Source organism: Equus caballus, chromosome 6 (assembly GCF_041296265.1).
Source record: "Equus caballus isolate H_3958 breed thoroughbred chromosome 6, TB-T2T, whole genome shotgun sequence".
Lineage (NCBI taxonomy): Eukaryota > Metazoa > Chordata > Mammalia > Perissodactyla > Equidae > Equus > Equus caballus.
Window position 1 is genome coordinate 14,994,954 of NC_091689.1, and position 1,048,292 is coordinate 16,043,245.

At 40.1% G+C, this 1,048,292-nt stretch overlaps 12 protein-coding genes, 4 long non-coding RNA genes, 1 other non-coding gene and 1 pseudogene across 126 annotated transcripts; 8 read left to right on the forward strand and 10 right to left on the reverse strand.

Moving 5' to 3' along the window:
* Positions 1–96,393: 96,393 nt before the first annotated feature.
* On the reverse strand, positions 96,394–159,620 carry IRS1 (insulin receptor substrate 1). Its single transcript, XM_023642446.2, has 2 exons — positions 154,776–159,620; positions 96,394–100,943 (listed from the first exon to the last, which is right to left on the reverse strand). The coding sequence occupies exon 1, from the start codon at positions 158,514–158,516 to the stop codon at positions 154,797–154,799; it is 3,720 nt and encodes a 1,239-aa protein (XP_023498214.2). The 5' UTR covers positions 158,517–159,620; the 3' UTR covers positions 96,394–100,943; positions 154,776–154,796.
* A 277-nt stretch (positions 159,621–159,897) lies between these two features.
* On the forward strand, positions 159,898–310,892 carry RHBDD1 (rhomboid domain containing 1). 15 transcript variants are annotated; one of them, XR_011439527.1, is made up of 9 exons: positions 161,024–161,097; positions 163,192–163,268; positions 213,170–213,677; positions 214,917–215,049; positions 247,948–248,036; positions 251,486–251,542; positions 260,831–260,974; positions 292,558–292,662; positions 308,344–310,543. XR_011439527.1 is itself a non-coding variant. In XM_070269403.1 (9 exons), the coding sequence occupies exons 4-9, from the start codon at positions 213,245–213,247 to the stop codon at positions 308,436–308,438; spliced, it is 951 nt and encodes a 316-aa protein (XP_070125504.1). In that variant the 5' UTR covers positions 191,310–191,407; positions 199,008–199,214; positions 211,535–211,634; positions 213,170–213,244; the 3' UTR covers positions 308,439–310,543. The 15 variants fall into 15 exon arrangements, 12 of the variants coding, with proteins under 12 accessions (XP_070125510.1, XP_070125507.1, XP_070125505.1 ...); XM_070269403.1 differs by lacking the exons at positions 161,024–161,097; positions 163,192–163,268; positions 292,558–292,662 and adding exons at positions 191,310–191,407; positions 199,008–199,214; positions 211,535–211,634; XR_011439526.1 differs by lacking the exons at positions 161,024–161,097; positions 163,192–163,268 and adding exons at positions 191,356–191,407; positions 211,535–211,634.
* Positions 310,893–312,357: 1,465 nt separating this feature from the next.
* On the reverse strand, positions 312,358–434,042 carry COL4A4 (collagen type IV alpha 4 chain). Of its 13 annotated transcripts, none has more exons than XM_070269353.1 (48): positions 433,864–434,042; positions 417,124–417,295; positions 413,952–413,994; positions 409,939–410,016; positions 392,768–392,902; positions 391,940–391,984; positions 391,154–391,270; positions 387,506–387,574; positions 384,883–384,918; positions 383,576–383,638; positions 383,427–383,467; positions 383,211–383,246; positions 382,960–383,001; positions 379,577–379,657; positions 378,748–378,801; positions 378,421–378,480; positions 377,496–377,540; positions 377,126–377,179; positions 376,284–376,353; positions 375,621–375,725; positions 371,907–372,071; positions 368,941–369,030; positions 367,783–367,946; positions 363,627–363,699; positions 362,547–362,653; positions 360,223–360,406; positions 359,081–359,149; positions 357,280–357,387; positions 356,572–356,790; positions 354,772–354,933; positions 353,518–353,688; positions 352,782–352,925; positions 350,825–350,932; positions 349,743–349,924; positions 348,847–348,910; positions 346,173–346,247; positions 342,601–342,708; positions 341,870–341,977; positions 335,853–335,924; positions 334,588–334,716; positions 334,382–334,495; positions 333,033–333,188; positions 330,777–330,884; positions 326,835–326,960; positions 321,418–321,534; positions 319,545–319,733; positions 317,660–317,946; positions 312,358–317,241 (listed from the first exon to the last, which is right to left on the reverse strand). In XM_070269353.1, the coding sequence occupies exons 11-48, from the start codon at positions 383,454–383,456 to the stop codon at positions 316,978–316,980; spliced, it is 4,440 nt and encodes a 1,479-aa protein (XP_070125454.1). In that variant the 5' UTR covers positions 383,457–383,467; positions 383,576–383,638; positions 384,883–384,918; positions 387,506–387,574; positions 391,154–391,270; positions 391,940–391,984; positions 392,768–392,902; positions 409,939–410,016; positions 413,952–413,994; positions 417,124–417,295; positions 433,864–434,042; the 3' UTR covers positions 312,358–316,977. The 13 variants fall into 13 exon arrangements, 10 of the variants coding, with proteins under 10 accessions (XP_070125454.1, XP_070125457.1, XP_070125451.1 ...); XM_070269356.1 differs by having other exon boundaries at positions 383,367–383,467; positions 433,864–433,959; XM_070269350.1 differs by lacking the exons at positions 383,427–383,467; positions 433,864–434,042 and adding an exon at positions 433,385–433,757 and having other exon boundaries at positions 349,743–349,759; positions 349,841–349,924.
* Positions 433,635–563,618, forward strand: COL4A3 (collagen type IV alpha 3 chain). 3 transcript variants are annotated; one of them, XR_011439522.1, is made up of 53 exons: positions 434,138–434,275; positions 494,300–494,356; positions 496,044–496,133; positions 497,132–499,481; positions 500,077–500,121; positions 500,754–500,816; positions 501,498–501,551; positions 502,401–502,427; positions 502,975–503,052; positions 505,128–505,190; positions 505,315–505,350; positions 507,443–507,484; positions 507,713–507,790; positions 509,509–509,571; positions 509,977–510,036; positions 511,293–511,337; positions 511,610–511,663; positions 512,551–512,592; positions 514,977–515,061; positions 516,300–516,335; positions 518,044–518,208; positions 521,295–521,387; positions 521,881–521,976; positions 524,731–524,801; positions 525,585–525,767; positions 527,452–527,620; positions 529,553–529,645; positions 530,279–530,383; positions 531,958–532,055; positions 532,640–532,790; positions 533,148–533,261; positions 534,273–534,440; positions 535,974–536,063; positions 536,434–536,568; positions 540,415–540,513; positions 541,267–541,356; positions 541,698–541,837; positions 543,632–543,758; positions 544,904–544,984; positions 545,632–545,730; positions 545,980–546,027; positions 548,474–548,659; positions 549,186–549,316; positions 551,722–551,794; positions 553,746–553,817; positions 553,905–554,030; positions 554,722–554,818; positions 554,894–554,992; positions 557,383–557,595; positions 558,193–558,370; positions 558,498–558,612; positions 559,874–560,046; positions 560,640–563,618. XR_011439522.1 is itself a non-coding variant. In XM_070269357.1 (52 exons), the coding sequence occupies exons 1-52, from the start codon at positions 433,918–433,920 to the stop codon at positions 560,722–560,724; spliced, it is 4,956 nt and encodes a 1,651-aa protein (XP_070125458.1). In that variant the 5' UTR covers positions 433,635–433,917; the 3' UTR covers positions 560,725–563,618. The 3 variants fall into 3 exon arrangements, 2 of the variants coding, with proteins under 2 accessions (XP_070125458.1, XP_023498215.2); XM_070269357.1 differs by lacking the exons at positions 434,138–434,275; positions 554,722–554,818 and adding an exon at positions 433,635–433,944 and having other exon boundaries at positions 499,437–499,481; XM_023642447.2 differs by lacking the exon at positions 554,722–554,818 and having other exon boundaries at positions 434,014–434,275; positions 499,437–499,481.
* A 336-nt stretch (positions 563,619–563,954) lies between these two features.
* On the reverse strand, positions 563,955–571,103 carry LOC111773851 (uncharacterized). Its single transcript, XM_070269223.1, has 4 exons — positions 570,836–571,103; positions 568,345–568,556; positions 567,523–568,094; positions 563,955–567,409 (listed from the first exon to the last, which is right to left on the reverse strand). The coding sequence occupies exons 1-4, from the start codon at positions 571,101–571,103 to the stop codon at positions 567,379–567,381; spliced, it is 1,083 nt and encodes a 360-aa protein (XP_070125324.1). The 3' UTR covers positions 563,955–567,378.
* MFF (mitochondrial fission factor) lies at positions 567,696–601,508 on the forward strand. 50 transcript variants are annotated; one of them, XM_023642461.2, is made up of 12 exons: positions 567,696–567,836; positions 570,932–571,043; positions 571,789–571,966; positions 573,110–573,330; positions 574,289–574,458; positions 581,606–581,694; positions 584,353–584,427; positions 588,682–588,840; positions 592,670–592,702; positions 594,248–594,307; positions 597,705–597,789; positions 600,650–601,508. In XM_023642461.2, the coding sequence occupies exons 3-12, from the start codon at positions 571,929–571,931 to the stop codon at positions 600,779–600,781; spliced, it is 1,062 nt and encodes a 353-aa protein (XP_023498229.1). In that variant the 5' UTR covers positions 567,696–567,836; positions 570,932–571,043; positions 571,789–571,928; the 3' UTR covers positions 600,782–601,508. The 50 variants fall into 50 exon arrangements, with proteins under 50 accessions (XP_023498229.1, XP_023498234.1, XP_023498232.1 ...); XM_023642466.2 differs by having other exon boundaries at positions 571,789–571,879; XM_014740381.3 differs by lacking the exon at positions 567,696–567,836 and adding an exon at positions 567,996–568,135.
* Positions 601,509–604,889: 3,381 nt separating this feature from the next.
* TM4SF20 (transmembrane 4 L six family member 20) lies at positions 604,890–617,632 on the reverse strand. Its single transcript, XM_001496654.5, has 4 exons — positions 617,409–617,632; positions 611,890–611,955; positions 608,093–608,244; positions 604,890–606,397 (listed from the first exon to the last, which is right to left on the reverse strand). Exons 1-4 carry the CDS (start codon positions 617,589–617,591, stop codon positions 606,115–606,117), a joined length of 684 nt encoding a protein of 227 aa, XP_001496704.2. The 5' UTR covers positions 617,592–617,632; the 3' UTR covers positions 604,890–606,114.
* A 19,675-nt stretch (positions 617,633–637,307) lies between these two features.
* On the reverse strand, positions 637,308–638,987 carry LOC111773790 (uncharacterized). Its single transcript, XR_002808418.2, has 3 exons — positions 638,823–638,987; positions 637,996–638,086; positions 637,308–637,767 (listed from the first exon to the last, which is right to left on the reverse strand). It is a non-coding gene; the product is annotated as an uncharacterized lncRNA (long non-coding RNA).
* A 9,802-nt stretch (positions 638,988–648,789) lies between these two features.
* LOC102150599 (uncharacterized) lies at positions 648,790–667,465 on the reverse strand. 2 transcript variants are annotated; one of them, XR_290383.4, is made up of 4 exons: positions 667,341–667,465; positions 651,932–652,065; positions 651,327–651,578; positions 648,790–650,015 (listed from the first exon to the last, which is right to left on the reverse strand). It is a non-coding gene; the product is annotated as an uncharacterized lncRNA (long non-coding RNA). The 2 variants fall into 2 exon arrangements; XR_002808498.2 differs by lacking the exon at positions 667,341–667,465 and adding an exon at positions 660,860–661,121.
* A 10,624-nt stretch (positions 667,466–678,089) lies between these two features.
* Positions 678,090–760,888, forward strand: AGFG1 (ArfGAP with FG repeats 1). 19 transcript variants are annotated; one of them, XM_023642474.2, is made up of 15 exons: positions 678,179–678,606; positions 704,493–704,586; positions 729,388–729,503; positions 733,056–733,218; positions 734,244–734,397; positions 741,358–741,477; positions 742,147–742,218; positions 743,570–743,779; positions 744,836–745,016; positions 747,418–747,497; positions 747,710–747,802; positions 754,383–754,430; positions 756,523–756,681; positions 757,691–757,782; positions 758,627–760,888. In XM_023642474.2, exons 1-15 carry the CDS (start codon positions 678,440–678,442, stop codon positions 758,684–758,686), a joined length of 1,809 nt encoding a protein of 602 aa, XP_023498242.1. In that variant the 5' UTR covers positions 678,179–678,439; the 3' UTR covers positions 758,687–760,888. The 19 variants fall into 19 exon arrangements, with proteins under 19 accessions (XP_023498244.1, XP_023498242.1, XP_070125515.1 ...); XM_070269415.1 differs by lacking the exon at positions 678,179–678,606 and adding an exon at positions 678,915–679,464; XM_070269412.1 differs by lacking the exon at positions 678,179–678,606 and adding an exon at positions 678,920–679,464 and having other exon boundaries at positions 757,697–757,782.
* A 49,124-nt stretch (positions 760,889–810,012) lies between these two features.
* Positions 810,013–810,823, forward strand: LOC138924573 (small cysteine and glycine repeat-containing protein 7-like). Its single transcript, XM_070269426.1, has one exon. The coding sequence runs from the start codon at positions 810,070–810,072 to the stop codon at positions 810,430–810,432; it is 363 nt and encodes a 120-aa protein (XP_070125527.1). The 5' UTR covers positions 810,013–810,069; the 3' UTR covers positions 810,433–810,823.
* Positions 810,824–815,311: 4,488 nt separating this feature from the next.
* On the reverse strand, positions 815,312–831,560 carry LOC100146453 (thiamine transporter 2-like; annotated as a pseudogene).
* An 18,108-nt stretch (positions 831,561–849,668) lies between these two features.
* LOC100062650 (thiamine transporter 2) lies at positions 849,669–877,104 on the reverse strand. 6 transcript variants are annotated; one of them, XM_023642480.2, is made up of 8 exons: positions 877,002–877,098; positions 874,316–874,472; positions 869,168–869,329; positions 865,477–865,628; positions 863,015–863,843; positions 861,238–861,430; positions 859,637–859,778; positions 857,758–858,856 (listed from the first exon to the last, which is right to left on the reverse strand). In XM_023642480.2, the coding sequence occupies exons 3-8, from the start codon at positions 869,199–869,201 to the stop codon at positions 858,680–858,682; spliced, it is 1,527 nt and encodes a 508-aa protein (XP_023498248.2). In that variant the 5' UTR covers positions 869,202–869,329; positions 874,316–874,472; positions 877,002–877,098; the 3' UTR covers positions 857,758–858,679. The 6 variants fall into 6 exon arrangements, with proteins under 6 accessions (XP_070125530.1, XP_023498248.2, XP_070125528.1 ...); XM_070269427.1 differs by having other exon boundaries at positions 869,168–869,323; positions 877,002–877,095; XM_070269429.1 differs by lacking the exons at positions 857,758–858,856; positions 877,002–877,098 and adding an exon at positions 849,669–849,822 and having other exon boundaries at positions 869,168–869,323; positions 874,316–874,433.
* A 56,311-nt stretch (positions 877,105–933,415) lies between these two features.
* LOC138924574 (uncharacterized) lies at positions 933,416–942,076 on the reverse strand. The gene is made up of 3 exons (XR_011439528.1): positions 941,963–942,076; positions 937,118–937,254; positions 933,416–934,930 (listed from the first exon to the last, which is right to left on the reverse strand). It is a non-coding gene; the product is annotated as an uncharacterized lncRNA (long non-coding RNA).
* Positions 942,077–942,180: 104 nt separating this feature from the next.
* On the forward strand, positions 942,181–945,832 carry CCL20 (C-C motif chemokine ligand 20). 2 transcript variants are annotated; one of them, XM_003365131.5, is made up of 4 exons: positions 942,181–942,632; positions 943,733–943,847; positions 944,565–944,642; positions 945,336–945,832. In XM_003365131.5, the coding sequence occupies exons 1-4, from the start codon at positions 942,554–942,556 to the stop codon at positions 945,355–945,357; spliced, it is 294 nt and encodes a 97-aa protein (XP_003365179.2). In that variant the 5' UTR covers positions 942,181–942,553; the 3' UTR covers positions 945,358–945,832. The 2 variants fall into 2 exon arrangements, with proteins under 2 accessions (XP_003365179.2, XP_005610720.1); XM_005610663.4 differs by having other exon boundaries at positions 943,736–943,847.
* Positions 945,833–981,409: 35,577 nt separating this feature from the next.
* LOC138924883 (uncharacterized) lies at positions 981,410–986,745 on the reverse strand. Its single transcript, XR_011440236.1, has 2 exons — positions 986,636–986,745; positions 981,410–981,719 (listed from the first exon to the last, which is right to left on the reverse strand). It is a non-coding gene; the product is annotated as an uncharacterized lncRNA (long non-coding RNA).
* Positions 986,746–990,415: 3,670 nt separating this feature from the next.
* On the forward strand, positions 990,416–1,029,504 carry DAW1 (dynein assembly factor with WD repeats 1). 8 transcript variants are annotated; one of them, XM_070269435.1, is made up of 13 exons: positions 990,416–990,800; positions 1,000,980–1,001,052; positions 1,004,726–1,004,870; positions 1,006,269–1,006,327; positions 1,008,574–1,008,696; positions 1,012,402–1,012,501; positions 1,016,661–1,016,768; positions 1,018,490–1,018,596; positions 1,019,495–1,019,597; positions 1,020,255–1,020,372; positions 1,024,769–1,024,845; positions 1,026,644–1,026,806; positions 1,026,917–1,027,050. In XM_070269435.1, exons 1-13 carry the CDS (start codon positions 990,719–990,721, stop codon positions 1,026,994–1,026,996), a joined length of 1,338 nt encoding a protein of 445 aa, XP_070125536.1. In that variant the 5' UTR covers positions 990,416–990,718; the 3' UTR covers positions 1,026,997–1,027,050. The 8 variants fall into 8 exon arrangements, with proteins under 8 accessions (XP_070125536.1, XP_001494264.5, XP_070125531.1 ...); XM_001494214.7 differs by lacking the exon at positions 1,026,917–1,027,050 and adding an exon at positions 1,029,087–1,029,296 and having other exon boundaries at positions 990,428–990,800; positions 1,020,258–1,020,372; XM_070269430.1 differs by having other exon boundaries at positions 990,428–990,800; positions 1,020,258–1,020,372; positions 1,026,917–1,027,049.
* On the forward strand, positions 1,002,740–1,002,850 carry LOC111774082 (small nucleolar RNA SNORA25). The gene has a single exon (XR_002808925.1). It is a non-coding gene; the product is annotated as a small nucleolar RNA SNORA25 (small nucleolar RNA).
* Positions 1,029,505–1,048,292: the final 18,788 nt, after the last annotated feature.

A 1,048,292-nucleotide genomic window follows, 5' to 3' on the forward strand; every position in this document is an offset into this window, starting at 1 on the left:
TATGTAGAGAATAAATGAGCCTTATAATATGAAGGAAGTGAGACAAAAAAAGAATAAAAAGCGAAAGGGCAGAGATCGTAATAAAGGAGAAAATTGCCACAAACCCTTATTATTCTTCGAGGTGGAGAGAGTTTATTGGATTTCCGGCAAAATTCACTTTCTCTTCTCCATTCCATCAGATTGATAAACCCTCTGAAGATTTATACCACGCTGTCATTGTTTCTCTGACCCATCTGGTGACTGTGATCATATTCAAACATTAAATGGGAGGAAAATAAATGTGCATTCTTTCTGGGATGGCACACACATATGTTCTCAGCCTGAAAGTCAGATTCGGCTGAAGAAGACACACACCAAAAAATGGATCTGCTTAAATGGGAAGAGGCTCAAATCAGTTCCCAAGCAGCTGCTTTATTTTGAGCAAAGCTGCATGTAATACTAGATGGGATTAAATCTCTTTTTCTGATGAGGAGCTGGCCAAATGTTTCCTGGTTTCTAACTTAGGGATGTCAAAGAGGAACAAAGAGGACCTTCCAAGATATCTTCTGCTGAATATGTCATTCAAGATTCTTCCTAGCCAGACCTTTGCTAATTGGAGATAAACGTCTCTAGGTAAATTGTCTGAGAATAAATTACTTCAATCGACAGAGAACTTGATTCTTTATTTAAGCATGCTGGGGGCTTCAGGGCAATTTTATTCATTTATTCTTTTGAGTAAGGTGCTGATATTGGCCATTTTTTTTCTTTCTTTCCTTTTTGTTCTTAAAGATTGGCACCTGAGCTAACAACAGTTGCCAATCTTCTTTCTTCTTTTTCTTTTTCCTTGCTTTTTCTCCCCAAATCCCCCCAGTACATAGTTTATATTTTAGTTGTGGGTCCTGCTAGTTGTGATATGTGGGATGCCGCCTCAGCATGGCCTAATGAACGGTGCCATGTCCACGACCAGGATCCGAACCGGCGAAACCCTGGGCCACTGAAGCGGAGCATGTGAACTTAACCCCTCGCCCACGGGGCCAGCCCCTGCTATTTGCCATTTTTAATGGTATGCCAAAAAAGATTCTCCTTCTCTGTCTCTGACTGAAGGGACTAATTAGCTGGAAGTAAATTCTCTCATTTTTGCACAAGAGGATCACAAGAATATTCTGCTTTGAAAAGTATAGATTTGCCTAATAATTTCATGTGAAATTCCTGTGTGTTACTTAAGGAGCAAATAGCCTTCATGTCTCATTTCAAAGATAAGAAACCCAGCCAACAAGGTATAAAATAACTTTACCGGATGGTAAATTCTAGGTCTCTGAGACTAAGCCAGACTACGAGCCGGGGCAAGTTCTTAAAAACCACGTTTCCTTCCTTAGGTATGTTTTATGACTGTAGTTTTTTTTTTTTTTTTTGACTGCTGTTTTGTTTAAATCCCCTTTTTAGTGAATCCAACTGGAAATGACCTAGTATTTCATTTTATTTTTGTATTTGTCTTTGATTTCATGAAGTCAAATTCACTTTCTACTTGTGATCACGGATTTTGATTTGCGACGTTTTCTCGAATTTCCTGAGGGTAAAAAATGCTTGTGAGGGAGAAGATGGTCTCCGTAACTGCGCGTGGGGAGGTGCTGACACATGTGCTTCTTCAGGAGTCAGAATGCCAGGTGTTCCTTTCGGCCTCGCCTGTCACTCTCCTCTCTGCTGGTTCTTGTATTCACACAGCCTGTGCTGCCTTTGGAACTTGAAGGCCTTGCTCCAAGCCAGCCTGCCAGAGTTTGAGAACAGTCACATGCAAAGTTCTGGAAATTGACCATTAATCAAATGAGAGAAAAAATATGAAAAACAACTTCATCATTCTGTCAAATGTCAAGTCACTGACGTGCATCTGTGGAGCCCTTGAAATAAACTATCTCCTGACAATAATTTCAAAACGTGGCCTTTGTGAACCACCTGCATTAAAATCATTTCCAGTGTATGGGTGGAGGGGGCACACAGGGGACAAAACAGTGGTATTAAAAATGCAGATTCCTTTTCCCCACCCCAGAGGTAACGAGTACACCAGAGTCTTTGAGGCAGGGCCTGGGAATCTGCATTTTCCAGGGTGATTCTTGTGCATTGTGATGTCTTAAAAACAGCTGTTTTAAGAAGTAAGTCATCTTACTCAAGAAAGTTTTATCTTGGATTGAAAATCAAAAGGGTGGTGAGAAATGAAGGGCACATTCTAAGACATTCCTTGGCCACTGCAACAATACTTTTTTCCCAGCTTTATTGAAGTATGATCGACATATAACATTGTGTAAGGTTACGATGTACAATGTGATGATTTGTTACGTGTATATATTATGAAATGATTGCCACAATAGAGTTAGTTAACACCTCATCATCTCACGTAATTACCTGTTTGTATGGTGAGAATATTTAAGATCCACTCTCTGAGCAACTTTTAAGTATATAACACGGTATTTTTAACTATAGTCACCAAGATGAATATTAGATCCTTAGAACTTATGCATCTTATAACGAAGTTTGTACCCTTTAGCCAACATCTCCCCACTTCTCCCATCCCCCAGCCCCTGGCAACTGCCATTTTACTCCCTGTTTCTATCAGTTTGGCTTTTTTGTAGATTCCACATCTAAGGGAGATCATACAGCATTTGTCTTTCTCTGCCTGGCTTATTTCACTTAGCATAGTATCCTCAAAGTCCAGGCATGTTGTCACAAATGGCAGGATTTCCATCTTTTTATGGCTGAATAATGTTCCATGTATATATATATGTATATATATGTTCCATGTATATATATATATATATATATATATCTCACATTTTCTTTATCCATTCATCCATCAATGGATACTTAGGTTGTTTTCATGTCTTGGCTATTGTGAATAATGCTGCTGTGAACATGGTAGCACAGATATCTCTTTAAGGTAGTGATTTCATTTCCTTTGGGTGTACACCCACAAGTGGAATAGCTGGATCATATGGTAGTTCTATTTTTTATTTTTTTTGAATCTCCATACTGTTTTCCATAGTGGCTATACCAGTTTACAAGTGACCATATTCTTTTAAGCATTAAAATATTAGAAAATATCTTTGGGCAGAGATTGATTTGGTGGCTTGGAAATACATATCTTTATTTCAGATATCTTACCCTTTGTTTTATTACTGTGATAGATACCCACAAGCTTGCCTTTTTAAAATATGGCTTATTAACATGTCATCTATTCAAGTTATGTTTATATATATATATGGCTTTAACTAAGGCTTGATTCTTCAAAAACTTGGGTTGACGTAAATTTTGTTTGATTGGCTCATTGATTGGTTAACATCCATCTTTTCCACATTACAGTTGCTATAGATATTAGAAATGATTCATTATTAGAAAGTACCACGGTTTTGTTTCTCACCCTAGTATGGTTTTGTCTGCTTATCAACTGGAATTTATCAGCAGTTTATTTTAATTTATTTAGTTATTATTTGTAACACAAATAAGGACTTTTTAAAAATTGTTATCCAGAAGAGGAGAATAGAAATTAAACAAAGGAGAAAGGAAGATAAAGCTGATTTTCAGCAAGAAGAATTGGGCTGGTATATCATATAAAGGGAAACAGTCCGAATCAGAAGACACAACTTGCTTTTTTGTCTGGGTCCAGCCTCTGGGGTGGAGGGAGGAGGGTTAGCCTCACTGACAGGGTTCCCAAAGCCAGGCCTGGAGGAGAAAGTCTCTTCCCTAAGGTAGTAAGGGGTGTCAAAAGAGGTCAAAACAAAAATTGTATAAAGCATGGAGTGCAATAAGCCAAAGAGTTCTGTGATGGAGGATGCTAACCCAGGAAGTGAGCTTCCAAGAAGTAATAGTACAGGTTGTAGGAAGCAGGAAGGGCTTGACCTCTTCAATAGAAGTGACTTTACGTTCTGCAGCTGGTTTTGAGGTGCTAGCTGCTGCCTGGGGGATGCAAGGGCCAGCTGTAGGTCAAGGCTATGGATGGCATAAATTTCAAGTTCTAAGTGAATGTTTTCAAACCGAAGGTCTCTGTCCATTAGTGGGTCATAAAATAAATTATTGCATAGCTAAAGGTTTTTGCTATTTTCATGAAATAATGGAATGTGAAAGAATAGGTAAGGGAAATATTATTTTTGGAAACTGAGTGCGTGTGTGTGTCCCATTCTATAGTGTATTTTATATTTCTTAGTGTATGTTAAGGTCAAAAAAAGTTTGAGAAACAAAATAGTTTTCCAGTTTCCTGCCTGCTCTAACCCTGATCATGGCGGGCACTGAACAGGCCACTTTCAGATATAGTTAGGCCTGCATCCTGAGCGGGTCTTACCTCAGTATTTGCTCAGCACCAGTGTCCCCCATGCATCAGACTAGAATTGGCCTTGTTGCCTTAAGCCTAGTCAAGATAAGCTTCTTTGGAATCCACATGGCCTCCAGCTTCAACCTTTCCTGTGACCCCATCACGTGCACCAGGCTTTTCAACTAGATTTCTATCCTAATTCACATTCACATTCAAATTCCTAGCTAGTCTTGGAAGCCTGCTGTTAAAATCAGAGCACTTGGTGAGAACCCTAACAACCTGCTTAATTATTGCTTCGTACATCTTCCCAAGGAAGCAAACCCTGCCATTTTGCCCCACACATGAGCTAGTCTTGTGTCCACCCATTAGCTTCCCTCCTGGAACTGTGCCTATGTCATGATTCAGACCATCACCACTGCTAGAAACTCTGACTACTGATGCCCCCAAGGCAGCCTCAACCCACCTCCCAGCTGGAACTATGGATCGCGATGACTCATCTGGAGCTAAGTTTTGAGATTTGTATCAAGGAGTGGTTCTCCAAGTGTGGTCCCAGGTGAGCCGCATCAGCATCTCATGGTAACTTGCTAGAAATGCAAGTTATTGGACCCACCACAGACCTACTGAATCAGAAACTCTGGGGGCGAGGCCCAGCCATCTGCGTATTAACAAGCCTTCCAAGTGATTCTGGTGTGCATTACAGTTTGAGGACCACTGCTCTAGGGCAAAAGGAAATGTGCTAGAAAATCCATTAACATCTGATAACAGACAGAACATCTTTTTTCCTCTGTTCCCTCACACAGGTTGCGATGGTGCCATGCTCAAAACTCTTTAATACATTGTAACAAAAATATTGCCACTGCAATCTTTGCTCTTAATAGCTTTACTCAATTGAAGCATGAGGACATTTAAGTAGACCTGACTGAATAAAAACTGAGAAGATAATAACAGAAGTGTTTTGAGGTTTGCAAGTTTCAAGAATGCTAAAAAAGTTTTCACTTGTCAAATTTCACTTGCTAAATTTCCTTATTCCAGCTGGGGCTGTCAACAAAAGAGAGGTGAATCTCAGGAGGCATCTTTTTTCTCATGAAAACACAAACAGCGTTTGTTTTTTAGTTTTGTTTTGTTTTATTATTTTCTTCCTTTACACTCAAAAGTTTCAGCTAAAACTGCAAACATTAGGTTCCTTATCCCAAATGTGTATTTTTTAGTTTGCCCATGAACCATTGCCCCAAACCCAGACTACTGCTGAATTTTACAATAATTCACAGAAGACAGTACGCCTTAGTGATGAACAAAGTTTCTCAATATTTTTTGGTCTATGATCTGTTTATGAATTTCCTAATAAAGAGATAGCTCCTTCCAGTCATCAGCCTACTCCTTTGTTAACCTTTAGCCTTCCAAACCCAAGCACAGATGCGCACACTGATTTTTACACACTTACACACATATCCACCATTTTTAGACTATAAACACTGATTAGGCAGACAAGAGAAACTAACAATCAACCAATACAAATAAACATGCACCTCACGTTCCTCTTACACCTATCAATGAATAGCTATAGTGGGCATTATTTTTCTGGTCTGTTCAGCATCCCTTCCTTTGGAAAGTGACCCCTCCACCATTCTATAGAAGCCTCCTTAAGCCATGTAGTATAAGTGGAATTGGCCCCTCTCCCAAACTAAGACAATCATAATGTTCCCAGGACTCTTGTCATGAGAGGCAGCTACTCTTTCTCTATAACCATGAACATTGAAAGCCACATGCATCTGGAATTTCTGGGGGCCATTTTGCCACCATCTGGGGAGAGGATGAGATGAAAGTTTATCCAAGAGGGCTGGAGCCATCTACGCCCGTAGACAAGTGCACCTCTTTGACTCCCCAGTTGCCAGTATCAATCAATTATCCTTCTCACAAAATCTATGTTGAGTTGGGTTTTGGTCATTTGCAATCAAGAGCCTCATATAGTTTGCCAAATATTCCTGTAAATCGGTTTTCAAATTTACTCAATGAATGGGAAAATCATTCTCAATGGCCTTTTTCCAGATCGATGATTCTAAAACATATTCTATTCCCTAACTTAGGCAGATTATTCTCTAATATAGCCTGCCAATTTATCTATTCCTGGACCAGTTTTCTTTTATTTAAATGAAACCAAATTTATCCTGCTTAGGTTTGCTGTGAAGATTAATTAAGTCAAAATTTATGGATGCTGTGAAGGAAAAGTCTTCCCTTCTGGCCTGAGGCAAAACAATTCACTAGAGTTTAGGCGCTGAAGTCTGCAAGTACAGCTGTGTAAGGTTCGCTGTCTTCTTGCCATTGACCTTGTTTTGCAACTGGTACATCAGCCCCTTATTTGGTTCTGGTGAGAATCCAAACAAAGAGCAAGAGGAAAATGCCTTGATAATATTTGCTGACGTATTGTGAGCAGTTACATAGTAAGAACCGAAGCACTGAGGCCCTGATAAACCCTGATGAACACAAGGAAAGGTTTCATTGCCCTATAAACAGTTTTTATATATAAACGTCACATGAAAGGCAGTGGGATTAAAGATTTATGCCATGGGGTTGCCTGGAAAACATCACCCAGGCACTGCTGTTCCTTTGGCAGTCGCTGTAGTGGGGCTTACTGTTTGTTTAATGTGGGCCTCTCTTTCTTAGAACTCTACACTGTCAAAATAGCCCTTTGTTCTTAGTGTATATGTGTAGAATTTTATTAAAAAGAACTGGGGCCATTTTATTTCTCTTATGATAAACAAGACTGGAGGAAAATGTGAGAAAATGTTAACAAAGTATACTTCTAGGTGTGAGGAATGCAAGAGTTTTTCATGTAATAAAAAAGTATTTGGGGTCTACCAGTGACACCAAGTTATCACCCAAAAACAACAAGACTCCAGAAGGATTCGTGAATTTATTTTCCTTCTTAATAATAGCACTTAGTGACTAAACAAAATTTCTCATCAGGTATCATTACTTTGACCTCAAATATGAAGAAGGAACTACTTTTAGATGAGAAGACTTGCAAATAGCTCAAAACATCAAAGTTGCCAAACTTGGAATTTACCCCAACCTTCTTTGAGCAATAAAGCAAAAATTCAGTTCACCGTTTGGTAAAGCAGTTTCTTCACCTTTCACATGGGAATTGCAGAGGAGACTTAAACTACCACTGAGGAATGCTGTGGAGGGCCAGTAAAGAAAGTTTACAAGCAGAAGAACACGCCATATCCATATAAACTATACAGTGATTTCGTGGATAATTTGGATTTTTATTGCTTTACTATTATTTGTCATTTTCATTACTGCTTTGCCACTGAATAATGCCAAGAAATTGGGTTTTTTGTAGCATAAAAGCAAAATCCTTGTTCATGTATGCATATTTCTTTAATCAACTCTAATGTTATTAACACAGTGCCTACTCTAGGAATGTAATAATTATACATCAAAAGGAATTTTTCAGGCAAACTTTCTTTTCATGCCGTTTAATAGGTCAATTATTGGACAATATTATTCATTCATGGAATCTGGCATATAATGATCCAAAATATATTGTTCTAAGCACAGCCTGCTTCCAAGAGATATTGGGATTCAAATATTACCAATCTCTCACAGTGATTATTAGACATTCTCAAGAAAGTGTCCTGACCTTACATCAGAATATGGACAAATAAACATATTTAAACATTTACATATTTTAAGTTAAAATATAATATTGAGGATAAGTGCCATTTTTTATGATTCCCCAAAATAAACAGATTTTTTTAATCTAATGGACCAATTAACAATCACAATCCTTAGCTCAACAGGGACTTATTATAATATCATAATTTATTATTTATTGTTTTTACATTTTAATAGTCAACCTTCAGACAAAGATAAAACCTGAGAAGCTTAACTACATTTACAGAACAGAATGTAAATGCTAAAAGCCTGAATAATGAAAAAGGAAAGATAAAACTGACAGCGGTCAGAAGAGAAAAGGCTGACTGACATCCAGGGTGACTAATTTCTTCAACCTATGAGGTGAAGAATCAAAGAAATACCACCTAAAACTGAGGAATCAAAAAGCAGAGATATAAGTATGCTACAGTCTGAATGTTTGTGTCCCCCTAAAATTCATATGTTGAAAACCTAACAACCAAGGTGATGGTATTAGGAGGTGGGGCCTTTGGAGGTACTTAAGTCATGACGGTGGAGCCCTCAGGAATGGGATTAGTGCCCTTATAAACAAGACCTCAGAGAGCTCTCTCGCCCTCTCTCTGCCATGTGAGGATACGAGAAGTCAGCAGTCTGCAACCCAGAAGAGGGCCTGTACCAGAACTCAACCACAGTGGTACCCTGATCTTGGACTCTCCAGCCTCCAGAACTGGGAGAAATAAATTTTTGTTGTTTATAAGCCACCTAATCTGTGGTGTTTTGTTAAAGCAGCCCAAACAGACTAGGACAGAGTATAAGCATAGTGATAGAATTACATAGGTTATCATGGTCATCGTGAACTAAATATAACAGAACTCTTAATGGTGGGTAAAAAATTGTGTGTATATAAGACAAATCGTTCACCTCTAAGTGCAGAGATCAATACTGATATATTGGATGAAAAAAAGAAATATAAATATATTATTTCGTGTCATCAGGAAACCATCAGAAAAACAAAACAAGAAATGGTTAATCCCAAGTCCTCATCTTACTTGATCTATGGTCAATATTTGACCAGTTGATAACTCCCTTCTTGATATCTCAACTCACTTGGCTGCCAGGTCTCCTACTTCACTTGCTCTTTCTAGGTCCTCCTTGCTGCTTCCCTCTCTATAAACTTGTAATGTCAGGGTGTCCAGGACTGCCCTCATTCCCTTGGTTATAACAGTCCCTTGGCATAGGATCATTTGTACATTTTTCTAACTATTTTGAAAATTGCAATTAATTGTAATAATTTTAGCTGAAAAATATTTATTAAGTACCTATTAAGGCACTGGATTACATTTCTGGGCAGCATTAGTCTTTCTAGAACTTTCTGTGATGATGGAAACATTCTATATCTGCCCTGTCCGATATGGTAGCTCCTACCCACATGTGGCTATTGAGTACCTGAAATGTGACTGGAGTGTAACTGATGGACTAAATTTTTAATTTTATTTCATTTTGGATACCATATTGGACAGTGTATTTCTAGGACTCAGCTATGAAATGAACATTTATGGTGATCCTTGATTCTCGGATCTTACCTTTCAACAAAGAAAGGATCCCTCTAAAGAAACCCAAGAAAGTTTTAGAAAATAGAGGGTAAAAAGGTTTTTATCACTACTAAAAATGGGCCAACTTCATCAAACTATATCATTTAAAGATTTTGGAAAACTGGTCCTAATTTTTACTGGTAAAAGATAAAGAAGGGTGAATCAACTTCTTTCATTGTTAAAATTATTGGTTTTTTATAGTATTAGCACATTAGTCCCATTTTTAACTTCATAAATTTTAGTGGTTTGGGAATAAAAAGTTATGAAAGGAACTAAAGAATCCCAAGGCATAAAAGACCCATTTTAGCCAAAGTGGGGTGCACAAACTTAACCACTGTGCCACCGGGCCAGGCCCTAGAATTTCTATTTCTTTATTGTGCATTCTCTCGGGGCATATTTTCACATGCTAGACATCTAGGTTTTAATTGCTTAGACATTTTGAGTGTAAAAGGAAAAGTTCTTTGTTTGGAATTTTTAAACTATTTTTTAAATGAATAAACATCTGCTATACTTGTATTTCATATTCCAAAACCCACACCCATCATTATTTTCGAGGCATGTCTCTCTCTCTAGACTTAGTTACTGGTACTAGAATATCAGGCTGTTGTAGGACACGCCTTCAAGCTTTCTAAGATCCAGCCAAAAGGGTGTTCTAGTAGCCATTTGATTCCTTTCAAGGGTTTTTCAAAGGTGTTATAGCACAATGTAAGCTTTTGGTCTTTAAGCCTTGGAGCAAAGGCTGAAGTGGAAGGCAATGTCTTGCTGGAGCACCTGACTTTACCTACACACTCAGACTACATCTTCCTTTAAGAATCTCTTACTGAATGGAAAGATGCTATGAGAAACTTATTTTTCCCTAAACCAGCAAGTTCTGTGTTCTCTATAGTCCCTGGAAATTCTATTTCAAACTAGCTATTTATTTTCTGAGTTCATCATATGTAGCTAAAAGAAGCCAACTAATACTTCGACATTCTAATAGAAACCGTCTTGCCCAAGTCCACAAGTTCATCGGTTGCATTTCTATCCTCTAGTTTACCACAAAAGATCATTATACCAAATGCTTCATGGTTATGTAACATGAGTCACCATTTCTTCAGCCTTTTATGATAGTTTCTTCAACATTTTCCAACCTACACCCACCACCCAGTCCCACATATTTTAGGTTTTTCTTGCAGCCAGCACAGCACTTATTAACACAAATTCCTGTATAGGTTTGGTATTGCTACAAAAATGTTGCATAACAAACAGCTACAAAATCTCAGTGGTATGCAACAATAAACATTTATTTAGCTCACATGTCTGCGGATTGGCTGGGGATCTGCTGATCTAGTCTGGGGCAGTTTGGCTGGGTGGCTCTGCACCGTGTGTCTCTCATCCTCCACCTGGAACCTGTGGACAGATCTGGGAACGTTCTTTTCATGGCAACAGCAGAATGTAAGAGCCCAAGTCCACGCAAGAGCATTTCCAGCCTCTGTTGAGTCATGCCTGCTAACATCCCATCAGCCAAAGCAAATCACATTCTAAACCCCAAATCAAGGGATGGGGAAGTACTCTGCCCACTATGAAGCCAAAGACAGGCACATGGCCAAGTGCAACCTTAGCTGAGCAGGAAAGTATACTTCTTCCATGGACATGAGAAAAGGGAGGGAGTATATCTGACAATAGTTAAATCTGCCACAAGAAAAATCTTGTTTCTCCTTTTGATTTGTTTCATCATTCCTCCATAAGTTAGGGACCTTATGGTGTAAGCAACTAAAATCAATCTGGCTAACCTAATCACAAGAGGAACTCATTGCAAGGGAAGGGAGAAATGCACAAAAATTAAAAAAAAAAAAATCTCATCATACAGGGCTTAGAAAGGATTAGGGCCAGGAAGACGCCAAAGATCTAGGTGACAGAAATTCATAACTCTGGGGGATTCTGCCATGGAAAGGGGAAAATTTTCCCATCGTGGAGTCACTCGGCTGAAGATTCAAATTCCCAAGATAGAGTCTAGCTGAGTGATCCTGCTCAGCTATAGGCCAGCAAGGAGCCAGGGTCTGTCCCATCAACTCTACCTATAACAGGGAAGATTGAGTCCTCAAAGAAAAATCAAAGTTTTATTATCAATAGTAAGGGGGCTGCATGTGATAAGGCAGAAGCAACAAGTGTGCATACCAGTTACCATTTAAGCCAATCTATCAGAACTTTAAAGACGCTAAACCTGTCAAAAGCAGTATACTGTGCTAATCCACTTACACAAGTTTATCAAATAAAAACTTGAATGAAGAAATAAATCTGGGGCTGGCCCCATGGCCAAGTGGTTAAGTTCATCCACTCCACTTTGGTGGCCCAGGGTTTTGCTGGTTCAGATCCTGGGTGTGCACATGACACCGCTCATCAAGCCATGCTGAGGCGGCGTCCCACATAGCACAGCCAGAGGGACCTACAAATACAATATACAACTACGTACCATGGGGCTTTGGGGAAGAAGAGAAGAAGAAGAAAAAAAGATTGGCAACAGGTGTTAGCTCAGAAGCCAATCTTTAAAAAAAAAAAAAAAGAAAGAAAGAAATCTATGTCACTCTTGTAAACATTGTACATCGGAGGTCTAGGAATCAGAAAATTTGGACTAAACTTTAGGTCTACCATATACTACTTACATGGCCTTGGGCAAGTCACTTACCTTCAATCTCTCCATTTATAAAACAGGAAAAACCTGTGTTATCTATTTCTGCAGGTTGTTGTGAAGCTCAAATGGATTAACAGATACATAGACAAAAGTGCTTTCAAAAGTGTCAAGTGACTTGTATGTGACAGAGATTCTTGTGTGTCCAATGACACTGGTACCACTTTAAAACTTCTTACAGTGGCCAAGTCTCATCGCCACAACCTCCAGATCCTGTGCCTAAATGCTGTTTTACCTACAAATGCCAGTAGGCCAGAAAAACTTTCCATGTTTAAGTTATTTCTTATTATAAGAAGAAGACGCTCTGAATGTAGCGTACCTAAAGACTGAAGGAGAGAAGAGAGAAAGTTAGTTATTTGTGTCCCAGACAAGTTGTGACACAGTCTTAATGAGCCTCAGCAGGAGTCTTTTACTGTCTAGACTAATATTCTGTCACAATAGGAGGTACCAGATTTGGAAAATAATTCAATACTCCCACAAAGTAAAATGAAAGAAGCAGACACAGAGAGACAGACAGACAAGAAGACAGAGAAAGAAATCCTTCTTTACATTGAAAATTCAAGCTCAGAGTTGCCCAGTGAACAGCAATGACTGTGTCTCTACAAGACAGCACCTTATTTAATTCCACACTTGACACCTTTCACCCTTTTGGATGTTTTCCATTGGAGGAGGATTGTGAAGGGAACAGAAAATAGCAGAACATGCAAACAGCCTTCACATGGTCAGCTGAGAGAGCAGAAATGATCCAAAGTGGCTCAGTCACACAGCCATTGAAAGATTTGCTCTGGTTGGATCAACACAGCCTCACTTTCAATAGCAGCTTACTGTATATGACCGGGTGAAGACTGGACCCACGGAGCAAGTGTTAGCACCTTCCAGGCCCCACACAGAAGTAGGGGGCATCTTTGAATTCATCCTTGAAGATCACGGGTGCTGGGCCAGGCATGCCCATTAGGACAGAGAAGCACCCAGTCTTCATTGGTTGCAGATGGCAAATTGTGTGACTTTTCCTTACTGAATGATTTGCTCATTCATCTGCCACTACAGAGTCAGGCCTTGGTTTATGTATTATTTTGTAACTCATCTCTCTTTGTTCTTCCATTCCTGTAGTGAAATGATATGTCTGAGACATCATTTTATTTGAATTCACCTCATGGAAATTTTCCCCTCTTCTCTCATATGAGCAAAGTGTAGGCCCAGAACATCTTGCCCCAGGGAACTGTTGTGGCAGAATCTCCTGGCATTTGTGGTTCCAAGAACTTAAACCCGTTAAGAGATAATGCTAGTGCCTCTGAGGCAGACAGGATTGCCTCTGAGGAAAATATAACAAATCAAAAGAGGAAAGGATTTCCCAGAGGGTAGAAAAAGTTTTCCTGACCTGAGGGAAGACTGAGAGAGAGGATTAAGAGCAAAATCCTGAGCGGGTCTCAGAGGAATAGTGTGGGGAATCAGAATTTGCCACCCCAAAATGTGTCTCTCTGGCTTGATTATCTTTAAGAACAAAAAACTCAGAAAGAAACTTTGACCTTCCTCTAACTACCTTAAAGAATTTAAGATAAAGGGCTTGTCCCAGGAAGGAGCTATCACCATAACATCTAGGTATGTTAGACTGGAAAGAATCTTGCGAGGCCCATTTTTATCAAAGTTCTCTCTTGGGTCAAGCTGTTTATAGATGACCCAGCAAACATTTGTTTATCAAACAGTTGCCTTTTCATCTCCCTGTAAATCACTTTCTCCCTTTTGAAGTCCCAAACCACTACCCCCAACATCCTCCTTCGTCCTTAGCTGAAGATAGTATTTAAGGTAGTGGTTTCTGCCATTTTGGTGAGTTACTCAGTTTTCCTGGGTGTCTCCCAAGTATACATGTTATTAAACTTTGTTGGATTTTTCTCCTGCTGTTCAGACTCGTGTCAATTTAATTCTTAGACCAGCCAGAAGGACCTAGAGGGAGAAGAACGATTCCTCCTCCCCTGCAATAGACGCAGACACCCATGGACACACACACGGACACACCTATACAGATAGACACAGACACTCGTGGACACACACACATGGACACACACTAACACATACTCTTCACCTGTTCTGCTTCTTGGGCAGAGGCTCATGGGCTGTGTCGAAGCCCACTGGGCCCTCGGAGACCTCCCTGAAATTCCCATGTCCCAGCATGGCATCAAGCCTATAGACCTTAAGTCACTAGACTCAAAGGGATCCCTAAGAAAAAAAATAAAGGTTATCGCATCTGTAGGAAACCAAGGACCAGCGCAGCCCATGAAATCTCAGAGGACACCCTGTTGCACAGGTGACTAATGAACTGAGCATCCCTCATCCCCAGTGCTCTGCCGTTGCACCAGGAGAGAGTAAGGGAAGCTCCAGATTGTTCAAGATGAAGTTTCCACCATGCCAGCAGTATGGAGCTGGCAATAGGAATGACACTGAATGACAGGAAGAAATAAAGTCACATTTTGTGCACACCAAGCCTTGTGGCCGGAGATCACATATTAGCTGCCTATGCACATTTTTGTCTTCCCAATTAAATTGTGAGCTCCTAGAAGACCACCCATCAGATTGCCTTCCTTCTTACAGCAGGGTCTCTCAGATGTTAATATTCACTCATGTCACCTGGATCTTGTTAAAACACAGATTCTGATTCAGTAAAGCCAGGGTGGGGCCTAAGATTCTTCGATTCTGCAAGTTCTCAGATGCTGCTGGTCAGAAGTGGCAAGGCCACAGAGATTTATAATGACCTACACATGTAATAGATGCTGGGGCAAAGAGAAGAGCCAATAAACAAATAAAAAATAATTACCAAATAACTGGAAGAATGGTGCAAGTGTACTGACTTTTCCTCTTTCACATTTTTACTTCTGGGCTCAGGCTAGGAGAGATGGAAGGTACAACATATGTACAACACTGTGCTAAACAAATTCATTGGGACATGTTAAAATTGTCAATTATTCTACTAGTTAATACCATTCATTTATTTGACTAATATTTATTGAGTGTACAAATACACATGCTAGGGATGTAAACAAATGCCCACTCTCACATATTTACATCCTAATTAGGTTGATTAACTTTTTGACTACTGTCTAGATAAAATGTTGGAACTTGTTATCTCATTTGATCCATAAAAGAACTGAACAAACGAGAATATGAGGGCCAGAGTGATAAAGTGACTGGCCTAAGCCAGATGGCCAATAAAAGGCAGGGTGTGGATTTGAACCTGATTTTCTTCATGTTCTATCCTCTTTCTAATATCCTAGTGACCAAACTTACCATTAGGATATTGTTAAAAGTGATTCGGGGCCCTGCCCAGTGGTACAGCGGTTAAATTCACATGTTCCGCTTCAGCAGCCCGGGGTTCGCTGGTTCGGATCCCAGGTGCGGATGTGGCATTGCTTGGCAAGCCATGCTGTAGTAAGCATCCCACGTATAAAGTAGAGGAAGATGGGCATGGATGTTAGCTCAGGGCCAGTCTTCCTCAGCAAAAAGAGGAGGATTGGCAGCAGATGTTAGCTTAGGGCTAATCTTCCTCAAAAAAAAAAAAAAAAGTGATTCTTAGGCTCTTCAGCCAGGCCACAAGACCCTATTGCTAAGTAAGAAATAGCAAAAGAGGGTCTTACCTTCTTGATCAAAAAGACCATTTTTATTTACAAAAAGAGATGTCCACTGGGTAACTGCAAATCAGGAGGCTTGTGATTTCCATCTAGATAACAGATGGTAATCTCATATGTGAAACAGTTTAAATATCCATCTTTATTTTAAATTCTTTGTGGATTCATCTGCCTTTCATGAAAGGCAAAGTTATGGTCTCAAATGTTATTCCCATATCCCTGAAGATATTACAAGTCCTCAGAGAGCCAACTTCTAACAAAATGAGGACAAATGTAAAGAATTAATAACTCTAGTGGTTCATGCATCTTCTGTTAGCAAAGAATTTTCTCTCCCAACTCTACAAAGTAAATTGTAGTAAGTTCCCTTGGAGTAAAACTGATTATGTTGCCTTTCATAGAACATTCTTAGAACTGGCATTATGTTGTTCAGGAGCTGGAGAGATATCAGATAGCTTGGGGGGAAAACACAGGTGAGCTAGGTCAGCAGCACCCTACCTAAGGCCATCATTAAACTGTGAGTTGCATGACTAAAAGACATTTGTCATTTGTCTCCTGCTAAAGTTGAAATCTTCTCTTACTTAGGTAGTTCTCTTCAAAATAATATCCTTAATTTAGCCAATATTGTGCCCCAGTTAGATACTAATAGACAGTGGAAAGAAATGCACATGTTAAATGCATCGTGCAGAGTGCATACAAAATTCAATTCGCATTATAATTGCTTTAATATAGTATCAATGGGATTAGTTTGGGGGGCTGTTGCAATGCAGAGATAACCGTGGTACTCATCTGTTATAATCAGGGTGACCATGGTTTGCCCTGGACAGCCCTGGTTTACCACTGTTGAACCAACACAGTCATCAATAGCTCCACTTTTCACTTTCACACATGTTCCCACTTGGACTACAAATTACATGGTCACTTTATTTCTAACTGACTCTCACGTCCGCACAAACTTCACTGCTTGCCAATTTGCAGATTGTGCCACACAGAGAGGAGAATGATGAGTAAAGATCTGAGTGTCCTCTGATTAGGGAAATCGTGGGGTAAATCAATAGTAACAGTAACACTGCCTTAGATCTCCACCACGAATACCTGAGAAAATTTACGGATTTTTTAAAACGTTCGAATTAATTTCTTACACAGGGGTGAGTACTGTCATTACCACCACATGACAAATGAAGCAGGAGAAGTAAAGAAAAGCTAATTTATAGTATCTGACCGCTACTTGGTGATGAGCATAGCATAAGTGATGGGCAGAAAATCACCTAAGAAATAAAATATATCGTTCTATCATCAAGGCATTTAGAATCTATTGGGAGAGAGCACAGGCTAATGGAAAAAAGTACATAGGTACATAGTAGTAAATGACAGATAGAGATGGATACTATGTCTAAGTGTTGAAAGAACTCTCTCAAGGTTACATATAAATATGTGTCAGAGTTAAAAGTAGAGGGAGTAGAAGAAAAATAAACATTTATCAAGCACATAATATAGGACAGTATGAGCTAGCTTTAGGTCTTATTTCACTTTAATTCTCATTTCAAGCCTTACAAAGGCAATAGGATTTCTTTTACAGATAAAGCAACAGACTCTGAGAGGTCAAGTAACTTGCCTGAGGTCACACAGTGCCCATACTGGATCTACTGAAGCCAAGCCCACATTCTTTCCCCTGTTCTATATGAATTGCCCTTGTTTTCCATAGCCCGGGACAGAAATTGGCCAACATCAGGAATGCTATGAATATCTAAACTCAGAGGAAATAAATTCAAAATTATACAAAATATAGTATAGAAAAAACAAGCAAAATATTAAAATGAGATACATGTATTTTTAAACTCTAAAGAAATAAAAGAAAACTGCTCTACCTTTCCAAAAGCAAATATCCACGCAGTTTTGTATGATTAGGAAGAAAGAAAAAAAAAGCATTGTGTAAAAATACACACTGATCCATATGGTATTTGTCAAGCTGGTCATGCTGAATTCCCAGTGAAGACTCCCCTACAGAATGTATTAATCTCTTCTTGCTGTTCTAATGCCAATTACAAGAAAATCCCCTATTCGGTGCCGCCATCACTGCGTAGTATGGAAGGGAGTTGCTGTGCTGCAGATGAAAGCTTCAAAGCATTCAAACCATGAACGCTTTTATCCTGCTATCAATTTGATTCACCCCTAATTTAGCAAATACTTTGGAGTTACAAAGCAAGGTGCTGGATGGAGAAACAGAGCTGGGGTGGAGGAATTAAGACTCGATTCCTGACCTCGAGTACCTTACAATCCGGTAGCAAAGTGAACAGGCATATTTACAAGATTACAAATCATATGTGACAAGCCCAAATGAGGTAAAACAAAGAGTCAGGAAGACACTAGTGTCAAGTAACAATTAACTCTAATTGCCCTTTCTCCGTCACAGGTGAGTTTCAACTTCCACGTGGACTCACTTATATGTGGAATCATCAAACCCATAGAAAGAGAGAATAGAAAGGTGGTTGCCAGGGGCTGAGGGTGGAGGAAATACAGAGAGTTTGGTAAAAAGGTAGAAACTTTCAGTTATAAGGTGAATAAGTTCTGAGGATCTAATGTACAACATGATGAGTATAGTTGACAACATTGTATTGTATGATGAAAATTTGCTAAGGGAGTAGGACTTAAATGTTGCCAAAACAACAACAAAAAGGTAGATATATGAGGTAATGGATGTGTTAGTTAACTCAATGGGGGTAATTTTTCATGTATATGTGTATATGTGTATCAAATCAATACATTGCACACTTTAAATGTCTTACAATGTTATTTGTCAATTATACCTCTATAAAGCTGGAAGAAAACAGAGGGCTCCTAACACCTTCCACAACTTCCTCACTGGTTCCTTATAAGAAGGTAATTTTTAAAAGATAAAATTGTTGAGAAAGCACTTTGAAAACCCTATTTTAGTATACAAATGAAAAGTAACACTGGAAGAGAAAAATGGGACCCCATGTAACTGTAATGCAAAGCCGCCCAGTTCAGCTACTTCCTGGGTCAGACAGGTTTGTGTGCATCTGGCGACAGCTAACTCCAAGTGTAACTTTGCTTCTCCTGTTCCTCTCGTTTCTGCAGCCTCCCTGTCTGGTGTCCCTTCCAGTCTCCTCCTCGAGCCCAGCCCAGGCCCCTCTGCTGCTCACACTGCACTGTCTCAGATGATCTCATGCACACTCATGGCTTCAGCTCTCTGTTGACCCAAAGTTTTGCCTCCAGCCCAGACGTCTCTGAGCTCCAGACTCATATATCTGCCTGCCTAGTGGAGATTTCCACTTGGACGTCTCTAAAGCCTGCCCAAAAGGAATTCACTATCTTCCTTCTTTTCCAAAGAAAGCGTCTGCTTCCCTTGTTCCCATTCTCAGAGAATGCTAATTGTCATCCACTAGTTACACAAGCTATAACCTGGCTAGCTACTTGGCATGTCCCTCCCTATCCTCCCTCCACCCGACACTTTATCCTTCACTTTGCTTGCTTAGAATATAACACAAGAGGGAAGGAAGTGGGAAAATAATGCTTCTTACATACTTACTTGTCATGTTTCCACATGGCTGGATGCTGTTCATTTCTGATTTAAGTATTCCGCTGATCTCTTTAAAGAGAACAAAGAAAGTTGGATTCTATATAGACAAGCATTTTCCTAACTAGGCTCCATGAAATGCTATTTCTAAGAGGTTTTAATAGGAGCCGTTTCTTTAAAAAAATTAAAAAAAGGTGGAGGTGGTCTTATTAGGAAGATTAAGTATTAATTGTGTTTTTCAGACCTGTCCACTCACCCCTGGCCCCCGGCTTCGGTCTTCCAGGTAAATGCTGCTCTGTAATGACATTTTCATTCTGGCCCCAAGAAATCGACAAGATGATTCCATCTGGTTATAATACCCTGACAGTATGATGTGTGTACAAAGGTGATGTTTGAATTTAAGAGTATGATTTGGTTTCTGTTGTTGTTGGGATTTGCTTGCTTGTCTTTGGATGTACCTGAGAGAAATGTGGATATGAGAGCATATACACCTTAGCTTATACAATCTTGGCTGTTTTCATCGGGATCCCTGCCTCTACCAGTTAACTCTGTCAAAAGGATAAAGCGTCCGGCCCTTTCCCAGGGGCAGCCTGATGTCCCATGCTGCTCCCCAGCTGGAATCTGCCATCATAATGGCGTCCCCACCCCACTCCCAATGAAGTGCATTAAATCAGACTGTGGCTGCTTCCACCTGCCAGCAGCATGTGGCACAATGATGGGGAAGACTTTTTCGGGTGGGGTGTGGTTAAGTTCCTCTAGTTGCATCTGATGATAGGAGTAGTGTGTTTGGGCCTTACCACGCCTGTAATTCCACTCACAGGCTGGGGAGCGCCAGGGATCCGGATACTATCCCCACTGTGTATTAATTAACCTTCTGGTTTCCTCCTTTCTCTTTTTCCCCAGGCCACACTTTCCCACCAGCCCAGTCTCTCTGGAGCAATCAGATCCAAGAAGGAGGTAGCTGGCCAGCAGGGCCTTTCATATTTTATTCAGGCAACTCAGTGGGTGGTGGTGTCAAGGCCCCCCATGGGGATACTGGACATGAAACGGGCCCATAAAACAAACGGGCAGACTTGGGTCGGGGGTTGTTGCTAGTAAAGGGAGTTCCCGTTGTCTTAAATCACCCAGGATTGTTTACTGGAAAAGGCAGCCGTTTAATCTGAAACACAGACAGAAATAACTGCGGCCGTGCGTCCCCGCATGTCTTGGCTGAGTCTGACTTTTACATTCTAAGCACTATAAGTACCAAGTGGCCTGGATGGCTTGAAGCCAAACAGTAATGTTTCCTTTTGCTGTTGTTGAGAAAGGCATTCAGGAAAACAATTGAGCACAATAAGTGCCTTCCTGTTCCGGCAGGCGGGCCGGCGTGTGAACCACCCAGTAAACGTGGAGTATGAGTCATCCTAGCGAATTGGAAGCTTCCTTCTCCTTCGTCAAAGGCTCTCTCAGAGGCAGCTGCAGGCAGGCTCCAACACTGTGGACACTCCACTAGGTTCCCATTTTCAGAATCAGTTTCTCTCACCTCTCCAGGCACCATGGATTTCCCCACTAACCAAAGTCAATGTTTACTCAGGGAAATGTCACAGACGTGTTTTGGTTGGGAAAGGCTTTGGCTGTACATTTCCCTCCTGCCAGGAAGTCAGTTCTGCAAGGGAAGGCCCACTGGGACCTGACTAAGGTTCAAAATGCCTAAATTTCTAATAATGTAACCAACAATTGATAATGTAATAGTCTAATCCAATAGTCATCGGATGAATGTTTTTCATTGGAAGTTTAATAAACTGGGGTTGGCTGAGCTGAAAGCATAATGTCACCCCTTGGGACACCCCTTGGGAAGGTAGGGCCTCTAATCTCCGAAAGTAAAACTAGGCTTTGGAGGGGAAGAGATTTTTGACGAAGGATAGAGGTGATTTTTCAGTTGAAAAGTAGTATCTTTTTTCAATCATAATAGAAAATATTTCAAAAATGTGCTGGTTGCTGGGGGGTAAAGCCACTAGGTGTCTCTAACAAATTTGTTAATCAATCACTTTAATTGATACATCGTGCCTAGAAATTCACATATTTCGTCTACCAGACTCTTCAACTAAACAAATCAGATGAAGCAAAAGAAAATATTCCTTCGCGTTACCCTAAAATATCTGCCACATTCATACACTAACTGGATTAGGCTTACAGAGGACACTCTGGGTTATACTTTCTCTTCACTCAATCTGCAGCAGTCCAAAAAAAGTTGTTCAACCGAACACATTCAATGATCCATTTTCATAGGTCAAGTGGCAGTCACTTGCACATCTCAGTCAATAAGAAAACATATTAAGGAGCTGGCCCCGTGGCCGAGTGGTTAAGTTCTCGCGCTCCGCTGCAGGCGGGGACCAGTGTTTCGTCAGTTCGAATCCTGGGTGCGGACAGGGCACTGCTCATCAAACCACGCTGAGGCAGCGTCCCACATACCACAACTAGAAGGACCCACAACAAAGAATGTACAACTATGTGCCGAGGGGCTTTGGGGAGAAAAAGGAAAAAAATAAAATCTAAAAAAAAAAAGAAAACATATTAAACTGAGCTATTTAAAGAATCTCAGGAGTATATTAAGTTAGGACACATAATTAAGGAACCAGGTTCGTTTTGCCTGCCACATGATTATGCCAATCACCCAGACAATGAGTTTGCAGAGAGAAAGGGTTCGATCACTAGGCAGCCAAGTGAGGAGGTAGGAGAACCAATCTCAAATACACCTCTCCAAAAAATGGGGATTAGGGATATTTATGGGATAAAGGGGCACGGCGGTCTGAAGTGGGAATGGATGATTGGAGGTAAGAAGTGAGGTAATTGATAATCTGCGCAAGCGCAGTCAAGCTTCGTGTCTCTTCATAGGACATATGTTCACAAAATTGTGGTGTTACCACAATCTGAGGGTGGAGTTTTCAGCTCCTTGATGTCAAAGAGTCATCTATTGGTCATCCGCACAGGCTCGGTTGGTGAGTTGGTGGTCTTAACCAGCCTGAACTAGACAAGGAGAGAACTCTCAGTTCCTGAAAAACTCAAGCACCTGTTACCATGGTGATCCAAGCATTAGAGATTTTATCTGTAGGGTGGGTTTTAGTAATGCTTTATCTAACTGCTTTTGCAAATAGACAACTAAATGAGTAGAGTTAAAGCAAGTTCGCCCCCAGTTTCAACATCTCATTTCCAAATCACCATCTACATCCCTAAGAGAGACCAAACTATGATCTCAACAGTTTTGTGAAAGAAAATCATTTCCACAAACCCAAGAAAATCCAAACTTGAGCAAGATTTTGGTATATGACCAGAAAATTCAGAACAATTCTGGTTAATAGACCCAAGGATTTTACCAATGGTCTTCCTGGTGGGCATAGTTCATTTTCAGCTCAATCAGGTCTTTGGGAAACTGAACCACAGGAATAGCTCAGATGGTGAATAAATCAGATACATCCTGTGGTTTGTACTTCAAAGGTAGCCACAAATTCTTAAGGTATGATTCATAATCATCAAAATCTATGAATCTCCTCTGAAATTGTTCTTTCACTTCCAATAAATAGCTCTATAATTCTTCAGATCTGTGACCACATTGAGGTCAAGGAAATTCAGCAGTAGAGTATGAATGCAGTAGGAGATGAGAGTAGATATCACCTGCTCAGTCCATTTGGCCAGTCAGAATCCTTGTTTACTTGAACTAGAATAAGAGGAAAGTCAGAGCCCATGCCTTCTTAAACCCTTTAGGGGTCCACGGAAGAGCGACTTCAACAGATATTCAAAGCCTAGTGTCTTATGGCATCCAGACTTCTATGCTAAAATTTGAAGATCCTACCAAACCACCAAACTCTATTCTATGTACATTTGCCAGTTTTGAGAGTTTAAAAGCTATGCTATATCAGAAAAATGCTAGGGAGAAGAAACCTATTAATTTTGCCAGCAGAAATATCCTATTAATTCTTTACTCCAAAACAGGGAGTCACAAAAATGCTCAGGGAGCCCATATCAGGAATTCCACTTCAGGTATAAAATGATAACTGTATCAGTTAGTTTTTACTGCATAACAAACACCCCAGAACTTAGTGGCTTATGACAATCACTGTTTTGTTTTGCTTTGTTTTTGGTGGGGAAGATAGATTGTCCCCAAGCTAACATCTATGCCAATCTTCATCTATTTTGTCTGCAAGATGCTGCCACAGCATGGCTTGATAAGCAGTGGTAGGTGTGCACCCAGGATCCAAACTCAAGAACCCTGGGCTGCCAAAGTGGAGCACTTGAACTTAACCACTACGTCGCCAGGCCAGCCCTCAATCACTGTTTATTTAGTTCACAGTTCTGCAGGTTGCTAATTGGGTTTTTGATCAGTAATTGGCTGGGTAGCTCTTCTGATCTCAGTTGGGTTCATTAATGCATTTGTGGTTGGTTTCTATGCCATTTGAGGTAGGCTGGGCTAGAAAGATCTCAGAAGCAATGGCTTGTCTCTGTTCCAACTTCTCTCATCCTCCAACAGGCTAACCTGGGCTTATTTGTAAATTATCTGGACAGGGTTCCAAGAGAAAGAGTGTGGAAGTGTGCAAGGCCTCCTGGAGCCTAGGCTCAGAACTAGCACACTGTCACTTCCACTGCATGCCAAAGCCAACCTAGGCCAACATAGATTCAAGGAGTGGGGAAACAAACCCCATGTATTGATGACAGGTGCTTCAAAGTCAAGTTTCAGGCAAGAAAAATTGTGGCCATTTTTGCAGTCTACCAAAACCCTCTCATACGTGTGGTCCTTAATGCCACACTCACTAAACCCAACAGGACAGGGGTAAGTGTCAGCATAGACCAAATACAGCATTCCCATGTAGGACCAATGGGGATAATCCCTTCTGCGTGACTAGCAGACAGCTAGGCAACTCTCCCAGGTAACTATGTCTATAGTAAAACTCAACTTTGTGTTTTTGGGCAAAAAAAAAATTGGAAGTGGTGATTTGGAGGAAAGCACAGTTGGAACAAATTGAGCTGAGGAAGCCAGAGGAAAAATCCAGGGATCCTGAGAAAAGAAGATTAGAGCACCTATATGGAACTGGGATTTTCTTTCATGCTTGGTATAAACTAAAACTACTGTGATGATTAATTTTATGTGTCAACTTAACTGGGCCACAGGGTACTCAGATGTCTAGTCAAACATTATTCTGAGTCTTTCTGTGAGTTGAACATTTAAATCAGTAGACTGAGTAAAGCAGATGACCCTTTCATGTGGGTGGGCCTCACCCAATCAGTGAAGGTCTGAATAGAATAAAATGCTGACCTGCTCCCATATTTCTCCTGCCTGACTGCCTTTGAGCTGGGACATGGGTTTTTTCCTGCCATGAGATTCAAATTAAGACGTTAGCTCTTCTTCGATCTCAAGGCTGCTGACCTTTGGAACTACACCACTGCTCTCCTGGATCTCGAGCTTCCTGACTGCCGATCTTGGGACTTCTCAGCCTCCATAATCAGGTGAACCAATTCCCTATAATAAATCATATATATGTGTGTTTCTCTGGAGAACCCTGACTAATACAACTACTTAGCGGGATATGGTTCCAGGCACAAGGACAAAGGAGGACTCACTGCATGGTAAAGGCAAATGGCTGGTCTGTGCCTTGATTTTTTTCAGCATTACCAAATAATTGTAGTCATCAAGGGAAAAGTAGAAACCTGAAACTGATATAGCCTTAGTGTCATCAGTGTCATTACCATTGATCTTGCTTTGTTTTTGCTGTAGTTGTCACTTTTTATTTGGTTTGGCTGGTTTTGCTTTGTTTTGTTTTGGTCTGAGATGGATAAGCACCTCAACTTCAACCATGAGGTGTGTGCCCAGTGCATCCACCAGCCAACACTCCCCGTGTGGGCAACATCTCCGCAAATCTTCCAGAAATCCAGTCCACAAGAGCTACTGTGCATAGAAGTTCTGTCCCAGGAACGTGATAGCAAAATGCTAGGAGCAAATTCATGGTGATCAATCACTTTCACACTTTGCTCAAGCTTCCCTCACAGTTACCAGAAGGTTTGTATAGATGCCAGAGAAAGATGTTACTAGAGAAATATACTTCAGTGGTGGGCTTTGATAATTTATTGTGATGGTTTTGTGATTTTTCACTTTGGCTCAGCTGAACTACCATCCCCAGGATTTCCTTTCTGGTATGTTCTGGTTAGGGTGGACTACAAAGGATATCCTCTCCTGGGAGTTAGCAAAACGAAGGGAGGTAGAAGCCATGATGTAGCATACACACATACTTTCTCCCAGTGATTCACTCAAATGCTAATTTAGGTGCTGCAGTGAAGAAATTTTGCAGATGTAATTAAGGTCCCTAATCAGCTGAATTTGAATTAATCAATAGGGAGACTCCTGGTAGACCTGACTTAATCAGTTGCAAGTCCTTTAAAAGAGGGCTAGACCCTCCCTGCGTTCAGAGACTCCAAGTTTTAGCTCATGCTTCTAGGGTTCTGGCATGCTCACGATCTTCCCTTCTTGACTGCCTGCCCCAAAGACTCCAGGCCTGCTTAGCAAATCCCCACAATTGCATAAACCAATTCCTTGTGATAAATCTCATACCAGTTCTGCTTCTCTTGTTTGACCCTGACTGACACCGTTTTCATTAGAAAACAAGAAGAATACATTCAAGTTTGCTATCTGGATCTTCCACAAAGAGATGGGGATGACTAAGCAGAGTAGAAAAAGTACAGACTCAGGTGCCAAATGGCCTGGACCCTCTTCCTGTACCTTCTTTCACCAGCCATGTGACTGGGGGTGGCTAATTCTCATAACCTTTTTGAGCACTGTTTCTTTATTTGTAAAATAGTGTTAATATTAAGTCCAAGCCTACCTACTTCACTGGGTTGTTTTGAAAAATCAAAGATGATGTACTTTGTAGCCTGCCATACACAGGAGAGATATTCTGTTTTAAAACCACCTAGTCTAACATTTTTTAGTTAGAGGAGGCAGAGAAAGAGAGAATAAAGCTTTATCATGTGTATATTGTACACAGGAAATGTGAATATATTCTTCCGTGCTATCCTCTTGACCTTCTGATGAGGCAGGCAGTGTTTGCCCCACATCAAAGATGAAGAAACTGAGGCCCAGGGAGGTTGACCAACTTGCCTAGATCACAAGACAAGATTTGGAGTCCAGGGTAAAACTGATTCTGCGACACTGAAGTACAGGCTCTGTGTGGTAAAACCACGCCATCCTCCTTGGAGAAAAGAAAGACAACCATTTCATGGGACGTGGCAAAATCCATTCTACCTCAGGGGGAGAGACTTTTGAGAAAGAGTTTTAGTAAATCCACTATTCTTTGGGATCTCTAATTTTAACTCAGGAGAAAACAGAATCTATTTTCATTAGCTAAGTTGCTTCATCCCATATGCCCTGAGTCACGACACCTGAGAAATCAATGAAAGATGAAACCTTTTGTCTTCTTTGCCAACCAGGAAATTTTCTTTCTTCCATTTACAGTAAAACTATTCCTATAGAATAATGAAAGTGAAACTTCAGTGATTACTTATTCTGATTGCTCCAGTCTGTAAGTCCTCAGAAAAGACACTTAACTATGTTTGTGCACACGGGGAAATGACTGTGGTTAGAGGTTAAAGTTATTCAACAAACAAAAAGACAATTTTTTAATTGTACCTTTTGCTCAAAAATTTAAAGCAGCCAGGATAATTAGAGGGTTAGGCATTTCCTGAGAGTTAATGATCAACTATCTGAAAAGTCCTTAAGATGGTTAGTTTTCAAAATGACAAGGAAGGGCTTTCCAATGGGCACTGGAGATATAGAGACATTTGTTATGCCCAAATGGAACCTGAAATGAGCCAAATGTATATTCATAGTAGATCTGACTTTTTTCCGATCACTACATTACGTATAAAGTTAATTCCACTCAAATTAACTTTCAAAACAAAGTAAGGAGGAAAAAACCCACAACATTTATTAAATATCCACCAAACATTATGCTTGGCATTTTAAATCATTTTCCTCTTAATTCTCACAAGATTTCCTGTTAGCGTTTATTAACCTCAGTCTAAGGATGAGGAAACAAAGGCTGATGGGTCACATCTGTAGCCAGTGAGAGCAGAGCTGGGCTTCAAACCCAGTCTGAGTCAAGGGACTTATAATTTCTACTCTTTGCAATTCCGTAGTCTTTAGTTCAAATGAATATAGATTATTTTTATAACTTAAAAAGAGAGTTCTATTTTAATCAATAAATGAAAGGTGTCAACCTTACCACCTTGACTCAAAAACAAAACTGAACCTAATGCACAAAAAGTTGAATCAAGGCTATTTAAATCTTTGTGAAGCTAATTAATCACGGAGCTGAAATTCTCATTACGTCTTAGATAGGGGCGAGAGAATGTTAGTTCCTTTTCATTATGTGGGCTTCTCCTGGTGCAATCCCTGAGGGCAGGGGTCCTATCTTACCTATTTATCCTATATTGGATATTAAACTGAGAGTTTAGTACACCAAGGATGCCAGCAGATTAGTAAATGCTCGATAATTATTTGTGACTAAACACATCTTATATAAGCCCAGTGCTTTAAAACTTACAAACTACTTCTACTCATCTTATTGTTTGTGATTGCCACAACAACCGTGGGTGTGTGTGTTAGGGCCCATTATTCTTAGCCCCATTTTATAGATAAGGAAACTGAAACTCAGAATAAGTTGAGTAATCTGCTCAGTCACAGAGCTAGTAATGTCATCTCTTGGATTTGACCACAACCAGATTTCTTGAGTACAAAGAACTGATTTTTTTTCTACTACAAACACATTCTCATTAAGGAATATCAGTTTTTGTTAATGTTTGGCCAAACTATACCACTATTTAAATAAAATGCTGAATAAATAATAAACAGACCTGGGTGATAACAACCTACCTGTTAGAGTTTGAGGTCACAAGTTTACTTGAAGGCTTAAGGTGGTCTCATCACACTGACCATCTTATAAACTAGACCTGCAGTTGCCAACCAGCATGTTGGTTCACCATGGTGTTGAGGTGTCTGAGATCAGTACACGAGAAAGGAGAGCAGTTGGAGTCCATATGGCACCCAAGAGAGCTGCCATGACCAACAGGAAGATTTAGCCATGAGCTGTGTCAGTGGGGAAAAAATGGTGGGGAAGCAGTGACCTGGAATGAGTAACAAAGGCCAAAACAGACAAAGGCTAGCCCAGTAAAGATCAGATCTATTTGGTTATCCATGTTTTAACACAGACTTTTTTTTTTTTGAGATTTTTATATTTAGATTATAAATTGGATAATTTTAGGAAAAACGTTTATGTGCTTATATAACACTGAGTTTGGCGAACTACATCCATCGCAAAAGCAACGCAAGCCAAAAAATAAATGTTCAACTCCGTGTGTGTGTGTGTGTGTGTCTTATAATATGAAGTTCATTGAAATTAAAACGTTGAAGGGATTTATTTTCACTTAAGCTATCACAATGTGTGAAAAGCAACACATTTTATTCTCAATTACCCATGGTCTTATTTGCTCTCCACAAATGCTTGAAGGGCTTGACTAAGCCACGTCACGCATTACTCAATGCTTTTTAGCAATATCTCTTGAACTTTTTTACCTCAGTCTAATCCCTGGTCATAGCCTCCGGAAAATTCAACACAATGTAGAAACGGCCTTTTGCTTTATGGTCTTATATGAAAGAACCTATCACCCAAAAGTCATGGGATATGTTGCTGACTCAACCTGAAGAAGGATGGAGTCAGCATCCTAGCCCAGGAATGGAGGCCGCCAAAGCTTCCCCTTAAGGCCAGGTCACAGCAAGTTTACTGAGAAGACTGGATGGATACCTGTTACGATGAGTGCTGGAACTCACTCCAAAATCAACATCTATAAAAAGAAACTTCCCTTTAATCTCCCCTTCAAATCAGCAAACCTGTGTTTTTTCTTAGCAGGAAATAGAGAAGAAACCACTTTTCCTCTTCCCTCTGGTTTTTCTTGGAAAAGAACCCAACTTCCAAATATTCAGTGAGGTGATATATCTTGTTTTTGTCCACTAAAAGTCAGGTATATTCACCTGGCAACATAAGCACCTCTTTAATGTTCCAAGAGGCAGGAAATGGGGAAGGAATGGCTATCTGTGGGTAGAATTATCCGTTTCCAGGCACTGGTGCTGTTACCTCTGAAACAGGTTGCAAGCAGATAGTCTGTCCTTACCTGTGCGCCATTTTGAGACCACCTCAGTGAAGGTATTTCTCATATATCTACATCCCCAGTTCCCCCACATCAGCCTGGGAGTTAAAATATCATCACAAAACAGCAGTGGCTATATTTCCTTGACTATCACTTCTGTTGATGCTATCTCCAGCCTCCCTTAAAGTCCTGCCCACTCATTGGTAAGAGTACCCCTTGGACAAGCTTCTCTGCCCTGCCTCCATTAACCATGGGGCTTTCTGAGAATGCCTCGCTGTTTGCCCTGCTCTGGCCCTACTACCAAAAAATTGGCCTCCCTGACAAAGCGTGCGTTCTCTTCGGTGTTCTCTAGGCTATCAGTTGGGTTTTAGCCACTCGCTACTGTTGCCCCCATCCCTCAGCCCACTCCACCAGGCAGGGGCACTTGTCAGATGCTGGAGTCCCAGGAATATATATTGGCTCACGAGGTTTTAAGGAATGGCAAGTCCAAACCCCGCAGGATAGGTCCATAGGCTTGGAAACCCAGGGAAGAGTTGATGCTGCAGCTGGAGTCCAGAGGCGGTCTTTGCCTCTTTTGGAGAGAGATCAGTCTCTTTTCTCTTAAGGCCTTCAGCTGACTGGATGAAGCCTACCCCCATTATGGAGGGCAGCGTGCTTTTCTCAAGGTCTACTGATCTAAACGTTAACCTCATCTGAAAGATACTTTCACAGAAACATCGAGGATGATATTTGACCAAATATCTAGGAAACTTGGGTTCCATGACCCAGCCAGTAGATACATAAAATTAACCATGACGATGCCCTCCTCTTGTGCTTCACATTCTAGAAGCCATCCTTGGTGTTCCACTTTCCTTTTGGTTCTCAACCCCCCAGGACACACGTGGCAATGTCTACAGACACTGTTGGCTGTCACAATTGGGGATACTACTGGCATCCAGTGGGTAGACGTCAGGGATGCTGCAAAACATCCTGCAGTGCATGGGACAGTCTCCAACAACAGAACATTTTCTGGTCCCAGATGACAATAATAGCACTGTGGTTGAGAAACTCTGTTCTAAATGACCAGTTCACTTCCTGTCTCTCTGACCCTGTTCATTATGCTTCAGTCACTCTGGCCTCCTTTCAGGTTACAGAACATGCCAACTCCTTCCCTCCTCAGGGCCTTTGCAGCTGTTATTCCCACTGCCGGAAACACTCTGCTCCTTGCCTGGCTGGTTCTTTGTCATCTTTCAAGTTTCACCAAGCCATCCCCGCAAGTGCATACTCCTCTCAACTTCACTAATCTCATTATTTTCTCATCACCAGCTGACATTTGCTAGGTTTACCTCATTCTTCAAGGGTCTTACCTGCCTTGAATGTGAGCTAGGGCAGGTACCTGTCACTCTACCCCAGTGACAAGTGCCAGGACTGCCACATAGTAAGTGCTCAGCAAATACTTGTTGGATCAAGGAAGGAAGGAATGTCTTAGACATTTTTAGTGGATGCAATTCTCCCCACGTTTTTAGTTTCACACCCCCCACCAACTCAGATGTACATTTACAAGATCCATCACCATGACAGTTGCTTCTGTAGACCAACCCTGCCCTCAGAACACAGTCACTTTCTATTGAATCTAGAATGTGAGCCTAGATCTTTTCTCAAGGGCGTTCCTCATCCAGGACACAACTTGGTTCCTCGCCACAAGATGTCTGAGCTCTACCCCATCAGCCTTCCTAACACGCAAAGACATCAGCTTAGATTCAAAGCAGGACCCATGCTGTAGAAAAAATATCTGCTTAGGGTCTTTAAGAGGTTTGCCACAAAAAGGGATTAGCATGAGAAAGTTAACAGGCATCATTAAAACAATTTACTTTGAAAATACAACCAATTATACTATCTGGGACCACAGATTCCACCTTACAGAAACAGGGTAAAATTCGTCCAGCCAGGACAGGCATGGCTGCATCCTAGCCTGTCTACCCTGATTCTTTCCTCTCCTCTTCCTCTTTTGTTATGTTCTACCCTGTTCTTGTAGTGGCAGCTAAGAACATATAGATGCCTCCAAAGTGACTCAGCATGTGGTTATCACAGTTTATTTTTGTCCTTTGCCATTTTCCCTGTAAATCCTTATAAACGCCATTTCTCACCGCCTTGCACCTTTCAGAGCACTCTACTTCCTCCTGGAAGTGTTCTCTTTGCTTCTGAATTTTCTCACTCCATCCTCTGTTCTCAGTTCTGCCCACGTGGCTGCCACACACGGCTGCCACATGTGGCTGCCAGCCACTGATTTGACCCTACCTCTGCCGTTTCTAAATCTGTACTCAATCCCCTTCTGGACTAAATATCTATCAAGTGGGCAGGATAATTATTTCCCTCATCTTACCCTGTTTAGAACTGAAAGGTCCAGATCTTTGAGACAGGGCCCCCAGGAAGGCCATCCACAAGGGAAATGGCTCTGACCCTGGGACTTCCTTGCTTCCTCCTTTCAAACACCCCTGGCCAAGCCTGAGGCAGGACTGGTGGGCGGTCTGCCTCTGCAGGTGCAGAACCAGTGGAAGAGCTGCCTGTGTTTTCCCTCCTCACTGCATGTGGATGACGCTGACCCACTGGATCTACAGCTTCCGCGGCTGTAGCTTGCATTCATCGCACGGTGGAAGGTAGTGCCAAGGATGGGCAGCAGCAGCCCGCGTTTCCCATGACGATTGTAAAAATGAGGAGGGCAGAAGGACTCTCTGCAGTGCTGCTTAATCCACATCAGAAAGAGTAGAATCTGTTCAGCTTAATTTTTTATTATTTTATTACAAAAATAATCTCAAAGTTGGAAAAGGCATTAGAAACTATCCAACCCAATTCTCACATTGTACCAAGGAAGAAACCAAGGCCCAGAAGGGATGAGCAGCACACCCAGGGCCAGACTTGCAAATTGTGGTAAAGCCAAGTCTGGAATCTGTTGCTGGTGTAGATCTGGTACCAACAGCCATGGCATCTTTTTGTTTTTCCTGTCCCATCTCTCTTTGCTTTGTAAGCTATCCAGCTCCCATGCCATGTGCTTCTGGTGGGGATGAAGTGTCTCTTTCTCCTCCCAGTCCCCTGGAAACTCTGATTAGCCCAGCAGTGGCCAAATAACCCAAATTGAGATAAGGAGAATTCTTTTCAAGAATTGATATGAGCATATGGATCATGAGAGGTGTATTACGGTAGGCTAACTGCTATAGCAAACAACATCAAAATTGCAGTGGCTTAGCACTATAGATGTTTTTATTCTTGCTCACCTAACAGTCCAGTGTGGGCATTTGGCAGGTGACCTTCTACGTGGTGTATCAAGAACCCAGGCTCCCTCCATCCCTGGGCCACAGAGTCCTCGCTGGATCCCCTGCAGCCTATGGGCAGCTGAGGAAAGAGAGTAAGAGAGAGAGTGAAGGCCCATGAAGGAGGTTGGCCTGCATCACTTCTGCTCACCTTCCATGGGCCAGAACCCATCACATGGTCACACCTAATTTCAATCAAGGCTGGGAAAAATCATCTAATTGTGTACCCAGGAGTAAAGGGAAGAGTGTGACAAGTGAACTACTGGGAGTTACCAGGGTCCAACTTTCTTACCAGGTGGAAAAGGAGGCTGCTGGGAAATGAAACCAAAACCTAAAAAGCAGGGCAAAAGTCAATAAAAAGAGAGATTTGAGAAACATTATTTGAGTCCATGGATAAAGCCATGTCCGAAGTTGGACCAATTCCTGTATCTACCATGCAAAGAAAGAATTCCTATGTTTACCAAAATGTATTCAGCAGAATAATAGTTCCACAAGATGGCAGCTAACAAGAATTTTTAAAGCTTCCGTAGGTGTCTGGATTGGCCAGTGCTTGCTTTACTACTCCAAAACCTCTTGAACCCACCTCTTCCTCCAGCCACTGCTGGTGAAGCACAATTCTTCCATGGGAATGGCTCAGCAATCATTTATGTGCAACTCAGAGGTGCAAGGAGTCAATACACATGGAGGCCACCCTTGACCAAGGCGATTCAGGAGCCAGTGAATAAACACTCCCCCTCTTGTCTTCCAAGTGGACAGTTCTGAGACTCATTTGATAGGACTCTAGTCCTAGGCTGAAATGATGCCTCCCAAGATTCCACTCTCTCCTTCTCAACTTTTTCCCTGCTTTCTCATGTTTTGGTTTCCCTGCAAAAAGCCCCACGAGGTGAAGCACCAGGTGCCCTTCGTGGTGGTCGACTCAGAGTCAGTAACACATGTTTGTGCCGGCCTTCTCTCCTTCCTTCCCAACCTCACTCCCCTTTGCCCTTTGCCCTTTGCTCTCGCTGTCTGGGTTCACACTCCCAAATAAACTCCCTGCACACAGCTTTGACAGCCTCTGCCTTCGAGGGAGCCCAGGCTAAGACAGTTCCTTTACTGAAAGAAGGAAAGTTCAATACGCTAATGCGCATGATGATTCTCCTAGAAGAAGAGGCAGGTAGTAGAACTTCCCAGAGGTATTTGGCTGGGCCACTCTTTTTTTCCTTCTAGAAGCCTGTGGAACTGAAACAAACTGCCTTTCTATCAGTTTTGCTTCTTAATTACAGGGTATCTAGCTTTCTAATTGTTTTATACCCCCAAGCAGATCACAAGCCTGAGGGAGCAGACTCTGATCCATGGAGAAGTCCCACCTGTCGCCCCAGCAAAGTGAGACACACGGTAAATACTCAATAAACACTTGCCATTAGGTAAATAGGATGCCTATGGACTGAATAAACTCTCAGATTTTGAAATGCTATTTTCAATAATGCTTAAATAATCAAAATATTTTCAACTTTTATTTTACTTAATCGGAACAAAGTGAAACGCTGTGTTTTAACTCTGAGCCTCAGCCACAGCACACTGATTTGTTCTCTTTCCTTCCTCGCTCTCCTCTCCTCTCCTCTCCTTTTCTGCTTCTTTCTTGCTCATTTCTTCTTTCCCCTCATTGTTTTTCCTCCATTCCTTGCATTTCTTCTGCCATTTTTTAATCTCCTCCCCTTTTTTTTTTTTGGTTTAAAATTCAGAGGAAAAGACTCCAGGGACAGTGACTCAGTAAGTCCAAACTGTGTTGACTCCCATGGTAGAGAAAGTAAGAAACACTGAGAATTCCAAAATAGATGTCTTTCTTATGGGAAAATCATCACCATGCCTTCTGCTCCCATAGATCATGATGCTAATTTGCCTGCATCATTCTCTAGTGTTTAAAGTTGTCTTGGGCAAAGTGTTTTTTAAAGAATGTCTTTCTTGCCTCCCAACCCCCACCTCCCATGAACCCTGCTTTTTATTGATGGTGCTTGCACAACTCAAAAACTGAAACCTCAGTGAGAAAGTAATAAAGTGTTTAGAAGCAATAATTGATGGCTCGCCCATCTCAGATTTGGGGATGTAATTAAAGGTAGAGTCCTTGTAAGGTCCCCTAATCTTTGCATTTATTTATGGTTAACAAATTGTGATGATCAATCAAAACTGAAATAGGCGTGTATTATCTCCTTAAGCCTTGAGCGGTAGGAATTTTTCCTATTCATTCAACCCCTCTTTGATTATTGACCCTGATGAGGAGCTTTGCTGTGTGTAACACGTGATGTTTATTATCATTATTAACAGCCATCATCTATTAAGAGATGACCATTTGACTCCATACTTAGTCTTCGTATACATCATTGTGTTTCATTTCAGTTTCACAAAGATCCTATGAGATAAGAATTGCTATTCCCACTTTACAGAGAGGTTGAGTAACTGGCCCAACATCACACAGCCAGTTAAGTGGCAGAGGTGGGATTCAGACCCACATTCATCTGACTTAAAACCTGGACTCCCTAAACAAAGTTCCGTTTGACAGATATGAGACGAATCAGAGATTTAGAAGCTTAAGTGACATGTTATAACTGCCTGGCCTCTCCATAGCACACTGTAAAGTCTCAAAAATGATTGCTTCTAGCATTATTATGATTGTTATCACTATTACTATCATTTCTACTACTCCTACTGTTATCATTATTCAAATACCCTGACCCTTCAAACCTAATTTCCAGGACTTAGAAATACCTATGGTGTTAAAATTATAAGTAAAGGGGCCGGCTCCGTGGCCGAGTGGTTAAGTTCGCGTGCTCTGCTGCCGTGGCCCAGGGTTCGGATCCTGGGCGCGGACATAGCACTCCTAGTCAGGACACGTTGAGGCAGCGTCCCACATCCCACAGCTAGAAGGACCTGCAAGTAAGATATGCAACTGTGTACAGGGGGGCTTTGGGGAGATAGAAAGCAGGAAAAAAAAAAAAAAGGATTGGCAACAGTTGTTAGCCCGGGTGCCAATCTTTTAAAAAAAAAAAATTATAAGTAAAATTTTAAATGCCTTAAACTAGTAGCAGTAGGTAAGATGGCAACAAGTCAATAAACACATTTCCAAAATGCAGGATAAATGAATGAATTTAAATGACAACTATCTCTCAGGAGCTCACAGTTATTCACATAATTTCACCTCCTTAATCAATTTCTCCATGAGCTACCTAGCTGAGAAGTATATTTATTCTCACTAAACAGAAAATGTTGAAGATGGATAATTGAGTGACTAAATGATGGTAAAGGCACTCTGGTGACAAAGTTTTAGAACATAAGGGATAAGTGTTTCTTATTGTGCAAACTAAAGAACATATGCCAGCTTCACGACCAACATCCCACGTTGATGCTTACATCAAAATGGCAGGGAGATCGAGAAAGAAGGAAATCAGTCTCAGCAAGCTATTAAATACTGAGTCACTTTACCTAGAAAGACTGTGTAGATTTCCTTCCCTAGAAGTACGGACAATTTCCAGCTTACAAACAATCTGCCTTCCAAAAATGGGTCAGCTACTTGGTGTCTGTGGCTCAGAATGCTCTTTCCCACATTTGCATGGCGCAGTCAGGTCCTGGGGCCAACCCACAGAAGCCTGTTACACGCTCTACAGCTAAAGTGCACTGTAGTCACAGCGAGCCGCACACCGTGAGCAGCAGTGGGAGAGTGCTGCTGGGCAATCTCCCAGTGTGGCAAGAATACGTGCTGCACACCGCAGCCCCAGCCGCAGGTGGAAACCATCTCTCACCTCTGACCTGCCAACCAGGAAGTGCGAGCTGAGGCTCACTGGGCCTCTGAGGCCTGGGACAGTGGCTCTGGTGGAGAAAAGACTAGAGGGATGGTGAAGGGCTGAATCAGGGATTCCAGAGGCCAATAGTGATGGAAGCCTGGAAACTCTCAGAAATCCATGGGGATGCTTCCTATTCTGTGTGGGCTCCTTATCCCAGGTCCCCAGGGCTTACTTCTTCTAAGGGCTTCAAATGCGGTTTCCTCTTGGCCTCACACAAGGAGAAGAGACTCAAATTTCCCCGTCTTTCTTTGAGATTCTCAAAGGACTTGTCTAAGGTGTTTTACAGCATCTGATGTTTCTCAAAATATGAGCTGCAGACTCTCTGAGATGGAAGCTCTAGAACATGGTATGAGGATGGGCGCAGTTAACTCCAGCCTGGTGTAATGGACCGCTGTCTGTTACTCAGCTTTCTGTCATCCATTCCCCCTTGTTTAGGTTACAGCATGCCCAGTTCCCGTGTGTGACTCCCCCTCCCCGCTGGAGGGCCCAGGAACAAAGCTGTCCTGCTTTCCCTGGCCAAGAAGGAGGACTGAGATCCAAGCCAGGATCAATCCCTCCTAAGACATTGGTTCTGGGGTTAGGATAACACACAAGGAGGAAAAAAAAAAGTGGCTCCCTGACTTCCTTTCTGCCTGCATTTATTCAATAAACATTATTGAGCTCCATTCTAGGAACTAGGGCTTCAGGGAGTGAACAAATCAGACAAAAATGCCCTCCCTTTGTGAAGTTTACCTTCTAGTTGGGTTGCAGATGGGGAATAAGTAAATAAAATTTCTAGTAGTGTAATAAGTGCTGTAGAGAAAAATAGACCAAGGAAGGGAGACAGGGAGAGGAAATGAATGCAGTTGCAATTGCAAATGGCTCTCACTGGGAAGATGACATTTGCTTGAAAAACTGAAGGCAGTGTGGGAGCCAGCCAGGAGGCTCTCAGGGGCAGACGGATTCCAAGCAGAGGAATCAAAGGGAAACACCTGAGTGGATGTGGGCCTGGCAAGGTCAGAGAGAAGCAAAGAGCCCAATGTGGTTAGAGTTCAGCAAGTGAGCGGAGGACTAGTAGGGAGGAGGGTAGGGCTATCGGGGGACAGAAGGTACAGAGACTTGGAGGCCATTGGAAGCACTTTGGTTTCTTGTTGAACCTGTCTCAGCTATTGCTTGGAAAGAAACAAGCACAGACTTTCTGCTGTAAGCATTTATTTTGCTCACATACCTACATGCCAGATCTAGGCTGAGCTCAACTGGACAGCGTTAAGTGGCAGGTTGGGTCCATGTCCGTTCCTAGTGTCTCTCATCCTCCTTGAAGAGTTGGGCTAGCCAGGGCATGTTCTCACAGTGAGAGCAGGGTGCAGAGGGCAAGTGGAAATACGTCATAATTTTTAAGGCCTAAACTCAGAACTGAGACATTCTCACTTCTGCACACCTCTCCTCCCTTCGGTCTACAGGCTGACAGCAAGTTCATGGCCAAACCCAAGTCAAGCAATGGGGCAGAATACCTCACCTCTAGTGAGAAGGACTGCAAAGTCATATGGCAAAGGGAGAGATGGAGAATTGGGAGTAATAACTCAGTCTACCAGAGAGCCATTGAAGGGTCTAAGCAGATGAGTGACCTCATCTTTCATTTAATAGCATCACTCTGACTGGTATGTTGAAAATAGACTAAGAGAGCCAGGGTGAAATCTGGGAGGCCTATTAGAAGCTATTGCATTATTCCACGTGAAACACCTTGGTGACAAGGTTCAGAGTGATAGTAGAGGCATTAGTGAGAAGTGGTTAATTCTGGAAATATTTTCAAACTAGAGTCAAAATTTCAAATTGATGGATTGAACATGAAACATGATTCAAAGTTTTTGAGTTAAGTGACTGTAAGTGTAGAGATGTCATTTTTGACATCAAAGGACTGCAGGAAGAGTGAGTTGGGGGAAAGGCAAGATGGAGAGCTCAAGCTGGGACACGTCAAGTTCACGATGTCTATTAGACATCCAAGTAGAAATATCAAGTAGGCGGTTGTGTATCAGACTGAAGTTCAGGAGAGAGATCTGAACTGGAAATATAAATTTTAGAGTCATCAGCGTATAGATGGCATGTATTCATTTCCTATTGCTCTGTAACAAATTACCACAAACTGACCGGCTTAACACAATATCCATTTACTGTCTCAACAGTTCTGTAGATCAGAAGTCCAGAAAGAGGGTGGCTGGGTTCTCTGCTCGATCTCTCACAGACTGAAATCAAGGTGTTGGCTGGGGCTGCAATGAGGCTTTGGTCCTCTTCCAAGCTGGCTGCTTGATGGCAGAACTCAGCTCCTTGCAACTATTGGACTGAAGTCCCACTTTCTGGCTGGCTATACTCAGGTTCACTCTCAGCTCTTGGAGGTACCCACAGCTCCCTGCCATGTGGCCTCCTCTATGGCAGGTTTCAGCTTCAAGGTCAGCAAGGGAATTTTTTTCTCATAGAATCTCTGACCCCAGGAGGGGTCCATCCCTCTTTTAAGAGCTCAGCTAATTAGATCAGGCAAACCTAAGATAATCCTCCCTTCTGATGAACTTAAAGTCAGCTGATTAGTAACCTGATCACAGAAGTGATATCCCATCATATTCATAATCTCACCCACAGTCAAAGGGAGGGAATTGTATACGACGTGTCACACTAGGGTGTGACGGTTAACTTCATATGTCAACTTGACTTGGCTAAGCAATGCCCAGATAGCTGGTAAAATCTTATTTCTGGGTGTACCTGTGAGTGTGTTTCTGGAAAAGATTAGTACTTTAATGGTAGGCTGAGTAAAGAAGATCACCCTCATTAATGTGGGTGGACATCATGCAATCTGTCAAGGGCCTAAATAGAACAAAAAGGCAAAGGAAGGGTAAATTTGCTCTCTGTTGAGCTGGGACATTCATCTTCTTCTGCCCTTGGACATGGGAGCTCCTGGGTCTAGAGCCTTTGAATTTGGACGAGAACTGCACCATGGGCTTTACTGGGTCTCCAGCTTGCAAACAGCCAATTGTGGGACTTCTCGGTCTCCATATATATAGTATATATATATACTCTTGGTTCTGCTTCTCTGGAGAACACTGGCTAACACACAGTGGGTGGGAGTCTTGAAGCCCATCTGAGCATTCTGGCTACCAAAGATAGTTATTAAAATCTTGGGATTCAATGAGATCACAAAGTTAAGTGTAGGTGGAAACCAAAATTAGTTCCTCCTACCTATACACCTAGAGGTGCCTGGCCCTCTCCTTTTGCTGGCCTGTTCTCCAGGCTTCTCTTTATTTCTGAGAGCTGCCCAAAGCCTTGCTGCTTACAGTAACCCGAGAAGATTTCTGTTCTTACAAGCAAATAACACTAATTAATTCACACCTGGATGAGTCTCATTCATACCAAGATTTGGGAACCACTGGATCAGACCAACAGAGTAAGATTGAGATACAAATAAATGATAAGGGGTCTTTGTACTCAAAATTCTGAAATAAGATTTATTTACATTTCAGAGGAAATCCCATCTAAATGATTTTCTTGATAATTTGCTCAGTGGAAAGAGCTGAGCCTCTGAGTTTGGAATTTGGGAACATGGCAGCATAGCGTTCTAGAGTCTACTTTATAAGACAGTAGACAAGCTTCTTTGACTTCTAAATCAGTGGCAGTTAGTGTCTCTTTTTTGCTTCCATCCCATTGTTTTCTGCTTGGATGTGGTGGATGAAGGAGCAAAGAGAAAATGCAGTTGAGAGAGAATGTGACAAATGCAGAAAGACTGGTGGAACCAGTGGCCCCATCTTATTCTTACCTTCTCAAAATCTTACTTTTAAAAAGTCTCAGAGTGGAGTAACAAAGGCACAGGCTTTAGCAGGAGACAAATCTGGGTATAAACTCTAACACTTTCATTCACCAGCTGTGTAAGTTTGAGCTCATCACCTAACTTTTCTGCATCTCCCTTTCCTCATCTGTCAGATGCAATAATATTACCTTCCTCCCAGTTTATTAAAAGGATTAAATGAGATAATGGATATAAAACATTTCTGTTGTGTGCTAAATAACAGTGACCATTTGCTGTGGATGTTGTGCCTGCTACTCTCTCTGAAATAGGAACTGGAACGATGACCCCCCCCCCCCCCCCTTTGTCTCTCAGCATTGCCAAACACACACATCAGAAACCCTACTAGAGAAAAGCTGTAAATAGCATGAGGCTGCAGCACGGCTTGCTCATATCCCTTGACCTAATCATGACTCGCTAATATTATCCAGCCCTCATCCCTCATCTAAGCTTCACTTTGGATAGGATAGAATACTAACAAGTGGAAAAAAAATCCCTGCACAGCTGAGCTATGCTATGTAAATGCATACCAAGCCAATGAGGTAGGAATCATGAAGTCCAGAAAAAGTAAAAGCAAATTAGAACATTAAAAAATCTTTCCTTAAGTGAATGCAAATTCAGAATGATTGCACCATTTATGGCTTTGCTCCTGTTACCAAGTTCCCCTCCATCAATGTGGAGAAACACTACTTAGGATGGGCATGCCATGGTGTCTGTTCTCTTGAACATTTTTCACTACACAAATATACTCTATGTCAACTTAAAGAATGTTATACGTCCAAAAGCTGCATATTTTTTTCCCACACTCATCTACACTATAACTCTGTCATCTGGTGTATGTAAAATCTTTCCTTCTATTACCTTCTGCATATTAACAATTAAGATTTGTGCCAAATCTAACTTTTAACTATTCTCACTAAATCTCACAGTTCTTCTAATGAAGCTAATCAGATGGAGCCACCATTCCATGGTTTATTTTAATGTTCTTGATTCCAAAGATTATTGTCATCCTGAAAGTAAAGATGAGAATGAGTCAAATGCTCGCTTTCAGACTTCCTCTCACTCATCAGTGCTTTAAATAAATTGGCTACCACTCATTTATAAAAGACAAAGTTTAAGCAAATACAAAACTCAGCCTATCATTTTCTTGAGTGTAGACACCCCAGCACCTAAATCTCCCACATCTGTGAATTCAAAGATATCATAGCCACAGAGAAGGGCTGGAGAAAGTTCTCTCCACCTAATAGTCCCAGGTTGATATGTTCTGACCCTCATCTAAGTTTCACGTTAACAAATCATAATATTTATAAGACAGAATGAAACAATTGCATGCCTCACTAAAGCAGGGAGGGAGGCATTTGGGCCATGAAAAAATGCAATTGTACACCAGGAAAAATGATTAAAACAAGATTTGACCTATGAATTCTTAACCTCTACTTCCCATCTTAATTTGTAAGGGCTTATTGGAAGAAGGAAAAATAAACGATTATAGAGAAAGATCAACACTGTTTTGTAATTTATCTATAGTCTGCTCATGAGATTAACAAACAAACATAATAGGTGTTTTGGGGCCAAATCAAATGGTTTGTGAGTCAGTAGGTTATTGATTACATCTGCCATTTTGTCAGCTGCTAACTCCATCAACCCATCACACAAATTACAGATTTAATGCATTCAGTGGTACTCAGGTGGAATGGTAATTGTTCTTTCTAAGCAATACCTAACTTAACTCAAAAATGAGAGAAAAACTTTAGAGGTTAGAAAATTATTGTATATACATACTCTTTGACTCCCAATGTTGCACATATGTTTGTCTCGCTCCCTCTCTCCTTCTACTTTTTCACTCCTTTTCATTCTTTCTTCTTTTTTCTTTCTTCCATATTTATGGTGAGACATCAATAGTCTCACGAGTGTTATTAAAAACCAAACAGCTTATTCACTCTCAGCTCATATCATTTAGGATTAAGGAGACCTTTTCTATCGTTTCATTGCATTTCCTGGGAATTACTTAAGATGTAATGACCCACTAAGTTCACTATTGTGGAATCCATTCAATTGAGTTTCCTTTGAACCAAATGCAGAAATTGACTCCAGTTGTCAGCCTGGGTATTCATAGCTCAAAACCAACAGAAAACCCAGTGATGCAATGGAAAGAGGGAGTGGATAAGGAAGGGGATTAGATGCCAAGAAATAAAGCCCTTTTCATGGTAAGAGAAGTCTAGCAACCACAGACTGATAAGGAAGGCCCTGGGGCTGCCTTCCCAAAAAGAGGCCATCGAGGAAAACTGATTCTGAATTAGGAGGAAACAGCTGCCTGCCAGGGAATGGCGAGGCCGCATGGAACGTCAGGGAGGCAGTGTGGGACAGCGGAAGCAATGGAGCCCCTGAGTCAGAACTCTAGCGTTCTGGTGATTCAATACCACCAGCTGGGGGGCTCTGCGCCATTCAGTTCCTCTCCCTGAGTCTCGGTTGCTTCATCTGTACAACGTAAATAATAAAAATTCACTCCAGAGAGTTCTTCTCAGGCTCAAATGAAACCGGGTAGTGGAAGCCTTTTGTAAAATGCAAAGTGGCCCATAAATATTAATGTTAGCTCTTATTATTATTTGCTGGACTTGTGGCCCAACCTGACGATCTTTGCCTGAAAACACTGGACAAGTCTTTCTCTTGGTGTAGCATAATTTAGAGGGTTTCAAAGAAAATTTTTGAAGAGGCGACTTTATCCCTGATTAATGGGAAAATATAATCACATCTCTAGGCTACTTGGCTAGAGTGCCGACTCTCAGGCATGTCGCAAAGGATGAGAAGTTTATTTCTGGTGTTCTTCGTTCCCTTTCTCTACGTTCTATCTGATTGAGTCCTCCTCTGAAAAATATTCTCCTTTTACCTGTTTCTTGCTCTATTTATTCTCCTGGACCCAAAGCCTGATCCAAAAGAACACTAATAAACCCTTTGTATTAGTTACATTAGCTTTTTTAAATCTAAGGGTTTGAACCAGAATGTATGACTCACTTATCTAGAAGTCTTGATAAGGACTGGACTATCCAATGACTGGACAATGTCAGGAAACACTCAGGCTCTTTCTCTCACTTTGCTCTGCTAAACACCACATCAGCTTCATCCTGAGGTTGTTTCCCCTGTAGTCATAGGATGGCTGCATGTACCAATCATAGGTCCCTAGGCTTCCTCATTTGTATCCATGAGGGGAGGAAGGCAAGTGAATGGGGACAGGGGAGAAAGGAAGAGAAAGATGCTTTCCCCAGACATTGAACCAAAGCTTTCTTTCTGTCTGTTTCGATCAACATGTGTCATTTACCCCTGAGCTTTCGTACATGGTATGCTACACTCTGTCTGAGATCCTGAACCAACTGCTAAGGGGAAGAAGATAGCCATGATTAACTGAGACTAATCAGGGTCCCCCTTTCCTTGGAACTGGCTCAATCCTCTGATCCCCAGTGCTGCTACACACAAGGGTGCCAGCAGAATGGATATTGTAGGGTCAACCAAAATATCCAGCATGCCCCAAAGGAAAACATTAATGAAATTTCTTGTGTTACTTCTCCCAGAGAAGTCAGCATTTTATCAAGGGAGGAAATGAGACAAGAGAATGAATCTCTGAAAATTTAGATTTCAGAGACCTGATTGGGAAAGGCTCCCTTAATGACTCTAATGTCATATCCTAGAAATGACAGACCAGATTTGGGAGGCAAGGAGACTTCTCAAAAGTCAGAGTGAGGAATGGAAGAGTCCTGGAGTATAGGTCAGTCCAGGAGGAGTTTTACTTAAAGAATTGTCATTAAACACAAACAGCCCAGAAGAAGGGATGACAGTTTGGGGTTGAGGACAGAGGGACTTAGAAATAGAATCAAGGCTGAGAAATGGCAACATGAAGACAAGATGCAAGTGTGAATGTTTATCAAGCAGAGAGGTTAGGGGTCAGCCAGTGGGGTCAGAAAGTTTGAAAACTAAAAGAGTTGGACATGGGGTCCTTGGGACTAGCCCAGCAGTGATAACATATTCTTAGAGGAGCCACTGAGGCTAGACTCGGCCACTTCTGAGGGAGTATTTATAACAACCAAGTGAGAAAGGAAGATGTTCTCTTTTGTTTTTACTGTTTTCTCTATCACTTTGTGTGTATAACTCAATAAACTGAATGAATTATCTCACAAAGAGGATACCCTCTATAAATATACAGTAACTGAAAGCGAAGTCATGTGGAAATGTAGTATAATATGATTTTTGGAGGTCTCTAATAACACTTATCGGTACATTTTATTGAATTAGCGGGACTATCTTCTAAACTGTATCCTCCACCTTAGTAGAGGAGACCCCTGTTTTGGTGGGATTTCTAAGTTGTAATTAGACTTAGGCTTTATAATCAAGATAAGTCCACTTTGGATGTTGCCAAACAGGTAACCCTCTGTATTAATCTGAGTTTAGAATGACAGAAACTCAACTCAAACTAGCTCTTGTAAAAAAGGCAATCCCATATTTCTGAAAGGTCTAGAATTATCACTGGTTTCAGTTACAGCTGTTATCAAGACCTAATTAATGTCTTCAGGACTCCGTTTCTCCATTCCTCATCTCTTGTAACCTAGCTTGCTTCATTCTTCAACCTATGTCTTTCCAAGATGACTGCCGATGACTGCCAATCGCATCCTCTCAGCTTAGAAACTCCACTGGAAAACAGCTAACTCCAACTGAAAAATTTTAGAGGATACCATCAATGATTGGGTCAAACTGATCCATGTGTCAATTTCTGAACCAATCACTGTGGTCATGCCAACGGTGTGCTCTGAGTCATGTGCCTGGCTCCTGTGGTCAGGAGAGGGCAGGCCACTGTGACCACCAGCCCTATCAAGTTCACATGGGCTGGTCAGTGTTAGCACCAAAAGGAAAACAAAGGATTGTTATCAGAAGGACAGAGGAGAGATAGGCAGGGCAGTGAGACACCAGGGTTACTACAGTCCTATCTACACTCTGGGTCTTAATCTTTACTCCATGACTTCCTGAAAGGTAATTGAAATATGTTCAGTTCCCCATCTTGACTATAAAGTCATGGTAATTCCCATCCACACAAATCAGAGTAATATTTAAAAATCACCTAATAGATTATTGAAGAATTCAGTAAATTTAATATAACAAAATGTTTAATAATAAACATCTTAAAGTAGACCAAGAATATTACTGTGATGAAAGTGTTGACTAACATCAAGTGAAGTTTAGCCTGAATAGATGGTGATCACATTGGGCCAGTACGCAGTACACAGTACACAGTACTGGCCCAATACATAAGAAACAGACGCAGCAAATGTTTGATCTGAGTACCGATGGTCCTGGCTGGGTTCTCCTTTCAGACACATCTGTCTTCAAAGGAGTAAACTTTTTACTTAAATGTTTTTGTATGTGCTTTGCTCCTTTATGATTAGCTTTAAAGGATAAAAAATTCCACCAAATCATATCATATAAGCAGAGATGTGTTCCAGCATGCGTAAATGTATTTCAAATAATTCTCCATTAAAATTCTGCTTTCAGCACTCTAACAAGTGAGCAGAGCTGGTGAGGCATAACAATATTGGTTTTATTGACAGGTTTTACCACTATCTGTTATCGAGCTCTGGGTTTCGTTTGTAGTTTATCACAGGGCAAATAAGACATTGCTTCTTAGACACATAGTAGATTGTTTATTTGAAAGTCATTTTGCTAGTTAGATATTACTACATTGATATGTATAGCTCCTTGTAAACATCCTCATCCAAACACTTACTCCACATCAGCAACTCTGAGAAACTTCCCCCAGCAAAGATATCTTTGGACACAAAGATGTACCTAAGACTTCACACATAATATCTTTACCCGGTAATATACTGCAGTTACAATCCTCTCATTAAAAAAAGAACTGCTTACTTATATACAACAATGGATCACACATAAAAAAACATACTTCACAAAATGGTTGCAAAAATAAGCAAAAAGAAAATAATTTTTTAAATACCACTTACCTTTTCACTTTTTACCCTAAAAGTGAAAAAATGTGCCCCAGAACTGTAATATTCAAAACCGTTTACATTAAAAAAGATTGTTATACTCACAAAAAAATAAGCACAGACTTTTTTTTTCTTGCAAATGAATACTACAATATAATTCTCCCAGAGTGACACTGGCCTCAAGCCCAAAAGAAAGCAAGAAGCAAATGGCAACCTATTTGTGGGCTGCAGTGAGCTGCCGTTTCTGTAATTGCCTGTGCCCCCAGGGATGCTTGACCTTGCTTATCTGAGCGTGAGCTCGCTGCTGAGTTCGGTCTGGCCATCTCCATATCTACACACGCTGGCTGGTAAATTAAGCAGGCCTCTCCACGCAGGTGGCCTGGCTTGCATATGCACCACCTTCGTAGCCCAGGGACAAATGTTATTGCGGGTGTTACACACCAAAGTCCATAGAGACATGGAAGAAGTCAATTGGTCCTAAGTCACAAGGGAAACTAGGTACATATACCCTGGGCTCTTTTATTTTAGTTTGCTTCAATGACCTCCTATCTTATACTAGTGCCTGTAGGGGTTGAGATGGAAGAATAGTGATTACAATTCTTTATTTGGAGAAGGAGGGAATTTTACAGTGAAACAAATACACCTACTTCTCAACCATATGTATTTGCTCACGTGCTCTTGAAGAAAAAGAGAGAGTAGCAAATGACCTTACCAAAAGTCACGCTTCATAAATAGAAAGATCTAGATTTTAATGGTAGCTTAGGAACGGTGTGTCTTCGCGAGTAAGGATTGTGTTCTGCTTATCATTCTATCTCCAGTGCCTAGAACATGCCTGGTACATAAATATTTGCCCTATGAATGATCAAACAATAGTTCTCAGAAGTATTTGATTCATAACAGGAGCTCAACTACTGTTTATCTCCGTCAAGGCTCTTACTCCTATGGTTCCAGTCTTTTGAAGAAGGAAGTTCTGATCTGCGTATCCCATAGTGAAAGAAGCTTGTGTGCAGCCTTGATGAGATTCAGGGACCATCAGTTTGTAGAATCTGCCTTGTGAGCCTTTGAGAAGGAAGTGGCATGTGGGCTGTGTTGTACATCTCAGCAGTGAATGGTGGAAGGGAAAGATACTTCAGGTGGGGAAAGAGGTGAAAAATTGCATGGGCCCACCTATTGGAGAAGAGACTAGGAAATAGAGCCGAATCCTAAAGGTTCTGAAAACCCTAAATAATTATTCTTTTATAGTCTGCCCCCACCCCCCTAACCTCCCATTAGCTCAGATGTCAGATTGGTTGTGTGCTTGAGATGACTTACACAGTGCCAGGAAGTAATGCTATAACCCAATCCCCAAGTTCAGTCTGTTCATTCCTACCGGGAACAGGGACTTCACACCCTAGGAGGTTGTCCTCAGCTGGCGGACATTGGGAGCCATGTGCCTTCTGATAATTCTTTTAGGGGCCTCTGCTTAATCAGTCTTCATGCCGTGCTTGTCCTAAGAGAACTATAAGAGAACTAGATATTCAATCTTACGTGTCCGAGATCTGAGATAATTAGGCTTACAGGGACACAGCGTAGAGGTTCAAGAAATGTCACGGATGCCTTGACGAATCAAAATAAACGGATGCCTTGATGATTCGAAGTAAACAATTAGAGGCCTTAAACCCTTTTTTTGTTTTTTTTTTTTAAGTGATTGCTTAAGAAAACTGAAGTCCAAACCATAAGTTGAGGGCCTTACACGGTCTCACAATCCAACACAAGTTGCCAGATACCCAACAAATAATAGACTCTTAAAAACCTTTCCTTTAATAACTATAAGGGCACCAAACAGCCAGAATGGATGCCAGCCTCGACACCACAGCTAGATCCCAGGGACCCTTTGGTTGGAGAGCTCTGGGGAATCCAGGGGGGTCTTTTGGGAGCTGGGATGCAGTGGCTATTTAATACCAGTATACAAGTATCAGGTTAAATCACATGAAATTACTGATATTTAACCATTTTTGGCCTAAAAAAACTGTCAGTTTCATAGAGTTCAGCCTACTGCCACACTATTTTAAAAACCAGCACTGACATCTCAGTGCATATAGAGGGATTATGTCTCCCTCAAATAGGGAAAATGTGACTCTTCGGTTGTGTTTAGCCAGCATAAGTTGATATGATCCTGCAGGTATGGTTAACTTAATCCATGCAGGCAACCAAATATTTTAGATCCCAAGTAGAAGTTGCTGGGGTTTGGGGCCTCAATCAATAGCATACCTTTTCCCCACACCCCATTCAAAATCCTAACAGCTAGTGTTGATGGAACATGCACCTCATTCCCAATATTATTCTAAGACCTCTATGTGAATTAACTCCTTAAATTCTCGTACAACCCTATGGGGTGGGTTCTGTTATCATCCCCATTTTATAAATGAAGAAACTGAGACTGAGAAATAAATCACTTTTCCAAAGTCCCAGGTGGGTAGTAGCAGAGACTGGCTTGGGACCCAAGCTGTCTGCCTCCAGAATCTCTGCCCTTCAGCCACACACTCATGCTGCCTGGGGATCCAATGGGAGGTCGACAGAGAGGCTGACCACAGTAGACATTCGGAGACCTCAATGGCAGCTTTATTACTGATAAAAGCTGGATTACAGCATATGGCTTAGTGCCACTGCAGAGGATGGTGAACACGACTCCTAAAAGAGATAGGTTTGCCCCCTTAGTGTCTGGCATAGCTCAGCAATTGCATGTTTCCCTTCCAGGGTAGGTCTCTCTGCAGGACAGAGGGTGCCACGAAGGTATGCGTTGTGCAGACAGGCCACGTGGAAGAGGGAGGGGCCTGCCAGAGGCTGAGCTGAGGAGAGCAGGATTGAGCAGGCTGAGTTCTTTTTCCCAAAGTCACCAGGCAGAGAACTCACCCCTCCTCCCGTGGAAAGCTGTGAGGAAAGCATGCCCAGGGGTTCTTAACAAGAGATCCCTGGAGAGAATTCTGAGGGACTATGAAATTGGAGAGGGGAAAAAATGACTTCTTTATTGTCATTGACCTCTACCTTACCTACTAACCTCTAGCTGAAATTTAGCATTTCCTTCAGTTATGAAAGAAGGCAATAAGCCAGACTAATATGAGCCGTGCATGTGACTCTGTCAGCACTAGATGTCTCAGATGTTTTCAAATCACGTTACAACTGTGGAAAGATCTGGAATCTCATTCATGTGCCTCACTACTTTAAAATTATGGAAGTTCAAAATCCTACCTCTTATGACAGTTGACCACTTCAAGTAGATGGTCTCTTCCAGTAAACATCTGCTGTAGACTCACATGTTGAAACCCTAATGGCCAATATGACTGTATTTGGAGACAGGGATTTTAGGAGGCAATTAAAGGTAAATGAGGTCCTAAGGGTGGAGCCCTAATCCAGTAGGATTGGTGGCCCTATTAGAAGAAGAAAAGAGAGTTCTCTCTCTCCCCATCCCAATGCACCAAGGAAAGATCTTGTCACTTAGTGCACTAATAAACACATATATCATTATATCACAAATTTAGATTTTTTCAGTATTTTGATAATGGCATTTTGATATAATTAATTACCACTATAGTCCTATATATTGTACACATTTAAATACATTATTCTGAGAAGAGCTTCATAGGCTTTGCCAGACTTCAAAAAAACCCAAAAAATATAAGAATCTTTGCTCTAATCCCTCCTTGTAGAAACAAGGGGCAAGAGAAATGGAGTCCCTGCCCATGTCTGCCCACCTCTGCCCTAAGAGACTCTAACAAATAACAAATAACTAAATAATCTTGTTTCTCTAGGTCTGACGTCTCCTCCCTCTTTTCCATGAACCCAGTCACATCTCTCCATCAAAGCCCTCGAAAATCAAGGCTGTAAAATGGAAATCTCTTATTCTAGACTGATAGGTTGCAGATTTTTTTTTTCTTTCTATCCTGTTTTCCTCCGAGGGCAAATTGCTTAAACTGTGCAAAAGGGTTAAATGTATATTTTTAGTTTTCTTTTATGTCTTTATGCCCTGCCTTTTTCCAGAAATACTTTTAGGGATTATTAAAATGCATGCCTTTTAGGATCATCATAAGACAATATAGCAATTGTAGTGATTGATAAGTCCTCAGCTTAGAGCTGCCCAAATACGTTGCGCCAGGCTTCCCATTCAAATTCCACTTTCAAGTACAGGTACCAGTGCAAGTTCTTCCCAGAGAAACAGCTAAGAAACTGCAGGCACCACCACCAAGGGACGCTTCACCTCTAATTGATAAAACGTAAATTAGAAATTCTTGTTCCAGATACCACTTTTATATTTGAACTGCATGTTTACGTAAAGAAAGTTCTTTCCCATGAAGCTTGGAATTTGTGTCTCATCCTGCAGATGGCCCACCTCATTGCAGAAGTTTTGGTGGGATCAGACTCAATTTGAGAGTTTCAGCCAAGTAGAGGTCATACTTTCTCCCCATCACTATCATTCCTTATTGTCCAGCCAGGAAATTGAAATTAAGAGAAAAAAAGAAACCTAATGATTTAACACTAACCTGGTCTTAAAGTCTTTACTTACATTTTATTGGTCTTCTACTAGACTCTTGTTTTTAAATTTTTTAAAATTTAAGTAACAGCCCAAATATTTGCTCGTGAGATTCAAGTCTTAGTCTCTTTTCCAATCACATAATGACATCCAATTTGCTTCGACCATTTGTACAGCTTATTTTGGTAGCCTTTATAGTGCAATTATCTTTCTCCCAAAACTCTGCTTTGAGAAAAAAATGAATATATAAATGGGTTTCCTTTCCTGTCTCTGCCAAATATGAGCAACGAGCACGTGAGCAGAAGCAAGTATGCTGTTGTCCTAGTGTCATGTGAGTTATGCCCAGGCTGCAACAAGACTTGTCCAGGCACACTCTGGAAGGAGAACTCTACCTGGTCTGCTCCTTGGAAGATCTGAATCTCATATGAACTTATCAGTTGACTTCACTTGGTACAGATAGGTATAGAAACAAATCTGAACAGACTCTTCAACTTAAGACTTTATAAAGAGTCCATTGAAAGTGATGAAACCCATGCTATGAAAAAAAAAAAACTGGAGAGAGATGACCAGCTAATTAATATAAGCGTGTACACACACACACCCAGCAGGACCACACATACCACCACCATACCTAGAAAACAAACTACAAATACTGCTCTGTAAACTTTTGGTATTCACTTCTAAGTCTTTTTTGCTAAGGAATTGGTGGAAATTCTTAGCCCCATAGGGCTCAGGGTCCTATCCTTGTCCTAGCCTGTCTGTATCCTCTCTTGCTGCCATAGTCCCAATTCTGTCACCTGAAGACCCATTGCCAGGGGTTCTAGGGCTCTTTCTTTGCAGCAAGGCATTTTCCATCAGCTACAAGTGGTTCTCAGTCTGGAACTGCTTTAAGTAGCAATTTTAGGTGTACAGTCTTTATCAACCATAGCCCTACGCAATTGCTTTCATTCGATGCCCTCTGAAATACTGGCACCTGTTCAATGTGGGCATGGTGGTTGTGTTTGGGAGGCAATCTAACACCGCCTTTATTCTTCACCTTGAGTGATCTCGCCGCTGAGGCTCTGTCAGCCTCCTCCAAGGGACTGCAGCACTTGGGAGGGTTTTTAAAGCAACTGACTTTAACTTACAGATTGGATCCGAACTGAAAGAGGTTTCCCGCACATGTAGAATCCTTGATAGTCCCTGGACAGCTCCATTATATATGTTCCCTGGGGCCCCTGCTGAAAGCTTTAGAGTTAAACTCCTTCATCCACATGGTGTTGTAGGAACACCAGCAATGCTCAACCATAGGGTCAGGACATCATGTATGTTAGGCATATGGTGTATTGGGAATAATTCATTACTGAAGTTGGAAAATGATTGACTTCTTTAATAAGTCAGAGCCAATTCTAGGTGATTCCTATAACAGCGGCAACTCCACTTACTCTTTCTTTTGGGAGAGAGAGCTGTGGACATCTGCACTGGGAACAAAATAAAATAAAATAGCTCAAGGTCTATTTTATCTATGCCCCAGGCTCTTAATTCTTGTGATGATAAAAACTGTTATTGTTGGTAGTGCCTCCCTTCACTCCCTTCCCATTTTGGTGTTTCAATAAAATCTCTGTACATCCAGGCAGTGTGCAGCACATGGAAATGTCAACCAACCATAATAGTAGAGTAAGAAGTGGCAAGAGGAGAAAACTTAAATACCTGAGCTTCTCTTGGTCAGTTTTACAATCAACTTGTGCAATATAAACCTAGAAATATCCATGCTAAGTATGACCATAAGAAATTGCCAATATTTGACCATTTCTGACCCACAAAAGCAGCAATTTCTTATGGTTCAATTTAATACTATTCACATTGCATTGAAACAAACTGGTGAACAGACTGAAAAAAATCCTCCAATCCTACCCAATGGATCTCCAGGAGGGGGAAGGAGGCTACCCAACATGTTTTTATTTTGTTTTGTTTTGTTTTGTTTCATTCCATTTTTAACAAAGGGACTTCACCAATACACACTGCTACAAATGCTTCCTTGTTTTTACCCATGTTTGGGTATATACATCTGAGAACAGCAGTGGAATTTCTCCCTCAGCTCTGGACTGTTCATCGCTGAGAGAAAGTGCATCAGCAGAGTTTAAGAATGGTTCTTCTAAATCCTCTAGAAATGGAAAGCTATTATCTTTAAGTTTCTGAGGAAGCATCTAACAAAGAGAAATAATTTATCCTTTTACTTGAACTTCTCTGAGTTTCTCCATCAGTCCCAAGGTACTATTTACCTGCCGCTATAATTTGACCCCAAAATACACATAAAAATGAGATAATGTGTGTGAAGGATTTAGAAGAATAACTGTATTCTTTTTGTTATATTTTAATTTCTCAGGCTAATCTGTTGTTGTTGCAAAGAGGGCATTCACCAAATGTATTATAAATAAGCATTACCTTGCTCAAAATCTTTCAACATGGGAAGTTTTATTTCCTTAATGTATTTACATGTATACAGGGAACCAGGTCATCCATTGCCAAGATCGTAACATAACAATCTCAAAACAAAGGTGTGGCTATAAGGAGTTTAAACATTGACTTCCTCTTTTTACTACTAAACTGCCATAAACACAGAAATGCTCAGCTCTTCAGGCCTTGCCCTTTCATCACAAACTAAAAGTCTACACATGGGGGAAATGCCCTATCAAGCAAAGGCCAATTCAGATCAGAACAGGTGTTAGGGGTATCTTTACCTGTGGATATTTCCAGAAGATTTCATTCCTCAAAGAGGAAGGGAAAAAGAATATGGAGAAGAACAAAAATGCTTGATTGATCGTTCCTTGATTACTGAACAATAACCATACAATTTATTTTTTCGACATACAATGGCATGGCTAGTTGTATTCATCTGCTCAGACTGCTGTGACAGAATCCCAGAGACGAGGTGGCTTAAACAATAGACTTTATTTTTCACTGTTCTGGAGGCTGGGAAATCCAAGGTCAAGATGTCAGCAGATTTGGTTCTTGATGAGGGCTCTCTTTCTGGCTTACAGATGGCCCCTTCTTGCTGCATCTTCATGTGGCAGAGAGGGGGAGAGAGAGGGGAGGGGAGAGAAAGAGAGAGACAGAGAAAGAGAGAGAGAACACACATTCTGGTGTGTCTTCTTCTTCTTACGAGGGCACTAACCCCATTGTGAAGCCCCTACCCTCAGGACCTCATCTAGATCTAATTGTGTCCCAAAGGCTCTACTCCCTTTGCCATCACATCAGAGGTTGGGGCTTCAAAATACGAATTTGGAGGGGATACAATTCAGTCCACAGCACTAGTTAACAACAGCAAAATTACCTCTCAAAAGTTCTAATTCATTTTAAAAAGCACTTGGTAGACATCTGAATGTAACAAATATTAATAAAATACAGAATGGCCATTTTAAAACTAATGTCCTCAATGTTCTAGACCCATCTTGCATCTTTAGTAAACAATGGCTACACACCAGGAAGCATAGATTAGCTTTTCCTTGGAGTATTTATATTTCCTTTCTTTCTATTCTCCTGGCCTTTTTTTTTTTTTTTTTTAACAATTTGGCTTAGTGTGCTAAAAATAGTTTGTGCACACTGTTGTTCCTTTTAGCTTCATTGTTACCAACTGATTTCTAATTGTCTTTGAGACTTGGAAAATCTCCTGTGAACGGAGGGAGCTCACGAGCAGGTTAATGCAACCCTGGATGGGGGCCACAGCTCCTCCAGTCTCTTCAGCCCTCCCACTCCACCCCTCTTCATCATACATCCTTTTGGAATTTATTTCTGCCTGTGTTGAATCTGGGTATTCAATGCTCTCGGTTACTATAGTTAGATAGACTCTATTTTTAGTTACAAACTGTTTCCCTGAGCTACATACAGCTGCTCATTAACGCTGGAAGCCTCTTTCACAAAGCTTGTGTTCTCGTCCTTCCTTTTCAATGCCCAATAGGCTTATGAGAGAAAATACAAACACTGGTTATATTTGGTTTTCTACTCAGCCATGTCAAGTCCTAAACTGAGAGGAAGTTATAAATATACTACAGGAAAATGCTCTCTTTTCCCTTAAGTAGCAGTTTACTGCCACACGATATTGTGGTAGAAAGGGTAGCGAGGAGCCTATATTGAAATAAGAGGTTAAGTAAATTAAAATTTGACTTTTTGAAGGCATTGTCCAGTATGTGGGGTTGGTGTTTTCACTACATGGCGCTGAAGAGTGCCTGAGACACACTAGGCACTCATTCTATGTTTGCGGAACTCAGAACAGTAGTCAATGTGTAGCAGGTATTCAAAAAAGGTTGATTGCTTGAATGAATACATTATTTTCCATAGTTTACCCTTTGAGATCGGAGAGATCTTCTTTGAAGCAAATTCCTTGGAAAGGTGAGCATTGCAAACCCACAAACTGTCCATCACATTCCTAGCAGTGGGTCCAACGGTCAGAGCTTGCACATTATCTCAACTGTCTCCTCATAGTAATGAGCTTTCACTAACACAGATGCAACAAGAGACATTCCTGCATCTGGAACTCCTGGCTTGTTAAAATTCTGATCCCCATTACCAGCCAGTTGCTCCATGATGGATCCCATCTCACTCCTCACCAGCTCATAAGTTATTTCCTAAGTTATTTTGAGAGCCTAGTGACCAGCACGAGGAACCCATCCAACATCCTCCTTGGTACCTCTTTCATCCTTCTTAAAGGGCTCATACACATCATGAACACCCACATCTGCCATTTTTTTACCATGCTCAGTATAGTCTAGGGTATATTGTAATGGAAGGACAGGGGCTTTGGCACCCAACAGGCTTGCATTTAAATCCAGACTCATCTACTTTTACCTGGAGTGGATGAGGGAGTACCTTGAGTGAGTTGTTTCATCTCTATACTTTTGTCTCCCCATCTGAGGCTTAAGGGGAAAAGATCTACTTCATACTTCATAGGGTTGTCATGAGAATTACATGAAATAATTAATGTAAATAATCTAGCTCAGGTCCTGGTGCTGGAAGGAAATGTTCTATAAGTGGGGAGGATTATTGTTCACAAGTCTGGGAATTTCACCTCCAGCAATCATCCTAGACCTTGACTTCTTCCTTTTTTCTTTCTTTCCTCTTCTGTGCCTTATACATTCATCTCTTTTTCCCTCTCAATTTATCTTTCTCTCCTGCTTTGTTCCAGTCACAAGTCAAAACAAGGCTACTTAGTGACTCTAAGAGCAGTGCTACTGATATACCCACAGAAAAGAAAAGGGAAGCCATCAACTTTGAAATGAAATATTTGAAGTGAAATACAGGACTAGGGTTAACAAGTGCAAACATCCTTAAAAATAAGTCCAAGATACCCCAAATACCTTCTTCAGAATATCTCTAGAGGTATCCTGCTACTTCAAAGTTTAATGTGCTTTTCTTTGAGCAGTCAACACTTCAAAACAAAACACTAGTTATTACTCAATTTTTCAAACTTCATACATATTTTTGGATAGCAGTATCAAATAATTAATATTGCTGGGGTTTGATGTGGGTTTCCATTAACAGCTAGCATTCCACAGAAGTATTTTCTAACATTTTTATTGCAAATATACCATACGTCAACTCCCTGATGGATACATAGGCTACCAGAGATTAGCCTTGGAAACTAGCAAATTACAAAAGTATTTCCATACAGACTATGTTCCAAATTCCAAATAAGTGAGTTACAATCACGTATGGAATGACTTCATAACAAGCTGAAACCTGCATCGTATTTTAAGCATTTTCCCACACCTAACATATCTTCCTCTCTCTGTTTTACTGTTTTGCTTTGTTTTCCTAAGATGTGGCTCAGAAAGGAGCCAGACAGCTCTCCAACACAGATAAAAGTGCAGGAACCCAGCATCCAAAAATGAATGACAGTAGGAGAGTGGTCTGCTTGCTGAGACACTACCACTTTTTATGACAGCAAATGTTTGGCCAAGAAATAATCATCTGTCCTTCTCTAGGAACACCTGTAACGTCAGCTTTATTTTTTCTTTTCCTTTCTTTTCTGTCTGTTTTTTAATGAGAGCCTTATTATGTTGCAGTAACGTGTCTTGTTTTTATGATCAGCATTGCAGCTTCATGAGAAAAATAAATGGAAACTCCCAAACTTTCAAAACATGCACCAGACATTGTCTCCATCAATTTTAAATTGCATATAAAGCAGGTGCTCACATACATACCTGCTTCGGTCCCTCTAGAACTGTGCTGTCCAATACACAATTCATTAGACACATGTGACCACTTAAATCAAAATGAATTAAAAATAAGTAAAACTAAATTTCATTTCCTTGGCCTCAGTAGCCACATGTGGCTTGTAGTTACCATATTGGACAGTGCAAATATAGAACATTTCCTTCACTGAAGAAAGTTTTATTGAACAATACTGCTGCAGAATAGGGATTTTTTTCACAGTAAAACGAAGCTGAAAATCTGCAGTATACCCAGATGATGAATTTTTGGAGAGAACCTTTGCTATTCTGGACCAGTGTTCAAATAAAGACTTCTCTATTTCACCACACAACTTTTTTGTACTTAGTTTGGAGTCGCACAAGAAAGTCATCGCTCTGCTCTCCTGACTTAGTGTCTTGTTGCTTCAGAAATAGCTAAAGTCACAAATTCAGACTTCTGACTCTCTTACACAATTCAGCAGGCAATGAGCAGCTAAGGAGTCAGTTTGCTCTAAATTGCTTTATTAGCAAGCAAATTGGGCAAGGACAACAATGTAGTTACCATGTGCTCCCCAAATGCAACAGAGACTGTGAGCGCATAGCCAAGGCCACAATACAGTTCTGGAAATAAGGCTTCCTTAGTTTCCTGTGTGGCATTTATGACACTTATAAAAATGATTCTTGACATTTTCAAGAACCGCAACACATGGACCACCTGCTCAAGAAGGGAGGGCAGATAACAGAAGACTATTTCCACCTCAGGACTGAGCCAGTCTCTTATAGTAGTCGTCTCAGAAAATATTCTTCTGACCTACTCCCCTTTATTATTTGGACACTAATTTCCACCTTCTAAAATGCATCTATTAAATTTGGTAGCCCAATAAGTGTTTTGTTAAATGTGGGTTGAGCTGACTTTCACTTAACTCTGCCATGAGCTTACTAAATTTAAAAGAAAAAAATTAAGAAGATCAAACTTCCTTCTTTTAATTCCTTTAGATCCTTTGGGGAAACCAATGTTTATATCTGTAAAGTTCAAGTCTGCATAACTAAAAGTCAGCCAAATCTGACATCCAACCAGGCAATCTTGCGGAGGCCGTTTCCTCTTCCTTCCTCAGTCTTCGTATTCCCATTCCCTGCTTAGACTACAGTTTGGAAGTTGCTGAATGAATTCACAAGTACTACTGTTTGCACTTTCACACACTGTTTAAAGGCAGAAGTATCAGGTTTCACAGTGCTGTGAGGAAGTTGGCAACCGCTTCAAAGCAATTTGGAAGCCTCTATTACTTTATTAAGCAAGGGCAATAATGAGCTACAAAGTGCCAACTTGCTCATGTGTTCCAGCTTTTCCTGCATTTCATTGCAAACACCACAGTCTCTCTTTTCCTGCTTAAACCCCAGTTAGTACATTGCTTTTAAAATTACAGATTTGACAGCACTCACAAATAAAGAGCTAAAACCACGTAGCTCCGTGACTTATACAGCTATGAGAGCTACAGAGGGGTCGAAAAGTCTGCTGTAAACTAGTTGGTCTCTTAATGTAGTCACATATGTTTTGTTCCCCCACTCCCTTTATTTCTGCACTCTATATTTCTACAGATATCGTGAGACCCAAAATTAATTACAAATGGTTCGTTCCTACAATAACTCAACGGCTATTTAACTGTGTGTTTCCAATTAGTCCAACACGTGCTAACCCAAGTGGAGCTCATGTAAGTGCAAATATGCTGTACTATATTCAAGGAATATACCATCTAGTCTTGGAGATAAGTCTAACCCACATTAAACAACAATGACAAACTGTAGATGTATGAAACGCGAATTTGGGGAAATGAGCTATCCTCCCTAGTCCCTTTCTATTTTAATGCCATATGAATTCTAGGACAGTATGACTAGAGGGCTCCATTATGCCTTACAGGCTGTAAGTCCTGTAGATGTGAAGACCCGAGGTGACAATTGAACTACCACTCCTGAAACTTGACCTTGTCACTTTTAACAAGGCTGGTTCTTACCAAGCAATCCCTCACACTTAGGATCTATTTGTCAGCTAGGGAAACTCTAGCCTAGTTGATATCTACGCTTCCTTCTGTCCTCTCTGATGGTCCACACTGGGATGGATACATGGAGGTGAATGACTTTCAAAGCCATAGTGACCAGGTCTGTCTTTTTAAAGTTATCCATTAGCATTTGGTCCCGCAAGCTCCTATAAAGGAATAGACTCCATGGATGCCAAATGCTAAACCTGATTATTGATCTTTCCACTTATCTGTAAAACAGAAATGGTTTGATGATTATAACCCTTCTATTACCAAAACATCCACTGCTGAAGAACATGGAAAGGGTATCTACCCAGGAAACCTCAAGCAAAGTTTAGAGATTATCATGAATGTAGCTAGCCAGGCATCTGAGTATTTCAGGACTCAGGCATGAGACCAAAGTCTGTGTGAGAAGCATAGCTGGGTATGGCACAACATAAAGGAATAGGAGAAGTGGGATGGGTTGCCACGTGTCCCCAGTTCTCCTGTTCACATGGTGCAGTCACTGCTTGCCTTTTCCTTTTTATTAAGGTCAAAGTTAATTACCCCCTTTGACCATATTAACAATACTCATCTAATAATTAAATAATGACTAGCAAAACTCCAATTGCATTTTACCAAAAATTAGAGCTAAAGAGCTGAATTTTTCCTCTTTGCCCTACATTGTTCTCAAGTCAAGAGGTCATTTCCCACAAGCACAAATCAAAAAGGGCTCAACTCCAGTAAATATAGAAGCAGAAAAAATATTTCCATATGCAAAGGGTTAGAGAAGAAGGAATAGAGAGAAATGAGAAAATCATCCATATTCACAATTGTGAAGAGTGAGTTACTAAGAAGTAGTTGTGCTTTTTTAAACAATTACTCATCCAAATAAGTAATGGATTTCAAAAAATGGTTTAGGCCAAAGACACAGTTCTCCTCAAAACATTTTTACACCCCAATTCTGGAGGTGCCTTCAGCTCCGATGTATGAGACACATCTGAAAATCTAGCCCATTACTTTAAAATCACACTTCAGTTGAAGCCCAAACAGTATTGCCTGGCTTGATCAGTCACTTTACAAACCCAGAGTCTCAGTTCATTCAGTCTGTTTCAACACAATACCATAGACTGGGTGGCTTATAAACAAAAGACATTTCTGTCTCACAGTTCTGGAGGCTGGGAAGTCCAAGATCAAGGGGCCAGCAGATTCTAGTCTGGTAAGAGCCCACTTCCTGGTTCATAGATGGCCATGTCTTTTCGCTGTGTCCTCACATGGTGGAAGGAGAGAGGGAGCTCTCTGGGGTCTTTTTTATAAGGACACTAATCCCATTATGTATTAATCTCTTGAGAGCCTTCACGACCTAATCACTTCTCAAAGTGTCCTTCTCCGAAAACTGTCACCTTGGACGTTAGCATTTCACATGTGAATGGTTGGGGAAGGACACAAACATTCAGTCTATAGCACCCAGCTTGATCTTGAACTACTCTTGACTTTTCTCAAATACTAAATATGGTCTCCAATAATGAAGGATGCCACCAGAGAGAAAGCTCAAAAGAACAAGTCACAGTCTCTGAAGATCATTTCCAAAGGAGCATTTCACAATGGTTGGAGAAGAGGTAGTAGTAGTGAAATGAGTTCACTGCTTCCTGAAATAACTTGTCTAAAGGACTCTCATGTCATCTAAGGCCTGTGTCACACTATAGCGTACGTCCAGGTGCTATGGCTTTGCACAGTCTTCCCTGTAAGGGATGCACCCTTCAGTGTACATTTCTCTATCGCCATCACTCCTGCCCCATAGGTTTCATCTCTTTCTCCTTAAATCCTACACCCCAGGTCAAGTGCTACATTTTGCAGGAAACTTTTCCTGTCGAAGCAACCTACCCTCAGTCATCTCAGCCAAGATTGCTCGCGCATCCCTTTAGCTTTAGCTCTCTCTTTTTCTGCTTGCGATAGCTCATATTATTTTCCTGTGTTGCTATCTTTCTGTACATTGTTTCATATCTTCTTCTCCAATTAAATTGTAAGATATTTGAAGGCAAAGCCCGCTCTTGGGCTTCACCGTATTTACCATGCCTTCCAACACTGTGCCTAGTAAGTAATAGGCACTCAATAGATATATATTAATTCATTAATTGCAAAATGACTCTCTTTCCATCTAGCCTTTATCTCATATTTTCTCCTCAAAATTTGTTGGCTATATAAAGAATAAAAGTAAAATGCACAGGCCATTAGATACATTCTTAACTTTGTGCAAATAATAAAACTGCTCATCCTTGGTTTCGGTCAAAACAAATATTTACTTAGCACTTCCTATATGAAAGTCACTGTTCTAGGTGCTGAGAATACGACTGCATAAGAATGGAGCTTACATTTCCAAGGAGGCAAGAGGGGGATAGTTGATCAACAATAATAACAACTACAAAGTAAAATATATATTTTAACAGATGATGACAGTTGCTCAAGAGAAAGAAATAAAGCATGAAAGAAGAGTGGTGAATTCAGGGTAGGGGGCCCCGGCAGAAGGTACAATTTTAAATAGGATGATCAGGAAAGACCTCAGAAGGAAGATGGTATTTGAGGAAAGACCTGAAGAGAGTGGGATATCAAACCTCGTAACATGTAGACAGCATTTAGGATGCTCAAAGAAATAAGGAACCATACAGACTGTTGTAAAAGTCTTTGGAATTTCAATGGGTAATCTTCTGAGCCTGATATCCCCTGTCTGGAACCCCAAAAGTGGCTCCATGGCCTCCTGTGCTTACTTATACTTAAAAACTAATCACAATGTGCCATTAATGTTTTATTATATGTCTCCCTCCAAAGACTGTGAGTAATCTGAAGGCAGAGATTATCTCATTTATCAATACAAACCTTATAGTGTTTAATATAATTCCCAGCCAACAGTGAGAAATCACTAAATATTGGTTGAACAATAAATAAATCTTCATTCAGGTAAACAATTCATCTCATCTAAATTCAAAGCATAGCTTATCCTAATTTGAGTCAAATGATGTTTGTGCAGATATATTTATTTTTAATGTAAACACTTGGCAAACTTCTCTTAAAATAAAGAATTAAATTTCTTATAAAAAGTCGAGTAAATCTGGCCCCATCACCTCTTTGGGTACTTTTGTCTGGACCATGAAGAACTCACCAAGTATGGATTTAAAACTGGTAGCACAGTTACTCTTCAGTAAAGGGGGAAAAACTAGCACGAGAAGAGGGGGCACAGGTTCCCAAAGGAAAATTTTGAACTTGCACACATGGTACTAATTTAGCCTTAGAGTTATTAACATGGGGAAAGAGCAAAGTTCAAATCATCTGAACACTCAAAGAAAAATGAGATGACTGCACAGTCTCCTCGGCGTAATCACGGTTGTGTAGAGATGTAACTTTCTTGCTGGTTTTTAAGTTGGAGGAGGGAATGTGAAGAATGCCAGTTTCTTCTTAACAGCGATCTACACCTCACAGAACAGAAGTTTTCTTTCTCTTTTAACTCACCTTCAGTTCTCCCCATTATTGACTATTAGAGCCCCCAAGGTGAGAAATCTAGCACTCGGTCATTAGGTCATCTGTCCAGAATGGTTGTTCACCTGACAAAGGCTATCTGTAGAGCAGCTCTGAAGGCTGACATGAACTCTTCTGTTGAAGCATTCCCTGGCAACAAAGCATCATAAGGAAGTTTATACCGATCAAATAAATCTATTGTAATTATAGTTGATACAGCAGGCCAAAAAAAGTCATTCTGTATCACTCGATACCCAACAGTGAGCACTTCACAGTGTCTCTTGAAGTGCTTAGAGAGAACACAGAGGACTCAGGGGTCCTATCATATGCTCCTTGGCCCTGAGCTGGGGTGGCAGTTCCAGTGAAATTTGCTGCTGGCTTCCAGCCAGCCAGGATCCTGTTTACTAGTACTGTTGTAGTTATTTAATAGTTGGCCAGGTCCAGTTGTTGTTACTAATGATAATTCTCTGCCATCCCCAGAGGTGACAAGGTGCCTATAAAAAGCTGCTACAGTCACTCTCACAGCTCAGGCTCCATCTCCTTCCCACTTCTAATCCTCTTGACTCATCTGGTTTCCCTTCCATTGACAGGACTCTCTTTCTCTGCTTAGGTCCTTCAGATTGACAAACTAGCTAAATGGCTTTATCTGATTTTCTTTTCAGTTTTTGCCCCAGATGCTCCCTCTCAGAGCTGCTCTTTTAGTGACCGAGCATTAGCACCCAAGGACATGGGACAGCTATCCCTGGCCCCCTCAGCACCATCCAACAAGCATACCAGGCTACTGCTCATCTAAGAGGGGACATGGTGGAATATCATCCATGAGCCCACACCAAAAATAAATATAAAACAAATGAAACAAAAGGAATGTACTCAATGCCTGTGAAACAATACAAATCTGTCATCTTATCATTCTAAGGCACACTGTAAGCCAAGGATTAGTGTAAAGGGAATCAACACTGTGCTCCTTGATGCTCTGGGCTCTAGATATGGCCAACACCTCAGCGAGAAAAAGATGTGGTGTCCAGATGAGTGGGCACAAGGTGAATGGAAGCTCAATTTTGCCAATTTATATTATAAAGAAATTTTTTTTGAGAGAGCTAATCATGAACTACCTCAGGAAGCTTCACAAGTCTTCTGTTTGTCTGTGAACACAAAGTTCTGCCTTTGGGAAGCAGTGAATATTATGGGATAGCCTAGAGATCACTTCTAAACTGGTAGGCAGAGACCTCTGAAGCTTATATTTCAAAGAAGCCTGGACCTAGGTTTGAAATAATAAATCTTTATTTTACAGGTGAAAAAAACCAAGGTCTTGAGAAGTTAAGTGGTGAACCCAGGACCTTCCTGGAACTTTCTACTAAGTCTATTCAGACTTCTGTACCTAAATGTTTAATTGTGTTCATATATGGTTCAAGTCTCATCCTTCTCCAAACTCTACCTAATGGTGTTGAATAGCCCTTCCCTGGGAGAAGAAACACCAGGTGTTAATAAACAAGTAAATTGTATGTAGTTTCCCCCAATTTACTCAAATAAATGAACTTGGAGCTCTCCCTCTGACTCAGCACTCTCAGGTGGTTCCTTACCTTCATGGACCTCTGTCTCCCCTAGCCAACTATAAGCCCATAAAGTCAGACTGTCCTTGTCACGGTTTTCCCAGGATTTAGCACATGATTCATTATTAGCACTCAATATGCAGTTATTGAATAACTAATTAATCCTCCTAGTGTTAACTGTAGGGTGGTCAACATTTAGACATATTGACTTATCTATTCCCTACCGCCTCTGACTAGTAAGCTATCTTGTTTACTTCATGAAAGTCATGGTTTGATTATCCCATTAACTGGTTATCTATGTTCTGTCTATAGATATTATTTTCATCTATAAACTCTAATTGTCTACTATGGGCACCATAACTGAAAAATAATTTACATCAAGGACTATAAAAATGTTTGTGCTGTTTGACTACACAGTTACACTTTAAGGAAATCAAATTTTAGGAAATAACTCCAAAGGTAGGTGATTTATAAATATGTCCAAAAGCATTCATAGCAATATAACTTATAAAAAAATTATCCATGACTGAAGAGTGAACAGAGTACATTCATAATGTACAGAACCATTTAATAACTAGCTGACAAGTGCTTCCTATGTTTGGGCATGATCTTAGGCACCTGATGGACATTGGTTAGCAAAACAGACAAAGACTTCTGCCATAGTGGAGTTTGCATAATTTAAAAATTATGTTAAGCATTTTTAGTTACATAGAGAAATGCTTAACATATTATATTAAGTAAAAAAGCAAGATACAAAATTATAAATTCAACATGACCTTTATCCTATATAAATAGGATATATATTCCTCTATCCACAGAAAATTATTTAAAAAGTCAAAATATGAATAGGAGTTGTCTCTGAGTGTTGAAATGGTGTCATTGTTATTTTTCTTTACACTTTTCTATATTTCAATATTTTAAAAAATGATTTTCACTAAGCAAGTTTTACAATCAGATAAACAACGGAGTATGTAGGACAATAACACATCCACCTGAGCCACAGGAATCTGGAATCCTTGTTCTAAAAACTCCTGCTCTGTGTTCCTTGTAAGTAATAACACTTTTTTAAAGTATAAGTTTCCCAATCTACAAAGCCCTTTTTCGCATTCCTTCATCTGGCAGCTGAGAATAGCAAGAAACAACCTGCCGTGAACAATTGCTGCTCGGTGTTAAATGTGTTTGGGGCTGATAAGTTAATGAGTTGATGGGTCAATGTAAACTGTGTTTTGAGATATTACATAGTCTAATACCCATGGAATTATTTATATAATGCTACTTTTATGCAAAGTAGATTGAGCATTTGTGACCATAATACACACACACACACATCCAACAAAGGTAACAACAGAATAGTAACCAGGTGCTGAAGATTTTCTCAGTCAGTCCTAACATCATAGAATTTTATTGTCATCAATACAGGTAACTTTTAAACTAAACATTCTTTCATTTTTATCGCTTCGTAAGACTTTAACCAAATAGATATTTAAACACGAGGAAAAAAATTCTTTGTCAGACAATGCGTCCTAATTTTTGTTTCAGAATCTAAGTTCATCTAAACAAAAGAGCAGTATACAAACGATCGTGAGTAACCTAAACAGAGTCTGACATTTTTAATCCCAAACAGATTATCAAAGGCATACGAACACATCCAGTTGGTCTGCTGTCATTTTCCTGTCTATCTGCGTATCTTAAAAACATGCACACACACAAACGAAGGTGAGAAAGAAACTAAACAGAGCAGGAGAAGGGTGCCTTGAAGACACAGTAAGTTAGGTGAAAGTGAGTAATAGAGACAACAACAAAAGGATCAGAAATTACAGCATCTCCGCTCTGGTGACTGGGGTTGGGGGAGGTAGGATGTAGAGTAGAGGGAGAGTTGGGTGTTAGACTTTTCTGAAGTATATGGAACTGATCAATCAACGCCTCTGAAGAAAAAAAAGGCCTCAAACGTGTTATTAATACTCAAAGTAGAATAAGTTCAAGATTATCTGTCTAACCATAAGATTAGCTTTCAGAGTAAAGCTAATGACCACATGAAAGGAAAAAATGGCAGGCTCAAGTTCTTGCAGTAGGTACAAGTACTACAGTCATTGTACCATAAGTGGTGACAACTTATTGCTGTCCTTCCAAGTAGGTGACTTGCAGAAAAGGGTCACTATGGAAGGATAGGAAAACAATACAAAAGATTGTTTGAATTCTGTTCTAAATTGTAGCTAAAAGAAAAGCAATATCTTTCATTCCCAAGGTCCAAAGAGTTTCCCAACTATGACATATGCAGAAGCCAGGTTTAGAGAAACATCATGCGGGGCTGAGAGTTTGTGAAGCCATACCATCAAGGGCTTGATTCCAAGGACACAGGTGGTGGGAAGAGGGTGGCCATCCCAGGAGTATGTATAGATTCCATTCCATAAATAACTTGACCCTGTACCATGCAAGGAACTCTGGGAGAAAGGAAAGGGAAAGAGACTCAGATTATTTTTTCCTGTTATATTCATTTTTCCCATTTGTCTTCACTTTGTTCAGCTTATTTCTTAATATAACAGCAATACATATTATTACATAAAACATAGATGCAAAATAACACAAAAATAGGAATAAATTTCACCTGTGATCTCATCGCTCAGAGATACTCAACTTTAACATTATGACATATATCCATCCAGCTGTCATGTTTTTTTACAATGTATAAAGTTGTTTTTATTAATTGGAGATCATCATGAACATACTGCTTTGTAACCCGCCTTTTAAATTTTAAATAATATCCTTATCATTTGGCAATGTCACTAAATATTCTTTTACAATGTGATTTTTCATGGCTGATGTAATGCTTTCATACGGATGCCCTCTAGTTTCGCCAACAATTACCATACTACATTTCAACTGATTCTGACTTTCACATAGTTTGTGAGGCATATCCTCATATATAGGTCTGTGACAAATCTCTTTTTTGTCTTTCTTCTAGATAACTTCCTCGAGGTGAAACTGGGTGAGTGGCTATGCATATTTTTCAGGCATGTGATATTTGATGTCAAATTGTCCTCCAGAAAAGTCTGCTGATCTGTATTTCACCAGCAGTGTATGAGGCTGCATATTCTCCCACATCCTCGCTAACATTAAATACCACAATATCACTAAAGAAGAATTTGTTGGGTTGACATTAAAATACAAGTATTAATTGTAGTGGGGTTTTTGGAGGAAGATTAGCCCTGAGCTAACATCCACAGCCAATCCTCCTCAATTTTTGCAGAGGAAGAGTGGCCCTGAGCTAATATCTGTTCCAATCTTCCTCTACTTCATATGTGGGATGCCTGCAACAGCATGGCTTGACAAGAGGTGTGTAGGTCTGCACCCGGGATCTGAACCAGCGAACCCCAGGCTGCCGAAGCAGAATGTGCAAACTAACTGCTGTGCCACCGGGCTGGCCCCATTAATTGTAGTTTTAATTTTTTAAATTATTGGTGAGGTTTCTCTAACGCTTATTCACTTCTTATGTTTTAACATAAAAATCAAACCAAAATGCAATTTTCTATTGCACACAGCCTTTTCCACAAAAGCAGACAGAGCCTACGCACTTATCTCCAGTCCTTCCCAACTCCTGAGGTACTATTCCTCACTGTCACTTTTCCCACTAAAGTGATAGTAAAAGGGATAATGAAAAGAAGAGAGGAGAGAATAGCAGAAGAGGGTTCAAAGGTTTGGAAGACGGAAAGCAGTAGAGACGCGGGAAGTCACTTAGGTTTCAACTTAGATGTTCCTGAAGGAAAGGACTCAACATGGAGCAAGTGAATTTTTTTGTCAGAGAACGTTGGATAAATTCAGAATTTGGTTTTAAGAATAGTTCAATCCTCACATTTCCTCTTCTCACATGGCCTGATGACTGCTCCTCCCAGGGAAGATGTAGCTGGTTATCTAAAAGGGGGTCATACAGCCAGGCCACTGTGCCCAAGCAAGGACATTGGACTGGCATTCTGTACAATTTAGCATTTGTTAGCCCCAAAGTGTCTTGGTTTGGACAAAGAACTATATAGTCACCATATTGGGTTGAATTGCGTCCACCAAAAGATACTCACCCAGAACCTCAGAATGTGACCTTATTTGGAATAGTCTTTGCAGATGTAAAGAAGGTAAGGATCTTGAAATGAGACCCTCTGGAATTAGGGTGGGTCCTAAATCCAATAAGGAGAGCACTTATAAGAGACAGAAGGGAGAAGACAGAGACACAGGGCAGAAGGCCATGTGACGACTGAGGTGCAGAATGGAGATTATGCTGCCACAAGCCAAGAAACACCCAGGATTGCCAACAGCCACCAAAGCTAGGAAAGAGGCATGGAACGGTCTCCCTCAGAGCCTCCAGAAGGAACCAACCCTGCCAACATGCTGGGTCATACTGTAGGAATCCAGAGCAAGATAGAAGGATCTGGGGCTGTGGGAAGGAGAGATAGTTTCCTAGAGGATACGGTGTTCCAATGACTTGTGAATGTCTGCACACCATTCTCTTAATTCTCTGAATTTGTTTCCATTTATGATCATTTGATGTCCATTTATAGTTACAAGTGCCTCATGGAAATATGATTGGAAGCTGTGTCTGCATGGGCAGAGTTTGTGGACTTGTGGGCCTCCCAGAAGAGGGCTCAGTAGAGGCACTAGCCAGGGCAATTGGCTTCCCCAGAAAAATCTCTTCCAATCTCCTGCCTGTGCTGGGAAGGGCTAGGTGCATAAACCTGGAAAATGAGCTCTGAAGCTAAGTAGGAAAAGGAAAGGTGTAGTACATTTCCCCCCATACACACATATTCAGCATAGCCTTGATGAATCAACCAGCAAACCCATGTCCTAGGAGTCCCTATGGCTGGACACATTGTTCACAAGTGCTTCCATGGATCCAGGGCTTTGAGACACCAGGCACTTCAAGATGCCTCCAATTATATGGTGCTTCGAGCTTGACTCCGATTATATGGCTCAGTCTTCATAGCAACACTAGAAGCCAAGAACTGCAATTGTGACCATTTTATAGGTAAGGAAACTGAGGCTCCCAAAGGTTTCCCACCTTGCCCAGTGTCACACAGACCAGATTCAGACTCAGGCAATCTAACTCCCAAGCCCAGGCCCTTCAATCTCAAACCAGGTTCTTCCTTTGACATCATCTGGATCATTTGTGGTCCCCAGCAATAAGATTCACTCACCCCTCCTCCATTTATAGCATCACCATCTCCAGAGGTTACAGGTACACATAGGTTAAGTCTGAAGGCTTATCCCAAGAAGACTGAGAGGGAATTCACTGGCCAGTGTCATAGGTGGGGCTCCCAATTGTGGAGTGGAAAGCAGCCAAGCCCAGAGCCTCACACAGGATCCTTCCAGGCCTAGCTCAGGTCCAGAAGAATCCCAGCCAATAGGGCTTCCAGTCATTGCTCCCGCGTGGTAATTAGACTTGCATTTGGAAGAGTGAAGAGCACAAGAAGAGAAAGGAATAATTCTTCTTCTTCTTACCTTCATATCTGCACAAACTCAGGTAAACACTACTCCAGACAGTAGTGCAGATGGAATAGAGTCTTGGTAGTAGCTGTTAATAAAAATCTAATCTGGTTTCCAAGCCCCTCCTTGGGTATAAATTAGACCTTTTGGAAAGTAGATGAATTTCTTTGGTTCTCTAGGATCCCACAGCATCATTGGGCAGTGATTGTATCCAATGACCCTGTAGAATTAATTATGCTTAAAATTATGCTTAAAAAGGGGGGCTCATGTTTGTCTATGAGGAAGCTCACTGACCTTGCAGACGGTGCTGAGCTGAATAACGGCCCTCTAAAGATACTGAGGATGTAATCCTTGAACCTGTTGATATTACCTTATATGGCTGCGAAAAGAGACTCCGCAGATGTGATTAAATTAAGGATCTTGAGATGGGGAGATTATCCTGGATCATCCAGGTGGGCTGTAACTGTGATCACTCACCAGAAACTCTGAGGGAACACAGCCCTGCTGACATCTTGATTTTGGCCCAGTGAAACTGATTCTAGGTTTTTTCACCTCCAGAAGTATAAGAGAATAAATGTGTATCTTTTTAAGCCACCAAATTGTGGTCATTTGTTATAGCAGCCATAGGAAACTGATACCCAGACTCATGCCTATTGAATAACCAGTTTACTCTGCATTCACTTAGTATCCCCATTTTCCTTTTTATTAAATAAGTAGCAAACTTAGTCATCAGCTGCTTTGTAAACAAAGAATGGCAACAGCTGGTCAATCGAATGCCACTGACAGCTTTAAGACTTGCTATTCGTTTCTTCTGACCTTCAGTGTTTTGGCTTGGAAAAAGGTGTAAGTACAGGACAGGCTTCAACAGGATCCGTACACCCCAAGGTCTGTTAAGATCATCTGCTTTTCCTCAACAACAGTAGCAAGCAAAACATCGCAAATTCATACTGGTCATCATGATGTCACAGTCCCAGACCACTGCTTCTCTGCAACCCCATCCCACATAGGTGTACAAAGGCTGAAATCACAGTGTTGCAATGATGTCCACAGATCAAGGGCAAAGTAAAAAGTTCTTCCTTCTCATCCTCTGTAGGACAGCAATGAAGCCAGAGGACAAAATGAACTAAGCCACTGTAACTCAATTCCTGTTGTCCGGGTCAAGTTGACTTTAAATAAGAGCTCTGAGGAAATTGTTCAAGACATTTGATAAACGGTGTTTGGCCACATTCTGGGCACTTCTGATCTCCTGGCAGCATTGGGTGGTAGAAAGTAGGCTGGTGTTCGAATTTAGACAAACTCACCTTTGACACTTCACATCTGGACCTCAATGTCCTCATCTCTAAGATCCAAGGATTGGATTAGATCAGGGTTTACACACCAGAGTCTTGTATTTACTGATTTCGTTGGTCTGCGTTGTCAAAATAGTTTAAAAATCATTGTTCTGTGTAGAGCTTAGAAATAGTGCTGCTTTTTTAGAATACAAATGCAAGGAAAATTATTTTTCCTTTTATAGATAAAAATGGATAGATTAAGCAGCATCTCTTTTTAATTCTAAACAGAAATGACTATTTTTTGAAGGAAATATTTCGAGAGCAATCAAAATAACACCAGCAGGTACTGTAATGCTCATATTTATGATAGAGTTCTATGCTGTTTAGCCAAATACTATATTTCTAAGCCCCTCGTTTGATCCTAGGTGTAAACATATGTCTGCACTGTTAGATCTTATGCTGAACTTGAATCAGTGATATAGACTTGTGGAAGCTATCACAACACACACGTTGTCCTCAAGCACATCCTGAAATAAATTTATCAAGCCTCGAAAATCAAGACACTCTGTAGAAAGTGCTGATCATTACTTGTTAAATTAATTAATTTATGCAGTACCATAGGTGCCGGAAGTGAGAAAGTGCTTATCTGTGAATATTTCCTACAGTCATAAACCTGCTAAGAAAATGCATTTGCAGCTCATCAGGCTGTTAACTCTGTGTTATTTACTTTGCAAGGGATTCCTCTTTCTCTTTCACCTTTGTGGAGAAAAGTGTTTAAGTTGCTGGAAGGCAGAGCTGGAAGGTTGGAAAGACCCTCTGCACAAATGAGCGTTTCCTGAAGACTTGGAGATGAAAGTGATTCTGTAGGTTTGCACAAGGCTGTGCTTCCTTCCTGCTCCCTTCACACAATGGCTCTTCAGTCTGCATTACATCACTGCCCTGCCTTTTGGCTGCTCTAAATTAACTGCTGGGAATCAAGAATCCATTTCCACTGTAGAGATGTTCATCTCACTGTACAGAAGCATGGCTAAGAGCTTCAAGAGGGATCCCAGCTCCACCAGCGACCAGTTTTGTGACCTAGATCAAACTGCTTAACCTCACTAAGTCTTGGCTGGGACCACTTGAAATGGGGTTAGCAGGGTGACCCCCACTCTCTTTTCCCCCTCACTTCCTCCCTGAATCACCATTTGCTGTTTCTGGCCTCAAGAAGATCCAGGCAGGGAGGAAGGAGCAGGAACCTGGCAAAAAGTTCTGACTTGCTTAGTGCTGTGGTAAAATGATCCCGTGCCCCCTGGGACAACAAGATTGCTCAAGCTGACACTGTCTCTCGTGAGTGTTTTCATGGGTTCTCTGGAAACCTGCTCCTGGGATTCTCCAAATATAACTTTGTCAGGAGCACAGCCTTCTTCATCAGGCCCTACTCAATCCCCGTGGGCTTCTGTTCTCAGGACTCTCCACAGATAGGATCTCCAGGACAATATTCCAGCCAAGGGTACCTTAGCTGGGTCATGTCCCTTGACCTTCAGAGGGCAGGGTCGGAAGTTCTCAGAGGTAGGCCGTGCTCTGCTGGGACAGCCACTTTGGTTTGCTTAGGTTTGTGTCAGGCACCTATTCTGACCTATAGCTACAGAGATTAGAGCTAGCTCAAAGGAGAAGGTACTCCCAACTCCAGCCCTTGGAGAGTATTGGGGCTTCCAGCAAAACTCTTTCCACAAAAATCCTCCTCACAAATCATCTCCTAATTTGAGTGTTCTTGACCCTTTAATATCCTTCATCTAGGTGAGAGTCACTAGGGTAAGGAATCCAAGAGATAAAACTGGTCTAGAATATATCTTTTGAAATGTGTACATGGATGATCTTCTCATAGGTGAATTTGTATCTAACATTTATTGCATCTATTAAAAAATTGAGATATAATTCATAAACCACAAGATTCCCTTGTTTAAAGTGTACAATTCAGTGGATTTCAGTATGTTCCCGAGGTTGGGCAACCATCACCACTATCTACTTCCAGAACATTACCATCACCCTAAAAAAGAATCCTCACTCTCATTAGCAGTCACTCCTCATTCTCCTCTCCCCACATCCCTGAAAACTACTGATCTACTTTCTGTCTCTATGGATTTTCCTATTCTGGACATTTCGTAAACATGGAATCATATAAGACATGACTTCTTTCACTTAGCATAGTATTTTCAAGGTTCATCCATATTGTAGTACATATCAGTATTTCTTTTCTTATTATGGCTGAATAATACATTGTATAGATATGCCTCATTTTGTTTATTCATTCATCAGTTGGTGGGTATCTGGGTTATTTTGATTTTTTTTGGCTATTATGAACAATATGTACTAGTTTTTGTGTGGACATGTGTTTTCAGTTCACTTGGGTATATATCTAAGACTGATATTGCTAAGTGACATTGTAACTCTGTGTTGAATCTTTTGAGGAACTACCAGACTATGTTTCAAATGGCTATACCGTTTTATAATCCCAAATGTATGCGGGTTCTGATTTCTCTGCATCCTTGTCAACACTTGTTATTGTCTGTCTTGTTTATTATAGCCGTCCAAGTGGATGTGAAATGGTATCTTATTGTAATTTTGATTCGCATTTCTCTAATGACTAATGATGTTGACCATCTTTCATATGCTTATTGGCCATTTGCATATCTTCTTTGGAGAAATGTCTATTCAAATCCTTTGCCCATTTTTTAATTGGGTAATTTGTCTTTTATTGTTGACTCATAAGAGTTCCTTATGAAGTCTTAATACTAGACTCTTATCAGATACATGATTTGCAAATATTTTCTCCCATTCTGTGGGTTGTCTTTTCACTTTCTTAATAGCATTCTTTGAGGCATAAAGGTTTTTAATTTTGATGAAGTCCAATCTATCTATTTTTTCTTGTTGGCTTGTGTTTTAGGTGTCGTATCTAAGAAAGCATTGCTTAATCCAAGGTCACAAAGATTTACACCTATGTTTTCTTTTAAGGGTTTTATTATTTTACCTGTTACTTTGAAGTCTTTGGTCCATTTTGAGTTAAGTTTTTCTATGTGGTGTGAGAATGTATTGCATCTTGACACCACATTAAAATGTCCAACTCAGCATCCTGTTACAAAAGTACATCAATTATATTTTTGTAAATAAGAGGTGGCAAAAAAAAAAATCCATGCCACTAAAGAAAAATATTTTAAGCACTTTAAAATATTATTTGTTATAAACATTAAAATATTTATTGGAATATAATTGTAAATTATCCTTACATTTTAAAAGAGATCCCCTAAGGTCTTTATTAGGCAACAAATTATTGACTTTATTTGACTGACTATTTTTTCATGAAAGCAATGCAAGCAGCATTTCTTTAAAATGCCATAATGCATGACTTTTAATGCATTTGAGTTATTCTAATATTCAATGACTAATTTCTCTAAGGAAAAAAATGTTTACAAATTAACCTATTATTCTTATGACTATAACCTATATTAAGTACACGTTAACAAAATATTACTACTTAAAATTCTTCTTGCTAAAGTGTGGGTGCCTGACAAAGTAAAATAACCTTGTAGGATTCTGATGTCTCCTTAAACAAAGACTTAGATCAGATGAAGTGCCAAGGAATAGAACTGCTGGCAGACTACCATCAGAACTCATTGCATTCAGAAATTCATGAAAACACAAAGAGAAGACATTTCTAACTTAGCAGTGTGAGAGGAGAAGTGGGGAAGGAAACTGGAGGAAAAAAAAAATTCTGATGACAGAGATCTGAGAAACCATGAAGGATGTAATTTTAGAGTTAGACTTCCTATATCTGCAACTCAGTTCCACAACTGACCGGTTGTGTGAACTTGAGCAAGTTAACCTGTGTAAGCCTCAGTTTCCTTATCTGTAAAATGGGTTTCATGACAGTATCTGTCTTGTAGGATTGTCATGAAGATTAAATGAGTTAACGCATGTAGAGCATCTTGCTCAGATCCTTGCTTATAAAGAGAATCCAATAAATATTAGCTTTATTATTTATTATTATTATTAGTCCAAAAAAACAGAAAGCTTGCACAGGGTCTCCAAATTACTGAAAATTCTTGGCTTCCAGAACTCAATTCCTATTCCTTGGGGTTATTATGTGATATATAACTTCAGAGTAAGACCCCAAGCAAAACGTCTCTGTATATAGGTGAATTTAGCTGTTATTCCAGTTTTGGCCACGAATTTCAGAGATTGACTCCTCACTGGGGGGAAATGAGCTTGGAAGAACCATGGAGTAGCTAATACACAGTGAACACAGTAGTCCCTTCTTATCCACAGGAGATACATTCCAAGACCCCAGTGGATGCCTGAAAGCAAGGACAGTACTGAACCCTATATATACTATGTTTTTTCCTATACATACGTATTTCAGGTGTGACAGCAAAATTAGCATGGATTTCTTTCTCCTTTTACATTTCAACTTGTGAAATCATCACAATTTCATGATTAGAAGGTTCTCGTTCTTACCATAGATCTTAGCAACCTCAGCATGCAATTTATTTTTCTTTCCTTCTTAGGGGCAGAACTTTTACCTTTTCACTTAAAGGAAGCACTTTATGGCTTCGCTGGCATATCTGAACTGCCAACATCACTGCTGTTGCACTTAAGGGCCGTTCTGATTATTATCTTTTGTTTGAGGCAGATTGGCCCTGAGCTAACGTCTGTGCCCATCTTCCTCTATTTTATATGTGGGATGTGGGATGCCTGCTACAGCATGCCTTGGTAAGCAGTGTAAAGGTCCGCGCCTGGATCCAGGCAAGCTAACCGCGGGGGCGGGGGAAGTGGAGCACGCGAACTCAACCGCTACACCACTGGGCCAGCCCTGGGGCCATTACTAAGTAAAATCACGGTCACTTGAACACAAGCACTGCGATACCACGACAGTAGATCTGATAACTCAGCTGGCTACTAAGTGACTAACTTGCCGGTGGCGTATATACAGCATGGATCCGCTGGGCAAAAGGATGATTCGCATCAGGCGCGTGCTGCAGTCGGATGGCGCAAGATTTCATCATGCTACTCAGAAGGGCGAGCAATTTAAAACTCGTCCAAACGAAGCATTGTTGTTGGTGCCATCCAGTGGATTCCAACTCCTAGTGACCCTGTGCACAGCAGAGCAGAACCCTGCCTGGTCTTTTTGTGCCATCTTCTCGCCTTCCGGCGCTGTATCAGATAATGATGTTCTCTGTTCATAGGGTTTTCATGGCCAATCTGTTCGGAAGTGGGTGGCCGGGTCCTTCTTCCTAGTCTCAGTCTAGAGGCTCAGCTACAACCTGTCCACCATCAGTGACCCTGCTGGTATTTGAAATACTGATGGCAGAGCTTTCCGCATCACAGTGACACACAGCTGCCATAGTATGAGGACAGACGGATGGATGGTGTGGTTCCCTGATGTGGAAACAAACCCAGCATCACAAGTTGTTTATTTCTGGATTTTTACATTTAATATTTTTGGACTGCGGTTGACCGAGGGTAAACCACGGAAAGTGAAACCGCGGATAAGGGGGGACTACTATACCGAGGAAGACTCACCTAAGTAAGAACAGTGGAGACAAAACAGCCTGAAATGAACTATATAAATGATAACTAAAGTCGCCAATGAATCAACAGGAAAATGCAAGATGCATTAGTTCTAGCTTAACTCTGACGGTAGGTAAAACAGTCCCTTATCTTCTCTGGGGTTCACTTTTCTCACTTGGCAAATGAGATTCCGGATTTCATCAGATGATCATTAACGTTCACCCCAGGTTAAAAAGTCCTATGGCTACATTTCCAAAATAATGGTGACCTTTCATTTATTGTCAATTTCACCAAGATCATATCAGAAAGCAGCATTGAAAGGATTATCACTTACAGTGACAGCACATATAACCACAGTGATACAGATTTTTAACTTGTTTATCAAGTTACCTACTTAATATTTTGTATAGGTAATAGATTCATATAATTCAGGCAACAAAAATGTATCTTATAAAAGGTCTTCCTTCACCCATCTAGTTCCAGCTCCTCTTCCAACACACATATGTGCACGCACACCGGTAACCATGATTTCACCTTCTCATTTTCATTCCAAATATTGTTTATAAATTTATATGTGCAAGGCAACACAAACATCTTTTTCCCTCCTTTTCTATGTACTGATAACATATAATGCTCTCTCTTCCACTCCTTGCTTTTTCACATAGCAATATATGTTAGAGATCTTTCCCACTCAGTAATAAAGATCTTCCTCATTCTCTTTCTTATAGGGCAGAAAATTACACTGTGTTTATGCATCATAATTTATACAACTAGTCCCTAGTAATAACTGTACAGGTTTCCAGTCCTTTCTAATTTATTAAGTGGCCTTTTTTAATTTCAAAAAATGGACATCAAGTATTATCAGATAACTTTTCTGCATATATTGGGACAAATGAACTTCATCCTTTCAACCACTAATTTGCTAAATTATGAGTCATGTTGGAGTTAGCTGTTTTTTAAAGATTTGTTAGAACTTCTCTGTGAAACCATCTGGGCCTGGGGCTTTCTGAGGTTTTGCTTTAGCAAACTTCTCTATTTTGTTTATATTTCTTTGTCCAGTTTATATTTTAGGGGGTTTTTTTGTTTGTTTTATAAGCCTTGGGAACAGAAGGTTGAGTTTATTATACTCCTCAATTCATGGCATGTTATTATCATTTGTTTCACAAGGCCTCCTCTTATTTATTTTTAAAAAATATCTATTTTTTATCCCCACATTTCCTCCCATTCCCTTTCCCCCTCATATAGGCACCCATTCTAATATGTTTCTAAAAATCTTTCTAAAAAATACACCCTTGCTGCAGGGATGGTTCAAGATCCATGAATCAATCAATGTGATACACCACATTAACAAAATGAAAAGTAAAAATCACATGATCATCTCAATAGATGCAGAGAAAAGATTCAACAAGATACAGCAACTGCTTGTGATAAAAACTGAATAAAATGGGTATAGAAGGAAAGTCCCTCAACATAATAAAGGCTGTATATGACAGACCCACAGCTAATATCATACCCAATGGTGAAAAACTGAAAGCTATCCCTTTGAGAATGGGAATCAGACAAGAATGCCCACTGTCACCATTCTTATTTAACGGAGTATTAGAAGTCCTCGCCAGAGCAATCAGGCAAGAAAAAGAAATAAAAGAGATCCAAATTGGAAAGGAAGAAGTAAAACTGTCACTATTTGCTGATGACATGATTTTACACAAAGAAAATCCTAAATAATCCACAAAAAACTATTATAAATAATAAATGAATACAGTAAAGTTGCAGAATACAAAATCAACATACAAAAATCAGTTGCATTTCTATACACTAACAACAAAGTAGCAGCAAGAATACAATCCCAATTACAATTGCAACAAAAAGTATAAAATACGTTGGTATAAATTTAACCAAAGAGATGAAAGACCTGTACACTGAAAACTATAAAATTTTGTTGAAAGAAATAGAAGAAGATACAGATAAATGGAAAGATAATCCATGCTCTCAGATTGGAAGAATTAACGTAGTTAAAATGTCCATACTTCCAAAGCAATCTGCAGATTCAATGCAATCCCTATCAAAGTTCCAACAACACTTTCCACAGGAATAGAACAAAGAATCCTAAAACTTATGTGGAACAACATAAGACCCTGAATAGCCAAAGGAATCCTGAGAAAAAAGAGCAAAGTTAGAGGTATCGCACCGCCTGATTTCAAAATACACTACAAAGCTATAGTAATGAAAACAGCATGGTACTGTCACCAAAACAGACACACAGATCAATGGAACAGAATAGAGAGCCCAGAAATAAATCTACACATCTTTGGACAGCTAACTTTTGACAAGGAAGCCAAGGCAAACAATGGAGAAAGGAAAGTCTCTGCAATAAATGGTTTTGGAAAAACTGGACAGCCACATGCAAAAGAATGAAAGTAGACCATTATCTTACACCATGTGCATATATTTGATGTAATCAAATTTCTTAGAAGTTTACTTTATGGTCTTGCTTTTGAAGTTTTATTTTAAAGATCTTTCCCTGCTAACTTTCTGATCACCAATTTTGATTCATGTGTGTGCATGGTGGGGGTGGGGGGCGGGTCCCACACATCCAAGCAATTCCCTGACACTAGCTGTGTGTCCTACAATTCAAGTCGATTCTGACACTACCTACCTGGAGATAGCATCAGATCCAACAGGTTAAGGGTTCAGCCCTGCAAGACTGCCCCTCCTCCACTTCAGACACCAGTCACAAGCCCAGGTTATCGCCTTTGCTTCTCACCAACCAGCTATAGATTGGAAGTTCAAACGATCCCCTTCTCGGTTTGATTAATTTGCTAGAGGTGCTCACAGAACTCAAAGAAACATTTTATTTACTAGACTACTGAATAGTTGTAAGAAGATATAACTCAGAAACAGCCAGGTGGAAGAGATGCACAGGGCAAAGTATGGGGAAAGGGCACAGAGCTTCCACGCTCTCTCTAGGCAAGCCACTCTCCCCAAATCTCCATGTGTTCACCAACCTGGACGCTCTCTGAACTCCATCCTTTGGCTTTTTATGGAGACTTTGTTACACAGGCATGATTGATTAACCCATTGGCCAGTGGTGATTGATCTCAATCTCCAGCCCCTCTCCCCTCCCTGGAGGTCGGGGAGAGAAACTGAATGTTCCACCCTCTAATCCACCGGCAGCCAGCCCCCAACGTTAAGTGACCCAGCTGCTTTCCAAAAGTCACCTCATTGACAAAACAAAAAACACCTTCATGGCTTTCAACAATTAGGAAATTCCAATGGTTTTAGGAGCTCTGTGCCAGAAATGGAGATGAAGGCCAAATATATATTTGGTATAAATCACTATATCATACCTAATCCAGGTAACAAAGATATTCTTTAATATTTTCCTCTATTATCTTGAGGTTTTTCCTTCAGATTTAATTATGTAATTAAATCCATTTAGAGTTCACCTTTACTTGAGATACCCAAGAAGAACCTAGTTGTATTTTTCTCTAAGTTTTTCTAATACCACTTTAATTGGATGTGTAGTCATGATGGTTAATGTTGTGAGTCAACTTGGTTGGACACGGTGCCTAGATATGTGGTTAAACATTATTCTGGACATTTCTGTGGGAGGGTTTTTGGATGAAATTCAATGTAAATTGGTAGACTTGAGGAAAGCAGATTGTTCTCCATAGTGTGGGTGGGTCTTATCCAATCAGTTGAAGGCTTGAATAGAACAAAAGATGGACTTACTCTGAGCAAGAGGAAATTCTGTACCATATAGTCTTCAGACCTAAACTGCAGCATTGGGAGCTCTTCTGTGGGTCTCCAGCTTGCTGCAGATATTGGATTCATCACCCTTATAATCAGAGCCCTGGGTGCTGGATCATGAGCTGTGGTTCAATATAATACCATAAGAGAAACTGAAATAGAGAGCTTTATTATTCACATGTCTTTGAGGAAGTACACAGCACACCTCAAGGGACCACACAGGAGGTCAAGGCAGGGTGCAGGCAGAGAGAAAGACAGGACCTGGGGCACATGCCTTTATTAGGATATACGGGAGGAGTGCTTTGGGGTTCCTGAGCTAAGGCTGGATTCGTCAATTCAAACCAAAAAGAGCAGAGTTTTGGTATGCTCCATGGGGTCTTCTCTAAGGGGTGCACAAGAGGAAGGTCCTGGGAGGTGGGGAGACTATTGATCACAAGGGCCTTGGGGAAGTCATAACGGGAACTTACATTTACTTGTGACTTTGCAGGCTGTTATCTGGAGCGTGTGGTTGTATGAGGAGCTAGTGTCAGTTTAAGGCCCCCAGAGGCTGCTTGGCCAAATAAAACGGATGCCAAGGCAGCAACACCATGAAGTAGCTTAGGTAAACTCTCGATACCACGTGAGCCAATTCCTTAAAATAAATCTCTCTCTCTCTCTCTCTCTCTCTCTCTCTCTCTCTCTTTCTATATATATATAGATACACATACATCCTATTGGTTCTATTTCTCTAAGGTTGCACAGAAATTAAAGGTAAATTGTCCCAACCAAGAGCATGGATGTCTCTCCATTTCTCTGAACATCTTCTCTGTCTTTCATTAATATTTTCTACATAAATGTCTTGTGAATTCTCGGATAGGCTAACCCCTAAAAACTTTATCCTTTTGTTGTTCTTGTAAATGGGGTCTTATTCCTAATACATTTTCTACTTGGATATTATTGTGAAATGTTACTGATTTTTGTAAGATGATTTTGTATCCAGAGGCCTTATTGAACTCTCTTATTAGTTCTAAAAATTTACCTATTCTCTTATTTTTCTAGATTAGTGATCATACCATCAGCAAATAATGGCAATTTTATTTCTTTCCTTCCAATGTGTACTGCTTTGTTTTTGTTTTTGTTCCTTACAGAATTGGAAAGAATTTCTAGCTCTATGTTAAGCAGAAGCAGTCGACAGCTTTGTCTTATTCCTGATGTTACAGAAAATACACCTGAAGTTAGTTATAATGTTTACAGTAAATTTTCAATACATAACTTTTTCAGTTTAAAGAAAATCCTTTCTAATCCTGGAGGACTAGGGTTTTCATGATAAATGGGTGTTAACATCTATCAAAAGCTTTCTTTACATCTCTTGAGATAATCACTTGGTTTTTCTCCTTTAGTTTATTAAGGTAATGAATTACATTTATAAAGTTTGCAATTGTGAACCATCCTTACATTCTTGGGATAAAATCTCCTTGATCATATTGTATTTTGTTTTAAATATATTGTTGGATTCAGATACTCCTGTTTTATTTAGAAATTTTGCATTTACGCTATTTAATGAAATGGATCTATCACTTTCTTGAGTGTGAGTATGTGAATTATTTTTATTTGGTTTTGGAATCAAGATTACATTAGTCATATAACATGAGCTGGGCAGACTTTCTCATTTTTTTTCTTCGTTGTTTCTTTTTTCTTTGTCTTTTGTTTTAACTACTTCTGAAGACAAGAATTACCTCTTCTTTAAAATATTGATAAAACTCACATGTAGAATCATCTGGGGCAGGGGTGAAAGGGGAGAACTGAGATTGTTTTCACCATCATTTTAATTTCTTTAACACTTGCTGTTCTATTCAAGCTATCTATTTTGTCCTTCATCATTTTGATGTTTTATGTTTTACCAGAAATATATGCATTTCATCTGGACTTTCAAACTTATTAGCAAAGAAATGTGTATTATACTTAATTTTTTAAAATTTCCCCTTATGTTCATAGCTATTCTCCCTTTTTTCTCTGAATTCTGTATTTATTTGCACCTTCTATCTTTCTTTCTTTAGCAGTCTTACCAGGAGTCTTTTTTATCTTATTAATATTTTCTAAGAATTTTGCTTTTATTGATCATCACTACTATTTTGCTGTTAATGTTGTTTCCATCCTTCTTGTTTTTTGGATTTGCTCCATTGCTCTCTTTCCAAATCCTTGACTTGACCAGCATTTTTATTCTATTTTTTTACCTTTCTTGTTTTCCAATAATTGTATTTAAAGGTATAAAATTCATTCAAAGTACTACTTTGTTGTCACACAATTTAAAAAATCAACTTTATTGAGATATAACTTACATAAAATAAAATGTAGCCACTTTAAGTGGACAGGTTGATAAGTTTTAACATATAAATATATATATATATACACCCCTGAGTAACCAAACACAGTTATGATACAGCACATTTCCACTACCCCCCAAAATGTCCCCTCATTCCCCTTTTCAGTCAATCTTTTCTCATCCTTCACCAAAGTAACCACTGAGCTGCTTTCTAGTACTGTAGGTCAGCTTTTCCTTTCCCAGAACTTTACATAAATGGAATCATACAGAATGTATTCCCTATGTCTGGTATTCTTTAAGCAGCATAATGTTTTTGAGATGCATCCATGTTATTGCATGTGTCAGTAGTTGATTCCTTTTTATTCCTGAGTATTATTCGATTGTATGGATACACCACAATTTGTTTAGATTTTCACCCATTGATGGACATTTGATTTGTTTCCAGTTGGAGGTTAATACAAATAAATCTTTGTGAACATTTGAGTTCAAGTATTTTTGTTGTCCCACAAATTTTAAACTATAGTATTTTCATATCTTTCATTACTAAATATTTTTAAATTTTCTTTATAACATCCTTATTAATTTGAGTTACTTAGTAATATGTTATTTAGTTTCCACACATATAAGAGTTTTAAGCTTTCTTTTTGTTAATTTTCTAAAGTTTCCATCTCCTATCTATTATGGGGTCAATTTTCACAACTTGTTACCCTAGAAAAATTATACATTACAACCAAGTTCACAAATTTATTTTTATGAAGTTGTGCAGTGTATTCTCTCCAAGTCTTTTAATGCCCTCCGCTTCTGTGGTTATTTTCTTTTTTTTTTTCCCCCTTCCCAAAGCCCCAGCACATGGTTGTATATCCTAGTTGTAAGTCATTCTAGTTCTTCTATGTGGGATGCCACCACAGCGTGGCTTGACGAGAAGTGTGTATTTCTGTGCCCAGGGTGCAAACTGGTGAACCCCAGGCTGCCGAAGTGGAGCCTGCGAACTCAACCACTCAGCCACAGGGCCAGCCCCTGTGGCAATTTTCTTATTATTGGTTCTTATTTTGTGCATTCTTGTTCACTTGTGTAGGTTAGCTCATAGTCTTGTTTTGTATTTTGGGGGTTTTTTTTCCCCAAAAAACGGATCTTTGGATTTTTCTCTACTCTTTGTTCTTTCATTAATTAATGTATGTTTTCCTCTTTGATGCGTTCTCCCACTACTTTCCTTGGGTTTATTTTCTTCTCTTTGTTAGTTTATCTTCATTTTTTACTATATATAAATGGAATAGAGAAGAATTTATATTTTTATAACATAGGTTCTGATATGTAGTGTTTTCATTTTTCTTATTCCCTAAATATTCTGTAGTTTTTGTTTTGGATTCCTCTTTCACTAAAGAGTTACCTAAGAAACTTAAAAAAAAATTCCAAGTGAGTAATGCTTTTGTTGTTGTTATTTTCCTTCCAATTTTTTTCAAGCATGATCAAGGGATGATTTTTGTACAGATTCTATTTTTTTGGACTTCATTTCCTGTGTCTTAATATATGGCCAATTTTTTGTGAATGCTCCATGGACACTTAGGGGAAAAAGAGTATGTTCTGTGTTCGTGGAAGAGAGTATGATATGTATCAATTGGATTTCCCTTGTTAATCATGTTATTTAGGTCTTTTACTGTATTTATTACTTTTTTTTTCCTTTTGCTGAGGAAGATTGACCCTAAGCTAACATCTGTTGCCGATCTTCCTCTTTTTGCTTGAGGAAGATTTGCCCTGGGCTAACATCTGTGCCAGTCTTCCTCTATTTTGTATGTGGGTCACCACCATGGCATGGCTGCCGACAAGTGGTGTAGGTCTGTGCCTAGGATCTAAACCTGGGCCACTGAAGTGGAGCACGGCAAACTTAACCACTAGGCCATGGGGCCAGCCCCTGTTTTTATTACTTTTTATTCACTTGATCTTCCATGGACTAAGAGAAGGCTTGCAAGTCTCTTCCTGTAAAGTGTTTCTGCCTCTATCTTGTTATGCTGAAATTTTTTCTCTGTGCATGTTAACACTACATTCTTAGCCTTACGAATGCTCAAAACTGTGAGATCCCCGTTCTGAAGTGAATTCTTAAAGATCTTTTAACTTTTTTCCTTTTTCTCCCCAAAGCCCCCCAGTACATAGTTGTGTATTCTTCGTTGTGGGTCCTTCTAGTTGTGGCATGTGGGACGCCGCCTCAGCGTGGTCTGATGAGCAGTGCCATGTCCGCGCCCAGGATTCGAACCAACGAAACACTGGGCCGCCTGCAGCGGAGCGCGGAAACTTAACCACTCGGCCACGGGGCCAGCCCCCTGAAGTGAATTCTTTATCATGTTAAACTATGATATACATATGGTTATAAAGTCAACCAGTAGATGGGAATTATTATGGTTCTGTTTCCTGCCCAACGTTCTTTCCTCCACTATTCAATTTGAGTTTATAATATTTACCTTTATACTTTAAATATGCTTTTACTTCTACCATTTGCTTTATCAGCTATAAATTATATGTTGTGCCTGTTCACCTGACAGATCAGGAAGTCAGCGTACGTGCATGACCTCCATTACATGATACTATTACTATCACCTGGACATAATCAGGGTTTATAACACTTACACTCAGTTCCATAACAACATGTTGGTAGCAATCTAAATGGAATCTATTATGACCAGCAGTCCTTTTGCCGTGCTTTCCATTCTGATTCCCAGCCCTCCCCAACAGGTCTTAGTTCTCAGAAGAGAGGAGTCTATTGTCCCTGTTCTGTGAGGCTCCAGGGCCGGGAGGACTAAAAGAAATACAGCCGATTTGGAAACATGAGACTCTGGAAATTTGGAAACTTGCGGAACCCTAGGCAGGGGGCTTGGCCCAAAGCACAGAGTCTGGGAGCCTGTGGAGGGGACCAGCAACAGAGAGAAGGCAAAGCAGCACAAACAAGAAGGACCTGTCTGTGAACACAGCTGATGTGCCCCTGAAGACTCAAGGAAAATCTGCACAGAGACTGTGCATGGGACATAAATCCTCCTTGAGTAGATGGGGACACTGAATCACGAACACTTGGATTTAAGTAGTAAAGTGGTCACATGAGCCTCCAGGCTAGATCGGCCTGGGAACACTTAGACTACGTTTGAAATTAAAATGTGACTCAATAGGAAAATACATTTTTTTTTTGGTAGATAAATAATGAGGTCTGCTTAAACAGAAATGTGGGATTATAGATGTTTATACAAAGCTCTTACCCTAATAGAGATGTGTACCTTTGTCTTTAAATAAGAATTGAAGCTAGAACAGGATAAAAGAAAACATTCTCTACTACTGCTGTCTTTCTGTGAATGGAAATTTAAACTCGTCCTGTCTTTGTGGTCTTTCTACCCTCTACTGTAATGCGTGTACACACACACGTACACCCATGGTAGCCACCCAGTGTTTTCCTTCAACACGCCTGGGATTGCACATTTCACATCCAACTATCCAAATTCTCCTCCCTCCCTCCCTGGAGTCTTCAGGGGCACAGATCCAGAAAAACAAAGCACCTTGTCACAATCCTTTCCTGTTCCCCTCATCCAGAGGCCACTTCTTCCTCCTTTGAGTTCCCATGATATTTTATCTGTACCTCTCATGGAGCTTATCTCCTTCTGGCTTGTTTTAGAGTTGTTTACGTGTATTCGACATCATGGTCAAGAGGAAAGAACAACTGCTGGCTTTAGAGTCAGACCTGTCTGAGGATGGATCCCAGGTCCACCCCTCACTAGCTGGGTGGCCTTGGACAAATCCCAACTGTTGGGATCCTCCTTTTTTTTCCCCAAATACAAAAATAATATTCTCTCTCCTAATTGTTTTGAAGGTTGGAGATAGTATACATAAAACACACTGCTTGGTAAAATATAAAAAAAAGTCAATCATTATTATTATTATTATCATTATTTATGAGGTTATTTTTGTTATTTCTTAGTCCCCTACTAATTTATTTATCCGTTCATTCAACAGATTTGAAGACAAAACTATGGGCCAGGCACTGGGGGCCACGTGGAGAAAAAGACAGGAAATAAACAAGTAAGCAACTAAGTACAGAAATAATTTCAGAGGAAGATAGCACAGTGAAGAAACTAAGACAAAATATGCAACAGAGAGAGATAGAGGCAGGGGGAGATAAGAAAGCTCACTTTAGGGAGCAGTGGGACTGAGACCAGGATAAGGGGGAAGCACCTACGCGAAGTTCTGAAGCCAGAGCATTTCAGAAGGAGGGAGCAATTAGCGTGCAGAGTCTGAGCAAGGAATGAGCTGGCAGCAGAGTGAGTGAAGGAAAGCATGGCAGAGGGTAGACAGAAGGAAATATGCAGGGGCCACTCCCTCAGGATCATGTTGGCCCTGATAAACAGCACGGATTTTATTCTCAATGTGATTGGGAGCCTCCTTGAAGACAGGGTTCACTGGCTTGAACTCAGTGTCATATCTGCATTTGTGTTTGCCTCCCGGAGAACTGTAATCTAGCAGCCAGTCCACAGATTTTTGTGAAAGGTAGAGATGAAAGGAAGGAAGGAAGATAGGAGGGGAGAAAAAGAAGGAGGGAGAGCCAGAGGGAGGGAGAGAAGATCACAGTGGACATCTGTAGAGACGAATCTGATGGTTCTCCCCATTGTCAGAAGCTTGAGGACAGCCCCAAGCTGGCCTTGGTGGGTGGAGAAATTTTCCATCCTCTCATGAACATTTGGTGTCACACTGGTCTCTTTCCTCGGGTGGTCCCAGATGGTGGTGGGGGCTGGGGAGCTGGGAGGTGTGCAAGGAGAACAGCTCATCGCTGCCTCTGGCTCTCGTCGCTGGCAGTTCTGTCTCTCAGGTCGCAGATAACAACTGTCAGCTGGTCTTACTGTGAAGCAATAAGCTTCCCCAAAACAAAGAGGCAGGCCAAGCTCCAGAAAAGCTGCAGTGTGGACAAAACACACAAGCCTGGAAAAAATTAAAAGTTCATGAGCAGCTGAACAGAGCACCTCAGGGAAACACAAGGGGTTAAACCTCAGCACACAATGTTCCCAACGCCCTTGAACCAGCAGAAAAATAATCGCACATCCTTGGTAAAGGGAAAAAGAAATCACGAGAGAAACAAGTCACCGTTCCCACAAGAGAACTAAAAATAATGCCGTGAAAGGTTGGCCCAGCCCAAAAATGGAGGGAAAGAGAAATGAAAGGCCGGCAGAAAAGGAGAGAAACAAGATAGAAGGAGATTGGCCAGAGGCAGGGTCCACTGAGCCCAGCTCAGCTCCTTTGTCTTCCTGAGAGAGAGTGCTCCCTTCACAGCCTCAGGGTGGCTGAACCTGCCTTGGCAGGGTCCCCCCAACACCCTTCTCTCTGAGAGCACTGTTGTAAGGAGAACCCAGACTACAAATGAAGCAGAAACAACAGCCTCGTCTTAAATACTTTTCTTTATTAACTTAGGTCTTAAATATAAAAAGAATTGAACTCAAGCCTGGCCAACCCGAGTGGCCAAATGGTTCAGGGAGTATTTGCTAAGAGACACACACCTCCTAAAGAATGCTTATGGTTCAGGACAAAACAGCAGCATCTGGATGAGTGAGAAGGGTGAGAGTGTGAGACTCGTGGACCACAGGTGAATCCAACATGAAGGTTAGCAAGCCTGGATGGGAGAGTTTCCAGACTCAGCTCATAGCCTAAGTAAAGTAAGACGGTAGTTGCAATTAAAGGTAGAACTTGCTCATGTGATTATTATTCTTAATGTCTAGTTTCCTCGTTGGTGCCAGTTTTGTGCTCAGAAAGTTGCACGAGCTCATTTCTGAGAAGCAGTATCACGATCCCCAAATTCTGTGGCTTTGACATTCACTTTCTTGGAGCACAGGGCTTTTTCACCAGAAAGATAGTATTCCTTGTGTCCGAAGGCTTTTAAACTTCATATTTAGAAAAAGGTAGACCAAGCCATTTTGGCACGAAGGAAGAGATTTTGTTGAAAAGTTATAAAAATGTTTAGCATTAAAATTATTATGCAAGGTCTACAATGTTTGGAGTGCCAGCTGTGGGCAAAGCATTATTCCAAATGCTCTGCATATGGCAGGAGAGCCTTTAATGCTTACCAAACCTCTGCGAAGTAAATATTATTATCCCCACATTACAGATGGCAAAACTATGGCTCAGAGAAGTTAAGCGATTTCCCCATGGTCTCCTATCTAGTAAATGGGATTTCTGGGTTGACTTAGGACTGTCTAATTCCAACACTACAGCCCTTTTCTAGAATAAAAACTCACCTCTCCAAGACCAGAACAGAAAAACTTAAATGGCAGATTTCAACTGCATGATCATCTTTGGTGAAAATCTTTGATAATTGATTATGTTTTCATTGGAACCTCAACATTTTTATGGAACACGTACAGTAGGCATAGGCTTCTAACCTGAAATATTGTAGTAGTTTCCTAGAGAAGATATTTTGAGTTTATAATCTCCAAAGAGAAATGCTCTTTTTAAATTTTTGGCTCAGGGTTTCTTTGTGTCATGAAGATCAACTCCTGTGCTGGGGCACAGGAGTAAAAATAGATTTCCCATTAGTAGCAATGAGTAGGAGTTGTTTGTCAGCCAGAAGGAAATTCTTTCTTTTTTTTCCCCTGCTTTAGTTCTTTTTCTACCAACAATTAAGCAAGGTTCATTGGAGAGTAGGTCAGGGTCAACTTCATGTATGGGTGCAGGAGGTGGTTATCTACAAAAGATGACTTCAGGGATGTGAGGACAAGGGTGTTGAACCCAGGCAGGACTTGAGAGCACCAACGAAGCAGGGACCCCCGCCCCCCAAAAACAAGGAGAGAAAAAGCTTAGCTTTCATGAGCTTATCCAGAATTAAAATTATTCAGAAAACCTAGAAAGAAGTTATTTTAATTTAGCAAATATCCAAGTTTTATATCATTGTCAAAATAAAGTTTTATCTTAATTACATATAGGGGAAAGGGACCACCACAATAATCCTTTTCAAAGCTCAGTGCCTAGAAAGTGCTAAATCTGTCCCAACTAAACTAACCATCTCCCCACCAAACATCTCCCCATGCGGATGCCTAAAATCCCACCATTAGCAATTAGTTCCCATTTGCTAACATGTTCTCTTCCCTCTGAGTAAGTTTTCTTTTTTAAGGCAAATGCCCTAAGAGCCAATATATAAATTTCATGTACTTTGGGAAAAAATAACCAGTTTATCATAAGTTTTCCTCCATTCCAGAAAGACCCTGGGTCCCTTGAAAACATTTGGCAAAGGAGGAACACCCAACCTCAACCAATGTGTAGAGGTGAAGGGAGAAAGAAGTAGAGACTTTCCTGATCTCGGCCAGTCCCTACCTCTCTAAAATTTGCTAGGGAATCACAAAAATCATGAAATTCTATGATTCTAAGAAATCATCTCTCTGCTTTGAAACTTTGGTTCACAGCCATAACAATGAAAAACACCACATTTGACTTTAGAGTGTTGGCAAACTTCTGAAGCCCAGGTTCAGATCAGATAACTCTCATGTTTTAGAAACAATGAAGCCGAGGGCCAGTGAGGAGAGCTTTGCTCTAAGTCATCCAGTTAGTTAGTGGTAAGGCAAAGATGAGAACTGATGCATTCACTTGGTCATTGAAAGAAAGAACCCCGTCAGATTTCCATCTGTCAAACATTTCAGCAAACACAAATAGTAGGGTTACCCTGTTCAGGAAGAAGTTTGTTTAGCTCAGCCAAACTTATTTTATTTTTTAACAGATGAAGTAAACCAGATTCAGAACTCTACATTTTTTTTCACGTATGCGGCATGGGACCTTGCTAACTGGAATAGTTGGTGCATGGTGAGGATGAGAAGGGGATGTAAAATTAGATGAGCAATTTGAATTTAAACCAGAAACACGCTGCTGATGTAAAAAATAAGGTGGCTGTTTTAGACACATCATTCACATTTACTCCTTAAATTATGGGGGGGTAGGGGGAAGGATGGTTGTAGTGTGCACGTGTATGTGTATGAGTGGCATGGTGTGGTGTGCATGTGTGTGGATGTGTGTATAAGTGGTGTGGTGTGTGTATGTATGTGTGTTTGTGTGAATGGGGTAATTGTGCATGTGTGTGTATGCGTGTATGAATGGGTGGTATGGTATGCGTGTGTGTGTGTGTGTGTGAGTGATGTGGTATGCATTGTGCATGTGTGTGTATGGAAATTGGTGGTGTGGTGTGCATGTGCGTGTGTGTCTGTGTGTTTGGCTGCCATCTTCCGTGAAAAGCAAATGGGAAGCTGCATTTAACTCTGAGGAAAGGCCCTTAATTAAGAATTGAGCTTCAAGAGGTTAATGAGAGACAGGCAAGGGGCACTTTGTCCCATCTTAACTAGAAGCCCTCAAAAGCACTAGAGAAGAAAGCTGGACTTGAGAGGTGAGAGTCGGGGAGGGGGTACAGGTTGTGTTTGGAGTATGGAAACTGCAAATCAAAAACTTTCCACACGGCATCTTCTGACAACCCAGTTTCATAAATGTGTATTAGGATTTCAAAGAATATGGATTTGTTTTCAGTTTCCATGTCTTTCAGTTATTGAAACTTTAAAAGTAAGTTTCACTAGTTAGGTGGAGCTGGGTGGAACCAAGCTGGAATTCCAGCTCTACCTTTACCCACTGAGTGACCTTGGACAAGTTCCCTTCTTGACCTTAGTCTATTTCACTCTGTAACATGGTGTTATATATAATATCTACAAACCTTTGGGATGAAGGCCTATGTGGGCACGTAAGCTGATCCGTGGCCAGCGACAGGCTTGGCGCAGAATGCCTGATAAACGTGAGCTGTGACCAGTACTGGGTTTTTACTATATCTGACCCAGGAGTTCTGATCTCATGGGCAGGAGACTAGGCACCTTAGTTTCTTGCTTTACCTGAGAATAAGGAATAAAGGATTCCAGCCTTTGTGATTCTATGATGTTTTCTGATCTCTTTGAAAGTCACCTATGGGAGCCTTTTCCCACCCGCCTGCTCTGATTCTCCTCATTTTAGCTTTCTGGTGCTTATTGCTGTCCCGTGCCAGTACTGCACCTGTCCTCCACTCTCCACCCACATGGCTGTCCAGGTCGACTTCAGCATCCCTCCAAGACATGACTTCTCAAATCCGTGCGCTAGCGTCACACACTGCATACTGCGCCCATGAGAGTACCCCAAAACTTGCTAGGAGGGTAGTGTTAACGCTTTTTTGGAATGCATTTTAATCAACCTGGTATAAACATAATTTTAAAATAAAGTCACATTAAATGGGGGTGGAACTAAAATCCAATTTCCTTATACTTAAAACAAGTGGTCCAGACAAGCTGAGACCTGAGATCACTTCTAGAACTAATATGGGAGCTCCAAGGGGGCAAGAACTGTGTCATTGTACCATATCTGTCACACATAGCATATAATAGTTCTTCGATAGTATTTCAGGTGTGATTAATGAATAAATAGTGAGATTTTATAATTAAAAAATACCTGGGAATTGCCCTCCTATCTAATGACTCAATTTATAACAATGGTTCTTTCTGTTTCTAAATCCAATAATCCTCAAATGCTTTATGTTCCTGTCATAGGTTACCAGGTATCATCTTCCTGACCAAAATCCATGCACTTAGCACTGATTTCCATTCTCAGCGATGCAGTTGAGGGTAAGTTAGGAGACCATCAAAGGATGCCTGTTGATTGTCTCTCCTATGGGTTGAGGTCCTGCTGTTCTGAATATCAAAATCCACTTAGAATTTCCTTTGGAATTTCTTGAGGAAAGCCAACCTCTATTTGAAAAAAGACAACTTTTAAGTGATTTCTACCTTTTTTGGGGGGAGGGGGGCTGTTAATCTAGAAAAACTGAGGCACCAAGAAATAGGTATCCTCCTAGGTTTACTCTAATTCATGTCTATGTGCCTAACTGCAAAAGTATTTCAGTGTTTGTAGATGAAATTTAAAGAAGTCCTTTTAGCACTTCAATGATCATTGCATAGGAATTAAGAGGGATGACTAAACTCTGTCCGACAGCACTGTAATTGTGGAAGCAGAGCTCCATGACACTCCTTTAGCAGGTCCAGAATTTCGAAGCCCAGGGCAAGAGACTTTGCCTCATCCCAATTCTCTCTCTTGAAAAACATCTATTTCAGGGGCTGGCAAACAATTTCTATAAAGGGCTAGATAGTAAGTACAGTCGTGCATCACTTAACGATGGGGATATGTTCTGAGAAATGCATCGTTGTGTGAACATCATAGAGTGTACTTACACAAACCTGGATGGTATAGCCTGCTACACACCTAGGCTATATGGTACTACTCTTATAGGACCACCCTGTGGTCTGTGATTGATCAAAATGCTATGCAGCACATGACTGTATCTTACTTTGGGGGCCATTTGGTCTTTGTCACAACTACTCAACTCTCCTATTGCAGTGCCATAGGCAATAAATGAATGAATGAGCAAGGCTGTGTTTCAATAAAACTTTATTTACAAAAACTGGCAGCAGGGCTGGATTTGGTTCACAGGCCACAGTTGGCTGACCCCTGATTGATTGATCATTGAGTGCTGTGATGGATGGTAATTCCAACATATGGGGATTCTCATCCAACCTTTTTGTGTTTTTTATAATATTTTGTTTTCTTTCTCATTACGAAAATGAGACATGATCATTGTAAACACACAAAAAAATAGAAAAGATAAAATAAAAATCATCTACAATGCCATCAGACATACATCACTTCTTAATATTGTGGGACATTTTGTTTGGTTTGGTTTGGTATCTTCTTTTATAGAATGAAGATAATGCTGTATAATACTGGAAGTGCAAATTTATCAAATTCTCTTATTTTTATGCTATTTCCTACATAAGTTTAGACTGATTTCACTAATTTCTACTTCATAGATTGACCTGTTTTTTCAGGAGCCATGAGGAACTCCAACAATATCACTTGTTCTCTCACATTTACAGTTAGGGACTATGGTGCTTGAGAAGGGAGCAGAAAGGATACTGCCCTGTGAACGCTGATAACACGGTCTTCCGAGGTCAGGGCATAGAACAACTCTGGAGAGAAGGGGCGTGGGTGTGTGTGTGGGTGGGTGTGTTTTGGGGAAACAACTTGTTACTAATTTAGTTTTCTGAGGCCCTTGTTAAAATCTGTATGTTATAAGCCCTTCAGGAAATTCTGTATAGGTAGTGTGCAGTCCAGGCTTTGAGAAGTACTGTGGGTTGATGGGGTTCAGGACATACTACCCCAAAATACGGCACCTTGGCATAATGAATACTTTAAGCTGAAGAAGTTTGAGAAAATAGAAGCAGGAAGGTCACTCTGACCTTCTCCCCATCATTCTCCCCTGAAACAGGTCATAAAACCCTCATGTGAGAGGCGCCCTTCCTACTCCCAGAGGACAGGAGCATCCTTATCTCCGAAGACAAAGGGATGCTGCCGAGAAGAATCGGAACAGGTCTTGCTGTTTCCCCCTGTTTCCTACACTAACCTCCCACTCCTTAACCCACCATATTCCCCCACGACTGCCTACTCTTCATCAATCCTCTCACAAAAATACCTGTCTAGCTGCTTCTTCGAGTCTCTATTCCCTTATGAAGTCTCCCACGTCATGTACAATTATATTAAATAAATTTGATTGCTTTTCGCCTGTTAATCTGTTTTTGTCAGTTTAATTTTAGACCCAGCTAGCAATCTCAAGAAAGTCAAGGAAAGTTTTTTCCTCCCCTACAGGGTATATCAGAGAGGCGAGCTCCGTACTGGAGGAGCTTCAACCATTCCTTCACTTCAGGTGACGACTCATTCTCCAACTCAGATGACACTCAGGCATCTGCCTCCTCCCCATTTTCTCATTGCTAACCTTGGGTATTTACCTAATCATCAGTATCCCTAACAGAGAATGTAGGAAGTTCTGATTTGAAAGGGTTTACAGGAGGTAATACGTAACACTCAATGCCTAAAACCACAGGTGTTTGGATTTTATGTGGCTTTCACATTTCATCGACCGCCCTTGTGTGTTCCTAAAATAAAGCCAAATATTTCTATTCTGTTGCTGAAAACGGGTGTACATATTGAGAAAAACAATAGGGAATCACAAAAAAGATTTTTGACACGAACGACCTAAGCCAGACACAAAGATAAAGAATTGAAATAAATGTGGGAAGTACCCGTTACTTTGTAGGGTGAAAGTTGTAAGTTGGACAGAGCTTTACTTTTGGGCTCATGTGAGATATTTGCTCAGCAAATTAGTAACACTAGGCAGCTGGAATGACAGTGTTTTTAATGTACAGAATTGATTTTTTGTAAGTACTTGGAAATCAGAGACTTGGAGTGGCATACAAACTTCGCCATCAATCGCCCTCTTCTGAGAGGCTGTTGCACCTCAGAGTAGCTTGCGACCACAGACACGCCCCTTCTCTCCTCTGCTTACACATCTGGGAAACAGGGCTAACGACAATATCCACCTCTGGGTTACTGGAAGGATAAAATTAGATAATTGATGTAAATCCTGGTGGCTAATTTAGGATGAATGCAGAATAAATGTTATTGTTTATAATAGAATCCATGAGGTTAATCACAAATTCTCCTCGACTATTAATTCTCGAAGGCCTTTTATTGACAATGTTTTACTTGCTATAGTTTTTCTGTATGTGTGGAAAAGTATTAAGACAATTACGCTATAAATTGCACCATTAAGTCATTTCAACTAGACTTCCCTCAAATTAATCCTAATTAGTGATGTTTACATGAAATTTCAATAGAAGTTAGAATGATGTTTGCTTTGCAATACCACTGGGAGGGAAAAATTAGTTTTCTTGTTCTTTTAAGAATAAATGGAGGAAATAATATAAAGTGAAGATGAAGTAAAGACTTCAAGCATTTATTCAATCATGTTGTGTGCTGCTTCTCAACAATGAAAATATCATTTACAATGCCTGGCAGAAGGAAGATCCCTCTAGGCTGGTACACCAAATAAGGAGAGAAAAGACAGAAAACTCAGTCTTTTTACTCTTAGGGGGCATCATGTTCATTAAAAAAAATTTTTTTTTAAATTAATCTCAACCCTGTTTCCAGAATTTTCAATAATTTCAGTATACCCTAAGAACACAAGACTCATCAATCATCTATTTAAATTGTTTAAGCAAGAAGGCTCAATTTGGGAGGGGTAAGGGGGAGTAGGTTGTTTCTATATTTGCAACATGGTTTATTATTTTCAAAAATCATTGGTGTTCTATCGCTTCTACTGGTGACATAATCCAAAAGGCTCCACTTGTAGAGAAATCAGAATTTCTCAAACTTGCCAACCCTAAGAGTCATCTGTTTAAACACACGGTCCTAGACAGTCTCAGCAAATGAGCATTTCTAATAAGTGACTCTAGTAATCAGAGAAGTTTGGGCAACACTTCTGAGCAGTGGTTCTCAGCCCTGACCATGTACTAGAATCTCCTGGAAAGCATAAAAAGTAGCAGCTGTAGCAGCAGCAACAACTGATGCCCAGGCTCCATCCTGACAAAGTAAATCAGCATCCCTGGCATCTCAGGCCCCATCCCCAGACCCCTCAAAGGCAATGTGCATTTGAACCAGCTCTTCTGGAATCTAGGTGCTCAAGGAAGGTTGACAAGGCTACGCTAGTGCCTATAACAGAACACATATCTCTCCAGCCTGGGGAGGATGGGTTTTTGCTCCCCCCCTCTTCCTCTTCCCACTGCATCATCAAGGACAAAAGCAGCTTAAAAATCTTTTCAGATGTCTTTTTCTTTATACTCTTGGCCATTGAAAGTCAACTGAAGAGGGCCAGGGTGAGGCAAACCCATCTGTTCCAAAACTATTTATTAAAGTATGTTAAACAGTATAATCTGCTCTCAATCAAATGCCCCAGCAAACTTTAATTGGCAGTTTGTTTCATGTCCCATAATCAAAACATTAAGGATCACTAGCATTCACATCCGTGAATTCATTTAGACAGTTTTCTTTAATTAACGATGAAGACACTACAGTTCTAAGTACCAGACAGAATTGGGGGGAGAAAAAACTGAAAATAAGCATAACACTACAAAGAAAACTTGGAAAAGTGAAACACTTCTAAATAAAAATATATACCTGGCCTGGTACCCAGTACATATATACATAATACATATGTTATACACATATATACAATAAATGTTTTGGTAGCAATACAGACCATGCATTGGTCCTTTTGTACACAGATGAAGTAGCACCATGAGCAGCACCACCATCTCAAGATGATAAACCAAACTGCACATACATTAAAGGAAAAAATATATACGTATTTCATTTGGCCCACCCTGTAGCCAAGAGGTGTAAGGAAAGAACCTTGTAAGAAAAATTGTTCTGGGAACTACATTCCTAAGCCAATAGCAAAGCTCGAAAAAGGAAAAACAACAGCACTAAAGATGTCTATACAAATACAGACAAGTTGTCCTGTTCACTGAATTTGTCCTATCATGTGGTATTTTGGTTAACACTGGGGAAATTAACAACAGAAGCAAAGAGAGAGATTTAAAGGCCAGCTGAAGTCTAAAACACCAGTTCTCTTGGTGTATATATCACAAATACCAAGTCATCAAACTAGGAAAGGAAGACAACTCTCCAGCTACATCACACGTTTTCTAATCTTATTAGCTAATTATAAGCTCTTTATTACTGATAAATTACTTAAGAATAGGGTCAAACACTTTCAGTATCATTCTACCTCCTCCAAGCACCTCAGGTGATGCTCTCATTACAAGCAGTGGGGGCCACCCATCATGCCAACTGACCTGCACCTTCTCTATCCACTCACAGGAGACTGATTTACAGAGCTATGGAAGGACCTCCAAGATCTTTTCTGGCTTGGCTTTGGAAATGACCAAAAGGCACCAGTGTTTAACCTTTGATGTTCCACTGACTGCAAGAAAGCTATTTTTGCTCTCCATAACTAAGTTCACAGACTGGAGGTCTTTCTCTTAGTATTGGCAAGGTCACATTTCCTAACATCCCTAGAAGTGCATGCTTCTTCCCCTCAAATTTTTCAGCAGCCTATATGAATGCAGCATTGCCTCCAACGAACAGACACAACATCCCAGGAATACTAACTCCCCTGTCAAGTCATTGCAAAGAAGCAATTTCGTATTTGGCTTCCATCCATTCTCCTTGGCATGCCTTCCAAAGGGTCCTGTCGCTCTCCAATCAAGGTCTTGATTCCCAGTGTCTCTGGTTTCCGCACCAACTTGTGTGATGGGCTACCTACCGAGCTCTCCCAAAGCAGTCAGAGCCCTTCACGTCTCTCCCATTTTTCACGGCTCTTTTGTCAGTGGACAGTGAGCTCACCTCCCCCCATTTTTAAACCACCTGCAGTAAACAAAATTAAAGTTTTCAACTACCTGGCATATAGCACTCAGGATGCAAGATTGAACAAAATGGGGCTTCAGTTTTGTAAACTAGTGTTTCTTACAGTAGAGTAAAATTGTCTCAATACTTTAAGTTTTTCAAATTTAAAAGACAACTAGGAGATAATAGTCAAGGAAAGAAAAATTAAAAATCTCTACTTCTGGCTAGATGATTTTTAGTAAATCCATTTTTACAGTCAACCTAGATTAGTCAAGAGAGTCCTTGACCTTTGAAAGTTAGCAAGAAATAGCCACAAAGGTAACATCAGTACTGAATTGTCATTATTGACTCAGGTGGTTGATCATTAATGGATTCTCTTCACTTCTAGCTGGTTCTAGGACCTTTTCTTTTTTTTCCCCAGAATGAAGATATCATCAAAGTCATGAAATCTATTTGTTCTTTCCACAAAGGAGAGTTTTAAAACTCTGCCTAAGTCTCCAAGAAAGAACACTGTGAAAGGTTGGTCTCATGAAGAAAAAACCACTAACTTACAGGTTAACCAGAGGTCACTAGAAGCCCCAGTAATGTAAGCCCTTGGCGGGTACAAATACTTTGAAATGGATAAAAGCCAGCACTCCTCAATAGGAAATGAACACGAGGACTTAGCAGCTGATGTTGCTCAAGGTCAACTCCTCAGGCAGCCAGACCATGAGTTTTTGCCTTAAATATCAGCAACTTCCAGTTTTAAATCAGTAAAATTTGATACCACCACCAAACCCAGCTCAGGGACCACTAGAAGCAGCTTAAATAAGAATTTCTCCCTGTGTTATTGGACTGAACAAAACATTAGAGAACTAGAAACCAAGCGATGGCTTTTCCAGTCTGTCACCTCCGTTCTCACTCAAAATATGTTGATAATTCCACATGCAGAGGTATCTTGGTAATACATATTCAAAGATTACGTTCCTTGAGAAATAATAACCAGTTTTACAGGAAAATGGTTGGGGCTGACTTTTTTCATTCATTTCTCTTTACTTATGTCCTCAATGGAAGAGAGCAGGAAGTTTGCTTTCTTTCTACACTAGCAAAAGTATGAGTCAGAATACTTGAAAAATGAAAGTGAATTTGACCAAGAAAGCCTTTTTATAAAGGAGTAAAAAAAACAACTTTCATATCAGATTTTTTAAATTGGTAGTGTTCTCTCCTAGTAGGAAATGATGTAATTCAGCCAGTGCCTTGAAAACAATGGACTCTTATGACTACAGACCTATTTATCTTAGAAATTGATGAGCATGCAAATGGTTAGGATCTGCAACAATGAACATCGTACAACAGTCTGTGAGGTACTTGCCACCCAGTTGCATTAACAGTAGCACAGGCCCCAGCAGGTTGAGGGGTTCCATTGATTTCCACTCCCTTTTGAGTAGAGCAGGGGTCCCCGAACAGTTGATGAGGGGCAGCAGCCACTGCGATGTCCCCCAACCCTGGCCCCTTTCCTTGAAACTCCTCCCCCACCCAGGGAGCTCAACCCTTCAGGGAAATAAAATGTTGCTCCTCTCAACAGTAGGGCTGGAAATTCCTGATAGCAAATTTATGCAGACTCTGAGGGAGCCTGATATTGGCATTAATTCACTTAACCTTTAGGAAGTTTCCTGGTAAAAAGATGAAAAACTCTAGGCAATATCTGTTAGTATGTTCATTGCCATTTCTTTTTCACAAGGAAAAATTCCAACGTGTGTGTACTGTCCAAACAAGAAAAGGATTAACATTTTCACTGCTGGCTAGATGTTTCCATAACAGGTCATTATGCTTTGATGTGCTCTCTGTACACTGGGTTTTATTAATGAGTCACTAATAGGTCAGTACCCACCAGGACAAATGGACCAAATCACATTGGGTTAATATTCTAACACCGGAAGTTTTCCAAAAACATGAGATAAGAGTCTTAAGGAAAGTGACGTGTAGCCCTGGTCATGATGAAAAACACTGTCTGGAATTTTAATTTCTGGTTAGAAATTAAAGACAAGTACTCACTTGTCTTAGCATCTTTCTTGAGACAATGCAGGAAATGAAATAACCTAATGTGTGCACAGAAAAAAATGGTGGTAATGGATCAGGAAGCTTACAGAAGTCGGGGGAGGGGGAGAAGAAAAGATCAACAGTCTCTAGTTTATTATGAATAGAAAGAAATTTCCAGAATTTACAAACACCCACATTGTTCATTCCAAAGAGAGCTTTTGATTTGAAGGAATCACCATGTCTCCTCCTCTTTACAGTATATACAATGGAAGACTTTGATCTCCTTTTCTTACAATTTTGCTTCCATTCAATTGCCAATTTTAAGCTGACACTTGAAAACACCCAGTAGAATATATCCTTCTTCAGTTTAATTAATATGGCCTATTGCCTTACAGGAAAAATACAAAATTAAGATGAATTCTTGTAAGGATCTCAGCTCAACATCAGGGCTATATTACAAGAGATAGTATCAGCAAATAAATCTATACAATTGAGAACCATCTATGGCACTAGGATTCTTATTATATTATTTTTCTGAATTACAATCTTAAAACAAGGTTCGTACCCTATCTGTACCTGTTAGCCTTGTTTTAAGCATCTGCTCCACTCTTTACAGAACATTGTATACCTCAGTTCCACATCCAAAAAAAAGATGTGCTGTAAGAAATGTTCCATTTTAATTAAAAAAATTACACATATAAATCAAAACCTATGTTAAATATTTAATACTCTCTCCACCCAACGTGAACAGTTTTGAATGAAATAATTTACAATGATGCTTTGTCGTACACAGTTTCAGCAGCAGATGAAATAAACGTATCTTGTAAATGCAATGAGAGTGAACCCATTCTCTCGTGGCATGGTGGTGGGCCCAACAGCTCACATGGCCAGCTAAGTCCTTAAGGTTGAAGATGAAGTTTATGCAGACTCATTGTTCTGGTGTCACAGTGCTTTTTTGCTTGGCACAATATAGAACGTGCAGTTCAGTCAACGAACTCCTGAGGATTGTTATAAAGTAAACAAACTGAAATGGATGCATCGTACCATCTACTGAGGAGGAAGATGTGAGGTCCTGGTTGTGAATCATGACATATTTAGAGTCTGGGTACCCATGAGTTAAAGGAGGATTTGCTGAGGTCATTTAGGTCTTCATTCTGAAAAAGAAAAAGAAAAACTTTGTCACCATAGCATCTTAAAATGCATCACTTTTTTAGGATTCTTTTTTTAAACATATGAAGTATTTTGTTTTGTTTTGTTTTGTTTTGCAGGAAAGATTCACCCTGAGCTAGCATCTGCTGCCAAGCTTTCTCTCTTTTGTTTTTTCCTCCCCAAAGCCCCAGTGCATAGCTGTATATTCTAGTTGTAAGTCTTTCTAGTTCTTCTATGTGCCACTGCCACAGCATGGCAACTGACAGGCAGGTGGTATGGTTCCACAACTGGGAAACGAACCTGGGCTGCTGAAGCAGTGAGAGCGCCGAACTTTAACCACTAGGCCACCAGGGCCAGCTCATTAGGATTTTCCATTAAAAAGGGGGCAGTTATCAGATAAACTGAAGTTACAGCACAAACAGTACTGTGTGCTTAAATAAAATCAACAAACTGTATTTAATTTTTTTTCTTTCAAAACACAAGAGTCTAAAGCAATCACAAATTCGAAATAGTCAATATTACACCAGTAAACAAATCGATATGATCTGGAGGTTTCGGAGGTTCAGCGGCACGAAAATACAAAATGCTTTCGTGTTCTTAAGATCAAAGCAAAAATGGACATTACAGTTATTGTGTCAAACTACTACAAAATATAGTAAGCAGGTTACAGTCAGGTTAGGCTTAACCTTCTTTTGGTTAAAAGTCAACTGCAGATTTTAGAATGTGAAGTTGCAGGGCCTAACATTACAAAATCTGAAATCAGTTTTTGACGTGACATTGTTTGCCGTGAGAATTTTAGATGCAAAAGGAGATCCAAGTGAAACAGACCTAGTTAATCATTAAATAAAAAAAGAAAGGGATTCTGATTTAGATCTACTAGAAATAAGTTACTCTGGCAGAAACACAACATTTCTTCCATGTAATTCAAGAAGGCCGACCTCAGGGAGCATTATTCATTCCCCTCCAGAGAGGGAACACCTTTCAACCTCATAAAACCTCTTTTGCTCTCAAGTATTACACTAGACAGTCCTTCTGAGGTCTATATTTTTCATGTATTCAAAGTTATCTATAAATATCAATATTTATAGAACGCCCTGAACAGTATGTGGCACGGAGCCATCAATAAAAACGTGTTGAGTGAGTAAATGGTTGCGTTAAGTACCATGGAGGACACAAAGTTGAATTCTGCTACAGGCCCTGCTTTCTAGAAATTCTAGAAAGGAAACTAAGCTCTGTTCATAAATAGAATACAAAGTAAAAAGGGGGTGAATTCCATGATAGAAGCCCAGGAAAGAAGCTCTAGATGCACAGAGGAGGGCAAGAAACTTTCTAGCTAAGAGTATGAGGGAAGTACCTTGCTGACACACCTGGCTTGGTTTGGAAGAAAAGGAATAGTTTGGGGATGTGGGAACAGGGACTGTATCTATGTTGCTTCAGTGTTGTGTCTCCAGAGCTTAGCACAAAGGCTGGCACATAGCAAGGACTCAATAAATATGAATTGAATGATAGGGACAAAGCACACTCCTCATTGAGAGCACATGACAAAACAAGGCCCAGGGGCATGAGAGCACAGGCATGGACTGGCCGAGTGAAGAAGGTGGTTTGCTGGAGCACGTGGTATCTGAAAAGGCGTAGAAGGAGTTAAGTCTAGAAATGTAGGCTGGGGTAGCTGGTGAACAACCTTGAATGTCAGGTCAAGACATTTTTATCTAAGTGTAGGGACAACAAAGACATGCTTTGTGATGTGATTGAAGTGCAGCAGTAATAATCCACATCAGCTACAAGGATAGCGACGGATTCTGAAATGCACACAGTTAATGTTGACCAATATAGTTTTTTCTCTCTCTCTCCTCTTGAAAGCAGGGGATGGCCAGGATCAGTCAGTATCCACTATTTACATAATGGCTTTCAGGTAAGTTGAAACTTACCAAATGAGGAGTCTAGTTTTACGAGTAGGTTTCTGTTTATTTTAAAATATTGACTCCGCCCCTAAACAACAGTCTATTTTTTCACTTACAGATAAAGACTCGACACGTAGTCACCAATGTCAAGACAAAAAGGCACTCCAGGCATCTATTTCATTGCCAGAGAAACAGGGTTTACTTTGCAGGGTTTCTACAAGTGAGAGGAAAATGCATTCTTTGAAAAACCCCAGAGAACCATCTCCAGGTCTCTTTATTTTCAAGTTTCTCCTGAACCCATATTGTGATCTATCAGAATGTTCCTACCAGAATATCTAGATACAGCTTAACACAGCTTCACTGCTCTGAATTACTGGGCTTAAAATTAGGTAGAAAGGCCTTACTTTATTCTAAGGGCTGAGACAAACAAACTTATGAATACAAAATGGGGAAAAAGTGAAGGTCACACTCATGCTTTCATTTTATATCTGGCTCTCATTCAGAATGGCTGAATGACAGCTTAGCACAGGAACAAACTGTATCCAGTTTTGGCCTTGAGCTAACATCCATTGCCAATCTTCCTCAAGATTGTCCCTGAGCCAGCATCTATGCCCATCTTCCTCTATTTTGTATACGGGACGCCACCACAGCGTGGCTTGATGAGCAAGGCATAGGTCTATGCCAGGGATCCGAACCTGCAAACCCCAGGCCACTGAAGTGGAGCATGCGAACTTAACCATTATGCCACCAGGCGGGCCCCAAACTGTATCCAGTTTTGTCATCACATGTGCCAACCTGCACAGAAGCAGTAGGGCAGAGATTGAGGGCCCTATGAGGAGAAAGAAAAATATGATTTCACCAGATGCTGAAATGTATTCCTTTGGGACACTCTGAAAACATCCCTGTAATTTTCCACAAGCACGCATGTTCAAAGAGCAGGAAATAAAAGCTCTTTATCATAAATCCTGATCAACACCTGTCTCAGCCACTAATGCTACCTACTGGTGCCATCAACTTAGGAGTCTATGAACAAGTGAAAGCAAGTGGGAAGTGGGAGGTGACGCTGACATGGAGGAGATGGGAACAGAAGGCTAAATAAACAGGCAGTAGAGGCCAGGAAAAATGTAAAGGGAAAGTCTGAAGTTCACATCTGTTTATCTTTGTACAAGGGTGTGTGTGTGTGTGTGTGTGTGTGTTTACACAAAGTTCAGCTACTGAGTAAATGACATGGATTTTTAACAGGCATCCATCAATGAGAACTGCCCTTCATTGCAGCCACCTTGGGGTCCACATACTTATCCCGATCATGCAGCCATCGTTTGAAGCATTTTTGGAATGCCTTCTCAAGTTCCCACTCGTTTTTTGCAATGGCCTTCTCAGCCTTGGGCATCTTCTTTTGAAAGGTCTCTAGAGCAGCCAGCCTAGGCCCTTTGAGGGCACATTTGATCTTTAGAGACAGCCAAAAAGCTTTGAGAGCCAAATATGGTGAATAAAGGGGCTGATTAAGCTGGGAAAAGGTTCCCAGCCAGGTATTTTCTACAGCCAAAAGTACAGTTCCAAAAACATGGCTGTTCACAATTGCTCTGATGACTTTTGTTGGAAACGAACTCTCATACTGTGATAGCCCTTTGCACATGCTTCATGGGACTTAAGTTCGTCTGCCTATGCCCGCCTCTACATGATTGCAATCAAGAAGGGTGGGCTGGAATAAAGCAACTTAAAGAAAGGCAAACATGTATATCATACGTTTTTGTAATTTAGGAATACGTTTTAAAAAAAATAGCAATACCCATACTAGGCTACTGCAGTCATCCAAGTCAATAAATATCTGTGGAGTGACAAATACAAATGCAATGATAAAGACTATTATAAGCACTGAACAGGAAGTTTGGTTGAACGCACTTTATATATATAACCCCAATTGACTCCAACCAACCGTGTGAGGCAAATATTGCTACAACGTTTTACAAATACAAAAAACTCATTTGTAACTCAAAACAAAAAAGCAAAACATTTCCTTGGAGAAGAGCTGTGTAAATATCAAATGGGGATGTTCCTGTGATACCTTCTCTCTAGTTACATCATTGGGGAATAACTTCGGAACTCAGAAATATGATGCACCTGTCACGAGATTTAATAGCAGGAAATTATATTTTGACAAAATTTCATCACCACATCAGCATCCACTGTAGTCTTCGTGTGTCTTCTCGTAAGATAAAACCCACCTAATCCAGCGGCCAGTAATGAAAAATGTAATTTTTAAAGCATTATCAAATAAGTCAACACTTGAGCAACGCTACTTGAGACCTACGGATTATTGCATTATTGCATCCGGTAGGAATTTACATCTTCTGGACCAAACCCACATAAACTATGCCTACTAGAGCTGAAAACAAATACCGCGTCGCCCTCCATTCACACTGTCTCAGCCTACTGATTAGTCCTCACTGGGGAAGCAGCTGAAAATAGTATAATGTTATGCTATAAAAACAATAGAGGAATCCGCTCCCTTTCGGCAATGCCTTTTAGTCAAAACCATTGATTAAAAGTTTTTATCTTGTATTTAAATGCCTTGACACTTCCTGCCAATTTGCTGAGTCAAGTGCAACATAGTTACAAATATCTGGTTAGAGCATTACTAACAGTTTCTACTGTTACTAAGAAAATAGCAGTGAAATATTATAATTTGCTTGGCTATCATCATGTACAAAAACGTAGCCAGAAAATAGCTCTTCCTGGTCCACCTCTGCCTGAAAACAATGCCTACAGTAATGACTTTTCTTCTCTGGAGATCATTGTTTGTAATCCTATATTGTAGATTCAACTAGAAAAATTCATATAAATAAATTCCTCCACTTAAAGCAATGTCACAAAAGCATATTCCTCTTTCTCTTAACATAAACAGCTGTAACTTAAAAAAATTCTTGAGGGGCTGGCCCCGTGGCCGAGTGGTTGAGTTCGCACGCTCCGCTGCAGGCGGCCCAGTGTTTCGTTGGTTTGAATCCTGGGCGCGGACATGGCACTGCTCATCAGACCACGCTGAGGCGGCGTCCCACATGCCACAACTAAAAGGACCCACAACGAAGAATATACAACTATGTACAGGGGGCTTTGGGGAGAAAAAGGAAAAAAATAAAATCTTAAAAAAAAAAATTCTTGAGCATAATATATAAAATTTACAAAATACAGGAAAACGTAAAGAAGAAATAAACATTACTTGTAATTCTCATTCGCAGGCAAACCACTGTTCAGCTGTGGTTCTAATCTCACTATTGACTTAAAGGATTTGAACTTTTAAAATGCTGTCTTTCCTGCCAAAAATGTTTAAATAGGAGAGGAAAATAACGTGTTAATCGTATTTAGATCTTTCCCATTCTTCAAAATCTATGATGAGAAAATATTTGAAATATTAACGAACTTCTTAAATCTTCTAGGTTTTCGATCTCTTTCCCATCCTCCCACTTCACGGTGCATGGGGGGAAGTACAGCTATTTGAAAGCACAAGCTTCTGGCTTCCCGGATAAGCAGAAGTCCTTAAGTGAATGGCACAGGCAAAGTTATTCGCAAGAACCAGGAAGAAAGAAGGATTCTTCTCAGAGGAGAAAAAGATTCCCCATTTCCACTGGGAATAGCGGGAGAAAAAAATGGAAGGGATGTGAGAGCAGAGAGGTCGGTAGGTAGCTCGGTTCCTTGTAGGAGGCTGAGCATGGCACCCATGACGTCTCTTTGTCTTGTCTTCCCAGGTCTCCTGATTTCCTATTTCACACAATTACATTCAACTGCATACTACCACTATGACCACTATTCATTTCTTCAGCTACCTCATTGATGCTGATGCAATTAATTCAGGGCACCACTAATTTAGAGCCGATCAAGTCTTCTATAATGCTTACAAATTAATAAAACACTGCAAAAGTACTGTTCTTAAACATACCTGAAATCTGGCAAATGGGTCCCATAAATACCTTTTCTAATCATCAGTATCAAACACATTTATAGTTTTGGTAGTGTATAGGTGTTCCTCAATTTTAATATTCACACCATGCAATCTCAGAGGGAGAAACGAGACCATTGATCCATTTGATGGACTATGAAACCCCTTATTAAAGGAATTTCCTGGCTTAGACCTTGAGTCCTACCCTGTGGGTCAGATGGTGGCAGCTAGAGAGGAAGGAGCATTATCAGCCCAGCTGTGTGAGCTGTGGTGATCACTCAAGGAAAAAGGAAAGAACAAGAAAATCCAGAGAGCTTCAAGTTTGGGACATGGGGAGAATGTCTGTGCTTTTCACAAGGAACAGCTGGGAAGTGTGGGGACAAGCTGAGACTTTGGGAAAAGACAGACCTAAGGAGGGGAAAAGCATTCTGTTTTAAAGCCTTCAGACCATAATCACCAAAAAAAAAAAAAAACAAATCAAGTTAGGATAGAACTAAAGTTAGAGGTAAGACTAAGATATTTGCCACTTTATGTTGAAAGGAGAAAGCTGTTTTAGCTAAAGAAAGGAAACCAACATCTTTTGAAATAGGCCAGAATTGAGCTGGAAAGACTTGGGTTTCATGGTCTTAAATGGCAAAGGGTAACCGGCCAGCCTAGCCAAGTGCTTTAATGAGGCTGCTTAAATAGCACTTTTGCCTGGTGCAAGTCACATGGGAGAGGGCTGGTGAAAATAACAAGGTTGCTGGCCAGACCTTCTCATGTGCAGGTTGCCAAGGAAGAAAATCCAGGGAGAGCTGCCAACATGTGAGAGGGCATCTTGCTCCAGTTCCCCTTTTGTCCCAGTGAAAGACCTTCTGGCAGGGCTGGTGACTCCAGGAGACCACCAATGAAGAAAGGCACATGTATTATGAGAAGGAAGGATGAGAGGGAGTGGCCAAGGAGATAACCATCAAGGCTAGGGGCTCCTGCTGGAGTCCCCCAGCGTGAATTCTGTCAGCACTGGGGATTTCTCCTTCTCCAGCAACAAACGGCAGGAGGAGGGTCTGGAAGCTTTTCAAGAGGGTTAGGGATTTACGGAGAAGACATATGAAAACAACAACATATGGTTCTCAACAATTAAATGTATTCTGTCAATGATATAATAAGGAAATCTGAATAAACATTCAGAAATCTTTTAAGCCAAAGAACATTCACTTCAATTATTTCCCACTCTTTTTATTAACAGGAGCATGCTGAGAAAACAAAGGATAATTAAAAGATAATCAATGATAAAGCAAATGGAAGTCAACACCATAACAGCCCCCCTAAAAAGGTAAACAAAATGCCTCCAATCTCTCTTCTACCAAAATTATAATATGTCCCCAAATATATATGAGAGTCAAGGTGGAGAAACTCAAAGAAACAATCCTTCTACATTTCAAGTCAGACCACATGTGCCGTGGGACAGGAAGCTTTAATTTTAACAGACCTCAACCAAAATAAACCTGTTACTCGAAGACATGAAAGTAATATGATATCGTCTTCCCTACCTGAGAAAGTCATAAAAGTCAGTCTTTCTTCTGCTTTCATGTGAGTGATTTCTGCAGCATATTCTCCCTCCCAGGAATTACATTCCAGTTCTGAGGTTTATATTGTAATTTCACAACAGTGTTTTATTTTATTTTTTTTTAGTAATGTTCAGAAATACAGGATATAGGTTTTATTGGTCTGGCTTTGATACAAACCAGTAGACTTCAATGAAAATCACAACTTAGTTTACAACGTGGTGTAGAGATAGTGAAAAAAAAAAAGTGTTCGCAATGCTGTTTCTGTGATTAGGCAAAAGGGACTTAAGTCGACCTTCTCCCAGTGCCTTTATTTTTTTGGTTAAACACTAAATAGATTTCATTTTCTCTGCCCCCTCCCTGGAGTCCTATCATAAATTGCTTCAAGAAAGCAAGGGCCTGATTTTAGATTTGAGTAATTGTCCAGCTACCCAATTGTTTCTTATCAACCATCATCAGCTTTTCCATAAGAGCACAGGAACCAGAGCACAGAACAAGCGTTCACACAGACGGCCCCGGGTCTGCAAAGGGCTGAGGTAAGGATCATTAACACCACTGACATCACTTTTGGCAGCTGGAGAAAAGGGAAAACCTGTGTTTAATCTATTTCCTACCACCACAAGTTTTAGCCGGAGTCCCCGATAATATGGGTTGTGGTTGACTTTATGGAAGAACTTGGTAATGCAAGAAAAATGTACTGAACTGAACAAGCCTCTTGAAAAGGAACTGCAAGGTACCCCCGCTGTGTGGCCTTGATCTCCTTCCCGTAGGTTTTCTGGTCATTCAGCTGGCCTAACAGAGGACAGGGCCATTCCCAACAGTTCTTACGAAGGTCAAGCTCCATAGAAGATTTTCCCTATTACACACCTCTAATTACCATCTCCTGGAAACCATCATCATAAATCACAAACAAAAAGGTTTCAGCCTTTGTCTTCCTTCTTGCTTAGGGAATACCGAGAGGAAAATGTTGGGAGGAATTTAATGTGAGATTCTTTGAAGTTGAGAGAGTTGTTGTTTTGTTTCAAGCAGCCTAAATAATGAAAGAACATTCTCCGAAACCAACTGAAACTGGTTATATATACAAGTATATGGCAGCATATTTCAAATGTATTCAATCCACACTTCTCATTCGTTTTACCTTAAGAGTTCTTGTTAAAGAAATGCAAGTCATAAAGATTTCTGGGCTATGAGAGAGATTCTTAAATAAAAGTCAATGTTCACGAGGTTAGAAAACTGCATTGTCCATCTTAGACTACAGAAGGCCATGGGTGGGACCTCTATTTAATTGGTTTACGTTAAAGATAAGCTATAACGTTGCCTGTAATAAAGTAATGCAATAAATGTGTGTTTCCCTTAAGCTGCCACTACTTGAGTGATCTGTGAGTAACCTGTAGGCAATTCTGAATGCTACAATGTCATTTAGGAAACTCAATCCAAAAAAGGTTATTTTCAGAATGAAGATGGAGCTATTACATGGCTGTTAAGCTTTTTAAAGACAGACCAGTTTTAACTCAAAATTTATTTCCAAGTTAAAATTTAAAAGGAGACTAAGACAACTTTCATTATTTCTTCTCTCATCATTCTTTTCTCTGTCATTTTGGGTAAGTTACTAACCCTCCTAAATGGCAACATTTTATAACATGGAGATAACAGTACCCATTTCACAGGGTTATCACTGACGTTAAATGAGATACTACTTGAAAAGTTCTTATTGTGCATAAGACGTAATAAGCCCTTAAACATTAGCTCCTATTGTAACTACTCATTAAGAACTAGAAATCCTTGGATCTCCTATCTTCTCCTGATACCTGAATACACACCAGCAAAAATGCCCTGGTGGAAGGAGCAAGCAGGAATGAATCCAGAGACCAGACACCCCCGAGGACTGAAGCTGAAGCCAAGATTAGGATGTGTCTCGCGAAGAGAGACAAACTTATTTCAGAGGGAAGGTGGGTATGGGGGAAATGCCAGAACAAAAAGTAATAGTAGTAGTAGTGAAGCTAAAAATAGTACCTTGTGATATGATTTTAGACAAAAACCTGCCTACCTACGAAGGGAACAGCATGAGTTAAGTATTAGGACTAACGGCATTAGCATATGTTTGAACGGATCTTAAACTTATGCTACCTACAGAAATGCCATGGAAAGGCCCCAACTACTGCTTTCCTAGAAGAAGAGAGAAGCTTGAAGCCCCCCACCCTTTCTAAGTCGGCTAAGGAAAGACTTATAATGCCCCATGAAAGAATTTACAAAGAATTCTCATGAATAGCCTTAAATGGATGTTCAGTGGGATTCTTATGTACTATTTCCAGGTTCTAAAGCATGTCTCTGATTGTTGGGGGGGGGTGGGTGGGGACTGGGTAGTTTTTGTTTCCGAATTCTTTTCCCCAATCTCTCATCTGAAGGAAGTGAACAGGAGTGTGACACAGCCAGTCAATGCTGCCTGAGTAACTTGACGAAAAACTGAAATTGCTGCCAGATGCACGCGTCTAATCGTTGGCAGCTGGAAGAGAGAAAAAAATTGGAAAGATAATCTGAAATAATTGATAATGTATACATTGCTTGCATCTCAAAGGTCTTTGAGGCAGACAATGGTGTGGATTTCTAACCAACTGCAAACACTTCTTTATTGTCTCAGAGAAAAGGCAAAATTCTTCCAGCTGACAAAGAGGGGCCAAACTTTCATCATTCGCCGACCCCAAAATTCCAGGTCCTTTGCTTTCATCTTTCAAGTCTCATTTCTACTTTGCTCTTGTTCTTCCCGCTTTTCTCCATTATCTGACATCTCGGCCAACATCTGTGCCCATCTTCCTCTGCTTTACATGTGGGATACCTGCCACAGCACGGCTTGATAGCGGTGCGTAGGACTGTGCCTGGGATCCGAACTGGTGAACCTCAGGCCGCAGAAGCGGAGCATGAGAACTTAACCACTGCACCACCTGGCAGGCCCCTCAGCCTTTTTCTTTTCCATTTGGAAAATGGCATTTGCTGAGAAGTTCTCTAAGAGCATGCCAAATTAAGCTGCGCTGTATTATTGTGCTGCTGAGCTGAACTAGGAGCATCCTGAGGACAGTTGTGTCAAATTCTTAAATAACAGGTGGTGATAACTCTTAACTAAGGGATCTTTATTAAGAATATTTATCAGTGACCCTGAGGGGATCACAGTCCCAAAGGAGATAAATGGGGTCTGTGAAGGTGACCCTCAGGCCCACGGGAGTGCCAGGCAGGAGCCACCTGGACTTCAGCTAAAACATGCCTGTGGGGCTAAATCCACTTCTCTTTGCAGAGACCATCTAAGGTTCCAAGTATTCCACTAAATCTCTAGGCCAGCAGTTCTGAATTTGGCTGGGCAGGAAGAATTTCTCCTCCTAAGGGACATTTGGTAATGCCTAGAAACATTTTTGGTTGTCACAAATGGCGCTGGGGTGAGGTATGAGAGATGCTATTGGCATTTAGTGGGTAAAGGCCAGGAATACTACTAAACATCCTACAATGCACAGGATGGCCACCTGCAATAAAGAATTATCTGGCCCCAAATGTCAATAGCGCTGAGGTTGAGAAACCGTGCTTCAGAGCTATCACCTTTAGCTGAGGAAGTGGAGGAAGGCACCAAACATGCCTATCAACTGTTTCTGGTCCACATCAGCTCCAGGGATGAGCGTGAGGGAAGAGGTGTCCCTATTCCAAGGCTCTCCTTTATTTCTGACTGTCATGCCATGGCTTCAGAGTCCCAATGTGTGCCTCCCATGCAAATAGCCTTTCCCAATTTATCACTGATGGAAACTCACCTCTGCTGTGTCTCACTCCCTCACAACCTTATACTAGAGGAGAGCTAGTTAATCTGATGAACCAGTCCTGGCCCATGTTTTCATATGTCCCTCTTCCAAAGGAAAACAGGAACCTTGTGGATGCAATACAAAAGCGATGAGTAAAAAGGGATGAATATGAAGCATTATGGAGGCCAAAGCAACAGAGTCTGGGAAAGACGAGCAGGGGGTGATGCTGCTCCACCTATGCTGACCATGAAAAAGAAATGGACCTATGAGGAAATATACATCTTGTCACTCCCAGGTTTGCATCTTCACTCAACTTAGCCTCTACTTTCTCTACGGGCTTGGACAAGTCATTTGACTTCACTTTGCATCCACAATTTAATAAAATGGAGAAAATAGTCCTCACGATCGTTTGCAAAACCCAGTGAGATAGAAAGGGACATTGTGAACAAGAAGATGCTTTCCTTATATTACTTGTGACAATTAGTCCTGTTCATTGCCCTTCAAATATCTGGGAGTAAAAAAAAAAAAAAATTAAGGATTAGATACCCTCTGTTCCAGAATTAGTTGACTGTTTAAAATAAATCCACTAATTTTGCTAAGAGCCACTCCTAAGTCAGCAAACTGTCTCCTACTTGCTTTTTTTCACTTTATGAAATAAATACCCACCTTGGAAGATGATTTATTACCAAAAAAGTCAGTCCAAGTACAAGACTGAGATAGAAATTCCAGTTGCTATTTCTAAGTATGTTTTCCCAAGAAGACACTTTTAGGTCTGTTTTCCCTAAACTTAAACTTGAAGGAAATAGCAGAGTAGGGGGCAGGGCACAGATACCATCATGAATGAGAGTACCAAGGGTTCAAAATTCTAAAAATTAGACCATGAACAGAAAGAACAAGTTGATTTCTAGGTGGTTAAATACAAGGTTTTTGAGATTGAACCCTAAGGTAATGGTAATAAGAACAGATCCTCTTTAAATATAGTCACAGAAGCTGCCGTGGTCTACTGTCCACAAAGAAAACAATAGCTTCTATTCTTTCTAGACTGTAGCCTGAGACGCTGACAAAATGCCTTCAAAATAAAAACCGAACCACGCAATTTTCCTATTACTATCCAACAGCGACAGGCTATAATTAACACTTAATTAACAGCCCTATGATGAGCTTTGCTTAATTCTGCTCAAAAGTTGCCTTATATTTTTTCCATAAAGCCATGTCACACGTGGACAATGGCCTACCTGTTCGTTGGGTTTCTCCAGGCTTTCCTTCTCTAACAACATAAGAAAGAGTGTGCCTGGGTCAATGTCATGTCAAGCCTTATTCTTCAGAGATGCTCCTGTCTTCCTGTTCTTCCACTCTGAGCTCTCCTCACTCCCAACCGTCAGCAGTACCCAACAGGGCCCTAAACATAGCCAGTGACTTGTCACACATCACTTCTTCTTGGATCCTCCCTAGAGAACTTCCAGTAGAGGTAAAGGCCATCCCAGAGTCGTTTAAAGAGAAGTACGAGGATTGGGAGCAACCAGATCCTTGCTAATCCCCATTCTAGTGCATCGCTAGAAAAAGTCATTAGGAGGGTGACTTGAGAACCCTTCGAGGTAAGTAAATAATCAGGGACCCTTCACCCTCAAGGCCTTCTGCCCCTGCCTTTGGCCATTTAGTGGTTTAGCAGCCCTTCTTCCAGGGATACATCCAAGAAACAAAAGGAGAAAGCAACAAAAACTCAACTTAGCAAGTTTTTCCCACCTGAGAGTTATAAAAGTGGTAAGGAGGATTGTACAATGACTAACCAAAATACACATCTGGATGACAATTATTCCCAGTTTTGTTTTAGATGTCCCATTCCTATTTCTATAGGCAATGTCTACTGCATGACCAAGTCACTGTATAAAGGTTTCATGGACTAATGTGAACCAAACTGTCAAAGCAGCCCCAGGCCTGGTATTATGGGGACTTCCTTGATCATGTGGTTACCGTTAAGAATTAGAATCATCATTAAATGAGTTGCCGAGCTCATGAAACTGTAGTTAGTATCATGGAGGTGAGACCTGGGATCTCCTCATCTCCAAAGTAGTACTCTTTCTAACCATGAGTCATTAAAATCTTAATAGCCCAACTGTTTAGAAAAGCAAAATGATCCTAACAGAAGAAGAAAAACAGGGTGATAGTCAATATAAGTGCAAAGCAAGACTCCTACTCGCCCTAGCTCATTCAGTTACAAAATGAGGACTTCTATAGATGATGAGAGTAAATACATAGTAGAAAAAGATCCAAAAACAGGTCTCTAAAGACTATGCATTCATTGTAAATAAAGAACACATCAATTTAGTTCAAAATATTTTAACATTACGTGTATTACATTAACAAGAATATAGATAAATGCTTGCTAAAAATATTTCCACTGTTGTAGTACCAAGTCTGGCTTTGGTCTCCACCATCAAAGCATACTAGCGAAAGTAAAGAGAAAATAATAACCAAATTATGAAGAGAGAAAATAAAGCAGTGCTTGTCAACTTTAATGTGATAGGATCTTCTGGGAATTTTGTTAAAATGTAGATTCTGATTCTCTCAGTTTGGGGTGGAGCTCAAGATTCTGCATTTCTAACCAGCTCCAGGTGACCTCAATGCTACTGGGCTAAGGACCACACTTTGCACTGCAAAAGGAGTAAAGAACCTCAAATGAAGGGGGGAACATACTATTTAATTTAAAAATAAGAATAGTAAGAGGGCTTAACTTAGAAGGAGGGCTCCGCTATGAGCCATCTGTTCTCCACCCCCATATGGTAAATGGGCTTCAATTGCAGAAACAGCTTTGAATTGGAAGAGGAAGAAAAATTTCCAGGTGGAAAGGTTCTGGACTAGAAGAGTGAACTGGAGAAGACTGAGAAACCTCCACCTTGGGGGCTCTTGAACAACACAGAGGATCTGGATGATGGCAAAGAGGAGAGTGGGAAAGACAATAATAGTTAGAATTCCTTAAAAGACTCCACACTGGTGGGTTTGTACCCGGTTTGGTACTCAGGCTAAGGGAGACTGAGACTGTTGGATAGGGAAGAGGGAGGTGGAAACTGTGACCCAATACATGTCTGTCTCTTTCAAAAATGAATGCTGATTACTTTGATGTCTGGCGGTCTTGGTCAAGAGGAACTGAGTAGGGCCATGTGTGTAAGCTCACAGTTGATAGAACCAAAATAAACAGGCATTCTCCGCAACTCAATGGAATACTTACACTCTGCCCTCCAGGCGTCTTTTACCAAATAAACCATAAAGCACAAATTGGAGGTTAGTTCCCGACATCATGTCTTTATTATTTGAGGGGACCAGCAGGTGGTAAAAGTCACCACATTGCCAACTCAGATCTCATCTAAATCAAGTAGAATTGACATAATTAAATGATTATAACAATCTACAACACCTTCAACTTATCAAAAGTACTGATATAAAAATATGCTCCCATTTTTCCATTGACCATTAATTCATCCTCCAAGATCTTTCTTAAGAACAAGGATTAATCCACATGCAGATATCTCATCCCCAGAGCCATAGCTGTGTGCAAGAAAGATCCAGAAGTGGCACATTTTGTGGTATCAGGGGAAGCAGCAAAGCCATAATGATTCAAAGGTATCAAAATTTGGAAAAGACTAAAAAATAAGCACAAAAGGATCGTCTGTGTGTGCTAATAACGTCCATTCAGGTCAAAAGACATTAGCAAACTGGTCCCAATTTCTACAGGAAAGCAAACAGCTTCAAGTCAAGAGCATGCTCTTCAGTCCGATTGATTAGAAAGTCAGTTATAAGATTCCATTTTCCCAACAGTGAAGTTTTACAGCAGTGCACAGGCCTTCATTATTTGATGGCAATTCCATTTACTGGGCCTGACCCTGTGCTCTGACCAGGAGGTACAGCTTTACTGGTCTGGAAGAGAAGCCCTGGGAAGGCAAGCATAGGTTTCTAACGGCTTTAGGAGATTGTGGGGAAATGATGAGGTGACCAGAGTACACCCCAAGAGCTAATTCCAGCCCACTGCTGGGCAGTGCAATTCACATGCCGTTGCAATTCACACGAGTTGTTTTCCTAACCAGCTGGGACAGAGTGAGAACACATTTCACCAAGGCCTATGGGATACAAGACGGATGGAAAACACCTGCAAGGCACTTACTGTAGGACCCATGTGGCCACCCAACAGTGGTAAGACCCTAGCACCCCCAGTGCCACTTGCTGGCACTCAGGCACTCGATCAACCTCACTGACCTGCAATTCCTGGTAAAATGGTGATAAAAGTGCCTACCTCATTGGGTGGTTGTGAGGATTAAATGAGATGGTGACTATAAAACGCATGGCACAGACCCACAATCAAGCAATTATAGAACAATTCATTCATTCCACTCAGTAGCAAGAAGCCACCAGAATCCATGATAGGAAGGGGACAGCAGAAAGAGGAACGGAAAGGGGACAGAAGGTACCTGACACAGAGGCTCTCTGCTCCTTGCAATACTGCTGCTGTGTCTCCAGAGAGGAACATCTCAAAAAATGGCATCATTGAAACCCCACAATTCCCTTCATCGTACGACACCACAAGTCATAAATAAGGAATACTGTCTGAGTTACAACTGTTTTACCACTGGGTGTGAAGGTGTTTCCTATTTTGCTTTAAACTTGTATTTTTAGTAGTTGATCCATTATTTAAAATGGATTGTCCTTAGCGATTATAAAGCACCCCAAATTTTTGCACCTTAAATTCTTATACTTCATTAGCTGAAACATAAAATTATATCTCAGCATGGTAGAATCATATACCAGACTCCAAATATGCTGTGAAATTTAATTTTCTGAGACTGTAAACTAAACTTCCATTTGATTAACCTCCTTTACCAAATTGTTCTTGAGGTTTCTTATCTCCAGCTCTCTACCTGATGTATCACAGTGTTTTATACATAACTGGCACACAATAAATAACTGCTTTTACTGTCCAGAAAAGCATCTACATATAGGAAAATCACAGGTACTTACATACAAATTCTAATGTCCATATGACTTGATGAAGGGTAATTTCAGCCAAAGAAAAAACGGGCTCATAAGGTTTTGTGAACAGACCCTAACATTTGGCACTGATTAAAGTAGGAGGGTCTCTTAACCTTTCAAAAGCATTATCCCCTTTTGATAAATATATTTTTAAAATCTCAACCTATTTTTTAATGCTGTAAATTAAATATCATGACAAGAAAATAAAGCAATTTTAATATTAATTATGATTGTTTTTAAATTACAATTGTATCCTCTTCCTTCCCTCAATATTTTAGTAATACCCAACATTCGTTCCATGTCTGGCCCTATGTTAGAGGCTTTAATCTGCACTATTTCATTTAATCCTCACAACCAACCTGAGACTGTGTTACTAGTTGTTTTAAACACGAGGAAAGTGAGGTTCAGAAAAGATGAGTAAATTCCTCAAGATCTCGAAGCTAGTAAATGGGGCAACTGGGATTCAAAATCCATGCTCTTGACCACAAATTTATAGACAATGCTATAAAAAAGCATGGGGGAAGTGTTGTCAAACCTCTCATCTAAATAGAGTCCACTGGAATATACAAAGTTATTTTTATAAAAGGAAACAGGGGTAAGCTTTGTGTTTACAAAGGGTAACGAGAAATTACATAGTGAAATGCCATTCTGATAATCTAAACTAGATCAGCTAAAACAATATTTCACATAACAGGCACCCAGCTATCAGAAATACCTCTGCATCTGGAAAATAGTCTGCAAAACAGATCGCCATCATAAAAGCACACTTTTATCCCTTACTATGAGCCCTCTTGTAAAAACACTAAATATGAAATCTCTCATTTCTTGAAGAGTCTGGACAGTGGTAGACGCAAGCAACTGGGTGTGACTAATAGATTCTGACAAACAAACACAAACAGAGCCGAAAGGTAAAGCACGGGCCTGGACATTTATTGGCTCCATAAAACAGAAACCCTCTTCACTCTAGGACTGCAGCTCTTCTGGCCCACTGCTTCCAGACAAGATCTAGGAGACCCGGGGATATTTTTATCTGACAACTTTTCCTTCAGTCCTTCCGTCCTTTATTTAGAAAGCCAAAATAAAAACCTGAAAAAGTATACTTACAGAGTCATAAGCCATACACTATAATAGGGAAAGTCCTTTGACATTAGAAGTCGTTAAAGGACAGAAGATTAAAAAGTAAACCATAAGCAGCTGCATCTCCCCTCCCAAGTGTTTACATTCTTAGATATCCACTTTTTAAAAATATTCCCCATGTAGATCAAAACAGGCTGTACTTTGAGAAGGGGAAAACAATGACGTTAGCTTTAAGATATGACACAGTTTACATATAAACAGAGCTGAGTTTATGCCTATTATTCCAGTTGGCAAGCAACTGGTCTAAATGGCTCAAATGGAGAGCTATAATTAAGTGTGTTAACTATCTCCGTCTACAGAAAACTCTGAAAGATATATGTAACCTTTCAAATGGTATCTAGCTTTACTATATGTTCCCAATTGGATGGTATCGGATACAACTGGTTTAACAAATCAAAATAATCCAAAAAGCTTTTTCAAGTTGAACTTGAGTGGTGCTAGGGCTGGAGGTCACTGGATACAGTTACTGGGGGCAATGTCCCTTCATCCTCTAATTCCCTCCCTCCTCCTCCCAACTTTGTTTTTCCTTTCGCTTAATACTTTCTCCCTGTCAATTAGTGCTACCCATAAATACTTGTTAGCATCATTATTGATGCTCGGGCTTAGAAAACTGAGTGGCCCCACAGCAATAATCATTTTTTTAATTCTTGCCTTTGAGTATTAAAACATTAACGCAACAAAAAGCTAACCTCAAGAGCACAGATCCCTGCTCCCAACAGCATATATGTATATGGGAGAGGAGCAAAGAGGAGACAAATCTCTGAAATTCTAGTTTGTTACATTTTCGAGATCAGCAATTGGCAAAAAGTCTTTAAAACACAATGTCCCTTCACAGACCACATGCATTTACCTTCAGTTGTCTGTATAAAGGGAGGTACTTCATTCTAAGTATCTTTTAAGTTTTAACTTAACACAAGCCCACTTCTATCAGGAGCAGCCAATTGATATCAATAGTAAGAGAGCCAAGAAGTTCAGGCAGATAAAAGATCTGGCTGCCCTGAATGATCATAAAGAAGCATTTATCCTATACCCACGTGTCTGAGGTACAAGCCAAGGTGAATCACTGACTTCATCTTACTGAGAAAGTTCTGATGTTAAAATCTGGCATCACTGACCTCACTGAATCAAAACATATGCTCCATTGAAGGTGGTGAAACAGCCCTGGATATGCATCCCTTGTCAGTGAATCACTGTCGCCCAAAAGTTACCAAGCACTACAGTCATGTGCCACAGAATGACGTTTCGGTCAACAATGGACCACACAGATGATGGTGGTCCCACAAGATTAGTACCATCTAGCCTAGGTGTGTAGTAGGCTATACCATCTAGGTTTGTGTAAGTGCACTCTATGATGCCTGCACAACGACAAAATCACCTAACAACACATTTCTCAGAAGGTATCCCCGTCATTAAGTGACACGTGACAGTATTTGTCAACAAGAACCCTGCAATAGAAGCCAATGTCTTGACATCCAAAGAGGTGGATCTAAGAGTCAACACACACCCAAAGGTTTAATGAGGCTGAATAAATAGAAACAATACATTTTCCTTTAGAATATAAGTAGAGGTGAAAGTTTTTGAAATCACATGACTTATTGATCAATTATATCCTTATCAATGCATTACAATAGCCATGTGAATTCAGACTCCATGGTTCAAACCACAACGAAGACAGAATTACAGAGAAGCACTAAACTGTCTCCTTTAAAATATTGTCTCCTTGGGGCCGGCCCTGTGGGGTAGTGGTTAAGCTCGAGTGCTCTGCTTTGGCGGCCCAGGGTTCACTGGTTCAGATCCCAGGCGAGAACCTACACGTCTCTCATCAAGCCATGCTGTGGTGGCATCCCATGTACAAAATAGAGGAAGAGTGGCACAGATGTTAGCTCAGTGACAATCTTCCTCAACAACCACAACAAAAACTATTGTCTCCTTAAAAATGATTCCTTTCCTTAACGTGCTTCAGAGAAGGCAGCCATATGTAGCCAGAGAGGTCTAAATGCTTGTGTGCTTTCTTTCAATGATGAAGGGCATGTGTAAGAAGCACAAATATATTTGTCTATGTATAAAGCACTATAATTAATGGGTCATGACAATGACTCCAACATTTGGGGGAACCTACAAAATACAGAGTAAGAGCATGTTGGTGCCACTGAGATTGTGCACTCGTGCAGACTCAGTTCTGCGCATGTAGTTAGCCAGCAGTTCCAAAACTCATTCTATAGAACATGAGTTCCATGCGTGTTGTGTGTTGGTCTGATAAGATTTCAAATCCACTTGTTTATGACAAAGACAAAAAAAAGCTGTTGTTTTGATATAAGAATGAAGTAAGATGTGTGAGGATGTCATTATCTCATCTGTTGTGGTTGATAAGAACTCAATAGCCCTGTTGCTGAGGGGCCCAACTTGTGGCTTATTGATAAGAACATATGGAGAAACAACTATGGCAAGGGGACATGTAACCATAATACCCAGAGTTTGTGAGGAATGTTGAGAGTTTCTCTCCGGGCAAAGTGACTCTTTGCTGACCTAAATAAGATCTCCGAAGGCCCTTGGGACATTGGCTCCTACTGTGGTAAAGGTGACTCTTTTACAAGCAGTGGTCCCAAGAAGATCATCGAACATCATCCTGCCACCAACACCAGTGCCATCATTCCCTAGCAATGTGCTCCAGTAACAGGGCACTCTTCCCTTTGTTTTGTGCTGGCAGCTGGACACCAGCTCTCGATTGGCCAAGACATCTCTCCCATCCCACGTGCTGCCTACCTGTATAAAAAGGTACACCTTGATTTAATTTGGACTTTATTCCTTTTATCTCTCCTTGCCTGGAACAATAGTGTGATCACTGGTTTGGAGTATGTTATGTTGGTTTTTTATTGGCTTATTAAGAGACATTATCTTGTATGCTATTGGCTTGTGAAATTGTTATAAATCCCACAGTGAACCTGTGTTAAATAAAATATTGGCAAAGACAATCTCAGCCTCTGAGCATAATTTGCCCCCCAAAACAAAACAATGAGAAAGAAGGTTCTGTGGCCAATGTCTAAGGAAATATCTCCCTCTTGACATTAGAGCCTTCACCTTTTGTTTAACCTTGTGTTTATCTTAAACTTATGATTAGAAAATATGTAGATTTTACTTCATACCAACAACTCTAACACTCCGTGAAACACTCTTTGGGAAAGACTGCATTAAAATATCCCCCCAAAAATACGTTACCCTGAACTTTGCTATTCAAAGAGCATTCTGATAAAATATTAGACAAATATGTAGGTAAAAACAAAAGAAATGTATTTTAGGATGGAAAAGTTGATAAAAATTAATTGAACACAAAAAACAGACTTTGAGAATACCATATTTGTTTTTCATTCCTAATATAATTTATAGTCAAAAAGAAAGATATTAATGAATCAATAATTTACAATTTGGCATAGCATTTATATGTCCAAAGAATTGTTCGCTGCTCTAATTTTGAAGGAAAATGAATATAAAGAGAGAAAATGAATCAAAGAGTGAAAAGAGCAATTTTCTCCCCTAATTATTCATAGACTTAACGTGAGTTCAGAAAACTATTCTCCAGTTTTCAGGGCCCATGTATGAAAGCTCTTTTATTTTTACCTTCATGGCATTGGTGGATGAATGTTAAATAAATGAAATGCTTTATTGCTGCACAAATAATCTTAAATAATACTTAAAGAAATATAGACAAAAGTATTTTGCATTTCTAGAAAAACAAACCCTACCATTAGTCTACTATCCTGACCAAACATACATGATGAGTACTTAAAATTTAAAAAAACATCATAAATGAAAACACAATACTTTTTCAAAATATTAAACAGAATGTTACATAACTTTTTAGCCTAAATACTTCCTCAATACACAGTTGTGTATATTTGGGAAATGTAAAGTTTGAATGTCTAAATGTGAATTTTTAGACTTGGATAGAAATTTTATCTTAAAGGGTTAAATTTTGATGTCACATAGAAATAATTACAATGAATCAGTCTATTACTTTGATCTCTTTCTTGGTTTCCAAAAGGCTGTCATGATGTACATATTTTCTAAGACATCTTTATATGCATAAATTATATATTGCCACAAATATGGAAAGGAAACATAAAGAGCATGTTTATAGGGAGTTAAAAAAATGGTGGCAGGGAAGGGATGAAATTAAATTACCAGATACAAATGGTGACAACCCCACAATTAGCCAGAGAAGATCCAATCTAACAGTCCTAAAATGTCCAAGGAAGTGGAATTTTTGAAATTCTACAGATAAATACGGGGATTGTCTTAAAGAGGTTTTTGTAAATTCCTTCAGCAAAGATGCTTAGTGCACATTACAAATTATTTTATCCAGTAATTGTGGAATAAGACAGGCTGTGCAATTATACATTCACTTCTGTTTGTGCCCAGAATATGACTCAGAGAGGCCCAATGGGGATAATGAAAAAATATCCTTAATATCCAAAAATGCCTGTTTCAGAGGGGAAAAAAATATTACACATGGCTCAAAGCACAAATAAAAGTCACAACTAGCAAGTAATATTCATTAGGCATCCATGTGGTTTTGAATGCCAACTTCAAATGCTTATTTATAAATGAGAAAGTTGCTGTATTTTTACAACACCGTGTTGGTAAATGGAAAAGTTCTTTCTACAAAGCAAAACATTTTATCCAGAGAAAACTTTTAGGGAGGTCTGGAGCAAATGAACTTCTAAACACGGTACCTGTATTTAACAAAGGGGCAAACAGGACTGCGTTCTTGAGCCTGCAGTTACAAAGGTCTTGACACAGCCAGCAAAGCATGGCAGCTGGCAAATGTCCTGAACCATTAAACACCAAACAGCAGCTGAAGCAAGTCACATTCCAAAACTCCAGCACTTCCTATAATATAGCAAAATGCTGATATGCAGTGAAATGTATTTCTTCACTAAGGCTGAATGAGGATCATGTGAGCAGAAAAGAGCTGTTATGATCAAAGGAGATATCCATGTCCAAACGTATCTAAAAACTGACTGAAAAACAACATAGAAACTTCTTTCTATCAAAATTCATGCACAAAAACCATTTTTTTGAATATAAAAAGCATAGCAATTTCCTTACACAAGCAAAAACTCAAGAGAAGCCAAAGTCACAATAATACGCAAATATGCCAACAGTACTGTGAATACTGAAGCCACGACAATACATTGAAACGCTTTGTCTCCTAGAACTGTTAAAGCACGTATAGAGGCTTAGATGAGACAGAAAAGTCACGCATGGAATCAGCCCACTCTCCAAACAATAGTCTTTTAATTTATGTGCGTGGATTTGAGGTTTGTTTTTGTTTTTGCATTGTTTATTTTATTGTCTTTTGCCCTAAGACAGGATTAAAAATTAATTTTAAAACCAAGATCCAATAAGTGGCTTTACTAAAAGGTTGCCTGAATATTATTTCAGCAAAAGGTGACATTAAGAATCTCCTTTCTTTTCCTTGGAGAGAGTTGAAAACACCCAATTAATTTATGAAATGTCAATAGAAGAGGATCTCATGAATAGCGAATCTAGAAGTGTCCGGTCCACACTTCTGTCCACATACATGCAGTTATACTTTTTTTATTCCTTTTAATCTGCTGTGGCTCCATTAGTAAGCCCCTAAAAATGTAACCTGGCATTTACACTCTTGTCCATCTGGAATGTCTCTACGTCAGAGGAAAACCCTCACCCCCAGTGAAAGATGAACAAGTACACAGCTGGCAGAGATCTGGGCACGTATGAAGGAACCCACTTATGCGCGTGCAGACACATGGCTAAACCGTTAATCTCTCCAGCACCCTCTTCTTCTCATTTTTAGATGAGGCTAGCAAGGAAATGCGTTTTGTTTTTTTTTTCAATTGAATTCTGTACTATTATCAGACACCAAACAATTCCTTGTTGAAAAGATATTGGAAGAACAAAGCTTGAAAACTTGCCATCAAAGCTGTCTCAAGTCCAAGGTGCTGTCTTTCACCATCACTAGAAGCCTTGGAAGCAAGTATGCATAACGTTAAAACCAATTTTGTGAAAGTAGCATTGTGAAACTTAACCCTGCAACTCTGTCCTCCTCAGAGCAGCAGACTCCCGTATGTGCCTTTCAGCAGAGATTCAGGAATTGCTGAGGTTTTCCATGCTGCTTCCATGAAAACCAATACTTCTAGGTTTCACTGCTGGCTCATGATGTGAAGCTAAACTTAGACACCAAGCTGGGTTCTATATCCAGCTACACCACCTAACTAGCTGTGGGCAGGAATGTGAATATACAGACAACTCCAATTCTTCACTATTGGCTTTAATGAGCAAAGCAGGCCAATAAAATCCAACCCTCCAGATAACTACACTACTATAACAACAACATAATTGCTTTGGAATGCACTTTGGTTTTAAAGTTGGCTTTTGTTATAACTGAGGTTTTGACAGTACAACTACAGGGGGCGCAGTGAACACAGTCCCATTGAGTTGTGCCATACGCAGCCCGCGGCTTGTGGGTTTTATTAAGACATTCTAAACCAGCTACCTCAGAAAATGCTGGAAAATGATCCATTTTATACCTGGTGCATTCCAATGCAATTCTTCCCAGCCACCTTCTCCAAACTGGTCAACTGTGATTCAGTGACCAAGTTTTGCTTCTGATCAAACCTTAAAGTGAATGAAGGCTATTCGAGGTTTCAAAGAGCTTCCTTCATCCCACAAAGAATCTTAAGTTGTTGATGACACAGCTTCTAAAATTTGAACAGAACTAGGATTTTATAGGTCTCTCAATAAACCTTATAAATTCTCCGAATCCAAGTTCTGCCCAAGCATGAGTTGTGTGACCTAGTCAAGCTACAAATGCTGAATCTCGAAACTTCAATAACTGTTTCATGAATGTAATCTGGAAATTATCACAGAGCCATAAGCACGGTCACGAATAACAGAGGCTGGCCAGCGACATTACTTTCCATCATAAACTACAGGAAAATCAAAGTTGCGCATTATTTTTAGCCAAGACCCTTGGTTTCTGGATCGCACAGACACTTCATTCCGATCATCCGAAAAGCACATAAGACAGGATTAAAATGACTCATCAGTACAAAGGGCTGATCAGTAGCCCTGCGTCTACACGGTCCTTGCTCATTACAGAAGCACTCTAAATATAAATTAGAAGGCTCCCCTAGGCTCACTTTCTTCCAACAACTGGCAATCATTATTTTCCAGAAAAACATAGATTCTAAGTTTGTTTATGAATTTAGTTAAGTGTTCAAAAACCTTGCTCTTAATGAATAAATATGCACTATCACCGGTTGAACTGCCCAGAATTCTTTGGGAAGTCACTACATGTGTCATATATATTGTAGTGACAATCAGAGACACATAACTCATACCTCTCACAATATTACCATCCAAAATGCCATGAGACTACAGAAATGTAAAAAACAATAGCAAAAAATCACCATATAATAATAATAATAAATAAATAAATAATAAATAAATAATAAATAAATAAATAATAATAATAATAAAGCACTTTACCTACCATCTCTATTGCAAGGATTCAACTCTGCTGTTACAGCTGAAAAGCAGCCAGAGACAATACGCAAAGAAATAGGTGCGGCTGTGTTCCAGCAGGACCACAGAAACAGGTGACAACTAGATTTTGGTTCACGGGCTCCAGTTTGTTGACTCCCAAACTAGTATACAGTGAGCAGAACTACATATTTCATTTTAAATCCGGAGAAAGAATACAAAAAGGACTCTACATAAAAAGCAGATCAGTTCAGAGTCACAACCCCGCCAACAGAAAACACCTTTCCAACGCAAGGAATCAGGTAAAGAAAAGAGCTAACAAGTGATCTGCCAAAGTATAAATATGTATTTGTTATTCTCATAAAATATTATAATACTATTTTGATCATTCAGAAGAGAACAAGGCTAACTTCAGAACATTCTGTGTCATTATCTTCCTTTAAATGCTTTTATAAACAACGAACAGTAATTTTCTAAATGGAAAGATAAAAGGAGAAAAAAAAATCTGCTCCAATTCACCTCCAAAGTCAAAAAGGGAAGATTGTGAGTGTAAGGAATAAAGCAGCTGGAGAGAATGCACTGCTGAGGGCCTTATCCTGGAGGGTCCTGTAAGTTTTAGTTTACCGTTCCCTAAACCTTTCCCAAACCATCCTATTTTGGGTTCCTTTTTATTCAAATTACTGCATTTTGGGGGTTTTTCTTTTTATATCATGTTGTGGTTTCTTCAGTCCTAAAATTATGCAAGATTCTGAGAGTCCTGTATTAAGGCGACTATCCACATTTATGACAAAAATATTACAAGAAAAATCCACAAAAAGTGCCATAGATACCACATCTCAGATCCTGGTGGTTACCCCTTTTGAATGCCAACACAAAAATGAAATGAGCAATCCAGAGAGCATGAATTTTCAGGGTATTTTTAAAAAGATGCCATCTGCTTTCCAAAAGTAAAACAGTAACAGAAATAGTCTTCTCCTTCTCTAGCACCACAAATCCAAAATATTAGATCATAGTGCGTTTGATTTCCAATGGCCAAGGTAGCAACATTTTTGTGGTCTCTCTCTCTTGGTTTCTACCATATAAGTCAAGTTTTATTCCATCTGGAATTATTCATTATCCTCACAATAATTCCATATCAACTTTAAATATCATCAAAAAACACCCTACATAAATTCTCCATTCACAAAAACTGAACTTTTGAATCAAATTTCTCTTTAGCATATCCAAGCCACTCTCTTCTTCACTGTCAATATCAACAATGAATCTCAAGCTATTAATATATCCTACTTAATATGACAACCTTTGGGCCAATCACTTAGCAATCAGGGCTTCAAAACTCATTTGTATCAATGTTGTACAGTAAATGAACTTCAAATACTAATAAAATGAAAATCCCTATACATAACTCTGTAATTGAAGCCAAATGATGAAAGATGGAGCATGGATAAACTTTAGTGGCACATAATCCAATCCTATTTCTATTCCATCTGAAAATAAGTTTTATGATTTCTCCCCAGACAAGATTTTCTAAATAATATTTTGCTTTTACTGCACTAATAAAGGTGTGTGTTCCTTTGGCAATAACAAAGGATCACTAAAGGAATGCAATAAAGAATCAAATTTTAAAATAGAGATTTTTAAATTGCTATGGAAAGTACTCCATAAGACCGAAACATGAACAACATGAATGAGGATGACGTCACGCGTCCATAAAAAGGAGTTAAAGCAGATGCCAGTGGCGGCAATCTACAGCATCATCTCTGTACATGAATGATACTACAATTTATCTTTTATGTTGCAGTTGTCAAGGTCTTAATGCTCACCTATATGTGAGCAGATTAGAAACTGATCAGCTCCCTAACTGGTTTTTCTACAGGATTACAAACCACAAGACACTAATTAAGTGCTCCCTGAAGACCTAACAGTGTACAATCACATTAAGTGGTGGTTATAGGAATGCCATCAATATAGTACTTAGAAGTCTATTGCACAAACTGCATTTCTTGGTAATTCTCTTCAGAGCCAAGAAAATCTGCTCGTATATCCATTTCTCTCCATTTGGATTATATCCCTATCTATCCCAACCTCATACCATGGCTTCATCAAATTCATATTCCTTTCTTAGAAAGAAAGCTGCTCAAACTCACCTCCTTCAGGAAATACACAGCGGAGCTGAAATGGGAATGAGACATGAGATAATGCCTTTAAATTTTAAAATTGTATTGACTAGCAAGTAGCAAGCTCTTCATGAATGGCTATTTGCTGTCAGACAAACTTCTTTGGAGGGTCCTGTCTATGCAGTCTTCTTCAGGACTGGTCCATATCCGGCTGTAATAGTCAGGAAGAATTTTTATTGGGGCCCTGTGGGAAATTGACAATTTATTTGTGGTTTATACAAAGTTGGCTAGCATCACCGTGTTCCAGTGAGTTCCTAGGAGTGAAGTATACCTGGAACTTTGCCACCTGCCTACTCAACAAGTGGCCTCACAACTCTGGAACAATGAGAAATTCCAGCCTCTACTTTGCAAATTTGGGGAGGAAATGGTACGGGATTCCCATGACTCTCTTCTGCCACATCTATAAAAGAAACATGAAGGATGTCTTTATCAGCTGAATATAACTCGTACCAGAAAAAGGCCATTTTAAAAAGTAAACCCACTTAAAACAAGGACTTGATTTTTACGGTAAAAAAGGATTTACATAAAATTTTATATTGGAAAATGAAAATATTGGAAATACTGAAACTAACATATATGAAAAAAACTATTTTACCTTCTATTTAACCAAATATGTCTTAGTTGCTTCTACTGGCAAAGTCTTAGAATGAACAAAATGTGACCAAGTGTTCATTTTTTGGATTATTTTTCCTTCCTGTTTCATCTTTGCCTTCTTGTTTGGTTTTCATAGAACATCATAAACAGGATTACTTCTGTAGAAATATTCAAAGGCTTTATCAATTTCCCCAAAGGTCTCTCGTTAATTCTATATTTTTATTGCGTATTTCAGAAGTATTGCAGGAGTCATTATCTTTGATTTGTTTCTTCAACAGCGGACCCGTCTAATTCTGCTGGATATTTACCTGTCACTGACTACTTGTGAATCTCAGCAGCTCTTCAACATCACTTTCATTGACTTCATGAAATCCTGCATCTTTTGCAAAATGTATACTCTCAATGTTGAATAAAACTGATGGGAGAACATTCACTGGTATTAAGCATGGAGAGATAATAAGCAAGGAGTTTAGAACTGGTTAGTCCACTAGTGAATATTTTTATAGCTTCTACTTCCTACTAAATCCTTATAATTGCAGGAACTCAGATAATGAAGATCACTCTCCCACCACACCCTCCTTCCACCACCCGCCTATGTAGAGTTCATCAACCCACTAGAATGTCCCCAAGAAACCACTCGAACCAGCTGTCCAGAGCAGCTCAAAACAAGAATGATCACAGAATTAACACCGAAAAGCAAATGGCATATCAAAAACATCATTAAAAGTTAACTCGGCCAACATTTTCCAGGAAGTAGGTAAAATCCGGTTAAAAAAAAAAGCAATAAAAGTCAAAGCTAACACACTCTTCCTGAATGATGCCATATGTTTCCATTATAGGTTTTAAATGTCACTGAAAAACTGCTCTGAAATGTAGGTGTTAGAGCAGACTAGCATCCAGCATACAGGAAGATTAAAGGATTAAAATGAACTAATACTGTACTTCCTAAAACATACAGACTTCCACTCAGTGCCAGTCAACTGGCAGCCAAGTGTTATCAGCAAGTCTAAATTTGGATCTCATAACCTAAAAACCACTTCAGATAAAGAGGCTGAAATAAGTACAAGTACTAATAGGGCCAACATGTGTAGGGGTCATGGCAGGTGACATGGATTCCAAAACAAAGATGACCAAATCAAGGTTTATAAAAACTGAGTTACATTATATTCAGCTAGAATGCTTGCTGGAGGCTTAAATCAAGGATCCTACCCCAGAAGGAAGAGGCTTTGCCATTCATTGTAGAAGAATTGTGACCTGGCTTTAAAGAAACCAGAGTAGCTATTTCTTGCAAGGAAAGTGTCAATGATCATCACGTGGGTGGCCAAGTGTCCAGAGAGGGATGAAACTAGGACTAAACCGTCCAAAGGGCCCAGTTTGGCCAATGGGCATCTCAGGGGCTTGGGCAGTATGCTGCCGTGGCAAGACTCAAGAGGAAATCTCCTTGAGGCACCCCAAAAATATGTCCTTGCGATGCTGGGAATGAATCTATGAAAACCTACATCAGAAGTGGCTTTAATTCACATTTATGGGGTCCCAGCTGATTGCCTCAATCTAGTGAAGTCATGGAAAGTAAGAGATTATACAGATGGTCCCCAACTTAGGATTTTTCAACTTTATGATGGTGCAAAAGTGATATGTATTCCATAGAAACCATACTTCAAATTCTGAATTTTGACCTTTTCCCAGGCTAGTGATATGTGGTACGATCCTCTCTCATGACGCTGGGCAGCGGCAGTGAGTTGCAGCTCCCGGTCAGTCATGTGATCACAAGGGTAAACGACCAATATACTTACAACCACTGTGCACCCATACAGTCATTCTATTTTTCACTTTCAGGTCAGTATTCAACCAATTACATGCAATATTCAACACTTTATTATAAAACAGGCTTTGTGTTAGATGATTTTGCCCAAGTGTAGGCTAATTTAAGTGTTCTGAGCACGTTTAAGGTAGGCTAGGCTAAGCTATGACGTGTGTAGGTTAGGTGTATTAAACGCATTTTCAACTTACGATGGTTTTATTGGGATGTAAGCCCATCGTAGGTCAGGGAAGATCTATACAGAACTCCATGTCTCTCCAATACAAAACTTGGCAGGCATGTTGGGTGGTCCTGGCACATATGCTAACCTTCTCAATGGGCTTCCTATCACACTTAGAATGAAATTCAAACTACTTGTAATGGCCTATCAAGCCCTCTAAGATCTGGCCCTAACCTACCACTCCAATCGCATCTCCTCTCCCTCTCTCATGATGCACTGGAACATGCTGAAATGGTTCCCATTGTAGGACTGCATCTGCTGTTCCTACAGAGAATACTCTTCACCAGCATAGTCATATGACTCTCCCAGGTGTTTGCTCAAACACTGCCTATTTTCCGACTACCCTTACCAAAAATAGCCCCCCTACCCTTTCTTCTCTATCATTTTACACTGTTTAATTTTCTTTTTTTTTTTATAACTAAGTTGTTGTGTTTTTTTCTGCTTTATCTCCGCAAACCCCCCTGTACAGAGTTGTACATCTTAGTTCCAGGTCCTTCTAGTTGTGGGATGTTGTTTAATTTTCTTTACAGCTCTTACTCTCTGAAATTGTATTACTTTTGTTTACTTGATTATCATTTGTCTCTTTCACTAGAATTACATGTCTCCATGACAACAGAAACTTATTACTCTGCCTGATTCAATACAGAGTGCTCATTTTCCAGAAAAGTCTCTGAGCACATAGTAGGTACTCAAGAAGTAAGTATCTGTGGAATGAACGAACGGACATGTATCAGTTGCATTGATACAAATATATTTTATGAAATAATAATGAATATAAGCAAATAAGCACTGATAAAATGAAAATAAATCAAACCAATGCCAAAGGGCTAATCAAGACTTAGGTGTTTGAGTACTACATTATATGCCAAGAGTTGCTTGGTAAAGCTGCCATGAGCACTTCTCTATGTTTGCTGACCTTAAAATCCATTTGAAACTAGGCTCTGGCTGTTACTAAACCAATCTGGATACCCTTGGAAGTTTTCCAAGATCTTGATTTTACTTCAAAGTCATCAGAGCTGAATGAGGCAACCCATTCTCCAACAACAATGTTGTAACACTTATTTGCATAACAGGACTACTCACATTCTATATATTTTATGTAACTATATTATATTCAATATATTTCAATATTGTTTATGTAACTGAAGAGACAATCAGAAACTAGAAACTGGTACTAGAAATCTAATTCAATGCTACCACCATCTCCAAATCATTCTGTGACCACAAGTATGCTCTTAAAGCACAGAAGACATGCCAAAGATTGCAATCCACGGAGCAGAGTCAGAACAGAGTTATGAATAGACAACGAGACTGAAGACAACTAAGGACATCAGCCCTTTCCAGCCAAGGATGGACACTGGCAATGAAGGACATGGACACTAAAATCAGGACAGTCCAGGTTCAAATGGTCAGTGACCAACAAGGAAAAGGAAGCTCAAGGAACACTGCCCAGAGTATCGTCAGGAAGTTCAAACATTCGACCGAAACAACACAGGCCTCTAGCACCACAGAGCCATTTCTGGGCCTGTCCTTCCAGCCAACCAGTCCACAGACGGAAGACCTACAGATACAGGAAATGTCATTTGAGGCTTCCTAAGAGTTTCACAGGAGGCTAGAGAGTTAACTTCCATTTGAAAAGCAACAACTTATCAACCCACCATTATAGCATCAAAGTAGTTTAACAAAGCTATCCTTTCAGTGGGAACAGGGGAGATAAGAGGGAAGGGCTCCTCTGGTCCTTATCTCTAGAAAACTTTGTATCTATGACTGCAGGAAGACAGGTACATATAAAAATAAGGCAGAAGCCAATGGAATGAAGTCTTCCATCTTTTCTGAAGGAACTCAGGCCATTCATTGATAACAAGCATACTTTTTTTAAGTTAAGATATATCAGCCATTGATTGCCTTACTATTATATAATGTATGGCCTTTCAAGTTGTATAAAATATAGCGTCACAGTTTCACTGCTGTCCTATCTGATGAATGTTGCAGCACTGAGAAATCCACTCCTCTCCAAGAAAGGAAACAGGAGGTTGAAAACAGAGCACTAATAAAGTCCTAATAGTCATAAACGCATTTTTAAAACTTTATGGCTAGCATTGACTAAGTCACAGATATAAGCAGTTAATTACCAGTGTTCATAAATTATTTTCAAGTAGGGCTAATAATCATTCCACATATAAAAAAGGAAACTTCATTTAGCAAGCTAACTTTTAAATCCTTTAATTATTCTCATAAATTATAATTTTTTCCAAATATATCTTTAAAAATCTGAATGTTTCTTGCCCAATAGAATTTTTTCAAAAAAAAAACACTTCAAAAACAATAAATTAAAACTAAATTTGAGTGTGGTCCACTTACCTTCTTTGATAAATTTATGATCAGACATTTTGCCCATAAACTCCTCTACGACACTTGATTTGCCCTAAGAGTACTTACCACTATCTGAAATAACTTTATCTCTTTATCTTCTGTTTCTCCCACAAGAACATAAACTCTATGAAGGCAGAAACCAAATCTTATTCTCAGCTATATTTCCAGCAACCAAAATAGTGCCTGATGTTATAAATATTTGAAGAACAAATGAACAATTAAATCACTAATACACACACTTTCTGTATACATATATATGTGAATATGTGATACATACATATAACATTTGTTGGTGTTAGTGCCACCCAATGGATTCCGACTCCTGGTGACCCTGTGCGCAGCGGAACCCTGCCTGGTCTTTTGTGCCATCCTCTCATCTCCCAGAGCTGTATCAGACAATGCTCTGCTGCTATTCATAGGGTTTTCACGGCCAATTTTTTCCAAAGCGCATGGCCAGGTCCTTCTTCCTAGTCTGTCTTAGTCTGGAAGCTCTGCTGAGACCTGTCTACCATGGGTGACCCTGCTGGTATTTGAAATCCTGGTGACATAGCTTTCAGCATCACAGCAACATGCAGCTGCCACAGTGTGACAACCAGCATATGGGTGGTGTGGTTCCCTCACTGGGAAACGAACGCTGGCTGTGGCGGTGAGAGGGCCAGACATTAACCACTAGAGACCACCAGGGCTGGCAGTAACATTTTATACACATATATAAATATAAAATAGACAAAGCATTACACACATGCACATCTTATACAGTATAGCATGGGGGGGAAAGCACCAAGCTGGAGATACTACGTCAGGGATTTTTATGAGCCTACCATGAAACGGCTCTACCATCTCGAGCAAGTTACTTAACTTCTCCTGGCCTGGGTTTATCTATAGAATGAACATTTTAAGCTTTATCTTTAAGGACACTTTCAGTCCCAATATTTTTCTTAATAAATTCTAGAGACTCATACAATGGGTTTACATAATCCACCCTACATGGAAAGCAAAATAGCAAAATAACAAAAATTCTAACTCCTGACCCCTGGGTATAAATCATTAACTAACGATTGTCAGTGGCCATCTATAAAACCATCACATGAATTACACTTCTCCTCCAACCTACCTCTTTATTCTTCCCATTTTCTATTTTCTTTCTCTTTGACCAATAGAGCCAAATGCTCTGAAATAATCTTGGAACATAAAGGAACCTAGTGAGCCACCGAAGTTATTGTTCTGGATAGCTGGCTAATACCAGGCACTTGAGCACAGGAAAGGGGCCCCAGCTGTAAACTCCTCTACAGACATGTGTACCCTTTTGTCATTATCCCTCCCACAAACCTGTGACCTTGACAAACCCAAGTCAGGACCAGGAATGAGCTCACACCGAACTCTCCTCCATAAAAACATAGGTAACTTTTAAAATCACAACACAGCCAACACTACCAAAGTCATTCTATAACAGCAACAGTAAAAGAGCAGGAGAAGATTTAGCTAGTTTTCACTCTCCAAAGCTTCCTTTCTTTGGCACAGGTAAATTGCCTCATTTAGATTCTATGACCAACCTCACAGAATCAAAAGTAGAGATATTCATCAACAAGAATTTTGTAGAAGAAAACATTCAGGGCTACCCAGTAATACTTTTATTTTCCATATTTAGTATATAATTAAATCCACATCAACTATAAAATTCATGTATATACCTCCATTTAAAATTTAATAAATACACTTCAGTCTTGAATCCTGATTTATACTAACAGCTTATAAAATAATTTAGTCCACATGTAGAACTTTGTTTTTTCTATGCCAAGCTAATAAATGCAATTAGTTTCCTAGAATGTCAAACAGTGCAATACACTCATAGTCCATGAACCAAATATCAGAACTAGAGAGTCAACGTTGGCGCATCTTTTCAAGCACTCAATCATGATATACTCTTCCAGCCAAGAGATCTAGGAAGCCAACTGAATTGAAAAACATTTTTAATAAGGAAGGGGCATAAACCAAAAGCACCCCTGTGTTCTAAGGGCAAAAGGGGAGAGGTGAGATTTAACTCAAAGCACAACTAGCCTTAGGCTCGAAGGGCAATTCATGGTTTACAACTGTACTTTGCTGTGTTCTTTCACTTGATCCTCAGAACAACACTGTAAGACAGATTGGGGAAATATTACTACCTCCAGCTTTACGGACCAGAAAATCAGGTCAAAGAATGATGGATCCCAGGAAGTGGCAGGATCAGGAATAAAATTCCCACCTTCTCTTTCCTAACCATGCAGGTTCTATTCCATCATCTGAGCTTTCACGTACAATAGTCAGCCTAGACTTGTATGACGATATATATAGAATCAATAGTATACGCACACACACAATAGATACAGCCAATGGCATGAGTAGCATACAGTTTTTCTCTTAATCAAACAAAGACTATTGAGTGGTAGGAAACAAAGGAATCTTATCAAGACAGGAAAAATAATGCTGGTAAATGTTCTCCCCCATCAACATCAACTGTTTTTTTTTAATTTTTAATCCTCTTATAAAAGCTGATTACAAGAAAAAAATCTTGGGATCAGGAAAGCAGAACTGAAACCTAAAGCTTATCATACTGATAAGAATAGTTATACAGGAAGCAATAAATTACCACTGCTTCCTGTTTTAAGTATTCTTATCTGTAGGACACTAAATTTTTTTTCACCACAGAACCTCACATTTAGGACACTTCTCAAAATAGAATCTTCTGATCTTCAGCTGTCAGCTGAAGTTGTTTCATAAATAGCCCAGCATATGTACTCTGGAGGGTTGCTAACACTCTAAATGCAAATATAGTCCAGTCATACCAATTCCTTTTAGACTTTGGTGACAATCTGGAATGTGAAAAATAAGGCAGCCTCAGAATTCTATGGAGGATACCATGAATGTCCCTAGTCATGACCTAAGGAACTCTATTTGGATATTTCTGAAATTCTGAAATAAAGGCCATTAGCCCATATCTATTTCTATTTTTAACATATGGTTCACAAAAGAACATTAAGATTTGTTTCAGGTTAGTTAATTTTTAAAGAATTTTAAAAAGAACTTTTATCCAGAGGTTCATTTTTGTGAAAAAGATGCATATAAAGAAACCCCTGGGTCCTGGGGTTTTGGGTTTTTTTGTCTTTTGTGAGGAAGATTGGCCCTAAGCTAACATCTGTTGGCTTTTCTGCTCAAGGAATACTGTCGCTGAGCTAACATCTGGGTCAATCTTCCTCTGTTTTGTGTGGGATGCCACCACTGCACGGTCTGATGAGAGGTGCTAGGTCTGCACCCAGGATCCAAACCTGCAAACCCTGGGCCACCAAAGCGGAGCGTGCGAACCTAACCACTACACCACAGGGCCTGCCCCCTACCCCCCGGGTCCTGTATTTTAAACAACTTTTCCAGGGGCTTTCATAGTCAACAAGTACAGACAACAAAACTGATTATAAGGGAATGTGTCTCAACAATTACACATGTAACCCAAGGTTAAATATATGGAGAAAACACACATACACAGGTATAAAAGACGCCTAGCTGTAATCTTTATGATCTAGTATGTCAGGAATTCTAATGCCAGAATTATACAACAAGCTGGGACAACTTCAGAGAGAGAAAAATCAATGTCTGTGTTTTTAAAGAAAAAAAAAGGACCGTGTTAAAAAAAAAAAACAAAGACTGTGTGGAATAGGACTATGGAACATAGATGGCTGGGATTTTATGGTTTTTCTTCTGTGTCCTGGTATGTGAAAACATCTGTACCTTCATGGCCCCCATACCACTCCCTCCTCTGACAATCTGCCCCACAGCACATCCAGCCCAGGGGAGGTAGGAAGGGGTGTTGCCCTGGCCAATGGCAGCCACCCCAGAAGAGCAGCCTTAAGGCTGATTACACCTGGATGTAGTAAATGCTCAAAATTATTTGTCGAGTGTTGAAAGATTCTGTATAAATATGATCTTCAAGCCCCTGTTAGCCAATTGGTAATCGCTGCCTTTTTTCACACAAAGGTGATAAGCTCTTATTCACCGCAAAGTGGCCCCTTTATGAGTCCAGAACAATTCCCTGCCAGTCCAGCAAGGGAAGTCCTGTCTCCAGACTACAAATCCAGACAGGGATGAACTTTGTGGCCACCTAGTACGAACCACTCTGCACCCAGACCAGGCAGGAATGTCTGGCCATTTCCAGATTCCCACTGGACATCCAGAATTGATGACGACTGAGCTCAAATTAACTTGATTAACTTGAGTCTGAGACCCGGGAATCAATTACGGTAAGAAAAAAGTGATTTTGACCAATATCTATACTAAACTAAAATTACAAAGTAACTTTTTAAAATGACTACCAGTTGAAAGATTCAAATAACTCTGTTTATAAAAAACCCAAATAGCTACGTCCTTCAAGGAAGAGAGCTTAAGAAGGCTCTGATGATCACAGTGACGTCAAAGCGGTACAAAAATCTATAATATTCTGCTGTCATTGAACAAATAAACTCCACTGACATGGAGCAGATTAAAATGGAAGAACATGGGGAAATAAGGAAGCAAATCTCCAACTGTACCCTGGGTTGGTCTGAAACACTCCACTGTAGAATGTTGGCCAATTCAGGGCATGAAAAAGATGTGGGAAACGTTATAAGCTTTGGAAAGAACCACAAAACTGACTGAAGGTTTGAAAAATCAGAATGAGGAGTAACCGAAAAATGGTTACTATTAAGGGGACACTGAAAGCTGGCTGCACAGAGGTCTTCAAACACATGGAGGGGAACGTCCCACAAAGGTTCAGTGGGCTAGATAAACTGTGCTACATCCGAACTGTGGAATATCATTCAGCAATAAAAAGAAATGCATGAGGCCAGCGCCGTGCAGAGTGGTTAAGTTCACGTGCTCTGCTTCAGCCGCCCAGAGTTTCACCAGTTCAGATCCTGGGCACGGACCTAGCACCGCTCATCAAGCCATGCTGAGATGGCGTCCCACGTAGCACAACCAGAAGGACCACAACTACAATATACAACTATGTACTGGGGGAGGCTTTGGAGAGAAAAAGAAGGAAAAAAACAAAAAAGACTGGCAACAGATGTTAGCTCAGATGCCAATCTTTAAAAAAAAAAATGATTTTTTAAAAAAAGAAATGCGTTATCAAGCCACAGAAAGACACGGATGAATCTTAAGTGCATACTGATAAGTAAAAGAAGCCAGTCTGATAAATGATAAAATGAATGTACTGTATGATTCCAATTGTATGACATTTTGAAAGAGGCAAAACAACAGAGATGACAGAGATCAGTGGTTGCAGAGGTCGGGGAGAGGGAGGGAGGGTTGAACAGGGAAGCACAGGACGTTTTTAGGTTGGTGAAACTATTTGGCATGATACTGTAACGATAAATACAAGACATTAAGCATTTGTCAAAACCCATAGAACTTTGTAAAACAAAGAGTAAAGCTTAACATATGCAATTTTTTAAAAAAATCATTTAAGAGGTCAATGATCCCAGGATGGAATGCAGAATGTGACAGAAGAATCTAAATGTATTACAAATGCATGAAACGACCTCATTGAAGGGTGTGGGGGAATAAGATGCTAACCTAAGTAACTTTGGCAATGAGGTGAATGTATAAGGCTAAAGGCAAAAGAAACTGTACTCTAACTGATAAAGTTGTTTCCTACAGGGGCATGAGTTAATTCTGACACTGCTGTACATATGGACGTAGGAGAACTGAACAAGCAAATAAACAGATGAAGGATGGTGACAGCCAGGTTTCTCACTGTTGGAGTGGGAGGTGACAGATAAGCAAGGGGAGGAGGCTAGGCTGATCCATACGGAAACCGATTAGAGTTAAGAAACATCACGCTTAGTTTAGTATACAAATGGTAACATATAGAAATATTTCTAGATGTGTGTATAGATACAGGTTAGTATATACGCATATTATTTGCTTGTCCCGGCAGCTGAGAGGGCAAAAAAGAAATGAGGCCCTGTAGCAGCAAACACATCGAACGCCACGATCTTGGTTTCTAATACAATTCTCCAATAAAAGGAACCAGAGCTCCTTGGAGAAAGAGATGATTCTAGGACTGGGCAGGTAATAAACAAGATGATCCTGGAGCATCTTGTAGCGTCAGAAAGTAAAGAAACGCTTAAATGAAAAAAACTATTGAGTTAAAAACGAATGATAAACAAGTTTAGGTAATTAAATAAATATTCACATATTCTGCTCTTTAATGGTTTTCAAACAACTTTAAATTTCCTGGCCACTTTAAAAAACCCCAAATTGTAAGTTGTATTTGATGAATTACTGTTTTTAATAGAAAAGTTGGATGATGCAAAAGTTCTTTCAGAGGAAACTGACTCTATAATTAAATTTCAGCAAATGAATATAAATATTTGAAACCCAGAAAGTCATATTCAGTTTAATTAACATTGTCTAATCACTTATGAAACATTTTATGTTTATGGCTATTTTCTTCTAAGAATTTCTGTTAAATTCATTTCCAGTCTTATTTCTACCTTAGCAAATGGATTAGTAACAGTACCAAGATTGTTATGATTCCCTGTTTTATCTTCTGCATCTTTAAATGTACTCAGTTTTATTTTTAATTTGTTTTTAGAACTATTCTGTAGATTTTTTATTATATAAATTTAAATCTGCTGTTAAAAATAAAATTTTTATCCTCAATATAAAAAAAAAAAAGGAAGGGGTCATCACTTGTCACCACTACTCAAATCAGAATGAGGGAAATGCTCTTACTTGGGAATGAAGGATTTAAGTTAGCTTAAAGACATTTCCTCACCATAAAAGCCATTAACCACTAGCAAACGTCACCTCAAAATTGTGGGATTTCCTCTTGTGATATATGGATCTAACAGGAATATACTTGAAGATCCTTAATAGTAAAACACACAGTAATATCAAAGTAAAAGCTTTTACATAAGAGTAGGGTCAAGATATTGGCCTGTCTTCCCAAATATTTTGTGTAAGAAATATAGGTGGAGAAAAGCAAACCTATTAGACACTTTTCCAACAAAATTTCAGAAAAGAAGGATTGGTATTACACAATACCAGTTTTGCATGATAGTCTTCAAAAGAAAACTCTTAATAGTGTGGCTCGACACTGGTGGCCACACTTGTGGCCAGCCCCAGTCTTTTCCAGGACCTCCCAGAGGTACCACATACTCCTCGCCACCTTCACTGGTTGTCACCTTTCCAGATCTTGCCTTTCATATAAGACAATCTCTCCCAAGCAGACACACGTCAGCTTCAACTCTTACTTGCTTCTCCTGCATATCCTGCCCTGTTACATCAGAAAAACCCGACTTTGCTTCATTGGGGAGTCACAAGGTAACCTCAATCATGACTGATAAGCCACGAGGAGCGCCAAAGATGTGTTTACATACACGCAAAAGGACGTGATGAGTTTTAAGGTGAAACTGTCAGTACAAATCAATGTTGTCAACCCCTCAAGTCCATAAAAGGGGTCAGAGTCCTTGTTACTTCTCTTAGTGGGTCTCATTTGTCCCCTGGTGAAGCTGGTCCTTTATAGTCCTCTCACTCAACATGTCCTTAGGAATGCAACCGCTACGAGGGCCTGAATTTTTGTGTTTTCTTTACAGAACTCAAGAACTTAGGAATATGCCTGGCACTCAGTAGAAACTCACAAACACCTTGTTGCATTAATTAACCAGAATGTTCTCCCATGTCTGGTCTACAAACATTTGAATTCTTTGGCAATTCCCCACCACTCTCTTCATGACTACCTATGATTTCCTCAAACATCCAGGTTTAGTAATTACAATAGCTTAATTATGGAATGAATGGAAAAATTTAAGACAAATACCCACCAAGTGTTGGGCAGTGGTAATGTAGTTAAGAAAAACTCTCTGTCCTCCTGAATAGAATGTGATTCTGGTCTACAGATAAATGAGGTGCTGGCATATTTCCCATACTGTGGTTTAAAAACATATGGTCCCACATTCATTTACTCAGTATCTACAACAAACAGTATCTAGCAAATACCACACTCATTGCCCTGAGCATTCGAACCTAGTCAACCATGTTGGCAGAGAGAGAAACAGCCTAGCTCAATACCAGACACATAACTGTTGGAAAACACTTTCAAGTTTTAGAAAGTAGCATAAATGTAAAATCACTGTGAAGGGCCAAGAAAATTGAAGTCTTATTTAAAATAAAATAGAACACATTTATATTACAGGATCTTGGGGAGTTGCGGGCTTTGACGATAAAAAGTGACAAATATTTGGCTACATGTATAATTGCTTGGATCCTAAATTTTCTCTTAATATTTGAAATCTCAAGCAATGTTTAGAAAGAATTACTATAATGGCTGATAAACTAGTTTAGGATACACATTCTATTACTTTGGTCATCAAACTAGCCCAGCCTTGATAGTGTGGACATGGAATGCAGGGGAAAAATCTCCTATCTTGTTAATTAGGTTCAACTTCCCAGACCAAGGAAACATTTGAGCAGATAGCTAACAAGTGCCACACTGGCAAAATGGACTCATTTAAATTTAATTCCTTTCCCCAGATCTTACCCATATTTTAGTAGAGGGGCTAATTAGCAACAATATACCCAAGAGGAAGAAAAAGAATGGCATATGGATAAATCAGAAGAAGACTCTACGAATCACATACTTAATAACTGGCCTCTTTTTAAAAATAGAGGTAACTACGATACAATAATTATTTTTCAAATAATTTTCTCATTGCTTTTGATATCTTTAAACCTCAGCGAAAATGCTCTACTATGACCCAGATCAGTAAGCTACAATTAACATCAGAGGAACTCTTCTAGAATAAAAGTTGATGAACTACTGCTGGAAGCAGAGAAATAAATCTTGTCAAAACAACGCCAAGTTTCTGTCAATCTTTAAAAGAAAGGTTTAGAGGAACAGAGGAAGGAACCAAGGATTTCAGACACAGGAATGATGCAGTTGCAATTCATTTGACCCAAGTTTTCGTATCCAGTCATATCAGATTGCAAGGACTCCCGTGATTTTGTTTGATTATTTTTAGAATATTGTTAAATCTGCATTTGATTTTTAAAATATTTGGAGAATGAAATGGTTTGAAGTGATCAAAAGATATCCACAGGATTGTTTTTGTTTGGGATTTTTCTAAAGCCATCGTCTCCTTTGATTCAACCACTCTCTCCTGAACTGTTGATAAACAGGTTTTCAGTTTGGCAAGTGTTTTGTGAGCACTTCCTCAGATACTGGAGTCATGAAATAAAGAATGAGTTTACTCTCAAATAGCTCACAAGTTTTAGTAGAAAAGAGTGCCATGAAATCAGTAACTACAGCGAAAGACAGGGGTTTCCATTATCTCTCAGGAAGAGGTCAACTTTCTCAAAGAAAGAGAGGTTGGATGCGAGGCACACACTTGAACCCAGCAAATAAAATACTCAAGTGTTTTCTTTGATCGTTTAAATGTATTGATTTTACAATGCAGATGCAATTTTATCTACTTATGGTGGAAAACCATTCTCAACTCTTCATAGCGAAGAACTCTTTATTTATCTTCCTAAATACCTTCTGCCACTGTTTTTCAAAATAATATTCCCCAAGCCAAAAAACAAAGGCCTGAAGTTTCCTTATCTAGTAACAATAAATCATCTCAGTCAGGGTGGGGAGGGAGCGGCAGAATGGGGCTCTATTCTTGGAGAAGAGACACATTAATTTAAAATCCACCTAAAAGTAGCCAGTGAATTAGATCAAATTGGGTGGCATGGGTTTTGTTGTGTACTTCATAATGCAAAGAGCCCAACTAATACAGCGTGGTGGGAAGCACGCTTTGAAGACACAATAACATTCCTCCAGCGAGTTTCAGGCTGGAGGCTAAAAGTACCAGCCAATCATTTTTCCATCTTCAGACACATTCCTCACCCAGTTCAAAGGCCCGAGAAATAACAAGCCTGCACACTTTCTGAAGGTCGTCCCTTGTGGGGACTTGTGAGGGACCACAGGCTCAGGCTGCAAAATATTTTTAAAGACCTAGTTTTAGGACTATAACCCTTTTTATTGGACTGGAGTTCCCACCCCCTAACTCTCCGCCCCACCTCCAAACACACACATACACACACACACACACACACACACGGGCAAACAAGCATGCATGCAGTAAAGTTTGGGCAAAAGGGCAAGTTTTAATTAGAATCCCAACAACTTCCAGGATACCTTACTAGAGGAAGTAAAATATTTTCAGAAATTAAGCCAATATCCATTCTTTCAAAAAAATGTAATGTTCATATTTCTTAACCTAACCAGAGGGAACAGGATCAACTTTGAAAGAAAGTTATCGTTTAGCTGGGGTTCAAGGGGTGCAAGGGAATTGGGAAGGGGGTGCAGCATTGCCAAGATCAGGATATAAATACCCCACTCAACCAGCCCCTCAAAACACTTCAGGGATCTCCTTCCTCTGCCCCTACTAATATACTTTATACAGTGTTCCATTTTGCTTTGTTCTCTAACCTCAGGAACATTTAACACATTCATGGTTCTGGTAAAGGACAAATGTAAACACCGCCTGGTAGGAGATCTGGAGCAAAGAATTAACAGCAATATTGGCTTGGCTTTGAGTGGGATGTGGCCAGCCATGTGCCCTTGCTTTCCAACAATCAGCAGTTCTGTATTACCAAGATCTGGATTTGTGCTCAGGTGGGAAAAACTCTTTCAAACCGTTTAAAGGTCTTTGACTCCATTTCAGCCATTGCTCCCCACCTCTCCTCATGAAAGGTCTGGTTCTCTGAGCAAGTTCTCATCCAGTCCAACTTCTTGTGGACACAGGGAAGGGGCAGTCAGCGGGGAAAGGGCAGAAGGAGGATGGTACAAGATGCCTAATGTCCTCCGGCTCTGGGCTCCCTTCCAGTACCACATTTCATCTCTAGTCCTATGTGAGCCACCTAAGGATTGTTAGAAACCGTAATCCTCTAGTCTAGGACAAACAGCATAAATATCTTCACCAGCCGCCAATGGCGTTAAAAACAGACAACAGCCTCTAACTACTAGAAACCTCAGTATCATTTTTTTTATGTTTTTCCTTTTCACTGATCCAGTCTGTTTCCTTTTTATAACCTGAATGATAGAACTACACTATTTACTATTTTCTGAAATTATGTCCTGCCTCCACATTTAAAATGGTTCCCCGCTATTCTACTTCATAACACCTTGCCCCCTTCTTCATAATACCACATTTTGCAACAGCACAATTCTTTATTTCTCAGTTCCCTGCCTCCTATAAGAACCACAAGCATAGGGCTACGCCCATTTCAGCCACCAGTGCCTGGCTGGCAGTATGAACTCAGTAAAGATTTACTGAGGGAACATAAGCTTTCATGTTTTTCAAAGAAAAATTAAGATGAAAAAAGTGATACCACCTTAATATAAAGGAAATCATTGATATTTCACCCAAAACCAAGAATATTCATTATAAACATCTAAGAATAATTTTATTCTAAATGTTCAACATGCAAATGATAAATGATTGTTGATGATGACATAAGTAACTGCAGCTATAAATACACTTATATATTGGATAAATCAGAAAAAATGGCTTCTCCTATCAAGAGGTAGTGTCTATTCTTCCATCCCTTGAAACTGGGCGTGGCTTTGTGACTTGCTTTGGGCAATGGGATAGTAAGCGAATGTGGTGTAAGCAGAAGCTTGAAAAGTACTTATTTATGCTTGCCCTCTCTGGCTGCTGGGAACTCATCCAACACCATGAGAAGTTCAAATGAGCCTGCAGGGGACACGTAGTTCAGTCAATTGCAATCACCAACTGCCAGCGAGCATCATCCACCAGACAAGTGCAGGAAGCCACCCTAGACCAACCATACCCAGCCGACCCTCCAGGAGCCACTGCATCCACCTGAGCTTACCCAGGGGAAACAAGCAGAACTGCCCAGCTGAACCCAGCCCAAATCACCAACCCATAGAACTGTGATCTAACAAATGACTGATGTTCTAAGGCAACCGGTTTGGGGAGGGAGGAGGGTTGTTACACATCAAAGCTAAAGGACACATACACCTAAGAAACCGGATAGCTTCATATTAAACTGTTTAGCGGCTTTTTAAAAAGTTCTTTCATGTTGAATTTCATTTCTCCTTACTCTAGATGATCTGGAAGAAAACTGTTACTATTGCTTTTAGCAGACTCTTATTAACAAGACACCGAAAATGATAAAATGCTGATAATTCTAAGTTCAATGTTATCCATTATCACATTCTTGAAAGTTTCTACTTTGTAACAAGAGCTACCCCACTCTATTCCCACTCTACCTGGACTACAATCAGCAAGGACATCAGGGCACGGGTCATAAATGTTTTTAACCATTAGAGTTCCTCTTTGGCTCCAAAAATTATCTCAGTGATACACATATCTTCCTTAGGAGACACAACAGTCTCTAAATTCCACACATTTTCTCCAAAATATTAATAACTTTGGATGAAATAATAACTAAAATGAGAGAGAGGAAATCACTAGTGTAAAGGAATTTCTTGAATTATTTGCATGCAATACTATGTCTAAAATGGACTGCTCCTAGAGTCTGAAATAGTGAAAGACTCTTCTAATTAAAAGCATTCATCCTTTTGAACTCTCAAACCTATGAGACGGTGGTGTCCACAAAGTCTTCAAAAGGATCTTTAACCTTTATACTTAATCCTACTACACTATATTAAGAACCAGTTATTCACTCAGTCTGGGAGGGGGTGGGGATGCCTGACAGCGAACAAGGGAAGTAAATAAAGCAATAAAGATGAAAAACAGTAGTATTTGAAAACCCTTCTTAATCAATTTGCACAAATGCTTCAAAGTTAGAAAAGTAGATCATTTGTTAACTCTTGCTTTTCCTCCTTCACTGGGTTATAGATTTTTTTTTAACCTGAGGATTCAAAAGAGGGATGGAAAGTAAACAGTACTTTTCTTTTTCCCTTTAACAAAGAAAGTGCTGAGTCTACCGTAAGAGAAGATATTGTCTGCTATGTTCCTTTAGTGCAGAAATTCGGGATCTGAGTATGTTGTTCCATGGAAGACTTTGAGCAGGTGGGCAGTTAACCAACTTTCTATTACTAAGCTTCAACATTTACAAGCAATTCATCTCTGGAAAGATAAACAAAACCCAGCATTGCTGGTGGCCTATGAGAAGAGAAGCTGGGAAACAAGAGAGGGAGGGGGCCTTATTTTTCACTCTATACCTTTTTAAAATTCTCTTAAACCCATTGGAAACTTAAAGCATGTGCACACATTGCCTATATCAAAAAATTTTTAAAAATAGTGTGAATAGACCCAGCAACTGATCATAAAACTTGGTGGTCTAAAAAAATGGATTTTTATGTTTCTGCAAGAAACTACTATAAACTTAAAAAAACAATATGACTGCGTATCATCAAAATGAGAGAGAGAGAGGGTGCATGAACTTGAGAGCAGTGACAAAACCTCAAAGGAGATTATACGTCCATGCAGAAGCAAGCACAAGAACCAGAGGTCAGAGGGTTAGAACCTTTCACCACTAAAAATAAAAACTGCCCACCCCAAGGGAAAAAAGAAGTCCTTGAATAATAGAGCTTCTAAGACCAAAAGAAAAGACTATACAACTTCTCTTACAGCTCCCACACCTTCACCTGGTGTTTTCTAACACTGACCAACCCATAACAAGTACTCATTAAACTCCTGTGCATTTAACACCTGGACTCCTCTCCTGGCTGCTTCACTTGGATCAAAGATATCTTTCTTTGCCTCTTGCCAATATATGTTCGCTATCTAAATATCCGAAAATGGATCACTCTTCTGAATAGAGTCTCAACAGCCTTATAAATTAAAGTATGCTGGTGTAATTGTGAGACAGGAAGCCATGGGTAAAATGATAAGAAAAGCACAAAACTTTAAGGTAGATGGGCATTTTTGCCCTATAAGTATTTGGAAAAGGCTGACTTTCATGGACTGCATGTCGTGAATCTTGATTTCTCCCCAAATAAGTGTGCCATAAGAAATCTGGTAACGACTTGGATGAACTCTTCTCATTCCGATTCTTCCTCCAGTTCCATGTATTCAGCTCCATCCTCTTTCAACAAAATATGTGCTATTTGCAACACAGTAGGTGCTTAACGGTGTTTACTGAGGAAAAGGAAGGAGAGAAGATCAACAAGAAATCATGGTTTTGGGTCTGTTTGGCCAAGGCCAGATCATTTCTGTTGGGGTTGGGAGATGCGTGGCCTCCAATAGTGCCCTGGAGATGCTAAAGTTCTTCTGATTATTCCCACAATCCCTAAAATTCAAGGGTAAGTATGATTATTTTTCATATCATAAGGAATCCTTTAAATAACTTAAAAATGAACAGGGAAATGACCATTGAAAAATTTCAGATGAATAATGTTTGAAGACACGGTAATTATTTCAGAGACCTTCAACTGCTATATTTTTATATCTTTAATTTTGCCTGTCTCACTTAGACTATAACCTTTCTAAAAGTAAGAATCACAACTTACTGTGCAAAATATAATTTGTTTGCCATACTACATATATTGGAAGGAAAAAAAAGAGAATGCCTCTTTGATCATTTCAACCAACACAATACAACTATATCAACTTCTCAAGATTAAGTGATACTGTTCAACAACATGACCTAAATATGTCAGGGACAATCAGAGAACTCACATCAAAGTATTTTTTGGTCAACAGAAAAAAAAGGGAGTGAGGAGGAGTTTATCAAAGTCTTTTTTCCTACTACAATTTGGGTTTCACTGTCATCTTCTTCAACCAATTAGCATCCAATGTATATAAGTTTGGCTCTAATTGGGCCAGGGGTTGATGGCTGAGAGTGTGACACAGAGTGGAAAAAAACAACAAAAAAACATGAAATCACAAAAGGAAAACAATGAACGCACCTCAGCTGACTCAATAAAACATTCAAGGTAGGGGAATAAAAGCACAAAATCTCCTCTCTGTTTGAAGAGAGAGACAATTAAAATCACAGTCTGACCCATATATTCCATTCTACTGGCATCATCAAGGAAAATGCAGACAGGGGTTGAAAAAGAAAAGCAGCCTTTTCGATGTAAACACATCATTTTTAAAAGCTCTATTATTCAAAGATCATTCACTCATTGAAGAAGCACAAATAACATTTATCCCACCAAATCTATTTTAACAAATACATTATAGCAGAGCCTGCAGCAAAAATATTATTAAAATGGAGAATGTTCCTTTCCCCATAGATGACAGTAGCTTATATTTATCTAATCCATCTTCTCCCTTTTTCTGTGAATTAAGAATGGGAGAGAGACTACTGTTTCCATAACATCAGACAAGAATAGAAGACAGTAGATGACATTTACTAGCCTATCATTTTAAAAAGCTTTACAATAACTTTTTTTTACTATTTCATATTAGTTTGAAATGAGTGTACTATTATACCATACTAACATTAAAATATCATGCTGTTAAATTAAAATTCACTGTGATTACAACTTCTGAACATGTTTCAATAACATTTTAAAAAGAGCTTTTAAAGTATGCCACATAGCTAGGGACTCAAAGTAATAAAATGATAAATCAATTACATAATTATAAATGTGGTGGAGAGAGTATCTATTATTTTAAACACAGAAAAAATATTAGAATGAATAAAAGTAACAAACTTTAGCGTGAAACTGGTTTCAAACTGAATTCTCAAGAGCTGTTTTTCTTGCATCCAATTTCCACTAACTCTGAAACTTGAGGAAATGGTTTTCTTTAATACAAAGCAAAACAAAACCTTAGAATTGTGAAGTATTCCATTATCCTAAAATTACCAACCCACCAAAATAAATCATTTATATACTACACAACTGAGAAACATATCTGATTATGGCAAGAGATTGAAAAAGGTACAGCAATGGAATTCTGAACGAGTCAATAGACTATTCTAATGATTTATGAAATCCACATGGAGGTGCCCAAAGGGTCAGAACTTCTGAATACATTGGCAACTAGACAGCCAACATAACACTGAGTCAGCAAAGCTGGGTATAGCTCCACTAACTAATCAAAAATCCTAAAGCACAAAAAAGCTGGACAACACTCATTTTGCTGGCAAGAGAAATATTGAGCTTTTTCACACAACTAAGAGAGAAAACTAAAACTAAACAAAAAATTGTGGAAGATTTCCTCTAAGTCCCCAAGTGGCCTCTCAGATTTCCTTTCCATTCACTAAATGGATATCTCACTGAAGGATTCTGATGATACAAATGAGAAATATTATTCATAAACAGACCACCCTCGCAAGAAGGGGTGATTTCCAACAGAATAAACAGAATAATGTCATAGACATGAATTGGTTAAAACTTGACCTGTACTGTAGGGTGGAGTGAGGGGGGGATGCTTCCAACAGTTGACTTTAGGACGCAAGAACTAGCAGGTGACTTGCATTCCACCACACACTGCATTTTAAAAAAAGAGAACAGCCTAACCCAGACTAGAGAAGGTTTCAAAAACTTAGACTGCAGTCAGGAGGGTTTGTCTTAAGCTCTGTTAAAACCTGAAAATGCCTTCTCTAAGAAAGAAAAGTTAAAAGTCAGTCCTGAATCAAACCACAGAGTGATCCAAAAGCTAGAACAGGACAGAACAGAATATTCTAATGTTCTTCATTATGACTCCATCAACAGCTTCCTCAGGAAGAATTCTCATTATAACTGACCCATTAAAGAATATCAGTCATTTTCTCCAAAATACTCCTATGCAAAGGAGGTTAGAATAATTGAGAACAAAATTCTCAAGTTACTGATGAGGAAATAGGTTCAGAGAAATTAAGTGACTTGCCCAAGGTCATTCAGTGAAGGGCACAGGCTGAGTTACCAAGCAAAATCATTGGCTCCCAGGAGCTGCTTTTTCCATTGCATCATTCAAGATAGCATAAAGCTATTTTCCAGGAATTTTGATGAACCAAAATAAAAGAGAGTAAGGGAGCATGATCTCTTGGATTCCAAGTCTCCCACTATAAGACAATATTGGAGATAGTATTTATTGGGGGACAATCAGATAAATGACAATATATGGAATTTTTTATGGATTTATTTTTGAACATAAAAAGTTTCTTAAACAATGGCAGAATTTAACAAAATTGTTCGATGCTCAGAGTTTTCTGCAACAAGAGGGAAACTCTCTCCCACCAATCAGAAGCAGTATCGGGGCATAACATTTAAAAGGGGGCGTCCTTCTTCTTTGCATTTTCACCTGTGAGGTTTCTATAAACACCTCAGGCCTTCGGGCTTATGATCCAGTGGTGCAACAGGGATGCCGGCTGGTGAGAAATGCTTATTTGAGAGGGATAGGGGAGTAGGGGGAGAAGAAAATACTTCCACAGTATTTCTTTCTTATTTTCCTTCTTTATTTTAGAAAGGACAAATCTGAACAAATTTTCCATCCCATTTAGTAATACATCTCACATAATTTTGCTTATGCGAAGGAGCACAACACAAATTCAGCAAGCTTTCAAAATCAGTCCGCCCAGCCTGCCCTGATGAGCTGTCACTGGTCAAAAAACCAATCTGTTTATGACAGCTTAAACAGCATTTCCTCCAACCTCAGTAAGGAACCCTACCCAAGCCCTTGTAATGAAGCTCTAGATTCTCACGATTTGCAAGCTCTATCCGACGTTTTCATTTCACTCTGAGCTCCCTTGGGCCTAGAAGGGTCAGTTTCTGTTGATCTTTTCCAGCTCCCTGCTTTGCAAACTACAGGCGCTCATTATAATGTTGACCCTAACGCAATTTCAAGCCAAATGAGGTTTTTTCCGAACGATCCCCAAACAGTGCCAGCCACAGCATTTGTATTTCCTTCCCCCCTTTTTTTCCCCTCTCCTCGCTCCTATTAGTGAGGGATGTAAATGTAAGGATCCTGAGCCAACCCAATCAATCCTCCAACCACGTGCTGAAGCTACCTCCTGCTAGCGGATTTCAAGACAGCAAGATGAAGGAAGGTGGCGTCGTAGTAAAGAGAGGAGGGAAACAAAATGGGGCACGTCACATGGTCACGGCCTGGATTTTTCTCAATTAAAATGAGAGGAAGTGTGTATTTCCGGCCTCTGTCAGTGGGCTGGTTGGACTTTCTCATTCTTAGGATTCTGGTCTAGATGCACGAATAAGGCTGAGTGCATAACATCCTCTGGAGGGGGGTGGGAGGGGCGCACATTTGGGTCAGTTCTGCCGGCTGTAAACAGAAGGGGTGGAGGGAGTGGGGTGGGTGGAGGGAGAGGGGTGGGCAAAGGCCTTCCGGACGCCTGGCCCCCAGCCACAGCTCAAGCGACCACACCACTGCGGGAGGGCGCCCAGGCCCTCACCCCGCCCCCGGCCCCGCCCCGCCTCGCACCGCGCCCTCCGCAACTCGCAGACACTCGTGCTGATTGGCTCTGACAGTGGCCAATCAGCGCCCTCCGCCCCGCCCGCTCGAAGCCAGACTCTGTGCCGCACTGCCCGGGGGGCCAGGCTTGCCCCCCATCTCCTACCGAGTGGCCCGGGAAGGGGCCTGGCCTCCCCAGCGGGCGCCCCCAGGCGACCGGAGATGGGCAGGGTGGCAGACCTCTGAGGGCGACCTCTGCCTCGCTGCAGATTCCCCTACCCACGGCCAAAGGGGGCTTGGAGGAGGAAGGGGGAGCCAAGTGCCAAATAAATAGGGAGGAATGCAGGAAGCGGAGGTGACCCGGGAAACGGGAGAGTGCCAGAGCTGAGAGGGTTAGCGCCAGACAAAAAGGCCACACAGGGACGGGAGGGAGAGGGAAGGAGTGAGAGGGATGGGAGTCAGTCGTGGAGGTACAGAATCCTTGAAATCACAAGGAAACAGAATGAAGGGAGGAGAAATGCCCACCCCCCCCCCCCCCGGGTTTGTTTTTGTTTTTGTTTTTTAGGAAGACATAACAAAATTCCAAAAGAAACAATGGAACCTAAAAGGGATCGCTCAGGTCTGTGTCTTTGCCAAAGGCTGCTCTATCTGCCCAGTTGCAGTTTCAAAACTAAAAAAACAAAATGAGGTAAATGCTGGTTAAAGGTGGCTGGGCTGCTGTGTCCTTTCTGCCCTCCTTGGGATCTCAAGTTTACTCTCTGTAGAGAGTAAGGCCACAAGTACTGCGAAATTCTGAAACGGAGCAAAAAAAGACAATGCCAGGAACATGAAATAAGAGGTGGGAAACAAAGAGAATGGGAGAGGGAGAGTTCTGGAAAACAATCCAGCAGGTCAGAACTAAGTTAGGGAGACACCGATTGACAAGAGAGAAGAGAAACAAAAAAGGTGGTTGGACGGGAGGTGACGCAGAGCATCTGAGCTAAATACCTCCCAAATGTTCTCCTGTAAGAAACAGTGAAAAATATTAAACAAGCAGAGATGTTTGAAATAAGGGGTTAGGAGAAAGAGCACACCCCTCATAGCACCTCATTCCCTTTCCTATTTCAGGGTTTACCTGAGAAATGAGAAAGAGGCAAAGACAGCAATTTCTAAAGAAGTTAGGAAAACAATGTTCTCACAAACTAACATACTCATTCCTAGGAAAAGTTGTTTGTTGCAGACAGGTTTCCTTTCTTTTTGTTTCAGCTGATGATTGACTATCAAATCACATCTTTAAACTCAACAGGGCAAAGGCGGCGAGCAAGCAGAATTTATGATGTAAAAGTGCCAAGTACCACTGAGCCCCTCACTTAAAACATACACACACACCCCTCATCTCTCCATTTACATCTTACAGATACACATTGTAGAATTTTTCTGGCATGGTGCTGTTAAAGCATGGTCTACTGCTACTCCAAGATTATTAGGGGTATGATTATATGATTATTCCAGAATATTATGTTTTCCCTAAGAAAGCTAAGAATGGAAGATTGGTTTTTTTTGGTTGATTTGTTTTTAATGTATCATCCACATAAGGAAAACTTTATTTTAAAGCCCTTTTTAAAAACAAAAACTCTATTTGGTCATCCATTTTCTTCGGAGCAAATATTATTTATTCTACTCCATAAAAAGAAACCTGTTTAAATTAAGAAAACAGACAAAGAAAACTTATTGTTTCTTAACCTCTTCTTTCATCTCCCTTAAAACCAAAATTTTAGTTCTGCTGGGTTTTTTTCATTGAGATGCTCATTACTTTATAAATGAAACGCTTTGCAACACAAATGGTTAAAGTGTTAGAATGATTCACGTTCCCAAAGGCATTATTTGAAGTAATCAAAATTTTTACTCCTGACGTTGATAGACATGGTTAAATCTCTCTTCTCATGAATCATGAAAATAAACATTGACTACTGATCAAAGAAATGCTTTTTGTAATATATACCACCTAAACTCTTAGTTTGAATGTTTGTATACCTATATCTTGTTCCGCAAAATAATGATATGGGTCAAATATCACAAACTGTTAGAATCAAGGGGACTGTGACTATAAAATAAATAAATACCCATTAATAGAAACCCAAAGCACAAATTAGCTTCTTATGAATGGACACATATTAAGAAGAAGAATGCTTTTAAAAACTCATTTTGTGAAGCAGATATGAAAAAACTATCACATGATAATCAGTTTGTCAGAATAAAGTGTTCCCAAATGCTGGAAACTTCTGCATTGCCAAGTCATCACATTATTTGCAAACTATACTCCTCTCTTCTTCCCACAATTATGACCACCAGAAAATAGGCTCAAGAGAATGAAGGGCAGGCTAATTTCCTATTACAAATGTTTTTCATTTTCAATACAGCCTTGGCCACAGAAGACCAAAAGCCAACTTTCAACATTTACCAAGGCGTCCACTCTAGAACTTAAAGACAAACAATAAATATCCTAAAAGTCAAGAGTGCAAGGTTTAGCCCTTACGTTCAGTGCTAAGCAAAACAAACCCTCTGGATTCCCTTACTTAATACTCCTTTTCAACATAAGAAAGTTAAGTAATTTCACAGAAGATGTACAGTAGTCCCCAAATGACCTGTGTGGTGTCTCCGCGCAGGCCTCTGCAAGAACAGACAACCGTAAGGCAGACACGCTGAGATGAATTTCTATAACTCCTAACTAATAATGGGTCCCAGATGCATGCAGGTTTCCCTGCATAGCCTGTATAATAGCGGCCATGCCTATGAGGTGGTGGGTCGGTGTGTGAATAATATTTCACAAATCCTGGCTCAGGAATAGCAAGAAAATGTCACCCACAATTACTTTCTAAAGAGAGTCACAGATAGACAGGGATTTCTCTCTAAATATGTAAGCCTAAACAAGCTCTTACTCTTGAATCTTTTTTAGGGCAGCAGGAATAAAAACTGATTGTCACTGCTATTTATATTGCCTTGGTATTGTGAAATGACAGAACTAAGTACATAGAGCAACTTGATAAAATCACCTTTAACAGCTCCGACAAACTGATTTAAATAAAGAGTTTAGCCCCTGTACTAACAAGTATTTTTGGAGAATTGTCCCTCCCACGGACTGACCTAAATATATAGTCAAAAGAAAACTTCAAAAAAGAGACTGAGGTTCTTATACTGCACTTCACAAACTTCAGAACTGGTATTATAGAAAATATGTTTTGGAACTACTGCAGGAAGTACTACACTTGGGAGCCTCAAATGAAAGAGCCCTCCTGGGTGGCTGCTCCTACAGGTTTATTTGACTCCCGGCCAGGTGTCATGGTGGGGTGAGCATCTCATCGCCTGTGCCCTGACCTCCTCCCCTCCCATGAGTGCACTCTCTAAGGAAGCAGTGGGAAGGAGAGGGAAGGGGCTCAGGCAAAGAGGAAGAGAAATTGAGCACCAGGTTAAAAGCAGTTTTGTCTTCTGACTTTGTCACCAGGAAACGCACCTGCTGTGATGTCCAGTTGAGCTACTGGAGGTCCTCTGGCTGCTTCTGGAAACTGATGCTGGCATAGGCGCTTAAATCCTCACTGGAGCGGCTGGTGGAGCTGCTCTCACTGCTGCCAAGAGGCTGATGAGGGGCCGGGGGTGGGGGAGGCTGCTGCTGAGAGGGGCGCTCCTGAGGGCGCTGTTTGAAGTCCTTGACCAAATCCAGATCTATGTAGTTAAGACCATTCTCCAAACCCCCAGCAGCCCCGCACACTTGGGCTGGCTCCTTGGGGGCTCCCCCGAGCTCCCCAGGCCTCAGCCACACGTTCTCAAAGGAAGCAGAGCTGTGGCGCTTCACATCCTCAGTGCTGCTGCTGCCACCACCGCTGCTCCCCACCACAGCCCCCGCTCCGAAGGGCACCATATTGCCCGCCCGGGTGGCACTAGGTGTCGAGGAGAAGGTCTCGGAGCTATGCCGCCTCCGGCACCCTTGCGGGTCCGCACGGATCACTTTGGCACTCTGGTTGCGATTGGGGCTGAGGTTCACCCGGGTGAAGGCGCTCATGCCACCAGGTCCCTGCGGGCCCCCCAGCAGGGAAGAGCGGGCCCCCAGCTCCCCTGCCCCTTGAGGTGCAGCAGGAGAAGCAGAGGCTGCTGAGGTTGAGGAAGGAGCAGCCGCTGTGGCCCCGGGAAGGCTCACCTCCTCCACAACAATGCCCGTCCGCATGTCAGCATAGCTGATGGGGGCAACTGGCGAGGTGTCCACGTAGCTCTGACGGGGACAACCCATCTGCATGGTCATGTAGTCACCCCGGCTGCTGGGCACTGCCCGAGTAGGCCTGCACATGCTAGCAGACCCAGGAGGCGCAGGGCCTACTCTGCCAGGCTGGACCCCAGCGCTCTCCTGCCAGGCTGCCCTCCGGCCCGGCCCCAAGTCCATGTTCATGTATTCTTCAGGGCCAGTCTCTTCCTCTCTGGGAGCTGGCTGGAGCTGGGATGGACACCTGACAGAAGGCGAGCTGTGGGGAGCCATGGGGCCAGATAAGTAGCCTGGCTGATCACTCCCAAATTCAATATTCACATATTCCCCTGGGCTCTTGGGCTCCGGAGGGTGCAGCAGGGGTGGCTGCTGCTGCTGGTCTCGGGCCCGAGGTAAGGTGCTGGCCTTGGGATCACCCAGGGACAGCCTCGTGGGCCGAGCAAGGCGGCTGTTGGTCTGCGCAGCTGTGTCCACCTTTCGAGGCAGATGAGGCTGCAGGACCTGATGGTGGAGATGATGTGGGAGGCCGGGCTCGGATCTAGCCCCACAGTATCCCCCACCCAGGCTGTCACTGCTGGTGGAGGAAGAGGAATCTTCTGCTGCTGCAGCATAGAGAAGGCGACCAGAGCTGGAGGAAAGGCGGAGGTGCTGGTGCCGGGCAGTCTCCTCCAGCTCCCCAGGGCGCTGGGTGTGCTTAAAGGACCTTGGCAATGAGTAGTAGGAGAGTACTGGCTTGTGCTGGGGGTCCTCAGGGCCGTAGTAGCAGTCAGAGGGGCTGCTAGTGTTGGAGTCCCCCACTGGCGACATGTTCATGTAGTCACCTGTACAAGACAAGAGCTTGCTCCCACTGCTCTCCATGGGTAGTTTGGGGTGTGGGAGGGCGTGAGAGTGGTGGCCCCCTACACCATTTGTCCATAGCTTCCCATAGCTGCTCCCAGAAGGGGCAGCACTGCTGCTGCTGCTGGACCCACCTCCAATGTCAGGGGAGCAGCTGCCGCTTGGGGACATCATCATGTAGCCATTGGGGTCCACTCTCTGGGGATGGCGTCTGATGGGGTTGATGATTTGCTGCGGGGCAGACACGCTCTTGGGGCTCATAGGCATATAGTCCCCACTGCCCTTTCGGCTGCCAGGCACTGGGGCCACTCCTGGGGACATGGGCATGTAGCCATCATCAGTGTGGAGAGTTGAGGTGTCTGGGCGGTGGTGGCCCCCACCACGCTCCAAAGGGTGCATTTCCAGACCCTCCTCAGGGTAGGAATGGGTGGGCACAAAGGCCGAGTGCCGGTAGCCGGGCAGTCGGCCTCCACTGCCACCTCCTGGTGGGTAGGCAGGCATCATCTCTGTATATTCCTCAATGGAAGCCACAGAGGACTGGGATGGGGTCTTCTGGTGGGAAATGGTAGGAGATGTGCCAGCAGAGTGAGTCCGCTTTCGGAACCGATTATCCAGATCTGCAGCACTGGCTGCTTCATCTCCAGCCAGGGCTGGACTCGTGCCCAAGCCAGCTCCTGGGACGTAGCGGTGACCATTGCCACCCCGAGGCAAAATGTAGTGACCATTGGGGGCAGTGAGGGTGGAGGCCCCCTTGCCTCCCATGCAGATGTAGTTGCTCAACTCCTCCTCACCCCGGGCCGGTGGGGTGTGGCCCAGGGAATCTGGGGTGACACTGCGGAAGGAACTTCGGAAATCGCAGGGACTGGAGCCATACTCATCCGAGGAGATGAAACCGCCATCGCTGGGGGAGCCGGACACAGAAGCACTAGACCGCCGCGGGAAGAGACAGTCTGAGGTGGAGCCGTGGCCACTGGTGCTGCTGGACGACAGACTGACCGGGCTAGTGGCCGAAGGTGAGCATCGAGAAGAAGGCATGGGGATGGAGCGGCTGTGGTTGAGAGGGGGGTGCAGCCGAGAGCTGCCCCGATGCCGGTGGGCGTGGGTCCTGTTGGTGCTAGGACTCACAGGACTGCCATCCACCGAAGCTGGACGGGACATAGTGCCTTCGCCGTCGCTGGAAGCACGGACACGGAAGGAGCCCTGCTTCCCGCCCACCATGCTGGCCGGGGAGGTGGCGGTGATGCTCTCGGTGCGCGAGCGGCGAGTCAGCCCCACCTGGCTGGGCGGGGGGTTGTTGAGGTGGTGCCTGCGCAGGGGTACGCTGATGGGGTTGGAGCAGTTGGACGAGGACTGGCTCTTGCTGCGAGGGCGGAACTCATCGCTCATGGCCCGCATGGCCTCCAGGATTGTCTCGTGCATGTTCTGAGCCACCACAGAGTCATCCACCTGCATCCAGAACTCCCCGGGTCCCGTCACTGCGGAACGGCCCACTTCAATGAAGAAGAAGTTCTCTGAGTGGCCACAGCGCCTGATGTTCATCAGCTGCAGCACCACGGCCGCCGCCTCCGAGTTCAGCTTCACGAAGCTGATGGTCTTGCTGGTCAGGCAGAGGCGGTAGATGCCAATCAGGTTCTTTGTCTGACCCAGGCCCTTGGGTTTCAGGATCACCTGCCAGACCTCTTTGAACGCAGGTCCTGGGGGCACGTCCCCGTAGCTCAAGTCCTCCCCTGCCTCGCCGAGGCCAGAGCTGCCGCTGCAGCTGCCCCCTCCGCCTCCCGCCCCAGGGGCCGCGGCCCCGTCGTGGTGGCCCTTGGCACGGTTGTGCAGCTGCAGGAGGGCCTGGTACCAGCTGTCCTGCTCGGCCTCGCTGTCCGCCGCGATAGCAAAGTGCTCGTCCCGGGTGTAGAGGGCCACCAGGTGCTTGTTCTTGGAGTCCGCCCGCTTGTTGATGTTGAAGCAGCTCTCGAGGGGGATCGAGCGTTTGGGGGCGCTCGACTTGTGCCGCCACTTCTTCTCGTTCTCGTAGTACTCGAGGCGCGCCGGGCCCCCAGCCTCGCTGGCCGCCCGCAGCACAAAGAAGCGCTTGTGCATGCTCTTGGGTTTGCGCAGGTAGCCCACCTTGCGCACGTCCGAGAAGCCGTCGGTCTCCGGAGGGCTCGCCATGGTGCCGCCGCCACCGCCGCCGAGCAGAGGGAGGCGCGGAAAAACAACCGGGTAGGGGGCGGAGGCTCCTCGCCGCGGCCCCGCACATGCAAACAGGGCTGGAGGCAGCAGAAACCCCGACTCCGAAATCCACGCCGTCCCCCGCGCCGGGGAGGGGCAGCCGAAGGAGGACGCAGCGGCTGCGCCAAGGAGATAGCTCCGATCGGAGTTTACGGGCGTTTCATGCCCTGGGGGGAGGCAGTGCGTCCGGCGTGAGTGCAACCCGGATCCTCCGAGAGCCAAGTCTCCCCTCAGCCGCCGAGGCCGGGAAGGAGCGAAGATGCATCTCTCGCCGCCCGGGCTGGAGTCCGGCGCAGGCAGGCGGCGGCGGCCAGGGGTCTCTGCGTTACCCCTCCAGGCGCGCGCGCCTTCCCTCCTGAGTTCCCCTCTGGAAGTAGCGATTCCCGAGGCAAATTAAATATCCTTGGGCAGGGGGAGGCGAGCTGCCAAGTCCCAACGTTGCACGGGGTTCTCCCTCCTCCTCCTCCTCCTCCTTCGCCTCCTCCTCCGCCTCCTCCCACCCCCCAACCGTCCCCGCCGCCACCAGCCGCCCAAATACCAGCTCAATCGCAGAGACCGCGGCGCTGCGGCTGTTGCTGCTGCTGCTGCCGCCCGCGGACGCGTCCTCTGCAGCCCCCATTCGGGCCCATCTCGGCGGGCGGAGAAAGTGGCTTTTCCACGCGAAACGCTACTAGGCAGCTGGGGACGGGCTGGAGGGACAGGCTCATCCCTGCCCCTCGCTCCAGTCGGCAGGGGAGGAGGGGAGGGGACGAGGGCGGAGGTTTGGGAAGGAGTCGGGGAAGACGCCTCTTCCCCGGGAGGCGCTGCCTCTGCAGTTACTTCTCCCCTCCTCCCTCCTACTCCTCGGAGAGTTGCCGAGAGCCCCAACCAAAACAAGCGGCGGCGTCTGGCTCTGCGCGCCGGCCCCCTCCGACCGCGCCGCCGTCTCACTCGGAGGAGAAAAACACGTGACGGAGCCTCCGCGCTCCGCAGCCCGGCCGCCGCCGAGAGGCTCCCGCCCGGGTCTCTACATTCCCGGCCGAGCCCGCCCCGCGCCCGCCCCTCTCCGCCCCCCGGCAGTGCCGCAGCGGCGCCCGCGCCCGGCCTCGGCGCAGCGCTCGGGCAGCGCCCCTGCGCGGCCGCCCGCCCCGGCGCAGCGCCTTCCTCCCCGCGCGCCACCCAGGGCGCCCCCGGCCCGCAGGAATCCCCGCCGCTGGCGCGGGCGGGGGTGTTTGGGTGGCTACCCGAAAGCACGAGGGGAGTCTGGGAAAACGGCGCGGGGGCCGAGCCCGGGAAGACGCAGGAGTGAGGGTGGGGGGCGGCGGGGGGGGACTGCGGCTACAGAGCCCTGAGTGGGAGGGCCGGGGGAGGAGGGGGCGCGGGAGCTGGGCTGGATCTTACCGAACAGGTAAGATCGGACCCTGGGGAGGGAGGTTTCTAGTCGAGGCTTTTCCTCCCAGGAAATAGAAACGCTGGATTTCAGTTTCAGGGTGATAGGCCATGGTGAAGAGATCTGTATTTTTATAAGGTTTTCTACGGGACTACTGAGCCAGCCTTCCACCTTGGAATCCCCGCATTTGCTGCAGGGAGGTACCTCGAAGGAACAGAGGGACGCCCAAGGGCAATGATTGTGGAGTTCTAGGCACTCCACAACGAGAAGAGGGATCCCGGGGAAGCGCCCTACGTCCCGCCCTGTGGGGTTAACAACTGATCAATTAGGGAGAAAATGCAAATATCGCAGCTTGTCCCCGCACCCCCATCCTAGCCAGGGGGCGGGGATTCACACCTAGGGGTGAAGGCAAGGGGAGAAAAGGAGATGCCCCTTATCATATTCCGGAATCTTTCTGTGATTTTAAAAAGATGTTAGGGACCTAAAGAGGGTTCATAAAGCCAAAACCCTACTGTGTAAATGTTTGTTTCACACACAGCTGCCACACTCTTCGAACCACCCCATAAAATTTTTACCCTTGACCACAAGGATAATCAGGAGAAAACAAGGATAGTGCCAGCTCAACTGTACAAGAAAACGGGTACTTCTTGAGTAGAACAGGTCGCAGCCTGGGTCTACTTGGATAGACTCATACACAGTTACCTTGGGGTATTAGTCTCACCGCAGGCAAACGCTCCCCAAAGTTGTTTTTTTCTCCCAAGCCGACCTATAAACAAGTAGTTTGTCTCCTGCTTGCCCAGCTGGCATTAAGGAGCCTACAAAAACGACGTTTGTGTCTCTGTTTAATGCTATCTTATTTTTCCACCCCATCCTTGTTCCGTTGGGGTTTCCACCCCCTCTCCACGCGGGAGACCCCTCCTCTGTCGCCGGCTCCCGGGCACTGCGGGATGCTCGCAGGGGGACGCAGCGGCGGAGGCGCTGGGCATGCTCAATTCCCAGACTGGCTGGGCCGCGCTGGAGCTCGCCAGGGCCTAATACGAAGCTGCGGGGCGGGAGCAGATTCTTTGGGAAGCCTGCTGATTGGTGGGGCTGCCTGTCTTTCAAGCCTTGCATTGCAGGAGGGGACGAGGAAGCGAGGGTGAGGGTACCAAGGTAGGTTGCAAAGCGTAGTAAAAAATATATAAAATAAAAAGGAAAAAAAGAACCATAGGCGCCATTCAGCGGCGTGTGATACGTGAATTGTGGAACCAGGCATCTGCAGAGGGGCTCTCCCCCACCGAGGCCTGGGAGCTTCTCGTTTCTCCTCTTACCTTCTTCTTCCCTGCTGTCATGCTGCCTCATCTAAACCTGGTTAATCTATAATTTGTGTACACACTGTTGAATTGGAAGCCCGCCCTTCTCTCCCTCTGACAGCTTGGTGATGTGGGCACACGTGCCCACTACAGCACAGCTATAAATAGCAGGTATTTGGAACTGGTAACGAGGCGACAATAACAGTGACCGAGATTCTGGGGGTAGAGTGTGCTGTATGGGGAGCAGGCGAGGAGAATGCGGAGCAGGAAGCCTGCAGTCACTAGGAAAGTGTAACCCTGTGGGGTTTTACCTTTGGCAAGAAAAAAGAAAGGTAAAAGGGTTGTTTACTGGTAACAGCGTAATCTAAGGCCAAAGGGCTTTTTACAGGTTTGATGTTTAGCGAGAGGTGGAGAATATTTCACATTTTGTAGGAAAGCAATCCAGATCCATACATAGACTTTTAGGTTTCACATGATCCCTACCCCCTCCCCCCCCCCCCCCGCCAAAAAAGCTAAAAAAAGGGAAATTTACCTCTATGTAAAACAAAATATTCTTTCCTACAAGAAGGAGAGGGCAGGAAGATCAATTTAATTAGCAAATATTCTACAAATAACCTTCACAGAAAGGTTAGGATTTCGATCATATAAAATATTATAAAAGCTTTTAAAAAATGTCTCAGTGGGAAAAGATTTCTGGTTTAAAAACTCAACTTCAGTGGCTAAAATATTCGATAGACATCATGAAATAAGCCGGATTGCCGTAACCAGTTCTGTGCAGACCAATGGTTTCACGTGGAAGATAATCGCCGATCGTAAGATGCTATTGTCATTTCTTCCTACTTGCTGATGTGTTACTACCAACGTTAAAGGTGGTTAATATTTATTATAATTATAGTATAGTACATTCATTTGTTCTCTACATTTTTTTTATTCATGTGTCGAGATAACTCTGGAAATGCACTTTTGGTTCATATAATATACAGAATAGAAAAAGATGCTTTTGTGGAATCTAACTGAAGTAATTTTGAGAGGGAACAAGTATTATCCTGTCACTTTACGCTAAATTAATCTTGCGGTATAGTGTAATGAAATACACTGTCTGAAAAATTCACTCCTAACTGAAAATGCATAGAAACCAAAAAGCAAGCTTTTACCAAATATATTGCTCAATGCTGCCATCTATAGGATAATTAGAGATGATTTGTGTAATAGACTAAAATGCGTTTTTAAACTAAAAGAGAGCTGAAGTAACGTCGTCAAAAAACTGGGAAAGCTGTGTTGATATTCACAAAGGCAGTTATGATTCCAGGAGTTAAAACTTTACATGCCATGGGTGCACTATTGGGCAATATGTCTACAATTAGCTTTAAAATGGAAATATTGGTCTATGTGTGGAGCTATCAGAGACATTGTACAAACTTTACAAGTTATTTAACATATCCCTAGAGTGATCTCTAGCCATACATTTATTTTTGTTGTGAATTAATCTGTTATAAATTAAACATTTTCTATATGGTCAACATAGAAAAGTATAAGTTACTATCACAAATAACAGAAATTAGAATTGAGTTGGCCGAAGGTGCAACTAACAATTTGAAAATTAGAAAGTATTTCTTATGTCAAAAGAGATGTCTTACTTAAGATAAATAGGGCACAACTGCAGGAGCTGTTTAAATATTGACATCTCTGGAATTAATTTTTGCAATTTAGAATGATGCTGGAAGGAAAATCAAAACTTACAGATTTTCTCATTTTAATGTCTATTTTTATTTTAAGATAGCTCAATAGTAACGAATATTGGAATGTCTATTCTGCAGTGCGGTATGAAATATATACAAAGAGACACCTTCCTACAGCTTTGATGGGGTAATAAAAGAGATACAAAATAAAGATAATTGATAACTAAAGTCCTGTTTGTGTTAAGTGTCAAATAAGTGGTATTTACTTTGAGCAGGTGGAGATCATGGTGGGTGAAATACGAAAGAAATCTTTATGGAGGAGAGAAGCCATAAGCTTGAACTTGAAGGATGGGTAAGTTATTGGCAATAACTCGGGTAACTCAGATAAGTGGCAATTTTTCTTTTCCTTTCTTTTCTTTTCTTCTTTTTGCTATTCAGGTCTTTTGAAGCACTTCCTTGGGTTAGGCATTAGGCTAGGAACTAGGATTTAAATATCTAAGACACGATCGTGCCCACAGGAAGCTTACAGTGAAGATGGGAGACAAATGAATACAATTACAGAGCTGTGATCTATTCGTGAAGAAGTAGACGCAGGGCAAATGAGATCCCATAGCAACCAATTGGCTTTGGACTTAAAAGTCATCAATCACAGACCGTACAATTTGGGAACCTGGAGATGTCTCTCTCCTTAATAACCCTGTTTTCTCTTATAATTAAAATCTTTCATCCTTTCAGATTAAAAAATGTGAAATAGCAAAATTGAAAGTGAGCTGGAAGGTCACATTGGACTTGAGAATCTGCTAGATCAATGCTTCTCAGACCTGAGGATCTTGTTAAAATGCAGGTCGGATTCAGAAGGTCTAGGGCACGCTAAGGTTCTGCATTTTTAACACACTCCAGGTGATGCTGATTGCTGGCTGCTGAGTGGGTGTGGGCGCCACCTTTTCAGTAGCACAGTTCTAGACGACTGATGATTAGTTGAAAGGCTCAATAATATGGTGCTGTGAAATGCAAGCAGGGGACTTACATTTTAGTATTATATGCATACCAAGAGAACAACAGCAATAAAAACACTACTTAACTGAGGCATTATTGCATTAGCCTTCTCTCTTTTCCATCACAGGTATCAAATCTTTCTGACAAGTGTGAAGAGTTATTCTCTCTCTTAAATATTTGTGCTAGTGTTTTCCAAGTTGTGATTAAAAATGCAGAGTTCTGGCTACAAGAAACTCTTAGAGAACTCTGGACCCCCACCATCTGCTTTTTAAGCAGCATTCCAGGAGACTCTTATTTATGATAAATTTGAGAATCATTGGCTTAGGTACAAAGGAAAATGTTTAATTAAATACCTTGGGAGCAGATGAGTGCACAGCCTTAACCAGAAAACAAAAGTCTCCACCTGTAGGATATTTACTACAACTGGGTAAGGTAGGCAATGACCCAGGCCTGGTGAGTCTCAGGGCCTCTGGGAAACATCAGTTACTGGCAATCGGCTACTAAGAATCCAGTTCTGCCCTTGTCTTGATTTCAAACTCCATCTATCCTAGAGAACTCAGGGAAGATAAATGAGCTGACAACTAAAACAGTATTTGGGAAAGACACTAATAACCTTAACAGATGATTTCAAAACATTTTCTGTCTTTGGACTAAATAAAGCATGAAACAGACAGATGAATGAGGTTGGAGGAGAAGGAGTAGGTGAAAACTATATGACACTACTTATTTTTTCCATTTCAGAAATTTTACTGATTGGTGATTTTTTAGGTTAGTCCTGAATGACTGACAGTTGTCTAAAAAACTTGCTTTTTCTTTTTAAAAATTTTCTGGACTTCTTTGTTATATTCTCATTTTCTTTGACATCCTTTGATAAGGATTGAGGATTTGTCAGTCAACTTGTCATCTTAGATAATGCCACCAACTCTTGGGGTCATTTCATCTAAAGAAAGACCCCCCCGCCCCCCAGCTATTTCTTGTATTTAAGGAGACACATGTTTTATCTGGAAGAGCACATGCCTAGAAGGATTTGTAGACTTTACAACACCTCTTGTTGACTTTGACCTATTATTCATCTTAAAGTTGTCTTTTTGGTGCAATGCACTCAGTCTAAAATTTGATAACCAGAAAATGTCTTCAAAATAATTTTTCAACTTTCCTTGTTTGGTTTTTAATGAGAATTTCAGTAATAATGAATTTTCCACGCCCTCTGTTCACTAGTCAGGGTCTGGAGGTCAAACTAGTTTGTTTTACTAAGAATCGCTAGGTCATCCATGGCCCCTCACTTTTCTCACATCCCCTCCTTAACTGCAAAGTTAACAATCACATCTTTCTTCTTTTCTTCTTTGTTTAAATAGTTCCTCAAACTTGGGTTCATCACTCCAAGGTCCTTCATTTAAAACAAAAAACAACTGACTAGAAGCTTGGGAATATTGGATTTGCATGGATTGGGAAGATGCGAGTTAGGTAATTTGCACTCAATGCATTCGTAATTACATCAAGGGACGGTAAGGAGGGGAAGTGTGGATGAAGTGCAGTGGAAGAGGGGAGAATAGGAGGAGGAGAGATAGCCAGGGATGGAATCATACAAGATCATGTGGGCCACTTTAAGGACTCTGGGTTGTACTCTGAATTAGGAGGAAGCTACTGGAAGGTGTTTAACAGAGCGGTGACATAATCTGACTTACATTTTAAAGACTCCTTCTGGCAGTTCTGTTGGGAATAGACTAATCGGGAGAGGAAACAGGAATAAAGGCAGGAGCAGAGAGACCTGTTAAAGGCTGTTGCAGAAATCCAATCAAGAGATGCAGATCCAGTCAGCAGTAGAGATGGTGAGCTATGGTCAAATTCTGAATATATTTTGAAGATAGATGGAATCAGCAGGATTCGTAGGTGGTTTAGATGAGAGAAAAAGGTTTTTAATCTGTGCAACTGGAAAGATAAAGTTTCCATCAATTGAGATAGTGTCAGTTTTCTATTGCCGGGTTAACAAACCACTCCAAAGGAAGTGTCTTAAACCATTTTATTACACTCTAGGATTCTATGGGTCAGGAATTCAGACAGGGCACTGTGGGCATGGGTTGCTCTGCTCCACGATGTCTGGGACTTTGGCTGGGATGCATGAATAGTTGAGGGAAACTTGAATGGCTGGAGCCTGGAATCATTTGGAAGTTTCTTCACTTGTGTGTCTGGCATCTGGGCTGGGATGACTGAAAGGCTGGGTCAACCCAAGTACTCACAGCTGGTCTCTCCAGGTGGTTAGAACTTCTTACGACATGGAGGCCAAATTCCCAAGGAGAGCTCTGCAGACTGAGCATCCCAAGAGCTAACATGCCAAGAGGAGGTGATCCAAGAGAACCAAGCAGAAGTTCCGTAGCCTTTTATGACCTCATCTCAGAAGTCATAGAGTTTCACTTCTACTGTATGTATTCTGTTGGTCAAAGCATCACCAAGCCCAGCCAGATTAAAGGGGAGGGAACCTAGACCATACTTTTTCATGAGAGGAATATCAAAGAATTTGTAGTCGTTTTTTAAAAACTACCACAGATTGGAAGACTGTAGGTAAACAGGGGCAAGGATGATAGGGGAAGACCAGGAAGATTCAGTTCTAGACATGTTGAGTTTCAGATGCTTGTTGAACCTCTAAGTGGAGATATCAAGTAGGCATTTGTATATATAAGGTTGCAGTTGAAAGACAAGTCGGGGCTGAAGATGGATTTAAAGCCCATAATACTGGACAAGATCATCAAGAGAGAGAAAGTGGAGAACAAACTAAGACAAAGGAACCATCAAAAGAGACTGAGAAGAGGAACTAGCAAGGTCGTTCTCTTTAAGGTAAAGGGAAGACACTGTATCAGGGAGAAAAGAGTAAACAACTGAATCGGTTGCTGCTGATGGTCAAACCAAAGGAACCCTTGGAATTGGCATAGCCTTTAGCCTTATTGTGTTTGTGTTATGTGTAAGACCGATCCACATTGCTCTCAGGTGCACACAAAATGCCTAGAGTATAATCTGATTCTTCAGGGAAATCACTACAGTTCAACCCACTCCTCAGATGTGTACAGTACTGTAAATGCATACAGTAAGTCTGTGGTGCTTACATGGAGAATTATGGCAACACATTTCATATTTCCTAAATAACTTTAACTTGAAAAATTGCCATGAAGATAAAGGTACTGTAGTATGTTTGATGTTGTACTTAGATTATTCTCACCAGGGACATTAGCCTTCTTGTCTCTGAGATCTAGACTTCTAGATATATCTTAAAACTTTGAAAGGTGGGGAAGAGAGAGAGAGAAATTCACAGAAAAAATTTCAAAGATAATATGTCCTAATTTTTTACCAAACCTTTTTTTATATTTTTAGATGAAAGATTATTTATAGAAATATACTTCTAGATTTATTAAACTTTACTGATTTAAAAATTTCCCAGCTAACAAATAATAGCTTTCCTCTTTACCTTGAATTACTTTTAAAGGTTAATGGAAAGCGATGTAGTGCATTCAGAGGACAAACATCAACACCAGCACTTACTGTTAAGCTAGAAGAACAGGAAATAAAAACCTTATGTAAAATCAATCAATACCCAGAACATAATTATGTACAATAAAAATGACTATATTATTGGTGGGCACACACTTTACCAAATAGCTAAAACCATAACTCTTGGAATCGTTATAAAGCCACAAAATATACTTGAACACATCTCTGTGAATTGTGATAATTTATTATTGTTTTAGTTCTGTATTTTCCCATCATGATTTAAAAGTAAAAATAAACAAAATCCATGTACAATTTGTTATATGTCAACTGTGAATGGCAGTCGACCCATCCTGCCTCTGCCCAGTGGTGATCTGCCTGCTCTCCCAGGTGACCTTGCATGTGCATGTTGACATTTGCACAGATCAACAATGCTCTCCACAAAATTGCTTGCTTTCTTTCAGTTTGGCCAAGGTTGATTGTGGTTTCTTTGTTGGTAACTGAGAGTATTTAAAAATTGACAAAACAGAAATCCTCTTTTCTCCCTCAACAGCTTCTTCAATTTCTCTATTCCCTAATTCCCAGCCTATCGCATTTCAACTGACTCTAAAACAGAGCCCTACCGGTAGGTTCAGGACCACGGAGAGCGTGAGGAAGGGGCGCTTCCAAAATATTCTCGTCAGGTAGGTGGGGGAAGAGATGATCCTGGCATTGTGCCGGACGACTTTCACTTAAAGGACGTTATAATAAAGAAAGCAGTGGAATTCTGACTCCCTGATATTTGGGAGGAATGATTTTTCTGGACATTTCTACCAGTGGTTTCTAAACTTCTCCATTGATCCATTTAATGACAGATGAGAAGACATCAAAAGTAGGGATAGCCAGAAGTTGCCAGTGAAAAACATCTTTTGAAGTTTCATGTTTATAACTTCCTACCTTTTATATAAACTTTCACATTTTTGACAGTTATGAGACCCACCAGTCTACCATAGAAGAGAATTAAATCATACAGAGGTACAAGGAGTTGGAAACGGATAGAGGAGGGTGTGCAGGCTCTGGTCCTAGTCTCTAGGACTGCTGGAACCTGCAGCTCATCTTGCAATTCCGTGAACTACCTGGAATCCTTTCTATAACTATCCTCCCCTCCTTTTTCAATTTTCCTTACACTGGTTTCATTTGAGGCTTGTTACTTGCAACTGAGTATATCCTACTAATGCATGTGCATAGGATTCAGGTAGACAAATGAGAAGGGTATTTCTAGGCTAGGCTAGGGGAAAAACAAAACTACAGGCAAGGAGGCAAGAATGTAGCTTGCGGTGTTTTAAGACAGTGAGAAAAATGGCTTCAGAGAATTGAGTGGTTTATAAGGAAAGTATTTAAATAACTTGTCTATACTACACCTGAGTAGGAGTATAAATTCTTTCAGCCTCTTCAGAAGGCAGTTGAACAAGAGCTATAAAAATTTCAAATGCACATACCATTTGACCCAGCAATTCTACTTCGAGAAACAAATTCTATAGAAATAATCATTCAAAAATATTCATTGAAATGTTATTTTGTCACAGAAAATGACTGAAAACAACATACATGTCCATTAATAGAGAACTTGTTAAATAAGCTATGCCACATTTACGTATTGAAATACTACATAGCCGTTAAAGGTAATTCAGTAGATCTGTATGTGCCAATATGGAACAATCCTCCCAGGAAAAAAAGGCAAGGTGCAAAACTGTATCATAAATGCTATCATTTATTATTTTTAAAAAAGCACATGTATATTTTTATATACATAGAAAAATTCTGGAAAGACAAGCAAGAAGTCTTAGCAAGAGTTTTCTCTAGGAGAGGGACCCTTTTTTACCCCCCATATTCTGTTATATTGCTTATTTGTTTTTTTAACCTCAGTAGTGTATTACTACTTGAATTAAACCACTATAACTAAATATAACTAAATTATAGAACAGTGAAAACTTCAATGATGTATAATAGTTATTACTTGCTTAGGAATTTCTATGTAGGTGTTGTTTTCAGCCCTTTAATATATTATCTCATTCAATCCTTACAGTGACCCTATGAAGAAGATGTTACCCTCAAATTGCACATGAGTCTGCTACAGAAAAGGCTGCTGGAGCTCAAAGAGTCCTGGTGCCATGATTCCAAACTCTGGCTCCAAAGTCCTTGTGTTTGTTCCTTTTGCCTCTCTGAACTGACCCTGACTTTGATATAATAATCCCCCAAGGACAGATTTCTGTGGATAAAAACTAAACTTCCTTGGGACAGTCTATCAATGACATCCAATAAGCATTCTTTTCATAACGGCTAATTAAACAAGTCACTAGGTAAATTTTCCTTCTGTACTCAATGCTTAGATTTGGGGTAGAGGTTTTCTTAAACTGCCAGTTAAGGTACATACCACCTCATAAATTTCATTAGAGAGCAATGTAGAATAATGGTTTCTCCCTCCAGCAGTGGGAGGCATTGAATTGTTTAATCAGGATAATGACAAAGTTAGACTTTCATGTTGGATGGCTCACTCTTGTAGTTTTGGAGGATGGATTTAGAATAAAGGAGATTGGAGGCAGAGAGGTAATTGACATGGAAATTTGTTGGGCATCTACCCATCATTCACTTTCTCCATTGTTTGCCAAGAGCATCCTGATATCTTGCGGGTCAACTCATAGAATGGCTATCGGTTTAGGCCTTAGAACTGGACCACCTTGGTACAATTGGCTCTGCCACTTACCATCATTGTAAATGTTGACAGCTTTGACACTTGAGACATGCCCTCCCTCATGTCTCAAGTATCAGTAACATGGGGACAATAGTAACATGGGGATAATATCACTGAATCATTGTGAGGTTTTTAAAAATTAGTGCTTGTATTATGAGCACTCAATGAATATTAGCCATCATCATTATTATTGTTGTCCTCAACCACATGTTTTGAAGGGGATAAGTCACACAACTCCTTATCTCCTCCACCCTTCAATCCCCCACCCCACTGTAGAACAGGGCCTACCATACAGTGATGAGGATCACAGAAATTTCTTCCTTAAAGAACGGGCAAGACTTTGTCAGTTTGACTCTCTTAACCTACTTTATCTTTCTTCTGTATCACCAGATATGTTTTATATTTGTTCTTGGAAAGTAGAGAATTTGTGTGATTTGTCCACTGTTTGTCTTTGAGCAAGCAGTAAATATGTGTAAAATAAAAGTGGCTGAAGAAAGCATTCTAGGCATGGGACTATATGAACAGTGGTCGGAAAGTCATGGAGAAAAGCAGGCATTCCATGTGTACTGGAGCAAAAGGAACATACGGCCTGTCTGTAAATGAGACAGTGCATTTGAAGCATTTAGCACCTGGTAACCATCGTGATACCCATTATAAGAAGTGACAACTATAAATTCCTTTTTTTTTTTAAGACTTTATTTTTCCTTTTTCTCCCCAAAGCCCCCTGGTACATAGTTGTGTACTTTTAGTTGTGGGTCCTTCTAGTTGTGGCATGTGGGACGCCTCCTCAGCACAGCCTGATGAGCAGTGCCATGTCCAGACCCAGAATTCGAATCGGTGAAACCCTCGGCCGCCTAAGTGGAGCATGCAAACTTAACCACTCGGCCATGGGGCCGGCCCCTATAAACTCTTTAAGGGGAAGAAGAGGATACTCTTCATTTGAGATTCAGAGCATCTAGTACCATATACTTGGTTAATAGCAAGTACTTGATACTCAGTTGTAGAATTGAATGTCGTTAAATAACCTCGATGACTTTATATAAATAACACATAGATGACTTTGAATGCAGATCCAAGAGTTTGGACTTATTTCATTAATAATGAGGAGCATTTGGTATGATAAACAGGGGAAGTAACAGGAGCAGATCCAGGAAATAGACTACAAGGGAAACCTCAGGCAGGGTAGGTTAGTTAGGAGTCTGTTTCAATAGACCAAATGACATAATGAGGGTCTTGTTTAGGTCTGTGGTGGCAGAAATGAAGAAGAAGGAACAGGTGCAAAAAAATTCAGAGTTGGAGAGGAAGGGCTTTGAAAACAGATGGACTGTTTGGGACAATTGTGACAGAGGTCAAAGATGGCTGGGATTTTAATTCTGAGTGATTGGGAAACTGGTGGGACATCTGATCAATTTGTTTTCAGAGATTAAAAAAAAAAACTTTACTACTCACAGAAAAAGCAGTAGTCAGAAGTCAGCATGTATGTGCCAGTTGCCTATGCCTCCACGTCCACAAGTATGATGCAGTGGCCAGGATGGATGCTGCAGAAAAAGTCTTTGTTTCAGGAGAGGAACCCAAGGCCACAGGCCTAGGAAGAAGCAAACATTGCAGCAAGCAGCAAACAAGTCATCCTCCATCCTTGCCGTCTCTCAGGGAGCAGGCAGTTACCGGCAGTCACACTGTGTGCACCTTGATCTACTTGATTGCTTATGTGACTAGCTATAGAAACTGCTTAGCATCAGGACATGGATCAGCCTTCTGGCTGGCCACTCAACAAGAATTTTCGGACTGCTTCCAGCCGATGGCAGATGCCCCTGCCAACACCATTCATTTAAAGTGCATGCATCTGGGGCTGGCCCTGTGGCCGAGTGGTTAAGTTCGCGCGCTCCGCTGCAGGCGGCCCAGTGTTTCGTTAGTTCAAATCCTGGGCGCGGACATGGCACTGCTCATCAGACCACGCTGAGGCAGCGCCCCACATGCCACAACTAGAAGAACCCACAATGAAGAATACACAACTATGTACCGGGGGGCTTTGGGGAGAAAAAGGAAAAAATAAAATCTTTAAAAAAAATAAATGAAATAAAATAAAGTGCATGCATCTGATCACTTTTTAGGTATAACTGGCATGAATTTCTTTTCTTTTCTTTGCCCAAACCTGACCTAATTAATTTTCTCTTCTCTTAATCCTTATTCATGAACTCTAATTGTTAGTAACTTTGAGGGCATTGGTTTTCTTCATGTCATTTCCCATCAGTAATTATGTGACAAGTTAATTTCTGCAATGGGACCAGTTGAAATTATTTTTCTAACTTCTAAAATAATATTTCATCATGAACAATTTCCTAGAATCTGCTTTCTGGAATCCCACTTCTCATCTAGTTTGGGAATCAGCACATCAGATAATATAGTTACTATACATTTCATCCAAGCTTTAAAAATGCATTGAACACTTCTTGTTAGGTAATAGAGAAATCTTTTGAAAGTTTTCATTTTCTATTAACTGAAGCGTATCAAAGATGATTGATTCTAAAGACTATGAGCTCTACCTATATAACAGAAGGCAAAAGTAAAAATTAGAACTTGCAATTTCTATTCCACTTCATTAATTCTAGTTTAAGCTATTTCTGATAAGTGTGTTCTATGGAGGAAAAAGGTTATTTGAAGAGTTGTCGCTATATTTGTTTCTACCAAAACTAAAGATTTTTTATTCCCATTACTCAACAAAGGAAGACTGAGTTTTCCAGGAATTCTTCAAAGTATAATTTTCAGGACTCTGGCTACCAAAGGTTAGTTTTTATCTCTCTCTAAGTTCTAATATATTCATGGCTTCTTCAGACATTAAAATAAAGGTCAACACTTTGGGATGGGGGGAGTGGAAAATAAAAGAGGCCATTTATAGCTTTAAATTCTTTTGATAAATTGCCCCCTGCTCTGTGCCTCCAGTCTGTAAGGTGATGCTGATGTCTCATCTGTTAGTGTGAAGGTGGGGCTGCCTCCGTCAACGTGTCTGGCTTCAGCTAGGAGGTGAATTCGATAACATTATGCTGACTTGCAGGGTACAAAGCTTCTGACAAAGGGTCATCACATCTGGAGCCTGATTTTATGTCAGTATCTGACCTTTTCACCTTCTGCCCCGTGGACTTCTTAACTTAGTATTTCGAAGGCTATTATACAGTGCCGTCTTGCTGACTTAGATGAGGCAGTGACAAATATAATGTTACTTCACCTCTGCGAGGGTGAAGTCAAGACCCATCACTGTGTCCAGAGCCCCAACAGCATATTTGAATATTCTGAACGGCAAGGCTGGTAGCATTAACTAGAATAGTATGGAAATGATGAAAAAAGACAAGCTATGCAAGAAATTATCAGTTTATCTTTTGGAGAAGGTTACCTTGGAGGTCAAAAATTTCTTTTGTCTAACAATGCTTGGAATGGTTTAAGAAACAGCCTGCTTGTAGTCTAGGATAAGGGATGAATAATATCTTAAACTGTGCCCCATATCCAAGATTCTGTTGTTTACGGATATGAACGCTAGATAGAAAACACAAGTCTGATGCCTTTTCCTGATCTCAATGTTTTTAAAAGACAACTTACTTTTTGGTTCGTTTTTCACTGAAGCAAAATAACAATTTACCTTTCAATTGTGGATTTCCCTAGACACACTAAAATGTGTAGTTCATTGAACATGTCATTCTATCAGCATTTTTTACAGCGAGTGTTTCCAGTGTCTAAAATAGTGTGACTATACCACTTTCATGATACTATTTTTGTCCTGTGTAAGAGTGCATAATGAGTTATGGTAAAAAAACCAAAATTCAGTTGAGTAAATTTCAAGATCTAATTGGCTTTATAAACGATTCATGAGTTGGGCAGCATCCCATCCAGCAAGTAAAAGGGCACTCCGAGGGGTTGTACAAAATGGAAGTTTTTTATAGGAAGGGGGTTGAGGCAAGGGAGATATTAGCAAAAAACGAAAAGAGGGATGGGTATTTGGGGCAGGACATCTCTTTGGAGAGAAGGGAATGGTGAGAGCTTTATCGTGCAGATTGCCTGTTCACTCTGGGGGGTGGAAAGGGCCTGCGTGACAGATTTCTTTACTGGTGCTTGACCAGAAAATTCCAGGCTGGTCGATTAAGAGGACATTTCTGGGAGAGATTGAAACTGCAATGAGATCAGGCATTAAATCTCAGTTTGGCATCATGGGCTTTTGGCACCAGTGACTCTGTTTTGGGCCTGTGTTTTCTTTTGAACAGTTTTATACTCTTAGAAATATGTTTACTTCCTGAATTTAAGAGCAGGCAATGTCAGAAGTTATATGAATTATGTGGGGACGGGCTCATTTGGTCAAATGTCATCAAATAATTTTCTGAGAGCTAAAAATTAGTCAAATTATTGGCTTAACTAAAATGCCTAGTGGGTTAGAGTAAATGATTGTTCAGTTCAGTCACAGACAGTTGATCTGGTAGGCCTAGCTGGTGGTGTTCTAATTAATGCATTATAATAGTCGATCAAAAATTACTTACTGGGCACCGATCAGGTACATTACACTGATACTCAGTAGGGAGCCAAAAGGAAATCATCCACTAAGACATTAGCTAAATGAAGACGTATGCTGAGCAACTATACACTGCAAGCTAATGAGGTAGACATTTGTCATTATGAAGTATCAACCTGTAACTATGGAACTGAATGACCCAAAAGCACAGATGTGTTCTGGATCATCCAACCAAGCAGAGATTCAAGGGATCTAAAGCTTAACCCTCTTTAAATCGGAGCTGTCTCTGCCTGAGAGAAGAGGGAAGATACAGAAGTTAAGGCTGGCAGTGAAATGACCACATAGCCTGCGTATTCTCAAAGGGAGGAACTCCATCAATGGATATATTAGAATCATCTGGGGATAGGGTGCTTGTACAAAGTTAGATTCCTAGGAGCCACCTGAGACCTAATTAACGCAAATCCAGCGTGCACCTTTTAAATAAGCTCTTCAGTCAATTCCAAAGTAGGTTGCATATAGTTCAAATATTGAGGAACACACTTTATGGTTTCACATAGAACCTGAGGTGTACACTATCTTTCCTGTTTGTTTTGGTAAAGTATAAATTAAGTGAATTTTTAATATTATATAAAAGCTAGTATAGAGGTATAAGAACTCAGAGCTAAGAGATCATTTTCAGGTATTACTTCTATTACTGTTTGTTGTATTTCCTCTAATCAGAAGTTGCAAACTGGTAGCCTGCTGGCCAGATGTGGTCCATGGGTGTTTTTTTAAGTTGGCCCAAATAGTATTTTTAAAATTAATTGTCAACATTAAACATTGGAAGATGATACATCAACATTTGAAATTCTAATTTCTCTTTAAAAGTCAGATGATCTGAGAGCATTGGGCCCGGATTCCCAAATGGCCTCAGTCAGCCAAAATTGAAAAGCAGCTGCCCCTTTCAATGACCAGTTTGCCATAATCCCATGGCTCCAGATCATCTCGCTGACACCATGGCCAAGTGTCAGGTGCCATTTGTCACCACGATGCTTCAGATGTTTTCTTCCCCCCAGCCCACTTGACTCATTTATATCACCTGCCTACCTCCTCTAGGCACTGGAGTTTGTGACCCCTGTCTTAAGGGTACTTCAAAACCAATTGCTTTTGAACAGTATTTGATGATGAAGACAGATATTCTACGTTCAGACTTGTTCTGCTGCATTCCCCTGGGATGCCCGTTCTCTGCTCCTGGGCAGAATCTGGGCTAATTCGTTTAAAGAACGTCCATTAATCAAAAGAGGGTCCAATCTAACTCAAGTCTTTCTAAGAGGCTACACAATTTGCCACGTCTAATTGATGTGCATATTTTATTTTGTGAATATTTTTTACAGCCAAAAAAAAAAAAAGACACTGCCTATAGAGACTATTGTTTTATAGAAAGCACAGTTGGATACAATATTTTACCAAAAAGGAAATTAAAGAATAACTTTAAAAACCACTCTAAAAAACTCATCTTAAATCAATCACATGTGGTTAATAGCCCAAGAATATTCAATGGGTAACGTGTCCTATATTTCTTCCATTTCCTAAAAAATATAGTTAAAATATTTCATATTATTTTTCAGTAGGGCCTTGAAAATTAAACGTGTCACCTTTTCCCAAGACTAAATATAAGTTGGCCCTGGAAAAATAGGACTTTCCCTTCATTATTTTTGCTCACTTGATTATATGCACTGAAAATGTCTCAAGAAAATTCAAGGTAAAAATCTGCTAATAAAATTTTAAGTCGAAGTGTAACTTTGAAAACTATGTGTCATGGTATTATTTTCCCCCTGAAATTCAGGTCTCCCTTTTAGCTAGGGCAGCTGAAGATCTGTGGATGAATTCATGGTGATTGAGGTTTGGGTTCCAAGTCTCTCACTTTTTGTCTGTGTGAACTTGAAACAGTCACTTTGTTCCTGAGCTGCTTATCCATAAAGTGGGATAATAATCCTACTTCATAGACTTGTTAGGAGGATAAATGTAGTTTGATGGATAAAGTACATGGCACAGATTCAATAAATGAGAGGCTTTATTGTAATTAGCTTTATTTATTTTATTTATAATTTAATTCTTTTTCTGATATTGGCTAAACATAGGACTTAAAAAAACTCCCTCAAAAAGTAAGTAGTAAGCTCTTGTTTCAGTTTTTCTTTTAAGGAAGCTTATTCACTCAACAAAAGAAGAGACAAATGAATATATAATCTATAACAGAGCATTGTGTAGACTAATAGCTACTCATCACTTCTACCCTAAGACTGTTGCTGAATCTTACGTTTCTCAGGTGAATACTCTAAAGAAGTTCACAGAAAAGTAAATATTTTTTTTAAAAAATTAACTTTTACTTTTGAAAGTAAGATCAGAAAAGCTATTAACGTAGAACCAAAAAACCGTTGTCAGAAAGTTAGCTGGTGTTCCAAAGAACGGTATTAAAGAAATGGAACCTGTTAACTGGTCCAGGAAGGTGGCACACAGCACCCCAAGCATCAGTCACACTTTTCCTCCTCTTCCTTTAGGCTTCTGACACCCCCATCCTCTGTTTTTTTCTTTTTCTTTTTCTTGGTGAGGAAGATTGGCCCTGAGCTAACATCTCTTGCCAATCTTCCTTTTCTTCTGCCCAAAGCCCCATTATGGAGTTCTATATCCTAGTTGTAAGTCATTCTAATTCTTCTATGTGGGATGCTGCCACAGCATGGCTTGAGGAGCAGTATGGAAGTCCATGCGCAGGATCCGAACTGGTGAACCCCGGGCCGCTGAAGCAGAGCACACGAACTTAACCACTCGGCCACGGGGTTGCTCCCTCATCCTCTTTTATCTCTGCCACCCAAGCTCTTGATTTTGCTCCCCAAAGCAGAAAATTGAATATGAATAATGCAAAGGTTGGTATTATAGTTAAAATTCCTTTTTGAGCCCTTACCATGTGCCAGTCACTAAGACAGACATTTTACATACCTTGGCTCAGTTCATCCTGACAAGAAGCCACAGAGGAAGGAATATATTGCCCCATTGAAGAGGTTGGTCAGACCACACTATCCCTTGGCTGGGGCTAGGACTGAAGCTTGGTTTGTCTGAATTCAAGCTATTTATAAATGAAATCATGATAATGGCGTTTTCTGTGTTTTTTAAAAGTAGTGAATGAACTTTTTATATTTTCTCCTATTACGTTAAAAATAATCAACTTATTCTTTGCTTAAGTTGGTTCCACAGTTGTTGACTATCTTTAGTTACATATTTTTCTTTTTTTTTTTCTTATGGCTTACTGGCTCTCAATAGATAGAAATGTTTTAAACTTAAATTGTTTTATTTTTCGAGTTATGCATTATTCTATAATTTAAGCAATTTCTTTATCCGGAACTGTATTTGCCTCTCATAGAAATCATAGAACAAGACATATTTATTAAGTAATTGTGAGTCATATTTAGTGACTACTTCTTTGTTCTATTTTCTTCATTGCAAAATATAGCAAAACTATATATTTTATTCCTTTCATTTTTCTACACTAGCAAGCTTTTAATTAAACTTCAGTGAATTTTTAAATGTTAAAAATTATGGTGATTCTTTATCTATATCTCAAAATTTTATCTTCCCTTTAGCTCAGCAACTCTTTCTTCTAGTCCCATTTTAGTATCTTATTGTATTTGATTTTTTCCTAACATGCTATTTATTTTTTCTTCTAGATCTTAGAATCTTAAAATACGTAAGCTGAAGGAGACCTAAGAAATAATTTCATGTGATTCTCTCATATTAAAGTTGAGAAAATTAAGTTTCAGAGGGTTTGAATGTCTTACTCCAGGCCACAGAGCTAGTGGTTGAGCTGAAAGTCATGTTCTGTGCACTTTCCAATTTTCTATGCTTTCTTGCTCATTGTAAGTCCAAAACATTAAAAACAAAAACCTCTACTAGGCCCACAAATAGCTTTAAAGCTTTATGTCACAATAATTTCTACCATAGCTTGGTAGACCCATACTCCCTCCCCCACCCTCATTCTTGATATCTTGTTCCTTTATGGCTTAAACTGTATTCATTCAATCAATTAATTTTAATGTTCCGGGCTATTATTTAGTCAAATGAGTTTAATTTTGTTGGAATGCCTGTTCTTTTGTGCACATGAACAAAAATGTTTGAGTCATGTTGGCAACTCAGCCCAAAGGGTCAATTTGCATTTTATTTTTTTAACCCAATTTGTGCTCTACCTAATATTTAGATGTATGGTCCAGAATAGAATTGATGTCAACTTTTCCTCACAGCTGAGCTGCACAGCACTTGGATATTGGCAACTTAAAATGGATAGAATAGTGTGCTAGATTAACCTAGGAAATTTAAAATTAATAACTTTTTTCTTAGAAAACAAATTCTTGATTTTTAGGAAATGCATACTAAAGCAAAGGAGCATCTTGTCTGTAATTTCTGTTGAAATGATTTTTTTAAAAAGTATGTGAATGTATATATTTAATATAGCCCACTCTGGTGCTCTCGTGGTTAAGATTGGTGTTCTCACCACTAGGGCCCCAGATTTGTTTCCCAGTCAGGGAACCACACCATCCATCTGTCAGTTGTCATAGTGTGGCGGCTGCATGTTGCTGTGATGCTGAAAGCTATACCACTGGGATTTCAAATACCAGCAGAGTCATGCATGGTGGACAGGTTTCAGTGGAGCTTCCACACTAAGACAGACCAGGAAGAAGGACCTCGCCACCCACTTCCAAAAAAATCGGCCACGGAAACCCAATGAATAGCAGTGGAATATTGTCTGATACAGCGGCAGAAGGTGAGAGGATGGCACAAAACGACACAACAGCCTTCTCTCTGCTGTCCACAGAGTCACTAGGAGTCATATCCACTGGATGGCACTAACAAGAATACATATAATACATCTTAATTAATACATGAACACTACTATTAGTATAATATATATAGAGAGAGAAACAAATGTTAACACTTAGGACATTTTGTGAATATACAGGAATTTTCGGTACTATTTTTGTAACTTTTCTATGAAGTCTGCAATTATTTCAAAATAAATTTTAAAAAATAATTGAAAATTAGCATGAAAACTTGTATTATCTGATACCCAGTTAAAGTCTGGCATCCCCATAACTTAAAAAAAAATAAACCGTGAACTGTAAAAAATCTTTTTCGCATACATATTTCACATTCTCAGATAAATGACAATCTTTACTTATGTAGTTAGCGCTCAAAAAACAAATCCCCTGGGAAAGAAATGCTTTGGTTAGAAGTCAGATGTGTTCAATTAAAACAGAAAAAGAAAAATCCAAATTATGTCAAGTGGAGCTCTCTGTGATTATAGGCGATATAAAAATTCCCCTCACCCCATGCTGTGTCCCATGGCTTCTATTTTTCCTAGTTCAATTGTAGTAAATTGTGTAGAACCTTAGCCATCATTCTGCAAATTTTTCAACTGTGTCTTTTGTCCCAGGCTCCATTCACCCGAGATCTCTCTGCCTCCAGTTCCTTCCAGTCGCCACCCAGGACTGCCACATGCTGGTGGACAGGTTGACCCATTGACCTTTAACTGCAATTCGTTCTCTTCTAAGTGTTCCCTCGACAGCCCTTCATTTTAAACATGTATATCTAATTGTGGATGGAAAGGCCTTTTTGAAAGGATTTTAATTATTAGCAAGCAGTGGTGGAGATACAGCTGTGTGTCTGTGGGTGTGGATGCACTAAAAAGAAGGTGCTAAAATCACTTGTGGACTACGGGCAGACGGGAAAGTTGGCCAAAGTGCCAGCATCATCTATGACTGCTCTCATCTCGGCCTCTTTTCTCATATTTTGAGCCAACTTCTTTTTTGAAAATTTTTTCCTAGTAAGAACATTCATAGTTCTTCCTTTTCTGAGACTGCGTTATCTAAATTAGTTTTTCATAAAGCACAAATACAGTATTCATGATACATTCTGCCAGATTTAAGGAGATGTGGTTTGGGAAGGCTCCTATGAGGTCTCAAATGGCACACAGAAAATATGATTTGGCAGTTTGGAGTAAAATTATTCATTGTTGTCATGGAAGCATCAGAATTTTAGTTGATATAAAAACAGAAGTGGCATTTGCAGATGTAAAAGAAAAAAAGCTGTTAAAGGAATGATTATTAAAATAAACTGCTTATTTAGGATTTATTATTTGAAAGAAACAGGAAATCTCAAACGATAGGCTACTATTATTCTGTAAACCTAAGAACAATGGGACATCTGTAAACCCAATTTAATTTTTAGATAATAATCATAATGCATTAAACAAGATTAAGGAAGATTTATCCAAAATACTCAACAGAAAAAAAACACTTCTTAAAATAGAAAAATGTGTAAAATTGAAAGAGAGTCATTCAAAATAATTTTTTTTGGAGAGATGTAATTAAAATTGAGTGAGAGCACATTGAATAGTGTTGATCTTGGGAAAGCAAGGAGAGAGGATGTTTGAAAGGGGAGATGAAGACAGATGTGGTCCTCAAGGCTTCCCAGAGATGAAGAGATTTGGAAGCAGCTCTCGGGGAAGATGTGGACGTGGTACACTTTTCCTCATTTGAGTACCTTGTATTCACAGATGAGACTCCCTTTACATCCATTTGTTGTCGTTGTTGTTGTTGCTAGTGTTACTTTTCTGGTGGGCTCTGGGTGCATCTCAGTGAGAGGAGAGACCCTTCCGGAGACTGAGACATTGGTGGTGGCCATTATTGTGACCTAGTCCAGGCGTGCTGACACTCAAAATAATTCCGAAAGGATAGTGAATGCTTGTTATTTTCCTTTTTTATAGTTTCGATAAATAATGAAACAATGACAACTTTAAACATGTACATGAAGAAACCAAAAATTACCTCTTTTTTTTTATTGAGTTAATGATAGGTTACAATCTTGTGACATTTCAGTTGTACATTAATGTTTGTGATTTGTGTTGTAGGTGCACGACTTCACCTTTCTGCCCACCCCCCACCCCACCTTTCCCCTGGTATCCACTAAACTGTTCTTAGTCCATAATTTTAAATTCCTCATATGAGTGGAGTCATACACAGATTATCCTTCTCTCGCTGGCTTATTTCACTTAACATAATTCCCTCAAGGTCCATCCATGTTATTGCAAATGGAATGATTTTGTTCTGTTTTACAGCTGAGTAGTAGTCCATTGTATATATGTACCACATCTTCTTTATCCATTCGTCTGTTGATGGGCACTTAGGTTGCTTCCATGTCTTGGCTATTATAAATAATGCTGCAATGAACATTGGGGTGCAGAGGACTTTTGGGATTGCTGACTTCAAGCTCTTTGGATAAATACCCAGTAGTGGGATGGCTGGATCGTATGGTAGTTCTATTTTTAATTTTTTGAGGAACCTCCATACTGTTTTCCATAGTGGCTGCACCAGTTTGCATTCCCACCAGCAGTGTATGACGGTTCCTTTTTCTCCACAACCTCTCCAACATTTGTTACTATTAGTTTTAGATATTTTTGTCATTCTAATGGGTGTAAGGTGATGTCTTAGTGTAGTTTTGATTTGCATTTCCCTGATAATCAGCGATGATGAGCATCTTTTCATGTGCCTATTGGTCATCAGTATATCTTCTTTGGAGAAATGTCTGTTCATGTCTCCAGCCCATTTTTTGATTGGGTTGTTTGATGTTTTGTTGTTGAGTTGTGAGAGTTCTTTATATATTATGGATATTAAGCCTTTGTCAGATATATGACTTGCAAATATTTTTTCCCAGTTAGTGGGTTGTTTTTTTCTTTCAATCCTGTTTTCATTTGCCTTGAAGAAGCTCTTTAGTCTGATGAAGTCCCATTTGTTTATTCTTTCTATTGTTTCCCTTCTCTGAGAAGGCATGGTGTCCGAAAAGATCCTTTCAATACTGATGTCAAAGAATGTACTGCCTACGTTTTCTTGCAGAAGCCTTATGGATTCAGGTCTCACCTTTAGGTCTTTGATCCATTTTGAGTTTATTTTGGTGAATGGTGAAAAAGAATGGTCAATTTTCATTCTTTTACATGTGGCATTCCAGTTTTCCCAGCACCATTTGTTGAAAAGACTTTCTTTTCTCCATTGTATGCCCTCAGCTCCTTTGTCAAAGATAAGCTGTCCATAGATGTGTGGCAAAAATTACCTCTTATATAGATGATGTTGCATCCAATGACACACAGCACTAGATAGTTAATATTCAGAAGTAGAAATAATGGATTAGAAAGAAGGTTGGAAGCGTTAATCCCTCCTCCTGGTAGCTACATGAGCTTCGATAAGTTGCTTAGATTCTCTGACCCTCTGTTTCCTCATTTGCAAAATGGAGGTGGAGTGCCTAGCCCGTACCAGCAGACCGTCAACAAATGGTAGCTAATATTTATAATAACAGTTAACATGTGCTGAGTGTTTGTGCTGAGCCAGACACTTTGATAAGAGCTCTAAATGCATTATCTTCCTTAAGAAGTAGAGATCAGAGTGGTGGTAATAGTGAGATCTTATAGGATGTTAGAGGAGTGAGGAAACAATTTTACAATTTACTAAGATAATATTGAGTTGTAAGAGAATAAAATCTGTATCTGAAGGTCTTAGCAGAAGTAGAGGGCCAAGCGTTGTGTTGAAGTTCAAGGTATTCTGAGGTGGTCAAGCTAACACCCTTCCCTTCCCTAGATGCTTTGCGAGGTGCTCAGCCTCCAGTTCTCCCACTGATGCACTGTCATTTCCGGTTATGAGATAACTATGGTCTGCAACCATTGCCAGAGGCTCCTAAGAGTCTGAGCCCCAAGAGAGAGCCTTTGACTGACAGATTCCCACGTTATATTCCTGCTCTCTAGTGGTACTGGGGCAGGGAGAAGGAAACTATGCTTTATTCATCTTCTATGGAGGCAGAGAATTACTTCTTAGGAAAAAAGACAATGCATAAGGAGGGAATGAGGTTTCATAGTTTAATGTCCCAATTAAGAAAAAAAATAATCTGTTTATGGTATGATTGGAAATCAGGGAGTGGCTGATTTAGGGGCAGGAGTTTAAGCATTAAATTATAAGCGTTAAAATACCTGTAGAGTAACATGAATTATTTTAGTGTTACCACAGCTCTTCCCAGCTCCATTAGATTAACTCCATTAGAGTTGATAAGTGAAAATTGATTTGCAATTATAATAATGTCCATAATAATGTCAGGATAATTAACCATCACAGGTCCACTGAAGTGCATTGCTCCTATTTGTAGTTTTAGTAATATCTTATTTCTGCTGGGACTTTTCTCACTAGTTGTGGAATGAACTCAATCACGATGGATTCTTAATTCTACATCCTTCTTTTAAACCAATGAAAAACCATTTGAGTTCTAAAGCAAGACATTTCCATATAAAGACTCAAAGACAAAATCATTATAAGAATTTCTAAGACGTTAATTGATTGCACTTTTATTATTAACGGTGTTTTTTTCAAGTAGGATTTAATATTCTCTGTATTTTACATCCATTATCTACAGCTAACCTTTCCCATTATTCTCCTAAATAAATGCTCCATTCTCTTTAGTCCAGTGTCTATGCTATAATGCTCATACACCAAGAATATTGGACATCATGGCATACCCTTTTTACTCACTATTGATCAAAATAATATCCTGCTCAAATGCTACATAAAACATAAATCACCCTAATGATTCCTCAAAATATTGTTCTCACTTTACTGAGCTTTTGTTTTGTTTTGTTTTTGGCCTGGAATGCTCCATTCCATTCATCTCAGTAGGTTCAATCCCACTTATACATCAAGGATACTATTCAAATGTCAGCTCCACAATGTGTTTTCTCATCTCTCCAGTTCCTGTCAATAGTCTCTTTCTTTAAAGTCCCAAATTAATTTAACTAAACCTCACTTAGAGCACTTAGCTCTTTCCTTCTGGTTTCATTGAAATGTATGTAGATCCCTTGGCTCCTTTATAAGACTAGAAGTCTCTAGAGATTGGCATCCATGTCTGATTGGTATCCCCCATCTCAAGAATAATGCCTTGAACATAGCATGTGATGGGTAGGCCCCAGGTAGGCCTGCCATGCTCACTTTTTACTGGGCCTTGTAGATAACTGACCACACATGTCCACAGAGTGGTTATCTTTTCTCTTTAAACAGCTTTGTTGAGGTAGAATTTACATACCATAAAATTCACCCATTGTCTGTTTATGGTGCGTCCGTGTGATTTTTAACAAATTTATAGAGTTGGACAACCATCATCACAATCCATTTTTTGAACATTTCCATCATCCCAAAAAGTTCCCTCATGTCAATTTACAGTTAACCTGATTCCCATTTCCTTCATCCATGTTGTAGGAAGAATCAGTAGTTTGGGTCTTTTTTATTGCTTTATCCATTCGAAAGCTGATAAGCATTTGGATTGGTTGCAGTTTTTTGCTGTTATGAATAATACTGCTATGGAAGTTGCATATGAGTCTTTTGTGGTCATATGTTTCATTTCTCTTGGGTAGATTCTAAGAGTGGAGTTGCTGGGTTGTATCATAAGTGTACATTTGTTTGTTTGTGCTGAGGAAGATTCACCCTGAGTTAACATCTGTGCCAGTGTTCCTCTATTTTGTATGTGGGTCGTTGCCACATCATAGCTGACAAGTGGTGTAGGTCGACTCCCAGGATCCAAACCCATGAACACAGGCCACCAAAACAGAGCGCACCAAACGTAACCACCACGCCACAGGGCCAGCCCCGGGTACGTATATGTTTAACTTTTTAAAAAACTACTACTTTCCAAAGTGGCCACACCATTAATACATTCCCACTAGCAATGTTTGAGGATTCCAGCTTCTCCACATTGTTGCCATAACTGTCTTTTTTGTTATAGTCACTCCAGGGGCTTGTGGTAGTATCTCATTGTGGTTTCAATTGGCATCTTCCTAATGACTAAAGATGCTGAGAATTTTTTAATATGTTTATTAGTTATTCATATGTCTTCTTTGTTGAAGTATCTATTCAAATCTTTTGCTCATTTTCCAAATGAATGGTTTATCTTCTTCTTGAGTTGTATGAGTACTTTAAATATTCGAGACAAACTCTGTATCAGATATAAAATTTACAAATATCTTCTAATCTATTACTTGATTTTAATTTTCTTCATGATGTCTTTTAAACAGCAATTTTTTTTTTTTTATTTTGAAGAGGTCCATTTTATCAATTTTTTCTTTTGTGGGTCATGCTTTTGGTGTCATAGCTAAGAAGTCTTTGCCTAAACTAAGCTCACAAATATTTTCTGTTATGTTTTCTTTTGGAAGTTTTTATAGTTTTAACCATTACATTTATGCCTATGTTCCATTTGGAGTTAATTGTTGTACATTGTGTGAGGTAAGCATCCAACTTCACAGTCGTTTTTCATATAGACGTCTAATTTTCCCAGCATTATTTGCTGAAAAGACTGTCTTTTGCCTTGACAATTTTGTTGAAAATTAACTGACCATATAAGGGCTTATTTAAATTCCATTTCATTGATCTCTATGCCTATTCTTACACCACTAACACACTGTCTTGATTTCTGTAAATTTATAGTACATTTTGACATTGGGTGATGTAATTCTTCCAATTTTATTATTCTTTTTCAAAATTTTGTAGCTATTCTAGATCTTTTATTTCTTATATTTCTTTTATTTCTTATATTTCCACAAACAAAATTCTGCTAATATTTTAAGAGAGATTGTGTTGAATCCATAGATCAATTTCAGAACTGCCATCTTAACAGCATTGAGCCTTCCAGTCCATGAACATGGAATGTTGATTTCTCTCAGCCATTTTAAGTAGCTTTCAGTGTACAAGTCTCGTACTTACTTTGTTACATTTATTCCTAAGTGTTTTGTTCTTTGTGATGCTATTTGGAATAAAATTGTCATCTTAATTCTACTTTCAGACCTAATTTGTAGTATCTAGAAATACTTTTTTTATCTTGATGTTGTATCCTAAGACTGTGCTAAGCTCATTTATCAATTCTAGCAGGAACACCAAGGATTGTCAAACCATTGGGAGCTAGAGTGTGTGTGTGGTTTTTTCAAGATTCTCTACATACAGGATCAGGTTGTCTGTGAATAAAGACACTTTTACTTCTCCCTATTCAATCTGATACCTTTTACTTGTCCCCTGACTGCACTGGCTAAAACCTCCAGAATTTTAAGTAAAAGTGGTGAGAACAGACATCCTTGCCTTATTCTTGATCTGAGGGGGAAAACATTCATTAGTTTTACCCTTAAGTATGATGTTAGCCATAGGTTTTTTATAGATGCCCTTTATTAGGTTGAGGAAGTTCCCTTTTGTTCCTACTTTTTTGAGAGTTTTTATCATACATGTGTTGAATTTTGTTAAATGCTTATCTGTATCTGTATATTGAGATGATCATATGGTTTTTGTCCTTTACTCTATCAATATGGTGTTTTACATTAATTGATTATTTTGATGTTAAAACAAACTTGCATTCATGGTATATAATCCTTCATATGTATTGCTGAATTTGGTTTGCTATCACTTTGTGGAACTTTTGTAAATTCTTAGTGGATATTTTTCTGTAGCTTTCTTTACTTGTAACTTATTTATCTGAATTTGGTAATAACATCTTCTTCATAGAATGAGTTGAGAAGTGTTCTCTATTTCAGAGTCCATGCATGACTGTATCATTTCTTCCTTAAATATTTGACTGAATTCACCAGTGAATCCATCTGAGCATGGGCTTTTCTTTGTGGGAAGATTTTAGAGTATTAATTTAATTTCTTTACTTGTTATAGGTGTGTTATGGACTGAACTGTGTTTGGAAATAGGATCATTGCAGATGTAATTAGTCATGATGTGGTCATATTGGGGTAGGCTGGTCTCTTAATCCTCTATGATCAGTGTCCTAAGAAGAAGAGGAGACACGCACATGAGGGGAGAATGCCATGAGATGATGGAGGTAGAGACTGAGTGATGCAGCTGCAAGTGAAGGAACACCAAGAATTGTCAAACCATTGGGAGCTAGAGTCAAGGAAGGATTCTCCCCTAGAGGTTTAAGAGAGAGCATGGTCCTGCCAACACCTTGATCTCAGACTTCTGGCTTCCAGAAGCGTGAGACATGAATTTCTGTTGTTTGAGCCATCCTGTTTGTGGTACTTTGTTATGGTAGCCCTAGGAAATGAATACAAACTCTGCTCAGATTTTCTATTTTCTTGATTCAGTTTTGGCAATTTGTGTCTTTCTAGGCATTTGTCCAATTTATCTACATTGTCTAATTTGTTGGCGTAAAGTTATTCACAGCCTCTTTTAATTTTGGTTGAGTGGGTAGTGATGTACTGCTTTCACTCCTAATTTTGGTAATTTGTGTCTTCTCTCCTTTTTTGATGAGCCTAATAATGGTTTGTCAATTTTACTGATCTTTTTAAAGAACCAACTTTATTTTCATTGGTTCTCAGATTCTCTCTTATCTATTTCCTTGGCTTCCAATGTGATCATTATTTCCTCTTTTGCTTGCTGTAGCTTTAAGTTGCTCTTATTTTTCTAGCTTTTAAGGTGGAAGCCGAGGTTATTGCAAATCTTTTCCTTTTCTAATATAGGTGTTTAATGCAGTAACTAACCTTCAGATCACTATTTTAGCTGCATCCAATAAATTTCAATGTTTTCATTTTCATTCAGTTCAAAATATTTGCCAATTTCCTTTGTTACTTCTTCTTTAGCTCAGGAGTAATTTAATTTCCAAATATTTGAGGATTTTCCAAATTTCTTTCTATTGCCTATTCCTAATTTCGTTTCATTGTAAACAGAGAATATAATTTGCATGATCCCAATCCTTTTAAATGTATTGAGACTTGTTTTATGAGCTAGCATATGGACTATCCTGGAGAACATACTTCTTAAAAAGAATATAAATTCTGCTGTCATTAAGTACAGTGGTCTACACATATTGGTTAGGTTGACAGTGTTGTTCAAGGTTTATATATCCTTAGTGGTTGTCTGTCCAGTCATTCTACCAATTATTGAGAGTAGGATATTGAAACGTCAGACTATTATCACTTGTCTGTTTCTCCATTCAAGTCTATCAGTTTTTCTTCATTTATTTAGGGCTCTCTTGTTGGGTGCACGTACATTTTTAACTGTTATTTTTTTGATGTATTGACCCTGTTATCACTATGAAATGTCTGTCTCTAGAAATACTTGTCTTAAAGTCTATTTTGTCTGTCACTATTGCCATTCAAATCTCTTAAGGTTACTGTTAGCATGGTCTATCACTAAGTATTGTTGACCTTATTATCCTAATACATAATGCAATTCTGTACTACTTTCATCGTTCTTAAATTGTTCTTACATTGTTTAATTTGCAAGCTTTTTCATAACAGGAAAACTGTAAATTCTTTGATCAGCTTTATCTATCTTTTGCCATAGTGTTGGGTATGCATTAAAACCAACTAGATACCAAAACAAGCTCCTCTTTAAAAAAAATAATCCTGTTGTGTTATTTGCTCATGGTGTTGTTGCCTGATGTTCTCTCACTTTCAGGCCAGATTTTGAAAGCTGAGAATGATACTCATCTGCCTTCCTGCCAGTTCCAATCCTAGATTTATGAACTGTACAAAGGTTTTTACAACTCCTCTGTTTGTGAGAACCACATTTTAGGAACACTCATTCAAGGTAGACGGCTTAATCTCAGGTATTGTTGCTCTTCTGCAAACCTTTTATAAAATTAGAAAACTCTTTAGACCATTAGATAGGTCTCGAATATTATGCACAATGTGCATAATTTTGCATTTTCCCACGATTAAGATACATGAATACTTTTGAGCGTTTAGTGATCATTATCTTACAAGGTAATGTAACAATTGCATAACTTTTATGTTAAAGGACTTCTTCTGGCATTGATTCTTTGGTATTTCTAAGCCTTGCCTCAGTGAAAGGATGCTGCTGCCTCATATGTTAATGTTTAAGATACACACTTGTTATCCAAGTGTTCTGTTTGTCAATTTAAATGGGACTTGAGTATGATACAACATGCAGATTTCAATAGGAATTTTAAAAAGTTCCAGTCTGCTCAATTAATCATATAGGACAAAAAGGGTCATTTTTAAAAGGTAGAATTTTTCTTTCCTCAAATGTCTATGAAATTTTTCACTGATCTTTTAATTTGGATATAATTACCTAAGTATATTCTTAATCCCTATATATGACATTTTTATGAAATTACTATATTGAGACTTCTTGATTTGTGGCTCCCCTAAAATCACCCCTGTATTTGATGTATTAAGATAAGCACAAGAAAAATGATGCAATTATAGAAAAGTGTAAAGGGTGTTAGAGAATAGAAGATAGGATCAGTATTAATGGAATTGATACAAATGATCATGGATCAGAAGGATAAATGGGGATCTCTTCTTTTTGAGAAATTATATTTATTTTTTTCTAGGGAAATACATAAAATACCTCTATAGATAATTCACCTTCCCTACCCTCCCCCTATTCAGTTGACTTTGTTTCCAGGAATGCAGTTTCTCACTGTCAGCCAAGCTTTCTGATCAGCATATTGTTTTCAGAAGAAAGGGATAACTTGTAAGGCTCAAGGAACAGACACTTGCAATTTGTTGAGAATCTTCCTTGTGACTGGAAAGCCTGTTATATACCCTGCACCCGAGCCAAATTTTCATTTAAATTTCAAACTCCAAAATAAACATTTCCACGAAGTGTTCTTGTCATACACAATCACAAAAGATAATCAAAACTCTTCTCATTTAGGCAGTTTTGGATTTAAGTAGACTAGCTAAACACAGCTGCTACAACTTCCAAGAAATACAGAACAGCATAAAACCACCTGCATTTGGAATCCTGCTCGGAAAAGCCCTATCTTCCCCCAGGTTATTAGAAAATTTCATACCAAATAGGAAGAGAGCGTTCTCATATTGTAGGAAATAAATGCAGCATTACAGCATTTAACTTAATCTGACTCCTACAACTAAACATGAAACTTGTTCCAGAGTACAAGCAGAACCCATAATCAAAATGGCATCAAATGATACATTAATCAAAATACTGAACACCTAAAGCCCTTAAACGGACCAACTTAAGAAACGCAGTCATAAAGCTAAGCAAGCTCTGGGGAGTGAAAAGCCCACCCATCACCTTGTTCTGCCGGCCCACCACGTAACTGTGGGTCCCTCCCCTGAGACGGACAGCTTTCACACCGTGGATAACTCAGGAAGGCGGGCCTTGCTGTCCCTCCCACCATCACTTCGTAGGCTGGGTCCCACTCCTCCACGCGGCCGCACGAACTTGCAGCAGAGCTGAGCCCAGGACGGTTTCTCATCCGCGACAGGGGTCCACTCGCCGCTTCTCCCCACGTCCCAGTGCCTAGAAAGTAGGCCGTTCCTCGGCTTTACGCGTGGTAGGCGGCCAACAGTTATTTATGGCAGAAAGGAATATTATTATCCACGCTTCCCTCGGAACCCCGAGAAGCAGTCCAGGGTACCAGCCCTCCAACCTTCCGCTCTACTGCCATCCTTCCCCCACCCCCGGCGCCCTCGGAGCCTCCTGCAGGCCACCCCTGCCGCACGCGGCCTGCAACACCAGCCCGCGGGAAAAACAGCGCGGCCGCGCGCAACGGAGCATGCGCGGCGGCCGGCCCCCTCGCTTTACGGCCCTCCCCTTCTCCACCCGGACCGCGAGAGCTGCGTCGCGAGATCGCCCACGCGCCCCCCGCCCCCTCCCGGCCTTGCAAGCGGCGGAGACTAGGAGAGGCCAGGATTGGGCGCCCGTGCGTGATGACGCACGTGCGGGCGAAGGCGTGGGGAAGACGCAGGCGGGCCGTAGAGAGCGTGAGTTTCCGCGTCTGTTTGGCCCGCTCGGGTCGTCGGTTGTGCGCGGCTTGTCTCAACTTTCCCCAGCGCCGTGGCGCCGGCGGCGGAGTGGGGGCTGCGGGGCGGCTGTGTGCGCCTCCCCAGGGGCCCGGGCGGGGACGGGGCTGGAGGTGGAGCCTCGCATCTTGGGCACCCTGGCCTAGTCCGAGAGCCGGGAGAGCGCTTCCTGGGACGACTCTGCTAGGGGTCCCTTCATCTTCCCGGTCCCTGCTTGAGGCCGACGGCGCCGGGAAAGAGCTGCCGAGGCGCTCGGGGGGCGGGGTTGGCTCTGTGAAAGCTTTAAAGGAGTGCTTTTGTGAGCGGGAAGTTTAAAGCGACGTTAAATCAGCAACAGCCTGCAGTTTCAGGTGCTCTTGCAACAGTAACTTTCTGTTTCTCTGAACAAGTGTGTAGCAAACACAACCCTAACCTAAGTGGCTGTATTTCTCTTAATACAGGACAGGAAATCCACCTGAGTGAATTTATCCCCTCTCTGTCCAGACCTTAAGAACCTCTGCAAGAAACAGATCACACGCTTATTTATTTTTCCAAACCAAGCACAAACTGATTTGAAGACTCAGGGTTACTAGCAAAATGGGTCATGAATTGCATAGTCATGATTTACTCATCGGGACATGTAGCTTCCTTTGCAGGATGCTCAGTGACAGGTGGACGTAGCTTTTTTTTTTTTAGTTTCTGGAATTGCTTTTTAAAAGTCTGTCTAATGTCTCACATTTATATGTCGTCTTTTGCTGGTTCTAATAAACTTTAAAGGCTTCTGATTTGCTGCTGGGATAGTAGGGGCTAGGAAAGCAAGTAGTCTTAAGAATAGCATGGCATTAAGTTCCTAAATTGTCCCAGCCCTATTAGCATCCGCATCACCTGGAAACTTACGGGAAATGCACATTTTGGTGACTTACCCCAGACTTACTGAAGCAGAAATCTGTTTTAACAAGCCTTCCAGTTGATCCCGATGCACCTGGATCATAAGCTTGGGAATTGTCGGCGTAGTGATAGAGAACAGCCCTGTGGAGTCACAGAATAGAATTTGAGTCCAGGCGACGTCTTTCCGAGTTGTAGGACCTTGGATAAGTTACTTAAAGGTTACTTCGTAGTAACCTGTAAGTTGTCAGTAATTACTTAAGCTGTAAGTATTCACTGTGAAAATGCAGGAAGAGTGTATAACATCAGCACACACAGAAACACAAAGATGAAATGTTATTTAATAATTTGTTGGAACTACATAAAATATGAGTTGTGTGGGAAGGATTCCTCATTGGGTTTAATGGGAGTGGTTGTGCACGAATATTGTGACCACTACCTAGAGGGCATTTTACTTATTTCTGGATTCCCAGTTACATTCTATATCTTCACGCTTCTTGGATGCAGAATATCCAGTTAAAAGTGACAGCAGTGTGTAGTGACATACCAACGCTGTTGTGGCTGTAGTATTTTTAAGAATTGCCTTAGTAATTGTGTTAAAGAGTAGTTTTTAATTCTTTGGCCTTCTGGTCTTTTCAGCTTAATTATTCCTTCTTTTGACCTAGAATTTAGTAAAGAAGGTAGGGTAGATAACTGACCAGAGGTAAGCCTTAGTCTTAGAGCTGAGAAGTATTATGGAGCAGTGACTTGCAAGCAAAAGACAAGGCCGAAGATGTTTCTGTCCTTATCTTGCTTTCCCTTGTGTCATACAGCTCCACCATAGCAGAGAAGCCTCATCATATCCACTCTCCATACCTCTGTTTTCTGCAGGCATTACAGCAGTTAGGTTAGGTGTGCCCCCTGTCTGCTGCTTTTTCAGATTGTCACTTGTGTTTACTTACAACTTTTCCCTTCCCTTTTCTGCGAGCCAGTGTAGTGGGAGAAAGAACATAAATATTCAGGATTTGAAGCAGCTACCCTAAAACCTGGCCTCATTCCGGTGTTGAAAAGGGTCAGTGCTACACTGTGTTCTAAACAATGTGTCTCTTTGAGTAGAGTGTGCTGCTCCTGAGCCACACCGTGGCTCCTGGAAATTGAGGGTGAGCGTGTTTTCAGATGAACATGAGTCTTTTTGGATATCAGCTTCTATAAATAATTTTGTCATTGCTACCATTGGATTGACACTGTCCCATCATGAAGATTTCAGTTTTCAAAAGCCCCAAACATTTTTCGCGTTCTCTGTGTCTGAGAGGCAGCTCTGGTGGGGTGGTTTTGGGTCAGGCAGACCCTGCTTTGAGCCCTGTCTCTGCTACTTACTGATTGTGGCCATTAGACAAGTTAACACCCTCCCAGCCTTCATTTCCTCTTCTATAAAGTGGGAGTCATGTGTGTGCCTGCTTCAGGACACTGAATTAAAGTGCAGAAGATGGCCACCATGTGTTAGGCATAGAGGCTGAATAAATGCTGATGTTGGACAGGGGAGAAAAGGTAGTTATCACCTCAAACCCAACTTCATCTCATTTGTTTCCTCGTGTTTTTATAAATGACGTGATTTTGTTATTATCTAACTGCACTGCTTTTCTTTTTAAACGATGAAAGATTCTGAAGAGTCAGAGCTTTCACATTATTGTGAATGAGAGAAAGCAAACACTTGGGGAAAGTTAAAACTCTAAACTCAGTAGAAAAACACTATGTTCAATTTTATCACCAGAACAGAGTAATTTCCATAAAATTGTTTCGGGTGTTTATTGGAAGGGCAAGGTGAAGGGATAATTAGTATTTACGTATCTTCAGTGAGTTAATGGGGACAGTCAGCTATAGAAGGGGACGCTATGTTACAGGAGATGAGACCTCACTGAAAACATGCACCAGAGTATAAGAAAATACTATTGGCTCTGAAATAGTTATTAGTTTTCAATATGGATACTTAATGGTAGCAAAGTGATAAGTTTTCTGTTCCATTTGTTAAAAAGTGGGAACAAAACTCATGTGTTTTTGTATGTATATATTACGTAGGAATATATGAGAGTGGAAAATACTCGAAAGGAGTCATACTAGGTCATAATTTTGTATACTTGGCAATGTATTGTAATATGGGAATGGGGACAAATAATCGATCTATTTATGTAAAGTTAGATGTGCGCATGTGTATGTAAACATTCTTTTAAAAAAATGGAAACGCTGCTTTAAAAAGATAGATTTCTTTTTATGCTGGGGTTATATAGTATCTAAGCGGTGGTTCTCAGGTTTTATTAGCAGGGAATCCTCTTTAGTAGAATCTTAACCTATAAAGCTCAGGAGCTGAAAGTTCTTAAGAGAAGAGAGGTTCAAGGGCCCAGTGCAAAGTTCTTAAGAGAAGAGAGGTGCAAGGGCCCAGTGCTCGTCTTGAGCCTCTCGCAGCGACATTCCGAGGCGTATTCTTGGATCCTAGGAGTCCAGGGTCCTGAGTGTCAAACGTCATCCATGGGATAGAAATCCTCAGGAGATGAGCTGTCCCTAAAAAGTCACAGCCTCGAGGATTCTTCTGAGTGGGATTCACAAACTTGTTTTAAGACAACTCCCAGGGTTTTCAGCAATGTCAAACGTATGTGTAGCTTCTCATGCAGAAGAATGAGTGATTATTTAAAAAAAAAAAAAGAAAATTCAGCCGTCAATCTGACCCGTATTTTACAAAAATAGAGAGGAGTCTATGCACATTTTTTGAGAAATCATTTAAGTTTTTTTTTAATCCCTCTAGGTTGTGACAGCTATATCACTGTTAAAGCTATTTAATATTTTAACTGGCTGTTGTTTAGCATTACAAATGACTCAAGGAAAAAGAAACAAGGAGTCAATGAAACTATACTACTCCTGTTTTCCATCCCTCCATTTTTTGTTGTATCAAAGCAGCTGGTTTGCATTTATATGGCAAAGGATTTTTCCTAAAGAGTTAATTTTTAGTTAATAGTGAGCTTTCATAAGAAAAATAATTTCAAATGCTGTGTAGTAGTAATGTCACATTGTCTTTTTTCACACATTGAGGAGGGTTTCCTGGTGACAGCTGGAGTGTGGGGGAGGGGGAGTCACCCTCAATCAACCAGCTGCTCTGTGCAACATCATGATGGTGATATTTCAAAGCCCATGGATCATTTTGGCTGTATTCAGAAAAGAAAATGTATCAAATTTCTGGGAAGCAGTAGATAGTGTGCAAGAGCCCTTTGGGATCTAGATGATAACCAGCTAACAATGTGGGTATTCAGGTTTGCATGTCGGTGTTATTTACCATCGTTTCTTGGACATTGTTACATGCACATCACAATTATAAAGCAATAAAGTCTAGTTCCATAGGGGGAAAGGCTCATTACTTTATGGAGAGGAAGGGAGAACAGAAAACAAACTTTGGGAGTATGCTACGTGCTTTCACATAATATGCTATTTCATTTATTCTTTGCAATGACTTCGGGAAGTAAGTGGAATTTTCCTCAACCATGGATAAAGAACAGAAGCTCAGCAGGATTGATTGTATGGTTTGCCCAAGGCCACATACTAGTAAGCAATGGCGTCCATATTTGACCCCAAATCTGGCTTCAGCTCCAGGAATGTTGTTATTACACCAACAGCTGTTTCTCCATGGTGTTAACTTGCTTATGCATTTTTAATCCAAAGGCACAATATCAGGATGGTTATGAATGAAATTTATATACATATTACAGTGATTTCAATTTTATATAAATAATTTATGGGGGTGTATGTGTGTGTTGGCAGCTATTTCCAATTTTGGATTTTTTTCCCTTGAGGAAAGTCTCTGGGGCAATACTGTGAAAGAAATTTTGCTACATTTTTTATGTTACACATACCAGCAATTTGCAGTTATCTGTGTTGTAATGACTCAGTTATGATTCTGAGTTTGAACAAATGTAGGAATAAATACTGTGCTCACCGCCCATGTAGTCCCTTCCTTTGTACCTAAGTGTTCAAGATTTCCTCTTTTCTTTCAAGGTACATTAATTCTGTATTAATAAGGGATCTGTTAGGTTTCTAAATTTACAGCTTGTAGCTGTTATGTCCACCAAATGATGACTTAAAACAAATCCTTTTGGGGCTGGCCCAGTGGTGTAGTGGTTAAGTTCATGTGCTCCACTGCAGCAGCCCAGAGTTCGCAGGTTCAGATCCCAGGCGCAGACTGATGCACCTCTCATCAAGCCACACTGTGGCAGCATCCCACATAAAACAGAGGAAGATTGGCAGAGATGTTAGGTCGGTGACAGTCTTCCTCAAGCAAAAAAAGGGAGGGTTGGCAACAGTTGTTAGCTCAGGGCCAATGTTCCTCACAAAAACAAAACAAAACAAACAGCAAATCCTTTTATTTTTGTGGCATGGCTCCACTGCTTTCGACTATGAGTTTCATGGGTCATTTCATCTCTCTTGGCCGTTGCTCACAGGATAATGCCTGCCCCAGTATTTTCTTTCTTTCTCTTTCCCCTGCACACCCCATATAAAACTTTAAAACTTATTTTTGCTATTTTCTAAACACTCCTTGCACATTTATATACAATCCTATTATAGTTCTTTATCACACTGTATTGTCGCTGCTGTGTCTGCTTCTGTCTCTAGGCTATTGGCCTTAAACAAATAGGTAGCCACTTGTTGCCCCAGGAAAAATGGGTTTATTCAAGGGCTGGCTCTGTGGATGAGTGGTTGGGTTCACACACTCTGCTTTGGCGGTCCATGGTTTCACTGGTTTGGATCCTGGGCACAGACCTGGCACTGCTCATCAAGCCATGCTGAGGCGGCATCCCACATAGCACAACCAGAAAAACCTGCAACTAAAATATACAACTATGAACTGGGGGGCTTTGGGGAGAAAAAGGAGAAGAAGAAGAAGAAAGAATTTATTCAGGACTGGCAAAGAATTACGATTTGGGGTCTGCAACCATGGTGAGCCATGTGCAAGTCCCCCCAGCAAAAGGGTGGAGAAACTCTTTTATAGAGAAGAGGAGGAAGTTGGGAGGGCTATTGTAAACAAAGATTTCAGGTAGTGTGGCTTTTCATTGGCTGAATTGTGACAGTCTCTCATTGGCTGAGCTTCTTGCTGGTCAATAAGAGGAAGTCTTTCTTCTTCTTGTTGGACTCTGCAGAGCTGTCATAGGGCATGAGAGCTCCCCATTTTGGTGTCCCAACTCCAGTTTAATGAGATTTCTGTTTATTAATTTTCATGAGGCTACAGTTGCCTGAAAGGTGAATGCTTCCCCCTTAGGAGATGTTCATACGTTTTTTAAAGGAAGGAATACAGACAATGAGAAATAAAATTATATGCTTAATGATTTTATTGATAAAATTTTACATTCATTGGTTTTCGCCTCTGGGTTCACAATTATAGAAATGTGATATTTTATGTCTGTTAATGAATTGCATTGTGTTGAAAACTGAAGGAGTGAGCCAGCCCTGATGGCCTAGTGGTTAAAGTTCGGTGCACTCTGCTTCACAGTGGCCCAGGTTTGGTTCCTGCTCACGGAACCACATCATTTGTCTGTCAGTAGCCATGCAGTGGTGGCAGCTCACATACAAGAACTAAAAAAACTTACAACTAGAATATACGACTATGTACTGGGGCTTTGGGGAGGGGAAAACAAAGAAAGATTGAGCAACAGATGCTAGCTCAGGGAGCATCTTTCCCAGCAAAAAATAAAAAAATAAAGATGAAGAGGTAAATCTTTTCACAGAAGAGCATGCAGGCTACTTCCACGTTCCTTCTGGAAGGCTATCAGATGGAAGAAGGCTCTTCTTCACTTTTTTTAAAATATTTCTTCCTTTTTTTTTTTTGAGTGGATGAATCTAAATGATTCATTTCCTAAAGTTCTAGTCAGAAGTTTTCCTCCAGTGATAACATTTTATTAGGTGTGTAGACTAATCTTAATTAAGAACAAAGGCAGGGAGTACAATGTTTTGAAAATCACTTCAATAATTAGAAGTATTCTTTAAAAGCATGAACCTCGTGTAAATAGAAAACAAATTTTAGACCCTCAATTTTTCCTTTTGAAGTAACATCCTTCATCCAGTGTCTAAGTGTATATACTAAGTATGTGCCTTTGAGAGGACTTTGCCGTGTTTGTGCAGAAGGCACTCTTGTGTTCACATCCTTAGCTCCGTGCATTCTTCTTTCTTTAGGAATAGTGTGCCCGTAGCTGACCTTTGAGATAGTGTTTACACACCCTCCATGTCTTGGTTCTCCTATGGGCTAGAGGGTAGTACTAGCAGAAGATGAGAATTGATGATGCTTGAACTAAAATAGGATCTGCTTGCCAGCCCTTGGCAAATTCCCTGGTATTTTGGGTAGGGTGGGTTCTTTGACTACAACCAACAGAAACTAAGTTAAGTAAGTTATCCAGATAACTAATCAAGAACAAGAAATTTATTGGAAATCTATGGATAGGCTCAGAGAATCAACAGAAAAACCAACCAAACTACCATTCCTTGGTGAAAGACAGTAGCTAGGGAAGCTCTCGAGATTTTGGTAGGCTTGGTATATCTAGAAAATTCTTTAAGTTAATTCTCTGAGTATGAGCTCCAAAAGTTGTTGGTCTTAGTGTCACTGCACAAGTTTTTGTTTGTTTGTTTTGGTGAGGAGGATTGTCCCTGGGCCAACATCTGTGCCAGTGTTTCTCTATTTTGTATGTAGGATGGCGCCACAGCGTGGCTTGCTGAGCGTTGTGAAGGTCCACGCCCAGGATCCAAACCCGCAAACCCCGGGCTGTGGAAGTGGAGCACGTGAACTTAACGACTACACCACCGGGCTACACCACCGGGCTGGCTCCTTTGCACAAGTTTGAGATTCCAGGGAGAGAGTTATTATTCTAACTATGGTCACCGTCACCTTTGAATCAGGGTAGGAAATGGCACCCTTGAATGCTTGTCCCCCAGGACCACATCGAAAGGGTGTGGGAGGTGGATTCCTGTTAACTGAAAGAATGAGGTATTGATGCTGGGCAGGCAAAAAGCCCCAAGCTGTCCCCACCACCTAGTAATTAGTGGACGTCCCTTGTGCTTTGTGGGAACATAAACAACATGTCTGAAGTCTGGCATGCTTTTCCTCCTCTTGACTAGTTCTCGTGTTGGGAGGATTTCAGTGACATAAATCACTAACAATTCTTACACAAGTTAACTTACATGGGGAGATGGTTATCACTTTTTCATTGATTTTAGGTAGATAAACAAAGAAATCTTGTGTGGAGCAAACATGAGAATGGAATTACTTAAATCTTCTTGAAGGGAGTGGTGGTGGCCTGCTGGCATTGCTGCTCCCCGTGAGCCTCCTAGTCTAAGGACCTATGTCTGAAGGGCTGTCACTTGGAGAACTTTAATGAGCCCTCATTACACTGAAACTTGTAGTCTACGAGAGGAGAAACTGGCTTATGATTGATACTGGAAATCATAAGTGGTGATGGATCAGAATTGGAGTTGACACTAATTCACCTCACTCTGGAGCAAAAGTCAAGATTATATACAAAATCCAGTAGTTTCATTTTTCATGTGTAAGGATAATCTAATCATTTCTCTTAAGGCTGTAGCACTTTAAAAAGGAGGGAAAAATAAAATTTTTGCCATCTGACATGTTGAGATTGCTTTTATCCTAAAATGGAGGCTCATTAAATTCTCAAATTATCAGATAATGTTGACAGAAACTCTGGTTTGAGATTTTATTATAAAATTTATTTTAATTAAAAAGTCGTTCCTATGTTCATGTGCCTCCTGCATACCCCATCATATTGTTTTAAAAATGTATGTGTGCTTGAATCACATGATGCAGTTTAAAAATGTTTGCTTATAGATGGGGCTGGCTTGGTGGTGTAATAGTTGGGTTCATGCACTCCGCTTTGGCGGCCTAGGGTTCAAGGGTTCAGATCCTGGGTACAGACCTACACATCACTCGTCAAGCCATTCTGTGGTGGCATCTCACATACAAAATAGAGAGAGATTGGCACAGATGTTAGTTCATTGACAATCTTCCTTAAACAAAAAGAGAAAGATTGGCAATAGATGTTAGGTCAGGGTCAATCTTCCTCACCAAAAAAAAAAAAAAAAAAAAAGTAAGCTCATAGACAGCCCAGAAAAATGTTAATGGTTGCTAAGTTATAAAAATGCTTTAAAGCTATTTTAAGTTTTTAATCTTAGGCCTTATTTTAAATTATTTGTTTATATGGATAAAAACTATCTCCCAATTTATGATTTTGTGTAATCTCATTTAATTCTCACAAAACCAAATGAGCCTGCATTACCTTCTTTTACAGGTGAGAAAGTGGCGGTTAAATAACTTTCCTAAGGTCACATAGGTAGTGTATTGTAGAGTTCTTATCAAAGACATGCCCTTAACTACTGTCCTATACTACGTATGTTAATGTTGCTAGCCCTGTCTATCATTTTGACAGGAAGCATTGGGACATTTCTTTTCCCAGAACCTATCTGTTTACTCCCACTTCCCTGACAACTTCTTTGTGTTCAGAAACTGTTCAGATGTGTTGTATTCTTCATCATCTTGTGCTTCTGTTTGCTGTGAACGTGGCAACAGCTCCTATATTGCAGCAGTGTGCCTTGCGAAGCCTTTTGTCCTTTATGTCTTAGAGCAGCCCGACAGCCTTTCATGTTGAATTCAGCGAGATTGCTTTTCATTTAACAAAGCTGAGTGTTGCTTTCCAGGTGAAAAATAATTAAATGCTTTTAAAGATGTATTTGATTAACAGGAAGCTGATCTGTGTAAATTCATTATAATTGTAATGATGCCATAGCCTTGTCTTTTGTTATTAACCAGGTAATTGACCAGGAGTTTGGAAGCTTATTGTAACTGACAGTTAGTGGTTTGACCTTGGATGCTGTCTAGAAGGGAAACATGCACAATGCACGTAAATGCAGTTGGTTCATTGAGCTGCATGTGTTGTTGGAGCATCTGATTTGGGGTTCTTATTTTTTACTCTTCTGTTACTTCTTTGCTGAAATTGGTATACTCGAAGTGAGTGTTATACCAATTTCTCATACTAAAAGCATGCAGCCAAACACACATGTTGTCTGTGTCCATGAATAATTATATCAGACATGAAACCTCGGCACGTTGAAGACATATAGTCAAGTAAACAAGTGCCAAAATTAAATGAATCTTATTTTTAAATCCCATATGAAGGAGAGTTAAACAACTTTTGGTAGAGAAGTCATAAAGGGAAAAAATAGGGGCGTATTTGATAGGTTAAGAGAGAATTTGTCCCCTCCTATTCTGATTTGTTCAAGACAGTTCAGAGCACATGGTATTTTAAATATTTGGGGATAAGAGCCTCTAATGTTGGTGAGTTTGGTTACACGATGGGATTGTGGGAGTGAAACGTGGAGGGGAAGGGGGATAATAATGGTAACAAACAGCGGTTCCTGGGTGTAGGCTGTCTTCCCTCCCACACGCTTTGTGCTAGTGGTATAGTCAGCCCTGCTAGAATGTGACATAGGCATTCCTAAAATCACCATACTGTGCAAAATCATGTGATAAAAACCACAGAGCTTATGGGACAGATAGTGTGAGGAGCAAAACACTCAAAAACTTTGTCAGTGGCACATTTTAAAAAAAACGATCGGAACCTAATAAAAAGGTAGCAGCTTTACACATGTTAAATGGTTAAGAAATACATGAGTACTACAATGAATATGGCACTTTACCTTCAAAAAGTCCTGCACCTTGCTTGTGGAAGTGGTTGTCAGAAGGATTGTAGCTTGTGAATTATTGTTGAGTGGTGGAAGGAGGGTTATCCAGAATTGGGCAGCAAGTCGTACCTGCAGATGTGGACAGGTGTGTCTCATAATGTATTCTGTGAACTGTGGTCGCTGGTCGATGTTTTCAGGGTACAGATGGGTACATTTTATGAATTTCTATGCACTTGTTTCAGCTGGGTGCAGGTTTCTGCATTCACATAGTGCTTCTTGCTGATGAAATTGCACATAATCACATGTGAAATTTGCGTTATGCTTAAGTTGTTCCCTGGTAGATTAATTGCATTTAAACAAATTTGCTTTTTTCTGAACAAGCACTGTAGCAGGACTGACCAGACTAATTAACTTATACTTCCTTGATATATTTCATGTCTCTGTGCTAACAGCATATACATGCTGTTTCTTCTCTCTAAAACACCTTTCCTTCTTTTACCCACTATCTATCTTTCAAAGCCCGATGTGGATGAGGAACCTCCCCTAAGGTATTCTCCAAATTGGATTGACTTAACATTTTCGCTGTTGGCACATATTTGTACATTATTTGCCCATTTCCAAAAAGCGTCAGGTTTAGATGACATAAGACACAAGTTAGTAGTGAAGGGGGGGGACAACCAAATGGCTGAGTAACTCTCAACAGAACAAAGCATATCCATTTATTAGGTGAAATTAAGGTTTTCTTTTTGGCTCGGATGGGATTTTGCACAGGGAACGGTAAGTCCGAATGGGGTTTTACGACAAGGTGAAGATGATTCCTATGTAGCAGAGACCTAAAAGGCCTCTAATAGTATGAAGATGCATTTCTGCAAAAGTCTTTCTTCAAAGGCAAAGTGATAGGTTCTGACCTTGCAGCTTTTGGAGATTTGGGAAGACACAGGGCTAAGAGTTGGGACAGTGGTCCTTTATGCCAGTAATTCTTAAAAGGTGGAAAAGATGTTTTTGTGTCCCTGGGCTTCCCTCTCGGGTTAAACCTTACCCTGCAGGATAGGATCTGGGGGTGAAAGAATGCCAAGCAGGGCACCCTTTACATCCTGCCCTCCACCTCTTCCCCTTTTCAGTCCTTGCCAGCCAGTTGGAGAAAGCATGGGGGCTTTTGTTTCTCAACTTCTTGCTTTGTATCGAATATATTCCAAAATGAGGAAAATGACATTGGATTATTGTTACTTTTGGGGGTTTTTTTTTTGAGAAAGATTAGCCCTGAGCTAACATCCGCCGCCAACCTCCTCTTTTTGCTGAGGAAGATTGGCCCTGAGCTAACATCTGTGCCCATCTTCCTCTACTTTATATGTGGGACGCCTACCACAGCATGGCTTGATAAGCCCTGCCTAGATCCACACCTGGAATCCAAACTGGCAAGCCTTGTGCTGCCGAAGCACAGTGTGCTAACTTAACCGCTGTGCCACGGGGCTGGCTCCTACATTTTTGTTTTTAACTTGACTTTATAAACGGATTTGTTGTTGTTCTTTTTAGCTGTGACTGTGATAACAATTACCAGAAGAAGTTGGGTATTTGAAGGTGAGGTTGTGATACTGTCAGGGCCCTGCCCACATGCCAGGTCCTTAGTGCATTCTGACAGACTTGTAGCCTCCAGCGCCTGCACTTCTTTGCCTGAGTGCCTTCTCTGGCCCCTGATGCCCACTTTGCCTGCTATGCCAAGTCACAAGTGACAGGGAGTTGAGGCAGACCCCTAACACTTTGAGGGATAGAACTGGGGTATATTGGTACTTGCTCCCAGAGTTCCCAGTAAGCTTAAGCTCCCATAAGTCACCTATAGTGATAACTTGATTGCCATTTTTGGCTGCATTGCCTTTCCTCTCTTGTGTCCCCACTCCCCTACCAGTGTATTGGTCACCTCTCAAATAAATTACTTGCACAGAAACCTTTGTCTCAGAGTCTGCTTCTGGGAGAAGTCCAAACTAAAACAGTAATGCACGATAATACCAACAACAAATTCATCAATAATATGCTAATTGAATCCTCATACCAACGCATTTTACAGATGGGGAAACTGAGACATGGAGTGATGGAGTCATTTGCCCAAGGTAACTAACAAAACTAATAGACCAGCCAAGTGTTCTGATGCAAGTCAGCCATCTTAACCATCACTCGGCACTGGAATTTCTCTCTCTCTTTTGTGGTTTCACATCAAAACTACTGAAAGGATTTCCACTAAACCGGGCAGTTATATTTGGAATGGTCAGACGTAAAATATAAGCTATGGGTTGTGTGCGAAATTCACTTTGGTGACCTCTGGTGGTGAGAGTGCCCCATGTGACTTCCCATCTGTGGAGAAGGACATACTTATTAAGCACCTTGGACAGAGAAAGCTGGGGATGAAATTTGAACATCCCCAGAAAGTCTCAAGGGCTGAATCTCTGTTGAGCTACAATTTACATGCGCAACTCTGTCAAGCATGCTTCAGAAATGGATAGCAGGACAGTTAGGTGATTTTCTTGGCAAGCGCTGTGGAGACCAGTAGTAGATAACATGGAACTAATTTGTCTTCACAGGATTGTGAGAATTAAATGAAACAAATTATACATAACTATTTTGTGAACTATAAATAATTGCATAAATATTAGTTATTATTGGGGAAGGTATGTAAATGTTATAAGACCTTGACTCCTAGGCTGAAAAGCTTGAAGTTGATCAGATGATGGTGATGATAAAGATTTAATATCAGCTAATGCTTATATAGTGCTTATTATGTTTCAGGCATTGTTCTACATGTTTTGTGTATATTAATTCATCAACAACTCCATGCAGGAGGTCTTGTTATTATTTAGTGTATGTTTTATAAATGAGGAAACGTAGGCATAGATTGATTGAGAACTTGCCTAAGGTCATACAATTCTAAGCAATTGAGTCAGGATTTGAACCCAGGCCATTGTATTCCATTCTATTAACCATGACACTATTCAGTCCTAGGATGATGAAGTATAGAAAGCCGTTATAGGTAAGAAGACGCAATGGATTGGGGGCAGGGGATAACATGGTGAAATTGAATTTTAAGCAAACTGAGTCAGATATTATATAAGGGGCTTGGGGGAAGTGTTTCAGGTGATAAGGCCCTGACCTTTGGAAGGGTCTGTCACCACATAGCATTTGCCCTTATTAATGGTTGCTTATTTGTCTGGAACATTCTGTTACTTCTTATGTCGTTTTCGTGGTCTTAAATTCTAACTCCTCAGAAGTCAGGTTTTCTGCCTTCCGTATGATTGGCATTGATGCTTAAGGAAGTTTATTATAAAAGACAGTTGGACGTTGTTCCACTAAGGTATGGGAAATTGTGTATTTGTTTTTATTTGGAGAGATGGTATATGAAGGGAAAAAGGAAGGAGGAGCTCTTGTTTCTTAAAACCTTCTGTCTGGTAGCTTAAAATAAGAAAGATTTAGCCAGTTATCATTAGGGAGATCATCTAATGGTAGAATAGGGCCAGATGAGCCAATTTCTTATGCGGTTGTAGTGATGAAATGTTTGAGGTTGGAGAAACATCATGTAAATGAAAGTCTCAGCAGCCCTCAAAAGGGGAAAATGCTCTCAATTCCCAATTTCTTCCGGAACATAGTCCAAGTTGTAGATATTTCCATGAATAGATATTGGAATGTAATTACTGAGAGTGTCACAATATTCATAAAGAGTAGATTCCCATTACCTTCTTGGTATAATTTGATTACAGTTTTCATTTTTTATTCATGAAGTCAGTTTTCATTCATTTGATTGTCTTCATTTCTTTGTATCTCTCTGCCTTTAATGTCAAATAAGAAAACAGAGAGCCCTACTCTGATTCTCTTTGATTTTATCATTAATGTAGCTCAGGAAGCCATTTAACAGATTTATATGGTCAGAAGAATTTGTCGTTTATGTGCAGCTTGTCATCAAATGACGGTGGTACTCTCACAAAGATTCTACACTGTACCCCCAGGACTCCCCTTTTACTAATCAGCTCAGGTAGATATGCATTCTGGTAAATTGAGCACAGTGTAATGATGTGAAGCCATACCATCTTCTATTACATTTAATATTTAAATATTAAGTTTTAAAAGTGTAATTTTCATATTATTCATACAGCTGTGTATTGCATTTAACAGCTATGTGTTGTGTAAGCTATATATGCTTTTTGAAATGCATTCATGTATTTGAAAAGAGGAAACAAATTACTTGCAAGTATTCAGTTAATAAATTTTCCTTTTTCACTAATTGCAAATACATGTTATACTATACCATTTTCTTATTTTCAAAAATATCTTGAAAATCTGCATTTTGTAATTGTGTTCTCTTGGGGCATAAGGAAGCTAATACCTTTTAGGAAAAACAAAATTATGCTAAGAAGTTTAATTGGAAGAACAAGTAAGTTTATTGTTATTGTGCTGGGCTAAAAAGTTGGCCCTATAGTAACAAGTAGAGAAAACAGTTTCTTATGTTTGGATTAAAAAAGTCATGAATGATAAGATTCCTCAGAGACTTACAGGAGAGAAGAAATGGTCCAGTTCAGTTCGTTCCTAGAAAAAGTAGACTGTACTGAAACAGAATCAGAGAGAAAAAAATGCATCTAGTATCTTGTGTATGTTTTGACCAAGTTAGTATGGTATTTATGAAGCACTAATTTGTTGTCCAACTCTTATAATTTACAAAGCAGAGGAGGTTTTTATGTTTAGCTTAAACAATCAGATGTTCCCATAGCAGTTTTGCTTTGTTTGAAGCAATAAAGCGTACTAACCCTCTATTTCTTTCAAAATGATTTTACTGTATTTATAGTCAAATGTGTTGGCCTGAGCCGCTGCCCCTGCTGTTGAGCTACATTGGCATTCACTTTCAGCACATCACATTGCAGGGCACGGTGAGGCTAAAATCCTTTCAGTTTAACCAGGATGATCTCTTTGTGGCTTTGACTTTTTTCCTGAAGCTTTCTTTTGACCTGAGCTTGTTAAATGATTTCTTGTAAAGAGAGAGTGGGAGTGTATGTGTGTTTGTCTGTGTGGTTAGTGTACCTGTGAATATGTGTTAATATTACGTTTTAAGCAATGAAAATTTAAGCATTTGTTCAACATCGTTAGTCATTAGGGAAATGTAGATCGGTACACCTTCACATCCACTAGGATGGCTATAGTAAAAAAGATGGATAAAAACAAGTGTTGTTGAGGATGTGGAGAAATTGGAACCCTCATACACTGCTGGAGGGAATGTAAAATGGTGCAGAAATTTGGAAGACAGTCTGGCAGTTCCTCAAAAAGTTAAACATAGAGTTACCATGTGACCCAGCAGTTTTACTCCTAGGTATATGCCCTAGAGAACTGAAAACGTATGTTCCTACAAAAAAAAAAATTGCCCCTGAATGTTCATAGTAGCATTATTCATTATAGCCAAAAAGGGGTAATAGCCAGAATGTCCAGCAGCTGATGAATTGATTAGCACAATGTGATATATCTATACAATGAATTATTATTCAGCCATAAAAAGGAGCTAAGTGTTGATACTTGCTACAACATAGATGAACCTTGACATCATTATTCTAAGTGAAAGAAGCCAGACACGACAGGCTACATATTGTATGACTCCATTTGTATGAAGTGTTCAGAATAGGCAAATCTAAAGAGATAGAGAATACATTAGTGACTGCCAGGCACTGGAGGGAGGGGAGATCAGAGAGTGACTGCTAATTGGTACAGGGTTTCATTTTGGGGTAATGAAAATGTTCTGGAATTAGATAGTGGTGATGATTTAACAACCTTGTGAATATTCTAAAAACTACTAAATTGTACACTTTATGAGAGTGAATTTTATGTTTGTGAATTATATCTCCATTTCAAAAAACCAAAGCTTAAGCATCTGGAAAGTCAGGCATCAGCAAAGTACTGAACCTGACTGATAGTAGGCCTTTGATAAATACTTGCCAGATGACTTGAATAAACCTACATTCTCTCCTATGATATTTTTAGAGAATATACTTAATATATATAGAACTGCTAAAAGAAATTTAGCAAAGGCATGAAAACAGTAGCAATGACATGGCATTAATCTCCCTCAAATATGTAGCAATAAACTTTTTCTTGAGTCTTAAAGAAAAACCTCACAATTTAAAATGATCTCAGTGAATAATTTTAAGATTTCTTGCACTTTTAATGACATGGAAGACTGTTTTCAGAATAGCATGCGATTACTCCCATTAAGATTGTAGTTTCTTTCTTTCTTGTGAAATCAATTTGGTTACTATCAGATTCCAAATTGGGAATATAATTTATAACTGGTGTATATTCTTGCAATGTAATGGTCTGAATTCTTCTTGAACATTTAAACTGAAAATTGAGATATATACCTCTGTGGTAAATGATAATGATGAAATATTTTCTGCTTTGTAAGTAGAAATGAAAATCATTGTAGTTAGTTTCTTCTCCCTTATTATAAAACTCCATTCTCTCCCCCATGAGACACTTTGGTTTCCCAAGTTATGAGTTCAGTTTCTTTTGTTTTTCTAGCCACTTAGTTTTTCTTATTACATACCTGTTTAATTTTTAATTTCTCATTAAAAGTAAATATGGCTAATTTTCCTATCAATATTTCAAAAAGTCTTCCATTTTTCTCTGTCAGAACCTTGATATAGTGCTGTCTGGTGTGTATTACTACATAATTAAAATGCCATTTTCTTTTGCAAATAGTTCTGGCAACGCAACCTATTAATACAATCTAAATGGATCAGAGGTTTATTTCTGTAAAGTTGAGATAAATGGTATAAACAGTGTTCTAGAACTAAAAATGGTAAGTGGAATAATATGTATATTGCTATGGGGAAGGTTGTTACGGTTGCAGGACAGTTACTTAGAGATGAACATATTGTAGGTATTCAGAGCTTTTCAGTCAATCCCATTTATTGTATAATGTAGATACATTAAAAAACACTCATCTTGAGTCACTGGGAAAATACTTCTTAAGTACTTACTATAAGTCAGTTGCTGTGCTAGGCTCTGGGTGTTCAGTGGTGAGCAAAATGGACAAGGTAATTCTGCCCTCAGCCATTTATGCTGTTATCATGGAGCTTGTAATGTGGGAGCACCTGTGTGGCTGGACCATAGTGACCACGGCAGAGACCAATGTGAGGTGAGACCAGAGAGGTGGACAGGGCACTGGTAATTGCAAGCATTTAGTTATGGTAAAGGGTTTTTGGACTTTACTCCAGCTGTAACGATAAGCCATTGAAGGCTTACTGCAGGGGAATCCAACTTCACTTTTATAAAGATTAACCTAAGCAGTGGTGGACAGTGGTTGGTGGGTATAAGAGGAGAAGAGAGAATCCAGTTAGGGAGTTTGTTGTAATCAAGGTAAGTTATGATGGTGGCTGAGACCAGAGTAGTGGCCCTAGAGCTAGAAAGAAGAAGACTGATAACAAACTGGAAAAAGAATTAACAAAACCTGATGGGTGGGATTTTGGTATAGTGGGGTGACAAGGGTGAAGGACGTGTCAAGGACGTTTTCTGCATCTCTGACTTGAACAACTGGGTAGCTGGAGATTCCATGTCCTGAGAGGGGGAACACAAGAGGAGGAGCAGAACTAGAAGGGACAGTCCAGCGTTCAGTGTGGGGCATGCTGAGTGGGGGTAGGATGTGTTTATGAGGCGGAGGAGTGCAGGGACTAGCCTGTTCTTCTTTGAGCTGTGATAACTGCTTTCTAGTCTGGTTACAAGTTAGAGTAAATAAATCACTTCCAAAACCAAACACGTTATACTGATTTTCAGTTCATGGAGAAGTAGCCATAATTGATCATACTTCTGTGGTCTCTCTTACAGCTCAGCAGTCTAAAAGTTTCTGTGTATTTGGTGGGCAGGACAAAGCAATATTCATCTTATAGTCACTGCTTGCTTATTGTGTTCTCTTTGGTGTTCCTAGAGCTGTGCCTGCCTGGCCCACAAGGTCAGATTACAAAGCTGATGTTCACGTGGACCAGGTGGATTTTTTAAGTTACATTGCTACAGACTGCATCCCTCACCTTGAGTGGCTGACTTGATAACTTAGTAGGAAGGAAACTGGGCTAGAGTTGGTATGAAATAGTGCCCATTTGTCTTTGCTACTTAAGACTCAAAACTTATGTTCTGCCTACATCTGTGCACCAGTGGCCTTTGTTTGCAAAAGTGAAGAACAACAGAGATTCTGCACTTCTCACGTTGGCCATGGTTATATCTGCCTTCGCATTAAGTATACATTTGTTGAGAATTTGAGCCACGTCATTTTATTCATCTTTTGACTTTCTGTAGCCAATATTATTATTTCCATCAATAAATAGAAATGAGCCATTTAGGGGCTGGGATTGTAAGTGTTTTGTTCTTTGATTTATCTCTAAAGCCTGGCACAGGGACTGGCATGCATTTGGCACTTGATATTTGTTAGATAAACAAGTGAAAGAAGGAATGGCTGAATAGTCAGTCTGTGAGATGAGGGACAATTCAGTCTTCAGAAGCCAAGAGGTCAGGCAGACTCTGTTCTTCCTATAAGATTATGTCCCTGAAGGCTACTGAGAAATCAAGGCTGAACAACATAAATTTGGGAATCATCCTGATGAGAAGAATTATGGAGACCATGAGGGTGGAATTCCATGAGTAAGTGAAAAAGAGCGTAAGGATAGATGAAAAGTGAAAAGCAGAGGAAAGGAGATTGAAGGAGGGGGTGAAGCCACAGGACAGCACCGTGTCCCAGCGAAGCAGAGCAGTCAGCAGTGGGAGAGAGAGCTGAGAGGTGAGAGCAGGCAGGCAAATGGAAAGGGACCTTTGGGTTTGGACAGAAGTCAAGGAAGTGCAATATGAGCCAGGGTACACAGTGTGAACTTAGACTGGGGAAATTCCGCTATCCTTTTGTTTATACTCTTCATCACTAATGATTCCAATCGAGGGGGAACGTTTTCTTAAGCAAAGACGTAGTTAGTTTTGATTTTCTGCTGTGCATGGCCTGGCGTCCTAGGACACTGTACTGATACTGAAGGGTTTAGTTTGTGATTTCATGTAAACTGATTATTCTTTTGCTCCTATTATAGGCAATCATGTTTGCTATACATGATTATTTAAGAGAATTGCAAGAAAGTCATAGTAGTTGGAGAATTGAAAACTGACTTGAACGGCAATGTGAAAAAGAGAGACCATTTTTCCAAAATTACTTGGGAGCTTTTCAGTTGAAATTTCATTAAATTCTCTAGTTTCTGAGAATGCTACAGAGCTGCAATAATAAGCCCACGGCAATATAGAAACTTGTTTGTGCTAATAGTGAGGAAATATATACAGACACCCATATATGTATGTATAATTCTTTCTTGACCCTTTCTTCTGGGTGTGATGTTGATCAGAATCCATATGGGAGGATGAGGAGTACCTTTGAGCCCTATTAAGATGCTACCATTTGCGAAGGATTTTTCAGATAAGTGAGATTACCTAATAGTTATGAAAAAAGTAGCTACCAGTTATTCAGCATCTCCTTTATTTCAGACATGTTACAGTAATCCTGGGAAGGAGGTATTATTCCTAATTTAAAGTGAAGAAGTTGAATTTCAGACAGTTTAAGTAATTTGCCTAGATCACAGGACTGGTAAGTAGGAAAATTCTGCCCTTTTTTACTCCAAAGCCCACGTACTTTCAAATGTGCTGTCTGAATGAGAAGGTTTAGGGTATCAGAGTGAGTTACCTGTTTGGATGGGAGCCATGACAGCACCACAGAGGAGACAGAACCACTAGATGTACACTTTTTCAGCGTCCTGTCCCCCAATCTGCCTGCTTATCCATATCTGCACCTGACGTTTTTCTTCTTCCTTCACATTATGATGGAAAGGCTCTTCCCTCTAAGGACGTCATTCTTTTTGTTTATATCTTGCATCTTTACTCTCTGGCTTTTTCTCCCTCTCTTTCTTTACTAGCACCTTCCCATGAGCATAAACCAGTCCCTCACCAAAGCACATGCTTTCTGTATTGGTTAGCAATTGCTGCGTAACAAAACACTCCAAAACTTGGTGAAGTAAAGTATCATTTATTTAGCTCACTGTTCTATGGGTCAACAAATTAGGCTGGGCTCAGCTGGACTCACTCATGCATCTGTGAGCTGCTGGTGAGTTAGACAGCTTTGCTTCTGGGGCATTAGCCAGCCAGTGGCCAGGACCATCAGGATGACTGGAGCATGTGTCTTTCATCCGGTAGGCTGGCCAGGACTTGTGCACATGGTTGCTTGGGAAGGTTTTAAGAGAGAGCAAAAGACTGCAAATCATCTTGAGGCCTAGATTCAAAACTCCTATAGCGTGCCTTCCTCTGCATTTTTCAGCCAAAGCAAGCCACAGGGCCAGCCGAGCCTCAGGGCGTGGAGAAGCAGACTGCTGAACCTGGAACTCTTCTTTGTCTCTAACTCCAATTTCACCCTTTAAGATCATAGTCATATTACCCCCTGAGGCTGAATTGTGTGCCTCTGTCACTGCATTTAGAATATTGTGTGGCACTTGTTGGTTTACTTCTTACTAGAAAGTGAGCTCCTTAAACACAGACTGCGTTTCAATCCAGGATTTGGCACATAGTAGATATCTTATAAAAGCTGAAGTTTTTGTTAAAGTAAAGCATTCCAGCATTTGATATCTGGCAACGTGGAAGAGAAGATAATATATACTTGCATTTTAAAACTTGCTTGTTGATGTTTAAAAACTTTGAAGCAGACTATTTAATATATCAAAATCAAATATTTCTTTAAAAAAATGAAGGGGATAGAGAATCCTGACCAGTAGTCTGAGTAGAAATCATTATTACATATTTGCACACTATCTTTGTAAGTTTTTTATTAGGTTACAAGTTTGTTTATAAGGAAGACGAGTCATATTTTCATGGCATATTTGTCAGAGAAAGCATACCCATCCATTAACTGGTTCATTGGGATTTGGAATAAAATTTCTGTTTTAGAATGTAAAATTAAGGAAGGATGTCAGCCCGTGTCCTGGATCTTACTCTGGAAGACACTGAAAATAAGTGTTTCTGTTAGAGGAGGTGGGATATACATAATGTAAACTCATCTTTGTGAGTGTGTCTTATCACTGTGTTAATTTAATCTTAATTGCTGGAGTTTCATGTGCATTTTATTTTATGTTTTAGGTTCAGCCGTCTGTAAACCTCCCTAGATTCCTAAAACCTGACCACGTTTTCCTCTCACTGGGTTGATATCTAACCATGCAGCGGAGATCAAGAGGAATTAATACTGGGCTTATTCTGCTCCTTTCTCAAATCTTCCATGTTGGGATCAACAATATTCCACCTGTCACCCTAGCAACTTTGGCTCTCAACATCTGGCTCTTCTTGAATCCTCTGAAGTCGCTGTATAACTCCTGCCTTAGCGTGGAGAAGTGTTACCAGCAAAAAGACTGGCAGCGCTTACTGCTCTCCCCGTTCCACCATGCAGACGACTGGCATTTGTATTTCAATATGGCATCCATGCTATGGAAAGGAATAAATCTGGAAAGAAGACTAGGAAGTAAATGGTTTGCCTACATCATCATCACATTCTCCCTACTCACTGGGGTGGTGTACCTGTTCTTGGAATTTGCTCTTGCAGAATTTATGGATGAACCTGACTTCAGAAGGAACTGTGCTGTAGGTTTCTCAGGTAAGGCGGCATGCTGAAGACAGTAATGGAGGTGTAGCCACTGTCATCTTATGAAGAATGGGTCCCTAGTTGGTGAGGGAACCGAATTCTGAGTGGTTAAGGGCTGCTGGGGCTTGGATTTTGGAGAGGAGGCCGATTGGAGTACAGGGGGGACGTAAATTTTGCTGTTCCACATTATGGAACATCATTCACCCTTGGACAGTTTAGACTAGGGTCTGCTCAAAGGTAGTTTTGTAGGAGATGTAGTACTGGGAAAGATGCACAAGCTCCATCATGGTAGGGCTGCAGAGAGACCCACAGGTGTATTTGTGATGGGGAATTCTCTAACAAGATGAGTATGCCTGTCAATAACTTCATTAAAATAAATGCACCACACCCTCCCGTGGCATGCTCACCATGTTTTAGGAGCTGTGATCATCATTCTACATAGCTCATGCTATTTAATTCATATAACAGGTCCGTAGGGAGGGGACATTGTCTTGATTTTGTAGATGATGAGGAAGCTAAGACTCAAAGAGGTAAGGCAACTTACTGAAGGTTACACATCTAGTAAGTGGTCGAGCTGGGCCTTGTGCCCAGTCTATATAACTTTAACCACGTGTTGCATTGTCTCTCACTGTTCCCCATCACTAGTTCTTTTTTACATATGTCTCATAGGACTGAAATTGCCATCAGGACTTAAACTAGGTGTTTGAAAAATTAGAATGTGAAGAGGATGAGGGAAATAGTCCTGAAATAGAAGGAAATCTAACCCTTTCCTCAACTTTCCCTGTCATCCCTGTAAAATGCATCCTCATACATATGATCATGGGAGAAGAAAGGAAATATGCCCTGTCTTCAACATGTATTTCCATAGAGGGTAGAAAAATACACAGTACTGGTATTTATTTTATTGAGTTAAAAACCATATAGCATAAAATTAACAATTCTGAAGTGTCCAATTCAGTGGCATTTACTACCATTGCTGGTGTTTTATTCCCATGTTATATGTTATATATTTAATAGCATAAAAGTCAGTTTGAACTTCTGTGTTAAGAAACATCAAAGGAATGTTTGGCTTGAACATTGTTTTTGTACCGAATGCTGGGTTGACTTGTTGTAAGGAATAGAGTATGTTTCAAAGCAAAAACTTGGATGTGGTCAAAGAATCATTTTCACTTTCAATTAGTTTTCTTTGCAAATGTTGATTATCTCCACATTTGGGTTGTTGACATTTGTACGCTCTTTATTCTCTTCTAGGAGTTTTGTTTGCTTTGAAAGTTCTTAACAACCATTATTGCCCTGGAGGCTTTGTCAACGTTTTGGGCTTTCCTGTACCCAACAAATTTGCTTGTTGGGCAGAACTTGTGGCTATTCATTTCATCTCGCCAGGGTAAGTGTTTACTCTCAGGGAATACAAATGAAGAACCTGATGTTCCGTGGAGAAAGCTTGCAATAATAACGAGGTAGCCAATTGTTTTTTACAGTGAAGTTTATTCTTTAACTATAAGCACAGAACCGAGCTTAATGGTTTTAGTGTCAGATGTTCCTGAGTTTGAATCCTGTCAGCTACATATTTGTGTGATTTTGATGTACTCGTCTTATCTGAGTTTCAGTTCCTCACCTTTCAAGTAGAAATAAGAGAACCTGACATACAGATTTGAGGATCAATATTAACCAGCTTATCAATTAATTAATTCTGATAACAACAATCCAAAGAGGCACATGGAAACCGCTTAATTATTAAGATAAAAAATCACAAGGTATATTGGCCCAAGGCTTTAAATTTAGCCGTGAATTATCTTGGTAGTAGAACTCTTTAAACAAAAACTCTTTACTCACAACCTCGATATACAAAGTGGATTGAGTCTGAACTGTTTTGGTTTGAGAGGAAGCATGGGACCCCATTCCTTTCGCCTTAGCTCCATTTCACTGTGGTTGCCTTAGAGGCACCCCCACAGAACCCTAGGGCCCCAAGGGACACAGTGTGAGAACCACTTATCTAGATAACTCCTTTCCTTTACAGATGAGGACAACAATTCAGGAGGTTAGGGGACTGACCAAAATAGCTCTCGTGATAGATGCTAGACTAGTAAGGATTTGGGCCTCCTGACTCTTGGTCTGGTGCTCCTGCCTGGGCTGCTGTGCTTTCCTACTTTGGTTCCTTTCTCTGTTTTCTGTTTAGAAAAAGGAAGGTGAGTTGTGTTATCTTCCCACTTCTACCAGCTTCACTTCTCATAATCTTATAATGCAACTGGAAGCACATGATTTGTTATTTTTACTGTGGGGACCTGGACACCGTTTGGAGAAGAAGGATATTCAGGAAGATTCAGGAAGAAGTAAGGAGGATTTTTTTTGCTGCTGTTCTTTTCAGACAGGAGTTTTTATTTCACTTTTGGTTTGGGTGACTGTGTTGGGTGTCGTACTTCATTTGAGAATATTCTCCTTGGGCTGTATGTCAACCCAGCAACCTTGAGGCCTTCTTTGATGCTAATTTCCCATCATGGGCAGCCATTGCCAGCTGGTCTCTAAAAGGCACTCATGTGGCCACTGAACACCACTCATTTGCAAATGTATTGTTATCTTGTGACAGTTCCACGAAGAAAGCCTAACAAAATCTTCAAAGTTTTCTTTGAAAAAGGGTCCAGTAATGTCTGTCCCTTATCTGAACAGCCCTCTCTATACCTTGTCACTCACAGCTCCCTGACTTGGTCCTCTGTGTAGATGAGGGACGCTTGTGTGTGCTGGCAACACCCAACATTCATATGAAAATCACTCCCTCTGGTACTTGAACTTTTATCCTATAATGAGTCCATTGAATAGCAGTGCCTTTAATATTCTCATGCAACTACTTCTGAAGACTTTCATCAAGCATTTTATTTTTTGTAGGATGCCCCCCTTTACATGGCAAAGGCATGCTTGCATTTTTATGTAATATACTTATTCTGCCTGGAGGGACCTACAAATTAAATAAAGTTTCTTATCTTTGAAAGAATAAATCTCTTGGTTTTTAAGATTTGAGTGCTTTGAATGATAAACTTCTAATATCCAACCATCTACTTATGCATGTGTCCAAATAAAGACCCAGTGAAACACTGGTCCAGGAAACCTAAGAAGTGAGTGCCTCTTTGAGATGGATCTTGGAAGAATGGGAGAAACTGGAGCTCTCTTTGCTCTGCATTGTTATTCTCCTGGTGGTTGTCAATTAGAATTTTCATTGGGAAAACACTGTAAATCTTTAGAACAAAGCCTGCTTTATTGTCAGACTTAATGAGCTGCCCTTTGGGAGAAAAAAATGTCTGCCAAGCAAACATTTGGTGGACCTCTGTGTTTTGTGAAAGCCATGGAATTAGCAATTTCCCCTAGTTACGGAGTTTTATGGAGGGAAGCCACTCCAAACAGCCAGCCGTTAGGCATTGTGAGGGGTGTGGACTTGACCCGCAGAGTAAAGTAATCACACTTATTTGCTGCTCCTTTTACTTTGCACGGTACTCGTGTGCACTTTGTTTCAGCGATTGCTTTGCCTTGCATGGGTTTGTCATTTCCCTGCATGTCCTGGGACCCTGGAAGATGATTGGATTTGAAGAAGTGTCCCTGCACCTGAGGTGGCACAGGAAGGATGTGCGCAGGCTACTTCGGGAGGCCACCTCCTCATAGACTGGGCTCTTCTCTTCATGGAAGGAAGGGGGATCTGATGTCAAGTGTTTTTCTACCCTGAATTATGAACCTCTGCAGATTCTCATATGAGCCTGAGGCTATTTAGTCCCAAAACTGAAGCTCAGAGAAATGAACGTTACCCAGAGTAAGACAGCCACTCGATGACCACGCTAGAGGACAGTGGTCACGTGGGAAAGTGACCTGGGCTCATGCTACCTGTAGGCCCTCAGGCAAATCACACAGCCTCTCTGAGCCTCATTTTCCTTATCCGTAAAATGGGAATATTACTTACCTTCTCTGTTTCATGTCAATGTTAAGGACTCAAAATGTAATCCATGTGAAGATGCTTTATAAATGATCAAGTACTTAACTCATTATTTTTATTATGAGATAAATCATTGGAAGTGTATAATGTCCTGAACGTGTGATTTCTTTTTCTTCCTAAAATGAATAAAATAAACCAGCTTTTATTTAATTTTGTTTGCTTGAGTTCTCTCTATCTCCTGCCCCTTGTTCCTACTTGACTTTTTCATCCTGAATGACAGCAGTCTAAAAATTCCCGTGAGCTACTCTTGAACACAAATTAAGCAGACGACAACGGCACTTGGGTCCTAGGAGATTCTTGAGTGCAATACAGCGGTTCTGAGAACGTTAGCCCCTCAGCTTTGCATGCTGCTTTATTACTAATGTCTGAGGAGAGTAATTACTTTGACCTTACTAAAAACTTCTTGATGAGATTGACTAAATGAGAGAAAAATAGATTTAGTGTATTTTTCACTTTTACCAATTTTTTAATTGTAAAAATTTTCAAACGTAAAGAAACGTTGCTGAATCATTTGAAAGTAAGTTCAAACTTCATGATAACTTTACCCCTAAAAGCTTCAGTGTGCATCTCCTAGAAATACAGATATTCTTTTACATAACCACATTACTGCTGTCATACAGAGAAAATTAACAGTAAATCCCCAGTGTTGTCTAGTAATTGGTCCATATTAAGATTTCCTCAGTTTTCCAAATGTCTTTTGTAACTGGTATTTTGGGGAGGAGGGATGAGAGAGGACCAGGATACAGTCAAGGTTCACACAGTGCATTTGATCATTATATTTCTTTGTTTCCTTTTACTCTAAGGCAGTCCTTCTACCTTTTTATCTTTCCGCGACAGTGAAAAATAAATGTCATGGAAAAACTGTGAAGAGACTCTTGTTATGTAGACTGTCCCATGTTCTCGATTTCTCTGCTTGTTTCCTTATAGGGTTATTTAACTTGTCCCTCTTGACTCTGCATTTCTGTAAACTGGAAGTGAGGTCTAACGGCTTAATTACATTCAGATTAAACTGGTTTTTTTGGCAAGAATACTTCATAGATGCTGTACGCTCCACATTGCATCACATCAGGAAGGACATAATGCCAGACTGTCCCTCCCTTAGAAATTCTAAGTTTAATTACTTGACTAAGGTAGTCTCTACTGTAAGGGTACATCTGTTCCTTTGCATTTGGTGAGCAATCTATGGCGTAGTATTTGGACGTCATGCAGATAGCTTGTTTCCAATAACCATTCACCTTATAAGGGATTAGTAAATATCGATGGTGGTCCTTGTCTGCATTGGTGATTTCCAGGGGCATTGTGAAGGATGGTTTTCTGATTATGTGGTTCCTTCTACATGTATTAGATGGGGTTAATCCAGGGTGGAGGTTGGGAATTGAGGAAGATGAGTGTCTTGTCAAGGGCAGATCTTAGTTTTGTGGACTTGAAGCTTATTCAGTTTTGAGGGTCCTTTTTAAGGAAAAAAAAAGGGAAACAAAAGTAGAAATTTTAAATGAGAAAAGAAAGTACAACAATTTGCACATTTTTAAGAGCTGACAAATACTATAAACATTACAAAATCCATAAAAATAACATATTATATGAACTCTGTGGTACGCTTCTATATTTTTCCGCACAGGTTTTGCTGCATTCTTTGTGATCTCTTCTTCATTTACAATAATTCAGCAATAGCATTTTTGTAGAGAGAACAGCATGGTGCATCAAAATTAATTTTTTATTATTGAAAGTTTAAAAGAGCTTCTTTCGCAAGGTATTGGGTAAATTTTTAGAATTGTTGTCTGATTTGGGAAAACCTCTATCAAAGTGTCTTTGCATAAAAAGCTGTAAAATTTCAGGGCTTTTCAAGTTTTCTTGTGTGGTGACTGATATCAAATGTTCTTTGAGTTGATTTGATTGTCGTCAATGATCTTTAGTGGCATAGTGTGAGATTTATGTTTTCTTCACTGATATCAATCCTTTGTGCTGAATCAGCAGGAAATTTAACTACTTTTCTAATGTTCTTATATTTCACTCCCTTTCATTAATTGGATTACCAGAAATCCAAGAACCTATTCATTACTCTGTTTATAGCTTTTGCTATGATTTGAGAATATTTTTGTTTGAAAGCTATAAACATAAGAATTCTGATAAAAGTTTATTTTGCAGGATTCTCAAAAAAAAGGAAAGCAGATTGTGTATTTATAATTGCATACATTGCACTATTGAGTATATTCTTGGCGGGAGAACTTCTGTTTACTTTCTGTTTTCACTATGTATCAATGAGAACTGAATCCTCTACTTACAATTTTACATGCTTGGTCATTAGAAGAATTTTGCAGGCACTTGGTTCTGACTCCAGCGCGATGACTATACTCTCTAAGCCTTAGGACGCTTGAGAGTGCTACTCTTGTGCCTCCTGTTACAGTCCTGGTTCAGGTTGCATAGTGGGTATTAAGAGTATTTCTGGAAGCCATTTGTATACTGCAGTGTCTAGTAGTGACTTGACTGCCACTAGTAGTGACTTGACTATGCACTGAAATGACTGTGAGCCATATAAATACCCTACTGGGCCCAAACTAAATGTGTCTTCAACTCAGCTTCCCTTTAGTTGAATCCCAAAAATGTCTTTGGCCACTCCAGTGCCGCCTGCTACAGGAGGAAGTATGACAGAGAGGAAGTTGGAATGAAAAGAGATAGTTTTAACCAATGAAGTTAAGATATCTCACTTTCACAAATTTTACAAAAACATATAACTATGTGAACATGTTCCTGGGACCCCTCCCGTGACTCTAAAGTACCTCTGACAGGTGAGGGGCCTGATGTTTCATGAGTTTCTCGTCAAATTCACCTGTAGCTTCTGTTGAGAGGGTTGTCCCGATAATGACTATAGGGAAGGGAAAGAAATGAAACAAAGAGGCCTAGAGATGGTGGGCAAATGGAGGGATTAAGAGAGAGAAGATTCTGTCAAGTTTGAAAACTGAGAGAGCCATGAGAATAGGAATTGGTGGTCAGAGGACAGGATTTGTTTTACTGGTGACATGGTCCAGAGCATGTCTGTGGTGATATGAGACTGAGGAATGGCGGAAGCGAAGGTCACTGGAGTCAAGGAGTTAAGAGGTTGTGAGGTTTAGGAGTTGGATGGATTATCTGCATGGGCAGTGAAATTGCCCAGGATGATTGTAGGAGGTAGGGTAGAGATGAAGACTGAGCTTATTCCAGAGTCCTCCTTGAGTGTTAGGAAATGATACTAGAGGCAGGTAGCAGAGAGCATCTATTAGTTTCTCATTGCTGCTGTAACAAATTACCATAAACTTGGTGACTTAAAACAACACAAATCTTTTCTTTCACAATTTTAAGCTAAATGTCCAAAATCTGTATCACTGAGTTGAAATCAAGCTGTTGACAGGAGTGGGCTCCTTCTGGAGGCTCTGGGGGGAAATCCATTGCTTACCTCTTCCACCTTTTGGTGGCTGCCAATATTCCTTGGCTTGTGGCCGCATCACCCCAGGGTCTCCGAGGTCACATTGCCTTCTCCTGTCTGTGTCAGATCTTCCTCTGCCTCCTTCTTATCAGGACACTAGTGATTACAGTTAGGATTTACCTTGGTAATCCAGGATGATTGCCCCATCTCAAGATCCTGAACTTAACCACACTTGTAAAGTCCTCGCCATATAAGGTAAACCGGTTCCAGAGATTAGGATGTGGATACCTTTTTTTTTTTTTTAATATTTTATTTTTTTTCTTTTTCTCCACAAAGCCCCCCGGTACATAGTTGTATATTTTTTGTTGTAGGTCCTTCTAGTTGTGGCATGTGGGACGCTGCCTCAGCGTGGTTTGATGAGCAGTACCATGTCCGCGCACAGGATTCGAACCAACGAAACACTGGGCTGTCTGCAGCGGAGCGGGCGAACTTAACCACTCAGCCACGGGGCCAGCCCCATAGATGTGGATACCTTTTGAGGGGTCATTATTCCGCCTGCCGCACCATCAAAGATGGGTAGGAGATGGTGAAAACGCAAACTCAAAATACCAACCATGTGTGTCAGGGCCTTTGGGATGGCATCTCCCGTCCCTCTCCCTGGTAGCATGCCCTTTATTCTTTTCTCCTTGTGAAATCTTGGTTATCATCCAAAACCCTAACCAAATAATATCTGTTCTTTCTTCCCCTAATTCCTCCAGGCAGAGTTAATTACTTTATTGCCTTTGCTCCCATAGTTATTGTAGATTTCTCTACCAGAAGCACTTTCTCCATCATAGTTTATGTGTTTTTTTGACTCCCACTCTAGGCTAGGAGCTTCTTGAGACTAGGGACTGTTTCTTATTCATCTTTGTATCTTTCTTTTTTTTTTTTTTTAAGATTTTATTTTTCCTTTTTCTCCCCAAAGCCCCCTGGTACATAGTTGTATATTTTTAGTTGTGGGTCCTTCTAGTTGTGGCATGTGGGACACCGCCTCAGCATGGCCTGATGAACGGTGCCATGTCTGCGCCCAGGATCCTAACCAGCGAAACCCTGGACCGCCAAAGCTTAGCTCGTGAACTTAACCACTCGGCCACCGTGCTGGCCCCTCATCTTTGTATCTTAATCATCAGCCTGACACATAGTCGGTACTTAGTAAATATTTATGGTTGAACGAGCTTTCATAAGTTAAAGAATATCAGCATGGTGGTTAATTCTGTGTGTCAGCTTGATTGAGCCATGAGATGCCCAGATATCTGGTTAAACATTTTTTCTGGATATGTCTGTGAGGATATTTCCAGAAGAGATTATCCTTTGACTTGGTGACCTGAGTAAAGAAGATTGCCCTCCTTGTTGTGGATGGGCATCCTCCAATCCATTGAGGGACTAAATAGAACAAAAAGGCAGAAGGAGATTGAATTCTCTGCCTAACTATTTGGGCTGAGACACCAGCTTTTGCAAAACTCTTTGATAGCTGACAATAGAAAAAAACCAACTGACTCCCAGATTTACTTCTCTAGTTAATTTGTTGAGATAATATCATTTTGGTTGAAAGGCAGTTTGGGAGAGAATATCCTTTTGGTTGAAAGGCAATTTGGTCTCACACAGAAGTGTACTTGGAAATGGTAGAAGGGAGTTTTTTAATATCCTTTTCAGATAATTGTGGATGTTCTTTGTACTACACCAAAACTCAGCAAGTGGTAGTTTCTTAAAGGTTAGTTCCAATGTGGAATCTGAAACCATATCAATGGATCCTTCTGTACTCTGTTAAAATCCATTGATCTGTCTTAAACTTTGAATGGATTTTTTACCCATATGTGATTTTCTGATATCCTATATTGGTTATTTGGAAATATTGGTTCACTGATTATGCAGACCTTGTAAATACTGACAAATTTAATTATACAATATCAAAATATCACATTTATTAATATCACCACAAATATCAGAAAAGTCTTGAAGTATTGGGAAGCTGTCAAGCTCACTGTGGCTGATAGTAGTTTTCCAAAATTCTCATTTTCCCTTAAAAGCTCAGATCTTGTCATTGACAATAAATATCATGAGTTGTTTTTTTTGAAGGCTCATTTTGTTCATTTTTGAGAAAATGTGTTCCATTTTTTATTTATTTAACCGTAGTCTGTCAGTTTTTCTTTCAAGTAAACATGAGGGGATTATCCACGAAAACAGCATTCATCTCACCACTCAAAGAACCACACGAATGCTTTTCCTGGAGACAAGCATCTTACTTTGATATACAGCTGAAGTGCTTTATGCATATTTCCCATTTTGGCACATAGCATATTAAAAAGATGTGTACTAATATTGATATTTCAAGAATTAAGAATTTTACTGCTTTATCAAGGATATTCTTTTTATTTTGTCTGTGAAGAATACTGTGACTATTGGTATTGTTTCTGTCGCTGCCTTGATTTATTTGATTCATGCTAAGGCATCAGCAGTTGTCCCCACCATTGCGTTTACAATGTTAGTGCAGATGTCAACACAGAAAAAAGGGCAAATAATGACCTAATGTTGTTATGAAAATAATTTTGACTTCGTGAACCTCTGGACGGGCCTCTGGGACCTTCAGTGGTCCATGGAGCACACTTTGAGAATCGCTGTTCTAAACTCTCATGCTACCTCTTTAGCCACTTGAAGGTTTCTAAGCTTGTGTGAAAGGAGAGTTGGGGATGTGGAACCTGAACAAGTAGAACTTTTTCTAAGGGAGCTTCACGAGTCAGAGATGGGAGAGGGAGGGAAGCAGTAGAGTATGCGAAAATATGTCTAACCCCTGAAATTGCTAATTAAAACCATCAATATGAAGTGTCAACTCTTTGTCCAGAGGAGAATGGCTACATGTCTCTCTCCTTATAGAAATTGACTATAAAATCTGCCTCTGTTCCGTATGGGACAGAAATCCTTAGGCTGCATGAAACTCCCAAGCTACTGTGAGTTATCTCCTTGCATCTACTTACATTTTGTGATAAGTTGTGTCTGGCATGTTTGTGTTAAATGCAACACAAACTTTCTTCCCCAGTCATACTGAGATAGGAAACATAAAAGAAAAGGACTGTGGGATCAGCTTGGACACATTGTGTTTGAAGTGTCAGTTGTCACCTATATGGGTCTAGCTACAGAGTAGACTGTTGGATCTTTGCCTTGGGAATTAAGAGTGAGGTTGGGGAATAACAGTTTGGAAGATGAATGTCACACCATCTCCTGTCCCTCATGTTCTTTTAGAAGTTTGCCACTTCATCAGGAAGAGGGGTCCAATTCACCTACCCCTGAATTGCGTGGGTTTATGACTTGCTGTAATTAGTAGACAGCAGCAGAAGTGCCACATGACCTCTGAGGCAAGCAGTTTCTTGCCTTGTGAGCTGAAACACTTGCCCTTGGAGCCCATGTAAGAAGTCCAGCTTCCTTGATTCACCGTGCTCTGAGGACGTGGCGTGTGAGTGAATGGCCTTTAGATACAGCCATGTGTCAGCCCGGCCTCGACATTGTGGGGCAGAGACGGGCCACCCCCACCCTGTGCTCTTTCTGAATTCCTGACTCAACAGAATCTGTGAGTCTAAGAAAATGCTTGCTGTCTTATGCCAGTACATTTGGGGACATTCGTTCTGCAGAAGCTATAATGGCAGCAATGAGTTGAATGGAAAGAAAAGGGAAAAAGTAGAAGGAAAAGGAAAGAGGACAAAGAACAGTGTTTGGGGTGTGTGAGAGAGAGTGGAGTGAAAGCAGAAGAGAGCAAAGGCTAGAGGCCTGGGGATGGCTCTGTGCTGAGACGCTGTGGCACTGTGAGTCATAACAACATCACCCATCAGGTAACGGCTTCAAAGCCATAGTTTTCAACTGTGGGTTCTAACCATTAGAAAGGTCCTGAAATCAGTTTAGTGGGTTACCATTAGCATTCCAGAATATTTGTTCATAAGGCTTACTAATGACTGTGCCATCTCTCAAGACAGCTGTCTGTATAAGGAGACGTGTGCTAAAAGATTTAGATCTCACCTCAACCAGAAATGCTAATAAGAGGCGTTCAGTTATGGTTAATAAAATCCTTTGAAAATTCAAGAAGAAGGGGTTATCTAGAGCAAAGGAGAAAGTGAAGTGTTTCCCAAATGAAAGTATAACATTCCTTTCTAAACTTTTTAAACATAGAAGTATTTCCAACAGCTTAGTAGAAAATAAAACGAAACCCAAATGGATATAGGGTTAACATATATACATTGGGGGTTTGTAGAAACAGGCAAGTGACAAATATGTAAATCCAAAGGTACCCAAATTCCCCGTGATTGGGAGAGTAAGCTCCTTCAGCAAAAATGGCCTGATAGATGAGAACCAGGGAGGAACTGCAGCCTTTTCGGGGTTGGGGCGCTGTTGTGGGGGCTCATTGAGAGGAGAGAGGGCTGCTGTCTGGGATTCATGTTTTTCAAGGATGGGTTAAGTTGTTTTTCAAGAAGTTGCGCCAATTTATTATGTCGTTTTTGTCAGCTTTAGCATAAATTGGCCTGCATTAGGTTTCATTATTTAAAAAAAAACATTTTTAGTAGGTATAACGTGATATTACAAAGTTGTTTGATGTGCGTTTGTGTGTATGTATGTGTATGTGTGTGTGTATACAAGAATTGATTTATTTTCCAAGGTGAGCATTTTCTGAAGCATTGGTTTTCTGTTTATATTGCACAGCTTATCTTTTGTCTTTGTGTCTACTGGAACCATTGCGTTTTTCAAATAATTTAGATGACAAATGTATATAGAATTGATACTCACCCTCGGTTTTATTTCATGAAAACAGGTTTTTGCAGCCTGTTAAAGAGTTCAGTTTGAATCAACATTCCAGGACTGTCCTGAGCAGATTTTGTGAAGTAGGGAAAACTTTTATTTTGCGTTTCTCGGATGATCACTTACACATTTCCTCCCTCCCCTCTTTACAGGCTCCCATAAAGGAAAGTTACATGAGTCGTATAAAAGAGTTAGTTAATTTGTCTGTCTCCCAGGAGGGTTTACAGTTGAACAGAACTCAAGATGAGAGCAATACTTAACCAGAACAATGATTCTCCTTGAGTTAGATTTCATGAGATGAGAAGGAGAAATTTTGAGGCAGGAAACTTTCCCTTCCACTGGAATCGGGACTCTTTGGGGACAGGGTGTGTATAAATCATCTCTCTGGCTCTCGAGTTCAAGCTTGTGGAAAGAGAAAAGACCCAGCCCTGTCTTGGACAGCTGGACAAAGAGATTAGGCCCATCCCTGACCACTGTAGGAAGAACCGAGAGCTAAATAGGAGGCACATTGACGACAGAAAAGACCATTTTATCCGACTCCCGAGTTTTCCTCATTCTTTTCTAAGAGATTTAGTATAACAATTTCTTTTTAAAAATGGTTCAATTACATAAATAATTAAACTGAAAAGAAAGCAGTAGCTAAATGAAAGTGTAACCTAATTTCTCAGCTCCTAATTGAAAGAACATATCCATTGTTGAAAACTTGAAAATATATAAATGGATGATAAAGAAAACAAATTACCCATAGTCTCCTACCCAGAGAAAACTATTAGCATTCTGCTATCACATACCCCTACCCTCATATACAATAGTATTTTCTACTTTTTCATTTAACTTGTTATTAGCACAGTTCTTCAAAAGACTTAGTTTTAATGACCGCATGATTCCTGTTGTGGTTCCTTAATTTATTTTTTCATTCACTAATTTTACATACTAATTTTACTACCTAATCATTCAAGTGAGGATGTCTATAAGAGCATTATTTGCAAGTCTTGGCTCCCAGGTCAGAATATGTTGTTGGAGTAGATTCAAAGAAATAGAATCATGGGTTAAGGGTATAAACTATTTTCATGGCTCTTCATACATGTTACCAACTTGCCTTCAGTAAGTTTGTTCTGGTTTGTCTACCAACAGCATATGAAAGTGCGTGCTTCCCCACTTCCTGGCCAGCCTGAATATTCTCTTGTGTTTTGTAAATTTGATATGTAGCAAAAATTATTCCATTGCTGTTATTGACAATTCTGCTATTAGTAAAATGGGACTACTTTTCATTGCCTTTTTAGTAAGTTGTATTTCCTTGTCTATGATTTGTCAGTTTGTGTCCTCTGCATATTTTCAAGGAGCTGTAATTGTTCCATATTAAGGAGTGGTTGTGTTAAAGACCAAGTTGCTCTTCTTATTAGATTACATATACTAAGAGACTCCTGTATACAGTACAATTTGGGTTCTATAAATAGTAACCTTGACAGTGCTTATGGAGAATTTCTCTTTTGCTGATGTTAATGGACAAGGATTTATTCTAAACCATAGCTAAGAACAGGAAGTCTTTTTACACTAAAAATAAAGAAATGATATGATGGGTGGTTTTAAGGGGAGTTCAAAGATAGATTTTATTTATTTGTGTATTGTAAATAAATTTTAGTTTTTAGAATGGTTTTAGATTTGCAGAAAAATTATGGTGTATGGAAAGCTCCCATATAACTCATGCCCAGTTTCACCCAATTTTGACATCTTAACATTAGTATGGTGCATTTGTTACAATTAATGAGCCAATGTTGACACATTATTATTAACTGAAGTCCATACTTTATGCAGATTTCCCTAGTTTTTACCTAATGTCCTTTTTCTGTTCCAGAAATCTCATCCAGATACCATGTAACGTTTAGTCTTTATATCTGCTTAGACTCCTGTCTCAGTCAGCTTGGGCTGCCATAACAACTTATCATAAACTGTGTGGCTTAAACAACAGGAATTTATTTTCTCACAGTTCTAGAGGCTGGGAGTCCAAGATCAAGGTGCTGGCACGGTCATTTTCTGGTGAGAATGCACTTTCTGGCTGTGGACAGCTACCCTCTCATATCTCTTCACATAGTAGAGAGAGAGAAGACAGGGAGACAAGCTTATTCTCTGATGTCTCTTCTAAAGGCACTAATGCCACCAGGAGGGCCCCACCCTCATGACCTCATCTAAACCTAATTCTCTCCCAAAGACCCCATCTCCAAATACCATCGCATTGAGAGTTGGGGCTTCACATATGAATTTGGGTGGGGACAAAATTCAGTCTGTTGTAGCTCCTCTTGGCTGTGGCAGTTGTTTTTAGTTTTACTGAAGAGTTAAAAAATAATCTTTCCTAAATGTCTATGTATGTAAGCATTAACTTCATTTCCTTTGTCCTCATGTGATTCAGAAGCAGTATTTAGCCACTAGCATGATTTCTAAGCAAGTTTTAATTTAGGTACATGAACACATATTGCCTTATGTAACTGGACAGTCCTGTTGTGGTTCAATATTAAAATGTACACATCATTCACAGAGGTGGATTTGAGAAATTTCCGTCCCAACCAGAGCGCACCAGCATGGAGGATGCCTGCTGTCTGTAAATTAGTCAGACGTTTGTTTGGGTCCTATGTTACGCTATTGGCTGGCTCAGAATAACAGGGAAGAGCAGTAGGTAGAAATAAGGAAGCAGCTGTTTTTCCAGTTGAACACAGAGTTGTTTGGAATAAGGTTCACTACCCAGGTTGAAACTAATTGGCCATCCTGCTGTGATGTAATTTTGGGTGTGTGGATAATAGCACCTACCCAATCTGTACTTAACTAACTAGACTTGTTAATGATCAATTCTGGTGATTTGATGACAGGTGCAAGACTTGGGTTTACTGTATGCATGTCTCAGGTAAGGGTGACTGGAAGCTATTTTAAAAAGATAAAGTTGTTTAAAAGTTGAAGAAAAGTAGTATGTCCTAGGTTAAAAGGTGATACCAATAAATGCATCTTATTAAACTGAAGAGACCTGTGTAAAGTGTTTTATAGAAAAAGGGTGTTTTTTGTAATCTGAAAACTTAATTACCAAATGTAGCAATTATTTTGATGTGATTTTTTTTTTTTTACTAATATTTTTTCATTAAAACAATAATGAACCCTGTGCAGCACATTTATTTCCCTTTAGAGTATTTAGAATATAGACTTTGGCCTGCTTGGAATTTTTTTTTCAGGAGACACTATTGGATAAATGTTATATAATTAAATATTCACTCTCAACTAATAAGATGATAAATCACATCTCTGGAGATTTCTGATGTATTTGCTTAATTCTTCCCATTTCAATATAAGGAGGAATGTTTTTAAATAGAAAGTTTTTTATATTTGCTAATTTTCCTCTTCCTCTTCTGCAATATTAAGTGATTTTTAGTTAAAAGTCATGGGAGTTAAATAGGCAAGAGGACTGTTTGCCATTTACATTCAGGTTTGGTTCAAATTATGCAAAATGAAGACAGTCGGTGCTCTGAACTGAAATCATTAGTACATCAATTATTCTGTGATAACCAGCTGAGAACAGGCTGCAGCCTGTGTGAATGTTCCTTCCATTTAAAGTTGGCTTCTCATTAGCGTATATGAGAGAGAAAATAATTTGATTCTAATTTATCTCTCTTTAACTGGACATTGTTCCCCTCTGAATTCAAGAGAAGAGCGTTTTAATTTTGTAGTCATTTATAACACACAGGTCAAATAAATAACAAGTTTTATTTCTAGCAGTATATGTCTCTTCTATTATTTATATCACCATAGTTCCTTGATTCTCAGACACACTTTTTTTTTCTACATCTTAGGACAAAATAGGCCACAAACATAATAAAGGTAACATCAAAAATCAGTGGGGAAAATAAGGATTATTTAGCAAATAGTACTTGAAGAATTTTTTAACTACTTGGAAGAAACTAAAGGTAGAGCTTTACCTCACTATAATCCAAAAAAAATTTCGTATAGATTATGCTTAGAAGATTTAAGAAACATCTGAAAAATATCTAAGAATATGTGATGGAAGTTTTTTAGTGCTTGAGTTGGGAGGAAATTTCTAAGCGTAAAAACAATGAACACTATCTCAAATGAAGGCAAAAGCAACACTTCTTTTTTCCAGATCCAAATACATTATAAATCAAAACAAAAGGCAAAAAAGGAATAAATTAGGAAAAAGAGGGTCAGTTCTTTGTGATGAATAATACTAACTGCAAGAAAAATACAGGCAAATTGGAAAAGTCTTATGAATAGACAATTTACAAAAAGAAAATCAGTGGCTAATAAGTGTATAACATGAGAATTCATTGTTAACCAAACAAAGGAAAATTAAAATAATAAGCTGTTTTACTCATTACACTAACATGATTAAAAAATTATCACTGTTGAGATAGGAGTTTACATGAACTTCTAATGGAACTGTACATGGGTACAAACTTTCTTAAAAGTAACTTGATCGTATGGATCAAGAGCTGTAAAAATTTATACCCTTTAATTTAATAAGTACCTTTCCAAGAACCTGCCCAAATTATAAATAACCAGAAATACAGAAAACGATTGACATAAGTATATTTGCTGTCATGAAGTGTTGGAAAGTTGGAAACCACTTAAGTGGATGTAGTTGATAATTGCATGATTTAGTAAATCATGATGTAATAGAAAATTATACAGATATTAAAATAGTATTTTCAGAGATTATGTTAATGGAATTGGAAAATCCTTAAGCTAAGGGTAGAAAGTAGAATACAAAGTATTATAAATAATGTGATTTCAATTTTTTTAACAATAGTCACAAAAAGGTCTAGAGAGAAGCACATAAAAATAGTATTCTTGGTTAACGGTAAGGTTATGGAATTATTTCCTTGTTTTTTTCTTTTTGGTGACGAAGATAGGCCTTGAGCTAACTTCTGTTGCCAATCCGCCTCTTTTCGCCTGAGGAAGATTGTCACAGAGCTAACACCTGTGCCAACCTTCCTCTACCTTGCGTGTGGAATGCTGCCACAGTGTGGTCTGATGAACAATGTATAGGTACTCCCAGGATCCGAACCTGTGATACCCAGGCCAACGAAGGAGAGCATGCAAACCCAGCCACTATACCACCAGGCTGGCCCCGATCTTTTTTCTTCTTCATCTTTTTTTTTTTTTTTTTTTTTTTGCCAAATTCTCTATAGTGAGCATGTGTTATATACATTAGAGAAGTTATTAAAATATAAATGTATAGTTGCATATTTTCATATCACAAATTGTAACTTGTCTCTTCCAAGTTCTGGGAGGGCAGGGATATCAGCTGTCTGTCCTCAGTGTCTGAAACAATGGGTGGCATGTCATAGTTGCTCAGTAAATGTGTGTTTGTTGAATAAAGCTGGAGTTTGGGGTGGCTGACCCAACCAAATATAAAATGCAAGTGTAAATAGCTGAGTTATTGACCAGATGCCTAGTCAGACCCAAAATCTGAGTAGAGAACCAGAAGGCAAAGTCTGGGGTTCAAAGGAGAAAAGGGAAAACTGAGCACTCAGAAGACTTGAAAAGGTGTCTAAACGATTGGGCTAGAAAGGTGGCAATGCCCCTCAGTGCCGTGCAGTGTGTGGCCCCCGAGGGCCCTGCCTGATCCCGCACAGAGACCACACATCCCTCCACGAGATAGACAGGGGCTATGGACGAGGCTAAAAATACAGAGATTTTACAGGCCACGTTCTCTGATCACAAGGGAATAATAAAGACTTAAAAAACTAAATATCAGCCAAAGGAAAACACAATCCCAATAATCATAATCACTTGGAAATTTAAATCACTCCCTGATTAAGAGGAAATTTAAAAAAAAAGACTTTAGAAATGAACAGTGAGAACACCTCATATCAAAACCTGTGGGCTATGGCAAACTCTTAAATGCTTTTTGTAATATAGCAAGTTTAAAGAGTGAATAACTTAAGCCGTCAATTTGAAAAGCTAGAAAAGGAACGAATAAGTATAAGATTGGAGGAAGATGGAATTGATACTGATAAAAGCAAAATTTAATAAACTAAAAAGGAAAAAAGTGATAGAATTGATCACTGAAGAGCCACATCTTTGAAAAGATAAATCAAGTAGCCAAGCCTGTGGCAGGTATAATTAAGAAAATTAGAAGGAAAACTTGAAACAGTAGGTGTGGAAAAGGATGTGAACATAGATATGGAGGAACTTAGATCAACTTCTAGGAGGATGTGAATTTTGGGGGGGCGGGGGGTACCTTTTTCTGTTTTAAGAGATCACCATTTTTGTTTTTATTCAAGCTTTGGACTAATATTATTAAAACCAAATTTTCTTTTTTAAACATTATGGAGATTTCATGATCCAAACAATATTTAATATATAATTTTTAAAAAGTCTTTTCAGTTTCTCTGATGTATTCCAACTGCTGCATCACTATTGCATCAAAAGTTGTAGAGTTTATTTGATGAGTTCTTACCTAGAGAACACTCAATTATAGTGTCAGTTTATCGAGGATTTCTAATCCTGTAAGTTTTTTTTTTTTTTTTTTTTTTTGGTGAGGAAGATTGGCCCTGAGCTCACATCTGTTGCTAATCTTCCTCTTTTTGCCTAAGGAAGATTGTCTCTAGCCAACATCCATGCCAGTCTTCCTCTATTTTCTGTATGTGGGACACCACCACAGCATGGCTTGATGAGTGATGTGTGTAGGTCCACACCTGGAGCCAAACCCGTGAACTCCAGGCCACTGAAGGGGAGCTTGTGAATTTAACCACTATTCCACCAGGCTGGCCCCTGTAATCCTGTAACTTTTGAGGGAGGATCTCGCAGGGTACCTGACATTGTCCAGGTTTTGATGAACCAGTTAATTTTACTTTGAGGGTAGTGTAAATTCACCGTATGATATATACCAAGTAATTTGAACTCTGAACAAAGGGTCATATTTCCTCCTATTTTTCTCAAGTGATTTTGTGAAGTGTGATGCACCAGTGGGTAAAAATACTTTAGGACTTGCTAATGAAAGACAGTGTGTACAGAATCTGCTTTTCTAGCACGTATTTTTATAGATGTTGAAAATGCTGTTGTCAAACAGTATTTTAAAAACTGTCAGGTGTGTGTGTGTTTTTCAAATGAGTTTTAAATAATTCAGTACTATGCAGGCGGCAGAAAAATGACTTTATAAACTTGCAATGCTCTTTTGTACTGAATATATAAGTAGAGCCTATGAATTAAAAATGAACACTATCTGATCCATCTTTTTACTGATAACCAATGTAATGTTGATGGAAATTCACTGTTACTAACATATTGTTTGTTTGTTTGCTTGCATTTTCCTATTAGAGAATCACCTTAAAGTCATTTCAGATACTACATGTGTACTTATGGTGAAATAGGTTTCTAATAGGGAGCCTTGTCTGGTTTATCTAACTTGGTGGTGACTCATGGTAGCCGCTTTCTCTTTTCTTCCCTCCTCTGTGCTGCCGAATGAAAAATGAGGATAGAGTAGACATGGAAGATAGGCCACTTAGAATAAGTATAGAGTCCTCAGAGCTTACCCATCCAGCCAGTGAGTTGGTGAGCAGCATTGCAGAATATTAAAAGTCCCTTCCCTAACTCGAGTGTAACGGGGAATGAAAAAGTAAGAATCATGGATTATTACGAGCCTCAGCCACATTTCTCATTGACTCATTTTCGTGACTCTCATTTTTCCCCTGATCTTCCTGTCCCCAGTTTCTTTTTTTTTTAAGGAGTGACAAAGGAAACCTCGTTTATGTGAAAAAGCTGAATGGAACACACAGTACTGTGCACCGTTCTTCCTCTTGCCAATAAAGAATTGTGGCTTTTCTGAAGGCAGAAAAATTTTCTTCCTCATCCTCATTATTATGACCATTATTTAGTTTTGTTTTCCTCAATCAGATGTTTTACACTATAATAGTGGTATTAGTCATGTTCTAGAGTTGTCAGATCTCTAATCTGACAATTGCAGAGTTAGGAATTAAATGATCTTCATGGCAAAAGATTTAAGGTGTATTTATAGGGATTGGGAAATGGCTGAAGCCACAGCCACAGTGATTGGAGAGGGACGTAGTTAGACAGACACAGGAGGGTTGGAAACACCTGTCTTGGAACATTAGGTTTAAAGCTTTTTGCGTTGTTGCAGTAACTTTAAAGATTTGCTCTAAGAGATAGTAGACGTTCATTTAAAATTCATAAATTCCACTCCAGTGTCTTCCTGAGTACACTGCGTGTGATTGCCATCAAGTGTCTTGAGCGTACTGATTATACACTGTTTAACACGCATTGTTTGTAGTGGTATTTCAGATGCTGCGGGACTTGATCTGCTGCGTGTTTAATCTGAAAAGACTCATCAGAGCTGTGATTTCCCATCTGGGTGGAGGTGGACTGCCCAACTCAAAAGAAAGGAGTTCTTCATGTGCTCTATATTATTCTAAGATCCTCCCCAGAGGCCTTCATCTTTAGTTACGGCATGAGGTCCCATTTTGATCTAGATTTCATAGATTTTTGCATGTTAGTTTTAGTTGAGTTTTCTTAAGATTCAGTGCAGCATCAACAGTAAAAATAAGCTTGAATGGGAAACGGGCAGCAAAAGATGTGAGAAAATAGTAAATGAGATTAAAATCACTTGGGAAATCTTTTAGTAGATTTAAAGAAGGCACATGTGTTTTGAAGAAGTTTGTTGAGGAATGCAAATTAGAAATCAGAGTAGATTTTCATTTTTTGGAAGTGTTTTGTGGGTCCAAAGGTGATCCATTATGTTGCTAGCCTTGTATTAGATGAACAATTATATGGCTCCTAGTCATACTTTCGGAGTCTTGTTCTCGTGTTCCTCATTGCAGATTGTACATCCTACTTAGACTTTCCCAGATTCCCGGAGGCTGAGCAAAGGCAGGCAGAAGGTGTATCCATCAGTCAGGGAGTACCGGGGACAGGGTCATTACTAAATTCTCCTTTCAACACACAGTTATTGAGTGCCATCCCTGCTTTCTTCCAGCTCTCTTCTGCTTTATAACTCTGAACCTTGGTTTTACTTCTCTAAGTCTTAGTTTCCTAATTGTAAAATGGGACCCATAATAATGTCTGTCTTATGGGTTTGTTGGGAAAGTCCCAAAATCAGTGTCTGGGTTGTTAGAAGAGCTACCACCACTTCAGTGCCCCTGAGTTGTCTTCTGTGGGTACAAGAGGAATGACTGATGAAGATCATGCCAGTCAGGGCATATCAAAGTCTCTCAGAACTACAGAAGTCCTGCAATCCCCTTGGAAATATTTGCTAACAACGTACTGAATAAAGTATCTGTGGATTTCAAAGAGATTCTTAGGAGAGATACTAAATGAAAACTTAAAAATAGTGTGTCTCAGTTAAAAAGAAGTGAGATGTCTGAATTTTGACTTACATTTTGTTTAACACCTACAATGTGCCAAGCATTGTAAGGAACACTTTTATATATATTTTCTCTTTAAATTCTTGGAATATTATTTTTATCATCTCCCACACATGAAGATTGGAGCTGTATCTAATACAAGGATGTAGGTTCTTGGAATTTAGTGACTTGACCATCTGGGTTAATATTTCTTCAGTGTGGTGACGTTCTTTTTCATTCTTGTTAGCATCCTCAGGTCCTCCATTCCACCTGGAGTCTTCACCCACCCTGGAACTGAAATAGCGTATAGCAGAATTTTCTTTGAGACTTTAAGATCAGTTGGTTCTACATTGCCTCTGTCATCTTTGCATTCTTTGGTTGAGATTCTTTTGCTTACAATTTAAAGAAACCCAGCTCAAACTAACTTGATCAAAGAAAAGAACCTCTATTGGCTTACATAGTTAAAATTTCCAGTGGTGCATTTCAGAGTTTTGGAGACTTCAGATGTGGTAGGATTCAGGGGTTCAAGGAATGTCATCAGAATTCTGTCTCTGTCCCCTGGCTCTATTTTTTTTTTTTCTGTGTTAGCTTCTGTATTAGTTATCTATTGTGGTGTAACAAATTGTATCAAACATATTGGTTTAAAATAACACAAATCTATTATGGTATTTGTGGGTCAGAAGACTGGGCATGGCTTGTCTATGGCTTCATGCTTTCTTGCAAGACTGCAGCAAAGGTGTCAGTGAGCACTGAAGTCTCATCTGAAGGCTTGACTGGGAAAGGATCTGCTTCCAAGCTTACGTGGTTTTTGAAAGAACTCATTTCCTTGTGGGTTATTGGACTAAGAGCTTCATGGTCAGCCTTCAGCCAAAGGCCATTCTCAGTTCCTTGCCACTTGAATCTTTCCTTAGGGCAGCTCACAATATGGCAGCTTCCTTCATCAAAGCCAGCAAGGAAGTGTCTGCTATCAAGGTGGAAGTTAAAATCTTATGTAACATAATCGTGGAAGTGGCATGCTACATTCTGTTGGTTAGAAGCAAGCTATAGGTCCCACTCATGCTCAGGAAGAAGGATTATGGGCGTGAATACCAGGAATCAGGGATCATCATGGCTCATCATAGAATCTGTCTACCACAACTTTCTCAGGAAATGTTTCTCCACATGGTGACAGAGTTAACAAACAGCTTCTGTTTTGCATCATCCTAAGGGTTACAGTTCTAGAGAAAATAGAGCCACTAATCCTCTTGGCATTCATATATGTGCCTGTACCTTACCAGTCAGGATTCTTGGTTGAAAACAGTAGAAGTCAACTCTGGCACACTTAACCACAAAAGGACTTATTGGAAGGATATCAGGTAACTTCTTGAATTGTAGGGAATACTGAAGTACTGGGCTGGCAAAACCTGTGAGAACTAGATGGACACTTGTTGCCACTGGCCACTCTTCATTGGATTCTCATCAGAGAGTCCCAAGATTAGATACCAGGTGGATCTCATTGGCCAACTATAGGTGCCATGCCTGTGCTCTAGTTGTCAGGAAGGGAGATGAGTGAATATCTGCCCTCCTTTGGCCTCCATTGGAGGTGGGACTGTGTTTCTTTGACTCTGACATTATTCTGAGATGAGCCTATGTGGGTTACTTTTGCCTACAGGTGGGTGTTCAACCTATCAAGTTGCATTGCATAGACAGGTTCCTTTCCAGTGGGCAGTTTTCAGAACTGTGTAATGGTAGTTCTGTGCTCTTGTTGAACATTAACCATGTCCTACAGGCATACTGATAAAGCTTCTACAGAAGCACTATGCAGTATGTGATGTCAACGGCACACCCACATCTCTGAGTCATATAGTAGATGGGGCATTCATAGTCAGGATTTTGATTCAGACCAGATTTAACCACAAGTAGAATTTGCTTTCTCTGAAATTATAGGCCAACTTTATGATCCAGTTTTGTTTCCCTGTCTTTGTGTTGGATCTAGGGATTCAGGGATTTCCTTAACTTTTTCCTGTCATCTTTGGCCATGTGTATATGACTTTTTTGGATGTGTGGATCTGCTAGCTGAATTATCAGGTTTTTATAAGTCCAAAGAACTTGTCAATCTTTTGAAGTAAGTTCATATGTTTCCTTACATGAATTTTCAAAGCTATAGTTCTCTCTTGCAGCATTACAGTAGAATATATTAAGACCAACTTACCAAGAAGGGAAACACATGTCCCTTCCATAGGGTAATTTGTAGGGTGAAGAGTCTTACCTACACTCAGAATGTTTTTCTTATTGGCCTAATAAGACAGCTGAAATCTCACCATTAGAATTTGAACTTTGGCTTAAGATCAACAGTCCTCAACCTCAATACATTAAAATCACCTGGAGAATTAAAAACAAAGAAACCAAAAAATAACCCAACAAATGAGAACAATGTCAGGGTCCCACTCTTGAGCAATTTTTCTGAATTTCTGAGAGTAGAGTCCAAGGAGCTGTGACTTCTAAAACCTCTTTAAAAGATTCAGCCAGGGTTGAGAACCAACCAGTGGCTCAAGACTACCAGCTGGCAAGGGCAGCCTATTCATTCATGTTATGGTGTGTACAAGGAAGTGTAGAAGTCATTTCCACAGCTCACAGTTGAGACCATTTCCTGCCATCCTTTCTTCCTTGTGTATCCCTCTGATGAACTCCCATTAGTGGAGGTTCCTAAGCCAATCTCTTCCTGCAACCTTAGAGAGCCCAGCTACCATAGGGCCATGGGATTTCCAGTTATGACACTGCTTCTGAAAATACCTCCAAAAGGCTGAGTTCACAGGAACATCTATTTGCTTCATAACAGTAGCACATGTTAAAATCAGGCTATAAACAATCCAACTTCTCTTTCATTTTATATTTACTTTCTGGAGGTGATGTGCAAATAATTGTTCATGTGGTATCCAGAAATATTTTCGTCTATAGTGATAGCAGATGGCAGAGCATTTTTCACGTGCCAAGTTGCATTTATTCTTCCACAGTGCAATGTGTAAGTGATCATGGCCTCTTTCAAATGCTCTAACTTCCCATGTGCATTTCAGTTGTGGTGGGAAGTTTTCTTGCATATCAGTTCAATATGCTATAGATTTACTTGGAATCCGTGGAATTTGTGCATAGTGTGGTCACATGAGAAATACATTGGAAAGAAATATTTTTGAGGCCTAATGATTAAAGGTCATCAATTCAACAAACGTTGAATAGGCATTTGCTGTGCGCTAAGCCAGTGGTTTTCCATTGGGATTGGTGGCTTGGTCCCCAGGAAGGATTTTGGAAATTCACAGAGTTGTTTTTAGTTATAATGATTAGTGAGGATGCTACTGGCATTTGGTGTGCAGAGGGACCAGAGGCACTAGCTGCCATGCACCACACAGGACAGTCCCCTACGACAAGAATGGTCTTGTGCACACAACCCCACATCTGTTGAAAGGGCATTTATGCAGGTGCAAAAGTTGTTTATGATTATCTGAGCCTAAAACCTAACTGTACTTTTCATATAAAAACAAGATTTTTTTTTTTGGCGTGGATTTAATATACACTGACTTTTCCAGGAAAACTGTAAATTGAATTGTAAACGTAACTTAAGGGAAAATTGTATTTTCCTTCAAGTCAACTTTATTTATTCTCACATAAAACTGTGTCACCGATGGAGCCTGCCTGTGGTGTTTGAGTCACAAAAAGCCCATCTGTATCTGCCTGCGTTGTTGTTCCTGCATTCATGTGGATTCCGTACATAAGTGCACGTATGTCTTCTGGCAGTGTTGTGCCTGAGCATTTATTCATTCATATTATTTTATTATGTTACTCTCTTTATTTTTTCTTGTTTTTACAGCTAGGACGTTATGTTGAGTTGTGATTATGTGTACATGTGCCTGTGTTTTTAAAAGTATGTGTGTAGGTGTGTTATTTGTAAATTCCATTTCAAGTAAATAGAGGGAGCATTATAAAATATTTGGGTTAGAAGGGGGCTATTGGGTGTGAAAGAGTTGAGAGCCACTAGACTAAGCAGCACGCTGGTGGCAGACAAATCAGCGGACAAGGAAACTTCTGAATGCTAGAGGAACTTGGAGGATACTGAGGGGCCAAGGAGCAGCCTCTACCCTGTCCTAAGGGGAGGCACTGGCCGAGTGTGATCAGGAAGGCTGTTTTGCTAGGGCTCAGCTGGGTGAAGTGGAGGGCAAAGAGAATAGTGCATTCTAAGTCAGGAACAGTGGAAGCATGGCTTTTGTAAATGGCTCAAGGTTGGGATGGGGTAGGTCTGGGGGCTGGCAGTAGAGAGAGAAGGCTAAGAGGCAGGCAGATGAATGAAGGATTTAACAAGCCTTGCTTGTATTTCATTCTGGAAACACTGGGGAGCTACCAAGGGGCTTATGGCTTCGAATCAGGCTTGCAAGGTTGACTAAGCCAGGGAGAGGCCTGAGCTATGGCCATGGCACTGGGAAGGCCCAGTGAAGGTTCACATTGATTTGGAAGGTGTCAGACCCGAGATGCAGTCCTGGGGGCTCTAACTCTAGTCCCTGTGCTCTTAACCGCTTTCCTAGATTCATCCTAGGGGCTGGGGTGGACATAGGGTGGTGCCGAGCAGATGGAGAGACTTTTGGCCAGTGGAATCTACTCAACAGTGAATATGGAAGCTATAGGAAAGGGAACTTGAGGATGTGTCTAGTTACGTGAAGTGTCTGATGAGGAAAAGAACACAGGCCTCCCTTAGAGAATTGCACTGACTCTCTAGCATCTGTGCCCCAGTTAAGTGTGTGTGGGGAGACTGTTGTTCATTTATTGTGTGCGTAATTTCACTTACCTGTTGCTTTCATTTAATTTGGCACAACCTTTCATTTTGTTTTGAAAGAGATTTGAATAACAACACAGATTCTAAACAAACTTAGCAAGACTACAAAGCTAGTGATTATGATTTTCATCTGGAGTGCTATTAAAACCACTCTCATGTGCCAAATGGGAGAAGCATTCTTAACAATTTACCCCAACAATAACAAAAATATTTGGATTTATCCATCACATTGATGAGAGAAATACTGTTCTTTAAAGGAGAGACTTGCTCAGTTTCTGTTCCCTTTTTATTTTTTGAAAAGTAATGAAATTACTAAAACACTATATTATAAGAAGTTTGGAAAATAGAAAGGGGAATATTACCCCCCATATTATCTGCTACTGGCTTTTTTATGTATTTCCTTTAAATCTTATTTTTAGGTACGTGCATGTATATTTGTGTGTGTATAATATGTTATGTTATATATATAAAGATATTATAGTCTTATTGTGTAGGAATATTCTAGGAGTCAAATAAAATGAAATATGGGAGCAATATTTTGAATCCTTCTTCCTCTCAATTTCCACCGTGGTATCTAGCTACCTCCTGAGTACTTTACTAGATCTCTCTATTTAATTGTCTTTCAGGCATCTCAAAGTACGCACATCAAAACTGAGCTCTTGAGTTCTCCCTCACACTAACGTTTTACCCATCTTCCCCATCTCAGTAAATGGTTCCATTGTCCATCTCGTTGCACAAGCCAGAAGCCTAGATTTCTCCCTTTCCCTCACTTCCACACTGAATCCATCAGCAATACTTTTATCTCTACCACCAAAATAGACCTCAGACCATCTACATCTCTCCACCTGGACTGCCAGCATCCTCTTTCAAGCTGCCATCATTTTTCACCTGGACAACCTTAGCCTTCTTACTGGTCTTCTGCTTACACTGGGCATTCTTGCCTCTCTAGAGTCTGTTCTCCCAGCAGACAAGATAGATCACTCTTAAATATTCTCCTGTTTAAAATTTTCCAGTGGCTTCCCAATGTACTTAGAAAACAACCCGATTCCTTCCCATGGCACCTGAGACCTCTAGGATCTGACTTTTCCCTGTCTTTCTGAATTCGTCTCATGCCAAACCCCATGTCCTTACCCCTTGCTTGCTATGTTCCAGCCACCTAATAAACATCTTGATATTTTTGAAACACCGAGTTCTTCCCTGCCTCACAGCTCATACATGTGTGCTCTTCCCTCCCATCCTCACCTCTGGGCATGCTGGCTCCAAATCCAGTGCGTGTCACTTTAATGCCACTTAAGGAGCCATCCTAAACCACTCTAGGGAGAAAGTAGCTTTGCTTTCTTACACTTACCACCATTTGCAACTAGTGTATGTGTGTGCTTCCCCCACTGGATTGTAAGCTCCGTGAGGCAGTGACTGTGTTTGTCTTGTTTACATAGTAGTCAGTCAGTAAATATTTGATGAATAAATGAATGAATGTTACCTCCTTGAACCAGCTCGTGGAATTACCTTGCTGCCAGGCTGAAGGACATGGAATTGAAAGCCAAGGAATTACTAGTCATCATCTATGATCTTCGAAGCTCTTCTGTAGAAGAGGCTTCTCCTTTCTTTGCAGTACCCTGTTTTTGCCCAGATAATGTTTGGCTGGGACTCAAGTAAATGGTCAGCTCCCAGCCTTCCATCTGAGGTTGGTGCATTGTTTAATAAACTGACCTAAATAGTAAGGGTTGCATTGCCAATAGAGCTACTTTTGGGGGGATATAATGTTGGAAGGTGGCTAGTTTTCACTTCTGCTGCCAAAGGTGACAGGAGAGGGGCACCAGAGAGGAATGGTAAAGAGAGAGAACACAGTGACCAAATTTCCCTCCCAAATTGCCATTGCCAAGGACACGTGCGGGTATAGTGGTTGAAAAAAGCATCAAGGACAGAAACCAGACAACTTAAGAACAGTTTATTTTGGGAAGAAGCAGTCCTATCAAGATCTTTCCTAGTGGCATTAAGGTTCAAAAACATGAAAAATTCTCGCCATATCTTGTTGCTGTAATGCCAATTTGGGACCATTTATTAAGATCCCCAAACCCCAGAACTTCTGATCAGTTCAATGCCTACCTGGTGTTAACTGCTTTTACGGGAGGAAATTATGGAACATACAATACAATAGGCCACTTCTAGCTGACTGCCTCTTACCGTACCTTGTTCTCTTTCCTTGTCTGACACTGTCTCCATCAAGTTACATCCTTAATGAGGTCGTTTGCTCTGCATACACCGTGAGATTATATCTTAGAGTAATACATTTTCTACTTTCTGAGCTATGCCTGAGAGGGCAGCCTCTTCAACTGTGGAGAGAATTTGCCATTTAAGAGAGGAGGACCTTTATAGCTTGTCACAGCTTTCAATCATAGCTTCAGTTTTTGATTCTTTAACAGTGGCACTTGGGAGCAAGAACATTATGCAGAACCACTTAGCTCGGCCTTACAAATAGCCTCTTAAAGGAATGAGGATCAGTTTATGCTGGCATGATAGGAAAGGACACTGAGTGTTGGTGTTAATATCTGCGTATAGTTTGTATAACTGATATCTACAATAATATCTTTTGTTTTCCAGCTTTATTGAGATATAATTGAAGATAATCCACAATAATATCTTAATCTTAGTTTTGCTCCAAAATTACCTTTCCACCACCACTATCCCTTATATGTAATTTGTAGCAACACTGATTTGATTTTTAACTTTCTTTTTTTGCATTTTTAATTTTTTTTTTAGTTTTTTTTCTATAAACAAGTGATGAGCCCCCATTGTGTGTCAGGAAGTATGCAAGTGCTGCATATCTGGAGCTCCACAGGACAAAAAAATAGTGGCCGAAGATTTTTCAGAATTGTCGAAAGACATAAGACCACAGATTGAAAAAGCCCAGCAAATCTCAAGGAGAATGAAGAAAACAAATCTACAGGAGCCAGCCCAGTGATGAGGGGTTAAGTTCCCTTGTTCTGCTTTGGCAGCTGGGGGTTCCCGGTTGCAGACCTACGCACTGCTTGTCAAGGCATGCTGTGGCAGGCATCCCACATATAAAGTAGAGGAAGATGGGCATGGATGTTAGCTCAGGGCCAGTCTTCCTCAGCAAAAAAGAGGACGATTGGTGGCAGATGTTAGCTCAGGGCTAATCTTCCTCAAAAACAAAAAAAATAAATCCACAACTGGAATGATTGTGGTATAATGGCAGTATATTCCAAAAGAAAGAGAAAATCTTAAAAGCTGAGAGAAAAGGCAGATTACCTACAGAAAAATGACTGTCCAGTTGACAGCACATTTCTTAGCAGCAGTGGTAGATCCTACACCTATCATCGAAGTAGGATGCTGAAATAAAGACCTTTTTGGACATACAAAGACTAGCAGAATTTTTTACCTTCAGACTTTAACTGAAAGAATTACTAAAAGTTGGACTTTAGCAAGAAGGAAGTTGAACCCAGAAGTAGGTCACACCATTACAGAGCAAGGGCAAACCCAGAAATTGGACATGTTAATTAACTTCAGTAGTGTAAGTAAATGGCTGCCTCTGTGTTAGGATTTGAGTGCAAACAAAATGTTTTGCCAATTGAGTATTTAACTGCTTAGACTTGGTGTTGATGTCTGAAATTCTTCGGTTTATGATGGATTATTTTCACGTCAGGCACAGGTTTTTAAGGAGAAGTCCATGGATGGAATTCAAGCCACCCATGAACTTCTGAAAATCAGAGGTGACACATTTTGTGTATGTGTAGTTTTTCCGCAGACACGATTCATGGCTTTCGTCAGACATTTAAATGGATTTAGAGCCTGAACAAGTTTAAGAACTACCGGATTAGGGTATTGTCCCCTATTAAAATAAAATTACATCGATACTTCACTCGTTCTGAAGTTGAGATACGGTGACCTGAATTTGAATGTTAGATCTGTTGGTTACTTTAGGGAACTATTGAGACCCTGGACAAATTATTTTTCTTCTTGCCTGTGCAGTGCACAACCTGTGTGGCTACGCAAAGCAGCGATCTATCTGGCCCCTGAGACTGTATCTCACCATCACAGTTGGTATTTGATTATAGCTGTTAGAATTTTCTAAAGAGAGTCGCTATTGAGCTATCAGAAGAAATAAAGCTTCTAAGTGACCAATTTTAGGGTATAATAATAGGTTTAGTGCTGGTGTTTTGTTAATTGAGCATATGTTTTGCATAATACATTGTCCAAGTGTGCTTGTGTGTGGGGGGCTGTGTTCAATCGTTCTCTCTCCCAGTGAAATTTGGTACTAAAACAACTATTAACTGGTGACCCTGTGTAATTTGTGTTTTTATAATACAGTTGTAATGTATGTTAGATATGTGCATTTTATATGTAATTTTAATTCCACTTGTTCACTCTTTCAGTAGGTGTTTATTGAGTGCTAGTGTCAGGCCATTTACAGCACTAGATGTGTCATCGATTTAGAGTTGAATATGGCTGTCCTGTGTCCGAGGAATTACTCTGAATTAGGAAAATGGTGGAGGGTCGTAACCAAATCCTTAGTCCTAGCCTAAGACCTAGTCAGGTCAAGAGGAAGCTGTTCCTGGAAGCAGATATTTGGGATGTCAGCCTCCATGTGTAACTAAGAACAGAGTAGAGCGTGCATCTTTGAAGGAGGGCTGCTGTGAAGCCATGGGCTTCCTCACGTACCGCCAATGTCAAAATGTCTGCTTGCCTGTGTAATTATGATCATAATCACACAGTCTGTTTTGAAAGCTGCTACATTGGAAGGTGAGTCCCAGCCACCGGTTAGAGCACTCAGATGGGTCTTCTTCTCCCAAAGACCAGGCCTCCTTGTGGCTCCCGAGCACCCCCTAATCCCTAATTAGAATCCCTAATCTCAGTCCTGCTGGGGAGAAGACAGTCCCCAGTTCCATTTCCATTTGCTCTCTGTGGGTCCATTTCCTCTCTCAGGACAGGGTATCTCTTAGAGGGCGAAGGGAGGTGGTTTTTCAAATGGTTACAAACAGCATGGACACAGTTAATATACCTCTTAAAATGAGGGTATGTTTCCCTTTTCATTGGTAGAATCCTACCCTTTCTTGTGTAACGTTGAGAGATTCTCAGTTTTAACTGAATAAGATCATAATCTCTTCTTATTTTTATTCAAAAGAAGGAACACCTTTATAGATCTTAAATGAAATGAAAAGGACAGCTAGAATTTTGAGATGGAACTTTTGTGGAAAATGCTGAATGTCGGAGGATAATGCAATACGGTCTCTGGTCTGCCACCCTCCCTTCTCTAGTTATTTGCAATTACATTAGGACAATTAGATTATAACTCAGACTTCTGCAAACCCGTTTAGAAAGATAAGGAATTTATTTAACTGTATTGTACTCTAAATTGTGAGATTCAAGATTGATTAAAAGGTTGGGGTTTTAAATTGAAATTTTCTCCCATGTTATTTTATATCTATATGATTCACCATAAAGATTGGTTTTAAAAGTTTCAAAGCTATTGATGTTATTTTATCCTTTTCAGTTAAATTGAGGTTACTATTTTTAAAAAATTGATTCTGGCCTCTTTTTGTATCCCTCAAACTACCACTTTCTCAGCCATTCCTAGAACTAGTCGGAGAGTTTTCCTTGGCCTAAAAATAGAATAAAATAAGCAAAATTAAATATTTTTTTAAGGAAAAGCTAAAGAAAAGCATAGTACATGCTGTTTTTCCCTGTAAATGGGAAACCAAGTGTCTGATCCTGTATTTTATCGGTTTACACATACCGTGAGGTAGATATACTTGATGAAAATAATCACTGTCCTGAAGGAATGATTTTGTGTGTGTGTGTGTGTGTGTGTGTGTGTGTGTGAGATCTTCAGTGTGTGTGGACGTATGCAGGGGCTTGTTTGGGCAGGAGTGTGACTGAATTGGCTAATGGGAACAAGCGGCAGTACCACACTGTCTACAGTAGGCTTCTTCTCGTCTTTTTCTCTGAAGTGTTCCATTGCGTCTTCTTTTCCTGAGAGCCAACAAGTCTTTCACCAGCTCTGAGACAGTGAGCATTACTTGGAGCTGTCTTGCCTGAGGTATTCTAGGCCTTTCACTTGTCGGTGGCTGCTGTGGGAGGTGAGTGTATTGGTTTTGACTCTGGCTCTCGAGTGGGTGACTAAATGTCAGCTCCTCAGCTTCCTCCCCGCCAGGGCTCAGCACACCCTCCAAGTTGAATGTGTAGCGGTTTTAACTTGCCTCCTGGTGCTCTTGATGAAACTATCCTGGGCCGCTCGAATCATTCATTGAACACATATTTGAGTGTCCGTCCTAGGCTATGCACAGCTCTAGATCTGTGTAATATATATGTGAAAACCACAAAAGTCACTGGGCTCTTGGAGTTTACACCCAGCTCCTGGTTAACTTTCAGTTGACTCCCTTCTGGAGTGAGGGGTCGCATCCCTAAGCCATGAAGTGTATTCATATACTTGGCCTTTTTGGTTTTTTTGGATTTTTACAGAGGAAGATTCGCCCTGAGCTAACGTCTGCTGCCAATCATCCTCTTTTTTTTTTTTTTTTTGGCTTGAGGAAGATTTGCCCTGAGCTAACGTCTGTGCCAGTCTTTTTCTACTTTTTATATGTGGGACACCACCACAGCATGGCTGGTGAATGGAGTAGGTCCATGCCTGGGATCTGAACCTGCAAACCCAGGCTGCCAAAGCAGAGCACGCAAAACTTCAACCATTCGGCCATGGGGCCAGGCCCCTGTTTGGTTTTTTTTTTTTAGCTTCTAATTGTGCATAGCAGATGAATAAGACACCGTTGCTGCCCTCAGGGAGTTTGTGAGAGAGAGAGAGAGAGACAGGCAAACTTGTAAACCTTTGCTGCCCAGCAGGCTGGATACATGATATAATAAAGGCAGAAGCAACAGCCCTGAGGAAAGGCAGTGGAAGTAAAGAGTGACTCTTCAACTGGGGCATGGTTTTTATGATAGAGCTGCTGTTGAGCTTAGCCTTGTGGTCATCTGTGAGTCTTGAGGGGCCTGGAAGTGGGGTGTAGGGATGGGTTTAGCAGGCGATGAGGATTGAGGGAAGGGATGGGCAAGGCCAAGTGTTGGAAGACTTTGACTGCACACTAGAGGTTCTGGAAACAGAGGAGTCAGTGGCTTTCACAGGATGACAGTGACATGACTGACCCTCTGTTTTAGGAGCATAACTGATGGCAGTGTGTGGGATGCATTGAAAGCAAGAGCTGGGAGACCCGCTGGGTGGTTATCTTACATTTATTCTTTTACTCATTCAACATTTACTTATCTGGGGCTTGCCTTGTGTTTATATTTATAAGTGATTGCCAATCTTAGATGCCATTTTAAGCAGAGTGGAACCAATTTAATGTTCTAAGTCATCTTTCAAGCTTGAGGTTTACATTTTTGTTTCTTTTTTGCTGAGCAACTGAAAGATACATATGAAGATGACTTTAGCGGGACATCTCAGTCTTTATGCTGAGTTTCTCTTGCTCTCTGCTTCACTTGTCAGTGGTGTATAAAAATGCAGCAATCTGCTCTGCTGTGAGCACAGATCTGTCCCTCACAATGGCTGGTTAACTCAAGATTTAATTCAGAGAAAACTGATTTCCTTTATATTTTGTGATAAGAGCTACAGAGAAAAACTGGAAGAAATATAATGGGTTGTCTTGACAAAATGCTTCTGCTGCTCTCTAGGAGCCAGTCCACCTCTCTTGGTCCAGAAGAGATATTGCATTTTAAACATGTGGTGGTGGTTATTCATTGTACTTTTTTTTTTAAGGTAGGAAATGTTCTTTGGACTGAGTTAAATGCTGCTCGGCATAAAAGACGTGATGTGGAACAAAGCGTGCAGACTGTGACTAATTGACGTGCCCTGGGCTAACGAGAAGACAGAATGTATCTAATCAGCAGCAGAACAAACACTCACAGAGGGTCTCCTTCTCTCCTAGGACTTCCTTCGCCGGGCATCTGGCCGGGATTCTTGTTGGACTAATGTACACGCACGGGCCTCTGAAGAAAATCATGGAAACGTGTGCAGGTACAGAACAAAACGCCTTTGGCGTGACAATGAGTTGGAAGTTCATCTTAATTTTAATGGGAACAGAAGCAACCCCCAGTTTCCCTGTGGTGCAGCTTAGGAATTCCCTAACAGGCTCTTTTTAAACCAAGAGGTAAAACAGCTGGTCCAGTTCTTCATACTGCTCCAAAGAAGAGGCTGAAAACCCAAATTTTAAACCTGAGGCTTTTTTAGGGGACAAATAGTAGTATATATTTACACCACCCTTAGCATTAATGCTACTCACAGAAAAACACAATTTCCTTGAAAATGCAGAGAACTAAAGTGGGTTTAAGATGATGCATTCTTCTATAATATTTCATGAATTAATATATATGCAAGGCAGAGTTAAAAAAGAAAAACAAATCTGTACTGAAGTGCAAGGCCAGTATTTTAAAGAATTCAGAATGACCACTAGGTCCTTGGCGGGCAAGACGTATTCATGCATAGCCAAACCGAGTCTGTTATGGCGTGCAGCTTGGCTCCTGCTTTAATAATTTTTTCTTTCTTTTTTTGCTTTCTTCCCCTTCAAATTGATGCTCAATGAAAATACTTTATTTTATTTAGTAATCTATGAATTTTTTAGACCTCTTAATTTAAAATGCTATACTGGTGTTGACTTATAAGGGTCTCCTTATATTGCAAACACTTGTTTTATAGACCATATGAGTTCCCATATTTCATCTTTTATTCATGGAAAATCTTCTGAGACTATTTTGCCTTTTCTTGAACCATAAATAATTTGTTTTTGCAGTTTGTGCCACTGACTGCTATTCGTGAGCACCATATAATATTCATGATATCAGGAAGCTTTCCAGGCGCTGCACTGTCACCTTTATGAGCAGGTTGCGTTCACTTTCAGATGATTTTTACAGACCGTGTTGAATCTAAGCAGATTCCCGTTTTCTTACATTTGCTTAATACTGTGTTTCCAGCGTGTGTGTGTGGAGGAGGCAGCAGGAGCTTCATTTATTGAAAATGTCCAGTTTTATTATATTTTTGATATAACTTAATTATGGAAATCTAGTAATGAGTTGTGTTGCCCAAATGTGCTCAGTACTGATAAAGGAAAAGAAATGCTTCTCGGGAGTTTAATGTTTTGTTTCATTTTTCTATGTGTGTCTGAAGATTAAGTGGTGAGTAAAGCTTTCTGCAGCCATCTTGCAAAATTTAGGCAAGTATTTTGTTTTTGAGGAGGATTTTCCCTACAATTAGAACATTTAAACTCTTTAGTTTTCCTTCTTAAAATCTTGCCTATTTTTATGGAGACTTATTTTTACATCCTTCTATCTTCAGAGTAATACAGTAGAAAATTACATACTAAAAGTTGAAACAAACATTCAGTGCTATTTACAAATAGCCTGAAATCTCTCTGCCTTTTTTCCCATGAAGCCAGAGAGGGATCTAGAATAATCTGAGAATTGCAGTGACACAGGAACCCTGTGGAAAATAACCAGGCACGTGAAGGCTACTGTCTGGTAACTCCTGGAAGAGGAGGATCACACTGAAGGTGTGCCCTGTCACTGTTCCCTCTCTCCCTTCCTTCAGCAGTGCTGAATTGACTGCCCTACTGCCTTTTTAGGGACAAGAAAGGGGAAGGTCCCTTAGGAAGGGTAAGGAGTGTGGCTCTCCTAACACCCTTGTTGGAAGCAGCTTCTATAGCCAGAGCATCTCTACTTGTACAGAGACATCAAAGCCCGAGCTTGGTACCTTAGGAGGCAAAGTATCTTATATCAAGCAAGAGAGCTTTAAAGAGCTTCAGAGAAGGGCCAGCCCTTTCGTGCACCGGTTAAGTGTGCACATTCCGCTTTGGTGGCCCAGGGTTCACTGGTTCGGATCCTGGGTGCAGACATGGCACTGCTTGGCAAGCCATGCTGTGGTAGGCATCCCACATATAATAAAGTTGAGGAAGGTGGGCACGGATGTTAGCTCAGGGCCAGCCTTCCTCAGCAAAAAGAGGAGGATTGGCAGCAGTTAGCTCAGGGCTAATCTCCCCCCTTCCCCCCCCCCCCAAAAAAGCTTCAGAGAGTATAAATTAGGATTTAAGTGTCCCACACACATTCTGTTCCCTATAGAGCTAGACTCAAACAAGAGGAAAATCATTTATTTGGTTTTTTTTGCTGAGGAATATTTGCCCTAAGCTAACATCTGTTGTCAATCTTCCTCCTTTCTTTTTCTTTTTTATGTGAACCACCACAACAGCATGGCCACTGACAGACAAGTGGTGTGGTTCTGTGCCCAGGAACTGAATCCGGGCCACCAAAGCAGAGTATGCTGAACTTTAACCACTAGGCCATCAGGGCTGGCCCAATGGAATTTATTTTAACAATTGTTTAGAAATCATTTGAAATGACCTTGAGCTTTGTTATAAAGAATCTCCTAATTATTGGAAGGATTAGAAGTTAAAGCCTTATGGTTATTCTGTCCCATTGGTCCGTGTGTCTGTTTTTATGCCAGTACCATACTGTTTTGATTACTATAGCTTTGTAATATAGTTTGAAATCAGGAAGTGTTAGGAGGGCTGTTGTCAAAAAGATGAGAGATAACAAGTGTTGGTGAGGATGTGGATAAAAGGGAACCCTGGTACCCTGTTGTTGGGAATGTAAATTGGTATAGTCATGGAAAACAGCATGGAGGTTCCTCAAGAAATTAAAAGTAGAACTACCATGTAATCCAACAGTTCCACCTCTCAGTATATATCCAAAGGAGGTGAAGTCAGTTTCTCAAAGAGATTTCTGCACTCCCATGTTCATTACAGCGTTATTCACATTAGCCAAGATATGGAAACAACCCAAGTGTCTCTCAGCAGATGAATGGATAAAGAAAATGTGGTGTACACAAGTACAATGGACTATTATTCAGCCATAGAAAGAAGGAAGTCCTGCCATTTGTGACAAAAATGGATGAACCTGGAGGACATTATGCTAAATGAAATAAGCCAGACAGAGAAAGACAAATAATGTATGATCTCACTTATATGTGGAATCTAAAAATGTTTAACTCATGAAACCAGAGACTAGAATAGTGGTTGCCAGGGGCTGTGGGGAGAGGGAAATGGGGAGATATTGGTCAAAGGATACAAACTTCCAGTTATAAGATGAATAAATTCTGGTGATCTATTGTACAGCATCATGACTATAGTTAATAATACTGTATTGTATACTTGAAATTTACTGAGAGTAGATCTTGAGTTCTCACACACACGAAAGTAGTACCTATGCGAGATGATGGGTGTGTTAATGGACTTGATTGTGGTAATCATTTCATAATGCATACATATATGAAATCATCACATTGTACAGCTTTTAAAAAATGACACCGTGTAAGCTAAATATATACAATTTTTTTTTTTTTTGTCAAGCATACCTCAATAAAGCTGGCTGGGGGAGCCTGATGACAACAATTAAAATGTTTGTTTCCTTCCTCTTTAGGCATGTTTTCCTCCAATGTTGCTTATCCAGAACAGCGATACTACTTTAATAGTTCAGGTAAGCACTTTATTTCATTTAATAAATTTTAACTTATTTTTAAAAATTATAGCGTTTGCTGCTATAGAGCCACTTTAAAGTAGTACTGATCTATGCTCTTGTAGAGCAGTTCACATGTCATGTAATTGTGCCTCTAACATCCCTGCAACCTAGTTGGAGGGGTAGCCCTGGGAACATGTTTGGGTGCGTTGGTAGGGAAGGCCAGGGAAGGAGGTAACTCGGGCATGAAATTATTGTGTGATTGGTGTGAGGTCTCTCAGACAGGATGGATTCATACTAGACCCAGACTCCTCTATGCTCAGCCTAAGAGACTGTCCTCCTGGCTAAGTGTGAGAAGTTAGTTTCAGGTAAGCAAGTCCCCCTAGTCCACCCCATCTACATATTCAGGAAGAATCATGCTTACCCTAAGAGGCTAGATAGGCATTCCTCTAGGAAGTTAATAAGTTAATACCTTGGGACTTTCTAGATGTCTATGTAAGTAGGTAGAAAGGACTTCCTGCTAAAGCATGTGACCTGTTTTAGGCTAAGGCCCTTACATCCCATCCTGGGAAGCCTGTGCTGTATTATCCCAGACCTGTACCAGCACACAGGTGGTAAAGAAGCCGTAGGCTACGGCAGCAAGCACGGGGTCTCTTTATAGTCATGCCAGTTGAGAACCGGCAACCTTTTCTATAAAGGCCAGATAGCTGATGTTTTAGACTCTGAGGGCTTTGTTGGCCCTATGGTCTCTGTCACAACTAGTCAACCTGTCGTTGTAGCATGAAAATAGCCATAGGCAATTCATAACTTAATGGGGGTAGCTGTTTTCCAATAAAACCTTATTTACAAAAATTGGCAGCAGGTTGGATTTGAACCACAATTTGTAGCTTTTTGACCTCTGCTTCAAATAATATAGGCACAAAGAATTATTGATGTATGTATATATAGTGCTTTTGCTTTCTTTTCCTATAGAATGTTCTTAGCCCCAGTCTGGTTTACCCAGTAGAGCTTGGTGAGTGGCCATGTTGTGCAGAGTGCCAGACCTGCCACTGTGTGAGAAGGGGAAAGAGCTACAGTCCCTGTCTCAAAGAGTTTATAACCAGGAGTTATATGTATGGTTAGTTATACTAAAACGTCTCCTTTAGTCAATCTCCCTCTCTCTTCATGGGCAACCACTGTTCTGATTTCATTTCCCTCACCATAGGTTAATCTTGAAAGTCATATAAATGCCATCATTTACTAAGTACTCCTTTGTATCTGACTTCTTTCATTCAACCTAATTTTTTATGATCCATATATGTTGTTGTATGTATCAATATATTTTTTATTGCTGAATGGTATTTTATTATTTCAATATACTACTGGTTTTCTAGATATCCTTTTCTTAGTGATTTTTAATTTAATTCTCTTGTTGTTAGGGAACACACTCTGTGTAGTTTCAATCCTTTTAATTTAATGAGACTTTCTTTTGGCCCAGCATGTGTTCTGTCCTGGTGAATGTACCATGTGCTCTTGAAAAGAATATGTATTCTGCCATTGATGAGTATAGTGCTCTATACATATCAATTAGGTCAGGGTGGTTTATAGTCTTATTTATATCTTCTATGTCTTTACTGATTTTCTGTCAATGCTAAGGGGGAGTTTAAAATCTCTAACTATTATTGTGAAGTTATCTTTATCTCCCTTTAATTCTGTCAGTTTCTGCTTCATGTATTTTGCCTTTCAAATTTGGAAGGGTTTCAGATACTATTTCTGTAAATATTTATTCTCCACTAATCTCTTTCTCCTGTCCTTCAGAAATTTTAATGACGTGAATTTTAGACATTTTGATAGCGTCCCTCAAGCCCTTCAGGCATGTTTTTCAACTTTTTCCCTCTGTGTTCTTTATATAGGATAATTTCTCTTGATCTATCTTCAAGTTCAGTGACTCTTTGCTCTGTCATCTCCAGTCTGCTGTTGACTCTATTAAACCTATCCAGTGAATTTTTTTTAATATTTTATTTTTTAGTTCTAAAATTTCCATTTGGTTCTGTTTTTGTAGTTTCTTTGTCTCTGCTGAAAACTCTGCCTCTCCATTCATTTCAAGAGTGTTCATCTTTATCTCATGGAGCATGGTTATTATACCTTCTTTAAAATCTGCCTGATAATTCCAACATCTGGGTCCTCTCATTTGCCTGGCATCTGTTGATTATCTTTTTCTCCAGAGAATTGGTCACATTCTTCCATTTTGTTTTGGTTTCGCATATCCAGTAATTTTGTCTTGTATCTGAACATTTAAATTATTATATTGTGAGATTCCAGATCCTGTGAAAATCCTTTGCAACATGTTGGTTTTGGGGGAGTTTTTTGTTTGTTTTCACAGACAGTCACCCTGGTTAGGCTTAGACCACAAATTCTGTCTCTCCTTCTGTGGGTGGTGGATTCCAATGTCAGTTCAGTTTTCAGATCCTTTACTGTGCTATTTGGGCCTATCACATGCATGTACCACTCACAGGTTAATCTGATACTTGTGTGGTGGGTTATATGGTAGTTTAGTTTTCAAAGCCTTTGCTTTTTTTATTCCCCCTTGGGTCTGTTCATCACATGCATAGCTCAGGTTGGGCGCACAGCTTGTGTCAGTTGATCCACAGAAATAAGGATCCCTTTTTTATAGATCCAAATTTCCATGTGGTATCATTTTTCTTTTGCCTCAAGAATTTTCTTAAACATTTCCTCTAGTGCAGATTTCTTGGTAATCAATCCTTCCAGCTTTTGTTTTATTAAAGAACTAAAGAATATCCCCCCTTTTTATGATTTCCAGTTATGCCAATGTTAGACTGCTTCATGTTGGCCCGCAAGTCCCTGAGGCTCTGTTTATTTTACTTGATGTATATGGGCTTCAGTTTGGATAGCTTCTATTGCTGTGTGTTCAAGATCACTGATCTTTCTTCCACAATGTTGAATCTGCTGTGCGTCCCATCTAATGAATTTTTCATCTCAGATACTGTCTTTTTCAGCTCTAGAAGTTTCATTTAGTTCTCTTTTATATCTTCCATTTCTCTCCTCATTATATTCATGTTTTTATTTATAACTGTGCTCATGATTTAAATAAAAACATGAATATAATGAGATGAGCACAGTTCTAATAGCTGTCTTAAAGTCTCTGACTGCTAATTTTGTCTCCTCTATATATTTTTTGCATCTGCTTCACTAGATTGATTTCTCTCCTTGTTGTGGGTCACAATTTTTGCTTATTTAGTAAGTTTTGATTGGATGCTAGACATTGTGTATTTTGTGGCATTGAGTGCTAGAGTTTATCTTCTTTAAAAGAAAACTGGGCTTTGTTCTGGCACACAGTTAAGTTTCTTGATGATTAGTTTGATCTTTCTGGTTTTTTTTTTAAATTCTCTGGGTGGGTCTAAAGTAACTTTTATTCTAGAGTTAATTCTGCACTACTACTGAGGTGTTTCTTTCTTGGGATTTTTCCTGAATGTCGTTTGTTCCATAAGAACGCTCTACCCTGGCTGGTTGAAACAAAGTCTGCCAGCCCTGAGTGAGCTGTGGGAAATGTTCAGCTTATAGCTCTCAGTCATTCTTTGTCTCGTCTCGTGGCATTTCACGTACACACACATGACACATATTCAGCAATATCTTCAGGGAGATCTCTGGAGGTTTTTCTGTACACATAGTTTTCTCCTTTGCTGTGCTCTGCCCTGCAAATTCCAGCTCAACTCAGGGACCCTGCTGTGCCTGCTTGTGTTCCCCCTCCCTGCACCACAGTCTGGAAAGTACCTCTATGCTCATTTCCTTTATTTCCTTTCTCCCAAGGTCCAAAATCCTGCCCTGCCTATTATACAATGTCTGGAAACATTTGTTTCATATATTTTTCTCCTGGCTTCTACTTGGTTATGGCGGGAGGGCTAATCCAGTTGCAGTTACTCCTTCCTGGCAGAGGTAGAAGTCCAATCCAGCAATATTAATGTAGTGCATTCAGTGCTCAGCCTGGGAGGAAGGAGTAGGGTTGCAGTTACTGGAGGTTATCCAGAGGAAGTGGAGTGCTGAGTCTTGATCAGTCAGTAGAAGGAAAGCAATGGGAGGAAAGGACTTTTCAGGCCTTTACGAAAAGGGCTGTTTGGGATTATCCAGAATGTGCTGGAGTGCCTCTGAAGGCTTTAATCATTAGAGTGATACTATTGGAGTTAGATTCAAGCTATGTTTTTGACGTGGTTCTAAAGGCTTGGGTCATGATTGTCGATCCTGGCTGTATATATGAACCACCTGAGGGACTTTACAACCTATCCAAGCCTTGAATTCACCCCAGACCAATTAAATCAGAATGAGGACAGAGATAGGGACTTGGACTTCTTTTTAAGCTTCCTAGGTAATTCTAACGGGATCGGGAACAGAAATTATAGGTTTAGATTGAGGTTCTCTAGGTTTGGGGACCACAAAGGGGAATACTGTTGCTGCTCCGAGAAGAGGTTTCACTTCTGAGGCTTTTACTTCTCCTGATTTGGATGCTTAAAATCCTAGAAACGTGGTGTTAGTGCAGACGAGGAACAGTTGCTGGACAAGGAAGGCCAGCTCACCTGCTACTGTGTGTGGACTCATCTGAAGAGAGGCGGTATGATGGTTAGTTATTGACAAAGCTGATAAGCTGGAAGAGCATTGGGTCCTTTTGGTTGTTGGTTATGGAGACCAGTTCACAATGACTTAAGTATAAGAAGAACTTTATTGGTCTATGTGACGAGAAAGAGGTGGCTTGGACAGGAAGATCGTTTTAGTTCTAAGTCCCACTGTGATTTCTCTCTTCCTGTTGACTGTTCTCTCCACTAGGCAGGGGACCTCGCCCCTAACACCTTGAAGTTGCTAGAGGAAAAAGGGCTTCTCTCCTGGTTCATTTTTTAAATCCTCAAAAGAAACAGGAATGTTCCTCTTGACAAAGAGGATAGTACTAACATACTTGTGCAGAGACATGGCTTAAATTATCATAGATTTCCTAGGACTAAATATTGTGTGACAGCTGGCAAATTGAGATTTAGGTATGTTAAGTAACTTGGCCAAAATCATACAGGTAGTCAGTGATAAACTAGGACTAAAAGTGCAAGTCACTGATTCCTAGTCCCTGCTTCTTCTGTTATACAGAGCTCTAAAGTGAACATTCTGCTGATTTAACCTTACAAAATAGGGCAGTTCCCCTTACTTTCTTTTTGTTTGTTCGTTTTTGCATTTATTAAAAAAAAAGAAAAAAGGGAAACCTGCTCCTTTCTTCCTTCATATGGAAGAGACATAAGCACAGCAGACACACAGACCAGAGGATTGAAGGCAAAACTAAAAGCTTCTTTTACTTTTCTTTCTTATCCCCTGTAAGATTACCATATTTATATTCTTTCCTCTGAAGTGATTGGATTTCTTCAAAGGCAGAGCTACATAAGGCCAGGTGGCCATGTTAATGGTCATCTAGGGAACTTTTATGAGAGCATATGTATCTCTTACAAGTAATGATTTATTCTTAATATGGCCGTCCTTAGCTGGAAAAGTCTTTATAGGTCAAAGAACCTCATGAATGTTTCAAAAGCTGTTACCAATTTTTCTAATCTTGGTGGTGTTTCTTGATCTCTTTTGCCATGAAATCCTGGTATGTGTATAAGGAACAGATGGAGTAGTTAATAGAATAATGATAACCAGAATTTCTTTTACTATAGAGCCAAAGTATATAGCGACAAAAGAATATTAAACTAGTATTCATCGTGGGATATAATTTAAACTTATTTATCTTAAGTGTTTGATTGTTAGGTTTTTCCAGCCATGTTTATTATGAAGATTTAAAAATATCTGATTGGGCCAATGGAACAGCTGTAGAAAATTTTCGGTCCTAGGAGACCTGTTCTCATTATAATAGATATTGATGGGTTTTTTGTTCTTGTTGATGATTTATGACTGATGATATAGAACTTTTAACTACACTAGTCTTTTTGACTTAAAGCACTAAACTTTCCCTTTCTCCCTCCTCTTGTTTTGTCTGACAAGTACCAAATTAGATTTTATAATATTCAGATGTTTAGAGTTGTAGACTACATTTCATTAAGGCACTGCTGGGTTCTTTTTTAAATAAGAAATAACATGAAGAAAAATCTTTTTCTGTATCAAGAAAATGTTGCCTCACATCGTAGCAAATTTACCTGACAATTAAAACTCTTGAGATGTTATGTTCTATTTTTGGTATCCGTATAGATGGGTATTCAAAGCTTTTGGGTTATTCTGGATTTTGAATTAGCTGAACATTTTTGAGGGTAGATAGGTAGAAATGCTGCTTAGACCTTCTGTAACAGAATGACTTTCCACGGGGGGTTGAAAGTGGTAATGAGCCGTATGGGAAAGTGCCCAATATGCTTTTTCTGTTGCAATAAAATAACTGGCACTCTGAGGGACTTGGGTAGTCGCTCTATTCAGGGATTGCTGAAGTATCCTGTGCTATTCAGCAACTTAGCCATAAATATTCTATTATGTTTTGGACTTGTTGCCCCTTTCTTTGTTCTTCGTGAAGTATATTGGTTGTGTTTTGACCATTTGCCCTTATATGAAAGGTTTTTGTTTTTTGTGTTTTTTGGTGAGAAGTATAGAAAGCAAGATTTGTAGAAGTACCACAGTCTTCTTTACTCTCAGGATATGAAGCTTGCTGGTGGGTATTCCCCAACACAGCATTGGGAGTTGAATTTTTCTGATGGTTCTGTTGAGTAGAGACCAATTTGAGGAAGGGTGTCCATGTTTTAAATTGTATCCAGATTGCACTTCAATCCTAAACCATTGTGAGGATTTGGGAAATTTACTCATATCCTTCTCCTGTTTTAAATATCATAATGTTAATATTCTGACATGGGAAACATGAGAGAGAATATGGAAGGTGACTTATTGGAGGTATTTAGTAAATCTCCACTAATTTTTACTCCATTAGGAGTGAGGCTTGTCAAAATTAGCCTCCAAAATCTTGAACAATTTTATTTCGTGCTTATTTAAATCATTCATTTTTGTGATTTTCAAGAACATTCAGTAAAATAGTACCAAAATAGAAGAACATTATAATAATCAGTAAGAGTGGACAAAAGCTCTGAACAGACGTTTCTACAAAGGAAATATACAAATGGCCGGTAAGCACATGAAAAGATGTTTGACATCATTAGTCATCAAAACGATAGTGATATTCCACTGCACACCCACTAGGATGGCTATAATTAAAAAGACAGATAATAATGAGTATTGGTGAGGATGTGGAGAAATCTGAATCCATATGCACTGCTTGTGCCAATTTAAAATGGTGTAACCACTTTGGAAAATATTTTCAGAGTTACAAATGGTTAAACATAGAATTAAACATACCACATGGCCCTGAAATTCCACTCCGAGGTATGTACCCAAGAGAAGTGAAAACATGTGTCCACATAAAAACTCGTACGTGAATGTTTATAGCAGCATTATTCACAATAGTCAAAAGGTGGAAATAACCCAAATGTCTGTCAATGATAAATGAATAAACGGAATATGATATATCTGTACAATGGAATATTATTTGGCTTCAAAAAGGAATGAAGTACTGATTCATGCTACAACATGGGTGAACCTTGAAAACATTGTGATAAATAAAATAAGCCAGACACAAAACACCACATATTATATGATCCCTTTTATGTTGTTATCCAAAATAGTCATAGCTATAGAGATAGAAAGTAGATTAGTGGTTACTTAAGGCTGGGAGGGATGGGGGGTGATAGCTAAAGGGTTCAGGTTTCTTCTTCGGGGTGATGAAAATGTTCTAAAATTGATTGTGGTGATGATGGCACAACTCTATGAATATATGAAAAGCCATTGAGTTATACACTTTAAATTGGTGAATTATATAGGATGTCAACTATATCTCTTTAAAGCTGCTATAAAAACATAACCAATAGACACAAATACTTTACATGACAAATATTTATATAAACAAGTATAATTACATAAGTTTATCAACTGAAACTAGATTAGTGTGTTTTATTTCCATTTCATCTTTTATATGAAAATAAAGACTTTTAGAGTGCCTGAAAATTCTTATGGGAAATAGTTAAAGTTTCCCTTTTAATCCTGTATGTTAGGAAAGCATTTTCTTCATAACCAACACAAAAGTAAATTTTAAAATAGCCGCAGGATCAATTATCAAAAATTCTAAATATGAAATTTAAATTAACCAGGTTCTACCCTACAGTGTTCCTCTTTTTGGCTTGATTGTATTTTTTTCTATAGCCTTATTAAAGCAATAATAAGCTTAAACTGAGGCATGTGCTATGTCAGGTAATATGACAACATAGGACACAAGAGTCACAGTGAAGGGAAGGAATTTTCATCAGCAACAAAAAGCACATTAAGTAAACATTTGAAACATCATCTTCAAAGGGTATGATAATGGAAGGAAAGAAGAGAAAAAATTAAACAGACTGTTACTTCTCTCTCATTCTACCAGAATTAGATTGGTAATCTCCTATAAGAAAAAAAATCTCTTCCAAACAAATTCCTTGAAAGTGGGTGATTAAAGAAAATGTAAGGAGTAGACTCAAGCTGACTTGAAAAGATTGATGGAAATACCTTGCAAAAGTGAACTTTGCTCTGTAATTGACCTTTTTTAATGAGGTATCTGTTTAATACTTAAAGTATTTTTTAACGACAAGGTTGTCTTTCATTTTATCTAGCAACCATTTTCTTAAAAGTGCTGTTAATAGAAACTATGATCCCTGACACAGAATTATAATTATGGAGACACTGGCTTGTGTATCTCAACGTAGTTATTACCATCTGAAGTATCATACCCAGCAGAGAAACCCTATAGTATATGTATTAAATGTTAGTTTGCCTCTCATTGTCTGCAGCCACCAGACAGTAAGGCTTTACCCACTGTCGTTTCAGCCATTCCCTTGACTCCAGTCAGGACTTCACTGAAAATACTCCAAGTATTAACTAACTCTAAAACTCTAAGAGTCTGCTGCTCCGTATGTCAATAGCCTATTCCAGGCTTCTCTCTAGTACTGCTCATACCTTCTAAATTAATATCTTCTTCCTTTTCAGCACATAAGGACTTACGCATGTTCAGTCTTATGTTGGGCACTGTGGATACAACAGTGACAAGACAATCATTGCCCACCCCAAATGGCATTCTCCATTTGTCATCTTTTCTTATTTTGAGGAATATTACTATATGCAGAATAATGACATAAATCATGTTATTGTCTTTGCTTATAAAATAGGAAGTATGAAAAGAACGGTCCATGGCAATGTTCTGTAACCTTCTCCTTGTGCCTGTAGGCTACTCTGGATATCAGGATTCTTACCCATATGGCAGGCCAGGTCACTATGCAGAAGTACCCAGGAACTATGATGTGTACACAGCAGGACTTAGTGAAGAGGAACAGCTGGAGAGAGCATTAAGAGCCAGCCTTTGGGACCGAGGTAGGAATTTTGCACCCTTCACTTGTTTTAAAGCATACCTCACATGGTGAGATGGTCTGAGAAAGGACTGTTTGGAGCAAATTAAACTTTAGTTTATAAAAAGGATATGTAGATGAAAAAATGTGTGCAGATTGTGATTACAAGGAATGGGGTGTGATGCCATATGCCCAGCAACCTCAGCTAATAAGGTGCGAGACTATGTATGTATTGTTAAAGTGGTTCTTTTTATAGGCCTGCTGCATTAGATGCTTTGACATTAAAGTCAAAAAACTAAAAAAAATTCAGGGGCATGAAAAAAGGAGTTTGCTTTGGAATCCATATCTGTAAAGCAGGCTCTATGTCACTTTGTATCAAAGTGTTGCCCACACACCTTCCTCAAAATCACATGGACAGCTTGATAAGAATTCAAACTCAGAGTTCCATTCCAGACCTACTGAACCAATCTCTCTTGGGGCAGAACCTTGGAATGTGTATTTTTAACCAGCTTTCCAGAAGATTCTTTTACAAACTCACACATGAAAACCACTGTATTTCTCTTGCCATCTTTGTTCTGGGATTGGCTTATGGGTTTGGGTATTACTGTTTTATTGTTTTAGTAGTGACTAAAACTCATCTATTCATCCAATAAGCATTTGTTAAGGTTTTATTATGTTTCATGTACTGTGTTAGGTACAATAAGGAATTCAGAGAGGTAAAAGACGGAATCTGTCCTCAAAAAGTTCAGTCTCAGGGCCGGCCCCATGGTATAGTGGTTAAGTTTGGTGTACTACGCTTTAGCGGCCCAGGTTCACGAGTTTGGTTCCCGGGCACATTCCTACACCACTCGTTGGCAGCCACAGTGTGGCAGCAACCTGCATATAAAGTGGAGGATGATTGGCACAGATGTTAGCTCAGGGCTGATCTTTCTCAAGCCAAAAAAGAAAAAAATAGTTCACAGTCTCTGGGAGTGGAGACGCCGTAACACACCAGTAACCATAATATCAGGTACCTAAGAGAGTTTAGGCTAAGTTCTAGAGGCAATGAGAGGGGGCAAGCTTCTTCTTAACTAGAGCCCTCAGAATTTCATGGAGGAGGTGGCATTTGAGTTGGACCTTCAAGAATGTGTAGAGTTTGCATAGATGTGGAAGGGTCTTCCAGGCAGGAGTCAGTATCTGCACAGACACAGAAGTAAGGGTCGTGGTTAGCCAGCCTGCACTTTTGAACAGTGCACTGAGAGAGGAAGGGAAGAAAGAGTGGGAAGTTAAGCTGAGGCCTGATCCCAGAGGCCTTAAAATTAAATGGGCCAAGTGGAAAATGGATCTGGTATATGATGTACATGCCAGTAAGTTCTGCTGGGGGGAGTGATGTGATCAGAGCTGTGTTTTATGAATCTGTCAGCAGTCATTCCACAGACAAGGACTGAGCACCTGTAGGGGGTACCAGGCATTATGCTAGACGATGGGAATACATAAATTATGACAACTTCATTTCACACTTTAAGGAATACAGTCTTAGCAGCTACAGTGCACATGGAGGTGGGCAATTACAGCAAGAGGGGAGATAACTCAGAAGACTTGCAGTAGTCTGAACAAGAAATGAAAACCTAAATTATGAAGGCGGCAGGGGAAATTCAGAGGAAGAGATAGATCAGTATTTATTAGGTGGAGAGTATCAAAACTGTGGCGTACTGGTCGTCTATTGCTGTGTAACAAGTCACCCAAAACACATGGCTTAAAACAATAGACATTTCTTTTTGTTCTTGAGTTTATGCGTCAGCTGGGCCAGACTATGTGATCTTGGCTGATGTGCTAGAGTGTCTGCAGTGGTCAGCTGAGGCTGGCTGCTCTAAGATAACCTCATTTACATGCCAGCCTACTTTTGTCTGAGGTAATGGTGGAGATTGAGCCGCACATCGCTCCTCATCCAGCAGGCTAGCCCAGGCTCCTTCATAAGGCCTCAGTGCAAGGGTTCCAAGAGAGTGTGGAAATAAGCAAGGTTTGTGCTGGTACGTCATCAGTCCCGCTGTATTTTATTGCTGAAGCAAGTCACAACACTAGCCCAGAATCATAGAATAGGGAAACAGACTCTGCCTCTTCATGGGAGTAGCTGCAGAGTCATGGTGCAAAGATCATGAGTGGAAGGAGGGGTGGGGAATTGGGGCCATTCTTGTAATCACTGTATCACATGTAGTCAATGGACTACCAGATCGCAGTCACTAGAAGCCTGCCTTAGCCAAGGAATCCTAAATTCAGGGGGTAGGGCCCCAGAGCCCGTATTTTAACAAATTCTCATGGTTATTCCTATACACACAGGAGTTTAATCACTACTAGGCAAGATTTTAAATATTATGGGATAGGTAGGTCAGGGTAAAGCTGCTCAGCAGAAGGCTTTATTTAGGATCACAAAGGGACAGCACAACAGAATATTTTGGAGTGATAGAACTATTCTGTATCTTGATTGTTGTGATGGAAACACAACTCTTTGCGTTTCTCAAAACTCTCATGACTGTACATCACGAAGAGTAAATTTTCCTATAAAGAAATTTTAAAGAAGTAAATAAAAATAAGAAACCCAATGGAATGACTGATAGTCTTGCAAATATCAAAGACTACAAAAACCATTAGTTAGAAGGTTGTTGAGAAACAGGACATTCACACAGTGATAAACTATCAGTTCATAGAGGACATGCTAATAGAAAGTGAAAAATATACCTTTGCAATGGCGAGATTTCCATAGTCACCACCTGAAGCCAGTGGTCAAACTCAGCAGCATCATTAGGGATGACCTGACAGCATGTCCTGATATGATGCACTATGAAGAACACAGCATCATCTATGACATATTCTTGCTAAAAATGTTTAACCTGACTCTAAGTCTTCAAATGTAAGTGTCAAGATACAGGAAATACATGGAATAGAGGAACAAGTTGAATAACACCATGGAGAAATAATCAGACAAAACAGGGAATTGCTACAATTCAATGAGACTGGTCTCCTGAAAAAAAAAAACAAAAATAAAATCAATATCATAAAAAAAAGCAGGATGTGGTTTTTATATTAAAAGAGAATAACCAAGCGTAACATAAGAACCTTGAAAAACTGGTTGTAAAAGACATTTTTTGAGAAAACAGGAATTTTGTATTGGAACTAGCTATTAGATGTTATTAGGGAAATAATCCTTCTTTGATGTGACAGTGGTATTGTAGATAAGTAGGAGAATGACCCTTATTCTTGGGAGATACATACTAAAGTATTTGGAAGCAAAATAATATGTCTGCAACCTAGTTTCTGAGGTCAGCCAGAGCAACCCTCTCCTGTCTCTGCTTTCCCCTCTCTCTCTCCCTCCTTGCCTCCCTCTCTGCCCCTAAACCTCCACAAGTTCTACATTCAGATAAGTTTGGGAAACACTACAAACTATACCCTCTTGAAGATCCAGAATGACACTGGTATGCTGATGATTCTAATGAGCCCTGCAATTAAGAAACCAATTTATTAAATTAATGCTTTCCAAATTTGTTTGACCACAGAAGTTTACTTTCAATGAATGATTTGAAGAGCATATGGAACTAGTTCCAAGGACACTGATCTAAAGAGACTTCTTGAAGTGCGTTATACAGTAACGGGTGACAGCAAGGGAAGTGGCTTTACAAATTGTTTATATTCATTTCATTTTCCTTAAAACACTTTGTGATTGTCTTATTAAGAGCGAGAAACCAAGGAGACATCTTTTTTTAAAGCCGTGTATTATTTTTTAGCTTTGTTTCTATGGAAAAATATTTGGTTTAGTTTATTTTATAAAATTATGACCATACAGTGCATACTATTTTGCACCTTACTTTTTTCCATTCAATATTATGTTGTACTCATATTTTCACATCACTAAACTTTTTGAACATATAAATCCTCCATATATTTTCTTAGATTTATATCTAAGTATTTCTCTCTTTTTTTTTTTGGAGGGGGAGTATAATATTAATACTATATTAAAAAGTATAAATAGTACTTTTTAAGAAATTCTAGGGGCCGGCCCCGTGACCGAGTGGTTAAGTTTGCATGCCCCGCTTTGGCAGCCTGGGGTTTCGCTGGTTTGGATCCTGGGTGCCGACATGGCACGACTCATCAGGCCACAGTGAGGTGGCGTCCCACATGCCGCAACCAGAAGGACCCACAACTAAAATATACAACTATATACTGGGGGGATCTGGGGAGTAAAAAAAACAGAAAAAAAAATTCTATGTCTGTTGAGATTATTAATACTTTTTTTCCTTAGTCTATTGACATACTAAATTCTTTTCATTTTCAAAGTTGAAGCAGGCTTGCGTTCCCAGGATAAATTTCACTTGGTTGTGATATTTTATGGTCTATCCTGGTGAAAATGCCACGTGCACCTGAAAGTAATGTGTATTCTGCTCTAGTCAGGTAAGTGTTCTACAAATGTTAATTCGATTAACTCGGTTGATACTATTGCTCAGGCCTTCTGTGTCCCTCCTGATTGTCTGCTTGTTCCATTGAATACTGTATTTTTTTTTTTTTGGAAGATTGGCACCTGAGCTAACATCTGTTGCCAATCCTTTTTTTTTTTTCTTTCTGTTCTTCTTCTCCCCAAGTCCCCCAGTACATAGTTATATATTCTAGTTGTGGGTCCTTCTGGTTGTGCCATGTGGGATGCCGCCTCAGCATGGCCTGATGAGCAGTGTCATGTCTGCACCCAGGATCTGAACTGGCAAAACCCTGGGCTGCTGAAGTGGAGCGCACAAACTTAACCACTCGGCCACGGGGGCCAGCCCCTGAATACTGTATTTTTAATTACACAGTTACTGTGAGTAATATTGAATACATGTTGTTCTCTGGTTGCCCTTGGTACACCAAGGCTTCAGATTCCTCTAGCGTTACCTGGTTTTTAGGTTGGGGGCCAGGTTGCTTTTCTCGGTGTCTGCTTGAATTTCCATTCCAGGGCTTTCCTTCGTGCTGGAACTGCGAAGGTCCCCCCTTCCCTACCTTGTCCCTCTCGCAGGGGTGCACAGCTGTTCCTGGCTGCTCTGTGCTTTCAGTCTGGTGGTGGGAGGCCAGTTGGGGTGTGCTCTGATGTAACTGTAGTCTTAGGTGGTAGCTGTGTGGGTCTGTTTGGAGGTGTGGCCTTCACAGTGTTCCTGCCCCTCCCCCAGCTGCAGTGGTGGGTTTTTCCCTCTTCCCTTCTCTAAGCTACATAGGTTTTTGCCATTTCCCTAAGGGAACCAGTGGTTTTTGCCTTTCTCCCTAAATAGCATTTAGGGCTTTTGTTCCATAGAGATGATAGGGAGAAGGGTCTAGCAGCCTTTCACACAAACCTTTCCTGCAGTGGCTGCTGTTTCCCCCAGAGCTGTACCAGGAATGACCCTAAAGGACGCTTTCTCTGGACTCTCTCCTCTCTCTTTGGTGAGGACCACGTGAGGCCCTGAGAAGATCCTGAAAGTGGGTGTGAATTCCTTTATATTGCAGCCGCGCATATATTCTGTGCGTATGTTTTGTGGTCTCTTCCTGGCTCACACTCAGGCTTTAACAGGTTGTTAACAGTTCCAGCTGAACTCTTTTTATTCGCATCCAGCAGTCTGTCCTAGGTAACCAAGTGCTTCTGTACCATTTTAGACTTCTGTTTAGTTGGTTGCCCTACTGCCTCAGCTCTCTGATGGGTTCAGAAAAAGTTATTAATTTGCAGATTGTCCAGCATTTATGTTTATTGTAAGTGTGGGAGTGATGCTTTTTCCAGCTTTCTACCTCCCAAGTGGAAGCTGGGAGCATTCCTTATTCTTCGTTGGGGTTTGAATCTAGCATTCCTAGTACATTTACTTATTAGCCTTTTTTTTATTATTATTAAAGAAGATATTTTCCTCATGAAGTAGGTAGAATCTGTAATCCCTTCTAAAAAGGCTGTTACGGTAAATGCTTAATTCTTTCTCTTTGATTCCCAGTTTTCAGAGTAAGAAGTTACTCTAATAGTCACCAAAAATACTGAGTTTTGAAAGGGCCAATGAATGGAAATTCATTTGGTAGAATGCCAGTCCAGCAAGAAACATCCAGCACCAATTAGTTTCAAGCTGTTCTTTAGTTAAATATATTGGAGAAGTAGATTAAAGAATCAAGATAGCAACTTTTTAACCCCAGAATTTACTATTGTTATATTTCTTAGCAGTACCTGGCCGTAATTCCAAGTCCTAAAGCTCATGCTGGGAATAATAATACCACAATAGGCTTTGTAGAAGAAATATCGAAATCCCCATTATTTCAAGAAGCTTACACATTTACTACTATTAACAGAAATCTTGTCTTGTTCTGTTGGCAGTCTCAGCTTTTATAAATGAGTCCAAGAAGCAGCTGATACCACCATAATAGAAAAATTTTGGAAAAGAGCCATCTCTTTCTTTGAGTCAAAAGGCAGATGCCAACTAGGAGCATTAGCTCATTGCATTTTCCTCTCCCCCCTCCCCCACAGCCTTCCATGTATAATTTGTGCCTTTTTCTTTTTTTTAATAGCCTGCCGCCAAGTTCAGCTGGTGGCTGGGTACAAAGCTGTGTCCTTTTCAACTTCTGCCAGTCTGGAGCATGTGTCCAGGTTAAAGCTGGAAATCCTTACTGACATGTGGAGTAACTGATGCTTCTTTTCTTAGACTCCTCTGAATGGCAAATGGCCGCAATCACATTTTGGCTGTCTTGTGACAATCAGGCAGAGTTGTCAGCTCGCTCCCCACACTGTACAGATGGGGTTGCTGGTTAGCCATATGTGAAACCGGGGTGGCATGTACCACAGAGGTCTTGGCTTCGGAATGAACCTGGTTGCTGCTTTGTCTCTCGGTCTTCAGATGTAAAATTACCAGGGAAGCCATATTGGGAAAAAGTCTTTAGGTTCCAAACTAATATCTAGTGCTTTGTTAAAAGATCATTTGATATCTTTGAATCTTTTTTATAAGCATCATGTGTTCATAGGGACCAAATGAGATACATTTTAAGTAAAAAAACAAAACAAAGAAAATTTATTTTAAGTTGTCCGTTTTTCTGTTACTGAAGCTACATCAAGGTATATAAAAGCAGCATGTCTTGATCTTTATTATTGTATGGAAATTTTTGAGAAAACTGGAATAAAATATGTCTTTTTAATCTTTCATGATGTGGTACAAAGAGAAAAGGGATGGGAATGTCAGTAGCCTGAGTTTCAGACCTGGTATATCAGTGAACTAACTTTACTTGAAGTGTGAGTCACTGAATCGAATCTGATCAGACCTTTATTATTATTTTTTATAATAAAAAAGTTGAATTTGGGTACTCTTCGAAGTCTGTTCCTTTTCCATTATTCTGTCGTCATGGACTGTGTAGGAGAGATGTGGCATGACATAGATGGCAATGTTGGAAATGTCAGGAATATTTGGTGAGTGTTTGACACTTAGGTCTCAGGGCTTATGGATGAAAGATCCTTTCTGGAAGATAAATTCACACAACTGTTTAAGGCAGATTTAAATTGATAAATGCATGCATTCGATGGTAGTACCTTCTTCAGTTGCATGATTATATGATGTAGACTTCATTGTTCCAGTCCAGGCATAGTACAGTTGGCAATTTTTAACATATGCAAATGTTCACTGCTGGCCAGCTTAGCTTCGCAGAAGCATTGCAGGCCAGGACAGGGATGTACAGCTAATTCTGTGTGACCACTTAACTGTTTTGTTTTGTTTTGTTTTTTTTTAAGTAATTAGTGTGTTTTTCCTCCAGGGAAACTTTCCATGTAATAAAAAAGTACCATCTGCCAGATTGTGTAAAAGCAATTTTATTGCAGAACACTTCCTTTGGATTACTGGTTCTTACTTGCTCCTCTCTATGTTGGGGATATTCGTTTCAGAGAGTAAAGTTTGATATTCGAGACTGAATCTAGATGTGAAATTGTGCATATAAAGAAATATAAGTACATACTTTTTCAAATCTGTGAAACAGTGTGTGAATACCCCAAGCAAGGAGGTAAATAATAAAATGAGTGGACCAGAATTCTGTTTAGATCTCCATTGGGAAGGAGCAAGAATCTGTTTAGGTTCCATATTTAAAAATACTAACTGTATCCCAGCCCTTATAAATATATATAAATAAAAATATACATGAAATTTAAAGATACTTGGGAAATTGACATTAATAGTTTGTGTGAATTAATTTATAATATTTCCTCTGCCACATACCCTCACAATCACCATTTATTGAATGGCATAATTCAGATGCTAATGAGTAGATTTACCAATAAAAGTATTAACAAAACTCTAATGAATTAATCCAACCACCCATCCCCTGCCTCCTCCCGCCCACATGGAGATCCCTTTTGGACTACCAAATCGTAACAATTTCGGAAATTACCTTACATACTCATCCTGTTGCTCAGAATCATTATTTACCTGTTACTCATAAATCCCTATTTGAGCCCCTTGTATGTGTCAGATACTGTTAAACATTGCAGGCTACAGAAATGAATAAATCTTATTCTTTACTATCAAAGCAAAAATATTCTTTTTGCTGAATGACAGGAGATTTAAGTGACTTCCTTCAGCTCTAAGCAATATATTAGATTTAGGAAAGAGAGTAGCTTTTGGAATGAGTTGATCACTTTACTTACCCATCTCTGAAATTCTGTACCTCAGCAACCCTGATTCCCTAAGTTATATAAGAATTTTATAGAATATCAAGTTTACTAATATGATGATTTGGATACTCAAATTATCTATACAATTTTTAATCTCAGAAGTTATTGAAATGTATGTTTAATGTTTCATAAGATCAAATTTAACTGGAGAAAGCTATTTATGTATAGGTCTGATTAAGAAACTTGTCATTTCTATAAAATGTATTAATTTGGAAGATAGATAGCAAATAGTGCTTTAAAACTGCAATGAATCTTACATTCTTATTGATCAAACAATTGAGGATGTGGAGAAGTTTTGAATCATATGTGCTTATACTAAAATATGAAACAAAACAGTATCTTTTTTTTTTTTTTGGAACTGAAGGCCCAGACTTTGTTTCATAGACTCGGTAGTTATTTTCAATGGATAAAATTTTATTTTCTTTTTATTTGAGCCTTTCTAATTTCTTGCTAAACGTTGTTAAGTACACATCAAAAGTGTATATACCATTTTGCATGGCTGTGTCTTAACATTTTATCTTCAGCAACGAGTTTTGGTCTCTTTTGGTGTCCATAAAGAGCCACATTGTTGAGCATATGAAGCACATAAGTGCAGTTTAAATCTTGGGGAGGGACCTATTGCTGTGATCCTCTGCTTAATTTAAGTTATTTTTAGAGTAGATGATGGAGAACAAGACAAGGCAGCACCATTTTCAAATAGAACTGTGATGCTGACACTGAGAGTGAGGTCATGATGTCTAACACCTTGATTATACACAATAAGGAAACAGACTCGGAGAAGTCAAGACACTTAACAGTCCATCACAGTCTCTATGTCTCTTAATGACGGCATTACTGTTGACAGTATCCTGCCCTGCGGGTGCAGTTTTGAAGTAGATTGGGCCTCCCAGGTGTGAGGAGCCTGGGAGTCAGGACCTCCTTGGAAGATGCTAGATTGGACCCACATTTCCTAGAGCTCCTGTGAGTTCACCCAAGAGCAGAGCTGAACCCCTGAGTGAGCTTCTGCATCAGGCGTCTGGGCTTGACTGCACATGCCTCTCAGCTCTCTCCACCTCCAAGAGCAGAGTTCACCTGGCCTTGGGAGGTAAGGGTGACAGGTGATGAAGTGTGAGAGAACAGCTCTGATGTGTGTGTGCTAACACCTGTTAGATGCAAGCTGTGCTTGCTGTGCAGTTCTGCTTTTGTTTTGCCATAGGAATGGAGAGTACTCAGCTCCTTTTCTGGAAGCCCCACCTGAATTCCAGATATGCTGAGGTGGACCATGCTGAGTGCCTAACACAGGTGATGATGATTACCTGAGTTCACCTCTCATGGTCTTTTAGAATTTGGGCAGTATTTTTCCCTGTTTATAAATGCAATACATATTCACCGTGGAAAATACAAATCAGCAGAAGGAAGACAGAAAATAATCCATAAACCCACCACCCAGAGAAAAACCACCTAACATTTGAGGTGTATCCTTGCAGCTCCCCATATTATAGGCACCTGGAAGAAACCACTGTAAACGTTTTCGGTGGAATTCTCTCCAGGTCCGTGAGCATTAAGTGCCTCTTCCTTGGTGATTACTGTGTCAGGAAGGTTCACATACCCACACAGAGCCCTATGAAATAAGCATTTGTAATTATATTCATTATTTTAGATTGTGAAACACTGGCACAGCGGAATTCAATGAGTTGCCCAGGGTCACATTCTAAGTGATCAACACCAGACAAGAAGGCCAGACTTCTCTATGTCTAGTCAGGACACACTTTACATTGTACAACATGGCCTCTTGAGAAAAAGTATATCTAGGCTGCCACAGAATTGTCAGGTAGGGACTGGCATGATTCTAAGACCGTGAGTCCGCATAACTGAGCTGGAGTTAGTTTGTGTTCTTGGAGGTGGCTTAGCTCTGTGATCAGCCTGAATTCAGAAAACTGAAAACTCTGAGGTGGATGTGGTACTACGAAAAGACTGTGTGACTTATAGAATAGCAATGACATTTCTCTTCCTGTTGTCTTCATCTGTCCATATATGATTGGCTAAGTTCTTTTGTTTGGTTGCTTTTTGTTTTTTTTTTTAAACAAAAATTCCTGACAGGAATAAAACATTGTGAAATAAATAGTTTGTATAGGGAAAGAGTGCCCTTGTTACACAAAAAGGCTGCATCTCGGGTAGCTCATAGGACACACACCAAAAAAAAAGCTTACTGCAGACAGTTATAAGTAATCTGGGCTGTCATTGGTTTCTGCCAAAAATTATGGCATGCGTTCAGAAATACTTTTTTAATATGGATACGTTAGTGACATTTGAATTAAGGATATTTGCATTGTTAATTTAAACGACTCAATTTTTCTTGAATAATTTCCTTTTAGAAAAGAAATGATTCATAACAAAAAAGAATAAATGTATTCACATTGTGTGCCTTAAGACATCAGAATTTTATGTTGAGCTAAAATGTTACACATTACTCCAGCTACTTGTTAGTGGGACTTATTCACGGGGAGTTTTCAACGTCATGTGCGCTGCCTCTTGAACAGTCTCACCCATAGCTGCACACGTTCTTCCATCCATTTTGTTGTGTTGTGTTACTGCTGAGAAAAAGCAAGAGTCATGTTGGTTTCCATTTATTATAGAATCACAAATAGCTTTCACAGTGGTCTAGTTTCATCCCATGGCAGTTCTCCAAGGATTCAGAACTATTTATAATTCTGGTGTACTGAGTTATGGAGAGCCAGATGTGAGAGTCATGCAGAATATGTATTTATATATCTTCGTGAATCTCAATTAGGGACCAGAGATCCTTCTGTGTCACATCTGTGTTATTTACATCTACTTTTGTTGTAGGACAGGCCCAAAATTGCACAATGTTGTTAAGATTACTATAAATAGTAAGCTGATTAAAATTCGGTTGTAATCATTTGCTTTGGAAAAATCATAAATGGCCTAATCGTTCTATGGTAGGAATCAGGGTAAATAAATCATGATATAGAATAATACTCAGCCATTAAAAAGACAGAAAACTAAGTGCACAGTATATCAAAGAAGCAGCAGGATACAAGCAGTATTCTTAGTAGAAACTCATTTATTTTTGTAAGATGTAGTATGAATTTACTATAGAAAAGATTGGAATAATATTTAACAAAAGGCCAGTCATCCTTATTTGTCAGGAATAAGATTATGGTGACTTTTATTTTTTTGTTTTGGTTTAACTCCATTTTCCAAAACTTCTGCAAAAAGGGTTCTCCTTTATAAAGAAAAAAATATTATTAAAATAAATCTATGCTTTGTTAAAAGTTTTTAATAATAGCCTTGCTTTTCTCTGATCTTCTCCACAGTCCCATCCCACTGAAGGCATCAGGTTGTTTTTTTGTAGAGAAATGCAGAGAAAACCATAACTCATGCATTCACCTCCAGCCTCTGCAGCTACTTAGTGATGGTCAGAGTGATGAAGGCAGTTGAGCAGAGCCGAGCATCTGAACTACAATCTCTCCAGATCCTGTCTCCCCTTTTCCTTTATTGCTTATCCCCTTCTTTCCCTTCTCATCTTTACTCCAAACCTTCTGGGCTAAAGTTATCTACATGCTCTGGGAAAGAAGGCCAACTACTCCTGTTATTAGTAGCTAGCTCTCCCTGGCCACTACAGTGATTTTTTTCTTAAGGGTTCCAGGACAAACAGGATTCTGTCTTAGTTTGAGTCTGCTTTGGCACACCACTTAGGTTTGAATCTGCCTTAGCACCCCATTTAGGAACCATGGCACCAGGCAGTTCCATTTTACTTTACAGAATACAAAACTTAAAGCTTTGTACATTTTATCGACTACAGTCCTTTCATATCTGTTCCACTTCATCTCAACTTGAAATGTTGCAAGAGGTGGTTGGAACTCAGAGGTTTGGGTCATCAAGGAAAGGAGGAGTCTGGCACACTTTCTATGGAAAAGCATTTTTGTGTCGCAAAATACACTTTTGTGTTACTAGGAAACAGTATGGCTTGACTCTTGAATCATTGGGTTCAAGTTTCTTTACAAATCGACAGGAACAACCCAAAGCCCAGTAGTTTTTAATTTTCAGCTCAGTGAGACTAAAAGGAAACAGTTTGCTTTTGGCTGGAGTGATGCTGAAATAAAAGAAAATGTAGCTAGCTCATCGACATTAAGGGAGATAAAGTGTTTAATAAGCGTCTTGTCGAAGAAGTGACATCTGTATAGAACACCTGCTGTCTTCATTATAACTTTAAGTAAGCTGCATCTCTAGGGGTGAGCAGGACCCTTCTTTTGCCACACTGGGCTGTGAAGAAGATAAATTTTAAACTCCCAAATAAATTTACTCTTGTGTAGAGAGTGCTTTTCGGTGAGACATGTAGGGGGGACGGGGGGACTTAGATAACTCAGGCCCAGCGAGGCCCATTTTGAGCGTCACTTTGACTCTATGATACTTGTCAGGTTGTGACAACATTTCCTACCCCTTGGTAGCCCTAATTATTTGCTAATTATTATCATTTTAGTGTTTTATATATCACAGAAGCATGTAGACCTTGCTTCCTGGTATGTGAGCAGAGCTGTTTTCGTGGAATTCTGAACTTCTTTGTCTGCTTCAAGGAAGGGGTCTGAGTGGTCACTGAGCAGTGCCTGTATCGATGGCTTGTTTCTCTTAGCTTTTGGCTGATTACCATCCTGCATGTAGGGACAGGGTGGGTGGAAGTGAGAGAGCATCAAGGACTGCCTTTCTTGGGCTGCCTTTCAAATCAGTTGCCATTCGGGCAGATTACAGTCTACGAAGAACGATTTCCATAAGCGATGGCTGTGAAAAACCTTGTGTCCCACAAAAAATTTATTCAGCAATGTGGTTCATCTTCTTGGCCCGAGGAGAAAATAACTCACCACCAAATTCTACTGTATGATAGATAGGATTTTTTGAACCCCAAATCAGAACATCTGCTGTTTTTATCTTTGTGAACCTAATGCTTTCTCCCCCTGAAGCCCCAGCAGTTGTCCAGCTGCTGCGCACCCTGGTCTCTTAGACCTTGACACCAGACAAGAGGGACCTCTTCAGAGTTAATGAGCAATTAGGACATTCTTTCCTGTCAATTAACTGGCAGAATAATGAGATCAAATGCACACTGTCCTTAAAAACACCCAGACTTGTATTTTTTTTTAAAAAAGCATGTCTTTCTCTGCTGTTTGCAGTTACAGGGATAGACAAACAACTACTTCATGTGAAAATAAATTAAAAATCACACCTATAGCAAAGAGAAGAGGGAAGTATAAAGACAAGATACCATTTACTCTAAATTCACAATTTAGGGATTTTCCTCCTTAGTGGCTGCAGTGACATCATAACATCTACTATCACCTTAATTGTCTTAAAGATTGGCAAAATATTTAAGTCATGAGCATCTTTTCTCATATGAATGAATGTATGATATCTGAGTTTGAGGCAGTCTGAGTATTAATCCTAAATTTCAATTAGTGGGTTCCAGATCATGGCCCATCTATGGATTTTAGTTTTCCCCTGAATGTGATTAGAAGCTAGTGAGGGATTTGAAGAGAGGAGTGAGGAGGGGCAGAGAAGGTGGTTAAAGGCCCTGAGATGGGAGGATGGCCTGTTGGAGGAACTAGGTTGGCGGGGGCTGCAGTATATTTTTCAGTGTGGGGGGCCAGGGTGGCAAGTTATCAGGGTAGCAAGGTAGGTGGGAATCAGGTTGTAAAGGGTCATCTTTAAGGGTTTTGTACATGACCCTGGAGACGCTGGAAGCTATTGAGAGTCTTAAAAGTAGGGGAGCAATCACATAAAATCTGGATTTTAAGATCACTCTGCTGTATGTAGGGATTGAGTTTCAGGGGGAGAGATGGAATTTAAGTGAGTTATAGCATACCGGGACCATTGGAAGTGACCTCTGTATGCATATGTGTCTGTGTACATGTGTTCGCATATGTGTACGTACGTGACTGTATGTGCATGTGAGTTCACTTAATCCAACAACCACCAGTGGAATGAGCTTTACTCTTTACTCGTTTCAGAGAAGAGGAGACTAAACCAAAAGGCAGCTAAACGAAGTCCATAGCTAGTAAGTGGTAGAGCTGAGATTTGAGTCCAGGCTGTCTTGGTTCCAGAGTCTATGTACTTGACCATTACCTTATTTTGCCTTTAATATTGTGTTGGTAGGGTCATCATCATCATCATATTTTAATTAATAATTATATAATTAATAGTATAATTAATAATACTATTATAAGTATTCTACTAAGGCTACAAGTACTTTACTAGTTTAGTGAACTTTTTAAATTCATTCCTATTGGAATGAAATTAGAAATTTTAGCAAATCAGACTTTTTTGTGAAATACTTAGCAAAAAGTTTCAAATTCAGTTTCTCAAGTACAGATTATTGTCTTCTTGGTCAGCTTTAAGGTTCCTGTGGGGATTTCTACTGCAGATTTTATGGTAGAGTGTTTTCAGGGCCTTCAGGGCCTGTGAAAGTCCAGGGAGTATGAAATCCCAAAATGTTTTCCTACCCACAGGTAATACTCATCTAACTATAGATACAATCTTCCAATTCAGTGGAAAAATAGAAAAGACGATAGTAAGAATAAATAATGGCAACTAGAGTTTTAGTGGTGGACACGATGTAGTCTATACAGAAGTTGAAATATAATTATGTACACCTGAAGTTTATATAGTGTTATAAGTTGAGGTTACCTGAATAACTAAAAAGAGTAAATAAAGGAGAGGGGACTTTGATGAAATATACTGCTCACTGACATCAAGGAGATCTAAATATATTTGTAATTGCAATGACCTCACTTGATTTCTCAAAAAAAGAGAATGACCATTGTCATCCAGTGTGTTTCAGTAAATGAATGGTAACTATAGGTGTGTCCACGGACTATAATTCAAAAAAGACCAACCATATCGTTGACTAATATTTTTTAAATAACTAGAGAAGATGTTTCAGAGATTTTGGTATTCTTAGCCCTGCCTGCATGTTAGAATCACCTGAGGGAGCTTTCGAAAATTACCGATGCCCTGGCTACCAAATAAATTGGAATCCACGGCCGATGGGGTTGGGGTGAGGGAGTATGCAGAGATGCCAGCAGAGCGTGGACCCAGGCACTGGGGTTGCTTTATAAACTCCCCAGGTGAATCTAGCAGGTCTTTCCTTCAGGCAAGAGTTCCTTGAGGACCAAGGTGAGAGGCTCCCATTTGTCTATGCATTGCTCTTAAGAAGCTTGAGGAAAAGGCAGTGAGAACCTTTTTTTTTTTAAGTTGAAGTTACAGATAGTACCACCCATTTCAATACTTACCTGGATTTCCTAAATTATTTATATATAATTTAAAAGATATATGGAAAACCCATGTTGTGCCAGATATGAGCAAGGTAGCCACCCCCATCCCCCAATACGAAGATAAACAAAGACCAAATTTTCTGCATTCAGAGAACCTAGTCCAGTGGAAGAAAGAGCAAGGGAGGATAGAGGGAGGGAACTAGTAAGGCATCACCAAAAAAGCTATTATTTGGGTAAAAATAATGCTAATCAAAGAAAAGGGTGGCTGATGGTTGGGAATACGTAGGAATAGGATGGGTGGATTGATGGTCGGGTGGATGGGTGAGTGGGTGGATCGGTGGGTAGAAGGAAGGGAAGGTAGATGGTTTCTTAATCTGTCTCTGTGACGAAAAAAGAAACCATTAAGACCAACTTAGATCACATACAAATTCTTATTGGAAATCAGTTTTTTGTTTATTCTGTTCTCTAGGCTTATTACTGATAAGGGATGTTAGCATAAAGCATTGAATTTTAATGATTATTGCTTGTAGTAGTGCTTTTTAAAAATTTTTGCTTTTTAACACGTTTCTCATTAGAGAGGAATGAAATGCTTTTTCAGGCCTTTTAGTGGTTGAGAAAGTTGCAATTCACGAGGGCACCAATTAGAGACGATTATAACCTGACTGCACACGGCTGTGCCATTTAAGGAGCGCTCAGCTGACACTTTCAGAAAGTGTGCAAAAATGTTAGTCTAAGAGCCCTGTGGTGGCAGTTTGGCCTTGTAAGAATTACACAATTCTTGTTAACGTAGTTATTCCTAAGATTGTAACTCTGTAAGAGCCTTAGAAATGCCCTGGTCCTGACCACCTTGGCACACTGCACCCTAGAGAGAGAGGTTGTTGTTGGCTAGAGCCACATGGCCTATCCATCCTTGAGGTTGTCCTGGAATCCACATCATTACAATCCCATTTAGAGCTGTTTCTACTTTATCACCTGAGTTCATTTTTAAGCATAATATGCCATCAAGAAATTAACAGAGTTCTTTGAAGAGCAGTAATGTACATTCTGATCATTACTAAAAGTTCCCCCACTATCTCAGAAGACTGTCACTAGGATCCTTTGGCAGCTCCACTTGCTTTGAAAAGCATCCAATGAGCGTCAGGGTGGGGCAAATCCCCTTTCTTCCCTTCTTGTGGCTGGACTAGTAATAAAATTGACACAAGACCAGATCAACAGGAGAAAAATGCAGTTTAATATGCATGTATTGGAGATCGTAAAGAATAGACGCTCAGAGAGTGAACACAGCAGGCAGTACCTATATCTTTTACACAAAGAAACAATAAATTCCTGAGGAATGACAGGACAAAGAAACTTAGATTTGAGATACGTAACTAGTGAGGAATTTAAGCAGAGTCTATGCTTGAGACTGTAAATTAACAAGGTTTGTCTGTACAGGCTTCTGGGTCCTGAATCCCCGGGCTCTGGTGATAAGGACACCAGGAGAACCCCTTTCACAAGGGAGATTTATTTCCCGCTTTCAGGGGAAACAGAAACAGGAAGGTCAGAAGGCCCTTTTTGCTTCTCGAGTAACTGAATTCAAAATAATCAATATGCTATTGTGGGATATTTTGGAGTAGCCTGCCCTGGGCCCCAGCGTGAGCAACTAGAGTAGAGGTGGGGAGATACATCCTTTAAAACAACTTTTAACAGGCTCCTAGGATCAGCTGAACCAGCGTGCTTTCTAACATGTCATTAGGACTCCAGGGGATTTTCTCATATCTTGTATTTATCTGAGCATTCTCGTGAAAGGATCCAAAACATCCTCCAACTAGATTTTCTTTTCACTTGTTGATTATTTTGATGCTATAAAGTTTTGGCCAGATTGATTTTTGAGGTATTATATGATTTTTTAGACAAAATTAGGGGTTATCAAGTTATCATACTTTATTAGTTGTCTAGTTTTATATTTATACAGAAATGAATTTTCAGTGGAAATCAACTCTAATATTGACATCTTGCTATGTTTAGAAATATAAGATGTTTGAATTGGGAGGGACCTTAGCAGATGTTCTCGTCATTTGTTCCCCACATGCTCCCTGCAGCATCCATGAGATGGGCCATCTTCATACTGTCAGAAATACGAGTTCTGGAAGGACCTCGTAAAGCAAAACACAGAACGAGACTAATTCTGTCTTTTGTGGCCTGTTGCCAAGTTTGGACTTACGGGGATTAAAATTGAAATGACTTGATTAACTGACTTTAATTTAAAATTGTTTTATGGTATTATTTTATGGTTGCTATCAGATGAAGTGTAGCCAGCCAGCCAGAACAAGCTCTGCCTGTTAAGAATTTGATTGCTGTGCTTTTAAATATATGTAAAGGGAAGACAGGGGAAAAGTAAGAGCCTGGAATGTGTGTGCCCCTCAGTCTGTGCCGAAGGCCCGTGCAGCCTTACTTTCACACCTCGACGTGGTGCGGGCTGTGCAGTCAGTCAGGCCCCAGTTGGAATCCCAGCTGTCTCTCCTTCACCAGTGAACAAGGTAATCAGATGATTCAGCGGGATTCTGTGGCCAGGGAGTTAGACCTCCTCATGGGGCTGTGCGGATGGCCACCTGAGACGAGAGATGAAGGCCACCTGGCGCGGACAAGGCCCTTGATATGCTTCCTCCCCTTGCCTATCTCTCTTTCCCCTCTTGCCTGTTTTCTCTTTCCACTTATCTTAGGTCACTTACAGAATTTTTCTCTTGGCATCCATTTCAGTCAATTTTGGAGATTTCTCCAAATAAATAATAATGGTAATGAATACTTAAGCACTAATATTTTAGCAAGCCCTTTTTATGTGCCAGGCGTAGCAAGTGTATTACATGCAATCTTTTTCATTTATTTTTCACAAGAATTCATGAGGTAGGGTGTAGCTGAAGCTTAGAAGAGACTCAATGAGTGACAGAGTTGAGATGTGAATCCAGGCCTCTCTGACTCCAAAGCTCCTTCTCACGCTGCATGTTGCTCCGAAGATCTCATTCTAGGAATGCTCAGTTCTGTTTCTGTCCCCGTCCCAGACGATGATAATTATTAGGAAAACAACAGCTAGTACGTATCTTGTGCTGGGCACTGGTCTAAGCCCTTTACATGTATTAAGTCATTTGAGGCTCCCTCCAACCCTTTACAAATTCTGTCGCTCTCCCCATTTTTCAGATGAGGAAACCAAGGCCCAGAGAGGCTAAATAACTTGTCTACTTACCCAGCGTCACATAGAGTTAAAACTGGTGTTCAAACTCTGGTTCTTAATCCCACAGACATCTTTCCCCTATCATGTAAGCAGTTCTTAAAACTTATTTTAAAATGGATCTCAGACTAGTCACTGCTCACCTTAACCATCCTGGCTACTCTTTCCAGTTTTCCGCTAACTTGCGGAATTCTTTCCTTATTCTTGCTACAGTCCTTCTAAAGTAGTGATATATCGGATATTTCATCCAAAGGCTAAACCGAGACTAATGCCTACGCAAGGAAGAACAAATAGCAAATTCATTAACTAGGAATCTATTTACAGGCAATTCCCAAGGCTCATTGTGCAGTCAGTGCTTCTACATCATTTAGAGTTGCTAATAAATGGAAGTCTTTGCATCTTTCCAAGTGTCTCGATATTTACAAGTCTCATATTTTACCATAGGAAGCAGCTTCCACAAGTATATTCATGTGTTGACAGTTCTAATTAATACAAGTAATTAGTCCTGACAGTAGAACTGTGAAAGAAGACCCATTCATAAATTTGCTAATTATGTTACTCTGCTCAGAATTTAATCGCAGTCTAGTCTTTAATCATTTCTGTGTATGGGCAAAAGGCCGTCTTACTAAATTCTTCAGACTTTCACATTTTCTTCTGGTAAAGGAATTTTGTCAAAATTAATTTATCATTAGAAGTTAATTCTCTAGGTCAGGAATTGGGGAAGAACAGAGATCTTTCTGGAGAGAAATAGACAAGAGAATGGGAAAAGCGAGGCAAGGAAGGAGGAAGAAGTTACCAAGCATGTCCGTGCTTTCTTACATATCTAATCTTGTACCTTTTTGTGTACTTATCTTGATGCCTTTTCTGAAAACTAAGGCAGTTTGATTTAGGTTGTTGGTGTGTTTATGGTACAGAAAATTTAAAGACAGTTTGTTGCTTTGATCCAAAGTTGAGCCTTCTCCTCTTTGCTGGAAATAGCCTACTTTTTCAAGCGTGTTGGTTCTGGAGTGGGGTTTCTCAACCTTAGCACTGTTGACATTTGGAGCTGGATAATTCCTTGTTGGGGTGGGGAGGGGCTGTCCTGTGCATTGTAGGATGTTGAGTAGCAGCTGGCCTCTACCCACTGGATGCCAGTGCACCCTTCCCCCAGTTGTGACAGTCAAAAATATATCTAGACATTGCAGTTGTCCCCTGGGGGAGCAGAACCACCCCCAGTTGAGAACCACTATGCTAGAGAGTAACTTTATCATTATAATGCTAAGAAGGTAGTTCTGGATCAGAGATGGGTGTAGTATGCCCAGGGGGGCATTTGGAAATGTGTCTATGGGAGAGCTTTTTGGTTTCACAATGACAGGGGCGGGGGTGGAGAGGTTGGAATCATCATTCAGTACCTCAGACTTAGGAATGTTCCATGCCCTGCGTGTGCAGGACTGTCCTGTAGAAGGAGCAGAAACACAGTAACCTGTTGGTAGGTGATAGAAATATCTCCTTGGTGAGCTCCCCTCTTAAGCTATGACTCTCCTTTGCTAGTCATAGTTCCCCATGAGCATTTTGTGTTAGGTTTACTTATTTCACTGTAGGATGAAGCACCTCTGTCCTGCTCTTGCATAACGTAACTTAATTCTTCTAGTGAATATTTATTCGTATGTAAGACTAAGTGCTGTGTGGTCTACAGAGATATCTGAGACATGAGCCTGCCTACAGCAAAGTTGCGGTACCAGCAATAAGCTAGAAATGACTTAAGAATTATATAAACGATAGGAAAACACAGGGGAGCATCACCTGATGAACCAGAGAAACAGAACCAGTAGGAGATCCATATTAAGAGATTCATTGCAAGGAGTTGGCCCGTGCAGTTGTGGGGGCTGAACCGGCAAGTCTGAAATCTGTAGGTCAGGCCTTCAGGAATGGTGGGCTGGGCCTCTCAGGCATGTGCCAAAGCTGCTGTCCACAGGTGAAATTTCTTCTTTTTCAAGGAAGCCTCAGCTCCCTTAAGGCTAATCAGGCCCACCCAGGTTATCTAGGATAATCTCCCTTAAAGTCAGCTTGTTTTTGTTTTTGTTTTTGTTTTGAGGAAGATTAGCCCTGAGGTAACTGCTGCCAATCCTCTTTTTGCTGAGGAAGACTGGCCCTGAGCTAACATCTGTGCCCATCTTCCTCTGCTTTATATGTGGGACGCCTGCCACAGCATGGCTTGCCACAAGGTGCTGTGTCCGCACCCGGAATCTGAACCGGCGAACCCCAGGCCGCCGAAGCAGAATGTGTGCACTTAACCGCTGCACTACCGGGCCGGCCCTGGTTGTGGTTTTTAATCACATCTAGCAAATGCCTTCACAGCACTTCAATTAGTGTTTGATTGAATAATTGGACACTGTAGCCTAGACCAGCTGACAGATGAAAAAGACCAGTGTGCTTGGAGATTGAGTGTCTAAGGATCACATCATAAAGATGTGGTATTTGTTCTGGTCCTTGAAGAATGAGAGATTCTAGTAAGGACGGATAAAGGAAATAAGCATTCTCCACAGTGTGACTGTTAAAAATCGGTTGAACCAAACAATAACAGATGCCAAGACAGGTAAGTACAATTGGTGTTTACAGAGTGGCTGGTTGTTGCTATAGGACCTTTCTCTGAACCTCAGCAATCAGTTTCCTCATCTAAAAAATGGGTTGAATGCTTGTCATGACTGTACCCCCGGAATGGAATGAGATGATGTTTGAGGGTGTGTCTGGAATTAGTAAGCCCTCTGAATCCTAAGGTGTTTTACAGTGTTGGTGGTGGTGGTGGTTGTGTTCGGGTGTGAAGTTCGTGTGGTGAAGAAACAACAACAAAAAAACGTTGGGCAGGTAAAACAGAGCCTGATTATCTTGGGCTTTGTCTAAAACTTTCATCTTTACTTTGGAAACAGAAAAAACATGGTATTTTCTTGAAGTTAGTTCCATGTGGATTAAAAGGAAATGAAAATGCAGCCGTACCCGATTATCACAAAGATGTGGTAGCCATTTACTCTGGTCCTAAAGCAGCTCACCATGTTTTATAGAAGTAGACCTCCTTTTTTTTTTTTTTTGAGGAAAGTTGGCCCTGAGCTAACATCTGTGCCTATCTTCCTCTGCTTTATATGTGGGACACCTGCCACAGCATGGCTTGATAAGCGGCACACAGGTCCATGCCTGGGCTCTTAACTGGCAAACCCCAGGCCACTGAAGCAGAGCGTGTGAACTTAACCACAGTGCCACCAGGCCAACCCCATAAACCCTCTATTTTTGATGCTTGAGATATTGGGAGTGAAGGAAAGTCCTTTATTATAAATTTATTGAATACTTTGCCTAAATAGGGAAAGAGAGTTAAACCATTTCCAAGAAAATTGTTTCAAGTTTCTTAGGCAATGGCCGTTGTAGCCAATTGACTGTTACCAAAGAAAGTACAGAAAAGAGGCACTAAAGTGAGTACAGTTTGACAAACTTTTTTTCCCTCTGAGCTCTGCTCTACGAACCAAGTTAATTTTGCCGGCAAGTTTCCCCCTAATTTTTAAAGTCATATGCATTTTGAAGGAAATTTAATCCATATGTTCCTGAGTCACTTATGCCCAAACCATTAAGATGTTATTTTGTAAATGTGATTTCATGTTTGAAGTCATTGTATTTTTAGGAGATTTTCCTTCTTCATAATGCTAAATTTTTCTTGGTTTGTTTTCTTGTTTTATTTAAACACACTGTATGTCATCTTAACACACATCCTGCGGTGAGACACAAAGGAGATCATGAAGCCAGAAGGAGGGGCTTGTCTGACACCTTTGAAGGAGCCAGTTTCTATTGGCAGAAGTTTACAAATGTTATCCCCCTTCCATTTTTTATGTTGTGTCCTGGGCTGCTTTAACCCTGGTCATATCCCACCCGAGCCCTCTCCTACCCCACTCCCCAAAAGGGTGCCCATGAAGAACAATAAGGAAAAGAGAAAAAGGGCAGATAATAGAACCAAATTGCCTCCTAGGATCTATTTCAATACTGCGCTATGTGATCCTTTTTTCCAAAACTGAGTTCATTTTCCCCTTTTACCTACTGGCCTTGCCAGCTGGGAGGATTAAGGTGTTTCATAAAACGTCTACAAAAGCTGGAAGTAAAATTGAGTTTAGGAGCAGTCTACAGCTTCTCATTAGATGATGGTGTCTGCTCAGGGCTGAAGCTAATTGAAAAATGGTTTCATTTTTTGACTAAAATAAGCTTTTTAAAAAAAAAAACTTCTGCCTCTTTCAAATCTCCTGATATGGACCAAGTTGTATCCACACATGAAGCATCCTGGTTTGTGTGTGTCTGTCCAGAAACATCTTTTGGCTGCAGAAGGGCACCACAGCAGCCTTATTTTTAGGGGGTGGTTGAGATTTGCTTTGTTCTGAGCCCGGGTTCCTGCATAGACAGCACGTGTAGTATTGAACTGAACATGCTCAGAGACATTTACCACCTGGAGGAACAAAGATTTAAGCAGTTAAAACTTTTACTTCTCATCTCTTTGAGCTTATGAAATGCTTTCCCATTTTTTTTTTTTTTAAATTTGTCCTCAAAAGTACCCTGAAGGCCAGGGTTTCTGGTTTTTGGTTGGTTGTTTTTTCATGAGGAAATTGAGGCTCGGAGAGGTTACTTTCTTAGATATTTTACAAGGTGATTGAGGCTGTTGGTGTGGGCCTCCAACCCCTCTAGACTGTAAACTCCATGAGGGCGGATGTCCCATCCATCATGGGGGGACATTTGAGGACTTTTGTGGGCTTTTACTTTTGGAAGCTCCACCCCATGTCATTTCAAATATATTAAAACATATGCAATTTCATCATAGTATATAAATATATATTTAAGTAAATGAATGTGCATATGATATATATGAGTTGAGTTAAATGGTTGATATGGTACATTTCATAAGCATTTAAACGTTTATTATGTTTCAATTTTATAGTTTCTTATTCACTTAGGAGCCAATTAATTATTTTGAGGTCTCAAACATTTTCACAGGCCTTTGGAAAACTTATAATTCCTGAGCACTGTTCCTCCAGTGGATGAAGTTACCCCCGGCTCTTTATTCACTCGTGTATCCCTCACACCTATCACAGAGCCCAGGGAAGTGCTTAATAAATATTTGTTGGATGAGTGACTGAGCAAGAGAAGGAATAAAGGAATTACAAATGAGTGAACAACTAGTAAGTGGTAAAGCCTGATGTTAAAGCGCATGTAAATGCCTTAGTGGCTTAAGGTGGTCCTCCCTTACCTGTGGTTTCAGTCACCCTTGGCCAACCGTGTCCAAAAATGTTAAATAGAAAATTCCAGAAAAAATTCGGAAGTTTTAAATTGCGCACCATTCTGAGTAGCATGATGAAATCGCTTGCTGTCCCTCCCTGGACAAGAATCATCCCATTGTCCAGCATGTCCAAGCTGTATTCACTACCTGCCCATTAGTCACTTAGTGGCCGTCTCAGTTATCAGATCGACTGTCAGATTGACTGTCGCGGTGTTGCAGTGCTTGTGGTTCAAGTCACCCTTATTTTCCTTAGTCATGGCCCCAAAGCGCAAGAGTAGTGATGCTGGCAATTCGGATATGCTAAAGAGAAGCAGTGAAGTTCTTCCTTTAAGTGAAGAGGTGAAAGTACTCGACTTCATAAGAAAAAAAATCGTATGCTGAAGTTTCTAAGGTCTACACTAACTTTATTATAGTATATTGTTACAATTATTTTATTTTATTATTAGTTATTGTTAATCTCTTACTGTGCCTAATTTATAAATTAAGCTCTATCATAGGTATGTATGTATAGGAGAAATCATAGTATATACAGGGTTCGGTACTATCCTCAGTTTCAGGCATCCAGTGGGAGTCTTGGAACGTATCCTCTGTAAATCAGGAGGGTCTACCATATTTCTTTTACATTGCCATCATGGTAGACCTGAAAGGACATCCCCCAAATTATTTAAAATATGTCCTTTGTAATTTCTCTCATGTTCTTTTCCAAGTCAGTTTTCTCCTCTATTACAACTAAAGCACAAGAAAGAATAGACTACAGGTGACTTGACTTCTCGTAGCTCTTATGAAGCAGTAGCCGCTTTAGGGTCATAATTAATTTTTTTCTCTCTATTGAATCTCTATAGTTTATTTGCTTTGCCTTATGAGTATGAGAGAAGCATGGCTATTATTAATATTCAGATGTTTCTTGACAAAATCAAAGAGGTGTTTTTTGCCTGTCTGGTTTCTTTTGGTTTATTTATTTAGAATTCTAAGTGTTTGATCTTAGGTATTTGGCATGCAATATCTGTGTTTTCATGAGATGTGACTTTTTTTAATCGAAAGGTGAATCTTTGTGGTCTTTCTACAAAGCTCTAGGATTTGGTAGCAAGTGCCCTGTTGAACATGATGGAAAGATAGAGAGAGAACTGCCTCCTTATGAAAGAAAGAAATGCAGAGAGACTAAATCAGAGGAAAGGGGAGAGAGAGATGAGGATTATCTAAGGGAAAGAACCATCCTTTTCTTCCTCAGCCCTGATTGTACCCCTAGAAATGTGAATCTACACTTTCCTTATGTAAATGGACACTGGGAGTGTTTGCTCCTCTTGGTTCATCTGGCTCCCAGGGCCTATACATGAGGCCCATGATGGACCTCACTGGATGGCTCCAGGGTAGACTTAGGCTAAACTCAAAAATCTTCACTGTCCCTTGATGGGCTGAATTTCTGGGTCAAAGCAGGAGTTGGAAATGGTGGAACGTGCCCTCCATCCATGAAAATTCTTTGGGATTCCATCATTCAACAAATACTCATTGGCCACCTGCACTGGGAACTCCACAGTCACCAGGACATACTTGTCCCTGGAGTCCAGAGGTTGGTCTGTTCACATTCGAATCAAGCTCTCACTCCTTGGGGTGCCTTTCTTGAAGTATATTTGAAATGGCTTTGGTTTTTATTTCTCATGTTTTGGTGGGATTATATGTGTGTGCACAACTGACCTTTTGTATTCAAAACACAGATCCTTCTGTTTATAAACTGAAGACAGGGGAAGGAAACCTGTAGCATAAAAATTGGGCGTATAAAACTTCATTTTCTCTGCTATATTATTTTTCTGAATTTCGTTTTACATCTCTTGGTAGACCTGGACTTCAAAATAGAGAGATGCAGAACTGGAGTCTGTATTGTCATTTCTGGCACCATCCATCCTCCCTGGATGTCCAACCTAAGGACTCATGTTTACTTTCAGTATTTCCTTTTTGCAGTGTATATATTATTTTTTTGGTTGTCCTTAAATGATCTTTTTCTAAATTCATAGACCATTTAATTTGTGGCAGGAATCCCAAAGTATATTCCCCCTAGAGAAAGAACATGATTTGCCTGGCATCAATTTAAGGAAATAATTACTCAAGAAAATTGTGTGAGATGTTTTCTTGTGCTAGAGATGTTGGTGACCACAAAGTGGGTGCCAGAGGAGAGACCTCTGACCTCGTTGTCTAAAGAAGTTGGGAAGGTAGTATTTTCATTTTCCCTTTTCCACTCTGCTTCCTTATCCTTTGCCATTTACTGTTCGAAGATTGGTATTTATTTACTTAGAGCCAAGCTTCATTGCCCTAGGAGTGTTTCCAAGAGCGGCTCCTGGATGTAACCTCTCATATTTACTCTTTCTTCCCTGCCCAATCCCCTTGAGCAGGAATTTTTCTAAGATTTTGTATTTGAGTTGTTTTCTTTTTATAGAAGAAGATAAATTAGACCAACAGTAAACAAGTCTGAAAGTTCTACACATTGTCATCCTTGGAAACGCCAGGTCTTCATTATCATTGTTGTTATTATTTTAAGGAGTGATAACCAAATGAGAGGAACTTTGACCTGCTTCATTCACTGACAGAATTGCGCTTGCTGATATCTCCGTCGCAGCAGTTCTGTGAGCCCCAGAACAAGTCTAGGGCCAATAAATAAGAGTGTTCCATCCTAAAATTGTAGTTCTGACTGTTGGTCCTCCTAACTGCCCGCTTCTGAGAGTCCCCTTTTTGTTCCTGTGGACTAGTTGGTAGCAGAATGGCTACCTCTCCTCTGATGGACTCGAGGGTTTCGGGGAGGAGGCCCAGACTGCCTCCCACCCTTTCCACACTCTTGTGTTTCACAGGCCTTGACAGATGGCTTGTCTATTTCTCATCCAGGATTCCTTTTACACAGCACTGGGCGTAACAATTTAAGTAAATAGTTAGGATAGTGATCCTTCTTTGCCAAACACTCAAAGTTCTAAGAATACTTTGCTGTCAAATATAGGTCTGAAATTTGGTTTGGGCCACTTGCTCACTGTTGAACCAGGTGGGAGGAGAAGTCAGTTGAGGAACACAGAATTCTTTGATGTAAGGTTAACTGCCTACCAACTGCACGTTTGAGTATTTGTGGCCTGACTTCAAAGAGAAGCCACTGTTCTGACAGAGTCGGGTTATGTGTTACATGAGTAAGACTGACAATGCCTGGTGGCCAGCTGAGCCGCTGGAGTGACCCCTTTACTTGAAACCTTGTTGGAGCACGTATATCGTTCAATGCGCTGAATTGTAGGCACGTCACTGTAGTCAGTGAGAATGAGGAGAGCTGGGTTCTGAAGTTATCACAGCCAGCTGAGGGACCTTGGGTAAATTTCTTAACTTTTCTCAACTCTGTTTCAGCATCTGTAAGACAAGGGGATGTCTAGGTAATCTCCGAGGTCTAGCTAGCTTTAGAAATTCTGTATAGCATTAATAGTGGTTTTATTGCACAGGTTTCATGGATGTGAATATATGTACTCATTTAAACCCTACATTTATGTTCATCTTAGGCTTAAATAAGCTTCTCAAGAGAAGAAACTGTACCTTACTCATCCTTATATCCCCTCGGTCTAGACTAGAGCCTGACACACACAAAAAGTGTTTTCAATTATAATGTTGGTTATGTTAATTAAGGAAAGAGGGGAGAGATGCTAAAATTAAAGATAGTCTCAGGGGCCGGCCCGGTGGCTCAGCGATTAAGTGCACATGTTCCGCTTCGGCAGCCTGGGGTTCGCCGGTTCGGCTCCTAGCTGAGGACATGGGACCACTTGGCAAGCCATGCTGTGGTTGGCGTCCCACATATAAAGTAGTGGAAGATGGGCATGGATGTTAGCTGAGGGCCTGTCCTCCTCAGCAAAAAGAGGAGGATTGACAACAGTTAGCTCAGGGCTAATCTTCCTCAAAATAAAGAAAGAAAGAAAGAAAGAATAAAGATAGTCTCAGAAAACTTGGTGGAATTAGAAATTACAAGTACTAAACCAAACTAAAGGAGAGGTTGGAGAGATGAAAGTGAGAAAATCAGCTGTGCTCTCCCCAGGGCTGTTACTGATAAGGCAAACTCCCTTTTGTCCATATTTGTTAGAAAATTGCTTCAGATGCTGCACGTCCAGTGCCTAACGCCACATCTGACACTTAGTAAACGCACAGTATGGAGGAAGAAGGTGAGTTTTCCAGTTAACAGAGGATTGTCAAACCAGGTGGATCATCACTGAATAGAACTGAAATTTGAGAACGTACATACTTTCCATCAAATTTTCACAACTTAACATTTGACTCAGAGGATCATGCCCCACACAGGTGGTGGTCCACCCACGGACACCTGTTCTCTGGCCACAGTGGTATGGTTAGGCTGAGCAAGGACTTTGACTCCCCAGTTGTGTGAGTGTTGCTTTTTTGAGTCCTAAGTATCCAGGTGGTAACTTCTGTAAGGTTTCTTGTTCATTAAATGAAGATGTACGGAAGAGACATCTGATTATGTGATTCTTCCAGTTCGGATGAAAAATAAATAGGAGTTTACCCCTGAAAGTGATTTGCATAGGGGTTTCCAGTACACTCTGTAGGGTCTGGTCCCCATCACTAAGGACAAGTGGATACCTGTCTACCTGTCTACAGCATGAGAGGTGATGACCCATTGGGAGCTGAGGGCGTCCTTGCGTGATTGGAGATCACTGCGGTTAAGGTACTTAGCTGTGCTAGCCTTAGGCACATCCTGGGTGTCGCAGTGCTCCCTGTACCATTTTTAGGCCGTGCATCTCTTCTAGACTGTGCTCCGTGGCACAGATGAGGCCCAGCTCCACTGCACTAGTGGGCCTATATGGACCAGCAGCAGTGCCAGGTGCCCCACCTTACTCACTGCAGTGACAAAGTGGAGGACATGGGGAGGATCAGGACTCTTGGTGGTGGCAATTGTGTTTTTCAAGCCACCAGCTATTCCTTCCCTTTAGTCAGCAGTTCCATTTCTAACATCAAATCTTTCAGATCTGAGCTCTGATAGAGTCTCCCAAGGTTGAACGTGGTGGCAGGATAATAAAAGAGAATAAAGAGAAACCCTTTTTGACAGGACTATGTAGAAAACTGTGGAGTAGATGCCCTTAAACCCCCAACTCAAGGACATTTTGCTGGCGTTCCTTAGAGTAGTCATCCCAGTGAGGAAGGACCCCTCCTCCTAGAGGGAGCCACTGCTGGATTTTCCTGGTCCTTTCTCATTTCCCCGTGGGTGGCTCGGAAGCCACACCAGTCCTACCTACTTTACAGAAAATGTTGTCGGTTCTCTTCATGAAAGGGGGCAGTTTGGTGCGGAACAGGGAAGTCTGTTTGGATGCAAAGACCCTGGTCAAACTGTTGTCCAATGCAGAGGGCATGGAAACGCATTTACTTCGACGTAAAGAAGAAACCCTTGAAAATCTATTGGGCTTAGGATTTTCAACAGTCATCTTTACATGAATTCCTTAAGTATTGCCCTGTATAACTGGCATATTAAAAGTTATGGTGATGCTTATAGAAACTGCATGTTATTTAGAAAAGAGTTGAAAAGAGAGAGTACACATAAGCAAGCTTCCGTCATTGCTCATAGGAAGCAAGAACTGACAGTATCCCCCTTTGGGCTCAGTGAGTGCATCTGGCTGCGGGAGTATGCTGAATGGGGCCTGGGTGTTTTATTCTGTATCTAGGTATTTTCTAGAGAAAATACAAGGGAGCAGTCCCACTCGTGGTCCCAGTTTAAAATAGCCAGTCCTCCTGTCCCCATTGGCAGAACAGTACCCATCTGGTCATAAGTCCCTATGCTTTTGTTTGCAGACTAAATGCAGTGTGGATTGGAGCAGGGATGAAGTCCCCCAAGTCTTTGGCACCAGGGACACTGTGAACGTGTGACAGCACAGGCTGCTCTCCCTGCAAACATAGCTCCCAGGCAGGGCCTGCAGGGACAGCACGGGTGTGGAGCTACTGTCCATCGTCACTTGGGTCCTCTGGCTGCACCGGATCATAGCCCCCAACCCCCAGCAACTGAAACACCACTAGACAAAGAGGGAACAAAAAAGCCAGTGACTTCCTAAGTCCGAAGCAGACAGACTGACGCTGCTTTAACATGCAGCAGCATCAGGGGCAACGTTCCCAAACAGTGATGATTTGTTGTAAATTACCCCCTACAACCTCTCCCCTACTCTCTCCCTTTGAGCTTTGCATCATCGCTGTGTCAAAAACTTGCTTCCACACACTAATGCAGAATGTGCTCAGTTAGGCTGAGTACTGCTCCCACCTTTCCTCCTCTAGAACAGTCATTTCCCTGAGAGCAAGTGAAAAGAAACCAGTCTGAATTCACATATCCTGTTAACTGTCTCATTATGGGGGGGGCAGGGGGGCGGGGAGAGTGTGGGAGTACATCACCTGGTGCCTAGGTGTTGTTCACACACCTGCAGGCACAAAGGACTGTGGTGGGCCTACTGCGGCCTGTCTGCAGTAGGACCCCATCCTGGGGCACGGAGGTGACGATAAGCTGCATTGACCACAACGCTGTTCCCGTGACTTTTTTTCCACTTGGTGGTATCACACATATAAAGTAGCAACTTCATTTATTCTGCAACCTGCCCTTTAAAGAGGTGTTATCTTTTTCTAAGAGGCCCCAAACCGACAGAGTGATGGGGAGAGGCCTCATGTTTGGTCCAAGACACAGGCTCCAAGTGCGGTGATAAAGCTGGCCTGACAAATCGGGCTCAGAAAACAAGCCACTGCTCTCCTGAGGCTCCTGATTCATGGAAAAGGGACCTTTGTGGTCACTTAGTTCTGCGCCTTTCTTTTCAAAATGAGGAACTTGAGGCGCAGAGAGGTGAAGGACCGTCACTAGACCTTGCGTCTCTAGTTTCTCAGTTTGGATTCTTGTGTGCCCTTCAGCTTACCACCCCCTTTCTGTTTTGTTTTGCATTCAGTATGGTCTTGCCTTCATGACTGCCTCCTCTTTTTCTCTGTAAACATTAATATGAAATATATTTGCTTTGCTTTTCGGCCTTGCCTGCCCCCTGTGTGTCCAAAATAGCTGGCTGGAATTCATGAGAATGTTATGTCTTCAGATGTTTATAATCCAAAAGAATCCCTTATGGTTTTTTATAATAAAACGACTTGGATGTCGGTGTTTTATGTTGGGAAGGCGAGCCAAGTTCACAATGCGGCAATTACAATGCAATGCATTATGTATAATTTGTAGCGCACCCCAGGAGCGATGGTAAACCGTGAAATGCCGGCCGGCCCCACAGCATAATTAGCAGGATCAAACGCTGCCCAGAGAGAAGCACAGTAATTGTCGTCCGAGGTCAGTAAAAGTAAGAGAAAGTTCTGATAAAAGCAGTACACCCCAAATTATATAAAAAGCAGCCCCTATATCAGGCTGCAGAGTTGTCAAGAGCCTTCATTGCTAATTGAAGAAACCTTTTGAGGTTTAACAGCTCATAAATTCACACTGGGAATGCCCATTGTTCTGAGGTTATAAGTCTTGTCTTTGAAATTGAACAGTTGTACTTTTATATTGCATTCCTCCAAGAGTACCATTGTAAACATGAAGGGTTTGCACTTTAACTTAAATTTGAACATTGTGGTTTTGAAAGAGTTCACCACATCAAAGGCAGGCCATTTGGACATGTTTTGTAAATTCTTTTTTCTATAGTATTTAAAGCTACAAATGACTCAGAGAAGTATGTTCTATTTAGATCAGTCGTGTTGGTATAGTGTCCTCGCTGGGGCTTTTACTGCCCTTATTTTTTTTTTTACCTTAAGAGAAGTGTTTGGAAACAGGTCCAAGCCTCTTACGAAATTAGTTGCCCTTAATCTGCTATTGTCAGATCCATAGAAACAATGTTGGAAATGTTGTTACACTTGGTCCAAACAGCTGCAAATTTTGTGCCTTTTCATGGTCATCTTTTTTTTTTTCTTAACTCAAAATATCCACTGTATCAACTTGCAATTTCTTCTTTATCCATGTAACAATTATGGCCCCTCCCCTACCCTCATAGCCTCTCATTTGAAAAAAGCCACTGGTATTTTGCTGAGCTGCTGGTTAAAGTGAAGAAAGGTTGATGGTGAGGGGAGAGCTGTGGGTGCTGGTTTTCAAAGCAGTATGGTGGAGTATAAAGAACACCGCTTCAGTCCAGCCCCTGGGTGTCCAGGTGTATGAGACCTCAGGAAATCACACACCTTCCTTGAACCTTACTTTGTCTATCGGTAAAATGAGGGCAGTAGTCACTACTCTGCACTTCGCTCCCTCCCTCCCATTCCTGCTTCATTCATTTATTTATTCATCCCTGGGGAGAGAAGGTGAACACAAACCAGCACTGTTCTTGCCCCTACAGAGCTCACCACGTAATGAGGATGCACATTACTGAAATAGAGTCAGGATAATTACTAACTGTGGCGTCATACGCTTTGAAACAAGGGGACATGATCCTGTGAGAGCTTAGGGCAAAGGGGGGATGAAGTCACTTTCCTGAGGGTATGGTGTTTGAGCTGAGAGCTGGAGGAGGGATAACTGGTGAGTTGGAGTTGAGAGCGGACAGGCTTACTGGGCAGGGTATAAATTTTGGTCATTGTTCTTAAATAAAAGGAGACCCCTGGAAGGGTTTAGACAGAGGATAAAGTTGATGAGAGGTGTGATTTTGAAAAGCTCTTGCGCTACTGTGTGGAAAATGGCTGGTAGGAAGACCAGAGAAAATGCCAGGAGTTCATGGAGAGCACTGGTCCAGGCTCATGAAACAGGTGGCTCAGGCAGGTTGGTGACAGGGCAGATGGAAAGGAATGGATGAGTTTAGGAAATGTTCAGGTTAAAATGACAGAGTTTAGTGATAGGTTGGAGGGAGGGTGAGGAAGATGACTAGGATGACTCTAGGGTCTGGGCGTGTGTGACTGTCATCCGGGGAATAAGGCAGCCTGGAAGGGGGGTTGTTAGTGTATTCATGGGTGCCACTTACCCTTGATTACTTTGGGCCAGGCATTTGATAACTCTGGATGTATCCAATGAAAATTATATATGCTAGTGATTTGATGCCCCCATCATCCATTTAAAAACCCATGTACAAGTTCTGTATGTGTACAAGTTTAACAATTGGAAACTTTATAGTATTCCTTTATCTTTAGAGTTTCTTTCTTAAAGCTATAGATGGGCCCTTCAGTACTAGCTTTTAAACTGGGCACAGCACACACTTAGATCTTTCCAAAGATGCTCAGAAAGCAACATATTCCTCCCCCTTATCTAAATCATCAGTTGTCTGAGAAAGTCTAATTCTAGTTTCCTCACTTGGAATTTAATGTTCAAAAGTTTAATTCTGAGGTCTCCTTTCTGTTCAGAAAGTAAGTTTTATTTTACTAGAAATTAACAGAGACATAAGAATAAGTCATTTTTCTTGTTATTGAATATCTCTCCATAGCATGGACCATTTTCAAATCATTTCTGAGCAATTCTAGGTCAGTTTGAGGCAGGTGGGGACAGGCTGTTTCAAGGGGTTGAAACAGTCTGAGAAAGCCCACAGGTCTTCCTGAGGGTGGGAGGGCTTGTTTATTAGAGATGTTTCAGTCACAGGGCTGTGTGTGTGTAAGTTAACATGCGTACTTGTGCCCAGGCACGAGCATGCACACACACACATAAATACACATACTCTCTCTCTCTAATGGATTAGAACTGGATGTGGATGGGGGTGAGTTAATCAGACCTAAAAGAACATGCAAAAAGGAGCAGTTAGGCTCCGGGTTAGGTTGAATACCATCAAACACAGAAACAGACATATCTTTAAAATGACCATCATGCTTCTAGGATAGTTTATCGCGTCACAGAAATTCACCACCCTCACAATTCTGAGCTAACTCTGACCCACATAAGGAATTTCTCGGCTCTGAGGTGCAAAGAGCAAGGCTCCTGCTTGTTTGTGTATTTCTCCAGATGGCCTCTCACTGCCCCTTATCTCCCGAGCTTATCCACTCTGAGGGATAGAAGGTTGGGCCGCCCTCACCTTCCAAGTTATCTGGGCCTTTGTGGAGGGGCCCACCCCAGTTCCTTAAACCACCAGATGCTGCCATTCGAAATTCACGGCTTTCACACTTTTGACAAGTGTGTCATTCTTTTTCCACTTTTTTCCACCTCCTCCTTCTCTTGCCTGTTTTTTTTTTTTTTTTTTAACCCGGCAAGTGCACATCTGGCCGCAGTCCTTGCGTTGCTTTATTTTCTTGTGGTGGGATTGGGCTGGTGCTTCTCGAGATGCCCTCAGCCTGCCCCTGCTGATTCGAGCACCTCGAGACTAGCCGTGACGCACTCGCCTTGCAGGTTTTTCTCAGAACAGTTTATCTTCCTCTCATTGCATCTGCGCAAGAAGGACGCCAAGCTGCTTTCAGCTTTCACCAGACCTTTGAACCATGATGTTCTCCTTGGCCACTAAAATCTCAGGGACAGTTTCCTGGGTCAGGGATTGTTTTTGTAATTAAGTGTTGACATCCCTATCTCTAGACATGTAGTTACGCACTAAGCAGGCTTACAATATTTGAAATCTGTAAGACAGTATTCAGCTTACATATACGTAATACGTCTCATATCTCAGCCTGTTTCTAGCTATTGAAAATTCTCTAAAGTATCCGGAAGCCCAGAGCCCAGGCAAACTTCATGAATTTCATAAAGAAAACAAATAGGCTGAATTGTATCCTAAAGCCTGTGGATTTGTCACCTCCCCTTACCTGTTCCTCACTCATTTATGGCTCAGGATTTGGGAGCTGGTTAGTGGCCGTGGTCAGGAATCAAGATTCCTGGGCTTTGAAATTCCTTCCCTGCCACTATTTATCTACATTTCTCTCGTCTAGCCCCACCGTCGTGGCCTGGTCCTCCGGTCCCCCTCTCTGCCCAGCCCTGATGGCATGTTATTTGGATCTTTGTTTATTCATCAAAAATTTATGATGCAGCCACCATGTACAGGCACCTGGGATCCAGAGGTGAATCACTTTGTTGCTAGGACAAGGTGAGCCACACGGGGCCAGTTTCATCTCCTCTAATGTTGTGACTAATAGAATCTCCAGGGCGATACCATCGCTGTATTTGTTTTGCCCTTCAGAGAGCTGGGTTGCATTGGTATTTTGCTTTTAAAATCCACATCACCCAGGATTGAGCATAGCACAGCCTGGGAAACCACCAGAGTCTCTGGCTCATGGAAAATGTGACAAAAGACTTACTTGTCCAAAACCAAATGCTGTGCTGGTGCTGATGGTTGACACCAAGCAGAATCCCAGAATATAACATGGTCATCCTCGGATCCAGGGTTCTCAGGGTGGGGGCGGCAGTGTCAGACTCCCTCTAGGGGCTTGTGAAACGTGCAGATTCCTAGGTCCCACCACATTCCTCGATCTGGGATCTCCCAAGTTAGAACCTAGAATCTGCCTGTCACCAAGCTCCCTCATGTGAGAGTTTGGGAATCGCTGTTCTAGATCAAGTATCTGGTCTTTAGTGCTTTGACATATCATGTTTTTTGCAGAGCTGTGACATCGAAGCATTGGGTAGTGTGGGGCCTGATAATGTAACTCATGTTATTTGCTGCTAGTCAGTCCAGCCACTAGGGGCCAGCCGTCCTACTACAGACCCCACAGCCTCATTTGTCCTGACACATGGTGACCTGCAAGGTTGTCCGCTGTGACTGGGACTTGACCCCTGAGTGGTCGCTCTCCACAGAAGTTTCCAATCTAAGTTTCTTTATCACTTTCCAGAGTTCTGCTACTGACTTTCCATCTTTTTTTCCCTTATTCCTTGATTTCTTGGGATGTTTACTTATATATTTTTTCATACCCAAAGGTTAAAAGGTATTTTCAGAAGGTTGAGGTTTCTGAGGGAAATATTGGCTAATTCCAAATGGTCTGTAATTTCAAAGGTCAATGAAAACATTATCTTGGGCCTTTGTTTAAAAGAGCTGGAAATCAGGCTGTCTCTGATTTGAAACTCAAGTCAAAGGGAGTGAGCAAAAAATGAAACAGGTCTAAATGTCCTCAAAAATGCTTCTCCATGCCTCTGTCAGAACAGGGGATTTGAGAGCCTGGGAAAAAGGCAGTGGAGTTGAGGATTTTGATATTTCTGAGTGGAGGACCTACCTGCCTGCATGAAAGAGGGTGGACTATGCAACTGGCATTTTATCCCTTGGAGGGAGGGAGCTGCGGTCCCAGGCAGTTATGAGCCCACTGCTTTGGGCAGGGCCTCACCCACCAGGAAGCACATCCGTGCATCCCTCAGGTCTCTGGGGGTCTGCCCAGCAGCAGAGACAGCCAGAACCTGCTGAACCACCAGTTACCAAGCTGCCGACTTCAGACACTTTCATGGTCTCTCTGAGCCTGGACCGACCAGGACAGCAGCAACTAAGACTCTGGGGTCAGATGCTAAGAAATTAAAAACGTTCTCCAGGGAGGAACCACTGGTGCTGGAGACCTTTGCAGATTTCCAGGACTCGGAATACTCCATTTATAAGTCCTGGTCCTGCACATTAGCCCGTTGCGGGGCTAGAGAAGTCCCTGAGTCAAACTGTGATCTGACTGTCCTTAGACAGCTGTCCACTATGAGCCACTGTATCAGGCACAGACAAAATGAGCACGGGATGGCTCTCCTTTGTCTCACTTCTGCCCTCCTGACATTCTGCTGGGATGGTACAAGAAGGGGCAGAAGGAAGGAGGATTGAGGGGAAGTATAAGTGGGGGTTTGGGTGAAAATGTGATCCAGTAAGCAGAACACTTTGATTAGGTTTAAAAAAAACATTTTTAGTATTACTGCATCCACGATGGTCTTATTCCCACAGATTGTGTCTGTATCTCTTCTAATTTGGAGTTAGAGTGATACAGATCATTCCGGTAAAAGCACTCAGCTATGCAAAGCAGTATGCACAATAGCAAGAGTAAATTCTGAGTTAGAACTGGTTAAAATATCTGCATCCACATCCATATCCCTAACCACATCTCTATCTCTCTCCCAGTGCCTTGTCAGTCTCCTCTGTTCTGGAAGAAATCTGATATTACTTAGAAACTACTAGATGCCAGCAAATAATCCCCGGGTTTCAGACCATCTAGACAATAAACAACTCCATAATATTCAGTGCAGCAGCTTCTGTAGAGCCCATCTGTTTCAAAATAACCCTAATTCTGCTTACAATGCGGAATGCTTTGTTGACTGGAATTTGTCCTCGTTTTCTTCAGTAGATTCAGTGTCATAGGCCTCTGGTTCCACCTGCTGGCAAGTGTAAAAGCTAGACTGAAACCCAGGGTTGGTATTTTCAGTTGAAAGAAAAATCTGAGCTGTAGCTTAGTGGTTCTCAAAAGCTAGTGTACATTGGAATCACCTGGGAGCTCATTAAAAATACAGTGGCCTGGGCTCCACGCCAAGCCTGCTGAATCGGAGCCTCTCTCAGACAGCTCTCCTGATGATTCATACACTCACAGCAGTGTTAGAGAACCACTTCACCTGGAATTCAGGCACCTGGAGCCCAGAGGAAGGATGGGATGGCCCCTCTGTAGCCCACTCATTCTCAGACAGAGGAAGTGACAAAGGCTGCTTGAGGTCCCACTCCTACCTCTTCTAGTTTATCCTGGTAACTCTTGGTGGTGAGGGTCAAAGCTTTCTTCCCTTGGAACTCATCAAGAGAGTTTAAAAGTGAACGAGGAGCCTGGCAAACACTACGTGAGTGAGTGTTCAGGGTTACATCCCCAGTGATCGGTTTTGCTGACGGCATGAACCAAGCCCTGATGTGTTGTGATGTGATGTGATGATGTGATATGCTAGAAGGGCACTTCACCTCTGTGGTCTTCTTCCCCAAAACGCATGGCCTCAGTCTAATCAAGAAAAACATCAGATGAACCAAAGTGAGGGACATTCCGTAGGCTATGTGGCTTGTACCCCTCAAGACAGTCAAGGTCACGGGAAACAAGAAAAGACTGAGAAACTGCCACAGACCAGAGGAGACTAAATGTACTGCTGGATCCTGGCACAGAAAAAGGAAATGAGTGGAAGAACTGGTGAAATCCAAATGAAGTCTAGAATTTACTAATAGTAATAGTAATGTACCCATCACTGTAGATGGTTTCTTAGTTTGACAAATATACCTTGATAGTGTAAGATGTTAGCATGAGGGGAATTGAATTGTCTGTTTTAGCTGACAACTTTTCTGTAAATCTAACATTATTCCAAAAGAAAAAGCTGATTAAATGTGGGGATGGGGTGGGGTGGGCAGTGAATTAGACTGAATGAGTTGGAGGATACTGCCAAGGAGCACAGAGTGGCCACTTCTCTGCTCAGTGGCCAGAAGTCAGGGCCAGGCTGGCTGACAGGGCAGGCATTGTTCTCCGGAGTAGCCGCCAGGCCTCAGACATAGAGGCAGCAGGTTGCTGGTGCGGCCCATTTGCACTCTCCCATGTGTAGGCCAGCCAACCCTGATGTCTCACTGGGAACCAAACAGTTGTGGGATCTTGCGCCTCTGTGCAGAGGTCTGAAATGTCTACTCCAGCCCCCTTGTTGCACAGATGAGGTGCCTGAGGCCCAGGGATGAGAAGCGACTTGTCCAGGGTCCTGGTGGAGCCAGGATGTGAAGTGTGTTCACATCTGGTGAAGTGTGTTCTTTTTCCACAATGTTTCTCAGTGACTTGATGCTTCATTTGCAGCAGAGTCAGCTGAGTGCTCATTACAATGCAGTTTCCTGGGCTCTAGCACCATTTAATGCATAAGAATCTCTGGCAGTGAGATCTGGTAATCTGCATTTTTAACAAGTTCTCCATCATTATGCACACTACAGTTTGAGGACTGCTGCAGCAAATTGGGCAACTGTCCAGTTCGTGTATCTCCAAGACTATCTGGCTTTGCCCAGACCTCTTGCATTTGAGCTACTGAAGGGCTGGGACCTCAGCTCTGACTCCTGCCTTCACTGACCAGTTGCTTGCTGTTCTGTGGAAACCGTGCTCATGGGGCTGGGGCTGCTAAAAGCCAGGAAGGGGAGAATTTGGCCACAGCGACTCTTTCAGGATGAATGCCATAGCAAGTGGCAAGCAGCAGGGCCAGAACCGACATGTCTCAGAGGAGGCAATTTTCTGTCTTTTTGAGGTCAACTTATTATAGTTTAAATACCCTCTTACCCACCACTCTCAACTTTTTCTAAATAATGAAATTAAAACTTACTCAAAGACAACCCAAGATCACGAAACAAGAGGAAGTTGGCAATGGGACTTGTATCCAGGCTCTGAGGAGGCCACTAGAAATTCCTTCCTGCCGGTCCTTCCCCAGCATGGCCCCACCTTAACATCGCAGTGGTGAGCTGCCTCCGCCCAAGAGATGAAGGCCAGAGGATGGAGCTAACAAAGGGCCTGAGGAGTCCAGAGACTAGAGCAGGTAGCCATTTGGACATAGGCAATCCTTTAAGGCCTGAGGGTCTGCAGAGTGGAGTCCAGCAAAGATGCAGGCTGGGTGGGCAGCACAGAGCAGCTGCCCTCACAGTGCGGGTCCTGCCAAGGCCTGTCTGCAGGTGGGTTTGGAATCTCAATTAGAAACACTAGGAGGGGGAGGGCAAAAGGGTGATTAAGCTCACATGTGAGGGGATGGACTGTAATTAGTTTCCGGGTGGTGAACATGATGTAATCTACACAGAATTCAAAATATATTATGATGTACATCCGAAAATAAATAAATGGGAAAAAAATTAAAAATAAATAAATAAATTTTACAAAAGAAAAGAAACACCAGGAGAGACCAGGGACTGCAGCTGCCCCTTCTCAATGAGTCAGACATGTTGGCCCTGGAGCTTCTAAGAGGAATGTGGGATTTTAATATTCTGAAGGGCTTTCATCCTTTTTCTAGCATTGTCCATACTCCCGTATGTATGATTTTGATCAGAACTCCCTCCCTCCCCACAATAACTTCCTTCTTCTACCTTCACTTCTCTTTTTTCTAATAGGAAGTATGTTCTCAAATCTGTGCCTCAGGACAAGGCCCACGTCCGGTTTCTGCCTGTCGTCCCAGCCAAGCCCGTCAGGCCCCTCACACGTATGAAGCAATGAGAATACACAAGCGAATGGCATCCTCTGCCCTCAGGGAGCCCTGTGTCTAGTTTTCCAGGAGTTTTCATAAATTTGTTCAGTGGATAAACATAAATACAGTCCCAAGCATATGGAACAGGGAAGGATATTCTTGGAGATAGTCGACCTCTTTCAACTTCCAGAATCAGCTGATATGATGGGTAAACTGAGGCACCTCCAGATTGCTGACCCAAGGACACTCTGTTTTAGATCAAGGAAAATATTAAACACCCTAAGCCATCATTAAAGTATGTAAAAGATATTTGAAAATCATTCCTAGTGTCATTAAAATCCCTCTTGGTAAAATGCTAAGGTGGTGACAGAATTCTCAAAGGATTTAAGACGGGTTGACTTAACAAATAGAAAAAGTTCTTAAGTATTAAAATCCACGTCCATTTGTTTAAAAAAAAAAAGCTTCATGTTACAGTGATTTCTCTGTACGGACACTCTGCTCCTCAGCCTCTTTCCTTCCTTGCTGCCCCTCCAGCACAGTGAGGTAGAAGGCACATTGAGAACTATTTCTGTCAAAGTTACAGACTGTTCTGTTTAAAAAATACTTGATAGTTAACTACCAATGCTGACTTTTGCAGCTGAGCCTTTGGCTAAAACATATACCTTGTCAAGGGAGATCTTAATCCTAGATACTTTCAGTTATCAAAAAAAATCTTAGTATTTGCAGTGAGCTGTATCGAAGGCAGAGCGTGAATTGTTCTGGCTGCTTTTTAAAACAGATCCTGTCTCCAAATCACAATTAAGGCAATAATACTGTTCAGGTTTACTGATTCTGGCTCGGGATTAAGGCAGACGACTAATACACCTCATGTCTGAAGCAGAGTAGAAAGGGATCCAGGATTGAATCTTGATTCAGCCACTGACCAGTTGGGTAGCCATGGCAAGTTACTTGAAACCTTTAAGCCTCAATTCCTTGTCTGTAAAATAGACAAGGAAATTCTACTTGGAAGAATTGGTAGAATAAAAACCACATATAAGAGTATGGATGAATCTCACAAACGTAATGTAAAATGAAGCCACTCACAAAGGGTACATATTGTATGAATCGATTTATGGACAGAAATAGACAAAACGAATCTACACTGTTAGAAGTCAGGAAGTGGGTACTCTTGGGTGTAGGGGTAGTGACTGGAAGAGGGCACTTGGGAGCTTATGAGTGCTGGAAATATTCTGTATTTTGATCTGGATGTTGGCCCCACACGTTCAGTTCATGAAAATTAATCAAGTTGTACACTTTTTAAAAAGGAGAGGAGAGTGAGTAGGGTGAGCATATAACAACGGCCCAGCGAATGTTCACTGTCTCGCTCTCGACTTTCTCTTTCTGTTCTAGAGGTCAGTTCATACATTGTCTATATTGCAAGGAACGCTGGACCTGACATAGTGGACCCAATATTCTAGGTTACTCGAATTACTAACGGGATTATAGCCTGTTGATTTTAAATCAGTCATGGCCATTCAAGGTCCCCAAAATTAACCAACCAGAATAAGGAGAAAAGTACAATGGGTAAAGTAGCTGCTGGATTGATCTCCGTTTCAAAGCTTCCCATTTTCAGATGCCAGATATTGTTTCAGAACTAAGAAATCCCCACTGTCACTGACTTGATTGGTTGAGGAGTAGAAATGTGAATTTTTCTCTCTCAAGTTACATCTAAATGTTACCTTTCTTGTAAACCATAATGAAACTTACATAGCTATGAAACTTAGGACGTTGTAGGTGAATTTCAAACTGTTTTTAAAGAGATAGATAGGTAGATCATTATAATTAGTGATTCAAAAAGTAAAGTGGTCTTATTGTCCTTAAGCACCTTCCCTTTTCAAAGACGGTCTTGCTTAATTGTTAGACTTGGGGTTTCTTCCCGGCCTTTTGGTCTCTGTCAGTAAATGACTTAGCAGCCATCCTTTCCGAAGGCATTTTGGAAGCTTTATAATTCATGGAATTCTAGTAAAGTAACATTTTTGAAAGAGAGAATGTGGGTCCCATGCTGCTGCCCTCATTTGACAATAGAAATCCCAGAGAACACTGGTGATTTATTTAGAGGTTTCCTGGTTTAAAAAAAAAATTTTTAAGTGATTGCCTCTTTAGCCCCCTAATTTAAGGGAAAGATCTGCCCTCCTGCGACTTCACTTGAGTATAATTTCACTGACTGGTATAAAGTGCTCATCAGATCGTGGGCAGGATCCATGAATACCGGCAGATTCAACATCTCTATTTACGGGGATGGTGAGCAGTGGGGAAAATGGCCGTCAACTCATGGCATTCTTTTTAGCAGTTCTGATCTGGATGAAATTGCTTCTCTTCCCTTAGATGTAAAAAGCGCTGGTGCTGCATTATACATAAGGATAGAGAACTGAACATTTTTCCATCAAGAACCACGAATAAATAAATCTTATGATCTCACTACTGGTGCCATAATTGAGCTAAATCGTCTTAAACTGGGCACTGTTCCTGAGGTTCTTTGAAGCACGCTCACTGTTTCTTTGAGTAAAATTGAGGGCTGACCCCCATTTACAGAAACACAGAGGCAAGGCTCATAAATACTAATATTCTGTACCAGATTCATCAGAGCAGGGCCATTTCACTGAGACGTGTAGACGTCCAGTGCATGATTTAACTCAGCGGAAAAAAGAAGGTCTTGGCTGGGTTCTCCAGCTTTCCCAATGACTGGAAGGCTCCTCCATTTGACAAAAGCGTGCTGCCAACTGGAGGTTGTTAATTACCTTCTTTGTATCTAGTTCTTAGAAGACAAATAGTTAGTAAGCAGCAACGCCACATGTTGTACAAAACACTGCCAAATGGTCTTCAAACAGAATTGGACTCTATCTTTTAAGAAGTTACTGCTTTTGTCATTTTATTTTCTATCTATCTATACAGAGTTGGTTAGTGATACTAACAAGTAGACATTTAACACATGATTCATGATGATGTTAGAGATTAAAAATCATGACGTCCAGTTCTCGTCAGGCATTTACTGCGCACGTGGCACTCAGCTAAGCATGTCATATGCATCGTCTCTTCTTATCTTCTCAACAGTCCAGCAAAGGAGCTATTCTTACCATTCCCATTTTATAGATGAGGAAACTGAGACCAAGTGAAGGTACCCAGCTTGCTCAAGGATGTGTAGCTGAAAAGTGGCGAAGTCAGGATTTAATCCCAGGTCATCAAATTCAGGTGTTGTGGAAAGAACCCTGGCAGTCACTGTCGTCAGTAGCCTCCCCTCACAAGTGAACCAGCTCAGGCCTGCGGAAATGAAGGCTCGCCTGGGCCAGGTGCTCCCTCTGGTTCCAGGCAGAGCTGGGAAGCCATCTCCTGGGTCCCTACCAACACATTTCTGTTACCGCCCTGGGGACCTCGTCTCTTTTTACCACCCAGCTGAGGCCTGTCCAGATCTTTCCTTTTGAAAACACATTTCTAAGACCCTTTGAGAAATGTCTGTGGAGGATCCTGGAGGCTGTGGGGAGAAGTAATAGGTCATGTGACACAAATGGAAAATATAGAAGCAGTTTAAAAATAAATGAAAAGGTGGAGAACTGGAAGACAGAGCTGAGCTGAAACTGAGGAGAGCAGCCAGCAGGCCTTGTCCACAATGTGGCACTTACCCAAAGCTCACATGTGACAAACAGTCTGGATAGGTGGCTGACAGCAAATATGTAGTTGTCTTTGAAATATCAAAGATTAATTTACATTTGGAAACTTGCCCCCAAAATTAACTATGGGGATTAAAACCAGTACAGTGTTTAAGCCTGAAATGAAGCAATTAAGTCATTCTTCAGACAGGGTGGCTTTGATATTATCAGAAACACTGAATTTGAAGAATTCAAAATACCCATAAAATCAGGCCCGTTTACAAATCGAGCATTGTTGTTGTAGTTGTCATGTTGTTATATCCAGGGTCTTTCTGGTGGTCCTAGAAAGCTGAACCACTCTAGTGGGCAGTGGGATATAAGGGGACCCAATGTGGGAACTGTGTAGTCATGTCTGTGCCAACAGCAGAGTTCCATGGAGCTGAGGGCTTAGGCTAGATCTTCTGCTTTTTCTGTTTTCAAATAGCAGTGAGCTTCCTACATATCCACGAAGAAAAGGGACACTGCATTTGGCAGGAGGGTAGGGATGGTGAAAGAGTCTGATGCTTAACCCTCTTTAGAGAAGTGATGGCAGGGCAGGGTTGTGGAAAGAACCAGAACTGCAGTCAGAAGACCTAGGGTCAAGTTTTCCTTCCCCTCATGCTAGCTTTGTGACCTTTGGTGTGTCCCTAACACTCTCTGAGCCTCAGTTCCCTTATCTGTAAAATTGGGATCATAAAATTGGGAGTAAAAGCTAATAGACATAGGGGCACCTTAGCAAGGCTCTGTCAGCAAAAGAGTGATTATTGTACCTTTCTTGATATGACATTTCTACTTCAACATGTGGCATTTTTCAGTTGGCCAAGCCCTGGTTCTCTTCCAATGCCCTGTGAATGGGTCCAGAGAGCTTTTGTGCTGGCTGCTCATTTGGAGAGCTGGGCCCCAGGAACCTTCACAGTCTGCCTCTTCTAATTCCTCCCTGCCTTTTGTGGAAACGTTCATTCTCAGCCTTTTTCTTTTGGACACTGTGATTCCCTTTGGGAGTCTGAGCACTCTTTCAGCTTCCATGGGCTTGTGTCCTGTGGCCTGGCGTCAACATTCCACGTTGAGCTCGCTTCTGACTCTGCCCACAGCTTGTCCCAACAGTTCACTGCCCAGCTGGAACAGAGTGTCACATACTGGCCTGTGCTCCTAAGTGCAATTAAGAATAGTCTTGTTGTTAAAAACAACTGTGAAAGGAAAAGCAGGATTTGGATCTCATCATATAAAACAATTTTAAGCAACAAACTATTGGTAATTGGATTCATGAGTTTCTCTGTAATTTCAAAGCATTTACCACTTTGAACAAAGAGACATTCCTTTACAAGTATATATGACAAAAGCCATATCCAATAAAACTTTTAATCTTATAGTGTTCATAAAAGCTTTATGGTGAAAGTCGTATAAGGCTATAATATGTTTGAACATCATCTTTAATGAAAGTTGATAAATTGACATATATTTCACAGTATCATAAAAACCTTGAAGTGGAGTTTACCCAGCAGGAGTGAGTGTGGGGCTGGCCTTCCCAGTTCACTTTAGAGTGTACTAGTCAGGAAAGGTTACAGGACATTCATGAAGGGTCATTTTCCCATGGTCTCAAAAGGAAAGGAGAACCAGATATGAATAAGCATTGGGCCCTCCATCACACTGGGCAAACAAAAACATTAAAAGGTTTTACCTTTTGACTGCCTTTTTTTAATTTCCCATTGTCTAACAACTGAAATTCTGGTTGTGGGTTGAGTGGACTGACTTAGTTTCACACTGCTTTCTCTAACATCCGTTCATTACAGTCTTAACAACTGTCATGTCGCTATATCCCCTGTAAACATCTTTGACAAGGTACCACATTTGGAGAGCTAGCAGGAAGGATCTGTTTTCCCTCCTGGCTCAAACCCCGTTGCCCACCCGCCCTTCCCAGCTTGGCCCCTGCTTCCAGAGTATTTGACTCCCCAAATCAATTGTGTCAGAACCTCAATGGGCAATGTTGACTGTAGTTGTCTGGCTGTAATGTGTACCTTTGGAAGTGATATGCAGGTGCCACTGAGTCAAGCTCATATGTTTCTTGAATAGCTACTGTGTGTCCAGTACTGTACCAGATACTGGGGAGCAGAGAGAAGTGTCAGAGTGGTTCCCTGCCATTTTAGAGCTCATGATCTTGGTCGGGGAGAGAAGAGGTATGAACAAATGGTTGCCCTATCTTTCAGGATGTGGTGACTGTTGCATAAGAACTACCAAGAAGAAGGTGCTAGAAACTGAAGAGCTTGACTTGGGAGAGAGTTCTTCCATCAGGGGTGGCCAGAAGGCAGTGCAGTTTGATGGGGGCATTGGAACATGAGTAAGACTCAGTTAACGTAGGTGTTGGGAGAGGGCCTTTCAGGGCAAGTTAACAGGGTTAGCAGAGACACAGAAGTGGAAAGGTACCATCTTTTTTGGTCCACCTGCTTAAAAGTAAACCTGCTGCATGCCTGTACCTGTCAGTGATGCCCTGCATGGCTTCCTCCTGGAGGATATTCAACCACTTTCATTAGATTTAGGTTGCTGGTTCCTTGAGGTCGAGGACGGTCTCTTTTTATTTGTTTTTTATACCCCACAATGCCTGAAAGAGTGTTTTTTATGTAGTGATTAAAAGGCTATATCATTGTAAACTATATTTTTGGTATGTTTGCAGCCCCAAGAAATCCTTTTCAGTAAAGATTTCCATGGTCGTTCATATGACCTTCAAAACTTATGTCTGCATTTTTGACTGCCTGGCCGGATATTGTTCATTATGGTGATACAGCCCCTCCCCTGTGGTCCATGATGTCCAATGGGTGCTTGTACGTTTCAAGCAGGTGTGATTCCCACTGGCCAGGAGGTGTGGGAGGCAGCAGGTTAGAGGAAAGAAAAGGGAGCAGGACCCGAAGGCTGATCCAGAGAAACCAACCAACATGCTCTGTGGGGAGGTTAGAGATAGTGAGAAGTTATTTCTGGGCATGAAAAAATAAACGAAGCTCTTGAGACATTATAGAAGTTAAATGATGCAAATTATGGAGCATGGTGGAAAAAAAAAATTAAAATAGGAGGATTGTCAAGAAGCTTCAGAATGAGTCAAATTAGATTTGTGGACTGGACCATACTAAAAATATTTACTTGATGTTGAAATTTAGTATTGACAGCTAAAGTTGAAATATGTTTGTTATGTTTCTGTTTCGTGTTAAAATAAAGATGACACCCAAGTCATTGGGTGTTTTACCCCCCTTGGAATCCTAGGATACAATGCCCTGTAAATGTCAGAACGACAGATAGGCAGCGCTTGATTCTCCCTTGTGCTTTCTCACTGCAGGAAATGGAAGAAGTAGCCCCTCGCCCTATGGGTTCCGTCTCTCACCAGAAGAAGAAATGAGGAGACAACGGCTTCACAGATTTGACGGCCAGTGAGGTGGCACAGCATCTCAGGCAAATAAGACCCAGTCGTGTGATTATTGCCCGATTGGTTTATTCCCCAAGCCCCTACTTGGTCTTAAACAAAAGCAGAGTGCACTATTATCGTTCCAGATTGCTCACATCTGCCTTGGCTGCTGTGAATCTAGATTCACAAGCACATTGACTTATCTTGAAAGCAGACTTGTTGAATGTAGCTCACAGCTCTCTGGGAGCGGCCCTTCTCCTGGCCTCTTCTCTCTCACAAACAGGTCAGTTGCTCCACGTAGGGACCAGTTTCCATGCTCTAGTCTCTCCCTGCCAACTCAGCGGTGCCTCTGCCTTGTTTTGGTTTGAAAGACTGTGACCTTCAGCAGGAGGTTCGTTTTCACCAGCCCGGAAGATCAGGCCCTCATTCTGCCCGGCGTGCCCAATGTTTGACTTGGCAGGAAGTGCCATCCCTCATCCTCCTGGCACGTTGCCATGGTGACTTTCCAGGAATGGGTTGTGGCCACCATAGCAGTATGCTGTTTGAGTCTCCCGTTGGCCCCTGCGTCTGGGTGGTGTTGACAGCGTACCAGCTTTGCTCCTATATTGCTCTTCCTTTAAAAAAGCTCGAGCAAGACCTCAGGTGGGAAAGCCACCTACACGCGCCATTAGATGTCAGGTGGCACCAACAATTTGGGCTCACAGCAGCCCTTCCAGGGGCAATATACGTTCTCGGGGATGTGACTTGTGTTAATCAGGAAAGCAGCAGCAGGTGCCACATGCAGAGTGGAGCAGTGGCGTGCAGTGGGTTGGTCACTGAGAAATGCTTCTTGAGGAAGTATTTTTTTCCTCATAAAAGTGCCTTTTAAATGGCCACTGTGACAGCCACTTGTCCTGCCCAAGTGTCCAGGACACTCCCCTGACTCCTGCTGTGTTATAACCCACAGACCGTCCAGGTCACTTAAGGTGCCTCGTGGTGCTTGTGTTTCGTGAATAAAATGACCAAGTCAGATATCACTGATGTCTTATTGTCACTGAGATATTTATTTTTAAAGAGACTTGGAAGCAGAAAAGGATCTTCCTATTTTGATTTATCTAGCATTTATATTTAGTTTTCTGATTATGAAAGTACTATATGTGCCTTATACGTGCACACAGCTAACATCTGGAAGGAAATATACCCATATGTTAATGGCAGTTATTTTGGGAGTAGAGAACATAGGATTTTGCTTGCTGTCTTTTTACAATTTTATACTGCAGTCTTTTAAAAATATGTGTATGTGTATGTACTTGTATTACTTCCGCAATCAGGAAAACTGATTTATATAATAATAAATCAAGAAATCTATAATCAGGAAAATGGACTTAATAAGTACTGTCTCCATTGAGAAAATTCACAATATAAACAGAAATACAAATAAATACGTGTACAATTTTAAAATCACTTCTATTCCCACCACTTACAGGTGCCCAGGGTTAACATTTTGGGGCATTGCTTTCTCAGGTTTCTTTGTATACATTTGACAAATTTGGAGCATACGAACTATGCAGTTGTGTATCCAGTTCCTAACCTGAACTGACCTGGGAGAAGCGTTGCCACCTGCATATAAATGAGCTAAGAAACCACTTGCATCCTGGGAACGCTTTGACCTGCCGGCTGGCACCATGATACCTGAGCTCCTTGGGTTAATTTATAATTGATGTAAAGCTACAGCTTGTTTCTCATATGAATCGTATCTGTGAGTCTGGTAACTTTAAACGTGTTTAAATTAATATGTTCAAGCTAAATGTCATTCCTCTCTCCCCCAAACTCTACAAATTTGACCCCAATCCTCCCCATTAGAAGTAACCTCATTCTTACACGCCATCTTCTCCAAGTATTGAAAAGGTAATTCTGTGGTGACACTTATATCTTGCCCTTATTATTATTTGTGCACAGCTACACAAAGACGTGCCTTCTACACTGGAGTGTGGCTTATGCATGGCCCTGGGATGAGGCCTGTGTCTTATCTTTCTACACTTTCCTCCTCTCCCCCTTCACCAACCCAAAGGCTGGCCCTGGGTGCTGGGAGGGACTCATTAAATGTTTTTCCAACCATTGTTTCTTCAATTGCATTAAAAGTTCAACCACTATATATGGGAGTATTTTTTCTTTTTATTGCTACTGTGTCCAATAATAGAAGCTCCTTGCTCTATTTGACATGTCAGATACAAAGACATCAGAGTTGGATTTTGGATGGTATAACTAGAATATATACACCTTCTTTATGGAGTGGAACATGACTAAACTTTTAGAGATGTGGGAAAGACCACTTTAGTTATAAATATAAACCAGTTATCTTAGCACAACAGTAAAGATGTTCTGGAAATTATTATAATTACTTTGTTCAGTTAATAGGCTTGCCTGTAACCAGTGCTTATTATTTTCCATGTCTGTCTTGGTTTTTTCCTACAATAAAGAATCTCCAAAGTTATGCCAACAAACTGGAATTGGATTGAGAAAGACCAGCAAAAGCAAGGGTATTCGACTGATTATCTCTAAGAGTGAATAAGCATTTAGAGCTGGTTTTTAAATTTGGTTTCTTTGCTGAATAGTAATTTCCTGATTATTTGTTAAGCATCCAGTTCCCACAGTTTGGTTGTGGTCAGTCAACTTAAGAGACCTCTTCTTTCAGAATCTTTCCTTGGTTCTCAAGACAAGGGAGTGGTTAAAATTGCTTCCTCTTAATGACCTTGAACGTGATCCCAAAGTTGTACGTGATTGTTCAAGCCTCCTCCATCCTTTTAAGTTGTCTGCCACTAAGGCTCAAGCAGTAAATGTCTGGTTTCCGTAGGATCGGGGATAGTCTGCACATCTGGCCCATGTTCTGCCACTGGGGAGGGAGTAAGCTAAAGGGATGAGATGCACCACCCAAAACAGACTATAAGAGAGAGAGGCTGATGCAGACCCAGCCTCCTCGTTCATAGTTAGTTATCTTTAAAAAAAAACATATCATTTCTTCCTTTCCCTTCCCGTGGATTATTGCAGTCATTTCCTAATTTTTAGCCCCTGCCCTCTCATTTTAGAATCACAGTCTCTCTGCTTAGAAGGATCTTAAAATTTCTCAATTCATTGCTCTGCTCAGTACTTAAAATACCTCTTCAGTCAGTTCTACAGAGCTCTGCCAGTTAATCTTCCAAAATCTATTCTTGATACTACTCATCATCTCAGTACCTTTTATCGTCTATCTGTTGCCAAAGGATAAAGGTCAGACTCCTTAGCCTCAACCATGGGGCTCCAGCCAGCCTTTCGACCTCATCTTCAGGTATCCATAACAGAGTCTGCGCTTCTGCTAACTTGTCTCACTGCCCAAGCTGTGAGCCTTCCTGACCCTGTGACTTAATCATGATGTTTTCACATGAGACAGCCTTTTCCTCTTTCTCGCCCCATCCAGATCCTCCCTGTTCTGACCCCAGACACTGCAGCCTAGAAGGATCCACCCCATTAGATCTGCTGCTCTGCTTGGGTGTTCGTCTCAGTAACGCACCTTACATTTTATATCTCGTAGTTGTATCTCTTTTAATCCTCAGAACAACCCTGTGAAGCATGTGGTCTCATTCTCCTTCAACAAATGGGACAACTGAGGCCCCGAGGGTCTGAGCCCCAGCCCACTCCCCACACAGCTCACTGGTGGCTGATGCAGACCCTCTGGCCTGAGGCCTGGTTTCATGTCCGTCCCCCACCCCATCATTAGCAGGACAATGCTTCTCAGAGCCTCAGAATCCCATCCTTTCCCCAGTAAAGGGGATCACTCTCTGTACTCTGCCCTCACTCTTCCCATCTGCAGTTCACACTTCTACCATGTAACCTGTTTTCCCCACTAAGCCAGCTGCAAGGTGAGTCATCTTAGAGGCAGGTAGAAAAGTAAACTTGGCTTGAACGAAAAGAAATGCACCAGATAAAACCCAGTTGTTTTTGGAGGTCATAACAGAATTTTATGTATAATAAACGATATTATAAATTGTAATGCAACAAAGGTTTAAGTGTCAATAGCAGACCAGGCATCCTGCAAATGTTACATGTTGAAAGTCTTTAACTTTACAACCGTAGGTTAGAGAAAGGGATGCAATTTATTGGATATGTTTCACATTTTTTTCCTATGAATCATTAAATATTTAAGCACCATAAAATTCAAGCATTTCACATGGATGTGGCAGCCAGCCTTGGTGGTTTAAAATGCATTATGCAGAGTCTCTGGCAGATAATAACAGTGACAATTGCAGAGTACTGATTTTTAATGTCAATTGTTTTGTTCCCTGCAGAACTTCCTGACAATGTCCCTGCAGGAAATTGTGATTTTTCGCGTGAGGTACAGTAACTTTGAGAATTGAAATAAAATAGCATTCCCAAAGACATTAAGAATTGGCCAGGTATAAATAACTCTAATCAGTAATTTATATGCCCTGTGAGAATCATAATATAATTCCACCATGGAAAAAAACCCAGGAAATATTTTTCATATTAAATGGTTTGTTTTAAATAGAAGATGTGACCATAATAAATACACGATGACTGCTATGTGCTAGGCACAGAATCTAACTTAATTTTCAGTGCAAGTGTAGGTGTTATGTCCCATTGTGTAAATGAGGAAAATGGGGCCCTGGGAGTTGGTGTAACTCGCCCAGGGAAACACAGCTGGAAGATGAAAGAGGTGGATTCAAACCTGGGCTCAACAAACTCTGAAGTCCACATCTTTCTACTCTTCTTGCAGCCGTGACAAAAAACCCAGAAAAACACAATTATCAGATTAGTTTGCTGAGCTGATAGAAACACAAATCTAATGGAATTTCCTGGAACACATAGGATGATTTGCTTTATTATAATCTATAAGAGGCTCAAAATAAAATCTTTGATAAAATCCGGTTTTAGTGGACCATTGCATTGACTATTTTCCTAAGCACCGATAACACGTGTACAGACTTTGTAGACGCGATCTTGTACCAGGAATCCCTTCTCTCATGAGGGAATACAGGTTACAGCATGAGTTAAGTCATGTCACGCTTCAGTGAAGAGTCTTCTCTCAGCCAGACCTCTCCAATCTTATCCCTGAAATTTCAGTTTATGGAAAAGGAAGCTATTTTTCAGGAGGAGGTGATGGTTAAAGCTTATCAATTGGCTTTCTGTTGATAAGTGTAAGAGAAGATTGTGGGTGGGCCGATGATTGTCACATTCTAATATCTTGCAATAAGAAATGGTTCATACTTGTTACCATTTTGTCAATAAGAACCCTACAGGCAGAGGTGAACATTTAATGCCTAATGACGCTTATGGAGTTGTCATTGAAAAAAGAATCGTGTCAATAATGTGCTCAGTTCTGCATAGGCACTGGGCGTATAAGTGAGTAAAGCATGATCCCTGCCCTCGTGGGGCTTACAGTTTAGTAAGAGAGTGAAGGAAGTGGGATGAGACACTACAGGAGCAATGGGGGAACGAAGACAGCGGACGGGCCCATTATTTGTACTGGGAGCAGCAGAAGGCAGTCCAGGTCTTCCTTGGGAAATTCCCAGACACACACCCCAACTGATGTAGTCTTTAAAGATAAGTAGTTGCCTGCCAGGTAAAATTACCTGAGACGGGACATCACTGGTAGAAAGAGCAGGAGCGAAGTCATAGAGATAGGAACGTGGCTCTGCAGTGAGCATAGAGCTGAGTGATGACAGATCCTGCAGGCCCATTCACCCTGGGCCTGTCATTTGGACTTCATAGGCAGGGCAGTCATTGAAGGATTTTAAGGCAAAGAAGAACAAAATCAGACTGGGATTTGAAACTGGAGGCATCAGCTGGGAGATGCCTACGACAAGAGCATGGGTGAAAGACAAAGGCTGTGTCAGGATGGGTGCAGTGAGGCCGGCAGGAAGGCAGCAATCCACAGGAAGAGGTGACTGCAGTTTAGGTCTGGGGACCACGAGAGGAGAAGGACCAGGCCACCATTTGCAGCATGGAGGCCTGGATACCTAGATGGATGGGGCTCCACTCACTGAGAATGAGAACCCAGAAGAAAACGCCCTGTCCCCCAGCAGTGACCCAAAGCAATTCCCAGTGGGCGGTCTAGAGACATTGCAGCCAACAACATGAGGGGAGTTCTTAGGAAGGAGCTTTTGATAAGGATAATAGCCATCCGTGACGGCTTAGGAGAGCAACTTTAAAGCTTTGTTCATCCTTCACAGAGAAAGGATATTTCAAAGTGCATTGATATATAACCAAGTAAGGAAAAGCATCATTTAAAATAACATAGTCTTCTTTTCCAAGAAGTTATTTTTTCCATTGTTTTGCCCTTTAGATCATTCAAAATCAGAAGGCAGCATTTATGCTGCGTTTAGAGAGGCCTCTTGCAATATTAATATTTTGAACAGTCTCATACACCATCCCAGGCTCACCATGGAGTAAACTGTCCGCTTAATTCAGCCTGGTTTTTTGAAAAATTTGTTTGACACGCTATTAGGATAATATTCTAATACCAAAGTTAAAATGTTTAAAATAATTTAGCAAGCATGATATGTTTCATAAGTTCCATTGGTCACCCCCAGCTCTTCCCAGAAAATGTCCTCAAACCAAGTTCATGAATGAACAAGGTGAAATTTTAGAAGGCTTGGCTTTTGGTAGCATGCAATAAAGCTTTTGGAAACAGAAAAGTGTCATTACAAATAAGGTTGAAATTGGCTTAAATTTCAGGTGCACAAAAATTTCAGCATGCCATAGAACAGTTAAAAAAATCAGTAAACGGGTCGAATGAACTAGGAAATATTCTGCTACATCAAGAAAATATTTCACCTTAAAATGTACATTTTTCTGTTTACCAGAAACTATTATTCTTAAACTGCCATCCCGGGGGCAACCCATAGCAAATCTCACTTGAAATATTTTCTTGATATAAGCGTTCATTCCTAATCACTGTTTGGCAAAGAAAACATTTCTCATGAACAAAGTTTTAATTGAGTTTTTCTTCTCGCTGTTATTTTTGAGTGCATTGAAATTAAGCACTAAAATAAGTGTTACTCTCTCATAAGAAATTTCTTTAGTTTCCTCTAAAATGACATTTTTTTTTAAATGAGGAAGTCAAGTTTCCGGAAACTCTTTTCCAACAAACTTTCATTTTTAGGATTAGACCACTGAATTCCTAGCAAAATAGAAAACGTATCCTTTGCTATTCAGAAAACTACTCATTATAAATTAACACACCTAAACTTTTATAGAGAATACGAATGCCAAATGTCAAACTGCTACCTTGGTGTAAAACTGATGCAACAGATAAAAATGTTTTGAAAATTGGGAAAACAGGATGATTCTCCTATAAAAACCAATCATATAAAATTCAAATGGTAAGCTGTCTTTGTTTCATTTAAAATACTGCTGTGTCTTCCTGGTGGGGTGACCGTGAGTTAAATGAATCTTCTTACCTAAGTTTAATTAAGTCAGCCCTTCATTTTCTCCCAAGTGCATAATGATAGCTCTGTCACTTCTCTGTCTCAGATGCCATTATGTGTATAGAGGGAAAGTGTCCACTGCGGGCTGCGAGGCAGCTCTGCAGGCATTCCCAAGTTGGGGAGCGAGAGGCTTTGTGTGAGCCGTGTGCCGCCTGAGTAAGCCCCATGTGGCTTCAGTCCCATTAGCACGCATACACCAAAGACGAGCTGGACCCCGACTGGGGAAAAGCCTTCTGTTTGGAAGTTCACTGCAATGGGGAGTCAATTTTTGCGAATCACTGCTTTAATATTCATTGATAGCTTTTAGGCTCTTAATCCCTTATTGAATATATTTTTTCCATAATTGCTACTTTTCAAAAGGGCTGCCAAAGTAGGCATTTCTATTCTCTGAAAAATGCAGAAGAGAATATGATGTTTCATGCTCATCTGTGATGTGTTTATGCTAATGTCGCATCTCTGGAATACGGCGACTGTGGCCCTTCCTGGCATAATGATTCACTCTGCTTTGAAATGAACTGTTAACGCCGGCCGTGTGGATTTTTTTTTTTTTAATCTCCTTGGGTCATGGTTTTACAATTATTTAAAGTGCATGGAAAAATAGATTACAGAGGAAATCATTTTGAAATGTTGGAAATCTCTACTTTCTCGTTTCATTTGTTGTCCTATTTATTTTTTCCTGTAAAATCCATGCAGAAGCCCTCTCTATTATAGAGTAATTGACTTCACTTGTTTGAGGTGCTATTAACCAATGAATGAAGTTTTCAGTAATGTAATTTGTAATCTGGCCTTTATCATCTATTTGCCTTGCTGTGAATTAGCATATTTTTAAATAAAGCCAGCTCTTCCACCATGCTTAATAAAATACAAATATCTGGGTTTCATTTAGATTGGTAAGTCCAAGCAAATCCATACGTGTAGCATTTGCTTAATCCATCCTGAACAGAGGAAGGTATTACAGTACTGTGGAAATAACCACATTGAAACAGAAGGAACAGCTGAGGCTGGAGTCTGAAATGAGCACCATTAAATCTCTTAGCACAGCCTAGGAAGGCTTAGCCCCCTAGGAAGGTGTCTGTTGGCGACATGATGGCGAATTGTGGGTTCTCTAGCCATACTTCAGACAGACCTGGCACCTGCTGATTTTCTGGCGCTGGGCCTGGCTTTCTTTTAAGGTGTCTGGTGATGGTGCCGAGGAGAACTCCAAGTCGGGTTTCACTGTTGTCAGCCAGAAGCTATACTCATTTGCAAAAAAGTGGCAAGTGCCCTGCCGGCCTTGGCATTCAAGGAATGGTGCCGCTCTGAAGTCCTCCAGGCAGCTGCCAGGTGACATGAGGGCCTGCCCTCCTCCTTGGTCCCCAGCTCCTGTGTGCTACCCAGACGACAAGAGAGAATTAGGGCTCAGACACACGTGGACAACCCCAGACCCAATCGGTGACGTGCTGAGGTCTGGGCCTGACTTCACCTTTGCCCTGAAATTATTCCAGGAAGAACAAACTACAATCTGCTGAGGGAAGGAGAAGTAGTGGACGTGTTGGGTGTGCACACAAAATTAAACCACTCTTACTGAGGACTGAAGCAAATTCATCTTCTAAAGCCTACTGAAGTGATAAAACAATTCATTGACCATAAGAAAAAAGGAATGGCCCTGCATCTCAACAGGTGGCCTTCATGACCACACATCCTACTGCTGTCCGTCTGTCTGTACAGAGTTCTCAGAATTACTGTCCAATCCAGATGGAAGGGGCAGGAGAGGGGTGTTACAGCATGGTGGGTATGCAGGGGCTCACCATCAGGAATGAGTACCCGATCCAAAGGCTCTTCCAGGTCCGCGGACACGCGGGGATGGACTGGTCCTGGCTGTGCACCGCCACCGCCTGAGCCGGGGCCTCACACACAGCACAGCGGCTGATGTAGGGGCGGATCTCCTCTTCCGAGAGTGGCATCATGGGCAGGGGTGCAGCGCTGGCCAGCCAATAGGATCTGTCATTTCTCTGGGCATAGTGGCACACTTGGTGGATGTTGCAGTAGGCAAAGGGCAGTGTACTAAACACAGGAAGGCAAGATCCCGCCAGGCCTTGGGAGGGAAGAAGGGACAGTGTGGTATATGAGCAGCCTGCCCTGGTGGGCCCAGTGACCCTTCCTATGCGTGCCATTTGCAGACACACATTCTGGTGTATGGAGGCCATTGCCAAAGCCTATTCTGTGGTAGTGAAAGCAGGTTATGTGCCTGACCATTTCTGCCACGTCCCTGGTCCCATGAGCCAGCCCTCATTCACCATCCACTCATCACTCATGAGCCAAGTAAGGGACCAGCTGCTGGAAATAGAGCAGTAAGCCCACCTGTCTTCACAAAGCTCATAGCCTGGCCTGGCGGGGGAGATGGATGAGCCAACAGGCAATGAAAATACAGCATGATAAGCCCTATGAATGAGAAGTGTGGGGCACCGGGACTTATGGGATGGATAATGGGAAGAAGTGATTTTAAGCTAGGACCTAAAATATGAAAAGGATTTGGCCAGGTTTGGAGATGGTGTTGACCATCTAAAGAAGAGGAGACAACAGTACATAGGGCCAGAGGTAATAAAGGAGCATGGAGCTCAAAGAACTCAAAGAAGTTCAGTGCGGAGAAGGTGGGGAGAGGATGTCTGTGTGTCTGTCTGTCTCAAGGGTGTGCAGAGAGAAATCAGACCAAAGGATGTGGGCTTTGTCAATCTTGATAAGAAGTTTACATTTTATTCCAAGAGCTCTACAGAGCTTTTCGATGTACACTCTGGCTAGACCAGGGCAGGAGAAACCAGACTAGTGGGATAGAGACTAGGCAGGAAAGAGACTGATGGCAGAAGGGAGAGGAGGAAAGAAGTCAATAGAGTTAAGATATGAAATGTTACTTCTTCCCTTCCCCCAGGCCCCTCTGATGGCGAAGGCCTTGGCTGAACCCAAAGGAGAAATGGAGAGGGATGTGTAAGTAGCCGCCATCCCTAGGCCTGCATCTTTGACCACCCCAGCTAATAGTGAGGCTCGTGGCCAGCGAGAGCAGTGACAAGACTCCCCTCACCATCACCTGTCCCTGTTGGCATATCCTTCCTGCACCCGCCACCCCAACCACCATTATCTTGGAAAAATAGTGTTTGCCATCACTCAGGTACTTAACCCCTTGGCTTGAAATCAGTCCCTGCAGCTTACAACTCTACTCTTGAAAACTGACAAGTCCCAAGGGATGACGCTCAAATTAAAGTCCTGGAATTTAGAAACAAATTGGAGTAGGGCGGGGAGTTGGTGCTGGCCAGTGCCACCCCCTACAATGGTCAGGGTGCTGTCGCTGCACCATTTCACTCAGAAACTCAGGAACTGACCACATCCTGATTCAATAAGTTACATTTGGAAGTAAAAATTGCATTTTATGTCAGAGTTACATTTACCTTACTGAGGAGGAATCACTTTTTTAAAATTAGTAAGTAGCCAGATAATAATAATGGCCACCAGAATGAGCTTCTTCGGCACCTCATGGGATCAGAGCTTTAATAGAATTTGTTGAAAATTGGCACGTTAGTTTAAAAAGAAAAAATTCCATAGAAGATGAGTGATCATTGAAGATGCTGACGAATCTATAAAATTTACCTTGAAGTTTTACTCTTAAGTCTGGACATGGGTGACCAGGTGCTATATACATACCGAGGTCTTGATTGTGAGCTTTCTCCTGCCCTTCCAGGTATAACAGACTATAGCCCGTCCAGAGCTTGGGCATGCCCACGGGGCAGGTGGGCTCTCCATCTGTCTGACTGTGGAGAACCAGGAGGAAGCCACTGAGGTATCCAGGGCCAAGCCCTTTGGGCCCAGGATCCCCAGTGGGCCCAGGAGGGCCTGGAGGAATAAGAAAAAACAATGAAGGCAGTTTAGGGGGTTCAGGTTAACAAACATTTCTGAGCACCTCTATTCTGGTGCTGTGCATGCCTCGGCCACTCCCAGGCATGCCCCCTCATATAACTGTAATATCTACAGAGAACTCATTCAGCAAGGATTTGTTCTGAGCAACCTCGAGTGCTTGGGCTACATTAGCATAAAAACAGACAATAATCCCATCCTTCCCAGAGCTGACATTCTACTTGAAGAGAAATGACAATCAATAAGCATAATAAAAAGGTAAATTATGAAATACGTTGGAAAGTGACGAATACTGAGAAGAAAAGACCTAGAAGAGAATAATGGCACTCTCCATGTGTGATCTCCCAGCCTTCTCAGACTGGACCAGGCCCGCTCGTATGAAAAGTGATTCTCAAAGTCCGTCCTTCTTACCCCTCCTAGATGTTTCTTACGGTCCCGCCCATTAACAGTTCTATTCTAAGAAGGACAAGGACTTGAGGTCCACATGTACAACTTGGATCTCTTCTTTTATGAAGGAGGATGGTGGAAGGAAGGCCTGGTTCTAGAGTTCTTGTTGGAAGGCCTGGTTCTAGAATTCTTGTTGGTAGATGGGAAATGAGCAGTTTGACAGCAGCGAGCAGAGTCTGTCTCTTTGGCATCTCTAAGGGGCTGGCTTATTGAAGAAGGCCAATGGCTATTTCTAATTGCCAAGAGCGAATAGTGAAGTTTGACTTTGAAACCAAAAGTTGTTTTTTTTTTTAACTTGTTTCTGGAAGACTCGCAGTCTCTCCCCATCTACACTGTAAACCAGAGGTTAGGAAGTGGTAGCGTGTGGACTGAATCAGGCCTGCTCATCCATTTCGTGTGACCTGTCAAGATCTCACAGGTTGAGGTTTTGGATTTGAAAAGCAGAGTGTAGGGAACGTGGGCCCGCATTTCTACAGGGCAACAGTTGGCTTTAGCTGGGCTGCAGCTTTCAGACTGCACGGTCCATTTTGCCCTAGGCCCCACCCAGCCCTCTTGGCTCTTTCTCATGACTAACCTGGTATTGCCAGATACTCTCCAAAAATGAGACTGTCTCTTGGAGTCTTTGGGATTCTGTGGCCTAACAGGTTGCCTGGTGCATTAGATTTCAAATCTCTATTCTGAAGAGTCATCTCTCCCCTCACCTAGTGCCCATGCCCACATTATTTTCTTCAGAAATAGCCTTTATTCTATATAAATTTATCCATGGCTCTACAATAAGATGGAGTGAATTCAGAGTACCAGAGGCCAAGCAATTCAGCCAATTGCAGAGGGTGAGACCACCCCCCACCCCCCACTCCCCGTCCCCAGGATCTTCAGCATAGCCTGTCAACGGTGATCACACAACAAATGACGGGCTGACCTTGGAAAAGTGAACAGCTGAAATGGCTGAGCCTTTTATGATCATGTATGGTGGTTTGGGCAAATACTAAACTGGAGACAGGGTCTTGACTTGTTTTTATGATAGGCGAGAATCAACTGGAACGTGGTGGATACACTCTGTTCTGTTCTTGTTGCTTCTGTCTCCTTAATACCTGATGAGTTGGTATCTAAGACTATTAATAGGATCAGTTTGGAAAGCTGCTTGAGAGGCCACAGATCTTATATACAGTTCTCACATCTACTGTGTCAGGGAAAAGAAGAGAAACAAACTCCTTACCTGGTGCTCCAGGGCAGCCAGCTTCTCCCATGTCACCTTTGTGTCCTGGAGGCCCGGGAGACCCAGGGATGCCATCCTTGCCCCTCCTGCCATCCAGCCCAGGCTCTCCTTTGCACCCTGCACAAAATTGCATGATGGCAGTGGTGAAAACAATATGACACCCGCTAGCATTTACTGCAGGTACACCATGTGCCAGCCCTGGGCGTCCCATTTTCACTTGACTGTATTAGCTCATTTCATCCTCCCAGGTACGTGAACTTGGGACTAGACTATCTCCACTTGGCAATGGGGTCACTGAGGCTCTGAGAGGTCAAGTACCTTGCTTAATTAAGGTCAATGAGCCAGTAACAGGCAGAGCCAGGATTTGAAGCCAAACCAGGGAGGTGTTGAGAAAGAGGTTTTTACACGTCCTTCATATTCTTGTATATTTGAGGGTTTTTTACATTGAACATGTATAGCTTTTATAATTAAATATTTTCCTTAATAATAATTTTTTAGAAGCCTGAATAGAAGAATGAATGAAATTTAATAGGATTCAGCTCGGGGTCAAGTTAAATTTAGAGCAAGCTAAGGGCAGTGATTTTTAAAAACAACTTTTTAAGTCTTTACAAGGTGTGAGGTACCACACTAATCCCTCTATATGGATTACCCAATCCCGTCTTCCCAGGACCCATATGTGTAGGTGCTCTCCTATGCCAGGCTACACTAGGGAGACCGAGGCTCAGAAAGGTCACAGCGCCGATCACTTGTGGAGAGGAGCCAGGCCCAGGCAGGCTGTGTGCAGACTGCCATCACTCTCCAGCCCCTGCCTGGTGACAGCTGCAGGGCTCAGGTGCCCTCCTTGGAGGACATAAGCTGGGGGACTTGGCAGCAGACGCACTGATTCTTGAAGTGTTGGGTTCTTTAAGTGCTGGGTTGCTTTGGGCCAAGACATCAATTCATTAGCCACAATCTCCTTTGGTCAGAGTAACTGATATGGTCCTTGTCTATGAGGGGTTTTATTGCCATTAGCCCTAATTCCCGAATTACTAGCCCTCTCAAGTTTTCCAGTCTCCACCTATTATTCTTTCTCCCTCTCTCCCTTCCTGTCTCTCTCTGTCTCTGTTTTCTCTCTCTCTCTGCCACAAATTAGCCTAAAACTGACCGTTAAGTCCAAGAGGGCTCACTTGAGAAGCTTTCACTCTTTTTCATTCTTGGATTTGTTCTTCAAGGGAATGGGGAGCCACTTGAGGGTTCAGAGCAGGGGCTTGCTGTTCTCAGGTGACAGGTGGACATCTCTCTGGACTTCTCTCTCACACAGGCCCCCTCTTACAGCCAGCTGAAAGGCATGCCCCACGAAACCTCACTGCTTTTAAATTTTTGTTCTAATATCACCTGCCCAAGAGTGTCCCCACAACCAGCTAGTCCTCCCCTCCACATCCTTCATCGGTCCAACTACGTTCAGTGTAGTCCTTGCAGGCGTTCCTGGCTTTGGGGATGCTGTCGTCTCGCTTTCTCACCCCAATTAGAAACGAATTCTCTTGGAATGTCGTGCAGTGCCTGGACTGCCTTCTCTACATGGTTCTCATTCCGTAAGTGAGAAAGGAAACCTCTCCTTCTCCCCATCTGCATGAGAGACATCCTCTCCTTTCTAGTAACTGGGCAGAAACCTCCTCTTCCTGGATGGCGCTGCTGTATGCGAATTGGCGCATCTCTTTCCTCCAGCTTCAAAGAGAATACCCGTTATTTGGGAAGGAACATAAGGACCCAACTGTGAGCTCAGAGCATTCTTTTATCTCACCCACCCGACAAGATGATTCCAATATGTGGCCACTGTGCTGTTCTAGAAAGGGCTGCCCAAGTGCTGACAAGCCAGTGAATGGACTTATCATTCAAAAGGCAGTAGGCTTCCTCCTGAAGTGTCAACATGTGGCGAGTTCACTGTCAATCTGGGAAAAGAGATCCCTTGTCAGATGTTCTAATATAGGCTTTGCTCCCTTTAGGGGAAGACAGAGAAATTGCCAGGTGGATGATTTTTCTGAGAGACAGGAAGGAAGGCTTTTGTTAGCCTACGTTGGTATGCCCAGAGCTTTCCACTACGAGGACTTGTTCTCTACTTGGAACTTGTTTGATAGAACGGAACTGCATCTCAGAGCCCTCCAATGTTCCATGGATGACTTCCTGGGAGAGGGTCACGTGTTGACTTGAAGATAAACACATGCTCACAGGATATGGGTACTTCCATTAGGAAGTAACAGTTCAAACCAAAATGGAGACCACCTTTGTGTTCCTCACAGGAAGCCAGCCTCTGAGGCCCACCCGGGAAGGGGAAGTGGTCTCCCACATTGTGGGAGTAGAAAAGAGTTAGACCTTCCATGGTGGAGGACTCTTAACAGACGCAAGTTATACTTAGTAGTGGCCGTTACCCACCCAGACTGGGCAGGAAAGAGCCAGAAGTTTGTTTTTTTCTATGTAGATCTCAGCCGCAGCACTTGGTTACAAAATCAGCTTAGCAATGAAAGAGGTTTTGAAGGGAAAACAGGAAGAAACCAACAATGGCATTTTAAGTGGAGGTGGTACTTCCTAGTGGCAGCTGATCATTCACAACCGACCTCGGGGGTGGCATATACAGTCCCTCACATCCTGCCAGAAGAACTGCCTTCAGAAAAGGACACATGGCAAGCAACAGGCCCTGCAGATGACTCAAGTCAGCCAGGGCTGGGCCACTGCAGAGCCTTAAAATAGACTCCTCATTGTTTAGTAACGGGAAAGAATGGCCAGTGCATCCAGGGTGGCCAGCAGGAACAGACATGGAGAGGGAACCAAGGAATATATTGCTGACAAAGAGGAGTGCTTTATAACAATGGCTGGGAGCCCACATCAGAGAAGAGGGGGCCCAGAAGAAAGCAGCAACTTAGGATAGGTCTTCAGGGAAGCTGGGCCACGGAGCAGGACAGCCCACGCCGGGAGACCATGGGGAAGAATGGGTCAAGCTTTGCAGGAAGGGCTGTGCACTTTTTTTTTTAATGTAACAGTCACATTGCTTGGCACAAGGGTGGCCTCAGGGTGTCCCTAGTGCCAGCAGGCAGGGTCCGTGACATCAATAAGGAGAAGGCACAGGAAGCCACAGACGATCCTCCTCTGGCCACCTGCGGCTGGATGAGCCCATCCGACCCCAAGTCAGGAGGAATTAGAGATGGCAGGCAGTCACGCCTGGGCCCACATAGACTGTTGGCTTCTTTCAGAAGCTGAAAATCTATGGAGAAAGAATCTCGTATGTGCCCAAGATAACTATTAAGTTAAACTGTACAAAATTTGCCCATTTGATTTTTTTTCTCCTCCATTCCTTTCTTTAGTTATTTTCCAAAGCCACCACAATGGGAGAATCCAACCATCCTCTGGTCTCAGTTTTGATGTTGGGATGAAGCAGTGGGTCTCAACCTTGGCTGCATGCTACAGTTGTCTGGGCAGCTTTGCGAAAACACTGATGCTCAGGCTCGCCTCCCTCTGCCGTCTCCTGGTCTGGAATGAGGCCCGGGCATCAGGATTTCTTCAAGGTCCACCAGATGACTTTAACCTACAGCTGAAATTGAGTCACTGGGGAAGGTGTCACTCTTAGCCGACTCTTTTAGGGATGGCATTCATATAATATAGTTAGGGTTTCTCAAACTTGAACATATATACAAATATTCTGGGAATCTTGTTAAAACGCAGATTCTAATTCGGTAGGTCAGAGGCGTGGCCTGAGTTGCTACTGGTTGTCAGACCACACGTTGGGTAGCCAGGCTGTAGCTCACTCTTAGTTACCAGGTCATTGGCCAACCCGCCCCTTCTGTGCTCCTGCTCTCTGCCTGTTGGACAGTTCTGGACCCTCAAACGCAATCTTTCCTTGAAGCTTCTGCTCAAATGCCAGCTCTTGCTGGGGTCTCAGCAGTCCTGTAATCCTCCACACTGGAATTCACCTCTCCCCGTCCCATTCTCCAGATGCCTTTTGCCTGAATTCCTTTAAAACACAAATTATAATCTCCCATTATTTAGAGTGATTTATGTTCTGCCGGCTATTTCTACTATGAGGTTGTGAGACCCTGGAGCGGGGGAAAACACGTCTTACTCACATTTGTATTGACCACAACACCTAGTACTCTACTTTACAAAGAGTAGGGGGCACCTGGAAGTGTTTACTGAGTTGAATTTGCAGAACTCCATGTTAGGCCACATCTTTCACTGGAAAGTTATTTTTCCAAAGGTGGGGGGACCCGGCCCTCAATATTGCAAATATATACACAACAAGGGAGCTTAGTTTTAAAATAAGGCTGAGCGACAAGTTATACTGACTGACTGAGAGATTTATCCATGCAATGAGTGCCAAAGAAAAGAGAAGTTAAGTAACTACTCTCAATTTCCAGTGTTTGTGAACTGTTAAAGGAAGTTGCTCCAGTCAACACCCAATTAACTTAGTGCACAAACACAGATGCAGTGCAGCAAATGCAAACAACAAAAACCCATACTCATGTGAGGAAGCCTCCAGAGCTGTTCTGGACACTACCCAAGAACTACCCAGACTCCAACGCAGAGGGGCATCTCTTGGGCCCTTAGCTACTTGGGTTTGGGGAAACACAAGAAAAACAGGTGATGCAAAATTCAATTCTATTTCCTATTCCTTTGGCCCTGAACCAAAAAGAGCCAAATCCACAGCTTGGTAGTGGGAAAAATGGAAAAAGGAATGGGCTCATGCCTCTTAGGATAATTTACACACAGGTTACCTAGAATCATGGGCACTGCCAATGAGTCTGAAGAGATCGGTGACCTCTAGATGACCAGCCCCGGACTCCTCTCTGTAAATTACCCAATGTAGTGGAGATATGTGAAGAGAAAATAAACCATATGGAGGACACGTTTTAAAGGAATGGTTTGGTTTAAATGCTTAAATAAGGATCCTGCCACCTTGACAACAACTGAGCAGTGCTCACATCAATTAAATGAACATGGCCATCATTTAGAGCAACCTTCCGCCTTTTCCCTCTTCCCCCTCCACGTGATAAACCTCCTTCTCCCTTCTTCTTGGCTGTTTCTGCTCCACTGAGCCCCAACTCAATTGTTTCTAATTCAAAACCAAGTCAACAGCTATTAGTGACGATTAATAGAGCATCTACCCCATTGTGCTAAGAGGTTTCAAAACCTCATATCCAAAAGCTGCCTGGGTATAAAAGATTTAAGTAGGAATTCAACATAAAAATAGAAGGGATGTGTCAATTCAGTTAGTACATGATTAAGCCTTCGGAAAAATGTAGAGAAAATGTATAAGGGGAAGGAGATTCTCATTGCTTCATCCTCACAGTTTTTTAGGCTCCATACAAAAAGTTATGTAGCAAAACACCTAGATTTTCAATGAAGCGATATATGATGCAAATAAAGAACCATCAGCTTGAGGCTCATACCTGGTCCTGGGGGGCCCCTCATTCCAGGGGGCCCCATCTCTCCTTCTGGGCCTCTTGGGCCTGGTACCCCAGGAAGCCCCGGGATTCGGGGGCAGGAATCCACATCTGCAGGTGGCCCAGGTTCACCTGAAATTGGAATCACCGCTTGTGTGATGGATTCAAACGCTCCCGAACAAACTCTTGCATTCTCAAGTTAGACAGGCTTCCAACACTACACTGAAATGTCATCCAGAATGTTCAACAACCCAATATAAGCTCCATGAAGGCAGGACTTGTTCACTGCAGGGTGCGTGAAAAACTTCCAAGTATTTTGTTGAATAAATGAATGGATGAATGAATGAGTGAGTGAATGGGATCTCAGAGGAGGCAAAAGAAGTAAGCCATAGTGAAGGTTGGTTGAGGTAGAAATAATTTGATGACCTTCACAGGATTTCCCATCTTTGGGCCACTTTTTACTGGGGTGCCAGCCACAGGTGGCACTGGGAGAGGTGCCATTGGGTTGCTAACACTCAGCTTAAGGTCCCTCTAATTCATGACTCCACATTGCAGTTCCCATAGTGTCCATTGCTCAACTAGATAGAATTTCAGGATCGCTAGGGGTGCTAAAGCAATGACTTTTAACACTGAGCGCACCTTAGAATTATCCAGGGGAATTATAAAAATATACTGACGCCTGGGTCTAGCCCCAGAAATATTGGTTTAATTGGAATAGGACATGGCCTGTGCAGTGCCCTTAACCCAGCTGGGGAGCTTTTGAAAAGCACTGATGCCAGATGGGGCTCTAGACTTATTAAATAGGAATTTCTGAGGGTGGGACCCAGGCATCAGTAATTTTTTAAAACTCTCCAGATGATTCCAGTGTGAGCCAGGGCTGAGAAGCACCGCTGTAAAGCTGTAGCACATCAGAATCATCTGGCCAGCTTGTTAGAGCCCACGGTTTCTGGAGTCAGCATGTCTGGGCTGGGGCCCAACATTTGCACATTGAACATGTTCCCAGGTGAGGCTGATGGTGCTGATCTGGGGATCCCACGTGGAGAGCCACTGCTCTCAAAGTTCGGAATTTTTTCCTCTTGGTTACTTTCACAACTTTAAGACATTTTTTTCTGAAGCTTCATTCACTCACCCTGCAAACATTCCACAAGGGAAAAGAAAGAATCATAACGCTAACCAATAATGATAACAGCTAGCACTCACTGAATGCCTTATCATTTATCAGGTCCTAATTGCTTTATGATTAAACGCTCCCAACAAGCTTGTGTGTATGGGCTGCTGTCATTAGAATGTGATGGGTAAGAAAACTCAGGCTCGGGTAAATAAGTGACATATCTGAAGGCACACAGCTAACACATGGCAGAGTCTAGATTAAAAATCCAAGATGTCCTGGCTCCAAACCTGTGCTCCTAACCACCACACCCTACTGCCTTAAGAACCCTTAACCTCTGCATCGTGAATTCTAAGAAATGCAACATACTTTAAAATGTAAGATTTATTGGTTGTGGTTTTCTTAAAATTCATACAAATGTGCAACATAATTTTAAGAACAGCAATGATAAAGAAGCAAGAAAATCCTAGGAAATGTGGCCATAACAACGACATAGTCTCCATCGTAGTTCATGTCCCTGTGCAAAACGGACTTTAACCTCTTGTAAAATATTGTATGAAACCACAAGCAGCACTGATTTGGATGTATTTTCACAGTACATACGGTTTCATGTAAAACTTGGCTTTCCCACTCTGGGTGACTTGAGAGAGATGCATGTGAATATTTCCTGTTTTCCCTGAATAATCGGGTGAATTCTGGTGGTAATTCACCCATGGTGGTGGATGAAGGAAGCAGGTAAGGAAAAGAGGGGTGGGCATTTGGCTGATGTTTCATATTTAAGATTCTGATGTTATCTTCAAATGAGTTTATATATACAGTCACTGATTTTTGACTTGTAAAGCCTATGAATGGTGGAAATCAGTGTCTAATGGTTGGAAAATATCCGAGATATACGAGAAACACTAAAAGGATTGAAGTGAAAATTCATTAAATATACCACTTTAATTTTTAAATATAAACATTTGAAATAGCAGGATTTTTAAAAATTCTGTTTTTGCTTTTCTTGACTTTTTAATAAACCAGAAGCTGAAACAAAGGGGCCAAGGAGACTCTTCTAAGGGCATTAAAAATAATATATGGCGTCTGTATTTAGGGCAACTTTCATTAGGGTTAATAACAGATGCCTGGAAAGAATAAATGCATGCATTCACAATTTTTCTTTTCTTCTTTTGAGAAACTCTTGTTATGCTCTTTGAAAATGCCAGACACAAAATAATACGTTGCTTTTGCCTCGTGGAGGATTAAGTGAACACTTAGTTGGAAAGAATAACGGTATTTTCATTTTAACACACAAAGAAATTTGCTCCTTGAAAATGGACTTCGGGTGGGACAGGAAAAGCTTGTCACTGCCCCTTACTGGGTATTGAAGACCCATCTTTTCATGTTGTCGATACTGTTTATTTTACTGATGTTCCCTGTATTTATATTGTAGAATTTACAAAAGAAACTTACACTGGTATGTACTATCGCATTTGAGAGAGAAAGTACTCATATTCTGAGCCTGAGTTGAAATTACATAAACCGAGGATCTACACAGCCTTGACAACCTATAATGAGGCTTGGCATTGGGACACTAATATGGGGTTACTATATCTGTAACGAGGAAGCGAAAGCATGAAAACCCAATATAATCACAGCATCCCATCTATAAAAATGTAACAAAGTTTAACTCGCAAATACAGGGAGAAAGCCAAGAACAGAAATGACTGGGAACCAGATTTAGAGGAAATTATGAGTTTTATAGTAACGCTTACCTCTGGAACCTGGAGACACCCAAAGTCGAAAAACGAGGCCACACAACAATTTTCATAGGGTGGAAAGAGATTTGAAATTTGTGAATTAGGACAAAAGTGAAAGAGATTGCCGGAGAACATAAATAATAATTTGAGGACAGCATCTATGACAAGCAGAATGAAGGCATCTTATTGAATAAAAGTCCACATCAGTGTTACTGACAACAATGGCTATGATTTAGGAATGGAGTTTTCATATCTAGAAAGACCTGAAATGAAACTCTCTTGCACAATATAAAATTCAAGTTGATTCCGCACGGCGAATATGTCCTAATTTAACATATAGAGAAATTCTGCCCATTTGAAGGCTTCTGAAAATTCCATATTAATTTGCCAAGTGTTATAGGTTATGCACAGAAAGGAAAGATAAGATGAATCTTTGTCCTGTTGGACTAGGATCCATTCTAAAGTTTACTCTTTGAACTAGGGAGTGCTAATTTAGGAGACTGACAAATATTCTGAACTGACACCACATTACCATGATATTGATTTAGGATCCTGAAAGATATCACTTCTGCCAATCTCAAATGCACACGTCTGTTTGCCCTCCCAATTCTTCCCTGGCTTACTTTGACCCTCTGATGAAAATGTGTTGTCCATAGACCTTAAATTGAGCCTTTCATCTTGATAGGAACGAATGGACTTTACAGAAAAAGTTAAATAAAACATCTAGAAAAATCAATGGGAATTCAGGGACAGGAACTGAATACACAGTCCTCACACACAATAATCAAATCAGTCTTTGCCTCTTGTTTGAGGAAACACAGATTTATTTACCTTAGAAATATTATATGTAAAATCAACTCCTAGATTTTCAAACTTACTCATTCTTAGAATATTAGTTTACCAAACCTGAGACTTTGTGGTGCGGCCTGAAGTAAATATAATCTTTATCAGAAATGTAATCTGTCTCATCTTTACATCTTCATAAGAATTTGCTGGTAATTTCAGAGTCATTGCTTCCTGAAAGATCATCTCACTGTAAATGTTTAAACTCAGCACCGTGGGTAGGCTGCTGGGTGAGATGATTAAGCGTCAGAAGCTTACCCGGAGGGCCAGAGGGCCCCTGTCTCCCTGGAGGTCCCAGCAAACCCTTCTCTCCAGGTGGCCCAGGAAGTCCAGGTGGCCCCGGCGGCCCCGGGAATCCCATGGGTCCTACAAGGAAACAGATAAAAACGAGGGCACTGGAACGAAGCAATATAATGACAATGGCAGTTTGATAGACTGACTTCAGAGATTCACGCCAAGAAAATGCAGAGCAAAGTCAGCCTTAGAGTCCAGATGGGTCTCCCACTTTTTTCTGTGAGGCTGAGAAGAGTTGCCTCTGTCTGAAGGAAACACAATAATCTGTCAAAGGGACTAAGGAAAATGGTTCCATGATCAAGACAAAACTAAATTAGAACGAAAAGCCCTGGAATGCTGAACTTTCCGTGGAGATGCTCAAAAGACTGGAACTGAAGGGACAAAAAGGAAAGAGGCCTTGCTGTCTGAGGGCGACGTGCTCTGGCCCTGAGTTCCCCCCACTCTCTTCCTCACTCTGTTTCAGCCACACCAGCCACTCAGTGCCTCGCATATGCTGTTCCTTCTTTTCCTCCTGGTCCATGAAGTCCTCCTCATTCTGTAGAGTGCAGATGGAGCCTCACTTCCTCTGGGAAGCCCTCCCTTGAACCCCACCCCAAGTCCCATGGCTTTTTGATGAGCTCTCATAGAAGTGTGTCCCTTTGCTCAGGGTACTCATCTCAGTTGACAGCAGTGGATCCTTTGGTGAGAATGTCTGTCTTCCCCCAGGAAACTGTGTGCTTAATAAGAGGGGAATCTGTTTAAATATGTTCTCTGCTATATTCCTGTAGGTGCCTAATAAATGCTTATGGAATAGATAAAATTTTTCCCACTGTGTAAGTCTAAAAAGGTAAACTGAGGAAGCCCCTCATCTTTTTCAGTTGGGCAGTCTTTGGCCCGTATGCCCATTGCAATGGGAGTTAAGAAGGATGGTTGGTGGTTCCACCAATATTTCTCTTTATATATCATTTGTAGGTCACTGTTACTTATATGCCATGCTATTTTCCCAATCCTGAAGTTTATTTCCAGGTCGAAGTTCATTCTCTAGAGTAACAACTGAGGGGGAAGGTCTTATTTGAGAGAGGGACAAGATTGTATAGCCAGTCCCCTCCTCCTTCCTCTTGGTGTCCAGTTCTGAGGTTCAATAACTGGAAGTCCGTATACCTTCAGATACAAGCCACATTTTCTGAAAATTGATTTTATTGCTAATAAAGGTGAAGAGGGTTGCTGTGTACTATTGTAAAGGTTGTGCACTGCACAATTCCAGAGATGCCATTTGCATTGTAGTCATGGAAGCCTCACTGTGATTTTGATCTCCCCTCTTCCCTAATGTTTTGCCTTCTTTCATATTTGGTTCAGAAGTCAGGCAGAGTTCTAGTTATTGGACTCCTGCAAACGTCAACATTCACTTCTGTGGTATACAGCTTCCTTAGTTATAACATAAGGGAGTTAAAATGGAGAATCATTATTGGACCCTTTTCAACATAAAGGTCTATGGACCTAATAATTCTCTGAAATCCTGGTGACCAAAAACTAAAGTCCCTAAATATGTGCAGTTAGGTAAAAATGAATTAAAATAAATATTTTAGCCTTAAATAGTGGGGAAATTCAGTCATGGGGACTCTGTCATGAATATAAAAGAGCAAAGTCAACAGTCTAAAATTGAGCTGTCCAATAAAGAAGCCACTGACCACTTGTGGCTATTGAACACTTGAAATTGACAAGTCCAAAGTGCGTCGTGCTTTAAGTGTAAAATGCGCACGGATTTGAAAGGTGGAAAGGAGGACTATCTTATTTGAGGGAAGATCTAGGTTTGTACAACCAGCCATGATCATCCCATTGATGATCTGTATTAATTATATGTTAAAATAATAACATCTGAATATATTATGTTAAATGAAATAAAGTGTGAAAGTTAATTTCACTCATTTCTTTTTACTTTTTAAAATGTGGCTACTACATCTTTTAATTACATGTGTCGCTTGCATTGTATTTCTCTTGTTCAGTCCTGGTCTAGAAGATTAACAAGTATGTTATTTGGGGATAATAATGAATTTGTGTTTCTTCTTTGCACTTGTCCATCATTTACCCAAACTTTAGGACTCTGGGAAAGTCAGGACATTTTGGAAATGTAGTCACTGTTTCCATGGGAAATAGGAATTAACTCATGGTGGTGCAGTACCCCAGACCCTTACAGGCAAAATAAGGAAAATCTTCATGTTAAGGAACAACTTGCATCCATACCTTTCTGGCCGTCTTTTCCATCACACCCTGGGAAGCCTTTGTGTCCTGGAGGGCCTGGGGGGCCTGGGGGACCTGGTGGCCCTGGAAGACCACGGTCACCTGGTTCCCCTCTCAGAAGGTCGACACTCCCAGGGGGGCCGGGAGGCCCAGGTGTTCCTGACCATAAGGAGGAGGCAAAAAGATTCCTTCAGTCAAAGATAAATGTATGTGCTGGCTCCCCAAGAGCTTCTTAAGGAAGGTAATTGAATGATTTGTAAGCGAGAGATGGAGCAAATTAGAAGAATAAGAAAGTCAATAGGATCGGAAATGAAAGCGAGGATATCTCATGCAGCCCAAGTTGAGATATGGTGTAAATAGTCTGTTAATAACTATTAGATGAAATGAGCACAAGCAAAGGCTTCTTCCCCTCAGAATCATCCCTTTTGGAAGAATCAGTTTACGAGTTTTCTTTGCACTGCCATCCCACTGCTTCAATACAGTGGATGGATGGGTGGATGGATGGATGGACGGATGGACAGATAGATAATAGGCTTTGAGAAAATCTGGCTGATAGGAAAGGAATGTTCACTCAATGAAATTTATAGTCCTATTTGAAAACAAGTGTGTACACATAGGAATTGAGCCTAAATTCTGTTCCAAATTAGTTTCTATAACACATTTGTAGGCACTTTCATTGTTCTCAGTGTAAAATAGAATTATATAATATTTTATCCCACCCTTACTAAAATTCTAAAGATGTAAAGGCATTGGGCTCGTGTCTCTCTAGAGGAGTTCTATGAATTAGTAGGAATGTGGTTAATTTACAGAACACTGTACTGAGCCACGCTCTTTTTCCAACTCCCCAGCCAGCTCTAGTCCAACCCTACTTTGTGAAACACCGCCTTGCTAGAGTTTGTCCCTGCGAAGTGATGAGAGGAATGAAATGTACTGTTGGCAGCACATGAAGAGACTCTGTTTCCGTGCATATGCCAGACCTAGGTCCTGTCACTCTGGGCCAGGGGCAGTGGTTTATGTGGTAGGTGTAAGAGACCAACAAATAGGATGCGATTCCTCCAGCTAGCCACTTCTGAACCCTCATGGTCAGCCTCAAGCTGGCGATGGGAAAGGCTTGCTTGCAGTCACAGTTGGTACCCATAGAGAGTCGGTCTGATAGAGTTGAAATAGAAGAGTGAGGGGCCTAAGCTCTGGTCCTTACAGCCCATCACTGCCCACATTCCCACCTTTTCCATCTGCCAAATTGATGGGGCTGCTAAGCTGCTTCTACTCTGCCGTTCCCTGCTCCTACATCCCTAGGGAGCGGCAGCATCTAAGGAAAGGAGCATCAGCGTTCTGCCATGATTGTCTCATACCTCTCAGACCATCGGGGCCAGGAGGTCCCTGATCTCCAGGTGGACCCGAGTCAGGAATGTCACCCGTAGGAGCTCTTCCTGTGGCACCTGCAGGGCCAGGTGGTCCAGGTCTCCCTGAGGAGGGACATGTCCAGATGTTAGTCTCATTACATTTGGAAGGTTTTGATTTCGTTATTGAGAGAGGGGGAAAGCATGCTGCTTCTTACCTGGGGGCCCTGGAGGACCTTTTTCTCCAAAAAGCCCTGGAGGAGAAATTCCTGGGCTCCCGGGGTCTCCCGTCTCCCCTTTCAGCCCAGGTATTCCCACTGGGCCGCGTGGACCCACTTCATGCAAACCTTAATGAGGAAACCAGCGTTAGCACGCGTCTTCTCCCTGTTTGTCCCTGTTGTGGTGCCTGGAAAGGAACTGCTTCCAAATTTGGCTGTGACAGGGAGGTGGTTGGTTCTGTAGAGACCAACCACTGGGTGCAACGGAGATCTAAATGGCTGCAGTGGCCATTTACTCTCTTACGACCCATCACACTGGTCCACCATAGGCTTGATTTACTTTATGGTTAATTCCCAGATTTAAAAAAAAAAAAAACCACAGCTTAGTGACAACACCAACCCTCCAGCCCCAAATGAGATCCAACTATAAGTAATTATGAATAAACTGGTTTGAAATTGAAGGTGGAAACTGGCATGTAAATAGAACTATTGCGGAGTTTCTCATTGAAAGGGAGAATATCCTTGGCTTCTTAGAGGGGGCACACATTTTATCAACTATTTGGAAGAGCCACTAAATGAATCCTAAGTGACCGAAATTACGTCTTGAACTTCCAAACTGTATGAAGATTTTCTCTCTCCAACAACAGATTCAAACCTAGCAGTGCAACGACTTAACTTTTCCCACAACCCCTCAAATCTGCATGTCTGGTTGCAGTTACCTTGTCTGGTAATGAGCTATTTTTCTGAGAAAGTAATGCAACAAATGTGCGTTATACTAAAACAAGAGGACAAGCTAAAATGCAGTTGAAGAATAACCTCTTTGTGATATCAAAAATAACAGCAATTTGTTCAGGTAATTTGTTTCAGCCACAGCTATTGAGGGATGCTGACTAATTAGAGCCACGTGGTCGTATTTGGCATTACTACACTTAAAACAAAACAATATCCCAAAAAACCCCAGCTATTTATTTGTTATGCATAACATTTTGAAATCGAGCTCCACTTAAGCAACTATTCAGAGTATTTTTAGTAGATAGTCCCAAGCAATATCAACAAGGGCACTGTTAACCAACCATTCCTTCTGAAATAGAGTTTCCTCAAACGTCCTTTTTATATAAGTCCTCTGCAACACTGAAAATAGTTCCGATATTGTGTCTCTAAGTTAAGCCAGTTTCTTAGTTTTGTACCCCAAATCTTGCGATATGAGAAACACCAGAGGTATCTTACGGTTGCAGTTCAGTCTCTCACAAATGATTTTCTCTTACCTGAAGCGCCTTCGCTTCCTTTCTGACCCTTTAAACCATGCAAGCCATTCAGGCCGGGTGACCCTGGGGGACCTGAAACACATCACAAGCCTGTGACCCACAGAGCAAGACCAGCTGTTAATGTTCACTGGACACCACCCAGCGGAGGGTGTGCTCATGGAGACAGACATTCTCCAGACCGGAACCACGCGATCGCACCATTATCAGGGCTGAGTCCATGCCAGTGATTATTATTTAACACGTTCATTTGATGGAGGTTTTCTGCCAAGACAGCTTAGCACATGCATTTCTTTGGTTTTAAAGTACTGCTGTTGGTTTATGACATATCAAAAGCATCTCTCTCTCTCTGACCAGATACAGTCCAGAATTACTGAATCTTGGTGTAGAAAGTGACCTTCCATTTTATGACAATAAAGTCATCCCAGATGAGGAAAGAGATTGGACAGGAGCAAACCCAAGCTTCCTTCCTCCCTTGCTAGGATCTTCCCACTCAGCCACAGCCTGCAGATTCTAATTTCTTCAGGATCTAGTCAGGCAAATGTAGTAATACAATAAGGACAGGTGGGTCTGTGGCGTACACACTGGGGAATACATGCCCTACCTAATTATATTTTTTGAGCATGGTGCTACTCACAAAGAACAGGCTTGCCAGTCAAGTTTGGCTGCGGCTATTTCTTTGCATCTAGTTCTTTCAAAGGGAACCATTCTGATGCCTCTTTACAGAAACTAAATCTATTTCCTGATGATCACTGAAAATGCCATTCTCCATAGTTAGATATGATCTCCTTGATGTCTGATCTGCTCTCAGAACCTTCCATCAGACATCAGTATAGTTCTCTAAGGAGACATCTATCAACCTGAATTTACTTAAATTGTCACTAACACTGAACACCTATAAACCAATATAAGTATATAGATATATAGAGATATTTATAACATATCATATGTAGATTTATAGGGAGGGAGTAGAGAGAAGAAAAAGGAGGAAAGGAGGGGAAGAGGAAGGGAAGAAGGCAGTTAACTAACATGTACAGAACATCCCATGTGCTGAGTCCTCTGCCAGGTGCTTCACACACGTCTTGTCCTGCTGATTGATGCGAGGGAACGAATCTTCTCCTCAGCCCCTGGCCCACCCTGGTAACCTGCCTATTTCACTAATGGATCTTCCCTCCAGCAGCTGTTCTTTCTCATCCAAGGCTGAGAGCGCCTCGGTGCACAGCCATTCACTCAGTTTAGGGTCACAGCCTTCGAATTTGCCATAATAACACCCTCAGTTTCTATGACTAACACACACAAATTGCCCCTCACCTACCCCCAAGGTACCTACATAGAGCTCCCTCTACGTTCTTATGCTGCTGCCTGTCCCACATTGTACAACAATCGCGTCTTTGGGGGACTGGTTTATTTGGGGTAAATTGATTGAGTGCAAGACCAGGTTCTATGTCTTTCTATCCCCCCACTCAGCATATCTCCTGACACATAGTAGGTGTTCAATAGATGTTTGTTGAATGAGTGAGTGAGTGAGAGTGAGAATGAATGAGTGAGAAAATGTGGAACAAGGAGGGTGAGGAACTGAAGGGGTGGAGAGAAAGCTATAAAAACGAATGGACTACAATTTCTGTTTGCATGTCACATCTTCCTTTGACAGATTTACAGGATGCATAAGATTTAGGGAAGTTGGAGTTGTCCATTTGTAGATAAATAATTCAAGTGCTAATTATCATTTATTCATTAAAGCAAGTCCTCTCTGGGCTTATTCTTAGAAGATGGAACAGTCGGTTGGTTCTCTTCTATTTATTTTCAGTACTTGAACAGACAGTTATTCTATTTTTAAAATCTAGACTTTGGATTGGTGCAAATGAGCCATATTTCCTTGCAACAACAACAACAAAAAATGGGAATGCGCCCTTATTTTCCCTAAAGCTCTTATTTCCTAACCACTTTTAACAGTTCTGGCTGAGTTTATTTTCCAATCCTTTTTCCTATTTATGAGCGAACGTTTCAAGTTTGCACCAAAGGAACACACGGACCTTCATCTGCCAAATCTGGATATTTATTGCAATCTATCTCAAATGATAATAAATTTTTTGAGAACACTTTGCTATTTCAATGTGTTTTGATCTCCAGCTTAAGCCACCAAGATTGATGGTTTGGGGACTTGGCTGGGGGTGGAATGTCTCAACTTCTGCCAACTCTCCATTGTCACATCAACACGTCCAGATCCTGGGTTGTCACAGTCTCAGCCCCTGCCATTGTTGAACTGGCCGACCCTTATCTGACCCAATGTTATCTTTCTAAATTGAATGCAGCTACATCTGGGTAGGGTTTTAAGGGCAATTTTTCCTTTTTACTGAAAGCTTTTTATCAATCCCATCTCTAAATCAGAAAGCTGTTCATGCATAAAATATATACAGTGCAGACGAGAGGCAATTAGGCTAACAAAGCACATTCCTTGGTAATGAGGAATGTTTATTCACCTCTCTGGTCCTCCTGCTTAACAACCATCGTTTAAGGCTGCATCACACTGCACTCACAGGCCGGAGCACTCTCCCTCCAATCAGAGAATCTAATCTCCCACTCCAGCCATAATCTTAATCAAAGCTTCCATCTGTGTCAACCAGGCAGCCGACTCCGTGACTGGATTCCCACTCTGAGCTTTCCTTTTGTTCTACAGCCTGAAAACGCTGCTCCAGCCCCAGGGGTCATTGTACGGATTTATACTTTAGTAGGATGACCAACTGTCTATGTTTGTTGGGGCCTTTCACAGTTCTAGCACTGAAAGTTCTGTGTCCTGAGATAGCCCCTTCAGTGCAAACTGGGAGAGCTGGTCACCCTAATGTTAAAGCTGATGGGAAAGAGAGACCCATGTGACTTTGGGTCATGGCTGAACAAAGTTGAAAACTTATCAAAACAGATTATGAAATAAGATTAAAAAACTTTTTTTTTTTAATTCAGAAAATATATGTGTGCCTACTGAGGGAATGCACAGAGCATAGGATGTGGTCTCCTAAACCACGGAGCTTCAGTCCCCAAATGTACCTAGTGACAGGCACTGACGAGACAGCGGGGAGCAAGAGAGAAACAATCCCTGACTTGACAGAATAAACAGGCAATTACATCAAGAATGGTAAGCGCTATGGGGGTGGGGCAGGAGGGGAACATTCTAGTTGTGAGAAGGGAGGAAGAGCATTTCTATGATTTTCATAGCTCCAAGGGGCACGGCATTTCTTTTCTGATAAAGACATTTCAAGGTGCTTTTTTCTTATGAAACGTTTTACTTACCACCAGCCAATATAACCCAATCCACATTTTTTACAGTTGTCACACTACAGATAATTGTCTTTAAGTTTCCGTTATTCCAATCTTATATGAATGCCCAACTAAGAATTGAGTGACTTCCTTTTAGGGGGAACATGTACTTGAAAACGTAAATCTAGGAATCAAGCCATTTTTAGCATATGTTTAAGTTAAAGTTTAAATCTGATTGAACACAAGCAGGACTCAGAATCCATATGGCTTGTTCTAGCAAAGCAAACAACCTTGAGTTCAGCAGCTGGTTTGTTCAAACAAGATAATCAGTCCCCTTGACTTATTTAGAACATACTTCAAATATTTAGTTTCTCAGTTCAAAGTGTTTCTGCCGGAATGTGGTTCATTTTTATATCAGCATGATAAACTGCAACAATGGATTTATAACGTAGATGTTTTAATTTTTAGGAATGTATTTCACTGTTTTGTTTTGTTTTTAGAGACCAGGCAATCGTTCGTTGGGCTGTTTGCAGCGAAACAGTGTCACTGCATGGTCAGGACGCACCACTGCAACGTCCGTCTGTACACTGGTGTGAATATTTGGGTTGAGATACTCATTTCTTCACCTTCTTTTCTTAACAAACTCATTATTTCAAAGCAGAGAATTTGATGTGATTGGAGATTATTTTTCCCATAATTTTGTTATTCAGTCAAATTCATTAGCTGTTAGTTTTTTAATGACATATCATGCTGAAGTTATGTGATAAATGCAAACTAATTCAAGGGAAGAAAGAATAACAATAGTAAAATGAGCCTGGTCCTTTGATACAAACGGGGTGTATATTGTTATGGTACCAAGACGCTTGGAAATCTTACCATTTTACTAAACTAGGGGCGTAGGAGGAAGTGGAAATTCCCTAGGGGTGGTTAATAATGGGAAATGTTTTCTTTTGGTTCTTTACCAATGTCGTCTTCTAGACCCTCCAAAAAAGTGTCAAAGAGTACCCCACCAGGGCTGCAGGGACTGCCAGGCACAGGACACAGCCAGAATCACTAGGGAAACTGAAAATAAGGAAATTGTCATTTTGCTTGAATCTCTAAATTTGTCACAAATCACTGGACTTCACGTTACTAAAAAAGCCAATGAAGGGGCTGGCCCCGTGGCCGAGTGGTTAAGTTCATGCGCTCCGCTGCAGGCAGCCCAGTCTTTTGTTGGTTCGAATCCTGGGCATGGACATGGCACTGCTCATCAAGCCATGCTGAGGTGGCGCCCCACATGCCACAACTAGAAGGACCCACAACGAAGAATATACGACTATGTACCGGGGTGCTTTGGGGAGAAAAAGGAAAAAAATAAAATCTTTAAAAAAAAAAAGCCAATGAAGAGGGAGAAGAAGAGTGCAAAGATATCTTGTGTAGTGATGGGAATTATAAGCCAAATAATATTTAGCTGCACGGAAATCCATACGTGTACCAACTTTCCAAAATAAATGGCTTCCCTCTCTGTGGAATTGCACCAGGTAACACACACCACACTACTACTCGCTGGAAAACTGGAATGATTTGAAAGCTACCTGATGAGTGAAGAGATGAGAGTGTGGAAAAACATTATTTGGATTCTAAAACAATAAAATGATTAAGCCCAAAAGGAGGGGTTTGCAACTCTTCTGAGAGGAGGTACTTTCGATCTTACCAAAATTTAATACGCATATGAGTCAACAAGCAGCAGGTAAGTGGAGGACCAGGGAGGGAGGAAGAGACAGAGGGGGCTTGGTTACAGAAATCCACCCAGGAAGGCTCAAACCTTCAAGTGTTGGTTGAGGTGAAGACCCTCAACTGAGTTGTTCCTTCTTCCCTTTGCCGGTCCCTTCATTTATTAACTTATTTGTAAATTTAAAAATACTTACAATAACCAATCAGCAGGCTTATTGGGTATCTACTGGGTGCCAAGGATGTAAAAATGGTTCTTGCTTTCTAAAAAATCATATTCTACTTGGTGAGAGAGACCTCTAAACAAACAAATATGATACAACATAAGTGTTACGCTAGAGGTATACTCAAAGTATTCATGGAAAAAAGATTTTTTCTAAAATGAAAGAAATGGACTGAAAGGGAATAAGCCCCATGGATGAATGGAGGGTATTAAGATTTATTAAAAACAAATTTATATTATATTATGTTATATTATATCATTATAACCAGTCTACTATCATATGTAAAGGCCAAAAGATTCGACCAGGAAAAAATGTTTCTTTATCTAACAAAGATAATGAACACTAGTTACTCTTTCTTCAAAGCATCTTATTCTTTCCTCCTCCTTCCACGTATCATAATTGGTAATTATATATTTATTTACATATATTTTTTTAATATCTGTCTCTTCTACTAAACTATGAGCTCCATGAAGGCAGGAACCATGTTTATTTTCTTCAGAATTGTGTACTGAGTGTCTAACACAGAATCAAGATGTAATAGGACCTTAACTATTGGGAGGAGAATAAATGCATAGGCTTGAACATGATGGAAAACACTGGGGGAAATGCCCTCAAAAATGAGAGGGCAGCACCATCACTTTGGTAGAAGGCAGGTCAAGAGACTGGATGAGCATTGCCTGAAGCCTTGAGCGAGAAAGACTAGGAAAGTGCGAATGGACATCTGTGGGAAAAAGCCACGAGCAGGTGCAATGTCACTGGGTGCAGGAAAGATGCTATGAATTTGCCTTTATTGGGCTGCAGCTTTCTGATGGGTCAGGCTTCCTTTTGACTCACCTTTTATTCCCGGAAGACCTGGTGTCCCTGGATCCCCCATGAGGCCTCTTGGCCCAGGATCCCCCATCTCTCCTGGATGTCCTTCCAGCCCAGGCACCCCTTGATTACCTGAGGATGACAGAAGAGGTTCTGCAGGCACCCAGATGATATATGAGTCACATTAACTGGGAAGGTCATCTATCTTCTTCTATATGCGGGTAACCGGGAACATTGTCTTACTACTTTTTTCCCTAGATCTCCTAACTAGAGGGAGAAAAATACACTTAACCTCAGGAGGAGAAAATACACTTTTGAGTGATTAAAGTTGCCAATTACAATTTTAAGCTCTCACTTTATTCTGAATCGGCAGGAGGCGGAGGAGCTGTTAAAATGCTGTGTGTATGTGTGGTATTTACCTTAAGTCTAATGGAGAAAAGAAAACCAGCATCCTGAATGGCAGGTGAATTAGGGAGGGCTGCAAAGCAGCTTTTGTCTGTCAAACCATCACTTCATGCCTGGCAACCTGCTAAGTGCTTATCAGGTGTTGTCTTACCCCCAGACCAACCCAGTGAGCTAGGACTAGCTCCAACTACAGGGGACGGATAGGTAAGTTTAAGTGACTTTTCCAAAGTCACAGGTCTGGAAAATGGCAGAGCCAGATCTGAACCCAGGTCTAAGTGGAAGCTGGCTCTTTCCTATACACCAAGAGACAGATAAGCACCCAGGGAGTTTCCAGGCTCCTTTCAATGTACCTGGACACCCTGGTGGTCCAGAGGAGCCAGGCAGTCCTGGTCTTCCAGGTGGTCCCCTGGATCCTTGAACACCAGGCAAGCCCTGCTCTCCAGGAGCTCCAAAATGTCCTAAAGAAAGAAATATCAAACATCTGAGTGGGTGCAGTTACTCTTTGAGGCAGCGAATCTATAAAACCTCCAACTCCAGCCCTTGCCATTCTTTTCTATCCTTAGTTTTTTATATTTTAAAAATTTTCTATTGAAAAGATAATATGAAGGAAAAATTGAAAACAGAACACCTATAATTCCACCACCTTGACATAGTTTTTCATATGCAAACAATGTGTAAGTAATACTCACAATTTTACATTCTGATTTTTAAATTAGCATTGTATCATAAATAATTTTCCAAGTTTGTCATTGTTTTCCCAATTATCATTTTTAAGTGACTGGCTGATAGCTTACTGAGTTAATATTAATTAAATTAATTAATCTAATTTTCTCCTACTATTGGCCATTCCATTTATTTCTAACTCTTTGCTGTTATGCATAATAATCTCTGTCCATCCTTAATCTCTTTTTTGCCTATTAAATTCTTTCCTTAGGAAAAAATCCTAGGAGTAGAATTTCTAGGTAAAATAGTGTATTTTGGTTCTTTTTAAATGAATTTTAAAATGCTGAAGTATTTTAAAGTAAACCACAGATATCATGGAATTCCATCCCTAAATACTTCAGGAAGTATGTCTGAAAAATAAGAGCATACTCCTATGTGGCCGAAATAACATTACCACAGCCAAGAAAATTAATAACAATCCTTAATATCATCTAAGATTCATTCCGTACTTGAGTTCTCCCAACCCCAACCCCTTAATGTCCTCTACAGCTGGCTTGTCCACCTTGTGTTCCATTCCAGAACAACACATGGCATCCAGTTGATACAGCCCTTAAGTTTAAAAAAAATCTGCTACAGTTCCTTTCTCGGGACAGTCACTTGCTGAAGAGAGCAGTTCCGTTGTTCCCTAGTCTTCTAGAATCCACCATTCAGCATGTGGTTCTTGATAGAGGTTGCCAAATGGTTTGGATAAATGCTGCACCAACTCACACCACTACTACGTGTAACCCACTCGCAGCTCCATGATCATGCCACGTGCTCACCGAGGACTTTTTGGTTTGTTGGCTTGTTTTCTTGCTAATTTAATAAGGATGAAATGATATTTCACGCTTACTTTAATTACATTTCTTTGATTACTAAAGAAGATGACTATTTGCCATGTGTTTATTTACAATGTACGACTTTAATACAATTCATAGTTACAGGATAAGCCAATAGTCTGTGCTGAAAAGGACCAGTTATATCTACAAAAAAGTATATATAGCTCTGCATTTACAAACCCATGAGGGAGTTAGTCATTATTTATTATAGCACATATGAAACAAGCCTGTGTTAGTCTATACCTGTTCCCTGATTGAATTTAAGATCTATGCGCCTCACTGTGTGTTATTTTATTTATCCTGAAAACATTCCTGCAGTAAAGGGGAGACAGCTTTATTTCATCTCCAAATGAAAAATCTGAAGCATTAAAAAACTTGCTTCCCCAGTCGCGGTTGTATTAAGAACAGACCGTCTGCGTCAATCTGTACTGTATTTTCTCTCTGAATTGAAGAGGCAAGGAAGAACTGAACCCAGTTCACTCATATATAATCCCCTGAGACAGGCAGCAGATCTGTGCCTTCTCCTTAGGCAACTTCAAAGTCAATGCAGCTTTTTCCAGTCAATGGAAATTGTGTATTTAGGTAAACTCTGTGCTGGTGAAGAACATAGGATGTAATTTAAAATTTTTAAGCTAAAGCTATGGCATATGGGAAAAAGAACAATTTAAATGGTGATAACCACAGGACACCAGGGAAATTACACCAAGGTGAATTTTCTTGAAAAAGTTAGCTTAAGTATAAAATAACTCAGATTTATGATTTTTTAACGTAAAATGTTAGGTAATACCAAAGGCCTCCATTTTTGACTACTTTCAGCTTGTAAATTCTCACTGTCTTCAGGGTTTACATAAAAATACCAGTAAGTGTGGAAGAATCTCAGTGTTTTGCTGGCTGATGATAATGATGACAATGACAATGACACTTTACATTTGTGTAGAACTGAACCCAATGCACTCATGTAATCCCCTTTATAAAGTGTAAATTTTCACTTTATAAATTGCTTTGAGGGAATCTCATTGGATTCTCAGAACAGTACTGTAATATGCAGAGGGCCCATTTATAGATTAGGAAACTAAGCTCAGAGATGAAAAGCAACTTGCCCAAGACCATATACACAGTAATAATAATGGAGGTTGACTTTGAGCCACTGATTTTCTTTTCTGAGACTTCTCATTCTGGTATTATTATGAACCCCCATAATGCTAACCTCAAAACCATTTTCCCCTCCAAATGTACACCTATACATTTTAGTATTCTATTATCTAAATTTATTGACCATGTCAGAGGTAAAAGACCCATATGAAAGAGAGTGGGAAAGAAAGTTTTTACCACTGTAATAGCTTGTTTTTCTGTTAGACTTCCATTTTAGCAATGATAGGGTTTAAAAACAAAGAAATAAAACGCCCCTAGCAGTTCTGCTCAGATGTTCTTTCTGTTGCATGGAACGAAACATGGCTATTGCCAGAGAGAATGTTAAGATAATGCACAAAACTATTACTATGAGATGTTTTCATTTACAAGGGACTCGTTTAAACATGAACCTGGTTTCTAACCTTCCCCTATCAGTTGAATGACTCTGGACATAACTCCTGAAGCAATCATCTGTGGATGGACATTTGTTCTCTCCATGCAGTGGATATCCCTGTGCATGTATCTCTGCACACTTGTCTGATTACCGACTCAAGCTAAATTCCTATGAGTTGGATTACTAAGTTCAAGGGTATGTGGGTCATCTACCGTAGCCAGCTGCAGCCTTGACAGGAGAGCAAGAATTCACTGTAGGTCCCAATCCCTTCTGAGTGATTCCATGTCAATTGTTAAAGTACCGTTTTGAACAACTTAGATTTACTCATGGTGTTGAGGTTTTACATTTGTTTGGTTTGGGTTTTAGTAGACTAGATATTGAGTTAATGAGATATTCAACAATATTTCAATAACGGCACTCCTCCCTGGCATTCACATGTGCTTTTCTGAGTGGGAGAGAAAAGGGCTGGGATGACAACCTGCAGGTGCAGTCAGTGTGAGTGGTTACTGCTAACGTCGAATTTTTAATTATGGAGATTGCAAAATAGCCGGAAATTCATTTTCAACTGTGTCAAAATCTGGGCATGCCCAGGGCAGTGTATTGTTATGTCAACATCATTGGTCATGGGAGAGCCATGGTGGAAAAAAGATTGCGAGTCCCTGGTGTATAATCCTAGTGTCTTTCTAGGCCAGGGATGTGATGGCAATGTTTACACATAATCCTTCTGATTTGTATCTTAATGGGCTAAGGGGAAAGAAACTATTGATACAATCATCACCAGCTAGGAGGATAAAGTAAGTACTCTCAACCCAAACTTATTCTTTTTTGTTTTAATAAGAAAAATGTGTAGCTATACCTGGACATCCAGGGCTACCTGGCTCACCATTTGGACCAGGGGGGCCAAACTGACTTGCAAGGTCACCTTTGTTTCCTGTAAATGATAAAATGCACACAATATTATATAAGAGAATTTAATTTTGCCTCATACAAGTGACTTAATAACTTTCATGGTATTTGTCTTTATAGTCTATCTTCAAATATTCCAGCAGATTTTTGAAAAAATGCTTTTTTTCCTACATCAGAACAAATGGAAACATAGATGCAAGATGTGGTTTAAACACACATACACACACATGTACAATTTTATAGTTCATAACAATCATAAGAAATTATAGATCTTAATAAGTTTGAATTTTTAAATTCCACAAAATAGTTTCAAATTTAGCTATCTATTAAGAAATTACTTGGCATTGAGCGACTATATCATTATATTGTGTTTTAGAAACAAAAAGCAGAACTTGTCACTGTTTCAGCTGCTGCAATCACATTTGAAGTTCTCTGCAAGGAAGCTCAACTCAAAATCACAAAGGCACACTTCATTGATGACTTCATAAGAGACGGCACATTCACAGGTCATTATAGGCAAAGACTCCCACAGGCCCACAGAGCTGTTCCACACGACTGCTGCATCCTCTTTGGACACAAGGACTTACATTATAGCTGGGAGCCAGTTATAAATAGAGGACTCAAAATGATGTGGTGGGGAAGGGCAAGACAATAGATGGCATTGTGAGTGAACAAGAGAGCTAATCAGGCATGTTTTATAGTAGCTGCACACCAACATTCCTTCTTAAGGGGTCCCACCCGGACCTTGTGGAAGGTTCTCTTCCACCTGACCCTACTCATAATTGTGGCTGATTGTTTGAGGGGTAGGAATCTGGTCCATCCCAGGTCAGCCAGTCTTTCCTTGAGAAGTTGGAATAAAAAGTGAGAATTTGAGGTCCTTGGGTATTGAGGCAGAAACCAACAGGATTATCATGGTGTAGATCATTATGATGCCCTGATTCAGAGCATGTTGATAAGCCATCCAAACAGATCCATACAGATCCAGAAAGGACACTGAATAGAGGGTTATGAAGCCAGTTGGTAGGCAGGTAAGTAAAAAGCAGACCATGGAGAAAAGCAGAAATGTTTCAAGAGAGAAACCACGGGTTGCCTAGGGGCTGAGTGCCATGAGCTTTATGGTCTGGTGGAATTACAGCTTCTATCTGTGGACCCCAGAAGACAGTTTTTACTCCAGGTACCTTGAGTGCATTTCAGTTCCTTGCAAACATGGCCTCATCCAAGTGTAAAGGAAATGAGAAGAGGTAGGTTTGTTCGTTGAGAGAGGCAAAGGGACCATAATAAATTGATAGGTAAGTAGAAGAGGAGCAAGTTCTGAACCTTGAAGCTATAAAATATCAAAATCAAATATGAAAACTTCCCTATTTGTAACCATTTCTGAGGAAGAGACCTAGATTAGTCTTTTGGAATAAATAAGTATGTGTAGTTCATTTTTTCTTACAGCAATTATCATATTATCTATGGAGTGTCTCTCAAAGTGTAAAGCATGTTTCATTGGTGGGAAGGGAGAAGATTTTTAGGTGGTTCATTAATTACTGCTTTATATTTTAAAGTTATTTATTTTAATCTGTATTAGAATAAAATATAACTGCATTTCAAGTCTGTGGATTCACAGATAGTGAGGTTAAGGCTATGTTAAAAAGGTGAATCATTTTAAAGTAGATTTAAAGAAAAATATTAACCCAATGGTATACAAAGATAATGAAAATATGCAATGCAAACATTGCAATTTAAGATATCCTGATTTTGTTTGTTTGTCTGGATAAAGGATTAATGAGAGCTGCCTTTCTCTAAGGACATTTTTGACCTTGAGTTAACCTTCTACTTCTCTTTCCCTGGAAACCTGATGAGATAGAATGTCAATTGTGTTACAAGGCAACACTATTTTTGGCACAAGGTAACTAAAACTAAGACATGCAGCCTGTTTTGTAAATAAAGTTTTATTGGCACATAGCCATGCACCTGTGTTTGTGTATTGTCTATGGCAGCTTTCATGCTATAAGTGCTTTCATGCACAATCAAGAATTTGTGACAGAGACCACATAGCTGAAAATATTTCTGATCTGGCCCTTTGCAAAAAAAACATGTGCTGAGTCTTGTCTTATGGTAAAAAGAACCCAATTGTAAGTTACATGTGGCCCAGAAATTCTTAAGTGGACTATCAACATCTGGTGAGAAGTCATGGCTTTAGCCTTCTCTGTATACTGTGACTCTTGTAACTGGGACACTAAAAGCTATACCTATGGAGTCCTTAGAAGAGATCCTGGCTCCTGTGGGGCATGGGGCTTCTAAGACAAGGTGGACACTGACTACTGATGTGGATCAGGTCTCCTTGCTCCTGAGCTGTCACTTATGAAGCTTCAGTCACTACAAGGACTGCTGCAAGGACTCCCCCTGAGGAGGAGGACCTGCTGTGCCCTGCAGGCATGCTGTTTTCTCTCTGGTACTCTTGGATCTGAATGGCAAATGTGGATGATTTGGGTCTTGAGGGTTTGATGATCTGGTAGAGTCTAAAAAGTTGTTCTTTTGATATACTTTACTGTTCATGCCAAAGGTGCTTGCTTACAACATTACAAACGCCCAGGACTATGAGCTTGATGGATGGCTGCTGTATTTCGAAACCATACCTTTAGGTCCTCTCCTTCCATCAACTCCTGAAAGTCCAGGGGGCCCTGGAGAACCCGGCTGACCCTGAGAGTTTAATGAAACAGAAGTAAGACCTTAATTGGGTTTCAAATACAAATGACACATGCATGGTATGATCCAGTTATAATTTTCCATAACCCATTCTTTTTATAATTTGCAGTGGTAAAGAAAATTGGAAATGTATTGCAAGCATACTACTATGTGTCTACTTTTTAAAAGTTGATAAAACTCTTGCGGAATTAGAGATACCAATAGGTAGGATCCAATTCTCTATATCTGATTGCAAAAGAGTAATGGCATCACATAACTTTAAGTTGTGAATGAAAAAGTTGATACTAAATAAAATAGTATTAGAAGTCATTTCATACCCAAAACTTTAAAAATCTATTTTATTCCAAAACATGGGTAGCAAATTATATTATGCATTTTCCAGAAGTTGTGATATATATCACTATATTTATTGTGTCTCTTGGCTTCTCAAGGGGTATTTTATTCATGATTGTGAAGACCAAATGTATTTACAGCAAAATCTGTGATATCTGCAGTCAGACAGGAAGGCTGAGAAATCAGAATTTGGGTCATTTTTCAGATGACGCCATATTCTGGAAAACCAGCAGTCTTGAGGCAAGTGTCTATGGAGCTGTTTAGACCGGGCTGGGTCATTCTATATCACGGGAACCAGGCATGAGCGCTGGTCAGAACTTAAAGTTACATCATGGCCTTCTAGAAGGCTCCATTCTTCCCTCAGCATACCGCTTACATTCTAAAAGCCAGAAAAAAGACAATGATATACACTGGCAAATAATGACTCCTTATGGGCACCCCTAGAGCAGAAAAGTTTTATTATTTCTTTCCTCTCCAAACAACAGCCACTTACCTGGTCACCTGGAAATCCTGGAAAACCAATGATCCCTCTCAGCCCCGGGGAGCCTGGAGGGCCTGGGGGTCCAGGAAGCCCCGGCTGCCCATTTCTACCAGGCTCTCCTCTGTGAAATCCAGGTGGTCCGTGTCTTCCCGGCTCTCCTCTGCTCCCTTGCATCCCAGGATTGCCTTTATCACCTGATAGGGTTGGAAGTGTTACAAACCTCTTTGTGGAAATCTTGGGCTGGGCACTAGTTAGGATGAGAGACTTGGTCCTACTTTTAGGAGATGAAGCCAAAGGTACTGGGAATCCTAATTCCTGCCCAAGCCACATCATTATGATTTTTGGCTTCATTGACCTCACTGTAAAAGAGGCTGCCCGAGAACAGACCCAGGGCTATCCGAGGTAGGAGCGAGCATGCAGGATCATATGCCTTAATATGCTCATCTCACAAATGAGGAAGAACTTACTCACAGAAGTTAAAACATTTGTCCCCTAACAACGAGTTAAGGAGAGAGCCAGGACAAGAACGCAGGTCTCATGCAGATTAAGTCTGAACTTGGGAAACAGAACACAAACGTGAGGGTCAAAATCCTTGCTGTGCAGTGTTTCTGAGGACCAATAGCACAGGCATGAGGGTGCTTGTTGGTAAGGCAGAGTCTCGCCTACCCCAGACCTGATTCAGAATCTGCATTTTAACAAGAGCCTCAGGGGACCCATAGGCACATGGAACTTTGAGGAGAACGGGTCAAAATGACTTGAATAGTCATTATGCTATTCATTTTAACACCAGTCACCAAAAACAGGGGTACTTTAAATCTGGAACCAGTATTGTATGTGTATCTCGGGATTGCTCCTACTTTGGAATATCCAAATCTATAAATACATATGAACTTCAGCTAAGTTCTCACATGGAAAAGCACAGAAAAAATATACAATGAGATTCATTAGTGTATATTTATATTCAAAAACTGACCTTTCCTAGACCTTTCCTAGTCTCAGTGTTGCTGGGAAAGTTGCCTAATACACATGCTTGTTTGAATGATCTGTATAGAAATCAACTTATTCGATATAGTTAAAAAAACATAAGTGTTTACCTCCTTCTCCTGGGAATCCACCATCTCCAGGAGGTCCAGGATCCCCGGTTTCCCCCTTTCTGGGAATTATAACCACTTCTCCTTCATCTCCTGGGGGTCCTCTCGATCCTTTAGATGTTAATTATGCAAGAGGAAAATTAACAGAGGCATCATATATGTGATTCTTCTGTTACGACACTTCACATCCAGTTTGCGAAGCCCCATTTAATCTACTAAACTATTGATCACACAGTATCGATCCTGTTGATCGATTTCCTAAAGGAAGGGCTTTTAGATTCCTCTCTGGGCTTGTCCAGGAATGGAGTCTGGTGTGCAGTGAGTGCTCAGCGACCGTTTGCTACATTCAACCAAACTGGTCTCAGAGTCTTCAGTGAAAAAACACAGGCTGAGAAAGTTCCAGGTCTAAAATACGTCTCTTTATCCTGTAAAATTTGAATTTCCCATCTCATATTTTCCAGCTCCCCATCTTTTCCTTCCTAGCCACCCTTAATTATTTTCCTTAGATTGAAAGAAGAGACACTTATCTCAACTTGGTTCTCCACATAGAGAATTCCAAAAAGGAGAAAAGGTATACAATATGTATCTGCCTGATTTTTGTGAACACTGTCCAGTTGCAGAACTGTGCTGGAGGAGGCTCGCAACAACTCGGTAAGAACTGATGATTAACAATTCAAATATTCAGCAAGCCAGTTATTAAACCATTGTCAGCTTTAAATCAGTCACGGTGAGGGTATTTATGCCATGGCGGGAGTATTTACACCACGGCAATCAGCAATCACTACGAGTCAAGACGTTTTTTAAAAATTGTATTTTGGAGAGCCAGCACATCACTGGAATTAACCTAATTTTTAATTTTTTTAGTGGGATAATTGTATAGTAGCATAATAGCACAGCAAACATCACTTATCTAAGCTAGCCAAGAATGACTCTTTGATTCCTTGATTCTACATAAATAATTCACAGGCTAGGACAACAAAAAACAATAGCAGAATCAATCAACTGAGAAGTAAAAGTAATTTGAATTAAATATGAGGCAATTTGCCCAAAGGGCTTTAAGGACGAAAACCTTGTTTCTAAAAATTGACAAGCATTCATTCTCAACAGTGCAAATGAAATGTTACCTTCATTCACTCCAGCATCATGGCTAATATTTAACAGGCATAGGCCCTGAACATTTAAACCAGGGGTCTCGAAACTTCTATTTTTTGTTGTAATGACAACTTTCTTTAAATGAATCTCGGGGGAGACTCAACTCAAGGCCCAGATGAGAGAGGACTCATTCTAGTTCAGAGGTCGGCAAACTGCAGCCCGCAGGCCGGTTTTTGTACACAATCCATGAGCTATGAATGGTTTTTACTCTTTTAAATCATTGGAGGGAAAACTCAAAACAAGAATAATATTTTACGGCATGGGAAAATTAAATGAAGTTCAAATTTTAGTGTCCATAAATAAAATTTTCTTGGAACTCAGCTCTGTTCATTTGCGTGTTATCTCTGGCTGCCTTCATGCTACAAAAGCCAAGTTGAGTAGTTAGAACAGAGACCATATGGCCTGCAAACCCTAAAATATTTACTCTCTGGCCCTTTACAGAAAAAAGTTTGGCTTTTTTGTAAAAAAAGAAAAACTGAAACAGAATCTGGGGGCTGGAATTTCTGCCTGCACCACCTTCCCAATAGCTGAGAAGATTCTCTGAAACCCAATAGCTATAAACAAAAGTACTGGTTGGTTTTTTTCTATTAAAAGAGCAATTCATTTGCCATAGTTATATGTCATGAGATGAGAGGTAAGAAAAATGAATTTTGTTTAAAATTCTAAATCAAACACCACAGAACCAAAAGACAGAGGAATCCACGGTGCAGGATAGCCCCATGTTATTTTCCATAGATCATATCCATAGGTTCTGATCAAACACCGAAACAAACCTAGGTTGCATCACTGTGCTGATGACTCCATTTACCTTTGGCTCCTCTCAGTCCCGGGTCTCCCAGGAAGCCAGGCCAACCCTTCTCTCCAATTTCTCCCTTTCGGCCAGGTTGTCCCTCTGGACCAGGCTTTCCTCTCTCTCCTGGAAACCCTGGGAAGCCAGGCAGCCCCTGGAGTCCTGAGGAAATGAGAATGTGAATTTTTAGGGAAACATTTCAAAGGCTAGTGTGGTCCCTAGATCTGTGTTCCGTGTTGTCCACATAGAGATGCACATTCCCACCTAACTCTGAGTTTGTTTTGAAGGAGAACAACTGCTCTCAACCTCATCGAATGTAAGAGCTGGGCTCTCCCATCCAGTCCTCCGTTTTCCACCCCACGGCTCTGAAGTGTAGGCCCTCATGTTTCTGAGTCCTGATCCCATAATGCGCTAAGAGAAATTGGTGTCGGAGAGGTGGGGTGGAGGGTGGGGGCCCATCCAAAGTAGAAGTACCTTAGCCCTGAACCTACCCTTTATCGGATCCACCCAGTTCATCAAGTAGAAGTGTTTATGGGTTCTGTGGACCTAACACCCCCACTCCTTTTCCCCACCAAACATTCTGCCACTAGAAATAGCAATACAGAGGACAGAAAAAGGGACATGTCACTCAGGGAACAGCAAAATCAGGCTAATACAACAGTGCATTCTATAGTATGGTCTAACAGCAGTTTTCACTGGGCAGTGGATTTCATGTCTATAAAATGGAAGGAAATAATGGAAAAGCACTACCTACCCTTTGGGCCTGGAAGGCCAGGTAGTCCATCATCCCCAAAGGGGCCTGGGACTCCTGGTGGTCCCAGGGGTCCGTCTGCCCCAGGCCGTCCCGGGACTCCAGGGAGGCCCTTCATTCCAGCTGGTCCAGGAGGCCCCACATCCCCTCGCTGTCCTTTCCAACCTGGGGCACCTGAGATAAACCACAGTGACAACAACATATGAAGACCGAAAACTGGCTTCACACACAGGCAGGGAAAAAAATACTCATAGAAGCTTAAATTGTTTATCTATGGCCAATTAAACAATATTTATCAGCTCAAATAACAGTCATAACTCTTCATCAGTCTAAGGATATATTTTTCTGGCTGCTCTTTAAAAGAAGGCAGATTACTTGAGTAAATATTTCCCAGTAGAGATGCATGAATATTATAAAGAGGGTTTTTTTTTTTAAATGGAAAATAGATAAGAGTGAAGAACAAAAATATTATTTGTATTTACTCTTGGGGGGGGGGAAATACTAATAGAAGAAAACTTTCCAGGTGTTTCCTAAAGCTCCGGCCAAGTGAATTTTGCTTAGGCTGCTCACTGTGATGAGAGAGTCACAGAGATCAGAGCAACGTCATTTAGTACTATTGGTGCTAAAAATAAAGCTGTAGTGGCAGAGTTTGCCCCATTCTCATGCCGATCCTGCGAAGAGGGCACATTCCTGAATTTGGACGAATGGAACAGGATTTAAATAACAGTGACAATCTGAACGGTGAAATGAAGATCTTATTGGAAAGAAACCCCTAGCACCATATGTTGAGGGACATCCCTTCACGGGTCTCTTAAGCCCCTACACGTCTTGCTGGGTGTGCCAAGAATACAAGATCCTGACTGCTCCTTACCTGGGCTATTTTTCAAGGTTGTGCATGCAGCAAGCAACCTTGGCCGATGAGACAGCGCCTCCCCCAGTACAAAAAGCAGGCTGCCTGGCACCATAAAATGGAGGTTCCCAGCATCAGAGCTCCTCCCAGATACCACTACCCATTGTGTGCGTGGCATCCATCTAGCCCCTCATGTCACCCCCGTGACTTGGGTGCCATGGGGAAATGGCAGAAACCAATATGAAGCTCATGCTACTTTCTGTGCCATGAATAGTAAAGTCTTTTGTCTGTGCCCCAGGAGTCTTGCTTCTGCCAGCATCAGTAGAAGAGCAACAGGTGAGCTTATTCCTTTGTAAGTGGGGTAAGCCCCAGACCCTTCACAGTTCTTGACACCTACTGACACTTACCTGGACTGCCTGGAGCCCCAGGGAGGCCCGGTTGCCCTGGGATCCCTGGAGCGCCTCTTTCACAGGAATGGCCAGGTGGACCTGGGATACCTGGAAACCCAGCACTTCCCTCTCTGCCTTTGGGACCTTTGAGACCCGGGAATCCGGGCATGCCAGCTGGCCCTGAAATGATACACTGCATCTGTGACACTCATGGCAGAAAACTATATGGATGCCCACAAGAAAGGGTTCATGCTTATCAATTCAGGAAGTAAACATTTTGATCCTGCCTCAGTGCTCAAATGAGTTAAGTCTCTGAATGGATTTTCTTATCACAGATGATAGTAAGCTCCAAATGAATGGGAAAACCAGGCATTGCTGACAGTTGCTTGATAAGGTTATGTAGACAACAAAGAAGTTGCTTATGCAAATTAAAAACCATGTGGATCTTCCTGATTTTAATTAACCTCTAACATTGCATTGCAGCAGGTTTTACACCAAATCTCCACCATACTTACAAACCCGTTCGCACTGTATGAATTTGCATTTTGTAAGATATTTCATCACTTGAGCTCTCAAATTTCTATTTATTGGAAAAACAGTGTCATAATCTTCAGAAAGAAAAATAAATCCCCCATAATTCCATACCCTAACCTAAAAATCTATTTTATTTTTCCATGTGTTCACTGTACATTGGTTCATAGTTTTACATTTTTAAAGTAGTAACCATAGAACACATTCAATTGTTGGATTATTTCACATAGCACATTAATCTGCAAATGTTTTCCATTTTGTTGTAATCTTTACAAATATAATTTTCAATGCTAATAGCTGAACAGTATTCCTTTGAGTGTGTGTGTTGTGTATTACTTAACTCTCCATATTGTTTCCAATTGTTCCTCCATTGTGGATAATACTACAAGAGTATTTTCATATTATAACCTTCATCTTCTACTGAACAGTTCTCTTAAATACATTTTCACAAGTGAGACAGCAGGATTACTGGGTTAAAACGATTTTCATTGACTCACATAATGTATTATCTTGATACTTTCCAGTTAGTTGGGGTTTTGTATATGAATATTTTGACTTGCAAACTACCCAGTTTACAAGGGTGAGGCTTACTTCCTCACCCTCCGTGTGCCCTGTACGTGGATACAATACCTGTGTACTGTCATGGATACCTAATAAATGCTGGCCCTTCCACTGACAGAAAGAACCAGAACAGTGTTTCTAAAAGTCTGGTCTTGGGGTCCACTTCTAGTCACATTCACCCAAGAGGCTAAAGTTCAGACTGGGCTGCTGGGTCCCACCCAATCCTAATGTAAGGAATCACACTTCCTGAGACTGGGGCCCAGAAGACCACGATGTTAATGATGCCCCACCCGGGTGATTTTTAAGTACATTAAAATCTGAAAACCTCCGCTGGGGATCCTGAAGAATCCTTAGTGGTTTCAGAAAGGATGTGAGTCAGTGCCAGGGCCATCTTTCCATCTTGAGTTTCACTGCCCTTCCTGCTACCCCTGCTGGAATGAAAGTCCCTCCACCTTGTCACCTGTCCAAATAATACAGCTTGTCTGCCAGGGCTCAGCTCATGCCCAGCGCTCCCACTGAGCTTTCCCTGAACGCCAGCCCACACTGTTCCCTGGCTCTGAGCTGCTCTTCTCTTACAATCTGTCTTGTCCTCCTTCAACCTGGCAGCGACAGTGGGCAGGTTACACGGTCCCTGCTCCTTGGTGTTAACATACTGTCCTGACTTCAGTGACCTGTTCCAGAGCTGAGCCAGCTTTGGGGACCACAGGGACAGCACAGCCCTCATACCTGCAGCTCCTGGACGTCCTGGATCACCTCTGAGTCCTTTCAACCCTGGCATCCCTGAAGGACCCCTCCTTCCCGGGGGTCCTGGGTGGCCATAAGCAGGGTCTCCGGGAATTCCTTTCTGACCATTCACCCCAGGTGACCCTGGAGAGCCTGGGGGCCCCACAGGGGAGGACCCCTTTTCACCTCTAAGACCTGGATCGCCTATGTCACCACGAAAGCCTAGTGAACAAAAAAAATTGTTTCAATTGTTAAATGTAGAAATATAGAACCAATACATATATAAAACAACTACTTTGATAAAGCCACTTTTTTTAAAAATACAGAGGTACTTACTAAAATTAAGAGTAACTTAATAGGCAATGTTGTTTTTGCCACCTTTGGCAGGAAAGTAAATTATGACTTTGTATTTCCTCTAAGCCAATGATGTTTCCCTAATTGCTTTCGTTCACTGGCAAACAGTCTGTCTGGAATGAGCAGTTTCTACAATATCATAGACCAAGGATAGCTTACAATTCATGCTTCAGGTGGAAGAAGCTCTGAGAACTTATAAAATTATCATAACCTAAAAGTTACCGAAACACAGCTAAGAGCTTAATGTATCAAGAAAAATGATTCCCCCATTATCTAGGGATCCCTGGGACGTTGCTTAATAAGGTCATCCAGTCTTAGCGGTGTATACACATTCCTAAACGAAAAACACTTATTTACCAGGTGGACCAGGTATTTCTGATAGTCCTGGTTGGCCACGCTGACCTTTAACCCCATCCAAACACCTCAGCCCAGGAGCGCCCCGAGGACCTGGAAATCCCTTTGGACCTAAACAATGACAACAATACACAGACTCAATAAAACACAAACCAAGTGAGAACAAGACAAGGTGATTTTTTAAAAACCTATGTTAAGTCTTTTTTAGAGTATTTGTACTTTATGGAAGTAAAGGTGCGCCCTAGCCTGGTTTTCATAATCATTTTATGAGTTGTGTGCTCCAAATAAGCGTTTCATGGAGAGTGATGTTGTTAAGGTGCTTTCTCAAAAGCCATCCTGCAAAGGAGTCTTCCTAAAAGCCTTTGGGATGCACAGCACCATTCAGATGAATCTTTTGGGACCTTCCCATGCTCTGTCCCAAACATGAATGTGCAAGCGTAGCCCGTCCTTCTAGGAGGAAAGAGATGGTGGCCAGCGTGTGGGCTGATAAGAAAGCACCAGAATAAAGACCAAAATCTGTTTCCTTGCATCTTACTGCATTTGCCCTTAAGTGAGGTACGGCAAAAAGCATCTGCAAAAGGAATTGAGATTTTTTTTTAAACATTCTGTGATTTCCTACTAGGAGTTCTTAGCTAAAACAACTTCAAAGAAAGTACAACTGCCAACTTAAAGTTTGTCTTCACTTCCCTTGAGCTGCTGAAAGTGATCACAAACTTTTTTGATCCATCCATGACAACACTCAACGTGAAAAGGAACATTCAATCAGTCAACAAGCAATTCTTCACTCCACATTGCCCTGTGGTGGATGGAATATACTTCCCACATTTTGCTCTGGACTTGGTCATGTGACTTGCATTGGCCAATGGGATATTAACAAGCATGAAGCAACGAGAGGTGTGAACTGTGCCTGTGAAGCTGGGCCTGCCCTCTTGCATTTCTGCAATCACACAAGCAGAGCACCCCCTGGCCCCGCAATGAGATGCGTGGTGCAGACCTGAACCTGACCTGGAGTCAGGGACCAAACCAATAGAGACCATCTTAGATCGGCTGAACCCCAGCCAACCTGCAGACCCATAAAAGAGAAAAATATTTGTGGTTGTAGCCCACCGAGATTTTGAGGTTGTTATACAACATTATTGTGATGAAAGCTAACGGTTATAGAGGGCAAAGGAAAGTCATCCATCATTCAACCTTTAAACACTTTCTGTAGCTGTGTGGGACAAGAAAGGTCACCATTAATAGCCATGCTAGTATTTAATGGGTCAATTTAAGCGAACCGTGAATAAATAAAAAAGAATTAGACAAAATCCCTTCTACAATTTTGGGGTCTAAGTCACCTATAAACAAGTCATTCAAATGAAGCTGTTGCGTAAAAGTGCAATCAAGAATGTAGATATGTGGGCATTTTTCAGACTATTTCTGTAAATATGTGAAGTTTGGATCTCTTGAAAAGTAGAATGGAGTAAAACTTACAATCAGTAAACAAATGATCATTTTTCACTCTTGGGGCACAGGAAAAGAAAGAAGATATGGTTTTAAAATTCTCAAAGGGCAGATGTTTTTACTGATATGTGAAGAAATCAAGATAAATTTTATCGCAAAGAGATAGGAAAAACCTATTCAGAATGTGCCCAAACCAGTAGACTAGAGACCCAATGGGAATTACTACAAATGCTGTTTTCCCATAGTCCCTCAAAACACTCATAATTTAACTAGTTCCCTGAGGGTTTGCTATTGACTTATCTGTCTTGCTGGTTCTTTTACTCTGGGGAATGTTTAAGACAGTATCTTCTCCTTATCATACCTGGAGGTCCATCAAAGCCTGGAGGGCCTGGCCTCCCTGGGTAGGTTACGTTACAAGGAATTGTATCACCTGGAATGAAAAAAAATAGCGGCATTCACATAATTGATAGCCCAGTGTAATGGGACTCACAATGACAACTCAGTCAAGATACTTTTTCATATTGTGTGTGGAATTCAAAGGAAAAGAAGACTGCCCAAGTATCATTAGATCACTTGCACCACTTTTATTCTGGATTCCTAGAAGATCTGTCCTCAAATCTGAACTCCAATCGTCAGAACAGTTATAAACATAAGGGGAATAAGAAAATACGGATTCCAAGAAGTATCAGTTTCAATAACCTAGAAAACATAATGTATTTATAGGTCCGTGGATATCTAATACAATGGAATCCAAAGCTTTGATAAATCATGAAACAGCAGCAAGCTTCCAACAGTGAGTTCAGAAGATTTGGCTGCTATTTTGGATGTGGGGAATTGTGCAAATAAAGAGACCAGGAGAGATATTAACAACAGCTACCATTATTGAGGGCCTGCCATGGGTCAGGTGTTTCAAATATATTATATTATATATATATTATATTATATATTATATTATATTATTATGTAATCTTTTTCCAACCTTTTAAAAGTTTTCAATTTTAATACTGCAAGTCACTATTGTTTGAAATTCATATAACTGTCAAATATATTTGAAATCTCTTCTTTTTTTTCTCCCTAGAATGCTTACAAATGGGTTTTCATGGACAATGATGTATTTCTGAAATGAAATACTAGTGTTTTTTATTAAAATACACTGCATTATTTCGAAAGATTATAAAAAATAGACATTTCGAATATGTATATGTAATTTTAATAAGTCAGATTGTATATGTTGATACTGAGAAATGAATGAAAGGCAATTTTGATATCCCAGATAAACAAAGCAACAAAGATATCTTAGCATTTTAAGGATTTGTTTTAAATATTAATTATGCTGAAATGCTTTCCTTGTCTGACAACGTTCAAGGTTGGAACAGCAGCTTGATGGAATTTTCTTTAGCGGTTCTGCCAGAACTGTAATAACTTTGCCCGGAAGAGAGTGTCCCTCACTTCAGCTTCCATGATTTCACTTGACATTCTGCCACACAAAACATTCAAAATTACCTTTCTGACCCTTCACGCCCTCAGGGCCCCTGCTGCCCGGGGGGCCTGGAGCTCCTGGTGGCCCTCTCTGTCCCGGTAGACCAGGAAATCCCAGTCCTGGAGGACCCCTAGGTCCTGCTCTGCCAGGTGGGCCCGGCGGTCCAGGAAACCCTCGATCACCTGGGGCTGCAGCTTCATGATCCCCCTGGGAAGGTGTGCATCATGAGTCAATTACCAATCTTTGAATGTCATGAACTCAAAGCAGTCATTGTCACAGCTATAGAAGCACATGTAGGAAGCTCATAATTCCAGGAGACAGTTACTCAACAGCAAACGTAATTTAAAATGATTAACTTAGATCCTTCTTAACATTTTACATACATATTTAGATACACATATATGCTATGGGGGGATGTGTGTTATGCCTCAAATATAGAAAGTTATGTGTGTGTTATGTCTTAAATACAGAATAAGAAATTTTATGTAGAACCACCCTCTACTATCAAATATAATAAAATATAAAAACAGGTACATTAAGGGAGGCGGTAGGCTTACAAATTGAGTAAGTTCTTATGTATTTGAAATTGTTTTCCTGCATCCTTATAAGCAGATACAGGGATAGACTCCATCGCCCTCCATGTCTGTGGGCAAAAAGCTGACAAATCCTTTCTCCTCCCGCATAAGAATTTGACCTTTGGTTAACTGTCTAGCTCTGTTCCTCTGGAAACGCCATAAAAACTGGATGCCAACTACATTATGAGGCAATATTGCTTCTGCTAAAATCAATCCCTGGCTGCACATTCCTGGTTTGGAAGAACTAAAAAGATCTGTGTGGAGCCCTTGTTGGGGATTCCTGGAGAGGTGGCTCCTGTAACTGGAAAGTTCCTTGTGCGGTTCCCTGCTAGCTGTGCTGTGGAGATAACAGCTCCTGGGGAGAATGAGGCTCTCAGGTCAGGGGGGCTCACACTTCTGCTATATGCGGATCTCATTTCCTTGCACCCCAACCATATGAACAGCTGCAAGGACTCTCACATACAAGGAATGCCTGATGCTGGCCTGCTGGCACGTTGAGGGTCACGTCTTCTATCCCTCTGGTAGTCTGGTCCCAAATGTGGTCCCACATAGTCTTGTGAGTCTGGATTGTTTTAACAAATCTAGAAAGAACCCCCCCCTCACCCCCATCAGTGGGTGTTATAGAAATTCCTCTCCCAATTTGATCTGTACATATGCTTTGATTTTTCACAATTAGGTTAGTATGTGATGATAATTACCACTCAGTGAGGTTGGTTTCTAAATAGTTTCTTAAGTGAAAGAATGAATGAACAGGGATTATCAAGTCTAAAGCAGACTTCATTCACAATACTTGATATCAGCCGAAAGACCAGAAAGCTATAAACACCATCTAACCTGATTTCCTAGCTTCTCTCTCTTATTCACGTGGACTCTGTCTGATGGAGTTCCCATAAAATCAGAACATGGTCCTTCCCTATTAAAACACTCAGCAGCAGGCAGCAGAGTCCAATGGAAGCGGCACGTGCTTTGGAATAAGGCAGACTAGGTTTTCACTCCTGTTTAGCCTACTTGGTAGCTAGACGACCTTGAGTAACATACTCTAAGCTTCCATTTCCTGACTGTAAAATTGGAAAGATAATTGCTCTTCAGGAGACTGCTCTTATGAGTAAACATCTAGCTTAGTTTCTGTAACATTCAAAACTTTCATATACCCAAGATATTTCACGTTCCTAAACACTGGATCACATCTCATAGTCTTTTTCTTATGACTTCCATTACTACACCTGGACTCCATTCAACACATGTTTGAAAAATGCAGAAATATGATTGTTGGTGGGATTTTCCATCAGCCAATATGTCGATTCAGTGGATTTGTTTCCATCAGCCAATATGTCAATTTCAGTGGACAGTTCACCCTTTCTTGCTGCCGCTTTTCTTCATGCCCTTCTTCACCAGGGAACAGAACTGAAGATAATTATCAGGACCTGTGCTCTATCCTCCACCCTACAGAGTCAACTGAACAGACCTCAAATCAGTGGGGGCTTCGTAGATATAAGGGCCCCAGAAAGAAAGAAATACCATGAGAATGATACAAATGGGGAGAGAAAGTCTTGCTATGATTGAACTACCACTTAGGATTTTAAACCATCTGCAATTACGCCTCACATTTTATAACAATCGTCTTTTTGTAGCAGTGAATTAAGCGTGACTCTGATTTACAGCATGTTGATACTTAATGCGTTACAGTTCAGTAAATTGAGAAGAGGAAAGTAGATACTTGTGTGACCCTATAAGAAAGTGAAATTCTATAATAAGAGAAGAATTATACTTACTGGGGGTCCTGGATCCCCTTTTTCTCCAGCGCGACCATCCCGACCATGTTGTCCTTGCTGTCCTGGAAATCCTGGGGGCCCATCAGGACCTCTTTCTCCTTTGCGCCCTGAGAACAAAAGCCAAAAAATATTTAAGCCCTTTTCAGCAGTGGGTGAAGTAGAAGGAAACAAAGGACTGAAAATAAAGGCAATGACCTTGACTCTGTGTAGGCTGGTACAGATTCGTCTGAGTGTCTCAGTTGACTAAACTCACACAAAGACAACCATGCAAAAGTTAGAGGGGAGAATGACAATTTCCCAACCTAGTGAATCTCTTTATTTGGGAAATGTTCCTTTTCCCATTCCAACAAGGAGGCTGTGAGTTGAGGTGCCAATCACAACAGCATCTTCCCTTTCTTGTGTGATGCCAAAGATGGTACTCCATCCCCTGGCCAAAGTGAATGGGGGAACAGTCTGTGGTTGAGCACTTGCCCCAGGCTAGTTCAAGCCTTCTTAAAATTTCTTTTTCTAAATGGAACTGGCAAAGTAGAGGTGACTTCCATATTTGTTTGTACAACCTTGGAGCTGCCTGTGGCATGTACTCACAGCCAGAGAAAGCCAGTGTTGGGGAGAAAATGCAGATGGCACAATGAAAAATACACGATGTAGAGGAACCTTCTGATGCAGTTGTCCCAGTGCAAACTCTACATCTAAACTTTAAATTTTTACGTCAGTCAGTAAGTTACTTTTTTTTCTTAAACTACTTCAAGTTGGATTTGTCACAAGCAAAATATTCTTGATTAATGCCAGATATTATAATTCAGGGAATAAACATTAGGTAAGTTAAAGGAGGTTTTGGGTCAAACTCAAGTTCACAACAATGAGGATTTGAATATATGACTAAAGAAGCCTTTATGAGACAGAAGATTTGAGGCTCAACATTTACACAACTCTCAAGAGCTGAGAGCATTTTTTAAAGCAATCTTAATAATCCTAAGTCTTCTTATAGAATTGATCTGTGGTCACAGGGGAAATTAATGCAAGAAGATGGTTCATACGTCATTCACAAAATGGCAGGGAGCTATGACTGATTAGGCTCACCTTTAACTCTTGATACAACCATGTCGCCCTTTTCTCCTTTGCTGCCAGGTAGTCCTGAAGCACCAGGTTTTCCCTTGGTGAAAAATAAGAGGAACAAATCAGTTTAATTGTGATCAGTGAAAAATTATTCATGTACATCTAATCTCTTCTTTCCTTATAAATCACCTGTTCTAGATTCTTCTAGTTTGGCAATCTTGGTCTCATCTTCCCTGCCTTCCAAGATGGGTCTCACCTTGCAAAACTGAGGTTCTTGAATTGCATATAAAGCTGGTGGAATCTGAATAAGGTCTGTACCTGAGTTGATAGAAATGTATCAATGTCAATTTCCTGGTTTGGGCAGTGTACTACGGTCAGATAAGATATCACTGGGGGAAGCTGGGGGAAGGATACATGGGAACCCTTTGTATGATTGTGTGACTTCTTGTGAGTTGTAAAATAAATATGTATCTCCAAATAAAAATTTATAATTAAAAGAAATTTTTTTAACTATCTTGGGCATAGTGACATAGAATCTGGAGGAAAGAGGGGGATAGGTCAACCACAAGAGCTGCCACTACAGCTGAAGGTAGAGGTTTAGGGATGAGTGTGTGATGAAAAACACTGTGATACTGAGAGAAGCTGATGAGCCAGAGAAGAGAAAATAAGAACCTATGCTGTAGTCAATACATTTCTTCTGTATCACAAGTAAACAACTAATTGTGGCTAATGGGCTCACCATGTTTTGACCTCAACATTGCTCTGAGACTGAAGTATTTGGGTCATGGTTTTGTAAGTGTTACATGTTATTGACATTAAGCCATGTCAAAAATCTGGAAACCTACTGTTAGTGTATTAAAGAGGCCAAGCATTCTAGTAAACGCAGTTCTAGAAACACCATACATAGCTTTAGGTTACTTATCTGGTGACCTCAATAATTAAGAAAGTCAGACAAGAATTTGGAAGGAGGTAAAAATGGCTGACAAGAACATTTGCTCACACAGATGCCACCTTGCCTTATTTTCATACAATCAAACCACGTGTTCAAGCAAGTTTAATTATCTTTTTAACTAGCCTCTACTAGTTTATAAGCAGTGAACTATAAAGAGGAGAAAATATTAAGCAGGAAGACTGAAGAAGAAACCAAAAATGTACACAACAGTCATGAAAATTCTAATGGGCAAAACGCTTGGGAGCCATTTAATGTAGAGAAAATATAGCTACATGCACACCACTCAGTACTCCCAAGAAGATCACTCCAGGACAGCATCCTGTGTGTAAGGATGTCTGTGAGGCATCAAAAAGGTGGGTGGAACAAATTTCTTAGTAGAAATAGCCAAATTAGACAAGAAAAGAACTTTACAAATAATAAAGTAGTAAAATGGGTTGAGTACTGTTTTAATTCTTATTTTTACTGTATATGCCAAGTCATAAGTGACAACAAGACGGGTAAAATTGTATGGCGTACATTGTGTGGCATACAATAGCCAGTCTAAGAGATGGATAATGAAAATGTCCTTCTGATGGATAAATTATCAAGATGGAAAACTATTCACATGGCATATGAACCAATTTCTCTCCAGAAAGAGAATACCACTGGTATGCTTAATAATGAAGACCTTGGTACCCTGGATGAACGAATACACCCTGGGAATCTGAGCGGTTTATTAGTCTGCACATTAGAGACTTAAAATGTACTATGAATTGCTCTAATGCTCTGCAGATGTAGAAATTTAAGGACTAGAGTCAGATCACAGACTTAGTTGAGCTGGTAAAAAAAGAATTACCCACACTGCCTTTGGATTTCACAAAAGAGACATTTACTGAGAACCTACGAAGTGCCAGGTGTTTTCTGAGTACTGAGGCCACAGCAGTTAAGGAGACCATCTTGCCTTCATGGCACTTAGACTCTGGTGAAACAAATGTTGAACCTAAGAAATTCCTGGGGCAAAAGTTCCCAACCACTTTGGGATCGAGAGCTATTTTTCACAATTCTAAGACGGGACATCACTAAACCCGGGTGTTAATACAACAACAAATCTCAGCAGCAACAAAAAAGTCCTCTGTCAGGCATGCACTAGTCGTTTATACACAGTCTGGATCAGGGACTTTCACCACAGATGCCCACAGGGGCCATGTCCTTTGGAGGGAAGCAGGCGGTGGGCATGGTGGAGACAGGAGCACCCGGACCTCCTCCCATGGACACGACCACCTCTTGGCCTCTGGCTGTAGTGGGAATGCATTGACCCAGTGGTAATGAACTTCCCATTACTCAAGGGCAGCCATAAATCTCATATTAACAATACAAAAACGAACGTCCTGAGGCAAAACCAAATACGCCAACAGGTCAGATTTAGCCCACGTCAGTTCATGATGTTTGGTTTGCTCTGCAACTCCTCAGGGGTGGTGACTCTGGCCATCTGGTTCACTGGTGTGTACCTTACAGCCTTCCAAATACATTGCTGAATTAAATATAAGATGGGTGTTGGTATATCCAATTTATACATGAGGCGCTGAAGCTCAGGAAGACTGCAGAACTCACCAATGTCAAAGCTGGGATTTGAAGTTGGGTCCGTATGCTCCTAAACCCCCATGCCTTGCACTATAGTGTCCTGGTGGGAAACCCCACTCCAAGGAGTGCTCATTGGCTAAGACGATGGATACAAAGCCTTGGTCCAACCACAGAAAAAGCTGCAAAGAGCTTAAAACTACTTCTCTGTCTTCCACTTTCCCACCAACTATGGCCACTGGGGCCACAGACAAGCTGATGAGAGGGGACATAGTGATTTTCTGTGGTCCTTTTGTGCTCTCTCCTTCTGTCTATCCCTTCCTCCTTTCCTTTCATAGTGCCCCATGGTATGAACCTGGTCCCTAACTGTGACCACAAGGTGATGAATTAAATGCAGAGAAGTCATATGAACAGAAGCATACACAGAAAAAAGGCATCAGATATACGGCCAGTCTAAAGACAAGTCCTGGAGCAGCTGAATTACATAAGCCTTAGCCAGGATAACACTGGATGAACCAGCAATCCACACTCCAAGATGCTAGCCCTGAGAAGCAACTCAATAGGAGCCACATAAATATCTTAGAGCCAATAAAATCTTCATTAAGAAGATTAAGTAGCAACAACAACAAAAATTATTATGATAAAATGTTGAATTAAAAAAGCAATGATAAAATGTAAACTGCTTAATAATTGCAACCATATTCATTCAACATACATGCATTAAGGACCCAGCTCCCTGTTGAGCAGAATTAGCAAGTATGACAAGGGTGGCACAGGGAGAGCTTGATCATTGCCCTCAACATCTCCCCTTGCTTTTCTAATAGGTGCCTCAAGCTTTAAATGTTCCCAACAACACTGCTTCCCTTCCCCACCCCACAGCTGCTCCTCAAGTTGTCTGTCCCATCTTGGCTCCATCCTTTACTTCTCTTCTTCTCATATCCCATGTCCAGTCTAATGGCTCTGTTGGCTCTATCTTCAAAATATATCTAGAATCTGACCACTTCCCACCACACCCAGCACTAAAATGTTAATCTATCCACCATCATATTTCACCAGGATTACTGCAGCAAGCTCCCAGCTAATCTCCCTGCTTCTTCCCTTGTCCCCTATGGTCTGCTCCTAACAGAGCTCCCAGAATGATCCATTTAAAACTAATGTCAGAGTATCTGTCTTTCTTCTTAAAACCCTCCACTGGCTGTTCCATGTCATCCAGAGGAAAAACTCAAATTCAACCCATCTACAAAGCCCCACGCTCTGCAACTCCTCCTAACCTCCACTCAGTTCTTTGACTTCATCTCCTCCTGCTCCACCCCTTACCCTCTGCACTCAAACCACACTAGAGGGTGATGGCTTTTACTGCCATCTGCCATACTGTATATTTACTTGTCTATCTGTTACATGGTGTGTGTCTTCCCCACAAAGTGGAGGCCCCAGGAGGGCAGAGATTGTGTTCTGGTCCCTGTTGTATCTTCAGCACCTAGAACCTAGTATAGCAGGTACTCAATAAATATTAGTTGAATGAATGAATACAGATTTTTTTTGTGGCCATTAATATATTTATAGGTCCAAAACATTAAATATATATCACATTATACATTAGAATGTGGTACAATTGAATTCTATCTCTGTTTCTTTGAACTAGAAAGATTGTTATTGGTAAGAGTTACTCACTGGTGGCCCTGGAGATCCTTCTGCACCAGGAGGGCCTGGGTAACCTTTTTCTCCAAGCCACCCAGGGAGGCCCAAGTCTCCCTTACTACCCTGCCTCCCAGGAAGTCCTGGAGGGCCTGGTGGGCCCATGGGACCGGGCTGGCAGGCACAGAGCCCCATGCTTCCTAGACAGAGGATAAAAGGTAGCTTTGTCATATTTCCTGAATGAAATCCCAATAAAGACTTTACTATACAAAACCAATAGTTAAAATAAGAACAAAAAGGGTCTGATATGCACAATTCTTATTGCAGACAATCGATAATGTGTGATGTGGGGCCATGGGGCACGGGTGCAGGAGTACCTAGGCATGGCTTATGTGGGGTGGATGCATCATTTCTAGACAAATGGGATGTTCTGTGTCTTAATAAACTCATCCTGACAAATTGTAGGAAAAAAAGCTAATGTCCAATTCTACTGAAGAAACTTTAAAAATAAAAAAGCTCCTTATTTTTAAAAGTTTAAAAGTCTCTTGCTTGGTTACTACTAAAAAAGTCTCTTAATTGGTTCCTGCTGAAGAAACAACAACAAAAAAATTGGTTAGACTACAAACTCCAAACTTTAAAGAATCAAAATAACATGCGAAGAGGAATTACTGACTGCACTGCATATTACAATTGTTAATTCACTATAATGCATTTTCTAATCATCAAGAGTTTTAGTCTAAAACAAGGTCTATAGGATAGTCAAACCTCTCAGCTCTCACACCTGCCTGACTCAGTTGGTCAAAAAGGCACCAAACAATTTAGGGTGGAGAAGCATAGAGCCATAGGCATTTGATGAGTCTGGGAAATATGGGACCCACACAGAGAAACTGAAAGAAAAGATCAATACTGTCCTAGCTCTGCTTCTTTCATGGAACCAAGAGGATCTTGTGAAAAAAGTCACCACCTTGAGGCAAATTCCATGCCCAGTAAGTGTCTTCTTTGTACTTGAGATGCAAGGATTTGACTTTGTGGTAAGTTCTAATCGCATCATAAGCACATAATGAGGTGGAGAACTCACAGTGGGTAACTAAGGTGAGTAATATCTACATTAACTGCTACCTTGTATGTTTCACAAATGCCCCCCAATCTTCCATATGTTGTCTTCTAGAACTTCTACCTTTGATGCATACTTGCCTTTTTCACCTTTTGAGCCTCTTCTTCCTGGAGGACCCACTTTGCCTTTCATTCCTTGTGGTCCAGGGTGCCCAGCAGTACAATATATAGCTTTACAGTGGGGAAAGGGATGGGCAGAGAGAATCACACAATTTTTGTGAGTGTCTTCTATAGAACAAGTAGAAGTGCCTCTCCCACTCACATCTCCCCCTCAACCCCACTCTTTCTTCCATTCTTTTCCTATGATTCTTTCTCTCTGATAGAAGAATATATACAAAAACAGACCACACAATTGTCACAGCATGCTTCTGTCACCACAACCTTGATAAAGACATCCCTAATCTCAGCCCTAATTTAGTGGGTTAAAGAGCAAGGTAGTATGCAACAAAACACAGAACAAAACAAATAAAAAAATTAAGAGTAGGTGTACAGCAAAGATCCTTTTTCCCCTTCAATTATAATTACCTAATGAAGAAGGCATAGAGCAGAGCTTGTAAAAGAAAAAAATCAGAGACATCTGGTTAAAGATGACAGATAAAATACAAACAATAAGTTCCTCGTTTTCCCCAAATAACAGACAGTAAAAGAGTATCACAAAAAGGCATAAGCCTGCAGGACAAAGAAAAAGGAAAAGAAACAACAGCAAAAAAATGTAAAAGGACTCAGCAGACGCTAAAAAGCTGAAATTCTAAGCAGGCAGTGGGGAAAGCAGAGAAAGAACACAATTTACATAAGAAATCTCTCCCAAAGTTCAGGAATTTGTACCTCTGAAGTAGAATGAGAGTAAGACCCAAAACAAGATGGTTAATTAAAGAAAGAGTTAAACCATAAGATCCCCTTCTCAAGAATTGCAGCAGGAAAACACAATAACCCCTCATAATTGGAGGAAACAGACAATGTAGTAAGAAGAAAACTTTAAAAGAAACTATATAATTAAAAAAGCAGATGAGGGAAGGCATCTCATCCCTGAGACATGAACAGGCTGCTGCAAAAGGAAACATTAAAAGAAAACAAAGGCAACAATAAAATCTTTGGAAATCAAAAAAAAAAAAAATTGATTACAAAAGCAGAAATTTAAAAATTCAGGAACAGAGTTGGAAGATGGAGTTGAGGAAGTCTACCAGAAAGTGTTACAGAAAAGTAAAGGTGAAGAATAATAAAGATTAGAAAAAGAGACATGGAGGACTGATTCTCTAATAGACAAATATATAGAGAGACAAATATATAGAGTCCAGAAAGAGAAAACAGGGAGAAAAAATGAAGGAAAGAATATTTTCAAAGAAATACTTCAAGAAGTTTTTCCAGAAGTGAAAGATTTGTGTTAAATGAAAGTGCTCATTGAGTGCCTGCAAATAAATGCAAATGTACCCACACAGAGGTAAATCATTGTGAAATTTAAAGATAGTGAAAACAGAAAACTTCCTATAAGCTTTCAGAGAAAAAAACAGACTTTGAACAAAGGAGCAAATATCTAAATGTTATTGGACTTCTCAGTAACAATACTAGAAAACAATGAGAAATGCCTTCAAAAACCTGAAGGAAACATATTTCCAACCTAGAATTTTATACTCAGCCAAACTATCGATCAAATTTCACAGTAGAATAAAGGCATTTTCAGACTGTTAAGATCTCCCAAATTTACACACTTTCTCAGGAAGTATAATGAAGGAGTAAATCATTGAAAGAAATATATGAGTTGTGGGAAACAAAGGAACCCAGATAGAGACAAAGACAGAGACAGAGAGAGAAAGAGAGAGAGAATTCCGGCGATAATGGTCAAGAAAAATCTCAAAAGAGTGTCTCAGCAGCAGCTTAAAAATCACAAGTTGACCTAATTTGAATGGATCAAAAGCTCCAGGAGAAATTTATCCACAGAGATAATACTGACAGTACACTTAATAAGTTAGAATGCATGATTAGGATATTTACACAATTCCAGGTGGTCTGAGGTTGAATTAGCAATAAATATATTGAACACCAAGCAAATACACAAACAAGAAAATCAGATAATTATTAACAAAATGTTGTGCTGAAAAGTAGTAATATATATTATCATGTGGCTGAACTGATGAATAACATTTATACAGCACTTCAGTGTAAACGCTGAGTCTTTATTTAACTAAGATTATGATAATAACTGTACTGATAGGTTGTGGGAGTGGAAAATGTGCACGTGTGTGGTAAGGGGCAGTGAAAGAGAGCTAAATTCATCTTCTATAGAGGGAAGTCAAAAGTCAAATGCTCAAACTGAAAAATTAAGAAATGGCAATACAAGTACATATGTGGAATGGCAATACAAAAGCAAATAACAAAAGATCCAGCTAATTGTATGGGAAATAATTGCCCCTGGGGTGGAAGGACTAGGAGAAGGGGTTGCCTGGGATGGCAGTTCTTCAGAACAGGCTTTGTAGGACTGTTTGATGCTTAAGCCAGGTCCATATATAACTCTGATAAAAATGAAAACCACATTTAAAAAATAAAAATTGGGGGCTGGCCCAGTGGCATAGAGGTTAAGTTTGCCCACTCCACTTCAGTGGCCCAGGTTCACAGGTCCAGATCCTGGGTGCAGACCAACACACTGCTCATCAAGCCATGCTGTGGTGGCATTCTACATACAAACTAGAGGAAGATTGGCAAAGATGTTCACTCAGCAACAATCTCCCTCAAAAAATAGAAGATTGGCCCTGAGCTAACATCTGTTGCCAATCTTCCTCTTCCTTTTTTTCCTCTCACCAAAAAATAAAATAAAATAAAAATTGTATTAATTTACAAAATTCTTTCATCAGACTTAAATCTCAACCAAATATTTTCACATACATCGATAATAGTCCAATATCCATTTACTTTTTTGTATTATTAAGAACACTAAGTTAGCTCACGAAATATTAGATAAGCTTTTGACAATTTGGAAAGTCACATTTTCTGAATGACACTGCAAATATCAAATGCAACATAAACGTCAATGAAAGCGAATGGGAGCACATTACCGTCTGATCCTGGAGGTCCCTGCAGCCCTGGTGCTCCAGGCAACCCAGGTGGTCCCGGGTTCCCTGACTTTCCTGGAGCAGAATCAGCTCTCCCAGGAATACCAGCTGCCCCTGGAAATCCTGGATGACCAGGAAACCCTCGTGGCCCAGGGGGTCCCATCATGCCTCCAAGAGAAACCAAGAATGAACACCACATATACTCTCAGATTAAACTTTTCGGTAGAAGAAATCAAATCAGTACTTTCTTCCCTCGGCTGTGGAATTTTTTCAAGGAAAAAAAACGTAGTTAAAAAATAACTGACTATCCCAGCCATCAAAATGCCTCACCTCCTTAGAAACAAGCACACTAGTGGAAATAAACAGGTTTGGGGAACTAGATTTTCTTACCTTTTCCTCATTCTTTAGTGTTAGTGAGAAAGAAATATATATTACTTAATTAAAATTATTTCTTTAATCTACCCACCTTAATAACTTGATAAAATAATCTGAATAAACATATTAGCACATTTAGTGAATAAATATATGAACTCACATAATCGTCTGCCTAGGACATAAAATACCATCACAATCCAGTTGGGAGGGGAGCATCGAGATGCTAAATTTGAACCTGGCCTCTCCCTCTCCAGCCACAGATACTTAAGTAGGTTATTTATCTGCTTTAATCCTCTATATCTAACTCAGAGTGTTGTTTTGAGGATTAAATAAAATAATCCATGTAAGGAGCTTAGTGCAATATCTAGCAATAGTACGTGCTCAATGAATGATTACACGTTTAGTGTGTTCAGAAGTCAAAGCGAGTAATGCAACAGCAGCTAAATCTTGTTTCCCTTGACATCCTACGCCCTCTCACTGGCGGCTTTGGCTTAAAGACAGCTGGAAGCCTTCGTGTGAGAGAGAACACTTCTAGCTGCTTCTTCCAAGCATGCCTGGTTTCAGACTCTCTCTGTGGAAGACTGTCATTTTCAAAGACAGCCGCCACAGTAGCTCTTGTCTCTCACTCTCTTGTAGAATCTTGACACTCTCATATCAAGAGATGGAGTGTTCCCTTCCCCTTGAATGTGACAGGCTTTTGTGATTGTTTGGACTAATGGAATATGGCGGGAGTGACACTAAATGGTTTCCAAGGCTAGATTATTAAGTGTGATTCAGCTTCTGCCTTGTGAGCTGAAATGCTTGGGAATGGAGTCCTGACCCACTGTGGAAGCATTCTCACTGCTCTGAAGCCACCAGGCTGTAAGGAAGCCTGAATTAAGTACAGAACCACACAGAGAGGTCGTGGGACTACACAAGAGGTACAGGAGAGAGATGCCCAGCCAGTCCACATGGTCCAATTCCAGCCACTAAAACCATGGCTGCAACCACTTGAAAATCCCTGATCTAGAATTGCAGTTTTAGCCCTTTCTGAATTCTTGAACCACAGAAAGAGTAAAGGGTAATATGCTGACTGTTATTGATTTAAGCCACTAGGTTTTGGGTAATTTGTTCAGCAATAGATAACTGAAACCCTGTCAGTAATTAGTAATTGAGCACGCTAGTTAAATTGATGGCTTTCGTTATTGTGTGCATATGTGCTGGGGCTTTACAAATATTTTCAGACATTATCTTTACTCCTGAAACAACCCTGCAAAGTTTGTACCTTGTAGACAAGGCATAGAAAATTTATGCCAAATATGAGTAATAATAAAAATAACATAGTGAGTCTTTACTATACGCCAAGCTGTATTCTAAGTACTGTATACATACAGTACTGCTTTCAACCCTAACAAGAACTCTATTGTGAGATTGAAAAAACTGAGGCACAAAGAGGTTAAATAAATGCCCAAGGTCACACAGTTGGTAAGTACTAGAATCTGGAATGTCTATAGTACATAGTGAAAACCCATAACTATTTCACTATCCTACACTAAGTGGGAAGGTTGAGATTCAATCATAGGTATCTGATTTCAAAATCCTACTTATCTCCTGGTGAATATTGTATATGACTATAAAATAAAGTATGTATAGTAAAGGCTATACACAGTGATGTACTTAAAACAAAATGGAAGGTGTTCCTGTGGACTTGGCAGCCATCTTGTCTTCATGCCATTCCTAAGACCCACCTCAGAGTCTCTACACACAGTCATTGGATGGAGCTGGATGCCTGCTGTCTTGTTCCAGTGCCAGGGAGAATGCTCAACCCCCTTCCAACAAAGAGAATGAGTTACAGAGTATGGCATGTCGCAGTCTTGACCACCCATTTATAGAGCATGAAACTAATGAAGTTGTGGCCAGCATCAACAATTTGTTTTTTTAAAAAAAGAATGGAATAGAAAGTGGAATATAGAGTACATGATATACCCAAAAGGTACTATTTTATGAAATTTGTTTTTCAATCATATGCATATATGGGTACATATATGTGTGCATAATGTAACATAAATGCAATATAATATAAAACGTATTTCTTACAATAGCTTGTGTTCAAAATATGGGTTAATTCTTTTTTAAAAAGTTTGTGGAATTAAGAGACTGCCTGTTATATTTAGTTTTGAATCTGCTAGAGATGAATGTTACTTACTCCTATTGGGTTTTGATTTCAATCTACTGGAGGCACTATTTTATTATAAATAAGCCCAAAAGGAGAAAGGTAAGACCAGAGTCTAGGGCTTCCTAACCAACAGAGTCCTTGATATGATTTTTATTGTCCTGGGTCAAGTCAGTTGAGCCAAGGCTACCAATCTAAAGATTCAATGAACTAGACACAGCTTTACTACCTTTCTGGTCATCGGATCCTACAAAGTGGAAGCTAGATTCATGGATGGTTAAACAAGAATTTTGCAGTTAATGGTTGAACATCTCAAGAAACTTCTCACTAAATATAACAAGAGACACAGACTGGATAAAATTACATTTATTCAAGACTTTTCTCCTTCATGTTTAATCAGTTCTCCTGGGTTCACAGAATGCAAATATCCTCTAGAATTCTACTCCTAATCTTACTAGGAATATGAACCAGCACAACACTTGAAGGAGTTCAAAGTTCTTATGTCAATAGAATTCTTTCCCAGGCTCTTCATCAAATATTACCATGAGCTATAGGGGTTGGGGTTTTTCTTTTTTTTGGGGGGGGGGGGAATGTTGTTTTTTGGGTTTTTGGGGGGAGAGGGTTGTTTTTCTATTGTGTTTTTAACTACCAAAATTTTATTTTTTAATTCATAATTTGTATTTCCACATTTCATGTAGGAGATTTAAGTTGGGGCCTTGGTGAATGAAACAAATTTTAAGAAGTAGATGTCAATAGAGAGAGCCTTCCATAAGGGTAGAAAAACCTAAAGAAACACTCCAACCTTAGCAGTGGTTTCCAAACCTTATCTGCACGTGATAATCTTGTAGGAAGCTTGTTATACATACATGTTCCTCATCACACCCCTGAGATACTGATTGAATATTTCTGAGAGGCAGCCCAAGAACCTTTATTTGCTCCAAGGAAGTGATTAGTTGGTTTGAATTCAGTGGTTCTTAACCCTGACTATACATTGGAAATACAGGGTTGCTTTTACAAAAGCAGAGGCCTAGGCCCATCCCCCAGAGAGCCCAATTCTTGATCTGGGGTAGGCACAGCCATCAGTATTTTTGAAATTCTCCTAAGGTGATTTCAATATTAGCTAGAGTTGACAACCGCTGGTGTGGATGAGAATATAGGAAAACTGGCACATAAAAGCCATGGATTCGTACCTGCACAGGCTTCCCCTGGGCTACCTGAGTGACCAGGGGGACCAGGTGGTCCAATAGCCCCCACTTCTCCATGGCGGCCAGGAAACCCTGGATCCCCTGGAGGGCCTGTTGAAAATAATCACACGTGAATATAATCAACGTATATATACATTTTAAAATTCACACACCATTACTCTTTCTGAGGCTTGGTAAAGTACAGCTGGGAGACTGCATGGCAGTTTCTCACCACATTGAAAATGCAACATCTTAGATTCGAACCCCTTCAGCTGCCTCTCCTCTGCAGACACATGAACTTTGAGTGGCACTGTCTTTGTCATTGGTTTAGGCCACTCTTTTCTTGGAGGAAGCATCTCAGGAGGTCTTAGTCAAATGGTTTCACACGTTTTTTAGCAATTAAAAAAAACTACTTTGTGAAAGGTGACGTACCAAAAACCCTAGCATACAGTTTATATACTAAAATAAAATTCGATGTCTTACACCAATAGAGATTATCCAGGATGCACACCTCTCCCTGCACTTGCATAATTATATATTTACCATAAAGTTCATATATTTAGCATGCCTAGTGTGAAAACTACCAAAATACTGGGCCAGACTCTTCTGTCAGGGCCACTCAAATCTCATTTCTTAATAATTTATGGAGAAAGGGAACAGAACACAAACCTTTCAGTGGAAGAGAGGGAGTTGTCAAAACACCTGGTGGCCCTGGGTCCCCGCGATATCCAGGATCCCCCTGAAATAATTCATTCATTCACTTTTTGTAGAAAGAGTAATATTCTTCTTACGTTTCCTGCCACTAAATAACTATTAGGATCATGAGTGCATTTGTGCTTATAGGTAGACTAGAGAAATGAATGGCTCAAGGAGTGCTGGGAGGAACAAGGTTATTCAACCTCCCACTTACAAGCGGAAGTAAATAACCAACTGGCAAAGTTCTCAGAACAGAGCAAAAAATTTAAACTCCAAAAAATTATTCCATGCCCGTAAATTAGATACCTTTGAAGGTGTGAAATTTCTTAGATATAATATAAGCATTAATGTCTAACTTGAAACTCTAGGACAAATAGTTTATTTGCCTACAAGATCTGAATCTACATTTATTTTAGCAGCAAATATTTTCATCCTTAATTGTGTCCCCTTAATGCCATCATGGCTTGCCCCAAGCAAGTGCCGAATGTGAGGTCACAGAGGTTACACAGGAAAGAAAAAAATGTCTTGGTGGTGAGAGGAGAGAGCTCTCCACAGCTCCTTCTGTTTTCTAATCTTGATACAAGGTGATCCCCATGGAATTTTTGAAACTTTCATTATGATTCACCTTCAAAAGAATCATTTCTCAAATGTAAAATGGAATCATTACAACATGAATTAAAATAATATATTCAAAATTAACTGTCTCTATCAAGTTACATTTTTGAATGATTCTTTGAAATATATTTAAATAAATTAGATAACAAAAGAGATATAGAATTTTATCAGACTGTACTCAAATAGGCTTATTTTTTTACCTTTGGACCAAGAAATCCAAATGGCCCAGGCTCTCCAGACAGTCCTGGTTCCCCCTACAAATAACCACAAACATGCCTTTTTAGAAAAAATGTGATTGGGTGACAAATTATCTCATTCTTGTTTAATTTGAAGGACACGTGCTCATTGAGATTCTTTGCAAAATCTTAACATTGCTTTTGGGCTGCATCAGACAGTTCAGTGTTTTGGTTTTTGCAGCCACAGCTAAATTATCCAATTCATAAAACGAATGTGTTTCTCTTTCCAATTGCTGTGCGTGCGTTTGGATGCAATAATACAACTTTTGAATGATATCGAATTTCATTGACTAATGAAAATGTATTTATTATCTCTATAATAGTGTGCATTTACCTTTAATCCTGGAAAACCTGGAGATCCATAGGAACCAGGGTTACCCTAATAAATTCACAAAAATCAACACAAGCAGATTTAAATCAAAATGCATGAACCAGTTCAATGCATCATCTTTACTAAATGGGATTGCTCCACGGATATTTAATCTTGCCTACAAAGGCAGTTGAATGAAAGGAAATAAACATAAAATAGAGTCCATTTCTTTATAACATTTGCTATTGTAATTGATCTTTAGTCTGATTCCAAAAGTCATGTCCTTGCCAGGGTTCAAATTAAGAACATATTTTTGTTGTTCCTTCTTTTTAATTTATTTAACTTAATGCTTGCACTGGGCGAAATATCTTTAAAATCATTGCAGTATAATTTAATTGGAGATTAATAGTTGCTCTATGCATTATCAGTAATAAAATTTACCATGAAAGCCAGTGTTGTTCTATTAAGTTCTAAATATGAAGCCAAATAAACTCAGTGCCTGTGCCTGCTGGGGTCTGGCCTCCATAGTGACTCTATGAATGAGGATCCCATTAGCGACACATGTGGTGATGTTTCAGACCTAAAGCTGTGCTTTTTTTCTAGCTACTGCCCTAGATCAGTACCTTCTTTAATCAAATAGGCTTAAAAGAACAATTCCAAGTTGCTATCACACTGACCCTAAGCCAGGCAGGAAATGCTACAGTCCTGTTACTTCCCGCCAATTCTTTCATCTTCTGCTTGCCTGTTCTATGTAAATGATGTCAATGGAAGGGATGTTCCACTGGGACGTTTAGCCATTACACAATTCTTGTTGTCCAAAATATATTGTTCCTATTTGAGATCATCTCCACTTTTGAGTTCTCAGAAATGTTGATCTGGTCTTATTAAAAGTGAGAGAGAGGAATGCGTCCAAACTTAATGAAGAGAAGGATGGCACGAATGATCTTACCCGAGGTCCTGGAAACCCAGGAACACCTTTCTCTCCTTTTTCTCCAGTACCAGGGACTCCCTTAAAGAGATGACAATAATTATATGAAATGTATGCAATATTTCAGCAATATGGAATGCAAAAACAAAATGAGAAATAAAAATTATTGCCAGTAGCTTAAAGAAAACAACTCCTCTAGGACAGATGCCCTAGGGGCTTAGGATAAAATAGTAAAAATTCTAGTAATATAAATTAGCATTTAAAACAATGATCAACACAAGGCAAAACATTTTTTTTTAATTAAGATAGCACATCATACAAATTTAAAAAGGTACTTAAATAAACTACCTTGGGTCCAGGAGGTCCCGGAGGTCCAATCATTCCAGGCATTCCTTTTATACCCTAAAAATCACGATGGATATAATCTGGCTCATTCTTATTTAACATACTGAATTTCATCTCTTTTAGAAATGATCTCTTTCGACAACCATTTTACTAATTTTTTAGTAAGAGATTATTCTTCAACTGTCACTAATTAGTAACTAAGATCCCAGCGCACTTATTAACCTGACGCTATTCAGGCCAGTTCTGTTTGAGAGGTGTAATCTTGCGGGGCACAGGGGTGGACCACCATGGAACCAGGGCAGCAGATGCAAGCTGGGAAGGCAGCCATTGAGAGGAGTGGCTCATTTTGAGCAAGGTAGTAAAATTCAGTCCAGGAATTGAAAATCGACAACAGAATCTGCACATGGCATGGGTAACATCAGTGCTGGAGGCTGACAAAGGAATTATTATTTGCCAAAAGTATATTACAAGCTCAGTTCTATAGATCTGTTACCTTATCAAAACATCAAACCATGTAACATCTAAAGGACAGCTGGACTTCCAGTGGTCTTTTCAGCCCACAAATCAAAAATAATATTAAAGGGGGCACTATATGCTGAAGGACATGTCACAATCTAGCAGCCTGAGCTAGGTCTGCGACTGAGCAGCTGGGTCAGCTTGAGAACACTGGTAACCTTTCCAAGCCTCATTTTCCAGCTCTATACAATGGGGCTAATAGTACCAACCTGTTAAGGTTGCTTTGGAATTAATGCAGTGATACTGGCACAGGTATGTGTTCAGAAAATGTCGGCTATTACTACTTTACCAAGGTCACACACAGACAGGGAATTACCTTTTCTCCTTTATAGAGACTAAAATCAGGTGGCTGTACCAACAGGGTGGGTCCCGGAGAACCTTGCTGGCCAATCTCACCCTTTAAAATAAAATTAAGATGATAAGAATTGTATATTCACTTTATTTTGAAATAAACTTTGAAAGGACGACTTTCACCCATATGTTGTGATGTGATGTTTACAATCCTGTGTATCATGAATTAAAACAAAAATCAAGGTAAATACATCATGTAATTTCAAATATTTACTGTTTTTCATTAGTAATACATATTTATCATTAAAAATAAATTTAAAAAATAAAAGTGATCCATGATCCTATCATCTGGAGGTAATTTTTATAAAAACTTGGGTATAAGGACTGGCCCAGTGGTGCAGTGGTTAAGTTCACAAGCTCCACTTCAGCACCCCGGGGTTCACCAGTTCAGATCCCGGCCTTGGACCAACACACCACTTATCAAGCCATGCTGTAGCAGGTGTTCCACATATAAAGTAGAGGAAGATGGGCACAGATGTTAGCTCAGGGCCAATCTTCCTCAGCAGAAAGAGAAGGAGTGGCAGCAGACATTAGCTCAGGGCTAATCTTCCTCAAAAAAGAAAAAATAACTTCAGTATAGTCCTCTGTGGTGTATGTGCGCTTGTGTTTATGTGTGTGTGTATATACACACGTGTGTGCTTAAGGTGCACAGGTACATACACATATATGTGATTAAACGGTGTGTTAAACATAATTTAAAATATATTGTAATCAGAATATTATATAATAATATATAAACATACTTTATATTTTCATATTTTATTAAAATTTTAAATCATTTTATACTTTTCTTTTATAACACTACTTTTTGCAAAAAATTCTTCAAAAACCTGATTTTTAATGCCTATACAATAATCTATCATAAGAACATACTATCATTTATTAAGCCATTCCACTATCGTTGGATTTAGGTTATTTCTAATTCGTTTTCAATAGTATTTTAAACCTCTCTGTATAAAATCAATAGCCAAAAGTTTTCATTTACATCATTGTAGATGTCATTCTCTTAAAGAAGAAAATGTACCTTGAATTGGTTTTGCCGCAATACAACCATAAATTCTTACCCTTGATTAGAAGATAATTGTTTTGTACTTTTCTGAATATTTCTATTATTCTGCACTTAGAATTCTCTTTGCCTCTTGTGTCGAGCAGATCACCTGTGCTTACAAGCCAGCTCCTTACTGACTGTTCCTTTGGGCAAGTTCCTTAAAATCTCTTTATCCTTAGTTTCTTTAATCCCTGTAAATCTTACTTTCCTCCTGTGTGAAATGAGGATTATAATACTGCCTACCTCAAAGTGTTACTTTACGGAATAGATGATGCACCAGAAATACTACACTGAGTGGAACAAAGTAAATCCTCAAATATATAGTTATTAAAATGATTCATGTTTTTGAGAAATGAGATTTGGGGATGAAAAATACTGTTTCAAGTTTAAATGAAAAAATACAACCAATAATTCAATCCCTACCTAAGCATGGGAAATGACAGAAGAACAAGGAGTTTAGGGCCATTGGTGGTTTTGTTTCCTTGATGCACCCTAGAACCTAAGACAGTGTTGGTGTGGTAGCGGCTCTCAAGAGATCTGTTGTGTGAGTAAATAACTGAACAAATGCATAAACAATACACGAATAAGTGTGAACATGGATTATAAAAGTAACCATGCTTATTCTTGTAGCTGGAGTAAATCTGAACAAAACCTGTAAAGGTTGACAAGCCAGGAGCCTCTTCAACATGTTGGTCATGTTACTATTACTTCATATGGTAAAAGTACCATATATTCATTTTAGTCAAAAGGACAAAGAAGATAAATTATGAAGAGCAAAATTTAAATGATCTATAATCATATCACCTAGGAAAAATTCCTGAAAACCATTTAGGGCAGTGTTTCTTAAACTAGGGTGGGTAAACATGTCCTTGAACATCTGAGAGTTCTGCATCAAAATTTCAAAATTATGTTTTTATTCGCCTGACAATCCAAAAGAATTTTTAAAAAGCGTACTTTGGGTAATTTGAACAGCCGCTTCATAGCGAAATACTTCCGCGTTCCTCCGTGGAGTTTGCAAGTGGCTCTGATGGCGTTGGTGCTGAGGTCACTAAGCTGATAATCCATTTCTCACTCTATAAGACAGTGTTTCTCAAACTGGGTACACGGGCTTCCGGGGTTTTGACAAACATTCTCTGGGGCCCATGACTTCCCAAGTTTGAGAAACGTTGTTTTAATATATTTTCTTTCAGTCATTTCTCTAAGTTAGTGATTCTCAAGGAGTGGGGGCAGTTGGACTAGCCCTCTCCCCAGGGACATTTGGCAAGATCCTGATGCATTTTTGGTTGTCACAACTCAGGGGGAAGGGATGTTATTAGCATCTGGTGGGTAGAGGACAAGAATGTTGCTAAACACCCTATGATGCACAGGACAGCCCCCACGACAATGAAATATCAATAGTGTCAAGGTTAAGAAATCCTACTCTACCTGTGTATTTTAATATCTTTTTGTTTGTTGTTGTTTTTACAAAGTTGAGTTTACACTTTTGTAACCTGTACTTTCCACTTAACATTATATCATAGGCATTTCCCGACATCACGAATTCTTCCAATGTATTTTTGGCAATCGTGTCATTCTGTTAAATGGCTATATCATAACTTATCCAACCGAGCTGGAACTCCATGAGAGCAGGGATCAGGTCTGTCCTGCTCAATCCCCACACCCAGCACCCATCCTAGCCTGGCACAGAGTAGAAGCTCAGAGTCTATTTGCCCACAGTTGTTGAAAGAGCTGCTCACCAGCTGTTAGATAGTCAGATAGTTTCCAGATGAGCTTAAAACTTAAAACTCTTTTCTAAAGCTTATCCTTGCTAAGTTTCATGCTTCAGCAGAAAAGACTGTGGGTATAAGGGAGGGAGAGGTGGGGACAATGAGGTGGCATATGAGGGAGGGAGAGAAGGGGAGACTGCGGGTTGCTAGATCCTTTTGGTTCCACTTATTTACATTTTTATTTATGTGTGGAGTTTAGGATTCTGATGAAATTTGTGAAATTAAGATAAACAAATCAGTAATTAAACAAAATTGTTACTCTAGTTGTAACATTATTAGAAACGTTCAATCTCTTTTTGCTAGATGAAATACATCATGTAAATTAACTTGAATTAAGTGCTAAATTTTGTCAGAACTGTCATTTTACAGTCAAGGTGACGGTGCCATAATAATTCAACAAAGAAAAATTCTCAGCCATAAAATTGGTCAGAGACTAGATACGAACACAGCTTAAGTGATCATCAGAACAGCCTCCACACCTGGGCAGCACATACATTTTAATATCTGCTCCTCCACGCAGAAGGGGATTCTTACCGGGTCTCCCATTTGCCCCTTTACTCCCACGCCAGGATTACCCTGGAAAAGAAAAAAAAAAAAATCTAATTGTTTTTGAATATTAAAAAAAGTAATTACAAGCAAGTAAGACTTCTGGTGAATTTACTGAAGTTTATTTATTAAATTCTTTGGGAAGTCTAAGAGGAAAGACATAATTCTGACATATATCAGTGGTCACTTATTTCACTGTACAAGAGCTCTCTTTGTGTATCTTACTCGTGGCCGCCTACCTTCAAACCTGGACTCCCAGGATGGCCCGGAGGTCCCTATATCAATGGCAAAAACACACATATCAAATATTAGTAACAGAAATCGGAACGTATCTTCATTGGTTGCCCCAAGTTCCTCCTCAGGAAACCCTTAATTTTAAAACATGCATCATGGACCTTCTATCATGGCTGGGCTGCATGTTACCCGGGGGGACCTCTGCTTCGAGATGGACTCACACTGATAATGGCGGGTGTGCGCTGGTTCATCAGGTGATAATCTGTCAAAGAACCCAAAACTGACCCAAGACTGCAATTGTGCTTGTTTTGCTTTGTTGAAATGTCAGGTCAGGGTTTCTAGGGGACAGAATGAGTGGTGCTGTACTTACTGTTAACCCCGGCGCTCCCGGATATCCCACTGGGCCCACTGGTCCTCTGGAGCCCCTTGATCCCTAAACACGAGAAAAATCAGCACGTTTGTTACCAAAAACCATAATCATGGTTCACTCAGCAAGAGCTGCATGTATTGCCTGGAGGATAAAACCCACTAAAGAAATCACAGTCCTGGACACATGTGCCTGCCTTGCTGGAACATCTGGGACAGCAGCTCTGACACCGCTAAAAGGTCGCAGAGCTAGAAGGCAGCAGAATCTGGTAGGTGTGACAAACTCCTATGTTTTTGTTATACATCAGGGTGCTTTTTAAATATTAATATTAATTATCATTAATTAGTATTAAAATATGAATGTATTTATACGTTTTAATATATTCTTTAAATGTGTCCTATAAGATCAGTGTGAATAGAAATGTTGTCCCCAATTCAAGATCAAGACGATCCAGCCATAAACAGTTTTCTGCCACACATAAGTCGTGGCATAATTACACAAAACTCACAAGGAAAGGTTATGGCTGGGCATTCCTGGAAGTGTGGAGAGAGGCTCTCTGTTCTTCCACTAACCCTGCCCACGTCAAATGATTTGTGAGTGTGCAACGAAATTGCTGGCTCCCAGAGGATGAATTGGTATTTATTTTAACAGCCACATCAAAGCATCTCATTGATCTCGTTTAACTGAACTTCAGGAGTAGTAAGGAAATCAACCTGGGTGAGTAATCCTGTCTACAGCCAGAACTTACCAAGCAAGATTATAGGTTAGCCATTGGACAACAAAATTGCTTTCAACTTTAATCTTGTACACATTGATAAATTGGAAAGACTAATATAATCATTGAATCACAAATTTCAGGGAGATGAAGATGGGGCAGAATATTAAATATAACACACAACAACTCATTCAGCAGGCTAAATGGTATAGAGCAAAATCATTTCCACTTGACATATATCAACGTAGTTGCTAAGTAGACTTATCTTCCTAAATGTTAAGTGACTACATATACCTGAGCAATGCCAAGTGATCATTAAAGGATAGAAAAGGAATGTAGGAAGCCTGCTAAGGTTCAAGAATTGTTCTATGAGCGTGGGACCTGTGCAGTCACACACGGTCTCATGCTGGATTTAATGCTCTGCTGTCATCACCTTGAAATTCTTTATAATTTTTGCATAAGAGGTCTACATTTTCATTTTGCACTGGGTGGGCCCTGCAAATTATGCAGCCAGTCTTGCTGGCATACAAACCAGTAGGGACCACAGACTATTTGAGGAGCAAAGAGAAGCGCATGGCCTGCTCAGAAGACTTACTGGTAAGCCAGGAGGTCCTGGGTCCCCTCTGTCACCCTGCAATAATAATGATACATTGTTTTAGCAAAGCTACACCATTATCCTAAAACACACGTGATGTAGAAGTAGAAATACACACAGGGATTATTTGGATTGCCCAACTGTGCAGTCTGTTCAACTTCTCAGTGTTGAAAAGACAACTGTGGAAGGGCTCTACGCAAGTAATGTTCTGTATTCACTCTGGGGCTCTGAATTCTGCTTCTGTTCTGCCAAAACTTTCTCTAGATTGCTGGGGTCCTGATGACATGGAACCAAGATGAGATTTCATCTTTCAATTTAAATTGTTCTAAATTCTCAATCTGATGGCTTCATTTCATCAGGTTAACCATCCCTGGTCTAATTGCCAGACCTCGCCTCCCTAATACACACCACTCCTTTTGATCACCCTAGTGTAGATGGAAAGGGAATTCATGTGGAAATTCTCTCACATCCGCGTCTGTGCGGATCCACCACTTTGAGACTCTGCCCTGAGACTCTATTTACTTTCAAGGATCAAAGGGTGTACTTCTCTTGAAGACAGGCTCTTTGTAAAAAATGTAAAACGTAATATATCATAAAATTTACATAAGGTAAAAATTAACATTTTAATCACTTTTAAGTGTACAGTTCTGCAGCATTAAGTACATTCACATTGTTGTGCAACCATCACCACCATCCATCTCCAGAACTTTTTCATCTTCCCCAACGGAAACTCTGCGCCCATTGAACACTAACTCCCCATCCGCCTCCCCCCAGGCCCTGGAAAGCATGATTTTATTTTCTGTCTCTGTGAATTTGACTCCTCTAGGAACCTCTTATAAGTGGAATCACACATGAGTTGTCCTTTTGTGACTGGCTTATTTCACTTAGCATAATGTCTTCAAGGCTCGTCCATGTTGTAGCCTGTGTCAGAATTCCCTGCCTTTTTTAAGGCTGAATAACATTGTGCTGTATGTGTGTAGCACATTCTGCTTATCCATTCACCTGTCAGTGGAAACTTGGGGTGCTTCCACCTTCTGGCTGTTGTGAATAACGCTACCATGAACATGAGTGTACAAATATCTGATTGAGTCCCTGCTTTCATTTCTTTGGGGTATATACCTAGAAGTAGAATTTCTGGATCACAGAATAATTCTACATTTAATTTTTTAAGGAATCCCCATACCATTTTCCACAGCAGCTGCACCATTTTACATTCCCAGCAATGCACAAGGGTTCCAATTTCTCCACATAATTGTCAACACATTATTTTCTGTTTGTTTGGGCTTTTTAAACATATAATTACCATCCAAATGGTGTGAAGTGGATACAGGCTTTTAAGAGCATTGTTTCTCAACGATTATTGATCAGCAGACCACATTTTAGGGATCGTCTGTTTCTCTTTAAGATGAGGAATTTTCTGTATCCATCTCCCCTTCTACCTCTCTTGTTCTTTCTTGCTCAATTACAAAAATCTACTCACCATAACTAATACATACAGTACTTTATAGTTTACCACCTGCTGCAGTGTAAATTATTATAACAAATCATCAGCACCGAGAGGAAGGCTGATTAGATGTTGTTTTAATTTTCTTTCACAAATAAGGCGTATGAGGCTCAGAGGGGTTTAGAGAGTTGTTTAAAGTCATAGCAGTAGGTAAAGGTAAGTCCTCTCCTCTGATACAACATACTGGTTCCTAGAATGACTGTGCTTTTGACGCTCTTTATTAATATATCACTTAAGCTATGAGGAAAAGCATCGTTCTTGCTGTTTAACAAGTATAAATACGCACAGAGACTACAAACAAATACTACAAGCTCAGTAAAGAGATAACCCCTCCAGGGGGCAGGGAACTCAGGGTCTAGTGGAAGCAATCTAGGACTAGTTTCATCTAATTGTTGTGGAATATTCCTCCTTCAGAGAAATGACCATATCTTGCCAATGTACTACATTTCTTCCCTTGATTTATCATATCTAGTGCTTATCTGTGGCTATTCATATTAGAGAGATGAAGTGGCCCCGCAAAAGTTTATTTCTGAACATGTGTATATCATTCTCTGGTAAAACACAAAAGCATTTAATTTACCAAGGATATTCCTATCTGTTTTCCATAATTTTCAAGTTCAATAATGATGACTTCTATTATACTGGATGACAAGTATTAATGTTACACTATTTTAACTACAAATAAATGAATGGTTCTCAACTGGGAGTGATTCCCCACCTCAGGGGACATTTGGTAATGTCTGGAGATATTGTGGGGGCTCGGGGGGTACTAGTGGCATCTAATGGGTAGAAGCCAGAGATACTGTTCAATATCCAACAACGCACAGGTCAGCCCCCACAACAAATGATTATTTGGCCCAAAATGTCAATAGTGCCAAGGTGGAGAAACCCTGAAATAAACATATCCATGGCAACTCGGCAAGACTAGCTGGGAGGGAGTGGAATTCTACAGCCAGAGCAACTAAAGCCAGCCCTTCAGCAAGAAGTATGGTGCCATCCCAGAGGGCCAGGGTGAGGATAAAAACCAGCGTGCTCGGGACACTTCCAGAAAAATCTCAATCTGTGTTTCCTGTGTGGGTTTACCTATGTTTTTTAAGTCACCACAATCATAGTACTTACCTGAATACCTTTAATGGCACCAAAAATGAAGACTGAATTTCCTTTTTCTCCATTTGCCCCAGGAAGGCCCTGAAAATAAAATATTCACTTAAGAGGGGAAAAGAAAGCATATTAATATTTCAGTATTTTCTTTTTTTTATAAAATATTACTCACCAACAAAATTACCATTATAATCATATTTCACTAGTGGAGATTTCTTTATTCTCTTCATTATTATCATCCTAAGGTTCTCATATATATTTATTCAATATTCGCTTAACATCTACTAAGGAATCTCCTTAGATAGGATACCTAGTAATCTAATATTATATTATATTGTATTATATTATATTATATCATATTATATTTAAATATATTTATAACTACTAATTATTCAGCAGGAAAATTGCATTTTTCCTCACAACATAATGCATATAATACTCATATTATTCTTATAAGTAAACAATTTTTCTCACGTCAGTTAATATTTTACACCCTAGAGATAGTAAAAAAATTGATTTTGTCCATTTCAGTATTCGTATTCGAAACAGAGCCTATGTATCCTTTCTAAGATTAACTTTTAAAATACGTCACATGTTCCTTTTGGAAAGTTTGAGTATGTGGATGCAAGTTTGTTTACTTAGAGTATTTTTAAAAAGTGAACGAAATATCTCAATATATTCTTTTGTTCTTCAAAGTTTTCCTACTTGCTATCTTAATCTCCTACTTAATATCTTAATACATCTTAACTTGGTTACCACATAAAAATTCTACCATCTGCAGGGGCTGCCCGTGGCCAAGTGGTTAAGTTCGCACGCTCCACTTCAACGGCCCAGAGTGTCACTGGTTCAGATCCTGGGCGCAGACACGGCACCACTCATCTGGCCACACAGAAGAAATAGAATGACTTGCAACTAGGATACAAAACTATGTACTGGGGCTTTGGGGAGAAAAAAAGAAAAAGAGGAAGATTGGCAACAGATGTTAACTCAGGGCCAATCTTCCTCACCAAAGAAAAAAATTTAAAAAAATAAATTCTACTGTCTGCAGATATCAAGCTCCTACAAAGGGCATACGAATTTCAAAGTTAACCCTTAGAAGAGTGCCTGACTTTGCTTCCAATGGGAGACACTTCACAGTTTTATGGTAAATTACATCAACAGTTTCCTTGAGAAATCAGATTTGCCTATACTGTATAGGCAATCCCTCCTTCACACAGTTCCAATATGCATGAATTTTGCTTCCACAGTTAAGTTAAATTGCACCAGTCCTCCAACAAACTGGTTCAAACTTCAGTTACCACTGGGTATTAACTGAGTAACTGCATACAATACACACTTCACTGCTAGCTCATCAGTCCACAGATCACTACATAAGTAACAGATTCAAATCAGATCACTAATGGATCATATCACTCCTTTCAAAGTCTGTCATTGACTGGCCCCTGCAGATCTGTTAGTTCACACACACACACACGGACAGCAAAGTGTGTAGTTGTGTTGCCCCTTATCTCCCAGTGATAAACCCAAATGACACTTCATAAAAACAGATCATTGAAAGAGAGAATTGGCCAAGAAAGATGAAAAATGAAGTGAGGAAATGAAAAATGATAAGGTTGGAGATGAAACTCAAATAGAATGTACATGGACTCACAGAAGAAATAGCTAATGGTGAGAATGTTGACACTGCTGTCATTCGAACCAGAGGAGCTAGTGCAGACAAACTTATCAACGTAAAAGGAGGAAGCGGTTGTGACAAAAAGGATGAAGATGTGCCAGAGGAAGTGACACAGGCAAAAGAACGTCATGTTAAAGGAACTCAGAAATATTTCACAACCCTGCAAGCTGACCCAAACTTAGAAAAGAGTACAATTCACCAAAAAATAAAAAGCACGTTCACTCCATACTCCAAGTTACACGACAAGAAGGCAAGCTGTTCCAACTACCTTGATCAGTTTTTATAAGGCAATCAAACACTTTAATTCTTAATGTTCCTAATGTATTAAATTATAATGTACTAAATAAATACTATTTTTTAAAATAATTTCCCTATATATTTATAACCGAAAGTAAGAGAGTTTTTAATGTTTTAACAAAACATTTTAAAGGTCATGAGACAATAGTAACGTTTCCCATTGGAGGTTAAGGTTGCTCTGTGTGGTTTCAGCTTGCATGGTCATTCTTGAAGTTTCACACTACTGTGCACAGTGAGGGCTGCCTGTATGTGAAATGGGTCAAAGGAAAGAAAGTTGCTTTGCAAAGAAATCGTTATGACAAGCTTCAGTGTTGTGGTCAGTACTGCATGCTGTGTTACAGCTAAAATTGAGAAGCCCTGCTCTCTTGAATGTTCATGGACACGCAGTAGAATGAGGTTTGACCCAATTTGAAGATCTTAACAAATGTGCATTCACCAGATGGCACTCGAGCCTTCAAATGCCTGAGTTTGAGAACAAAGGGTAGTTGAGAAGCTTAACAATGAAAGCTGGTTGCTCTTACTTGATACCACAAAAAAGATGTGAACATGGAAGTTCTTTTTGAGTACTGTATTCAGATCAATTCTACTATGATTTGGAGCAAAAGGAAAATTTGTGACAAGAAAGCAGGATGACTATGGTGGAATGCTGGGAAGTGATATTTTTTAGAGAAGTGAAAAGGCTGAAAAATAGTCACAGAAAATCCGTTTTGAAAGGCTAAATCATCTCCAACCTTTAATTAAGTGAGAAAAAGGAAAAGAAACAGAGGGGAAGGAAATATAAGGGGTAGAGAAAAGGGTAGTTCTTGTTGAAGTTATGTTTAAATGAAAGTTCAAATTTCTGGGGAAAAAATAAGAGCAGTAAACTTTTCTCAAGTGCTGGATATTGTCAACTGTTTCTGGACCTCCACTCCAAATCACTTCCATTTGTCTTTTTGTATTATGGAGACTAGAAAGCTAAAAACTACGTTTCCAAGACCCTTTGTGGCTAGATGCAAATTAGGTTCCACCTGGGAGAGGTACTTAGGAAATTTGGAAGGCGGAAGTGAGGAATGCATCCTCTTCCTGCTCCTTTTGTTGTTGCCAAGCAGGAAGGTAGAAACTTGAGGTTTATTTGCTGATGTCTCGACATGAAGATGAGAGGCAGTGATTATGGTGTAGAAACAGCCTCCTGACTTCTGGATCTCAGTTAAGTGTGAGCCCTTGAAATCAGTCGTCTCATGGTGGCCCCTGAGTTCCACTCCTCCAACCATTACAATAAGCGCCAAATTCCCTGTATTAAATTCCTTTCTGTGTGAAATACCTAGAGAGGTTCACATGTGTGCAGTGAATGTTTAATGACAAACAACATAAGTTTTGCTCACAGGCCTCCCTGCTCTCTTCCCCTATCCACTCTCTGTAGAGCAGCCAGGAAAATCTTAAAAGAATATCAATCAGATCATGTCACTTCCTTAAAACTATCCAGTGCCCTCCCATGGCATGCAAAAGAAAATCCAGCTTCCTTCCACAGTCTACAAGGCCCTGCCCAGTTCTATGTCCTGCCCAGCTCTCTGTCCTCATTCTTGGTCACCCTCATGTGTTCACCATGCTCCCAGCACATCTGTAACAACTCTGTTGCTTGAACACATCAAGCCTTATTCCCACTGTAGGACCTTTTCATTTAAGATTCCCACTAGGATGAACTGTAGGTGTCTTACTGGGGGGCCTCCTGGGCCAGGAGCGCCTCTTTCTCCTGGAAGCCCTGGATCACCTCTTGAGCCATTGTAGCCATTTATGCCAGGTGTGCCTCTGGGTCCAGGAGGGCCTGGGTGCCCCTACAGGAAACAAAATTTTAGGTGAAGCATTTTTGCCCAAAAACTATAACACAAAGGTTATGCAAATATGGGGACCCAAATTATGGCAATTGTGACTCACATGTTGTTTAATTTTGTGAAATGTCCTCTCTACCCACAAGTATCATGTAGAATAGTAAAAATAAATAAATAAATTTTAATGCACCCAATTTAATTTAATTAATTTGGAGTATTCCAGAAGATTTGGAAGAAACCTTCCTTGAAATCCTTAGACAGACTCTAATGAATTGTAAAGCACCCAAAATACCTCTTTCTTCTTTCATTTGATTTTCATATCAGAAATGAGAGTGTTGAGCCCACTTCCACTGTTGGGACTTACCAGCAAATAAAAACTTTCATTATGAGTATACATTTATTTCCAGAACATTGTACTTGACATGTCAAGTATATCTAGCTCCAATTTTTGGTTTTCTCTAATCTGTTTGAAAACCTTGCTCTTCAAGTAAAGTGTTTTGGTCTTGGAGTTATTACTATACAAAATTGAAATGCAAGCACCCTTTCACACACTAAAATTAGAAAATAGTGAAAAGTTTGTCCTATATATGTATTTTTTGAACATGCAATTTTAAGGGTTTTGATGAGTGTTTGTCCCTTATTTAAAAAAGATGGAGAAAATTTACAGATACTTACAGGTATGCCGTCTAAACCTGGAAATCCGGGGACACCAGTTGGACCCTAAAATCCCAGAAAATAAAACAAAGACATAAAAGTTACTAAATTATTAGATTAACAAGTTGATTTACTTGAAAACAAGAATAATTAATAACTCTTTTAAAAAACACTTAGCAGTCACTGTCACCTATCTTTACATTAATGAGCTTAAATACTAACCCTTAAGAATCAACCTTTTGTACTTTTCTTTTTGTATTGAGGAAGCCAGCTTGGCAGTATCAATTCAAATAAAACATTCAACACCCTATAAGCCAGAAATTCAACTTCTCAGAATCCATCTATCCTAGACAAACAAACCCCTAAATGTGCACACAGGTAATTTATAGGATTACTTTTGCACATTTGTGCTACACAATGAGGGGTAGGATCTCAAATTCTCAACAGGGAATAAACTATAGTTTTATCCATACTATGGCACAATATGCAGTATTTTTAAAGGAATAAGTTCAATCTACATAAGTTGATATGGAATGATCTCTAAGCCATACGGTTGAGTAAAAAAAGAAAGACTCAGCATAATATATAATATTTTTAGGTTCTTTAAAAAGCCATAAAATAATACCATAACTGCTTGCTGTGCACACTCGTGTATTTAAGTGCAAAGAAAAGGTCTAGAAAGGCATGCTCCTTTGGAAAGGGGTTAGGGAATGAGGGCTGATTAAGGGAGAGGAGTTGAGACTTGATTTATTACAAGGTGCGAGAGGTAATACGTGTGATTATAAAAAATATGGCATAGTGGTGCTGGTGAGTGGTTAATATGAATCTTTTACTTAAGAATAGACTTACCTTATCTCCTTTGTCACCTGCTCCTCCAGGAGGGCCACTGTCACCTCTCCTCCCTTTCTCTCCTGGAATTCCAATGGGTCCTGGAGGTCCCAAGGGTCCAATAGGGCCCTGCAACCCTGGGAGTCCCGGTTGACCCTAGGAAAAAAGATTTAAAAAGGGGGGTTGATTCCTAAGTAGCATCTTCTAACAAAAATATATGGTCACTTGAGCTTAGAGAAGACTGAAATGTTAGAGTTTGAGCAGATTCTAATAATAGAAGCACAAATGATCAATTAATTACAAAAATAAGAAACAGCAACGCTGCCTTTTTCAATCTGAACTTGTCATACGATAAATTTTAATTACTACGTGTGAGTACACACACACACACATAAACTGATTAGAGTTCTCTTACTATTTTCATTCTGTCAATGACATTGATAAATCCTGAGCTGTTTAGTGAAGCAAGGAACTTAAAAAAAAAAAATCAAAGACTTATTACCAGTACATTAGTGATACTAGTGAAGAGTGGGGAAAAACAGATCTTTTATTTACTTCAAATGGCTAATGATCTGTCTGCCCTTTTAGGGGGAAACATTTCTTTTTCATCTGCTTTTACTTAATTTCTTGTTCATAATTTGGAAGCAAGTTCTCCACACCACAATCCAACTTTCCATGAATGAAAAGGTCACCTCTTATTTTAGGTGAAGTTTCATTAGCTCAGATCTCCCCCGCACCCACAGTGGGAACGCTTCTGGCACAAAGATGAGGAACTCCCTTTTGGCCTGTTCTGTGTTGCATTTAGACAGACTGACACTGAATTAATGCTCAGTTCTTGCCTATGAGAGGCGGCTGCGGGTCTCATAGCTCTTTCCATTCCGGACTAAGGAAGTTTAGCCTCTGAGGAGCACGCTCCCTTGTCCTCCATGAGATTGCTCCCATCTCTCTCTCCACAATCCCTACATGCACGGTTCCCTCCAGGACTGAAATGTTAAATGCCACAGATTCCAATACCCCCACTTCTATGTCTCAGCTCAGCCTTCTCCTCCAGCTTCCAGATGATCATACCTCACTGCTTCCTTAACATCTCCTTGGGTACAATGGAACCTCCAGCTTAAAAAAAAAAATTCAAGATGGAACTCTTGATTTTGCCCCCAGATCTGATTCTCCATCTACCTTCCCCATCTACCCATTTAACCCAGCCAGAATCCTGGGAGTCATCCTTAATATACTTCTTTCTGTCATCTTTACATTTAATACATGATCCATTGGTACCATTTCACTTCCGAAATAGATCTGCAACTCACCCACCTCACTGTCTTGCTGCTGATGGAGTAGGCTCCAGGGAGCCTACTGCCCTGGCCTCCTAAATGGTCTCCAGCTCCCTCTACTCTCCTCCAAGCGTCACTCCACACAACAACCCCAGTGACGCTTAAACAGAAGTCAGATCACGGCACTGCCTGCTTTTTCAAACCCTTCCTCGTCTTCTCACTGCTTGGAGAATAAACCTCGTGCTTCTTACCTTCCAGGCCTTCCAAGGTGTGACCCCAGATTCCCTCGCACCCACATGCTGTGCCCACCCCACACTCACTACTTCCCACCACACGGCTCTTCCCATCTTACGGCCTTGTATATGCTTTCCCTCTGCACTGCTCTTTCCCCACATCTTCACATGTCTTGGATCCCAGCCATACTGCCACCTCCTTAGAGGCCTTCCTGGACCTCCCCCTCCAGTGAAGTAGGCTCTCCAACCATTCCCAACCCCATCAGTCTCGATTACAGCATCCTGTCCATTTCTGTCTTAGCATCTTAGCATTTCCTATTTTTAAATTATGTGTCTGCTCCTCAGTTTATTGTTTGCCTCTCCAATTAGATATGAGCACAATGAGGGCAGGGATATTTGCTCCCCAGTTAAGCCTCCCATCTCCCATAGGCTTTGGCTCAGGAAATTCCTTTCAAATAAATAAGGGATAGATGGACTGGCAGCGGCGATGCTCACAGGCCGAGCCTGACCCCCCATCTGACTGGACACACTCCACCTGGGCCCTGTGTAGTTGGGAAAGTTATTTTTGAACTTTGAAAAAAGTAATTCTATCAAAGGTAACCTTTATGACATATAAATTTATTTTATACATTCAAACTTACTTTTTACAAAATAATCAATGTACAGGAACAAGGATTGAATGAACTCAAAAATCTAAAATCAGGGTTTCTAAATGACACTTCTAGACTCAACATTCAATCTCTGTCTGTAATTTGATGTGGGTAGAGTGTGTCTTTGATTCTGATGGTTTTTTAAGTAACTCACTTTGTAATCTTAGGACAATATCCTACATTAAATAAAGAGAAGCTTCATAACGAGAAGCTTCTAACAAGGCTTTCACCGATGCAAGGTGATTCGGCCACTCAACCCCAGGCACTGTGGTGTCTAATGTGTTCAGTTGTGCTGTCTAACACATTTCAGAGTCCATGCTGTATTTCGTTACAGTTTGAAAACATCCTTGGTATTGATTTGAAGCCAGATGTTCACCTGTAATTTTCTGTGCTTTTTAAAACTTTCCAAAGATTTAAGAAAAATTATTTTATACCCCTTTACCCCCTCAAACAAGATAAATAACTGCATTTGATGAGCAAGTAAATCTTGGTATGTGGAGAGAAAAGCTAAATGGATTTCAGGAGATATCTGCTTAGATCAGATCTCTTAAACTTCTGGGCAATTTTGAATAATTAGTGCTGAACTCCAACAGTGCACAGGACCACATACAAGAATATAGGGCTGCCCCTTGGAGGTTCAGGTCCCAGGGCAATGTATATTTTGCAGAGCTGCATCTACATAAAAATCTGAGTCATCTGAAATCAGTGCATCAGCACCATTCTGGTGACCCAATCTCATGCAATCCCGTGAACAAAATCCAGCACTGGTAAGTGGAAATGTTCTGTTAGCCAGCCATCCCCCGGAAACCAGGGCTCAGCCATGAGGCTCCAGACTAGCCCAGAAGCAAGAAACCCAGAGCTCCTCATGTGGACAGCTCCACATTGGATAAAGGGTCAGAGAGCACCAGGAAGAAAAGAAACAGACCCTGGGACCCACCCAGTTCTGGTACACACTTGAGGAGCACCTGACAGGGCTGCTGGCCTTGGTCAGGCCCAGACACAGGAGAGAGACAGGGTGGTGCCCTGCCTGAGGAATGGGGCCCAAAGGCAGGAAGAGCCTGCTTGCCCTGGTTTAAGGACAACGGCACAAGGATATTCACTGCAACATTATTCATAATTTCATGACAAACTGGAAATCCCATAAAAGTCTGCCCAAATGAGACTGATTGAGTAAGTTATGGCACCTTCATACAATGGAACATCACACACAGCCTGTCTTAGTCTGGGTGCCCCAGAAGCAAAATGCAGGACGAGGAGTCAATGCACACAGTATGTTTGAAAATCAAAGAGATGGGGGGAGGAGGCAGGGATGCGACACAGAGAAGGGAAGGCAGCCAATGAGAGTCCAGTATCAAGCCAGTTACCACTGTGTAGGCCTGAGGGAAATGTACAGGGCCGGGACATTAAAGAGACTGAGGTAGACCTGTCTGGGCCTACGTACAACATCCTCGTGATGCTCATGAGAAAGAAACAAAGTGACAGTTTCCAGGCTCTGCAGCCAGCCCCCTGCATCTGAAGCCCAGGCCCACACTTACTAGCTGTGTGGCCCTGGACATGTTTCTTAACCTCTCTGTTCCTCAGCTTCTTCATCTGTCAGTGGCTCGTGGACATAAAAAGAATAATGCAGGTAAAGTATTTAGCATAGTTCCTGGCATGATAATGCTAACTATTGTCATTACAGATTATTATTACTTTTAATAGTTCAGTGTTAAATGGAAAAAAGCAAGCCATATGTCATATGATCCCACCTGTAGAGAAACAAAAGGAAATTTTCTCTAAATATGTTTTTATACATGAACATTTTTAGAAGGATATACAAGAAATGGCATACTGTCGTGTCTCAGGAGTGAAAATTCAAGCCTGGGCGACGTTACATACTATTTTGCGAGCATCTTACCATCAGCAAACATGACTTTTATAATAAAGATTAATTACCATTTCTCTTTCACCATTAAGTTATTGACTCAACAAACATTATTGACTCTACTCAACTACAAATCAAAATTGTCCTTTATTTGTACTTTCCCTTTTCTTCATGCTTTTTCATCAATGTCATAATAGCTACTATTTATTGAGTATCCATACAAATACTAAGACCTTAGAATTTTCAAGGAAGCTTAAATGTATAAATATTTGTTACAAAAAAGACAACAATAACATATGAAATATAATTATACGGGCACAAACCATTTGGGGGCATTTTGAGGGCAAATTAATTTACTCTAGATATTGCATGAATTCTAAAGCACAATCTAAAAGTAAGAATAAATAATGACTTCAGCAGACCGTTTGTACCTACGTTAATTGATCTTACTTACTTACTTAACATAAGTTAAAAACTCCCATTTTTCCTAAATATAAGGCTCAGGAAATAACTGCTTTTTTTATTAAGTTTGGGAATTATCTTTTCATCTTGCATGTAATTTATAGGAAAACTCCTCAAATTATCTTTTGTGAATGCTGTACTTTACAATAATGTATTACTTAGAAATATAACGAAATGCACCTTCAAACATAAAAGGGTAACTGAGAAAGAGCCAATTAACCAGCTATAAATCTCTTTAACGTGTTTTGTTTTAGACACGCAACGCTGAATCCAGTGAGCTAATGGAACTTTGGGGAGGAAAAAAAAGGAGTGGAAATGTTTAACACAGCAGTAAAAATGACAAAACTCCATTCAGTATAGAAATGTGCCCTGATCTGAGAAAGTGCCATCTAAAACACTTTTGAAAAGACATAAAACAAGGACTGGTTATTTGCATTATTTAATGACACCGATCCCCCTTTGGTCCCCATCTGCTTCCTCCTCCTCTGCCCCGGATCTGTCACACCGACTTCCTTGTCATTCCTGAATGAGCTCTGTTCTGTTCTTTCCCAGACTTGGGTGTCCTATCAGGAGTGTCCCTCCTATTCACCCCAAGTCATCTCTCAAGATGACCCCCCCCGATCTCCTGCCCTCCCCCCAACACCCCCTTCACATTAGATGCCTCTCCAAGATGCCTCTGTAATAACACTTCCCACCTGTTAAGGTGATCATCTCTTTATCCCTCCAACCCCACACCCACTGGACCATGAGCTCCCACAGGGTAGAATCTAGGTGTCCAAGGTCATGACGGTAAGAAAGGCAGAGAACAATAAACACTTAATAAAATAATACAGTCAGCCCTCCCAACACCATCACCCAAGGAAGACACGTGTAAATGAGAAAAAGGAGCTGCTTTCTTGTCTCTCTGAACTGCCATCACCAGAACTTTGGCGGATGGTAATTATGTGGATTTGGCAATGGTTCCACACCGAGGGGATCAGAGTACAACCCACACCATGAGCAAGGGCCCTGAATGCAGTGATGCTGGTGTCTTTTTGTCGCTCAGATGTAACACAGACATTACTATGCCTTCATTTCAACCCTACTAAACAGCAAATCCAACCTCTACTTTGCAAGTGGAAAAATTAACATGAAACAGTAAATGCCTGCATTTTTTATGGCTGTTGGAAGACTTGGTGGTTTATTTTATATTTAGTGCTGTTTTTTCCTATTAACAGGTATTTTACTATATGATAAGTTTTGTAAAGAAATACACTAAACGCTGAATAACAGCACTAAATCTGCTCACGGAAATTTCCCGAATACCGATCTCTGAAACAATCATTATTAGTTCACCCAATTTGAGTAAATAATTCATCCACAGCAATGTAGAGATTAATTCCATTTTCATTAAATTATTTCCTATAAAAGAAGGGGTCAGGACAAAAAGAGTATGTTTACAAGCAAATATTTGAGCTCACTTATTCCTAGGGCTATAATAGAATTAATTTCAGGATGAAGCGGCATATATAACAAGCCCAGAAAAGCCATCTCTATAACTAGAGAATCATTAAATAATCACAGAAATTTTGCATCTTTAAAAGAAATTTTTTACGAAACGTTTTACTCCTAACCACGCACCCTCCACTCACAAACAATGACATGATATGCAATGAATGACTACACTGGATCCAGACTAGCAAAAAGAAAAATAATGCCCACTGGAATGACTTTCAGACATAGTTTCTCTAATATTTTTTGGCTACTGTGTGCACGGAATTGCCTCTGTGGTTTATGACATTCGTTGAGAGACGGTGAAGTCAGAAAACAGATTCACTGAATCCAGAAATGACAATTGGCTTGACAGCTGAGGGAACTTTGGCATGCCATGGGAAGCCACCAGGTCATCTCTTCCTTTCTACTCAAAGACCAAGTTGACACAGACCCGTTAGATGTCCCTCCCGACTGTGGACTGTGGCTACAGCGGGACTGGGCTCCCGGGCCAGCTGTACAAATAAAGGATGAAGGCGATTAAAGCGGACAGAGTCGCATGCCTGCCCAGCCCTGTGAGGCCGGAGCATTCCTTTAGGATTCTGTCCCTTGTTGAGTGTCCACGTCAGGCACATCTCTTGAGCAGGGCTAAGATCAAATTATTTTTATTTCACAACATCTTGGTAGAAGAGACCAACTGATAAGAGGATACGTTCTTTTTTAAAACCAAAATTTCCAAATCAGCCTTTTGGGCTGCCACTGATCTGCTGGCCCCCAGGGACCAGACCTTTGGGGAATGACAGAAGTCTAAGAAGCCCTTGGTCATTTTAGCAGTGTGAGGACTGGGAGAAATAACTACAGACAGACGACTACAAATATGTGTACAATCACGCTTCTTCTGCAACTGCTTCCTGCTCTTTCCTGAGATGAATCCATGCAAAGCAGTATAAATGAATGCCCATTCACTCATTCATTCGTTAATGAATGAATGAACAAATGAATAACAAAGACGTTTCTATTATACTAACTACATATAAATTTCCAAATTGCCCTTGGCTTCTAAGACCATGACACTGATCATCAAAAGTGTCACAGGAAGAGGAAGGAATTTATCTATTTAAGCTTAGTTATGTGTCTACCTTTCTCCATAACTTATCTCATCTAATCCAAACAGCAACACTAAGAAATGTGGATTATTATCCCCATAAGGATGAGGAAAGCCTACTCACAGGATATAGCTTACTCAAACTCACATTCCTGGTAAGCTTGAGTTCATACCTGGACCGGTCAGTTTCTCTCCAGAAGCTCTCGTCTTCCCACTACCTCCTCCTGGCACCAAATGGAGGGTCCCTCCATTGTCACACTCACACCACACCTGCAGGGTCATTTCAATTGCTTCCACCCTCACCTTATTTTTAAACTTTTAAAAATTTATCTCAATGTACTCTATGTTCTTTTATAAAGCTTTTTAAGACAACAATAGAATTCATCAAATTAATTAAAGATCTCCATATTTGTGGTTCTCTCAAATCTAATTTCCCAGTCCCATCCTATATCCCTGTTTTCTAGAAACCTTCTTGAATCTTCTTCCTCTGTTAATTCATACTCATCATGTCAGAAGCTCAGCTCATCCCTCCCAAACTAGTTTCCCAGCCTTCTTCTTCCCTGACGCAGCCGGTGGCAACTTCATTCCTTCCATCGTGTAAGCTCAACAACCAGCTGTCAGCTTGGCTCCCCTTCTTTCCCTCATTCTCCACGTCCACCCCCTGACCAAGTCTATCACATCTTTCTTTGATTAAATCTCACGTGTCTGTCTTACTTTCACCCCACTACAGCGACCTGGGTCATGGTCTCGTCATCTCACATGGGTTACCCAAGCACCAGCATCCCTCACTTCCTTAGGCCCCATCTTCTCCCCACACCCACAGGCAACCATCAACTCATCTCAGTCTTCCCTTCCCTGTGTCATTGCATCAACACCTGCAGTGGTTACTGTCTACCTCCCATCACCTCAGCCAACCCTATTCCCTATGATGCCCATGGCTGCACTCTCTGCTCTAATCACACTTGTGTCTTCTGTTTCCCTGAAGTGATAGCAACCTTTCTCCTTCTGTAGTTCAAGTTCTACCTTCCTCCAATCAAAACTAGGATGATGATGTTGATGATGATGATGATAATAATTATAACTGCGATTATTCACTGAGTACTTACTCTGTTCTAGGCACTGACATGGCGCTGAACATTGTTCTCACGGAATCCTTACCTCCATAAAGAAGAACATCATCCCTGTATCTACTTCCTTATTCCCAAACGAGGCTCAGAGACATGAAGCAAGTGACCCAGAGCCACTCAGCTATCAGCTGGGGAAGCAGAGATTCAAACCCAGCTCCTTGGACTTCAAAGTTGCTGCTTCCCTTTTCATCCTAGTCGTTACCAATCTCTCTCCTACAAACTTAAAACAATTAACACCTAAATAGACTCATCGCCTATTTTTCATTATTGTTTGGCGCATGCTACTTTAGTTAACATCTGCTTGGGGTGATGTCTTCTTGTAAGATCTTTGAGGCCAGAGATCCACATGCATTTTTATCACTGCACCTTGGCCACTGCCTTGCACAGTATAAATTCTAAACATATACTCACAGAATGCTGAGTAAACGCTTCTATAGTTAAAATTAATAAAGAAGCATTCAGCAGCACCCTTCCTGCCTTCTTATGCTTGATTGTAATTCAAGTAGTAAGCCACTAGGTGACACTATAACATCACTTAAACTCTCCAACAGGCTTCAAGGTGAAGCATAAATCCCTTAGCAAGTGCCTCCAGGGTCCTTTCCTATTAGAACAGGAAAAACCGTTGGGTATCAGAAAGGGTAATGAAAATAAATAACAAAAAGGTGTCACTCAAAGAGTAGACAGTGCAAGGAGACAGGACTTCGGTGGCAGAATATTTTGTACATGAAGTTCACCTCACTTGTTAATGAGGGGATAAATTGGTCAGTTCAGCCTGGAGTAACACTGACCAGGGATTTCCAGCTGTGTTCTTAAAAGGCAGCACGGTGCAATGGAAAGAATACTGCACTGAGAACCAGAAGACACAGCTTTGCCCATGAACAACAAGGTCATGCCTTGGACCAGGTCATCCAAGAGTGGTTTTCCAATTTTTTTAAAGATGGCGGGCATAACATCAGCCCAATATCACACACCTGCCATGGGAACTGAATGAGGCAGTGCCGAGAGCTCTTGGTCCAGAATCCAGCTGACTCTCCCTCCTTCTTCCTCGCTCTGTTCTCCTGGTGTCCCTGCTCCTTACCTGCTCCGTGTTTTTCTCTGACCTCTGTCTTCTGGGCTGACTCTCCCTCCTCCTGCTGGGACTCTCCTGCAGCTCCGCAGGGCTGCCCTGGTCTCTTCTCACTTCTCACTTTCTCTTGGGCAAACTCGTCCATTTCCACAGGGTGAATCACTGAACAATCCCTCCATTTCCCTCCCGAGCCCACACCTCTCCTCTGAACTCTGGCCACATTATCCGACTGACCTCAAGCTCCACAATGGACTCATGATCATGGACTCATGGTCATCCCCCCAGATGTGCTCCTTGGCCATACACCACTGTCCACACAGCTGCTCACCCTCACCTGGGAGTCCCCCTGCATGCCTCTAACAGCCCACCTCCAACTGTCCCACATGGAGTCTCCCTCTCATTCTTGTCAATTCTGCCTCCCGAATATTCCTGACACCCATCCGCTTCCTCCTCACCTCCATGCTCACCCCCTGGCTAAGCCACCATGACCTCCCACCAGTGGTATCCAAATAGGTTTCCCCTAATGGTCGTCCGCCCACTGTGTTCTCCAAACAACAGCCAGAATAATCTTCTCATGACATAAATTCAACCTGCTTCCACCCTTCTTAAAATCATTCAAAGCCTTCCTTATTAAACAGGAGAACCTGTTCTGCTTTTTCAGCTGCATCTCATGCCAATTGCTCCTCACCTACAATGATCAAACCTTTCTGGCCACATTGCAGTCCCTCGAACATGCCAGCCCGTCTCCTGTCCACTTCAGTGCCTGAGGAGAGGCTGTTCTTTCTGCGCAAATACTTGCAGTGGGTTCAATGATGGCCACAAAAAGATATGTCCATGCCCTAACCCCCAGAACTGTGGCTATCACTTTAGACAGCAAAAGATGTGATAAAGTTAAGGACCTCGAGAGGAGGAGTTTATCCTGGATATCCAGGTGGGTCCTCGATGCCACTACATGTACAGAGGAAGATCTGATACAGACACACAGAGGAAAAAGCGATGTGAAGATGGAGGCAGAAACTGGACCGATGTGGCCACAAGCCAAGGAACGCTGGTGGCCACCAGAAGCTGGAAGAGGCAGGGAACAGATTCTCCCCTATTGCCTATTATAAAGGGAGTATGGCAATATCCTTGCTTTTGGACTTCTGGCCTCTAGAACATGTGACAAAATAAATTTCTGTTGGTTTAAGCCACCAAGTATGTGATAATTTGTTACAGCAGCCCAAGGAACTAACACGACGTGTTTCTTTCAGGCCTGTTTCTCTGTCTGTTCTTTTCCCTAATGCACCCCAAGCAGCTAGGACAGTGCCTGGCGCTCACCAGGCCCCAGAAATAACGGCCAGAGGGTGAATCTCTGGCTCTCTTGCTGGACTCAGAGCTCTGGGCTGCAGGGACTATCTTCTTTATCACTGAGGCCTCACAGCCTTGTCAGATGCCTGGCATGTGGCAAATGCCCAATGGCTGTTTGCTGAATGAACGGAGTGAATGAATGGTTATTTGCTGAATGAATGTCAGATGAGATTGTATGACAGAAGAGTGAAAAAATGAGCACCTTGGAGATTCAGCTGTTTCCCTGTGGATTTCTTGGCAACTTACTGAAAAGGGTATTTGGAAGGGGAAATAGATTTTTCTTTCCTAAAAACACTGTAATTTAGCTAATTTAGTCAGATGTTACTCTTGCCCTAGAGAAATGTTCTTAGTCACAAATACAGCTTCCCATTTTCTCATAGGGAAAACAACCTGCTTTGGGATGCACCTTATTTCTCACCACAGAGAAGGCTGCCTCCACTTCGGTGATGACCTTGATCCTCCCAAGTTCAGCGGAGTCCCACATTTGCTGAGCTCTGTGCCCGCCTGGCCTCGTTCAGGCCGGGTCACAGAGCTCAGCAGTCATCGTTGCTATGGAACTGAACTCCACACAAGGAGACCAAAGGCTCTCCTGCAAACCACTGGCAATTTAATGACGTGACTGACCAGGGCCGATGTGCCATCTGCAACTGAGATTACCCAGTGAGGTTTCGGGCAGTTGGCCTGTTTGGAAAACAGTACATTCTAGAACATAGTAGGCAAATATAAGCTGGTTTTCTCTCCTTCTTTCTCAACCATGAATGCTAGATTTAAAGACAGAGATTTGTTAGCCTACCGAGACCCATGTTAGCTAACTGGAGTTATTCTTCTATATAGATATCAGCTACTAATGTTACTTCTACCACTATGATTAGTAATAGGCCAAATAATATGAAATGATAGACACGTGTCCTCCCTCTGCCCCAGGCCCCCAGGGCCTGTTCAGAAATACTTCCTCAACCACCTGCATAAGAAATCCTAGAGCCAGCCCTGATGGCCTAGTGGTTAAAGTTCAGCACTCTCACTACTTGGGCGGCCCAGGTTCGGTTCCTAGTTGTAGAGCCACACAACCCATATGTCAGTCGCCATGCTGTGGTGGTGGCTCACATAGAAGAGCTAGAAGGACTTACAACTAGAATATACAACCATGCCGTGGGGTTTGGGGGATGGGAAAAAATATCCTACAACTGAAGATTCTTTCTTTTAACTTTCACAAGTTGTCTACTCTTCAATAATCATCATTAATATTCCTGACAGAAGGAGCACTTTAACAAGCTAAGCCAAAGGTGTAAACTGGCAGCTAGTGGGTTGACTTCTACTGGGAAATTTGTTTAACCGTTAGGCACTGTGTTTCTTTAAAATTCTGAATTCTGATGCCTTTACATAACAAATGGATTGTCCAGCTCCCCATGGTCTGTCCCCAAGGCCAGCTGTTCCATCCTGGGGTGCCCCTCCCCTCACTCAGGTTACCTGCAGGCCCATGAGGCACCTGAGTCTGTCCCCTCAGGCAGGGCTTCATTTATCAGAGAATTCTCCAACAGAGACAAAATGAGCTAGGGAGTTAATTCCTGGAGGTGAAAGACATAGCGAGAAAAAGATGAAAGCAGAACCAAAAATCTAAGGAGTTGGTGACAAACCAAATTTGCCAACTTTTCAGTTGTCATTGGAACTTGCTTACATTACAATATAACTTAATTGACTTTTGTGAACTTTGGGGCATAAAAATGATTGCTCTGAACCAGTTATCAGGCTATAGTTATAGCGTGTGCTAGAACACAGCTGTGTGAATGATGAAGAGATTAAGTTCTAGAACTTTGTGTGCAAATAATTTAATGATATGGAAAATGTTAACAATAATTAAAATTTCCCCAGTAAATTCCATTTTTATCATGGAATGAAGGCCATTAGGAGCTTAAAGAGCAAATGAATGAGATCGCATGAAAAATACTTGTACATTTTTTAGTGATTTAAAATTCCCAAAGGAAAGACTCAATTGCCAGTGTGGGATTTTAGTTTTCAAAGTCCAAAACCTAAGACAGATCTTGAGTTTTAAGACATTTTTCCTCCTTGTATATAAAACCACCAAACTGCAAAGTTCTATTGACGTAACAGTTGCTAGACTCCCTTAAATGGAAAACAATATAGACATATTTTATTCTAGAAAAAACTACAGAAGGTGTCTTTATTATCATGCTAGTTACTAAAGCAGACTTTATAAAAGGTCCCATCCTAGTCTATAAAGACACATCGTTTTCCCTACAAGGAAACAACCATCAAAAACATGGAACTTCCTCCCTTGAAACTGATAGTGAATAATTTAAAATCTTGCCCAATGCCACATCCTCAAAGAAGGACTATAATGAAGTTTGGGGAAATGTTAGGGCAGAGTCACAAAATATTTTGGAAGCCAATCATACAGCTGTCATATGTGAAGAGCCATGCCCCATATCACAGAAGCACAGGCTGGGAAGGCCAGGACCAGCCCTCTCATACAAACCCTTGTTTCCCAGGTGAGGGCTCTGAACCCAAAAGAGACCAAAGAGGTAAGCCCTGAGACTCCAGCTCTTTCCAGGATGCTACGGAAGGCCTAAGAAGTCCGAATGCAGCAACAGGCATGTTTCTGCTGCTCAAAGCACTTACTTCTGGCCCTACCTGAAATTCACAGGGAAATTTAGGCTGTGTGAGGTTTCTCATTTAATAATAGATCTGAAGGCTGGGAGGCGGGCGTGGGGTGGGGGTGGGGGGACTGGAGGAGAGACTCCTGCTAATTCTATTCCCCCTTGCCTAGGATTTGGGAAGCATCCCTACATGCATGTTGCAGGCTGGCCTGGCCACCAGCTCAGGCTCCCAAATCCTGTCCAGGCTGCAGTCTGAATTTTAAATTATTGATATATGTGTATTAACTACCTATTAGGTGCCATCTACTGAGATCATCTCAAAGAAGCACCAAAAAATGACCCCAGTTCTTAAAGAGGAGAAACATAAGTAGGTTATTTTTGTTTCTAGAATGTTCACTCCGGGCCTGGAGACAGCATAAACATTTCACATGTGCCCATACGACCACCTTTCAGAAGCACATGCTTACATCTAATCGAGAGAGTCAGGCACATCCACACTGAAACCCAAACAGAGCTGGAAGCCAGGGAAGAAGTGCCAGGGCAGGGAACCAGGTTCCCACCAGGGGTCATCAATACTGGCTGGGATCAGCAGGAGGCCTGTGAGGGAAGCGGGGGGTGGGGATGGGACATCACCACTGAGCTCATTTGCGGAAGACAGGAAAGACCAGGCGGAGGGGAAGCGGGAAGGCATTCCAGAAAAGGATGAGAAGTGGGATGTTCAGATGATGTTCAAGGGAGAGTGAGGGCGCTAACGGATGCTGGTGGAGAGGATCGAAGAGGAAATAATAGCGATGACTGAAGAAAACACTAGTTGAGGCCAGACTGTGGGCATCCAATGGTACATTGGTGAGGCTGGGCTTCATTCTGTCAGCAATGAAGGAGCCACCCTTTGTTCCCTGCCTTAGATATGCCCCAGCTCCACCTCATACTTTAGCTTCAGTCTCCAGTTGAAATGCTACCCACAGTCGTTCCACGGTGTGGGGCTAGCCTGGCTCCCCAACACTTGCTTTAGACACAGCAGTTTTAATTTGGAGCTTGAACAAACTACTCACTCAGGCATTAAGCCATAAGACAGTACCTAATCAATTCTTTCTTAGGAATGCCTGGCTATCCTGCTGATGGGCTGTGCCACCTCAGGCAGATGCTCAACCCTCCGGAATTTAGTGTATTCCTATTTTTATAGTGCACCATGAGCTGTCACTGCAGCTCGGGAGATGGGATGTGAGTTGGCTGGCTGATGAGGGCTTGGGAGCTCCAGCCTTCCAAACCACCTCCCAGTTACTCACAAGCCACGCCCCCAAATTCCCAGCTGGACAAGGTCAACGCCAACTTGCAGCCTTCATACGGGACCCATTTATCTCAGGAAGGGCAGAGGTTGACCCGTGTTCCGCACACAGCTCTCCCTGACCACCCAGAAACAGGGACACAGACGGCAGAGTGCAGCTCATCCCCGAGAGCCCTCATAACCCGGGGTGCTAGAAGACTGCGTTACAGAATGCAAATTGCACCCTGTAGGCATTCAATTGCCTGTGAATGTCAAACAGCCCAACGAAACAGAACAGAAAGGACCAATGGTGTAAATAAGAGGAAACCCAGGCTGGAGCAGATTAAAGTGTCCACAGACTTCACAAAGTTATGACTAAAACCTGGTGTTTGAGCCTCAGGGTCACCATCTTCTCATGATCATGGGGTAAATACTGGGATTGAAGCCAGATGCCCAGGTGTGGTTCCTGCCTCTTCCACATACCAGCAAGTTATTTAAAACTCTTGCAAATTTGAGTTTCTTGTATTGATAGATGGAAATAATAATCATACTGGCCTCACAGAGCTGTTGTAGGATTAGAGCAGGGTTTCTGAACCTCGGCACAATTGGTATTTGGGGACTGTCCTGTGCATTGCAGGATGCTGAGTGGCATCCCTGGTTTTTTAACCCACTAGATGCCAGTAGTCCCTCGTTCACTCAATTGTGACAACCCAAAAATGTCTCTGGACATCACCAAATGTCCCCACTAAAACAACTCTCAGCCTCATTTAAACCAGAGGACCACACCAAGCTGGCTTTATCCGAGAACTTTGTTTTGTGGTGTTTCCATCTCCTTCCTGCCACAGAGCCGATCAATCCATTGTTCTTGGGTCTCAAGCTCAAAGGATCTTAAAATTAAGATGCACTGATTTCTTTTCTTTTTTGTTTATACAATCTTGTTATGTTTATATTAACAACTTCACACAAAAGCCAGGCTCTTTTTTTCCTGAATAATGTGTCCATTTACATGGGAAAAGGATAAAGCACGTCTTAGATTGCTAGGTTTTAGTGACTTAATTTTGTTTCCTTGCAGCTTCAGTTTTTAAACTGTATCATGAAAGTGGCTGGAAAAAGCTCAAGATAAATTCTGATCACCAAAATTTTTGATGTATTGAAGAAGAAACAAAACAGTTTGTCACAACTGAAGCTCAGTAATATGGATGCTTACAGGAAAACGGCTCAACAAAGGTAGCCCATCCATATTGCACACCTACTGGGTGAACACAAAGTGATGCTGTGAGAGAAACATATGGTCCCTTCTCTCAGGAAGAAAACGATCTGCATCCTTGAAGACTGATCTTAACTGAATTGTGTTTTGTGTTTTTTTTAATTGCTTCTTCTCCCCAAATTCCCCCAGTTCATAGTTGTATATTTTAGTTGTGGGTCGTTCTAGTTGTGGCATGTGGGACGCCACCTCAACATGGCCCAATGAGCGTTGCCATGTCCGCGCCCGGGATCTGAACTGGTGAAACCCTGGGCTGCTGAAGCGGAGCGCAGGAACTTAACCAATCGGCCACGGAGCCGGCCCCTGAATTGTGTTTTATGAGCATCACACACAGCCCTGTTGGATTGATTTGGACACGTTCAAAAGGATGATCTGACTCAAAAATGTCCAAAGCTTCTGAAACATATTCCTTTCTTGTAAGATTGGGGGAGTATTTTTAACCAAAATAATTGTTTGGTCCAATACTCCAGCACAAGTGAGTTAGCAGGCTGCCAGCTGCTGCTACCAGAATATAAGAGAGAGGTTCATAAATGTTCAAGGGACCGGAGACACAGTAACCAAGAGGGCTCTTGCGCACTGCAGGACAGAGAACCTAGTGTTGTCATCAAGAGCACCGTCCTGGGTGGACTTGAGCAGGAGACCAGATTGCTGTGTGCTTCGGTCTCTGGCACTGCAAAGTCGGTACAATAAGATGATAAGACATGTGAGGAATCAGTGAGCTAAAGCATTTTGAGCATGTAGAACAGTGCCTGGCATATAAGAAGCACACAATAAGTGCAGTTGTGGCTTCAATTACAGAACACCATTCCACAGGATTTCAAAAGATGTTATCCAAAGAAGAGTCTTATGGCCAAATGTCTGGAAACACTACTTTAAACAAAGTTAAACAGGCTTTTTTTTTTTCTCACTGCAGTACTTCTCAGAGCCTTTAAAATGCTGATATGCAACATGAAAATCAAGAGAGCGACCCAGTATGTACCATCTGGCACTTAGGACCCTTTCTGCAAAAGGCAATTCACAACTAGTGTTATATAAAACATTATATAAAACTGCTTCCCAGATTATCTTCTAAGCTTGACACGTAGTCTACTATAACTGGGATTGCTTATCAGAGTCTATAGAACTTTGATAGTAAAAGATGTAAATATCGCTGATTACCAGAACATGCTAAGAATCTGGGACTGCTTAATGTTAAATACAATGGCTCAAAATTCAGGATGCTGTCCATGTTGATTTTTTTTTTAATTTTGTTGTGGTAAGAACACTTAACATGAGATCAACTTGCTCAACAAATTTTTAAGTGAACAATACTTTCTTGTTGACCAGAGGTAGAATGCTGTAGAGCAGAGCTCTAGGGCTCATTCATCTTGCTTAACTGAAACTTCACGCCCGTTGATTAGCAGCTCCCCATTTTCCCCTCCCTCACTGTCCGTGCTGATTTGTACGTCACTTACCCTAGACCCCTTTTCAGGAAAACACCGGCAAGCAGAGCAATCTCTTCCTCCACAAGGACCAATAAACTTCTTTCCGCTCTGGAAGGTGAAAGCACCTGATTTAGTACATCGATATTCATCACTTTGCTGGGTACCTGATACGCATCATGACAGGCACTCTGGTTCACCTAACACATGAGAATTATACACAGTATACCTTTACCTCTGAATCTGTGAAAAGAAAAGACTAATATTGATATATAAAAAGGCAAAGAACTTACAATGTGGCTTGACAATAAAAAGGTGACTATGTGAGCCAAATAAAGGTTTGTGTGAAGTAGGATAAATTATGTGAGCTAGGATTTTTTTAAAAGCCTCCTTCTGAAGCTACTTTGCTTCAACCAGAAGCTTCTGCCATTTCTCTCTCTTGGTAAGACTTCATTTAGTAAGATGTGAACAATCTTAGAGCGTAAACAATATAGTTAGGAAACCCATTAAGTACACAATGGTGTCTAATTTAAATTATAAGCGTGGCTTTTTGTTCAGGAACCTCTTGCTTTACCTTCAAGATCAAGTCCTTTCTGGGTCAATGCTCCAGTCGCAGCCTTGGATTTCAGATTAAAATTGTTCTTCCTACGACTTTCTGATACTCCAGAATGGTTCCTCTAATGGGTCTCTCAATAGAAAGCTCCTGAACTTGAATAATTGGGGCCGTTTCCCCACTTTTGCCTAACTTTTCTTCAACACTCCGTTTAAAGAGTTACTCCACACTCACATATTTTCTTAACTTTAATGCTTCCTCCAAACACACACACACACACACACAAATGCGTGCGTACACACATGCCCCTTTGGGAAGAGTCAGCCCCTTGTTCTCACAAATCCTCATTATCCACATCTGGAGTCATAAGTCACTTCAATACAAAAATATAGTCCCCGAGTAACTGTTTCCATAAGTAGATCCCTTTACGACAACCACCCACCATGATGCACCTGCAGTGACAACGAGCACTGAGTGTTCATTCACAGACAGGGGCTGCCAGTTGGGAGGGACAGGTGGTAAAAGCAGCTCTAGGTGCTAGGAGCTGAGGGCGTGGATAGGAATATGAGAAAAGCATCAGGGATAAACTCTGCCTGGTTCATGGTCTTGACTCATCCAGACCTCACTGCAATGTGGAGGTAGTAACCACGCATTTCTATAATTCACAGATCTTTGCAACCTCAAGGCAATAAACTTAAACCTTTAGACCAATGTATAATGGGGAAACATAAAGCAGCTGAACCAATATTTATAGTTCTGATGGAAAACATATACAGAGAGAGAAAGAAAGAGATTCATACACACACCTATGTATGCGAATATAAATGAATATGTATATGCATATATGAATATACACACGTGTATACATATACATGTACACAAGAGGGAGAGGGGTCTATCCAGTATGTCTTTCTCTTCAATCACAAAATTTAGACCTTTTTTTCCTAGAAAAATAAGGTCAGACACAATCCAAAAGAAAATATCTTTACGTTAAGCATTAATAAAAAAAGATATCTTTATAAACAAAACTCTTATGGGTCATTGAAAGTATATAAGAATTTGAACCTTGACAAGAGCCAAGCAATTAGATAATTTAAGTTAAAAAATGTATTTGAAGTTTCTGAAACATACGCCTCTTGAGTTTTGAGTAACATTGTTATCTATGAATGTGGAAACATTAAGTTCAAAACCCTGATAAGGTAAAAAAAAAAAAAAAATTAAATGCCCAGGGCCAGGTCGGGACAGCATGAAAGCACTTAAAATAACTAGTCTGAACAGTTGGGTTCATTCGAGGTTAGGGCTCACCACTATGTGTTCAGTGAAATATCAAAATAACCAGAGAAAAAAGAAGGTTAGTTGATCAGATGGCTTGATAACAAAGGCAAGCTTATTATTTCATAGTATTTTTTTTCACTTAATTGTGTCAAGCATTACTGAGGTGTTTGTAGCAAAATTACCTCTCAGGGAAGAATCAATTTAAAATAGATTAGCAGATTCTAATAAAGAAACAAGAATAGTCACATAGAAAGCTTTGACTTGGACCAATAAAAGAAAAAAGCAAGGGGTCATCTCAGTCTCTACAAAGTTCTTCTATCTTAGACCTATCCCAATAAACACCACTTTAAAAGGGGGAGGCGGGGCCGGCCTGGTGGTGCAGCGGTTGGGTGTGCACATTCTGCTTTGACGGCCCGGGATTCGCAGGTTCCGATCCTGGGTACGGACATGGCACCTCTTGTCAATCCCTGCTGTGGCAGGAGTCCCACATATAAGGTAGAGGAAGATGGGCACGGATGTTGGCTCAGGGCCAGTCTTCCTCAACAAAAAGAGGAGGATTGGCAGCAGATGTTAACTCAGGGCTAACCTTCCTCAAAATAAAAGGGGGTGGGGGTAGGCATTTTTAGAGGAAGAAGCTTAAAAACAGATAGTAGAAACCCATTAAAAGAAGATAAAGACAATATCTCACATAAGCCAACATTCAAAGCATAAGCCATATTCATTGGGAATACACCAACATTCTCAAAAATCAATGTTCCTCTTCTTCAAAGGGAAAAAAGGAAAAGTCACTATCTGTTTCATCTCAGATATTTTTAAACAAATACTTGGTGCATGGAAAGTTCAAGAAAAGGAGTTACTAGTTTGTAGGTTAATAATCTGTTCTGAATTTGTACCTCTATTTTCTTTTTTTGAAAAACGTGTTTAGTCAGTCCTTATTGATCGGCAGTCATCTCCTTTCTTTCGTTACTGATCACTACCCTGCAACTAATCTTGTGCATTCATCTTTATGCGCAAATCAGTATAAATACGTACGACAAATTCCAAAAAGGGAAATTCCTGTGTCAACAACAGGTATGTTCATTTAAAATCCTGATGGATAATGCCAAATTGCCTTCCATTGATATTGCATCAATTTATATCTCTACCCTCACAACCCAACTACAGCAAAGCCACTCTGTGTGAAATCTCTAGAATCTCTGCATAACACAAGCTAGTAGGAGGGTGCATTGTAGAACAATCTTTGGTTTAGGAGTTATGATAGGTCCACTCATAAGGAACATAAGAAACAAAGGAAGTGAAATGTAGGACTCTGTAGACTTTTATAACAGGACAAAAAAGGAATATAATACAAAAATACACTTAGAAAAATCAAGTAAGAGAAATAGAAAAAATCCACACACACATATATTTCAGTGTGTTTCTGTTCATTCATTCAGGTCATGCTCTCAAATGCATGTGAACTAAGTTGAGCAAGTCTTACCATCCCTGCCTCACTCGGAAAAAACTGAGTCTTAGAGAGCTTCAGGGATGAATCAATGGCAGAGCCAAGAACCAAAGGCTTCTCATTCCTTGATGCGTGTGCTTTCTGCTTCTGACTGGTAGGAAAAGGAGAACGGAAGGCAACTTTCTATTTTGATTTGCTTTGAAAAGACCTATGGTAACTTGAATTACAGAAATTGGATTGGGTGGATCCAAGCTAGAGAGAGTGGACAGCTAGAGACGCGTTCACTAGACTGATTGAACCAGTCCAGCTGTCTCAAGATCAACCCGAGTTATAGGCGGCCCATAGCAAGACTTCCCAGAAATGCCTGAGGTTGGGTTCAATAACTTAGGTTCTTTAGTGAGGAAGCAGAAGGAAGAGGGCTTATTACAGAATGTTCTAGGTTTATCTTTCTCCAGAGTTAAAATGTTCAAATTTAGTCTTATACTTCTTGATTTAATCTTGAAATGGCCAAGCTGCTTCCTGTCTCTCTCTGAAAAAAGTTTTTAAGAAAGGGTTATGTTATAAAACAAAGGAATCCCCAATACCTAGGCAATTTGGTAAGTAATCTTGACTGTAAAATATAAAAGAAACCTTAGAGTTAATCTAGTCTAACAGTTCATTTTACAGATGAAAACACTGAGTCGCAGGGAGTAACTTGTTTAAAAGTATAATAAAAATAATACATTCAATAAAGTGAATTTTCAACATGCAATCAGAGCTAATTAATGTACTTACCCCATACACATGTTGTACAGAAAAGAGAATGAGTATAAGTGACCTAGGAAAAAACAAAAATGCAGATTAATTTAAACTGTTCATTTTCATGCAAAATAGAAAAGAAAAAGAACAAAGGAATTAATTTCAGAAAGCTTCTTTCTATTTTTAATAGGCTGCTGTCACCAGCTGATTGTCATCAGTGACAAGATAAATGTCCTCACTCTGGCTGACATCATTATCTTTCCTCTTTTTAACTCGTCGAGAAGTACTCACAGCCCGTGAGTGGAGTCCTCATTGTGCTGGGTACCGTGGGGACACTCACAAGGTGAGAGCTGGATATATAGATGGCTCGAAGAAGATGAGTCTCAGTAGGAAACGAGAGGAAGAGGGAAGGAAGTGGTTGTGTTCAGGGACAGTGCAAAGACCAGTGTGTGCTGGATGCCAGTAAGTGGAACCAACTGGAAGGAGGGAAAATGGGAGAAAACATAACTGGACTGGGGACATGGCTTGGAGGAGAAGGGAAATAATATGAAATAGCGAGGGAAGAGTTAAGTAGTTCAGGGTCTTATAAGCGAGGCAGAAATCCAACCAGGGTGATATTATTATAAAGAAATTTTAACAGGAGAGATGAAATCAAAATAGACGACTTTTAAGGACTGAATGTTTACACTCCCCTCCCACCCCAAAATTCAAATGTTGACATCCTAACCCCCGCGTGATATTATTAGGGGCCGGGGCCTTTGGGAGTTGATTAGGTCATGATGGTGGAGTGAGATTAGTGCCCTTATAAAAGGGACCACAGAGAGCGCTCCCATGCTCTTTCCACCCTGTGAAGACACATGGAGAAGTCGGCAGTCTGCAACCTGGAAAAGGGCTCTTACAAGAACAGACGGTGCTGGTACCCTGATCTCAGATGTCCAGCCTCCAGAACTGTGAGAAATAAATCTCTATTGCTTATAAGCCACTCAGTCTGTGGTATTCGTCACAGCAGCCCGATCTAAGACAACCACCAAACAGTCGCATATGTCTGACCAGAGCTTATATTTGTCAAAGAGCTTCCACATCCATCATCTCCTTTGATCCTTGAACCAGCTAGGATGGAGTTGGAGCTCCTGGTCACATAATCCCCATGGATGGGAGGAGAACTGGGCCATGATTTCTCTGCCATCCTTGTCTCCTTTGTTGTGCATAGAGCCTTCTCCTCTCAGAAACCTCACGTCCTAAGAGAGCCTGCTTTCTCCACCCTCTACCTTCCTCTTGTGCTGAGATACTGGCAAACACAACAGGAATCTACAGAGCCACGCCTCTGGGTGAGCCCCTGACTAGGAGGTGGGAGACGGGGGTGGGGGTCTAGCCCACACAGACTGGCTGCCACTCTGAGGTCCCCATTCTCCGTGACACTTCTATTGGAATTCATGACAATTGCAATAAATTTCAATTCAATTGAATTGAAAAAATTCAGTTCAATTCCAGGTTGGCATTACAGAGTAGTAACCAAGTAAATGAAGAGAATAAAAAGGTGAACGAGGTGTTGAACACTGGGAGTATACTATTTTAAACCAAGCTGAAGTATTTACAGCTACTATTTATTAAATAGGTCCTTATCACCTTGGACATTTGTAAATAAGGATAGGTTACATCTTTTAGTAGTTCTGGCCTCCACATATATAGTCTCATTGAAACTGTAGGCACGGTATGTTTTTCCACATTTTCCACAAGAGCAAATGTGCTCAAAATGTTGCAGACAGAATGGCACAGAGAGGTCTGGCTCAGATCAGATCTGAACCCCCATTATGCTCTTCTGGCTCCTCCTGCTGCTGGATATATTTTAAAACACGACAATTCTTTTTTTCTTTAAAGAAGCATTCAAAATTAAGATTACATTGCATTTTCCTCCATATGCACTTCAAATAAATATGACTTGATTGCATTTCTGAAATAAATACATTCTCCTTCCCACTACACATGCTTTCCTTTTGTTGTTGTTGTTGAGGAAGGTAGGCCCTGAGCAACCATCTGTTGCCAATCTTCTGCTTTTTGGTGAGGAAGACTGTCCCTGAGCTAACATCTGTGCCAATCTTCCTCTATTTTGTATGTGGGATGCCACCACAGCATGGCTCGATGAGTGATGTGTAGGTCCACACCAGGGATCTCGCAAACCCAGGCCACCAAAGTGTAGCACATGAACTTAACAGCTATGCCACCAGGCTGGCCCCCAACACTCTCCTTCATTGCCCATAAATACATGTTTATCAGCTCCAAAACTTTTCATATTTCTCACTATTTAACATTCCTTAACTCCCAATTTTTTTTAGTCACTTTTAACAATCTTATATTAATTTCCTATTGTTGCTGCAACACATTGCCACAAAATCAGTGGCTTAGAACAACATGTATTTACTATCTTATGGTTCTGGAAGTCGGAAGTCTGAAATGGGTCTCACTGGTGAGAATCAAGGCGTCAGCAGGGCTGTGTTCCTTCTGGAGGCTTCCAGATTCCAGAGGCTGTCTGAATTCCTTGGCTCATGGTTCCTTCTACCTTCAAAGCCAGCAACGGCAGGTCAAGTCTCTCTCTTGTTCATCCCTCTCACCTCTGCTTCCATCATCGCATCTCCTTCTTTGACTCCCGCTCTCCTGCCTCCCTCTTTCACTTCTAAGGACTCTTATGATTATACTGAGTCTACTTGGCTAATCCAGGACAATGTCCCCATCACCAGGTCAGCTGATTAGCAACCTTAATTTCATCTGCAACCATAATTCCCCCTTGCCACATAACAGAACATATTCACAGGCTCCAGGGGTCAGGATTTGGACATCTATAGGGGTCATTATCCTGACTACCACACTCATGAAGTGCACTGTTCTAACTCTACTAGTTATTGGGATCCTGCTGCTCTGGGCATCTAGCAAGGTTTCTGCTATTCAAACCTAGCAAGTAAGAGGGTAAGAATCTGCAGCCTTTAGATGTGCATCCTCCCATTGGATGGTTATGTGGATGCAATCCAGGGCGAGTAGCAAGGATTGGTGTTTAATACTAAAAATGAGTCACAAAATGGCTAGCATAATCCACAGATTTCTAAAACGATTTGGCTTTTTGACATATGAAGCATTTATATGTTTTATACCTATAGAACCAACATTTAGGAGAAATTATTGAATAAAAGCAAGTGATCACACTGAGGACACTCACCAGGGATCTATGGCCAAGGGCTTGGTCCACCTGAAAGAGCATCTTATAAATGCCATGTGCGCGGAGTATGTCACAGTCAAGTCTTGGTACTTAAAAAAAATTCTGCCAATCTTCTCGTTTCTTCCAGACAACACCCATTTGTAAATGAAGGTCTATGTCCTGGGTTTAAAGTCTGTAGATGTTAAATATAAACATATCTCTTAAAACACAGTATTCATTATAATGAAAATAATTACTTCATTATTCATAGCTAGTAATGGAAGTATTTTCAAAAGGGGAACTTCAACAGTTTTTTGACATTCTCTCTCCTTAGCGATGGTTAAACTGAACAATTATCAATTTTTATTCTTAGAAATAAAAATATTCTCAAATTCTTTATATGTCATAATATATTTTTTGGAAATAGAAAGAGATATATATATATAATGCTTGTATGAAAATTATTGCTTCATTTTGCTAAGTGAAATTTTCTTGGACTTAATCTTTTCCCTTGAAAATTCAAGTTAAAATTCACTCAAGTGCTTTTTTTGCTTTTTGAAACTAGGAAAAGAACTCCCAAATATACATTTTGCACACATACAGCAAATATATATAAAAATATTTTAATTTAAAATGGCGCAACTGCTATGGAAAAAATTTTGGCCGTTCGTCAAAAATTTAAACTTAGAATTACCATACGATCCAGCAATTCCATTTCTAGGTATATACCCAAGTGAAGTGACAACATATGTTCACACATAAACTTGTACATGAATATTCATAGCAGCATTATTCATAATAGCCAAAACGTGGAAACAACCCAAATGTCTATCCACTGATGAGTGGAGAAACAAAATGTGCTACATCTATACAATGGCTTTGACCATAAAAAGGAATGAAGTACTGATACATACTACAACATAGATGAACCTTGAAAACATGATGCTAAATGAAAGAAGTTAAATACTGTATGATTCCACGTATATGAAATGTCCAGAATAGGCAAATCCATAGAGACAAAAAATGATTAGTAATTGTCAGGGGCTGGAGGAAGGGAAAATTAGGAGGTACAGGGTTTCTTTTCGGGGTGACAGAAATGTTCTGGAATTAAGTAGTGGTGATGGTTGCACAACATTATGAATATACTAAAAACCATTGAATTAGAAACTTTAAAAGAGTTAAAATGGTGAATTTTATTTTGTGAACTTTATCTCAATAAAAAAAGAAAAATATTTTAACTCAAAGAACCCCATACTTTGATAAAAGACCTCTTTGGCTCAAAGAATTAAAATGTCTCATTTTGAAAACTCAGGCTTCTCCGAAGACTTGTACCTATAAGAATTGGGTAGAGAGAAGGAAACTGAGAGTATTGAATGTTACAAGTTATTTTTAAATTTCTGGACAAAATCTAGATAAACTAACTCAATGCTGTGTTTAGGGGAGACTAGTTTTCGAAGTAAGTGGTAGAACAGCATTCCATGATGCAGTTTCAAAATCAAGTAGAAAAAGAACCACTTTGAGTGCCCAGGTCTTTTCCCATCCCTAAGTCCAACATCTTAAGTACTTTTTTAATCGCATTCTAGAAGCAAATCTCAACAAAACAAATTATTGCTTTGGAAGGAATATACAAATTAGTTTGAATCACTCAAAATGTATTTCCTATTTTAAACAAATAGGAAATACAATCAAAAATTGAAGAAAACCAGAGATATGTGCATTTTAACCCCAAAATAGATACACGATGCAATTTATCTACACACATACTGCAATAAAGGGTGCACAAAGGGGGATTTTATTAAAACAATGTTGCTGTGGTCGCCTTTCAGAGAAAGATTGTCTCATCCTGGTTCATGCTCCTAACATCTAGGAGTTCCTCAGTACATTTTAATTGAATGGCTGGCAGGTGGATGGCTGGATGGCTGGATCAATCTGCAGGAATCTAAGTGGTCTCCCATTAGTCAATGGACTGCCCAATGTGAAAAGTCTTTGCTAGACTGAGAGTAGTCAATGCATGCTCATCACCATGCACTTAGTTACCATATAAGCTCTATGACAATAGAGATTTAGTCTTTTTTTATTCATGGATATATTCCCAGTGCCATAATAGTGCCTGAAATATATTAAGTGCTCAATATATGTCTGTTGGATGAATGGATTTATGGAAGATACTTTGGGATCTTTAGAATGTGAATCAAATATATTTCATAGGGGACCTAAGATGAAGCTAACTTTGAACATACATGAGGGAGTGGAGAAAGGGAGAATGAGGGAGACGGAGACAGGAATCATAATAGCCTGAGGGGAGTGAGGAGAAACTGACACTTATTGATTCTATGTAGCACTCTCTGCCCACATCAAGTCCCTTGTTTTCACCTCAGTTTAGTAAGGAAAGTATTCTTTCCATTGTACAAGAAAAACAAACTGGATCAGTTGAAGCCATTTGTGCAAAGTCACAAAGCTGATACATGGCAGAACTGGGGTTTTTTGACTCCAATATGTGTCCCTTCTCCCAAGTGACATCCCAGCTTAGCCGCCTTTGACCTTTTCTGCTCTCACACACACCCATAAGAATTTTGAAAAACCTATGCACACCCCCTATTCTTTTTTTTTTTTAAGTTAACATCTAAAAACTTTCATCTTCTCTTCAAATACTTGCCAAGAGTGTAATCTGGAACATTGTAGAAGGTGACTTATAAAATAAAACTGTTGCAGCACTATTTTAGATGCAGCCAATGGATCATAATGCCACTGCAATCTATTTTCACCATCAACAGCATAAAACATATGCACACAATTCTTAACAGGAATTTTACATTATTTTTTTTCTTGAATTCATATATCCATTCCACTCCCCTACATATACCTTAGTGCACTATAATTTTATACTTGAAAATCTTACATTGATTACCCTACCATACTTCTCTGCAACAAAAATGTATGTAAATTGAATATTTTTTGTTCCCTATGATCGCAGATCTCTAAGTCTTAAATTTTTTTCTCCTGGATTGGCTTATCATTATCAGGATCAGTGGTATATAATCCATCAAAACATAAATTTAAATCTTGATAAACAAATATTGAACACTAAAAGTGTAATTTTTTTGGAAATGTCCTTGGCAATGAAAGAATTGGGTTTTTTTTCTTTCTCAATAAGTTTGTTTAGCCCTACATTAATAATACTTCATACTAGAACGAGACAGGTTCAGCAACAATCTTATTTCCATCCTAATTTTTAAAGCTGTAAATCCTAATAAACCTTATTCACAGAGTTAAAAGTTGTGAATGGAAGGAATTTGTTATACACATGTCGCTCAACGCCTTGAACTTCTCTTGAATTGTATACCAAAAGCAATATAGAATTTATCATCAAAAATCATTTTGAATGATCTAGCAGCTGATAAGTCTTCCCCCAATTGTGATAAAAGCAAAAAGTTGGAAAACACCTGGCCCAGGGGATGTGCAACCCAGCAGGCAAAATGCTTTCTGCTCTCAACACCTGCATTTATACTCCCTTGTCTGGCCCCACAAACAGTTCTTACTCTCTGGGACAAAGCAGGTGGGGAACATTTGGGATGGATGGGGGCAGAGGGATGGGGCACAGGATGCCTTTTTTTCAAAAAGTAGGACAAAGACAGTTTCAAAAGGGGAGGTGAGAACATGGACCAATGGCCCATTTTCAGACAGAGCAATTGTAAGAAAAAATACAAAAAGCAGTTGAGAATCTGGAAATTGATTCCTTTAATTAATTTTCCAAGCTGCTTGCATAACTCTTAAGGATCCTTTTGTCTCCCAAGGGTACACGTACTTCAGTTTGAAGATGTCTGCTTTTGATGAGCTGCCAAACACAAAAAGCTGCCAGTTCACTGATTTACCTGGAGCGAGCCAGGTATGACAGAGCCTATGACTATGTGGAAGACTATGTGCTTCTCCCACGCCTCTGTCTGGCCCAAAAACAAGCCACAAAGGAGTCGCAGAGACGGTAGGACTGTTCTCCTACCCAAGATGCAGCTACCAGGTCACAACTAAGCAGAGCCCCTATCTCGCTATCAGCTGGACACCAGGAACATGGGTGTGCACAGTGCTCTACAGTTCACAAACACTGTCACATGTGAAATCTACAACAATCCACAAGGATTTTCTTTGTTGCGACTGCTTACGTTAAGAGCAGAAAAACTTTTGTCTCAACCAAGCTTCTGACTGCGCCAAACAAAAATACCCCATCACGCAGAACAGCATCCCTCTAACCTACCTTCTCACAAATAAATGGCTGTCATCACATGGGACTGGCCAAGGCAATGTGTTTCCGTGGAAGTTATCACTACTACTACAAAAAAAGCTTAAACGACCCAAAGTACTGTGCCACTAAAACATATGCAAACAACAGCTTAAGCAAAAGTTCTGTGCCTTTCAAAAGACATGCTTTATTTTGCCAAATGTTATCCTCAAGAAGATTACGATCTCTTCTCTGTAGACTGCTAAGATTATGTTCTCTATAGAGTGCTGCCTCAGAGCCCACTCAGGCTCCACCTTTAACCCAGCTAAGTGGGGATGTGGCCAGGTTTGCACCACCTGATCCTGTCTCCCTAGCCACTCAGAAAGGTTGGGAATAACCACTTGACCCAACCCAGAGCTTGGCTTAATGACATAGAACTCTGACTCCGAGCTGGAGGATGGTACAAAAAGATAATCTGGCTGAGTCCTCTTGGAGAGCTGAAATGAGGAAACTGAGGGAAGAAAGACAGATGAGGGAGGAAGGAAGCATCAGGAGATGCCCCGAGACACAGTCAGGCATCAGAAGGCTGGGGCAAGTCAAGGCGAAGTGCAAGCCCGAATTTAGAGGAAACAGATAAGCTGAGTAATGATAAAAAGCTGTTTTCAAGGGAGGAAAATGCAAAAAGAGACAGATGGTCCCATGGGAGGATGAAAGACTTATTCCTGAGAGCCGCCCCATTTCTGATGCTGTTTTATAGTCAATTTCCTTTACTTGAGCAAATTGACCTGTGCAGCTGAGTCTGATAGAAAGTACTGTCCTCACTGGCAGCTGGTCCCAAGACCCGACAACCCAATAGGAGCTCACTTGGAGCCCCACTGCAGAGGGAAGCTCAGCATAAGCACCCTGGGCCTTTGACATCCTCTTAACTCACCAACCTAAGTAAGGTCACAGGCTCTTTCTCAGCATGTATTTATTTCAGTAATTTCTAGCAAGTATATTCAGTATCTCCAGCTCCCTGAGATTATTTTTTTCTTCACTCCTTTACGAAAATTTCTGGACTTCAGTTCCTCTGGGATTCCTTATGAGTCTCGGCCCAATGTTTTCCAAATGCTAGGCCTGGGAACAAGATCTGAGATCTTCCGAGTCATTATCTCTACCATGGGGAATTTGTTTTCTCTGCAACCTAATCTTGAAAAGAAATACATCCTGCTGAGGTTCTCATCGATTGGGGGTTGGGGGGTGGGCAATGGCCAAGATTGGAGGACCCGATAAACAGGAGAGAGTATCAGAATCTTCCAGTCACAAAAAGGTACCAGAAGTATAATGCCCTTTCTTTCCCCAAACAACATTAAGTCTTTGAATTCTTTTGAACAATAATATTTTTAATTCTTTCAGTGAAATAATTTCCTATTAATTCAATGACTACATGTTCTTTCCTTTTGACCTTCTGACACTGAGCTATCTGAAGACTCTTTCCAAGGCGAAGTTTTTTCGATTGTCTGAACACCTATTTGTATATACCTTTCTCTCTTCGAAATAGAACTCCTGAAGACTCAGCTTTTATAAAGAAATAAGAAATGGGCTGAAAAGTTAGAAAAATGCTCCCAGAAAAAGAATGGCATGCCTTGTCCACCTCAGTAGCTGACATTTCCATTCGAGGCTTACGCTTTCCCTGTTAAGAGACCACCTGACCTTTCCCCGACATAAAAGCTGGTTACTTGGTTTTGCTCTTTCTAAAATCCCCTGTCTTAGGGTTGACTCTACCTGCAGACTTTCAAAGACTTCAGGTTAGTTTCAGCTTTTTAGCAAGAACAGTCAATCTCATCAAACATCACAAGGTTTTTAAAGCGGGTCATGGATCTGTGTGGTCCATGGACCACTGGAATGTGGCTGGAGCTTCATGTGCTCTGAAAAGCAACAGGGAAAAATTTGAGAACTACTCAAGTAAATTCTTGAGAATGACTGAGCTCCAACTAGACCAGAATGTTGCTGGATTATGGCCAAACCCGCCCCCACCTCTCTTTCTCTCCAGGTTCAACTAAATTGTTTGAGAGTGCTGCAGAGTCCTCAGTTGACCTTGGAGTTGAGTTTGCAAGTCCAAGGCCAACTGGACCATATCTCAGCTAACCCGCCATTCTGCCAATATATGCTTTCATTATTATTTTCCCCTTTGTGGTCCCCTCCCAATATCAACAGAAAATTTGCAACAATCATAATAATGTCACCAGTTGGGAAACACATGGAGGTGATATATGTCCTAAAAATACACAAGTGATTTTCAAAACCAGATGAGCCCTTTACCTCCCAGTTAAGAATGACATTCTTGACTCAGAATGTTGTATGTCTCTTGCCAAAAACACTAATCCCCCAGGTTTCTCTTGGTCTGTGATTTTCCCCTCTGGGCAGGGCTGGAGTGACTCTTATCTGAATTCTCTGGACCTTTCAGACCTCCAGGAATTGCCTTTAGGGTGAGCTCCAGCAGTAACACCCCATGATCCCACTAGGAAGGGCCCACCCCTGACCACACTGTGAGGCTGGCATTTGCCTTTGATGACTTTTTCCCTCCTCCATAGAGACAGGCTGTCCTCCATTCCTGGTGCATTGTGCTTTCATGGTTAGGGATGAAGGCAGGGCTCTAGAGTTAGAAAGACTTGTGTTCAGATCTTTGCCCACTTAGCAGTGTAACCCTGAGCAAATTCATATCCCCTCTGAGCTCTTTGACTTCTCAGTATGCAAAATTAATACCTGAGAGAATTACATGAGTCTAAATTAGTGCCTAGCACAGTGCCTGACATGCGGCTCAATAAATGTTTATTTCCTTCCTTCCTAATTTGTTGTAGAGGCAAAAAGAGTTTCCGATATTTTAGAGAAGGGCTAGAAAAATGGGAACTGGGGCAAGACTGGACAGATCTCAGGAAGGGGGCAAGACTTGATCCGGAAAGGAAGGAAGATCTGGGGAAATGAAAAATGAAAAGGAGGGATAAGCTATGGCAGTCCCTCCTAAAGAACCTTTTAAACATGAGGAGAGAGAAATTATTGAAAGGGATGACTCTTCCATTACTGTAGAAGGAGAAGGTATGTAGGTGGACAATTCTAGTGAGAATCAGAGTTAACACAGCCGACTCTGAGAGGACGCTAAGAAAAGGTGGGCATTTGGTTTTATCAACCAGAAAGCTGGTCCTTCTCCCGTCACCACTGCTGCTGCTGCTGCTGCTGCTGATGCTTATTCCCCTCCCGTTCCTCCTTTTTCTCCTCTTCCTCCTTCTTTTCCTTCCTCCTCCTCCTCTTCGTCTCCTCCTCCTCCCCCTCCCCCTCCCCCTCCTTCTTCCCCACCATAAGAAATTATAATGAGCAGCATTTTCAGAAGGCCACTGATATGCTAAGCACTGTAGTAAGGGTTTACAACAGATCTGCAATCTTCACAATAACCCTATGAGGTAAGCAATATGATTACGTCCTTTTACAAATAAGTCACACAGCTAGAAAGTAACATTTCTAGGATTCAAACTCCAAAGCTTTCCTTATTAAGCACTACACTACGCAACTTCAAAACTCATGAAAATTCATGGGTGAGTTTCAGGGAATTCATCTCTGGGAAGAACAACTTAAGCCTTCAATATAGTAGTAACAGGAAGCGTCAATTATAAACGCAACAGTGTGCTATGATACAAAGACATCATGTTTCCTGTGAATCTCGGAAAACTAGAGTTCTTACATGAAGGTCTTCTTTAATTTCAAATCTAGAAACTCCTATAGGACAGTTGGAGATCTTAAAGGCACCATCTCTAACAAGGATATGGAAAAGTCAAATGTTAAAGCATTTAAGGCTGCTATGTTGGCAAAAAGAAGAAAGAGATTTCACAAAAGTGTCCAAATGAACTTTAAGGTTAAACAGAAATACTGAGGGTCGGGGTGGGAGGTGCAATTGGTTCCAAGATAAGAGGAAAGCTCTGTCTTGGTCAGGAAGGAAAATTGTATTCATGTGCATCTTGGGTCTTTTCTAACGAGAGCTTACCACCTCCTTTTCCTTACGGCTGCATTCCATTCTTCTGCCCAGCCTCTATCTGCCTTGCTTCCAGCAGAAGTTGGTTCCTAGAGAATCAGAATCTTCCTAGCAGGTCTCTCCCTACAGGATAAGACCTGGCACTAGACTCCTCTAGGAATGGTTCTGCCACTCTGGAACCTAATAAAAGATTCAACGGCACCCCTCAAACCTGGGCTTTAGAGCTATGCCATCCCATGGTCTGCTACAGACCATAAAAATTCATTCAGTGTTTCATTGGTGACTTTACACATCAGTAATTAACTGAGCAAAGCCAAGAGAATGTGCTGTGTATTGGATGAGGATGTCATGTGGGCAGAGCCCAAGACAATTGACAGTTGGAAGTTTCACAAAACCATAAAGAATTCCATTATTAAAGTAAGATTGCTCCCCCATTCTAAAATTTGAATATAAGTCTGTTTTTAAACTTCTGAAATTAAAGATAGGAGGAGGTCTGTATTCAATTTTTACAAAAAAATATCAAGCATATGGGAACAAAATCAAATAATACATAGAATCTTGACTATATATGAAAATGACACAAGATTTATAAATTCAAATCCAATAAAAATGTAATAATATTTAAAATTTGAAGTGGTTTTCTGTTACCTAGCAGGGCATTAACTAAAAAAAAATTTTCTGGAATCATCTCCATATAGCTTTGATACAACATAAATAAACATCTATGATTATTATTCATTAAAGAAACATCTATCAGTCTCCCATTTTGTATCAAATCTCATGCTAGGAATGTGGATACAAGAATGAATTTGATTTACCTGAAGTAATTCAATTTTAAGTAAATTGAAAAATGTTAAAGATGGCTATTGTAATCACTAAAATAACCCCAAAAAATAACGCAGAGAGATATAGCTAGAAGCCAATAAAAAATTAAAGTGGAATACTAAAAAAAATTTTTGATTAACACAAAAGAATGCCAGAAAGAAGAAAAGGAACAAAAAACAGATGAGACAAATAAAAAGTAAGTGGAGAAATGGCAGCCCCAAATATAACCATATCAACTACTTTAAATGAAAATGTACTAAAAACTCCTATTAAAAGTCAAAGACTAAATGGATAAAGAAGATGTGTTATACATACACAATGGAATACTACTCAGCCATAAAAAGATGAAATCTTGCCAATTGCAACAACATGGATGAACCTTGAGAATATCATGCTAAGCGAAGTAAGTCAGAGGAAGAAAGTCAAATACTGTATGATCTCACTCATCAGTAGAAGACAAAAACAACAACAACAACAATAGATACATAGATTAGATTGGTGGTTACCAGAGGGGAAGGTGGGAGGGAGGAGGGCAAAAGAGATGACAGGGCACATGTGTGTGGTGATGGATAGTAATTAGCCTTTCACTAGTGAATATGATATTGTCACACAGAAATCTAAACATAATGATGTACACCTGAAATTTATGTAAAGTTATAAACCAATGTTACCTCAATATAAACGTAAATAAATAGAAAGGCAAAGACAGTCATACTGAATTTTAAAAAGAAAAAAGAGTGCTGACCCCACAGCCTAGTGGTTAAGTTCAGTGCACTCTGTTTCAGCGGCCTGGGTTCAGTTCCCAGGCATGGACCTACATCATTCGTCAGGGGCCATGCTGTGGTAGCATCCCACATACAAAACAGAGGAAGATTGGCACAGATGTTAGCTCAGTAAGGATCTTCCTCAAGCAAAAAGAGGAAAATTGGCAACAGATGTTATCTCAGGGCAAATCTTCCTCAGCAAAAAAAAAAAAAAAGGAAAAGAGAAAAAGCCAAGTATATGCTGTCTACAAGATACATACTTTAGACAAAAAGACACAAATAGATTGAAATTGAAAGGCTGGAAAAAGATATACCACACAAACAGTAAGCTGAAGAAAGGCAGACTGGCTACAGTAATAGCACATAAAATAGACTTCAAGATAGGAAGCGACAATAATGATCAAAAAGTTAATACACGAGAAAGGCATAAATATTATAAATATATGGATATAATAGCAGAACTTCAAAACGCATGGAGCAAAAACTGAAAATCTAAAGGGAGAAATAAATTCTCAAACATAGTTGGAGACCACCTCTTCTCCTGGTAATTAATAGAACAAGGTAGAAAATACCAGTCAAGACACAAAGATCTGAATAACTCTATCAACCCCTTTACTCTAACTTATATATACAAAACATTATACCCAACAACTGCAGAATATATATTCTTTTCAAGTGGATATGGAATCTTCACCAAGATAGACCATACGCTGGACCATAAAACAAGTCTCAATAAGTTTAAAAAGACTGAAATCTTGCAGAGAACTAAATTAGAACTCAACAATAAACCATCTAGGAAAGTTCCAAATATTTGGAAATTAAACAACACACTTCAAATAACCCATGGTCAAAGAAGAAAATATGTTGAACTGAATGATAATGAAAACAGCGCATCAAAATTTATGGATACAACTTATCCAGTGCAGAGAGAGAAATTATATCTAAGAATGTCTATATTAGAAAAGAAGAAAAGTCTAAAATCAGTTACCTAAGCCCCTAACTTAGGAAACTAGGAAAAGACAAGCAAATAAACCCGAAGTAAAAGGTAGAAAATAATAAAGTGAAGAGAGGAAATCAATAAAGGAGAAAACACTCAAGCAATTGAGAAAAATCAATGAAACCCAAAGTTGGTTCTTAGGGTTTTTTTGAAAAGGTAAAAAAAAATTGATAAACTTGACAAATTACCAATGTCAGAAATGACAAAGGGACAACCACTACAGATCTACAGATATTAAAAGGATAATTAGAGAATCTTCTGAACAATTATATGTCAATAAATTTGACAATGAAGAAGAAATTAACGCATTTCATGAAAGATACCAATTATCAAAACTGACACAAGAAGCAACAGAAAATCTGAATAGCCCTATTAACTAAATTAATTAAATTGACAATTAGTTAAATTAGTAATTTAAAACTTTTCCCACAGAAAACTCCAGGGCCAATTGGCTTCACTGATGGATTCTAGCACACATTTAAGAAGAAATAATACTAATTCTTCACACACTCTTTCAGAAAATAGAAGAGAGTGTGCTGGTTAACTTATTTTATGATGCTGGTATTATCAGATACAAGGACATTACAATAAAACTACACACCAATATCCCTTATGAAAGTAGACACAATTCTCCTTAACACATATTAGCAAATTCAATCCACATATACGTAAATTCAAAAGACCTAGGAGAGCGTAAGGTATTTTTTAAAAGAGTAGCAAAGTTGGAGTTTCACTTATTGAAACTGTTTTCAAGGCATGCTATAAGCTATAGTAATAAGGACAATGCAGTATTGATGAAAGAAGATATCTGTAGTTCAGTGGAACAAAAAGACCCAAACACAGATGATCCATGGATTTTCCATGAAGGTGTCAAGGCAATTTAACAGAGAAAACAGACTTTTCAACAAACGGTGCTGGAACAACAGGATATCCATACGGAAAAGAACATTAAAAATAGATCCTTACCAATTTAAACATGTGGACAAAGAGAACAGATTAGTGGCTACCAGGGGAAAGGAGGGGGTGGGGGGTGGGCACAAAGGGTGAAGGGGTGCACCTACAACACGACTGACAGACAATAATGTGCAAGTGAATTTTCACAAGATTGTAAACTATCAAAACTCAATAAAAATTAACTTAAAAAAATAGATCCTTACCTCATACCATACCTCCAAATTAACTCAAAATGATCACTGACCCAAATGTAAAAATACTATAGAAGAAGAAACCATAGGAGGAATCTTCACCACTTTAGCATAGCTGAAGATTTCTCAGATAATAAGAAAAGCACAAATCATAAAAGAAACAGTTGATAAATTGGGCTTCATCAAGATAAAAACATGCTTTTCAGAAGACATCCATAAGGAAACGAAAAGACAAGGTACAGAATGGGAGAAAATGTTCATAATAAATATATCTGGCAAGGAGCCTGTACCCAGAATACACAAATAACTATTGTAAGTCAACAGTAGGAAGAGAAAAGCTGTAGATCATGAAGGTGGGGGCAACAGCAAGTACAAAGGCATGAGGTAAGGAAATGTGTACAGTGAACTTGAGAAGTATGGGGTGACACAAGAGATCTTTTAGAAGTTGATTTTGGACCACCCTTTTCTATTCTAAGAAGCGTGAGATTAGCTGCAAATTAGACAAAGAAGAGTCTCTGGAAGTTTGAAAATAACCAAGTGACACAATGTATGTGATGGGCATTACTATCATTCACCAAATATTTCCAGCTCTCTTTCCAGGCAAGTGGTAGATTTCATTTCCCCACCACTTACAAAATGAAGCATGGTCACGTGACCGCTTTGGCCAATGAAATGTGAGTGATGTGCCCCATGCAGGTGGAAGCAGTTTTTGATCTGGCACATTGTCTTCCCCTTCTAAGGTGATCAGAGAAGAACAAGTTGAATGGGAATTTCCAGGAGGTTCCTGTACGGCTATGATAAGCCGAGCCCCGTCCCCTTTCCCACCCCCCAAACCTGTGAGGGATATGTAGCACAGATGGAGAAAAAACATCTTGTTACTGTGAGTCTCTGACATTTGGGGATTGTTTGTAACTTCCCTAGAGGTAATCTATCCTTTCTGATGCAACGTGCAATTTTAAGTGAAACTCTGACAATAACATAGAAGAGGGATTTCAGAGGAAAGAACGAGCAGGAGACGAGCTAGAAGGCTACCGTGACCTACAGATGATAAGCAGGCAGTGAGGCAGGGGCCATGAGCTTAGAAAAGCTGTGAAAGAATCCAAGGGGCAATGGCAAGAACTGACATGAGTTGATAACGACTCGAGATTCTAAAAGAACCTATGAGTCTAACTGTTTTAGAGGTGTTGACAAGAGAAGGTTCTTGAAAGAAAAAAGATGACTAAGTGGGGAGATGAAGTCAAAAGATCAAAGAAGGAGCTACAGGCATCACAGCAAAAGCACTGGCATCCTGGGGAGCAGCAGCTTGGGCATCCTGGAGAGCTGGTTAGAGATGCAGAATCCCAGGCACCCCAAGACCCACTGAATGAGAGCCCGCATTCACCAAGATCTCCAGGTGATTCACCCCACATTAAACTTTGAGACGCGGCTCGTCTAAAAGCCAGACGTAAGCATCCATTCCACACCTCCCCACCATACTCATACACCTTCCTGAGGCTATAGAAAGATCATGAACTTTGGAAGAAAACAGATCTGGGTGTGAATCCTCAGGGAGTTTGATGTCATCCAACTTCATTCATTCATTCATTCAGCAAATAGTAAACAACTCCATTCACTCAACAACGGTAAAGAACACCAAAATACCCCTGCCTTAATAGGGCTTACGTTCAAATGTAGAGAGGCAAACAGTACAGTACTGTTCAGAAAACAGATATAATATTGTGATTATGGAAAAGGGGCAAAAATAATAATATACGGCTCGTCAAAGGCAATGACCACTTCCTTTTGTTCAAAACTCTTATCGGGCATCAAAGTCAAAAAAAGGGATCTCTGTGTCCTTTGTATGTACAAAAGGGAACATCCCAACTTTCCTTTTGCTTTACCACAAAGAACAGACTGTAAAAAATCAACTCTCTTGACCCTAAGACTATTTTTTAAAAATCAAGAATTCTGGTTAATTGACACCACCTAGTGAGAGCCCCCAACACTGTACCAAAGGAGGGTATGTGTATGCGATGGGGCGGCGAGGAACGGGTGGTTGCATTTGGCTTTTAGGTAAGCTACTTCTCAGTTTAATGTGTGGATGAATCACCTGCAGACCTTGGTGAATGTGGGCTCTCATTCAGTGCGTCTGGGATGGTGCCTGAGACTCTGCATCTCTAACCAGCCCTCCGGGATGCCAAAGCTGCTGCTTCCAGGATGCCAAGTAGCAAGGCTCTAGATGCCTTAGCATCCCTTGACCTCAAGGGAGCTAGTGGGGTGTGCCTGCCCCTGGTGCCTTTACTACTGACCTAAGAAGAATACCATTCTCATCAGGTTCGCCTTATTTTCTTTGATGCAGCTGGAGAACCTGATTCCAATATGTGATTGTTCGTGAAGACCCTGGACAAAGGGCTTCCAATGGATTACTGCAGTAGATACCTACAACTCCTTGAGGTGGGTACCATGATTACACTCATTTTACAAAAGAGAAGACCCCAGCCCAGAAAGGTTGGCTCACACTAGCAATGTGGAAAGGATTCAAAATCCAGAGTCTATTCCAGAAATCAAGCTCTTACCCACTGCTTCCTCCTTACTGTATTTACATCACAAGTTTCTTTCCTGCTGTGTCGCGGCAGCAGAAGTGACTTGCAGTCGACTGCCGCCTCCCATTCCAAAATTGATAAAGCCAAGTCTAGTCTTCTGTCAAAATGACTTGGTTTCAAGAAAAGGCAATTAGAATCTAAACTGAGAAATCATCCAGAATTCAGCAAAAAGAAGGAGCACTTAACACTAGCATTGAGAGTTTTTCTTTCCAGGAAGCAACATCAGTCCATGCAAGATTATCACAGGCCTCTCGGAATTCTTGGACACTGATATTTTATCAACAGAGCACCTGATGTCCTATCTAACAAGGATGGCAGGAAAAGGTTCCATAAGAACCCTCTCTGTCAATGAGGAGAAGCTACTACATACCACACTGCAGCATCCGTGGCCTGGGCACACCTAAGTCTTCATAAAGAGTTTAATATACATATGTCCTTTTCATTATTCTACTAAGAAGAGACTGTAATTCAATGCAGCTAACTGAAACATGCATGTAAAACCATGGCTCTCAAACTTGGTTGCACATGGGCATCTCCAGGGAGCTTTAAAACACACTGATACCTGAGTCCTACCGCTGGAACGCCTGGCGTCATTGGCTTGGAATGAACTGGGTATCAGGACTTTTAGAGGCTCCTTAGAAAATTCTAATGTACAGCCACAGTTGACAATCCTTAGCATAAAAAAGACAGAAGACTATAATATTCACTCTACAGCCAAAAAAAATGGCGGGGGGTGGGGGCAGCTGTCTTCATTCAATTGCTGTCAAGGTTTTGCCTACCTACCTAGCCACATAGGTCTAATACACTAACAGACCCCATTCTAATTGCAAGCAAGTGATTCTCCACAATCAGTGACCAAACCACATATTCCACACTTGGTGTCTGATGACCAACTACTGCAGATGTCAGCAACACCGTCCCAAAGCAGGGCTTCCTAACCTGGAGATGGAATCCAGGTGGTCTGTGAACTTGCATGGGAACCAAAACTATACCTCTATTTTCACTACCCTTTCCTGGAAGTTCAGTCTTTCCTTCACTTATGAATATAGGCAATAAACCACAGCAGTATTGTCAGTTCTTGAAAGTTTGCACCTACTGGCATTTCCACGTCACATTTCAGTTTCGCAGTCATCACCACTTTGAGATTATAGTTTAATAGATCTGCTGTTCCATCTAGGTATTTAATGCAATAATAGTGATGCATCCCTGTTACTATATTATGACTTTAATACTTTGATAGTTGTATTCTAATAAAACTCATTCTGCTTTAATTGCACTTTACGTATTTAATACCATTATTCTAAGAGGGGTCTAAATGCTTCCCGAGAGCCAGTGCGGTCAGGAGTACCAAAAAGGGCACGCGCCCTGCCCTGAAGACGATGCCCCAAGCAGCCAGATACTGCACATTCGCATCCAAGGCCACCTCCACGAAAGGCCCTCTTAGGAGGGAGCCGGCGTGGACAATGCTGGCTCTTGCTTTCCCCTGCATTTCCGCAGATAAGACTTAGCCTGAAAAGCCAGTTCAACGCAGCAGAGAATAGGATGGGTTTTCTCTTTTCCCTCAGCTGCCTCTTGCTCTTGGCATTTCAGGGTGCCCCGACTGCCAGGCCGGTAACTCGAGCCTCCAAATTAATCAAAACACACAGCGCCCAGTTCAAGCCCAGGCAGACAAGCCCGGGAGCCAGACAAACTCTCCTCTGATGACCCCCAGGCCCCATCCTCTCAGCCCCGCCCGCCACCCTGCATGCCTCACCTCGGATGCCACGCTTCCTCCGCTGCCTTCCCCGGTCCCAGGCAGGTACCGGGCCCTGGGGCACTAATTGCCCAGACTGGCTGGGGGGTGCCTTACCCAGGGGTCGCCCGCAGCGCCGGGAGCCGTTTCCTCGCCCGCCTGCGCGGCGCGCACCTCCCGGCCCAGCAGCGCCCAGATCCACGCGCGCCCTGGTGGCCTTCACAACGCGCTCTCACTGCCAAGTGCAGCGGCTGGAGGAGGGTTGGAGAAGGGGAAGCCACGAGATGGCACCGCCGCAAGAGCCGGCAGCGAGCGGGGCCGCCCGAGTGCGGACGCCCGGCGCGCCTCCCGCTTAATCTGGGCACGGCCTCTGGCCACTCCCTCCACCCCGCTCGGTCGCCTCCCCTTCGCACACCCCCAAAATTCCCCACCTCCGTCCCGCAGCCCCTGCCCCGCCTAGGCCTCAGGACCTTGGAAGCATCACCTTCTTAACCCCTTACCCAGGATCCGCGCCCACCTGCCCCGCAGGCGTGCAGCCCTTTCTCCTGGGCACGATGCCCAGGTCAGAGGGACATAGCCTGGTGAGTCGGAAGGGAGGGGGAACGAGGGCGGGACCTGAGCCACTTCTTCCCTCCCTTGGAGCCACAGTCAAAAGCCTCTGTGGGGAGGGCCAGACAGCGGGCTGAGCCCTACAAAACCCGCCCCGGACCGGCTGGCGAGGCGAGCTTCCCAGCCGGGCTCCCCAACCCGCGTCGCGCAGGGGACGCGGTGGCCGGAGAGCCTGCGAGTCCCTGGACCCGCCGGGGCTCTGAGCGGGCGCCCACCATGCGCCCCCGGACGGCGCCAAGACCGCCTGCGCTGCTGCTGCCGCTCGTGCTGGCGCTCCTGGCGGCGGCGCCCGCAGCGGGCAAGGTGAGTGCGGGCCGGTGCGACGCGGGCCCAGCGCGCTGCGCCCCCAACCCCCGCTTCGCGGGGACACGCAGGCCCCACCCGCGGGGCGCCGTCCTTGAGCCCCTGTCTGGAGGCTGCGGGCCCCACGCGGGTCCCCGGGCGAGCAGCTGGGGACGCGAGCAAGTGGGGATGCCCGGGGAACAGGTGGAATGCGCGGGGCTGGAGGAAGAAGCAAGGAGGAAGCTTGTCCTGTTCCCTAAGAATCAACGGTGGGCGAGGGGGGCTTCCAGAGGTCAAGAGAGAGAGAGAGAAAAATAATAGATTTGGCCGGGGATGAAGACGTGAGAACACCGGATATAGAGACACGCGATGTCCCCTTGGTGAATCAGAGCAGGCAGCACGGCCTGGCAGAAAGCACAGAAGGCTGGGGAAGGAAACCTGTGCCAGAGTTCCAGCCCTGCCACTTCCTAGATGTCACCTCACACTGACCTCTGACCTCTCTGGGGCCAGGTTTCCTCCTTGTCTAAACTTGTCCTCAGCGTTGTTGGGAAAAGCAAATGCAAAGTTAATAGCACCTTAGAAATGAACTCAGGATAAATTAATCAGTCACTTTGATTTCTACTCGGAATTTGAGAGACCCTGGATTCATTTAAGTTCACCCCATATTTCTTATTCTCTGCAATTAAAAATAAATTGGGTGTTGTCAAAACTCTTATGACTCCTAGAGTTGGCTGACTTGATTTTAACTTGCAAAAGTGAAATTGAACTTTTCAGAGGCTTTCTGTGATTTTTACACTTAAAAAATTTACTTGTGATGATAGCAGTGTAAGTTGCATTTCCGAGAATGAGTAGATGTTTTACAATTTCATGATTGAGATGATGGTTGGAAATCAATACTCACGTAAATGTGTTACATGGAAAGATTTTGAGAACCTACAGCCACCTGTAATCTAAGTATTTTTCTTTTAAATTAAGACATTCTGGATGAAGCTAAAACCCCTTCCATCACTGCCATAGCTTCCCCCTCCCCTGTCTAAACAAAAGTATCCATTCTCACCATTTCAAGTTTCTTTCCAGACATTTTCTGTGCATTTATGTACACATAGATGGATCCACAAACAGTATGTGTTTTTGTTTGTGTTTTTTAATATAATCGATACCATATACCTATGCTGTATATATCCTTTTGCAGCCTACAGATCTGTCCATGTCAATATTTAAGATAGATTTGCCTATCTTTCTTTTTGCCTTATTGCATGGTTCTCCACAATATGAATATGCCAGAGTTAATCAAACCACTCCCCTATCAATGTACATTTAGCTTATTTAGTGTTTTACGTTCTAAAGGATTTTGCAATCCATGGAATCTCTTCAAGCAGCTGGTTCTAACAAAGATGCACTTTGCATAGACCGGGAATGCCCACCCCAGGTAGCTTAGTACTTCTGGGCATGATGGGTGAAGCCAGTGTAGATTGTCTACCAGCTTTAATCCAGGAACAACTAGATCAACAAGCAAAAAACCTAAAGGAAGTGTATGTTGTGGGAAGGCCTGGGAAGGAGTTCCAGAGCGGGGCTTGCACATCCTTCTAGACTCCAAAGAAGAGGAGACATTAGGGAGGGATGGAGAGGGAGGGGAGGAATTACACGTGTCAAGATCATCCTGAAAAGTGATGCTCTGTGATAGTGCAACTTCTAATTATACCAATTTTCAATTATATTGTCATATTCTCTTGTAATTGTTACATGTAAAATATTTTGTCTTGAGTTTGGCCAGATCTTTTTTTTTTTTTGAGGAAGATTAGCCCTGAGCTGACTGTTGCCAATCTTCCTCTTTTCTTCTGAGCAAGACTGGCCCTGAGCTAACATGCATACCCATCTTCCTCTACTTTATATGTGGGACACCTACCACAGCATGGCTTGCCAAGCGGTGCCATGTCCGCACCAGGGATCCGAACCCACGAACTCCAGACCGCTGAAGCGGAACCTGAACACTTAACCGCTGCACCACCGGGCCAGCCCAAGTTTGGCCAAATCTTGATGACTTCTTGCTGATATTATAATTAATCCATTTGTATTATTTTTATCATCACTTGAAGCAAGTCTTTGTTAAAATTTATAAGAATTATCATTTCCATTGCATCTGCTGAATGACACAGAAAATGTCATTAGAAACCGTGAAACCATCTTCTAGAGAAAAGGAATCACAACAAGTTAACTGAGAGCTGTGACACAGTGCCAGCATGGCTCCCTCCACAGGGTAACAGGTTGGGCGAGGCACTGGACCTCTCTGAGCCTCAGTTTTCTCATGTGTAAAATGAGGGAGTTGAAATCCCTGGTGGGGCCAGTAGGTGAGGTCATGAGAGAGGTATTGGGGTAAGAGGCAGTCTTTAGGGCCAACAAATTTTTGGCATTCTAGAATTCAGGCTCAAGAATACTAGAATCTCTGCTTTTTCAGGAGAGAATCTGGAAGCCTAGTTTAGAAATCTCAAATTCTAGACATTAGCAAATGAGTCAAAACTTTACAAAACAGTTTTTTTTTTAAAGGGCTAAACGAATATATAGCCAAGCAACATATAACTGAGGGCTCAATTTAGCCTTTGGGCCATCATATTTATCACCTTTGTGCTGCACCAGTTAAAGATACATTTTGCTGCAAATTTCTTCAATTTTACTTTAGCATTTCTCACAACAGGGAGATAGTAGTGGTGTTGACCCTGCTTTCTGAGTTCAGACAGGATGGAACTGTCCACCCACACAGTTTGCTCTGAAGCCGGTGAGTGGACTCCCTCCGCTGCTTTGCTGCAGGCGTTTACTTCCAGGCCCCGTTGTTTAGCGCAACCCCAGATTTTCCAGCTCTTCCAAGCCCAGCTGGTCAACTTGAAACTGGGAGGCACTTTGCTGTTGCCTCAGGCAAGAGGTCTGGGAGGGGAGCTAGGGAGAAGTTCTTCTCTGGTATCTGGAGACCGTGAGGTTCAAGGTTTGAAATACTATCACGGTTTGTCTTTCCTCTTTTTGCCTTAAAATTCCAGACAGGGCAGAAATAGGACTGGTAAACATCAGCAGTTGAATAACAGCTGCATTTAGGGAGGATGGTTTCTCAACTGATTGTGTTTTTAAATTTTAAAAATTAAGTTGAATTGGGAAACATTTCAAACAAACAAAAAGGAATGTCGCAGACACCAATTTACCTATCCCTGAGATTGAGCAAGTATTAATAAGCTTTGACCTGTTTGCTCTCACATCTCTCTCTTTAAAACTATATATAAATATAGAAAGTCATAAACACATTTTTTGCCCCCTCTTTGTGTGTGTGTTAGTCAACATAAAACTAAATACTGTATTATTGTTTTGTGATCCTTCAAATGTAGTAAATGGTTTCACGTTATACATACCTATTGAAGCTTGTTTTGTATCTATGGTTTTTATCTATGTTGATACATACAAATTTTGTCTATGTTGATACGTACAAATTTGCTTTATTTATATACATTCAGATGTGATGGCTGACGCATACTATCCAGTTAGAGAAATAAAGTATAGTTTATTTTTCCATCCCCCTAAACACAGTAAGTTTGTTTCCACATTTTCATCTTACAAAGTGGGAAGTACATCTTTGTATATGTACCATTTGGATAACCAGGTTTTTAATTCCTAGGTGGAATTCAAAGAGGGCTCATAGACAAAGCGTATTTTAAATTTTATTGGGAATTGTTAAATTGATTTCCAAAATGCTTGTACCAGCAATGTGCCAGGGTATCTATTTCCTCAGATCCTCAGCAAAACTTGGTGTGCTTAGCGGTTAATGAGTGTGAAATAGGATCTTGTTTTGACTAGGAAGTTTGTGAATCTTCTCATATTTTAATTGGCAGTTTATTTCCCTCAGAGTGAATTGAATGGACGACTCTTTGCCTGTTTATCTGTTGTGGCCTTTGCCTTTTTTGTTGCTAATTAATTAGGGGTTATTTGTATATTTCAATACCAAACCTTTGCCATTTAAATATGCAGAAAATATTTTCTTCCACTCTTTGGTTTATCGTTTCATTTAGTTATTGGTCCCTTCGTGTAGAACGTTTTTTTCATTATGATCTCAAACTTGTCCATCTTTGCCTTGATATTGTATGTTTTACATCTTGTTAAAGAAATCCTTTCCTTCCCTGGGATTATAAAAATCTTCTTCTACATTAAAAAAAAAATTGTTTACAGTTTAACTATTTTAGGCTTAAGAACGTTAATCCTGGAATTGTTTTCTAGTTATGCGATATGATTTCATCTTTTTCCATATAGATAACAAAATATCCCAACATTATTTACTGAATGATTGAATCCATTCTTTCCGTCACTGCTTTGCAGTGTTAATTCTGCAAATATGTGCACCCAGCACTCACTCATATATGGTTCTGTTTATTTAGGGCTTTAACTTCTCACAACATTCTAGAGTTTTCTCTTTGTTTAATTCTAAATATTTGATGTTTTTAGTGCTATTGTAAATGGTCTATTTTTTTAAATTTAATAATCTATTAAAGATATAGCAAAACGTAGTTGAATTTTGTATTTTGGCTTTGATCAAGCAACTTGGAAGAGTTCAAATGCATTTAAGGATAGAAAATTTCCCCCAAAATACTGCTTTAGCTGCATCACACACCTTTTAATGAGCCATATTTTAATATCAAGTTCAAAATCTGTTCTAATTGATTTCCTTGTCTCATGGGTTACTTAGATGTTTCTTTCTTAATTTCCAAACATAGGGAGATTCTCTACATATCTTTTTGTTGTTGATTCGTGGTAGAGATGATATTCTGACTTCAAAGATTTCTGACAAAGTCAAGATTTTTTATCATGTTTTTAAAATTGTAATGCATATGTACATGTATTTTTTATATATCCTACTCAGTGGATATTTAATCTGAATTCCATACCTTTTATCAAATCTTGAAAATTCTCACCCATTATTTTTTTCTATTCTCCTTGTCCACTCTCTCTACTTCTGGCATTCCTAGGATGTATGCTGGATCTTCTCATCTTTTCCTCCAATTCTCCTCACTTCTTGTATCAGATACCTTTCATATACCACTCAGATCCTCTTGGCCTCACCTTGCTCCTGGGCAGTGGGCACTTACTTTCCCCAGCGGCCAGCTTGGCCATAGACTTTATATAAGCACAGCCTGATGGTTCCTCTAGACTCCATCCCCTGGCTACCCCTTGCATCCTAGAAGTGTAGGCCATTAACACCTGTAGGGCAAATCTTTGACCAGTGGGAGATGGGAGCCATTGGGTAAATTCTTCTCTTCTCCCCACAGAAGACCCGTCCTGAAGTGCACAGGTTCTCACAGACTCTCCATAAGGCCAGTCACCAGATGTAATTGAGACCAAGTTGTAGCAAATTGAACTTCTCCCTCACGTGCTGCTTCCCTTCATGCTGCATTCTGTAAAACATCCTCACATCTATCTTCCAGGTTTTAATTTTTTCTTCTGCCATTTATAATTTTAAGTAGATTTTAAATCTGCTGTAGTTTTTAATAACAATGAAGAACTCTAGCATCATTCAACACAGGTTATACTCTCAGATGTATTAATTACTAGGTTTTAAATTTTTGTCTTAGTTTCCTCTTTTTTTTTTTTTAAAGATTGGCACCTGGGCTACCAACTGTTGCCAATCTTTTTTTTTTTTTTTTCTGCTTTATCTCCTCAACCCCCCCGTACATAGCTGTATATCTTAGTTGCAGGTCCTTCTAGTTGTGGGATGTGGGATGCCTGGCCTGACGAGCAGTGCCATGTCTGTGCCCAGGATCCGAACCCAGGGCCGCCGCAGCGGAGCGCGCAAACTTAACCACTTGGCCACGGAGCCAGCCCCTCAGTTTCCTCTTTTAAGAAGAAGAAAGAATGGAAAGAATGGAAGTAACAGACCCACTTCAGGATTTTATGAGGATCAGATTACCTAACACACATAACACATAATTTACCATGCCTGTCACATCGTAATCAGTCAATAACATTAACTATGATTATTGTAATTCATTAAATCTTAGTTTTCAGTGACTGTTCCTACTTCTAGAAGTTCTACTTGAAGTCCAAGTCTGTCTGGGATTTTTTTTGTCTTTTCTTATAGTCTCCTCCTCCTCCTTTTCTTTTACTTTTAATCATTTTACACCTACTTATTTTATATTATTTTTCTGATTTTTTTCTATTTTTTCAAAGTCTGGGAGTCTGTCTTGTTTCTTTTGTCTATTGGCTCTCATCCTTGCGGAGACAAGGTGAGAATCTGGGGAAACAGGCCTCTTCTGTCATCACAGCCTGCCCCGCCCATTTCCCCTCATTGCTCGCAGATTGGAGCTGTCCTGCTTTGGGAGAAAAAAAGAGCAAAGTAGTTCTGTGGCTTCCATGGGATTTTTTCCCCTTAAGATGGACGTATGGAGTAATGGTTTGCGGGGAGGGGCAGCACCAGACATGCTTCCTTTGGTGTTCTCAGAGTCGCCGTCCCCTAGTTCCCTCCCACGGCTCGCTTCCTCCAAACACACTAGACTTTTATGTGATGGGATGGAGGTCAAGGTGGATAACAACAAAACCACCAGCTTCCTCTTTCTGACCAGACTGAGGCCTTTCGTCCTTGAGCGTTTCTCTGAGGTTACAGTGGCTGGTTTGTTTTCAGGCATGATCCCTTGGGAAAACTATGAATTAATTTGTCCTTGTAATTCCCTTATAATTTTTGCCATGTTACCCAAAGCACAATAATGACTGCCTAGTGTTAACTATGAGTAAAGTGAACTTTGTTAATTATTGCAGTTGCTTAAAACCCTCAAGCCTGACAGTGTAAGATTCTGACGGCAGGGCTGTCTGGTTTGCAAATGCCCTGTGGTTCTTCATCCGTGTGGATTTGACCATACTCATGCCGTGGCTTTCAGCCAAAAAGCATCCATCCGCCACAGAGTACATTTTCCAAGATCCGTAAAAACACACAGCACTCAGAGCATTTTTGTTCTACAAAGTTTATATCTGGCCTCAGCCTAAACTTTTTCATCATAACAGACTTTCACTCTAGGTCATTTATTTCACCTCTGTTTTCAGTTTAAGGAAATAAGGAAACCAAGATTATATCAACTTCTTAATGGAATAGACATTTCCTGTATCAGCCCTACCACCATGGCCTTGAACAGTTACCGAACCTCTCTGAGTTGTCTTCATCTCTACAAATCTGATAAGAAAGCATCTTACTCCAACTTCTAGGTTTATCTCACGAGATATAATTGTTTGCTCTTGTCTTCTCGAAGCAGCCATGTCAGTCATTTCATTCTTTGAGTTCCTCATGTAACTGCCAATGATGACCTTGGGTTTCAGGTACATTTTCTAGCCAAGACTGAATTAAATTATATCAGCTCTATAATTTTCCACTTTACATGCTTTCATAAGTTTAGATAAATAAACATCTATGTCCATGTCATCCAATAGAAATATAATATGAGCCATAATTATGAGCCACACATGTAATTTAAAATTTTCCAGTAGCCACATTAAAAAGAAACAGGTGAAATTAACTTTAAAACATTTTATTTATCCCAATACATCCATAATATTATCATTTCAACATGCAATCATTATTAAAAACATTAATAGATATTTTACGATCTTTTTTTCATATTAAGTTCTCAAAATCTGGTGTCTACGTCTGTGTCTACAGACCAGCCACATTTCAAGTGTCTATAGCCACATGTGGCCACCATCCTGGACAGCAAAGAGCTATATAAATTGCATCCAGGTACAAGAGGGGGATACAGTCCATGGCTCATATCTCTGAATGGAACACGTTTTGTATGATTATTTGCCACAAGAAATAAACGTGTCAAAATGACAAACTTTAACCAAAGACAATAAATCAGCATGGGTTGTGCCTAAATATTTGTGCAACTTTTCTCCAGAAAATTAAGATAGTTAGCCTTGACTACAGTGCTTAAAGCTACACAAATTACCGTTTGTTCGTATTTAATTATATTGCCCCATTATCAAAATATGAGCACGTTACGTACGTGAAGATTTGAAGAAACGTCACAAAAACAGCAAACACTGAGGAACTCATTTAGAGTGGAGAAAAGGAGAAATATGTAGAAAACCAACGTGCCATACTTTGCCTTTCATCTTAAGCCAGAAACTAAATTATCACTAGAATTCAGCCAGGTAACAACAGGTTTAGTGTTATCTTGAACAAATGACTTCGAAAAGGATCTCGATTTTTCTTATCTGAAAATGCTGGCACTATATCTACTGCACATAAAGTACTCAACACAATGCCCAGTACAAAGCAAGTACTGAGCTTTTATATTCTAGCTAGAATTATTTTATTATTATTATTAAAAGCAGGAAAGGGATAATAGGACAGAGACGTGAGCATGTGGCTAGGTGCTGGGCATTCACTGATAAACAAAACAGCCTGAACGGCTGGCCATAGTGGAGTTGGGAGTCTAGGGCACAGGGAAGAAAGACAACACCCAGGAAACAAACGTGTAACTATGGATTGTGGTGCCTGTTAGGAGAGAATAAGATGTGCAGATGGGGAAGGAGAGGTTTTACCCTGGCTGGAGGTGGTTGGGGAACACATTTCTGAGGAGCTGGCTCATGGGCTAAGGCCTGATGTGGAGACAGCCTTGGGAAGCACTGAGGAAGGTGGCCCTGGCCAGGCCTCTCCACGGTGGAGAGAGGAGAGACACTTCCAATTCTATGGTTCTGGGGTTGTCAAAGAATGAAACCAAGCCCAACAGAAGTTCATAAAAAAACGAAAAAGAGAAAGCTGAGTTTATTTACTCACCATGAAGGAAACGCATGTGCTGAATATTTTGCTAGAGGTGGGGCGAGGGTGGGAAGCAGGGAGTCAGGGTGCTCCAGAGCGGGTGGGCTGGTGATATTGTGTTAATTAAGGATGGGAAATTGCTCACTGGATAAGGTGGAATAGGTTCACGGGACTGTATGTGGCCGATCATCATGTAATTTTAATGTTTGCACTTAACAAATTAATGTTTTAGCAAATAAGAGACATGCAGTGTGTTTACGCCATTCACAAGACAATTGTTGCATTAGCAATGGATGAGTAATGAATTCACACTGTGACTTGGAAATGGGCCCACATATAAAGTGATGTGATGAAAACGTTCTTCTTTCGTTCCTGTTGACATGTCTCTGTCATCCTCTCCTCAACCTCACTGGGACGGGTCTGAATTTGCCAATGTGGCTGTGAGGCCCTGGGCTGGAAGGTGAAGCTGGGCCAAACAGCCCTTGTCCCAGCTGACATAGGCCCAGGCCAGAGACGGCTCTAAGCCAGGGAAAGATGAAACCCAGTTAAGGATGTGGAAGGAAGTGAAGAGCTCTTCACGCAGAGGAACAGTAGTGCCAGCCTCCCCCGGGCTGGTTAGAAAGGCAGAATGTCATGATGGGCCCCAGCCCAGACCTCTCCAACCGGAATCTGCATTTTAACCAGCTCCACAAGGCATTCCTGGGCACATTATTGGCTAAGAACTGCGCCAGCCTTGTTAAGGACTCTGGAGGGTCCTTCAAATGCAGTGGAATGGCGCTGGAGTTTTCAGAAGAACAGTGATGTAATCCCGATTTTAAAGATCTGTATGGCTGACACATGGAGAAGGTTAACTGCTCTCTCCTTGGAAACCCAGCCTACGCAAGAGAGAAGTGACAAAGCAGGGAACAAGTCTTGTTGGCGCTTTCTCTTTGGTTCCTGGTGCCTTGGAAGTCAGAAAGAAAGGGAGGAGAACCAGTCTAGCTCAACACAGCAATTGCTCAATCTGTCTCTGTTAAGTGACTCAGTGCAATTAATTTGATAACCATTTATGTACAGACAGAGGTCTGATGCTCTGTACACACAATGTCAGGCTATCAAAAAATGTTTCCATATATCATGATGGGTATTATATATGTGTGTATGTGTGTGTACAGATAAATACACATACATATGTTTAAAGAGTCTTTGATATTCTCAGCATTTTGGTATTAATTATTGCAGTGAGATAATAGTAAAAACAAAGTAATTCTCAGAGCTATTTAAAAAGTAACTGTATAAAAATCTTTGATTTTTCTGACAGTAGTTTTAGGGTAAGATAGGAATTTTTCATTTTTAATCTTTAAGATGGATGTTTGTTAATTAGATTGTCATTCCAAATTGGTTTCTTAGAGAAGTGATCCTAATGTTTAAAAATGAGTTCAAGTCTATTTAGAAACCTTGGGAGATTTGTCATTATGTAGACAAAACAGTCAGGTCACTGGGTTTTTTTCCCACCAGGATATTTTGTTGTTACATGAACTTCTCAGGGAAAATGTTCTACAAGTGGAAAGTTGAGAAATCTGTCATATTTTCCCTTTGAATCAAATGACAAAGAAAGTCTGGAAAGACCCAAGGCAACAAGACTAATATTCATTTTCTTTGTTTAATCAGATGATAGGATAGTTTTATGCTGTTTATTTATGTATGGTATTGGGAAAGCTGAAGAGTTCACATGCCGGCTTTAAAAAAAAGTTTTTTGTGTTGTACAAAATTTGGAAAATGTTTAAAAGTACAAATAGAAATACAAAAATAGAAACTATCCATATCATATTACCCATAGATGACTACTCTTAACATTTTGGTCTATTTCCTTCTGAGCTTTTTTGATTCTACTTTTTCTCATCTAACGAGTGACTGGTGAAAATTTTCTGAGTCGTTAATTATTCCAAGTCTCATTTTTTTTTTTTTTTTTTTAAAGATTTTATTTTTTCCTTTTTCTCCCCAAAGCCCCCCCGGTGCATAGTTGTGCATTCTTCGTTGTGGGTTCCTCTAGTTGTGGCATGTGGGACGCTGCCTCAGCGTGGTCTGATGAGCAGTGCCATGTCCGCGCCCAGGATTCGAACCGACGAAACACTGGGCCGCCTGCAGCAGAGTGCGCGAACTTAACCGCTCGGCCACGGGGCCAGCCCCTCCAAGTCTCATTTTTAAACATCTGCAGAGTATTTCACTGTAGGCTGTTACCATAATTTATTTAATTAATACCCTTCTATTGAATATTTTGGCTATTTCCAATTGTTTAAAAGTAATGCTACAGTGAAACTTCTCAAAGGTAAACATATACTAAAATTATATTTTAAATAATTTTGTATGTAGAAGCTTTCTTATCAAATGTCTGATTTTGTGCATTTCTGAGTAAGATGACAAGGTAATATCTTTCCTGATCTACAGATGAGGGTCTGGTCTGAGGTCATTCATCAAGTTAGTAGAGGAAGTGAGTTTAGAATTGGGAGTTCTGGTTATTAAGGCTCTTTGGTAAGTCTCTTTCCTTCCAGAAACTTCCCAGATAATTGAAAAGTAGTGTCAGGTGCCACTTTATTCATCATTTAAATAACTAAGTGATATCTGAGATAAGATTGATTTTAAAAATGCTTTGGTTATCAAGAAAGAATGATTCCTGACATTATTACCTTTTTACAATCAAAACATCAATGGAATACTTTTATTTACTGAAATATTATTTGTTTCTGCAATCTAGAAAGAGTTTATCCTAATTCTGTGTTGCTTCCCCTACTGATCTCCTTGAAGACAGTTGTCATGTCTTATCCACCTTGTGGTTCCAGCTCTTGGCATCACACTTGGTATTACTGGTCCTCAGTGAATGTTTATAGAATTGGACCAGCATTTTATTAAACACTAAAACTAAGAAGTCAATAAAGAGTTAGTAGATTCTTGAATCCTTTGGCATAAGAATAAAAATAAACCATTATTTTCAGATGAAATAGTGAATGCTTCATGCATTAATTCAGCTAGATGCTGGGAACATGGTCCCTCCTACCCTCATGGAGTATGTCACCAAATGAGAGGTTTAGTTAAGTCTGCAGACAATAACAATAAAATTATGCATGCTATAACAGGGGGAATATGGGGAAGCAAAATTTGAGTGGCATTGAGAAGGAAGAATAAAGATCAATAAATATACAGAACAGTGAACACGCAGGCTTTGCATTAAGCAAATATGTCAGGGCAATGGAGCCAGAAAGGAGTAAGATTTCAGTGGCTTAAAAACATAATTTATCAAGTAAAGTACTTGAAAATGTTGGAATAAGCGCATAAAACAGCATGTAGGGTTGCTGGTGGTGCCTTTACCCTCTTCCAGCCTCTGCCCCAGCTGGAGCCCTTCTCAGCATTTAGCAGCTGTGCTCCAAGGTTTACACACAGACTGATTCTCCTTATTTTGCCATGTTAGGCAAAAGCAGATTCTGCAATCTCTTCCAAAAAGCGATAAAAATTAAGAACAGTACTATATCTGAAATCTCGTCAGATAAAGTTCCTACCGGTTGGAAGCCAGACTACATGCCACACAGGTGCCAATGCTCTCTAATTGCTGCAGATATGGCTGGAGAAGCCCAGGAGGTGGATTTATCCAGCCCTGCCTGTTTCTGAGGCTGTGCCCATGGAATGAGTTAGAGTTTCTGCTCACTGTGACCTGCTCTGGCCTTTCAGAGACAGAACGTTGAGAACCCATGTGACCTAAATAAGCAGCATCCCCAGACCCCAGGAGGGTAGTCATGCAGGCAAGGACATCTGAGGCACCCTGCCATCCAACAGAGGCAGTGGCCGGCAGCAGTAAGAGCCCCTCATTCTGTGCCAGAAGAAAGACACTGTTGTGACAGCTTGGGGCAAGTCACTTGAATTTCAAGACTCTCCATTTCCTCAGTCACAGAATGTGGCAGATGAAATCTACCCCTCGTATCTCGAGAAATAATACAATTGAACACATTTTGTACACTGAAAAGCATTCTATAAATGCCAAGTAGTGTTGAGACAGGAATGAGTTTCAATATCAGAAAAGCAATAGTCCAAATATGTTTCTTATGCTCATTTAATTCTCTTGTTATTTCGTGACCTAGTATCAACTTCCTGGAATGTATTAAGGAGTTTCTTATTTTCAAAAATATTATTCAGTGCATTCTTTGCTGCTGGTATTTTCTAATAAGATTGTTTGGGAACATCAGCAGAAATGGCATCCTCCCTTAACAGTGACCCATTAAAAAAGGAACAGTTTATTGACCTTACACCGTCCCGTGAAAATACTGATGCTAAAACTCGGCCAATGATTGCATCATTTTTATGATGACTTTTCACATACCTCAACTAAGATACCTGTTAATTAGAGAGCTAATCCTGGGTGACATTTAATATTAATAATTTATCCCTCTCTTTAAAATATAGGCCCTTTGACATGTATTTAAAAGAGAAGCCCTGTAACCAGGTTTGGCACACAGCCTCCTTCAAATTCCGTTAATATGTAATCGACTACAACGGGGTGGAGAGTGTAAATTCACATTGTGCGCATTCACTGAGCACCTAAGTGCAATGCACTGTACTAAGGAAAGTCTTGGAATATTCTTTAAACAGAGGATGGATCCTTGGAAATTTTCAAAATGAAGTTGTTGGAACTAATTATCAGACTTGGCAAAAATATTTTTTCTATGCTGATCTCTTCTTCCTAACAATAAAACTAATATAAGTCAGGGCCAGCCCAGTGGCGCAGCGGTTAAGTCCGCACGTTCCGCTTCTCAGTGACCCGGGGGTTTCGCTGGTTCCGATCCCGGGTGCAGACATGGCACCGCTTGGCACGCCATGCTGTGGTGGGCGTCCCACATACAAAGGAGAGGAAGATGGGCATGGATGTCAGCTCAGGGCCAGGTTTCCTCAGCAAAAAAGGAGGACTGGTAGCAGTTAGCTCAGGGCTAATCTTCCTCCAAAAAAAGAAAAACCTAATGTAAGTCCATTTGTCAATATTCAAGTATAGTAAGTATAAAAATAAACAATAAGTACTCCTAATATAAAAACCTTGAGGTAGCCAGCGTTAATATTTTGATGATGTATTTATGTAAAAATGAAATCATACAACATATGGCATTTTTTATTTTGCTTTTTTGACATTATATTATATTAGCATTTTCTCACATCATTAAATATCCTTTAAAAATGAATGCACACCATTCCATCATGTTTATATACCACAATTTAAACTAAATTTTTGATATTATAAACAAGGCTATGATGAATTCTTGTCTACATATCTTTTTATAATAGACTCATATAGTAGAATTATTAATTAGATCAATTGGCATAATTTTTTGCTTTTTGTATATCACAAATTTTACTTGTCCAATAATAGACATAGTTTTAATATTGATAAGCAAAATGAAAACAAAATTACGTCAAATCCTATCATATAAATATAACTAGAGTTAATATTTTGATAGGTATTCTTCTTTTTTTAATTTAATCCAAAATATGATTTGGTGTGTAATGTGAGCCGAGAATCTAAATTTTGAAAATTTCCCCAAACTAGCCAATTTTCCCAACGTTATTTCTGTAATAATCTACTAGTCTCCCATTGACGTCTAGTGATCTCACTTTTGCCCAAAACTGAACCAAAAGAGTATCTTGAATAGAGGCAGGATTTTCTTAGAACACAGATCTGATGATGAGCTACACAGCTAATGGCCATAAATAAAATATGGGGTTTACCAGTTATTTTCCTTGTTGTAGACCTAGCATTAGATAGATTTAAAGGCTCTAGCCTGATTCAGCCCACCATTTCTCAGTGCCACCCCCGACCCCTCACCCTCAGCTATAAATCTAGAGTGAGGTAGGTTCGATGTCCCCCATTAGCCATCACCATAGGACGTCCCATTGGTTTTAGGTCATTCCAAGCATTTGGAAAGAATGTGCCATTTCCAAGCAGTGTGCTAAAGAGCAATTTGTTTCTTTCCCAGCCCCACTCCACCTACCCTGTCTCCTCTTGCTTCTCTCACCCACTTTGATGACCTCCCAGCGGGTGACACGTGGGCCCAGAATCTGTTAGACTTTTTTCTAGGTTTCTTAAGGGCTGATCTGCCTTAAACTCTCTATCTAAATTAGAACTAAATTGGTTTCCTTATATTAAGTTGAGCAATAACTTGAGAAGCATTCTAGAGCATTATAATCTCAATAGATCATGTGATGGCTGCATTATAATCTCAGAAGCAAATATATATCAATGCAGAAAAAACAGAATTGAAATAAAGAAAGGACCTTAAGACCCATGATTTTGTAAAGGGAGAAAATGTTTGAAATTTTGGCCTGCACCTATTAAAACAAAGCATCAACCAGACCCCTCTTAAACCATCACACTTAAGATTTTAAAACTTTTCATTTAAGCAAGTTAACATGAAAGCAAAGTGTTTAAAATTTTCTGATGTAGAACCAGAAGACCAATACCAATTACTCTTAGCATCCACCCACTAACGTGCTGTAAATGATTTACTTGGGAGCCTATTTCAATAAAGTTCCCCTTAGAAAGTATCAGCCAGAAAAGCTTCACTGTAGTCAGACTTGTTTTTACACGTGAAACTGCTGTGCTTTTTCATTTGGAGAAATCACCGAGTTGGTCTAAATAGAGTGGGTTCTATGTTGTTGTTATTATAAGCTTTTCTTGGCCTAGAATTTTCCTGTTTATTCACTATGAAGAAGAACCGTGTTTTTTGTTTTTAAAATTGGAGTGGTAGTTGCTAACTCTATAAGCAAATTGAAGATGATCATGTTCATCAGAAGACCACCACAGTGAGGCACAGCCCTCAAGAGATGATCTCCAGTGGTCTCCAGGACCTTCTAGAGAACTACAAATGTGCATAGCTATGCATGAGAACAAAGTTAAAGGATTGTTAATTCCAATCATATTTTCTCCCTGAACTCTGAATCCATTATTTCTCATCATTTTTAATATGAGGAACCTTTTCTCATATAAAACTTTTTCACAGACCCACAAGTGTTTGAGATGATAGTTAGAAAGTCAATCGTTACATAATTCGCTCCACCAACAACTAGCTCTGTAGCCTTGGCTAATTTGTTGAGCTTTAATCTCCTTATCTGTGAAATGAGGATAATTATATGAATCTATAGATGGTGATGGTTAAATACAATGTCTATAAATGCTTAGCACTGTACGTGGCACATTAGGAGCTCAGGAAGTGTTCACGGCGGTGGGCGGTGGCATTTGACGGTATTTGACCAAATTATCATCCAGTTTTTGCCTACTAGAACCCAGCAGTCAAAACTCTTTCAGTTTACTTTATAGTCTCTTCTTACACACTAAGAGAGCAGTTGAGCTACTCCTTTTCAAAAATGGGATTCTATCACAAGGTATTTGTTCTCATTTGTTTATTTCAATTTACTAACAGGAATAAACATGAATTAAGTTAGAATTGTTCCTCATGACTTGTATTTAGTGACACTAGATTTTTGAAAGATTTGACTTTCGAACATATGGGACATAATTTATAAGCAAATAGATTCTCAGGGATTATGCATTTCCAAGAGAAGTAGTGTGGTTCTGTTTGTCTGCTGGCTTGCTTTGGCGTTTTCAAAAAGTTTGGAAGTATGTAGATAAAGATTTTGGATTGTTCTGCTTAGAATAAGCATTTTGGGCAAAAGAGCTCAGGATGACAGTGACCGGCATAATGACAGGGTGAATCCGGGAAATTTCTCAGAAACCAGTGGCTCAGGAAGATCTGAAAGTTTCAACCAGAGATCAGAGCAAAGTAATGGGTGGAAATGAGGGAAACACAAATCAGAGGACATATTGAAGTTGTACTTGACTTCAGACTTTAGGTCAAACCAGGTAGAAGACCGACTCAAACTTGGTGATTATCAAACCTTGCCAGAAGGACCCAAACTAAGAGGAGAAAGAATGTTCAAGGCCAATAGGCAGGCAGATGGAAACAAGGCGACACCAGAAAACAGAGTCTAGTGGACATATGCTCTTTTTTCCTGACCACTCTCTCCTTTCCTCCTTCTGGTGATAGCATGTTGATTTTACTTCAGAGAACTACCCTCCCCTCATTGCTTGTCGGTCCTCTAGCCAAGCGGTTGGGCACACGACCTAAGCTGAGCCAGTCAAGTGCCCTCTCCCAGGAATTTGAATCTTCATCTGAAAGTGCAAGGAGCTTATTCATCCTGACAGCAGTGCCCCGAAAAACTTTCCGTTAGTTTTTGTACCTTGATCCTCACAGCAGCCCTGGGGCTGGTCTTTTCTGAGGCTTGTTTATTTAACTTTTCTTCAACATCTGTGTGCTGCCCCATGTCATTCCAACAAATTCCTCTTTTATCGTTGAGTTAGCCTAAATAATTTCTGTTGCTTGCCACCAAAGGACCCTGGCAAGGATTCAGGAATCCAGACAACAGTCTGGCCAGCAGAACTGGTGGGTCAGCAACCTTCTCCCCAGCCAAGGAGCCTCTTATATTAACATGTAAAGGGAGAGTTACCCTCAGGAGCAACAAATTCAGGCCAGCAAGCGCACATGGGTGAACTCTTGCTAACAAACTGATCTGGCAGTTACCCAAGATGGACTGGAGAATGTGAGAACTGAGTTACTGGTTAATCATTGCTTATCACCAAATTATGAGGCACCTTCAGCCTGGTATACATCTAGTATGAGTGCCAGCCCAGGTAAAATCAAGATTGACTCAATCAGTCTATAAAAGAAATGGTAACTATTGAAATTTTCTCTCTTCCCAAAGATGTAACTTGGAATAACTACTTGACTTAGGATGTTCATCGAGGCAACCTTGCTTGCAAGCTTGGTCTCCACCTTCTGCCCTGCTCATCTATGTCCCTAAAGAAGTTATGCTCTATGCCTTTTGTACCAAGGAGGACTTAGTCAAAATTTTTGCTACTCTGCTGTATTTTGGTGTTCATTGTAAGTCGATTTTCATTAAATATGTCCTTTTACTGGCCTTTTCTTCTCTACCAGCAATAACTATTTAAACTGCTCTAGATAACTTAATTTGAACATTTTTGTAGTTCATACCCATAACCGAACAACCCAAATAGACCATTTTAAGTATATAAAAAGTCTAATCTTTTTTTTCATTACGCACATTTTGGAAAAATTCTCTTTAAACTTGTGTACACATTCTTGACCCTCATTTTGCATAGCTGCCTCATTGGACTTTTGACATTAGGTTAAATTTTTGTTTTTAAGAAGTGGATTCAGTCAACCAAGTTTTAAAAAATAAAAAGCTTCTGGCCAAGTGCAAGGTTTAGTTGGTTATTGATTAAATGAAGGATGAGTGGTTTGCAGTGGTTTGCCACAGGGCTCTCAGCATTTACCCTGGTAGTTAGTGCGTGGTGCTACTAGTCAGTACACAGAGATCAGAGAAAATCTCCATATGGACTGGTTAACTTCTAGCTGTTTGAGAAAAAGAATAATCTTACAAGTGGTGCTTGCCCTTGACTGTGAGGCAAAGCAATATTACTACTGGAAAAGTAATGAAAATGTAGATTTACGGTAGTGTGCTCATCTTCAAATAAAAAATATTTATATTGAAGCCATTGTTTTGCACAATGTGAAATAAGTAATAATAAGTTATGTAATAATCATGAAATAATTAATTTCATTTAATTTGTTAGACAGTGCCCCAGTTTTCACTAATGTCCATGTAGGAGAATTACCATGTTATTACTTTAATCTTTTATAAACATTTGTCCCTGTTGAGACCAGAGGGTGATGCCCTACCCCATGGGTAGTTGTGGTCCTCACAGAATAGGGTGAATACTTCCTGTCAGTAGACAGGGAAAATGTAAAAAGAGAAGTGAAATTCAGAAGGAAAGCCTTAGACGAGTAGTTCTCAAACTTTAGTCTGCATAAGAGACTTTGGGGAGCTTATTTTAAAATGCAGATTTCCTGGCAAAATTCTCATGGAGTGGCCTGGGAATCTGCACTTGTTACATCCTGATGGATTCTGGTGCAAGTGGTCCTTGGAGCTCTCTTGTAGAATCACGGCCTTGGATGATGGGAGAGAGGGAACTCCTGCCTCTCTCTGGGCTTCGCCCTCCTGGGCCTGGAATTCCAGACCTGTGGGCCACTGGAAGAGTTCCCAGATGCCAAACAAGTCAGCCTTTCCTACAGGGAGTCTGCCTAGTGTTGGGCAAGCAGGGCCCCAGCAAAATAAGAGTGGACTGCACATTGTAAACCAGAATAGCTGGTTGTGTGTTAGTTACTCCTTCTGTTTCTAAGCCTTTAGTAAAGATTTTGGGGGAAAGGAGATGGGAATTATTTGATGTGATTTTTGCTATATATCCAAACTCTGTTGTACTTTCATCATAGTGCTGTCGTGAGAATTCATTGAGCTAAGTAAGGCACATTACACAGTAAGAAGTCAATGTTAGCTCTTTTGAGGTTGATGTTGACTGTCCAGCAATGATGATTATGATGACACCATGTCTCAGCTGTCCTACTGAGAATTAAAGGGAGAATGTGGTATAAACCCCTCTCCCACAATGGCCAGTGTTAATGGTGGCATCAGTGCCTCTGCTCTTCTGAGACAAGGCTAGCACAGGTAGCAGCCAATAGTAAGAGACCCTAAAAGAGAATTTGAATTTGGTTGACCCAAAATCAAAGCTACAAAGCCCAGACACTTCTTCACTCAAGGAGGTTCTTTCTCTCTGTCAACCTAGGAGGACCCTAAATTGGCTTTTATTAAAAGGGCAAGCAAGCCCTCCTATTTGTATATTTTAATAAGATTGGTACATCATTGAGGAGAGTATCGACCATCCATTTTTGAGAACTGTTTTATAAGATGAAATAACCCATTTCAGGACATAGTGAAGAATATTAACAGTTCTCTTCCTCGTTATCCTTTATAACTCAACTTATGAGAATCCTGTTAATACTTACCTTAAAGATTCACTCTGCCACATATTTCTGTTTATTATTAGTTTTGTTTTGGACAAGGTGAAATATATGTAACACTAAGTCATGTAATAATTAGATTTCACCATGTGGGGGTTAAAAAAATGCAATTAATTTAGTTTGGCTCAAAAGCTAGTGTTTGGTCATCAATATAAATATAATTCACTATACACAACAGATGCATTCTAGAAAAAGCTCCAGGCAAACGTATGTTCAAAAATCAAACTATATTGTTAAATTAAGTTATATCTTCAAAAGAAATTTTGAACTCATCAAGAAATAAGCATTTAAGAATCAGTTGTGTATTTCAGTATTTACTGTTTCTTTAACACACTTAGCAGGAAAATTAAATAATATATCAATACTAGGAATACAGAGCCAAAATGCAGAGAAAATAAAGAAAATTTAGTTCTTGACAATATGGTAAACTTAGGTGCTTGTCAATGCAACAGAAAATTCTCCCAGGAACAACTAGTTAGAAACTGCTTTAGAACAACTCCTCTCATTGATGGTCACCTCACTTCTTTAGACATTTTCCAGGTATTTTCAGTACACATGGTGAAATTGCAGGTGCATGGCAATGCATTTCTCCTGTCCTTGTAATCAAGATGACATACCATCTTGAAAAGTTCAGAGCACCCTACTAGGACAATAGAGTAATTCTCCATCCTCATGAATCAGGGATCCCAGCAACCTTTCAGATATGAGCTCACTGAGTTGCTGAATTGGTTCTTCGGCACACTGAGAAAATTGGAGAGAGGATGAGAGTGAAGATGGGGGAGGGATGGTGCTCACACTGCTCTAACTGGGATAACACTGGTAAATGTGGCAACGTGTTCACGAAAATGGGCTTTGACTGCTGTACTGTGGCGATGGAAAAGTATGACAGCAGGGAAGAGCTGCGTACAACCTAAATGAGTCTGCGTGCTGTTTGGGTTGTTTATATCTGGGTAAGCCTTTTTTTGGTGGAAAACAGAGATTCTCTTGGCATCTCAAGAAATCAAGTTTTGAAAGTATGCACACTTAGCGATAAGAGAAACAGGAATCTAAATCTGGAGATAGGTCTCATGGCTAATGGAAGTTATTTTAGGAATAGGCAGGTTTAGTGACCAAGTTACCTCATTAGTCCTTCAACAGTAGATATTACAGCAAGTTGGTAGAAGTTTCTGCTTCTGCCATTCCTGTCCCAGCCAACGAACTGCCTCACTCTCTACCCTGTGTCTGTTCTATCTCACGGCTTCTGCTTACTCAGCTTCCACTTCCTCATGGTTTCTGCTCATTCGCATCTTCTCCTGCCAGAGTGTCTGCCTCCCGCCTTCTCTCTGTTGATCTGGGATTCCACTCCCACCACCGAGCACTAATTCCTTGCATCTCCAGAGAGAATCTGATCGATTTAGCTAATCACTTCATCTTTGCCTTGATATAGCTTTTGAATCAGAGCGTATCACAGGACAATGGACTCCCCCTACCTTGGTCCAATCAGCTATGCCCAAGGGTGTGGTCCATCATCAATTCTCAAATTACAATTCCAATTATTTTGCTTTGGTGGGGGTATTATGAGAACAATGTCCCAAAATTACTCTCTTAAAATAATTAAAGTAAATGCTAGTAATGCCAGATATTATCTGATTGTTCTGATCCAACAGAAAAGTATTTTAAGCCCAAATCTAACAAGCTTTTTAAATAGGAATCCTGACTTCTTTGTCACTAAGTTGTTAAAAGACCTTATTTTTTAAAAATAAATCACTTTCAGTATTAACATCAGGTTTTTTTTTTTAAGTACCTGGAGTTAGAAAGTGATAACTATTCAGACACTGTACCCTTTTCTCTAGGAGATTTTTAGTCCAATTCTGTTTATAAGCAGATATTTAACTCTGAAAAAAGGATCCCAAATGGCCTTTCAAAGCTCAGCGATCCATTGTGAGACATTGGCTTAACACAAAATACTTTTACATAACCCAAGCCACCGAGAGGGATATCCGGTCAGCTATTTTTAAAGCCTTCTCCCTCACGCCATCTCACGTAACAGAGTTACAGCAGTTTGCCTAGAAAATTGGCACAGGTTCTGTGATTCATGAAATGGAAACCCAAGTGAAATGTTTTTAACTTGTTTAAAACTGGAATCATTTTCACTTAAATGTGCTACAAAACCAACAAAATAACTTTCTGGATTAGACACACATATATGTATGCAGAATGTAGTTTTTTGCATGATATATATGTGGTATTATGCAGTGGGTTTACCATAGGAATAATTTTCTAGTTAATTAACTCATTCAACAAGTATTTATAGAGTCCTTATTGCAGGCCAGGTGCTGTGTTGCATCTGGGGGCATGAGAGTGAGCAAGAGGGACTTGTCCTCATACAGCTTCCAGTCTAGTAAGAGTTAGGCAATTGCAATGTTGGATGATTGGACTGTAACGTGGTGGTAGAAGGTGTCTGCTGAAGAAGCATATAGAGGAGAGTCAGAGAAGGCTGCCCAAAGGAAGTGATATCCACGCTGAGACCTGAAAGATAAGGAAAAGTCAGGCAGGAAGGATGGGAGGGAAGAATCTTCCAGTAGAGAGAATAGTGCATGCTGGACTGGGGCTTCCTGTTTGAGGGCCGGAGAGAAGGCCAAAGTACCTGGATATAGAGAGGTCGGGGCAGGAAGGAGAAAGGAGGCTGGAGAGGTGGACGAGGTTCCATCATCCATCATCCAGGGTCATGTCAAGGAGTTTGAACGTGCTCCTAGGAGTAACGGGGAGCGCAGGAAGGGCTTGAGCATGACGGAGATATGATCAGACTTCTGCTTAGGAGAGAGCACCCTAGCTGTGGTGTGAGGAATGGATTGGAGTAGAGAGAAACTGAGGCATGGTCGTGATCCAGGTGAAAGATGGAGGTGGTCTGAGGAAGAAAAGGGTCAAGAAGATGGAGAGAAGCAGCCAGATCTGTGAGTTTTTTAGGTCTGATCAATACAACTTGATGGTGATCAATGAATGGCTCTGCATCCGTCCAAAGTCAGCATCAAAACATTGCCCTCAACTAAGGACTTGTGCTTCATTCATTTTACAAATTAGTGTCAGTAAAGAGTTTCTCTGTTTTACTATGTGAGTATGCATTCCTTTTATCAAGTAAATATTAAATAAACCACAGTGCCAATTAGCAGACTTGTCGTTGTTAAGCGGCCTAAAACTCTATTAAAAATGGCATAAACAAAAAGAATTTATTTGTTCCCATAACTTAAAAATCCAACAGTCATGAGGGTTTCAGGTGAGGCTGGATCCAGTGTTTCAATAATCTCATCAAAGACCAGTTTCTTTTGGCTCTGCTCTTTATATGATGTCTGCTTCATTCTAAGGTTGCTTTCCCTCATGGTCTCAGCAATATATTTCTGTGTTTGTGTTATATCTACCATGAAGAGAAACCATCTCCACCAGTTATTCCCTCCAAAATCAAGAAGTTTAATTTCCCAGAAATCCTCAGGAAAATATTCTGGAATCCTGTGCTCTAAAGCAATCACAGTGCCCAGGGAGAAAGAAGTGTTCCTACCAGGAAGAAAGAAGAAGGATGTCAAGTGGAGAGGAAAAAAAAAAGTAAACATCCACTACTTTCAGCAAATTTTCCCTTTGCATCTTAACTGCAGTCACTGTTGTAAATGAATTGAACTATTCACCAAACAAGGAGATTTTGGAATAAATTCTCATCTTTTGGTGCAAGGTACATACAAGTCCCTCTAGAGCTGGAGGCATACTCAAAAGAGCAATGCTTCTCCCTCCTTGCCACTGGGTCCATGACACTCTCTTACCTTCGCTACTGGCTCCACAAACCCACCTTGAATCTCATCTTTTGCAGATCCTGATACCCTTTCAAAACATGGGCATAAAATGCTGCTTCTCATAGCAATCTCTATCCCTTCCTGAATAACTAAAATTGAAGTACTGCTGCAGTCTAATCCAAACACACAAATAGATACATTTATTTTATATGTTATCTGCAAACAGACATAGTTTTATTATTTCAGATCCAAATATGTAAAGGATGAGGAACTTTGTGTGTGTTCTCTGTAATATGACAGAGATATATGATTAAGTTAAAAATAAAATGTATTATGATTTTCTATTATGAAAGTAATGTAAGCTAATTAAAGAAAATGTGCAAAATTCTGAAAAGTTGCAAGGAAAAAGCCAATCATAGTTTCTTTGCTTAAAGACAATATCATTACTTTTTTTAGGATTTTCTTCTAGCATTTTTATTATGTACAGGATTTTTAAAAATATAGAGGTAAAGATATTGTGTTTACAATTCTATGTCCTTTTTTCTCCTACAAAATAGAATCCATAAATAATATTTATACGGTCTTGTAAGCATTTCTTAACATTCAAGCTTTCTTGACCACTTTTCTCTTAATGGACATGTAGGACATTTCAAATTTTTTATTACTGTAAATAATGCTGCTACAATCACATTTGTGTATGACACTTTGTTTCAGCTTTAGGATTATATTCTCTATATAAATTCTCAGGAATGGAATTCCTGTGTCAGAGGATGTGAAAGTTTGAGATGCTTGAAATATACAAAACACCCATTTTTTGAATTCAGACTTTATGCAAAAAAAAAAAGTGCTTGGGAGAGCAGGAAATATAATCAGCTTTGGAAAAGTGTTTTGAAAAGCAGTCCACAAAATTGCTCTGCATCAGCAATATAAAAATGTTGACTGGCTCCATCCAAGAAGCATTTATGGAGCACCCCTGGTGGCCAGGCCTTGTATCAAGGATTGGAAGGAAAACATGCCACTGAGTTGCAGTAGATTACAGTGACTCAGCGAAACAGAGTGACCAGATTTCAAAGTCAGTCTAACAACTCGTCTTGAAGACAGATGTGGCTAAAATGTTGAAGTTGCCTTCAACTTCAAGAAATTCCGGTGTAATTCTGATTGAAATTGGGAAAACTTCAGTAAATTTTAATGGAAACCACTTTCTTATTTTCATAGTTGCAAAGGCTAAAAATAAAGATTGTTTTTTCATAATTCATTTCTGGAACACTAATAATAGTAAGAACTTAGAATATTACACATGCTCTTACACAGCACAAAGACCTTGGAATAAATTTGATAATTTCTTCAAAGACAGTGCCTTTATCAAATCAGCTTAATGAGAGCCAAAGAGAGTAAAAAAAAAAAAGAGAGAGAGAAGAAAGAAATTTGTATTTGCTTAAATTTCTTTAATTATGAAGACATAACAGTTCATTTCTTCATTCTCTAAAGCACATCTTTTAGAAGAAAGAATGTGTTTGCTCTAAATTCAAGTGTTAATTTTTCTCTCTGGTTATAAGATATGCTTTTAGAACACAGTATAAATGTTCAGTTATGTTATACCATTCAGATGCAGAATGTATTTGAAAAACTGACGGTTAATTCCACACAAGTGTTACTCCAGGTGCTGACAATTAATTTCATCTTGAACAGCTTGTCCAAGCCTAATTACAGGATTGTGAAGAAGACTAAGTTTGTTTCTGGTTGTTATCTTATCCCCCTACATTTTACTGAATTTCTTCATGTGTGCGTAACGTTTTGAAATGTTAAATGTGATTTAGCATACGCTATCATGTCTGGCTTGCTCATTTCATTTTCCCCAGAACCTAACATGGAGGTCATAAAGTCAGAGAACAGGGTAAACACCAACCCTAGGCTTCAGTTTTCTCATCCACTCCTGTTACCTCTCAGCTCATTGTGGGGATCAAATGATGTAATAAATATAAAAGTGATCCTCTTGTCCTGGGGTTGGTATGGGGACTTTGAAAGTTTTCAAAATAGCGGCAAGTGTCTTTGGAGAAAGATAGGATGACAGTTGTCTGCTGTGCCCAAATCCTCAGTTTCTGAAAATGTCTTTTCCTGGGACTTTGCTGTGTGTGTGTGTGTGTGTGTGTGTGTGTGTGTGTGTGTGTTAGGGAGGAGGGGGGAGAGGCAAGGGGAGAGGTTTCATGTATCCTTAGTGTGGTGAGAGTCATTAGTGAATAAATAAAAGATCCTTGATAAATCAAGTTGACCAAAAATAGGGGCCAGCCCCGTGGCCAAATGGTTAAGTTCGCGTGTTCCACTTCTGTGGGCCAGGGTTTCGCCAGTTCGGATCCTGGGCGTGGACATGGCACTGCTCATCAAGCCTTGCTGAGGCGGTGTCCCACATAGTACAACCAGAAGGACCTATAGAAGGGCCTACAGCTAGAATATACAACTATGTAGTAGGGGACCCTGGGGAGAAGATGAAAGGAAGAAAAAAAAGAAGATGAAGAAGATTGGCAACAGATGTTAGCTCAGGTGCCAACTTTAAAAGAAAAAAAAAAGTTGACCAAAATGAGTAAGAGTTTAGAGCAGTGCTTATCCAACTTCCCGTAATGAATGAACAGTTTTGTTTTAGTTTTTACTTTTCATTCCATCCTGGACCAGTACTTTGGGAAAACAGAATGAAAACGAATTATAAGAATGTAGAATAAAAAGATATAAAATGTAAGCTGAATATTTTGTTTTAGATTCAACCAGCATAAAATCACTCTGTCAAATTGCTTTAAACTTTCTAAATGCTTACTCTCAAATTCTGTACTTATTTCCTCATGGACAGGTATGAAACTGAGATCCATGCTTTGAATTGCACTGGTTTAGAGGACCTGAATAATACAATTAATAATTAACCTGGGGGCCAGCCCTGTGCCTGAGTGGTTAAGTTCACACACTCTGCTTCGGCAGCCCAGGGTTTCACCAGTTTGGATCCCGGGTGCAGCCCTAGCACCCCATCAAGCCATGCTGAGGCAGCATCCCACATAGCACAACCAGAAGGATAATTTGAGCAGAGTTTGTTTATGGAGACATTGTTTACAAGGTGAGGTTCAGGGAAACTGTCAGAGATATTACAGCAGCCAAACTGTTTCCACCTCTGCTCCTTTTCTGGGGCCCAGAAACACAGTGGTACTGAGTTGGCCACCATCTTGATGGGTGCAGGGACCATAGGTAGAGGAATCCAGGAGTTCAAGATGACCCTGCAGGGAGGAAGCCAGGAGAATAAAGACCCTGATCTCATCTGCTCCCTTCCTCCCTCCTTTCCTCCTCTCTCCTTTCCTTCATCTCTGGCCAGAAGGCTAAGAGTTCAAGAGCCCCTTATTGTGGGAGTCCCTGGCTGTGGACATCACAGTCAGCCTCCCAGGACAGAGGGCAGACCTGCAGGAAGGACTGGAAGTGACCTGCCACCTCTGTAAACCACATTCTTAGCAAAATGAAGAAGACAAATGTACTAAGCAATCAACTCAAAAAGTTTTCTGAGGGGCCAGCCCCGTGGTGTAGTGGTTGAGTTGGCATGCTCCGCTTTGGTGGCCCAGGTTCATGGGTTTCAATCCTGGGCACGGACCTACATACCACTCATCAAACCATGTCATCAAACCATGCAGTGACCCACATACAAGATAGAGAAAGGTTAGCACAGTTGGTGGCTCAGGGCCAATCTTCCTCAGCAAAAAAAAGAGGAAGATTGGCAATGGATGTTAGTTCAGGTACCAATCTTAAAAAAAAAAATTCCCAGTGCATAGAGAAAAATAATACGTGTCCTGATTTTTTGTTTCCATTTTTGTTATTTTACAGATCATCATAAATCAATTCTAAACTTGAGCAAGATAGCACAAAAAAATAAAATTATAGTATCATGTAAATGTCCTGATGAAAAAGTCCTGAATAAAACATTAGCAAAATAAAATAATAAAATAAGAACACAGTATGTTAAAAAAAGAAAACACCAAAACCTAGTAATATCATTCCAAAAATGCAACTTTGTTTAATACTTTTATTTATAAAATTGACCATGTTTACAGGACAAAATAGAATGGCTAAAAACTTTCAATCATTTCTCACAACACACACACACACACAACTTGGAAAAGTAGAAATAAGTGGATAATTATAATAACTAATATCTCCTGAGCCCACCTACTGTGTGCCAGGCATGGTGGTAAGCATTCTATATGTGTGTGTTAGAATGCCCCAATACTCCCATGAAGTGGGTTACAATTATTATCTCATTTTACTAAAGAGGAAATGGCAGAGGGAGGTAGGGAACTGTGCAGGGGTCACCAGGTTGGTGATTCGGGGAGCTGGGAGGTTAGCCCAACAGTCTGGCTCTGGGTGTGAGCACTCCAATACAGTACCTGCCCCGTGTCCTGTGTAAATTGTGGAAATCATATTTATGTCAAGGTGAAGAAGAGTCAAAATGCCAAATTTCTTGGAAATAGCCCATTTGACTCTTACGTGAGTATTAATGAGTATTGTTGGCTTGTTGTTGCAGGATTGTTGCATTTTTCTCTTGGGCAGAATAGATTTAATTCAGTTCTTAGCTGTCTATGTGGGTCGTCTTCTGTAAGTGATAGCACGGGCAGCTGTCTTCATGATGGTTACCACTCGTGGCATTGAAACCAAAGTCTAGAGCTGGAATGTTTGTTTCTTGCATCAAGGCTTAATCATGCAAACTTGGATTTGTGAATGGCCATCCAAGACTGAATAGAACTAGGGTCTTAACCTCAAATGTTGATTTTCCAAATTATCGCAATGCTTTCTTAAGAACATAATCTATTATATCAATAAAGTGCTAAACTTTTTTGAATGAACCAAAGTTGAATCCATTGTTACAAATATATTATTGATGCTATTACTTCAAGTGAAGTGCATGAGATATATACAGCATTTTTTCAGACAATCGAATAATTTCTTCATTCATTCATTTGTTTAAACACTTTATCCATTTAACAAATACTCCAGGCCATGTGCTAGTGCTGGGGATATGAAGCTGGATGAGAAAAAAAAAAATCCCTGACCTCAAGAAATTCCTATGATAGTGGTAGATAGAATAGATTCCTAACTACTTGTATAAATGTTATAGTGAAGTAAATATAAAAAGATGGGAGAGAAGAACCTCTAGCAGCCTGGCCAGAGGTCGGAGTTCACATCCGGAGGGAGAGGGGAGGGGAAATGGAGAGGAAAAGACGGAGGAGGAGAGAAGAAATATTCCATATTTATGAAAGCCTCTTCTGTTCTTTTTTGTTATTTAAAAGCATTTCAATTTTACATTGAAGGAAATGGTGAGCCCCTGTAGGGTTTTTCGCAGGGAATCACATAGATTCACATTTTAGAAGGATCCAGAGACAGTGTGAAGGCAGTATGAAGGATGGCTGAAAAGGGAATTGAATGACCAGAAATAGCAGGAACTAGGATGGACCTAGTGAACCAAAGGGATCAAGAGGAACCCTAAGACTTTGTACCCCACCCCATCCCATGATCCCGTCGTTGCACACAGGCTGGCACACAGTGGGGATGTGAATTTAGACGAGGGACTTCCCTCTAAAAATTTAGAAATGTTTACAGTAGACCCAAGACAGGGCTCACAACACTTGAAAATAAGAAGACTAAACTGAAGGGCTGTTTTAACATTTTCCATGTATATAAAAAAATTTCTGTCTGTTGGTTTGTTTTACAGTAAAGCATACCAGCTGTTTTGCTCCTAACTAAAGGCAGAATAGAGAAAGATGAATTAAGGAATGAAAAATTCAGGTTAGGCGCAGAGAAGCACATTACCAGTAAGTGCAGCCTGGTGAGTATGGCAATGGACCATCTCGGGATGAACATCTTGAGATGTTTATCACAAGAAAAAGTCCACGTTCCTCTGGAGTATTTACCTGGGTAATTGCAAACTTAGTAGATTTATAGCAGGGTTAGTTACCAATTTTCTTCTCTATCCTCCCTCCACTACCTCCAAATGGGTTCTTTCTGTCAGTGATACCCCTTGGAAATTTTCGCCTCTGGAAATTCTTGCCCCTGGCATACCATCACTCTAGAAAAGAAGTGTTTTAGAGATTTACGTATAACCAGGTAATCAATGCCCTGTTGTAGTTCATTTTGGCTCAGGCTGCAACCACGACTGGATCAAAACAGATCTAAGGGATTTATCTCTAATCTGTAGCATTCCTAAGAGATTGATTTGAAACTTCCCTAAAGTCCTTGAAAGTCCTCAGCTGGAGAAATGACTCAGGGTCAGGCTTAATCCCCTGCGTCAGTGTTCCCGCATTGTTGTCTTCGTCTAGGACAACAACCCATGGTCCATGGCATCAGACACCTGGGGGAACTGAAACGTGAGAATTCCTGGGCCCAGCCCAGACTGACTTACGGGATCAGAATGAGGGCTGGTTGCAGAGAGCAGAAATTCAGAAGGGCTTGTGCTTTTCCCAAGCTTCTTGGGTAATTCTTGTGCACATAAAAATGTTAGAAAACTAGCATGAAGGATAGGTCATGCCTTCAGTGGTTTTTAAGAGAATAGGAAGTTTGAGGCAAGTGCTTATCTTTATATTGTATATGTTAATTCATAAATTATAGTGCATGTTTACTCACAGCCTTGAAGGTACCACATTCTGTAGGCATGAACATAGTTTGACCTCATCACAGGATGCCAGAAGTAGGAAGGAGCATAGAGATGGCCTTGACCAATCTAAGGAAACTGAGGATCCGAAGGATTGAATCCTTTTTTAGGTGCACTGGGCTAAATGCTAGCATAGCCTGACTGTGAGCTGAGCCCCATCTATCACCCGACTGTCTTAAGACATTTCTTTTTATGATGGATATTCGTTGGAAGAGAAAGAGCAGCAACAATTTTATGTCCTTAGATAGTGTATATATTGTTCTAGACAGGGGCTTTTTTTCCTTTTATCTAAAGCTACTTCCCAACCGAATATTGAATTCAAACACTCCCGAAGTCCTTCCTGAGTGCCAGCAGCCCAAGGCACCCAACTCTTCTCCATTGTCTCAGATAGTGCTGGATCCACATAGGGTCTCAACCCTTGATGGTTCCCCCATTGGTTCTCATCTCTCTTCTCTTCTACATCCTTGGCTCCTGTGAGGCTGGCCCATGATGGGATTTTTTCTTAGTTCTAAACATTGCTATGGCACACAGTTAGTGCTTTAAAATGTGTGTAGATTTAATAGTTGCCAATTTTAGAAAATACGAAAGATGGCGGTGGATGTTTCCAGTATACACTAGAGCTAGGACTCAAAACTGCTCAGATTCATGAAACCATTCACAACCCAGACCTTTTGGCAGTGTAGAGGAGGAAAATCTGTTCTTCTATTCTCTTAGGTTCAATATCTGAGGCTTGCAAATTAAGCTGACAAAAGCCAGGTAAACAGAAGAGAAGCATACATCTTTTATTTGATGTTAATATTTTAATATATTTACTTCACAGAAAAGCAGTGAAAACCCAAACAAGTGGTTAGACTTGGGGGCTGATATACCGTTTTAACAAAGGGCTATAAATTGTGGAGAAGTGACCAGACAGTGAAAAAAGGGTGTTGGCTTCCAAGAGTTGTAAATATATGGGGGAAACTAATAGTAGATAAGGATTGTTTCTCAAGGTTTTTTTATGCAGACTCATCTCGGTGTTGTCTCTGCCTCTGGTGATAGGGGGTGTTCTCTTCCTGGTGCAGGAGAGGGGAGATCATCTTTGCAAGGGGAATGTATGCCCTGCTTTTAAGCAGATATTGGGAGTGGGGGGAGGGGTAGAGAGTGCTTCCTGTATCTATTTGTTCTCAATTGCCTTCAGCTCAAGATAATCCTTACACCAAAGCGACATATTTTCAGGTGACATGTTCCGACCCCCTTCAGCAAAACAAATAAAGCTAAAACGCTTGGGGTCTAGATTGTAAATTCTAGAAACCTACGTACACATCACAAAAGCAGGGCTCTCTCGGAGAACGTCTTAGTTCTCTGTGCTTTGTAGAGTTGTCTCCGTAATCAGTTACACGGTGTTAATTCAGGATAGAGGTTATGGCCTCAATGTTCAACTACGAGGGTCAAAACTCTGCTTATTTTTTGTTTGGTTTTGTTTTGCATTTTTTTCTAAAATTTCGTAATGCAAATTCTCAAACATTCAGAAAATTTGAAAGAATTTTTCCCTTAAATTTAGGTTAGAAACTGTATTTTTGACATTTAATTTTAATGTAAAAATCCTGAAGTGTTTTGAGTGTTTTAAAAAAATAGTTTTGCTTGAACAAATACGTTTATTTTAATTAGATTGAGATATTACCTTGATTAATCTTTCTTGTAGAATCTAGATTAACCCCAAGAAGAAAGAATCAAGAAAGTAAAAGTTCAACAGTAGTGATTTAGCATCTGTGTAAAGAACAAGGGAATATTTTCAGTGGAAAAAATCCTCTTATTTACAAGTTCATGAATAGTATTAAGACATGACTTTTCCATTGAGGAGGAAAAATATTTCCCCTGTTGGTAAAAATTTAACAATAGTTTAATAAGAGGGACATAGTTAAATGGGATCAAAAGCAAAATCCAAAATAAGAAAAAAGAAAGAAAGAAAACCCAACATATTTAGGTTGGAAAAGCTACTTTGTCACAGCCCAGAGTGACACTGTATTTGAGTCTATCCTCTCAGTCAATGGCTTTAGTTGAAGTCTGAAGGCACAAAAAGAAGAATGGAAACAGAGTATTAGTTTCCAGTTGACCTTGATTTCAATAGTCTGTGAAATCCAGGGTGTGGGGTTGTGTATTTAGAGAAACAAATAGTTCATTCTCAAAACTGAGAAATACCTGATGTTACTACAGACTGCAGTCAAAAACAACTGTAAAACAGAAAGCATTCTGAATGAAACAAGGGATTTGGAACCATCTTTGGGACTCAAGCATTCCAATTGTATGTATTTCTCCTACTGAAATTGATGTCGCCTGTCTATCGGAAACAGGTAACCAGATTCGTCTTGTCCTAAGTACCCCCTAATCCCAAATGAGGCACTGGTCTCGTTTGCCATTCCTTGTTTTGATGGATTCTTCAGACACCATGGGATGATGTATCATTAACTAAAGTACTGATAGAAGACTATAGTACACTTTAAATACCAACCCTTGACCATTAACCAGAACACTGGGAAAAAGGATATGAGGATTTGCCAGGGCACTAAGCCCTATTTAGCAGTTTGATTTCAAGGTTGGTTAGTGGCATGAAAATCCAGGCGCAGAATTCCTTTCCAGAATTATTGTGTTACTATGTATGTACTATTAAATAAGGGTTCATTGGAACTCGATGTTTCAAATGCAGTGTAACATTGGAGGGTGTCAATACCAGTGTATCCCAAGGTCTAGCTTGCCTGCAGGATGTATTTCACCTGTGTTCAGACAGCTGTGTAATTTATACTCACCTGTATTTTCCTTGTGGCTATTCCCATGCAGTTTTTCATGTTTCATTGTCCTTCCTATCAAATGTTACCATTTTTATTATATGTATTTCTTGAAGCTCTAACTTCTATAACTATGACTGTCTTTCTTTTCTTCTGTTTTTTATTAATTTTTTTTTCCTTTTTCTCCCCAAAGCCCCCTGGTACATAGTTGTATATTCTTAGTTGTGGGTCCTTCTAGTTGTGGCATGTGGGATGCCGCCTCAGTGTGGCTTGATGAGTGGTACCATGTCCGCACCCAGGATTTGAACTGATGAAACACTGGGCCGCCTGCAGCGGAGTGCACAAACTTAACCACTCAGCCACGGGGCCAGCCCCTATGACTGTCTTTCTTTAGCACCCAAAGTTTGCTGTCTGTGTTGAACTGCTGATGCTGGTATGCTCGTTAAAAAAAAGAAAAGCCATATACCACAGGAGCAAAGTGCATTTTTATTTTTAGTTCATTTTATTTTCAGCAACAATCTTCCACAAATATTTCCCACATATCAAGCACATTACCTTAGAATATACTCTTCTTGAGGGTGGGATGTTTGATGCTGAATCTTGGACACCCAAACCAGTGCCAGCACGTAGTAAGTCTTAATAAATATTCATTGACTCACATTTAGTCTTAAATATAACCTGAGGATGCAGGAGTGAAAAAATGATAGGATTCTTGGCAGTATGGAGCTTACATTCTTCATGAGAACAGCAATTGACAGCACGAATATCATTGGGAGGCATCTTGATAGCACACAATAGGTCTAGACCACCTGGATTCAAATCCAAGTTCTATCATTTACTAGCTGGGTGACCTTAGAAAAATTACTTAGTCTCTCTGTGCCTCAGGTTTTTTTAATCTGTAATGTGTTATAAGGATTAAATGAGCTAACAGAAATAGCATACTTAGAACAATGCCTGGCACATGAATGTTCGATAAATCTAAGCTATTACTTTTAGGTACCACCCGGTACTACCTTTATTGCAATCTTTTCTTCTCTTGCTTCTATCTCTTTCTCTCTCTCCATCTTTCCTTCTACCTCACTCTTTTTCTTCTCACAAATGTTACTTAACCCACCACACATGAAGGGGCCCATGCAAATGATGGCTCAAAACTGCAGAATTTTCGAGTTTCTAGAGGCAGGCTAACAGAATTCCTTGTTTGTATGTCCATATGAATGCCTCTTTCTTAGCTTAATCCTGTTACCAACAATTGCCTAGCTGGACACAGGACCAGGAATCCAGGGATTTTCGGATTTTACACCTAGACTTGACTCAGCCACACTTTGTCTCTTAAATTGTTTCTATGTAGCTTTCCTATTTAATTAGGGAAATGTTTAATGAAAGAACCTAAAAATATTCCCTCACTGTATGTCTGGATCCTCAGACTAAAAGTTATAATGTCAAGCTTGTTTGCGACTGTGTGTGAACACATAAACACAGATCTTAAAAATCAAGCCAGTTTTTAATATTTCCAGTATACTCGACTAATGACTGGTCATATGCATGGAGTTGTGGACGGGTGCAACAGCAGTGATGAAAAACAGGATTCGTGTGTCTTTTTGGTTCACTTTTCAAAATGTGTAGATAAAAATTATGGAAACATTCAATTATATTCCAAATAAGAAATAGAAGTTTCATTAGGCAGCACTGTAGATTTGGTTACTTTACAAAAATCGTGTAATACTTCCACATGTTTTCTTGAAATTAAGAGGATGATATCCTTTTTCTTTTCTTTTCTTTTCTTTTCTTTTTTATAAACAACAGAAATTTATTTCTCACAGTTCTGGAGGCTGGGAAGTCCAAGATCAAAGTGCTGGCATGAGGATGATATATTTTCTTTTATTTCACAGTTTTAAACAACCTTATCTATATATTAAAGCTAAAACAATAATAACATTTTATTGTTCTAGATTGGCAGTCTCTGCAATAGTACAAACATTATAATATTCCTTTATAACATGAGAGAATTTGTTTTCAGTGTCTGAGGACATACACTGTTTTTATTATACCCCATAGTTACAGAATTGATATTTTATATTGGAAATTATTTTTATAGTTGTAAATAATCCCAGAGATGTGTACATTTTCTTGAGAATAATTTATAGCTGAAATTATTGTTGATTAAAATTAAAAATAACATGGAAGCAAGTAAATAACTTCAAAAATATTTATCACTGATAGTACTATATTCCATCCTGTAATGATTGAAACTCATGCTAGTGTACAACTAGATACAACAAATATATTTTGAAATCTTACTAAGTTCAAAATGCTCTCTTAAGAGTTTCATGAGCTTTAAATATTATTAAGACACAGTCTCCACTTTCAAGGAACTTTCATCTGCTTAGGTAGAATAAGACAAGGACCCATGTAACTAAATAAAACAGCAAGATGCCAAATGTAAGAGAAGTGTCTTGGCCAGTCAACCCACTTGTCTTGGGAGATCAGGAGCCATTCAGTTGACTAGGGCAGTGGTTCTCATGCTGGGCTCTCCAATGGAAATCATCTGGGCAGCTTTCAAAAATACTGATGACTGAGTTCAGCCAGCAGGGATTATAATTCAGTTGATCTGGAGTGTAGCCTGGGACTTTGGAGGGCTTTAAGAGTTCCCCCACGTGATTCTAATGTGCAATCAATAAGAGTATGGCTCTGAAGAATGGGTAAGATTTTGATAGATTGGGATGGGGACCAGGGAAAGGGCAGGAATAAAAGGATGAGAGAGGAGAAGGAAGAGAGCCAGAAAGGCAAAAAGTGAGTTGTTGTGGGAATCATAGAAGGAATAGAAGAAATTGGCTGGATCCTTCTGCTCAAAGAGTGGCCCATTGACTCACAACATAGGTTTCACCTGAGAACTTCATAGGAATGCAGACCCCCACCCCAGACTTACTGAACCAGAGTCTACATTTTAACAAGACCCCATGTGATTTGTACTCAGATTAAGGTTTGAGAAGCTCAGGCTGGATCACAGAACAACAATAATGATGACAATCACTGACATTGATATAGTGGTGTGCAATTTTACATTATCATCTCAGCTGAGCCTCACACCAACCCATAAAGAAGTGTTCTTTATCATCGCCCCATTTTCCAAATGAAGAAACTGAAACTCAGGAAGGTTTGGTAGTTTGCTCAACTAGAAAGTAGTAGAGCAGATTCCAACCTTAGACTCCTGATTCCAAAGGTCTTAGAACATATCACCACTTCTGTGGTCTGAAGGAGTCCAGGGGACACCCTGAAGGAGGAGCGCTTTGAGATATCCCTAAGTGGAAGCCTAGGTCCTGGGCCAGGAAGAGCAGATCTGTGAAAATGAAGGACCCCACCACCCCCGCGCCAGAGCCCTGAGGAGGGCAACCCGAGAGGGCTGGCTCTCGGCAGACCTAACCCTCTCCATTCTTGTCATCTCTTGCCTTTCACTCCAGCTTCCTAAACTGAAAAAACTTCTTGATGCCTTAGAGGGAAAGTTCTAGGAAAACAACAAAAATGGAATGCCTAGTCACCCAGACTTAAATAAAAATCAAACACACTAAAAGGACTTGCATTTTAGTATAAGGTAAAAATAAATATCTCTTCCAAGTATTTCTCTCTCTCTTCATTTCTTATTTACCTCCCTACCTCTTCTCTCCTCTCTCTGACACACACACTTGCATATATAGAAGTTACGTAAGTAGAGAGTTCTAGAAAGAGGAGAAAGACATACACACTCAAAACAAAGAAAGAGAGAACAGGCAGGAAGCAAGAGAATCTGGTGCTATGTCAAATATTTCTAGTGCATTATAAGTAAGTTTTAATCAAATCATTTTTCTTTAAAATAAGAATGGCGAGGGAAGGAAGGAAAGAGAAGGGGATGAGTTGAGGAATTCCCAAGGGAAAGCAGAGAGGGAGGAGGGCATGAAAAGCCAACTTTGAGGACCTAATTTTTGTCCTAAGCCAGATGTTTTTGAACAACACAAAATATGGCATGAGAAAAAGCAGCTCTGCCAACTGTGGTCATATGTCACCAACATGGTAAGTCACCAGCACAATGCTAATTCCTGTCCACACAGGAAGGTTATCCAAGGATAATCCTGGAAGATTCCCCAGGGGTGCATGGTCTAGTCCAACTGTGTCAGGATGGTCCGATGTCAGTTGTCTGGGAAGTTTAACATGCTTTTCCAGCCCACCATCTAGCACTTCCCTTCCTGCTCACCTCACTGGAGTCAGCTGGATCCAATAGCATGAGGTCCTCAACACGCCTCGCACTCTTCACCTCTAGCCTTTGCTTCTGGTTTATCTCTCCGAATAGATTCCTGTTTTCGACCTATAATCTTTATAACCCAGCTCTGGCTACACCTCTTCTGTGAAGTCTCTGTAACCCAATCTTATGTGAACTCCACTTCCTCTGAATTGTACCTTTAAAAGATGAGACCCTAACCCTTGCACTATGTTATCTTTTTATATGGACATGCCCTGACCAACCCTCAAATGCTTGATGGATTGAAGCTGGGTAACTGGGATGTCAGGCAAGTTACATAATCTCTTTTCCCTCAGTTTTCTTGTCCGTAATTTGGGAATAATAGTACTAAGTTCTCAAAAAGTTGTCGTAAGGATCTAATGAGTTGCTTTAAGTAAAGAGCTTACTACAGTGCCAGGCATCTAGGAAAAGCTGTGTAAGCGTTCTGTATGAGTCTGAAGACCTTTGGGACATTGCTGAACCAAACCCAAACTGATGCTAACTATTGATGCAGAATCAATACAAAGGCTCCAGACTACCCTTGTCGGTCTGCAACAAGTACTGCAAAGCTATCCCACGTTACCAACTGCAACATCCATATAAAAGAATGTGCATGTTGTATATGCACAGTGTAAAGAGTCAAAATAGACACACAGGCACACACACACATTCACGCTTTAAGTTCCAGAACATTACCAGTGCATTTAAAATTCCAGTGTGATCTACCACACCCATGTTCCCTTCCCATAGTCTCCCCGCCACCAAATGCAATCTGGAATTTTATGTTAATTATTTCCTTATTTTTCTTGATAGTCTCACCCATTATATATTTATTCCTAAACAAACAAATATATACACACATATATGAGTTTTGCCTATTTTTGAACTCATTGTAAGTGGAATCATACTGTATGTATTTGCTGTGACTTGCTTTTTTCACTCTCCATGTGTTTTTTTGTCATCCTTGTTCATTGTAAAGTTGTAATTCCTTCATTTACACTACCATATAATATCCCATTCTGTGAACATACCAAAATTTATTTTTCCATTCTACCTGGAAGTATATGTGGAGATTTTCAGTTTTCACTCTTATAAACAGTTCTGCTGTAATTGTGTTTGTACCTTTGTCCTGGTGCACGGTGTCAGGGTTCCTCCAAGGAACACACTGAGTGTGGAGCTGCTGTGGGGTAGAGTGTGTACATGTTGATCTTGATTAGGAAATGCCGCGTTCGTGCTGGAAAACAGTTTACGGCCTCTCCTGCAGGATATGAGAGTTCCGCTTTCTCTCCATCTTCACCAACATTTGCTGCTGTCAGACTTAATTTTTGCCAGCCTGGGACCCACTTTTAATTTTTGCCAAATTAGTGTCTGTGAAGTCACACCTGAGTGTGATTAAATTTGCACTTTTCCTGATTACTAATGGTGTTGAGCATGCTTGACTATGTTTATGGACTGTTTCTACTCCCTATTCTGTAAAATGACTGGTCATATCTTTTGTCCATTGTTTTGTCTTTTTCTTATTGATTCCTAAGATACTCATTCTTTCTTGATTATATGTGTTGCACACATATCATAGTTTATGGCTTATCTCTTCATTCTCTTTATGGTATCTTTTGAGAAGCACTTTTTTTTTTCATTTTAATATGGTAGAATTTATCAGTCTTTTCCCTTCTAGTCTGTGCTTTTGCATCTTGTTTAAGATAACTTTCCCTACCCCGAGGTCATAAAGATGTATTCTTAAATTTTCTTGTAAAGGTTTAAAGATTTTATGTTTTCCATTTGAGTCCTTAGAACATTTGGCACTGATCCTTTGTAAGTATAATTTGGAGAAACTTTGTATTGTTTTCTTGTGTATAACCAATTGACTCAATACCATTTATTGAATTTCCCCAGGGATCTGCAGTGCTGGCTTTGTCATATTTCAGGTTTCCATATATGGCAGGGCTATTTCTAGCTTCTCTATGTTGTTCTATCAGTCTACTTGTCCATCTCTACACCTAACACCACAGTGTCTTCATTACTATGGTTTTATGTAATAAGTCTTAAAATCTAGAATGGCACCCTCCCTCCCTGGTTTTTTTATTCAAATTTATTTCGGCTCTTATGAGCCCATTGTACTTCCATCTACATCTTAGAGTGGGGTTTCACACTTTTTTTGGCTCTCCGTCATCCCCAGTGCATATTGCTCTTATCCTACTGCTGAAAGAACATTCTCAGCTCTCACCCTGAGGCCTTAGATAGGCCATAGTATGCGTGAACATCCACAATTTGTAGGGTCCTGGTGAAAGTGGTTGAGAGTTTTCAGAGTCAAGACACAACATTGCCCTTATCATCTGTTTGGAGATCATAAACCTGTTTAAAGTGAAACTCAAGACTCTTATGCTAGAGATGGTTCTTGACTCAATGGGAGTAGCCTTGGCCATTCACAAACAAACCTGTTTTGGTCAATTTTTTCTTTTGACATTTAGAAACCCATAAACACCATAATTACTTCCTTTCATCTTGACCCAGTTTGGCTTCTTCCAAAGCAAATCAAGGTCACAGTGCTATTGTCTAGGTGCTGTGCAAATTAGGTTTGTTAAGATTTCTCAAATAGCTACAGAGTAGCCTGAAACACAAACTAGGATTAAATTAAGAGAGACAATACGTACAAGAGTATGGAGACCGGAGAGGCTCCTTAACCAGTCCAAGAGCACACAGTCTGAAAAACAACCCATGGTTCATTTTATGTTGCCCATATTGAGAAATCTCTATGCATTAGGGACTCTTAAGTACCAAACTATAAAATTAGGAGTGGTAATTGATGTGAAAATTCTTGATAATCTAATAAAATACCACGTCTGTGTATTATAATCCCTTAAATACACATATTTGGAAATCATGGTTATTAATATATATTATACTTTTTCTCCATTTAAAAGTTAAAAGGTTGTGTTGAGTTATTCTTAGAGCTTCTTCAAATCCAAGTATAACTGTGAGTATATCAGATATCCCATTAATACCTCCAGTGTTCTATCGGAGAAGTCTTCTTTGATGCGGATTTATCACTTGTGTCTTCTCTAGTTTAGACTTATGTTGTTTTGTCTCTTACACATTTTAAAGGAAGTTGAAATTTCATGACAGCTTAGCATCAGAACCTTTTCTCTGTTTTTTGCTCAAATTCAGATGACTATGGGGTGCATCCAGATCTGTGTCTTTCTTCATTTTTTGTTCTGTAAACCAGAGCCTATAAAAACACTTCACCTCCTCATACCATGTCTGGGTGTACGACTGGCTTTCCATTCTTCAAATACCTGTTCGTCCTGAATTATAGGCACTGGCTATGTAAAGTGAAAAACATTTCAAAGATCTGTGTGTGGAGAACTCGAGACTCACTGCCGAGTCCTTTGAAATATGGTCGCTGCCTACTGTTAGCTTCCTTCTCATTTATTTAGTGTCCCATGTTCTGAAGAGCCTTCTTGTAAACTCATAGAGCTCTATAGTCTGGCGTCGGCTTTAAGAACCTTCTTATCACATCATTACCTAAGGGCTTCAAAAGGCACTATTCGTCAACTCCACAAAAATGAAAAGTATACCTGAAAATATTTGTTTTCAGACTGACTCATTCTTGAATGTCTGAAACTTATATCAGATTTTTTTGTTTATTTAATTGGCTTAGAATGTGGGATTGAAATGAGAAATTAATATAAGCTAAACTTAAAACATAGATTTTTCTCAGCAAGGAATTTTTATTTTTGATTTTAGTGGCTGGGTCAACAGCCTACCATTCCCTCATCATCTTTTTCTTTTTAAAAAAATAAAATAAAACTTTGTGTTGGTTTTTTTCCTGATTATGAAGTAAAGTACATATAAAAATTTTAAAACAATTCAAGAAAGTAAAAAGTCAAATATGAAAGGCACCATAATCCCATCCCCAGAGATAACCATTTTCAACCCTTCTATGTGTATTCTTCTAGAATTTCTATGCATATGCAAATATGTTTCATGCAAAAATATAATCATACTGTTTAGTAGTCTAGTTTCTTCACTTAATGTCGTATCGTCTCTCTAAGGTAATGCATATGGATCTGCCTTGTCTTTTTATGTGTTGCCGTAATATTCCATGGTATGGATGTGCCCTAATGTATGGGACCAACCCTTTACGAAATCTTGTTTGTTTTATGGGCCAATTTATACTCCCTCAGTTTTTTCTAGCATCACATGTGCAGGTATGCATTTCATGACCCTGGCTTTCAATGACAGATGTTTGTATTACCCTTTTGATATTCAAATTTTAATTACGATAAAAAAAGAAAAAGGTGTTTACACACTACAGCCTGGAGGAACCTTGAAGACATTATGCTAAATGAAATAAGCCAGTCACAAAGAGACAAATAATGTGTGAGTCCACTTATACGAGGTACCCAGAGTCTTCAGATTCATAGAGACGGAAAAAATGGTGGTTGTCAGGGGCTGGGAGGAGGGCGAATGAGGAGTTGTTGTTCAACGGGTACAGTTTCAGTTTTGCAGGATGAAAAGAATTCTGGAGATTGCACAACACTGTGAATGTACTTTACAGAACTGTATACTTAAAAGAGGTTAAGATGGTCATTTTATGTCATGTATATTTTATCAGAACTAAAAATTTAAAAAAAAAATACGAGGGTGCTGGGGCCAGCCCCGAGGCTGAGTGGTTGAGTTCGTGCGCTCCTCTTTGGCGGCCCAGGGTTTTGCTGGTTCCAATCTTGGGCGCGGACATGGCACTGCTCATCAAGCCATGCTGAGGCAGCATCCCACATGTGACACCTAGAAGGACCTGCAACTAGAATACACAACTATGTACTGGGGGGCTTTGGGGAGAAGAAGAAGAAGATTGGCAACAGATGTTAGCTCAGGTGCCAATCTTTAAAAAAAAAAAAACAAGACTAGGGTGTTTAAAATATGACTGTATACATTTTATTGTAACATTTATTCATTAGTTATGTAAAAACCACCCTTATCTAGCAATTCAATTATCTAGAAGATCATCAAAAACTAGGACAATGGTATAAAGCTCCTGAACTTTGTCTATAGTTGAGGATTTCAGACCTTACACAGAGTCTCTTTATTCTGAATTGATAAGCAATTCTACAAAACTTTAGTTACCTGATTTCTTAATCAACGGCATAGATGAAACAATTAAAAATGCAGGAAGAGATACAGACAGCTACAAGCAGGAAGCCAACAGTAGAAAGAAGGAAAGGCAGAATACCAACACCACAGAAAAAGCCTACCTCAAAAAAAAAAGCATATTTAACAACTGAAACCACATGCCATCCTGCATCGAATGAAATACATGCAAATACCTCGATACATACACGAGCATCACTCAACACCTATTTCTTAATCACCAGTTATGTGCCAAGAATCCATTAGGGCACGGAAGTGTTGACAGTGACAGCAACAGTGTTTAGAAAGGGAGGATTATGTCATTTACAATCTATTTACAAAGGCAGAGGGGCGTGTAATACAATGACAGATGATCAAAGTTTGGGCACTTTTAGGCTGTCTTAAACCTTCATTTATCTAGAAATTATACTTAGACTATTTCATGTTTCCCAACAATTCCGGGTGCAAATGAGACTCCTTTTAATAATCATATATAGTTTAGTGACTTTATCTATCTGCATTGACAGCAACCACTTGGCTCCTTTTGTAAGCCATTTGTAAGTATGTTATTCACCAAGCAGCAGGTGTGTGTATTATAAAGGCGTGTTTGCTGGGTTTAAACATTTGCAATAGTTCGTCTTGATTTTAACCACAATGTTTTCTTGGCTATAGCCCTGTTTCATTTGGGTATTTGTGCCAATAACCACAGTTCATAGATTTGTATTATAGAAAAAGCTGATACCGGAAAGAAAAACAGTAATGCTTGGTGTACCATCACTACATGATGGTGAATTTGGGGGTCTTCCTCTCTTTTTCCACGGAAACTATAAATTGTGAAAAATTATCAATACATCATCTTCAGTTTATTTACCACGTGAAGATTCAGAAAGGAAATTTGTGGTTTCAGCCACTGAATTTAGTAGTAGAGATAATAGTTCAAGAAAACTGTGCTCAAACAGAATCCCTGAGCGCCATAGTCTCTGATGGGACCTAAGAATTTTTCTTCAGAGATGAAGTATTAAAATTTAGAAGCCTTAAAGTTAACAGTATTTTGGACATGACTGGCCTTTGCTTGTTCCATTGTGCAGAATATTTCTGCAAACAAGCCTGTGTTTGCTGGAGGGCAGAAGATAATCTACGTGGCTGTGATATTCACATTTGCCCTTTGAAATACACATTCGAACTCCCAGAGTTAAAGACTTTTGAAATACCTGAATGTGACTGGATATCAACATTGTATAATGACTATCAAACATAACCCACAACACTGCTCCTCTCATAAGCCCTGACTGCCACAGTCATGTCAAAGGGCAGCTGCACATTTTACGGGTCTGCGTATATATATTATTTTGAATTTGCCAGAATAGCTAAACTCCTTTTTAGGGTTTTTCTAAATGCAATCACACATTTGAAAAGATGTCATTTAAAAACACTGCATTTTTTATTAGGATATGATACCGATTACATCTCTGTCTTAAGAAAACTAATTTAAATGCACTTTTTTTCCTTCTGTAGCTTCCTTCCAAAACTAGCAGGGAATCAAGCTATCTACATGCCTGGTCTGTTGATCTGAGTTGAACAATCAAACTCTATTTTAGCAGTAAGAAAAAGATGTTTTTAACATTAAGAGGGAAAAAAAGCAAATTTTAGGAAAATGTAAAAATATAATCATCTCGGAGAGCTCCAAAATCACGCTTAACAAGTAGAAATTTAGTGACCTGAATTTCAATTGCTTTGCATCCTAAATTATATTATTTTTGCCCACTTGTATTTTTGATTTTAAAATACAGAATTAATAAAAATTCCTTTCTCATATCCTTTTGTATTCCTACCAAACAGATAAAAACCATTGTGCAGAATTTCTCATCTTCCAATCTAAAGTATAATAGCACAGAATGAAATCTCTCTCTTCTGATCCATTATTTCTATCTCGTCTTTTCCTTTTCCACTTATTCTGCTTTCCGGCTCATGCATTTTCCTTTTTCTCGGTGCTCCTCCTATTTATAATACTGCACTCTGCCAACTTGTGGATTTTTTTTTTCCGCAGAGCTAATCCTAAGGACTCTAGTTCATTCTCTTGTAGTTTTCTTTGTTTTTCTCCTCCTAAGATTTTATTTACTTGGCATTTGTCATCTGGATGAGAAGAAAAATTCAGTCAATCATCAAAATGTCTAAAATATCCAAATGTTTGGTTTTCCAGACGCATAACTTACACTTTCTTATTTATTTTTGTATGATGTATCACTCTAGCTGTCATCGTTATGTTTATATGCTTATCTCTCCGTAGTCTGTTCTCAGTGCCATGAAGCTCTTGACGTTTGCCCAGTTTCATTTTTAACCTCCTTTTGTTGCTTTAATAATAGTTATGTATCTTATATAGTTATATAAATTACACCACCAACAACTTGATGTATTTAGCACCCTGTAATCTATCTTTTCATACAGTCGACATTTATTGAGCATTTACTATATGCGATTGAGCCCCAATGGTATCTAAGAGTATCCTGTCCTTTGAGGTTTAAAACTGCTTGAAATTCTTTGAATGCCGTCTCAAATCCATGGGAAGTCCAATTTCTGCCCAAGATTTCTGCCAGTTCCCTGGAGCCTGCATTTTCTTGATAGTTTCTCCTTCTGATTTCCTGTCCTTGCTGAAGACTGAATCTCACCAACATCTCAGTTTCCACAGCTATTCTTCCACTCATGGACCAGAGCAGAACACAGTGCCGCTCATTCAATTTCCCCAGAACAGGGCAGTTTTATAGAACAAACTTAACTGAAGACTCAGAGACAACACAGGAGACCTCAACTGTGTCTGTAACGTGCTACTTCCTACACTGGGTGGTGGGTGAAGGGATATTTGTTACATTACTCCTTATAACTTTCCATAAATATGGACCCTCACCCCCACCATTCCAGTACATCTAGAGGGCCTTGTTTTATATCAAACAGGCCCATTAAGTCATGTGACACAGCTAAGGGGACACAGCTAAGTCCCCGGAGAGAACTGCTCCTCCTCTCTCCTGCCCCGTGAACTATCACCCCTGTTAGGAACACAGAGATGCATAAAATGTGCCTTCCAAGGAGAACCTTTGTCTGAAGGTGTAACAATATTTGTTACAAAATATCGTAAACATATAATTACAGTGCAATTAGATATGTTTTCTAAGAGCAGTTATGCACAAAACAGATGAGGGAGCAGCTAACTACATAGAGGATGTAGGGAAGTGCTCCAGAATGAGCTCAACTTAGCCAAGCAGAGTAAGGGGTGGCGAGAAGCGGGCATTCGGGCCAAAGAAGGACCATGTGGAAAAGCACAGGAATGTGAAAGAGAGCTGGAGTGACCAGTGGCCTCTGAGGCTGGGGAAATACGGGGACCAGAAAACAAAGAGCCTCATACGTCATGCTGATGAGTTTGGACTTGGCACTGCTGGCTGTGGGGAATGAACAAATAATTTTAATCAGGGAAGTGACAGAATACAATTCGGGGAATTTATTTAAGGTCTGATAATCCCAACTATCCTCTATTTTTTAAAATAAGTGCTGTTTTCTTGTTTCATAAATACCACAGAGGTTAGTGTAATAGTTTTCCAGAGGAGTCTTCATCTCTGTGTAATGTTTGATATACTGGGGACATTCTCAAAGTGTGATCTGGGGAATTCCATTTCCTGGGCTGCTTGTTTCACATGCAGATTCTAGACACTCAAACCTACTCTCCGGGGATGGGATCCTGGAAAAAGTCAGACTACCAAGGGCTCCAGGTAACTTATGTATACTAAAAGGGCAGGAGTACTATCCCCGATTTCAGTTGGAATACTGTGAAACTAAACAGAGATTTTCCTTAGTCACAATTTGATTTGAACTGGCACTATCAAAGAGGTATGTTAATCTTAACAAATGCAACAAAAACATCTGAAATATTTATATTTTTAACATTACAAATATCGTAAACATACAATTACAGTGCAATTAGATATGTTTTCTACCTCTATCTCCCATCTGGGTCAGCTGTACCATCGTCATCCTGAGACAGTCTTTCTGAGCAGATTCTTTGTCCTGGAGCCCATGTCTTTCCCTTTCCTGACCTAACTCCCATTTCAGGTAGAGCACATGATATCCAAGCAAATGCAGGATATCAGATTCTCTCCTTATCCTTGAGAGAGAGTTATATTTGTGCTTTGCTGGCTTGTGGCCAGCCCCAATCAAAGTGTTAATTGGACAGCGTCATCTGTCCTCCACTTTTAGGGAAAAGGTATTTTCACAGTAGTGACCAACCCAAGCCAGGAATCGAGCCTGAGCCCAAATCAGCCATAAAGCGTTATTCTTCTCTAGGTGAGCATCCTTGAGACACAGCCTGCAGGTCTGTGGGCCCTGGCACCCGAGCACGGGGCAGGAGAGCCAGCATGCAGCATGGCCTCTATGCTTTTAAGATTGCACAGTCTCCCCAAAATGATTCAGCTCACCTGCACAAGGAAAAATTAGAAATTCCAGGCTCCAAATAAAATCTGGACCAACGTTGGAATCAGTATGAAACAGACGCATCCTAAGGCCCCTTGCTGTCTTAACAGCCTATGAATTCCAACAATGGAGAGAGTAGGTCTCCCACCAGAAGTAGCTCAGGCAACCTCTGGGATGTACCTTTGTATGCAAGAATTGTCAGCTTCAGGTTTCTTCATCAGCTGTCTGAATCATTTTTCTTTAAAATTTTCCTATGTTTATTCTTACTGTATTTTTTTCTACCAGGAAGTCAAAACTAAACTGGTAATTTTCCAGATGGGAGAAAAACATCACTTAAGATGAATTTAGAATGCTTAAAACAATAAATTCTAGGACTTTAAACGTAACGTAATAGGACATTTTCTGGTTTTGAGATGAGCTTTCTTTTTTATTCTGGATGAGTTTTCTTTTTTATCGTTAATTTTTAGCCAAGTAAAATAGACAGATAGTAAATGATAATAACACTAATAAAACATTTGTAATATTAAAACTTAGAGCAAAAACAAAGCCCTCTCCTGGCTACCCTCTCCTGAGTTCCCCTCGACAGAGGCAATCACCTTCAGCTCTTACAGCTGTTTTTTCCATTTATTTACATTCATATTTCTGAAAAACAGGCTTAGAGAGTTATTTCTCAGTGTGTCAATTTTAACATTATCTGTTGACTTGTAGTTTGGTAGATGAGGACTCTTGCATGACCCACCTCCCTCCTTTTTCTCAAATCTTCCCAATAGACTTATATCATAACTTTTGGTTAAATCTATAGTGTATGATTTGGGAAATTTTGTCCTCTGCTAAGCCACTACTTTTCATGTTTGTAGACTTTCTTGGACAAACTTTTGTTCATCCTGAAGTTTTAAAAGTTTCTATTGTCGCACTTGTCAGACAATTTTCTCATTTTCTTGGGGTCCCCTGGGGCCCCCACCCTCTACCTCCCATCTGAGTCAGCTGTACCATCGTCATCCTGAGACAGTCTTTCTGAGCAGATTCTTTGTCCTGGAGCCCATGTGTTTCCCTTTCTTGACCTAACTCCCATTTCGGGTAGAGCACATCGTCCAGTAGTTTACTATGAAAGTGTGGCTGGGAGGAAATATTGTTGCTTCATTAGATATCTGAAAATGTCTGTGTCTCCTCAAACTTGATGTATCATTTGGAGGTATAAAGTCTGGGTTGACAATCAATTTCGCTCAGAATTCTGAAGACCTCATGCCATAGCTCCCTCATGGTATTGTCATTGACACAACCAATGCCATGTTGATTCTAAGACCTTTGTATGTTGTTGTTTACTTCTAGGATCTTCTCTTGGTCCCCAGTGTTCTAGAATGCTTTGATAATGTGCCTCAGCTGTGTGTTTGTGAGTGGAAGACATTTAGTGGGCCCTGATCAATCTGAAATTTCACTTTCTTTACTTCAGAAAATTGTTTCTTGTATTATTTCTTTGACAATTTTCTCCTGTCTATTTCTCTTCTTCCTCCTTCTGGAACTCCATTTGGTCAAACACAGAACAGCCTGGATTGATCCTCAAATCTTCTCGGCTTTTTTTCTGATTGTTCACCTCCTTTTCCTTTTGTCCTATTTTCTGAGATTTGTTGAATTCCTCTTTCATCAAACTTTCAATGTTGGTTGTGCCCTCGTGTTATTTATTACTGCCTAACAGATTATCCCCAAATTTTGCAGTTTAAAGCAGCAAACATTGATTATCTCATACATGTTCTGAGGGTCAGGAATCTGGGAGCAGCCTCAACGGGTGGTGCTGTCTCAAGGTCTCTTGTGGGGCTCAGAAGCTGTAGGCTGGGGCAATAGTCATGTAAGGCTTGACAGAGGTGGAAGATGAGCTTGCAAGATAGCTCATTCACAGAATTGTTGCCAGAGGCCTCAGTTCCTCAATTCAAGGGCCTCTTCATAAGGCTCCTTGACTTGACATGGCAGCTGGCTTCCCCCAGAGCAAGTAATCCAAGAGAGACAGCACACATCACAGTGTCGTTTATGACAGTCTCAGAAGTGACATAGCATCGCATATGCCCTATTCTATTGCTCATGCAGACCAACCCTGGTTACATATGGGAGGGGACTACACAAGGGCAAGAATGCCAGGACGAGGGACCATTGGGGGCCATCTTGGAGCTGGTTACCATAGCTCTGGATTCTAACTTGTGTTGTTTCTTTTCTCCTTCTCCTCTGCGTTAGCCCACCATTTTGGAACTGCCTCTTTGGGGAATCCTCCATGACTCCAATCCAGATAGTGTTAAAATGATGTTTCTTGGCTCAGGCTCCCTATTACATACAGGAGCCAAACCCTCAGACAGCACAGTTGGCTCCTAGACTCAGTCCAGCCACTTTAGGCATCAGCCCCTTCCACTGCTTTGCATTGCCATTGCATCTTGCTCACCAGAAATATTTTTATTATTTTTGAGTTTGTCTTTTTATTTTCTGTTTTTGTATCTTACCTTTTGTTGCAATGAAAGATATGTGCCAAAGTATTCACAAATGTACTATTCCACTTGCTCAAAGCTTCCACTCACCATCCATCTTCTAAAAGTTAATTGCCACTTTCTGTCTGTTTTTGTTTTCTCACCTATTTTCCTTGTCTGTGGATCGAAACTATTTTTATTCTTTATCCATCATCTTATTCTAGTTTTCAAAAGGAGACGACACATATAAAAGTATTTAAACAACTCTTTTGGGTTAACTCTCACATACATGTGAGCTTGTTTATTCTGTTTATTATTCAGAATAATATTGCTACTCAAGCAGCGTCCATGTCTTCAGGTAGTGTGACATCAGAGTCTTCCTTAGAAGCCAAAGAAGGCTTCCTTTGGGAAAGTGGCCTTGTCTTCTGGGTGACCCTCAGATTCTTACCTTCCTTTTAGGTTACTTTTAGGTTCACAGATAGAAAATGGATTTTTCTTTGAAATGTCTTACATTTCTGTGATTAAGAACAAGGTTTCTAAAACTCCTAGCAACTCTCCCAGAACCCACAGCTGGAAAATATAAAACTTCTACATTCACTTTAAGTTTGCTGTTGACAATTTGTATAGTTAGCGAGTAACAGCTTGTGGAAGTGGTGAAAGGCGTGTGGTCATCCTCCGTGGACGAGAACTAAGAGCGGCTTTTCGAGGGAGATTTGCTCCCATCTGCAGTAGCCCACCTGGAGAGACCAATGAGAACCTGGAAGCGCCAGGTTCAACCGTCGAGTCACAGGTAAAAATCCCCTGAAGTGCTTCTTCACTGGTTGTCAAATGGAAAAGGGAGAGGAGAGTTTTGTTTACCAGCTACATTTTATTTTTTAATAATATTATCAAAGATGTTTTCTGAAAGACCTGGTCTTACACATGGGCAAATCAGGCATGCAACAAAGGGGCCCCGTCTGCACCAACATGTGTGTCCACCTGTTGCTCTGGAGTTTGAATTTTCTACCATTTGTGGCATTGTTGCAGTTTCTTGTGTGTGTGTGTGTCTGTCTAAGAGGCATTGGTTCCTGAAAAATGTGTCTGTTACCCGGACAGATTTTTAAACACGAATTCATTAGCATCCATTACACTGTATGAGATTAGCTTGCTGGCACCTCTCAGAGAAAACCGTGCAGCAATAAGTCACTAAGAAAATAATGGCCAACCAGAGGGGCGGGGCAACAGAGAGGGGGCAGCCGTGACCACTTTAGTGTTTCCCGAAGTCGTTCCTGGTTGGCCTGTAGACTTTCACCAGACCCAGGCAGATGAGAAAAATGAGAACAGTGTAGATACTGTTTATGAAGTAAAAGCTATTTCTTTCTGTTTTAAAAGGACATCTTGTGTTCCATGAGCATTTACTTGCTTCCTTTACTGTGGTTTAATTTTCCTATCTTGTGGAATTATGATGATAGTAGATAATAGATTTGTGGCTGGTGGGGGGCAGGTTTGTTTATGTGTGTTTGGAGGTGGTCATTGCCCTTGGTGGTGGTGACGCCAATGAGTCGATTGTAAATTCCTAGTGACCCTGTGGACGGCAGGGCAGGACCCTGCCTGGTCTTTTGTGCCATCCTCTCACCTTCCAGAGCTGTATCAGACAACGCTCTGCTGCTATTCATAGGGTTTCCATGGCCAATTTTTTTGGAAGTGGGTGGCCAGGTCCTTCTTCCTAGTCTGTCTTAGTCTGGAAGCTCTACTGAAACCTGTCCACCGTGGGTGACCCTGCTGGTGTTTGAAATCCCGGTGGCATAGCTTTCAGCATCACAGCAACATGCAGCTGCCACAGTACGACAACCGACAGACGGGTGGTGTGGTTCCCTGACCAGAAAGGAACCTGAGTTGTGGGGGTGAGAATGCTGGATCTTAACCACTAGATCACCAGGCCCTTACATAGCAAAATATAAATAAGACAATCTGACATTGGTCTCCATTTAAAATTCTTTTTTATTTTACTGCTCTGTGAAGTTCAAACATTAGGAACTTTTGGATTATATGATCCACGAGATTCTTCCAATCCCAGAATTGCATTACTTATTCCCCTCCTCCCCTCTCCCCCAATCCTTGGACTGAAGTGTGGTGGGGAAAGGGGAGGCCAATAAGGGAGGGATGGCAAGAAAAAAGACCGATTCCTGTCTGCCATTCTGAGGTGGAAAAACATCTCCAGCTAAAGTTCTGAACTGATCTCTTCTTTAGTTTCTCTCTTAATTTTTTTTAGTTTCTTTTTTTTTGGTGAAGAAGATTGGCCCTGAGCTAACATCTGTTTCAAATCTTCCTCTTTTTGTTTGAGGAAGATTGTCACTGAGCCAACATCTGTGCCAATCCTCTTCTATTTTATGTGGGATGCTGCCATGGCATGGCTTGATAAGTGGTGCTAGGTCCACACCTGGGATCTGAACCTGTGAACCCTGGACGCTGAAGCAGAGCACTTGAACTTAACCGCTATGCCACTGGGCCGGCCCCTCTTAATTTTTTTAACGTAACTTTTATTTAGCCACAGAAAAATATATAATCAAGATAAATTACACCAGGGGTTAACAAGCTTTTTCTGTGAAAGTCAGATAATAAATATTTCAGACTTTGTGGGTCAAGCAGCAAAATCAAGGACGTTATGTAAATACCTACATAACAAGAGAGACAACAGATACAAATGTTTTTAGTGACAAAATATAAAACTGTATTTAGAGACACTAAAACTTGAAGTTTGTATAATTTTCATGTTACAAAATTTAAAAAAATTTTTTTTCCAACTATTTGAAAATAGATAAATTATTCTTAGCTCACAGGCTATACAAAAACAGGCAGCAGACTGGATCTGGCCTGTGGGCTGCAGTGAGTGGGCCAACTGCTGATTTAGACGGCTAATTTCATGAACTAGCGTGTTCTGTTTCTCACTGGGTTTTTACAATCCTATCTTAAGGGCACAGTGACAGGCGATGTGAGCAGATGCATATCCCCCCTCCCCCATGCCTCCGTAGCCCCCAGAGCCACTCAATAATGAATCATAGCACAGTGGTTGAGACAGTGGCTCTGGGTCAAACCCTGTGGGTTTGGATCCCCCGCTCTGTTCCTTATCACCTCCAGTCTCTTGATGTCCCAGTTTTGTTTTTTTTTTTAAAGACTGGCACCCGAGCTAACAACCGTTGCCAATCTTTTTTTTTTTTTTTCTGCTTTTTCTCCCCAAAGCCCCCCAGGACATAGTTGTATAATTTAGTTGTGGGTCCTTCTAGTTGTGGCATGTGGGATGCCGCCTCAGGGTGGCCTGATGAGCGGTGCCATGTCCTCGCCCAGGATCCGAACCGGCGAAACCCTGGGCCGCTGAAGCAGAGCGTGCGAACTCGATGAGGCTGATAATAGCACCTACCTCACAAAATTATCAGATGCAGATGAGATCGTGCAGGAGGCAGAGAGCCCTGAGCAGTGTCATCCGCAGTCAGTGCTCCAAATATGTCGACTATTGATGTCATCATAGTCCTGATGGAAGCTCATTTCTTCTACAGCGTCCTTATCATGGGATCCTGTAGTGTCTATCAATCTTCCATGAATGACGAAGCCCTTTCAGTCCTACTGGTCTCAAAACCCTTTAAGGCAAGAAAATAAAAGAACCTAGAGTTAATGATTATAGGTATAAATACTCTTTAGCATATTACACGAGATGGGCAAAACTTTCTTTCCATGGTGTTTATTCTCAAACATACCAGAGACCTCTGACTGCCACCTTCTTTGTCAGAGCCAGTAATCTGTGTTCCTGCTGTCACCCAGGGAACCAAAAACGGGTGGCTGGCTTAGATGTCTAGACTAGGGATGTCTCTCTGGACAGGAGTTGAAAGCTAGGACGTAGCAGTTGCAGCGAGGGCTCTGTGACATCCAGGTGTGGTGACAGTGGCTTCTGGGTGGGGAAAAGGAGGCCACTGGGAATGCAGCGCATGGGTGTCATTCTCCTTTACTGGAGGGCATGCTGCCAGGGCTCATGGGCAGTTGCTTAAGGCGGACAGGGGGCAGAGGGGCCCTGCAGAGGGCAGTTCATGGAGTCTGTCTGGCACAGTTGGGCTGCACTTGGTCAGCTCTTCTTTTCACACACAAAAACTTTCGCCTCAGGCCATTGGCTGGGCAGAGGGTCAATAATCATAATGCAAAATCAACAGACCTGCTCAGTAGAGTGTTAACCAGCTTTGAACGTTGCCAACTTCCCCTTATGCTAAACCAGGCTGGGCTGGGCGTGGGGGAGGAGAGATTAGAGACAGAGCCAGGAAGGTCGCTTCTGTTTCACCAGAATGCACGCAAACTGGGCATCTGGTGTTCTGAGAGTAGAAAGGAGAACTCCAAGAAGATCTGGAAATTCTTTCCTGGCCTGTTAATGAACAATTAAAAACATATGTGCATATTTGCTGGCCTATTAATGAACAATATACTATGTATGTGCATAATTAGATCCTTTATTAACTTTAAGAATGAAAAGATAATTTTTTACTGCTTGCCAGTGCTGGGGGATATGAAGATTGTGGGACATGGTTCCTCCTTGCAGTCTAGTAAACGGAACAAGCCCTCAACTCAAGAGCATTTAAGTAGCAATATTATGTGAATAAACGAGTAATAGGCTGCGTTGTTGGTAGCCCACAGTAACAACTGTAGGGGAGGAAAAAGTTTTCCTCCACCCCCTTAGGGTCCCTGGCTGGGTCTGAAAATCAAACTGACAAAGACAGGTGAACAGGAGAAATCCATACAAACTTCATTAAATTTTCACCTGTGCATGGGAGCCTTCACAAGAGAATGAAGACCCAGTGAAGTGACCAGAACAGGAAGCTTTTAGACCTTTTAGACAAAGAAACAATAAATTTGTGAAGAACTGACAAGACAGAGAGGGTTGGGCTAGGTGTAGTAAATGGGGAAGAAGTAACTAGAAAGATAAGGTTTGTCTGAGATTCTTCTAGTACTGTCTCTGAGCCATTAAGAGTCTGTCTCCAATAAAAGGAGAATTTATTTCCTGTCTTTGGGAAGGCTTTACCAGTGTTAACCCATTTGATCACATTTTACAGATGTGGAAACTGAGGCACTGGAGCTCACCTAAAGTCACACAGGTGACTTGGCAGAGCTGGGATTTAGACCCAGGAAACCTCCCCTGGAGCCCATGACCTTAACCCCTCTGCCATATTGCCCCGTGATAGAAGGCGATGTGCAGGTGACACATGGCGATGGGAGTTGAGACAAAGAGAAGGGTATGGGAGCCAACTGATCAGTGTTCCCAGAAGTGCTTGCTGCTTTTGTGAAATATATTTGATTTGACGCTTTTCATTTATAAGCATTAAGTACCATTTGGGGTTTTGAACCAATATTTGATTAAACAAAATAAATTGTATTGGCGTTTATGTACAAATAACGTTTGGTTCATCAACTCATGTATTTAGTATACTCTAAGAGCACTATTCCCATTCGTAGTTAATTCATTCGTAGCTTAACAGAAATACTTTGCAATCTCTTCCCATTGATCTTAGAATCAGGACCAGTTCTTTGGCACTGGACAAATGGCTTCAGGAGGAAATGTCTGGGAAGACTGTGGCTAGTTGGGACTGACTGGAGAATGAATGCGACGTGGCATGAATGTCCTTGGAGGATTTTGTAGCAAAAAAGGAGAGGCTACCCCCATTGACTGCATCTTTTACTGAATACAGGGCACTCTGCACGGTCATGATTGAGAGCATCTCAATCCTCACAAACACTGCAAGACAGATCTTAATATCTTCCTTTACAGATGAGGTAGCTTAGAAGAATTAAGTAATTTATCCAAAGCTCCAGTTAATAGCTGACAAATCTGGGAATAGATCCTACACAGATTTGGCCTAAGGCCTGTGATTTTTGGATTTCTAAACCTTTTAAAATTCTCTACTATGAAAGTTTATTTTGCATTCAACGTGAGGTCGTAAAAAAAATGAATGTGACTATTGAATCATTCTCACAAGTATTCTCATACTTAATATGCATAAGTGCTAAAATATCATGTAATCTTGGATCACTTCCTGATGTGTTAATGGTTAGCAGGGAGAGAAAAGCCATAAAATCATTATTAAGAGCTTTCTGCTGGTGACAAATGATTTCTTACTTCATTAAGGTAAATGGAAACTGTGAGGTACTTTATTGTTGGAAGAGGAAAAAATCATAAAACTGTTGCTTAAGAAGTATCCATCAGTTATGCCTTCTTAATGGTTCCTAGCATTTGGTCATACTAGTTTTTGAGTGATTTAGAACTTGAATTGTAATTAATGGGTTATATTCCATTAATATAATCATGGTGCTTCAAAAGTAGGTCCAAAAGTGGATCAAAATCAATGAAAATGAAAATACGGCCACTGAATCTTTTGGGCAAATAATCTATTTGAAATATTGAAACACATTTACATATCTAAAAATTTACTTCAGGAAAAACCTCATAATTAAGAGAAATGAACATCTTGTGTTCTGGGGCTACTGCCATCGCCGTCCAAAAACTCAAGTATTTGATTTCACGTGGCGCCGTGCCAGGCCGTCTCCAGTGTCACACAAGCAGCACTTGCCTTCTAGAAGAGCAGCTGGACAACAGCCAGAGAGCTGCCCTGACTATAATTTTGAGTTTATTCAATCATGTGGTGCATCCACATGTCAGCAAAATCGTCACATACTCTGAAGTCCTAGTCAACCCAATTGTGCAGACGTCGAGGCAGGCCACGCCTTGCCCATTTAACTGAAATTGAAAGCTGGAACAATTTTGGAGCAGTTCTGCTAAGCTGGACATAGAAACATAGCCGTAGACCTGGCTCTGGAGTCCTGCTGACAGGGCTGAGCACCTGCACGTGGATGGTGTGGTGGATATTGACAAGTAGGTAGAAGAGTAGATCGTCTCTCAACGACTCTCCATTTAACTGACCACTGGCCTGGCCAGAGCTCTCTCTACCTTCTATGTAGTAGACCAGTTGATGCCCACTGCTCACTGCCCCTAGTACACTCGCACATGTCTATGCACCGATGGAGCTTTTTGATTGCCAAGAGTTAGTCGTTTCTGCCATTTGCACTTATTATTGTAACAAAGTAATTACATATTAAATAACAAATTGGTTAAAAATGAATGCATAAAGGACATGCGTTTCTGTGAAACTAGGTTAAAAGATTTCATAAAATAAAATTGTTAGAAAAGCTGCTATTCAATTCAGTGTGGCTGAGATAACATTTAAAAAGTTAAGAGAAAAATGTGGATTAATATCTGGAAGGACTCTATGCTCAGACTGCTCCACAGGCATCTTTAAGCAATTGGCCTGTTTCAAAGAAACCAAAAATAGAAATTGTCGATGGTACATTATGGGTGTGACTTAGCAAGAATGATGTCACAGCTCTCTAAATAGCTGATCCATTCACAAAGAAAAGACCTGTGTCCTATTTCACAAGAGAGAAGAACTGGTGTGAATGTATATGTTTTAAGTTAAAATAAAATGTCTAAAGTGTTCACGTATATGCTTGTTTGTTTTTGATTCCTCACTTTACCTAAATTTTTCAACTAACCACCCAGCTGGCTCTGAACCATCAAATAGGGCTTCTACCCTAAGGTGAAAACAATGAAACCAAAGACTAACAAACTAAACATGTTCCCCCTAAGTGTTCAAGATCGGAACTGAAGGACAATAACGAAAAACATCAGGAGCTGTGGTTTTGATGAGAAAACGAGGGGAGCAAAGTTGCTGTGGTGGAGAAAGGAAGCCAGACCCCAGGCAGGAGGGGTTCCAGAGAACAATGCGCTCACACGCAGAGTCCCATGCCCGACCTCTGCGGGCCACCCGTGTGAGTCCTAAAGATTCTTAGAACAGTGACAGCCACTCATTGAGATCTGTCCCCAGGTATTGATTACAGGTCAAAGCATTGATTGATACCAAATCTCTGGTATGAAATGAAAGATTTGCTAAAAATTAAACAGGTTTTCATTTTCTAATGGTCATCAAGGGCCTTATATAAGGCTGAAGATTTTATTTAAAAACCAGGATCCTGAAGTTGTTGGATCACTGTTGATTTCTTAGGTTTGGGAATGATGTTCTAATTGGAGGAAAAAATACTCTGGTGGTGGGGAGATGCATGCAGAGGTATTAAGTGTCATGGTGTTGCAGTCTGCTTTTGAATGGTTTGGCAAAAAAATGTGTGTGTGTGTGTGTGCGTGTGCGTGTGTGTGTGTGCGTGTGTGTGTGCATGGAGAGAGAGAGAGGAGGAGATGGGACTACATGTTAACAGTTGGTAAAGCTCAATGAGAAGATATGTAGATGTTCATTATACTGTTTTTCAACTCTTCTGAGGTTTAAAATTTTTCCAAAAAGTATTTTTACATCCAAGCAACTAACAACGAATTAACTTTGTGTTACTAATTTTAACATGTTTTAAAATAGCCAGAGCTTCTAGTTTCATTCTTTGCCACTTCAATCATAGTTGTTCATAATTCATCCATGTAGAAAACATCTTGGTCATGGCAGCCCAAGAATAGCCACATAATTCATATGCCTGTAAAGAAATTATCCATCATCATCCACCGACTGATCCATTCAACCAATCCACAAGCATTTGTTCAGGACATATCACATGCCAGAGTTACTGATGTGAACAAGACTGGACAATTCCTTCTCACCTAGGGCTTAGGGTCATCAAGGAAAATTTACATTAAACACATAACTTCGAGTGGTTCACGGGAGCATATGAGAAGGGCGACCTGCTCTCGTTTGGAGGAGTTCAGCAATCTCTTATTTGCTTAAGCTAAGATTGAAAGATTTCCAGTAATATATAGTGAGTATGACTTTTACTCCAAGAAATACAGTTAAGGTAGCCTCCATGCACCGTCTCAGGAGTTAGAGGATTGCCAATTTTCCTCCTCCTACCTGTGGTCCAGAGATGCTCAGAATCCAGGTGTTGTGTGGGAGGCACAAGAGTCAGAGATGCTCACTGTCCACTTGAAAACAGTGGTCCACCCCTGCCATGTAAATTTGAGCACCAGGTCCTTGCCCTGGCCGAGTATCCTTGCCTAGTATCTGGTCCCCTTGGGTGTAGGATTCAGACTTTCCTTTCTGAGGCCCTGCTGCCTCTGCTAGACACTGTGTGGGAGCAGCATGCTGGTCCCTCCACTCTTGGGACCAATGGTCAACAGATCCTTACACTTCCAGAAACAAAAGCTGGGGGAGTCTTGTCTTCAGGTAGCTTTTGCTTTCAGCCCAATGTCAAAAGCCTGCCTGAAGAAGGGGCACAGAAGCCTGGCTACTTTCTGGGAAGGAGAGGAAAAAGAGACATCACAAACAAGAAACAGATGTGCAAATTAGTGTCTCGAATGATGTAGTGTTCAGAAATCTTTAGAGAATTACCTCTATCCTACAGACTGGCATTTTAGGGGTTAGTTTAGAGCAAGTGGTATCAAGTCACCCAGGGGACCTTTTAAAACAGATTACATTTGAGACCCACTGTCAGGGTTTTTGATCAGTGGATCTGGGGTGGGGCCAAGAATTTGCATGCTGGTCTGGAGAGCCACACTTTGAGTACCACTGCTTCAGTAGGCACTAGCCTGCCAGTGTACCAAATTAGTATACCAGATCTATTTAGTATGCTTAAACATATGATGAAATGAACAGGGAAGTTCAAAAATCTAGAAAGATAAGATTAAAATAAGCAAGTCAGGTATGGCTTAATGGCCCCAAGGTTCTGGGAGGAAAACTGGAAAAATTTAGTTTTCTAAAGGAGAATGTAGACTTTCCTTTTCAATTAATCACTTCTCATTCATATAAATTGTGATGTATATAAATATGATAAGGACCAATGATGAGTGTCTGAAAATTACTATGTACTCTCCTTCCTTGAATGACAGCACAGCCTACTGCCCTAGGCTTGGGAGATACATTCAGTTAAAGATATTTTTGTCTGCGTATTTTTATTTTGATTGCACAAATAGGGCTCCCACTGTGGGAGTATCTGAGGCAATTTCTTATTTTTCCTACCAGCCAGCACATCTCCTAGCCTTGCCCTGCCTCTGCCATCAATTAATAAACTAATTTTCAGTTAATATTAACCCAAAGAAAAAAGATAAATATATAACTAGAGAATGTGTGTCAAAACAAATTTTAAATCCACTATTTGAAACTATTTCTCTCTTTGCTCCTCTGCTGGCAGAGAAGATTTTAAAAATTGACCTTCATTGGGGTCGGCATGGGCGTAGGTGTGAAAGCCAGGGTTGTAACGGTGTCAAAGTGACTGGGTAGATAAGTGAGAGTCCCCAGGCTCACAGCTAAACATTCATTTTTTAATAACAAAGAATATTTTGATATTAGTATTAGTGAATTAGTTTATTCTCTTTAAAAGCACATAATGGGTATTGATCCTCTTTTCTCAGTCTTGAACCTTATTTCATGAAAAGGAAACCTTGGAATCACCTGTAGAAGATGTCACCAATTAATATACACAAATACATGTAGGTCCATTATGTCGAACCTGAGAAATTTGCCAACATTGGACCCCATTCTTCCTACAACAGCGGCAATTTCATATGGTTCAACTCTATATTGTTTGGAAAAAAGGAGAGCTGACTGTCTTTTCAAACACAAATCACTTAAAACTCCTAAATACAAGAAAAATGATGTACACTTAGCTGACAATTCTCCCATATGTGACATCTTCCCACTTTCTGCTCTAGTCTATCGCTATCTTACCACGGTTACCACACAGATCCCGATGAACAGGGTTCAAGGCTCAAAGAACAGAAAATCGCGTTTGCTTCTTCCCTGTCGGCCGGGACTTATTGAGCTGTTTTTAAACAAAACCTTTTCTCTTTCCCTCTTCCCAGGGCTGTGTCGGTAAAGGTAAAGGCCAGTGCTTCTGCGATGGGACCAAAGGGGAGAAGGTAAAAAGGAAAACTTAATTCTGCTTCTTTTTCTCTATAGAGCTCATCAAGGGATCCACATGCGTCTTTCATTAGCAGTAGAAAGATCAGCAGTGTGTTATTCCATTCCCCAAATCCAATTTTAAAGCAACTGTATATAAACATTAACCTGGGGAGGGAAATAAAGGCCTTTGAGGAAGCTTCAGATAATTTGTGTAAATACCGGCAGTTCTTACTCTCGTGGTCTGTAAAAAAAAAAGCAAGTTAGAGAAAAAGAAAGTTTATGAGAATGCCTCCATCTGTATACGTACCCTATTTACAATGTTGCTAAACACGAAAGAGCAACTGAAAACAACTTGATTCGCTCACTTTGACATAAAATCAACATTGAAACCCCACAGATTTGACGTCCTATAGCACTGGTGCAAGCGCGCCCCCTGGTGGGAGAATCCTGCGGCAGCACCCGAGTTGAGGCAAAAATTCCTCAGAGGGTAGTAGCTCCATTGCAGAATTCAAGAAAAAAAAAGGAATGCCGTGAAATCTCATTAATTCGCTCCATTAACTTGCAATTTGTGATAATTAAGACAGAGGCAGAACTAAAGTTTTTTCTTTGTTTACGAAACCCTTTTCTCAGATAGACTAATGAATTGCTTAACAATATTGAAAGGTGACTGCTTAAAAATATTTTTAAAAGAACGTATTTTAAGCTCTTTGGAGAAAACAATTTACATATAATTTACATGCTAATTATAATAATGATTATTATATTTATTTTAAAGTATTCTATAATGCATGTGTAGTTTGATGTAGGGTTTTTCCTGAAGCTTAGATCCATGTTGGAAAGCTATGATTTGTTCTTGCATTCAAGAAGTCTTTATTGAATCTACTATGTGCAAGATACTGTTCTAGAATATGTTAAGGTACCCCGTATTGTGAAGGGTCTAGCAGATGCTTTTATTTCTCTTTTTATTGGGTGTGTATGTGCACACACACAATGTGAAATTGCTGACTTGATCTCTCTTTTTTAAAATTTTAATTTGCCAATTGCATAACTAAATTGACTGAAGCAACCAGCAGCCTTTACTGTTAAATAGTAATTCCAGGATCGGTGTCCGCGGAAGATTTTTTGTTGGCAGGCCATGTCAATCACGGAGCCTGAATTACTTTCACTCACTCATTACTAGGGGCTTTCCCACAATATCGTCTGACTCTTTCTAGAAAACTATTTAGCTATGCCACCCTTGATATCTCTCCTGCATCTCCTACACAAATAGCAGATTGAGTTACTAATTCCTGTGTAATCAAGAAAGGACTAGAACTCATAGGTGGCCTGTTGTTCTTTTCAAGCTACAGAGCAATTATGCACACTCCCAGACACATTCTTGTGCCTTGTCCTCACTCTCTCTCCACCCCCCAAGAAACACACCCCACTATCCTCAATCTTTCTAACTGGGTTTCCCCTCAATTCTTGATTCCTTTCCTTAATCTCTGCTCTCTGTAGCTCCTCCATTTGGGGAAAAGTAAAGTTTCTACACACCAAGGACCAGCACTTCCAAGTCTATAGACAAATTCTAACAGCTGTCAGCTTTCCAGTTACCAAAAAAAAAAAAATCTGCAAAATGTTAAAGAAAAGAAAACAATGGTTATGGCTATGTTTGTTGGATAGTTGCTGTTCTGTGTGTTTCTTGTCTCGTTTTGGTTTTAACAGGGGGAGAAAGGTTTTCCTGGACCCCCTGGCTCTCCTGGCCAGAAAGGATTCCCAGGTCCTGAAGGCCTGCCTGGACCAGAGGGACCCAAGGTATGTCAGCCTGTAAGCTTGGAAAATCTTCAGTCCGCCTAACCTTGATGCCTACCCCGGGCTGCTGAGAACGTGGAGAGAATTCCACATCTTTGCCTATTGGTGGGTGCCACGGCAAATTCCCACTCTCCAATCTTACCTGGGCCCTCAGAAGGGCATCTTATTCCAAGATGATTCAAGTGATCGTTATCTTCAAGTTTCCTACTCATCTTCCTTCCCCTCCCTGATCTACACAGTTTCTACACCTGGATCTGCCCCTACCTTCTTTTGTTCTCCAGGAAAGGATGAGTTCTTTTCGCCTTCCATTCAGGACCTGTCCATCCACCTGTGCCTGGTCACTGCGGTTCCCTCTACAACCACGTTCCAAGAGGTGTCTCCCCTCTCGGACATTCCAACTTTCCTTTTGATGTTGGCTTTTCTTCTTCAGCCCTTAAACATGCAAATATTTCCCTATCTGAAGATAAAACTTCTTCTAGATCTTTCAGGTCCTGTAACCAAACGATTGCCATCCTCTCCCTGTCTTTCCTTCCTCTGTCAAGCTTCTTAAAAAAGCAGCTAACCCTGCCAGCTGTACGTCATGTCCTATTCACTTCTCAGCAGCAATCGCTTGCCTTCTGCCTCCGTTCCCCTGAAAACACTCCTGCAGAGATGGCCCATGACCTCCAGATGGCCAATGCCCATGGATACTTATGTGTCCTTAGCGGACCTGGGTCCCTCCGCTTCGTTTCAGACTGTGTGGATCACTCTCTTCTCCTTGAAACACTTGTCTTTTGTTTCTAGAATCCTCCTTTCCCTGACTTTTTCCCCACCCTGCCCTTCTTTCCTGTGTTCCTCTTTCTCAGCCGGTCCCTTACACATCAAGTCTCCTAAGGTTCTTACCAGAGCCTACTGCCCTTCACACTCATTACACATTTTTATCCTAAAATCTGTGATACAACAAAGGGCTTTGTTTAAATGAATACCCTAGAGGATTTGCTAAAGACCTGCCTACCCTCTAGATTTGCTGATGGCTCTTTCCTGCTGTGGATGTGAGCTAGACTTCAGCCTGGGCTCTCACGCACTCACATGTTCCCTCCCCTGACCACTGGCCTCCAGCAAGCTGTGAACTAACTCATAAGTTATGAAAGGTAATTATAATTGATCCTTTTTAATTTTCATAAATAACATATAGAATATTGAAATGGTATTCAAATGCAATATTTAATGCAAATTTTCTCTGTGTCAGAACTTGGGCCATTTATTCCTGACCGTCTCTATTTACTCCTTACTGTGACTCCATAAATCGTCACTATGGTCACTCATAACTTAGCTCTCGTTATTATATCTATTTTTTGGATGAGGAAACCGACACTCAGAGCAGTTAAGAATTCGTCTTGGGTGACACAGCTAAGAAGTGGCAAAAACAGAGTTCAAACCTGGTTTGATGTAATGCCAGGACCAAACTCCCGTAACCAAAGAAACTAACCCACACCCACGGTTTTCCAAGTAAAAATGCACAAGCTTGTTGTTTTCCAGGAATTCTACCATTTTGTGTCCATCATATTCATGTATGTGTTCTGTTTCCCCATTTCCCCTTCTTCCGATCCTAATTTTGAAAAAGTCTTCCAGATTCTGGACATTCAGTGTCTGAACATTCTACTGCCTTCCTCCAGGGCGTGGCCTCAGATTTTCCTCCATTTCACTGGTAGAATGAATATGCCACTGCAAACCTGGACTTAACATCAGCCTAATGTCAACTTCTGCCTTTTTCTTTCGTTCTCTGCACCCCACTCTGCTGATTTCCTTAGCATTTCTTTAGAGAAGCCAGCAACAAGTTAAAATAATAATTGTAAACATATGGTGCTTACCATAGGCTACATGATGTGCAGGTGGTCCATAAAGTTAATCCAGAAAATCTGCGTGTCATGTTGTCATGGAGCTCATATATTAAACTATAGCTCATCGATGCAGCCACAAAAGATTATTTGATCCAAGGCAGACAATTAGAGGATATTAAAGCCTGACCTAAAAGATTTTTCAGGTTTATAAACCTCCTATCTTAGTTTTAAATATTTTCTGCATGAGAAAACTTACAATGGGGAAGTAAAATCTGCAAGTCACTCTTCTGCCTTCTGCATAACACACTAGCCTCCTGCAGAGGAGGGGAACACGGTCACGCCCAGGCATTCCACCTCAGTCAGGAAAGCCTGACTTACCAGAACATAGTGGAACTCTAAGGAATGATGAAAACAGCTTTTGGACAATGGAACTTTCACACCAAGTGGCCTAGTTAAAATAATCTCCATTTAAGGTTATTATTCTCCAGGAATCACGGCCTCAAAACTGTACTCATTATGTGCCCGAAGCAAGTTTATCTCTGATTCGGGCCATCCTCACTTTGCTATTTATTTATTGGTGCATGCCAGGCTCATTTTGTTAATAAAGAATTTCTCATGCATAGAAATATTGGATGCCATTCTTGTCCCCCATGGTAATTGTGTCATTTATCCTTATCAGAGCTCAGCAGCTGTCTGGCTAATGTGGGGCTTTTCCAGCAGCGCTTCTCAGACATGAATGTGAATGAGAGTCATCGTCTAATCTTGTTGAAATGTCGATTCTGAATCAATATCTGGGAGGTGGGGGAGACCTGAGAAACTGCATTTCTAACAAGCTAGCAGGTGATGCTAATGTTGCAGGCCCCTGGACCCTACATTGAGTAGCAGGAGTTTGAATGAATTTTTGTTCCTCCTGGTAAGAAACAAAATTTAACTGAGTAAGTTTGAAGATCTAATTCGCTTTATTCAGTGATTCATAAATTGGGCAATATGCTGTCTAGCAAATAGAATGGAGCTCTGAGGAGCTATACAAAATGGAAGGCTTCTATAGACAGATGGGGGCCAAGAGTGGATTGTTGCAGACAAGGTTGCCTTCCTTTAGCAGATGAAAGGAGTCTGTTAGGCAGCTTACCTCACTAGTGCTGATGAAGCATTCCAGGTTGACTGGTTAAGACCACATTCCTGGAGAAGGTTGAAACTGCAAGTGGGTTAGGTATTAAGACTTGGTTTGGTGACAAGGGTTAGCACAAGTGACTCCATTTTGGGCCTGTTGTATTATTTGGGGTTTTTTTTTTTTTTTAACAATTTTTTCTGATAAATACTTTAGCTCTAATGAAACAAGCAAGCAACTGCACCATGTTAACAATGAAATAATCACAAGAGCAAAACAGTTTGGTGTGTGAATAAAACTGGGACCTTTACCTTATGGGTTTCTCAGTGCCAAATAATTTTGACAATGTTTCCGTGTTGTTTTTTTATTTGGATCCAGGGTTCACCAGGCCTTCCAGGACTCACTGGTCCCAAAGGAGTCAGGGTTAGTAGTCCAACTCGTCCATCCTGCTTGTTTGATGAAAATTCTTCTTCTTTTAAAAAAAGAACTCTGCACTGCAAAAGTTATACAAATGTCACAAAGGAATGTGTTGTGTATGGTACACTTTTATAGATGAACTTCAACAGCAGGTCAAACTAATCTGTAATGGTAGAAGTCAAAATAGTGCGTACTGTGTTGGGGGTAGGTATTAACTGGCTCCGAAAGGTCATGAGGGAACCATCTGGGGTGGTGGAGATGTTCTGTGTCTGGATGGGTTGGTGGTAAAACCAATACATACATATGCACGTATGTAAACATCGGCCAAGTTCTTCGTGGACGATTGGAGCACTTTACCATAATCAAGTTATAGCTTAAAAATCTAAAAAAAAGCCAAAAATAGTCTTATTCATCTCTTTTTTAAAGTGATATAAATGTAAGATTTACAACAGTTTGTCAAACCTTTTTGTGTTTTTCAAATAGTTTTCAGCCATTCCCAATTATAGTTGTAGGATGCAGTTATGGAATGGTAAATAGTTTTGTGCTTATAGGTTGACCAGTTTTAAAGTGTTTTTCTTGTCACCCTTTTCTATGTCTTTAGGGAATAACTGGATTGCCAGGATTTTCAGGTCCTCCTGGACTTCCAGTAAGTAATGGGAAAAATGCGTAACTAGAAAAATAAAAAGCCAGCTCATCTTAATAAAGACATTAAAGGAAATGGGCACTGATACATTTGCTACACGATGAAAATGGCACAGTAGAATTGCCTAATATATTAGAGTGTGGATTGGTAGGACATACAAGTCACACTGTATTTCCTGAAATATAAGCAGAATAAGATGCAATGGGATGGGATGGGATGGGAATGAGATGGGGTGGGATGGGGCAGGATAGAATAGAATAACTCTGTGTAATAGCAAAGAATAATAAAATAATTACCTCTGTATACATTTCCCTCTTCTTCCTTTCCTTTCTCCCAGCTTGAAACAGCAGGTTAAGGGACTCCATTTTCCATAGAAAGGCCTTGTGTTTCATCTAATATATCTGTATCTCACTTGATATTTTTTGGTTTTAATGAGCCCGTTTTATTTGCTATAATTTTTATTTAAGTTATTACCTATAATAACTTTGTGTACTACTTAACTATTCAAATAACCATCTATATTCAATAACTATCCTAACTAGCCCATCTTTTCCCTCACCTTGGGCTCCTCTCTGTTTCCCTGGTCCTGGGGCCTGGTGATTATGTCTCCTTTTTGAGACTCGTTCTGTTTTCAGGGCACCCCAGGCCATCCTGGACCTTATGGACTTGCTGGTTTGCCAGGATGCAATGGTTCTAAGGTATGTACTTCTCACGTAGGAGATGATTAGTCAATGTTTTCCTAAATGAATAAATCAAGGTGAAGTAGCAATGAAATGCGATAGGCTTTCCTTGAAACATCCTTCTAGCGAGAACCAATGGTCTGTGTCTTCAGGGCAGAAAGATGATGGTTTTCTTTCTTCTCATGCCTTGCTTTCTGATTGTTGGTTAAGGCAGTTCTCTCATGTTCTCCCACAGAAAGATAATTGGGGGCTCAACTGGTTATTTTCATCTAAGGTTGCGAGTGTACATAAATCAGAAACTAATGCTTGGAATGCAAAATGAGTCTTTGGAAAAGAGTGACTGAGCTTTCGATGTTCATTCATCTCCTTTCTTTCCTAACTATGCTCTCCTTTTCCCCAGAATGGTGGCCATGAAAGAACTAATTACTAAAGTTTCAAAGAAACAGCAATTAAAAAGTTCTTGGCACAATTAGACTTTTGCCATTTATGCACAATTTGAGAAACAGTAGAATCTAATCCTGTTTTCAATTAAGATAATGGTTTTCTGGCCTCAAGCCTCATGACCCAGTAGGCATAAGGAATTTGGGTTACTTTGTCTAGATTTACCACTGCAGGGTTGGAAGAGAGAAACAAGGAAAATCTCTCAATAGGCTGTTCTAGAACAACTGAAAAGAATGACGAGCTTTGTGTGTCTTCCAGGGTGAGCAAGGGTTTCCAGGACTTCCGGGGACACCAGGCTACCCAGGGATCCCGGTAGGTACACATTTCTAACTCTCCATTAAAGACATAAAGTAGAAATACAAATAGTTTACTCCAGAATGGCCATATACTGAAATCTATCATGACTTTGGGGAAGGCTGGGGTGGCCAATAATAGACATTCAACCGATAGCTTGGGAATGAATGAATGAATGAATGAATGCATTATGAGTTCAGGTTTGCACTTTGAGGCTTTATTTTGTCTCTGAGACATCCAAGTGGAGATGGGTCATAGGCAGCTGGATTCACTCAGAAGAGAGGCCCGGCTGGTGGTGACTTAAGGAGTGAAAAGGAGGAGGAAAGGGCCTTAGAACTGAGGCTTAGAGAGTTCCAGTATGTAATGTCTAGGTCAAGGAGGACAAGCCTTTAAAAGAGGAACGGCCCTGGAGGCAGAGAAAAAACCAGGAGGAGGGTATTCTGGAAGCCCAGGAAAGATACATTTCAGCAGAGTGGAGGGGCAGACAGCTGCCTAACGCGGCTGAGAAGTCCAGTAAGAACTGACATCTTGTCATTGATTTCAGCAGTGTCAAAGTCATTGCAGACCTTAGCAAGGGGTACTTCCATGATGGATAGAGGCAGGAGGTGGATGTGGGACTGAGGAATGAATGGGATAGGAACAAAATGGGAAGTTTGCAGATAACATGAAGGAAAGACAGGGCGATATTGGTGGTGGGGAGATTAAGGGGAGACTTGGTTGTTTGTTTAAATGAGAGAAATTTGAGCATGTTTGAAAGCCAGTGGGAAGTATGTGGTGGGGAGAGGAGGCAGATGGCAGAAAGAACAAAGAAGGGATGTTGTGTATTTGATTTGCCTCTAGTTGTTAACACACCTCTTCTTTTTCTAGGGTGCTGTCGGTTTGAAAGGAGAAAAGGTAAGTCATTTGTGCCATATTATTATTGAAAATCTCTAACTGTACATGCAAAAAGGACTTCTACTAAATAATGAGATATAAATAATTACCAATCAGGTTTCATAACTAATTCAGAAACCATAATAATTGGACACATTATTCCTCCTTAACAACTTCTAGCTCTTGTCTTAAGTATGTCTTAAAGAGTACAAGTATTGTATCATCCTTTAAGGAAAAAGAGACCAGGAGGAGAGAAATTACCTCACGCACAGGGCCCCACATTCTAGATCAGGAATTGCCACTAATTTGGTATTTTGGGAAATGATTTATCATTTCCATTATCCCTGTGCCTTTCTTCCTTCCACAGTAAATTGTCAATTTTAGGCTATATAAAAATGCTTTAAATTCTTCAAAGTGGAATAACGAAATCATAATCCTAAACCACTTCCCTGAGTGTATATCCTGGGAAGTTCTTTTGTCCTTGAAACAGCATAACCTTGAATAAGCATTTAAAAGGGTGTTGAAAATAGAACATTGATTACGTATGACGAACGTCTTCGTTTTCAAGGGTGCTCCTGCTGAAGGGGAAGGGATAGAACTTGACCGGAAAGGTGACCCCGGGTTGCCAGGAACTCCAGGATTCCAGGTACAAGCGCTTCAGAGAATCCCCATCATTCTCAGTCTCTCTCTGTCTCTCCTCCCCGCTCCTTTCTCTCCTGTCTCTTTGTCTGTCTGTCTGTCTCTCTCTATCCTTCTCTCTTTATCTGTCTCTTTTTTCTCCTCTCTCTTTCTCTCTCTCTGTCTGTTTCTCTCCGTTTCCTTTTTCTCCCCTCTCTTTCCCTCCTTCCTCTCCCCTATATCTTTCTTACTCTTTTAAGAACATTATTAATAGACATTCATATTTCTTCTATTTACATATCTACTTCATTTCATTCTAACACATTCACCTTATTATAAGGAACTGCATGAAACTGATATAAAAAGATTATTTGTACGTACGTCTTTCCTCTCTTCTTCAATCTCAGTCACCCAAGCTTTCCTAAATGAATAAAGAGGAGTCTTCAAGGAATTGTTATGTTCCACTTAGCATTTGTTGAGATCCACGATAGGTTTGTATCATACAGTGAATACGATTTAAGGCTGTAATGTCAAAAAGAGCCCTACTGTAAAATTTGCATGATAGTAAATACCAGGGTTTTATTTAAATGCATCTTTCTCCTGTTGAGTAGTTTGCTTTCTGATCTATACGTATGTAGCCTGAGATTGATCCAGAATGGATACAAAGAAACAGCTATTTGGGGGGTTGTGTGTGCTTTACTTAGTGGTTCAAAAGGATCTTTTGTTAAACCTAAGTCACAAGTACTCACTTTCAGGTTAATTAACCAGAAGTATTGTAACTTAGTTCAGAAGTACCTGCGGAAACTCCTGGGTAGAGACTGGTGTTTGCCTGAGTGAGTCAGAGCTGGAGTTAAAGTTGTTGCACTCCTCTACAGCGAGCCGTGCCAGCTGGGGGTGAGCTGCAAAAGTGCAGAACGGTGCGAGTAAGAGCCACTCTAGGCTTTTGAGAGAAGATGCAGAAGACAAGGCTCTTGGTTTATTGCTTAGGAAGCAATTAAGGGGCCAGATGCTGAAGGCAGGGGATCCAGTAAGAGGAGATAGTAGCAGCCTGGGACCTGGGTGTCTCCCTTCCGTGTGTGTTGACTGTTGGCTACATTGTGCTACAGCTGAAGATATACCAGGGGGACGTTCATTTATACAAGAGATATTATTATGCGCCAGTGGCTATTCTAAGCTCTGGGGATACCACAGTGTACAAATCAGCCAAAAAATAGTTTTAAAAAAATTCTTGCTCTCATGGAGTTTACATTCTAGGAGGAGAAAATATAAAAAATATAAATTAATAAGTGTATGCTCTGTTACACAGTAATAAATGCTGAGGAGAAAAATAATGCAGGGATGGGGGATAGGAAGTGCCTGGCTTTCAGCTTTAGATTGGATGGGTGGGGAAGGCTTTATGGAAGGGATGACATTTGAGTAAAGATTTAAAAAAAGGCAGAGGAGGGGCTGGCCTGGTGGCATAGTGGCATAGTGGCATAGTGGTTAAGTCTGCACACTTTGCTTCAGCAGCCGGGGCATGGACCTACACAGCTCATCAAGCCATGCTGTGGCACCATCCCACATACAAAATAGAGGCAGATTGGCACAGATGTCAGCTCAGTGACAATCTTCCTCAAGCAAAAAAAAAGAAAGAAAGAAAGAGGAAGATTGGCAACAGATGTCAGCTCAGGGCCAATCTTCCTGACCAAAAAGAAAGAAAGAAAGAGAGAGAGAGAGAGAGGGAAAGAAAGAGAGAAAGAAAGAAAGAAAGAAAAGGGAGAGGAAGTGAGTCATACAGATACGTGGAGAGAGAGGATTCTAGGCAGAGGTAGAGCATGCTTGGAAAAAAAAAAAAGAGGGAGAGAGACAGGAGCAAAATTCCAAAAACAATTTAAAATTCTTCCAAAGTAAAGCAGCTGCTCTGGTCATTTTTCTGGAAACAGTACCTTCAGGATGGTCCAGGTAGTCTGTTACACATGGCATTTATTGGAACTAACTGCAGCCACAAGTGGGAAACGTTAGGCTCTGATTTTACTAAAATATTTTAATGCATTTAACTAATGGACATTGTTCTTCAGTGTGAAGTAAATTTAAACTGACTCTCATTCTTCTGTTCATTTAAAGGGTTTGCCAGGCCTTCCAGGTTTTCCCGGACCTGCCGGCCCACCTGGCCCTCCAGGATTCTTTGTGAGTACGAAGTCACCATTGCCGTACACGTGGTAAACTAATAAATTAATTATAGCTAAAGATTTTAAACAGTTTTCCAGGTTGGTGTGTTCCCTGCTGTAATTTTAACTTATTGATTTTCTAGGGCTTTCCAGGAATCATGGGACCTCCAGGACCTAAGGTAGATCACGGTTCATATGTCGTATCATAGTATCAGCCAAAACACCCTAACCAATCTCGAAGCCATGCCTGGTCTGATGGACACGTGGGTGGCGGCCGGGCACCTCTTGGGAACTCATGAGAATTCCCAACAGGGAAGGGAGCACGGCTGGCAGCTCTGCATCTCTTCCCTCTCTTTTCCCTACTTCAGTAACTTGATCCCTGATACAAACAGTCTTAATTCAATTATAAGGAGCTCCTTATCAGGAAAAGCACAAGGATTCTTGGTCCATAGGTTTCCCCTTTCTGATAATCCTACTGATCACCCAACCCTTTATATAAATTTTTGTACTGGCTGCTTCCCAAAATCAACCTAATCTAATGCTAGGAAATAAAAGGTGACTATTCATGCACTCGTTAAGCGGGGTCCTGCATGTCTTTCTATTAAAAAGGCCAGCTGGTGTTGAGGAGGAAAAAACCTTTTTCCTCTGTCCTCTTAGGTTCAGTCACTGGACCCTGCAAACTAAACTGACAAAAGACAGTTTAACAGGAGAAAAAGGTTTATTTTATATGCATATGAGGGTGCTCATAGAAATGAAATGAAAACCCTAAGGAGGCGGTTGGGCCAGAGGCTTGTAGACCATTTTAACAAAGGGTGATAAATTTGTGGAGAAGTGATAAGACAAAGGAAAAAGGTTTTGACCTTCTAGGAGTGGCAAATTGTGGGAAGGCAAATATATGGGGGGAACTAATGGAAGATAAGAGTTATTCAGTAAGGTTTATTTACACAGATTTAAGTGCATCTCCAGTAATAAGAGTTGTCCCTTTTCCTGGTACAGGAGAGGGGAGGGGTAACAATTTCACAAAGGGAAATTTATGCCCTGCCTTTAGGTGGATAGGGGGAGGGTAAAGAATATTTTCTGCATTTCCTGTTCCTGAGTTGCCTTCAGCTCAAAATAATCCTTATGCCAAAGTGGTGTATTTTGGGTAGCATATTCTGATCCCCTTCACTAGTTTAAGAAAATGTTGAGCAAGGCTGAGCTTACCAGGAAATTAGTACTAAACACAGTATCTGTTACTTACTCTCAGGTGGCCTCTGTGTGTAGCATTCACATTTATTATTTCATTGATGTGTGTGCACATGCACGCACACACACACTACCCCCCCCCATGAGATGGATAGATCCAAGTTAAGTGGCTTGTCAAATAGACAGTAAATGGCAGACCTGAGACTTAAAGTCTTTTGAATCCTCATCTTGAGCTTTTCTCAACAGCTTGTGGCCTAATGAGGGGGAAGATTTGCTCTCGAGAGCAAAGAGACACTGGTTGAAATGAGAGATTGGCCATCGTTAGTGAAGACAGACTAGTCACATTAGTCTTATCTCAAGTCACTAACTTGCTAGTGAAGTCAGGTAGCTTGAATTCTATTAGCATCTCTATTTTGAAATCCTGAAGTTTAGCTACCCATCTCTCTTATTTTTAAGATGAGAAAAGTAGGGCGTCATGAAATTAAATAACCAGCCAGTGGAATCAAAACCAGCTGGTGGCTGAGCCAGAAAAACATCCTCTGAGCTGGGGTTCCTTTCTCCACCCCACACCACCTCATGTCATCACTTGCCATATTAAGTAAATCCCTTAAGCTTTCTGCACCTCAAGATCTCCACTTGTTTGTTTTTTTTTTTTTTTTTGGTGAGGAAGATTGGCCCTGAGCTAACATCTGTGGTAATCTTCCTCTTTTTGCTTGAGGAAGACTGTTGCTAAGCTAACATCTGTGCCAATCTGACTCCATTCTTTGTATGTGAGGTGCCGCCATAGCATGGCTTGTTAGGCAGTGTGTAGGTCCACACCCAGGATCTGAACCGCAAGCCCTGGACCACCGAAGTGGAATGCACAAACTTAACCACTACACCACCGGGCCAGCCCCATAAGATCTCCACCTTTAAAAGAAGCAAATTGCCACTCTACTCCAAAAAAACAGCTAAAACAACTGTTATAATTTTAACACTAAAATCAAAATATAAGTGTTCAGATACAAATATTGGAAGTTTAATGTGTTTAAATTATTTATTCACGTTCATTTTTTTTAAATAATTTAGTTTTGTGTTTTCTTACAGGGCCACATGGGCGACAATGTGATAGGACAAAAAGGAGAACGGGTAACTTAAACACCATTGTTTATTTGTGAGCAAGATATTTTCAGTTCCCTATCAATCAGCCTGTACATTTCATTCGCTAAGTCACTGCGAAATGAAGGCATTTGCCGTGTCTCAAGCTTTCATTTGCTCAATCTTCTTACAAGAGAACGAAAGGGGAAAGATAGACCTGTCAAATATACTAACGCTGCTGTTGTTTAGTTTTTCATTTCTGAGTGTATTTGTATTTAGGGTGTGAAAGGATTAACAGGACCCCCCGGACCACCAGGAACAGTAATTGTGACGCTCACCGGCCCGGATAACAGAACGGTAACTCTTTAGTTTTATCATTGGGGTTGTGCCTCCTCATTTCTGAGACAAGTCCTGTGATCTCTTACCTCTTTCATAAGCTCTATCATCTAAGCCCCGCTCAGTCCAGCGCCCTCATCCATCCTGAACCTCTGGGTTTTATTCCTTCCCCATCTTTTACTTGAGAACCAGAAAACGTGAGATGAGGAAGATCTGAGGCAAGCAACCTCCAAGATTCTTGAAGGTAGATTCCAGGTCTAATTCTGCTCACACTTTATCCTCATCTTTTCTTTCATTGTCCTTAATGCTGAGTAGTATTCAGTGAGTATTTTTGAATAAGTGATAACAAAATGGGTGTACTACTCTGATCCAGTTGGATAGTAATAACCCAAAGATATGGATGGAGGGTATGATAATCAAATAGGATGTTTTTACCCTGCCATTGTAACCCCAAGGACAATGTGGCCCCCATTCCTCTCCAAGGATGCTCTGACCCTATTATTTTGACATTAACATTTGCTTTTTGCTCCCACAGTGAAATAGAAAGGAGGACCAGGGTATGAAACTGAATTGAATGCTCAGAAGAAATGAATTGCAATATAATACACCAATCCTAGACACTAGATTGATCCTGGAATGTCTGGGAGACGGGGTGGGGAAGTGAGGGACTAGCTAATAAGTTTCCTGTGGATTAAGTAAGAAATGCACATAAACCATTCTTCTCTTTTAAACTTATAATTAATTGGTTTTTAAAATTTTTTGCTTCCTATTCTTCCCAAAGCCCCCCAGTATATAGTTGTATATTGTAGTTGTAGGTCCTTCTGGTTGTGCTTGTTTTTAATAATAATTTGATTGAAATATAATTCACATACCATAAAATTCACTTGTTTACGGTACAATTCAATGGCTTTTAGTATATTCAGATTTGTGCAACCATTACCACATTCAATTTTAGAACATTTTCATCATCCCCACAAGAAACCTCTTAGCTATCACTCTCCAATATAATTAATTTTTAATGATAGAAGTTATCAAAACAAAACTAAGGAGTTAAAACAAAACATAGTGAAATTTGATATGACCAAAATAATAATTCACATTGAAGACTGGGAAAAATTGACCTGAGGAAAATAACTGAACTTTTCAGAGGTAATCAACAAAAATAAAATTAACAATGTCTAAAACTTTATTGGCTGAAAATTGATAGAAAAAACCTTATCTTTACAAAATCTAGATCTGGAAAATTTGACCCAGGGGAAAAACATTGAGTTGGAAGAAAATGATGCCCTCAAGAGAAGACTCACATTGCCAAAAATATAATCAATAAAATGTGATAAGGGTAAAAAACAAACCTGATTAATGAATCAAATCTTCATTGTAACATTTTCTAAGAAAATAATTGATCCCAAAGAAAATAACTTCAGTATATTAAAAATGAAAGTAAAATACATCAGAAATGATCTGATTGTGCTTATAGAAAACTGATTCAGGAATCAAATTAGTTTAATATAGTTTGATCCAAAAGATAATTAAAAGATATAGTTGGTATATAGTTTCCGTGGGTTCACAGGTATCAAATTTGAAATATGAAAAATGATAAGGTTTACTGTGTTGCATTATATGAGGTACATAAGTAGTTTGTAAATCCAGTTTATTGAAAGATAGATGAACTTTCCAACTATAATCAGTAAAATCTTGTTTGATCTGTTTTTAATGACCTTAAATTGTTTTTGTGGCAGGACCTCAAGGGCGAGAAAGGGGACAAGGGAACCATGGGAAAATCCGGACCTCCTGGACTCTCAGTAGGTCACTCAGAGCCATGTTGTTCCCTTGAAACATAAAGTAGAACCTTAGTGCATATTTTGATGTATGACCTATGTTTAAAGCTTAATATTAGTTAAAGCACAATATTTTACTACAGAGGTCATGAATATACTAGAATTATTTTATGGCCACTTCTAGCTGAAATCCTCACATTGTTTTGCGTGTACCCAATGGCACCCATCTTATGATTTATCTTCAGCATCTGGTTTCTCAGCATCTGTTTTTAAATTAATACTCATAAATAAGCTTTCCCTCTTAGATGACCCATCATTTGAACATTTTTAAATACAGGAGAATAATCAGAAGGGGGAAAATTAATAAAAACCAATGTTAAGTCAAAAATCAATAATTCATAAAACTTGACCTAACTCTAATTAATACAGGGACCACCTGGAGAATCTTATGGATCTGAAAAAGGTGCTCCCGGAGAACCTGGTCCACAGGTACGTTTGGATATCCAATGTCTTGTGCAGCCTGTATTAGTCAGTACTCAGGACTCTGTAGGTTGCAAGGATAAAATGCCCAACTCAAACTAGCTTAGATTTTTAAAAAATTTTTTAAAGATCTAGGGAGTGGAACCTATTTGTTCAACTATCTGAGAAATTCAAGGCTAAAACAGGCTTCAAGAACTTTAGAACCTGAAACAGTATGAGCAAGACTTTCTCTCCATTTCACTACTGCTTCTCTCTGTGTGTCAATCAGCCTCATTCTCTCCTTTGACAAATGATTCTCTTCCATGTTAGGGGGTGATGGGGAGAAAGCATGGGATGCAGCAGCAGACCACTTCAGGTTAATGTCATTTCAGGAGAGAGAATGTTCCATATATAAAATCCCAAAGACTTGCTCTGATTGGCAAGTCTCTTGCTCTGATCAGCTGGGTCTCACTCTGGAAAAGTCACTGGGGCCAGAAGGAAAAGGTATCATGGTTGGCCAGGCCAGTGGGGCGGGGAGCTTCTGTGACTGCAGTCCCATGAGAACCACACAGAGTGAGGCAGGGGAAGCTCCCCAAAGGAAATGGACCATGCTGTGATGAGAAGTGGGATGCTGGGAGGACGGAAGCAACAGGGGCCCGCTCCCCCACCCAGCTCTATTTTGGAAAGATTTAAACACATGTATTGTTTTAAAACTCTAAAAATTATACATTGGAAAAGTAAATTTTTTTCTAAGAAAAAAATTCAACCAATATGATTTTTAATTCTATCATCAAGGGTAAATACTATCATAGTTCATCCAAAAGCCTTGTCTGTTTGGACAATGCAGTATAGCTTTATGCATATATTTAAATATAGGCACAACTGTAGTTTAGGGAATTCTCAACATTTCAAATAAATTAATTCATTGTTACCACCTCTCTTTGTAGATTTCCTTGTACATGTCTCTGCTCAGTGCTTCCTTGATTTTCCTTCCAAACTTGAACGGACAGCATTAACTCTAGTTTAAGATTAGCTCGTAATTCCCTCTCTTTCTTCCTTTGACTCTCCCTGATTTCCCATTCTGACTGCCTTGTGCCTTTCCTGGCAAGGGAAGGTCATCCATGTTCTGTTATTAATAGATTTTCCTTCTAACAAGTGGATGGGGAACCTCATTCAGAATTTCTTGCTTGAGATAAAGAGCAGATAATCATATCTTTTGTTTTCCATGTTTATCAAAATTATCCATATTTATTAAATTACATGTTTTTGTTTTATTTTCATTTTAGGGAAAACCAGGAAAAGAAGGTGCTCCTGGGTTCCCTGGCACTCAGGTGAAGACATGGTTTGGCCCATTGATGTCATGAAAATGTCAGTCCTGTTAGACGAAGAAGGATTTTTGAGAGTCACTACGTAGTTATAAACTAATAAAAAGCTTATAGATTTTAAGAATTACATTTGGGAATCACAGTTTTACACTCTTACTGTGAAGAGAGGTCCACTGAGCACATTTTTTTTTCCAAAAAGGAGTTCAAACTGTTCTGCTTCCTACAAAAGAAATTGATGAGTGTGTCTCCTCACCCATTCTCTTTTCTCTTCTCTTTAGGGAGCCAAAGGCAACAGAGGCTTCCCTGGGTTAACTGGTGAAGACGGCATTAAGGTAAGCCTCTCCTTAACATCCTATCTTCAGCCTATCAATCAGTTGGGTTTTGCCCATGCTTTTCGTTCATGCCCTGGAACTAGGTAAAGTAATTTCAATCAGAGTTCATTAAAATACCTTAATGTATTTGTTAAGAATAAATGAGAGATGTGGCGACTTAAAACACTTGAAGGGCAGTCTTGTGGAAAAGCTATTAAACTTGTTCTGTGTAGTAGAGCTGCCTGACTTAGGACCAGTGAGATTTCAGCTCCCCACAAGGAAGGAGTGGGAAAAGGCCTAAAATTGTAGGAAGTTTCAGGTCATTTGAAGTCAAACGCAGGTTGGACCCCATGAGTCTCAACCTGTGTCACGATACACTGAAAGGTCATCATCAATTAATTGTGAACTGTAATTCAAATCATTTGTTTCTGACAAATGTTACAGACATCTTCAAATAATGTTCATATGTAGTGTATGTGCAGATTCAAGGTTTATCCTATAATAATATCACTTCCTATAGAATTCTGAGTAGATAAGAAAGGGGGTTGGTTATGGTTGGGACACTGGGAATTGTGTACAACCCACAGCCTGGTTTTCCTGTGCCTCTACTCTGGGTGGGAACATGGGAGTCTGCAATGATGTGAGCATCACTGGATGGTAGTGGCATGGAGCAAACCTGGAGAATCAGTGGAACAACAACCACTTCTTCAGGACCTTGTTGATAGGATCATTGACCCAGATATGACCCTCCAGGAAAATAATTTAAAGCCAATGACCCTTTCACTTTAACTTGCTTTGTACATTACATTGAAATAACTCTACTTTTAGCACTGATTTATTACTTGTGCATTTTGCTTTTTAAGTATGCCAGATATGTACTCCTAATTTGCATCTGTCTTTCAACACAGGGGTGGAAAGGGGACATTGGCCCTCCAGGATTTCGTGGTCCAGTAAGTGTAATTAAAGACAATATCAGTGTCATGTTTGATCAAGTCCTTCAAAGTATCAAGGAAATTTTGAATCTAAGTCTTTCATTAAATGTTGTGATGGAGATTATAGCATTTACCTTTTTATCAAACCGGGGAAAAGATAGCTGTTGTCATTATTTGTCCATTTCACAATGGACAAATGTTTCTATTTGGTCCTACTTGGTCTCTGGAATGCACTAGTAATGCCCATCCTGGGATGGGGAGAAGAAAACCTTTGTCTAATGAGACCTGGCCCAAGGTGATCCTGCGCCCTTGAGGAGAGTGGGGGGGCTGCAGTGGAGGATAGCTGGGGCACCAGGGGCTGAGGGAGCCAGCTCCACCCCCTCCAGCAGGCCCAGTTATGACGACTCCTGCTCTTTCAGGCAGCAGAAACTCAACCATGGGTTTAGTGCAGAGCCAGCAACAACCAGTCCCTTCAGCCCAGCTCCATCGCAGCAGGCAGTCTCCCCTCTCGAGCCTGGATGTGGATGTGATGTCTGTCAGCTCCTGACTGCAGGGTGGACACATTCTATACAGTGACTCTGGAGCTTAAGGAGATGAGTAAAAGGGACCCAGGCTCCGAGTTCTGGTATCCTTTCTTCTCCTGCCTCAAAAGAGAGTGGTTCTCCCATTCAGGGTGCTCAGCAGGGCTGCAGTTCCACAGAAAGTTCCATGGTGGCAAAAGAGTAGGGGACGGGGCGGGGGGGCTCCCATTACAATGTATTTCTGACCTCTCAGCCTAAGTAAGTTAACTCAGTAACTAGAGGAGGGTCCCAGAAATCTGCATCTTTACACGACAAGCGAAGGATTTAGATGCAAGCAGTCCCAAAAAGCTTTTAGGGAGTTGTCGGGAGGATGAAACGGGCTATTTTCTGAAAGCACTTAGCAGAGTGGCCAAGACTCAGCAGGTGCACACAGGTCATTATAGATTTTATGATGGAGATTATTACGTTATTATATTACTCTGAATTGTTTTTTGTGATTTTATATATATTGCTTAACCACAAAGCTCTTGTTATCTCATCTTCAAATGTCAACAATGTAAATTGGCCCCATGCAGCGTATGAAAAAAACAAGAGTTCTTTTTTTTTAAAGATTGGCACCATGAGCTAACATCCGTTGCCAATCTTCTTTTTCTTTTCCTTTCTCCCCAAAGCCCGCCAGTACATAGTTGTATATTCTAGTTGTAGGTCCTTCTAGTTGAGCTATGTGGGACACCACCTCAGCATGGCCTGATGAGCGGTACCATGTCCATGCCCAGGAACTGAACCAGTGAAACCCTGGGCCACCAAATCGGAGTGTGTGAACTTAACCACTTGGTCACGGGGCCGGCCCCAAAAGAGTTGTTTTTAACTTTCATATTTCCATCTTCTTTCCTTCAAGATAAATGTACTGAATTCTGAGTGAAATCTACTTGCCAGTTGTTTCTTTCTTTTTTTTTTTTTTTGAGGAAGATTAGCGCTGAGCTAACTGCTGCCAATCCTCCTCTTTTTGCTGGGGAAGACTGGCCCTGAGCTAACATCCATGTCCGTCTTCCTCTACTTTATATGTGGGATGCCTACCACAGCATGGCGTGCCAAGCAGTGCCATGTCCGCACCTGGGATCCAAACCGGCAAACTCTGGGCTGCTGAAGCAGAATGTGCGCACTTAACTGCTGCGCCACTGGGCCAGCCCTGCCAGTTGATTTCTGAGCATCCCTAGCTTACTGTGTGTTTTCTTATGCTCAATTCCATATAACTCTGCAGCTTCTACTAACTTCACGGAAGTTCTGCTTAGGAAGTAGATGGTTAAGGAGATTAGCAGTAGATCCATTGAGCATGTCAGAAACAATAGTCCTCGATTGTTGCAGGTCAATGGTGTCCTGAAATTTAAAGAAATAATCAATAGAGTATTTTTTGATGTTTGGGTCCCAACATACTTTGAAATAAATTAGTCTATCAGGACAAGCATTGCTAAAAAGTAAAACAGAATAGAATAAAACATATTAGAGTTGATCACATGTCATAACGGTAAGTCATTCTTTTGTGAACCTTTAATTTCTGTATACATATTCACACATACACAGATATGTACATGTATACATAAATATGAGTGTGAGAGCTGGGTCACATCATAATACATAAATGTATTTCTAATTTAAAACCCATGAATACATATCATGATACCAGAAAGGTCAACTGTTATCTTTAATTTTATCCATCCATATATACATGACTATCATATTCCAGCTAACACATAAACTGTGGATTGAGGAAAATAAGGAAATAATCATTTTGGCCAAAAAGAAGAAACTGTAATAATTGCATTTGGTGAGCTGTCCATAAACAGCTATTCTTTCTCTTTACTCATTTCTTTTTCCTTTAAGACAGAATATTACGATGCTTACCAGGAAAAGGGAGATGAAGGAATTCCAGGCCCACCAGGGCCCAAAGGAGCTCGTGGCCCACAGGGTGAGAATAAATTCCTTCCTAAAGCATTTGCTGATCATTTCCCTGTCTTTCTTTCAAGGTAATGTATAACGTGATTATAGACCCAGAATTTGCAGGGGGAGAAGGGAGGTCTCCTAATTTTCATGGGTAGGGGTATTTTTTGGTGTCTCTTAATTTTCATATTTTCATAAGAATATTTCATAGGTGATATACCATGGGAGGTAATTAAATTATCTTTATGTAGCAAAGCATGAAGTTCAAGTCTGGCAAGAATACATTAATATGTCTGGGGGGCAAGGGGAGGGAGGGAGTGTAAGAAACCCACAATCTCAGTGGGATTATAAAAGAGAAAATGGAGACCCTAAAAAGCTGTAATTTGAGCAAATCCACACAAATAGTGACAAGGAGGGACTGAAGCCTTGGTTTCCTGACTCCTGGAGCATGGATCTGTCCTTGGCACCATGAATTAAAATCATATTTATTTATATTCTACTGCTTTTGATAGGTTGAAAATGTCTAGGTCAACAACTGTCATCTCTGGCTACACATTTGAATTCCCAGGAACTTCTAAATAATGACCATGTCAAGGTTACATCCCTGTGTCCTTATTTAATTGTCTGGAGGAGGGCCCTGGACACTGGCAGATCATAAAAGCTCCCTAGATTATTCTAATGTGCAGCCAGGATTGAGAACCACTGATCCAGGCAAATTATTGATATAAACAGGATTTTAAAGAAGAATTTTACTTAAAAGAGTAAAAGTTCTCAGTGTATTTAAATAAATGGACAGATAAGTACAGGCATAGACATAGATCTTTAAAAATCTGATATGCTTACTATGAATCATTCATATGTCTCAAAGCATCAGAACCCCATGCAATGTTACATCCAGAAGCAATGTGAGATGGAACACTGGCCACCTGCAGGTCCTTGACCATTCCAGCTGTTTGATTTTCTTGTATCTGAACCATCCCAGGCAAGTGCCAGACACAGGCTCTTAGTAAATCTCTGCTGAAATATTTGAAAATGATAAGATAGTGTGATTCACTTTTGAGTGTTAAACATCTAAAATTAGTTTCCTGTCTACAATTTGTCCAAATATGTGAAGTTTTCTAATACTTATCTACGTAAGAGTGGAGAAAAAGTCTAAAAAATATTTATCATTCATTATTATTATATTGTCATCCAAGATTTCAAAAATGAAGAGAAGGGAGTTATTTATATCTTCGTAAGCAATTAATCACTATCGTGTATTCATAGGTCCCAGTGGTCCCCCCGGAGTTCCTGGAAGTCCCGGTATGTACATGTTTCTTGGGGTAGCAATGAAAATGCTATTAAAAGGAAAATACACTGCTCTCTAGTATGTTTGCATTGTTTACATAAGAGAAATGTTTCATTAATTGATATAAAAGTATTTCCGGCTTTAATTGTTAACTTTGTGACCTGCAGCGGAAAAGGAAGTGGAAGCTGACATAAAGTGATATAGAAATGCCCCTTTTTACTTCTCAGTGGTTTTAACTAAGTGTAAGATAGCAACATTGGAGTCTGAGCAAAAGGTTTGAAACTCAGAGGAGGCAGAGATAGAAAATAATTTTATGTTAATTAGGTTGGTTAAATGATAGTTTTCATAATGTATCACAAGTTGCATAAGGATACAGAGATTACAGTTATACATAAAGTTTTAAGTTTTACAATATATTGTTTATGGACATATAGACAATTCCATAAAGTGTAAAAACATCCATGAGTCATTCCCATGGTTGCCTCTTGAGAGAGGAAGAATAGGATCAAGGACGATTAATCAAGGATTAATCACAGTGGCCTCAGTCATAACCATAATGACTGTAATGTGTCATGTTGTAAAGGAAACAAAACTAAGAAAAAATGGCCAAGATTCGATAAGCCCTGCCATTGATTATATTTTTCTCTATACCATATTGCATATTTAAACTATTGCATGATTTTTAAAGTGAATTGAAATTAAGCAGATTGCAGAACTATATGTATATTATAATATCATTGTTAAAAAATAGACAAATGGATTAATATTATGTGTACTTGCATATGCGTGGAAAAATATACACCAAACGTTAACAGTGGGTCTCTCTTGAAATTGGAATGATGCAAAAGTATATTTTATCGGTCTAGCCAAAGATTAAGGAAGACTTCCTTCTCCCTGCCAGGCCCCCAAGTAATGAACAGGCTCCTTTAGGAAGCCAGTGAGTGAAAATTACAAACGTCTAAAAGAGACGTCAATCAGAGAGATTTGCCTTTATGTCAAAACACTTATGCTCAATAATCAGAAATAATCAGCTATTACCCTCACTGGTTTCTTAGCCCTCTGGTGGTGAGGTCTCTCTTCTTAACAGTTAAACTGTTTGCAAGATGGAGATTCAAAACTGGCTCCCTTTTCACATCCTTGTCATCTTAGGAGGGACAGGTGAAAGGGGTTTTGTACCACCTGGCACAGCTTTTTTTGGTGAGGAAGATTGGCCCTGAGCTAACATCCATGGTCATCTTCCTCTATTTTGTATGTGGGATGCCACCACAGCATGGCTTGATGAGCAGTGTGTAGGTCCACACCTGGGATCTGAACCCCTTAACCCTGGGCCGAGGAAGCAGAGTGCACAAACTTAACCACTATGCCACTGCGCCAGCCCCTCACCATGCCCTTTTATAACTAACAATTGGCAGGAATAAAGTCCAAATACGATTTTCTCTCTTTTAAATAAAAAGACTGCAGTGCATCCCAAACTCTGGTTCAGTCCCTTGTAATAAATTACATAAATTATCTCATGGGAATGGAATGTTCCGAGCTAAACTGTGATAGTTTAACAAGGCCACAAAAGAAGGAAGATAATCACTTTTTATTTTATATGCTTTACATACCTATCACTTGTGCAACTTTTATAAATAAGAATACATCATTTTTTGCAATTGAAAAATAAATATATATTAATCAGGAAAAAATTTAAAAGACACTGAAATGATTATTTTCTCCAAGGGTCATCAAGGCCTGGCCTCAGAGGAGTGCCTGGATCACCAGGCATGAAAGGAAGTAAAGGTGAACAAGGACCCCCAGGAAAGGATGCAGTGGGGCCGCCTGGGTCCCCAGGTTGTCCTGGTTCACCAGGCCCTCCAGGGTCACCGGGACCTCCAGGACCACCAGGTAGAGATGCCTAATGGGGCCCCTCTGGTGTACACTGCCCAGTGACAGATGTGTGCAAATCAGGGACAACGGACCGTACTTGCAGCTGGGCCATCAGTCTGTGTGGATCTTAGGAATCATCCTTCCCATGGTGTTTCGTTTTATTAGCCATCTGTGAAAGCAACTCTGGTGGAATGACTACTTTGCAGGTGCAGCAAAGCTTTGGCCTGAGTTTCCACAGAGGGCAGAGTGGGAGGCAGGGACAAGGGGAGTGAAGCAAGGAGGGAGTGATGGTTATCCAGTTGGCCTAAGCCAAGTGCAGCTGCTTGTTCATCCCTGGAAATCATCTTCCAAGAAGCTGTATACCTTTGTCTCAGGATAATCTGTCCCAGGGGAGAAGGAGGCAAGAATTTATCCACATGCTCCTATTTCTCATGGGTCAAAGATGTGACTGCACGGGACTGGGCTGACCCCGCTCCACCACACACATTTCCAGGCTGTCTTTGCATGGCTCCCAGGGCATCCCATGCCTTGGCATCAGCAGGGAAGCCCCAGGGCGAGAGGCTAGAGCTGTGCGGCATGAGCAGGAGGCAAAGTGCTCCCAGATGCAGTGGGTCAGAGACCTCAGAGCTGCGGCCCAGAGGACTTGAAGTGGTACCTGGCGGTTCCGATGTGGGTGTCCTTTCCACTCCCTCCACCTACAGAGCCACTTAGCATTCTATGTTGGCTAATAGGTACATAGAACCTCATGACCATGTAAGTTACTCTCTGCATTTTAAAATACCTTTCCTAGCAGGTGTCTGGGAAATCTTGTGTTTTTTAATCAACCCTCCTAATAGCCTTAAGAATCTTCTAGGTATCAGAAATTTTTTTAAAGAAAGGTAGAGATATTTATTATTTATAGACAATATGATTATAAACGCCGAAAATTCAAAAGAATAATCTGGAAAACTCTTAATACAGTCATGTGTCACTTAACGACAGAGATACGTTCTGAAAAATGCATCATTAGGCGATTTTGTTGTCGTGCAAACATCACAGAGTGTACTTACACAGACCTAGATGGCACAGCCTACTACAGACCTAGGCTACATGGTACTAATCTTATAGGACCACCATTGTATATGCGGTCCATCGTTGACCAAAATGTCACTATGTGGTGCATGACTCATTAAGATAATTCAGTTAATTGCCTGGTTATGCAAGCAAGATTAAAAAATAAATAAATAAAAGCTTTCTTTTAGGCCAACAATAATTCAAGAAATTATCCCATTAATAAAAAGACATAATGTCCAAGAACAAATCTGTCAAGCTATGATGTGGACCTATGTTGAAAACAAACCAAACAAAACTCAACGGAAACTTTACATGGCGTCACAGATTTTAACGATTTCTAGTCCTCCAAGTCTTTTTCAAGATGTAGGTTTTGTATCCTTGTGTTACGGATGACAAGCCTGATGTGCAGAACTCACGTAAGCTCATGAATGCTAAAGTCGGGATCTGGACCAGGGGTACCTACAATAGAACTTCTCCCTCGCTGAAGATGCCATGCAACTTCTCCCTTTGAGACTGTCTTTGTTTCTTACCTTCTCTGCTCTAAGCAACACCTGCCTGTCCTTCCAGGTGCAGCTTCAAGTACAAGTCCTGCAGAAAGTTTTCACTGAGCCCACATCCTGTAACAATCAAGTTTATTCTGATCCCTGATCGTAGGATTTTTCACATTGCCTTGTCCTTGTCAGTTTCCCCTACAAGACTCAAAGCTCTTTGAGGTCAGGGACCATATCTTATTTACTGTTTTAAGCCCAGCATGTAGTATGGGGGCTGGAACACTGTAGGTACTCCAATATTTGTTGAATTAAGTATGAAATGAGTATGAAAATGTATAAGTATACACAAATGTATACCAAATGTAGAATTATACGTAGAAGTCTACATTAAATATAAAACTGCCATCACATTTTACTGTTTTTTTCCCCTACATTTTTAAATTTAGTTGTTTCTTATTGAGGTATTATTTACATATGATATTATATTAGCTTCAGGTGTACAACATAATGGTTCAATATTTGCATATATTGTGAAATGATCACCACAATTAGTCTAGTTAATATTCATCACCATATATAGTTACAGAATTTTTTTCTTGTGATGAGAACATTTAAGACCTACTCTCTTAGCAACTTCCAAATATGCAATGCAGTATTATTAACTATAGTCATCATGCTGGATGTTACATCCCATGACTTATTTATTTTATAACTGTAAGTAGATTTTACTGTTTACAAATAACTATCTATTCATCTTAAAGACACACAACACTGGATCACAAAATGGGCATTCTTTTCATAATCAAGCAGACATAATATAACACACACCACATTCCATCTAAATTAAATGTTTCCACTGTTACCTGTTGCTCTTAAAATTGGGGCAGCTATAGGTACTGTTTTTAAATATTTAGTTTCATCAGCACTGCCTTCAACCTATATTTGAAATGGCAAGACCAGAAATTAGATTATAGAACACGAGTCTGAGAGAATTAGCTGTTCATTGTAATATTACAATAGCAGATTTTTGTGGAAGACTGGGAAGAGCTTTCTGGAAAAGCTGCTTTAAGAATGACGGACTCAATTGATGTGAACAAGCAAAGAGGAGAAAACAGATGATGTCCTGAGTCAGAATCCATTTTTTTCTGTCAGTATGTTAAGCATCTCCAATCTATCAGGAAAATACAATGTATCCAAGATACACAGAAGAATGAGATTTGACCCTTTCCCTAAAGATGTTAAAGGGATAGTCTTGGAATAATTGAAAACAATTGAATTAAGATAACAGGGGTTGATTACGTGATGAGAAATACCATAAAATGAGCTTTCAAAGAATCACCACATCAGTATAAAAAAAAATCACATGCTTGTGATGTGAAAGGAAAAGTTGGTCAACACGCATCAGTCTTTTCAGTTGCAGATAACCTTCAAGACTCAGTTTCCAAAACAAACATGGTGGAAATGCATGCAAAATAATACATATTACTAAAACACTTGCCAATAGAAGAAAAAACACTTAGAGAAATGAAAAACTAGCTTTGGTGTTGTCTTTTTTTGTAGGTGAAATCATTTTTCGCAAAGGTCCACCTGGAGATGGTGGGCTTCCAGGCCATGTAGGGTCTCCAGGAATCCCAGGAGTCTATGGGCCCAAAGGTTGGTTCAATCAATGGTGTTCTATTAGAATAAGTCATCTCATCATCATTATTATCACTGAATTTTTTTCCCCTGAGACAACACTGATCCCAAATATCGGACAGTCAGGTATGGCTTCTTTTCCAAAAGAATTACCTAAAAGTATTCATTTATCTCTAAATCAATCAGTTATTTAACACTCATGCAATAAATCATTGGCTCTTCCTAAAAGATGAGTTTTATCCTGCACTCAAAGAGATAAATGCTTAAATAGTAGATGTTTTATGCTAGATTCTTGGGATTTCCTCTCTAAGAAGACCAAGAAGCTCAGATGGATAAATTAAGCAGTTATAATAGATGATTTTTTTAAATTAATATGTACAGTGTCCTAGATTATTTTCACTACATGAAAAAAATTTTAAATGTAACAAATGATTATGTAGTTGGAAAATATTTGTCCTTTCTGAGGACTCAGTGCGGGTTTAACAGTAATGCAAGCATGTTCTCATTGCAGGGGAACCGGGCTTCTTGTGCACACAGTGCCCTTATGTCCCAGGGCCTCCGGGTCTCCCAGGATTGCCGGGGTTAGATGGTGTAAAAGGAATCCCAGGTACAGACCATTTGCATGCAAGTTTTTTTGCAAGTATAAATGGGTCAACTCATTGGGCAGTAAAAAAAGGGATCAGATTTCTGGATGTCATGATGTGGTTTATATGAACCTAGAGGAAGACTCTCAAAAACATATTCTGTATGTTTGGTAAGCCAAAATACCATAAAAGCTGGCATGTTTCCCTGTTCCATTTTAGTCGCTGAATTCCAGCAAACGATGGTGTTATCCAGGAATTATAAACTCAAATTCCTGTAGGAGATCAGCAGGTAACTCAGAGGAGTAAAGCAGCCATACTAAACACACATCACTTCTCTCTTCCGTAAAGAAATAAGCTTTCTCCCACTTTGTTCTCAAAAGACGTGACCTTTCTCCATACATTTTTTCATGTCCCCACTTTCAATAAAATCATGGGCATATGCACTATTTCACATTCCTCTTAAGGATACAAGCGCAATAAAAAAGTATACTAATAGACAACAGTGCTGGGGACAATAGAGAGTGGTGAGGACTGTGGTAAACCAGAGGGCACATTGAAAGGGGCCATCAGGCATTCAACTCCAGCATAACGTTACTTTGCAGCATTTTAGGCCCTGTGTTAATAAATCTGCCAATTTTTCATGAGAAGAAAGAAATTATGATTTTTATCTGAAATCTCTTTTTTTTTGATATTAGTCACTAAATCAATTTTTGAAGGAAAAAACCGTTTCATAGGCCAATATTCTGAGGGCCATATAGAGGATCTGTCACTTCGCTTGTCGACCTCTGGGCCACACCAGGACTCTCCACCCAACACTGTTGGTCCAGGCTGTCACTCCCTCTGCTGTCCAACTCCCCCGTTCTCAGTCACAGAACTGGCCAGGGACGAACCTTGAAGCAGAACAAGTCTGTGTTTATTAGTTGGGCTCCTCTGCCCCTTGTGCCACTCCCCTGGCTACCCAGGGCCTCTCACAGGGTACCACGCAAAGTCTTAGTTCTCCCATCAGCTCCTTGGTCTTTAGACACCATCATCAAACTATTTATCACATCAGCAAGAGCTCACGTTGTGGAGCCCTTGGTCAGCATGCTAGGCACTTTTCTAGGTGTCTTATGTGCCTCCACACTTCATTCCTCACATCAACCCTAGAGGTAACTACTATTCATTAACTCCATTTGACAGATGAGGAAACTGAGGCATAAGGTGGCATAGCAAATAAGTGGTAGAGTCTGGACTCAAATCCAGCCTGGACTCTCCTCCAAAGACGTGCACTTTCCCTCCACATTGGCATCCCTTAATTGCTGTCCCAGGGGCTGCCCTTTGAGCAAGTTAATCCAAAGGTCTACCTGGTAACAGAGATAAGGGGATGTTTGTAGGTTACCACCATCAAGTAGACATCTGCATTGGCACAGGGTCTTCAAGGAGGCTGGGTCTCAGTCCAAAGAAGACAGGCTAATGGTGGCAGCTGCGGGCACTGTGGCCAGCCAGTAAAGGACACACATTCGGGCAGGGATCCTTCATCACCCACAAATCCCACCACTGCTCCTTTATAAAGACCTTAGTTACCTTGCAATCACCGCCCCTTGATTCCCTAAGACAGGCTTGAGAGGGAAGGAGGAGGTGAAGGGCGAGGGGGTAAATGGTGGGGGAGTTCCTTACGCAGCTCCTATTCAGTGCCCAGGCTTCTGGGAGAAATGTTCTATTAAAACAGAAGCTAAAAGTAAGTGAAGGAGGGAGGAAAAGAATAAAAGCGATGCCATCATTATTTTCCTACATTCCTCTCAAGGGACCTCTGGCTCAAGGCTAGAAGGCAGGTGAGCAGCTCACGGCTGCTGACCAACGAGTTGTGTTATTGTATTTTCCTTGGTTTCTCTGCAGTTGGCATCCTACAGGTATAGCTCAAAGAAGTAGTTTAGATTACTATCAAACAATATATTCTGGCTCAAAATCATCAAAAAATAGCATATGAATAAACTGACCTGAGATCCATCCAAAAGATCCTCAAAAGGGATCATCTTTACAAAGATATTTAAATACTTACAGGAAGTATAAAACTGTGTAGTAAAATGCAATTTGGCAACAGATATCCAAAGCCTCAGAAAAGTTTGTGCCCTTTTGGTCCTGCAGTTCCACTTTTAGGCATTTATTATAAAGGAAATAATTGGATAAATTTGGAGAACTAAATATGCAGAGATATTTATCATTGCATTGTTTACAACAGCTAAAAGCTGAAAAAATAATGTCAATGTTTAAAAATAGCAGTTAGCTGAATAAGTAATTCACCCACACAATAGGCTTATACAGACATTTGAAGTGAAGCTATAAATCTATATTTATTGACATATGAATAGTATGATTCCAAAATAGTGTGTATATAAGTCCTTTGTGTTTATGGATATAAAATCTAATGGGTAATCTACATGAACAGTTTGGCAAGTATTGTCTTCTGGTAGAAGATTTATGGATGATTTTTATTCTTTTCTTTCTGTATAATTTCTTTACAATGAACATATATTACTTTTATTATCAGGAAAAATGTGTACCTCCTCAAAATTATAAAGACAGGAATTTTAGGAAGCTAAAATTTACAAGAGTTCCTGTTTTTTACTTGCTCTCTTATCCACTTATTCACTCCCATTCTCTTCTTGCACTGTGTGTTTTAAGATGGAAATTGTCAACCTTTCCTCAGAAGGAAACACCCTATTTTCTTCATACACTGCGTTACCCTGGCTTCTCAGAGCTGGTGTTCAGTGAATATTTAATAATTCATTACTTTGCAGGAGGACGAGGAGCAGCTGGCATTAAAGGAAGCACGGGGTCCCCAGGAAGTGTGGGTCTTCCAGGATTTCCGGTAAGATTTCACGGTTCTGAAGTTTAGTTTCAATTTGGACAATGGAGCATCACATATAAGTCATCAGTTGGTGCCTGGCAAAGAGTAGGCACTTAATAGATACTTGATGATTAAATGAATAAATGAATGATGTGTGAATTAGTAAGTGAAAGAAGTAATGAATTTATAATAATTTAAAATGGTGTCAGAGACAGAACAAAGATCAGTGGTTGCCTGGGGCTGAGTTCAGGAACAAGGATTGACTGTAAATGGGTTTGAGGGAATTTGGGGAAGTGATGGGAATGTTTTAACACTGGATTGTGGTGATTGTGGCATAAATGTATAAATTTACTAAAAGTCATTGAATTGTATTCTTACAAAGGATACACTCTATGGTATGTAAATTACACTTCAATAAAGTTGTTAAAAAGTTAAAATTTTGCTTATCATAATGAATCAGAAAGTTATATATGGATACGTATATTTAAGTCAAATTATCCAGAGATGCATATTAAAATTTACCAACAGTCTAACATAATCTGAATTGTGATGATGACTGCATCATATTGAATTATAGTATTGTGCATGTTACATTGAATTTTACTGTCTAACTGAATTCTTTTCCAGTTTTGGAAGCAAAAACAAAGCAAAAAAATCTTGAAATTACACTGTAGGCCAAAGAAAGTGTCTGAAAAAAAAATCCATGTTCATTAAAATTGAAAAGTTCTTGTTGGCTTTTTTTAAGATTGACACAAGAACAACGCTAACTAAATGCAATGCAGACTTATTTCTGTACCACCCTAGGGATTCCCAGGTGCTCAGGGTGACCCAGGACTCAAAGGAGAAAAAGGCGAAACTCTGCAGCCAGAAGGACAAGTGGGTGCCCCAGGGGATCCTGGGCTCCGAGGGCATCCTGGAAGAAAGGGCTTGGATGGAATTCCTGGAACTCCAGGAGTCAAAGGATTACCAGGACCTAAAGGCGAACTGGTTGGTATTCAGTAACTTTTTTCAAATTTCTCTTCCTATAAATTACATGCTCTAAAGTTAAGAGATGAGGTGACTTCCTTTCAAAAAATTGTTTGGCCACTCAGCACAGTTCAGCCTTCTAACTGCACAATGAGGCATCTTCAAATAAGCGGGCGTAACCTGAGCAAATATTTATAGTATTTTGACAAAATAAATAGGTAGCACTTAATAATTTTTTTAGCCCAAAGGAAATTCTACATTGATAATGATCTTGTGTCTTCTACCAGTTACAATTCCATATTTATATCAAATAAGTTTATAGAGAAGTTCGGAAAATGATTAATAGGAAAGTTTTAGTCAATATTTTTGGGGCAATGATCATTCTTTTAAGAAAAATAAATGTGTAAAATGACCGAATATTTAGGGATAGGGTTATCAAATAAAGAGAGCAAATGTTTTGTCATTTACATTATTTAAGCTTATGTAAATTCTCTCTCTTTTCATGGGATAGAATCTCTCACATGTTCATTCGAGAGATTCCTACCAGGATCTGTTTTAAAATGTCATGGAGTCAGAGGCTGAGAACCTCACAACGGATCTATGAGAAAGAAGTTTGCAAGGCATGCTGCCCAGCCTGGTGTACGAAATACCAGTTTCTCCCAGAGTTAATCAGTTTTATTCAATTTTCTCAAAACAGAGAAACCTGGCAAACCAATTTAAAGTTCACTTACAGCCTCAATATCAGAATATGAATTGTGACTCCCCAAGATGTAGATACGATAGCAGTCTTTCCTAGACCTTTTTGACTACAAAACACTTTTTGGCTGGGAGCAGCTAGCAGGACCAATATTTCACACTCTCCTTTGGCAAACTGCCAGGCTATCCCCCAGATGGTAGTTTGCTTATAGAGGGACAGAGTCTAGAATTCTTTAGGTTTAGTATTAATACAGTTCATATGATGCCCCCATTTACATCTCACTAATTTCTTTATTAGTTCTAGTAAAGATGTCCCAGAAAGTGAGAGAAAATCAAGGAGCTGATTTGAGTCTATGCCCTGTCGTTATTAAAAAGGACCACTTAGCCACCTTTTAATATTGAACAAAGAAAAATCCAGTCAAATTTATTATTTGGGGCCATTTTGGGGAAAAAGGGAAACTTTGATTATTTTGTCAAATTTAACTTTAAAATACACAACTCCTTTTCAAAGTTATATCCTATGAAATTTAAAAAACGATATTTTATAAGGAAAAATTAATACAGATAGAATATCTCCTTTGTAATGAAAATAGCTGGTGAAAACCAATCAAATAAAGTTTGCTGTACTTGTTTTATTTTAGAAATGTGCCATTAACATGAATGTCTCACCTCTAATGCCATTTAAACCATTGGCCGATTTGAACTAAGTTTTAGGGACTGTTATCATATGGGTGGCATCTCACCGTAGGACATGTGAAGTGGAACTCGAAAGTGTTTCAAGTGAACGAATGAAGTTTCAAATGAAATGCTGCTGAGTTCCAAAAGGCATAAAACGATAAAAATCATACAGTGCTCTTATTTCAGTAATAGTTTCCTTCACATGCCAACTGCTTTTTAATTCAAGATCTTCTCAATGATGACCTAAAGGTATTCATATACATAGTAGGATTAACCTGTGTAAGGAGATGCTGGAATGGAGCACTCTCCAAACATAACTCTATTGTCACAGGCCCTGAGTGGTGAGAAGGGGGCCCAGGGTCCTCCAGGGGATCCTGGCACCCCTGGGTCTCCAGGACCTGTAGGACCGGCTGGACCATCAGACTATGGACTACACGGAGAGCCTGGTCCAAAGGGCACCCAAGGAGTTCCTGGAGCCCCTGGACCACCTGGAGAAGCCGGTTGGTTAGTTTTCTTTCCAGTCCTGTTTTCCTTTGGAGTGGGTTGATGGTTCCTACAGCTAGTGAAGCTCTCTCAGGACTAATGAATGTATAGAAACTTGCTTCCAATATGTAGAATATGTCAACTCATAGACACTGGGAAAGGATATGTAGGATATGTTAAAGAAAATCCATTTTTTCCCCTTACTGAGGAATTCAGCTGGAATTGCCTAGGATAGTCTATATCTATTACTGATATAAATATATGGGGTGAGTGGAAGTCATTTATGATAAACAAAAAGGAGGCAAAAACCCATGAAATTGATCTTGAGAAGCCTCTTTGAGGACTCAAGACCCCAGTAATGTTATCACAAATTTGTCCTTTTTGATCCATAACCCAAAAGATGGTTTATAAATAAAACTTCAAAATATCTAAGACATACGAAGAAAAGTTGTCTGATAACAGTTTTAAAGTCCTGTTAACTTTGGGATCCACGTGTAAGGAACATAGTTGGATTCAGGAGGAATCCGATCCTCAATGTTTGTGGCAAAGAACATGGTGGAAGATGAGAATTGCATGTTACTGACAGTTTTAAACAAACAATGCCACCATGGTCATTTTTTACTTCTAAAATCACTTTAAAGGGTGAGACCCAATAAACCAGTGTTCTCCAAATCTTTTTATAATACCTCTCATCAGTAATAATTTTTGAGGGCACATCCCCAAAGTATTCATATATAATAAATTGTATGCATGCATTTCTGTCCACAGATGTACATAAACCTTATTTTATGATTATTTATATGTATTTTTTTTCTGCACCTTACTTCTGAGGCTGCTGTTCTATTCCAGGGATTGGCAAACTATGGCGGCCCAGTCCCAAATCCATTTATGTGTGGTCCACAAGCTAAGAATAGTTTTTATATTTTTAAATGATTGGGGAAAAAAACAAATAATATTTCTGACACATAAAAATTCTATGAAATTCAAGTTTGAGTGTGCATAAATAAAGTTTTATTGGCACACAGCACACATTCATTTACGTGTTGTTTCTGGCTGCTCTCATGCATGATGGCAGAGTTGAGTAGTTGTGACAGAGACCATCTGGACCACAAAGCCTAAATTATTTGCTATCTGGCCTTTAACAGAAAAAGTTTACTGATTCCTCCTCTAATCCACCTTTTAACTCTCTTCTGTTCTTTCTAAATGTGAATCTTTAGTGAAGGACTAAAATCATAAAATATTGTAAAATCATAAAATATTATATGACAAATATATTGTCATAAAATATATTATCATCAAATTTTTCCCATCATACTACTGTAAATCTATTTTTTCTATAATTATATGAATATATGGACAATACTAATAACTAACACATTTTTAACCTTGGCCATTGTGGTCAGAACATTATCCCAAATCTTTACCGGCTGGGTAGGCATGATTTCCCCAATGACACACGAGGAATTTATCAGAGAGGTTAAAAAATGTGCCCACCCTCACAGACCTTATAAATAGCAGGGCCAAGATTCAAGCACAGTTCAGCTTGTCGGGCCACATTTTCATGTTTTGTTCAATATACTGTTCTGCCCTCCTGTAAAAATTAGTCATCCAATAAATAAATATCCGACCAGTATTCATCAAGATGTAAGCTGAATTCCATATTATCAATTTTCTTTAGAATAGGGCCTCTTTCAATAGACCAGCACGTTGAGCTATTAATTAAAACAAGACTTAGACAATAGTAGATGCCTATAGATATTTGTTGACTGAATAAGAAACTTTCTATGGGCTGGTCATCTTTAAGCCATTTTTGAAGCCTGTGGCAGCAGAGACTATTTTTTATATTCCTTGGGATATGTTTGTAAACAGCTTATAATTATATTTTTTCCTTCTGAACAAAGAAAAGCTTCAATATGCACACCAGTCTTATGATCATAAATTTTCTTAAGGTCCTAAGGGAGAATTCAATGTTTTGACACCAGTCCCAGGCCCCCCAGGATTTCCAGGGCCCCCAGGCCGTGCTGGGCCCCGAGGCCCACCTGGTGAGTATCCCCTTTGTCCAGTCTGGTGCACAGCATCAGATGGCACCCTGACTCTCCTGGAAAAATATTGTCCCCGTTATAAGGAAAAAATACACTCATTGGCTCCTAAAGAGAGCACAAGCCAGAGTTCTGTCAGATAACAAGCCAACAGGCAGGGGACTTGCTGTTGTCCTTTGTGGTTATTCAAATTATTCCCATTCTGCTTCTGATTCCAAAGGAGAACTGATATAATTACTTAATTCGAATTCGAGAGCAAAACTATCTTCATGGATTTTTGGTGGAGGAACAAGCAATGTTTGCCAATGGTTAATCGTGATGGTTCCTACAGTGTCTTCATTTGAAAACTTAATTTCTTTGCCAATATGATCTAGAATTTAATTTTTCATGCATGGAGAAAGACTTATATAATTCAAGATATCTAGAATTTTTTTCAGGAATTAAATTATATTTTCAAAATTATTTGCAGCTCCTAATGATTAGTGCTTTGGTTAGGAGAAAGGGTTTACAGTTGGGGTTATGTTAAAATTATTTCTTAATTTTCAAAAAGGTCTAGGATGACACAGAAATTTAGACATTTTGTTTTAGGTCAAGATAAAGGAAAGTTGCTAATGTGGATGTATGTGTTTTTTTAAGGTATCCCTGGATCCATAGGAAAATGTGGTGATCCAGGTATTCCTGGGCCTGATGGTGAACCAGGAATTCCAGGAATTGGATTTCCTGGGCCTCCTGGACCTAAGGGTAAATTTCAAAATTTTTGAAAATAAGGTTCCTTGTGGATATTTAGAAAATGTAAATACATATAATGACTAACATAGAAGATAGCCATAATATCCTTTAAAATTATGTGTCCCAAGAGTGTTAAATGGGAAAAAATTTTACAATAATGTTAGGCAGCATTCACATTAATTTATGCAATCTCAACTCATTTACATCTTTTTAATGAATGGAAAAATATGGGAAGTAAACTCACCAAAATGTTTGTAGTGATTCTTCTTGATTGTGGGATTATGAGGAATTTTTTTCTTGACTTCTTAATAGATGTCTGCACTTTTTCCATTTACACATTTCTTCCCTTTATGCATTTCTTTAATAACAAAAAACAATTATTAAATCACAAAAAGCTGACTTCCTTCTATGCTCCAAAATAAATTACAGAAGTTATCTTCCTTTAGGAAAAAGTACTGCTTCCCATCGGAGGGAAAACATACCACAGAAATCCACATACTGAGGACTTAAATAATAACCTGAGGTTCCCCAGGGACAAATACATCAAAGTCATGTCCAGCATAACATAGCAGTAACCTCAGTCCCTGAGGGCTTGCATACAACTTCAGATTTTATGATAATTTCATGTTTTTTCCAACATTATTTAAAATATAATCCCTTTGTCAAAATATAATCCCTTTTATTGGTGCTTCATCTCTTGGATTAATATGTCAACAATGTTTATCATACATAAGTTCTGCCCAAATATGGGAATATTGATTTTAACTTCTGAGTATTTGAAATGGAAAACATAATCACATTTCTCATTTCCAAGAATGGCTTTGATGCCAAGTTCTTGCATTTCTTCCTAATGATCTCTGAAGTAATGTACTTCTCCTACTATAAATGCATCAGAGAGAAGTTACTTCATTACATTCAATGGCTGCTAGAGGACATTAGGAAGTAATTCTCCTGAGCAACCCCTGTTGAGAAAGGCTATCTTTCTGGGTTCTGGAAATGCTTTACATTTTGATCTGGGTCATGCTGGCATAGACATATATACGCATGTAAAAATCCAGTTGGCTGTATACTGTATGCAAAATATACTTCAAAAAAGTCAACCAAATGATCAACTAGTATTAATATTTAAAGAAATGTAGGGTGCTGTGGCTGGCCCAGTGATGTAGTGGTTAAGTTCACATGCTCCAATTCAGTGGCCCAGGGTTCACTGGTTCAGATCCTGGGCGTGAACCTACACGCCACTCATCAAGCCATGCTGTGGCAGCATCCCACAAACAAAATAGAGGAAGACTGGTACAGATGTTAGCTGAGTGACAATCTTCCACACACACACACACACACACACACACACAAAATTGTAGGGCGCTAACCGACAAAAATGGAGGTCATTTTTTTAAAAATTGGAAATCAATGTAATCAGATTTGCAACTGAATTTATTTTTAACTGCTAACTTAGCAGTTGGCTTTCTCATCATTCAAACTTTCATAAAAACATCTCTAGCTGCTTGCCTCATAAAAACATTAGATAAAATAAGAGAGAGACTGCTCAGACTAATCCTACAATCTTTATTATTTTTTCTCTGTAGGAGACCGAGGTTTTCCAGGAACAAAAGGATCACCAGGTTGCCCTGGAGAAATGGGAAAGCCAGGGTTACCCGGACAGCCAGGCCTCCCAGGAGCCAAGGTCTTGGAGAATTAAAATGCAGACTGATAAGGGGGAAAGGAGGAACAATTACAGTCGGCCAGTTAGGATGCTCCTGCCAGGCAGAACACTCTGTGCGCAGAAATTACCAATATATTTGTAAATGATGATACATTAAATATTTTTTTTAAGTTTCTCTGAACCTTCCCTCCTTTTTAGAAAAGAATATATAAGGTATTAGAAGACAAGTTTGTTTCTCTCTTTCTTCCTTAATCTTCAGAAACATTCAGAGTATTTAAAATGGGAGAACTCTAGAAAGAAATATAGACAGCTATGAAAAAACTATTAAAAGTAGAGACATCTAGACTGTTTACAGAAAATTCCACAGTCTTCTGAAAAAGAGGCTGGAGGCTCTGAAGAATTATTGAGCATAATTTTATAGAAAAGTCAGCAACTAGAGTTGAAAAGGCAAAGTTGATGGAATGGTGGTGACTCTGTGTAAAAGGGACTTAGAACCTCTGTAATGGAAATATTATTGTCAAGTAAGGAGCCCTACAGACCAGTCAGTAGTCAGTAAGGATTTGGAAGCATGATATAGTAAAACTAACATGATTTCTGTGCTATAGGGAGAACCAGGACCAGCCATGCCTGGGGAACCAGGAATACCAGGTTTTCCAGGAGAAAGAGGCATTTCTGGGGAAAATGGAGAAATTGGACACCCTGGACTTCCAGGTCTCCCTGGATTTCCAGGAACTGGAGGGCTTGATGGACCACGAGGTACAATAGCAAGTGTGATTACTTTTCTCCACTGTGAGCTTAGCTAAAATGCAGCAAATGGAATGTGGAGGTGCTCAAGCGTGAAGAATTCTTCTCAAACAAACTTCTTGCTCAATAAATAGAATCTGTGGGGCCTAATTATTTTTCCGTTAACATTGCTGCCCTACCTTTGTTCCTTCTTTCTTTCTTCCTTCCTTTCTTCTTTCCTTTTTAATGAGTGTTCTCCATATAAGACATATTAATGGTATTAAATATAGCTCTGGCTTAGGGGAAAAAGTTACAGGAGAATGATTGGGATAGCAATACTAGGATCTTAGGTTTTGGCATCTGAATATATTCTTGGGCTCTATTTTGCAGGGGATCCAGGGCAGTCTGGACCACCCGGAGAAAGAGGACTCCCAGGAAGGTGCACAGAGGGTCCCAGGGGAGCCCAAGGACTTCCAGGCTTAAATGGATTAAAAGGGCAACAAGGTAGGAGGGGGCCTTGTAACCAGTCACCAGGCAGGCAAGTGGTGACATGGGACTCCTACTCTGCACCTTGCTGCTTAACATGGGAACTGTCCAGCCAAAAGTCCTGACCACTGTTCAATGGGAAATGTTATTTCGGAAATATAAACCTTATTGTCATAGATTCATTGCAATGTGTACTACCTATAGAGGAAGAGACCTGAAATTAATATAATAAAATTGGTCTGTGTCTTTTATGCAAGAAAATATGAATACTGAAGATATATTTAGATGTGTATTTACATATATGTTTATATAAACTCTCAGGAAAAGCTTTACATTTAATATTTCCCTAAGTATTTTAAAGTGGTAAATTTATCCTGATTATTAAAATAGAGTGAACGTTTGCAAAGATATGTCTAACAAGCTATAAACTAAAATACATAGTTGATTGCTTTACAAGCAACATAAAAGAAACGGTATAAAAATAAATCTAAATTATGCAGGCTAGATGGTCCAGATCATGGGAAATTTTATCTTTTTGGCTCCTCTCAACCAGATCTGCGAACTACTTCTGGGAAAAATCCTTTAGAATGCAGCTAATGCCTGTGGGCTATCATACTGCTTAAATGTTCACAAACAAATTTTTGGCCAAGATGTTAATTGTTGTAGTGGTGCTAATATTGTTTCCAGAAGCATCTGGTGGCTTGCCTCCACGTGAGTGGCTCTGTGTGTATTCTGCAGGTGAAAGACTGAGCCACAGTCATAAAGTGCAGTCCCAGGAAGTGCCTGCAGGACTAGAAAATAAATCTAAATTCTACACTTTTATTACTGCATGAATCATTGAAACAGAGAATGTTAAAGCCAGAAGGGATCTTAGAAATTTTACAGAAGGGGACCTAAATCAATCAATCAGATAAGTGTGTGGTTTGCCCAAAAATCACAGAGCTAAATATTTACAGTCATAAAATATTTCTGGAGTTGGTGGGGAAAGCACTTGTGTGTTCATTCATTCATTCATTTATTCATATATAGGCAGAAGAGGCGAAACAGGGCCAAAGGGAGACCCAGGTATTCCAGGTTTGGATAGGTCAGGATTTCCTGGAGAACCTGGACCACCAGGAATACCAGGTCATCGAGGTGTGACGGGACCACCTGGTCAAAAAGGATATCCAGGAAATCCAGGATTTTTAGGGCCACCAGGTATCCTTTTTTGTGGTTTTATTTTTTTTCTTCTCTCTTCTTCCACATTTTCCTTTTAAAGTGGCTATTTAAACTAGAGATAGGCATAGGCTTTTGACTCTATGCCTCTCTTTCAGTTAGTATGTTTCTTCTTCTGAATTATTTGTAAGGAGACAAACCGCTGGGACATGGTGGAGGTAGGATGATAACATTTCACAATTACCAAGGATATGACTATTTTTGCTGTGTAATCCTTTTTATATATTACTCCTAAAATATATTTGCTAGTATTTTGTTGAGAATTTTTACATCCATATTCATAAGGGATACTTACTGGTCTGTCGCTTTCTTTTCTTACGATGTTTTTATCTGGTTTTGGTATCAAGGTAATGCTGGCCTTATAGAACAAGACAACAAGACAGGAAGTGTTTCCTCCTCTTGTATTTTCTGGAACAGTTTGTGGAGAATCGATGTTCTTTTTTTCTTTTTTGTTGGGAGAGATTTGCCCTGAGCTAACATCTGTTGCTAATCTTCCTCTCTCTCTTTTTTCCTGTTCCTCCCCAAAGCCCCAGTACATAGTTGCATACTCTAGTTGTAAGTCCTTCTACTTCTATGTGAGACACCAACACAGCATGGCTACTGACAGATGAGTGGTGTGGTTCTGTGCCCAGGAACCAAACCTGGGCCACCAAAGCAGAGCACACCAAACTTCAACCACTAGGCCATCAGGACTGGCTCGTGAATTGATATTCTTTAAACATTTGTTAGTATTCACCAGTGAAATCAGCTGGGTCTGGACTTTTCTTTATGGGAAGTTTTTAAATTAATAATTCAATCTCTTCACTGGTCATAGGTCAGTTCAGATTTTCTATTTCTTCTTGAGTCAGTTTTGGTAATCTGTGCTTCTCTAGGAATTTGTCCATTTTGTCTAAGTTATCTAATTTGCTGGCAAATAGTTCTTTTTATTTCATCATTATTTTTCTAGTTTATATGTTTAGGGGAAAATATTCCAATTGTCCCCTCATGACCTAAAGACCTCACTGATCTCTCCTCCAGAGAGGAGCCCAGAATAACAACTTAATCTGCAAATTATCCTTTCATTCATATCACTGAGCTACTATCATGTGCCAGCACTGTTCCAGGCCCTGGAGACACATCAGTGGACAAGACTCCACCTCCGACAGTGGGGGAGACAATAACAAATACATTTAGGAACTAAGTTCAACTAGAGACAAGTGCTATGAAGAAAATAAAGCAAGGGAACATAACAGAAAGCTATTGATCAGGACTTGGGAGGAGGGAATGCTCTAAAACTTCAGCATATTCTAGTCTCATCCATAAATGTGATCTGCTACCAATGACTTCAAATAGATGACGTAAAAAAGACCGTTTACTGACCCATTACAAATATGGTTATTTTCTATTTAGTGAAACCATTCCTTTAACTCCCAATCTCTCTAAGTATAATTTATTTTATTTTAATTTTTTGGAATATCTGCTTTTCTCATTCTGCACAACATGCATGTGCTGCTTTGTGTTAATTTGTTCCCATAGGTGAAAAAGGAGCGGTTGGGATGATGGGCTCTCCTGGATTCACTGGGCCTCCGGGGCCTCCTGGAAAGCCAGGCACCCCAGGACAGAGGGGTAAGTGATACTCTATCTTCCCAGCTATCAGGAGGCATGAATGATGTTCGTTTATTTAGCAGCAAAATAAATGACATTTTATTCTCTGAGGGGAAAATAGTTCTGTGAGAACCGTATACTTGATTTTGCAGATTTCTGTATTCCTTTTTCCCATTTGAATGGGATCATATTTTCTCCCTGCAGGCTAATAGCAGTCCCCTCCTGCGGCTGCCTGTTTGGGGCAGCTGTTTATCAAGTTCTCCGCACTGTTAACCTTTTTGATTTGTTTTGTTTTGTTTTGTTTTGTTTTATGAGAAACACTGTTAACTTTTGAATCCGTAGGAACTACTTAAAGAATGGAGCCACTGATGTTGGTCTTCCTGTCTCTCAGGCAGCTCTGGAATTCCAGGAGTAAAGGGCGAGAGAGGGCCCCCAGGAGCCAAGGGGGACGAAGGGGACAAGGGAGCCTCAGGGTCTTCTCAAATATCCCATGTACTGGGGGACAAAGGAGAACCAGGCCTCAAAGGTACACACTTCCTCATATTTAGAACCAGAACGTCAGAGCTGAGTCTGAGACTAAGAAACTATCCAGGCAAATCCTTTAGTTGACAGATGAGGACAGTGAGGGCCAGTGTTTAATCTCCTGCCCAAGGTCACAAAGGCAGTTGGGGACCGAGCTTGGACTACAACTGGGTCTTGTGTGCCTCGCACAATGATATGCTGCCCCTTAATGTGCAACTTTTCATTTCTAAGTTAATTCTGCATTTTGGTTTGCTGTATTTAAATCGTCACAAGTCAATTTTTAAATGATAAGCCTCAAACTCCCCTTTTTGCCAAGTATAGTCAAAACCAAACCCTTAGAAAATTCCACGTAAAAAACGTTCCTGGCTCAAATAGAAACCTGTACCCCAATTTCCACTTTCCTCTTCCAGGATGAATTTTTCTGATGGCATCTAAAAACTGCTTCTGTGCTCAAAATCATTTGGAAAACAATTATTAAAAAGAAAGTATTTTTAATTAAAAATGCCTTTAGAATGCTGTTAATGGTTACCTATAGCTCTTAGGCTAAAATTCAGATCCATTCAAATTATTTCAAGCTATCTGAGCACTTTCTATGACATTTTTTGTTATATGATCAATACAACCAACATAAAATCAAATTTTAAGAAAGCCTGACTTGTGGTCTTCTTGATCGAATTTAATCCCAAGTAACTTTAGAAAAACAGGCATTGCTGGGTAAAATGAAACATTTGTGAGTCAAACTTTTATGGCAGGGAAGAATAAAGAAAAAATGTATTTGAAGTTGCAAAACCATATCAAGTTTTGAGTAATTTGTAGTCAATTTTGAGATATGAGATTACATTCAACAAATATTTATATGCTTGGCACATAAGGATTTATAGTCCAAGTAAAGATTTCTTTGAAAAATTCTGCACAGGGTTCTGTAGAACACGCTAGAAAGACGGAAAAGCTGTCTCTCCCAGAATTAGGAAGGACTTCACGGAAGTGACATTTGACCAAGATTCTGAAGAGTCTTTGAATCCAACTGATTTGCCAACTTAAAAAATGTATAATCATTGGAAAAAAACAATTTATAGAAAGTTTTTTTTCCATAAAGGAAAATTAGCAAGTAAAGGCCTTTTAGGTAATCCCTCATTTAATCTGGTATCATAGAAATAGCTTAGTTTTGGATGCAAACAAAAGATTGTATTACATTTTTAGCAATGAAATAGAAATTTAATATGAATTTTATAAAACTCTGCTAGAACTGGTCCAAGCCAAGATGTAAAAAAAGAAAAATACTGGCAGAAATGTCCAGTCCTCATAAACTCTCTGTTAGACACCACTTCACTGGACTAGCCTAGATGGTTAGGTAGTGTTGCAAATATTTTGAAAAAATATGAATAGCGTATTTGTGTCTACATAAACTAAAATTTGGCTCTAACATCATGAATGCACAATGGGTACTAACTTATAATTAAAGAATTCCTTTCGTAAAGTATAGAGGGACACATGCCATTTCTATGCTTCTAACAAAGTACAGTGTGCATGGAAGCTGTCCTGCATGTTTTCTTTCAAACACACAGCCAAGGAGCAGAGACTGAACAGCAACAATGAAAAGATCACACTAGCTAGGCCTCTCTAATTTCACTATGATCCATTTTTTCATCTGAATTTCTGAGTTAAAGACATCCACTGCAAATGGGAGAGAGAGATTAAGGGAACAGATAAGCAGTCATCATCCTCTCCTCAAGGAATCTGGATGGGAGATTTAAGCATATATATGAAAAGATAATGAATAATACGAAAGGACTGTTACGTTATTCTACCACGTGCATGTTATACCACATGCAGGTACAGTTCTGAGTTTTATAAACATCGCCTCGTTTAATCCTCACAACAAGCCTAGGAGTAGGTTATTGCTATCATCCCATTATACAGATGGGGAATGGAGAGGTCAAATTACCCACTGTCACTCTGACAGGAAGTGGCAGAGATGGGCCTTACATTGATGCTGTTGACTCCAAAATCCATACTCAGCCTCCTCACTGTGTGCCAGGTACCACTGACCCTGAGCCCGGTGGGAGATGAGGGAGGCAGAAAACACAGCAACCAGGGGAGTCGGAGAAGCCTCCATGAAACAGGATTTAAACTTTGAGTAGGATGCACATGAGCAAATAATACTTATGGCTTAAAATCTTGCCAAAGCTCCCCTTCCTTCAAGAATTCAGACTTCTTAGATTGGCATCCAAATTTCTTCATCACTTGCCCTCTGCCTGCCTCTCCAGCCACATGACATTTATTTACCCAACAATTATTTTTTAGTACCTATTGACTAGGCATTTTACTGTGTCCTGGAGATACAGAGGTGAACAAAGCAGAGCTAAGTGTCCTTGTCATGAGGAAACTTAACAGTTCAGTGGGGGAAAGAGACATTGATGGATCTGGAAACATTTTATGCATAGGGCCAGCTAGTAAATATCTTAGGCTTTGTGGACCACATCTGGTCCCTGCTGCATATTCTTCTCTGGTGTTTGTCTGTCTGTTTGTTTACAACCCTTTGAAAATGTAAAAACCATCCTCAGCCCTCCAGCCATACAACATGAAACCAGATTTAGCCCACAGGCTGTAGTTTGCCAACCCCTAAAAAACAGAAGCAAATGGACACACTAAGCAATCTATATTTTTAGATTATGATAAAGGACATAAATAGAAAACACAAAGGTTACAGAGAAAATAAACTAATCCCTTGCTACTCACCACTTCTCCTATTTTCTTGCCTGGGAATCCTGTCCCATTCCATCTTTTCTCCACCCAACTAGCTCCCACTTGGTCTTCAAAACTGAGGCAAAAAATATCTCCTCTTCTCAAAATTCTTCCCTGCAGCATATTGTGTCCAACTCTCTTACAGAATGTCTCACACTGGGCGGTAATTGTTTGTTTACTTGGCTGTCTCCCCATTTAAACACTAGAAACTTGGGGAAAGGGAACATGATTTATTCATGTCTCCAGTACTCAGCACAAGACCTGTCTATAAATTAGGCATTCAATCCATATGTGAAAGAATGAATAAACATGCAATCGGGGAAACAACCAAGGGAAGTGAATCTGCTTGAGAAAAGGCACAAAGCCAGACCATGGACAGATTGTAGAATGCTTCCAATGCCAGAGGAAGGAGTTTGTAATAAATTCTGTAGGTAACAGAGATTCAAGGAGTATTTTTGAGCAAGAGAATAATGTGATCAAAGCCACGTTTTAGGGAAAGGAGGATGGTGTTGTGGGAAGTTTATGAGCTTTCCAGTCTGCAGAACTGGGTTCAAATCCCAGTGTTACCACTGATTGATGGCGTGACTCTAGGTAAGTCCATTGACTTCTTAGAGTCTCCGTTTTCTCATCTCTACACCCAGTCTAGAAAGGCTCAAGAAATAGACTGAGATTGCCTGAAGATTAAATATGATAAATAAAAGAAAATAATATCAGCTATTTAATGAATGATCATTGTAATAAATGGATTGGGAATGAGATAGTCTAAACAAGAATAGTGTAGTAGTTGGTCCTCTGTCACTAATTAAAAGAAAGAAAAAGAAGCTGTATTTAGGTCACTAATTCTTAAAATGCTGGTTTAAAGTATAAATATTATGATAATGTCTAGTGTTCTTTGAGAACTAACTCATGCCAGGCACTGTGCTATACTTTACGCATATTATCTCATTTAATTCCCTTTTTAAAAAGATGTAAGCCCACATCTGCCCACGCTCTGAACAAATACGACATGCCATATTGCAATAATATCTCATAAATTTTAATCAGGATGTGAATAAGTCTGATAAAATTCTAACCTGGACTTTTAATACATGGTTTTTAACTTTAGGATTTGCAGGAAGGCCTGGTGAGAAGGGAAGCAAAGGCATCCCAGGGTTACCAGGTTTAAAAGGACTCGAAGGGCCACCTGGACCATCAGGACCACCAGGTATAGCTGATTCTCTAACAGAAATATCAGCTTTTAAGTTTTCCCAGATCTAAATGTAACAAAAATGTGTTTCTAGACCTATTGGGTTGAATATGAATTCTGCCCCAATAGTGTTCCAGCAGAAATTTGCTTCTAAATTAAACCAAAAGGAAGGTGGTTATAGTCAGCCTGTATTCACTGAAAAATATTAGTCTACGTGAAGTTTTATTTTTTGTACTCAAAATTTTATTTTGAAATTGCTGATATGTATTATAAACTATAGCCTATCACAATGTCACAGATCATAAAAGAAAATAAGATAATGCTTTAGAGGTTTTCAGATTTGCCTCTTTGATTTCAGAGCAAATTAGTGAGTTTGCGAAGTAATTTTTTAAACAATTAAAGTAGCCCCCTTTCCTGTATGACCACCTCAGTGACAAAATATATTACATGGCAATGAAATTTCAGTATTGCATTTGGAAATCTATTACTATATGGTTACAGGAGCCCCCTCTTTCCTACTAGCATTGGTCCAAGGATGATTTTGATGTTTGAATCCAGATCTGTTGACAAGAATCCAACTTTCTCTAATTTTACATTTTCTGAGTCCTCAGTCCCCTCCTTATTTGAAGAAAAAGGCAGATAAAAAAGTACCTAAACCAGCTGGTCTGGCTCCTCTGTATTCATTTCATTCATGCAATCAACGAATATTTATTGAGGACCTACTATGTATGGGAACTATGCAGGGTGTATGACTATTTGTTTGTTCTCAAGGCCCCAGAGGAGATCCGGGCAGCACTGGGCATCCTGGAGAACCAGGACCTCGTGGTGTGCCAGGAAGCATGGGGAACCTGGGGGTACCAGGTAATGCATAAGGTCCTGTTATGAGCCCACAAGCTCACCATGGGTCCCAATTCTAGATTTTCTGTTGTTTGTTGTTTTGGCTTTCCACTTGGTAGAAACTTTGTGTAAAACAACTAGATTTACTTTTAGACAAATGTACTGTGTGCAACCAGAACACAAGTGAGAAAAAAATAAATATTTACATTGTGTAAAAATCATCCATTATGACTACCTGATGCATTAGTGATTCTGAAAAACCAACTCCTTGGAAGAAAGGTGGTTTGTGCAAAGGTCAGATACTTCTGAACACTTCAAGATGCCCCATGGTTACCTATGTTACTTGATTTCTTTCCTAATTTCAGGTTCTAAAGGAACAAGGGGAACTTTGGGACTCCCAGGTCCACCCGGAAGACCAGGCCTCCCAGGTATTCATGGTCTCCCAGGAGACAAGGGAGAGCCAGGTTACTCAGAAGGTACAAGGCCAGGACCACCAGGACCAAAGGTATATATAGGCCACTGAAGTGTTTACATTTTGGTGTGGAGCGAATCCTTTTAAATATCAACAGATATCTGGATTCGATGTGGGCAGAGAAAATTGAAAATATTACAATATTTTCAGTCAATTATTTGGGGTTTGTAAATTCCATCTCCACAACTGAGGATGCCTGTCACACAATTGTCAGCTTCTGAGTTTATTCCCGCCCCTCTTCAATCGCCAAGGAATTTCTCGTAACTATCCCTGCAGTTTAAGTGTGCCGCCAGAGGTGGCAGTGATCACAGGCCCCCACAATCTGACAGGGCAGTGTTTGTTTTTCTTGTGATACAAAATGGCTAGTCTCGGCTATGGACTGTCTCATACAGACTTATAAAAATAAATTTCCAAACCTTGTATTCAAAAACATTTGTCCTATTAAAACATAACACAGGATGTGAAATGAAATAACTTTAGAGCATCATTAAAAAGCAAACAAAGTCCTCAGATACATACATTTATCTTTCTTAATTGTCTTAGAACTTTAAGTATTTTCAGTCCCTTACGATTTGTTATCTTGTCACAATGTTCCCAGTGCTTGTTCTCTGTCAGCTAGAGGTTGGATGTCAAAGCGCTCTCTCGTGTGTTGGACCAAGCAACAACCAAATGTTTCAATGGGGCTCAGTTGTTTTTCAGGTTTATTTCCTTCCAACCTTTCTGCGCATAGCAGTAATATTAAGAGCCCAGAGCTAGAGCACAGAGAATAATTAAAGAAATTCCCATAAACAGGGGGTTTTAACATGGAATTCTATGGAACCTAAGGGGAGTCTACTGAATCCACAGAAGAAATTTTTAGAACTGTGCATTGAACACAAAATGAGCTGGTTTTATCACGCTGGCAAATCATAGTAAGAGTAGTATATTTTAATCAGCTACTGTGGAGACTTTGTAAGTCACCATCGAATCCTTATATGCTGGCTTATCGTAAAGCTGAAGTACAGATTTAATGAGTATGAAATCATTCAAAGATTTACATTACATGTGGTTGACATACATTAATCTGTATGCACAATATTTGTAGGACACATATGCATTTGGTCTAACTCTTTCTTTCTTACCTGAGTTAATCATCACAATTTGAAAATATACATCTGTATGATTATTTTTTTTAAAGATTTTATTTTTCCTTTTTCTCCCAAAGCCCCCCAGTACATAGTTGTGTATTTTTAGTCGTGGTTCTTTCTAGTTGTGGCATATGGGATGCCGCCTCAGTGTGGCCTGATGAGTGGTGTCATGTCCACGCCCAGGAACCGAACCAGCGAAACCCTGGGCTGCTGAAGCAGAGCACACGAACTTAACCACTCGGCCACGGGGCCAGCCCCTGCATGATTATTTCATATCTATCTCTCCACTGGTCTCTAAAGCTCCATGAAGGCAGGGACTGTGTGTATCACATATCTATACATGGTTACCATTATATTCCTGGGGAGAGCCTGCTTCATGGGCATGCCACCAGTGTTGTTAAAGGGGGCTGCTGCTCAAAAGGACTCCATGCTTGGTTTAATGCTCTGCTGTTGCTGTCTTGAATTGCTTTAAATTTTCTAAAAAGGGAGCTGTGTTTTCATTGTGCACTGGGCCCTAAAAATCATGTAGCCATCCTGTTCTCAGAACCTATCCTAGTGCTGGTACATAGCAGATACCTAATATGAATTGCTAAGTAAGTAAGTAACTAAATAAATAAATGCAAACACACACGGTTTAACTTAATTCTGATCACATATTTTGCTTATATGAGAATTTTAAAGGTGTTTGACTGAATTTAAGGGAGATCCAGGATTGCCAGGTGACACGGGAAAGAAAGGAGAAAGAGGGCCACCTGGTGCACCTGGATATTTGGGGCCTGCTGGACCTGACGGAGTCCCTGGACATCCCGGAAGTCCTGGCCTCCCAGGTGAGCACGGGCTTTACAACTCTGAAAGCTGGAAGCATGACACACAGTGTCGCCCACACCTCCTAGAACCATCTCTGTCAATAGAAAGCTATTTAGGTTTTTGTACTACCATTGCTTTTAGTCAACTTTGATCTTCAAATTCTGAGACACAAAGAAACAGAAAATTAATCAGGAGCAGCCTAATTTTACTGATCAGCCAGTTTGGTGGACTGAAATCTAAAACCCTGCTCCTGTAAACAACATTTTAGAAGTGCTGCCTCAATGAATTCCGCTTAAAGACACAAAATGTTAGATCTTTGCCCAATCTTATGATATTTGTATTCGTTTTCTATGACTTCCATAACAAATAATGCAGACTGGGTGGCTTAAATGACAGAAATGCATTTTCTCACAATTCTGGAGGTTAGAATCTGGGATCAAGGTGTGAGCAGGTTGATTTCTCGCGAGGCTTCTCTCTTTGACTTATAGATGGCCGCCTTCTCCCTGTGTCTAACCTCCGTGCGTGTCTGTATCCAAATTTCCTCTTCTTATAAAGATGCCAGCCATAGCGGATTAGGCACCCTACTGACCTCATTTTAACTTAATTGCTTCTTTACAGACCCCATCTCCAAATACAGTGATATTCTGAGGTACTGGGGCTTAGGACATCAACATGTGAATTTGGGGGCAACACAATTCAACTCATAATACTGTCATTCAGAATTTTTTTTCCGGGATGTTTCTGGGTTGAACATTGCTTTCTTCCTTATTTGCTTATAATTTGGGTTTAAGTTTTCGTTTTGTTTTAAGAACAACTGCTAAGCCACTAGGTTGCAGCTTCGGGTTTTACTCAAAGACAATATTTAAATTATCTTTTCAAACACTGAAAGGTTCAGTGGATTTTTCTGTACACTCCCAAATAAAGCAATAAGTCAGACACTGAGCCATCCACGTGGTTGGTATACACACGGCTTTGCAAATGATTCAACACATCTCTGCTGTGCTTCTCTGGGGAAAAAGCAGCCAGGACCGAAGCCGGAGTGTACGCAGCACGATTTTCCTGAAGCCAGCGTGAGCACAGTTGACTGTAAGAACGGACCATTGCAGCCACTGTTGTAATCATTTGTCTTTCGGTCTTCTTCCTTCCCCTCTCCCTTCATTTACAGGAAAGCCAGGTCCTGATGGTGATTTGGGATTTAAAGGAATCAAAGGCTTCCCCGGCTCTCCAGGAATAAAAGGGCCTCCAGGTTCCATTTTTGTCCTTTGTCCAATTCCTTTCTATGAGGGAGGCACATTTCTCTGAGGGTGGAGTCTGTGTATATTTATGTCTCTGACCCACGACTCCTCCTTAGAATGTAGCTCCCGGTTGCTCACTCCCCAGCACAAAAAAGCAGAAAAGTGAAGTTAGGCATTTATACTTATCTAACTCAAAGATCTGCTGATAGGGGCTGGCCCGGTGGCTCAGTGGTTAAGTGTACATGTTCCACCTCGGTGGCCCAGGGTTCGCTGGCCCGGATCCCGGGTGTGGACATGGCACTGCTTGGCAAGCCATGCTGTGGTAGGCGTCCCACATATAAAGTAGAGGAAGATGGGCATGGATGTTAGCTCAGGGCCAGTCTTCCTCAGCAAAAAGAGGAGGATTGGCAGCAGATGTTAGCTCAGGGCTAATCTTCCTCAAAAAAAAAAAAAAAAAGACATCTGCTGATCTACACATTCCAAAGTAATAATCCTCATGATAGTATTAATCAGTTCATAGTTTTCACTGCGAACTTAGCTTCACATGACTATAGTTCTGAAAAATGAACACCTTTAACAGAATTCCACAGATCTGGTGTTCATATTAGGCCACTGATGGGAAGTAAGTCCTCTCTTTGAATAGCATTTTTTTTTTCAGGCCCTCCAGGATTCCCAGGAAATCCTGGACCAACGGGTGTGAGGGGGGAGCAAGGACGTGATGGAATTCCTGGTCCAGCTGGAGAAAAGGGAGAAACGGGTACAACTTACTCATTATCTTGGACCCACTAGTTTTATTTTGCACGGAATAATTAGTGACATTGTCACCCTTCACTGCTCTACAGATTTTTTGATAGAACTCGTGATCTTTAACATGTTCTGGGTGTGTGATAATTAAACTTCCTCCTGTTACCAATGTGCAACTGACCAAGTGGAAGAAATTATATAAATGTATATAATGAAATTAATCACATATAAAATATTAATATGCCAAAATGATCTCTTTCAGGGTTGCTGGGGGCACTTCCAGGCCCAAGAGGGAACCCTGGTCCTCGAGGTGAGCAATTCTTCCTCCCTGAACCTGGTGATAGATATTTTCAAAGTCTAATTTAATATGCCTGATGTATAAAATAAACAATATATTGAATTAAAGAAGTCCCAATGGTAATATAGGATGTTTATATTCTTAGTAGTCGAGTAAAAATGCTTAATTATCACCATCATAAAGAAGTGAATGAATTAGAAACTGTGATGCAATTTTGGAATTTCCATCTACAAAAGTCTCTAAAAATAAGAGGACTTCTTATATATTCCTTTGTTTTGTTGTTAGCATGGTTTAAATGTATCACCTCCTAAAAGGATGGAGGTGGAATTGACGGCTTCTCAATGAGCATCCCTCTCTGCTATTCTAAGTCGCACTCATAACATGATTCCTTTCCCACCTTGTTATCTTCGTAGGTCTGATACGAACCCCCAGAGCCAGGCTGAGGTTCATGCTGGGCTGTTACGGGCTCCCCAGTAACTCTCTCAACATCTCAGATATGGCAATTTACTAAACATGTCCTTCAGAGTAGATATAAGTTTTTTTGTTTGACAAACTACAATCTGGATTTCTCATGCCAGTGTTTTGTAAGATAGCAGCTTCTTTTAATTTTTTCTATTTTGTAGAGAAATCTGCCGGAAGAAATATTAGATTGTTTGCACTCTTTATTGACTTTTCTCAGCCGTGGGTTCTGTGGATAGAAGTATTTTATTAGCCAAGAGGCCTAAACCTAATGAAGGCCTCTGGTTACTGATGCTCACAAGAACCAGCAAGAAGTAGCCTGATGCTCCTGAGAAGAAACTCAGAGGGGCAAGAACTGCCCCTTGACCTTCCAGCTCAACTGCAAAAGCAGACAAGAGCTGTTCTTTTCCATCTGTTTCTGGATAGTGTGATAGTCCTGTGGGTTGAGTTCAGTGTCCCCACGTGTCTCAGACCCCTCTCTTCCCTGAGCATTACAGCTTTTCCCAGTCTAGTTCACACTCAAGTTTTAGGATTACGGTCAAAAGGACAGTTTCTGTTCATTTTCCTAGGCGAAGCTCATACTTTAATCATTTGGAATGAGAACACTTTAGCATTGAATTGGAAATAAAATTTGATAGAAAATGATCATAGCTCAAGTTAAAAAGCCTTAGAAAATAACAAATAGCCTAATTATGTAAGCAAATGATTATGCGCCTCAATCCCTCTAGGGTAACTAAACATGGAGAAGAATTCACTGAGACTTAGAAGGTATGAATTCTTTTAATTAGTCTTAATTCTCCCAAATCCTAAAAAGAAATCATATCATAAAACAAGGAAGCATCATCATGGACATGGATCCTGGTTCCTGAGACCACTGCCAGACCCTGTTGTACAAATACAGCATTTCAGAGTTTGAAGTGAGCTGAAATCATCTAAACACTTTTTTTTTTCCTTTTTGGTGAGGAAGATTGTTCCTGAGCAATCTCTGCCAATGTTCCTCTATTTCGTATGTGGGTTGCCACCACAGTATGGCTTGCTGAGCTAAACACTTTCTTATAAAAGCATAAATTCCAGGCACAAAAAGCTAAAGAACACGAGAGACAAAGGGCTAGATATTGAATATTCATCAATTTTATTTTCATCATCACTCTAAGTCTTGCCCACATAATAATCTGCCCAGCCCTTCCCCTGTGCCACCAGCCTCATCCTCACTTTTCCTTCTTTTTCCTCTCATCTGTCTTCTGTCTTCGTGCCATTTACCATTTCTAGAATAACACCGAGATGGGAGAGAGGAGGGAGAGATTATTTTCAATTCATACAACATTTTCCATTCATGAATGTCAAAGCACAATTTCTTGAAGATTCTCTGAGATGAAAAAATTAGTATTCACTTGTGAGCTTTTAGGGGTCTTCTTTGGTAAATCCAAACCTTCTGCCACATTCATCCCTTCCAGACTAGGGTTTGTGTTATGAAGGAGAAGTAACCAGAGGACAGAATAAGGATGGCAACTTTGTTGTTCCTTTTGCGGGGTTTAGCTGGGCAACACTTCAAATGCACAAATCAGCGCCGTGAAGTTTAGCTTTTGATGTTCTAACAAATTATCAGTGATTAAATAATGTTCTAAAGTTCATCAGATAATAGTAACAGTGGCTTACATTTACAAAACACTTTAGAGTTCACACCACGCTTTCCCATCTGTTTCTTATCTCACCGGATCCTTAAAGAACTGACCTACGTCAGGCATTACCTTCATTTTTAAAATAAGAAAACTGAGACTTGTGAGAGTGACGTGAGTTTGATATGATCAAACGATTACAGGAGGCAGAAGTGAGACTCAGTTCTTGTAGACTTGTATTTCATTTACCAGCCTCTTTTTAAAAAATACATTGTGAATCTTAACACTTTTAAGCAAAGCGTCTACATTATTAGAGATAATCACAAACTGTAACTCCAAGTATAGGGGCATTACAGAAACTTATCAAACCTTTTTGTTTTCAGGGGCCAAAGGAGACAGGGGAGCTCCAGGCTTGCCCGGTCTCCCTGGCAGAAAAGGGACAGTGGGAGATGTCGGGCCGCAAGGTCCCATTGGCATGACAGGACCCCCAGGGCCCCCAGGTTTTCCTGGTGCAGTCATCCCAGGCCAAAAAGGAAATCAAGGTCCACCAGGCTTCCAAGGAAACCCAGGTAAATGGTCTACTTTTAAATAAGATAAAAGAATGCAAATAATGTTTGACATCAGAGGCCTTCAACTTTCCCCTTGTGTGACCTTGTTACTTCCTTTTTTTCCCTCTGGTCTTCTCCATCCTCCCATACCCACCTGTTCTCACACAGAGTGTATAAAGCTGTTGGTGTTGTTGAAGCAGAGGGGCCTGTTTGAAAAATTAGTAAAAACCAGATTAATGAGCCTAAAAGAGGGAGATGCTTCCATTCACCGGTATCTACTGAGCTCCCACTAGGTGTCAGGTGCCGGGTTAGGCACAGACCCTGCTCTGACAGCCCTCCATCAGGGAGAAACAGTTCCTGCCTCGTGCCAGGGTCTTCACTGGCATCATCTCATTCTGTCTTTACCACAATCCCATCACAGCCCGCAGGGGAGAGAATGTTCGGGGTGACCGTAAGGTGCAGGCTTTGTGCTTTGCTCCAAAGAATCACTGACAGACCCTGCCCAGCTCCCTGACGAGCAATACTAACAGGCTGTCTGTGAATTCAGGTGAGCCTGGTCCCCCTGGACCTCCGGGGAGTCACACAGAAGGCATAAAAGGAGACAAGGGATTTATGGGCAGGCCTGGCTCAAGAGGTCCGCCTGGAACTGTAGGAGACATGGGGCCACCGGGTCATCCGGTAAGTGTGGAAAATCATTTTGACTTCTTATCTTCTTCTAAGTCGATTGCCAGGATCAGATGTACCCAGAGGCAACAAAAATTTCCCATTTGTGATGCTTCTGTGCAGCACACCCAAGGGAAGACAGAGTTCAGAAGTTTCAAAGAATCGAAGAATCTTAAGAGTTGGACAGATTTGGCCTCTAACAGGGGACCCCTCTCTATGTGGTTCCTGACTTCTTCTTGTTTAGACTCTGAACAACTCCAGTGATGGAATCTCCAAAAAAACACCTAGGCGTTTGGGAACACTCTAGAAGACAACATCATTTTTCTCTATTAATACGCTTTTGAAGTAATCTGTGCCATCCCCTAAATGTCTATTTATGTTCTCCCCACAACATACTTTCCAGTGTTTGTGAATAGCTGCCATTTCCTGCTGAGCATTTCTTCACTCAACAAATACTTGTTTTTTTCAAATTCAATTTAACCTTCATCAACTCTGCCTCTACTCTGAATATATCCTAGTTTGTCAATATCTCCCTTAAAAATGCAGCCCCTGGGACAAACACCCTCCAGGAGGAAGCACTCAGTATGCCATGCAGGGGCTAGCAGATGGAAGAGTCGCACTGGCCTGCACATCTCTGTTTTATAATCCAACCTGAAATTCCACATGGGCTGTTTGGCTGCCATGTCACCATGTTGTTGTCACACATTGAGTTTATGGTCAACAAAAGTCCACGTGCCTTTTCCTCATGACTTGCTTCTCAGTTTTTTCCACTGTTTCTTGTCTTGTCTATTTGCTTATTTGTGACTTAGGTACAGAAGTTTCATATTTGTCTTTCTTAGAGGTCATCTGGTTCATTTAGGCCTATGCTCCCAGCCTATTAAGGTCTCATTTCACAGTCTCTTACTCAACACCTTGGCCATCTTCCCTAGGTTTCTCTTAGCAGCATATTTGAAAGGCCTGATTCCTCTTTTAATACGAACTTCTTGGAGCCTGATGAGGAAATCAGAGTTATGTCATATTGTTTTGCATTTTCATCAATGATGGGTAATGAAGTACTTTGGCAAGGCTTATTGTCAGGAATCATGTTAAGCTCTCTTAGGGTCTCCTGGTATTTGGTTTTGAAAATCTACCTTTTTAAAACTTTTTTTTTTAAATGAGATACTTGCCCATCTCCAGTCTTAGGTATCTCTCAGGTTCTCCATGATTCTTTCAAAGTGGCAGACACTGATCCCATGATCACATTGAAAGTCTTTCCAAGGACACTGGGATGTGGAAAGTCTGGTATGGAAATGTGACCTCTCTTAAATTCTCAGGTGCTTCTGAGGTCAGTCTAGGTTTCTACATTTGCATTTGAAAGATAATTCTTCTTGATGGATGTCTAAACTGGCTTGGTGCCCTTAACAGCTCTGTCCTTGCACGGAAGAGCTCTCTCCCCAACCAAGGGCTGTGCCTGGCACTGGGCCTCCTCCCCAGTTACGGTAGGAGAAAAGGCCAGGTCTCAGAAGCCTGAAAGTCCTTGATCAGATGCTTCTGTTTCTCTCCCTCCTTTTTTAACTTCACGCCACCTTATCCAAGCAACAGGACTATTCCTTCATTGGTCTTCTTGCTCCAAAGACAGCTGGCACAAAGGCCAGTTTTGTTATTCTTAGCATTTTTCATGACCATTTTTCATTATGTTCAAGTACTAGCATTCTGTCTCGATTCATATGGACAGTATAAGAGTAGATTTAACATACATTCTGACATACCGCTCTTTTCAGAAGCCCTACTCCCTCCCCTCTTCTCCTATGGCCTCATTTGAGCATCTCATGGCTACAAGAGCAATTAGTGTAAGCCTCATAAGGAGGGAGTATCTCCTCCCGGTCAAATCATTGCATCCTTGTCAAAAGCACCTGTCAAAACTCCCCTGACAACTCCTTCATGCTCCCATCCCTGGACACTTTACTTCTACCACCCTGACTAGGAGTAATTTATAACTTCACCAGCTTAGTTAGAATGTTGGTGGGTGCTATGACTCTTGTCTTTGCAATAATTACAAATACAAATTATAATCTTCATTCTGGCAGTCTGGTGTCTGCTCTTCCTGAAAGATCTCCAAATACTCTGTATCCATGTAGGATAGAGAATATCCAGTTGTATCCAACACTCACACAACATACATTAACATCAGAAGGTATGTTTGCTCTTAGGCTTATGGGTAGCTTTTACTTCTTTTTATTGGAAATAATAGTTCTAAGGAGAGGTCTAGGTGGCAGAGGAATTATAGGAGGTGAAACGTAGGATTGAAAGGAAAAAATGCTATCTGTCAACTTCAGCTCATTCTGATCCAACATAATATTATATCTGTTTTTTTAAAAACCTGCTGGGAGTATTGTGATTTTTAAAGTTTGTGGTTCTGCTCTCTTTTCTTGGAAAAATAGGGACCACCAGGTACCCCAGGTCACCCAGGGCTCCAAGGCGATCCTGGATTCCACGGATTTCCAGGCATGAGAGGTATTGTTTTTGTGCAATGCTCTGTGGAGGCAAACACAATGATGATGGTTCACATATTAGGGTACACAAATGTTTACTCAACTCCCACAGTCACCACAAGCAGTGTGGTTAATACAAGCAAGCCCTCTGTATGAGTGAAGAAGGAAGACCACCAGCACCCAACCCCAGGGGGCTTAAAAATCAAAACCATCCCTGAAGGATGGAGACTATAGAAAAATGAAAACCAGAAACAGTTTAAAGTGGTTACCTTTCAGGGTAGTCATGTGTGCTGCGTTGGGGGATGGGGAATGACATCAGTGTCAACAATATTATTTTGAATTATTTATTTTACCATGTACACATGTTACTTTTATCATTTCAAAAAGCTGAATGATCTAAAAGACTATTCACCAAACTGTTAGTGAGGAGGGTAAGTAATTTTTATATGCTGATTTAAGCATTGTTTTTTTATGGGGCACATGTATTATATTTTTAATCAGAGTAAAACCTATAATTTTGCAGTTTTTAAGTTTAAAATATTCACACACATTAATTTAAACTTCAGGCTTCAGAAAATAATTCCCAAGTCTTCCATAAGTGCAGTACGACCTTAAATAAAGTTTTGAATATAGATTCGTTGTCTTACATAGTTAAATTGTCGGGTACTGTTTTTGTATGGCAGGGAACCTATTACCATAGACGATAGAGATGGTAAATAATAAGTGTATCCAAAGTGGACATCACATTTTTATGAAGGAAGACCTTTTCCTGGTCCAAGGGAGGACAAGGTGGTGTTGACAGAGAGGTCCTTTTCAACATTTTCAACCACTGACACTTCAAGGAGCAAATTAGATAAAAATAACTCAAAGCAAGTGATTCTGAGGACTCCCACTAGACAGTGGGTGGGTGAATACTGGCAGGCAGCCTGGGAAAAATGTGTACCACCTGTCACTCCCCTAAGTCTCAGAATAGAAATATCTAAGATTTGTAAAATTATATAAAGGCATCACGAAAGAAAGAAATATTCTGGTGAAATATTTAGAGGTATGTATTTAGAGGGGAGATTCGTAAAATCAGTTCTTTTAAAATAAGTTCCATGAAACACACTCAACTACTCTCTTAGCTTTCAGAAGGAGATCATCCATCAGCTGGCACTACTGATGAGTTTGCACTTTATTTGGAATTTTTTTTTTATCTCCAAAGGAAAACTCTTTGGGCTTCTTCTGGTATACAGAAGTAAATATTAACATCTTCCTCAAGTTCTGCTACCAAGTAGATAATTTATAGTGTAGTTGCCAGTAACTTCTGGTACTATAATTGTTTTACTGTCTTTCTTCCATTAATATTATATATAGCATTAAAGTCTCTAAGTCATCAGATGTAATGTCTACATTATCTCAAGATTCTTTAAAAGAGAGTATTTCTCCAAATCAATGGTTCTTGGCATTTATTCACGTCAAAGACGGTTTGGGAGAGAAATCTTACCACTTTGTTAGTTTATATCAAAGCATATATTCTAGATGTGCTCATGACAGTTCCTAACATAACTAACTTTGGGCTATTAGTAAACCAAGAGTAATTAGCTGAGGAACTACGATAACCAAGCAGTATAATTCACCAGGAGGTGCTAAAATAGACTTTAATGTGACTTCATATTTTACCTTAAATATGAAACTGAATTGGTTTCTGAACTTAAAAAGCGAACTCTTAGGAACTCTTCCCTTTCAGTGCTAAAATACAAGCTCTTAATACCTACTTCTAGAATATATTTCTTCATTTTAACATGACTGATTGGGTCCAAATAAAATGCCAAAACCCATGTGGATATAATTAACTTGTAGCCATTGTCATAAAGCTCATAACCTCCAGTCATACCTTCCAGTATCTATCCTTGGAGTTGATCATCAACCTGAAGAGCGAGGAAACCCATTGTTCTAAGTGGAATCATACTGCTTTTTTTTTTTTTTTTAAGGTGAGAAGGGTAATCCAGGATTTCTGGGATCAATTGGGCCTCCAGGGCGACCTGGGCCAAAAGGACCACCCGGTAAATATTATTTCCCTAGTACTGCTCTCCATGAAGAAAGGGTAACTCATCAGTGAAGCCATCATCTTCTTATGTTCATGTCAATAGGTGCACATGGAGACCCTGGCACAGTTCAGATCATCTCCCTTCCAGGAAGCCCAGGGCCACCTGGCCCAGTTGGAGAACCAGGAATGCAAGGAGAACCTGGGCCCCTGGGGCCACCGGGAAAGCCAGGTGTGGGACTGGCAGCATTGACTTCGATCACTAGGAAGTGGTTGAACCAAAATACTTGTAAAGTGCTTTGGAAGCAAACTACAACTTCACAGAAAATGTTAAACATTATAGTGTTTTTTACAATCAGCTTTAGGATTGAGCTCATTTTACTCTTGATCAGCAAATAAAAGGCCTTGGAATCTATTGAATCGAATGAAACTGTTGTGCATAGTATAAACTTGAGCAAATATACGTTAGGGCACTTATGGTTTCTTTTTTTTCATAAGGTAAGAGTATTATGTCTATCTTCTCTGACAACTGTCAATCTTAGAGTTCTGACTATTTCTAAATGATTGCCTGAATAAATCTGAGTTGTATGTATTTATACTTTTCTAACACTTCATACAGCACTTGGAAGAGCAGTCAATGCAAATGCATGCTTACTATTACAAAATATTTTCAAAATATAGGTGTATGGAAATTGAACTAATCCCTTTGTATAGGCTTGGCATATTGTAATAGACTGCTGAATGGAATTGTTATGTCCTAAGTTTGCCTGAATCATCTGGGAGATGAGGTATTACTTTGATCAATACAAAGGCACAGCAAATTCTGGCACAGCATAAATCAAAGTGGCAGCACAATTTTAAACTGGTGTATTTCATATACTCCTAGTTCATTTTTGAGGGTCTTTTTTTTTCCTGGGAAGCAGGGTGTAACAAGTTGATGACCAACTGTCCCAGTTTGCCCGAGGCTGAGGGTCTGCTCCGTTTGCAGGACTTCCATTGCTGAAACTGGGGAAGTCCCAGGTAAACTGGGATGGTTGGTCACCCTACTTTTTATCCTATATGAACCATTCAATACAGTGTTGGTTATTTGCCTAGGACCCTGTGGGCCAAGAGGTAAACCAGGCAAGGATGGAAAACCAGGAACTCCTGGACCACCTGGAGAAAAAGGTGACAAAGGTTGTAAAGGAGAGCCAGGTAAACAAACAGCCGGCTTGTTTCCTTCAGTAAGGAGTTCTGTATCTTCAGAGAAGTCCTGTTTGAGTATGCGATGACAAGAGTAAGCTAGGTCTTACAGTTCGTGTTGTTTAGATCAGGTTAAAAGCCAGGGGCAAAATGTTCATTTGGAAGAAGATGAAAAATCAAGAGTTATTGGAATACACCATTCTTCCTATCTTTTAACTGGGCAGATGTACTCCAAACTTTTAGCCTGAGGACAAATAAACCTAAGGAAGCACTAATTCTATTTTCAGAAAGGTCAATACTGTTTTATAGGCATACTTGGTTAATATCTACTTAGAGGAGCGGCACATAAGTACATAGCTAGTAAAATATTATCTCGATATGAATAGAAGAGAAATTTAGTGTCCTTACTTAGGAAAGCCGACTTTTAACTACATCATTCTTGAATACAACTCAACAACTCATGTGAATCCTGAAAAAGGACCTCAAATATTTCAGTCTGAACATAAGCTATATGTGTCAACTTGATACACCTGGATCAAAATCTGCCTTACGCAAAAGTTTTAAAAGCACCTTCTAGAAGAAACCTAGATATCCAAATCTTATCTTTTAGTTTTGCTGACTTTGTGAAAATAAGAAAAACTTCTAAATGTGATTTCCCAATTTGTGAACATATGACTAGATCTACTGTAATAAAACTTTAAAGACTAGAGATTTAAATCTTTAAAAATTCAAATATAATGCTAATAATATTAATTATAATATTAATTGCATAATCACTCATGATTTAGTATTGTCATAAGTGCATTTAGAGCACTATTAATCATTCAACTGTCTTTAAAGTATGTTTTCCAAAGTGAGAAAAAACAAAGCTCTCACTAGTAATTCTATTAATTTTAAAACTTTACAGACCAGGTCTGGGTTTCAGAATGGGGCCACAACAAGAGCTAGAGTACTACAATACAAATTGTGTTGAGAATTATTAGCAAGTAGACAGAGTTAGTCCTAATGCTATAAAGGCTTCATAAGAATGATAAAGGGATCTAAGAGTCAAATAGCATCGGTCAAAGAGCCTTCGCCTCTTTCTTGGAAAGTCAGAATATCCTGCTGGATCATGCATATTTGTACAATAGCTCACTCCAGTTCCTGTCATGCTCAGCTAATCACTTCACAATTCCTGTGCAGAGACCTAGACACACCTTTTGCTTGGAGCCACTTGTAGCCCCCTGGGACTGAGGGTAGATGTTAGGAGAAGTGAAGAATGTGTCATCCCTATCTGATATATTAAAAACCTGGCAAATTCAGACTTTTCATGTAAGACAGGAGACTTTGAAGAATTTGGATATGGCCTATTTTTTTATTTCAAAGAATAAGCCAAGGCCCCTAGAGAAGATAGAAATGGGTGGGGAGACTGAAAAAATATAATATTGGGGCTTTAACAAATCCTTGTGAAAAGCATTGACCTCTGAGCTGGGTCTAAACTGCCGCATCTCCTGACTCCATGGCACGGTTGGTTGTGGGCAACAACGATACCTCCCTTGACTTAGCAGGTCAAAAATACAAGTCTCTGCCTTCTCTGCATTTCCTTAGGACCTTAAAGGACCGCAACCCAAGTTGTGTTGGGGTGAAGGTCAGGGTGCAGTGGCAGCGGAAACGGCTTAGGGGTCTGGCGTGTGGTAGCCAGTGCCAGTATCATAAATACTGGCTATTTGATGAAGAGAAGGAGAGGGAGGAACAGGAGGAAGGAGAGAAAGGATAGCTCACTGGTCCTTATTTAGAAAGCGACAAATGTGTATCAGCCTACTCCAAGTGCAGAGAAAAAAAAGTATAAAAACGACTATTTTTGTTTTAACTCATGTAAATAAAAGAACCCTATCACAGTCAAAAATAAAAAGTCTTTTCTTATTTGCCTTACTAATGGATCAAAAACTTTCTTGAAGTTTGCACCTTTAGAAGTAACTTTTAGTGTTTTCCATGATGGTTTACTGAATTTGTCAAAAGCATATGTAATTTTTTATTAACGACTTGAATAGACTTTCAGATTTTAGATATTTGACTTCTTGTTTCCCCACACGGGAGGAGGATACATTCATTTATTCATAAAAGATGTACATAAGACCTACCAGATACAGACCGCTGTGCTAGGCACCACAGGGGAATACAAAGATAAAGAAGACCCGATCCCAAAAAACTCATATACGCAAATACCTATAATCAGAGGTATTGTGTGATAAAATAGCCAACATTTAATAATATTGTGGGGCCATTTTCTAAGCCATTCTTCTTTAGGACGCCTTTCTGTATTTGGGGCTTACCCGATATACATGAACATATAAATTAGTACTTTGGGAAAGCAAGTTTGAGGTTTCGTTTGTGTTGTAACACATGTAACGTGCTTTTTAAAGGACCACCCGGGGCAGACGGACCGCCAGGTTTGAAGGGGAAACCTGGGTTCTCTGGAGCACCTGCCACCGGAGCAGCAATGAGAGGCTTCATCTTCACCCGGCATAGTCAGACCACCGCGATTCCTTCCTGTCCGGAAGGGACGGAGCCGCTCTATAGTGGGTTTTCTCTTCTCTTTATACAAGGAAATGAACAAGCCCATGGACAAGACCTGGGTAATGTCCCAGCCCTAGTTTCCAGTCACTTTGTTATTGTAAATTTTATGGCACCTCTCTCTGAAGTTAAGTGTAAACAACCTTGAGTATCTTACAGCCACTTTTTAAAGAGAGCAAATAAAACCACGTTGGCCTAATGTCTAATTTTCATTCTGGAATGTAGAGGTCTGGAATGAGGCTTGCCTGCAAATGCCAGTCTAGCTCATCCTGTTCAACTCAAAACATTTTCACTTAAATCACCTCTCTGCTTTTTAATCTTAAAAGTAACATCTTTTCTAAAGCTCTGTCTGGTCATTAGCCATTATAGACATATTAAGAACAGGGAATACCTTGAAGCAAAGACATTTCTTCAACTGACTGATTAGAAATGGCCACAGGAAGTAGTAAGGGTGGGGGAAAGAGGAGTTGTTTGCCTATTAGATCTTTGATTTCTATCATTTTTAAAACTTTTCCGTAATACATTTTTCAAATAACTCTTTTGTGTTGTTTTTCTCCAGCTTTTGCCATAGGTTATGTTTTGATTAGCCTCTATCTAGTAATGATACTCAAAATAATTTTAATTTACTCAAAGTGATACCCAGTCTGATGTTTTATTAGGAGCTCTTGGCAGCTGCCTGCAGCGATTTACCACAATGCCATTCTTATTCTGTAACATCAACAATGTATGTAATTTCGCATCGCGAAACGATTATTCATACTGGCTGTCAACACCAGCACTGATGCCAATGGACATGGCTCCAATTACTGGCAGGGCCCTGGAGCCTTATATTAGCAGGTAAAAATCCAATCCCTTAGTTTTGTGATGGGACCAGGTGAATGACTTCATTTGTAATGGAATGTAAGGCAGCACATGATGGTGCAGAAAGTGGTGATGCCACCATATTCTTTGTTTCACGTTACAGGTGCACTGTCTGTGAAGGTCCTGCGATTGCCATAGCCATTCACAGCCAAACCACTGACATTCCCCCATGTCCCCATGGCTGGATTTCTCTCTGGAAAGGATTTTCTTTCATCATGGTAAGAAGAAAAGGAACAGCAAATTCATAGTAAAGATTACCCATAGAATTTTACATTGGGCTGGGTGAAATGTGGCCCCCAGGAATAACGCTGCCTGACATCAATATGCACAATATTCCATGGACATTTGCTTGAAAAATCTGAAAATATATATTTTTTCTTACTTTAAATAAGTTGTTTTTGGTAAATAATGGAGCATTTAAAAAATAGTCTTCTTAGGAGGAGATTATCCGCAAATTCTATATAAGACATTTAGGTGAATAGTAGCTACCATATTGACAATAGAATGCCTATGCCTTTAAAGTGGCAGCTGTTTTATTTAGATCCTCCATAATCCTTATGAAAACTCTGCAAGGTAGTTTCTATCATCTACAGTTTTACAAATAAGAATGAAGTAATTTCCCCAAGGTTTCACAACTAGTAAATGGTCAAGCTAGGATCTGAAATCGAATCTGTCTGCTCCGAAACCCTTATGCCTTATACTGCGTCCTTTTGAAGTTCACATAGAGATGGGAACTAACAGAAACAGCCTTGTAAAGAAAAGTTCCCCAGATTTAAGTACTAAATGAGGAAATCTATGGACTGATCCTCTGTGATTATGATAGCTGCACGTATGTGGTTAGCGGTCATTCATATTCTGTATAGCATCATTTATAATGTATTATTATGTATCATAATACATTATGTTATGTATTATGGGGGGAATCCTTCCTTACCCACAGATGTCCATTCATTCAATCACTAACTCAGCACATATTTATTGAACACCTACTATGTGCCATGAGTATTCTGAGCACTATGGACACCAACAGTGAACCAAAGTTCCTAGTCTATATCCTCTATATTCTCAAGCAAGAAGACAAAATAACAATAACAGTAATGAGTTCAGATGATAATCAGTCCTATGAAGGAAATAAGGCAAGATAAAGGGAGAGAGTGTGACATGGAATAGGTCAAGGAAAGCCTTTTGGGGGTTATATTCAAGTAGGTCCCTGAATGACAAGAAAGAGCTAGTCAGACCTGGGGGAAAGGAGCACTCTAGGCAGAAGAAACAGCTTTTTTTTTCATTTTGATGACTATACCTCAACCTGTAAGGTACCTGGAATATTAGCATATCTGGGTAAAGAAGCATAAGAAGTTTAACTCATGCTTTGGGTTTTTTTTTCCTTATTGTTTTCTATTACACACACACACAAAGTAGAGCATTGAAAATTTGAATGCCATGCACAGAATTCTTATTCAAATATTTCTATTGTGATAGTTTACAAGTGCAGGTTCTGAGGGCGCTGGGCAAGCACTGGCATCTCCCGGATCCTGCCTGGAGGAATTCCGAGCCAGTCCATTTATAGAATGTCACGGAAGAGGAACGTGCAACTACTATTCAAATTCCTACAGTTTCTGGTTGGCTTCATTAAATCCAGCAAGAATGTTCAGGTAACTCTTCAAAGTCAAGTTTAATTTGATGACTCAATCAAGGAACTAGTCAAAGGTTGCCGATGTTAGACTTCCATTATCTGTGTGTTGATGTACTCACATTTTAAAAATCTCCCCATGCCAATAAAATCCTGTTTAGCTCGGCACTCCCAATTTATGAGTGTTCTAGAGTCAACAAGTAGCCACAGTTTTGTACCACTGTACCAATAAAGGCAAATAAACATGATTTTTGTCATTATCGAATATATTTAATATTTATATATGAATGTATAATAAATTACTGAATAAAACTACTAAGTGATCTCCTGATCTTAATTTACTATATTGAAAGACTTGTAATACAGACTATTTATAAGATGGAGGTAGTTCTTATTATAAAAAAGATGATCTGTAAGTTTGCACCAAGGCAGAAATACAACTAAAATTATAAAATGTTGACATATATACCTCTTCAGAAATATACCTCTTGTAAGGAAGTTTAAATGACTACAGTATTCATTAATAAAACTCAAACCCAGCAAGTATTCCCTCTTTATCTATAAATTGATGAGATTTTTGTTTGTGTTTTTTTGTTTGTTTGTTTTCTATTTCAGAAAACCTATTCCATCAACTGTGAAAGCTGGGGAGTTAGAAAAGATAATAAGTCGCTGTCAAGTGTGCATGAAGAGAAGACTTTGAAGAAATAAAAAGAAATAGAACTGTTATTTTTGATCCTAAATAACCAAGTAATGATGCAGAATACGCATTTATTTAGGTATTTTTCTCCAAACAAACAATATCACTCTATGATGGCTTAGTACAAAGTTTCTATTTGTTTCCCCACACAACAAAACATTTCTGTTGGTTCTGTGATCCTGATCTCTAAATCTGTGCTGTTTCAAAGTTCCCTATGGTAAAGCCCCAGACTTTTCACAAAATATCACTGAAATGGTATTCCACTTGTATCCAGTGCACTGTCCAAATGGTGATTGTATAAAGTATGATGCTACAAGTGAAGAGCTATTTGGTCCCCTGGGCCCCAAGATCTGCCCCCTTCTATTCCAGTCTTTGAGACTCAGGGAGACTAAATCAGTTTTAGATTGCGCCACCACCCGCTTCCTGAACCTCTAGACCCTGGGTAGGAAAGGAGATAGAGGCAAGTGGAGTCCTAGAGCATCATGGACGGAACTGGACTCTCAGACCTGTTGAGTATTCGAAGGCCTGAGCGAACCAGAACTGAAGTGAAGTTCTTGGATTTTCTAGGGCTCTGTTAAACATGCCCGAGACTAACGCCAAATGGAGGTTCCCCAAATGGAATCATAACAGCCTTGGAAATCCTGTATGGTTTTGTTTTGTGTTATTTTTTAAGATTTTTTTTTGTTTGTCCATGGAAACCATTTCACTGCAGCAATATAGCCTACTTGTATTCAAAGTAGATACAATTTTCAGGCTTAGTGAATTAATTTTAGTAGGATATTTTTACACACATACTCTGAAACGTGTCTGACCTTAACTTCTCTTTTACCAGCACACCCACACAAAGAACAAGGACACAACTTATTAGAGCTGCACTTTATCCCCATCTCTATCAATGTTGGTGCATACCTTACATATATTTGAGTAGTTCAGTAATCCATGAAAGAACTTATGGCATTTGTTTGCTAATCAGGCTCAGAATATTTTTCCTTTGCTCTAAATATTCCATTTAACCTGGGTATTTAGAGATTAATTTCCTTGTTACTTCTCTAATTCTTCCTTTGTAAAAACATGGTTTTTTATGTTGCATATTCTTACAAACCATATTGAAAGAGTCCACTGTGTAAAAATCTTAATGTACAAATTGTAGAGCTTGGCAGCTGTATGTCTTAAACCTTGCTTTTCAGTGTGTTGATACATTCCCAAGTTACTTAATCCAACTTAACAAGCATTTTATTTAGTGCCAAGCCATGCCCCAGGCACTGTGCTAAATTATAGAGATACGAAGAGAACAAAAAACGAGTGACTTGCTTCTGATCTAATATCCTAGAAAATGTAACTCATTGTTTCTGTTATGAATCCCACATATCTGAGTTGCTTTCCTCCTTTTCCTCCTTTGTCACTGTTCTTATATTTCACCATCAAATTCAGCAGGCCTCAATAAAGGTTTAAAAGTAAGATCTGTGCACAGGGAGAGCCCAGGACTTCTAGCTTCTCGTAGACATCACAGAAGCCGAGGTCGGGACAATGTTAAGAAATCAAAGATCTGCCAAACATTAAAAACCATTTATATTTGATGGTAGCACTATTTGCTGGGTCTCAGAAGCCAGGCATCTGAGACAAAGCTCTAAAGATGCTTCTTGATCCACCAAGGTGGAGTTGGCGGTGCTCATATTTAAATTCAGGTTATTGCTTCAACCTCAGTTGCTTTGTAAGTGAAGATGTGACCCCAGGGGACAGCACAGACTGTGACCATGGTCCGCATCCTTCACGGCTCACGCGACTGCTGTCAAGCCATTTTTACACTTAAACTAAGAAGTGCATTTTACTTAGGTTATTTACTTAAACTCACCTACTATTACTATTTTTGCTCTAAAAATAATCCTACTGTCCCAACTGTACTATAATGGCATCTAGGGCTAGTGGATCTCCACAAACCCTCTGTAGACCAGTAGTTCTCAGAGTGTGGTCCCTGCCCCAGCAGCATCAGCAGCATCTGGGAACTTGTCACAAGTACAGATTCCAGGGCCAATCTCAGATCTACAGAATCAGAAGCTCTGGGGCCAGAAAATTCATCTTAACAAGCCCTCCAGGTGATTTCCAATGCACTCTAAGGACTGAAAAATAATTGCTCTAGGCAAACACCCAAGAAACAATTCTACAGAAAGTTACCAGGTACAGCTGGCTAAAATTGCTCCATCACTGCCTCTCCTTCAAGTCCATAGTCACAAATGACCTAAAGGTCATCTAATTTGACTAAAAAGTAATGAGTAAAAGCCCTAGATTGGTGCTAATGCCAAATGATTGGCCTTTGCTTGTCCCTAAGGCCCCACCTTCTCTTGCCCTCTATCAGTGTTGAACTTCTGAGGAAGACAAGTGATGCTGAAATCTTAAATTCCAATGAAGCCATATTAACAGTTGCTCAGACTGAGCATTAAAACATAGCTCATGTGCATTACTTTCCAGGTACCTATGAGTAGCTTATAATGTTACGAAGATCTCACTTTGTAGATAAAATGTAAATAATTTATTTCTTTTACATTTGGGGCTCCAACTTAGGAATTTCACAGTGTGCTACAATAATGGATTTCTCAGCGGTGTCTCTTTTTTGCAAGACAAACATTATTAAGTAACTTATTTATAAAAGTATTACAATAATGCTAAATTTAATTTTTATTGCTAATTTAACTTACAAAGATTTTTCTATGCATCAAATGTAACTTACTGCTACTAAACTTAATTTAAAATTTACTCGATAACCAAATGAAATATATTTAAAATATATCGAATATTTTATATTATATTCTGACAAAATTACAATATTGTACTAATATTTCTGTATTTACAGCTAAAATAATGTTTTATTGTGTTGTCTAAGAATAAAATTGAAAAAATTATATCTGGTGTTATTTTGTCAAAATGGAAATAAATTTATTTTTTTGGATTGTAAAAACAATATATGTTCACTGTAAAAACAACAATACAGAAGTTATGAAGAATATAAAAATTGCCATAATCTAACCTCTTATCCTCACCCAAGATAATTAAGGTATATACCTTCCAGAACTTTTCCTGTAAATATATTTTCAAACAAAAGTGAGATAAAAGCATGCTGTTTTGAAACAGATTTTTTAAAACTTAATATGCTGTGGACATATTTTCATATCAATAGATAAGAACTAATCATTATTTTCATGGATTTACTACATAAGTCAATGAATCCCCAACTGATGGACACAATCGAGTTTTATTATGAACATATTATACATATTTCGTTTCACACTTGTGCAATTATTTCCTCAGGATAAATCTCTAGACGGAGACTTACAAAATCACAGAACTCACACAATCTTAGGCCTTTGATATATACAGAAAAACGCTCTCTGGGAAGGTTGTTAGAATTTCCAGCTGCATCAACAATGTAATGAAAACATTCATCTCCTTATGCTTTTACCAATACTGGGTATTGGTTTTCTTTTACAATTTTGCCTATCTTGTTTTAATCTACATTTTGCTCATTACCAGTAAGGCTGAACATTTACCACTTTTAATTAGTATTTGTTTTTTTTAAATTAGTATTTTTTCCTAACACTTGTTTTTGTTTTCGTGCGAAGGGCCTAATCATATTTTTGTTCATTTTCTATTGAGGTGTTTAAAGAGTTTTTACAAATCAGTAAGAAAACGTATAGGTTACAGAAATTATGGGTCAAATTTTGATAAATGTTTCCCATTTATGCTACATATACTCCTCATTCAAGGAAAAATACTCATAAAATTTCAAATGTAGATAATTGGTAAAGAAGAATGCTTTTAATATATAAAATAGGAAATCTCTTAAGTAAGGAACTTTCAGGCTGTATTAAATGGCAATAAAGATATAATCAAAGGAAGAAAGAGAATGAACAGTGGTCTTGGTTAATAGTTCTAAGAAGACCAAGAAAACTGTTGCTCAAATAAATACTTAAGAAACAGTCTTATAATTGGGCCAAAAACTCTAATTTGAAAACACGTTGAGTCAAAGAATATACTAATCCATTTTAGTAAACTTACTTTTACTGCTGGCAAGTAAGAAGAATGAATGTTGTGTTTGAGCTCATTACCTCTCTCTACTTATAAGCCTTTTGGAAAGGAAAATCTTGATCAGTCTCTAACAGATTCCTAGCAACCTGCTGACAGGGCACTTGCCCAACTCTAAGAGTGTTTAATTCACCACCCCCTAAACCCAGCTCCACCTAGTGGAAACTAAGTCAACCAAACACAGCAGAGAGAGTAACTGATTTTGAATAACCAGGCTAAATTTAAACATCAGATAAATATGACTCTCTAAGTTTTTGTAGACTCTGTGGTTTTTCTAAAAACACTGACATTGCTCAAAACCTTTTTAGAGCTTTTGCTTTGGAATCTCTTCAATTCCAGTTTATCAGCCAAACCAGGAAATAGGTCTCATCACTTTGTACCCAAGACCTACAATGTGCTCAATATGTTTGGCTCCACAGTAGATATCCAGACGAGGGAGATACAGACCTTGGTCGTAAACATGGAATTTATAATTGATATATAATTTATAATCTGGTAGGGGAAAACAAGATAAATGCATAGATGATTATAATATTGGACAGAATGTGATAAACACTGTAAGAGACAACAAATAGTGATTCAAAAGTTGGAGGCTTCAGGAAACGATTCATAAAAGAAGGGACATTTTAGGCGGTCCTTGAAGGGCAGTTAGGATTTCAAGAAGCAGAAGGTAGTCAGAGGCAGGATGGCATTCCAGGTGGCAGAAATAGCATAGATAAAAGTAAGTAGTTAGGAAAGCATGAAGCACCCTCAGAGAACAATTAGTGGTCAAGAATATATGGAATATGTGGAATACATACATATCATACATATATACACAACCACACATACACACCCCCATACACATACACACACACAGTGGTAAATAAAGTAGTATAGCAGGAGGTTAGGGCCATATTAAGTAGGGTTTACAATAGCAGGTTGAAATTGTACTTCATTGGTTGGTACTGGAGATTCAGTGAAGATTTTGAGCCAAAGAGCTGAAAGATCATATAAATGGCAACCTGGAAGAGCCAGTATTTAATACACTACCCTTAGAGGCTATTTCACAGTTTCAAGTGTTTTTAAAAACTATTAGATTTCTATTACAGACTTTTGAATTTGTAAAGAACTGTAAATCATTAATTTCTTTTTGAACTTGGGGCTTCAAATGTGGGGCGTTACAAATTGTAAAAATAGGTCCCGTGTGGATCCAATGTCTAGGAAGAATCAGGAAAAGAAAAAGATTGGAGATGGGGAGGCCAGATAAAAGGGTAACAGCCCACATGATGGTTGGGAACAGAAAAGACAGAGAAAGTAGACAGTGGGCATTGAGGTGGGAAAATTCAAAGGATGGGGGACTTGAGAACAGTGAATGATGATTACAGAATTTTGAACCTTGGTGACTGGAAAAATAATCTTGCCATTAAGTGAAAAAGGAAACTTAGAAGTTATCTGGATGAGGAAGAAGGAGAAAATTTGAGTTTGAAATCCTGTCGAGATCAAAGCTCCAATGGGACACTCAGGAAGAACTGGCTAGAGCTAGTGCAACAAGATGAGACTAAATGGATGTGTTTATTTAGATTTATATACCACCTTTTCCCACAGAAGATTTGAGGCAACCGTGGGTGCAAGGATAGTCAGTGATGGACTGAGTCATAAATAGGAATGTCTACAGGAATGATGGAAGAGAAGGAAGACCCAGCATGAAGCTTTATCACAGAAAACAAGGGAGCAGAGTTTCCAGGTAAGGGAGAGAAATGCCTTTTCTTTCTTTGAGAATTTCCTGCCAGATAGTGTTAGGCACTTTCATGTACTGCTTCTGTCTCAATTTAACAAAATCAAATGATGCAGGAAGATTAAGGGGGATCAGGGTTAAGGGAGAAGACTTTGGATTTGGTAATTGGATCACAACGTTCATTTGAAAGTTATCTAAAAACGTTTTTCTTGGGGTGAGGAGGCAGGAGTAAAAACGAAATAGTAAGTAATTCACAAGTGGAAGGGTATTAATGGAAGCAGCAGAACCCTTCACTTCTAAAGGATTTTGGTCATGGATGGCTTACCCAGCTCGGTCTCTGTCTTCCCGCAAAACGTTGGCTTGGAATGACTGCTCATTCCTAAAATCAGTCTATTCTTAGGAAGAATGATTTGTCCCTATTACGAAGGGGCCCAAGAACGCAATTCCCAGAAGTCTTTCCAAATTGTTTTGAAGAATGGTAACTTCTCTGAAATATCTTTAGCTTCTAAAGAAGCACATACTCATGTTTGTATCTTTGTTCGGCTGTTTGTTAAAATCGAGGCATATAAAGCACTCTGGGATTTTGCTTCAGTCCGTTCCAACGCTGATGAGCACGGTACCGATTTTCCCGCGGAAAGTTAGGAGTTAGGTGCTTAGAGCCAGAGAGCGCTCCGGGAAGGCTGCCGACTACTGTGAAACCTAACTTCTCCTTTCCATGATTCTCATCCTGAAGGATTAGTGGAGCCAGCCAGGGCAGGGGTCACTGTTAAGGGAGACATCTAACAGAGGTCTTGAAGAGAACCCAAAATTGGAGCGTTTAAGAATCCCTTGCAGAGCTGATGAAATATGCAGATTTTTAGGCCTCATATCACATAGATTTTGATGCAGATAGTCCTGAAAAACAGTTATTTTAACTGGCTACCTTGTAAACACGAGGTTCTTAAAAATCACGAACCCTCATAAACCTGGGTGTGAACGAAACTTACTTATTGCATAAATACTGTTACCTGAGGTTGGCCGACTTCGCCCACAACAAAGATGTCTCCGTATCGCCGTCGCGCCGCCCCTGCTGCTGTGCGTGCGCCTCACGTCCGCCCTTCCTCTCGTCACGTGACCACGAACCTGCCTCAGCTACGGCTCCTGGCAGAGGCCAGCCCCAGCCGTTCTCGCGTCTCTCCCGGCCCGCTGCGGGCCGCTCCGGCGGGTGCCTTGGCCGGGCGCCTCCATGCGCTCCGCCAACGGCCTCTGAGAGCGCCCACCCGAGCGCCCCGGGAGTCAGCGGGCGGCGGCTCTCGCCGGGGACCCTCCAGCGGGCCCAGGGGTGAGTGCTGACCTCTTCCCGACCCGGGGCCCGCGGCCCGGGCCGGTCACCCGCCCTAGTGCCGCGGCTGTGACCCTGCGGCCGCCCGAGGGACTCGCGGTGGCCCCGGCCCGTCCGCGGTGTCGCTGTGGCCCGAGTCCCGCCCCGCGGGCCGCTCACCTTCAACCCTGGCCTTTCCTTGTCCTCGGGCGTTGCCGCCGCCTCAGTCCCTGAGGAGCACAACGGAGGGCAGCACACTCTCCTGCCAACGCTTTTGGGCTAACCTCGTCACCTTTCTAGTTCGGTGTCCCGTTTTGTCGGTAAATGTGACTTTTCCGGTAGAACATAGTTTGGGGGTTGGGAAACGCTCGGGGCGTCCTGAGAACTTGGACGCGGGGCTTTGCTGGTCGTCGTCCCTCATCCCTCCGGGCTAAGGCCCTGGGATGTCTTGGTATGACCTTGAATCAACACCTGCCGTTTTTAAAGGAGCTTTTTGTTTGTTTGATTGTTTTTACTTTGTGGATAATACGTATTCGAAAAGAAAGGCCTCGCTGGAAGCGCGGCCGTGCGCGGGAGGCCCCTGGTGGGCCCGGTCTGCCAGCATCCTTGCACATCCTTGCCCGCAGGTGTGGATGCAGGGAGCTGCTCCTCGGATTTCCTTCCGGGAGCTGGGCAGCTGGAGGAGAGCTCGGCTCCCGTTCTGCCAGCCTCTGACCTTTGTCTGCAGGACGTGTCGTCCTCCTGTGGGAGAAGAACCCCCCAGTTCTGCCCTCTACAGCGTTAGAACAAGGGGTATTCTCGAGGGAGGAGAACCCTTTCAAAAGCGGTGGCGTCTTTTAATTGCAGAAGATAAGCCTCGCAGCGCTTGTTCCCACATGCAGAACCAGTTGTATCAGGGCTCTCACCCACTGAGAGACGTTAACTGGAGGATCTCAAATGTTTTCTCTCCCTAGATGAAAATTTGTTTCTGTGTCAGTTTCACCCGCTAATGAGATCCGAAAGGAAAGACCCTTAGGAAAATGGATTTGGAAAGAATTAGAACGATTTCGTTGCACTTAGTAGTCTTTTCCCATGTAATTAAATTGTGTCTGGGACCTGCCATCTTGGTTCCAAACGCTTGTGAGTTGGTTTTGCTCTTCTTTCCAAAAGGAAATTGTGTGTTCTACCCCTTCCTGTCTGATAGGACTGCCCATTTTAGGATTGCAAAGTTTAGCTGTTACTCTCCTCCCTTCTGGTGTTGAAATTTGTTTTCTTGTGGCTTCATAACCTTATTTTAAAGTTCGTTAGTTTATAGTTTTCCAAGTTTTCAATGACTTTGCTTAAAAAATTAAACTTAATCCTGGTTGGCTACAGCCTGATTGTTCAGTTGCTTGAAAAGAGAACTGAAACAGAGTGACCTATATAAAAACCTTGAACTAGGCCCACACAATATGTGATAAAGAGCTTGACTTTTTTTGTAGTTGGAAAATATGTAAATCTTTGCAACCACAGTCAGTTTGATCCAAGTTGTTTCTGTGACTTCCTGGGCTATTTCTCTGGGTCCCAGTCTTCTAATTAAGAAAATGAGAAAGTCAGGCTTGAATCATTGAGTCCCAAAATTGGGACACTTTCCATAAGTGGGATGTGACTTGACTCTAGGTGGTATATGGATGACGGTTTTTGTAATAGTTAGGTTTTTGTTACGTGTATTTATATATGTACGTCAAGTCCGTGGATTAACGTAATGATGTAAAATTTTCTTTTAAAATACATTTGTTAAGGATTTTTAAATTTTGAGTTAAAGAAAAGATTAAGTGTAGCTAAGAGTAAATGTACTGTGTCAATATGGGAAAAAAACATGAAATTGGTAAGTAAGTTACTGATGTTTGGGAACCACTGGGCTTAGAAAGTAGAGATCTAAGATCATCTATGATTCTGAGAGGGATTATGTGTCCTTAGTTACATAACAGAGAATCGTGTACTAGTTGCCTGGAAGATAACTCCAAATAAGAAGTTTATTTTATTTATTGCCAAAAGGTTTTACCAAAAATGCCATAGTCTAATAGGGAGAAAAAAAAGTTGTAGTTTGATCTATTTTACTTAAGCAGGAAAGCCAGTAATTGGAACAGTACAGAGTTAAATCTTAGTAGAAAATTTCCATTTATTTTTAAAATTTAAGTAGCTCAGGTTGGCTACAGGAGGATTTAGCTTTTTCCAGAAGTTGTCTTTTCAGTGTCCACCTTTACGATCAATGTCTGTGATACTTTACAAACGCAGAGCTTCTCCTAAGACAGGATGTTACTATAGAATGAAATGTTGAGACCCATGGGATATACTAGTGGAAAGTTAATAAGACTGAAATGTGGTAAATGGAGTGTGGAAAATGGCACATTTCAGGGAGATAATGTTCTAGCAATTTGCATCCCTTGTTTATTATTATAAAGCTTCAATTTATAATGTCCCAAGGCTATAATCCTTTTGAGATGTCTCTTCAGTGTTATTTCTAGATATAAGCTTTAATTGTGCTTCAGGCACACAGGGATAGGAAGAGTATCTCATCTAGAATGATGCACAAAAATTGCTAATAGAGCTTGCCAGTGGGGACCTGGGTGATTGTAGGATGGGATCTGGTGGGAGACTTTATTTTCTCTGTATGTTCTTGTGTACTCTGTACCATGTGCATTTATTACTGGTTCAAATTAAATACTAAATGAAAGTTATGAATGAAATTAAATACAAAATTTAATACTGAATGAAAATTTAGCCAATGCATTTGTTCCTCCTTAATATATGTGTGTATATTATATATATAGTGTGCATATCATGTATATACACATATAAAGATTTTTTTAAACTTAGATATTTTTCCTCTGCCACATTTTTCTAAGTTCAAATCAGAAACGATGGCAGTAGTCTTTCATTTTACCTTGCATTAACTAGTGAATGCTCGTAAGATCCTGTCTGTGGGACTAAAATTGGTGGTAAGTTTGTTCATTTTTTCTTTATTTATTTTATTGGTTTCTTAATATAAGGTTGTACACCTTTAGTGACTTTTATCATTTGGTGGATTTCCAGCGATGAATCTCTATTGTTGGTATCATCTAGTTTCTCATTTAGCTCCTGTTTTTCTCCCGCAGGGACGTAAGTGGCTCTGAATCCAGCACATGCACATTGAAGCAAGTTAAAGGGTTTAATATGAAGCGCAGAAGTAGATAGTGCCAAATAGCAAACAGTCCTCGGTACACGTTTGTGAGTAAAAGTTTCCTCCTTCAGCTCTCTTTTCTTACTGTTTAAACCATCTATCTGCATGCCGAATCCTTTCACACATTTGATAAAGAATAAAAGAAGCAAGTTAGCTTACTTAAGCAACCCTCTAAGAACTCTCCTAAGCATCTCAGTGAGGTGGCGTTTAAGGTGTGTAATCCATCTCTGACATGGAGTTTAAGAAATATCCCCGCTGTCCCTTACATGTATACTCTCTTTAATCTTTTATTGCCCTTGATTTATGTATAATATCTTTTGCTGAAAATTTAGTGTAATTTGGTTTTCAAAGTTATTTCCTTTTAAAGAAACCATTACTTACACATCAAATTTTTAGGCTACCTCAAGTATATTTACCTCTGCTCTTTACATTTTCTTTGTGATTTCTTCATTTGTACTTAGTCTAAAAAGGAAAAGGATTTTTTTCTCCTTCAGAATATAATGACTAGTGGAGTTTTATGACAAAATGTTTTTTTCTAATGTGACTTCACGTTTATAAATACATTTGATTGGCTTTTCTTTATCCTATTTGCAAAATCATAAAACAGTACCTATGCTTGAAACCGTCTTTAGGATTTTTGAGGTATAGCCTGACTGTTTAGGAGAGAGTTGAAAAGTGCTTTTCAGACCAAGCTCCAAGCCTTTTAATTTTAAGTAGATGTGTACTTTTATTTATAGTTTTCTTCTGAAATAAATTGCTGAAATACTGATTTTTATTCTTTCTTTTTTACAGCTGGAAAAGCAGTGTCCGTGTTGTTATGTACACCTCCAAAAAAGTTCAGATCTGTAGGGGAATTGTTGTGTAAAGTAAACTGAACTACAGGGTAGCAGTATTTTAATAGCTATTATAGACGTGTATTTACTGTATTAAACATGAGTAAAACAACAAGCATTGACACACCACTAGGAAGGTCAGTGACATTTTATTCAGTCGAGCTGGTATTACAGGCTTGAGAGATAGTGGCTTGAAAGCTGGTTGCCACAGGCTAACCATACTCTTTTACATTTTACCAGCATTTTCTATTTTGGGGCAAGTTTCTGTCTACTGCATTTCCCTGAAGCACAGATCCTTCTCTAATTTAGGTTACCCAATGCATTTATACCGTCTTTCCCCTTAAAGGCATGTCATGCTTTTTAAAAATATACTTGTAAATATGATATTAAATATAAATTAGTAATGTGAAACTTTCAGTCCCTCAAAATGAATGTGTACATTAAGAATCTATTAATACATATTCTATATTTGGTATCCATTGCCTCTTAGTCATCAAGTATACATTCAGTAAGAAGTTTTAATTTGTGTTTTGTGATTTTTCAGGGAGTTGCATCTTCTTTTTCAGTAAATTTAGAATTAACCTTATTTGCCTTATGAATCTGATTTTCATCATTAAAAGGTTTTATTTTTTTCATGCATGACAGCAATTTTTTTTTTTAAGATTTTGTTTTTCCTTTTTCTCCCCAAAGCCCCCCGGTACATAGTTGTATATCTTAGTTGTGGGTCCTTCTAATTGTGATATGTGGGACGCCGCCTCAGCATGGCCTAATGAGCAGTGCCACGTCCGCGCCCAGGATCTGAACGGGCAAAACCCTGGGCCGCGGAAGCAGAGCGTGTGAACTTAACCACTCAGCTATGGGGCCGGCCCCAATGACAGCAATTTCTAATTCATTTTTATAAAGTCCTATGAGCTTTCCCTCAAATAATTAATTAGGAAATTTTAAGTTTTATTTCAGGCGTTTCTGAGTTATAAGCAGCTTGCTTATCTATTTATGCAGAGAGAAAGAGTGAGTCTGTGTGTGTGCACATTTGTGTAGTGGTTATATTTGCTCCTAAGCAACATCCTCAACATGCAATTTCAGCTGGTAAATGAGAAGGTATTATGTTGAGGAAAACATTTTCTTTAGCCTTTTGTTTTTCCTTCATATGTATTCAGTACTCACAAATGAGAAGTTTCCTTTTGTTCTTTCTGTAAGTTATTGTCTTCTAACTTCACTGTGTAGAGAAGACTGACATTTTAACACTCAGTCACCCCCATCTTTAAATTTTTTGCCCACAGAGTGAGTGGGGCAGCATTTCCTTCTCCCACTGCTGCTGAGATGGCGGAAATTAGTCGAATTCAGTATGAAATGGAATACACCGAAGGTATTAGTCAGCGAATGAGGGTCCCGGAAAAATTAAAGGTAGCACCACCAAATGCTGACCTGGAACAAGGGTTCCAAGAAGGAGTTCCAAATGCCAGTGTGGTTATGCAGGTTCCAGAGAGGATTGTTGTAGCAGGTATTTTACATTTGTTTATAAAGTTGCCTGATAAATCTTTGTTTTGTATATTTTTATGGAAACTTTTGGATTTTTCACAATGTTATTTAGAAAAGTGGTTGGGAAATGCAACATTGCATTTTTTTTCAAATTTTTTACTTATTACAATAGTCTGAAATTTCAAACAATATTTTTAATAATTCAACTAATTATTGAGGTATAATTTACATAAAATATGTGTAATTTTTAAGTGTATAGCTTAATGAGTTTTGACCAATGTATACACCCATGTAACCTCCACCACAGTCCAGATACAGAACACTTTGTTATCCCAGAAGCTTCCCTTGTGCCCCACCTCATTCAGTTCCTACGCCTCAATTCCAGGCAGCCGTAATCTCCTATAAGCAGAGACAAGGTTTGTCTTTCCTAGAGTTTCATATAAATGGAATGATACAGTATAAATGGAATGATACAGTATACGCTCTTGGGTCTGGCTTCTTTTACTTAGGGTAATGTTTTTGAGATTCTTCCATGTTGTTGCTTATATCAGTTGTTCATTCCATTTTATTATTGAGCAATATTCCACTGTGTGGATACACCACAATTCATTGGTTGATAGACATTTGGGTTGTTGCCTGTTTGGGGCTATTAGGAATAAAGCTGCTATGCATATTCATGTACAAGTCTTTGTGAGGACATGTGTTTTCATATCTCTAGGACTGGAATTGCTGGATCATATTATAAGTTATGTTTAACTTTATGAAAAGCTATCAAGCTATTTTTGAAGTTGGTTGTACCCTGTTATATCCCCATCAGTGATGTATGAGAGCTTCAGTTGCTCCACATTCTTGCCAACACTTTGTATTGTCAGTCTTTTTAATTTTAGCCATTCAAGTGGGCAGGTAGTGGCAAATGTATTTTAATAAAACTACTACCTTTTGAAAACCTCCTCCTTTCCTTTTTATTTTTTTACTCTCAGGAAATAATGAAGACATTCCATTTTCAAGACCAGCAGATCTTGACCTTATTCAAGCAACTCCCTTTAAACCTCTGGCACTGAAAACACCACCTCGTGTACTTACGCTAAGTGAAAGACCACTAGATTTCCTGGATTTAGAAAGACCTCCTCCAACCCCTCAAAATGAAGAAGTAAGTATAGAGCTTTGCGATCAACTGAATTTGAGATAACATAGACAAAAGCAAAAGGTAAAGAGGAGTTAAGAGGCTATAAGTCATATCATTAGCAATATGTAATGAAAGCCTGCTGCTTTCATTCATGGACTGTGGATTACTGCAAATTCTGGCTTATAGATACTTATAAACAAGGTATTACATATTATGTTTCAGGAAAATGAAAATTTTGTGGAAATCATTAACCTTGATGTGGTCTTGAAGGAAGAGCTTTATGACCAGGAGTTAACACCTTAAACAATGCAGAAGAAGTTGGGAAGTTTAGCAGCGGAGAAAATTAGTGCCTCACTTTGCTATGAAAGCAGTCTGGCAGACAGGGCAAGGAAAGCTCCTTTTTCCCTTGACTCTGCCTGTTCTCCCTGCTTGCTGAAAAGTTTCTATTGAATTAGTCACTGTACCATGTATGTTGATAGCCCTGTTGACCTAAATTGGCAGGATGGACTAATAAGCTATTAGTAGCAAAGTTCCTATCTTGCCTCTGCCATTAGTCAGAGCCAGTCTGGTAAGACTTCTTTTCTGTGATGATTTCTGTAGTTGTAGCTTTTTTGTTATAGCTTCTGAACTTCTACTGTGTTGTTGTCATGAGACCACTATAAAATGATGTGCAAACGTGTTTTTATTGATGATGGAACTGCTTATGTCTTTCACTTTTCACTTAGTCCTTTCCAGAGAGGGTAAGGCACCCATATAACCAAGGTGAGGGCAGTTTCCTAGTACTAAGGTGGCCTTTTCTCAGGTTGGAAGTTTCTGCTGAGCTGAGATATACTATAGGTGCCAGGTTGGACATTCTAGATAAGTACTTGGTGAAAAGCATTAAATATAGTGTTTACATGGTGAAAAGGCACTAAGATACTTGCAGAATTGTATCTATTTGACAAACGTTTTTTGAGTTTTTGTATAAGACACTGTGCAGTGAAACCTAATTTCTGCACAGTGGTGTGAGTGAGGGAGAGACTAACACACACAGAAGATATAAAGTTCTTTAATAGCAGAGAAAAATGAAAATTATGAAGATCGTTACACAAGACAGAAGATATCACAGCATGCTTGCAGTTAGAGGCCCAGTTTCCCAGCTCCCCAAAGTTCCCAGTGAGAATTACAGCTGGGAATAATATTGCCTTGGAATGAGGATCTGCCAGGAGGGACACCCCCTCTTTGATATTCTTTGAGTTTTGTTTTTCTTTTGGTCTTTGTGCTCCTGCTATTTTAGATACTTATGCCTGTTTTGTGCAAATAACTGAAAACAAGTCAAGCACTTTCCTGGGTATTACTTTAAAACTGAGTGAAGAAAAAGAGTTTACCAGCATTGCCCTCAGTAGACCTAGATTTTAAGCCTATATAGGGTTCACTCCTGCAGTAATTGTGATACTTAGTTACATGGTGGCGCAGCGGTTAAGTGTGCACATTCTGCTTTGGCAGCCTGGGGTTTGCTGGTTCAGATCCCAAGTATGGACATGGCATCACTTAGCAGCCATACTGTGGTAGGCGTCCCACATATAAAGTAGAGGAAGATGGGCATGGGTGTTAGCTCAGGGCCAGTCTTCCTCAGCAAAAAGAGGAGGATTGGCAGCAGTTACCTTAGGGCTAATCTTCCTCAAAAAAAGAAAAAAAAAAGTGATAAATGCCCAAAGTGTAAAGCACTGGGATGAAAAACAGGCTGAGAAGTAGACCTAATTTTGAAGGCCTCCTTTGCTACTTAGTAAACACATAGCTTTGAGCAAGTTATTCAACAATTCCTAGGATCCTCTCTAAAATAGCGATAAAAATAATGCCAAGTACATAAGATTATTGTGAGAATTAAATGTAATAATGCATGTAATGTGTCGAGCACATGTTCTAATTCATGTTAAAAGCTCAATATGTATAAATATTGCTATGAAAGTTAAAACCTTGTGGCAAGAGACAAATCCTGAGGTGCAAGAGAAGAGTTTCTGAGATTAGTACCAGCTGCCTATTGAAAGGAAAGCAAAGATGAGGTTCTGTACTTCAAGTCCATAGAAGGGTCAGGCAGCCCTCAAGAGGCTGTTAACCAATGAGTGGGGAAGTGGGGGGGACCAGAGTTGTAGCTTCTAGAAAATGGATTGAAATAGAAGGGCGATGAGACCCTCAGTGCTGATAACACTGGTGACTCATTCAGATGCTACTCAGAATCTATCAAGTGCAGTCCTCTGAATCATTTATTCTGTAGTAGTCATTTTACAGCACATGCCAAGGTTTTTCAGCCTCAGCACTATCGACATTTTGGACTGGATATTTCTTTGCTGTGGTGAGGGCTGTCCTTTTGTACTGTAGAATGTTTAACAGCATTCTTGATCTCTTTCTACTAGATACCAGTAGCACCTTCCAGGTCATGAAAATCAAAAATGTCTCTAATAGCCAAGGGGTGGCTGCTATTATGTCCACCAACTGATGAATAGATAAGCAAAATGGGGTATATCCATATAGTGGATCATTATTCAGCCATAATAAGGAATGAAGTATTTATACATGCTCCAACATGGATGAACCTTGAAAACACTGTGCTAAGTCAAAGAAGCCGTACAGAAAAGGCCGTATATTATAGATTCCACATACATGAAATATCCAGAATAGGCAAATCTACAGAGACAGAAAGCAGATCAGTGGTTGCCAGGAGATTAGGGCAGAGAGGAATTGGGAGTGACTGCTTAATCATTATGGGATTTCCTTTTGGGATGATAAAAATGTTCTGGAACTAGATAATGGTGATAGTTGCACAGTATTGTGAATGTACTAAATACCACTGATGAATACTTTAAAATGGTGAATTTTATGCTATATGTATTTTATCACAATAAAAAGAAAGAAAAAAATATCTCCAGATATTACCAAATGTGCCCCTAGAGGGCAAAATCACCCGCCATTGAGGACCACTAGCCTATGGCAAGAAAGGAGACTACCAGAAGGTGGCTTATGAGGAAAACTACAAAATTGTTGTCTAAAAGCCTGACTGATGCAAGGAATAATTTGCAGAAACGTCACTCGAATTCTTAAACGGGCTTGAAGAATCCAAGTGAACCTGTGAAGAAGGTTATAACATGAAGCAGATGATCCCCTAGCTCAAAGAGGGTTTCTAAAATCTGCAGGCTTGACTGGTAGAGAGAAAATTGATGAACGCTTTCAATCCAGACCATTGCTTGGTGATTCTAACTACAGGGAACTAGTAAAGCAACTGAACAATAAACCATCTGTCTGGGCATGAAACTGCAAGACGCCCAAATCGTGACAACTCTCAGTGATACTAGAGTGGATTAGGCAATGGGAATGACAAGGAAAGAGGCTGTGACACTGATACTGCCTCCTCCTCTGAAAAAGGGCTCCAAATGGGAGCCAGTGAGAGATCTTCCAGAGAACAAAAAGGAAAAACTAAGAAAAAGAGTTAGAAAATGATACTAATAAGACTTGACAGAGACTTGAAGCAACGTGACCCCGTCAAATATTTAGACTCCACCGACATATCCTGTCAATCAAGCAGTGGTATTCTTTGAAAAGATTGAGTACAATAAATACCAAGAGCTTTGTAAGAAGGCTCTTGAAGTGGAAGAGAAGACAGATTGTACTAAAGACAGATTGTAAGAGCTTTTGCCTGAATTGACAGCTCCTACTTCAAAGAAGAGAAGTGCGAGAATGCCATCCATTTTTGCAGTAAATCTTTGGAAGATCACTGAACCCCAAATGTACCCAAGAATTGTCAACAGTCAGAGAAGATCTAGAGGAAGCAAGTCAGTTGGCCTAAATGAACCCTAACCTGGTTTTGGAAGAGAAGAACAAAGGCAATGAATGTTTCCAGAAAAGGAACTATGTCCAGGCCATGCAAGCTTTATATAGAAGCCATCAAATGGCATCCACAGGATGCCAGATTCTACAGCAGCCGTGTACAAAATGTACAGCTAGAGCTTAAAGACTGGGAGAAATATATCCAGCTAGAACCAGCCTCGTCAAGGATTACACTTGGAATGCAGCTGCCTTAGAAGCTTTCATGAAGGATAACACAAAAGCCATGGATGTCTAACAGAAGGCTCTAGATCTATAATCCAATTGTCAGGATGTGGTAGGTGATTATCAGTGCCATATGATGGTCCAGTTCAATTGACATAACAACCCTGAGGATGTGAAGTCAAAGAACATGGCTGACCTGAGGTGTAATAAGTGACCCAGCCATATAGCACGTCCTAAAGCAAATGCAGGAGGCCTCCCAGGCACTCAGTGAATACTTAAAAGGGTCTTGTGATAGCTCAGAAAACTGAGAAGCTGATGAATGTGAGTTTGATCACAATTTGGTGATGGTTTGTTTAGTGCCCTTTCTTTTCCCCTCCTGTGGAGAGAGGAGCTGGGACTGTGATGAGCAAAGTGGAACAAAAGGGAGAGAAGAGGAAAAAGAGGAAGCGCCTTAATTGTATATATGTATGCACATTCATCCATGGGAGATTCAGAGATGTGCACTCACGTTCTTTGTGCAGCTGCTGTGTCATGGCTCTCTGAGCACAGTCATGGTCTATTCGCTGCTGATTCGTATTCCACGTTTCCTTCCCATAGCCCTCGATCACTCTCAACTGTTCTCTCCATAGTTCATTATTTTAAAATTTGGACAGTGGACATGTTTGGGGAGGGAAAGATGTTCAGCCCACGTTGTTAACTCTACTTTTACCTCTTCCTATAAAAGTCCCACAGCAATTCACAGATCCGTGTTTCTGAACAATTATTTTAAAACAGATCAGTATAGGGGACAATAGTAAGGTATCTGAGCAGATTCTTGAAGGAGAGAGCAGCTCTCAACAGATGGAGAGAACCACTAGACAGAGGCCTAGAGAACATTCGTTTGTCCAGGATTCTATGAACAATCAAATGTAACTTGGAGTATAAGCACATTAGAGGGGAATGTTATGCCTACAACTAGACACAGCAGACCTGTGACCTAAATTCCAGGAAGTTATCTGAATCTAAAAGCCAGATTTCTCAGACTCAGGAGTGAATAAAAGTTTTTAAATGGGTAATCGACATAGGATGGTTTTGGATGACGTTTAAAAACCTTGAATTTGTCAGTTAGATCTCAGAAAAGCTAGATAAAAACTGATTAATTTTAAAAAATAAAACCTGAATTGAAAAATCAACCATCATGACCTTGAACTACAGGGTGATAATATTTTAAAGATCGCTGAGTTCTTTATTGCTTCAGACAGCATCTAAATTCTTTGTTTTCGCAATATGCAATTTGGTCATATTAGGAGGCATAACAAATATATGCCTTTGTCTTAAGCTGATTTTTACCCCCAATATCGCAGTAATATCAAGCTTAATGTTCCTGTTAAGATATATTTTAAATCAGATTTCAAATGGTGAAAATAACGGTAGACTTAGGATGCTCTAGTTTGTCAGGCTGTGTTGAAGTCAAAGACATATTTGTCTCCTATCACTTCCTATCCTGCTTCATTTTAGTACTCACCACACAGCAGTAGGAATGGTTCTGATCTAGTAGAAAATTCATCTTGATCCCTACAACATGGAAGAGCTGTTCTCTAGGGAAAGTGAGCACAGCTGTGCAGTAAGTAGGAAGGCATTTATCAGTGGGATTCTCACAAAGCAACCCAGTACTGCTCACTGTGAGTAAAGAGTACTTGATTGTGGAGGTGTTAAATTTTATATACAATTGCTTTAAAATAATTTTGATTTTTAAAGAGCTCTTGCAGTAAGCTCCAAACTGACTCCTTTGCTGTTTTTAGTAGTTTTTTTTTTTCTTTTGTTTGGATGGGTAAATAGTTCATAACCATAACCAAATCTAAACCAGGCTCTGAAATTATGTGCTTCCTAGTGTGCTTTTAAGTTTTGTTGGCATGAAATACAGGATTTATTCTGTTTTGGTAATGCTTATAACCTGATAATCTACTCCCAGATCTTTTTAAAAGCATCAAAAGATATTGATTGCATTTTTGAAAATCTTTTCAAATCCATTGGTTCACATACCAGTTGTCCTTTACAGTAAAGTTTAAATTTTTTTTAACCATGAAGTATGGCTGTTTCTAGTTAAAAAAAAAAAAAAATTCTAATTAAGCAGGAAAGTTAATGATTACCATTGTACTGTTTATCTATTGCTGTGTAATAAACCACCCTAAGTTTACTGGCTTAAACCAAAAAATTATTTCTGTTGCTTATGGATTCTGTGGGTTGGGAATTTGCAGTGTGCATAATGGAGAGAGCTTGTCTCTGTTCTGTAGGATGTGGGCTTAAGCTAGGAGGGCTCAAAGGCTGGGGGTGACTCGGCAGCTTGAGGCTGCAGTGATCTGAAGGCTTCTTCACTCATATGTTGGTTGGTACTGTCTGTTGTCTGGGCCCTCAGCTAGAGTTGTTGGCTGGCCCACCTACACGTGGCCTTTCCGTGTGGCTGCTTGAGCTGCGCATCACGGTGCCGTTGTCCAACATGAACAGCCTAGGTGAAAAGGCAGAAGCCTGACTGTTGTTTATGACCTAGCTTCAGAAGTCACACTGCATCATCATCTACAGCAGTCACCAGCCCACCAGTTTCAAGGAATCATAGAGCCCATCCCTTAATGGAAAGAGGTCAATGATAGGTTTTGTAAGAAGAGCATGTGGGATAGAAGATGGTGACTATTTCTCGAATTCCAAAACCTTTAAGCTAGTAAGGCTTTAAAACTTTTTTAGTCTAGTTTTCAAATCCTCAATCAACTCTGAATGTTTTAACCCCAGAAGCCAGGAACGTTTATTTGTAGTACAAATAAATCTCATTTCACATAATATACGTGCCTTTAAAAACTATTGTAAATTGTTGTTTAACAGTATGTTACATAAATTATAACATAAAAATAGTATTTGTACCAAGTAAGAGTAATACTTAGAAAGAAACCAGAAGTAACTTGTTTCATAAAATAAACCAGCATTCCTAAGTTTATCTGCGTTATAATAAGTAGGGTTTGTTTTTTAACATGTCTATACTAAACATACCTGACAGCAGTTCTTAGTTATGTTCTTCGTAAATTTTGTCAGTAGCCTTGGATTAGATTCTTTTCATGCTAAGCAGCCACTGGGCTACTAAGAATATCTTCTGTCTTTTCCCTTTCTCTGTGCCTTACAGATCCGTGCAGTTGGCAGGCTAAAAAGAGAGCGTTCTATGAGTGAAAATGCTGTTCGCCAAAATGGACAGCTGGTCAGAACTGACTCCATGTGAGTAAAACCACTAAGCACTGTATCTCCTTCCTGAGTTTTCATATATTGTCTGTCCCATATTATTCTACACAATTCACTCTTTTTTGTTTGCTCCCAAATATTATAAAAAAGAAGGAGGAGGAGGAAGTGTATGTTTTATGCCTAAGAACCTGAAAAAAAAAGTAAATTTATTTCTAATAGTGTTTGAAATCAGTTCTACATTTACATCAATTTTACATTTTTGCAGTACAGTTCATAGCCTTAAAATCTGATTATTTTGATTGTTGTGAGAATTTTTAGTAGCATTATCCTTGTCTATGTGTATGACTGTCTTCTGTGAATATGATTTGCTTATTTTGGTAATCTCCTCTAAAGTATACCTCAGAAAAATTGATAAACATAAGTGCTCAGTTCTGTGCAGCCTCCAAAAATGTTTATCTAACATATAGGTTGAATAAATAAATAAGGAAGGAAGGAAGGAAAAGGAGAATGTTGTTTAAGGAAACATCTTTCCTTTCAGTTGACTCCGTTTGTCATAGGATTGTGAACTAGCCCTTTCCAGCTCTGCTCCCGATGAGTCGTGGTAAACGATATGGCATAAGCAAATGGAATTTTTTTTGCTTGCCAGGATTATTTTTTACCTCTCTGTCTACTGAGTCATTGAATTAGTAGATCCCTTTCATTTTCCAAAAATATAAGTATGTTGTTCAAAGGACTATTTGTTTAAACCTTTCTTCCTCATTTGATTATATTGTCATACCCTGATCTTAAACCTACCCCACTATAAGATGTTCTAGATCAGGCAAGTGCTTTTTGTTGTTTTATTAAAATTAATGGGTTTTTACAAGTGAAATATTCCTTTAAAAACTGATTAGAATTTTAAGTCTCAAAGCCATTGGTGATTATGGCTTTTTTAAATGGATGATTTAGATTGTTTATGTAAATTAATATTTCTTCCTCATTAAATTTTTGGTCAGTTTTCATGAACTCATTCATCGTGAACCGTATTTGATGCCAAACTTCATGTTAGCTTCTCTGAGAACTGCAAAAGAATCAGGAGATGATACATCCCTCTCTCCTTAGAGCTTGCAAATCTAGATAAAAGCAAAACATTTAAATTTATTTGCAAAATAGCTAGAGCATAGTACAATTATACCATTTATATTAAACCATATCAAGTTCTGGTTTGGACCTGACTGAAGCGTGTAGGGATGCAGGGATGCAGAAGGGGCTTCAATGGGGATAGAGTCTGTCTTCCCTTGTGTTAGGTGCAAAGGAGAGCTGTAACTGCTCTGATTTCTTGGGGAATCTTGAAATGTCTCTTAAAGTAGTTATAGTTATACTGAAGGGTTATATGAGAAGACAGTAAGTTAAAAGGAATATATATCTCCTTCAGGGAAGACTTATCTGAAAGATTCAACCATTATTGATAGGAGATTTTTTATGATAATTGTGTGTTTCCCTGAAGGTGCCTGGTTGGCAATGATGTTAGCTGGCTCATGAAATCCATTTTTACAGAATATTTCCAAATATATTATACAAAGGGTGAAAAGGGTACATAGTTTAGGGCTAAGGTAGCTTCTTGATATTTAGTACCCTCTCAGAATGATTAAACATATACCTAAGGGCTTTTGTTATTTTCTGTTTGTAATATTTTTTAAGGCACAAAGATTTCTAATAAACTTTTCTGTTATATAAAAGATATGGCTTATTATTTAGGTCCTTAATTACTTTGAAATTCCACATTGAAATAAAAACAGGACTATTTTATTGCAACATCACTTTTGTGTTTTTCTCACAATATATTATTGACAGATGAGTTCAGTTGAAGAGAAACGAAAATTATGTATGAAAACTAGCCTAGTAAAGTATGATTTAGAGTAGGTGATTAATTCATAGATTTTTTTTTTTTGCAGTTACTAATAACAAGTTTCTCATAATAGAAAAGATTAGCAGAGTTAACTAAAAGTTGATTTCTTTTTTTCTTTAAGTTGCCTTAATGGCATTTTCTAGATATTTACTAAAAATGAAAATCTCATGTTTAAATTTTTGGTAGTAAAAATAACCTGAATATTTAACTATATTTTTTCACAATGAAATGCTTACATTATTTAACCATACTTTTTGTTGTGTTGGTTATGTATGTTACCATGTTGTGGTAAGATACTGAACCATCTTTTTATTAATAATGTAACTTTGGCTTTTCTTCTCTTATTAATTTTACAATTTACAATTGAATTCTTTTAATCTGCATTTAATTAACTTTAGGAGTTTTGTTTAATGAGCATATTATGTATTCAATGTTAGTAATGTGGTAAGGAAGAAACTTAATATAATACAGCTATATTTTACCTCTATTAAAGTAATTATTAAACTCTTGCTGTCTTTACCTCCTTTAGTCTTTTCTTTGGAATGTGAGATCAATTATGTGTCATTGTGCATGAACCTTTGCCTGCCTCCACTCTATTTTATTCCTTGGCTTTAAGAATAGAAGTACATGTGAGTATGAGAGCAGGAGCACGGGCCTTTGTTTTCTTAATTCCTTTCAAGAGACAATGGGCTTGATTGTTGTCAGCTGTTGACACAAAAATGAAGTCTGACCAGTAGAATCGTATCTAGCTTTTTCTTTGTGTTATAAAAGCTGAATATGTAAAAGAAGCATAATTATTATTTAAGGTGGCACAGATCAGATTCTGCCCCAAGATATAAAATTTCAAGGTTCCAGGCACCGATTTCTGCACCGGACTACACGTAAGATTTTATCTGCTCTGCTTTTCACAAGTAGGAGTTGTTTTAATTTTGCAGGCTTATGTTATACTAATATTTCACCAGGTAATTGGCATATAATACCCTAATTAATTCTCTTACTGTTTGGCTTTTTAGTACCTCTGTTTCAGGATTTCTCAAACTGTCATCACACGCTTTGTTAAGAAAAAAAATAACTAGAGGAACTAAGGAAGGTGTGTATGTATGATTTGGGTGTAATGGTGAACATGAAATGGAATAATTTACACCTAAGGGTCAAGCATCTTCTTCCATTTTCTTTATTTTGCTTTGATTGGCATATTAATTCTCTACAGAGTCAACTTAACCAGGTTCAGTGATTCCAATCTTTTTTTAAATTTTAGCACACCATCTTTTCTTGTTTTATTTTGACCCAGAAGGAGAATGGAGTCTAAATGTGGTTTGTCATTTAAGTTTTTTTTTAATTCCATAGATTAAAATTATGCTTGGAAGAATGTTTTGAGACCATTAAACCCACTCTTTCTGTAAGTGTGACAAAACAAGGCGTGGAAGTGACTGACTTCTCATGAGGGGCAAGGGCGGGGGGATCTTTTGGCGTGCAGTGTAAGAGTTCAACAACTCTTGTAGTCCTTAAGCAACGAAAGCCACTCTGACAGCCAGTGAGTTTTCACTTATTCTGATTCTCTCATTATGCTTCTAGGAACCAGAAAATTACCTTAGATGGTGACAACAAATTAAAGTTTTCTCTCTATTTAAAATTTTATGAGAAATGATACAAAATTTGTGTTTCAGTGAAAATTTTTTCTCCCCTTTTTCAATATTTTACCTTTACTGTTATTTTGGAAGAGGCTGGAGCCTCACCAAAGAGGTTATTCTCACAGTTTGAGAAACATTATTCCTATGAAAACCCATGGGGAAAGAGGTACTTGATTTTGGGCTTACTTTTTAATAATGACATAGTTTTGCCAAATAAATTGAGTGCTGACATTGGCTAGCATTGTTTACTTAACAGTCCTGTGGTAAGATTTCATGTAAGCATGAGTTAGAGCTATTATGGATGAAATAACATGGTAAAACATCAGTGCTTTTTTCAGAATTTCCTAATCTTTTATAAAAGAAAAAGATGAAGTTGAGATTTTGCTGTTTTATGACTTACTAAGATCAATTTATCATCAATGTGCATTTTTATTAAATTACTAATGTTATAACGTATGCTTAAATAATCTCAGTGCCTTTGCAGTATGTTTACTTTTTTATTTTTCACAGTAGTTCACTTGTCAAAACAAAAAGTCACTCTACTCTGGTTGGGCAGATGAGTGGACAGAGATGAAACCCAGCTCTAAAAGCACTGTTTCCCTCCACGGTTGATGCCAGTCGTGGACATTCTAGCTAGCATCAGACCAATTTCTAATATGGGGCTTATTCTTTTTGTTCTTAAATTTGATTATTTGTAAACAGACTTGCAAAACTGCTTAAAGCTTTAGAAAAGAAAGAATTGCTAAACTACTTATGGCTTCTAATTAGGGTAATTTTGGTCATCTTCTGATTTAATCATTCACTTCATCTGTAGATGGAAATAAATTTTAACAATCAAGGACATTTAACCTATATATATACTGCCCAAAGTGGCCATTGGCTTAAAACAATACTTCCTATTCTGTTTTGGCTGTTTATGAAGTATTGCCTGTATATAATTAATGGAAAGTTAAATTTCTTACTAATCTTTGAGACCTTAATTTCTTTTGAGAAACAACCAGAAACCCAAATATGTTTTTTTCATGTAGGTCTTTGATGAAATAAATATCTTTAATATTGATGAAGACCCAATTTCATCTTTCTACATAAATATTTTTTCTTATTAAGTTACAATTGAGGACCATGGAAGGTTTTTTTTTTTCATTTATTTCCATATCCCAATTTAATATGACCATAGAATTTCGAATTGGAGGAGATCTTATAGACAATCTTAGAATCTGACCTTCTGTGCATTCCATCTTAAGAATTCTTTGCAGTTAATCTGAAGTTAGTTTATGCTTGACTACTTTATAAATGACATCTGATTTCCTACGTATGGACAGGAAACACTTGTACTTTTAGAACTTAAACAATTTCTTATTGCTTGTTTCTGAAAAATGGTTTCTCCCAAAAGAAGTAACCCTTCTTTCCTTTTAATTTTTAATGGGCAAAAATCCATCAAGCTTTTTTCATGGATTTGAATTTAGCTTATCAACATTGTTGCTCTAAGATTGTTTTTCTAATTGTTCATTATTATAGACTTTAATATACCAGTATGTAGCTAATTTATTTACTAATACAGAATGATATGCAAAGTATTCACTTTAAGCCCCAAAATGCAAAATCAAAAACTTTAATTATAGCAATAGATATTTTACCAATTAGTCTTTTAAAACTTTCTTAAGTAAATTTAGCGAGGTATGTTGGCAACTCTGTCAAGAAGCGTGTAAGATGGATTGTTTGTGTTGACGCAGAACTGACTGTTTTTATTCCTGCCTCTGGCAACACTTTTCTAACATGAATTCAGTCTGGTTTCTTACATAGAGCAAGAACTTCAGGTTTTCCCTTTGCTGCCTGATGAGAATTCTGAGTGCAAGGCTAGTACTGAGACTTTGTATTCCAGATATACTGACTTTTTTACTCTTCTTGGATGCCCAATATGGCTTTTGCCAAGTACCATGGGTCACTTGATAAGTTGGCTTATATGTATTCCAGAATATTCCTGGTGTCTGGGCAGACATTTAGGGTAATCATCCATGAGTGTGCATCTGAAAATTTGCGTTTATCTTGACACCATTAGGCCTAATTCCTATGGTGAATCAGCCCTGAGAGATTAATATCTCAATATGCCAAGATTTTGCTTAGATCGTTCTCTTCTAAATAATCTTTAGGAAACAGGATTTTTATATCTATTGTACTTCTCACTTTGGATCATCAAGACATTTAGAGTTATTTGCCAAATTGTGGAGAAGATTTTGTTTTTAAGTTTCTGGGACTGTGGAAATAATATTAGATGACAGCTATCCTTCCAAAAATTATCCCACCTATTTTCTGGCTTCCAAACAAATACATGTTAAGTTAGAAAAGGTTACACAAGACAAAATGAAAAATTTTCCCTTTTCATTTGTTCGCTGTCTTCTCCACTTTTATTCTTTTGGATGTAATCCACAAGAATGAGGTTTAGTCTAAGGTGTTTGCCCTGACATTGAGAAAAAATGTTGAGCCTTCATCCCAAGGACATAGTCCTCTTATTATAATAAAACTTTCATATAAAAAAAAAATCAGATGCCAAGTCCGTGTATCAGTTAAATACCTCAGACAGCTGATCACACTCTAATGTTAAGCAGCTCTCTGAAAACGCTGCCACCAGTCTTAAAGAGTTCAGGTTAGAGCTGTAAAATTGCATCGTTCAGATGTGTTCTGCTTTGAGGGAGCGCTGGTGGTGGAGCCAAAAACTTGAGCATCTCGGCTCACACGTGAAAGAGTGATTGAAACTGCTGTCACTGACAAGCCCGGAAATGGTTGTTTAACGTCCGTCTGGATAATTGAAGGAGCATCCTTGCCTTTTTTCACTGTATTCACGGAATTGGGAGTAGTTTTATGTTTTAGTCATTTAGCTAGAGAACATATGCTTTAATATAATTAAGCAATCAAAATGCTTTTGATATAGTTTTCTGAAAGCTTAATTCATCTTTAAATTTGCTCATCATAAATTCAGCTTGTTTCATTGTCTTTGTGAAGTATTTGAGATGACGTTATCATGGAAATCACTTTCGATTCACGTGTTTAAACTTTGACACTTGTATCTCGGAATTCTCTGTCTTACTCCTCTGGTCATCTGTAAGTTGCAGTGCACTGTTGTTTGTCAGAGATTTGGTTGATTGAATTTTAATAAATACACTAAATAAAAAATGCTGCTTCTCTGAAGCTCGGGGTTGAACACACTCATTGCTACAGTCCTCTTCCCTCTCCAAAGTTGTTTTTTCATATTGTTTGTCTAATTTGATGTTTAAGGCTACACAGTTACGATGCTGCATTGTAGCTGGTTTTGTTAAACAATTTAATGTTTATTAACTTCTTTGGTGTGACTGTTTTCTTAGGGGAAAATGAAGGGTGGGAAAAAGGGACAAGAAAACTAAGATAATTCTTAAAATGTAAAAGTGTTTGGGGAAACTGCTCAGCTGAAGTTTTATAAAAATCTGACTTGAGTATTTTTCTCTTCATTTGCTGTGCTTATGTACACAGTGTGACACCATCGCCACCACAGGTTCGGGTCTGTCCTCCCCATATGTTACCTGAAGATGGAGCTAACCTTTCCTCTGCTCGAGGCATTTTGTCGCTTATCCAGTCTTCTACTCGTAGGGCATACCAGCAGATCTTGGATGTGCTGGATGAAAATCGCAGGTGATTGGCCATTAGTGACTCTTGCCAGCTTTATTGCATATTTTTTGGCTTCTTGTTAGTGGACTGTGGTGTCTACCTTTTATGTTTACAGCTTCGTCTCTTTCTAAGATGCAGTGGTTTAAAATGGCTCGCTTTGTTTTCTTTTAATTTGAAATTATTGTCCAAAATTCACATTTCATAAGATCTCTTAGCTTCTCTTCAGTCAGGAAGAGTATTCAGTTAATAATTGTACACAGGAAGTATAATGATTTTTGTAAAGGCCTTGTTGACCTGCTCTAAGTAGTCCATTTTGGGAGATGCTGAGGGATACTGTTGGATTGATTGTGGGATGTTGGACTGAAGCATGCTAATTTTCTTTAGTAAGTCATTTGATTTAATCACTTATGATGCTAATGTGGTTGGATTAATGAAGCAAATCTGAGAAGATGATGTCAGTGTAGCTGCCAGGACATTTTTTTTTCTTTCCTCTTAGCAGGAGTTTCTAGGCCTGTATTGAAAATCCCAGGTGCTGTTGTCTTTTTGATAGTACTGATATTTTTCAATAATGATAACATCTCACTGTTAAACATCTCAAATAAAATCATTAGTAGTATACTTAGACTTGTTCACACAAATAAAATTTTTTTGCCATTATTTCAAATACTTTTTGTCCTTGGTTCATTACTACATAGTGTTTTAAAAAGATGAACTTTGAGGAGCTTTTTTGGCACAGTGTGGGACAGGTACAGTCAGTTTCATTTCCACTCCATACATTTTATTTAGTGATTCTGAACCAGTGTTTGAATTTTCATGATCAGACTATTAATTTCTGCATTTTGAAGAATTCCCAATAAATTAAACTGGCCCTCCAGTAAACCTTGTTTCTAACCTTGGGAACTTACCTGTCTTAGGGCTTACTCTGAACAAATTTTTTCTTGCTGAGTGCTTTTGACTCTCAAGTCCCAGATGTTTCACCATACTTCACAAGTACTTGTCCATACTGCTCGACTGGCATTTCTAAGCCTTCCCAGGGTTAATCTAGTGGTTAAAGCTAGAACCAAGGACTTAAAGCCACACCAGAAAAGCTTAAAAGCAAAGCTTATGGCAAGGGGAAAATTATATATACACGTATGTATATATGTATTCATGTATATGTGTGTGTGTGTATGTATATACAGTCATGCATTGCTTAACGACGGGGATAGTTTCTGAAAAAATGTGTCATTAGCTGATTTCGTCTTTGTGGGAACATCATAGAGGGTACTTACACAAACCTAGTTAGCCCACTGCATACCTAGGCTGTATGGTGCTAATCTTATGGGATCACCATTGTGTATGCAGTCCATCGTCAACCAAAACATCAATATACAGCGCATGCCCGTGTGTGTGTGTGTGTGTGTGTGTGTGTGTGTGTATACCTATATACATATATATATATATATATATCCCTCCTCAAGGGTTTAGAGTCCCTTTTATGTTCTTTGAAGCTTCAAGGACTATCTTAGAATATTCAGAACCTGAAAGAGGCAGCACAGTTCAGAAGAAAAAGCATGGATTCAGGGGGTCAGTCAGACTCAGTCTTGATCCACCCCACTGAAGAACCAGCTGCATGATAGCCTTGAACAAGTTGCCTAGCCTCTCTGGGCCTCATGTTTCTCATCTATTAAAAAAAAAGAGGGATAATAATGGTATTACCTGGTTTTCTGGATTCTTGTGAGGAATCTTCACCCTGCACACACACCTTTGTTTAAGACAGAGGAATAATGGCTTCAAATTCTTTATTTTGAAGAATTTGAAGGAGATCCTTCAAAAGATATTGAACATAAAGTACCTGGCACTTAAGAAGTAGAATTTCCAAAGGGCTGTTTCTTCTCTATCCTTAAAATAGATTTATTCTTCACCAAATATCCTCTTTATCTTTTTAATTACAATGGGTCTTTAGAAGACACCGGATTATTAGGTCAAATTATATCATATCAAGTGCTATTACAGTGAAAGTATCTGAATGAGAAAGATATTTATAAATCCTATGTAGATTAAGCGATAGCAAGATGACAAAGCCCCGGTACATTAAAATTATTTGTCACAACCCCCAACACATACACAGTTCAAGATAATGGAACTTGTAAAAATAGTTGGGTTATTTTTTCTCCTTAATGGAAAAAAATTTTGCCTCAAGTTCAGATGTATAAAATCACAAATCTTACTAATGTAAAATTTATTTTGTATTCTTTTATTAGGAAAAACTGTTTTGAGCCCTAAGTGAAGTTTTTAAAAAAATTTTTTTAACTGTAATGAATTGATACCTTTCAAATTCCTTTTCTGGGAAGGAATGGTCTTATTCACTTAAATGAAGGAGATTTTAAAAATTCATAAAGTAATCATATTAATAATTCTTTGCTCCTGGATACTCACAGTTAGTTGTTAGCTTGGAGCCTGGAGGGTTCGATTCTCATTCGTCTTCTTGGATGCTTTCATTATTGAAAGGGTTGGGGTCTCATTGTTTTTAAATCTCTTATGATCTAAATGTGAACAAGATTTAGTCAGAATCGTAAGTGCCAAATCAGTTTTTATTTCTACTATGAGAACTGTCTAGCATGACTGTTCAGATATAAGAAATAGGAATGTGAAATTTGGATAATGTTCTACTTGCATGATTATAAAATAATACTGCTTATCAAGTTTTAAGTGCTTTTGTTTTTCCTGCTCTGTACATAATTTTTCCTTTCCATTTTATTACTCTTGGCTGTTGTGCTAATGCAATATCTTCTCTTTGACCTTATGCCGTCACATTAGGTATAGTTACATTAAGCTAGAACTGTTTGGCAGGAAGAAAGAAAGAGAAGAACTTTCTGCCTGCTTTATTATCATAAGATAGTGCGGGTTCATAGTTGCTTGACATCAGAACTATTTTTTGTTGACACTTTAAGGGATACTGTTGAAAGGTTTATGTATTATGTTTTTGTTTTCTCATCTTATGAGAACTTATTTGATCTAAAACCAAGCTCAACATGAAGACAAAGTTAAATCCTAGATATACATTAGAAAAGTTTATTTATATAGGAAGTGCTGTGCATTTGGAAAACTGATGTATCAAAAATTTACCAAAATACGTGGGACAAGCACCAAGTGTGTTCATTGGATGTAAAATGCTATTATGACTTAGTCCTTGGCTGGTTAAGAAATGACCATGTCTTCTGACACCTGCTAGAGTTCCATATATCATTGTCCAATGCAAAATATTAACATTTTTAAAAAGAAATTTAATTCCTATGTAAGAACATTATTTAAATATTGACAGATAAGTCATGCTTAGCATGCTTGAGTTTTATTTTTAGAAGGAGCTTGATTATTTTGATACAGTTTTTCTTAGCAGATTGTACAAGCTTTGAGTGAATGGAATAAGAAACCAGTGTTTAAATAATTTATATTTTTTGCAAGTATCTGTATAAATTTATTACTTGGAAGACCTAGAATGCAAATTTTCCATTGAAACAGTGTTTGTTATTTATAATTTTTCTTTTTTAAAAAATGTCTATAGTTCCTGGTCCCCCAGTCAAACTGTTTATTTACTGTAGCAGTTTCCATCTTTTTTAGCAAAGAAACAGATATTCTCTTAAGGCAGAACATTTATTTACTCAAAAATATCAATATACAAGTTAATGCTGGAACCTGTAGAGCCTTGGATCTCATTCCCTTTTGCCAATTACAAAACATATTTATCAAACTGAAAAATTTTTTTTTACTGTATTAAGTCATACTTATGGTAGAAAGCAGTACTTGAATGAAGTTTCTGACTTTGCCAAATACCTGTCTAATTTACTTTTATATTATATGTGTCAATTGCCAGTGTGAGAAGACAAAATGAAATACGTTGTGAAAGGTAACTGTATTATTTTCTGGCTCTGCATTATAAAAGGGAGATCTCTGTGGTGGAATTTGTGGAATATGGCAGACCCATTGGAGCATATTAGTATGAATTTTTTTTAGAAAGCTTTAGGTAGCATGCAGTGGTTGCTTCATTTAGTTAACCATTCTCCTCTTAGTGTATGTAAGGTTATAGTTGAGTAACAGTGTTCCTAATGCCACAGAAAATGTATTAGTAGGATGTGATGAATTCAAAACCTATCTCAGGCATATGTGGTTTCTCACTGTTCTCTAGCCAAAAAAATAGAAGTCTAATATGTCTCCCACAAAAGTCTCTGAATTTCCTATCCTCTAGGTTCCAGAAATGTCTTTAAGGACCAGTCGTGCCTTTAGAAAATGTACAAGCTAAACATTAAAATTTTCTTGTATAAATTGATTTGACATAAAATAGTGATTTGTATTAAGGCCAAAATTCTACAACTGTACCACTTACAAAGAAAACTAGTACATTCAGTATTAAATGTTTACCACAATTAAGAATTGCCTTGATACCGATCAGGCAAAACCTAATGAATGAGTACTTAGAGAATGAGACATTCAAAATAGAATGTAATAATTCTTGAAATCCTTATATGGATCCTATACCCCAACCTTTTTTCTCTGATTAGTAAATATTGCTGATTACTTTTTGAGGAGTTGACCATTGACCACATAGAGCTTTTGTTTTCTGATTTTAAAAAATAAAACTTATTAGAAAGGTTACTGCTTACCTAGGTAGAGAACTCACTGTCCTCTAGAACCCAAGTATCTACTGAGTCTACGTGAAATGCCCCCAGAGTTTCCCAGTGCACCTTAGTCTTCTCACTGAGAGCCCCGTGTGTCCCTCCTGGTTGTCTCAGGATCAGACTCCCGTATTTGACTGCACTTACTGTGATGTGCTGTACCACGCCTCCTGATCTCAGTTCCAGAACTGAGGCTTGCAGTTTTGCTCTTGAGAGCTGAGGGTTTGAATGAGACCCAGCTACATTAAGATAACAGGCACTAGTCAAAATTAATCAGGTGGGAGGGAAGGCATTGAGGGAAGTGGGAATTACTTAGAATTTTTAGTTTTCAAGATATAGCTCTTGATTCCAGATGAGCAACCACGATCATGCTGTGCTACTAACCGGTTTTCTTGACATTCTTCTAACATTGCTGGTGACTGCTTCTCCAACTAGGAGAGAGAAGTTTCTCTTTTTAAACAGAGTTGTCCTCTGTCTTAAATTCTGTAAATTAGAATATAAGCACCAAAAAAATTATTTTATATATTGGTGCTATTTTGTTACATAAATATAGATTCCCTTTGTTTTTTAACCCCTTGTAAAAGACTAAATTTATGAAAATCATAAAATGGAGGACATGAGAGGCAAAGATATTTAAAGTATTTGAAATATATTATATTGTATTGAAACATACAATATAATTCTATTTGACATTTACTTGTCTTGTTTTTGCTTTTATTTTATTACTTCTTTGTTTCCTGATTCTGTCTTGTGCCTTCTCCCGCAAAAACCTGCCTTAGACCTGTGTTGCGTGGTGGGTCTGCCGCCGCCACTTCTAATCCTCATCATGACAACGTCAGGTAAATTTTGAGACTTTATAATTACCAGGGTAAATTGTTGACTGAATTTGTATTTTGCAGGACATAATGCATGTAGTAGCTATGTCTTTGTAGTATAGCTTGAACTTCTGCAGTTTTTCTCTATGAGTACATCCTGCTTTTCTCTGAGAACAATGGGTCTAATCATTCATGACTTTTGGCCACTAGAGTATGAGGAAAAATGCTTAACAATTATGGTATAGTATCATGTGAACATCTGAGATACTTTATTTAAATAGAGTTTTAATAGCTTATAGGAGATCATGCTAAAACACAGAAAAAATAATGTTAAATCTTGTTTTCTGTGCATCATTTTAATTGTTGCCTGAGGTTCTGTCCAGTATGTCCATTTTAGGTGTTAATTGTCTATACTGTCACTTGCAGTGTATAGATAAACCCGTCTCTAAGACGTCATCTTAAATTGGGGGAAATCAGCATTAACAATCCGGGAAGTTATTAGAAAAGGAATTTAGTTTTAAGAATTTTTGTCATCTATTGATTTAAGCTTTTCTCTCTCATTTTTGCCCCTTTCACACTTTCAGGCATGCTTAGCCTGAGTAATTATTTCTTCTGTCATGCGCAAGGATAGATAGGAATGTCACGTGCAAATACAGTCATGCAGTGCATGATGACATTTTGGTCATTGAGGGACCACATATATGATGGTGGTCCCATAAGATTAATACCATCTAGCCTAGGTGTGCATTAGGCTGTACCATCTAGGTTTTTGTAAGTACATTCTGTGGTGTTCACACAATGACAGAATCGCACAACGACTCATTTCTCAGAACATATCCCCATCGTTAAATGATGCATGGCTGTACTTAAGGTTCTCAAGTGCCAAAATCCCTGTTTCCCATCTTCTACGGGGAAAAAAACTTGGTTGGTGTTCACAGATACCATTACTGTAATTTTTTCAGAGCCAGTTTTGTTTATTTTAAGCAGCTATGTATTGTCTGTAGCAGTAGATTTAACACTAGCAGCATTATTTCTATGATGAGGGGAAGGTGACACATTCATTTTTAGGCGAGAGAAGAGGGAAACATCAGTTTCTCATTAATACTGAATTCAGGTTAGAGGAATAGAGCAGTGTGCCCTTAGTGGTCCCCTTACTACTCTGCTGACTTGTTTCTTTTTACAGTATTGACTCATTGATTATAAGTTTCCGCTCGCATATTTCTCATAAATTTGTAATCCTTTTATCTTTCTGTGAAAGTTATTTCTAGCCAGCCAGTGCTCTGACTTAGCATTTCTTACAGAGTGTTTAGTTCTGATAAGTACTAAAACACATTGCAATGCTTTTTTCTGTTTTAAGTTGAATTATGTAGGTAAAGTCTTCTGCCATATCCTTAGATTTCTGTGCAAATGAAGATTTCCTTTACAGGTGTTTAAAACCTTAGTTAATTCAGGATTTAAATTGTGAGTAATCCCTTTCAATTACACTTCATTCCCTATGTTCAGTTAGGGTCCCTTTACCTTTGAAACAATTGCTTCTACTGTTTAATTTTTTTCCAGTTAATCGTCTTATGTGTGACCTCACAGAAATAGAAAAGTTTTATTTTGAGGATAAAGTGTAGAGAAGAGGAATCTTTAACCCTTGAGTTTTTTCACTAATCATTTAGTAATTCTGTTTTAGTGTTTTAAAGAGGGGCCGGCCGTGTGGCCGAGTGGTTAAGTTCACACGCTCCGCTTTGGTCGCCTGGGGTTTTGCCAGTTCGAATCCTGGGCGCAGGCATGGCACCACTCATCAGGACACACTGAGGTGGCGTCCCATATGGCACAACCAGAAGGACCCACAACTAAAAATACACAACTATGTACTGGGGGGCTTTGGGAGAAAAAGGAAAAATAAAATCTTTAAAAAAAAGAATAATTAACTCAGATGTTTGTACGCCCATAGTTCCCACATCTACTAACTTAGTAGCTCTTTTCTCTGATGCAGTTACTCTCAGTATTCCAGCATATTTATCCTGTTGCATGAAGAAAGGGGCAGTTAATGAGAAAGCGAGTTAATTTAGCCGTAAAAGAAACACTTAGAGATTGTCCTAGATTATCTAGAGTAAGTATACACCATCTGTCATTGAAACTGCAGCCTGTGTAGTTATCATCAGTGTTCAGAATGATGACACTGCATGATTATAAAATTAAAAATTCTGTTTCACATATCTCATTAAAGTATTTCTGGATTATTTTCAATGGCATTTGAAACAAAAGAATTTTCTGAATGGACTTTTCTTTAACATGTCTGGATGAAAAATATAATTTTCGTCATACCCCTTTGTGTGGTAATGTGCTTTTTATAATGGAATATTAGCATTGAAATAATTAGAATATATGATCTAAATGCCAACTCTGTAGATTACATAGGAGTAACTTTTTAATTCAATTTATTTATATTCTGCTCATTCAAAAAAGTTAATATGCCATTTTGCTGAAATAACCACGCAAGATTAAAATAGGATATAAACATGTGAGGTGAATTGTCTGGTGTATAAACTGTATCTCAATAAAGCTGTTAATTAAAATATATTTGAAAAGTGGAAATCCAGGCAAAGAGGAAGAATAGCATTTGTGTATATTTGTTTCTCAGAAGTTGGTTGTCATTCATTTAAAAATCAGTGCCCTTTTAGAAGTAACTGCTTTGACCAGGAAGTACTTTTTAATATACTTTCTCTGGAGTTTGTCTTAGTAGCTTTCCAATATTATTTTATACACAGCCTCTTAATTATTTATTATTGAGCCAATTCTGGATCTGAATGTAGTGGCAAGATGTATTCAGGTGATTTTATAGTTGCTTCTATGGCAGACACAGTAGAAAGTAAGTAATTGGAAATAAGAAGTAAAGAGTAAAAATGGCAAGAGAAGCGGCCACAAAAAGAGAAGAAAAAATAAAAAATGATCTATCTTATTTTTTTAGTTTGCGTTAGTTTACTTTGTGTTTCCTGCCGGTCAGTCTCAGCAGGGACTCCAGTGGAACCACATATGGACATAAGTTTGTGGAAGAATTGTATGTTATATCCTAGAGCTTTCCATATTTTGCTCTGAAATTTTTAGCCAGGGATTCTTTTTAGCCACACCACTGCCTCCAGCCCCTCAGAGTTGGAAAGTACCTCCTTATTTCTGTGTTTAGTCAGGGTTTCTTCTCACTCTCTGAGTGTCAGGACACTTTCCCATATTGTAGGTAGTTGCTATCTTAAGCTTTTTCCTTTCCTTTCCTTTATTAAAACCAATTCATATTGTAAAATATTTTAATAATTCATATTGTTATATACCAGTCTTTTGAACAATTCTTGAGCATTACACAACACATTACATGACTTGCCAGGTACTCTTAGTTCTATTCTAATATTAAAGTGTGTTTTTATTTCTTTCCTGTTAGGTATGGCATTTCAAATGCAGATACAACACTTGAAGCAACTTCAGATGACATGACTGTTGTAGATGCAGCTTCATTAAGACGACAGGTATTTAATGTACCAACTAAGATCTAATCATAAATTATATTCATGTAATATTTAAAGTGATAGTTTGTAACAATTTATCATTTCTCTCTTGTGGAACCCATGAATTGAAATATTTTATCTATCAAACTATTTATTAAACCATAATTTATTTTCCCATTTCGATTAAAGATATATTAAGCCACTCTTTACGTGTTTTGATCAACATAAAACAGTATTACCAAAATGGATTGATGTAATTCTGGTCAATAATAAAGAATCTCGACATTTTAGCAAACCAGTGCAGCCATAAATTGTTTGGTTGGCTTTTTGAAATGTGGAACTGTCCTTTTGGGGACCTGCGTTATTATGTTTGAGAACTCCATTTTGGAAACCACTGCTCTCGGTTTGCATAATGCCTTTATATACCTATTTCTCGTGTTCTGTAATAAGTCCTATCTTGGAACTACAGTTGCATATGCATATTTTTAATATGTACTCCCATAGCCTCTGGAATCACATAGACATGCACATGTGGAGAAGGCATATTTAGTGTTCTGATTGTGTCTATGCCAAATAGATGTGGAGGGGAAATGAATGAAATAAAGTATTTCCAAGTAAAGATCAAGAAACTAAATATTTTAGCATAAGAGTAAATCAGAATATCATTTTAAAGATTTAATATAATAAAAGGATAATATGAAGCAAATAGAACTTTTTCATTGTCAGTCTTATTTGTTGAAACATAAATAGAAGCTATATCATAAGCTCTTACATATTTTCATATACTTATTTATACCTTGCCTATTGAAGAAAAGGGTTTCTTTGGCATTTATCATTGAATTCACAATAATGCCAACAACCTTGTTTTCTGAAAGTGTAATTTGAGTTTCAGTGTTCTAACAACATCCATTTAATACTTAACTTAAGACGGAGGACAGTCAAAGATACAACCATTATAAGCAAGTCACACACATGCTGTGATACTTTAAAAGGACTAGGAAGCCAGTTGGGAAACTAGGAGTTTCTAAGATAAGTAACGAAAACTGAATTACAAGAAGATTCTACGGTATTCCTATTTGTGACCCTGGCAGCTACCGCTTCTGCAGCTTTCTTTGTTCTGTTGCCAATTTGTGAACTCACCGGTTTGGATTCCATTTAGTCTAGTGTTGAGCAACTCATGGCTCACCTACCTTCAAGATGCAGAATGCAGTCCAGTTTCGGGGGGAATATTAAAAAGCTGCCTTGGGGCCGGCCCTGTGGCCGAGTGGTTAAGTTCGCACACTCCACTTCGGGGGCCCACATTTTTGCTGGTTCGGATCCTGGGCACAGACATGGCACCGCTCATCAGGCTGTGCTGAGGTGGCGTCCCACATAGCGCAACCAGAGGCACTTACAACCAGAATATGCAACTCTGTACTGGGGGAGGGGCAGGTTTGGGGAGAAGAAGAAAAAAACAAAGATTAGCAACACATGTTAGCTCATGCGCCAATATTAAAAAAAAAAAAAAGCTGCCTTGGTGCTACTACTTCTTAAATATGCCTAAATAGAAATATTTTAATGACTCAAATCAATGCCAGTATTTTCACTAATAGAATAGGATTGTTTCATATAAGAACAAAGTATCCCATGGGACTAAATAAATCGTTCACGTTTTGAATGGGGGAAACATAGTCTTTAAGCACTTTCTTTTTGCTGAATTGGCCCTAATGGAACAATGGTTGCTCAATACTGATCAAAAGTGAGGTACTTTATTCAGATTATTAAAATGGTTGTCTCTGAACTGCTATGTCTGTTCTGTCGGTAGACTTTTTACCCCCATATTTGGAGTTCTCAGTCCTTGAAATTCTAGGAGTTCAGCCTTATGAACATTCCCCTCCTTCAACTTCTCTAACATAATGATAGTATTCCCTTGTACTTTCATAATGCTCTACAGAGCTTATAGTGTTTTTGCGTAGATGTTGCAGGTTGGATTCCCTGGGGAGCAGGTTCTGGGAGGAAGATTTGCATGTGTAAAGTTTATCGGGGAATGCTCTTGAGATTAGCACCTGTCAGGGAAGGAAAGGAAGCAGGATTGGGCGAGAGGGAAATGCTGGGCTGCAGTGTAGTTAGAACAAAGGCTGTATGTAGCCAGTCCTCTGAGGAGCTCTGAATCTGGGATCACCCTTCAGACTTGGAGCAGGGGGCCTGGGCCTTTAACCCCGTCGCTAACCAGTCGTTGGATGCATGCTACCTACCCCAGAAAGGGAACATGAGCTTGGGCAAGGCAGTCGTTCAGCTCAGGGTCTTCACAGTATAAGGACCAACAGCCTAGGACAGTGCTATCAACCAGCAATACTCCTGGCCACTGGGGAATTAGCCTTTCAGCCTGAAGCCTCTTGGTGGCAGATCTCAGAGCCCACTACAATAGGTTATTTTATGGGATCCTTTCAGTGACTCAGAGAGGTGGACAGAGAAGGCAGTTAAAGCAGGGTTGAAGATGAACAGCTGAGGCTGAGAGACAAAAGCTCCTAGAAGGGGCAGAGCAAGGGGCAGAGGCCCCTCATCCTTTCTGCTGTGGTGGGCCTGCCTGATGCATACCGAGCCTTTCTACCAGAACAGCAACGTGCAGCAGCTCCTGCACCTCCCTATCTCATGAGAGGAGGGAGGGAAATACACGCTTTCTAACTCAGAAATTTGAAGAAGGGAAAGGGAGAAGAGGATTTAAATGACTTTAAGCTGTCATGGGTAACATTTTTTCTATTACTTAGTTTTATTTGCTCCAAATGAAACTTTCCGTGTTTATAATAATTCTTTTGACAAATTATATACTATTTTATAAGAATCTGATTGTTCCATGCATTAAAGCATCTATTTTGTTTTTTGTTGTTTGTTTTTCACGTAGATAATCAAGCTAAACAGACGTCTACAACTTCTAGAAGAGGAGAACAAAGAACGTGCTAAAAGAGAAATGGTCATGTATTCCATTACTGTAGCATTCTGGCTGCTTAATAGCTGGCTCTGGTTTCGCCGCTAGAGGTAACCTCAGCTCTCAAAAATATTGTCTCAACAGCTGGAAATATAAAGAATTTGCAAACTTCTTTGTTTCTGTCTTTGCATTGTATGCTGTTTTATAGTCTATACCCTGAAAATGTATTTCTTGCACAAAGGAGGGGGAAGGACTTATATTTGCAGAAGTAAAGGTATATTATGACACTCAGCTGTAGTCACTGTTAACCAGTTCTGCAGTAACACCTACTTAAAATTCTCCCTTTGCATGTTTTGTAAATAGGCTGTAGTTTGGGGGGTTTTTTTTGAGGAGTTAATTTTTTGCCTCATCAGTCTGCCCAACTAATTCACTGAATGGGAAAGAGAGTGCATAGAGAATGGATTTAGAAAAGTATCTGTAAAAGAAAAATAATACTTTATTTTGTCCTATTTCTCAAATTATTAGAGGAAGCAGTTTTGTTAATAGACATTTTTGCATCCACATTTCAGTCTTAACACTTCCAAAGTCACGGTCTGATGTCAGAGTTAATAAAATCAAGCCACATCGCATTTCACAATCACCTTCATTAAAATAATTCTGAACATTTTCAGCGGTTTATCTAATATTTGTGTAAAATGTGTGTTCTTATTTTTATTTTAGTTTTGCAGATGGTTTTCTAGAAAGTATGTTTTTACTAAGTCCATGTGTGAATGATTTAAAAAACTACAGAGTAAGGTACAAATGTGGTGTATTTAATAAACCATCAACAGAGCAATGTTTGTCTATTGAAAGACGTTATTTCATCATTTTGTGCTGTATTCCTGTCCTCTTACCTTATAGAGCCTGAGTTCTCCCGTCTCAGGAGCAAATGATTCATTAATGGCAGGCAGCCAGAACCTCCTGCTTCCTCTCAGACCCTCGTCCTGGCAGTGGTAGGCGCTGGTTGCATTACAGGTGCTTTTCTGATTGGTAGTGTCTAGTTCAGATGAAAATACCTTGAGGTGTGCATGCTTTTTCTATTGTAGTATTTCACTAATTGATACTAAATCTCATAAGAATTCAATGCACCAATGAAACCAAGTCCTGGGAACCTTTAGCTCTCAAAATCTTTTTTTTTTTTTTTCCTTTTTTTGGTTCAGAAATGGATAGAATTTTAGTTAGGTGCAGTATTCTCCACAAATCTTTGATATCTTTCTTCCAAGGCAGTGAGTTTTGGGAAAGGCAGTTGAGGGAAATTCCTTAGATATGGGTAGATTTAATGTTTCTAGTCTTCCTTCTGCCCTATTCTTTCAAAAAAAATACTAGGAGGAAGGATTCTTCTCTGTACTTCCTAGGGTTTATCATCAGTTTGTTGATTTCTTTTTTCTTTTATGAAGAAGATTGGCTGTGAGCTAACATCTGTTGCCAATCCTCTCTCTATGATATTTTTTTTTTCACCCATAAAAGTCTCCCAACTTTTATAATATCCTGATGGTGTAATTATAATAATTCTAGCTTTATATATATCATGAAATAATTTCTGTGAGTGATCCTCCCAACTGAAGCCACAAAAATGATGACTAAAATTAGCACCTCTTTGCTGGACAGGCATGAAAAGGATTCCTTAAAGGCCAAACATGTGAAACAAAAGCAGGAATTCCAGGAGATCGGCGAACACAAAAGCACTTTTTCTCTCTGTTGATTTTTACCAAACACTGGAGACCTAGAAGTTTCTCCCTTAATGGCTGTGCAGGGGGGCAGGAGATACAATTCCATGTCTTGGGCAGGCACTAGCCACCACAGGAGACTCCTGCATGAAGGTGGGACCCCGAAAGATAGGTCCCTCGGTGAAAGGGTGAATGAGAAGTCAGCTTACCATCCCAAAGGGGACAACAAAGAAACATGTCTTCACTGGGTCACAGATCTAAAAAGAGAAGGGCTTGAATCTCCTTAGCTCCAGAGCCAGGCTCTGCTGTGCCAGCCCCCCTCCCCTGGAAGTTGTTGATCACTGGAAGAAAGTGGTTTTGGAATTGAGAGGAACAAACTCACTCCTGGCTAGGATAGTCAGGAAATACTTCTTAGAGTGAGATTTGAGCTGAACCTGGAAATAAATACAGGATTTCAGCAAGCAGCGATTGAAGAAAAGATTCCAGGTGCAGGGACCAGCTCAAGAAAAGGGTGCAGTCAGGGCGAGTAATACAGTGATCAACCTACCACACTCACTCGCGTTATACAGCTAAGTATAGCAAGGACATTGTTACGGTACTCTCAGAACTCCTGTAAAGGTTTTGTTTTGTTTTCTGCGTCTAGGAGTACTTGTTGGAGCGTTTGCAAGTTATTTACATTTTGAGGGATAATTTTATGAAAGTGTATTTTCAAGACCACTTTTCTTCCTTTCCTGCATGAATGTCTGTTTTGCAGTTTCCTAATTATATTTGACATTGAAATTGAACTGTTTTTCTGGGCGTCAGTTTAGGAAAAGTTTAATTTACCATAACCATTCTGTACTTACAATATATAATCATATCAATAAGTAGAGACTCGTGTGTGCACGGCCCTGACTCAAGCACTCAGAGGTTAGAGCAGATACCCCCCCGGCCCTGCTTTTAAGGAATTGACAGGTTAATGGAGGAGGAGGGCAATAAGGTTTATTAAAGAATTAGAAGATGATAAAAGCAATTTTGTTGAGGAGAACAACTCGAGATATATGCTGAAGGATACCGAGGGGAGAGTGTTTCAGATGGTGGACATACAGTAAAAAAATAAAAGTGCAAAGATTTCAAAATGAGATTGAACATGGGAACGGAAGTGAAAAATAACAACCAGTGAGCTTCGTAAGTGATCAGGTGCATACTGTGTGCATACATGTACAGACTTGCATTTGTAAGTTTAGGTACCAGAGCAGAGATGGCACGTCCCCAAAAGATACCTAACCACAAGTGGCCCATAGGGTTTGGGCATTGAATTCATGGCAGCAGTTTCCACAAGACTAGAATATCGAAGAAATAACAGCTCTTTCAGCTGGTTGGACTACTGCCAGCCGTCTTCTCTTTTGCCCTCTGAAATGGGAGGCTTAAGTCTGTCTCCTCATGACCCTGTAGAGAACCGGAGTCGGCTCTCAGCCATTTCCAAGGTGATGAGAAGATTGTGTGCACCCACTGACCCTTGTATTGTTCAGTCAAGTACAGTGAGCTGTCATGTTCATTTTACTTGTGTTTTAATTTTATGGCTATTGCAGTTTGACATTCATTTAATAAGCATTGAGTCTTTGCCAAAAGCCAAGTACTAAACACAGGATTCATTAATTCATTCAACAAAATATGTATAATGGCCCTCCTTAGTATCAGGCACTGTACTTGGTACTGAGTGTACTAGGAGTGAATAAAAGAAACACACCCTGTACCCATGGAGCTTATGGTCTTTTAGGGGAAAGTGAAATTTGAGAAATAAGCACAAATAAAAATGCTGTCACCATTGTGATGAGTACTATAACTGAAGGAATGCTGAAGGAGAGAGTTAAAGGAACCCTGTTTTTCATCCTCAGAAAAAGTGATATTTGTGCTGAAGTCTGAAGGATGAAGAGGACTTAGCCAGAGATGAGACGGGCAGGGGGTGGGGGCTGGGCCAAGGAGAGGCCTTGCTAAGCACCTGAAGCAGGAAAGAGCTGATGAATAAATGGATGAGAAGGACATGGTCCTGTTCTCTGAAATTCTCTTATAGTGCTGGACGTACCACCAAAAGCGTTTAAGTTGCATTGTGACAGGTATTGTGTTAGTGGTTTGGGCCAGTGCTGACTTAGTGTGCTGGAATCATGCACTCTGGGAAGGCTTTCTCAAGTGGGAGATAGTTAAGCCAAATCATAAGGATAAATGAGTATTTATAGGAGCATAGGGAGAAGGTCTTTATATAGCAAATGGGTTCAGAAAAAAATGCCTGTAAGCTCTTGATGTTACTAATTTTGAGGGGTAACTGTAATATGGGTATTGTAAATCATTTCTAGAACATTAAGCTCAGAGAACATAAATAATTGAAATAAAATGCAAGAATGATCACATTCAGAAAATGGTAGATTTTTAGTTTTGTCTGTTTTATAACATTTTAATATGGTAAATTGACCGTTTTGTTACCCTGTCTTTTAAAGATTGGCATATGTAGAAACCAGCTTTTGAAAGATTGATTTTTTTTTTTAGGTATTTATTGTTTTTTAATTATTGCGAAAAATTTAAACATGGGAAAAGAGAAGATATAATGAATTACCTGAATATAACAACATTTTTCCATTGCTTCACTTTTTGGCTGAAGTATTTTAAAAACATGGCATTTTCTCCCAAACATATAAATATGCTTTTCTAAAAAATAAGGATATTTTCCTGTATAACCATAAAACCATTATGAAACATAAAAAGTTAACAATAAATCCTCAATATTGCCTAAACCAACCTATGTACAGGTTCCCCAATTATCCCAGTAAGGTCCATATAATACATTTAGTTGAATCACGTCTCTTTGTTCTCTTAATCTGGAATAGTTCCCTCAACCCATCCCACCTTTTGTTTTTTCTGTACATTTTCTTGTTGAAAATGGGGCTATTGTCTATTTATTGTCCCACCTTTTGAATTTGTCTGGTATGTCCTCTTTCCCTGGATTTCCTATAAGCTGGAAATTGTCTAAAACTTTATTTTATTCAAGTTATATATTTATTCTTTTTTTAAAAGTATAAAGAGGGGCCGGCCCCGTGGCTGAGTGGTTAAGTTTGCACACTCTGCTTCAGTGGCCCAGGGTTTTACCTGTTTGAGTCCTGGGCGCAGACATGACACAGCTCATCAAGCCATGCTGAGGCGGCATCCAACATGCCACAACTAGAAGGACCTACAACTAAAAATACGTGACTATGTACTGGGGGGCTTCGGGAGAAAAGGGAAAAATAAAATCTTAAAAAGAAAAAAAAGAAGTATAAAGAAATACAATACAAAAGTCCCACACTTTCACTTCCAGGATAACTTCTGTTCCTTCTTTTTCTCCCTCCTGTCTCCCTTTTTCTCCCCCCACCCCCCGCCCTTCCTCTTTCCACACAAGACTATAGAGTTAGAAAATTCTGCAGAAAAATACAAAACAAATTGAAAGTTCCTCTCTACTTGTCCCGAAAGTTAACTACTGTTGATTTTTCCTTTCCATATGGAAGCGTTATGCATTTACCAACATGCTTTCTATGTAACAGTTTGATTTTTTTTTTTTTAATCACCTCAGAGGTGACTTTAAAAACAATCTTTTGGACTAAAATGACTCATGCAGCTGTCTCGATAATATTCCACTATTGAACTTCAGACGTCTAAAAGAATGTCTTTTAAATGTAATTCTCAAATGATTCAAACTGCTAATAGTTCTGTTTTATTGCCACTAAATTACACGATTCGACTTCTTCGCTTGGAGACTCCACACAGACAGCCGAGGAAACCGATGACTATCTGACTGAGTCCAAACAGGAGCTCAAGAATCCCCACAAGCAGGAGACCTAAAAATACTGAGAAATGGATAATCCTGTATTTGTTTTCTGTAGAATTCAAGCTGTTTTTCCCCCAGTTGCTGGCCATGATGTCGTTGTTGGTGGGATTAGTGAAACCAGTAGAAGTTACGCAAGATTCATTGAAGAACCACCGCACATTGAAGGATTCTAGATGAATGTCCCTGGAAAATTGAAGGAAATGATAAAAATAAGATACTCAGGAATATCACTGACCATCAAAAGAATGTGGCATTGTGCCCAGAAAAGGACAAGTCTAGTAAAACAGAAAGGACTTTTGAAATATTGTGCCCAGAAGCTATGGCTAAGATCAGGGTTTCTGAGCGTGTGTCCATGTAGTCGATAGCTATAAAACTTTCAGTCGTATGTAGCCCATCATTCAAGCATTTCCATAGTACCTACTCTTAGGTTGAACTATATGAGATTTTCTTTGTCAGAAATGGTTGAATATCAACAGTTTCATGTGGTTCAACTTCTACTTGCTAAAGGTACAAGAGAATAAAGGAGCGGGGACTTTCAAGGAGCTCTTAGTGCCAAACTGAAGTGTTGCATCTGCACTTAAACCAGATGTACAATTTTTACTCACGAAAGAGAGGTATGTCTATTCAAGTGATTTGTGCCCATTGTAGCAAGGTGTCAAAAATGAGAAACTTTTAGCCCTAACATGTCTATCCCGAGATGCTTTTTCTTTGGTTTATGACAGACTAAGACTAAGTGTTCTGAGAGAGTTTGCATTTCTGGATGCCAACAGCTGGCGTTCGACCTGGGAAGACCAGTGTTTCAGCAGGTGGAATGTGAGTATGCGTTTGCAGTTTGCAGCAAGCATAGGATCACTCTTTTGTGACCGTTTACTCTGTCACCCAGCTAGAGTGGGAATCCTTTGCGTGCTGTCATCTCCAGAGCTTAGCCTGGTGCCTGGTGCATGGTGAGTTGTCATCTGCTGAGGACTGAATGTGCATTGCATCTGTGGCTGAAATCTCTAATGTTATACTTAAGATCTATCAGTATAGAGAACTTATCTGGAGTTTGGTTCACAGCTGCAGTATGCACATTTTAAAGCGTTTTCTTTTTTCGTGTAACAAGATAAGGGAAAAGGAGGGAAAAAGGTTTTCATGTAACTACAAAAGCAAATTCTGGTTATTTTCCAAACTGAGCAGCATACTGATAACTAATGAATTGGGTGGTTCTTTTCTTCCACTTTTACAAATTGTGCCTAGATTCAGGCACAGAACCATCTTACAAGACTGAAATGAACCATTTACATGTAACTCCAGTATTATTTGTTACTACCTGACTCAAACTGTTGATTCATTCCCATTCCTACAGTATATTTATAGTATGTCTGCATGAATCCAGGAGCTGCTTTTTTTCTTTTAGGGCTTATAGATTAGGCTCTAGATTTTATTTGTTGGTTTTCATTCAGTTTTTAAAATTATAAAGGTAATATATGCTTGGGGCTTAGAAATTTTAACTAGTTTGGAAGTGTAAAACATCAATGCTCCCTTCACTCCTCCAGGGCATCCGTCATTACCATCTCCAAGGAGGAAAGTTAAGTTTCTGGTGTATATTTCCAGACACTTTTTGTATACATACATATGTGCACCCATAGATTTTTAAAAGACGAGGATAAGCCATCTGAGTCAAGTACTCCTTTTAGACAAGACTGTACCCAAAGCATTCTAATGCAGTGGTTCCTCCATTTCCATGAAATGGTGTCAGTTGGGATTACTGTGCTGAATCCCTAAGAATCTGTTTGACCCAGTAATTTCATCAAAGAAAAACATGGCACTGTGTCAACACACTTCTAATCTAACTAGCTGCAGCTGTGTCAGACAGTCAGTGAAGGGCAGATTACTCACCTTAAGTTTTTAAATGAAAATTCACAACTGGAAGTACTGTTGCCTTGAGAGTTACAGATGAGAGGACCTTCTGCGAGAGCCTGGATAGATACCAACATGCAATACACAGCACCAATGACTGTGATTATATTCAAAAGCGAGGAAAGAAACATCTGAAAAATAAAGTAGGCACATTTGCACATGTTATGACATACTCTTGGTCTGTTTCAAGTTTCAGCAGCATATGCAGTCTTTTCAATCAACCGCTGCCATCCTCTGGTCACCCTATAGTCCTAAATCTTAAGCTCACAGTTTGACTAAGTATGAGTTATAAAAGAAGGCAGAGGACAAAGTCTCTGCCATTTGATTAGACTCACTAAAAGATTGTTAGTCTTGCCACTGTTTCTGAAAATTCTGAACTTTTGTATCTCCAAGCCTTGTCTATCTCAACTGACCACTGAGATTTGCTTCCTCCTCCCTATCCCTTGTACTTCCTACTTCATAGACCCTTGACTAGATCTTAACCACCCACGTTTTGATGTCTGGTCTCTTGACTCCCAAATCTTTAATCTGGATTTGGCCCTGATGTTGTAAGTGGCCAGTAGTCAGCATCCTGCGGTGATCAATCAACAATGTAGTGTTAGAACAGACTTTCTCAACCATGGCACTACTGGCATGTGGGCATGTAGCTGTTGGGGCCTTTCTTGTGTGTTGTAGGATGTTTAGCAGCATCCCTAGGCTTTACCCACTAGATGCCAGTAGCACTCAGACACACTTGCCCAGTTGTAGCAACCAGAAATATTTCCAGACATTGCCAACTGTCCCCTTGGGGGCAAGGGATGCAAGATCACTTTTGGTTGAGAACCACTGTGTTAGAGGGCAAAGATTGTGGGCATCTAAGCATCTTTCCTTTCATGACTCAGAGTCGCAGAAGGCAGGAAAACCATGAAAGTTGGCAACAGGGAATCTTATGGCTGGAATGAAAGTTGATGTATGTGTGTGTTTTCCAGAAAGTAGCTCTGTTGTTTCAGTGAAGTCGTTAGTCAGTGACAGTTATGACTATTTTAAAATCTGCAGAAATAAAGTGAAGGGATAATTTTCTAGAACAATGGGACAACACTGCAGTTCCCAGAGGGTTTGAGTATTGTGCTCTTCAGATCTACCTTTGATGAGTAGGCAGGCTCAGTGGCTGCCTCTACAGTGTGTGTTGAGGGACCTTGGACTTTACAATCCTTTCAATAACCCCAAAAGATAGCTATTGTTACTATTCTCATTTTATGGATGAGAAAACTGCGGTTCACGGAGGTTGACAAACTCATCAGGGTCTCACAGCTGTTAAACACTAGTGCTCAGGGTTTAATCACTACAGTGTACTTCTTCCAGCTGAGAGCGCAGAATCGTGGGTTTGGAGCCTAATTCAGGTCCAGATTCTTCCACACTACTGTGGCCTGTGCAAGTTAGTTAAATTTGCCCATCAAGAAGTGCCGCTCTTTATATGTTGGTCATCTGTTATTTCTGACTTCTCATCACTACGGAGGGACCTGGCTTTGGAAAGTAGTTCCAGGGATCGGCATTTTCCCTTAGAGTGGGGCTTCATTTAAATGACTCAGCAAAACCAAAGTATTCAGAAACAAAATCAAGAACTGGAAAAAGGGAAGGAGCAAGACAGTTAAAATAGGGTACAAGCCTTGGTGACCACCCCCATCCCTCCCAAGATCTGGCCTTTGTCACTTTTGTGCTGCTTTGGTCTTATCTAGGTTTCAAAGACAGGAGGTGTGACTTAAACACCAGTCCTCACATGACTACCGCCAAGTGAGAAAGTGGCTAAGAACTCTTGATTGCATCTAATCAACGTAACTGGCGATTGTAATTAGGGAGTCATCACCACTATTATTATGAGCATGAGCAGTGTTGTCCAGGGCCCCCCAGGCCCTCCCAGAGCCCCTGCAGCTCCTCGGCGTGTAATAATCTGTAATGTTGCTGAAGCAGAAATTCCAAGTCTTTCCAAGGTTAGAATGGGGGAGCAAAACCTTCTGGTGAGTTAAGCCCAAAACCTGCGTGAAACAGTGGCTTCGTTATTCTCAACTCACTGTGTCCTCAAAGAAGAGAGAAAACCTAATCACTGAAAAGGTGACTAATTTGTCTTGAAAGGACACGTGCAGGAAAGAACAGATTCTTAATGGAAATATGATTTGGGAGAAAAATCAGTGTGAGGGTTCTGATATTTTTGAGTTTAGGGATTCAGACATATCCCAGGATGTCTTTCTCAAGAATGTTGTGGGACCGGCCTGGTGGCACAGCAGTTAAGTTTGCACATTCTGCTTCAGCGGCCCAGGGTTTGCCAGTTTGGATCCCAGGTGCAGACATGGCACCGCATGGCAAGCTATGCTGTGGTAGGTGTCCCACATAAAGAGGAAGATGGGCACGAATGTTAGCTCAGGGCCAGTGTTCCTCAGCAAAAAAAAAAAAAGAGGAGGATTGGCAGCAGTTACCTCAGGGCTAATCTTCCTCAAAAAATAAATAAATAAAAATAAAGAGCACATCTTTAAAAAAAAAAAAGAATATTGTGAGTACAGTATAGAGGTAATGTGAAGTCAAACTCCAAATTATTATAGTTTAAAAAGAACAGTGACAGGGAAAACTGAAAACTAGTATCTATTGAATAAGTGCAGTGTATCAGGAACAAAGAAAGACCATAAATACATAGCAGAGTAATTATAATCCTAGATAAATGTCAAATGTCAGAAAAAGGTAATTTTTAAAAATATATTTTCTGTTACGAATATAAGTATGTAGTATGGATATAAATGTGTACCCTTTTAAACAGTGATTCTCACCCTTCGGAGCACGTTAGAGTCACCTATGGTGCTTTTGAAAAATCCTCATGAGAATCTGTGGGGGCCACCAGGCTTTGGTATTTTTAAGATCTTCCCAGGTAGTTCTGATGTTCCCATCAGGCTGGGAACCATCTCTTTAAGGCCTCACACTCAGCCAAGAATGTTTACTGTGCCTGCTTGTTTATCAATCCACCCCTTCCTTAGAGAATTAGGAGGGCCCTCAGTGTTACTTCATAACAATGCTCATGGCAGAAACAGTGTAAAGATGGTGAATTTTGGAGTCTGATGGATTTGGATGAAAGTCTACCTACTAGCTGTGCTACTGGCAGGTTATTTGCTTTCTCTGAGGATCAGTTTCTTGGTCAATAAAACAGAGATCATAATATTTCGCACTTAGGAGCTTTGAGAGAATTAAATAAGATAGCATATTTGAAAGTGTTCTGTGCATAGTGACAGAAAGTTAATAAATATTAATTTACTTTTAACTTAGTTACAATTTTATACATAGTAGGCACATGCTAAATGTTTGGAAAAATAACTGTTGTCTCTTTGTTTAATTAGATAAGGACAATTATCATTCCAATCCCAGCAAATCAATCTTTCATATGCATGGGAGAACAGAGGATACGTTTCTCTAAGTATTTTATACACACCACAAAAGTAATAAGTATTTGAGTATTATGAAATTGATCACAGCTCTGAGTGTGACTTCTAAATCGCCTTTCTTTGAAAAACCTTTAGACTGGTGGAACTGAAGATTGCGGAAGGCTCCCTAGGGTGGCTCCAAAGCTAAATCTTTATGGAAGAAAAAACAGCTTCACACTTTCCATATCATATAATCGTTCCAAACAGCATGTTTCTGAGATGTGTGCCTGCTGCTACCACATACGATGCGGTAGATGCTGCTGCCTCGGCGGCTCTGCTTAGATGTCTGTAACTGCTCGTGAGCTTCTGCTCCCAGCCCGATCGCACCACACTCACCCCAACTTTACTGTTGCAGCATGCTCTTTTTCTTGCTGCCAAGGACATTGATGTTGCTGGGATGACCTGGAAATTACATCAACAGGAAAGAGGAATATTATTACTTCTATCAGATGAAAAAGCAGTCATCTCCACCCTCCATTTCCCACCAGTTGTGGGAAGTCACAGATCAAGAGAACAGAAAGGATATTTGGCAATGTCCTTGATCTTGTGAGCTTTGTGATCCCCGTCTTGACCACAAAGATTAAAGAAGGGAGAGGGATGGTGGATTTCAGGACAGCAGTTTCAAACTCTTCCATCTACATTCTTACTTTACTCTGAATCATCTTTAGAGAGATTTGGATTTTAAATAGATTAGAATGAATTATTTATTATTTTGGAAGGAATGGTTCTGAAAGAATTGGTTACATAATCCAAAATTCCCTTTTTTTTTCAGTTACTATAATCTGAAGCCACTTGTCCAATTTCCCAAAAGTTGTATGAATTAATCTGGCAAGCATCCAGAAAGGAAATTTATGATTTTGTTTGCCTGGCAGTTGGGAACTAGGGATTCTGTCACCACCCTCTCCCACTTCCCTAACTGTCCTCACTCCCAGGGTCACCACCACCTCGCTAGGACCCAAATTCTCCACATTCTCCTTTCTGCTCCTACCTCCATGATACATGATGATCTTACTTTACATTGATATGCAGAAATCTTGTATTTACTGTATTCTATGTCAATGGAAATACATATTGCTGAGTAAAGCTGTAAGAAAGGATGCCACATTCTCAGAGCTTAGGTTTAAATTTTTAGTAATATCTAGTCAGCAGCTATGACTAGAAATTCTTACTGGGAGAAGTTTCATTGAAGAGTGGATTGTGAATTACTTCCTCCCACTTAAGAAATATTAGCTAGAAGGTTTTCTTGCCATCTCAGCACAGCTGCCCTTGAGTAGTTCTCTCTTTCCTTCTGCTCTTGTTTTCTAACATTTTCTTGAGCTCTAACTATGGGCCAGGCGCTGTTATAGTGCACATACATGTTTTAGTTCATGCCAGCCTCATAACACTTCTGTGGGGTAGGTGTTCTTGTTATCCCCATTTTGCTGGGGCAGAAAATTGAGGCACAGAAAGTTAGAGTAACTCACCTAAGAATGTGGAAGAATTGGGATTTAAAGCCAGGCATTTGGGTCCCAGAGTCCAGACTCTTAACCACTCTTCCACAATGGCCAATTTTTATAATTCTCCTCCCTTCCTGTATGGAGTTTCTTCATTGTCATCCTCCCCACAACCACCACTGTTACTCATCTCATTGTCCTCCTTCTAACTGCTCCTTCCCTGCTTCCTTCTTCCAAGACCATGTCTACCTTTGTTCTTTCAGAACAGTTCTAAGATTTACGCCTTACGAGGCAGCTTTCCTGACAGACTTCACCCCACTCTGACTACGTGCTGACTCCATGTCACTTGTGGAGAACACTTTGTATTTTTATCAGGCTTTGCTGACATATTGCCTTGAACACCAATACCCTTATAATTCAGAGGTCGCACATATGTATGGCAGCCCAGCCACTCTGGGGCATAGCTGAGAGCCTGGAATCAGAGGGCAAAGAAATTTTAGCCCCCAAGTAAGTGTCAGCATTTATAGATTAAACTTCTTTTGTGGTGCTTATAAGCTATACTGACTTCAGAGCTTAAGGAACAAATCATGTAGAGCAGGAACTGGCAAACTATGACCTACCCACCTCTTTTCTATAAATAAAGTTTTATTAGAACACAGCCATGCCCATTCACTTACAAATTGTCTGTGGCTGCTTGCACAAACCAACGGTGGATTTGAATAGTTGTGACAGAGACTGTCTGGTTTGCAATGCCTGAAATATTCATTGTGTCACCCTTTACAGAAAAAAATTGCCAACCCCTGATTTAGAAAATTAAGGACTCTATTAAAAGAAAGTTGGAGCAACATTAAATTATAACTTAAATGGATTGATCATTCCATTTCCTTATTGATGTAAATTAAACTCTGCTAACTAATTTGAGGACTAATTTATTTCAGAGATGCTGAATATTTACCTTCATAGATCCCTTCCCTTGCAAAGGGGTTTTATAAAGTAACAGTAACTTTAGTATATGAATCCCCACCCAGCTGACTTCATGGCATGTAAACACATCTTTGTGGCCATTATGAGTAACAATAACTCACTGTGTTTCAGCCATTTTGCCCATTCAGAAGTCTGGAAATTAGAGGGGCTGTTTATATTAAAATGTGAAAGTCTGTGGGTGTGACTGAATTATAAATCTTCCAGATAAGCTGTCAAAAATGAGTCATTATGAGAATACTCTTTCGCTTCAATTCTTAAGCATATTTGAATGAGTGAGTTTTTGTGAAATTAAGTCTTGATAGTCATTTGTTTTTATAAAGAAAAGAAGTAGTAGTGTTCATTTTTCCTTACGGAAACCCATCCTTTATTCAGTCTTAGAAATAAGGTATATGATTTTACAAATGAAGTATATACAGAGGAGCTTTAAGCCGTTAAAACCCTGATAGAATTTAAACTTTTGGGCGTCCTCTAAGTACTTGAACATGAGAGAAACACACAAAGCCATAGCTCATCGTGAATATGAAAACTACATTTTGCAAATGCTTGTTACACAAAATACCTTCTAATTTGTTTAACATTCAGCAATTTGTTCTCTGTTCAGACTATAATAACTGATGAATTACCATTATGTAGTAAGTGAACTCAATGAGTAAGCATGGTTAAGATCAGGCTTACAATTAATCTCATGTAAAATAAAATGGCCTTAATATTTTTAAGAGCAAACGTTTCAAGTCTCTTTTTTAGTACTTGGAAAGGGAACGTGTATTGATTTATCCATTTAGCAGATAACAGTTGAGGATAATTAATTACGTAAGACTTTTAGTCATGGTTTCCAAAGACAAAAAGCTTCCCCTCTGTTTTGGGTAAGTCATAAAACCATAAAATGAATTATTTTCTGAAGTGAATTCCATAGTTTTTACTATCAGCTACTTCCTGCAAAATCTCCTGTTTTGGAAGCAATACTAATTTAAAATGCTACAGCAATTTTGGACAGATTTCAAGAACTATGACAAAAGTGCTTATCACAGGCAGTGATTTCTTCTTTTTTATTAATATTTCTATGTATTTACAAGTGCATTGAGAGTTCAGTCTTTTGAATTAGTCAGTATTTTGACAGATGTTATAAAGGACATGATTCCCTTTGAAAAAGATCTTCTTCCACATTCTCTGCATAGCCAAGGACCATGAAAATACACCTGTGTTCTGAGCCCTTCCATCACGTACCTGTTTGCTTGTGAGCCTAGAGTGGAGTCTGGGGCCCAATGCATGAACTGCCTATTGAATTTTTCAAAGAGTTGTTTGCTTCTTTGATGACATTCTACAATACTGAGTAACAGAGATGGCCTGGTGTGATACCCTTTGTTAATATTTATTGAGAGTGATAAAAAGTAAATTTAGTCATGGGACAAGGAAGTCCAGATCCTCTGAAACTTTCACAGATTTATGTAAGCTTTCTGTGTTTCAGCTTCCTGGTCACTAAAGTTTATGGATTCAGTTACGGATTATATCTTTCCTCTCTATCAGCCTGAGACAGATGTTGAGGATTATGGTGCTAATATTGGTGGAAAACAGAGCTTTGCAATCAGATAAATCTTGAATTGACTTTCACATCTACTGTGTGACTTTGTTAACATTCCTAACGTTCTGTTTGCTGGTCTGTTAAAATGATAATAACCTGCTCAGCCAGATTATTATAGAGGTTAAATGAGATAACAGTGTAAAGTATGAAGCCAGTTAGCACTTCGCACGGTGTCTCTCTGTGTCTTTCTCTGTCTTCCCCTCTCTCCTTCCCCTGCCTCACAAAAGAACAACACATGGAATGTATTGGGCCATCATCACCTCAGCCTCCTTTCATGCTAGCAAGACATTTTTTGTTTAATTGTGATGGAGTTTGTAGTAGAGCCAATTTGTGGCTAAAGCCACAGGAGTTATTCTAAGAGGATTGTTTTAGCATAGGAACTTTTAGAAGCTCCATGGAAATTGCCATTATTGGTTAGAATCCGACAGCTGCTCCTGCCTTCTGGTCTAAGCAGATGCAAAGGAAGCTTAAGCTATTCAAGTAGAGAGAAGCCTCTAGAAGGGCAGAAAACAGACACAAGCATTTGCAGTGGCATCACTCTGTTGAGCTCTGTGGTTTCTCTCAGCCTGAGGGAACTTTCATGGTGATTTGAAGAAATAGCCTAAAGCCTTCCAAAAGCATTTTCCTCTAAGTGGCTCTTTCTACCTAACGCAGGGTGAAGAGATTGCTCATGATGTCAAAGGAAAAGAAACCATCGACTTTTGGGGAATGCTTCCTAGAATGACTTTTTGATGCCAGAGTGGCCTCAAGTCCAGTGTACCAGCCAAAGGACAAATTTTTATCTAAAGTTTAATATATAATGACTCAAGAGTGTTTTCCTATAAGTCTGGGATAGGACCAGCAGCAGTAACTCATTGAAACACACATCCAAACAAAAACTCATTTCTCAGCATTAACCAGACCCCCTTAGGTAGCACCCAAGAGGTAAACAAAGAAAAACAAGCCTCTTGAATGCTGAGTGTTCCAAGTTCAATATCTACATCCCCAGTTTATGAATATGAAAACAAAATCACAGAATAAATGATTTGCTCACAGTAACATATTGGAGACAGAACTGGAGCTGAGCTATTGTGCCAAGTCTGAAAACATTATTTATTCCTCTAGACAAGTGGTCTTCCCCAGGCCTACTCCATCAGAATCCCCAGGAGAAGGTCTGTAAATCTACATCTATTACACGTGCCTCAGGTGATTCATGATCAGGTACCTTGGGGAGTTCTGTACTCAGTGCTCTATGGCAGACTTCAACAAAGGTAGACCGATTAATAATGATCAAACTTAACATTAAATAAGCACCGTGATGTTCTGGGCTGTATGTAAGATCTAAGTCTGAAAGTCCCTGAAGTCAGAGAGCCAGGGTTTAAGTCCCAAATCTCTTAGGCCAACGTTCTTCGGTGCAGGCAGTGCCATATTTGTCCCTCACAATTATCATCCAGGATATTCATCGTGCATGGGAATATTTCTTCCCATTCCTGCGGAGCACTTCCTGCTCCTACTCTATGCCCTGTAAATACTTAGAGACTGATAGTGGTGAAGGAAAGTTGAGGGAATGAAGTTAGAAGGTCCCTAATGCTAACTATAAAGCTTGGAAGAGCAGCCCTAATATGAAGAAATGTGATCCATAATAACCCAACCAACTCTTATCAATTTATTTATTTACTTTTTTGCCCAGCTCCCTAGTCTGTACCACATAGTTTATTTAAATTGTCACTCTTCACTGATAACCATTATAGTCCACATACCACTGCTCCTCACTTATCTTAGCCGAGACATAGCTCACTGCAAGGCTGAAATGTGGTCTTCAGGAGTTTGGTAAAACAGGCAGGCCTTTCTCTAAATCAAGTCAAATAAATATTACTCACCATCACACCTGCTCCAATAATTCCTGGGAACCACCACTCAAAGCAAGAGATGGGGTTTTGAAAAACTTGGTCTGCATCAACTAAGCTGACAATTAGCGGTATGGCGTTGAGAATTACCCCCAACACAAGTAGAACCAGCAGGCTGAATCCATTGCAGGATGTCCATCCTTCACAGCAGGTCATGGCCACCTCCTGATTCAGTCAGTAAACCTGTCAAAGTGGCTTTTTGTGTGGCACTGTCTTGCCTTTTATCCTCAGCCTTCTAGTTAAAGTTTAGCACTTAATGAAAAATGAATTGCTGAAAGAAGATCAGAGTCCAATAGGGCAGGGCATTATTATGACTATTATGGGAAGGGAGGATAATTTTACATTACGATAGGGTGGGGGAAGGAAGGTGGAAAAAATCTATAGCTTCTATTAGATAAATTTATGCATGAAAATAGACAGATGAAAACTTGAAAACTAAAAGAAAAAAAAGGACAGGTTTAAGATATGCTCTTCTAATATATTTTACTGTATACCTTATAAAAAGTAAAAACGAGAATATCCAGTTAATATAAACTGTTTTTTCCTGTTGTATTGATATTATTACCAGCTACACAAGTTCCTTATTTTGAAATTGTTCATCAAGAAAATGAATGTATATGAAATTGGGAGAAAAATATTTCCTCTGCTGCAAATGTTCTTGATTAGCCAAAATGTTAGGGTTCAGTTTTGGGGTGCATGCTCACATACACAAATTTTTTTTTTTTAAGATTCACCTGAGCTAGCATCTGTTGCCAATCTTCCTCTTTTTGTATGTGAGCCGCCGCCACAGCATGGCCACTGATAGACAAGTGGTGGAGCTACGTCCATGCCCAGGAACTGAGCCCAGGCTGCCAAAGCGGAGCATGCTGAACTTAACCACTAGGCCACTGGGGCTGGCCCCACAAAATTTAAAAAAAAAATTTTAATGTCATATTATTCCAGTCTTGTAGACTACTCCATTTAGAGGTAGCCCACCTGAGACTTTGGGAGGTTTGGTTAATGCTACGAGACTGAAAGTGTTCAGCTATGGAAACCGGAATGAAACCCAGGAATAGGAGAGACTAGAGGAGAGATTATCACATCTTATTTTCCTCGAACTTTGAGCACTTACTTGGTTTCGTACAGTATCATTTCTGGTCTGTGGTTCCATATTGTCTCCCTACTTGTGAAGAGTTTGTGAGGTCCTCAAGAAAAGGTTCTATCAGTTGGGTTACCCTATAAAAGGTTCTATTGGTTGGGATACCCTATCTGCTTTAAAATACAAAAGTTCTCACTTATGCTAATTGCCCATCATGAATGACTAAGGGGCTGTGCTCATGGTAGTTACTGAGAGACCCAGACCAACAGAGGCACCAACCTTTTCTATCTCAGCTTCCACAATTGCAGAGGCAGAGTAAAAAGATGTGGTGAGCTACATGCTGAGTCTTAACATTTCCATCCAGAAGAGATCCATCTCACTTCTGTTCATATTTTATGGGCCAAATGAGTCAATCTGTAAGGCTTGAGTTCAAGTGGGTGATGAAATACAAACCAGTGTGTGTCCAGAAGAGAATCAAACTTTAGGCAGTTCTCATACCAACCATGCGTGCCTTCTACTTCTGTGTAATCCCCGTCCCAGCCCAGAGCACGGATTCGGCAAATGCTGTTGGGAATGATGAATAAAGGGATGCAGAAGTAAAGTCAATGGAGTCCATAAGCTCGAGCATCATGGGCTTAGAGAGTAGCACCCTGACCTTCAGAAGCAGGAGGGCATTTTGAGTGTGTCACACTGGGCGTGTCTAGTAATAGGCACTGAAACATTACTTCCTGGTTAGAGTCCAAGCAGAAAATGATTCTTGGTACCAAATAAATTAAAAATACCCCACCCATTCCCATAACATACAAAACACTGAAGACGATGGGGCCAGCCTGTGGCCTAGTGGTTAAGTTTGGTGCTCTCTGCTTCAGTGGCCCAGTGGGTTCGGATCCCAGGCACAGACCTAGTCAACTCATCAGCCATACCGTGGCAGCATCCCACATATAAAATAGAGGAAGATAGGCACAGATGTTAGCTCAGGGCTAACCTTCCTCAAGCAAAAAAGGAGGAAGACTGGCAACAGATATTAGCTCCGGGCTAATCTTCCTCAGCAAAAAAAGAAAAAACAACAAACAATCAAAAAAACCAGTGAAGATGACTGAAAGAACACCACTACAGAACACGACACTACCGTGGGGTTGACAAAGAGAGATACTTCCATTTATGATTTGTATACTGCATGGTTGATGTTTCTAGAACAATTACATAATTATTTTACAAAAATTAACAATTAAAAATCACCCTCCCACTGAATTATACAAATTATATGATTATGTAATTGTTGTATAAATAAATTATATAATATTACTGAGTTGACTGCATGGGAAGAGGCAGTTACTTATTTTAGAATGTGCATTCTGCAATTTCAAATCCTTTCCCATTATAAGATGTTGAATTAAAGAACTGATGAGGTATTGGTTTATTTATAGGTACTTGAACTGTGGGACTCTACCTGACTCTGAGAATCAAGAGTCTGATTTCTAGACTCTTTGCTGGAAGACTAAAACTAAGTAAGTAGCATGCTTTGCTAGTGGCCATAACAAAACTTATTTCCACTCGGGTTTGGTACTCCTTAAACTATGGCTAAAAGTAAGTATCTGAAGAATTATGTAAAAATATAGAAATATAGTCAGTAATTTACAAAGAGGAAGACATTTAAGAATAAAGCTGAAAAAGGAATTAGCTTATAACTGAAGAGAAGGAGTATGGTAGACAACTTTTGAAATATCTTCCCAATTTATATGCCTCTTTCTATAAAAACAACCCCTACAGTTTACATGAGTAAACTTCCCGTATCTTATTTATATTATGGACCTTTGCTCCCCTGGCCGTTGTTAATTGGAAGACAGCTAGATACAGAAGCTAAGCTCTTCCAGTCTATCCCGGGAGCTTATAGTTGAAAAGAGACACTAGTTATTTTCTGTTATGCATGAAACGGGAGGACCTGTGTATCAGTTAGGATTAGGGTTTAGTTGCATGTAAAAAGCAATTCAAAATAACAGCGGCTTAAATAAGATAGAAATTTAGTTCTTCACGTAAAAGAAGTCTGAAGATAGGTACTCAAGAGCCTGAATGGTAGCTCCACTTCCTCAAGGATCTTTCCAACTCATGCATCCACAATCTCTGATCTCTTTATTCTCATGATCAAAATATGGTGGCCATAGCTCCAACCACCACATCTGCTCTTCACTCAAAAGGATAAAAGAAGAAAAAGGCTCACCTTCTTCCTTTTAGAGAGCCATTTCATTGGCTAGAATGTAGCCATGTGACAACATTTGGCTGCAAGGGAGTCTGGGAATAATGTAGTATTTATTTCAAGTGATTCGTGCCCTATCAAAATTGAGGGGAGGGGACAGGAGACAGAGTACACTGGGTAGACAACTAGCAGTCTCTACCATATCCTACAAATTCATGAACATGTCAGGAGAAACAGAGAAACCAGTCTAGAAAAAAGAAGGATGACAACAAGGAGAAAGATACAGATGTGCAGAAAGAAGTGAAAGACTACATGGCTTTAGGGGGAAGCAGAAAAAGGAGAGCTGCCTGGCTTCTCAAAGCCTTTCTACTTCTTGATTTCTCCTCTATGGAGACTGACTGCAGGTCCGGTCTTGGTTTTCTGTGAGATGCTTCTCTATTCTTGTAACAAATTATCCCTTTAATACTACTTTAAGTGGTTTTCTATTTTTTTGTAAACAATAACACTGAAACTGAAAGTTACTAAAACCGAGGATAGAAAAGTATACAAATAACTTGTCACATGCCACTCTAAAGCAGCAAAAGGAGTTCAGAAAAAGGAAGGATCCTATGAAGATGGCCAGGGAACTAGGATTCCTCTCAGCTTTGGAGGATGGCTAGAATCTAACACAAAAAGCTCGTCAAAAGGCCGTGTCTTGTACTAGTGTCAGTTGCAGAAAACCAAAACTCTTCTAGCTATGTTAAGCAGGAAGAGATGTAATTGGGAAATAATGTGTACAAAATTGTTGGGAGGGCTGGAGGGGTAGGCTCTAGGCTGGCCTCCAGGAATCCCTTCCAGGACATGACTTCTTGGACGTGACTGCTGAATGGCTCCAGGGGAGCCGCTGCCTCTGCAGTAGTCAGAAAGGCAGGGAAATCAAGAAACCACTTCTAGGATAGTCGAGTTCAAGCATGCACCACTACAACTACAGTCCAGCGAGCCATTGTCACTGGTGCTGCCCCTGCTCTTCTGCACCCTCAAGGCTAGGAACTGGCCCTGGAACACTGAATTTGACTTCTGCTGCCACTACAACTGCTTCTTAACTTCCGTAAAACTTATATCTGGACCCAGGAACATCACTGCAGGGGAGAAAACTGAATACCCCTCTCCCCAGACAAAAGTAGCAGGAAGATGGCCTCCACCTCATTTCTGTCTTCCATATCTCTCAAGGAGCAATCGAATTGTTCAGTGTGCGGATCCTAGATGCAAAGTATTCTGGGAAATGTAGTTTTTAATCATTCCAGCCTCCACCATACAAAAAGGTATACTTGAAGGATATTGAATGGATATTGAGCAAGACAATTCACCCTAGTGATCTTGTTTAAATTATACGGAGAAAACTTTCTCTAGAGTTTCTAGGATTACCATTACATGTACTATTTTAAATAAGTTGAGGTATGTTTGGACTTCCGTGTCCTGGATGTCTAGAATGTCTATATGTTTAGACTTACATGTCTAAAATGACATGTAATATTTTTAAAACAAGTCAAAACTACCTGTTTAGTTCAAATGAGAACACCTCAAGAGTATTGGAAAAATTTGTTTCTTCAAGGGATGGAGAGAATTAATGTATGAGAGAGAATGGAGTCCCAGCCAAATTGTATTTGTGCCATTGATGAAAACAGAAGGCGAAGCCGGAGCACCTTGTTTTGTCCTCTCCCCATCTCCATTGCTCGCCCCACAGCCTCCTGCACACCAAGTAAGGATTGTAGTCAGACACCAGGGACCACCCTTCCTATGGTCTTCTGCTCAGTCTTCTCAAGTCCTATCCCTGAGGCTGCACCCTATGAAAGTTTCATGTGACCTTAAGGTAACTCCAACCATGCACCAAGTATGCCCCAGTTACCCTGGATAACTACCCCAGGAGGAGTTCATTTGATATGAATGGGTATTAAACACCCATCCATGTTCTGTCAGGTGTTCTCTTCTAAACACACTCCAGTCAAATCAGTTGAGGGTTTTATTAGAACACAGGCTTTATATGCAGACACAGCTATCTGTCCATCAACATTCACACTTATCTTTCGTAGTAGAGAGTTGTTGGGAAGTGTCTGCCTAGCCATGGACTACATTTCCCAGCTCCTCACGCATCCAGGTCAGATCATGTGACTCACTTCTTCTAACCAAAGGGGAGCGAGAGGAAGTAAGTTGTGTCACTTTCTAGCTAAGGAGCTTAAGAAGTGGTGGGAGTTGTTCACTCTCTTCTTTTCCACCTGTAGTGTGGAGACAACCAAGCTACCTTGGAAGTCATGTGTTGATCCCTGAATGACTGGGTGGAGCACAGTTCCCCCAACCCCTTCCTCCTCTGCCCACCCAGAACTGCTCAGGGTGATTGACAGCAACAAGAAATAAATGTCTATTGAGTTAGGTCATTGTATATTTTTGTGTCCATTTGTTACACTAGCTAGCATTAGCCCAATAAATGCAGTGTATCCTTTGTGTTTCACCTAATAACCTTCCTGAAGTTTGCAACATGTTGCCAAACATCTTCTCCATCACTCCCACCCCTATTCAAGAACGACATCAAAACCAAATCAAAACCAAGACCGTGAAATACTGTATTTTACTAGTGTTTTCTTAAGAAATTAAATTTAGGAAAATTAGAGAATACTAGAAACTGTAAGAAATGTATAGTATATAACCAATATAAGTAGGAACACAAGTGCAGAAGTTCCACAAAGAGAAAAGTATTTCAAAAGAATGAAATATATTAAAAAGTATTATTTCATTCCACCGAGCTCATTAATGTGAATTTTTGCACCCTCAGGAGCAAACCGTGGTCTGTTTTTGTTGTAGAGTGGATTTTGATCGATAGATCGTAGTAGACTGAGGGTTGTTTACATATAAATATAAACAAATTCTAGAGCCCATTGTAACCAAGGTACATAAGAGAATCTGTGAGGGAGAGAACTTGTGAACTTAGTTTTGAGAATTCAATGGATTCATATGCTGCTAAAGTTCTAAAGGTCCTTAGAGATTCTTAGCTCGACCTTATTATTTTATAGATGGGTAAGTAAGACGGTAAGACTTAGGGAAGCTAAGGTGAGTTACTCATGGTCAGGCTGCTCTGGCAGAGCATGGACTTGAATGTAGGACTTCTGACTTCTACTCAGGTGTCTTTCTATTAAAATACAAGCTTGATATTTAGGCGAACCAGAAGAGATGAGAGTTCAGGATGTCTAAGGACTTAATCACAGGAGTGAGCCTGGCTCCCAGCCGCACCTGCCGAGAGACTGGGCTGCCCACCTAATAGTAGCATCGCTTCTTGCAACTGCACTTCTGCTGGCAACAGCCCTTCCCACAGCCACACAAGCCACACGAGCCACAGCCACAGGAGCGGCGGCAGCAGCAGACCACAGGGACACTGCAGCAGCCCCCACAGCAGCCACAGCAGCAGGGGCAGCAGCCGGAGCAGCAGCCGACCCGGTAGCATCTGCAGGTGGTGCAGCTGCCACAGCCGCCACCACAGCCACCACCGCAGCCACCACCGCAGCCACCACCACAGCCACAGCTCTCCATGGTGTCAGTAGAGAGGACTCGAGTGAAGTGAGGAGGGAGACTCAGGAAGTGAGGGCAGTCTGGTGCCGCCTTCTGCTGGAGGAGACCCTTAAATATCATCTGTGGCTCGGGCTTGACTCAAGCACATGACTGGTTCTCTGTCGTTATTTAGATCAGTTTCCCTGGGGGAACTGGAGTGTGCCTGTGGTTTACTTCCTTCAGGACTTTCGGCCTTATAGAATAGCTTACTTTAGTTCTGAACTTATTTGTTTTAAAGGCATGTTTACATCAGGACTATGAGGGTCTATTTTACTGAAACCTTTGTTTTCTGCATAACCAATGCAAGTCTGACTCTGAAGTCTTCATCTAAATTGTAAGTATGATTAGAATTCTGATGTCTAATCTTTTCCATTCTTATCCAACGGTCTTCACTGATCCTTTAAGAGATGGTGCAAAGAAATACCTTCTGAGATTGATGTCTTTACCAATTAGAGGCCTCAAAACTAACATTTCCAGGGCCTGGCTCTGTGGCCAACTGGTTAAGTTCACGCACTCCACTTCAGCAGCCCGGGGTTTCACTGGTTTGGATCCTGGGCACGGACCTGGCACCACTCATCAGGCCATGCTGAGGCAGCATCCCACATGCCACAACTAGAAGGACTCACAACTAAAAATACTCAACTATGTACTGGGGGGCTTTGGGGAGAAAGAGGAAAAATAAAATCTTTTTTTTAAAAAAAAACAAAAGAGCTAACATTTCCAAACCTCCCATGTCCCAGATTTGTGGAGAAGAGTCTATGGGATGTTTCCCAACCCTTTTTCAGCCTTTCTCCTTTCTCAGGTTAGTGCTCAGATTCTGAGAATAAAAGAAGGATATGATGAGAGTCACTCAAAAGTTAGCAAAAAGATGACTCCTTCAGAAGAGCAAGACTGTGGGTCACAGAGTTAAGACCTGGAGCAGCTCGTGCACTGCCAGCTGTGTGCAGTCCCACAAGTGTGAATGAGTACACGTAGGTGGGCCCACCCTGGGGTCTGTGCAGCCCAGGAACCTGAACTACGGTCTTTCTCTAGAGCACAGTGACTTTCCACTCAGGAACATAAACAGGGTGGCAGGAGGAGCTGGGAACACATATTCAATATAATTTGTATTTGGCAAATTAGACGTGCCTTGCCTTTGAAATAGAACAAAGTGGAGTACAAGTCAATCTTGTTTGTAAGCTACAGGCCCCAAGGAGACTGCAGTTGAGTGGGAGGCCACGGACGAACAAGTCATTTCAGTGTCACATGCTGAGCACCGTGTTAGACGCACGTCCCAGCGATGGCCCTCAAAGAGGAGGTCTCTATGGGAGATGATTCTTCAATAATTATGGGAGTTTTCCATGCACCCAGTGGCACCCTTAGATCTGGGCAAGAAGATCTCTGGGCCCTGCACGCTAGGGTCCCACACACCAACAACATACAAAAATAGATCTATTAAGGAGAGGCCCCTCTGCCGCTTAGGATCCAGAGCTCAGCCTATAAGCCTGAACATCTGCCATCATGAGATGACTAACTCCACTCGGGCCCCAGGAAGTAGTGTCCACAGCTCTCTCTCTGTGTCTTTGAAAGAGGAACTGACCGCCTCCCACTGTCCTCGGGGTGTGTGGGCTGATTGCCTCAGGGCATGTGGAGGAGGGTTTGTGTGGTGGAACTACTTAGGCAAGAGAAAAAACAGATTGACTTGTCAAATCCTTCCTCTCAGCATGAATACAAAATCTTCTTGTATAATACAGGATCGTTTCCAGGAAGGACTGGCAAGCATCCATTTTCTTGCTTCTCTTTGTGTTCTAATTCCTTGTTCTGGAGGTATTCACATGTTAGCCTGGCATTTGCAACAGTTGCGTGAGGTAGCTGAGCAATGTTTACAATATTAAATAATTCATATCTGTCTTGGATTTATTTACATGTAGGTCTAGACATAACATACGTGAAATAGGCAATTGATTCTTTACATTGGCAATAAATGCACATTAAACACTAGATTTGTGAATACTTTTACCTCGTCATTTATTTGCTAAAATTTAATTGCATTTTAAAAAAATAAACATTTCACTTTTATTTAGATAATTTTATTTAAAGTGTGGATATTTGTTAATTATAATTTGATTTGTCATTTAATTTTCTGGGTAATTTTGAAGATTTTTTTCAAGAAGTTAACTTTTAAGCACGTGACAAATACTTTAAAATTTTTTTACTTTTATATTTCCTATGTTTTGTTTTGATGAAAACACATTCAAATTTTGCGTAGTTTGAATACTGATGTGGGCTCCGTGAATCGAGGAGTCGAAAGATTTCTTGGACTCTCAAGCTCTGGCAGTAGTGCTCTTTTATTCAGAGAATAGTATGGAATAGCACGGGGACAGGACCCATGGGCAGTAAGAGCTGCAGGCATGGGGACGAGACCCACGGGCAGTAAGAGCTAAATTTAAAAAAAAAAAAAAAATTAGAATTGTTCTTTCCATATCTGTTCTTGAAAGGAATATATTGACAATAAGATGCCACACCATGGAAAGACAATTCTTTGCCTATCAAAATATTAGGAAAGACCCTTAGAAAAACTGATGGGGCCCTCCAGCATGGAGAATGTTGTCAGGAAAAAATGCCCAAAGCTCTACAATCAAATCTTAGTTACTTGCTGTTCTAGAAATTAGCACATAGTTGTCATTATAACCTATATTTCATTAACCATAAAACAAAATAATTTATATGCATAATTTTTTGTTTCATTTTCACAGATAAGGTTGTAATCAAAGTTTTTCCAAAATTATTTGCTGTGAAACTTTAGTTGCTGTTTAAATACATTCACTTCAAAGGTTTTTTTCCCCCTGTACCAATTATCCTCGGGTAATGGAGAGCTCCAGTATTCCAGTTTTAAAGATAAGGATATTGAGACGGAAAGAGGTCAAGTATTTTGCCCAAGGTCCCCCAAGGAGTGACTTGAAGCTGATTTTTAAGCCCAATCTTGGTTGCCTAAGTGCCTCAGGTGACAGGCTCTGTCCATTCTGTGCATGAAGTCAGAGAGGGTACCATCTACACCTGCGACATCACTCCAGCCCACCAACCAGTTTGCTGGTTTTGCTTCGTGTGTCTCAGTCCTTTCTCCTGTATCCGGGCCTCCCACTCCATTGGGCCCCAGGATCCAGGTCCCGTGTTAGTTAGATTTGCTTTCCTGGCTGCTCCCTTAGCCCCCAGCCCTCACAACTCCAGATAAGAGACCGATAGTTTGGCGGAACCTTGTTCTAATAGGCGAGGTTCCATCTGAGCCCACAACGGACAGGTGAGGGGTGTTGGAGGTGACGTCCCACATCCTGCTCCTGTGACATCATCGTGATTATCTTGAGGCTGAAACCTTGACCTGATCAGCTGAGCTCCTGAGTCAGTGACAGAGCTGGGCCATTACTGCCTGGCTGCCAGTCTCTTTCTCATTGCCGGCCTGTGGATCCATTACCTGGGTTCCTGCCACAGAGCCATCACATGTTCCATAAATAACTTTTTAATATGCAGTGACTGGTGACTGACACGTAACCTTCTTATCATGAACGTAGTTTATCATGCACTCAGGACAATGTCATAAGGTATATTATTTCCAGACTTTCTGTTACCTTAACATGAAAATTGTATATTATGCCCTTCCAGGAGACCAGACCTTGTGAGTACACAGAGAATTCTTAGTACACAGTCAAAATTGAGGCCAAATTTTCATGGAGAGGACATAGACAGGAGACCAAATTATCTATAATCATGTGGATCCGATTGCTAGACCACTCAGCACTGTCTTCAACTTAGATTTCATTGAGCCCAAAACCGCTAATTGTCTATCTTATCTTTATAGATTTTGCAAGAAAAGGGGTTATTCAACCTCTCTCTGTAGGCAGAGATTTTTTTCCCATGTAACTAAGCTGAATGTGTCCATGGTTTGAGGCTGGTCCTCTTTGTCCACACAATAGATGGAAAACATCTGGCAAACATAAGAAATCAAAGAACCCTTCAGATGTTGACTAATAGTCACCAAATTACCTTTATAGTAATACCAGATCACACTTTTTTTTTTTGGTGAGGAAGATTGGCACAGATGTTAGTTCAGGGCCAATCTTGCTCAGAAAAAAAAGATGATGTATTATTACCATTTCTCCTTACTTTAATGCAAAGGTCAGCCAACTAGGCCCATGACCTTGGCCTGGTTTTGTGTTGTCCGAAAGCACAAAATGATTTTTACACTGTTAAAGTGTTGTAAAAAAAGAAAGAAAGAAAGAAAGAAAGAAAAAATAAAAATATGCGGCAGACACAATAGGAGGCCACAAAGCCTGACAGACTGACTCCCTGACTTTACAGAAAAGTTTGTGACCTCACTCCGAAGGCTTAACTTCCTTTAGACTGTTCTGTGGTTTACTTGATTGATTAGAATGAAACTCTTTTTTCTTAATTAAGAAAATATTTACTATTATAGTTCTGGGAGAATTTCCAAAAACTGATAAAAACAGGGATACATAAGCCAGTCGGCCTTGAGGACCTGCTGCCAAGCTGGGCCTCACCAGATCCATGCTCTATTTCTCTCTGTCATCATCTTAGAATGTATTCCTGTCTGGGTGTGTGTGGGAGTGCGTAGATTAGCTGTAAATGTGCCTTAATAGCACCCTTTGGGAAGATTGAATGGATTATCAGCTAACAATCACTCATGGGGAATTTTCTAGGTGATATTTACAGCTTTTACTGTCAACCCGGGTCCAGCTCATTCTGAGAAGAAAGGAGTACAGGAAGGAGGCCACCTGCTTGTCCCCTCCAGCCTGGTCACCTCTGCGTCTACCCTGCTGGTCCTCTTACTTCCCTTTTTACACTCTGCTTCCTCACCAAGTCTGCAGTGTGGACATTTCCGGTGCAGGGGGTGGGGGTGGGGGGTGTCAGGTGTAGTGGAGGAGAGCCATCGCTCCAGATCCTGTCCTGATCTTGTCAGCTCCTACAGACATTTTTCCTGCATATGTGTCCTTGTTGCTTGCAAGAAAAATTCCTCATGGACTCAAGTTGAATAGGAGTTGCATTATTCAGGCAGAAGTCTTTTGTATAGACAGGTGGATCTGCTTATAGAGTCCGGGGCAAATAAAATGTTTTATTTTATTTTTTGGTTTTTTAATTTTTATTTTTTGTGAGGAAGATTGGCCCTGAGCTAACATCTGTGCCAATCTTCCTCTATTTTATGTTCGATGCCACCACAGCGTGGCCTGACCACTGGGGCTAGGCTTGCGCACGGGATCCAAACCTGCAAACCCTGGCACAGAAGCAGCGCGCGCGAACTCAACCATCAGGCCACTGGGCGGGCCACAAAATGTTTTCTTTTAAATGCTAACTCTGTTCTTCGAAAGGCTTTTTCGGTCTTTCCACTTGGGCCCTCTCCATACCCTTTGCTCCCCCGGCATCTATCCCACTGTCCCTCTTTGCTCTTGTTTCTGGAATTGCCCAGAGAAATCCGGTATTGTTGTTGGTCTTACTTCCTACCACTGTATTTGGTAGAATGTCTTAGTTCTCCCATAAACGCTCACACTCAGGCTCTTTTAGATGTTCAGCGGCCGCACAGTCCTTCAATCTCATGGGATCCACCCTCCTTGGAAGGCAGTTGTGGTTACCGAGGACAAAGTACGTATTTTGGTTACGATTGTTGAGAGATGCTATGACGTATGGCAGAGGGGTCTTAACCTAGTTTGTGCGTCAGGGAAGGTGCCCTTGGAGAAAATAGCTGAGGGCTGAAGTCTGAATGGGCGCTGGCCACGAAAATGGGGGAACAAGTGCATTCCAGGCAAAGGCAAAGAACAGGTTAGGAGATTGAGGGAAGAAGGTTCTGGAATTAGAGGACTTGAAAGAAAGCTAGAGTATGGGGATTGTGGAGGAAGAAGAGAGGATGGCTTGCAATGAGACCACAGGGGTTGAGGGGAGCAGGTCTTGCCCAGCATTGTAGGACCTGTTGGAATTCTGGACTTTCTCCTGAGAGAAGTGGGAATGCTCTTAGCAGGGCAGCGAGGTTTCCATTTGTTGCTATGGAGGATGGGTTGCAATGGGATGAAGATGGAGATGGGGAGACAGCGAGGAAGCCTCTGTGACTGGCAGAGAGGTGGGATGGACTGGATTTAGATGCGGCAATGACAGTGGAAAGAAGTCAATTGCTCATATTTTCAGAAGGGGACTTAAAGGTTGGTGAGGGAGGGGTGTGGTCAAGAATTGCTCCAGGTTCTGAGTGACCAGGTGTGGGAGGAGCAGTTTCGTCCCTGGGGTCGTTTTGGGTGAGGGCAAGATTGTGACTTTCAGTCAGCCGCGTGGAATTGGAAATACCTGTGCATCGTCTACACGGCGATGTCAAGTAGGCTCTTGGAAAGACATACGCGAGACTCAGAAAAGGAGCAAGGAGGGGGAGCCCGCCCAGGAGCCAGGAGGAGAGGCAGAGCGGTGGCAGCAAAACCAGGAAGCTGGGCTAAGGGTGCCAAAGGAAGAGAAAGTTTCAGGAGACAGTGAGCAACCCTGAGAAGGCCAATGGTGCTGAGAGCTCGTGGATGCGGAGGACCAGACATGCTCTACCGGATTCAGCAACATGGAGAGTGGGAAGGAGCCGTCCGGAGGGTGTGATGGGCTGACTGAGATGAGGGACACAGGCAAGTGACAGCTTTGTTCTATTAAGACTCCTCTCAGACTCTCCACCCAAGAAGAGCCCCCTCTCAGGCCTCAGAAAAGAGACAGCATCCTCAAGAATCACTTTGAAATGCTAAGCAACCTCGCCAGTTGGGCGTCCTCCACCTGAGGACCTAGCTGCAGAAGACTGAGTTGTTATGTTGTTAATCTTATCTCTTTTACTGCAGAAAACTGTGGGCCCAAAACCTCTGCCCTTTACCCTTAGCCTCAATTTACTCTGAAGGGGAATCAGAAAAGAATTTATCAGGATACTTTAGCTCGGAGCAAATCATACTCCTCCTATGCTCATTACACGAACATGAACCCTGCTGCCTGTTGGAGCCCTGGGAGGGAAAGGTCAGGTTTATTCCTGCTACTGGGCCCGGTGTCCTGTGGTCAATGAGACTGGGATAAGGACAGAAAAAAAAGGAAGAGAGGCCTTTTTTCACAGGGATGACAAAGACAGGCATGGAAAGTGTGCTTAAAGGGATATCAAAGATGTCGTGCCACCCACGACATCTCCCTCACCTGCTGGTCACTAACTGGTCTGTAAATTTGCCAGAGCCCTGTTCTTCTGGGGTAAGGGATTATGCCCCATGAAAACAGGGTGCGCCTCGAAGGACCAACGGTGGAGGAAGCATAAAGGTCAGTAGGGAGAAGCATAGTACTGATGGAGTAGGAATCCATAAGGAGAGATAGGGAAGCACAAGCCTGACTTACGTCTCGAATTTACTGAAGAATAACCAAAATGAGGTTTTAAAGGCATAGTCTATTGGGGCAGGCCTGGTGGCGCAACGGTTAAGTGCACACCTTCCGCCTTGGCAGCCTGGGGTCTGCCGGTTCAGGTCCCGGGTGCAGACCTACACACTGCTTGGCAAGCCATGCTGTGGTAGGCGTCCCACATATAAAGTAGAGGAAGATGGGCACTGATGTTAGCTCAGGGCCAGTCTTCCTCAGCAAAAAGAGGAGGATTGGCAGTAGTTAGCTCAGGGCTGATCTTCCTAAAAATAAATAAATAAATAAATAAATAAAGGCACAGTCTGAGCTTTCCTGCTCTTTTTTGGAGGAAGAATTTTCTCAGGGCTGCTTTGTAGGAATGTTCAGGTTGCGCACTGCACATCTTCAGGGACACTGTTTATATCGCAGCACAGACCTCCTGCAGAGGCCTGAATTGCAGTTTTCTGAAGGTGAGGTGCACCTGTGTGAGGGGTGGAGCCATAAAATGTGTGTTCCTGCAATGCAAAGTGTGTCTTTTCATTCTTTATTTGCAGTATGTAACCCAGGATAACACATAATTGAGTGTTCCGAAGATGATTTTTATAATGTCTATGGTGACAGTGTCTTTTATTCTAGTCTTTTTACGTTAAAAACCAATAACATAGAGGCACAGGCCACCGTCTCATCCAGGCCACGTTTGGGCCAGTGCGTGTGGGAAGTTCAGACTCAGGTTTGTCGGGCTGTGCCAGAAACCCACTGTGCACCTGCTTAAAGGGATGGAGAGAAGAGGACTGGCCAGGGTTAGAGAAACGAGGGGCTTCTCTCTTCGAGAGATGGTGTGTGAGCCAGATGAACAGTCTTACGTGGTGACTGAGAGGACAAACCCCAGAGGTGAGCGTGTTTATACCCTGACACAGCTCACATATGTGTGTGTGTGTGTGGTGCGCGAAAGGACAACACAAAAAAGGATGTGAAAGGTGATTCAGAAGGCACACATTGAACATGAAAACACTCGGAGTACAGCTGCATCCTTCGACATCATTGTCTAAACCTCAGTTTATGGAAAATGCCCAGCTCCACTAAAAGGTAGACTTTTCTGTCTGTGAGCATTTAAATTTGGATTTTATCATGCCTGATTATTTTTTTAATCTTCAAAGCTCTGGGTTGGGTCGTCAGAACCATCGTCACAACATTCTGGACTATTCTGGACATTCTGGGCAGACTGGCATGTGTGTTCTCCCTTCCCTTTAACACTGAGCTCTTTCTGCCTAAGAGCTCTGAAAGGCTTCATTTTGCTGTGCTGGAACAGATGTTGAAAATTGCGTTGTCAAATGCATCGTAGACACAAGAGGGCGGTGTGCACTCAAATGTCGACCTGGCCAAGGCGGAGGCATTCGACCTTCTCCAGGAATTTTTGGCTTCTCTCAGGGACCAAATAGGATTAATAAAATGTGTTTGGGAGGCGCAAGGTTGGCCCGAACCTGATCAAAGAGGTCGAATGTAAGTCAGAGTGGGAAGGCAGCCTGTCGGGAGCTGGGAGGAATTCCCATCCTTGGGCTCAGAACTAGGGGGCAATCTGTGCAAGCCATCTGGGGTAACGATGCTTGTAATCAAGACTCGTCCTCTGCTGGGATATTGAGAAAAGACTGACTTCCAGATGGCAGAGAATCAGCAGCTGTCTTGATCCCTGACCACCAAAATTTTATTCTGAGAAATCCCCTCATTCATCGGAGAAAAATTTGCTGTGTACTTGCCGGGTGCTGGGCGTGAGCCTGGGAGCTCAAATGCAGCCCTGGAGTCAGACAGCCCAGGCCCCACCCTCCTGAAGTGCACTACCTCTCTGGAGGGGATGATGAGGAAACAAAGGCACAGATCAACAACCTGGGGCACATATTTCCATCCATCAGTTTCTCTTGTCTCTGAGCCAGTCCCAACCAGCACTATTTTACATTATCTATTCTTATTCTGAAAGAGAATGCAAGTCACACCTCTGACTCTGCAGTGATGGCTGCAGGCCACATTTTTAGAGACACCATCTGGTTCCAGTGGATCTGACTGTTGAGTGGAGAGTGGGGATGGCAACAACCTTCCACCCAATGAAAGGGGAAGGGGAAGTGTGTCACTTTGCTGGGGAGATGGTCTCTGGCTTGGCCTGATTGCACGCCACTGATTTTGGGGTTTACTCAACAAGGTGAACACTGCATGCCCTCTCTTCCATGGAACCTTCTGTAAGCTCTTTAGCCAGAAGCCAGCTCTGACTCCTCCAAATCCCATACAACATGGCACTTTTGTGGGAGACCACGGCGACCTCAGATCCCTGCACGGATAACACTGTGTTTTATCTCACGGCCAGATTTTTAGTGTTCTGGAAGCTTCTTTGGACCCCTCCCGTGCAAGACTCCTGTCTTACTGTGAATGATGCAATTGAAAACTCCACAGGGCCCCACAATATCCAGCAACTTGTTATCGCTTTTGAGTGAAGGCAGCCTGTTAAAAGTCTGAGGTGTATCATTGGTAACACGTGACTTGCCTTCCAAAAGAGGTCAAAGGGCACAGCAAAAATAGCTTTTTGGCTGTGACCTAATACATAAACCTTGGCACACTTCTGTCAAACAGTCCAATGGAAGCTCACGGTTCGCCTCTCTCCATGTGTGGCAATGGGCTGTTCTGCCCCTAATCCTTTCCTACAGTTCCTGTCACACCACTGGATCTTGCAATCTTCTGGCACAGTGGCATTCACAGGTCATGACTGGTGCACAGGGAACCATAGTGCAGTGAAAAATGCCCCCTGACAGCACCGTGTTTCCAACCAAAAGTGGGACTCTTGACTTCTGTGTGGGTCAGTTCAGAAGAAAGGAAAAAAGACTCCACAGTCCCCACAATGCGTTGGCTGAGGACGGAAGCTGCAGGCAATGACTAGAAAGTGCCTCGATCAGTTGAATAAATTGACAATAAGAAGGAAGACATAATTCCAAACACATTTAGCTTTTTGTTCCATCTCAGCTTTGGTGACGAGTCCAGATTCTGTCAGACACGCGTTTCTTCATCTGTCAGCACCACGTCTCTTGCCAAGATTCTTCATTCTCTCCATCAGGCATCATTTTCAGACTTTGCCGTTCCTGTCAGGAAAAGTTGAATTCATCGTTTTCCTCAGGCCTTGAGAGAATTTCTTACTTTAGAAGAAGAGTGACAGGAAGAGTGACCTCATGACAAAAATAAATAAATATTACAGCTCTTTCTTCATGTGTAATAAAAAAATTATTTATTTTTGAGGAGGTAATACATCAACATGGTACAAAATTCGAGAAATTCAAACGTGAACACAGTGGGAAAACCTCCACATATGCACTTCCTGTTTCCTAGGCACCTGGCTCCTCTCATCAGAGGCAGCCACGGGTACTAGGGTCTTATATCTTCCCAGAGATAGTCTCTGTATAAATTAGCAGAGGTGGTCTTCATATGTCTTTTGAGTATCTTTGTCTAATTTCTAAATTCAGATGAATTCTGAAAGGAATATGTTAAATATATGTTAAAATATACTAAACGCACTAAGATGGTTTGTCCAATTAAAGCTCTGATGCTCGACTGCATAATTTGTTTGGTTTTTGTTGCATAGTTCTACCAGAAATGTGACTGAACTTGTAATCAGTCTGGAAATGTTTCAGGTATTCTGGAAGTCAGTCTGACTCAGAATGTTTCTTGTCCCTTGATGTCCAGTTCATCATTCCTTATGGTTAGTAATTTCCCTTTGAAGAGGAAAGAAGGGTCTCAAACCTTGAAAATGAGGGAATAGAGTTTTAAGATGAGATCTTTTATTATTAAAACCTAGGAAACAAACTAGTTAGGGGTCCAACTGGCCACACTCTCAGAGGAGACGCTTGGTCATTGGGGGCACATTGAGTGATCCAAGGAATGGGCTGTGTGTGGGAGGACACACGTTTTATGCTCCCCAAGCTTAGAGCTGAATGGAACCACAGCAGCTGGTCAAGTGGCCTGATGTCAGATTAACAGGTCTGGCTCCCCAGATCAACCTGCCACACTTCTGGCCAGCTCTTAGCCATAGGCCATCTCTTAGGCACAAGAAATCATGGGTTGCTTCTCTCTCTTTCTACAAGCTCAGCTCCACCTCATACCACCCCCAAGCGGAAGCTCTCCAGGCCCAAGAATGGGTTGAATTCATCTTTTCATTCTTCTATAGCACCTAGAAGAGTACTTGGTACAAAGTAGGCGCCCCTAATGTTGACTGAAATGAGTAAATGAGAAAAAGCAAATGTCTTCTATGCTATATACCCTTATTTTATTGATGTATCATTTCTTTTTTTTTTTTAAAGAATTTATTTTTTTCCTTTTTCTCCCCAAAGCCCCCGGGTACACAGTTGTATATTCTTCGTTGTGGGTCCTTCTAGTTGTGGCATGTGGGACGCCGCCTCAGCGTGGTTTGATGAGCAGTGCCATGTCCGCGCCCAGGATTCGAACCAAGGAAACACTGGGCCGCCTGCAGCGGAGCGCGCGAACTTAACCACTCGGCCACGGGGCCAGCCCCTGATGTATCATTTTTTAATTAAAGCTCTTCACCTTGATCTAGACTGAAAGATACCTGGATACGTAATGGTTTTGTTTGAGACTTTTAGATATCTAAGAGTCTGATTTCCTTGCTAGGAGATTTGCCTCAGGAATAGACGCGTATCAATTTCCAAACTACCCTCTTCAGCTATTGAGCTGGGGCAATTGTACGTACACCCCTTGGCTGTGTTGGAGTTTCAAAACCATAAGAACTTGTGAATTGGTGATCCGTCAAATGTTTCTAAAAAATCTCAGCTTCCTAAATCTTAATATATCGACACGCTCACTAATTTCTTGAGTGTTTCTGGGCTTCAACCACTCATCTGACTGAAATGCTTTATTTACAGGTTGATAATTCTTGGTGCCCCCAGGCAGCCAGAAGTATCTCTCACATAATAGGGACTCGCTTCCTCGATGCTGTAAGCTGTGCAGCTGGCGAGGGATTCTGAAGATAGGAGGCAGTCCTTTTGTTTGGGTTTATGAATGCTAGAAAATGTATCTGGGTTCTTAGTGGGAGATCTGATTCTATCCTCCTTATTCCTTCCCATTGACTCTACAGGAGAAAGTGTATGGGGCCTACTGGAGAGAAATGGCGCGCAGAGATCTTAAGCCTTTTGAATTTTATTCAAGCCCAACCTTCCAGGGCAATAATTCAACCGAGTCATTCCTACTCTTTCGAGAAGGCTCAGATGTGGAAAGATAAGCAGCTATACCGAGGGCGCAGCCAGATCAGCCATACTGCCTTCTTGGATCCCTGGGGCCAGAGTAAGGCTTGAGGTTTCCCGGTATAGTCTTAAGGTTCTAGTTATTCCAGGCTGGCTGCATTTTGACTCATTAGGTTTCTATTCACAGGCAAGCAAAGGCAAAACCAACCTGCCAGCTGCCGCCTCAAACCCACTGCGAGGTGGGATTTCATGGAGCTTTATTTTTTACCTATTGTCCTCCAAGCAGAAGTTCCATTACACAGACGCATTTCTCAGTGCCTAATCTAGTTTGCATAACAACTGTTGCTGGATATGGAAACCAAACCCAAGACCTTGACATGGAATCCTGCTTTGTCTTGGGGGGCAAAGTTATGCTCCGAGACTGAGACTGTCTTTGCTAATAGTTTATTTAATACAGATTTGCTGTGGGATTTAGGATGGTTCACAAGCCCGTAACACACAGCATAATGTCTCTTAATAAGCCAATAAAAAAATATATAATGTACTCCAAACCAGGGATAGATTAATCGTACCACTGTTCCAGGCAAGGAAAAAGAAAAGGAATAAAGCCCAAATTAAATCAAGGTATCTATTTATATGAGTAGGTACTTGGGAGAGACAGCTTGGCCAAGCAAATGCTGAGATCCCGCTGCCAGCACAAAACCAAGGTGAAAAGTCCCTTGTTGCTGGAGCATGATATTAGGGAATGATGCTGACACTGTTGGTGGGTGGGTAGATGTTCCATCGTCTCCTCCAGGCCACTGTGCAGATTTCACCATGACTGATCGTCCACGTTCATACTGATCAACCCCCAGCAATGTTCATCATCAGCTGTGCCACTGAGTAGTCCTTTATCAATGACAACAAAGGAGATGATGACATCCCCACACAACTTACTTGATTCTCATATCAACGCACCAACTTTTTTTTGTCTTTGCCACAAACAAGTGGATTAGAACAACTTCACTGAAGTCATAAACAAGTGGATTTGAAATCATATCAAACCAACACACAACAAATCCCCAGCTGGGTGGAACAATCCATGCCCATCACGGCCCACAGCCTCCTGAGTCCTACCTCTTCTTTCAGTTGGCGCTGCTCTCACACAGATGGAAAGGCCTTGGAACGAGGCTTTCTCTCTGGTAACCCGGTGGAGTAGGAATTCTCCCTGCAGGGGCGTGGGAGAATGAAGGTTTGCAGCTTCTCGCCTCATTCTGCTGTCCGCTTCTATTCCCCTCACTGGGGACGTTTGCCCTCAACTCCACAGCTAAAATGTCCCACTTCTCCCCCACCAGCTCAATCTCTATACCCTCAACTGGCTTCATTTGTCTATACTGCCTGTCTCTGCCACCAGAATGGGAGCCCGCAGGTGCAGGACTGGTCTGATTCACTTACTGCTGTACCCCCAGTGCTTGAACCAATGGCTGTCCCATTTGTGGGCACACAAGAGATTTGTGAAATGAATAAGGAAGCTTCACAATGCCAGGCCCTGTCCACACCCTACACATTTAACACAGGTGAGTGTTAAGGTCATCATTCTGTAGGTGCAGAAACTGACGAGCAATGGGGTGAAGCAACCTGCTCAAGGTTAATCATGCAGTTAATAAGTAGTTGACTCGGAATTTGAACCAGAATTGTCTGCCTCCAGGGCTCTATCCTTTCCCTTATACACAAAAACTAAAGAAATTCTCAAAGGGCAGTGTGTTCCCTCTTCCAAGGATCTCCATTCTCTACACAAGGGGAATTCAGGAAAGTAGAAGGAATGGCAAAAAATATACATATATAAAGTGGAAAGCCTTCCTGAGGGTCATAATTTAAACTAAACAAGCAGAGCCTAACACAAAATATCCTGAACTGAGACCAAACAACAGTTCTCCATAGCCCGGAGAGTTGAATTCATTTACCGGAAGTTTCTCAATCATCCCACACGTATTGGTTGAGGCCCGAGTATGCGCCAGGCTCTGTGCTCTGTGCTCAGATACACGGAGAACAACAGATGGGATCCTTGCGTCTCTTGGGTTTACCAGGCAGGCATCAATCGAACACTCACACAAATTTCCGATAACAAACTGTGAAGAATGAAGAAAAATTAAACAGCATGCCCAGACAGCAGACAAAAGAGTTCTGACCTGGCCTGTGGGGCGGGGAGGCAGGTCAGGGAAGTTAGCCTCTGGAAATGGCTTTAGAACAGAACTAAATTTACCCTGGAGATTATAGTGGTTAAAGAAAAGCAAACAGTGAAGAACCGGGACACACAACACAAAAATTACGGAAACACTGACAAGAGGAAGGAGGTAGTTAGATGCATGGGCTGGAGCCACATATTCGGAAGTCTTGGGCTGATTAGAGGGTAATTGAAATCAGGGGTATTGATGAGATCACCTTGGAAGAAATTATATTGCAAGAAGGGAAGGGACCTCTGCACTGAGCTTTTTTTTTTTTCGGTGAGGAAGATTAGCCCTGAACTAACATCTGCTGCCAATCCTCCTCTTTTTGCTAAGGAAGATTGGCCCTGAGCTAACATCAGTGCCCATCTTCCTCTATTTTATTTGTGGGACACTGCCACAGAGTGGCTTGATAAGTGGTGCTTAGGTCTGCGTTTAGGATCTGAACCCACAAACCCCGGGCCACTGAAGCAGAGCGCGGGAACTTAACCACCGACACCACCAGACCAGCCCCTGCACTTAGCTTTAAGGCAGTCCAGCATTTAGCGGCTGGGAGGGGAGGAGTGCCAGCAAAAGAGGAGGGAGGGAGCCGCCAGAGAAGTCAGAGGAATGCAAGGAGTGTGGCCTCCCTAGACTCCAGGGAAGAAAGGCTCACTAGGAAGTCCCTTGTGTGGAATTGACACTGTGGGGGGGCCAGAGAGATGAGGCCACTGGTGACCTTTGGGTGAGGGCTTTAGGTGGAATAATGCAGTGAGAGTCCAGTGAGAGCTGATTGAGGAGTAAGTGGGAAGGGAGGGAGTGTAGACGGTGAAGACCAGTCATCTGCAAACCTGGGTCCACACGCCGAATCTGGCCGCTGGCCTGGTTTGGGAAAGTTTCCTTGGAACACAGCCATGCCTACTCATCGCTCATTTACATACTAACTGTGATGGGTTGAATTGTGCCTCCCCCTTAAGTTATATATTGAAATCTTAACTCTCAGTACCGCAGACTGGGACTGTATTTGAAAATACAGCCTTTGAAGAAGAGATTAAGGTGAAAACAAGCTGATTAGGGTGGGCCCCAGTCCAATATGACTGGTGCCCTTATAAGAAGAGAAGGTTAAGACACAGACAACAGAGACAGAGGGATGAATGACCAGGTGAAGACACAGAGAGAAGACAAGCCAAGTGGGGAGGCCTCAGAAGAAACCAGCCCTTTGCAGAAAATGTGTGCTGACCCTTGTTGTAGACAATAGCTTCAAGGTCACATAGCTGGAATATTCCAGAGCCAGAATTTGAACCCAAGTTGGCCCCCGTGCAGCCTGAGCCCTGCCTCCTGGGGGAACTGGCCTCTTCTCAGCCAGGAGGGCCAAAGCTGAAAGGGTGAAGCCAGCGTGGTTCTTTTCTTTTCTTCGGTTCACGCTCTGTCCTGTGGGCAGCTGTGGTGGGGAAATGCCGAGTCATAAATAATTCTTACATTATTGCCAAGGCGGCTGGAAGGGAAATGTCAGTAGGAAATGGTATTTCAAATAAGTGCAAATTTCATAATTCGGCCAGATTTTTAGACTATTCCTCAAGCAGTTTTTGCTTAATTTAAGTTCTGGTGAAGTGTTAAATGTGGAAGAAACTTACCTTCCTTTGAACATTTGGCCCAGATATATACGGGATATAAAAATAAAGGCATTCTCCTGCGGTTTAGAATGGGCCAAAAGGACCAGAGTAAAGGAGAAACAATTGGTCCTATTTATAAAAATTGACCCTTGTATCTTTAAATCACCCCATACAATTACAGTACTGTGACATTCTCTATCTGAGCTTGTAATTGAAAGGCTCCAGGAAGCTTCGATTCCTGCTAAACAGAATGGCTCATTAGTGTAATATTATCCTTTCAAGAATATATCACAAGTCTGCCCTCAGCATCAGCTTCATTCCCCCGAAGGCCCCTTCTGGGCAGTGCCCAGAGAAGCAGAGGACGTGAATGCCAGCATCCTCAGGGCCAGGCTGGTGGGTTAAAGAGCAAAGCAGGCCAGGTGGAGAAAGCTTCTCCTCCCCTCGCCAGCACATTGTGACCATGAGGAAATCCAGGCCAGCTCTTCTCAGATCTGCTTTTTCACGAGAAGCCGGAACTACAGATTTAATCGGAAATTTCTCAATTTCTAAATCTTGGCGGTGAATGAAAATAATAATAATAAAAAAAAACATCTAGGCCAGACAGTTTTTATCTATGAGCTGGATGCAGCCCTGGGCCCCCAGTTTATGACTCCTGCCCTGGTCAGACTATATTGCAAAGTTGAAGGTTGAAATTGGTCTGAATTCATTTGTGCTCCTTGTTACACATTTCAAAATCTCTCTCCAACCTGTGGTCTGCGCATGTGTATTTTTGTGGCTGTATCTGACCCAACCGAGTCTCATGCCCAACATTTCTGTTCACTTTATTTCAGGATACTGAAATTTTTGGGGTTCTCTAAGGCATCCCTGTTGGAAATGTCAGCTTGTGAACTACGTGTTCCCAAGCAAGGAGTCAGGCTGAGGTAGGCCAAGAGGAAGGAAGGGACTAGATTTTTCTGTCGCCCTGACAATGTTTTCTAAACCTGGACTGAGGCTTCCTGACTCAGTATCTGCAGCTCTTCGCATAGGAGTTGCCAGGGAACAGAAGAAAGCATACTAAAAATATAAGCTTTGCTATCTCTCTGTTCTTTTTGTTACCTAACCAGGTTTGTTTTTGCCCGCCATCCAGAAAGCCAAACACCGACACGGTGAGATTGAAGCAGAGAGGGGGTTTACTCACAAGGCAGCCATGTGAGGAAGGGAGAGCATGAGCCTCAAATTCGCTTCCCCGAAAATAGGGACTCAGGGGTATTTATGGGGTGGGGGGCAAGGTGGTTTGAGATGTGGAGAGAGGTGATTGGAGGTGAGGAGAGGTGAGGTAATTGATGATCGACACAAGCCTAGTCAGACTTCATGCCTCTTCCTAAGACACATATTCACAAAATGGTGGTGTTAGCATGATCTGAGGGTGGAGTTTTTAGCTTCTTTATGTCAAAGGGTCTCCTCTCAGACATCTGTGCAGGCCTGGATGATGAGTTGGTGATCTCAACTGGCCTAAAGTGGACAAGGAGTTCTAATTCCTGAAAAACAGCTCACACACCCATTTCTATGGTGACCCAGGCTTCAGGGAGAGGTCATCTATAGGAGCCTAGTGGGAGTCAGAGAGCATATTGCCTAAACCGCACAGTTAACAATGGGTGGGTTAAACAGCTAAAAGCTATAATCAGTCACTGCTAAAAGGAAAAAAACTTTAGTACCTAGATACTTAATCATCAATGGCTGTTTGCCAGTTTCATTTTTTCTTCAAATCTTTTCTCCACCACATGTCTCTACTCAGCTCTCGAATCCCCATTTGTTTTCCTCATTTATTCATTGATTCTTTCACTTGGTAAACATTTATCAAGCAAATGATATGTGCCAGGCACTACATTAAGTGCTGGGAAAGCCAAGATAAACTGGACTCGGTCCCCACCATTGAAAGACCTATGGTGACGTGGGTTTCTGGGTGATCCAGAACTGACACTCAGGTATGTCTGATACCACAACTGCTATGTACATAACCCTTCTCCCTTGCCACTCCCTCCCAGGGATGGTGAATTTGGCTTGGGAGAGTGGGAGAGGACAATAGACACTAAATTGAAAGGGAAACCATGGGGTTCCTCAGGAGAAAAAAATTAATGGTGGATGCCTTTAAACCAAGCAATGATTTCAGCAAAGGGTTTATTTTATTTTACTATTTCTCTTAATAGATTTTATTTTTTAAAGCAGTTTTAGATTCAGAGCAAGATTGAGCAGAAAGTACAGATTTCCCATATACCTCTGCCTTATATACACACACATCCAACCCCATTATCAATATCTCATACTGGAGTGAAACATTTGTTACAATCAATGAACCTCCACTGACACATCATTATCACCCAGAGTCCATAGTTTACATTAGGATTCACTCTGGGTGTTGTACATTCTATGGCTGTTGATAAATGCGTAATGACCTATATCCACCATTATGGCATCACACAGAATAGTTTTCACTGCCCTAAAAATTCGCTGTGCTCTGCCTATTGACATTATTATTTTTTAACTTTGAAATGCTTAAGAGCAGCCTCACTAAAATGTTTGTAACCCAAGTGAAGAATGATTCGGTCACTGTAGGAATTGAGCCGGCTGGCATTACATCAGAGTTCAGCGGGAAGGGGAAGCTTCTGATCTAGGAACATAGAAGATTTTCCCCCAAATTAGTTAAGATCATTGACTAGCACTAGGCATGTAACCTTAATGAAACAACTAGCAAAGTAATGCTATCATGAAACTACTATCCCCCTCTTTCCCTCTTCTAGAATTTACCATTCAAAGCATTTGGAAGCCTTAGTGCTCAACACATTGACAATATCATTCCTCCCGCCCCAAGAAAGACTATCATAATTTTAAATTCAATTTGCAAGTCCTTTTTGGCGATGAAGAACAGCTATGTTTGCTGAGCAGATTTACCAGGAAGGAAAGCCATCTTGAGTCCAAACTACTGGACTTATATTTTAAGAAACCTCAAGGAAGAAAAATTTCCTCAAAGAAACATTTGCAAAACAGCTTCTATCTTAAATGTTTGGTTTCACATTCTCGACTGTTTATTAATGCTTCAACTTGTATTTTATTTTATTGTCAAAATAAACAGCTATTGATTCATGGTTTGAGTGGGCTTCCAGAATTGGAACAGAGAGTAAAGGCTTGATTTCAGCTTGCTCCATTTGTGACTGTTATTCAGAAATTACCTACGTCTTAAATTTGGAGTCACTCGTCCGTGTGCCCACACCTGACCCAGCCAGAAAAATGGAGGTGTGTCAACGACCTGGGGAGGAAAGGACCTTATGTAAAATTAAAAGAAAAGGGCTGGCCCGGTGGCACAGCGGTTAAGTTTGCATGCTCTGCTTTGGTGGCCCAAGGTTCACTGGTTCGGATCCCAGGTGCGGACATGGCACTGCTTGGCACGCCATGCTATGGTAGGTGTCCCACATATAAAGTAGAAGAAGATGGGCACGGATGTTAGCTCAGGGCCAGTCTTCCTCAGCAAAAAGAGGAGGATTGGTAACAGTTAGCTCAGGGCTAATCTTCCTCAAAAGAAAAGAAAAGAAAAGAATAGTCTAGTTAACCATGTGATATTTTGGGTCCAAGTAACTCCAGATATGGGCACATTTAAGAGAGCAGAGTCCAGAAGAGGAGGAATTACTCCCTAACGGGAAGAGCGAGATGAGACCCCTGGCCATGATCATGGCAACCCTGGTCGCTGACCTGGAAACAAGGGCAGTGTTGAAATCTGCTTACCAAACACACTTCTACTGTAGCTGAGTCACATCTAGAGACCCCCCTCAAGGTACCAGAAAGGAAAGGAGCCAAGAAATGGGTGCTAAGGCCCTGCAGTGGTATGGGTAAGAAGGGAAAATTGGGGAGGTGAGATGCACTAATTACTGTGCCTGAATTTGTACCTGTACAGTCACTGAGCTGTCTTCTCTCAGCTCCAAACCCATCCTTCTGCGCTCTGCTTTGTGATTCTGGGGCTGAGGCTCTGCAAACCACATTTTTTGCTTTGTGTTTGGCTCCCTACAAGGCTCTGCCGCCAGGGGATTACTAGGGGTCACTGCAGGGCTGGAGGAAGGAGAAAGACATGCTCCTTCCAACCACTTCCTGCTCCTGGGAGCAACACCTGGCCAGGCTTCTTTACCCCGGTAGCAGCAGTTCCTGCCCGTGGCAGCAATGAATCCAGTTTGCAGCATTTACAGCATTGACAGGGCTGGTCTCATCACACCCCCTGTGAGACGTCAGCACCAGCCAGCTGGCACCCCTCTTTGAGAGTCTAGTTTTCAGCTTGGTGGGCTTTTCCCCCAAGCATCTAAGTTTCAATCATTTCAGCCCCTTCTCTGTTTCCTAAGCCCTAGGGCTGACAGCTGCTTCCTACCAGTTGCTGCTTCCATGACAATTTAGTGCTATCTTTTTACACTTGTGTTATCTGTTACCAACAAATTTTTACTTACTTAACAATGAAGTCCTCTCTGTTCAAATATCTCCTGACTGGACCCTGAGGACACACACCTCAAGTCTGCACTGTTCCCGTATTCGTTCAACAAGCATGTCATGAGTTCCCACTGTGTGCCAGGCACTGTGCTAAGTGGTGGGGATGCAGCGATCACTAAGTCAGACAAGCTCCTTGCACTCATGGGAGAGGAGGGAAACAGACAATTAGCAAGCACCGGGGATCTCTTAACTCACCTCCACTTATGGAAGGGAGAGAGTAAGCTCTCAGTCTCTAAAGTAAACGGTTAATGCTCATTTCCCTTCTCAATGAATTTATAATATTGAAGTAGCCAATGCTTCCTGTGCCGTCGTAAAACCCACTGACCAACGCCCTGGTCAGGCAGACGGCTGGGCTTCTAAGCACTCTGCTCCCACCAGCAGAGACCCACGCTGTTGGAGAATCAGTGGGGTTTGCTCCTCGTCCTGTGTGTGCCATTGTATTTATATTTCTGATTACATTATTTGGTGAAATAGTATGGAAACTAATGAGATGTAACTGCAGAAAGGATGAGCATTATTTTTATAAAAATTAAATTACATGATGCTTACTATCAACAGTGATGCAAATAAATATTTTAGGCCTGAGGATGGCATTTCGTCTCTGGTGTGTTCTTTCCCAGAACCCATCATTCCAGTCTAATGATGAGAAAAACATCGGATATTGGGAGACATTCTACAAATATCTGACCAGTGCTTCTCAAGACCATCAAGATCATGAAAAAATAAGACTGAGAAACTCTCATAGACCAGAGGAAACTGGGGAACCAAGACAATTGAATGCCACGTGGCTCCCTGGATTGGATCCCAGAACAGAAAGAGACAATGGAAAAAGTGGTAAAATCCAAATAAAGCCTGGAATTTAGTTAATAATAATGTACTAATGTTGGTTTCTTAGTTTTGACAAATGCAGACGTTAACGACAGGGAAAACTGCGTGATGGGTATTCAGGGATTCTGTCGCGTCTTTGCAATTTATCTGTAAATCTAAAATTACTCCAAAATAAAATGTTTGTTTAAAAAAAAAACAAGATTACATGCTTTGGAAGATTTGATAATGGTGGGTTGCTTTTAAACAATGCTGTTAAATTAGGCGTGGGCAAGACCTAATTGTAAAAGATAAGGGAAAATTTTTTAACCTTGCTAAGTTTCCTTATGTTCACACTCCATTTTAAGGAAACTAAAGCCAGAAATTGTAGATGATGCTTTGTGGCTATAGTTTATGCAAGAAATACGATGCTGAACTTGAATCAACAGACACATCGTCAGGATCCTAGTCTTAGCTCTAGGATAAAATCGAGAAAAATGAATGTGCATTTATTTATATTTTCACAAAAATACTTAACATACATATATATCACTTTTTATGATTCTCCAATGTTAGTGTCTAATTTTTAATCAATTTACCAACTACTGGTCTCATTGCATCAAAAAAGACAGCTGCTACTAAAACTGAAAATAAGATCATCATAGGATGTGAATGGTGCTCTGAAAGAAACAGGCAGGGCATAATAGAGAGTGACAAGGTGGGGACGGGAGGGCTGCTGGGGGTGGTCAGGGAAACTCTGAGGAAATGACATTTGAGCTGAGGTCAGAATATGGCATAAGGAATTGTGGTTGACAGAATGTAATGAGGGAGAAAGTCACGCAAACAAATAAATGCCTCAGTGTCATGAGATGGATGTGCTGACAGGGAGCAGCGGGGACCCGAGGGAGGGTGCTCATTTCTAACTGGGGATGTCAGAAGAGGCGTCATCCAAGAGGCTGCCACACAGCTGTGCTTTGCAAGAGAAGGAGGCGTTCCCAGTCAGAAGCGGGAGCGCGCAGAGTGACTTCAGGCAGTGGGAGCTATATTAATAAAGCACAGAGGTGTGAAACAGCCTGTTATGTTTGGGGAACCATAAATAGTTTTGTACAGGGGAGTAACACGGTCAGATTCACATTTTAGCAAGAGTGTTTAGCAGCAGCCTAGCCTTGCTACTTAAAGTGTGGTCTGAGGACCAACAGCATCGGCACCACCTGGGAACGTGTTAGAAATTCAGAATCTCAGACCCTTCCCCCAGACCTGCTCAATCGAAATCTACATTTTAATAAGAATCCCAGATGATTCTGATGCACATGATACTTTAAGAAGCATTGTCTAAAGGATGGATTGGAGGGGTGTGTTCTGAAGTCAAGAAAAGATTTAAGAAATTATAATAGTCTAGTCAAGAGAGGACGATCCAGAGCTAAAGCGTGAAGCCCAAGGAAGGAGGGGAATAGATGTCCGACAGGCTCCTTCACGCAAATGTTATTACTGTCTGCTAGACAAAGTTGTTCAATTACTTAGAAATTCTTGGAGACGTAAGTTATGCAAACATGAAGCATTTCTATCTATTAGCTCTGTCTGCACCCTGATACCAAACATGCTGTGTGGTTTTATGGATACTCCCAGGAATTAGTAAGCAAAACCCAGTAAGTTGCTTACTCCCAGTAAGCAGAAACCACAATGGAAACAATTCAAATGTTTCCTCTTATCCAAAGAATGTCCCATGTAGTACGATAGACAATGAATGTGAAAATATGGTTGGATTCGGGAAACAAGGGGAAGAGAAGTGGTAGAAATCAGCAGGGTAGCAAAGATCTCTGTGTTCCATACCAAAGATGCTGGGATTCAGAATCACAGGATGTTAGACACTGGGTGCAAACTTTCGTCTTGTAGGTGAAGAAACCGAGTCACAGAGAAGTCATGTATATAAGGACTCCTGGCTAATTTGGTAGAGCCGGAATGAATGAAAGTTGCCACATTTCCAGCTCACTTCTGTTAAGCTCTGGCCCCTGGAGGCAGCCGACAGCCCCATGCTGCCTTGCTAATGTGGGTCAGGTCCAAATCCACGTGTCAGTCAGAATCACTTCTTCTTGTACTAACAGTCTTTCACTCCTGAGGTCCGAGAGCCAATTTCTATGGTATTTGCTGACCCTGGCTGCTCACCTTTCTCGAAGCCTTTGGTAATGCAATGTAAAGGCATCAGAATCTCTTCACAACAGGAAACAGTCCATTTTGCAATCTCTTTCCTAAGTTGAGTTAATAGCTGAGCTCCTGTGGGACACAGAACAACTGAAATCCTATTATTTAGCGATCAGAAGTGGCCCTAGTCCTAGTTTTTCATTTCCTTTGAAGCAGCCAACATGCTTTTCTCCTTTTTTCTTGTTTTATTTTTATATAATACAAAATATAGGGGTTGTTTTCTGTTGAATATATCTTTTATTGGCAAGAAGAAATGTTTTTAGACAGAAAATATTTTCAGCTCTTTAAAAAGCAAGCAAGAGGGGCCGGCCCCGTGGCTGAGTGGTTAAGTTCGCGTGCTCTGCTTCGACGGCCCAGGGTTTCGCCGGTTCGGATCCTGGGGGCGGACATGGCACCACTCATCAAGCCGTGCTGAGGCTGTGTCCCACATGCCACAACTAGAGGGACCCACAGCTACAAATATACAACTGTGTACCGGGGGCCTTCAGGGACAAAAAGGAAAAATAATATCTTTAAAAAAAAAAGCAAGCAAGATTTGAATGAGAACTCGCATGCCTAGTTGCAAACTACTTACAATAGATGAGATAAAATGACACAATGGAGACAGTGAGCTTCTAACAGTTCAGTGACAATTTATTGAATTTCATGCATCAGATTAGGCAATCAATCAATCAACACAAAATTATACACATAAAACCCAGAAAATTAGTTCATATGACTTATTACTTGAGTAGTTACTTCACAAAATAATATACAATATCAAAATGAAAAGCATTTTTAAAAAATCAGCTTTATTGATTGAGGTATGGTTACAAACAATAAAATTCATGCATTTAAGTTTGATGAACTTTGACAAATAGGTGCGTTCGTGTAACCATTGTAACCACCACCACAGTCAAGATATGGAGCATTTCCATCATTTCCATCATTTGCTCTCATGCCCATCTAAGAGTAAGCCACAGATATGATGACCTTTTGTCTGTATTTCCTAAAAGCATGAATTCCCTTGCGTGACCATAGGACAATGATCAAAACCAGGAAATTAACAATGAAACAATGTTATTACCTAATCTACAGAGCTTATTAAGATTTTTGTCAATTGTCCCAACAATGTCTTTTACAGCAAAAACAATCCAAGATTTGAATTAAGTCATCTTGTGTCTTCAGTCTCCTGTGAAGTGGAACAGTTTCCTGAGTCTGTCTTTCTCTCGACACTGGCATTTTTGAAGAGTACAGACCAGTTATTTTGTAGACTCTCCCTCTACTCAGATTTGTTGGATGTTTCCTTATGACTAGATTCAAGTCATGCGCTTTTGGTAGAATATCACAGGAATAAGGCTGAGTTCTTCTCAGAGCGTCCTATGAGGAGACAATGGGACTAATACTGATTAGTCCCATTGCTGCAAGGTTATCTTTGGTCATTTGGTTAAGGTGGTGTCTGCCAGGTTTCCCCACTGTAAAATTATTATTTTACCTTTGGTAAGTAAAAAGTATTTGGGGGGACAATTCCTTGAGATCCACTATGTTATTCAGCATCTATACTCGTGAGCATTCTTCTCTGAAGACAATAGAATCTCAATTGGCCAGAGTCAACGTGGCGGAAGTTGTCCTTTGCCAAACTGTTGGTTGTTCCCTACAGCCTGGTGAAAGGAGAGAGTTTGAACAGTGTTTTAAGGCTGGCATCAGGAATTTGTCTCTCCAGAGGGATTTTCTAGGGTCCACCTGAGGTTTGAGGACTGGTCTTCAACTCTGGCATCTACTGTAGTTTGCCTTCATCACGATGTTGCAATACCTTAGTCTTCAAAGGTTGACAACTGTGGTGATGCTTCTGTGACTGGAAAATCAGGAAAGCTTATACATTTCAGTAAGAGTTACAACACTAGATGTTAATGTGCTAAAAAAAAATTTCCCATTTCCTATTTAAACTTGAATAAAAGTTTTCTGACTAATGGAGGTTCTCTAGCCTCTACAGAAAGTCTATTCCATCTCTGACAAATATATTCCTAATAGAAATATGATATTTATTCCATGTTTAATTTTTTCATGCTTTTCCACATAGACGTGAGATTGTATTAATGGACCGTTGGATTTTTACCACAGTAATTTCCCTTGTCACTTAACCTTCTGGGTTAACTGTTTTTAAATGAACATTCCTGGCATCAAATCATGTGGTAATTAATGGGCAGGAATTATGTTCATTCTCTAAAATCATCTCCTAGAATATTTATTTATTTTCTTGTTTCTTTAGAAGAAGTGTGGGAAAATGTGCTACACACATTTCTCAAAGCTAGGCTGTTACCACTGAAAAAATAAAAAAACCAAAACGACTAGATTCTAAATGCTTACTCATCACTAGGAAAGCTTTACAGCTTCACATTTACTGAAGCACTAGGCCCTCCAGTTTCAGACGCCTTCATTTCGTGTTTTGTTAGATAAGAAATGAAGACTGGAGAGGATATACATCTGAGCAATAAGCATGACTGAGAGTCTGAAGCGTCTTGTTCATTACACCCACTGAAAGACCAGTGGGAGTAGAGGCCTCCTCTTTTCTTCCTCAAACAAAATCAGATGTGAAGAAGGGAGAAGCAACAGTGAATTTGGGGGGTGTCTGGATGCTTATTTGTCATTCTCGTCCTTCCCCGACTCCCATATTGGCTCTTGTTGGCCCTCTCTACAGGCCTTGACCAACCAACACATTGTATCCTGGCTGTGTGGCACCCCCTAAACTGAGAGCTCTTTCTTATTCTTAATTGTATCTAGGACACCCAGAAAAGTTCCTGAGACAAGTCAGGCAGTCGAATGGATAACTAAATGCTTCGAAGGTTTTGATTAACATCATGTAACATCATAACAAATGAAAATATCATTTTATAGGTGGAAAGAGACTTAGAATAACCTAGCACAATGCAACTGTTTATGGAAGAGGAAAGCAACTCTGAGTGGTTAAATGACTTGCCAGTGTCAACAACTATTTAGTTGCTAAAACAGGACTAGAACTTATCTGGTACTTTTTCCAATGCGGTATGTATAAATAAATTTGATTCTTACAGGATTGGACAAAAACAAATTAGAGAGAAGGCAGAGACTTGTTTCCCCATGTTCTTTACTTAGTGTTCATATAGCTGAGGTCCCTGAAAGAATTCACCTTTTGAGAATAAGAGCCTTGAAGATCAGAGTCAATGGCTCGCAATGGATCATCTCTGTCCAGCTTCACGTCAAAGCGAAGCTCCTCAGAGGATCATCTGGAACCTGTTCCATTTAAAGGACATTTTCCATTTTAGAATCAAGTGCATAGATGATTCCAGGGTCATATCAATCCTGGATCTTTCTTCCTAATAGTCCTCCACTTGGAATGCATTCTTCTACTTATTGAAAGAATTTGAAAACATGGATAGATCTGGAAACAAAAAAATATTGAGTGAATAAGAAAGGTGCAGAAGGATGAGTATAGTATGACAACATTCATGTAAGTTTTTCTCTACTTTTTAGTTACATACAGTAAAATTCACTCTTTTTGGTGAACAGTTCTATAAGTTCTGACAAATGTGTCCAGTTATGTTACTGCCACCACAATCAAGGTACAGAACAGTTTCATCACACACATCCCCAAATCCCCTAGTGCTCCCTCTTGATAGTCAAACCTTACTCCATTCTCCCAGGCCCCCCTACTCTCTGGCAACCACTGATCTGTAATCTGTCACTATTATCTTCTCCAGAATGTCATATAAATGGAATCGTATAGAATGTAACCTTTTGAGACTGGCTTTTTTCACTCAACATAATGCCCTTGAGCTCCATTCAAGTTGTCGTATGTATCAGTAGTTCTTTTTTCATTGTTAAGTAGTATTCCACTGTGTCGATAGGACTCCACTGTTTACCCAATCCTAAGTTGAAAGACATTGAGGTTATTTCGGTTTTTGACAATTATGAATAAAGCTGCTATAAACATTTGCATACAAGTTTTTATATGAACATAGTTTTTAAAAGAGTTTATTTTTCCTTTTTCTCCCCAAAGCCCCCTGGTACGTAGTTGTATATTTGTAGTTGTGGGTCCTTCTAGTTGTGGCATGTGGGACGCCCCCTCAGCATGGCTTGATGAGCAGTGCCGTGTCCACGCCCAGAATCCAAACCGGCAAAACCCTGAGCCATCGAAGCCGAGCGCATGAACTTAACCACTCGGCAATGGGGCCGGCCCTGAACATAGATTTTCATTTCACTTAGATAAAAACATAGAGGTGGGATTGCTAGATTATATGATAAGTATATTTAACTTTATAAGAAACTGCCAAGCCGTTTTCCATAGTGAGTGTATAGGAGTTCCAATTGTCCTACATCCTTAACAGTATACGGCGTTGTCAGGTTTTTGTTCTATTTCCAGTCATTTTAAAAGGTATTTCATTGTGGTTTAATTAGAATTTTCTAATTACTAACAATTTAGACATCTATTCATGTGATTCTTTGCCATCTGTATATCTTCTTTGGTGGAGTATTTGTTCAAATCTTTTGCCTATTTAAAAAAATTAGATGTTTTCTTATTTTTGAATTTTGAGATTTCTTTATATAGTCTATATGCAATTTGCAAATACTTTCCCCTTATTCTTTTCATTCTCTTAAAGCTGGCTTTCAAAGAGCAAAACTGTTTAGTGTTAATGAGGTCTAATTTATCACCTTTTTCTTATTTGGTTCATTGCTATTTACGTCATATCTAAGAAGACTTTGACTAACCTATGTTTTCTGCAAAAAGCTTTACAGTTTTATGTTTTACATTTAGGTCTATGATGCTTTTGGATGCATTTTTATGTAAGATGTGACATGTAAATTTTTAAACCACAAAAATACTACTATATTGGGGCCGGCCCTGTGGCCGAGTGGTTAAAGTTCTGCAAGTTCTGCTTTGGCGGCCCAGGTTCACAGGTTCACATCCTGGGTGCAGACCTACTCCACTCATCAGGCATGCTGTGGAGGCATCCCACATACAAAAAATAGAAGAAGATTGGCACAGATGTTAGCTCAGGGCTAATCTTCCTCAAGCAAAAAAAGAGGAATACTGGCAATGGATGTTATCTCAGGGCAAAACTTCCTCACCAAAAAATACCCCCCAAAAAACCTACCATGTGAAAATAAAAACAAACATGATAGATACATGGGGTGGGAGAGAGGACCATGAGATTGGGTAAAATTTACAAAAGAGGCTTCAACAGCAACCATGACATTTTATTTCCTTAAAAACAATGAACCTTGGAGTTATGGATACATGTAATTTCCCCTATTCTCCTCGCTGAGGCCAAATAAAAACCCTAGACATTATATATAAAGCAAACATAAGAAGACTCTGAAAGGTGGAGAGAAGACAGACTGTCTAGAGATCTTAGGGCCCAAGGAATAACATGGTGGTAAGTTCTCTGGGTTTTCTTTCTGTCTCATACATATTCCAGACCTGGAATTGAAATAGCTGGCAACCTGGAAATACCAACAGGCCCGAACAAAAAAATCCCTGACAAAAGCTTTCTCACTCTAGCCAAAAGCACGAGAAAGGGGCAGCCTGGCGAGACGGAAAGCTTTTAGACAATAGCTGCTCCACTCCAGCCAAACTCCACAGAGAAAACTGTGGCCCCATCTCCACCCAGGCCAGCAAAGGTTGAATAGGGAGTTTAGACTTCCACCCTTGTGAGGCTGTTAACAACGTGCCCCAGCACACCGCTGGGATGGTGTCAGAGAAGGCCAAAGAGGGGGCTGGGACTTGCATATCAACCAGCCAGTAATGAGCCCCCCATCCCATGAGGTATCAATAGAGGCCACATGGGGAGTCAGAACTCCCACCTCTGACCAATAGTAACAAGGAGCCCCCCATGCAGGTGTCAACCAAGGCCAACTAAGGAACCTGAATTGCTGTCTCCACCTGACAGAAGGAGGTGGCATCCCCCTTTCCTTGTCATAGCAGTGTCACCGGAAGCCTGCTTAAATAGAAGGTTTAAAGAAGATCCAGAGTCTCTTAACATAATACAAAAATGTCCAACCAAAAACTCATCAGGGCTGATCTGGTAGCATAGCAGTTATGTTTGCATGCTTCAGCACTCCAGCAGCCTGTGGTTCGATGGTTTGGATCTCAAGTGCAGACCTACACACTGTTCATCAAGCCATGCTGTGGCAGCATCCCACAAACAAAATAGAGGAAGAGTGGCACAGATGTTAGCTCAGTGACAACCTTCATCAAGCAAAAAGAAGAGGATTGGTGGGGCCAGCCCAGTAGCATAGTGGTTGAGCTTACATGCTCTGCTTCAGTGGCCCAGGGTTCGCTGGTTTGGATCCTGGATGAGGACCTGGCACCCCTCATCAAGCCATGCTGCGGCGGCGTCTCACATTCAAAACAGAGGAAGATTGGCACAGATGTTAGCTCAGCAACAATCTTCCTCAAGCAAAAAGAGGAAGATTGGCAACAGATGTTAGCTCAGGGCTAATCTTCCTCAAAAAAAAAAAAGGGGGGGGGGAGTGAGCCAATTCACCAGGAAGACATAACAATCCTAAATGTATACACACCCAACAACAGAGCTGCAAAATATGTGAACCAGAAAGTGTTAGAACTAAAAGAAGTAATAGACAAATCCGCAATTACAGTTGGAGACTTCAACACTCTTCTCTCAACAATTGATAGAACAACTAAACAGAAAATCAGCAATGATATAGAACTCAACACTAATAACCAACACGACCTAATCGACATTTATAGAACACTCTGCCTAAAAATATCAGCAGACACATTCTTTCCAAGTACAAGTGGAACATATACCAAGATAGACCATATCCTGGGCCACAAGACAGACCTCAAAAAATTTAAAAGAATCAAAATCATACAGAGCGTGTTTTCCAACCACAATGGAATCAAACCAGAAATTAAAATAGAAAGATAACATGAAAATCTCTAAACGCTTGGAAACTAAACATATACTGCTAGATAATCCACGGGTCAAAGAAGTCTCTAAGGAAATAAAAAAATTCATTGACCTCAATGAAAATGGAAACAAAACATATCAAAATTTGTCCCCATGCAGATTATATGATTATCTACATAGAAAATTCCAAGGAAAAAAACAAACAAAAAAAACGCTTAGAAGTGGTTAGTAAGTTTAGAAAGGTCATAGGCAATAAGATAAACTTAGAACAATCACTTATATTTCTACACTCTAGCAATGACATGTGGAGATTTGAGATTTAAAATACAATACCTTTCACAATAGCTTAAAAAAAGGAAATACGTGTAAATCTAACAAAACGTGTATGAGACTTGTATGCTGAAAACTACACAGGGCTGAAGAAAGAAGTCAAAAAAGGTCTAAATAAACTGAGAGACACACTGTGTACACGGATTGGAGTACTGAACATAATGATGATGTCAATTCTCCTCAAATTCATATTCACTTTTAACACAATTCTTATCAAAATTCCAGCAAGAATTTTTATAGATAGGCAAGATTATTCTAAAATTTATGTGGAAAGGGAAAGGAACCAGAATAGCTAAAACAATTTTGAAAAAAAAGAATAAAGTGGGAGCAAGTAGTCTACCTGAGTTTTTAAGGCTAATAAAAAGCTACAGGGGGCCGGCCTGGTGGTGCAGCAGTTAAGTGTGCATGTTCCGCTTTGGCGGCTCAGAGTTCGCCAGTTTGGATCCTGGGTTCGGACATGGCCCCGCTTGGAATGCCATGCTGTGGTAGGCGTCCCACATATAAAGTAGAGGAAGATGGGCATGGATGCTAACTCAGGGCCAGCCTTCCTCAGCAAAAAGAGGAGGATTGGCAGTAGTTAGCTCAGGGCTAATTTTCCTCAAAAAAAATTAAAAAAATAAATAAATAAAAATGAAAAAATGGATTTTGGGTCGGCCTGGTGGCGCAGTGGTTAAGTGCACATGTTCTGCTTTGGTGGCCCGGGGTTTGCCAGTTCGGATCCCAGGTGCGGACATGGCACTGCTTGCAAGCCATGCTGTGGTCGATGTCCCACATATAAAGTAGACGAGGACAGGCATGGATGTTAGCTCAGGGCCAGTCTTCTTCAGCAAAAAGAGGAAGATTGGCAGCAGATGTTAGCTCAGGGCTAATCTTCCTCAAAAAAAAAAAAAATGAATTTAGGGGCTGGCTCTGTGGCTGAGTGGTTAAGTTCGTGCGCTCCACTTCGGTGGCCCAGGTTTTCGCCGGTTTGGATCTTGGGTGGGGACATGGCATGCCTCATCAGGCCATGCTGAGGTGGCGTCCCACATGGCACAACCAGAGGCACTCACAACTAGAATACACAACTATGTGCCAGGGGGATTTGGGGAGAAGAGAAAAAAAAAGGTTAAAAAAATGGATTTAAAGCAAAATGGCAACAAGCTGGTATTTATAAAAATAATTGGTGAGTACACGAGGGCTTATTATATAACTTTCTGTATTTTTTTATGTTTGAAGTTGATTTTAGAAAAAACGCTTCAAGACTCAAGTCAAATGTCACCTCTCCTCAAGGCTACTGTCAGTTAGAATTACATTAATTGCTCTTTCTCCATGACTCTATGGGGTTAGGATCAGAGTGAGAGCTTCTTAAGTCTAGCACCGTGGTTTTCTCTTCCTTTACCCCTCTTCCCGTAAACTCCATGTTTGGTCCAGTGCCTTGAATGCAATTGTTATTCTTATTGATACCATCATTTCTATAAATTTAGCTGTGACCTAGGGTTCTAAATTAGAAAGAAAAAAAAAAAGCCCACGCAATTTGAGCCCTCCTTCCATAAACAAAACAAAACAAGCCAAAACAAACACAAAATAAGTTATAGAAATTCAAAGAAACCATAAGGGTATTGGAAAATACCCAGAGTGTGCTTTGTTTCCAAAGCAGTTACTTTGCCCAAGAGGACAAAATACGGTTTGTGGAGTAGAAATTCTGTTTTTGGTCCTTTGATGCTGGATCCTCTCTCTTTGTATCATTTAGAATGCTTTTGGTGTCAAGTAACAGATACTGAAGTGAACCGCTTAAACAATGAGAAACTGTGTTGGCTCACACAACTGGAGAGTTGCTAGGGCATGTCAGGGCTGACTGAATCCACAGGCTCCAGTTCCATTTCCCTGGCCTCTGCCTTTCCCTGTGGGCTGACTTCATCTGTAGACTGATAGCGAGAAGTTCTAGGCCTTATATCGTCGTATGATGGAGTCTGGAGCAAGAGGAAGACCCTGTCTTCCTGTTGTTTTCTCCTTAAAGTGAAGAGCCTTCTGCAGGATGCCCCAGCAAACCTCTCCTCTCGTCTCATTGGCTCCCATGACCATGGCTGAACCAATCGCTGGCGCTGAGGATGGGATTCGGGACAGATGGACCAGGCCCCACTCTCACCCGGGGGGCTTAGCTGCTCCTGAGGACTTGAGGGTTGTTCTGAGCAAATCTGGGGTTCAGGAGGGGTGATGGAAGTGATTAGTAAAGTCCATCCTGTTCTCCCTGTCAGCCCTCACTCATGCTGTGGCTTTCATTTCTGCCTCTCTCTTTCTGCGAATTTACTCCATTCTGTTTCTGCTAATGGGATGGTATCAGGGTTTTAAAATTCTGGGCTGACTTGAATTTAAGAAAAGAGAGAAACTTTCCTCCACATGTTTTCTGTCCACGGTGGTATATTTTAAAAGGCCTCAGGCTAGAGCCAGATGGGGTATGTTACTGACTGCAAAGTCACAAGGAGGGATCCCCAGATTTGTGTAGAGGTGACCCAGGCAGTGCTCCGATTCCAAGTGGATAGAAAGCCAGAGAGTACTCAATAGATAACAGGAAGGCAGAGTCTGTCACTTGGGGGCAGCCCCTTTAGTGGCTTGAGTGAGTTGGTGAGTTTCCCCAAAAGCAGACTGGAGGCCACAAAGACTCCACAGACAGCCTGAGGGCAAACCCAGATGCAGTAGTGTGTTTCTGGTGTGTGTTCAAAAAACACAAATCTTAAAGATTTGTCCTGGGAGAACCAGAAACCAGCCAGCTGGGAAGACAAACTAGGGGGGTGACACATTCCTGTTTTAGGATTTAAAGGGAATAGCGAGAATACAGTATCCTGAAGCAACAGGATATTCGAGGATATCAGAGCACGACGTTCAGGTCTGTGTGTCCGCTAATGAACATCCTAGTTCCACACGGTCTCCATGGCTTTGTGGGGTAAATGTTAGTTTAAGGCTCCACTTAATTTCACGAAATGAAGCCCTTTTTCTAAGGAAAGAAAAACAGCTACAAAATTCAAAATGATCTTGGGAACAAGGATCAAAACAGATAAACACAAAGAGGAACCACTGAAGGCTGGGGAAAATGTTGTTTAATGTCTACCACTAATATTAGGGGATTATTTTCTCAAACTGTCCCTCTAATTTATTTGGAATAGCTTGAGATATTTATGGGACTGGCCTGGTAAAGATTTAGCGGTGATATAAAGTACTGTGAGCTCTAGAAATAAAAAAAAAAAGAGAATTGGGGCAAAGAAAAAAATAATTTTCCCTTTATTTTCCTCTCTGCAAATTTCTAGAGCACATGAGGAACTATTAATAGTGCTTATTTCTGAGCAATGGGGCTGGAGGTTGGGCAGGTAGGGAAAGGAAAATTTGTAGGGTGGGCATTTTTTTCATTCATCATGAGCTTATGTGACTACTCTAATTTCTACAAGTTAAGTAAAATAAAAGAAAAGGAAAAGAGTTTGTTCAATGTACGCCCAGTTTATAGAGAAAGTTAGGACCTGCTTCATGGATTCTTAGTTCTGTTATGATCAGTGCTATTGTCTTCCCTGTGAAGAATTTGTGTTTGAGTTATCCCGGGCAGCCTCACTCCGTAGCAGAGGAATGTGGGCGACTGATTTTAATAACAATAAAGGACAAAGATTCTAGCCTGGCTGCTTTGTAAAGATGCTTCACGTACTAAATATCACCGTGATCAGCCACTAAGCCTTAGTGGGCACCATTCTCATAAACACCCCGGGAAATGCCTGAAGATCAGACACCGTTCATTAGGAAATGTAACAGAGTTGGAAATGAATGCAAATGACAGATTTTAATTCAAGTTAGCCCAATAGGGCAGAAAAGTCTACCCTTGATTCTGTTCGCGGCAGGGGAGGGGAAAGAATGTCATAATTAGGGCAGAGTTTCAAGGAAGGGATGACTCCTTAATAGGCTAAAGAGTAAGGAATGTTTCAAATGTACAGGTATAATTCTGCTACTGATATCAAAGACTTAAACAAAAACCCAGATAGTTAATGTTAACAAGGATTTGCAGTGGAGTTCGCTTGCTTCTCACATTTTCAAAATGTCTGAGCTAACCTGAGATTTGCAGCAACTTTTTGGTCTTTGAAAATATTAACTTAGATTCCCAAAACTATAAATTCAAAGCAAGCAAAAATATTATGACATGTGATAACCTTAAGCCAGTGTATTTGTAATATTGCTTACTTTTTTTTTTTGCTGAGGAAGATTTGCCCAGAGATAACATCTGTGCCAATTTTCCTCTATTTTGTAGGTGGATCACTGCCACAGCACGGCCGTCCATGAGCTTTGTAGGTCCATGCCCGGGAGCCAAATCTGGGCTGCTGAAGCCGAGGGTGCCAAACTTAACTACTAGACCACGGGGCCAGCCTCTGCTTACTTTTTTGATGCTAGTATTTCAGCGACAGTTCATAAAGTAAGTTATTTTATCCATTTTTCCCCTTTATAACCTCCCCTGATCGGTAGCGTTGAAATCTACATCACAGATGAGACCAAGGCAGGTGCTAGGTCTCACAGAAAGCTGGGGGTTGAACAGCCAACCAGGAAGCTTTTGTCAGGCAGGGTCCTCTCCAACCTGCAGAAATAAAACTTTGGTTTCTCTCTCTCCTTTCCTCTTGTTTCAACTTTCCTTTCTTACCTTGCTCTTATTCCACCCCTCCATCGTATCTTACATTCCTTTTTCCTTTCTTTACTTCCTAAAAAAGAATGACTTAGACATGATTTGGGGTCAGTATAAGGTATCTGGTGAACACTCCTGAGATATTTGTTTGCTACCCAGAGCTTTTCACTTAAGGTTTTGACTTTAAAGATGTGCTCTGCCTATAAAAACTTGCACTCGAAGAATATGTAGAAACAAAAACATAAGCTTCTGATGAACAATGAGGCTCTAATGATTAGGTATGACTAAGTATGACGGGTTCTTTTTCCTTACGCATTTAGTGGTACCTTTTCCTGAAGTCTCTCGAATGTTATTTACTTGACCTGGAGTCTTATGAAATTCAACACAGTCTAACTTGTGGAATAGCCAGAAAAAATGCTTTTGTTTCTGTGTATGATTGTTAATACTTGCTTATGTTCAGATTAAGGACAAAAATTAGTAGGAATTTTATTTTGAAATAATTTGAGAATAGTGTGTGCTCCTTAGAGCCATATAGTCAAGGAATCTGCTTTGATTGGAGCTGAGCGAATAGTTAAACAGAAGGAAAAAAGGCTTAGGAGAAGTCCTACACCAGGGCTTCTTAACCTTGGCACTACTGACATTTGGGGTCAGATAATTCTTCATTGTGTGTGTGTGTGGGGGGGTGTCTCGAGCAATCTAAGATGTTTAGCAGCATGCTTGGCACCCACCCAATAGATATGGGTAGCACATCCCCTCCCCAGAGCTGTGACAACCAAAAATTGCCAACTGTCTCCTGGGGGCCAAAATTGTCCCCAGTGGAGAACCACTTACCCAAATTCAGCAGTGTAACTGTCTTATGAAGAGTCCCCGGGAGTTATTGCAGAAACTTGCAAAAATTAAAAACCGTAGCAGGGTACAATTTCACATGCCTTTACATCTGCCTTGGTCATTGGCCTAAGATGCCATGTCCCAGTCTCTCCCAGGGGACCGAGGCCCGCTCCAGGAACGGACTTTGGTGATCTGATAGGTCTTTTTCCTGTCTCAGGATTCTGGCTAATGACAGCATAATCAATGTGCTGATGCTGAAAACATGCTGAGAAAACAATGGGAACAGGGTCAAATTCTCCTGAAGGAGGATTTTTTTTTAGGAGCCCGGGCCAAACACAACATTGCAGTGTACATTTTTCATAAGGCAGAAAATGTTAGAGATTCAAGGCGAAGTAAAAAGTCAGCCTTTTTATTGTATTCAAGTCCAGTACACATTCGTATCTAGATGGAGCTAAGATACAGGCACAAAAGGAGAGATCCTGAAATATGTTACCAGGTGGCTTAAAAATCACAGCCAAATCTATATATTCAATTTGGCAGTAAAACACCTTCCTTCCTTTTTCGGAAAGCCATCACACTATGCTTCCTAGATTCAGCTGAATTATGAAACGCAGAAATGGAGACATGGGGACCAAAAAGAAACCACTTTTCCCCCTCTCCCTTTTTCTTCCTTCCTCCCTCCCCTTTTTTTTTTTTTCATTACACTATCCACATCTATCAGAAAAGTTGTTTCAACACATCTGGATTGTGAAATCCAGCATGAGGCACGGATATGTCAGTACAAGTATTGCATACTGTTAATGTTTAATTGAATATTTAAAATCAAGCAGCTGCCTTAGCAAGCTCTGGGAAGAAAGGAGTGTGGATTTTACTAGCTTCTCTGTAGCTTGCAGAACTTTTCATATTGTACGCACCAAGGACAGGTCATTAGTCGTAAAAGCCAAACATTATTCCTTGAAATGCTTCCTAGTGGGCTCCTGGCCAGTGGCTGCAACACCCATGTAGCTTTATATGTCTGAAAACATCTTTTTCTGCCACGAAAGGTAAGACGGGGGTCAGACAAGTGACTGGCTAATTAATAAGAATTTCACTTTATTGAAAGACACTCTTATGAATGCTTTCTAAACTGCATTAACAGAAATTACTGTTAAAAGTCTGACCTTCAAGCATCCTATACTATAGACAAACTAAATTCTCTATTCTGTGCCTACCTCCTGTATTTTCCCACTTACAGCCTTAGCCCAGTTGTTTCCTCGGCCTGGGATGTTCTTTCTTCCCAGAGCCATGTGCCCTCCGAATCCTGCCCATCTCACCTGCCACCTCCTCTGTGAATCACTTTTCCCTTATCCTCCGAGACCAAGGAAATCACACCTTCGTCTAAACTGCCACTGCACGTTACCTTCCTCTCTTGTGGCACTTCACTTTCTGTCTTGTTTTGAAGTCATTTATGTTTCCTTCCTTATTCTACAGAAACCGTCCGAGGGAAGAGTCTGCATATGGTTTCTTGTCCTGGGCCCCATACCACAAGGCTTGAGACTTTGTACACTGCATTCAGTAGATAACGTGAGAAATAAATGAGCCTTTAGTTACCACATCCCTGTCTGGTATTTGTTCTACCCTAAGTAAGTGTGTCTGGAGGGCAAGATAAGGCATTCCAGCTCCCCTCCAACCCCAACAGGTGGAGAAAGGCAAAGGGCAGTTTTGGTTCAACTCCCCGGACTAATGTTGCAATTGTTCTCTGTGCAAACGTGTGTCAGCATTTTTGCTTCCAATCTTTCTACATCTCTGTGGTGAATAAACTCCCTAGTGAACACTGGCTGCTTCTTGAAATGGGGCATGTTACTGATGACACAGCCATCCTTTTTCTTTCTCTGTTGTATAACACATCAACCTGCTCTTCAGATTTAGAAACATAAAAACGATGACGTCACCTAATCCAGCTCCTTTGTAGGGATACCACCACTGGAGAGAGATTGAAACGACAGCATGCCTGACCTTTCTAAAGATAAGAAAGAATGTTCCAGAAGTGAATTCTTACGGATGAGCACTGTCAAAATTTAGAGCTCTTAAAAACCTGTTGGCTCGTTACTTTATATAAGTCCATATTTGGATTAAAGGAACTATTTGAGCTGACTATGTCCTCCCACAGAATGGGAATTAGATTTCTTTAACTTGGCCTGGTTCTGGATCTGTCTGTCTTCCTCCTTTTGAAGAACTGAACTCTGGCAAAAACAGCTTCATGTTTTCTGCTAATTTGTGGTCATTGCCTTGTTTGCAGTATTTGAGGTTTACAGAAAGTTTATTTTGTCTCCAACCACTGTTGCAATGGTTGGGTCTCAGATGGTACGGGGGAAAAGGCAATGATATTCTAGCGGACAGAATATGGAAGGCTGCCTGGATTGGAGTCCTGGCACTGCCACCATTGGCAATTTGGTTTGTGGAAAACCAATTAACCTCTCTTCCTCCCAGTCTTCTATTTGAGAAATAAAGACAATAACAGTACATATCTTCCAGAATTGTTGTGAGATTTTAATGAGATAATGCATGCGAAAATGCATCAGAAAGTCTACAATTCTATATAAATGCCATTTCTTCTTGTTATGTCACCAGACTCTCTGGTCTCCAAACCATACATTCATTTCATACATTCATTTCTTTCAAACCATACATTCATACATTCGTTGAATCAACAGTACTTGGTGTTTACGAACATCTTCTCCATGTGAGGTACAAGGCATAGAAATCTGAGTAAAATGCTGACCTCGCCTTTGGAGAGCATTTAATCTAGAAGTGAAGTTAAGGAGACAAATGAATTTAATCATGTTCTCTTTGTGAATCTGGAAATGTCTACCCAACTGTGAGGGTCAGTTTCCGCATCTGTAAATCGGAAGTAGTAATACTCACTTTTCAAAAACAAACAAGACAACACACATGAAGTATTGAGCCCCTTCCCTGACATATCTAGTTGCTCAGTAAATAGTACCGTTAAAAGGTGGTAAAGAAAACGCCAACCTAGTATTACAAGAGTTCAAATTAATAAACAAGAACCATTACATCTGATTAAAAGATCTGGAAAGGTTTCACAGAAGATTAAAATCCAGCCTGAGGCTTGAAGGATAAATACATTTCTGCATTTGACGATAATGGTAGCAATGGCTAATATGTGCCACACACTGTTCAAAGCACTTTAATGTATTATCTCATTTAATACTCACCAAAACATGGTTAGTGTTATCATCCCCATTTTGCAGGTGAGAATATTGAGGCATAGAGAGTTGAGGTGACTAACCCAAAGTCCCACAGGTGGTTGGAGTGAAGCAAGGAGTAGACCCGAGCAGTCTGGAGCTTCAGCTCGTAACCTCAGCACAGATGGGGCAGGGGTCAGGGTAGGGGGGTGACAGGAGTGGGAGGAGGGGCGGGAAGCATTACAGGAGCAGAGAAGATGAATGAAAAACTTAGGATCTTCTCGTGAGAAGAAGCAATGTAAAGAGGAGAAAGAGGCATGATCAGAAAGAAACTGTGTGATGAATACATTTAGGGATGAAAGGGCGAGAGAGAGAGGGTTATCACAGTGACCACAGAGAGATCCTGGAGAGTGGCCTGGTACTGAGCCCAGTTAATGCCTGTTGACTCTTAAGATAGCAAGAAGGAGGGTTCTGGATTTTGCAAATCCAGGTCAGATTTAAACACCGGGCCTGGGTTCTCTTTGGAGGCTATCTTGTCTAAGAAACCAACATTATCCCCTTGATTGTCCACAAAGTACTCCTGACCTTTGACTTTCGCCAGAGATTCATCCTTCACTTGGTGCCGCCTCTCATCAGGTCTTAGCAGTTACATGTACTTCTTAAAAAGGTTAGACTCGCAATTTTTTAAAGCTTGCACAGAAGAATGTCACGGTGTGCGTGTTTAACTAATCGCATCGGCATCTAGCCTGCGAAAAGCACTTCTGCAAAGTGCATTGCAGGAAACAATAAATACCCTTCCATCTTTAAAACACACACAAAAAATGTGCCACAAAAATGCACATTTTCCTTAAGAAGCCTACTCAGGGAGCTTCTAGCTCGTAATGTTATTTCGTGTGAGATTTCCTCTTCTCTCTCAAACGCAGAGTTTTAGGGACACAATTTCACTGGGCCTCAAGTGTCAGAATTTCTTTTCCATAGACTCATGATGTCTTTATTTACACAGTCCAATATTGTTAGCGTTGAGTTTCGCAGCTGCTTCCTCTGCAGAAGTTAATTGGATGAGATGATGGTTATTCAGTGACAAACATCAAGCTGCCTTAGTCTTACTCTTGAGCCTATCATCTCACTAAGAGTCCAGAGAGTGTGCCTCAATAAGGTGTTTTGGCTCCTCATCACATGAGCTCACCTCTGTCTGCAAAATGAAGAGTTGCTGAAAGGTAGTTAGCATAAATGATTCCATCATTCGGCCGCAAAAGTAGCTTCCTTTTGGCAAAATATTTATGACTTCTAAGTAACATCTTTGTACATGAATTTCTGCTTCCTCCTCAACTGAAGGAAAACCTGATGTTCTCTTAGAGCAATCCAGGCAACAGTCTGCTTTTTGCCAGAAAGATCCAAAGAACTGCTGCAACCTTCTTTCGTAAAACCTTTAAGAATTAAAAATTGACTGCTTTACAAAAAAAATTACTGTAAAAACTATCTATCTGTTGGAAGTTTTGTTAGTTTGGCTCCAAGAGAAATAGGTAAACATCATCTGTGTGCATATATTAAGTAGAGAAATAAATGCTCTCTATCATCTGTGTTCAGCTTTTTCTGTAATGTTGATTTTTTCCCCCTATATCCTTGCTTCAGAAATCCTTTCTTTCTTTCTTTCTTTCTTTCTTTCTTTCTTTCTCTTTCTTTCTTTCTTTCTTTCTTTCTTTCTTTCTTTCTTTCTTTCTTTCCTTCTTTCCTTCTTTCTTTCTTTCTTTCCTTCTTTCTCTCTCCCTCTCTCTCTCCCTCACTCTCTCTCTCCCTCTCTCTCTCCCTCTCTCTCTCTCTCTCTCTCCTTCTTTCTTTCTTTCTTTATTGAGGAAGATTAGCCCTGAACTAACATCGGCTACCAATCCTCCTCTTTTTTGCTGAGGAAGACTGGCTCCAAGCTAACATCCATACCCATCTTCCTCTATTTTATATGTGGGCCGCCTGCCACAGCATGGCTTGTCAAGCAGTGTGTAGTTCTGCATCTGGGATCTGAACCAGCGAACCCCAGGCTGCCTAAGTGGAATGTGCGAACTTAACTGCTATACCACCAGGCAGGCCACCAGAAACCCTTTAGAGCTGATGTGTTTGCTACTAATCAGTAGTCATCTCAGAACAAAGGTTTTATTCATTCATTTACTTATTTGCTCAACCACTTATTCATCAAATATTAACTGAGCAAGTACTAAATGTCTAGCACTATTCAAGCCCCTTGGAACACATTAGTGAGAAAAAAAATTAGTGAAAAAGATTTCTGCCCTCCTGGAGCTTACAATCTTGTGGTAGATAGTTAGATAGTAAACAATAAACATAGTAAGTAAGAGAATGATGTGGTATCTAGGAAGTTCACAAGTGCTATGAAAAAAATAAAAATTAAAATGAGAGGGAGAGGAGGGTGAGGTGCTGGAGAATTGGGGTATGTGGGAGGAGGGAGGAGGATGCCACACTAAATAGGGGCATAGGCATAGGCCCTGTTGAGAAACGGAGATGGAGAGAAGTGAGAGAGTTAGCCAAGCACATGTCTGGCTTACAGCAGAGGCAATAGCTGGAGTCAAGGCCCCAGGCAGGATCCTGGTGTCTTCCCCATGTGGCAAGAAGGTCAGTGTGGCTGGAGCAGAGAGAGGAGGAAGAGGAGCCTTGTAGGAGAGGAGGACAGAAGTAGGGGGCAGGCATTACATGATTTTGAGTAGTGACCTGACATGATCTGACCTAATGTTTAAAATGACCTCTTCGGGATGGGGTTGAGAATGGACAGTAGAGAAGGGTGGCTGTGGAAGCAGGGGCACCAAATGATTTCTTAAAGTCACATCAGAAAATGTTAAAACCTCCTTGGTTTACATTCTTTTAAACCAGACTTAGAACTAGAAAACACAACACAACACGACCTCCTGTTCAGTTCCTCTCTTGCACTCCATCCCTGGCACAGAAAACTTGACACACACAATCTCCCCAACACAGGCTGCAACATTCCTAGAATGTGGCTTCTTCCACTTTGGAGGAGCATTAACTCCTTGCAAGCTAAGTTGGTTGTTCCCTTCGGGGTAGTGTAGTTATATCACAGAAGACAAATTATTGAGTCAAGGGCCACTGAGGCAAACACAAGGCTGGAAAGTTCCAGCAGTAGTTGAGGAATGCTTGGCGATGCAAGCAAAGGACAGAATCAAGGAGAGAGGCCAGCACTGGGCTCTACATTCAACGTATCTGATTGATGTCGTAGATACATAGACCTTGTAGTCTTTGGTATTTAGAGTGACAAGATGTAAAATACCACACTGTACCTTCCTCTGTCATTGTCTCTCAACTTCGTGATGCAGCACAGACTTGTGTCAGTCTGCTTTTTCTTCCTTCAAAATAAAACATTAGAGATTTAGTCCAGAGAGAGAGAGAAGTCACTAATACAAAAGAGGATATCAAAAATTAAGATGCGAGACCCACGGGCAATGAGAAGATTGAACTTGAAACCTGTATAGAGCTATCTTCACAGTCTGTGTAAACTGAAGTAAGTTACACACAAGAACACGTAGGGCTCTCTTAGTTATTTCACATGACTAAGAATGTAGGAGTACAGCTGTTAGAAGAAATCCTAGGAGAGATGACTACTCTAGAAGGGGAAGTCTCTAGGCCTCTGCTGAACCAAGGAAAGCCATCAGAAAGTTTAAATGGGACTACAGGGAAATAGCTAATCACAAGAGACTCGAATGATGTGGGAAGGTCATTTAGCGGTAGGATGGCGAATACGGTGCAGACCTCATTGCCAACTGGGAGTAACTTCTCCAGTGCTGAGTTATGAAGGATTCTGAGGCCATACCTGGAGCTGGTTTAGAATGCTGCAGTGCAGATGAGTGATGCCTGCTCTGGGCTAAGGAAGCAGGAATGGCCTACACAGACCATGTATTTAAGATTCTGACTAGTCGGTCCTCTTGCCTCCGTATCTGTCTACATTCAAATTATCTTAGAAAGATGAGATGCTATTCTATTTTTAAGAGGCCTGCAGAGGACATTATATAAACTTCTTTCAGAAATGCAAAGATTGTTACTTAAAATAAATTCTGTGTTATCCAAGGCCTTGTTGCTCTCATATAAAGTTCTTTTCTTTTGTCTTGGTCTTAGTGGAGAATGGAGGAGTGCTAAGTCCCGGGAACCCACTGTGGTGTCCTGGCCACTATCTGTGTCCAAGGTGTAGACCTTGTACTCTCGCCTTCCTCTGACCATCAGCTCCATCAATCCAGGGCAGCCCTCCACGCCCCTTTCTCCACCTTTGTCGCTCCTGTTGGCAAACTGGGGTCTTCAGACTGAGATAGAGAGAACCTCAGGGAGGTAGTGGGGCATGGAGAATCTGGGTTCTTTCTCTGCCACCAGAACCCTCTGAGCCCTTTTTTGCTTTAATTTTGGAGGCTGATTTTCCTTATATGTAAAACAAGGGGGTTTTTAACCTGGCACAAGGGGGTTTTTAACCTGGCCTGAGATTATATTTTATGTGTTCAGTGCATAGTCCAAGGAAGGGGACTTTTATCAGAGTCTCAAAAGGGGCTATAACTCCCAAATTGTTAAGAGTCACTGGCCTAGGTGATTTCTAATATTCTTTCAGTTCGAAACTTTGTATGCGAAGATCCCTTTTCAGGTCATCGATGACTATGTATCATGCTCACAGCGGGAAGATGTGGCCATTCTTCAAATGGCAGCTTCCAGTTCTTAGAGAGAATGGACGTATATTAATATAACGGACCCATATGAATCAGATTTGCAGAAGATGACTAAGGTGGACCAGAACATAACCTGAATAAGAAAGAGGAAGTAGGGTTGTTGAAATTACCCTGAAAGCCTATGGGACACAGTTCTCGAGAATTTCCTTGTCTTCATTACTGTAAATCAGAGGCAATGCTCATGGGAGACACAGGAGACAGTCTCTGAGGTCCCCAGGGAGCAGCAGCAGGCCTTGTCCACAGCCGCTGGACTGCAATCCACGCTGCAGAATGTCAGGCTTCTGTAATAAAAATGATTTAGCCACATTCTCCAAATGTGTTTGTTGTCAACTAGATGGATATGTTGGAGATGTGTGTCAGGACATAGAAAAAGGTCTCGAAAGGCAACAAAGTGACACTACTGCTGAGAGAGGGGTGGATGGGAGACTGTGTGCTGTGGACGGGGTAACTTTGGCTTTCCTGGCAGTATCAGTATCCTAGGGCTGCGGTAACAAATTCTCACAAACTAGAGGCTGAAAACAATAGGAATTTATTCTCTCCCAATTCTGAAGGCTAGAAATCCAAAATCAAGGTGTCAGCAGGGCCAGGAAGGCCTAGAGAAGAATCCTCCCTTGCTTCTTCTAGTTTCCTGGTGTTCCTTGGGGTCCCTGGTGGTCCCAGGTGTTCCTTGGCATGCGGCAGCATCACTCCAATCTCTGCCTCCGTCATCACATTGTCTTCTTCCCTGTGTGTCTGTGTGTGCTCTCTCCTTTCCTTTTTGTTAATTTTATTTTACTGAGGTCATACTAGCTTATAACACAAAGGACATCAGTCATGGGATTTAGAGCCCACTCTAAATCAGGATGATTTCATTTCACGATATCCAACTAATTACATCTTGAAAGACTCTATTTCTAAATAAGGTCACAGCCTAAGTTCCAGGTGAATGGGAATTTTGGGGGACATTATTGAATCCACTACACCAGCGTTGTTTGAAGTTTTTTGTTTTTTAAAAACATGAGGTTATATTCACGTATTACTTAGGATATTAAGAAACAAAATGAAGCAACAACAACAACAACAGGGTACTATATGAAGCCAGTCCATACATATACACATACACACTCATTTGCTTGCATATTCTGGCTGGATTGTAGGGGAGGTGGTACATGGGAAGAGAGAGGAAAATAATAATAACAGCTAACACTTGCAGAGGCTCACTATCTGCCAGACACTGTTTTAAGTGCTTTTTGTATATAAATCATTTAATCCTCATAGCAACCTATGACATGGGTGATATTACCATCCCCATTTTATAGGTGAGACAGCTGAGGCAGAGAAAGGATGAGTTACTTGCTCAAGCTCCCAGGGGAGCTCCAGGATCGAAATGCAGACATCTGACTCAGAAACTGTGCCTGTAACTGCCCTGCTACTGTCTCTTCGTGTGTACGCAGGAGATCTGGATCTGCTTAAAGCACCCTGTCACCACTTCCTAAACACACCTAGACACACACACTCCCTCCTCCCCTCTGAATAAAACAATCCTAAATGAACATGTGGCTTCTACGGTTAGCTGTGTTTGGAGAATTCCATCTGCAGAATCTATTGAACCGGACATCGTCAGATATTTACTTAGAACAAATAAAAACTAGCATGGACTGAGTGAAATAGAGTTGTTCGTGTACATCACAGACTGCAGTGCAGACCACTCAGACCACAAGCGATGTCAACCAATCAGAACGCAGTGTTGCTTGGTCAGAGGGCTCTGGTCACATACCCAGAGGGCTTCTCTTACAGCAGCTTCTAGCACACTGCAGCTAAACTGAACTTGTGGTTGACTTGGTACCTTGCAAGCAACACACACTGAAGGAAGAAAAGGGAAATAGTAGGCATATTTAAAATAACAAGAAGAAAGGTCACTGTGCTTCCACATATGCTGGGCTGAGCATATTTTCTCATTCAATCCTTACCATAACCTTCTGAATCATCACAGCCCCAGGGCTGGGATGGGGACTAATGATAAAGTAGTAGGTTATCCTTAAGGTAAAAAATGGCTATGGGCTTGTTCCTGTAAATTTATTCCAGGAGCTTCCCTACCCATGCAGTGGACTTCACTACATGGCTCGATGCACACTCACAACCACAAACCTGCATAGCAACAATCACCTAAATGAATATTCGGGACATTTCCACCATGTGAGCTCGGTGTGTATAACTTTTAAGGTAATTTCCCCCATCTGAATAACTTCTCAGGTCCTCCAAGTGCACAGCCTGAAGCTCTGGGGGTGCGGTGGCATCCACTTGAGGCAGAAGCCTCAGGCTAAACCAGCCCAGTTATGCTCCAGGGTGTTTGTACCCCCAGAGGCCAGATCAAAACCAGGAAAGCATACACACGTCTTGACTTTTCCAGCTCTGACGTAGGGCTGGGTTGGATTCACAAGAGCATCCAACAGACAGCGCAGTGTTGACTATAGAGGTTTAATCGTGGGCTCCAGAGTCAAACCTCAGACCTTCAAATCCCAGCTCCATCACTTCCCATCTGTGTGACCTTGCAAGGTCCTCCACTCAGGAGCCTTAACTTCTGCATCTGTAAAATGGGCATAATGATAAAACCTACCACCCAAGTCTGGTGTGAGGGTTAATGGAGTTACTGTACCAAGCATAGGGCCTGGTGCTTAGACGCAAGGAATGTCAGTTATCATTATTGGGGTATCCACAGTGGGGTTCTGTGCAATTGCTTCCCTCCTCAGGGGTTGGGGTGTGATGGCAACATCCTTCAACTGCACTCGAGAGAGTTATTCTGTGCTCATTAGGTCACCCCATGTTGTATAATAAGCCCTTACCTATCTGCCAACACTTGGTGAGAAAGAGAAAAGGAAGGAAGGAGTATTTTTTAGAGATCCACTTTTAAAATGTCTCCATCTGGCCCCTTCCAAAGGGAACGCTGATGGGTGGGGTCCGTTTTCCTTTTCTCTAGGCCCCTAGGCCCTGTTGGTGTTTCTTTTCTGATAACCAGAGCAGGTTTCTCTCCCCACAGGGGCCCCTTCTTTCCCCTGAACCACAGGGGAAGGTCCCCTTTCTCTCCTCAGTAATGAGCAAGAACAACGTTCCATTGACGACGTGAATGGAGCGTTTCTTACCCCAGACTCTCTTCCGGCTGCACAGGCAGGGAACTTTTCTCTCTCCCTTGGCTTCCAAAGATGATTCACATTCTCTACAGGCCACCAGGGTGACCCAGGATTCCTGATTGTGGCACAAACTGACTACGGAAGGGAGGCGGCTCGGGTGCAGGGTCTCCATGCCTGGCTGTTTGATCTGCGACCTCTGACATGTGCAAGTCCTCCAATTTCCTCTGCTTCACCCACCTCCTGGCCTGCCCTGACCACCTGGCAGCATCCTCTCCTTTTATATTCTCTTCCTTTATCTTGCTTCTTTGTCCCCTTGAGCACTTAGCATCACCTGGTCCATTTCTATGAACATATTTATTGCCTGTCCTCCCTTGCACAGGAACACAAGCTTCAGGAGAGCAGGCCCTCTGTCTTGTTCATTGCTGAGTCCCCAGTGTCTGGCACAGTGCTTGGCAGAGAGTAGGTGCTCAATAAATACTCATTGAATGAATGAATGAATGAATGAAGGCTGAAAGCAACTTCTGGTTTCCCTCTAAAATCCAGAAAATGCCTTTCTGATGAATGGATAACTGAAGTCCAACTGCAGTTGTTCTGGGCTTCTGGAATGACCTGAGGTTGCATCGGTCAACCAACTGGCATGATCCTTCTCTGGCCTGGCAAACTAGGGACACAGAAGGTTATGACCTGATGCCTGCTCTCTGAGTAGACAGAATGCAGCTGGTGAGACAAACTTGCAAAGGACAGTACAATGAACCCAGGCAGAAGACGGGCAGATCTTGGATAGCACAGACAGCTTGGGGGTGGGTCTGCAGCCTCTCCTTGTCTCTTGGAATGTGTAGGGAGAAGGAGGCCAGGTGACTGCCTGTCAGCCCCACAGCATTAGTGTGGAGGGACTTGGGTCCTTCAGGTGTCTGGTTTCTTGGTGCTGTTTGCAGAGGGTACCCAGAAACCACTGATGTTTCCAGGAAGTACACCCCAACTGCTTGTTCTCTGTAGGGTTTTTTTTCCCCTCTTCCTTTTCTGTCTCGCCGCTTCTTGCAAATTAAAAAGCAAGTCAGGAAGCAATGTTAAAAATAATCAAACCACAGCTAAGGAAGGCGCTATCAAAAGAAGAAAGGGGAAAAAATCGAGTTGAGTATTATGCTGCAGAGCTTAGGACACGAAGCCCTGGGATTATTCACTCTGTGAAACCCGCTAGGACCTGGGGGAGTGCATGGGGCCAACATTACTTATCTTTTGCGTTACTTAAATGGGCCATAAAAATTAGCATTGGCTCCTTGGCCACAAGCTGGAAAAAGTCGCGCTATGGGGAGGGAAGAATGTAGTAAAAAGGGCAAATCTACAGCTCCAGTTATGTTACATTACAAATGCTCACTGCTGTCAGGTAACTCCTCCCCATAATTAAAATCAGCCTCAGGCATCAGGGAGTCTGAGGGAGAGGAAGATCTGAAGACCCTAAGAAAGGAGAATCGAGGCTCCCCAACAATCCAGGCTCACTAGCCTGAAACTGGGTGCCTGAGGGAGGATTGAGGAGCTTCTGAGGGACTCTGACCTCCAAGGTTTGGGGCTGGGAAAGGCTTCGGGAGTCTGGGGCCTTTAAGAAGGAAGAGGGGCTCACCTCAGAGAGGGTCCATGGCTACTTGAATTTTTTCAAGGCTCCCAGTATACTAGAACATGAAAAGATGTCAAAACGGGGCCACAAAAACTGTGACAAGTCTTAAAATAATTCTACTTAACAAATTAGCCCTTTTAATGCACAAGCAAACAAAGAAAAGAAGGCGACTGTGCTATTCACAGGTAAATCCAGGACTTCTTAAAAGCTTGAATTCAGAGTGCGCTGCAGGAGGCGAGGATGGACACGGGACAGGCGTGGCGTCTGGCAACATCTTTCTGTTCTGTTAGTGGATCTCCTTGGCACTGTGGGTAACTCAGTTAGAGATATTGTCAAAAGTCTAAATTTGAGTCCTTCATGAATGGGGAACCCTCCTTTCCTCACTCAATCCTCCCAGTGACGCAGCCACTGCTGGCCACCCTATGATATTTGTTATGGCTTGTCCTGCTTTGCTTTCAAGATGACACAGAGGGGCCTCCTCGCTGGGCCTGTCTACAGGCGCCGAGGGTGGGGCAGCCTACGATGAGTTGGCAGCTCCATTGCTGGCTCCAAGGGGCCTCTCCAAACACCAGCGTTTGTTCAGGACATTTTCTCTGAGTCACCCCCGGTGATAAGACAGCGGGAGCCTCTGAGCAACTCAGGTTTTAGATTTTTACCATCGGAGGTTAGCTTTCAGAATTTGCAAGTTCCTCAACAAAACAAGTGTAGCTTTGACAGAACTATAGTCATTCCAGGAGCCAACACAGCAGAGACAACAATAAACAGAACGCAGAGTTCACTGCATAAGACTGAGCAAAGCTTTATTCTCTGGCTCCCCATTGCTGTATTTATTTATTCATTCAACCAATATTTATTGAGCCCCTTCTAAGTGCCAGGCCTCATGCTAAGTGCTGGAGAAAGAATGGTGAGCCAATGCAGACCTGGTCTCCTCTTGGATGAAGCCCACAGAGTAGTGGGGGGCTTGGAACAATAACTGAAAATCACAGAGCAGCATAAATAGCATAGGAGCAAACACTCTAAAGGAGAGGTACATGGCACTACGAACATTATAACATGGGGTTTGACTTGGTTAGGCAGACACGGAAGGATCTGTGAAAAATGCATATAAGCTGGATCTGAGGGATCAGAAGGGACAGAGGAGAGGGAAGACTGTCTATGGAAGCAACAACAGCATGTGCAAAGGCCCTGAGGTGGGAGAGAAGAGAATATAAAAAACTGAGAAAGAAGTGTGGCTGGAGCAGAGTGGTGGAGACTTAGGGTGGTACCTGTGCACCTGGGGCATAGTGGAGCTGGGGCAGGTTTGGGGAGATTCAGCATGATGGGTAGGAAGAAGGCCACTTGTGCAAGGCCTCCAAGCCTCCTAGGTTTTCTTTCATCCTAAGAGCAATGGGAAGTCGCCTAAAGGCTTTAAGCAGCAGGAGGAGACTGGGGATGCCTGAATCACATTTGCATTTTGGAAGATCACTCTGGCTGCGGTGCTAACACCTCTGAAGGTCATTTCTGTTTTGCAAATCCAATAAGCAGGCTCAATATTCAGTTACTAGAAGCAGAAACTGGCGCCTTGCAGCCAGATCTGGGTTTGTATCCCTGCTCCATGCTTCATTTCCGGCGTGACCTTGGGCAAGCCAGCATTTCAGAGCCTCAGTTTCCTCACATATAAAATGGGGATAATAACACCCTCCTTCCACGTTGTTGTGAGGGTTAAGGAAATTAAAGTCAATAAATAGTCTTACTGGACACACTGCAAACTTGCCTTGACATTTTTAAAAGTAAAACCCTACCTTGATATTATACGGGATATGAAAAAAACAAAATTCAGCAGGTTATATGGACTCTCATCTCTCCTTGGGGAAAACATTTTAGACTTCACTTGAACTTCACCCTTCTACAGATCGATAGTCTGGAAATACCTTCTCCTGCCTCTTTAAACAACAACAACACGATAATAAAACAACTACTTAGTTTAATAACTATGTGCACAAGGTGCTACAGTCACGCCTTCTGATTGTGGCCTTTAAGAGACGTTAATAGACCATGGAGAGATGAACAACCAGAAGACATACAAATGACAAGTGAGCATTACAAATATAGAAACCAACAAATAAGCCATTGGCTAGAGGTTAAGTGTGTTTGTTGGTGACGAATAAGAGACTGCTGTCTTATATTTAGCCAGAGTGGGCCTGGTAAGTAAGCCTCCTGTTTTGATCAGTCCAGGACTGGACATTTCATTGCTCTTATCTCCGAAACAGCCCAGGGCCCTCCTGCAGTGGCATTCTAGTTGACCTTAAGTCAAGGGTCTCATCAGAAAGACACAGAGCTGACTTTAAGAGGCTCCCATTGGCCAATCCTGAGACAATGTAAGCACCAAGGACATGAAATATATCAAATATGTTTAAATTCTTGAGTTGGTAATGACACTGAAAAAATACTGATCACCATTGTGAACACATAATTTTGAAAATTTGTGAGTAAAGGAAAGGCATCAAACATTTATCCTGCCTTTCTGACATGAACTGTGCTAAACAGTAGCTGAGGGGAAGCTTTTCTTTATGGAAATGTTTCAGCAGATAAATGAAGAAGGAATGACAGAGTTATAATATCAACATTAATGAATCTAGACTTTAACAATGGCTGCTAATATCATAAAAAGATAGAAAGACTCCTCCCCACCACTATGTGCCTCCTGATGGAAGAACACAAAGAAATAAAATTTTGCCAAAAAATTGAACTGGATACGAGTGAGCTAGATCCAACAACAAACTTTTAGGAAATAGAGTGGATAGAGAAAAACGTTAAATGACAGAGACTATGGAAAACAAGATGACAAATGGCCCAGTTCCTTAAAAAAAAGCAAAGAAAAAAGGAGATGGAGGGGAAACTCATAGACTAAAAGAGACTTTATGAGACATATTATGAACTGCAATGTGTGGAGTCAAACAAACTGTAACAATCTTTTTTAAACATTGATGAGATCATTGGAAAGTTGAACACTCATGGGATATTTGATGATTTTAAGGAATTATTGTTCATTTTTTAGGTGTGCTAATGGTATTGTGGCTAAGTTTAAAAAAGAGAAGGTTCTTATTTTTTTAGCAATACAGACTAAAATATATGCAGATGAATGATATGATATTTAGGATTTGCTTCAAAATAATAGGAGGAGGGATGGGAGGATGGCGAGAGTATGGATAAAGCACATTAGCATTGAGCTGATAATTGTTGAAGGTGGGCCATGGGCTCAGAGGTGTTTGATATTTTCCATAACAGAAAGTTAAAAAAATCCATTAACCTATCCAAAATCTGTCAATCCCTTTCTTTTAATATTAAAAACATTAATTATTATTAACAGTATTATATTAATATGAAGTCTCATTGGTTGATTCACCCAGTCACTTTCATGGGAAATCTGGAGGCTAGCCTTGGCAAGCAAGAAAGCCAGATTTTAATCTTACTTTCCCATTCTCTAGCTGAACGACTTTAGAACTTCAGCTCTCTGGGTCTCCTCTTCTCCTGCGGGAAGTGAGGGGCCCGGATGTTTCTAACATCCTGCCGGCTGTGGATTCTTGGAGTGATTAAGAGATCTGGGTCCTGCAGTCTGACTGTCTGGGTTGAAATCCCAGCTTTCCCCATAGGTATCCCAGGATAAATTAACCTAATCCCCCAGAGTTTCAGCTTCCAGATTTGTAAAATGGAAAGAGCAATCATGCTTACCGCAAAGAGATCTTGTGAAGATTAAATGAGATACCTAATGTATTCATTCCACAAACATGGAGCACCTAGCCTCTAGCTCTGGGAGGGGCAGACAGTGGAGTAGTGAAGAAAACACAGGGGGCCATGCTGTTTGGAGCCTAAACGGAGACCCCAGACAACACACGGCAAGCACTAAATAAGAAGCAGGATTTCAAAGAGCTGGAACTATGAAGAAAACACAACACAGCCATTTCACCGACAGCGACTTTGCAGGAAGGTGGGCTGCAACACCGAATGGGTTGACTGCGCTGAGGGACTGCCTGCCATGGATGCTCGGATGACGTGGGCTTCCACGCGTAGCAGTGGTCCTCAGCTCTGCTGATTTCATGTCTCTACCACCGCTCCACATTTGGCAACGCCTGGGGATTTCTGGTAGCCATAACTAGGGAGGTGGGGGGAGATCGTTCTGGCAACTAGTGGGTAAAGGCCAGGGATGCTGCCCCATATCCTACAATGCATAGGACAGCCCCTACACCAAAAACTTATCTAGTCCCAAACGTCCATAGTGGCAAAGTTGAGAAACTCTGATACAGAGAGAAGAGCAAGGGTCTTGGGTCCAAAGGGAGCTTCGCGGTACAAAGGGAAATCCAGTGTGGCTGAGTAAACCAGGATGAAGCGAGAGAGGCAGGCTGGGCTAGATGATGGAGAGCGTTTTTGGGCACCGTGGGGAACTTGGAATTGTCCCCAAAGCAGTGCGCAGCCCTTGGAGAGTTTTACGCAGGAGACGAGAGTAACCCATGCAATGCGCTTAGCATATACAAGCGCTCAATAAATACTGTCATCATCATCCTCGCGCCTTCTCTGGTTGGCCCCAGCCGGAACCCAGGCCTCGGCGCGGCCGCAGTAACTCCTCCCGGCCAGCAGAGGGCGCGGGCCGGCACTTGGCCCGAGGCCGCCCGGGGCGGGCCTCCTCTTGCCGTCCCCCTTCCTCGTCTCTCCCCCTCAGGAGAAGTCGGGAAGGTGGCGGCGGCGGCGGCGACGGTTGTCCCGGCCGGGCCGGTTGGTGTGGCCGTCAGCTCGCGCTCCGCAGCGTCCGCGCCGCGCCCAGCCCGGTCGAGTCGAGCCGCGGCGGCCAGGTCGGCGCGGGCGGCGCGCGCTGACGGAGGGCGGCGGCCGCGGCCAGGGCGGCCCGTGGGACCGCGGGCCCCCGGCGCAGCGCCGCCCGGCTCCCGGCCCTGCCGGCCTCCTCCCTCGGCGCCGCGGCCATGGCGGCCAGCGCGAAGCGGAAGCAGGAGGAGAAGCACCTGAAGATGCTGCGGGACATGACCGGCCTCCCGCACAACCGCAAGTGCTTCGACTGCGACCAGAGGGGCCCCACCTACGTGAACATGACGGTCGGCTCCTTCGTCTGTACCTCCTGCTCCGGCAGCCTGTGAGTGCCGGCCGCCGGGCGGGCGGGGGGCCCTTCCCCGGGCCGCGGGCCCTGCGGGGGTCGGGGCGGGGGCGGCCGTTGGGGCGCGGGCTCGCGGGCGGGGCGGCGGCGAGCGGCGGGCGGGATGCGCTCGGCCGCCGGGCTGGGGATGCGCTTTCAGTTTCGCAGGGCGAGGGTCCAGGCTCCGGGCAGCCTTCGTGGGTGGGGCGTGGGCGGGGTTGGGGTCGGCAGGGGGCGCCCCGGGCGCGCATCTCTGGTCCCCGCGGAGCCGGCGCCGCCTCCCCAGGGCCTCCGCTCCCCGGGGCGCTGACCCGCCGGGGCTGTGGGGGAAGGACGGGAGGAGGCTGGGGAGGGCCGTGCGGGTCCTTTGTGCGCCCCGCCTCTCGGCGGCCGGGGCGCGGCGGTCCCAGCGAGGCACCTGCCGGGCGCCGTGGAGGGGGTGGGGGAGATGCTGGGGTGGGAGAGAGCAGGGACGTGGCCTGGGCTTTTATTCCTCGGGTCGAGAGTCCCTAGGTCACTAGGAGAAAGCAGGCACTTAGCAATAGTAGCGGGCTTAAAAGGTCTTGATGGCTGAGATGTGAATCCCAAGGGAAAAAGTTGGAGAGGATTAATTGCGAGAGAGGAAGGTGGAGAAACCGAGGTGAGGTTGTGGGGTTTTAGCTTTATGGTCCAGAGAGTCTCGAAGAGTTTGGGGGAAAGTTTTAACGGAAATAAGGTACTAACTAGAAGCTGTGTCATTCTAAATATGGTGGTGGTATGTGTGAGACTCCTCTATCAATACCCGAGTGTCCTGGCTGTATACAGACATGGGGAGAGATGGAAAGACAGCATTGTTTCAGAACGTGAACTGGTGGGATGGTTTGTATTTGTTTTTCTTTGCTTCATTACGCTTTGTTTTGATAAGATTTTTGTTGCTGTGAAATTTCCTTTGGAAAGTTTGCAGGTGATTTTGGGACTGATGATAAGTTGCTTTTATGCAGTAATTCAAAGTAAATTATTGACGAAGTGGTAGTTACTAAATATTCTCAAAGCCTTTGTTGTTCCAAAACATCTACTTAAGTTCTTTCATTTGTACCATTCCCTCGAATAAAGTATTTGGTACCCCCCCAAAAAAACTTCTGTAAGATTAATATGGAGACAAAGTATGTAATATATGAGAAAACTCGTATTTGAAAAATGCAGGACATGCCTGGTAGTGTACGATTTCCTTTTTTTTTTAATTGGGTGAAGAAGCATTCTCAGTCTTTCATGACTGTTATTTCTTCAGCAAACATGTTTTGGGTGCCTGCTAGGTTCTAAGTGAAACCTTGGAGTGTGCTGATAAATACAGCAAAATCCTTGTTCTCTTGGTGCTTACATTCTAGTGGGGGAGGTGGTAATACATAAGTAATTAAGTGAGAAAAATGTCAGGGGTAAGTATGCGCTAAAATGGTATGAAGCACTCTAAGAAGCTGACAGTTAGTGATATTATTGAATTACGACAGAATCCTAGAGCTAGGTGGTATCTACGAGATAATCTGGGTCATGATTTTCATTTACAGATAAAGTTAAATGGCTTATGTTGCGCAACTTTGGTTTTAAAATGAAACCAATAGTCCCGTTTGTTTTAAGTGTATTTGACTTTTATTATGTATGAAATAAGGTTCTCTGATACATTTAAAGTGTTTGGTTTAAAAAAAATATATATAGGGGCTGGCCCCGTGGCCAAGTGGTTAAGTTCTCGCACAGAGGTAGCACCACTCATTAAGCCATGCTGAGGCGGCGTCCCACGTAGCAGAGCCAGAAGGACCTACAACTAGACTACAAAACTAGATACTGGGGGGTTTTGGGGAGAAAAAGGAGGGAAAAAAAAGAAGATTGGCAACAGATGTTAGCTCAGGTGCCAATCTTTATAAAAACAAAAAAAATATGTATATATTTACTGCTCTGGATTTCTGACAGTTCTTTGTAAGTATAGCAGGGCAACATTTAGTTTATTGCAGCAAATGTATTTTATCGAGAAATATTTCTTCCTAGGTTCCACATTTCAGAAACATCCTGTATAAAAGGATGTCTCAGTATGGTGACAATTGTTTATTTTAATGGGATTTAATCTGTAATAGATAGGACTTCATATGTCTGTTTAGTGGTGATTCCACAAATATTTGTTGCTCACTTGGCTTTGTTATACACTGTTAGAGGCACTGGTGTTTCTTGGATTCTACTATCCTTAAGAAGCTTACTTTCTAAGTATGTAAACATGGTTACAGTACATTGTAATGTTTTCTCTGAATGAGCTATCCATGAAATATGTAAGTGGATGGGGAAAGCTTCACAGAGGATTTGATGCCTGAGCAAAGACAAGATCCACGTGGCAGGCGGGTTCCTGTAGTTGAAAGAACATGTGCTTATGAGCTAGATAAACCTGGTTTTGAATTCTGGCTCCACTTATTAGCTATGTGGTATTGAGAATGTCACTCAGTCCCTTTAAGCTTGAGCTTTCTCATCTGTGAAATGGTGAGGATAAGGTTTACTTTGTAGATTTTGGATGTAGATTAGTTTTCAATATTAGAGATAATGTGTGTTTAACCTCTCACACAATGCCTGAACATAAGAGCTCCTCTCTGGGAGGAGAGGACATTCCGTGAGTAGGGAACAATACGTGAAAGACATTGAAATGAGAAGCACCCTTGTAAAAATCTGTCAGTTTTGATTTTTTAGATGTGTAACTTAAAACCTGAGTCAAATTGGTTTAAAAATATGACGGGAATTTATCATTTGGTTTTAAGTAAGACTTTATTCAGTGGCTTAATAATGTTGCCTAGATTTCCCTCTTCCAAAGGTGGCTGCCTCCAGCTCCTGGAGCTACATACTGCCTTAATTTTATATTGTTATTCCAACTCTTCCAGAAGTTCTGCAGTTCACTTTGGGTTAGCTTAGGTCATATGGCTTCCTTGAACCAGTGCCCTGATTTGACACGTGTTCTGTGCTGACTTCATTGGAACAAGGATCCTCAAATAGAGTTCCCAAATCAGAAATCTTGGATTTGGGGGAAGGAAGGAATGGATGCTGGGTCAAATGTCTGCTGCAGAGATATTGAAGGGACAGTAACTCCTGAGGATTTTTTTCTTTGAAAAGCAATAATGTAGGAAAATAATTTAAGAAGAATAATGTAACTATTGAGTTTAGTAATAATTATATGTTTGCTATTTAGATGACATGGTATAATGGGAAGAATATAAATTTTGGAGTCAGATCTGTTTTTGTTTTATTTTTTTTTGAGGAAGATTAGCCCTGAGCTAACATCTGCTGCCAGTCCTCCTCCTTTTTTTAGCTGAGGAAGACTGGCCCTGAGCTAACATTTGTGCCCATCTTCCTCTACTTTATGTGTGGGACGCCTACCACAGCATGGCTTGCCAGGCGGTGCCGTGTCTGCACCTGGGATCTGAACCGGTGAACCCGGGTCCGCCCAAGCGAAACGTGCGCACTTAACCGCTGAGCCACTGGGCCGGCCCCTGGAGTCAGATTTTCACATTGCCACTAACTTTATGACTTAGAGCAAGGTATGAAGCCAGGCCACTATGTGCAGGTTGGCCTGGATCCATCCTCTCATCCTCAAAGTTTCTTTATTTCTGAAAAGAAGATGATAATATATAGCTTACAGTTGTACAATAGTACAATTAAATGGTACAGTTAATTGAATATTTATTGAAGACATACTGTATTCAAGGATGGGGCTAAGCAGTGGATATACAAATATGAAATAAGGCGTGCTAGCTACCATTCAGAAACCTCGATTTGCTGAGAAATGCTGATACACAGGAATGGTATCTCCCATCATGAATTCTAAATTTTAGGAGAGTCACACACCTTTTATCATTCATTTAGCAAGATCTCTGTTCAAGTAAATTGAACAAGCATCTTATTGTTAATATTACTAGACCCACAGCTAATCTTTTCTTTCTTCTTTTCCCAGAGACTGTCCTGTATGTTTGTATGATGTTCACTCAGATTATATAACTGAATTCAGATTGTGAAACTTTAAAATAGACTTTAGATTTAGGTACAGTTAAACTATTTGTTATTGAGGCAGATAGGGAGTGTTCCAAGAGATTAATTTGTTACTTTCTGGTTCTGTCTACAGAAGTATTTAAAATTATGAATGGACATTCCTTTATAGCCAACAATAAAACATTACCTTCATGTTAAAGAACTTTTAGTTCAAGACTAGTTTTAGACCAAATTATTTGTTTTGTATAGACTAACACTGATGCAATCAGTAAATAGTTTAAGAATTGTTTTATCCTTAAACAATGATTCATGAATTTTTCAGAGGGGGTTTAGATAAAATAAAAAATAATATTTGAGAAACATTGTGTTCCTCTTTAATACCTCTATGTTATGTGGACAGTTGCATTTAAACTTAAAATTTCACGGGTGGATAAATGTAGCTGGACAGTGACTTACATTCTAGTGCAACTCTTATGGTGAATCTTTTTTTTTTTTTTTTTTTTTTTTTTTTTTTTTTTTTTTTTTTTTTATTAATGTTATGATAGATTACAACCTTGTGAGATTTCAGTTGTACATTTTTGTTAGTCATGTTGTGGGTACACCACTTCCCCCTCCGTACCCTCCCCCCACCCCCCCTTTTCCCTGGTAACCACCGATCAGATCTCCTTATCAATATGCTAATTTCCACCTATGAGTGGAGTCATATAGAGTTCGTCTTTCTCTGACTGACTTATTTCGCTTAACATAATGCCCTCGAGGTCCATCCACATTGTTGTGAATGGGCCAATTTCGTCTTTTTTTATGGCTGAGTAGTATTCCATTGTGTATATATACCACATCTTCTTTATCCAATCATCAGTTTCTGGGCATGTAGGCTGGTTCCACGTCTTGGCTATTGTAAATAATGCTGCGATGAACATAGGGGTGCAACGGACTCTTGAGATATCTGATATCAGGTTCTTAGGATAGATACCCAGTAATGGGATGGCTGGGTCATAGGGTATTTCTATTTTTAACTTTTTGAGAAATCTCCATACTGTTTTCCATAGTGGCTGTACCAGTTTGCATTCCCACCAACAGTGTATGAGGGTTCCTCTTTCTCCACAACCTCTCCAACATTTGTCGCTCTTGGTTTTGGGTGTTTTTGCCAATCTAACGGGGGTAAGGTGATATCTTAGTGTAGTTTTGATTTGCATTTCCCTGATGATTAGCGATGATGAACATCTTTTCATGTGTCTATTGGCCATATTCATATCTTCTTTTGAGAAATGTCTGTTCATGTCCTCTGCCCATTTTTTGATCGGGTTGTTTGTTTTTTTGTTGTTAAGCAGTGTGAGTTCTTTGTATATTATGGAGATTAACCCTTTGTCGGATAAGTGGCTTGTAAATATTTTTTCCCAATTAGTGAGCTGTTTTTTTGTTTCAATCCTGTTTTCCCTTGCCTTGAAGAAGCTCTTTAGTCTGATGAAGTCCCATTTGTTTATTCTTTCTATTGTTTCCCTCAACTGAGGAGTTACAGTGTCCGAAAAGATTCTTTTGAAACTGATGTCAAAGAGTGTACTGCCTATATTCTCTTCCAAAAGACTTATTGTCTCAGGCCTAATCTTTAGGTCTTTGATCCATTTTGAGTTTATTTTGGTGTGTGGTGAAAAAGAATGGTCAATTTTCAATCTTTTGCATGTGGCTGTCCAGTTTTCCCAGCACCATTTGTTGAAGAGACTTTCTTTTCTCCATTGTAGGCCCTCTGCTCCTTTGTCGAAGATTAGCTGTCCATAGATGTGTGGTTTTATCTCTGGGCTTTCAATTCTGTTCCATTGATCTGTGGACCTGTTTTTGTACCAGTACCATGCTGTTTTGATCACTGTAGCTTTGTAGTATGTTTTGAAATCGGGGATTGTGATTCCGCCGGCTTTGTTTTTCTTGCTCAGGATTGCTTTAGCAATTCGCGGTCTTTTGTTGCCCCATATGAATTTTAGGATTGTTTGTTCAATTTCTGTGAAGAATGTTCTTGGGATTCTGATTGGGATAGCATTGAACCTGTATATTGCTTTAGGTAGTATGGACATTTTAACTATGTTTATTCTTCCAATCCATGTGCAAGGAATGTTTTTCCATCTCTTTATGTCATCGCCTATTTCTTTCAAGAAAGTCTTGTAGTTTTCATTGTATAGATCCTTCACTTCCTTGGTTAAGTTTATCCCAAGGTATTTTATTCTTTTCGTTGCGATTGTGAATGGGATAGAGTTCTTGAGTTCTTTTTCTGTTAGTTTATTGTTAGTGTATAGAAATGCTACTGATTTATGCACGTTAATTTTATACCCTGCTACTTTGCTGTAGTTGTTGATTATTTCTAATAGTTTTTCTGTGGATTCTTTGGGGTTTTCTATGTATAAGATCATGTCGTCTGCAAACAACGAGAGTTTTACTTCTTCGTTACCTATTTGGATTCCTTTTATTTCTTTTTCCTGCCGAATTGCTCTGGCCAGCACCTCCAGAACTATGTTGAATAGGAGTGGTGAAAGTGGGCACCCTTGTCTTGTTCCTGTCCTCAGAGGGATGGCTTTCAGCTTTTGTCCATTGAGTATGATGTTGGCTGTGGGTCTATCATATATGGCCTTTATTATGTTGAGGTACTTTCCTTCTATACCCATTTTACTGAGGGTTTTTATCATAAATGGGTGTTGGATCTTGTCGAATGCTTTCTCTGCATCTATTGAGATGATCATGTGGTTTTTGGTTTTCATTTTGTTGATGTAGTGTATCACGTTGATTGACTTGCGGATGTTGAACCATCCCTGTGTCCCTGGTATAAATCCCACTTGATCATGGTGTATAATCTTTTTGATGTATTGCTGTAATCGGTTAGCCAAAATTTTGTTGAGGATTTTTGCATCTATGTTCATCAGTGATATCGGCCTGTAGTTCTCCTTCTTTGTGTTGTCCTTGTCAGGTTTGGGGATCAGAGTGATGTTGGCTTCATAGAATGTGTTAGGGAGTTCTCCATCTTTCTCAATTTTCTGGAACAGTTTGAGGAGAATAGGTATTAAGTCTTCTTTGAATGTTTGGTAGAATTCTCCAGAGAAGCCGTCTGGTCCTGGACTCTTATTTTTGGGGAGGTTTTTGATTACCGTTTCTATTTCCTTACTTGTGATTGGTCTATTCAGATTCTCCATTTCTTCCTGATTCAGTTTGGGGAGATTGTAGGAGTCTAGGAATTTGTCCATTTCTTCCAGGTTGTTCAATTTGTTGGCATATAGTTTTTCATAGTATTCTCTTATGATCTCTTGTATTTCATTGGTATCTGTTGTGATTTCTCCTCTGTCATTCCTGATTTTATTAATTTGCGATTTCTCTCTTCTTTTCTTGGTGAGTCTGGCTAGGGGTTTGTCAATTTTGTTAATTCTTTCGAAGAACCAACTCTTTGTTTCATTGATCCTTTCTATTGTCTTTTTTGTTTCAATATCGTTTATTTCTGCTCTTATTTTTATTATTTCCCTCCTTCTACTGACTCTGGGCCTTGTTTGTTCTTCTTTTTCTAGTTCTGTTAGGTGTCGTTTGAGGTTGCTTACGTGAGCTTTTTCTTGTTTAGTGAGGTGAGCCTGTATTGCGATGAATTTCCCTCTTAGGACTGCTTTTGCTGCATCCCAAATGATTTGGTATGTCGTGTTCTCATTTTCATTTGTCTCCAGATAATATTTGATTTCTTCTTTAATTTCTTCAATGATCCATTGTTTGTTGAGAAGCGTGTTGTTTAGTCTCCACATTTTTGCACCTTTCTCTGCTTTTTTCTTGTAGTTGATTTCTAGTTTAATAGCGTTATGATCAGAAAAGATGCTTGATATTATTTCAACTCTCTTGTATTTATTGATGTTTGCTTTGGTTCCCAAAATATGGTCAATCCTTGAGAATGTTCCATGTGCACTTGAGAAGAATGTGTAACCTGCTGTTTTTGGATGAAGTGTTCTATATATATCTATTAAGTCCATCTGGTCTAATTTTTCATTTAATTCTATTATTTCCTTGTTGATTTTCTGTCTGGATGTTCTGTCCATTGGTGTTAATGGTGTGTTGAGGTCCCCTACTATTATTGTATTGTTGTTGATGTCTTCTTTTAGTTCTATTAAGAGTTGCTTTACAAATTTTGGTGCTCCTGTGTTGGGTGCGTATATATTTATAAGTGTTATGTCTTCTTGGTGGAGAGTCCCTTTTATCATTATATACTGTCCCTCTTTGTCTTTCTTTATCTGTTTTGCTTTGAAATCTACCTTGTCTGATATTAGTATAGCGACACCTGCTTTCTTTTGTTCATTATTAGCTTGGAGTATTGTTCTCCATCCCTTCACTCTGAGTCTGTGTTTGTCTTTGGGGCTGAGGTGTGTTTCCTGGAGGCAGCATATTGTTGGATCTTGTTCTTTGATCCATCCTGCCACTCTGTGTCTTTTGATTGGGGAGTTCAATCCATTTACATTTAGAGTGATTATTGAGACGTGGGGACCTACCACTACCATTTTGTGTCTTGTTTTCCGGTTTTCTTCAGTTTCCTTTGTTTCTCGTCCCATGGTTTAATCTGTTCTGATGTAGAGCTGCTACTCTCTGTTGTTGTCCTTCTACTTATCTCCTCTGCTCTTGGTTTTGTAGCCCCTTTCCTTTTTTGGATTTTTCAGGAATGAGGGTTTTCCTGAGGATTTCCTGAAGAGGAGGTTTTGTGGCAATGAACTCCCTTAATTTTTGTTTATCTGGGAAAGTTTTTATTTCTCCATCGTATTTGAAGGATATTTTCGCTGGGTAGAGAATTCTCGGCTGTAGGTTTTTGTCCTTCAGATTTTTGAATATATCATTCCACTCTCTTCTAGCCTGTAAAGTTTCTGCTGAGAAATCTGCTGATAGCCTGATGGGGGTTCCTTTGTAGGTTAGTTTCTTTTGCCTGGCTGTCCTTAATATTTTCTCCTTGTCGTTGACTTTTGCTAGCTTCACTACTATATGCCGTGGAGTTGGTCTTCTTGCATTGATAAAGTTTGGAGATCTATTGGCTTCTGTCACCTGAAGATCCATCTCCCTCACCAGATTTGGGAAGTTCTCAGCCATTATTTCTTTGAATAGGTTTTCTGCCCCTTTCTCCTTCTCTTCTCCCTCTGGTATACCTATAATCCTTACGTTGCATCTCCTAATTGTGTCTGATAATTCTCGGAGAGTTTCTTCATTTCTTTTAAGTCTTGCTTCTCTCTCCTCCTCTGCCTGCAACAATTCTATATTGCCATCTTCCAAATTGCTAATTCTTTCCTCCATATTATCGGCCCTACTGTTCAGAGCATCTAGATTTTTCTTAATCTCCTCTATTGTGTTCTTCATTTCCAATATTTCTGTTTGGTTCTTCTTTATCGTATCAAACTCTTTTGTGACATAGCTCCTGAACTCGTTGAGTTGTCGGTCAGAATTCTCTCTTAACTCAGTGAGTATTTTAATGATGGCTGTTTTGAAGTCATCATCATTTAGGTTATATATCTCATTTTCTTTGGGATTGTTTTCTGTGTATTTGTTACTTTCTTTCTGTTCTGGAGATTTAATGTATTTTTTCATATTGCTTGATGATGTTGATTTGTGCCTCCGCATGGAGATAGAGTTTAGTTGCTCCTTTCACTTGTTTCAGCTGCTGCGGTGGGGGGAGCAGCTGTTTATACTTCACCAACCAGGAACCCTGTCCGTAGTTGCTAACTGGGCCTGGGCCCCTCTTCGTAGCCACAGTGGCCCTTTGGATTCCCTCCTCTGCCGTGGGGGCCGTCACGGGGGGCTTCAGGCTGCAGGGGCCTACTGTTGTTGCCCACCTAGATGCGCTCTCTCCTTGGGGTCTGCAACGGTGTTATGGGCTTTTCCAGCGGCCAGGGGTGGGATCACTTATATTTGTCGCTCCGTTGCTGTCGGCACCCACCAAATCTCACTTGTCCTCTATGGGTCGCAGGAGAGCTATTGGCATCTTCTACAGTCTGTGGTTAGTACACCTAGCTATGCTGCTTTTGCCCTGGGGTCTTCCAGCCTTGTGGCTGGCGGCTGGGTGCCTTCTACTGGTGCTGTGCAGAGGCTTTCCCTAAGGCTTCTGTGAGCCTGTAGGGTTTCCCCCTAGGCTACTAAGCTGGGTCTCTGGAACTCTCTCCAGCCCCAGTCCTCTCCGAGATCTCCGGCAATCCCTAGCCTCACCCGGTGGGCAACGGCAGCTGGGGGTCGCCCCGTCCTCTGGGCTTCTCTCCGGGCCTCTGCCGGGAGCTCTGAATGCTCAGCGTGGCCCCTCTGCTACCGGCAGACAGAGAGTTTTGTCTGCTGCCTGGCGGAGCTCCGGCGCTTCCCCTCCGGGTCGCCGGACCCGCCTTTGAAAGTTCCCCCGCCCCGGTCCTCTCCGAGATCTCCGGCAATCCCTAGTCCCACGGGGCGGGCAACAGCAGCTGGGGGACGCCCCGCCCACTGGGCTTCTGTCCGAGCCTCTGCCGGGAGCCCTGAATGCTGGGCGTGGCCCCTCTGCTAATGGCAGACAGAGAGTTTTGTCTGCTGCCTGGCGGAGCTCCGGCGCTTCCCCTCCGGGTCGCCGGACCCGCCTTTGAAAGTTCCCCCGCCCCGGTCTTCTCCGAGATCTCCGGCAATCCCTAGTCCCGCGGGGCGGGCAACGGCAGCTGGGGGTCGCCCCGCCCTCTGGGCTTCTCTCCGGGCCTCTGCCGGGAGCCCTGAGTGCTCAGCGTGGCCCCTCTGCTACCGGCAGACAGAGAGTTTTGTCTGCTGCCTGGCGGAGCTCCGGCGCTTCCCCACCGGGTCGCCGGATGCGCCTTTGAAAGTTCCCCCGCCCCGGTCCTCTCCGAGATCTCCGGCAATCCCTAGTCCCCCGGGGCGGGCAACGGCAGCTGGGGGTCGCCCCGCCCTCTGGGCTTCTCTCCGGGCCTCTGCCGGAAGCCCTGAGTGCTCAGCGTGGCCCCTCTGCTACTGGCAGACAGAGAGTTTTGTCTGCTGCCTGGCGGAGCTCCGGCGCTTCCCCACCGGGTCGCCGGATGCGCCTTTGAAAGTTCCCCCCGCCCCGGTCCTCTCCGAGATCTCCGGCAATCCCTAGTCCCCCGGGGCGGGCAACGGCAGCTGGGGGTCGCCCCGCCCTCTGGGCTTCTCTCCGGGCCTCTGCCGGGAGCCCTGAGTGCTCAGCGTGGCCCCTCTGCTACTGGCAGACAGAGAGTTTTGTCTGCTGCCTGGCGGAGCTCCGGCGCTTCCCCACCGGGTCGCCGGATGCGCCTTTGAAAGTTCCCCCGCCCCGGTCCTCTCCGAGATCTCCGGCAATCCCTAGTCCCCCGGGGCGGGCGTCTCTCTGGGACCCTCCGGGCGCCCCGAGCACCAGGCTGGGTCTCCCCGCCAATGGCGGGGAGAGACTCTCCCCGCGGGCTCAGGTGTGCAACTCCAAAGTTTCCCTCTGCGTTTAGGAGTAATTGCAGGGGGTTTAAGTAGGGTTCTGGTCACCTGTTTCCACCGTCGCTCCTCTGTTGTGTTCTCGCTCCTGCCCTAGATGTGTGTGGATCCTCTGGGGGCGTCCGTTGGAAGAAAGCCGCTTGCGGGTACTAGGCTGCCCGTCGGGGTCGGAGAGTTTTCACCTATTTCCACATCCTCCCGGAGGAAAGTCCGTCCGCCTTCCGATGTATAGTCGCGTGGGTGTCTCAGACGTCCTGAGATGCTGTCTGGATATCCTTTGTCAAGCGATAAGTGTCCAAATAATTGTAGACTCGAAGGGCGAGAGACAAAGAGGACTACTCACGGCGCCATCTTGGAATCCCCTATCCTCCTTTTTTCATGGTGAATCTTTATTGCAAGAATTTTCACTTTTTAAGTTTAAAGCTGGACAAGTGAAAAGAGGCATTTAGTTTGTTATTTTGCAGTTATTAACATTAGAGTGGATTGTAATTAATACCCTTTAGGAGCTCTGTTTATAACATTCAGGACCTCATGAGGTCACAGTGGCCAGTAAATATCCTTAATTCCTTGTCCAGTTCTTTTAGTACGCTAATGTGCCTACATTCAGGGAGATATTTTGACAATGTAGTACAATTTCAATTCAGTGTAAGTGGGAAAACTATTTGATACTTTTCCAATGGTGAAGGACAGAATTTTTTTTAAAGCAGATATTAAGTGCCAGGCACTAGTACATGTACTGCGGATGCAACAAAGTGTTTATTGGAATGAAAAATATAATAGTAACGATTAGTAGCATTTATTGAGTGCTAGCTGTGTGTCAGGCCTTGTTCTAGTAACAATCAGGAGGAAAGTACTGTAACCCCTGCCCAACTTTAAATGGTAAGATTAGCATACACTCTTAATGCTTTGCTGTGATGCTCTGCTTGATATTGGGATCCAGACTCATGCCACTTCCACCACAAGTGAATGGATAAGGAGTTCCAGTGGATTATTATAAATTGTTGTGAATTCTGTATTTTGGGGATTTAAATGGTAGATTTTACTTCATTGGCTTTTAAAAGGCAGGACAGATAGTTTATGAATGTATCATACATTTTTGTTTTATAGCTGTGTCATGCTTTATTTTTAAAAGAGCTTCTTAGCTTCAAGTGTGTGTTCTTAACTTTTAATTTTATTCAGAAACTGCTGTTGTGTATTGTGAGTGCAGTGGGAATGTGGAAAAAGAATGCGAAATACCTGTTCTTTTGAATTTGGCATATCTGTACTGCCATGAGTAATTCTGTTGCTATTTTCTGTATTGGGATTTTAATTAAAACCCCTCGTTCTACACGTTCAGGGTTGATAGGATTGATAGTGGTTAGGTTTATCAAAAAAGTCAATTAAAGCAAGCAATCATAAAAAAATATTTATATATATGTGTGTATATATATATATAACTTAGGTTTTTTATTTTAACATATAATTCTTAATTTGCCAGAACTTTTAGGTAACACCTAGGACTTCGGCTGTAGTTCCACTGATTAAATTCTTTGTCCCCTCGATATAACCCAGACTCACATTGTGGTGTTCATGATTTTTGGAATTTTGTTACTTTTTAAAGTAGTTTTCAGTGCTGAATTGTTCTAGATCTTTTTTTCAGTCTTAGAATTTTTGTTCACAGTTAAATTCAGCTTTTCATAGTGACTCGATTTAGTTAAATCTCTAAACTACTTCACTTAGTTTTCATGGAAACTATTCTCACTTCTGTCAGTGTGTCACATAATATTCAGTTAAACTATATATTTACTGAATATTACAAACTATATCACCAAGAATGATACCACTCTCGATAAGCATAAAACTCAGTTGGAAAGAGCAGGAGAGAGTGGTCTTCTAGCCATGAATGTTCATTGTGCAATAGGCATTTGCTCTGGGTTTGTCAGCGCGAAGGAGAAACATGGATTCATCCTGCAAATTGATTAAGAGGGGCTCTTCTCTAGTGCTGTAAGCACTTTCTGTCCTAGGAAAACTCCAGCATACAGGATGTGGTGACATCATTTGCATGTAACTTGGTGCAAAGGCATCATTTTCATATCAAGTTTGTCTCTGATCGTCTCATTAGTCTGTGATTTTTGGCACAATGTGATTGTAAACACTTTGATGTTTAGTCAGTTCTAAAGTAGTGGTTGTACGATTTGTCTAGATTAAATTTATATTAAAACTTCAAATATTATCAGTGAGCTGGATTTATTTATTTATTTGAGGAAGGTTAGCCCTGAGCTAACATCTGTGCCCGTTTACCTCTATTTTATCTGTGGGACGCCTGCCACAGTGTGGCTTGATAAGTGGTGCGTAGGTCTGTGCCTGGGATCTGAACTGGCGAACCCCGTGCTGCCACAGGGCAGCACGTGAACTTAACTGCTGCACCACCGGACTGGCCCCAGTGCGTTGGATTATAAGTAAAAAGAATTAAAACATTCTTGTAAGGAACTTGGTGACCTCTGTACCTCACTGTAGAAAGCTTTGCCTCTTTAGAAACCTTTATATATATTCCAGTATCACTGATATTTTCAGTCTAATGCTCACATTCCTGAGAAACTCCTGTGGACATATTCAGGACTAGGTGCCATTGCCCTTCCTGTTTTCTCCCCCAACTCAATAATGCATTTCCCAATTCACCTAGTCAAAGTGGTGATTGTCTGGGAATATACACCTTGAATTCTTCTAATGTATATAAAAAAAGTAAATCATTCAAAACTTTGGATACTTTGATTACATGTAGTTTCATTACATTAGTGGTAGGTTCCTTGTTGACATTCTTTGCAACCTCACACGTGGCAGCTGTTGCCTTAAGGACACCTGATTGGACATGATTAGAAGGAAATTCATTAACTTACTTTACGGTAGGGATGGGAATCTTGTTTGAATTGTTTGAAGCATGGGAAATGGCAGTTTTGGTTTTTTTTTTTAAGTTAGAACATATTTTTTAAAGACTCCTGAGTAGGACGTAGTCTCCGATTGGTACCATAACTGTTCTTTAGAGAGAGGAGAGCCATAATTACACCCTGCTTTTCTTCTGGTTGTTTAATTTAGGAGAGACATTAACAAACTGGAGCATGCTCTAAGAATTTGATCAGGATGATAAGGAGATTTGAAACTGTATGATTGGAACATTTCCAGAAACCAGAAATGTCTTCAGCTTAAAGAAGAGAGGACTAGGGAGTGGGGGAGCTATACATACGATCGCTATCGTTGCCTAATTTAAGCCCTGTCATGTGGAAGAGGTAATAGATTTATTCTCTAGGGGGAGACACGAGACCAGTGTATGGAAGTTACAGAGAAACGTAAATGTTTAGAAAAGGAAGAGGAATTTTCCTTGTGATTGTCAGATTTGAAAAATTCTTGTTCTCCCATTTTTTCTTAAATTTTGCAAGCTCTTTGGGGGAGGAAGTATGAAAATCAGTAGAACTAATAACATGGGAAGATGTGAAAACTCTTCCTCATTTCTCTCTTCAAACTTTTCTCTCTTACTCAGTGAGTCTTGGCAGCTCGAACTTGGAACAGTTGTGTTCAGTAGGTACTTCTATAAAAAGATTGCTAGTGTCTGGTAAAGAAACTTGATATTTTTGAAATTTAAAAAATTCTTTAAGTTTTTTAGGAATGCTTTTTTAATCAGTTAAAGAAAACAACCTGTAAGTATGTGTTAGTTAAGTTTAATTTTGAAGAGCAAGAACCATTTATTTTCTGTTTTTTTTGTTTAATTTTTAATGCAATTTTAATTTTTCTCAGAAGAATACATGATGTAATTTAAAAAAGCAAAGGCTTGTATTGGACGACAGTCATCTATTCCCTTTCTCCATTTTTGATTACCATAGACAGTGACTTTGGACTCTTGTCTGTTCCCTTATCCTATATTTACCTTAATATTTCTAACTAACATACTTATAGCTATATTTTGGATTTTTCAATGTTGGCTTTTGTCAGTTGTTTACTATACAAGGAGGAAGATAAGGGTTTGGTGCTCTTAACACTCCTCTCGTCCTCTCCACTTGCACTCTGCTTCTGGTCCTTCAATATAATGATATCTCAAGTTTTGGTTAAATCACTATTCAATATTTGCCTTATTTTGTCTATGTCCATATTCCCAGCTGAGTCACGTGGTATATTACTACTGTATTTTCTTTCTTGTACCACCTTTTCCCCCCTGAAGTTTATAATTATCTAGTTTTCTTCATTTGCTTTGTTTTCCATGTAAGTATCATTACTGTATCCCCATATAAATTACCTCTGCAATATGATCAGACACATCAGGTACTTTTTATTTTGATAAGTCTTTTGTGGGTACTTCTGTCACCTCTGGTCTGGAAATGCCGCTCTCTAGGCCTGCTATGCAGCTGTCATCTTGGGACTTTACTCCTACCTTCATTCTGGAAATTCCCTTCATGCCTAAGCTGTGCTCAACCCTTTCTTTCCAGGACCCCCACATCTCCATTAGCCTCCTAATTAAAGGTTATGATCAGTTTTGAGAACTGCATGGCTGAAAATATCTTATTCTGCCCTCATTTTTAAATTAATAGTTTATCTGTATTCACAAAGATGAAAATACTTTACCTTTGAAATTTTTAAGGCATTGCTTAGTTGTCTTCAAACCTTCAGTATTGCTGTAGAGAAGTCTGATGCTGTTCTTATTACTGATTCTTTTTACCCCATTTTTTCCCTCCTTTTTTGGGAGTATATATAAATCTTTTTATCTGTCTTATTCTGAACCTTATATTGAAGTTTTTAATTATAGGTCTTTTGTTTAATGTTTTAGGCATTTTTTTTTTTGATTCATTGATTTGGAAACTCATGCTGTTTTTAGTTTCGAGATATTTTCTCCAATCTTGGGGAATAAAAAAGCCTTGCTGTCACTCTTCTAGGAACCAAGTTGAGGGAGGGGACTGAGGGCCTAGAATTTATCACTCAGTATATAGAGTCTCAGCTGAGACCCCAGTTTTTAGCATGGTACCTAATAGCAATCCTGAGCTGTGCTTGAGTCCAGAGTCTATTTGATATAATCTCTCCAGATTAAATTTTCCTTCAGACTTCTGCCTGGGGCCTGGTAGGGATAGTCCTGTGGCGGTAGGGGAACTGGGAGTCTTAACTATATTCCACCCTACCTAAATCACCGAGCCTGCATCTGATTCCTTTCGTGAGTCTTTCAGGGGCTGTGTGGTGGGACTCAGCTTCCAGTTGGGCTTCTCATTACTGGCTTTCTTTCCTCTGCATAGTCAGATACTGCTGATATATTCACTTTTTATCTTCCAAATTTTGTTATTAGAGAAGTGTAGTGTGCTTTTGGGCTCCTCCCTTGTTCTCTGTCCCTCTGTCTCTTTGTGGGTTAATGTGTTTTTAATTCCTTTGCTGTCATTTCAGTGCAGTTTGGAGGGGTAGTGAAGACATTCTTGAGTTTTGTCCACTTTTAACTGGAATATCTTAATTAGGTTTAAATTGTCACTGAGTATTATTTTTTAGATGCTTGCCCTAAGTGTTACAAGGTCCTTACAGGGTAGTATTTGTGACTTTCAAAGAAACCTCCAAAATAACAATTATGGTTTACACCATGTTCTGTGTGTTTTTTCAGTGTTTTAAAGTTGGGTTCTGAGACTAATATTTTGGACTATCCAATACATACAGTGTCTTGGCATCAGCAGTCTGTGGAATCTTGGTAACAAGTTAAAGACATCTTCCATCTGTTATAGATTTTAAATGTATAATTTTTACAATGTGAAACATTATTTATATGTAATATTTTTGCTAAATAACTAAGAATAGATCTAAATGTCAAATTAACTTTATTACTTCATGCCAACATTAGCAATACCACATATATTTCCACAGCCTATTAAAGTATTTTAACCAGCTTCTCTCCCAGCAGGAGAAAATTAATAAAACTAACTAAATAAGCCTTCTTACGTATTCATCTAGCGCACATTGTTATTTGAATTGAACAAATGGCTATTTGCAAGATTGTTAGAGGCATGGTTAAGAGCAGCATACTGGTGGACATATGGAACAAGTCACACCATCTGGTTGCAGTCATACCTGGGTGGTGGTCTTTAAAACTAAAACTCCTGGAGAGCTGCACGTGACTTAATTATACTGCAAAAACATATTGGGCTCCACCAGTGGGTGACTTTGGAACTTCTTGAAACCAGTTAACTGGCAAGCATGCTTTCAAAATATCAACACTGCTGTTATTAAATGAGTCATTATTTAATTTTTTTTTTTTTGCACTAAACTGGAGACTTAAAATGTGTATTTTAGGATCTGGAATGGGTGGTACTTCAATATTGGCACTGTAAAAATGATATGGTTTACTTGCTCAACACTTTCATCCAATGGTTATGACTAATGTCATTACAGTAAAGTGTTTTATAAACACTAAGTTCACATGACAGCTAGACTAGGCTGAGCAAAAAAGGGAAGTGGCACCAGCTTCCAGGAATATGCTTTAAAAATAGCCAGATAAATAAAAATTGCATTGATCAGTAAAGGATTTTGCTCATTTAAATGATCAAACCTGATAGATGGAGAAGATGGTCTGCTAATGAGAGAGATTTTATTTTAATTCACCTAAAAGTGGAGATTCCTATAGATAGTAACATGGACTCTGGACTATAGTGTCTTATTTCTTAAGTTAACATACATTAACTTTTTGGTGTATGGTTCTGTAAGTCTGTATATATATAGGCTGTATAGATTATATAGGTGGAGATTGATGTAACTACCACCACAATCAGAACATGGAACTGTTCCATCACCCCTCAAGATTCTTCGTAACCCTTGTCTTTCCTTAACCCCTGGCAAGAACTGATCTGATCTCCAACACTGTAGAGTTTTTTTTTTGAAAATGTCGTGTAAATGGAATCATACAGTGTATCATCATTTCAGGTTGCCTTCTTTGCTCAGCATAGTACCTTTAAGATTAATCCAACTTAGTTGTTGAGTATTCCAATTATTTGTTTCTCCTTATTGCTGGATAGTATTCCATTGCTTGTGTATTTATCCATTTCCCATTTGAGGAACAATTGGAATTGTTTCTAGTTTTTGATGCATATGAATAGAGCTGCTACAAATATTTATGGACGGATTTTTGAGTGAACATAAGTTTTCATTTCACCCTGGTAAATAAGGAGTGGAGTTGCTAGGTTTCATGGCAAGTGTATGTTTAATTTTATTAAAAAAATAATAAAGTTTTTTGTTTGTTTTGTTTTGATTTTCCCATTATACTGTATTGGAAGCTGTAAGTTCCATGTTCTTTTATGGTCACCTTTGAAATTTTCTTTTCCATACTAACGTTCTAGAATTAATCAGTATTTTACCTTCCCTTTCAATAATCCAAGGTCTTTAAAAATGGAAAGTACCTTCACTTAATTGCTCTTATTGGCAAAATGTTAAATTTGTCTTCCCCTCCCATAAATTGGACATTTTTTAAATCAAATGATGTTTGTTTAGATTTGGCTATGTGTTTACCAGTTTCTTTGCTTGCCCCTTTGCATCTCAGCACTTTTGTGGGGTCATTTTTCTTGTTAAAGTGTATATGTCGTATGTTTCTTGAACAAAGATCTTCTGGGGTAAACTCTTGGTTTTTGTTTGTCTGAAAATATCATTATTTTGATCTTATACTTCAAAGGTAGTTTTGCTGGGTTCACAACTGTTGTTTTATTTCTTACTACTTAAAGATAATATTCTGCTGTGTTTTGATTTCTTCCGAGAAGTCTACTTTCAGTCATATTTTTTCCATTGTCTTTTCTTTGTGATTGCTTTTAAGATATTTTGTCACCAAAATGTTTCTAAGTGTGGATTTTATTCTGATTTTAATAAGCTATGCTTCCTATATATGTAGATAAATGCCTTTCATTGGATCTGAAAACTCTCAGCCATTATCTCTTTAAATATCACCTTTCCATTCTTTTAGTCTTTCAAAAGCAAGAGTATTAGTTGTTATACTTTCTAATACTTTCTTTTTTTTCCCTAAAACCCCTTTTCTGTCTCCTTACATGTCTTTACTACCTTTTGGGTTGTTTTTCCTCTTTGTTGTCATCCTCGTCTTTTTTTTTCAGATTGGCACCTGAGCTAACATCTGTTGCAGATCTTATTTTTTTCTTCTTCTTCTCCCCAGAGTCCCCCAGTACATAGTTGTGTATTCGAGCTGTAGGTCCTTCTGGTTGTGGGACACCACCTCAGCATGGCTTGATGAGCGATGTCATGTTTGTATCCAGGATTCAAGCTGGTGAAACTCTGGGCCACTGAAGTGGAGTGTGCAAACTTAACCACTTGGTCACAGGGCCAGCCCCTCTCTCTTGTCTTCTAATTCACCAATTTTCTCTTGGAGTGTCTAATTTGCTCTTCAACTGATTTGCTGAATTTCTTTTTTGGTGAGGAAGATTGTTGCTGAGCTAACATCTGTGCCATTCTTCCTCCATTTTGTATGTGGGATGCTGCCACAGTGTGGCTTGATGAGTGGTGTGTAGGTCTGTACCCAGGATCCAAACCTGTGAACCCTGGGCGGCTGAAGCAGAGCACGTGAACTTAACCACTATATCACCAGGCTGGCCCCAGCCACTGTGTGTCTTTTAATTGTAGAATTCAATCCATTTACATTTAGAGTGATTATTGATATATGATGGCTTAATGCCACCATTTTATCACTCGTTTTCTGGTGGTTCTGTATTTCCCTTGTTTCTTGTCCCATATATTTCGGACTGCCAATTCAGTTTGGTCACTCTCTATGATGGTTTTCTGTTTTCTCTTTATCATTTATGTTTCTGTTGTGATTTTTTGTTCAGTGGTTACTGTGAGGTTTGTATAAAAGATCTCATAGATGAGATAGTCCATTTTCTGATAGCCTCATATTTCCTTAGTCTAAACAGGTTCCATCTCTTTCCTCTTCCCCATCTAAGTTATTGTTATTACAACTTACTCTGTTTTGTTTTGTGAGTTTGTAGTTAAAATGAAATCATTATATTTATTCTTAATGTTTTCCTTCCCTTTATCTTTAATGTTATAATTAAGTGTTCTAACCTGTTCTGATAGAGTTGCAATTTTCTGATTTTGTCTGCCTATTTATTTCCTTGCTCAAGGCTTTGTAAAGTCTTTTATTTTTTCAGGTATGAGGTCCTTCTTGATCTTTTCTTGTAGGGGAGGTCTTATGGTGATGAACTCCCTCAGTTTTTGTTTATTTGGGAAAGTTTTTCTTTCTCCCTCATATCTGAAGGATATTTTCACTGGATAGAGTCTCCTTGCCTGAAGATTTTTGTCTTTCAGAATTTGAAATATGTCATTCCACCCTCTACTATGCTGTAAGGTTTCTGCTGAGAAATCCATTGAAAGCCTGATTAGGGGTTCCTCTGTAGGTTATTTTCTTCTACCTTGCTGCCCTTAATATTTTTTCTTTATCATTGACTTTTGCCAGTTTTATTAATATATGTCTTGGAGAAGGTCTTTTTACATTGATGTAATTAGGAGTTATGTTAGCTTCTTTTACTTGTAATTCCAACTCCTTCCCCAGGTTTGGGAAGTTCTCAGCTATTATTTCTTTGAACAAGTTCTCTGCTCCATTCTCCCTTTCTGCTTTGGAATACCTGTAATCCTTATGTTGCATTTCCTGATTGAGTCAGATATTTCTTGGAGAATATCTTCATTTCTTTTTAGTCTTAGTTCTCTCTCCTCCATCTGAAGCTTTTCCATATTTCTCTCCTATAAATTGCTAATTCTGTCCTCCGTAATATCAGCTCTGTTATATAAGGATTCCAGGTCTTTAGCTCATTCATTGTGCTTTTCATCTCTAACATTTCTGGTTGTTTTTTCTTTATAGTTTCAATGTCTTTTGTGAAGAATTCCCTCTCTTTGTTAATTTTTATTCCTGATTTCATTGAGTTGTGTTTCTGAGTTTTCTTGTAACTCATTGAGATTTTTTATGATAACTATTTTGAATTCTCCGTCATTTAGATTGTAAATTTCTGTGCCTTCAGGATTGATTTCTGGGTGTTTGTCTTTTTCCTTTTGGCCTGGGGTATTAATATACCTCTTTATACCATTTGATGGGATGGATTTGTGCCTTCACATAGATAGTATCTGATTGCAGATTCTGCCTGCTGCTACTGGGGAGGGCAGGAGCTGTATATTCTGAGCCTGCCGTGATCCCTGGCAGCTGTTCCTGTCCGAGTCTGGGTCACTCCTTGGGACCTCAGCAGCAGTGTAGGCTCTACCACCAAATGGGAAAGCCATCACACGGAGGCTCACGGCTGCCACTGCCTGCTCCCATGGTCCTGCCAAGGCACGCTTCTACCTTTGGGACTGCAGTGGTACTATGGGTATTCTTGGCAGCTGGGAAGGTGTTTGCCTGGGTGCGCAGATCCACCACTGCCTCTTCCTAGGTTGCACTAGCTGTCATGCTTGGTGGGCAGGGCCTCCCCACTAGGTCCAAGCCTGGGCTACTCCCTAGGACCGTGGCGGCACTGTGGGCTCTCCCAGTGGATGGGAAAGTGATCATGCAGGGGCTCAGGGCTGCTGTCACGGGTTCTTGTAGTCATGCTGAGGTGCGCTCCCACCCTCTGGGCCGCAGCAGTGCTATGGGCAATCCGTCTGGGAGAGCAGTTGCATGAATGCACAGGGCTGCCAGGGAGCTAGAGAGTGCTCACCTACCTCCACCATCTCCCTGTGGGTAATCCATCAACCTTCAGATATATAGCTGTGCAGGTCTTTAGGCTTCCTATTGTGCTGTGTGGGTATCCTCTGTTGGTCAGTGAATGGCCATTTGATTGTAGTTTGAAGGAAAAGAGATAAAGGGAACAGCTCACTCTGCCATGTTGCTGATGTCACTCTCTGTAGTCTTTCCTAATTTAGGTTTTAATATACATATTCTATACAAATTTTAAAGTCCAAGTTTTTTGACTACTACTTGTAATCAGTTGGACTTTCCTATTTCTTACTACTTTTTTCTATTGTAGAGTAATACAGATTCGTTGTGGAATACTTGGAGAGAATAGAAAATTATAAATAGAAAAAGAAATTCAGTCTCATCATCTGTATGCAAGGATTGTTAATACTTTGGGGTATTTGGTTTGTCTTGGCAGGTTTTTTTAATGTAGGTCTGAGAATACTATATAATTTTCATCTTAAAAAAATTAAAACATAAGTGTGCATGATGTTGTACAGTTTTATTGTTATTTATTTAACCACTTCCCTTTGGTATTGAAGTGTTTCTGATGTTTTCCTATTATGAATCATGTTTGATGAACATCTTGTACATAGTTAGCTAGCTATGTTTCAGATTCCTAAAAGGATATTACTGGGTCAGAAGGCATGAATGAGGTTCCTGATACAAATTGGTGAATTTATCCCGTCATCAGTGTATGAGACTACCTATATTCACTGCATACTCATCATTTTGCATTCTACTTAAGAGTTTGATGGTCAATCTTTGGTTCTTTTGCCAGACTATTTTAATAGCATGTAATATCCATGTACAAAGCTTTTGGGAGGCTAAAGAAGGAAAAATCCTTGTATATCCTTGCATGAGAATATAGTTAATCTGAGTAAATGAAACATAAAAGAGCGATTAGAGGAAGCAACATGAACAAATGTAACATTTCCTGGGAGTTACACCATTAATGTAGTTAACGTAGCCTTGCAAAATTGTGTCTACCAGTTTCGTAAATCAAGTCCTATTTTAAGTTCACTGAGAGGCTCATAAAAAGAAATCTTGTAATAGGTGTTCTTGTTAAGTGGAGGAAAATGTCCCTACGTAGTTTGGTTATGAATACGTTTTGGTTGTATTTGTTTCATAAGTTCAAAATTTTGTTCACTTATTTGAGAAATATGAGTACCTTCTTTATGCATAAATGGACTCTGTAATATGGTAGGGCCTTGAGATATATGAATGAATAAGCTATACACTGTACTGCTTTCATGAGATTACATACATATACTATAACTTAAAAGAGTGAGGAGTTTCCTCATTTGATGATTTGAGAAGTATAGAGGTATAACTTTTTGCTCCAAAATTTCTTATTCAAAACATACCCCCTTGTAACAGTGTTTGACATTTTCTCATCAGAAAGTAATTCCTATGCCATTTGCATTTTTAAAAAGGATACTGTAAAGGAGGTGGAAAGGTAAAGGGTTGGCTAGAACAAGGAGGAGGTATTAGGGGACAAGGAGAGATGTTGCTAACTGAGAGGGAGGGAATAGAGGAATTTGAGAGAACAATAACAAGTTAATTCCTTCTGAAATTGTTTTTGAGCAAAGTAGGGTGCAAGTACATATCATAAATTAATAAGCTTCCCTGAAAATGGTGAATTTAGTTTTGTTCTCATAATATGGATGAATTGGAAAACTAGTGTCATACTTTAAATAAATAATAATGACTTTTCCTAAATTTTTGCTTTTGGAAATTTAGAAGGTATCTTTAAAGCCTTATTTGTGATTGCAAGTTGTAAAGCTTCTTGAAAGTAATTCATGCTTAGCTGTTTCTTCATAGCGTAGTTTGAAAGTTTTACTAGGATGAAGTTGCTGTGTTAAATTTTCCCTTCTGTGCAATCTTTATTTCTGTATTTTATGACTTACCAAGAGCTAGAAGGAAAATAATTTATTAGTTTAAAATTTAAACAAAGCAAACCAAAACAACAACCCAACTTAACGTTTCTCCACTTTGAAACGTGAAAGAGAAAGTGCAATGTGTTGTAATTCAAAGCGTGATCTGAAAGGTGTGCCATCTCTTTGACAGAATGGAGAGAAAGAAGCAACAGGATATGAAAATTGAGCTTCTGTTAATTCTGAATTCTCCATGTTATTTTGACTTAAAATATTGTGAATTTCTAGAATATTATACACTATAATTGTTCAAAAATGTTTCCAGAATACTTTTGTAAGAGTTGGTTCATTGTTAAATCTCTCATTTAGTTAGCATGAATGATTGCAGGATGCCTATGACAAATTCTGTAAAAAGTCTGCTCTAGAACTTGGATTCCAAATGAGGCCTTTACCAGAGGACATGACTCCAGAGTCACTTTATGAAACTGTGCAGTTTATTTGTTACTTTGCATAGTTTATTTATCTCTTATTCTTGTGGCTCGAGTAGGCCACTCTGTGATAGTTGGACAAAGTGTAAATAGTTCTTACTCTTTCTGAGTACATTTCTATTCAGTTTTTCATGTGCATGATAAAACATCATCAAGAAACTTAAGTCCTCTTAAGGCAATCTATACAGAAAAGGCTTCAAGGTTGTAAAGGACCTTAAGTCATTTAATCGTACATCCATCTAGTCCTCGAATCCCTTCTCCATGTCCCTAGTTTTCTCTTGAACACTTACTGCCTCGTGAGGAGATTAAAAATGTTCATGGGGCCGGCCTGGTGGTGCGGTGGTTAAGTGCGCACCTTCCGCTTCGGCAGCCTGGGGTTCGCCGGTTCAGATCCCAGGTGCGGACATGGCACCGCTTGGCAAGCCATGCTGTGGCAGGCGTCCCACATTTAAAGTAGAGGAAGATGGGCACGGATGTTAGCTCAGGGCCAGTCTTCCTCAGCAAAAAGAGGAGGATTGGCGGCAGATGTTAGCTCAGGGCTAATCTTCCTAAAAAAAAAAAATGTTCTTTATTATAAATCCTTATTTGAATTGATGGAGAGATGGGGCTTTATTCTTACTGGTTAATAACTTCAGGTTTCCTTGGGTTAGTTTTCAATTTTCTAAATTAACCTCAAACTTAAAGGTAGTAGCTATTTGATGAGAATATTTGTATAGCTCAAAACTTAACATATCATCATCACTCTCTTAGGAAGTATGAAAATATTTAAATAATTCTTTTTCAATTCTTTACCATAGAGCTCTTCACATAGGCTTCTTCCACCATGAGAAACACGCTAAAGCAATATTTGTTTTTCCTAGAAGCTCGTATGTTACAGGTCCTATGTCTTCCTAACTAGGTAGTCGCTTGAATTTATTTATTTATTTATTTATTTATTTTTGTTTTGTTTTGTTTTTTTTTTTTGGAGGAAGATTCGCCCTCAGCTAACTACTGCCAGTCCTCCTCTTTTTGCTGAGGAAGCCTGGCTCTGAGCTAACATCCGTGCCCATCTTCCTCTAGTTTATACGTGGGACGCCTACCACAGCATGGCTGCCAAGCAGTGCCATGTCCGCACCCGGGATCCGAACCAGCGAACCCCGGGCCGCCGAGAAGCGGAACGTGCAAACTTAACCGCTGCGCCACCGGGCCGGCCCCTGAATTTATTTTTAAATATATTATTTAGTGTGGGTCTAGCCAAACTTCCCTGGAAATATGTATTGTGGGGATTAATAGTTTAAAATAATTTTTAAATACTTTTAGTTTATGGAATGAAGGCACTGTTCCAAGTTTAAATATGCTAATGAAAAATAGTTTGTATTGATGTATAATTTTTAAAATGTAGCATCTAATAGTAAATTTGTAAAATATTTTATCTTTTAGGCGAGGGTTAAATCCACCGCACAGGGTGAAGTCTATCTCCATGACAACATTCACACAACAGGAAATTGAATTTCTGCAAAAACATGGAAATGAAGTAAGTGTTTTTACAATTTTCAGCTTTTTTGTTGGCAGTCATTTTAATAAGATTTAATAAGTTGTTTAGAATGGTGAATTTCACTGTCTAAAAATGGTTATTTTTATATTCTATATTTAGATATTTTAGAGAATGTACTCATTTAATAATGTATTTAGAATTAGTGTGTACTACATAAATACTTTACCTTAAACTTGAAGTGAAACGTATGTGTTTAAAATTCGTTGGTGTTTTAGGACTGGCCTGGTGGCATAGTGGTGCTCTGCTTTGGTGGCCCCGGGTTTGCGGGTTCAGACCATGGGTGGTGCAGACCTATACACCATTCATCAAGGCATTCTGTGGTGGCATCCCACATACAAAGTAGAGGAAAATCAGCACAAATGTTAGCTCAGGGACAGTCTTCCTCATAAAAAAAAAACCAGTATTGAATATAGAAGGTGTTTTTGGAGGATATCTAGTATTGGAGTAATTGTTAGACAAAAAAAAAAAGAGTATTATGGTAAACTTTTGTTAGGCTGTTGTGTGATCAGCTTTCACATGAGGTCCCCTCCTGTTGTCTTACTACATTTTTGACTTTGTACGTATATGTGGTGTTTAATATTGAGCAGGGGCTTGGTAGGGAGGGCATTAGTAGTTCTGCGCAGGCAGCCTGGGGTCATGGGGAACCTGATAGAATAAAGATTTGGAGCGGAACTTTTCCCTTCTACTCTGCTTTAATGGGCTTTCAGTAATTCCACTCTGTTTGCTTTCTTGTTTTTAGCTTCATGTTTTGCTATTAGTAGAAGTGGTGATCTAATATTTTAAAAAACTATAAAATTAATGAAGAAGGCGGGTATGTTTTATAATCTTGGGGTAGGGATGAGCCACTCAACCCAATTGATTACTAATAGCCATTATTATTTCACGGAAGAATCTTACCACTTCCTAAAAAAGAAATATTACTTTAGTTATACTATTCCGGTTGCATATTTTTGATATGAGAGAGAAAAGAAGTTGTAAGATTTTATTAGTTTCAGTGTTCTCTGTCACCTTCAGAAGATGTATGCAAGCATTTTGTCCTCTGCCTCTCCTTTTTCCTGGCATTTTGATAATATTATCTTAAACTTATTCACCTACTTGTGATGTGCATGTGTTTTTGGTTCTAAAATAGTGAAGTGTAAATTCAAATTTATAAAATATTTTTAAATACATTATTTAGAGAAGTGACCACACTTTGAAGTCTCCAAACTTTGCTGATAAAAAATTATTTTGAGTAATCAACTTCCAGAATGATGTGGATAAATTACAGGAAAATCTAAAGCTAGATGAAAGGGCAGAAGGTTTGTAGTGACAGTAAGTATAGAATTGTATGTTTATGGGTTAAAATACAGTTAGAACTATTTGTATAAAGTTTGGGGTTTGCCTAGCAGGGCAAAATTTAAATTACTTTCTTAGGATGTTGGCCTAGTTTGCAAAATATTGGACATCAGAATGGAGTCAGAAATAAAAGAATATTTATTGTTCTTAGATTAAGAATCTAATGACAATAGATAAAGTCAGAGTAACAGAACTGGAAAGGTAACAGTCCATTGGAGAAGTAAGTAGAAGTATTTGAACTTGTCAGTAGATAAGGTTAGGTAGAGACTGGTCCCAAAACTGAGATTGAAGGAACTTTTCTTTTTTAATTGTGGTAACAACACTTAACATGAGATCTACTCTCTTAAAAAAATATTAAGTGTAAAATACAGTATTGATAATTATAGGCGTAGTGTTGTACAGCAGATCTCTAGAGCTTATTCATCTTGCATAACTGAACTTTATACTTAATACCTGTTAAATAGCAACTACCCATTTCCTGCTCCCAGTTTCTGGCAACCACCATTCTACTTCCTGCTTCTCTGAGTTTGACTATTTTAGATACCTCATATAAGTGGAATGATACAGCATTTGTTCTTCTGTTACTGGCTTATTTCACTTATCATGATGTTCTCAGGGTTCATCTATGTTGTCACATACAGCAAAATTTCTGAAGGAACTTTTTTTTTTTAAAGATTGGCACCTGAGCTAACATCTGTTGCCAATCTTCTTTTTTCTTCTTCTTCTTCTTCCCCCCAAAGCTCCCCAGGACATAATTGTATATTCTAGTTGTAGGTCCTTCTGGTTGTGCTATGTGGGATGCAGCCTCAGCATGGTCTGATAAGTGATGCCATGTCCACACCCAGGATCCAAACCAGGGAAACCCTGGGCCAGCGAAGCGGAACACACAAGCTTAACTACTTGGCCACGGGGCCAGTCCCTGAAGGAACATTTTTTAAGACTGTAAAATAAATTTAGGATATATGAAAGGACATACTTGAATTAGGTAACTCATTATATCAAAAAGTAAAAACAAAATATTAAAATTAGAGATGACTGGAAGGGGTTCATGAATCTTAGACCCTAAAAGGAGTCATGCAAATTCACATAGGCCATTTAAAGTACTCACTGTGATAGTCATTGTGCTAGGTAGTGTAGTTGCGGTTACAGATGTGGCACACAGGCTTAGCTGACATAAAGCTCACAGCCTACTTGGTGAGACAGGTTTGTACCAAATTATAACATGGTGTGAGATAATTAATGATAAGAATAAAAAGTTTCAGAAATTATGTGTAGGAGGGATTCAATCTGTTGGTGAAAAGGAGAGGATTGGGATGATCTCACAGAGGAGGTAAAACATTTGCTGGTGTTTGAGGGTGACTAGGACTTATGCTGGCAGGAAAAGATATTGAAGGCAGGGCAAACACAGTGCACAAAGAAAAAGGGAAATTTGCAGTATTCTTACTGCTAGAAAATATATCAGTCTTTTGGGTATTGTTAAGGAAGACAAACATACCTTCTTGTGTGCCTTTGGACATCTTAGAACCAAAATATTGGACTAGGTATATTTGATTCTTTACAATATTAGTAGTATCTGTGTTCTTAAAAACTTAATAGATAGTTGAAGGTGAGAATTCATATTATGAGGTGCAGGACAGTTGGTACAACTTAATAAAAAAGCTTTATAGACTTCAAGCGCAAGTGCTTTATTTATCTTATTTAAACATTTAAATCTTAAGTATAACATGCGTAGAGAAATGTATACAGATCTTACTTTTTTATTTCAAAATATGTTGCCATATTTCAACTGTGTGTCATCTTTCAGTAATTTGGAAAGGACCATACTCAAGCACATAAATTTTGCATTAAAAAGGCACTATTATGCATCTTATGCCTGAGTGGGTTCATGTCTGAAGATGAGTGTTCCAGAAGTTAAAAGATCTGAAAGTATATTGACTGGCAGCAGTCTTGGATCTTTTGTCTGCACTGGGAAGTTTCAGTGTTCTGAGGGGCCTGCGTGGTTGTCACGATTGGGAGTGTTGGCTGGCTTAACCAGGCAAGCACCATGGTTACTGCATGACTCACAGTGTGTTGAACAAAATTAACCTACATTCCACATGCTTTGAATGTTCCTCCAGACATTTATATGGGAAAAACCTGTTTACAGTCTTCTCCATGTGTAACTTAAATCTGTTTTACATACTCACGTTACAGTTGTGAACAACTTATTGCCAAAGAAAGTCATGCTGCAAAGCCAGAATCAGAGTGGGAGGGGATTACCAAGTTACAGGGCACAGGGCATGGATACAGGGAAGCCATTAATTGAGACTGTCAGTGCAGTGGGTTAGCACATGTATATATCTAGGGAAGATTTCACTTTTCACCAGAACTTTATTAAGAGTTTTTCACTGCTTTGGAAAATTAGAAAACTGATGGCAACACCACTCATAGTATTTTGAGTCATTAATACAGTTGTCCGTGTTGGTAGCTGTGGTAAGCAAATAGTGGTATTACTATTTATAAATACATATCAAGGACACACTTAATATTTATAACAGTATATCATTAGTTTCTACAGATAAGGTTTACAGATTACTTAATATTACTATAGCATTCTCAGAGTCCTACAATGTGTTCAGTGGAGCAGATGTGTACATTATAGGTTATAGAACATAGTATGCCACATGTTAGTAAAATATTTTGCAGCAAAGCACTTTGTATTTATTATTTGCTGAAATGGTTTTGACATTTTTTCCAAAAGTAAAATATTTCACAGAAAATTTCCACATATTTATCTTATATTGGTTTCTTTTGTATCATGAGTTACTTAGGAAAAAATCTTTAGTGGTTTCCTTCATATGTCTTCTTTTATTATATTGTGGGTAAATCATGGTCCTCTAGTTAAAGGAATTTCACTATTGGGTTAACTTCTGATTATCAAAGTTAGTGGAAGGAGGGCTGTTCAACAGGCTATAGATAATCCAATAAAAAGAAAATGTAGAAATAATTTTCTTTTGAAACATAGTTTTTCTTTTCTAGTAGCAAATTAACCTTCCTAATTGTATTTTAGGATTGAGAGTAAAAGGGTTACTACTCATGCCCTACGGCCATCCAGTCTACATTTAGAAGTAAAATCATGTAGTGATGGACAATATATGATTGTTTTTATGCTAGATTGTAAAAATGACCCCAAAACAGAAACTGTTGCTTTTAAAAAAATCCTAAAACAGTAGACCCAAAAGGTAAGGTGCACTTTTACCCAGTTAACATTCATGATTTATTCTTTCTTCATTCTTGAGGCAGATTTATTAATTACCTACTATATGCAGAGACTGTCCTTGGGTGTTAGGGATACAGTGATCCACAAAAACAGACGTGATGCCTGCGCTTCTGTAAAGTTTATAGTCTAGTGGAGGAGAGTGATAATACAAATCTTTTTTTCCCAATTCTGTTTTGGTGTAAGAGTGAGAAAGGGCTGTAGTTTGGAGTCGCAGATGCTTGGGAGCGTGGAGATGTGGTATCAAGCAGTTATACTGACCATTTTAAATACGTCTTATTTTATGAGGCACTCCGGCCTTTTTGGCAGTTAAATTGCATCTTTGGGAAAGATTGGAGCTATTTTATAATCAGAAACAAGCACTTCCACAAATAAAAATATTTTTGTTTCTTAAATTAAAATTCCAAGTTCACATGCTGTGACAGTTTTGCTGGAATATCCAGGTATTATTTTATGATATGTTATATATTCAATCTATTATGAGGTTAAACAGGACACTCGTAGTTATTTCCTAAATTATCCTGTCCTATAAACTGTAATAAGAAGTGATGGTCATCCTCAGTACAGAATAGTGAACTCTGAAAAGTAGAAGGCCGATATCAGAAAGAATCTATGGGATATTATCAGAGCAAAGATGACAAGCTTTCAAGTGAATCCTGAATCAGTGTATGGAAGGGTCACGTAGTTTCAGAGTGTTGTATTGATTTCCTTTAAGTTTGATTAAAAACGAAACAGTCTAACCCAAACTGCAACTCTATAGGGAAATTGATAAAATTTGGGTGGGGCTTGTTAAATATTTCTGGAAGTGCAGTGGTCTTGTGCAGAAAGGATCAGAATTGTATTCAGCAGGTTGAGTGAGAACCTTGGACAAGATGTATCTGAGCTTCAATTTCTACAACTGTAATATAGTACAATAATGTCTTTATATAGAAAGATTAGAGTGCTTTGAACTGAGGCAGCCTGTCACAGTTCCAGCATATTTCTTGTCAAATAAGATAGATATTCAGATGTTTACTGAGTCAGAATCTAAGATAGTAGAAGTTATAGGACAAGGATTATCAATATTTTTCCCTCACTCCTTGCTCAGGGTGGTTTCATTAGGGGGATTTTTCAATTTCATAGAATACTATAGTGTCATTTACATTAATATTTGGGTTATGTATTTAAACTCTTGGAACATTTTAACTTTAGTTTTATGCTGAGCTTAAATAATAATAATTGGCAGTTGTTTTAGTAGCAACATATATTAAATATGGTTATTGAGTGACAGATTTAAGTTACATACTCGTTACTCTAGGACCTACAGTTACCTTGCTTGTAGCAGAAGTTGGCAAACAGTTTCTGTAAAAGGCCAGATAGTAAATATTGTAGGCTTTGTGGGCCTCCTATAATCTTTGTGGCCTATCGTTATTTGAAAAAAAAATTTTTTTATAACCCTTTAAACCTGTGAAAACCATTCTTAGATTGGGCAGAACAAAAATAGGCCAGTAGCCCGATTTGATCTATGCATGGTTGATTGAAGACTCCTGGTCTGTGGAATTCTAAAATTTTCAGTTCTCAATATAAATCCTTTTATAACTTGGCTTCTTCTCCTAGTTAATCTTTTTCTTGCTGCATTCCCAGAAAAAAAATTTTTTTTTTAAGGCTGGATAATCAGCTTTTATTTTTCTTCTCCCCAAATCCCCCCAGTGCATAGTTGTATGTTCTAATTGTGAGTGCCTCTAGTTGTGCTGTGTGGGATGCCACCTCAGCATGGCTTGATGAGCAGTGCTAGGTCTGCGCCCGGGATCTGAACCGGCGAAACTTGGGCCGCTAAAGCGGAGAGTGTGAACTTAACCACTTGGCCACAGGGCTGGCCCCAGAAATGTTTAACTATAGTTATCTCTCTTTTGTTTTATCACTCTCATGGTTTCTTCTGTATTGGTCTTATTACCCTCATAACATTATAAACATTTCTATGGCATAATCTTACATATTTTTTCACTATACCTAGAGCAGTGAGAATGTATAAAATTATATATATATCCAAGGGAGTTTCAAACTTTATATCCATGTGAGTTTCACTGGAATTACTTGTAATGATTGTTAAATTTTTTTTTTGGTAAAAATTCCTGCGCTCTACTCCCTGGAGATTCTGACCCTGGAATGTGGGGTGAGGCACAGGAGTGTCTGTCTGCATTTTCAGTCAGAACCCCATGTGATTCTGATGCTGATGGCTATGGGCCACCATTTGAGAAAAGTATATAGTACCTAAAGGCTCCAGACTAGGACACGAAACAATCTGTGGTCTAGTTTCAGCATCACTGGTTAATGAACCTTGTCACCTTGAACAAGGTACTTTTCCTTGAGCTGCTGCTGCTTTTGTACCATGAGAAGTACCTGTCCTGCCTGTTTCACGAGGTTGATTTCTAGATAGTGTATGTGAAAATGTTTTGAAAACTGATGTATTATGAAGATGTAAGATGTTAGTTTTATGTGAAAAGATACTTTTTCAATTGATTCCTAAGCTCAGGAAAAAAATAGGTAGTATATAGGAAAATAATGTGCTTTGAGTTGAACTTAGTGAGTTTAGGAAGAAATTTTTGCAGAATTTGAGTTAATATGATGGTATTAATAAATATTGAGTTAATTTAGGAATAATAGTAACATTTAAAAAATTTTAACTATAAAAATGTCATTGTTTGAGAGAGTAGCTTCCTAGTGAGATACTCAAGGTTTAAAACAATGTAACTGAAATATTGAGGCACACACTGTTGTATTATTTAAGAAGATAACTTTTGTTCAGTTTCTGCATATTTATGAAGAAATGCAAATATTTTAAAGTCTAGTCTCTACTTTGAAAGAAAGCCATGCTATTAAAGTTCTCTTTTAATTCTAGCTGAATCTAGTCAGTAGTAGCGTAGTAATCTTTAAAATATTTGGAGTGCATTCTTGGATATTAGTTGTTGGCTTTCAGAGAAATATCTGATTCTACCAATTAGCAAAAAGAATGTAGGAAATGTTATCTTTGTTTTACACATATTTTAACATGTGGGTCTTTTTGAATGATGACCGAAAACCCAGAGTCTTGTAGAAGGAGCTAGAGGTTAGTTTGTAGCTGCTCTGAGCATTTATTTAACTTTTTGTTGCATTGCTATCCCAGGTCACAATATTTATTTCCTTCTAGCTGTTTGCCTCAGCTGTTCTAGCTTTCACTGATCTCTCACCTATTCTTGTTTCTTTCTTTCTTGTCAGTAACTATGTGATCTTTAAAAAACAATCTTATTTGAATCGAATTAAAAATATAAATTTTTAGACTTTTTGTTCTGGTGTAAACTTTTCAATATGGAGATGTTCATCGTATCTACATAAGGGGTCAGAATAATATGACAAACTCCCATCAACTCATGGCCCTGTCCCTTCTTTTTTATTTTGAAGCAAATCCAAGACAGAATTTCATCTGTAAATTCATCAACTAATGTTATCTCTAAAAAAACAAGGACTTTTAAAAATAATATAACCACAGTACTCTTTTTCATGTCTGTAAAAATTAGTAATCGAATTATTTAGCCAGTGTTCAACTTTCCTTTCATTTCATGAATTTCATTTTTTTCCTGTTCCCTTGGAAATTGATGCTGGGTTCTTACTACAGAGCAAGAAGCCTCTTTAGCTGCTAGAACAGTAACTTGACATTCATCTTGGCAACAGAGGGTGCCATCTGGTTGGGGGTGCCTTATGAGCTGGTAAGAAGAAATTTGAAAGAGGGATTGTTGATCACATTGAAGGTGTTTTGATTCTGTTTCATGAAATTCAAGCCCAATCCTGCACAGGCAAGGTCAGCTTTGGCTAGGAGTAGCCAAAGGCCATGCCTATCAGAAACTTGGAGATTTAGATGATATCTTTTGTTAGTCTTCTACTGGACTATGGACTCTACCAATTCCCAGGGACAATCCCGTACTGGCCCGTGATGCTAGGATGTTTCCAAGGATGAGGTGGCTGTGAGCAGTCATCTTCTGGTACCAGAACTTGTCCTGTTTTGTGCCATTTAACTGCAGCATGGTGCCATAGGTCTTACTACAGGTGAGCAGGGTCTCTTGGTAATGTGAGCACTGTGGTGCAGCAGCTGCTCTGCTTGCACGGGGCCTGGCTGGGCTATTTGCTGCACTGTCTCTCAGAACACCCTCTCGTGGATGGGCATGGCAAGACTCCTGCTCAAAGCCACAACACAATGGCCAGATTTCCCTGTTTTCTTCCTTCTACCTCCCAACAGTTTATTATGAAAAATTCAAATATACTTGAAAGTTGAAAAATTATACAGGTAAACACTGTGCTCTATTTGCTTTAGCAAATATTTGTTATCTCTTCATCAATCCATCTTATATTTTTCTTGCATTTCAGAGTAAGTTCAAATATTAGTTCATGGCACCCCTAAAAATCTTTATTATATAATTAATTAAATTTCAATATTTGTTAAATTTCATCAAAGTGAAATTAAATGTAGGTATAACTTACAGTGAAAGGTAAAAATCTTAAGTGTACCCTTGGAAGAGTTTTGATAACTGTATCCAGTGTGCTAACTCAAAGCCCTAGAAAGATGGAGAACATGACCATCATCCCAAAAAGTTCCCTGACTTTTCCTCCTATTCAGTCCCTCTCCTCTCCAGAGGCAACCACTGTTTTGATGTTTTTCATATGGTTGTTATTCATATTTGTATAAGTAAAATAATAAATAGTATGCTTTTTGGTGTAAAACTTCTTTTGAGAGTTATGCATGTGGATGCGTATAGCTTGTTCCTTTTTTATTACTGAGTACTGTTTTTATTACTGAGTATATTTAAATGAATATATCAGAATTTGCTCATTCTTCTTTGTCAAATATATGTTTAGTGAATCTTTTCTCCTAGTCTCGGGCTTTCTTACTTATTTTCTTATTGGGGTCTTTGGACAAGCAGAAGTTTGTCTTTTGATGAAGTGTATCAACTTTTAGTTTTATAGTTATTACTTTCTCTGCTCTGACTTAAGAAATCTCTACCTACTCCCCAGTCATGAGAATCTCATTTTATTTTAGACCCTTTGAAAGCTTTAATGTTTATATGTATAATCTGTGTCAAGTTAATTTTCATGTATGGTGTGCTAGATGTCGAGATTCAAGTTTTTCCATGAATATATGTAGTCATTCCAGCTCCATTTGTTAAAAGCACTTTCCTCAGTGGACTGCTTTGGAGCCTTTGTCAAAAATGACTGTGTAAGTATGGATATGCTTCTGGTCTCTGTTCGGTTTCATTTATTTATTCCTTGGTCCTTATGCCAGTCCCGCGCTGTCTTGACTTCAGTCTTGAAGTTAGGTAGTGCAAGTCCTCCAGTTTCCTTTTTTAAAGATTGCTTTACATATTCTAGGTCAGAGGTTGGCAAACTATGGCTCCCAGCCAGATTTGACCTGTTGCCTGTTTTTATATGGCCCACTTGAGTGACCTACTGTCGTTTGACATGAAGACTAAGTTTGGTTGTCCCCGCTCTGCCCCTGCTTCCTCCCTCCCCTACAGGCAGCTGCTGATACCAAGTGGTGGAATCTTATCTGGGAGTTATGACTCAGTCACCTTTGGCCAGCTGCTCAAATTTCGATGACTGGGCTCGCTGGGAGGACAAGAAGGAGCACTGTGATCTGAGTGTCACTGGGACAGAGAATGAAAGTGAACACAGTGGTTATTCACATGATCTGTTTCTTTTATCAGTTTTGATGAGTTGTATTTTTCAGGGAATTTGCCCATCTCGTCTAAGTTGTCATATTTATTGACATAAAGTTATTCATAATAGTCCCTATTTTGTAATGTGTATAGGGTCTGTAATTTTGCTTTTTATTATTCCTTCTCTTTACTCTGGGTTATTTACTCTTTCTTAGCTTGTTAAGATGAAACCTAAGATCATTGATTTGAGAGGTTTTTTTCCTGATATTATCATTTTAAATTAATGCATTTCTCTCTCAGCTCTCCTTTAACTGCTTGGCACAAATTTTGATATATTGTATTTTATCCTTTAGTTCAAAATGTTTTCCAATTTCCCTTGTGATTTCTTCTTTAACCCACGGATTATATAGAAGTGGTTGTTTAATTTCCACATGTTTGGGGTTTTTCTAGGTCTCTTACTGTAATTGATTTCTAATTTGCTTCTGTCATTGTCAGTGAACATTCTCTGTATACTTTCAACCTTTTTTTTTTTTTTTTGAGGAAGGTTAGCCCTGAGCTAAAATCTGCCACCAATCCTCCTCTTTTTGCCGAGGAAGGATGGCCCTGAGCTAACATCCGTACCCATCTTCCTCTACTTTATATGTGGGACGCCTGCCACATCATGGCTTGACAAGTGGTGCCATGTCCGCACCCAGGACCTGAGCTGGTGAACCCCGGGCCGCTGAAGTGGAACGTGCAAACTTAACTGCTGCACCAGCGGGCTGGCCCCAACCCTTTCTTACTTTTTGAGACCTGTTATGTGGTCCAGCACATAGGCTGCCTGGATAAGCATGCTGTGTGCACTTGAAAAGAATGTGTTTTTGAAGTTGTTGAGTATTGTGTCAGTTAATGGGTTTGTGATTGGTCGTGTTGTTCAGATCTTGTAGGTCTGCTTCGTGATTTTGTCTAGTTAACTTATCAGTTGTTGATAAGGCAGTTAGACAGCTGATTGTGGATTTGTATATTTTTCTCTAAATATGTCATTCTTAGCTTCAAGTATTTTGAAACTGTTATTAGAGACTGACACATTTATTATGTCTTCCTGATAATGGTGTCATTTTATCGATATAACGATATGTTGTCTATCTTTGGTAAAGATAGCACTTTTCGAGGAAAAGAATAGCTGATATTTATATTGTTGTTCTTCTGTAGTGAGAGGCCATTTTGAAACTCTTCGTTTTCCAGAGTGTGATTTTGATATACCTATGTGCGTTTTTTGTGTGTGTTTTTATCTTTCTTTGGATTTGCTGAGCTTCTTGAATCTATAAATTTGTCTTTTGTCAAGTTGGAGAAATTTGACCATTCTTCTTCAAATAATTTTTCTGTCTCATTCTCCCTCAGCTTTCCATCTGAGACTTCAACTACATGTATGCTAGACATTTTGATATTGTCCCACAGGTTCCTGAGCTCTGTTGATTTTTTTCCTCAACTTTTCAGATTTCTATTAATTTGTGTTCAAGTTTACTAATTAGTTTTTCCAATCTCCAGTCATCAGATTGACTAATTTCTCTTTATCCCCACCTGCCTCTTCTGTTATCTCCAAAGTCCAATTTTTTCTTTTTTGGAGTTATTGTGATACTATCTTTTCTGGCTCTAGAATTTACATCTGGTTCTTTTCTATAGTTTCTGTTTCTCTCTGGATATTTCATACAGTTTTATTCATTGTAAGCATGTTTTCCCTTTTTTTGTTTGGTGAGGAAGATTTGCTCTGAGCTAACATCTGTTGCCAATCTTCCGCTTTTTTTGCTTGGGAAGGATTGTCGCTGAGCTAACATCTGTGCTGCTCTTCTTCTATTTTGTATGTGTGTCACCTCCACAGCATGTTTTGGTGAGTGGTGTAGATCTGTGCCCAGATCCAAACCCATGAACCTGGGCCACCGAAGTGAGACACTTAACCACTACCACAGCCTTGAGGCTGGCCCCAGCATGTTTTCTCTTCTACTCTTGAATATAGGTATACCAGCTGCTTTAAATCATTGTCAGCTAATTCTGAAGTCTTTATCATCTCAGATCTCTCTTCACTGACTGCCTTTTCTTTTGGTTATGGGTCACACTTTCCTGTTTCTTTATATATCTAGTGATTTGGGATTATATCCAGAACATTGGAAATTGTAGGTTGTAGAGCCTCTGGATTCTCTCCTTTATTTTTTTCCTCTACTACTTCTCCCCAAAGCCCCCCCAGTACATAGTTCTATATTCTAGTTGTTGGTCCTTCTGGTTGTGCTATGTGGGATGCTGCCCCAGCATAGCCTGACCAGTGGTGCCATGTCCGCCCAGGATCCGAACCAGTGAAACCCTGGGCCGTCGAAGTGGAGTGCGTAAACTTAACCACTCAGCCATGGGGCTGGCCCCTCTGGATTCTCTTTGGTTCCTCCAAAAAGTATTGGTTTTGTTTGTTTTGTTAATTTTTTACTTTAGCAAACTCTGCTGCTCCTGGTGGGTGCCCGCTCAAATCTCTGCTCAGTTCTTTTAGTCTTTAATTGAACTGCTTGCAGACAGCCCTGCATATACATGGGTCAAGGATGAGCCAGAGATTTGGGCAAAGTTGATATGCGTGTTTTACTGTTCCTACTCTGACTCTCTCCCTCCTTGCATTTCCCCTTCACTTTCCAGTTGCTGCGGTTGTGGTGAACTCTGTCTCTAACCTTTAAGATTTATGGATTTCTCTTCAAGTTTTAGCGGCTCTGCTTAACATTGGCTGGGGCCTACTTTTGAGTGATGATCTTTAAAAAACAGCAAATACCTACTGCTGTTTCTTTCTTACAAATGTTGACTCCGCTCCAGTTTCTGTTTGCTTGTGGTTGCTCTCTAGTGTCTTCTGATAGTTTTCATAATGTGTCCAGAGCTTATCGTTATCTGCTGAGCTACTCTGACATTACTGGAGGCGGACCTACTCTGCTTGCCTTTTAAGTCTTTTTTATTCTCTAAGTTTCCCCTCCAGTTACTTACTCCTATGCTCTCTCACCTTCTTTCTTTTCTTCCTTCTCCCTCCCCCATCTCTCAACCCAGTCAGTTGTTAGTAGTTTCCCAATATCTGGATTTTGCCGATTCCATTCATGTACTGTCAGTGTTCTCTGTCATCTCAGTTACCTGTAAGTCAATAGTTGGATCTAGTAATTCCTTAAGATTCACGTTTAATTTGGGGAAGGGGGCAGACCCACTTTCATAGGTTGGCTGGTGTGTTCCTTTATGGAGAGGTACGTTTTGTGTGTATGTGTGTGGAGTTATGTTAGCAGCTCTTAATACTTGATGCCTACATCCAAGCCTTAATGAAGGCATGTAAAGGGTAATATTCTAACTTAGTGATCCTACAAGTGCAGTTTGAGGACCTGTGGGGGATCCTTGAGACCTTTTCAGGTCAAGAAAATTTTTAATAATTCTAAGACTTGACTTGCTGTTTTTACTTGCATTCTCATGAGTATACAGTAGAGTTTTCCAGAAGCTACATAACATAAAAATGCAGAAGCAGATGAGAAAACAGCTGTCTTCTGTTTAACCAGGTATTAATGAAATTTGCAAAAATGTAAAACAGGGCCACTCTTTTCACTAATTTTTTGTTACAGAAAATATAGCTATTTTCATAAATAAAAGTTATTTACATTAACATGCAGTGGTTTTATTGTTGTTCTTTTTTAAGTACATTAAAACTACTCATAAATATATCAGTAGATATCTGCGCATAAAACCATTTGTGGTCCTCAATATTTACCTGTTTTCAAAATGAGTTAGTTCCATAGCATCTTCTGACGGTGACCAATTAGGGTTGTTTTTAAATCTCATTATGGAATTATTTATTTGATATGTTTCAGTCGCTTGCAGTTATTCTTATTGATGCTCAAATTTTCACTTTTGAACAATGAGATAATCTGTTTTGGAAAACACACCTCTTCTGCAAATCTCACGCTTACTTAGAAGAGCTTTACCTGAATATTCCTTTTTCTCTATTTTTTTAATAAACCAGTGAGCCACCCATGTATTTGCGGATGTTTAAGGTAAACTAAATGTTTCTTCTCCTCTTCATGATTGATTTACACAGAATATGGTACAGATCAGGCTTACTTCAGAGGCTTGCTTTGCATTTGGGCTGGTTTGTGTCTCTCTGTTCTTTTGCCAAAGGCTGCATTCCCAACCTTAGTCAGCTGTCTGGCAGATGCATGCCTTCACTCACCAGGACAACCAGACAATAGAGTGTCAGTACAAATCGGTCACTATCATTGAGCCTTAGATTGACCTAAACAGTGAATGAGTAGTGTTCATGTTAGAGGCGGTTCACTAGTATTGATGCTATCCCTAGACCGCCAATAATCCGCAAGCAGTTCTTATTTCATATCAAGGCAAGTAAATAAAACTCTCGTCTTAATATTCAGTTCTGAAGGAAATACGATCAGACCAGCTTGCCCATTCTACTCACTTGCTCAGCTCCTCATTTGTTTTATTTATAGTCTAGAAAGTGTAAAAAATGTAAAACTTATTCTGTAGAGACAGAGAAATATAAACTTTGGTTAATTTTTCCCTCTTGGCAGGCTTGCTTATCAGATTTATACTATCTTTGGCAATGAGAATGCTTTGCTTTAAGAGGCTTCACGAATTAAGTTTAGAACAATTGGAACCAAACATTGGTGGGAATTTTTTTTCCTTTTTCGAAAATGATTGTAAAGTTCATCTAAAAGAACAGAGAAGTAAAACTAGCTGGGAAGAATTTGTAAATCAAAGAGTAAATGGGATTGGCTCTACTTAGATATTAAATATATCTCTATATTTATAGGCAATAATTTGTAATATAAACTTGTAGTAATTACCACAGTCTGAAACTAGAGCAAGAATAGGCACAGATCAGTAGACTAGATCCTGAGATATACTCTGATATTTCTGTATATTAAGTCTGTGTGTGAAGTTATTATAAAATACATGAAGTTCAGCAGTCCATTGTGGAAGAAATTGGTTATTCAATAAATGGAGAGTCAATTAGAATGTCAGCGGACATGGTGTACCAAATAGATTTGAGGAAAATTTTAGAGTTAAAATTTAAAAGCCATAAAAATGTAGAAAATAGTCTCAAAGTATCTCCCTACAAGATACTCATTAATCCCAAAGGGAAAAAGAGTGACTATTATGGAGAAATCTGGCAGATGTCATTTTAACCAAATAATCAAAATTAACCAGGAATGGGACAAATCAATACCATATGTCTCCTGATATGATTCACTAAGAAGGATACATGACTTATGTGATATTCCTTCCCGAAATGCATAACAGGAATTTATTCATGGGAAACCTAAATTAAGGAACATATTACAAAAAAACTGGCCTGTACTCTTCGAAGATGTCAAGGTCATGAAAGACAAAGTCAGACTAAGTAACTGTTCCAGATTAAAGGAGACTAAGGAGACAAGACTGTTATGGATTCTGTACCAGGAGAACCTTTTCCTTTTGCTATAAAGGACATTATTAAGATAACTGGCTAGTCTGTGGTTTAGATAATAATAGTGTAAAATGTTAATTTCCTGATTTTGATAATTGTCCTATGGTTATATAAAAGAATGTCTGTATTTTTAGGACATAGACATTTAAGGGTAAAAGGTTTATGTGTCTGAAGGGTTCGGAAAAAGTTTTATCTTAAGAGAAAATGGTAAAACAAATGTTAACATTAGAGACTCTGGGTAAAGGGTATATGGAACTTCTTTGTACCATACTTGCAACTTTTCTGTAATACAGATTATTTCATAACTAAATAAATGGACAAAATAAATTGTAGTGTTTAAGGATGTATATAGTTGGGGGTGGAGAATAAAAAGAAGTGATTACCATAAAAATTAATAGAAAATATAGCTGACTGTATTTAACATTTAAATGTGTAAAGACTTTATAGACTAAAAGCAATGGGAAATTACAAAGTAAAAATTGATTAATTTAGCTAAAACATGGAAACTTGTAAAAGACATAGCAGACAAAATTAAAAGGCAGAGCAGTTGTTTTGTTACTCATACAGGGTAATTTGATAATTTTTCTCAAAACTACTGTGACTTCACTAATATAATAAATCTTACATTTATAAAGCTCTTTATAACTTAGAAAGCACATTCATGAAAAAATGCGTATGGTTGGGGGCAAGGGATGCTTACCAAGCTCAGGCTTCTTGCCGAAGGAAGAAAGGAGAAAGGGTCCCTGCCCTGGGAAAACCACAAGACACACAGCTGATTGGACCAGGAATGGACACCTAACCCTAGGGGCCAGTGACTAATCAGATCCTCTCTTTTAAGAAACTGAATTAAGGTTCATAGAAGCTGGATTCAAATGATGAATCACTAAGACTGAAAAGGCAGTATTGTAATTGGGCCGTGTGCAGTCTAAGAAGTAAACAGGAAAAAAATTGTACTAAGGTAAGCAAGTGCAGGGAGTAGATTTAGCATGAGAAGTGAAATGATAGACTGTGTGCTTGGGGCCTCGTGGAGAGAGGGAGCTTAGGAAACAGACACTCAGACAACCTAGGTCCCAGGTGTCTTCCTGTGTGCAGCCCAGGTTCCTATAAAGTTTTTGTTTTCTTGAAATGTTGTATGCTTCCCATAAACTTGTGTCTGGGTTTTGTTTTTTTACAACCTTTCTGGAACACAATTCTTTGTGACATTAGAGACATTCAATGAAGTAAGGCATGAGAATGTGCTGTGACTTGTGTATACTGCCTTTTACTAAGTCTCTATAGTAGGTGCTTGAGTTAGAGCTACTAGTCTCCTTCACAACCCACAGACATTTGCAAGTAAGTTTTATTGTTATTTCCACTGCCTTTAATTTCTCTCTCATGTTCTAAATATTTGCTTCTCTTACCTTTTGTATTTTTTTTATGCTTATCAACGTGTTAAATATGTATTAATCTTTCCCTGAAACTTACTCTGGTACTTTTTCTCCTTTATTCTCAAGTGAATGGGTATGTATAATAAATTGGCCCTTAGATAGTCCTCACTCCTGGAAGGTTCTTCCTCCAGGGAAAGGCTGCTTTCATTTTATGCTCATCTCTGTTATTGCCCAGGCACATTATAACACCTGCCTCTAAAACAGGCTTTTGTTTATTATCCTATTTAAATCATTATTATTCTTGGATGTTAGGATGGTATCATAGGAATAAGTCCATGGTTGCAGGTAAGTCAGGGGCCAGCAAACTTTTTCTGTCAGATAATAAATATTGTAAAATAAATATAATAATGGGTGAGATAATAAATATTAGGTTTTGTGGGCCATACATACATCTATGTCCAGCCATAGACAATAGATAAACAGGTGGGCGTGGTGTTCTAATTAAACTTTAACTACAAGCTCAGGCCGAAGGCCAGATTTAGCTGTGAGATGGAATTTGCTAACCTCTGGCCTATATACAATAGGAGAATTTGGATCAGTGAATTTATTACTTCCAAATGAATGAGTTGGTTAAGGTAAATTTTCTAGGTCAACATGAATATTTTAGGTGAAACGAAGAGAAAAGGTATTTTCTATTGTACAGATATTCCAGGGCTTTTAGGAAGTTGCTTTCACTCATTCACAAAATAGTTATTTAGTGTCTACTATGTGTCAAACACTGAGAATACAAATAATGGTGAATCAGAGAAAAGGTTCCTGCCTCATGAAATTTACATTTAGAAATTGTGAGAAAAAGGGTGTGAAAATAATATGTTGTGATAATGTGTATCTGAGGTATGGTGTAAATAAACAATATGTTGTGATAATGTGTATCTGAGGTATGGTGTGGGAGATGCTGCCCCTTTGGATTGGATGGTCAGGGAAGACTTTCTGAGGAGGCCTGTGGCTGGAAAGAGTGATGATACAAGATGAATTTGAAGAGTTAATCAGGGCTTATTTAGTGGGGCCTAAATAGGCTGTGATGAAGAATTTGATTCTTGTGCTAAGGAAGCCTTTATAAGGTAGTTTGTGCTTAAATTAAAAAGAAAAAAGCAAAAAAGGATTAAGTGAGTTGGATTAATTAAATAAATTGGATTTGATATCTCATAAGTCTGGTATTCTTTCATGTATCTGTTTATGTATCCGATTCACAAAGGCCCTTGGTATCTCAGTGATCTGCACATTTAGCTTGGGTGTGCTCGTTTTCAGTGACTCAGTTTCGTATGCCCTAATTCTTGCATATTTTATAAGACCATATTTTAAGGTGGAGTATACCATACAGTCCTCAAAAGATGTATGTAATATGCAGGACTGTCCATTTTTCTTGCATAAGGCATATCGATAGTGTTTTTTTCTGCAAGCGTATAATGAGTATATATCCTTTAGATAGACCATCACTGAGATACCTATCACTGGTGGTCTAGAGATACCAGCATAGGCATGCTAATGTAGGCTGGATGAGTTTGGGAAATGTTAATTACTTGTTTTTCCAGTTGTTGACTTGAGCCATGACACATATTTGAGATATTTTTCTGATTGTGGATTTTTAGGGCAAAAAACTGTTTCCTCCTTTTAGGGCAGAATAATATGTGTTGATGATAGAATTTTGTCTAGGTCCTTGGTAACTCTTCAGAGAGCTTCTAGTGGTGTTTCCTGTTTGTTAATATTTACTTCTGTTCAATTTATCTTTCTGCTTCCAAAAAGTGGATATTAGTTACCTGGTCATGAATTTTTCAATTCTTTGTCTCCTTTGTTTATTTTTCCCTGTATTTGATGGACAGTATTATGAGATGCTGTAATTATATCTTACATACAGGAGGAGGCAGTGATCCTCCATCTCTCCACTAATGAGAGAAAGGACAAAAAAGAGTCTGAAATCTGATTGGATGTATATAGATTGGCTAATGAAAAAAGGATTCTCTAATTCCAGAGCATCTTTCTGTCCTTTCTTTATTTTTATATTTTCTACCTAGAGGTTGCAGAGTCATGTCACATTGTTGATTCTTTGTATCCTTTTTGTGAAAATAAGGATTTATCTGAATAAAGGTAAATATCCATTCTAGCAAGTTTCTGTGCTATTTTATTGTCCTTGAGAGGATTACAAAGCTGTAGTGTGTCATCCCTACTCTTACTATTTTCCGTCTGAAGCCTGATGCAGCAGTTTTCTTACCCTTCCTTTTACATATGACTAATTGAGAATTGGTATGGATGCTTCCTTTTTTTTTATTTTTTAAAGACTGACATCTGAGCTAACATCTATTGCCAATGTTCTTTCTTTTTTCTTCTTCTTCTCCCCAAAGCCCCCCACTACATAGTTGCATATTCCAGTTGTAGGTCCTTCTGATTGTGCCATGTGGGGCCCTGCCTCAGCATGGCCTGATGAGCGGTGCCACGTCTGCACCAAGGATCTGAACTGGTGAAACCCCGGGCCGCTGAAGCAGAGCACGTGAACTTAACCACTCTGCCACGGGGCCGGGCCTGGATGCTTCCTATTTTTCATGTTCATAATTGAGTTTGTTAAATTGCTTGCACTGCACATATTTATCATCATGATTTGGGCGCTGTGCTAGAGAGCTTCCATCTGCCCTTCTAGCTCTTGTCTTTACCCTGCTCTGGCTCCAGGCAGCTGGTTTGTCTGGACCTGCAAATGGGTTTTCTTGCCTCCTGGCTTCTGGTTGAGTTCAGTTCGTGTGCAACTTTCTGTCAGCCCGTAGAAGAAAGGAAGGAGGGAGAAGGTAGGATATTTACTTTCTTAACTTCTGCCCTGTGGGGTTTCTACAGCCTGGCCACATTCTTCCGTTGAAGGTCATGGCTCTCATCAAGGAGCTCTCCTTGTTTTAAAGTTCTGCTGACTTCTTTCTCCCCTCCTCCTTCATTGCCATTGGGTGGTGTTAGGCCCTGCTGTAACTAACTCTGGGATCGTGTACTCTCACTTGTGATTTCATTACTGCCTACCTATGCTTTATAAACAGTCACATCATTAAACTTTGCTCAAACCAACCAAATTGAGTGTGCTGTCTGTTTCCTATGGCAACCCTGACAGATAAGTAAGCTTTTAAATATTTTAGGTTCTGTAAGTGGCTATTATGATTGCAAATCTAAAGTGGATTAGCACTAGAATAAGGAAAAAAAATTATTTTGACAATTTCATGAATTTATTCTGTTGGCTGATATATGATTTTATTTTTAATTCCTCTAAGATTTGGTTTTGAGTATTATCACTCTGTTTATTGAACACTTAATATGGCACAACTCATTGTTTTAAGCATTGTGGGGAATTCAGGAGTAAATGAAACACATGCTCAGTAATTTTAGTATGAGGCAGTTTGTAACGAGTTTCATGTGAGAGGTACGAAGTGCTATATAGAGTTCAGAGGAGGGAGATTATTCCGTCAAAGACCACTTTGATTCTGTCCGCAGCAAGAATGAAGGGAGACCCACAGTTTCCTGTGTTCCTGGTGAGACCTCCACTTCCCAGTCCTTGCTTACCATCACCACCACTGCAAACCACTTAAGAGAGTAGGCCCAAAAGTAATAACTAATACTATTTAAAGTTTGACATACGTGCCACTTATGAGAGCAAAACGTATAGTAATTCATTTAACCCTTTCAGCATTCCTGTGAAGCAGGTTCTGTTATTAAACAGAGTTGGAATTCACACTTAGGCAGTCTGGTTCCCTAGTCCAGGCTCCTTACTACCACAACCACCGCCTTAGTCTGCAATTATCCACCTGCCCCAAAGAGATTATCAAAACTAATTCCATCATGTGCGCAGCCCTTTCCAGTGATGGCTTCTAGGTATCATTCTTGCTCCTTGTGATGTTTCTAGTCCCCCAGCACCATGCTCCTCATGTCAGTAGACTTTTATCACCTGCTGTGTGTTCTTGTTGCAGTCATACCAGCCAGCCCCCCTCATTTGTTATAGATTTAGCCCCTTACATGTTTTTTCCCCACTAGTGTTAATTATTTCTGCCAATCCCAGTATCCATGTAGGTAATCCACATGATTATCATAATAATAGATAATTTGGCTTCTTGAATTCCTTGACCTCTTATCTCCAATGATCCTTCATCCTATTTTAGACTTTTTATTTATCCATTACTGTATCACCTCTCAGGTTTTAAGTTCAAGCTTCCTCTTCTCCGACCACCACTGCTTCTCTCTTCCTAGCTCATTCCCTCTAATTTCTAACTAACAATTTTGGGACAACCATTAGACCCTGCAGTCCACTGACACTAAACTTCTTTGTTGTCCATATCCTCATTGTGTCTTCGTTTTTCTTAGCATTGCTTAGATTTCATGGACTATTGTTATAACCACTCCCTTTTAACTCCTGTGCTGTTTTACCTGACTAAAGCCAATACTCTGCCTACTTTGTACCTAGTAGCCAGATGAGGCTGGAGGAAAACACGCAACTATTCTCACTAGTTTCACTTTAAATACTCATGACTACAAGGCCTCATTGCTGCCTGCAGTCTTAGTCAGTTCACTCTCCCACTCTCCTTCAATTTTGAAAAACCTTCCCTTTTCAGTTGATGGTGTTTATTATTTTACTTTACAAAAAATTAAACTCAAGCAGAAAAGAGAACTTTATACTTTCCTGTAAGCAAATCTACAAACCTGAAAGAGTAATTTTAGTAGAATGGTGGGAGCACGAAGCCAGCTTTTAAGGGACTAAAATGTGAATGGGTCATAAGGAGATAAAGAGACTGTGACATTTTCCCAGATTTGTCCCTGGAACATTGTCTCTCTTAAATGAATCTTGCCCAATAACAGGTTAGTGGCTAAGTAAAATGGAGAAATGCTGAAAACTATGTAGTATATATATGGAAAGGAAGTTTCCATCTCCTGGCCTAGATTTTACTAAAGCTTTGGTTTTCAAACTTTGGCCTATTTTACAGTCACCTAGAGGGCTTGCTAAAGCATGGATTGCTGGGCGCCACTTCCAGAGGTTCTGATTTCATAGGGTTGGGTGGCTTCTGAAAATTTACATTTACAAGTTCTTAGGTAACACTGATGCTGCTTGTCCGGGGAATTGGGGAATCCCACTTCGAGAGCCGCCACTTCACTTGAGTAAGAATTCAGCTTCTGAGAGTGGCAGGTATGGTTAAGATTTTGAGCAACATAGAAAATAGCTATTGTTGGGTAACATAGAAGTAAGATCTCTGTGATCTGTCTTCAACCCATCTCCTTCTTATTATTTATTTGTATGTTTATTATTTATTATTCATTAATTGTTTTTAGTTTAAAACATTGTACATGGTAGTTAATAGGGATTTTGAAATACAAAGACTAAATGTCGTAAAGTGTCCTGAACTAATTCTGTCAGTTGTAGTTAATAATCTTTTGGCTTTGGCAAATGACTACCATGTGTCTTGTTTTCTTGTTTGGGAATTTTTAAAATAGAAGAATTAGAAATTTCCAATCCTTCCTTTATAAATGTAATTGTAAAGCCACAGAATCTTTTAAAATTACGTTTTGGGAGAATCATTAGTCAGGTTTCTGCCTAAGGAGAGTCCCATGTGGTTCTTTTTGAGTAGCTAAGTATTCCTTGGAGAATCTGGGCCTCTCCAGGATTTACAGTATTTCTGGCAGTAAGTTGCATTACCATTCTGGTGTCTGCCCTTCTTGAGCTTTGCTACTGAATATTTTTATAACGAGATTGCATCTTAGCCTATGCCTCACGTATGTCAGCTGTTACTGCTTTAATGACTATAGTATCTGTACTGAGCCCGGAGTGGGAGGGAATCATAAGAAATGTTGTTTTGAAACATGCTTGGGGTACATGATAGGAACGGAAAAAGTTGAGTACTGTTTCCTATCCTTCCTTTTATTTCTCCCTTACCCACATTGTGAGCAGGTAAGATTGACAAGGATGCTTCTTTTCCTTCTCTGGTTTCTCACATCTTTGTCAGGCTTTTTGAAGCTAGATACTATGTTCTTTTCACAGTTTCATAATTGGTTATTCTTTAATATAATTTTGGAAACCTGTGGACTTGTTTTTTATAGCTTCACTTGGGAATAATTAATTACAATAACTTGTGCATATTTAAAGTATACAGTTTGATGAGTTTTGACATACATGAAACCATCACTGTAATAGCAAGATAACACACATTTTCATCATCTCTGAGAGTTTTCTTGTGCCCCTTTGTAATGCGTTCACTGATTGCTTTCTGTCACTATAGACAAGTTACATTTTCTAAAATTTTAAAGGAATGGAATCATACAGTATATACTTTTGCTGGGGGCAGGGGGTCCTGACTTCTCTCAGTCAGCATAATTATCTTGAGGTTTATTCATGTAGTTACTTACGTTAATAGTTTGTTCCTTTTTATTGCCAAGAAGTATCCTTGGATATTCCAGAATTTACCCATTTACTTGTTGATGGATATCGGAGTTGTTTCCAGTTTGGAGTTATTATTAATAAAGCTGCTTTGAACATTTGTATACAAATCTGAGTATGGACATATGCTTTTATTTTTCTTGGGTAAATACTTAGAAGTGGGATGGCTGGGTCATATGGTTAAGTGTGTGTTTAACTTTTAGGAAACTGCTGACTGTCTTCCAAACTGTTTATACCATTTTACATTCTTGAGAGTTCCAATTGTTCCACCTTCTCACCAGCATATGATATGGACAGTCTTACTTTGTTTCAGCCGTTCCAGTGATGTCGGTGGGTAGCTATGTAGTGGGGATCTCAGTGTTGTTTTAATTTGCATTTACATGACTATGGTGTTGGGCTGCTTATTTGCCATCTGCATATCTTCTTTCGTGCAGTTGAGTTTTTTTGGTCTTTTTTATAATTGAGTTTTAGGAATTTTTTGTATATTCTGGATTCAGATTCTTTCAAATTCTTAGACATTTTGCTAATAGTTTTTATCAGTTGGTAGCATGCCTTTTCATTTTTCTTTTGTTTTTTGAAGAGCAACAGTTTTTAATTTTGATGAATTTATCAATTTTTCTTTATGGTTTTATTTAAGCTCTTTGTTTCTTATTTGAATTCTGCATCATTTCATTTCTTTGATTTATCTAAAAAGTTAAATCAGATTCTCATTTTTAGCAATTAGGAAAAAAATCATCGGAGGCAACTATAAAGCTAGCGTTGCATCTGCCTTGTATTTTTGTTATTGTTATTATACTTTAGTAACAAATTGTTTATGATTCCAGTACTTTTTGTTTGTTCTTTCTGGTTGATTTTTAAACCTGTTAAGGATGTGTGAAATTGCTCCTGGTCTAGTCTGTTTTATGGGGTGAGGGAACTGAGGTTCATGAAGGTTACATGGCTTTGCTGATGGCTTACAGTTTATGATCATTCCAAGAGCAAAAAAAGCCCAGGTTCTCTCAAATCCTGTTTCACTATTTGTTTCCCTGTGAGGTGCTGTTCTTTATGATGCTGTTGCCATTCCATTTTAATGTTACCTATTAAAATACATTTAGTTCATTTGTTGCTGCTTCATTTCTCATTATGATAAATATTCTCATTTAAAACAGTCTTAAAATTAAATGGGATAGTTTTCTGAAAGAATCATAATTTTCCCTTAAAATTTCATTGAGGATGTTGATTTTAACACTTTTTTTTTTTAATTCTTTCCAAAGGTCTGTAAACAGATTTGGCTAGGATTATTTGATGATAGATCTTCAGCAATTCCAGACTTCAGGGATCCACAAAAAGTGAAAGAGTTCCTCCAAGAAAAATATGAAAAGAAAAGATGGTGAGTGAATAGTTCATATTGAGAACAAAGGCTTCCTAAATCACAATAATTATGGGTAAGATTAGTCTGATAGAACGAAGGAGAGAGGTAGGTAGGTAAGTAGGTAAGAAATGAGGGAATAGGTAGGTAGATAAATACCCATTATACTTTGGCTTTTTATTGGATTTTGTTTCTTTTTTTTTTTTTTTTAAAGGAAGATTAGCCCTGAGCTAACTGCTGCCAATCCTCCTCTTTTTGCTGAGGAGGACTGACCCTGAGCTAACATCCATGCCCATCTTCCTCTACTTTATACGTGGGGCGCCTGCCACAGCATGGCGTGCCAGGCGGTGCCATGTCTGCACCCGGGATCTGAACCGGTGAACCTTGGGCCGCTGAAGCAGAACGTGTGCACTTAACCGCTGCGCCACCAGGCCGGCCCGTTGGATTTTGTTTCTAAAAACATTATTTCTACTTTATCTTAACTCATCTGTGTCTAGCAGCAGCCTGTTCCTTATAATTACAGGCCTCCTACCCCTTTTTGGAAAGTTAGGGATCTGTCGTTCTAATCCTTCTCTAGTCCTGTTACCTTCTCTAGACATTTTTAGTTTATAAAGCCTCCTTTTTTAAAGTCTTCATTCATTTATCAAGTATTTATTTAGTATCTTCTATGTAGTAGGCACTATGCTAAAGCTCTTGTGTAGTAATCCATTTACTTAATTGTGTCTTGCAATAAGTCTTTGCTCAAAACATCCCTTGCTTCCGTTTTACTACCTTGTTAAGAAGGGAGCATCTGTCTATACTCCCTAACTCAATTCATCAGAAGTTAATGTTTAAAAAGAAATTAAAACAGGTTGGACATATGGCTAGTAAGCCATTTAAAACAGAGCAGGGAGTATATCCTTACAGCCAGTGTTCAGATACTTTGCGCTCTCCATTTTTAGTTCTGTGAGCACAATTTAAGCCAATTTACTAAGGCTCATTAACAATGAACTCTTACTTGTCAGTATTCAATAGCGTATATGTCTTTGGGGGGTTAAGAAGGTGAGGGAGGGAGTCACAATTAGATGGAATAATAATGAGGAAGTAAATGGCCTCTTGTTTCCTGAGGAGCTGTATTTTAACCCAGAGAGTGATATATTCAAGAGCCTGTTTTGGTCCTGAGGGAATATGTGCTGTGGTTTATGGGTGAGATAGTTCTCCCTTCAGTCACTGAGCACATTGGAAAGACGTAGCTCTGATTTTTATGCTCTGCGAACTTTGCATTCTAATTGTTCTCTAGAGGAGACTACTTTTTGCAAGGCAGGATTAGCTAGGGCTATATTCAGTGGCATTAGATACATTAAGTACGAATATAGATAAAAATGTACCAGTAAAATTTTAGTTCAGGAAAGAATAAAATCTTAGAAGGTGGGGTGATAGTAAAAACATGGTGTGATATAAATGGTTCCCTTAAAATGAAGTGTATACATTATCCTTTTATCATTTCAGTTCTTAATTTCCTAGACCTTCCACACTGTAGTTAAGGGCGTTCTTTTTGCATATCCCTAGCTTAATTTTTGATTTTCCCGACAGTTTCTTTTACCAACTCAGAGTGTTAGTTTGGATAATAAACCTTAGCTGAGATTGAGATAGTTTAGCTTCAGTTAGCAAGAGAAAAAAGTGTGTGAGAATAAGAGTTGATAGAATTAAAACTATGGATTCTGCCTGCATTTAGAATAATAATAATAAACAATAATAAAAATTATTCAGACCATAACCCAAGTAACTGTAAACCTCAAATAATTATAATTCATACTGTTTTTTTTCTGTTCTGAGAAACAGGATTGTAATAACAAGAGTAATAAAAATACAGACTTTAATTGGTGGGTGGGCAGAGAGAATGACCAACACTCAGGAGGCCAGGACCTGTCTATTTTAAACCTATCTTTTTTGTATACCTGTGACTTGTAACGAGAGAGTAATGCAGTGGGTTTTAACGTGACACAGGCACTATCCAAATGCAGTCTCCCCAAAAATCCTCACTGAAGGCAACTACACTTAAAACAGTGAGGCTGTTGTCATCCAAAGGGATTCTGAAATTGTTCTTTCAACCAATTTTCAAACTCACTTCCTATGTTATATAAGCTTAGCTTACTTTTAGTCAGATGAGTCTTTTGAACCAAGTACTATTATCTGGTTTTATCCTTTGCTAAGACTTGGCTGTACTCAAGCATTGGTATCATCAGTGACATGTCAAATTATGGGAAGGCTTAACTTCCTGTGTTCCTTCACGCATCTCATCCTCTCTCCCATTTATTGGAAAAAACAAAGCAGTTTTATTGTTTGTGGTTATTGTATAATTTGATAATAGCTAACACTTATGTAGCTAGCATCTGTACCAGGAACTCTCCTAAGTGCTTTACAAATGTTAACTTGTTTAGCCTTCACAGCACCCGTACCTCGATTTTATAGGTGAGAAATAGGAGGCACAAAGAGTTGAAGTAGTTTGCCCTAGGTTTCATGGCTTTGAGTGGTGGAGCTGGCGTTTGAACTCTGTCTCTGGAACAGACGGGTGCTTTTAACCGCTCTCTTTTCTTACTTCCTCCACCTGCTTGATATGGATGGTGGGGAAGAGGGCAGGGTAGGACAAAACCCAGAAATACAGAGAGCGAGAGCTCTTACGTAATCCCAGCACTAGAAATGAGCAGTGCCAGTATTTGGGTATTATATTCTTACTGCCTTTCTTTCCTTCCTTTACGCCCTTCCTTCCATGAATCCTGTATTTACATAACTGAGATCAAACCTGAAAGACCTGTAAAGTATTATGGCCATCTTTCCATGTCGAAACGGAGTAGCCGTTTAGTCTTATACAAGTTTAAGCAGTGTTGTGGTAACATACATCTACATGTATCTTATCCGGTTAATTCCTAAGGGTGAGCTTCTGGAAGGGGTATTTCTGGGGCACAGAGTGTACCTATTTAAGTATTTTAATAGATAGTAACAAAATTTGTAAAATTTATACTCAGATCAAATGCAAATGATGTTTTAATTTGCATTTTTATTAGGTTACGAGTGTTTTCATTTTATGTCTCCCTTTGTGAATTGCTTCTGTCCATTTAAACATTAGGTTGTTGATCTTATTCTTCCAGATTTGTAACAAGCCCTTATATTTTAGGCTATTAACTGTAATATAATAAATATTTTCCCTTCCTTCTGCTCTGTTTCCAAATGATATTTATGATCTTATTATACTTTAGGTTTTAAAAATTAATAAGTACAGTGTTAGGTATTCACCATGATGATTAATTGTAGGTGCTGTTGTTTTTAAAATAAGTTATTTATTATACTGTATTTATTGTTTGAGAAAAACTGTAAGTAAATAATTGTAAGAAGTTTTGTTGGTTTTTATTGCCCTTTCTCTTTGAATACTTCAAGTAAGTGTAGTCTTAAGCTATGAATTCTAAGAGGGTTTTGAAATAAGATTAATGTCAAAACGGTCTTGTACAAAATTAGAATTGAGCTTAACATTTTTGAGTGTAATATTCCCTCCATTTTTCTTAGTTAACTGCCTGTTCAACTTTGCCTGTGTTTTAGGTATGTTCCACCAGAACAAGCCAAAGTGGTGGCATCAGTTCATGCATCTATTTCAGGGTCCTCGGCCAGTAGCACAAGCAGCACACCTGAAGTCAAACCACTGAAATCTCTTTTAGGAGATTCAGCACCAGCACTGCACTTAAATAAGGGCACACCTAGTCAGGTGAGTAGTCTTTAAGTGTTTGTAGGGATTTCTACTTAAGGAGGATTGAGTATCATGAATTTGAGAATTCCTTAAGACAGTAGCGTAACCCTGTATACTAGTAGCATTATGTCCTAATGATTAATAATACACTGAAAGATTTTTGGTTAATAATACAGTAAGAGTTTTGTATATTTTTGCTGTTTTGCTCTTGCTACTGTGAGTTTCTTTGAGTTCTCCACAGCTTTGAAATATATGCAGGAACATTGCTGTAGCTGTCTGTCATGTAACACAATTAGTAAAACATGAATCTGTGGTCACCATCAGAGTTAGAACAGTGTAGCCTCTGTGATGTATTTTCACAGAAAAGGATTTCTCAAGCAGCAGAACTTCCCCCCATGCCTGATTGTGAAGCATGTCTATCTTGGAAAAGCAGGTGGCTTTGCATTATGTACCTTATTCTAAAAAACTGAATAGACTGAAGTCTTTCCATAAGTTGGTACCTGGAATTTGTACTTCTGCATTTATTACAGTTTACTGAGCTGTGACAAATCTGTTACTATGTGGCATTCCAAGGTCTATTCTACACAACACTGGTTCTGAGGCATGGTACTATTTGAATTAAATCCCACTTCTTTAATAATGCACACTGGGGCATCTGGATAAATTGCTCCATTTTCATAACAAGTTTGAACAATGCAGAGAAGGGTTAAGTCAGGATATTGAAACTCTTCCTACGAATCAAGGATGTTCTCTGAAAGCCTTATCTCACTTCTTAGCAGTAAGTCCCTCTTGTGTCATGAGGTATATCAGCTGTTGTAATTACATTTCTTTGCTTTTGATTCTCTACTTAAAATTGAGAGGTAGTTTAGGAATAGATGTTGAAAATTTGTGCTTTTCAAAGAATACAGTACTCAAAACTACAGATATATAATAATAATAATAATCTTATAAACTGTGCTTTAAGCTTGGTGAATTGGAAATAGTGTTATCAAAATTTAGTAGATCTGACTGGAAACTCTTTATGGTTAATATGTGGTTTATAGTCCCCTGTTGTAGGTCGCTCTCAAGGGCAGCAGCAGGAAAAGAAGCAGTTTGACCTTTTAAGTGATCTTGGCTCAGATATATTTGCTGCTCCAGCTCCTCAGTCAACAGCTACAGCCAATTTTGCTAACTTTGCACATTTCAACAGTCATGCAGGTAAGTGTTTTTCCTGAGAGCTTTTGCCAGAGATGTGTATAAAGCACCAAGAAACATCCATTCTTTTTTAAACCTAATATCAGTAAACATTCTGTTGAGAATATTTGGTCCCCCATAGCTATTGAGGTGTGATGTAATCATGTAACCCTGGGGCTTTTTCATCGCAAAAGAGATTATACTTAATGTCAGATGTTAACATGACCTCTTTCTACAGAAAAATGGGAAAAGACTTTTCAGTTATTTTTTTACACTTTTATTATGGAAAATTGCAAATATTCAAAAGTGATCAGATAATGTAACCTTCGTGTAGTCACTCATGGCTAATCTGGTTTTGTTTATCATTCTGCTCATTTCCTCCTCATATTGTTTTGAAACAGATTTTAGACATGTTACTTTATTTTTAAATATTTTATATGTATCTATAAAACAGAAGGACTTTTTTGTTAAACATAACCATAGTAGTATTACCACTCCCTAAATAATAGTAATAATAATTCCTTAGTCAGTGTTCAGATTTCCACTCCAGTTCTCACACATACACACACACACACAGTCTGGATCTATTAATGCAAAATGGGGATATTCCAAATTTATCGTTCCTTCATTTATCAGCTGAAAAACTTCTTTACAAAACATTGGTTATCCAGTGGTATAATTAGTATAGCAAAGTCAATATATAATTGATTCTGATCAGTCAGATACCGGAATGAGTTGATTCCTTAGCATTTTTTAACGGTGACCTCTTTTTTCTTCAGTATCATTATGAATTCATAGATTTAAACCTTTGATGCATCTCAACTTTGTTGTCATTATTATCTTCCTTTGTCCCATCTTTGGGCTGGGAATATCTTCCAATTGGCTCCTGAGGCTGTAACTCCCTTTTTTATTCCCAGATTTAACATGTTTGTTATGAAGATTTTAACACACTTCACCAAAAGTTAGAAATTATGGAGTTTTATTTTGTTAACGAATATGCAAATATTGCAGTTACCTAGGTACCATTTAAAAATTGATTATTGAAATAGAGATGGATTCATTTGTATCTCTCTGTTATTGTAACAGTAACAGCAAATGGGCTTTGGAGTCAGAATGTCCTGAGTTCAGATGTTGATCTTGTCCCTTATTGTCTGTATAACCTTGGGCAAGTTACTTAACATTTTGTATTCTGTAAATTGGCTTTGATAACTTCCTAACTGGTGAGGAATTTAAGGGGTTTAGCATATAGAAGCTACAATAAATATTGTTTTTCCTTCTGTCTCTCTCACATACACAACACATACCACATATATGTTGTTCGTATATATACACACATATATATATACGCACACAAGTATGTATACCTATATGCATTTAACACATAGGATCGTACTCCATATAGAGTTTTTATCCTGTGTAACCTTTGGATCTTTACTGAGGTTCCCCAAATGGTTTAGAGTCGTTTCCTAACAGCTTGTTAATGTTTTGAGTCTTCACAGTTGTTTCTTTATGCTTCTTTCTACTTTTTTAGAAGGTATGATGTAAATAGTCTAAAAACATCAGTTGTATTTGTATTAGAGATATGTGTGGAATCTATTTTGGATGCCAGTAAGCTTTGCTGTGTGTGTCATAGAAAGTTTACCCATCTGCATTTGTGAGTGGTTGAATTAGCATCAAACCAAATGCAGAACACTAATTTAAGAATTGATTTAATCATTTTGTGGCAGTTTTATTTGATAATTTGAAACCTTGCTTTATATTTTTGCATGTTTGTATAAGGATATTGGCTAAAGCTTATTATTTCGTTGTCACTGATTTCCATAACTTTAATTATAATCAAGAAAAATTCAAGACTATCTTTCTAAAATGTGTATTTCACTATTTTCAGAGCACAGCAGAAACCACTGCTTACAGAATTAGATTCCCTATTTGTATTTTAGAACTGATTTTTTGTTTTTTTATTTGTTATTTTTTTTTTTAAAGATTGGCAATCTTCTTTTTTTTCCTTCTTCTCCCCAAAGCTCCCCAGTACATAGTTGTATATTCTAGTTGTAGGTCCTTTTGGTTGTGCCGTGTGGGACACTGCCTCAGCATGGCCTGACGAGCGGTGGCATGTCTGGTGAAACCCTGGGCTACTGAAGCAGAGTGCACAAACTTAATCACTTGGCCACAGGGCCAGCCCCTGATTTTATGTTCTTTTACTCACCTCTGAGATTGTGATACCTTTTTTCCTTTCCTTTCCTTTCAATTTGACAATCTGGCTTGTAGTTGGATAGTAACTTGTAGTTGGATAGTAATGGTATAGAATATATCATTCATATATGGACACCCCAAAATGTGCCATTTGAGATAGTTTGAAAAATTGTAGAAAAACTGCTCTTCAGCCTCATTTCTTTCTAGCAAGTATTAAAGGAACTTTTTTGTTTCAAATGTTAATAAAAGCATTTTCTGAGGACATGCTACAGAAGGAAATTATAATGTAATTTAATGTATATTTGTGTGCATCTGTGTTTGCTTTAAAAAGGGATCCTAGGATGAAGAGGATCTCTTTTTCAGGAGAGATTATACTGAGAAGAGTAGAAGTCAGGAAGCTTGGTTGTTGGGGCTGTGGTAGGTTTCCCTTCTCCTACATTAGCTGAGCAGCAAAAGCCCAGAAAATGTGGAGAGCCTCTTTTCCCTTCACCCTCCAGGTGGGAAGCCAGTTCCCCCTCTGACCAGACAGGAGCCCCAGCTCTCTGTTCCCACCCTTGCTTTTGAATGCAGGCAAAAAGAGTTGGTAGAAGAATCAATGAATATAGAGTTAGCCTTCTGGATTTTATGAATATTCTGGATTTATCTCAATTTTAGGTTTATTGAAATACAATTTAAAATGACTGACTACCAAACTTTTTTGTAAATTTTCCATTTATTTCATGTTTCCCGTGTGTTTTTGTTTTTAGTGCAATTTGTGAGTATTCACTGATCAGGGAATTAATGTTAAACTTTTCTGTGTAGCCGTGTCACTGCAGGTCTGCAGACTGATGTAATTCATACCATGGTTGCACTCAGGCTTTTGAAAAACAGCTCCCTGAAAATCTTCTTTGAAAATAATAGCCATCGTTTAATAGTAGAAAATTATAAAGAAAAATAAATGAAACCTATGATTTTATCAGATTGATAGGAGATGGAAGATCTTAACTATTTTGTCTCCTTTTTACGTATAGTGGAAATGGTAAGATAGATGACTCTATGAGGAAATAGGTTAATAACTATGTAGATTAGGTCAGGTTGCCTAAGGGTAGTAGTTTTTTAGCCTGAAATTCTTATTTACAAATGACTACTCAAACCGCCTTTTTAAAACTTCATTTGATTGCAGGAGAATAAAATATATATGCATATTGCAAGAAGAAGCTAATAAAATTACTCATTTAATTTCCCTTCTAGTATAGTTGATGTCATCTTTTACATTTTACTTTGCAGTAGATTTTAGGTGTAAATCAGTGTCATGGTTCAATCTGAAATGTTTTTTTCCAGAGCCTTTGCAAGCACTCTGAATCTTTATTTTTCCATATATGGTTCACAGATAGAAGTTATTGATAGCTGAGTTCTCGCTCTGAAATTCTTTTTTTTTTTAGTAGTAGGTGAAAATTTTCGCCTGAGCAGATTGATGTGACAAATGGGAGCTTTAATAGCAAATGATAATTATTCAGATATGCCAGTCTGGTTAGCATTGTTTTGTAGGGAAACCTGTTCTTTTGCAGATAGTTTAATAGCTTAAAAGCCGGAAGTCTTTACCTTTCATCTGAACATTCTGGCTAAGATGGTGTATGTGGTTGTCTGTCAGCGGTGGGATCATTGTGTTCAGGAAAAGTCATCTACAGAAATATACATGCAGTTAAAAACATAATTTACCTACAGAATGTAGTAGTCATTCTGCCTGGTAATAAACATATCACCAAACCTATGAACTGTAAACTGCAGGTGATTTTTGTCCCACCTTATACTAGGGATGTCAAATTCAGTTGGCTTGCCACCCGGTTAACCCAAGTGAGTGATATTTGGAAGTGTGGAAGGAATTGTGGGGATGTTAAAATCTCCTGTTGCCACATGGAAATATAGATTTAGCATTACTAGTTATATTGATTTTCTTTTAAGAAAAGCAAGAAATCTTGTTTAATGTGAAATGTTGTCTTTTTAAACTTTGGGAATTGACAAAAAAATTTAAAATATTGTATAGGTGAAATAAAGTGTATTTGTCAGCTGAATTTGATAAGGGATGTTAGTTTCCATCCTCTGGTCTCTACATTTATCTTTGAGTACTTGTTTCTCATGGAGGAGGAAAGACTATTCTCAGCAAGACTCAGGCTCATTAACATAGTTCGTTAAATTCTAAACTGAGTCAACATCTTTGTACTTTTTGAAATAAGATTATTTAAAAAGCATCTTTACTATTTTGTAGCATTCTTTTTAGTTTGGATTTCTTTGTATAGTTATTGCTTGAGGTTCCAGATTATAATTTTTGTATTATTGAATTTATTAGTTTAATTTCCAAAGTTGTGTTTACCAAAGTTTCATTCCACAGCACTTAGAAATTTTAAAAGTTGCTATAACCAGTTGTTGAAGACAGTGAATAGATTCAGTGTCTCCAAATAAAAACTTGATAGAAGTATTATAAAGCTGTGTCTTGCCATAATGAATAAGTATTTGATTAATGTGTTTAGTGCTCTGGTTGGAAATCACTGGGGAAATATAAATGTGATAAAATAGACTTGACCAAACAAAATGGATTGTATTGGACTGATGTTTTCCTGATGATGTTTGAAATGTGCTAAATTTATGTTTTCCCCCCATGTTTTAAATATAAGTTAAATGTAGAGTATATATTATTATATACTACATGTTCATATATATTTGAGGTATAAGCAATAAACTAGCTTTGGGATCTAATTCCTATTTCTACAAGGGACAGCTATATTTCATTTGTTGTTCTCAAATGCACAACTGAATTGTTCAAAAAACTTAGAAACTTGCATTTTGGAATATTAATTCACTCTGAATTTGAGAGCTTCCTATAACATGTTCTCTTTTCATTTGCTTTATAATTGTATTATCTATAATATATTTTGGCCTCATAAACTTATTTTGTCTTTTAGCAGAATTTTCTTCTTTTTGGCCTAGTATTTCAAAGCTCTTAAAGAGTGTATTCTTACTGTCTCGTAAGTTGTAGAGCGGTAGTGCTGGATTTGCAGGCAGAGACCTTCTAGTGGGTCCTCTCATTTGGCTAGTGAGGAAACGTGCAGCCAGAACAACTGAGGCCTTGTCCGAGGCTGTGCAGTTACCTATGTTAGGATGCAACTCTGACTGTTATCTCAGATTCTCTTTCCACCAAACTCTGCTTGGTTATTGGTATTCTCAGCAATACTAAGAGGTAACTGTGTTTAAACTTGTATTATATTTACTATTTAAACGTGTTTCCAAAATGTTTTTCAAGAAGTTAATTTTTAAATTTATTATTTGTCTGTTAGAGTTTCTTCCATTATATTTATTTTGAGGAAAGTAAAATTTCAGCCTATAGAGAAATTGAATTTTATCCTATTAAGTAAAAATAGTGACAACATTACATGGTATTCAGAAAATACAGAATTTATATTGTTAAGCAATAAGCAGCCTTTTAGGTACTTCTTTGTGGTGTTTGAGAGATAGGACAAGCAAGTTTAAAAAAGATTTTCAACAACAAAATGTGAGCAGTGATATGTGGGAAAGCACCTTGCATGTCAGAAGTGCTGGGTGTGAGTACACTGGAATTTATTAACCTGTTTATCTTACTTAGTTTGTCATAAGCCTTTTTGTTCTTTTATATGATTTCTTTAATGGCTGCATTTCATAGTATGATCCATAATATATTTACCGATCCTTCATTGCTAGCCATTTGAGTCTGATTTTTTCATTAAAATAAAAAACACGTTGTTTAGCTATTAGGTACAACCTAACTCATTTGCAAGATTATTTCTTTACAAGAACTTCCTAGAAGTAGAACTACCTGCACAGGATCTAAAATGGCTGACTTGTACTCTGTTGATGACATTGAACATTTCTCCATCTTTTGGACCTGCTTTTCATTCCTACCACATAGTAGTCCCTTTCCCGCATCCCAACCACTTCTTATTCTCATCATACCCTCTATAAAAATTTTATGCAGCTTCTGTTTTGGCCTTTAAAAAAGAAATCTTTTGAGTTGTTTTACTTTGTTACATATTTTAAGTTTAGAGAAGCCTAGAATTTTGCTCTCAGGTTGATGACCAGTTGGGAAGTATCAGTTGGTCTTTTTTGCTGAGTATGAGTAGACTTTTGTTATAATTTTTAGTAGTTTTTATCATTTCTTAAATTTTAGTATGTGCTTAAAAATGGCAGGCTTCTAATAGAATGTGATTATCTTCAATTTATTTGACAGTCATGTATCTCTTGTTATACAGCCACGTTTGTTTTTGTTTTCCATTTTTATATGCCATGGTGTAACATAGCTGTAAACTTTAATAAACGACCCCCCCAAAATAATGTAATTAAACCATCTTCTATCATTATTTTAGATTCACATAGCTGAAGAATCACTCATTACCATTTTAACTCTGAATTTTCCAGAATGTATCCTATGTCCTAAATTTCTGTCTGCTTTACTGTAACTCATGTATTTAGTGCTCTTAATTCAGAGTTTCCTTTAATAGAGTCATTTTTACAGTACTATTCCTGGGGTCACTCAAAGAGTATGGTGTACAAATTTATCATTTTACACTTCAGTGTTTTTGGAAATTTCTGGATACCCTTTAATAAATTGCTTGAAATTGGGTTAAATACTGGTAGGATTTAAAATCTGATTTATAAGTCAATTCTCTTTGAAGTGAAGTTTTGAGAAATAGAAACTTTTCATGAAGTTCTTAAATTCATTTGTGGTGTTTTCATTTATCGTTTTCATATTCGTTAACATATATTGTTCCTTACCATTTACAGCTCAGAATTCTGCAAATGCAGATTTTGCAAACTTTGATGCATTTGGACAGTCTAGTGGTTCGAGTAATTTTGGAGGTTTCCCCACAGCAAGTCACTCTCCTTTTCAGCCCCAAACTACAGGTAGAGCTTCTCCAGCATTATGCTTAAATGTTTACTTTAAAAACAAAAGAAAAGTCTCTAGGCGTATTTTTGAAAAATTACTCTAAACTTAAATTCTATAATTACCTAATTTTAAAATAGTTCTGTCTTACAAAGCTCTGGGGAAACCTGACGTTTGTATTTTTTCTGTGTTCATTTGTTTTTCTGAACTCTTTGGTATGTTGTCTAATTCACGACATCTGTTCTCCTCCTTTTCCTGCACATGAATCTTCCTTAAATTTCTTGGACACAGAGGCATTAAAGTACTAAAAGTTTTTAGTTCACAGAACACATTGATTGAGGCTCTGAATAAAGGAAGCTAATTGATCGCTTCCATAGAACTAAAAGTTTAAGTAATATTCAGAGCAAAAAGCTTGAGAAAATAAGTGTTATTAGTCAAGAGTAGATTTTTTAATGATCACTTTAATCAAATTTTGAAATACTTTTCTGTGCAGGAATTGGTCTTTAAACATGGATACTCTCATGTAAACTGTATTGCTTTCAGAAACTCATTAAACCCTTGTTTAGATCTTTGGCTGATTACTTTTCTTTCAACTTTTAGCTCTGTGTATTGTCTTAAATCCTTTTCTTTCAATTTTCTTTTTTTTTTTCCTTTAAATTTCATCATTTACATAATTTCTGGCTGTCCAGCATTTAGAATGCTTTCATCTAGCTGCAGTTTTGGGGAATTTACTTCAGCTTTTCCTCTCCAGGCTACCAACAGTAAGTTCTGTTGTCAAGTAGGCGTCTTTTACTAATTTGTATGTTTTATACTGTATTTCATGGGTTTTCAATTATAAAATGGTAATCGTCTTTTAATAATAATCCTACATACATTCCCGCTTTTACTCCCTCTTCACTATTACTAAACTCAGGCTCAGAACACAATGGTATGTAATAAAAGAATTAGTTGATTTAATAATTCAATTTTTAATAATTTCTTCATGCAGTTTTGAAAGCTGAATATGTACTTTGTTCACCAGCTACTTGTAACAGATCATAATCTTTCAAATACAAACACACGTTACTTAGTTTTAATGGAAAACAGCCAGAGTTTAATTTCTGAAAGAAATTTTACCCATATATATTTGTTTTATAATGTTTAAAAAACTGATCGATGGAAAGTTTGTGTTTTTCTTTTTAGTAGCAATATATCTTTTCTGTTTTAAAAATATTTGTGTGCTTTGCTATCACTTTAATATATAACTAATGTAAATACTATTTTGATTGCTGAAACTAATGTTTAGGCATAAAGAACCAATTTCAAAAGAGTAGGATCAGAAGCATAGAATGAAGTACTGGCTTTGCTCTTTTCTTAGTACTTTAGGTCCAGAGCAGACATTAAAATCTTAGCAGGAAATATAAAATAGTGACCATTAGGTGAATTGTGCTCTATGAAGTAAAAAATTGCAATAGTATTTAAATTATTTATATATTGTGTACTGTAATTTTTATTCCTTGAACTATATAATAGAGCATGGTTTTACTGAGGACATTATGGTGGTGTATGCACATTGTTAGTTATTAGGTGGAATTAATAGCTCTTCAAGTAAAAGAAGTCTAAAGCTCAAAGACCACCTTTTAAGAAATTTTGGATGAAAATCTTATATCTTAAACATTTTAAATCTCTACCCTGAGATTTGTTTCAACCAAATCTCCATGGAGATGCAAAAGCATGTGGTGGAAGACACTTTGTGTCTTGCTTGTGGAGTCTGTTTAGGGAGAACTAGTAAAAGGTCATAGTGTGTAGCTCAATGTTCTGTAAAGTAACTGAGTCAAACCAGGTAGCATGGAGTTGCTCCCCTTGTGAATTACATTCTTCGCTCCCAGGGTAGATAATTACACATAGAAACTTGTTACCCTTCATGTTGCCAGGCCTTTGAAAATCTAGCTTCACAAATTATAAAAAGTCGTATGTAGATGATTAAAGTTAAATGCTGTTTTCCAGTTATTAATTTTAAGAATGTAGGATTGCTTCTAGAACATGTTATTTAGGAAGAAATGATCATATAATCTATCAAAGGATATTGGGAAAAGTGTAGAAACTTCAAGTGTTCTGTTTATTCTGTTACAGGTGGAAGTGCTGGATCAGTAAATGCTAATTTTGCTCATTTTGATAACTTCCCCAAATCCTCCAGTGCTGATTTTGGAACCTTCAATGCTTCCCAGAGTCATCAAACAGCATCAGCTGTTAGTAAAGTTTCGACGAATAAAGCTGGTCTACAGACTGCAGACAAATACGCAGCACTTGCCAATTTAGACAATATCTTCAGTGCTGGGCAAGGTACCAAGCTTTACACACAACAAATACAAATTTTTGTGTTCAGCAGTCCTCTAAGTTTGGTTGTATTTCTTAAAATCTGAGGATGCTGTGCTATTCTTAGTTGTTATATAGAAATTTTGTCTACAGTAAATGTTCATGACTATATGGCACATTTTGAATCTGAAATATCAACTACAAAACTGAAGGCATAGAAATGAATTTATAAACTTCTAGTTTTAGAAGAAAATAATTGACAAATATTTAATTTTGTATTAGAAAGCATGCTTTACTGTTCTAAGTCCAAAAAGGGCCAAGAAATCCTTTTAATAGAGCTGACTGGAAGGTCTATAATATATTCATCTTGAACCATTTTCTCTTAATATTTATTTTTTTAAAGAAAACATGATTTTTACACTGTATTTTTATACTCAGCTTTGGTCTTAAAGACCAGTATTTTGCCTCTCAAAATGCATAGTGCAAGCAAGGGCCTGCTTTCAGGCTGGATTCTGTCCCCTGATGTCTGGGCCTGCTTTCTCATCCCCAGAGTGAGTGTAGGAGTAGCACTGAACTCATGGAGTTGTGTTCCATCTGTTGTTGCATGTAAGGCATTTAGCACAGTGCATGGCCTATAGTGAGTGCTTAGTAAATGTTTCCTCTTACTACTCACTCTAAGTTTTCCTGGACAGTCTTGGGAAAATGGTATTAATAGGTTGTTCACATTAAGTCCAGCATTTTATGAATTTATATGTTCACTTGAATGAGATGCCTGTGTTTTAGAGATGGTAATGTAGCACTTTGAGAATTTCTTCTTTATGCACAGTTTAGATTTGTTATTGGTACAGAGTCTTAGTGTTTGTAGAAACAATATTCTGTCTTTACCACAGTGGTGTGTATAGCTACTAATAATGGTCCAGTATTTCCTAGATTATTTATTAGGTAAAACTCCAGAATCCTGTCCATTTATTTGCTTAGTTCCAGATCAGTTTTAAATTTATATATGTTCCATTGCAAATTTGGTTGATAAGTTGAAAGTGTAACTTTAAATTTTTGGTGTAAATTGTGTTTGTTTGTTCACAGGTGGTGATCAGGGCAGTGGCTTTGGGACCACAGGTAAAGCTCCTGTTGGTTCTGTGGTTTCAGTTCCCAGTCAGTCAAGTGCATCTTCAGACAAGTATGCAGCCCTGGCTGAATTAGACAGCGTTTTCAGCTCTGCAGCCACCTCCAGTAATGCATATACTTCCACAAGTAATGCTAGCAGGTACCTGCTTAGTGTTCCTGCTTTGTGTTTTATCTTTTAATCTTTTTTCAACTCTGAATAATAATGTTGTTAAATAATAACTATTTTGGGGTGTAATTTTTAAAGTATTTAATATTTGTATAAATTTGAGGAGACTGAGTTTAATTTGCTAATAAAATAATACACTTTGAATAATTACCATAATTTTATCTTTTCATTTAATCAGAAGTATTCCTCCTTGAAATACCAAAATGTAATTAAGAGTATGTACACGTCTCCAAATGGTCAGTTATTTACAGATTTAATTATACTCAGCAGAGAACTGTTTAGGGTACAGTTTTCAGTCATGAAGGCTAAATACTGAAAGTAACATATTGTAGCCTTAGTTGTAAATAAACATTTTTAGAGATGTTTGTACCAGGACCCGACACCACTTCTCTCTCTCTTCCATGTCACAGTGGTATTTACAAATAGTCATATCTGTTACTGTGTTCTGGGGTATCTGGCGTAAAGGAATTCTTGGCAGCAGGAAGCCTAACACATTTTAACAACATCAGATCTTTAAAAACTCTTCTAGTTTTGACTTCTTCATTTAAGAGTTAAGGAAACAGACCTAGAAGTACAGGTGAATTACCTGTACAGTGTTTTATGCATCTCTTTGTTTTCCATTTCTAAGCTTGTCTCTTCTTCTTTCTTTTGTTATCCTAGTAGCTGATTTCCCTTTAGCACCTTTTCTAGAGAGAAATGGTGGGATTGTAGCACTAACTACTTGGGTTCTCCAGTAATAAATTTTTTGTATGCCAGATGGAAAAAATTGAATCCAAAGAATAAAATTTAAAATGTTTATATATTTTTTGTTTTATTAATATTGTCTACGTTGGACATATGTAATAGTGGGCCAAAACAAAGTGGCCATGAAGTCTGGAAACATAGACAGGTATACAAAACAAATAGTTTATTGATACTACATTACTGTACGTAGTGGGCCACAGAGTGTGGTCCATGGAATGTTTGGAATACCTGAGTCCCTTTCAAGGTTAAAATTATATTCATAGTGATTCTGAGAGGTTTATTTGTGTTTTAATAAAATTTAATAAAATTACATTTTTACTGCTTCATCAAGAATATTAAGAAAAACTGAACCAACAATATTCATAAGTAAAACTGAATGTGTGGTGGTAAGAAATATGATGATTCATAGGTGGCTACTCGCATGGTTTGGTGCCATGGCCTCAATTCGTGCTAAGACGCCGGCATGTTTTACCTGCCATTGTTCTTGCACCATCAGTAAAAATGTCAGTTAGTGAAATCTTGACCTTTAACTATGTCTTCTTAATTGTCCCTGTGTTGAAGTGAGGTGTACATCAAGCGGTTCTTGATGTATCGATGCATATTGAAGTGTGATGGCTGTTTTGAGGTAAACCAACTTGTGTGGTTGTTTGAGTTGTGGAATGAACCAGCCACTTGTTTTATGGAACACAATTTTTCCTTGAATGTATGACTGTGATAGATATTTGGCAAACATTTTCTCAAAAATGGAATATTTTATTCTGTCACTTTAAGGAAAATAACTGATAATATTCACACTTTCAAGCAATTATTAGAATTTTGCAAAACTTATTGACCTCACCATGAGCTTGACAGCTTCCCATTACTTTTCTGATGAAATGGGTGGTGATATTAATGACTGTAATTTTTTGATTTTGTGTAAAGAAATGTGTTGACATTTGGAAGACTGGCATCAAGTATTTTCCAAATGATATAAAAGCTGTAGAAGATTCATTTAAAGTGCGAGATAGACTAGTGGATGTTACTTTAAGAGAGTACAAAAATCTTTATTGATATGGTTTCAAATTCCATATTGCAACCAACCTTTAGGAAACTATCACTGTTGTTTTTGGTATGATAAAGAAAATATCCACAATTATCTGAAAAATCTGTTAAAATATCCCTATTTATTGTTCAACTTCGTATCTATGTGAGGCCAGTTTTTCTTCCTATACTTCAACCTAAATAACATACCGCAGCAGATTGATCTTCTAGTAAGCCAGCCATTAAAGGGATTTGCAAAAGTATCAAAGTGTTACTCTTCTCAGTAAGTTCCTTTTATTTTGGAAAATCTAGTTATTTGTCATAAAAATGCTCCATATGTTAGCATGTAGTGATTGCTGTATTATTTTCAAATGAATAAATTTTTAAAAATTTCTGTACTGTATGTATTGATAAATATACCACACTTAAACAAAGGCTCTTTGGGGTTCTTCATAATTTTTCAGAATTTAAATGTGTCCTGAGACTTAAAGTTTGAGAACTGCTGTGATACATGAATGTTCATAATTATTTGTTTCCACATTTTATGGCCACCCTGTAGATAGATTACCCTTTCTTTTTTTATATGAACTGTTTCAATATTTGTTTTTAGCAATGTTTTTGGAACAGTGCCAGTGGGTGCTTCTGCACAGACACAGCCTGCTTCTTCAAGTGTGCCTGCTCCATTCGGAGGTATGTGTTTCTGCTGTATATATACTGGTTTTTATGAAGAGCCAAATGTATATTGTAAAGCATTTTCTTAGGGGTACCAGAAGACAGTCAAAGCAAGGATTTATTATGAGACAGCTCTAGTTATCTATCTTTAAAAATATATAAACAAATACTTTAGATAATTGAATACAAATGTATTAGGATTTTATTGTGTATTTTATAATTTTTTAAAGCTACACCTTCCACAAATCCATTTGTTGCTGCTGCTGGTCCTTCTGTGGCATCTTCTACAAATCCATTTCAGACCAATGCCAGAGGAGCAACAGGTAAGAAATAAAGATAGATTATAGAACAGTAAACTTTGGAAAAGGTATTTGTTGCAGAGACACCATGTGAAAAACATCAGAAAATAAGGTGTCTTTCTTCCTGAAGTGAATGGGAGATAGATGGGAGAGTCTGTCTATAAAGGCAAATGCTAACTGAAAATTTATAAAATCCTGAAATTTAATATTTGAAAGGGACCTTAAAAGTTATCTAGTGCCCACTGCTACTCAGTTAAAGCTTTCATTTTTCAGGTGAGGAAGCTCAAGCATGGAGACGAAACTTCCTTGAGCCACACAGCTAACTTATGACAGAGATAGTACTTGAACACAGTAATTCTGACTTATTTGGTTGCCTGGTTTCAGAGTTACTGGTTATAACTCATTCAATCTCAATAGGAAAAATTTATGAGAAGTTTGTTTTGTTTTGTTTTTTGCTTCTCATGAGATTGCAAGGGATGAATGGACTTTGTTACATGAGGACTTAATAATCAGGTCTTTTTCTAATGCATATCTCTTTTAGAGTGTTAACATTTTTAATTATCTATTTATTTAATTTTTCTGAGGAAGATTCACCCTAAGCTAAGTTCCACTGCCAGTCTTCCTCTTTTTGTATGTGAGCCACCACCACAGCAACAGCATAGCCACTGGCAGACAAGTGGTGTAGGTCCATGCTTGGGAACTGAACCTGGGCTGCTGGAGCGGAGTGTGCTGAACTTAACCACTAGGCAACCTGGGCTGGCCCAACATTTTTTAACTTGTGGGAATAATATTTGAATATTTTTTCTTTTGATAGCCTTTTTTGTCTTAATCCTCTTTATCCCTCTCTCTCTTTTTTTTTTTGGTTCATACTGCAAGCCAGACATATCTTTCTTGTAATGTACCTTTTTGTTTTAGATTGGCACCTGAGCTAACAGCTGTTGTCAATTTTTTTTTCCTTTTTCTCCTCAAATCTCCCCAGTTCCTCATTGTATATTTTAGTTGTGAGTCCTTCTAGTTGTGGCACGTGGGACACCGCCTCAGCGTGGCCTGACTAGCAGTGCCATGTCTGCGCCCAGGATCTGAACCAGTGAAACCCGGGGCTGCCAAAGCAGAGCACGTGATTTTAACCACTTGGCCATGGGACCAGCGTGTCTTGTAATGTACCTTTCGATCTTTGTCTTATTACTCTGAACACCAGAGCTATTTGGCAATACTTCAGACTGTCAGCAAGTGCATGTGGTGTGGCTTAATACCCATTAAGTCTAGAGTTTGTCAGCTTTGTTTTGTGCCCCAATAATTTTAGAACTAAAGCCTAAACTCCAGTTATAGCATATGTTAATGTGAAATCTTGAGAGATAAGGTACTTTGGAACATTGCAATTAAATTTGCTCCATTAAGAGTTAGTGGGGCTGGCCTGGTGGCGCAGGAGTTAAGTTCACACGTTCCATTTTGGGGGCCCAGGGTTCACCAGTTTGGATCCTGGGTGCGGACATGGCACTGCTTGGCAAGCCATGCTGTGGTGGCCATCCCACATATAAAGTAGAGGAACATGGGCACGGATGTTAGCTCAGGGCCAGTCTTCCTTAACAAAAAGAGGAGGATTGGCGGCAGATGTTAGCTCAGGGCTAATCTTCCTCAAAAAAAAAAAAGAAGAAGATTTAGTAATTAGGGGTTTGCCCCATGGCTGAGTGGTTAAGTTTGTGCACTCTGCTTCAGTGGCCCAGGATTTCACCAGTTCAGATCCTGGACGTGGACATGGCACCGCTCATCAAGCCATGCTGAGGCGACATCCCACATGCCACAACTAGAAGGACTCACAACTAAAAATATACAACTATGTACCAGGGGGCTTTGGGGAAAAAAAGGAAAACATAAAATCTTTAAAAAAAAAAAAAAAGTAATTTTTAGCAAACCTCTTTGTCACTGGCAAGATTAAGAATTGTGATTTTAGGAGTTTGAAGTATAATTTTGCTTTTTCACATAAATGTCTTTAGTCATAATTTGTTGGTGTCTTGCATAATAGGTGTTTAATAGGTATTTGAATTTCACACAATTTAATTTTTAAAAAATGGTTTGTTTTAATTCAAGTATACCTACTCGATTGTTTTACATTTCTTTTGTGTTTTGGACAAAAATATATTATTCATCAGTTGTGATATATGCAGTTTTCTGTTTCTTAGTATATTATTTCTACTTGAATTTGTAAAATGTCTCATGGCACATGAGTTTTTGTACATTGTCTCGTGTAATCCTCTTAACTCTCATCAAATAAATGTTTTAATTACTTTTTGACAGCAGAGGGAACTAAGGCGCAGAAAAGTTAAGTGAATATGTTTTGGGTGCAGCCAAACTTGTGTTCAAATCCTGATTTAGTATTTACTTGCTAGGTGATCCAAAGAAAGCTTTTTGTATATTCTTTTTTTAATGAATGAAGTAAAGATGAAAGGGAGATGTACTAACATTTGTTGAGTGTTTAAAGTTATTTGCAAGATACTGTTGAGCTGTTTATAGCTGTTATGACCCCATTTAACAGCTGAAGAATGGAAACATAGATTATACCTTGACTGAGGGTGTGTTATTCTAACTTCTCTGAGCCTTATTGTTGTCCTTTTCTGTAGAATGTGAACAATATTCTCTGACTGGCAGGGTTTTGTGAGAATTAGATGATGCAGACCACTGTGTGTGGTCTTTGAATTATTGTATGTACTTGGTAAATCTTTCCTGTTATTTTCCTTTCATGACTGTACCTCTGAGTTGGTTCTGTCAGAGTTAAGGGCTTTTTTTTGCTTAGGTTATTTAGAGTATGAAAGTCCTTTAAAGTTAAGGTTCTCAGTAGGATGTAAAATAATATATAACGTACAATGTATGTTGACATGATATAAAGTAATTTTAAGATTAACCTAAGCAAAATTTATCGAGAGGTAAATCTACTGTGTTTACAAATTTTTAGTTCAGGGTAAAATTTTTCAATTATAAACTATTTTGAATTTTTCATATTGATCACCTTTATTAGTTATTGAATTAACTAAAAGTAAATGTTAACTACGTATGTTCTTATTGAAGCTGAAATATAAACATTTCTTTGACAAATACTTTATGCTTAGGAATTTCCAATGTTTTATGCCATCAAAATTAATATTATTTCTTTAGGAAATATTTTTTATTTCTTTCACATGTAATAATATTGCTAAATTCCATTTGAGGTAGCTTTTGAAAGAGGGAATTGCATAATAGTTTTATGTGAAATTTTAACCATTTTACTGATATATTTCATGCTTTAAATACACATTTTAATAATTTTTTTTTTCTGCATTTCTAAAGCTTTGGCGCTTTAACTTTATGTTACATGGAAACCTTCATTAGGAGATGAGCCAGTATGTCCTAAGTCCTTTCTTATTTTAGGCTTCTATAAAATATTTAACATTCTTTTTTTTTCAGAGCCCTCGATCCCTTAAATCTAATTGAGTTAATATAATTTTTAATTTTTAGGAAATTCTCTTATAACTCTTAAATCTCTCCTTTGCCACTGAACGAATAGCCTTTATTTCCTAACATTCATTTTAATGAATGAATGAATGATTTTAAAGATTTTTTTCCCCAAGGAGATAGACTTAGAGAAATGTAGAGCTCAAGGAATCATAGTAGCATCTAGCCCACTATCCCTGTTTTATTACCTAGGTGGAAACCAATTTCATGAATTTGCCTTGAGGGTTCAAAATTAATTAATGACTAATCTAATATTAGTATCTAGAACTCTTCTAAACCAGCACTATTTTCATTCCAGTGGAACATATAGCCTCCATATTTATAATTTATTTTTGCATTGATGAAACTCATACATGTCAGCATTATATGCTATTTCTTGTTTTCATCTAAATACTCAGTAAGCCCACCTAACCTATCTAGTATATTCTGGAAATGGAGATTAATACAAAAATGGGATGGTCATGGATAAGGAAAAGCAAAGGAAAAAACCTAAATAGAAAGTTACATGGACTGTGTAGAACATGTTTGTTTATAGAAGTGATTTATTCTCCCTACATTCTCACCCTCAGTTTACTCTTAATGTTTGGATATTTGAACATCTCTAACATTTAATAATCTGCACTTGGCACTTTTACCAGCCAATAAAGACAGTAAAGTTTAAAAAAATAACACATACACAAAATTAAACTTCATAGTGGTCTTGAGAAAATATTTGCAAATCATTTATCTGATACTTGTGTGCAGAATATATAATGACGCTTACAACTTAGTAATAACGGGACAACTCAGTTAAAAAATGAGCAGAGGATTTGAATAGACATTACTGTAAAGAAGATATACAGATGTTCAGTAAGCTCATGAAAAGATATTGAACATCGTTAGTCATTAGGGAAATATAAATCAAAACCACAGTGAGGGGGCTGGCTCCATGGAGTAGTGGTTAAGTTTGGCACGCTCTGCTTTCGCAGCCCTGGTTTGTAGGTTTGGATCCCAGGAGCAAACGTATAACATTTGTCAGCCATACTATAGCAGCAACCCACATATAAAGTGGAGGAAGACTGGCACAGATGTTAGCTCAGGGCTAATCTTCCTCAGCAAAAAAATCCCCCCAAAAAACCAAAAACCAGAAAACACCACAGTGAGATATCACTTCATACCCACTAGGATTGCTGTAATCAAAAAGAGACAATAATAAGCACTGAGGGAATTAGAAAACTTTTGCTAGTGGGGATGTAAAATGGTATAACTCCTTTGGAAATCAGTTTCTCAAAAAGTTAAACATAGAGTATCATATGACCTAGCAGTTCCACTTACGGGAATATACCCAAGAGAAATAAAAACATACATCCACACAAAAACTTGTACACAAATGTTCATAGCAGCGTTATTCATAATAGCCAAAAAGTGGGGACGCCCCAAATGTCCATCATCTGATGAATGGACAAACCGAGTATGTTATAGCCATGCAATGGAATTTGTTTGATAATAAAAGGTAGTGAAGTACTGATAGACACTACAACATGGGTGAACCTTGAAAATACTGGGCTAAATAAAACCAGCTAGTCACAAAATGGCATATTATGTATGATTCCATTTATATAGTATGTCCAGAATGGGCAAATCTATAGAGACAGCAAGTAGGTGTGGTGAAATGCAGAGTGACAGCTGATAGGTAGGGAATTTCTTTTAGGGATGAAAACGTTTTAAAATTAGATTTTGATGATGGTTGGATAATCCTATGAATATATTACAAAACATTGAACGCTATATTTTAAGTGGACAAATTATATGATATGTGAATTATATCTCAAAAAGCTGTCAAAAAAAGTCTAAGAATTTTTTATGGCAGCCCGAGACTAGAGCTTAGGAGGGTATCATTGTTGCAGACTGAGGTATAGTCATTAAGAGTGGTTAACAGTCACTGTTGACTGAAAGTTAGTTTTTGCCAAAGTATGTTTTGTAGAACATGTCTCCTGAGATGTTGTATCAGTACTCCATGGAACAGGGTTCTATGCCAGAATGATATGGGAAACACATCACAGTTTAAAAAACATCTTTTTAAGTTAGCACGAAAAATACGTTCATTGAATATTAACTATATAGTACTTTTAAAATTCCTTGTTACGTTTAATCCTCACAGCAGCTTTGCAAAGTAAGTACTATTATCGTCCCTGTCTCTCCACTCCTATTTGCACATGAGGAAACTGAGGCTTATAGAATTTAAGTAATTTCCTATAGTTAGAAAATAACAGAACCAAGACTCAAAACCACTCCAGTCTCTCATTTGCTGTTTCCCACAGTTTAATTGGTTTAGTATGCTAATTTAAATGCATGGACATCTATTTTAGAGACAGTCCCACTCCAGATGCTTATAACAAACAAACATAGAAAGGTTTGGTGTGCAACAACCTACATTTGTGTTTTATTAATTACATTTATTTATATGTAACCTCTCTGACCTTAGTCATGCCAGGGGAGTAAGATCTGCACAAGGAGCATGTTTCTTTTTCCTCCCTTTTCAGCCACTGCATTTTAAACAGAAAGTGCTGCTCACCTTTCTAATGAACTACGTTGAATAGTTTCCCCTCATAATGCTTCATAGTTCCCTTGTGTTATCTTTATGTATTCCAGTTAATGTACAGAGTTGTAAATAAAACAGTCAAGCATTATTCTGGTGCCCTCTCCAAGATTTGACTTTCCTAGATGCTAAAGGTAGATGCTAAATCCTTTTAGATGATCCTATGAATAGCTTTTTTGGATGTAACTCATGAGGCCTACAGAGTCTTTTTATGGATATGGTTGTATCTTCACATGAAAAAAATGTTAGTGTTTATTTAAAAAATGAATTTCATAAATGTTTCTTAATTTGGTATTTTTTATTCTGGTATTTATTATTTTAACCTCCCTTTTATTTCAAACTGTAAATATTACAGTGTCATGAATATAGTTGAAATAAAACAACTCTTTGTGGATGTGTTTTTATAATATGTTCTTATGCTACCCACTTTGTAACAGTACATTCTAATTTTAGAGCTTTTTAATGAAACAAATTTACTTTTATTTGACAGTAGTTATCCATAAGTTAATTGACTTTGGTCTCTTTATGGCTTTCCATAAGGCCTTTCTGGAGCAATGCATTCTCAAGTGTTTCCTCACGCTCATTTTGGTAGGTGGCCACAACTAATGTCTAGATTTGTGTGGCAGTTTGTCTACCTGCTTGTGGAAGCTTCTGCTAGTGTTCTGGATCCCTGCATGTGGAATTAAGTTTTTCCTATGTTTTAAAATGGAGTGGGCATGGATGTGTGGCATTGGGATTACATTTAAAGTTATATGAAAATTTTTTGTAGTGGTTTATGTTTTTACTGCTGAAAAGCATTGTTGCTTACCTCCATGGTCACAGTAGAATGTTAATAGCTTTTGCGATTGTTTTTCTTGAGTTTGAATTCATAGTACTTTGAGTGGCACCTTTTCGATATACCAAACCATTTACCACATTATTCCATGGAGTTTAGTTTTGCTTAACTGTATCCAAGTTTTGCTTCTTAGTGCTTTCTTAAAAAGTAATTGTCAAAGTTATGTCAGTGCATTGTCGTCTGTTATGAAGCCCTCTTTCCCTTGCAATGTGCTTATTATTCTTTAATTCACTTGCTTCCTGGTGGCTTGTTTTCCCTTTTTCCTCGTCAACAGTAAAAAAGTAATTTAAAAAATCTGACATTCTGATTAGGTACATTGAGGAAAATTACATTGTTATAAACATTAGAATTAGGATTACTTTGGGCAACATCTATAACATGTTCTTTAGTTTTTTTTAATAAAAGATGATTCTGTGTAACATTTCTAGTATTAATTTCTGTGCCTTAAATCAGTGGTCAAGTTGGCAAATTTTTTTAAATTAGGAATTTCAGTGAAATATCATGTTTTAGCATCATGCTAAGAATATTTCACTGTTTCATTACTAGTATTGTGTATGAAAAGCAGCGTTTCACTGAGACCTTTTTTGGAATGTGTGTATAGTTGGAAGATTCTGTTTTTAATCTTCTCTAACAATAAGTAATACACTGTTGTACTACATGTGTTTCTGTAATGCAAGTTAGTTCATAAGGACAGTCGTGCGTCACAACGACAGGGATACGTTCTGAGAAATGTGTTGTTGGCTGATTTCATTATTGTGCGAATATCATAGAGTGTACTGACCCAAACCTGGATGGTATAGCCTACTACACACGTAGGCACTATGGTACTAATCTTGTGGGACCACCATCGTATTTGCCATCTGTCATTGACTGAAACATCGTTATGTGGCGCACGACTGTAATTCATGAATGGGGGAATGATGGCAGCATACCACATATGTAGTGGTAGTTCACACACAGATTCCCCAAGCTGTGCGTGCTCTATCCCACCAGGTGACAGTGGCTAGACGTGGCAAGCCATGGAGGAGTACAGTATTGAACACAGTACTCATTTACCCTCCATTCTTTGTCTCTTCTAAGAATGCTTATTTCACTCCCTTTTCAATCTTTGTGCATTTTGTCTTAATTTCTGTAACTCAGCAGTCTTAACCTTCCTTGTACCCTTTATCCAAAGCAGCCTTCATTTACCTTCCAGTAAGGAATGGGAGTTCATATATTTCCTTTGGAATTGATTTATTAAGAATGCCCGTGTCCTTTTAGTTGTGTTAGTGTTTTTATTAAGCTCCCCCGTCCCCCTTTTTGGCCCCAGTTACAAAGCTGCATAGGTTTTGAGTGGCCTACCTCTAACCCAATTTCTTCTATAAATCTTGTTATTTTTAGTGAACTGTTTTGCAGAGGTTTTATAAATTTTTTTCCAGGCATGTACATATTATAGCAGACAATTCAATAGATAAAATTAAACTTTGGGCTATTTTACTGTATATAGCAAAACAAAACTAAAAACTGTGTATACTAGTATACATGTAAATTGCTTGTTGGTGTGCTTTAAAAAGTAGACTTGAACTTTATATAATTACTTTGAAAAATTTTCTTGTGATTTCAAATGATAGCTTTATTAGTTTTATTCTGGTCGTTGGGTTTCAGGAGAACAAAATTTTATAGATTATGTCAAACTGTATAGCGCTAAAACTTATACTAACTGTTCGAGTTTTGGAATTTAAAATGTCCTTAATGTACATCTTAATATTTTTCAAGGTAAGTGTTGTATATTCTATAATGTTGAGTACGAGAAACAAAACCTACCATTGTGTAAGTAAGTGATCAGCCCTTCTTTTCTCCTGTCAGCGGCTACCTTTGGCACCGCGTCCATGAGCATGCCTGCGGGGTTCGGTACTCCTGCTCCCTATAGTCTTCCCACCAGCTTTAGTGGCAGCTTCCAGCAGCCTGCCTTCCCAGCCCAAGCAACTTTCCCTCAGCAGACAGCTTTTTCTCAACAGCCTAATGGTAAGAGCTGACACCTGGCTAGCTGTAAGTCCCCTTTAGGGATCCAATATCATAATATGTGTTTGGACAAAAAGACTTACCTAGAGAATGCTGGAGCACTGTCCACTGCATGTTTACTACACAAATGTAAAAGCCTTTGATGATTTGGGCCTCAGAAAGTTGAATGATGTAATAAGTTTTTGTGGCCAGATTACAGATTTAGGAGAAATCAGAGACTCTCTAAAGAGTACCCTTTTTTCCTCAGAATCTCTGGTGTCTTTCTTATTGATTTGTCTTATGTGTTCTATTATGCTTCTTGATTTTAAAAGGAAATGTTATAGACTTGGAGTGTTTTTGTTTTGTATCAGAAAAATGTTATGTGCCATTTTGTTTAAGTATGTATGGTAACATAGACTTATAAATAGGTAACTATATTATGTTTAAAGTTTTGTTAATTGTCTTTGGGAAGATTCTTAGAGACCAGTTTTTTAACCCATTTCTCTCATTTCCTAAAGTTTGAAGCCCATAGATTTGAAGATTATTCTTGAATTACGATTATGTATTTCTTTTTTTAAAGTCAGTGGTTAACTAAAACTTTGGAAATAAAATATTTCCTAGGGAATACTGTGATGTTCACATAGGAACCATTGTGTATACAACTAGGATATACAACTATGTACTGAGGCTTTGGGGAGGGAAAAAAAAAGAAACAATGTGTTGTCCTCTTAGCTCTTCTCAGATAGCTCTCACAAGCTCATCTGTTAATTAAATCTTTTGACTGTCAGCAGTTTACAAAGCTGAGACCAATTGGAATTAACCATTTCTGGAGAGCTACATGAAAGCTCTTTTAAGACATGCCACAGGAAGTTTGTCTCTAGTATTTGAAAGAGCATGAGACCCAAGAACTTAACATTGATATTTTATTTGGTTGCTCTGGTAGGAATTTCTCTGAAACTCACTATGAGGCTTTGTAAGCATCAGATTGTCTCTCAAAGGCATGGGTTATAATTGGGGCTTCTGTTTTAACAAGGTGCAGGTTTTGCAGCATTTGGACAAACAAAGCCGGTGGTAACTCCTTTTGGTCAAGTTGCAGCTGCAGGAGTATCTAGTAATCCTTTTATGGTAAGTGGGATGCAATTTTAAACACTTTATAAATTGTTGCATGTTATTTTCAAATTAGGAAAAGCAGGATTGACTCCTCCTAGATGTTGTTTGGTGTTCTACTAATATGACAACGTAAGATTGTGCAAATTGAGGCAGCCATCATGCGCGATCCTTTTTTTGCGGGGGCGAGGGAGTGAGGAAGATTGTTCCTGAGCCAACATCTGTTGCCAATCTTCCTCTTTTTGCTTGAGGAAGATTGTCTCTGAGCTAACATCTGTGCCAGTCTTCCTCTTATTTTGTATGTGGGGGACCGCCACAGCATGGCTTGATGAGCGGTATGTAGGTCCGTGCCCGCATCCGAACCCCAGGCTCCCAAAGTGGAGCGTGCAAACTTAACCACTATGCCACTGGACTGGCCCCCGATCCTTTTTTGACTTAAAAAAACCCCACACATTAATCAGTTGCAAATCAAAGCATTGACAGTAAATAAGCTGTTTTATAACATGAAACGTGTCTGCTTCCTTGTCGAAGTAACATCTTATGAGAGGCTATAGATTAAGTGAATTAGTGTGAAAAGGGGTCTTGGAGTCAGAGATTTGGTTTGAATCATAAATATTTTTTTTAGAGCTAAGTCCCTTCTTAGAATCTATTATGAGAAGTATATGAAATAATGGATATAGAGGCCCAGCAAGTGCCTGATACCTAATAGTTTCATTATAGTATGTTGCTAATAAGAATAATGAATAAATATGATTGCCAATAATTATAAAATATTTCCTAATCTAAATACTGTTTAATATTTTCATCTTTTCCACACACTACTCTTATTTGTCTGCTTGTTTTGTCTTATGTTTTCCTTTAGACTGGTGCACCAACAGGACAATTTCCAACAGGAAGCTCATCAACCAATCCTTTCTTATAGCCTTATATAGACACTTTACTGGAACGAACTTTTACGTGGTCACATTACATCTCTCCGCCTCTTGCACTGTTGTCTTGTTTCACTGATCTTAGCTTTAAACACAAGAGACGTCTTTAAAAAGCCTGCATTGTGTATTAAACACCAGGTAATATGTGCAAAACAGAGGGCTCCAGTAACAACTTTTAACCTGTGAATTGGCAGAAAAAGGTAGCGGTATCATGTATATTAAAAATTGGCTAATATTAAGTTATTGCAGATACCACATTCATTATGCTGCAGTACTGTACATATTTTTCTTAGAAATTAGCTATTTGTGCATATCAGTATTTGTAACTTTAACACATTGTTATGTGAGAAACGTTACTGGGGAAATAGATCAGCCACTTTTAAGGTGCTGTCGTATATCTTGGAATGAATGATCTAAAATCATTTTAACCATATTGCTACTGGAAAGTTACAAAGTCAAAATTGGAAGGTTTTATTCATTCTTGAATTTTTCCTTTCTAAAGAGCTCTTCTATTTATACATGCCTAAATTCTTTAAAAATGTAGAGGGATACCTGTCTGCATAATAAAGCTGATCATGTTTTGCTACAGTTTGCAGGTGAAAAAATAAATATTAGAAAATATGCTATTGTTTTTGTGTTCTTGCTGCAATGCCTTTACCAAAGTGGCCTTAAATATGAGTAGTGAATTGAGAACATCTTGAATTCTTAAATTAGAATTTCAGAAGACGTTTAGTGACTTTTATGTCTAAAAGAAGAAATTTTATAAAAGGCCATGTAGAAAATTTATTAAAACTACTATGACTGCTGTATTCAGGAATATGTCAGTGGTAAAGCATTTAAATGTAGCTTGTCAGATTCACCGTAATCCTTCTAATTTCTTTGCAACTTCTTAATTTTGTGAAAATTTGTATATATGAAGAATTTGCATGTGTGTGTATTTACAAATTTTTTTAAGTATCTTGAATTCTCAGACTGCAAAAGGCCTATTTTAACTATTGATTTTTTTTAAAAAAACTATTGTCTTTGAATGTATTGGAAGCAGACATGCATTAACTGTGACATGATTGCACCTCAGTTTTTTGTTTTTTGTTTTTCATTTGTTTGGACAAGCTGATATTATTAATAGGACATTTGTTTATGTTCATTTCTGGGGGAAAGAAACTGGAACCCAGTGTTACTCTAAAGTTATAGAATACTTTGTTTAAAAAGACAACAATACTAATGTTTAGTTATATCTTTTTGTTAATATTCAAATGGACTTGTTTAAATATTTATGTACAGTAATGCCTCATTCATCCAGAGATAAGCTTTCAGTCTCATCAAAACAGAACAAACTGAGAAAATTGGAATAGTTTTTTTAACAAATGCCTTTGAGCAATGCACATAGATCACAAAGTCTGTAAGTTAGAGCTCATGCATTTGTTTTTATGTGAAATTTTAATTATTTGATTTTCCAGCCCATAGCATCTTAGCTGTTCAGAATGAGGGCTTGAAAGAAACGAGATAGAACAAATTACGAAGAGCATACACTGTCGAAGACCATTATCGTAGGGGCAGCCAGGCCAGCCTAGAGGACATCACTCTGTTATCATCTTCTGATAATTGTCTATTACTGTGACTCTGTGTCATCAAGAAAAGGTGAAATTACATATACATATATGTAATACAAGTTTGAAAAGTTTTATCTTATAATGATTAAAATTTTTTAAAAAGCTTTGGTATTAAAAGAGGTGAACATTAGTTTCCTCAAACATTTTATTCACGTTGAATACCTTTTTCAGTGATGACTACATGAATTACCATACTATATTAAAATCTGTTGTGATAATTTAGACTTGTTAAAATATTGCTATCCATTGCATATCTAGCTGAACCATTTTGATCAAGAAGACTAGGAAATCTCTGCCCCTTTTCTGAGTAGTATGCCTCTTCTCTTAGAATTAAATGAATGCTGCAAAGGTCTAGGTGTGTGTTGGTGTCTACTTGAAATGTTTCTACATTTTTGGGTCTCCCTCCAGCCCCATTTTCACGGAGGGAATACTTAAGAAATGTCTTTGAATTTCTCTGTTTTAGATTGTATTGGGTCCCAATCAATTCATATGTACAAAGTTATATAATTGTAGGCCATTACCCAAATAAGCTACCAGGCTTTCCGTCTAAGAAATAAGTAAATTAAACAGTTGTTATTAAAATAATTTTAAAGACTATTTTTTTCTGGGTAAATCTTGAAGTTTGTAATTAAATGGGAACTCCTGTCGACTTACTTTAAATGAGTGCTTATAAAATCAAAATGCTTAGCTGAAGAAGCAGTCCAGCTATAATGTAGATTTAAATCAGTTTCTGTTAGACTTTGATATTCAGATATGCTTCTAGTTCTACGTAGACCATCAGAATTATGTTGAGTCCTGAACAGGAGAAAGTCCTTGAAGGTGAGAGCTTGAAGACCCTCATGTGCCCTGGCTGATTGGTTGAATCAGATCTCTCCTCTTCTGTCTTTGCTCAGGAAAGAAAAGTTTCTTTTCTCTTAGGGTGGCAAGCTTTGCTGATACAGTGAAAAGGCATGTTTTATTCTCATTTTTGTGAAAATAGAGATTAGGTAGTCACTTTCTTAAAATAATTCCGTCTGTGAAAATGAAGAAGCGTATCAGTGCTTTTACCTGAATTGCGCCTGTTCCCTACACACGCCTCCGTGCTGTGGTCGCTGTGGGTGGGTAAAAGGGCAGAGGGACTGGCTGCTTCCTACCACAGGGCCAACAGTTCTGCGACATTTTGGTCTCAGGACCATACCTCTTAAATTATTGAAGATCCCGAAAGGGCATTTTTTATATAGCGTCTATCTATCAGAATTTTACTGTGTTAGAAATTGATACTGAGACATTTAAAAAGCATGTTTGTTTAAATATAACATTAATAAACCCTTTACATGTTAACATAAATACCATTTTTGATAAGAAAAAACTGTTTTCCAAAAACAGTTAACGAAAAGAACATTGTCTTAGAGTTTGCACAAATCTTCTGGCTCAATAGAAGCAGTAGGATTCTCATACTATTTTTGCATTTTGGTTCTTTTTATATCGCATGGCATGTGTACACTAGAGAACTCTGCTGTGCATTTGTGAAATCATGAGTAAAACCAACATATAACTTCTTAGTATTATTATGAAGATAGTTTTGGCCTTGGGTTTTGGAGACCCTCCAGGGTCCTGTGAGAACCCGTTGAGAACCCCCGCACCGTCCTTTAAATTTGTATGTTTCTGGAACAGCAGTGTTTAGTTGTAGGGTAAGCATACTACTTTATGAACTTCTAAGTGTTTTGTTTGCTTGGTGTGAAAAATTGAAATTCCACTTGAAATTTCAAACATTTTAAACATTGTTTTTGGACTTTTCTTCCTTGTATTTTTATTTGAAAGTAATTTAATAATGATAAGATTGGTATCTCCTCTAGAAGGATATTGCAAGTTCAGATTCATGGTTATTGGTGTTTATTTTTGGTATCATTTACTATTCTGACCACTTTGAAATTGTGGAGTTGTTTTGGGGAAGTATCAAATAGCTATTTTAAAATTTTAATAGAACACCTTGCTGAAGAAAAGTTCAAACTGAAGACTAGTTTCTTATCTCTCTTATGTTTATAATTAATAAAGAATTTTAGCTTTATATATGCACACACACATATATATTTTTTAATGAAAAGTGGCTTCCTCTGACAAAAATCACTACCCTCCAGGCTATCAGCTAGTACAATTAAAGGAATGTGTTTACTTCTTAAGAAAAGGTTTGGTATGGTTTTTTCCCCCAGTGGTTTTTTACACTTTGTCCATTTTTAAAGAGAGTACTTGCTATTGCTTCTCATTTAAACAAAATATTTTAAAATTCTTTTGAAGACATAGTGACGTTTTAAAAGGTAGTTTACCATCAGTAGCCTCCACATGCTCTGGCTTTGGTGCTGCTGCTGTTGGTGTTCTGTCAAATAACGCTTTCATGAGGTGATGTTCCATTTCCATCCTGAGGTGGGCCCTGTGCCTTGCTTCTTGAGCCGTCTTAATCCATATGTTTGTACTCCTACACCGAGCTCCTGTTCAGAAAGACTCACCTCATCTTTGGCCTGCACTTCAAGTCTCAGACTTATATCAGAAAATGACTCTAGGGGACCATTATGAAGATGTGTTCTTTTAAATAGTAATGACTTCAAAGTAATATGGTGGTGGGATTTTGGGGTGTGGTTTATTAAGCCCTTTCAGTGTATCAAAAACTTGCTAAATGCTTCTCAGAGTATCTCATACAATCCTTAATGTGGATTTGTGCTTGAAGGATGAAAGAAGCAAGGCATAGAGAGGTTAAGCTAATGACAGAGCTGCTCTGGGGAGCAAATATTTTATTGTTGGATTAAAATGCTGTCACATTTATGTGTAAGTGGATTTTTTTTTAATCTTTCGAAATTCCAGGAGAGTTACTTTGTATATCCTATATGCCTAATAAAACATAATCATTTAATTTGGGTTCCAGTCATAATTTGACGAAATCAGTGCAGTTTATTCTTTAGGATTTTATTTAAACTTTCGAAGTAAATTAATGGCATAATTAGTGGTGCGTGTTTTAAATTAAAGAGAAATCTGAAGTATCACAGTGATTGCTGTTTTGTGAAACATTCTAACTTTATTGATAGAGTTTGTGCCCTAGACAGTTTTAAAATGTACTTTTTAGAAGATGCTGTTATTAAAATTTGTGTTCTTAGTGTATTGTATTGAATTCATCCTCATTAGTTAAATTTTTCTTTGTATATTTTAAAACTTTATAGTGTCATTAATTAAAATTTTTGTGTGGTATATTTGAACAAAAGAATATACGACCAAGATGTAATCCAGCGTTGCGCTGGTGACTGTTTAACAACTTTTTCTCGTGAAAAAATGCCTTGCTTCATAGTGGTTTCTGATCCATGTAGTGTAAATACTCTCACCCTGGATGGTTTCACCTACCCATCTGATGTCATTAAACTTGGGGTTAGAAAGAGGCACACTGGGGCCGGCTCCGTGGCCGAATGGTTAAGTTCATGCGCTCTGCTGCGGCGGCCCAGGGTTCGGATCCTGGGCGCGGACATGGCGCCTCTCGTCAGGCCACGTTGAAGCGGCGTCCCACATCCCACAACTAGAAGGACATGCAACTAAGATATACAACTGTGTAGAGGGGGAGTTGGGGGAGATAAAGCAGAAAAAAAAAAAAGATGGGCAACTGTTGTTAGCTCAGGTGCCAATCCTTAATAAAAAAAAAAAAGGAAGATTGGCAACAGTTGTTAGCCTAGGTGCCAATCTTTAAAAAACAAAAAAAGACACACACACCGTGGCCCTCCCGAGCCTTCGCAGGCCAGCTCCAGCACAGCACTGACAGAATTCCACAAAGTCATTAACTTTTTTGGTTATTTGGTGATTGTGTCAAGTATTTGAAGAGTCTTTTATTTGTATTATTCAGCAAGCATTTGGGTGCTAGTTTATTTCTAGAAGTCTACTGGGCACTGAAGTATTTAATCTGGAAAGACTCCAAATATGGTGAACCTGGTTTTAAAAAGTCCAATGACTGGGCTAATGTAGGGGTTGCACGTTCATGGAATGTACTCTGAATTCTGTCTGCAGTTGTATTTTGCTTGACCAGCACAGTGTTTTAAAAAGTTCGATTTCGAATAGTTTTAAGGGGGTATGTACTCTTAAGGTGGCCGCTAATCTACCACTCCCAATTTTTGTAGCCTCAAACATTCAAATGCATTTTAAGGTCATTGAATTGGCAAATCCTGAGCTGATATAAATGGCTCTTCTTATGCCACCTTTTATTCTGATAGTGGAGTCAACTCTGTAAGGTTTGAATTTATGATCTTATTTTCAAGTGAAGACTTGCCAAGAATGTATTTCCTTTCAAAGCTGCTAACCTCTGTGTTTTGCTTATTTTACGCCAATGGATAAGAATTCAACATATATTTAAATATATTTTTGGAATCTATGCTTGTTCAAGTCACAAACACTGGAGTTTAATTAAATAGAAATGTTGTGATTCAGGCTTTTGTGTAAGGGAAAAGTGATCCTGGATAAAATATTTTAATTGGTGATTAAAATGCTCATTAGTTAACTTTTTTATTAGTTCTCTGGAATCTTGAGTAGATATTATCCCAGTTACTGTTTAAGCAATGAGAGCAAGATTTGCTGAATTTTCAACGTTTTCTCTCAGTCTTGTATGGAGGGCCAGAGGAGGCAAGCACCGAGGAGCCTTCTAGTTCTGACTGAGTGGCGGGTGAGTGAAGGCAGCGGAGGACTGCGCGCTGATCTTCTGCAGTCCGTGTTCCATAGAACGCTGCGGGCACAATCGGCTTTTTAAAGACTTTAAAGGTTTTTATATATTATCATAAAATAATCCATGCTTATGATATTTAAAAATTACACAGTATGTATACACAGGGGATAAAGTGAAAAAGTATGTCTCCTTTCTGTGACTTTATTCCCATATCCCAGAGGAATATAGTTTCCTGTATTCTTGTATAGTCTTTCACAAATGTTATTACTTATCTATATGTCTTTATATTCATATATATGCCTCTCACTGTCCTCTCTTATTTTAGATGTACAGTTTTGTAACTTGGTTCTTGGTTATCCACATCCAGCTCTAACTCGTTATTTTAATGGCTCGAAGATTTCGTTTTTTGGATGTCCCTTTTGAAGAACATTTGTTTATAGATTTCTCTACCAGAAACGTTGTTACAGTGAGGATATCCTTATGCATCTATGAAGATTCCTCTTGCTTCTGCCTGACTGGAAACTCAATAAAATAGACCTCGTTCTATTTTGAGGCTCACCAGCTGTTTAAGTATGATTTTGTGCTTCCATTTAGGAAGTTCTTCCATTTAGGGAAGCAAAAAAATTGCTCAAATTGACTATCTTAAAATATTTGAAAAGTCCTATGCTTTTTACTTGAACTCTGAAGGCATTCAGTCACTTCACTGAAAGATTGTGCACGTTCACGTCTGTTTTACACCCTCATTTTTCCATCGTCACTACCCATGACCCTTGGAGTTTCTACACTGCCCTTTGGGGCCATTTTCTGTTACTGCTTGTTGGTATTGTACCTTTCCTTAACTACATTAGCTTAGACTATACCTTGTTTTTAACAAGAGAAAATACAAATTTACTATGTCAAAATCTATTTTGGCACAACCACATGTTTTATTCATTATTTCTTCAAAATTAGCTCCCTTTGCCTTAGAAAAGATTTGGGTAATAACTGAAAGTTCTGCTTCTCGTTCCTCACAAGATTAGAGTCCAGAGAATTTCTTAACATATTTACCATTAGTCAAGGTCAGGATTTGCTTCCTGGAATAGTTAATGAGGACTTATATCAGCCCTATTTGCTGATAGAGAAAGTACCTTAAATACCTTAAGGCTAGGAATAGTTAGCAAGAGAGTTTACTGACAAGTCCGAAAGAGCTTTCAAAGAATGAGGCCCCTTTAAAAAGTCAGCAGGGCAGATATTGGAAGGTGTGTTAATATGCCAGGATTTATGAAGGCCAGTCTCTGTGCAGAAGGTGGTCTTAGGTAGTGGACGAAAATTTATAGGCTGATTTCAATACTCATTACTAAAACCCTTTAGTATGGTAGATAAATTTGGTTAATAAGTTCTTGTTCGTTGTGAAATATTGTTGGAAGAATCTTTTCAAAATAAAGTCTCCTGAATTTGTGTACCATTTGAGAATAGCCTGTTTCCTTTAATTAATGTCATGTAATATAACAAAACATCTGGAATATTGGAAGAATAGCCTTTTTTCCTTTCGCCGTTCACATTATGTATTCTGTAAAGCCGCTCATGCGACTACCTCCAGCTTAACCTTTTCTGTTCTGTTAATTATACATTAATAACTGCTTTGCCACGTTTTTGTGTGCTTTTTAAATTACAAAACCTGTATTTTTTGAAAGCACATGTTTGTTACTGAACTTTCAATATTGATTCTTTTTTCCCCCAGGGGATAATATCTTTTTCTTGAGATACATGTTGGTCTAGCTTGGTTTTAAGACAGAATTTATTGTAATTGGGATTTACCTCTTCTTCTACGTATAGAAATTTAAACGGCAAATAGTGAACTACTTCCCACTTCTTCACACCCCTAATCTTATTTCCTGATAGTAGTCAGTGTTATTTGTTGTGTATCCATCTGAATTATTCTCTACATTTTTGCTCTTGTTTAAATTATTTTCATTTAACCATCACCAGAACCTGAAAGAAAATTTTCTTTCTTAGAATCAGTATTTCCAGCACCACCACTGTGTCCCTCCCACCCACCTCCCACCCCTCCAGGAAAACTGATGTTTATTTTAGTCTCACTTAATGAGGAAAGATTCAAATTCTCTTCATCCATTTTTTTTTCTTCGTCTGCTAACAATTTTTACTAAAATTGAGGCTCTGAAAAGTACTAAACCAGGGTCACGGTTCCCATGTTGCAGTCCTAAGTTTTCTTTAGCTGGCATTCAAGCAGGTAATTTAGATGCTTCCAGTTCCCCAAGTTTAAAATGAGATCTCTTCCAAATGGCTAAACGCGGTGCCCATCAGCCATTTGGAACACGAATTTAAATTAGAGAGTATTTGGCTTTGGGAACTGGAATTAAACATTTCGGAATAATAGCTGTTAGGTTGAACATATGAAACTAGTGTTTTTGTAGATCAGAAATACCAGGCGTCAACAACATTATATAGGTTAATATTAGCACCACTATTACCAACTTTATGACATGCATCTTTTATAATTGATGTGGTTTAATGGCCACAACTGCTGCTTCCTTGTCACTTGACATTTAGGTGTTTACTTGGCCGAGATTATACAGCTGTTAAGTAAGTGGCAGGAGTAGAATTCTGACTTTAAAATTCATCCTCTCACGTTGTATTCCTGCTTTGAAACTCCTAGTTCCAGCAGTTTTAATAAGAGGGGTGTGGGTTTTAAAGACAACCTGGTACACAAACGTTAATGGCAGTCAAACTACTCACAGCCTTCGTATCCCAAATGATTCAGTTTTGTTTTTTTCCCCTCCGTATTTGCTTCTTGCCCATATGAAATTTTGCATTGTGATCATAGCCAGTTAATTTTTAATATTGTATTTTTCCCACATAATTTTCTTCCAAACTGGAAATACATTTATTATTGTTTCTGATTGTGAAAATAATATATGCTTATTTAAAGAAGTTGAAAATACAGAAAGTTTTTTTTTTTTTAACTGTAATCCTGTGCATATACATTGTAAGTGCTTCTGGGTTTTGTTGCTTCTGTCAGTAAATTTAAAGACCTCCTCCAGAATGGAATCGTGCTATGTTTACTATTTTGTAACCTTTTCCTCAGTTATCGTGGGTTTGATTTCCAAATGTAGGTCTGCATTCTCTTCCAGTGATGTTTCGTTATACGGGGTTCTCATCCTTAGGATGAACATTGGGATCGTTTCCAATTTTTCAGCATCAGGAATTTTACCTATACTTTTGCACATTTTTAATTTGTGTCATGTTTTCTTAGAAATGGAACTGCTGAGTGAACAGTGTTCATCTATCTTAAGAACTTGGATGCGTCCCAAACGTTTTTTATATTGCTCTGTAGTCCTCATGGTCATTTATCATTTTTCATAATTTTAATGTTAATTGAATACCTTGACATATATAACCTTTCATTTGTATTATATCTTGGAATAAATTCTTATAAAATCACTATTGGCTTATAAGAATTAACATTTTGTTCTCTCAACCAAATTACTACTTAAAAGAATTGTTTTAATTTTTACCAAAACCAAGCCTGTGGACCATTTTTACTTTAACCTCCAGTTGTCAGCGGGAATTATTCTTAATGATTACTGATTTAAGGGCTATGAAGTAAAGCCTTATCTTACTTTCCTTTCTTTGATTACTTTGGTTTTTTTTTTTTTTTAAAGATTGGCACCTGAGCTAACAACTGTTGCCAATCTTTTTTTTTCCTTTTTTTTGCTTTTTCTCCCCCAATCCCCCCAGTACATAGTTGTATATTTTAGTTATGGGTCCTTCTAGTTTAAGCATATGGGACACTGGCTCAGCATGGCCTAATGAGTGGTGCCACGTCTGCGCCCAGGATCCGAACCAGCAAAACCCTGGGCTGCCGAAGCGGAGCGCATGAACTTAACCATTTGGCCACGGGGCCAGCCCCTAGTTTCTTTGATTGCTGTTGAGATTGATTTTCCCTGTAATTTACTAGTTGCATTTTCTTCTTGATGAATAGTTTTAAAAGTTATTTTAAAAATATTGTTTGGATCACCTAAATTTATGTTATTCATCCCATTGTCTTATATTTTGGGATTACACAGGCGCAAAGGAGGACTTTTCTATTGCTAATATATCATTTAACTTTTAGGCTGAGTAACTTCATCTGTAATGGGATTTCAAATCCAAATAAATGCTCGGTTTAATTCTAGTTCCTTTTTTTTTTTTTGAGGAAGATGAGCCCTGAAGCTAACATCCATGCCCATCTTCCTCTATTTTATGTGGGATGCCTGCCACAGCATGACTTGACAAGTGGTGTGTAGGTCCGCACCTGTGATCTGAACTGGCGAACCCTGGGCTGCCATAGTGGAATGTGTGAACTTACCTGCTGTGCCACCAGGCTGGTCCCCATATATATATATTTTAAATCAGTTGGAGAAGGATTACTTATTCAGATTCTCTGGTTTGAACTGATCATTATTCAAGCTCACAGGCTCATCTTCCTCCCTACCCTGTATTTGCTACACACAAAAATGCTTATTTTTCTGGTGTGTTAGTTTTACTATGACATGTCTGGATGTGGGTGTTTATTTTGTGCTTGGAATTTGATGAGCTCCTTGAGTCTGGACTGCTGTTTTTACCTGTTCTGCCAGTTTCTCCACTCTTCTATCTTCAAATGTCATCTCTGTTGTATGCTCTTCTGCAGTAACTTTTAAGGTTTTTAAGAGAGAAAAGTTTTAATGAAGGAACTAAATAAAATTCTGTGGAATCCTAGAATTTTAAACGTTTAAAATGTTTATGGTTCTAAATAACAATGCAGATGAAATTTCCATAGAGTTATTGCAGAATATTGTAAATTTATAGAATAAATGAGTTCTGATTTTAGAACAGTACAGTTCTTTTCAGGCCTTATTCTTTTCAGTTACTAAATATACTTGGCTAGCTCTCTCAAATAAAGAGAGAAGACGAACTACCAGGCCTTCCACGTAAGATTCCAGCATCCTAACCTGGGAATTTTAGACTAGAGAAACCTGGAAATGCCAGTGGGTCATTCAGAGACTTCCAACATTTTGAGTTTCTCCTATTTAGAGAGAATAACTTTAAAAGTGCAGAACAATTTTGACTTTTAAGTGATGTTTGAGAACTGCCCGTGTAAAAGAAATTACACTAAATGTATGTCATTGTCAAAGTAGTTTCCATTTTAGTAGGTGTTAATTTGGTGCCACTTTGCTAAATGATTTTTAAACATTATTTCCTGTGATCTTCACATCTCTATATACAGGGATGATTTCTATTTTACCAGACAAAACAGACTTGGAGATAGTGGTTTACTTGCTAGAGTAAAGTAAGGGGCAGAACTGAGCCTTGAACCAGCTCTGACTCGAAGCAAGTGTCCAGAACCACTCCACCACAGTGCCTTAAAGGAAGTGTCACCTAGATGGGGAAAGGCTGATGTACACATAAGGGCAGGGAAAAGGGCATCTGGAGAGTAGGAGAGATCTCTGCCCTGCCTGCTGTAGATGTATCAAGGAGTAGCAGCCTTGAAGGAGGAGTTTATGTGTTGTGGGTACTCTGTATAGTGGAGCATTTGATTAAAGAACAGGGTCTTTGTGGCTGTAGGAGTACTTTTTGCAAATACTTCCCTTCCAGGTTCCAAGGGCACAAAGCACGTGGAAAGCAGTGTAAGAGTCAGTGATAAATGTGTTTAAAGTTAGTGCAAAATAGTATTAGTTTGGAATGCTCCACAACATATATATAGAGAGAGATAGTCTGGTGTATTAAAAATAATTATGGTCATTTGCTACTCAAAAGTGTGGTCTGAGAACCTATAGCCTGGATGTTGCTGGGAGCGTGTTAGCCAAGCAAATTCTCAGCCCAAGGTAGTAATGAAAATCTGCATTTTAAGTCCCAGGTGACCAGCGTTCATCTTCTAGATCACGAAGCCCTGATTTAGGTCCTGTCTGTGTTCAATAAATAATTTTTGAATTCAGCTTTTTAAATATTTTTATAGAAGTTAATTTGTTATGCTAAAATTGCTCTAGAGAATCTTTTTTTAAAAAAGGTAGATAAAGAAAAACTCATCAAAAGAAAGAATATAAAAGCACATTTGAATTAAGTTCCCTTTTAAGCATGTCCAGTTTAAGTGTTTCTAGAAATTGGGAGTCAGTGCTGAGGGTATTTACTAAAAAAGGAATTAATAAAGAAGTATGTCCATATGGACCTCATAACACATAACGGCATCAGGCGATGCTGTCAAATGAAGGTGTGTGTGGAGGAGGCAGGACCTGCCCCTCCAAGGGTATTGTGGAAGAGGTGAGTTCAGAGAGCACGGGTTTTACTGTCGCCCTGAAGCCAGTCACTGGAAAAGGGAAGGAAGCTCTGCAGATGACAGAACAGAAGCACCTAAGGGCACCGGAAGTATTTCTTGGTGGCAGTAGTTGAACTGTGCCCATCCATATTGGAGCAGTTGGCTTAGAAGAGTGGTGACTTAGAGGGTGCTGATATGTGTGTGTCACATCCCTCGCTGGCTGAGGTATGACCCAGGCACTGGGAACTGGCCGAAGAGGGGCAGTGGTTCCCATGGTGATTTTAAAGAAATGGTGTTTGAAATTGTTTTCTTTATACCCCAATCATTTACCTTCAAAAATTTAAAAGCACTCCCTTCACAGATCGGTTGTTTTGCGTTTTTACAAAAGTATGTTTATTGAAGAAAACTTTTAAAGAGCCCTCCTCCTCACCCAAAAAAGTAACGTCATCAGCTTGAGATCACCAATATTAGCATTTTGGTGTAGAATTTTTCCCACCTGTAATTGTTTCTTTGCATACAATTGATGTAAATATTGTATCATCTGCTTTTACATTTTGATAATTGGCAGGTACCTTTCCCCATCATTTACTGGTGTGTGAAGTCATTTTTTTATTTTTTTGAGGAAGATTAGCTCTGAGCTAACATCTGCTGCCAACCCTCCTCTTTTTGCTGAGGAAGACTGGCCCTGAGCTAACATCTGTGCCCATCTTCCTCTACTTTATATGTGGGATGCCTACCACAGCATGGTGTGCCAAGTGGTACCATGTCCACACCCGGGATCCGAACTGGTGAACCCTGGCCCGCCAAAGTGGAACGTACGAACTTAACCGCTGCACCACCTGCCTGGCCCCTGTGAAGTCATTTTTAATGGCTGTGATATCTGTATCTTTTTGATCAGACCGTAAATTTCTTCACTAGTCCTATAACCTAGGGATCCACACACTTTTTCTTTAAATAGCCAGATAGTATATATTTTAGATTTTGCAGGCCACATGATATTTATAATTCGTTTATTCACTTGCCGCCCCACTAGGCAGTGAACTCTTCCATGGCAGTGGCTCTGTCTCAGATAAGTCTGGATTACTATGACCACCACTTGGCTGGGCACATGCTGGACATTCAATAAATGTTGCTTGGATGAATGAATCATCCAAGTTTTGAATCAGCTTCTGGGAAAATAGGAGTTGCTAGTGGGAATTTAAAATGCACCTAACTAGTGCCTACCAAGTGGTAAGCACTCTCTCTTTTTTTTTTTTTTTTTTTGAGCAATTAAACAACTGAACTAAATACGTGTCATCCTAAATTGATTTCTTTTGACTCATTTCCCAGGGGTGGTAAAATTAGGTCCCTATGACTCATTTCCCAGTGATGATGTGGCTGCTGGTGGTGCTATGGCTTCCCTTCCTGGAATGGCTTTTGCCATCAGTCACTTCCCAAATATTATCCACTTGCTCAAGTGATGTAATGAACAGCCTAGCCACAATTGATTACCTTCCAGCACTTTGTTAAGATCATTCTAAGATTTCACATAGGACACCATGGTAACATGGATGAGGAAAGCACATGGGACGTTTCTGCCATGGAAGAGTCCGACTACTTTTACCCTGTCAGGTATGAGTTGAGATGGCATGGGAGGAGGAAGAGAAGATACAGGCAACAGTGAGAAAAGCAAGGGATGGACTAGCCAAGGTGCAAATGGAAAATGGTCCTGTCCCCAGTTTAGAAAGAACCGGATATTACAGTTCTCGACTGTTTTTAAAGTGGTAGAGCGCTGACACTGCTCAAATCAAGAAAGAGTTTAGTTGCCCTTCAAATATTCCCTCGTAAATGGACTCTCCTTATGCAGAAAGAATGAACAATGCTAGTAGTTATGCTAAAATATACGACATCTACTCATCCCCACCCCGTCATTTGCTTGTTTAGCCAGCAACCTGCTATTCCCATGACTCTGCTGGTGGTTGTGGGCCGGTCACCAAGAGCAGGGGCTGTAGAATCTCTCAAATCTGGATTCAAATGCCTGCTCCACACCTCAGAACGCCCTGCACCTTTGGCAGCTTATTTAATTTCCCTGAATGTTCGTTTTTCCATTTGTCAAATGTGGATCATGATATTGATCTTTCAGGATTGTCTTCAGAATTAAGTTACATTGGTGTGTGTAAGCCCTCCGTAAGTGCTAACAATTATTAGATCATCGTTATTATCACCGTGAGTTTTATTTTCAAGGTTTCACTTGTTCAGAGTCTAAATGTCTTTTAGGTTTGGCCTAGTTTTTAAGAATAAAATTTTATTCTATGTGCTTATCTTAATTTAGATTATAATTCTACCATTATCTGCTTAACCTCTCATCATGAAAATAAATTTATTTGAAATCAATTCACACATTGGTTGTATACATCAAGTTAATAAAAAGATCTTCAATCCACATCAAATAAAAATAGCTCCTTCTAACCTCTTTAGGTAAATCAGTAATTCCCACAATAAACATATATCTAGGGAATACTTTCTAGTTAAAGTGGACCATTCTGTATTGTTGAACTCGTTGAAAAATTTAAGAGCTGGAAAGACCCTTGGGAGAGTCTGAATCCAATGTTAGTGACATATTGACAGGCAGACAAAACCAGATCCCCGATTCCCATTCAATGCTTGTTCCAAGGTACCAACTCCTGTATTAAGAAAAAGACAAATAGTGATTACTGGTCACTTGCCCTAAGGTTTTACTTTATGTTGTTCCTTCAGTTACCTGTTTGAGCTCTCCAATGAACATCTTCCATCTCTCACGTCCTCCTAACCCATCCTAGTTCATCAACCTCACAACACCCAGGCTCTTTTCTGACCTCAAGTTCAAAAGGCTTTGTGGAGCTGCCAGTGGTAATTACAGCCTCCCACACTGTATTCCCACAGTCTTATGAACAATCACAGAGCTGGTTATTTCTGGGTAAAAATACTTAGCCCCATATCCCATGGCTCTCATTGAGAAGTGTGTGATGAAGATTTTGGTCCTACCTGCTGTCTCCTGGTGGGTTAGCAACATTTCCCAGACACCTGTTTTATGTTCCCTTCAATGGCTCTTAGTTTCCAATTCTTTATTCTGTTCTGTGTCAGAATAACTCAAAGGGAAAAGAATATCCACTAATATCCTCCTTGAAAAATAGTCAAAAGCCATTTTTGAAGACCTTGGGTTCCAGGGAATAGGGGTGTGTCTTTTGTTCTTGTCTTGGTACTGCCGACAAAACCTTTTACCCAGGATCAAGAGGCCAGTGATGGAAATGAACAAAGGCACTGCCCCCTGGGGCTAATGTAGCTGGGCACAGGAGGTCTGCAGGTGTGGGCTGGGTGGCAGGCAGCTGGGGGTAAATCTTCTCTCTGGAAGCTGAGTTTTCAGCTTGTTGAAAACCTGTTGACACACTTAGATGGTGAGTGTTGTGAAGTATCCATGAAGATTGACCATTTTAGGTACCTCATTCCGAAGGTTTTCTTTGTGTTGCCCAACTATTTGGTTTGTGTTTTATTTATTTATTTTTGTAGCTCAATTTTGCTTGTATCTACACTTTTTTGTATAAGCAATAAAAACTACAATAACAAAAACTCTAGATGAATTGGGGGATTTTAATGTCTTTTTAAAAAGGGAATCAGCATGATCCTATAATGGTGTGGATTAAGAAGAGGAATATCTGATTTCAAGATGACATAGAGTTTCCATCACCCACTCTGGTGACCTCTCAGAAGCTTGGTGGATGCCCACATCTCTTGAACATAGCTTATGAAAACCATTGATTTAATTTTGAATGAACTTTGTTGTATTATTATGGGGCTTTCCTTTCCCTGCTATTTTACATGATGTGCCTGCTTAAAAAGCCTTCCAATTCAAAATCGTTCTAGAAGACACAATTGTGCTTTTGGTTTGTGACTTTGCTCCTTCATTTTGTGAGTTTTCTGTGAAGAATGTCTTTGGCCGGAAGCTTAAGGACACGGCTGAATTGGGTACTTTAATGAGAAGGGAAGTGTCAGGTCTTCGGTGTCTGACCCATATGCCTCACGTAAGACACTGTTCAATACCCATCATCGCTGACCTTGTAAATGGCTTTAAATGGATTCTCGGTGATGTGACCACCTGGTGTCGTCCCCTGGAAAGAGGGTGAAGTCATTCATTCATCAAATATTAATTGATGCCTCATACTGTGAAAGGACTTGGGAATTCAAAACAAAAACCACATGATTCCTGCCCTCCAGATCTTCAAGGTCTTATAAACAGGCTTGGGTGCAATTGTGTCCATGTACCAGTGAGATGACGTAAAAAGCAGGTTCTAGCACGGGTGAGGGAGTAATGGACTCTGAATGATTGGGAGGAGGACAGGTGGTCAGAGAAAGCCTCATCAGGCTTCCTTTTTCTTTGTTCAGTGGGCATTTACTGAGTATGTGCCAGACACTGCTGCAGGCCAAGAACACAGCACTGAGTGGGTCGATAGCCATATAGGAGTCAAATAATTAAGGGGCAACCGACAAGCAAATATCAGGTAAAACATCACCTAAGGGCTACTTCAGATGGAGTGGTCAGAAAAGTTCACTGTGAGAAGGTGAGAATTAATCTTAGACCTGAAAGATAAGCAGGTGTCAATTGTGCAAAGATTGGAAAAAAATTTCCCAGCAGAGGAAACAACTAAGGCAAAGGACTTCAAGTTGGCACAAGCTTTATGTGTTTGAGAAATAGAAAGAAGGCAAGCGTGGCTGGCTGGTGAGGCTGGTGATGGGGGCAGGGGTCAGATCATGTCAGGCTTTGTGGGCCAGGGGAGGAGGTTACAACAAACTCAGAGTGTGAAGGGAAGCCGTTGGTGGGTTGTCAGCATGGATGTGGTGTGGTCCAAACCCCAGCTGCTGTGTGGAAAATGGAATTTATTGGGGGTGAGAGTGAAGCATGGGGAGCCCCACCAGCAATTGGTGGTCCTGGGGAAAGAAGTGGAGGTTTGTGAAAGAGGAAAGGAATTCGCCAAGTATCCAAGGTGAAGGTGAGACAAGACACACAGAAGTGGGCATGGGAGAATCATCATCAATTCTTCATAGTCAGGGCTGAGAGTGAGCAAGTGGAGAAGTCAGAGAGAAGCTGGAAAGGAGCGCTTTGGGGACTCACTCTGCCCAGATGCCATATTCACCTAGACATGTTCCTTGCAGTTTTAGTTTATTTTTTAAAACTTTTTTAATTGGAGATAATTGTAGATTCATAGGCACTTGTAAGAACTAATACAGAGAGGTTCTGCACATCCATCACCCAGTTTCCCCCAAGAGTAACATCTTGCATAACGATAGTACAACATCACAGCTGAGAAATTGACATTACATTGACCATGTTCAGATTTCAGTGGTTTTACACACACTCATTTGTGTATGTTTACTTCTATGCAGTTTATCAAGTGTGTAGATTCATGTGACCACACAGTGACGACAAAGAACAGTTCCATCACAACGACCCCCTTGCGCCACCATTTTACAGTCACACCCGCCTCCCTCCCTCTGTTCCTCTATAGGAACCACTAATCTGTTCCCTATCTCCATACTTATGTCATTTCAAGAATGTGATGTAAATGGAATTATACAGTATGTATCTTTTTGAGATTGATTTTTCACTCAGCGTAATTCCATTGAGAAAATCCAAGTTTTGCCTGTATCAGTAGTTCGTTCCTTTGTGGCAGGCTAGTATTCCATGAGATGGATGGACCATAGCCTTTTAACCATTCACCTGTTGAAGGACAGCTGAGCTTTTTCCCGTTTGGGGGCTACTATAAATAAAGATACTGTAAACATTTGTGTATAGATTTTTGTGTGAACATAAGTTTTCATCTCCGGGATAAATATCTGAGAGTACCATTGCTAAATTGTATCATAAGCACGTTTGGTTTTGTAAGAAACTGCCACATGCTTTTGCAGAATTGCTATACCCTTTTGTATTCTGGCTAATAATGCATGAGGGATCTAGTTTCTCTGCATCCTCACTGGCTTTTGGTGGTGTCACTATTTTTTATTTTAGCCGTTCTGGTAGGTATGTAGTGCTGTCTCATTGTGGTTTTAATTTACATTTCCCTAATGGCTAATGATGTTGAACACCTTGCCATGTGCTTATTTGCCATCTGTGTATCCTCTTCGGTGAAACATATGTTCATGTCTTTTGCCCATTTTCTAATTAGTTTGCTTTCCTACTGTTGAGTTTTGAGAGTTCTTTATGTATTCTAGATACAAATCCTTTGTCAGATACGTGCTTTACAAATATCTTCTCCAGTCTGTAGCATCATTTCTTATCCTCTCAAGACGGTCTTTCACAGAGCAAACATTGCTAATTTTGATAAGGTCCACTTTATCAGTTTTTTCTTTTATGGTTCGTGCTTTTGGAGTCAAGTCTAAGAGCTCTTCTAGCCCTTGATCCCAAAGATTTTCTCCTATGTTTTTTTTCCTAAAAATTTTATAGTTTTATGTTTTATATTTAAGTCCATGATGAATTTTGACTGTAATTTTTGAATAAGATGTGAAATTTAGTTTGGCATTCATTTTTTGTGCCTGTGGATGTCCAGTTGCTCCAGCAACATCTATTCAGAAGACTATTCTTCTCCATTGAATTGCTTTTGCTCCTTTGTCAAAAATCAATTGGGCATATTTGTGTTGGTCCTCTAATGGATCCTCTGTTCTGTTCCATTGATCTACATGTCTGTTCCTCTTCCCATCCCACACTGTCTTGATTACATATCTGTATAATAATCCTGTAGTCCTGTATCTGTATAATACCATAAATATCCTGTAATAATCCTGTATCTGTATAAACATCAAGTAGAGTGACTCCTTTCATTTTATTTTTCTTTTTAAAAATTATTTTAGCTATTATAAGTCTTCCGCCTTTCCAAACAAATTTTAGAATAAGCTTGTCTATATCTGCAAGATGGAATTGCATTAAACCTGTAGATCAATTTGAGGAGAACTGGCATCTTTCCTATGTTGAATTTTCCAGTCCATGAACATGATATGTCTCTCCACTTATTTAGGTCTTCTTTGATTTCTTCCATCTGCATTTTGTAACTTGTAGGATACAGATCTTGTACATGTGTTGTTAGATTTATATCTAAGTATTTCATTTTCTTTGGAGTAATTGTAAATGATATTATTCTAAATCTGTTTCCACGTAGCTTTTTTGGTTAGTATATAGTTTATTTTTTGCTCTTCTTTTTTTTTTTGGTGAGGAAGATTCACCCTGAGCTAATCTGTTGCCAATCTTCCTCTTTTTGTATGTGAGCTGCCACCACAGCATGGCCACTGACGAGTAGTGTAGGTCCACACCTGGGAGCCAAACCCAGAGCACGCCAAACTCAACCACTAGGCCACTGGGGCTAGCCCTACTCTTCTTTTTTTTTTTCACCTGTCCTCAGGTGGAAGATTATGCCTTGTACCAAATATAAATCACTAAGAGAATTGCTAGTCCCAGAAACACAATTTTCCCGACACAATTTCAATCCTGATTTTCTGGAATCTTCTTCTAGGTAAGGGTTAGGCCACCTCTGCATCCATGGAAGCCTGTGATGTTTGGTTGGGATTCATTGTGAGTTTGTATCAGAGAAGAGGGGAGTATGGTTTGTAGAGACAGGGATTTTGTTGTTGTTCAGGCAGTCACACTACCCTCTGCATTAGCTATTTTTGGCCCTTTGGATGTATCTAGAATTAGGCAGGTAGCCTAAAAGAACTTTCATACCAGCTACGTTTATTTTATTCTCTTTGGTTTTTGTATTTTGTTGGGAAATATTAAATGTACTGCTGTAAGAACATGCTTCTGTTTTCTTCACTTATTAGTCTAAGAACCAAAACAAGATAAGTAACTTGGGAGGTGGCTACACTGGTCCTTGAAGAAAAGGTCAATGCACATGGTTAGCTTGACTAGCAGCTGCGAAGCCAAGAATTGTTATTGTATAATTGACTGACATCTTGAGAAGAATGTTCAACTCTTGGTATTGTTAGGATAATCACACTTCCAAACCCCAAACTGGGCCTTATACTTCAGTAAATGAGTTCTATTACATATATGTTGAGATGTCTGTGTTGAGATGTGAACCCAGAAGCACAGGGTAATTATTAGGGAACACTGCATTTTGTGTTATATTTGTGCAAATTTAGCAGATGATATAGTCTTAGAAAAGATACTGCTTTCAAAATAATAGACTTCATCAACTCATAGGTCTAAGAAGACATATGGAAAGAAAATACTTAGAACAAGGTAAGCATTAAAAAAGTGACCGAATAAAGCAAAATAGTGAAAAATTATCTTCTCTATTTAAAAATATCTTCACTGGAAAAATGGGATAGAAATAGTTAACTAAATGCCTATAATAATGGAATGGTACTCCAAATCTAAATGGAAACTTGCTTCTTCCTCTATATTGACGTAGGCCAAAGGTCTCAACCTTGAGCATGCATCAGAATCACCTAGAGGACCTGCTAGAACACAGATTACTGGGCCCCACCCCCAGAACCTCTGAGAATTTGCATTTCTAGCTCATTCCCTTGTGATGCTTATGCTGCTGGTCCTGGGGGGCCTCACATTGAGATCTACTAATAGAACCTATTACTAACTCCACTGAAAGCTAAAAAAACCGAGGTTGTTAGATATTGCAAGAAAAAGGCTGCAGACTGTTCTCAGATCAATAAAGAGTTTTGATGAGCAGACTCTTAGATGTTACTCTCAGGTGTCCTTGGACAAGGGGAAACATGAAAGCAGAGAAGATTTCAGTTGTACGCATGGAAGACATTAAGTACCAGGACAGTGCATCAGGTGGGCCAATGGGTTTTCTATACCTAGAGTCCTTCCAAAGAAAATAGGCCATGGGCCATGCTTTGTCCTGTTTAGAAGTCCTTCTGTCTTAAGGTAAATGATTAAATTTCTAAAAATGTAGGATATGCCACTAAGTTGACATAGGCTAATTCTTTCCAATTTCTAAGTCAACTAAGCATAGTCATTGAATTCTTCAATTCTGTAGATGTTTTCTCTCTGTGTTTGACTTGTATTCCCTTAGTTACATGTGAGGAAAATCTTCCTGGGTCTTAACAATCAGGTGCTCTTGGTATATTCTTGGCTTGGCTGAGTCGTTGCCATCCTTGTCCGACACAGAGATTTCAAAAATCTTCCTCTTGCACACATATGTGTGTAGATAGTGTGATGGGTTCTTGATACATCTTAAATCCATTTTGCTCATTGACTTTGTTCTTCTCATGGGAGTGAGGTGGAGAATTGTTCTCAGAAACCGGCAAAGACAAAATTAAAACATTTTCACCATTTCTTTTATTTTGAGGTTGATTAGCCCTGAGCTAACTGCTTCCAATACTCCTCTTTTTGCTGAGGAAGACAGGCCCTGAGCTGACATCTGTGTCCATCTTCCTCTACTTTATAGTGGGACGCCTGCCACAGCATGGCTTGCCAAGCGGTGCCATGTTTGTACCCGGGATCTGAACCGGTGAACCCCAGGGTGCCAAGAAGCAGAACATGTGCGCTTAACCGCTGCACCACCAGGCCAGCCCCTCACCATTTCTAAGAATGATGCCAGAGTAAAATTGAAGAGATTGGGACCAGAATCTTCAGGTGTAGGCCTAACTTGGAGTCAGTGAACTTTGATGGCACCTGCATTACACTCCCAATCCATCTCAACCCATCCTGGCTCAGAGCTGCTTCTACAGAAGAGCCAATACCTGCTGTCCTGACCTGGTCAAGACCTCTTCCTAAACTCACTCTCTGTGAGAGGCATTTTGTGTTGAAAGCCGTATACTTCCAATTGGGATTTGAAAAAGAAAGATTCAAGGCAGATTTTTTTTTTTAGAAAACGTATTTTATTGAGGTCACATTGGCTTATAACATTGTGTGAATTTCAGGTTACATTATTGTATATCAGTTTGTGTAGAGACTGCATCATATTCACCGCCAACAGTCTAGTTTCCAACTGTCACGGTACCCATGCGCCCCTTTACTCCTTTCACCCTCATCCCACCCCCTTCTCCTCTGGTGACCACCCATGTGTTCTCTTTGTCCATGTGTTTGTTTATCTTCCACACGTGAGTGAAATCATACTCAGGTGATGTGCTATTCATCTTCCTCTGACTTGTTTTGCTTAGCACAATGCCCACAAGCTTCATCCATCTTATTGCAAATGGCAAGATTTTGTCTTTTTTTATGGCAGCTTTGAAAATGTACTACATTTGTCCTAAGAATAGCCTTTTCGGGGGTGGGTTAGGTAGAGTGGCAACTACTCAAATGCGGTTCATGTTCCTTCCACCCGAAGTGAGATGTAGGCATTTTTGGAAAGAAAAATAACATTCCCATTGACTTCAAAGAAAAGAGTGTCACTAACAGTGAGACAAAGAAATGGAACTTGGATATAAAGCTGCTCCGAGACTTGCTTGTCATTGTGAACAGTGCTTCTGCCCTGGGTGTTGGGCCCATAGTGCATCTCAGTGCAACTGCGATCGTAAATGAATCTAACAATGGGGGAAATTCTTCCTGACAAGGGTTTGCTTATTTAACTTGCATAAATTTACAGAACACAAAAGGTCCTTTCATAGCAAGACAATAAATAAAAGTAAAAAAGGTCTTTAGCCATCAATGCATGGTACATTATTCTACTTATGCATTTAATTTTCAGCAGTCCAGACTGTCAGGCATAAGAATATAGCAGAAATGGCATGTAATATGCACACAATGAAAAGACGTTTCAGGCACTGAGCTTGTGTGAAACAATTTCAGAAAAACAGAAAAGTTAGTAACTGATTCCATTTTCAGTTTGCTCACTATGCGAATTTGTCTCCAGCAACTGGGCTGTCTCCTGTTTTCATAGTTCTCCTGGTTCACATTAATAGCAGGGTCTTTTGAAATTATCGATTTGTGATGTGACAGAGAGGAGAATATCAAATTACAGCCCTTGATTTCACACGAGTGACTTCTAGGTCACAGAAAGAGAAATGGGGAGGGTTGCAAGAAAGTTACCAACGGGTGAATGCAATTTCAGCAAATGCTACCAGAGACTGGGCCACCTGCCTAGTGGCAGCATTGCTTCTGGCAGCAGCACTTCTGCTGGCAACAGCCCTTCCCACAGCCGCACGAGCCACATGAGCCACAAGAGCCACAGCCACAGGAGCGGCGGCAGCAGCAGACCACGGGGACACTGCAGCAGCCCCCACAGCAGCCACAGCAGCAGGGGCAGCAGCCGGAGCAGCAGCCGACCCGGTAGCATCTGCAGGTGGTGCAGCTGCCGCAGCCACCACCACAACCACCACCGCAGCCGCCACTGCAGCCACCACAGCCACCACCGCAGCCACCACCGCAGCCACCACAGCCACCGCAGCCACCACAGCTTCCACAGCCACAGCACCCCATGGTGTCAGTAGAGAGGACTCAGGAGAGGTGAGGAGGGATGTGCAGGAGGTGAGGGAGGTCTGATGTTTGCCCCTAACGGGGGCCCTTAAATACTCCCTCTGGGGGCCTGGCACATGGTCCGTAGTCACTTCCTTGTTGTTGTTTTGACCAGTTTCTGTGGCAGATGCTTATTTCTTGTTTGTTACTTCCTTGTGGGTACACACAACTTGATTTTTTTTCAGTTTCAGATAAATTCACTCCTATTTCAAAAATGGAATCAGAACTGACTGAAATATTTAATAAAACTCCGCATTTTTTCAGTATGTCTGCCTGAGGGTGCTATTCTTTTGATTAGTATTAGATGATCTAAGCTGAGGAGGTCAGCTTTTCCTCTCCTTTCACAGATGAGTAATAGCCGCCCAGAGGAAAGATTCCCAACTCTAATTTTATCTTTCAGTCTAATTATATACATTTTATGTACCTTATCTCATCTAATCACCCTAAAAAACCCAATGCAATAGGGGTATAGAGTCTCTATTCAAAAGACTTCATAGTCAAATAAGCCTAGGAAATGCTATATCTTACATCTCCATTTGGGAAATTGCCACTAATACATTAGAGATAATAATAAGTCCAGGAGGAGAAAAACACTTTAAAAAGATCAATATTCAGCAATAAAGAAATTTCTTACACATCAAATAGAAAATGTCATTGAAAAAAGAACCCATTCAGAATGGCAACAAAATTATAACAATGAATAAATCTAATGACATGCAAGATTTTTATGCTGAAAATTATTAAATTGTATTGAAGGACATACAAAAAGAAATAAATGGAGAAATATACTAGGTTTATGGATGGGAAGTCTCAATATCTAAAAGATGTTGTGATGGTTAATTTTATGTATCAACTTGCCTGGGCTAAGAGGTGCCCAGATATCTGATAAAACATTATTTCTGGGGGTATCTGTGAGGGTGTTTCTGGAAGAGATTGGCATTTGAATCTGTAGACTGAGTAAGGAAGATCTAAAACCCTCACCAAAGCGGGTGGGCATCATCCAGTCCCTTGGGGCCTGAGGAGAGCTAGCAGTGGAGGAAGGGCAAACTTGCTCTCTTTGAGCTGGGACATCATTGTCTCCTGCCCTCGAGCATCAGTGCTCCTGGTTCTCAGGCCTTCGGACTCAGATTGTGATTTACACCATCAGCTCCCCTGGTCCTCACACCCCCAGACTCAGACTGAGTTACACTGCTGGCTTTCCTGGGTCTCTAGCTTGCAGATGGCAAATCGTGGGACTTCTCAGCCTCCATAATCATGTGAGCCAATTTTTATAGTAAACCTGTATGTTTATATCTATATCTATCCTATTGGTTCTGTTTCTCTGAAGAACCCTAATACAGATGTCAATCCTTTCTAAAGTAATTAATAAATTCATCGCAACTCTATTAAAAGCCCTAAGAGATTTTTTTAAAAATTGTCTATTTTCATTGTTTACTTTTTCTAAAGAAAAACTCGACAGCTTCCCCTAAAATATGTTTGACAAAACAAAAGCCCAAGAATGTCAAAGACATTTTTTTTTTTTTTTTTTTTAAGATTTTATTTTTTCCTTTTTCTCCCCAAAGCCCTCCGGTACATAGTTGTGTATTCTTCGTTGTGGGTCCTTCTAGTTGTGGCATGTGGGACGCTGCCTCAGCGTGGTTTGATGAGCAGTGCCATGTCCGCGCCCAGGATTCGAACTAACGAAACACTGGGCCGCCTGCAGCGGAGCGCGCGAACTTAACCACTCGGCCACGGGGCCAGCCCCTCAAAGACATTTTTTAAGAAGAATGGGGGGGGGGGGGCATTCACTTATCAGATATTGGGACTAATTCTAAAGCTATGATCATTAAAACAGTGTGATATTTTCTTACTGAGAGATAGAGAGAGACTAATGGATGGGAATAGAGATCCCAGAAATAAAATCACACAAATTTTGGAATTTGGTATATGGCAGAAGCATTACAAATCAGGAGAAAATACTGCTATTCAATATTGATGCTGAAATAACATTATCTATATGGATAAAAAATAATTCTGGGGTTCTTCATACCACACATCAAAATAAGTTCCGTATGATTTTAAGATCCAAAAATGAAAAGAAAACGACATTTTTTTTTAAGATTGGCCCTGAGCTAACATCTGTTGCCAATCTTCCTTTTATTTTTTTCTCTTTCCAAAGCCCCAGTTGTGTAACCTAGTTGCATGTCCTTCTAGTTCTTCTGTGTGGGATGCTGCCACAGCATGGCTTGATGAGTGGGGCTAGGTCCGCGCCCAGGATCTGAACCAGCAAAACTGGGGGCTGCCAAAGCAGAGCACGTGAACTTAACCACTATGCCACCGGGCCGGCCCACAAACTTAACATTTTAAGAAGATATGGAAAATCATTTTTATGACATCAAATTAGTAAAGTACTTCTTCAACATAAAAGCAATAGACTGATTCAATGAAAAATACATGAAAGAAAAGAAAACATCTTTACAAAAAAACGTACTTAAAGCAAAGATTAAAACTAGCCACAGGCTAAAGAGCAAAGCAATTTTTAAGAGAAAAACCACAGAAAATCCTTTGAAGGCTATGATTTGTACCCCACTAGTAATCAGAAAAGTTTGAATTAAAACCACAGTGCAGTACATTTTGTAACCCCGTGATTGCCATCATGTTCAAATGTGAAGATACCAAATACTGGTGAAGATGTTGAGTGATTGGACTTTTCATACACTGTTCAGTGGTTGTGCAAATTGCTATGACCTATTTGCAGAGTAATTCAGCAACATCTGGTCACGTCGAAGATGTGCATTCTCCCATTTATTCATTTATTTCAGTGGAGGTTAATGAAGAGAATAATTCTATTCTAGTCAATGAGTTATAATCTGTTACCATCATTATTTTGATGCTCAAGTTGCCTCAGATTTTGCTAGCGGCCACATCTTGCAGATGGCTTCTGTAGCTTTAAAAACATCTCCATCCTTTTTTTGAGTTCTGACTTATATTCTGGCACAAGATGTTCATGGCCCATTTCATCCTTTCCCAGCCTGAGACCTGGAATCAGTCTTTTCTCCAAGAAGTCTGGTTCCTTTTATTGGAGAATGGTTTTTAGAATGCAAGATCTGGGTGCCAGTTGTGCTCATTGCTAAGATTTTTTTTCTGTACCTACAGTCAGTTCTGCTATGACACAACACATGTGTTCCTAAAAACCATGGCGCTCTACAAAATTGTGCAATAAAAACCACAGGGCTATGTGGTTGGGGAACAGCACTCAAAAACTTCATCAGTGACTTATTAAAAAAATAGAAACAATAAACGTTGTGCACGACTTTACACACATGTTTAAAAATATGTAAGTCGTTTAATGACTATGGCAGTTTACCTTGTAAAACACCTGAAGTTTGCCTGTGGAAGTGGCCCTGAGAAGGACTCCAGCTTGTGGTATTGTCAAGTGGTGGAAGGGGACGTATTGGAAATAGGAGCAGAAGTTATAGCTGTAGGTGTGGATGAGCGTAGGTCATAATACATATGGTGCACAGGTAGCTGGTAGTGTTTGAAGCGTGTGTGTGCATGTTTTAGCTGGGTGCTGCTTTCTGCATTTCTTGGTGTTTCTCATGGACAAAATCCTGCATAAGCAAACACAAAATTTGCGCTATGCTCAAATTGTTCCTAATATATCCATCTTCTTGGAACAAATTTTTTTCCAGATTTATTGAGGTATAATTGACAAGTAAAAATTGTATATATTTAAGATGTACAACATGACTTGATATATATATATATACATTGTGGAATGATTACTGTAATCAAGTTAATTAACACATCTATCACCACACATCGTTACCATTTTTTGTGTGTAGTGAGAATATTTGAGATCTACTCTCTTAAGCAAATTTCAAGTACCGTGTGCAATACAGTATTATTAACGGTATTCACCATGCTGTATATCAGATCCCAGAACTTACTCATCTTATAACTGAAGCTTTGTACCCTTTGACCAATGTCTCCCATTTCCCCCGTGTCCCCCGTTTCCCCCACCCCCCAGCCCCCAGCAACCGCCATTCTACTCTGTGGTTCTATGAGTGTGACTTTTTCAGATTCTACATATAAGTGAGAACATGCAGTATTTGTTTTTCTATGTCTGGCTTATTTCATTTAGCATAATCCCTTGCTTGGAACAAATTTGCATTTTCAAAAGAAGTGTTATAGCAGAACTGACTATATTATATTAGGTGTTGGGAATTTAATTAATTGATCTTCTGTATGTTTTCCATTTGGCCTTCTGTTATAGGGCTTTTCATATTATATTAAGATGGTTTGCTTCTGTGTCTGTCTTTTTTGATGGACTTTATATGCTTCTTTAGGATCAGTTTCATCTCTCATTCATCTTACTCTCCCAAGTGCTACACAGTGTCTGGAATGTAGTAGACAATTGTTAAACTTTTGAGGAATTGATGCAAGAAGGATAAGGCGTGGTCCCTCCTTTCAAGGTGATGTCAGTTTAGAACTGTGCTCTCCAACATGGTAGCCACTACCCACGTATGGCTATTTAAATTTAAATTAATCAAAATTAAATAATAAAAAACTTTATCCTTCAGCCTCATTAGTACTCAATAGCACATGTGGCAAGTGGCTACCATATTGGCCAGCTCAGAATAGAACATTTCCATCATTGCAGAAAGTTCCATTGATCAGTGCTGGTCTAGATGTTAGTGGATGGAGAGTTATAGCTCCTTCATTATCCAGATCATTCTCAGATGACCTGGTGAGACCCCCTGACCTCCCCACAAGAAAGAACAAATATTCCACATTTAGAAAAACGTTATTGAAAACATTTGAGACTGAAGGTCTTCAGAAAAATAAGATTTTAAAAGAAAGTAGATCCACATAATAAAGTCTACAGTATTCAACAAAGGAGTAAATAAGACATAAAGAAAGTGAACTTTTCCCAAAGAGACAACTATAAGCAAGACTATAAACCAAGTCTCAAGCCTCTGAAATAGAGTCATTTTTTGGAAGTAGACTGAGGAGGGATGACAAAAGTAGGATGAGAAAGACAGAATCTTGTCTCGTAAAAGCCAAGAGATGAGAGTGTGTCAACAAAGAGATTTGCCAATTGCATCGTGCTGAGAACAGGATACGTCGGGCTTAGCCACGCGGAGGCCATTAAGGACTTGAGATAGAGCTGTTCCTGTGAAGTGGTTGTCCAGGTAGGAGTGGAGAAGTTTTGGGGGGATTTTGGTGAAGATTTATATTTATTATAGCAATATTATGGTATATTGCTATAATATACCCAGAATATACACTATAATCCCCAATTTTGTTTTTAAATAATGCATACGTTTGTACACAAAATTCTGGAAGAAAATTACAATGTGAACAGTAGTTATTTCAGTAAGGTGTGATTGTGGGTAATATTTATTTTCTTTGTATTTCTGTGTATTTTTCAAATTTTCTACAATGAACACGTATGGCTGCCATGTTAGAAAAAGCAAAAATTGTATTAAAGATGTATATGCATGCATTCTGAAGTTGGTTTAAATAGTGAAATTATGAGTAATATGTTGTTTCTTCATTTTTTCTATATTTTAAAAGATTTGCCAATACATTTTATTGTATATAATCTTATGCATACGTTGCTGACTGCACTTTCCCACATTCATGCTCCCCACTCATTTCCTATTTTATTTCATTCTTTCCCCCAGCTTTATTGAGGTATAATTGACAGATAAATGGTAAGAAATTTAAAGTGCACAACTTTGCGATTTGTCACCTTCCTCCCAAGGGGCCTTTCGGTGTCTTGACACCGTTCCTCCTTGTGCTGCATGTTCTTTGCTAAATCTTGCCTGTTTCATTGCTGTTGTCTCTGTCTCATTTCTAAGTGCTTAGAACGCTGTTCTGCACGTACTACCTGTACCATAAGAATTACCTCTTGTGATAGTGTCATTAATTCCCAAGGTCTCCCTTCTGCTTCAGCCTTGGGTTACCCTAGAGCCCTGGATTAGCTGCAAGGGCAGAGTGAAGCCAGACTGTCGAGGGCGTTTAATGCCATTCTGGTGTCTCTGGACTTTATTTTAAAGACAAAGGTGATCAAATGAGGATTGTTGAGTAGGAACAAAATGTGCACCATTGGAAAACATAGCAGCTCAAGGTAGGTTTTTAAATAAAGAAGCACTGAAATTCCATAAAATGACATTAGGTCGTCATTGTGCCGGATGCTGACCGTGTATGGAGATTTATGCTTGATGAGGCTACAGTCAGTAGTTGGGAACAATGTTAAGTTGTTCGTTTCCTCAGAGAGGAAGATTTTCCGAATCTCTGCCCTGGCAGTCCTCAAAGTGTGGTTCAAGGACCCCTGGGGGCCCTGAGGCTAGAAAGGTAATGCTCTTTTTTCCACCTTTGTATCTGTGTGAGGTTGGGTTTTCTTTACGTACTTCAGCCAAAACAACATGGTACGTTAGATTCAACACAGAGGTAGATATGAGAATCCAGCTGTCTTTGGTTAAGTCAGACATTAGAGAGATTTGCAAAAATGTAAAACAATGCCACTGTGCTCAGTAAACTTTTGGAAAATATGGTTATTTTTCTCAAAAAAGTGTCATTTATGTGAGCATGTCATGGGCTTATATTGTTATTTTTAAATGAATTAACAAATTTTTTTAAAGTCTCAGTGTTAGTTTTGAATACTGTACAATAACTATCAATAAATATAAGGCATACAAGAAGAGCTCTTTGGGGTCCTGAAGGCTTTTTAAGAGCATGAGCAATCTGGAGACTAAAAGGTTTCAGAACCACTGCTCTACTTTTTCTACTCTCTGCAGTAAAAATGTTCATGTGTTTTGCTAAATCTACCATCAAAATCTGAACTTGCGACAGTCCTGGGAGCTCTCTCACCTGAGGACTGAAGAAAAGCAGGGTTTTCTGGAGTGAAAGTAAGTTCAGTGGCTTAGTAGGTTTGCCCCTTTGAGAGTCACAGAACTCATGACCAAGTAAAGCCTCTGAAAAGATCCAGAGTCAAAAAGCTTTTGACTTTATTTAAATGTATTCCTTCTCAAACATATTTGAATCTTTTTTGTGTTGTATATTTTAACCTTCTACCAAACTAATTGTTATACCAAACAAATTTTGGGAAACCCAAGATTGATTGTAGCCCTTCTGCGCCCAGTGATCTACGTGAGTCTGGAGCTGTGCTGCAGAAGTCAGGCATCAGAGGGAGACCCCTTGGGGACAGAGGAGCTTCCCAGGGCCTCTGAAACCTCACCTTGTCATTGCCTGTCACCTGCTCTCTGATTAGGACTGGACTTACAAACATGACTCATGTAAGAAGAATTAATTATGAGGCAGAAGTTCAAGGATGAGAAGGTCCTGAAGATGGATCTGGAGACTGAGGGCTTCCCCGCTGAGGATGACTTTATCATTCACTGAATGAGTTCACCCTTTGCAGGCACCGCCTCTATCCCAGGCAGAAGAAACAGACAGATCCACTAGTTCAGATGTGTCTGGCCTCTGATCTGTGACATCCAGACCAATGGTGGCAATAGCAATGTTGGAAGTAACTTTCTTTGTTTAAGGTTCTATGTTCTCTTTCTCCTACTGAAAGAACCCCTAGGAACTTCCCCTGGAGAAGTATCAAGGGAAATACATGAATCCCCTGGGAAAGTGTTAGTGAGCAAGGAAATCGTCAACGGGCAGATGGGTCTCCCTGGCTCATCTGTTCCAAGATCAGCTGTATTTAAAACAGGGATAGGTCCTTTGCTAAATATTCCCATTGGGTGAAGTGGAGGCAAATTTAGCTAAACTGAAAATATGTGACTTAATGAGACTACAGGTGTCTAGTAGGGAAATAAACAGGAGGAGCCTGAGGCTTTCCTATAGAAACTGAAATAAACAATAACAAGGAAGTGGTCATGTGTCTTCCCTCTCCTGTCCCCAGAGTTGGTATTTAAGGGCCTCCCCAGTGGGAGGTGGCATCAGACCTCCCTCACCTCCTGAACATCCGTCCTCACCTCTCCTGAGTCCTCTCTACTGACACCATGGGGTGCTGTGGCTGTGGAAGCTGTGGTGGCTGCGGTGGTGGCTGCGGTGGTGGCTGTGGTGGTGGTTGTGGTGGTGGCTGTGGCAGCTGCACCACCTGCAGATGCTACCGGGTCGGCTGCTGCTCCAACTGCTGCCCCTGCTGCTGTGGCTGCTGTGGGGGCTGCTGCAGTGTCCCCGTGGTCTGCTGCTGCCGCCGCTCCTGTGGCTGTGGCTCGTGTGGCTCGTGTGGCTCGTGTGGCTCGTGCGGCTGTGGGAAGGGCTGTTGCCAGCAGAAGTGCTGCTGCCAGCAGAAGTGCTGCTGCCAGAGGCAATGCTGCTCCTAGGTGGCCGGCCGGCTTCACCCCTGCCCAGGAGCTGTGGGAGGCCACGCTCTCTCCTGCTGGTAAGATGTTGCTTCAATCCATTCCACTGACTCCTTTTCCTGACCTCGTTGTCACCAGCTTTTCCCCTCCTGCTTCTGTGCCTCATGCTTTGTCCTTCTGAGATCTTCCTTTGCCCAAACTTGGCACACTTTTGCCCAAACTACACAACATGAAACAACTATGCAACCCAAGAGCTGATGATAAGATAGCTTGGACAAACTCAATGTCTTCCAGAAACCCTAATAGTTTACTCATTTGTAATGTTCTTTTATACATACTCAGGCCTGGATTTGGCCATTTTGGAGGTTTTTTTTTGCCTGAGTGGTCTTTTCTGTTGCTTTGTCTATATTTGCTGTTTTAAATTTCCTAATAAAATGACTTGATGCATAATCAAATCTCTTCATTAGTCACGTTTGTATCAGTTCCTTTGTTGGCTACGCTGGCCACTGCACTGCAAATTCAGTTCTGGGTCTTACACTTTGCACCTTCCTGAGGCCAGCCCTGGGACTGGACCTGCATCCATAGTGTCTATTAGAGGGGTGCACAGTCCCCTTTGCTGCTGCCCTGAAATGACACTTTGGGGGACCTCAGTGCTCAGACTCGCCCAAGGATTTTCCAGGGTGGGCTGGAGGTGGTGGGGATCAGTGATGGTCGTGGGTCTTTGTTTCTTGAAACTGACCTAAGAAATGAAAAATGGGCCCTGAAGGAAGGAAGAATGCACATACCCTGGAACACGGTGGCCAAGCTTGAGCACTATGGAGGGTTCTGGAAGGCTCTTGCTCTTGCTAGTGTCCTTGGCCTTGCCTCCACAGCGGTACCTCTTCTCTCTGCTTCTGTGGATTATTCGCAGTACCCTCACCAGGCAGGCCCTTGTGGAGGGGAGACCTACTGTTCTTCAGCTGCTGACTGGGTGAGTTGATTCAGCTCAGTAGGCAGGAATGGGAGCTCCATTTTGATGTCAGGTCCAAACCCTAGTTTCCAGCCCAAGTCCACAGCACTGCAGCAGAGGGATCCTCACTTTCATTTGCACCCAGTACCCATGTCCATTCATAGAAGAAGGGGTGGGTGGTGAGTTCCCCTGAACCCCCTCTACACACAGGGTTACTCTGTTCCTCACTACAACCCTTCCAGGTGGGTTGTATTAGACACATTTCACAGAGGAAGAGACTGAGGCTGGGACAGTTAAGAAACTCACCCAAAGAAACGAAACTAATAAATCCTGATTTAATCCCAGGGTTCTCTGACACCAAATCTGACAATCCTTTTTCTATACCATATTGATTCTTGAAGTTTAGACCTGTATCCTTGTTCATTTCTTCTTTTGCCTGTCTCACCTTCCGAAGGTCATGCATCCACGTGCTCTTATCTGGCTGTTCTCACACTGCCAGGCAGTCCTTGAATTCCGCTTGCTGGGTGAGAGCTGCATTCCAGCTAGTTCCTTTTCAGTCCTCCTCAGGGATATTTCTTGGTTGCACAAGGGCATACTCTCTGCTTACTCAGGTGTTGTCTACTTTATCAGCTCATTACTGACAAGATGTGAATGTCTACCGACGCTTAACACTGGAAGGAAGACGAGTCTCTTAACAGTCTCCAGAAGTGGTTTTGAAGTCACTGTATTCACCTGGGTTCCATGATAAATGATGTAGGAAGTATACCTATACTATCTATTCCTAGGAAATATGGGTCCCACGTTGGCGGAATTTTAGCTATTTTTTAAGTCTTATTACTTATGCCTCTTGCACCCACCTAAGAGCATTTAGAGGTGGCATGATTTCAGCTTAAGTCCCATCTTTCCCACTAAAACTCCCCACTCCTACCCCAGGGAAGTTATCTCTGTCTGAGCTCCCATAATGCTTCTTTGTTTCTTTGATATCAGATAATATATGCTGTATTTTACTATTGTTACTTATGAACAGGAGATGATAGAGACTCTCGTCTTCATAAAATTGTATATATATAATTTTTTATAATTATATATACGTGTATAACTTTTCTGTTCTGTTTCACTGATGTATTTGTCTATTCAGGCTCCAGAATGAATCTCAACTCAATCTGCCATGCACTGTGTCAATACTGGGGATGGAAGACGATAAGGAATGGCTCCTGGCCCTGTGGTGCCCATGGTCTGATGGGGGAGACTCACAAGTAAAGGATAAATATTGTGCCATGTGATAAGTGCTATGGCTGGGAACAGCCCAGAGTGTAAAGAAATACAGGAAGGGTACCTAGCCCAGGTTTTGAATCAGGTGAGAGAGCCATAGAAAGCTCATGGAGGAAGTGACACTTAGACCAAGTCATGAAGGATAAACACAATTGCTGGGATGAGGGTGTGTCAGGAGACATGGAGGGGGAGGTCTATTTCAGGCAGAGGCAGCTATGTGTGCAAAGACCAGATGTAAAAGGCAGCATGCCCACTGGATGAATGGCCTGAGCTCAGTGTGGCTGCAGAGTTGAGTGTGAGCGAAATGTGAGGAGAGATGAGGCTGGAGAGGTGAGCAAAGTCCAGGTCAGGAAAGACCTCACTCAAGTGTTTGGACATTGTACTCCACACTGAAGGCTTCTTTGAAGGATTTTAGTTGGGGAGTGACATACTTTGTAGAAAATATCAGCCTGGCAGCCCAGGGAGAATGGACCAGAGGGGGATGAGTCCAGAGGCAGAATTACAGATGAGAAGCTGCTATAGTGATCTAGGCACTGATGGTGGGAGCCTAAACTGCAGTGCAATGGAGAGACTTGAGAAATGCTTAAATGTAGAGTGGGAACTACACTAGTAGACCCAAGGAGAATTCAAGAGTGATGGTTCCAGCTTTGACGAGTGGGTGGTGATAAATGGTGGGTGATCTAACATGGACAGGTTGGGGAGCAGGGTGAATGGATCATCTGGTCACCCACTGAGATGGTGATGATGATGGTAGCAGCTGACACGGCCCGAAAGCATCATCCTGTTTAGTCCTCACAACAATCTAACAGGCACATATCATCCCCACTGCTTACTTTAGGAAATCAAGATTGTGAGGGGATGTCTCTCAGCCATTGCATGGTGGGGCCAGGATGCAAATCCACTATCCTTGACACTGAAGCTCGCTTTCTTAACTCCCAGACTGTGCAGTCTGTAGAGAAGGAATGGGGGTGGAAGTGAGCCTTGCTCATCTTTGTGGACTTTCAGAACCTGGCCCCGTATTCATGGTGGAGGGCTGCTTCTTGGAGTGAATATAATTGAAAATTTGCTCCATGGGACCTGGGACCTTAAGTTCTTTGGATTCCCGCTAACCATGTGTATCTTCCATCCTGCCACTGTCTTCAATAGGTGGGAGGTGGAGCCATGCTCATATTTGCAGAATCACGGTGCCATTTAAATACTCAGTCAGTACGAAACTGTGTCAAAGTCCTGTAAAGTAAGGGTCAGGGCCAGGACTAGGGGAGGCTGACTCAGGCAAGTACAGAGTCCAGTCTTGCCCTTATGTCAAATTTTGATATTTTATTCATCATGGATGTTTAGCATTAATTTTGATTTTTAAAAATATTATTCTTCTTGATTACTTGAGTTTTTGATGCCACCTTAAATTTTGCATCCCAGGCGAGTGCTTCATTCACCTCACCCGAGTCCTGGCCCGGGGAAGAAGCATTATATGGATCTAAATATTCTCTACTTACCCCACCACTGTTGTTTCTATGCAGATTTAAATAAATTTTCTATGTGACATGATATTCATTTGTTGGAAAGAATGACTACTTCCCATTGGTGATTCTCAGACCATGACTAGGCATCAGTGATCCTAAGGACTGGTAAATGAATAGGAAAGTCATCCTAATGCTGGTTATGGGAACAAAACAGATTCCACTTCAGAGGGAAGTCAGCTGCACATTCTGAGATGTGTGAGGCTTGTTTGAGGTGGGAGAGAGAAGAAGGGGTCAAAGGTGTATTGCATTGCAGCTCTTCACAGTAAATCAGGCCGAAAGCAGTTTGCTTGTGCTCAAAAATTCCTTTTTGACTAGACATTCTGCATGATCCAGACCAGTGTTTGGCAAATTTTTCTGTAAATGACCAGATAGTAAATATTTTCTGCTTTGCCAGCCATGTGATCTCTGTTGTGACTACCCAGCTCAGCCATTGTAACTTGAAATAACCATAGATGACGTATAAATGTATGAGTGGCTTTGTTCCAATAAGACCTGTTTACAAAAACAGATGGCAAGCCAAAAGGGGGCCTTAGTTTGTTGATTCCTGATCTAGACATTGAACTTTGAAGATATGAGGTGCGGTGTCACATAGTGGTTGAGAGGGGTGGCTCCAAGACCAGGCTGCTGGGCTTGTTTCTTGCCTCTCCAATTTCTTTGTGACCTCAGACAGTAAATATTCCAGTATCTGGCCTTTCCTTCATCTGTAAAATGGGAGAATTAACAGCATACTCTTTGGAAGGTTATTACAAGAATTAAGTCAAGTGATATGTGTAAAATACTTAGAATTGTATCTAGAATGTTATAAGGGCTCAAAAATATTGGTTCCGAGAACCAGAAAAGTGTTAAGCATCATGGAGGAAGAACTTGAAATAGGAATTTGACTTTCTCTGCAATTGGGAAAAGCACATCTTTGTGCTGGTAGAGCCTGACTTGGCAGGACCCTGCAGGGAATCTGAGCTCCTTCAGGGCATGGGCTCTCTCCTCATTCCTCAGCTCTCAACTCCCTCCAAAGCCTGGGCCCTGAGACTGCTCTCTCCTAGGACCCATGGCCCTCTCACACATCTCTAACAAAACCCTTTGACATTGGACTAAGAGCATCTGATCAGTTTCCCCTTAGACTATGAGACAATGGAAGCACAGGGCAGGAGCCCTGCCTCAGTCACCTGTGTAGATGACCCCTCTGGCCCCCACCCAAGCCCAATGCCCAGCACAGTGATTGACAAAGAAGAGCACAACATGATTTGGTTGTTCTGTCAGCTGGGAATGACAAGGAGCACATCAGCTTGTGTTTCTGTTGTCAACTGTAGTTGCTTTGAAGGAGTATCTTTATCGTAGTCATTAGTGTAACATATTGTGATGAACAAGAATTTTAGTAAGAATGTTTGCGTTTGAGAGTTTTGCTTTTTTTTTATTGCAGTAACATTGGTTTATAATGTTATATAAATTTCAGGTGTACATCGTTATACATTTCAGTTTCTGCATGGATTACATCATGTTCACCACCCAAGGACTAATTACCTTCCATTACCATACACATGGGCCTAATCACCACTTTTGCCCTCCTCCCTCCCCCCTTCTCTTCTGGTCACCACCAATCCAGTCTCCGTTTCCAAGTGTTTGTCATTGTTTTTATCTTCTGCTTATGAGTGAGATCACATGGTATTTGACTTTCTCCTTCTGACTTATTTCACTTAGCATAATATCCTCAAGGTGCATCCATGTTGTCGCAAATGGCCGGATTTCACCATTTCTTATGGCTGAGTAGTGAGAATCTTGCATTTTTAATGGGGATGAAACTCTTTACCTATAGCCATCTAACTGGTCTCTCTCCAGCTTTTCTTTTTTAAGTTATCCTGTGAGCTGCTGCCAGCTACATCTTCCAGAAATACATTTTTACCATGCCATATAATTCACTTGCAAAGGAAGCATCAAATTTTCCATGCCCTAAAGTTCATAACTATTCTCAACTTTCATTTTTAGCTTGAATACCTACTAACTCCCTTGAATAAACTTTCTACTTTATGTAAATTTGCTTTCCTTCAGTCTCCCAAACAAATCTTGCATTTTCCCATACATTGGGTAGCCTACCTCGAAATACTGATACTGGCTAGCATTTGTTAGGCACATATTAAGTCCCAGGCTCTATTCTAAGTGTTTTATATGTGGTTTCACATTTACATTTCACAATAACCTTTCATATAGGTATTATTGTTTTTATCAGAAAATTGAGGTATAGAAAGATCAGGGTCACACACCTGGAGGTGGAAGGAGAAAGCAGCTCATGCAGGATGATCCCAGACTACACCCTCCACCATCCCCTCCTTCCTGCTCTCTACCTATGCACGTCCAGTTTCCCCTGCAAGACCAGCTCAAGCTCTGCCTTCTTCCTAAAGCCTTCCTTTCTTCACCACGTCATTGGAACTTAGAGTTCCAATGTTTGGAACCCTTGTAAGTCTTAATATTCACTTGGAACTTAATCAGCCAGTACTTTGGGTCAACTCTTTTCTTATTGGACTATTATTTAAATCTTTTTTCTTTCTTAATTTATCCAATATTTTTTTTTGGTCATCTCTTTGATTAGTTTGGAGTTACTTAGAAGTACATTTGTTTGTGTCACCCATGTTGCCTTACACATAAAATGGGTTCAACAAATATTTGTTGATTTAGTTTACTTTTGCTCAAATGTTTGTCTTTTGCAATAGAACTATAGGCAGGAAGTTAATTGATAGATGCGCTAAATAGTATCCTCTATTTAGGTCAGCAACACTTGGTTATTTTTAGCTGGCATGCTCATGCATTTGAGCCATGCTTTATGTAGGAATTTATGCTACTGACTAATGGCTCACACATTTGAGTGGCCTATGGTTTCCAATGACCTACATTGTACAAGTTGGCTGAATGGGGGTTGGGACTGTTGTCTACCCCCACAGAGTGGAGCCTAGCTGATGGCCCGATATGTAGGTGAATCTGAATGCAGACACACTTTGAGTGATTTTTGATCATTGCCCCATGTTATTTTTTATGATTTTAGTTAAAAAGTTCAAGAAAAGCAAAGAATCCACTAGATGGTATTTATGTAGGAGCCTAGTTTAATCTTCAGGGAATTATAGAGATCCCTATCCTTTTTGACAATGGAAAGCATTGTTGCTAGGATTTAACATGGCGGTCTAGGATCTAGAGGTGATCTCAGTGTGCTGTGAGTGCTTATTTCTTTAGCCTCTATCTGCCTTTTCGCAGCTTAACCAGTCCTTTCCGTCACTTTTCTGGCTCTGTGAAGTGTCCCTGATAGACATCTTTTTGCCGCATCCATCAATGTCTGTTCTTTCCTCTACAACAGTGTGCAGAAACTCTCTACCTTTCCTTAAGAAGGAAAGAGAAACAGATTACTTTTCATTAACGTAAGTATTCTCTCACCTTTTCACTCACAAAATATAGGGAAAAATGCACAGTTATGATATTCAAGATAAAAACAAATAATTCAATTTCCCTTATAGATAGCAAGAGCAAATCAAGTTCCATATCAGTTCAATCAAGACCAAAGCCTCTAAATGAAGGCTTGTTACTGCCTTATTCATTTTCTGAATACCTTGTTTGAAAGATGGCTTGGAGAGTGAGGGAAGCTAACGAAGCATCACTCTTACTTTTTCAACTTTACTTCCCACAAATACACTGAGCACATGTACTACATGAAGAAATTTGCATTTTAACCTAATTGTATGGAGGATTGGTACAAAAACAGTGAGAAGTAGCAAATATGTGAGGAAAAGGTATAAAGTTAACTAGCTTTTTAAGCTAGAAAAGTAATTGGAAAACTATTTGGGTAACCACAGATTTTTATCAATTCTACTTCCATGACGTCATTTACACTTAGGCAGTGACTGTCCCAAATGGAACTTAAACTTTGTTGATTCTGACTTGTCTGCTGAGGTTTAGAGAAATGGTGAACTGGGCCTGTCAGGGGTCCCTTGAGATGGACACTGAGGGACATCCTAACAAAAGCACATACAGTCACTATAAGGGAAAGGAATCAGGCAGTGAAGTTGGGGTTATGACAATGCCGCAGTTACTAGAGATCTTTTGAGTGGCTCATGTCATGGACCTATAATAATTGTACCCCATTATGGTCTTGTGCCTGAGGCATGCAGAGAAAATGCAATGAGGAAAATCCCTTGTAAGACATGGAGAGTCCAGGGCAGCATTTTGGGACCACGTAACAGAATGTGGTACAAGGTGGGGGAAGGACATTCTCTTCATTGCAGCAGAGTGACATCAAGGCAGGGTGACGTTGGTGCAGATGCGGCTAGGAGTATTGGCACTGGCAGCAAATACAACACAATGTGGTGGCTGGTGGCAGTGGTGGGCTCCATCACAGTACAGCTGTGGCTTAGGACCTTCAACCAGTACCTACAGGAATGTACCATCATGTGCCTTCATGGTTTTTTCTGCTGATACGGCCTCAGAGATGCATCACTGCTGGCCCTGGGAGACTGCTCTGGGTAGATTATGAAGCAAATGAAAGGGCCATTCTACAGGGCAGTTGAGCGTGCTGTGTTCCTGAGCACACTGACACCTCTTGAGGACCCCCCCCAGAATAATATTTGTTGGAGCAGGAGGACTTTGAAGAGGGTAAGAGGACCCACGCAGCACATATTGGTGGATTTAATTTAATTAATCAACCAGTGATCAACACATTTAACAAGTATTTACTGGCCACTTACTAACTGACTAAATAGCAGATCTTTAGACTCTTAATGTGACCCTGTTTTCTCTCCTGCAATGACGTTCCCCTGAGAATGTTCTGTGTCCAGCTTATCACTCTTTCCATCCCTCACTTCCCCAGCCTTTGGCCCATTGAGACCCATATTCTCTCTGGTTAAGACTGTTTGTTGCAAAAGCCTTTTAACTGGTCCCCAATATCAGTCTCACCTTCCCACGTGCTGGTTGTGTTGTCAGTCACCTTCTTAAACATGAATCCCAGTTCCCACTGACTTCCAAACTTCCAACGCTTCTTCAATATGGCACCCAAGGATTTATACCTTTTTTTCCCCCCAAAGCCCCAGTACATAGTTGTATATTCTTATTGTAAGTCCTTCTAGTTCTTCTATGTGAGCCACTACCACAGCATGGCTACCGACAGATGAGTGGTGTGGTTCCATGCCCAGGAACTGAACCCGGGCCACAGAAGCAGAGCCCCCCAAACTTTAACAACTAGGCCATCAGGGCTGGCTCGGATTTATACCTTTTGACTCTATTTTCCCAGGCTCGGATCTCACTTTCTTAGCTTCCATGCCTCCCTCCAGTCCCATCCTGTAGGTCTCACCTGTAGGCCTATAGAAGGGGCTGCCTGGCCACCCTCACATTTTCCTATCTCCAGTCTCTGCTGAAGCTCTTACATGGAAAGCCCTACCCTGTGATACATAGTCCCTGTCCTAGTTTTCCCAATTCTCCTGTCACACACACTCAGAGTCAACTCTTTCCCCCCATACCTCTAAGAAAGTCAATTGGTAGGGTTATTCTTGTTCTTATCCCATTCTACTGGAATTTCTTTACATGAATTTCTTACCACACCGAGAGCCTGTGGATTCATCTTGTTATGTTCTCACAGTGCCCTGCAGAGTCACTTCCTTATAAGAGAAGGATAATTCGATACATGTTTATTAAACTGAATATATTGCCCCCTCCCCCCTGTTTATATGATGGAAAAGTATTAAGGTGCATTAAAGCAGAAGTTCATGGGCCCTTTTAATAAAAACAGGCAAATCTGAAGATTAGCGGGTTGGGATGAAATGTATACTAGCTGAGGGCATGGAGGACATCCTTGTTCATTGTGTGTTTTCCAGGACAGTTATTTAAATAATTTTACTGTTCTGTCTTTACTCTAGAATAGGAAAGAAAAACTATCAAACATTCACAGGACATAACTATATTCCAAAATTTCAGCAACAAAGTGTCAACCAGAAATGAATTGGCTATTTTATGAAGGGGTTATCCTAGAAGTGTAACTATTGATGCCAGATAAGTGTAGGTGGGGTTTAGAGGCTGTACAACTGAACCACGGTGTGCCAAACCATTTTATTATCTTTCTAGTTTGATAAGTAGGGCACAGCTGCATTCTCAAAGAAGTCATCTTTAAGACTTCCTTAACCGTAACTAAAAATTAACCTAAAGAGAGCCCAGTATTAAAGACTCAGATCATAACACTATTCCAGGGGAATTACAACTTCCTTCATCTCAGAGGGCTGAGAGAACCCCTGGCTTTCCTCTGCAGTGTGCTGCTTGGACTGGCTTGGGTGACCCATCAGAGCTCTTCTCTATTCTGACAACAGCCAACAGGACAGACCTGCAGACTCCACTGATTACTGTCACTGTTTACCTTTAACAGAAAAGAGTGGTTGGTGTAGGGATGGCCAATGGGAAGGAACCATTTCAAGTACAAGTTCCATGGGGGACTGCGCCATGATCACCCAGGCACCATGCAACTGTCAGAAACGAGCCTTTAGGTTTGTCTTTCTTTTTTAATAGGTTGATGATAGCAGAAGCCTCCTTGAGTTTGGCAAGTGGCTCGGGAATATTGTGCACAGGATGTACTTCTATCATCTGGCATGATGCTAAGGATGCTCTGTAATAAACTCTGATAACCCAGGATCCCGTCTCCTCTGATTCAGGCTCCTAACCTATGTGACAGGATGAAGAAATACCCAAGGCACTCAGCCTGGGGAGGATGAAATGATGTGACCTGAGATCACCCTTTCCCTTTTGAGTTTCAAAATGTTCTCTTCTGTCTAAAGAGATGTTTCACAACGTAGTAAATGGTTGTAAATGGTGCAAGAATGAAAAATCTTTGTCTTGGGCTGAAATAACTGAGAAATGTGAAAGTAACTGAGGGGAATCAGACTTTCACAATTACCGAAAAAAAAAAAAAGGGAGTTAATAGTTGTTTCCTGTTCTATTTTAAAGATGGCTTTAAAAAGACACATAAAAGCTAAATTTAGCAAGTTATTCAAGTCAGAAGAACTCATGAAGGAAGTGCACAAGAGGCCATGTGAGATTCTGCTGTGGGTACTTGCCTCAACAACAGGGAAGTGGCCTTGTGTCTTGGGTCAATACTCTCCCAGAGGGAGTATTGGGCCCCCTGGCAGAGGCAAGCATCAGACCTCTCTCATCTCCTGTCTCCCTCTTCACCTCTCCTGAGTCCTCTCTACTGACACCGTGGGGTGCTGTGGCTGTGGAATTTGTGGTGGCTGCAGCAGTGGCTACAGTGACTGTGGCAGTGGCTACGGCAGCTGTACCACCTGCAGATGCTACCGGGTTGGCTGCTGCTCCAGCTGCTGACCCTGCTGCTGTGGCTGCTGCAGTGTCCCCGTGGTCTGCTGCTGCCGCCCCTCCTGTGGCTGCAGGTCCTTTGGCTGTGGCTCGTATGGCTGTGGGCAGGGCTGCTGCCAACGGAAGGGCTGCTGCAAGAAGCAGTGTTGCCCTTAGGCAGCCAGCAGAGCCTCTGTCCCTGGGCAGGAGATGCTGAGGACTGTCCTCCACTCCGTCCGCCTGGTCTACCTGTGTTCTGGTATGCTGGGACTTATCCTTTTGGACTATGAATTTGCTCTTGCATTTGGGTTCCTGGCCTTTCTGCTTTGGCTGTTTTCAGTTTCCAATCAAACAGCAAACAGCCAAAACAAAGAGATGAGGACAGCCTAGCTCCTAAAAAACAGTTGACGTCACTGAGTTCCATCAAGTAGGATCATAATTCCCAATATTCTTTAAACTTACCTGATTATTTGCTTCCCATTCATGTGCTTCTATCTTGGCTCCTTTTCTATCTTGCATCCCTATTTGTCAACAGCTGTTTCCTAAATTTCCTAATAAAATAAATATATCACTCAAAGTTTCTTTTTGCCTTTACTTTGGTTTGAGCATATCCCACTTCCTAAAGATCTTAATCTCTTTTCAAAGGCCCTTGGTGATGGGCAGAGATAGCAGAGCAAGACAGGGACCATGAGAATAGCTTTCCCACCACCGCTGTCCACACATTCTCTTACAATGCAAACAGAACACTGGAAAGTGTGGCTTTATCTACAATTTGGATTTTATATTGAAGTGACAGCTTTATTTGCAGATAGAGAAATGTCCCTAATTCATTAAAAAGTCCTATTTTATTCACAAAGGACCAATTTAAACAAATATTCAGGAACGTACTTACTACCAAAAATATGGATGGCTGAATTGCTTTAGATTTCCATCTGCTCGAGCCATTTACTCTTTGCTTGGAGGGCAAAGTTCCACCCATGCAGTGCAGGCCTTTTTATTTTTTTCTCTATAAATTCAGCCAGCAGCGCACATTTAGAACTTTGGTGTTCTTAGTTTAGCTCTTCTATATCCCTAACTACAAAAAATAATGCCATCAGGTTGTGCTAAATGAGTTGGCATTGGCGGATGTGGGATTTATCTTGGTTGTCCTGCTCCAGCCTTGGGCCTCAAGTGAATTGCTATTTGCCTTTCTGTCTAAATTAATTTAACATCAATTGGGTATTTTTACGGCTTGGGTTTTCTTCCAAGTTCATTTCAGATCTTACTTAATAACTTAAACCATGATTTATGTTTCTGTTTCTTTCTTTCCATTTTTTAGACTCATAAGCCTAGAGGGGCCTTGAGCAGTCAGCTAATCCCTGTCCTTTGACCAGACTGTGGTAGTCCCTTCCTGATAGGAAAACTGCTACATGTGTAGGATCTATTTGTTTTATATCTAGAGAGAAAACTAGACCTTACTTAATCCTCAATAAACATCATTCACTTTGAAGATACAAACTGAAATACAAATGATATTTTATGATTCAGACCACGAGTAGTATTTAGAAGGATTTAAATATTTTAGGAGAGTCTGCTTTCTGTTGACAAATATTCATTGAGAAACTCCTAGATATCAGTGAAGCTCTCAAGTGCTGAGGCCAGTTCAAAGACGGAGCACATCCTGCCTTGAAGTGTCTTTGGGTGTGATGGGTTGTGCACAAGGGATTGTATCCAAGGCCAAGTGTGACACTAGCTGTGGGCATTTCCATCAGAGGTGGGAAGATAGTTCTTGAAAACATCCAGATGGCTTCATAGCACTGAATCTTGTGGCTTCTTATTCTCTGTGGACTTAGTGTATCTTTTCTCTGTCACATTTGGTCTATTTTGGAGTGGCAGAGGCTGTCATCCCTGCAATGTCAGGCCAGCCATCACTGTCTTTGCAATAAGTTTCTTCATCTCTTTGCCACAAGGTGTGAGTTTCTCAGGTGGATAAAGTACTGCAGAGAAAAAGATGGGCCACAATTTAAAGAAAGTATTTCTATAGTTCAATTGAGCTCAGCAAATATTTTCACTTCTCAATCTGAAATTATTCTCACTTGGTTTTCAAATCCTTATAGGCCCTGCCTATAAATTTCCCACAGTAAAGGATGTAGATCACGTTTATGCCAATTATTCAGGTAACCTAAACAAGGACCCAAATTCGCAATCGGACTACAGAGAGGAACCTACAACCATTCACCAACTGAAGTGAGATGCAGGATGTGGGCATGCAGAGTGCTCTTCCTATAGCTGCCGGCCCTCTCACAAAGCCCCATGTGTAGATCCTGTCTGATTTCCTTGTGCATTTCATGGTAGCTTCATGTGGTGGGAATTAGTGTGGACCCTGCTCAGGAGGAGGAAGAGAGAGCTGAGCGTGTCAAGGAAAGCCAGGAACTATAGTGCATCCACGTGCCACATCGTGGATACAACAGCAGCACAATTCTTTCATTTAAACATCAAGGATGATCAGTCACACAGATTCATTTAAGCCACAGCATCTCTTTAGGCCAACAGCTCAGCTTCCACACAAACACGTTTGTGTCGTTGACATTCATCACACATGACCAAAAGAGTATTAGTTTGCCAGGAGTGCCATAAAAAAGTACCATAGACTGGGTGGCTTAAACAACGAGAATTTGTTTTCTCATAATTCCGGAGCCTGGGAGTCCAACATCAAGGTGTCAGCAGATTTAGTTTCTTCTCCAGATTCTCTCCTTGGCTCGCAGATGGCCACCTTCTTGTCGTGTCCTCACCTGGTCCTCCGTATATGTCTGTGTCATAATTTCCTCTTCTTATAAGGAAACCAGTCATATTTGTTTAGGACCCACCTTAATGACCTTCTTTTAACTTAGTCACCTCTTTAAAGATCCTATCTCTAAATACAGTCACCTTCTGATGTACTGGGAGTTAGGATTTCAACATACAGATTTTGAGCGGGACGCAATTCAGCCCCTAACAAGAAAGTAACGAAACATAGAGATGTCAAATGCTTTGTCCTTCATTCATGTGATTTTGCTAGTGACCTATGTTCCATATAACATGACTTTGCTTTTTTTTTTTCAGTAGCCATTATGGATTTACACTTATCTTCTTTTCCATATCAAATTATCACACATTTAGCTGAAGGAATTGTCTTGGAGTACCCAGCACGATTCCTGGCAAATAAATGTTCAGAAGTGTCACTGGTTCACCCTGCCAGCTGGGTCCTTTTCTGCAAATCAATGTCAACACTGAGTAATGACACCTCAGCAAATTGAGACAGCCCCACATCTTCTATTCACACTCACTGAAAACAAACTCACGTTTCTAGTGATTGGGCCAGGGGAGCAAGAGCCTAAGAAGGGTTACATCTTCATTGCTGAGAGAGGCTGCATGTCCTAGAACTGTGCCGATCAGCCTTGCTTTGTGGGAAAACTGCCTCAAGGAGTTGTCAGTGAGGAAGAGTTGGGTGAGAGATGGACTGGGGCATCTCCCCTGACCCTTCCCTCCAAGCTGAACACATGACCAGAGGTGGTTCTAAGTCTAGGAGTCTGGGAGGGGAAAGATGAGTCAGAAAGTGGGGACCCCAGAGATAAATGCTAGAAGCTGAGGGTAACTACCGAGTGCTGGGTAGCCTCAGGCCACTAGTGGCTCAGGGCTCTTAGAGGTGGAAAAAGAAACAGAAACGGAGCCACATGGGTACCCAAACCTACTGTGTCAACCTAGAACTTGGGGAGGCTGGTCTCATACCCACCTCCTCAAACGCTAGCTTCTGAATTCCAACGGGAAGGGAAGACCCCCTTTGGAAGTCTTATTTGACATGATTACTCAACTCATGTTTCCTTTGGTTATTTTATTCCATTTGGTCAGCTCAACCTGTTTAAGCATCTATCTTATGTCAGGTTCTGCTTCGAGTGACAAGGAAACACCCCAAGAGGGCCTTATGGGGTTGGTGCAAGAATATCCTTCTCCTGGGAGACACACCCAAGGTGCTCAGCTTCCCACCACCCAACACAACTGGAAGCCCCCTGATTCCTTCCCCTCTTACCTTGCTGCTAAACCAACCGGGATGGACCAAGAATCTGGAGTCTACACAGAAGATGGCCACTATGGGAAATTAACAGAAGGGGTGTTTAGGAACACATTTTATTGTGTATGGAGAATCTTTCAGAGAACGCTGAAGGGGTGGGATGAAAGTTGCCCATTATGATTATTTTGAATCTAATGCTCATCTTCTCATGTTATAACTGAAAGCTGATTTTGTAGTTTGTAGTGGCTGATAGACAGACTTCCATGGTCCTTGCTATGACTAGAGCCAAACTTGGTCGTCTGGCTCTGGGAGAGCTGAGTTAGAGGACACAGGTGCTTAGTGAGGAGTGATGGCTGAATGGAAAGCAACGTGGACTACAAAGCTAAAGGACAAAGATATGTGATGAACCCAAGGCCTCTGTTTATGTTGCGTTTCGAAATAATTCTCAGCAATAAGGCCATGACAACTAAGATCAACACAGAGTAGAAAGGACTCTGGGAGTAGACAAACAGTGACCATGATAAACAATGAGCCTCAAAAGTGACCATGCTGCTAAGTGATGATCCCATGATCACGCAGGATCTGCCCAATTATTCACACACCCAGACTTCTGTTGCTAAGATTCCATTAAGGGAGAGATTTGGGAAAGTTTAGTTTACAATATTGAAGTGCTAAGATTGAGGAGGGGCCCCTAAATCCTTCACTTCTTGATAAACCCACAATGGATTAATCATTCGTTAGTCCACTTACATCTATTGCAAACAAATTATCCAGTTTTTGATTCATTGCTGCCTTTGCACACATAATGTCTACCTCTTCTGTGGGGATCAAAATGCATTTTCCCTGTGGACAGACAGTTTAGAGACTGGAAAGAGAAAAAGACATGACTCTTTGAGGCCGATTTAGTATCCTTTATTAAGAAAACTGTTGCTCTGCGTTATGCAGAGATGACATTGCAGTGGTAAGAACAGGACACAAATAAACACAAAGTGAGAGGCATTTCAAGGAGGTGGAACATTCCTTGTCTTGACTCTATTTTGTAGAGGACGTGACTCGGACGGTAACTGACAGAGAAGACTGCACGTTTATGACTTTGGTTGGTGTTTATGAAATGCAGGCAGGATCACAGAAACTACAGAAATGTGAGATTTCCGTGGGCTGCTGATGAGGCTAAAGTCATGCTTGTGACTTGACTTACAAGTCAGAGAGGAGCAGCCAGGCGGGGAGGGGGAGTCTTACCTGGAGCAGGGTTACCTGCAGCACCTCCCCAGAGGCCAGCTGGCCCGCCTAGTGGCAGCATTGCTTCTGGCAGCAGCACTTCTGCTGGCAGCAGCACTTCTGCTGGCAACAGCCCTTCCCACAGCCGCACGAGCCACATGAGCCACAGGAGCCACAGCCACAGGAGCGGCGGCAGCAGCAGACCACGGGGACACTGCAGCAGCCCCCACAGCAGCCACAGCAGCAGGGGCAGCAGCCGGAGCAGCAGCCGACCCGGTAGCATCTGCAGGTGGTGCAGCTGCCGCAGCCACCACCACAACCACCACCGCAGCCGCCACCGCAGCCACCACAGCCACCACCGCAGCCACCACCGCAGCCACCACAGCCACCGCAGCCACCACAGCTTCCACAGCCACAGCACCCCATGGTGTCAGTAGAGAGGACTCAGGAGAGGTGAGGAGGGAAGTTCAGGAGATGAGTGAGGTCTGATGCTGCCTTCTGCTGGGAGGCCCTTAAATACCATCTTGGGAACAGGGAGAAGGAGTGACCCAAGACGCATGACCGGCGGTCACTTCCTCATTGTTGCTATTGCAGTTTCCAAATGTACGGCTATTCCTTGTTTACATTCCTATGGGACATATTTGACCCAATACTTTTGCTAATTTTAGCTTTTCTTTTTAAAGTCACTTTAAAAGCAAGCCAAGAGATAACATTTTGGAGGGGAGCTTCATTTTCACAGAAACACCATTTGAATCTTTGAGATTTTGATTGAAGAAGGCACTCAATTGTTGCCAGCTCCTTTTCCACTTCTCCTTGATGGTTTTCTCTCCATTTATTCAGTCGAAATCATCCTGCTTTAACAGAAACCTCCCAGATGCGGAAAAGTAAATATGAATATCCACATAGAACAAGTCATTTTCTTTCAAAAATGTTCACATCCACTATTTTTGTGTGCCTTACACCTCACTAAATTGGCCATTTTAGTTCTTGTGAGGTTACATGTTCACAGCTATATTTCCAAAGATATTTGAATTATTTTAAAACTAAATGACCCTCTTTTCTTCTCCAGTGCTCCCTTCTCTCACTCTACTCTGTCTCTCCCTTAGTGCTCACATCCTTCCCACAGTTCCGATTTCCACATGTATTTTCCCTCCAGCTTAGAATTTCCTCCAGGCTTCAGATCCATAGAGAGCCAACTCATAACTCCACCATCTCCCCCCAGGTGTCTCGGGGCCTCTCCAGTGCCGCTGGCCCCAGACCCACATCACAATCTTCCTTCCTTAATCCCCATCACCAGCAATATGAGCAAATTTTTCCTCCACCGTTCCTTATTCATGAAGTTGGCAATCCTTTAAAAAAAGATTAACTTTGAATCCTTCTTTTCTTTCAGCCCCAAATTTAGTCTTTCACCAAATTCTGTTGATTCTGCCTCCTTAAAAGCTCTCAAACCTACTTTCCTATCTCTAGCTCCACTGTACACCTCACCCCAGTTCAAGGACCCCCCTGAAATGCTCTCGTTGGTCTACTTACAACAGAAGTGGTTTGGGATCGTTGATAACAAGCCAGTCAGCTCTAGGGACATTACAGTATTTCCTCTCACTCAAATTTCTGAAGAACAATCCTACCAAATTGGGAAAATGGGCTCTGAGCAGCAAGCCTGGTACAAAATAAAGCTTGGGAGATCTGGTGGCCACCAAACCTCCCCATCAATGTCCTCTGAGCTCTCATTGATGGCCAGAGATGCTCCTACATCAGCACATGTGATGGAGAGCCCTCCTGGACCCTCATTTTCCTTGCCCTATGTTTTTAAAGCCTTGGTGGTCACCAGCCCTCAGATCCCGCCAGGATCCACAGCTACATGCTTCTTCTTGTAGCCACAAACTCTTTTTCTCCCCAAGTCAGGCCTCTCCCCACTTCCCTAGCTTCTGCACCTGCACTCTGTGAGGGCCGCCCACCCCACCCCCCCCAACTCTCAAAATCACCTAGGTCAGGCTGGTCAACACAGTGGTGTTGCAGATATCAATTGATGTCATTCACTCAAGGACAAACATTAGCTCCTCATCCAAAGCAAAACATACCAAGAATTTTATCATCAAAATGCAGACTCTTGAGAGAAGTTATTTCTGTTTTTAAAATAATCATTATGGCCTGGGTGTGAGAAGACAAATCACAATGGTATACTTCAAATGTAGATGTAGGAAGTTCACGTCTCCAGCCTCAGCGTTTCCGCTGGTCGTCGACAAATACGATCATGGCATTGGACCTGGGTAGACGCCTTTGAGTCTGTTGCCATTTTCACGTCTCTAGCTCAGTGTTCCTGTCTATTGCAAGCTCTGAGGTCAGGGACTGTACCTTGAACTTCACTGTACTCACCCCCTCAGCACTCACAGATCACCTGGCCCAGTAGCTGACTGATGATGTGTGTGTTTGCAAGTCCTGCCAACAGCTCATACACAGCATGTGCTCCCTGGGCATCGTGGGAGGATAGAGAAATATCCCCATTCCTGTTGACAGCCTAGTTCCCAGAATGCTTCCCTAGAACGTTTAGGCCTTTTTTACTCACAGTGGAACACAGTTTTATGAAAAAATAAACAAAATTGAAAAGGTGGTGCAGACACCTAAAAGGGAAGTAAATAAGAAACAATGGCATTCTTCCATGTAAACAGAGCCAAATAGCAACAGGGAAGTGGTCACATGTCTCCCCCCCATCCCCAGAGCTGGTATATAAGGGCCTCCCCCAGCAGAAGGTGGCATCAGACCTCCCTCACCTCCTGAACATCCGTCCTCACCTCTCCTGAGTCCTCTCTACTGACACCATGGGGTGCTGTGGCTGTGGAAGCTGTGGTGGCTGCGGTGGCTGTGGTGGCTGCGGTGGCTGCTGTGGTGGCTGCGGTGGCAGCTGTGGTGGTGGTTGTGGTGGTGGCTGCGGCAGCTGCACCACCTGCAGATGCTACCGGGTCGGCTGCTGCTCCGGCTGCTGCCCCTGCTGCTGTGGCTGCTGTGGGGGCTGCTGCAGTGTCCCCGTGGTCTGCTGCTGCCGCCACTCCTGTGGCTGTGGCTCCTGTGGCTCGTGTGGCTCGTGTGGCTCGTGTGGCTCGTGCGGCTGTGGGAAGGGCTGTTGCCAGCAGAAGTGCTGCTGCCAGCAGAAGTGCTGCTGCCAGAAGCAATGCTGCCACTAGGCGGGCCAGCTGGCCTCTGGGGAGGTGCTGCAGGTAACCCTGCTCCAGGTAAGACTCCCCCTCCCCGCCTGGCTGCTCCTCTCTGACTTGTAAGTCAAGTCACAAGCATGACTTTAGCCTCATCAGCAGCCCACGGAAATCTCACATTTCTGTAGTTTCTGTGATCCTGCCTGCATTTCATAAACACCAACCAAAGTCATAAACGTGCAGTCTTCTCTGTCAGTTACCGTCCGAGTCACGTCCTCTACAAAATAGAGTCAAGACAAGGAATGTTCCACCTCCTTGAAATGCCTCTCACTTTGTGTTTATTTGTGTCCTGTTCTTACCACTGCAATGTCATCTCTGCATAACGCAGAGCAACAGTTTTCTTAATAAAGGATACTAAATCGGCCTCAAAGAGTCATGTCTTTTTCTCTTTCCAGTCTCTAAACTGTCTGTCCACAGGGAAAATGCATTTTGATCCCCACAGAAGAGGTAGACATTATGTGTGCAAAGGCAGCAATGAATCAAAAACTGGATAATTTGTTTGCGATAAATGTAGGTGAATTGATGAATGATTAATCCACTGCGGGTTTATCAAGAAGTGAAGAACTTAGGAGCACATCCTTAATCTTATCACTCAATTTCTTAAACTAAACTCTCTCCAAATCTCTCCCTTAATGGAGTCTTAGCAACAGAAGTCTGGGTGAGTGGATATTTGTACAGACTCTGCATGACCATAGGATCACTTAGAGATCCCATGTGAGATGCGGGACTAGAGCCAGCCTCACTTTTGAGGTGAGGTGCCAGGGCAGGGCCCCTTTGGTCTTGAAAAAAGATCAACTGCTCTTAGATGCTTGGAATTATCACTTATAAACTGCTGTCCACTAGAGAGGATATGGACACAGCCCTGAGACCACAAATTGACTTAAATCATCTACAAGTTTGAGAATAATCTATGATAGCCCATGACCATTGTAGGATGTGGCCAAGAGATGGGGCAGGAAAAGATACCTGCAAAACTTCCAGACAATGTGAAGCAAAAAGTGGGGTTGCATGAGAAAAGAGAGTGAGAGGTAGTGAAAACAACAGCAAAACACTCTACACTTAAAGTGAGTCAGCAAACAAAGTTTCAAAAAATACATGTAGTAAGAAGCTTCTAAGATGGCCCCCAATGATCACTGCCTTCTGTGTAATCAACCTCACTTGAGTATTGGCTGAATCCAGTGTCCAATGAAGAGAATACCACAAAAGTGATAGGCTGTCACTTCCTTGTTTAGGTTACAAAAATCTGTGGCTTCCATCTTCAAGCTGACTTGTGATTTCTTGGCTTGTACACTTTGATGAAGCAGGCTGCCATGTTGGAAAGGCCCACATGGCAAGGAACTAAGGGTGGTCTCCAGTCAACAGCCAGCAAGTAATTAAAGCCCTTGGCTCAATAGCTCCTGAGGAACTGAATCCTGCCAACAATCACTGGAACTGGGAAATGGATCCTGCCCCTGTCAAGCCTTGAGAAGACCACAGCCCAGGCAACACCTTGAGTGTAGCTGTAGGGGACTCTATGGCAAAGGACCCAGCTAAGCCGTGCCCAGATTTCTGACTCAGAAACTATGAGATAATAAACGTGTGTTGTTTTAAGTGACTAAGTGTTGGGGTAATTTGTTATGTAGTAATGAATAATGAATACACATTTGAAGACATCTAATGTTAAGAAAGGACAACAAAAGAAAACTTGGAAGATGAATTCATTTCAGATGAAATTGACTTTATAGAACTGACAATGTCTTTTAAGTAAGAGTTTTTGCATCCTCAAAGCAATAAATAAAAGAAAGACTTCAATAAAAAAGAACAAGGATTTATAAGGTAAAAACAGGTAAAAGTGAAACAAGAATAGGTTTATATCAAAACAACCAATTTGAAATCTTGGAAATAAAAAAACATAGAGTTGAAATAAAAACTCAAACAACATAAACGAGAACACCATCAAAGAGAGAATTTGTGAATTGCAAAATACATACGAGGTGTTCACTCAGCGTGCAGCAGAGAGAGACAGAGACCAGAGTAGAAACTGAAGTCATTTGTCTCAACATAACATCTTATCTGAGAAAAACACTTTGAAGATTTTCCCAATGGGCTGCCTCCTGGGCCCAAGCATTTCTTTCCCTAAGCCCAAACTTGTTCACCTTGGACTTCAATTCCAGGTACTCCTGGGTGGATTAAATTTCAGGCAGCTTTTATTCTATTAGAAACATTGGACTCCAAATTATCACAAAGCAATGACATCAGAGTTTTGCATTATGACTGTCAGTGAATATTGAGTTGCTTAAAATTAACTAAAACACTTCCACTGATACAGATCAAGTAAGAATTTAATACACTGCTTATCTATTTCTTTTCTAAGAACTCCATTAGTGTTAGTACTATCAATGATAGCACTTCCCAGTGTAAATTCTGACCTCCAGAGAAAGGCAACCATAGAATTCTTCGAGAATGCTGGGCCTCCCCTCACAAACGTATTTCTCACAGTCATGCTAAAAGCTGTGACCTCTGGACCCTCCCAAGGTGGTTGAGCAAATCTTACATCATAAATTCACTCTAACATTACAATTTCCCTAAGCCTTTCAATACCTTCCTGCAACGTATACCAAGGTAGTTCTGGCATTTCAACTTATTTAGTGTAGGCCACCTGTGGCTCCATGTTTCAGCCAAGCAACCAGACTGTTAGAGCCCTTTCTACCCTCTGATGCTAAAACGTTGAGTCCAGAATCTCTATTTAGTCATCCATCTCAACATATTCTGCTCGATCCAACTTTATATTCCTTCTACCATGATCCCACACCCTTAAGATCCATTCCCAGACATAGTCTTCAGATTACTGTCTAAACAATTGGAAGAATCATGCACCTCTCTCGGAGTCTAGTGCATCTTCTCATGGCTCACACTTTGTACCTCACCTTTCGGGGCCTGGTGAGACTCTAGGCTAGAAGCAACGAGGAACAGTTACAGGTCCAGAAGCAAAGAGGGGTGCAGCAATGCCTTGCAAGGCATTATCCTAGGGGAGGCCATTACTGGACCACTTCCTTAGGCAGAGGCGGAAGGGCTGCTTTTACCAGCAAAGAAGCCTTGGCAGATATAGGAGTCAGATGTCTCCAGCATCCTTGGGATCTGACCGTCTGTCTCCATTCCAGTGTTCAGGATTCCATTCCTTCCTGATGAACGCCCTCACTTTATCAGAAGACATTCTGCAGGTTAAGAATTCAGTTTGCATTGTAATTCAGCCACTTGTAGAATGAGACTCTGGGTTTGGCTCTCAGAAATCTCAGCTCTGTGGCTGCAGGAGACAAGCATTTATTTCAGGGCAGATGTTGAAGCTTTCAGGCCATTAATGCAGCATTTGACCTGGAAATTTGAAGCCCTGAGCTCATCCTTTTTTCCCTCTGTTTTCTCCAGTCCTGTTAGGAACAACCAAACAATTCCATTATACTCCGTAGTTTAACTAAAATTTTCTAAGGTGACAAATACATGGCAACCCAGGACCTTACCTTCTATAGGCATTTATACTGGGCTGAATATTCCGCTCCCCTCCACCCCCCCAAATTTATTTTCACTTGGAACGTGTGAATGTGACTTTATTTGGAAACAGGGACTTTGCAGAGGTAATCGAGTTAATATGAGGTCATATTGCATTAGGGCGGGTCCTATTATCGGTCTCCTTACAAGAAGAGGGGAATTTGGAGTAGAGACACAGACACACAGGGAGGACACCATATGACAAGGAGGGAGGAGATTCGAGTGATGCATCTGCAAGTCAAGAAATGCTAAGAATTGCTAGCAACTGCCAGAAACTAGGAAGAGGCAAGGAAGTACCTTCCCCAAGAATGAGCTTTCAGAGAAAGTATGATTCTGCCAACACTTCGATATCAGACTTCTAGCTTCCAGAACTGTGAGAGAATAAGTTTCTATTGCGTTAAGCCACACAGTTTAAGGCAATTAAACCTACGAAACTAATATCGTATCTGATTAGGTGCATCCCATGGTGATAATTTGTGTCTATAGCCACATTATGGCATGACTTCTAGTGCCCTCTTTACAGCTGGAAATAGATTCATTAGTGACTTTAAACCTAGCCAGCTTAGATGACCAGGTCTAGAAAACCCAGAAACAGTTCAGAAAACTCACCCCTAAAATTCTGTCCTCTACACCCACTCCCAACACCAAAATCTGTATCAGCCAGTGTTCAACCTGAGAAACAGAACCAGTCTTTTAACGCTGAGATATATATTAAGAGATTTATTTCAAGAAATTGGCTCACATGGTTGTGGGGGCTGGTGAAGCCAAGCCCAAAATTCGCAGAGCAGGCCATCAGGATGGGCAGACTCGAACTCTCAGGGATGAGCAGAAGCTCCTATCCGCTGGTGGAATTTCTCCTTCTTCTGGGAAGTCTCAGTTCTTCCCCTCGGCCCTCGTAACTGATTGAATCGGGGCCACCCAGATTATCTAGGGTAATAGCCCTTACTTAAAGTCAACTGATTGTGGACCTTAATCACATCTGCAGAATGCCTCACACCAACACCCAGGTTTGTACCTGAATAAATGAGGAGTATAGCCTAGCTAAGTTGACACATAAAACTGACCATCACAAATTGCAATGAACTTATAAATTAGTTTGAGAAAAATTGAAATCATGACAATATTCCATTTTTCCATGCAGGGTCATGGTAAAGTTTAATTAAAATTTTTTCCTTAATTTTTTTGCCCCAGTTTGTGGAAATTAAACATTTCCCCCCATTCTAACTTTTTACTGGTAACACTATTAGTATCATAATAAAATGATTATCGTATATTGATCACTTAATATGTACCATGCCTGCACTATACATTTCTTTATCTATTATCCAAATCAAAACAAATCACACTTTAAGAGATAGGTCACGGAAGGCTAATATGTATCATTCACTCTAGGATAGTTCATGTTTCTGCTCTTAGCTGGTCCCGCTTGTCTGATTTCCATGTTGTTTTGGGGGTGGACTTGAAAGTATTGAAACAGTATTTGAAGCCCCAGTTGCTCACAGAGGCCAGGTAGATGGCATGTTTCAATTTGATCAGCTCCATTTTTCGATTGTACCTATTTCACTAGCCAGTAGCTGAGGTTTTGATGTAGTGTTGATGAGATTTATGATGATTCAGCCTTTCGTGGTATTTTAATCTAGGACAAAACATTAAAATGCCATGTAGTTTAGCACTATAAATATTCGGGTAGCCCAGCCTCTGAGGCCCTGGCTAAAATCGTGTTGTTGTGCTCATATCAGGAATTGAGTCCTCTGATTCCTTTGGATTCTGACTAGTAGTAGAATTAGACATTTTCTTTCTACATTTGGCTGAACAGATTATGTAAATGCTTCTCATTAGGAAAATTACAGCAGTGACAGAAAAATAACTTCCATAAACCAAAAACTAAAAAGGAAAAAGAAAGAGAAATCAGTGAATCACATAAAAATGGATGTTTGACACTAAAATATATAATAATGCTTTCCTACTAGCTGAGAGATTTTCAGCAGGTCACTGATTCCCTGTCTCAATTTTCTTGTTTGTAAAATTAGAATAATATCTACTCACGCATTTGTGGTGAGGATTAAATGAGTTATTACATATAAGGCATGTAGAAGAGTATCTGGATAGTTAGAATTCAATAAATTTTAACTGAAACTCTTCAAATATATGTATATATATATAAACTTCCTTCTTGCTTTTCTTTTTTCTTCACATTCACATTTAGCATATGAAATTGGGAGTTCATTTTTCCTAGAATGTAATATATTTGAAAAAAATTGCACAGTGTTTCTATCCAAAATATTGAAATTATATTAATAGATGTATAGAAGTTTAGAATTTTTATATATTCCTAATGAATAAATTAATCCTTTGATCATTTTTAATGACTCTCTTTATGTATCTAAATCAAGAGGTCTTAATTGTATTTTATCTTTTAAAAAATTTAACTGTTAACTTAAAATTTTTGTTTGCATGGTATGAATTTTCCTCTTCCCTCCTCCCACTTTATATGTGTCTATATTTTAGATGTGTTTCCTATAAATAGAACGTAGTTATGACTCTTTTAAAATCCAGCCTGACAAAATTTTATTTTTATTTTTTTACTGGGTAGTTTAGCTTAGAATTGTTTGATTTTTGTTTTTGGAAAACCATAAACATTCTCAAACATGGACAGAATAATATACAAATGCCCATATATCTATCACCTGATTTCATCAATTACCAATTCATAGCCACTCTTGCTTCATCAATGCCCCAACCACTCACCCTTTCCCTACATAGATTAATTTGAATCCTGTATTATATAATTTAATAAATATTTTAGTTTGTATCTTTAAAAATAAGGACTCATGAAAGCATAACGAAAAACCACTATCACACCTAAAAAAATGAACAATTCTTTAATATCGTCTAGTCAATGTTCAAATTTCCCTCTCATAACATTTTTTTTTAAAGATTTTATTTTTCCTTTTTCTCCCCAATGCCTCCCAGTACATAGTTGTATATATTTTAGTTGTGGGTCCTTCTAGTTGTGGTACATGGGACGCCGCCTCAGCATGGCCTGATGAGCGGTGCCATGTCCGCACCCAGGATTTGAACCGGTGAAACCCCGGGCTGCCGAAGCAGAACATGCAAACTTAAACACTTGGCCATGGGGCCAGCCCCTCATAATACTTTTATGATAATATTTTCTCATATTTTCAAATAAGATTAACACATTGCAACTGATTGATAGACCTCCTAAGACATTATCAATCTTTCTGTCTTTTCCCCTTGAATTTTATTTGTTGAAAAAACTATAGAGTTTCCCAGATTCTGGAGGTTTTTTGGTGACATCCTTAGAAGTCATTTAATGAATTCTTCTGTTTCCTCTATTTCTTGTGAATTGCCAGTTCATTCTAGAAGCTCATTTATGATTTTAGTGATAATTCACAAATTTGTATTTATTTTTTTACCATCATATTTTTCCTAATTTTCAAGCTCCTTAATTTTCCCCTTCCTTTCTTGAATTCTTTTGTGTTAATGTTTTTCACATCATATGTTTTATTCCTCTCTTCTGTAAAGACATGACATAATCTATTTATAATTTTTTAGTAGTTACACTTGAAACGTTGACTCTGAAGTTAACAAAGCAGTGGTGTACAAAGGCGATGATGGTGGGAGTTGTGTGCTCTGGACATAGGCTGTAAGGAGGAGAATTGTCTGTAGAGAATTTAAAAACAATAATAAAACTGATTAAAAGTCTGTCTGCATTTTGTTATTGCCATGTCCCAGCAATTCTAAACAATGATGGTGATAAAACAGACCTCCCTGCCAGATGGACTGCTATCCCACTCTGCTTGGTGTGCCACCTTAGCAGGGTCTAATCAATAATCTTTACTCTCCTCCAGAACAGTGCAAAAATCTTTAGTTTTGAACATTCTTCTACTGATTGATATACTATTGTTTTTCAGTATTTTATTCATCTTTTTGAAAACTCCTGAAGATGTAATATTTAAATATTACTGTGTTTGTTTAGATTTACACGTTCATCTCTTTTCTCACGTTCCTTCTTGCATTGTATACCTTCTTTTGGAATAATTTTCCTTCTCCCTCAAGCACATTCCTGAGAAACTGCTTTCCTGAGAGTCTGTTGGTGATAACACACGCATTCTGTTTCTGTTTTTATGAAAATGTGTTCGTTTTCCCCTCCTTGACGAAACATAGTTTCTCTTTGTGTATAATTCTAGGCTGACAATTATTTTCTCCAACACATTGAAGCCATCGTTTTCCCGGCTTCTGCTGTGTGCTACCTAGAAGTCACTTGTCAGTCTAGTTGTCATTTCTCTGTAACTCCTGTTGCTTTCATTCCCCTGACTGTTTTTAAGATATCTTTTTCCTTATTTTTCTGCAGATATGAATTTCTTTTCACTTATTCTTTTTGAGATTTTTTGGGGCTTCCTAAATCCGAGAATGCATGCCTTTTATTACTTCTGGAACATTCTTAGTGAATATTTCTTTATCTACCTCTCTTTACCACCTTTATTATCTCCTCAAGGAACTCCAAATAGACAATTGTTGAACTTTCTCACTTTAATCCCCATGGGTGTTAATAAGGTTTCCATTTCTATCTCTCTGTGCTACATTCTAGGTTATTTCTTCCAGTTCGATAATTTTTCCTATATATCTGTCTAAATTGCTCTGAACGTGTTTACTTTTTCTAATTTGGTTAGTTTTATTTTTCCCAAATATTCATGATCATTCTTGATGTATCTTGTTCCATTCTTATGTTATTATTTTTCTCTGTGTATAAACATATAAGCATGTTATTTTATATTCTAATACTGGTAATTTTTCAGTCTCAGTCTTTGTTGGTCTGATTCTGCCACCTATTATTTCAGTTGCCTTGCTCCCGATACTTTATGTCCTTATATAATTTTGGATTTTTTTAAATCGCAAGTTCATATTTGATGGAATTTTACCTGTGGCAGTTTTTTGATCCCTGTCTTGTAGGATCTTCTTCCAGAGCGCATTTGCCTTTGATTCATATAGGTGCTTAGAGCTGTTCCTGTTCAGGAGTTCTTTCAACTAAATTCTCAACTTAAAAAAAAAAAATCTAGCCTGTAGGAAATGGGCCCCAGAATTACGTGAGTGCTAGCTTATGAAGACAAATTCCTAGGGTAAATTCCTCTGACACCACCCAGATTAGTCTTCTTTACTGGGATTTTCTCCCCCCTTTAATTTGATATTTTCTTCTGTTTCACCACTGACTGAGGAGGTAACCCTCTGGAGTGGCCACTGAAGCCAAAATTCCAGGTCACCGGGAGAATCAGCAGATGCCTTGAGCACATGACAGATTCGGTGCTTCCTTATCTATCTGGTTTCCTGTTCCTGCTTTGGCTTCTGAGGATTTTTCTTGTTTTTTTGTTTTACCAATTCAGCCCTTTATTTAAAAAAAAAAAGTGTTTTAATATTATCCAGGAGTTTTAAGCATTTTGTAGTATAAGAATTTTTCCGATAGCTAGTCTGTTGTTGCTTTAATGGAAGTAAGCCTTTATTATTTTAATATTTTTAAGAGTTAGTTGCTTTTAATGGCGATAAGTCTTTCTTAATTTAATATTTTCAAAAACACTTGTTGAAATTTGTTTAAATTTCAAACAACCCAGAACCCTCCCTTCTCCTTTGTCAAGCTCAGTCCCTCAATCCCAGTACCCTGAAGGTCCCTGGACTGAGGTCATCTCCATTAGAACAGAAAAGTAAGAAAACAAGACAATGTCTAAATGAGCTGGACCCAAACTTCCTGAAAATCCACATAAGTAGCTCTTTTGTTTGAGAATGAAAATACGGCTTTCAACCTCAGCTATTTGAGTTGAGACACCAAAACAGTTTATGAAACAGTGAAACCTAAGGTTTCACTATTTCACTATTCTCATGTTTGAGTTAATGGATATGAAATGAAAATGCTCATCAGAGCTATCTGGACTGGAAAATACTACATGCTTTAAACACATCTGAAAAATTTCCATTTTGATGTATGTGAGGTTGCCCAAAATCTGAATGAATCTTCATTTCATGCAATTAAAATAATAGCATCACTGTACTGCTTTTCGTGAGGTCATCTTTCTACTTAAAGTGCCCCTTCCCTTATAAAGCCCTTTGGGGTTGCAACTAAAAATCCATTTTCATGATTCTAATTTTTATTTAATTTAAGATAGACAAAAGTACCAGTTATCCTAGCTGGATAATCTAATGGAGTGTGTAATCAGGGTCCATCTGGCTGGTCCCAGAGTGGCTGAGTGCAATGGCTTCCTGCCAAGGGAGCTAGAGAGGATCGCTTTTCATTTCCCAGGGAGCACAGGAAAGATGGAGCAGCAAAGTAGCTGTGGTTTTCATGACATCAAGGGGCCACTTTGCACACTGGTTTTCCCTTTTCTTTTTCATGTGGACTTTCCAAACTTGGTGGTGACAGACTTTAGGACGTGCTACCCCAAAAGATGGAAACTTGGCATACTGAATATGTCTAGCTGAAGGAACTTGAGACACAGCAGGTACTAGAAAGACTCTCTGACCTTCCCCTGAAGCAGGTCATAAGACCCTTATGTGAGAAGTGCCCTCCCTAAACCCAGAGGAAAGGAACAGCCTTCACTCTAAAGACAAAGGGACACTGAGAGGAATCTGAAGGAACAGGCCATGCTAAGAAGTTCCCCCTAGTTTACTATTCTTAGCTCATATCCTTTTCGTCCTATCACATTTTTTTCCATGACTCTCCACTCTTCGTCCAATCTAGTACAAAAACACTCAGGTCTACCCGTTTCTTTGTGTTTTCATTTCCATATGAAGGGTCCCATGTTACCTAAAACCTATATCAAACAAATTTATATGCTTTTCTCTTATTAATCTGTCTTTTGTTACAGAGACCCAGCTGAGAACCAAATAGAGTAGGAGGAAAAAATATTTTTTCCCATCTACTGTATCAAGGGTTGATTTTCAGGGGCTGGCCCGGTGGTGCAGCGGTTATGTGTGCGCGTTCCGCTTCTCAGTGGCCCCCGGTTCGCTGGTTTGGATCCCGAGTGCGGACATGGCACTGCTTGGCAAGCCATGCTGTGGTAGGTGTCCCACGTATAAAGTAGAAGAAGATGGACACGGATGTTAGCTCAGGGCCAGTCTTCCTCAGCAAAAAGAGGAGGATTGGCAGCAGTTAGCTCACGGCTAATCTTCCTCAAAAAAAAAAAAAAAAAAAAAAAGAGTTGATTTTCATATCTTAAGCCTCAAGACGATCCAGGGAGGCAGAGGGTGAAGGCAATTAGATTCATGAATGGGAGGTCGTCTTACAGTCAATGGCCTTAATCAAGAAGAAATTGATGTTTACCCAATTTGTTCCCTATTCCAAAGGGTATTGCTGCAAATTGGAGGGTGGAACTAGGGGATGAGGATGAGCGAGATGGAGACGTATGGTAACAGGCAACCAATTTGTGAATAGTGGGGTATTTTGGTGTGAAATTTGTGGGGTGTTATTACTTCACTTACCTAACTAAAGGATTATTTTTAAAAAATTAACCTTTTTTGAGAGGTTGTGTGATTATTCACCCACTCCCTCCAAATCCCCTCGTAATTTAGACTTATGAATTTCATCTATTTTAGAAAAATAATCCCCCCAAATTATTTTATATCATCAGTATACCGGTATATTCTTACGCCTTCATTAAAGACAGAGATTCTATAGTTACCACTCCTTATATAACTAGTTATATACTTAAAGATTATTACTAAATCACTCTTTAGCTTTTTCTAGGGGAAATAAAAAGATTGTTTTAGCTTTTCTCATGGGGCTTTCCCCCCTGACCTTTCCGTAATCTTTGAAGATGTGCTTGAAACTTCTTTTTAAGATCTCCATGGTCCTCTTAAACTGAGAAATCCATCAATAGCCTCTGTTGTCATAATGACAACAGAGAAATGCTTAGAAAATGGAGAATTACTTCAAGATGTCTCAATGCAGCCTTCTCTCTGATGAATCCCTGTGTCGTGTGACAATGCTGACTCTGGCTGTATTTTCTATTTTTCAATTCCAATCTTTTAAAATGGCATTTGGCATTATATTAAGGAGCTCATGGGATATCATAAGTGCATAATTAATGATAAATGAACATTTATGGCAGCGATTTTGGAGTTATTAATCAATATACCTCTGTATTCTTGGCTCTTGGAAATTTAATTCAAGCATATTTAATTAGATTCCTACCAAAAGTCAATTTTTAAAAAGCTTGCTTTTCAAAACCAGGGATCTGCATTTACCCCTTTTTATCTAGGGAAATATTTTATAGAAATAGGATTTGTCTTCCGTTATGATTTTGTCCTGTATATTTTTTGCTTACCCTGTTCTGGCACCTGGGTAAACTAGTCCTTTCTTTAGGAGCTGAGTTTTAGAATAATTTCCACGAAAGAACCTCAATGAAAGTTGCTCTCACATTGAGGATGTTGGCAGAGACTAGAAGAGGAGCTATGACAGAAATAAATACAACGATTTTAAAAGGAGTGGCTTACGTCTGAATTTCCCTTGGTCAAGGAGGTGAAAAGGTTTGGAATCTTGAATTATCAGGGGAAACAAAGGTGAAGCTTGATGTTTTCTGCCAAAATTAATTTTTTCCCTAGCTTTTGATTGTGTGAACTCCCTGGAAAGGTTAAAACGTATTGATTTGACAACAAAGCAGACATTTAAATCAGGTTATACCAAATAGTGCAGAAAGGAGGATGGACAGATTTGATGGGTAATTTTCATCTCAAGTTCTATTTTGCCTACTTCAGGTATAGGATTCATTAATTCAAATTAGGAGACAACAGATTTGTGGAAAAGTAAAGGAAATATTTGGAGATGATGAAGGTAGAGGACTTTAGAAAAGATAAATGTCTCCTAACAGAGTTGACTAATGTGAATATATGTCATTTATTAGGAAAAGAGACAAACCCACTCACATATTGAGGACATCACGAGACAGAAATGGTGTGTTTTAATCTAAGACTTCATGAAGCAGGTTTTATATTCTCCGTTTTACTGATGAGAAAACTGAGAAATTTTTAAAAAGTTTACATCTCTGGGGCGGGGTGAGGAATTGCATGGTGGGTGCAAATGAAACAAGAAACAGTGGTCAAGAAACAAGAGTCACCATAAAATGCTAATCGTAAAGTTGGGTGATGGGTACACGAGGCTTCGTTATTCTATTCTCTCTATTTTAAAAAAATGTATTTGAAATTTTCCAAGATAAAAAGTCACTAGTAAACTCTAAGATTCAAATCCAAATTTTGATGATTTCAAGTTGTACTCTCTCCATCATACCACACACTTAGTAATTTCTGAAAAACTGGAGAGCAAATCACAAACTGGAGAATAAATCAGAAATTCAAATTTTCTTTTAGAAAGTAACAATTGCTTGTTTTAGGATCTCAAAAGGTATCGACCTGCACGAATCTTAGTTTTTATATTAAATGAAGCCATCCTTCCTTCTACTGAACAAGCGTGAGATTAAAATAGATTTTTTTAGTGTCCTGGTGTTATTTCATTTAATTGTGTTTTCTGAAATGATTTCTTCCTATCTTTTTGTTTTTAAAGAAGATAGCTCAGTATTCTAAATGTTTTGTACTGAATATTTGTAGAGATTTTTAAGACTGACTATTTTATCCAGGAGAATGTGTAGTCTTATGGAACTTGTGAATTAAGCTTTAATAAGGTTGAACTTTAGCGAGGGCAAGGAAAAACCTTCATCTGTAGGTAATGAGAACCACTTAAACTGGAAGGACTTTATGGCTCTATCTTACGTAGTTCTTTTATTCTTTCACTTATATTGTGAAAAGGTCACTGTAATTAAAAGATTTCTTAAGAAATAGAATATATCTTAACTACGACATATTTATATGTCCGAATACAAAATTATTCCAGTGAAGACATTATGCTAAATGAAAGGAACCCCAGACAAAAGGCTACCTACTATATGATTCCATTTATATGACTTTCTAAAATGACAAAGCTATAGGGACAGAAAACCAATGAGTGGTCGCTTATGGGTGGGAGTAGGAGTTGAGAGAGGGGATTGACTACAAAGGGGCATGGGGCACTGTTTGGGGTGAAGGAATTCTTCTTTATCTTCCTTGAGGTGGTGGCTACACAGCTGTATGTTTGCCCAAATTCATAGAACTGTACATAAAAAGGTGTGTATTCATGTATATAAACTATATCTCAGTAAATCTGATTAAAAAATATATGTATGTCTGTATACATACAGTTTTAAAGATATTCCCCTGTGTCAGTGGGGGCACAGAAGCTCTGCACTTACCTGAATGTTGACCGGAAACCCTAGTTCCTGGCTGTCAACCACAGCCACAGTCGTGATGGTCTGGATCACCAAGACAATGAAGGTATTGATTCCAAACACCAGAGCATAGTGTTCAGAGCACGCTGAGATTAAGGGCAATCTAAAATCTAACATTGTGCAAACGGAAAGAGTTTTGAAAGAACACATACGTGGGCTTTTAAATACAGAACAGTAAATTGTGTTGTTCCTGAGACTGCTCTGCTCAGGAAACCCAGGCTTTTGTTGGCAGTTTCTTGCTATAAGCTCTTCTAGCAGAGAAAAAGGAAAGAAGGATAAATGGAATAGTGAAATGTTGTATTTTAACATTCCATGGCATGTGATATATTATGGTAAGAATTTAAAGTTAGTTAACCTTTTCTAAAATTAAACCAAATATTCCAAACATTGGAGAAAAAAATTGAACATTATTTGATATAGATATGGTTTAGCAGTCGCATTTTAAATGAGACATATCAGTGAGTGAAAACACAGGTCAATTTAATGTATTTTGACTTATTTGAAGAATGTTCACTGGGTCATTGATTGTTTAAGTTAGCAGTTTCAGAGTCGAATATTTTTCTTTTGGAAAACCCACAAATTATTTCCTTTCACAGTTGATTCAATCTGAAATTAATTCGTTTTAAATAATTGTATTGGGTTTTTAAATTTAATCAGACATATATGCAATAGAATTCCTCCATGTAATTTAGCTAAAACATTTGTAACTTGAATCTATTTCAAAATATGAAACCAAATGAAAGATTTTAACTATTTTTACATCCCTTCCAAAAATCTTCATATTAAAAAACAGATACAAGCGTTTGAAAATTATGTGATTCAATGAAAATGCATTTCAGTGCAAAAAATTACCAACTAAACATCACAAAAACCATAAATAACCCTAGGTCCCATGAAGAAAACATAGCAGGTGGTCCAAATGGGCCTTGTAATTTCAAGAGCCACTTGTTCAGCCAACAAGTTTTCCCTTGAACAAATGTTATACTAGATTGATGCTTTTGAAAACTAGATTAAATCAAGTGGCAGATTCCCTTTTAGTATGCAAATTATTCCAGCCTGGAATCTTGATTTAATTGTACAGATGCTTAAACAGCTTGTCAGTGATTACTTGGTTTTGAATAAGACCTGTACATGTGGTGGATTTGGAAGAAAAACAATTCCGATGGCAGGCTGAGAGTGGCTTTGAATCTAAGATTTTTCCATCTAAACCCAGTAATTACCTTCCCAGTACGTGAATTACATGTAGTCATACTATCTAAAATCTTATTTCAAAGCTCCCACCGGATCATTTCTCAATGGTATCCACTTGCTCACTGTGGAGACATAATACCACCATGCAGAGTACTTTGCCCACGACTAGTAAGTTCTTGGAAAAAGAATTGTACTCATGTTCTTTTAGTGAGCATTTAGCACTAAACACAGATGAGCTGCTGGGATAGTCTGTAGTTTAAAAGTTAGAACCACCTTGAAATTTTATTTGATCATTTATGTCCCATGTATCGTGAATTATGGGACTGGCACTTACCAGTTTACCCTGTAATTTAAAGGAAAGTAACAAGAATGTTCTTAAAAGCATTTAACAAGAAAACATTAGTTTGTACCTATATAAAAATAGAATGACCAAATTTTTAAAAATTTGATAGCCCAAAGTTACCTTGTTTTTTATATTGTATTAATTCATTTTTTTTTCAAGAAATGCTAATCAAGTGCACACTATGGAGCAAGAACTAGGGTAAACACAAGGAGCATTATAATGAACAAGCTTAACTCTACCCTCACAGAGCTTGCACTCCATCAGGGAATAATTAATTGGTACTAGATAATTGCTTTGACTGATATTTAATTCAATTTATTAGTTCTTATATCATCAAAAAGAAATAAGAAGTAAATATCTTCTTATAGAAGAATCACAAATTATTTTGTGTGAACTTCTCACATGTCATGATGGTTGAAACCATGGATGGTCAATAATCCTAAAATTTCTTCCAAACCTGAGTGCTAATCCTTTGCATTAGAGATACATTTATCCTACACTTGCTAAATTTACTTTAGAATTTGCCTAGAACTTAGAGTAGTAATTAGATGTGAGTGACATTATAGAGATTGGATTCAGCTATACAGAAAATGATCTTCTATCAGTATTCTGAGCTTGATATGTGAGCGATAATTTCATTTAGCACCAAATTTCACACATCAGTGAGGTCAAGTTCTCTTCTTTCTTCTCACTGTGTGTCTCCTGAAGTTAAAATACCAGGTTTGTTCAGTCCTTCCCAGTGATTAGATAATTTTTAAAATGCAGCCAAAATTAATTGTGTCTGAACTAATTCCTCTCTTCACTAAACTTACTGATCATCGGACTGAATTGACAAATTGGGTGTTAAGTAGAAAGTTCTAGACATACTCTCTGGGAAAACCCTGACAGTCATATTATGAGTCCCATTTTCTCATCAGCATTCTCACTATTCATATGACTTACCCCTTGACTTTCTTCATGCCTATAATAAACATTCTGAAAAATTTTCAACACATCCACTATGCACTGGGGGGCCTTGGGGAGGAGAAAAAAAAAGGAGAGGAAGATTGACAACAGATGTTAGCTCGGGGCCAATCTTTTTTTTATGTTATTTTTTTTTTTTTTAAGATTGACACCTGAGCTAACATCTGTTGCCAATCTTCTTTTATTTTTACTTTTTATTTATTATTTTCTTCTTCTCCCCAAGCCTCCCAGTACATAGTTATATATTCTAGCTGTAGGTCCTTCTGGTTGTGCCATGTGGGACGCCACCTCAGCATGGCTTGATGAACAGAGCTGGGTCTGCACCCAGGATCCGAACTGGTGAAACCCTGGGCCACAAAGCAAACTTAACCACTCAGCCATGGGGTGGCCCCAGCTCAGGGCCAATCTTAAAAAAAACCCAAAAACCCAGCATAGCACACCCAAGTATTAGTTGTGAAATGCTTAAGAAATAGAGAAGCTGCATGTGCTGCTGAGAAGACCCCCAAAGCCAGCTCTCCCAGAAGATCCTAGGTGACTTTCATGCAGCCCACTGTGAACGCTGCCAAAGGCCCTGAAAAGAAAGGAATCAGCGTATATTACATCTTGTTATTCTATGCATGATAAAGTAGCATACCGTTTGTTAAAATCCACATTGTATAGGCATTGAGACATTTCCAGGCTGTGGTAAAAAATGTTAACTTACTGCGACCTTTGATTGAATGAAAAACCACTTGATCCAGCTCTTTGAACTGTGTGTTTGAAACAGACCAACTGAGATTGGGTTTCCGTAAATCATAGACTGGAAAGGACCCGTACAGGCCATTTTTTCTTGCCTCTTCCCTTTGCAGAATATAAAACTCAGGTTCAGAAACCTGGTGTCAAATAAAAACAAATCTGGACTTCCATAGGGAGAGGGTTTATTTAGAAGAAAGGCTATTGTAATAGGGAGAATGCTCTGATTGCAGAAATTTGAATGTGTCTTAAAATCAAACAGAAAAAGGGTTTTCTTTTATAGGGTAATATTTTGCTATGGAACAGGCAGAGATAAGCAGGATCTTTGGAGGGGAAGCTGGACAAGCACGGGGAAGTGACCAGTGGAATCTGACAGGAAAGTGTCCCGCTGTGGTCAGCCAGTTCCCAGGAGCAGCTGATGGCCGGGGACAGATGACGGACATTCCACATTTTTTTGTGCTTGCTCAGGGTTGTGGGCAAGCCAGGTTTAGGGGCCTGTAGGAAAGAGAGGAACCTGACTAGAGTTTGGTCAAAGCAAAGCAGGGGTAAGAAATGGGCAATTGTGAACACTTGGTGACAGTGAGGTGCCAAGTTCTTCAAACGGAATGCCACCTCTTTCTACTATGCCCTTCTCTGTGCTAGGTAACTGATGTCTCCAGCAAGGATGGCCTCTCTCTTTGCCCTTATCTCTGTTTTCTCTTTCTTCTCTGTAACAGTATTTAAAAAATTTCCTCAAGATCCCTGACTGAATCCAAACTTATTTTCAAGAATGCTGTCTGTATACTTCTTCCCCACTTGTGGGTTTGATCATTTCTTCTATATTTGTTCACTCATTCACCCATCAAGCACTTTTGAGCTTCTCTATGGGAAAATATGGTGGTAAACTTTGGATCCTTGCTCTTGAAAATAATACAGCTTCCTGGGGTAATTTGATAAATAAATTGGTTGTTTTAATATAGTGTGATAAGGATTGTCAAAGCTCTGATCCTGACTCAGTTCTAACCTAACCCTAACCCAGAGGTTCTCCTTATAATTTTCATTATATAATTGCCCTCCAGGGGTCAGATGGCAGTATTTGAAGACATTTTTGGTTGTCAGGACTGGGGGTGTGAGTTGCTACTGGGATCTAGTTGGTAGGAGGCTGGTGATGCTGCTCAACATCCTGCAATGCACAGGACAGCCCCCCATGACAAAGAATTACCCCACCCCAAATGTCAATAGTGCTGACGACGAGAAACCCTGACCGAACTAACCAACTGGTTGGGAGCACATATACAAACAAGATACATTTCCAGGAGAAATCCATTTTATAATGTGCATTATATAGATATACTTATGTGCTGAGAACAAAGTAATCAATTGTCAAATTTCTTACTACCCCCAGCTTGCTTTCTTAAAGAAGTGGCTTAATTTATGTGAGGCCTTAGTCAGCAAGCCAATCTTCACCTAGTTTTGCCTAAAAATTTGACACTAATTAGGGACCTTACTATCACAAAGAGCTAAAGAATATTTGTGTTTAAAGGGCTTTTAAAGAATAAATTTTATGAAAATTTTACCTTTTCTACACACGCCCCTTAGGGCATGTTATCTGAAGAGAAGAGGATTTTTTTTTGCCCTTCTCCCCAGGAGCAAGTACTTATAGAGGAAATGAGTTTAAGGTGGACCAAATCCTAGAACAGATCTAGGAGTCAACGTGGAATTTCCAGAAAGGGAAACAAGAAGAATATTAGCTCAACAATGGACTCTGAAATGTTCAATAAATATGCGGGTGTGGAACACCCTAACTTCAAAACTAAATATCTTCAAAGTCTTATTTGATGTGAAAGCTTTGTTATGTCAGGAAAATCCACGTGCATTGTTGGGCTAACTTCAAAGATGTCTCTGGCTCTGCTCTTCTCACTTTAGAATATTAACTCTTTCATGAGCCCATCTTCCCTCCCTCTCTGCACCTCACTCCCTTTGGAAAAGTGTTTCAAACTCCACAAATATGTTCTGGGAAAAAGGAAGAGTGCATGGACAAGCACCTAAAAATCTCCAAACTACTGCAGCGTCTCAGCCAGGAGGGAAGTTTTGCCAAAGCAGAAAGCCCAGGAGGGGACCAAAGGGTGAATCCAGTAGCAGAAGCTGGAAATCCTCCATCTCCCAGACACCTGCTCAAGGCTTCCGCTGGTCTTCCTGCCTTTTTCCTCCTGGACAAAATGCAACATCAGAAATCCATCTGTAGGTAAATAAGGACAAAGCAGACACTTAGCAGGTAACTCAAGGGAAAGCAATAAATACTCAGGGACACCATATCTTCTTGGAGGGCCTGCCTCTCTCACCTTGTCCCACTTTGCCTTCTACTTTTCCATGGTGCTCTTTGTCTTTTCTTGCCATTTCCTCCATAATCAAGGAATACCATTTGTTAACGGTGACTGTGTCCCTGGTTCTTACCAATGACAATTAAGTGAAAGTATAATATGCATGGAAGGCCAGAGAGACAATTATACAGGAGAATACAATAACTTGGTTGTGGAGAGGAGGTAGGACGGAAGGTTGTAAGAATCCAGGCTGGATTAACGATTATTCTAGCATATATCTTGATATGGAAGGGAATGGGGAAGCGAGGTGTGGACAATAGTCTTAATTAGAAAGCAACAAGCTTTGGCAAATCTCCCATGTAGAGTTAAGGAAAGATACAAATATGTTATTTAAGTTGTCTCAATTTGGAACCCTTGAAATGGTAAGGTAGCTCCTACCGCAGTAACTTTCAAACTCCTTTGACCACAGCCTGAGAAAGAAAAATATTTTATATGTCAACCAGTACATATATGTGTGTGTGTAAAAGAATTTTCACAAAGTGGAACTTATCCTTATAAGCTAACATTCTCTCCACTTTGTTCTGTCCTCTTCTATTCTATTCTTTGATTTCAAAATGCTGGTCAGAAATCTCTAAACTTATTTCAATGTCTATATTCTATAAATGGCCAGATAGTAAATATATTAGGCTTGTGGGCCACATATCCTTCTTTGTTTTTCTTTGGTTGGATTTATTATTATTTTTTTTACAACTCTTGTCATGCATTCTTTTCCCCTTTACAAAGTTTTAAAAATCTAAAAACTATTCACTATGGTGCCCTATGGGCCATCACTTGCCCACCTCATATTAATGGTTTGCAAACCACAGTTTAAAGACTAGAGCTACTGAAAAGTTAGAGAAAAGAAGGAGTTTTGGTAGTTTAACCTTAAATCAGCTAACTCTCTATTGGCCAAACCAATTTGCAGCCCCTGTTTTTAGGAATGGCTGAAACTTTATCTTCCATATATAGCTTTATCAATCTTCTATTATATTCATTGCCTCTTTTAAATTTTGTGAGAAAAATTCTTTTCTGGGACCTTCCCTGTGTCTGAGTGGTTAAGTTTGCATGCTCCTTTTCAGCGGCCTGGGGTTCGCCAGTTTGGGTCCTGGGCGTGGACCTAGCACCACTCGTCAAGCCATGCTGTGGTGGCGTCCCACATAGAAGAACTAGAATGACCTACAACTAGTATATGCAACTATGTACCGGGGCTTTGGGGAGAAACAAAAAAAAAGGAAGATTGGCAACAGATCTTAGCTTAGGACCAATCTTACAAAAACAAAACAAAACTCTTTTCTTTTTTCAAAGTATTTGGTATTCAACATTGAAATCACTACAACAAGGTTATCCAAGAACATAATTTGAAAGAATACATTTCCTGCACATAGATAAGATAAAGGCTTGGATACCTACCCTCAAAGGTTGCAAGGGATTCTACTGCTGGGTTCCATATTATAGAACTCTGGGTTGGTGACTTGAAATACACAAGATTTGAACATAGTTCAAAATCTGGTGAAAACCTGCTGTGGAAAAAGCCCACCACAGAGACTAGTAAAAAAGATGCTTTGAGGAGTAGCACTCCTTCAAATCTCGGAACCACTGCACAAAAACTCTCAAAGCTACATTTTTTGGCTTTGGGCTGCCACCTGGCCACCATCCAGGTTCCCTGAAACGGTGACTAGTTCTTGGCATAGCGCTCTTGGCTGACCATGCTGTAAATGTAGCCGTAGTAGGCCACCTCGGTGCTGGAGACCAAACCACAGAAGAATTCCAGCACCTGCATGCTTCTTAATCCTTAACCAAATATGAGCAGCCCCCAGGTAATGACGAAGCTGGTCCCTTGTTAAGAGCGTACTGGCTTGCAGCGGACGTAATCGGTGAGGATAAACATGGAGAGCAGCAACACCAGGTAAGAGTATGTCCAAAGTGGAAAGATGTCTTTTGTGATCTGTGAGATTAAACGGGGAGGGCAGGAGGACAAAAACACCAGGAAGTGAAATGTGCCATGGGTTTCTGACATATGCGTTATCTAGATGACACATACCAATCCCAGGACACACTGCTTGGCCCATGTCAAAGTGAGTCCAATTTGAGACTTCACAAGAATTTCTGACAGTACAATGCAAAGCAAAAGGGAAACCGAAATTCAAAGAAACAAACTGCAAAGATGACAGATATTCATACCATGTGGATTCATTCCCGCGGGTGTAAAGAAAGAGCAGCTGTTGGACTTAGTTGAATTATCTGCTTCTTACATTTTTAAATGTAATTTGTTCTGCATAAGCTATTGAGGTTGGGAAAAGAGGTCAGAATGCTTTCACACTTAACAGTATTTCTAGGACAATCCAGGGCTGCTCAGGCACGGTTGCCTCTGAGCATTTAAAATAGTTTACTCTTCTTCAAAGTCGGAACTAGAAGGTTGAAAAGGATGTTTCAGCACCGTCTTCACCTTTGATCCACATCGGTATGTGAATGTGCCGACCGTCGAGACACCCTCTGGGTGATCAGGCAAATATAGAACAAATGGCCAGTTTGAGACTGAGTGTCAGAGAAAGAATGTGTTATAGTCTATCTTCTGCTCTTCCACATTCTTGGCCTTACTTTATTGGGCTGCTAAGGAGGAGCCATGAGAAACTGCTTAGTAGCTTTCTTGCTTAAGTCAGTATTGGCCAGAATTTCTAATGTAACACTGGTCGTATTAGCAAATTATTGGAACCCGTCAATAGTACGTGATTATTTCAGTTTCTATAAGAAGAATGTATAGTAAACAGAAGACGGCACTAAGGAGGTTGGGGTAGACCCTCTCAAATCTCAGTGTCTCTCAGATCACTGAAATAAACCCACCGATTCACTGAGTCTAGAATTGTCCTCCATTTCGAACTAATCTCCACCCTCACTTCTTGAGTTCCCAGGTAGACGTTTACTTAAGTGTTCTTAAAGTTTGGTGAATTTTATTCTTGTTCTTCCTGGCATTAAGGTGTAGTCAGTAACCTGGGAAAAGCTGCCTTCCATATCTGCTTTTTGTGACAGTCTCTGGAGTCTATATCCAGCCCAGGGATGTCTCCCAGCTAAACCGGTTTGTACCTAACGGCATTCAAGATTGGCATGTCCTTGTGTTTATTGTGAGGAAAAATGGTGGCTTGGTTTAGATGGCAGAGATTCCTTCGTGTGGGGTGGGGGAAATGTGCACACTGGCTGGGCAAGGGAGGCAAAGGGAGATAAAATTGTTATGCCTCATTTGCTGAATTACCAGCCTGTAAAACTGATGTTAGTGACATTTTTTTCCCTAAAGAAAGTGAGCTGGTACAGTTCTTTGTCTGATCTTGCTATTATTCAATGGCTTAAAGCAGTGGTTCTTGAATTTTCACACTTATCAGATTCACCTGGAGGGCTTGTTAAAAAACGGACCTACAGATTCCATAGATCTGGGATGGGACCTGAGGATTTATGTTTCTAACAGTTTCCCAGATGATGCTGATGCATTGGTCCAAGGACTGCATACACTTTGAGAACCACTCACCAATGAGCTTCTTGGGATTAAATCCTATGACCTAATAGTTAAAAACGGCCTTAATATCTATAAATAAAGAGGGGAAAATCTTCAGAGGATGTTTCACGTGCTTTTTTAGTAACTTTTCCCCTCCAAATCTTATATTATCCTCTAAGATGTACTCATATCTAGGGATAACTTTATCTTAGGTTAACGATAATAAGCAATGAAGTCCTGGAGTATTGTTTTTGTACAACTGAAAAATTAAAGTAAGGTTGTTTGGCACCCACTCATTTTTGTTGCAGCTAAGGAGTTTATATTTTTTACATGTCATATACGTGAAAATCATTAAAGCCCATATGTTCCCATTTGAGATTGTAAGATGTGCTGATATTTTACTCCTAACCAAGGCTTTAGAGATTGGTTTTAATGAGACTTAAATCTGCGATAAGCATGTTAGTTAACTTACCACGCTGAGGCTCATATTTTATTTAGTCCTGCTAAATAAGGTACGACAAATGGCTCTGATGATGTTCAGGAATGTCCTGGTGATGATCGTCAACAGTTCATGGATGGTTAAACTGTTGCAGACAAAAGCGAAAAGCAAGTAAGAAGGATTGGTCATCCATGCAACTGATTTCTTTTCATAAAACATGCATTCTCTTCCCCATGCTCATTTTGTCTTCAGTCTTAAAAATGAAAAACATCATTGTGACAGTGAAAATATATCACAGATCAAAACACAGGAATTTGAGTCTTTTCTTTCAATTTCTTGGTCTAAAGAGAAAACTACCGATTAGTTGCAAACATTGTGGTAAGGTATTAAGTTTTATCTCAGCTAGAATGGTGTGATCACTGATGAAAAAGTACTCTTACCATGCTTAGGTAAGTCAACCACGCTCTCCTTTAATCTTTTATAGTAGAAAAAAATCAGCGAATTTTTCCTGAGGCAGAAATCTTGGGCAGAAGATAAGATTGGTGGAACTGAGATAGGAAAGAGAGTTTCCAACAGACTTCATTGCTAAGCAAACACCAGCGTCATGCCCTCCATCATGAGCCTATTCACTTGTAGCTACTGATGAATTAGAAATTCATTTTAATGAGTATTTAGAAATGGTGACTAAAATAGCCTTTGGAGAGTAAAGATTTATACAGCAGATGGAATCCTGACTTTTTCTAATTATCAAAGTCAAAGTGAATATTGATTTAGCATAAGAGGCCTCAGTTAATTTGAACTGTCATCCATCCAGGTCACTTGATTTGTTTTTAAGACCTATCTTCAGAAGAAGAGTTACATGATATCTAGACAACATCACGTCATGGATGAAAATGAACCAACACTTAGGAGTATTTTTTTGAGTTGATAGCAAGCCTCCTCTACACCCCTCCACTCCTATTTTTTCCCAGTTATGTTGCTCATACTAAAGAGGGGGAGCTTATGTTCAGGATGATAGGCCTTAAGTTGGCCGACTCAAGGGAAGACAAGGATACCCTTTAGAAAGACAATCAACAGCTCCAGGAGAAATCTCACTCACTCAGTCATTGATTGTTTCTTCTCTGAAGCTTCCTGACCCAATCCAGCACCTCTCCCTCCTTACTCTATGCCTCATTTAATTACAGCCCTGGCAAGAGCTTCTGGCACAGCAGTCAAGGGCAGGGCTCTGGTGTCAATCAGGTCCAAATCCTCTGTTACTCACAAGCATGTGATCTTTGGCAAGTTACTGGACCTCTTTGTCCTCGGCTTTCTCATCTGTAAAATGGGATGATAATACCCAGCTCGCGTTGTGAGGATTACATGCATTAGTACGTGTTAGGACAATGCCAGTCAGGAAGCATAAGCTATACAATCTGTGCAACTGATGGCTGTGAAAGGTACTGAAGTCTTGACAGGCACAGCTTCTCCTTAGCCTGGGAGCTCCTTGGGAGCAGGGATTCATCTTTGTCACCTAGTTTAGTACAGTGTCTTATACATCAAAGGTCTCCTGGAAAAATGCTTGTTGAAAGTACAGTGATTGGGCCGAATAAGGTTTTCTAAGCAGAAGAATTCAAATAATAACAACGAGATGTTTTCCAAGTGTTTTGTTTATTTAAAGCTGTTCTCTCGAGTGGGAACTACAGGCCAGCATTTGAGTCTCAAGAATATGGAGGTTACTCTTAAAGCAGTTTTGGAAAAATGAAAAGAGGATTTTCTAGCGGGAAGAACTTGGGCTTGATAGCTGAGCGAATCCAAATCTCTAATCCACCCTTTCACATCACATGACCCTGGACAAGTTTCTTCATGTGTTGGGGCCTCAGTTTTCATCACCTGCGCAGGTAGATTGTAACGCCCATCACACAAGTGTAATTGTGATGAAACTCCCTGGTATAGTGTCTGTCACGGCTGCAGGTGCTTAACATGGGTTAGAGTTCTGCCTCCACCTGGAGAATCCACATCCAGCTTCCATGGCAATGGACTGGGCAAGTACCAGCTTTGCAGACAGTGTTGGCATTTGCCACCACTGCTCTGGTTCCTTTTGGAGTATAAACCGCTTAAGCCGCAGGTAGGTTCTAGAACATGGGGCAATGAGGTTTTAAGTGAGCTTAAGGATTGAGATGTTGTTTATACGGATCGGTCCTGATGAAGGGGAAGAGCCAGGGAAGATTTTTATTCACTAGAAATAATTCCCTGGAGAGTAATAAATAATTGCATGCTTTATAACAATTTGTAATATCTCACTGTCTGTCTCATTGCAGTTTTTGAAAGTGTTTTTTTAGAGAGTAGTAGTTCTTGGGATACGAATAATAAAATGCAGAGTAGAAGCATACAGTTTCTAATACAAGTTGTAGCCAGGAAGTCTCAAATCCACCATCTGAATTCATGTCTCAGGTCTGGGTGTGGATGAAATATCAGTCACCATTTCTGAGGCCAGGCACTTCCGTTCCAAAGAGACCATGGCTTCAGGTTTTTATGTTGGAAATAACTTCTGATTCTACTCCTAGAGATGGCAGCCAGTTTGTAAAAGCAGAAAGCTGAACTCAAAATGGATGGATTGGTTGGTCTGGCTAGATTAGGGAATCCATTACCACCACAGTGAAAAGACTCACATACAAGAAATCACATGGAGAAAATAGCTACAATAAATTCTCTTGAATGTGCGATTTTGACTACTCAATTAGGGTGGGACCCAAGTCTGCCCCCTGCTGGCTTCTTCGTTTATTGCAATAAGATGGGATGTTTTTATTTTATCTGTTAGTATTCTGCCTACACAGCTCCACTGAATTGAATGGCTTTCCTTGCGGCCTGTGAACGCTAATGGCTCCCTAGGAAGAACTTTGAAAACATAAGGAGTACAATATTCCTTGATTAGGTGGTCTCTGCTGAGATTGAAGGGAGCAAAGAACTCAACAGGAAAGATGAAAACAGCCCTTCTGAGAGCTCTTTTTCTAATTCCAAGGCATTTTTCTCTTTTTAAAATTAATGGTGGAATTTAACTGTAAAAAAAGAGCAATACTGAATTTACAACCCCAGGTTATCCCTGTGGCATGATTTTTAACATTTCAAGCAGGAGTAATTTAGTTAATTTTTAACCCGTTGCGTCAAAGGTCATTGGAAAATCAGTTAAAATGTTACCAAATGCTCTGATTTGCTCCTAATTATGTTTAAATGCAAATTTCTAGCCTTCTCAAGGAAGCTGGGTTCATTGAAAGCAGTGCACTTCTGTTTCAGAATGGTGGTCTATCCTAGTGTTATCTTGCTGGGGAGTCCTGGAGCCTGGGGTCCCACCCTGGCTCTTTGCAGAGCTGTCAAGAGTGGGTGGGCATTTAATAAATATCCCAGCTATTACTGTGATGTGGGCCATCAGATATGTATATATATATATATATATTTTTTCTGTTGTACTTAATCATAGCTGGCTGACCTTACCCAAGTTCCTTAGACTCTCTGAGTCCCACTGATTAAAAGAAGATAAAAATTATCTACTTTATTGTTTGTGAGGAGTAAATGAGGTCATTGGAGTGGACTCAGGGCCATGCCTAACACAATAAATACCAGCATCTTTCTTAGGCCTTTCTTTGAGAATCTGGTCTAGCCCCAGAGACGCAGGAAATCACAAGGACCAAGGAACTGCTGATAAAGTAAAAGCTCATAATGTCAGACCCAGCAAATTTGGATTGTTGATCATCGGTACGAAATGTGCAATTAATTTCAAGGTTATTTTAAGAGAATAAGGAGAGATTGAAAGCGTAAATTCACAGTTTAAGTAAGGTTACAAGGAAAACCGTTTCTTTAAGGAATTACATTGTCTGAAAGCTCTTTATAAATACTAACCTACATAAGAAAAATCATAAATCATACTTATCTGCCTTTTAATCAGTCTTTACACTGTCCCACTCTAGGGAACCCTTGGTCAGTTTATTTGGGTTCTGCTTAAAATACATACTGTCCACACACACACTTTATTCAGAAGTTTTGTTAATTCATTTGGAGTCTTCTCTAAATAGTCTAAATTAGTGAACATTTACTGTACATACTTTTTAAAGAATTTCAAGGAAATGATCTCCATATTCCAGCTCATCGTGACTCAGTATTCGAAGTATTCTTTTTATTCAGATTACTTAAATCAGCATTCCATGTCAACGTTTTCCATCTGAACTTTGCCCTGCCCTTTCTAACCGGCGGTATTGGTTAACACACACAGACCATGTAGCTCATCAGTTTTAGTGGTGATTGGACAGACTTTCTCCTGGTTCACTTTCAACAGTCACATCACTCATCTTGCTATTTGGATGCGATGAGCTAGGACTAAGGATTCATTTCAATGACATGTTTCCCCTTCACCCGGCTAACCACAAGGATTAATGGATTGTTGATGCCAATTTTGGTATTGGGAAGTGAGCTGCAGCTATGACAAATATCTAAAAATGTGGAAGAGGCTTTGGAACTAGAGAATGAATGAGTAGAAACTGGAAGAGTCCTGAAGTACTTGATAGAAAAACCTTAGACTGCCTTGAGAATATTGCTGGGAGAGATAGGGTCATTAAAACAAATTCTGGTGAAGGCTCTGAAAGCAGGGAGAAGAGCTATAGAGAAATCTTCTATTGTCCTAGAGAATCATATATCATCATGAGCAGAATGAGGCTAGAAATATGAATGGTAAAGGTCCTTCTGGTGAGGTCTCTATGGAAACGAGGGAGATGCTATTGGATGCTGGAGGAAAGGTGATTTTTGTTGTGAAACAGCAGAGAAGACGGTTGAATTATGTTCTATTATTGGGAGGAAAGTAGTACTTGTCAGCAATGAACTTGGATATTTTGCTTGGAGATTTCCAAACAGCGTGGAAGGTACAGCCCAGCTTCTCCTTGCTGCTTATAGTAAAATGTGAGAGGAAAGAGATAAATTGAGGAAGGAACTGCAAAGCAAAAAGTAATCAGCACTTCATGATTTGAAAGATTCTCAGCCTACCCAGATAATGTGCTTTAGAAGCAGGGCCAAGGGTGTGGCTGGACAATCATTCGCTAAAGATTAGTGTGTGGCTAATGGGGCCAATCAACCATCTCAGCAGAAGCCAAGACTAGATACGGTGTTATCAAGGAAAGTTCCATGGAGAACTCTCTTTTATGATGGTTTAGACCTCTGTGAATTGCATGGGAGACTGACAAATTTGTTGAGAATTTTGTACCCGCAGAAACACCACCAGCTTGGACTAAAAGCGCCAGAGACAGTATGAAATGAAGGAAAAATGACACTGAGGGCAGAGGCATGGATGCAAAAGCTTGAGTTGATGGGACTTCCTTGTGCTGAGAGGGCGGGGCTGCCATCCCATCACGCTGAGAGGACAGAAAATTATTCTCAGGGCTTGAAATCTAATGGAACTTGCCCTGCTAGTTTTTAAGACTTGCTTGGGACCTATTACCGCCCCCCCCCCCCTTTTAATTCCAATTTCTAGCCTTTGGAATGGGAATGTCTGCCCTATGTCTGGATACTGCATTTTGTAAGCAGATAACTTGTTCTCTGGTTTCTTAGGCTCACAGATAGAGAGAAATTTGACCCCAGAATGAATCATATCCTGAGTCTCACTCAGACTGATTTAGATGATTTGGGTGATGAAATGTGGAACTTTAAGTTAATGATACTTAGATGAGATTTTAGACTTAAAGTTGATGCTGAAATGATCAAGACATTTAGGAATGTTGGGAATGGGAGACCTATTAGATGAGTTGTCCTCTTCTTTGAGGTAAAGTAAATCCTGGTCCAATTTATATCAACAAAGCTCTTACTTAAATAGGGTAGGTGGCGAGGACAATCAGAAACTGAATTATATCAATAAAGAGCAATGATGACAATGAAAAAATTTGCCAGTGGTTAAGTTGAGGTGACTGCTTTCCATCTACTTCTACCTCACTGAATGTAGGGAGTTGCTCTTCTATGTGGGATGCTTCTGGAGTTTTCTAGGCCTTTCGTGTGTAACTTACTGATGAAATGACTATCGCTGGTTCATCAATGAGACTTACTGGGGTCATCTATTTTCTGTGCTCCTGGAACCCCACTCTCTTCTTTCTTCCATTATATTTCTGTCCAGTCTGACCATGGATTGTTTGCACAACTCCAAAGTTGAACTTGAACTGAATAGCTCGTCTTTTCTTTTCCGTGCGTTTCATGTATCTATTTCTATTTCTGCTGTTCTGGAGATGCTGAAACTCACTGCCTGTTTTCATCTTTTTTCCCGCCTTGGCACTCCTGCCCTCTGAATTTGGCTTGAGAAAATCAGAAATAAACCTAATAGAAGAAATATAATCTCCCACTTGATGGGGAGGAGAGAGGACCACAGCCTCCTTGGAGAGAGGAGGGGATGAATAAGAAAAGGTGCCAGGATCAGGTAAGAATATAGAAATGGAGGAAGATGATCTTGAGAGAGAAGGGAGATGGAAGTTATTTCCCCCAGTTAATAAGGAGAGCAATCACGCTGCTAGTATTTTTCAGGTTCTTGAGTTCAAACACCAGCTTCATCATTTTCTAGCTGTGATTTTGGGCATGTACATGTGGTCATTGTATTGTCTTTGATCCTCATTGCTGCTCCCAGACAATTATTCCCAATCTCTTGGGAGAAAATTAAAATGTTTGCTTCTTTGAAACTCATCTAACTTGACCGCTTTCTCCCAGTTGCTGATATCTACTGACCTCCTGATCTCTTTTCCTCAGTCATCAAACTCTTTGGCATCAATTCTTCATACCAAGTCCTGCTACTGTCTTACAGTTCTTCAATATCCACATGAAAGTCATCTTGTCTTTCCAGTCCTTCAATCTTCTTATTTCCAAAGAACCTTTTTTCCATTCTACCTCAACTACCCATTCCTGTGGCCATACCTCCATTCTCCCTCTAACACGGAATTCAGTCATCTGGCCTGTCTACAACTATCTCTTCTTGCTTACTTGATCAACTACTTCCACTGTACCATTCTTCAGCTCCATCAGGATACCTCTATTCTCCTTCCAATCTTTACAGCCCTCTCCTTTCTTTCTTTCTCTTATTTTTTCTACAGTAATCATGCTAATGCCCTAAACTCCATTGCTGTCCATGTTTTGATCACACCTGTGTGGAAAAACCCCAGTCCTGGGGTTGAAACAGAGCCTATTTCTTAGTTGATGATTTTACATTCATTATTGTGCTTATTGGATTAATAGCTGAGTTCTCCATTAGGGTGTAATCTCCACGACATCAAGGATCAAGTGTATAATTATTGATTGCAAACAATATCCCCAGTATCTAGAAAAGAGTCTAGCAGAGGCTTAATAAATATTTTTTAAATGAATGGAAAATTTACTGAGCCCCAATTGCCTCATTTTATAAAATGGGGAACACAATATAGGCTTCATCAGAATGCTGTGAATATTAAATAAGATCCATGCATATAAAGAACATGGCACGGTATCTGGCACATAATTACTACTCATAGTTTTAGTTCTTGTTTTTCCTCCTTCTCTCTTTTTCTTCTTCCCATTTTATAACTGACAACTGGTTACTTGCCTTCATGAGCAGGAAGTGTGCAGGTGTCCTGTGGTCCAAACCCTGGTCTCGGCAGATGAAAAGAGTGGTGGTCTCGGGAGGGATGAAGGACTCATCATTGACCTGTGGAGTGTTCAGGGGCTCCCTTAGGCTGTATTTCTCCAGACTCTTACCCATTTTCACCAGGCCTAAAGCAGATGCTTCTGCCAGGGGGAAATGACAGGAAGGCCATCTGCTCAGAACTGAGCCAGAAACTGTCATTCTTAGAAGGATGGGCAGAGAGGTCTGAGTCTAGGGTAATAGAGAAGGGTTAAGCTTCTCAGTAATCATCAGAGGACTCCTTGGTAATAGGCACCCTTATTGGTTTGACCTTCTACATCAGCTCTGAGAGCTGCTGGGTAGGGGTTGCTTCTGGGCTTGGAATCCTGCCTCCTCTCAAATACTCAGACATGGGCGCTCCTCCAACTCCATCTTTATGCCAATGTTTGGGTGACTGTCGCAGCTGATTCATTTACGTGCCTGCCTCATCCTTCACTCCTCTCACACAGGTCACTTACCAAGACTGTAATGGATAGCTTTCAGCATCAGATTCACTGGGGAACTTGGTAAAATACAAATGTCCTGGTCTCATGTCTACAGCTTCTGATTTTATAGATCAGGTTTGAAGCCCAAGAATCTGCATGTTTAACAAGATGGAGTGGTCACAGTTTGATGCAGCGGACTGAGGAACACTGCATTTCATCCTTTCCATTGGCCCAGCTCCCCCAAAGACAACTTCGTGAGGTATATGCCACTGTGGCCATTCACAAATGTAGGAGGTAAGGCTTACTACAACTTTTTAGGGCTTTCTCCCTCTTACATGGAGATCCTGGGGTACCCTTCCAGGAGGTGGTACTAGAATGTCCCATGTGCAATTTTCAGTTGCTACTCAGTGATTCTTCTGATTTGGATGTGCCTTACTCCAAGCTGAGGAACACTCTGGCACCCCTGCCCCGATTGCTTTCCCAAAAAGGGACTGCCCGAGTGTCAGGTCTGCATGCTGCCCGGTTTAGCGCTGCAAAAAGGCACTGGTTAAAAGATATATGCACACAAATATCCGAAATCTTTTAGTCCACATAAGACTTTCTCCACCTCCATACCCCTTAGAAAGACCTGTGTAGTAAAATACAACCCATCATCTACTAATGCCTGTTTACTTTGAATAACCCCCATAAGTATGACTTCTGGCAACCTAATTCAATCTGGTTGTACCTGTCTATCCACATTTCCTGAGATTGTGAGTGCTCAGCTTGCACTCCAAGTGTGCAATTCTCCCTCAGAACCAAATCAATTCTTCCTAACACATAATATTAACAAGTACATAAAAATGACACTGCTGGTAGTTGCCATTTTTTACCTAATTTCTACTTAGGCAGATCTTTATACGATATGCTTTCCATGCCTTGTTTCTAGTCCTTTGAAAAGTTTGCAAAGTAGATATTGTCTCCATTTGGCATGTAAGAAAGTAGAAATTCAGAGAGAGAACATGGTTTGTCCAGGGTTGCAGAGTTTAGAATCCAGTTCTATAAGGACGCAAAGCCTGAAGTCTCTGTCCTCTCCCTGCTGGGTTGTGGCATGATAGTCTCAGTTCCTTTCTCTCCTTCTTTTCAAGTTGTTCCACAGTCTTGTTTATTTCCTCTGTCTCTGCTGGCTATTCCCAAAGGTTGGACCTATGTGGAATACGACTTAAGGTTGCCATCTAAAATGATGTCTCATTAAATGGTTGAGTATTACCCCACCTGATAATAAATGGAGCATGCATTCTTGAAATCAGTTCAAAGGACATTTACAGAAGCTCTTCTTCAAATAGTTTAAACCCTCAAATGCTTTTCCTTAGGCCAGTGATCCTGTACTATTTACTGCTAGTGACATCTACTGGGCACAGTTGGAGCTATTAGGCTCTGAGTGACATGGAGCTTAATTCCCATCTGAGAAGGTTCATATGGAAGAGAGGAACATCTGGAGTGAGCGCTGGCTCTGTCTCTGGGGCCCAGGAATGCAACAAGGGATAAGACCCTTGCTTTTCTCTTCCTCCAGATTAGGCTGCTGCTGGGGCCACTAACAGAATTTTGGAGATTGCTTCAAAGATTCTTTCCCTTTATTCTTGCACCTAATAGTGTATAATTTTGAGTAAATGTAGCAGCCCCTCTCCAACCTGGGGCAAACTACAAAAATCAATGACAGTCTAATTATTATATGACTCATGTAAAGGACTTCTCTATGACAGACCCAGTGAGGAGTAGAAATAAGAGTTCCATGCAAATTACTATTTTGCTATTGCCCTCTTTGTTCTGATATAAAAATTTTCTCTCCTCTGGAATGAATAGTTTTCCCTACTCAGAATGCAAAAAGGGTTAAATCCCTTATTTTCCAACGTGTTGTGACATGAATAAAACTAACTGGTGAAGTCTCATAAACACAGTTCTTTACTTTGCACCTTTATTTTCTGGGCTGGCCAAATAAGACACTAATCCTGTATATCTTTGCTACAGCAGTTGGTAACACACACACAAAGTCGGTTCCCTGAGACCCCATTTACAAAAGCCTCTGCAAAGGATTCTAGCCACATACATAAGTTCAAGACAATATACAGATGCCAAAAAAGCCCAGGCGTGTTGATAGCAGAACTAATCTTCTTGCTAAGAAACAGAAAACTTTTAAGAATGAGTGAGATGAACACAAAAAAATGGTGCGAGAGAATGTAAAAATCCCAGTACACCTGGCTGGGCCAATGAATAGTATCTATAATCATAATTATGCAACTACTTATTGCTTTTTAACTTTTAGAATTGCTTGATGGTCAAATTGTTGAAGGCTTGTCAATAGTCATAGAAGGGAATAGAATGTTATCAATCCAGATATTGTGAAAACAAAAGGAGAGACAACAGAAGTTCAGAGCTGTAAAAGGAAAGGATAGATGGAAGAATGACGAGGAGTCTAATATTCTCATTTTATAAGGTGGGAAGGCAAAAGATAATGTATAAGTGAGTGATACAAGACATAAAGGAGATAGCGAATTATTTAACAAGAGATGATTAATAGGCGAACTCAAAACAGTGATATGCCTCTATTAGGGACCTGTGATTTAAGTTAACTAAATCTTTAACTGTAAAAGCCAGAAATCAATGGCTAGTGTTGAAAATTGATAGAGCAGAAAAAAAGGGTCTGAATGCATCCTCTAGAGATAGGGCAATATTTCTTAAGTGAAACCTAGGAGCAGAAACTGTTAAGAGCATTAACAGAGGTTCTCCTAAGAGAGATTTAGGGCTGAGGAGGAGCACAGCAAGAGAGGACACCATTGCCTTACCCCATAAGGCCTTCTATCTCCTTTGATTTCTTTGCTTTGATAAAGTATTTAAGATTATATAAAAAGAGTAAATGATGCTTTCTCAGAGTGGTGCACACTGATAAGTTACGAAAAAATGAGCATTCTTCCAGAACCATGACTCCCAATTCATCATCAGTCAAGTAATTTGGTGAAACCAATGTCTAAAGCAAAAACTAGAAAGATGTCTTTCATCAGCTGCTTCTTCCAGTAGTTAAGTACTGTTTGTCTGGGTTTACCTATGTGGTCTTGAAAGTGAGAGAAGAGGAGGCTTTAGCCAACGGGAGAGTGTTAACCAGCAAAAGATGGAATGAACAAGGTGAACATGGAGCTCTGTACTCTGCCCAACCAGAACACAAGCAAGGCCAGCCACAATCAGCCACAATCTCAAAGTTCCTGTCTATAGGGTTGTGAAAATCAATAAAGGCAAAACTCTTTTAAAATGGAGCCAGGAAGCCAGAAGGGGGAGCTCCTATGCAGTACCACTATAGGTCAATTACAGACCCCAGGAGAAAGAAGTTGTCAGTTACAGGAAGAAATGTGCATTGCATCCCAAATAGAAATAGACTATCTCAGCAAGTCAGCCAATGAGAAGCCATCACCACCTTGAACTCTTGCTTTTCTCCAATGGACTTTTGTTCAAAACAGCCCCTCCCAATTGCCTCCTTTTTCTCTGTAAAATAACATTCCTCTCCTTTGTTTGTTGGATTTGCCTATGGTCCATAGCATGCACACCCTGAATTGCAATTCTTTGGCTATTCCCGAATAAACTTGTTTTGTGAGTAAAGCAACTGGCCAATTTACTTTTTCAGTTGACAGGGCAGATCGGATAACACCTGCCACAAATCTTGATTGAGCAATGAAGCTCACTGTGACATGCTGCAACCCTCAGCAGACAGGAAGGAACAAGTCAGAGTTCCACTACCGCAGGTTCCTGAAACTTCCACCTTGGCATTGGGAGAGATTAGATTTTTCCTTGTTTTATACTATTATATCAACAATTTCTCTGAGAAGCTAAGTTTCTGGATTTTCTCACCATCTAGTTTTGTTAGTGACCAGAAGACCAGCTACATTCCTTCTATTTCACTAGCTTCTTATTGTAATCTCATGCCCTAGGGCTTTTCCAACATCACAGCTTTCTTCCTGGCACATCTAATTGGGTTGAATTTTTAAGAGTCCACACACTTGCCCTTTTCTTTGTGACATTTGCCTTAATTTCTCTAAAGTGGTTGCATTTCCCCCTTATCATTTTCTTTGATAATGTCTCCCTGTCCAGGATCTCCAAAGTGGTTTGATCCCTTAGGATTAGGATTCAGACATCTGTCTCCCTTTATTGCACTTATTAATGTGCTACCTCATTATTCCTGTTACATCACTTACAACCTGTTCGTGGACCACCTCCTCCAAGACCTTTGCAGGTGGCTCCAGGCCAGCATTCTTCTCTTTCTACGTGGGTGTAACTCACAGGGATGGCATTTGCCAGTCAGCACTGTGGATTTTATATAATGGCCCTGAAGCCCACACACATTCTTAGATGAGATTGGTTGTCCTTATAATTGTTCTGAAAGATAGGATAGGGAAATGATGTTCATGAAGGATTCAAAAAGAAATGACAGTGTTGCCCCAAGTTCTCATTTTGTGCATAATAAAAGGGGACAGAGTGTGGGCTGTCCCCCCTCCAATACTCTAAGAATCCGCTTTGGGTAATTTTAGCCTCCCCTTACCTCTCAAGATTCATCTCTCATCTTTCTGAGTCACCTTGCCTGTGGGAGAGAAACTCAATGCAATACCTCGAATAATAGTGTCTGTGGAGAGGACACAGTCAAATTCCCCCATATTTTTTCAATTCTGAAGCTCTAGAAGAGCTAAGCTAGTGACAAGAAATTTGCAAACCATTTGATTCTCATCGCCAAAAATGCCCACATTACCTTGGCAACAATGCTTTACACCCCTCTTCATAACCCACCATTTCTTCCAATGTCTCCAGAATAAACTCTGACTATAACGTTACAGATTGGGAGTTGGGGACAAGGTCCCCAAAATTGGATACCTGAAATGGAAATTTAAGCATCTAGTTGAATTTCATACACTTTCAAATAAAATAAATTTCTAATTTACTCTTGAGTGTTTAAGCAGGAATAAAACTCTGAATTTAGATAAAGACACTCTATGTTCTAATCCTGGCCAGGATCAGATGGAGCAGAAGCTGATGCTATGGGAAGTGAAGAGACTTGTTTCATTTCTGTTTCTCTGCTGCAAACAAAGAAAAATGGAAAGTGATTTTTCTAAGTCTTCTGATTAAAAATAAGCTAATTGTAAGACCTATAAGAATGCCTAGTTCATATCAAGCACTCAATTAATTATTAATAAGAGGTCTTGCTTTAGATGGGACCTCCTCCAGGGCAATTCAGTATTTTCAACCTCACGCAGACTGTCTCTTCGCAAGACCTCTAATTTTCCCATTACTCCAATGACCATAGTTTCCAGAACCCAAACATGTGCTCTGTTGTGTAATTAGGCAGTACTATGAGATATTTGAAATTGGGACTGTCCCAGAAAAATGCTAACAATATCATCTCTGCGTCAAAACTGGGGCAGCTCAAGAAAACGTGTATGCCTGGACATCTCACATTTAGAGAAATAATTATTAATAGTAATATTAGCCAAGACTTATTGAGCCCTTCCTGTGTGTTGGGCATTCTTTTAAGCACTTTACTTGTGTGTCTTAATGCATTTAGTCCTCACAACAATCCCATGAAGTAAGACCATTCTTGTCCCAGTTTTATAGGTGAGAAAATTGAGGTATAAAAATGTTGAGTAACTTTTCCCGAGTCATGCTGTATGCAGGGATGTGAAGCTGGGCAGGGTGACTGGAAAGTCTGATGTCTGGACCACTTGTCTGTGCCTTCTGAAGAAGGTGCACATGCAGAACAACTCCCCCTGCAGCTCCATCAAAACACAGTATCAAACCATCCCTCTTCCATCATCGAGGAAGACAGGACGTTGGTAAATGGAACTAGCTACCTTCTCTTACTTCTGCCTGTTCTTATTCCTTTCTTCCTTTACCAGTTCTGATTTCTGCTTCTCCTGCTACCAGTCTCTGTGGTTGCCCAGCTTCTCAGTCCCTCTGAGCCACCTCCCTCCACTGCCAAAGTGTCAGGGCATAGTCTAGACACTGAAGCATACTCCCTGCTGAAGCCAGCTTCTTTTGTAAAGTCACACAAAAACTTGATTCTCGGAGCCAGTTCCTTCTGGAAATATAGGTAGCTGGGGAATAAAGCTTGAACCAAGATTTTCCCCAGACTGATAGAATCGAAGAAAACTAATTCAGAATTTCTTTTGAATTCTGTGCTCAGTGGCTTAAAGTCCTAGAACCACAGATTTAGAAATGACTCCCAGTGCAACCTCCCACCCAGTGCAGATAGCACCTGGAGGCCATTCCTTCCAGGTGATGTCTTCAGCCTCTGAGGAGGAAAGGGATACGGAATGGGCGGGTCAGAATGTTGTCACTTTTATCCTGCTTTTCTACTTTTCACTTGAATATGAGGTGTTTTGCTATGTAGGGAAGAATTTGTGCATCAGTAGAGAACTAGATATTGGCTAGACTCTAGAACATGTTCTTCTCGGTTACCTGTTCTAGCCTTTCATTGCCAGGTGGGCTATTTCACAGATCGGCACCTTGCAGATGACTACAAGCAACACGAAACAAATCTTGTCTATAGACCTGCGATTGAATTCTGTCCAGAAATAATAACTCACTTACAGGCTGCTTATTCCGTTTATCTGTGGTTAGATTTGTTTAAGTATCAGAGGTGACATGTAGCTGAAAACGGAGGACTGGGAAATACGGTGTAGGTGGAAACATAGCTTAGTTTTCCAGCACCTAAAATTCATTGTGGGTGAGTGGTCCCACGGTTTGTGTCCCATTCTTGGTGGCTTCAGCCAGTAAACATTATGTCCAACCTATTCCTTTTTACTTAAATGTCTGTTATCCCAAACTTTGTTTTCCTAAAATACATCAACATGGAATGAGCTGGTTAATTCTACTTGTCAATGCTGACATTCTGCTCTTTGGCTTGCACACTTTTTTTTACATATTTTTATGGGTGTTTACCACATATAGCATAGAAGAGTGAAAGATCATGGGCCTTGCAGTTGGACAGGCTCCTGGCTCCATCGCTAACTGTGGGACCTGGGACATGTTACCTCCCTTCTCCCTTCTGGATCTCCTTCCATTCATCTGCAAAATGCGGATGAGAGATTTACCACTCAAGTTGTTGGGAAGAGAGTGTCTGGCTCCAAATACACCCCAAGTGCTCAGGGATATTTGCTATCTGCCACCATTACTTTTTCCCAGTCATGGTCAGGGACAGACCGCATGTCCCTCAACTCATCTGTAATTAACAGGTGTGAGAACTGACAAGGCAGACACAAAAATCTCAGAAGAATGTCTGGATATTATTGCATAATTAGTGTTCCAGGCTGCCAGGAATTGATCAGATAAATTTACCTCTGAATCATTGTTACTCTGTAAATTAGCATTATCTGTTTAGATGTGATAGTTGGGGGAAAAACACAGTTAGGTAATTAATAAATATAAGATTATTTGAAATATGTTATCTACTGAAAGAAACCCAAAAAACCTTTAAACACAGTCCATAATCTGTCAGATTCTTTCGAAGGTCCTAATTTTGGTGTCAAACTGATCAAGTCATATTTTCAGGTATTATCTATAGCTGTATTAATTTTTTCTGTGGAGGTCCAGGTATATCAATTTGTCTTTGAAACATTATGCATTTTTCTCATTTTCCACCTTCAAGGAAGTTTAGAAATATGCTAAATCGACAGCAGCAATCCCACTGGATTATCAGAAGTTTATTTCAAGACAGTTATCTTTCAACAACGGCTCAATTCCTTTTTGCTTCCTTAATAATGAGTTCTGACAGCAGAGCAAAGCTGAACCCTGTCTATCGCTCTTCCTCACAGGGACATCTTGCTGCTCTGAAAGGATTTGCTCCTTTTTAATTCAACTCTGTTAAATTTGGGAGAAGCCACAAAACGCCATTAGGAGGTAATTGTATCACCACTTTTTTTTTTTTTTAATTCCAGGTAAACCTGTGGGGATTAATAGGGGCAAAAAAGAAGAAGAAGAAGATTCACAGTGATGTTCAAAATAAAGCTTCCTTTGTCTGCCAAATGAGAATAAAAGAGGAAATATCCTTTTGAGGGTGCAGTCTAATTATACAATCTTCCTTAGCTAATTTTTATGTGCATGTGTAGAATTGACATAGATGTTTTTCTTTCTTATACTTCTCTTGCCAAATTTCACTGTCAAATTATAACAGACTCATGGAAAGAGCTGGGGACTGCTCTTTCTTTTTTTAACTACTATCTGGTAGACTTTGTGAAAGATTCAAATGAGCTGTTCCTTGACTGTTGGGTAGAATTTGCTTGTCAAACTGTCTGGGTCTGTTTTTTCTCTTCTTTTTTGGGTGGGAAGATTTTAAACTCCTAATTTGATTTCTTTAATTGTTAAAGACCAATTCATGCTTTCTGTTTCTTCGAGTCAGTTTTAGTAAGTTATATTTTCCTATGTCCGTTTTGTCTATTTTCAAATTTATTGGTATAACTTAGTTCATAATATTCGCATGCTTTGATCCCCACTGCATCTGGAGTTATATATATCTTAAAACTCATAGTACTATGTGGAGGGGGCGTGATGCCCTTTTTTCTCTTTTTTTGTGACCAATTTTCTGGACGATTATAAATTTTCTTAATATCTTTGAAGAAATCTACTTTTGGCTTAGATAATTCTTTTCACTGTATATTTGCTTTATTTTTCAGTAATTTCTGCTTTTAGCCTTAGTGTTTCTTTCCTATTTTACCTGGATTATTAATTTTTTCTAATTTGTTAAATCGAATGAGTAGTTTAACAATAATTAGCCTTTCTTCTCATCCAACATACAGATTTTAGATCTATAAATTTTCCCCCGAGGACTGCTGTATTTACATCACACAAATTGTCTCACATAATAATTTTATTATCCTTGAACTTTCTAATTTTTATTTTTTGATAAATGAATTATCTAGAAATGTTTCTATATTTCTAAAAATATGGATTTGATAATTATTTTTTGTTATTGTTTCTAACAATTGCATTATGATCAAGATGTATAGCTTATATAATACTGAAGTTTTGAAAAATTTCGAGACTCGTTTTGTGTCTTGGATAAAATCAACCTCTGTAAATGTTCTATATATACTTGAAAAGAACATTCACTTCATTTATTATAAATATTGATATATTTGCATTCATAGTTACCATTTTTACTTTTATTTTCTTGCTTTTCTGATATGTTACCTTGTTTTCCCATTTTTGCCTTTTTTTAGACTAAGTATTGGTGGTTGCTGTCATTGTTTTTCTCATTCTTTTTTTTACCTCTCTTCTAGTTTGGAAGTTATGAATTATAATTCTAGTTTTTTAGGTGCCACTTGAGTAATTATAACAACAAATATGTTTAGCTATCGAAGTTTGAAGTTAGATGATGTGTTTGTTCTTCTCCCAAGTAATTCAAAGACTTTAGAATGCTTTAACTCAGGTCATTGTCCAACCTCAATGCTGTGGTTGTCACTATTTTGGGGCTGCATTTTTCATCCCGTGGATGAGAAGTTGTTGTGTTATACGGTCATTGACTGTTTAGCTCACCCACCTGGTCACCTTTCCCTTTACTCAACCCCTTCCTCAGCATCTCAGACCTTCCTTCTGAGATCATTTCCTTCTTCCTGAACCACATCCTTCCATGGAAGTTCCTTTAGGGAGGATCTGTCAGTGATAAACATTCCATTTTTTTGTCCGAAAATATTTTCATTTTCCAAGAATTCTTGAAAGAGAGTTTCTTTTGGATACACTTCTAGGTTGACATTTATATTCTACTGTCTTCTGACTTCCATTGTGTTTAGACATCTGCCTTTGGTTTAATGATCATTTCTTTGCAGCTAATTTTCCTTTTTGTCTGGCTATTTTTAGATTTTATTTTTCTTTTTTGTTCTTCGGTTTCACTACAATGTATGTAGTTTGAATTTCTTTGATTTTTATCCAATTGGTATTTGTCGAAATATCTGAATTTGAGGATCGGTGTCTTATATCACCATGGAAAATTACCAACCATTATTTTTGAATAGTATGTCTTCTCTATTCTCTGTATTATCTTCTTCAACTTCAATTAGACATTTGTTAAGCTAATGTTTCTCAACAGAAACACTGTTGTAAATCTGGATGGGAAAATTCTTTATTGTGTGGGACTCTTCCTTGCATTATGGGACATTTTACATTCCTAGCTCCCAGACACTGTGTCATTGTGATGAAATGCCTTCATACATTTCGAAAACCCCCTAAGATAAGCAGTTATACATCTGCTTGGGAACCACTGTGATAAATCTTTCTTTCATCTGTGTCTTCTTATCTTTCATAATTTTAATCTCTATGCCACTCTGTGCTGAATTCTGAGTAATTTATTAAGCTGTTTTCTGTCACTGGTTTTCTCTTCAACTGTGTCTAATAATCTGTTTAATCTTTCTATTGAGTTTTTAAATTCAATTATTTCATTTTTCATTTCTAGAAGTTCTAGAAATTTGGTTCCTTTGCAAATTTGTTTGGTAATTATTTTCATTTATTTATTTATTTTTGGTGAGGAAGATTGGCCCTGAGCTAACATCTGTTGCCAATCTTCCTCTTTTTGCTTGAGGAAGAGTGCCACTGAGCCAACATCTGTGCTAATCTTCCTCCATTTTGTATGTGGGACACCACCACAGCACGGCTTGATGAGTGGTGCGTAGGTCCGCACCTGGGATCGGAACCTGCAAGCCCTGGGCTGCTGAAGCAGAGCACATGAACCCAACCACTGCACCACTGGCCTGGTGCCTGTTTGGTAATTATTGATAACTTTGTGTTCCTTTGTCATATTTACATTACCTTCTTTTATTTCTTTAAACATATTAACCATTTAAAATTTGTATATTTCATTCAACCCAAGATGTCACTGATTATAAGAAACATTACTCATTTATGTATCACTAAAAAAAGATAAAAGGCTCTCTCTAGGGGCTGGCCCTGTGGATGAGTGGTTAAGTTTGTGTGCTCCATCCGCTTCAGTGGCCCAAGGTTCACTGGTGGTGGCATCGCACATAAAAGAACTACATTGATCTACAACTAGGATATACAACTATGTACTAGCACTTTGGGGAGGAAAAAAAAGAGGAAGATTGGCAACAGATGTTGGCTCAGGGCCAATCTTCCTCCCTCCCACCTCCCCCCCAAAAAAGGCTCTTTCTGTGATAGACAAGTGTTATTCCAGTATCCCTCTGTAGAGAAATATTTTTTCTTCTTCATTCAATATTTTGAAGGCATAGACAGTCTTACTTATCTTTGGAAAATAATCAAACATCTAGCACTTTTTCTGGAGATTTCCCTGTAATGTGAATTAAGGCTTAAGTTTAGAACTGTAGTGGGAGAAACCAAAGAGATGGCTAAAAGGAAAACCTAGTTGGGATATGACATAAATATTTCAGTTATACAAATTATTTTCATAATTTCTTTAATTCTATTTTGGTGACCCTTAACACAGTCAACCTGCCCATCCATGGTATAGATTTATAAGACAACAGGGAGATTTAGGTATAATTTGTGGTTATGATAATGGAGTAAATTTAAGTGGCCCACATAATGGTATAACTTGTTCTGTGGCCCCAGTGAAGACTCAGTGGTCCTTCTTTGATGACACAGTCCCAACTTGGCTCTCTCTGGTGCTGCCAATAGCATGGAAGATGGGCTATGTCTCCCACTTGATCCTAGTCCTGGTTGTCTGGCCTGACATCCTTAAGTCCTGGATCATTTTACTCCTGCCACAGTGACCCTTGGCAACCTCCCCAGCCAACATCATCAGCTCGCCTCTCTGTGCCTCCACAGTGCAAGGAGACATTTGGGGTCTCTCCTACTCCACACGGGATCTGGGGGTCACTCTTTCAAGTTGAACAGGCCATCCCAGGATAAGATACATGTCAAATTATTCCTTCTATTTCGATTTTTCTGTCTTTTCTTCGCCTCATACTCTACTGAGTCAGAAGGCATTCATATACTCCTTTCTTGTATGTCACATCTTCTGAGTTTTTTAAGTCTATGAGGCCTGGTTCTTAACATGTAAATAGGATTTTAAAAATTTAGAAAATTTCCTTCTGAAGGTCAGCTCTTTTATTAAGCCAAATGTTTCCAGTAAGGATAGAAATGAGAAAGAATTCTAAATACTCTTCTGGATACTGGGATAAATACTAACAAGGAAGAAGCCATTTGTCATGTGTCCTGGGTCACTCCATCACCATCCTCCTCAAGATGGTATTTAAGGGCCTCCCCCAGCAGAAGGTGGCATCAGACCTCCCTCACCTCCTGAACATCCGTCCTCACCTCTCCTGAGTCCTCTCTACTGACACCATGGGGTGCTGTGGCTGTGGAAGCTGTGGTGGCTGCGGTGGTGGCTGCGGTGGCGGCTGCAGTGGTGGCTGCAGTGGTGGCTGCATTGGCTGTGGTGGCTGCGGTGGTGGTTGTGGTGGTGGCTGCGGCAGCTGCACCACCTGCAGATGCTACCGGGTCGGCTGCTGCTCCGGCTGCTGCCCCTGCTGCTGTGGCTGCTGTGGGGGCTGCTGCAGTGTCCCCGTGGTCTGCTGCTGCCGCCGCTCCTGTGGCTGTGGCTCTTGTGGCTCGTGCGGCTGTGGGAAGGGCTGTTGCCAGCAGAAGTGCTGCTGCCAGAAGCAATGCTGCTGCTAGGGGGCCGGCCTGGCCCCAGCTTTAGGGTGAGAAATGCTGGGACTTGCTCTCCTCATTAATGAGACTTTTCTCCACCCATCCTGTCTGCTCCTCCTCCCAAACCTTCCCACTTGCTGTCACCTGGGTGTCCTGGGACTTCTTCTTTTGAACATATCTCTGGTTTTGGAACTCTGCTCCCCTCTCTTTCAACCTAATAGTCTCAAACCTTTTTATTTGAAAAAAAATTCAAAGAAACAAGAAATGGCCATCACAACGATGTAAACCCGGTCCAACACCTGACGACCCAACACCTCCCTGAGCCCAGCCAGTGATCACGATTCTGAGGTTCTATTTGATGGATATTCACGTAGCCTTCCAACCTGGTACTTCTCCCTCTCTGCGTCTGTGTGCACACGATTTCTATTACTCTTACCTTTTCTATTGCTGTCACTATTGTTTCCAGTCACCACAAAGTTGTTGCCTAAATTTCCTAATGAAACACAGAAAACAGCCCTACGTGATTCTGCTTTTGTTCAGCTACAGCAACAGGGCGCACACAAGAGATTTCTACCTTCTGGAACAAGTTGAACGATAACTATGCAATGACAGCAATGCCACCACCAGGCCTCCGGGCCCCGCCCCTCCCAGCTGCGTGTCATTTTTCCATCTCATGAGATGGGCTATTCCCTCAGATATTTCAACGCCACTGCTGTGTGTCCCTCTTCCTTGAAGGCCCTGTGACCCTGCTTACTTGTCAAAAGTGCGTCATGTGCCTCTTCAGCCACAACTTCCTCAAACCGGATCTAAATATCTCGTCTAAGTCAAGACCTAAATATCGGCAAAGGGCAAGTCCAGACAAGCTAGAACCATAAGATTTTATTTTTTTCTCAGAAATGGTTATTCTCTTGCCATAGCTATCCCCTTATTTCTGTTATTTGTCTATGAATTCTGTTTCTGTTGTCGTTTCTGAGTCATTTTATGTACAAAACAAAAAATTCAAGATATTTCTCCATAAGGTGTTCTTACCAGTCACAAAAACCGACACCTTATAAAGCAAACCTATGTTTTAGTTTTAAAAAAAAGGTATCTCTTTAATGAGATACCAAATAAAATTTTTTTATTTAAAAAATATTTTTTCTTCTGTCTGTTCCCTTTAATTATAAATGCACATTTACTTATGCATATATATTGCAAAAAATGTAAAAACATCAGAATGGTTACATATAAAAAAATTAAAAATCTCCAGCTCTTTCTTCTTCACTGCTAGTTTATTTCCCAAGAGGTTAAACAGTTTTTTAAAATTAGCATTTTAATTTGGGGTGGGTAATTTCCAGGGCGCAAATATCAAAAGCTGTGAAAAGATGCCATCCTCCCATTTCCCATTACGCCACAGCAGGTCATGACTGTTAGATGTTTTGTTTGTCCTTCCAGAAAAGTTGTACGTGTATATAAACGAACATAGATATTTTTCTCCATACTTTTAAACAAATGACAAGCCATTGCATTCATTATTATTTTGGCACTTGACTTTTTCTCCACACAATAATATATTCTAGAGCCCTTTATTGCTATGTAAAGATGCTCCTCATTTTCTAATGTAGTTAATATGATTATAAATGAATATATTAGTGTACCATAATACATTTCCCTGCCATTTAATGAAATTTAAATAGTTCCCAGTCCTTTGTTCTTAGAAACAACACTGTAATAAAAAGTCTTTTCTACACGTCAGTTCCCAGCCTTGCAAGGATATTGGTAGTGTATATTGCCATCAGAGAAGTCTATAGGTGGAAAGAGATGAACATTTGTAATTTTGAGAACGTGGGATTTTCCTTCGTAGCAATGAAACTACTTTACACTCTGACCAACAATCTTTGAGACTGCTTGTGGACCCATTCCCAGGGAACAAAGTGCATTGTCACACTTTGGGATTACTTTCTGGTCTGACAGTTGAACAATGGTATCATTGCAGTTTTAATATACGTTTCTCCCATGAGTTAATTTGAGCTTCTTTTACATGTCTGAGCCATTTGTATTTTTCTTTCTCTGAATTCCCTGTTTGTGTCCTTTTCCCATTTTTCTATCAGGTTATTGATCTTTTTCTTATCAATTTGTATTGGTTCTTTATGAATTAGGGGAAGTAGCTTTGACAAGTCACACTATTTTTCCCAGATTATCATTTGTCTTTGCTTATAGTTTTTCTTTGATGCATAGTTTAGCTTTATGCTGTCAATTCTTTTTTTTTTAATGACTTCTAGGTTTTGTGTTCCTTTAGAAAGGTTCAGGGTTATAAAATAATTCTTGCATGCTTTCTTCTGGTATTTTTGTAGTTTCATATTTTACATCTGCATTGTGATTCATATATATTACTTATTGAGAGATATTCTAGCACTCTTGGGTCCTACTTATTTTCTCCTTTGAAAAAAATCTGTTTCAATCTTATTAACTATTCCATCCTCTTCTTCCTCTTGTATGAGATGCGATCTTTATCATAGTCTTAAATCCCTTATGAATTAGGGACTCATTCAGAACTTTCTACTCTGTTCCATTGGACTTTTTCATGCTCCTATGTTACTGAAATTAAGAGCAGAGAGTAGCATTTTACTCTCTGCAAATAATTTAACCTCCTTTTTACACTTAAAAAAGCATTCATCCTCAAAAGTGTTTTCAGGTGAATTCATATATGTTATACACATTTAAGTTATTAATTAAATATAATCTTAGGAATTTTATTACTTTTGTACTACTATAAATGGGGTCTTTTACATCCATGTTATCTTCTAAATAGTTGTATCTTAAAGCTGCCAGTTTTGATATATACTTACACTGTCTCAGTTTTTAACTGACTCTCTTCAGTGTATACTTGTAGTCTCTGGAATAATGATAATTTTGCCTCCTCCTTTCCAATTTCCGACTTCTAATTTTTTTTTTTGCTTGTCTAATTGTGTTGGCTAATACCTCCAATACAACAAGTTAAGTAAGAAAGCTGATACTGATCATCCTTTCCCTGATTTTGCTATAAGTAGGAAAGTTATTAATTTTCTCCATTAAGCGAATGTGTTGGCTTTTGGGCTGAAATTTTCTTTTCAGTCCAGGGACTGAACTTTTGGATTTGGAGAAGAGTGTATTTGAAATACAAATCTTGAATCAGCATTCTTTATTCCCGCTGGCAGACTGCTCAATACAGCCTCTACTGAAGATTCAAAGGACAGAAAAGGCCAATTTTCAGTACAATTCATCAAAAAATTAGGCTCTTTAATATTTTTGCACATTTAATTTTATTTAGCACAATTTCTGCCATTTAAAAATCAGGTGCCTCCCCCATCAGTGTTTTCTTATTTACGAATACTTCTAGAAACCCCTGGAAATTTCTACTTAACTTTTTCTGTCTTGGACAGACATCATGCTGACAGAGCATTAAAACACCTCTCTGGTGTCACATTAGGGAGAAAGCTCATTACTTTTCCTAGGGCCACTGGGAATGGACATGAATGTCATTCTGTGGACACACAGGAGGGTTGCAGCTATTCCTGAGGTAGAGTTTCAACAGCACAGCTCAGCAGAGTGCAAAATGAAAAATAATCATGAAACAATTAAATGGTGATATTATCAAATACTACTTTGTGAGTGATGCTATGTTATCAGGATTGAAGAGGAGTCCTTAGAAATGGGACTAAATCCTGCAATTCTCTCAGAGAACTGTTAAGTTATATAGAAATACACTTAATGGAAGGAGAAAAATGGCTCATGTGACAAAAATGTCCCATGGGTTGCCTGTTTTGGTAAGATAAAACAAATATCTAAGCCAAGCAACAGGGTCAGTCTAGCTAGTATTTCTGCTCACGAATGGGGAACATCAACTCCAGGACAGCTGGAACTTTCTTATGGTTTCTTTCCATGCCTTTGCATGTCTTTGCAAGTGATCAAAACCAGAATTTTCCAGCTATTGCTATTCACTGGGGTTGCCAAAATGGGTTGTTTCATTGAGATAATGGGCCCTGTTGACTTCATCCAGTTCAGCTGAGCACATAGATATCTGGTCTAAAGCTGACATTTTGTTGTGGTTTTGAAAAGGTTCATTGGAAACCACACTTGTGAAACATGTCAACTTATGGCACTTAGTGGCTTTGTGACCAGCACAGTCCTTGCTCAGAGGTTGTAATGGTTCACATAAGATTAGAGCTTTGTTCCCATGATGACATCCCTTGGCTCCTCTGGGTGTGGTCCATATGGATTCTGACTTGTAGCAGAGCTCTGCACCTTCTTTTGGCATTTGGCTGCATAGATAATGTATACGCTTCTCATTAGGAAAATTCCAGCAATGACTGCAAAATAACTCCCATAAACTAAAAACTGGAGAAAAACAAATGGAATTAATTAGACGCACACAAAATCTGTCCATGTATGTCATTGGTAATACATGGTGATGCTGTTGATTTGCTTGGATTATGGGGTAAGCGAGACCCAGGATCTTAATATGGGTCATTTAGATTTGCACTAGACTCCCTTCTCCCATCTTAGAAGAACCAGGTATGAGAACGTAAGCAATACAGTAACTAAGGGTGTGGGCTCTGGAGCCAAGGTTGCTTGGGTTCAGATCCTAGCTAACAACACCAATAGTGAAAAAACAGTGAATCTCACTGATTTTTGTGTCTATGACTGGAGGATGGTGCAATGGTATATGTAATGTCTCTAAGAATCAATTTTAGACATTGAGGTGACTTCCTATCTATCTTATCTCCCTTTCTTTCAGATCCATATGCAAAATGAGAAATTGGACTAATTTTAAGTGAAGTAGGGAGGAGGGAACTGAGTTCTGCAGTTGAATCTCAGTAAACCTTGGAACTGGATGGTGGGAGGAAGAGGAAAAACATAGGGGACACAAAAACCAGTGTTACCCAATGATGTTTTAGGAGCCAGAGGTAAATGCTGACCTATTGTGATTATTGTTCAAAAACTATTTGGTATGTTATAACATGATAATTAAGGAATTGCTTATTTTAAAATTTTCCTAGCCAAGGAATTCAAGAAATTTGAATGTTGGCAGTGGTAAGGTTGAAAAAAAAACCTTTGAGATTACCTACTATATTTCCACCAACTACAGGAGTAGGAACACAGAAGTACTGAGCTCACCTGAATGCTGATTGGCAGATTGAGCCCTCTCTGATCCACCACGATCACAGTTACAATGGTCTGAATCACCAGGGCAATGAAGGTGTTGATTCCAAACACGAGAGCATAGCGCTCCACGCTCAGATTAACTGCGATCTGAAATCTATCATCAAACATCAAATAAGTTTTTAACAAGAACATACATGAGATTCTTATCTTTAAAAGACAGAAATGGAAGAGAAAGCAGTATCTTGTTACCAGCACTTTTTGTCTAAATCTCCTCCAGGAAGAGCAAAGAAAGGGAGTTAAAAAATACAGTGAAAGGCTGAATTAAAATACAGTTAAAGGAAATGTGGCAAAATTCCTCCCGTGCAATTTGATGCTTCCAGAAATTAAACCTAACGTTCTAAGTTCTCATAACTTGGGAATATTGGATGCTATCTGACTTGAGATATGGTTTTGCAGTAAATTTTTATGAAAATGCAAGCAATACCCAATCTGAAGAATTTTTTGCAGAGTTATTCATTTTATTGTCAACTGTCTGCATTGACAGTTTCAAAATTTGGTAGGTGAATTATTCTTTGGAAGATCCAGATCATGGCTGGTTGTCCAAGTGAGTCAATTTGTAATTAATTTATTTTTAATAATTATATAGGTTTTGAAATCTTACTACAAAACATTTATGAAAGACTGGCAATTGTATATTATTTAGAGTTCTTCTTTGTAATTCAGGTAAAAGGCTCTGGATTCTGAATACTGTTAAAATGAAAAGAAATCATATCATCTTACCTTAACAAATCCTCACATTAAAAAAAGAAACTCAAGACTCATGAGTTTGATTCATTAAATTGACACATTTCAGTGAAAAAAAGTAAACTTCTCAAAAGTTTTATCCCTTTCCTTTATTTCACGATCTTTTCCCAGAGTGCTTAGAGTTCTGTGTTTTGTCAATTGCTTATCAAACATTTTTCACATATTAAAAAACAAAACTTGATAAACCTTTTGTCTCTACTTCTTTTGTGGGATTTGAAATTCAAATGTTTCTTACCTCTTTTGGTTAATACTAAAGCACATTTCCTACCGTTAGATTTCTATACACTTATTTTGGAACTAAATGTTTTCAATGGTTTTTAAAAAATGATCTCTGGGATTTACAGTTTCTTGTAACTTTTGCATCTATCATTTCCAGTATCCAAGTTTTTATAACCTGCTGACAATATTTTGCTTCACACAAAAGCATATGCCTTTTATGAGAATTACTCAAGCAATTAAGTGAAATTAAGGATGAAATCTAAACCTAATCATTCAAAACCAGATTGCACCACCCCTTGTTATGGCCAACTGCTCGAAACAGGAAACCACAACCTGACAATCTATGTCACTGCTTTTGGTTTATGAACCTACACAACTTTCTCTCCTTGATGACTAATCTTAGCAATATTCAGAGGGCAAAGAGTTAAGCGAAAGATGGCTTAATTTTCTCTAATTTAGTATGAAGTAGTCAACATTTAATATTGCAACTGATTAAAATTCTTCTGAAGTTCTCAGACAAATTATAGGAATACAGAAAAGAGAATATGGTTTAGTTTTAGGAATGGAAAGAAATGCTTGGTAATACCTACACAGCTATGGTTATAAGAAGCATATAGCTGGACTTGAATATCAAATAGCCAGCATAGCATGCCCAGATGTTGGTTGTGTAGTGCATGAGAAAGAGAGCGCCTGCATTGGCAACTGAGAAGATCGCCAGAGCCAGCTCTCCCAGAAGATCCCAGTTGACTTTCACATAACCCACTGCAAAGGCAGCCACAGCCCCTGAAAAAGAAACATCAAGGAAGACGACACATACTGACTTTGCACATGGGAAATATCAAAATGCTCTCTTAAAGACTCAGGTCTTAGGTAATTCTCAAAGATGAATATGTTGCTATCGCAATTTGTGAAAATACTGCAATACACCTAAATGTGGATTTATCCTTTTCTCAATCAGGTTTTCTTTTCCCTTTACTTCCTATTCTTTCAATCATTTAGTCCTCACACTTTCAATCAGCATCAACTACCTGCCAAGCGCTGTACTATGCAGAGAGGCCAGAAAGGTTCCTAATCACAACAGAGCAGAGAGAAATGATACATAAACCCAATCACTTAATATATCATCCTAAGGGCAGAGACAGAAAAGGATGAAACGATTGCTCTGGGAGTACACCTGGCCTGTCCATGTTCGTCTTTCTTTATTGTTTTTTATCATATGTTCTTTTCAATGATGGGTAACAGATGTGTTGCATTGGGTAGTAAGTTTTAGTCTTCATTATTAATTTTTCTTAACCTTAATCTTATCTCTAGTCTCCATCTTAATGTCTTCAAGATCTGGCCTAATTTACTTGAGGCTTTTGGTGCACAGACCTATACTGACTTATAGAATTTAACAGATTGAATAATTGCCAGTAATTAGGGTTACTAATTATAGTTCTCTTAAACAAAATGAAAGGCATTTATGTTTCAAATTATTGACATTCGATTATGTAACTTTTCTGCATGTGACCTAGGAAAGAACCATTGTTACAAAGGGCATAAAACTATTTCCCCCCCTAGAATTTGGAATGTAGGAGAAATAATTTCAGTGAACCAATTCCAGCATAATCTTGGTTTTCAGAAGTTAAACTGAGGCCTCCTAAAAGCAAGACAATAATAACACGGATGCCACATGAGTTTTCTGAAATTTTTGTAAATGAGGGTGTGGAAATCGGCAACTTCCTAGAAAATATCTTCAAAGTCTCGGTTGAATTTAAGTTTCCACTTACCAGGATATAAATATTTATTGTAGAGAAAACTTCAAAGGCAGATTTCCCTCTGATATTAGAATCCTGACTCTCACATATCTTCCACTCATTTAAATCTCATAGGAAAGCTACTTTTGAAAATTTTTGGTGTATGGCCTAGAATTGCTAAAGGTGGCTGCCAGCTAAGTCCAATCCTTTCTTTAAAAAAACTCTCCCAGTGATAATCTGAAGCCTTAATAGTTCATTTTCTAAAATAACAAAACTCTTAACTTATATACAAGATGCGTATTATCTTTTCGATATTAAAAACAAGTCTGGAAGAACAGGGTATTTTATTAACTTTTCTGATGATGAAGTGGAATCTCAGGAATTTGGCCAGAATTTGGTTGAGCTCTTGAGTTACCTGTTGTAACTACAACACACTAAATAGAAGTGTCATAGTCCTGTCCCCTCCACCCCCCCACCACCCACCCCCCCACCCCCAGTGCCTTCCATTTCAGAAAAACATTGATATGCCTTCCGAACACAGCTAATTTTCCACCATGGAGAAGTTTAGCAACTGGAAAGATGAACTTAGTTGGGGTAGCCCATCAAGGAAGATAAATCAATGTTTACCTACCTCCAAAGGTTGCGAGAGCTTCTACTGCCCCATTATAGACAGAAGAATTTTGGGATGGTGCTTTATAATCCCACAAGACTTGAACATAGTTCAAAATCTGGTTAAAACCTGCTGTGGAAAACGCCCACCACAGGGACCAGTAAAAAAGACGCTTTGAGGAATAGCACTCCTTCAGATCTTGGAACCACTGCATGAAAACTCTCAAAGCTAAATTTTTTGGCTTTAGGCTGCTCAACAGGCCATCATCTGGGTTCTCCAATGTGGCAGATATTTCCGACGTGGGTTTCTCCTCTTTGCAGCCTGGTGCTTCCCCCTCCTGAGGTTCACCTAACACGCCATTCTTGTTTGATGGCTTTTGTACTTCTTTGCTGGGTTTTGCATGAAAAAACATGCTTTTCTGGGGCATTGGTAGAAAAAGTGAGAGAAGAAAGGCCATGGAGACAGAGACCAGGGATATGACATTGAGGTAGAAGTAGGATAAATTGGCCAGAGATACCAAGATCTGGGCCAGCACTGAGGCTGCTGTGTAGGCCACCAGCGTGACACTCCTGCAGTAACCACTCACTTTCTGATAGTGTTCTGGGCTGACCACACTGTAAATGTAAGCATAGTAGGCCACCTCGGTGGCAGTGACCATCCCATAGAAAAACTCTACAACCTGCATGGTCTTCACTCCTTGGCCAAACAAGAGCAGCAGCCAGGTAACGATGAAGCTAATCCCTTGTAAGATGATGACTGGCTTGTAGCGGACGTAATCGGTGAGGACAAACACGGGGAGAAGCAGCACCAAGTAAGAGTAGGTCCACACAGGAAAGATCTCATTTGTGATCTGCAAAGTTGAAAAATGGATCATGTGACCACAAAGCATGAGGAAGTCAGAAGTGCTAGCTTTCTCAGATATGTACATTACTAAGGTATACGTGGCTTGCCCAATGTCAAATTCTGCATCTGATCGGATAGAATATTCTTCATATTACAGAAAAGCACAGTAGAAAACCGATTTTCAAGGAAACCACTAGGAAAAGCAAGCCTCCTGCCCCCCAAAAAACCAACTTACATACTTATGTGCATTCCAGCAGAAAAATATAATGTGCAATCTGAACTATATTAAGATATTATGTACATTTGAGTAAATTAGCTAAAAATTATTCAACAGATACTTCTGGGTTTTTAAGGCTCTTAAAAATTACCATTCTCTTCTTGTTCAAAGATTAACATTAGATGAATCTGGAAACCTTTATCTTTATTTGATCCATCACTACGTCAAAAATATCAGCCCTTCCAAAATCTGGATGGACATATATATGAAGACGGCAAAGAGTAAATAACCTTGCAGAATTATGGAGTGGGAACAAGTAATGCATTTAATTTCCTTGCTGGCCAAATTTGCCAGGCTCAATCTTATTCAATATCGCTTTTTCAATTCTGGCCTCAGTATAATATGGGTCATCTCATGGATTTAGTCGGAAATGCATAGGAACTCAATGTTCATTCATAAAAAGAAAGGACTGAAGAAGTTGTTGATCTCTGGGGCATGACAGGTGAGTTGGAGCTCGGTCACATTAGCCTTTGTTCTGGTCTCCAGCAACCTCAGTGGGTCCAAATGTCAATGATGAGGGGAAATTCAGTGATGTGAAAGGCTAGTGCGACTGAGCTGCACTTTTGAGGATGGGGACATTAAGTGATCACACAAGCAGATGCCAGTAGGTTCACTGGCTGATTCCAGACCTCTATCTGTTGTTTGCTTGTCTTAATTGTGACATGCTTCCATCTGCGTAACTCTGAAACAGAGTTTCACTAAGCGATCTTACAGCAAAGCACAACAAGCTTGCTTTTCTATACTTACCACCTTATCACCTAATAAACCAGCATCAATTAGCCTTCCCGGTAAAACTACACTCTCTGCAGTGTCTTCATAGCTCTGGCTGGAGATTATAAAACCAGCCAAGGGTAGCTCTCCAGCGCATTTTCTTGCTGCACTTGTTATAATGAAATAGGGAGATCTTTTAAGTAAGAGACTTTGGCCTTCTGGGGCCTGCTGGTAAATAGTTTTTCAAAACTGAGTAAGTGTCCTAAAGAAATGGTACAATTCTTTATCAGATTCTGCTTATACCTCAGCAGCATGAAAGTTTATTAGGACTAGATCCTGTGCCTGGCGGTGATTTTATTTTAGGATTAGCATAATAGAATTAATGGAGAACTGAAATGTTCCATGTAGTAAGATTATTAGTAGAACTCTATAAAAGTTAAAATATTTATTTCACATACACTGTGTTTTGTTTCCCGTTTGCGCAAGTATGAGGAGGAAAGAATAATTAGACCAGTTCTATTGAATAAGAAGTACCATGAAAATCGAGGTCAGTGGTTATCTTTCCCCAAGTTGAATGAAACTCTGACCTCATGTCCTTGTTCAAGTCCTGCAAAATTAAACCACATTAAGATATGTATGTATGTTAACCTACCTCTGAGCTGGTCAGGTTTTTATCTGGTCCAGATAAATAAGGGATAAGGAAGGGTTCTGAGGGTCTCATCATGGAGAAAAATCCAAATAAGCAGAGGATCACAGTGGGATAAATCCAGGAATGACTCGGCGAAGTTCGGAAACAACCCATGGCTGATCAAACGGAAACAGAGCCAAAATTAACTGATGTTTATTCCTGTCCTTGGATGTAATGAACAATTGATTATTTCTAAATGGTTCATGAAAGGATAAAGTTTCATCCATCTGCAGCTGAAATGGAAAGGTGAGTGATGAATAGCTGCTCTCAAAAAATATCTCTTAGGTGACCAAGTCAAATCGTCATTGTCAACAAACTTATTCATTAGTCCTGGGGGTAGAGTCACACTTCTTTAGTTCTCCATCACAAATACAGTAATAAATAGCTCCTAATAAATGGTAAACAATGGGCCCATGACTGCTTGAAAGTCAGTAAAAAACACTGGCCAGGGAATTGTTGGTGTACATGTGGTAGATAAGGTACTTCTAGGAGGTCAAACCCAAGAGAACATAGATTGAGTTGATCAAATCTTCTATTATCTGCCCACTATATTTTGCACTGTGACTCTGAAATTTTTAACACACTGAATGGCACGTGTGTATTTATACATTTATCTCTCCACTAGACTATCCCTTGCTTAGTATTGTGCTTAACACATCATAAACATCCAAGATATTTTTAAGTGTCTCCAATCTGAGAATTTATAATTCTTCAGTTAAAAAAATTAAAATGGATAATGATGTAACTGGCCATCTTCTCCATATTTCTTCCTTCTCCCATACTGGTCTTAACACTATCTTGGGAATGGAAGCCATCCCTTCTTAGACTGTTACTCCACTTTTCTTTATGACTGGGCCCATTTCTTCCCTAAACCTGCAGTTTCACACTGTTCAATGCGGCAGGTAGCTAATTAATAGTTCATACTTTTTTCCTAACTTAGAAATAAAATTGCTTGAAATTCAAACTTCAGACAAAAAACCCAGCAGAGTATCTCATTTTCCACTGCACAGAAATAGCAAAACAAAACCAAAAAAACTCCCTTATTTTATGGTGGCTATCTTTGAAACAATCTTTTTTTTTTTTCATATGGATTACAATGTGCATCAGGAAAATCCTGTCTCATTCTTTCTTATTTTGAATCAAGCTTTACTTTGTAAAGCATACATGTTTTTGGTAGTCTCGGATGTGGTTAAGTTCTCTGAGATAGTATATAGGAAAGAAACTAACCTGCTGTGAGTATGATGCTTTTCTGCATATTATCTCATTAAATTCTCATAATAACTGTAAAATATGTACTAACTTCTCAGATTCCCAGGTGAGTACATGGGAGATCCAAGATGTCCAACAAGTGGCTTCAAACCACATGGCCAAGAGTTGAATCCAGGTCTCCCTGACTCCCATCAGGGTCCTTTCACCTGCTCCACTCTGACTCATTCTCGTGGTCTTTTCTCCTTGGCTGCTGGTATTAACCTAATGTCAACCTCTCCCCAGTGAGGGAAGAAAGTGTTTTTATAAACACATTGATACTAAAGATTACGGCCTAATGCATAGAGCTGCCAGGGCCAATTATAGTTTGAAAGCGGGCCAGAGAGAGGGAGGATGCTCACTTCAGAAGAGCAAGTCACCAGGGTGGAATTCCAGGTATTCAGGAGGAGGAACTTCGCTAGGGGCTAGGGAGGTGGGGAGAGCCTCCTGGGTCATACCTCGGTCTGACCCCACCCTACCCTTTCACAAGGTGGCCCCAGACAGCTGCATAGTTCCTCTCAAGTTAAATAAGGTGAACACTGTTTCCATCTTTGTCAACAAAACCCTTGATGAAGTGGTGCAGAGACAATGGAAACCGAATTTGGAACTGGATTGCAGCAACTATGAGCAATGCTGACAATGTGAAAACTTTGCCAGAGCACCCTGGGTTTATCCTCCACCTCCTCCCCAAGCCCAGAAGGCATGAACTTATCTTCTTCCTGAGCTGCTGCAGGAGTGTGCTGGGGCCTTCTTTCTTTGTGAGTAATGTTCTTGTAGAAAAGGCTAGCCTGGGTAGGCAATTACTGAGGCTTGGCCGTCTTTCAAAGTGTGGTCTTAAAGGACTGGCATCCGCCGACTCGTCATCTAAAACGTTCTCTCACTAACTCCAAGTCATCATCTTCTCCACGCATCTCAGAAACCTAGGACTATGCCCATGGGCCCTGGGCTGCTAAGAGTCCCCTGGACTACTGACGTCTTCGTCTCTTAACTGTTCTAATACTGCTGCCTGACTGGATTTAGTTGGGAAGGTGAAGCAGAATTGGACAGTAAATGCCCAACTAGAGTGTAAGCAGAAGGGCAGGGCTTTTTAACTGTTTGGGTCACTGCTCTATCCCTGTGCCTTGAAGAGTGCCCGACACACAGTAAGTCTTGTAGAAGGAAGGGGGTGAATGTCAGACCTCCCCACTGAGAACTAGGAAAGCTCTGCCTGGGTTTCCTGAGTGCACTTCCTAGCTGCATCAGGTAAAGACCAGGGAGGCCCTCAACTCCACAAGGGTCCTGTGGTTCAGCTGCTTGTCTGTAAAATGGGATAACAATGCCACTTGCATTGTGTGAGCACGGAGCACCTCGATACTTGGAAGTGACTTGGGAACATGTTGAGCCCAGAATTGCTCCTCAAACACATGTCATTTCTCTTCCCTTTGCTCTCTTTATGTTGGAGGACTCAACAGTGCTTCTGGCTTAATGAGGAGAAAATGAGAGAGGACTTAGCTGAAAACAACTGAGAAAAATTTGGGGAGCTCGTCCCTGCACCCCAGGATGCTGGGCTTCCTTCCCTCACTCCTTTTCCTAGTCCCCTCCCCTGGAAACAAACGCATGCGCCAAAGTTAGCTTTTGGCCAGAGGAAATGAAAGAAGGCACTTAACCAAACATTAGCAGGAGTCCTCTGAAACCAGGACTGGGAAGAGCAGCTAGAGTTCCTGGTTTAACCGCAGCAGCAGCTCCCAGACCCTTTCAGAGACCACGTCTCTCCTGGTGGCTTTTCTTCAGCCTTCAGGGCCACAGCCACTGTCCCTGCCCACTGCCTGCTCTCCACTGGGAGACTCCTGAGACTCTTAGCTGCTAACATCTGGCTGTTCTTTCACCTCTCTGCAACTCAGAGTCTCTTTGTCCAGCACGTGCCCCATTGCATAACCCTTTCCAACCCTGGCCAGTGAACAAAGACTGTGTGAACATGACTCACATGTCAGAATCACCTGGGAGCTTGGTAAAACTATGGATCCCTGGACTCCATCCCTAAAGCCTGATTCAGTAGGTATAGTGAGGCCCAGGAATCTGCATTTATATGTACTGAGTGATTCTGCTGCAGGAGGCCCAAGGACCACTGTCCCTTATCTATCCACTGGGCTTATGGGTTCCACGCCGCAGCCTTGGACCTTAATGGGCAGTGAGGGAAGTGGATGGAAATCATCTAGGGAGCTTTTTCAAAGCTACATATGGACTCACAACTTTGACTTTCTTTTCTGGCCCTCCAGGTCCTGGAGAGTCCAGGACAGGTGGAAAAATCCTCAGGTGACTCCGATGTTTCCGATATGCCTCTTGCACTTTGCCCCAGTCGACTAACCCCTCCACAGACACACATCACTCCGTGTTTGTGACCCACTCTGTCCCATCCGGCCTCAATCCTTACCCAGCAGGGGCCCCGGAACACCTGTGTTCAGCATTTAATAGAATACCATGGTTGTGGCTCCTTCAGTTATGCACAGTACAGATATCTGACATCATCCAGCCAGCACGGCCTTTCACCCACCCTCTGAAGGCAGTGATCGTTTTCCTTACATAAAGTCTGCAACTTACACAGATAAAATGGTATCAGTTATTATTTACTTAGCTCCTGCTTTACACCAACCATCGGACTAGTCGCTTTATATAATTGTCTCTGATTCTTACAACAATCCTAATTATACATATTATACATATATTTACATATAATTATATATTTACATTATATAATTATACAAATATAATACATGTATTTATTATATAAATAATAATTATAAACATTGTTATATTAAATAAATATAAGGATATAATGTTATATAATATTTATTACATTTAATATTACATAATAATATATCATTTATATATACAAAATGTGCCCAATTTCTCAGACATGGGAACTGAGCTTCCTCAAAGCTCACAGCCACCCAGCTAAGAAAGGTTCCAGCTGAGCTCAGAGTCTGGTCTGTTGGCTGCAAGTTTACATTCCCCCCTCTACTCTGACAGGTAGCTGCCTCCCACCTCCGGGGCACCATTCCCACCTCCTCGACATTTTCCTCTCCTCCTTTTCTTGCCAGCTACCTCCAAAGGCACTGTCCGTGTGGGCTCTGGGATTCCCACCGAACAAGCTGGGTACTACCAAAATCGATCTCTCTCCTACTGGAAAAGCCTGCAGCTAATGGTCTGATAATGCTTGGAAGTCTTGATCATCATCTTTTATTTTATCTTATCATTGAGGAGATGCTTCTCTCTTCTGTCATCGAGACCATGACTATGATAATCAAATTCCTAATGCAAGCTCTATAACTTTTACATTTAGAAAATTATTTTACTCTTTCTTTGACAATTTTGTGAGGAAGACAGAGGAGATGGTGTTGTCCTCATTTTATAGATGGGGAAACTGAGGGCCATAGGCAATAAGATTTGTGTGTTTTTCACATTTAACCAACCTCAGAGCCTGAACTTGGACTCAGTTTTTCTAATCCAAGTTCAGTTATCTTTCCTGTTACATCATGTTGAGAGTGCCGAGTTATATCCTCAAAATTCCAATTCCAGTTTATTTTAGAATAGTGCTATTCAGATCGTGGGTGTCAAAAAAATTTAGTGGGTTGCAAATAGGATTTTTCAGCAAATATTGCAGAAAAGAATATTAAATATCAAAGTACGCTGCGGAGTAGGGCTGTTTTTTTCCTGAAACTGTGCTTGGGTTATTAATATACAGATAAACAAAAATGATCACAGTGTGCATTACAACCTACTATGGGACACAGTCACTGGGTGAGAGGTTGCCGAGAAAAGACTAGGACTAATATCTTCACATCCCTCATAAGCACACCCATCTGGGAAGACCATAGCCTTCATGGCAAAAAATCATCTGGAACAGACTGTTCTCTTGTAAGTTTTCATTTTATCATTCTGTTCTGACCTCATAATATTATTCTCCTCCTAAACAGTATTCTAGATTTCCCTTCATGGAATCTAACTTGAGGACATGAACTGGGTTGGTACGTCTGAAGGGAAGATATTTATCTTTCCCCTTTACTTTCTGTGCTTTCCAAATAAGATAATCCTTTTAAAAGGTGTCCCTGTGCCAGTAAATCTCACACATTACTCATATGCTCTATGACCATTTTTTAAAAAGTACAAGAACATTGTGTGGGTAGTAGGTTAAAAGGAAAATAAAGAAAAAGGACATTCTTCAAACAAGTCAGCTATCAGGCTATCGTGACTCGAAATCTACAGTGAAGATGCCAGAAGCAACAAGAGAGGCTGAATGAATCAGCCGTTCCTTCCAGCAGAGATCCGGAGCAGCTCAATCCACCAGAGCTTACCCTGGTGGGCTGGGATGTGTAGGGGAGCTCTTCGGAGGGAGAGCTCTAGCTAGCAAAAGCAGATGGAGGAAGTGAGTGCTGAGCATCAGCTTCTGCTATGGTGGTCCCTGGCAGGTTGAAGTCTCCCTGTTCTGCCCCTCTAGGCAACCAGGGATCACCTGCTTATGACCCAGTTGCGCCATCTGCACACACGTTCAACACACCACATGGGCCCTGGGAGTAAAGGGTCACGTGCACTGTTGGGGTTACCAGCCAGCCTGTGGTGATCCTGAATGAGCCCCAAGGGCTACCAACACCTTTGCACTGGAAGTGACCCAACTAAATTACTTTGGAAATGATGTGTTTCTTTCTCTTTTTGCTGGTAGGGGAATAATAATTATTTTTCATTAAAATTCACAGCTGTCCCACCAGGGGCCCTTCAGTATTCTACTGTTAACTCTCCAGCTTCTCTCAATCTCTAATTTGGGTCCATTTCTAGAAGGCCACATATTTCTATGGCTGCTTTCCTTTCTTCAGGTATGGGGGCTGCTGCAGCCTTCTTCAAAATAGCAATCCCCTTGCTAGCATATCTAATCTGACTTCATTTTAAGGTGTGCATAGATTTTTTTCTTCATCTTCTAAAAAATTTAAGACTTACTTATGTTTTGACTATGATCAAGTTGGGCTGTGTACTTAGAATATTTCTAAATATATATTTCCATTTGCATAGAATAGGTAACTACTAAAAAGAACTGTAGAAACTGGCACACACGAGTGGGCTTCCTGGCTCCTGAGTCCTGGGTAGACTTCACAGCTAAGGAGGACCTTAGTTGAGCAGATTCCTCCACCCACTCCTAGAAGATGGAATTCTGCTCCAACAGAGCTGTGGGGCTTCCTGAAGTAGGGGACAGGAGGATCTGGCCAAAGCCAAGACCTTCCCCAAGCTTGGATTTGCAAAGGTTCCCCACAACAGAGAGCCTAGAGTATAAGGGACTGGGTCAATGGAAAGGAATCATTTTATCAAATCCTCTTCCATACTTGTTTAGAAGATAGTGCCAGAATTAACCGAGATCCCAACAATTAGAAGGAAACTATCTAGAAACCCCAGTCTCCACCCAACACCTGTCCGCCCCTCCCAACTAAACCATCCAGTCATCTCAGAGAGGGTGCCTGACAAGACCACCAACGTCTGAGAAGCGGGCTGGCCTAATTTTCACATTACTCCCCAGAACCTTTACTGCAGTCAAACACCTACCTCAAATAAATTAGACTGATAACCTAAAATAGTCACGAACCTCACAGCCTCTAAAGTTCCAAAGGACCTGGGCAGCTGGGCAAGAGAGATGACACTTGCAGATGGTTTCACTCCCCAAGGCCCAATGCCTTTTGAAAAATAGTGAGGGTCAGTATTTATTACATTTTCCAAAAAACGTCTCACTTTTCATGTTTTCAACATTGCCAGAGCCAAGCCATTCACTGGACAGAAGCAAACCAAAAGTTTGATTACTGGAAACTAAAATTTTTGCTTTTAGCTGATATCAGAGTATAACAACTAATGAAGCCTTTTAGCCTACTTACTACTGAAAGAGAAGAGAATATAACTTGGAGAAAAACCCAAATAAAACAAGAGCTGCAATGTGCTAAGGTCAAAGCAGGCTGGTGCTGGAGGAAGGCATGGGGAAGGGATTCCAGCATAGTGCTTTATTACTATACCTCTGTTGCAAAATCAGGATTGCAGGATGGTTTTGCCAACTTCTACTGTGCTATTGTATTTCAGTTGTGACTTCACCTGGTTTAAAATGCATTTTACTGATCTCTATCTCACTCCATACACAAAAACCAATTTGACGTAACAAACTCTAGGACCTTAGAGTACCATCTAGAAGAACAGAGCTTTGTGACCCAGGGATTAGCAAATATTTTACCAAAATGACAAAAGGACTAAACTTAAAAGGAAAAAAATAATGAATTGGATTTTATCAAAAAAACATATCTGCTCATCTAGCGATACCATTAAGAAACTGGAAAAAAAACCCACAGAGAACATTTCACAACCACTGGAATGCCTGAGTATAAAAAGACTAGCATACCAAATGCTGGCAAAGATTTAGAGCAGCTGAATTCGTATACATTGCTTGTGGGAATGCAAGGAGGTACCAAATTCTTTGGAAAACCATTTTGTAATCTATACAAGAAAGTTCACGTATTCATAATAGTGGAAAAAAACAGGAAGCAACTGAAATGTCCATTAAACGGTGAATGAATATACAATACTGTATATTTATACACCTAATACTGATTCAACCAGCAATAAAAAGGAATGAACTATTGTAAAAACTTGGATGAATATCAAAAACATTAGGCTGTGACAAAGAATCCAGACACAAAACTGTATGATTCCATTAATATCTAAGGTCCTAAAATAAGCAAAACTAATGTATAGTGATAGAAATTGGATCAGTGCTTGCCTGGGGTGGGAGACAAGGGAGGGACTGACTGCAGTAAACCACAAGAGAACCTTCTGGGGTGATGAAAACACTCTGTATCTTGATTGTGGCCGTGGTTATAAGGTTACGTATATTTGTCACAACTCATTGACTATGACATTGACACTTATAATGTACATGCATTATATGTAAACTATACCTCCACAAAGGTGACGCGGAAAAAAGAAACTAATCACTGATACATGGAACAAAACAAATGACCCTCAAACATTATGCTTCGTAAAAAGGATCCAGACACAAAAATGCCCTCCTGTACGATTCCACTGCCGATAGAAGTCAGAACAGTGGTCATCTCTGAAGTGGAGGTGTAACGTGACTGTAAAGGGGAAGGAAGGAAGATTCGGGGGTGATGAAATATTCTATATCTCAATGGGATATAGTTACTTGGGTGGATACAATTATAAACACTTAAAATCCAGACTTTATATTGCATGTAAATTATATCACAATTAAAAAAATACACCGTTCCCCTCCTCCCCTACTTCAAAGCATTTTACTGTGTAGGACTCCCCACAGCCCTGACTTATTCTATTGGTGCAATGACTAAGGTTTTTCCAAATTTCACATGGGGCAAGGCCTCTATTTAATCTGAAAACAGAACAGCATCTTTGAAATTGGGTCTGTCCTAGAAAATTGAGAATGGAAACAATGCCCGTAGATCAAAGCTAGGACAGGCCAAGAAACTCCGGAAAGCTGGCCACATATAACACTCTTCAAAATAATACACAGGGAATCAGTTACCTGTTCCTTCCGTGCCCTGAGCTTATTTCTTTCTAGAAGCAAGTCCAGTTTCCTGCCTTCAGATCCAGCTTCTGCTCCTTCCTGCTGCCAGCTGCTGGGAGTCCAAGACACAACGGCCCTTCTTCTCCTTGGAGTCTTGAGTCCTCCTCCTTCAGGACTGTGCAATCAAGAGCAATGGCCTTACACAGCAAAGCCCACCCTTTTCTAATGGCTTTATACACTGGAACACACCCTCTTCCACAGCCACCCTCTTTTGGAAACCCATTAAAAAAAAAAGAGAACCAGATTCATATCTTTCTGAAACACAGATGATTAGGGAGGTAAACACCAAAAACCCTTCTCCCTGAATGTTAGTACTAAAATAATCGAATTTAGTTTCTCTAGAATTTTGTCTTAAGTGACTTAGAATCGCAGAAAACCTCAAAGTAGTCCCATCACCTATGCATAATCCTTTTTATAGCCACCCCCCCAAAAAACCAAAGACCAAGAATCTTTGCTGAAATGAAGTACTCCACTGAACTTCACAAGGTAGGAATAGGCCCAGATATTAAACATGTAGGCCAGAATAGTTCAGCTTTTGGTTAAAACCACTGCAAGAGTAGATACAAGTGATCTTTAAAACACACGCTTCGGATTCCATTTTGTCACATATGGCATCATTCCTTTTTGCTTGCATGACACATTTGCTGATCAATTAACCATCCCCTTACAGACTGTTTATTCTCTGTATGTCTATGGTTAGATCAACCTAGTCTCAGGTGCAGCTGGAGAAATAGGCCTGTCGAAACGATAAAACTGGCAGAAACTTACATAGAAAGTCAACTGATCATATCTAGCCATTGAAATGCATGTGGGTAAATGGTCGAATGCATGGGGGTTGGGGTTGGGGTGGGGGTGGGAAAAATTTATGCTTCAAGGAAAAACTACGCATTGTTTGAGCTATTTTAAACCTCTGTAAATTATAGTGACTGATAACAGTGTGCAATAATTCTTGTCTATAGACATGCAAATAAGTTCTATCCAGTGAAGGGAACTCTTCCAGTCTCCCCCTTGGAAAACCAGTTTTACCTCTATCTCAGTATTTCTGATCTATAAGTGTACCTATTTTTTAGATTCTCCTTTGATCTGATTGTAACAGCCTTACCATTTTCCTCATTAATGAGTTAAATAAAATCTTTAACCCGTGTTCATTTTTATATCCGTACGAAAGTCATAATTTTATCATTTTCCGAAAGTTATCTTTTTTAATACTAGTTACCATTCGCCGTGCCTCTAGCCTATCCGAATAACCTCTAATTTATTCCTCTGAACCTAAATGATTTGCTCATAGCTGTTAAATTACTGAATTAACTTTAATATTTTGACATCTCACTGCCACCCTCCCAGTCTTAGCTTTTTTTTTTTCACTCCAGGTTTGGGTTTGCAGTGGCCGGTGTGGTCCGGGGAAAGAGCATGACTTTGAAATCTGGGGCTCCTGTTCTTCCTGGCCCCACCTCTGTTTGTGGCAGTACGTAACCTCTCCAAGCCTACTGTTGAAATGTGGAGGATAATCACAGCCACCTCACCAGGTTGTCCCCGGAACTACTCAATCTGGTTCTTGGCCCATATTACACACTCAATGCAGATTCCCACCCATCTCTCTCATGCAAGCACAGGTTGCAAATTCAACACAACACAGCTGGGCACTCACAGATGAGAGACAGCAACTTCCAAAAGGTACACAGCAGATAATTTCACCTAAACGGCTAAGGAGCAGCAGGCCAAATGAATTCATCTTTGAATATTTATGCTTGAATTGCATTGCCCATTACCCAACCTTCAGAAACCATCGTTGGTCCATAACCAAAAATGACCAAAAGAAATTAGTTCTTTTGTCCATTTCAGCTACTACTAAGGCAGTTTGAAGAAAAAACTTTTTGGAAGTTAGTTACGTTCTGGTCTCTTTAAAATAGGTACCTGGATGAAAACACAGCTTTTGCCTTAGAAGACAACGATGTGTTCTGATAGCTGTAGGAGCAAAACACTATGTGTGAGTATTTTTAGAAAACACTATTTCCTTCACCCTTTTCAAACTTGAAGCACTCCACAAGCTCAAACCTTCTGCGTATTTACAGCAGCAACAATGACTTGACAAACAATTGGTAGGTTATTTGATGATTAGGTATCCTTTCCGGCAATATTATCGTAAGGTATGGTTATGTTTCCTTTTAGTGTTATTAAAGTCTTCTGAATCGAACCCTACGTCTCTTAACCTCTAAGTCCCCCTTCTTTTCCTCACTAGGGCATTTTTGCCATTCTTGGATCGGGGTTTGGAATTCTGGGCTAAGGTTTCTTTTCAATTAAAAGCTGTGAACGCGGGTGTAACCATGGGGGATGCTGGCCCTTTATTAGGATCGTGGTTTTATTTAAGCTGCTTTTCCAGATGGCTGGAAGTGAAAATTCTAGCCAAACCTCCCTGGTTGCGTCTCAGCATTGCAACCGGCAGCAGAGCTCGGGGATGGCAGCCCCAGGGAGCGGCCTGACCCCTGCCTCCGGCCCCGGGATGCAGTCCCGGCCGGTTCCAACCCGCCCGCTGCAGCGCAGGTGCCCGCCCGGCCCGCGCTCCTGAAACTGGGGCAAGGGGAGGGCTGCGGCCGGGGGATGACGGCGTTTCTTCGCTTAATTCACCTCCCGGGGCTCCTCTTACCTACAGGAGGGAGTCTCTACTCGCCAGATCGCTCCCATGCGGGGATAACAAGCGCCCGGACCAGCAGCCTTTCTGTTGTGTGAAGCCAGGCGCGGGGGGGGGGGGGGGGGGGGGCGGGACGGAGCCCGGAGGCCCCGCCCCAATATTTTGCACGTGCTAATTAGACTTCTTAACCTTTAAACGAGAGGCGGGAATCCACGGTCTGTAGACAAACCTGGAAGGAACAGCTTAAAATAATATACTGATGCCCCAAGTCAACGTAACAAAGCAGGATGAACTGAATGTAGCATCAATCATCTTCTCTACTTATAAATACGTCCTTTCCTGTAAGTCCACTTATTTCTCCCAAAAACGTATGAGAGAGGTACAGCTATGATCCCCATTCTGCATATGAAGAAAGCGAGGCAGAAGGAAGTAAGACTAGTAAATAGAGAAGGCTGGATTGTGGGAGCATCCTGACTCCAGAGCCAATGTTTATAATTACTATGTATTTTTTTTTTTAGGCAGTGTGTTGGGATGGTTTCCTAGCACTTTGAGGATTTTGTAATGCAAATAGTTAATATATTAAATACTGTTTATTAAGCGGAGTTTTTTTTTTAGGCAATATAAAGTTCTTGTTGGTTAAAATGGAATTGTTTTTAAAACTTTTTTAATCTGTTGTGGAAACGGAAACTCTTCTCCCCAAAGTAAACACTGCTTGGTTTCTAAGGGCTAACAGCTCTTAATGAAATTGATTACAATTCCCCTAGGTGTCTGGGGTCACGATCCTATTGGTTTGGATTTTTCTATTCTCACCCTCCTTTGATTTGTGGAAAGTCTGCCTATAAATTACTAAGGTGCATCTCAGGAATGGGAGTGCCCTTGTAAATTGCCAGGCCCTCCCAGAGAACACTGTGGAATTTTCTTAAATGTTGAAGGTGTCATGATTTCCTCCGCACCTCTCACCAAGAGACAACCTCAATTTGGACCTTGAAAAGTTTAACTCTCTGATATCTCATAGGCATAGTCTAAATCAGAGAGAGATGATAAGGAATTCATTCATTCATGTAAAGGTAAACATATTTGCTGATGAGGTGACATGAGGTCTGGATTTGGTTCTGAACGATCCAGTGGTGGGAAGAGGGTGGGTGAGGTCATAGATGACAAGAGATGGGCTATGTGTTGATAATTGTTGACCTGGGTGATGGTTCTTAGGAATTTATTGTACTATTCTCTACTTTTGTGTATGCTTGGCATTTTCCATACTAAAAAAGTTAAAAAAATCATTTATTCATTCAGAGGCTGTTTATTGAGTATGTACTATGTGCCAGACGCTGTTCTAGATACTTGAGATACATGAGTGAACTAAGGAGTGAGAAATCTTTGTAGAGTGTACATTCCTTTTGCTTGTGGGGTGAGGCAGAGGGAACACCATAAGGTAAATGTGATAAATTCATGAATTTTATGGTATGTTAGAAAGTGTTAAGTCCTATGAGAAAGAAAAAAAGACAGACTAGAGATCAGATGAGGATGTAGTACAATGGAGAGGAGGACCAGGGCCTGAGCCGTGGGGCACCAGTGTTGGGAAAGAACATACAGAGGAGGTGGAAGAGGAGCTGCAGCGAGGGCGAGGGGGTTATTAGGAAGGAGGAAGGAAAGCCAAAGAGAAAAGTTTATTAGGGAGGAGGGAGTGGCCAGCTGTGTCAAATGCTGCTGGGAGGCCAAATGAAAAATGCTGTGGAAGCTGTAAATCACTCACTTGGTTGGCTTACCTGGCAAAGGAATTGAGAGTCACTTACGTTGATACTCAACCATGTGGCTGCAGTAATGGATACAAAAATCTACATAAGTCATTGATATAGGAGTGGGGAAAAGGTAACCAGGCAAAGGAAATCTGACATAGGAAGCTGTATTGTAAGTGACTGTCTCTATTTCCCTCTAGGACGTCAACTTGAAGGCAAAGACTTGTTTATCTTCAGCTCTCTAGTGCTTGGCTGAATACCTGGCCTAAAATAGCACTCAAGTATTTGCTGAATGAATGAGTGAAAGACACATGGAGCTCTAGAGTGAAGCCATGACCTGCCACACTAGAACTGTCAACACTTATAACCAGAATTCGCTTGCAGAGACAGACATCATGAAAGCATCTGTAAGAGAGCAGAGGAATTTCCCTCATTGATATTGATGACCAGATTTCCCCCCAAATTTATGTCTTTATTGTAAAACCCATTATAGGACATTATAGGACCAATGATCCATTAACTGAAACCTAGCCTGTGTCTTTGAATATCACTCTTTTTTTTTTCTCCATTGTGCTCACCAGTGGGAGGGTACACATCTTACAGAACAGAGAGACACATTAGAATAAGAAAATATTTTTTTTTATTAAGAAAGAGTTGCCTTTTTCTTTTCAGAGACATAGAAATGGGAAAGATGTTAGTGAATGTACAATAGAAAAGAACAAAAAGTTCATCGTAAGTAATTTTTTCAGGAAAACTAAATATTAGCTATCATGATTTTATTTTGTTAAGCTTATAATGTAAATAAATTTTTGACATGAGTGGCTGTGTTCCAACCTCCTAATGTTGATGATATAAGGTGATCATTTTATCTTTCTTCCAAACAGAGACAAGATGACAGAGAATAGATACTTCTTTGATGCTAAATTCTGGATGATGCCGGGGGAAGAAATTGATGTCATCATGATATCACACTGAAAGGATAGAACCAGCCCTGAAACTTCAGAGTACAAGGGACAGAATGAGCAAAGTTCCACGACATCGAGGTACATAGGACAGGAGGAAGCAGGCAGGAGAGATGGAGGAAAGTCTTACCAAGTGCTGTGAGCTAAGTCCCAAGCATCTCTTACCCTAGAGGTAGAGCTGACCGACTGCCTAGTGGCAGCATTGCTTCTTGCAGCAGCACTTCTGCTGGCAGCAGCCCTTCCCACAGCCGCACGAGCCGCACGAGCCACACGAGCCACAGGAGCCACAGCCACAGGAGCGGCGGCAGCAGCAGACCACGGGGACACTGCAGCAGCCCCCACAGCAGCCACAGCAGCAGGGGCAGCAGCCGGAGCAGCAGCCGACCCGGTAGCATCTGCAGGTGGTGCAGCTGCCACAGCCACCACCACAACCACCACCGCAGCCACCACCACAGCCACCACAGCCACCACCGCAGCCACCACCGCAGCCGCCACCGCAGCCACCACAGCTTCCACAGCCACAGCACCCCATGGTGTCAGTAGAGAGAACTCAGGAGAGGTGAGGACGGATGTTCAGGAGGTGAGGGAGGTCTGATGCTGCCTTCTGCTGGGGGAGGCCCTTATATACCCCATTCGGGGGAGCCTAACCCAGGGCATGTGGCCACTTCCTTGTTGTAGTTTCCACCAGCTTCCCTGGGAGAATTTCACAAGACTCTGAGTGTATTTCCTCATTGAACACCTCTGACCTCATAGAATTGCTTATTTCAGCGTTTACTTCTTCCTCAAGTTATGCTTCTAATGAAACAATGTGTTTCTAAAATGTTGATCTTGTTTTCATCTAGCTGTCTTCCAGGGTAAGTAGGAGCTGCCCATGAGTCTCATTTGATGAGAGTTCATCTGTTTTCTGAGCATTAGGGTCCCTCAGCACTGAGGAAGAACTTTCCCTTGGTTTCAGAGGAACCCTTCTCTGCTTGCAGATATTCTTTCCTGAATGCCAGAGAAGGTGGGATCCAGTGTAGGAAGCAAATCACCCAAATTTGCCTCTTCTCACATGTCACAAGTTTCTGCATCTAAAAAGTCAAAAGGGTTTTCTCATTTATTTTCAGATTCCCTTTTGTCCTTGACTTATGCGTCAAAATATGGGAAAGCTGCTTTGAAAGGGATCGCTCTGGGGTTGCAGATCTTGTGACAATGTATTTCAAAATGAGTTTCCCACGCTGGCTTGTCTCTCCTCTCTTCTCTGCTCATGGGGTCGTGGATGAAGGAGCTGAGAGCCTCAACCACCAGCTGGCTTCATGTCCCAAATAAGGCACAGTCCCTCTGTGGCTCAGTTCCCTTAGTTTAGGGGAGATCATGTCTATTTTTTAAAAGTAGACAATATTTTTTAGAGCAGTTTTAGCTTTACAGAAAAATCGTGCTGAAAGTACAGAGATTTCCCATAGACCCCCTGCACCAACACACCCATAGCTTCCTATACTATCAACATCCCTCACTAGTTGTTAGAACTGATGAACCAACACTGACATGTCATTATCACTCAAAGTCCATAGTTAACATCAGGGTTCATTTTTGGTGTTATACATTCGTGAGTTTTGATAAATGTATAATGACAGGTAGCCACCATTATAATATACAGAGCAGTTTTGCTGTTCTAAAAATCCTCTATGTTCTTCTTAGTCATCCCTCCTTCCCCACTAATCTCTGTCTCCAGTTTTACCTTTTCCAGAATGTCATATACTTAGAATAATTCATGTCTAATTAAAAAAATATATATAATTTATGTCCTGCCTAGACTTGTGTTGGCCTGAAATAATCACAATTAATCTTCCTCAGTTTGTTGATGTGTCGTATCACATTGATTGATTTGTGGATGTTGAACCATCCCTGTGTCCTTGGTATGAATCCCAGTTGATCATGGTGTACGATCTTTTTGAGGTATTGCTGTATTTGGTTTGCCAATGTTTTGTGCAGGGTTTTTGCATCTATGTTCATCAGCAATATTGGCCTGTAATTTTCCTTCTTTGTGTTGTCTTCGTCTGGCTTTGGGATCAGAGTGATGTTGGCCTCATAGAATGTGTTAGGAAATGTTCCATCTTCCTCAATTTTTTTGGAATAGTTTGAGGAGGAGAGGTGTTAAATCTTCTTTGAGTGTTTGGTAGAATTCTCCATTGAAGCCATCTGGTCTTGGATTTTATTTTTTGGGATGTTTTTGATTACTGTTCAATCTCTTTACTTGTGATTGGTCTATTCAGATTCTCTATTTTTTCTTGATATAGTTTTGGGAGGTTGTATAAGTCCAAGAATTTATTTATTTCTCCTAGATTGTCTAATTTGTTGGCATATAGTTTTTCATAGTGTTGTCTTATAATCCTTTGTATTTCTGTGGAATCTGTTGTAATTTCTCCTCTTTCATTTCTAATTTTATTTATTTGAACCTTCTCTCTTTTTTGCTTAGTGAGTCTGGCTAAGGGTTTATAAATTTTGTTTACCTTCTCAAAGAAACAGCTCTTTGTTTCATTCATCCTTTCTACTATTTTTTGGTTTCAATTTCATTTCTTTCTGCTCTGATTTTTATTATTTTCCCTCTTCTGCTTACTTTGGGCTTTGTTTATTCTTTTTTTTCTAATTCTGTTAGGTGTAGTTTAAGATTGCTTATTTGAGATTTTTCTTGTTAAGGTGGGCCTGAATTGTAATGAATTTCCCTCTTAGGACTGCTTCTGCTGCATCCCATCTGAGTTGGTATGGTGTATTTTCATTTTCATTTGTCTTCAGATTTTTTTTTTTTTGAGGAAGATTAACCCTGAGCTAACATCTGCTGCCGATCCTCCTCTTTTTGCTGAGGAAGACTGGCCCTGAGCTAACACCTGTGCCCATCTTCCTCTACTTTATATGTGGGATGCCTGCCACAGCATGGCTTGACAAGCGTTGTGTAGGTCTGCACCCGGGATCTGAACTGGCAAACTCTGGGCTGCTGAAACAGAACGTGTGAACTTAACCACTGTGCCACTGGGCTGGCCCTTGTCTCCAGATATTTTTTGATTTGTCGTTTAATTTCTTCAATGATCCATACTGTTCACTAGCATGTTGTTTAGTCTCCACATCTTTGTCACTTTCCCAACTTTTTTCTTATAGTTGATTTCTAGTTTCAAGTATTATGGTTGGAAATGATGCTTGATATGACTTCAACCTTCTTAAATTTATTGAGGCTTGCCTTGTTTCCCAACATATGGTCTATCCTTGAGAATGTTCCATGTGCACTTGAGAAGAAATATGTATTCTGATGGTTTTGGATGTATTCTTCTGTATATATTTATTAAGTCCATCTGGTCTAGTTTTTTGTTTAAATCCACTATTTCCTTGTTGACTTTCTGTCTGAATGATCTATCCACTGATGTAAATGGGGTGTTAAGGTCCCCTACTATTATTGTGTTGTTGCTAGTATCTCCTTTTAGGTTTGTAAATAGCTGCTTCATGGTGCTCCTGTGTTGGGTGCATATATATTTAAAGTGTTATGTCTTCTCAGTGGAGTGTCCCTTTTATCATTATATACTGCTCCTCTTGGTCACTCATTACCTGTTTTATCTTGAAGTCTGCTTTGTCTAATATAAGTATGGCAACACCTGCTTTCTTTTACTTGCCATTAGCTTGGAGTATCATCTTCCATCCTTTCACTCTGGGCCTGTGTTTGTCTTTGGAGCTAAGATGTTTCCTGGAGGCAGCATATTGTTGGGTCTTGTTTGTTAACCCATCCTGCCGTCTTGTGTCTTTTGATTGGAGAATTCAATCTATTTACATTTAGAGTGATTATTGATATATGAGGGCTTAATGCTGTCATTTTATCACCCATTTTCCTGTTCTTCTGCATTTCCTTTGTTTCTCATCCCATGTATTTCAGACTACCGATTCAGATAGGTAGCTTTCTCTGATGGTTTTCTTAGTTTTCTCTTTATTTATCATTTGTGTCTCCGTTCTGATTATTTGTTTAGTGGCTACCATGAGGTTTGTATAAAAAATCTCATAGATGAGATAGTCCATTTTCTGATAACCTCTTATTTCCTTAGACTAAGCCAATTCCCTCCCTTTCCTCTTCCCTTTCTAAGTTATTATTGTCACAACTTATTCCATCTTGTCTTGTGAGTTTATGGTTAAAATGATGAGATTATATTTATTTTTGGTGTTTTCCTTTCCTTTTTCTTTAATGTTATAATCAAGTGTTTGCTAACCTGTTCTGATAGAGAGCTGCAATTTTCTAATTTTGTCTACCTATTTATCTCCCTGCTCAAGGCTTTTTGACCCCCCCCCCCTTTTTTTTTTCCAGGTATGAGGGCCTTCTTGAGCATTTCTTGTCTGGGGGAAGGTCTTGTGGCAATAAACTCCATTAGCTTTTGTTTATCTGGGAAAGTTTTTATTTCTCCATCATATCTGAAGGAAATTTTGGCTGGATAGAGTATTCTTGGCTGAAAGTTTTTGATTTTCAGAATTTTGAATATATCATTCCACTCTCTCCTAGCCTGTAAGGAAAATCACTGAAAGTCTGATAGGGGTTCCTTTGTAAGTTATTTTCTTCTGCCTTGCTGCCTTTAATGTTGTTTCTTTGTCGTTGACTTTTGCCAGCTTTACTACTATATGCTTTTGAGAAGGTCTTTTTACACTGATGTAGTTAGGAGGTCTATTGACTTCTTTCACTTGTATTTCCAGCTTCTTCTCCAGGTTTGGGAAGTTCTCAGCTATTATTTCTTTGAACAAGCTTTCTAGACCATTCTCCTTCTCTTCTCTCTGGAGTACCTATAATCTTTATGTTGCATTTCCTAATTGAGTTGGATATTTCTTCATTTTTCTTTTTAGTCTTACTTCTCTGTCTGAAGCATTTCTATATTTCTGTCCTCCAGACTGCTAGTTCATTCCTCCATACTATCAGCTCTTTTATCCAGGAAGTCTAGATTTTTCTTTATCTCATCCATTGTGTATTTCATCTCTAATATTTCTGATTGGTTTTTCTTTATAGTTTCAATCTCTTTTGTGAAGAACTTCCTGATTTCATCGAACTGTCTGTATTTCCTTGTAATTTGTTGAATTCTTTTTATGATAGCTATTTTGAATTTTCTGTCATTTAGATTACAAATTTCTCTTCTATCAGGATTGATTGCTGGGTGCTTGTCATTTTCTTTCTGGTCTGGAGTTTAATATATTTTTTCATGCTGTTTGATGGCATGGATTTGTGCCTCTGCATAGTGATAGTATCTGGCTGCAGCTTCCACCTGTTGCCACTGGGTGGGGGTCAAGAATTGTGTATTCTAAGCCTACTATGACCCCTCACAGCTGCTGCTTGTCTACCATATGTGGGGCCACTCCGGCTGACGGGCTGAGCTGGAGTGCTGGGCTAGGCAAGGGGCACTTTCTTTTGCCTGTGCAATATGGGGGTTGTTCTTGCTCTGCCTTTGCTATCTGTTCTCCTGGGGTCCTGGCTTGATGAAGACACCCCTGCAATAACTTAGTCACCTCTGTGAGGGGCTTTCCCACAGGCTGTGAGGGAACTTGGAGAGCGAAGGTGTTCCCACAGAGGGCCCCCCGCCCCCCTCTCTCAGAGCTGTGCTTGGTTCCATGCCTTGGGTTACTGCCATTGGGGGAGGGAGAGGAGATCCCCTTACCTCCTTCTACTTCTTTCGGGGAGTCCAGCACCTCCACTTCCAGACGGATGTCTGCATGGGTCTCTCAGACACCTTTTGTGTTGTGTGAATGTCCTCTGTTGGTATATGAATGTCCTTTTCCTTGTATCTTGGTTGGTGAGTCAAAGGTGGGGGCTGACTCTGCCATGATACTGACATCCAATCACGCATTTATCTTGACTGCCACTTAAGGAGGTTCACAGTAGATGTAAGAAACTTACTTTGCACACCCCTGTAGCTTCTATATCTAGCTATCATAGAATAAAGAGACTAACTACATGTACATGGCCCTGCTCCAGGTATTTTGTTGTATTTATTCTCAATACAGTCCTGCAAGGTAGATTCATTAGCAATTCTGGCTCAAAGGGGTCAAGGGACATGCTGAGGGTCACATCTGGAGTCTGAGCAGGATTCCTCCTCAGCCCTGTGTCACTCTCCCTGAACACAACAAAGGGATGACTATGTCTCTTTGATTCTTAGATCTGCTCTGTCTCCTCAGAACCTACTGCCGTGACTTCCATGCTAGAGTTTTCCTTTCAATTATAACTTTGAGATACAACATCACTTGCAGTGATTACAATGATCTCCCATCGCATTTAGCATATTTTGTGCAGAGCGATGGTTAGTTGAGTCTATGATCCTCTGCAGAAATGCCTGAAATGGATCACGTATGCTCAGTCACCCATCACTTCTGAAGGAGCACTTGTGTCTCAAATATCCTCTGCAAATGTCACCACAGACATTTGAGAGAATGGTGAATGACCTATGCTTTCACAGCCAAGCTTGGTTTCTTGGTCAGATTTTTATACTTGGAAAGATACCATGATTGGTCATCTAAAAATCATATTTGAAGAAAGCTACCTCACCACCACTGTTTTCCTCACCTGTGACCTCTTGGAAGATTTTTGGTCTTATTCAAAGCTCAACTAAAACATATTCTGTCCACTATTATTGCCCACAAAGCATTGCTCACTCCTCCCTTCCCACTTTCTCTGTTTCTTTCTTGATGTTCTCATGTTGCCAGATTACAACCTGTTGTCTGTGTTCCTGACCAGACTGTGAGCTCCATGAAGTCTGGGATCATCTTGTATTTACATTTTCATCCCTGTGTCAGGAACACAGAAATGAATTGACAAAAGGACAGGTTGATGAGAGGTGAGGATGTAATGGACTGAATGTTTGTGTCCACCCAAATTCATATGCCGAAATCCTAACCCCCAATGTGATGGTGTTAGGAGATGAGACCTTTGGGAGGTGCTTAGGTCATGAGGGAGGAGCCCTCATGAATGGGATTAGTGCCCTTACAAAAGAGACCCCAAAGAGCTCTCTCGTCTTCTTTCTGCCACGTGAGGATGCAACTAGAAGTCAACAGTCTGCCACCTGGAACAGGGCTCTCACTAGAACCTGACTGTGCTGGCACCCTGATCTTGGATTCTAGCCTCCTGAACTGAGAAATAAATTTCTGTTGTTTATAAGCCACCCAACCTGTAATATTTTGTTATAGCAGCCTGAGTGGAGACAGATATGATCAGGTAAAATAACTTGGCCAAAGAAGAATCACAGTGCAGACTTCCAAAGAGAAACTGAGAAGAAGGCTGTGGCAGGCTATGGAAAGATGGGGACTTCCTACCCAGCCTGGAAGAGACAGCAATCGAGGGGGAAGAGGTACAGGATAAGCACTGGGCCAGTTACAAGATGGCAAGGTTTACTGGTGGCATTCTCTCAGCTCCATTTTCCTGCTTCTTTTCTACTTTCTGGAGCATTGCTTTTCTATTCCCCACAACCTAGGTCTCTTAGAAGCCCCTTTGAGCTCCCTGGGGTACCTAATATTATGAAAAAATGTTCGTCTCCCCGGGCTCCTTCCCCAGGCCTCCTGTCTTCTCACCAGTGACTTGTGACTGCCAGGAGTCAGCAGGCAAGCCCACTGGGGTCCAACTATGGCACCTGCTCTTCCCCTCACCAGCATCATTTGCATTTCTTTGTATTTCTTTTTCCCTTCCTGAAGGAGTGAAAGATAGAATGCTGGGTTACCTTGATTAGCAAAACAGCATGGACTTCACGTGGCTTTTTTGTGCTTTGCTCTTTCTATACCACTTCTTAGAAAGGAGGCAGGATTTTGTTTTGTTGCCATTGCTATAATTTCCTGTGGTGTTCTCACTATTGATTGCCTGCCTTCCTGTGGTATTTGACACAAGAGAAACTAGAGGAGAGCACAAATCAGTTTACTCCAACAAACATTTTTTGAGCACTTGCGCCTTGTAAGTATGGTGGCAGGGGTAAGTAAAAGCAGCGAGCCCCTCCTGTCCTCTCTCACCAGCTACCCTAGGTCCTTAGCCCCTTTAGGATCATATGCTCCAGGAATTCTCTGCAAACATTTAAAAGGAAAGAAGAATTTCATAGAAATCCTTTTTGCAGACTTCAAGCAACTATCTCTAAACTGGCATCCTTTTCCAGAGCGCTGTGATCAGGGATCTCCCTCCTTATATTTATGTAGAGCCCTGGATCTCAATGGGGTGCGAGTTTGCCCTCCGAGAAACATTTGGCAATGTCTGGAGACATTTTTTTTTTTTGTAAGGAAGATTGGCCCCGAGCTAACATCTGTTGCCAATCTTCCTCTTTTTGCTTGAGGAAGACTTGCTGAGCTAACGTCTGTGCCAATCCTCCTCCATTTTATGTGGGACACCACCACAGCATGGCTTGATGAGTGGTGCTAGGTCCACCTCCAGGATCCAAACTTGTGAACGCTGGGCTGCCAAAGCAGAGCATGTGAACTCAACCACTGGCCACTGGGCTGACCCCTGGAGACATTTTTGATTGTCATAACTGGGAGAGACATTGCCATAACTAGTGGGTGGAGCCCAGGAAGGTGTTCAACATCCTACAATGCACAGGAAATCCCCCTACAACAAGGAAATATCTGCCTCAAAATGTCAGTACTTCCATGGTTGAGAAACCCTTCTTAGTGCTTTCTTTCCAAAACATTTTCCCATCTGTTATTTCAAAACAACATAGTTGCCTGAGACTGGCCTGAAAGAAAATTATTCCTCAGTTCATTGATAAAGATGCATGGAGCCCCTGGCATGTAGGAGGTTTTGTGCTGGGGTGTTCTTTAATGGAACATTTTGTGCCATTATTTGGTCTCTGAATAGAGCAGGAACTAAGGCTGCGTGTAGGGCCACCTATATCAGACCATGTAGAATGTACAATATGGGTCCTATTAGTCAATTTCAAACATGTCTTGAATATTAATTAAAAAAATATATTTACATGATTAAATAATTCCATGGTGCCCTCTCCCATCCCACCTGACCTTCTAGGCCACTTAGCAGAGGCAGTACTGTCATCTAGTGAGCTGTTTCTGATGGGAGCTGTCCTATATTTCTTATTAATTCCTTTATATGGCTATTTTTTGATTGCCAATGTTAGTTTTTATTAACATAGGTGGGGATTTAACTCTCTTATACTAATCCCAATATTTTTATATCACTATCTTTAGTAAAATCCATAACTGATGCTAAATTAATTATTACAATATAAATATTACACATTCTAGAGTCAAAGTAGTCTATTGTGATTATATTTCCTTAATGTGCAATCTTTCATTTTCTGGAATATCTGTCTTTTTGCTTTTGTTTTATTTCTCTTTATCTGCCATTATAAGCCATATTATTTTGCATTTAGATTTTCATCTTAGATATCAATTGATAAAAACTTTTCAAGCACCTGAATTCATTTTTCCTTCTAATTAGGAAATGCTTTCTTATTTTAAATGCAATAGGAATTGTACTACAAAGAGGTGAGCCACTGCAAAGATTTACTTGTGCTTTCTAAGCAGTCACACTGTGAAATATACTGCATAATGGGACACAGCAGCTTGCTTTACATCTATGTGGTAGGGAATAAGATCTTCCATTACCTGGTGAACAAGCCCTGGTGAGGGTGTCACCTGGCAATGACACATGAGCCTGAGACCTCTTTCATTTCTTCAGTCTTTGGTAAGAGGACTTGTGGGCTGAACACAGGAATAGCCTCCAGATGATGTTTATTTGTTGTTCAGATGTCAGACCATCAGTTCAAGCAGAGCCTGTTGTGCTATGTGGGTCTTCCTAGTGGTCCCATGACTGTTGACAGTATCCCCTTCTCCGTGACTTCCAGGGGCCCTTGCTGGAATTTTTAGGGCATCTGACTTAGAAAAATAAATAAGTCCAATAAATCTAGCTGACATTCCAAAAAAAGGAAGCAATTAATGTATTATGAGATTCTCCCATGACCACTGAGCCAAATAGCAACAGGGAAGTGGTCATGTGTCTTCCCTCTCCTGTCCCTAGAGCTGGTATATAAGGGCCTCCCAGCAGAAGGTGGCATCAGACCTCACTCATCTCCTGAACTTCCCTCCTCACCTCTCCTGAGTCCTCTCTACTGACACCATGGGGTGCTGTGGCTGTGGAAGCTGTGGTGGCTGCGGTGGTGGCTGTGGTGGCTGCAGTGGCTGTGGTGGCTGCGGTGGTGGTTGTGGTGGTGGCTGTGGCAGCTGCACCACCTGCAGATGCTACCGGGTTGGCTGCTGCTCCGGCTGCTGCCCCTGCTGCTGTGGCTGCTGTGGGGGCTGCTGCAGTGTCCCCGTGGTCTGCTGCTGCCGCCGCTCCTGTGGCTGTGGCTCCTGTGGCTCGTGTGGCTCGTGCGGCTGTGGGAAGGGTTGTTGCCAGCAGAAGTGCTGCTGCCAGCAGAAGTGCTGCTGCAAGAAGCAATGCTGCTGCTAGGTGGCCTGCCCGGCTTCTGGGAAAGTGCTGCAGGTAACTGTCCGATTGGTAAGATTTTCTTTCTTCCTGCGAGTCCTCCCTGATTTGAATGTCACAAGGGTGACATGAGACTGGTTCTCAGGCTGAGGAGTTTAATCTATATCCCCTGGTCCCTGAGATCCTGCCTCCAAATGAAAAACACCAACAAATCCTCCTCCATCCGTCACTGAAGTATGAACCCAGCAAAACAGAGTGATGGTTTTTAATGCTATGCTTTCTTGAAATTTTACTGTTGAAATGGTGGTTTCTATTCCTCTTCTCTTCTTTTGATGGCTTATGAATCCTGTATCTCTGCTACTATTTTCTGTTTCTGTAAGCCTAAGACAATTCTTTTCCTAATAAACCACATAAAATCGGCATTCAAAGACTCAGCAACATCTCCTCTTTTTTTTCTTTTTTGAATGTGTCTCACCCAAAGATGCAATTAAGCCCATTAAAGTGAGTAAGACCCCTGCTGTTGGTTTGAGATGGGTTTAGAGTAATTAATGGATAATTTGTCTCTAATAGCTTTTCACTATTGATAGTAAAAATTTGGTGGTTTCAACTACCCTCTTATATAAATCATAAAAAGGATTCTGGGAACATCATATCCCTGGATGCTTATTTTGTCACTGTCTCTTCGGCCCTAGATTTAACTTTTCTAACAGATTTTGATCTCAGCGTCTATAACCAGATGAAATTCAACACCTAAAGCAATGTGTATCTATTTAGGTCTTGTTTATTTCAGTTTGGTCCTATTAACAGTCTAAAATTTGATTACAGTTTCATGAGATTTTTTAATTCCATCACCAGTACTAGTTAACTGTCTTTTTGGCAGATTATGGTCACAAAATACTAGCGTGGTTTAAGTGAATCAATCTATCGGGAAGAGTCGTGAGTTACTAAAAGGCTATCCCCGTTGGTTATAGTCTATCATAAGTAAATGTATTATAAGAACATAAAAATAAAGAGGTTACCATGTGTTGCTTTCAAACCACATCTCTCAGAGTCCCTTGAAGGTGAAACCACCCATGGTGTACATTGATAAACCCACCTTCAGAATGCAGGGCCCTTTCTTATGAACCATCCCTTAGAATTTTCTACCTAAATCTGCTCTCTCTTGAAAGTGGGAGATGGAGAAAGGGGCAGAAGAGCGCCTCCGTGGTTCAGGCAGCTGGCCCAGGGCTGCGAAGGTGATTGACCCCCTCTGGTTTATGCCCTCTCTCTCTTCCACTCCGTGGGGGGCGGGGGGCAGTACTCACAGAGAGTAGATGCTTCAGAAGTGTCCCATTGAAAAGAACTGCAGGAAGCGCTGGTACAAGAGTGAAAGCACAGCAAAGCACAACAGCAGGAGCTTGCAGAAGGAGGCTGTGGGAGGATTTCACAAGCTCCAGGAAAAATGGGTCCTTCCTGCCTGGCCCAAGTCTGCTTTCAGATGTCCCTACAAGATAATGATGGGAGATACTGCGTGCTGGGGGGTTATTATTACTTGTTACTGCTTGGCAGCCATTGTATTCATATGTGCATCACAGGAACCAGATAACAATATAAAATAGATGAATTCGCTTCAGCATGTACCTCGAGATCCCCAGCTCTGTCAGACACTGTGCCCGGCATGGGAGGAAACACAATAATCCAGGGCTGGAGCTCATGGAGGGGATTGGATCCAAGGGATACTCAGTAAAGTAAAGACTTCTGAGGATCACAGCAACGTCAGAAATATGCACCAGCAGCATAATATTTTTATAGATACTTTATATCCCCTCATTTTACAAATATTTATTGAGTACCTACAATGTGTTAGGCACTGTCCTAGGCACCAAGAATACTCCAATGGACAAAACAGGTAAAAACTCCTGTTCTCAGGAATTTTTTTTGTCATACCTAAAGCTTTATCTTAATACGTTTAATTAATTGCAGAACATCACTGACAACTAGAAACTTGTATGCAAGAGTGATTTTTACAACTGGAGAGTAGATAAAAATATAATAGATAATGGAGGGGTCAGCCCCGTGGCTGAGTGGTTAATTCACGTGCTCTGCTTCAGCTTCGGTGGCCCAGGGTTTTGCTGGTTTGGATCCTGGGCAGGACACGGGACTGCTCATCAGGCCACGCTGAGGCAGCGTCCCACATAGCACAACCAGAAGGACCTGCAACTAGAACACACAACTATGTACTGGGGGGCTTTGGGGAGAAGAAGAAGAAAAAAAGAAGATTGGCAACAGATGTTAGCTCAGGGCCAATCTTTAAAAAACAAAACAAAACAAACTAAATAATGGAGTTGTAACAATAAATACACCTTAAATATGAGTATACATATCGATACCCCACCTGTATAAAAGTGACGCTCTGCAGATACACTCTCCACGTACTGTCTTTGTGGGGTACTGAATTCCGGGAAGGATCTTTGAGGGTTTACATGTGTCCTATTAGTTATGGTTATTTCCAGAGAGCTTATGTAGGAGCAACACATTACAAATTAAAAAAAAAAGTATCACACAAATTAAAAAAAATTTAATTCATTTTTGTTCTGTCAGGAATGAGCGTTTCTTAAATATTACAAATGGTGAAACAAATATACTAGCTTGCAGATATGTACAATTTACTACTACATACTTCAAAAATGCAGGAAGATGAATTAGATATATATAATATATATAATTTTAGATCTAATGAACAATTCAATATTGCTCTTGTGTTGATCTTGCTGTATTGCATGCACGCCCAGGGCACACCTAATATCCTAGTCGTGGGAGTTAGACAATACACATAATAAATAAGCACATTATATAGCATGTTAGAGACTGAGAGAATGAATATACAAATGGACAATGACGGGACCATATATAAAACTAGAACTCTGACCCATAACCTGCAGCACCTGCCCAGGAAACCAACCCATTATCTAAACAACCAACCCAGGCAGCCAACCTGCTATTCACAGTCAGACCCACAGGAATGCAGATCACTACCTCTAGCAAAGAATCCAGGAAGTCAGATGATAGCTCCTGTAACAATCGGCCCCAAAAGGCCATGGCTTGATTAATAACTCACAGCTTCCCTAATTTTTGTCCCTTCTTCCAACTTAGGACCAACCAGAGGCAAATACACACTCTAACCAGTCACATAGGATGCCCCACTTCTAGTTAGCCCACCTGCAACTTCCCCAGGCCCACAGCCTCCCTTCAGGTCACACCTGGATCCTTTCCTGTCTCTACCATAAAGCTTTCTTACTTCTCTGTCTGCCTTTGAGTCTCCCCAAAGGACAAGTGATGGGGGCTGACTCATTTGCTATTGTGAACTCTGAATAAATAGCCTTTGCCTGTTTTCTTTGAGTGGTCTTCATTTATTTCTACAAGACTCAGGAATTCTACTCCTAGATTTGTGTAAATTCTTGCACATGTGCTCCAGCAGATATATACAAGACTGTTCATAGCCCCACTGTTAAAAATAGCAAAAACCTGGAATCAATAGAAATTCCCATTACCTGAAGAACAGATGAACAAATGAATTGTAGTATATTCACAGAAAGGAATGCATACAGATGCAATAAATCCATGTCCAAAACAAAGCAAAGAAATATGAGAACAAGTTTAGGGAAAGGACTGCCCTGGATGCAGGGGTGCAGAGGGATGGGTGGAGGTGGTGAGGAACCTTATAGGTAGACTATACTGTCAAGATCTTAGCCTGTTACCTTATTAAAATACTTAGTGAATGAAATAAAGAAGACTATGCTTAGACCTCATTATGAACCAAAGAGATTATGGTCTATTGATTTCTGTGCCCCTGAGGACCTTTAAAAAAATAAAGCATATGGGGCTGGGCCCACGGTGTAGTGGTTAAGTCTGGTGAGCTCCACTTTGGCAGCCTGGGTTCCGGGGTTTGGATCCCAGGCATAGACCTACACAGCTCATTAAGCCATGCTGTGGTGGCAACCCACATACAAAACAGAGGAAGACTGACACAGATGTTAGTTCAGTGACAATCTTCCTCAAGCAAAACAAGAGGAGGAGTGGCAACAGATATTAGCTCAGAGAGAATCTTCCTCACAAAAAATAAAAAATAATGAAAAAATAAAAACAACAAAAAATAAAAAAATAGAGTATATTAAAATGTGACATCAAGGAAAAAAACTAGAGCAGTGTATGAGAGATTCAGATTGTAGGGGATGTGGGTGGGATTTCAATTTTAAATTGGGTGGTCCAAATAGGACTCAAGGGGAAGGTGACATTTGGGCAAAGAGTAGAAAGTGATGAGGAGTGAAATCTCCAGTTATCTGGTACGAGAACCTTGTGCACAGTGAGACACGGGGAGCGAGAAGGCAGATCCATGAGGGTGCTAGAGTAGGGTGTTCAGCAAGGCGATGTGGGGACTGCGTTGCATGGGCATCATTTTAGGTCATTGTGCACCTCGGCTTTGACTGTGAGTAATGAGGGCAACCTGGAAAGAGTTTGAGTTTAGAAAGATCACTTGCCTCACACTGTAAAAAGATTCCCCTAAACAGCACCTTGAGAATTGTCTATGGGATGGGAGCTGTGCCATCTTGAGAAAGTTCTTGCTGGGTGGGGGTGATGGGGTCTGGACCTGTGGAGTAGGGGTGCAGGTGATAAGCGGGTGGGATTCTGGTAACGTCAACTCAATCTGCTGATAAATCCAGTGCAGGGCATGAGAGGAAAATAGGAGTCATGGTGGCGCCAATGTCTTTTTGGCCTGTGCAACCGAAAGGATGAAGCTGCTGTTAACTGAGATTGACCAGGAAGTGTGTGCCTGGGAGAAGAGCACTTTTTTGGGGGGGGGGGGGGGGTGGGGGGGTGGGAGGGGTTACTGGTCGACGATCAAGAGTCAGTTTTGAACGTGTAAAGCTTAAGTTGTCAACTGTCTTCCCTTCTATAATTGTGCCCCTGTAAAACCTGGGTGACAGCAGGAAAGGTTTCATATAAAAGTTCAAGGCAGTATCCGTCTTGGGTGTAGGGACTTGAAGTTACCTTCAGGTTACTGCTCCTTTGACTTGAGTCCACAGGTAGACAAGCATTCACCCCCTTCTTGCAGATGCAGATATGGAGGTCCCATCAAGGCATGTTGATTTGCCAGGTATTTCACTGTGTCGACATGGAACTCTTCCAGTAGACTTACTTCTTTTCTTTGCACGGATTCAGACGCCTCCTTGCCTGGGGTGAGTGGGGGAGGTGGTAGGGGGGAGGGTAGTACATGTGCTCTGGTTCAAGCCAATGCTCACAAATGGTCTGGAGCACTGACCTCAAGTCTCTAGAAAAGATGTCCCAGTTCAATTTTAACCCACAGTGAAGGAGGGAGTGTAAAAATGAATAGGACAGAGTTTGGCACTTTTCAAAAGGGGCGTAATATTGATATCCTACACATGTGACACTTGAAATTAAATGCGCCAAGCATCAGGAGGTATGGCAGTTGGTTTATTGAATTCTGAGGTCATTATCCTGCTGTGAACCCGGGGCTTGGGGGCAAGACCACATCCATGTGGGTGGGAGTAAAGTGGGATTTTCCCTGAAGGGAGCAGACAATCCACCAACCTCAGCTGAGATGGATTTAAGAATAGGACGTGGGATGAGGCCCTGCCTAGGGTGAGCCAATCCTGCTCTTTTCATTGGAGTTTATTTTCGGTTTGTGTCTGGACTCCAAAGGGAGCAAAAATGCCTGAGAGCATTCCTGTGGGAGGAGGGGAGCTGGCTGGTGCTACTGGGCAGGCAGCAAGGTGGGAGAGACGGAGCCACAAAGGCATCGGGGCAAAGAGCATGGCTGTACTTGGTCACGATTTTAAATCACATTCTGTTGTCCTTGAACTTTTAGTGGAGACTTACCTGGTTATACCTGGGGTCTGAAAGGTTGTGGGGAATTAAAGGAAGCCCTTGCTCCATCCTTGGGAGGGAAGAGGGAAAAGGCTAGAGGGCCGGAAGAGTTTAAGAGCAGTGGACATCCTCGGAGCATGCACAATCCAGCAGAGCAGGACTTGTGAGAGTCAGTAGGTGGCAGCAGAGAGCTCCCTGGTGAGGAGGCCGGAAGTGAAGGAATGCGTGTGGGGGTGCGGTCTGGTAGGGGCAGCTGTGTCTGGTATGTGACCCGGCACCCTAGGGATCTCTCAGGACAAGATGAGCTGAGAGGGCACCTAGGGCAGTGCAGCACACTACCAGAGGGACAAAATTCCAGGAAAAGGCTGGGGGTGGATCCAGCCGTCACCACTGTGGCATTTAATAGAAGTGTGATGCTGCTGTAATTACAGGCCTGGGCGTTTGGGCGGAGTGAAGCAGGTCGCTACAGTTCGTCCTGGTTTGAAATATATTGCATGCTATGATATAGGGAATATTGGCATTGTATATATGCACACACAGACACTGTAGGTCTGAGGGTAAAACATGCTTGATGCTTGTATGTTAACTCTCAGTCGTATGTAGCACAATTTATTTGGCTAAACCCATGTAAGTGGACTGACAAGGCCGTGATGAACGTCCAAACATGAAATACGCAGGCCTGGGCTCGGATTCCCAGGGTTCGAATCTCAGCTTTAATGTTTACTAGTTGGTGCAATAACTTCACCTCTCTGGTGTCCTTATTCCTAAAATGGAAATAATACCGAATTCATAGTTATTACGCAGATTAAATGAATCAGTGTCTGGCACAAAATTAGAGCTCAATAAATGTTAGCTATATATTACATCTTTTCTCTCTTTTGATTGTTTCCTTGGAGCAAATTCCTAGAGGTGGGATTACATGTTAGATCAAAGGTTATCCTTGGTTTGTATAGTCATAAAAGTTACAAAATTGCCCTCCATAAAACGTATATCAGTTATTCCCACCCACAGTTTATGATGCTAACTTTTTATTCTGCGACCAACACCAGTTGGGTTAAAATAATATTTTGTTAATACAGCAGATGGAAAAATTAGTATTTTTTTGATGATTATTAAAGTTGAGCATCTTTTTCTAATTATACACTACTTATTGATCTTTTGTATTTTTAAGCTATTTGTTGTGGAAAAAAAATTAAACGTATATAATGAACTCCCATTTACCCAGCTTCAAAAATGATTAATTCATGGTTAATTATTTTGAGGCAAATTTCTAAGATATTTCACGCACACAAATTTTATTATGTGTATCAAAAATGTAAGGACATGACTTAAAGCATAACTGCAATACCATTGTCATGCCTAAAAATTACGAATAATTTTTAATATCTTTTAATAATTAGTCATGCTCAAATTTCCCCAATTACTTCATTTTTAAATACAGTAAACTAGCCTGAGTTAGAGTTCCAAGAAGAGCCATACGTCACTGCAGCTGGTTGAAGTGTCTCTTACGGTCTCTTCTAGTGTGTAGTTCCCCCTCCATCTCTCTCTCTCTCCTTCAAACTTGCTTTTCCTGTAGAATTTTCCATGGCTGGATTTTGGAGTGTGATGATTGCATCCCCATGGAATCATTTAACACTCAGCATTTCCACTGAACGGGTAATTAGACCTAGAGGACGCCTATGATTCCATTTCTATATTTGGACAACACTACTTCATAGAAGACTATTTCTATTTGCCTAAGACTGCTTCATGGTGTTGAGTTCTTCCCTTAGAAGACACATAGTTCTATGTGTCTCTCTTTGTGTAATATTGGCATCCTTTGTTAGTCACTGCCTACATCCATTAATTCATTAGGGTTGCAAAATAGTGGTATGCATTTTCCTTCCTCTTTATCACCTGGACTACTTCTACAGAGAGAAATGTTCCCTCTTCAACTCTGTGGTAACTATGAGGTACAGTTGATTTAGGAAAGGCAGGAAAAAAGCCTGATTCTCCCCCGACTATTTTTAAAAACCAGTTTCAAAATAGTGTCTTAATTTCCTGGCATCTTTCAAAGATGACTGATGAGGTTTATTTATTATTTTTTTGGTATTATTATGAACTCATGAATTTAAAAATATTTTTTTTCAGTTCATTGCAACTATTATTCTTTTCGATGCTCAAATTGTCTTCTTGATATGATCCCACCACTCTTCGCAGCTTCCTTGTTTTCTAGCATGACAAGATCTTCAGGGCTCTTCTTGTCCATTTTTTGAGCCAAATTGAGAATCATTCATTTTTCAAGGAGCCTTGGTTTATATTTCTTTTTATAATGCCTAATTCTGTATCTTGCACATTTTTTCCCATATGGATTTGTAAGAACTCTTTACATATGAAATTATTAAGCTTTGTCTGTCGTATGAGCATATATGGTTTTCCCAGCTTTAAACATTTTGAAACTTAGCTCTCTTTGCTTTTAGAGGTAAAATGACTAGTTTTGGGACAGATGCCTGAAGTTAAAAACAGAGCCTTCCTGAGTTTCCTTCTTAGTCTGTAATTCAGCTTCTCTCAACCTGAGAGTGTCTTTAGACCCTGGCGAGACCCTGAGCTAAGAGCATGGTGCCTTAAATCTATCCTTCATTTTCAACTGATTCAGGTAATGGTTGTTCTTTTATACTTGTTAGACTAATTAAACTAAAATCAGATGTTACGGAACCAAACCTCCTGTGATAAAGAAAAATAATATTTCCTATCTAGTTTTTACGTTAGATAAATGTCAAGGATCAATTACTAAGGAATATACTATAATATACTGACAATTTCTTAACTAACTTCTTTTAAGTACATCATCTTCCAAGAATAACATCCTGTATTAGTCTGCTAGGGCTGCCATGACAAAATACCAGCCTGGGTGGCTTAAACAACACACATTTATTTTCTTGGAGTTCTGGAGGCTGGAAGGCCAAGATCAAGGTGCTGGGAGGTTTGGATTCTCCTGAGGCCTCTCTCCTTGGCTTGCAAATGGCTGTCTTCTAGCTGTGTCCTCGCATGGCCTTTCCTCTGTGTGTGTGCATCCCTGATGTCCCTTCCCATTCTTATAAGGACACCTGTCATATTGGATCAGGGCCCCACTCTAATGACCTCATTTACCCTTAATTACCTCCTGATAGGTCCTATTTTCCAAATACAGTCACACTGGAGATTAGAGCTTCAGCACATAAATTTTGAGGGGAGACAATTCAGTCCATAAAGCATATCATTATTGTAAACCCACAATGGTGTGGTAGTTTGATCAGAATGCATAGTATTAAGGGCACCCTAAATGAGAATCGAAATTAACCTCTAAGAATAAAATTAGGAATATTTGAAATATAATTTATGCATCCAGTGGTATCCTCCTACATGGGCAAAATGATGTGTGCACAAGGATATTTGTTGCATTATTTGTAGTAGGAAAAGATTGGAAACAACCTAAAGATCCATCGAAGGAAGACTTAGTTAATTTACAGTACATATATGAAAAGGAATAAATATAGCAATGAACAAATATGGGGCAGCTGTCTTTGTATTATTTTAGAATAATTTTGATGAGAAGATTAAAGTGAAGGACAGAATGGTATATGATGCTATCATCTGTGCTGGGATATGTATAGAATATCTTTAGAAAGATACTCAGGATAACGACAGGGAGGGAAGTGGGTGCCTGAACGACAAGAGAGGGAGGGAAATTTTCTTTTCATTGTCTTTTTTTATACGTTTAAAATTTTACACCATTTTTTCAGAGAGAAAAAAGTATGATGAAATCAGTTCACTCAGAAATAATCTCACCCAAGAAACTGCCTGGAAATGTACGAGGAGGGAGCATCAGGAATACTCCAAATCTGAACAAGCTGGTGTGAGCATAACCTCAGGGAGAAATGACTGGAATGAGTGTACAACTACAGAACTTAAGTCAATGCTGTCTTTGGAGAACTAGATAAAATGAGCTTTTGTCACCTTAGACACACTTAAAAAACGGCGCAGATAATCTATGAATACACGCATGGAAAATTGCAATGATATGGAAGGATATGGAGTATGGAGCAAGACACCTCTTCGTCTCCCCCAATCCCATTCCCATCCTGACAGACAGCTGCCTTTGTCATTTTTGTCCCTAAACACAGATATTTGCACATTCAGAAACATATCTTGTTGATCTTTTTTTTTTTTCCAGAAAATTGATCTTTTTCATTAGCATTATGTCTTGAAGATTTCTCCAGGCCAGTTTATATAGATTTACCTCATGCTCTTGACGTGTTAGTTGTTCTCTTTCTCTGTCTTTAGATCAGGGTTCCTCAGCCTGGCACTATCGACATCGTGAGCTAGATAACTCGTTGTTGGGGGCTGTCCTGCGCACTGTAGGATCTTTAGCAGGATCTCTGGACTTTACTACTAGATGTCCCTAGTGCTACCACCGCCCTCCTCTCCACCAGTGTGACAACCAAAAACGTCTTCAGACGTTGCCAAATGTTACTTGGAGGGCAAAATTGCCTCCGGCTGAAAATTGAAAAAATCTATTTCTTTATTGATAAACATTTAGGTCATATCTTCTTGATGCAAATGCCGAGTATTCCTCTGTGACAAATGCTTAAAAATGGAATTCCTGGGATGAAACTTAAATTCTGATAGACTCAGCTAAGTTGTTACAATTTAGACCCTGACCTACTGTGTCTGAGATTAACTGTTGCTCACCCTTGTCAACACTGGATATTATTTTTGCCAATCTGAAAGGTACATCAGGGCATTGACTTGAATGCCAATGATGCTAGGCAGTTTTTCTCATGTTTATTTATCATCACTGTTTCTTTTTCTGCCAATTTCTTGTTCACGTGCTTTAGGCAAGTTATTGAACCTTTCTGTGTTACTTTCTTCATCTGTAAAATTAGGGCAATAATATCTACCAATAGCATTGTTATGGAAAGAAATTTTTTTTCTTTTGAGGAAGACTAGCCCTGAGCTAACACCTGTGCCCATCTTCCTGTATTTTATATATGGGATGCCTGCCACAGCATGGCTGGATAAGCGGTGTGTATGTCCATGCCGGGGATCTGAACCGGTGAACCCTGGGCTACCCAAGCGGAGTGCACAAACTTAACCGCTGCACCACCGAGCCAGCCCCTGGAAAGAAAATTTTTAATATCACTCATAGAGATCTTAGCAGAGTGCCCAGCCCAGGCCCAGGGTAAGGGCTTTATAAATGATGGTGGTGTTATAATTACCATTATTACTATTTGCTGGTAAAATAAAGGGATGAGCCACATGGCATCTTTGACAGCAGAGATTGAGGGACAGTAATCTGACAGTATGCCATCACACTGACAGGTGGCATTCCCTCTCTGGTCCCATGGGCGGGTACATCTCTCTAGTAAATCTAGGCCCATCTAGCTCAATCTCTGTGGACATTAAGATCCTCCACGTAATTCCACTTTCTTGAATCCAGGGCTGACAAGGAAAGCTCTCATGATCTTCTGGGCTCCCTGTAATTAATTTTGTTGTAACTACTTAAGTAATTATTTTAAGAGGCTATGCTATTCAGGGGATTTAAGAGTTGCTGCACCTTTGCAGTTACGTTTTTCCTTTATAAATCAATCACTTTTGGTCTATGTGACTGCCTTGTTTGTGCTTGGGAGCCCGAGTCACTGCTTGAGGTCCAGGTGCCCTTTCATTGTGAAATGAAGTGGAATATAAATAAGCAAGCAAGAAAATAATCAATCAAACAAAAGCTGTCTGCGCTTTAGCCAAGAAAAATGTTGGTAGCTCCTTTTCTTTGCTGGAACTTCCTGGAATTCAGTTTCTCTGATTGGTTCCTGCTGAGTCACCCTGAGCAGTTTTCTTCCTGCAGGACAAGCACACAACTTATGAAAAACCTTTCTCTCTACGTTCATTTCCCCCAAACTTCCACCTACCTTATTTTGATGCATTGTGAAAAATGGACCCAATAATTCCTCAAAAGAGTCATTTGTGCCTAACGTCGAAGAGAGGTAGGTGAGATTGGAAGAGATGAACTTCAGCTGGACCAGCCTTCCCCTTGTCTGCTGAGGTTGATTTTCAGTCATACTTCTTTGTAGAAATTCAGATACGTTATGTTTTGTTGATCCATGTAAATTATTCTTCTTCAATGTAGACATCTTTCTTTATGTATTTCAGAACTGTTCTCCTCTTGTCCCACTTTGCCATCCCTCAAGGCCATACTTGCCAACAAGACTGTGAGTATGGTCCATTCAAATAGGGGAGAAAAATGGTTTGGCTGAATTCCCCTGAGACAGACCACAACTTCTTGTTCTGACATCCTATTGGAGCTTTCAGCATCTGCCTCTTGTCTTCGCACGCATGCCCTCTCCCAAAAATCCAAATTGCAACTCCCTAATGTTTTCTCAAACTCGTTAGTGCAAATACTGCTTTTGGAAATGTCAAACCCAAATTTGAGATCCCTTATTAAGACCTCACAGCATCCTTTTTCTGTATGAAATTCACTCCTGACTCTGCTCTATCTTTTCTTTCCTCCTTATTTCTCCATTCTTGTTTCTGCACTTGAAAAAAATCTTCTATATATGTGTGTGGAATAAAGTGGTACATGATTAATAAATAAAAGAACGCAATGTTAGAAAAATAGTTTTTCTTCTTTAATTTTACACTAAACAGAAATAACTCCTGGTGGCCTTTTTTGGTAGTGAAAATATTCAGCTCTATTTGTGTGTTTTTTTTTTTTCTTTGCTGAGAAAGATTAGCCCCGAGCTAACATCTGTTGTCAATCTTCCTCTTTTTTTTTGTTTTGTTTTGTTTTTTTGCTTGAGGAAGGCGAGCCCTGAGCTAACATCTATCCCAGTCTTCCTCTATTTTACATGTGGGTCACTGCCACAGCATGGCTGATGAGTGGTGTGTGTCTGAGCCTGGGATCCAAACCCCCAAATCTGGGCTGCCAAAGCGAAGTGCACAGAACTCAACCACTACACGATGGGCCCAGCCCCTATTAGTTTTTAAAACTAGCTTATGAATACTTGTATATCTTCACAACTACATTGTCAATGCATATTCTCTATTCAAGAGGTAACTTCCTTTTCTTTGGACTCTTTTGGCTAAGACTGTAATCACAACAATGCTTCTTGACGTTTGGGATTCAGTGAACACAGGACCTGTTCTCCAGAACCTAAACTTTGTAGGTGAAGACACTTAGCAGACCCCACAGACAGTTCGCTTTCTGCAGCTGCGAATGTGCATACCTCCATGTGCGTAGCTGTGTCCATAGACGCGGTACAACCTGATGATGTTATTTTATGAGGGGCACTTGGTGGGAGTCCGGGAAAGGGAGCTGGCAGGGCTATCCTGCAGCAATTGGTGAAGAAGATGAAGGCTGATCTCGGTGTTCTCGTCCTGTCCCCGTTCTGTGGCTTACGTTGGTGGTGGGGGGTGAGGGGAGGGCTTGTGCAGTCACCTGTGTCCAGTGACTCATGTGTTTGCTTTCTTTTACAAAGCCTACTCCCAGCAGCTATTTGGTAGCAGACGTCAGTTATTAAAAGCTGTGTGACTTCCCTGAAGGTGACAGGTCCCAGACAAATTTTCATTTAACATATTGCTTTTAACTGGGAACTGTTTGCCTTTGAAAGTCTGTCAACTATGGTTACTAGTTGGGGTTGGAGCACTTTTGTGATGTTCTGTACAAGTTCTGGTCTAAGAGGAAAGCTGTTTGCATAGATAGCACAAAGAATGTTAACCCGCTTGAATGATAATTATGCAAAATAAGGATTAACAGCACTCTAGGTAATTATCCAACATTTGTGTCCTGACCCTTTGTCACATAGTGCAAGAGTAAAGTGCACCAGCTCCAGGAAAGAGCAAAGTTTAATAATTGGCTATGAGGCATCTTGATAGCCATTTCCCCAGGCTCTTTCTACAGTGGGGAAGATAGCTTCTTAAATGATTAACACGGTTCATAGTTACTGTTCTTTGTCTTCAAAGAGCGTGAGGCATTTTGTTGAATATGTGCAAATGTGCGTTTGTGTGAGCAAATTAAGTCAAACATTAACAAATAACGTAGAAGCTTCCTTGTTCTCTTTTCTTGCACTTAGTCTGTTTTCTCACTTATTTCTAGGGGAAATTACTGAAGTGGGATCATCATGGTACACATATGTGGGTGCCCAGCCCCCGTAGGTGAGATGTAGCATGTGCTACAGACATAAATGCTGGTCATGGATAAATACTTGTCTGCCCCTCTACCTCGTAGTTTCTGAGTTTGCTTGCCAGCTCTCAGAGCGGAGAACTGAAAGAAATCCAGAAAGACAAAATTGTTTGTATTTGGATGACAGGGCAGGACTAGACAAGGAGAGAAAATAGGTGGGATCTTGAGAGAAGGACGCCAAGACTGAGTGCTTTGGGAATTTGCGGGTAGTTTTGAGAGGTGGGGAGAGATGAGTTCAGCCACGCTCTGTGTGGAGGGCACTGGGGAGACGGAAGGGTGAAGATGCTTAGGATGCTTTTCTTTGGCTTCTGTAATTTACTTCCCACTTTGAACTTGGCTAAGAGGTTGCAGCGATGATTCATGTTGCTATTTTTTTTCCTGGATAACTGTGATCTGTACTGAAATGGCCCATAGGCAATGCAGCTTTACAAAGAACACACACACCTGTCTGTCTACCACTCGAGCTAAACCTACATTAATTTTAAGTTGCAAAGGTAGATCACGGTAAGGGAGAAATGTAGACAGTTCGGAACTGGACAAAATAAAAAGCAAACATCCACTGTGAATCTTATCACCTTAATAGAACCACTTTTACACGAGGTGGCTACACTCACAGATTTCTTCCGAGCATAGATTAATATATAGTTAATATTTGCAAAATGAGACTACGTTCTATATACTTTTGTGCCATTCGCTTTTTTCACTTGTCAATACTGCCTGCTATCTCTCTGGTCTATGCATATCTTTTTTTTTTTTTTGTGAGGAAAATTGACTGAGCTAACATCTGTGCCAATCTTCCTCTATTTTATGTGGGGTGCCACTGCAGCATGGCCTGATGAGTGGTGCTAGGTCCGCGCCCGGGATCTGAACCTGTGAAACCTGGGCCGCAGAAGTGGAGCCCGTGAATTTAACCACTACGCCACTGGACTGGCCCCTGTCTGGTCTCTGTGTATCTTTTAGAAATTGTTGCAAAGTTTTCCATCTTATAGATTTACCATACATTTTTTGACTTTGTTGCCATTAATGGACATTTAGGTTGTGTCCAAGTTTTTGGTATTGTAAAAAGGTCTGCAATGAGCATCCTTGAACATATGGACATATAGGTTCTACCAGAGACTATCCTTAAAAAAAGAAAAAAGACTTGACTACTTGTTTTATTGAGTGGTGGTTTGCCACCAAAGCACCACAACAGTCTCATAAATGTGGCCCAGAGGTCACTGTGGCGTTGAAAAGAATCCCCCCAAATCTGCATCATGTGGCTCTAAGTTATCTTAGTAATTCCCTCTTCCGTTATTATTGGAATTTGAATGCAGAGAATTAAACAATGTGTATGAAATGATAACATGATTCTCTGTTCTATAATCTGTTTCCTTCTTAATGTATTTTTTCTCCTATTGGCCGGAAAAAGGACACTGCTGCTAGTGTATCTTTTCATGTAGTAGGACAACACGCTTCCCTCCACTAGTAAAATGTAGAAAAGAGCAATGGTCCTGGAAAACTCATTTTTTTTTAATACATAGCCCATGTTGCTTGTTAAACTTTTCCTTATGCCTAAATTCAGCACTGCTACAAAAGGATTTACTTTCAACCCTATTACCTTGATTTTAAGAAGAAATGATACAATCTCTCTGTAATTGCTGGCAATGCAGCCAAATAATACCTCATGTTTATTGATCTCTTTATGCTTTAAACAAACCCTTAGACAGCTGTAAGTAATTAATAATTACTATGTAATTAGTCTATACTCTAAAAGATCAACTAATATGACATTCAGAATAGATCAATTGATGGCTTTTGTTTGTATTAAAAAGCAGTAATATAAATTCTAAAAAGAAGAAGCTCCAAGATTTGTATCTAGTTAGTCTACGAGATTCAAACACATGGACCTTTTCTTAGCGTTTGTTAATATCTAGAGTAGTGTTTCTCAGGTGTGGTCCGTTGGCCTGCTGCCCGGGAATCACTTTAGAGTCTAGCTAAAATGCAGATTCCTGGGCTCTGCTCTAAGTTTGAGTGATCAGAATTCCTGCAACAGTGCTCCCAGGATTCTGTATATTCTGTGAGAGATGAAGACAGACTTCATTCTGCTCGACTTTTCTAGAGATTGTGGACCCATCTATAACTGTTTTGGGATTTCCTTTGTGCTTGATATGTGTTGTGCATCGAATGGGTATGGCAGGCAGAATAATACACCCTCCCAAAGACGTCAATTTATTAATCCTCAGAATCTAGGAATAAGTTACCTTGTATGGTAAAAGGGACTTTGCAGATGTGATTACCTTAAGGATATTGAGATGGAAAGATTATCTTGGAGTGTCCAGTTTGGCCCAATGTAATCACATTATAAGAGGGAAGGCCAGAGTCAGAGAAGATGTGATAACAGACGCAGACGTCAGAGTGAGCTGATTGCTGGAAATGAGCCCTGAGACAGGAGCGCAGACAGCCTCTAGAAGCTGGAAAAGACAAGGAAACATTCCATCCCGGAGCCTCCAAAGAACACATGACTGTGATGATATCTTGACCTTCTCCCAGTGAAAACATCCCAGACTTTGGGCCTCCAGGACTGTAAGACAATCAATGTGTATTTTAAGCCACTGAGTGTGTGGTAGTTTGTTGGAGCAGCAATAAGAAACTAATACAGTGGCTGGAGTTTCGATCACTCTCTGGAGGACTTTATCCTCCCGCAACCGTGAACCGGACAGGACTTTGAAGCAGGGGAGTGGCATGTGCAGAACTGAGCTCCTGAAAGTCCCTCTGATGAGGAAATAACAAAGGCAAAGGGTTTGAACAAGCAGTTCACAGGGGTGGGGTGTATTTACAAACGCCCAGGAAACTTCGCCAATAACTCGGAGAACGTGAAACTCCTAGGAGAGGATGAAGAGACTCCCGTGAAGGGAACTCTCTGCTATTCATGTTTAAACATGAAGTATTAATCACAGTCTGCTGGGAGAGGTGGAGGCCTCAATAGAAAATTATGGTTTAACAACAGTTACTTTTATGGAGCATTTATCATGGAACTTTCTGAGCGCTTTTCATAAATTAGTTCATATAATTCCATGAAACAATTTCATGAAGTAGATTCTGTTTTACCTCCATCTTACAGATAAAGACAATGAGACACATAGGGGCATTAGGTGACTTACCATTTAACTAGCGGTTGGCAGAACTGGCATTTGAATTTAGGCAGCTTGGTCCCTGAGCTGGAGCTCGTAAACACAGCCCTGTGCTGCCACCACGCGGTTCCAAGTGCAAAGTGCAATAATAGAAGTGTACTCTGACCAGCCTGGGGAGGTCAGAAAAGGCTCCCTAGAAGATGTGAACTTGAGCAGAAATTAGGAAGGTGAGGCTGGAAGACATTTAAGCAGAGGGTGCAGCACGCACCAAGGCAGGAAGGCTACAGTCATGGCTCCATGCCTGGGGAACAAGACGATCTTGGTGAGTCAGGAGGAGAGTGGAACTTGTCAGGAGATTAAGTGGAGAGGTTGCAGAGGACTAGGTTATGGGAGACCTCCTAGGCTCAGCGAGGGGTTTGGAATTTATCCTGGGGCTGATGGGAAACCACAGAAGTCACATAGCAAGATTAGCATTTGACATAAATTCCCTCGTTGTTAGGAGAAAAATGGATGTGGGAGACAAGACCAGGGGCAGGAGGCCAATGAGGAACAACCAGAAAGGAGACGATAAGTTGCTGAAATGCCAGGATGTTAGTGGTGCAGATGGATGGGGAGGAGAGCACGAATTCAAGAAGCATTTAGTAGGCAAGGAGGTCAGGACTTGGTGAGTGGATGTGAAGTAGGGGGAGAGGACTAACGAAGGCTGATGGCTGGGTTTGTAGTCTGAATGATGGCATCTATCATCTGAAATGGAGAGAAAGCAGGGGAAGCAGGTTCAGGGACACCAAGAAAAAGACATTGTTATAATTGTTCATTGTCTTTGAAGCTTGATAGTGGTGATGCTCAATCAGGGGAGGTTTTGGCCCCAGGAGACCTTTGAAAATGTCAAGACATCTTTTCTCCTCACAGCTGGTGGTGGTGGGTGCTAGTGGTTGCTGCTAAACATCCTACAGTGCCCAGAACAGCCCCCACAACAAAGAATTATGAGCCTCCCAAGTGTCAATAGTGCTGGCCTCAGCACGCACCGAGCTCAATGGTGCTGGTGCTCAGCTTTATGGCTACTGCGCGGAATGCTGGTGCAGGTTGCTGCCTGGCTCCATCACGCTGAGCTCATCCCCTCTATGCTCAGGGAGCCAGAGCAGAAGGAGGCACTTGCCATCTACATGCCTTCTTGTAGAAACAAGGCCCTGTGTTCTATACAGATTCCCAGGGCATCCCACATGGGCCCCTGGCCCACGATTGGGCTGTCTTCATCCAGGGTTCCCATATGGGGGGTTTATAAGCCTCTGTGGGCTCAGAACTGCATTCTGAGGCCCAGACAACTAGATTACTGCTTTACTTTCAGGGAAGCCACTGGGTAACATTGGCGACTAATGGGAAGGTTCTCCCTCAAGTGGGTATTAGTTTGCTCTGAGGGTATGTTCAAGCCTTCTCTCTTTTCCTATCCAGGACCTCCCTTTTGGAGCAGAGACTGGGACCTCTAGGCTATGAGAGCTGCAGCTCTATCTACTAGTTGTCCAACAGGGTGGTCCTGTGGTCAAGATAGGTTGTAGAGGGTCAGGGGACAATTTAAATCCAGCTGGCCATAACGTATTTCTACAGTTATTTTCAGTTAAAAGGATGCCTGAAAATAGGAAACAATTTTACATTTGAGAGGAGAAAGGATCTCTCAGCAGTGCAGATTTAGTGTGTACCGATTAGAAGGCAGGTGTATTGGACTCTGTTCACATGTCTCCCCAGATTCCCCTGGCCCCCTGCCCGCCAACCTTGCCTGCTAGCTCAATGGAGTCCCAGCCTCCAGCCATTGTCCCATCTCCTATCAATAGCCAGTCATCCACTGGGCCTCCATTGGCCCTATGGAGGAAGCCAGGAAGACCAGTGCCTGGGTCCCCTCTGACTGGATCCACTGAGGAATGAGTTTTATGGCCGCTTGCCTGAGAGGTGGATGAGAGGAGCGAGGAGAGCAAAGGATAACCCCATGGCATGGACTTAGGACCATCCAGAGTTAGGAGACCAGAGGTCTCTCTTTGCCTTAATTAAGGCTAAATGAGGTCCTTAGGGTGGGCCCTAATCCAGTCCGACTGTTGTCTTTCTAAGAAGAGACTAGGACACAGACACACAGAGAGAAGACCGTGTGAAGACACCGGATGAAGACGGCCATCTACAGGCCACAGAGAGAGGGCTCGGCAGACATCAACCATGCCGGCACCTTGATCTTGGACTTCCAGCCTCCAGAACTGTGAGACAATAGATTTGTGTTGTTTAAGCCACCCAGTGTGTGGTACTTTTTGGTGGCAGTGCTGGCAGACTAATACAGGCATCTTGGTGAAATGATAACACACAGTGATGGCTAGTGAATCCCGTCAATTCATAGTTTCTCCACTAGACTCCAAGTCATTTAATGCCTAAGATTTCATTCTGTTGACAAGGTGGCTCAGGGAAGTTTACTGCCGTAAAACCTTTTCGTGGTAGTAGGAGCACCTCATCTGGAGTTTGCAAGGGGGGGGCGGATTTAAGCAAGGGCCGACAAACCATGCGTGTGGGCCAAATCTGACCTGCCACCTGTTTTTGTTCAGCCCAAGAGCTAAGACTTGTGGTTACATTTTTAAATGGTTGGAAAAGAATCAAGGGAAAAACAAGATTTCATGACATATGAAAATTATATGAAATTCAAGTTCAGTGTCATGGAGTGTTATTGGAACATAGTCATGTCCGTTCATTTACTCATCCTCCATGGACTCTTATATGCTACAAGGGCAGAGCTGCCTAGTCATGACAAAGACCACATGACCTGGAAAGTCTAAAATAGTTACTATCTGGCTCTTCACAGAAAAAGTTTGCTGATCTCTGATTTGAGCATCAGCATAAGCCGGGGACCGAAAGATGGGTTTCTCTGGGAGGGCTGTTTTCTTCCACAGATCACACGGCTTCAGGAGAGAGGCAGGAGTGGGGCCTCGAGAAAGATGAGGCTGGAGGGGTATGCAGGGGCCAGGCCACCCAGGCAATGGGTCTTGTTAAGAATTTTTTCTCAGTGATGGGAAGCCATGACTGTGCGTTAAATGTTATTCTTCCAGCCAACTTGGCCAGGTGCATAAAAATCACTTGTTGGATTGATCTAGGGGGAGAAAATCCTTTTTACAAGTGACTTTGGACTGATTCTTGACAAAAGATGAATTATTCTTCACCGTTTGTATTGTGAATTGCCAGAAAACGGACTGCAGTTCCCAGAATAATGCTGCAAACCCACAGTGGTGAGTGGGTGGCTGAGTGGAGGGTGGGGGAGGGACCCCTAAAAGCTCACTGTGCTGTTTGGGTGAAAGTAACCTGTTTCCGCTAACTGATAACACTGGGGCTACTGTTGGGAACAATTTTCTTAAGAACCATTCCTTTTTTATGTATGTGAGAGAATCTGAAGGACAAAGAGAAAACTACCTTATAGGAATTCATAGATGCTTCATGCATTGACAGTTTGCATGGACTGTGGTACATTACTTTCTTTTCTTGGGGCAAATGTTTAAGACAAGAGTTTGCAACTTTTGGGTACCAGTTTTAGATAGAAAAATCACAAGTTAAAGTCTAGATGGCTGATGCAATAGGAGATGGAGATTCTTTAAAGATAAAGACATTCTTCTTGGGTGCCAAAGATATCTATGAAATGAAAGACAAAACAAGACAGTGTGGGAAAAGCACAGCTAGCTCACATTTGCTAGAAATAAGCTTTGTGGTTTTAGAATGCTACTTGACTCAGTTTCTCCAGTGGTTTTGAAAAATGACAATATTTGCTTATACTGGGGGTGGCGTGGGAGCCATTGTTTAAATGTTTTGTAATAATAGATCAAGGGTAAGTAAGTGGAACAAAATGCAGATTGTTGGGCCAGTGTTGATGCATTATTCTTATATGTCAAGAAATATGAGGGGCCGGCCCTGTGGCATAGTGGTTAAGTTTGCATGCTCCATTTTGGGGCCCCAGGGTTTGCTGGTTTGGATCCTAGGTATGGACCTACACATCACTCATCAAGCCATGCTGTGGCAGCGTCTCACATAGAAGAGCTAGAAGGAGTTAGAACCAGGACGTACAACTATGTACTGGGGCTTTGGGGAGTAAAAAATAAGAGAGGAAGATTGCAACAGATGTTAGCTCAGGGCCAATCTTCCTCACCAAAAAGCGTACCTTTAAAAAGAATAATAATAAAAAAACATGGTAAGGAGTGTTTACTTTAATCCACCCGACCTGAGAAAAAAAAGGAGAAATATGAAAAGTTTTCTTCCCCCTCCCATTTCTCCCTCTAGCTACAATATGCTAAATTTTATTTTCTTCACATATGATAGGGAAAGGCTCGCAAGTGCTTTCATATGAAATGGGGAAATGGAAAGGAGTGCCATGGAGTCTCATTGGTTTATTATCCTCTAATGAATTCCTTTCACCATGGTCAACTCTCTTCACAGTTTTTCTTCTCAGCTATTTCTGTTTAATAAGGAAGAGGATGAAGAGATGAAATGAACTATCCTGCCATTGACCAAGGCTCAGGCAGCCCACACCTCCACATTCTTCATAAAGGGAGTGTTCTTTCTTCTGTGGCTGGTTTGGATGGCCAGGCTTTGACACCTGGGTCCCAAGGCAGAGATGAGAGAGTAGCTTGATGTGACAGCCTGCTTAGACATAAAATCCCCTGCTTTTAACTTTCCCTGGCTCAGTTCCGGGGGTGGTCTATCTGATACCAGACTTTCAAAAGAAAGATCTGGAATCCTAAGATGCAGAATAGTTCAACTTTGTGACGCTCATATTCTGCTAACGTTCATGAGAAGAATCACTCTTGCTGACTACTGTTGACGTTTTTGATTTGTTCATGATTTAAAACAGTATTGAAAGGGAATTGCTTGGAAATTGTTTCTGTGTGTTTTCTTGTTTGTCAATAACAGTATGCTCTAGGCTCATTTATTAATTTGGAAATTCTTTAGACTCTGGAAGCAATCTTAAGGCACCTGGAAAAGCCATGTGAGAAATATGTCCTGAAGGAGTGTGTATACAGGTTCTGAGGTTTCAGGGGCCAAACCAGAGGTATGGGTTTGCATCCCTACCTAATCTGCGAGTTCTATAAGCTTGTCTCTGCTGCTTTGTCTTTAAACGAAAACGTGTCTCGGATCACCACGTGGAAGTTAATCACGTTTAGCACCTGTATGAAGTTTCCTGTTGCCAGTGCATCAAATAACCACGAACTTGGTGGCCCCAAACAACACACATCTGTTCTCTCACAGTCCTGGAGAACAGAAGTCTGACATCAGTCTCATTGGGTCCAAGTCAAGGTGTTGGCAGTGTTATTTTCTTCTGGAGGCTCTGAGCAAGGAATCTGCTTCCTTGCCTTTTCTAGTTTCTGGAGGCCTCGTGCATTCTTTGACTCCTAACTCCCTCCTCACATCGCTCCAACCTCTTGCTTCCATTGTCACATCACTTTCTTTCTCTTCTGTGGTCAAAGCTCCCTCTGCCTCCCTTTTATGAGGATTCTTGTGATTACATTTAAGGCCTGCCCTGATAATCCAGGATATGCTTCCCATCTCAAAATCCTTCATCACAGCTTCAAAGTCTGTTTTGCCTTGTAAGGAACATTTGCAGCTTCCAGCGATTAGGACCTGGATATCTTTGGGGGTCATTATTCAGCCGACCACAGCATCTTTTCCTTTAATATCAGTCAAACCCGATGACTCAGGGGATCATGTTTAGTTTGGGGGAAAACCTCGTAAGATCTGAAAATATTTGCAAAATATCAGGCTGACATAGTTACCCTAAAAGCAAATGTTGTAGCTTTGGGAAGTGTTATTTGGTCAAAGAAAATACTTCCTTTAGAATTCTTTAGGAATTCAACCTGCTAGCCAATAAAACATTTGTTTGCTGAAAATACATTTTATATGAATACCAGCTTTTTACTACAATTCATATTTTTATTTTTTGTATTGCTACAATTGGCACTGTCACGATGACTTCCGCCAATTTTCTCCCAGCCTTGTATGATGGATGTTTTCCTTAGAGTTTCCTCATTTCTGGAACTTCCTGTGTCCTCTGATCATGAGTTTTGACCTTTGGGCTGTGTTGAAGTTCTGTTTTGCCCACATGAGCTTGTGTAGGGAACGTGCTTCAGCTGAGGAAGAAGATTACTGGATTTTGGAGGAGTATTTAATTTCTTCCATGTCAGAAACAGAGAATGTCCTGAAAAACATGGTCAAATGCTTGATGGAGGTAGAGACATGTTTTAAAATGGGTAAATGTAGTTGTCTTCAGCATTGGTCTGAATATCAGGACATCTGGTTGTACTCTAACCTGCTGACTAATCCAGCTGACTAATTCTGGGCTGGCCACTTACCTTCTTTAGCCATTGGTTCGTCACTATAAAGCAAAGGACTTTCCTACGTTATCTGTAGACCTGCGTGAGGACTTCTGGGCCGTTACTGAGGTCCTCCTCTCGGTACTTTTCCTCTTGAGATTCCCAGAGGAACAAGAATAACACTCAATGTGCAAAGCAAACAAAACAAGAAAACAAACAGAAGACGAGAGAGAGAGGGTTTGAAAGCTACAGGAAGTCATATTTATTTGCTCTTTGGCCTGTGTGATGAAAGGGCAAGTTATAGTGTATGGAAAAAATTTGTACTTCTCAGTGGCCTAGTCAAGCCCTGTAAACCACACAGCCCACCCCATTGGCCGAACACCAAGTCCTCTTTTACTAACCACATACCATAATATGTGTATGTATGGTGTGAGCCATAGGCTTTGTTCCTTATGCTCAAACTCAGACAATCTGCTCAGGGGGATTTACCAGGTCTACCATTTTTTCCAAGTTTTCTGACAGCATTGGGGATGTGTCCAGCTACAGTGCATTCTTATGGTCAACCTTCTTTCCTTCCTTTACTCTGTCATCAAACCCAACTTTCTGTTGATTTTTTAAAATTAAGACTTTTTTTTAGAGTGGTTTTTGGTTTACAGCAAAATCGAGGGGGAAGATGCAGAAGTTTCCCATAGACTCCCTGCCCCCACACGTGCACAGCCTCCCCACCATCAACGTCCTGTAGAGGAGTGCTACATTTGTTACAACTGACAAACATACATTGACACATCATTATAACCCAAAGTCCATAGTTTATACTAGGGTTCTTTCTTGGTGTTGTACATTCTATGGGGTTGGACAAGCATATAATGAAATTTATCCATTGTTATGATATCATACAGAGTATTTTCACTACCTTACAAATCCTCTGTGCTCTGCCTTTCATCTCTCCCCAAACCCCAACTCCTGGCAACCGCTAATCTTTTTACTGTCTCCGGTAGTTTTGCCTTTTCCAGAATGTCATATCGTTGGAATCACACAGTATGTAGCCTTTTCAGATTGGCTTCTTTTGCTTAGTAATATGCATCTAAAGTTCCTTCACGTCTTTTCCATGGCTTGATTGCTCATTTCTTTTTAGTGCTGAATAATATTCCATTGTTGAATGTACCACAGTTTATTTATCATTCACCTACCAAAGGACATTTTGGTTGCTTCCAAGTTTTGGCAATTATGAATGATGCTGTTATAAATATCCATGTGTAGGTTTCATGTGGACATAAATTTTCAACTCTTTTGGATAAATACCAAGGAGCACAATTGCTAGATTGTATGGTAAGAGTGCCTTTGGTTTTGTAAAAAACAGCAAACTGTCTTCCAAATTGGCTGTACCATTTTGCAACCCCACCAGCAATGTATGAGAGCATTTGGTGCTGTCAGTATTCTGGATTTTGGCCCTTCTAATAGGTATGGAGTGGTATCTCAATGTTGGTTTAATTTGCATTTCCCTGATGACGTATGATGTGGAGCATCTTTTCATATGCTTATTTGCCATCTATATATCTTCTTTGGTGAGGTGTCTGTTAAGGTCTTGGGCCCGTTTTTCAATTGTGTTTTTTTTTCTTATTGTTGAGTTTTAAGAGTTTATTTTGTATATTTTGGATAACAATCCTTTATCCTATGTATTTTTTGCAAATATTTTCTCCCTGTCCGTGGCCTATCTCCTCATTCTCTTGACATTGTCTTTCACGGAACAGAAGCTTTTAATTCTAATGAATTCCAGTTTATCAATAATTTCTTTCATGGTTTGTGCCTTTGGTGTAACAGCTAAAAAATCATTGCCATACCCAGGGTCATCTAGATTTTCTCCAATGTTGTCTTCTAGAAGTTTTATAGTTTTGCATTTTAGTTTCTGTTGATTTTTTAATGTAAAGCACGTTAGCTTTCTTATTTGTGTTCTTGTCTTTGTGTATGGTGAGCTTACCCACTTATTATAACATTTTGCTTATGAAAACAGTTCTCTCTCTGAGGATATTCCTGGCAGCAGGTGTTAAGAGAGTGGCATACTTATTCTCTGCATACTTACTGCTCTTATAATATTCATGGAGGGGAGGGGAGGGTATTGTCCAGGGTAGGAAAATCTTGCGCTCAAATATGAATGTAACCTTGCTTTGGAAGCCCTGCTTTTCTTCTGAACCAAATAGCACAAAATAAATCGACAGTTTATAACATAATAATTGAATAGTTGCATTTCAATAACAGATAACTATTATCTCCAATTTTTCCTTTGGCTTTCTTCTTATGGTTTTGCATGCCTTTTCTTTAACATAATGGTGAATTACTTCACCTTTCCTTATATCTGAACACTTAAGCTCTTTCGCCTAAAGTGAAACAAGCAGAAAGGAGAACGGGGGGAGATGGAAGATCATCAGACACAGTGTTACAAGACCTCAACTGGAGTCCTAGTTCTTCACTCACTAGAAAACTCACCCTGGAAAAGTTACTCAACAGATCTGGGCCCCCATTTCATTTTCTGAAACATGAGTGCCAGACGTGGTTGTGCTAGAATGACCTCTAAAGTTTCTATGAAAATATCACTGAGCTCTAAGTAGGTCACTTTTCATAGTAGATTTTTCCACATCTAAGTCGACCCTAGAAAGACTTCTTAAAACTGGGTAAGCCAGCTCTAAAAGGGGGGCAAAGAACATAAGGGAGGAAATGATGAGTCTACTGTTTTCCACTTCTTAATTTTTAAAATCAAAGTTATGGTAAACTCTATCAGAATTTCCATTAATCATGAAAAGGGCATTGGGCTTCTCATCTGTCTCTGTCATTGATTAATAATCTTTCATTTCTGTTTCACCTGGAATTATAGGTCTTTCTTGTAACGAAAAGGAAGATGTCGACATTTCCATGTTTCGGTTCAACTTTTTCTTCCTGCCTATATGCTGACAGGTGCAGCCCCAATCCACATGATTAATGTTCTACTTTTGGTTCCTTACTTTGCATCACTTCAAACAAGCCATTTGTTTAAAAAGAAAAAAGTGCAAGAATGTGCCCCTATAAATTCATGGTTTCTGCTCCAAGGTTTTAAGTTGCTATGGGGTGGTTTGACCTTGAAAGAGAGTCTGGTAAAAAGCAGATGGCATTTTATGAGGTTGGCAGTATTACATAAATCTGGCTGAGATGGTGTGTGTGTGTGTGTGTGTGTGTGTGTGTGTGTGTGTATGTGTGTGTGTTGAGGTGGATGTGGTAGAGTTAGGATTGAGGAGAAGTCACTTGGCTAACCAGCCTGCAGACCCAGAGTGACTCCGTTTTCTCTGGATTCTTCTTCCAGTGAAGACGGCATGGAAAAGGAAAAGAAATGAAATCTTTTCTCATGAGCTAGAGAGAAAAAGAGCAGAGAGGCATGGGCGGGGCATTAGGAGCCAGTGGGAGGGAGAAATGGTTCTTGCATCTGGTTGTGCAAAAACGTCTTGTGAAAGTTAAATTATTCCCTGAAACACAGGAGAAAAGACAAGATTAAGCACAGAAGATAACAATAACAGTCTGCTTTGACTGGGCTCAAGTTTGTGCATAGACATTTTATTTATTTTAAATTTTGCTTTTTTGTTTTGGAATAATTTCGTACTCACAGAAAAGTTAGGGAGATTGTACAGAGTTCCCATGGACCCAGGTTGCTGAATGTGGCCGGCTTATGTAACTGTGGCCCATTTATCAAGATTCTCATTGGAACATTCCTGTGACATAAACTCCAGACTTAGTTGGATTTCACTAGTTTTCCAATAACGTCCTTCTTCTGTTTGAAGATGCCCTGTAGGTGACCACATGGCATTGAGTGGGCATGTCTTCTTTGATCTGTGACAGATTCTCAGTCTTGGTTTTTCATGACCTTGACAGTTTTGAGGAGTCAAAGCATTTTTAATTGTGTATCTTTTGTAATTGAATTATTTTATAAAAATACTTTTTAGAAAGTTTATTTTTATGTTTTTTATAACAAAAGATGGCCACTGAATACATGGTGAATAGAAGTCTTCATCACCATGACCTGCTGTGAAGCCACCCATTGGATTGACGTTGTTCAAAGATAAACATGACGGGATGTGCCTAGGAGAACACTGCAGGCTCCTAGGGAGAATGTCCAGCAAATCACTTTATTTTATTGAGGGTAAATGTTCCACGGGTAGAGCTGGAAGGGGACTGTTTTTCCTCAGTTCAGAGTTTTAGCGACTTAACAACAACAACAAAAAGTCAATTTCTTCAAACCCTGGGCAAGAAGAAAGGAAAGACAGGGTTCTCATTGCTCCCAGGGTGAACCAGGCATGTGGGAGGTTACCAGTAACTCTCTCTCTCTCTCTTTTTTTTAAAAAAAAAAACCCCAGCTTTACTAAGATTTAATTCACACACTGTTTAAAGTGTACAATTTAACGTTTTAAAATATATTCATCGGGTTGTGTGACCATCACTACAATCTTATTTTAGAACACTTTCTCCCCCTTGTCCCCCCCAAAAAACCAGTGTTTTGGCAGTCAGCCCCATCATTCCCCCTCCTCCAGCTCTTGGCAACCATCATCTACCTTCTCTGTCTATGCATTTGCCTATTCTGGACATTTCAAATAAATGGAATCATACACTGTGTGGTCTTTTGTGTGTGGCTTCTTTCACTCGGTGTAAAGTTCTTGAGGTTCATCCATGTTGTAGCGTGTATCAGCACTTCACGTTTTAATTTTTTGCTGATAAGTATCCCATTGTATGGATAGATCACATTTTATTTTTAATGACTGACTCCATGAAAAGGGGAGGAGAAAGCTGGCAGAACTGTCACATAGATGATGGTGTGGCCCACATAAAATAGGACAAAAGGAATAGCTGCCTCTATGAAAGGACTGGATTTCCACAGAGTGTCAACTTCTTGAAAGTAGAAATGATGTTTCTCTGTATCATGTGCCTTGTGTTGGTCTGCCCCTGCCTGGTTCCCAGGTCCACGGCCTCCTCTGTGCGGCTGGGCCACCTGGATCCACACCTGCCAGCATAGCATGGCTCCATTTTAAGGACCCATTTTCAATATTGATGGTGGAGAATGGATTTAAGAGACAATACCTCACTGTTTCCCAAGTAGTGTTTTGATGTTCCAGAAGATAACAATAGATTATCTGTTAAAAAACAAAAAAGGAATTCTGTGATAAAATCCACTTGGGAAATACCTTCTGTTCTCCTTCTGGAGATTAAAATGAGTCTGAGTTTAGATGAATGTCTCTGCAAAAACATCAGTAAAGTAGTTGGTTAACTTTCCTTAGCCCAGGGCCACCCAAGACTACCTCTCACCATCTCCAGGGAGAATGGTGGTCCACAGAAAAGCATGGAAGATGCTTCTTTTGGGGAACTCTCTGCGCCTCTGCCTTCTTGCCACTGGCCCAGCCTGACCACATGCTGCAGTTGTAATTATAGGCCTTCTGCCTGATTGCTGGTGCCAAGGCCACATCTCAGGTCACGGTTCTGGAGACTGTCCTGTCTTATTCTCCATGTTGCTTTGTTCTTATCGGTTCACCCCAGGGACCCCAACCCTGGGACTAAGGCTCTGCTTGCTCCTGTTGGAATTCCCCATTGTTCTCCGCATCTTTGCCCACATTACTGGGTAGGCCCCTTTGCAGATTGTTTGTCATCCCTCCAGACACTCCAGTTTCTTTCATGCTTAGTGTCCTGACAACATCTTCCTCTGCTTGGATGACCTACAACTTGAGCAACTCCCAATTGCTGTAGTTTCCATCCACTCCATTCCTGGATGGGAAAGCTCGTCTTCTCTCAGGGTTTATTTCTGTACCACCTTGTTGCTGAAGAACCACAAGCTTTAGAGTCAGGCAGACTCAGATTTTAATCCTGGTTCTAACACTAACACCTATGTGACCTTGGGCTGCATACAAATTTCTCTGAGCCTCAGTTTTTTCATGTGTAAAACAAGGATTAATTATCCTACCTCACATGGTTGTTGTAAGGATTGGTTTAGAATTGGTTTAGATACCATCGTTGTTAACAAGAATCCTATGATTCTGGTATAAGTAGTTCTCAAATATCGTTTTGAGAGATGCTGCAGTAAATAATAGATACGAAATTTCTTAGCAAAGAACTTTGTATATTATGAGTTAATGTTTAAAAGTCACTTAGAATAAAGCCTGGTACATAAAGTGCATAAGTACTGTGTAAGTATTAAAAACAGAGAAATTTCTCTTTCTTCTTTCTTCTAGATAGTAAAGACCTATGAGCCACTGGCTTAGAGAAGAAATTGGAAAAATCACTTACGTGGGGTTGCTAGTCACATCAGGACTTGAGGGCAATGCCCTGCCTTGGTTGGGTTCCGCCACAGTAACCCTGGACCACAGAAGATATCTGGAACCCCAAACAGCGTGGTGGAGCTGGGAACTGTACTAGTTGAGAGGAGAAATTTAATTGTACTTTTAAAGAAATCCTCTCACCCAAAGGAAAGAAAAACTAAGTAGATGTTAGGCATACTTATGTTTCTCAAATCATGTAGCAATCCCACATGCACCCACCCTCTTCTCAAGCGCTATCTTGAAGACCTTTGCACTTCTTACTAGAATATCCCCCTTGCCTCCCTTTATCCACTCAGCTTCAACCACAGTATCACAACTTTTCCCCCTTGATCTCCCTCCTGTCCCCCATTTCACCTTCTCAGAACCACATGACACCAGGGAGAGATAATCCCCTAAACCTAAGGACAAATGTGTTCTGATTGTGTCAGCGTTTTCCCGAACATGGACTCCATGGTGGCCTCCAGAGGGTATAATGAGAAACTAGTCAGCAGTTTCTCCTTTTCCTCTCTCCCGGGGGAGCTGCAGTGGGAGGCAGAGAGGTTTGGCAGAGTTGATAGGAGTTTTGGGGCAGATCATTTCCTATTGGGAAGAAGTTGAAGGTAATGAGCTACTGAACAATGAGCCTCTGCCTTGCCTTTGGAGGGGTGCTGAACCACATAAGCAGCAGAAGCTGCTGCCAGCCCTTTGCAGTAGAGCTGTCTTCGCAGATATAATATTTCAGTGAGGGGTTGGGATTCTACTGCTGTGCCCAGAAACAGTCAGTTGCTAGACCTTGAACCATGAAGCCAGGTGGCAAATCTTCAGTTACGTGCAGTTAGATGTGTCCACAACTTTGATCTTTGTTTACTTTCTTTTTGTATAAGTATAAATCTTTTCAGACTGGGTGCTAACACAGTCTGAATATCTAATCTGTATCCGTATTATTCGTCTTAGGCATATAGCCAGGAAAATTGCTCCCAAGTAATCTATCCACACTCCTGGTTTTATGGCTAAGAAGCTTTGGTGCATGGCCTTAGAAAAATATTGATTCAAGTAAGAAAAGAGCAAGTGCGTATTTTGGAGTTGGTGGTGCAGAATGGTTTGGGAAAAAATTCCTTGGCTCTCTAACTAATTGCTTTCAAGACTTTGACAAAACTCTTGGGCATTAGTTGACTTATCTGTTGAGTTGGGTGAGTGAATTCTAAAGTCACTCACAACACTAAAATCTTACTGTGGTTTTGAACATTCCACTCTCTTCCCTCCAAACTAATCTGACATTTTAACTTGAAGCTCTGAACTGATAAAAATAGATGACAGGAATAAAATGTGTTCACATTTACCACATCTCTCAATAGGTCTGAGTTTTCCTTTTGGGGAATTAAAAAAAACCCACCAGAACTGATTGGCTCTGGTCCCAGGACCAGGAAACTACCTGCTCAACCAAGCAGAGTGGAGAAGGGTGGAGATAAAGGGCCTGGGAACAGACTAGCAGTTACATTTTCTAAGGAGGGGGAATTAAGTGGCATGCAAACAGCACAGCGTGATTATATGAATGACTATGAAGGAAAGAAGGAGATCAGTGCCAAGCCTGGGAAATTACCATTTTGAATAAGAGGAATCCTGTAATTCTGCCCATAGCAAACAACTAAGGGCAATTTGGAGCCCATCTTGTTACAGAGAATACTCTGGGAAGTTGAAAATCCTTTGCATAGGGCTCAGGGAAATGAATCGAAAGAAAAAAGCACAGACTTTCTTTTTTTTCAGAGCAAATCCAAGCATACACAGAAATGCTCCAAGGCAGTTATTCTTCAAGCTTTTGGAGTTATAGAATCCTTAAAAGCTCTGATGAAAACTGCAGGCTGCCTCCTCAAAAAATGCGCCTATGGGGGCTGGCCCCGTGGCTGAATGGTTAAGTTCATGCGCTCCGCTGCAGGTGGCCCAGTGTTTCGTTGGTTCGAATCCTGGGCGCGGACATGGCACTGCTCATCAAACCATGCTGAGGCAGCGTCCCACATGCCACAACTAGAAGGACCCACAACACAGAATATACAACTATGTACTGGGGGGTTTGGGGAGAAAAAGGAAAAAAAATAAAAATCTTTAAAAAAAAATGCACCTACGCATATAGATCCAACATTTTTTTTTAATTTTTTTTTTAAAGATTTTATTTTTTTCCTTTTTCTCCCCAAAGCCCCCGGTACATAGTTGTATATTCTTCGTTGTGGGTCCTTCTAGTTGTGGCATATGGGACGTTGCCTCAGTGTGGTTCGATGAGTAGTGCCATGTCTGTGCCCAGGACTCGAACCAATGAAACACCGGGCCACCTGCAGCGGAGCACGTGAACTTAACCACTCGGCCACGGGGCCAGCCCCATCCAACGTGTTTTTTAAAGACAATTTCTCTAGAGCAGTGTTAGGTTCACAGCAAAATTGAGAGGAAGGGTAGAGATTTCCCATATACTCTTTGTCCTCACACAGGCACAACCTCCCTCACCATCAACATACCACACCAGGCCGGTGCAGTTGTTACAACTGATGAACTTACACTGACACATCATTGTCACCCGAAGTCCATAGTTTACATTAGCGTCCATTCTTGGTGTCGTACATTCTATGGGTTTTGACAAATGTCCTCTAATGACATGTATCCGCCGTTAGAGTACCATAAGAGTATTTTCACTGTCCTAAAAATTCTCTGTGCTCTACCCAGTCATCCACCTGTGCCACCTCCAACTCCTGGCAACCACTGATCTTTTTACTGTCTCCATTGTTTCGCCTTTTCCAGAATGTCATATCACTGGAATTATATAGTATGTAGCCTTTTCCGATTGGCTTCTTTGACTTGTAATATGCATTTAAGTTTCCTCCATGTCTTTTCCATGGCTTGACAGCTCATTTCTTCTTAGTGCTGAATAATATTCCATAATATGGACTTACTACAGTTTATTTATCCCTTCACCTACTGAAGGGCATCTTGATTGCTTCCAAGTTTCGACAATTAAGAATAATGATGCTATAAACATCTATGTGCAGGTTTTTGTGTGGACATAAGTTTTCAACTCCTTTGGGAAGATACAAAGTTGTACAATTGCTGGATCTATGATAAAAGTATGTTTAGTTTTGTAAGAAACTGCCAGCCTGTCTTCCAAAGTAGCTGTGCCATTTTGCATTCCCACCAGCAATGAATGAGAGTTCCTTGTACTCCATATCCTCTCCAGCATTACAGTTAATTACTTCTGCTTTGTGAAAGACAATGTCAAGAGAATGATAAGACAAGCCACAGACCAGGAGAAAATATTTGCAAAAGACACATGTGACAAAGGACAGTTATCCAAAATATACAAACAACTCTTAAAACTTAACAATAAGAAAACAAAAACCCAATTAAAAAATTGGCCAAAGACTTTAACAGACACCTCACTAAAAAAGACAGGCAGACGGTAAATAAGCCTTCGAAAAGATGCTCCACATCATATGTCATCAGGGAAATCCCAATCTTTCACAGAGCAAAAGCTTTTAATTTTAATGAAATCTAGTTCATCAATTCTTTCTTTCATGGATTGTACTTTTGGTGGTGTATCTAAAAGTCATCATTATACCCACGGTCATTTAGATTTTCTCCTATTTTATCATCTTGGAGTTTTATAGTTTTGCATTTTACATATAGGTCTATGATCCACTTTGAGTTAATTTTTGTGAAGGGTGTAAGGTCTGTGTCTAGATTTCGTTTTTTTACATGTGGGTGTCTCCTTATGGCACCATTTGTTGAAAAGACTATCTTTGTTTCCTTGTATTGCCTTTGCTCCTTTGTCAAAGATCAGTGGGTTATATTTATGTGGCTCTATTTCTGGGCTCTCTGTTCTGTCCTGTTGATCTACTTGTCTATTCTTTCACCAATACTACACTGTCTCAATTACTGTAATAAGTCTTGGCATTATATAGCATCAGTCCTCCAACTTTGTTCTTCTTCTTCAATATTGTGCTGGCCAGACTCAATATTTTACGTACAATTTCTGGGGTTTTACAAATATTTTGAAGACCATCAATGGGTCCTAGGGATCCACAAAGTTGATGTTAATAATCCTTCAGTTTAGGAGTATTGCAGCAAGCTGCAATAAGTGATAAATAATCATGAAGCAAGGATAGTGAGGAAAGGCTTTGTGGAAGACAGGGTTAATTCTAGCAATACCGTGGAAGATTGGAAAGGTTATAGGAGAACAGAGAGAAGCAAGATCACTGAGATGGAAATCAAAGCAGAACAGCTGAAGAAGCTTGGAGATCAGACTAAGGTAGATCAGGATTGAAATTCAAACTCTACTGCAGTCTAGCCATATGAACTTGGACAAGGGTGGCTTAGCATGATGCTTGACAATAAGGTGTGCTCTGAAAACCTCTATATTTCTCCTTCTACGGCCAACATAGAAGAGGCAGGTGATGGAGAAGCAGCATAGATTGTGGGTCTGGACTGATCTGGGTTCAATTCCTAGCTAACTGGTCTGGATATTACTTGTTGGGTGACATTGGGCAAGTTACTCAATATCCAAATTGCTTATCTCTAAGAGAGGTATATAAATATGTACCCAAAGAGTGATGAATATAAGTAAGATGTTACATAAGAACACTCAATAATTAATAGCCATTATTATGACAAAGGAGGCCAACTTAATTTCAATGGGAGGTACATCTCGAGAGGAAGTGGTACGTCTATGAAGGACCTAATGCCAAATTGTAAAGATGAAAGAGCTATTAATTTTAATTTTTCCCTTTCTCTAAAATTTCAAACTCATGGTTGCTGCCAAAAAAATCTCTTCGCCTCACTCTGTTTATGGAACCCCTCCATCATTATTCTTCATTCTCATTTACTTCTTCTCTTAAGATCCCACTCCTACAAAATGATCTTTCCTGTTTTTTCCAAAACCAGTCCCATAGGGAAGGTGAACTGGTGCACCATCCTCTTTCTCCTTGAGAAATCAACTAATTGGAACGATGGAGAACATGTTTCTCCATGTGATTACCATAACATGCTTCAATTCTATGATGAAGGAGGAGGCTGCCTCAGAAAACCACCATATTAATGCAGACATGGAGTTCTGAGACTCAAGACCAGGTCAGTTGTGGTGGGAGAGAGGGAAATGAGTTGGAAACAAAGTGCGTAAAAGAATGTGACTAATTCTAATTACCAATGAGGGGAGGGAGTAGCCAAAGGTGACTTCAGCTGGTTTATTCACCTGCCACAGGTTCTTGAACCTCTACCCTCTGTCAGGTGCTGTACAGACAAAGACAGGATAATACACGTTCTTAGGTGGTGTGAAAAGCAAAATCTAATGGGAGTTCAAAGTAAAGGACTGCTTTATCCAGTAATGGAAATTGCCCTGAAAAAGTAGCCTTTGAATTAAGTCTTAAATGATAAATAGGATATGAACATCTAACAACAGTGATGGGCCAGTGGGAGTAGAGGAGGTAAAAGGAGTTACTCCAGGAATGAGGGAAGATACTTTGGGGAAAGGCCCTTAAATCAATAGGTTCATATTGCTGGGTGAGAGACAAGATCAGAAGGATTCTCAGGTTTCCTAAAGACTCTTGGGATGATAGACTTGTACATTGAGGGTTGTGGGCAGAGCTCCGGCAAGTGAGGACCCTCCCACCTCCTGAGGGTCTCCCCTAGCCTGTAGATATGTATGGTTGTATGTAGATATGAATATGTAGATATGAATGTTGCCCACTCTCATCACCACCACCTCCATAGTGGGGGGCCCGAAGGCCTGGCTCCAAAAAGGGTTGGGCAACCCCAGAAGCACATCCTTCCCTTTGCCTCCACTTTTGACTCTGTATTACGTCTGAGGCTGACATGTGTTTTGCATTCACTTTTCTAAGCAATGTCTTCCCTCCATCTTCATCTCCGGATCCTTATTTTGAGTTACATCAATTTTTCCTCTTTCTTCTTAACGACAGCCCTGGTGTTGCTTCTGAGAAGCTCATCTTGACTCCCTGTTTGATTTTGTGAGCATGATTCTCACGGCCCTGGAGAAGGGATCAGACAGCTCGTGTGTGATCATGCTAAACTGGTCTTAGTCACTCCTGGGAACTGGATTTGGTTCAAGTTCTAAAGCATTTACTGTGACTCGATGCTGACAGACTACTTTCTACTCCAAAATCAGGTCTCTTCCTGGCATACAGGAAATGATAAATAGGTCACAAGAAAGGCAAGACTAAAAAGATCAGCAACCTTTAAACTGCAGGAGTTGAACCCAAGGAGGAAGCTGGTGGAGACCTTGCCAGACCTCCTGGTGGAAGGGCACATGTGCTGGGGAAAATTCTGACAGAGGGTGTCACACACACGGTGGGTGAATTGTAAACTCTTTTGGAATGACAGGATAGGAATGGGATATGGCTTGCCTTTTTAATTTTTTTTTTTTTTGAGAGATGGTACAGGACAAATTTTTACAGGTGCCAGGAGGTGATCTTTCCACATCTAGGAACTTTCAAAAGTTTTTTCTCTTCAGCATTCAGTGAGAATGTTTTACTCATTTATTCTTAGCATTTTTCCCCATTTCGAGCATGTATTTTCTCTCTTAGCCAGGGAAACACTAACATTTGTTAATATCGCAGACTAGTTTTGAGATAATAGTGAGGGAAAAAGTGAAGAACTTGGTTTCTCCTTTTGTGTAAAATGTCACATTTTAGAATTCCATATCCCACAAACTTATTTTTAATATCTTCAGACTTCACTAAATTCTCTAAGGACAGAGTAGTTCTTAAATGTCTTTGCTTTCCTGGAGTGCTCATCAGAGTCATTTTTCAATAGATTGTTTGATACCTAAATAATAAGTCTCCTTTGTTTTATGACATTGTGTAAATTTCAGGTGTACATCGTTATATTTCAACTTCCGTATAGAATGCATCATCTTCAGAAGTCTATAGACAGAAGCTGAAATATAGCAATGTACACCTGAAAGTTACACAATGTTATCAACCAAAGTGGCCTCAATAAAATAATTTAAAAAAATAAAGTGGGAAGTGGAAGGTTATGTCATCTTCTCTAATCTAGGTTTACTCGAAAGTTCTGTACTTTAGGTAATAAAACTAGATCTAAATTTTAAAAAAAGTCTCCTTTAATAGCATAAAATCTGAAACACAGAACTGAGAATTTTCTTTTCTTCTATTTATCTCTCTTCTCCTTTCTTCTTCTTTCTCCTATTTATCTCCTTCTTCTCCTCCTTTCCTCCTCCTTCTTTTCCTCCCCTCCCTCTCCATGTCTCCCCCTCTACTTTTGGGTTCAAATCTCATTTCTGTTACTACCTGTGACCCTGGGCAAGTTACTTCATATTTCTTTGTTGCGTTTCCCTCACTTGTTAAATGAGAATAATACTAGTTAATGCAGTCACGTGCTGCATCACAACGTTTCGGTCAATGAGGGACGGTGTATACAATAGCGGTTTCATAAGACTAGTCCCACATAACCTAGATATATAGTAGGCTATACCATTTAGGTTTGTGTAAGTACACTTTATGATGTTCACACAAAGACAAAATCGTCTAATGATGCGTTTCTCAGAATGTATCCTCATCATTAAGTGAAGCATGACTGTGTTATATATATAATATATATAAATAATAGAGGTATCTATCTTATAATGTTATTGTAATGATTAAGCAAATTAATATACATAAAGTATTTGTAAAAGTGCCTGCCAGTAAGTTTTTCATTGATTTATGTTTTATCTTTCTAACTAAAATATAAGCTTTTCTACCAGTAAGACTGTAGCTTTTATGTCTTTGTCTTGACCACGTTGCTTAGGGTGGTGGCGACAATATCAACAATAGTACGTTGCATTTGATTCATACTTTACACTGTACAAAGTGCTTTTACTTAGATTGCCTCACCACTCCTCTCAATGATACTTGGATACATACTTATCCACACTTTATAACTGAGAACTGAGCCTAAAACTTAGCGGCTTGGTCAGGGCCACATAACTAGTGTGTGACCACTAGAACCTAATCCTTCTGACTTCTAGCTCAGTGCTATTTCCTCCAGCCAACCTGACCAGAAATACTTGTGTGTGTTTGTGTGTATCTCTAACACGTTTCTTTTTTCACATTCTATAGAGTAATTTGAACATTTTTACCATTCAGTGTTGATTTCTTATTTCTGTATTTTGGCATGATTGAAACTCTTGAAAGATGAGGTTTTTCACTCTTACTAATGTATATTATTGATAAAAACTACAGGAAGCATAACATTCAGTCTCTTTCTTCCCCTTGCTCCTCGTTCAATGAAAGCTTTCATTAGATTTAGCTTTCGAGGTGCTCAACATAATTCTCTACTCTCCTGTAATTATTCATTTATTTATTGTGACATTCAACAAGTGTCAGATTTCCTTGGAGTTGGAGGAAAGAGGAATATCAAGCCTAAAGTATTTTCTTAGTTGCCTTCACTCTAAAACAAAAACTTTTTCATTTGTAATGGCTAAAATTATGTGTCCATGCCAGCAACTTATTCTAATCTCCCAAAAGTCTGTGGAAGAATCAGCTAATATATTTTCTACTGGGGACAGAGGTAGGAAGTAAATACATATATTTTTATTGATAAGTGAAAGGGCCAACATATTTCCTAGGGTTGGTTAAGCAAATTCTGCTCTTGAATACTATTATTTGTTACAGAAAGTGAGGAAGGAAAAAAAGCGAAGTAGGAAAAGAGAGCAAAATTCATCTTATATTTTACACATTAAAAGAAATAAGAATAGGAAAGGTGAGGAAAGAAGAAAAGGAGAGAGAAAAGGAAGAGGAAGAAGGAGAGAGAAAATAAGCTTAAATCCTAAAAGAAAGCTGAAGTGATATTAAAATAAGGTAAATTGAGAGTAGGAGAAATGAACGAAAAAGACCCAAATGAAGATACTTCATATGCTACGCAGGGCCAATGGGGTTTTGAGTTACCTATTCCTGTTTTTACAATCGTCTTTTTAAAAGTGATTATGAATCTCTATTAATTAGTAACAAATAGTTTTAGAGCGGAAAAGTCTCCAGCGATTTTCACGATGAGATAGACAATTTCTTAAAATCATATAGATTTTCTTAACTTTTTATTTCCCCAATGGTCCTGCTCACTCTTCAGCTTGGGCAAAAATCATCTGCTGCACTTGACTCATTTCTGGGAGAAAGTTCTTTACTAGGAAACTTAGTCTATGTGACACAGATGTTTGAAAGAGTCTGACGATTTTCACTTCTGAATCTCTACTGAGGGAATGCAGTAGTCTGCTGGAAACATTTCAGATGATGCTTAAATTCAACCATCATGAAGGGTATATCTTTTTGGTTGAGCTTCATAAAAGTTTTCAGGTTTATTTTGGAGATGCTGTACTGATTGTTATTCTAGTACAGACCACATTTTGTTCTGACCCATCTGCCATCACTCATCCAAGCCTCCTTATGTGTGGCAGGCTTGTATTAAGAACTGTAGGACAGATGCAAATCAATGAGCCTATTCAGTAATGAGTCCAAAGCTTTGGCTTTATTGGTGTCATTCCCTGGCCAGCTACTATATCACCCCACCTAGTTCTAGTTACAATTGAAACATCTTTTGAACCAAGCCAATGATTCATTTAATCTTCCAGAACTGACATATAGACTCCAGGCAGATTGATAGCTCTTGGTTTGAGCTGGAGGGCATGGTGGAGCATTCCAGGTGCTTATCTGGTTCCATCATTGGGTTCACTCCCAATGGGCACCTGTGAGCTCTGAAGTAATGTGTCATAAATGGTAATGTATGTAGCTGGAAGTGACGAGGTATCTTAGGTTTTGCTTAACTTTTACAGTGAGAGGAAGGATGATTAGGATGGTGTGATGTAACACAGTCAAGAAAAATATCAGGATTCAAAAGAGATGCTTACTTAGGGTCAGACCACAGTGAAACACAAGGAAGTATTTATAAGCATACTGGTTAAACTGACTTATAATAAGGAGGTTAAAATCATAACGCTATATAGAAGTGGTAGAAAGAAAGAGTAGAATGGTGGTTACCAGGAGCTGTGCGGTAGGGAATTGTAGAGATATTGGTCAGTGGGTACAAACTTAAAGTTAGAGGATGAATAAGTTCTGGAGATCTAACGCACAGCATTGCGATTATAGTCAATAATAATATATTACATACTTCAAAGTTTCTAAGAGACTAAATCTTAAATGTTCTTACCACGAAAAACAATTGTAGGGCTATAATACTACAAGACTTTACAGTCTTTTCTCCTTATTTAGTGGAAATGAAGCTGTTAATTGATAAGATCTATAAAAGAATTCCTTTACACCATTGAATGGTGTATTACTTCCAAAAGAGAATTAGGAGAGCAGGAATTTGCACATTGCTCATTTTCTGATGGAGATGCTAAGACCCAGAGAACACAATGACTTGTCCAATCCTGCAGCAAGTTTTTGGTGTGGTTAACTAGTTATTCTTTAGCTCTCACCAGCAAAGGAACACGTTTTTCTCAAACTGTCACCTTTTCCTAATCTAATAAAGCAACTTCATAATTAAATTTTGAAAAAGCTATTAGCCCATGCAAATTATTTTCAGTTAGCTTTAACCTCTTTCATCCAGCAAATTCCAAACAAGATGTAATATATTGATTTTCTCTTGACATAATTGTGTCTCTTCTGGGGCTATGCATGAAGTTAGGAGGACAGTGAAAATTTTGCAAGGCTTACTGTAATATTTTCTGGAAAGCCTGGTATGAGGTATTCCAAAAAATAAGATGATTGTTTATCTTCTAGTGCCAATTTTTACTACAAAGTATTAGAATTCTGGATAAAAGTAGCCCTTTAAAATCATATTTCTAAGTTCATTACTAAATATATTGGAAAATGGGGTTCTTTTTATAGGTGGTTTTGAAAATAGTTTATTCTCCTCTGATTATAAAAGCCATAGGTGTTTATTGTAAAAATTGATATAGAAAAAATACAAAAATAAGGAGAGAGAGACTCCCACTACTGGAGATAATTTCTGTTTCCATTTTGGTGAATTTCTTTCCAGTCTGTTTTTTTAAAAATGCATGAGTATAAATATACACAATTTCCCGTAATAGGTTAACATGATATTTACAATTTTTTGTCCTACTATTCTCGCTATCATTATATCATAGCATTTTCCCCTTGCAGAAAATTATTCAAAATTATCTAAATGGTAAGATTATTCAATCTTCTGGATATCCTCTAATTATTTTAATCACTAATTATTAACTATTTGAATATATTCATTTCCTTTCCTATTTTACATAGTGCTGTGATGAGCAGTTCTGTGTGTAAGTTTTGCAAACATTTCTGATTATCTTCTTAGTAGATATGGATTGCCTTAAATAAGTAGTGAGGCTTAGTCTTTCCTAGAAGAACTCCAGAAACGTATGACAAATGGATGACCGAACCCTTCTTTACGGGAGCATAGTAAAATTACTTAATATTGGAGTATTTAAACATCACATATTAGAAATTGGAACATGTCAACATGCTGGCCTTTTAGCTGATGCCATTCACAAAGACCAAATGGAAATTGCTGGCTCTAACATGAAACCATCGGTCTAATCTCTGCGTTGACCAAGCAGCATTCCTCAGCAAGTTATTCTCAGCCTAGTCACATTATTAAAGCTGGCTCCTTCATGTCAGCTTTCAGAAAGCATGCAGGGGAATTTTCAAATTTACAATAGGGAGCTACCAAGATTTCATCATCAGAGCAATAACTCAGTTACATATTTAAAACCTTTGATCTGTTAAATAAATACACTCAGTACCAGAAGCACCTTTGGAAAGTACGGGAGTGCTAGGAATGGTCCTCCTCCCTTCCACTGGTTCTCTTTTTCCGGTTCTTCGATTTCCCTGGCAAAATATTTACTTTAAGAGTTCAGGGCGTGGCACGTACTTTTCACAGAGCATGTTCTTTCTATCTCAGAAGAAAAGAAAAAGTCCCCAGCAGTTAACGTGGTAGAGGCTAGGACATATCGCAGGACTTGATTGTGTTCAGTCATTTGCCGTATTTCAGATTTAGGTAGTTTTGCAATCTCAAAACTGTTAAATACGTACACATTTCCTGACCCTTAAAATTCCATTTATTGTACTTATCTTAAGAAAGTAATTAAGAATATGTACAAAGATTAATCCATAGAATGTTCTTCATAGTATTATTTATAATAACTGAAAAATTAGAAGCAATCTAGGGAATTAAATCATGGATGGTATAAGAGTACATTTTTTTTTAAAGGATTATTCTATTTTTTTCTCCCCAAAGCCCTAGCACATAGTTGTATATCCTAATTGTAAGTCATTCTAGTTCTTCTATGTGGGATGCCACCACAGCATGGCTTGATGAACGATGTGTAGGTCTGTGCTCTGGATCCGAGCCAGCAAAGTCTGGGCTGCTGAAGCAGAGCACGCAAATTTAACCACTCAGCCACAGGGTTGGCCCCAAGTGTACATTTTTTTATATGAACAGATGACTGTATCTTTATTCTTAAATGAAAAGGATAGATTTTTAAAAACATGTACACTATGATCCAATTTATGTTAAATACATGAATAGAAATAAGTCTAGAATAATTCTCTAGATGATGAATTTTTGGTTAACCTTTGTGTTTCTCTTTTGACTTATTTATATCTTTTTTCTTTCAACAGAGCATGTATGATGATAATTTTTTTTAAATGTGCATAAATATCTTTAAAATTCTGTGCTTTCTGTATTATGCCTTGTAGATTTCCTACAACCTTTAAGAGAAGAAAAAGCACTAGAAGATTTATATATTCAGCTTGACATATACACTTTGTGATAAAATCTTTTTGCAAAGAAAAGACTAAACATTCAGTCATTTCATTAAAACAATTTAGGAGTAGATATGTCTCTACGGTCTACAACTATGCTGCCCCTGTGTCGTCATTCCCCCAGCCTCACAACAGCCATTCCTAATACATCATGATACTATTTTCTCAATGTTCCTCACATAGACTCAGCATCCTCAGCACGTTTCGTAAAATGTTGGTTTCTATTTGCCACATCAGGAAATTATCATACTAAGATCAATCATAAAAAACTGTTGAATAGTATTTATTGCATTTTCCACTGAATATTGTTATAAGGAAACTCTATTAAACCAAGAAGCATAGCGTTTCATCAGTGACAGCTGTCTAAGGAAAATGCTATCAATGCTTCAGAACGTCTAAAGATAGAAGTAAAACCTAATTTTAGTTAAAATAAATGTTGCAAATACAGAAAATGAAGAATATTTTTGGAGTACAGTATGTCAATCGTGTACATGTTTTAGCAGGGTACACCTAGAAAATTTAGATGTTTTCTCATTGTTACACACATACACACACATCCATCATGAACACTAAATATTTTGGTATGTTGTATGGTATGTATCTTATTTCTTAGGGGAATTTTAATCCCATGATGTTTTATGTAGGCTTTTAACCCTTCTTGAACCTGGATTTCAAGGCACAGATCTTGACTGAGCAAGCCAGGCTTGGGCACTCTATTAGTGAACGAGCAAAGAAAGGTCCAGTCAGTTTGCCAATACTACAATTTGAAAAGTTCATATTTCCTAAAAGACTTGAAAATAAAAAAATCAGTTAAGTTGAAGGAACGAAGTTGTCTCCATGAATCAGATTCTTTATCTGAAAGAAAATTTAATCATAGGAAGTTGATAGCTTGGTTATGCGAATTATTTTGAAGTGGCAAGGAAGACACATTGGCTTCAAAACTTATAGTGGGGAATTCCTACTAAGACTTTTTGAGCTCTTGTGTACGTTGATAATTAGAATTGACTCCGCCGTAATGAGAAGTTCCTTGAAAGGCAGTTAAGTCCCCAATTTCTTCGTGCAGTAGAAGCAAAACATAGACAGCTAATCAAAAGAATTTTAAAGTGGTGGGTCAGGAATAACCCATTTTATTGATACTATCTAATGACAACAAACTTGTTCACAAAACATTGAACCTTAAAATTAAAAGAAAGACAGTTGGACTTAAAAGTATTTTTAAATAACGTGGCTCACTTTCACATGTATAGGAGAAATTTTGCATATGTATCTGGAGCATTTTCCTCCCAGGGTAGCATATCTTCTCCTGTACAAATTTTGTGGTTTCTATTTCTTGTAGATACGTCATGTTTTATTTTTGACATGGCTAGGGAATTAAGCAATGACTCATAGTTTGGAAAAACCAGAATTCCAAAAAATAATTTTGAATGACATATAACATTTTCCCCTTGAATGTTCATCACTGCTTTCTAATTTTTTTTTTCTCATCGAGATAACAAACTGTGTAGCGCTAAGAGCGAAGATTCTGTCACAAGTGTTTTGAAAAAATACCGTGAAACAAAACCAATCCCCCCACTCATATGGAAAGTTAGGATTTATTTGTTTGTTTGAATTTTAACTGAATTAAAACTAATGTTAAAAAAATGATTAAATGGTCTGTAAGGTGACTTTATATTGTGTTCCAACCTAACATTCATGCTTCTCAAGATTGTGTCTGGTTTCAGCTGTACCTGAGTTACGATGAATGAAATCAAGGTTAGACTGTCATATGTGGGGCAAAGAAACTTGTCCATTTGGACATCCATGAGGCATTGCAGACGTGACACAACTCTCAGTTCTTTTCTTCCCCCAATAATCTACTCCTCCAACAGTGCTCCCATCTGGTTAAATTCCACTAACATTCCCTTAGTTATTCAAGACAAAATATTTGCAGTCATTCCTACCTTTTCTTTTTCTTTCACATTCAATATCCAATTCATACAAAACTACTATTCTTTCAGTAGATCAAAAAAGGAGTACATGGTTTTCACATATATGACATATACCACTTTCTTTCATCAACTCAGGTGGGTGTCCAGATGCTCACTTGAAAATTTGCTTGGCAACCCTCAAGACTCCATTCCTGAGACAATAGTGTCCGTTATCATGGGACTGGTTATAGGGGCTCTTTACTTCGGTTTAAAGAACAACACTGCAGGAATTCAAAATGGAGCTTGCTTTCTGTTTTACTTGACCTGCAGTCTGCCAGTGGTATCTCTTTTGGTTCTGAAAAGAAGCAATTTATGCATGAGTCTATCAGTGGCTGTTATAGAGTAGCATCATATTTTTTGAAAAGCTGATATCTGACCTACTCCCTATAAGAATTTTATGAGGTATCCCATTGACAAATATATCGTATTTAATGTTGGGACTGAAGCCAAAGGTGAAAGCCTTTCTTACCATGGTGCTTTCTCTCGTGATGCTTCCACTGACCCTTAGCATCTTGGCTCTGGCTGTCACTGCAGCTCAGAGTGACATCCTTTAACTATCTCTCTTGACTGTCTCTTTAGTGGTAATGACAATATTTTCAGGCCTCTTTGTGAACTTCAGAAACATTAGGCTTTGGTTTTCCTTGATCCAATATATAAGTATTCCTCAGTGTGACTACACAGTTTTGTAACAAATGAATTTATGGGGCAAAGCTTTTGTCTTGGAATAAATGGGACATAATGAAACAAGTTTTGTAGATGTGAAGTATGTTTTGGGGAAGATTTTTTACAAAACCAAGCTGTCCTCCTGGGGTCTGAGGAGGGACCATCTGGCCTTAGCATGGATGATAGTTATTTTCTTCACAGTTGTCTGCCTCAAATTGCTGTTTCTAAAAAAGTCTTCATAAGCCATTTGTGTCAGGTATTTCTGGAAGCCCTTTGTCACGTTCTTTCAGCCACCTTTGATTTCAGTCTCAGCCGTAGTGGAGTGAGCTCAGAGCACATCACACTGACAACTTACCTTGAGCGTGCTCTGCTTGTCTTTCTGCTCTGGGACCTCCTCAGGGCTGAGGAAGAATGCTGGACCAATCTCCCCACCCCCAAACACAGCTTGAAACTCTGGGGGGTTAATGCCCCTGGGGACGATCCGCAAATAATGAGGGATGTGAGCCAGCTGACAAACTCTCTGTCCGTCATCCTTCAGGGGGGTAATTCTGGAAGACATCTGTTTGTTTCTCAAGAGGCTCTAGCGGAATCAATTCTCCAGTGCCCACAGAATGACCTTGAAAGCTTTTTCCTTCTCCGCCTCCCTGCCTCACTCTTGTTTCCTGAGGTTATTTTACAAATAAATGATCTGCACCTGAGGCTCGGCTTTCAGGGGAACCCAAACTAAGATGCCAAGAAACAAGACGCTTGATTGTTTTTGAGCAGCCATTGTAGGAATTTGTATTGTTGCTATTCTTTGTTGAAGTTGTGGTTCATTATTTTTATTTTTAGAGATTTATGGAATACTGCAGTATTTGGTGTATTTGATGAAGGCTATATGGAAACTACAACTTGCATTACTATCTAAAAGAAACTAAAGGGAATTTAATGATATATAATACCACTCATTTGATAATCGGATAATAAACCCTTGAGGAGGAAATGAGGAACAATCCACTGACTGGGGAAGAAGATCTGATTTGTAGATCCAGCTAGTGCTTGTGGTTTGACGCTGACGAAGTCAAAGATCTCTCTGGCTTCTGTATCCCTATCTTTACAATTAAGGTATTGAATGAGAGGGTCTCCACTCTTTTGTAGCTTAGCAATTGTATAGTTGGATACTATTCAAAATCCACAGTAAGGAACGTGTTTGTCCCCGGAGCTCAGAAGCAGTCAGGACCCACTTGTGTGGAAGCCAGGAAGCTCCAGGCTGGCTGGTCCTTTGTCCCCACTCCCCCTTGTAGAAATCAAATATCGTTCTTCCTTGCTTTCACAGCACATTCCCTACTAAAATATCTGGCACCTGGTGGGTGCTCAATAAATGCTGTTTTTTTTTTTTTTTTTAAAGATTTTATTTTTTCCTTTTTCTCCCCAAAGCCCCCCAGTACATAGTTGTATATTCTTCGTTGTGGGTCCTTCTAGTTGTGGCATGTGGGACGCTGCCTCAGCGTGGTCTGACGAGCAGTGCCATGTCCATGCCCAGGATTCGAACCAACGAAACACTGGGCCGCCTGCAGCGGAGTGCGCGAACTTAACCACTCGGCCACGGGGCCAGCCCCAATAAATGCTGTTTTAAAAGGAACTCCTACCATCTTTCAAAAAACTTTTCAAGGAACCCCTATCAGAAAGAGAATGGTCTTTGATGGGCATTCCGTTAGCATGATATGTTTCACGTTCATTTGCCATAAAACTGGAAGGAGCGTTAAGTAACTTTTAAATGATCACATTTTGTTAACAATTTCTGTGAAAATGTTTCATATAATGTGAATATGGCGCTTACCTCCTATTGCTTTGTTTTATAGTTATTTGTGAGTTTTAACTGTCTTATTATGAATTCCCTTGAATTCAGTCACCACGTTCTAGCCATATGTATATACTACTAAGTACCTTCCACATAAGACACTTGTCAAATTTTTTCTGAAAAACGAAACAGAAAAACTGAGTAAAACACTGAGACTACTACATGCAGGAATTAGGACTCATTAGGAATGTGTCTGGGATATTTGAAAAGAATGTCTACAAAATAAATAGGCTTCTAATAAATTAGCTTTGAAATAATTTTCTTATATGAAACTTTTCATTAGCATGTTCATTGACTGACCCAAAGGATCAGCTGAAGATCACCTTTCAAAGAGTTTTTAGGTGACAAATATGAAATAATACATCTATCAAACTAAGCAAAGGCAAATACAATGTCAATCAATACAAAAAAGTACCAAAAAATCAATTCTCTCTTATAGTTATTAAAGGGAGAAGAAAATAAGACAGAAAGACAAATACATATTTCACTCATATGTGGAAGATAAACAAATAAACATGTAGATAAGGAGAACAGATTGGTGGTTATCAGAGGGTAGGGGGTGTGGGGTGGGTGAAAGGAGTGAGGGGGCACATGTGTATAGTGATGGATAAAAACTAGATTATTGGTGGTGAAAACAACGCAGTCTATACAGGAACTGAAATATAATAATGTACACATGGAATTTACACAATGTTATAAACCCATGTGACCTCAATAAAATAATTTAAAAAAAAGAGATGTGATTAAGAGATGAGAGAGAGGGAGAAGAAGAGAGGCTACAGGAATGGAGGACGAGGGATAAATGAACACAGATTCCCAGCAATCAAGAGGAGTCATAAAGAAAGAGGATCTATGGGCTGGGGTGAGTGTCAGGTGTAGGTAGGTGGAGAAATTTTTTGTTGTTATTACAGGTTTTATGGAGATATAATTCACATACCATAAAATTCACCCTTTTAAAGTGAACAATTCAATGTGTTTTAGTGTATTCATGGTGTTACACAAATGTCATCACTATCTATTTTTAGATTGAAAAAATAAGAAGGAAACTACATACCCATTAGCAGTCACTCTCTATTCCCGTCCCTTTCCCCTGACACCACAACCTAGCACTAGACAATCCATCTACCGTAGGTTTACCACAGGAAGTAGCCCTACTTCCTGTCTCTGTAGGTTTACCAATTCCAAACACTTCTTACAAATGGAATCATATAATATGTAGCTTTTTTTCACTTAGTATAATGTTTTCAAAGTTCATCCATGGTATAGCATCTATCAGTACATCATTCATTCTTATTGCCAAATAGTATTCCGTTGTACAAATTTACCACATTTTATTTATCTATTCATCAGTTGATGACATTTGGATTGTTTCCACTTTTTGACTATTATGAATAATGCTACCATGAACATTCATATACAAGTTTCTATGTAGATGTATATTTTCATTTCCCCCGGGTGCATACCTAGGAGTGGAATTTCTAGGTCATGTGGTAATTTTATGATTAACAATTGGATAAGTTGTCAAACTGTTTTACAAAGTGACTGCACCATTTTTAATTCCCATCGACAATGTATGAGGGTTCCAATGGGTCCACATCACTGCCAACACTTATCTTTTTGATTACAGCCATTGTAGTGAGTGTAAAGTGATATGTCATTGTGATTTTGATTTATATTTTTGTAATGACTAATGATGTTGAGTATCTTTTTATGTACCTGTTGGTCATTTATATATCTTTAGAGAAATGTCTATTCAAATATTTTGCCCATTTTTAAATTGGGCTATTTTTCTTTTTATTATTGAGTTGTAAGAGTTTTTCGTATATTCTCTGTACAACTAGAAGTCCCTTATCAGATATGTGATTTGCAAATATTTCCTACCTTTCTGTGTATTGATTTTTTCACATTTTTTATAGTATCCTTTGAAGCACAAAAGTTTATAATTTTGATATAGTCTAGTTTATTTGTTTTTAATTTTGTCACTTGAACTTTTGGTGTTGTATCTGAAAAACCATTGCCCAACTCAAGGTCATGAACATTTACTCCTATGTTTTCTTCTAAGAGTTTCTTAGTTTTAGCTCTTATAGTTAGGTCTATGATCCACTTTGAGTTAATTTTTGTGTAAGGTGTGAGGTAGGGGCTTAACATCATTCTTTTGCAGATGGATAACCTGTTGTCCCACCATGATTCATTGAAAAGACTGTTTTTTCCACCCTTGAATGGTTTTGGCACTGTAATAAAAAAACCAGTTGACCACAGATGTGGGGGTTTATATCTGGACTCCCAGTTCTGTTCCATTGATCTATATGTCTACACTTATGACAGTACCACATGTCTTGATTAGTGTGGTTTTGTGGTAAGTTTTGGAATCAGGAAGTGTAAGCCCTTTGGCTTTATTCTTCCTTTTTACAATTGTTTTGGCTATTTGGGATCCTTTGTTAATTACACATGAATTTGAGTATTGACTTTTTCATTTCTGCAAAGAAGCCAGCTGGGATTTTGATAGAAATTGTGTTGAATCTGTAGATCAGTTTGGGGAGTACTGCCATCTTAAGAATGTTAAGTCTTCCAATCCTTGACGTGGGATGTCTTTCCATTTATTTAGAAGTCTTCTTTAACTTCTTTAATAGGATTTTGTCACTTTTAGTTATGCTTTTCACTTCTTTTGTTAAATTTATACCCAGGTATTTTATTCTTTTTGATGCTATTGTAAAAATGATTATTTTCTTAATTTCATTTTCAGGTTTTTCATTGATAGCGTAAAGAAATACAGTTGATTTCTTGTATAGTGATCTTGAATCTTGCAACCTTGCTGAATTTATTAGTTCTAATAGTTTTTTAGTGGATGCTTTAGGATTTTCTATATACGAGATCATGTCATCTGCAAACTGGATAGTTACTACTTCCTTTCCAATCTGGGTGGGTTTCCCCTTTTCTTGCCTAATTGTCCTGTCTAGAACCTTCAGTACAATGTTGAATAGAAGCGGTGAGAGTGAACATCCCTGTCTTGGTCTTGACCTCAGGGGGAAAGCATTCAGTCTTTCAACATTAAGTACGATATTAGCTGTGCTGATGACCTTTATCAGGTTGAGGAAGTTCTCTACTATTTCTAATTTGTTGAGTGTTTTATTATGATAAGGTGTTCCATTTTGTCAAATGTCTTTCGTACAATTTTGTTTTTTATTCTGTTAATACTGTGTATTACATTTCCTGTGATAAATCCCCCTTGGTTATAGTGCGTAATCCTTTTTCTATGCTGCTTCATACAGTTTACTAGTATTTTTTAAAGGATTTTTGTGTCTGTTTTCATAAGGGATATTGGTCTGTAGTTTTCTTGTGATGTCTTCATCTTTTTTTGATATCAGTGTAGTACTGTCCTTGTAGAATGAGTTAGAAATTGTTCCATCTTCTTCTCCTTTTTGGAAAAGTTTGTGAAGGATTGATTTTAATTTTTCTTTGAATGCTTGGCAGAATTTACCAGTGAAGCCATCCGGATTTGGGCTTTTCTACGTGGGGATATTTTTATTACCAATTTGATATCTTTGCTTATTATAGAGCTATTCAGACTTTCTGTGTCTACTTGAGTCAGTTCCAGTAATTTGCGTCTTTCTAATAATTTGTCCCTTTCGTCTATATTATCTCATTTATTGGCATACAGTTGTTTATAGTATTTCCTTTTAGTTCTTTTTATTTCTTAAAGTTGTTAGTGATTTCATCTCTTTCATTCCAGAGTTTAGCGATTTTTCTTCTCTCTACTCCCCCCTCTTTCTTGGTTAGTCTGGTTAAAGCTTGTTAATTTTGCTGACATTTAAAAAAAAAGAATTTGGCTTCATTGATTTCCTCTATCATTTTGCTATTTCCTACTTCATTTATCCTCACTATAAGTTTCCCTCTGAGCATTGCTTTCATTGCATCACATAAGTTTTGGTACGTTGTGTTTTCATTTTAATTCTTGTCCAACTTTTATTATTAAATTGTCTATTCCTCCCTTCAGTTCTGTCAGGTTTTGCTTCATGTATTTTGAGGTGCTGTTGTTAGGTGTATATACAGTCATAAATTTCGTACCTTCCTGATGGATTCATCCTTTATCCATGTGGAACTCTTTCTTTACCACTAGTAACATTTTTGTTTTAAAATTTTTGTCTATTTTGTCAGATATATGCATAGCCACTACAGTTCTCTTTTGTTTACTATGTGCATAGTATATCTTTTTCAATCCATTTACTTTCAACCTATTTATGTTTAGTGGACAGTTCTTTTTTATGATTTCAATGTTTTTAAACTTTTTAAATGATAATATAATGCTATTCACACTTTTCTTTTGATGTACAGTTCTGTGAATTTTAACACGTGTAGATGTGTGTAACCATGCCCATAATGGGATAGAAAATAATTCCATCACCCCTTAGAACTCCCTTGTGTTATCCTTTACATTCACACCCTTCCTGCAAACTCAATCCCTAGCATACAACGATAATCTCCCTAGTGGAGAGTTCTTATTAACCATCATAAGTTAGGAATTCGTATTACATTATTATTGTTATCACTATTATTTGGCATTTGTTTTGTTGATTAATCACTGCTGATAGTCTTTTTTCTTCAACCCTTCTGAGGCTTTGTATTGAGCTATGTAACTACATCAGCATGAAGAGTTAAGGGCAGGTGGGGATTATTTTCTGGGCTGCAATATTGATTAGAGTTGTGTAAATGTAGAAGATTGTTAGAAGAGTTGACACAAAATCAAGAGGAAGCTGAGGCTTGAGTCTTACTTAAGGGCTAGCATTTTCCACTAAAACTGGGGACACTACTACGGTGTTGTATTACCTGATCTGAATGGTATCCTAGAAATTCAAGGTCTTTGCTGATAGCTGAGCACCAGCTATGCAATGGTAATGCATGTCCTAGTATGCCTGGCATCCTACCTCATTCTCCTCCTCCCCCAATGGCTCTGGAAAGCAAACGGAGTGTAACAATAGGAGTTCTGGAATGTTCCAGTGTGGGGCTGACCTTTGTATCATGGTTAATCCTTGTCTTCTCTTTTCAGAGAAATTAGATTAAGTTAAACTGGATAGAAACCTTTACTAGGTTACAGGACTGAACTGCTTTTCCCTCCTTGAAAATCCAAAGGATTTAACAGGATTTTCCCCTTCTCAACCCCTGCCCTCCGCCCTGACCTTCACACCTTCCCAACACTAGGGAAAGGAAGGAAGTTTTCCCTGTGGTTTTGCTGTGTGACGAAATGATGGGGCAGATTGATCAATGGGGAAAACCCCACGTGAGAACACGCCTTCTCTGTACATTCCCAATATTTACTATAAGTAGAGCCATCCCAAGCCCAGGCTGCTATCAGAGCATAACAGCGCTCTCAAGGTACTGAGTACCCAGCATTGAGCAGGTCTATTCTTTGAGCTGAAAATGATGTGTGGCAGCAAGAGTTTGCTCCTGGCTGCTTTGATGTCAGTACTGCTGCTCCACCTCTGCAGCAAGTCAGAAGGTAAGTGCCACTCTTTCTGCTAGCACAGGAGGAAAAACTATTTTCATTCTCAGCTAAGCCTTGAGCTCGTCTGGGGGTCCGCAAGGGATGGAAGGCTGTTAGAAAGTCTTCAAAGGACAGTGATGGGTGTTGTCAGCACATTGGTGAGTGGAGGAAGGAAAGCTTACTGCTGCTGATTAGGATTTCCTTTATACTGTCAATCAATCCCAGCAGAGTTTGGAGGTGGGTGGACTCTTAGAGACCTCAAGCTCCAGAACAAGTTCAAAGTGCTGTTTCTGGGAGTGATGTAAGTTGTGTAACATTAACAGTGAAGGAAATGTAGGGAACACTTCCAACTTTCTCACCTCCCGACTAAATAGTATCAGTAAAGTTCAAAACTCATGATTCAGGGGTAGATTATAGCACTGGACTTTTTAAACCTTGCAAGGCCTGGGGGATATCACTTGCCAACTTTGAGATAACATCTATCCGTCACCTTACAGCAGGTTATAATTTAACTTGGGGGAGTGTCTTAGGACTACTTTATTACTGAGAATCCATCACTTTTAGCAACAGCTACATTCCTGAAAATGCACATGTTGAACTTTTATGAGCAAAATTAAAAATTCCCATTAACTAATATTACAATTCCAAAGTGCTTTAGTTGTGGCTCTTATAAGCAACTCCTATAAATCACATTTTCCTTCTTGTCCTCCCCCTCCTCTCAATACTCATAGCCAGATAATAGATTAAAATCTGCCAATTTGTTCATTTTCTGAATTTGGAAGTTTATTTATAAGAGTTTCTTCAAGTGGGAGGTACTCATATTGTTGCCTGATTGTCAGTTTGTATTTTTTACTAAAGATACTCCTTTTATGAGAAGTCACATGTTTCTAAACTGTATTATTGAATAGAAATTTCCCAGTACACAAACTATTTTTTTTTAAGAGAATTGGACGCTATGTTGAATTGGGTCTCAAAGACATTGTAACTGTGCCTCTAAATAGTTTATTTACCATATAAATCAGATTCTAGGTTTTCCATGACTCCAAGTAGTTCCATAATACCTATCACAGAACAAGTTCATTCATGTGGACTCAATACCTTTTATTTCTTTTCAGCAGCAAGCAGCTTTGACTGCTGCCTCCGATATACAGCACATGTCCTTCATCCCAAATTTATCGTGGGCTTCACCCAGCAGCTGGCCAATGAAGCTTGTGACATCAATGCAATCATGTAAGTTACTAATTGATTTTAACTCAATTGCATCAAGAGTACATGGGAATTTCAGATATAAAAATTTTTTGCCTTTTTGGAGTTTCATTCAGAAATAACTGAAGTAGCAAAGATAGATTTCTTTTACTAGTACAGATCTATTTCAAAGTCCACTTTAAATAGGACTGGAATAAGACAAAGCTTAGTTTTTTAAAAAAAGAATTTAGTTGAGTAGAAAATCACTTTCTAAGATAAACTTATAGGCTACTAAAATGCTGTCTCAGGAAAATACAGAAGATATAAACTTTGAAATGATCATCTTATACCAGAAAACATTTGGCGCTGTATGTAAAGACTCAGTAATTATACTGTCACATATAATCTTCTTGATTTATACTGGATATTATACTTTAGAATGGTATAAGTTATTGATTAGATATATACATATTTCATGTAACCACCATCAACAAAATTAAATAACAATTCTAGGATTTTATCTCCCGCTATTGCACAACCATTTGTTAAACTGCAGAAGTTAGGGAGAATTGATTTCATTTTTTGCATTGAGCTTTATCAGAAGCAATTTTCTTCGTGCATTTTGTTTCACCTCTGAATGAAATAAATAAAATGTTCAGTGTGTAGAGCCATCAACTGGAATATGAAATTTCCATTGCACATTCTGTGAAAAAAGCCATTTAAAACCTCTTTAAGCACAAATCGAATTTTCTGATTCTTCAGCTTCTACACAAAGAAAAAATTAGCTGTGTGTGCAGATCCAAAGAAGAAATGGGTGAAACAAGCTGTGCATATCCTCAGGTATGGAACGTTCACAATCAATTAGCCTCTCTCCAAATGTGTGGGGCAAGGGCTTTGTGCAGAGTGGTGGATCACTGAGATTCTTTAGCCTGAAAATGGCATAATTTTTAAAGGGGAAATTTGAGTTGGACCATGAAAACGAAAATTAATTTTTTCCACTCATAGATCATTTCTATTATTTTAAAAATATTTTGTGTATGACATAATATATATTTTATTTATATTTTTTAAATTTAGTGATTTTTTGTGTAGAGCAATCTAAGTGATAGCCACTAGTTGATTGATTCTTGTTGCAAAGATGCCTACTATTTATATAATTTACAGACTACATGACATTTGATTGTTTGTTAAACACTGAAAAATAAACAGTTAAAAGAGATCAATGGTTCTGATTCACACTGGTGACAATAGAGAGGCGTAATAATGGACAGCAGTCACCTAACAGCAGGGTACCATAGACACTGAACTTGAAGACAAAATAAGTGTTCATATCCTCTTTCTGTCATTAGATAGCTGACTTATGTAGGGCAAGGTCCATCCTCTCTGAACCTCGATTACCTCATAAGCACTCTGAGCTGCTTGGCATTTGCAGATGTGATTCGGCAATGAGAGGCTATCTTTAGGTACCAAAGCCATTCCTGATAGCCAGTCACTCTGTCTTCACTTATTCTGTTGTCCTTTTTCTCTTTACAGCCAAAGAGTCAAGAAGATGTAAAAACTGATTCTCTCTGGAATGGAATTGGATACAGTCCAAGAGTGAAAAGAACCTGGCTGGAGTTGCTGGTTTCACTTGCACATCGTTCAGGGTTTAGCACTTATCTGACTCATGCCTCATTGGACTTGTCCAGTTAATGAAGTTGATTCATATTGCATCATAGTTTGCTTTGTTAAGCATCATGTTAGAGTCAAACTCTATTTTATGTTAAGTTATTTATATATGTGCATTTTTTGTGTTTCGCTATTTAATGCTAATTTCCCATAAGCTACTTGGTTTAGTCTGAGCTATAAAATCATGTTTGGAGGAATGAGATCATATGGACTTTCTTCTAAGCAGGAAGTTATTTTTAAAAAACTGTTTAACACTCTTCTGTTTACTTACTTTTGTTTCCTAAAGGTTTTGTTGTAATTACCTTGTAAAAGAGAAAAGTGATGATGAGAAGAATAAATATTAAAAATAAAAGAACCAAAAATTGTTTGTTGATTGAGTTATACAGCATTTATTAAGCTGTATATTAAAAATATTTAAAGGTATAGTAAATATGAAAATTTTCTCAAAAATTGTATTTTCCATTTACTTCTTCCCCTGCCTTTATTCTCTGTCCCTCATGGTCCTGGACATCATTCTATATAAATTACAATGGAAAGATTTTTTTCTTTTTTTGATTTGAAATCCTCCAAAGCAAAAATTAGAAAGATTTTATATCTGAGATTCATAGTTCAGTGTTTGTTGGTATAAAACTTTTTAAAATAAAGAAATGTACCCATACACTTTGTGACTACAGGGACACAACCACCATTTAGAAAATACTTTGGGAAATCACTTAGTCCATCATTTTGCCACCGCCAGGGAGCTAGGAATGGGCATCTCAGCCCAGGAACATTTCTAAACTTCGGAAGTCCTCCTGAGTCATCATTAAGTAGTTTCCAAAAAGAACATGACTACAGAGAGGAGCCTTAGAAATTAATTGCCTCACTAAGCATAGGAGAGACTTCCAATGTGTGAAACCCAGCAAGAACCCAGAAATAAGACAAAACGACAACATTCACTCCCCAGAGTTCCTGGAGCATCTCGACACAGTGCTCAGATTCCCAAGGCAACGAAGGGTTACTGGAGGCAGGCACACCGACAATGTGATGCAAGACTCACAAGTCCGAAATGCAGGGCAATGGTGGGTCATTTGGTGTATGGCCAAGATCTGGAAGTATCTCAAGAGGCTCTAAAGGCAGCTCTGTGCCCAGAAACAACAACATTGAGTCATCAGGGAAAGTATGCTCAATATCCTGTTGGTTCATTCACCAACCATGGGTTAGTACCTATTTCGTGCCAGGCACCGAGCCAAGTGAAGCTTGAGACACCAAGAGATAAAGTTAGGACATGGTCCTCGCTCCCAAGTAATTAAGACTGAGCAGTGTGGTGAGAGGGAGGAGACGGCGAGTAATTCAGCTGTTATAACACACGGTGGTGAGCACTTGGATAAAGAGCCACACGTGCTGTAGGGCATCCACAGCGAGGGCTTCCAGAAGGAAAGCATATTTGGTTGAACCGTATTTTTTTTCTTCTTTTCCCCAAAGCCCCCCAGTACATAGTTGTATATTCTAGTTGTAGGTCCTTCTAGTTCTGCTATGTGGGACGCTGCCTCAGCATGGCTTGATGAGCAGTGCTAAGTCTGTGCCCAGGATCCAAACTGGTGAAACTCTGGGCCACCAAAGCAGAGCCCGTGAACTTAACCACTCAGCCGTGGGGCTGGGTCCCTGGTTGAAGCATATTAAACAGCCAATATTCAATATTCTTTTTTTTTTAAAAGGTTTTAATTTTTTCCTTTTTCTCCCCAAAGACCCCCAGTACAAAGTTGTATATTCTTAGTTGTGGGTCCTTCTAGTTGTGGTGTGTGGGATGCCACCTCAGCATGGCTTGATGAGCGGTGTCATGTCTGCACCCAGGATCTGAACTGGCGGAACCCTGGGCCGCAGAAGAGGAGCGTGCGAACTTAACCACTTGACCACGGGGCCAGCCCCAATATTCAATATTCTTGAAGTATGAAGGTGACAACTGCATATGGTTCAGCCCAATACTTGAGCTGAAGGGCCAGTAGCCACCACCCAGTTGGAAAAGGGCAGCAGGGGCTGTTTGGAAATATCTGGGGGCATGTTTTAGTTGTCACAATGTCTGAATGTGGGCTACTATAGGCATTCAGTGAGCAGGAGACACAGATGTTAAGCCTATCGGAATGCACAGGATAGTCCTGCACAATGAAGAATTTTGTTGTTGTTGTTAGTGCCATTGAATGATCCTGTGGACAGCAGAGTGGAGCCCTGCCCCGTCTTTTTGTGCCATCTTCTCACCTTCTAGCACTGTATCAAGAAATGCCCCACTCTACTCATAAGTTTCTCATGGCCAGTTGTTTTGGAAGTGGGAGACCAGGCCCTTCTTCCTAGTCTGTCCTAGTCTGGAAGCGCCACTGAAACCTGTCTACCGTGGGTGTCCCTGCTTATATTTGAAATACCCATGGCATAGCTTTCAGCATTACAGCAACATGCAGCCGCCACAGTATGACAATCAACAGATGGGCGGTGTGGCCCCCTAAGTGGGAAACGAACGTGGGCCATGGTGAGAAGAGCACGAAATCTTAACCACAAGACCACAAGGGTTGGCTAATGAAAAACCGTCCTACCCAGAATGTCGATTGTGCCACCAATTGAGCAATACTGGTTGAAGTGGAATGTTATGTAAAGAGTGGGGCTTAGGGTGGAGTAGTTGCAGATTAAGTGAAACTGTAACCTCAACTAAGTTTAGTGGTTTGAACTTGAATGTAGAAACAGTGGGGAACCACTGGAAAAGTCAAAGGAAGAGGAAAGAGAGGAGAGACAGATGATGGAAGCAGAGGCACCAGAGAGAGCTGCAATGAGTAAGGTGAGAATTCAATTTAAGTCACGGCAAAAAGAAAGGTGCAGAAGAGATGGGTTTGGGATTCCTGAGAATCATCCTGGACAGCCCTCACTCCTACCCCTTCCAGTCATTCCCTCTTGGAACAGCACAGCCAGAGAGGGCCATTGTCAGGGGATGACACATTTGGCTAACTGCTGGGAGGCCTCACCAGGCGAGCTCTGCAGAACCAGGAAAGTAGCATATTTTGTTACTGTTCTGAAGGTGTCTGAATCTTTTGGGGCCAGGAGTATTAATAACTATTAGCTGAGTTCCTGCAGACTGAAATTTTCAGGCCAGAAAGCCAATTTATTAAGCAACAATGAAAACATTCCAGTGTTAAGTGCATGGGCATAAGCAGATGGGCAGATCAGTGCATTCCCCTCATGAGGTCAAATTGGACTCACAAAGCCAGATTGTTAAGCCTGCAGTCAGAGTGCAGAGCAGAGTCTCAAACACAGTTTGAAGGTTTAATTCCTTAGTCTTACCGCGCTAACCATGTTCTTGGATTAGGGAAGTCATGCCCAAATCACAGCTCTTCTTTTTCTTTTTTTTCAATTTGCAAAATATATATCTTTCTATTTAATTTTCAGCTGAGATATAATTTACGTATAGTAAAATACATGAATCTTAAGCGTACAGCTTCATGAATTTTCGCATATGTACATAGCTGCGTGGAAACTCTGGGCCATTCAAGAGATTAAATGTTTCCAGCACCCAGAAGGCTCCCTCATGCCCGTTTACCTCGTCCAGTCCCAGGCTAACAGCTGTTCTGTCTTATTTCGCAATAGATTAGTTTGCCTCTTCTTGATATCATGTAAGTAAAACTATATGGAATGTACATTTTGGTGTGTGGCTCCTTTCACTAGCATCTTCTGTCTTTTTAACTTATTTTTAATTATACGTGTAATACATGAATTCGTTCTCATTCTTAAATTCGAGTTATAGTGAAGGAGCGAAGGCCTCCTATAAACTTCCATCAAGGCCCTTGCCTCTCCAGACATAACTCTACAGGATGGCTTTTACTCTTTCCTAGTCTAATAGGCTTTTCCATTTGCATAGTCCTCATGAGAGCACAGATTTGCACCACTAATTTATAATCAGAGTCTATCCTTTCTCACTGGAATTAATCTCTGATCACCTGAGCGTTTTTGAGGTTTTTAGTCATATATTTTCCCAAAGTCTTTCGTATAAAACTGCTAAAGCCTGACCATAGCCATAGCCCTGATATGTGGATTTGATTTGTTGTATTCTTAGGATGTCTCCAAATTCCTCAGCACTTCATCAGCGCTTCCCATTAGTGTCAGTTGTCATTAAGAGGTCAAATAAGATAACTATGGGATAATCTCTTTTGACTCTGGCAATTGACTCTATGGGTCATTGGTATATGTAGGTCATTGGTGATTTGGAAAGTAGTGCCTTGAAGAATGAGTAGTGACAGGTGGTTTGGCAGTGAAAGTAAGAGGAGATGAAAACCAGAAGAAGAGCTTTTTTTCCCCACAAGGTGGAAAAATATTGAAAGAGTTAAGAGAGAGAGAGAGATGTTGAGAAGAGATTGAAGATATTAAAGGGTTGAAGATTCTGAGAGGAGGTTAAATTGTGGTTCAACTTCCCTCAAGAGGTGGGAGAAATGGTTTCCAGAACATGAGTCAGTTGAGGTATCTCTTCTTTTGAAACAAGAGGCACTAAGAAAAGAGTGGGAGTAGATAGAGAGAGGTTTATGATTTGGCTTGCAGGAAATTGTTGGAGTTTGCATCAGGTGGTCTTGCTTTTCTTGGGGAAAGACTCACTGTCTTTTGAGAGTGATGAGTGAATAGACAGGGGTGGGACTTTGAGACGAAAGGGGAAGCTTTGAGATAGCCAGCGAAGGACACAGGGACACGCTGAAGGGTTGTTCAACTGTGTTGCGGTTTTACTGAGGTCAGAGATAATCAATGTGCTGGGCCTCCAATCAACGTGTGCCAGACAGCCTGCTGCAGCTTGGGTGTAAGAACAGAGAACTAATTAGATTAGTTCAGGCTTAGCCTTTGTCCCTGGATGCAGTGCAAGGAAAGAACAAGAGAGTCAACAATGAGGGTGGAGAGAGGGGTTGAAGAGGTGAACCATGGCATGTAGACCAGAGAAAAGGAGATGACATCCAAAGGTATCTGAGAGACTAAGATAAAATGGAGAAGCCCTCAGAGAAAAGACTCCAATGTGGTCAGTGAGTAAGAGAGTGAGGTGGGCTGGAGGTTGAGGGGAGGCTCCAGGAGCCAAGGTATGGAGTCCTGGTATGACTGTGTGTGTGTGGCTCAAGTGGAAGGGGGACTGGAAGGCTGCCAGGTTGGATGGGCTGTCCACTTGGATTTTTCTCCCCACCTTATATTAAGGAAAGTAGAAAAGCATATAAGGAGCCCCCGTCACACACCTCCAACAAACTAATGGCCGTCTTGTTACTTCTGTACCACCCAACTCACTTCTCTCCACTTATATCCACTGAATTACTTTGAATCAATTCCCAGATATCAAATTATTTTGTATATATATATATATATATACCCACACATATATATATATGTATGTATGTATAATCAGGGGCTTTTAAAAACACAATTTCATTACCATAGATGTAAAGATCAACACCAATTCCTTAATGTCACCAAATATCCAGTCAGTGTCCAAATTTCCCTGTTTGTTCCAAAAAAAGATTGTTTTTAATTATTCATTTTGCAGTTGATTTGTTTGAATGAATATTCAAATAAGGTTCACACACTGCATTTAAAAAATTTGTTTCTTTTCACTTTTAATCGATTTTTCTTACCACCACCCCCACCCTCTCTCTTTTCCTTTGCAATTTATGTTTTGGAGAAACCAAGATGTTTGTTCTATAGTTTTCCACCTTCTGGGTTTTGTTGATTGCATTTTTCTTGTGTCATTTAGCATGTTTCTCGACTCCTAGCTACAAATAGAGGCTGGGTTGAAGATTGATTGGCAGAGGGAAACAAGACCACTTTAGAAGTGGCATTGTGCCACATGGGTATAAATTTGCCTAAACTGATGTCAGCAACAGGAATGAAAGGGAAGATTGTGAGCTTGTGCCAAAGTCTTCAAGCAACATGAAAAACTGCTCAAGACCTTCAACTGACAGCCAGAGGCAGGGGAAGTAGATGGTTTAATGATGTACATGTACTTCAAAAGAAGAGACAGGGAAGGTGTGTAGGAATGGAGAAGTGCCATCATGGAAGCACAAGAAGCGTAAGAAGTGCCACTTATTCCTGGCACTGTGATCGTCTTGAGAAGGCCATAGGGAAAGTGATGTTCTTGCTATAGACTCAGGTTTCAACGGAGGCAAGGAGATAGGGGAGTGAAAGATGAAAGGACAGGGAAGAGTTGCCAAGGAAGGTCAGAGTGGGACATGATGGAGATGAGTTGGGGGCACACAACAGTATTGGGATAGAAGCATGAGAAGTACAAGAAAGGAAAGATGAATGCAAGGGTTTGGGTTTGGGTAGTAATCACGTCATTAATAACATCTAGACTAGTAAGCATTATGTGCTAATATCACTTGCTGACATCGCTAATGTATTACCTTATTCAAACATGAGGTAGGTAGTATTTTTATCCCCATTTTGCAGTTAGAGAAACTGAGGATCAAGGGAATTAAGGAATTTACCCAAGCTCAGACAGTCTTTAGAGACATGATGGAATTAGCTGGTCTCAATTTTCCAACCAGGCATCTGGCATAAAGATGTTTCTGTGCCAGTGAAGACAACAGCATCTGTGGTATCTGATGCTCCTTGATTTTGGTTCTTTTGTTGGTACTTTGTAGTCTTTATAGTCATCTGTATGCTCTTCTGATTTAGAAGGTATCAAAGTCCTAGAACATAGAACATTTCAGACTTTTTTTTTTTGTATCAAAAGACTTAAAGTTTTGTTTCTTCAAGGAGAAAGCTCCAGTTGTGATATGGGCACCTTCTCCCTCAGCAGTACCAGACACATGTCACACTGTTGTGATTTTCTGTCTCATTAAATCATAGTTTATTGAATAAAATGTATGCTTTTCACTGTTTCATTCATTCAATCAACAGATTTATTGAGCACCTTCTATGGGTCAGGTACCTTTCTGGTGCCTGGGGATGAGCAAGACAAAGTCCTTGCTTTCATGCAACTTATAGAAGGAGAGACAGAAAATAGATAATCACATAAATGTACAATGTGAAAGAAAAAAAGAGTCAGAAAAAGGGATAAAGACTAGGGGGTGGGGATGGAGAAGTTCTCCATATCTATGAAGTGTCTGTCACAATTTACTCTCTCAGAAACAATGCCCATGACTTATGCTTGGCTGAGAAAGGAACCCAGATAAGATAAGGAAGCCAAGTATGATTAAAGCTATCCAAGAGTATGGTCTTCATTCTCTGAGATGAAGTAAGGTCTGTGGCAGACTGTTGCACTAGGCTTTGGTTTACTCTGCCTGAAAGGGTAGGTCAAGAATTAGAATCCCTATGGGGCTGGCCCCGTGGCCGAGTGGTTAAGTTCGCGTGCTCCGCTGCAGGCGGCCCAGTGTTTCGTTAGTTTGAATCCTGGGCGCGGACATGGCACTGCTCATCAGACCACGCTGAGGCAGCGTCCCACATGCCACAACTAGAAGAACCCACAACGAAGAATACACAACTATGTACCGGGGGGGCTTTGGGGAGAAAAAGGAAAAAATAAAATCTAAAAAAAAAAAAAAAAAAAAAAAAAGAGAATTAGAATCCCTAAGACTGTAAACTATTCTTCATTGGACTGACTTTCCTACTGAGTGTCAAGCCTCCAGTGGAGGATAACTCAAGTTAGGAAGTTAAATACATCTTCAGACTGTGATTTGGTAATTTAATTAGCACAGAGCAACATTTATATCCACAGTGTGGTGATTTTGCAAATTTGTTTGCTTGCTATGGCTCACACTCAACTGAAACCAACAAACAATGATTATAAACAAATCTGGTACAATAATTTGGTTATAGAAAATGCTACCCACGCTCTAGCATGGTACAACATTATTCTCCATTTCTTTAATTATTACAACGGAGGCATTTTTAATTGCAAATGGTCATGAGTTTGGGAGGTTAGCATGGAAAACTTTTTTCACTTTTCTTTTTCTGGCTCCCTTCCCTCTTCACTTGAATATCAACTCTTAACAGGGATATATTGTTTAAATTCACCTAAATTCTTGGCAATGAGGAAAGTTTTGGATTTAGATTCATTCAAACTCAGGCCATAAGAAGCTAGAGCTTCAGAGGCCCAAATCCAGGCAAAGCAAGAACTGCTGGATTTCTGAGTCATGAAATCTAGAGGCTGATCCAGGTAGGTATAGGATCCAAAGTGATGGGACTGTTATGAGCTGAATTCTGATCCCCCTAAAATTCATATTTTGAAGTCCAAACCCCCAGCACCTCAGAACGTGACTGTATTTGGAGACAAGGTCATTAAGGAGGTAATTAAGACTAAATGAGGTCATGAGTGTAGGTCCTAGTTTACCTGGAAGCCTTATAGGAAGAGGAAATTTGGACACAGACATGCACAGAGGGCAGACCACGTGAAGACACAGGGAGAAGGTGGCCAGCTACAATCCAAGGAGAGAGACCTCAGGAGAAACCAACCCTGCTGACACCTTGATCTTGGACTTCCAGCCTCTTAACTGTGAGAAGATTAATTTCTGCTGTTTAAGCCTCCCTGTCTGTGGCATTTGTTTTGGCAGTGCTGACAGATGAACACGGGGGCCGAGAGGAGCAAATGCACGCTGAGCCCAGGTCCTTTGGGATTTAGCACAAGGATTCATAAATTCACACTTAATGTGGTCCGTAAAAACCATGTTTTTGTGCAAGATTTTCAGTTCCTTATGTGAATTCTTCTGCCATGGAAATCTCCTCACATCTATCTTATCCCTGATTTGAGATGGAACTATGTTCATTGAGTGGAATAGTCCTGGCAAGACTTATTGATGAAAGCTCCCTCTCACCTAAAATATTTGGCAGCAATTTATTCATATCTTAAGGCAGAAGCTGACACACATGGTTCTTCCCTGAAAAATGTAAAGGGAATCATTGTGTCCCCCTACCCTGTCCTCAATAAGGAGAGTATCAGGAAATTCTCTTTTCTGTTTTACGGTACACCCAATGGCTTAAGCTTGGCATTTTGTTTAAGACGTGTAGGGTAGAAGTTCCAAATATAGAAAGATTAGGTGGCATCTGTCTCCTTTAACTAAATCAAATCGTGAGTAATCGCAATGATGGCCTTGACCTTTTGTCAACCAGTTCCCACAGCTCCCTGGACTGGACATGTCGGGTGCAGTCTCATCTGGCCTGGATGTTGCGTTTCACTTGTTGCAGGGATTCCATTTTCCCAGTTTCCACCCTCAGGGTTCCATGCCAGGGCTTGCCCTGCCGCCTGCCTCTTCCTGCCGCCACCACCCTGCTCCGCTCAGCTCTGACGGTGTCTGGGCCTGACCCGGCCCGCCCCTCCTCCTGCTCCACTGCAAAAATCGCCTCCGCAGTCTAGATGTGAAACCTGCCAGCAAATGAATCAGCCTAGCTGGGAAATTCAGTGGAGTAAAGGGATGTTTTCCCTTTTACAACTAAGGGGGGTAAAAATATTGTACTCCAAAGACAAATTAACAAAAAATCCCGACAACAAAAACCTAAATCACACATTTTAACCTACGATTGAGAAGGAGGAAGAAGCGTTTATTTATTTATAAACCCATAAAAGCACTGCCTGTAATAGCAATGCTATAGATGTTAAGGGAATAGCCCTGAGTCCTTCCTGGGCCTTGCAGAAGGCATCCAAGATCAGGAAACACAGGAGCTGAGCCTGTGAGGATGAATTTCAGGTAGTTTCAGGTGGGGAAGGGCATATATGGGCACAAACGTGCATGTGCTAGTATGTATATGTGTGCGTGCAAGTCGCAGGAGTGGCTGGAGATCAGGGTGGAAGAAGCAACTGCCACATTAAGGAAGTGACATCATCCCTGAGACAATGAAAACCCGGCCAAGGGACACCAGCAGCGAGTGACATGGTCAGACTGGGCTGACTCCTCTCTGAGGACAGCTGCTTCTCTTCTTGCTACTTGTGCCCATTTTTCCCATCTGCTTTGCTTTATTTTTTAATCTCATACAGTCTTCTAACTTCTTGATTCCTCCCTTTCCTTTCCATCCATCAGCAGGCTTCAGTTCTTTCCGCAGCCAGTCTAAACCCAATGACATTTCACCAAAACAATTCTCCTGTCAATACGCTTGTCTCTCTGCTCTCTTGTGCCACACTCAAGCTACAAAACTGCACGAGTGCTTCAGTCCAGTCTTTCCTCTTCTTGACGTGTGAACAGCTAAGTCCTAGCAGCAGAGCTCCACAATCTGAGGTCTGGTGCTATTGCAAATTTATGTCTTCCAAGTTAACTGGCTTTCACTCTGGCTGTCAAAGTAAAAATTGCACTGGGCAAAGTTAAATAGGCAAAGATGACTGCGTTCAAGGTTACTGCAATAGGTGAGAGACGTGAGAACTACAATCTGGACTCAGTTCCATTAAAACAAAGGGCAGGAGAGTTTTTAAGAGCTGGGATAGGGTACCATAGTCCATCTGTGTCTGCTAAATGGCTTTACCCAAAGGAAAGGTAAACTTTCTTGTATCTTCATGACAGGAGTTGGGTTTGTAACTTGGAGCAAGGGGCCCACTGAAGTTAGGCTCCAGCCCTTTCACAAAGGCTGGGAGGTAGGGGCAGTATCATCTTTGATGACAACGTTTCTTCCTTGGTGCGGACTCCAGGCCAGGGCTTAGTTTGGAGCTGCCATGGGATGCCCATGCACAGCTCCCTACAGAGTGGTCCTCTCAGCTTTGTTTCCTTCTTCACATGGAACATGGAGTTCCTCCGATAGGAATCCTTGGCTTCTCTTACTGACTTCCCAGAGCCAGCCTGCGACCCTTCTCAGGACCTTGCTCCAAAACTTATCCCTTCTTTGCCCTGTTTCTTCAATATTTTCCTCTCCTCTGGCTATTTTCTTTGTTTGTATGTTTTTGTTGTTGTTAAATAAACTATAAGTACCTTCTTCCCCAGTCTCATCCCTAAGGCTGACTCCTCTCTGTCAGTCAATCTGTCTTTCTCTATTTTCCCATCACTCAAGTTCAAAACCCCAAAAACCATCTGATTCTTTCCTTGCCCTTAGCCCTCCACCCCCACTGCTAATCAGGCACTAATCCTGCTGATTAGGGTTTGCAACAGTTGTCATCTCTGCTCTTTATTTCCATTCTCACTGCCCTCACCTCCTTCCTGTGGCTCTCACCACCTAAGAAGTTGCCCAGCCTCTAATCTCCTCCCATTTGAATATGTCTTGCATATTATTGCCATATTTATCCCCAAGAATTGACTTTATTGTTTTGTCAATTATAAGTTGCTCCTGGGTCTCCATTAGCTACCTATCTAGTCCCCAGCCTGGAATGCAGGGACCTCCATGACCCAGCCTCTTCCAGCCTCTTGGAGTGGCTCGTGTTCCCTGTATTTCAGTTACACCAGCTTCCTTTCCTTGACTTGGGCAAAATTTGCCACTTTCTATTGACACATCGCTCTTTACAGCTTCACTTAGAATGCTGTCCTCACCCCTATCTAGATCAAGACCCAGCTCATTTGCTTCCCCCTACATGAGCTGTTCCCAGATCAGTCCTGCCAAAGCTACATACTCATCCCTCTGAGCATCTGTAGCACGTTATGTCCCATCCAGTGATGGAGAGTGTACCTCATTCTCCCACACGCTGTACCTACCATGTGTGCTTCATCTCTGCACTGTGCTGGGCTTTCCCTTAGGTGAAAAGCATTGTGTTGCTTCTACCCCTCTGCATTTCTTGTAGTGCCTAGGGTAGGGCCTGGCACCTAGAAGGTGCTCTTTGGATAGCTTTGAATGGCTAGCAAATCTGCTTGATAATTTACAGCAAAAACCAGCACTCGTTCATAATGGGTGGAAGTATAACTCAATACGTTTTAAAGACAATTTTTCAGGATGCATCAAAAGCCTTAAACATGTGCATACATATTTCATAGTATCTCTATTTCCTGGGAATTTATCCTAAGGAAATAATGGTGTAAACGCCTAAATATGTATGGATAAAAATGCTCATACAGTGTTAAAAGAGGAACAATCAAAATATCCAACCATGAGTGATAACTTTAATACCTTATGGTTGCATACTTATATATACTCACTATGTCCATGGATGGTTTTTAGCTGGTGTCACCTATGATTGTTAAAATTATCAGAATATTTCTCTACTAATCAGTAAAGTTATACTGCCTTGGACCTCCAGTCACCATCCCAACTCCTTCCCCAGAACATCCAGAATTTTCCACAGTCCAGAAACCGAAGGGAGAACTGCCTCAAGCAGCAGGATCCTGTGCATAGTGACAACGAATATCCCTCTGTCATCCATGATCCTCCTCAGTTTCCACACTGCCGCCCGCTTCTTGTCCTCTACATTGCAGCTCTAATATCATCTCTGCAGAGAGGCCTTTTCTGGCCACCAGACCTAAGTTGGTTTTCCCAGTTATTTGTTTCATAGCACCTTGTAAATACTTAGATTCGTTGGCAAGCAATTGCCTCTCTTTTCACATTTGTAAAGTGGGGGTAATTATAGTACTTGTCCTGGAGGGTTGTTATGAGGACTAAATGACTTTGTACTTGGAACTGTTCCTGGCACCTAGTAGGCACCCAGTTGTTACCATTCCTGACGCTTGCACTAGCTGTACTTGTTTTATTCATTTATGTATCCATTAGCTGGTTTCTTGACCATTTCCTGCAACTGTAATATAAGTTTATTAAAGCAGAGGTCTCTTCCTGCTTGCTCGCTACTGTATCCCCAGCACCTAAAACAGTGTCTGCACATAGGAAATTCTCAATAAATAATAATTAAATGAAATTATTTCTGTAAAATACTAAGCAGGTGTGTGTTCAGAGTATATGTGCATATAGACAGAGGAAATCTACAAGAAAAAAACATTGTTTGTAGTATGATCTTAAATATATTGGAAAAATATTTATGTATATTCATAGGAAAAAACTATAAAGGGAAACACCAATCTGATAATTTCTTAGTTCTATGCTTTGGGAATAATTGGTAAATTTTGTTTTCTTCTTAACACATTTTTCTTCTTGCAATATTCTCTACCATGTACATATACTAATTTTACAGCTAGAAAAAAGTCTTTAAAAAAGAACACCATCTAAAGTTTTGATGGAACATCTGGACTTGTAAAAATAGAAAGAGCCACTTAGTCTCATCTCTTACTTGTTAAAAATATAAATCCCCAGAGATTCTGATTTATTAGATCTAGAGCGGGGTCCAAGAATCTCCATTTCTACAAGTGCCTAGCTGATTCTCATGGTTAAGTGAATTTGGTTCCTGGGAAAAGTCCATGAGCGAGGGAACACGCCTGCTCATCGCTATGGAGGTTAGGATTATTAGCTTATAGAAGTCCTATCTGAATGGGGTCCCTAAACTGGGAAGTGGATTAGGGAAAAATAAAAGTTGATTCAGGCAAGAAAAATTTTGTTTTCTTCCCCAAGGACTTGCCTTCCTCATCTGAAGGGTGAGCTTTCTCTTCCTACACAATGAGATCAAGTCATTTCCCACTTCAAGGTGGTGCCATGTAGGACATGTCCACCATGGAGACCATGAGAAGGAGTGAGCTATCCAGGCAGGACGAGCATCCAGGATTACATGTTCAGGAAGAGGTGAGGCTGAGAATCAAGCCCAGGTCAGCTTGGCCTCCAAACTCATGCCCTGAGAGCTTCTGAAGAGAATGAGCCCATCAGATTTTGATAGCATTCCAGCCACATGTAACATATCCAGAGTGGGAGCTCCACAAAAACAAAGACCCTGTTCACTACTCTATCCCAGAGTTCAAAAGAGTGCCTGTCATGTGCCGGGTACTCAGGAAATACCTACTAGTTAATGAATGACCGGCAGTTCGCCTGCTTGACTACAGTACAATAAATGTATGCTTTTCTTTATGTGTTTTGAACAACTTAATTAAGTATTTTGTTTTCCTCTATGAGTTTACTAGTCCTTTTTGACAATCACTATTTTAAGAAGCAGGGCAAATTTCCTTGTCAAACTCTGAAATCCTGATATCCTATTTATCAGCTGCAGAGTCTATATGAAGTTCTTAACCGAGAACTTACTTCTTAACAGATCCAGATAAGTCTCAGTTTATTTATGTACTAATATAAATTCTCTACGCTAAAGGTCAGAGGTCAGGCTATTCCTGTGATAGTTAACTAACATTTAGCCATTCAGTCTTACGGTGTTCAGAGAACTCAATATATTTGATACCCAAGGCGGGATGAGAAATTAAAAGAAATTGGACACAGCTATGGTCTACCTCTGTCGTCAACAGAAAGCAACACCCCACATGTCAGTATCAGAGTTGAAATATTGGGAGTGGATGGGCTTCCATTCTCAATTTCTCAGGTGTTGTTGGAAGAAACTTCGCTCTTCGACAATCACTTGTCTCTTTCAAAATTACAGATTTTTGTTAATTTTTTGTTGTTTTGCTCCGTTTTCTTGTCCATCTTTAGTCAACTCACCAACTATTTATGTTAGAGTTGGATCCACAGAAGGAGTAAGGTTAATGAGCATCTCAAGAGAAAGCCCCAGTGAAAATTGAAGAAAGATTAAGTAGAGAAATGAACATTGGAATTTATCTGAAAAGAGGCCTGAATACCTCGTTAAATACATTACTCTTGGCTCAGCCAACAACTGAGTGAAACACCAAGCTAAGGGCCTCTGAAGCCACTTTTTTTTCAATGTCATTATTTCTAAGTTGTGCCTTCTACTCTCAGTCTAATACTGCATCTTGTAATTTCATAATTCTATGATATACTATTTTGAGATCTTGTTTTGGTATATTAACAGTATCTGGAATGTGCCTTAAGCAAATAAAAACATTTTTAAAGGACTTAGTAGTATAACATATACTATTATAAGTTTAATATACATTCTGTAAAGTAAAATGTGGGTTTTCACAATTCAACTTGGACATTTACTTTATTGCATAGTTTTGAAAGAAGTTATTTCATTCTTTCCATGAAGGTGGCTTCTCTTGGTACAGAGTTCCTACAAGGTTGATCAATTACTGCAGATGATAATGTAATACGTAGGAGAGGAAGTTGGGAAATATCAAAATGTCAGCACTGAGATTCTTGTATCAGATGGCAGATGGGGCCTAGTGACATCTATAAGCCTTTATACCTTAAAATCTTACACACCTGTCTGTGGACTTCCAGGCGAGACAGTTTGCATAATAATCACCTGGAGAGATTTAAAAACTATATCCTAGGCTCCACCTAGAAAGATTTTTATTCTGTAGGTTTAGGGTGGAGTCAGGTGATCTATTTTTTTCTCAAGTATCCAAGGTGGTTTGATGTTCCAGATTTTGGAATCTCTGCCCAACTGTAAATTCCTGTTATTTCAAAATATCTTATTTTTTTAAGATACTTGTTTCTCAGATTCACAAAATGTCATCAGAGTTTAGCGTGAACAATGAAAACTACTTTAGGTATTTTAATCAAAAAAGGTTTTAATAGAGGAAAATACATCTTACAAAATTATTGGAAGGGCTGAAAGAACGGGTTCATAGTTAGACCTCCAGGAATAATTCTAAAAACATAAAAAATTGACCCACCATGAGAGCCACGCTGGAATCAAGAGTATTGAATGAAGTCACCAACTGCTAGTGGTGGCATTGCTGCCACCACTTCAACCACCTCTAGACTATCTAGAAACTGGAAAGTGGACACCCATAGCTGCAGTCCACGGATTAGAAAGCCTCATCAAGAGACCCCAATAGTTCATTACCCTTGAAGCTGGAGATGGCCGTAGAATGCTTGCTAGAGAAACCTCATGTTTATATGGCTTTGCCAGACAGCAAAAACAGAAAAAAGAGTTATAAAGATGACCCTACCTTGTTTCTACATCCCACATCTTGAACTAGTACATCTAATAGGCAGATCACTTCACATCCAGCCCCCTAGCTGAAAGGGAGTTCGCAAAATGTTGCTTTAGCTTTCCAACCTCTCCAATTAGAAGAAAGAAGATAGAGCAGAGACCGAATGAGACAATCCGTAATATCCACCACATGGGGACAACTAAGGAGCCTTTGGTACAACGGGCATTTCTAAGAAGTGGGGCCAATTCACTTGTCTGACTGTTGTGGGGGATATAAATAGGAGTATGTCAGGAAGCATGCAGAGGAATTTGGGATTTGATCCTCAGCCACTGAAGGATGAATAACATGACCTGATCTTGTTTGAAAGATCATTTTGGCTGCAGCATAGGATGGATTATGGAAGACCAGGATGAGAAGCCAAGTACCCTGTGTTATTCACTGTGAATGAAACCAAGATTTTGCTGAGTGTATTCAAATAATATTATTTTAAATACATTTTGGCTTGATGCTATCTTATTCTTAAATTATGCTCTCTGCTATGAGCTTAAAGCGATTATTTTATTCATGATTACTTATTCTTTTTGTTAAAATTTTTTATTGCAAAAATCTTCAAACATACAGACAAGTTTGAAGGCTAGTATGATGAAATTCACGTACCTAACAACTAGGTTTTTTTCTTCTTCTTCTTCTTCTCCCCGAAGCCCCCCAGTACATAGTTGTATAAGGCCCCCAGTCTAGTTGTAGGTCCTTCTGGTTGTGCTATGTGGGAAGCCGCCTCAGCATGACCTGTTGAGTGGTGCCATGTCCACCCCCGGGATCCGAACCGGTGAAATCCCAGGCTGCTGAAACGGAGCACATGCACTTAAACCACTCAGCCATGGGGCTGGCCCCAAGTTTTAAAATTTGTAAGCGTATTGCCATATTGTTATCTTGTTCTTTCTCTCTCTTTCTCTGATTATTTAGTTGAGTTGTTCAAAGTAAGTTGCAGACATGATGCTACCTCACCCTAAAAATTTAGCACGCATCTCCTAAAACACTGAAATTCTCCTCCATAATCCATAGGTCAATATCACACCTAATAAAATTAACAATGATTTTCTAATATATCTAGTGTTTAGTTGATATTATACTTACCCAAATTGTGCTCCAGATTTTTTTGGCTATTTTTTTCTTCCAAATTAGTTTCCAGGAAAGGTTTATACATTGCTCTTGTCGATTTTTATCTCTTTTAATAGAGAAATTGCTCCAGACCTCTCTCGCTTACTTTTTTCATCACATTGACTGTATGAATAATTATTTATTTCATCAAACTGGACATTCTACATTTGATGATTGTTTCTTTTAATTTAACTTATTCTCTGTCTTCTGTATTTCCTTTAGACTGGAAGTTAAATCCATAAACTGATTGCATTCAGGCAAAATTTTCTGACACAATTTCCTCAGTGAGGTTTATATTATATGCTTCCCTTCACAAAATACGTAATACCAATTTGTCCCCCAATCAGTGATGCTAATTTGGTCACTTGGCTAAGATGGTGACTGACATCTCCCCATTGTAAGGAAGGTATTTCCCCTTGAAAACAGTATGCAATCTGTGAGGCGATACTTTGACATTATGCTGATATCCCCAGTATAACTTACCTAGCAGTTTTACATCCACTGATGATCCCTGCATGAATCAATTATTTCTTTTGTGGTTGTAAATATGTTATTATTTGTTCTATGTTTTTAGTTGGAATTCTGCTGTAAAGAAAGGCTTCCCCTCAGCATCTGGGATAATCTATAATTCTTCCCCCAAAGTTATTAATTTTCAGAGCAAAGATTTATATGATAGACACTGCCAGTGATAGCAAATGCTTACTTTTCCTCTTTCTTTGAGTAGTAGGATGGATTTTTATTTATTCAATGTGTCACAATCATTTACTTTTTGTGGAGCCCATATTGTCCTAAAGTTTGATTCCTGTCCTTTAGACATGTACCCACTCATCTTTGAGCATTCCTTGCTTTCTTGCACTTTGTTTGCCTCAGGCCTGGAATTGATTGTTTCTCCAAGAAGCGATAGTTACATTTGTGGGTTGAGGATGGGATATGGAAACCGAGATCTGTGTTCTATAAGGTACTGATTGTAACTAGGTCTACTGCTTCTAACACCTTCAAGGGGAGAAAAACTAGGAAATACATTTCTAAAAGCATATGAGTCCATATTGATATTTCCAGTTAAAATCTGATATTACAGATTTTCCACTCAGCTTCTTGGATTTCAGTTTTGATTTCTGTCCTTTTACACTGTCAGTTGTGGCTCCTAAAATAACAATAGAAATATTTGTTTGCTTTATCCTACAGTATGTATGAAATAGTTTCAAAATAACAGTGGAAATATTGCTATTAATAATAAGCCCAACGAATGAGGTTTATCATTTCTTTTTAGATCTATCTAGAGTATATCCACTAAGTTTGTACAGACTGCTGTGTTCAAAAATCACTTGAAATAAATATTTTTCTCTGTGCTGTTATCAATTTGACAAATGATTAGCTGCATTTCTTTCTTTGTCCTTTTTATTTTTGATTTAATTATTTCTCTAGCCTTTTATTATAAAAAATTTCCAAACATATAGAAAAGTTGAAATAATTGTACAGTAAACACCCATATACCAACTCACTACATACTGTCATTAATGTTTAACTCTATTTTCTTCATCTGCTAAATCTACCCGTCCATCAGTCTGACTTATTTTTGATACATTTCAAAATAAGTTGCAGACATTAGTAGTGTCAATCCCCAAACATTTCAGCCTGCCCGCCATTGACTATGGTTTCCAGTGGTTTGTTTCCAGTACTTCAGTTCTTTTTTAACAGTGACTAACATTAAAGGGAATGCACAAATCTTAAATGCACCATTCCATGGGTTTTGACAAATGCATACACATGTAATACAAACTCCTATCAAGATATATTCTCTTTTGTGTTAGATTTCTTTCACTCGGCGTGTTTTTGAGATTCACTCACGTTGTAGCATGTATTAATAGTTCATTTCTTGTTTATTGTTGAGTAGTATTCCATTGCATAGATATATCACAGTCTGTTTATCCTTTCCTCTGTTCATGGATATCTAAATGGTTTCCTGTTTTGGGTTATCATGAATAAAATGGCTGTGAATATTCTTGTAAAGTCTTTTTGTGGACACATATTTTCATTGCTCTTGGATAAATAGGTAGGAGTGAAATTGCTGGGTCAGAGGGTAAATGTATATTTAATTGTATAAGGAAGGGCCATATCTTTTTCTGAAATGGTTATAACATTTTAAACTCCCACCAGCCATGTACGGGAGTTCTAGTTGCTCTATATCCTTGCCAACATTTAATGTTGTCATCAAAAATTTTTTTAGCCATTCTGGTAAGTGCGCAGTGGATTTTTTTGTTTAGTTTTATCTTTTGAATACGTAAAACACTATGATCTTTTTCTGCTTTTTAAAAAAAAATTTTACTTCACTAATTCTTGGGTCTTAGTATCAATCAGTCACAGAAATTAATGTCTGTGTGTGATTTTAGATATTATCTAATTCCCCTTTCTTTTACAGGTGTAGGAAATGAAGCTCAGGGAGCTTGTTCAAATATATACTGAGAAGGTTCTAGAATGAGAACCATCAGAGTCCCAGACCAGTGCTCTTTCCATTCTACAAAGCCCTGGCCATTTCATCATGTGTCTCTTTCCCCTTAGTGAAGACATTCTGTTTTCTCAAAAAGTTGCTTATTCCTGACTTCAAAAAAAACAACATGGAGACCAAAAGGGCAAATATGATCATTTCAAATGAAGTTTTAACCTTTTTGTTTGTTTGTTTTTTTCAAGATTGGCACCTGAGCTAACAACTGTTGCCAATCTTCTTTTTTTTCTGCTTTTTCTCCCCAAGTCCCCCCAGTACATAGTTGTATATTTTTAGTTGTGAGTCCTTCTGGTTGTGGCATGTGGGATGCCACCTCAGCATGGCTTAACGAGTGGTGCCATGTCCGTGCCCAGGATCCAAACCAGTGAAACCCTGGGCTGCCAAAGCGGAGCACGAGAAATTAACCACTAGGCCACGGGGCCGGCCCCTCTCTTTTTTGTTCTATTGACTCATAACTATAATTCACTAAGAATTCATTTGTCAATTGAGAAAGAATTTGACAAGATTTGTAGGGGCTGGCAACTGGACGGGTTGAAGCCTGGGGGTTCTTTCATTTCACATATCTCAAAAGTCACTTTACAAAAAATTTCTCATGACAAATATTCTCTTTTCCTATCAACTTTTGAGAAATTTCAGGGAATAACTTCTCTGCTACACACATACCTAACATTCAATTTGAAGAATCTTTTCAAATACACATTGTGTGAAAGAAGAAATGTTAAAGGTGGAAGAGATATAAAGATGAGAATTTAAACCAACTTGTCACAGAGGCCCTAATGTAAAGACATTTAAAAATATTATAGAGCACTAACTCATACATTCAATTAACATCTGAATTCAGAGAAACATTTGTTTGTAGGTGGGGAAATTTATATTAGAATACTTCACTGGCATTTAAAAAAAATCCTTGAGGGGCTGACCCATGGCTGAGTGATTAAAGTTCCCCGTGCTCCACTTCAGCAGCACGTGGGGTTTGCAGGTTTGGATCCCAGGCGTAGACCTACTCCACTCATCAGCCATGCTGCGGATGTATCCCACATACAAAAAATAGAGGAAGATTGGCACATGTGTTAGCTTAGGGCTAATCTTCCTCAAGCAAAAAGAGAGGAAGATGGGCAATGGATGTTAGCTCAGGGCAAATCTTCCTCACCAAAAGAAAAGAAAATCCTTGAACATGTGTTTACAAGTGACAGTTCTTTAAGCTTTATAACTTCACTCCATTTCACTTTTGTTACCACTCTAAAAAATGGTCTCCACAGAAGTATGAAGACACGGTGTTAGGTCTTTCCAAAAGTTTCTCCTTTCACATGTTTTAATTAAAAAATCCATCCATAAAGACTTGTAATTTCAGAAAACTTGCTGGGGGGCATCTATTGATTTACTAGGGGTGAGAGTTTAAGGAGGGGCTCCATCAGGTAAGTAGGAATGCAGTATCCTGCACGCCTTCTGCCTCCAGGGGTAGTAGAACTCCACGGAAGTCCCTGGAAAGCTCAGATCTCTTGAATCTAGAACTGCTTTGTTAGGCAGAGGTGGAAAGGCTCCTCCTGAGCTAAAAAAATGTGAAGTTTTGTCAGTGGACGCTCTCCATCCTTCATCTCAGGGCTGAAAGCATTGATAATGCAATGCCCTGCAGCCTCTCTCACCCTGCTGTGTACAAAGGCTCAGACAAACTTTGACCTATATACAAGCACTATTAGTGGAGAAAATTTTCCTATGTGGTAAAGAAAAATAAATTTTCAGAGTAAATGTCATCCATACACAATTGACCACAAGCCATTCTAGGGTAGATCTTTGGAAAGTTCTCAGACATTGGAATAAATCCATAGTAATTCATATACATAAGGGACTTTTATGAATTAGCAAATTCATGGGAGCATCTTCTACATGCCAGTCAACTGGGTAGCTCCGGGCGTAAAGAGATGAAAATGCCCATCCCTGTCCATCAGATGGGCAAAGGTTGGTGAAGCTGTGCATCAGAAGGAATTCCCATAAACTGCCGGTGGGAATGTAAATTGTTACAACCTCTTTAGAAAATAGTTTGGCGTTTTCTACTAAAGTTGAACAGGAGCATACTCTGACTCAGCAATTGTTTCTCATTCCTCCCTGTGAAAGATATGTGTACATGTGCGCCAGGATTCTTGTACAGTACAGGAATGTTTTCACTAGCAATGTTTATGGTAGCTCCGAACTGGTCCATCAACTTTAAAATGGGTAAATAAATTGCGGAAAATCGCATGCAATGGAAATCTAGACAGGAGGAAAAATAAGCAAACAATAGCGAATTGCAACAATAGCCTGGAATTTAACATAACATTAAGTGAAAGAAAGAAGACAAAAGAGAGCGATTTACAGGATCTATCTACCGGGTGATCCCATTCCTATAAAATTCAAAAACAGGAAAAATTAAACTTTATTGTTTAAGAAGGCATACAAAGGTGGTAAAACTCTAAAGAAAAGTGAGGAAAGGATTAACATAAATTCAAAGATCACAGTTATTTTTAGGAGGGAGTAAGCAGGGTAAGACTAAAACAGGGTACATAGGCTTTTGGGGTGCTGGGTGGAGGTTCTATGGATTTTTCAAAGTAATTATTTGACACTGTATATTTACTTTATGCACTCTTTCATATGTTGTTTATCTAATATTTCTTTTACAGGTTGCATTTACGGTTCCACATTGAATTATGATTGATGAGGAGGTTAAACTCCTGGGGTGACAGAAACATAGATAACATTTGACTAACCAGGCTGGGGAGGTCATGGGGAAGGTGACATCTTGGATAAGTCTTAGAGGAACAGTAGGAGGGAAGCAGACAAAGGGGGAAAGCATTCTAGGCAGAGGTCAGATCACTCCAGAAGAGTAACTCCAGAGAAGTGAGCTTGATGGCTGGGACTCCAGGTTTGTGTATGAGGGTATCAGAAATGGAGCTGGCAAGGCAGGTCAGAAGCCTGAAGATGAAACACGAAAAAGTCATATTTGTGTTTAGGGAATTTACTAGAGGATTTTTTTGGAGGAAGGACATTTTTGTCATGAGGCAAGAATAGGAAGATTTAAAGAAAAGAAGAGGAAATTAAGAAAAGCTTTAGAAGAGAAATGGAAGCATAAACACAAAGAAGAGAAGGTAGAGAATGAGTCAGGAGGAAGACAAGAGGAAAATATTGAAGACATAAAACTAAAAATATAAGGAAGAGCTCCAGTGAGAAAAGGGAAGAAAGCAAAGAAGACCTTAGAAGCTGGGTTGATAGGACCATCTCCCTCCCAGGTGAAGGAAGGGGAAAGATAAATGAAAGAGAAGTGAAAAATAGTTTGGGAGGAAAAAAAGAGAAATGAATCAGAAATGTCTAACAGGAACGTGGAAATTAAAATTTCACAGGCAAGAATAAAATGGGGCTCATTTTTTAAAAGAACAGACGTTTATAGGAAATCAAGAGGGCTCAAATTTTAAAAGTCGGCAAAACCAAGAAATGGAAAAATGTTTAGAAAGGAAACAAGAATGACATAAGAAAAAAGTCCTAAGAATTGAATCATTTAAAGGTACTAAGGGAAATAATCAGGCGAAAGCAGAAAAAAAATGTTTGAGTGATGATGCTGGTGAAAATATAGAAGAAAAAGAGCATAGAAACTGCTAGATATTCTAAATGTCAAGTCTCTTTGCATCTTACCCTGCTAAAAATAAAAGAAAAAAGGGGGCAGAAAAGATGAAAAACACCACAAAGCCACCCATTTTGGGTCACTCTAAGTCATTAAAATGAGAAACCAACCACTGTAGGAAGGAATGAGGAACCTGGTCCAAGTTGGAAGAAGGATGGGGAAATGCAAGTAGAGGGATGCTCAAATCATGAGCTCCCTTTTCCTTGGGGGCACGACACTCCCTCAACTGGAAGGGCAAGTTCCACCCAAGCTCAAGTAGCAGGTAGGAAGTGACTTCATGAAAATCCTCCTCTGCTCTAGGGTAATTTTGCCTTTCATGATTTAACTCATTCTACCACATCTTGACCTAGTTGAAAACTGGGTCAGACCATTTTTTTTTTTTAACGGAAGCCTAAAAACCACTCTCCCTTAAACATATTCATATTTTGCACTATTTTCTATATTCAGTTTCTTTTCTACCTTTTTGGAGATGCTAACAAAAACTGTGTGAGCCAGTTAAAGACCCTGGACTCTGGATCCAAAGAGAACTGAAAAGAAACCGGGGATTTCACAAGATAGTAAGAAGACATTTGCAGACCCCCTCCTTGCACTGCCCTGGGTGTCAACTTACATGACATTCAGCTCATTCGGGTCGGGAACGTTTCTCCTTCTCTGAGCAATGAGAAAGGTGTGGATGAACTCTGATTTGGCTCAAAGATTTATGTGAGGGGCTGAAGGAAGACAGTGTGGCAGGAGCTGGGGAAGTGAGGAGGAGGGAATAATGAACGAGGCTGTAGAAATAGATTAGGGACAGGGATCTTGACAAGACATTAAGGAGTTTGGGAGGATTATAAAAAGAGTGGTAATATGCACAGGCTAGCATTTCGAAGCCAATTAAGAAGGGACGAGAGTGGCTGGTGGAACGACATGGGAGAAATTGGCTTGAGTGTAGAGCTAGCATAGGAAACTGCTTGTTGATGAATAAACATTGATCCCTGTCTGGACGATAAACACCCCTAAGAGAATGATTATCCATGTTTTTTTCCCTGTCTGTCTGGTTGGGATGGCTATGATCCCCAAGGAAGGTTGCCAATAAAATAGAGGATACCCACTTAATTTTGAATTTCAGATAAGCAACAAGTTTTTTTTTTTTTTAGCATTATTATGTCCCCTGAATATTTGGAGCATACTTATACTAAAAATATCATGTGCTGTTTTTCTGATATTCAAAGTTAAGGGGGAATCTTGTATTTTTATTTGGTAAATCTGGCAATCTTGTCCTCAAGGTAATATCCTTGGGCACAATGAGTAGAAGATTGAGCCAAAAGCTGACGGGAGCCCATGTCTCTGAATCGAAGTCTGCAGGAGAAGTGGACAGGAGGGCTGCCTAGATTTTAGGATTCTGACCTCCAGAACTATAAGGGAAAAAATTTCTGTTTTAAGTCACTAAGGTTGTGGTAATCTGTTATAGTAACCGTAAGAAACTAATACATAGCCTGATATTTTGGAATTACTGAACTTCCTTTCCTGTCCTTTTCTTCTTTTTCCTCCTCCTTTGTCTAGCTCATACACACAGAGAATGCCATGCTGGAAAGGATATTGGAGATGATCTCAACCAATTTGCTCATTTTCCAATGAGGAAATTGAGGATGCGGTCAACATTTAATTCACTTGTAGAGTAACTCTTAGCATTCTTTTTTCCGTGATATCTACACAATCTTTCCCTCTTTCTCCTCCTCTTTATCTAATTACCTCCCTCTCTCCAGTTCTTTCTAGTCTTCCTGTTTCCATCCTCCTTCCTTTTCTCCATCAGCTATTGACCATCATCCATCCATCCATCCATCCACCATCATCCATCATCCATCCACCATCATCCACCCATCCATGCCCCATTATCCATCCATCCATCCCTCCATCCACCACCATCCATCCATCCATCTGTACATCCATCTAACATCCTCTTCCCTGATTTGTTCATCATTTCATAGGAGTACTTTTCAAATTCACTAGTCCCTACTTCCCAAAAATACTTAACCATTTTGTTCCTGCTTTCATTATGGTGTGTGAGGAGTTGTAGGTCCATTTAAGCAAAGACATTTTCCTTTTAAAAATGTAATACCTCTAGTTTGGTTATCAGATTTCCAAATGCAGGAAAGATCTGGGGAACTTGTTAAGATTCCAATATTTCGGAGCTACCACCACCACACACCTACTATTTGTATATTGTTTAAGTACTTTGAAAAGCACTTTGCAGAAACCAATTGTTCCCAGCCTCTGTGATTTCACAGATCGGTTTTAAAAAAGATGTGGGGGATTCAGTGAAGGGATTGACTAACAGAGTTACCAATCTTTTAAAAGCAAAGTCGTCAAAAACAAATAAACAAGCAAATATGCCATCATTTAATTAAAGAAAGGAAGTTTTCCCACCATAAATATGGGAAGAGCAATTTCAGAATAATGGGAAATTCATCTTAAGGAAACATAGGAAGTAAAGTTATGCTGATATCTTTTTTTTTAAAAAAAGATAATATATATATATAAATAATTTAGTTTGATAAAAATAAGTAACAGTTTATTTTTATTTTACTTTGAGTGTATCTTTTTCTTTTATACAAGCTTGTCAATTTGCACATCTATATTTGGCGTGGTGTGAAATGAAGTGACAACATCCTACTTCTTCTTGGATTTAATGTTTATCAGTTATTGTTGAAAATCTGTTCTCACATGAATATGTTGACAGAAATAGACACAACTTTCTTAAGGCTATTTCACTCAATCTAAAATATTCTGGATAAGGATAGAGAAGGGATCTTATGGTTCCAGCCATTTCTTCTGCTTTTCTCATTCTCATTGATGAAAATTGTTCTAGTTGGTGATTTGCCCGATATGGAGGGAAAGACCCGGAGACCCCAAGTTTCCCTTCCTTCCTGGTAGCCACTTCCACCAGGGCTGGCCCTGGGTAGGTGAGCGTGAGCATCTGGGTCTCCATGAGAGAAGTCTGTGCTGGGGAAAACGTCATTCCCAACAGACAGCACATCTCAGAGTACAGTTTGGGAGCCAACCTTTCTTCATCACCTTTGGGAAGGTGATGAAAATTTACTTTCCAAAGCACATAGGAATCACCTGTATAGCGTTAGAAATGTATAGGTACACTGTCCAGTTCAGGTCCTACGGGGTCAGAGTTTCTGGGAGGGATGGCTGGGCATATGCTGTTGATTTTTCTTTTATTAAACCATATGAGGGATCTGATGTCCCCGTCCCCCCCCCTCCCCCCACCCGGCCCCAGTTAAGAAACTTGCTGTACGTCAGTGGTTCTCACTCATGGATGTCCGTTATACTTCTTTGGGGAGCAATGTCTGGGCCTCATTCCAGATTACTTGTATCAGAATATCTACTGGAGGGCAGAGCCTGGGCAACAGCAGTTTTTAAAAGCTGATTCCAGTGTGCAGCCAGTTTTGAGAATTACAGCGGGAAAAAAAATGCTTGTATCCACATAATTCTGCATACCGCTTCAGGAGCGTAATATTAAGGAATCCTGCACATGACACTTTAGAGCCAGTGGCCAGCCATTCCTTAACGTGACTTTGTAAATCACGTGGGCTTTCTTAGGAGGCAGAGCCAGAGTAACTGTTGTAACAGTAGCTAACGCTTCCCAGGCACTCAGGAAGTGTCCTGTTCTAGGGGTTCATGTGTATTGCTGTATCTCACAAGACCACCAGGAGGTTGGAACTATTATTATTCTTATTTTACAGGAGAGAGAAGAGAGGTTAATTCAGTTGCCTAGATTCATGCAGTTGAGTCATGGTGCAGCCTGGCTCAGCACTGGCCTTCTTTACCAGGATGCTATGCAGGAGGAAGAGTTTGGCAGGGAACGGGGTTTGGAGGAAGGTGGTTAAGGAGGGCAGCTAATGTAGAGCCTTGCAACAGGCTGGTAATAAGGGTGAGTCCAGGGAGACCGTTCCTAATGGCAGATGCTGAAGGAAAAGGACAATTGGGAACATCCCTACTGGGAATGCGAATTGGCATGAGGAGGGAGCTGACATTTGGCCAAAGATGAATGTTCCTATCGTGTTTCAACAATTTCCCAGAGCTTTGTACCCAGAGAAGGAAAGGAAACTGTTTTTTAGTGTGAGGCATGAAAACTGTGAACTGCCGCTCAGTGGTGAGCTCTTGCCATTACCACGTGGCTGCCCGCTAAAAACTCTTTTGAATGGAAGGTAAAACATTAGACTTGTGGTCTGTGGAGTGAGGGAGGTAATGGTCCCTTTTCTTTGTGTTCTTCAGACCACACCAGGAGAGTGAGTCTTACTTTGAAAAGGAGAAGAGAAGAAGAGGGAGAGGTTTTCAGGGGAGAGGGTCTTAATGCAGAGGGGACTGGCCACTGCAGGGTGAGGAACCAGAGAAGTCTCAAGGTGGTCTTGAAGGACACGTATGGCCGACTTTGGTTGGCCTGTCCTGTAAAAGACAGATTAGATTTGCTGGGTCCGGTCTAAAAGGATGAACTGGTGATGGCTACAGGCTGAGGATTTAGCCTGTTGGGAGAAAGCCATCCATAACTGCCTTGAGAAGTGTATTCTTTATTCGTGGAAAGAACCAAGATAGGCTGAACAATGACTATGGAGTGGGGTACCTTTCAAGGTCTTTGCACCTGACCTTCTGTAGTTCTGTGATGATTCCTCATCCTCATTCAATTATCGAACAAGGGTTTGTTGTCCTTGGGCCAGGCATAAGGGATACAGTGGTGAACATATAGACTTGGCAAGTAGAGAGGAAAGAGAAATAAACAGCTTCACTCCTACATTATAATCACTTGCTCCCAGGACCTGGAATTCGGGTTCACATTATTTAGCACTGTTTCCTATTATATTGCCCAGTTAACCTCTTTTTCTTTCTTTCTTTCTCCCTTTGTTCATATGCCCTATGTTTTTCTCTCTCTTTGTCTCCATTTAATGCCTCCTTTTTTTTCTTCTTTAACCATCTGCCTCAGTTATTTTTTTCTCTCTTTTAACTCTTATATTTTCCTTTACCTCCTTCCTATTGCCCCTTAATCAATGTGTGCAATTAATTCATTTATTAAAAAATACCTAAGTACTATACTGATGTAGATGTATGCTAAATATCTGTTCATTGTTTTTATATTCCCAGTTACATTAGAAGAATCAAATGAATACTGTCTGCAAATATTTAAGTGTCACACATGACTATCACCAGACTCATGAAATATTTTAATAAAAGAGAAAATAGTTTCCTTCTGTCTTCTAAATCAGTTCTCAAAGGTGACTTCCTTACTCGACCTTTGGCATGGGAAGTACTGAGTAGTTTATACCTGAAGATTCATCTCTCATTGCATATTATGTTACTTGATAATGAATAGCTTTCTTCTTCTGCTCTGCGTTGTCAGGTACCAGACATTTCAAGAACAATAGCTTCATAGCAGAAAGAGAAATTAAGAATTCAATCCATTTACAATTGCAACAAAAAGAATAAAATACCTAGGAATAAACTGGACCGAAGACGTGAAAGATCTGTGCACTGAAAACTATAAAACATTGTGGAAAGAAATCAAAGAAGACACAAAGAAATGGAACGATATTCCTTGCTCTTGGATTGGAAGAATTAACATCATTAAAATGTCCATACTTCCTAAAGCAATCTATAGATTCAACACAATCCCTATCAAATTTCCAACAACATTTTTCACAGAAATAGAACAAAGAATCCTAAAACTTACATGGAACAACAAAAGACCCTGAATAGCCAAAGGATTCTTGAGAAAAAAGAACAAAGCTGGAGGTATCACACTCCCTGATTTCAAAATATACTACAAATCCATAGTAACCAAAACAACATGGTACTGGCACAAAAACAGACACATGGATCAATGGAACAGAATCGAGAGCCCAGAAGTAAACCCACACATTTATGGACAGCTAATATTCAACAACGGAGTCAAGAGCATACAATGGAGAAAGGAGAGTCTCCTCAATAAATGGTGTTGGGAAAACTGGACAGCCACATGCAAAAGAATGAAAGTAGACCATTCTCTTACACCCTGCACAAAAATCAACTCAAAATGGATTAAAGACTTGAATGTAAGATGTGAAACCATGAAACTTCTAGGAGAAAACATAGGCAGTATGCTCTTTGATATCTGTCTTGGCAGCATATTTTCAAGTACCATGTCTGACTGGCCAAGGGAAACAAAATAAAAATGAACAAATGGGACTACATCAAACTAAAAAGCTCCTACACAGCAAAAGAAACCATCAACAAGATGAAAAGACAACCGAGCAATTGGGAGAAGATATTTGCAAACCATATAACATATAAGCGTTTAATATCCAAAATATACAAAGAACTCATACATCTCAACAACAAAAAAACCAACAACCCAATTAAAAAATGGGCAAAAGATCTGAACAGAGATTTCTCCAAAGAAGATATACAGATGGCCAACAGGCACATGAAAAGATGCTCAACATCATTAGCTATCAGGGAAATGCAAATCAAAACTACAATGAGGTATCACCTCACTCTGGTCAGAATGGCTATAATTAACAAGACAGGAAACAACAAGTGTTGGGGAGGATGTGGAGAGAAGGGTATCCTCGTACACTGCTGGTGGGAGCGCAAACTGGTGCAGCCACTATGGAAAGCAGTATGGAGTAGTCTCATAAAATTAAAGATAGATCTACCATATGATCCAGCTGTCCCATTGCTGGGTATTTATCCAAAGAACTTGAAAACACAAAAGCATAAAGATACATCCACCCCTATGTTCATTGCAGCATTATACACAATAGCCAAGACTTGGAAACTACCTAGGTGCCCATCAAGGGATAAATGGATAAAGAAGATGTGGTATTTATACACAATGGAATACTACTCAGCCATAAGAAGTGATGGAATCCAGTCATTTGTGACAACATGGATGGTCCTTGAGGGTATTACGTTGAATGAAATAAGTCAGAGGGAGAAAATCAAATACCGTATGATCTCACTCATAAGTAGAAGATAAAAATAACAACAACCAAACACTTGGCAACGGAGATTGGATTGGTGGTTACCACAGGGGAAGGGTAGGGGAGAGCAAAAGGGATGATTAGGCTCACATGTGAGGGGATGGAGTGTAATTAGTTTTTGGGTGGTGAACATGATGTAATCTACACAGAATTCAAAATATATTACCATGTACATCTGAAAGCTATATAATGTTACAATCCAACGTTACTGCAATTAAAACAAAAAATAAAATAAATGCTTCAAGGAAAAAAAAAAAGAACAATGGCTTCAGCATGACAGCCAGCCCTGAAAGCTAACTTCACTTTATTGTTTTAAAAGTGGTGGTTTCCATTGTGAAGAAACACGGTTTGGATTTCTATTCTTCTCACCTCTGGAGGTTAAAGTCATGGATGAATTTTGAGAACAAGCATCTCAAATAGTTCTGCTTCAACATGAAAGTGAGAGCATATAACAAGATATTTTGGGAACTTTTAACTTGGGATTTACTTTAAAAAGATCCCTCTAGAAAACTGCCATGCATTTAATAGCACTTCCTGCTCCAAGAGGGAAATAAATCAGGAGGTAGGGGCCTGCACAAAAGCGCAGTTCTACCACCTGTGAACTACTTAACTAACCCATCTGGTTAAACAATGATGTAGTCCAGAAGCTTTAATGGGATATAGACCATGAATTCTAAAGGGGGCTTTTGCTCCCATAATGTTCTACCTCTGAAAAGAAAACCGATGCCAGCTGGAGTGTTATTTCCCCTGGCTTCATGCCCTGTCGGATAATATCATAAATTCTTTTCTTATTGTTCCCGCAATGTTGCTTTTTTTTCACTCATTATTTTTCTGGAAAAGGTATGACCAGTTGCCAAACTGCCACACAGATCTGTCAATTGTTAAGGGATGAGGAACCAACATTTGTGTGCCAGGTACTATACCAGGTGGTTTACACTCATGATCTCACTTGTTTCTCATTATTCTTCCAGGGAGGGCTTATCATTATGCACACGGGATGCTGAGGCTCAGCTCTGGGAAGGTCAGGAAATTGCCCACATCCTCATAGGATTTGGTAGCAGAGTAGGGATTCAAACTCCCATCTTTCTGACTCTAACACTCCTGAATTTTCTATTGCAGCTGAGAACATAGCCCAAATGGGAGTTTAAACACTTCTTCCCACATTCTGTTTTAGAGAAGCCTAAGGTGGCAAGGTCATGTGGGAAATCTGACATAGAAGAATGTCTGGGAAATGTAGTCTTTGGTTTCTCAGCCCCTAGCTTGCAGGAAGGCCCAATACGATACAACGGGGTTGGAATGGACTGGATATCCAATTCTTGCCACAGACCGCAACTTTGGTTACTGACACCCATGAATACCCTTCTCCTAACACTTAAACTTTCAAACCACAACAACAGCAACAAAAAATGCTCTTATTATTGTAATGAAACCATCCCTCGTGCAAAATACATTTAACTTTTCCTCCAAAGCAGAGACCCAAAATGTCATCAGTTGCTGGGTGCTGGCCTTTTCTCTTTTTTCTTTTTCTTTTTCACCAAGCCGTACATTATATCACCAGGACTTATTCATTTTATAACTGGAAGTTTGTACCTTTTGATCACCTTCACCCATTTCACTCACGCCCACAATCTTCCACCTCTGGAAACCACCAATTTATTCTCTGTAACATCTACGAGTTTGGTTGTTTTTTTAGATTCCACATATAAGTGAGATCATGTAGTATTTGTCTTTCTCTGTCTGACTTATTTCACTTAGCATAATGCCCTCAAGGCCCTTTTGTGTTGTTAGGTCTTTCCTCCTTTTGTTTAATCACAGCTCTGTATTGTTATACTATAATCTATGGACAACACTGTAAAGTTAACGTCCACCATCAAGCCTTAAAACAGAAGAATAGTAGGCAAAAGGGAAAGAGAAGAAAAAAAATGGGACAGTAAGGAGAGAAGGAACATGTTAGTTACAAGAATGTTTGTTTCTGCAACTGATCATTAGGGTTTACTTGGTATTTATTGTTTACGTCTTACTGGCTCCATCGCTAATTCTATGTTCCTTTTGCCTTCAGCAGCTTAGTGTTCTTTATTCAGGGGTAACTGAAACCTTCATTCCTGAAGGGCATGAATCTTGGGAAGGTCCTGTTATATTGGTTCTCACGGTTTTCCATTGGCTTCTACCACCTGACATGCGTGATATGGGGCCACCCCACAGGATTTCTTGGTTTGAGGAACATTCTCCTGCTGATTGCATAATTTAACAGGAACTCTATTTCCCCTTGATAACCAATTTAATCTTCCCAGTCCATGCGGTAACCCCTCTTTTTTTTTTTTACCTGTTTATTCAGGGACACCAGGAACCTGAAATGGCCAAAGGGCAGTTCTTAGCTGTGGGAACATGGTTGTGTCTAATGGTGGAATAATTTTGTCCTTGGGATCTCAGACTTCTAAACCAACAGAACCAGAGTTGAAAAAAATGATAATCGAACTTTTGTGAGTGAATTATTAGGGGGAGTGTTAAGAGCTGCCACTCTCACTTCCAGCCTTTGGATCCCAGAACAGTGTATTCCGACTATGGGAGAATCAGCACCCAACATGGTTGTTGGTGCAGAGCAAATAACCGCGTTAGGAACAACACACCCAATCTAACCAAGTATTGCTCTCCACCTGGCCCTGGAACGGAGTGCTCTGTGGGCTGGTTGCTTCCAGGTGGTGAGGCTGTAGTAAAAGCAGGGAAACCTTTGACTGCCTTAATTCTTGTGCATAAACAGGAGTCCCTGTTGCTTCTGCAACGTTATTTGGATATCGTGATTATGCGTATCTTAGTCTGTTTGGGCTGCCATAACAAAATACCACAGACTGGGTGGCTTATAAAGAATAAAAATTTATTTCTCAGAATTCTAGAGACTGGAAGTCTGAGAAAAGGGTTCCAGCATGGTCAGGTGAGGGCCCTCTTCCTGGTCATAGACTTCTCCCTGTGTCCTCACATGGGGAAAGGGGAAAGGAGCTCTCCCTTAGATCTCTTTTATGAAGGCATTAATCCCATTCATGAGGGTGAGCACCACTTCCTAACGCCATCACTTTGGGCATTAAGATTTCAACATATGAATTCTTGGGAGGGCACATATTCAGCCTATAGCAATGAATAGGAAGATTGTGTTGCAAGTGGGAGCCTGGTAGACAGAGAAGGAAAATTCTTATCTAGCTTAAGTGTCTTTTCCACTGAGGGCAATTTTCTGTTCCCTCCATGATGGTGCAGTTCCAATATAATCAACCCTTTGGTGGCATGAGACTGGTACTCAGGATATGGTACAAGAATGGGATTCAACATTGGTTGCTGCTGCAGGTTATTTGGATACTTAGCAGTGGCAGTAGGCAGGTCAGCCCAGTGCCAACACATGGGCGAGCTTTGGAGAGAAGAAATCCTCTTTGGGCCATCCCTTATCTTTATTCCTGCCTCTATAGCCACTTTATTCATGAGCTCATGGAGCAAAAAGTGGATTGGTTGGGAGAGGCTGACTGACAGCTCCAGTGTGGGTTTACTTGTTTCTCTTGTTGGCTGAGAACCTTCATTCCAGTCGGAGTCTTTGTTAAGCTTTCACATGAGACATAAATATTCTCACTATCTGGCCCCATTCTGAGATGCCCCTCTACCTTCCTCTTCTCTAGATTTGTTTGCTACGAAATTCCAGGTTTTTTTGTTCCAATTCTCTGAACATTTGTCCAAAGTATAGCAATTGCTTACACACCAGGCCATCTCTCCCACTCCATGCAAAGCAGATTTTGAGATGGACTGTTCCAAGTTTCATACTGAACATGCTTTTCCATTCTCCACTGTCCTTGAGGGCCAGCCTTGACTGGGACAGTAACTTTGCAGCAGTCCACTTCCAACTTGTAAAGCCACATTTAAATTATGTTTGAATTTTTTTCTTCCTCAGTCCGCTGGTAGGAGCTCCCAACTTGGCCATAAGTCCGGGCAGAGGAAAAGATGTCAGGGTAGGCACACTGCGGGTATAAGCTTAGATCATACAACTTATTTGTGCCTTCAGGGTCTGCTCCAGCTGGATCCCATAAGTGCTGCTCCCTCCTGTTGGTAGTGTGCTGCTGTTTACAGCTGACTGTATAGCTTGATGAGCCAGACAACCCCAAGTTCAGGAAGGGCACCTCCATTTACAAGGTCAATTGGTTCTTAGGTCAGGTGTTTAGTCTCTGCCATGGCCCTATAGCAAGCTAAGAGCTATTTTTCAAAGGAAGATTCACTTAAAGAAGAGGGTATGGATTGCTTCAAAAACCAGGAGTCTGAGCTTTGATTCTTCTTTCAAGCCTCCTCGTAGGCTCTACACATCATCCTGAGCATCCTTTGACTCATAAGGAGCCAAGTGGTACAGCTGTGACTACTGTGGCCTGGATGAATTGAGAACCCTCCTCAAGCTCACTCCCACTCAAAGTCAGCTACCTTAGAGCTTACTCAGTAAATGAGTTGAGACTTTGAACTTAAAGTGTCCTAACATTCCCACCAAGTTTTCTGCTTCTTAATTGGACGGGGTGCAGAGTGCAGCATCTTATTTTTCTCTTTGAAGCAAACATCCCAACAAGCTTGAGAATTCTAGTCTCCAAGAAATGCCTGTAAGGTGGCAGATCCCTGCATTTAACGGAATTTATCTTTGAACCATTTACATCCGTGGGTCCTTCTCGGGTATCCTGCTAGTTCTTGCTCACTCCATCTTATCACCATGGTGTCATCGCCTAGTGAACCAGCATCATCTCCTGTGGGCTGGTGAGATGATCAAAGTCCTTGTATGCTATCAACTCTCAGTATCTCATTCTGTAATGGTCACTGACCCAAACCTGCCAGATAGCCACTCCCAGACTCTTATCTTTGAGAGTTTGTTGCCTCTGATTGCTTCTCTTAACAATGAATGATTAAGCAGGACTCTATTTTGAACTAAAGTGATTAAAACAGGGAATAGGAAGTTTTCCAAGTCATTGGAGGGCCAGAAGAACACATTCTGGGCAGCAATTCCAGGGTTAGGACTACCGAAACAACACTGCGGAGCTGGGCAGCCAAGTTTATGGCCAGCTCTGCCGTGATCAAGGAGTAGAGAATCAGGACACCAGCACACAGCTGATGTGTTAAGGGACCACAATATTGCAGGCATTCTGGAAGGCCTGCACTCTGCTTGAAGCTAGAGACCAGATACGGAAAACTGTCACACCTGCTGTAGCAAAACTACACTGTTTCCAAGACTGAGTGACTGAGCTTGCCAGCAGCAGCACAGACTGCCTCCTGACATTGCTTCTGCTTCCAGAAGGCACGGACATCACCTGTTTGGTGGGAGTCAGGCCCCACGTGGAACCTGGGCTGTGAGGATGTCTGCAATCTCTAGCAAGTGCTAGGCTACTTCCCAGAGGGATGAAACATTGCTGAGAAAGTCAAACTGCCAGATCTGCAAAAGTGGCCACGTAAGAGTTTTGGAAATAAAAGGACTTATCAGCAGATTAAATATGAGGAAAAAGAGAAAGGGAAGTCTAGGCAATCTCTGAAGAGCCGGCTTGGGAAAGGGATGCTGTTACACAGGTGGAGTCGGAGATGGCAATGTGGGATTGAAACACGAGAAAGAGCGAAATAGATCAGAAAGGCAGGAGAAAGCCAAAGAAGCTTTGAAAAGGAATGGAGTGCCAACGGAGTCCAGGAAAGAGACGGGAGGAAGAAAATATTCAGAACTCCATTTATGGTGGAGCATCTGAGACACGCTCAGCTCCATCTTCCCATAATTCTCCCCGAATATTGCTGCTCCAAGATGCTGGGCAGTCCAGGGAATTTAAGTCCTGGGAAAAAGCCTAACAATAGCAACGACAACAATAATAATAGCACCATAGATCTCAGAAGTTTTTATTTTTTAAAGTATTTTTGTTTCTATTCCCATGGAAAATGAAACAAAATAGGGGCAGTTTGACTTTTTCCTTTTTCTGTTTTAAAATATTACTTTTAAACAACCATACATTCAGTTCAATAGACAAACATGAAGTCAAAATCCTGGCTGAGAGAGAGCCAAGCTGTCATCGTCTTGGCGTTTGTTAGAGGTCAGTGAGTCCTGTGGGGACTGCGGCTCTGCAGTTGGCACAGACTCATGTCAGGGAAGCATCATTATAGCAGGTCTTCATTCATGGTGAAAGAGCTATGTTCCTTGAAGGAGAGATAGGGGACAACGGAAATTTTAGGTTTTTCTCTTAAATAAAAAACTTAGACCAAAAGGCAAGCAAAAAAATTGGTTAAATAAAAGAACTACAACAAGAGTGCATACACAGGGAGAAGGAAGCTCCAAGCGCTTATCCTCTCAGAGCCTCAGTTTCTCATCTGTAAAATGGGGGCAATGGTCCTTACTTCACAGAAGGTTTTTTTTTTTTTAAAGATTGGCCCTGAGCTAACATCTCTTGCCAATCTTCCTCTTTTTTTTCTTCTTCTTCTCCCCAGAGACGCCCAATACACAGCTGTATATTCTAGTTGCAGGTCCTTCTGGTTGTGCTGTGTGGGTTGCCGCCTCAGCACGGTTTGATGAGCTGTGCCATGTCCGCGCCCAGGATCCAAACCTTAAAACCACTGACCACCAAAGCAAAGCATGTGAACTTAGTCACTTGGCCACAGGGCCAGCCCCCAGAGAGGTTTTGTGAAGATTAAGTCAGGTAATAATTTGTGTAATACACTTAACCCAGTACTTGGTACCAAGTAAGCACCCAGTAGATGTTAATTATTATTATTGTTACCATTGCTAGCATATTCACGCGTCATTAGCAGGGTTATTCAAACAACAACATTTTGATTTTTTATGGCTCCATCACCTACAATTATTACTATTTTGTTATATATTCAAAAATTGAATTTTTTTTGTCTCACATAAATTGTGGCTAAGACTATCACAGTAGCATGTAAAGAAAGTTAAAGGCAATAGAAAACAACAAATCAATTTAGCTCATCAAACTTAAATGTTCTTTGGAAGCAAAAAGAGGGGCACCTTCAAATGACAAAACCTCAACAAATAAGTACAAAATTACAAAAAGATAAAAGAAACAAGAATTTGTCTTTTACTTTTGTGGTATATCCAGGCAATGACCTTCAAGGATAGGTTTCAGGAAGCCAGAAGGAAGGGGTGTATCTGTGTTAACCTTTGTCTCCTTCGTCTCCTGGGGTTTTAGGAGGAACTGAGTGTTACTGCTCATGTATAACATGTGTACACTGCTGCCCCCTACTGCCAAAAGATTATTCAGCAGCCAAATAACCACAACTGGGTTGTAAAAATCACTTAAAGTGTTATTTTGAAGAGATGATTAGACATATTAGGCACTTCTATGTATTCCAGAGTCAAGTAATTCAGTTATAGAGGCAGATAATTGCAGTAAAATAATGTTTAAAGACAAAATATTTTAGGCGCCTGGGAATTTAAAGGCGTATACCATGTACTGTATATATTTGTATCCTTCAGTGTGTACAAGAATCCCATGAGGCAGATTCTATCATTACCCCCACTGTGAGTGGCGGAAACTGTGGTTCTAAAAGTGACTCTGCTAGCAAGTGGCAGAACTGGTATTCAAACTTCAAACTCCTCTGACTCATATTTGTGTCCTTTCTAGGCCGCGATGCCTGCCTAAAGAGGACCTAGTCATCAACAGCCTCAGAAGTCTGACTCTGGGCAAGTCTAACCTAATCCTGTGTTGCATCATCTTTCCCCCACTTCTTCTGCATTGAGGAGCAACTTGCAAGCAAATGCACCACAGTGCAGTATGAGCCAAACAGGGAAGTTTGGAGGGGTAAAGGCTTTTGTGTGAGCAGGGTTGTAAGAATCAACACCCCCGGGGCACTTCTGGAGACTGGAGGACTGTGGTGGCCCCGGGCTGCTTCTGCAGTCTGGGCAGCTCATGAAGCCTTGCAAGGAGGATGAGCGGGGTGAAAGCTGGCCCATGCTCAGCTTGAGTCAGCCAGCTGTGGGAGTGCCCTCAGTGACCCTGGCCTTGGAGGCCCTAGTGGGGTGAAGGGACACTGGTCCGTAATCCTTCAACTCAGAAGTGACAACTTGTTATAATTTGCCCAAAGCCTAATGGTGGCCCTATATAAAGCGCTGCTGGATGTGTTTACCTGCTTGTCCATAATTCAGAATTCCAGCAGGAGTTCTTTTCTCAGGCAGGCAGACAGCACCTGTGAATTGCTTCCAAACCAATCCCTTACCACCAGCACCACTACCACCAGCGTATTTAGAAAATGACCCTTCCATCTGGGTAGCGGGAGGAAGGAGAGAGACAATTCATTATAGTTAGATGTGAGAGGGCAGGAGAGAAGTTCTTTGGCGTTTTTGGATCTGAGAAGAAAGAAGAATGATACCAAGATTCTCTGAGAGGATACTGGAATCCAACAAGCCTCACAAAGAAGGTTTTATCATCACAGAAAAGGGGGTAATTGAGAACTGGCAACCCAATGCAGACTGGAAAGAGCCCCATAGTTTCTCTTGGTTAAATGGGTGAGTTTAGATATTTGAAAGTTCACAGGACCCCCTGGTCGGGCACGGAAGTTAACAAAGAGCTAGAGGTCCTTCTGGGGTCCCCTGGCCTAGAGAAGGAAACACAGAAGTGACGTGCAGTAGACTGTCCTGCTGAGATCCGTAGCAGGACATGGTTATATCTTGGCAACTGGCTGCATCAAGGTGGCAGGGAGCACCCTGAGGAGGAGGGCAGGGGTTGTAAATGCAAGTAGGAACGTGGAACCAAGGAGAAGCAAAACTAAGAATTTTAGGCCTTTTCTCCATCAATCCATTATCAGTGGCTACTGTGTAAGATCCCCAGGAGTTAGAATAAACTTTACTGGAGGAAGAAAAAACAAATATCAGCTCTGCATGTAATGATGTTTTAAACATGAAATGACTGAGTAATCACTGGGTTCACATGAATTTACCTGAAAGTGGCCAGATGCAGACTTCTAAATGGGGGAATGAGGCAGGAATGGCCTGGTAGGATATTTCAGAGTCTGTGATGTGAAACTCACACCCACTACATATCATCGTATTAAATTGAATTGAACATGTGGAGAAGGTGATTCTAGCCTGGTAAGACTTCAGAAAAGATGAAGTGGGAGGCTTATCACGTGGAAGGAATGACAAGAATAAAAGCCTGGAGCATGAATAAGCAAGTCGAGGTATGCTAGAGCTGAATGGAATGAAAGAATGGAATTTGCACACGAGTAACCGAGAGTTGGAAGGACAAATGACTTGCTTAAAGGCCATTGATGAGAAGGCTCGGATCGGAACTGCTATCTTCCTACTGGCAATTCACTGCTGTTCATCTTTCCACATTTCTTCCCTTGTGAAAACACACTGACGGCACAAAATCATGGAATTGCGGAATCAAAAGGGAAATTAGACCTCTTATCTAGTCCTGTCTCTCTGCCAAGTGAGCATCGTATTCTACAATAATCCTGGCAGCTGGTCAAACGGCTTCAGCTAGAACACTTCCCAAGCTGGGAAATTCTCAGTACTTTTTGAGACAGCCTACTCCATGACTGGAAAACTGGCACAAAGTTCTTTATGTTGAGCTGAAACCTGCCTGCATGTATCCAGCTCTCTTGGCCCTGCCCTTTACCTGCGCATAATCAGTTACCTCTTTCTCCAAATGGATATGAACAAATTCCCAAGGATCAAGCATTGTTGGGGGATCCACTGTTTGCCAGGCACATAAGGTAGCGTCATGCCCATTCCAGATCCCCTCGTTCACTTTCCGGACATTCTCAAGTCCTTTTACACCTGTATTATTCTTCTTTGGACTAACTCTAGACCTGTTAAGAGATAGAACCCTCTCCTCCTTCTAAATACTTACAGGCCATTTCCTTAAGAAGACAGATCCACAGAGAAAGTAGTTATGTCTTAAGGAATATATACTAGTTTTAATATTTGTACTAATTATACTAATACTAATCAACATAATTAGTAAGGCACACCTGTTGTCAAGTATCACACAAAGGACTGCAAACGGCGTGTAAGTGATTATCAGCGTAATTGTTGACCAAGATTATCAATTTAAATGAGAACAATATGCACACACCTTTCCCCCCAATTTCAAACAAATAACATTAGGATAATAAATGCTTATTGTTATCATCACCTTGATACCTACAGAGTGCTTCTGAATAAGCCAGACTCAGTGACAACCACTCTATTAATCAGATACTGCCATCATTCCTATCTTTCTGATGAGGACGCTGAAGCCATAGGGATTGGGGATCTTGGCCAAGAACACATGGCTGGCAGATGCAGAGTCGGGGTTCAAGTGGGCATTCTGCTCCAAGAAATTACAAGTGGCAGAGCTATTGTCCCAGCAGTAACCCAGCCGGCCACGTTAATGTGGTCACATCTGGAGACGTGTCCCCTCTCGGTAAATGCAATAGTTTCAAATGCACCTGAAGTCTGATACTTTCTTTGAATGATTTCCCTGAAATATTTTTTCAGAGTTAGATCTCTTGTACCTGAAACATGCCTGGCACTCATGGGTCCTCAATAGATACTTATTAAATGATAGTGGCCCCAGGCCCTGCCGGTTTTCCCATCCCAGGTAAGATCAGATGATTTTTGAGTTCTGTGGTGGATGTGGAGGCAGGCACGGGAAGAAGGTAAAAAGAGACACATCATCTGTGTGCCCTGTTCTGATACAGCCCCTCTGCTCGGAAGCCTGCAGGGGTGGGACCACTGTTAACAGGGCTGCACAGCTGACCTCTAGTGCCAGGCTCTGAACTTCCAGATCTCCTCTTTCTGCCTTTCTCTCCAGGAGGGAACTACACCTCTCTTTTTTATCTACTGCTCTCAATGAGGGCCCCAAAGACTAGTGATGCAGTCTCTCTTTGATGCCACGGCTCTCCCCAGGAGGAGCTGGGTCAGACGGGAACCACCGAGCCCTGCTGTAGCTGGAACCTTTACTCCTGTCCCACTTGTCCCATCTCAGTGCTGAATCTGGATCCCCTAGGTTAACTCCTGCCTCCCTCATTTCATCCTTCTCCCCCTCCTTCTCTACCTCTCCCACTTACAGGGTTCTCCCCAACCCCACCTTCCTTCTCAGGGACCTTCTTACCCCTCTGCAGTCTGATGTCCATTGGTTTCTCCCAGGGCAATGGAGCAACTGAAACCCAATTATGTAGAGAATTCCAATTTCTTCCCACTTCATTTCTGAGTCTAATTCACATCCTCGGGTGTGGCTGAGCAAACACTTACTGTTCGTGGCAGTCAGAGAAGACTGTTCAGAATACAAAAGGCCTGATTGTAGGGGGAGAGGGCCCAATTTCACTCTGCCCCAGCCAAGCCAATGTAGCTTATCCCACTAGCACGGTGGTTTTTAAACTTCACCATTCATCAGAATCACCAGGAAAATTTGTTCAGACACAGACTGTTAGGTCTCACCACAAGCCTTTCTGATTCAGTAGGTGATGGGGTGGGGCGAGAATTTTCCTTTCTAACAACTTCCCAGGTGACATTGCTGCTGGTCCAGGGACCACACTTTGAGAACTGAAGCCCAGAGTGGCTTCAATGCACTAGACTGAATTGGTTTGGAGGAGTAAAATTAATGCTGCCAATTTTTGAGTTTCTGATTGTTCAAGGCAGGTATCAGTGGGAAGAAATCCAGGGTCAAATATTACATTTCTATGTACAAATCCTTACGAACGGCAACTATTGATCTAGTCAGTTAATGGCCAAATCAACACTGAATGCTGTGAAGTGATTACAAGTATTATAAACCTTTTAGGGAGATCTCTGCAGTAGTGCTGTGAGGAAGTCACACCAAGTCAGCCCCACACTGGGATGAGCACCCATCACCTGGGCAGTGTAGGAGTTCTGTTTTTGCAGACTTTTCGATTTCCATACATTGTTCGTAACTACCAGCTCTGCACTGGGGGTGATTGAAAGTGAAACAGTCATTTGCTCAGGTTGAGAGACTCGTGCAGCAACTTCTGGGAATGAGGAAACAGTAAGTCAATTAAGCACAGTTTTGACCTCAACTCAAGCCAAGGCCAACAGTGAAGTCTGGCTGTACTCATGCACTTCTCTCGCTTCTCTTTGGATCACCACTTCATTTGCATACAACCCTACTGCCTTCCTAGAAAGAGGGAGGGGGATTTGTACTGGGTTCTTGTGACAAGGATTCCGGGCTGTCAGTCAGAACACTAGGAGTCCTGTGAGCAGAGACGGCCTAGGGCTTTGGGAGAAACTGTGAGAAGAACTTTGGAAACTGAATGGCTAGTCAGGGTGCTTGACATCCAGATAAATGACTCGCAAGAAAAGACAGAGGTGAGGGCTGCTCCCTTTGGTGGGCACGTGGTCATGGGAAGACTTGACCTCACCTCCAAGGGCCTGTGCCCCAGAGTTGGTAAAGAGGGCTCCAGGTACGATGGGGGTGGAGCGGTTAGGAAGTTGTCTAACCACTTATGTGGAGAACTTCGCTTAAGCTCCCTGAGCCAAGGGAGAGATGTCGAAAGCTGCAGAGATAGAATTCTTTTTTAACAAGTGAAGGACAACCTTTAAAAGTTTGCTTTAAGGAAGTAGGGGAGATCTTCCATCTGGAACAGGAAGAAAAGAGAAGACAGGAACTCCTGGGAATGGAGAGAGTGGTGAAGGGTAGGCAACCATGATGACCTGCCCTCTTGGACTAGAGGAAGATGAAGGTGGAATTGGGGTGCAACAGGAGTGAACTTGAACTTTGGGACCTCTTAACAAAACAAAAGTGGAGCCAAATAGCTCTGTGACTTTCCTCTATATCCTGGAAAATTCTGAAGCCTGGCTTGGCCTGTGGGAAACAAAGACCACTTTTTATTTCATAATAATTTCAAACTTATGGAGAAGTTGCACGAAAAGTACAAGCAATTCCTCCAAAGGAACCCTTTGCCTAGGTTCAACATTTTTCTCATTGGCTTTATCATTTCTTATAAATCTACCTATCCAAATACATACGCACACATATTTATACTTATATATATATTTTTTTCAAAACCATTTGAGTTGATTACAGATATTATATCTTTTTATCCCTAAATAAATCAGTGTGTTTTTCCTAAGAACAAGGACATTCTCTTACATAACCATAGTACAATGATCAAAATCAGGAAACTTAATATTGACATAATATTAATATAATACAATCTAAACCACAATGCTTATTCACATTTCATCCAATTGTCCCAATATGTCCTTTATAGCTATTTTTTTTTTCCTGGTCCAGGATCCAGGATCACTCAGTGCATTTAGTTGTTTTATTTCTTTAGTGTCTGTTAATCTGGAAGTTTTTCAGTCTATCTTTTTCTTTCTTGACCTTGACAGTTATTTTGTACAATTTTATCAATTTGGGTTGCTCCGATATTCTCACGATTAGAGGAAGGTGTGCACTGTGGGCAGGAATTCCAGACAATTGCTGTGTCCTTTTCAGTGCACCGTAACAGGAGGTAGGGATGTCAGCTGGTCACAATATTACTGATGTTAACTTTGATTACATGGTTAAATAATGTCTACTATATTTCTCCACTGTAAAGTTACTGTTTTTCCAAAGGCGTCATCTTAAATGGCATGAGGATAAACAATAATAAGGATGAACAAAATCTACTAGTTTCTATAGATGAACTCTTTGCCTCTCCCTACTTAAACCCTTTGAGAGTCTTAATGATTAGGGGAAAGTCTGAGCTACAAGGTATCTTAGATTTCATCTGGTTCCCTGTTTCCCAGTGGTGGGATGCTTACTGCTGGTGAAATGAGATGATTTTTATGTGCTGCCTATTTGTATTATGTTTCATTGTACCACTTAGTAGCAAAGGGTTTCCTATTTCAGTGATCTCTCCAACCTTCCCAGTACATGAAGTCAAAAGGCTTAGCTGGCGCTAGCCCACCTTGAAAATTACAAATAGTTGCTTATTTTTCCATCTTAAAACAAAGAAAGAAAGAAAGAGAAGGTGTTTGGTTCACGGTCTGCCAAGCAATAGTATAGACTAATTGAATAGCATTTTGAAAAATCACACTTATTTTTACAGTTATCTGCAGCTTTTCATTGAATCATACAAAATTTTAATTTACATTATTAACAATTTCCTTTTAAATTACATTTTAAAATGTGAAGTAAAACAAGTGAATCAACTCAGAGAAATTGTAAGAACTTGAAGAAAACTCTTAGATATGGAGGTACAGGGATAATACAGAGATGTGGCCCACGGTTGTGAAGATACAGGAATTGCTTCAGTTTGGGAAATTCCGACTTAGGGACTTAGGTCAAATTCCTTAAAGGAAACTGACAATCTGGCTAGCTGACTCTACCCGTCCACAGTCTTCTTGTTGGAAACTAGGCTTGGCAGGCAAAGAACCGATGCTGGCAAGAAATAGAACAGGCCAAAAGAAGGCCTCGAAAGCCTTAAACACATGGTTGAGAGCACAGGGTTGGGCTTCGGGAATACAGGCTTCTGACATATCTGCCTTCTCTTCCGGCCCCCACTCATTAGGCTGCGACCTGGGAGGAGTTCTTCACTTTCTCTGTTCCTCAGTTGTCTCGTCCTGGAGATGGAGGTGATATTAAATGGTGCATAATTCATACCTCCGTTAGGACTCTACGAGCACAGATGCATAAAGCACTTAGCAGAGTGTATGACACAGCGTCAGGAAACGTAGGCTATTACGTTGTCATTTTTCTTTCGTGGGGGCAGGTACACGGCATGAGGAGGGGCCGGGCTTGGTAACCCGGAGAGGGATTTTTCTTCCATCTGTCCATATTGGAAATCCAGTAGGCTAACCTGGGCGCACTCCAGGTGATGGCCGAGGCCAGCGGTCCTCGGCCGCGCCTCCGCCCCTTGTGAGGTCACCCTTACTGAGGACACGATGGGACCTAGTCCCTGCTCACTCCTGGCACCCAGGGGTGCAGATTCGGGCCGCGGGAGCGCTTTTCTGGCGCCGCGCCCTGGAGTCCCCGCCCGGCCATGGGAACCCCGAGGCAGATGCGGGTGGCGGCGGGGGCTGGGCGCGCTTACCGCTCGCTCCTTCCTGGGTCTGGGACCGGCGCCTGTGCGCCCCTGGCCGCCCGCCCAGCAGAAGGCATACCCCTAGCTCGCCCTGCGAACTCCGCGCCCCGGGAGCCGGCAGAGGCGTCCGCGCATGCGCACGCGTGCCCCGCCGCTGTTTGGCCGTTTCCATGGCTACGAAGCCTGTTGGCTGGGGGTCCACCAGCGAGAAAATGAAGCTCAAGAGCCTCCTGCTCCGGTATTACCCGCCAGGTACCGGCTGGGCCCCCGCCGCCCTCACGTGGGGCCCTGGACTCTGGCACTGGGACGGTCTGGGCTGGAGGAGGGTGCGGGGACCCTCGGGGGCGGCGGCTTCCTGGAGTGGGTGATCCATGTGGAACAGGAAGCCGGGCGCTGCCCAACATGGGCCCCTCACTCCTTCGGACGCTGGCCTCTGTTCCTCAAAGCTTTTAAATCGACTCTTTTAGGAAGTCTTTAAACTTTTAAATTGCTGGGTTATAATGCTTTCTGGTTGGTTAGGAATGCGGTGGATGGGGAGGGAGAGGTGGTGATAAGGGCTACATTGCTTTTTATTTTCAACGTCCCAGAATGATCAAATCAAGGTATGTTGGGTATGAAAAGAAAAATGCATACTCAACAAAGCATATTTTGTTAGGGACTGTATTCCAGGCTGCATATATCAATCAATGGACAAGACATTTATTGAGGGCCTACTGCGTACGCACTTTGTGCCTTTAAAGAAGGTCACAGTCCTTGATTCCAATGAATAAGGAATTATGAAATAAGTCCACAGAATACTGTAGTTTTAGAGTAGGATAAACTTACCTAGTTCCCTTATTGCATGGGGAAAGGAGGACAGGGTCACCTTAGAGAATAAGCCAGGTCCCCTGGTCACTCAACTTGTTAAGGACAGAAATAGGATCAGAACTCTTGGCTTCTAGTTCAGAGCTCACTTTAAAAATAAGAAGAATATGCGATAAAAAGTGTGCAAAACTTGCCACAAAGCAGTAGATGACCAAATATACTGGCCCAGTGAAAAGTTTGGGCCTCCCAGCAAGAATGAGCGTGGACAGCAACTTTCTCGAGTGTGAAGTTAACATTCGTAGTAAAGACACTCATTTTCTCCTTCTTAGAATTCCAATTAAAATAACATGAAAAAGGGGCTGGCCCCGTGGCCGAGTGGTTAAGTTCGCGCGCTCCGCTGCAGGCGGCCCAGTGTTTCGTTGATTTGAATCCTGGGCGCGGACATGGCACTGCTCATCAAACCACGCTGAGGCAGCGTCCCACATGCCACAACTAGAGGGACCCACAACGAAGAATATACAACTATGTACCGGGGGGGCTTTGGGGAGAAAAAGGAAAAAAAAAAAATAAAATCTTTAAAATAACATGACAAGGCTCTAGATATGAGCGATAGTATATAGGAAAATTTAAGTTAAGATTAATAGCTTGTTCTCTTGAAGCATTCCACAACTTTACTTTGGCTATGCTTGCTGGTAGGTGGGGCTGGTTCCCGTAAGTAGATTGATAAGTGATTGTCTTGCTTTCGGCTCTTTACTGTGGAGTGCAGGTTAAGAATAGGAGCTCTGAGATCATACTCACTGACTCTTACTATATAAAAATTTTCTAATCTGGGAGTATGTTTTGATCTGTCAAGCCACGAGTCAGATAGTCTGATTCACTATCTACTGATCCTTTCCAGCTACTTTCCCACTTGTCTCCTTCCCTTCAGAGTAAACCTCTTTGAAAGAATGTTGCCCCCAATTTCTCTTCTCCCTGTGTCTTGAACTCCTATCATGTTCTCACCCTCCACTGAAACTGCTCTTTTCAAGATCTCCAGTGACCTCCAACATTGCTGAATCCACTGGCTGCATCTCAGTCCTTGTCTGTCTTGACCTGACAGTGGCATTCGAACCATTTGATCACTCTGCCCTCCTTTGGCTCCCAGGACACATACTCTGTTCTTTCTTCTGCCTCACTGTCACTCCTTCTCAGTCCATCTTGTTGGCTTCTCTTCTTCTTTTTGATCTTAATGTTGGAGTGTCCCAGAGCTCCATCCTTGGACTTCTCTTCTCTGTCTATACTCATTTGCTAGGTGATCTCACATATTCTCAAGGCTCAAAACCACCCTGAGGAGTCCTGAGTACCTAACTGCCTGCCTAATTCTTTGTTCGGGTGTCCAATGTGCATCCCACATGGGGCCTCCTGTGGTTTCCCTCGTCTCAGTCAAGGGCGGCTCCATTCCTCCGCTTGCTCATGCTGGAACCTTGGACTCATCTTTTTCTCCTTTCTTGCACACTCCACATTCGGTCCAGTAATAAATCCTGCCAGCTCACCTTCAAAAAGTATACCGAATCCAGCAACTTCTCCCCACAACCACGGCTACTGTTCTCTTTATTGCTAGAGCTTCCACCTTTGCCACACTTCAATCTGTCTTCAACCCAGCAGTGGGTGACTGTTAGGACATAAATCTGATCATATCACTCTTCTGCTCAAGCCCTCCAAAGGCTTTTCATTTCATTTAAAGTAAAAGGGCATGATCTCCAAGGCCCTGCAGGATCTGGCCCGACATTTGCCTCTCTGCCTTCACTCTGCTTCCCCTTCCAGCAATTCTCTTCTTTTTGGTGTTCCTGGATGGGCCTAGCATGCCCCCATACAGGGTCTTGGCAGTTGCTGTTCCTTTTGCCTGGAATAGTCATCCCCTGTGCATCTGCATAGCCAGCACTCTCACATGTTTTAGCTCTTTTCTCAAAAGTAAGTAAAGTGAAACTTCCATTTCCAACTTCTCAAGATATTTCATAGCCTCCTTCTCTGCTTTGTCTTGTCTTAGCACTATCTCAATTTAACATACCATCATTTTACTTATTTATCTTGCTCAGTCTCCCCCACAAGAAGAAAACCATCATGAGGGCAGGGACTTTGTCTGTTTTGTTTCCTATATCTCTAGCACCTAGAGTAGAGCCTCGTGCATAAATAGACACTCACGTATTTGTTGGATAAATGAGTGAGTTTAATGAGATGATGTGTGTTAAGTATAATGCCTGGAAGTCTTCCTGAAATGTGAACGGGTCTGATAGGTGATCTCTGAGGTCTGCACCAGCTCTAAAAGTCCAGGGATCTAATAGCAATCTTGGATTCAAGTAAGGCTTTACACTCATGCTTGTGACCTTTGCCTTAATGATTCTATTATGATGAAATCATATCACTTAGCATCTTAGACACTTAATTTCTGAATGCCAATCTTTGAGGAGCCATATATTAAATGCAAGTTTCCAAGGTACTACTGAATAGCAGATGAGTGTTGCAATAACATGATCAAATAGGAAAAAAATCTCTCATCACTGAATCATTCCCATGCTGCCTTTATCACTTCTGGCTGTAAAGCAATTTGGTTTCGCCTCCTAATCCTCTAATTTCAGTCCTCCCACTTTCTTTTGAATAATGTATAGGTCAGGAGCGTTCTCTTGTTGGCATCTCTACTTAAATTCCTGATGACTAAAGGTACCTAGCAGTAATATGGCTAATCAGACATGGGCATTCTCTTTTTATCTTGGTCACATTCATTAAGGCATAAGCTCTTCCAGTGGTGTACAGAGTAGGTGTTGAATACATGCTTTTCCACTGACTCAGTTATGACAGTTTTTGTCTTTTATTTACTGTGTGCAGGCCCCTAGTTTTTTGGCCAGAAGAAGGAACTAAGTAAACATTAATTAAACCGGTTAATATTCTCAGCACTTTAAAGATTTCTGTTGGTTGGATATGATCTGAGCAAGGAGTACTCATATCTTTTGAAGCTTAGCCTTTTAGTACATTGTGGAATTTTGGGGGTAGTGGCTTTTTACCTGAGTGTTTGCGGAATTATTCTTATGGCGTAATAATTGCAACCAGGGAAGATCAAGAATTTAAGATACTGTGGGAAACAATCGCTGAAGAACAGCGTGTATTCTTGGGAGCATCTTTGTGTATTTTCTGCTTGTATCCTTCACTGCAAACGTCTCAGCCTCTTGTTCATATTGAAGCTCAGTGAGCATAGGAGGGGTGAGCTTGTTGCCATGATGTTTTGTCCCAGTGAAAAAATCAGACATACGTGTTTCCAATTTTGCACTTTATTTTCTAGATCCATTTGTGTAGTCACCTAACTAATTTTTATCAGTCAACTTAAAGACTTTCAGCATTTTTCATTTTGTTAGAAACAAGATAGTTGTGAATAAAGAAAGCACAACTTTGTGAATTTGTTTAACGCATTTCTTTAGGCTATTAGATTATGCTGTGTGGGCTGTCAAGTGCTAATTCTTTCCAACCGTTCCCTGAGTTACAGATTATGATTCTATTACTTACTTCTTGTTTTATCATTTACTTAACTATTTATTGACTGCCAACTTTCTTCAATAATAAATGGTGCATCTTGAGTACCCTTATATATAATGCAAAAACTTAAAGTTACAGAGCAGGAGAGAAACAGTCCTTGGTGATAATGATGCCTTAAATTGATAGAAACTTTGTATGTTTCAAAGTACTGTATCTTACTTGAGTACTCAAATAACCTTATGGGGATCTTGATCTTCGAGAGTTTATATTCTAAGAACGTTGATCCCTATCATTTTCCTCCATGTTCTTATTTTTCTCTTACTTTTTTTCATTATGAAAGTGATATCTACTTATAACCAAATTTTGAAAAATACATAAAAGGATAGTTAAGATCACCCTCAATTCACTGAAGGTGCGGCGGCCCCTTGTAAGGAGCCACCACCCAAGTCCACCAACAGTAAGTGAGCATGCCTGTTTCCTCAACCTTGCTAATATTATTATCAGTCTTTTGTAATCTTTGCTAATCTGATGGGTAAAAATTGTATCTGTTATTTTATTTTGTATTTCTTATTAATGAAATTGGGAGCATTTCATTTTTTTCTGTTTATTGATCATTCTCTTTCTTTGTTTGAAAATTGACTCTTCATGACTTTTGTCCGTTTTCTTTTTTAAAATCATTTTTAGAATTCTTTATATTACCTTTTTTATGCTTTGTGTTTATAGTTGAAATTTTTTTTGCTGGTTATCATTTGCCTTTAACTTTGTGGCATCATTTACTATGTAGAAACTTAAAATTTGCTTCAGACAAATCCGTCGGTTTTTTCTTTTTTAGCTGTTGAGTTTCACATCATGCTTAAAAAGCCAATTACAAGCACCAAGATATAAATATGTTCTATTATTTAACCATTTCATATTTTATTTTTAATATTAAAATCTCTGATCAGCCTAGAATATATTTTTGTACATTGTGTGGTAGAAATTCAATTTTATTTATTCTTCCAAATCCAACTGATTATTATATCATTGTTTATTGAATAATCTAGTCTTTCTCCATTGATCTGAAATACTACCTTCAAATCATTTTAAAATTTGCATATATAGGTAATTCTATTTTATGGATATAGTTTTGTATCAGAACCACACTTTATTGTTTTATAGTCTGTTCTACTATTTGGTAAGTTTTCAAATTCCAAAAAGTAAAATCTTTATAATTGCTTGAACTCCATAGATTAATTTGACATCTTTGCAATATTGAGTTTTCTCATCTAGAATTGTGTCTCTCCATTTATCACAATTTTCTTTTATATACAGAAGTACAGCTGGGTCTTACACATTTCTTGTTAATTTTATGTTTAGGTATTCAATGCAATTCTAAATGTGATCTTTGCTTTAATTGAATCTTCCCTTGCCAATGTATCTATTTAATATCTACTTCCAATTCTAGCTTTTTGTATTCTGTTTATCTTTGTAAACCCCGTTAAATCCTTTCAACAACATGTGGGATATAAGTAGGTTTTTAAACAGATTTTAACAATGTTGTAAGATCTGTATTTTGCTGGAAAGTTTAATGTGGCACAAGGAGCCTATTTTCACTCTAAGGAAATAAGAACAGTATTTACAGGCGTTGGCTCTCCAACCACTCTTTTTTTCTTTGTAAGTTTGCTTCTTAGACTAAAATTTGGCTTCAAGTCTTTGATATAAAAGAATTACTTTTAGGGGGAAAAAAGCAAAACAAAACTACGTCAAACTAGTCTCTTAATTACAGTCATTTGCCTACTGTGTCATGGTGTTCTGGGCAGTTTTGTTGAGTCATTAAAAGCATTTAGATCTAGATTTTTCTGTTCTAAAACGCCATACGTCCTTACGTAACAGCTGCTTGCGTTCCCTGCTTAGGTTGTGCCAACTCAGTCCAGGGAAACTGTGTTGAGATGAATTCCTTCCAAGATTGTAGTTGTGCAGCTGGGTGAGTGGTGATGTCCAACACTGAGAAAGAAACTCTGGAGGAGAAGCAGGATTGAAGGGAAAGATCCTGATCTTGTTTGAGGTGCAGGTGAGACATCTCCATGTCTGAGTCTCAGAGGAGGTCCAGCGTGGAGAGTTACAGGTGATAATTGTTGGCATATTGATGGTAATTAAAGCCATGGGTGTGCGTAAATTTATATAGGGAAAAAGTGTGAAGTGAGAAGGGAAGAAGTCCTAGACTTGAACCCTAAAGACCAGCAGTATTTGAGGTCAGGCAGAAGAGGAGGAACCAGTACAGGGGGGTAAGAAGTAGCAGAGAGGAGAAAAAGATGGAGCGATTGAGAGATTTCGTAAAACCCTATAGAGGATAGTATTTGAGGAAAGAGGGAGTTGGTCATTTTGTCAATTATTTCTGAAAGGCCACATGTTGTAAAGACAGGGAATGTCAATTGCATTATGCAATCTGAGGACACTCATCCAATCACCTACCAGTTATTTCACGTATTCAACAAGCCCTGTATGGACATTTCCTGTGTACCAAACTTCATGGTAGGCATGAGGGATAAAGAGGAGGTGGACCCAGGAGCACACAGTCGAGTGAGTCAGTCGTTGCTAGAAGAGAAAGTCGAAGGAGTGTGAAGACAGTGGGGAGGCACAAGCCCCGCTGGGGGAGAAATGGAAGCCAGAGAGGGAAGTTGTAAGTATTGTCCATTTGACTGTGTTGCTTGTACTTGAACCTGGCCAAGTCATAAGCCTACTGTGCATAAATCAGTATGACTCATTCTGAAGAGGGTCCTCCTGGGAGTATAGAGAAGCATATGTTTTCTTCTCTTAAAGACATTACAATCTCAATGGGGAGAGAAGTCAGATGCGATTATAAGTAATACAAGGTGACCATTAGGCTATGTCACAGGGTAGTATTTGCTTCATAGCTAGATAATAAGCACTATTCAATGAGACTTTCTACATGCCAGGTGCTTTATATACACATTATTTAATCTCAAGCAGCAAACTGAAGGTATTATCCACAGATGAGAAAACTGAGATATAAAGAGATTGCTTTCCTAGTATCATGAAATAAGTAAGGAGTTGAGCTGGAACTCAAACTTGGATGTGTTTGATGCCAAGTACATGCCTTTTCAACTCTGCCACATTCTATCTCAATGGTTCAGTGCTTTTGAAAAGTATACAGTGTTTTGTTAGAATTTCTTATTTTCTCTTTTACTGGAATACTACTGGAATCGTATCTGTTATATCAAATTACGGTCTATAGCCATAATTCTCAAATTATAGGGGGACCCCTGGGGGCCCTTGGGTTCTTTCAGTGGGGCCTCAAGGTCAAATCTCTGCATAATAACAGTAAGGTATCATTTGCTTTTTTCGCTATATTGACATTTGTACTAATGGTGCAAAAGCACTGGAGAGTGAAACTGCTGGTGCCTTACCAGAAATCAAGGCAGTGGCACCAACTCTAATAGTAGTCATTGTATTCCTCCCTGACACACACTTGCAATAGGAAAAAAGCCCTTCAGTTTCATTTAAGAATGTCCTTGATGATGCAATAAAGCTTACTAATGTAGTAAAATGCTGACATATGAGGACATGCATGCTGAGTAATGAAACAGGAAATACTCGTAGGTCACTTCAGCACAGTGATGTACGATAGTTGTCTTAAGGAAAGCACTTGGGCAATTTTTTGAGTTGAGAGATGAACTAGCTGTTTTTTTCATGGAACACCATTTTTCCTTGAAAGGCTGACTGAGAAACAAACATGATTTTCAGACTTGGACATTTGGCAGGCATTTTCTTGAAAATGAGCAAAGCGAGCCTGAAACTTTCAAGAAAAACTATCAGAATTTCTTGCCAGTGATAAAATTTGAGCTTTCAAGCAAAAATTAGAATTTTGGTGAACTTATATCTACCACCATGAGCTTGACAGCTAACTGACAGTAAAAGAGTTTTCTGATGATAGATATTGGTAGTGATATTAACAAAGGCGATTCTTTGGACATTGTCCTATGAACTATGTCAACATTTGGAAGATATGCATAATTCAGTAAACTGATATTTTTCAAACGTCTTGTGCATGATGTTATAAATCATATGTAGGTAAAATATCCTTTGAAAGTGTGAGATAGACCAATGGGTTTTAATGTAACAGAGCATGAAGAGTTCATTGATGTGTCTTCAGATTCTATATTGCAATCAATCTTTATGAAAGTACCATTTTTTAAGTTTTAATGTAGTATCAAAGACGATTATCCATAATTATCTGAAAAGGCAATTAAAATATTCCTTCATTTTTCCAGCTGTATATGACCAGATTTCTTCTTTAGACTTCATCCAAAGCAACATATAGCAACAGCTTGAATGTGGAAGCAGAGATGAGAATCCAGCTGTCTTTAAGCCAGATATTAAAGAGATTTGCGAAGCATAAACCAGTGCTACTCTTCTTACAAATTTTTTGTTTTGGGAAATATAATGGTTTCTATAAAATATATTACTTATGTTAACATAATAATAAACTATGTTTATTATTGCTATTTAAATTTGTTTTTTAAAAAAACCTCAATTTTAATATGGAAAATGTTGCAAAAACAAAAACTCTGGTGTCCTCAATGATTTAGAGACTGTGAAGTGGTCCTGAGGCCAAAACTTTTGAGACCCACTGGTCCATATTCAAGATCGCTGATTCTATCCTTTATCATCTCCACTGTACTATTGAGCCTATTCAAGTTTTTCATTTTGCTTGTTGTATTTTTTCAGTTCTGTAATTCCCATTGGGTTTGTTTTAATAACTTCTATTTATTTTCTGAGATTTTTCATTTGTTTCAAGTGAATTTGTAAATGACTGCTGAAACGTTTTTGTGGCACCTCCTTTAAAATCCTTGTCAGATAATTCCAGCATCTCATTCATCTCTGTCTTTGTATTTGTTGATTGTCTTTCTCTGGTTCTTGGTCTGATGGATGATTTTTTCTTTTACTGTCTGGGTATTGGGGTTCATTGATTGTCTTTTCTCGTTTCTTGTATCCTGGACATTTTGGTTATTATGTTAGGAGATTCTTGATCCTATCTAAATCTGTTTTGGCAGGCTGTGCCCATGTTTAGATTTAGCATATATGTTCTGGTCCACTTTTGTGGGCTTTAATTCCAATGGCAGTTTAGTTTTCTGAGTCCTTGCAATGTTATTCTGGTCTGCTTCGTTTTTCTGGTGTTGCTGAGCTTCCTGCTTAGTCCCTGCTGGTGCCACCTGCGGGGGAAGAAGGTACTTTCACAGTTTGCCTGCTCTCACTGGGTGACCTCCTTGGGGTGGGGGACAGGCCCTTGGGCCTGGTTATGCCACCGGTGGAAAGGCAGGGAGACAATACTGCTTCAGTGCCTGTTTGGTGGAGTGGGGTCTGGGACATCCCAGGACTTCACTGCTGTCCCTTTTGTGGGTGGATGGGACTGCCCGCTAATGGCTCCATTGTGCAGTGGGGTCTGGGAGATCCTGGGACTTCGCTGACACTGCTCTAGGCTGATCAGATGGCCCACTGGGGGCCCAGCTGATAAGCAGGGCTTGAGAAGGTCTGGGGCTTTACTGTTGCAGCTGCTACAGGCAGATCAGACTGCTGCTGGGGCCCAGCTTTGCAGTGGGGACAGGGACAGCCCCGAGCTTCCACTGGTGGGTTGGACGGTCCGCAGGGGCCCTAGTTGTGGAGTAGGGTTTAGGGCTCCTCATGACTTTTTTTTGACTTTCCTTTTCCTGGCCCTTCGGCCACAGAAAGCAAGCTTTGTTATTTGTTTTTGGTTTTAGTTGCCTATGCTTTTTGGTGCTTCCAGGCCCCTCTGGTCCCCAGTTTGGGGTATATGGGAGATAAGAGAAAACCCAGGGCACTCAGCACGTTGTCATTTCTTAAGTCCTGAGGTCTCTAGCCAGTCTACCTTCTTCTATGCAACTTTCAATTATTTTAGCATTGTCTGTTGAATCATTTCAAAGATGTTTGGTTGTATTTAGAGGAAGGACCAGAGAAAAGTGAGTCTACACAATCTTGTTTTAAAATCAGATATCACTGCATATGTTTTATGTTGAAAAATGAAGAAAAATTATGTCAATGTAGGTTAACTTTTGACATAGGTTGTCATTATAAATGTTTTATAATATTTGTTTCTTTTTATAGGAATTATGTTGGAATATGAAAAGAGTGGAGAGCTAAAGACCAAATCCATAGATTTGCTTGATCTTGGTCCCAGGTAAGTGGGCTATATAATGCAACATGTATTTCATACCCAGAATTTTTATTGGAAAACCCTAGCGTAAGATGTTGTGTGGATGTGCTGCATAAACTACAGACAACACATTACTAGAAAAAATTGTCCTTCTGTGCTATATTATTTCCTGTTTCAGTGAGTTCTACTTGAGTGTCTTGCTGCATGAAGAGAAGGTGGAAGAAGGGTCATCAATCTACCATCTTTTTCTTCCTAAACAAGCTGTTCTTCTTTTTAAATAAACTTTTTAATTTAGGATAGGTTTAGGAAAGTTGTGAAGACTGAGTTTCCAGATACCCCACACCTAGTTTCCCTTATTATTAACATCTTAGCTTAGTATGGCACATTTGTCACAATTAATGAACTAGTGTTGATACAGTATTATTAACTAAAGACTATATTTCATTCAGTTTTCCTTAGTTGCCTAATTCTCTTTTCCTCTGCCAAGATCTCATCTAGGACACCATATTGCATTCTGTTGTCACCTCTCCTTAGGCTCCTGATGACTGTGACAGTTTCTCAAAACTTTCCTTATTTTTGATGACCTTAGCATTTTTGAGGAGTACTGGTTATAGGATTTTAAGAATATTGCTGCGCCTGTTATTTTCTTAGTTGATAAATATCTCCTTGGGCTGACTGCATACATTCCTCTTCATTGATTGTCACAGGGCGGAGTTGGGAGGACCAAATCTTTGTCTCAGAAGCTTGTGCACCTGGAGGAAATCCCCTTGTGAGAAATCTTGTGAGATCAGATTGCCCAGAATTCATTCCCTTTAGGGAATCTTATGCAAAATTCCCCTTCAAGGGACTGATTATACCTGTTCCAGATTATATCTGAGCCCAAGTTCAGATAAGGTGAAAATATTCTCAGTGGGAGAAAATAGGACAAAAATACCACGATATGTGTTTTAGAGTTGTGGCCCAGAGAAATAAGTGATTTTTCCATTATCGTCCTTTTACTTTGTCCTGATTAATGGGGAGGGGAACAGAGAGTGTCAGCAAAGGGACCTCTCCCATAACCAAAATGAAACAGTAAACGAGCTGCTCCCAAGTTTTAAAGTAAGCCCAAAAGCCATATGGCTGGTGAGAGCTGCTGCCACTGGAGAGGTTTAGAATTTAAGGGGACACTTTCTTAGGCTGAGGACAGGGCATGGCTCGGAGGATCATGGCTTAGATAGAGTCCAAGTCTTATTCCAAGTGCCTGGCATAGAGAAGGTACTCAATAGGTTTTTTTTTTTTAATCAAAGAATAAACAGTGGCAGAGATAATATCATTGAATTTCATCTACAACAACCCTTGTTTAATCTGTTTTCAGGGAAGACAAGGCCTAAGATCAAATCAAGCTTTTCCATTATTTTTGTAATGGAACATACTACTGATTCACGTGATTATGCCAGTGTGCAGAAAGTTCCTTTGCTAGATGTAAATCCACTTAGTAAGCAATGATGTATTTGTACCTCCTACATGCAAAGCTCTGGGTTAGATTCTGTGAGAGGCTGTAAAGATACTAATCATAATTCCTACCCTCCGATGGGCTTATTGTCTAGTTTGAGACACAACTTGTACACAATAGAACATCATATGAGTGGTACAGGTAAACTATACAAGAGAATGACTTTCAGCTAAAGAGTCACTAAAAACACAGATTTTGTGTTTGAAAGTATAGATCCATAGGTCATTTCAAAGAGGGCTTGTGGGGCTGTGAAACCAGGAGCTCTCAACACCGTGACCAAAGACTGAACTTCTCCATAGGATGCTGTAGTCATCCTATGTAGTAAATAAATGTCTCAAAGAAAAAAAAATAAAGTATGAATCTTATTTATAGTTCTGGTCAAGAATCTGGGAGTTTTCTGCGTGTAAAAACACCTGCAGTATATGTGACATACTGGAGTTACTGTATTGGAAAATAGCAATTAGGATACTGCAGGCTGGGGGTGTATGGATTAAATATCTGGCTAATTTAGATCTTGGTAGGAAATCTGTTTTGATTTGTAATAGTTGTTGGAAACCTTTCCAAGAGGCATTATTATCTTTTCTTTTCCTTTCTTTCTTTTTGCTGTGGAAGATTTGCCCTGAGCTGACATCTGTGCCAGTCTTCTTCTATTTTTTAGTATGTGGACAGCCAGCACAGCATGGCCACTAACAGAGCAGTGTGGGTCTGCTCCCGGGAACCGAACCTGGGCCATCAAAGCAGAACACACTGAACTTAACCACTAGGCCACTGTGGCTGGCCCTTATCTTTCTAATTCCTATGAGTATAACTCTTTCAGCAACTGAATCTCTTGGAGTTTATTAAAGTCATCATTATAAACTGTCTCTGATTCATTTCCATTCCAAATATTCACTCCTGTTCTGATAGTTTGTATTTCTTGAGAGCTGGGACCATATCTTTTGCACTTGTGGGGCCTCACCTATAGTAGATAGTCAGTAACTGTTAGCCAAGTGGATAGTCTCCCAGCTCAGTGCCTTCCACAGCACTGGGCCTCAGGACACGTTTATTTATGAAGAGGAGAAGGATGCTTATCAGAGTTCACATTTCTGGGAGCAGATGCTGAGACAGAGGGAGGTGGGTAAAAGGTTGTTGAGAAGTGACACCTGTGACAGACCAGGAGCTGAAGCAGGGTCAGGCAGGAGGAGCCATCAACTATGATGATGATGATGCTGATGCAGCAGATTTGACCACAGAATCTCTGCCAGCTCAAAGGGGAGCTCCGGAGCAAAGCTTGCCAGTTACAGGGGTCCCTTACCAGGCAGTAATGTCCGGGCTCTTGCACTACCCTCTTACTCAGCCCTGGGCTAAGGGCCACCAAGAAGAGTGTGCCCTGGGCTCCAGTGCTGAGGTGGATCCTGGAGGAGCTGAGCTGGAGGCTGTCAGCTAACCCAACACCTCCCTCACAGCTGGGCCACGAGTCCTTTCTTGATACGTATTTGTGACATGTTTTGCAAAATGACCCTATTTTGGATGCTTTGTGGTATATAGACATTAGTATTTGTCTTGAACTAATATTATTCTGGACTAGCAAAATTTACCAGACTTGAATACTGGGGGAAACTTGAATCTACACTTTGCAGACCACTTTTCTTTGAGGGAAATAGTGTTATAGCCAATAATAATAATAATAATTCTTTGAATGTTTATTTTTGGTTAAGTACTTTCTCTTTCCCTAAAAATATTTAAAACCTAACCTTTTTGAATCTCATTTTCTTCATTACTAAAGTGGTTATGACAAAAGTGTTAAATGAGAGAGTTGTTACAGGAGTAGATGAGAGAACATGTGTAAAGCGGAAGGTATAGGAGCACCAGATGTTCATTTAAAAGAAAAAAAGAAACAGGAAAAAATAAAGAGAAAGAGCTCATGTTCAGAACCAGGATGCACTTGGCTTTCTTAGGTAAGCAATCAGATTCTTCGCACATCCATGGGAGAAGTCTCAGCTAACGAAAGTTATTCTAGAGAATTCGAGTGGTTTTCATCTGTGCTCGTTATTGATTTGTATGATTTTTTTCCCCCAGAAATCTCTTGGTGAAGATGATGGTGTTCTTGACATTTTATAAACGTGGTGCTTTGTAAAGCAATGCCATTCTTCATGTCATGAATGTATATGCAATGTTTTGCACAGAGAAAAATAACATTTGTGTGTGTGTGTGTGTGAATTTCAGCAGTGATGTCGATGCGTTAGTGGAAGAGATTCAGAAAGCAGAGCCTCTAATTACTGCTTCACGAAAAGACCAAGTGAAACTTCTGATACAGAGATTACAGGATAAACTCGGACAGCACAGCAATCACAAATTCTATCTTTTTAAGGTAATGTGTATTGAAAAAAATACTAGGTAGAAGAATTTCGATGAATTAATTGATATCCTGTTAATTCGAGGTAAAATACAAATCAAGCTTTCTCTTTCCCTCAGTGCCTCACATGTATTTGCTAAGACTGTCTCAAAAATGTTTGTTGAATGAATGGATGAAATTCAAACATTTATGTCTTGAGAAGTTAAATGAATAAGTTTAATTCTAGTAAGTTTAGCTCTTCTTTATAATGATAAAGTTAAAGGATAACCATTAAGGTGGTAAAGTTAGTGAATAAATAAAAAATTTCTTCCAGTTGGAGTAATAAGAAGTTGTGTTTTATGGTATATCAATATTTCAAATTTTCTGCTTCCATGTGAACTAACTGTATTTCAGTAAATGTTTTATTGATAGGGCTTATATAATAACTTTAATGTAATATAAATACGTTAATTTTTTCCTATAGTTTTTGATGATTAAATTAAAAATATAACAAATGTAGTCATTGATTACTTCAAGATCAACTTTTATTTTCTCTTTATTAACAATATTTAATAGTTTATTCCAGAATTGCTTCATATTATGCTAATTTTTTTGATTTAAATATAATTATAATAAAATATAACAATTATCTATATATTCAGCATATTCTATCTGATACAAAATATCCAGGCAATCTTTTGTATTAATCTATTTAATTTACTGAAAGAGGACAAGGTGATTCTTATAATATTTCTTTTTCCAGTAGGTGGCACTATTTAACTTCAAATATGAGCTAAATAACCAGCGGGACCTTTTAATCTATCCTCCAAAGGGAACATTTTTAATAGTGAAAGGGGACGCTATTAATAGTTACACTCTGGCAGCAGACATAACTGGGACTGTCCCAGCCTAATCAAGCACTCTATCTATAAACAGGCTATCCAATTTAAGTATATTCATTCAATGAATATTAAGCAGTCACTATCTGCTAGACAATGTAGGGATTGAAAGATTAGACATATCCTGACTTTATCTAAAGGAGCTTCAGGATTCAAAAAGTGGTAATACATTGTAAAATCTGTATTTGAAACGTATTTAGTACACTTCCTCTATACACTCTTCATGGAAAACCATGTGCAATATGTAAAAGAAAATATTATAAATGAGTGCAGCTGGGTACCTTATTTAATAGCCACAATTTATCTTAAAGCCAAATTGATGGAAAACACAGATTATCTGTAACTACCAAATGTGTTATTGGTCTTAATAATAAGAGGTACAATGTATTCTTTCTCATTTGTTCAGATATTGGATATTGTCCATTTATTATGTATAATTACGACAAACTTGGTTGTCTTCATTGGTTTGAAGTTAAAATTAATGAATTAAACTTAACTTTGAGTTTAAAACAAATGTTGTTTTCTTTCATTGAAGGTTCTGAGAGCACATATACTGCCATTGACTAACGTTGCACTTAATAAATCGGGCTCTCGGTAAGGTTCTTTATTTATTTAAAAAATTTTTTAATAGACTTTATTTTTTAGAGAAGTTTTAGGTTCATAGCAAAAGTGAGCAGAAAGTGCAGAGATTTCCCATATACTTCCTGCCCCCCCCCCCACACCCACAGCCTCCCCCACTATCAACATCCTCCACAGAGTTTTACATTTGTTACAGTTGAGGAACCTACATTGAGACATCGTGATCACTAAAGGTTCATAGTTTACGTCAGGGTTCACTCTTGGTGTTGTACATCCTGTGGGCTGACAGATGTATAATGACATGTATCCACAATTACAGTATCACACAGAGCAGTTTCACTGCCCTAAGAATGCTCTGTGCTCTGCGTATTTATTTCTATTTCTATTCACTATTTCTAATTTTTAACAATCAAGGGATAAAAATTTTTTAAAATAAAAATTGTATATATTTAAGGGATACAATGTGATGATTTGATATACATATATGTAATGAAATAATTACTACAGTCAAGCTAATTAGCTTATCTCCTCACAGTTACCAATTTTTTTGTGATGAAAGCACTTGAAATCTATTCTTTTTGCTTATTTCCAGTATTCAGTACAGTATTATTAACTATAGTCATCATGCCATACATTAGATTTCTAGATTTAATTATCCTACTGAACTTCAATTTTGTACCCTTTAACCAACATCTCCCAATTTCTCCCACCCCCAAACCCCTGGTAACTGCTGGTCTACTCCCTGCTTCTATGAGTTCAACTTTGTTTTTTTATGTGCCACATGTAAGTGACATCATACAGTATTTGTCCTTCAGTGTATGGCTTGTTTCACTTAGCGTGATGTCACCCAGGTTCATCCATGTTGTCACAAATGGCAGGATTTCCTTCTTTATCATGGCTGAATAATATTCCATTATTGTACACCACATTTTTTTTTTTATCCATTCATCCCTTGATGGACACTTAAATTGTTCCCATATCTTAGCTACTGTGAACAATGCTGCAATGAACTTGACTGCAGAGATCTCTATGAGATCCTGATTTCATTTCCTTTGGATGTAAACCCAGCTGGGTCATATGGTAGTTCTATTTTTAAATTTTTTGGGGGAACCGTCATATTGTCTTCCATAATGACTGTATCAATTTACATTCCCAAAGAAGCTAGGAGGAAAATGGCTTGTCAACCTTCCTGTTTAGTTGAGTTTAGATATCAGAGTTTGTTTTCACTTTTTATCACACCACTTGACATTCAGACTGGCTTTTCAATTTTGTGCATTTTTTTTTTTTTCCGCTGGGAAATATCTTTCCTAACAGAATATTTAAAAAATAATAAGATACTGTAGCATTTTGAATTAAAATATTAGAGGTCAATATACTAACTATTCCTGTAGTGCAGCAGTCATGTTAAAGGATTGTTGAATATTAAACATTTCTTGAACATTTACTAGTGTGCCAGTCATTGTTGCGGGTCCTGGGGTGATGGTCCTTAGCCAGGACGAGCAAGTACAAAAGAAACCATGCAGTTCTTCAGAGACTAGCAAGAAGGTGAATCTGGCTGGTCAGGATGTACTTTTGGGAGAAGTTGAGGTCTCAGAGATAGCCAAGGATGCCGGCCTTGTACACTGCAGGCAGAAGTTTAAATTTACCTCTAGATTGCTAAGAAGTCATTTGAGGAAGGTTAAAAAAATACCTCCAATTTCTGTGCGGAAAATAGTTGACTTTTAAGGGCCATGTGTGAGCCAAGACCCATTAGATGGTTTCACTTATTTAGGCAAAAGATGGAGGCGATGGAGCTGGTGAGAAAGGGCCATACGAGGGATGTATTTTGACGTTGTGCTAACAGAATTTACTAAAAGATTTTGTGTGGGATGTAAGGGAAAGAGGGGAATCAAAGATGATGCTAAGATTTTATGGTCTGACTAACTGGAAGAATGATAGTGTTTATTGAGATATATTAGAGTTTCAGAAAATGTTATGTATTATTAGCATTATTTAGTTATATGATTATTGATATTATAAGAATGATTGTTGGCAGGATTACTCTTTATTTTATTTAGCAACTCCTTTTTGTGTTTGGGATGAAATTGGAGAATTTCCAGGCTAAAGGATTTAGATACTGTTCCTAACTGTTTGTTCTACATACACAATTTCCATCCTAAAAAGCAAGGTAAATGGGGTTATTATCCTGCAGGTAAATAAAAGTGGTCTTGATTAAACACTGTTATTATCGCCTTGTGATTTATTTATACTCCTTGTGTTAGCTTTATCACAGGAAGCTACGATCGGACATGCAAACTCTGGGACACTGCATCTGGAGAGGAGCTCCACACGCTGGAGGGCCACAGGAATGTGGTCTATGCCATAGCGTTCAACAATCCTTACGGGTAAAAAGACATTCACTCATTCACTTATTCCTTAATTAATCCATTAATTCATTGATTCATCTCTTCCTCCATCTATTGGGAGAGGAAAGGAAGAAGACATAGAATTAAAATTTATTGAGTGCCTGATATGTGCTTTGAAAGTCTTTTAAATACCTCCTTCAGTGCTTAGAGGAGCTTTGGGATAGGTATTACTGTCCTCGTGTAAAGTCTATAAAGATCAAGCACCCCTCCCAGGATCACACAGTAGTTAAGGGCAGAGACAGTTCAAGCTTGAGCAAGGCTGACTCTATGCCCTTGGGAATTCTCGGACAGGCAGCTCCTACTGATGTGACAGCACTGGGCTGATGCTTCTGGAGAATGTGCATACATACATAACGTGGTTTGCTTTGTTTAGAAGTTAGTTTACAACCTTACCAGGTAGAAAAAAATGTGTATAGTAACATGCTAAAAACAGAACCAAATACACTAGAAGGATTTTTAAAGCAGCCTCTAGCTACCCAATTCAATAGATTAACCAACATTCTCTATCCTTTTGTGCAGCATACTACTGATGCTTATGACTCCCTGAATGCTTGCAGCAACTAGGCTGCCCACTGGGCTGCTTAACTTCTCTTCTCACTGGTTAGGCTCTAAGCTAATTAAGAGTGAGTTGTATTTGTGCACAAACCTGCTTATGTTGGTGGTGCTCTCAATTGTAATTATGTAATTTAATACGTTTTTTCTGTGAAGACATAGATAAGGTAAATCTTTGAAAAGTTGTTAGTAAGTGACGTTGTAGATGAGACCTATGTAAAAATTAGAAAACCTATTGTAAAAATTTAGAAAAATTCGGCACTTGGATTGTTCTGTGAGTGTGTTTAGGTTCCTTAAGTTCTCATTCCACTTTAAAGAAAAGAAAATTGGAAATTATGGAGGTTGGATGTGATTTCTGTAAGACAGATAATGAACTCCAATTAGCTGATAAGGCCTTGGCCTCTTGTCGCAAGATTGGCAGATGGATGTATATATTTCACTAGAAATTTTTAACGTGTATTTTTTTTGTGATTTCCCCCTTTAACTGACTTTTTCCATTAACTAAGCTGCTTCAATAAATATGTTTGTGTTCCTGAAGCATTATGATAAGTAGAAAAAACAGTGAATGGTTTAAAAGTTAAGAAGAGCAAGAGATCATTGTGATTTTTCCTGGTTAAGGATGCTGTGAGATTAAAGTGTAGGCATGAAAGATGGAAGGTGGAGAGAGGGGTGATGAGGACACCCTGGGCGAAGGGACCTTAGCAGCCCAGTGTTTCTGGTGAGACATTGTCAGACACATTCAGCGGCCAGTCTCTGTGGTGAACATGCCATGTTGAGAAACAGAAGCGGGTGAAGTCAGAGCATTCCGTGTAGTTTGAATTCTGTTCTGGGGGACTGAGTTGCTATGAAAAGTTTGTGGACATGGGAGTGACATAAGGAAAGCGCTATTCCAGGATTGCTCTGGCAGAGAGAAGGGATCAGGGGTTTTGGGGTGGGAAGAAACAGGAGGCAAGGAGATTAGTTAGGAGGCAGAAGCAATAATACACACATGAGATGATGGACACTTAGTCTAGGATAGTGGCAGCGGCAATAGGAGAAATTTTATAAAAATGTGGTGCACTTAGGACAGAAATTTTATACCACAATTTGTAAAAACTTATCATCTAGGTTGCTAATGTCATTACATCTTTTAAAAAATGTAATACACTTTCAAAACACGTTAATTGTGATGGCACAAACTTAATTGGTACAATTAAAATGATTAAATATTTCAAGTAAATTACAGAAAATTTAACTTTGATGCATGCATTTTTACATTGTAGAGAATGATCATTTTTATAATACTTTATCGCACCAACTTATGGGAGAGAAAGATTTTATTGAAATTATAAATGACACTGTTTTACTTCTGATATAATCCCTACTTTAATTGCAATGTTATTTAAAGGATTTTAAAAGTATGTTGTCTATAATATAATACCGTCTCCTTTAATAGTCGACTTAACAGACATGACGTTTTTGGATGTCTATCTGAGAACTAAGGTCTCTGGGGATGGAGATGTGAGGAACACTCCTCACTTTTTGGTTCCTCTATTGAATTCTACCAGGTGCCCCTGATGAAGAACCCGCTTGTCCAGTGACATAGTCTGATGATTTATGTTTGGGTTAAAGCAACAATTTTCACTACACGTTGGGGCATTGGAGTTTCAGTGGAGTGAATTTAAGAGAACCACTGAAGACGAAGAGGGAGTGTGTGTGTGTGTGTGTGTGTGTGTGTGTGTGAAAGAGAGAGAGAGAAACAAGCTTCAACCAGTTTAGTGTTTATTTGTTTTATACATTAGATCAAGAGTAAGCTTTGATTCAATAAAGTAATTTTAAAAATCATTGAAATTAGTAAATCTTTTATAATGTGGTACCCAATGGATATAGAGAGCCATATGTGATAGAACAGAAATGAATCAAGAAACAGTAGCAACTTGAGACCAATGTGTTTGAGGGGCAGGAAGGATGAAAATGAATGGAGGAAACTGATGAAGAACTCATAGGGCTTTCAGTACATCTTGAGCAGAAGTTGAAAGACATCGGCAGCTGATGGAAAAATGCCTTAGACTGGATGTCAAAGGAGAGCACCAGTGCAGAGACTGGCTTGTGGAAAACCAGCCTTGTGTGTTAGAAAGCTTTGATGGGGGGATGAGTATTCCCCAGGACAAGATGTCCCTGGAGCATCAACAGAAAGGACCTTGCTTCCCTTTGGTATTGCAGACCACAGAAATACTATGTGGGTGGCCTGAGAACGGGGGTGAGAAGCAAGATGTTAGTGTTAGTCTGGACAAATATAAATCCTGAAACTGTGCTGAGCACTTATAATTTGCTTTGGGATAGATGTTTTGGATCTCAAGACCCCTCACACTTTTGGACAAGGAGCTTGCACTGTAAATGATAATCCAATTTGGTGAACATTTTGATGATTTGCTATTTAAAAGACAGATAGGGGTCAGGGATAAAGGAAAAGATTTTAGTTCCATGACAAAATTCCATTCTATCCTGCTCTTACCTCTTGGGTGTTGACAGTAGCTTTGCTCAACAATAAACACAGAAGCTCTTGTTTGAAAGGGACTGAAGTCTTTATCATATCTCCTCTTTCAACCCTCTTTCTTGTTCAAAGACCTTAAAACTGGAATAATAAGGATAATATTTTGACAAGGAGATAATATTTTGACAAGGAGACACTCACTGTCTAATTTTTCAAAACTTTGTCTAGTTATATGGTTAATTGGATTTATATCTTTTCAGTTTTCTTCTTGTAAATTCTATGTTATCCTTTTCAGTAGACATGCTAATAGAGTTTTTCTATGTTTATATAACTCATGTTATATATTATTTTCATTTGTTAGTAATTTTCTAAACTAAATCTTTTACCATATTCATTGTGCTAATTTAAAAGATTTTGTAATCCTAAACATATTCCTTTAATGTAGAATCTTTAAAATTAAAAGATAAACTGATACCATTAAAAAATTAGACATTTATTTTGTTATCCACTGAAACAAATAAAGGATTGCTTAGTGTTTTAAAAGTGAAGTAAATTTCTGAGTAGAGATCCATATATTAATATCTGGTCTTAATTCAGTGTGTCATATACTGTGATTGGATTTGATTTCAAAGTCCACAAAATTTTTTTTCAAATTTTAGTGACAAAATTGCCACTGGGTCCTTCGATAAGACTTGTAAACTATGGAGTGCAGAAACGGGAAAATGTTACCATACCTTTAGGGGTCATACAGCAGAAATAGTGAGTATGTTTATTTTATTATATTTTTTACGTTGCTGGTCTTTTTTAAAAAGCTTTTTCCTTTTTCTTTCAATAGACTTTATTTTTTAGGGTGGTTTTAGGTTCACAGCGGAATTGAGAGGAAAATGCAGAGAGTTCCCATATACTCTCTGCCTCCCCCCTCCCCACTCCACACAGTGTGCCCACTATATCCCCCATCACGGTGGTACATTTGTTACAAGTGATAAACCAACATTGACACATCATTGTTATTTCTTTTTAGAATTCCAGTATAAAATTAGTGTGGTTCTACCTTTATAATTAATTTTAAAATCCCATCCAGTATTTTAGATCTATATATTTTAAGTACTGGTATTGATATAATTTATAAGCTACTCTAGCTTTAATATCTTGCAGATATCCCGCATTGACTAAGTAGACACGTAATATGATAAGTATATGAGTAAAACATCCAACCTGACTTTTTCTTTTTCATTGATTTATCTTTAAAGGACTGCCTCTATAAGGGTTGATGAAGTTCTCAAAATAGCTTTTAAAGTAACTTTTTTAAATCATGTAAAATACTTAGGCTGATTGTCGTCTTGATATCATTAGAACTTAAATTTGCACAAATAGTTTGATACTCTAAGTAGCTCTCACTATTGGGAAGCCCTTGCTCTTGGTCAACTTGGTCAACAATTAGCGAGGTAATTGGTACCCTATGGAACAAGTGATAGCTTCTTTTTTTTTTTAAAGATTTTATTTTTTTCCTTTTTCTCCCCAAAGCCCCCCAGTACGTAGTTGTATATTCTTTGTTGTGGGTCCTTCTAGTTGAGGTATGTGGGACGCTGCCTCAGCGTGGTTTGATGAGCAGTGCCATGTCCGCGCCCAGGATTCGAACCAACGAAACACTGGGCCGCCTGCAGCGGAGCGCACGAACTTAACCACTCGGCCACGGGGCCAGCCCCAAGTGATAGCTTTTTAAAATAAACAGCCTGCTTATTTTAGGAGTAAAATCTGCTTATATGAATCCTTCAGGTTCATGGTATATTCATCCAGCAAGAGCTCATGCTATGTTCAAGATACTTTGCTAGACACTGGGGATATCGCAGTGAAGAATTATAACTGACTCTTTAATGGCACTCAGTGTGCATGGAGCACTATTCTAAGCCCTTTGCATATAGTAGCTTGGTTGCACCTGATAACAACCCTAAGAGGTAGATATTTCCCCATTTTACAGTTGAGGATATTGAGGCATAGAGAGCTTAAGTAACTTGCTGACGGTCATAAGACAGACATAATCCTCATTCTCATATTGTCACTATGTTTCCACATGCCCTTGGAATTTTGAAAGATTTTCTCTATATATAGTTCCTAGGAAGACATCCATATTTTTCATGGTCAACATCATCAATCCAATAAATATTTGCTAAATATTGACTGTGTGAGAAGCTCTGGCCTATGTGCTTGGATTCCAAATAGAATCAGACATAGTTCTTGCCCTCCAGGGATTTTGCAGTTTGGTAGAGGAGTAGAGGAGTCAATGAATAAGTCCAAAGACATGTGGTAGGTGTGCTAGAAGTTGGCAGAGTGTTTAGTGAGGGCACAGAGGGGAGCAGTCCAGTCTCCTTGGTGAGGGGAGGTGTTCAGGAAAGACTTCACAGAGAAGTGGCACATGCATTTTAGGCAGAGGGAGCCATGCTGGCAAATGCCCAGAGGAGGTGTGCAATAGTGGTACGTGCTTGAGAACTCAAGTGGCTCTGTGTGGCAGAGCAGTGCTTTCCAACCTTCCCCAGTGATGACATGCACAGAATATGCTAATATGGATTTGCAATGCACCCTGGGGAGCTGTCTGCTGCCCACCATCAGAGGTGACAGGCAAAGATCCCTGGTGGTGCCCAGCTGCCTGGGTTAAGAGTGTCAGTGTCTTGGCACACCTGTAATCCGTTCAAAGGCAGGCCACAGCGTGTGCATGATTGAAGTGGGAGAGGCAGACAAGGCCATTTATAGTTTTATAGAGGGTCTCATAAGCTGTGCTAAGGAATTTGGACTTCCTCCTGTAGATAATGCTATAGGTGGAGAATTTTCAGCTGGGAGATGACGTGGTCAGTTTTGCTCTTTGGGAAGATCATTTTTTTCCTGCAGTGTGAAGGCGAAATGGGAGGTAGGTAAGATTAGAAGCGTGGACCACTTGCGGATCTTGTTGCAGTCCAAGCAAAAATGATAAAGGCTTGTCCTGAGGCAGGTGAGGAGAATGTGAGAGAGGTTGGGGATGGAGGAGTAGGACTGGATTACCAAGGAGATATGAGACATGAAGGAAAAGGGAATCCAGGATGGTTCCCTGATTTCAGGCTTAGGCAACTGGCAGTGCCATTCACCAATTCTGTACACAAAAGAGGAGGAGCAGGATTGTTTCCTATGATGCCCGTGTCTTGGACAGATGGATAAAAGCTGTGTGATATCCAAACAGAGGCATCCATTTGGCAGTTGGCTTTTGGGGCTGAACTAAGCAGCGAGGTCTAGGAAGGAGACATGGTTGTGTGAGTCACTGGCGTCTGGGTGGCAGTAGAAATAACTGATCAGTTGAAACTGCTCCAAGGAAAAGGTAGAGTATGGGGAGAAGGCTGATGGAATCTTGGGAAGATGGGGAAGAGAAACTTTCAAAAGACAAAAAAAAGAGAGATAAGACGTAAGAGAAGAAAAGCAGAGTGCTGTCAAGGACATCAAGAAGGAAGAAAATATTGAGAACCTCAGGGAGGTTAAGCGGGATGATTGACCAAGCCTCTTGAATTGGATGTTTAACCAGTGGTTTCAGTAAAGTTGAAGAGTGAAAGGTGGGCAAACAGGGAGTGACGGTAGACTATTTTTCCAAGGAATTTGGTTGTACAGGGAAATGAGGTAGTTAAAAGGGAGATACATAGAGTCGAAGGAGGCTTTGTTTCCATGTGGGAAAAGCTCAAGCATATTTATAGGCCACCGGGAAGGATCTAGTCTAGACGGAAGGAAAAGTTGGGGGGCACATCTCCCCTAGGAGTGCAAGGAAGGGGGTGTCTTAGAATGGATGAAGAGATCTCTCTGAGACAGCCTGACGGAAAGGAGATTGAGGGCCAGGTGAGGGAGTTCCCACGTGATCGAAGAATTTTCTCAGGGAAGTAGTAGGAGGCAAGCTTATCTGCTGAGGAGGAATGAGGACGGGAGTAGAGGCAAGAGTGGGGGATGCGAGGATGTGTGCAGCCAGTGGCATGTTAAACAAAGTAGGGAAAGGTGCTGAGGACGGAAGACATGAATGAACAACACAAGTAATCTGCTCTGTCAGTTTCTTAAGCTGCCTCAGCAGAGTGATGAGGTAAGGAGGGCAAGTGAGCAGATAAAATCTCAGCTTGATATAAGTTGTTAGGAGTTTTACAGAGGATGCAGTTGAAAGACAGGACTGGGTCTTGAGGATGCTGGCAGGAGTGATGCTCCCAGTTGAATGGGGATGATGGACCAGGAGAAAAGGAAAGGATCTCAACGAGGTGGAAGATATCCTGGTTGGGAGAGGTGGTGTGGTAGGTGGTGCGGTAAGGAAGAGAAAAAGCTGGAATACTGGGAAATTTTAACTATAGACTGGTGTCTTGGTAGTGAATGTTCTAGAGAAGATTCAAGGCTGTAAAGATGTCATTCAAGATATCAAGGTCCAGGGTGTGGCCATTGGAGTGATTATGAAAAGGAGTCCAGGATCATGGGTCTGGGGGTGTTGGACAGATGGCCCACACATAGGCCTCCTAGGATTTGGAATTGAGACTGAGCCAATAGCCAAAGTCCTTGGTGAGTGAGGGAGTGTGATTGAAAGGACTGTGATAACAGCAGCAAGGAAGATGGGAGCCAGAGAGCATGCCTCTCAGAGGTGATGTGCTTCGCTTTTGTTCTTGTTCTGTGTCTGGAAGCGGCAGGGGGGGGTCAGTGTTCCTGTAAGCCTGAGCTGGGTGATGAGGGACAATGAGCAGCCTCTTTTCAGGAGGAGAATGCTTCAGGATCCAACCTGCAAATAACAGGCTACTTGTATTTGGTATTTTGCTGTCTGTTGTGCAAAGAATTAGGCAGAATCTAAGGTATTTGCATTTTGAAGCTTTTCTATATGAAATTAACAATTTACAACACCTCTGTCCTTCTAAAACCTCATCTATTTCATGTAATTCAGGTGTGTTTATCGTTCAATCCTCAAAGCACATTGGTGGCTACCGGAAGTATGGACACAACGGCCAAACTGTGGGACATTCAGAACGGAGAGGAAGTGTTCACTTTAGCGGTATGTTAATAATGTCAATAACTTCAAGAGTTTTACATTCTCATTAGCCTTTCCTTAGGATAAGCCTATTATTTGTGTTTGTTTTTGTTGGGAATTTTATTACAAAATTAGCTCTCAGTGAGAAGATGCTTTTGAGTTACTGGTTTCCAGGCTGGAGTGAGAGAGTGTTCCAGTTGGTCTGCTGGCTACTCCCAGAGACTCAGATGGAAGTGCTGGGGAAGCCAGATGAGTTTTTATTTTGGTTAGCTTCAGTCTGTCAGCCATACCAACTATACCTTAAAATCTGTCATTATCTGTCTGGCTAAAAGCAAAATAGGTGGGAGCTGGCACCCTTTGGAAGAGGCAGAACTGGAGAATCTTGCAAGAAGATTCCTTAAAGGGATGACAGTTAACACTCTTCTCCTCCATCCTCCAGTCTTAGAAACCTCCTGTACTACCAAGTGGCGAGTGGCCGGAGGTGAAAAGCCCACAGATTAAAAGTTGGTGGTGTATCTCCACAGGGGCCCCTGTCTGTCGCCCCTACCACACATCCAGCACCTTCCTCTGACCTGCTGTCCTCTGCTTCTTCCCACCCCAGCCGTAACCACCAAGCAAAAATAGGGCAGGTCTCTGTGGCTATCGGTGGGAACACCTGGATGGGAAATCTAGTTTTCCTATCCTTTTACGTTATAAATGAGTTAAAAACATAGGACCTCTTTCCTGGGAGAGCTCTTTTTAAGAAAGTTAAAAAACAGACTGAAAAAAAAGAGAAAAAGCACTGTTTTTAACTGACACCAAGGATTTTTTTTGCCTTAGAATGCCTAGCATTATTAATTATTAATATAAGTATACTCTCTCTGGTCTTCATTCTCATCATTTCTGTTGGTCACTGCTTCTCCACTACCTGTTGCTTCAGAGGGATGCCTAAGAGCATTCAAAAGGATGCATCCCGCCCTGCACACCCACCCCTGTCTGCTGCCAGAGAATGCATTTGTTTTGTGTGATCAAAATTTTAATATTCAGCTACATTTTTTTTTGTCATTTGGAATCAACCAGAAATTTAATCTGTACATGAACTTTAGTGTTATTTGAAAAGGTAATCATGTTAATTTACTAAAATATTAAGGAAAATGAGGGATATACTCCAAGCAGAATCTACTTTAGAGAGGCACTCCTTCCTGTGGTCTCACAGTTTCATTCCTCAGCCCTGGTCTGTAACCAGGCCAAGGGCAGGCCAAAGGCCAGACATTTATTAAACAATTCACATTAAATTATCGTAAGAATTTCCTTTTTAAAAAGTTGTTAACTGTATTTCATAAACTGTTTTCTCTTACCTGTCACCTGTTATTAGCCTATAAAGCAAACAGCCCTCTTTAATGTTTCCAGAACAATGTGAAAGAAGCGTTCTGATTTCCCAAAACATACCCGCTTCTTTTCTTTACAAAAACAAAAACAACTTAATTGAGTTAAAACTGACTTGCTTTAAATGTATGTCAAGTTTGAGTAACCCAAAGGAATTGTGCAACCGTCACCAAAATCTAGTTTTAGACATTTCCATCACCCCCAAAAGAAACCTCATGCCCATTTGCAGTCACTCCCCATTCCCACCCCAGCCAACCACAAGTCTCCTTCTCCCTGTATAGCTTTGCCTTTTCTGGCATTTTCTTCTAAGCTATGATATTGTACATTTGTAGAACTCGCTTTATCTACAGGTACACATGATGGTATCTGCTCTCTTTTAGGGACATTCAGCTGAAATCATCTCCTTGTCCTTTGACACCTCAGGAAACAGAATCATCACGGGGTCTTTCGATCACACAGTTGTAGTGTGGGATGCTAATACTGGAAGGTATTCTTAATTTTAAAGAATTTTTTAACCTGGATCAAAGGATTAAGAAGACGATGTTTGTTACTAGTTTATTCTGGTATCTGTTAACTGTGCTCTGGTTTCCGTAGGAATAGGACATACTGAAAATGAATTAGTTCGTTCTTTAATGGTATTTCTGATCCAGAAAAAATGTGTGATTTCTTAGAATTCTGAACAAATAATGCTGAGCAGTAACAAAAAAGGAGAATGTTAGCAATAGCCTGGTTATATAGCTATTATTTATTCCACGTACTATGTAATCAAATTTCAATGGCTTGTCATTATGGTAGGCATGGATATCGTGAATAAATAATATCATGGCTAATTTCCCAAATTTAATTTAGTCCAAGAACTTCAATTTCCTTCCTAATTATTTTTGGTCCTAGTTGCTAAGAAGATAACTCAATAAGCCTATTTGTGTTGTAAAACTCTACTCTTGGACTTGCCTGCATTTTGATAGAGGGGCTGATTATCAGGGGTGCTGATCAAGATGAATACAACAGGAAGTAAGAGAGAGGAAGGGCCCTTCAGACATTTGATAGGTAGTTTCTGAACTGCCAGGGGTCCACTCATCTGGTGTAAGAATGCTTCCAGAATTTCAGACTACCTTTATTACTTCTTACCTGTTCTTTTCTGAAGTGTTGTCTTAAGGAATGTTATTATCTTTGATTGCTTAAAATATGTGTATGTGTGTTGAAATGAAATTAGTAGCCTAGTTGACTCCTCTTGTGCTATGGTAAGCTGTCTTTGTTCTGTCATCAAAGATGTTATTTGGTGAAAACTAAAGTTAGACTGTACATTGATGGGCTTGACATCATTGTTTGTGCATATATTGGAAGTAAGGCATCTTTCACCAGTTTGAGTCGTTTGCATTTTGTAGGAAGGTGTATACCTTAATTGGGCATTGTGCTGAGATTAGCAGTGCCTTATTCAACTGGGACTGCTCTCTGATATTAACTGGCTCTATGGACAAAACCTGCATGGTGAGCTAAAGAAATATCTCTGCTTTTTAATTCTTGTGTCTGTACTTGTTACTGTGTCAGATATTCATGACAACACTAACAAATTTCAAAGGTGCTGTAAAATTAAGATATTAATTCATAAATAATAATTTATTTATGTAATTGATTCAAATGTATTAAAAGATCCTATCTTAAAAGGCACATTATTTTTCTTTAATGCCCCTCTACTTATTTATTAAATTTTGATTAGAGCAAACATCAAGGCGTCTCACCACAGTGTCTCCATGCCTTTGACTTTCTGTTACTAAGAGCTTATGCTCTGAAATTATTATTTGATTATACATCAGATTATAATAATCTTAATGTACTTTTCATTTTAGAGCATTGTAGGTTTAGATCAAGCTCATTATCATTTGAAGACCTTCATATGAAAAGAGGACACTTCCATTCCAATCAGTGAAGCATGCACTTTGAGATTTTTTCCTAACATAGTGGCAGATTTATATACTCATTCTGAATGTCTGTCTTCGGACTTCTCTGTGTCCAAAGTGTGCCTTGTTAAATGATTGGCTTTGGCACGGTTATTTAACCAGCCATAAGCATGTCATAAAGCCTACTTTTGGCCATCTTTGCACTTTAGACAGGAAGTCATAGTCTTCTTCTTCTTTTGTTTAATAGCAGCTGTGGGATGCTATGAATGGAAAATGTGTGGCAACGTTAACAGGCCATGATGATGAAATACTAGACAGCTGTTTTGATTACACTGGAAAGCATATTGCAACTGCTTCAGCTGATGGTAGGTAATCTGTTCACACGTTTAAATTATGGAGAGTTTTGTGCTCTGTTTGATAAACATAGATGATTCTATGCTATATGTCATCTCCCCGATGGCCAGCTATGATAGAAACTATATCTGCCTCATCTCTATGATGTCTGTCTATGTCATTACACTATGTGTCATATTCTTGATAACCACATGTGGTACGATACATAGTCTGCATCATCTCCTTGACAACCACATATAAAATTATACTAGGTCTTCATCATCTCCGTGATAACTATATATAATGGTATATTCCGGGTCATCTCCCTGATGGTCATGCATTTTGCTACACTATGTTGACCTCATCAGCTTGACCGCTATCAATGGTACTATAATAAATCTGCATTATCTGCTTTATAACCACATGTGCTACTCTACTATGTCTAGCTAATCTTTGTGATGAACATATATGGTTCTATGCCATACATCATCTTCTTGATTACTGCTTATGATTCTACACTATGTCTGTGTCATCTTATTTACAGCCATGGGCTGGTGCTACACTATGTGTGTCTCAGTTCCATGAAGATCACATATGATGCTATAATACATCTATTGTATAGTATTATATCTATTGACCATGTATGCCATTGTATTATGTCTGTCTCATCCCCCAGGACCTTTGCTACAGTATATCTGCATCGTCTCCTTGAAAGTGCAGTATTATGCTGTGCTGTGTTTTCATCCACTCCTTTAAAACCATGTTTGATGCTATGCCATATCTGCATCATATCCTTGATAACTACTTATGATGACATTACAATATATATCTTATTTCTTTGATGACAACACATCACATTACACTATGTCTACTCCATCTCCTGGTCACCAAGTAAGATACTACATTATGTATGCATCATCTTCCAGATGACCAGGTGGACACAATGCTGTCTGCACCATCTTCCTGATGACCATGCGTGATATTTCACTATACTCTTATCAACTTCTTAAAAACCATGTATGATGTTACATTCTACCTGCATCATCTCCTTGATTGCCACATATGATGTATACTATGTCAGCATCATCTCTTTGATAACCATGTATGATGCAGTACTAGGACTCATCTTGCTGACAGATATGTATGATGCTACGCTGTGTCTGCACCATCTCATTGAAAGCCACATGGAATGCTGCATGATGTCCGTATCATCTCATTGACAACCATCTGCATGGGCATATTACATCTCTTTGAACACCATGTGGGATGCGATACTATGATTATGTTTCTCCCTTGATCACATGTATGATACTACACTATTTCAAGGTTATTTCCTGGACAGTAACCTCTGAATATTTACAGTGTCTGATCTCCTTGATAACTATGTATAATGCTATTCTTTCATAATCTCCTTAATAACTAGGTATGATGTTATATATAGGATCATCACCTTGATGACAATGTATAACCCTAATCATTGTCTGTGCCATCTCCTTGTTACTGCATATGATGCTACAATAGGGCTGCCTCATTTCCTTGATAACTATATGATGCTACACTGTGCGTACTTCATCTCCTTAATAACTACTTGTGATGTTTTTATAAGTTTTCTCAATTCTGTCAAACACCACATATGATGCAGTACTATGCTTCATTTCTTTGATAACTGCGTAATTCTAAATTATTTATACATCACTTCCTTTACAACTATTTATGATGGTATATTGTGGATTATCACCAAGAGGAACACATCTGGTGCTATACTGTATCTGTTTGTGTCATCTCCTTGATATCCGTGTACGATGCTATAGAATGCATCACCTCTTTGTTACCAGTTTATTGCTATGCTGTGTCTATATAATCTGTTTGATAGTCTTTCATACTATATTGTGTCATGTCCTTGATAGCCACATACAGTGTTCCACTGTGTGCCTCATCTCCATAGAGAACACCTGTGATGTTACACCATGTCTGTATTATCTTCCTGATGACCACATATGTCACTGCATTGTGTCTACTTCATCTCCCCGATGACTATGCATGATGATATTTTGTGTCCACCTGATCTTCCTGATTACTTGCCTCGTGCTACCTTATATCAGATTTTACACCTAAAGAACCACCCTTGATGCTGCAATATGTTTCATCACCTCCTCGAAAACCATGTTGAATGCTACGCCAAATCTGTCTCAGCTCCTTGATGGCCGCTTGATGCTAGAGCATGTTACACCTTTTGTTATACCTTTGGTGACAATGTATTACACCACGCCATATCTTAACAGACATTTAAGAAATTCTCGCAAAAATATACTGCTTTTTCTAGACGTGACCTGTCATTTGTTTGCCTGTGTTTGCTCCTTGTGACTAACATACTTTTAAGTAGTCACATATCCTTTGTGCTGGAATCAGTTGTAGAATTTTACTGGTGATTCATTTGAATTCCATAGTCTTTGTTTCATTGTTGTCTCCCTTTTCAAAATTACATTTACATGCTTATTCTCTTACTCACTAGGACTTTTCAAAGGTGATCTTTTAATCACACATACAAGTCCCTTTTATATCCTGGAATATAAACACCCTGAATGCGGAGAATTTTATTTTTTAAAGTAACTCTTTACTTTTTCATCCTTCTCACAGATCTTGGCTTTTAAAAATCATCTCTGAACTGTAATTAATCTGCCCTTTTCATTTTAAATGTCATTCTCATTTACACAAAAAAATACATTCAACAAATACATATGGAGTACTTACTTTGTGCCAGGAATTGTTTTAGAAACATTGGATATACCAGTGAACAAAAGAGAGAGGAATCCTTCCCCTGGTGGAGCTATGTTGTGGAGGGTGAGACAATGAACAATGTCATGCATGTGTTTTATATATAATGTGAGAATATTAAGAGTTGGTTAGCGCTGGGTGGGGGGGGGGGTGGGGGGCGGGAAACAAGCTAGGCTGGCAGAGCAGGATGTGGAAGGACGGATGAGAATAAAATATGAGTTCAATTCTTCTAGCTTTGTTTTCTCTGTCATCTGCTATTTCTCCTAGCAGTGATTCTATTCTTTCCTTGTTCAGTAAGACATTACTTCAAGAAAATCTTTTTTTCTTTTGGTGTGTTTTGTAAACCTCTTCTCATTCTATGCCTTCTAAGAAGTCTTGATGTTTAGACCAATCTTTTTTGTTTATCTCTGGTCTTTGCTCCTCATTCGCTTCTTAAAACTGGGTCTCATTCAACAGAGTTAGTTACCTGGCAAGCTACATCTGTTCCTTATATCACCATTTTCTTCCTCATTGGAATTACCCTCTAGGCTGAATGTTTTTTTCTTTGTGCCTTATTCCTATTTCTAGTTTTAGAAAAAATTACAGTTTCAGGCTGTGTTATTTCTGTGTTTTACGAAATGTAAAAATGCTTTTGTAAAATTTAGAGTATGACTCTATGCAGGATATTTCCTTTTGTCTTATTAAGAAACTCTTAAAACAAGTTGGTCACTTTCCTTTAAGGCTTTTGCAATCTCCAACTAAGTAGGAGTGTGATATTTTTAATCGCATTAATTCTAAAATAATTTTGTCTACTTCCTCCTGAAGTTGACGTTTTCAGAAAGGTAAGTAAAAAATTTGTTGAGATGTTTTTCTTTTCTCTGAATGAAAATTAAGTAACCAAAATTCCCTATCCTTGCTGATTTTACCTCTATTTGATGCTGTAATTTGCAATAAGAAAGCCTCCTTAGCCTGGCCAGATAAATTGTAACTTTTTTTCTGACAACAATTTCACTACAGTTCTTTTTCTCCTTCTATGCTTATTTGACTTCTCCGTTCTTTAATTCTAAAGAAATGTATTTACTTCTTCATCCATCCATCCATCATCCATCCATCCATCATTCATTTACTAAGCGTCTACTATGAGATTGGCACTTCTGGGCACCGGGGATACAACAGGGAACAAACCGTTCTATTGGCTCTTTCTGTTGAAAACGGTTTCCAGTGCCTGTTCTTTGTTCATTGAGCAGTGCCCCTGTTCCCTCTTAGTCAGGCCTCTCACACCTTCTTGTGACTGTATACTCATATTTGGTGTATGGTGATGATTTTGCTGCTTATTTCATCACCAGCCTCTCAAGACTTGTTCTGATTCCCTTTTTTTCCTTTAAAATCCTTTTTCTTTCTGGATTCCTGCCCCTCCCCCCTTTCTACCTTGGCACTCATTATCTCTTCTAATAAGCTCAGGACTAGAGAGGTACTCCTTTTCACCATCTTCTCCCACAGTGGGACCAGCTTGCATTTAGAATATTAAGTGGCTGGCTCTCACCGCAGGCAAGAAGACAAACTTAGCACAGGGCTTGTGTGTCAGAGGAATAGATATTTAGATAATTCAAGGCATATGGTTCAAAGTTCTGTGTTTCAGATGAATTTATATCTATCCTCACTCCTCTCAAAAAGGAACAGCAAGAGTTTTCAGTGCAGCCACAAGGAAATGTATTAGCAAACTGGAAGGCCATGAAGGGGAAATTTCAAAGGTGAGTTACTTTCTAATTTGGAGCAGTTTCCTTACTTTCAAAAGTAGACAGCATGCTTAGTATAAATAGTTCTATTGGCGCTGAGGGTACTAAGGTTTGTCTAATTATCTCATTCCTTCTGAAAATCAGTTACCCACACTTTACTTTTAAGCGTGTCCTCAAATTCAGCATAATAAATGATTTCTAAAACCTTTCAAAAAGCATAAAACAGCGTTCTCCTCAGCCATCAGCAAGAGATTTAGTTAGCTGAAAATATTTATTAAAGCTGTTTAAGAAGCTTATGGAGTGCATTTCCCAATTCTAGTAAACACACAAATTTGTATTATGCAAAAATATGCTGTGCAGCAAGTGTCAAGTGTTCTGTTAATCAGATGCTACTGAGGAAGTATTTCTTGGAAATATTTAACACTTATCAAAGTTTAAAATGACCTGTTTTGAAACAAAGCTGCAGCTAAGGATTTTGTATAAGCTCGTCCCAAAAACTTGTTCGCAGAGCAGGGCCATCCGGTCAGTGATCTGAGGTTTTAGATGTATCCGTGGAAAATTTTAGAGAAGGGTGGGACGTGATGACTCTCACCTCCCTGCTTAGCCCAATTCCTTGGTCTCATACCTGAGGTCAGATTTGCTCCTTCCTTGTAAAATATCAGCTTGATGGTTTCAGGGGTCAGAAGGCTCCGCCTGGACCCCGGAACTGCCCACTGCCCTATTCTCTTCTCTCCTGCTCTGCACCTGCTGCCGGTGGTTTGCTGGCCTATCAGAGCTGGTCTCTGAGACAGTGCAGAGCACATCTTCTTTGCAGGCTGGGAGGCCCTAGGGACTGGCAGGAAGAGGGGTGGGGAAGTGTGGACATGGGAGACAGGCTGAGGAGAGAGCCTGAGCCATGTTCCCAAGTGTCTGACCTAGTAGTTATTGACAGGGCTAGTGTGTCCCACTCAACAAGTTCACATCTATTTGTGTGTGTGTGAATATAAAGAGGACCCAAAGTCTGTATTATTGAATTTTATGTTTGTTAAGTGATATATTGCTTATTGAATTGCCATCCAGCAATGGCATTTCTCTGGAGTGCAAAGCTAAAGGGTTCATTCATTCATTTAGCAAATGCTTTTTGAGTGTTTCCACTGTGCTAGGCACTGGTGACCCAGTGATGAAAAAACAGACATGGCCCTGCCCTCATCCAACCTTCAGTTGTAGAGGAGGTGGCCCAAATCGTTGTCTTCCGATGGTCTAGAGAGGGTTATAAGCATGATGCCCAAAGGAATGGAAGACTAACAGTTTCATTTGCCTGCCGCACAGATACCATTTGATAATGCCTGGCATGTTAGGAGGCACTCAGAACATATTCGTGGAAAGTGCTGAATTTTGAGTAGCAATAGAAAGCCCTCTCCTGTAGGCCCTGACTTATATTCTGGCACAGATTGAAGGAGGATCTGTGTGCGTTTGATTACAGAAAGTTGGGTTGCAGAGATGGCAGTGGGTTTGGGTATGAAGGAGACCAACTTAATAAGGCATCTTGAGTCTTGGAAAGAAGCCAAGGGGGGAATACTGAAATTGTCAGGGTGCTTTGGTCTTTATCCTTAGAATTGTGAGGGGGGAGGCAATTAAGCTTTCTATCTAGATTTTAATTTTCGTGTGTTAGTCCCTGCAATATTTTTCCCACCGTGGAGGAACTGCTCTATGCAAGAATAAATACCAGGCTGGGACGGTGACAGGTACTGAGCAATGTCCTCTTTTTGCTGGTTAAAAATATATTGGGAACCATTATGCAAACCTGTGATCATTTTTTCTTTCTCTTTTGTAGATTTCTTTTAACCCCCAGGGAAACCGTCTTCTAACTGGCAGTTCTGACAAAACGGCGAGAATCTGGGATGTTCAGACTGGTCAATGCCTGCAGGTTCTTGAGGGGCACGCTGATGAAATCTTTACGTGTACTTTTAACTATAAAGGCGACATCATCATTACAGGTAGGGGAGAAATCACCACCACAGACTCAGTTTTCCTTTTAAATCAGCTATTAGAGTTTCTAAGCTGAATACCAAAAGGAATTCACCCGCACCCCTCACCCTTCTTCCAGGGTCTCTGCTCATCTTGCTGCATTCTACATCCATTATTTTAGTTGCATTGCAGAACCGCAGGAGTGAGCTCTGCTACTGACTGTAAGACTTTGTGAATTTTGAGTTTTTGTTGCTCTGGGGAAAATAAGAATTTAGTAGCCTGCCTTACTGGTTACTACATTTCCCTGGGCATCAACCGTCAAATGGTTAATTTTCAGCTGATGTTAGTAAGTTTTAGTAACTAAAACAAGTCAGGCCCGAGTTCTCCACCGCTGGATTTATAGCCCATTCAAGGTTTATTCTTGGAGCTAAGTTGTTTTCTCCTTGGGTGTCCCCTGCTAACACATTAATGTTAGGGGAAAAGAACACATTTTGAGCATTTTTCAACCACTAACAATTTATTGTGAATTAATCATATAAGCAACATTTTATAAGAACTGGATTGAGAATAGGTGAATTTAGATTGTCGAAAGTAGGGGGATGACAAGAATATGGTGTAATGTTAATGTGGTTCCTCTGGAGGAGGCCTTGGCAGGGAGTGGGGTGCTACCACTGAGGGGGAGGGATGTCCTAAGAGGGCACAAAAGACCAAACTCTCAGTGATCCTCATTGTGTCGAGTAGATTTAAAAATTGCTTATCTGGTCTAATAACTTAAATGTCACACACTCGTGCTTGGCTTTATATATTGGCTGATTAGGTAGCTCCCTAGTCATATAACTTCAGGGGTGCTGAGAATACGCTCCCCTTTTGCCCTAAAATACCTCCCCTTTCTACCTAATTATGGATAATTTCTAAAATTTCAGATTACTTTCTTTGGGTTTACGACTTGCAAGTGTTACTAAAATGTAGATACTCCTAAAACGATACATAATAAGCCATATATTTTATTGTGAACACAAAATCAAATCCTTTCCCATGATGAGAAAAGAGGTGGGAGGCTGTGATAGAGGGCACAGGATGCTCCTGTAGGGAGCTGCTGCCAAGTAAGGGAGAAGGAACCCAGGGCCGGGTTGTCAGAGGACCAACCTCTCCTGGTCCATGTGTCTCATGTTAGCCAGCTCTGCAATATCTCTGCTCTCGACTGCAAAAGACCCTGGAGAGCTTAAGGAGGGAATATTAATTGTCTGTGCCTTGTTTTAGAGCTGGCACTTAAATTCCTGAGCTCTTTTAAGATATGATTGATTTATTTAGTGTATCCCAATGCAACAAGGTGCTAAATACTGGCCCACTGGACGACAGAGCTTGTTAGAATGGGGGTCATACTTCTGTCTTGCCAGCAGAAAAGCCATCACCTTGTTTGAACCGATCTCGCCTATTTTCTCGGCAGCCCCCAGTGTGATGAATTGCTTGCATGTCTTAGTGGACTGCCTGAGCTTGGGTTTAGAATCACAAACTGGAAGAAAACTGGCCATCGTGTTCACAACATTTTTAAAAATATGAAGTACCTTTTGGTGGAATAATCAGTTTTCACAGGCTTTCCCAATCCTCATAGCCCCCACACTTCTTATATTGATGTTACGAGTCTGGCCCCTGAGGTTTAGAGAAACAGCAGGGCCCAGTACTTCTCCACACCAGGGTTGTCATTTCCAAAGAGGGAATGTGAATGGTGCCCCTTGGGGAGGAGTATATGAAAGCAATTTGGAAGAGTCTCTATCATAGTGATGGGGAGGGTGGGAAGATGCAAATTTCATATTTAGACGGATGATGAGAAGACTCTATTGACATTTTGAGGTATTCCAAAGTGGAATGTGCTGCTTCCTCATAAACTAATCACCCAAACCTGGGGATGGTCAAATTCACTGTATTTCCATTCGTGGTGATGTTTGAGGGGAGGGCAGAGGGAATAAGCAGAGGGAAATGACTGAAGTGGGGGCTTTCTCAGGTCCTCTCCAATTCTAAGATGCCATCAATCTTTCTGGTGTGAGGAGGACATGAACTTGCTCACTTAAGGACTGACAGAAATCAGGCAAAAAAAAGAAAGAAAAAGAAAAAGATTCCCTCTAAAAGAAAAAGATTCACGCTAAAAATGCCTGAACTTGGCTGCACAGGGGCTCTGAAGCTGGGTGCTGAGAATCTAGCACATTTAGCACATTGATAACCGACAATGACCCAGAAAATGTCAACTTGTAAAAAGAGAGAGGTAAGTGAATAAAATAAAGAAAAAATAACTGTGAAATTTGTTTTATTAGGCAGCAAGGATAATACCTGTAGGATATGGCGTTGACTGAAGAAAGCCAGTCGATGAGCAAACTTGCCGGCCATAGTGATTAAGATCTGGAGCTTTGCAAATACTAAGCAAGCTGTTTTGATATTTTGTATGTTTTCTCTTTTTCCTCAAATCACCCGTTTATACACTGTTCTTAACTTCATGGATATGATCATTAAAACTGATGAAGTTATATCATTTCTTGATATTATTTGATGGAGATGACAGGAAACAGCATAATGTTGGGCAAATGCCACTGGTTATTTCAATTTTGTTTTATTTTTTAATAGCATCATGATACTGATAAATGAAACCATAGTAATTTAACAATGTGTCTCCTAGATTATACTTTGAAGATTATTATTATAATTACTGTTGAATAAAGTTTTGGAGAAAATTCACTGTGAATTATACACCTCTATTTATCATGTATGTTTTTAGGGGGACATGTATGTTAGGAATTTAATTAGAAGTTTTACTATTTAGTTATTTTACTTTTTGCGGCTAAGAATGAGAAAGGCAATTTTGGAATAGAAGATTAATCTTTCTTCCCTCATATTCAAGAATATATCCACGCCCATCCCTCCAAAAAAAGTTGAGGACCTATGATGAATAAAATGAGGGCAGCATGTAGCGAAAATAAAATGGCTCTCAATCAACAGCTAATATATTCTGGATAAACAGTTGGCTGAAAAAAATGTAGGCAGGTTTATCTATAAGGAAAAGCTAAGCAGAATAGACTTTCAGGCTATTGAAGTTAAAAATCTGGGTGGAAAACAATTGAGGTACCAGGGCAAATCATCAAACAGCAACCTTATTGCTGCCGAAATGCTAAAAAATGCTTTGTAAAAGGCCTTTCTATGTAAAAGGACCACGATGCATATTATGTGAAAAGATAGAGCACAAGATAAAACCAGTGATGCCTGAATCCAGAGCAAGAGAATGCATGAGAATCTTATGGAATTATTTTCTTAGTAATAAAAACAATAGTCAACGTGGCCTGAGTGCTTACTGCGGGCCAGACGTTGCCCACCCACTTTACGTAGATCATCTCATTAACCCGCCTAGCGACTGTTACAAAGCAGATAACAGACCTGATTTTAAAATAAGGGAGGCGAGTCACAGCGATGCTAAATAATTTACCAAACATATCACATGTTAGATGGTGAAGCCGGTTTTAAAACCCAGGGATCTGGGCTCCATTACACTACGTTCTTAAGTAAACAAGGTTTAATTACGGGAGAAGAGTGTCAGATGTGTCAGTAGGAAGGTCTGGGGTGAGGCTTGCCTCTCAGAGCATCTATGGATGTCTAGCCCTCAAGAAGAAAAGATAAAACAAAAGCAAAATAAAAGAAACAAAAGCTTCAATGCGGCTGCTGGAAGCAGGAAATTCAGAGACGGCAAAGCAGAGGAGAGCTTGCGTTAGAGGAAAGTGGGCCAAACTTGGCTATTTCTTTTAAAATTCTAAAAAAGCAGCAGGCACTGACTCTTCTGACTCTTTGGTGGCTTAGGGAAGGTGGCCATACTGGTTTGTCACATCAGTTGGGAGTTGCCAATGTGTGGTCACGGTGACCATCCTGTGTCTTACAGACCAGTTTAGGCCTAAGAAGCACTTAGCCAGAAAATGGCTTGTTCCTCTAATTTTTATGTATTGAGAAAGTCTTTATAGAATGTTTATGAAGGTTTCAAGATATCCCAGCCTATTTTTAAAAAATAAGTGTTTAAATACTTAAGATCATAGAAAAGTGATAATATACCCCACTTTGTTTTCATCTGGAGTTTTGTAGGGTGTAAGCGACGTGTGTGTGGGGTCTGAAGTCGGATTGCCTGGATATGTATTCTGATTCCACCTCTTTAATTGTTGGGCAAGTTCCCTCGCCTCTCTGTCTCAGTTTTCTCATCTGGGAAGTGGTGATGCTAGTTCTCATTTTGAGGATTAGGAATACCTGGCATGCAACAAGCGTGGTGATAAATGCTCACTGTTATTCTTATAATCAATGAGTTCACAGTCATCTTGAGAAAGATATTTCATATATGAACACATTTCTCTGTAAAGAATACAGTGTTGTCTACTCAGAAATCACACTTGGAATACAACTCACTTTAGTGTGTTCTAGATATCTTAGGGAGAATTGTGTAGGTCAAGTTTTTATTAATTAAAATTTAAGTGTCTTGGGATAATTATCCTTTTAAAAGTTCTTTGTTGAACAGATGAGCTCAGAAGTGAGATCATCAATATAGATCTGATTCATCTTCATATATTTAGATTTTGTATAGGATTTTATGAAGGTGGATCATCCTCATAAAAATGAAACATCTTTTCCAACAACTCATGTCTAACACTACAGTAGCTCATGATTTAGCATCATGCCTGATTTAAAGACAAAATAAATGCTTTTTGAACTAAACAATGCTTTTTATACATGTTGCGTTCCATTTAAAAATTTATCAATAATCTTTTAGTTTTAATTACAGATAAATTTATTATCTTTTGTCTTTCCACTGCTGCTGTAACTACTAAAACAGTTTACCTTTTTGAGTCACCAAAGGGGCAAAATTTGAAGTAAAACAAAAGCTATTAAGATATTTAGAGACATACTCCTTCTCAAATACAGAAGATTATATACTGACTCAAAATATCTACCATCATTTTAGTTATCTTACCAAGATTATTTTATGTTTTGTTTAATTCAACTTACTGTTATCTTGGTTAGGATGGTTTGGGCTGCAAGTAACAAAACATATTATTAGAACAAGGTCAGTCCCTAGGGTGGTTATTCAGAGACATGTTGACTCAAGGACCCAGGGTTTGGGGGCCTTCCTCTCTGCCATCCTTGTTGGCTTCTGTCCTGTGCACCCTTTCTAGTTGCAAGATGGCTGACACAGTTTTCTTAGTTTAAATATCTTGCCATCTCTTTTAATCTCATCAAATCCAGAAGAGAACTTCTTACTACCCTCTCTATTGTTTCCATTTCCCTTATCATTTTAGCAGTTCTATTCCTGTGAACAATGGAATCATCTTTCACTTTTTTCCCTTTCTTTTCTCTATCTACACACCAAATCATGAGCACTTTCCTCAATTAAAAAATAAATCCCAGCTATTCAGTCTTATTTTCATTTTAATCTGTATAGTCTCATCACCCCCCTGACTAGAAACCAAAACAATCTTCTAGTTAATTACCCTGGCTTTCTTTTCTCTATCAGATTATTTCTTTCTAAAATAAACAGAAAAAAAATCTCTGAATATTTATATATTTTACAGTTTACAAGACTTTTGCATAAATCACTTCCAAGAGTGAAGTAGAAATTATTACAGCTCAAAGTTAGAGCTGCTAACATATGTTTAGGCTAACACGTGTTTGGGTGGCTTGCCCAAGGTCATTTGGCCAATAGGTAGCCAGACATGAACTCAAAGCTAGAAAGACTGTGTCCTACAAATACTAAACGATGGTGTGATGCCTGTGAGTTTTTTGACATGGTTAGTGTGTGTTTTATGTACTGGCATGCTTAACTTCTTTTTCTTTTTAGTTGTCTGGATTTCTTTTGAATCCTCAGAATAAATAACTTTTAAAAAATAAATATGATGAAGCATGGTGCTTTTTTTCCAATTAGTAAGAGTTCCAGTTTGGATATTTACTATGCGTACAATTATTTAGTAACGGAGTCCCAATTCCTTATGGCCTGATAATCCTAAATTTGCTCTTCTCCCAGAAATGGTAATGTAACAGATTAGAAATACGTCTTGCAAACATTTGCAGATACTAAATGAAAAATTAAAAATAATAGCTCTTGGAACTATAAAAGAGCAAAGGCTTAAATTCTTATTATTCACACTTAGTGAAAAGGTAGATACAATGATAACCTAGGCGCTCCATTTAGTAATATAAAGACCTGCGTGAAATTGTAAAAGCAAGGTGTTCATTCTCAACTGGAAGTTTTCCTGCCCTGTAACAATAGCCACAGTAAGAGTAGGTCCCTACTCACTATTACCGTGCAATTCATTTCACAAAAGCAGGGTGTTGGAACCACTCTTTCTAAGCCAAATACTCTTTCTAAGACAATGGAAACTAAGACAAAGACATGAGTTTATAAAGTAGGGCTCCCCCTATTTTAAAATGTGTATTTATTTAATTGCTTAGTAAAATTGTCTAACCTTAATAGAAAGATACACGCAAAATGAAGTATCTGAAAAAAATTAAAAGGTTTAGAAAACTTAGAGCAAGAGAGACTACAAAAGCCAGTTAAAAAGTACTCATTATGTTAAGTAAATTGAGTTAATTTTGTTTAATGAAATCAATGTTTTATTGAATGAATATAATTAATGAATAATTCTATATGACGTTTTTCCCCTCTGATTTGTATAATTGCATTTCTGAAACTGAATATTTCTCTAATGGCCATTATTTACTACAAAGAGTTGCATTTTTAAATGTAATGTGTTGTATCCAAGGTAGTAATTTTTGACTTATCAAAATAATTAGCCTAGTGGCAGATTATGATTCTCATATGTTTTCTTCCTTTCCTTCATATTAGAATGAGTTTATCACTCTTAAAATATGGGCCAGGTCTACCTATATGGTAAAAAGAAATATAGATTGTACGATAGAAAAGTTTCCTCCCCACAGCTGTAGCCACTCTGGTGAAATCCTTGATCCTGAGTAGATTTTCTTAGCAAGACTAGATTAGATTATAGCTTCTCATCACTTGATCCGTGGGTATCAGAACCTACTTTCTGTTATTTGGCAAACTCCATCTCTTATATTGTTATTGTTCTTGATGTAAAAGTAGATATTGAGATTCCTCAAAAAGTTAAACATAAAATTACCGTATGACGTGAAAATTTCACTCATGGGTATACCCAAAAGAATTGAAAACTTGTACTTAAAGACATGTACACACGTGTTCATAGCAGCATCATTCACAATGGCTCAAATGTCCACCAGTGGTGCATCGATCAACAAATTGTGATATATGTACAATGGAATATTATCCAGCCATAAAAATGAATAAAGTACCGACACATGCAACAACTTGGGTGAATCTTGAAAACATTATGTTAAATGAAAGATTCCAGACACAAATGGTCCCATACTGTGTGATTCCATTTATATGAAATATCTAGAATAGGTAAATCTGTGGAGACGGAATGCAGATTTGTGGTTGTTAGAGACTGGGGGGAGGTGAGGAATGGGGAGCAACAGCTTAATGGCTACAAGGCTTCCTTTTGAAATGATGAAAGTACTTTGGAATTAGAGGTGGTGATTGCACAGCACTCTTAATATACTAAATGTTACTGGCTTGTTCACTTTTAAATGGTTAACAATTTTCTGTGAATTTCACCTCAATTAAAAAAAATAATGTTGAAAGCTCAATCCATTTTCACAATCTTTTGCAAGTGGTAAGTAATCAATTTTCTCGGTTTTCACAGCATAATACACTTGGTGTTTAGAAGCATATTATTTAAAGAGAAATCAAGCATTGACCTCATGGATAAAAACACATAAACCATAAAGATATTGGTGTTAATTCTTTGGATATATTCATAAGTGGATTATATATTTCAACAATTACTGTTACACTGTGCTAGGAGCTATGTTTACAAACAACTTGATTAGTGTTTTGATGGGAAAGCAGGCTACGGAAGTTTGGGAATTTCTTTTCTCTTTTTAGAATGAAGAGTATACTTTTGAAGGCATGAGTTGGTTTCTGATGTTCATTGTGATATCTAATACAATGGACATCTTTGAAATAAAAAACCCTGAAGGATGAAATAATTGACTCATGGTAGGAAAAGCACTCTCTTATTATCACATAAAATCTGGTCCAGAAAGGGAAGATCCAGTTGGTATTTGATGCTTTTGAAATTACAAGACCCAGAAGCTCTCAAAAAGCTCTCTCATAAAAATTTGTGGATTGATGCCTGCCTTCTTTGGCTTGATTATATGAGAGGAGTCTACATTTGGGAAGGCCACTTTTAGGGTAAACCCAGTGGAATTTCACAGGCCTCTGAGGTCAGTTCATTATAACATCCAGAAGACTCCGCAAGGGAGTTGCTATAAGTTGGAGTCTTTTACCCCTTTTAACTATCCTCCTGTACCTTCTCCTTTCCTCTGAAACACCCTGTTTTTTGTTTTTTTTTTAAAATAAAATATCCACAGGCTGGATATAGGCTTAGAATGTGGAGGGAAATTAATAATGTTGTGTGTGTGTCAGGGGTCTCCCTGAATTCTGCACATCAAAGCAAAACTGTCCATTTCTCTCTAGTCCTAAATTTCCTCTTGAGTTTGGAGTTTCCGGTTATATTACCTAGAACTTAAAAATGAGTTTATATGACTATTTGTGGCCTGCAAGAGATGGGAATCCCAGAAAAGTTGTATGGAAGCTGTGAATGCAATGGAGGTGAGGCCACCATTTATTCTACCTTTTTGGAAATGTTGGATGCATCTCTTCAAACAAAGTTGCCTTTGCTACTATTTTCTCGGGGCTGTGGGATCTTAATCAAGTAACTGCCACAACAAATAAGATGTCTGTGTATTTTACTGACCAATGAAGAGCACACTTTTTACTGCTCTCACTAAGGAAAACTAGAAAACTTTGTTGTGTTTTCCAAGAGCATGAGCTTGCACACTTCTGTTTGTTCTCTTATCTCAGCAGGTGGCAGTGTTTATCTTTTGGCAGATAAGGTCTTGCTTCTTACAGCTATGAATGAAGAGTATAAAGAGTCAACTTTTTATTCTATGTGCTTTACAGATTAGGGTTATGTGGGGATATATAACAGCTCATACTGTGCTATGGTTTAAAGTTTAGGACTGTCTTGGCATATCTGGGGCAAATGACATAACTCATTAATCCTGATGCTCTCTAGAGACATTTTTCCATCCTTTAATGAGGACACAGACTGGTAAGGTGAATAAGAGATAGCTCTATTTTTCTCTCTAGATCCCTCTATTGGAAACCATGTTATAATTACTTTCTTTATAACAACACAATCTATCAAGGAATCCAACACTCACTTGTGTCTTTCAATATTAATACTTGGTCAGAGTGTAACATGGATTCTTTTTATGTTTTAGAAACATTTATTGTCATTTCAATGGGTTGAGAGTCTAAGAATTGTGGGCACTTTGAATTTTATTATTTTAACATAACCATAAATCAAAAGGGTTGAACCAATTTGTATTTTGTTGTCAAAGACAAAAGTAAATCTGAGACTAAATTAACTAAGGCTGTTTATTCATAAACTGGTGGCAAGGGAAACTATCAGCTGTCACCTTCATTTCGGCAGGAGTTCAAAGTCTCAAAGGAGAGTCAGTTCCATAGAGAAAAGAGATGAAATACTGAGATAGTCTCTGGTTGACAAGTGTTCTATTAATATGGGAGCCTTGGAAATGGAATGACTTTCTCATTGGTCTTCAGTGCATTTGGCAGCCTTTGGTTGACTGCAAGAGGGCAAGCAAACAATTTGGGGACATCCCAAAACAGGAAGGATTGCTCAGTGTTATGGGTGGTTTCCTATGGTGGCCATGGAACAAGTGGGGATCAGTGAGTGCTTTGTTGCTGTCAAACTGTCATAATGGTCCTTATTCGGGGGGCGGTGGGGGGGGGGAAGAGAGTGGCTGCTATGAAAGCCAGTTTCTCACGAGTGGCAATATTTTGGAGATTTAAAAACACGGACTCTGACATCAGAATTCCTGTTTTACTATCCTGTTCAACTACTTCTTGGATGTGGCATTTTGAATATTCAAACATTCCCTGACTCAGTTTTCTCATCTATAAAATGGGACAAATAATAGTATGGGAGGAGTTTGTGAGGATTATATAAATTAATAGACACACAAAGAACCTGATCAATAGTAAACAATTGATGGTAGCCAGTATTTGTGGACACTGCTTCAATGACTTTGACTTAAAGCATTTGGGAGCTGAGAAAGAATTTGCACATTCAAGGCACATTTTCTCATTAATTTGTTATCGTTTGGGGCATCTCTACAATGGACACAAAAATCCTCCAATTCACCTTCTCCGGGGAAACCAATAGAGAGTAAAATAAATGCAGTGAATATTTTGAGTGCTCTCCTTTCATGAATTCTTATGGGTTCAGGCATGTGAATAAAATTTTGGTTCAGGTTAGTAAACATTGCAGTGGTCATGGCTCTGAATCAGCTCAGTTTATTAGTACCTTTCCCCCTTTGCAAAGCTGTGAACTTCAAGTAAAGCCTGGTCCAGGCTGCCCAGCAGTGGAAGTCATTGTAGATGAGGAGGAAGATGCAAATGTCTTTACATAAGTGGAATTTCAAAATTCTTCATGAAATTCTCCTTTCAGTACTTGAGAAGATGAAATATTTTTATTAGAAAAATTAGAGGGAGTTTATCAAATACTTTTAAAAAATATCTTAAAGGTGGAGATATTCCCCAGGGTGTTTTGATTTCTGTTAAGATTTTAATGATTCATACGTATTGGAGGAGTTGACCAATACCCTCAGATTTGAGTTTTAATTACTCATAGTGCCAAAGAAGCTGGCATCCTCTGGTAAAAGTGATCTCCGACCCTCTTTCCATTAGCATCTTTAGCATGTTGACCTGTAACGTTTTGGCTGTGGGCTTATGCTAAACATGTGATAATCCCCTTGGAATCATTTCTGGTGTGGTCCCTGGTTTAGTATTTTTCTTCATCTATATACTTTGTTATCTGCAAGTATTTCTAGGACACACTCTCTCTTGCCTTTAGTTATGGAAATAGCAATTCAGGGAGGAATGCCTGAATTTCTGCTCAATTTAGATGTGAATTTTCCCTGTTTTCCCAGAGGAGTGATATCCTGGAGTGGAGGATGATGAGGGCTGTTTTCCCCAGGCAAGAGGAGACTTGTTTCCTGGGTGTGCCTGAGGCAAAAGGACATGTACAGTTCTTTTCTAGGCCAGAAAATCTCCAACAGGAAATAGAATAGCAGTTACAATGATTAACTCTCAGGTTATTACCTTGAAAAAACAATTAGGTTGAACATATGAAATTGCCAATTTTGACAAATTTTGATCTACAAAAAGTAATTTCATTTGGTTCAACCTAAAATATTGCTGTATATGTGCAAGGTGAGAAGTTTTGTGTCCAAACTTATCTTCAAACAGGTCCTTGAAAGTGGCCCACAGCCCATTACTGCAGCCTGGTGTCCTCCGCCTGTGGAGGGCAGATGGCAGGATTCAAATGAAGGTTGATTATATCTTGACCTACATGATCATGGGAGAGAAAACCCACTTAACGTGGTGTGTGGCAAAGAGTGTGATCTTTGGAATAAGACAATGTTCAGCTTATCATTCTATTATTATGAACAAACATAGCACCTTTCTGAGTTTGTTTCCTCTTGTATAAAATGGAAGCATAATAATGGAACGAAATGAGATAATACGCATGAAGAAAAATCTAGCTCAAGGCCTGTGGTGCAGTTGGCCAGTAAGTGTCCTTGACCTTACATTTCTCCAGAATGTGCTGTTTCAAGGTTGGAATCAGCTCTGATTTGTGTGATGGGAAAGACGGTCTTGCATGAACTGCCCTTCTTGAAGAGACCAGGGGCAGCCTCTCCCTGGGCCCTTGGCCCACATTCCAGCACAGAGCCTCCCCTTCTCAAATGTGCTTTTCTCTGCCACTCGCTCAGGTTTTACTGACTCCCTTGAGAAAAGCAGGGAGCCTATATTTAGAATAGCATCAGCTGTTCTCTTAAGCATTTGAGCTAATGCTTACAAGTATTAATCAAAAAAATTTTTTAAGCATTGGCTGTGTGTAAACATTTTGTTTCAGACAATCTTTTAAATATTTATAGAGTCTTTTCAGATTTGGTTTGAAGGAGGAGGATAGAATTAAAATAATATGAATATATATATCTGAAAGCAAGTCTCTTGGGAGGGAAGTCAGTTGCTGCAAAATATATATTACAACATGTATAGATAATTTATTAGTAAATGAATCACGTTGGCATGTTTCACTTTCAATTTTGAGCAGTGCAATGAGGTGAAGTATGTCATGTCAAACATTCACCAAGTCCACCGTCTAAAGAAGTTCAAATTTCCCATTCTTAAGTCCCAAGGTGTCTCTTAGCTGGCCCTAATCTACATTTCTGGCCTAATCTTTTTTGCTCCGCTACATGCCAGATGTTATGGATTGAATTGTGTTCTCCCAAAATTCATAGGGTGAACTCCTAATCCACTTCAGAATGTAATCAGAATATAATCATATTTGGAGATGAGGTCTTTAAAAAGATGATTAAGTTAAAGTCTTTATGACGGTCCCTAATCTAATCTGACTGGTATTCAAAGAGGAAATTTGGACACACAAAGAGACACCAGGGATGTGTGTGCACAAAGAAAGGACCAGGTGAGGACACAGCAAGAAGACGGCTATCTGCAAGTCGAGGAGAGAAGCCTCAAGAGAAACCGAACCTGTCAACAGCTTGATCTTGAACTTCTAGCTTCCAAAATTGTGAGAAAATAAGTTTCTGTTGTTCAAGCCACTCAGCTTATGGTGTTTTGTTGTTGTAGCTCAAGCGGACTAATACAGCAGCTAACTAGACCACTCATCAGGTCTCAGATATGTGCCAGACTTGCCTTTCTCTGTGATTTCACTTCTACCTACTGTCTTAGTCCATCTGCTATGACAGAATGTCGTAGACTGGGTGGCTTATAAATAACAGAAATTTATTTCTCACAGTTATAGAGGCTGGGAAGTACAAGATCAGGGCACCAGCAGATACTGTGTCTGGTAAGAGCCTGCTTCTTTGTTCATAGATGGCCGTTTCCTTGCTGTGTCCTCACCAGGTAGAAGAGGCAAGGGAGTTCTCAGGGGTCTCTTTTATAAGGGCACTAATCTCCTTCAGGAGGGCTCCACTCTCACCTCCTGAACTTCCTAATACCATCACATTGAGAGTTAGTTTTCAACATATGAAATTTAGGGGGACACGGACATTTAGTCTATAGCACCTAGCTACCCTAAAATTTCTTTTACTGTATCTCTAGCTGGGCAATTCCCCTCCAACCCAGCTATCCTTTTTTTTCTTGAAATCTTCTTGGTCCCTCCCACCCACCATCACCTCTAGTGATGGAAAAGCTCTTCCTCCCAAATTCCATTCATGCATGCCTATTTTAGAATTTTGAAACATGTTATTCTTAAATATAGACTAAGGTTTCCAGAACTTGGGCTGGAGATGGAAAAGATGAAGGTGCTATGGGATCATTGGAGTTAATTGTGGTTTGTTTTTAGAGTGAGAGAGGCTTATGCCTGATTTTAGATTGAGGAAATTGTTCTAGTGGAGAAAGAAAAGTTGAAGAATTAGAAGAAAATTGGTATAAAGAGACAGAAGAGGTGTTCAAAGAACAGACAGAGGGAGGAGTTGGCATTGAAAGGAGAAACTTCGCATGTTCTGAGACTGGAGGGGAGGATGTGAGGAAGAGAATGGTCTTGCTTATTTTGTAGTTTGTTATTTGTAAAATCATTAAGAACATAAGCTCCAGAGCCAGACTCCTGAATCCTTCCACCCACTATACTGGATTTTGGACCTAGGTAGCTTTTAAATTTCATTCAGTCTTAGTGTTTCCACGTCTACAATGGGTAAAATCATTGCTGTCATCAAAGGATTAAGTGGATAACGATGTAAAGTACTTAGCACAGAACCTAGCAACAGTGATGATAATAATTCTTATTACTGTTGTCAATGACTTCCAGCCAGAGACCACCAGAAATATGCTTGTAGTTGAACAAATTGGGTTGATTGCTCCTTGGAGGGAGAATGCTCTCCCTTGGGGAATCATGGAGTATCTCAGAAAGAGAATGTTAGAAAGGATTTATTACAGGATTTGTGCTTGTATCCATTTCATTTGGGTAGGATTTAGGGACTTTGCTCTTTGCTCTAGATTGGATGCTGTCAGGAAGTGGGGGTAATTCTATGAGTGGGTATCTTCATATATTTTATGAAAGTAAAGTAGCATCCGCCACTCATATTAATCAGGAGAGTGAGATGTTTGGTCATTTTTGTGGCTTGAACAAGGCTGATATGTTGTCTGTGTTCAGATAGGACAATGAAGTGGTTTTGTTTTTGTCTTGACCCATCATGGGCATAGAGTGGCCTTGTCTAATGTTGATGTTCTGTGAAGTTGTTTATGAAAACACCAAGGCCTGGTTGTGAGTGTCAGGGCAGCAGCAACACCAAGACCCAGCGGTTTAATGCCTGATGACCTTGGTTTCTGGAGGGCCACCTGCTGAGAATGAGGTGCTTAGGGACTGAGAGGGATATTGATGATTTTTTTGACAGTCACTGAAGGGGATCACAAAAGGCTGATGGGCAGCACCAAAGGTCCAGCCAAGGTCAGAGACCACAGACTCGTAGTAGCCATCTGCAGTGTGATTGTGTGATTCCCTCCCACAGTGCTCAGCCACACAGCACAGGTGTGGAGAAGGCACATTCTACAATTGGTCCTGGCCTGGGGTTTACAGAGAGACCAGAACAAAAGGACGGGAGTTCAAAGTTGACAATGCCGGTGAGAATAGTTCTGTTGGTTTGCTGTGAGGTAGGGGCAATGCCATGAATGAAGATAGAATATGAGGGGACAAACCAGCAAGAGAAGAGGAGACTGAAAGTCTTTTAGAGGACTTTCTGAGTAGAAGCCTTTCTGGGTAACGAGAAGGTCTTTGGCTGGAAAGAGACTAGAGCATTGGGAATGAGGAAGTTGGGAAAAAAATAGAAAGTATGCACAGTAAAATGAACTAAGCAAGTAGACTTTGAAATCTCCTTAGGTCATTTTGGATTTGTCAAACTTTCTGCCTTTTCGAAGACAGGATGCAGGTGAGGTGACAAGTACTCTTGTTTCTGTCCATGATGACCCTCACCTTTCCCTTTTCTGTTAGATAACATTCTCTCATATTCCATTTTTAGAATCTGTTCCACTTCGAGTGAAGACGATACCTTTTGGCACTGCCTCTGTGTTGCAGTTTGCTGTGTGGGTTATGAAGCAGTTTGCCATTGACCCAATGTTTCAGAGATTTTTATGATGGAGCATTTTATTTTTGCCTTCTCTCCCCAGGGCTCTGGCACAAGTTCGTGGAAGAGAGATGAGGTCAGGGAAAAACTTGGTAAGACCATATCCATAGTTTTCACAAAACTCCTGTCTCCTCTATCAGGGACTAATTGTCTTTGGAATAAACCTCAAAGCTCTTAGAAGGCTGCCTCTCAGGACCTCAGGAGAGTAATCATCACCTCTTAGGCTGTTTCTACGACTAGGACTAGGAGACACGTCTTCTTTTTCACTCTGAGTTTCTCTGGAATGTGGCACGGTAGAGTGCTCTAAATAGTTAGTGACTGGTAGATTGATTAAACGTGTGAATTAATACTGATAGAGCCCATTACTTTAGCATTGATTTTCAAACTATGCCTCATGGAACATTAGCTGTTCTTTAGAAGTTCCCTAAAGGCATTCAAGCCAGCGAGCAAGGAGCTGAGCATGTAGAACCCTGTTCTCCACCTCTTTTTTAACCAGAGGAGCTTAACTTTTTTTCTTCCTGATTTTTTCATAAGGAATAATACAGATACCTCTGCCTGCAGAGTATACAATTTAATGGGGATCGGGTAGTGTACTAGTCAAGGTTCAAGCAGAGAAACAGAATAGATAGGAGATACACAGTAAGAGATTCATTGCAAGGAGATGGCTTATATGATTGTGGAGGTTGACCAGGCAAGTCTGAAATCCTTGGGGCAGGCCATCAGGATGAGCAGCGTGAAACTCTCAGGCACAGAATGAAGCCACGTCTACAGGTAGAACTTCTCTTTCTTCTGAGAATCCTCAGTTCTGCTCTTAGGATCTTCTAATTTATTGAATTGGGCCCTTTCAGATTATTTGGATAATATTCCTTACATAGCGTCAGCTGATTATGGACTTTAACCACTCTTACAAAATACCTTCACAGCAATTGCTACATAGTGTTTGACTGAGTAACTGGGGACTGTAGACTGGCTAAGTTGACACATAAAACTGACCATCACAGGGAAGAACATTAAACACACCGCTCTAAAATATCACAATAAGCTTCAGGAAGGAGAAAAATATTGCCATTTTCCTTTGTATACTTGGAAGCTTAGAATTAAATTTTATTTTAAGACTTAGCTCAAAAGACTTAATTCATCCCAGGAGCTTAATGCAACTATCAAATTCATCGAGTCTCAAGCTAGGAATCTTTGAAAGATGCCAATGCCTGGGTGCTACTCTGGATTAATTAAATTCGAGTCTCAGGGGGTTAGGGCCCTGGCCCTTGTATTTTGAAAATGTTCCCCCGGGTGGTTCTAACATGTAGCCAGAGTTGGGAACAATCAGTCTTATGGATGTGAATTTTTTAGTTGTTCTGTTTTACATGTGTTTTGCTATTGAAATGAACTTTTCATTGTCTTTGGAAGTAAATACCCATATAAATCAGAAATAAATAATTATTTTAGTTAAAAAATGGGTACTTATTAAAGCCACTGAGATCCTTGAAGTCACTTTCCTGGACTATACCTATACACCTATCATGGGCAGGTACCATGTATTATTTAGTCATCAATTAGGATAGACAAGGTTAAGCTGCAATTAAAAAAAAAGCTTCAATTCTCAAGAGGTGAATAAAACAGAAATTTATTTCTCACTTATGCAAAGTCTGCTATAGATCTAGGTGACTTTCCAGGGTAGCTGTTCCCTCTGGATGGCTCGTTAGCAAGATCTGGTTGATTTGGTTTTGTATCTCTGCATTTACCCCAATAAGTGGCACATTGTAAAGGCTTACGAGGTATTCAGTAAATTCACATCCCTCACTTCCTTCTCTTTTAGACATTATGTGTGATTTGTGTGTGTGTGTGTGGTGGATCTATTTCTCCTCTCCAGGCAGGTGCTTCTCAGCTCATTAGCTCTGAGGTCTACAGCTCCACACATTTGTGACTCCTAGGAGTGGAAGTGCAGAGCCAGGACACCCACATCTGATAGCCACGAGAACTTTGTGATTCCAGCCACAATAACATCAGTAAAGAGAAGCTCCCTTGATGCCACAGACACCCCAACTACCTGCTGACCCTCCCTTCTTTAGACTTTCCTCTTTTAGATCCAACAAAAAGGCAAAGAGACCTTCCAGAGAGTATCAAGTTAAAAAGCCTATTTGCAAAGACCTTGGTTAAGTTCTATGGAGAATCTGTAATGCAGCTCCTGGATTTTTCCCTGGTCAGATAGATACCACTGGCTAGCGCTGTCTCCAGCACATCCCACGTATGCACAGCTCTGAAGAAGAGAGGCTTTACTGGGGAAGGTCAAGGCCTTTCAAGAATCTTAGCAGTGACCTGCAAGCTTCTGCGTTTCCAAGCTCCAGCTGTGCGAGGTATTGCCATCTCTCTATCTTGTAAGAGAGATGCACTAACAGAGACTTCCAGAGGGTGAAGTTTCCATGAACCCTCTCTTCAGGACAGATGAGAATGAGAACATTTTTATAGCAGCATGGCAATGAAGACAGACACATGTTTATTCGGACACTAGGTTTGCATTGGAAATACTTGATCTGTGTTTAGACTTGATAAAATTTCCTGTTGGAAAGTTAGATTCACATATCTAAGTTGTTCCAACCATATTTGAAAGTTGCCCAATATTGACCAAATAATCATTTTCCTTTCATAGTCATAGCCACATTGACAGACCTGGTTCATCTTTATTGGAAGAGTTGACTTGACTTTCAAGCATACGCATCTGTTTCAAAATTACATTTGCCCAAGTTAAGTAAATTCATTAAGTCTTGTGTCAACTCTGTATTCACCAAATTAATAAGTAAAATCAAAATTTCACTTTCCCAGGGGCACTAGCCACATTTCAAGTACTGAATAGTCATATGCGACTAATGGCTACCATATTGGATAGTACAGATATAGAAAACCTCATCTTTGAATAATGCAATCAAGTGGATTTACAACAGTTACTTCGTAGGCAAATCAAGGCAGTGGCCAAGGTCAGGTGGCTAACAGCATTTGCTTTTCCTTCTCCTGGCTTGGAAGTCTTAGATTTTATGGGCATACCGACTCTAATTTGGCTTGAGACATGGAGCTGCCAGCCTCCTTGCAGTCCAGGGCATTGCAGATATCACTCAAATGTCTTTTTTGTGGTAGATACTCAAATATTTGTTTAATGATTGCCAATTTCACCTACTACTTATTTGAATCTTGTTTCACTTTGAGTGAATTTTTTTGATAACTATTCAAAGGAAAAGAAGATTGAAGTACTTGTTAATTTTTCCAATTTGCTACATGAATTTGGTATACTCTCTTTTGCATAAATTCTATTTATGCTATTTCTGAAATGGTACCACCTAAAATAAAATTAAATCAAGACCAATGAAGCATTCTAGGCAATATTCGCCCTTGTGCCTCCTGACTTTGTTTTTTGGTGTAGCTCCTGTCTCTTTGACTTAATTACTTTGGAAATATGTCAAAGAGGGGCTTAGTGTGAATTCAAAGGAATTTTCACTTGGAGGTGCCTTGTTTTCTTTTCAGATATGTAGCTTGAAAAGTGTAAAGTTTTGATTTTTAAATATAATTTAAATATTTAACTCTATCAAAAACACAATGACAAATGTGTTACCATGTGGAAATGCATTTGTTGAAGAAAGCTACCCCAAATTACTTTAGCAATCTCTTTTGGTAAATCTTCAGTCTCCTGTGTATATTATTAAAAGATCAGCCATCAGAAAGAATATAATTTTATCCTTGGGTTGAAGTCTTTAGTGTTAAAATATAAAAGACAGATGAATAGGAGGACTTTCGGATACAGCCTGGTCTGACCAATGAGCTGAGACAGAGCCCTGCTAGAAAGTTCTTCTTTTGTGCTTTCATTCTGATGAAAGTCTCCAGTTTGAAGCAAAGGATTCATGTACTGTTGTTTATGCGTCTGCCATAGTTCCACATAGACCATTTGTATCAAGAGCTGGTGTTTATTCATAGGAAATATCAAACTCATATATACACATGCAAACACTTCATGTAATTATAAAATTGAACACGATAAAATGGAAGAAAAGAGATCATTGACCATGATAAAAGAGAAGAATCGAAGGTAAAAGCTTGTATAGTCCTTCATGTATGAGTCATTTGTCATGGCCAGTCTTTGTGTATTGTAGTTACCACTGTACGAGGATGCTTTTCTGGGGAGCCCCGACCTTGTGCTTAGTTTTGGTATTCTCAGGATGTCTGGGAACAGTGATGCTTAAGTGTATGTTTAACAATTAAAGTGGCATTCAAGTTAAATCTGTCAGGCAGCCAAGCCCATTGTCAAAGGATTAGGCTCTCCTTACAGTCCCCTTAAATGCTATTTTATGTGGGAGTGTCAAAGTTAACACTGCTATACTTTTGCCTGGGTCTAACAATCTTTAAATTTTCTTTCTGTGTTCATACTGAGATCCAGACAAAGAGGCACATACAAACCAATCACAATTTCTCTTTTATTACCACAAAAGGATCTTCAAATGGCAGGCTTCAGCTCCAACATATTTTTCTCCTTTACTGGAATAATTGATGGGAGTTGAACCCACAGTCATGTGCCACATAATGGGCACATTTCGTTCAGTGATGGACTGCCTGTATGATGGTGGTCCCATAAGATTAGTACCATATAGCCCAGGTACGTAGTAGGCTACACTATTTAGGTTTGTATAAATGCACTCTATGATGTTTGCATAATGACAAAATCACATAATGACACATTTCTCGGAACATATTCCTGTAGTTTAGTGATGCATAACTGGGCTACTGGTCAGGCATCCTCATAAGGGCTGCTCATTGTTTTCTAGGAAAGAAAATATATTTCAGGCCAAGAATGTCAAGGAGCTTGGGAAGCTGAAGTGCCCTCCTCTTGCCAAAAGCTCCTTCAAATCAACGTAAAAGATCTATAATGCCATCATATTTTCACTGCAAGGTGAGCTCTTTTTCCTGCTAAATGGCCCTTCCTATATGGAAATTCTGGAGATGTCAATGTTTGCATGCTCAACTGAGAATCTTTTAGAAAATGTATTTCTCCCAAGTCCACACTAACAGTTTCCAATATAAAAAAAGCATTCTTCTTTGAGTTCAGAGTTTCATTAATTGGGGGCATTTTGATAGGCTAATTTGAAAGTGTACTTTTCAGTGTTTAAAGTGGATTCTGGTTTTAAACTTACCATGTTGATGCTGAATAATGATTTCCAGGGATGCTAGATGAGCACCAGCATGTGGTCCTGCTGAAATAAGTAAATGCACTATTGCTCTAGGAAGATTTGCTTTGTGAATTATGTTTTCACAAGTGATTATTAATAAATATGTCTGAACTGGTCAGAGTGAGAATATAGGAGAAAATTATGTTCATATTTTGACATTTATGTCTTCTCTCAATAATGAAACTTTTTGATCAATTGTCTTTACCACATTTGTATTAAAAAGAACCCGAGAATGACCTACTTTGAGGATACAGAAGGATTATATCTTCCCTTGGTTATTAAATAAGAACAAAATTTATTAGTTAATTATCTCAAGTCTGTTTGCCTCAACTTTGGAATGGCATGACCAAATAAATCATTGCTCCCAGCCTGGTGTATGAATTTCTAAAAATGGAGTAAGGAGAAGTAAGGGGACTTGTACTTCCATTGCTTTGAATTCTTATGCAGTAGCTATTGATTTTCAGAGCATCTCTTGTCCAAATATTCCAGATCTCCTGTCATCACAACCCCAACTGGATAAAACTGTGATTTGGGACTTAGATATATTATTTAAGCTGTGGGTATGGAGGGAAGGGAAAAGTAAAGATATTTACCTTTATCATTAAATATCTGAAACACGGAAAGTAATTTGTGAAGTTTGTCACTTTAAACTTCACAAACTCCCTGGAATTTAAGAAGCTAAGTAACTGACCCAATGTAACCCCACTGATGATGACAGCACTGGGATTCGAACTCTAAAAGGGCTGCTTGAAAATCTTGCGCACTTTCCAAGACACCATATTACCTCCATTAGTTAAGAATTCCCCCTCATTTTGGAATTTAATGTATTTGGTCTCTAGATGCTAAAAAGGTATGTGTATATATATGTGTGTGTGTTATATATATCTCAAATAAGGTCAATATTAATAGTAGTTGCTCAAATTCACTGCATTTTTATCTTCATTTGTATCCTGACTGACCTCC

Coding starts and splice junctions, on each gene's coding strand:
- COL4A4 (XM_070269349.1), bottom strand. CDS start 417,179: ATGGCATTTATAAGATGCTCTTTCAGGTGGACCAAGCCCTTGGCCATA. Junction 378,481..378,747: donor CGGGACCTCCTGGACCCAAG/GTAGTTTATTTA, acceptor CATCTCTTTAAG/GGAGTCCCTGGTACTGGAGA. Junction 359,150..360,222: donor GGGCGTGAAGGGTCAGAAAG/GTAATTTTGAAT, acceptor TTTTCATTCCAG/GTGATACAATTCCTTGTAAC.
- LOC138924573 (XM_070269426.1), top strand. CDS start 810,070: ATGGGGTGCTGTGGCTGTGGAAGCTGTGGTGGCTGCGGTGGCTGTGGT.
- LOC100062650 (XM_023642480.2), bottom strand. CDS start 869,201: ATGCTGAACACAGGTGTTCCGGGGCCCCTGCTGG. Junction 865,629..869,167: donor TGTTCCGGGGCCCCTGCTGG/GTAAGGATTGAG, acceptor CCGTTTGATCAG/CCATGGGTTGTTTCCGAACT. Junction 858,857..859,636: donor ATCTGCCAATCAGCATTCAG/GTGAGCTCAGTA, acceptor GTTTTTCTCCAG/TTTTTAGTTTATGGGAGTTA.
- LOC111773851 (XM_070269223.1), bottom strand. CDS start 571,103: ATGCAGATAGATGGTTTAAACAGTAAGAAAAGAGAGCTGAAGGAGGAA. Junction 568,557..570,835: donor AATGATAAAAGTCACTAAAG/GTGTACAACCTT, acceptor CTTCTCCCACAG/GAGGACGACACGTCCTGCAG. Junction 567,410..567,522: donor GCGAAGTCGGCCAACCTCAG/GTAACAGTATTT, acceptor ACTGTTTTTCAG/GACTATCTGCATCAAAATCT.
- TM4SF20 (XM_001496654.5), bottom strand. CDS start 617,591: ATGACCTGCTGTGAAGGATGGACATCCTGCAATGGATTCAGCCTGCTG. Junction 611,956..617,408: donor TTATTGGAGCAGGTGTGATG/GTGAGTAATATT, acceptor TGTAATTTCCAG/GTCATCCCAGCAACATCAAT. Junction 608,245..611,889: donor GCTGCAACAGTAAAGTTGGG/GTGAGTGTGGTG, acceptor TTTATTTTTCAG/ATGTTTCTTTCCTCGCTTTT.
- RHBDD1 (XM_070269409.1), top strand. CDS start 213,245: ATGCAGCGGAGATCAAGAGGAATTAATACTGGGCTTATTCTGCTCCTT. Junction 213,678..214,916: donor CTGTGCTGTAGGTTTCTCAG/GTAAGGCGGCAT, acceptor ATTCTCTTCTAG/GAGTTTTGTTTGCTTTGAAA. Junction 260,975..308,343: donor AGCCAGCCTTTGGGACCGAG/GTAGGAATTTTG, acceptor TTCTCACTGCAG/GAAATGGAAGAAGTAGCCCC.
- COL4A3 (XM_023642447.2), top strand. CDS start 434,189: ATGCGCCCCCGGACGGCGCCAAGACCGCCTGCGCTGCTGCTGCCGCTC. Junction 529,646..530,278: donor TGGGCCCCGAGGCCCACCTG/GTGAGTATCCCC, acceptor TGTTTTTTTAAG/GTATCCCTGGATCCATAGGA. Junction 548,660..549,185: donor AGGCTTCCAAGGAAACCCAG/GTAAATGGTCTA, acceptor CTGTGAATTCAG/GTGAGCCTGGTCCCCCTGGA.
- IRS1 (XM_023642446.2), bottom strand. CDS start 158,516: ATGGCGAGCCCTCCGGAGACCGACGGCTTCTCGGACGTGCGCAAGGTG.
- AGFG1 (XM_070269415.1), top strand. CDS start 679,271: ATGGTCCAGAGAGTCTCGAAGAGTTTGGGGGAAAGTTTTAACGGAAAT. Junction 679,465..704,492: donor GAACGTGAACTGGTGGGATG/GTTTGTATTTGT, acceptor TTTATCTTTTAG/GCGAGGGTTAAATCCACCGC. Junction 733,219..734,243: donor ATAAGGGCACACCTAGTCAG/GTGAGTAGTCTT, acceptor TGTGGTTTATAG/TCCCCTGTTGTAGGTCGCTC.
- CCL20 (XM_003365131.5), top strand. CDS start 942,554: ATGATGTGTGGCAGCAAGAGTTTGCTCCTGGCTGCTTTGATGTCAGTA. Junction 942,633..943,732: donor CCTCTGCAGCAAGTCAGAAG/GTAAGTGCCACT, acceptor ATTTCTTTTCAG/CAGCAAGCAGCTTTGACTGC. Junction 944,643..945,335: donor CAAGCTGTGCATATCCTCAG/GTATGGAACGTT, acceptor TTCTCTTTACAG/CCAAAGAGTCAAGAAGATGT.
- MFF (XM_023642461.2), top strand. CDS start 571,929: ATGAGTAAAACAACAAGCATTGACACACCACTAGGAAG. Junction 588,841..592,669: donor GTGCTGGATGAAAATCGCAG/GTGATTGGCCAT, acceptor GTCAATTGCCAG/TGTGAGAAGACAAAATGAAA. Junction 592,703..594,247: donor AATGAAATACGTTGTGAAAG/GTAACTGTATTA, acceptor AACCTGCCTTAG/ACCTGTGTTGCGTGGTGGGT.
- DAW1 (XM_070269435.1), top strand. CDS start 990,719: ATGGCTACGAAGCCTGTTGGCTGGGGGTCCACCAGCGAGAAAATGAAG. Junction 1,008,697..1,012,401: donor GCGTTCAACAATCCTTACGG/GTAAAAAGACAT, acceptor TTCAAATTTTAG/TGACAAAATTGCCACTGGGT. Junction 1,019,598..1,020,254: donor CTATGGACAAAACCTGCATG/GTGAGCTAAAGA, acceptor TTTGTTTAATAG/CAGCTGTGGGATGCTATGAA.